This window comes from Anser cygnoides, chromosome 10, assembly GCF_040182565.1.
Source record: "Anser cygnoides isolate HZ-2024a breed goose chromosome 10, Taihu_goose_T2T_genome, whole genome shotgun sequence".
Classification (NCBI taxonomy): domain Eukaryota; kingdom Metazoa; phylum Chordata; class Aves; order Anseriformes; family Anatidae; genus Anser; species Anser cygnoides.
Genome location: NC_089882.1, coordinates 20,926,935 through 22,080,367, shown reverse-complemented (window position 1 = coordinate 22,080,367; position 1,153,433 = coordinate 20,926,935). Strand labels below are relative to the sequence as shown.

At 39.7% G+C, this 1,153,433-nt stretch overlaps 16 protein-coding genes and 3 long non-coding RNA genes across 75 annotated transcripts; 9 read left to right on the top strand and 10 right to left on the bottom strand.

The window, feature by feature from the left end:
• The first annotated feature begins 34,145 nt into the window (after positions 1–34,145).
• Positions 34,146–56,797, top strand: LOC125179795 (uncharacterized). Its single transcript, XR_007157610.2, has 3 exons — positions 34,146–34,270; positions 47,919–48,054; positions 56,240–56,797. It is a non-coding gene; the product is annotated as an uncharacterized lncRNA (long non-coding RNA).
• A 2,275-nt stretch (positions 56,798–59,072) lies between these two features.
• FBLN2 (fibulin 2) lies at positions 59,073–176,476 on the bottom strand. Of its 6 annotated transcripts, none has more exons than XM_067002854.1 (18): positions 176,454–176,476; positions 140,416–141,883; positions 100,791–100,902; positions 96,109–96,238; positions 92,140–92,326; positions 90,427–90,633; positions 87,889–88,005; positions 87,335–87,436; positions 85,815–85,955; positions 79,858–79,992; positions 77,899–78,036; positions 77,439–77,582; positions 73,742–73,870; positions 73,098–73,223; positions 71,574–71,690; positions 70,603–70,731; positions 66,583–66,706; positions 59,073–65,440 (listed from the first exon to the last, which is right to left on the bottom strand). In XM_067002854.1, the coding sequence occupies exons 2-18, from the start codon at positions 141,794–141,796 to the stop codon at positions 65,083–65,085; spliced, it is 3,777 nt and encodes a 1,258-aa protein (XP_066858955.1). In that variant the 5' UTR covers positions 141,797–141,883; positions 176,454–176,476; the 3' UTR covers positions 59,073–65,082. The 6 variants fall into 6 exon arrangements, with proteins under 6 accessions (XP_066858955.1, XP_047902129.1, XP_047902130.1 ...); XM_048046172.2 differs by lacking the exon at positions 176,454–176,476 and adding an exon at positions 169,279–169,432; XM_048046173.2 differs by lacking the exon at positions 176,454–176,476 and adding an exon at positions 168,304–168,453.
• Positions 176,477–235,523: 59,047 nt separating this feature from the next.
• HDAC11 (histone deacetylase 11) lies at positions 235,524–280,182 on the bottom strand. 4 transcript variants are annotated; one of them, XM_048046185.2, is made up of 10 exons: positions 280,164–280,182; positions 262,557–262,705; positions 259,441–259,541; positions 253,746–253,862; positions 248,641–248,683; positions 246,983–247,059; positions 245,206–245,268; positions 243,007–243,103; positions 239,969–240,147; positions 235,524–237,486 (listed from the first exon to the last, which is right to left on the bottom strand). In XM_048046185.2, the coding sequence occupies exons 2-10, from the start codon at positions 262,621–262,623 to the stop codon at positions 237,247–237,249; spliced, it is 984 nt and encodes a 327-aa protein (XP_047902142.1). In that variant the 5' UTR covers positions 262,624–262,705; positions 280,164–280,182; the 3' UTR covers positions 235,524–237,246. The 4 variants fall into 4 exon arrangements, with proteins under 4 accessions (XP_047902142.1, XP_066858974.1, XP_066858975.1 ...); XM_067002873.1 differs by lacking the exon at positions 280,164–280,182 and adding an exon at positions 263,807–264,538; XM_067002874.1 differs by lacking the exon at positions 280,164–280,182 and adding an exon at positions 263,546–263,712.
• On the top strand, positions 279,968–346,208 carry NUP210 (nucleoporin 210). Its single transcript, XM_048046159.2, has 40 exons — positions 279,968–280,204; positions 288,757–288,893; positions 289,675–289,806; positions 294,327–294,423; positions 296,392–296,542; positions 298,960–299,092; positions 299,953–300,111; positions 300,582–300,650; positions 300,959–301,065; positions 302,108–302,248; positions 303,485–303,622; positions 307,165–307,320; positions 310,377–310,575; positions 311,855–312,000; positions 314,609–314,830; positions 316,529–316,702; positions 317,944–318,136; positions 318,424–318,530; positions 320,760–320,864; positions 320,987–321,088; positions 322,812–322,940; positions 323,650–323,777; positions 324,664–324,799; positions 325,116–325,178; positions 325,807–325,986; positions 327,407–327,487; positions 328,445–328,576; positions 328,782–328,940; positions 329,827–329,918; positions 331,227–331,401; positions 335,112–335,287; positions 336,654–336,871; positions 337,371–337,507; positions 338,351–338,474; positions 339,334–339,480; positions 341,529–341,779; positions 342,352–342,571; positions 343,156–343,251; positions 343,382–343,465; positions 344,514–346,208. Exons 1-40 carry the CDS (start codon positions 280,032–280,034, stop codon positions 344,612–344,614), a joined length of 5,670 nt encoding a protein of 1,889 aa, XP_047902116.2. The 5' UTR covers positions 279,968–280,031; the 3' UTR covers positions 344,615–346,208.
• A 57,681-nt stretch (positions 346,209–403,889) lies between these two features.
• On the top strand, positions 403,890–750,078 carry IQSEC1 (IQ motif and Sec7 domain ArfGEF 1). 21 transcript variants are annotated; one of them, XM_013187648.3, is made up of 17 exons: positions 403,890–404,564; positions 474,735–474,764; positions 565,305–565,391; positions 590,080–590,124; positions 697,019–697,301; positions 700,911–702,175; positions 717,094–717,255; positions 720,615–720,737; positions 721,529–721,695; positions 724,430–724,569; positions 726,215–726,244; positions 728,521–728,646; positions 730,690–730,789; positions 735,288–735,461; positions 736,668–736,844; positions 743,960–744,009; positions 747,473–750,078. In XM_013187648.3, the coding sequence occupies exons 1-17, from the start codon at positions 404,299–404,301 to the stop codon at positions 747,509–747,511; spliced, it is 3,264 nt and encodes a 1,087-aa protein (XP_013043102.1). In that variant the 5' UTR covers positions 403,890–404,298; the 3' UTR covers positions 747,512–750,078. The 21 variants fall into 21 exon arrangements, with proteins under 21 accessions (XP_013043102.1, XP_013043103.1, XP_013043104.1 ...); XM_013187632.3 differs by having other exon boundaries at positions 403,909–404,564; positions 745,315–750,078; XM_013187633.3 differs by having other exon boundaries at positions 403,913–404,564; positions 735,288–735,449; positions 745,315–750,078.
• On the bottom strand, positions 602,882–610,327 carry LOC106040045 (uncharacterized). Its single transcript, XR_001209665.3, has 3 exons — positions 610,022–610,327; positions 605,404–605,638; positions 602,882–604,052 (listed from the first exon to the last, which is right to left on the bottom strand). It is a non-coding gene; the product is annotated as an uncharacterized lncRNA (long non-coding RNA).
• Positions 750,079–758,035: 7,957 nt separating the features above from the next.
• ACAD9 (acyl-CoA dehydrogenase family member 9) lies at positions 758,036–779,771 on the top strand. Its single transcript, XM_067002866.1, has 18 exons — positions 758,036–758,194; positions 759,723–759,816; positions 762,309–762,410; positions 765,256–765,362; positions 766,583–766,683; positions 767,809–767,887; positions 768,699–768,873; positions 769,455–769,528; positions 771,020–771,095; positions 771,778–771,848; positions 772,237–772,356; positions 773,011–773,139; positions 774,424–774,503; positions 775,077–775,203; positions 776,930–777,007; positions 777,808–777,936; positions 779,027–779,099; positions 779,473–779,771. Exons 1-18 carry the CDS (start codon positions 758,069–758,071, stop codon positions 779,571–779,573), a joined length of 1,842 nt encoding a protein of 613 aa, XP_066858967.1. The 5' UTR covers positions 758,036–758,068; the 3' UTR covers positions 779,574–779,771.
• On the bottom strand, positions 763,523–860,695 carry CFAP92 (cilia and flagella associated protein 92 (putative)). Of its 11 annotated transcripts, none has more exons than XR_001209670.3 (21): positions 819,507–819,647; positions 814,599–814,908; positions 814,143–814,339; positions 812,543–812,605; positions 810,603–810,810; positions 809,065–809,196; positions 806,959–807,040; positions 802,510–802,670; positions 800,268–800,366; positions 797,506–797,690; positions 794,991–795,877; positions 792,999–793,193; positions 789,484–789,781; positions 787,483–787,647; positions 786,460–786,672; positions 784,537–784,666; positions 783,218–783,399; positions 781,690–781,889; positions 780,527–780,657; positions 778,766–778,862; positions 763,523–764,314 (listed from the first exon to the last, which is right to left on the bottom strand). XR_001209670.3 is itself a non-coding variant. In XM_067002851.1 (20 exons), the coding sequence occupies exons 2-20, from the start codon at positions 814,831–814,833 to the stop codon at positions 778,822–778,824; spliced, it is 3,804 nt and encodes a 1,267-aa protein (XP_066858952.1). In that variant the 5' UTR covers positions 814,834–814,908; positions 860,601–860,695; the 3' UTR covers positions 777,218–778,821. The 11 variants fall into 11 exon arrangements, 5 of the variants coding, with proteins under 5 accessions (XP_066858952.1, XP_066858951.1, XP_013043122.3 ...); XR_001209668.3 differs by lacking the exon at positions 763,523–764,314 and adding an exon at positions 769,511–770,980; XR_001209672.3 differs by lacking the exon at positions 763,523–764,314 and adding an exon at positions 769,511–770,207.
• EFCC1 (EF-hand and coiled-coil domain containing 1) lies at positions 819,321–874,366 on the top strand. 3 transcript variants are annotated; one of them, XM_067002864.1, is made up of 8 exons: positions 819,321–820,043; positions 821,433–821,839; positions 858,632–858,777; positions 860,775–860,907; positions 861,211–861,376; positions 867,303–867,461; positions 870,306–870,375; positions 871,962–874,366. In XM_067002864.1, the coding sequence occupies exons 1-8, from the start codon at positions 819,363–819,365 to the stop codon at positions 872,093–872,095; spliced, it is 1,896 nt and encodes a 631-aa protein (XP_066858965.1). In that variant the 5' UTR covers positions 819,321–819,362; the 3' UTR covers positions 872,096–874,366. The 3 variants fall into 3 exon arrangements, with proteins under 3 accessions (XP_066858965.1, XP_047902135.2, XP_066858966.1); XM_048046178.2 differs by having other exon boundaries at positions 860,772–860,907; XM_067002865.1 differs by lacking the exons at positions 867,303–867,461; positions 870,306–870,375 and having other exon boundaries at positions 860,772–860,907.
• Positions 871,017–939,299, bottom strand: LOC106040055 (uncharacterized). Its single transcript, XR_010833843.1, has 5 exons — positions 937,855–939,299; positions 923,462–923,582; positions 877,199–877,302; positions 875,495–875,650; positions 871,017–871,654 (listed from the first exon to the last, which is right to left on the bottom strand). It is a non-coding gene; the product is annotated as an uncharacterized lncRNA (long non-coding RNA).
• On the top strand, positions 894,023–896,987 carry GP9 (glycoprotein IX platelet). 2 transcript variants are annotated; one of them, XM_013187676.3, is made up of 2 exons: positions 894,023–894,097; positions 895,913–896,987. In XM_013187676.3, the coding sequence occupies exon 2, from the start codon at positions 895,920–895,922 to the stop codon at positions 896,544–896,546; it is 627 nt and encodes a 208-aa protein (XP_013043130.1). In that variant the 5' UTR covers positions 894,023–894,097; positions 895,913–895,919; the 3' UTR covers positions 896,547–896,987. The 2 variants fall into 2 exon arrangements, with proteins under 2 accessions (XP_013043130.1, XP_013043131.1); XM_013187677.3 differs by lacking the exon at positions 894,023–894,097 and adding an exon at positions 895,734–895,814.
• On the top strand, positions 914,864–928,955 carry RAB43 (RAB43, member RAS oncogene family). Of its 2 annotated transcripts, none has more exons than XM_048046188.2 (3): positions 914,864–915,570; positions 925,890–926,067; positions 927,000–928,955. In XM_048046188.2, exons 1-3 carry the CDS (start codon positions 915,346–915,348, stop codon positions 927,251–927,253), a joined length of 657 nt encoding a protein of 218 aa, XP_047902145.2. In that variant the 5' UTR covers positions 914,864–915,345; the 3' UTR covers positions 927,254–928,955. The 2 variants fall into 2 exon arrangements, with proteins under 2 accessions (XP_047902145.2, XP_047902144.2); XM_048046187.2 differs by having other exon boundaries at positions 915,221–915,570; positions 925,884–926,067.
• Positions 939,300–940,153: 854 nt separating the features above from the next.
• LOC106040090 (haloacid dehalogenase-like hydrolase domain-containing 5) lies at positions 940,154–952,478 on the bottom strand. Its single transcript, XM_067002868.1, has 8 exons — positions 952,287–952,478; positions 950,988–951,197; positions 949,796–949,908; positions 947,755–947,848; positions 946,477–946,510; positions 945,440–945,614; positions 943,298–943,486; positions 940,154–942,503 (listed from the first exon to the last, which is right to left on the bottom strand). Exons 1-8 carry the CDS (start codon positions 952,428–952,430, stop codon positions 942,104–942,106), a joined length of 1,359 nt encoding a protein of 452 aa, XP_066858969.1. The 5' UTR covers positions 952,431–952,478; the 3' UTR covers positions 940,154–942,103.
• Positions 952,479–954,867: 2,389 nt separating this feature from the next.
• Positions 954,868–968,234, bottom strand: ISY1 (ISY1 splicing factor homolog). The gene is made up of 11 exons (XM_067002872.1): positions 967,983–968,234; positions 967,778–967,800; positions 965,975–966,026; positions 964,575–964,640; positions 963,129–963,171; positions 962,889–963,001; positions 962,081–962,198; positions 961,087–961,209; positions 957,622–957,731; positions 956,146–956,232; positions 954,868–955,669 (listed from the first exon to the last, which is right to left on the bottom strand). Exons 1-11 carry the CDS (start codon positions 968,217–968,219, stop codon positions 955,562–955,564), a joined length of 1,080 nt encoding a protein of 359 aa, XP_066858973.1. The 5' UTR covers positions 968,220–968,234; the 3' UTR covers positions 954,868–955,561.
• Positions 968,235–969,840: 1,606 nt separating this feature from the next.
• On the bottom strand, positions 969,841–978,745 carry CNBP (CCHC-type zinc finger nucleic acid binding protein). Of its 4 annotated transcripts, none has more exons than XM_048046193.2 (5): positions 978,553–978,745; positions 972,053–972,172; positions 971,683–971,778; positions 971,296–971,494; positions 969,841–970,818 (listed from the first exon to the last, which is right to left on the bottom strand). In XM_048046193.2, exons 2-5 carry the CDS (start codon positions 972,153–972,155, stop codon positions 970,701–970,703), a joined length of 516 nt encoding a protein of 171 aa, XP_047902150.1. In that variant the 5' UTR covers positions 972,156–972,172; positions 978,553–978,745; the 3' UTR covers positions 969,841–970,700. The 4 variants fall into 4 exon arrangements, with proteins under 4 accessions (XP_047902150.1, XP_066858978.1, XP_047902151.1 ...); XM_067002877.1 differs by having other exon boundaries at positions 971,296–971,498; positions 971,684–971,778; XM_048046194.2 differs by having other exon boundaries at positions 971,683–971,775.
• A 32,535-nt stretch (positions 978,746–1,011,280) lies between these two features.
• Positions 1,011,281–1,089,449, top strand: RAF1 (Raf-1 proto-oncogene, serine/threonine kinase). Of its 8 annotated transcripts, XM_067002857.1 has the most exons (20): positions 1,011,336–1,011,475; positions 1,027,289–1,027,421; positions 1,052,612–1,052,667; positions 1,062,075–1,062,290; positions 1,063,187–1,063,299; positions 1,064,359–1,064,461; positions 1,065,228–1,065,385; positions 1,066,333–1,066,431; positions 1,067,887–1,068,040; positions 1,069,591–1,069,650; positions 1,071,479–1,071,506; positions 1,071,597–1,071,724; positions 1,072,289–1,072,406; positions 1,077,774–1,077,858; positions 1,078,891–1,079,067; positions 1,080,778–1,080,824; positions 1,082,254–1,082,372; positions 1,085,452–1,085,583; positions 1,087,181–1,087,315; positions 1,088,292–1,089,449. In XM_067002857.1, exons 4-20 carry the CDS (start codon positions 1,062,084–1,062,086, stop codon positions 1,088,430–1,088,432), a joined length of 2,004 nt encoding a protein of 667 aa, XP_066858958.1. In that variant the 5' UTR covers positions 1,011,336–1,011,475; positions 1,027,289–1,027,421; positions 1,052,612–1,052,667; positions 1,062,075–1,062,083; the 3' UTR covers positions 1,088,433–1,089,449. The 8 variants fall into 8 exon arrangements, with proteins under 8 accessions (XP_066858960.1, XP_066858958.1, XP_066858963.1 ...); XM_067002859.1 differs by lacking the exon at positions 1,027,289–1,027,421 and having other exon boundaries at positions 1,011,281–1,011,475; XM_067002862.1 differs by lacking the exons at positions 1,011,336–1,011,475; positions 1,027,289–1,027,421 and adding an exon at positions 1,043,090–1,043,249.
• MKRN2 (makorin ring finger protein 2) lies at positions 1,081,041–1,103,067 on the bottom strand. Of its 4 annotated transcripts, XR_010833842.1 has the most exons (10): positions 1,102,936–1,103,067; positions 1,102,513–1,102,641; positions 1,100,633–1,100,811; positions 1,099,530–1,099,834; positions 1,097,997–1,098,211; positions 1,096,382–1,096,492; positions 1,094,049–1,094,193; positions 1,093,272–1,093,427; positions 1,090,464–1,090,609; positions 1,088,668–1,088,916 (listed from the first exon to the last, which is right to left on the bottom strand). XR_010833842.1 is itself a non-coding variant. In XM_067002871.1 (9 exons), the coding sequence occupies exons 1-8, from the start codon at positions 1,102,959–1,102,961 to the stop codon at positions 1,093,284–1,093,286; spliced, it is 1,254 nt and encodes a 417-aa protein (XP_066858972.1). In that variant the 5' UTR covers positions 1,102,962–1,103,067; the 3' UTR covers positions 1,081,041–1,084,918; positions 1,093,272–1,093,283. The 4 variants fall into 4 exon arrangements, 3 of the variants coding, with proteins under 3 accessions (XP_066858972.1, XP_066858970.1, XP_066858971.1); XM_067002871.1 differs by lacking the exons at positions 1,088,668–1,088,916; positions 1,090,464–1,090,609 and adding an exon at positions 1,081,041–1,084,918; XM_067002869.1 differs by having other exon boundaries at positions 1,088,668–1,090,609.
• Positions 1,103,068–1,103,101: 34 nt separating this feature from the next.
• MKRN2OS (MKRN2 opposite strand) lies at positions 1,103,102–1,107,721 on the top strand. The gene is made up of 4 exons (XM_048046140.2): positions 1,103,102–1,103,319; positions 1,103,493–1,103,542; positions 1,104,452–1,104,614; positions 1,106,981–1,107,721. Exons 1-4 carry the CDS (start codon positions 1,103,102–1,103,104, stop codon positions 1,107,204–1,107,206), a joined length of 657 nt encoding a protein of 218 aa, XP_047902097.1. The 3' UTR covers positions 1,107,207–1,107,721.
• A 3,254-nt stretch (positions 1,107,722–1,110,975) lies between these two features.
• TSEN2 (tRNA splicing endonuclease subunit 2) lies at positions 1,110,976–1,121,109 on the bottom strand. 2 transcript variants are annotated; one of them, XM_048046138.2, is made up of 12 exons: positions 1,120,805–1,121,109; positions 1,120,394–1,120,589; positions 1,119,315–1,119,396; positions 1,118,537–1,118,573; positions 1,116,251–1,116,782; positions 1,116,058–1,116,135; positions 1,115,427–1,115,477; positions 1,114,620–1,114,758; positions 1,113,193–1,113,229; positions 1,112,433–1,112,544; positions 1,111,744–1,111,833; positions 1,110,976–1,111,273 (listed from the first exon to the last, which is right to left on the bottom strand). In XM_048046138.2, exons 2-12 carry the CDS (start codon positions 1,120,565–1,120,567, stop codon positions 1,111,214–1,111,216), a joined length of 1,392 nt encoding a protein of 463 aa, XP_047902095.2. In that variant the 5' UTR covers positions 1,120,568–1,120,589; positions 1,120,805–1,121,109; the 3' UTR covers positions 1,110,976–1,111,213. The 2 variants fall into 2 exon arrangements, with proteins under 2 accessions (XP_047902095.2, XP_066858968.1); XM_067002867.1 differs by lacking the exon at positions 1,120,805–1,121,109 and having other exon boundaries at positions 1,120,394–1,120,757.
• Between the last annotated feature and the right edge of the window lie 32,324 nt (positions 1,121,110–1,153,433).

Sequence of the window (1,153,433 nt, the reverse complement as noted above, 5' to 3'; positions counted from 1 at the left end):
ACTATCAAAAAGGAGCGTTACTTCTGCAACCATTGTCTCCTGGCAATACATGTACATTCTTTTTTTTGGAAACCTCTTAGAAGACTTTGGATCAGATTTAAAGGTATTAAATTCCATTTTGGCTTTTCCTCTTCCAAACCATGTGATCTGATGAATATGTACACCATGCAGGAATAAAACATCAATGTCAAAAAACATCAGAGAACATATCTGCTGCAATGTGCGAAATGAGTTTCACCACCACAGACTGATGTATCACTGAGGCATAACATTTGCTTAGTTGTCTATCATAGCAGCAAAACTAAGTTATACTTCAGCAATCCTGGATGTACTAGAGCTAAGAAAATCATTCATCCAAGAATAATCAACTTCTGGAAATCATTCACTGCTGCTATAACTAAGCACAATGCACCAGCACTTACTTTTGCATCGTTGCTTTCAAATTTCACAGTGCTGATGGCAGTGGGGGGTGGCGACCATTTGTTAAACTGGGTTTTATATGAAATAAGAGATCACCTGGAGGAGGAATATTACTGGAATTTATGTTTCAGGTCATATCTGGGAATTTACATTTCAGTTGTAGAATGTCTCCACTTGGCTTTCACAACTAATGATGTCATAGATCAAAGATACTGGGTATCTTAGAAAGCCCTGCAGGAGACATACAATGAATAATTCAACATTTGCAGACCAGTTCCTATTCTCATTTGTACATGGATTAATAAAACGTGATTTTATTGAATTCAAAAGGAGATTTTATTCTGGTGCGAGGGCTATCAATAAGAGAGAGAGACGGCACCCATGGTTTTACTGGGTGGGTGTCAGGCCCATATTCAGCCCACCTGACTTAAATGAAATACCTAAAAGCCATCTTCTATGGTCCATGAAGGGAGAGGCAATTTGAGAAGGAAGAGGATGGCGATTTACACAGAAGACTAAGTAAAGCAGCTAAGCTCCTAGCTCAAGAATCACAGTGAAATATTTAATGATAGATCAGATGAATTCATTGGGTACACAGGAAAAGCAATGAAAACATAGATCTGAACAGTAATGAAGTGCCTGTATTTGGATGAAGTACAGATGAGAGCACTATTATTTTTTTTTCCTTTTTCATGAACATTTTGCAATCGCAAGAGGAAACAAGCCTGATAGTATTTTGTAATAGGCTGCTATATACTTCTTGAAAACAAACAAACTAAAATAAATAAATAAATCTGTGAAGAAGTAGATATTAAAGGCTCAGCTGCAGTGTCATAAAATCTGCAGTTGGATTGTACCAATTGTGGCCATTTGGCACTCTCCAAAGAGTGTACACAAACTGCATGCCTGGGTGCACTTGTCAGTCTTTACTGCCAAATCCATGAACCACTGCATTCCACTACATTTGGCTTCAGTCCCGTAGGGAAGTTTCCAGTGATGCCCTTTGCATGCTTTCCCAGTCAGATTTGCCTTATGAATTTACTGAAAAGAAACAAAACAGCCAGCAGAACCATTCGATGAAAACCCTCTCTAGCAGGGCATCTTGTTTACTGATAGGTCTAAGTGGAAGGTTATCTTCAAATATCAGAAGTCTAGTCACACATTTTGTATAAATCTAAAACAACTTTTGATTGCATTGGAAAAAAAAAGAGAGAGAGAGAGACTCATATGTGACTCCTCTTGTTGGCATGGACATAATCATGTGCAAACACTATATAATTTCATCAGTCCAGCCATGGTTTGTGTACATTTTGCACTGAAAATTTTGCACCACTGAAACCTGTATAAACAACCAAAAGACAATGCTACATTTTGGACAACAGAAGAAAGCAAACTGTGGCATGATAGGCCCAAATACCTTAACTACTTATTTTCTATTGTAAAATTGGAAGGTTCTTGTAATTAGGTTTACAGAAGTTATATAAAGGCAGACTTTACAGGTTTTTAACACAACCCGAATGCAATGTATTTACAATTTCTATAATTATTATTTTTTACTAAATAAAAATGTGGAAGCAAATGAGTAAAAATGTCACATAGCAATATTAGGTATTCAAACTTTGGTGTACATCTTCAATATTTGGATTTCTGGCTCCAGTGAAATCAATAAAATCAAATGAAACATAAACTTAAAATAACTGAGCTGTTCATAAAAATAAACAAACATGATATAAAACCACCTTCTACTCAGCAGGCTGAGAAAAAGTACATGGTTACTCTCCCAACCTCAGAAGATTTGTGGCTCAAGGTTTTACAAGCCCAGATTCAAATTCAGGTCAACTGCTTGAGAAGCAGCTTTGCTCACAGCTCATTCTGTCTCCTGAGCTGACTCATCTTGTCCTGACTCACCTTACCCTGGAAGGCTGATCTACAAAAGGCACTTGTCAGGCCTATTTCTGGAAAAGAATATGTTTTCTCTCCAGTTTCTTACAGTTCTCATATTGCATCAATGAAATAGTGGATTCAAGGGAATTGCCAGCTTTAACTTAGAATTTCAGGACATCTTTGGCCAGTTCTTGCACAAGATGTTGTGAAAGAAGTTAAAAATCATTCCTGTTTCTATGACCATATGACTCTTCCCTGTGAATGCTCTCCCAGATTTCTTTTGGTCTTTGTATGAAATGCATTTTTCAAATCTTTGATGGTATAACTCATCAGTTCCTCTGCCAATTTACATCTGCCCAAATACTAACCCCTCCACCACCGCATTCAGGGCTCTCCTCTCTGCCTTCCTTTCTGCTCATCTTCCCTCTAATCTAACATTTCCTCTAATGTTATCTTCTCCCTGTAGCTTTCCTTTTCCTGTCTCCTCCTCCTTGTCTTCACTTTTTCTATCCTTCTACTTATCCTAGAGACAACCTCCCCAGTTTCAAACCATTCACATCCTTCCTTCAAACACCTTTCTTCCCTGATTATCTGAGACCACTTTACTGCAACTCCTGCAACCTCATCCAAGTGATTCTGGCACTCTGTCTGCTGTTCTGTATGTTGCTTTACAAGTGGCCTGTCCCTTTCCCATAGGAAATTCCTCAGCAGTCTCGGTATCCCTTTATATTGCTGTGCAGGAGCTATTCCATTGACACTGCACAAGTGAATAATACATCTGGTAAGTTAATAGAAAAACCTCGAATTACTGCAGACCATTCAGTAAAAGCAATAAATAAAGAACTATAAATACTATTATCATTTACAGTTAGAATATATATGCTATCCTTGAGTCCAACAGTTCAAAAGAGAGCTAAAAACTACATCAGTAGGTTGTTTTGATTTGAATAATTAGTTTTATACAAGAACATTGATCAAAGGCATTGGTAGCAAGTTTAGTGAAGTGTTTATCATGTACAAAGACCTTGGAAAATTGCTCAGACCTGAACTCAGCTCAGCCAGAATCAGGTAAACCACAAATAATCAGGGTTAAAGATGAACTGTCAGATCTGAACAAAGGAATTCCACAGACAGGAAAGCATGACTACAGTCTCAGCAGCACTGGAGATTTTTTTTTTTTTTTTTAGCTAGGACCCTTGCAGGACTTCAGAACTTCAGCATGCAAAACAGTGGCATAGATGTGTATCGTATGGGTTCTGAACAACCACTTACCTCTTGGGCTGACGCTTCTAAAAGATGTGCTGCAGAAAACGAAGTGGGTAGGGCTCCTCACTTCATATAGCAATACAAGTTTTTTTTTTAGGGAGGGAGAGCAGGTCACTCGTGTGAAAGCTGTCCAATGCCACAAGGAACCTACAATGACAGAAAAGCAGATTTTCTTAATATCACCAAGTTGTTTTTTATTTTTTTATTTTTTAAAAGATAATGAAATATCATAGTCGTGGGGAAAAGCTCATAATATTTTGTTGTGAACAGAGAATTCAGGCTTTCTGCTCTTGCTGCTGAAGCATGCGACAAGGTCGCATCTAGTGCTTAGGGCTGCTCAACCACCTTACTGCAGATACTGAAGTTTAGTAAATAATTGTCTTCTGTATTTTTTTATATTTACACTGGATAATAAAAGGTTAACCTAAAGTAAGTGAATACATTAGTATTTCTCCTACGAAATCTCCTATATTTGTGAAAAATCTATCACAATATGCCTCTCTGTTCTGAATTACTAGCAAAAGATTCATTGATATGGCTTCTGATACTGGTTCATGCTATGCAAATGCGTTTGGTAAGGAAGTAGATGGAAAGCACTAATTCATTTAGGTGAGCAAGGGTCAGAGGTCAGTCATTTCTGACCCTCACTGATCAGACTGAGTGTAAAGAGACTGCAACCCCCTGCCAAACTTTTAAGTCACTCTGCATCATACTGCACAGTTTTAACCCTGTAGAATAGTTTACTTAAATGTAACAGCTTATAGTCCATATTTCTTGTACTCCTAATTAAATCATGATAACTATGTTTTCAAGTCCGTAAGACACAATTTTCCAATCTAAACTAAATCAAAATTTCAAGTAATTCAACATACACCTGCTGAACTCATCATAAATATATTAATTCCTCAATTCTTTTTCTGGGGATCAGGGAGGGAGACACACATGATAACATTAAAAATGTTCTGTACAAAATGTTTGTTCTAGTGATTAGCATCAAGAAAAGCAAATTAAAGGAAGACAAACTAGATGCTACTTGAATTAGTTGCTAGTCCCTAGGAACAGTTAAAAGTAACTGCTACCATCTTTCCCTTTCCAGGAATGGAGCAAATACCAGCATTAGTCCTCTTGCTCTTTTCATGCCACCATCAACATATTAGCTAGCATTTGTCACTATGAAAAAGTTACGCATTTTTTCATTCCTTGTTGAAGTTCAAATTCAAGACAAAACTCAAAGGAACTGAATTTGACCTTGAACCGATTCCAAAAATTTGGCTTGTGCACTCCCAGTTGAAAGAAAAATCAGGGATCCTGGCTCAGGGGTGAAATGGAAGCCTTGTTTGAACTATAAAATTAGTGCAGTTTGAGAAAAATGATTGTGTAGTATGGGAACATAAATTAAACATGAAAACAATGAAGATTTTTTTTTTTTTTTTAATAAAATCACTTTCCGTTAAAAGTCAATTATTTTGCTAGAAGGTCAAATATATTTTCAGTAATAACACTGTTCACCAGTAGACCATGAAGACCTGTACATGTCTAAAATATGTAGATCTTTTAATACGTGCAACAGAAGCTGAATGTTGGAACTGTGTCAAACAGTCTCTGCAAAATTACAATGCAAGTCGGACCACATGAAGTAATCAAAGTCTCAGTTTATTAAAATGTGTTATTTATGACTTACAGAAAATACTTCTTGTCTGTGAAAGAGAAATGAGTTAAGAATTAACCCTTTTTAATATTAAAAATGTTTCTTTTTTTCATTAAACTTACAAATACTGAATTTTATTCATGAAGCAGACAAAACAAAGATGCCAAGTCTCCCTCATTATCATCAGCTGGATTCATTCTCTAGCTAATAAATCTTCTGGTTCACATAATCTTTTTACAGAATCATAATGTCTTACCCTGCTGGATAGGGTTGCTGACATCCCCTCTGTAAAGATTACCTTGGCTGCTGGCACTGTGTGACACTGTACTATAACTACAACTAAGCAAACAGTGATTTGAAGGGTTGCTTTAAAATGGTTAATGGTTGTCCTAGACCAATACTTGTCAAGATCTGTTGTCAAAAAGCAAGATAAAATATGTGGGGTCCTCCTGGATCAATATAGTCTGCATGAACATCTCTTTCCTCATTAAAAAAAATAAATCTTGGATAACTTTATTTTTAATCATTATTTTTACGGTCTGTTCTTTCTGTTCACAATTATATCTTAGCCAAAAAAAATAAGGACCCGTATAACACCCCTCAGCCTTGATGTCCCTTATATCTGTACAGATACAAAAACATAGTAATTTTTAAATCGTATCTGACATGAAAAACTCATGTCCAAAGTTTGTCCTCACAAACACATGGCAGTAAGCTGCTATGTCAAGTTATTCTTCCAGCCTGAAGGCAGAACTGGGCTTTCTAGATATACACCTTAGACATCTATGGCTGTGTGATTAATACAGACAGGAGAAATTGAGCAAAAAGTCAGTCATTGCTTGATATGCCTCCGGTGTTATGGACTCCAATCCTACAGGGAGCCTCAGGATACATCATTACTGCATGGCATTGATGCCTGACTCAGGGAAGTCCTGCTCTGCTCATACCCGAACACACTCTTACCATCATTATTTCAGTTCTGCTGTATAACAATTTTCAAGAATGACTTAGATGTTGATGTAAAATGTTGATACTTTATATGCATGTAGAACTTTTTGTGCTTTTTGGGCAATTTTATGCTTTGTCTCTTGTCAACCTCAGCTTTTCAACAAAAGTTGTAAGAAATATATTTTTACATAAAAAGAAACTTAGAAGAGTCATATTTTGACTTGAACATAATTTACAGTGCAAGTCATTACAGTCAATGATTTCCTTGCAGTTTCCTAGTAAGGACTGCTTTGTTCAATATCTCATGATGAGGTCAGGTGACAACCAGGTGACAATTGCATTAATATGACAAGCAAGTCCCAAGTCTGTCCAGAAAAAAATGCAAAAGAAATGAGATATCCACTCAAGTATCTAATATGCTGCATCCACGGGAATAATCCTGAATATGTAACAAGTGTAGAAGTACTAACTTGGTATGTTCCAATAAAGTGACGGTTTTAAACATTTCTTCTGTTCTTGCCCATGTTAACTATTAAGTATTAGAAAAGGGAAAGGCTAGTTTCAAGCAAGGGGAAAAAAAGACACACTGATAACCTTTACTAGTCCTAGCACAGCAGTGTTGATCTGTCAGCGCCAATGGTATGAATGAACAAGAGTCTTAGCCCCTGGCCACAGTTGTATATAATTTTAAAAAGTGTCTCAGGTCAGATGTCTTATTCACTAGTGTGGTTATGTTAAAGGGTGACATAAAATATACAGTTAGTCGAAGAAATAGCCTTGTTATATGTTGTGATGTATTTATTTATTTTTGTTAGAATACAGGAAGATACTTTTAACAGTTATTTGTATTGAATATATATTCTTTTGAGTTTTAGGTGTATTTTTTTTTTCCTTCGCAAAGTCACAATATTGAAATGATAGTGTGTTTAACACTTTCCAAATGCTTTTAAGTCTAAATATTTCAGACCTGAAGTAAGTCTTCCCTTAGGGATTTAATGTATTTAATTATCTCTGAAGTTTTATCCGTCATAATAGTTAAGTGAAATCATTGCTCTTGTATAGAACAAAGAGAAGCCAAACATATAAATCAATATTTGATTTTTTTAAAGTTATTTACTGGAGCAACACATGACAGCCACTGAAACAGTAAAAGAGTTCCTAATAATTATTGTTACAAAAAATGAACAAAAGAATATTTTAAAACAATAACATTCAAGGCTAATTCCTCCAGAGAGACAGAAATATACTCAGCAGTGTGGTGGGAGAGAGAAAGGTGAACAATGGTGATTTTTAATGACTCTTGCATTAACTCCAACCACGGGGTCAGGTAGGACTTGAAAGACTGTAGTTATACACAAGTGATCTCGATGTTGCCCAAGCCACAAAAGACTTTCATAAGAACTCAGAGCAGCTGGAGCATTCTGTGATTATCGTTCCACTAGAAATTTCATTCCCATCATTTTCTCAGCACTCACATTCTGACACAATCTCTGAAGTTTTGAAAAGTCATGGGCAGATCAATCATTTTCCATTTCTACTCCTTCTTCAACCAGTCACTGCCTTCTGTCACCAAAATGAACAAAACTATAGATCCTGATGTAATCAGTCTGAAACTACATTTAGAATCAATTGCCATCTTTTAGCAAAGGTGTGATTTTCTTATGATTTTCCCCTACAAATATGGGGTAAACAGCTGTAGGGAAAGAACAAATTTTCAGTCGTTTTCCAGAACTTAAATGGGGCATAGAATCAGGCCCTTGTGAGCCCCAGTCTTATGCTCTCTGACTCTTGCTCCAATACTCTGATCTCTCCCAAAGTCAAGATCCCAGCCCAAGTTCTTTTTTCTTTACTTTTTTTTTTTTTACAAGTCATACTTGTCACCATCCTGCAAAATGTACATATATCCACAGTCTCATCCTGCATAGACTCAACTGCTTGAATATCAGGAGTCTTGCAGCCTTTACCTGAGATCTGTGTAGATAATTGCCTCTACTTCAAAAGGCAAATACCCCAGCTGCACCCTGCTTCCCCTCTCCCCTGATAAATGACCTATGTATCCCAATCTTTCTCTCCACCTTATGAGACTTCTTGTGACCCCCTGACCTCTATATGGCCTGATGTAGCCTGTCACCTCCTGACACATCAGATAAGATCAAATGAGAGAGGGCTGGGGAGTGCTAAGCTGGAATTTCCTATCTGTAATTTGGCCACCTCTGCCTCACATACATTAAGTGTATAAGGATAGCTTGATTCAGCCAATTGGATTCCAATTTAACAAAAACATCGTATCACAATCTTGTTAAGCAGTAAACTACTACAATCACATTTCTATAACATTTGAATCTGAATTGTGAGCTGGGGTATTTAGGGTATTACATTGAGGTTGTAGAACATGTCAATTTACCTATTACTTATACTCCTAAACTTTGTTTTACATCACATATATTTCCTATCATATTACTAAATATGCCATCTACTAGGAATATAATTTGAATCATTTCCCAAGCAGGCATAAGAAACTGGGTTAATTCTCAAGTACATTAATCAATGCTTTGCCTCTTGGCTTTAATTCCTCGTTCCCCCCCACTGAGTGGTGGTGCTTGGAGCGAGCTGTCACTGGCTGCCAGCTGTATTGCCATTGAAGCTGAGAGCTGGAGGAGCAGCTGGAAAAGGAACTATTATATCAGCATTACAGTGCTGACACGCCATTATTGGGGTCAATCGCGGCATAAAAGTGGAGTAACAAATTAGAGATTGAGGATCTGAATTCTGCCTAAATTTCATATCCCTCCTGCAGTACCTGTAACTGATGCATTTTCCCTCCAGGATCTGAGATGCTCAAAGATTAAGAGGGCCACACCCTGCTCAGAGAGAGAAAGGCAATGCCACTCCTCTGATAAGCAAATTCAAAGCACTTCCTTGGATTTATCAACACTCAAAGTTTCCTGGCACATGCAGTTTTTGCCCATGTAGGGTATGACCTGGACCTCATCTCCTGTTCCACTGCAAAAGATACAAGGGCAAATCTGTTACCCCACAAATACAGTATGGAGAAATTTAATAGATATTAGCAGTCATTATTTCATTCTGCTGGATATTATTATTGCCAACAACCATGGAACAGAAGCTTTTTAAAAGGATATCCATAAGGAATTTCAATTTACAAAAAAAGAAATAAATAAAAAAATGAGAGAGGCATATAGAGAAGAAAGACTTGACAAAGACTTCCCACAGGGAACTAGGACTCCTTGGGGAATAGGATCCAGGAGTCCGTGTCACAAGCCACTGTTAGATGTCATGTATTTTGTGAATAACATGTTCAATAACAAAGGGTAAACAACTTGCTTTGGGTATGCGATGGGAAACATCCTGATAACCCTTCTTGTTATTTACTATGAAGAAGATACAGTGAAGGACCATGAAACCATGCCACACATTGCAGGATCAATTCCAGATAAAAGCTGGAAGAAGTAGAAACATAAGCACAAACTGACCAAGAAAGAGGATGTGACGTACATTTACCACCAACACCCGGAGATACATACAACTCAGGTAAAATAAATTATCCTAACCAGATTGTTAGAAAGCGAGTTAGTGGGCTGTTTCATTTTTTTGTTTAAAGGTAACCCTACAGCAATTAGATACCAATCACATCACCACCACGAATTTATAAACAGGAAAGGAGCTACAGTCCAACATATGCACCCAGGTTTCTTTAATCCTTTTTCCTTTCAGGCAAATTCCAGACTATTCCCACCTGCCTGCTGTACCCTTGCTGATCAATTATCTTGTTGAACTGAAAGTGAACCTGCTGCAAAGGGTTAAGGTGGCTGCACTGTCACAGAGTCAGCTGCATGGAAAACAAGCTGGATGAGATCTACCAGAAAAGATAAAGCAGTAATAATAATACAAATGCCCAGTTTAGAAGAGTTCTAACATGGACTGCTTCTTTCTTATTAACGAAAAGGATCATAATATATTGAAGTGTAAAAACTACCATAATTTTAAATAGGATCGAGGCCTTACTTTTGTGAGACTACTACTTTAACAAGTCCCAAATGTATCCAGAAGGGTGCCATGAGCACAACATCCTTCTGATGTGCCAGCTTATTTATATAGCACGTAGGGGAAGACAGTGGCCAACTTGCAAAAAACACGCCTATTCGTTGGACAGCGTAGTAAGAGGCCTGAAGTCTGAAACTCCTTCAGCTTATACACTCAGAAGGGATACTGAAGGCAACAGGAGAAGAGAAGTTTCCCAAGGTCCATTTTGGCTGTCCCCAAGCACTGTGTGGCACAGGCCAGCGGTCACGCCTTGGAAAGCATTCTCTACTTGGCTGCATTGTTCACAGTGTCACTGAAGGGGCCATTTATAGGTAATAGCAAGGGCTAGGACATCTGCAATCTGCAAACAGTATCTGGAACGGCCTGCCTTACAGAAGTCACTAAACATCCTTTAAAATGTAATTTTTTCTGTTATTACCAACCTGGACTAATTTTGTACAGAGTGGCTATTTTTATATATGACTCATTCTTCTGTAAAAGCCTGGAATAAACAGGTTAGGACAGTGCATAATTGATATTGTTCAAAGTTTCGCATGCTGTATTCAGACTCTCTCCTCTGATTTAAATTTAGCAGTCTGTTTACAGTCTGCCCCCCCCCCCCCCCTTTTTTTTTTGGGTAAGGCTTTCCAGAAAAAGGGTTAGATTATATTTTTGCCGCAGCACTTGGTTTTCAAGAATTTTGTCACTGGAATTTGTGAGGATTATCTTGATCTGGAAAAGATTCCCCCTTCCTTCATTCATACCTTGGGCACGTACTAACAAGCTACGGTATTTAATGAATGTCAGAGAACAAATCTCAGCAGCATGCTGATAGAGTACTGACATACAGTGGTGACACGTGTTATCTTCTGGGACAGACTGATGTGCCATATGATTATGCATGCCATCCCGTACCAGCTCAACTTAAACTGAAGACAATGGCAACAGAAAATGTTAACACTCATGATCTCATGAGAAAATGAACCTGCCATTTCACAACAAAGCAAAGCACTAACAAGTATTTGCACTGTTCTAGCTATAAACCTAAAAACTCTTTTCAACAGATATGATTAATTTGCTGCTTTTGCAGTATTGCCAACCCCTCACTCTTTCAAAAGTCATGAGTCAAGCCCCAAAAGCTCAGAGAGGCTAGGATGGGGTCTCTCTCTCTCTCTCTCTCTCTCTCTCTCTCTCTGTATGTAAGTACGTCTATCTATACAAACAGATTACTGTTTGCCTTCGGGATATCAAATCAAGGATTCATTTTAAAATTTTCAAACTTTTTGCTTGAAACTAAGGGAATATAGGTATCTATTTTTAAAAAGCAGATGAAATTATGATATGAAAGATTACGTTCAAGTAATGGACCAACGGAGATCATTGTGAATTATGTAAAACATGTAAGTTTCTTTAATTTTCTTCACTGATGTCAAAGGTTAGGATAACCGGTTTGCTCTGATGAACAGTTTGCTTACTGGGGAGTCTAAATACTGTTCTAATAACAGGGCACCCAATTATCTTTATTATTAAATTAGTAAGTAAATTAAAAGACTGCGGAAGCTCAGAAAATGAGTTTGGATTTTTCTTCATAACTTGCTCAAGAACACCTTCCCCTCAACGAAGCAGTAATTAGACTGGAAACTTTCCAAAGAAAGACCCTCCAGAGATGAAGAATACTTCCTCATTTTAGCTAAGACAAAATACAGTACTGGAATTGTTTTCTAAAGAAACACTTTCAATTTTAAAAGTGCTCTGGAAACCAACATATCAATGAGCAAAACAGCTCATGTAATCCTAAATCCTAACCCAAATACTCCTGAATTTGAGGTAAGGTTCTGATTTCTTATCAAGTCCCAGGTGATCTTGGGTAGACAGTATTTGGGATGGCCACGCACCAGTTTCTGAAGTGTTTGCACAAATAGGCCTATCATTGTGCTCCTGAATTGGCTTTTTTTTTTTTCCCCCCAAAAAAGTACATTACCATTATTCAGTGGGCTATTGCATCATCAATTAGAGATACTTAAAATATTTGCAGGTAATAGTGGCTACAATCTCCAGTCTAACTGTGTCAAGCATTCAAACTACTGTTCTGTCTGTGCTGAAAGGGAGACAGAGAAGTCAAGTGATTGTCCAGGAGACTTGAGTCATCCTCTAAGCTCTACAAAAGGCAAAGGTAGAACTAGAAGTTGGCATCTCCATTTTACAAGGCTTTAGTGCTCTTCCCAGTGAAACCGAGCTCCTAGAGAAAACACAGGGATGTTGTATTACTTAACTATTAGTATTGAATATACTTATTACACTTGCTCAGGTGCAACAAATGCCTTATCAATTCTCTGTTTCAGGAGTAAATGGTGTTAATTCTGTATAGGTGCTAATTCTGCTCATGGAGTTTACACTTTGAGCATGGCTTAACTCTGTTTCCCATTTTGAGCTAGCCAACAGATAACTGCAGCTTTAAGGTTCTGAGTGCTCTTATGTTTCCCTAATTTGATACAGCCTTCCTTTTCAATGGGAGCTGAGGGTACACAACAGCTTCCTAATTCATTTGGTGTCTCACAAAATCAAGAAAATACCATGCAGATCCATGAAGTTCTGCACAGCAGCAAACAGCCATGACTGTTCCTTAATAGGCGCTGTTCAGCTATACATATTGATGCTGACACTCTTTGAAAAGTAATTCAGATACTGTTTTGCCTTCTCTTTTTCTTCCATGTGTGTCTTTAATGTGTTTCATTTTTCTTACGGCCAAAGAACTTTCATTTACAGTTCCATATTTGCACAGGAGACACAGGGATTTCCTACACCCATTGTACATAATAGAGATTCCAGCATTAGGGCATGCAACTCCCACACTACTACTATATTTGTCTAAAACAAGCACAGGCAGATCAGAGAGAAAACAAACTGTGATAATAGAACATTATGAATGTGCAATACAGCTTCCAAGTATTTGGAAACGCTCTCCTACAGCAATTCAACTACCAAGCCAGGATGTTGCTTTTTGGACTTGTGGGACTGTTTGTCCACGTCAAACTCTGCATTGTCATATACATCCAAATAAAGGTAAACAAAGAAAATCAAACAGGTGACCCAGTTAGAAAAATTCCAAACAGGAACACTGTGTGTCCCTATGTTGCACAGACAAATCAGAGAAGATCTTTCCATAAAAAGACAAGAAATAGGGGAAACAAATGCTCATAGATTTACTAGATAATATTTTGGTATAAGAAGTATTCCCCTAGTACACTAATTCTACATACAAATTTCCCTTTTTCATTAAACCATCACAAGGTTGCCATCAGTCTATGATAACCCTCATTCACTACAGTATAGGATACAGGATGCACTATTGATAGAGAAGATAGCCTATAAATAATGGACTCTGTGCCCTGTAGAGAGTCAGTTATTCTCTTAATTTTGCCTTGATGGCAATGGACTGATGAATTTGCTTACATTATTGTGTTTGCTTATAAAAATCACTATATTTATACATGAAGGAGACACACAGATTTCCCCTGAAAGTAGAAAATAGATTCATAACTCAACAGTGCAAGCTAGCTTTCCAAATACTGATCCATATATGAAGAAGGAAAAGTCAAACTGAAATTGTCATTCTATGAAATTCATTCCATTGCCTGGGTGCAGCCAAGATGTGATTTATGATATTTTGATATGATTTATCAGAATAGGTGAAATACGGAAGTAAATCCATGAGCAGCAGACCTAATGCAGTTTGAATAGCCCCTGATTTCTACTTTACAGTTGGACTTTCCCTGATCTCAAAATACAAAATTATTTTCCTGTACCTAGGGCATTCACAACATTTTTCACCTGTTTCTCCAAAAAGTGTTCAGCTTCTGCTGCTGCCTTTTCCTGTACTGGTAAAGTCTCTCTTACATTTAGCCATCTGATTTCACGGAACCTGAAGGAACTTGGAAAATATTGCCAATTGCCAAATGTAGCTGGAAATAAGTTTAGTATTGGAGACTGGAGGGAGAATCCCACTAGATCCTCAGAAAATGAGCAAAAAAGATAAACATTGAGGAAATTACAAAAATGACAAGAAGTCTTTTTTCAGCTATTTAACCTAACAGTCTATATAGAATTTATTAGCTTACTCTGTTTTCAAAACTGAGCATATGCTGTTGTAATCATCAAGTAAAAACAGGGCTTAGGTATGCAAGATAAGTTTGTGGATAATGTGAAAGAAAAAAACATTCAGGCATACTATACCTTGAGTATTTACATTCCTGTTTTTATAATTATCTTAATTAAAGAGTAATTATTTCACTTACAGATAGGCTTATCTCTAACATGAAACTACCTGTCTACCATCAAAAAAATTTGAAAAGCATCAAAATTGCATTTTTTTTACTGTCTTTAATGGCTGTTCTGTACTTTAAATGCTGTCTTCACCGCAAGGAAAATATATTGTTATACTCAATGGGTATTCATAGGTCATAAAAAGCAGTCAGTTTTCTAATAATGGAAGCAGGATATCCAGAAGCATAGAATTAGGTAGCTAACAAAAATATGCTTTCAATTATATATGCAAATATATGTTTTATATAAAAATATATTTTTATGTGAAATATTAGACAAAAATATTAACTGCTAACAGAGGGCTAGCCATGAAAATTTTGGCCTAGCTAACAGTAAAATGAGGAATCACAGTCTAAAATACATGACCTTTCTTCTTCTGAATGTTTTTCTCCATTGCTGCACTCTGCCTGGGGAGAGCACTGAGCTAGTCCAGGCCTGAGGCCTCCACCTGGTAGACATAGGAACATGGAGCCAGGTGCAAGCAGGATTGCTGCTTCTGCAGCTGATTTGGGTTATCAAGCAAGCATATTATCAACTTATCTTTTTGGCTGGCATCTGTGCTCTAAATTCACTTTACAGCATGGAATCAGATCACTTAAGACCCTTTAGAAAAGCTGTTCTGCTACAAAGGAGTGCTTCTATTTGTATGGAAACAAAACCAGGCAACTAAAATATAGGATATGTGTAGGATATGTATTTTCACTGGGAATGACCTGTCTTCCAGCCACTTGACACCTGAACTGCACTAAGCTCTTGATCAAAGTAGGAGTGGGAAAGCAAAATAGTGAAACAACTTCATGGAAGCTTCTGGGTTACTATTCAGGATGGAGAATTGGCTGAACACCGGGTGGGATTTTAAAATAGGTCAGTTCACAAAACTTAACTCACATATTTTAAATACCATTTAGTACATAAATTAGGCAAGGTCTTAAAAAACTGTGAGAAGAAACAGTGAGACTTAAACACTACTTACTGGGACCAATAGAAGTACTCACCAACAGGAACATCTTTGTCTCTAGTATATGCGCTGTTTAAATATATTAGTTAACTCATTAGCTGTCACCTTCTAAATCCACTTATTTTCCCAGTCTAGACAAGTCTTTTCCACCCCCCCCCCCTTTTTTTTTTTTTAAGTAGGTAAATATTGCACTCATTTTTATCCAAATGCTTTACTTCCTAGCTGAGCCTGAGCTTGTTTCTATTTCAATCAAAATTATATGGGAGCAAGAACAGGAGCTGACTTTTGAGTAAAACAGCACTGTGCTCTCTGGCACCAGCTGTTTTATTGCTGCTGAGAGGGTAAGGAGGCACTGTGTATTAATATCAACAGATTTCTGCTCACTGTTTTATGACGTATGTCCACTGGCATCTACTGTTTTATGCGTCGTTATGGGAGGCACTACATTTGCGGCATTAAAACCAAACAAGAAAAAGCAGCTATCAGCTATCAGCATCACAAGGAAAGTGGAAGTCCCTGTGATGGGTGCAAAGCAACATGCAGGGGACTGGCCATTCCTGCCTGAGGGATGACACAAGCAGAACCCATACTGAATTAGTGGCCTTACACCAGTCTAAATCATGTTCTCTGAATGCTATCCCACTCCACCTCTGCTGCTCCTGCCTGTTCCGCCACAAGAACTTTTATGTTTAGTACATATACTTCAAATGTTATTGCTTCTATTAGTCATGGGTGGCGGTGGGGGAATCAATAGCATACATTAGGCATATTCATTTATACTAGCAACTACCTCATTGCAGTGATACAAACATTCACTAATTTGTGTCAAGTTATGTTCCTAGACTACTGCGAGAGTGATAGTGGGGTTTTGCTAATGTTAATCATGTCACTGCTACTGAGCAGAATATAGCTCCCTTAAAAAAAATGGAACCAAACAAAAACCAAACAAGCCACAAAGACTACTTCACCACAGTACCTAAGTCTTGATACATTTAAACAGCTGGAGCAATGAGAGAGAAAAGCTACCAAATACACTGAGACAATAGAGTTCCTAAAGCTGCACTGCAACAATGGTATTAAAGATACAGAAAGGTCACTATATACAAAAACATTTTATTTATGCAAGTAAAGAAATTCATGGAATTTGTTCAGTATGTGTTTTCCCAAAATAAATTGAATTTCAAAAAAGAGATGCCTGTTTTTGACAACCAAAATTTGTGCCTGATGATACCATTCTGCTGAAGTCTATGCATATACCACTGTCAAGATTGTTTCTTCTGCAGCATGTTTTTGCAATATAACCTGAGAGCTCAAGGAGTTTTATTCTATTAGACTAATCAAAATAATTTATTAAATATTGGCAAAATTTTGAACTGTCAAAACAACTGGAGTTTTCCCCTAATTATTTGTGCCAAGATTTCACTGTATACAGCCTTAATCACAATGACTAGAAACAGAGTTGCAGAATATTGAAAATAATTTATATGCATGCATAAATCTCTGCAACACACAGAAAGTCCTGTTTTGAAAACAGGTTTCCTTTGTCTCTATTCTGCCCTCCAGTGGTTTAAAATTGGGACAGGCCAAGACAGATCAAAACAAGCACCAACCAAAACATACCAGCCTATTTCTGTCTGGCTAACGTAATTACAGATGCAAGAAACAGGAGTGGTCAAACACTGAAGGTGTAATATTTTTAAAAGGAAAAAAAAAATCAAGTCCTCTGTGATATAAGGCAATAAAGTTAATAGAACAAAATTCCTAAAATAATTCCTTTAAGAGAATGGGAAAAGTGTTTTTGTTTTGTTTTGTTTTTGTTTTTGTTTTTTAACTCTCAACGCTGCTTATGTTCATTCAGAAGCAAAATCAGTTTTCAAATATAATTTTCAAAGTCTCATGGAGAAGACAGATTTTAATCAAATCTTTCTGAATTATGTCAGAGATGTACATACCTACCAATATACTAAGTTAACTACTGATGCCAAAGGCATCACAGTCTTTGCTCTTAGTTTATTCCTGTGAAACACAACCTCTCTTCTTGGAAGAAACTTCTGTTCTGATCTAAACCCTTTCAAAGTGATTGTAATAGTGCATTTTCCCAAAGTGGCTTTATCTTGTACTCTGTATTTGGGAATGGGCTCAGTGTTATTTGCTATGGCATCACTATCCATAGAGAACAGAGTTATGATGATGGTAGTGTATTCTATGTATGCATGAGGTGGGTTTCATTCAGGATTTCTTTGTCCCTCCCAGATACTGTTTTTCAAGCTGTAGTTTGACCTTCTGAAGTACTTTTCCCCTGTGGCAATGTACTTTCTAAGTTCACCTTGTTATAACCTTCCTTGTTCTCTCTGTCACTCTGCCCTTCCTCTCCCTTCCTAAACATGTGGAAGGCTAGATCTCATACTAGGCATCTCCTCTTACTGTTGGTTAGTGGATGAAGAATTGTTTCTATGTGAAAGTGTTGGGAACATAGCACCAATAGGATCCTTCATAGACTGGTGTACTGAACTGGATTTGCAGTCACAGCTAAAACTTGAGGAAAATCGTAAACAGTGCAGCAGCTTCTGAGGCATTATAATATCACAAGTCAACAGCAAATTACAGAGTGGTAGAAAACCCTTTTCACAAGCCCGGGGTGAGGAAGAGAGCTGCAGTCCCTTGCTCCCCTCGTTCAAGCAATAGTTAATGATCAGAGAGATTTTAAAATAACAATTCTTGGACTCTTGGTCCCCTTGAGTCCAGAAACCTACCAGGATATGGAGACTCTGCTCCTCCCCACAGGACCACCTTAAAAATTAATGAGCCTAACCTATTTTTCCTGTCCCCAGTATTAACCTGGCTCATAATTATATGAACTGGCTCCCAAATAATAAGGAAAGGTGAGTTGAAATACTTTTTTTTTTTATTTCCCCAACTTCTAAGTCACGCTTTCAAGCCTTTATAATACTATGAGAGCTTGAATTCTTAAATACACAGTTACTTAGGATTTTTTAAAAATGCACATGCAAAGACTGCAGTCCATGTTTGTTCCTTGTCATTACGGCTACTTCACCTGCTGAGAAGGAGCTTAATAAAGAAAAAACACGTCTTTCCCTCAGCCCCAGCAAGCAGATGAATGGTAATCATTTCTACACCAGTGGACCTTTGTTCCACTTTGACAAGTCCTCAGAGAATACTAATTTGGTTCTGCAGAATAATGGGTGTGGAAGAGTCTCTTTCACTTGAAGCTTATGGACGAAGTTCTGTACTGCTCATACCACCTAGCACAGTGAACAATAAAATGCTACAGTAGTGTTCAGCCCACATAACTACTTATGCAGGATGGGGACAAAAAATGTTATTCTGCTGATCAGGGGGTGTTAGTCACTCCCAATATCCATACATTTTTACTTAATGCACAAAACAAACTGTCTTTGTGTGCAGACTCCATGCCCTGTTTTTGGAAGCTGGCCTTCCAACTTCAGCCACTCAATTGCCATTCATAGACCTTTCATTCAAAGATCTTTGTGGATTTCCAGTTTCTAAGACTAAAAAAGTGAATCATTCCCTTCCCTGCATATCAGCTGCCTCAATTCCATAGCTACTGTAGTTTTTTTTTATGTTAAAAAACAAACAAACAAAACCCTAGATGTTCATATTTCTGCTTCAGCATATAACCAGAATCAGACCTGCATTGAGACCTGGACTTAAACAGGTTCTAAAGCTCAGCCCATATCCTGCAAGAGACCTGTGATAGTAGGTATTATTAAGGAATGCATAACACAGAAATGAGGCCGAACTTACAAAATAAGTACCAATTTCTGTTAAGTTCTGATAAGCAGTAGCGGATATTATTTTTATATTAACCTGAACTTGAGAAGTGGGAGATATAAGTTCAATCATCGCCCAGAGGGGTACAAGGTGCTATCCCTCACCTTCCCACAGAACTGGCTGTTTGGCTATTGTCCTGTCTGTGGAAAATACACTAAGCAGTACATAATTCATGATTCAGTAGAAGACAAACTCTTTTTAGCATGTTCTCTTTGGAGATGTTAGGGCCACTGACGAAGTGTGGTTAACCTAAGTTCTGTTCCCAGCTCCCAGGTTTGTTATATGTTTCAAATTTTAAAACTGAGTTGATAAAGACTGAAATGATTACAAAAACCAAGGCTGAGACAGAGGCTTGACGCTCAGATGCTACTAGAGGAGACTGGGGATGAAATTACGAGTAAGACTCTGAGAAAACACATAAAAATTTTGTGCTCAGAGCTTGTTCTAATGTAACAGGCAATCACTTCTTCTTGCTGTATGGAAGACAATTGTATCTAAACTATTCTTTCAACAGACAATCCAGATCATCTCAAATATATGTCTAGTTCGTAACAGAGCTATTCTATTCAAAATGGAATGGCCAAGCCTTAGACACCCCTGCTTACCCTCAGGATGCCATGACTTTACGATACATGTTCATAGCTGCACAGGTGAAAGGAGGATTTTTGCACAGAGAACAGGCAGATACCTGGGGCGAGACTGACTTCACCACAATAACAACTATAATTGATCTGATATGAAAAAGGAAGCACAAAGCAAGCACGAAGCCTGATAGAGGCCTGGTGACATGTATTTTAAAAGAAGTTAGATTCCTATATACCTATACAGTCCGGAGCATAACTTTCGATATTACGTGGAGGGCTTGCCAATGTTACTGTGATGTACAGTACTAAAAATCTTATGAGGTCAAAATCTATTCTTGTTTCACTTTCTGCTCTATCAGAATACTTCACTTTCAATCAACTGCATTACATTATTCAACATTTCCCCCACGAGAGCACACCAAACCAGTCCAGCTGAAATCTTGGTCAGGCCCCCAGCACAAAGATGTGAAATCCATGAGCTAAGTTTTCCTCTTCGTGTCACCAAAGTAACTGAAATAGTAAAGGGAGTTTCTCTGATCTCACACAACTAACTATGAAGGGAGGGTAGCATTTGGCTCTAGCTGAAAATGTTAAAACATTTTGATTGATCCTTGTGAGCAGTTAGGAAATGCCATCAGTACCTGTGTACCGACACAATTGTTGTTTTGGGTAAACTTCTGTTGTGTCCGGAACCAAGATTATACAAAATACAATAAGAAACGGAGAACAGGGAACCAGTTCCCATTCCTGTCCCACCACATGACACATATTTTTCCAAAGGGAATGTTTAAACATTCTCTATTTAATGCTTAATCACAGATGTGCAGAAAAGGGGAAGGAAAAAAGAGAATTTATGATTACATTACTAAAATTAGTTATAACCTCCTGCAAAATTTTTCCCTTCATTCATCATACCGAAAGTAGACACAGAGAAAAAGAAGGGAATATTTTTTTACTAGTTTTACATAATTTTTAAATAATAAAGTTTATAATAATTATTACAACAAACTCCCAAAAAGCAGTCAGTGCTGATGTCAATATTGGTTCCTCCAGAAAATCAGCACTGATTTTTTAAATATAATGGTAAAATCCTATAGTCTGTGAAATTTGCAATATTGGTTCCTCCAGAAAATCAACACTGATTTTTTAAATATAAGGGTAAATTTTTTAATATAATGGTAAAATCCTGTAGTCTGTGAAATTTTCACAAACCATAAGTATTCTGCAAATGCCAGCTACTCTACTGATTATTCTAGTTCGTTGGGGAATCTTCTCAACCATTCAATCAGAATGTCTCTGGTTCATTTCCCATCACTTGGTATTACGAAAAACAGCCTGGCATTTAGTCAAACTAGGACAGTTTTACTGATAAAGCCAGCTGGGGAAGCAAATAATTTGTCAAATCTTGCTACTCCTAAACATAAAGAGCACTGCAAATCAATACACGGAAGTGTTCTCAGTTTGCTTCTGACTGCAGAGAGGAAAGGGCAGCACCGTGTTCACCGTCTCCACACTAATTGAGTGAGAGTGCTTTCTCCATCATATCTACTTCTTACCAGAAAGGAAATGTGCAAGATACTGTGTAAAACTCAAGGGGCAGAAAGGAGAATTGGGAAAAATTTGCTTGAACTGCACCTTCCTTAGGTGAACACCCCCAACCCTTCTCTGTGCAGACACAGCTGACTACATGCCATCTGATGGATTAAGAATACAGGAGTTTCTCATCAACAACCCTTGGTGAACTTAAACTTCAAAAAGTATTTATAAATATGCTACTAAAAACAAATCCATTGTGATATCCTTAGATGCACTTGCCTGTTTTCCATGTTATCATCAGACACAGCTACTATTTTATAACACTTTGTAAGAAACAAAAACTCAAAGCGTACATGCAGTCCATTTCTTGAAATAACATTCAAATCTCCAAATTTTTGCTGATGTCATTCACCAAAAAGTTTATTTCATGTTTGTAAATTAATATTTTTATCTATAACTACAGTGTCTAGCATATCTGAACATTTTACCAACTCCTGTACTAACACTACAACGTGGGATGTTTACCAACCTCTCCATTTAGAGGTAATCTATTAAAACATGCCCAAAGACCATGCTGAGAGCCCTCCCATTTCTGAAAGGACAGTGAAGGAAGTAAATTTTATGTCAGTCAATCAGAAGTGGATTGTCATAACTTGTTTAGGTTTGTTGGCAAGTTTGTTGTTATCCTAAAGAGGTCAATTTTGTGTCTCCCATGAATACTAACTCCGAGAACACGATTGCAGTGTTGACAGTTATATCTATATCAACTAAAACTATGCAGTGAAGGAATCTGACTTTCCTGCACTTTTGTTTCCTCTTGATGTCTCAAGGCTGTTACTTACTATCAAAAAGGAACGCAAGTACATTAATTCTCTTTCTTGTAATGATGGCCCACTGAAAAAAAAGCTAAACCAATTTCCATCTGTTATGCTGGTTTCACACTTTTCAGGCATGCACAAATCATAGAATCACAGAATCATTAAGGTTGGAAAAGACCTCCAAGATCATCTGGTCCAATCATCGCCCTACCACCAATGTCACCCACTAAACCGTGTCCCTAAGCACCACGTCCAACCTCTCCTTAAACACCCCCAGGGACGGTGACTCCACCACCTCCCTGGGCAACCCATCCCAATGCCTGACTGCTCTTTCTGACAAGAAATGTCTCCTCATTTCCAACCTAAGCCTTCCCTGGCGCAACTTGAGGCCATTCCCTCCGGTCCTATCACTAGTTAGTTACCTGTGAGAAGAGGCCAACCCCCAGCTCCCCACCACTTCCTTTCAGGTTGTTGCAGAGAGCAGTAAGGTCTCCCCTCAGCCTCCTCTTCTCCAGACTAAACAACCCCAGTTCCCTCAGCCGCTCCTCACAGGACTTGTGTCCCAGGCCCTTCACCAGCTTTGTAGCCCTTCTGTGGACATGCTCCAGGGCCTCGATGTCCTTCTTGTAGTGAGGGGCCCAAAGCTGAACACAGCACTCGAGGTGCGGCCTCACCAGAGCAGAATACGAGGGGACAATCACCTCTCTGGTCCTGCTGGGACCATCCACACACAGGGCCTCTACCTGGATAAAGATTTAATGTGCTCATGCCTCCTCTCTGTGATCAGTTAACCTTTCTACTAAAGGCTTATTTCTCAACTGCTCTGGATAGTTTGCCTCCCTCCCCTTAGGCTACTCGGTGCTACCCTAGTGCTTCTTTTCATCTTGGGCGGGCTCCTACACCATAGGAAAGCAACCAGCAGACTCTTTCTGCTGGCCTGCCTTAGCTGAGGGCAGCATGCTCCATCGCCAGGATGCCCCCAGTAGAGTACAGGGGCTTCTATCACCAGATACACTTTGGAAGATAGAAGCAGGATCAGGCGGACTCGTATTCCTTTTGCATTAGTTCACCACCGACAGCTGGTTCTGTGGACGTGGTTATGTAAGCAGAGACGGGCAGCCTGCCTGAACAAGACAGTGCTTATCCAGAAAGCGCAGGATCTACACAATCTTTCAACAGTGAGAAGAAGCCAAATTAACATAAGCCCTTTAACTTGTATGCATGTGGATTCTTCTGTTACCCTAAAGCTTCAGCAGGAACAGCCTTACATTTGTATTTTTTTGTACATGTTGAAAACATTCAAACAAGCCAAAAACCAGCATGCATGTGTAAAAAACATTTCACTAGATCAAATGTTAAAACTACCACACAAACCACCATTCTTTCACCCAAAATCCTTTGTTGTAGCAGTGTGCAATATATCAGAGCTTATCGCCTTTGACACGACAAAGAATCTCCTAGTGCCAGCATTCTCAGTTCACAACCAGCCAATTAATCCTCATTCCTCCACCAGGGCAAGCACTCCAGAGTTAATAACACACTAAGTAACACCTTCTTAAGGAAATTTTCCCTTTCTGTGATGTTTACATTTGTACTCTGACAGGGAAAAAAACCCTGAACACCTTCTTCTTTAAGAGAGAGGGCATGGAATAATTATGAAAAGATTCAGAGACATATGGTTTTGTTCTAAAAGTGACTGTTAGGAATGCAAATTACAGAGATTCTTCAAGGACTCTGATGCTCTGCGCTGACTGAATGTGCTTCAGCCTAGGAGATGTGTAAGTATTCTAACACGGCATGGTGACTGAGCTGGTTAAGTCCTTTATCTCCACAGCTTTACACCCAAGATAGCTGACCTTCAGTCTGTCTGAAAAACAGCTGGAAGCAGCTGTCTGCAGGGTCCTAGGTATACCACAAAAATTAAATGCCTACTCAGGTTTTCCGTTGTTTATTACTAGCCATAACTGAGAACAAGAGATTACAGCTGAGTCTCTCTGAGGCTAGGAACAACTTAACTGGGTGTAGAACAGTACCCATGCTTTATTTCATGGTAAACACACAGCCCAACAGCAGCACTGGATCCAACTAGATGCAAAAAGGACACACCTGTCTACAAAGTTAGATCTGTTTAGGCTGTGGATGTAGTTTACCTTGACCTCAGTAAGGCTTTTGACACCGTTCCCCACAACATTCTCCTCAAGAAACTGGCTGCTCGGGGCTTGGACTGGCGTACGCTTCGCTGGGTTAGAAACTGGCTGGATGGCCGGGCCCAGAGAGTTGTGGTGAATGGAGTCAAATCTGGTTGGAGGCCGGTCACTAGTGGTGTGCCCCAGGGCTCAGTACTGGGGCCGGTCCTCTTTAATATCTTTATCGATGATCTGGATGAGGGCGTCCAGTGCACCCTCAGTAAGTTTGCAGATGACACCAAGCTAAGTGCGTGTGTCGATCTGCTCGAGGGCAGGAAGGCTCTGCAGGAGGATCTGGATAGGCTGGAGCGATGGGCTGAGGTCAACTGTATGAAGTTCAACAAGGCCAAGTGCTGGGTCCTGCACCTGGGGCGCAACAACCCCAAGCAGAGCTACAGGCTGGGAGATGAGTGGCTGGAAAGCTGCCTGGCCGAGAGGGACCTGGGAGTATTGGTTGATAGTCAGCTGAATATGAGCCAGCAGTGTGCTCAGGTGGCCAAGAAGGCCAACAGCATCCTGGCCTGTATAAGAAGCAGTATGGCCAGCAGGTCTAGGGAAGTGATTGTGCCCCTGTACTCGGCTCTGGTGAGACCGCACCTCGAGTACTGTGTTCAGTTTTGGGCCCCTCGCTACAGGAAGGACATGGACGTGCTCGAGCGAGTCCAGAGAAGGGCGACCAAGCTGGTGAGGGGTCTGGAGAACAAGTCTTACGAGGAGCGGCTGAGGGAGCTGGGATTGTTCAGCCTGGAGAAGAGGAGGCTCAGGGGCGACCTTATCGCTCTACAGTTACCTTAAAGGAGGCTGTAGAGAGGTGGGGGTTGGTCTGTTCTCCCACGTGCCTGGTGACAGGACGAGGGGGAATGGGCGAAAGTTGCGACAGGGGAGTTTTAGGTTGGATGTTAGGAAGTAATTCTTTACCGAACGGGTTATTAAGCATTGGAACAGGCTGCCCAGGGAGGTGGTGGAGTCACTATTCCTGGAGGTCTTTAAAAGACGTTTAGATGTAGAGCTTAGCGATATGGTTTAGTGGAGTACTTAGTGTTAGGTCGGAGGTTGGACTTGATGATCTTGAGGTCTCTTCCAACCTAGAAATCTGTGATACTGTGATACTGTGATCTACAGAATGAAATCGAAAATTCTGGGCTGGGTACATAGATTCTGTATGTGGTGCAAGAGCTTAAAAATTCAGTGCCCAAACTTAGCTAGCAATTGAACAGGAAGCTACCCAAAGTTGTGCTTGATTTATAGTTCCCAGTTCTCCCACGATGTGTAAATCAGTTTTGCACCAAAGTGACGATGTCTACTTAGGATGCTTCATTGAAAGTGGAGGTAGAAATGCAGGTAGTTAGACCATTCACCCCAGCAGCAGTTATGTTGCTCCTGTTCTCCCTCACAGCATCATGCCGTAAGCACCACATGGCAGCTTATTTCGAGTGGTCACATTCACCTCCCTTCTGCTGGAGCCATGGCATAATTCAGAAAAGGTTTTACTGAGACAGCAAGGGAAGATGAGTCCACAGTGCTGAGATTAGAGCACTTAACCTGCAAGGGAAAAGTCCTGTGATCTGAACTGCTTCTAAGACTGATGCTTTATTTGATACATAACTTAGTGATGTGAGAGGTACAGAGCTAGTCCTGGGAGCAGGAAATTGAAATCTCTCCTCCTAAATGACTTCCCTAAGAGTCATGCTCACTCCTTCCTCTCTATCTGACCTAATAAAAATTATTTTCTACAGAGTTCAGCAGAAGCTGGGGGGTCCTGCCTGTGCCTAGGCTAGTCTTGCAGTTTAAGCTTTCTCTTTCAAGGTGGGAACTGAGGATGTTAATGCAACCAGAGACAGGAATTCTGTATCTCTTACTTCCTAATTAATCCCTTAGAGCATTGAATATCAGATTGCAGAGCAACATTTTTTTTTCTAAAGTATCTGTGACTCTTGCCTTTCTGCTGGAAGCCTGATCCTTTCTGTGCCACGTAAGACAAATTGTCCATTTGAGATGATATTTTCTTGATCATCATAATCACATCACTTAGTATAAATGCTGTTTCCTAGGACAGAAATGGATCACAAAAATCATTGAAATCATATCTGAAGATGCTTTTTTAGAACACAAAATCACTCAGTTTCAGCTACACAAGATTAACGTTCAAGACTGAATGTGACTTGCCTTCAACCCCTGAGCCAAAATAACTTTTTTGTTGCAGCATAGTATGCTGGTGAAAGGAGGAAAATTTGTCTGACTGATTGAACTAAGAAATCTAATGTCTGTTTGGAGTTGCATGAAGACATTGAACATTGAAACTTACATTATAAGCTCAGAGAAAGAAAGGTGATTTAGCATGCACAGTGTAGATGAAGCTGCTGAAGAGCCATACTTGAAAGCCCTTCATTAAATGTTTTTCTATCATCCTCTGTTCTATATTACTCATATACAAACATTTTTACCATACAGGTAAATCTTTCCCCCTAAGTTCAAGTCCTCTCAAGACATGAATACAGTAAGGTTTACAGTGAAATAGGAATGAGTGATATGGATCTAGATGGCAGCAGATGTATGTACACAGAAATCTTTTTTTAAAACAAAATAGATGAACTGATAAAAAAAAAAAGTACTGCATTGCAGTATTGATTTGACCAATGTATAACAGCATAGTGCAATATGACCCCAAGACATACCTTAGAAAAATGTGTCCTTTCTAAAGCCATATATAATACAGCACTCCAAACAGACTCTGTAAAGAAAAATGATGCCCATTTACCTTGTGCCAGTAAAATTATTCCCATGTTATATTTAGTTAACAGACAAAAAGTTATAGGGCGTGAACAGTCTTTCACAGGAACATCCTTTGGCAGCTGATTCACTGAGAGACATTGACTGTGGCCTTGGGAGGAGAAGGCGGTGAGATTAGCTTTTTCCTTCTGGCAGGAGGAAGGCCTATTGCCTTGCTGATTGCAACAGAGGCAGAATAAATGACATTAAAAGAGGTTAGTAGAGGGGCATTAATATATGCCAGGAGGCATCATATTCATACACACTAGAAGAGGATTGGGTAAGAGTAATGGGTGGCTCATCATATCTCTTCAGAACTATAAATCAACTCCTTCCTGCATTTTCAGCCTCTTCTCCTGTACTTTGTATTTGGGAAGTACTAGCACACTTGATACATCCACATGCAGCGTGTGAAGGGTATGCAGAAAACAGCTCCTACAGCTTTGCTCTGGCAGCGCAAGCTAGGACACAGTCCTTGTTGTGATTGTTAACATTACCTGCACTACACATATCCACCTGGGGTGGAATATATTGAGCAGAAAAAGGGAGTGTAGGAGAGATGATATGTGAGATGTAAACAAATGTCAATGGATTCAACTCTCCTAATTATCTAATTGAAAGATACAATATTTTCCTATGCAGTTACAATTAAAGGGAAACTATTCCTGGGGGAGAAAATATAGTTCAGTTTTTTTCGTTGGTGGTGGTTTGTTTTGTTTGTTTAAATAGGGAATTTAAAGGTCTCTCTCTGTCATGCTTTCAGATATTAGATCATTTCTGGCTGAGTTTATACTCACATCCAATTGCATTCCTGATAAAGTGAGATAATGTATCCACAACTCTAGTCAATATTTCTTTTCCTGGAGCATTGTAATGCAGCCCTTTGTCTTAATCGATATATTGCAAAGAGAAATCGCAGTTCCAAAGATACTGAAGAGTAACAGGTGATGTTTTTCATCTCCAGTTTATGTATTCAAGAGAGGACTACATGACGCACACAACAGGCCAGATGACTAGCTGCTGTTGCATATCATGTGCACAGACTGATGATAAAATTCTGACTCATGAGCTCCTGCAGCACAGCCTTAAAGAATACCTGCTAAGGTGGCAAAGCAGGCAAATATTTAAATGAAAAGTAATCACTCATTTGAGCAGCATTTCACATATGCACGTTTGTGACTGGACATATACAGAAACCCTGAATTAGAGAAATGTAATTGTTGCTAAAAATAAAGAAAATTATCCTTGCTTCTGCAAAGCTGTGTTACAGCAGTAAAGTTCCACATGTGCAAGAAAACTCCCTTCCTGTCCTTTTGCAATCGACTGACAGGGTTGGTTTGTTGCTCTTTCAGCTAGGGACAGCCATGCACAGGAGCACACAGAGGTCTTAGTCCTGTTCAAAAGCAAAGTTTTTGTTGTTGTTGTTGTTGTTTGGTCTGTTTGTTTTTATTATTTTTTTTTTAAACAACAAAAAGTGTGTACATTAGTCTTTAGCAAAAAGGGCAAAAGTGCTCTCACCTGAGATCTTGGATCTCATGACACATGTGGGTGCTATCTTTGCTCTCAGGTTTAATGCTGTAACGCAGAGCACTGCTAGGGAACCAGTTATTCATGCCCACGTGTAGGTCTCTGAAGCCCTAAAAATGGCTGAGAGTTAAGTAAAAGAATTGGGCAACATCCCAGTAACAATATACCCAGCTTCCCTAGGAGCATTTGGTTCCCATTGTTTCCTACTGATATTTTCCATTTGCTTTCTAAGTGTTTACATCTTTTTTTGTACCCAGTAGACTCTTCAGGATACCCTAGAATACAGAATACAGGAAGTCTCAGAGCATGGAGAATTAAAGACTACAATGGCTTTGAGATGCAACTAGGCTAAAATATGCAGCTATCAAAGCTTATAATTTGTCTGCAGTTAAGATACTAAGCATGTCCACTTTGGAGGGCTTAAGTCATAACTGCCCAAGAAGCATCAACAAGACAGGAAACCTTAAAAACAGCTTCTGGACAAAACTGCTGCAGGGGAACATGCACAGCACAGATGATCAGCTGGAAAAGGTCTCCTTTATCTCACATTCAGTTATCCTGGATTAACATAGACATAGATGCTTTCTCACCTGGTAGAAATTTATACCTCAAGATAGAGCTGAACCCAGTGGTTTAATTTTTTCCCTCCTTACAGTGCAACCAGGACATTTCTCAGAACACTAACTTTTCTCAGAAAAGTCTATAGCTTTAATAGGTAGATAATTTATAGCATTTCTCACATAAATGCACTTGATGTATGCCTTCCTGCCCACACTTACCTGGAGTGGTAACATTTGGGAAACTCTCTGAGGTCTGAGTTCATGGTCAAGAAAAGGCAGGATGAAGACTACTACTAAGACATTTTAAGAAGAGATTCTGAAAAGCATAAATGGCACCACTTGGTCCAGCCCTCCGTCTGCCTTTTGTACTTCTGCAAGTACAAAAGTAATTTTGTACTTTTCAGGCTGCCCCTGAAAAACTGATGAGAATTCACAGCAGGAGTGTTTGACAGCAGCTTCCACTGCCAAGTGAACATGCGTCCAAGGGTGACGACCAACCTGAGCAGAGGAAGGAAGGAAGCACTCACAACATAGCAGGTCTCCAAGGGTTTAGCAAACCAAAGAATCGCAGAATGGTTTTGGTTGGGAATGGACCCTAATGGACCCATTTAGTTCCAACCCCCTGCCATGGGCAGGGACACTTTCCACTAGAACAGGTTGCTAAAAGTCCCATCCAATGTGGCCTTAAACACCTCAAGCAATGGGGCATCCACAGTATCTCTGGGCAACTTGTTCCAGTGCCTCACCGCCCTCTGAGTAAAGAATTTCCTCCTCATATCTAATCTAAATCTCCCTTCTTTTAGTTTGAAGCCATTACCCCTTGTTTTATCACCATATTCTCTGATGAAGCATCCCTCTCCAGCTTTCCTCTAGGTCCCCTTAGGTACTGGAGGGCCGCTATAAGGTCTCCCCAGCACCTTCTCTGAAGTGAACAACCCAACTCTCTAAGACTCTCTTCAAAGGAGAGGTGCTCCAGCCCTCTGATGGTTCTTGTGGCCCTCCTCTTGGCTCACTCCAACAGCTTCACATCCTTCGTATGTTGGGGGCCCCAGAGCTGGATGCAGTGCACTGTGTGGGGTCTGATGAGGACAGGGTAGATGGGGAGAATCACCTCACTCGTCCTACTGGCCACGCTTCTTTTGATGCAGCCCAGGATACAGTTGGCTTTCTGGGCTGCAAACACACATTGCCAGCTCACATTGAGTTTTTCCATTAATCAGCACCCCCAGGTCCTTCTCCTCAGGGCTGCTCTCAATCCATTCTCCACCCAGACTGTATTTGTGCTTGGGATTGCCCCAGACTAGGTGCAGGACCTTGCACTTGTCCTTGTTTATCTCCATGGTCAGCAAAAGACAGGTAGCCAGGGAAATCAAATGTGACCTGCCTTTTGCTGTCCCTTGTAGTGCCCCAAATTTGGAATTTACCTCAGCAGGGGTATAAATATGGAAACGCATGCTGATTTGATTACACTACCTAACTGCCTATCAGCTTATGTTAAAAACATCATGTGCTGAATGAGCTGTAGAACAGAAAATCTTCATGAAAGAACACCTGAAAATAGCACAGACTAGAGTGAACGAAACATTATTTTTCCACTGGGACAACGTTACAATGGGCAAGCCCCACCTGTAAAGCAGGCTTTGGCAATAAACAGATAATAGTGTTTACAAGACGATGGTCTGCAGACTGTTATTTCTATTGAGAGAAAACAGAAGGGGATCTTAGGAGGTGGTAGAGTAAAAACAATATATTACGAAGAGAGAGTAAAGAAATATAATGGAAATGCATGGCAATTAGAAATTAAATTACACTGTAATAAAGGAAATTGAATTAATTGTTTACAACTAGTTATAATTTATTTTTAATGGTCCAAAAGACAATGATCTTGAATGAAACATACATTCCCATACATATCAACATCCAAGTCCTTTTCACACCCTTTCCTATATTTATAATTAAGGAGGAAGTCTTCTGACGACGTGCCTCAGGAAGAATGAGAAATTACTTAGGTAAGTTAAATAGCAGTTACAAGTCCTCCTGCAAAATGGATTATGATCAGAGGTCACATTCATCAGTAGATCTGAACAGCATGAGAGAAATTCTTTGGACATATGATCTATTTGTAAATTAGCCATGTTTACATTTACCCAGTATACCCAACATATGGCACAAATAGTAAATGACTTCATATGGTGGGCTTCCTATTAACTGTTTTCTATGTGGGTACTGAGAATTTGCTTTCAAAGATGAGTGTTCTTTTGGTTTCCTAATGAGCAGAGATCCTACAATACGAGTGCAGCAGTACAGAATGGTGGCTTTGAGTATGTTAATAAAATAGGAGAGTCTTTAGGCGCTGAATAGCATTTTCAAGTATAAATAAAAATTAGTATTGGCCTGCGTGAGGTCAGCAGAATAACTGGCTGAATGCTGTATGCATGCAAAGCTCCACCTGCTCTAAACACAACAGCACTTACCTAGGAGCATCCTCCGACAGCTCCTCATTAACAGGATCTGAATGTAAAGCATGCATATAATCACCATGGCTGTGTACACACTTTAATACTGCCATAGTTGCACCTAACCTTCACTGTTATTTCTGCTGTGAATGACCAAGTCATTAAAAGCAATTATAGCTGTTTCCACATCTAAACATCATAGAAATGCATTGCAATGCAAGCTCTTATAACCCATTATCATTTTACTTCTTGTATGCTGGTTCTTTTACCTGTATGAAGAGTTTTCTTTGCTCCTCTTAATGTGTGCTGAATTTTGTAAACTTGTTTGTAAGTTCTGTAAACTTTGAGAACTTCTCTTTCCTGAAGGAGAGCACAGTCTCTGTGGAAAGGTATTTTCTACCCATAATAAGTAGCTTTAATTCTCTAAATTAGTCTCCTCTTGGAAAACCTGACAAAAACCGATTGATCTTGATAGTGTATATTCCTCACCTTTCATTTATCATACATGACTGAACATCGTTCACTTTGTTTTCTAGCCTCCAAGAGCTGCCTTCTTACTGCAACCACAATTATGGTACTATATACTATGTTACATGGTACCTATACTATAAAGTATTCTAGTATCCTTGGTTTTACATATCATATAAATATTCAGTTCTATATTTGTCTAGAATTTTGTTCCTCTTTTACTTAGCTTGCATATATCCATATGAGATAACCATTTGCCTTTAAGTCCTACAACTTTTGCTCTGGTAAAAGACAATAATAACTGGTAAAGTCAATAATGCTTTTTGACAAACCCAGATGATGCAACAGAGAGCAAACATGAACCAGAACTTCCCCCTTTTTTTATTTTTTATTTTTTTTTTGACTGCATTGTAATGTACTGATCTTGATTAGTCCAACCTGAAATGGGGTGGGACCGACCCACCTGAGTTACTGGTTTTCATCTTGTGGCTTCTTGCCACAGTTGCTGAACCCTCTGACTACTTAAAAAAAAAAAAAAAAAAAAAAGAGAGAGAGAGAGAGAGGGAGAGAAAGCAAGGAATGGGTGTTCTTTGGGCGGACTCCAGGATGCTGGAAGCAGCGCTTTATCTTGGCTTGCACAACTGAATTTGTTGCCCTGCTGGGCAAACTGAGAATAGAAAGGTCCAGAGAAAAAAAAATAAAAATAATAAGAACCCAGGGAGTCTTTGAGCGGTCATCATTCACCCACTCCAGCCCAGCCCAGGCTCAACGATAGCATTTTGTAAGATAAGCACTAAGAGGATAGGTTCATGCAGTAGGATAGTGACATTTGGGAGCAAAGAGAGCCCAGCACCTCTCCCAGGTCAATATGCTACAGGGAAGACTCAGGTAGAGGGCATTAACAAACAGAACAGTACCAAGGGGATTCTATTTGAGATATTATTCCTGAAATGGACACTCCAGATATGAAACCTGGAATAGCTTTGAACATGTGTCATTTTGAACACAAATATCTGAATAAGCAAAGATTGCATAAACACTGAGGGAATCAGGTCTGTGCAACCAGCTGGGTGTCACTGAGTCTGTGCAGCATGTCTGGGTTTGCCCGTCTCAGAGCAATTCCTGAAACTTCTGATGTGACTAGATATAATCTGGCTTGTTCTGGTGACGCATGCTCACAGGTCACATCTTGTGCGTAACACAAGGTGACAGATGTAAGGAAGCAGGACACATCAGTTATCTTGAATCAGAGGATTTCATCTTTTAAAGTTTATAGTGAACGTTTCCTTCAGAAATACCTCCATTTCCCCCTCACTATTTTCATTTATTAAGGAAAAAAAAATGATGTGCTTAGGGTCAGCAATGTACTTGACACATGTCCTTCCAAGGAAAAGGATGACGCAATTATACGTACAGCCTCACAGCACGGAAAGCAGCAGACCACAGCCTTCCTCTGAAGATAGCAGCCAGCTCTGACTAGACCTGTGCAGCCCTATTCTTCCAAGTTTGAGGAGGCCAGAGTCCTTTACACTAAATTTACACCACCTTCACTCCTCACAACAGTGTTAAAAGCACGGCTAAGGTTTGAAGTACTCCAGAAGCCCCAGACTCGTCAGGGCACGGCAGCTGCTGCTCAAGCCACAGGGAGGAGCTCCCTCAGGTTTTGGCGGGATTTTGCGACACCTGGTGGTGGGGCAGAGTGTGGCTCCCACCGCAGGGATACCCACTTCTGTTGGGGCAGGACAGTGCACACTGGCATAGTTTCTCTCAAATCTTTTAGTCTAAGATCCCTTTTTAACCTTTCAGAAGACAGATTTATAGCACCTTTTCCCTAAGCACTCGATCAGGCTTCCCAGCCAAGCCCTCCCATTGCAGAGACCTGGGCCCCACTTTCCTCTCTCCAGCCCACCAATGTTTGGCCAATTACCCCCTGCGCACCCGGACGAAGCCTCTCACATCACGTCCCGACTTCTTGTGATGCTCTCCGCTGGCTCCATGCTGGCTCCTGCCCTGGGGACAGCTCACTCCTTGCCCTAGCCCCATACTGGACAAGGATTCTGTGGTGAGTAGCCTGGGGAAGGCCTGTCCTGCACTGAGGGGGACAAATATGGCCGGCTCCCCTCACACTTGTGCCATTTCTCAGTTCAGGATCTATAGCTTCTCAGCTCCAGTCCTGACCACTTTGGCATTACTTTCTCACAAAAAAAAAGGTTCAAAATACCCAGAAAGTGTCAAAAAACAACAACAAATACATACACGCAAAAACCACAAAAAAAGAAAAACCCACACAAAATAATCGCTGCCCAAAAACCTAAAAAAATAAATAAATAATTGAAAAAACAGACACCAAACCCTTATTACAGGAACACATATTTTGAGGTTTTAAAATCACTGACTTAGAATAAATGTGATGCTTTCTGTTCCTTCCTCTTAAAAAGAACAGAGATAGAAAATTGCTGGGAAAGCCCTGGAAGAACCTAATGACTATTGCAGAAGATACAGGAAAAAAAAAAAAAAATATATATATATATATAGTAATGCCAGGCACTGCAAAGAGCATAAAAACCACTAGATGTCATTGTTGATGCACAAAAAGTAAAAAAAGTAGTTAAAATTTGGACTGAAAATGCCTTATGATTTTAAGGAAAATTACTGACTATTCATAACAATATTGTTAGAGACAAGTAGCTTACCAAAGACATTTCTGTATCCTAGTGTCCTAGCATCTGTGGGATGATGAAATGCAACCTTCACTGCAACCCTGCCCAGATCGGGGAGTGAGGACAAAATAGTTTTAAGGATTTCTGGATTGGTTCAGCTGAATGTGCTCTGGCAAGACTACAGTTGTCACTCAGACTTCAGATGACCATTGGGTAAAAAAGAAACCTGCCTTCTCGGGAGCTGGAATCCCAAGCCTTTTCAGGCTGTCCATGAAAGCAGCTGCTGTAGCAGGGCCCTCTGCCCCTTTTGACGTGCTTCTCTGCAACACTACCTGACCCATGCTCACCATCCCCACCATACTATTTTCATTTGTTTAAAGTGGGGTTAAGCCCAGCACCCCTCAGGTAGTGTGCATCCCTGGGGAAGATGAAGAAATTATTACTTTTTTTTTGTTTCTTTTTGTTTTCCTGGAGTACAGCTGAAGCAGGGGACACCTGCAGAAACAGGTTTTCAAAGAGAGGCTAAAACTAAATGGTCTATGTAGGTGAAGAGTTATGTATGCCTTAAGGAGCAGAGAGGAAAAAAGAAAGCAACCAAAAAAAAAAAAGTGTCTGGGGATGAAATGCAGAAATGAATACTGCTGAGCAGAAGATGCAGGTAGAGGAGTGAAAGCAGACAGAGTATTATGTGCTGGCAGCTCCACTGACGTCTTGACATTGGAAACAAGGATAAGGCGGCACTTGATGTACCTCATGAACGTGAAATGACCTAAGTAGTAAAGGCTAAGATTGGCATTAAAAGGCTCAGTAAGGTAAGAATCTACCATATGGGAGAGACATGGATCTGGAGACTTAAATGTCTATTTTAAAACATATTTATATATACACACACACTATTTTTAATATACTAAAGTTAGTGCTAGAAAGGGAACCAAGATCTTTTGTCTATTCATTTACACCAGTAATTCACATCACTGGAGTTAGACTGATATAAAACTTTTAAAGAAAGAACTGGCCTTGCCTTTTTTTTTTTTTTTAAAAAAAAAAAGTTATTTTTTTTATAACTTAGCTAATTGTTCTGCTTCCTATTCCTATTCTTCCCTGAAGAATCTGGACTGGCTGCACATTAATTTGCTGAAAGCCGGAAATCTAGTAAAAATGTAAATTTTCCCCTGCTAACAGCTGGAGAACCAACGTTAGTTTCAGCAGCTTGCTGAGTAATGGAATTAGAGGGGCTCACAATTGACAGATATCTCACATAGCTGAGTTGAAGGGCAGCACCATCACTTTTACTTAACCCACGATGCAAACACCCTTCAGACACATCACAGAAGGCAACACTAGATATATCTTCTTAATCTTAAAGGATCTTCTTCTGAAAGTAGGGGAGGCCAGTATTTAAACCTGCAATTTCCATGTTGAAAAAAAAAATGCAAGGTGAGGTTCTTATAACATGGGGCCTAGAAAGTCAAATATATTTGGATTCATTATTATATTGCTTATTTGGTGCATCCCCTTCCACCCAAAGGATCCTAAAGCCTTCACAAGTAAGAACTGAACAAAAACCTCAGATGAAGATGTGAAGATACATAACGAGCCTGGTGAGACCTCCAGGAGAGAGCATTGTGAAGGGAATATAGAAGCACCTCCAACTCACAGAGGAATAAACCTTCTTTGTACTTCTCTATTATGATCTATTATTTGTAAAGGCAGGAGAACACAAATGATTTGACCCTGACGAAGTCCAGAAACCACATGCTCTTCTCTCTGATGTGTGGGTTTCTCACCAGCCTAGGTGCTGCCACTGGCTCACAGGTATCTAGGATCCATTTGAAGCATCAGCCATGAGCACATTAGAAGTAGGAGCAGCAAGACATGTCAGTCTGAGGAACTAATGAAGTCTGGCCTTGGTAGGACCCTGAAGCTGGTAGGACAGCTTCATGTTTTTCAGAAGCTTGAAGCAGGTTTATATTTTTGAGAAACCATAGGTTCTGGATGCTTCAGGCCTTTGTACCTGAGGCATCCTGACTAGGCCTTACTTAGAAGGGTGCAGTGCTCAACGTTATGAGAAATTCTCTGCCTTTAAAAGCATCACAAGTACAACTCACTGGAAAAATCATGCTGAAAATAATTGGTGACTTGAACTTTTATGCTTTGAAAATTAACTGAGCTTTAAGAAGCACTGACATATTTAATATCATAAAGAGACTACACAAAACAGCTGTTGTAAGGCTCCAGCCTAAGATACAAGCATTTACCCTTTCCCTTCATGATACCCTTCTCCATAATAAGAAATGAAAGGACATCCAAAGATCATTGTTTCTTCAACAAAAAAAAGCCTTTAGAGGCCGCTGTTGGCACAGTTGTGCCTCCTTCATGCTTCTCTTCCAAACACCAGAGCAACTCAGTTCAACACTGATCACAAAACACGCTTTGCTACTCTGCTGCTGGTAACATCAGGATTGCCTGTGTAGGGTTGTTTGTTTTTTGGTGTGTTTTTGTTTTTTCCTTCCCTAGAACACAATTTACCACATACTTGGTAATATTGTGTTTATTTATTTATTTATTTTTAAACAGATGCACTGTGTTGTACTTTTAAAACTGACCAAGTAAAATGTCGTATTCTGGTTGGCAGCCTCTTGAGAAATAAGTAGGAGGGAACTGATGTTTGTAAAAAAATGGAGTGATTTAAATGCAGAATTTACTTTTATTATTCTCCTGGTTGTATAGAAGGAAAAGTTCACGGACTGGCTTAGAAATTAAAAAATGAAAAGTGACTGATGAGTATATTTTTAAGCAATTTTTTTAACTTTGCGCTAGACTGCTTTATATTGCAGGCAATTTAGTTACCATCAACACACAAGAACTTCCTTTTGCATTACCAATTAGTGAGGTTGATTAAATGTGTACTGGGGAGACATGTTCCTAGCAGGATAAGTATGTTTATGGATTGGAAGAAACACGCCACTTTGCCAATGGACATCTTCTGAACTGATGGGCAAAGTGTGGCAGCAGTAGCAATTTTATTTCCAGACATTCGATTCATATGGGCATTGAACTTCTCATTAAAATCCATAATGTTTATTTGCAATATGCCACTGGCAGAGATCCCCTGAGATCCCATTCTGCCAGCAGGTATAGCTTTCTGCTAAGTGAGAACTGCCTGTTACCAGCAGACTAAAACCAGTCATTTTTCCATGCAACTGGAAGGCAGGTAAGCAGTGCCTTTATAAGAAAACAAACAAATAAACAAAATGCTAGAAGTTGATTACCTTTCTCCTACCTCTTTCCCTCACTATTGAGCTAAAAGGGGTTGGCTAGAAACAAACCCCTGACTTAGTATGCAGACTTCAATATAATGCAAACTGGGAAGTTTTCAGAGCATGGCATCTGCTGCGTAAGTATCCAAAAGGCATTTCAAACAGATCATTTCCTTGTTACTTGCTGACCACCCCAGTTCTCTTTTGCTTTTACTCCTCATACAAATATGGGAAACAAAGGCAAAGGCAAAACCCAGAGAGATGGGAATCACCTTACTGACATGTCTGTGCTTGAATTTCATCCAGGTCCCAACTTAACTATGTTACCTTCTCCCCAACACCTTCCCTAATTATTGCATGAAGTACAGGTTTTCCTCATCTGCACAAGAAATAGATTCCTAAATCCTCTGTGCTCATTTCTGATACTAGTGCACACCAGAGCAGCACAAGCTGAATGCTGCTCAAGAGTACTGTGCTCCTCAGGGACTCATTTTCCCCATAAAAAATAACTTTAGAATCAAAATACCTGAGGTCCTGTAGCCAAACAGGCACTGAGAGACTACTCTAGGGTACTAACCATCTCCATGGTGAATGCCACAATGCAGTGACAGGCAGAAAGCAAATAAGCTGATTTCTCTGTATAAAACAGCATGACGTTCTACTCTGTAGCTTCCAGAATCCTTCCAGAACATCACAAATGCAGACACACGTGATTGACCTGCATGGAACTCTATGCTGCTGTGGCTGTGCAAGCTGCCCAGTTCAAGGCTGGCTCAGGATTAGGTGCACATGAGGCAGTTACACTTCTGAGTGCCATTTAAACCTAATTGAACAGTCCATGCAGTGGCTGTGATGTAAGAGGCCCGGTGTTTGAATTTAAAATAGAATAAAAAATAAGTAAAAATAAATAAGATTTTTAAAAATACACATAAAAAACTACCAACAAGAATTTGGTTTCATGGAAAGAAGAAAGAGGATGAACAGTTATAAATTTATTCCTAAAGCTGCTCCATATTTCAGCCTCATTGCTTTATTCAGCCCAGTTCCTGCCTGGCTCCTTACTCCATTTACACTCCTTCCCATACTTGTGGAAGGAAGACACTGCGTCAGCCTCTTGTGGAAAGGCCTCTCGCTCTTCCTGGAGCCTGTCCTACTGTGGAGAATAGATTCAGGACTAATCAAAAATCTACCTGGCCAGTGCACCTGGACTGACTCTCAAGTGGGGATAAAGAGTATTTCAAATGGAAAAATCAGGTGTTAACCTAAGGTAGAAGAGTGTAGAAAAGCACTTTCAACCTCTGCTAAAAACACAGAACTTGGTACAAAGCAAAATCCTACTTGAAAAACTCTGTCTTCAAAAAGAGCATGGCCATGCTACTTTGAAGCTGTTACAAAGCACCCAGAGGAGTATCAGAGAAAGCTTGCCATGACAATAGCAGTGACTGTCTCAGCCTCTGGGGTAATTAAAAATGACAACAACAACCAACCCGCACCAAAGCCCAAACCAGACAAATATTGTAGCAGACAGTAGGACTAATTACACTTGTGAGCCACTTAAGGGGAAAACAAGAACAGAATAGACATGCCAGCAATGAAGTCACAAGGACCATGTAAGCGTTAGTGACTTTTAAAGGGGCTAATGATGCACTCAGATACTGCCTTCACAGACACACCACCATGCTATTTACTTTTATGAAATTTTCATCTTTTTGTAGGCAAGAACACCCTGCAAAATTTGGGACATCTTCCTGGTTTACTCCAACCCACCTCAGTATTTATATTTCAAAGGTGTTTTGCACATATATTTACTTTTTAACATTTAAAAAAAATGATAATCATGTAGACAGAAGCTTGACATGTAGGCTGTCAGCCCAGAAGCTCTTCAAAAATGCTTAAAAACAAGAATCCCTTGTCTCTGTAAGTTGCAAGAATGTACACTGATCTGCCAAAGCAGAAAGACAGTTTTGCATGTTGCACTGCTCTCCCTTTCCATTCCCAAGCCTACAGATATATTCCCAGCTAAGCATGCTAGGATTTAGCAGGATGACAGCTACTCCCTGGAACAATTTTAAGAGCTGGAGTAGGAGGCCTCTGAGGAGGTATAAGCAGAGGAGCAGTGAACCTGGAGCTCTTCATGCACATCTCAAGGCCTATGAAGGGGCAAGGCAAGGAGGCAAAGCTGCTCTGCAGTTACTGAATGGAACAACTGGCCTTTCTCAGGCAAATAAAGTATTTATAAAGCTGTCCTTCCTTAAGGCCCAAATGAGTCTACAACCTGCCCAACCATGCAGATTCTCTTGGAGGATATCTTTACAGCAAAGTGGCTTGTAGGGAGATACTGAGTAGCTTCTGGCATATAGCAAATTCTTGTAGTTTTGAATTATAATGGAGGTGGACCTGCAGACCTTGTAAACTATGGATTTATGGGGCATGTATGTTATAAATGGGCACTGTTTTAGTAAACATGGGCATTATATTCATTGTGATTTAAGCATATTTTAACATGCATACTTGAAAAGTTTCCAAGAGGAAGTTGGATTTACTTCACTCTCTTTATGGTCTTCTGTGCATCACTCATTCTAGCAGCCAATGCTTGCCAAACTTTAATCTGCCTGGGATTTTTAGAAAAATGTTACATAAATAAGTAACTCAATAATCAGAGCGGTTGGCTAGCATCCCAAGGCATGATTAACCTGCCTAAACCATGAAGTAGAGCTGAGAGTGCTGAGCTGCATTCTGCACAGGCCTCATCTCTTCCTAAACCAAAGGAAATCAAACTCCCCTCAGTAAAATATTTCAGCAATGAGATTATTTAGGTGGCTCTTGTTTAAGGAGTTACTATAAATCTCTTGTCATCTAAGCATGAAAGTAAATATAACTTGCACCTCTTTGTATCTCAGGGGAGCATATATCTCCGCTCACCTTGCTCTTTAAAATACACCTTCAGTATAACGTTTCATTGGAAACAAATGACCAGGACTGCACTTCTGCAGTTACACTTCACCCAGTTCATGCACCTGTTAAGTAATTTACCTTGAAACATATTAAGATTGATAGATTTCAGACTCATAAACCAGGCTTCCATATCTTGTTTTGCTACTCATTTACTATGACCCTGTTCAAATTACTTCTTATCTGTGGCAGTTTCCCCATCAGACTCATCTAAATAGATCTGTGTTTAGGATCCAGACAGTCTTCAAACATCTTTTACAGTACCTTGCCTAATTATTAACAGATTTTTATTGGGAATGAATTTGTATTCCTAATAAAAAGAAATGCATTAGAAGAAAATAACCTTCCACTTGCTTTTAAGGAGAAAAAAAAAAAAATCTTTCCAAACAACTGTTCTAAGTATCTTAATATTTTCACTGTAGTCTGATTTCAGAAGCCTTTCATATTGATTTGTCACAGCATTGCAGCAGTTGAAGTCAATTCTGTTTTAGCAATGCTCTACAATATATCATAGCTCCCCTCGCATCCCTTTCTCATTTTTCAACACTAATGATACTTGTAGGATTACTACACAGATACTCCTTGCTAACCAGCCTCTGGTGTTAATGCATCACTTGAAGGCAAAAGCTGACCTCCGTGCCTGATTCTACTTACTGGAAGCTGTGGAAAGGACTACAAACATCTGAGCTGGAGATACAAGCGGATCCTCATGTTTATTGCTAAATGCAGCCACCCTGGCATTGACCCCTTGTCTCTATGCAAAATGCTCAGTGTTTTCTTGCACAATGCTCGGGGATAGCCCTATATAGGTCAAATGTTTGTCCAAGTCTCCTCTGGACTACTCATAGTGATCTTGTGGTCATTGGACATCTGCTCTCATGCAGTGTGCACATGGGGAACGGTTCCTGCAGTGCGGGCACCTAGCCTGCACAGAGGCCATATCTCAGAGAGATAAGTGGTTCACAACACGAGCGGCACTTAGGAATGAAGACATGCATGAATGGACAAGGACCTCAGAGCAATCCAGAGGATGAAGTTATTGCCTGTACTGACATTCTCCTGTTTCCACATTGACAGGCACAGAAGCACAGCACAAACATGCAAGGTGGTGCACTATTCACTCCTGGTATTCATAATCTCTGCTGCCGTAACATTCACTGGTTTTCTGTCATCTATTTGAACAAATGAAGGATGCCAAAAAAACTCCATACACATTTGTGGGCAAAAATAGTTGTGATGGACGTATTATTTACAGCACATTTTTACGGAGATAGATATGGATCTACTGATACCTCATGAAAACCCCAATACATACTTGCCCTTGCTATTCTTAGATCTCCTAACAGAGCTGCCGTAAGCAGGACTACTGCTGCATGAAAGACTAAGTTTTTTTTTTCCTTTACAATTCATTATTATCCAACATAGAAAATCAAAGCAATTCTGCTGTATGCACTGAGAATTTTGAGAAGCTCCACAGCAAACAGAGAGTGCCGGAGCCACGCTGTGCAAGCCCCGCACCACCCTGAGCAGCCGAGGCCACCAGGCAGTGGGCGTGAGCCGCTGCAGGATGGTGGGTCTGTGTGCTGCCTGCTGAGCAGAGATGAACCACAGCACAGGGGGGAAAAATTGCTGAGCAGGTAAAGTAATGACATTTAGCTGGTATGCACAGAGATATTTATTTCAGAATACATTTTACGGATGGTGAATCTATCTTCCCCGTGGGCCAGTGCAGGTACACACTTATGGGCACCCACCTGCCTCTTGGCAGCGATGGGTGCTGTCCTCAGGCTTCTGTCAGAGCATCACTCTGGCACTGATAGTGTGGGATGAGGGGAAGATGCCAGGGCTTTCTTTACCATTTCAGGGCTATAATCTACTAAACGTGATGAAAGAAATGCTGGTACAGAGTCTGCATCTGAAAAAGGACTATGCAAGGTCAAAACTCTCAATTTTCTACAGCAACCATATATAAATTGCATGTCAATGTTTTCCTAGCAGCCCTGTATTAATGGGGAATAGACTCAGGTATTCATTGTATCCCTCAGCCTTTCATTCAGAGTAGCAAACAATGCTTTTTTTGCTGGGTAGAAAAAATACTTTACATCATTAGCTTCCCCCCCACTTTATCCCTCCCCCCCTACTCTGGAACTATGTTCTTTTAAGACCACCATATAAAACTTCAATTCTTCAAAGAAAAATAAGTCTAGACTATACTTGGCAGCAAGCCCTTAAAAAAAATGAATTCTACCATCTTCCTATTTCTAGAAAATGTGTTTTAAAAAGATACTTTCCTTAACTCCCTCTGGGCAATCAGTCCAAACAGAAAAAATGAAGGTACAGGTGGGAGAAATGCAGTGAGACTGCCTTTTTTTTTTTTTCCAATTAAATTTATGCTTCGATCCGTTTGGTTTGATTTAAATTTCAGTTTTCACATTAGAGACAATGATAAACTGAAGGTCAAGAGCAGATATGCATTGTTGACAGGCAAACCATAGCCTGTCTGTTACACACCATCAGGGTTAGAACAGCAAGGTGATGGAGCAGCTGCTCCATCCCTCCCTGCATCACCCTGCTTTGGTAACCGCAGTAACAGGCTGAAATTACACCAGAAAGGGAGTTTCTACCACTATCCTGAATCACCCACACCAGTGTATTTCAGCCTATTCTTCTGTGTTTTTTACCCCCTTCACGTAGTTGGTGCATTGCCTTTCAACCTTATTGATTGCACCCCCCTCTCAGAGGTATTCACTTTCTAGCCATCTGCCTGCTGAAACCAGCTGAGAAGAGAGCAGACATCTGGATGCCTCAAAGCCCAGCAAGTATTTTCAGCAAAACAGTCTTTCACACACTCCTAGCCTATCTTCTGATGAAAGAAATTCTGAAGCGGAGCCCGTTTAACAGCAGGAGTAGTAATGGGAGTAATAGGGTAATGCAGAGCTAACTGTGGCGCTTAGCGACTGTGACTCTGTCTGACATTGATTGATTAAGAGGCTGAAACTCTGACTGTGGCACTAGGCTGTTAAGAATAAAACGAACTTTCACTTCTCATTCGCACGCATCCATCACCAGCAGACAAGTGTTAGCTTTCATAGTAACGACTGCAGTTTCTTTTGAGAGATACATAAGTGATGCTAATGCTTTCTCTTTTGTGATTTCAAAAGCATCTTGATTCATCAACATTTTTTGAAAGGATCTTTAAAGAAGAAATACAAAACTTGTTGGTAACACAGCTGTTGGTTTCAGCATGTTCAGCATCTTGGCTGAGAACCTGGCTAAAGATGTGGAAGTGAGTGGCTGTCTGTTGTTCCCTCCAGGACACAGCAGTCAGTCCCCACTGCAGAACAGCCATCAGCACCCACCGATGCACAGGGGCTTGTCTATGTCTTCAAAGTTAGGGAGGCTTCTGAAGCTCTGCCTTGAACAGACAACATATATGGATGCCATAAAGGGCACACGTAGGTCTGTGCATTACAGGATGCTGTCGTGTTGTGCCACTGCCTAGTACATACACTTCCACTTATTTTAGCTTCAGGATTCACAGTGATTGCAACTGTATGATTTAGGGCTTGGCTAGTAAATGTATTAGCAAGGAAGGCCTATGTTTAGACACTACAAGTTTATAAAAATGAAAAAGACAGGAAGTTCCCACTTACTTTGGCCTCTGCCTTTGGCCCTATGGAACCTAATGGACGTAGTTCACCCAGTGACATTACTGTAACCACAGGCTGTTGTTGAAAGAGGGCTTAAAAATTCATCAAGATAGCAAGCCACAAAACTGAATCAATTGGATCAAGCCAAGCTTCTACAGGGGAAGGATTATCTTTAGGAATAACTGTAAAGTCATGAGTTTCTAAAGAGGTAATGGTCCTCAGCAGAGACTCAAGAAGTCAACATTAAAAGGCATTTAATGCTGCAATTTGAAAGTGTAGATGCTGGGAATGTGAAAACAAGACCACCAACTTAGCCAAGTACTTCAACAAGCAAATAGTTCTCAGTTGAACCATATGCTAGCCTAGACTGGCTCATGTGAGAGTGATTTGCTGAACCAGAGCTCTCAGGACATTGGAATTGCTATCCAAGTACTATATCATTATTCCCAGCACTGATCAGATGAGAACATAACTTGTTCCGGTTGTAAAAATCATTTTTTTTTTTGAGAAATAGTTTGACATTTCCCTCAGCTGTGTTTTGATCCAGTCTACTTTGGTCTTTTCACCCTTCTCCATGTATCCTAACCTTGTCCTGTCTTTGAAAAAAGATGAATTCACATTATGATCAAATTAAAGCACATTCAAAACCTTGCCATTTTGAGTTACGGCTTATTTGCCTTTCTGTAAATAGCAAAGAACTTCTACAAAAATCTCAGGAAAACTTAATAAACCTTGGACATTTCCATTGCTTGAAACATGACTCTCTTCCAAAGTCCCTGTCACCCTTCTCACAGTGCTACTGCAGCATCACTGAAAGGTGATGGCTACTGGAAAAGCTACTTGAGGCTAAGGACAACAGCAGCATCACTTGCCTAGTTCACTGCTTCAGCATCCCCAGTTCCTCATGCAATCTGTCTCAAATGCTTATTTTATCTTGTCTTAACCTGTGCTCTAGCTGCTTCACAAATGGACGGCCTTTCTGTCACGTAATTGCACATCTTCCAATGTTATGGTGCTCCAAAATGCTGCAGCTGTACCTAAGAGCATATTCTCCACTGCAAATGAGAAATGGAAGCTCCCAAAGGTTAAATACTGTTTGTTCATGCCTTTATTAACTTCAAATCAAATACTATATAGATGTAGACATCAGCTAACAGCATTAAAATAAACAAATTATTTGCCAAGTTCAACTACTGTACTAACGAGCAAATAGGTAACAGCAGCCTCAGTTGTTGCCAGGACTTGCACGTTGCTGCATTTGCCTAACAAGATAAGCATAACTTGTAATATTCTTGATTAAAACAGACATCAAGAGTAAAACTAAGAGTCATCATTTGCTGGTGTCCATGTTTCCAAGTTAAAATTAGCTTGCAGCAAGAATACCCATTGTGCAAGGAAAAAAAAAAAAAAGGGAAGAAAAAGAAAAAGTCTATATATTCATGCAAGGGAAAAATACAAAGAGGAAGCGAGCACAGCTAAAGCTAATCCATTCACAAAGTTGAACAGCTATCTGCAGAATGCTTTTTTGGAGTACTCAATCAGTTCAGACAGCTAGGATGCTTTCCTCTTCAAAGAATGCCAGCCTTTCATGTAGGCTGGCTTTGTGCATAAGTAAAGTATTTTTAGCAATGCATTGACTGATTTGACATTGAGAGAACTGAGGGACTTTGTCAAACTGGGAAAACTCAGATTGCTGGTACTTGTCCTGTATTGAAGACTTTTTAGGCCTGGAGACCCGCTTTCTCCTCTGACAGCAGTCTGAAAGCATTCAGACACTGTAATTATTTCTGGATCATACATTTGAAACAAACAAACAAAAAACCACAAAGGACAGGCTTTCATATCCTTGGCCAGTTCTCCCAGAGAATGCTAAAACATTCCTGTGCAGACATCCTTCCTCCTATTTCAAATTCAGGACTTAGGTACAAACAAGGTCAAAGATGTTGGAATGGGAAAGTTGCCTGGTGCTTTTGCAGGTATAAATACAAATAGAACAAAATCTGTCAGCAGATATAACCCAGTTCTCCAGGGAACTAGCACAGTACCTTCATCCTAGTAGCTAGCTCTTGCTACAGGAAGAATTGCTTCCACAGGAAATTCTCTATTCCTCGGTTATCCCTATTGCAGGATATAGACCTTTGGAGCCATTAGCATCCAGGCAACTTCATCTAGTCTAGACAATAAATTGCCTCATCCCAGCATTGTTTCCCTGTACCAGAGATGCTTTAGAGTGCCTTGAACCAGATACTGCAAGGATTCTTCTGTGTACTGGTATTATTACACTCCAGAAGAAATTCCAGGGTTGATATCTGTATTGATATCTGTTTTTAGCTATAACGTTAGTATTCTGCTATTGCAAATCCTGAATTCTGTACTTAGCTAATTAGGAGTTGCATATTACACCATATAAAACAGATCTGTGCCACTATTTTCTATTAAAGACTGTAGGTTTTCGTCATGCAAAGTACTATTCAAAGCACAACATTCTTAATGTCTAACTGAGAAATAAGAGAGAGCTAATCAATATAACAGCTTTTCATGAACCAGAAGTCTTAAATTATGACTGGTATTAATTGTATATAATTGGAATGATAAACTCTCTAAGATAAATGACATCTCACTTGTAAATCTTACAAATATTTTTTCCTAGCATTTATAAATAATTTCTCATTCATAAGCATCTAGATTAATGCAGAGCTATGGCTGTAACTTCTTTGCAAATGAAACTGTGTCAATGTCATTGTTATTTATACATCTCTAGACTGCACTTTTTAAAATCAATGATAGCAGGTTATGAATCAAGGCACTTTTTATTGTTTGTTGTATAGGCTATAAGAATCAGAAGCAGGCTCTGTAATCTCTAATTTCCCCAAAGATTATGTAACAAAAGACTTAGCTTTCAAAAACATTGCTGCAGTATTTATTTTATTTTATTTTCCTACAGAAGAAACTAATTTGAATTTAGATTAAGACACTGTTATAACTTTCTTACAAACTGTTGGATTAAGTTTCCTGATTCCTCTATATGCACATTTGCCTGAGTGAAACAAACTGTGGAAATTAAAAATGTAGGAAGAGAAGACTTTATGCGTTCCATTGACCTTTACATTAGTTAAGCATTTGAATTTTAATATATGTATGATGCATACTTTAATTAAAGTGTAAATCAGAACTCTGAATTTTTTCAGATTTATGAGCCATGTATCACTGAAGCTTCATTCCAAAACCTTTCAGTCATCGGGCTCCTTTATAATAGAAGCTGGTAGAAGCACAACTGCCATATTACACTGTCTACATGCTGAAAGAAGATAGCATAAGTTAAAGGTGAGAACTTGTGTCCAATTTTTCTATTAAATATATATATATATAAATAATTAATTAATTAAAAGGCAGGCAAGCAGAAGAAAATATTAAAGATAAAAAATTCTAGCTGGCTACGTAAATCGATACTTATAGAGGAGAATTCTTCTTCTTTCTGCCTATACCTAATAGCTTCATAGTACAGTTTCTCTGCAGCCTTCCCCCCAGTTATATGGTAATATATGCATGCTCATTATCTTGATGCAGAGTTTACACAGTTCTTTGTACGAGATTGAAATATATTGAGATGAGGGGTTTTGCCAGTTTCCTTGCTGCCACGAAAGGGAAAGGCTATATTTCTCCTACTTTTAACATCATTTCATAGGAAGCTATTCAGTAAAAATAAAAAAATAAATAAAAATAAATAGTCCCTCAGCACAAACTACTGTGGAGTACGTGAAGCTCGGAAACCTGCCTAAGTACTGTTTTTTGTATAAAAGGGAACACAATGAGCACAACTTTAACAAATAACCACTCTGGAGAATGTTAAAAAATAATAGATTCCTCAGATTGGCTCTTTATTACCTTCCCTCACAGATCTTTTAAAGTTGCATATTTATGGTGACTGAAATACATTCATCACAATAACCATTACTCGCTGGTGTCTCCAGCATATTCCTTCCCCCCTTTACCTTTTGTTCTACTGCAAAGCTGCACAATTCTAAAAGATGCTAAAAATGAACTGTGTGCAGAGATCTTACTGTGTATTTCCATTGACTTTAATTACTCACATGAATAAATGAATTACTGAACAGTGCAGATGGAAGAATTCCAGCAAATTGGTTCTTGTCCGGGTTGTGCCTCTGGAGAGGCTGACCTGGCTTATGCAAAATAGACCACCTTTGTAACCAAGCTGGTCCTAAGGAGAGGGATGCACGGCTTACATTGCCCTCAAGATTTGAGGTAACCCAATTTGAAAACCCTGCAAGTAACTGTATTTGGTCAGGAAAGTGTGATCATGACAGAAATCAGTCTCTGGTTGGAAATTTTCTGGAAGTTTGTTTAGTTCTGAAAGAAGACCTTGAGATATGGTGTTTGATATTGCTTAGACTTAAGTACTATGGTGGTACCGATCATCTTTCTATTTCTGCTGATGAATGTAATGTGCTGCTGTTAATTTTATCTAGCCTTACATCAGCTGATGGTCCTCTTATTAAAGAGGCCTTTATCCTCTGAAGCCAAGAAAAAGTTATTGCAATGATTTATCATGAATGACAGAAGCCTGTAAAAATACTATTCTTGTTCTGGCCTATTGATAACACTCAGATTTTGTTTTCACTCAGAACATTATCTGAGAAGAGCAGGATCATTTGGCTTTAGGGTGCGACCACAAATATAGAAGCTGAGCCTCACAGCCTGTCTGCTCTCTGCAGGCAGCCTGGTCTTGCCTCTAAAGCCGTTGAGGTCAGTGTAGGGAAGCGGCAAAGCTCCAGAAGACAGAACTTTGGGAACAAAGATGAATAGGAACAATGGGCTACCTGCAACATTAGAGTTAAATGTAAACTAGAAAGTTGTGTTGCCATCACCTTTGAAAACTGTTTCCTGTTACACATATGGTGATTTTTGTACGCTCAGTTCAGAAAGTAGTATTGGCTCAGCACAGACCCTGACTCGCACTTTGCTCCACCTCAGCAGTTTCATGCCTTCTTCTGCTGCCAGACTACATTAGTTACATAAATTTATGCCATAACCAAAGGCAGTGGCCACTAGCCATACTTTTATTGTGACTTGTAAAACCAAAAAACATTTGCACAGCTAGAGGGAATGCTGAAACTAGAAGGGGAGTGACAGCTGTAATGTTGCCTTCTCCTTACTGCGCGGTACACGAGCACGTTGTGAGACCATCGCTAACTGCCCATTGACAACAAACAACTTCCACCTCAGATTTTAGTGCAGTACCAATCAAATTGCTCAACCTGATGCAGTACCTATTTACTTAATGCAGCCAGATAATTGAGCAAGGTCATTCTGGGGATACCTAAATATGGTGGATTACATCAGGAATACCTTGGGACCAGTGGAAGTCGTGTTGGCACACTCTGAGCCTGGATCAGTGACTGGGGCTGCAGCCAAACGAGGTGAAGAGGTGCAGGTGTGGGATGGAGCTGCTGTGAAAGTGCTGCAGCAAGAGAACTGATAATTAATTCAAACACCAAAATACTTGCTTAGGTAGAAGACTGTTTCTGTAATCCATGCAGATTTAAACAGCCAAATTGCAGCATTGACATTGCACTGCTTGCATTATTTTGCTGAAAGCTTCCAAGATTTTAATCTTAGCAACAGAATGAGATAACTGCAAATCATCTCTCAGCTCAGCCATATGTGGCGGTACCCCCGTGAAGCCCACACAGCAGAGTTCCCACTCCTGTCCTCATAGCTTGCATATCTTTAGAAACTGTCCTGCCACCCCTTTTCCTCCCTCTCATTCATGACAGCCCCTCCAGATTCCCAATATCAAGGAAGTGGAGGGCAAAAACCAAGAATTTCCCTTCACGTACCTGTGGGGTAAAGAACATACTGTTGACCCAATTCAATGGTAGGTCCCCAAAAAAGTAAAATAATTTGAGGAGCATTACCATACATTAGACATGCTGTCTTGGAGACGTTGTATATATCTTAGAACAGATCTTAGCTGTCTCTGACATCTCAAGGGCAGGACCCTCTCTTCTCTGAAGTCTCCTTTCCTCAGGCAGGTCAGCCTGCTCTCCTGTCCCCCTCTCACCCAGTCTGCTTTCCCTCCTCTGCTGGCAAAGTGACGCCATTTCCCTCCCACCTACAGCTGCCTTTTCTTTCTTTCCAGTTACCATAATCCAGTTTTGTCCTGGAAAACACTAACTGGACATAGCTGCAACCATCAACACCTTTAAGACCTTAAACAAGTCCAAAAAAATGGATTTCTTCCCAAGTCAGCTCTTCTTCCCCATGTTACTGAAGGAATACAGGCAATGCTTGAAAAGGGTTTGGCTGTAGGCTAGTTGTAATTCCTTCCATTAAAAAAAAAAAAAAATAAAAAGGAAACCCCTGTGCAGTGTCAGCCCTTTGGGGCATCTGAGCTCTGCAGCCTGGAGCTGTGTCAGGAGTTCCATAATGAAGCTCACTGCTGGTACTACTGGTGCTTGAGGGGACCAGCAGGTCCTGAGAGTTACTACAGAATAAATTTAGAGTGCTGCAATTCAGAAGTAGAAGACTTGTACTGATTTTCCACTTTACTACCCTACCTATTAGTGCTTCACACAAAGACATGTTAATGCAAAACATCTAGTAAACAGCACATTTTTTCCTATGATGTTCTGAAGCATTTCTGACTTAGAGAATGCTCAAGACTGTCACTTCAATTAGCCCAGCTCTACGTTGTTATTCCTTATTAGTATTAATTATGCTTCTGTTCTACAGAAGTTGGATAATGTAAGATTGACTATTACGATTATACAATTCTCTAGCTTAACATACAGCCTGCATGTATTTCCACAGCACTTGTATGAGACAGAAGAACATTATTACATTGCACTGTATATCTGAAAAAGCAAGGCTGATGGACCTCACTGGCAATGAACACTCTTCAGACTGAATGTTTTAGCTAATTTAGGAAAAAGAATCTTTTGAAAACATTCTACAACATAGACTAGTTGCCTAAGGTTACACTGGATGTTTCCACAAGTGCATTAAGCTCAGGTCTTATGAATCTTGTGAGCATCTTGTAACCCATCTAGCTTGACAGTCTTCTACAAGCAGAATGAATCAACACTTATTGTATTAACAGCGTGCCTCACACATATGTTTAAGGGACAACATTTAAAGGAAAAAAATATATAAAAAATGTGTTCTTTCTGTACGTATTCCTTAAAAGAAAAACACAGCATCTCTCTCGCTGTCTTTTTGCCCATCTGTTTTGAAATACCTCGTGAAAGCTGCTGATGGTCCTTGATAGCACAAGTTTATTTTTGGTTTCAGCTTATGCTCCTCCATAGCTTATGGGGTGAGATCAGTGACTGCTCTAGCTTTGTTAGTGTGGATAGTGCACCCAGCTGGGGGCAGCCAACTTCACAGCACCCCTCCCTCTAAGTGTATCAGCACAGTAGTGTTTACAGGTGATTATGGATTGTACTTAAGTTCTTACTTTAGAGCAAGTTCTTTTTAGAGATACAGTATGTTTGTCACAGGACAGACAAGCAAGACAATCTCCAAGAAAATATGCACACTTTGTGTTCCTTGGTGCCAGCACCTGGAGAGCTCATGTGGATAAAGCCCAGGAGTCAGGAGAGACTGAAGGGAGGCAAGGGGTAAGAAACAGTCCTAGAGCCCCAGAAAACTTTGCAGGAACCATTCCTCTACTAATCAGATGAGTATCTTCCATCAGGAAACTGATGAACATAATATATGCTAAGAACAATAATGCCTAGGTTTTGTGTTACGTTGCTCTATGATTCAGATGCGATAATGCCAGTTTCTCCCTTTGCATCACAGTACTACCCAGTGCAACCCCTACACCTGTTCTGCCACCAGCTGTGGTAGGACATGAAGACAAAACCAAAACGCTAGGGGGAAGCTTGAACAGTGAACTCCTGTGAGTCTCACGGTTGCTTCAGCAAGCCTAATAGTACTCTTAAGGCTTTTTTTTAGTTACATTAAAATAAAAGACACTTAGTACTCAAACATAATGTCCATTTTTTCCTCAAACATTTAATATCCCAACATACAGCAAACATTAAAGACATCTATTTTACTTAGGGCTTGAATGTTTTTCAATTCATCTTCAAATAAATCATTAGATCAGCCTCCATCACTTACTATTGTAACTCTGCCTGTCCTAATAAGTAATACATTGCATTTATCACCACCTTCTGCTGTCATTTGTCACAGTACAGACCATTATCATCCTTAGACAAACCTCTCAGTACTGAGGAGATACAGAACTTTGCCCACATGAACTTATACACATTATTTCAGAAGCCTTTCCAATGTTAGTAACCCAAACGTTTTTGGTTTTTAAAATGATTTGGCTTTATTGACTTGTGTTAAAGACTCAGATAATTAAGTAGATTTATACTTATATTGACTTATTTATTTACTCATGTCCGTTACTTAAAACCTAATAACAAACAATGAAATTATTACTTGGTACTTAGGCTATCCCTAATCTAAATTAAGATCTGGTACAAATGACTGTTTATTCCAACTTGATGGATAAATAAATATTCAGCAACAAAAACAAGGAGGACAGCAAAATAAACTCTGCTCTTATCCTCTGCTTATCCTCCCCAAGGCATCCAGGAAATACAATGTGCCTTAAAGGCGGGTAAATGTAGACAAGCACATCAAGCATGGGAAAGCAAAATAAAAAGTCATAACATACTAGTATAATTTTGGTCATGAAGGTCTTGGGATACAAGCAAGACAAGGTTTGAGGGGAGAGATATTATCTTTATTGCACATAAGGATACAATGTTAAAAAGCAGTAAGCATTCAGGCTCAAAAATGCTTTTTCGGCTTCTGTGCTCTAAAGGTTGTTTTTTTCCCCAGGTATATCAGTGAATCTCAAAAATGATGTTCTCTCTCCCTGCAGACTTTATAGTGCTTAAAATGTCAGCTCTTCTTAAAGATGTCTGCTTTGCACCTTCTGGCTGTTTGCAGAGATGAAGCTGCTGCCTATCACTGCTTCTCATCCCCTCTCACAGCACTTTCGTAGATAATAGTTTCCAAGTAATTTATTACTTCTAGAACAACATGAACCTCATTTCCATACACAAAACTAGTGACAGAGAACACAGAGCATGGGTTTTGCACACTTGCTATACGAAAAGCTATTTATAGGACCCAGCTCTCCAAGCAGGCACAAGAAAAAGTTATCAGTTTTGTGCAATATGTGCAAAGCAAAATCAGTCAGAAAACCTGCAGAAAAAAAACTTTTACTAGAAAAAGAGTTAAGAGGTAATATTTAATGGGTGTAGTGAAATTAGTTTCAGTTCTTGCCAAATGAAACAAAAATTAAAGCAAACAGGAAAAACCCCAAAGTCATATTTCAGATGCTTAGGTAGCATTTATTTCCTTTGGATCTGAAAATCAGTCTTTCATGTGTTCATGCAGTGTGGGTTAAGGAATTGTATGTTTCCAATTTTAGAGGGAAGCAAGGTAAATGGAGCTTTGCTGATTTGCCTAGTCACATCAAGTACATAGCATCACAGGGAATTAAAGTTTGGTCTCTTCCCAAGGAGGTTCCCATACCACATCTGGTCACTGTCCTTTGGGCAGAGCATTCCCACAAGGGTAAAAAGCCAAAATAGCTCTCTTGGGTAAAGTCCCACCACGATTTTACAAAGGGCAGGAGAGAAAAAACCTTTGTCTAGCAAAGCCTCATTTACACTCAAACCAGTTTGCATCATTTTGCCAGGGTAAAGCGGTCTTACAGTGAATACAGACACAATTTGTATCCACTGAAAGTCATTTACACACTGCTGAGATGCTGCACGGTGGCCTCAGCATCAAAGAAAATGAAGCCCAAGAATTCAATTGCCATGTTCTGGGCTAGTCTCCATCTCAGCAGCATACAGGTAGTGCCACCATCCAAGTACAAGGGGACAAGGTCACAGGTAAGTTAAACTACTCCTGCATCCCCAGGAAAGATCAAAATCTTTCTCCTAGGCACAGATGGAAAATAAGCGGTCTCTTGGCCACAGCCGCTACCTGGGGCAGCCCAGTCTTTAGCAGCCCACTCGCACTGTGCACTCATATTACAAATACCAACCACGCTTGCGTAGTTCAGAGCGCCAGCAAGAAATCCACCCACTCTTCTGGCTCCTTTCTCCAACATTATGTCAGTCTGCTATAAACCAGCAAAGCCAGCTAGCTCCTCGCTCAAAGCCCTGCACTCTTAATCTAAAATATTCCTCCCTTCTGTTCCTGCCAGCTTTCAGCAAGGGGGACTTTTGCTTTGCTCCGTTTTTTCAAGCCAGCCACATGCCACACTGCGATGACTTCATGGAAGTCTACATGCTAATCTTGCCAAGAACCCAGAACTGAACTGCATCCACCGAACCATGGCAAACCACAGCACTTAGAGTTTGATGGATGCAGTTCCCTGCAGTGATGTCCCAAAACGGTGCTTTCCAATTCTACATAGTGGAAAGTCTCCAAAAATGTGTCTGTCCCAGCTATCAGTCTCTGATGTTCACATGACAGCATGTCGAGCCAGGGGCTCACCATGCAGTGGACAGATCAGCCATAGCTTTGTTATTGCACATTCCTCCTCTCCATAAGATGGCCACAGCAGAACAAATGGAACAGCCAGGAGGTGGGCTACTTCCCCAACTGGCTCTAATTAAAAGTAGGTTATGAACCATACAGTTTATTGTTTTGGGGTCCTTAAAATTTTACACTGTTAAGGCTAGTTTTAAACGTTTATTGTGCCTGTTATCTGATCATTAGCTAACAGCATGAGTGGTATAACTGCAACTAGCTCAGTCAATGCTTTTACCAATTGTGCTTTAAAGAAAGACTTAATTTTGTGGAATTGTTTTATTTATTTATTTTTGTGGACAACCCTGTATTTGTTTTCTTTGTATGTGGCTTTTCAGTTTACTCCTTTACTATGGTTCTCTCTGGCAAGCTGATAAAGTTCAGATCAACTGTTTCAGAGAGTGGTATTTCCTCCTCTGCCATTCTTCCATGAACCGAGGAAAGCCAAGATCAAGGGCACTCTAAGACCCAACCTACTCCCAGATCTCTCTGCTTTTCCTCTTTTAAAGGTAGAAATACTGCATTGATTTCACTTCTGTCACCAGTTTATTGATTTCAGCACCATCGTATCAGAAACGAGTTTGCCCCTGTGCTTTCCCAGAATATCCACAGATGAATATTCTTGTTCGTATATGCAAACTAAGCTCTCATACACATATGCACTATCAGTCCCCAAATCCCTGCCACTGCTCACAGGGGAAGGTGTAACTGCTGTTCAGAGCACAGCAAAACTGTACTACAACACCCTGAAGAACACAGGAGCCAACCTGAAACGTAGGACAGGGCAGGTATGAATTTATAATAATCCCAGCTGAAGCTGAGTCACATCACTTAAACTACCTTCCTCTAAACTCAAACAAAACCAGTATCATCTTTAATCAGTAATATACTATTTCTATGCCACCTTCTCTTCCAGTGAATATATGCTACTCCTCTCGGATGTTCTACACTTTTTGTTCCACGTTGAGTAGTTGTTCATTGTTTATAGGATGGCCCTTCAGAACAAGAAGGGAGGACAGTAGTAATTTCCCCAGGGAACTCAAAAATCCTCTTTTAGTCTGTCTATTTAGGAACACAATTCCAAGAAACAATGAAGAAATCGGTGCATCTCCAACATTTCCGGGAGTCTTTATATGTATTACAGATCTTGAGATGCCATTCAAGTAAACAGAGAGGTTTCTACCAAAAAAGTAAGCCTTGTTTGAGGTAGAAAATTATCTTTCATCACAACATCAAATTAAAATGTGAGGATTATCAAAGTTGCCAGCATTTCTGTGAAAACTGCTGTTTATGAACTGACAAGAAAGAAAATAATCCAAACTACATATAAACTATCCAACACCTTCAGTCAGAGGCTATACTTCTGAACTAATCATCCCAGCCCAAATTTTCTCTGGGAACTTCAAACCTCCAAGTGATTGCGGTGAGCTCCTGGACCTTTGCCACTCAACGCGGGATATTCTTGGCAAGAGCGATAAGTGCACTTGTTCCAAATAAGGAGAAATCTAGAAACTGGTTTGTCTCTGCACTCTTGGAGCCAAGCAAACCCGCCAAAACTCACGAAGGCAGACACAGGAGGGGAGGAAAGAAAAAAACAACAAAAACCACAAAGGCCCAAATGAAGCAACAGAGTGAACTTATGACTGTCTGTCTAGCCAGTACCAGCAAATCTCATTATAGAGCAACAATGATGAAATACATGAAGAGCAAGTGTAACAGATCTGATGAAAGATCTTGAAATGTTTATGCACGAAGTTTCAGTTTCATGTTCCATACAAGATTTTCAAACAAAAACAGTGCCAGAAAACAAGGAAGAATGATCTTAAGCTTTAATCTTAAAGAAAAAGAATAAATAAATAAATAAACCCAAACCCTGCTCCCGAGTATTTCATTACAATCTGAGTAGTTTGCAGGACAGGTTAACTTTTTGATTTTACTACTCATTATTTATAATACAGTTGGGAGAAGTGGTTCAGCTTGTTTGTAAGACAAACCTGAGTTAGAGCTACATGCTTTGTCAGATTGCAGAGAGGTCAAAACTTTGATTTAGATCTTAGAGAAACAACACGGTCCATGGAGGACCTGGTAGATGGCAGCACAGCTGCACAAGCTGATGTGTCAGAGCCTTGTTTTACACCATGGAGGAATACCCTACTACCTTCACAGTTACTACACAGACATTTACCAACATGACAACCATATACAGAGAATGAATAATCTAGCATTTTGAAAACAAACAACAACAAAAAAAACTCTAGTGCAGTGTCTATTCCAGACATCTATTATTTAGTCTGACTGCCCCCAACCTAGTTCCTCCACTTTGATCAACTAATGGTCCAAGAAAAGCAATTACCAGCAGAATAAAAATATATTCCTGCTATTTTTAAACTGCTGTGGCAAGTCCAAATGCATTATTTTCTATGAGAACATAGAAAATATTTCTTCAGTGGCTAAGATGAGAAATGAGGGGGGAAAAGGTAGGAGGAGGTAGAGGGAAAAACTATTATTTTATTAAATAATTAGATCAGTGCTAGAAGAAAATTAGCCTGCCTGCAAATCTTTACATTATTGATTTTGAAGAGAAAGCTGTAGTACAATGGAGATAATGAAGCACCTTGATTTGCATTTGAAAATGGCTAGCTCTACCTGGACAAGGAAATATAGCAATTCACAAGATAATCTAGTTAGTGCAATGTGAAAAATCATTGCCAACTGAAAGGTTTGGGAAAATTGTGACTTCAGGTAACAGCTGGTCTTGGACTTCATTTTTCAAAGTCTTCTTTTACCATTATCATACAGGGTAAAAAACTGATGGAAGGAAGGTGGAGGTCTTGCATTGTCCGACTAGCAGTAGCTATCAGTTTCTTAGCAGCCTTCTGAACTCAAGGCCTGGCTTTCCCCTCTTCTGACCACTCAATTTACAAAGCAAAAGATATTACTTAAAGAATAGTAGAGGCACCTTTATGGAATAACCATGTTCTTAAACAGACTTCATCACTGTATATGTCAGAATCATCCAGATGTGGTTCACGCAAAATGACTAGTGTGTCATATGAGTGTCTGTCTTCCTCTCCCCAGAGAGAAAATTAAGTCATCATTAAAGCTGTGTCTTCACTTAACATAGCCCTTTTACTTCAGTGGAGCTCTGCATCAACAGCTGTTGAGAACCTAATTCACTGTAAATTTTTTTAAAAGAATTTTTCTTAGGAAATCATTACTTTCAAGGTTATTGAGTTTGGTGGTTTTGAATTGTTGTTTTTGTTTATTCATGAGTGGTGAGTTAGCAGAAGATGCCTAGTGGTACATGGCACAGGCCACAGCAACTCTTTTCTTGCACTACCCAACAGCCCACTTGGTTTCACCCCCTCCACCTACCAGCACCGTCTCTGGCATCTAGTATGCAAGACCATTGTGTGACTAGGAACAAGCATTCATCAGGATTTATTCCAGTCTCTAACCTTGTAACAACAGATATATGACCACAAAGCACCCAGCTGATACTACTCTTACAGTATGAAAGAGAGAGGGTTTACTTTGTAACTCTTACATTAAATGCAAAGACTTGAAGAGGTTGTAATGACATACGATTGATTTGCACCCAGTTACCCATCTGGACAGAGCCCATAACAGACTCTAGAATTTCCAAGTCCCAGCTGAGTACTCAGTAGTCATTAACTCCCAGTTAGTGGGATTACTTGCATCAGTAACTTCTACTTTTGTACAAATAAGAATGCAGACTCTTGCTCATGCAAGTTGTAGTTCATAACAGCATTGTTTAATATATGGGAAAATACAGGAGAGTGTCTGCTGTGGAAAAGTTTACAAATATCTGCAAGTCCAGTTATAGACTCCCCTGAACTGCAAATGCAATTCAAGTGTTATGCTGCCTGGCTCGTGACTAAGCTCCATGCTTGTGCCCTCCCAACTGCAGCGATACCAAGCACTGGTCATTACAAGACTACATTTCACTCTCAACCACACCACCAAAGAACCTTCATATTCACTTGCATTAAGTTAGGCATTAAAATGTATTGGTAAAATATAGCATATTTCGCCTAAATATGAATTATAAAAATATCTACAATGTATAGTTTATATGACATGTAGCCGATGATCACACAAATGGCTAGGCACAGTCCTCTCCCTGCTCCTAGTAGGTATTCTAGACTATACTATATGGTTACTCCACAATTATACACTTATGTCAGTCAGACTTAAGCACTGTCTGAAATATTCCTGGTCAATGTGAAAGTTATTTCTCCAAGGTGCAACTGAAAGATAATAGAATTAATCATAATATGCCTCTGCAACAGCTTAAATTAACTGGGATTACTCTTCTATAACCCTACTGTGAATAATGTCCGTAAGAGAAGAAAAAGATAATGTTACACTTCAACGTCTGCAGCAGTACAACGCTCCATCTTAACTACAGGACACAAAGTTTCCCGTACATCCAAGGGAAGGCATATTCTGCTCTACCCTGAAATGAGTTTGAGAGTAGAGCTTGACCGTCCCAACACCACGAGGTCAGCGAGCACCTCCTTCACTTTCAAGGGGTAGCAAGCTGCATCCATTTGCTATTCCAGCCATAGTCAGACGTGGCCTGTCCAGTCTCCCAGTCACAAGAAGGACCTTTCAGTACTATGATCTTTATCCTTTGATTAGATCGTTTGCTTTGTTAGTGCTAACAAAAGCGAACTTCTTGTCATGGTACATTGCCTTTAAAAGATGTGTTTGTCAACCCTGTATCGCTGTTTACATCAATCATTCAAACTCCAAAAGCAGCAATGCTCCTCTTCAAACGTACCTCATTCTAAGATTGTCTTTGTTCCATACTGAAAGTATTCCACGTTCTTCTCCCCTCTGACCCCAGCCATTGATGCTGGGGAGAATCTACCTTCCTCTGTAGTGCATCTGGCGCAACTATTCCATAACCACAATGAGCCAAAAACCCTCTCTGGAGTGTAGCCTGGTAAAGCTTATGATAAGTCACCTTCATCAAGGCATAGAAAGGCATCTCCACACTCCCATTCTTCAAAGGTGTTTACATCTCTATTTTGGATGTATTTTCCTTAATTTAGGTGGAGTCAGTTATTGTTACTAACACGTTCCATAATTCTTTCTAGAAATGGTGGCACATAGAAGAGTTCGTCACTCTGCATGCTTTGCCATTAATCCAAAGTAAATTTTTTTTTTTTTTTTAAACTCTTCCAGCCCTCCATTATCATCACCCCACCCCAAGCTCCAAGCAGTTAAAACATCCTGCTGGGAATTTATGCAGTTGACAGTTCCTGGCTACCACTCAGAAGACTTGTTATACAAAGGATCTCCTCCTATCCCTCCCTTCCCAGGATGCAGGGCACCACACTGGCATCTTATCCCTCTCCAATCCCAGCTAAAAAAGGAAAATCCACAACACATGTTAACAGATATTTTTTTAAAACTTTACTACAGCAGGAGCCTTGGCTTATGGGAAGCCAATGTCACCATCTTTCCAAGAAAGCCCCCTGGGCCAATTAAGACCCTGCTCTGTGACGCAGCTGGAAGAAGCCGTTCTTCCCGTACTGCAAACGGCAATGAGAAGAGCCCACAGAGCAGCTCCGGGACAAGGACTGACACCAGGCTGGCCCGCTGCTGCCAACCAGCATCTCAGGCAGCACATGCCAGGGTACATCGATCAGGACCCCTCGAAGGGTGAAGGCTATCTAAAGAGCTCCTAAGTTCTGGAACGATCCTACCCATAAACTACAATTCAGAGAGCAAATGCAAAAAAAAAAAAAAAAAAAGGTGTTTTAGAAGACAAAAAGCTCAAGTTTGTGACTTCAGTTTCACATCACTGGCACAGGATATAATTAAATCCTAATTTTCAATAGCCACTTCAAAATGAATGTCTCCATCATGCAGAGAACACTGAAATTGGGAAGATATTTTTTATTTAACCTCAAAATCTATTTTTACCCCAGAATCCTAATTCTCCCCAGCTGGAGCTTTCTCTTCCTCATAGCCTGGGTGGGAACAATGTAAAGATGAAAAAAATGAAAATAAAATTAGCTATAGAGAATGAGGGAGACAAAGAATCTGCAACACATTCCACGGATCCTCCAAACTAGATGAAATCAAATTCTCACCCTGCAAAGGTCTGAAGGAAAATAAAAAACTTACCAACACATAAAGGACATCAGTTTTAATCACATACACAAACCTTTACCTAGGACCACACAGAAAACCAAATTTATTACCCTTTTTATCGCTGTACCAGAGAGCTGTAAAAGCATACTTTTTTTTTTTTTTTAAACCTTGCTCCTTTTTGTTTTCCATCTTGTGCATGCAGTTTTCAGCTTTCTCTTGGTTAAGGCTGAATTGTGAAAAACATTTTTCAGAACACTACAGCCCATGATACCATACACCAGAGCAAGAGTGCAAGCACAACCAGTGCCCCAGCAGGCACAGAATGGAAATGGCCCTCACCTGTGGCCATCTCCACCCAAAAGCCGATTGCTGGCAGGTGCTCAGTATCAGGAAAACTCTAACGGCTGTGACACAGGAGACAATTTGCTAGCTTCATAACGACACCCAGGCTCCCAGAGCTGAGACAAGCACGCAGAGGCAGCCTATAGAAGGACAGTGGCACCATGTGCCCTTTTGCACAGGAGATTCTCATGCTCTGATGTTAAAACTTACTGCAATTTATTCCCTTTTACAGCTTTAGCCTCAAAGAATGATCCAAACCATAAAATCCATAAGTTTGAAATATGTTTCTGTCCTAAATCATTATTAAGGAATAACAGATATAAAGGAGGAGAGAAATAAAAGTGAATAAAGTTCTGTTTGTGGGATCTTAGAGCTAATTGTAGAGGCTTGGACCATCGAAGTCTACAGCTTGCTCTCCGTGATGGACAGCCATACTCCTGTCTTCCACTGCGAGGACAACAAGTAGGGCACAAGCTGAGCACTTTGATGCCTCTTCTCTATAACAGGCTCACAGAAGAAAGCTAGCACCAACTAGTCAGCACCTATAGTAATCCACATATATGAATTTTTTGCACACAGAGATAGGAAAATACTTCCTCCCTGGTGCAAAAAAGAAATCATTCCAAATACTAGCTACAAACATCTTTCTCACCCATCTACTGCTATTTATAGCATTTCAACCACTTGTTAAGTATATTCCAGTCAAAAGAAAACCTCATGTGTCTATCTGTAATTGACCCACTCAAGCCTCCAGGACACACACAGGTTTTCATTTCTTCTTCCTTCCAATGGTACATTTGACCTTCCTCAGTCTCTGGAATCACTGGATCTCCCAGGAAATACTAATGACAAGTACAAAGAGGTCAGATTTCAAAGAGGTAGGGAGTAAGTAACCTGAAAAATTAAACAGAACATGCATTGTTCAGAAAGGTCACATAAAGCCCATTTCCAATTTGGGGAACACATGCAATTACCTACCACAAGCCTTTCCTTTGCTTTGACCAGTTGCACTAAGCATTTATACCCATATTGAATGCCTGCTGCACACAGTGCTGATGAAGACTTTTTTTTTTTTAAACAACATAGCATTTCTCTTATAATCATATGCAAAGCCTTTCCTAAAACTTTCTTCATCAACTACCTGTCTAGAAAATGAAAAGTCTGTGCTACAAACTGCCAGATCTTTAATATGATTGACTATGGTTGTTTTTAGTCAGCAGAAGGTCTCCAAGTAACAAATGGCTTGTCCATTTGTTCTCTGACAAGAAAGACTGTCAAGGCTTGAATATCATTTACACTCAATCAAATACTAATGCTGATGGAAAACTCTGGGTTTCAGTGACTCTTGATGTTCCCCACTGGGGCATGGAGAAATGTTTCACCACTTAACATGTATACTGTGTAATGAATCTGGAAGTCTCTCCTACTCGTTCTTGCAGTTGCCTCTTCATCTTGCCAGGCCTGTAGCTGTAAGATATGTATTAATTGAGATGACAAATTGCATAAATATGTTTCTCTGTTGGCACTTCCTTGCTAAAAGCTTATGAAACTGTTAAGGATGGAAAATAAAAGATAGATGGAAGAACACTTTTACAAAATTATTTTTATAGGAAAAAAAGAAAAAGAGAGCTAAGCTTGATGTATGCAAACTTGCAGATATCCCATATTTTACAACTGGTGAATAGGAATGATTTTTCTCTAGTAATGGGTTTTTGTGATGTTAGATACAGAGAGATTTCTGCTTTATTATTGATAAGGGAGGCCAAATTAAAGAAGTAACTTACTGGAAGTGGTAGAAGTTGGCCTTGGAATATAATGCATACAGTACATCTTTCCTCTCAGCCTATAGGTAGTGTTCACAAGATTTTAAGCTGCACTTCAAACAAATATTTTACAATATAATCAAAGTGTTGATCATGGCATAAAAAGCCAGAAGAACAGATTTCTCTTTTTTTTTTTTTAAATGTGCATGCTGCTCAAAACAAGATTGACTGTAGGAAAGAATAGATTATTAAACTGCAGTGTAGTAAACATCAATATATTGTAGCTATGTTTTTCCGTTAAAACATTTTACAGAGTAATTATAGCTGGAACAAAGGAAGCTCAGTAAATTTCAACACTGGAGCTTTTTTTCTTCTTTGGAAAAAAAGAGAAGTTCTGATGTTCATTTCTAAATTCTAACAAATAGTTTGATTATACTAAGCTTTACCACATCTGGCCTTGACAGCTTTGGACTTCATCCAGTTTCCTGTGGAACTAGAGGAAATCCAGCTCAAAACTTAAGTTGTGCTATTTCTAAACGGCATAATACAAACTGCCAATTTAACTACCATTTTCCTCTGTGTCATTTGGTAACACAACTGAAGTCATTTTCCTGAAGAACAGAAGCAACTCCCCTTTTGTTTATTTAAAACTGCAAATAATTCCTCAGTGGTACACCCAAGATTTAAAATAAGGGACAGTAGTTGATTATTTTATTATTTCCTTGTTTTCTCTTGGAAAACATTCCTTTAAGAATTACAATACATCTAATCTACACCTATAGTAACCTAAATAGAATGGGTTTGTGTGGAGAGGAATTCAAGAACCTATAATGACAACTACTAGAAATGGCAATGCAAGCTTTTACCCTAAAGCATGATACACTCTGAAGGCTATGGTCTTGCAAAAACTTAGCACATGAACAGTCCTACTAAAGCAAGGCTCAATCATAGGCTTGTTCACTCGTGGAGTTTTCTTTTATTTATATATATTTTTAGGCAACATATTATAAAAGATGGAAAGAGGAAACAAACCTGTAATACGAGGTGAGCTAACCATCAATGTCTGCACATAGCTCTTGACGCAGCATCTCAACACAGAGAAACCTCAGTGGCCAAACTAAGTTTGTGTAGTAAAGAGAAATTGCTCAAGGTTTTTCAACTTAATGGCAAGCAGCAATGCTCCCAAGTGAACAACTTTCCTCTCTAGTGCAATACCTTGCAGATGTGACTAAACCTAAAAATAATTTCTAAGAAAAGGTTCCAGCATTTAACATAATGTATGTACTGCCTTTCTAATCCTTCTTTCACTCATTGTCAAATGATGATGTGAAGAATTACATAACAAACAAAAAAAAAGGAAAAAATTAACTTAATTTACACAACCAGTAAAAAAAAAAAAAGTTTAAAGCAATGATAGAAAAATAATATAAAGGCTAGATACATTAAATGCCAGTTCAACAGTATTAAGCTTTGGTAGAACAAGTAAAGAGCATAGCACCAATAAATTCCAATGTCAATACATGCTTCAGTATGCATGAGCTGTGATGAAAATGTAAATTTTGGCAAGAAAAGTAGTGTATGTTCCCTGACGCCACAGTTTCATTTCAACATCTAACAAAAAGTCTTTGGGCTCTTTCACTTGTCGTTGAAGATAGACAATGCCTGTGTATGAGTTCAGCCTTCGAGTGCTGAAGTAGTTTTCTTCATTTCCTTTGTTGATAGTGAGGATTATGTTGTCTCCAGCATAGGCAGGCGATGGTCCAATACGGAAAATATGAGCTGGGACCATGATATTGGTTTGGAAGTTCAGCTGGTAGTAGGTAATGCGCACTGGGGTATTTTGGCAGTCCAGATAATTAAAGCAACTGATCCGTTCACACCTCCTAAGAGAAGCAAAATGAAAAAAAATAAAATCAGTGTCCTTGTAATAGCAGGTAAAAATATATGTATTTCAGAGAAGTGCAAAGTCAACAAAGTCTTCATCCTGTGCTAAACAAAGAGGAGCACCAAACTTCAGCTGTGTAATTACCATTTGCTTGTTCTGCTTTTACAGTGCCCATAAAGCATTGGTAAATGATACAATTGTCAGAGTACAACAGTGGAAGACAATGATCATGGACAGGGATAGATGTGTTGGGAAGCTCCACAGCAAGAAAAGAGCCAGAGTCATGCTGCAAGCAGCACAGAGCTTGTCTGTGATTCATCATTGACAGCACAAGCTTGGGACAGTGCTCCAGGAAAACCAAAACAAGGGTATGGAAAGCAAGCTCCTCAAGAAAAGCTTCTAATTCTATAAGGCAGGAAAAATATGTTTTAAGTCATAAAGCAACTGTGATTTCCTACGGTGAATACAGCTTTGCACTTTTGAAGAAAGGAGATTCTCTCCATGCTCCTCCATATTTCTGTCTCTCTTGCAATTCAGTATTATTTCCCCCTTCCGAAACTCAAGATTACTTTTCAACTTTCCTCCGGTTTTCCAAAGTGCTGGCAGCCATTGAGACAGGGAGATTTTGGGGCCCCGAGACCTCTCAATGGTTTAGGAACTGGGTGCTACTAGGTACAATGTTTCTGGAACCTGTCAAGCTTCTTATCCTGCTCCCCTTCAATATTTCAACCATCCCTGAGGAAATGCAATTTGGATATTCAACAGGGAACCCTAAAACCACTACAAGAGTGGTGCACTGCGCAGCCTAGCAGTTACTGCAATAATATAAGTGACAGGGATTATTTTTTTTAAACTTAAATGTAAACAGAGTCCTTTTAGAGCTGTGGCAAACTTGGGAAAGCATGACTGAAGCTCCGGTGACTGCTGTTACAGCAGCTGGAGAGCAAAGAGAGGTCCTAGGGTTTGGAAGAAGAGGGAAAAATGGACAGAAACTCTGTATTTGGAAAGTCTTGTTGCTCCAGGTACCAAAGCAACTTGCTGCAGCTCTAAGCACGTACAACCACCCCCAAGGTAAAGCACTACATAACAGACCACAGCCAGGGGACACGGCTGCTCACTTTGCTGCACCCCGGTACTTACATGTCAGACACTTTTCTGTAGTTGGAAGGGCACTCGAAGGACAGGCAGCGGAAGCTGCCCTGGATGTTATAGCAAGACTCTGCAGCTGAACAGTTATGAGTTCCTATTGCACATTCATCGATATCTAACAAGAAGAAATCCAAGGGAAAAGATAGGGTAAGTAATCACAACTTGTGGGCTGCAATATATCTTCTGTGGAAAAAAATTTCCTTCCTTGACATTATCAGTTAATAGAAGCTGACAGTACCATTCAGTGTTGTATGCAATAAACAAGGGAGTCCACTCTTCTTTGTGAGCAGCGTGTGATCCTTTCCATGCTTTGGGACAGAGCTTCCCTTGCGTGGCAGAGGCTGTGGCCAGCTGCAGCCACCCATGGCATGGCCAGGGCTGGCCTTCTGCCACAGGGGAGGTTTGTTTCTTTACATGTGCTTTGCAAATGTTTCCACACTCCTTACAACCTAGCTATTCTCATTCCAGACACTTCTGATGCAACACAGGGTTTAACTTTCAGTGGAGAATAAGCATCAGAAGGATAAAAGTTCTTAAAACCCAAGATCATCCTGTCTTGCAGCTTCCCTCTGCAATAAAACAAAACATTGAAGGTTCAAAACAAACATGAACATCTAAGACAGAACTGTCGAACTGTCTGTGTTGTTATTTTCTCTCTTGCTCCTGATGTGTCAGAGATCTGTCATTAGGAATATTATAAGCTAGGCTGAAAGGGAACAGAATAATAACCAGATAGAGGCAGTCTGAGACAGAGGAAACCTAAACTCCTCAGACCACCCCGCAGCTGCTGTCCACCCCGCAGCTGCTGTGTAAGATTTCCTCAGCAATTCCGACGGAAGATAGTTTTTAAACAGTTTCCTGAAAGTGATTGGCCAATTTTTCCAGCTTCACAGGTCAGTGGTAGTCCCTGAACCACAGTTCCTTGCCTAGGGCTATGTCTTGCAAGGTGTTTCTAAACAACGCTCGTATGTTGTTCAGTGTGCGAGCACAGCGCACGTGCGGTAAGTCAGTAGCTGGGAAAGCAGCTAAGTGGTCTCACATGGCAGAGCTCTGCATGGACCTGTGCACACTGCAGGCACTGTGTGTGAGCACCGAGGACAGTCCTTGATGAAAGGGCACTGCTATAAACCCCTCACGCACTGCCTAGTGTATGTGTGACTGCAATGGATCCTCCTTCATGGAGGAGGTTGTACAATGCCCGCACACCCTGCTCAAACAAACATTCCCCAGATTACCCAGCCTGCAGGAGGGGACACCCCTCCCCAAAGGGATCCCATATAACGGACCGGGGAGGGACACCCTATGTCTGCCTACACGTTTGCCATTCACAGCCTATTGTTATGCTAAGTTATAAGTGATAAGTTATCCCTCAGGAATAAACAAATGCCATCAGAACATAACTGACTGGTGTTAAAAGCAAACTGGAGTTTCTCACTGACTTTGAGAGTTGATAAAGCTGGGCTATGTCAGCAGAAGGATTTATCCACGCATGGAGGTTGCTCTGGATTGAAGCAGGGGGCAAATACAAACCAAAGTAACTACTGCTGTACAGCTACATAATCCAGGAGACCTAAGCTCCACCAGCCTGACTATTACGAAATATAGGAACTTAAGAACAACATGTTAGAACAAGTCACATTAAAAATATATATATATATAGAAGTATGTCCCCATTATAAGTCAAGTTGCAGAAGGCAACAAAGAATATTTAAAGCTCAAAGACACTTAATGGCCTGGAGCATAAGTGTGGTTACCTAAATAACACATATGCACAAGCCCAAGCCATGGACCTTAAAATGCTGAAAACCAGATGCAATAACAAGAATCCAGCTTGAGCAGAAAATATTGGCAAAGACCTCACAGTCACATTGTGTACTCCCAAATGTCTAGACTATGCACGGAGGCTTTAAAATGAAATAAATGCTAACAGACAAACTACGTGAACTGTGTAGGACTCCGCAGTTCTGCCAGTTGTCACAGAAGAGACAGACTCTTTGGAGGAAAACTATAACTTCCCTCTGCCTCCATTCCCCTGGGATGAGAACTGATCTCATACACTGCACTGACTGGTTTAAAAGTTTTGCAAAGAAAAGTATACAATAGGAAGTAAGAGAGAATCAAAGTAAATTAAATCCCTTGCTGGTTCTCAGAAGTGCCCCTAGGTGAAAAGAAAATTTCTTCCATATTGCAGTCATTGTCATGAAAACACTCACTTCACCAGTTTGGCTCTGCTGCAAAATACTATACACAGTTTCTCCAAAAAGATCCATATGTTGAGACTGTTATGAGATTCAGCTCATTCATCTGAAAAAGGGGTCCAAAGAACATACCACCCATAACTCCTCAGAACCAGTCAGATGATGAGCAAGTGAGGCCAAATCTTCACCTGGTGGAAACCAGTATAATCTTCTTGAGTTTAGTCCAGCTGACATCAGCTCAGGCTGTTTCTCTGAGCATGTGTTCAGAAGACCTCTTTTTCAGAAGACCTTCTTCTTTTTCAGAAGAAAAAAAAAGAGGGGGGGCCACATACCCAAGGGGTTACTTCCAAGGCCTGTTGAAATGCCAGCTTACCCAGCCATCCACAGAGCTGCTACACATCTGCTAAGTTCTGCAAGTAAGCCGACTTCACCCTCTAAGGAGGGTGCATGTATCAGATGGTATAGGATCTTTGAAAAGTTTTTGCAAGCATTACCATATAACTCTCTTAGCAGGGCTAGTCTATACAATAGAAGCCATTTGCACAAAGGGTGAGCATGCAGTGAAGATTTCACATGACAGACAATGCAAGTGCAATCCCTAGGTCCATGTGGCAAACATTTTTCTTTCACCTCTAGCACTTGGAGCACCCTGGGTACCTCCAGCTCAGGAGAGCTGTGCTGGCAGATTAATGCAGTGACTCACACTGTTAACTCTGGAAGACATCCTCATCTCAAATCTCAGTGCTGGCAGAGATGGCAACTAACCTGCCAGCACTCAAAATTAACAGTAAAAAAAATACAGGAAAGTTATAGCTGCAGGTTTTCTAAAGGTGACTTTTACATAAGGATTTAAATGCACGTGGGTACATCTGGAGTTGGATTCTGAAGTCATACTCAAAAACATATTAAAAAAAAAAAGCCTGGAAAGATTCTCATTGTCATTTAGTTTAATTCTCTGCTCCAAAGGCAGGATCAAGTATGCTTATGCCATTCATGATTCACACAGTGCAAATTCACTGCAGTTACCACTAAGAAGAGAATTTAAGCATAGGAGAATAGGAGATACCTAACCAAAAGTTACATGAAGGGTTCCTGAAAAACTAAGAGCAGGAAATGCCTGGTAGTTAGTGTAACCGACTGCAGGAATGCATGTAGAGTACATAAAGGTAATCAGATCTTCAATCATCATTACACAGTGCATCCTCTGGAAATGGGGATTTTTACTTCAAAACCAGACAGCTGCATACCAGATGAAAAACACGAGGCACCCAGAATACGTTTCTATAATCCTGGAGAAAAGGGGTGTGTGGGAGGAGGATACATGTCATTTACACTAACATCTATGAATACCAACATATTTAAGCCTATGTGGCAGACTTCTGAATGTTCCAATCCCCATTACAGCTCCTGCATTCTCTTTCCTAGTTTTCTGGGGCAGGAAACTGCAACTTTTAATGAAGCCACAGATTTGAACATCTGGCACCTCTAAATAAACAGATCTGATGAGCCAAGGTGCACATACAGCCTGTGCAAGCAATCAGATGCCCCTGTTTGGATGATGAAGGGAGCTCCCTTAGGAACGCACTTAAACAATCAGCTCACATCTATAGCCACCTCACTACTTTTTTCTAACATGGGGAAAAAAAAAAGACATTGTAGATACCAATATCTGTCAATTTTGTCAAATACTGGCTTTTTAACAATGACTAATATCCAAAATGGAGACTTGATTGAGTAATTGTAATGTCTTAGATCATTCCAAGGATTAAACCTTCATGACATAATGCTTTCAGTTCATCAAGCTCCTCATTACCTCGACAGGTTCTTCCATTTGCTGCCATGGTATATCCCTGCTCAGGACAAGCACACTGATAACTACCAGGAACATTCACACAGCGGAAAGTACAAAGAATGCCTGCACTCTGCGTGCACTCATCGATATCTGGAAAACAAACAAACAACAACAACAAAAAACACCACAATTACAAACATATGGAGGAAAAAAAAAAAAAGAAAACCAGTCATCTCAAAAGTGAGGCTGTAGAACACCAGGAAGTTCTTATATGGCAAATGTATAAAATAAACTTAAACATTTATAAAATATTCTTAAAGAATGCAACCATGAAGGTTTGATATTGGTCTAGGACAGCTGATCGTGCTTTCTGAAATGTTGAACATGAGTGCTTCATGGACTCACGGAACAGCACAGTAAGTCTCGGCACATCTGGGTTTGAAAATCTCATTGTGGTACCTCTGAAATTCTTCCTCTAGGATTGCTTGGGGAGCTGCCTTGTGCTTGGAAGAACATGGGTTTCTTCACCATTTCTTGAACAGAGACTCTCCAAAGTATGTGTCAGTATTGGTAACTTTAAGAGGAAAAGGTAAAACCCTTCCTGCCTCCATTCTGATCACTCTGCAACCCACCATCAGCAGAAGTCAGAGCAAGCCCTCACCCAACCTCAACTGAATTTAAGTTTTAGCCATTGCAGTATAAATAAATATCTCTTCCCTCCTAACTTTTTCAGTCATTAGCTGTAGCCCCATGAATCAGTAGTGTCACTGGTTGTATGGTCACACAGACTTCTTCCAGACCCAAGCAGGCATGAAAATGAACTGAATTTTCCAATAGCTAGAGTTCTCTTTTGCTTTCTCTGCAGCGGGGTGTAACTCACAATCATCCTCAGGCATCACCTGTGCAGCACAGATGCTGTGGAAATTTGGACGGCACTTACTGTTAAAGAGTGTGCACATACTTAACTTGGCCTGACAAAGCAGCAGCCTTACCTTTACAAGAATGACCATCTTCTGCTAGCTGGAAACCTTGCCTGCAGTAACACTGGTAGGAACCATAAACATTGGCACACTCCTGGCTGCAGGGACTTGCATCGCATTCATTCACATCTGTATCCAAAAACAAAGGTACAGAAATTGCTGCAACAGTTCAGAACAGAATCTTCCACTATTTCTTGCCCCTAAGATCAGCTATTAGATCCTTCTGGACGTTGTGGATAAGGATGGGTTAATTTGTCCCCCAAAGATGTCTCTACTCCCTAGGCAGGATGCCAAGAAGCATGAGGATGTGTATTCCACCTAAATTTCATTTCTATATATGCCAATGTAAACATATATATGCATACAAACATTTGTTTCAGACTTTATATGTTACAGTTAATTAAAAATCTGTAACCATTGCCTAAAAAATCATGGAAAACTTCAGAAAATTCCATTCAATTCAAAATCTAGTTTTTCTTTCAAGTTTTGTCACTAATAAGATTCATTTTTATTAAAATTTGAATGAAAAGTCTCCTATTTCAACTTTATTATATTTTCTTCTTCTCTCATATGGAAGGAAAGGAAAAAGTATATGAGTGAAAGGAAGAAAGAGGAGAAGCAAAGATGAAATAATGGAAGCTTTGTTCTAGCTGAAATATTTTAAATGAGATCCAAAAGCTCCTAGAGCATTTTTGGTTGTTTAAATCACAACAAAAGTGACTGCAGAACAAAATATGTGCCACTATAATATTTTGATTGCTGCACACTCTATATGTTTTAAAAACAATAATTTACATCAGCTTCAAAATTTTGATAAAAGAAGATAAAAAAGAAGACTAAGAGAGATTTTCATTGCAGTGAGAGCTGATTAAGTTGTAAACATTGTAAACGTCCAAACCACATATATTGGAAGGCTTCTCATAAGAGATGCTCTTTAACTCCAGGAGAGTATCTCAGCACACATTAAAACCACAATGCCCTCTGCTCTTTATACTTCAGTACTTTCCAAAGTCCAATTACCTAAACAAACCATCTGACATAACTTCTAAATGGTGACTGTGCTGGGGAAGGCACAGCTGCTCAAAAGCAGAGGTTGAACATTAACAGCCAATCACTTAGCTGTTTTATTGAGAAAACATGGAAGCTAAAGAGACTACTGCTATAAATAAGTCGACAGTAAAAAGAAGACAGGGAGAAGGAAAAGGTGCCCAGAATGCATCTTTGTGTCTTAACCTAGTAATAATGCACTGACACTTAATCAGCTGTGTGGACCCGGCAGCTTTGCCCACCACTGGGGGAACACACACTGCTTGCGTGGGAGTGATGGGGAAGCCTTTCAGGTGCATTGCTGACTGGGTGAGTACAAGGCACTAGGATTTGACAACTCTTATCTGACAGTCTGAATGTTTAATTCAGCACCTACAAATTTCAGCATGCATACATCATGGGCTTACTGTACTTGTATTTCACCTCAACTTCTCTAGAGTTCCTTAATTTAGAGTGCAAATACTTCTTCATGGAAAACATGTCTCGTACCTTCACAGTGCTTCCCATCATAAGACAGGCGGAAACCAGAAGAACAAGTGCAATGGTAGGACCCAGGGGTGTTCTCACATGTGTGCTGACACAGGCGTCCAGGGTAATTCCAGCACTCATTTATATCTGCCAGGATAACAAGTGAATCACCTCATAAACAAAAGCATCAAAGGAGATGCAGGACGGTATTTTTAAGAAGTGTCAGAGATTGACTTGCAGAGCATGAAATGCTGCAACCTCAGGTTTTATGCTGTCTGCCTTTGAGCTCTAATTGGTGTATAGTAGTGATAAAATACAAAATCCTGTATCATGGTCTCTTATGAAGAAAGTTGTGAAGACTTCAGAAAGATAAATTTCCACAGCAGGAGAAGCGTAACCTATAGGAAAATATTTTGCAGTTGACTTTAATCGATAACCTGCAGCCAAACTAAACCCAAGGACACTTGGTCCATACTCATAGCACAGAGTGGCAGAGCTCTAAGTGGCTGGTTGACTGAACGACGGCTTTTTGGAGGTGATTCCATTATCTTCTGAGACACCGCATTGCAGAACTAATAACTGCACACTACAATAGTGCTAAATACTGCCTTGAGGTCCAAGGCTCAATCAATCAGTCGTTTCATCTGATCTTGTGCCTTACATACCAATGCAGGTTCTGCTGAATGCATCATACTGATAGCCCATCTTGCAGTCACAGCGATAAGCCCCAGGAAGATTATGACAAATCTGTCCTTCACCGCAACGGTGTACACCAGTTTGACATTCATCCACATCTATAGAACCAGAGGGAGCAATTAGTTTAAATACTGTTTTAAAAAAATAATTAAATAAATAAACACCTCAGTAACAGGAACAGAAACTGTTAGGGTTATCCATTGGACAGAGCAGATAGAATATCAGTTTTTCTCACTCTGCTATTCTGAGTCAGCTTTACATACCTCTGAGTTAAACTTCTGAAAAGCAATAAATTATTTTAAAGTGAAAATGACAACTTGAAATGCAATGGAGCTTTCCAACATATTCTGCATTTCAATATAAACACATTTTGATTCTGATCAAACCATGACATTTAAACACCCTATTCTGATGTTCTTCCATTGTGTGAGTCACTGCAAGCCTTTTAAAGCAAAACAAGAACTAGCCAGAAATTCTGCTCATCCCTTGAACTAAAGCAATTGCTATTTTCATCTCCAGCTGCCCTTTCAATGCTGCTTCTGCTGTCTACCTTTTGCTCTTTCCCACTGTTGATCTTTTTTCTTTTCTCAATCAACTCACATTTTTATATTCCTCATGGTCTCTCATCTGAAATCCAATACCAACAAATTCGTTGCTCCTCCACTCACATGCACCACCTCCATCCTCATTTTACAAATCCTCAGATGAAGATGAGAGCTTTCAATACAGGCTGATTTACGGGACTTGCAACATGACTAAATAGCTCATCAGTATTTAACAAATCCCTGTTACCATCTATGACAAGCATCAAAAAATCTGATTAACCCGCAGAAACTTGTATTTCTTTGAGCACTAAGTGCTGCCATTTCCTAAGCCACCAGATGCTGCTTTCTTCCTGTTATCGACATCTTCAACTACCTTGACAATCCAAGCCCCTGTTCATGTCCAATTAATTAGGATGGCAGTCTAAAGCTGGGGGGTTCTCCTTTCAGCAGTGCTTTCAGTCGCTGCCCTATTTGAAGCCATAAATTCAAACTCTATTTCATTTCAAAGGGTTCCTGGGTGGCTCCACATCAAGCAACAGCCTTGGAGAATGCTCAGGAAAGCGGTCACTTGCTGAGTAAAAGGCAGAGAAATGGAAGCAAGTTACTTATCACAGACACTTGGATTTGGAGAATTGAGGACTAACAACCCCGGTGAGAGGTGCAGACAAATATTTTCTTCCATACTTCGGCAGAGATTCCTCCCAATGCAGTCCCTGCTGGCACTGGGGTTAGTGATCGCAGGGATGCCACTCGCCCAGCAAGGGATTCCTGACAGGCTCACAGATGTCTGCTGACACACTGTCCTCCCATTTTCTTCTAAGAGCAAAGGTAGCATCGAACCAATGAAGTTTTAAAATGCAGATACACATCTGTAAATTGTTTTATTTGCAATCAATTCATATGTGCAACCATTTCATGAGTTTGTCCAAAATTATATATTCCATTGCTTTCAGCCTTTGATTAGTTCTCACATATTATCTCATCAGGATCACACTAAATTTCATGAAAGTTACAGTATTTTTCAGTTAAATGTAAGAGGTAGGTTTTTAGTAACCATACAAGTTTAGCTGTGCTGAAGAAGCACGTCACAGAATCACAGAATTAGAGGATTCATCTCTCTTCAAAATGTTCGTTCTTTCTGATTCAGTAAATGAGTTACTAAAAAACTACCTCAAACTGACTCAAGAATCTAACCACTGTAATGCCCTGAAGAAAAGAGTTTTTAGCATAGAGAGGGGAAGGTAGGACTGCATCTTTTTCTTTTTCTTCTCCATGCTCTCCACCTACTCAAAGAAAGTCACAGCAAGAAATGCCAAAAGACGCAGACTTCACACAAAGCACACACAGCAGAGATCACCAATCAACATTAAACATTAGCTTCCCAAACTCAAACAGTGTCATTATACTGGCTCCTTAAAAGCATTGTCCATCATATAAATTCAAGACAGTAATTGCATTGCATTGAGTTACCTCATCATGCCTTAAACATATCAATGCTGTATGAATAATGGCAGTCTCCTCCTCTGTCACATATATACACACAGTCACTCTCATCGTGAGACCAACTGATAAAGAAAGCTGGTTCATTCTATAAATAACCAGTTCAAAATTTAGGAAGATAATTTGCTCCAGTCATTAACAGGGCTTAAAAGCAAAGGCTGTTGGCACTGCAGCCAGGACTTCTGAGCTGCTCAGTGATGGCTCCTGACTTGTGAGGGGTTAAAAAAAAAAAAAAAAAGGCAGCATTTATGGAGATGCTGGAATGGTGGTAACCAAAAAAACACTTCAGGCTCACCAGGCTTGGTGGCACAAATTTACCTCGTCCTTTTGATTTTGCTGAAACAGGCCTGATCAAAGTCAGCTGAAGAAATGTCTCTATACAACAGCTGAGATGGACAGGTCTTTTGGACCTTCCTTTTGTAACAGCCAGAATATTTCAGGCTGCTATATAAGACAGCAAATGAGACTGCACTACTTTGTCCTAAGTTTAGGAAACAACCCTCTGGAACTATATTAGGAAGGTTTCTCAATTTCTTCAGCTACATGCAAACTGTCCCTGTCTTCTGCTGCTTCCAAATCTTCCCCACTTTCTCACTGGCAAAGGATAGCCTGGAGAGCCCTGGGAGAAAAATCACGATGGACAGCAGAGACCAAAAAGTAGAAAGTGGAAGCTTTTTTGACTGGAGTCTTCTGTCTACACCACTAGTTTTGCCTGCAGGTCAATAGTTGTGATCAAATTAAGACAGCCTCAAACATGGCTTCCTCCACCATCACAAAAACATATTTATTTTCTACCCTTCCTTTTATTCAATGGGAACTTAAGTAGAAATCTTTAGGATATCATCACTAGCAGAAGTGCTGATTTGCCATGTCTTTATTTTTCCAGCTCTCACTTTATGATTTCCTACCCCATGTAACACAGGACAAAGGGAATTCAAAAATACATAGCCAGCCTTACCAAGGATCAAGCTTTCAGTTCCCATGTGCCTAGTGGGCTCGTTCATGGAACAAATGTTAATAAGACATGAAATCTGCTATTCTGAGTCAGTAACTCCATATATACATTGGAACAAATACAAACCAGTATTGAGATGCATACCAGCCTATGTGACTATTTCAAGATTCTTTTCACAAAGAAAATGAGAATTTATCCTAAATGTGCACAACTGGATGTGAAAGGGAAACACCATTTATAGTGCTACAAAGAACATCTATTTATTGCTACCCCTGCGAGTCCACAAATTCAATGTTTCCAATTTGCTGCCTCCCACAGATTCAGATCATATTGCTTACAGTGAGATACTGTACAAAACAGCAAAGGATCATGATTTTGACTGACAGCATGAGATTAAAAAGTAACTAAATTACATTCACTCCAGAAGGGAAGTCAGTAAATCCCATATGCAGTCAAAAGCAATGTCACCCAGTGTACCCAGAGGAACTCCTTGCAACAGTGAACCATCCTGGAGTGCAAACAAATCATTGAACTGCTTGGACAGCAAATTCCCATACCTCAACTAAATTTATGAAGCTGGAGGTAACTCAGAACAGTTATTTTAGAACTGAAATGTACTTTTTCCTCTAGGAAGGCACCCTAGTAGAGACTGAAGCCTGAGCTTACCGACGCATCGTGTTCCCTCCTCATTGGAATGGTAGCCTCTGCTGCACGTCAGTGTGTTCCTTTGGCAGGTGTAAGATCCAACGGTATTGATGCAGTTGAATCCTGGTTTACATGGCTCAGGGAGAGATGTGCATTCATTAATATCTAGTGAAAAGAAATGAATTAGAATAGTGAGAGAAGCTATTTAACCCTTCTGGTCTGTTTTGAGCTCTCACTTCTTTTTCTTCATTTTAATTTATCATTTTCCAAAGATAAAAGCTGATAAAGGTCTGCTATGGTACCAGTTTCAAATTCGTTACACACATCTTTAAAAGAGCAGCAACGTTTAAATTAAGTTCACAGCAGGACTTAAGGAAAATTACATGTGGTCAATGCAATTTTAGCCTTGGACAGTCTAAAAGAAACAGGTGTTGGCCAGTACTGCTGCACATATTACAAACATATTGCCGGTCACACTTACCAACACAGTTTCCCTCAGGGTCTTGTAAAAATCCATCCATGCAACGTTGCTTTGACTCACAGTAAAATGATCCTTCTGTATTCTGACAAACGAAGTTCACTTTACAACTGTGAGTTCCTCTCTCGCATTCATCAATATCTGTTAATCACATCAAAACACCAACTTGTGACTAGTTAAACTGTCATTGCCAATAGTCATACTGACTAGTTTAGAGCTTCTTCTCTCAGAAACAAAGCGTCACTTAAATGAGAACCCAAAATTGCCTTTAGGAAATCTGAGGTTTGGGTGTGTTTGCTCTTGAATGCCCACTTCAGCACAGGCTTCAGAACGTGGCAGGTTGTCCTGCCACAAGTCTGAGCCCTACTGCTGTGCTCACAGCACCTCCTGCAACCACAGATCCTGAAACATCTGCAGTTTTAAAATCCTAAAGGCACAAATTGAAACAAGAAATAAGGGTGTACAAAATGTATACTAGACTATTTCAAAAGCAAAATAGTCTCTTGTACCTTATGTACCACAAGAATTCTAGGTATAAACTGGCCTACTCTGAAGTTGATAATAAAAGGGAACCTCACTTGAGCGGGGCTGGGATTTCACTTTGTGCACAGGCATACATGTATACCTATATGCACTTAAGTACACAGAACAAACACCATCCAACTCTGAAAAGTATTTTGGAAAAACAAAAAAAGAATGCAAGGTAGCAGTATTAATAACAAATTTCACTTTTCTTCCTTGCACTGCAGCCAGAGCTCAAGACAGCTTTCTCATTTTTGTTATGTATATGAACTTCTATAATTATGGTCACCAACGTAATGGCTACTTTCTAGGTACGCTGAAAACACTTCCTTTTTTAAGGAAAAGGCTTCAAACTCATAAAGCTTCGAAGTTATAAATTTAGTTTCAGACTTATAAATCTACACCCAACTGATCTGTGCCGAGTAGCTGCACAGATCAGCTGCTATTGAGGCATTGCTTCAATTTCCCAATTGAAGAAGCCCCACCTAAGATCAGACGTCAGCTATGAACATGTCCGACGGTATCATGAACATTTAGTCTTGTATGTCATTAATTATAAGGCTACTTGAAAAAAAAATGGTAAATTTTAAAATCTAACTTAACTCTAAGATTAGAAAGCCATTTAGATTGTTAATAAATGGTAGAAATGCCAGAAGACAACTTTCACAGACAGCCTCTTTAAGTAATCCAAGGTTTACTCATGACAGCTGTATGGAAAGCAAGATTTCAGGTTATTTCTATTTTATAACCTTATGCTACATGTCAAGAGCTCTTCCTTGGGCATCTCTTACTCCAGCTGTCAGGAAGCTCTTTTTAGTATAAGATTTAGCAGCAAATACCTCTGGCTTTTGCCCTGAAAGGCAGGGCATGCATCTCTTGCGTGCACACACGCTGCAGAGCAGCTTCTGCTAAGCTGTCACTGCTGGGGCTCACTTCTCTATCAGAGCCCTACACAGACCAAGAAGGGGGAGGTGACAAATAGCTTCTTAACCCCGTGACCATTCCAAATGTAAATAAATGCGGACAGACATCCTAAACACAGGAAAGACCAGACTGAGGCAGCCCCCTGATCCATGCAGGCTGTGTTTCAGTCTCCAGCAGCACACAGGATCAGCCCCTTCAGAGGGAAGCAGAGCTGCCCAGGCCAGCATAACAGGAATTCCTCCATCAGCGAGATCTTACCCTACCCCCTTAAAAACAGGGCAAATCCTAATTCACAAGGTTTCATATATTTTCTAAATTATTTATAGTTATTTTTGGAAATTATTTCAAATAAATGAATGTACTGAAGGGGCTTATGGAGCCAAATGTTTCCACAATGTTCAGCCTCTTTTAGTTCAATCCTCATATCACAGACCAGCAAAAATAAAATGTTTTGTAATCCCTTTCCTTTCCTTCCTGATAACAGCAATTGCATCAGCTGAAAAACACTTGTCTTACCAACACATTCTCCATCCTTAAGTTCATAACCTGGCTGACAGCTCAATTCCTGGAGACATTTAAATGATCCCATCGTGTTGACGCAGTGTTCCCTCCGCTGGCAGGTGTGTGTATCTGTTACGCATTCATTAATGTCTACAAGAAACAGTTAAACAATTCAGTGCCTCATATTTATGAAGAAGTCTGCCTCTTCTTGCTCTCTTTTGGAAGGAATCAAAAGCTCAAGTGAAACCGTTTCTTCCAAAAGATATTTGATACAGACTTCGCTACAGTGTTCAGATGAAAGATGTTTTATTTCAGCACCTTTTGTTAATGCCGAGTGACTCGAGAGACACAAATCACAGAGAGATTTCCTCCCACCCCGACCCCTCCCCAAATGTGCAGTGCATGGTGCAGGACAAGGGACGGACAGAACTGATGAAATGCAGCAGTGGGCAGAGGGATGATAATCAGCTTCCCATTTACCGGATAGAAACCTCCTGGATAACTGAGTGAGAAAATGATTCATGCTCATTGCTCGTTACCAGGTTTTCCTAGCTTGGGCTACGTATCAGTCCTGCTGCTTCTTGCCAGATAGACAGGAGCCGCTGGTGTGGAACTGCTGAAGAGATAGGTACTGAAACTGCCTGCCCCACTGCAGGTGGAGCCACGGACTATACTTATTTCCTAAGGAATAACAGCATTACAACCGGGTACGCAAGAAAATAGGGAGAGAGAAACCCTGAATGCTCAGTTAAGTTTGTAAATTTGTATTTACATCTTTTAAGAGATCTAATTTCAGCAGGTAGAGCACTGAAAAAGTTATTTAAAAAATCACTTAAATACCAGATCGTGGAATGTAGGACATATTTTTGGAAAAAAAAAAAAGCCACACATAGGCTCAGATAAAATCATTTCAAATTCAGATTTTGCTTAATAATGAAAGCAAGGGATGGCATGATGAGCAAATACAAACAACAAAAATAAGCGGAGCTTTGGAAGAGAAACTTTCTTTCCATTCCACACAAAATCCGACACTTCCACAGATCTGGATAAAGCTAAGATGTATTTCTCGAACAAACAAAAGCCACATGTGACCATAACCACTACCAATATCTGGCTTCTCTGCACATGAAGCTGTTTTCACATCACACAATAAAGCAAGTGTTGTTTAAATAAGATTCTTGTTTTGGCTGTAGAACATAATTCCCAGATAAGCACATCAGAGATATTACTTCCCCCTGCAGAGTATGAAAACAGGAAAAGCCCCTTTAAAAGCTTTTCGTCTTCAAAAATGTGTCAGCTTTTTCTCTGCCAAACAGATGAAGAGGAGCACCAAGACATTTCTGTTCCTGCTGAAGTCAGCTAACTGGTGACATGCACTGAGTTTTGTAAGGCCAGCATGTCAACTTGGTGCCCATTCACTTTTCATTTGTAGGGTTGATTTTTGGTTTTGTGTCAATTTGGTTTTTGGTTTCGTTAGCTACTGCTATTCTTCACATGCTGTGCACTTGGTTTCCAAAGTCACCTAATCAATCCACGGCAGGGTCACTGCTGTCAGCTGGATAACTTTCTGCCTGTCCCGCAGGGTATTTGTGCACTTCCACGGAGAGGCAAGTATTTGCCCATTCTAAAGCTTTTGCAGGGTTATGTCTTCCTAATGCTCATCCAGCCTCCCAGTTTCTACACATTAGCATGAAGCATAGACACCAGTATTCTCCTAACTGGCCTTGGGGAAAAAACAAAATCAAAAAACCTCACGTGTTGGGAGAAGAACATGAGCTGCTGGGAATCTCTCTCACCTAACTAGATCTAGTTCTTAAATAAATTTGAGATACTTAAAAAAAAAAAGACAAAAATGGCTGTGAATAGCCACTTAACAACATACAAATTAGTGCAAGCCTTTCCAATGATTTAAGAGGCTATACAACAGATCTGCAATTATTATCTTTTCTTGCAAACCACAAAGGGCCTTCTCATATAAACAAATTGTCAGCACTACACTGCATCGTATGAACTTAAGCCACTTTAGTATATCAAAAGAGCCACTAGGAGGAAAGCATATTTGTCTGCAATACAACTTAAGTACTGTAGGAAGTATTCCACCTGAATAGAAGGTGCAAAGAGGTAAAAAGAGGATTAAGACTTCACAGGAAAAAATATATATATAATTTAATGGTTTTGGTTATATTTTTTATTCTATTTCCAAAATTCTAAGTACTTGAAAAAAATAAGTGCAGCTGGCCAGAAAGCATTTTAGGAAATTAAAATTATAGAAACTAAAAGATTGCATGCCAGATCTTTGCTTTCAATGAAAGGTTTGTGCACAAGTGATACACTGACAATCGCTAACGCCTAACGTTTGTAACACTGGCTGAGATGCAAGGCTCGGCCCTGCCCAATGTTAGGGCATGAACCTCCATTTCTGATATTGGACTGATCAGCAGACCACCACTGCTTCCTTTTCCTTGTTATTAAACACACATGCCAATTTTTGGTCCACCCCCCTTTTTTCTTTTTTCTTCTTTTTTCTTTTTTCTTTTTGAGTAGCTTCCCAAATGGTTATGCCACAAAAGGGGATCTCAGAAGAACTGCAGCACCTTTCCCACACGTTCCTGTCAGCCCATGCTGCTGCTGTCACTATCAATGCCTATCACAAAACTGCGCACTCAGCATCAGGGTAGGAAAAGGCATCTCTGGCAATTACAGCCACAATTGGTGCTGGGGCAGGTACACGAGCGCCTGAAGTGGCTCCGTTCAGCCAGGATGCTCCTAGTATCATTTTGCTCTACCATCACGGCACAAGGTAGAGGGGAGCAAGGACGGAACACATTTTGTTAAGGCCTTTTGTCCTCCCTACTGATTACCCATAAAATCAAGAGTGTCCATAACCTGTCTGCCTTCAGTACTGGAAACCAACTCAACAAGTCAATCAGATGATTGACAGAACACTATGGAAAACAAAAATATTTCCAGTTTAAAGCAAAGTTAATGGTCAACATTGGACCAACTGCTGTCTTCACCCAACACAGTTAAAACTGAGATAGGGTGAGATTTTATTTATAAAAACAGGAAAGGAGGAAAAATAATTTAGTAATATATTAAAAACAAGTCCAAAAGTTAATTTTGGAGAAATACTAGGGCTACATGTGTGGCAACAACATTCCACACTTTGTGTCAGTAAAAACCAGAATGAAATTTAATCACGTAACACTTCTTTTTTCCTGGAATTGTTGTTGCAAACATATGCGTGAACCCTGAGCATATCTGTTGTATGTAAGAAACTGACATTTTTGCAAAGGAATATCAACATTTACCTACTGCCATTTCTTCAACACATGCTTCTACATACAAGTAATAGTTTTGCACTTTTTTTTTTTTTTTTTTTTTACACAAATGTGAAACGCAGACCTTTTTGGTTCTGCATCTGTAGTTGCTCATGAATTCTTTCTCTTCAAATCACTTCATGTCAATTTATTTTATGGAATACAGCTGTTTTATTTAGACCTGTTATTTTGCCACCATCTATCCTGTTTCTTAGTGGCTTTGCTGATGCACAGTCCCTGTGGTTCAGCAATAAAATGACCACTTACTGGTCACTCTGGCAGGAGGAAAAGTTTAGATGAGAACAGCAAAGAAAATAAAACAGTAGTCTCCCATCAGCATGCATGTGGGTGGTGGTAATGACTTTGCCTGAAAGTCACCAGGAAAAACAATCCAAGTTAAAAAAGACCCAACCTGGCTCTTATCTCTGGAGAACATGGAGCTTTCAGCCCTAAAGACATTTTAATATCTGTTCACAGTTACACAAAGCTAGTGTGTGCGAGCTATTTAAACAGCTGGTGACTCTTCATTGTGCATGGTTGGCTTTCAGGAATTCTGGATATCTGCTCTTGGATGCACCTGGAATTATAATCTTCCACAGTTTGACTAAAGGAAATTCAACAGATAAAAGGTTATCAGCTGTTTTGTTGTTGTGCAAGGGTTGTTCCTCCCGTCCCTAAAATATGCAAATAGCAACATAATTAAAACAACAATAATTTGCAAACAAATTACCAAAGCTTTCCTTATGGTGTTTGAGATAGAACACAAAAGCAGTTAAGCTGGAAAAGGATAACTTAGGCAAATATGGCTGCAAATGAGGCAGTTGCACAAATCAGAAACCACAGTATGCTTGTGGCTTTCCCCTTCAACAAGAAACATAGCAAAAATGTCAAATACAGCAAATGTTCTCCAGGCACCACGCACAGAGCAGGGCTGTATACGAGTAGGGAGAACAGAGGATGTATCCAACCAACAGAAGAGAAACATCAAAGTATTCTAGACTGTTTAACAAGGATACCTGTTAAAAAAAAATGCATCAGATAAATCTAGAGCTTTGTTTTTTAGTGAGGAAGAAGAGGATTTTTTAGCTTTACAAATGAGAGTTGTATCTTCCATTTTATTAGCAATGCCTTAGGCGTATCTTTCATCAATCACAATAAAACTATAAAAATAATGTCATGGGGTAGAGGACAGGAGAGGAAGAAAGTGAATAAAAGGAAGCACTTGGAATCTTCTACTGCATCTTCTGCCAAAGTTGCTTACAAACATGCATTAACTTAGTTTCAAAACACTATTGAGAGATGCAGAAAAGGACAGATATATCCCCACTGCATAGTGCAGAAAAAACAGCAAGGGATTAATGGCAAGATTTTCCAGAAGAAGAAAGCAAGGTGAGGCAGCTCCTTCAGCTGCTCACTTGCCAGACCTTATGTTCAGAAGTGCGGTACATGCTGGGGGCTCTGTGAAAGCCATGAAAGGCACCACGAAAACTGTGGCCAAGTGTAAATACTACAGTCCATCTCACAGTCTGGTATTTTAGCTGTAGAGGCTTCCTTCCTTCCAATGTTGTTCTCTCAGCCATTTCATTTAAACTAAATAACTTCATTATTTTGCATGCTCATCAGTATCTCTGATTAAAAAATAATAATCCAATTTTGACAATTTAAGGAAAACCCAGAAGACGGTAAACCAAACTTCTGCTCTAAACTATGACATTATACAAATTTCACCATGCTCCAATGCCATATGTTCTCATTACTACAATGAGATCATAGAGCTTTCAAAGATAGGAATAAAACTAAAGCTCTGATACTGCGAGATTGTGACAGTGAGAAAAATAATGTTAAAAACACTAGGAGAAGTTCAGGAATGGAAGAAGGTAAATGTATTCACCCATGACATTATAGCCCCAGCACCACTGCTTTCATTAGCGGCTGGAGGTCTCCAGGTGCTTGGTTTTTCCAGGCATTATCACATAACACTACTGCAGCTCAAGTGCCTTCCAGACTGGCCTGTAGAAAAGTACTCCAAATAGAAACTTTTTCATAAGCTCAGGCACTGGCTGCTTAAAGCAAATGAAATCCTCACAAATATGCTCGTAAAAATAGATTAGTTTCGTACAAGAAGTTAAACAGCAGGGATGATATAGCAAAATTATGATGCATCCTTGACTTTTATACAAAGAAATTTGTGCCAGAATCATCAAAGGACTGATCTGAATTTTAAAATTTCATCATTTTTTTAACAGATCTTTTCCACTGCCTCGACCTAGGCAGATTTCTTATGAACTTTTGCTGTTTTGTGATGTCTGGGGATTTGGCAGTATTGACACTGTCCAGAGAGATCAACTGCTATAATAGTCAGTTCAGTTTAACAGTCATGAGAACTGCTGTGGTCATCATACCTATGAACTTTTATGACTTTCAAGCAGTTATTTGTATCCTGAGAATGTATTGCTAGGGAAAAAGCCAAATAGCATACAACTCATGATGTTAAGTGGCTGAGCAAATGGTGAACATGTGTTTTTACTAACTCATATTGAAATGTCATATGCAAAGATGGCTAGAGAACCTTTTAGTACAAATGGTTTAAATGCATTGCAGAGCATGAAGAATTACGATGCTGTGGTGAATGGCTTATACCTATCATCTTACCAACACATTTTCTATGCCTGTTGAGTATAAAGCCCTCTGCACAGATCACTCTGTGGTTGACACAGTAGAATGATCCCAATGTGTTCACACATAATTGTCCTCTGGAACAAGCGTGAGCACCTGTGAGGCACTCATCCAAATCTATATCAACATGTTGCAACCAAAAGGGAAAAATAGAATGCTATTAGAACGATTTCTGAAATGAAACATTTCTTTCACGCTGGAGATCTCTAAACGAAGTGTCTTGGAGCTACCACATAAGCATGTGCTATAATAAATACAGTGTTACACTGAAAATACAGCTGGGATAAACCCTCAGAGATCATCTAGTCCTTGCTCACACCCCTGCACCTTTGTCATTCCAGAAGAAGCTATTCTTAAAAATAGGCAGTGACACAGGTGCAACACGCACTCTTCCCAGGAAACCTGTCCCAGTGCATAACCTTCCTTACCATCAAATACTTATTTTAACATAGATTATAAATGTCTCTTGCTGCAATTTAAACTCATTACTTCCAGTGACATTTCTGAATTTCTTCACCTCCTGCAGGAAAGTGAATGCCTTGAAATGCTCCTTTTGATTCTGACATTAATCAAATTAGCTTCCATCACACTTGAGTAAGCATTGCACAGAGAATATTTATCTGGTGATATTAAATTCCCATTTTCTTCACAGGCTATCTGGAATTCCATCAAAATGATTTGTTATTCAGTAAGATCTGAGATTAAGAGGGATGTGGATCACTTGTGAGCAATTCTGAGCATCAGAAACTTCTACTCGCATTTCACTGCTGGCTGTTGCTCCCATACTTACAAATTTCTAATAAAGGTATGTCACAAGGCATTGCTTCTTACCCCCAAAATCTTTACATTTAAAATGTATAGAATGTGAAGGATCATAATGCAGCTTCGAAATTCACTGTTCGTCATGGTGCAGGCCTGAACTTCAGTGTCAAGTGAAACGCATGGAGCTGTACCAACCCACAGTGGCACATTCTTCGTACCAGTGAAACCTCACATTTTCAAGGCAGCAGAAATGAATAAAATAATAACCCACCACCAACAAAAAACAGGTCACTGGGCAGATCTGTAGCTCTGAGATGGTTCCCCAAGGCAGCAGACATGCCCAGGTCCTGCCAGCTGCTTCCATTCTCAGAAAGAGAGGCTGCGAGTCCATAGCTGAACAGTCAGACTCTGGGAGAAGCAGCAGTGGGAACAGACACTTAGAGGGCTGAAAAAAAGTCTGGGACATCAGAGGAAATGAGCACAAAACCGGGCTTGCCCTCACCCAGGTAATAGGCAGACTGGATAGATGTGTTTCAGGAGTTACCTATAAAAGAGACCTGCTATTCCTTCTGCCAAAAGGTCTCAGAGGCAGCAGTTTTGTCTCTGTACTGCCACTTGCAATGCACAATACTGAAAATAAAGAACCATTAAGAAAACACCTTGGGGTCTGCGATCAATGAGGCCTATATAATAATGTTTTAGTCATGTCTCTGTGGTGAACCATAACCACTTACCTTCACAAGAAATCCCATCACCCATGATAGTATATCCAGACAAACATGAGCATACAACATTTTCTTCCACAACATTGCAGATATGCTTGCAGGGACCATTATCTATACCAAGCAAAATTGCAAAATACGTTAGCATTCATAGCACAGATCAGCTGAAGTTACAAAGCTCTAGGTCATCCAAATACACTCCCATCATAGACAATGGGGAGTGCAGTTTGGAAACAATCTGTCCAGGCAGCCCTAATCACTGCTTACAACCCTCCAATCACACAGAAACACACCTGTGCCAATCCCACCTCTATTGGGCACGTTACACTGCACAGCTGTGCTGGTTACCTTAAACTAAATAGCAGGTGTGTAATAACCCTGAAATCAGAGTACAGCCTCAAATTACCCCCTCGGGTTTCCCCTGACAACTTCTCAGGCTTGTGCCAGCAGTAACAAGTTAAGGATGTACACTGCAATCATATTGGTGAAGGGATGTGTGGAATTTTATTCTGACTCTTTAAACATTCCTCACCCATTTGCGTCTGCAGTTTTCCCCTCTGACATACCTTTGCACTTATCCTGCTCTTCCTGTAAGGACACGATGAGAAGAGGCTGAGCAGGAGAGGCTGCCGGAGGGGCAGTGGGTTCTGCTTCCAGGCTTGTCACCTGTCCTCCATCAGGGTCTGTAAGGCAAGGTGGGCAGAGATGGATTAAGGGCAGCATCACACCCACCAGGCACCCCATGGTAAGAGCCCTGGTCCTAATCATCCCACTCCATCAGGGTCTGTAGTAAGGAACATGTTGGTGATGTGGACAGCTGTCTGTGCATGGAGCTGAACAGTTGGTTTTGCAAGATGCCAAGTGTTTGATGAGAACAACTGTGACAGTATGCACGCGTGTACACAGAGTGCTGCTAGTTAGTGGAGATGCTCACACGCGTCATGGATAGAGTAGGGAGCTGGGTTGTAAATAACTTCCATAGAGTAAAATATGCCAACATCTTATGAGTCAAACCAAGTACTAATTTAAATTTTTATAATGCTGTTCTATTGTAAAGACAGTGGGTGTCTTTCTTTTGGTGCATGGGAGGGAAAAAAAGCAGAACTCAAAACAAGTTCAACAAACTCATTCTGTATATCCTATTTCAACACAGATGAAAAGCAGACACTCACCTTTACAAGCGCAGGATACTCTGGAATGACTTTTACAAAGCCAAGTGGTAAACATGACAGCTGCTGTTATTAAGATTTCCAACAAAATGAATAGTGTTTTGTTTGTTTTTAAAGAGAAGCTCAATTATATCAATAAGAATAATCCAGTTTCTAAATATCACCAGAATGGAAATCTAAATCCATAAGGCTAAATTCTTTCATTCATTGGAGTTCAAGCATCACCTGGAGCAAAGCATGAGCCACAAAACAATGGCAATAGTAAATGACTAACTGCAATTGCTATATAGGCTTGGAGTATGGGGAAGGGTGATTTCATTTTAAATAAAACAAACCACAGACATACAGTGGACCATAACACAGGAAGGTCAATGCAAGACACTTTATTGTGGCATATCTAAAATGATTTCCCCAAAGAGCAGAGAAGTGAGAAGCTGATGTTTCAGCAACATACACATTCTCCTTGCCTCACGGAGCAGCTGCAAGAACATCACTTCTAAGCCTCGTGGACAAGTATGACACCTTTTAGAATGCAAAAGTTAAATACAAAAACATTCAGGGTTCTGCACAGAGCAGGAAATGCTCTAGAACAGGTAGAAACATAAAGTATTATATCTAATCACAGGAGTAAGAATTACCAGCAGTGTGAGATTTAAAATGGTCTGGTGTGGGCCTCCATGCACAGAACACAGGACAGAGACGTGCATGTACACAGAGGAAGAACGAGGAACAACAGGCCAGAATGCCACACTGCTAGGCAGAGCACGTATTTATTAGCCATGAATAGTGAGGGAAGTGCCCTGCTCGGCCATCTCCCTTGTCCAGCACATAACGTGACCCAGGACTCCACAATGACAGTAGCAGCCCTGCTTTGCCTCGCTCTTCCTATGTGTCTCAGATGTCTCATTCCAGTCCTCTACCCTTGCCTCAACCGAGCTCTGTAACCCCCCAACACCTCTTGGCACAGCAGCCTTGCAGAACTGCCAAGAATACCGACTACTCAGATACAAGATGTATTAACCCAAATCTGCACTTCAACAGGGTTAGTAATGGGAGAAGCAAAGCAAAGGAAAACAAAAAACACTGCTATGCTCCAGGTGAGTGATCAAGCCAAACTTTGCAGAGCTAAAATAAGAACCATTTTCTTTAACACTTTTGGATTAGGCTCTTTCCCCAGAATTTTAATATAAACAGAGCATCAGCTGCTGCAGAAACAGTCAAACACATTATTGATGTAAGTACTGTAATATCATGTTGAGAAAAGTGACATAATGAATACTCATTATTTGGCTTGGGCAGGAGGTATTTGAAGTCTAAGGAATTTTGTCATGGGATGGCAACACTTCATGTGCTTGTTAAATAATTGAAAGCACTTGTAACTAATCTAAGGTTTCAACTTTTCAGATTATCTGATCTGAAATCTTGCCATTGGAGAACTCCAGACATCGATATGATTATTACACAATAGACATTCTTTTCAAGACTTCCACTACACTATATATTTGGATTTTACATCACTGAAAGATGTTAATGATTTTACATAAAAATTGAAGTTCAGGAAGCACTGCTGTGTGTCTGAACTGAATAAAGTTTATCTAAAGGAAAGCTAACTGCAAAATAGAAAATGATTCTAAAAAGGAAAGGTATTCCATTAACAATCTTTACAAATCCTCTTCTGAAAAGTTAAAATGATCTTGATCTGAATAAATTTAATACCCACCCTGATATACAAAAATTAAGCGTAATCTAAGTTTCCTGAGGGGTTGTTTTTCTTTTCATTATTAACCTGTCCAATTTCCAGGGAAAACATCCATGCATCATTACCCACCAAAAAACTTCATAGAAACTACAGAGAAATTGAAGAAATGCTTGGTAGGTCAGTAAAGGTGGCAGAAAGACACCATCATTCATGGATTTTCTCCTCATTTTCCTCACCTGGAGAGCAGCTGGTCCCATCTTCTTGCAAAGTGAATTCCGGGAAACAGGAGCACTTGTAGGACCCCACAGTGTTTATACACAAATGCTGACAGAGTTCCCCACCGTAGAGAAGACATTCATCCAGGTCATCTCCAGGCAGGTTATTTGACAGCTCAGCTTCATTGCTGATGGACAAAGCTTCATTGTGATCTTCCATCTCTGAAACTAACAGAGAACAAAACATGCTGTTTCTCTAACAGGTGCTTTGGCATTAGGTCTGTAAGGATAGAGCGTTTGCTCACACAAACTCCAGATACAATAAAATCTACCCAAAACGGTTACTTCAAGGACAAGAGAAAATCCATCCATCCTGAAGATAAGACCACTGTGCTGGACACATCAACTATCTCTTTCTGTAAGGCTGGACGGACAGACATTTCACAGGAGCCACGGAGGAAAAGACCTTGAGAGGTCACAAGCTCAACTTTCATGCTCACTAACACCATTGATGTTATTTGTACTAAGGTATCACATTGAAGCTTCATCTGAAACTGTCCCCACTGCAAAACCACATTCAATTTTTTAATTTCAGGAGAAAAAGTTAACCAGTTAGTTTGGAGACTCTTCAACTAACCACTATTAACTGGTTAGCTACTTCTGTAGCTAACAATATAGCAAATATTAATAGCATGACAAATATTCCAGGCCCCACTTCATACTGACATGGCTATCCCATTTACTGTTTTTGAACACTGGCAAAAGCACTATCCTTCTTTTCAGTTCTTGACCAAATTTGGCAAGACTTTCTGTGATATTAAATGAATTGTTCAGTGAGTTTCTCAGTCAGCTTTTCTTAAACACATACATGTAAATTTCCTCAGTCAGCGTAGTCTCAGCTAGGTTGAAATAAATCCTTACTCTTTTTGGCAAGAGAAAATACACATTTCATTCATGAGAGGAGAATGGACAAAGTTTGAACCCTAGCATATCCAGGAGGTTACCGAGCAATTCATGTGTGACAGGTGGCTACAGAGTGATGCTGGAAGGAGTGTGGCCTTGGGCTGAGGGAAGCATAGCTGTCCAAGCTCCAGATTTGTCATGCTCCCTTTGTCATGCCTCTTTTACGGCAGGGATTTGACCTAGCTCTTCTGCATCACCATGCTCATACGTTGGAAGAATGAAACCAAACTTGCAGTGCTCTGGGGCTTCTCCAGTGTATGCTGTGGGAAAGCTCCTGTGATGTTCAGCAGTACAATAGGAAATCTAATTCCTGGAGGTTTCATTGCTAACATAATGCATGGGGCTACTTTGTCTGGAAAAAACTCAGTTTGTTTCACACAAAATCTTTCAGGACTGCTAAAAGAAAATCAACAGCTTCAGCTTTGCTTCTTACAAAGGGCTAGTGGCTTCCTGCCCACCAGTGGTCTAAAAAGGTCTAAGTTTTTTTGTTTGTTTGTTCAAAACAAAAAACAACAACAAAAAAAAAGACGACGACGAAGAAGAAGAAGAAACTGCCAGGCAGGTCTCATCTCTCATCTCGCTGGTCTTCATGGCATACTCTGCATATCACCCAGAAGCAGCAGCACTTCTGTTTGTTATCTGGCAGGTCCCTGCACTATGCAATCGGGGCGGGGGACATGCAAACACTACAGCAAAAGTATGTTCTGAGGATCAGTGTGAGACAGAGACTCAACGTCTGCAAACGTCTTCAAATTAAAAATGGACACTAACCCTTCTCAGGTGTCACTGTTGGCAAAGGTTCGGGATGCCTTTTTATTTCTGGCTGGATAAAGTGATCTCCCCCTTCACAGCAGGACAGCATCACATGACTGCAGGGGTAGCCCAGATTTATGTTGGACTCGCAGGTTTTCCCTTCACTCCTTAATCGCAGGCCCAGATTACAGCAATCACAGCATTGCTGCAAAAGAAAGAGACCATTAGTAACAAGGATTTCATAAAGTCTGGTTCAAGGATGAGCCCACACACACACCTGGAACTGATCTGCACTTTCCTTAGCAGTGGAGCATCTGGAAAAGTGCTTAGGGTTTAGACAGTTGCAAACATCAAAGCTTTACTTGTGCTAGTTTTTGCCATTCCTGCACAAATGGGTTGATCACAATGAGGATAAGCAAAAAGTCTCACTGTGACACCAACTTCAGAGGCTTCACATGGAAGGATGTAGTAGTGCTGCAGATCACCTCCCTCCAGCTCTTGCACCCAGCCATTACTTTGTTTTTTGTATAAGCAAAAACAACACAGATCTGTATGTTGCTGTGTTAGATCTTGAAAAACGGCTAGTTGCCTGAAGCAATGTGAAAGGAATTGCAAATACCTTGCATATATACAAGGATCAGCAGCAGCCCCCGAGCTGTCAGTATGTCAGTAAAGGCTATTTCCTCTACGCACCACTGCCCTGCAAACCTACTGTGACCTTTAATTACCTGACTGTCCTGGACACCTGCCTAGACAGTGCCTAGAGAAAGGCCAGCTTGTATTTTGTGAGCTATTTGCCTTCCTTTTCTTTCCTGAGTGAATCTAAAGCATCAGCTTCACTGTTAGGTTGATGCAATGGGGCAACCCTTAAAGGCAGTCTCTCCTGCAGTTTCCTCTGCTGCAGGCTGCAGACAAAAACAGTCTTGTTCTTTACTCAGTCACATAAAATCTATTGCACATTTAGGCCACAAAGGTATTAGATAAGTTATATCAAACTCCAAACACACTTCAGAAAGCCCATACTGCGTATGGACAGTGGATATCTAATCAAGCAAGGCAGCTGAGGAGTTCTGTCTGCTTCAGAGACACACAGAGGTCATATGTGAATTGACAATGCCTGTCTGGATTTAAATACAAGTGTCCTGGCACCCCTAATACATACATTTAAGATGCCTTCCCTCTGATTGAAGAGTTATAAAATGCAGTCCCTTCCCCTCTGCAACTCCTGTGCTAATCAAGACATCCAGCTCAGCAGCACCCACTTACAGTTTGCAGCTAAACTCACAGAGCCTCTCTGAACCCAGAGAAGCGATTTCAGTCTATTCAGATCTTCAGCCTGTGAACGGGCAGGCGTCAGACACATAAAATGCAGGTCATAATTCAACCTGGCACTAGTTAGCTCTGTCAACAGAAAGTCCAAGGACCGAACAGAAGAAAATTGAACAAAGCTCTCACTTCCCGAGAGAACTCTGACTTGAGGAGAGCAAACGAGAGCAGCGGTGTTGTAAGGGTTGGACGCAGTATGGAACTGGGAAAGAATCATGTTTCGTAAGTAGCAACCCTAGATTGGTGTTCACATTAAAACAAAGCCTGTCTCCACTAGGGAGATATGAAAACTTGTTTGCTAGCAGCCCAGACTGCAGAAACTCTTCTGCTGAGTCACTTCCAGAGGCAAACACTGTAGCTTTAGGGTTTCTTGGGCTTTTCACGTGTGTCCTTTGATAATAGCTCTTGTTTTCTGTCCGTAATTTCTAATCTGAAAGGTCCCCAAACATCACAGATAGAAGTTATGCATTGTTCACATTTGCAAATACACACGCGCAAAGATTTGGCTTTTTCCCCCCGCAAACAGCCTGACATCAGCACCCAAATATGTTTGTGAGCAGTACAGAATACAGCTCCTGAAGATGCTGAATTATTTTTGATATTAAAGGGACAAAGCCATATGTTCAAACTAATTATTAAAAAAAAAATCTAATTATATTAAACTATGGTCATGCTAGAAATGAGAAAAATCCTATTTTCATCCTCCCAAGTCCAGAATTCCCTAATTCAAGATTTCATCAACTGAAAATTCCACTTTCTGTAAATATTTTTTAGTTCTGGTACATTTTTTTCAGTTTCAATAGTCAAAAAAAGTTAACTATAATATATGTTTTTACCAAAGCGCTGTAAAATGTTGGAATTTTTGCCACCAGAAATATGGCTTTTTTCAGTCATAGTTTTGGTTCAGAGTTTATCCTTTGTGCAGGCATCACAGAGGGTATTAAATCAGTCACACACTCTTGGGTTCACATATTTTCCAGGTTAATATAAGTGTCTCATTTTCTAGTAAAAAAAACAAAAACAAAACAAAACAAAACAAAACAAAAACAACAAAAAGTTCCTTCTAAAATGCAAAAACTTGAGTGGTTCTGATCTTCTGCTAGCCACCTTTTGAATTTCACCAGAATTATACAAATCATTTAACAACTAATATGATGATTTTTACATCAACACTGAGAATCATACCTTGAGAACCACTGAACCACTGTTTCATTCACAATGTTCTATGCTCCTCTCGAAAAAAATCATTCCTAGAACCCTGTACAACTGGACAGCATTTCGGTGCCTCCATGCACAAGTAAAAAGTTCCTAAGCATGTGCTTTTTGTCTTAAATAGCAGGTACAATCAGCCTAAGATTAATTTGCATTGATCACAAGCTGAGTACCCGGATTTTAAGAACTGGCACTGCTACATTTACCTTGAAGCAAAAGTAAGGACCCCACCTCTGAAATGCCTGCAGAGGACATATGCACATTCGTTACCAGCAAGTAAATCCTCTGGAAAGGAAACGTTATACTGGGACCAGCACAAGGAACTATTCCATGAGAATATTTTGCAACTTATTTCAGCTAAGACAAGAAGGATAAAGTTTTCACTCCACTTACTCCTGAGGAATGGCATGTATGATAAGATTTATTCTATGTCTCATGCTCTGCATGGCATGCCAAAGACCCTTGGTGAAAATTTAAGAACAATAATTGTGTCATACTTCAGAAATATTTTGCGTTTCCAAATGCAGATTCTCTTTGTATGCTAGTGGTAGACTCCAGACCCAAGTAGATAGCAGTTCTGAAAATGACAAATTGGCATAGCTAATTAAACTTTAAACTCCAGAGTAGACATCCATGCATTTTGCTTTCCCAGTGAACAGTTATCCACAAGAATCACCAATGTATAAGAACAGACAGAACTAATGAGTTTCCTGCTGAGACAACAGAAGCTGCACTTAAGCTTAGATATAGCTATGTAAATTATTATCAGAGTGAAATGAATTCTGAAATGCACTCTTCTGGTAAAAACAATACAACAAGCAAGATGCTGAATCTTCAAACTAGTTTAAATTGGTTTGGCTCCACTGATTCTCATAAAGCAAATCTCATTTACACAAGCTGAGGCTGTGCCTTGTGATTTGTACCGCTGGTTAATGGTCTGCCGTTACTTATGAACAAAAGCTTCCATCATCATCTAAAACACTTGTTCCTCTAGTCCATCGTTTTGTTTAACTGAGAAATGAGGCTGCAATTCAATACTGTACCCAAGCAAACTGTTTGGTAGTAGATTTTCCCATTATATCTTTGATTGAGTTTTGCCCTAGCATTTTCTAAAGTCTTCTACAACACAGATACAAAAACTAAAATGGTCTTTTCAGCTACTTCCAAAGTGAGAAGGCAAAAGTAATACAGCAAGTTAAATCTTAAAAATGGAGATGGAAATTATTCAAATCATCATTACTGTGAAGTTCTAAAAGCGGCTGCATCTCCAGGCAATTTACACCTAAACACTAATAGCAAAAATCCGTAACTGCGTAATTTCTTGGCCTCACTCCTGCAACTTTATAATTTACCGAGCTCCATAATAATGCACAAAGAAATTACTGCTAAATGCATGAAATGAAGACAACTCACATTCAGAACAAAGCCTACAGAAGCATCACAATTTACCTTATATGATGATCCTCCACAGGTATCGCTTTCCTCTGGTCCACACACATCTCCATCCTTTGCAGCAATCATGCCAGCCAGGCAGCTGTTCTCCTTGATGGTGGAGATGCAACACTGCTTCTGAGCGATTCTGAAAAGGATCAAGGAGGTCAAGTGTTCATTGACATTCAGAGGACATCAGGATGCGATATAAAAAAACCTAGGGCTGCCAGATTCACAGTACATCCCATACATTTGAGCTCTCTTTAACATGTCTCAATACTAATATAATACAGTTTGTACCAATGACATTTGCAGGATAATTTTTTTCTCACTTTTTAATAAAAAGATGCACTGATCAGGAAAGTGAGGCTCAGGAAATCAAGTGTTGAGGTCACTGCCTCTCAAAGTCTGGTCAGCAATACCCCTTACAGCTCATCTATACCTGTGTTAAAGTCCTTCATCCCTACACTTTGCTTCTCAGAAGCCATCAGAAGGTTTCAGAAACAGACAAACCTTTTCCCTAAAAAGTGAGGAAATGAAAATGCTCCCATACACAACTTACTTCTTCCCCAGCCAAAGGCCTGATGCTCTGGACAGTACTTAAGGACAGTGACACATTGCAAAACACCTTTAAACTCTTTATAGCCCCTGCAGATTGTAACCTGGAATTTAAGCCTTCATCTGACTTCGGAGAAAGGTTGACCTGATCACTATATGAAGTACTTTTGGAACATCCATTTCCTATAAATGGCTCTTCAATCAAACATTTTAATGAGATTCACTGAAGGTTGAAATGAAACAGATTCAAATCATAAACAGCAAGTTCCCAAATGATATGTAATAGATGTTCATTGCCTACTGACTATTTTAAATTGTACAGTGGATTTTCCAACCCCCTTCAAAGAGATATCTGCTTCTTTCATTCATATACAAAAGGGCAGGCAAAACGATCACTCAGTCCCTTTGGCTTTGCTCCATGAACCTGTGCACAGATTCATGCAGCACAGAGACTAGCAACACCTTGGGGTGGGGGGACATACATCTGGTCCCACGATAGCAAAGGACTTATGGTGGGGAAGGGTGAGGACTGAGGGTTGCAGGCCACAGGGAGCCTCCTGGATGGATTATATTGAGTAGGTGAACTATAGGTTGGGCATACGTGACACTGAGGAACTTGTCAAACCTCAGCTGAAATACTGTATTATGGTACAAGTAAAGACAAACTTCTGTTTGGGGAAGATTTGGTGGTGTGAAGGAATTGGGCAAAGTTGTTCTTTTCCCTAGAATACCTTGATGTCTAACTATCTTTTGCTGATGCACTGCCACAAGAAGGCATGCTGCCTTATGGGGTGCCCTCATAGTGATGAATGAAAGGTTGATGCATTTTAACAGCCAGTGCCTCATAGCAAAGCAACTCCCCTGCAAGAGAAATATTAGCAAGCAAACAATTTTTGTCTATCAGATACTATTATTAATCCTACCAAACACAGTTGTCCTGGGAAACAAAAGCTTTTCTTTTCTGAGAATGAAGTATTTCTGAGTTTTCATTCTAATGTCTCAATTAAAATCAAAAAAAAATAAAGAAAAAAAAAGAAAAAGCAATGTCTTTTATTCCAGTAAGAACCAGCTAGTGATAGGCACTTGGCCACTTTCACAATGCAAGTGGCCTGTTTCATCAGCTTTAAATTAATATTTTTATTCTGGACAGCATGAGAGAAGCCTAACCAGTAAGTGGTAGTTTGAATTTGATTACAGGAAGGGGATTACCACCATCATGTCCTTTGTTTCAAGAAAGTTACCTTTCTAATCCAGTATGAATTGCCAGCTAGAGAAATATATATTTTTTTGAGCTATGAATGGTTGTTACCCGAATATATTCAAGAACCAGTAACTTAACTATTGTTGATTACATAAGACATGGAAACTTTCGTAAAAAAAATAAAAAAATTAAAACTGAAAGTGATTATCATTTCTAGAAATGGGAAAATGCTGCTAGGAAGTGTTTTTATATGTGCAAAGTTATTAAAAAACTGAAATCTCTATACATTCACATTGTTCTGAAATGTGACACTTATCCATGAGAAATTCCATTCCAGTATGAAATGCATAACAGAAACAGTATTATTTGGAGTATCACTGGCCATTTTTTTATTTTAGTATTTTTTTGAATTGTATCAGCACAACTCAGGTTTTAGCTACTGTATTACTGTAAATGAATTGAAAACAGCATTTCTTCTTCACAAACCTACTGACCGCAGGCCATACAAACAAGTTGTTCAGAGAAGATGCAGAATATTTCTACATTAGGAAAGTGTTCACGAGTTAAGAGCAGAGCAGTGATGTCAATTTACTAAACTGGTATGAGTCTCTAACTGGGATGAAGAGGCTCAGCAAAAAGCAGGATTCATACTTGTACAGCTGATGTAAGTGCCACACAGATAAACATTGCTCTGATAAAACACATTTCAAGAGATAAAAACAACTAAACTGAATCCGATGACATTTCACCCAGCCTAACATCCTGTCTTTGAAACAGCCAGTGATGCACGCTCTGGGAATATTTTTACATCTGGCTATCAATTGACTATCTAAGGATTTCCTGTAACTTGCTTTATTTTAAGTTCATTCATCTAGTTGCTACAGATGAGCTCTTTCTGGTAGTCCCAGTTACAGCAATCTTCTCTGGTGTAGAAGTCATTCCGAGGTAATTTCTTCCAGCTGTTCAACAGTACCGATGTGTCTGTACCGTCCATGGAAACAGACAAATCACATCTAAAAAGAGGACTTCAGATAAGAAACATTTGTTTTACTGCATGGCATTTTAAGAGTTCTAGGGAAATGGGAAAGATCAGAAAATTCATACCACTGTGTGATGGGGTTTTGCATAAAACCCTTCTGCGGATCAAAAGACCATCATTTCTTGTATGTCCATGGCTGAGCAAGAAATTACATTCCTCTGCTCAGAGTGGGACATCACATTTTACACATCGGTCACCACTGCCTGCCTGCTTCCAAGCTCTATGCTAACCCCAGCCTGTATAACTCTATAGGCTCACCCAGACCTTGATCTTTCCAATTAATACATTTCCCATCTTGCAGTTAGTGTTTTACCGAGATAGGCCAATTCAGCACATAAATAGAAAATGGCCAGAGACATCAAACTACCTCAAAAATTAGCTTTAACATTTAAGTTTTTGCCACTTGAAGACTCAAAAATGGCACCAGGCAACAACAGATCCCTTAATCTGCAGCCTCTATAAAAAACCTACAGCCCCTACAAACAGTGGGAGCTTCAATCCTTTGCCTCAGCAGAAAAATTGATCCTTCAGGGCACTGAGGTCACCTATAAAGCCCAGGTATTGACAGTCAGCTATCCTGGCAGAACAGTGACTAATTCATGCAATTAGTATCTATCTTCTGCTTTTTAAAATCTTCAGATCCTGAGTCAAATTAGCAGCAGATTCTCAGGAGCTTGCAGTACTTGTGAGCATTCTGGCTCACGAAATGGCACAGTCAGCACACAGGTATGTGCATGGTGACCAGCTCTGCACACTGGCACATCTCCTAATGAGAGCAGTAAGTTTTTCTTCATCCTTCCAAGTTTTTTCAAATACTTCTCAACAATAAATGTAGCTTTATGCAGAATATTTACAGGTGTTTCTTAAATCTTTAAATCGGGGACACAACTGAAATTTTGAAAGTAAAACAAGTGAACTCCAAATCTCATATTCTGTTAAATCCCAAGGAGATTCACAGGGACTGGAACATTTAGGATCTGAATTTTTCATCTAAACCCAGCCTCAGATGTGCAGGTGCAACTCATTAATGTATTGGATTTGCACCTACTTAAGGTACGGCTGGAATTTTTTAATCTGTCTTTATTTCATGGACAGTTGGTATGGGTCAGTAATGTCAAGCCAGTTCTCGGTGGGGGGATCTTAACCACCCAGTAACTTCGCAAAGGTGCAACGATACAAACTTGGACAAAGCTGATATATGCCAAGCTTCTTTAATGCTGAAAGCTTTGGGATCACTCTGCTTCTGTTGCATCTTTGGAGTCTTGGATAACTTTGCCAACAGCCCTCCCTAAGGCCTGTATCAGACTCGGCGGGAGGACAGAGAGATGGGATGAATTGCAGCTAGAGCGATACATTTTCCATGTCACTTTGCACCCATCCTCCTTTTCTTGATGAGTTCAAACCTGGCATCCTCACTCAGACCAGATGCTACTGATACTAGCAGCATTATCAAGGCGTATGGTACCCTCCAGCTGAACACAGACATCAGAACCAGCAGCCATTCACATAGGACAATAAACACATCATTTAATGATACAGATAATCACTGCATTTAGCACTTGCCAAATGGAATGCAAACACATTTAGCTACTCTGCCCTTCTATTTATCTGCAACTCCACAGATGCGCATAAAACTGGGAAACAAAAATTCATGTTCTGCTCACGTGAGAGAGGAAGAAGAAACCTTAAAAGGCTTTTGCTTAGATTGGATTTTGAGGCAAGGGAGGGGGAAATCTTTCTTCCTATTTTGTCATGGCATATTGCCAGTGTACCAATAATGTACACAGAAAAATGAAAGAGTTCCCAGTCTCCTGGACATTCCACAAATAGAACAATAATCTGATACATTCTAAAGGACTGCCCTCTACATTAATGCTAGATGCTTGGTTTTGATTTACGTACCTGCAAATATCACCATCCACTCCACTTACAGGAATTTCTGTGCACTCCCCGTTATCGATAGCCCACTGCTGTCCAGCTCCACAGCAGCTCTCAATCAATTCCCTTGTAGAACCTGTATAAAACATACACAGCAAATATTTTGTGTGGAATCTCTCATGTGTGACTTTGTTTTCTTAATTGAAAAGATATTTAAAATAATGATAGTTCCGGATTTTTATATATTTTATTTCGTTACATGCAAAATAATTTAACTTTCCAACATCAAAGAATGATACGATATTGCTGGGGGAAGGAAAAGGAGAGGGTTCTCAGCAAGTGGCCCTTGGTTCACTGATTCCGTTAGAATCAATAGAATTTCACCTTAATCAATCTTCAAGTATCCAAGCTCATATCAGACTGTACTCAGCTATGTCCTTAGAAGGTCAAAATCCAGGTTATTTAAAACAGAAAAAATTGAATACAATTTACATGGAAGTGCATCTTAAACACTATTTACATTTAAATTCACAGGGCAGGATTTTAATCTCTCAGTTTTACAATGGTGTAAATTTTCTAACTGCAGAAGAACAATTTAGCACAGAAAAATAATTTAGCAAAGCGTCAGTACAATGACATAATTCTTAACATGCCAGAATAACTTCTATACTACTACAAGCGATATTTTAGTAGTATGCTTTGTACTTACTTATGTATCATACTTTGTAAGCTCATTCTACTAGTGACAGACATGTAGAACCACCAGTTCTCAGCTCCAGGTTACAGAAATAAAACAAATGACAGACAGAGGCAGCATTGATACCTGCAGTACCTTGACTTACATGACCACCTGGTAATGTCTTTTAGTGAGGCATTGCAGAAATAAGTTAGAGTTTTAAATAGAAAAAAAGGTATAACTGGTTTGAAAACAACCTTGTCTTTGACACCTCTGAAAAAAAAAAATAAACTGAAAAATCATGTTTGGCTAGTCAATGCAGGTTAATTTAGTAAGTCACTAGACTGTTGTGGCAAGACCTTCATTATCATTAGCTCATAGTTCACAATAAATGAAATACAGCACACGGAGCATGCACAAGTAGGTATATAGCATACACAAGCCTCAGCAGCTCTCTTATACTTAGTTACAATTATGGAGATCCACATACAAGTGACAACAAATGGAAATGCATTCCTTGTCACAGTCCCTTAAAGTTCTTAGTACTTAGCAAGTGTATTTTTAGTAGGTTTGGTACATGTAGTGTTAAGAAATTGTTTCCATAAATTAGATTAAGAAATTTCACTCCTAGGACTTACCTAGAGAACATACACCTAGAGTGTCCTAGGGCTGAATTTGAGGCTTCATCTGGTTTAAACCATCAGAGAAAGGGCTTGAGGGACATAGGCCTGATTCTGCTAACACACTCACATACACATGTAGGCACTAAGATGGAGTAAAAGAGATGGGCATGTAAAGTGCTACACTGTTTTGTACGTTTTTCCCTGTGGCTATCCATTTCAGATGTAAATGTTCAGGTTGCAGTGAAAGAGGACAAACTAGTGGGTTTGCAGTACACCGGGTACCTACTGTATAGAACTGAGCCAAGCCACATCAGACTGGTCAGAAACAGTATCTTTTGGAGTCTTTACAGAAGTTTAACTTGCGATGGGACATCTGCCACGCTACTGGGGTGCAAACACCAACCAAACACTAACATAAGCCAACTGAACTGATGCTGAAGTGCAAGGAGCCTTCCCTACGGCAGCAGCTGGCAAGGACGGCACCGTGTCGCCAGCAAGATTTCTCCACCTACCGCGCATGCAGCCGCTGGGCTTCGTTGCACAAAGCAGGCTGCCTCCCCCTCACCAGCTAACAGGGTACAAATACGATGAAGTGATGCTTTTTAGAGGGACAGAAGGCAGGTTATAAATGCTTCGGGGCTGTGATTTTGCAGTAGTGCTATACATGTCAGTACACATAATAAAGACGTTTCAGACTCAAAGGCAGTGGCACAGCAGTGAGGAGTTGGAGCAGTGCCTGCTCTCTTCCATTTGAAGTGCTCCACTTCCTTTTAAATTCATTTATATGGAGATAAGGAACATTTTGTGCATTTTATTAATCCTTCCAGGCCTGTCTCTGGCATGGTTTGTTGTTACCATTATGAGAAAACCAGATAAAAGCACCCCAAAGCTTAACCTAAGGCTGAGATGTAGATGTGTAGGTGCAATGGACCTTGAGTAGCTCCACATCTGAGCACTCCCTGACCAACATCCAGCAACCCACTCTGACTATTTTCAAGGTCATCCTTCCATGTACTTGCAAGGTCTTCCCTCAGCCAGTTTTTAGGTAAATCCCTCCCAAATCAGTCCTGCCTACAGTGGGAGGGGAAGACCTCTTCTCTACAAGAGTTTTAGGAAAAATGCCACTGCCGCAGGATGGCACTGCTGAAGATGCACTGCCCTCCAATTAACTCAGCAACAAAACTAAAGATGTGGAAAAACAGTCTCTACCAGACCATAGGAACACCTCTGCAGCCATTCACTTTAAATGAGGGCCCTCTCCTCCAGCACGTTGACAACAGTGTTAAATGGCAGCCCCTCCAATACGCCAGATTTCTTGAAAAAGCAGAATTCTTTCGTCTGCATTTGGTATATGCTGTAAATTCATCGAATTTTTCTGTTGTTTTGTTTTCAAAACTCTAACACTTATGGTTAAGTGAGACATTTGCCGAAATGACTACAATTCAAAACATCTGGGTATCCATGGTGCACAATTCACAAGGAACAGAAACAGCCTACATTACCAGAACATTTCTACTGTCACATACTTACAGCAGTTATTCTGTTTCAAACAATAGCAGAACTTTATATATAATCTCGTAGAGCTAAGTAGTCATTAGATAGCAAGATTAAGAAGTTTAAATGAAATGTAGTACTATCTCCAATGTTAAAAAAAATAATTGGCACTTCTGCAAATAATACAAACCTCCTCAATGGAAGACTCTTCCTTTGTACTTGCTGCAGTTAATTTAGGAGATAATACTATGTTTTGGAAACTGTATATTCTCCTCACCAGCATGACTTGCTTTAGAAAAGCAAATAAGAAAACTAAATGCACATTCAAAATACAGTGCTCGCTATCATGACATGTCTGCTCATGAGAAAACCACACCTTAAGAAACAATATTTAACAGGAGGAAAAAAGAGCGGGAGAAAGAAAGAATACACATTGCATTACTGAGATCTCATGGGAGGAAAACGACCAAATTTCCTTTCCTTCGGTGTGCTTTGACCCCCCGTAGGGCTCATTTCACACACGGTATGGCTGTGCCTTAACAGACCTGAGCGTGACGGGGCCGAGCAGCATCAAGCACTCCGGCTGCCTGAAGAAACGCAGCTCGGGGATGGTCTCGCCACACGACTAAGCCATGGTATCAAGGATGGGGAGGACAGCCCCACTTCAAGCTCGGGGCTGAGCCTGAGCTGCTTGTGGAGGCGAGGGCCTCGTGCCCTGTTGTCGGCAGAAATGCAGAGCTTTGCTTCCAACACTTCTGAGAGGTGTTATGGTGAGCGAACGCCTCAGAAAGATCCCATGCACAGTACAGCCTGCTGACTGGGTCCCGCTACAGACAGCTTCATTTCAGCCCTCAGCCCTGAGGGGAAAAAGAGGCTGCACTTCACATTTCTGTAAAGTTGCCTTTGTTTTTCTGAAGGCTTAGGGGAGAAACAACCCAACATAGTCCCGATGCCATCCTCATGGCACCCTCACCCAGTGGAGCACCGCTGGGGAGGGGTTTTGATGCCTGGAGCCATTTCTAACCTCCCACATCGCCACACTCAGGCCCCACGCAGGAGCACACAGCACCTTAACAAACTGCAAACGGACTTCAGTCTGTGCAATGGTTTCCTTTTATGCACCATATTAACATGCTGGAAATATACTTCAGTCTTTAAGGCTGTATTATGTGTAAGAGTTGCTTTATGACATGAGAGGAATGATATCTGCAGTTAAACTAGGCAGAAAATACAGCTGGTACCAGATAATTGCAAAATATTGCTATAAAAGAGTTTTTCAACAGAGTTTTAATTCAGTCCCTGGTGGAAACTCCATTCATTTTACCTAGTGCTGAAACACATCCATAGCTCTGGTATTACTAGTTTTAAAACACAAGAATACGGCAGAATTTACAAATCTATATTGCAGTAATCTACATGATTTATAGTTCAAATAAAAATGAGCTTCTCGTTCCTCACTAAAGATTCAATATCAGATTGCTTTACTGAAGTGCCATACTATTAAGCAGTCATATTTACAAAATACACTGTCTTTTGTTATGATCTTATGAATAATTAAATCTAGAATGCAGTTATAATAAAATGAACAAACTATTACATTTTATCTCAATCAGGAATTAGAAAAACTGAATAATTCATAACAGGTCTTGCAGTCATTAGCATGGATTTATGAGATTTTGATTAGACATTAGCAAGAACAAATATATACAACTAGATACATGCCCAAGACTGAAGAACACATAGCTTCCACGCTGGTTGGAAACTATAAGCTACATGTATAACAGACTTTGAAATACTTAAGCATTCAAACAGAGCTTTGTTCATTTGAGGCTTTCACACTATTAGCAGATTTAGAAGTAGATTTGCATCTCTCATGGAAAGCAAAATCATTTCATTTGAGAAGACCATAATCCTGAATATTTGCTATACTGTGTGCATCTTTAATACTTCATAGAGCCATTTAAAAAGACACCTATTAACAGATAAATTACTGTTTATGAATTTCCTCTCTGGAAGAAAAAAGTAATTTATTTCAGACTGTACTATAACATGGCATCATGTCTCCTCACTTGTTTTCAATTTACTAACTTATCTTCTACAATTATCATTCTACATCACTCTGAAGATATGAACTAAAGCACATTTTGGCCTAATCTCAAAACTTTGTGTATTGTTTTTTAGTGACATTTCAAATTTAATGCAAATATTTAGAGAAACATTTCTCCCTCCAGAGAATTTTAACTCATCCTTCACCATGCCTGAAAATGTCATGCTGTCCCAGGGCATGGTCCAAGCCTGATTAGCAGTGGGAAGGCCTCCTATTGACTTGGGGTCACACATCCATATACACACAGAATTTATGTGCTGCAACCCAGGACGTTCATCTTTCCCCTAGAAAAATCCGGCAAGCATGTGGTTTTTAGGAAGTTTCACTGAACCTCAAACATTACACTGAGGAAAACAAAGTTAAAGGTTCCTAGATTATTTTTATCCCACACAACGAACAATAAGCTTGTAAGAACAGTAAAGTAGACAAAACAGATTTTCGATGGACCCTGCCTGCCATCTTTTCATTCCCCAGTGCGTTTCAAGAATGGTAAAACATCAGCCAGCTGTATGACTGGTCAAGGAGGGACAGAATATTTCAGGTCTTTTTTTTTTTTTGTCCAGATTTTTTTGACATAAAATTAAAGTTTCACTGATTTAAGTTGCACCTAAATTGCCACTCAGAACATTAATGCCGTTTAACATCTCTGATTTCATTACTTACTTCCGTTCTCACTTTAATTTTGCAGAACACTTGCACCAATGGACTAAATCCTGTCGTGCAAATATCCATTCTTTGAGGTAATGCAAATACTAACTGGTTAAGCTATTAGAACATTCTTATCCACCATTTTCCTCTTCAAAATGTGTGTTTTTTTTTGTTTTTTTGTTTGTTTGTTTTGTTTTTTTTTTTTGTCTACCCAGAACATAGTCAGATGAACCTCAGGACTTCAGCATTTCATCCCATGATGTGAGCAGTGACCAGTCACACTAACTAATTCATCCAACCTTTCCACTCAAGAGCAGCAAGTGATGGGTTAAATCTTGGCTATTAACTTGGATAATATCAAGATTTCATTTAGTTGAAATAAACAATGATTTCCCTTCCTACTAAAAATAACTATGTGAGCCATAACGCATTAAAGAGTCTTAGATAGGCATTTTCATCTACAGAGAGGCACAGGCAGACATACTGCAAAGGGCTTCAGTATATCCATTTGATCCAAGACACAGATAAATTTCAATACTAACATCACTCACAAATAAAATTACCTATTAGCCAGGGAAAACCACTGTACCATGTTCCAGATGAAGCACAAATCAGTGGGATGAGCAGCATTTCAGAGGCAGAGTAATGTGCTGAGCCCTGACCTGAGGCAGCACTGTTTCTCCACTGCTGGCTTTAATTTACGCTGTTAATTGCTGGATTGTCACTCAGGCACTCAACATGTGAAAGAGGAAATGTTCATACCTCCCATAACTGAGCTGAGCTTGTGTTCTTATGATGAAGCACATTATTCAGTTGCTATACCAGAGGAAAATTATGTTCCCTACAATTATAGTACTTACTCTTTTGAGGGGAAAGAAAACAAAAACAACAAAAAAACTACCATAAACAACAACAGAAACAAAACAACACAGGATCTTGTAAGGAAAACAGTTTGTTCACTAAGATTAATTCTGATGCAGAGCCTTCTAGAAATAAGGCACTCCATTAAAATGTGTCTCCATTTTGAAGGATCTCATTGCTCATCCACACAATAAGCTGAGAGACGTGACTCTCAAGCTGTAATGTTATTTTGAAAAAGCATCTTCAGAAACTGCCCAAGTTCTGGGAGGATATAAATCAGCCACCCCCCAAGCCTGGTGGAGCAGTGTCATGGCTCAGCATCACCTGTACACCAGCCTGCAACACACCAGGCTAATGAACCAGCCTCTGAGAGCAGTTAATGAGTCTTCCCACTGACACTCGTGGCAGATAATGAGTTCCCAAGTAGCAAAGCATGAAGACTGACTCCTGAGTTGCTGGAGTAAGCTAGCATTTTTTCACATCCTAAAAGAAAGCTATTATTTGGTATAATAACTCATCTGGTTGGACAGATTGGCCTACCTTGATGCAATCATCTTCACCCACCAGAAAAGAGTGGAGAAAGAACAGAAACGCTACCAGAGCAGAACAGGAACAGTTTCCATCACCCTTCCATGAGCACACACGGTCAAGGAAGGGATCAAAGCAGAGCGCTGCTTTTCCTGTCTAGCCAATGCTCATGACTTGTTTCCTGCTCCCTTATTTAAAAAAAAAAAAAAAAAAAAAGGCAAGATTTTTAGAATTTTATAGTTATATATATATCTACCTTCTCTTTTAAAGGAAATGATATCTATAGACCCTCTGTAGACCTAGCACATACATTTCACAAGAATTATTTGCTTGCACTGTAGAAATAAGGTATTGCATTTCCTTATCAAATAGCTGTCTGAGAACACAAAACCATACATTATGGCAAAGAACCAAGAAGAACTTCAGATAACGATTAACTTGAAGTAGTTCTTCAAATAGTGAAAAATACCTTTTTCCAGTGGTATTTTATCTGCCCAATCTCTTCCTCATTCAAAGCTTTAATAAATAATAATAATAAAAATGTACTGTAGCTTTACCCCTTAATAGGTTGTCATTTCTTATCAATAGTTTGAGAGTCTTTATTAAAGTCCCTCATTGAATTTCACTATTTGGTTGTGCAGTGTAACCTGTTCTTGATTTATCTGAGACAGCTAGGAAGACGTTTTAATGACTAAAGGTAAAGTGGACAAGAACATTTATCTTGGCAAAATCAGGGGAGGGAGGTAAGGGAGAGTGACAACACAGCCCCGAAACCAGCTGCTTTCACTTGAAACTGAACTATCACTTACGTCATGAGGACTGGTTAAGCTTTCCTCAGGACCTGTTCCCAGATAAATTAGTGCACGGTTTATTCTATGCAGGTTACTGCAGGCTCCTCAAAGTGGCTCAGTGTTCAAGAGCATATTTGACCCTAAATCTTACTGAAATGAAAGTTGTGCTTGAGTGTTTCCATGATCAAATCCTCAGTTAGCTCATTGCTGGGGAAGAGGTTTAACCCACCTGCGCTCATTAGACTTTTAGGTTCCTTTATTGGAAGTAACGAATAAAGCAGATTGCAGGAGAAATATAGGCTGAGCCCAGAGTTCAACACACATCTCATGGCTTCAGTCCAGTACCTAATCTTTCTATGCTCTTTTCCATTATACTCTTCCATTGATACTGGAGTCAATTTGCCGTGCCATCACCACAGTAACGTAAGTGAAGTCCATCACACTTGCAGCAACCTGCCTTCATTTTAAACTTCATACAGCAAATTGTTTTTCTGCTCTCTTCTATTTCCTCTGAAGTCACCTGTGTCTCTTTAGAAATCCATCCCACTATCCACCCATGTTCCTGTTATATTGCCTTCACTCCTTGGGAGGCATCTGCTTTCCATTTCAACCTGAAAACGCTCTGTTTCCTACATTATTCTTTTTTTCATAAATTCCTTATGCTGGCTCGCTTGGCAAAATATAAAGTGTTGTGTCTGCCCAAAGGCACAATGAAAAACTGGATAAAACAAACTGAATGTTCTCATTTTACTATGCACTGTACAATAGAGACATACATCAACATAACCTCAGCCAGGATTGTTTGGCAGAATTTGTTCTAAGTGTGAATGAATAGCAACCTTATATTCCCTCTGGCGTTAGTTCTGGATAATCCTTGTAAGTCAAAACTTGTATTACCTGTGCCAGAGGTCAGATAATTTAGACTATGTTTGGTCTTTAATGTTTCCATGACAGCACCCTTTATTAGCTCCAGGTTGAAAAAGGGGAGGGGGACCAAAAAAACAACTAAATACATTCTTTAACCTTTTTCACCAGCTAAGAACCCAAACAATTTTTCTTTCTGCCTTTTAAACATTTGGCTCATTTGGATCAACCCTTCTGTCACTGAGTTTAAGCTGAAACAGTTCATACACAATCGTCTTTCTATTAGCTGCTATAATAACTCAGCGTAGGCATAATGTTTCTTGCCCTTCAGCATAGTCTTGGCTGTATTTATCTCCTCAACTTTCCTTGCCCAGATATTGCACAGAGTATATTTATGCTGTCTATTAACTTTCAAAAGAGCTGGGGCTTTGGAAAGCCTGGTTCCGATTACCCTCGCAGTTCCTGTCTAAAGAATTTTATCTTGGGGTAGAGCATGCTCTTTGCATGCTGCTTTTTGTGGCTAGGTAGGCTCCTTTCTTCAAAACCCACATTTCCACCAGCCCTGTTTATACTTAAAATTAAGAGGTGTAGCATTGATCAGGGAATGTAGTCAGGGACTGACTGTCAAAGCACTTGAGAAGTTTAGGTAGGGTCACTGAATCTGCTGCAACTCAAGCACGTAGTAACAAAAGCACTTTCAAATGTGTTCTCAGTTACAAACTGAGCTGAGGTTGTAATGGTAAATAAGTTACAGAAAAAAATGTTCCTTTAAAAAAAAAGGCAAATAAAAATAAAGCAGCAAATGGATGTTTGTCTTAGGCTTTAATTTCAGTTTATGTACTCCCCCTACTTGTGTGTTTATCTACACCAAAAAAAAAAAAATACAGACACAAAAAAGTCATTTGTTTCACCACATAACTATTCAATGTTAGCTGAATAGTTACATTGAACTATTGCAATGTCTGCAATACTAGGGACAGCCATCCATCAAGACATGTTGCTGCTTGAAATTTTAAGACTGAAGCAGTGAAAAAAGTCTTTGTTTTGGACTGGGAGTTGACAAGTCAAACCACTGTGCCATTTTGGAGTTCAGCTACTTAACAATGCCAGGCACACCTTAATAATGAAACCCATAAAAAGACATAATTTGATCTAATACCAATCGTTGCAGAAATTGTACTTTTGTTGAAAGTCACAGGGGAGATTTTACATTTGTATCCGAATTGCATCTTCACTGGGGCATGGTTACAGGCCCAGATGCTGCACGCACGCTGCCAGAGCTAACACATCACAAACTGGTTAGGAATATCCACATGAAGCCAACAACACATTCACTCTTCTTTTGGGTTGCAGGTGTAAGCTGTTAGGTATTTGAGTTTTGAAACTCTTAGAGTTGGAAAAAAAAAAAAACAACAACAACCAAAAAAAACACAACCAGATAGCTTCGATCTGCTTTGATCAGTACAACTGCACGCAGCACCGACTAGGAATACGCACCAAGCTGCGCTGCAGGAGAGCCCATGAAGAAATTGCTCACAAAAAAAACCCTCTTGGATCATTTTGGGGAAAAGATGGCCAAGGCCAAGATTTTCTTTCTCTTCATGACCAATTCATACATAGAAGAAAAAAAGTGAAATTCATCAGAGAAGTCATTCACTGTGAAGTGAATGCTCATCTCTATTAAGGACATTACTGAAACAAACTGGGAAGACTGACTCACTGACTCATCCCCCAGCTGCTGGTGTCAGCTCATTTTCTCTGCTACATTTTTCAATACAGATTTCAAAATAACTTAATAAAGTATGTTAACAACAGAAGTGGCAGGCCCAGCCAAGCAGTCTTGCACACCTTGAAAAGGTAAGAAAAGGTGAGGTTGCATGCTCCATGAGCCTGCCAGGCTCCTGTTCAAATACACGCCCTCCGGCTCTGCTTGGACAAGGCTGAGGGCTGCTGACCAAAACATTCTGAACATAAAAGGAAGGAAACCACTGAGTTTCTAATTAGCATGTAGGGATGCTTAAACTGAGCAGGAGAGCTGTTGTAGGGCTCCAGCCTTCCTTCATTAGGCATTCTACCGTACTCCTTGCTAGTCTGTCAGGTCTGTAATTATAAATTGCATTGTTTATTTATTTTATGGTGTTCTGAAGAGCTCTCTCATTTCCTCTGGCTTTTCTTTATGAAGTTCTGCAATCAGTGTTTGTGCAAGAATTTCATCAATAATGACTGCTGCCCAGGGCATTTCCTGGATTAATGATAGGCTGGAAGAGTTGATGGCCCATGGTTCTGCCTTGATCCATTAACCCCAAGGAGGTTTCAATTCTCCAGGAAGCGCCCAGTGCCAGAGCGGTTATTGCGATGGAAATTCAGTGGGATACTTCAGTCAACAAGAACAAAACAATCTTCCTTTTATCCCTCACTAATGTAGGAGGCAATATTAACTTGGATGGGAGGATAATGACGTTTGGAGTGTTTCAGGGAAATTCAGCAGCTGCTAGCAGGAAGTGCAGCTGGAAATTTCTCTTTTGCCATGCAGTGTGCATCAGAACCAGATCCGGTTAGAAACAAGATTTTAAAATTCCCTAAGTAGTAAATGATTTGGGATGAAAATGAAGAAAACTGTGTTTTCAACTACTAAATGAAGCACCTTGCTTGATACTGTTACTATGGTTTCACACAGGACATACTGAGCGACTCATTTTGCTCATCTTGACTTCAGACTTTATCTCCAGATCAAGCTACCTGCTCTCCCATGGTGTAGCTCAGTGCACCTCCTCTGAAGCCTTTGGCCATCATATACCAAGAGAAATACAATGACATGAAGGGTTTAATTCCTTAATTTCTCCCTATCAAAAATCAGCACCACTCAGATCGCACGCACAACTTGTATGTTTTGTTTCACCTCCATGTTCCTAATTAAAATGAGGAAGTTGCACTTCCATGTGTTCATGAAGACAAAAGATACTATTGAATACTTGCAAGCACTGTTACTGAAGTCACCTTCAAAACTGGTCACTGTTATTGCAAACTATGTCAGAAGTGCATGTTTTCTTTTAACTCTATGGGTTTTGAACCTGTACCCATGGTAGCCTACATGTCCAATCTGCTCCTTTACTAAAAGGAGAGCACAAAGCCCTTGGATGTGTAGAATAACCACAAGCATGCTTGTATTAGAGCAAGTTCATAGTTCAGTGGCATTGATGAAACTTACCCACATGCTGAAGCCCTTCGCTGACTCAAGTCCTGCATGAAGCACAGTGGGAACAAGTATGTCAGTGCTTCCTACAAGAAACATTCAACAAATAACATCTGTCTCCTACAAAGTATGAAATAATCATAAGAATGTCGTGACTTGATTAGCATTTCATTAGCTGACAGCTTGTATCTGTCTCTCCAGAAACTATTTCTTCAGCAGTCTCAGCATTTTCTAAGCTGGAGAGATGGTCGCAATACTTTTCCTTCTCAAGATCCTATATGTACACTGCTTGAAATAAGCACAAACACAACTGGAAAGGCAGAGCTTGGGCATCCACTCAATATAGCACTAAGGAAATTTCTCTTTCTGATGCCAAGAAGCCGGAGGAGGACTATGTGCCACAGCGGCACTGGGGAGGGCTCCAGCACCCCGCACGCAGCACCTGAGACAGTCGCAAGTTAAATCTCAGCTGGAATTCGATCTGCTGCAACGGGCTCTGGCTACACTTCCTACTTGGAAACTACAGACTGCAGCCAATTTTAAAGGAATTTACATTCCTGAACACATTTTACTTTGGAACCAGAGATGAAGAGAGAGAAAAGAGACTGACTTGTGAAAAGCTCTGACTGTGATTTAAATGTGTTTTGGAGCATTTGGGATAAGATGGCAAATTCTAATGAAGGGTGGAGGAGTCTTCATCTCTCCCACAAAGGCTCTTTACAGTTACTGTGAGAGACGTCCGAAGCAGATAAAAGAATTCTAAAACAGTCAGAACTTTATATATTGCTTCAGCAATACTTTTCCAAAATACAGGTTTTATTACTTGTACACAAATAAGTAAAGCTAGATAAGGGAGGAGATGATGGAGAACAGAAGTAACTGAAACCAGGGCAGGGAAGTGGGTTTTGTGCTCTGTTTAAAGATCAAATTATTGTTGAATGATCAAAGCATCAGGATGGTTCAATTTTGAAATTTCTTATCCGTGTTTCTAGCTCAATTCAGCCTGCGAGTAGCTAGCAATAGGCATACAGACTTAGGTCTGTCCCAGAGGCTGTTAATTTAATGATCTGTACAAAGCACTTCATGGTGATAGAAACCTCTTGGGGGAGCACATAGGAAAGGAACTAAGTGTCTGTACGCTGAAAGCCAGAAAAATCTGGCTATAGCTGCAAACGGAAAATAACTTGCTGAGTCATAACCCAAGATGTTGGGATCCAAGTGGTTGAAACACCAGGCTTTTGGTGACTGAGAGGTTTTGGAGCACCACCAAATTGTACAGGCCCACAAAGACAAACACAATGCTGAGGAAGGCCAGGGTCTTTTACAATGTTCTCTGGATTTTAGTTGTTAGCTTAACAACTGTGCTCCATTAGCTGAGTTGGTCAAAGCTTCAAATGAGACATTTTTTATAGTCTTGGGCTGCAGGATGTTGATGCAGAGTCAAGCTTTTCAATGTTTGCATGTGTTTAAAATAAAAGTCTTTCTCTCACCTCTATAGAGTTCTCAGTGGCCAATTAATTTCCAAGGAAAATGAGCACAATCCTTACGTCTTCACTTAGAAGGGATCTGCCTATTTTTTTCTGAAGGAAGGAAAAATTACACTCACAGCCCAGTAAAGCATAAATTATATCTTCGTGTAGTCCCAGTAATTACTTCATACAGAGATCATTGTATGCTGAGGAGCTACAAACACAAGCACAATCCTGGTAACTACTGACATCATTAAAAGCATGGTTACATAGTCTGCATTCAGCCTGAATTCAGTCTGAAGTGTGTGGTTACCACCTTGACTGTGTTTCAATAACCCAGCTGCACTACCAGCCCTGAAATCAGAGGGATGTATTTATATCCTGCACGGAGACCAAAATCACTAGGCAAGTATTTTCTTCAGTGCTTTTTTCTTCCTGCATCAATGCACCTCATGAAAAACAGATTCCTTAAATAAGGTCAGAGCATTGAGAAGACCAGTGAAAGATAAGCTCACCCCCTCCTAGTTTTTTAATAGATTCAGGTCAAGAAGAGAAACATCTTAGTGCTGAGTTGTCATATGCTGTCTAGGCATATTGGCTGCACTATTTATACACACTGACATCGTTCTGTATAAGGGCCTATAATGTAGATTTTTAATTCTGTAGCTGACAACCTAATTTATTTTGTTAGTTATGTACATGAAGGTAATCAGCACAAAATAGCTCTTTTATAAACTACCCCACAGAAGCAGGACTCTACGCATAATAGCTGGCTTCTCCGGCACTTTTAAAATGATGGCTTCTCTCTAAGGACTAATCTGCTTTGACTTGCATTTGCCAATTACACCTTTCTATGCCGTATCGGCAATCTAAAATGGATGTGAAATCAATCTTAAAAGCAGAATACAGCACTAGAGAATATCTAAAGGAAATCCACAGAGCTCAGTACGGTGCCAGCAGCATCCTCTTGTGTTCTTCCCCTCATCTTCCTCAACAGATGCAGCTTCCCATTAACTTCCAAAGAAGCTTCTCTTCCTCAGAAAGGCCTCTGACAAACCAAGTAGCACACCCTGCACATCCCAAAAGGGATCTTGGAGGCAGGAAAGGAAGCAAGTTCCTGTGGCAAGGACACCCCTCACCTCCAGCAGGCCCAGGCCACATTTAACCCTCGTAAATCAGTAACACCAATAACTGACTGACTTACATAAGCAGAAATCATCTCTAACACAGAGCTAAATCTCAAGTGTTTTAAGACTTCAGAGATGACATCTGAGGACACGAACTCCAGAATAAGCTGCTTTCTGCCTGACAACAGCTATGAGATGAGAACTCCTCATCTTGCACTAGCCACATTTCCACAAGGCCCAGAAGCTGCTGCTCCACTTCGTGCCCCGCATTGCACCCACCACCGGTAAGCTGGTGTAGGCCTCAGTGGGAAGGAGGAAGGGAGCAACGTGCGGCACGGCACAGGACGGTACAGCACGTTCTTGGCAGTGCCTGGGCACCAGCCAGATCCCTCCCCCACTAAGGAATGCATCTTTCTTCATCAAGGGAGAGGTTCAACTTTGAACTTGCTGCTTCTCCCAGCCGACAAGCGCTCTTTGTTAGCTGCCAGCTGTTTCCTAATCACTGTGAGACATCAGCTTTCACACAGTACAAGGGCCAAGCAGGGGTGAGAGGTGGTGAATTGCTCCTCTCTTCCATACAGTTGGAAATACGGGGTCAAAATCTGACTTCTGGTGGAGCTTCACCAATGTGTGTAAGCCTGCCGTGAAAAGGAAGAGGTGTGGAGGGAAGATGGAGCATATATGACTGTGGCTGAATATTAGCACACATCTCCACAGTGTCTGCAAACTCGAATGAAAGCCAGAAATCATTATTGCCTCAGACAGGTGAGTCCTGGAAAAACTGAAGACAAATGTACCTGTTTCCAAAAGAGTGCACTGGGAGGTCACCTAGCCAACTAGCCCAAGCTGCAGATACCTGCTCTGAGGGATTTATTGGTCCTTGCTACAGATGAGACAGAAACCTTTTGAGGCATAACACCATACCTAGTACTCTGATGCTCAGTATGCGGGCACAGGAGAAGGATTTTCTGCAAGGGCAGCCCAGCCAGAGGTTAAAGCTGCCATGCTAGGAGGAGCTCTGAAGCTGCTGGGAGAAGCACCCGCCCCGAGCCGCACGCCCTTCAGCAAGGGTTAGGACCACCAACAGAGTTTATTGGCAAGGCTACTTTTAGGGAGGCGTTGTTTGTTTTTAAATTCAAGTTAAATGCACTGCAACCACATTATAATGAAAGATTGGCTATCTGGCAAAAGGCAATAAGAAACCTCTTGGGATCACAAGCTTTCTAGGCAATTTGTTACAAAAGCTCTCATATAAAATGTGAATATTCAGCTTTTGAAACAGAAAAGCACCATCCACATGTTTCAGGTTTAGGACCATTCTCTCCAACCTTTTTGTATGACCCAAATTACACTGGGCAAAGGCAGTACTGTGCATGCAGCTGTGACCATGACTCACGTCTGCTGTTCACGTGGCTCTGTACCACACTGAGGAAAGCATCAGTAGCCCAGCTGACAGGGGCAGACAGAAGTAACTACAGCAGCAACAGCTCCCTGCACCACTAAGCAATGCCATCTGAGCCCAGCTGGTTTCCTGTAGCTCTTACCCTGGCAGGTTTCTACATTTCACTTCTAGTTCTCATCTCTGAATTCCTTAGCCTTCTCCCTTTGCTACCTGTACACATTCCTCCCATTTTACTTCATACTTTTTCCTTATCTCCCTGAAAATGCTTTCATTTTTCCCATGTCTTTTTGGAAACTCTCCAAATGGAAAAAAAAAATCCCTTCCCCTCTACGTCAGGACAGAAACCAAACAAGCATCCAGCTAGCCCACAATTACTGACATCGCAGTTACTGGGCACCGCACTGCTTACCTGGTCCACATCCTCCCTCAGCCCTTTATCAGCCTTAAACTCACAGCTTTTTGCGTATTTGCTCCCTAACTGAGCAAAGCTGCTGATTTCCGTCAGGGCTCTTAGTGCTCAGACTATTCAAAGTGCTCCTAAAAGTGCTATTAGCCCTGCCCTCGTGTTCAGCAGGTATTAATGGTCTGGAAGAGGAGATCCATCACACTGTTGGCAGCACCAGCACACACTTTGTCTGCCCTGAACCTCCTCCCCCCCGCTGCACAATTCCCATTTGCAACTGCCTCAAGCCAATGGATGAAACCAAAATAATGCGATACTTGCATTGAATTCATGCAATTGGAAAAGATTTTATTCAGGTGCAGTGGTTCATTGATCTTCATATGACTTTTAATCTCTACTGTCTGCACACGAAGGGACTAGCACTACAACTGAATGAATAATATTTCAAGAAGTTGAAAGAACATGGAAAACTAAGCTAACAGTTTCATGTATTCATAGTAATATTATGACTTACCTTTGCAACACATGAAGTACAAAGCAAAACTGCAGTAATAATTAGTGCAACTCTATTCACTTGATTTGTGGATTACAGTGATCTATTGAGGAAATAATATTAAATACCAACAGAAGTGAGGAGAAGACTTCCAAATACAATTTTGCTTTCCATCCTCTCCTCCTCTCTAAAAAAAATCCCATGTTATAGTTGCTTAATTGCCTAGAGTCAGGAAACTGTTTTGTCTTGCAGCTTTTCAACGTTTTGTGTCAATTTACACAAAAAAGTTTAATAACATCAATTGTCACTGAGAATCAATGATAAAAAAGTTTTTACAAACATCTCTAAACTGGGGTTAATACATAAAAAACAACTTCAAGCAAGGAAAATGCACTGGCATTTAAACACAGAAGATTACATTAATTCCCAGGAGCTGACATCTTACTTCAAACAACCTCAGCCCAAGATGAGCAAGAGCCCAAACTGCCCCGTTTTCTGCCAGCAACAGACAGATCCAACTTGAACGGAAAGAGCACTGATAGGTAAGATTTTCTAAATGCTACTTCCACGGAATAGTTCCAAAATGCTTCATATTTTTAAGAAATCCATTACATTTGATATTGGTTTCACATCCAGTGATACTTGCTAAAAAGAAAGACTTAACATTTTTAACCCTTGAGGTAATATTTTCACAATCCAGACCAGTATAAGAGTTATGAGTTGAACTTACACACCATATACACAGCACCATCCATTTAACTGTTGCAGCAATGTAAGTGATCTGAAATTTGACAAAGATATGCCTACAATCAGCAATTTAAAAAAATTATTATTGATTATAACCACAGTCAGAGCCCAGCAACTGCTTAACCTCTCGTGCGTCCATTTTCTGCTTTTGTTTCTTTAAATTCTAAGGACAGACTGACTGACACTAATTAGAATGACTTCAAGCAGAGGAGACTTTCCCTTCAAAATAGCCATAAATTTGAATCCCAGCAGTCTAACTCATGATAATCTCTCTTCATGCAAATCTTGAAAATCTTCCCATTGCCTTAAGAACTGTTTCGGCTGCTAGAATAAGGTACTGCTCCCATTCATGAAGTTATATGCAGCATGGTTGATATCATCTCCATTTCATACAGATCTTTTGGTCCTATGACTCTTTCCTTTGTCACCTCAGTGAAACAAGTGGGTCTATCACACATCACCTTTATGGATTGCTTTTTTAAAAGTAGGATCCAAGCTAACATGCAACTTTTTCTGTTGTTCTGTTTTTAACATATTGGCAAAGTATTTTTCCCTTAATAGTGGCGCTCTTCACTTACCAGAGCTGGGGCAATACAAATCTCCTCCAAATTCCTCCTTCCCTCATAAAACAGATTATGTAATTGTTCATGTTTTATGAAAAAACATTCATTTTCTTTTTGTAACCAGCAGGATTTGAGGAAACTAAGTTATATGGATAATGACAGAAGATAACAATGTGGGGCTAATGTCCCCCCATTCTGACAGCAGCTTGGGAAAGACTTCCTCTAGACAACGAGGCAAAGCATTTACACTGAATTCCCACTCCCCATCTCAAGTGAGGGCTGCTGACCCTCATGCCAAAGCTTGCACATATGCCCAAGGGAGGGGAGGCTGCAGAATGGCTCCTGCATGGGAGGTGTCAGCAGACTCCTCGAGCTGCAGGGGCAGAGCAGCGCCCCTGGGTCCCGGGATGTCCCCCTGACACCAAGCGGGAGCCCCACATGCTGTCCCTGTGGGCCAGGGCCCCAGGCTGCGGGGGGCTCCAAGGGAGGCTTCAGGGCCACCGGCTCGCTCTGCTCTAGAGCAGCCCACACCTCTCCTTCCACCGGGGAAGGAGCCAACAGATGAGCCGCTCGAGGCAAAAGTTATCATTTGAGTGATCCCACCCCTGCTAACCCTGAGGGATTCATGCAAACTTAGTGCATTGTTCTCTTGATTTACTACAACTGTGCAAGGCATTCCCACCTTCCCCTAGAAGACTTGGCTCGACTAGCTCCAGCTCACAGGTATGAGCATTGTGTTAGCCATGATTTACTTCCACACAAAAGAAACATCTTGCATACTTACAAGTTTATTTCAGCAGGAAAAAAAAAAAAAAGCCATATGTCTCATTAGATCTAGATTACTGCACTTTCCACAGCTTAATCTGACATCAAGAAAAATGAAAAGGGCATAGATCTGCCTTGTCTTATAGTGCATGTCTTTTGAATGACATTGCCAAGGATTATAACTGTAAATAAGCCATAATTGGAGCAAACTGAAGGACACAGGATTAAAAAAAAAAAAAAAGTGATGTCCTGGAAACCCTGGAAAGAAGTCAATGTAAGAACTACATGTACTAAGTTACTTTCTGAATTCCTTAAAAATGGATAAAAACTTCACCAAAAATCTTCCACATTTTCCTTGCTGTTTCTTTTTATGTTTCTTCATAAATATCTGAGAATTTTCAGTGCTAAATAAACCAATGTCTGCAAAATGGAGATGATGGAGCAATTACTTACCTAGTTACCTTGACAAAATACACTTTTGTATTCTTCTGCCTTTTTTTTTTTTTTTTTCATAGGATTTCACAAACTGCAAACGACATAAGTGGGATCTTTACCTGTAGGGACTGATGCTGCTTATCATCATACAGTATGCAAGGTAAGTCACTTTTCTGTCCATTGATTATTAATAGGAAGACCAGCCTTAAACCTGTGATGAATAAGTACCATGACAGCCAAAGCAGGGATTACGAATACCTCTCCAGTCACCCCAATCTCTACTCTGCAAGCCTCATAGCAGCTTTAAGCCCTGTGCTTTTGCTTTGTCAGACTGTTTGCTGTAAGCTGTTTGCTTTGCCAGACAGTAAGAAGACAGAGGTAACTTTCTCCCTTTTCCTCCTGCCTGAAGAGCCTGGATGGATGACCTTACCTCTGGCTGTACTAACGTGCAAGCAATCCAGATAGTCCTGTGCTGGCCTCCTTGTGACACTCACCACTGAGTTAATCTTAAATTCCTGATTAAAAAACAAACAACACTAAATGCTGTTAGGGCCCCCCCACTGGAACAGCATGCAGATTCTCCTCTGTTCTTTTGGCTTTTTCCCACTTCCATGCCTCATGCCAAAAAGAAATGCCCCCCAGACTTCTCATTACATGGCTTCCTCACAGTTTCCAACCTTAGGCATTTTTTAAGTTGTTGGGCAGATTTCTGGAGGAAGTTGGCAGAAAGATAGAGATAGGTGAAGCTCCAAGCTCCTGGCAACGCTCAGAGGGCAGAGGCAGCTGACCGCAGTGCCTCTGGGAGGACCAGAGGATGCCAGGCATGGCCATGCTACAGACACACACAAACCCTTCCCTGGAATACACATATGTATATTTTTGAAATATCTACCCTCCCATAACTCTGCCTGCACAGCCAGTATTTAGGACTAACACCCTTATTTAAGTGCAAAGTAGGTTTTGGTATTTTTAAAACCAGTAGATCCACATCTTCTCACACACAAAGTTTTTTCAGTTCAGAGACTGGGAGAGGAAAAGCAGATTTGCTAGGCTTTGAGATACCCCCCTCTCCCTCCTTTGAGACCCCTTCTGAGCCCTGAAGGAAGGAGTGCTCGCCCTGAACTGGTTCGTCTGAGATGGAGACGCCGCTCTTCCCAGCCCTGCAGCACAACCTGCACATGCCCGGCACCAATTCGCTGCTGGGGGAGCTCAGGTGCTGAGCACCCACACACTGTCTCTTCCCCGTGCAGCTCATTTCAGTTCCCATCTTTCCTTTCAGAAAACTTCAGCTGCAAATATCAACTGTTTCCATAGCTGCAAATACGAACTGTTTCCACAACGAACTGTGTAAGTTCATTAGTTAACTAAAGTTATGTTCATTTTCCACACAGACACACAACATCGCTCACTGTTTCAATCACAGGAAATACCTGACCACATAGGAAATAACTCTGTCTGCCTCGGCCCTCCCAAAATCAGGCTTTACAATGCCAGGAGCCATCTTCTCACCCCCTCCCAGTGGGAGGATTTTGTATCAAACTTCCTTCAGCCTGGAAGCAGCCCTGGGCAGAGGGCTTCTCACCCTGCAGGTCCGCAGAGCCGAGCCCGTGCAAGCCCTTCTTTACCTGGGCACGGATGTGGTGCGGGCACAAAGCTCTCACATCACGGGGTTTGCTTAATGAAGCAGCATTATGTTTAAATACTTCGTATTTCTCTCGACACACCTTCAGGTGTTCTTTTTGATCACAGCACGGTGACATTTCACCGGTGATGCTAGAGGACCGAGTGGATTTGCGCTGCACTGCACTGTGCAGCAGGCTTTCTGTGGCCACAGCCCCTGCTGCTCAAGTCACACAGATAGGTCCAGTGATGAACAAGTTCAAAACAGTTATCATAACATAACTCCTTCAAAAATAAAGATATTCTTAAATCTGCTTACATGTCTGCTTCTGCAAACGGCCAAAACAATGACAAAAATAACGTACGGGTATTCATACAGCTGGGAATCATTTAACAGTTCCTTCTAGCTATTCCAGTTCCACCAAGTATCAAACATACAGTAAAAGTTTCTTACTCTTCTGTTACGTAACAAGTGTATTCAAGGTCAAACTCCTTTAAAACCTGTGAAACTACCACAGCTACCTATCCAAGAGATAACAAATCCATTACATTTGTAAAAACACAGACACGAGGTGACAAACTGAAGTTTTAAAGTGATAGAGAAACCTGCTTATCTGCTATTAAAAGGCAATTCAGAAATAAATTTCTCATCTTGTTGAACTGAATTTCTAGCAAACTTAGTTTTTAAATGCCACTAAATAAATCTCACAAACCTCAGACTCTTAATTTCTTGATTGGATGTGTAATAAATACCAGGGGCTTGAGGTAATACAATAAGCAATAGGGCTGAATCATTTTTTGGCCATACAAAGAGGAGATAATTTAAAAACTTTACGTAATTTTACCAGACTGACAGCTGAGGTAACTACCTCAAATGACAGATATATCTAAAGCCATGTATGAAGCATGGCACTATCCCAAAACTCCTCTCTCTATCATCGTTCATTGAGGGAAAGCTGTTATCAGTGTGCAACTTGTAATACTTGAACCTTTTGTCAGTATGGAAAGAAAACCTCTACCCAAATATGATCTAAGAAGCTTAAATAACTGCCAGTAATATAAGGAATAGGAAAGTCAATTAAAACCAAAGATCTTGTATCGCATACCACAGAAATATATACCCCAGGAGTCATCTTGGAGTGTAACTCCAGGGAGTACAACCGGAGCACTGATTCGGAGTGCATAACAGAGGTAGCAAAGTGAGAGGTTGTGCTGCACACCCAGCACGGACAAACACGTCGCGTTAGCAATGCCCACGTCAGTGAGACCTGTCTGCAGCCGTGCCTCCGCCCCAAGGGCTCTGGATGCAGCCGCACTGGTGCATCCTGCATAAAGGCACGTAACAAACCTGGGTAGTGCAGCCTTCAAACCCACGTAGTCAACAAGGACCTCTCTGAAACCTGTGGTTTTGTTACTCAGTGCTTCGCCCACCAGTCAGCTTTCTCAAAACTTTCTGTTTACCTATAAATGTCAGTAACAATCTCAGACCTTGTTACAGAGGTGATAGCTGACACATGCAGGCTCCATACAGACCCACTCCCATCACTTTTAACCCTTCAGAGTACAGTTGAATTGAAGTAGGATGCACAGATCACTCTGGGAATTTATTACACTGGCCAACTGCTCACAGAAAATCTGGAAGGAAGAAAGTTTTGTTCCTATTACAGATGGAGATAAGGACTCAAAGAGTTTACAGTTTTGCAATCTGAGCTTCTGAGCTGCAGACTCAAGATCTGAGACAACCTGAAAACATGAATTGTGAATTTTTAACTTACACCAACATGAAATATGAATTTTTAACCTACAACTTTCTTAAAACTTGATTTAAATTTAAAAGTGTAGCTAGCACTGCCAGTCATTTTTACACTGGAGGGAGAATGAAGTCCTCAGCAAGGCATACATTTTCACAGCACAATAGCATCAAGAGAAGATGCTGATGATAAAGAAGCTGAGTCAGATCAGAAATAGACAGCTTGAGAGCATCTGCAAAGCAGAATGGACAAGATCTCTGCTGTGATGAGTCACCAGAGATATGCAGGAAATGAGGATCACTCAAAACAGGAACAATTATCACAGCAACATAATGTTGTTTAATGGGAAATTAATGTTTTATTCAAGTGATGTTTGCTAGATGTAATTCCTTGTATCCAAGCAAGTCTAGAACTCCAGCTCCACCTTTAAGACTTGGATCTGATTTTCAGCTCAGTTATGATCTCCCAGAGTTGCACAAGCCTCACAAACAACACACTGTGCTTCTTCGCAGGCTGGGAAGCTGAACACTATAAATTGGATTTATCATATACAGTGTGATATAGACATGGAAGAGAGGGGTTTTTTTTTGTAGATAGATAGATAAAAGCTCTTTAGAAGCAAACATTCATCCCAATATATGGTATAAAAGATAAACAAGCACTATAAAGTCTTCCATAGAGTTTGAGAAAGACCAAACCACAAAGAACATTCAGCTCCAGTCTTATCCAGAAATGTAAACAGTTTAAGGGGGTTGGTTGTTGTCCGCAGCCTGCAAGTAATTAAGCACTAATTCTCTACCACCTACTGAGCAAGAAATTGGAGAGGAAACATGACACAATGCTAAGTATGCACTTTTCAGGCCAGGCTCAACTGATGTATTCTGTCCATCTCCATCGTCTTCGTCAGACCAGTACTGATTTGCCCTCCCCTGTAAAAATGAACAGATGAAAACAGGAATCTCCAAAGGCAGAACCACAGATTTTTATCTCAAAGTAAAAAGATTCCCAGTGTCAACTGAAATTGTCCTGATACATCCAATGCCACCCACAAAGCAGAAGGATAGGGTGAAGCATTTCCAATTCCCTTAACTGGGACTCATTTGCAATAGCCAAATCCTTGAAAAGACCTTCATCTCCTCTCACCGAAACATTTTCATGTTTCCACTTTATTTGCAGATTCTTTTTCACTGAAAGAAGATGAAAGGTTTAGCGGCCTTATCTATAATTAGACACACATTTGCAACACATTCCTGGGACAAATAAACTGAATTTACCTTAATAGAATGCTTTTATCCAGCTGAACTACTTCAAATTTGCTCCTGTTTTGTTGCACAGTAACATCTACAAAATAAAAATCAAGCTCAGTCCCAGGAAAGCAGCACTCCGTGGCATTTTTTCGAGCTTTACGGACCCCCTGGGACATAAAAGAGGAAAACTTATGAAGCTTGAAGGATTTTTTCCCTTCCCAGAGTCTCCAGGCCTGCGTGAAGCCCTGCCGGAGCCGCCCAGTGACGACAAGCACACCCGCATCCTCTGCCTCTGCGGCGCGGCTGAATCACCGACCGCGGCAGCGCGAGCTTCGGCATGACTCCTCAAACCCACTCAGGTTTCATCACTCAGGTCCAAGTTTTGCTTTGGCGGACAGACTGAAAGCTTGGTCCAGACCTCTATTTTCAATTTAGACAAGTATCCATGGCAACACTGGTACTATTTTAAACCATTCCTATTTAGCCGCCTCCAGGTTGAAAGTGAAATAGAAAAAATACCAAGCCCACCCTATCACCCACTCCTCTAACAGCTCACAGCGTGTGACAAAGTGGGGCATACCTGTCAGCTGATTTACCTTCCCGTACTAAAAATTTCAACAATGGTCTGTTTTCTCTCTTCAGTGATTTCCGTGGGTCTGAGCAAGAGAAATGCCTTAATTTGTGTTTCACACTCCAAATTTGCCTTACTCCTCTTCAGGTGCTCTTTGCAGCAGTGACATTTTTGGGCAGCTATATGACTCCAGGGGATGAAACCTTTACAAATCACCTCCAATATCAGATTAGCTGAAATAAATTTTAAGATCCAACATGCCTCCCTTCATTTTGTAGGTGACATCCAAGGCATACATGCCTATGCTGGAGTACAAGATGGTTTTAATTCGTCTCCTTTACAAGCATGTGTGGCACAATGCTTGACGAGCAACTTTGCCACACGCTGGATTTTCACTGTGTCCTTGTACTGAACAATACTTGCTGCAAAAGGCAGAAATTTGTCAAATTAAACAGTTTGCGTGACTGGTAGTTACGGAAGAAAAATGCAGGCAAGTCTGAGCTGTGAGAAATGTCACAGCCAAACGCGAAGCCAGGTGAAGCCTGTTTACATATTCACTCTCATTATCAAGCTGCAATTAGAAATGCAGAACCCCATGTGTTGTTGGTTTTGCAAACCAGGAGCTACTTTACATTACTTTGAAGATTTTCTCAGTCTTTGGGCTCAACTCAGTTACCAAATCAAAGGCTTCCTGTGTCCCCAGGGATACCTTATGGTACGGCGGACCTCCAACTGCCAAACCTATGGGGATCTCTGCAACACTACACTTTCAAAGAACATGATTAAATTTTCCATCTTTTTATATCTTAAGTCTTTACACTGAGCTAGCAAGTCTAAACATTCCTGTGCACACTCCTGTGGCACCATGCAAACCTGTGGAGTAATTTTGCCAGTTAAAGACTCCTGCTTATAAATCTCCTTTTTGCAGTTACGTAGATGGTGGCAGTGGCCATCACTGGTGCAGAGCCAAATGCCCCATTCTTGACAGACTGACTCAGAGAACACATTAGGAAGTATTTTAGTGCCTGACAGAGGGTTTTTGTTTGTTTGTTTGTGTTTTGTTATGTATATACAAGTAGCTGAAAGATGCTCAGCAGTTTCAAAGTCAGAAACCAAGTCTTTCTACCAAAGAATAAGAAACCAGGAGGAAACCAAGACAAAGGCATTTTCCAGTCTGATCACAGCTCCCCAGCACACAGCTTGAAGTTACTTTGCACTTTTTAAAGGCATTTGACACCCAACAGAGGCACGCACAATCCATATACCAGTGTTAGCTGTATTTACACATTCATTCTGCATGCTCTCCGTAATTCTGTAATGAACACCAACTTCAAATTTCAGACTCTAGCTCAGCCCATACACCTATGCATGCAGGTACAGCTGTCTCCTTACTGCTCACCAGCTGCACACACAGAGCAGCCCTAAAACTGGTCTGCAGGAGCCTGCATATAGTCTTCGAACTAGATCAAGATAGGGCATAGATAAAGCCTGAACTTCACCCTTTCGGTCCCATGTGAAGCACTGTTGAACAATCCTGCTCTGTACCACTAGCTCTAGCAGAGCAGCAGAGAAGGAGAGGCATGTTATGAAACCAGATAACCCGCTTTCCATTCTTGGGAGAATGGCAACACAGCCCCATGGTACTGAGCGTGCTATGGCTACGATGACAGAGATATCGGTCCTCTTAACAGCATTGCTAAATTGTATTTTCTTTGCACTGCAGCAACACTCACTGCGTATTTGTCATCAGCTCTGGTAGTTTCCAGGTTCTGAAGTCTGGAGCAGATTCAAGCAGCAAAAGAAAATCTCAGCAAGGTGGCAGCAAACAGTCAGCCAAAACAAACAAGATAGGTTTAGAAAACCTCTCTAGTTCATCGCTGAGAATAGAATCAAGCACCACTTCAGCAGTGTGACCCTCTCGCCTTCCAGGATATGGACTAATTCCTTCATCTTGCAGCATATACATATTTTAGTATCTCAGCATTAAAGAATATAAAACATGAAAGTGTTGTAAAGATTTCTTCATTCATATGAAGACCTACCTGCGTTGCAATTGCACTAACGTAAGGCGAGATTTGCTCCTTGAACAACAGTATTCTGACCTAGGATGACGGCAATACACAAGGACTAACGTATTTATGAGATAACGCAATTACACTAGGCTTGCAGAGTGGTGGAATAATTGGTGGGTATCGCTCTACTATTTGAAAAAGTAGAGCTACAGTCATCTGAAAAACTGACCTCAATCCATACGCTTGTGGTCAGGCGCATGATCAACTCTGGGGGAGTTTGGACTTTTCTACATGAGATTCAAAACACAGAAGTGTGAACATCAGTTCTGTTGTACTGGCAGGAATGGGAGAAGCATATTCATCAATCAATACCAGTTCTTTTTTTTACTAAAGGAACACAGCTTGGCTTGTAATGCTGGACTGGAAGGCACTGAGCCCTTCATGCCTGTCACAGGAAGAGGGGCTCATTCATGACCGTCAGTGCCACGTTGCGCCATGTGCTCAGTCGGCACTATCAACTGCATCCCCATAAACATCCATTACCCAGACATTCAAGTGGTGGAATTTACAAACAAGAAGACAAATGGCTATAATAATATATTTGTATAGTGATCATATGTTTTACGAGGTATTTGCTTACTGTAAATTAACTGTAAAATCTGGTAGAGGAATTTGAGTCTGACAGGAAAATAGACAGAAACAAGCTTTTTTTTTTTTCTGCAAGGAAAACCTTGTGAAGTGAGACCAACTCACTTCATCAACATACACTGTAGAACATAAGGAGTTCTTCTTTAAAGATAGCTTTTCATTTCTAGGATTTCTAATGGTTAACGGTCACCCTTTACTATTTTACAGTAATATAGGAGGAAGTAATATGCCTAAAACGAGTGTATAGCTTACTGGAACTAATGGGGCTAATATCACAATTGACAGGACAGGATTCGACCTTCAAAGTCTTATTTCAACAAATGTTACTGACTCCATTTAGAAGCTGAATAATAGTGAGTAAACTCTCTGAAATATCTGGGTCAGGTTTCAAGACCTAATAAAGGTCAGATCCCACAGTCTGTAGGAGTGCAAACAGTGCTGGTGAAGCATCCCACCTTTGAGATCACTGCCATTACCTCACAGATGAGCTGCTTGCTCTGCCAGGCTGTTTGGGCACGCTGCAAGGTCAGCACTCACCAAAGAGAGAACAGGGATTCAGGACTGAAGGTTAAAGGAAGATTCGTTTCAGCACTGAAGTGTATAACTCATTTAACCTTAGTATACAAGTGAGAGAATAAATAGTAAACCTAAACTGGCTTCCCTTGCCATGTACCAGAATTTTTCAGGATACCAATTTATTCACACTGAGAGGTGAATGTAAGTACTGGTTGACTCCAAAAGTTTCTGTTCACTCAAACTGCTTGGTTAAATCCATCAAGAACAATAAGGAAACCAACAGTGTAACTCTTTTTCACCCAGAGTGGTTAGCTTTCACCTAAAACCAAGGTAGTGAGAGTCTCTGCCTGTCCTGCGATGGATTTTTGGGCATGCCACAGTACAAACCGGCTCCTGTCATCCCTGGGGATGACCACAAAGGGGAAGGAACACGTGCAACACTGAGATCATTGCTGCCCGGGGCCAAATGCTGGGAAAGGCAAAAGTCTATGTTTCATGAACATATTTAAAGCACATTCATTAGTTTAATGCAACAATGCAAACTTACAAGACCTGTGTTTTGAAAAGTCTATGCATTTATAGCCAATCTCACTAAAAGATACACACAGAAATGGAACTTGCTTGTGACTGCATTCAATCCAAGCTGATTGAAATTAAACATTTATGTAACCTTCTAATGTAAAACTCAGACATCACTGATGTTTACTATACTTCTCTTTTGATTTCAATGCCATGAGTTAAGACAATGCTTATCAGCTTTGATTCAGAACCAGTAAAAGTACAAGTTTTTATCATTAACACACGAGACATTACTTAAGTGTATGTTATCTTCAATAAAAACAGTTACTCAGAGTAAATATCTTACAAAATCGTTTGGCTAGAATGCTGTAGTTTTGAATTTGGAAATGAAAATTACTAGTTTCATGCAAGGCAATTCCAACACAAGGAAAATTAATGCAAATTGCAGAGGAAAAATTCTTGGAAAAGAGGGAAAAATATACTAATCTTCAACAGCTTATAGGCCATAAACAAGAAGTTTTATAGAGGTATCTGTAGACTTGCAATTCCTGCTCGAGCACTGGAGAGAAATAGCCATCAACTTGGTAGTTACTCAAGCATTTGGCAGAGCTGCTCAGCGGGTGTAAGGCTTTCCATGCCACCAAACACAAAATGCATCGACTAAATGCTCTTATCTGAAAGTCCTCTTTCTAGTAATTTCTCAGAATCGTTACTAAAAAAAAAAAAAAAAAAAAAAATGACTAAACTTCATTAAACAAACACAACGTTTCTCATTCTCATTCTGCTTTTCAATACAAAACAGCACCTAAACCTTATGGAAAAACTTGTAAGAATTGTAAGAATTATCGTAATCACCATTTGATTAAAAAGACACATTTGCAGTGATGAACTTCATTTTTTTAATGACAAACAAGACAAGCCTGAACAGGAGTCTTCTAGAAAATCTGTCCTCCCCAACCAACATCTGTATCAGGCTCCATAGGCCACCCATTTTTGCCACCAAGCTTGCTGGAGAAGATGTCATGCTCTTCTTTTCAGTTTTTGCTTTTCAGGAAATTCTATTCCCAACTGAAGTGACGTTTGTGTGTCTGGAATCTCTTTTGCATGTGTCATGTGCTATCATCTCACAGTAGTTGGTATTAAGTACAACAAATTCTGTTACAAACTACTGGCAGCAAAATAAAATTGTTTCCTAAGACCCTTTTGGGGTGCCTCAATCAGAAACTGATATTTCACTTCATACAAGATGTATAACCCTATAATGTTAATCAATTTAACTTGTGCTCAGAAAATGATTCCAGTAAGTAACAATATATTTTAAAAGTCAAACAGAAGGTAACATACAAATAGTGAGAGGTAAGAAGAAAAGGAAACTGAAGTACACCCAGATGTTCTTTTTGCAAGAACTCATTCATTTTCTTCTCAATTCTGTTCCCTGTGTATGAACCAGTTCCAGTCAGACTCCAGCTCCTCTGCTCCAAACACAGCTGAAGTTGTTGCTCACAGTGAATATATGGAGAAGGTGAATGCTATTACAGCTCAATGTCAGACCGTAGACCTCAGACTGTTACTGAGCTTCTTACTCAAAAAAAAAAAAACAAAAAAAAAAAACACTAAAAGCATCTTTGTGATGTACTAAGACTGGGATATATTGGGTAAACTGCTTTAAATTTCTTGGACTATGCAGCAGTCAGGGGTGCCTCTCCTCCTCCAACCTGCAGCTGTCAGCATGCCCCAGAGTGCTGAACCAAGGTGAAAGGACACATTTCCTTAAACTGCAAAGCCACCACAAACGTTGGCTCCTCCAAGACTACGGGAAGGGAAGGAGGTGACAGGCAGCACAGGTGGAGGGGGTAAATCCCTTACAGTGTTCTGTGTCAGCCAAGACGAGCAGGGAAGGTAACACAAGGGAGAAGATGCAAATTCTTCTTTTTGAAATGAAATTTTTACATAGCAACCTCATACAGAATAAAGCTCATCCTAAACACATACCTTATGTACCCTTGAGACATATTCACCAACTACCTTAGTGGAAAGGCGTTTAACACTGTATACAAACCTATTTCTTGCACAGCACAGGTCACCGGAGGTGTAAGCAATAACTTGCACATGACTGGTAACAGTAAAGGCTACAAGGTTTCATGTGATTATTTTCTTTATTTTTAAGATTATATTATACACGCACAGAGCAACAGTTCGCAAGAGCATCAACTTTCATAACATCTTTTAAAAGTTACTGAAGCAAGTCCTCCCCTTTCTTGCAACTGTTTATACTGTTAATAGGTTTTAAACCCAGAGTTGTTGGAGCCATAAACATTTATTTTAGTACTCGGTAATTCAAAACTATAATCAAATACCTCTGAGCACTTGTGAATACAATCGGCATCCCTATGGCTCACAAAACAGCAAGCACTCAATAGCAAGGAGGGAGAAGGAATTATTGGTTCACGTTTTTTCTAAATCGCTCCTTTTTTGGTGTATAAAGGGGTTGAATAAGTCTCAGTCAGAACTGTGCCCAGCATGACCAGGCTGCCAAGGGGCAGGCAAGACAGCTCGGCACGCCACCCGCACACCCCCGTGAGCCTGAGAGCCCTTGGTCCCCGAGCTGCCTGCATCAGGCAGCTGCCTCCCTGTAATGCCCCAGAGCACCCGTGTTAGCAACTGTCTACCACTTAATTAGGCACTCCATCATCATCAGCGGGTCCCAGTGATGGAGTAAAACCCAGTCATTCCACCAGGCAGTGAACAATTGCAGACCCAAAGGCTCTCTAATGTCACTGCTTGCAAATGCGTTCGCTGCAATGTGCTTGTCGGAGTCACAGGCACATAACGGCACAGCAAACACAAGTGGCCCAAGTGGGAGCTCCCTGGCCCCCCAGGCAAAGGCAGCAAAGGGGGCAAGTGCAGTGGAGGTTTGCTGAGCCTAACCATGGCCCAATTACTCCCTGCCCCGTCCCTCACTCAGACTTTGGCTTGGTGTCAACAACACCAGTTCTTTGGGCTGGTCTTTTAGGATTTTTGGTGACTTTGGAAGAGAATTGGTCATCTCAGGCATAGCACGGATAGACTGGGAATAGTCAATAAAACATAAAACCTGCTCACACATAAGGAGATCTTTATAAAATTCCAATTACTGCTGGCTTGTTACCTAAGAATCCCTGAGAGGTAAGAGATATTGCTTGCTGTGAGGCCCAGGGTAATGAAATTACAAATCCTTTCATGAGTAAGCATATGCTAGAAAGCTACATTTATTTGGCTTACATATTTGAAACTGTTCAAAAGGTTATTGTCTCAAAAAATCTGGATCAGAAATTACTAACTACTTCTATTTGCTTCTCTAACAGGGAGCTATACTCAGTGTCATTTTTAATTCCTCAGTGATCGATTATAACACTCCAAACACTACTGCAAAGAAGTCTCATTTAAATTCTGTTTTCTTAAGAAGTATGAAACATGCATACAGAAAATACTCTCAGGTACATACGATAAATAAACAACAAACATCACTCCTCTGAGAAACCTGGTGAGCCCAACAACCTTGTCTTTTCAAGTGCTTAATTAATTTATATAAGAAGACCCCCATCTTACTTCCATAGTTTGTCTCCACCATGTTTTAATTTCAGAATTGAGATCAAATGTTCTTCAAAACACGTATGAAACTAACATCACAAAAGATGGATGATGTTTAGCCCTATAAAATAGGTACACAGCATGGGTTTTCAAAAATATTTTGATGCCTAGGGATTTTTAGGTTAGGTTACTACATGTCAGCATAGGATAGATGCCCAACCCCAGTTGGATTCGTTATTTCAACATATGGGAATTAAACTGTCTTTGTACCTAAATCCCATGAAGTTTTCATGTCTGAAAACCCCTGACTGTGTCCACTATCGTTGTGGAAGACCTGTCGCACGTAAACACTGCCTTTTGTGCTTGTGCCAGTAGTGCGGACGTACACTCCCCAGCTGGGTGCGAAAGCTTCATCCTGTTTCACTTTTTCTTGAAACACTCTGACACTCCCCTTGGTGCCAACACTTACCACAATGCATTTCCTTATAAAATGAATTCTCCAGCCAACTGAATGAATAACAGCACTTGTGCTGCAGGGAAAACAACTTGGTGTAGAAGATGCGCTATCAGTGGATGAAAAATCTGAGTACACCACATCATTGCACCAGATGCTGAGAAATAGATCCTGCTCTTCAGGGTGTATCTAATGAAGGCAAGACTAGCAAGATCTGAAGGAACATGCATGTTTGTCCCACCTTGTACTGCACATCACACCTGCCAGCCATCATCCATAGTAATTCACATCCTTATTCATAAGATCACACCAAAGTGAGAAGCTGCTATCTTCATTTTATGAATAACACAAGAAGACAGAAAACCACCTTCGCAAACATCTCTAGTTTCTAGATTGGCAGGTACTGGGGTTTAAAAAGAAAAAACTTGTGCCCTGAGCATTTCTGTAAGTTGCTTAGGTTCTTAAAAATTTGCGTACATCTGACTACAACAAAGTATTTAGCAAAGCATGGAGCAGAACTTTTGTATTCTGCATACAATGGTCATGCTTTCACCACTTCACAGGTCTTCACATCTTTAAGAAAAAAATTCTCTAAACTATTTTCTCTAAAGATCATGAGCTCCTGCACTATAAAAGACCATAAAAGCCTGCCGCACACAAGTGCTGTTTTCCAGGAGCTCACGTCCTTTGGTTAGTACTCCACTTCAACAAGGAGACTCGGGGACATTACACGATGAATGAACAAGGTGATGAGGGCTTGGGCTCGAGCTCACTAGGGGAATTCTTGCAAAAACAAGACAACAACAACAAAGAGTAATGCACCAGACTTTGAGAAGCACACTGAAGCCTGGCCAGCTGGAAAGCTAGCAGTGGCTTGGCCTGTAGCAGTTCCCAAAACACAAACAAGCAGGCAGCAGTCATGCAGAAACTTGTCTAGAGAGATCATCTAGGCACAAGCGCACACACACACAAAAAATTAACACTGACCCAAAAAGTATGTCCCTGAGCAGGGCAAGTCTGGATACTCAAAACTGAGCTGCTGCCTACAAGCCTGGGCTGGCAGGCTAGATCAGCCCTCCAGATCCATGTTCAAATTTCTTAACAGGGACTACTCAAAGCACTTCATATGGGCCTAATGTTGCATCCACTGAAAGCGGGAGCTTTGGAAAAACCCAGGCCACATCTGGCAGTCCAGAGCCTGGAGATTTGATACCTTTGACTACTGCTTATTTCAGAGTCTGCAAACAATTAGGCTGAATGCACTCCTTTATGTCGCTGGGGCAGAGCTTGGTTTACCCTTGCACCCTGCGTTCACAGGCTCATGCCACAAGCAGTGTTTAGCGCACACACACTTGAAATTACTGGTCTCATTAAAATGCAAAGTGCCAAAGGGGCCTCAACCCAGCACAAGTAGTTCCCTTCATCCTGCTCTCACAGGCAGGGCTATCCAGGCCTCCTTGTGCTGTTAGATACAGGAAGGAAGACAAATAAAAGGAAAGGACAGGGAAAGACAACTGTGGTAAATACTGCACCTTGGACGGGTTTCCTTAAAACCTCGCAGGCAGTGAGGCAGCCCCAGCCATGTTTCATGACCCCGTGCCCTGCCTGAGCACAATGTGGGGGTGCGAGGCCTCCACAAACCTGCCGGCTGGGCTGCGCGCGGTCCCCACACAGCTCACGGCTCTGCTGCCACCAGGCCCACGGGGCTGGGCAAGGGGCAGGTGGCAGCGCTCAGCCACAGGCACTGGGGTCACACCAACAACATAAGTGAGGGAAGGGGCAAAGTGGCACTAGAAGCCCCCACATACATGATATTTTTTTATTAGGGAAAGAAATTCCTGATTTTCTCTTTTTCCCCACTAAACTGCGTCCAGATACTTAATAAGGTAAGAATGCTATCTTTGGCAGAACAGCTAGATCTATTTTGTGGTTTTCTCTTAAAATGCCCCTCTATTTTACAGTATTTCAGCCCTCTTTCTGTAAGTATCTCATTCTGCCTTATACCCCATTCATGCTATCTTACTCTATAATCTTACCATCTCAAAACTATGACTACCAAAGAGACAACTGAACACTGCCACCCAGGGCTGTAGTTCATGCTGATTCATACTTGCTGGCCCAGAGACTTTTTCTCCCCTCACCCCGCTCTCCCGAGGTTTATTTTTATTCTTCAGTTATCCTAGTTTCAGGGCTCAAAGCTTATTTCTTCCTATTGCAGAAAGAACTGGGACTGAGCATACAATACACGATTAAGCTTGAGGTAGTTCAAGTAAACATGAAAGAACACTTTACCTAATGCCAAAAAACCAGAAATTAGACTTCATGTTTCCAAAGCTCCATCCACAGCATTCTCCCACCTCTGGTGCATTTTACAGCAGTGGTAGGAAGGACAAAGTGTTGGTATGCTCAGGGGAAGTCTCAGAAACTCTCACTGCAGGCCTGCTTCATGGATCTCTTTTTCCTCATCTGTCCTTAGTTAGGAAAGTAAAAGACATCTTTCTTCATCAGCCTCAGCACCTCAGCAAGCATGTAGTAGATGAGATGGCTGAAATCACAGCTACATCCTGAGGAGTTACACAAGAGCCTCCCAGTACCTCCTACCTGATCAGGATTCCCATGCAATGAATGCTATTTTCCAATCCACTGATCTCGTCTCACAAATATTTACTTGGTGCAATTTACTTCAGTTGGAGAGCAATTATCCTTATCTCTAAAAATGACCATGATAAACTCATCCAGAACTGGTGATTTTTTTAAGTGGAAAAATACCTCTATTCTGAAACACAATGGTTCTAGCTAGACACAAATTGCTATTTGGCCTGCCAAAACCAGAATGCAAATCATAAAACATTCACAATGAGGCTGTTTGCTACCTGAGTTACATTTATCCAAGAAACAGCACTCTACTGGCAGTGCATAGGGAAATGGAAACGAGTAGGAAAATAATAATAAACTTTGACAGTAAGATCTTTAAAGATGTTTTATTCAACCCCCCCTTGTTCAGGGCATTTTTAGGATGAGGAAATAGAGAAATTAAAACTCCCTCTGTTTGTTGCTCTTGCAGTAAATGACAGGATAAGATCAATGTTTGGAAAGAGACTGTATGAAGACAATAGTCTCCATAAATCTCATCCCTTCCCTTGGTAACAGTACTTAATTTACACTTTCTCAGCTGAGTAATCACCTCTACTTTACACTTACTGTTCCTTTAGGAATGGATTAATTAGCATTTGCCACAGAAACTTCCATAGGCCTGTATGTTGCTGAAGAATGTTGCTCTTTAGTCTATGAGCAGGATCTATGACAAGTGCACAGACAGAAGAACAGAGGAAGGTTTCCTCAGCAGAGAGCAGTGCAGGCTGGCACAGAGCTGAGGGTGGCGGAACCCCCTGTGCAGCAGCAGCAGCCAACGTCACCCCTGTCACAGGCCGGAAAACGCCTGCTGGGCTCACACAGCCTTGCAGCGCCACCTCCACGCTTCCTGCCCGGCAGATGGAGAAGCCAGCTCCCCAAAGTCACTAGTTTACTTGTGGGCTTGCTGTGGGGCCTGTCACTGTGACTGTGGCAGTGCCCACATCCTCCCTTGGGGCCATGAGCACTGCTGCTGCCCCAGAGAACCATGGCACAGGCCCGGCCTCACACAGCACCCAGACAATCAGGCAGACTGCTGGCTCAATGGTACACCTCATTGTATACACCTGCATCTGACAACAACGGCAGCCTTTGGACACAGTTATTCCCATCCCTGGCCGGGCACAGCCCAGCACAGGCCTCCTGGCAGCCCTGCCAGGGTCTGCGCCTCTCCCGGGGCCCAGCCTGTGCCTCAGCAAGGAAGGAAGGCACGTGCCAGCCTCACAGTCTCGCGCTGAAACACAGACAGAAGTGAGGCACAAAAGGAGAAGGAGCATCTGAATGCAAAATTAGCCCTTCCTGAGCACCAAAGGACTCCACATCGTTTCTACCACTAGATTACATATGAGGCAGCAGAGACTTGGGAGATGAAAGCTCAACTACATATAAAACCAAAGTGAGATACATAAAATATATGTAAAGAAGCCAAGATTTAAACCAAAGGCATCAGGAATCCAACCACAGCTGAGTTCTGGTGCCAGGACACAGCTAATAGGAAGAACAAATGCAATAGCCATCTACCTCAGGATGAATTTTTAGTGGCAACAAATGTTTCTGTGGAACCTCTTATACTTTTCTAAACTCCAGAGAAAAAGAAATACTAAAATAAATAATAAAATATGTAGAATATCCCTAGAGCCACAAAAATGTATCTCTCAGGGACCTGGGAACCCAAATAAATTTGTGTTTCGGGGGGGGGGGGGGGGGGGTAGGGAGGCAATTAAGATGAAATTTTAATAACTGTATTGATGATTTGAAGGAATGAAAACCTAAAATAAAGTTCATCCCCCCAAATGCAGACTGATGAGAAAAGCAGGAAAATACAGTTAAGTGCAAAAAGAACCCAAACAATCCCCTAAGCCAGCCCTCCTCTCCAAGGCAGCCGCTGCTGGACAGGCGCAGCCACTTCCAGCCCCCCAGGCTGCCTGCATCGCCCCTGCACACTGCGGACCCTCTGCAATCACGCTGTGTTCACAGCACCCTAAACACCCTCCCAGAGCTGGAAGCAATGGGGGCCGGCTCACACTGCACCCCAGATAGCTGGGCAGGACCCAAACCCAACTTGGGGCTGCCTGCATGCAGCCTCCGACGACAAGGACACACCCAAGGGCCCCCAGAGGTGTGGCACAGCTTCATTGCGAGGCTGACAGCCCTCATAGAAAACAGCAATACAGCTGCATGGTTTTTAAAGATGAGAAAAGAATGTATTTAGCAATTCTGGCAGATTATGCCGCTATATAGTTAGAATACATACACAAAATTTATGCTTTCATTCTACACCTGCAGGCAAAATTAATTTTTCTTTCAAGTCTGACTAATGTCTTCATTCAGCCTCTATCACCAGCCCAGGAGTCACCAAAGAGACAGAAGATGTATGTGTTTTATTACGTGAAACATATGGATCTACTCACATGAGTCACGGCCACATCAATTAAAACAACAACAACAAAACAAGTGAAAATACAGCAGTCCCTAGGCAGGAGTGTTGGAGCTAGCCATGTCAAGGGAGACTCCCGGTTTTAGGAAAGGTCCTGCAGTTCCCTTACAATGCCTGGGCAGACCTGCTCCCACCAGCTATTCCCTCGAGAAGGTTGGAGCTACCTGGCTGGGGTGGTCCAGAGCACCAGCACCCTTAGAGCTGCGCCGCCTACAGCTAAACAGCATGCTGTGCCACTAAGAGCTATTTATTTTCTTTTTTAAATATTTAAAGAATATTGTAAAATATTCTTTAAGTATGTGTGTGTATATATATATATATATATATCAGCTAAGGCAAAAATGACATCTGGTGGTTTCCAAACCTGCTTCTCTAGGCTAGATGATTCGCACCTGACAAGACATCCATCATATTTTATCACTGACCAACAGGAATCACGACCTAATCTAGACCACAGCCAGTCTTCTATCAGCCAAGAAGTTCCTGTGGATGACAGACTGAAAACATCCTGAGGAGACTCCAAAATGTATCAGCTAGCTCTGCAGCCAAGCACTTTCACCCCAAAAAAGCTTTCTTAAACCCCCCTTATTGAAAATTTAAGGACGTTCCACCAATCCCTCATTTTTGAGAGTAAAAAAAAGGGGGGGGGGGGGGGCAATTTAATTTTAAATAGATTGGGTTTAAATTTCATTAGTCCTAACTCAGACCTAAGTATAATGCAAAGTCTTGATGCACAGCTCAGATCAGATATTGTGTTAGGCTGCAACAAATATAAGGAAAGAGCTTTAAGCACAATCTGCTGGGTAATACTGACTGCAGCTGAACTCAGTGCACAATTTCAGCAGGTGCTTTTTGCCATTTGCATTAGCACAGACACAGGTGTTATAAACAGATCATTTTATTCAGGTTACACCAACTTGAAGGTTGGAATCAGCTCCCTTCCCCCCTTGCATCATCAGCTAGCCACTCCTGTTAGGTTCATCATTCACAAAGTGAAAATACCTAAATGTGAAATAAAATGGGTATCCATGAAGAGAAGGTAGCCCAGAGGTAAGGCTTGGAGCACATTAACTATTCATCAAATCACTTTCAACAGTTTATATCTGCTAACAACATCCCTCTAGATGGTATGTGTGCTCACCTAATGTTTTCTCATTTCAAGTCATTGGGTTCAAACCCTGCTTTCTTTGAGGCTGCCTGGCACACTGCTGTAATGCAGTGAGGTTCTTCAGGTAGGACTGATTTCTAGAGCAGTGTTCTGGTGAAGTCACGTCATCAAGGTCTGAGTTAGATGCAGCTGCTATCAATGATTGTGAAGTCAACGTTTACAATAAAAACATAACTGGAAGTAGAAGACAAAGAGGCTACCATCTTTCATGGATCCTGCATATCTTTTATTTAGTAAACACAGCATGCTGTTTGTGTGGGGACCTAGAACCTCAGCTCCTTCTCCAAATCTGCCCACCTCCTATCTCCCTTAAATTTCTCAAGCAGATGGACTAGGCAGCTCAAGATGTATAAGGGCTACCTAGATAACACAGCAAGAAATATCCCTGTCTAGAGAGCAATCAGTATTCTTTATGGTTTCAGTTCTTTATTCACAGTCTGAGTTCTCATGAGAACATTTTGTGCTACATCTCGAAAAAGGAGATATTACTCTTGATTTGATGAAAAATGAATTGGAAATACGAGCTGTGTATGTGCTAATTTATAGCGATGAAGTTTGCATTCATTACAGTAATGAGCATTGCATAAAGCGTATAATCAACATTCACTGCAGATGTCAAGAAGAATCCAGAGGCAGAGAGGAAATACATACACTTGCCACAGTTGATCATAAACATCATAAACTTCCAGCCCCCAAAAAAGACAAAGCAAGAGGCAGTCCTTTTTCTCCCTACTGGTCCCCAGTTGTGTTTGAATGTATCTATCAAATTCTTGCACTAACGAGCTTAGACAGTCTTTCAGCCATAGGATAAATATTGCAACGAATGCTGTAAATATTTTTGTAGCATGCACATTGTCTCCCAGAAGCACAACTGTTTCACTCCTTCCCCCAGTAAAAGACAAAAGCTACAAGTATGATTACATTCAGCTGGTAACTGGAGGATCCAAGCAGATAACTAATTAAATCCAATTCCTTTTCTATACAGTAAAATGTTTTTCTAACATCACATTGGAAATGAAGAAGAGCAAGCAATGAAAGGAAAAGGTCAGATTTTAACAAATCATCACCTGAAATAAAGTTAAAACACCAGAAAATACCCTCCACAGTCTGTGAAATCAAAACAAGGCAGGCAATAGCGAAACAGTAGCTACTATGTCAAATGAAACACAAACCATCTTTGGAAAGAGAAAAAAGGTAACGAGATTTGCTTGATTTCTTGTCCATGTGGAGCAGAAAGAAGAAAAGAATAATGAATATGCACCAACATTATTATGCGTAAATGTTATGTAGACATCTACACTAGAAGTAGTTCTTACCTTCTGGTAACCTAGGGTTGGCGTGAATAGAGTTGGGGTCCCCATCTTCCTCAGGATGGTAACGATAAAGCGTCTGTGACTGCTTTTGGGATGACTGACTACGATCTTCCTTTAGAGCAACGGGGGGAGAGGTTGTGGCACTGAACTTTACCTTGGGGAAAGCATTTCCCTCTTGTGTTTCATGGGAAGATTTTGCTGGACTTGGCTCTGTTAAATTCACTTCTTTCAAGCCTAGATGAATACTGTTCCCTGGGTCTTCTTTTCTGGCATGCTTTTTCATTTTAGAGTGTGGGGCTCTTTCTTGCTCATTCCTCTCTTTGTCCCCTTGCTTCCCCTTGGGTCTCCTCTCTGGCTCCCCCAGGTGCTTAGGGGTCTCAGTGGTGGCTGTGGTGTGCTCTGGAGGAGTACTGGTGGTTGCTGGTGCTTCCTTATGCATCACTTGCTGGGGGGATGCTGCAGTGGTTCGGGGCACCCGCTTTCGCTCAATTCTTTCTGTGGCACTGCGAAATTCAGAGGGCAGCTTAGGTGCTGGTGTAGTGAGTGGTACAGTCGTTTCCTCGGCGTATGTATCAGCCAGAGCTGAAACTGAAGGAGCAATGCTGGCTGGTAAGTAGTCATAATCCTCACTTTGCTCTTGGCTGATGCTCTCTTGCTCAAGATGGGAAGAGTAGCTCCTGTATTTTTTTGGAGATTCCACCTGGGTGTTGTCTCCTTCTGGAGCCTCCTGGTCGTAGCTGTACGGATCATCGTAGTGCCTCTCTGGTTCATTGTCTTCAGTGTCCATGGGACTCACAGTATTTAAGGCGAACGTGTTACAGTCTGGAAGCTGGTAGCACATCAGCTCACCGCCAGCATTTGGGCAATGGCAAACCTTGCACGGGGGCATGTGGAAGGTGTGCCCTGCTACGTACTTCTGGCCCTCGTGGAGGCAACCTATTCTTCCACACTGAGGGCATCCGTCCGCTGGCACCACCGCGTCAATGCAGTTTGGAGGCAGCTCCGGGCACAGCATGAACTGGCAGCTGATCTTGCCTCCTCCCTTGGGGCACGAACACTCAGTGCTTCCAAAGTCCACGAAGTAAGACTGCCCTTCAGGTACTTTGCCGTTGATAAAGCCCACATTGACACAGTCGTAGTACTGGTAGCCTTCGCACGTGCAGCCATGCTGCAGGCACGTGGCGCAGCACTCGCCGGGCTCCAGCACATCCTCGATGCAGTTGTCCAGGGGCTGGCACTCGGCGCCCGTGCAGTCCCTCTGTCCATGGGAAATGCTGCTGCACAGCAGCACGAGAAGGACGGCGTTCAAACAGCTCAGCTGCCAGCCCTGGTACCTACCCATAGTCTTCCTAAACAAATACAGCTGCAGTCCAAACTTGCACATTTAAGAGCTGTTGGTTTTCTTCCTAGAAGGCTGTAGACTCAGCTCCGAATCTGCAGTGTTTTCCCGAGTTACCTTTTCTCATAGATCCTAGAGTTATGAAAGAAAACTCTGTTAAAGACTATATTCAGCACATATCCTGTTAAACATTAGAGGTCTTTAAAAGTTGGGACGAAATCCAACATCTGGAAACCTAAGTATGAAATTAATCATAAAGCCTTCCAAGCATTGTAGGCACAAAGCTTGGAGTTGCATGCTCCCCCCCCCCCCCCCCCCCCCCTTTTTAAAAAGAAAAGAAAAAAAAAAGGCTGTTATTGTTCTATTTTTAATCTGCTCACAATACATATATATGTTAAAATAAAAAGAAGGCCTTTATACTTCAATGTCTTTTCATTAAATCATTCTTTCTAGTTTAAAAAAAAAAGTGGAGAGATTTTTTGGCAGATAATAAACAAATGCTTACTTCCTCCTCTGTAGATGCAAATTTAAGATATTTAATCTTCATGTTTTAGTTACAAAGACCCAAATCTTAAAGATCTTTCATGCCAAAACTTAGCCTTGAGACTTGAGAATTTGTCTCTACACATGTTAACTCAAAATAAGAGTTTTCTTCTGCCTCCTTCCTTCATTTAGCAATCGTTTGCACTTCAGCCTTCAGCATTAACAGTTATTTTTCTTGCCCCAGCAGTGCTAAAATAGAACTTCTTTGTATATTGCGGTTACTGTGTGGTTAAACGTCGTATTAGCTATCCTGTAATACATATTAGAGGCCGGATCCTCAGCTCACAGAAGTTGGCTCAGCTCCACGGCAGGCCTGTAGTGCACCGGGGGATCGGGTGAGCACACTGCAGTTACAGTAAATACACAACAGACATTTACACCAACTGAGGATACGCCACCAGTGGCAACCGCTTCTTTTACTTCTCACAGCACAAGTACTACTTTGCTTTACGGAGAATTGCTACACTGTGAACAGAATATCTCTATATAAAAATGAAATGAATTGGCATAATAAAAATTCATTAAAATGTGCTGAGAAAAAGAAAGCTGTTTGCTTTTTAATTACTAAATCCTTTGACCATAGAAAAGTTTAACAGTTAAAGGAAATCAGCTGTTGTACTTTACATCAAAAGCATGGTCAAAAACATATACAAATAACAAGGAAAAGTAGATAAAACAGAAAAAAAGTTTGTGTATAGAATTTTATAGAATTTGTGACCTGATTATTTTTCCAGAACCCCTCCCATCATTAAAAAAAATTCAAATAAAGACCCTACATCTTTTATCTAGGGGGTTAAATGTAGACATATCACCAAGAACAATAAACCACACACGCAACAGGAACCTTGCCAGAAAATCCATTCAGAAAGATTACTTCTCCCATTCAAACTGGGCTTCCAGCAAGTCTGCTTAGGCACTGCTGGAAGGTGGCCAGGCCGTGGGAAAAGCGTGCCTGTTCTGATAAGATACGAACAAACTGTGCTAAGAATTTCCACAGTTCTGTCCTGGAATTTGAATTACTTCAGTACATTGTACAAAGATACAAGTCTTATAAACTTATGGTGTTGGGGGTTTTTTACTACTAATTTGAGTATATTGGTTCAGTATGCTGAAGAATACTGGCTGAATGAAAAATAAAAGTAACAGAAAGTATGCGAATGGCTTGGAAGAATCTCACTTTTTCAGAACTGCTCCCCAAACTAGGATATTCTGTACAAAGGAGAATTTTTCAATATGTGGTGCTGAAATTAATTCTTCAGAGTCCAGCCTGGGAATTAATAATTTATCCTACTTTCAGCAGCTTTTCCAGGTAATCCAAGTTTGTAATTATTACATCTTGGTAGCTGGGGAATAATGAGCAGAAGGACAATTAGAGATAAGCTCCTTCAGCAAGGATCCCAGAGCAGCGTGCTGTCACCATCCCCTCCCAGTGGTACCTTATGGATGCAGTGCTTCGGCACATTCAGTCCTTCGGTCAAACTCTGCTTGCCAGAGCGCTGCTGGGGGCAGCTGGGCACAGCTCTTCTCCCCTGGGATGCTCCCTGGGCTCCCCCAGCCCCAGGACACTGATGGAGGCAGTTTGGGCATCGTAGCCCCACGCTTGGCCAGCCTCTGTGTGCACAAAGGTAGGGCACGGCACTGCCTCATGTAAGGGACAAGCACCTCATTCACTTCACATCCTAACAGCACCTGCTCACAGCCAACTATGCTGTCCTGGCGCAGAGCAGTCCCTCAGGTAAATGGAGCAGGATGCTCCTGTGGATGGTGCTTGCCTGCCCTGCTTGTATATTCAGGCTTCCCAAAACAAACACCTTCTTCTCAGCAGAAACTTGAACTCCAAACAAGAAGCCCCCAAACTACCTCCTGTCCTGAGCCATTGACAGTTATATCCAGCTGCAGGTTTACCACAGGGCTCTTCCCCTTCTGCATTCTTCCTAGCACCTCACAAACACAGACCTGTTTTCCTCGAGGGTGCTACTTGACCGCCCTCCCTGGTATAGTTACTGCCACCTCCTTTCTGCCCAAGGGTTTGCGTGCTTGTCCCAGTCGCCTCCAGTTTTCCTCCCTTCTTCTCCTTGCTCCCTTTCCCCTCACCCACAGGGAGGCCCGGAGATTTCGGGGCCCTGTCCTGCAGCGAGCCCTGTCCCTGCTCCTCCCGTCACGCTTGCTACTCGATGCCTTGGTCAGCCCCCCGTATCCTTTCTTGTTTGATTGTTTCCACATCCCTGAACATCCAGCTTTCATGCTACCAACCTCAAGCTGATAAGGCCCAAATCCTTATAAACCCTTTTTCCATTGATAACACCGCAGTTTTCCCTATTCTCAGGCTTGCTTTCTTCCATCAGAGGCTCCTTGTTTCTGGTGTAATGATCCCAACAAAAGTATCTCTTTTTATTCCTTTAAAGCACCACATTTTCCCTCTGCTTTCTCCATCTGCTCCCCACACCCATGGCTCCCCCCCGCCACCAACCCATAAACTTGCATATCAAAGAAAGATTCCCTACTCCAGGCACAGAGAAAGGCAGCTTTGAGCAGAGCTCACAGACATTGAGCCCCACTGAGAACAAGCTCCGAACGGAGCGTGCGTGCCCTGCCCAGCCCACGCAGCGATGTGGGACTGCCTCTGGATCTGCGCCCGTCCCGCTGCCGCGAGCAGGCTCTGGGGAGAGCAGCTAATTACTTGGTAATGGCAGCAAGAGCCGGAGCTGCGAAATGAAGGTGTCTGTTCCAAGAGGGAAAAAATGCACCATCTCTAGAGGATAGAGGAGTTTTAATACCAGGATATTAATGCAATGTTTAATACCAGGATATTAATGCAGAAATTTCTTTCCGTTAACTATTTTAATGCTTTTTTCAATGTCCCTTTACGTAACTGGAACAATAAGAAAGGGCTTCATCTGAACAACAAGCTGGTCTTTTTATTCCCAGCTCTGTCCTCCACCCACTCTTAGTAATTTCACTGGCTTTTGCTGCTGTGTTGGTGGGATGTCACAACAAATGAAACCCCGCACACCTAACACAAAGGTTTTCCCGAAGTCTATGTTGGCGGTTTTACAGAGCACTACAGCAAGATAACCCAGGCGTCACCCTAGTCCTCATGCATTGCTTTGTGACCCAGCATGCTTCGATTTGTGTCCTTCGTGGAATTTCCTAACCTGCTGGGCTGCACATCCTGCTCTGCTTTGGTTCAAGTGCTACCCCTGTTGGCTTTAGTGTTGGCTTTAGCTACTCCTGGGCCCCTGTTAAAGCAGCTGTTACCAGCCCCCTGCACACAGAGCATCCCAAGAAAGCATGTGTGCCCACATAACAGAGGGCCAATGCTCTGGATGGCACTAAGATCCTCAAAGCCAACAGAGGTAAAACTGTGAGCTTAAAGAGGATGGTCAGACCACAGCAGCATTCCTTCCTCGTCAGTCCCTTCTTTAAAATTGATTCCTAGGAGAGACAAAACAAATACACTTCATAGCAAACCAGCTTAAAAAGAAGTAAGACATGACGCATGGACACATGTCTTCATGGAAAAGGAAATGAGAATGCTTCACATTGCAGATGAAACCAGTATCTGTGTGACAGGGCATCAAAGGCTAACAACAGCAACCATCAATTCCATTCTCCTGAGGGGGGGAAGTGGGTAGAACAAAATAAGATTTCAAAATGCTTACTTTGATTCAATTTGGGGACAGAAAGTTATAAATTCAGAGATTTTTGCAAAACAATATACTCAGAAAGTGATTTACTTGAATCAAAGTCTTAACATAAAGTCAAAATGAAGAATGTTGACTTGATTAAAACAGTTCAGTATTACTTGAAAATGCTGATGAAACCAGTGTGTTCCCACACAACATCCAGACATTTTAAATGCGCAACATCTTTAAATTATGAGGAGTATTTTACTGGGAGATTTTTTTTCCAGATGGTTTCATTTCAATGCTAAACCAGAAAGCTTATTCTAGGTAAGGAGAGGTGACAAGAGGCGCTTTTCTTCAAAGACTTCACATGAACATCACCTTTCCTTGGGAAGGCTGTCCTGGAGATGGCAGAACTGCAGAAGGCGTGCATGTGTGAAAGAGATACTGCAGGATCAAGCGCATTCAATGAAATGTTCAGTGAAGAAAGAGAGGCAGACATTTCTAAGCAAAAACCAATAAACAGAATAAATTCAGCCCACTGCAGAGAACATCCCACTGCATGAGATCCCACTGATGTCCAGCTTTGAAGAAGTATCTGTGATTTAACCAGTTGTAGATCCTTGCAAACAGGCTTTGGTGGAACTATTCTTCTCAATTCCCCAGTAAATTGCCCTTTGCTACAACAGTAGAAACAGAAAGGCTGTTTTGATATCCATCTCCTTTTGAACAGTGCGCAGGGCCAGATGCAAGCCTGATGTGAAAGCAGAAGGTGGCAGACAGCTGCACCGTCCCTCCTGAGCCTCATGCAGGGTGGAGCTGGGGGGTTTGGCCACTTCGTTTATCCACTCACCTACACCCAGGTTTCATGCACGTAGAGAAAGAAGCCTGCCCGTGCACTAGCACAGCTGGCAGCAAACGAGGAATGCAGTAGTGGCACTCGCCACTGGTGCACAAAGCACCAGCACACATAGCTGCCATTCCTCCCGGTCTCCCAGTGCTACCCAGTCCAAACTGGCTCCCAGGGCCCGGGTGCAACCTGAGGGACCAACCACAGCCCTAGTCTGTGATGTTGAATCTCTTCTCTATCACATCAGTAAAAGCATTCCAAAAAGCACAGTGGGAAGCTGAAGCGCATGTGCACAGGCACACTGTACAACAGGGCTAACGCGTTTCGCCTGTCTGTGTATTTTAGCACCTCTCCCCAGCCAGACCTCTCTGGTCTGCTGCAGCTGCCAGCAGCTCTTAAATGGCTGCGGTCATAGCTGAGACTAAGGGAGGAAGAAGGGAGGGGACGGAAGGAAATATCAATTTTAAAACAATCCCTTTTAAATGCAAGAGAAAAATGGAAATTTGTGAGAGACTGTTCTTGTATGAAAAACAGAAAAAAAAAAAGAAAAAAAAACTAAGCTCAGTAATTCCTGGCTCGGCTGTGCCAGCCAGTGGATTAGCTCTTCCTTTCACACCCTCTCAATCCGGAAACTTGTGATCTCACCAAGCACTGGAAGGGATTGCTGCTGGCTGCTCCTGGCCCATCTCGCTAGCAGAGGTAACTAAAGTGCTATTCACCAGACGGATGAATGAAAAGCGGAGAGATTTCCTTTGCTGCTCTTATGCAATATGCAGTGCGCAGAGCCAGACCTTTCTGCCTGCTAATTAATGAAACTTGAGATGAGCTGAAGCCAGCCTTCTTGCTCGGGGCACCTGGGTTGGGGGGAAGGAGAAGAGGGGAAGGATAAACCCCAGTGCAAATCCAAATCCAATAAACTGCCTTTTCTTATCGAAAGTAAAGCACAAGATGCTTAGTCACTTCAGTGTTGTCAACGCTCCAGTTCTTGGCAAAATCAGCCAATTTTCAGAAGTCATAGCTTTTGCAGGCGGTTTCCCTCAGCTTTATTTTCAATAAGAAATCAGTTACTGTAAACCCCCTTTTCATGGAAAAGCTTAAAAATGGACATTTGGGAGCCTGGAGGATCATTACTTAATTCAACAGAGAACTCAAGAGTGGGACAAACCAGGAGCAAGCAGCGGAGATCAAAACTCATGCGGCTTCCCAAGAGCAGCTCCGACAAGACCTCCCTTCCCCGCACACGCACCCCAGGCAGAGATGCTCCCGATGCTCTCCAGGACGTTCCTCACATCAAATCCGAACAGGAACCCGGCACGCTGCAGTAATGGCCCATCACCCAAGGCATTTCGGCTGCAGTAGCCAAGCATTAGCAACAGTGACCAGGCAGCTCTGGGACACGTTCCTCCAGAAAGCGCAGCTTTCTAATCCATCTTTGAAGAACTGGAGAGTAAAGGCAGCCTTGTTCCAAGCGCATGGCAGGGCAAAGAAAGCTGTGGAGGGGAGAGTTGTATCTTGCGTGTAGTGTCAGTGCTCCCCCTCGCCCCAGCCCAGCCCAAAATACCAGGGCAGGTATTTGGCTCACTGAGCAGCGAAATTCTGTGTCATTGGGAGGCGCCACTGCAGCGGATCCAAAGTGACTCAGTGGGAGGATGGCAGCTGCAGGGAGTGAGAGAGAAACGACTCACATGGGGGAAAGGAGGGGAACAGGAACACCATCCCGCCCCATGCACGGGGAGGAGCTGGTCCCCGTCCCAGCTCAGACATGCTGATGGCTCAGCAAAGGGGCTGTGCGTGGACGGGGACTGGAGCAGCTGGAACAAGCACAAGAGACCTGAGAGTGTCAGACCAAGGAAGATGTGGCTTCCCTCAGGATGATGCAAATGCAGCATCCATGCACAGGAGGCTCAGCACGCACTTGCAGCCAGGCCAGGGTCATGCAGCTCTGCAGCAACAGAAACCTAAGTATTTCGTTTTTGTGAAAATTTTTATATATATATATATATATATATATACACACACATTTTTAACATCACCAAGTTTCAGGTGACTGTATATGCACCTCCAAAACACAATTAACTAATCCAGCTATTTCCACGACAGCCAAAAAAATCTGGGAAAAGATTAAAGCAAAGTCAGCGACAGCCATTCAAAAACATTTCCCAAGGCACAGCCAACAAAAACTTGTCAAAGCTCATAAGTTATGAACCAATTTGCAAAGAGAGAGCTCTTTTGGCAGCGTGCAGGCAAAGCGTGTCCCTGGGTCCCACAGCACCTCAAGCAGCCATACACACGCGGAGACAGCCCCAGGGGAGGCGGCGGCACAGCTCCAGCACGGCCGTGCCCCGGGGGATGACACCGGCACGGTTCAGTGCTCCAGGCTCAGGTGAATGTTGCAAATACTCTGCGCTGATGAGCAAAGGAAATAAATTGTTCTCATTTGCCTTAAGAGTCGCACTCCTCCCTTCCCACTCAGGAGAAACAAATCCCCGCTTCCCATAGTACTCCCCATTATTTAGTACTTTTTGGTGAACACCGTAAGCAACCAAAGCTGAACCTGCTCCTGTGTTTGGTCTCATAATCTTGCTCCTCAAAAAGTATCCTTTCAGGTCCTGGATTACACTTCTCTCTCCCCCGTCTTTCCCTAACTTCCTCCGGGATAATCCAGCCTCTGTCCCTTCCCACTGCCTCCCAGAGCTCACATATCTGCAGGGCTGCTGCTCCCTCTCACCAAGGCACAAAATAGCTGCAGTCTCAAGGACAGCGGCATGCAAGATCTGAGCATCTTGTTTCTAGTCACTCCCCGATCCCCTTTCACCATTTCTTCTCTCTTCAGCGAAGTGCCTATGATGCTGCTTACAACTTTCTTTAAGTAACAGATTCAAGCTTTGCATTTATTTGTTTTCTCAATCCAGTTGTTTTCTTAATCTTCTACTACACACGAGTCCAGCCAGCACTCTGCACCTCACAACCCATTGTTTCCCTAACCCTAAGATACAAAAAAAGTTTCCCCCATCCTAAAATAGAAATTAGGCAAAAGAAAGTCCACTTTTTAACTGACAGCTTAGCAAGTGGCAGTTCCTGCCCTGCCTACTGCCATGTGCCACGTTGGAAATAACTAACAACTGTTTTCATTGAGGGAAGACTGAAGGAACTGCAACACTGTTTTCCGCAGTATATCTGTAAGGCAGAACTGCTCACCAGCCGGGCTGGCAGCTCTTCTACTGCCTGAACTTCAGCCTCAGAACCGAGGACCTTGACTTGAAACTCTCTGGAGTAACTCAGCGGGGTTGCTTCAGTCCACCAATTAATTTCAAATGACGGTCACAACAAAATGTCAATGCAGTAATTTTGTAGTAAATATTTTTTCAGTGAACATGTCTTGGCCTTGACATTGTCATTATTAATAGTGGATCTCTATCTGCCGTGCTGAAAATAACCCTTATTGTGCAGTGAACATTTTATAATCTCTTACTATTTTTGGTTCACAGTTCCTCCACAACATTTATACAGCACTCTGTCAATGTAGCTCTTTAGGTCCATAACACACATAGCTGCTGTCTAAAATCAGGATTTTCCTAGGAGTAGGCTGTGACTTGTGACATTTTCCCCTCGAAATGCACAATGATTTTTCACATTGTAGTGAAATCCCCCAAGAAGGGTCTGAGATCAAACTCCTTTCCTTTATGACTCAACAGGATCCAAATCTGTCCCTCAAGAGAGCAAATATGCTCTCAGTAACCAACTGTAGCAACAAACCAACTCTTTTCATGAGCTATGCTCTGCTCCACAGCTGAGAAAATACATCTTCTGCTCCCCCAGCTGCAGAGCGTACCTAGCTGAGACTTGCATGCCAGTAGGTGAACTTCAGCACACCCTGTCCTGCCTGTGCTCCAGCTTTCAACTAACACTTAGAGGCAGCACACGAGGTCATCGCTACCTTTGTTCCATACACAGAGGGCATTATCCTGCCGTATTCCTCTGGATAAAGGCTGGGGAGGGGAGGGGGAACAGGGAACATATGAAATGCTAGCTCAAATTTACCCATCGCAAGCACGCTGTAGCTTGTGATCTTTTTCAGGTTTTGGAAGCATTACTCCCGTGAGTATCCTGTGAGTTTGCTGTGCTCTAATGTGAGCAGAGAGTCTTTCTGTCAGAAAGAAGGGACAAGAATCAGCATCACAAGAAGAAACACCTGCCCTGACCATCACTTCTATCTTGAAGGCTTGTCAGGAGTTAGCCTGCTATGAACCAAGATCTTCAATGCAGGACAGGGTGCACAGGGCCTCTGCTCCCAGACACCAGTCTGTGCCCGGACCAGCACACAAGGACCATGGATACAGGATGAAATGGAGACGTAAAAGACAAAAGGGTGGACACATCTCCCAACAGAAACTGATACCAGTATTGCTAAACAGTCATCTTTTTCCTGCCTCTGCTCAGCCCCATTTTGTGATTTTCCAGTCCTGTGGGTTTCTACAAGCCATGAAGGAGGACACAGAGTTTAGCAATCAACCCCAAAGACAGGCTGGGTTAAGGATTTAGCCTTATAACTTTCCACTGAAAACTGTTCAGCTACTGAACCTGGTAGAGCATGTGCCCAGACATCTTTTGGTAGGAAGATGAACTTGGGTTTATTTTGGCACTCACACACATGCCCTCTCTCCACCCATGCCACGAGACACTGGACAGCAGACAGAGCACATCTGTACCGAGTGGACTGGATGCACCACGAGGCACACTGCCAACCAGAAAGTAATAAAGTCCAGAAAAAGAAATGATGATCAATCCTACAGGAAGAGATTCCTCTCATGTGGTGACAAAAGAAATCCCAAATAAGAGTCATTATATATACCAATTAAATTCTTTAGCTAGAGCAAAAAAATTATTTTAATGGAGAAAAAACTAGGACATTTGGTTAAAATGTTCTCACAGAAATGTTAATTACCACAGGCATTAAGCAAACGGAAACCAAAGCCTACCATTTGTTGAGCACTTTGAAAAGTTTTAATGCAAAAAATGTGCTTGAAAGAAACCTTCAATTTTTCCTCATGAATGAAGGCAAATCCCTGTAAATGAAGCCTACATCTATCATGCTGCTAATCAGTCAGCAGCCACAGATGTAATCCATCAATCAAAACCGTTCCTGTGCAAACTTTCCATAAAAGATAATGGAATTAATTTGGTTTGCTGGATACTGAAACGTGAAAAGATGCCTGCTCTGTTATTTCATCTTGGAGCCCCCTGTTCAGAGACAACAATAATGCCAGATGTAACTAATAGAACTTACCCTCACAATACCTCCCATCTTCCACCATGTTTATTCTTCTCTGATCCTCCAAGACTGAAGAGTTGTGTAAAAGAAGCTGGGAGTTGCTGCACGACTCCTGCTTTTGGGCAGCAACCTGTCCTGTAATCCCCTGCCTCAGCACGAGGGCAGGGAAAGCTTTGCTCCTCCGGGGCCGGGGAGCCCTTGAGGCAACGTGACAAGCAACCCATGTCACAGGCACCCAGAACACATGCACAGCTGCCTGAGAGCTGTCATCATACCTGCTGTAGCACTCAGCTATAGGAACGGAACTTGATGCTGACCAGGAACATATCTTACAGACAGACCTGCCAGAGAGCATCTGGATGGACGCTGCCTTGAGCCCTACTTACCCTCCAAGAGATGCTGAGGCCAGTAATAAATACTACCTCATTTACTGAAGACTAAAACCTAGAGAAGCATTCTGGGTGAGGTAGCCTCATTAGAACTCATTTATAACCAACCCAAAACAGATTAAAAGCTATTTAGGGTTCATGATAAAATGAAAGCACTGACTGGTACTCTGAAACTCATGAAAGCAAAGTATCTAGTATTATTTCACGCTCAACATACACACATACATATAAACATATAAAGGCATGTATTTCTTGTACTCCTGTGGCACACGAGGATAATTTCCTGAAGCTAAGAGCACTGTTTTGGGGTCTATTTTTGGTAGTCTGTACAGAATCTCACACTGGCACATTCAGTGATGACAAACAGTTTGCTCTGCATCTAAATACATTTACTCAACTTCTGCTCTCAGATGCACGTATGCAGTTCTTCTTGTGGTCATAATGATTTGTGGTTCTGTACAATATTTACCCTACAAACCAGAATGATATTAGAAGAGCAAGTCTTGTTTACTTTGTAAGTTATACATTACATTTTCTATTACCAGAGGAAGCTAGTATGGTTTGCTGTGTAAGTATGCAACCCATACTCCAGAATATTTCAAGTTATTGATGATCAACAAATACAAGTAAGCCCACGATAACTTGCAAATAAAGGCAGAACATAAAAACTAAAAATTTCAGCAATCCAGAAATGCTGATACTACAAAGTTTGGGTTTGTTCTAGTAGGAAACATGCTATGTTTTTTTAAGATATTTAGCAAAAATGAAATTTTATTTTAACTGTTGCCCAGAAGAAAACAAGTCTCATCACTTTGATGGAACAAACATCCTTTGAAGGAACAAACCAGACTTTCTCCAGCATTTATGAGAAAAAGTCAGATCCTTTCAAGTATACGAAAATGTAACCTATCTCCATCTTCTTGTATAGGATTCTGGGGAAATGATGTAAACATTGATGTAAACTTTGCTTTTCATGCCAGGCTACATCCAGGTATTTCTCCTATGCTGGAGACAGAATCCAGAGCAATCTACTGCTTAGCGCTCTACTTTTGCATTAAATTATGTGCGTACAGCTACTCCCACTAATATAAAATTCAGTCTGAATAATTTTCTGTATGTTACCTTGTAGAGGTGCATATCATTTAAGTAACAAGAATACTTCTTTCCCTTTGACAACATATTTTTTTGGTGTTGTTGTTGCTGTTCTTGGTGCATTAAAATTTATATATGTAGTCTGGTCAGTGTTTCTCCTGTAAGGGAAGGAAGCTATTTTATTTTCCAGCTAAAGAAAATCTACAGCTCTAAGATGATTTATGCACGGGGAAATAAACCATTAACACAAAGGATGAAGAATGAGCTGATAATCACTCCCTTCTCCACAGTCCAGCACAAGACTGGCAAGAAAAATTAAGATGACAAAGTCACTAATATGCAAAAGATAAAATAAAGTCTTCTAAAAATCACAAGACATTTGGCTAAAAAGAAAAAAAAAAAAAACAGTAAACACAAGTGATTAGGACTATAACATATTCTTCGCAGTGAGAGCAGAGGTATTCCAGCTGTCCAGCCTTCCCTCAGACTCCTCTGCTAGTGCTGCCACAAACACAGCCTCCGACCCTGCAGTAACAAGCAGCCATCCAGCAGAAAAAGGCACCTGCAGAGAGCCTTCCTGTGGCACGACCTCACCTCTCCCCAGGATGATTTTAAACACTCTGGCAGCCCGGTCAGACGTTCACAACCATCTGACTGATTTGGGAGGTTGGGAGAGGGAGGATTTTCATCCGATACCCAATCATTATAAGGGTACTACAACTTTTGCAGAATCATTTCTAAATGGAAGCTGCTGATACAGTGATCTTAGCTACTCAAAGTGCAAAGAGCAAGAACAGAGGGGTCCATGAATCTAAATTGTCTAAAGAACAAGGCTTTAGTTTAAATTCAGTTTTCTAGAAGTTACCTCAACTGATGAAGCTTCTTCTACAGTCAGTAAAGAGGTGGGTAAAACTTTGGAGGGCAATTAGTATTACTAATAGCCCATTTTAAGATGTAAGGATTGCCCCCTAGAAGTGTGCTTGTCTTTATGCACCTTATGAGGACCTTAGACAATTAATTACCTTATTTTCAGGTAGATTAAGCTGAAGAGCCTGTGATTTTTCAATCTGCAAAGGAAAACTTTACAAGGAACACGACCAAAGTTTATAGAATTGAGAGAGAGACATAAAGGGAAGGTGAAATTCATTCACCAGACCTGGCCCACCGAAGTGCATAGGCCAGTGAGAAAAAAGCAATCATTCCCCAAAATGCTAGCCGCCAGAATCTCACTAGAGCTCTGAAAAATGATGGAGGTTCATCATCCTAACAGATCCTGTCATTTAGAAGAACGGAGAATGAAATTGGTGCAACTTCTGGCAATTCTCGCAATCCACTGTTTGACCTGTATGACTCTTTTAGGGGAGGTGCAAGATGTGGATCATGATGGAGATGTTCTACTCAGTTCTGTAAGTTTAGCTATATTACACACTGATATGATAACGACTGTCAGGATTCAAGTGTTCATCACTTCCACACTATTCTCAGAGGGCCAAAGCTCTATAAATCAGGTAAGGCAGAACTGCATTGCATGGAGACAAGATGAAGACATTGCCAATCTGATTATAAATGTAACATGTTCTTTTTATGAAGAGACTGCTGTCAGTATATATTGACCATATTATATACTCACCACTGCCTTCCAAATCCTCAGAAATATGATTTTCCCTTTGGGATATTTAAGTAAAGTAAAAGTTCACCTTTAAAACAATGTTAAGCAATAGCTTTCCATGTTACCTTCCAACGCATACTACCACTTCAGCCTACAGACGCTGTTTTTCCTTCAGCAGAGGATTTCAAGTTGTTTGACTATACCTTGCTTATTTTACACAAATGCTCTTCCTTTCTTACAGATGGATACGATCCGTTGAAGACCTGGAACATTTTATCCCATAGCAAAACTCATTCACAGTACCATCTGTTCTTCCTGCAGGGGCACAGTAACGCCAGAAACTGTTTAACATTCCATAAATTAAGACCATATAATGGATAGCTCATTGTTAAATGGAAGCAAGGAATAATTTGGAACCTGATGACAGATATTTTGCTGGGAATTTGCCTTATAAATAGTATCCAATGTATTATTTTTGGTTTGCTTCCTTAAAAACGTCACATACAACATTAAGCAGCAAAGGCATGTCACAACCAGGACCATCCTAATGCTTGACTTTATCCCCACTTCCATCAGGGTCAGCCGGATCCTTTCTAATGACTTCAGAGGGGTTGCATTGGTCCAATGGGTTAGAACAGATTCACTGAAAAAACAGATTCTGTTCTCATTTACCCTGGTTTGCGTTTGTTGCATCTGTATGATAAATTATCTAAGAGAACAGAATTCAATCTTTAGGTTTAAGAGCCATTAAAATATCAATGTAACATCTATAAAATATGACATATGTTGCACTTACACACACACACACACACACCGTTTCACTTATTGGTAAGAAACCCTAGCCAGAAATGAACTGTTACTTGTTATTCCTTTCTACTTCAAAATACTAAGACATGCAGAAGTTTAATCAATAAAAGGGTTGGACATAAAATCCTACTATGACTATGTATCATTTAACATGAAAACAGCCTTATTTTGCCATCCATACAGAGAAACCGCAATTAAATAGAAGCCTATAACAAAAAAATAGAGCCCGCAAAAGAAATCAATACTTCTTAATTGGAAAAAAATGGCACTGCAAAATCCTCCGCCCAAGAGAGGGGCTGAGTGGCACCGTGCCCAGTGCTCCGGGCTGCCTGGGGACAAGCAGTCCTCCCTAACATGCAACCCTCGTCACACGCGCCGGGAGCTGCGTGTGAGCTGTGCTTCCCCGTCCCAGTGCACAAGCTGCACTTCTTAAATCAGAAAAGTGCTATATGGCAGCGTGCCTCAGGACTTGTTGGGGAAACAGAGAAACCAACGACCTTACACGCTCAAAGCATTAAGAATTAGCGTCTAAAGCTCGAGCTATGTCTGTGGAGTCGTTACTTAAGACTACGTAAGTAAGCTTATACAATTACTACCATCTCTTTGTGAAGCTCTCACATTGCTACAATAAAATTCGCAGAAGCAGCGCACTTCCAGCCCAAGCATTACAGTTCCCAGAGACAATGCAGATACGTTTCCATCCCATCAGGTCCTTGGCGGTGGGGGAAGGGCAGGAGTGGTGGGGAGGGGGAAATGCAACCTGAGAAGTGGTAAGTGTGTCAAAATCCAAATTACTTGGAGATATTTTGCAGCACAATCATCCTTTATGCTTGTGCAGCTCGGCTCATATGGCTCACATTCAGCCTGTCACACCGAATCATTGCTACTTCTTGACTTGCATTAACAAAAACAAACCTAACTTTTGCTTCAGTATGTGAGGTAAAATGCTCTCCGAATCCACAATCAAAAGGCCAGAAGCAGCACTAAAAATAATTGCTTTTGTAAGAAGCTCACTTCTGACGAGAAGTGAAAAAAAACTCCGTGAAGTTCTGCCTAACAGCACTAGCACACATGTGTTGCTTATGGAGCATTTCGCAGAAAATCGTACTGCAAAAAGCTTTGTCCATACGCAGAGCAGACACGGCTTTAGCAGTCTTACCTAACAAAGCAAACCCGCCTCTATCTACTTAAGTCTTTAAATTGAATTAAACCAAAGATATTTAGCAAAAGTTTCAGAGTATCACGAAGAGTTAGAAAGTAAATCTGGAAAACAGAGTACAAAATCAAAGAGTAAACACAGCCAGATAAAATCTTTGCAACTAGCAGAAAATAAGGCACAAAGCAAAGCCAGCACTCGAACAAAGTTATTTTACGCTTCTCCCAACAAATTGCAACAAACGTCCAGTTAGGAAAGATTTCTGCTGACCTGTGGATGTGCAGCACTGTAGATGCAGTGAGTTTTCCTATCACCTTTTGTTCCCAGCCATGTCAGCTGTGCTCTGCTCCAAGTGCTGCTCACACTCCCAAATCCCCTTTTCCAGCTCTATCTTAGGAACTGCCCAGATTTTGTAGTGTAATCTGAGCAGGGAAGTACCATGTGCCTATGATATGGTTAATTCACTTTTTACCCCCCGCGATGCCTAAGGAAGCTGCCTCGCATTTCAAAGCTCTGCCTGCGACCGCCTGACCCAGGTATGGCCGGGGCAGCACCGGGGCTGCCTCCTCTGTGCGGACGGGGCCGTTAAAGAGCTCGTTCCCAAATTGCAGATCCCGGGACAGGGGCTGCACCCAGCCACTGACGACCATGGTTCCCCTTCCTGGGGTGCTTGGTGCACAGCGGGGCACAGTGCCCCACATTGAAGGGAGCCAGTCCCATTGCCCAGGGCCACCACCACTGAGCTGGGGGCACCGCTGTCCCCAGGACAAATACGAGGCCCTTCACAGAGACAGCTCTGGCAAGGCCCAGTGAGCCCCACTGAAGCTCAGGCATCTGGTCCGGGACCTCTGGCAATGAAGACGTTAAATGGGGCATGCTGCAAGACTCCCAACCACTCCTCTCCAGTGCTGCCATCAGCTAAGTGAGAAACCCTCTCAGCTTCTTCTGTTAACAAAAGAAAGCTCTCCACACACAATAACAAAACTTCTTTCTGTTAATTATTCTGTTAAGATTCTTCTATTTTCATCGGTCTACTTTTGTTTTGTATTTGCAGTCGCCATCACAGAATCACAGTGGCTGAGGTTGGAAGGGACCTCTGGGGACCACCCAGTCCAATACACACCGATAAGATCCCTGTCCAGCCTTCTCTTCTCCAGGCTAACCAGGCCCAGCTCTCTCAGCCTCTCCTCATAAGAGATGCTCCTGTCCCCTCATCATCTTCATAGCCTTCCGCTGGACTCGCTCCAGGAGCTCCATGTCTATCTTGTAGAGAGGAGCCCAGAACGGGGCACAGGACTCCATGCTTAATGATGAGAAGTCTGCACTGCAGAGGGGAAGGAAATGCCTCTTCTTCCCAAATTCTGCACTGGGAAGAGTTAAACCAGCTGCGAAGCTGCCAAACACACATAGAGCAGCGTGGTGCAGAGAAGACAGAGCAGTCTTTGAGCCCTGTCACTCCCGCTCATCCAGTCCCAGCCACACCATCAGGTCCTAAGTACAGCACACCAAAACCCGGGTGATTTACAACCAGTACTGACCTGGCGTAACTTTCTCCTCAATTTTTAGGCCTTGGAAAGGGCAAAGCCCAACCAGCCAATGGTTGTGTTATTTCCCAACTTTCTTGAACGCAACCTCCGTGTAATCCCAATGTCAATACTGTCAGTGTTTCAAACGCTCCTAAATCAAATTACACAGGAAGGCTGAAGGGGCATCCAGCCCCACTTGGCAAGGACTCACCAAAGAAATGGGTGATTTCTATTCACGGTCTTGGCCAAGCCTGGGCAGAGGGAGGAAACAGCTAGAGCTGCTTTCAAACGGCTGAGAAGGAGCCCTTAGGAGAGATTAAAGTGGAGCAACAGTCAGGGATCTTGGAAAAGGAAGGATCTAAGACACAAAGATGGCTGATAACAGGAAAGTTCTGGGGGAGCTTTAACTCTTGTCCAGAAGAATGCAAAGCAATTTCATGTAAGGAACCTGCTTTTTATAGGCTTGGCTTTGTAACACTTGCAAATACCTTGTGTGGGATTTTAATGATCCCGTGATGCTTCTGAAGTTTTCCTTTCTTCAAACTCTAGGCCATTGGATAAGCAAGTTTATTCTAAACCAAAGGTGCCAGTTCCATCTTCCCTGTTGAATAATTAACTAAAATCAGTTATGTTTGAAATCGGAATGCGTGTAAGGTAAAACAAGAAATAACATACCGTATAGGACTACTTCAGATAAAACTATAGTCTTCGATGATGCATTCAAGATCTCAATCAGCTTGGAAATTTGATCTCGATCAGTTACAATGGATATTGCTTACAAAAAAAAAGTAAGAAAAAGGAAGTGATCTCAAAGGTTAGGAATGACGGCCAACAGACATCTCTTTTGCTGGCTGGCTGCGCGTGCACTCACAGCGCGTCCCTCTGCCGAGCACTGGCACCATCTCCGTTGTGTCACAGGCAGTGCTCCATGGTCCTCACCCCATTAACACGTGGATCCACGCCCCCCAAGTGGTGACCCCTCCGATTCCCACGGACCTCAAGCCCTCTGGGTCAGTGACAGGCAGCGAGGGCTGCACAGCTGGGGCAGGTCACAGCTCGCTGCAGGAAGCCAGCCCTTCACTGCTTAATTTCAGTAGCCTGCAGAACAGGCTATAATTTGCTGAAATGATGATTAATCAGATCTTATTTTTGTCTAAGTCAGTTAATGAACAGCCAATTAAGTATCTCAGTAATTCTGAAATAACAAAAGGATACTGCCTGAGCGATAACTAATAGCTACTTAACAGCACAGGCTAGCGTCATGGTAAAATCAAGTCTGGCTGAAAGGGCAGAAGGTGCGATTAGGAGGCCCCTTCACCCACATGTCACCAAGCCACCATTTTTCTCCTGCCTCAGAGAGCTCCTTAGAGCTACAAAACCCTGTTCTGAGCACTGTGAAGGCCCCGAGCATGCCAGGCATGGGGGCAGCCCCCGCAGCCCTGCCACTGTTGGCACCCAGGGCTTTGCTCTTTTTCGCTGCGCTCCAGGCTGCAGACACCCCCACCCCAGCTGCAGCTCTGCAGAGGGCTCCAGCCGCTGCCTCCAGCCCGTCCCTGTGCCCATTGCTGCTCCTCAGGCCTGCAAGTGGCAAGGAGGAGCTGGGAGCGCTTGCAGTGCTGCATGGCCGGGGGACAGCGTGTCCCCAGGCAGCCACCGCCTGCAGGCTCCGTGGGATGGTGACTGTCTTGCGCTTCAGTTCGTATCTTCTCCAGACTCCAAACAAATCCATAAAAGCTTAATTCTGATCATATAAATCAGGATAAGATTAAGCTATATAAACACAACTTAATGCCATACCAAAGAAGCAAGGAATGACGGTTTTTAAAGAATCCATCTTTTATTTCTTTTTTTTTTTCTTTACTTTTTAAAGCATTTCTTCAGTGGGAATTGTGCTGGAGCAAAGAATGCAAAACCATAGAAGCTTCCAAGAGGGAGGTCATGTGAAATTACTGTATTTCAAGATTTTTCCAAATCACTAACATTTTGATTCTGAATGCATTTGTAAGAATCTGCCAACGAACAATCTTTCATTGTCAAATCAGGCAATTTTTTTGCATCTTTTCTAACTGTCCTTCCTTGTTTCAGGTATTTAAAAAAAAAGAAAAAAGAAAAAAAGATGTGGAGAACTGATGCCATTTCTGTAGAAACTTCAGCAATCCACAATGACACTGCAGATTTTTTCAAACAAAAAAACAACCCCCGAAAAAGAACAAAGGACATCCTTTGTTTCAGACAAAGAATTTCAGGAGAAACCACAAAATGTTCAAGCAAAACATTAAACATTTGATTTTCCACCCATTTTGCCAGCAGTCCAAGTTTTCCCATAGTTCTAATATCAGTGTCAATAAGGAGGGGAGGGGAAGCAGGTCAGATGGACTGCAGTCAGGCTGCAACTCCAAATCTGTGCTAGTGGAAGGATAAAAACAGGATGTGATTTGCAGAGAGCATTTCTCTCCTTTAACTTAGTTTTTCTTTTCGTGAGGAAACAAGACCTACTTAACTTGCCCATCAGGAAAAATGCCATTGAAAAACAGCTCGAAGAAGTTACTGGCCTTGTTGCACAGTTATGGGCTCTGCTGCTGCCCAAACGCTTGCCTGCGAACACCTAACCCTGCGCCCCGTCCCAGTGACTGATACAAATGCCGTGGGCTTTGTGCTCGCAGAGCTAGAGCCCAAACATAAGGATGTCACTGATGGCAGATGTTATTGAGTCTCTTTAAATGAGTTTTAGAAAAGCAGGCTTAAAAAGAAATGGAAACATTTCATTTTAAACCCAGCGGAGACTGCTTTATTTAAAACACACACATGCTTGCCTGACACACACTTCGCTGCCTATTAAAATCCTTTTTCCAGTGCAGAGACGTACCTCACTCACGGCAGCACCTGGAGCCTAGCTGCACATCGGGTATCTCAGTGCCCAGCCCTGCATGGTCACATAACAAAAAGGCATTTCTGGCCTCAGAGACAGACAGCCAAGGACTACAGCAACGTAACCAAGAATTATAATTAAATGTGACACTGTCTAGTTTAGAGGCACGCTTCAGCTTCAGGATAATCATCATGAAGTGCTCATTTATTTTTTCCACTGTTAACAGGATAGATGTTAGTAAAGGAAAGTATATACCAGTGAGTGTCCTTTTTGCTTACTAGCATCTTAGTTCATTTTGTTTAAATTTAAGAACAAAAGTGAAGCACTCAAGTTAACCTGTTTGCCCAGACTGAAGAGATGTTACTGCACGATCATGGTCTTTTACACATCCTAAATATTCAGACACTTGCAACACCCCGGGGTAGAGTGTACTATGTCAACACTTTGAAAAGAATGCAAAAGTTTTAATAAAAAAAAAAAAAAAGAGAGAGAGAGATTGCTTATTCACACTCTTGCTGTTAACGTCTGCATTTTACCAAGGCCCACGAATGATTTCAAACACTTTCCACAGGGCATACCCTTCTGGCCCAAAGCAAGCAGCCATGCCAGAAACCAAACAGCACGTCAGGGAGCAGGCTGCAGCTTTGGTTTGCTCTGAAGGCAAGCTGTGATGTTTCAGGGCACGCAGCAGTTCCTCTTAGCGAGTGGATCCATTTACGCTATTTACCAATTCAGGGCTGAGAGGTAATCCCCCAAATCAATCTGCTCTCTGCAGTATCAGGTTATATCTTTTCCAAGTGGCCGTCCAAGGTTTATACACTAATGATACCCAGTCTTTCAAGATAATTGGATGTTATATTATATTAATTATTTGATGGAGCTCCACACTTGAGGCAGATTAGTTTAGAATTGGAAAAACATGACCAAACGTAAATGTTCTGGCAATAAAAATTGAGTAAGGGGGTTAAAAAAAAACAAAAAAAAACACTCAATGGGCCTGGAAGAACCCCTGGCAAGCCTCAGCAGCTCAGCAAGAAAGATCTCCTCCTCTGATGAATGGTTTCAGCAAGCCACTAGGAAACCCGCGGTGCCTCTCCTGCCTCCCAGCTGTGCTGCAGAGCAGACCCCCGCCAGCAGCCTTGCGCCCTGCAGCAGTCCCTCCTGTCCTCCCTAACTCACCTCAGGAAGGAAGAAGACAAGCCCCAAAGCCAGCAGGATTGTCTTCAATAGTCTAATCAGTGGCTTGAGATAATCCACTTGATTTTGCCCAAAGCAATTTAGGAAGTGCTCAGAGTATGCAGCCAGCAGATAGGAGGGCTGCGACCTCCTGCCGGGAAGCAGTGACAGCCACGGGAGGCCACAACCACTGCCAGGGGCGATCTGGCGGCAGTCAGAGGGGACAGGTAACTGCCCATGCCTGACCTCAGCCTCGGGGCTTTCGAAAGGTGCAAACAAGGCCCCAGAGCTCAGCCCGTCCAGAGCTGCTAGCATCGTCCCTGTCAACTCCATTAAAAGCCAGCAGTATGTTCTCCAAATCAGTATCAAAAGTAAAATAAAATTGGTCTTTGGTATCAAAATTAAAATCTGGCAGCCTGTTCTCATGCAAAATCCATCATGGGTGATACATTTGTGGAGGACAGCTGGAACAAATCCATGACATTTAATGACATGGTAAAAGCAAACCTTGAGCAAACAACTTTAAATCATTTGAAATACTACTGCGAACGGACGGAACGTTACAGTGCTCACATGTTACAATAATTAATCATTTCTAAACAGTTGTTTTTAATTCCTTAAGAAAACACATCGTTTGCAGAAGTTGTGTGTGGGTTGTTTTTTTTTTTTTTCAGACGTATATTTAAAGTAGCTTTCTCCCATGAAAAGGTTTCAGGCTATGCAACACTGCAGAGTTTTAAAGGTATTCTGTCTCCTTAATATATAGAGTATTTATGACACCAACAAAACAATACTTTTCCAGCTCCCATCTCTTTTTTTTTTTTTGGTAAGTAATCTAGCCTCCAACGTCCAGTGCATAGTAAGGAAAAGCAAAAGTTCTACAAGTTGTTTCTATAAAACACTTAGGATGGGATTGTCACAGAAACATGGACAACAAATTGCATTTTAATTTTAAAGGGAATTCAAATCTCATAGGCATCGTCAAAATCTCTTTCTATGCATGCATATCCAGTATCATCTTAAACGGTTCACAAACCCTCAGGTAACTAAGCAGGCCTGTCCTTCCATGGGTAAAATAGCAAGTTAAACTCTAAGCTATTCAATCTGCACCACAGTGACACCCTTAAGGAGTCCAGCTGGTCCCAGTCCTGGTGGCTGCTGCAGGGCACCGGTGACCTGTGAAATTTCCCAGAAGGAACTGGTAACGGGACCCGAACCAGGAGCAGGGGGGATAGGTGTCAAGCTGAAATGATTAAGGACAGCACAAACGCGAGGGTATGGGGCACATCTTAAACCGATCCTGTCTGACAAACGTGTTTAAATTGATGCTGGACAAAGGGCTCGGCTCTCGCTTAGGAAGCGCCCAGGGGATGCCCAGACAGCCTCTCCTGGAGAGGCTGCAGCAGGAGCTGGCCGAGGACCAGCAGCTGGCTGGTAGTCCCCCGCCGCACGTCTGGCAGGAGGGACAGAGCGAACATTCACTGCCGTACTGCAGACTCAGCTAATTTAAGTCAAAACAAAGGTGGTTTGAGCTAACCTGGCTGGCTTTGCAGTGAGGTAGATTAAGAACACCCACAAGACCCCTTCTGCAGCTCTGTTGGGGATATAGCCTTTTCTGGCTACAGTTTCTATTTCCAAAAAGTCATGTATCCGGGCCCCAGGAATTGCTTTCTCTCCCTCCCTCCATCAGCAGTCTAAACAAAACCAGGTTAGGACCCTTCTTTGACTAGACATGTACAGGTGTAAGGGGTTAGCAGTCACTAAAACGTTTTGCTGATACAGGAAGAAACGAGCTCCTCATCTCCAAGGTTTGTTCACCGAACAGTGTCAAGTAAAAAACAGAACTGAACCAAAGTTTAATTCTGAGGAACAAAGAAATTCCCACCAAAACTGGCAGGACAGAAGCCTCTGGAACAAGGAGCAACAACTTTTAAAGCTTCACTTTGCTGAGGATCGTGGCTTACCCTCCTTCGTGACTTGCCCTCGGCAGCATCCCTCGAGTGCAGGCCGCCTGCAGCCCGGCCACCCGGCACCAGTTTGGCCAGCCCGGCTGTCCCTGCCTGCCTTCATTCACAAAAAGGAGACCGTGCTGATGAAAGCCCCAGGATCTAGCGCACCCAGCAATAAATGTCGGCAGCATCTCCCAGACAAGCATGTGTTTCCACAGCCGCCCTTGGGCTGGGGGTCACATCTGGACAACGAAGTCCGGGTGAGCTGCGTGCTCGGATCAGCGACGGTGCTTTAACTTCTCTCCGAGTTTGGATTCGGTCCACAGAGTTCATTAGCAAGCAAGTCAGACAGGAATGTATGACTCTCTTAAAGCAGACCGGGAGATGTAATTAGCACAATTTAATTTTCATGAGGTCTGTATTAGGTTTGTAACATGCCAGAATGAAAAGGTAACACAAAGGGTCTGATCTTGCTCTAATCATGTTCAGAAGAAGGAGTGGATCCAGGCCATAAATAAGCTGCAATTTCTTCATATCTAAGTGGGATATAGGTTTGTTTCAACGGTTTGATTTCTTAAGAGAAGACCACAGTAATGTAACCAGGAGAAAACAAACCAGTCTTTGGAAAGCCCCTTTCAGAAGACTCTTTCTTTTAGCTCCCGAACTACATGAACATAGAATCGAAAAGGACCTCCTGGGATATTAAACCCAAGCCCCTGTTATTAAAGGCAACATGTCACATCCAGCAAAAAGAAAGGTTAATATTATGCCAATGAGCTGGCAGGAAATCCAAATTTCTAATGCAAGTGAATAAGGGGAAAAGCTACACAAAAGTGAATGCATGGGACCATATCACTATATCAGAGCCTTATCCTAAACACAGGGGCTGTCGGTGCCTCTAAGGAGATAAGAGGCAGAGTCATTAAGGGTCAAGGTTCTTTGTGCCACTTGGGATCTGGATACAGAACAGTAACACATCAATGGAGCCCAGCCCCGGGGCAGAGGAGGAAGGGGAGCCCCAGCAGGCACGGCACTGCCATCTCCCGGGGCAGCTTACGGGCCCCTGCAACAAGGGCTGCCTCCAGAACAAACACAGCGCTGCCCGGGGCTGATGGCTGCTGACTCAGGAAGGAGGCAAGCAGCCCCAAGGCACTGATGGGGCAGCTAGCGGCACTCTGGTTTCTTCAGGGTTCGATGCTGGAAAGCGTGAAGGCAGCTGTAGGAAAGCACATACCTGTTCAAGTCTTTCACCAACCACACAAATCTCTGGATATTTTAAGGGACACTTCTGGTTTTGCCAGGAGCAGATAAACGCCAGTTCTTACCCACAGAACAGGTGAAGAAACTCCAAGGCATGAGAAAATTCCCAAAGAGCAGTTTTAAAGAGACCAACATGGTAAATATTTGTCACCTCCCAGAATAAAGGAAAGAAGGCAGCTGTGAAAAGAAAGCTTGGTTTGGTTCACAAGGGATGTAAAACAAGGGCTTGGGCAGTTCTGGCCACATGGCAATGCCCCAGTGGGGCCCTTCTCTGGTTGGGGAACTGTCCAGCAAAACTAAATTTGCTCTTCCATGCTGCACATCTGAGCGGGACAGAGGATCCATCCCACTGCCCACCATCACCCTTGGAAGGTTACCTAACCACTCGGTGCACAAATCCAAGTAAAGGGAGCTTCTTCCAGCTGCATGTAGATCAGGTGTATTTAGAAGTCTATAATGCCACACAATGACCTGATGCAACTGAAAACTTTTTAAAGTGGACAGAGAGGTCGATGGACAGAAGTAAGGAAAAGAGTGAAGGATCTTTACAATCATGGAAGCTGATTTGAATTAAAAGAACAAAGAAAAAAAAATCCTACTATTCAAATAAACTGCAAAGCAAGCATTTACCTACTCCTTGTCCCAGCATAGCCTGCAAAGCAGCTTACTGCAGCGGGCCCACAGACAAGGAATCACAGAGGTGGTACCAGGACTGAAAGCCTCAGCTGCTTTGCCACTGGTTTCTTGCCTTCGCTGGAGAAGGTAAAAGGTTAGAACTAGACGGTCTTTAAGGTCCCCCAACCCAAGCCATTCTGTGATTCCAGCCACTGCACTGAATTCAACAAATCCTGCTCTGAGCCTTTGTCATGAGACAAAACACGTGAAACGGTTACAATAATATGGCTGTTGAAAGATAAAGCAGCACTGGAAAAGGTTTGCCAACACACTAATGCCAATTAAGGGTGTGATTTTTGGATGACATTTTTATGCCAACACCAGCCCTATTAATGCTGGTTTAGCTGTGTCTTCAAAGCGATTTCACAGGTCCAGCTGATATGCCTTGGGAAACTAAGCAGTTAAAAAAACCCTTTTTTGGCCTCTATAGGCCCCATTCTGCCACTCGGGGAAAAATCTTTCATTTTAAAAAGTTTCATCCACTCCACTAATAAAGGTATTTTCTAACTACAGAGCTGCATCTTTCTCAGATAACTTTGTACCTATTAACCATATACCACAGTTGTTGTTGTCGTTAAAACACAGCCTAACCAAGCCACCAGTAAAGCTGTCTCTAACCGGTACATGGGCTGTGCCCACAGCCTGCACTGCCAGCAGAAGGGCCAGGATGCCCAAAACAAAGACTTCCATGCGGAAGAGCAGTGAAGGGGAGGATGTGGCTGCAGGTGGTGCATTAGACAGCCAGAGGGCCAGACACGCTCCCAAGCACCACCTCTCCGCTCACCACCTCTGGGCGCAAAAGAACGGCGAGGCTTGGCACTGCTACAGCTCAGCAACCACAGCTCCTTTTCCTTTGGTACCACGGGCCCCGAGAGAAATCCAGCGCTGCCGTGGCACCCGTAAGCCCCCGGGGCCTTGTGGCAGGTGGCACAGACCGTGTGCCCAACCCGGCCACCTCCGGGCTCGCTCCCCACGGGTGCCTGGGCTCCGGCGACCGACGGGCTTGGAGCGCCGAGGGAAAGCGATGCGGCGAGGGGAGGTTCGGGGGCACAGAACAGGCTGGGGCTCACCCAAGCCCTGACCATGCCAATTCTGCTGCCAGGGGCTGCATTGCTGCGCCCACCTCCCAGCCTGAACATCCCCACCACAGACCCTGCCCCGCTCTCCCGAGGGGGCAGCCAGTGCGGGTTCATGCCCAGCAACGCTCGCTCCAGGAACCCAAGCACACCGGCAAAAGCAGGCAGCAAGCACTTTCCTTAGCTTTCCCATCCATCTTCTCCCCTTCCTTTCAAACTTCCCGTTGGTTTTCGTTAAGCTCACATGAGGCGAGCGAGCCTGCACGACTTGGAGAAGGCTCTTACGGAACAGTTCTGCCAGATTTCCCCCACCTCCAAGTGACATTTGATTTGCAAACACTCCCACCGAACCGCAGGCTGCTCTCGCCTCCACCCAGGGAGTTGTTTTCCATAAAGCAACAGCTCCGAAACATCTACAGCAACTTTTTTCTTCTTTTTCCTTGACAATTTGCCACTTTCAGAACAACAACAACAACAAAGAGAGGCAGAGAGAAGAGAAACAGGGGAAGGAAATATTTGCCTATTTCTCCCGGTAGCCAGGAAACGGCTTCGGGGCGCGCCCCCTGCTCCGAGGGGCTGGGGGGCTCCCCTCCGCGCGGCACCGCCGGGCGCCCCGCGAGCTGTCGCCGCGCTGCTCTGTCGCGACAGGGACTCCGCGCCCGGGGCTCCGCACTTACCGCACGGCTCCGCTCCGCTCGGGAAGGGGCGAGGGGACCCCGGGAGGCAGAGGGAGGGGCCGGAAAGCTGCGGCGGGGCTGCCCGGGGGGGCCGCCGAGCACCGGCACCGGGCCGGGGCCAGGCGCAGCCCGGGCGGGAGGCGGGCAGCCCCGCGGGGCTGTGTGCGGCGCTCACCTGCAGGGGCAGGCTCTGCGCCCAGCTTACTGGTTTGCCACTGACACGGTGAGGAAAAAGTGGGCGAATAGCCCCCGCTGGTAACCGAGCCCCCCCGGTTTGCCCCGGTTCAGCCCGCTCGGTCCATCCAAAGGGGCTTCGACGCCGGGCCGAGCGGGGTTTGTGATTTCCTCGTTGTCCCGCTGCTGCTTGCCGGGATCGAAGCTGCCCCACGCTTACCTGGCGGCAGCCTGCCCCGGGAGCATCGGGGGCTGCAATCCTACCCTTTACATGGGGAGGGCCCAGCTGTCATATCTGTGTGACCGTACGGACTGCTTATAGACACCCATCCCGGTGTAAATCAGACACAAGTTCCCCACAGCACTGTGTCATCAGGAAAGCATCCCTCAGAGGGCTGTAAGAATAACCCCAGCTGCCTTCCCCCTCGTCAGGCTCACGGGCACAGCAGGCTGTCTCCCACACCCGGGCACCCATCCCACCCTGACGGGGACACTGGGCCCAGCTGCCCCCGGGGTGGCACAAGCCATGCCCAGGCACAGGCAGCGGGGACAGCCACCCAGCGCAGAGGGCTGAGCATCCACCGCCTGGCTGCTGGCTTTGCCTTTCCCAGGAACCAGGAGACAGAGCAGCAGCTACTGCGTGGTCAGAGCTGGTGGCTCCCAGCAGCGCCTGGTCACCTCCGCCCATCGCTGCCAGGGCAGGGGAGAGGTCCCTCTGCACCCTCCTCCTGCCCTCTCCTCTCCTCCTCCCAGCAGACGCCGCCCAGCCCGCAGTCCGTGAGAGGAAAAGCGCAGCATTACCTAGCACTCGGAGAAACGCTGCGCTGCCTCTGGCCCTCAGCAGCTCCCATTCAAGGCAAGTTTGAAATCTGCACAGGCAAAATGTGTGCACAATTACGGAAAAGTAGCAGTGTAAGAATTTCCATTTCTGAATAATGTGGTATCCTGCCTCTGACACGGCCAAAGCTTGGGAAAGTGGGACTGTCTTATTGTGCAATGTGGCAACGCGCGTGGGGACGGGGGCGCTGCCAGCCGCTGCTGGACACCCTCAAGCAATTGCAACTATACAAAATTATTGTGTAACTTTAGCCAAAGAGGAAAAAATGCTATTTACTTTGTGAGGAAACAATCAACCCTCCAAAAATGATCTTACACAGTCCTGAATTTCATCTGAAGGAGAAAGGAAAGCACAGAAAGAATAGGGGAATAACAGGCCGGGGGACTTGGATCTCTCTCCACCTCAGCAAAGATGCAATGTGAGCACTGCTGCTCTGACGGTGGCATTTACAGCCCCCTTAAATCGTCTGGTGACAGCCCATGAGTGCCACTTGCTGCCACCCAGCTGCGCCACGAGCAGATGGTAAGCAGCAGAGCCAGCGGTAACGTTTCATCGGGGCTTTGCACATTCGGTTTGTGGCCGAGCTGGGCGCGAGCGCCCATCTGCTGGCTCTGCGCCCCAGGCCCTGCATCACACTGCTTTGAGAAAGACCAGGAGAGTCCACTGGAGTCCACCCTACAGCTGGGATAATCTGAAACAGGAGCTACAGGGGACTCCCGAAATCACACCAGCAGTTTTTGCTGTTACAGCTGTGATAGCTTCAGCAGGTCTGTAGGGCGAATATCTTCCATCAGAGTGATTCACGCCCATGGAAGACACTCAACAAGCAGCCAGGAGCAGAGATCCTCCGTCACGTCTAAGAGGGGCACCCCTGGCTCTGTCAGACCTTCCAGGTTTCCCCTCCCCAAAATACCCAAGGACCATTACCTCCACTTGTGCTCCGCCAACACAGGCAGCGGCACCAGGAGGCACCAATGGCCAGACCCATTTAGATGGAAGCTAAACATCTGCCTCACCACCTGTAAAGCAGTGTTCCCAGTGCCCAGTTCCCAGTGCTGCAGGGGCTGCACGGACACAGCGTTCACTGGTGCACCTTCAGGCAGGGAAGGGTGCAGGGAAGCTGTGCGCAAGGTCTCAGGCTTGTAGCCAGAAGTTTACACCCGAGGACAGAGCTAAAGCGGAGCCACAGCACTGTCAGGGCAGATAACCATGACAAAGGGACCAGACTCTGCCCTGCTCCGCCTGTGATTTCCTGACATACTGCTGGGTCAAGTCAATTCATCCCTGCACACATGGGTGTAAACCAGCAATAACAGATGCCACGTAGCCCCAGAGGGAGGGCAGAATCTCCTCAGCAGAGCAGAGCAAAATGGTCACTATGAACCCATCAGCTCAGCTCTGCTATGCCTTGCCACAACACCACTCACCTGGATAAATTCGGGAAGTCTTAAACCCAAACTGAAAGATGGAGTCCTATGTTGGTGGCCTGTCCTCAGCCTTCACTCAGTCTTCCCAAGTCGTGGCTCAGGAACAGAGTAATTTTTTTCTGATGTCATAAGATCACTTAAAATGTTTTGCTTTGACTCCAAGTGACAGTGAAGAAATAATACATCCAGGAGTTTATAAAGTGAAGCTAAAAGGAAATATCCATCATTTCTGAATGAAACAAAGCTGACAAAAAGCATTGTTAGGGGACTGAAAGGGTAAGGCAGGCCGTGTGAATCCGCACAGGATACAGAGCGGCCCTCATTGGGGGGATTTGCACATACCCACCCAGGGACTAGCTTTGGAAAGCTGAACTCACTCTTTGGAAGTCTGACTCAGGGTGGAAAAATGTCCTTTTGGATTTTCATTCACCCATTTTTCACATCTTCAGCAGTCCTCAAACTCTGAGCCCTGCACAGGACACCGCAGGGCAGAGAGCTGGTGTTGTAGTCTCTCCTCCACGAGACGGGCAGGAAACCCAGACCCATAGGGAGCCTCTCTATATGCTATCGCTGAGCCTACAGAGCTCGACCCGCTAACAAGCAGCTGGAGCTTTCCCAAATGAAAGCCCCAAAGAAGAGGAATCAAATCAGGGGAAAGAAGGCATGGCATTATTGAATCCCAGGCAAAAAAAGGCCTAAGCAATGATTTCCTAATTGCAGACCGGTGGGAACCACATCACCAGCATCCTCTGCCCCTTTCTTCCTGCCACTGCAGATCGCAGGAACTGTTTTTGCCACATCTGTTCCGTGACTATCTCTTCCACGTGGCTGTAGCATTCCCACTTTAATGCAGTGCTACTTTGGCTGAATAACCACAGAACAGAGCTGAACAATTGTCAAGTGTGGGCAGACCCAGACTGAAATATTTTCTCACATGTTCTCATCCAACCATGGTTTTTCAGAATTTGGAAGATGTCACAAAGCAACAGAAAACAATGCCTTCTTGACCAAAGTCAGGCCATCCAGCAGCGTGCCTGTTATTGCAGCATACAGCTGGGAAGCACACGAAACGTATATGTCACATAGGAATAGCTTTTAGTGGACGTGGCTGCTTTGAAATACCAGAGTGTCAATATTCTAACACATTTCAAACGAGAGGAAAATTGCACAATTTAAAACCAGCCCAATCCAAACAAATCAGTTACAATGTGTGTCTGCTCTACCATCCCAGAGGAGAAAAGCTCATGCTGTTCTGGGGATTTCTGATCGCCAGGGCTCACAAAAATTTGCCATGACTTGTATGGTTGAACTCCTAGCAGGGGAACGCTGAAGGAACAGTTTACTAGAAGATGTGATGTGAGAATTAGATACCCAAAGAGTTTAGGAAGAAAACAGCATCCCCCTTTCTTTATCATCAGCCAGTTTTTCTGCAGGTATTTGGCCAAATTCACTACTCTGCTATACCCATTCAGTGCCCTTGGAGGAAATAAAGTTGCACATGTGAAATCGTAGAGCATAATTCTTCAAGTGAAGAGCAAGTGTACCCTGTGGTGACTTGCTGTTAATTTAATGTACTGACAGACCAAGAGCACTTATAAGCAGCATTCAATGAGGCATTCTTTCAGATTAATGCAAGTATCTGAGAGTTGTACCCAAACCAAATTAGAAAGGGCTCTTCAAGACAAATGGTGTGAAAAAAAATTTTTTTCTTGGAACCTGTCTTGAAACTACTCCTTGTTCTCAGACTTCACCATCAATAAATAAATAAAAGAAAGCATGGATCTCATGTCAGACATGACTGCTCGTCCTGTTAGCACCCTTTCAGAAGAAAGCATGCCTGCAGTTACTGCTCCGCAGGGTGCAGAGCCCCTGTCCAAAGTCAGCACTCTGACACCAGAAAATGTCACCTAATTAATTAGCTTTTGGACTACGGATGCTACTGGGACAAATCCTCTGCCAAGGTCAGCCTCTTCCTTCATCCCATAGGCAGGTACGGCATGGCCCCTTCCAGGGGTTGTTACCTTCATTGTCATCACGTGTGATAAAGTTCCTGAGAAACCCCAGCTCAGCATGCCTGACACAGGTCAGTTTGGACTGGTTTCTGATTACACAGTACTGGCTCAAATCTGACACTCATACAAGCGTGCAGAGAGCAGGCAGAGTTGCATTTTCCCCACTCACTCTTGCTGGCCTCTCCCATTTCCTCCTGGCAACCCCAGTTCCTCTCATAGGGTTTTCTGTACCTGAACATTTTGACAGTGAGGAAGTCGAGGATGCAATTGAAACAATGAACTCTTCTTTGTTGTTTTCTTTTTTGAAAGTGTGTCAGTAACAACCTTGAAAGTTTGTGGAAAACAGATGAAGCTTTACCTCTTTTGGTGGTGGATGAACTGACTAATGCAGACTGTTAAAATCCACTTCGGATTTGCTGCAGCAAATTACATGCAGGTTGTAAACTAAACAAAACTCATGATAAGAATGACCGCCAACATGTTGTGATGTTACCCTCCGAGTGGTGCTTCGTATCTGGATTCTGGAACATGCTCTTAATTTAGAAGGAATAACAGCACTGAAATGTCAGCAGAACGTTACAGATATTGAAGGTTGCCAACTAGGACCTAGAGCCTGCGGGCTCTTTCTGTGTGGGCTCTTTTTATGTGGGTTTCTGCACCCACATCCAACTCTGCTAACGTCAGCGGGTCTCTCCGTGGGTGCAGAGATCTGTCAGCACTGCATCCAGCCTTGCTGGATATAGCACTAGGTAGGATGCAGGAGGGCAGCCAGTGTGAAAGCCCGGGTGGCTACAGGTTGGAAGAAGAAAGTAACTGTGGAGAAGTCCAGCAGCTGAATAGTGATCAGGGCCAAAATATCCTCTGAGGCTGTACATGCTCTGAATTGCTTTTCTTGTAGAGCCACTTAATTTTTCAAAGTCTGGAGTCCCCTTATGGTTTTGTCCCGTGTTGGTGTGTGGAACAAATTAATATTGCAAGACAGTCATTTGCCTGGGAGCACTTACTAACAGGGCAAATAGGTGGCACAGTTGAGAGCAATTCAGAGCACAGGAGGAATTAAACATCAGGTAACTTCCAAAGAGCATCAACTGAGCAACTGGCAGGCAGTAAACCCAGCTGAGGGACTGAGGGCAAAGGAAACACAGGCAGCAAAGTGCCCATTTGGCTGCCTGGGACCATTGCCTCTCGTGGTCCAGCCAAGACCTGAGCTCAGGGCAGAGCTCTCCTGAGGGAGGAGACTGCCCCAGCTCCGTGCCCTCAGCAGCCACCATGCAGCCAGGAGGAAGGGCAACAGCCTGGGCTGGGGGCGTGCACCCCCACCTTCCAGCGGAGGAGAAGGGATGAAATCGGAGAGGCTGCAGGGGGACGCAGTCAGCCCCAGGCAGACAGCGCAGCTAGCTTTTAGCTCTCCCTCAACGCTGTGTGAGCTTTTTTCCAATCCCCTGCCCTTTAGTGCAAGTGAGGACTTGCCAGGCTTTTAGTAAATTGCATCTTCTGTCATTCCTTTACTTACATATTTAGTTTACTTACTTCCCAATTGCTGAATTTTACCTGTTCATCTTCTACTACCAGGAGCTTTTCCCTTCACACTAATATTTCTGCTCCCAGCAGCTTGCTGACTGACATTTGCACAACCACCTTCAAATTAACAGTTCTTCCATTTGCCAAGGTGGGCACATATCTATCTCCTGCCGCTATCAGAAGGAGCTGCTGCTGCTGGAGTCAAGTGTCTTTTCCCACATGTACAGTGCCCACAAGATAAAACTCTCCAAAACCAGCATATGCTATGGCACACACAGCCCTGCAGGCATGTTCTCATACATTCATATTTCTGCTCTTGTAAAATTTGGGATTCACTCCCATCTCCACAACATTAGTTATCTGTTTGCTTTTTATATGCACTAGCCTATGCAGGATCCCCTTCTTTCCTTTCCTAATTATAAATGAATTTTGTCGATGCGTAATTGTGTGCCTGAACATTTCCAGCTAGGTCCCAATCACTCTCTCCATTAACAACCATGGGAAGATTGTGTCCTCATCCCTGAGACAAGGCACTACTTCCATCTGATATTTCTGTGTTTCACTGCACGTGAAGTACCATTTTATTGTTTCACAACTTTCTGCTCTGCTATTTGGAGTTGCCCCCAACTTTTCCCTCTCCCTGAGTTATCAGAAAACTGCCAGAAACACACAGGCCTTCAAAACCAGGCAGAATCACAGACAGAACTACCTCTGTCTCATCTTTAGTGCTCACAAATAAAGAGGGAAATGCTGTTTAAGCCTCCATTAGGATCTCAAATCCCAGCAGCACTTTGTGTCACTTCACCTTGTTAACTGGAGCTGTTGCTTTGTCTCAGCTGCTCCACACAGCAAGCTTTGCTCAGTCCTCCCGTATGAGTTGCACACAGGAGCCTGTCCTAACCAGCACCTGAGTTTTCGTGAGGATTTTGGCCTAACCCCAGTCACAGAGGCCCACCGGGCCAAGGCAGAGACCCCACTCCCCCCGGGACCACAGCTCAGCCCACACAGGCCTAGGTCTACTGCCTGTGTGAGCAGGAGGTGCCTCTGAATTTGCGAGGGACTCCATGGTCCTCTCTGATAAAGAAGCATGTGAACCCTTATAAGTTACTTCACAAAGATCATGGTTTTCCTCTGGGGGATAAATCCAATACAAACATTTGTATGCTGACCAAGAAACCAGGCTCTACACCTTAATACCATCCTGGATTCCTAAGGATTTGTATACCTGCTATACGAATAAACTGCCCAGATGGCTGTTCCCTCAGTATTACCCCGTGCACAACTTGCTGTTTGATGCTGCTATCCTGAAGGAGCATGATAGAGAATTCCTTGCTATAACACCTTTCAGTAGCTATTGCGAGCCATTACCATTAAAGCAGCTGAGAAACCGCACTAGTCCAGGTGTGGATGTAGCCATGACGCCAGCTGAGCTGTGCCACAGCGCCTGGCTCTGCCCCCCAGCAGCACGACTGCAGCAACAGATGTGGCACAGCCTGCTGGTTTTACTGCTGCCTTGTGATCCCGCCAGGCAGCAGCGGGCATCACCAGAGTACTCGTCCGTTTCTTTTCCCCAAAGCTATTCTCTAGAAAAACCATCAGCCTCTGGTTTTCAACACCTTCTCCTCAGAAAATTAGTGTTATATTAAAATAAACTATTTGGGTTAGGAACTAACCTGCTGTTATTTAAGCATGCAATTGTCACTTCTGCTTTTCTCCCTTGCTTTAATATGCAAATGATCCAAAGCAACAAGTAAAATCATATTGTGACTTCTGTGTGGACACAGGCAACTGCCACCAAGCACTGGCAGACCATGCTCCTCCTCCAGCCAGGGACAAGGCCTCGTATTAGAGGCTTCCCAAATTGGATAAGGTGTGGAGCTAATAAAAACTTGAATCAGCCTGGAGACCCGATGATTAAATCTTGGAAAGCTGAGGGCCATGTGAGCCGGTTAGTACTGACTTCTACCATGATGGATCTCTAACAACATGTGAAAGTTATCATCTACTGAGGCAAAACATCCCTGTTGTTGGGCAGCACAGACGCACAGCTAGCCAAGTTCTTAGCAAAACGATCTCATGAGACCCATGGGGACTATTTGGAGATGTCATCCTGCACAAATACACCTAGTTCAAACAAAATCATCTCAGTTAAAAGTTAAAAAGTAGTCCCAATGTTACCTGCTCTGGAAAATCCAGCTGAGCTCTTTCCTTTTTTTTTCCACCTTAGCTGAAACTGCAGCTTTGGAGCTGGGTCCATACAACATGCATTCCTTTTACAGAACATACTTCTTTCCTGAATTTATGAACGCTGTTGGGTAGGGAAGTAACAAGGCTCTAATACTATGTGGCCCCGGTTAATTTGTACCCAAAGACCAACTCATGATTGCCTTGGACATGGTTCTTCTGTTACTACCGAAGGGAATAGATGACCCCATAAAACAGACAGCAGCAACGCCCCCTTCACAGCTGTCTCCAGTTTTTCTCCTGAAATTTGGCTGGGTGCTTTCTTCAGGATTCAGAACACAGATGTAAACTATTTAGGGATATCCCTGTTTCTCCTTAACAATGCCAGAGAGAATGAAATGTGGCCCGTTAGTTTTACAGCCATTGGGAAAAAAAAAACCACAAAACTCTACAGTGATGTTCTGACCTGCAGCAGACGGGTCTGTCTCCTCAGCATACTATGGTTTCTGGGAAGTGCTGCTCTGAAGAAGTTTTCAGGCAGCAGCGGGCAGATCCCCAGCTGTCTGCAGAACCTGCTCCGGTGGTCTCCAGAGTAAGCCATGCACCTTCACAGGAATGGGAAAAGATAGGAACACAGAGGGAATATATGTATATATATACACTCATATGTGTGTATATGTACGTTTAAGATGAGATCTGTCAATTGGTGAGGAGAGAGAAAAACCTGGAGTCCCCCTCAGAGCCCAGCCTGTGTCAGCTTCTGCCACCAGAGCAAGGAGAAGGATCTGGTTCTCCCCCAATTTCAACACTGGATGAGGAGACGTGACCCTGGGTGGCTGTCCCAGGCAAAGACGGGAACCTGAGATTTGCTCAGGTTTCTGTGGGGTGATGGGAGCGAGGTGCCCACTGCAAAGTACCTCAGGTTGGAGTAGGAGAACACGGAACTAATTAGTGAAAAGAAAATGAATGAAGGGAAGGCATCATAGGGCTGCCTGAGGAGAGGAGCATCTGCCAGAAGCTGCCAGCCTCCAGCTTGGGGGGGGAAGTTTCAGACTGGGAAGACAACTGTGAAGATGTCTCCCAAGAGAAATGAGCTGCACTTACAGCTCCAGCTCTGTAAAATAACCGGAGCAGGGGGAGCACGGCCTGCTGCGAGGCAGCCATGACCCTCCAGCCACAGGCGCCTGCAGCTTGCCTCTCAGCACACTGCTGTTGAATTTCACCCCAAGGCGACGATCCCTTCTGCTTCTCACAGGGAGCTGTGATGTTTCACCAGGGCCTGGGAACCACTTGGAGACCCTTCAGCGCCAGGCCCTGTGGTGCAGGAGGTCACGCTTCTGTCCCCGCACCGAGGTGCTGCCTCGCAATTAGAAGTTTTCCAGCAGAACTTCAACTGTCTCCACACGCAGCTTGGCAGGGCTAAATTTAAGCTTGCAAGCTGTTATTTACTTTTTTTTTTTTTTAATGCAAGAGATCTGTGCGCAAAGCACTCTGTGCAAAGTGTGTGTGGGTTTGGGAAGTGGGAGAAAACTGTGAATAGATTCAAGTTCTTCACTGGTTACCGAAAGTCTGCCTGAGATGTAAATTCATGCTTAGACCTTAATACAGATATCTTAAAAATGCATGGAGACCTGAGTTTATGTTGTCTTTTTTTATTTAAGTAGACCTCTACCTTCAAGAAATAAACCAGTGCTTTGTCTTTGTGAGGCACTGCTGTAAAAAGAACGTCTTATCTCCTGCGTTTGTCGTTATGTGGCATCAACAAAGCGTTACTGAAAAGCATCTTGCTATAATAGTAGTTTAAAGTTTGTTTTCTAAACAGAGCTGTTGTTTGCCCATAATAATGTAAATTTGCAATTCTCCTTTACACTTCACATATGATGAGAGAAAGAGATTTTTTAGATCTCCCCACAGGAAAGACTTAATTGTAAAGCAAAGCACTAAGTATGACATTTATCTGAGATCGTAAAGGCTACAGTAATTAAAAAAGACTAAAACATATGGTGCACCTCATGAGGATGGCTAGTGTGATCTCCCAAACTGAACCTTTTTGGTTACTGCAAAGAAACAGGAAGATACAGATATTCTCCTCGATGTTGAATCATAAAATAAGCCTTTGCTTTAGTCATGGTGAATCAGGAATGGCATTCACATTTTAACTCCATCAATCTGGAGGAGAATGACTTCCTTTCATCTGGTGAGCAGATATGAGCTACAGTTTGGATCTATTGATGCATTTACAGTCAGGTATGAGGGAAATTGTCATTAGTGGCTTGTAACAGTCTGGCAGCTGATGTCAGCACATGACAGTGCCATGCTTCAGCTAGAGGAGGAGTGTCACGTAATCAGCCCTTACGTTATACTCAGGGCACTCTCCCCAGTCACAAATGTTAGGTTATGTTTCAGTGATATTATAGGTATAATATGGACCACAACCAAACCTTTGTCAGCAGGCTCTGACAGGCTTCCAGTTGAAGATGTTGCCATGCAGTCTTATCCTGTAACAAACGTTAACAAACAAACAAACAAAAATAACCCAAACCAGCTATATAACAACAACCACTTGTGTAAGCAGATAATACATAGAAGGTGAAAGCCAAATCCTTAGCTGGCATTAACTAGTCTAGCTCTAGTACATCACCACTCACTAGCTCTTTTCTGGGCTCAGTTCTCGTTATTTCATAGTTCAAAGGTCTACGTTCATACTTCAAGGTACAGAAAAAAAGACTGAAAATTTTGAGCTACAAGTTTAAAACTGTGTTTTGTGAAAATCTATCCTTGGTTAGAACCCTCAAGCGTCATCTTTTGCTTCTGTGCATCAACTGGGGACACATTGCTTGGGCTGGTATAGTGTACGTTTCTGATGGGAAGGCACCTGCTGGTTATTTAAGCCTTCCACCTCAGGGGACAATATTAATTAAAGTAAAACTGATGAACGTACACAGCTTTTTGGCTTTCAGGAAGACAGTTTAAAAGGAAGTCAAGCTAATGAGAATTACTGTGACAGTGATAAGGAAAGTGAAGTTCTGGCAACCGCACATTTTCCAAGGCAATTCTTGGGCATTTTTAAGTGCCTTACATGAAACTGCATGGGCAGTCTCAACATACTGACTCAATGCTGCAGCTCAATGCTTTGCTGCAGCTGGGTAAAGAATATTTGCACTAACCCAGACATGCAAAGCAGAGCATTATCCTGATTAGTTATTGAAATCCATCCTATCCAAGGAGAGGAAAATCAGAGAAGGCAGGTAAACACAAAAAGTGTGTATTTTTTCTTTCTCTTCCCTAAAAGGGAGGTCAGAATAATAAGAGTATCAGAAAAAGGCAAGAAATATATATGAAAAGAAAAGCAGATAAGAAAGTACGTCTGACGGTCATTCAGCCAAGAATTATTTAGTGTCACATACTTGTGTGTATGACCCACGCATGCGATACATGCCTGGTGCATTACATGTCCATCATGGTATCTGCAGGGTATCACAAGAAAACTATCTGACACTAGATTAATGCTAATTCCCAGACCAATCAGCAGTATCACTAGGGAAGATGACATCCATTACACAAGTCTGTGACTATCTCATTCACCAAGAACCCTTTCCCTCAGCCCACGCAGCCACCACCACACAGAGCTTCTTCCCCTGTCTCCTTTTGGAATGGACCCAAATTCATCATTCGGTCACTTTGCTCCAAATAGTAACCACTGTCACCCAGGAGCACATGCTATAATAACCAAACTCGGCCTAACCACAAGCTCTGTCCTCACATCTCAGCCAGAACAGCCTGTTGTGGTCAGGTGAGGAGTCTGATATGGGGTAAGAGGCAGGAAGGTTGGTCCATCCCTCACAAATCAAGTTGGTATCTTCATTGATTCAAAGTGGCACCTTCAAAAGGGAGGACAGGAATTTGGGCACCATTTTTCCTGGAGAGAAGCCTGAAACTCATAGCCCTCAGCCAGCGGTATTTATAAGATGCAATGTGCCCAATTAAATGACATCACTGATGGAGAAAGATGTGCTAATCTGTCAGACCTGCAAAGCAATAACTGCTGGTGACAGCAGCAGCTAGACCAGCAACAGTGCAGCAATAAGCAGTCCAAACCTTTAGCAAAGGAACCACAATTTTTCCTGGAGATACAGCTTTTCAGTAGAAGTAACATCAAGCTCATAAAAACTGGGGTTTTGCTTCTCTTTTCTTTTCTTTTTTCTTCTTCTGTGTAAGTGCCTGGAAACAAAAGAAAAGGAAGAGGATAATTTCTCTGGTGTTAAAATGCTTTCTGACTAAAACTATTTCTGGATTCCTCAAACCCTTCATTTGCAGTTTCATACCAGGAAAAAAAAAAAAAAAGTGTGTGGTTTGCATTTTTAAGGAAAAGATTCTCAGATGAATTTGTGTAGATTTGGATATAAATTACTTTCAGGCTCAGCTTCCAACAAGATGGCAAATCTCATTTGTGACTCCCAACTGTCTGCAGTCTTCAGTAACTGTAGCAGCCTGTAGGTATTCTCTCAAGTTGAGCTTGCTGCATTCATTCAAGTATGAGCTCAAAGGCAAAAATATGTTTTCTTCTATCAGATGCCTTATTTAGGTGTGATTTACATAAAGGAAAGAAGTGTGTGAGAAATATCAATATTTGCATTTTAAACATGATTTTAGGATGTCTGTTGTGGTTCATTCATCTGCTTCTTGGCTCTTCAGTACATTTAGCTCATTTTTATTTGACTATAAAAGCATATGGATCTCATTAGCTTAATGGTGAGCTTATTTATTCTTCATCCACTTGCTGGCACTTTTTTAACTTTTAACTGCAGCAGGGGGCTAGGTGAACTATGTTTATATTCAAAATTTTCCATGTCATAGCTAACCTGATTACTAACTCCCTGATCCTAGCTAAATACCCAAGGAAAGTCTAGGTGACATTCACCTTGATTTTTCCCTTTTCAGGTAAGATGTGGTGGTATCTTTCTGCTAAGCAGAGGCTTTGGAGAGGGAAGGCCAACAGGGACAGCTGGAAATATTTCATGAGACTGACTGAGGAACTCGTAGTCTCCAGGCATCTGTGGTTCATGTGGGCTGTCTTGGGTTCATATAGACCCACACCGAGTTACAAGCATATGAAGTATTCTTTCTGCAACCGGACAGTGAGAGCATGTGCCCTGCTTGAGTGACCAGGCAAAATGCCAGAGAGGAGAAGCACCCACCATAGGTGCTGGGGGTCCTTAGCTTGACAGTTGGGGCAGTTGTTATGTAGGACCGATGGCCACCTCTAGCTTGCATTTCAGATCCCTCACAATTTTCCCCAGAAATCTGTGCAAGTCTCTTAATCCCCCAGCTGAGTTCATTGGGAGCTTCCCTCTAACCCTGTATAGTATCAAAATATGACAACTTTTACCTTTTCTCATCTCTGAAGGAAAAATATATACATATATGTGATTTATATATATATATATTTAAAATTATTAAAGAACTGAGGCCCAGCTCCTAGGACACTGAAAAGAAATATGTGCTCGGAGATGTTCAACAGCCTCTGAGCCCCTCAGAGAGAAGGTGGGAAATGAAGGAGTGCTGCGTGAAAAAGCTACCTAGAAAAAGGAAGTAGCTGCCTTTGCTAAGGAAATAGTACAGCAGCTAGTTAACGCTCCTAGCTGAGATCACACGTCTAGGAAATTTACCACTTACCATGTATTAGTGCAATATCAAGCCTAGCAGTTCACAACCTCAGACCTGCTAGATTCTTGCAAAAACACCCTGAGCATATCTTATTTTTCACTCCCATCTAATTGATAAAAATAACGAAGCAGTTTTTTTACTTCCCTTGTAAAACACTTACATTAGTGCTTCCTGTGCTATTCGTGTTTCTCTTCCCTGCGTTCTCCCAGCAGGGGTGACGACTGACTGACTGGTGCGGGACCATGGGCTGGTGTGGGACCACGGGATCCCTGCCAGCCAGGGTCCTGCACCGCGTGGTGCTGCAGTCCCTCACACCTGCGGGCTGCTGGCAGTGCCCGGCGCCGTGCTGAGGTTTTTCTTCATCCCGGCTCCCAGCGGTGGTAGCAATGTGGAAGTATTAACACCCACCTGGCATGCCAGAGGTGAGAAAATTGTTGAAAAATACAGCAATTGAATTTCCAGCTTATCAAGCGTTATGGAACAGCGTTCCCCTCTTCAAATTTCATTTAAAAGTCCCTTGCTTTATCTTTCCATTTTTCCATCAACGTTGACAAGCCTTAAAGGCCGAGTAGGTTGTGGGGACAGAGGGCTTGTTCTGAAGCTCCCGTAAGGCCCCTGCCGTTAGGGCTTGCTGAACATCAGCCACCCTCTTCACCTGCCCTTATCGTGCTTCCCAACACATCCCCAGAGCACGCCTTACCAAATTCCATCTCATGGCCACTCAAAAAATATATTCTTATTTAAAATCTACCTTTTGCATTGTACACAAGAGCCTAATTTCTGTGTGGAACTACTTTGCATGCTGCAGAAAGAGAAATAATATGAGAAGGATTAAGTAGGAAAATGTTTTTGTTTCAAGAAGTCAGTTTCGTGACAAAGAATAATCAGCTTCCAAAAGCAAATATGTCTCATTTCTAATTTCTGTGTATGGCCAGCACGAATAGCTATAATAATTCCACTAAAAAAGAAAAAAAAAAGAAATCTAATAAAAGAACAAAAAACAACCTTTCCAAGATAAACCCCTCTGTATGCAAAAGAAAGTGAAGCTGATAAACTCTAAAAGGGAAATTCACTCTGCAGCAGAATGAATGTCCCCAGGGCCCAGGGGTTTATCCATCCTGCTCCGCGCTCCCTCCTGCTTCTGCATCTTCCAAAGCAGAGGCCCCATCAGAGCTCAGGGAGTTTGGGTAGAAGTCTGTGTCCGACCCCTGCTGAGCAGTCCCATGGAAATTAGGGGGATGCTGAGAGAGCAATTTCTATTTAGCTCTGAAAGATAAAGCAGAAGTCTGAGTATTTCTTTAGAGGGCTTTGGGGTTTGCATAAATCAATGGCCACATCCTAAGGGGCAGAAGCAACCCACCCTTTGCAGCAGGACACGCACTGCAGGTCTCCTCCATCCTGGGCATTGAGTTGTTCGTCATCATCCGTATCCTCTAACTGGATATGGCCCTTGCCATCCTTGTAGCCTTCTGCGTACATCTTGAGCTGTAGCTTCAAATGGGGTCTCTCTACCCACAAACCATCCATAAGGGTCATTCCTGGAGGAAGCCACGAACATTACACTGCTCATACACAGAAATGCCAGGGTAGCTACCTGCAGTAAGTCAGTTTATGTCGCAAGTGTCACCCCGACAGCCAAGTCACCCCGTGGAGCTCAGGAGTAGCAGGACAGAGGTTTGGAAAGCACTAGAAGGGCAGCTGCAGCCTCCAGTTGGCTATTCCCACAGCTTGGACTGAGCTGAAGCACCAAGTGATGGAGCTGCTGGGCACGGGGTGCCGCCGCCTCTGCCACACATGCAGACCTCCAGGGACTGCTCAGGAGCCTCGCCGAGCTCAGAGCAGCCGCTGCCTGCGCCCATCATCCTTCCTGCCACTTCCATACTCCATCCGAGCAGGCGACCTTAAAGCATGAGGGGTAGCATCAGGCAGTCGGTACAGCAATTGTATGCCAGCGGAGAGCAGAGGGGAAACAAGGCTCGCTCAAAATGTTGTTTGTGCTCCTGGCACGGCGGTAATGAATGCAGAGAAAATGCCAGGGCAGCTTTAAGCCTGGAAAAGAGGAGGATCTGCTGGAATGGCAGAAACTAAAAAATGGAGCTAATGAATGCAGCTGCAATCCCAATACCGTGAGCACTGAGGCTGCATTCTCTTCAAACTCAGACTCGCAGGCAAAGTTAGCAGTGGTTTTAGTTATTCAAGGAATGCCGAACAGAGCTGAAATGGGTCTGCTGTGACAACAGAAAAGCCTACATAAAAGTTAAGCAATACGAGCATTAACAATGAGATCTTGCAGTCCTGGGCTAATAAAACATGTACACGCCACGGTGCATACCAGAAAACCCAAAGCTCTCCCTGAGTTCAAGTCCAACAAGTCTTTTCTACCCCAGCTTTGGTTTCCTACCTGCCCTCCCGTGGGCGCACATTGCATCGTGATTTAGCCCAAGCTGCTTGGTGTCTCTTTAACGGACTAGGGCCCAATACTAAGAAATGTTCCCTTAATATTTCGAGAATTAATGATGCATGAGTAATGCAGTAGGCCGATCCAAGAAATGTTCCAGTATACTTTCATATTATCGAGTTTTTCCAAGCACCTAATTTCCCTAACTACCCACAGAGTGCTGGAAGCGACTGGTAGCCCTCGGAGGCAGCTGCCCGCCTGGAAGCGGTGGCTGCCCCCGGCCCTCCCGGCCTCTCCAGAGGTGCAGGGGAGGCAACGTGGAGGACGCATCCATAGCAGGCACCTTGCTAGAGGCTGTGCGGTTTCTGAAACGCACTTGAACAAGCCCTTTGCATTAATTCTGAATTTGCAGGGGAGCTTTTCCCCACACAGCCCAACGGGAAGCTGCGTGCCAGCCTGCTCGCACCATTTCTGCAGCGGTGCCTCCAGGCTCTGTGCAGCGCAGCTCTCCCTGCGCTGCCTGACAGCTTGCAGCCCTGTTTTCTTGTCTTGTCAGCCACAGGATTTCTTTTAACTAAAAGCCTCCTCCTAATCCGCACTTTTTTTGGAGTTGGAGAGGTTTTGGAACTCAGACGATCGTATGGTGTTACTTAATGAATTGCATGTTTTGTCTTGCTTCTGCTGGTTGATTTTTTTAAGCAAATTTTCATTAGGCTGCCTCACTCAATACCATTTGTCAGCTGTGTAGTGCCTCTCACCAAAACATTAATGTGGTTGTGGTTACAACACATGCAAATTCTGTAAAACCTGAAGTCTCTTACCAGGACAACAGCAGAAGATGCTTCAGAAGCCTGACATGCTTCCTTTGTTGTAGAAACCAGAAAAAAAAGAGAATTATTACTTAACACAAGTTACTGCAGAGACAGCCAATAACTGCTCATCCTCCAGTTCAGCTGCAAGTCTCTTTCCCCTCACAGCCATCACTGACAGTTGCTAAATTTTGTGGTGAGGACAGCAGCAGTGTCTGCATGAACTTGCATGCCTATTTTCAAGAACAGACAGATTTGGGCCTTTTGAAAGGTATTAGCAATTTTCTATGTTTTTTTTTTTCTTGCAGTTCTTTAGGCTGGTCTATCTGACACTGCTCTGTGGCAGAACTGGTGGTGATGGCCACACAATCTGGCTGAGGAGCACCAGGCTCGGGCAGGACCAGCCACCAGCCCTTGGTGCTGCTCTGCTCTGCAGCGCGGCGCTCGCCTGACCTCGTTTTCCAGTGTAATTCCGCTCTGCAGCTTGATGTTGGGAGGCTGGCCTGGTGGGGTTTCATAATGATCTGGAAATCCATGGGAAATGATAATGTGTGCACAGTTCACAGGGTGATTTTTCTTTTTTTTTTTTTTCCTTTTTTTTTTTTTTTAATTTATTGCTAAGACTACAAAACCAAATCTGGGATCTGAAAGGCAAGCTGGACTCCTTCCTTGTCAAACCCTAGCAGTAAAGATTGCAGAAAAAACTCACTTAACCCTTCTTCCTAATGAAAACCATGCAGAGCTCTGCCTCCTGAAGCTCTTTGTGCTCAGCAGCTTGGAGGGAGGAGAGGAGAGGGCAGGGCAAGCAACACTGACTGAAGTTGGGCCTTCACTCAATTTCCACCTTCGAAAATTAGGCAGCATTTTAAGTAATCCTAAATATTTTTTTAATATGGGTTTTTCAGCAAGGAAGAAAGAACTGTTTCTAGGTACAGTTCAGATGATTTCAGTAGATTTGCCGAGTCACTGTTAGATTCTCCACAGTTATTTGAACTGGGTAAAAGGCAAAAGTTTTAACAGAGCAAAACCAGAGGCTTCATTCAGTTCCCTCGTGTCCCTGCTTTGGGCCCAGCCTTACAGCCTTTGCACCACTCCCCTGGGATTTCATCTGTTGCATGCTGACCTGCATTTTGATTTTTCCTTTCTCTATCACTAACCAAGTTAACTGCAGCAAGTCTCTTGGCCATTTACTGCCCTGATCTTCAACCCTCTCTTCTCGACCCTCTGCTCTGCCTCCACCTGACTGCAAGACATTTCGTATGTACGATTCTGTGCCAAACCCTTACCCTTTACAAAGGTAAATGCTGCAGCTCTGCTAGCACCTACTCTGTTCCAACTGTCAGGCTGTCAGAGCAGTAAATAGGCAAATATTTTGCTTGGCAGTACTGGTTGAAGTTTTGTAAACTGAATTTAAAGTCCAGAGCAATAAGTTCCTTTCTGTAACACAATAGAAAATATACAGGAAAGTAAGTTCAGTTTTTTTGTACCTTGTACAGAATGAAAATTACTATAAAAACACAAAAATATTAATTCAGTATATCAGCTGATGATATTGCTCCCATAAGATGATGACCACTTGATATGATGGTGGTTTTGAGTATATATGTATGAAAATCACACCTCAGTGTATTCATAAATAGGGAGATAAGATTACTTGCATAGATTCCTGAGGTGGGGAACAAAATTACCCCTCCCTTGTGCTAAGACAAAAATGACAAATCAGTAAACAGTTGTATTTTAAGGTGGTGTGTCCAAAAAATGCTGAAACTGCTGTTGTAATCTTGACAGACAGACATAACCACATCAACATTTCACACAAAACCTTATGTGATGTGAAAAATATGTTGTTTATTCTGCTCCTAGAGAGCTAAATGAAAAATTGCTCCATCTCTATCCCAGTGCATCTCACCATACTGCTGTGCAATAGAAAGAAATTTCAGTCAACTATAAACCTAGAATTGGATTTCTTTTTTTTTTTTCTTTAGCCTTCATGGTTAATGCCAACCTTATTAAAAAAAAAAAAAAGTCTTTGCTGGTACCCAAAACCCTGATGACTTGACAGTTTAAAGACCTTTGCATAGGAAAGATGTGGTACTTGTTGCATCATCCAAACACACAGTCCTCCCATGTACCTCTCGCTTGGACACCAGGAGATTTGTTAAGCAGGAACTTAGTATGGAGACACAGATGGCTGTGCTAAAGAGCTGCTCTCCATAGGCAAAAATTGTAGCCATGGGTGCCCCACTTTGCCGGGGCAGTTAAGCCCATGCAGCCATTCACATCTGCTTCTGGTGTCAGCGTGGAAATCTCCTGCTCCTGCCAGGCTGCGCAGCTCCTGCTGGGGTGAGATTCAAAGGCACAACCCCCCTCTCACCCACACTACTGTAAGAATATTTTCTACATTACTGTAAATACCAATGTTATTTTCCCAAGAGGCAGCAGTGGCTCTCTTGTCTATCCTTTTGTCCAGCCAGTCACAAAGAGTCAAAAGACCAATTTATCATTGAAGTTGGTTTAGCAAATAACTCAGAAAAAAAATAGTGACATTTGCCATTCCTCCTTATTAAAGGTATTTATTAGCAGTTGCATTTGACCAGAATACTCACAACTTCATAGAAGACCAGGGCCAGCAGATCTAGTTCCCATTTCGAAGCAACCAGCTCTCTGCAGCACAGCCGGTCCCTTTGAACTCCTTTGCTTGCCTTCAGGCTTCCACCCCGCGTGGGGTGCTCGGACCTCATTAGACCTGCAGCCTCTCGAGCTGCGCTTTGCACTTCACTTTCCTCACCGCTCTCTCGGGACCAGACCTTCCCCAGCACGCCATGGGGACAGTGCTCCAGCTGCCAGCAGTGCTCCTGGCTTCCTGGGCGGCCCCTGACAGCAATACTGCGAGCAAGCCCCTCTCAGACGTGCTTTGGGCACACGTGGTGCTTGGCCCTACACTTCCTGGCAAATCTCAGGCACCTTCTTGTGTTTTTCTTGTCGCAGGTTTATTGCTTGAGGGCTGTCCTTGCAAGCCAGCCTCCATCCTCGGCAGTGCTGGGAGGACACACTCACCACTGTCACTGCTGGTGGTGAGGCCATCAGCCCAGCCATATAAATTACAGGTGTCCCCTTGGGGTTCAGGCAGCCAGAGGAAATGTTTTGTGGCTGCAAAAGGTTTAGCACAACTTGACTGAGGTCTTTGGGCTTGTTTCTGCTTATTTTTTCATGTGGTATATTGGAAAGGAGATCTAGGAGGAGGGTGACGTCTGGGGGAACGAGGTGGCTACAGAAAAAGATTTACCATATAGCTGGTTCTGGAGCCACATCGGCTTCTGGAGGCAGGAGACAGCTGAGGCTTTGCATTCAGCATGCTCTGAAATTCTTCCTCACATTCCCATTCCCCACTAACAACAGAGGCATTTCTGACACAGCAGTGGCCAACTGGCAGGAGCATGCAGAGATCAAAGGCTTTCCTGCGGCTCCGTGGCTCTCAAGTGGATGGTGCTCTGCAGGTCAGGCCGATGCTGTGCGCTGTGAATTGCGTGACCCTCGTGAACCTGCTGAATCAGGACCAAAAAAATGTTTGTCCCATCCCCGCATCTGTGAAGTCCACAAAGAGCAAAGCTATTTTTCATTAATTGCCAACTATTCCTCTTGGCAAGCCAGTTTTCCTCCCACTTTTATTCACTCTGAAAAAATTATCAAGAGTCCATTTAATCCAACACTACAATGGGGCTGAGGGTATATCTCTAGCTTCTCTTCCAAGTTCCCATACTAGCAGCTATCAAATGTTGGCACGTAACAACTAATCCAGCATGTCATCTACTTGAAATCTGAGATAGCTATATTTTTAAAGATACTGTTTCAACAAAGCTTAGCAGTCAGTCAATACCAGCACCAAGCCTCAAAGAGAGCCGCACACCCAGGTGTGACAAAGTCTGGTGAGGAAAAGCCAAACCCGTCTTCCTCCTGCAGGAAAACAGCACTTGATGCTCAGCCACGTGGGCAATTCAAATAGCCAAGTCAGCTTCCTGAAGTCCCCCTCAGAGCAGGGCTCAGTGAAAGGCGTACGCTTCTGCCTTTGGAGGTTTGCTGCAGTATCTTGGTGTGAGTCCACAGATGTCTCCTCAGTCAGCACACTCCCTGTGCTGCTGAACTGAACTCTCAGCCTCCCCTGTTGTCTTCAGCAGGACCACGGGCAAGGACCCGACAGAGATCTCCAACAAATTCTTTATCTTGTTTTCCTTTTTTAGTCCAAAAGTGACTTCTCTGTCAAAACTAATCCACTTTGTAAAAAACGTACCTGTCTGGATAAACTGCAGCCAAAACTCCATTCTGCCACCAGTTCACCTATGAAGCTGGGTGGGAGGGACCTCAGGCTTTTCTCGCTCCCCAAGACAGTTTTGGTACACAGACACATTTGCACCTGTGACTTCCCAGCTCCCTGGGCTCTGGGGCAGCCATGTGTTATGGACTGATCCTGAGCTGTGGCTGCTGCAGCCTCCTGCACCGCCAGCTTCAGTCCCCCATCACTTCTGAGCCCTAATTCCCCCAGACAGGTCAGGGCAAGCAGGAACCCTCGACTGAGAAACATCAGGACTGTATTTCAATGACAGCTCAATCCTGGTCCCAACAAGTACTGTCTTCCTTCACAGTTTTCAAAACGGAATGTTTTGGGTGTCTCTGGTATTTTCCTGCCTATGCAGAAATAGAAAAAAAAAACCAACTGTTAATTGCGCTAAAAAAGAATTTTGAGCTGTGCAGACTCCCCTGCAGTGGAAGTGCTGACTTTTGATCAGTTTTAGTCACAGCCCAATATGTCAGTCTGTGAATATGTTTCTGATACGAAATGTAAATTTCCTCTTTCTTTAATTTTATGCTAATTTGCCTTTTTACTTTACATAATTATTTTCTTCTCGGTGGTATTTACGAATTTAAAATATTTGTTCCGTTTTAGTCATCCATTAAATATCTGGTTTGTCTTCAGTGACTGGAAATCAGCACAACCATTTCCTTGTTGCCTGGGAAACTTGTCTAAGAGTTTTCATCAAATTAACATGTCAGCAAGGTCCTTTTTTAGGCATTACCCAAAAAAGAAGACTGCAGCAGACCGACAGCACTTGTCTGAAATTCAGCCTCCCAGCTTCTCAGGAGCACAGGTCATGCCGAGTCCACAAGACAAGGGATGTGTTCACTTGCTGCAGAGGAGGGAAGCAGGAGTGGTGGCGAAGGTCTGGTCACACTATTGTTATTAAAGCAGTTCTCAGGACAGCGTAACCCACAATATCTTGCAGAATTCTTCCCCCCCCATCTTCTCCAGAAGACACAAATCAAAGCATGCAAAACAGTTCGGATGCCGCAGAAGCGATGCCTACTAAACCTCCCTGCCCCTCAAAAAGTGAGGGCAATGCAGTTTCACTGCATTCCATACAACTGAAGGGCTTTGTTTTTAATCGCTTTCTTTTTCAGCAGATATTTTTTTCTTAACATCTTCCAGTCCTCAAAGAAATTTCATGCCAGCCAACTAAATATTCATGGTTGGGTGGTTGCTTTCTCTCCCACATTCACAAGTTGTCCCTGGATTACAGCGCTCTTCGCACAGTGAACACCTTCAGAGATGACAGAATGGGGTTTCCTTCCTTTCTCCCAGCAATCAGAGCTGAAGTTTTGATTCTGATTTGTTAAACTTGGGAGAAACACTCCCCTTTTCACTTATAAAAAAAAACTGAGTGAAAAAAAAAATCACATATCCTAAGCCCCTCATTAAGCACCTGATAAATGTGTCCTCTCTAAGGTAGGCAGGTAAAGAGAACTATCAGCTCTTTCGGCGTGGTTGATTGCTCTTTCCACTGACGCATCAATTCAAATAAAGGTCACAAAACAGCAGTGATAAACACAAGATAAACACATAAATAAAACTACTGTCTATTTATGAAATGTTATTTGATATTCCTGAGACACAGATGCAAAATAGACTTTTTTTTTTAATAAAAAATAGTCCCATTGATTTTGTTACGGATTGGTAACAGTGACATAACGATGGGATTCACGTCTCTCATATGTAATGTTATGTTAGGATCCACTAGAAAGCGGTCTCCCTAAATTCTTAAGACCATTATAAATAGAATTTCCTCAGTATGTTCATTGAATGATTACAGCAATCCAAACGGGAAATAACAAAATACTTCATAGAATGTAATTGTGTAGAAAGTACATTAAAAATTTAACGCGCAGCTAGTGATACTTCATGTTCCAATACCATAGCAGGACAGTTTGTAAGAGCCTATTGTATACATGTGTACCAGCCTAACCTCCAAATCTCTGGGGACAAAAAGGCACCCGCCAGAGCACAGGACCGTGGTCATCACTAACCACCACCTTTGGGCAATACTCCACGTTTCTGTCTAGTTTTATATTAAATATATTGTACCTAGGGGATGAGAAACATGTAAGCGAAAAACCTTGATGATTAAAAAAAGTTATGTACTTCCTTTTGAGTTAGTAGCTCATGAAATGCCTTCAAGGCCTGTACTTCAATTTTGTGCTACAAAGCTGGAAGTCCATGCAGCCAACATCCCATATAGCTCTGAGTGGTGTTAGAGATCCCAAGACAGCTTTTCATAGACAAGAGTGGTTTGGGCCTTTCTTTACTTTTAATTTCTTTTACCTCCTCCAGCCACACAACCCTGCACCCTCCAGAGACCTGACTGCTGGGCGCTGCTCCTCAGCTGCAACAGCAAGAGCAGCAGCACTCCCTACTTTTGCAAGGGAGCACAAGGGAATGTGTTTAGAGCCTGAACAACCACCCATCTTAAAAAAATTAATCCACAACCAGATTGTTTCTAACTGTCAATTAGACTTATGAAGACAGACTGGAAGGCAAGGTTCATTCCCAGCAGCTCCCATTGAAACAGGGGGCATCAGCAGGAACTTACTTTGCCAGTGCCCAGGGAGCTGTAGCAGCGTTTTAACGAATATTAGAAGCGCAAGACAGGGTTCCCTGTTTTGGCTGCAGGGACACTCAGAGCTGCCAGGGAACTGCTGCAGCAACCAGTCAGTGCACACGGAAACACAACTCAGGGACGAAGCTCAACTCAGCCCCACCCCTGCTAACTAAGGGGCCATCCTAGGTATAATATACGAGGTTTTGTTCTTTAGTTAGGCTATTACTTCTTTTCAATCACCTCCAACTAAGTTACCTAACTGAACGGAATGTACATTGCAGTAAACCAAAAGCATTTGCCTTCACAAATGGTATCTGGCCCTTTTCTTACCTGACCTCACCATCACATCCTGCCTACACTGCTGGTGAGTCCTGGTGCTCTCCCGTGGTGTATTGCAGCAGCTCAGGGCAGTAAGTCCTGCTCACCCCTTGCATACCTTTGAAGTGGTCATGGCGCTGTCTGGAACGGAGACATTCCCATCTCTTGAAACATTGCACCAAGGAATTTTGTCTACCAGATGGACTGCAAAGTGAAGAATCAACAGATGTGACACAATTCATAGTTTCCATTAATTCCTCCCACCAACCACACTAACTGCCATTTATTAACAAGAAATGGATGAACAATTAGTCACAGGAATAAAAATGAAGGAGCAGATTCTTGAAATGAAAAGAGAATTATTACTGTTTAAAAAAATGATATCGACTTCTTTTTAAGAGGTTAGGTGCAAAATTTAGAGGAGACTGTGAAACATTCAAATGTGAACCTGCTTAACTGTGGGGGGAAAAGAATTACAATGCGTCTCAGTCCTTGGCAGATACTGTCAACCTACTGCTAGTACAAGTCATTCTTCCAAGATTTTAAGCAATGAGGCGGAATTGCTTTCAACCCTTATTGTTAAATAATCACTAATTTGTACAGTTACTATCAGGAATTTTAAATGTAAGAGGAAGATGAAATCTAGCCCCAGGATGGACAAGGACACAGCACCAGCCCTCTCATATTTCTGAATAGCCCAAGTTCCCACGATCTTCACACAGAAAAGGATGCATTCAAGTTCTGCTGCACTTGAAGGCACTTTAAAATGTCCCCATAGAGCAAAGCATTTATTTTAGACCACTAAGCCAATGCAAAGCCCTGGCTGGTGTCAACATCCCTCACCTCCCTCTCACTGGGGACGAGACCCAGCACGCTGCAGTGCTGGGCTCCAGACGCACACACTTGTTCATCCCCAGAGCCCTGTTGGTTTCCACAAACAGCACTCAGAGTGCAGGGCTTCCAGGTTGAAAGACCACATCTATTAAAAAAAATAAAAAAACCTTTGATATAGAGAAGTATTCCCTGTGGATTAAAAAAATAAAAACAAAAAATAGAGTCTTTCCCTGAACTATGGTTCACATCTTTTTCTTAATAGAATGCAGCTGGCTTAATGAATAGCAATACTTAAGAACAATTAATTCCGTGACTGATGGAGGGAAGGATCCCAAATAATTTATTTTCTACAAAACTGATTTATTAATGAAAGCATTTATTCATAAGAAACATATTAAATGATGATGATGAAAATTAATCAAACACCCTATTAGCAATTACTATTCTACCAATTCTAATTGAGAGATAAAACGTCCTTTGGTTATAGTTTCTATATAAATTGCAGTGAAACAATTTTTCAGGTACCTGCACCAGGAATTGTTCAGCAGATTTCAGGGGCAATGGATGCATCAAACAATATCAATTAAACCCATTCTGGCTTAAAATAATGCAACGTTCTCCTTAGGGTTTCTGCTACTTTCTAGTTATTTTGCATTATTAATTTGGAGTAATGCTTACACAGAATACCAAGAGGAATTTGACAGGAAATTAACATAGAGAGTTCCCCCAGAGATCTGAAATGTTTATAAGCCCATTTTTCCTTACCCATAGTTAATGAATAATCATCTCCTTGGCAATGGTTCCCAGAGTAAAGGCTTGTACTTTGGTTCCTGTTAAATATAGAAAAATAAAAAGTGTCAGATAACGTAGGCATCAGGGGGATTTATCTAAAGAAACTTAGTGAGTAAATACTCTCCAATGCAGTGAGTCATTTACTTGCTTCAAACCGTTGGGGATATTAATATATCTAATTTCAGTATAAAGAAAGTTTTTCGTAGAAGTAACATTTATTCCCGGATAAAGATACCTTGGTATCTCCTCCACTTCCATGCACATCCTCCACATCCATCCGCGCATGTCTCCTCCCTCAGCCCTACAACCAGTTAATAAATTCAGGGATTTGTTTCAGCATTTCTTTCTCGACGTGCAGGACCACATCTTTTATAGGTGCTTTTCTTGGATTTCATCACTTAATTTATCATAACCATAGAAGGTGAACACTGGAAGTCATTTTCCTGTTGCCCTTGTGCTAACAGGAAGCTGACCTTGGGGTCAGCCTCAGAGGGAGAGAGATTTCCTTGAAAAAACCTGAAACCCTGAGCTAAAGTTTAATGTCCTTCAGAAAACTAATTAAATTACGCCCTCGCTGATGGCTGCAGAGGGGGGCTGCTGTGGCTTTGGGAGCATGCTCAGCTCTTCCCTCCTGGAGCTGCAACATTCCCTGTATTGCATTTCCCTGCTGCTACTCCAACAAGTCCCCCTGCCTTTGGCTAAGCCCTAGAGGAGACCTGGAAAAGGCAGAGGAGGATGCTCAGGACCTTGTGTGGCAGGAGACCAAGACAACTCTATCAACATGGAGCATAAGAAGTGCTACCTATGTAACATGAACAAAGCCAGTTCCCTGGGAACAGGGGTCTGTGCCTGCAGCAAAGGGGCTGCGCCAGCATGGCTTGGCTCCGCATGTCCCACGCAGATGTATTTACCACAAACAAACGATTTTCAATGTGGTTTCCAGGAGCAGTACAATACAAAAATGTCTGCTACCTAGATCAAATTTTATATAAGCCTTTTGCATAACGAACGTGTGGCCTAGGATCATTTCCAGTTTTCATACGTATTAAAGGATGTGATATGCTAAAACCCTTGAAATCCTTGTATTTTTAATGCACACCACAGACAGCTTTTTTTTTTTTAAATAAACTTTTAGAATGATTGCCCTGTCATACAGAAAATTCTATTTACAAGTCCCATCTCTATACCCATCATGTGTCCTACTCAAAATTATCAGTTTGAGCAAAGTCTGCAGCAGCAGGTCTCAGAAAACACCACAGAAAGCAAAATTCAAGCCAGGAATACAAAAGTAAAATATGTACACAGCTTAACACATAGGTGCTGAGCTGAAAAAGAGTCTTGCACATACAGAATTGTACCTAGGTCATTGTCACCACAAGGAGATAGTTTACATGCATTGATTCCTACCCACAAGCACATGCAGACAAGGGGCATGCACGAGCCCCAGGCTCGTGCATGAAGGCACAAAGCCCTGTCCCAGCAGCTGCATGGCAGCGGGTGCATGGCTCTGCTAGAAGCCACATGTGGGAGTTCGGAGCTTTTCAGCTGCAAGACCAGATGGAAACATCAGAAGACATCTCCCAGCATTTCTCTTGCATGGATTGTAACCGAATGCTTCCACCCTGAGGGTTTGTTGGTGGGTTGTTGTTTTGTTTTTCTTATCAAACCCCCAACCCCCTTTCTTTTTTTTTTTAGTTGCATTTGATTCATTTTTGTAACTAATAAAGGTACTAGTAAAGCCCTTTTTATCCGGTCTATGACTCCATTTCCATTTTAAGTAATCCTTTCAAGAACCACTTATATTAGAACTGCTCCTTGAACCACTTAGAGGTAAAATTATTAAAAGGGGGGGGGGGGTGTGTGCAAAAAAAGTAGAAGTCTCCATTCCACAAAGCCTCCAGATAAGCTTTCTCTTCTTTCTGCCCTGTGCAGGTCTCTGTCACCTGAGACTGCGAGAGGAGCCTGGCAGGATTATCCCACAGGGGCGAGCAACGCAGTGCAGGTGGTGGGGGACATGGCGATGTGGGGACATGCCGCCTGTGGCAGCCCCAGCAGCAGGGTTCCTCCATGACCCCATGTGAGGAGGCTGAGAGCTCTGTCTTCTTCTTTAGTGTCCAGCCCTAGCCTGCCCTCACCTCCCCACCTCGGCCTACTCACGCGAGGCCCAGCTAGGGCCAGGCCAGGCCGGGTGTGAGGCAAAGAAATAACGAAGAGAAACAGGGCCCAGTGACTGCTCTTGCCCAAACACACACACCACCCTTTGTAGGACGCAAGCAACAAACATGTTTTTGAAGTTCAGCCATTCCTCAAAGACAAGCGTATCTATAAATTCAGTCCCTTAATCATGAATAACAACAGCAAAAGAAATCAATCCATGGGGGACAAATAATCAGCTGTGGGCATTACCCCGCATTTGATAAGCTCTTACTGACGTCATTAAGCCCAGGTTTCTGTTTGAATAGTTCAGTCTTCTCCTCGGATAAAAGCCAAAACCAAACAGAAAAGGTAAATGTACACAAGGATCTAGCTTATCCCGAGGCCTCAGGTGGGCACTGAAGAGCTGTGAATAATTCAGAGGGCAGCTCTCCTCTGCTGCCTGTGCTCGGCCTTCTTCTTCCTGGGCACAGGCTAGGGATTCATCATCTTCACAACAGCTAAGATAATACCCTGAATGTAGGCAATGTTTCTGTCATATCTCAGATTCTCTCAATTATTAGCAAGTTCAGAGCCAAAACAGCAATTTTTGCAAGGACTGCAAGAGGTTGGCAGAGATCGCTGAGATGAGGAAGATAAGATCCAAATTAAAATGAATCCTTTGAGGTAGCTCCAGCAGACTCGTACTTGGAGGTGATATTTAACCAAAGCCTATCCATCCTCCCTACAAGAGACATTTATCATCCAAAAAAGTAAGTTTGTTTCACAACCGAATTGGGAAGAGCGTGGCCATTGAACCACTCAGCCAGAGTCAGGCTCTCCAGGCGACACCCTGATCTAGTGGGTGGCATCCCTGCCCATGGCAGGGGGCTCGGAACTAGGTGATCTTTAAGATCCCTTCCAACTCAAGCTATTCTGTGATGACACCTCAGCAGCCCATGCCCCCCCGCACATGAAGCTGGCAAGCACCCACCCCAGCTCACCACCAGTGGAAGAGGTGTGAACCTGAACCCACGAAGCCAGTTCATTCTGCAGCAGCAGAACATCAGGATTTTGGCTGGAGGATGTCAGCAAGCTCTGTTGAGACGGTCTGGGATTTGACCACACCTGGACACTTGCTCTGCCCGTGCCTGGCTGGTGATGCTGGCTGCACAGGCTGGTGACAGAGCCATCCCCAGAGGCTCATGGCACAGGGCACGGACTGAAGAACCGGTGCCAGAACATCAGAGACAGCCTGGGCCATGGGTCTAGCACTGGGAGAGCAGAAAAGCCCCAGAGCATGCAGGGCCCTGCAGCAGTGAGGAGGTTGTGGGAGCTGTGCGAGCTAATCGCCGCGATTGCCATCAGCAATCGCTTCAGAATTCACTGAGACACCGCGATTGCTGGGAGCTTAATAAGAGAGAGGCTCACGTGCTGTAATACACCGATCGCTTCATTTGGGCCTTTCTTTCTGTTATCACCATCTCTTTGCAAAAGCAGTCTGGGGAATTAGAACACACTGAAAGCACAGAAAGTGCTTTCAAGTAGGCGCGTCTGTCTGAATGTTGATCATTCCTCTCTGATTCAGGTAAAAACAAAGCTGTTTTAAATATTATTTGCATCCCGTAAAGGCTCCCTCCCTCCATACTTACGCACACCAGGGCAGCAAATGGGACTGAAAATAGCAGTAATTGCATAAAAGTGGTGTTAGGAATGGGGGAGGTAGAAAAGAACAGGAGAAAGCAGAGTGTATGTGATGTAAAATTATTGTATTTTTTAGTTGATATACTACAGGATATTGTTCAAATGGTATGGGGAAAAGAAATAATGATCAGTTAACTTATTATTAATGTTCATTTTCTTTTCCAGAATTGCCAGCAGGTCAAGTCAATTATTAAGCATGACAGTAGGGCTTTAATATATCAGCTATAGATTCCAGTCACAGCAGTCTAGTTCAATAATTGGGTTTCTTTCTGCTTCATTTTGACTAATGGCATACTTACAGCAATTATTAAAATTCATCTTAGCACAAAAGCACGCCATTTGAAACCTCATGAAAAAAATGACAGCACAGCAGACCTCTCATTATTTAGCACTGAATTCAAAACAGCTACTGAGAAAGCATCAAGCAGATTCTCCAAAAACTTTTCAACAGTCACAACCTGAACGTGGACATTCAGTCAATGCCAAGAGTGCCTCCAGTGAGCTGAGGCCCCATCAAACAAACAGGCTGCTGTTGCCAATAAAGCACATTCAGACTTTACAGGAAACTAAGCCTCAGTCTGAAAATATAAATTCATATGTGGTTTCTTTACCTACAGACAGCTCAGCTGAGCCATGGAAATCACCAGCCTTTGTGGAAAAGCTGACGTTTTAACACTCTGTCAGCAGCCTGTTCATCGAAACTTGATATTCACCCCTCAGATGGCTGTAGATGCCAAACAGATGCAGCTTCTGCCACGGGGAGCTTGAAATCCTTGCTGCTGATCTTGCTGACTCAAGAAAAAATTTACCTTCCAGCACAAGCATGGCTCTGCACAAGCCCCCCAAATTTAAGACCTACAGGTATCAAGCACCAGCAGAAATCCTCCACATTCCCACCATGCCAGAGACAGGGCTGGGGCTTACAGCAGGGCCGACAATCAGGCACGACCAGGAAATGTTTTTTGAGAGGTGAAGGAAGGTAACCTTTTCATATTGGTGTAAGTAATTCTAAAAATACAGACTGAAAATATAAAACTGTAGAAAAGGCTGGTGTCTAAAGCCACTGGAGAAATGATCAAGGAGGGCAAGTTGTGTACTCGCCGTCCCCTTTCCACCCACCATGTAGGGAACCATCAGAAGCTCTTTCTGTGCATCACCAGGCCTCCACATGGGTGCCAGCCCTTGGAAGCCTTGGAAGCAGCCTTGCCACCGCTCCTGCTGCCTGGGCAGGCTGGCAGCAGGCACCACGTCCTCACCACACCGGCTGCCTCGTGGGAAGGGACTCACAGGTCCAGCCGTTACACCACAGACAAATAGAAAGAGCAGGGAGAAAAATTCTGTTTGCACCTTGAGGCCAAGAAGGGGTCATTTTTGAGTCCAAATAGCATTTTTCCCCCCTAAGCTTTCCAAGAGTAAAAGCACAAGACTTCGTAATTAAGTGACCCTCACATTAATAGTTAGGAAAAGCTAAAGAATCAAATGATAGCGAAGACTTGCTTCACAAGATTGTTCAGTGACATGCTACTTGAGAACTGAAGCCAGAGCAAACCACACAACAACCTTTTAACACCATCCTCTGGACACTATTTAAGAGCCAGTAGGAAAAGATTATGGAAGTGACAAGCACCAATTTGTTAGAAATTTTGGTCTGAATCAAAATGCTTCTGGCAAAGTTCCCTTTGGATAGAGTAGGCCAAGCGCTCGCTGATGGTGCTTTATCATTCCATGACACTGTTAAAAGTTTTGTTTTGTGTGTTCAGCTGTTGCACAAACCAGCATTTGGCTAAGCAGGCCAAGGTTTAGAACACTAGAGAATATTACTAAAGCACTGGAAACGATGCTATAATTGTTGGTTTGCATAGCTATCTGGTTAAATGATCATCTGGGAAAAGAAATACTACATATGTATAATTAATCTATTTCATTTTTTTTATATATTAATCATATTGGATTATAAAATATTCCCTATTCACAAGTTAAAAAACAAAATTATTCCTCATTATTTTAATTCTAGTCTTACAAGACATTACATAGCTGGACTTTGGAATCTACCTCTCCTGTTATTACCTATCACGCTGCCAAAGAAATACTAAGGAAAAGAATTGGAAATTCCCTTCTGCAAAGAGTTGATGTTTGAGGGCCTCTGACACGTGTGCACCAGCAATACAAAGAGAGCCACATGGGTGCCTAAAACCCTGGTAAGTCACTCCCAGGTAAGAGGTGAGCAGCTGCACAGAGGAACCACAGCCATAGGTCTGCGTGCTATGAGATAAGTGTGGCCCGTCTAGAGCTAATTTGTTATTCAAAGATACTGCATTATACTGGAAATACATGAACTGCTAGCAGAACTGCAGAGATGGGAGCCATAAGAGAAATGGAGTTACATGAATAACTTTGTAATACCGCAGTACATGTGCACAGTATTTTGCTTTTCCCATATGATGAGACTTAAGTAAACAAGTCTTAAGATCTGCAGCAAAAGATGCAAAGATTACTTCAAATACAATTGTTCTTAAGTACAGCGTTTTGTGCCAACATACGTGGGAAAACATGGTCCAGACAACGTTGTGGCAAGAGTTTGAGTTCTTCTATAACCAGGAGCTTTCTAGAGGTTTACTAAAAAACACAAGATTGTAGGTAAAGAAAGCATACACATCACTTGATTTCTTCCCAGTCTGGGGCAGTTGCTTTCACCTATGTGCTGTCCCTGGCTCACCGGCTCACTTTACTTGGGAAGTGCCCCACGGCACGGCAGTGCCAGCCCTCTGCACCACAGCCAGCCTCCGGTCGGCTTCTGCACTGTACCATCTACCAGCACAGCACACAGGAGCACGAATGCTAACAGAGGAAAGCAGTATGAGCGTACAAGATTAATCATCCTTGACTGAACTTCTTAAGACAGCATCAACATCCCTGCTCAAAGCTCAGTCCCACACTTAAGGAATGAAAACAGGTGTATGTTCTTCAAAACCCCATCAAAGCTCTTGCTGGCACTAGCACCTTTCTCTAATTAGCAGTTTGCATTCACTTTGCAAATTTCAGCTTAAAAAAAGTTGAATTTTAAAAAGTAATAAATTATTCATGAGTCTACTCAGGCAATTTTATACCCTGCCATTCTAATTAACAGTAGCAATTAGAAAATAATAAATTGGATTTGTACAGTACTCCAGTTTCAGCTAATGTGTGACTTCTAAACAAAGTTTACAGGTGTTCCTTGTCTTTAATATTAAAATATTAAAGAATTTAAATGGCTATACCCAAGAACAAAACACTGTGCATTGTTGCCATCCGTTCCCTACCCAGCCACATTACAAATTGCATGCCTGGTTTCAAGGGCCATGCACTGGCCTACAGGAATGCCAGAGAAGCCACAGAGGATGGTATTTAAGACCCACTTAGGCTTTTAAAAATAGTTTTCTTCATGTTTCAAAACTAGGCTCCATTTCCTCTTCTCACCCTATAGACTACACATCTACCCAGATTTGTGCAAAGCATTCGACACTGTCCTTGATGACATCCTTGTCTCTAAATGAAAGCTGGAGAGGGACTCTTTATCAGGGAGTGAAGAGATTGGACAAGGGGTAATGGCTTTAAACTAAAAGGGAGATTTAGATTAGATATAAGAAATTAGATATAAGAAATTCCTTACTTGGAGGGTGGTGAAACCCTGGCCCAGGCTGCCCAGAGGAGCTGTGGCTGCCCCATCCCTGGCAGTGCCCAAGGCCAGGCTGGATGGGGCTGGGGGCAGCCTGGGCTGGTGGGAGGGGGCCCTGCCCATGGCAGGGGGTGGGACTGGGTGGGCTTCAGGGTCCCTTCCAACCCAAACCATTCTATGATTTGAACTCATTACAGTGACCTTACTCTCTGCCTTGGGACATCCAATTTCTTGAGAGTATCCACACATATACCTTTAAATTTCTTTGGTCACTTTTTTTTTTTTAATAAATTAGGAGCTTGTTGCAGATGCATCACTCCACTGGATACACAATATGTTTGAGTGTGTACTTGTGGAGTGAATGATCTGTGCAGAGCAGAGATACACTGCAAAAGTAAGTGCAGACGTACTTGAAACTGCCCTTTTGCTCATATTGGTATTTGGTTCAGGATTTCCAAATCAATTATTTCAGAACTTCAAGTAAGTGAAAAAATATTGCAAAGCAGCCAGCCTTCCTACAAGATGGTGATAAGTGCAATAGGAACAACAAAATGTTTTTAAAGAGGCATTTTTATGCTTTTCTAGGACTATTTCAGAATTAAGTGCTGTAACTCAAAGACATTTTTTCCAGCTTTGAATAGCACCTCATCCTTACATCTTCTGCTATGCAAATTGGTTGCTGAATGCCATCTATCAATTAGTGACCAAGTAGCCCAAAAGCCCCTTTCTTGTCATCAACCCATCTTTAGCTATGACTGCACGTTCAGAAATAACACAATAATGAAAGATTTTCTCCTCTCAATAGCAATAATGCGAGATCACAGCAGACCAAGTTTTACATTTTAATTAAAATGTGGTCTCTGGAGAAGCTCCGGTGGTTGCCAGCTGCTGAGGTGAGTCCCAGGTTCCCTCAAACACACCTGAACCAGCACTGGAACATTTTGTGGCCTCTGGCAGCAGGAACACCACTATTGCTGGGCTCTGAAGACAGAGGTCCATGAGATAAACAGAGCAGACTCTCTCTTCTCTTCCTTTGATAAAGTCTATCTTTGATGGGAGGCTGAGGAGTAAGAACTAACTACTGACCTTATCTGAAGCTGATAAACAGCAGCACCCATGAAACTCTTGTCATCTCCACTTCAGCCCCTCCATCCCCGCAGCCACCTGGCCCCTTGCTGGCAGGGTCCCAGTTGGGCACCGCTGGCCCTGGGGATGTCACCTCGTGCAGACACACCTCGTAAAAGCACTGCAAACTGCTTGCACGATAGCGCTGTATTTGCGTTACTGCGAAGTTATGTCACTGCTTCCACAATAAAGTTATTTCAGGAGGTTGGAAGTCAGGTGTAAAAACTCTCTCTGGGCTGAAACTTGGCACACACACATGCAAACACACAGCCTGACTTCTGGGAAGGGAAGAAGCGGGCAGAAATTTTGCATTATTTCTGAATCACATGCAGGAGCACACGGTTTCCTGTGTGGTATTTCCGCAGGGAGAAGCTGCTGAATGCCCGTACGGCTGGGTTTGCTGAAGGGGGCGGAGACCAAAACCGAGGTGCATTGCTATAGTGCCATTGCCAGTGCCCTCCTTCCTACCTCCCAGCTCTGGAAATGGAAGGCAAAAGGCAGCTCAGCTGCTGGCTGCAGACAGTAAGGGCCCTCAGTTGAGGCATACATAACTTCCAAGCTCAGACTAAAAATATAGGGAAGGTATAGGGACACTCAAGAGTCCCTAGCATACGCTTACTGTCACCCAAAGGAGGGTGTTTTGTAAGTCTAAAGAGGCTTGAGATGGATTGAACCAATTCTTCAAACAAGCTCGGTTTCAGCTGAGTTTGGCCACACCTGAATGTAACTGCAAAGCACCGTGGAGAAGTGCCATCATGGAGCCAGGACTGGCTTCACACACAACTGACTGAACGGTGCAAAACCAACCCTCAGGAGAGCTGGTTCCTGCAGGCTCCTGCAATCCCAGTGCTGGGACTGAAAGGAGAGCTCGTGCATCGAGGCTGTGTCTGACAGTGCCCTCATGGGACATTTTCAGTCTCAGTGGGGAGAGGTAGGAGTTTTTCAGAAGCATAAAGAAAAAACGAGCCTCTTACGATCTCTTAAATCTTCCCTCAACTCTGCGTTTCAGAGCCAGAGCCCTTCCAGCGGAAGAGAGCAGGGCACAGAGATCAACTTTAAGTACAGCAACCTCTAGATCACTTGCAGTTTAAGGTGTTTAGTATACTTGACCTTTTGTAATGAGACAATAAGCACATTTTCTTCACACTTACTTCACAGCCTACAAGTCTGTTAAAAAATAGACCAAACCCAAAGCAGTCATTTGCTGTGACATTTTGTTCCTCGAGCAACACAACGCTCCACCTTTATGTCAGTTTTCCTGTGGTTTGCTGGGTTGAAAATCCACGTCTAGCCCATGGGAGGTGAGTCATTTCCCTGTGCACTTCCACTCCTGCTGCAGCTGCAGCCATCGTAGACTCTAGACGATGAACGTATATAAAGAAGAAACATGCAGAGAGAACTATAATAATCTGGTAATAAAAAACGGAGCGTGGTTGACAATAAGGGTATTCTTATTTAATCCCTTGCAACCATATTTAGTGATGTTAGTGGTTTAAGCATTACTATCCATCATCCCAACTAGAAATTATCTGACTTTCTCGTTACACACGTTGTTGGAGCTCAGGAACACATCACAGCTACTTCTTCCCATGCCATGTGCAGCACAAGGACCTCAGTGACTATTCTGCGGAGCGGACGCCGAGCACAGCACTTTGCTCGGGCTCCAAACACAGCGGGATCCGAAATGAAAAACTTCTGAAGGATAAATTATTAGGAGTGTCATTACAGCAGGAACTCTGATGGTTATCATGAGATAATCATCACACATCTGTATTTATAAGACATAGGGCACAGTCTGGTGCTTCCTAGTCCCGAGTGACATGATCTCATAACCACACGCCCCTGGAGCTGTACCGTGGCTGCTGTTAACTGAGCCCTTTACGGTGGGGGAAGTATGCATCTCTGTGCTGGAAGAACATGCAGTTGGCAGCTCGTAGCTGTAGTTTATGCAAAGCTGTTTGTTTCTTGTAAACAGATTTATTTTCCTTCAGTGGTAGGGACCCAGGAGAACGCAGCATACAGCAGCAAAACAGAGAGCATCCTCTTGCAGAGCAGTAGCGGGGGAAGGATGGACCTTCCGCTGTGGGCAGAGTGCTCCCACGAAGGTTTTTACATGAAGAGGTGTAGTGAATATGTAAGGCTACATAAGGTCAGAACATCTTTTGCTGCCTCTGTGAACTCCCTGCTATTTGGGTTGCAGTGTTTCCAGACACCCTGCTCTGAGGCTGGGCTAACAATGCCTCACAAACAGAGGCGATGCCGCGTTATTGATTCCCTGTGTCTTTTTATAACTAATCGGTCACGGCTCACAAGCTACAGCTCTCACCCCATCCTCTGACCAGTAGCAAGAAAGATTAAAGCAGTCCTTACCCTCCCCATTCAGGCAGATTTGTCAATACAGACCCACGCTTCACAGGTAGCTACAGAAAATATCCGTTCCCAAAACATACACCTGACATGACCTAAGTTAACACACTCCCCTTGCACCAGGCCAGCAGGGAGGAGAACTGGGGAGTGAGGTCTGACAGCTAACTCCCGCAGGACTTCTCAGATGGTCACAGGATGCACTTTCACCCAGCCTGGCCCTCTGTTTCTCATCAGGAAGGAAGGATGGTGCCCACTCACCGCCCACGCCGTGGCCGAGGAGCAGCTCCAGCTCATGCAGGCAATACCTCAGCTCCCCCTGGCCTAACCAGGTCAGGGCCTGGGAAAAGCATAACCATGGCCACAAGCGTGGTGATCAGAAGGGGCTGCAAAACCTGCTGGAAACGTACAGCAATATTTAGGTAGCTTTCTACACTAACTTCCATTTTTCTCTGCTGATGCTGTCCCTGGTACCTGTGCTGGGTGAGCCCAAGTCGTGGCTGCCCTTTGGTAGAGCAGGGTCACACCCCTGGGGCCAGCTGCATAAGGGCAAGGGGTCACTCATTCCTGTTTTCCCTCCCCTTCTTTCTCCAGCAGCTGAGGAAGTGCTGTGCAACCCTTCTGCTTTCTCCCATGCCGAATTCCTCCATGCTCCCGAAAGAGCACAGCTCTCTGACCCAGGCTCCTGACCCAGGCTCCAGCAAGCCTGATCCTCCCAGCTTCGCATGAAAAGAGCCCACAGTAGGACTTCTCCTCAAAGCAATGCTGCAGCTCCACACAGCATCTCATGCCTTCATCCTGGCCCAGCCGAAAGGCTGCCACTCTCAGCATCCCTGGGAAAGGCAATGGCTTTGGGAGCCACCCCACACCGTGCCCACATCAGGAACTGCCACTCACCTGCTGCCTCTCGCTCACTGCCTGTTCTGCTTTTATTGCCACCCTGCACGTACGCCACCACCGGGAGGTGCCAGCCAGCCTGGGTCAGCCAGTGCCTGTGGCCGCATCCAGAATTTCCCCTGCCAAGGCAGGGCTGGGGCTGGGCTGGGGCTGCAGGGAGGGAAACCTGTCTGAGCCGAGGGTAGGATTTTGTGGTGAGGGGCGAGCCTGGGAGCCCGCACAGCTTGTGGGCAGGGGGTGGGCACGGGTCCCTGCACCCACTGCACCCAGGCTCGCTGCCCCTCCGCAGCCAGCAGCGCCCCATCAAGATGCACTCATGAGTGATGCAAGCTTATTTAGCAGAACACAGCCCCAAGAAAGGAAAAACCAGTGCCAGAGATAGACAGGGAGACCCAGATCAAAAAAGCAGAAAACACACGTGTGTGCTGGAGCCAAATACGATGCGAAGTTGGTTAACGGCACTAATCTTTTCACAGCTTAAATCTTTAAATGCCACTTATGCACATTTACAAAAGCAGGGTTATGTTATCACTGGTTTGTTTGATTTGATTCAGGGGAGCTAGCAAGTCTGTTTTACACATTTTTAGAAGATCGCCTAGGCTGCCCAGCACACTGGGTGGCCGCACTTCCTGCAGTCAGTAAAAATCAGAAAACAAACAAAATATGCCCAGCAACTCGACACGATGCATCTTGCTAAAAGAATGCCAATTCCAGATTCAAGTGGCACAGACGCCAGTGCCGATTTTCATTGGGGAAAGCTGCTGTGAATTCATAATGCAACATTTCCAGCTGAAATAATACGCAGACCTGTGTGAACCAAATGTTCACAGTGGGCACATTTTTTCCTCCTACTGTTTCCAAACAAAAATCAAACATAAATAGTAAGAAATCAGCCCATCTCTAGTAATGAATGGCAGCATGAGAACATCAGTAATGTTTCCAGTGAAAACCTTTCTGGTGCACTGAATTAGGCTTTTCCTGGAGAGGGGCAAGAACCTTTGCGATTGAAAAATTCATTTTCTGGTAAATCCATGGGCTACGGAGAGAAGGAACTTTATTTTTTTAATCCTGACTCAGCTTTTCATTCAGCCTATCGTACCTTTTAAATACCAAATACTATCATACCATTTAAATACCAGCAAGAACCTGGCTCAGCACTGCCAGGAATCATTCTGCTAGCAGGGAGAGACGAGGTTTAGGTGCTGATTTACCTTATGGCTCCCCCATTAGGACCACAGCTGGCTCCTCCCCACCCTCCTCATCCTCACCCGTGCCCAGCCCTGCCCTCTTCTGCCCACCAGCACCCCAGCGAGCAGCAGCAGCAGGACGGGGCTGCAGGATGCAGGTATCCAGGCTGGCAGCACCTGCCTGAGGAGGTCTCTCTCCCACTCCTGCTCTGGGCAACGAGGTGAAAAGGACACAGGGACAGGATGGGGATGTGCCCCTGGGTGATGGCTGGGAGCCGCGGGGGGGGGGGGGGGGGGGATGTCAAACCCTGGCACACCACCGCTGCTGAGCACCGGTAAAAGAAAGCAAACAGCACTGGAGCAGGGTGTTTTCTTTCCATTAAAAGGCCATCAGGACAGCAAGCTGTTGTTTGTGTACAGAAACGGTGGTACAGAGGCAGAGGGGTAAGCTAACGGTAACAAGAAGGCCTTTCTGAGTAACGGCACCACAGCCAGCAAGAGCAGGGCAGCAGTGCAGGGCTGGAGGAGGAAGAGGAAGAGGAGAAGCTCCCACAGGGCTTCCTCAGCAGCCTCCTCACAACGCCCGGCATTGTCCGCAAGAGAAGAGGCGAGCGAGGCCGTGTGAGAAGTCGTCCACCCCTCAGCAAGCTCTGGTAACTCCAGCAGGGGAAAACATAACAGGAAAACACCCTTAGAAACCTTCAGTGTCCATCCAAGGGGCCGAGCAGCACAGACACTCACCCAGGGTGTGTGCGGCCTCCTGGCAGGCAGCGGCTGCAGCCTGGGAAGGCAAAACTCACGCCCCGGTCCGCAGCGAGGCCGAGAGCGGCCACTTCAGCGAGGAGCTGGCAAGCCTGGCCTGCAGAAACCTGGGCTCCACATCCCACAGACAATGCCCTCGGTCACACAGGCACTCGGGAGAAGCACTTACTGGAGCTGACGCCTTCGGTTTTACTGTGTTTTGTCATATTCCCCCTCTCTGCCACAGAGCTGCCAGGATCCGAGCCCTCCAGCAGCAGGGATCTGCACGCAGCCGTGTTTCTGCATCGCCGGGTGCCTGGACCTCGCTGCCTGCAGATTGTCTATCACATTATCCATCCTTTCCATGGCACGATGCCTGCCGAGAGCTACACGTGCACTGAAACAGCAGGAGGAGGCAAAATCCCAATTTTTACCTTCAAAATAAATCTTTGCTCAATACACCAGTTCTTAATGTTCCGGTAATGCTGCAGTGATGAAAGGTGTGAGCTACAGAACACTGAGTGAACAGTGAGAGGTGTTAAAAGGCTCTGATAAAATTCATTTCCAGACCCTTGGGGAAAAGGAAGAAGCCCATTTCCCCCCCCCCCCCCCCCCGAGTTGAAATCCGCCTTGCAGAAACCGAGAGGCTGCCTCCCGCTCCCTGAGAAACCCCTGGACTAGAAATCGCCTTGACTACACAACAGTGGTGATAAATGAGGATAAATGTGTATTAAGAGATGGAAGAGCAGATAAAAACAGATATTGGCCACGCAATCAATCCATATAGTGAGAATAACCGCCCGTAAATAAGTTCCCCTACTTTACTATCTCTTTTTCCACAAGAATCAGTTGTGTTTTCTCTTTTTTCCCCCATCAGCAATAAATGATATTTAGGGCTCTCCCTTAAACACAGAGGTATGCATAAGAAAAAAGAACATATTGTGCAGCATTACCTGGGAACTTCAGCCAGAAATCAGGACCCCCTGGGGTACGATCTGCACGGAGCGAAGCCCAGGCACAGCACCAGCAGCAGTTTTAGTTTACAGGCTGCGGTCAGGTTCAGAAAAGCATGAGAGCAACACAGCAAAGGCCACGGAGAACAGAAGGGGGACCCTGTGGTGCCTCTCCATGAGCTACAGCAGCGAGGGGACTCCTCTCCCAGCGAAGCTGTGGGCGGTCAGCAGCTGCTCCTATCCGCTGTGCCAGAAACAGAAGACTTCTCCTACCAAGGGAAAAAAGAAACTAGGTGAGAGGGACCTCGGCACGCATGGCGCGGGAGGGCAGAGCAGCCTCCTATTTCTCTCAGCACATCTGTGCTTGGCCGAGGTACCTGGCGTTGACAGGTTGCTTTCTCCCGTCAACACCACACAGAAAGGTTAACAGATGCTTCATGGTCAGGCGACGGAGACCTGTTGTTCAGGAGAACAGACAGAAGCCCATATCCTCTTCTCCACGCTGCTCTCCCACAGGATTTACAGGTATCTTTGCCCCTCGGCCCTGCGGCCTGCAGCAGGCCCGTCCCGAGGCACGCTGCCTGGCGCCTCGGGTGCCAGGAGCCGCACGAAGCGTCCTTCCCTCAAGCAGCACAGGCCCCCAGGCCCGGCTGCTCCCAGCTTTGAGCCAGGGAGCCTGCATTTCTCCACAGCACAGCCTGTGTGCTCCTGAGGACCCCCATGCTCTGCGTGAACAAAATAAAGTGAACAAATTAGAACAAAGCCAAAAGTCTGTCCTCGCCTGCAGCCCAGCTCCACGCACATTTGCAGTACCACAACCACATTCCCTTAGGAACAGCAGATAAATACATTTATTTCCTTCTTGTGCCACCCAACCCCTTTCCAGGAGTGCAGGAGGACATGCAGACAGACAGACAGACAGGAGCCCGGCCTATCCATATGTCAGAGAAGCAAATAGTGAGCTTCAGCTGTTAGCTGGAAAGGAAATATTCATGTCATTTTTCATTAGCATCTATATGTGCATGGAAGTCCATCTTTGATGCAACATTTTTTCTCTTCCAAAACAATAGAAGAAATCTTTTTTTTGTTTCTATAGTCTTACACCTGTTTTGTCAGAGGTAAATGAAAAACAACCAACGTAACGAGAACACGAGCAAGCACTGGCTTGTGTTTGTCCAGCCGCGGGCAGTTCCCAGCAATTTACATTCCTGGAGCCACACACGGACGCTGGAATTCCCTCCCCGTCCCACATCTGCATGTCCTGGCTAGAACCAGAGCCCTCGCACCATCCACAGCTGGTGGCAGGACACCAGCCCTGTCACAGCTCAGCATCTTCTAATCAAATCTCTGTTTTGTTGGTTTTTTTTTGTGAAACCACTGACAGCAATGCTTTCAAAGATCATTTACATCTTAAGAAAGATGTTCCCAGGGTGTTGTCTGGTTGTTTTGTTTGCTTTTGTTTGTTTTGAAAAGCAGAAGCTAAAGATTAAAAGTCTTTAAAATGATGTGTTTATCTCCTGCCTTTGTTTTTCAAAGAAATGAAAAAAATATTTTTCAGGATTAAAACAAACGGTTGTCCCACTTTTCCTCACCAAGTCAATGTTTAGTTGTCAATTTATTTTCAATTCTGGAAGAACAAAATTATTCTAAGATTTTCTGTAGAAAAATAATTGCATCTAATTCTTAATCTTTACTCAAGGATGCACAAAGATATTGTAGTGAGAATTAACCCACTGGAGAGTTTCTCTTCTGGTGGAGATTTGTACCTGCTCATAAACCAAGCAAGTCACAATCTTGATGATTCTACTCCTTTTCAAGGTCATTTTTGAGGATTTTTCTTCATTTGTGTGTTTACAAAACCACTTCATGTATAGTGCGTTTCTGACAAGGTAACTTGCTAGTATCTAGAGATGGGCTTTAAGCACGGCAGGATCCAGCCAGGATCCCCAGCTCCTGCCAAGCGAGGGCCTCGATCATCGACCATCCCATGGTGATCCCTGGCCCCGACGGCCACGAGCACAGCCCAGCTTCAGCACCTGCGGGGGCATCAGCCCCCGTGCCCCACTCTCTTCTGGTAACCGCCACCAGGAGAGGCTTGGGTCACAGACACAGGCTGGGTTTGCCTCTGTACAAACTCATTCTCTCTCTCTGAAAACACAGGGATTTCTTTCACGTCTCTACCTCTCCGCTTTATTTGCGGGTTGTCGCTGCTGGGCGGCCTCAGCTCTGCCTCCTGCTTCCCTCCCAGAGGCTGGCTGAGGAGACGGCGCAGCGCGCAAGCGCTTCCCAGCTTGCTTTCCCATGGAACTTGCTTTGGTGCTGCAAAAGGCATTACTTCTGCAAAAACAGCTCAGCGGGATTTGAGAAGTTTTATATCCTTGTTTACTTTAGCTTGTTGGATTCTCCGAATAAGAGTTTAGCTTTTGCTGAATGATGTATTTCACCTGGCAGAAGAACTGATGCTCCATTTCTTACAGAGGCTGAACTCCCATCCACTTTAAAAGCTGTCTGGCCAGCATAAGACCTGGAAAACCATTTAATGGAGCCATTTAGTACTGAAAATGGCCCAATAGATGCATGAAAAGAAGCTTGTTTAAATGTTGGAGACAATTAGGGCATCCCTTAAATTAGACAGTGGCAAGTCTTTCTCCCTCACTCCCCTCCATGACTCGCAAGCAGCAGTTTTGACATAATTCTTTTCCCCAGAAACTAAACTACGTTCTTACCCTGGAAAAACAAGCAAATGTGTTGTATGTTCTCATCATCATGAGAATGCGTTACTTAATAAAAATACGTTAACAACTCAGACTGTAGAACGATTTCTTTGGATTGCAACACTAAAGGATCGTATCTAAAGGCTTTCTGTAAACTGTTATAAAACACACACTGTCATCCCTTGAACGTGGAGAAGCACTATAATCCTTAAAAGCAGCTAGATACAACACCACAGCCTGCAGACATAACTCTGGAGTCCATCACAGCAGTATGAAAACTTTCATTTTTAAGATTTTTGATTAGGTCTAACCCAATGCCACTGTCTGTCCCACATTCAGAGTAAACTGCATCAAAACATTTTACAAGTAGACGAGCAAAATAGCTAAGGAAAAGCACAGCCCGAAGGTGGGCTTTCTGCAGGTAACCCATCAATTTCAGGAACAGCTGTATCTTCTTGCATTAGAACTGTTCTTGGCCAGGGACCAGAAGGGATGTCTGGCAAACCAAGCGAGGCGGCAGAGCTCCCCGCAGTGCCCTCACAGGCTGGGCAAGGAGGTGCCTCAGCACCGAGAGCTGCGGGGTGCTGCAGCTGGCCGGGCTCGAGCCAGTTCAGAGCTACAGCTCTCTTCTGGGTCTGCAGCAGTCAAAACAATTAAATATGACAAAAAGTACTCCGCTATCAAGAACAGGTCAAACCCAGTTACCTTGCAGCCTTGCTGCTCTGGTCCCTGTCCTGCTGAATGCCAGCTGCCCCCTGCTGTGTCACAAACATAGAATGAAGCGCTCTTATTTTCTCCATCCTACGTGTTAGGGTCACGACACCGAAACTCTAAGGAAGGGGATCAGAGCGAGCAGACGGCAGTGGCCCAGCTCCGAGGAGAAGAACACAAAGCCCCTTGCCTGAAAGATAACCTCAGGATATTTTGAGAGTACTGACTTGCAGCCCCCAGGGGGGCAAAGGCCAGGGACACACTGTCTCTCATCTTATCAGAGTACGTTGGATGGGGAGGAGGAAGCCACATTCTTTACAGCTAAAGCTCCTCTGCCCTGGGAGGACAGCAGCTCCCTCTATTTTTCAGACATGTATACTGGGAAAGGCAAGAGGAATTAAGTTTTCCAGGCGTGTTCAGTAACCGAGCTATGAGTGCTGTATGTGTAATTAAGAGCAGTTTTCAAAGGACTCACCTCAGCTGTTTCCCTGTCTCACAGAAGAGCAGCAGCCCACAGCACATCCCCGGCTGCAGCCTCAGCCCAGCTTCCCGCTGTTATATCCAGAATGAGACAGAACAAACATCACGGATGCAAACGTGCCATTTCTGCTCCTGGGTCAAGAATGCAGAGTAAGGCACAGGCTCTCCATATGACTGAAAATGAAGATGTCTAGGGCAAATACAAGAGACACCTACAGTGCTATTCACATTTTTGCAGCATGTAGGGTGTCCTGTTGCTTACAGAGTACCCTCTATAATTTTATAGAGAGCAAAAACACCATGGGTCATCTTTCTTGTTCCTTTGATTTATTTTTCTCTTCCAAAAACATGGCAATAGGCATTGGAAGCCCCAGGATCGCATTTGCAGCACTTACCAGGGGTACAGAAAAATCTGTTATTAACTTCTCCGCTACACACGCGCTGATTCACATGCACAGTTCCAGGCTATCTTATCTGATCAAAAGAGGATGTGTGCTTTTGGACACCATGTTAGTGCCCATAAAAACAGCCTAGGCTTTTTTTCTTTTTGTTTAAATAAGCATTTAACGTTGCTAAAAGGGAAATTCATACTTTAAAAGTTCACATCTTCTCCCAGAGAAAAGAACAACTCCCCTACATATAGAAAAACGAAAATAAAGAAAGAATTGTAAATCTCAGGAAACAAACAAAACACTCAGTAGTATTTTCTGTAGAAAATCTTTCCCCTTCTTTTAGTATACAAAGCTTATTGATTTTCCTAGAACAAACAAGGGCACCAACAGAAGCCCCAGCCTTCTCGTGCAGAAGCGGGGCCTGCCCAGCTCCCACACCCCTCCTTTACCCACAAGCAGCCCCACCGCCTGCCCCACAGCCCCAACCCATCCGACATCTGAGTCAAGGTATTTTTTTCCTCAAGGTGTGAGTTGAGGTATTTTTGCACCCTTACACGACCGCAGCCACCATACCCTTCGCCTCTCCTTCACAGCATCCGTCCTGCTGGAAAGCAGCCCAAGCCCTACATCCAGCTCCAGTGTTTCAGAGAAAGTTCTCCTAAAGCGCTGTGGCACAAAAGGGCAAAGAGAGGTCAACTTCTTGGTGCTACGTACCTCTGCTTTAAAATTTTTGACGTATTACTTCTGTTAAAATCCCCTCAAAGCTTAGATTATTTTTTTTTCTTTACACCCAAGTGGAAAAAATAAGAAAAAAAAAAGCATATGATGTCTTTAATTGGGAAGGAAAAAATCCTCAACACATCCATGCTGTCCATATAAAGAACAAACAAAATGCTTGTGCTGATGAACTCGGTACACGCAGTACTGCAAAGTTCAGATTTCCTGCCAGAGTTTCATGTCGTCCACCCAGGCTAAGTCAAAGTATTTCTTTAATAAAAAACAAGCCCGGAAACTCTGATAAAAACCTGGTTTTAGTTGCAACCAAGGTAAAATGCAGACATGGAACAGAAAACAATGTTGTAGTTGGACTCGACTGCACGACCAAATCACCTGAAAGCAAATCCCTTGCAGTTATTGTGGGCATTTTAAAATGCGTTTGTTAACTTTGAAATGGATAATGAAAAATGTCTCTTTTCTTAAAAAGACAGCTATATTGTTGTGTAATGAAGAGCAGATGTCAAAAAGTATTTCAAAGCCTTGAAAAAAATGAGAAGAACTGCATAAAGGCTGCAGTCCAGAACACTGCCCATTGCTGCCGTGGCACCCACGCAGCGGTTACGCCACGCGGTCCCCGGGGGCTCGGCCACCCCATCGCAGTGCAGCAGGAGGTTTGTCTCAGTGCAACTGGCAGCACAGAGGGAAAATCACAGGACAGATGCAAAGGGAAGCTGCCCTCAAGGGTACAACACGAGGCACAGCCAAGCTATGGAGATATAAAACAGCGATGCGGACGCACCTGGGGAGCTGCTCTTCTGGCTCCGTGATGGCCCCATGCACAGGGGAGGATTTGGGCAGCGCTCCTTCGCTCCCCTGCAAGCCCAGCGGGGCCAGGGCAGGAGCCAGGGTGCTCCCACCAGGAGCAGAAGGCTGGATCCTGCTCTGATCCGTCGCAGCAGAGCTGCTTTGGCTGCAGGAGGCTTTGCCAGCTTACACTGCCGAGGAGCCAGCTCGTTTTTTAAGCACGTGTTGAAAGAGCAAAACTGAGTTCAAGTTTCATGTACAATTTTATTAGAGGCCAGAATCGAGGCCAACTGTTTATCTGGTGTCTGGCCTAAGTGCTGATAAAGACTTGGCTGAAATTTATATAATCTGCCATTAATAGATGCAATTTACGATGGTCTCAAGCAAAGACATGACCACTGCTGGCTCCACGAATGGTATGCTAGGCAGCAGCCAGGCTTTTAGTCAGTACAGAGACGAGACTTAATTAATTTCTTGTCCCTAAATGCTAGTTCCTTAGGTCAGACCTGAGACAAAGGCGTGCGTTAATCTACAGGCTCCACGTCAGAACTGCTAGGCTTTACTAACATAACTAAGTGGATTTAATGCAACCAAATGCTCCAGTTCATCATTCCAGTGGCCCACCTAAAGCAAGCGCTGGCTCCAAGAACCACCCTCCCATTACACTGATAAGCCCTGAACCTGAAGTGATAGATGTATGAGCTTAATTTTACACACTAGAAGTAGTTACAGTGGAGAGCAGTGGGACAAATCTCAGCTCGTAAACACCTTTCCCGAATTGGAGGCATCGAGATCACAGACAGAGAAAACTTATTACTCGCTTCGCTCCACCCACTCCGTTCAGCAACACACACACACACCAGCGTTTTTTGTTTTTTTTTTTTTTCCCCTGCACTGTGGTAGTTTGTAAACAGGCACAGAGGCGGGCTGTGTGCTTTACACTGCACAAGCCTTAGCCCCAACACCAGGACCCCAGCTCCAGACTGGGTCTGCTCAATGCTCCCTGCAGGTCAGCGGCTGAACGCCCCAGTGCAAAGCACTGCGAGGAAAAGCAGCAGAGGCAAGCTGACAAAAGCCTGAATGTACAGCAATATCTTCGGTTTCTATTCATGATGTCTAACCAGAACAGAATTCAAGGAAATATATTTATTTGGCAAATGTCGCCCTACTCATATGCAGCGTAATATATAGGTGCATATTCAATTGCCTATAATGCATTAAAATTTACACTTAAGAATAATGGAATGTATACAAATCTGAGCCTTACATAAGCTCTGCATATTTAAGGAATGTATATTCAAATGTACATACATATTTATAGTTTAAATTCGTCATTTGAAGAGTTCCATGTCCCTATCTGAAAGCCAAGACATTTCTTTTCAAGATCTGTGATGAATGAGATCCAGATACAGGGTTGTTTCACATAAAGCATCGTCAGTGCCAAAAGCTTCATCCAAAGAAAAATTCCAAGAACAATTATGCGGATCTAAATATCAAAGACCTACTTCTGCTGTATTCCGAGCAGAAAAAGACATCTATAAATGCACGGATAAATCACTTAAGAAGTACATGTCAAAGGATATTAAAGGCAGGCACCTAAAATAATTTCTAAAATATTGTTAAATGAGTAATTTTTGGATTGTCCTTACAGGGCTTACTGTAACGGTGCTGTGATTTAGTTCTAAAGGATTCTAACGTGTTTATTTATTTTAATGTGGAATTTAACCATCAGAGTTTAATTCCTCTAGATAATACAGCTCTACAGCAGGACGAAAGTCAAAGGAGATAAAGCAAACAACAGCAAACACTGCAAAAATTTCACTGAAAAGCATTTTTAAATTCACCTAGGTTCTTTCCTCCCTTAATCTCCACATACTTTGAATTACTTCAATACTCCAAAACCAATGCCAAAATTCTTGGCATCGAAAGCTTCACCACTGCTAAAGTTTGGCTCCAGGCACGAAGCTGTCAGGAGCGAAGTGTTAGCGTTTTCTCCGGCAGCTCTCACCAGCAGACCCAGGTCACGAGTCCTCCTCCTGCCCTGTCCACCCTGCTCCCCAGCTGCCGGCCCTGAGCACCTGAGGACGGCGACAGCCCACCTCTGTGGGTCGCAGCTCAAGTCCAAACACTTCCTATCAGTGCCGAAAGCAGAAAAGCCTGACTCACGGATTTGGCCGCTTCGCATCTACCCACTCCTTCAAGTTCAAGGAGTCCTTCATGAAAGAGAGAGCTTTATTTTATCTCAAGAGCAAAACAAAAGGGGAGCCACCAGGGCGTCCAGCTGCAGAGGCGGCACAGTGCTGCTGAGGGCAGGCACCACGCGCAGGGTGAGGCTCGGCAGAGCGGGTTAGCAGCTTTAGCTGGGCAGTGCTTTCAAAGCCCTCACTGGCACCAAAACATCCACACAGAGCAGCACCTGATACTGTTTTGGATCAGGCCCTTGCCAGCAAACTTCTATTGATTTAGCAAAGAAAGAGTGAAGCTTAAGGAGACCCCAATCATGAAGAGTAAACCCAAACCCGAGTCTCCAGTGTGCCTTTTGGCGAGTTTGTGCACCCACATTGCTGGCCTGGTGCCTGTGGAGAACTGAGGGCCACAGACACAGCACACGCAGGAGCTGGGCCACGGGGGCCTGTAGCTCATTTACGGACTGGAGCGAGTGCCAAAGTGAGAGGCAGTGAAGGGGTAGAGAGAAGAACCACAAGGAAGCTGCAGCGCTGATCGCCAGGAGGAAGGGACCTGGCAGCAGGCAGGGAGACAAGCGCCATCAGACAGCATCCGAAAACACACAGCAGAGGATGCGCCGAGTGCCTGCAGCACCAGCGGTGTTGGGGAGCTTGGGCTGCCTCCTGCAACTGCTTGTGTCTGCCAGCCACAGCACTCTGAATGAACCAGACTGAGCTGAGCCCAGCTTACAGCCACGAATGGAGAGAAGAATTTGGCCTTGGCTGAATCAAAGACAGACTGGCAATGCTAGGGGGGTGAAACCTCGCGGTGGGTATTTGTGCTTTCCAAGTAACGGCACTGCTGCCGTGGGGTTTTTTTGGCCGAACACCTCAACTCCAACCCTCGGCAGCCGGGACAGAGATGCAGATGACAGCTCCAGAGGAAGGACTGGTCACACCAGAGCTCTATGCGTGGCCTGGCTGTCGCTCCAGAGTCCCTCTGGAGGGTCTGGCTGTGACTGACATGGCTCCCTGGCATCCCGGCAGGGCAGCACAACGGGCATTCCCATGCCAGGGATAAAACCAACCCAAACATGGCATAACTGTAACCATTTTTGTTAATAATCATGAGAATTGATCTCAATTAAAAGCAAGCAAGCATTACTGTGCTTATGCTATTAACCAGTGATGGCGTCCATTTAAAGAACATCTTATTTATATAAGGCTTGGATGACTTATAAAGACATATATAAAATAATTAAAACAGCCTATAATAGTGCCACAGTTGACAGAAACATTCCATGACTTCAATAGTGAATACAAAAATGCTGCTTGTAAACAGCAAGGCTATTAAATTTGCTTTACAAGCTCTTTGTCATATGTGGCATACCTGGCATTTGGCCACACACTGCATGGACCTGGTTCGCTTGCCTGCAGCAGGCAGGCATCCTTGGGCAAGATGCACAAGGTAGTGGCACTCCTGGTTTTATCAGAGCATTACGGATGTCCTTGGCTCGAAGGGGACCAAGAGCACACCAGATTATACAGAAAACAGATTGCCATAAGCAACAGAACTGCTTTGACAGCATGGAGGAAGAGATCCCCCAACAGACCCAGCCCTGGCTTTCTTGGAGGTTTTGCGCTGCTGGAGCCCACAGTAACGGGGTGCTCCCCAGGGCTGGGGCCCACATGTGGGGCTGGGGCCGGGGCTCACCCCCAGCAGCCCAGCCGACACACCGCGGGGCAGCCGACATCACCTCCTAGCTGCTTGCTCCACTCCAGGGGTGGCACGTTGGCGTTTTGCAGCTCATCCATTAAGTTGCGCTGAGCTGGGCTATGTGCCGACTTTTTTTTTTTTTTTTTTTTTTTTTAATTTTGTGAACATACGCAGAACCTAACAAACATACCCATTTAAGGCTGCTTTCATCACAGACTTCACTGGAGTTTGCTGCACTCAAGTTCTCTCCTCTTACATTAACTCCACTTAAACGGGAGCAGACCCAGCCCTACTTCTTCAGACTGCACAGAGACGGCGCTAGCAGCTGGGGAGCTGTGCTAACCCACCCTGTGGGCAACACCCTCAGGGAAGAGCCAGCTCCAGCTCAAAAACCCAAGTAACTGTTTGCGTGTGGGGACGGGCCTGGGAGGTATAACTGGAGGTAAGACTGCAGTGAATACTGGCCTCAGCAAAAATCACAGATTTTTTGATGTGACAGAGGAGAATTTGATGCAGTCCTACAGTAAGTTTCAAAGACAAACCCAAGTGCTCTCCTAATAAAGTGAACACAAACAATTTACATTTTTCATTGCTTATGTAGCTGATCTGGGCCTCTGGCTGTATACAACTGACCAAGCTTTATGTATCTCCATACATGGACAATTGTTAGCTACCCCTTCTTGATATTATCTATCAAACTTGGTAATTTTCTTAAATGAATTTCAAAGCTTATCACGTGCAAGTGCTTCTGGACACCCTGACAATTCCTTTGTTCAGGTAAAAGAGCAGTTGAAGAAAAAGAAGTTTTTGTTGCAGAAAAGCAGTACAGTTTCCTTCCCAAAACACCCAGAACAATTTTCACTTCGCTTTCAAAGCCAGCCACTACTTTAGCACTCTTCCCCCAGCACCGTTGTCTCTGTTGATCAGACAGTCTAATAAGCCAGTATTAAAAACATATATATTCCTTTCACACTGTTCTTTGGCAAGACCCCCGTGTTTTTTCTTACATTATTCACTTTTTCCAAGCAGCGTTGTCTTTTGAGCTCCCCCCACTTTTACCAGAAGGTTTAGAGCTATGAATCTCAGGCATCTGTCAGTCAGAAATACGTTTCCCATCTCAATGTCTTTCAGTCAAATTCAAGCCTCAAGAGACACCTTTGCACTAAAGTGATTCTCAAAACATAAAAGCTCTTTGGTGCACATGAAAAGAACCCACAATTATAACAGCGGAAATTAATAACGCTATCAGGCAGTTCTAACGGACCTAGTGCTTGCTGGCAGTGTTAAGCAAGGAAATCTACATAGCTGCTTTCTGACTAAAGCGCAGATATGCTTCCCAGGAAATGAAAAATGTGCCAGTTTACCTTCAAGATGCAGAACCTACCAGCGGCACTTGATGGGAATCATACATCTGGACTGTAACAGTCATCTACCATAAGACAATCCTATTATTTTTTCTTTCTCTTAGGCTCTATGAGGTTCTTTGCATCGCCATTATTAATACAGCAATCCTAGATTTTCCACATAAAGGGGTATTTCAGATAGCTCATATTTATGGGGAGCAGACTATTACGATTATTCATCACAGAGGGAGATGCTGAAAATCAATGAGATGCGTTGCAGATAAACGTAAGCAGTTTTTATACAATGCACATGGGTATGCCAGTATTGACACAGCAGCGGAATTGACTGATTAATACTTCCAGATGATCATATTTCCTCACGGTTATAACACCACTTTATCAAGCTGAATTCATTCTTAGACACCTCAGTGATTCACGACGACTTAACAGAGGCAGCTCTGTAACTTAACCCAGCACATTACCTCTTTCCAATCCGCAGGGTAAGTGATGCACGGTATACAAGAAAATGAGCAGGTCTCGGAGGAGATGCATTTATCTGATTGATGAGGAAAGACTTTCAAATTCAGTAAGTTCATGATACAATGGAAATGAGTTGTGGGACTTAACACAAGAATATCTGCTCCTTTATGCAGGTATTCCTCGTGGTTGTTGCAGCTCTGTGAACGTAATCGTATTTAAAACCTAGATACAGCCCTGCTACCACCATGGGACCATTTTATAATTACTATGGTCAATGAAAGCAGCAAAAAATTCTAGCAGTTTTCCCTGAAATGTGTCTGCATTCTCCCATTTGGATCCTGGATCCAAATAAAGGGGGAAAATTGCTTGTTACCAGACTAGTTTTGAAGCTAAGTCTTCTGAGGTGAAGGCAGTGGCAGGAAAAAAAAAATAATTGCACCTTCTTCCTTCCCAAAGGAAGCAAAGCTGTGCTCCGACACCCTTCTGTGCCAGAGGTGCACACAAGTCTGGAGCACCCTTTGCATGGTGGCCTCGTGCCCCTGCCAAAGCACAAGAGCGTCACGGGCTGGTAAAGCCTGAGGTCACAACACTGAATGCCCTCACCAGGCATCTCTCTGGGGAAAGTCCCCATCAGCAGAAGGGCACAAGTCTTGCACTTCCCCTCTCACTCTCCCAGCAGAGGATGCCGTGAAGCTGCCCACCAGGTGCCTGCACAAAGTCACTCACCTACAGCGACCTGCTCAGACAGTCCTCCTGGGTGTCCTTCGGAGCAAAGGCCAAAGCTTAGGGAGCCTGAAAGAGATCTTAACAATAAGCAGGAACCTGGCTGACTGCTCACAGATGAGCACGCATCCCTTAATATTGCAGCATCTTTTAGTAATTCTTTGCTTTCTTAGAGAGACACTAAACAGTAAGGTCGGGTATTTGCTTTCAGCTGAGGAAGAGCAGCATAGCTGTCTTTCTCTGGGCATCTATTCAGCTCTTAAAGTAGAGCCTGAGCATATGGCAGCAGTGTGTACAGTTACGGAACAAAATAAATAAAAAATCTTACCTGAGATTAAGTTAAGCCAACAGAAGGAAGATCCCTGTGACTTGGCCATTTTAAGCCTGCAATGATTAATCTCCCTAATAACAATGAGGCAGTGTCCTCTAGTGGTTAAACTACTGGACGTGGAGTTACGAACCCAGCAGGCCAGTCTTCACCTTGCGGAGCACTTACTGTACAACCTTCAGCATCTCTCTTCACATGAGTTCCACGCCACCATTAAGGTGCCTAACATGCATTTGATTTAACAGGAATTATGAAATAAATAGGCCCAGGGTGCCCAAATATTTTCAGAAACTTGGGGCCCCAACCAACTTTTACTGATGCCCTACTTGCAATGCTTAGAACCTTAACAATTTTCCTTATAGGACTCGTGAAGACAGAGACATCTCCCAGTCTGCTTCTTTGAGAACAGAACAGGCAGGATATTGAAAAAGGCACTGACAACCCTTTGGTGCATGAGACCACATGGGGACGATGCTGGGAGGCCCACAGTGTGGAATATGCCAGCTCCACTTCCCAAGTTTCTCCCTAAAAAACAGGACAAACCACTCACTGTGAAGACTCATGAACATGGATCCTGGATTAAGGGGTCTGAGACCCAGCATATCATAGGGTCAAAAATACTAAATATGCTCAGATTCCACAGAACATTACTGTCCCATTCTACCATAAATTATTATCAACATCTTTAACAAAAGCAAAAATTTTTTAACTGTTCTCTAACATAAAAAGAGTTTCCTGATTCTGTATGCAAATCACACCATTCCTTCAGTTGAAAACGATTCCTGAAATAACAACTTGCTAGACCGCTTTTAACAGCTTGCTTGAAAACACCATACCAAAGCCAGGAAATGTCTGTTGTGAGATTTCAGCTATGCTGCCAGCCAGTTTTAGAGCAGAGAACAGGTGCACCGCAAAGCTCAACTTTGATTAAATAAAGCATTCTGTATTTTTACCTGGAAAAAAAAAATCACATTCCATAAAAAGATCAGCTAGAAGTGTCTCTTGTAAAGATTTAAAGATTAGATACACCGAAGCAAGCTATTATCATTATAACAAGGTGTCTAGATTAGGGCTTTTTGAGATCTCCTGCATATAATGTTTTGAACTACACCAACTGCACTCCTCAAAATACAGCTAATGTCTGATTTAGCCCAGATTTAAATGGCCAGATCCTGAACACATAATACCAGCTTAAGTTGATTAAAATTATCGTACTTAATATAATTGCATCAGATAAATACTTGCAACTAAATTAGCCTCATCCAAAGCATGTAACATACAGTAAAACTACAGCATGTAACACAAATTCAGTCTGAAACCAGAAAGGATGGAAATAATTCTAATCAGATACCTCTGCTAAGAGAATGGCATCCAGCACTTAAAATAAATATTCTCAGCTCATTGCAAAGTTGGTGGATTTCCAAGCAATAATGATTGTGATACATTGAGACACGTTACTAGGGAACTCGATGAAATGCTATAGTTGAGAGAAAATTTTTTGACCTAGTGGGAGTCCTGGAATTTTTCAGAGCATTGCATATTTCTCTCTATTTCAGCCAAAACCAGCAGGCCAGCCTTCAACATTAAATGTTTCTCCAGAGCACTTACAGCTTCTACAATGGAGACAGAAAGCCTAATCACATTTTAATTGAGCCAAATCAGACTTCCAAATTCAACACACATTCAAGAGAGATTTCCTCCAGTTAAAATATAAAACCACCAGGCCCTTCTGCAACAAGCAAGTAACTTAGCAAAGACAGAATGGAGGGCTCAAATATGGCCGTGTGCACAGATGAAAACACATTTTTTAATAGCATTACCATCTAGAGGGTAATTGGTGTATGTTCTCTTCAAGGCACTGGATTTACCTCTCCAAGATTATGCAACCTACCAAAACAGCTGGGTTCCCTATTAGCTTATTGTAAACGCTGGTCACCTCTCTCATTACCATGCTACTTCAGACTCCTCCCGTGGAGAGATGATAAGAGAGGGTGGTAAGACTGCCACGGGGCCAGAGAGGCAACATACTGGAAGCAAGCCGGGCCGCACAATTGTGGCACATAATGAGATATGGACCAAGAAGCAGCTCATGAAAAGATTTACACAGTAGCTCAAATCTTGTTAAGCTGCGTACTCTTTTTTGTTTTGCTTTATTGTAGAACACCTAGTTTCTTATAAATGCAATAAAGGCTTAAATAACAATTTCATTACTACACCTCCTATGTTTTTCTACCTGTTTAATATACCTGCAACATATCAGCTATGGAATACTAATTCCAGACACACCTCTGACAGGCTCCATCCTATAAACTCCTGACTACTGCCACAGCACATACAAGGATGGACATTGTTGACTCCAAATCAATGATCGAACCACTGGGCTGAACAATAATGAATGCTTTTGCAAAAGCAGGTTTTTACTGGGTCACTGGTAAAAGGACACTTGCTTCAACATCATGTAATTAAGTCACTCAAACTGGGCTGAACCTCCCCTTGTACAACACCATGAGGGAAACCTGCTACAGGCAGTCACGTTAATTCCTGGCAATCGCAATAACCACGGAGCTTGTTTGAGCTCTCAAATAACCAATTGTTTCAATCTCTGGGGATACCAGTGCTGTAGATGGCACTCTTAAGCACTGGGCTAATGCTCTGAAATATCCAACATCAAGCAGCTTAGCAGTCCACAATTTCAGTTCACTTCAACCCCCAATTTTTAACATCCCATGGAGCCTCAGAAGACTTTTTTTAGTACTTAAGCCTGAGAATGAAAATGACAAGAGAGATATAAAGGCAGCAGTGATCATTATTGACGTTTAGTTGCACATATTCTAAGTCCTTCTTGCACCTCGTTATAATTCTGCACTATTCCCCAAGACATATCAAAAGCCCTTCCCAGTTATGTCCATTTTCAATCCTACACAAAACTCAAAGAAGCATTTTATGGCAGTAGAAGTACCAAGATGCAGCATAGACTTTTTCCTTCCACGTTAATATGCAATATGCAGTTGGAAAGGTGAATGCTGAAGAACACACATTTTAAAAAAATGTGTCAAAAAGCTCATACACAGAAACACTGATGGGACAGCACTGCCACCCAATTATCTTTATTACTTGAAGAAACAAACATGTTTTTGTCCAAGAGCAAGTAATGTTCACACTCCGACTGACAGTGCAATGACCACAGAATCCCAATCCAAATTCTGATAAACAGTTATTTATTTTCTAGGGCAGTTTCTTTTAAAAATATAAAAAATATGATCCTCTGTTTAACGGCTAATATTCCAAGTCCTTGTATACAGCAGGTTACTTTTAAGACACTTAAACTTTTCCCTCAACTGCTTTGAAAAAAACGAGAGGGTTTTTATTTCTCTCATCATCATATGACTAAAGGAAATTTATCATTTGGTTCAAGCAAAGTATTGCTATTTCCTCTATGGAAATGGAAACACTAAATCATACATTTTTCTCACATACCATATTTTGAAAGGTCTGCATTCTTTCACGTTTCAGACTGAAATGTTCCCACAACTAAAGCTTATTATAAAAGCATTCAACTCTTAATGCTCTCCCACCTCCAATAACCAATCAAACCAAAACACACACCAGTTTTACATGTAGCCTCGTTCATCCAAAATAAATAACTTAGTCTGTTCACTGGAGATTTATTATCTTAATGTGCTCGTTTCACTGTTGGCCTTGGCAGAGACATCCAGGTTTAGAAAGACAGTCAAAATTGACAAACCTTAAATCCCACTGTTACAAAATTCTGTTAGGTAACAGACGGAAAAGATAATTAGCCACAACTCAACCATCACATGCTTAATTTGGAGCCCTTCTCCTATCATACATCCTCTCAGAGATTTCATGTTCATGACAATAATGGCTATTGTTTTCAGCCACAGGTCCTGGAACTAGCAAGAAACAAGGAGAACTCTTAAAATATGGAGAATATTCTATATTCTTTTTTAAATTCAGTGGTTTGGTTACACATTAGTAATTTATGGCCATAAGCTGAAGGTGAAGCTAGCGTGAAGGAAGTTAACCTGCTGACAAAAAGGCAAGCTTAAAATTTTCCTACCCAGCCTCTTTTTGTGAGGAAGAAGGACTTGTGCAATCCTTGGTTGCAGCAGAAACTGGCTGAACAGCCATCGCGCACTGCCAAATAATTATATGTATGCATGCATATACCAACAACTATGATAGGTTTCTCTTTAATTCCCACGCAATCAAAACTGAATCAGTGTTTTGTTACCTCTGCTCAAGTTTGTGAAGGAGTACAGAAAATGTCTTGAGAGTCTTGGTAATCCACCACGCAGGTCTACACTTAATGATTTTTCAAAATAAGCAAAAATAGATGAAATATCATTTAACATCCAAATGGCTTGCTGAAATTTGTACAAATTTCATTAGGCACAAAAAGAGTTTTATTTAGATAGGCCAAAACAAAGTCCCCCGTAAGGATCTCTAGCAAAAGAATTACTTTCTAGGATTTGTGGCCTCACTCTGGCTTTCCACGTTAGTTACTCGCAGGAGAAAGTCTTTCCAGTTGTCAGATTTGAACTCCTCAGCCACTGTGCATCCATATCTTTTCTACTGTTTTTGTTGCACTTGTTATAACTAGTTATAGTTTCATCAATTTCTAAACAGCAAAATAATTTAAAGATTAAACACTGCATGTTTTGAAAGAAATGTGTACTGATTTCTTCACGGGATATACAGACTAGGCGCAGGTAAAGCAGAGCAGAATGCCACATACTTGGTAACACGCAGGTACTTTCAAAGAGAAACTTTCACACACAGCATTCTTCCATTTCCACATTAACTGGCACTAAAAATGACCTGACTTCTGGTTGATGACACAGAGACAGCAACCTCCCCTCTTCCACTAAAGAGCAGCTTGAAAACCACCCATAATAGAGTGCAAAAGAGAAGCAAACTATTTTCACAGAATCAGGGGAAGTATCATTACGAAAGCAGTATATTTCTCAGATCTACAATTTTATTCTTAATGGAACTCTTCCAAATTGTCAAAGAACTGAGCCAGCCCTTTGATTTGCAAAGCCTTTTCCACTCGTGTTTAAGTAGATGAACTGCAAAGCAGCTACGGCAGAGGAAGAAAAAGATGAAATACAACCAGAGCTATAAGTACTAGATACACCACGAGTCCAGGTTGGTAAACCTGAGCTGCTACCAACAAGGGAAGGAAAAGATTAAAACCAAAAACAAACAAATAAAAGAACATTTCTAAGCATTAGAACAATCAAATTCAAGTCTAACCTTCACTTGCTGCCATTCTCTGATGGCCTTGGGGTCTTCCCCCTGCCTGTGCAGAGCAATGTTAGCTTTCTGACTTCAGACAGCGCTGATTAACAGTTGCCGGTCAAGGGCGACAGACAATATTATTCTTCTCCCCAGTCTGAACTACTATCAAAATATAGCTGCTTGGATATTAGTCCCCCATCAAACCTAGAACTGTTCTTGATGACTAAAATAAGCCCATGATTCCCTGTACACTCTCTAAAACAGTGCTGAGAATTATAAAAAAAAAAAAAAGGTATACTTTCACATTTCCAAATGTCCGCAACCAACTATAGTGTGGGGCACCAAAAGGATGCCCTCACCTCCAAAACACCATAGGCCAGGCTTCTAAGATGTTGTGAGCACACAAGAACTAAAGGAGCACATGCATTTTGTAGGGACAGTAACATTGTCCAGTGTGGAAGCAAATATTTGTCAACCCACTGCACCTCAAAAATGATATTTTACTGAGACACACTGAAAGACTAAATTTTCCATGCTCTAAAATTTCAAGGTCTTTGAGCATGCCTCAAAAAAAAAAAAAAAAAAAGAAGAGTTGTACCTCTGTTGTGTGACCACTGTTGATTTCAACACATGCACTGTACGGTAATTTGTTGTTTTTTCCTCCTAGCAGTCCTTCGGTGGTGAAAACTAAATCATATCCAACCCTCCAAACACTGTCCTTGTTGTAGAAATGCACAATAAATCAGGCCCAACTTTGTTAGCTCTGACCTTGCCAATGCTTTATAGGCTTATGTTGTCCACATCTAAGCTGAAACATTCCTTGTCCTTAACTGGAAAAATATTGTATGTGAATTAAAGCTTACAAACTTTTTTTTTTAAAGCAATAACTACCATCCCTTGCCATTCCCTCCCCCCTTCTTTAATAAAATTGTCCTTAATAACAAATCACTCAAATAAAAGTACATCATATTTAGTTTAGACTGCATGATGTGAGGCCTAAGTAAGATTGCTCATCTCTAGGGAAAAAATAAAAGGTTAGTCTTTGGTTTTGCCTGTACCCTGAAAATGTTTAATTTCAGCAAATATTTTGAGGAAGCTTAACAGTATGAAAGGGAGAGAACGTGTACAACTCCGTAGTTGCAAACAACTTGAAAATGACCACAACACAGGAATGCCCAATTTTTCTTGTACCATTTGGGAAAAATCAGCCTTCCAGTTTTAATAAGGAAGAATATAAAAAAACAGATGGCAACTGTTTTGAATGCAGTTTATTGCATTCTTCATTCGGTGACTCAGCTTTATTTCTCAGGCTGTATAGACCCATTACATCAAGAACCTCAGGTATTTAAAACTAAGATCAAATTACAGCAACTACACAGTGAAGAATGTATCTATTATAGCTTGTTAACTTTCAAACATACACATTTAGTTTTCTGAGGTCAAAATAAGGTAAACTTCCTGAGCCTTTTGTATTGTTCTCAAGCATATGAAGCCAGCTTTAAAAACATGTCTGCAGTTCATCAGCACTACTGCTGCCACACTTCATGAAACCCTTTAATTTAATCAGTACACTGGCATGGAAGGCTACACATTTCTACTGTGACTCTTGCCATTCACATTCCTGCTTTGTGTATGCTGTCTGTCTGTGCAAATAACATTTTCATGAACAGACAGAACGAACAGCAATTTGCACCTAGTAAACAACAAGCAGCGAAATGAAAAGGCTAACAATGATCGTTTGTACTACCTCTTCCTTTATTAACCAGGAATTTCCATAAAATGAGGCTACCTAGCTTTTCTTTTTGCAGATCCAATAAAGCACCTTAATTGCCAATTCGGACAGTTCACTATTTCTTATAGTACTGTTACTATCTGAGCAGTGATTAATAACCATAATTATTTTAATAATGCAATGTATTCAGATTTCAATTTAGAGTAACGTGACATTACAACCTTAAGTATGTTTACTACACATACTATTATTCAATGAGCATTCAGAGTGATAGCTAAACTGCTGGCTATCCTGCAAGAAAACGTCTGTCTGGAAATACAATATAAAAATCACACAAATGCACAAAAAACTATTGTCTATAGTGAGGTATTCTAACATAGCAGTACACTAGGAGACTCACCTTTACAGCTGCCGTTCCATTCCGACCATTATTTAAGATATCTCAGAACTGAAGTTTCACTTCAAATTTGCATACAAAATGAAGAGTGGATTTTACACTTCTTGCCATATAAAATATAGCAGAAGTTCTCTTTCCGTAACACTTTAGGAAACATACTGTAACTTCATTAAAATCAAGTCCTTCTTGCATAGCCTTGTACGTACCCTGAACACTTACATATAGCGTGCTGTAATTGCTACAGACACCTAACTGCTGTGAGAAAGCAAGAGTTCTGGAAAGTTTTTAAATAGCATTAAATCAAGCTTTGATCTTCATCCTTGTCTTATGGTTTAAGTAACTATGCATTCAGAAAAATGTCACTTTCTAACATTTCTCCCACAGCACATCTTTCATTGAACATGGAGTGTCATGTCCCTCCCACACCACTTAACCAGTAAGGAAGTACAGCTCAGATTTTAATCAACCAAATGAAACTAGACTAGATTATAAAGCATGTAGCTACTCTTTGGACTTTTAAGACAATAAATGGAAAACTGTCTCCAGCAGCAGATACATCTCCATTAGGAGTTATATAAGTTATGTAGTCACAGTTCAGTAGAAGACTTAGCGGTTTTCAAATTAATTTATCAGCGTATCATCTTGTATCTAATCACAGCGAACGGTGTGAAATCTTGATGAACCATGGAATCTCTACAGCTCCTCTGCAGCTCTACCACTCATCAGTTTTGTTGCAATATAGTACTCCCTAAAGAGCAATGCAGGCTAGAGAAAATACAAGAGACTTCTCTTGCTTTTTAACATAGTCACTGCACATTGTACTTGTTTTTACATCATGATACAGCTTTTGCTGTATTCTCTGTAAAACTTGTACCTTCTGCTAAGGCTTGGGTGAAGCATGCATGGCTCTTTCACAGATCTGTGGAATACAAGTCTGAAACTTTGGGTGTTTCCAACTTGCTAATAGCATTAAAAAAGCTCCTTACTGGGAACTCCTAGAGCTTTCTAACACTCTCAACAAGAAATGGAAGGAATCACATGGAAAGTTTGCTTGAGATGTACTGGTTTACCTTTGTTGTTTATTTGAGTTACCGTGCAGAGTTACTTTACTGTCTTACAACTGGATGGATTTATGAGTCAGTAATCATAAGGAGTGAGGAGAAGATGGAATTGGAAGCAAATTGGTTGGAATGTACGTTCTATCCCTCCAGAAATCAAAGCACAGCGGAGTTTTACTATGGCTTCCACTCCACAACTGCATCTTACTGACACAATGTTTACATCTAGAAACAGTAACAGATGAGGAAAAAAAAAAGACAAACGATTAGCATCATTTACAGAGCAGATGATACTGCATACCAGAAAGAAAAAAGGCCTGAAGTGGGCTTTCCTCCTTTTAAAAAATATTAATAATAAAAATCTGTTGAATGGTATGAGGTAAAACACTACTTTGGCTTTACAATCTCATCACACAATATCTTTTTGAAATGTGAGTACATCTAATTTGTGTCTGTAGAATTTTGTTCTCTGATCGTAACATGGTAGGAATAACATTAAGCACATCAATTGCAAACATAAGCACAAATCCTTAAAGCATTTTCTCCAAGTTCCACATTTAGAACTGCCAACAAGGTGTCCAGAAGCTTAGTTTTTTCTTTAATTAAAAAAGGTGACTTTGAGAAACAGTAGGCAAGAAAATTCACCTCAGAATTAATTTCAGAGCTAGCATACCACGAAGCTTAAGCAGTTCATCCAAGAAAAGTTAGTTCCATCAATATTTCTGTTTGCAACTTCCAATAGTTTAAGGACTTCCTCCAATAGTACTTCAGGAAATTGTTACAAACTCACATTAAAACATACTCAGTGTAATAGGCAGTGCATTGTGAGGTCTCATAGGGCTACCCAAAAACTGATGCATGATATTGCTGAGACCAGAGCAGGTTCAGAGTTGGTATCACCACGCCTGACTTATGAACAGGGGCCGGAGCTGCTGAGCTGTGCAGAGAACCTCCGTGGGGGGCCCAAGGGGCCCAAGCGCTCCGCTAGGCTACAACTGAGCTGCGGCCATCGCTCGTGGTGCCAGCTTGAGAACTCTTACGAGCACTACAACAAAGTTTGTAAGAATTTATGTGTTTTTAAGAAATATCACGTGAATCTTGCAGTGTTCAAATAATTAAATTTTAAGTGTTCCAGAAAAAAGAAAACAAACAGGAATTAGAATATTGAGACCAGCTTATTTGCTTCAGAACTTCACCATCTTTTTATGCCTACAAAGCAACAAGCAGGGCTGCATCTTATTATACCATTACTTCCTCTGCTAAGCCAGAACAGTGTTACCATATGAAACTGGGAATGATCATAGCAGTTGCATCATGTCACCTGCAGCTATGCCTTTCCCTCTGCTTTCGATTAATCTGCACTTCTCTGATTATCACAGGATGTAGTCTTGGCAAAGACTAACTCATCTAATTTACAATAGCACTCCAAAACAAGCATAAGACCTCGAATTTGAGAACCATCAGACACACTAGTTTTTGGAAGTCCCGCAGAAAAAATACATCTCCACTTACTTCTGGTATTTGTCAACTTGTTTTGATTTTTAAAGGAACCAAATTAAAATCAAACACTGTTTCCCTTCCTGAACAAGCTATTATGAATTACTCCTATTCAGGCAGCAAACATCTTTCTAAACTGGGACCCCACTGAGCTGCTTATCCTAAAACACAATTATCAATAGAAGTTGCTGTGTACCCATGCCACTTACTCAGGCACTCAGGTGCACACACAGAGCCTGCCTTAATGCACCCATTTCGGAAGATCTCGTACGCTAAACGAGCGGTAGCAGCTGTAACTGAGGACCAGTATGAACAAGCCCAAACTCCACTAAGCTCCTCTGTGGGGAATTTGTAAATAGCTGGATGCATCTGTGAAGTGTAAATCAGCCAACAAGAAGCAGTACCAGAGACATCCAGCCACTGGAGAATGGCACCCACACAAAGTCCTGGGCACCATCATAAAAAAGCGGAAGGTTCTCAGTGACACTCTTGATGGGTGGTAGTCATAGGAAAGATTAATAAAGAATGAAAAGAAAAGCTGTGGAAGATGTAAATAACAATGCAGATACCAACAAGAAAGATACTACTTGGTTCATACAGAAAGCTAAGAGTCTCCTGTTGGCTGCAGCTGTCAAATGTCATGCCATATGTAAGGAAAGTAGAGAGCAGGCTACGGCTTTTTCCTTTGGAAATTTTCAATTTCCTTGTTTCTTCTCTGCTTCCATCTTATGTCCATTTTGCTCTCCTCTGTACTTGCAGCAAATACAAGGGTAAAACCACAGGCCAAATGACAAGCTACCTTTTGGATTAACTTGTCTTTCTTAAGATGTCAAAACTGCAAGAAAGGTGACATCTTTTTGCTCTTACAAAGCATTGCATGTTATAACTCTACTAAAGACTAACTTGAAGACACCGTAAAGACATGAAATATCCTTTTAGGCTGGTCTTGAATGCATCCCCTTCCTCACCCCCATTTTTATACCAAACATGAATTTCCAAAATAAAGATAATCAGTTCCAGTAAAGCTCCAAGGATGTTACGTTCAACTGCAAAATAAAACAAGAGTTTGGATCTGATTAACAGAAACATGTAACTAGCTTTATATCTGACAACATAGTTGAACTAATTAGGTGTAATGTTAGTTTTGAAGGGGAAAAAAAGAAAAGGAAATGAATGCCACAGACCATCACACTGGCCAAATAAAAATACTGCAGGAGTGTAACACAAGATGTGCCTCATCACTAGTGGTCTTTCCAAAGTTGTGCTTACTCCACCTCCAAACAGAAGTTTGATCTCAGATGAGATGTTGGGAGAGGTCAGAACTGCAGCAGGCTAGTAAGTGAGAGTCGCAGCCCCACCACAGTCATCTCCTATTCAACTTTTATATTAAAACAATCTTTTCAATTAAGTTTTGTCATACTGCCATGTTCTGATTGCAGTTTCAGAAAGTTACTACTATATGCAGGATACAGCATTTTTGCACATTCAGGATGTGGTAGACAAGTAAGGCAGGGATTATTTACTTTTTTCTAAGCATCATCTAAAGGTGGGTACCATCTAAAGGTGAGTACCATGCTTGCAGTGATTTGGAAGCTGAGTAAAACCAACCTCCTATTCTCACTGCTGTGGTAAGCATAGATCCAAGCAGTAAGAATTAGTCCTTCATACAGCTTACCAAGATGTCACATCTCTTTTTAATTAATTCTATTAATCTTCAGGGAAAAAAAAAGTTACTTTGGCAAAATTGTACAGAAGGAAAGGAAAAGTAGATGAGCACTGGATGGGAAATCCAAGAGATTACCAAATATATCATGATCAATGGAAAACAAAAACATGGAAGTCACACCTATTTAAAGTTTAAGATAAAGCTGAGTACAGACCAAAAAACTTTGGGCCTGCCTCTAGCTGTGGAAGACACAAGCAGTGCTAAATTCAAGGCAAGATCGGCGCAGAACATCACTTGGGATTAGGCCCTTCATTACTGTTTCTGATATGCTTTGCTCTTCATAATCAACCAGGGAGCGTAAGAAAGATCATTTCCCATTGGGTAAAGATAGCACGTGAACTTTCTTCTTCTGCAAGGAAAAGCAGTTTTCCAGAAGGGAAAGTATTTCCAATTATTCAACAATTGGCACAGCACACAGTACCGAGACCCTAGACCCAGCAGCTTTCTGAACTCAGCATGCTCCTGCAGCTCCTGGCAAAACAGCATGTCCAAAATTACTAACTTACTACATCTGGATTTGTCAGTGTGCTCCCCACGCTATGTTGCATGTAGGACAAAGTTATATAGCACAATATGTAAGGTACAAGACATTTGTGCCGCTTCACAGACCACAAGAAAGCATGCAGCCAGCACTGAAAAGAACTGCGTACCTTGTATGCACATGAGAGGACAGTAACACTGGTGAACAACTTCCTCGGACAGCAGGACAAGGTCAGGGGCAGTTTCAGAACCATTAGGCTTCTCGAGCTGTGAAGACCAGCAAGGAGTAGGGAACCAGGGTGCCCAGACAGGTATTATTTACCAAACATACATATTCCCCGCCCTGCGCACAATAAGCTGACTACCAACTCATGTTCTTAAACTCCACATTCTATCACAATTACAGCTGACAACAGCATTTATCAAAAATTTTCTTATAAGTCTGGGACTTCAGAATCCAGGATGTTCAAAAATCAAAGTAAAAAAAAATAAAAATCTACTGACCTTCAGGTTAAAAGAAGGTGATACTACCATGTAATAATGTAATGCTAAGGCTAAAATGTAATCGGTATGAGACTGCTAACACAATGCCTAGTGCCTCAAACGCCAACTTCTGCACTGTACCTGGGTTGTAAAAGAAGAGAGTCAAAAGCTTGGAAGTCAACATACCAACTGTCAAATCAGATGTATGACAGCATCAACTCTTCAGGTTTTATTAAATACATTTCAACGGTAGACAACTAAGCAGAAACTCATTTGTACATTAACTGTAAGCTATTAGACAAGCCTAATTTTTCTTCAATAATTTGAGTCAGAACCATTGTCTTATTATGAAAGAGGACCTACCAGCCTTACTTCAAGACATGTTTTTTGTTATAAGTTCGGGTATTAGTTCTGAAACACTCCTCCCTTTTATGGGAAGATTTTATAGTTACAACTGCAATTAAAAAAAAATGACCCCAACACAAAAACAAAACCAAAAAAACCTCCCATTTTCTCAACAAAATCTGACTATACAGCATTATCCTAAGTGCCTCATAGCTCTTTGTGTTCCACAAAAATTTTTACTGAAGTAAAAAATTCTGATGGTTGTCAATACCTGCAAATATTTCCATGAAAAAATATTCAGCGCATCTTTGCCTAATAATAACACTACATTATTTATGAATCATACAATATCTGAAGTTTAAATTCAACTTAGAAACAGTTTCATCAATTCTTTTCGAGGAGCTGTTGACATTTGTCTTGGCATAGCTTTTTAACATGTGGGAATTCAACTTCTGCTTCTGACAAAAATCTAGTATTACGCTAAATTAAAAAATTAAAAAGTATGAATGAGTTGTGTTTGCCAAACACAAAATGCAGCCACGACAGTTATTTAATGATCATTAAGTTTTACACGAGTCTTTGAAAGCTAATAGGTTCTTCTGCAAATATTTAGTTTATAAACCAGTAATTTCAGAAAAAAGGCCTAAAAACTGTTTCAGTCTTAACAGAATCTTAGTTTACAGTTCAATACCTGTAATAAAATAATTAAAATAGGAGTTATAATATAGGCAATAGAATATAAAGTTGCCTTCTAATTCCAGATCAACACCTTTTGATGACTTGTTAAAATGTGTTTGGATACAAAACTCCCAAGTTCACTTTATGAGGTGAACACATTAACTCCGAAGTCCTCCACTGTTGAGGAACGCTGAACTATCCAGCCCTAAGACTCGCTGCAGTTTTAGCTACATTTTAATTATGAAAAAATGTATCTTCCTGTCTTTCTAATAGTGTTCCATTCAAAATTTTTGACAGCAAAAATATGTGCAGAGTGAAGAAAGTCAATTAGCAATATTCAACATGATTTTAATCTCCACTGAGGAAAAATAAACATATAAACACAAACACAATGTATTTTGGAAAAGACCATATGGTACTATTACAGGGGTTTAGTTCATAGAAACATAGTTTATAATTTTATAAAAATTATATGAAAGAATAGCAACATCCTTCAGTAACACAGACAGTATAGAAAAAATAAATCTCAACATTAGTTGTACGTTGACCACCCATATAGTAAGAAATTTAAAAGTGCCTTTTAATAACAGTGTTGCAACTCAAGATTAGTGCAATATGCCAATTCTGTTTTAAAGCAGATATTTATAGCAAGTGTGCAAGTTGCTACAATTAACAAACCCCATAAATCTAAAAATAACAATTGAGGTAAGTATTCTGATTAGAATTAAACATTCCTTAAATAACTTACGTACCAATTCTACTACAAGGAAAATATTGGTGTCCCTTCACAGAAATACAACATTAAACTTGTACTACAAATCAGTGAATACTCGGAAGTTAAAAAAAGCTCTTGCAAAATATACACTTTAGTACATTTATGACCCAATGCTACAAACAGTACTTACTGCAAAGTATACCAACTTAAATAAAACAATCTTTAGAGATAATGTACCAAATTTGCTTCTGAATACATTATTTTGCTCTCAAATTACAGTACCTCCTAGAAGCTCTCATATATGGTTATTAAATTAGCTTAATGTAGAAATTTCACAGTATTTTTACTTCTAAATGTGAACAACTTGGTTACTGCAACTGCAGCTATGCAGCTATGACTACCACTAATCTTCAAGCAACTAAAAAGCACTAATTGGGAAAAAAAATCAAAAATTTACTCTTAATTTTTTATACAGGACAAGCATGTGTGATCACATACATGATGTGATAACAAAAGGTATTCTATTTCTACATGTTTTCTGCTAGAATTCTCAGAACTCTAATATTAGTTTAAATTTTATAGTAGGTTTTTTTTAATCTGATTTACGATGCATAGTAACTATTGCTTTTTATATGCAGGCCTCATTTTAAGAGAGGCAAAAATCAGACTTAATGTTGAGCCCTTACCACTCATTTGCATAAGAAGCCAAAGATATTTCATATTCTACTTCCAGATCTGTTTAAAAGACTATCAAGTCACTATCATCAATAAGAATAAAATACAAATTAATGAACTTCCATTCTAATAGGCTGTGGCTTAAAAGCCAAGCAACTGAACCATTTTCCATAGTATTGCACACTAGTGTTAAATCGACAGTTGAAGACTGTGCAGAACACACACACAAAAGCAATAAATGCAGTATTTAAGAAAAATGCCAATAGGTTTAGTCCAGATTACTCCCACCACTGTCAGAACCGTATCATGTGAAATAGGTCTGGGACAGTCTTTGGATAACAACTGCATAGTTCTTTCAATATAATAGACTACCTATAACAATAAGAAGCAATTAAAGCTTTCTACAGTAATATTATAAACTGAAATAAGGTCCCCTTGAGTACATCTAAATTAGCTCAAAAGGATTTGTTTGCCTTTGCTCAAGATAGTTTCAGAGGTTAAACACAGTTAATCTGCAACCGTGTGTTATCTGCAATACATTACTTTAAAGGCAAGCCGAGTCCTTTCTGAATTTCTTATATTAACCTTGATAATGATGCGAAGACTTCCTGCTCCTAAAACAGTATTTTTCTTTCCTAAAATTTAGTAACTTACTATTACAATGACAAGTTGGTTAAGTCTGTAACGGAGTCCCTAATCATCTTTTCTACCTTGGAATTTTCAGCTTCACTGGCCACTAATTCCTTGTCAATAAGCCCCAGGTTGTGCAAATTGAGGATAGAATCAGCAATAATCCGTGCTGTCCTCTTCTGGTAGCCTCCAGATGTCACCATCAGGATCGGGATTCTGCGGCTTCTGGCAGCCTTGAATACGACTTCATCTCTCTTCACAATTCCCTGCATGTTTACAATAGTTACCAAAAAAAAAAGTGATACAAATATGACGTTTTAGTTCTAATAGACAGTCTATTGTTTATGGATTTGCAGTATGGAATGCTTAATCAGCAATTAAGCCCTACATTTTATATTAGGAACAAAAAAATAATAATTTACAAGCCCTGTTAGAAACTTCATGTGCAAAATCCTTTGAAAAACAACAAATACAAAATCTTTGTCTTGGTTTTAGAGGATACAATAGATAGAAGTTGCCTAGTATAAATTCCTGTAAGAATTCCTGCCCAGGAAATAAAAGTTTCTAAAAAATTGACCACGAACAGATGGAAAAGAGTAATATTCAAACGCAGCTGAAAAATATTTTGTAAAACCATGCACCAGTAATAGTTTCTGTATAGTTTGACACAACTCTGCAAAAGAACAGAGTAGGAGTAAGGACTAATAACAGAAAATCAAGACAAAGGAAACTGAAGAATTATATTAGGAACAGATCCTTAAAGGAAATAACAGAATTATAGAACAAGCTGTACATCCCCTGGGAACCATCACTGGAATCAGCAAATGCTATCCCACACAAGAACTAGAAGCAGTCACTATTCATGGGAACCTAAGTGCCTCATTTCTCCTCCAAGATCTCTAGTGGCCGATCCTGGAAAAACTGAGGGAAAAAGACATAGGCTTACTCCCAGCATCTGCTTGTTACCAGAAAAGAAAATAAATCAACTGAAAATGACAGCCTGCCACGCTTGTAATTTACAAAATTAAGAGGGACTTACCTGCTACATATCACATTTTCTGGCAATAGCTTGAAGGCATACTTTGCATATAATTAGCACTATAGCAAGACTTTAAAAACACAAACAATATCTACAACTGAGGACATGGACTCATGAGCCTTGAAGAGATGAACTTTCAAGGGTCAATGCCTACATTTTTGGCATTTCTAATAGACTGGGATTTCAAATGTGGTGAAACAAGTCATCCACTCCCTAAGCCAACAAGATCAGAGAGAAAAGAAGGCACCTGAACCAGCGGTTGCAGAGAGAAATGGTACACGCTGCCTTTCATCTCTGCCTGTGACCAGAAGGATCATTTACCCTTCTTTTCCCTCCTCCCTACATCTTATATCTTTCTTCTTCTGTATGGCATACAACAGGTTACAGCAACTCATGGTTCTTGATGATTAACACTGTTCCACCCTGGAAGAAATCTGAAAGGGCACGTCTAAGTATTTGTTATGTATCACCAGCTTCCATTTCTCTTGATGGCCACTGCTTCCCAAAAAGCTCCGTTCCACCACACGAGATCCTACACCTCAGGCAGTATCCTCTCCAATCTGAAAAACAAGTCCAAGCCTCTCAGCTCTTCTTTTCTCATCCAGAGAGGCTTTTATACAGCCACAGAAACAATACCTGGCGATTCCAAACAGTTCCCAAGTTCCTCCACCCCAACCCATCAGGGACTTTGCAATGAGTCAGAAAGCAACGACAGGCTGCTCAGTGACAGACAAGAAGAATGAGGAATTGTATCAGAAAGGCAACATAAACCAGTATGGAACTAGAGCTCTGTAGAAGAGCGTTTGAGAACTAAAGCACTGCAAAACAGAACAGATCAAATGATGGCTCGGTTAGAAAGGATTCTGAGAGTTCACAAATCAATAAAGCATTTTTTCCTGTATTGAACTAGTAGACAGTAAAAAAAAAAATTCAAATATCAGAACAAGGGCAGATTTGATAAGCTGTCTGAGGAGGATGAGCTGTCTTTTTTTTTTTTTTTTGACAAAAGCGCCTATCTGTCACTATCTCAGGAAGGTGAAGACCTCTATGCAGCTACACAGAACGAATAAAAATTAAATCTGAAACTAGATTGGGGAGTACAGGTAAACTGAACTGAAAAACGGAGTGATAGCTGGAGAGAAATGAGTGGTGAAAGAGGAAAAAACGTTAATTTCTTAAGAGCACAGACAGGCTGCACAAACTGCTAGACCTGGAAGACACCAGAAGAACAGTTCAAAACAAACAGGAGTGCCACAGAGGAAGTTACATGTAAGATACATACTGGGGGCAGGTGACAAAAATGTCAAATGTGCTATATGAGGGGAAAAGAGACAAAGAAAGAACCAGATGCAAGAGCAGAACCATAAGAAAAAGAAGAGCTAGGTGCACTGTGAAAACACACACCTCTCTGAACACTATCTGCCTGTTCAAAATTTGTATACTTTAGAGAGAAAATTTTTGAGAGAAAAATATATCATACTTAAACAGGCACATGACAACAGAAATATTTAGAGCTAGAAAAAGACAACTAAAAACATATGGTAAAAGAGCAACGGAGATGCACCTGTAACAGAAAAACATTTTGGTTTTACTTTGAGTTATGGGTCTTGCTTTCACTTAACAAATTGCCACAAGTAATGCGCTCTCAGGAGCGCCTTCAGTATTTAGTGAAGAGTGAGAGTCTGAATGTATTTTAGTATTATACAAACCTGAGGTGAAATAGCAAGTCCCCCCAGTGGATCGCCATCCAGGATGTCAGTCCCAGCATTATAAACAATGATGTCAGGTTTTAGTTCATTTAACGCTCCTTCCACGTGAGTATGTACCTTCTGAAGATATTCTGTGTCCTCTGTACCCCACTCTAATTCCACCTTGCGTTTTATGGCACCTAAAAAAGTTTCAGTGTTACTGAACAAACAAAGGATCGCTTTGGAAAAAAAAAAGCAAGACTTAGGTAAGTGATGAAAAAAGACATTTCCAGAAATTTTGTAAATACACTACATTTTCACAGAATCTTTTATTAAAGAACATTATTCAACTATTTGTTTTTGCAGCAAATGCAAGTTCGGTGACCTTGAAAAAATTCCATTGAAGACAGAATTCAATGCAGGAAAAAAAAAATCTCTAAAACACAAGCAGAATATGTTACTGAGAAGTGACCAATATACAAATCCATTTACCAATCAGCAAAGAAAGCATTTAAAAAATCATTTAATTAATCTGAATAGAGCATAAGAGAACACTGAATTGTTTTTGCAGAGAAACAGCTGGAAAGAAAAACACAAGATAAATATCACTGAGACAAATTAAGATGTTTTATTTTTATCTCAACCCTGAAAACTTAACAGCAAGGGATCATGAATGTACGTGAACTGCTTTCTGCATAACAAGATTTAGCTTTGCCCTAAGCATTTCCAATTTAATGTTCTTACCTTATAATCCTAATAGAAGGAGCAAATATCTATTCTTAATTTAAATCAAATTATTTGCAATGCTTCTAGGAAAGCATTAGAAGTAGAAAAGAAGAGTTGAGAAGGCAGAAGAGGAAAGAAGTCCAAGGTTATAAAGCCTAGCTTTCCATGCCTTTAGGCAGTCGTGAGTAACGCGAAATGTGAATTAATCAAATTATGTCAAAGGTATTTCAAGATACAACCTCCACCTCAGCATATCCTATGCCTTGACTTAAATGATTTGGAGCTCTAAATCTTAAGTGTGGATTCAGAACCCACCAAGTGTGCATGGAGGAATTCAACACACAATGACACTTTTTTGTCCCAGTGATTGCTGGGTAGTATCTCCCTGCTTTCTTTGTTCAACATTAGCAAAGCGTTATTTTTCTTTCCATTATTTTTACTGCAAACATTAGTTTCCATAATTTATTTCTCCTGAATTCTTCTCTTATTGTTATATAAGTATTTATAAAAGTCTGCAAAGTTGTGCTGTTCTGACCAGCACCTAGAGCCTCTTCAAGGCAAAGATTCTGCTAGCTGGAGAGAACTTTAAGAGGGAGGTAAATGCATTAGAATAGGGAACGAACAAGTGTCATTCCAGTAAAACCATAAGTTTGAGACAAACAGGAATAAGATTCCATACTGCTGCAGTTATCTTGACTTCATCTCCAACACAAAAAAAAAAAAACAGAATTACACTGATTAGTTGTTACCCAGATCAGAGTGACTACTGATGTACAGTGATGGACCTAGAGGTTAGAACCAACACCTCTTTGCATTTCATACCCTTTCATCCATTTCTTGCTAATTTGTGAATAAAATTCTGCAGTTCTGAGCACAGGTAAAATGACACCCAAACCACCAGCAATGCTTTTTGAAGGCCTGAATTTTGAGTTTCAGCTGTCAATCCTCTATGCCCACTGTTCATAGAAATAGTCTTTTTTCACATTTATCTTCCTCCTAAGTTTCTGTGTAATTCTAAAACATTTCTTTTCAGGGAAACAGCATGATGATCCTTAGGGCTAAGCCTTAGGCAGTGTCAGTCTTTTTTTTTTTTTTTCCCTAATGAAGTGGAGAAAAATGTACAGAATAGTCTTCTCTAATAAAGGGGGGAGAACACAAGTAAGAGATCCAGAGAGACAGAGCAGTTAAGGATTTCCATTAAGGATTCAAACTCTCAGGTCATACCTCTATCTCCCTTCAAAAGGCTCCCTCTCTGATTTTGTTTTCAACCAGCCACCTAGCATGATAATTTTTAAAGAATTTAGTGAATTCTTATTTAGGCACCCTTACTCTAACTACATGTGCCTTTGGCCACAGCTTTCGGCACCTCATGCTTCATCTGCAGTAAGGGAGTGGTAGTACTGCCAACTTCACAGGAGAGGGCTGAGAATTGAATCAAACTAGGATCCATTCTAACAGTACTGCTGCCAGGGTAGGCCTGCACCTGGAACAGCTGGCACCTGAGAAGTCCCAGGTCATCAGGAGAAACACAGAAGAAACCTCTGTGCAGCTCAAAAACAGGCACAACAGAAAGACTCTTCAAGCAGTAACTTCTATGACTGTCACAGATGTGGCTCATAACACTTTTTCCCCCCCAGGAAAAAAAAAAAGCTCCAACAGAATCTGTAGCAATCCCATCATTTCAGCAGCTTTGAAAGCACAATCTGCCTCAATGATAAGAAGGCCTAACCCCAAAAGCCCTCTGAGTTTATGTAGAAAATGATTTCAAGCATATGTAAGTAAGAAACAGTAACTGAATTGCTATATAGGACCATACAATGTGTATCTACACTAGAGCGAATTTAATTTGCTACCAATTTTAACGGACACTATGTATAAAAGCAAAGAACTCAGAAAAACATATTGAAGGAATAACTGAGAAACAAAGGGCAAACACCAGATTCACCTCCCGGTCCCCTAAAATTTGATATTTCAAATTTCCTAACAAAGGCTTTCTTTGATTTGGTCTTAACTCATCCATTAGAAATGTTACCATTTGATACGTGAATAAAGGGATGCTTATGCCTTTTTTTTTTGTCCACCCAATGCCCACACTTTGTGTTCCAGAAATTCATCCCAGAAATGAAGGAAGACACTTCATTCTAGAATAAGTGAGGGAAAGCTACAGAATTAACACTATTGTGATATATCAGAAAATCATTTAAAGTGGTATGTTCAACGTGAACTTAAAAAAAAAACTAGTTAACATACTTGCAAGGAGACTTATTAGTAAATGAGTTCACTATTACAGTAATTCTTTCACATTCTGGAATATGAATTTTAATTATACTTACGTTTAGCAAATCCATCCCCCGGATAAATATATCTATTGTACACATCCATAATATATACTTTCTGATCATCCATGAAATCCCTCTCATGGCCATTTCCCTGAAGGAAATTCAGAGTTAGTTCTTTCTACCACACTCACGCAGAACTACATAATCTGCAAATTCTAAGGTAATTAAGACTACAAAGGCCAAACATTTAAAACTCCTGTGGCATTTCCTTTTTTATTGTCTTCAAGGTTATTTTGAGGTATAGAGCCTTGTGGGCTTTGACAGTATCAGTCTGAAGACTGTAGGTATTATCAAAATCGGCATCCTAGTATCTCTGTGAAGGTAATTACAGATCTCATTGCACATACAAGAAAAATAAGTGAAAATTAAAAGCCAATTGTTTTCATCAGCATCTCAAAAGCAACTGTGGCCAGGACTGCAGAACAGATACCTTTCCAATTGTATAAAATGTCACTTTCAGCATTCAGGATGGATTCTGATGCAAGGATACTTACATCCTAGTACAAGGATAAAAGATCAGACTGCAGTTCTCTCAAAACTCTCATGTTGGTGAGATAAGTAGTCATTGGAAAAATTAGAAACACTAAATACCCAATTTAATTGTTTAACATTTTATTGTTCATCACCGTAAATTCCCTACAAAAATATTGTATTGGGTGGAAAGCTGGGTGCTCAAGAGCAAATTCAGATTTTGAGTACTTCCCTCCAACTCCATCTCTGAATTTAAATAGTATTCTTTTGGCTGTCATTTAGATTTTTTCAAAAATCTCTCTTCACAGCAATCCCCAAGATAATTTTGTCAAAATCTATGTATCATATAGGACCCAACCACTACATTATTAGAGTGATTTCATTTAAACTATAGAAACAGAATCCAGATACATCTTCAGTACTTTGGGCACATCACTTACGTAATTTTTGTAAACCTTCCAGCAAACAGTTAAGCTATACTTCTGCTATGACTTCCTCCCCTGGAAACAACAACCACAAAATACAGAAACAAAGGGCTAAAGCTAGTCAATGCACATGAAAAGGGGAACTGGAAGCACTAGAATAATCCTTCCCATTTCTTTAGGCTAAAAAACTGCAACTCATACATATTTCTTCAGCACCTTTGGTACACACAGAAACATTTAGCAATACTAGAGCCTCCTGGTCAACCATTTTCTTAAGAAAGGTGAAACGCTCAAATGCACCAAGAACTGGGACACTCAAAATTTGAGGATGTCTGCATACTTCAAAAGGATCTGCTGAGCTACTACTTCACACACTTCTTAATCCCCAAAGAAAGAAAACAATTACAGTAAGGGGTGATTTAAGAGTGCCAATCGAGGTCACTAGCATGACGCCTGAAAGCCAGCAAGTATACTAGAAATCTTTTAAAGAACACAAGAAACAAAAACATCTACAACCTGACAGAGGTGCTCAGAGAATCAGAAATGCAAAACATCTTTTTGCTGCATGAGTTATGCCTTTGTTTCCTGGCAATTTTAGATGCTTTAACTTGCAGGTAAGAGAAATGGCAGAAGATGGAACACTTCTGCAGCCCGTAGGCTTCTTCACTGCAATGGAACCACTTCATAAGCTATTTATTTACACATACTAAAATATCTTCAGTGCTTTAGACTGGACAATTTTAGCACATTAACTGCTTTTCTAAAAATGCTACTTCCTTCCTTTTAGGATTTTTTTTTTGAAAATCCTACTAAAGAGGAGGTTTGTTCTCAATACCCACAGCAAATCACTTTATCGGTTGAAGAGATTTATTTTTTACTTCATTAGCCTGAAGTCAATCTTTCTATTAAAACACTGAAGGTAGAATTCATCTCCTACAAAGATTGCTGCAATGATCAAGCAGCTGAACTACCTGTAATTCCATTTCAAGAAATTTCAGTTTCTTCTGGGATACTGAACTACTCTTCAGACTATATGCTACTGATCAGCATGCAACTCAAAAATATATTTACATCTAGCCACACGATGGAGCTACAACTCAGTTTAATTTTATTGAACTGGCTCATCAGCCCATTGGAACATAAGATAATTAAACAACTCAACTGTTAACAGCTTCCACTGTCCATGAATAACTTTGTGTTCTGTGAATTGACATTTTATGCTACTATAAGAAAAGTGATCTTTATCGCACACTTCTAGCAAAACATACGCAGTACTGAATACAGGTACGTTACTCACCTGGTGAGCATCCAGATCGATAATCGTGGCTTTGGACACCCCTGGTACTCTCTCAAATAAGAACTGGATATGTGAGCAAAGAAAAGATGAAGAGATAAGTTACAAACGTAGGTGACAGATTAACGGAAGACTTGAAGTTTGCACAGTGTGTTATTGTTTTGGCTTCAATGGTATGCATTCCAAAGGACTCCAAAAAAATTTATTACAAAATTTCTAATTATTTCACATAATTTTTTGTGATTATATATTAAAAACTATCCATTTCCATCGTATCAAATGCATGTACAGCCATCTGTGCAGGTATTTACCTACCTGGAGAAAATGTTGGTGGAGAAAGGGCAGAAAAAGCTTTCTATTTATATCCTCTTTCTCACAAAAGGTATCAGACTCAACGTAGGACCAAGGACATATCCTTCTACAGCATTACGCAGTATCTTACGAAGCAGGCTCTGCATTAGGCTTAAGCCCAATGGCACCGAAAAACATATCAAAGTCCAGGAAACTAAGTAAATGCTGCTACAGCAGTGCTGGCTCTATGCAAGCATAGGTAGTATGCCTCTTCACACCAGCCAAACAAAAAGGACAGGTCCAACTAGGGATTAAAAAAGCTATTTGTGTCATTGGTGCTGTCAGAGGCAGGAATGGAACCAGCAACAGCATGGAGAAAGGCACAGCAGTAACTTTGGGTTGGGACAGGGTGAAGCAATAGCTGCGTAGGCCCCCAAATGGTGAGGAGCCCTTTTCCTGAGACACAAATGATGGCACACATGAGGCTTATCAGCTGAAAGGGAGACGCTCCATTGTGATGGCATCTGACTGCGTAAAATCCACCATTTTTAAAAAGCCACAGCAGGGACTGTATACATTAAAGTCACTTTTTAAGCTAGTAAAACTCATTTGTTATTCCATGTCTGTGAAGAAAAAAATAATTCTTCACATCTTAACTTTGCCAAATTCCTATCTTTTAATACCGACATGGTAAAAAAATAAAATAAAATTTTGTACAAACTGTCATCCACTATAATTTCTCAATCTGTATTTTAAGGCTAGAGAAAACAGAACACTGGATTACTTTCTGCAAATTACAGTGTACAGAAATTAGGGTGTTATGTCATTTAGTGTGCTGCAGTCATTAGGGCTTTTTTATGTTTTGATTATTACTGATATTTTATAAATATTCTAGTATACAAATATACCATAGTACACTTGATAAAAATAAGCTCTAATTGCAGAAAGCTCTTGCTTCAGCCTTTCAACAGCTAAATAGCACATGAATTCGTTCACATTCAGTGATTATTTTGGAGACATCCACGTTTTTATTCATGAATTTGAACTACTCTGAGGGCTGTACAGCGCAGCTTGATTCAGAGAGGATTTGTCTCTGCAAAGTCTTCATTGTAGTCACTGAAACTCGTTGAGTTTGCAGGTTCAACTGCAAGGCTAGAATAATTAACACTGAGGATATTAAATCTGGTTTGAGTGCGTTTTTTTGTTGCTAGTGGTAGGTTTTGTTTTTTTCAAGATTATTAATGCAATTGTAGTGGTTCATATTTACATTCAAGATCTTGCAACCCCTGCAATTCTTCCTTCCGCTTAACAATAGCTGCATATGCACTGTGTTCTGAAACTTTAAGTATCACACCGTTTTCCTATTCCTATCCGTCTCTAGTTTACATTTTCTCTGATTAAGATGTTAGAGAGTTCTCATTAATTTATGTGGAGATTTTTTTCCATTTGCATTAACAGTAGTAAATACAATTTTAAGAATATTTCTTACCTTAATAGCCAGTGTGATATCAGCATATGCACAAAACCCTCCACCTTTGTCACTTGAACAGTGATGAAAGCCACCTCCTAAACATAAAAATGTGGAAGAGGTGAAAAGCTGGATACTAGGGAACATGCATGGTCTTTACAAAGAGACAGACCACATCAGGTATTTTTTCTCCTTTCGGAAAAATCTCGCCTAGAGCTGTCAATCCCCAGCCTAGCACCGCAAGACACTGCATAGGGTTTCTGTACACATCTTGTGGCACCTTTCAGGCCACCACACAAAGGACCAGCAGATGCCCAGTTTGAAGGCCATTGTCCCTTTTACCTAGCAGGGACTGAGAAATGCACACACATAAGGTAGTGCCCACACAACAAGACGTACTGCTTTGAAGTCAGTGAAGACATACTGCTAATGAAGCCAATTAACATTATGGGCAAATGCAAAGGACACATGGAAAGTTCTTTCCCCATGCTGAATGCTGGGTCAAAAAATACCTAAGAACTATGGCCTTATCAGCATTTGCACACGTCATCATCTTTCTGTTTATTTACACAAACAGTCAAACCTGAAGGAAACTTTAAGAACTGATCTTTAAAACAAAGATGTATGCTACGTATAACGAAAAGTACTTAGTCTTCCTCCTCCCAAAACACATACTTTTATATATTAACCCAGAACATTTTAAACCAAGAAACCCACTACAAATATCTAGGCAAAAAAAAAAATAAAAAAATTAACAACCCCCTCTTATATGTCAGGAAATGACAGAATTTTAGTTTTTTTTTAAATGTATTTAATTTTTAATATTGGATATTTACTTTGTAGAAGATTACATTTTAAAGTATTATTTGTTACTAAAAGACGAATAAAAAGGTAGTTTTATATTAGACATGTTACACAGCAAATCTCCAATTTCAAGGCAGAAATTTGCTTTAAAAAAACAACAGGAAAGCTGCACAGATGCAGGATTTATTGCCTTCAGAAATATCAAGTGTGTGTAAGGAATAATGGAAAATCCCGTAACTGATGAGCTGTGTGAAAATGACAAGCTAAGTCTTACATGACAAAATATTATTTCAATAGCTTACTACTGGTTTTACATTGCTATTTTAATATGAGCAAGAGAGCAGACATATTCACTCATTCTTCATAATTTCCTCATTTAAGTCTTTTTCAGGAAGAACTGCACAGCCTAAAATAGGGCTGTACCAGTTAGAGTCAACTCTCGTGCACATCAGCCAATCCCTTGATTTGGTGTTTATATATATAAATTGGCTGATAATGTCTAGGAGAACTGTTGTATAATTTAATGGAAGGTTTTGTTGAAATATTTACGTCTAATCTGAACACCTTTATCCTTTTCTTTTCCTCACCACTACAACCCAAACACTTTTCTCTACATAGGTATGTACCATATCTTTACCCAGTCACCTTATTGCTTTCTAAAATAATTTTCATTTAGTTATAAAATTGCAACATGGATGATAGTGAATAAAAAAATCCACTAGGACTTTTACCATTTTTTCCTTTAAAGTTGATTTAAAATAAACACAATCCAGTCACTTTCTGTTATTATAAACAGAATACACATCACACTGAATCAAAATAATGATTTTAAATGCAGTTTTAGGTATCACTTAATGCATTACATTTGTACTTACCCACATTGATTGCCCAGCCTCTATCAACAGCAAGTTTTCCTGCCTTAAGAAAATTACAGCAAGAACTTGATGAACGAATGAAGCAAACATTTAGCGCTGTCTGCTCCCACCCCAAACGCAGCTCTTGACATTCTAACACGCCCATTGAGTTTTCAGATGTTTTTACTACTGCAGGTCATTCTGAATCAGAGTTCTGAATACGAACCATACAAAACTGTTCTCAGCATAATTAGTTGAAAAAATATTTGATATCACATCTGTATTTCATTCTCTGGCAGTCAAACAGATTTAAAACTAACTGTGCTTTGAGGAGACGAACACTGACCCCTAGCAGACAAACTAAAAAGTGAAAGCACAAGTATTGGTAGGAATAAGAGAGAGCAAGAACCTCCTAATATCCTTCCTGCTCATGTAAGAAACAGGAGGAACCTTTGCTCCAAATCTTGAAAATACAGATCAACATAGCTTCAGCTGTGGGTGGGGACAGAAAAATGCCACAGTATGAAGTGTCCTGTGGCTATTTCTGTTTTTTAAATAATGTAACAAGCACAGTATAGAACATTACTGATCTTTTGACTTTCAATAAAAAAAAAAAACTGTGCCTGTTACACTCCTATAAAGTCAAAGGACATTGAAGGAAGGGAAAGTATTAACAGAGAAAAGATAATCAAGGCTTAAATTACATTTTACAAAAAAAAAAAAAGACTTATTCTGGCTAGGAAGACTCAAGCAAGCATTTATCTACAGGTTAAAAATAAGTTAAAAAGAATATATTACTAGCTACTAGCTATAATAAAAAAGGAACATCATAGTATTCTTTTCCATAATTATGGAACAAATGTATTGCATATCATACAAGCAAGGAAGTTTGGACAGTTGAGAATTATCCATCCCTAGTATTTGAACAATTCTAGTTTATTATTAAGGAAACTACCTGGATGGTAAACATTATCCTACTAAGAACATGCCATCTTAAATTAGATCTTGAGAAAAAGACTATAGTTTCTGAACCATAATACCAATTAAGTTACAGGAAAAGCACATTATCTGTTATTTAGCATACTTCCTAGGGATTGCTCATGAACAACCAATCTTCCTATGTTGTTTAAAATCATTAAAAAGAACAAAAACAACAGAATTTTCATGATAAACAGGACCATTGAGCACAGCATAAGATTATCTGTACTTCTGACTTGGACCGTACAAACTTTATTGTCTTGTGAATCAAAACTGCTTTTCAAGTACATGGGGGTGCTGGTCGACACCTGCCTGAACATGGCCCAGGTGGCCAAGAAGGCCAACGGCATCCTGGCTTGTATCAGAAATAGTGCAGCCAGCAGGACCAGGCAGGTGTGCTCTGCTCTGGTGAGGCCACACCTCGAGTGCTGTGTTCAGTTTTGGGCCACTCACTACAAGAAGGACATTGAGGCCCTGGAGCATGTCCACAGAAGGGCTACGAAGCTGGTGAAGGGCCTGGGACACAAGTCCTGTGAGAAACGGCTGAGGGAACTGGGTTGTTTAGTCTGGAGAAGAGGAGGCTGAGGGGAGACCTTATTGCTCCCTCCAACTACCTGAAAGGAAGGTGTGGGGAGCTGGGGGTCGGCCTCTTCCCACAGGTAACTAGTGACAGGACCAGAGGGAATGTCAAGACCCTTGAGAAATATCAAAGGTAGTGTATTAGCAAACTCTGCACTCTTCCGTATCACTTTTCACTACCACCATTTCTGTGATCCCTTGTAACCACTGTCCCCAAAAACAGACAGCATGACTGTAGTAAAGGAGGACACTGCACATTCCTCCTCAGACAGGGTTTTGCAAAGCAGACTCATCTCGATAACCATTATTGACTGTGGTCAGCAACACAATGCAGAAGAGAACTGTGCAGGAATCTGAAGTGATACTGAAGGACTAAATGGAGACGGAAGGAAGCTACTTTTTCCTCTGAGTGAGGACCAAAAACTTTTAAACACCTTGGACTGTATTAATCACATGAATCCAGAAAGCTATCTTTTTTTGCCCCTCTCTACTACTAGCCAATCCATAACACAAGGCTTAAAAGATAAATAAAACTGCCCCAGAACTCGCCACACACTCCATTGAAAGAAAGCTGACTACACAGATATCAGCAAAAACGGTTTGGTGCTATCTACCAGCTCCTGGTAAATTACCAGGAAAACAATATTCCAGTGGCTTTATGCTGGCTTGCAGTAGGGGATGCGCTGTGTTCAACTTCTTACATCTCCCTTTCACCAGTTAACACCTGTTAAAGGAAGCTGTACTTTGCTACCTCACCTCCCATAGTGCAATAAATCCAAAAGTTTACCCACAACACTTTCAGTAGTTTTTCTGTTTTTCTCCTGCTTATGCAGGCTTTCAAGGCTCCAAAAAAACATATCTGATGCTGCTACGCTGTACAAACACTTTTATATTATTTCTTTACCTCATTTTGACATTAAGTAACATGCACATCTAAGAAGACTGAGCAACAGAAGACAAAGTAGAATTAGGAAAAGGATTTTAAGAGCCAAGAACAAAAACAGCTGGACAGTGGCCAAAAATGGGCAAGACATATACAACTTATTTTAAAAGAAATCTGCTTCCCACTCACAAATCTAAATTAAAACCGAACTCTGCAACCTTCTCCTCCTTCCAGAGGTACTTCTTACTTTTCAGAAAGTTATGTACCCTCTTATGCATTCAGAACAACAGACCAAAATTTCCATTGGCTTTGTCTGAAGCCCACCAACTTTAAATAAATAATAAAAAAAGCATATGCTTTCAAGAACAATTAGATAAACCCTTAGTTACGTATGCCATCATGTTTCCAAAGCTCAGGTCAATAAAAAATGTTACAGAAAAATAAGTGGAGTCCTTATATTATGCACCTTGGCATCAGAAACATAGCTTGCTTGAGAATACATTCATAAATACCCCAAACCCCACTTGATACTGTCTACATCAGGTTCATTCCCTAATGACAATATTTCTACATAAATGCAAACACCCAGGATATTTTACTACAAGAAATTCAGGGTACTGCTGATACAGCACTTCTTGAGGACACTGTCATGGCTCCACTGACTTCTTCTGGGATTAAAAAACTTCTAAAGGTAGCAACAAGATACTGAAGAAATACAAATAGATGCTCAACATTTTTCTAGTTAGTATTTTCAGTCTTTAGCACTAAGCAAAACATAATATTCTTTCAATTTAAGTAACTCTTGCTCCTCCACAATAAATACACATAATTGTATATTGTTGTCAACTGCGCTGCAAGTTTTTTACTTGCCTAATTCACAGCATGCCCATTAAGCTTTGAAATCTGAGAAGGTATGGAGAATAAAAGCCTCCAGTCACTTTTAGATATACACTTGCAAATCAAGCAGTTAGGCTGCAGATTTAACAGAATACTTAGATATCTATATAAACTGCTATTTTTTTCCTGATCATCATACCTTAAGTTGTTCTACCATTAAGACATACAAATACAACAGAAAAGCAATATATTTCATATTACCTTAAAAATCTGATTATAGTTGGCTCTCTATCATTTCACCCAGGAGGACTCAAACTAAATAGTGCCCAGATCCACTTACACGCAAATGAGAGCAGTGACTGTTAATCTCACAAGCCTCACCAAATACTTGGGAAAATTGCTTCATCAGACTTTTATATTCCCTTGCATTGTTCTCTCACACTGAACTCTCAAATCCAGTATTTTAACTGTTTCTGAATACCATGCTGCATTGTCTTCTATGCAGTAATCACAGAAAAGCTTATCATATTATTGATGTCTTGAATGAATCCTTGATACATTCAAGAAGGTAAACATTTAAAAATATGAAGCCTCAATTCCAGTGCACAGTTGGATTACTAAATACCTATGTTACGGTTGACAGAAACAGGAAGCTACTCAATAGCCTATTTCTGAAAGTAATGCTGTTAACTTTATCATTCTATTATAGCTTCCCAGTCTTGCTCACCTTTAATATCTAGTGGTTGCAATAAATTGTATTCTCCTATCTGGCATAAACATATTCTGAAAGGTTTGCTAACCCACAGAATAATGTTCTTCAGTAACTGGCTTCAAAGAGATACAGGAAAAAGCAGTATCTGCTTCTATCCTTTCCACGTGCACCCACTAACAGCTGCCTTCAGAAAGGGTAGCTAAAAGGCAGCAAAAATCCATTTGTATCATAATATTATGGATTTCAGATGGGATTATTTGTTCTCCATTTATGTAACTGTTACAGCTCAGTGCCTGTGAAGAGACACTGGGACTGTTAACATCTCCTGGCACCATGCTGTACCGTTTCTGAACTCTAGATCTACTCTGACAAGTAATGAATAAAGGGCAGAAAGGATTCCATTAGTTAGAGGTTTAAACTTATTAAGGCATCTTTTCCTCAATACGCGGTTTAAGTAACTCATTCCTGGTTCCAACTATTGTTTTCATTCTTCGTACTTCTTCAACATCTCTAATAGAAGTTCTCTGGCAAAATTAAGTGTCTGGTGACACACAGCTCTTCTCCCCAGAGCACTCATTTAACTAATCAGAAAACAGATCAGTTAAGGTGAAAACAGGCTACATCTCACCCCAGTTCAGCTGAGCTGCTTATACAGTATCTACAACAAAAGAAAGAGTAACTTGCTTCATTAAAAATAGACACTATTTAAAACCAAGCATAATGCGATTTTTCAACGTCAACGTTTACCTAGTACCTACAGTAACCAAACCACAGCCATTAGGTAAGCATGTGCTTTAAAACACCTTCTACCTGATTATTTTTGAAGCCTCCCATTCCTAGAATTTGAACACAGTTCAAAGCTATTCAGTTTCTATATTTGCTCTAAGTCCTGCCATCTCTATCATGGCTTGCACAGGCTCCCCCTTACTACTGCCTCTGAACATTACAGACCATAAAATCAGGTTTTCCCTTCACCTTGGTATTTGCTAACAGGTGCCAAACTTTGCTCACTTTAGGACTGTACACTAACTTGCTTCCCTCTGCAGGACTTCAGGGTTCAAGGCTTTGCGTTATACAAAGTTTTATAACTCATTGGTTTACATAAATATGATAAAAAGTGAATCAAGAACACCTTACCATTATTGTTCCTCCTGTCTGGGTTCGCAGAGGTTTCAAAACTTTTCTCTGAACAAGGAAGTTGGGAAGGAAGAGAACTGGTGGAATTTCTGTGATTGTAGCCACAACAAATGACCACTACAAGGTGGAAAAAAAGTTCCAATTAACGTAGCCTGTCTTCATGATGACATTTAGATATCTCAGCAATTGCTATCTATTAAGTTCTCTATCTACAAATGATAGGATGCAGAATCGTTCAATTTTAACAGAAGACAATCATATGACTATCTCAGAGTTTTCTGGTATTCAGAAAAGCTCCTTTGACTTCACAATTATCAATGCTTTAACTACAGAACATTACTTTTTGGAGGTAAGTGGGTGGTATTTCTCAACAGTTCATTTGTAAATTTATTTATAATAACATTTATCATTTATATTATTCAGGTATCAATATCATCTCTTTGTCAATAACAAAATGCTTTAGTTGCTTTCTAATGACTTGGTAAAATACTTTTGCAAGATATTTCAGCTTTAAAACAAGCACAATGTAACAAACCAGATTCAATCCTGGCATTCTAAAATGGAATTGCAAGAGGCTACATTTGGATAAAATATACACATTTTTTATCACAAATCTGAAAGGTCATCATAAAAGTTCAGCATTTAAACACTTGAATTTAAAAAAAATAATAATCTCAGTGGGAAGAAGCAGAAGCAAGGAAGACTCAAATCAACAACTATCCTCCTGCAGGTTAAGTGATTGCAAGAAAACCATAAATGGTGTTGGTAAGGAATAAACAAAGCTTTCTATTCACAGTTGAGGATTTTTACAGAGCAGCTCCAAGTCCAAAAACATTCACTGCTTTGGACTTCACTGTGTTTATGCAATTCCTGACATATGGGGGAAAAAGAAACATCTGACTATAAAGAAAGTCTGATTCAAGAATACAGCTGTAGACTTCAATGAAAATGCTTCTCAAGGAACACCACTGTAGCATTTAAGAAATGTATTGCCTCAAACTGTGGGTAGTTTTGCTTTTTTCTTCCGTGTGCTAATTTTGTTTTCCAACATTTTCTGCAACACATTTGCAGAACAGCTACGTATATGCCCGAAAAAGAACTCAAAAGGAATTGGTCTGGTATAATTGCATACTTTTTTCAAGTTGTAAAAATAAGAAATTATTTTGAATAGATGAGGACTATATTAACTATGTTTTCCAGGCTGTCAGTTAGCTGCCATAGCATAAATCTTCACAGAAATGAAGATTAGCTTCCTTTGATACAGAATAACCCACCAAACATGAATTTTAAAAATCACTATTTTCTGCATTCAAATGGTATATATTATAGAGAAATATCAGCTACTATTTCTTTTGTTAGATACTTGCTCTCACTCAGTCATCGCCAATTTACTGATTCCCTAACAACATTCTAGTAGATACGTAAGTCTGTAACTTAACAGATTCCTACTGCTGATCAGACGATTTACAAGAATATATATTTACTTTCCCGTGTTTCAGATAAAACTATGTATACATGTAAGTCTCAATTAAAAATCACACCCTGTTTTCTTAAAAGGAGTAAAGAAGTTGGGTTAACCCTTAATTGGTATATTTTCCTTCATTATCCCCTCCTCCCAAATTAACTACTAGGCAGTATCATTAAGTTTAGCTAAGTGCAACATCCCCCACAAGTGTATTACATCCCCCAAAACCCTGAAACTAAAGAAAACCTCAAGAGTTCTCAATTGTCCTTGTTTAAGCCCAGACTCTGTAACATACGCATTTAATGAGCATAGTCTCGCAGGACTTTATAATAAAATCATAATAACTATCAACTGTTATTCCTTGACTATAAAAACCTCCATTCTTAATAAGGATAAACAATTTTTCAAAGTATTTGAATATGTGGTAGTAAGGATGCAAGGACTAAAAATTAAACTGCAAAACTAATATTAGGAAGATAAAGCTAAAGTAGTTGCTTTTATGCTGACCATCCTGCACTAATACAAAGAGCACACGAATGACCAAAACCAAACTCTGAAGTATTGCCTTTCATGTTATGCATTCATCGCATTCCAGCATTTTAAAATAGCCAACAACATGTCAAATTAAAAAAAAAAATCTGTAATATCTAAATTTAAACTGTGTTTAAATCTTTGATAAGTTTCTGGAGCAGGTCCCAGCTTTAAGGGAAAATTCACAGACTCAAAAATCCAACACCAAGCTTCTAACACAATTTTTTTATTTAGAAGGTCAGTTGGGACAAAGCTATGCTCATCTTCAATAGATAATGAAATTACATTTTTAACTTGAATTAACATAAAAACAATCAGGAGACTAAGAAGCTTGCAATTATCACAGAAGCTTCCAGGTCAAGGTATGAATGCAACATTATTAATAATGCATTCATAAATTACTGAACTGATAAAATCTAATGGTAGCCAGGCGCTACTCCCAAGAAAACCAACCAACCAAGAACTGCAATTTTTGTGTATCAGCCTTCCAACTGAAGAGTTAGGAATGCTAACAAGAAACAAATCACTGTTCACCAAATCCTACCTCATCCTTTTGTTTAAGAGGCTTAAACAGACACTTTAGCTGCAAAGAATGCTCTGCTGCACTCGCACATTAGTGTAAACACTGAAGCCTGTCAGGTATTTCTCCCTGTAACCGAGTCCTCCCGTTCAGTGTTCTATTCAAATACCATAATCTTTAAAATAACATTTTTATATTCCTTCACCTGACACATTAACACTTGCACAAAAATTTAGGTGAAAATAAATACATTTATTTCATCTCATGATTTTCTAATGAATATTTTACAGAAAACAACTACTAGCCTTCACAAAACTTTCACCAATGAAGTTTGAAAAAAAATAACCAAGGAAAAAGCATGACATAGGAAGCAGAGAATGGGTGACAGCATGAAACTGCATGAACTGAGGACAGGAGCAGGGGAATGGTAAGGACCTGCAGTGGTGCTCGTTTTATCCAAACCGAAACCATATGTTTTCAGCAACCAAGTCATCTATGGTCAACTACAGCAATGCACACAGCCCAAATCCATTTTGTGCTGTTTTCTTGAACACCTCAAACAGCCAGAGATATCACAGGCTGAACTGATTGTATGAGGCTGCTTCTACTGCTTTTATGCCCAAGAGCCCTACTGTCTTTCCTCTGTGTCTCACAGCAGATGCACTCAGATGACAGGGCAAGAGCCAAAACACACTAGAAAACACTCTCTGTAATCACAAGAACAGAGCCCTCTAGGCCCATGTAAAATTCGTTCTGAAGAATCTATATGCTCCTTTTTGAAGGAGTATATAAATCGCTGATGTGATATACTGATCTCATACATAACAAGATGTCCACATAGCTTGATTTCTCTTGATTTCTTTTATGAAACACATGCACTTTTCACTAGACATAAAAATTTAAGTTTCCAAGTGATTACTTTTTCTTAACATCGACATCATTTGCAAATATATAAAAACACACTAAAATTTGTAAGCTCAACTGATTATCACCTGATTCAGGTCAGTTCCAGAAAAAGCACATCTCACATTTGACTGACACACAAGCATTACCCATGTTATTTACATTTCAGTATTCACTCACTTATGTTATCATAAGACTTCTGGGTCAGATTAAAACGTTTCAAGTGTAAGACTTACGAAGTGCGAAACTAGGTTAAACCTCATTGCCTAACGTCTTCCAGAATTTCAGAATGCCGATATACATGAAATTCATTATTTTCCATAACACTAGAACAAGATGGCGAGAAGAGACAGAGACAGCAAGCAAATTATCCAAAGTCTAGTCATTACTTTACAGACCTAAATTCTTCAAAGGAATATCTCAGAGAGGAGAGTCACCTCAATTTAAAACACCAAATTTTGTTCTAAGGACTGTTCATATCACCTTAAGCAGGCAAACAGGTACACCCCTTCTCCCAAAACAGAACTGATTTACAGTACACTGCTTGATCTACTTTGTGCACAGCATTTTTTTTTCCACTACAATCAACCCCAGCCCAAAATAGCTACTTTTGAATTATGAAATGCAGAATCATCCTAGGCAGTTTCTTCAGCTTCTGTTAAGGTATCAAACACCATTTCTTCTTGCACGTGCATGGAAATATACCACCAAATTCATGTTCAAATTTTATATGACATAATGCAAAACTATGCCATTTTTTGGTAGATCTGTATCTGTCTGAATTAAAAACTAGAATGCAGTAACACAGAAGACTTCACATAAGGAAGCAGAGAGGATACCTTGTGCCTTACCATGTCTAGCTATGCTATTTTTCATTTGCAACTAACCACTTTTGTCTTTGCTGCTTGTCAGGAATTCACAGTCATGACCTATATGACATCTTCCAATTCCTACAAGCGTAGGAAATACGCTCTCAAGTAAAAGGGCAACATAAGAGATACAATTAATGACATCTGGAAGCACAAGACAGTACTGGTTTTGAACGCCAGGACACAGGTTATCAGACAATTCTCTGTGAAGCCACCCTACAGGTACTAAAAATATTATTGTATTTCAAACAGAGCTATGCACATTACATCCTGCTTCAAAGAAGTGACTCAGTAAAAAGAGGTGGGTGGTTCCATGGAATTAAAAGCTCGGTATCAAGAACAGCTGCAATAAGATCAAATCTAATGATGTATGAAATTGCAAGTAACTTCCTAGCAATGAATGAAGATGCCTAAAAGAACACAGAAAAGGATTAAAAGTGAGAAAGTCACACAAATAATAGATTTCTTACACAGAATAAAACATTCCAGAAATAGCAATACAAGGACTCTTTCATTGTGGAAGGACAAAGATGACTCAAAGTAACTTCTTTTGAATTATGAAATGCAAGATTATTTTTAATATAAATATCTCCCCTTCCCTCCTAGTAAAGAGTTACCAACAAAAAGCAGTGTCACATGCCACTATCCAATTCCTTCTACAGATGACAATACATTTTCAGAAACAAAGATCTCACATGTTTATGCTTTAAACAAGTTTAACAAATGGATGTTTCATTTATAAATACCCAATTCATGCTCTTTTTTCTTCATGAATATTTAACCTTGTATGGGCCACTATTGGAAACTTCCACACACAGATAACACACGAGATTATGCCCCATGTTGATCTTTCGGCTCTTGTATTCCACTGACACAGTCAGTCTCTAAGTATGAAACCACTGTTTCCCCCCTCAACAGACTAATGACAGAATTCCTACTCAGACGCTCTTCTGAGATTATATAAAACTCAAATCCATAAAGCAAACCTCACATTAAATAATATGAAATAACATATTCAGTTTCAGGGCTCTTCAATAAAATTTCAACCTCAAAACCAGATTTTACTAGAGTAAAACAAAACAACACTTTAAGACCAAATCCCTGGTAGTAAGGAGAATATTATTTGAATCTCAAACATCATGATTTTTCTTATGTTCATTTAACTTTGCTGAAATATGCCTATGTAAGATGGTAGACCCTCTTCCCATCCATGTTCTGTAATTTGGCTTGCCTAGTCTTTCTATGATTTTCTGTCACTATTCTCAAAGTGAATGTTGAATTCAAAATATGAAAAACTGATCTATAATCTGTAAAAAATGATCCTATAATGAATCAAGTAGGATATATGTTACCCTTCACATTATTTCTAGACACTTAGCTTGACAGACACATTAGTAAGTACAGCACCTTTAGTTTATTAAGGTAGCGCCTCGTGTGAACAACCAAGAGATCTTCATCCGTAGCTTCCCGTGCCTGTACAATCAAGTCATCTCCAATTAGTTTTTCTTCTGAAACAACAGGAGAGAAATTGTAGTTGTCATTGTATACAATCACTTAACTTCCCACACTCCACATTGCCTAAGAAGCTACTTTGACCTTGACTTAATTCCTACATCTGTAACATAAATCAGTGCAACCCTTTGTGTTTACTCAGTGTTTATATATTTCCAAATACATAAATCTCTATACATGTAAACTATTAATGTTTATTTATATTTTTTTTTTTTACAGAAACTTTTCACAGTGTAATCATGGTAATGTCTTGTTAAAACTGAAAGAAAAGACTGGTACTAACAGAGGATGGACAGAAACAATCACAAGACTCCTTACAGTCTAGGACTTGATACATGTGAGAAATCTTAGTGCTCATACATCAAATGTTCCTTTAATATGCTTTAAGAAATTCCACAGTTGATACTAGTATTCAGTTCCCTAAATCAAAGCAGCACCAAAATAATAATAATAATAATAATTACTTGAATATTCATGGCAGTGAACATTTACACGTAACTGTGATATCTGTCACACTCCTACCTTCATTTAATTTCATGAAATACCAATGAGCAGCTATTAATTCTTTCCCTTAGAGACCAAAAGATAGTTTATTTAAAACCTGGTTTTAAAAGAGCAAGTTACAAAACATCACTCCAAGATTTCCGTATGTGAACAAGGATGATACAATTGAATGCATACTTGCCAGAAAGTTGAAGTTTAGGTTGACTTAAAAAAAAACCCAAGCCCTTCAGAAAAACATCGTTGCTTTGCATGATTGCTACAAACAACAAATATAAGGCATCATGCTGATCTTCCCAGACTAAATTTAGTATTTGTTACAGGGCTGCAGTTTAAAACTATGCTTTTCCTTCAATTCTAACACTTGGAGTAGAGGAAAATCAATTCAAAAATATGAAAGATTTTGTTCTTAGTGTTATGCAAGAGCAGCACCTGCAACAATATTTACTTTGGCAAGCTTATGTTTTTCTGGACTGTGGCTTGAGAAACATTTCATTCATTCATGTCAGACGTAAAGCCAAAATGCTAACAGTTTCATTCTTGAGGAAGGAGAAAGTGAGTGTAGAAAGATTTTCACTGGTGATTTTCTAGAAGATAATAGGAACTGTGCAGATCAGCTGTTAACAGAAGTTACTACAGAGCCAGAGAACACCAGGAGTGTTAGAGATGAAGAGGGAAGAGTGGATATTTCACGTAGAAAAGAGCTAGAGGAAAAGAATTCACACAGAGAAGGAGCAGAAAGGCAAAGATTTTGATTCAGAAGTTACTCATAGAATCCAAGACATGGATAGTTAACTGCTAGAAGGCAGATTCAGCTACTAAATGGAATGTTAGAATTCATTCAACCTCAGTTAAATGAATAAAAGGTAGCCTAAAGTAGGAAGGGCAATACTTCACTGCAAAAGATCATCAGCTGAAGGAGTCATTAGGCCCACATAAACTGAACAGGCCTGGCTCTTGGATAACCTTTGTCTTGGCAAGAAAAAGGTGTGGGTTTTTTTGTTTTTTTAAACTCGACAAACAAACTTAAATTTTAGATAAAAATGTCAAGTTTTTATAGGATCTCACTAACTCGTGTTCTTACATTTCTATTTCCTTCAAGTATTTCTGTATCTTCTAATTTATTTAAACAGCAATAACGAGCACCATCACAAAAAGTTCTGCCTGCCACTAGAGGTCTCAAAGCTCCTCCCAGACATTATCAGAATAATATCATGACGCTGATAAAAGAATGGATTTATACAAGTTGCACTGGTCTTTCACACCGAGAAGTGCTATTTGCCAGTAGACTGTCTGCAGTCTCATGAGTAACTACATTACAGCCCGCAGCAAGCTGGTCATTAACGCTTGCAGTTTCACAAGCCAGATGGAATGTCTCCTTTCTTGCTACACCAGGTACAAAAGCAATGGAAGCACACTGGCTACAGAAAGCTGTACACAATACTCCCAAACTGCAACGCAGGTCTTGCAAGCCGAACTGTAAGCTTGCAGCTACCATGGGAAGGATTTTCCAATCACTGCTACAAAATTGAAGTCTGCATTCAGTTTTGGATCCAGGCTTAGTCTTCAAAAGAAAGAACTCAAAATACAAATAGCACCTATCTTCAAGGGGAAACTTAAAGGAAATACTGTTCTCATACACTAGTCTTGCACTGAAAGAAAATGTAAGAATCATTACAAATCTGTTGAGTATCAAAACACGGCACTGAGCCAGGCACATAAGGCACCTGACTCAGGCTATGCTTGAAGTCAGTATTCTGGCGCTCACTTCAGAGGCGGAAATAGTTCTCATATATCCCACATGAATCTTTCTCATAATGGCCAAGAAATGAAATTCTGCACAGTTCATGTTTCCTTTTGAATCACAAAGACCTGGAATATTTCAAGATTGTCTAACACATTGCCATACTTATGTTTCTTCCTACTCCTTTTTACTCAGCCTTCTAAAGCTCTGGGCCAGAATGAATTCAACCAAGCTGGTTACTCTGACTAGTATTATTCACACCTCTGGGGAGAGCAAATCTTTTAATGAGCTTGTATTTTCAATCACATTTCACAAGTTTCACTATGTACAGACACCATGACGGAGCCAAAAACAAAACCACGGGCTTTATTTAGTAAAGCAGACAAGAACTTTTTTTTCAAAGAACCATGAAATAAATCTTTGTATTCAAAAGCCCTGGTGTAGGATGTTTGCTCTAACAAGACACAATTTCATCTTTTCAGTATTTCATGTGGAAGACCTTCAAGAATGTGTAACACATGACATTCAACCTACCTCACAAATCCTACAACCAATTTAACTTGTTAGGATTTAAATCTGCAAATACATCAGAATATTAAAGCTCTGCAATAGCGACTAAAGTGCATGGCTTAAATCTATACAAGGAGAAGTGAAGATGTACAGTCACTAGTATATCGGCAATTACTAACAGAAGCCTGCACTAATTACACCTCTTTTAATCAACTTGTACAAATGTTGGTCTAAGTGGTATATTCTCATACTTTACCTTTCAAGAAGTTGATTACTTTTCCCCACTTCCCTGCATCAAAGGGATGCAGTTTCTCCAGTCCCATGAAAGTGATGTTGTAGTCTGGAGAATATACGATAGGCCAGCATACTGATGGAACGTCTTCATACAACTCACTTCTGTGTGGCCTTTAAAAGCAAACACCAAACTAGTCATTGCTTCTAGGAACTACATATGCAACTCAATATTTTTAATTGAATTCCCAAAATATAAATTCAAGTTCTTATTATTATCAGCTTTTCACTGGGAATGGTTCCTGCAGACGCTATTTCCCATAGTTACCGAAAGGAACACCTGCTTGTTGTTTCACTGTTCTTCAGCAGTGAGGTCAGGCTGAGTAACATAACTCACTTCCCACCAGCACAGTTAAAACTTTTTAAATAACCAGTAGGGAAGAGAAGTTAGTGAAGAACATACGTTAGTGAATTATGCATATGAGGTTAACTGCAGAAATGAAGTAATGGAAGCATTTGCTTCTCTCCCCTAGCCCCCTTAAGTTCACTGAGCAGTACCTGTCTTAGCAGGTGCACCCAGCTTTATGAGCTGACATAACCTCAAATAAACGCGTTACCAGGCTCCTTTAGAAACACACTTTCTGATCTTTGCCTGAAGCACGCGTGCGCACGCTGGCCAGGTCAGGCTGCACCTAAGAGGCTCCTGCTCATACGCAGCCCGCTCCACCTGCTCGTGTCCCTCCTAGGCCTCAAGCCCAACACCCCGACGCCTCTCTCGCTCCACAGGCTTTACTTGAAGTTTACAAGAGGCTTCACAACTTACTAAGCAGACAGAAGGGTTCTTTGACAGATGAACAATACAAACAAAACCCCCTTATTTCCAGCCTAAACATGCTCAAAACCGCCCTTCTAGAGCACACCCCCACAGGCACCAAAGCACAACGGAGGCTTTGAGGCAGCGTCTGCGGCCCCGCTCCCCGCAGGGCGCCCACCAGCAGGGGCCCCTCGCCTCACCCTCCAGGACAGTCCAGGACAGGCGGCTCGCCCAGAGCAGGACGCGCCGGCCCGAGCCGGGAACACGCCGCCTGCCCCTGCGAGAGGGCCCTCGGGGCTGCGGGAGCCGAGAGCGCAGATGACCGCTCCCTCCCGGCTCCCCCGGCCTTCTAGGCCGGCTGCTGTCAGCGGCTAGAACCGGCCCTACCGCCCAGGCCGCCCCCCAAGAGCTGCCCGCCCCGGCAGGGCCCCGCATGGGCCGGCCCAGGCCCCGATACTCACATCCCCGCCGGGCAGGCTGCGGGCCGCCCGGCCGCCCGGCCCCGCCAGCCCCGCCGGCCCGCCCCGCCGCGGGGCGGAGGCACGCAGGGCACGGCCCCGGGGCCGGGCCGTGAGGGAAATGGCGGTACGCTGAGGTGTTACACGGGGGGTGTTACAGCAGGTCCGCATCGAGAGCCTCTGCGGGCAGGAAAATATGATTCTTGTGGTAAAATGAAATGCATGAGGCGTTAGGAAGTGAGGAGAGACAACAGTGGGAGCAGGATGAGAAAAGCTGAGGTGAAATCGTGATATTATCGCGATGAGCGGCCGAACTCCCCCAGGAATACCACTGCTAAATTTGGAGCCGCCATACACAAGTAAAAAGAGCCAAGAGCCAATTTCAATTCAAGAGCCAATTTCTAAGTGTACTTTACTAATCCTCTTTGAACATACAGAAAACGCATTTGAATCAATACTACCATCATGAGAAATGGCCCTCAATAGCAGCAATGCCTGTCAAGCAGCCCATAAAAATGCAGAAGTACTCTTTCCTCAGGAGGAATAGCACCTCTGTACAAGAGCTCCAGACAAATATCTTTCCTTGTGCTTGGGCTTGGCATGCAGTTTTGATGGATGCCTGGACTTCACCTTGGTGTTTATTCAGCAGCAGGAGACCAGTATCCTGAGAAAACATTCTGTCCCTCTGACATTATCATTTAATTAACATTTCTTTTTGTTCTGGCCCTTCATGCACATGCCTCAGCATTAGTTCAGCATATCTACCTTTTAGTCTGGTACTAACTGCTTAATGCTTGGTGTTTAATTAGAGCTTGAGTGTTGCTTGGTTAATTAGTTACAAATACAATGATATTTCATTTTCATTTAAATTAACTTCTAACCATAAATTAAAAACATTTGCAGACTAGTTTCCTTATTTGTTGGATATGGTAAATTGTTTTTCATATGCGCTCTGCCATTTATTATTCATATCTGAGCTGTGACACCCACACTCCTCAAAATGGAAAGCTGACTTCACCATTAATTTTTTCACCCCAACAAAATCAAATTAAAGCATCTTCTCTGTGCTGGCTAGATGTGACGTTGGTTGCTTTCGTTTTCGTCCTGTGCCACCGTAACTCAAACTCTCCTTACCCACAGACTGATCCCCAACAGGCCTCTCAGTAACACCTTTTTCTTTCTGCTTCAGTGGCAGAGATGCGCTTGCTGTCTCGGAGGCATCCTAAGAAAGTGCTCTGCACATTTAGACTAATAACTGTTCACTCTTGCTGAGTTTAAAATATTAGAAATTAGAAAATATTGTTTATAAATCCTCTGCATTACTGGATGCATTTGGGCATTCTGTGATTGCAAGTCACAGCGCTCGCCCCAGAGGACGAACAACCCAAGTGTGGAAACATTTACGCTTAGTTTCATTACTGCAATGAGTTTCATTGCTGTCAGTTACACTACTAACAGTTTTTAAACAAATCACATGAGGCATAATATTGTTGTTTGGTCTTATCTTTTTATATAGGAAGGCAAAAACTTCCTCATGAAGTAGGCCTAAAACATGCACAACAATGACCCGTACTGGCCATTCTCAGAGCTTTAGTGTTCTGCCAGCAGAATTTTTGAGGCAGGTGGATTAGGAAACCTTACAGCATGGTTGAAAAAAACAGAGCAAAACAACTAACAACATTTTTGGTTCACTCTCAAAAAGTTTAAGAAGATTTGGGTTTCAAGTGATACCACAATATTTAAAAGAAAATGGATTAAAAATAAAAGTCTAACCTGAAATTATTTTAAATATGTGTAAGTGAAATATTTTGATCTAAAAAAAAAAATAAATAAGACAAACCAACAAACTTTGAAATTAATATATATTGACAAAATGTACTGGAATACCCAAATCCATTTTTTTTGCTGAAAGATATTTCCTTTAAAAGTTCTGCTGAGTTCTAATCTTTGCTTTACAATTAAAAAAGCAAGGCAACATACGTAAGTCAACAGAAACTATGAGAATATGACCAAAGTCACTCAGAATAAAGACACATACCTATAACAAGTAAAAAATAGTTACAGACAGTACAGAACACAGCCTTTTTTTTTCTCTGAATCGTTCAAAAATTAGGCCTCAAATGCCTTGTAAAAGTGAGAAAATAGATTAATTACAGCCCAGCTTGTACAGTGTACTGATGTTATTTTCAGACTGATAGCTCTATTTTCCCGAGACAAAGGAAATGTTTTATCCTCATACAGTTCTCCTTGTGTTGAGACAAAGTGCGACTTGAATGGTTTTGACAACATTATGGATAACACTGGTGTCCTGTGGTAAGGGAGTTTATTAATTGCTGCATATTGGAAAGCACAGGCATATCGTTGTTATAATAAATAACCAGCAGCCTATTAACTCTCAAGGTTGGCCTGTTTAATTTGCTCTTTGTCATCCAGGAGATCATTCATTTCATGCTGAAAATCATAAAAAACACCTTTGGGAGGAGAGACTTCCTTTCAAAGGGAAATACTTTTTTATAATGTGGCTCCAGGTTGAAATTCACTCAGGTAACGACCCTGGCCTTCCACGGAACTCTTTGCAAGGTGTTCATATGATTGGCCTCTTTGAAGTTCAGGGATCCACTTGTGTGGATCCATTTCAAGATGGGTCCTGAGCCCAGCATACTAGCAAAAAACTTATTTCAGCAAACAGAAGAATGTGTCTGACTAGTGTCCCATATGAAAAAGACGGGATGGTTAGGTCTGCCAGTAATTGAATCTGTTTATTACATCTGTTCTTGCAATTTGTTGCACATTCATTCCTTAGTAGAACGACAGAATTTGACAAACTACCTTGTTTTTTGAAGGGACAGTAAAAGCCCATCATCAGCTTCTCAACCTACCATAGAATAGAAAATGTCTTTAGCTCTGATGTTTCATTGTGTTGGAATGACTAAAACTTGATGAATGTTGAAACATAAGTTTTGTGGGTTTTTTTTTCATATTAAGAAACTGGAATTAGAGAGAAAAGTCAGTGATAGCAAATCCATAATAATAAGAAAATTGGGTCTATGGATGCATGCAATGAATCTGCATGTAATGAATCCTTTGGGTCACTGAAGTATGTCTTCAAACTAAGAGTCATTACACCATAAAGTGTTATTTTAACCTCCTACAAAGTGTCCAGGTCCTGCCTCTAACATTCAGAGTTGGAACAATGCAAGAGCTGGGATAATCTCAGTAGGTTTGATCAGGGCCCGACTCACACAGGTATGCTCCTCCTCTGTATGGAGGCAACTCGGCCACCTCCAAACTCTCGCCTCCATCTTGTCATGGCAGCACGTAGAAAAAAAGCAGTGTGCAAGTCACCTCCTTGTGTTGCGGTTGTGAGATGCAAAATGTCCTTACTTTAAAGGGGCAAGACACCCTCAGGACAGAAGTAAGAGCCATATCACAGATAATTTGCTGTCAAACTATTTTGAGTTTAGGCTTTTGAAACAGGTGGCATAAAGAAATATGCTACAGATAAAATCAGGATGAAACACTTGTAAAGGAATATAAGGAAATGGGACTGTTTTTACATTGGGATGTAATTACTTTTTCTGTATTTTTTATTTTTAAATAAGAACTCATTAGTTAAAATTTCTTTATAAATTCATCTGTTTTCCAATTGGAAAACAGTATTCTGAGAACCTGTGCTTTAATCTCTTTGATCCCAAGGGCTTTGATCTGCCATGCGATGACATGACTGAGATCAAGCATTTACTTCCACGGTGTGTAGAAAATGTGAAATTATTGATTCCTATAATCCAGCAGAGCAGGAAAAGGTCTGTGCTTTTTATAGCTCAGAAACTGATAGTTTTCTTTCCTTACCGTTGCTCAGAACAGCTGGAAATGCAAGGCCTGAATGCTCCTTAAAGACATCGTTATTCTTCTCACATTCTTATCTTCACTGGTACTAGCCTAAGTCTTTCTCCCTTGCTGAATGACATCTAACTGAAATCCTCAGCTTTTAAAACAATAGAGCATGATACCACTAGCCACCACTTCGTACCTTCAGGGTCATGTAATTTTCAAAATGAGAGATACAGGCTATCACAACAGAATTCAGATGATACAAATCCCAGCAAGGGCTTATTCCAAAAAGACTTTAGATTGCCTTCTCAAATTCACTGCAGTGACTCAACCTAAAGCTTTAAACCAACTGCTGAAGGAAGCCAGGGGGCTTCATTTACTCTCATGCACTGTAAACATCTGCAAGTCAATACAAAAATGGAGAAAACTGTGTTTAATACAATAAGGTGCTTTCCAGAGCAACAAAAGTTTTCAAAGTTGTAATACATTTGCAGGTCCCTTCAGAGGTGGAACTAGCTACTTAACAGGGTGAACACGAGCACCAGAGAGAAACACAATGAATTTGTGAAGAATCATTATACATATGTGTATTACTTACATATAAATAGAGATGATAGGAGTATTATGGGAACAAAGATAGACTAAATACACCCTGCTACAGTGCCAGTTTAAGAAACACTTGTTGGAAAGTATCTAAGTCAGGGATCTTTGATAATATCCACACAGAGGAAGAGAAATTCAGAAAAAGATAGGCCTCTTCTGTTTTCCTCACCACCTTCCATCTCACTGATGGTCAGAATTAAAGCAAACCCAAACCATGTTTTCTAACTGCCTCAGTAAACAACAAACAAACAAAACTACAACAGCAACAACAAAACCCTTTCTTAGCGTTTAAGGAGGAGCTCATTTCTGACTTTAATTCCACAGGAAGTTACTTTGACAAAGACATGCTGATCACACAACGTGATAGTAATAAACCTCGCTCGTTTCTAACACTAATAGGCTGCTCATCAGTTGAAGTATGTCAATGACCAACAATTAGCACCCTTCTCATTTAGCTACTGTGATTACACCCATCCTTGTATTAGCACTGCATTAATTGCAGTTTATACCATCTTGATTTGTGGCATGTGGTGATTAAGTGTAGCAGTAGGGCGTAGTGACTTCTTTGACTTCCTCACCACCAGAAAAGCTGGGAAAAACCAGAGCAAAGCAGTGGCCAGGGTGATTCAGCTCCCTGGCTGCTGACTTGCCTTGTGCTGTAGGCCTCCCATTCTGCTTCCCCACAGCCCTTCTCTCTCATCAGTGAAACTCTTGAAGAGTATTTGGTGCTCTCTCTCTCAAGTTTAACTATTAATTTGTTCTTACACAATAAGGAATTAATCACAAGGTGAGTTCTGTATGGTCATCTGTGTCTGTTCTAGCGCCTCAGCTGAAGGTCTTGATCTTTGTGAAATCCATATGTCCTTGAGCTACCAAGAGGGAGAGAAATCCCCTGTCTGAATGTGGTGGAGCCCTCAGGGATTTACAGTTTCACATCTATGTAAAAAAAGCTGTTACAGCCAAGCACGGTAAATCAAGACATGCAGACAAGTTTGCTGTCTTCCTGGCTGTCCCCGTGTGAAAGTAGAATCAGCCTTGCCTCTGAAACAGAGTCCTTCAGAAGTTGAACCAAAGCCTTTCACAGATGCTCACTATTAATGTGCTGTTTGGGGGTGCCTGAGGTTGGCATTCAGTTATAGGATTGGTTATGCATTCAATTAATGAGAGAAAAATCTAAACATATTAATGTCAGAAATCCCTGAATGTGCCCCTATAACAAGCATTCCAAATGACTGAGACTTGTGAATTGTGCATCAGTGTCTCAATTGTCCATCAGTGTACACGCCTTATTAACACTGCTACTCCTGTAATTACTCCTACTGCAAGTTCTCTGGCTTGCAGGAATGTTGGGGAGATCAGTTCACTAGTGGTGGCTCCTGGGTAGTTGGATGTGATGGAAAAGGAAATTAATTATCTTTCTCCAGACCACATTTTGAATCATGGGCAGTAGATAAGGCTCCAGGGCACGTACTTCAATAATGAGGAGAAAACAAAAGAGCAAAGTATCATCTGTTCTGTGCTCCTGAGTAGGGCAGGGGTTCTTCAGAAGGGCTTATGTCCATATACCAGCACTGCTTGAACAGGTAAGTAAAGGCTAAAAAAAGTCATACATGGGAAAAAAATATGCATATTAATTCTGCCCAAATAGCCTGATTTGGGTAATTGGTACCTTTTCTGTATTTTTTTTCCTAAATTTTAAGCATATTTGTATTTGAACTTGTCTGTATGTTTTATAACAGCCTGTCCTCGGGCAAGCTGTTATTGGTTTATTTGAATGTTTGCATGACTAAACAGGGGTGTTTGGGAGGGCGGGAGCAGAACTAAGTTCTGTGTGTTTTTTTTTTTTTTCCCCAAACCAATTAACCTCCTCACAAAACACAATATTCCCCTCTCCAGTGCAGAAATTACCCAGACTCGAAGCCGTCCTCCATGTAAGCCCAGCCTAGCTGCTGCGGTGTATCTGAGTCCTTTAAACTGTCAAGACGGCTAAGCCTTTGCAGAGGCCCCTTCTTTGTACTTTCAAATGCGTGTAACCCGATGGCCAAAGGCACAGTATCGGTCATCCCTAATGACTTTTATTCCACTGTGGGTGCTCCAGTTGCGTGGCGCAATGTCCATGTCCTGCAAGGACCACAAAGCCTCGTGGCGCGTTTTGGACAGGAGGTGAGCTTGCAGACGTTTCAAGCTACAGCTAATTAGAAGCAGCGTCCCTAGTGAATAGTGAAGTTCAGAAGGAGAGGATTGTGAGCTATTCTAGCAGGGTGAGAAATAAGCAATACGTAATATTTCCTCAGACTGATGCCCTCTCCTGGCAGTGCAATGTGCTTTAGGTTGTCCCCGTTTAACCTCAGCACCTTGCACACTGATTTGACCTCTCTAGAAACTGTTCCTGCTCCCTAGTGTCTGCTTTGGAAGACCGAACAGTTTACCCATGTTCTTAGACAATTGCATTTGCCTGCTGTTTGTATTCACAATGACAGAAGGGAGAGCTGGGAGGAGGGAAAGGAGGAAAGGGGGTGAAGAACAGTTCAATGTGGAGACAAAACTTTGGACACCTGTTTTTCAATATCAGATATATAAGCTGTTGGTTCGTTAATCAAAAACCAAATACTCACACATTACAAAAAAGTTAGTTTCAGCAGTTTGCCAAGTAAATCTGCCTATTTAACTGCATTATTAAACTCAGTATCTAATATACATTTATAATGGTGTAACTAATATGCAATTAATGTAATTTATTATTGATGTAAGCTAGCACACTGGAGATTTGCTCTGTTATTAGGAAAAAGGGCAACACTAAGAGATGAAGAGTAAATGACAAATTGTAACAAAATACAAACACATAATGTATGTAAATGCATAATCAGCTATAATCAATAGCCAGGTATGTATTTGGGTCACCAGCCTGAACTAGAAGGCTTACCTGATCATTACCTCCTCATGCCCCACATGTGGAAAGCTAAGCAAGGCCCCTGCCTGGCCTTAGATACTTACTGGGCCCACCTGGCCCTGCCCAATGGCCCACAGCTGGGCTAATTTAAAGGTGTAATTGCTAATTAAGTAGTGGTGGCTTGTGCAGCTGGGTTGCCCCCAGGCTGTCTGTGGGGTGTGCTGCCTGCACAATGACAGGCCTGATGGGTTTCAGGAGGGGGTGGCTGCATGCTGGCTCCTTTGGGATGGGCTTGAAGCATTTGGACAAGCACTCAGACATAGGGTCTGATTTTTGGGTGGCCCTGTGTGGAGCTAGGAGTTGGACTTGATGATCCTTGTGGGTCCTTTCCAGCTCGGGATGTTCTATGATTCTATGAGTAATAAGTAATGTTTGGGGAGTGATGTGCTGTCTCTGATATGTGTTAAAAGACAGACTTTCAATTTTATTTTTTCATTCAAATATGGAAAATGTTAAAAACATCTTGCTTGTCAACTCATTACAGTCCCCTCTGAAAGAAAAGTAGATTTATCTGGTTGAAAAGATAACTTTTGCTCCTTAGAAAGCTAAGCAAGTTTTTTCAAACCTTAGTCTGAACGGCACCAACCCAGTACCAGTGGAACAGAATGCAGTCTGTAGCAGGACTCAGGACAGTATTGCAGAATGCCAAAGTAGCAAAAACTACTGTGAATGCAGTCAAATGTGAATTCCAGGTCATACATCTACTTCTCAGATATGCTTATTTCACATATCTGGATCAATTTTTACCAACAGATGCAATTTAAATATAACAATTCACTGGACTTGCAGTGTACAAAGATAAGTACATGCATAAATCTGCTGGGGGGCAGAGTGCCTGTAGTCATAATGATGCAATTTCTTGAAGAATTTGGGAAGTCGATAAAATAGTTCCTTTACAGATGGTTATTGCACTGAAGGAGTATCTTGAGATCTGTTGAATTGCTTTTAATTAAATTACATCATTTACAAGAAGATCTAGGATTAAGGAAAGGGCACCGTTAAGAGACTGAGATATTGCTTAATATTTGAATTATGAAGCAAATGTTGTTATTTTTTGCAAATACAGTACTTGCACATGCACGTAGTCCTGCAATATAACTAATCTATTTAGTTCACTGTGAGACAAAACTCAGGCATAAATTGGAAGGAAAAAATGGTTATGGAGCCTTCAGTGTAATTTTTTTTCAGTAGATTAGCATTACAGTCATTAAAGCTAAGCAGATGCGGAATCAGATATGAAGAAAACTCCATGAAGGTCAAACAAGATGTGTTCTGAACTCAGTAAAACTAAGCCCAGCATTTTACAAAGCTACGTAAATGTATTTTTTTGATTTTTAAATTTAAAAAATGAGGGCTATTCATTATTTATACAGAAAATCTCATTTGTCTCCTGCTTTTCACCAAGTGCTTTTCAATTTGAAAGGATCATTTCATTGTAATTTAGTGAAATGTGAGTGAATAATTTACTACTTTTCTCTGCCCTCCTGTCCTACTAATTAGTTAGAGCCCAAAAGTTCAAACTTTCAAATAATAACAAATCTTTATTCAAATAATTGGCAATAATCAAAGACTCAAAGCCGTTACAACAGTCAGTTATGAACAAAGAAGATTCTCTGTGAAATGAAAACTAATAAATGAAAAATATTTTTTTCTTCTATTTATGTATTTCTAAAAACCTTGGGCTTCCTATAACATACCGCTGGGAATCTATATGTGATTTCATTTGACAAACATGGAGCTAAAATTGGCATCCCTGTAACTAATTTACAATGCTATTACATAAAAACACGGAGAGAAAAATTCACAAAGAGAAACTGCAAGCTGCGGAGTTGCTTTAAAACTTTTTTCCTCTATGAATTACGCCAGATACCTAGTTTTATAAGACAGCATGGCGCTTCTGGGGCTCTTATCTGAGACACTTAAAGGATTTTACAAATTTTAGGTAGAATAGTAAAATAAGTAATATAATAGTAAAATAAGTTAATATTCATGTGTTTCATGTGTTTCATGTTTTAATATTTCATGTGTTTCACTTAAGGTGTTCCACGCCTTCTACATGAGGAATAAGAACAATGTTGTTCCACAGTTACTAAAATGAGCCACAATTTAAAAATTGCATGGAAACCTGTTGCTAAACACTTCTCTGGGGTCTGGGCTGCAATCACTGCTGCAAAGGACTGTCTCGCATTTCCACCGCAGAAAAATTTAAAAACTGCAGTATCACCCTGGAGCAGATTTCATCTTATAAAAACACCTAGTCTTGTAGGATTACTGTTGCTTATACTGTAGCTAACCTTGGCTCTAACCTTAGCATGTGTAATGCTAATAAATAAGTTAATCTTCCTGTCTCATTATCACCTGATTAGTATGCTTGTTATGCAGACAGCTGATCTGAGACAGCAAGAACTTGTTCAAAAGGAACCAAAACCAATAAGAAAAGCAAATGGGGGGAAAACGGAGAATACAAATGTGTCACTGGGACCCCAAGAGGAAACGTTTATAAAGAACATAAATGGTGTCACCAAGGTGCCAGCTATTTAGGAGAAATAAAATGGAAGAGTGCTGATGTGCTCAGGGTGTTCATAAAGGAATAAAAGCTGACTGGTGATATTTGGTAAAAAGCAGATCACTTCTTGAAAAGGCAATAGAAGTCTGTTCAAGAGAGTAACACCAAATGGCACCGATCTTGATAATTCAAAACAAAGGAAGGCAAACTCTCTGCCAATGTTACCCAGCTTGTTATACCAATGGGCTTCCAGATTCTTGCATCAGAAACAAAATAGACTTGAAGATGGATTCAGGAATTATTGAGACATGGCCCTATCTTACCTAGTCTCAGGCGAGATTGAATGACCCTACCTTATTGTGAAGTTTAAAGTAAAACTGGAACTGATAATTTTCTACTGTGTTGTGGGGTTTTATGCTGTTTTTATTTATTTATTTTATTTTTATTTATTTATTTTTTTTGTATTAAAACAACTTACTTAGATTTTGACTGCTGCTGAGCATTGAGAAGAATTTTTAAATTGTGCTGGCTGCTCTTTTTCCCTTTGGAGTTAGTGATAAGTTAGAAGAGGGCCATGCACACAAGCAGTTCAGATTTTTCATTCTAATGTGCACTAGCATACATTTGTCAATGTCTGATTGTCATCAACCATTATGCCACCAATTTGTCTAGTTCTGTTTCCATGAAGCTCATCACAGCTTCCTCTTATAAAGACTTATGCTAAATAATTTTGTCATCTGCAAATCCTGCTGACCTCATTTTTTTGTACTACCCCTCATTTCTGCTTTTCCAGATAATTAATGAATATATTAAGTACTAACTACAGCACAGATCCTTGGGACATACTAATATTAACCTCCTGCTGAATTGAAAACTGACAGCCTAATGAATTAAATTCTCCACATAAGAGCAGTGTTGACAGTAGAAATCAGGATGACTTGTGCTTCGTTCCTAATCTGGAAAAAAAGTCATAAAAAAAAACCTAACTTCTACAAGTACGAGCACCTGCAATTTCTACTGCCTTTTATGGGACTTTTTGAAAAAACAGGCTACTGAGCACACAGAGTTTTAGGGAATTCAAACTAACTGCTATTGCCTAGGCTTAAAGAAGCTGAAAATATCTTAAGTAAAAACCAAAAACTTATACAGAGATCAGACTTTTTTTTTTTTTTAATATCCCAGCTTCACGTGCTGTTTAAAGAATCATGAAGCTATCAAACGCTACTTTAAGCTTTTGTCACCTGTGAAATAGTTAAAAGAGCATTGGCATGACTATCCTTGCGACTCCAAAGCGTGCTTGGGTATTTCATGGAATGATGCAATCATAGTTCCAGAGATGACGACCTATAGAATTTAGAGGTAGTTTGAACCAGATGGTGCAGTCAGACTTTGTACTCGGATCTGCATAGCAGATTTTAATGTGTACATAATGTATTATATTCTGTTGTATATTCCAACAGCTCGTGCTTTTTCTTCTATCATTCCATGGCAATAACTTAAATCTCCTTTGGAAGGGCTCACCATCCAATAACAGAAATTATTAGGTTTCTTCAAGGTCAGCAAGATGTCCTCATTTTTTTACTTACGTGATATTAGAATGGAAAATAAAATTCGTAATTTTACATTTGAAATGCATTTTATGTACTGCTTGTAGATATGGGGAAATACAGAAGTATCCTGCTGCATGGGTATAGGGGACCTGCCGGGGTGCGGCCTCACCCCAAACCTGTGTGCGGCTGCGGGCTCTACCATATGGAAAGGCCATGAAGGAACCTGAAAGTGACTGGAGCAAGAGCTGGAAGAAGGAAGGGCTGAGGTGTGTGCTGCGAGGGAAGGCTGGGGCAGAGGAGGCCAAGAGGCAGCCGGGCTGTTCTCTGCAGCTCCCTGAGGAGGGGAAGGGAGTGGGAGGCGCTAGGCAGGATCTGGCCAGGCGTGGAGAAATATTTCTTCACTGCCAGGGTGGGCAGGCACCAGGACAGGTCTCTGGGAGGGCGCGGGTGCCCAAGGGGCACAGGACAGAGCCCTCATTTCCAGCACGGAGTAAAGGCAAAACTGTTTCGCAGGAGGAGAACGGGGAAATTGGAAAGATGCTGCAGTACAGCAACCGGTCTCGTGCTGATGTTTAAAGCACAGAAAATAGCAAACCAATTCAGAGCAGTGTTAACATTTAAAAAGACTCAGAATTACTGTACCTGAATGCCTATTTAAAATTTCTGAGGTGTACATACCGGATTTGAAAGCAAGTAACCTTGAAAAGTTCATAATTCATTCTCCTTAGTACTATTACCTAAGTCATTAAACATATTCACTTGCCTATTTATATATTATATTAATTATTTTCAAGATTTAAGACCTCTGTGCTTTCCTAAATTTCCCTGATGTATTTAAGGGGAAACAAAGGTTGGCATTTTTGTTTGTTTGTCTCGTCTCTTTCTTGTGAATTCTCATCACTCACACATTCATTCAGTTGTTCAGTGAATACCTCATTAATATGATTTCTATCTCTGTATAAAGGCACACGGCAAAAACACTATTATGTAACACTTTGAAAAGAGCTATAAATAGCTTACTTTAATAACCATAAATTTACATTAGAAAGGTAGAGAAACTCTGAAGTGAAAAACATTTATTTTTATCTGATGTTACTGTTTCATAATCTCAGTGTTATCAGACACATCCTGAATAATTTAGTAAGGTCTTGGGGTTTTATACCATCCGGGAAACTCTTGCATATCAAATGGATTTGTACAACAGGAAAAGAGGTTTTGAAAGAACTACATTTTTCTTTTGGGACTCGATCACGCTTACCTGGTACACATTGAAAAACTACCAGTGACATCCATGGCAGATTAGAGAATGCAAAGAATGGCAGGTTTGGCTCTTAGTTTACATTTTTGTCGTTGTTTTTCTAAACACAAGTGGTTCTTTCTGAATAATTTGAAATAAATCAACTTCACTGGAACTTAAAATTTTCTTTCCTTACTACCATTATCTGTCTGCCTTAATTATAGAAATTTACTGAATTTATGCCTTCCTTTGGCCAAACATCTTCTTGTGATGCATCTTGGAAGGAAAATACTGGCAGGCATAACCAAAGTGTTCGGTTTTATAGTTGCTATAAATCCATCATTGACTCTGTAGAGAATAGTTGTAAGGCTGAGAGGATGTTCTCATAAAATCTTCAATAGGCGTATGAAGACACAGAAAGTCTAATACAGTAAATTGAACATGATAACTCCACTAGCAAAGAAAGTGATAAAGAAATAATTAAAAAATGAATGTTGTTTTATATACTGTGTCTATGATACCTATTCTGAAGTAATGAAATGTAATGCCCCCTCTTGCACTTCAGTCTCTGCAGGCGGAGAGGAGCAGCTGAACAGAGACGTAATGCAGAGGCAGCTACCTCCTGTCAGCAGGACCGATGCCAAATCAATGCGAGTTTTGCCAGTCAAGCTTTGCAGCTGTGTGCATTTGTCCGTAGGTAAGATCATCCATATAATTTTTAAATAATGGATGGTTATAACCAAATGCTCAAATACAAGGAACAGCTAATTCCCACCACCCTTTCCATATTAATGAGGGATACCAGTTGTAATATCTTATTCCTCTGTTGACTGTTTAAGTACCTTCTTGCACGTAGGACTACTTTCCATACTTCCTCAACTGATGTTTTTTTGATGGAGATAGTTTACAGGGCTCTGCAGCTGTGAGGAGGGAAGCAGACAGCAAACTAAGCAGGAAGAAAGCACAGCAATGAAAGCCATGGAGCTCGGGAAGGAGCTCCATAGCCAGGAAATACATGTAAATACCACTGGCCAGGAAATACACATAAAGCACTGTACTTTGAGAACACAGATGAGTAAAACAGACACAGTGGGGGCAGCTCAAGTATCATCAGATGAGGCCTGATAAGGAGGAAAGAAACTGACCATCTTTCCCAGCTATTTCGCAGGACAGAATTTTATTCTTCAACTTAAACACTGAGAGCATCAGGAAAAAAGTCCCATCTCCATCATTCTTGCCTGAATTTACTATTAGTTGTCTTTCTCCAAGTCTGTTATCATAGAATCATACAATATCCCGAGTTGGAAGGGACCCATAAGGATCATCAAGTCCAACTCCTGGCACTGCACAGGTCTGCCCAAAAGTTCAGACCATGTGACTCAGTGCACAGTCCAATCGCTTCTTACATTCAGACAGGCTCGGTGCAGTGACTGCTTCACTGGGGAGCCTGTTCCAGTGTGCGACCACCCTCTCGGTGAAGAGCCTCTTCCTGATGTCCAGCCTAAACTTCCCCTGCCTCAGCTTAACACCGTTCCCACGGGTCCTATCGCTAGTGATAATGGAGAATAGGCCACCTGCCTCTCCACTCCCCCTCGCGAGGAAGTTGTAGACTGCGATGAGGTCCCCCCTCAGCCTCCTCCTCTCCAGGCTGAACAGGCCCAGTACCCTCAGCTGCTCCTCATACGTCTTCCCCTCTAGGCCCTTCACCATCTTCGTCACCCTCCTCTGGACACTCTCTAACAGTTTAATGTTCTTTTTGTACTGTGGTGCCCAGAACTGCACACAGTACTCGAGGTGAGGCCGCACCAGCACAGAGTAGAGCGGGACAATCACTTCCCTCGACCGACTAGCGATGCTGTGCTTGATGCACCCCAGGATACGGTTGGCCCTCCTGGCTGCCAGGGCACACTGCTGGCTCATATTCGACTTGCTGTCAACCACAACCCCCAGATCCCTCTCTGCGGGGCTGCTCTCCGGCGTCTTGTCGCCCAGTCTGTACGTATAGCCAGGGTTGCCCCGTCCCAGGTGCAGGACCCAGCACTTGCTTTTGTTAAACTTCAGGTGGTTGGTGATCGCCCAGCTCTCCAATCTGTCCAGATCTCTCCGCAAGGCCTTTCCACCCTCATCCAAGTCCACAACTCCTCCAAGTTTGGTGTCGTCGGCAAATTTGCTCAAAATACCTTCTAGTCCTACGTCCAAATCATTTATAAAAACATTGAAGAGGAATGGCCCTAAAATGGAGCCTTGAGGGACCCCACTAGTAACCATCCGCCAGCCAGATGTGGCCCCATTTACCACAACCCTTTGAGCCCTGCCCGTCAGCCAATTGCTCACCCATCGTATGATGGTTTTGTTTAGCTGTATGCTGGACATTTGTCCAGTAGGATCCTATGGGAAACCATGTCAAAAGCTTTGCTGAAGTCCAAAAAGATCACACCAGCTGGTTTCCCTTGATCGACTAGATGGGTGATCTTATCATAAAAGGAAATCAGATTTGTTAGGCAGGACCTACCCTTCATGAACCCATGTTGGCTGGGACCAATGACTGCATTGTCCCCCAGGTGCGCTGCAATAACTTCAAGGATCATCCTCTCCATAATTTTACCAGGCACTGACGTGAGACTGACAGGCCTGTAATTGCTAGGGTCTTCTTTCTTGCCCTTCTTGAAAATTGGCACAACATTGCCAGCTTCCAGTCTACTGGGACCGTTAGCTGCCCTTTTCGTTTCCTACTCAGTTTGCTGTAAGCTTCTTGGATTCTCTGCCAGAACTTCATCCTTAATGGAACAGTCCTTTCATTAGGCGTGCTACTATTACTTCTCTCTCTTCAGACTCTAAATCACGCAATTATTTATTTGGAAGGTCCATGAGGGCGGCAGCACAGAACATTTTGGTTGCTGCACTGAGTGAGCTCTGACTCCCCCCGTGTAACCGGAGTGCCTGCACGGTTTGATGGCGTGTGGCGTATTCACCTGCGGCACAGGGAGCCCAAGGGGCGCTGCTGGACCGGGTCTAGTAGATATAGAAAGTATAACTTACATACTAACTTACGTAACTACTACCTATGTATCTACAATATGCAGTAGTTATAGTGCATATATGCGTGGTGCACTTTAGAATAACCTTCTCATTGCCTTGTTATTTTGCTGGAGTTTATCCTCTTGATGTGCACTTGTTTGGTGTTGGTTTTGTTTGTTTGTTTTGGTGAAGGAGCATTTCTGAAGACTTCACATTATCCAGACATTTAAAAACAGGGAAAGCCTGAAAATAAAGTCAGGTGCTCGTCGGCCAGTTTCGCTTTCCGAGGGCAGCCTGGAAGCCGAGGCTTTCGGCGTGGCCAAAGTTTGACACAGCCTCGTGCACGGCGCCCTCACCGCGCGGCTCCCGCCGGGCAGGGCAGGCCCAGACCTTCCCCGCGGGGCCCGACCCGACCCCTTGGGGCCCGGCCCCTCCGCCCCCGGCCCTGCCCCGCCGCTGACGTCCCTCCGCCCGCGGCTCCCGGCCGCCCTTTCCCGCTCCCCGCCGGCGGCGGCGGCTCCCCGCGGCGGAGCATGGCCCCCCCCGCGCCCCGGGCGCTGCCGCTCCCGCTGCTCCTGCTGCTCCTGCTCGTCCTCCAGCGCCTCGCCGCCTCCCCCAAGCTCAACATCCCCAAGGTGCTGCTGCCCTTCACGCGCGGCACTCACGTCAACTTCACGCTGGAGGCCAGCGAGGGCTGCTACCGCTGGTGAGTGCGGGGAGCCGCCGCGGCCCGGCCGCACCTGCGGGGAGCGAGGGAGGGACGGAGGGAGGCGGGGAGGGAGGCCCCGGGCCTCCCGCGGAGCCCCCCAGGGAGAGGCCGGGCGGCCGCCTGGCGGACTGCTGCCCCTTTCGGTGCGCCCTTTGCAGCCGCTGCAGGGGGGCTGCGTGCAAAGGATGGGGCCGAAGGGACCCTCAAGCACCACTAGTCCCAAACGTGCCCCCCCCCGCCGGTCCTGCTGCCCCTCAGTGCTCTGGCACCCTGGTGGCAGTGCCCCGCTGCACCCAGAAAGGGGGTCCGGGGTTAGGGTGCAGCAGGCACCCACCTGCAGCGCAAAGCTGAGGTGGGGTGGAGAGCCTCCTGCTGAGGCGGTAAGGGGAGGCCGTGTGTCACCTGGGGAAAGCCAGGCCAGGTTTTCCGGGATGAACGTTCCCCTGGTTCCTGGGGGCCTTCAGCACGGCCCTCGTGCTCAGCACCCAGAGTCCTGGCGGGGAGGCCCACGTGGGAGCCGAATCTGGGTTGGGTCAAGCACCAGGGGCTGAAGGCAAACGCCTCTGTGTGCACAGGTTTAGAAACTGTCGCGGCCTTCATGTTAAGTAAACGTTATCAGCTCCTCATCCTTCCTTTAATATGCTAGAATTGTAATTTGGATCAGTAATACGCAGGAGGTACCCGCATGAAAAAGCTCTAGCAGTCAGGAGATGTTTGGGATGATCCTTTTGTATGTGCCAGATGCTAGTAGCACTTTTTAGTTGTTATTTGTGGCTGACAGTTACTAAAATACGTTTTCTAGGGCTATTTTTTTTCTCTGTGGGAATTTTTCTGGTGGGCCTATGCTTCTCATCCCTGAGCTAGTTACAGGCCTTTGATCTGTGCAACTTACGCACATGAGGACGTTCACATATAGGAGAGCGGTAAGAAGAGCTGTGCCAAAGTTGACTGGGAGCAAGTTACTTGATAGAGCTGCATATTGTCACATAATTTAATTTTATGCACCATTTTAACAACAAACTCACAAGTACAAGGCTTTTCTGTTTTCTTACTGTAATCTGTAAAAACTGAGTCCTTTAAAGAATTTTCTGTATGTAGTAAGGTACATTCTAGAAGGGTAGAAAACTCGTCAAAGCACTAGTAAAATCTGCAAGGTATAGATTTTTTTCCCTGTTTTGTTAGTGCCCTGCTGGGGGATGGCTACAGCCATTCATGCATGTGCCAGATGCTGTCTGTCAGAAGCCTGTAGGTGTTTGTAAGTCTCCGGGACCTACAGATGAAAAGAGGTAGGAATGTACTCCAGGGAAATAGCTGATTTGGTCCGCACGCATCTCAGCTGAGCGTGTTTGTAGGCACTTCAGAGCATGGTACGCTGGTGCTGTTTACCAGCTACGGGGTCATAGCCCTCGTGCAGATGCTCTTCAGTCCGCTTTTCTATCCTCTATTCTGTTTGCCTTCGGAGATTCATTTCAGTTGAGAACTAAGGAAACTACACTGACTTCATACAGTGTGCCATCGTTTTCTCTACTGAGGTTGTAAATGTGTATTTCTTCACTTCTGCTTTGCAGGGGCTGGCAGGATGTGGGTGGTAAAACTCAACATGTGCTTACAAAATGATCAGAGGAAGCAGTAGCTAGGAGGGGTTGAGCAGAAGCAGAAATACTCGCTGTGGTGCTCTGAGCATGTTTGTTAGACTGCATCTGTGGCTCTTTCCCGCTATATCCTTGCCCTTGAAGTCCTCGAACTGTGGGGTATTGGGAAGAACTGTACTTTGGAGGGGCAGGTTGCTCTGTATTGACTGGCTGACAAGTTTCCTGTACTTTTCTGAAAAAGTCGTTGGCAGTAGCTATTACTGGAAGAAGGCCGTTAAACTGAACAAGTTCAGAAGTACCAAGCGTAATGACTTCAGAAGTAGTGACTGCATCTGTAAGATGGGGGGGGCTTGCATGTGTGAAATCAGGAATTCAGAGCGGAAATGATCAGATTGGAGCTGTGTCTGAAGAAGGGACTGAGGTGCTGCTGTAGTGTAACAGCTTTCATATGCTGCCTCCTACCCCCCAGACACCCATGTTACACAGCCTATCTGCAAATGATGTCCTTTGAGTTTGTGAAGAACTGCATCAGTCATCCTGTTGTGGTTTAACCCGGCTGGCAGCTAAACACCACACAGCCGTTCGCTCACCCTCCCCCCTCCCTCTCTGGGATGGGGGAGAGAAACGGGAAAGAGAAGCCGGTGAGTTGAGATAAAGACAGTTTATTAAGACAGGAATATAATAATAACAATAATAATAATAATAGTGATAATGATAATAGTATTAATAATAATAATGTGTAAGAAAACAAGTGATGCACAATGCAATTGCTCACCAGCCGCTGACCGATGCCCAGCCTATCCCCGAGCAGCCGGCCCCCCCACCCCGGCCAGCCACCCCTATATATTGTTTAGCATGACGTCAGATGGTATGGAATACCCCTTTGGCCAGTTTGGGTCAGCTGTCCTGGGTCTGTCCCCTCCCAGCTCCTGCTGCACCCCCAGCCTGCTCGCTGGCAGGACAGAGCAAGAAGCCGAAAAGTCCTTGGCCTGGTGTAAACACTGCTCTGCAACAATTAAAACATCAGCATGTTATCAGCGCTCTTCTCATCCTAATCCAAAACATAGCACCCTACCAGCTACTATGAGGAAAAATTAACTCTGTCCTAACTGGAACCAGGACACATCCCAAACATTCCAAATTCATACCTAATTTCTTGAAAAATCAGCCTATAACATGTTGTGACTTAATTGCTTTCCAGTTTTCCAGTTTCTGTGGTACTTTGAGAGAAACCAAAACCTACATGCAATGGTGCTGTTGCAGTAGTTGGCTGGCAAAGGGCATTTTCTAGCTCCTTATCTCGTGTTTCTGATACTGGTTTGTAGATAGGTCTTATCAGTCCATGGGATATATGTGATGGCTTACAGTACTCTAAAAAAATACGTTAGAGTTGCTGACCAAGGTCTGTAACTTTGTTTTAAGTCTGGCAATCTAATCTCTGATACTCAGCTTTTTTGTTGTTGTTTTTGATGTCTGTTTTACCAGAGGCCTAAAAAAAAGTCTTTGATTCTGACTGAAGAATGGCTAGTGTGAGGTACTGATTGTCATTTACCATGTTACAAAGTGACTTGTTTTCCAGTGATTGTCATCTCCTGCTATCCTTGCTCCGTTCTTTGGTTCCCAGCTGTGCTGCATTTCCTCCTTTCAGGGCCGTGGCAGCAGGTAGCAAAACGCTCTCTTGTCTTGAGGAGGTGCCTGCTTTCCCAGTGTGTCTTCAGGCTCCTGCAGACACCAGCAGGAGCTCAGAATCAGGCTGAGATATCTGTGTTGGCTAAGTGACACGGGTCCTGCTGCTGTCCGCATCACCTGCGGCTGGCTCCTGAGGATGTTGGCTTGAAACCGGAACGGGTGGCGTGAGTGTCTGGCATAGATCTTCTGCCAGAGCTGAAGAGGCACAAGAAATAGCTGTGGTTTTTCTCTTAACAAATGTGTCACCCTGCAGTGTAGGTTTACTGTTGGGGAAACAACTTCTGAATCTGATCATATCCTGCCCGGGAAGGAGGGCAGGCAGAGCAGGGACTCTTGTTTCTTAGTTTGGCAGCTTTTGCTGCTGAACACTTAATGAAATGCTCTTTAGACTTTTGCTCTCTTCAGTCATGGGTCTCATCTTAGTAATCTAAGTTTTAAGGGTGTCTGCATACGCTAAGGTTTAAACAGACCGGATTATTTGAAATAATGCAAAAATGTGACATCTGTGTTTTGGCATTAAACTGCCATTTTTCAGTTTATTTTCTATTTTCTAATTTAAAATCAGGCTAAGCTAATGTCAGAACAACTTGTGCAGACCAACCTTTGTTTATCGCGTTCTCTTAGTTGTGTGTGTGTGTTTAAAACACGACGCTGAGTAGCAGCGGGGCAGTGCAGCCTGCTGCTCTCCTTCACGCAGCTAGACAAGGGACAGAGATAAGCACTTACAGCGAAACGCTTTTGGCCACCTGTTGGCTTGACAAAGCATGCAAGTTGCAGCTGGGCGGCTGGGCTGGACTGCAAAAACTATCACCGCTGGCTTAGTCTGCTTCCCCTGAAGTTAGCAGGCATGTCAGTTGATCACCATTACAAAATCTCATGAGTGCTTCATCCTTGGTTTGTTTTGTGGTGTGTGATGTTTCCATTTGCCTTTAAAGAAGAACTAGATAGAGGATTTTTTGCCGCTTTTTGTTTTCCTATTACAACGTGAAACATCCTAGGAGAGGACTGAGTGAACAACAGAGATAATCTCCCGCTGGGTAGTTGAAAATCCTTAAGATTTGAGGGAACTCTGCCAGGCTCCCTCTGTGCTGCTTTTGGAATGGATTCAGTTCCCATCCTTGGTTCTCTGGGAATCTACTTTTTATCATACAACTACAGTTGCCTGTATGCTGCTCTGCCTCTTGTTTGTTCATTTTTGTATGCCGACAGTGTTAGCCCTGAGAGTGAGTAGCAGTAAGGCACATGCTGTATTCGTCAACCCAGTCCTACCAAACTCTTGAAAACCTTTACTATGCAGTTCCTCTCTGGTTACACATCTGCCTATGTAATCCTAAAATACTTGATCAACTGACCGTTATGGTGCATCTCTCTCTGCAGAGGTGGATTTTTGCTCATACAGTCAGTTGCTTTTAGTCTGAAGATCTGAAGAAGCAATGCAGTATGCTGAAGCAATAAAAATTAGCAGAGTATTGCTAAATTTAAGGAAAAATATTTGCTGAATCTTTAACCAGCTGATAAACAGATTAAATATGATCCTCAAAGTATTCATAGGTGATATCGCAGAACAGTCCATGAAAAGTACAGGAATGGGGCCGGGTATATCTGTAAATCATGACCTTGGCATGCAGTTCTGTGTCCAAGGGGGAAAAACTCATGAATGAAATTGAAATCAGCAAGAGGGCTGGCTGTCTTTATTGCAAGTTTCGTCAATTCCTCTGCAAGTAGGATTTTATCCAGAAGGAAACAGATATTGGGGTTTCTCTTAGCTCCCCCCTCCACCACCTCGCTCTTCTTTCTCGCGCCTCTTCCCCTGCCCTGCTCTTTCTTCTAGACGCTGGTATGGGATTGAGAGCTAGTGCCAGAAATGCTTCCCGTTGCTTGCTTCTCAGGATCTAATTTTGACCTCTGACAAGCTTAGCTTTCACTATCACACACTGACGTGTTGCTGAAGACCTGCTGTAAGTGGGAGATGATACAAACTGCAGTCTTTGGTGCCATTTTAAAGCAAAAGTTTCTTGTCCATCTAGAACACGGTAGCGATCCCTTCGTGTATTACAGCAGAGTAATGCCACTGCAATACGCAGCCTTTTTGGTTAGTGCCTTAACCTTTGCGTACTTGGCCCTGAATTAGACATTGGTTGAAAACAGAATGTGTGTTTTTTAGTGTTGCTGAATGGTATCGAGGGGTCATCAAATATTTCAGAGGTTAGTGTTTAAAAAAAAAAAAAAAAAGAAGGGAAAGAAAGAAAGACCATCACACAGACCATTTCATGAAATAAATCACAACAGGCCCCGCTTCACCTAACAGGTTCAGGCAGTTGCCTAAGATAAAGAGACATCCTATTGGGAATAAAATTAAAAACGTATTTGTATTAGGGAAAAAAAAGCTATAAAATCAGCTGATATTCTACCTTTACCAGGTAGTCCAAATAGTATCTAATCACTCCAGTGTCAACTAAGAGTTAACCTATAGCTGGCTGTAAAAGCTTAGAATTGTCTTTGTAATTGGAGTATGTGTAAGTTTACAGCTAAAATTTAGTACAAACTTCTAGTTTTCCTTTGTTCCTGCCTTTTTCTAATCTGAAAAATATCCTATAATTAGGTTTAGTTTCACAATAGTGCTGTTGGTGCTTACTGTAGTGGCTGTGTGCTGTGGTCCTGGATGGTATATTAAAAGAACAAACACAAAACACGGTGAAACCCCTGTTGCGTAGTAAACACAATCAGTTTCAGAGTACAGAAAAGCAAAATATCAAATTAATCAAGAAATCTCATAGCAGAGATTATTCAACAACGTGAAGAACTAAATAAAAGCCAATTCCATACATATATGCTTGTTTAAAAAAATGCCTGCCTGCTTATTAAGGGAGATCTGCACCCTCAGCTTAAAAAGTCTACAAGCCAAGTACAAAAAAAAGCTTGCATGCTTGCGAATACCAATGTTGTTTAAAGAAACTTGCTGAATGTTGGGAAGCTGCTTCATGCTTGCCTAGGTAGCTATAGAATAACAGGAAAATAACTAATTGGTCATTCTTTAATTAATCACTGTGTAGGAAATTCAAATTCTAATAATACAGAAAGTCATTATTTTAGGAACAGTGTAACCCTGGTATAAAAATGCTCATATTTGTGTGCATTGCTTTTAGGTATCTAGAATATAACAAACAATTTTGAGGTTTAAGCTTTTAATTGGGGTTTAAATTGTCCATTGCTTCCTGCTGCGGGTTGTCATTTCCTTGATCAGATGAAATATTTTGAAATTTCTGGGTGAGCAATTGCTGCTGTTGTTTCAAAACCCTTTAAAACTCATCTTTCTGTGAGCAAAACGTTGGAAGCACACCAATGGGATGAATTAATAATTCATTGGATTAATGGATCTTGCCCAAGATAAAAATATGATAATGCTCCGCAGTGCCTAATGAACCCGTATGCCTCCATTAGCATGCACAATTAAAAATGTTCTGACTACTCAGTGCCCTTGGATCACCAGCTTGGGGGCCTTGCTGTATGGACGGGTGCAGTGCGATACGATCCAGACCCACGCGCAGGGAACCAGAGAGGTGGCCCAAGCTTATTTGCTTCCTGAAGCCCCTGTAAGAAATGCTCGCTTCCTGTCTTAGTGACTGCCTCGAACAAAGTGGGTGGTGGCGTTTTGCTTGACTGGACTCGTGGACCAAGTCGTGCTTTTTGTTACTTAAATCTGCAGACCCTGGTTTTACCTTTCTGCAGTGATTGCAAGCCAAGTTCCTAGACTGCGATTGTTATCTCCAAGAAAACCGAGCATGTTGTGATACCTTATTTTTTTTGAAATGGGTACATTTTCAGTCAACAAGACACTTGTCTTCCCTGTTTTGTTCCGGTTGGCTATGCCAGTAACAGCAGTGGGTACAGCTGGTGCCTGCAGAGAAGGGTCTGCACGCTGCTGCTGCTGGCTCGAAGCCCCCCGCCATCCCCCTGCCAACTTAAAAGCTGTTTCCCGTAGCTCCCAGGTAGGTGGTTTTGAACCTCCTCCAAAGAAAAGCCTGAATCAGCGCAGCTCTACCACCTTTACCGGGTGGGATCCTGGTAAATGGTTTAGATTGCATTCGTCAGATAACTAGATGGCTTCATCAGAACTGCTGCCATCAGCTGGGAGAACAGCTCCTGACTGGCTTTGTCCTCAGGGCGTGCTTCCATTGTTTTAGTCCTTCAAAGGACCCTCTGAAAGAGCTTGGAGTTATGAACCCTGACCAGCAGCGATGGCTGCCAGGCACCAAGATGCTCCTGATGGGTGGCATTTCTGTGTCCTGTGTCCTTGTGGCAGCTCCCGCAGGGGCAGCACCAACAGATGGGATCTGCCCTGCTCCTGGGGCACAGGGGTGACCTCCTGGTGACAGCTGCTTTGAACACTGGCCTCAGCTGTACATTGGTACACTCAAATTTAATTTCAAGAAGCTTAGTTTTCTAATATTTATTTGAATTCCTCCCCCCACCCCGAAGTAAGAGCTGGGCTTCGTGTGAGCTTTCCTTGAGTTAATTTCTGGAGCAGTTATCTTCAGAAAAGCCATACAAGTCAGAGCAGGAAGCAATAGGTGCATCAATTTTAAGTCAAAATTCCTTCCATATATGCTTAAATTTCACCAAAGATACGACTTTGCATGTTTTACAGCATCACATACTTTGACTAAACAGAGTAAATCAATACTTCTTAATTTCTTAATTAAAAGAGTGTTCTCACTTGTTCAGTCACAGCAAACGTGTGTAATTGTGGTGTTCTGCCATCAGGAGCCCCCCGCCCCCCTTTTTTTCCAGAAGGCTGTCTCAAACACCTGGATGCCAGTGACAAGTAGCGAATGGAACTTTTCTTAGAGCTGTTAGCTAGAACTGTTTTACCTTCTACTTCAGTCTTGTGTGTGTGTGGTTTTGCTCGTTGTTCCACACCTCTAAGCTAATAAATAGCCAGGCCAGAGGTTTTGTAGCTCTGGAAATAGCTGGAGATAGCTCTTAGGCTGAATTGCATTTCGCGGTGAAGATGCCACAGCAGAGGGAAATGCGCTTTTGTCTGTCTGGGCTCTGGTGGGCCTCTGGTTTGTGCTTCCTCCCTTTTCCAACCCAGGCTCACTTTTGCTGAAGTCCCTGATAAGCTGTTGTACTCCATCTCCTGTGAAAGTCAAATTCTTACTATGTAGCACATCTAATGTAAATTATTTAGATGGTTTTTAAACCAGCCCTTTGACTTCTCTCTAGCAGCAGTTTAACTCCTGCTAATGTAACTACATAATCTTGTAGGTCCTCCACCAGGCCAGAGGTTGCAAGCATAGAGCCGGCAGACCAGGGTGAGCGCCAGTGTTCGCGGAAGGCTGTTGTCCAGGCACGGTCCTCGCAGCCCATGCGTCTGACAAGTATCATCTTTGCTGAAGATATAAGTAAGTTCTAACTTCTGTAAGCACATCATGCTTGTTTTGGACATCCTGGCATCATCTAGAAACAAAGTAGAGATTTAAAAGTGCGTGAAACAACAAGTGTCCATTCAGATGCATAATCATTTTGCACTTTCCATAGGCTGTTTTTTAAAGTTCTGTTTCTTAAAGGCCTGGAATTACTATTGATGAAGCATCCAGAGGAGCAGGTAATTTAAAAAAAAAAATAAAGGCAGTGATTGTGGAGGCTGAAAATACTTTGGCCTTTAGAAAGCTGGAAATTGCCTTTGTGTCTATCATACAATGTCGCTGGTTAGTTCTTACAGTGACAGGTATGCAAAAGCAGATGGCTGAGTAAATAATCTTGCAGTCACTAAATCAAGCAGGATATAGGGTTTTATGGTCTCTGGGTAGCAGTCATTAAGTTCTCTAGGACACAAGCTGTGTCTGACAGTTGTGCTGTACAAACTCTTAATATGCACTTAAAGTGTCTGTCACTGTTAGCGTAGTTGGAAATCACAATTTTTTTTAAAAGATTTATTCTGAAGCTCAATGAGGAAGGGAACTGTGAGGAAGGGAACTACTTTTCTTGCTTGTTTAGCCACAGTTACCACTTGACCGAGAGTTTCTTAGTCAAGGTCATGACCTAATTTCACTTCCTTCAATGTCAGTGTCTTGTGTCATCAGCTTAAATTTGGGGTGAATTTTGTCTTGCTAGTGCTATTGTTTGGATGATGAGCACTTCCAGTGCTGCTGATTCATGTGCTCTTTTTAACGTCTCTTCAAGCGACTGGACAAGTTCTTCGTTGTGATGCTATAGTTGATATAATTCATGGCATCCAAATTGTGTCCACAACAAGAGAACTTTATCTCGAAGATTCACCACTAAAGCTAAAAATTCAAGCTTTGGATTCTGAAGGTAAGCAATTTACTCGTACTGAAACTCTTCATTGTTTGGTATGTGCACTGGTTTTATTTGCGACACAATTTGAATGTTAAGCCAAGCAGAGCAATTTAAAGGGAGTTCTCTGGATAATGCATTCAGTGACCCATTGTTTTCCTTTAGGTATAAAACCTACATACCCAACTACCTGAATAGGAAAATCAAATGCTGCTTGATTTCTAACGTCTTTTTCTTGCCTTTTTTCCTTACTTGCCCAGGACAACTTAACTCTGGTGCTAAGAGTATTTTAAAAATCAGGTTTTAAAATTATTACGATGAAGATATCAGCTACTAGCAATCCTACCTTCAGGTCAGGAGTAAGAATGTAGTGGAAGAAGACACAACACTTGTTCTGTTGAAATGTCATGTCAGGATTTAACTAGACTGAGGAATATGAAGTAGTCTTTTTTTTTTTTTTTTCCTTTTGAACTGAGATGTTTTAATGAATTTTGTGAAGGGACGTTTTGCGTCCAGTCAAGCATACAACAGGACATTCAAAGATGATATTAAGGACCAACCACCTCTTGGTTGGATCAGTATTTTTGATTATTATAGAAGCACTTCTTCTTGGGAGGTATAGTTTAGATTTAATCCATATCCAGCGCATATGGATCAAATCCATAATTATTTAGTAGGAGCATAAAGCTTCTGCTTTTGATACTGTTTCTTGCTTCAGAAGGAGCTATGATTCTGGTAAGAATTTCATGCTTTGTTTCAACAATCAATTTTTATGCACACATGAACACTCACATGGACTAAACGATTTTTAGGACAGCTAATGGAAAGGAAATGATATGTAAAACAGCTATAAAAGCTTGAATCGTTCATTTTGAATAGTTAATGAGCCCATCGTATGTTTGTTTAATTGTAAAACCACAAGTGTCAGGTTATGTATGACAATAATGTTAATAATGAAAAGTAATTTTGTTTTCTTATGCTACATGTAAGACCAGATTCTTGGTTTGGTGTTTTGACAACCTTTCAAGCATACTCAATGGACAAATTTGCCTTGGAAGCCATCCAACTTTGAAGTTTGAACATGAGCAGTGGTTTAAAACCCAGGGTGAACTTTTAATCTAAATGATTGAAACAAAATGTTTGTTAAAAGCCTTAGGACTAAACATCCCAACATAAACTTAGGGGATTGGAATACATTTGAAAGCTTTGAAAATCAGTTCCTTTTGATCCAATTAACTTGGGTGTCTGTGCTTCTGAATTCAAGTGGTTTTTCTCTTAATATTAAGAAAGAGGAAAAAGTCAAAATAAAATGTTTATTCAGTTCTATGAAAATCTGGAAAAATCTACTTAGTTTTGCTGAAAACTTGCACACCACACAGAGACTGAGTACATTGTATTAGTCTGTGTACTATGCAACCTAGGTTAAAAAGTTACGTACCAACTGTGATCTGTTTGGGACAAATGGTGATTATTGCATCTTATATTGCCAGATTATTGCATCTGGTATGCGTTAGATCATTCATTAATATTGATGCTTCCACTCCTGTGAGTACTGATATACCTTCAGGAATAGTTTTGTTCCTTACTCTACCATACATATTTTCCAGTTTTTCTTTTTTTCTTTTTTTGTAAATATTTTCTACTTATAAAAAGGCATACAAAAAAGTCATTTTTTTTTTACCTGTTGAGCTTTGCTGAAGTTATTTTATTATGAATTAACTAGAGAAGAGTTAAATAAGAGAGAGACTGGTGATTTCATTTTAAGATTTAAATAAGTTTGAAGAATTGTCAGAATAAATTTGAGCTCTTCTGTTCAGTTTCTTCAGTGGTACTGTCACATCTCCACATCTAGAAAGACTTGCATAAGCAGGAGTAGTTTAATTCATGTGAATAAACCATTTTAATTATGGGAACCTAAAAAACCCCAAACCTTCCAGTAATCCTTTTAGGTATTTAGAAAGGGTAGAAATCCCTTAACTTGAACAGAGTTTGTCATGCCATAATAACACTCATATGACAGACCTTCAGCTTGTTGAAACAGAGGCCTAACAAAATGATGATTGTCCTGAAATTTACAGCCGTGTTTGAAGAACTGCAGCTGTGTATTGCCTGGTCATTGTAGCAGTGCGTGGAGCTAATACTTTAGGGAGATTTGAATGTTTCCTACTTTTCTGACTTTCTGCAGATTACATTTTGATCGTGTCATAGTAAACTTGTAAAAATGATATTTTTTTTGGTTTTGCATTTAAAATCTTTGAATTTCTGTGTGGTACTTGCCCCAATTCTGTATGGTGAACTAGCTGTAAAAAATCAGGTCAAAAGGATTTTCTGGAGTAGGAAAAAAAAATGTTGCTTTTAGTTGACTATAACACTGTTTTAATGTGAAAAAACATTTTCTCTATCAATTTAGCATTTTTTTTGAAGTATTTCAAGACATCTTCCAAAAGCATAAGATGGTCTGCTAAAATTACTGTGGATATTTTTTCAGTCTGGGAATGACAAGCAAATTTTTCATAGGACAGTGGTATACAGGGAACTGAAATTGAATTAAAATGTGAAGTTACTGCTACATAACTAGAATGCTTTGCAAACTTAATCTTTGTAAAACTGATTAAAGTAGTCTGGCATAGTCTTTGTGAAAGAATTGCTGGGGGCAGTTGGGGATCTGAAGTATATTCAGTCTTCTGGAGAGATGATACAAAGTAATTGTAGTTGTTTGATATTCAACTTGTTCTAAGAGCCCTGTGATACCACCACTAAAGGTCAGTAGGGCTTTTGTCTATGGATATCTGAAAGTCTCCATGGTTTATCCTTTTTACTCTTACAGGGGTTTGAGGATGTTGGGAGTACAATTTAGTTCACTAAAAATGCTTGTTTTCCACATCTAATCCCATCTATGAGGCATCTGGTAATCTACAGTGTTGTGATTTTTTTTTTTCCCCTCATCCCAACTCTTTCTTAGCTGCTTCCAGAGTACCTTACCTAACTGCAGCTTTGACAGTAGTGACCGCCTTTTTCTTTTTTTCCTTTTTTTCTCTGTTCCTCTTCTTTTTCCCCTGTACTAATAGTTGAACATCAGGTAGCAATTCCCTCCGTAACTCTTTAGGAAAAATAAAAACCCTCCACATGTACAGTCCCCAGTTAGAGAGATCTACCCATAACGCTTGAGAGCAAATGGATTTTGGGTGGGTCATCAGTGATTCTCCCCTCATCCAAGGTGTACTTGGTCTTCTGTGACTTTAACCCAAGGAAACACAGCAGGTCCTGCCTCTCCGACAAGTCTCGAATCTGCACTTGCTGTCTCTGTAACCTGATGATATAGGAAAGCTTTTTTACATCAGTAGTTGTATAAAGACTGAATTATTTTCAGAGCACAGGTCTCAGCCAGCAGCGACCTTTGAAGAGCCTGTGAGGGTGATGCTCTGGCTAGCCAAGGCGGCCTGTTTGACACCCTTGTGATCCTGCAGAGGGGCAGGGACGCGTTCGGCGCTCATGGCAAGTGCTGTGTTACCTGTCTCCCTCCCTGGTGCTGCCTCTGGTAGGGTTAACCTGTGGCTTGTTGCTGCCATCCATGCTGTGGAGATCACTGGTCCTGCCTTGAAGGAGTAAGACCCTGCATCACCTGGGGAATGCCCACCACCTCAGGTTGTCTTTGACAACCTAAGTTTGTCTTTGTAGTGGGGGACCCCAACAGGAGCCACGGCATCCAGGCCAGATGAATGGCAGTTCCAAGTCTGTAAGGAAGCATTTGTGCTTGTGATACCAGTTTGCTGCAGCATTGGCTGTGTCCAGGCATCACTTCTCCATAGTGCCATAACTTGCTTTTTTCTCCGCTGGCCCACTTTATTTTCAATTGGAGCAAGAAAAAAAAGCGTCGTACAGCTTTGCAAAGCTAATGCATGTATCATTAAAGAAAGCTAGACTTGATTGTGTGTTAAATAACACAGTACCAATCAATTTTAGTTATATTGCTATGTTCATTTTGAGTTTTTTGTTTGTAGTCCTATTTATTTGGGACTCAGAGATGTCCGCAATAAGTTGTATACAAATTGGAAAGAGAACATAGGCTGTAAGTTGCATTGTCCTGTCTTAAAATCTTCTTGCACCTTAAAGGTGTAATAAACATTAAAGCATAAGAATTTGAGAATATATTTGCTTTGATTCTTAGTTTAATGTAAATCTGAATGTCAAGGGAAGGAACACGATTGAAAATGTAGTTTAAAACGTAGTAAATACTGGGATTTATTTGTCCCAGCTGACGCTGCAAGACCCATCTTGAAGATGAGATGTGCGTATTTTATTTTATTTTTGGAAGATGAAGTGTTATATGGCATTGCAAGCTAGACAGACAAGTGGTTGACAGAATTATATTGAATTTGCACAGGTCAGTAAAGCAAAATAGATTGTGATTTTTGTAATTAAATACTGGTAGTTCTCTTAGGGATAAGATAAAATTCCTAGGGAAAAAAGCTTGTGTTCCAGGAAGACTTTATGGGTTGTTACTTGTTTTTGTTTTAATTTACTTGCTTGTTTCACAGGAAACACTTTCAGCACATTGGCAGGATTAGTCTTTGACTGGACAATAGTAAAAGACACGGAGGCTGATGGCTTCTCAGATTCCCACAATGCATTGCGGTAAGTTCATTTACATTGTTCTCCAAAAAAAAGCAAATCTCCTGTCCTTTGGGTTTGCAAATATTTCCCCACATCTAGGCAGTTAACTAAGCTGACACCTAAAATAATACTTGTGTTGATTGTTTTGTGCCTATGTGTACGTCTTTTTATTTCCTTTTTTTTTTTTTGTACCTACTCAACTTCCTGGACACTCTCATCCCTGTTTAATTTAAAAACTGATAGCGTTAATGAGCAGCCCAGGTAGCTCTAATCCAATAATCCAATGAGTAGAGAACATTTTGTGCGAAGATTTAAAAACAAAACAAAAAACACAACAGAAGGCAACAGAAAGGGGCTTCCATTCCAGAAAGGAGCTCTACTGGCTCATAGAGCTTCAGGTTTCAGTCAACACCGAGTTCTGGCACTGAAATAGCTTTCAGAGTAGCTAACATTTAAATCCGAATTGGCCAAGTGACTGCTTGCAAGCTAGGTACAGCTCACAAGGCTAGATGGAATAATTCAATGAAAGATATTCAATATAGTTCCTTTCAGACAAGCAATGAACGGAAAGCAGTTGCTTGATAAATAAGCCATGATGGTTGGTTCATTACCAGGTCTGACTCAAAGAATAAATTTACTGCAGTTTAGAAGAGCTGTGTTTTATGGAAACTGCTATCTGAAGACCTTAAAAGTGCTTTTCAACTCATTAATGAGTTCAGTGTTTTCCAGTGCCCTTGTATAACAGGGGAAATACAGTTTCCCTCTGTTTAATGGAGGTGGAGTTCTTGCTCAGAAGTCAAGGAGCTCAACTGTGGTAGGGGTAGAAAAAGAATCCAAACTGTACGATTTTCTTTGCTCCTACAGGTATGTCACCAGACCATCTCTTGCCTTTGTTTTCTTTGTCTTTTTATTCACTATCTGCTCTATATCCTTTTATGGTGTTGATTTTGTTGTTCTGGTCTTCAGCTTAAAGTAATTGAACTTCAGTGGCTTCAAACAGAAATTTCAGTTTGCATCCTTATTAAACTACTGAAGGCTACTTACCATTATCTTGATGGAATGTTTTTCAAGTCGTACTCTGAGAACTCTATCTTTACACTGACACCAACATACTAAAAGTAAAATGGTCAACAACACTGGGATCCTTTTCTCTAGCAGTGTTGTGCTAGTATTCATTGTATTAAATGCGATGGTGAATTTTGACATTGCTCAATGGGAATGTTAGCAAAAATACATCCCTGACACCCTTGAATCTGACCAGACTGCAAACACGTGAAACGTGGATTTTTCTCACAAAAAAGGTTACAGATGCTTCTCAAGTACAACATTAATCAAAACTTCCTTAACATACAGTGATCTTGTGAGATTAAATATTCAAACTCATATAGCAGAGGCTTCAGTTACTTCAAAAACAGGTTCCAACAAAACGTAGATAGATTGTAGGGACATAGTAACATAGGAAACTGTCTTCTTTCAAAGAACCTGGCTTTATTCATATGATGCTTGACTATAATGTGGGGAAATCAGCTCTCTAAGAGAATAAATGACTATGGAAAAAAACAACACAATACCTACTAAATGCATCCAAGCTTCTTCATATCGGTCAAAGCTGTGTTATGGTTCATTAAGCTGTTACTTTTATAAACATAAGCTGTTGGTCTTTCACATCTGCTGTTCCACAATAATCTAGAGAGCTTTTGCAGTCTACATGTAGTGTAAAAACTGGAGGGACCATTGTGGACAACATGTGCAGTTTTCTGATATCTTTTTAAGGCTGACAAACAAGCTTCAAACAAACTTTTATCAGTCACGCAAATTAACTGCAGATATGTACAGGAATAAGTAAAATTTGGATATCTGGTCCCAGGCAGACATCTTAAATTTGCTTAAGACATGGAAATGGCTATGAATAGATGGTAGTGGTGTTTCTGTGTGGTTTTACAAAGATTGGTTTAAATTTTTCTGCTCACTTCTCTTTTCACCTTTCAGTATACTCAAGTTTTCAGAATCCACTTATATTCCACCCTCTTATATACTGGAGATGGAAAAAGTTGCCAAGCAAGGAGATACCATTTTGGTGTCTGGAATGAAAACAGGGAGCTCTAAATTAAAAGCAACGATACAGGAAAACGTCTATAAGGTAAGAAACTTGAATGTGACGTTCTATTTTTTTAATTTAGTTTTATAATCCAGTGTTATAGGAGTACTGTAAATTTGCCCTGCTGTATTGTTCCTTATGATGTCAGTTGCTACTGGGGATATCAGCGCTGCCTTAGTCTTACTGGATTGACTCTAGAGTCCATATCACAGAAGGTGACAGTACTAATTTTGATCTCCATGAGAGGGTTGGAGTTTGCACTTGCCCTGATGCAGCTGCCTTACCCAGGACAGTGCATGTCCCAGACATTCTTTCTAAACCTGACTCTCTGACAAAGACCCTGAAGCAGAAGAGTATGCTTCAAGTGCTTCTGTAAGATTTTATTACTCCTGATTGTCATTCATATTACATATATAATTAGAATCATGCTGGGTAGTGCATTGGCCCTTTAGGTTTGTTTGTTTTTAACTAGAACTCTTTAGTTCTTAGAATGAACAAGTAGCCAAAACAAGGATTGTTATCTTGGATATACCTTTGTTTCCTGTTGTGCTTGAAATGAGTGTCATACAAATACTTGGTTAGTTTCTAATTCTACCTTATTAGGTCCTGGTTTCCCAGGAAGGTCTTTGGAATAAAAATGTCAATGCTATAGGAGTGTTAAACTGCAGTATTGGCAGTCTTCCCGGTTGTTATATAGAACCGTTCTTACTTTGTAACTTGAAGTGACTGAGTTTTTCAGTTATCTCTGGTAACAGTATGGCTTTTTCTGTAATAGCAATAACACACACAACCATCTAAGTTGTTTGTAAATTCTGACTCCAATACTTGGCATTTTGCTAGTATCAGTTCAGTTTCATACCTAAAAATCTCTTGTAAAAAACGTGGTTTTTTTCTGAGGTTCGTCTCATATCTGCAGTCTGGTTTTGCAGTTTTGTTTTATTACATGTGGTACTTAATGTTTTTATTTAAACCAGACTTATCTTGGACTACTGAACCTGCACCTGTAAAAAGTGTTCTATGGAAATATTCTAAATCAATGTAATACTAGTAATGTGGCAGAAATGGTAGGATATGTTGAGAAATGTGTTTTTGTTACAGGTTTAGCCTTGATAAATAATTCTGATGAATATAGTTACTCTAAAATTATACAGTATTAGTCTGACTCAATACTTTTTCTTGAGTGCTTGTAGCTTGGTTGGTTTTCTGTTTTAACGTTTTTCTGAATTAGTTTTGAATGAATACTGTCAGTGCAATTGAAAAGATATTACTGCGTTTGCAATTTCTTTTTTGCTTGTGGTTAATAGTTCATTTAAATCTTTCATTCTGCCAGACGACACGTTTTCAGTGAACATCCCTTGAGCAACCACGATATACAGTTTGAATTATAAAACCGTATGTTTTCTATTGTATTCCTAATGTAATAGACCAGTGAGTTTGATACAGATTCCTTAATGAAGTTATAAAGGATCTCTTTTATGGAGCTGTCTTGTTTTACAGTAGGCAAAAAGAATTTCTGGATGTCTAAACAGTCGCCGTGCATCAGTGTCAAGTATTCCTGTGTTCTTCAGAAGACTAAACTAAAACGATGCCCAATACAGACTAGTTTTTCTTCAGCCTTGCACGATATTACTGAACCATGCGTAGATTGGAATTGCTTCTCCATTTTGGTTGCTGGGGAGACTGGCAGTAAAGAGAGAATAAAATCAAAGAAAGTTGTTTCTGGAATGTGTCCAGAAAACTTTCATTTCACTTTTCCTTTTGAACCATGTCCAGATTATTCCTCCTTTGTCTCCATTTCTCACTTTGGAAATGGTGAGGATAGCGAGTATTTGAAGTACAAGGCACGCTTCATTAATGTTTATGCTTCTGAGATCCATAGCTTCTAAATGGTATAGTGATCTAAATTATCATCAGGCTCCCTGATGCTAAAACAGGAGTTAGGAAAAAGAGTGACTAAAGGAAGTTGTGCTTGAAATTGTGACAGTGGATGAACACAGCTAAGCTACTGCTGCTAAAGCAGCTGCATACTGCCATGCAGGATAGGCTTGCACAGCGGTATTAATGCAGGTGCTGGGAAGATACAGGAGCAGGTTCAATAGCAGCACTGCTGGCTTCCGCCAGGCATGTGGTGGGTATCGCTCTGCGTGTACCCTTCTGGGGGGAAGGAAGATCCCCGGTCCCTTTGAGTGATGGGAAAGCTCTGACACCCTCCTGGCACACAGAGCTTAATTTGAACAAGTTTTGTTGTCTCTTTTGGATTAACTTTTTTTGGGGGTTGATGCACAGAGCAGATCTACATACAATTCATTGTCTTCTGCATTTCCCTGTCTTTGCAAAACTTGATAATAAAGAGCTACTTACAGAAAGTATTATCTTTCATTATAGATTCTAAGCTATTGCTGCTTGTTATGTTTCAAACAAACAAGTGAATTGCTTTTTCTTTTTTTCTCAATCAATAGCATGTACATCCTGCAGAAGTCAGATTGCTTATTTTGGAAAACATCCTTTTAAATCCGGCATATGATGTTTATCTTCTGGTAGGAACATCAATTCAGTACAGAGTTCAGAAAATAAGACAAGGGAAGATTACAGGTTTGTCCTGTTATGTTTGTTTTTAACAAGTGTGTGAATTTTTCACTGCAGGGAAGTATTTAATTGGGTTTAGATAGGTTTGTTACTATATAACAAACAACAGAACAATGAAGGTTGTTTTTCAAAATCACAATGATACAGCCATTTAGGATTTCTCTCATAAAAATTATGACTATAAAGGATATAATCTCACAAATTTGTTGAGGACGTGAAGGTAAAGGTAACTTAGAATAGGAACTAGTGCTATCATTTTAGATGCAGTAATATATTTCACATTGACTAAGAAACAGTGTCTGACTTACTAATCTAAATTTAGTTTAAGAATTTTTTATAACAGGGAATGTTCTGTTGACAAATGGATTTGTTCCATTTCTACAAGTGTTGGTTAGCTGATTCTACCTCCACTTAAAGGTGTGGAAGTTTGTAATTACATCCCTTGTTTACAAGGAGCCTGTGCTGTTGATAACTTTCTTTAAACAGAACGCAAACGGCTAGATACGAAATATTTGACTAGGTCCATCAGCAGCTTATAGAGAAGAATAAAGCAGCAGAAGTCATCAGTAACTTGCAGAAAGTAACTTCACCACTTTGGAAGCTGGGAATGAATTGGATGTTAGGTCTGAACAGTGGGATGATACCAGTTGAAAACTGAAGCTTCAAAGAAATGAAAGTTAGGCAAAGTAGCTCATTTTGTGTGCATGTGTGCTGAACACACAAATGCTGTTTCTGCAAGACATTAAAAATACTGATTTAATGCATGCACTAGGCATCAATAAAAATTAATCAGCAATAATTAGCAGCATCCAAACACTGACACACTTGCTTTTATTGTTTCATATGTTGTCTTGTTTTATGTGCAGAATTAATGATGCCGTCTGATCAGTATGAGCTGCAGCTCCAGAACAACGTGCTTGGCCCTGAGGGAGATCTGTCTTGGCCGGTTGCCCAGTTGGACCAGGCAACATCAGTTGTAACTGCAGTGCAGCAGGGACAAACTAATCTCGTACTTGAGCACAAGAGTATCCTTCCTAGGTGATGCTTTTCCATCCAGATCCTTGTGGCAGGAGACAAACCTCCAACCCTTGGCAGCGCAAAACGATAAAATTACCCACATTTGTACTGATACCCTTGAAAATCAGGAGCACCTGATGGAGTATAGAGAGCAGCACTGCTGTGAATTCAGTCTTAAAAGAGTTGCCTGATGCCTTGAAATATTCTAAGAAACTAGGTTGGAAAAGATCAGTTAAATCATGTGTGCTTTCCGCAGTCAATGTGGGAATGTGAAGGGGCTTTATTTAATTTTTGTATTCAGAGCAGTATTCTCTGTTGGGATGTCTCCAAAATGCTCTGTGTCTTTCCGGATAATGGGGATAACATTTATCATTAATGTACGATTAGCTCTAAATATCTCAAGGGGCACAAGGACCCCTAGGAACATGCTGATCTTGACTTCTGTCAAAACTTATCTGTTCCTTTACTGAAACTTCAGGTATTCGCATGCAAGGGGTTTCCAGGTTACCAAACAGCACTATATATGTTGTAAATCCTGGTTATTTAGGTTGGTACTGGCTTAATTTTCCTGATTGCTTTATAACGTTTCTTGTAGTTGTTCTTTTGTTGGTGTATTTCTGTGTGTATATATATCCTTTTATTTCTTGTATGACTTATCTTAGAAAAATCATTCATAAAGTTAACTCAATGTGAAATGGGTTTAGTAGTGAACAGTTATTTTCTTTCATCTCTTTAATCAGCAACTTAAAGCAATTAAGGGACATCTTAAGAGCGTGGCCAACAGAATTCTAATGTTTTTATTCATTACAAAAAGAGGATGTTGGTCTGTGCCGTTCAATATTTTCTGTTTTGTAGGTTTTACGGTTCATCCAGGTGACAGATGGGTCCTAGAAACAGGCAGACTTTATGAAATTACAATAGAAGTATACGATAAATCAAGCAATAAGGTGTATTTATCTGAGGTAAGTGAAATGTTGATATGCTTCTGAGTGTCTGTGTCCTAAATCCTGTCTGTCTTTTAAATTAGTTGAACAGTTTGTTTACATAGAGCTATGACTTTCAAAGCTGCTTGTTTTCCTTCCCCTGTGCTTTTTTTTTTTTTTGTGTAGTAGTTTGTGTGAAAGTGCCCATTAGAGTGTAAATGCTGTAGAAAAACTGGAAGAAGTGCGCTTCAAATATGTAGCATAGGCCCTGCACTGGAAATTGCAGTTGTGGAGAGGCAGTACTAGCGTTGTACTTCATCCACCCCTCCACCTACCTCCCCCAGTATAATTTTGTTACCTGTAGAGGCAGTCTTTCCTATTGTTAAAGAACAAAGCATAAGATAGGCTTATAATACTCCTGAGAAGCTAGCTGTTTCCTTTCAGTTGATTATGGGAAAAGCCTAGATGATTAGCTAGCATTAAAACACTTAATTGTTTGGGTAGTCAAATAAGATGAATTTTAGGTATTAGGTACCAAATATATTGTACTCCTTAAAAAAAAAAAAAAAAAAAGAGCTTTAAATAGTTCATTTGCAAGCAGAATAATTTTATTAAATGATTGCTGTTCAGAATATTGAGTTTCTGTGACTATTAACTTATTTGTACCTGCTTCTTGAGATACAGATTTGAGTTTCAGCCAAATCTCAGAAGAAATGTGTTATTGTGGCAGTATAATCACGTTCTTTCCCTTTTGTGTTTAAGAATTAAAAAAAAAAGAAATTATTGTAAAATCCAAATTTTTAGTGCTATATATATTGCTACTTCTGTGCTAAGTTACATATTGTGGTTATCATAAAAAGTATATATTTTCTGTGGAGTTAATGATGTGTCTGAAAAGTACAGTCTTGTTGAAGGATGGAAACTTTCATAGGGTAACAGTTCTTATTCAGTTTCAGATGAGCTTCTTTGAACTTTGTTACTGTAGGATTTTCTCATTGATTTGTTGCTAATGTTTATGGCTGTCTATACAGCATTAATGCTAATTATCTGTGGTGATGTTTATGTAATGTTTTGATTTTAGAATATCAGAATTAATACAAAGCTCTCTGAAGAGTATTTTGAGATCCTGAAGTCGTCTCTGAATGGATCATATCATTATGTGAGAGCAATAAAGAAGGGTCAGACCATTATTGATGCTGCACTGACATCAGTAGTAGATCAGGTATGTCTTTACAGAAAACTGTTCTGCTTTTACCATTAGGCTTAAAAATCACTTACTTGCACAGTAGTGACTCTAGTAGATGGCAGACCTTGTAAAAGGAAAGCTAAGAATTGCATGGATCTAAGCCATCGTTGTTTAAACAGATTAAGTTCCAAATTCGAAAGGCCTTACTTCAGGAAAACTGTCAATTAAGTCAACGGAGGATTTGCTTAAATAAAGTCTGTGGGATTTTGCTACTGAGCGTGTGGCAAATACCTATTAAACTAGTGGTGCACAGCACTTATGTTTTTTTTCATGGCAGATACCTTATGTGGGCACATACCATATCCTTGTGCAGGTGCAAAGGTCTTCTTACATTCTGAGTGAATTTTACAATTTATTGTGGTAGGATCATCAGTGTCATACCCTGGCCTTGTTCCGCATTCAGTTACATTTGGAAAGTTTTCTGTCATTTGGTAAGTGTTGTTAAATGCTGGAATGAAAATCTGCCAAACGTATCAGCCTAAATATTTCCTCAAATTAATATTCATTAACTTTCTGCTAGTTGCGCAGGCTGCTGAACGTATGGCTAACTAGGACATGTGGTGTGAAAGTGATTTGCTTTTGCTTGAAACTTGGAAAGATTCAACACTTGAACCCATTTGCTCCGAAATCTTTTTAGTTATTCCTTGAATAGGATTTGATAGGTCCTTGTGTATGATAAGCCATGCTCATTCTTTGTGTCAGAGAGGTACTCTTGAATGAAGTGAGGTTTGGTGAGAGCTGTTGAAGTTTTCTGTAGTAACACCAGCAAGAAACAGTATATTGTGCAGGAGGGTTATGGCGTTAAAATTACAGCAAAGTAAAAAAGGCCAGTGTTTCAGGATGGACTGAGAAATGGGTCTTTTAGGCAGAGACTCAGTTATACCTCCTGCAGAGGAGAATGAGCAAGGAGTAAATGCATTTGTGGAGTTATCAGATTAGTTCTCCAGATGAGAGTGTATTTTCTATTGCAGTTTGCCTTTAAATAAGCATGGACACTTGTATCTCCATAGTAATATTACTCACGAAATTGAATAGCACACATCACTGCCATGAGCTTACTATTTGCTCACAAATAATGCTGTTCATAAGGGACGCTTAATTGCTTTCTTTTCTATATGAGATATTTTCAACAGCTTGTCTATATATGACTAAGCATTATTCCCAGGAAGTACTATGATGTCGTTTATAACACTGTACTGTTACTTTTTGTAGGATGGAGGTGTACACACATTCCCAGTTCCAGTGCGAAACCAGCAAGAAGTTGAAATTTATGTTCCAATAGTTCTTTCACCCAGCATTTTGACATTTCCTTGGCAGCCAAAAGCAGGAGTCTACCAGTACACCATACAGGTATGCCAAAGATGTATCTAAATGCGGAAAGGATTGCTCAAGCAGATGCAGTGAGGCCTGTAACTACTTCAGCTACTTACATAGAATTGACATTGAATAATTCAGGCACAGTGATATCCAAAATTTTATTTGGAGGTATTTTGTTGGATTATATTTGCAGGAATTAATGTGTAGATAAATAAATAAGCAGCCTTTTACCTCTTACCTTTCACCTGCTTCCAATTTCCCTCATGAAGCACCTGCATGTGCACACAAAGAGTAGTTTGAAATTAGAGAAAACATCATACGTATGAAATTCCATACTAATAATTAGAGACTGCTACTTTCTGTAAAGGGATGGAAGTATGAATTGGAGTATCAAGAAACTGCAAAAAGGGCGTGTCAGGGTGAATGAGCATCACCCTGCCAACCTTTTTAGTCAGTATCCTTCACTCTTGGCATATCTCATGCTTCTAATAAAAAGTTACAGGAAAGGAAAGATAGTTTCACTGACAGCATTCCCTTTTAAAGGTACTTTGTTACATTTCTTATGCTCTGTCATTGCTCCAGTGTTGTCAATCCTTCCCATAGGCTTTGTAAAGCAAATGACTTGTCTTCTAGTATCTTGTGTATGTTCTACTGGAGAGAAGAACTTCGTGCTTTTTGAACTGAGACTCTCACCTCAATGCAGTATCCCCAAGATCCTGTGCTCCATGCACAGTTCCTGCCTCTCCTTTTTAACATGAAGAAGTGCCGAGTTTCGAGTTTGTCATCTACTAGAGAGTATACAAAAACAGACAGCAGGACACATGGTGTTTAAAGTAAATATATCAATCTTGTAAATATAAATTTGCATTCTCTAGTGTAAACGTGAAGTTATTTCCATTGAATTTGAAATTGTCATCTGCATTTTTACCTTTTGTGGGATTAGTTAGAATTCATTCATGCCATACCCAACCACACCAGCAGAGTGTGGTAAAAATTCTTAGTACAAATACGCATTTTTAGTACTTCATCATAATTTCTGCTAGAACTCAGTGAGGGAAAGTAAATGTCTTTTTATTCTGTTTTCCACCTCCTTTGCAATTCTATTCTTGTCTCACCTTATCTTCTATATATAATCAAATTTCTCATTAGAGAACACTTGTTCATGTTACTCAAATAATCTGTATCAATTAACTTCCTTTACTGCGATTTTTTTAAAATAAAAAAGATCTTTTTTTGACTCCCAATATTTAAATTAGCTTGTATTTACTGAAACTGGGATCATTCTCTCAATGCCCAGTCAAGAATACTCATGGTTGTTTACAGTGACACACAGCTTGATTATTGTTCCTTCTTGTACATTAGTTTTTGCCTTCTACTTGGTAGATTTTGAGTCAGGCTATACTAAATCAGTGAAGAGACCTGAAAATAAGATGAAAGAGTTTTTTGGATCTAGCCAAATTCTGCTTATAGTTAAAGTAACTCCCTCCAGATGGTATCAGAATGACTTCTAGGTTTTACTTTCTCAGCTGTCTTTGTTGGTTCCTGTATTCATGTTTGTGCTAATAAGATGGCTTCTGTTGCAAACATTTAGTTAAAAATAAATAAATAGGATGAAGATATTTCCTTACATGCACTAGAGAAGTGAAATGGCATCTTATGAAGTTAACTACGTGGATTTCAAGCTAGAGGTTATTTTTTCTAGTGAGGGCATCACCCTCAGTGGTAACAGTTTGTGAAGTTCAGCTTTGGGTAACAACTAGTCTGAAACAGAAGTTGGCTTATTCTCTCTTAGAGAAAACTGACTGCTTGAAAACAAAACTATGGTAATGCATTTTGTCTGTATCGCAAGGAGATGTGACTCTATAGTATTATCAAGAATTGGGTATTATTATGTGTTCTGCTCATTTCCCTGTTTTAATTGAAAATACAATTACAGAATGTTCTGAACATTTACATTCCTTAGCAAAACATTTCTTGCTATATCTTATGCATCATCTTCTTAACTATTCATCCACTCATCTTTGTTTGGTGCTCTTTGTGTAATCAGATTGTGAATGTGTTCGTAGAAAGGAAAAAGGGAAATTACTATCCTTTTGATTTTTCTGGTAGAAGCTATTAGGTAAGCTGCTGCATAATTTAGATTTATTTTCTACACTGTACTTCTAGTCAAGATTTATCTTGTCCATTTTTACATCAGTTTAATTATGAAACGGGCTAGAGCAAATGCTGAGGAAACTAAAGAAATTTTTTTAAAAATCATGTAAACATTGTTACAGTGTTTGCCTTAGTTTTCACTCTGAGGCAGTTTTGATATTTATTTTGGAGTGCGACAGTCACTTTTTTAAAATTTGCTTTAAAAATGCATTCTCAGTATACATCGCTGCAGTTTTATTCTCAACAGGCATTTCATCTAGCTCACAATGTTATCTAAAAGCTATATATTTTATAGCATTGTAATGATTTTCTATAGTTACTAGTGTTTAACATCAAGGAAGACAATTCTCTGCTTATGCTGGCTAAATGTTTTTTGGCCCTTGACTTTATAGAGTATGAACCTGCAGCAGATATTACCCTGTGCTGTCTGCCAAGAGCTGTTTTTCAGTGTGTGTAATCATTTGTCTCTGTTGGCATTGATCATAACCCCAAGTAACTAGTTCTTATCCTTCTGTGGAATAATTCCATTTACTTAAGTTGTTCCAAGCTTGAAACAAGCATTCAAGAGCTGGGAGCTTAAGGAAAAAGGGTGTGGTTTTTTTGTGGTTTTTTTTTTTTCCATGTGTGTGTTTTTGTGTGTGTGGTGGCATTGTTTATTTTTTTTATGGGAATCTGCATGATAAACCTGAGCTTATAAGTTTGTCAGTAACTGACTCTTCCCTTGACGCTTTTGTGGGAGTGTAGCCTGTACATCTCGCAGACCCTCACAGTGCTCACTGCAAGCATGGGCAGTTTCGATACATCTTAGCTGATTGATTGCTGGATCAGCATGTTTGTTGAATGGCTGCAGGTAGATGTGCTTATTTTCAGCGTAAAATCAAAGAAGTAATACCAAGAATATTTGTTTGTTTGTTTTTTCCCCCGTTGTCCCATTCCCTCCCTGCTTGCCCTGCTCCTTTTCTCTTCCCTTCACATAACTTAACAATTCTCATTGGCAGAAGCTAGTCAGTACAGAGTATCAGGTTAGCAGCTATGAGATCCAACATCATTGGATCTACACTTTGGCTATCAGTAACTGAAAAATAGCGGGAGTTTTCAGATGTATAATAATCCTGTGTGCCAACTTGTGAAATCATGTGCTGAGTCCAAACACTATCAATTTCTGGGAGTGTCAGATTTCTGCAGCTGGGAGATATATTTGGGTTAGTAGCACCGGTAAGTATGTAGGATATGGGCTTGAAGAAATCAGAAATTAAAATGAATGAAGAACGGTAATCTTCTCATTTTGTACTTGACCTTGCTTATTTGATAGTTCTGAGGTGTTATTTTACTTATATCCTCAATAATAGCATTGTTCATCAGTGTGTTCCTGGCTTCTCATGCAAAATCTTCAAAGCCTAAATTTTTTCTCTGTATTCTAGGCACATGGTGGAAGTGGAAATTTCAGCTGGTCCTATTCTAACCAGGCAGTTGCTACGGTGACAGTCAAAGGAGTAATGACAACTGGAAGTGATATTGGCATCAGTATTATTCAGGCAATTGACGTTCAGAATCCATTGCATTATGGAGAAATGAAGGTAAAACTTGATTTTCCCTGGCTGCTCTTAAATACAGCTTTTGGAAAATAGCAGAAGTTGAGAATCCCATAGGCCTTCCCCTTTCCAAGATTTTCCGAAGAGGTTTTCCTGCCTGCCCTGGGGCAGGTTAAGTGATTGGTTTCAGAGTTTATGCTTCTTCAAAACCAATCTGTCTCTTCTGTATTAATTGTAGTACTTTTATGCCTCCCTCCTGATTTCCTTGGTAAGTCTCTTTTTTGTTGAAAGTCCTGAGCGCAATAAGTGAACAGTTGTTCTCCTCTGGTCTAGCTATCTAAGCACACAAGCCAAATTAAATATATTTTGCAGGGTAAGAGGTGAACATTTTCCCTTGATACAAAATGACAGGTATCATCAAGATGTGCAAGGAAATTCCTGCCTGAAGAAGTGACTGGGATGTTATACAGTGCCACTTAACAATCTAGATACTAAATCTGGACAAGGAAAAAATAATCTTTTAGAAGGCTAAGAATGGAAAAACATACCTCCTGAGAGGGTGTGTGCCATCTCTGTGTATATCATACCCTATTCCTAGCATTTTGTCAGGGTGGTAAGTGCGTGATGAAGAATAAAGAAAATACAGGAACAGTATATGTAATTACGCACAGAACAGTGTGTGCAAGGATAAGTGAAGAAGCTGCTCTGTTTACTACTTCCTGTAAAACTACAATCTTAAATACTTTAGCATGTTATTGATTGGGAAATATTTTGTTGCATGCTTTGGATGCAAATCATTTTCATTAATGAAACTGTGTCAATGCGTGTTGCCTGTCAAGCTGTTGCCAGACACTTAATGTAGAATAAAAACAAAGTATTACTGTGTTTTGTAATTACTGCTGTGAAGCAGTACTAAGCTACTTTCACAAATTCAGATGTTTTAATCTATGCTTTAAATCTATGCCTCTTGCAAAGACCTAAGCATTGGACTGGAAATGTGACTGAAAAGAGGAATTTTGCTGCTGACCTCTTTAAAATTGAGAGTATACTGAGCATGTGTGACTGACCTGAGATCCAGAAACAATTTGTCTAACTGCATGGTCATAAATGAAATAGGCTTGTTTGTGCCATGCAGATACTGTTGAGGCTGGCAAACAACCTCCATCTGGCCAAGGCTTTAAAAAGGTGATAGTTCTTGTTTCTGAGGGAGCACAACAATTGATTTAGGAATCATGTCTTGCAAGCCCTGGGGCAGCGCACCTTCCTTCCAGTATACATGCATGTAATTTAGCAACTGGTGGGGAACAAGCTGATTGCCTTCAAAATACGTAAATTAGCTATGCAAAATACCTCATCATTTTAAAGTATTGCCATGTGCAGCACTGCTGTAATTGTTAAATTGCACTTATGTTTTACCAGAGTCCCACCTGACAAAAGTGTTAAAAATATATATATATATATGTACAGTTCTTGATTAAGACTCTCAAGTCTGTCCCAGAATGAAGAGAGAGCTATGTAGGCACACATCTCTTTATTTGGATGTGTGTATTGGGAAAGATATTTCTAACAAAGCTTTACGTGGAACTACTGCATCTACCAATGCTGCTGCTGTTGTGTGTATCTTCTTGTTGTTTTTTTGTTTGTTTCTTTTAGGGGAAATTAGCTTGTGTTTTTTTTTTTTGCGTGTGTGTGTGCTGGAATTGACTATATCAATTCTACAAGACGGATATGAGATAGGTACTACACTTCATGCTTGGTCTTTAAATGTCTTTAGTCTTCATGACTGGTCATTAAAACTGTAGAATTTAGTTTATAAACTTGCTCTGAAGTAGCTCCCTGCATAACTAGGTTTCAGCAGTGAGAAACAGTGACAGTTACCAGCAAGAGATGGAAGAACGAGGGCTTTCAGTTAAAACTTCTTATCCCCAAGCATAAGTCAAAGCCTGAAGACAGAAAAAAGTACTTCTCTCTATGTGAGCTTTCAGAGCAGTGTATTGCATAATCCAAATTGGTTATTTTTGAATGCCTTTGTTCTTGTGCTAGGAGTTGCATAGAGTATCTTTGAAGGATTCTAGTTACTGACCTCAGCGAGCAATAGGAATAGTCAGCTGTGTTCCACAAGGGTTACAATATTAACTCTACCATATGCTTCAATATTCTGTCTTTCAAGCTGTTTGCAGCTGGTTAAGAAACTAAGGTATTGCAAATGAAAAGCTTTGATCATAGTGATTGTTAGGAAATATGCAGTAAATCTGTGGCAGTTTCTTTAACAGTAATGGGAAGAAGTAGCAAATTACAATAATAAATAATATAGCTAAGGCTTGTTCATCAACATATTATATACAAGAGCATGCAAGTTCAGTTTCTGCCAGTCTTATTTTAGGAAGTAACCCTTTTAATTTCAAGGTATCTCTCAGATAAGCATTACTTGTGGAAGCAGAAGGTTTTAAGATTAGGCATTAGAAATCTGGTTACTTATTTTAGATTTCTGACATTACTGGGGATACCTTGGATGCCTTTGGAAATGTTTTGCCAACAGAAACGCACAAAAAAAAAAAAGGCGATCAAATAAGCTCATGTGAGAAAGGGCCATTAGTTCCCTCAGCTTCTGCAGACCTGCTGTGAGAGATCCAGGCTGGAGGCTGGGGACACTTGCTGACTATGTCAGGTCTAGCTCAAATATTTACCTTGTAGAAGTCAAGCTTGGATACTCAAGCTGGCCTGGTTGGTGATGGTATCTCCTGGAGATAACACGCACCTTAATCCTCACTTTATGATTCATGCAGCAGAAGGGAGAGTTGTGCAAGTTGCAGTAGAAGGATCCCCAAGCTAATGAGAACTTGAACTCTTAAAGGACAGGAACACTAACATAGTAGCAAGCTTTCCATGGCCTTTTTTGATACATTTCTGCGGTAGGTAAACGCAAAAGCAAGTTTGAATATGAGAGAGAATACTTTCAGCCATCAAAGGGAATCAGCAACTGGGACATGACTACAAGAGGGCTAATTAAAATAAGGAGAGCACAGTGAAGTCTTCCATTTCACCTGGTACCTTTTTGCAGATTTGATTCACCTCTGTCTTATGTTTCTTTCCTCTTTCAGGTGTATGTAACTGAACCTAGCGGGATGGAGTTCACACCATGTCAAGTTGAAGCACGTGTTGGCCAAGTATTGGAGCTGCCTCTGAGAATTAATGGCCTAACCAATGTTGAAACAGGCGAGACAGTCCCACTGAGTGACTGCTCACACTTCGATCTAGTTGTGGAAGTAGAAAACCGTGGCGTGTTTGTGCCATTGCAAGGTGATTTAACCTCATCCCTCCCTGTTTTGGAAGTTAAATTAAAATGTTACTAAATCACATACCTCCTTTAAATCAGTGTGTCATCTGCTATCTAGAGTATTGCTAGAGATACGCTTTTAACTTAGAAGATGGGGATCAGGGAGTAGGTATGCAGTTTTATTTTGAGAATGTATTTACTTTTTCATGCAGAACTTCTTTGATATTTTTGATGTTTTGTGGGACTCTGAAAGCATTTTGGCGACTAATTTGTTGGAAAAAGTGCAGTCTGTCATGTCTCTACTGATGCAGTATTTTTAATATGCTTCTGTAACAAAGCTGAATGTTTTCGAGGTAGCACTGGAGGATTTGCAACAACACTAAGACTAAGAACTGCTTTGCCGTTTGTGTCCAGCAGTGCTTTCTGTTCTATAAGACAGTGTTTGCTTGCAAGAAACTAAGATGATCAGCTGATAAAATTTTGCCAAAGCTCTGTCGTTCTAAAATTGTTGCTTTAAGAAATGTAGCAAGAACATGGAATCTACATGTTATTTTCAAAGATTGCCATTAGTATTGCTTGGCTAAATGGATATTGAGCAACGTGGTTGTTCCTGAGTCTGCTGAATTTAGTATGTTATTCAGATGTACTATTAATTTTTTCCCAGTTCCTCTTGTATGGAAGCTCTTTCCTGTGCTACCAAGCCAGTAAAACCAGTCTGCATTGTGCCATCTGTTTCCCTGAGAGGCAGCTATTTTAAATGTCAGTGCATAATTTGCTCTTGTACTGTTTTACTTCCTTGTTTTTTTTTTATTCTGCAAAAAGAGGGGTGAGGGTACACCCCCAAACTCCAAAATGTTCTGAGTAAGCAGAAAAGTTGCACAAAAATACCTTAACTTCAGCTAGAGATAACTGAAACTGTAGGCAATACAGCATGTTTGTGCAGGAAGGCTCATCTGAACCATGCGACTTATTTGTGCTTAAATACGATCCAGTTTCATCTTAAAACAGCGAGATCAAATTATTCTCATAAGAGAAAGAAAATCATATTAGTTTGTACCAGAGAAAAGACTCATGACCTGCTTTGGACAGGCTGAAAATAAAGTTTGAGAGACACGAATTGTTCAGTAATTGTTGGGTTTGAGATGAAAGACAGTAGTGAGTGTTTTACTTAGGTGGAGAGCGTTTCTCTAGTTACTTCTGGTAGAAATGCTTCTGCTGAGAAAAGGTATGTAGAGCAAGCATTAAAGTGTCTAGGCATTTCTCTCCAAATATATATTTATATGTTTTTAATTTATTTGATAGGAAGGCTTAAGCCAACTGCTGATTTTTGTAGTGGAGTCAAAGTGAAAGCTGAAACTCAAGGATACACAACACTTGTTGTTAGTTATACCCACAGTCATGTCCACCTCAGCGCTAGCATCACCATTGCTGCCTATCTACCATTAAAAGTAAGTGTTTTATTTGTTTGTAAAGCAATCCATACCTTAAAATGCCTTTAAGTGACAAATTACAGCTTGATATTATGTAAGTAGTAGGGTTTAAAAAAAAAAGTTGGATGGTTGATTCGCAAGAGAAGTCTTATGCTTTGGTTTGGGTCATTGTGTTTTAATCGTCTGTCTATGGAGCATATATGTGTATATATAAATGTTATATTTTTTATTATATATATATATATATAAATATGTAGTGGAGTTTGTCTACATAGATACTGTGTCTGCAACCCAGAAGGCTACTGAGTGGTGAACTAACAGATTGTTTCAACTTCTGAAGTGGAAAGTGAATTTAAAATCCTTGCCCATTTTTCAGATTTTTGGCAGAAGTCACAATTGCTGTCATCTGAAGAAATATGCAGGACAGTTAATAGGAATAACCCTCATCTGAGTGAGCTGCGGAGGAGTGGATATTTTGAGGGTGGAGGATAGCAAGCTTTATAGCAGAGTTCCTCTTTCTGGTTAGTTTGCAGTTACCTGACTTCTACAAGTTATTTTTTCTTTTCTTTTCAATTTTTTTTCTCAATTTATTTTCCTTTCATGTTCATCTTCTCATTGGAAGAGTAATAAGAAATTCAGGGGTAGGGAGCAAAACTGCCAGGTAAATTAAAAGCAGAAATTAAGTTGTTAAATAACCAAATTTGAGTATGTAAAATGCTGAAAAACAACTTTGTAGTAGAACATCCAGACAATTCATTCATGAAACTGAATCCTTCAGAAATTGTGTATCTCTTTTTTTAACAGCCTACTTCAATTAGTAAAATAACTGTTCAGCATACTCTAAATGGATTGAAAATGATGTGAGACAAATCTTTTTTTTGACTGTTCATTTTAAATAATTAACAATTGGATTAAGAAGGTAATAAGGGTGCAGTTACGATTCTGTGTACATAATAGTAAATAAAAGTAAACCTAGTTTATGATTTCTGCTGTCATAGTATATAAACTTTTTTTTTTTGCAAGAATGGAAAGCTGACATTCATATATGACAGTGAAAAGGAATGTTTTTTCCCTACAAATAAGAGAAACGTTGGATGGTTTATTAAAGAAAACAGGAAAAAAACCTGAGGACAGGGTCAGTATTTGGAAATATAACACAGTATACTTGCGTCTTCAGATGTCAAGCACTGAATCTGCAAAACTGAAGTTTAATAGATTTGACCATGGCTTTTTTCCAAAATCTGGAACAAAAGTTTGTGCAAATCATTCAGACTTGACTGTAATGATGATTTTACTTTTTAAAGATTCTTTTCTGACAAAAATGTTAAATTGCAGAGTATAATTCATTGAAGATGCTGAAACATCCTGAGCAGTGTGTGTAAGCTTTTCTGTTGTTAGCAGTACATGTGAGAGAGACACAGTCTCTTTAATGAGGATTTTTTCATATGTATGCCATCATTCCCGTTTACTAGCAAGCCCCTTAGGGCATTATAACACCATTTTTCATCTATAAAGTAAAATGATTCCAGTGTACATAACAGAGCCAAAATATACTGACAGGGAGAGTAGATTAAGTACACTTTTAAAAAATCTTTGCTTAGGTATTCTGTGCTTAAAGAATAGAGATAATTTTTAAATCTGTGCTAAGATAAGCTTCACAGAGTGAAGAATTTTTCTTTGAAGTGTACGATGGTGATTTCCATATTCGTTTCCCTCCTTTCTGTAGATTGAAATATTTATGATGCCCCAAAATGGAGGATGCGTGCATTTTTCTGTCAGATGTCTATCATAAAACAATTTATAGTATAAAAAGTGAGGAAAAATAAACAGGAGTCAAAGGGCAGGCAGACACTCAAAACTAAATCTCTTGTTTTTCCCGTTGGGCTTTTACCTTTTATATTACAAATATAACCAAGGAGTAACTGGGAGGAAAGAGGAACATTTATGCCAACTCTTCCCATGCTTCTCTCTTCCTACCTAAAGGCACCTGTGGGAAGAATTGAACCATCTCTTGTTAGCTGTTATTTCTTTCTTACTAAACTCAAATGGGGTTGTGGAACACACACTACAAATGGTTATTGTGTTTTAATATGTCAGGTTAATTTCTGTGATGATAAACAGCACAGTCTATCCCAGTGATGCACATCAATCTGAAATTTCTTGTAGAGGTTTGAAGTAAAGCTTGGGTACAAAAACAATTATGAGCACAGAACTGTGCTGGAGAGAGAAAGTGAAAGGATTTTTGAAGAGTAAAACTGGATTTTATTTCATTCATTAAAGTGATGTAAATTTGAAAAAATGTGTTAGATTTCTGTGCTCAGGAGAGTATATTCAGTCATTCTCTTGTGGTAGCTCTTCATGAAAGAGATGCGAGTAGAACATAGTTAACTTTTCTCTGCATCCTTGGGCTCTACTGAATAGAATCTGACTGGGTCGAATTGCTGTAGGTGATGCTAATCATTTTGGTACAACTCGGTTCTGAAATAATCAGATTTACAAACCACTGTAAGTAAAAAACATAGACTAATCAAAACAACGAATCGGACTTCTAGGAAGTTTCTTTTGCAAAGTACAGTCAAAGTATTTGTGAATAGAATCATTAATCCCTAGCTGTCATTCATTCCAGACTGTTGATCCTCCATCTGTTGCTTTAGTGACTCTGGGTTCCTCTAAAGATATGTTATTTGAGGGAGGACCTAGACCATGGGTACAAGAGCCTTCCAAGTTCTTCAGGAACATCACTGCTGAGGATGAAGAAAGTATTGGCCTGTCTTTATATGGACTTCCTACATCTCGGAATAACATCCAGCATTGGGTTAGAGTATCTTGCAAAAGTCTGGGAGAGCAAGTAAGTGCCAGAAGGTGTTTGTGTTGTCCTTCATCAAATGCTGAGCTAAGGCAATTGAGAACAGGCTTCAGACAGATTTATGATACCATATACCTTTTAAATAATGAGTAGTTTTTATAATAAGCCAGTAAAGAACTCACATTAAGTACATTGTTTATGCATTTTCTTCATTGTGATGCTGGTACAGGTTTTAGAGAGTTATTTCATAATGTTACGTTATAAAGTGGTTTATGATGGGTTTATTGCAGTATAAAGCCAAGTCACAGTAACCTTATGTTGTAGAATGCATTAGAACAGATAGATCCGAATAACTGCAGCTTGCTTCAGTTTACATAAATAGGAGTGTAGCAGAAGGTTACTGCGCTAGACGGACTCTTCAGTCTGACCTGCTCCTCTGAACCAAGTTATCTGACAGTGTAATTGTGTTTATTCAAACAAATAACAGTCATGTGAATGGCTGTAGTCATGTTCCACCTGGTCTTGTTTTCTCCAACGTGCAGAAGTGATTTGTCCTGCTTTATGAAGCATTTAGCTTTGATTTCATTTTTTTCTTTCTCCTGTAATTTTGTGACGCTTAAGCGTTTCAGTGTGGCTGCCAAATTGGTTAACTGGTTTCCTCAGCAGACACTGTACAAAGTATAGCTATTTTATGCCCAAAGAAGGGCAACAAAGCCAGTGAAGGGTCCAGAAAAGAATTTTTAAGAAGAGTTGCTGAGGGAACTGGGGTTGTTTAGCCTGGAGAAAAGGAGGCTCAGGGGAGACCTTACCTCACTCTGCAATTAGCGTAAAGGAGGCTGTAGTGAAATGGGGGTCAGGCTCTTCTCCCATGCACAAAGTGATAAGGGGAAATGGCCTCAAGTTGCACCAGGGGAATTTTAGATTGGGTATCAAGAGAAATTTTTTACTGAAGGAGTTGTGCAGCATAGGAATAGGCTGCCCTGGGAAGTGGTTCAGTCAGTATCCCTGGAGGTTTTCAAGAAAAGTATAGGTTTAGAACTTAGTAGTGTGGTTTAGTGGTGGACTTTAGTCCTAGGTTACAGGTTGGACTGGATGATCTTTAGCGGTCTTTTCCAACCTGAATGTTCCTATAATTCTGTTTCTGTAACTGGAGATTGAGAAAGGACCAAATATATTTTTGTTGCCTGTGACTGTGGATGCATTGGCTGACTCTCCTCGGTGTTGTCCAGAAGAGATAGCATCTGTGTGTCTTTGGCTACATAAGGCAGATAACCAGATCTGCCTCAGCCTGCTGGGATAACCTTCTCTGTGTTTATGTCCAACTTGTTTTGTTGAGGGTTAAAGAGGGCACGTAAAATAAAGCTCAAGATGTTTTGAACATCTTCAGCTGGCTATAAATACTGTCTTTGAGCTGTTCTATTCTCACTCTGACAAGAAAAAAAAACAGCCTGTTAGCTTTTTAAGTTACGAAAGGTTTGTTTGTGTCAAGCTAGATAGTAGTAAACATGAATACCTAGAAGAAGTTTCCAGGAATAGTACTTTGATAATGGCATAGAACTTCTCTTGAAATGTGTGTCCTTTTTAAATCATGTGTCTTCAATGGTGCTATAAATCCACAAGAAACATATTTTGCTTGTGTCTTTTGACAGCAGAGTATAACTGAGATATGTGAAATAGAATGTGCCTGAACTGAATAGTCTTTTTCTCTCTCCTCACTTTCCTGTTTTCATAATTTTTTAGGTTATTGCCTTAACAGTTGGAAACAATCCCACGGTGACCAACCCTTTTCCAGCAGTTGAGCCTGCTGTGGTGAAGCTTATCTGTGCTGTCCCTTCACGACTCACTTTGACTCCTGTTTATGGAAGTCCTCAGCTTGATCTCTCCTGCCCTTTGCTGCAACAAAACAAGCAAGTGGTAAGGCTGAGAAAAGAAACAAAAAAGTGTTATTGTAACATATAAATCAGTATTTGGACCTCTACATAAGAAACAAAACAGTTGATCTGAAGATTGCGAGGGTTGCAGTAGCTACAGGATTGTGGGCAGCACTTGTATCATTAACTGCTTTTGCAGAGAATAATCTAAATGTGAGTTTCCTGCAGTGGTCATCTGAATACATTTATAAAGAGATGTTATCAGAAAACAGGAGTATATGCAAAAGCACACATATTGTGTCTTCTCACAAAAGAATCACTGTAAGGGTTCAGTGAACCTGACCTGTCTCAAAACTGGGGCTAAGCAGAAGGGGAGAAGCGAATGAAAGCAAGTTGAACTTTTACAACAACAACAAAAAAAAGGGGGGGGGGTATATATGTTTCCAGTGGCTGTTTTTAAGGATAATCTTTTTCCCTGTACCATTTCACTCTAATCGAAATACTCCATTGAGTATATATAGAGATATTTTACCATGCATTATTATTAGATTATTATTACAAGTGTCCATTTGCATGTGCAGTGTGTATTGTTCAGTGACATCAGGTTTATTCAGTTTTGCAAATATGGGTGGTAGTGCATGGACAAATATGTATGTGTAGATTACCAAGCATTAAAACTTTCTTCTGTATCCAAATGAGTGCTGTCATACCTTGTCTGCCGAGTAAACTCTTGTTGTGTTCATATTGCTTAAGGGTATTTGCAAGTCATCCTAGTTTCATAAAACTGCAATACATATGGAGTTGAGGAATCTTTTAATGTTATTTCTTTTACATAACAACAAGATAAGTTTTTGCATATTATAAGTCATTTTAGACTTCACCTATTTTTCTAGCTCTATATGTGTCAAGAGTTAGACTATATCAGTGCACTGTTTTTGCTAGCACATTACACGAGATGAACATTAAAATCTTGTGCTAGATCTTCTGACTAATAGCAACATTTTTTATTTCTTTCAATTCAAAATACGATATACCTGAGCAGCGTAGTTTGGTGTTGGTTTAGAGTAATTTACTGGTTTAAAACTAAGCAAAACCAACAGCAAAAACCCCTTGCAGTTGAAGTACAACTTAATGACTTTGCATTGATGGCTTATTTTAATGAATATGACTCACGTAATGAATGATACAGTAAGTGTTACAGAACTCAAAATAACTTTTTTTTTTCTTTTCGTGATTAAAAATCCCCTTGAATCTTTTCAGTTCAAAATATTCATTCTTTTTCAGGTTCCTGTTTCAAATTATCGCAATCCGGTATTGGATTTGTCTGCTTATGACCAACAGGGAAGTAAATTTGATAACTTCAGTTCCCTGAGTGTTATCTGGGAATCAACAAAAATGTCTTTAGCTAATATTGAGCCTAATATGCCAATGGAACTGATTCTGAAAGAAGATGGAAGCAGTCAAAAGAAAATGCATGGTAAAAATTAGTTTAAATGAGCATTTCATTATTTGAAGAGTCCAGGATTAAATCTATATGGTAGTGTCTGATCTTGATTAAGAAATTAATGTAATCTGCAGTCGTATTTCAGCTTGTCCTAAACTTGCATTTTAAGCCTGCGTTATTAAACAAAAATAAACAAAAAGCGTATTTTTAGTGAGGAAAGTCATTGTTGTCTTAGAATGACAATGGAAGAGGTGAACAGTTTATACTTTGTCTTTTCCTGCCTCGTAATCAGATTTATTTTGCTTTTTGTTTGGTTCCAGGCTTACAAACTGTTCTAGTTCATCACAAGTCTGGAACAACTGCTATTTCTGCAACTGCAACAGGATACCAACAGTCTCATCTCAAGGCAGCTAAAGTAAAAATACCGGTACTAAGAACTCATTTTTTGTTGTTTTTTATTTTGGGGGGAGAGGCAAGGGGTTGGGTGGGCAGGGCAGGACGTGGAATTATTTCCCTGTGATGCCTAATGTGTAGTATTTGTATACATTTATTCCCCCAGTGCATAATAATCTAAAAATAAGGCAACTCCATAACAAATTCTGAAGACAGATTCATACCACTAGATTTTTTTAATGTTTATGGCTTTCTTTTTTTTTTCTTCATCATTATTTTCTGCTATCCATATCAAATATGTCCTATTCTTTTCCCTTTACATCTTTCATTTAGTTTTCTTTCAATCCAGACTTGTTTAATGAACTGGTGAAGCTCTCCTACTTATCCTTCACCAAAGAAACCATGTGCTTAATGCAGTTTTTACACAGGAAGGCAAATGTATTATTTCCACTTGCAAAACAGGGTAAGGATGTTATAGGTGAGCAAAGCAAAAGCTGGCTGATACTGTCATATGAACTGTATGTAAAATCTGTACTCTGACTAATGCCCGTTCTTTGATCTCCATTGGTCATAAAGAAGGGAGAGGATACTCACTTATATGGTGCCAGCCATATAAATGAGTTGTAATGACAGAAGTCAATAGCCATTCCTTACAATACTTAAATCTGTAGACATTTAACACATGGAAGAACAGCAGCGAAAAGTAGAGATGATGAGCAAAGAAGGCAGATGTAAATGGTAGTTGCTTTTCTGTTGGTGGTGGTGGTGATGTTTTATTTTAACTAAATAAAAGGGCAAATTTCATCCTGTGGAACACCCTGACATGCATAGTAAGTAACTTAAAATATTGTGCTTCTCTAAATGGAAATTCTGTTTCAATTTTGTTAAGCAAGATTTAAATAGGTCCTTGACTATGTACAGTTCTGAATCATGTACCATGAACATAGAGTTGAGACAGAGTAAAATATGGGGCTAGTGGTTGCAGTATTTTTAATCCAAAGTGGGTCACAAATAGACATTCATAATGTGAAGTATACTATGTCCCAGTTGTCTGTAAGTCAAATTCTGCCAAATCTTGGACTGACTATTACTTCAAGTTACTAGATTAGAGAGATGGTACTGTGCCACCTGAGATACTTGGTTCTGTATCTTTTTCTCTTGAGAAAATTGAGTTGTAATCAGGGTACCTGGTGTTCTTCAGTCATTCTGTAATTTTATGTGCTCTGCTTTATTGCATCAATATTCAATATTCTTTCTCACATCTAGACATAAAAAGAAGAGTGAATTCTCTAAACTTCCTCTCACGTTGATAGAAGTTTGTATTATTTCAGTGTGGGATATATACATGCAGAATGGTACTGAAGTTCTCATGTTGTAGTCTTTGTGTTTGGGAGAAAGCTTTTCTGGTCAAAGTGTAGTTGTAGGCATCACTTCTGCTACTGTTACATGGATTTATGTGTTGCTTGTGTAAATTAGATGATTTGCTTTTTTTTTCAAATGCATTAGAAGAAGCCTGCTATATTCTCCTTTCAAAACTGTCCATACTGATTTTTTTTCTAACAGTCAAATAAAAATCTAATAGATGGTATATTAAGATGTCTTGATCACTGTTCCCTGTTTAAGTGGAACAGTCATTATGTTGTTAGGGAAAGATGACATCCTTTCTACATCAAGGAAATCACTCTACTAATTAGGTGAAATGGGTACATAATACTAACTTCCTCTAAAAACCATTTTCCCTTTTTAAGCTAATGTTGTTATGAATGAATGATTAGACTTGCATCTGGTCCAGTGTTTATGTACTTAAATTTCAGGAAGAATTTCTTTTGGTGGCCTGCTAGGAAGAATCCTAAAAAGATCTTGAAATAGAAGAAAATATTCTCTCTCCACTTGCTTGTTCTGTATGAACTTAAAGCAGGTCTCTGAGTTAATATCCTATCAGTGTATGTCAGACGTGGTTAATTGATCCTGTGAAGTCTTGAGTGCATAGGCCTTTGTTCTTTAGCTTGGACAAAGATGCAGAATATGATAGCATGTCCTGTATCTGACCTTACATGAAGAAGAACACTAGCAGCTGAGAAGAACGCTAGCAGCTGAAACAATTGCTTGACCTTGTGGATGTTCTATTAATGGAAACTTCTCCAGATCTGGCTCTTTGTTCATCTGCTTTAAGAATCCTTTCCTGCACATAAAAGAGACTTGTACCGTTTTCTAACACTTAGTGTTTGCTGTTACACCTGGTAAATGGAATTGTTTCTTTCAGTATGAACCTCTTCTACCTGTGTCTGCTGCTATTGAGCTGATTCTAGTGGAAGATGTAAAAGTCAGCCCTACCGATGTCTCCATTTACAATCACCCTGACATACAGGTAATGCATTATTCTGCTGATTATTCTAGAATATCAAGAATTATGATGTGGGTAAGGATGCCAGTTTTAGCAAAGTACGAGCAAGATGCAATTTAATTTGTGGTGCTTTTTTGTTTTTGCAGGCAGAACTGTTCATCAAAGAAGGTTCTGGATACTTTTTCATTAATACCAGTGTTGCAAACATTGTCACTGTGAGTCATGAGGAAACTCAAGGTGTTGCTTTGGTGAGTGAAGTAACATAATTTTATGTCTGTCTGGCAATCTGAATGTGTGATTTTTTTTTTTTTGTGTGTGTGTTCCAAGTATTGGAAGGGGATTGGTATTGGATGGGATGACTTTGTTCTAAATTCAGTCTCGTACTTTGAGTGTGCAACCTCTAACCCATAACAAAAAGGTTACAGGCATTGTGAACAGGATTACACATCTTCTAGAAAGCTAACAAAGCCTATCTGACACTTGCAGTAATATATTGGTTTCGTTCTTTCATATTTACACTATTTTATTTTTATTATTCTTTTAGTGGAGATGTAAGAAATCCCTTTCACACTTAAGGAGAGAAGGCATTATGTGTTTGTTTTTTTATGTCTCCAATTTTTCTTAAGGGGAAAATATAATTAACTCCAGTAAAATACTGCAGTGGTGCAGTTGTGTACTCTAGAGCAGAAGGAAGGCTTGGGTAAGAAATGAACTAAAATATGCCCTCACACAATTAGCTTTTATCATGGCAATAAAGCTAGCTATATGATAGCCTTGCTGTGTTTCAGTGCGCTGGCAACCTACATGATCTTTCAAAGCTATCGGTCCAGATCAGCTGTCCTTGCTGCTCTATAAGCATATAAAATAAAGTTTGTGTGTCACACCTGCTTCTCCACTTTGCTTGGATGCATGTTAATATATGCCCCCAGCGTATGCATCAGCAACCTGCCTTGGGAATGGCTGCCGTTCTGACAGCTGATATTTATTAAGACTTTATATTTCTTTTAATTTTGAGGCAAAAATAAGAGGGGTGCCCTCAAAGAACAAAATGACAGCTGTTCCAACTCCTCTTACTGGTTACTCCTGTAGTGCTGCCAAGTAATGCTATGAATTTTATTAAATTCCTTTGAATTGGGAGGCTTGGTTGTCGGTCACTCTTTGTTTCAGAGAATTCTTTTCCATAAGTATGGAAGAGTAGGACACCAGACATCTGTGCTGTCTCTGGCCAAAGTGAAGGTTCCTGTGGTGGAGAGAATAGTCAGGATTGTCCCTGGGGTGTGTGTAGCAAGGTCAGGCAAAACTGCAAGAGAACTGCAGAGGTAATGCGGGCAAAGGATGGAAGTGCGACCTTGAGGACGTGAATGGGGAGAGGACTTTAGGATGGGTGCCTAGCTGTGAGAGCTTTTGCTTGTGAGCAAAGCTCTGTTTCTTTATCGCTTGATTCTTGCTGTATGCTGGTGAGTGTAACGTAAAAATAAAGAAAAAATGTATTCAAGAAATACCTGACTAGTCAGTTGTTCTCCTACTTGGAAAGATCTTCCACCAGCAGTAATTGTAAAGAATCTCCTAGGAAGCAGTACTAATGCTTTACAGGCATAATCTCTATCCTCATTTTTTTCTAAAAATTTTGTTTTTCTGTCCTCTAAGAAAAGTTACATTGATTCGTTTCTGTTGTCTGTTGTTATTCTGATGGCAAAAGGAGAATAACAAAATGACACACTTGCTTCTAGATTAAGATTTTTTAATTCAGTTGCTGCCCAGGGCCGTTTGCACTAGTTCAATAGTATGATACTGTTTAAATGCATTTTACGGCTTTAATTTTGCCTCAGTGGAAGAATTATCTGTGTCTAAGGCTTGGAGACTTCGGCATCCAACTACTTCTGCCCTAAAAGGGAAACAAATTTTATCCTGTGAATGACAGACAAATGAAAATAAGAAATGCTATAGTAGAATTTTCTTTTGGCGTTGTAGGTGCATCCTCTGCTTCCAGGATCAGTGACTGTAATGATTCATGACTTGTGTTTGGCTTTCCCTGCACCAGCTAAAGCTGAAATTCATGTATCTGATATACAGGAACTGTACGTCCGAGTTGTTGACAAGGTTAGTAGCTTTGAACCAGTGTTAATAGCTGATCCAGATTGTCCTGATACCTTGTGCTGATCATAAGCATAAACCTAAAACATGTACAGGCTGGTACTACGTAGTGGTTAGGGCCCTCTGCTACAGCTGTATCACCTTAGAGAAATAGTTTTATCTCCCTGTACCTGTTTCTCCCTCCCAAATTTATGTTAGGTTCTTAATCGTTCAGAGTATCAAGTGTCTCCTACTTGATATTCAATGCAGCAGCAATCTCAACTTTTGTATTTACACATCAATGTTAATTGATAATTTATATGAACACACTAATTTACATTTCCTGTTGTTTGAAGAGCTTGAGAGCAATTCTTTTAGGAGTATATTTTGCCTCAGGGTCATTTTCTGTATGTTATGCTTTAAAAATGAACACAAAAAATGTCCACCTCACTTTACTTGCCAGCTTCAGTAAGTCTTACACAAAATAAGTGTTGATATTCCTGGATGTTTTAATTATGCCCTTGCCAGCTGAAAGACTTGAATTCATTTATTTAATTTGATACTAACTATAGCTGGCAGGGATTATTCTTTAAAAGCAGTGCTAATCTATGCTTTGGGCCATATCTCTCATACTCTACAAAAAGTGTAATATAAAATAAAACATGTATGTCAATAAATAAGAATTATTTTTAAAATAGTTGAAAATGAAAAATGACTGGATTTGACTGTATTTCAGGTGGAGATTGGAAAAACAGTTAAGGCTTATGTCAGAGTTCTGGACGACTCTAAGAAACCTTTTCTGGCTAAATACTTTACTGTCATGGATCTAAAACTAAAGGCAGCATCTCAAATTGTTTCACTTGTGTAAGTTCATGGATTCATTTTTTTTATTAATCTGCAAATGTTTATAGACAGAACAAGCAAAAATGAATAAAGATACTCTCTTGGAGGCACAGTGGTATACAATGAATGGTCTTTTGATAATGCATTTACTTCAAAAGTTGTGTTTCTAAAGTAGAGCTTCAAAGTCTTGATTACCTGTTAAATGTCCTCAAAAAATTGTTTAACTTAACCCTCTAAGTCTCGTTGGCTGATTAATGGAACTTTTCATATGCTATAACATTTCACGTGGCCATCAGCATCTTGGAAGCCATGACTTTGAAAATAATATGAGGTGAACAAATGTATTTGTGGAGACATGTTATCAAGCTCATTCTGTCTGCTTTTTATAAGCAGGTAGGTTAAATCATCGTATTGTCTAAAATCTTCTTATTTTCCAAGATCTAAACACAATGATTAAAATCAGAGGTAAAAAACTGTTTTTGGACTGATTTTTAGTGTTGAAACAATGAATAATAAAAACATTCAGCTTTGTATGGAGAAGTATTTGTTCGTTTGTGCATACATCATGCAGTACTGTCTGGCTGTATCTATCCCACTCCATTAATTCGTGTTAAGGTGTGTACTTGAGGCCTGTCCCACTGTTGCCTATACCTGTGAAATTTTTACTGGATTCCATGGCAGAGTTGTGGCCTGCACCAGCTAGCATTCTTGTTTCTATTTCATTTTAAAATGAAATACAGGCTGCGAAGAGCCGTTTCATTGTGTTTCATGTTGAGTTGTGATATTTACATAGTCACTTAATAGTTCTTATGATGAAACCGATATGTACTAAATAAGTCCGTTGCAGTTGTTATTCATGTACTTTATTCAATGAACTGATGTATTTTAATGTATTTCCTCACTACAGCCCACTTGCTGAAGCTCTTGATGACCATACTGCTGCATTTTTAGTGCATGGGGTGGCCTTAGGTCAGACTAGTCTTATGGCAACTGTTACGGACAGAAGAGGACAAAGAATCAATTCTGCTCCACAACAGATTGAAGTAAATAATTTCAGATTAAATATGTGTGTAAACAAAATCCGTTATGATAGCACAGGAATAGTATATTTTTGTTAATTTATAATATAATAATCTGCCAGAATAATCTGTTTACTTTTTCTGTTCAGAATTTACGCAAATGCTAGTCTGTTTCAGATTTGTGTTTTTCAACTGCAAATGATAAGTTTAGTTTCTGCATGCTCAATTCACTGTAATTAAGCAAATAAAGACCCAGTTTTACACTTGTGTGTAATATATCTTGACATAATTTGTCTGATTAAAATAGCATGAACACAAGTATTCGTATTTCCATTTTTAGGTCTTTCCCCCATTTAGACTACTGCCAAGGAAAGTGACCCTGATTATAGGGGCCATGATCCAGGTAAGGCATTTTCTAACATATTTTCTTTCTTTTGTAATTTCTCTTTTAAAATAAATGTGTACAATTTATTTTTTAGGAGTAAATTTTCCACGTTAGCTGTGTTCTCACTGAATGTTCTTCCCATCAAGAGAGCAGTTTCATTCTTGAGCCACCTTGCATTTGACTGTATTGCTGGATCAAAGGTTTTGTGTTTGTTGGCGTTAAAGGGAGCATAAGCTTTTCCAGTGTCAAATACCAGGGTAGCATTAATAAATCTGCCATCTGCATGAAGTTAAGTATAGTGAACTAGTTATACAAACAAGAACACAGAGCTATACCATGTGTGGTAAAGAGAAAGTGAGGTAATTATTTTTTTCTTAAACTATCTGGCCTAGACATAGCATCAAATGTCATACTGTACAAAGCACACAGTACGTTTCTGTGCTAGTTTAACGTACTTCTCAGTCCAACATCATGGATGGACCGGCATGCAGGCAAAATAAGTTCTGAGATGGTCTGGAAAGGCTCAGACAGCTTTTTCTTACTGATTACATTGAGGTGCTGAGCAGGGAAAGGTGTACACTGTGACATTAACCAGAACAAATATCTGATGAATAAATTTAGTTGTTCTGTGTGTTATTAATTGTAGATCACTTCAGAAGGAGGCCCTCAACCTCAATCCAACATCATTTTCTCCATCAGCGAGGAAAAGATTGCGTCAGTCAACAGCGCTGGACTCATCAGAGGAGTGGCAGTTGGGAATGGGACAGTAACAGGAGTGGTGCAAGCTGTTGATGCAGAGACAGGGAAGATTGTTGTGGTGTCCCAGGTGATGTATTATGCTGCTGTTTGGGGCTGACAGTCTCTAACAACTCATGGATTTAGATCAAAGAGTCTTTTTGCGTAATATTGCCATCTTGTGTACTTTACTGATTTTTTTTATCTCCTTAAAGAAAGCAGGGGTTTTTACTCCCTGGCATGTGAGCTCATGCGTTTGCTGACAAAGAAGATACCTTCAGCAGATAGTTAAGTGCTGAATCTTGCTGTATCTTAACACTAAGCTATACTGATAACCCAAGGAGACTTTATGAACAGTCTGTTTGATATCTTTCAACTTGATTTTTAAATCTAGAAAAGCCTGTTTAAAGAAGCCTTTCTAAAACAGCAGAAGGTTAAGGCAACACAAGGAAGAACAATATAGTTTAGCAGCATCTTATGTCAGTAGATGTCAGAAGGTAACTTGCCTAAGCAATCTGTTGTCTCTTAAGCTATAGGCGGGCCACGGAGAACAACATCGTCTTGTGTTGTGGTTTAAACCAGTCTAAGGAGTTAAAGCAATGAATCCCTGAATTCCACTGAAGTCTGTGTCCCTATAACTTGCTACTAGCAGAGTGTGTGGGAGCTGTTGAGCAGGCCTATAGGGAGCTCAAGTTCCTGGGACTTGCATGATGCTCAGAGCAACATGCGCTGGGCCAGAGCTTATGGCTCTTCATTTGAGGTCAAGGGAGGAAGGCTGCTGCATACCACAGAGTTCTGCTGCTTGAAAGATGTCACTACAGTTCAAGAAGAAACTAAGTAACTTAAAGAAAAAAAAAAGTGTCTCTATATATACCTATATACGGGTGTACACTGTAATGAGGGAGCAGCAGCATGCCCTGATGTTTGTCAGGAAGCAGAATGAACTTAAAGGTAAAACTACTGCCCAGTGAGGGCCAGATCTGACATTTCCTCCATGATATACAATAGAAATAAAAATCTGTCAGGAATATAAGGATATTGTGAAGAGAAGACATCAGAGTATCACATATATCATCCTTTTATTCTTGATTATCACCTTTGGTGTTTACTGTTTTCATTTCCTTCTAAATTCTTTCAACATGTTTGTTGTTGTTTGTTAACTTTTGGGATTATTCATCTGTCTCCCAGTGACTCCTACGATCTAGTTCCTTGCTGTCTGTCACCTCTCAGCTCCATCATTCATCATGTCAGTAACCTTGAGCAGAGTGTATGTGTGTGTGTTTTAATTTAGATGGCATCTTTAAATGCCTGTCAATTTACCAAAAAGGTAGTTCTTCTGTAATCTTTTAGTCGAATACTGACTTATATCCATCTGTATTTTTCTGTAGTAAGTCACATGCAAATCACGTCATTATCTAATCTCTATTGTCAAAACAGTGAATGGATCCCAAAAGTGAAATACAGTTCACACTTAACAAATGTTTACAATGCCGGACCTTCTTTGTTTTTAGGACAAAGTGGAAGTTGAAGTTGTACAGCTGACAGCTGTTAGAATTCATGCACCAATTACACGAATGAAAACCGGTACACAGGTCAGTTGATTTATGATTAACTTTTATTGCCTTAAATTTTTGACCTGCAAGTTGTGATCATTCTTACTAGAAAATCTGATAATACCACCCCAGCCCTGAGTGGCCTCCTGTTCTGAGGGTTACCACTGCTGATGCAGGAATTCATGTGCTTTCAATGGCAAAGCTCCAGAGCTGAATGTGTTAAAGAAAACAAAATGGGACAAGTTTACCTTGTACACATGACTGATTTTCAGAAATCCAGGCCCTGCTGAAGAAGCATTATTTAATCAGTTAATCTGAAGAAGTGTTCTTTCATCTTCATTCTAGTTGTAGTGGAGGCTTTCTTCCTTTGTATATTAAAAATCTGCAGTATATCCGCTGATATATTGTACAGATACTGTACAAATTGTTTTTAATAAGTTGTACTCAGACTCTGTATTTCTCCTAGAAGTTACTTAATCAAAATAGCCAGAGATTTTAGGTTGTTTTGGTGATTTAAAAAAAAATATTAAATCCCTGTTTTGCGTTTATATGCTATGTTGTCTTAATTTGGGGATATGGAAGAAGGTTGTTGTCCTGAGCAAACAGTTAATCAGAGAGAGCATCTAGGCAAAGATGTAGAAAGCATGAGCATATGACTTAACTAAGATGAAGTGATTTGATGCTACAAATGGAACAAATTAATTAATTAATTAATCTTTTCTGTTGGAAAACTGGTACTTGTTATTTTTTGTAGAGCATGTAGCATATGAGAGAGGATCAAAATGTACTTTCTTACAAGATGGTGTGGTTTGTTGGTTGTAATTTTTTTTTTTTGGAGTCTACTGCATGGTGCACCCTTGCAACGTATACAGCAGCCAAACTGTTTCCTTCGTAAGAATTAGCATCTCTTGATCAATGAATTTTAAGTTTGTTTGCTGTGTGCAGGTTTAGTTATCATCCTTGAATTACCTAAGACAGTGGTTTCTCTATTTCTAGATGCCAGTTTATGTAGTGGGCATCACCAGTAGTCAGACACCTTTTTCGTTTGGCAATGCAGTGCCGGGGTTAACATTCCACTGGTCTGTCACAAAGAGGGATACTCTGGACATAAAGACAAGACACAACGAGGTAATACGTGTGTGTGTGTGTGCATGCTTGTATGTATGTGTATCTTGGGAAAAGGAAACTGCCATGTAATAGGCATTAAGAAAATATTGTTGCTTCCACTTGCTCAAAATCAAAGAGCCATTGTCAGTGTTGGGTGTGGCCCTTCCTCTATATCAATATCAACTCTTTCCATGAGTAAAACTTTGATTGCTTTCTTCTGTCCAAGGCTTCTTTTCAGCTTCCTGCGAAATACAACTTTGCAATGGATGTTTACGGCAGAGTAAAGGGAAGAACAGGCCTGAAAGTTGTTGTGAAGGTCCTTGATCCTGCAGCTAACCAGTTTTACAACATGGCAAGAGAACTGTCTGATGAAATCCAAATTCAGGTATGATGATGTCGTGTAATTTTCTAATATTTCAGAGCTGAATTTAAGCCCGTATTTGAAGTCGGGAATTTTAAATGCAAAAATGTTGTTCTGACCTTGGCTCATCTTTGAGCCCTTACTGTTGTTGTATAATGTTCCTGTATTTGGAAACCTGCAAGTTCCAGCTGTTGGCAAGTTTTTGCACTGAATAGCTACACACTGGTGTAATGCCTGAGTGAAATTCAGGAGTTTAGATTCTGGTGTAGACCACCTGAAATTGAGGTGACTTTTACTTTTTGCAGGTAAGCAATGTTGTATGAAAACCTTGGTTCTGTAGTACCTCCTTGCATGCTAATACTTCTTGCATGTAGTGGTTATCTTGTATGTCTATGCAAGTGTGTCAGCTTGGATCAGGAATTAACTTTTGAAATGAATCTCCCATTGTTTCCACTTACCATGCTTTGAAGAGCAGTTTCAAAGTATGTGAACTGGATTCCTTTATGTGGAACAAAAACTGGAAGATGTGTTTGAGGAATGCACCTCTGTGGACGTTCCCTCCATGGGATCACACTAGGGGTTGTCTAAAATAATCTGGGACAACGTGGGGTCTCCAACACTGCTTCACTTGACAGATCTGCTTCTTTGTTCAAACTGCTTGGTAGTGTCAATATAGCCATAGAAATGAATGCTCTTCAGAATAATTTTTAAAAGATGGTCTGTATCGCCTTCTCAAATATTCATGTTTAATTTTCTGATTTTCTGGCTTTTAACTTATATATAACATTTTATCTTACATAAGATTATGGTTTTTTTTTTTTTTTTTTGGTTTTTTTTGTTATTTTGAAGATGAAGTAAATGGCTTGCTGTGCACAGCAGTAGGCTAAAGTGCCTTTTATTTATTTTCCAGGTATATGAAAAACTTCATCTAGTCACTCCAGAAGTGGAAACAGAACAGATCTTAATGTCACCAAATTCCTTTATTAAACTTCAGACAAACAGGTTAGAGACCATTTTTAAATACTATGATTTGTGTCAACAGTTTATCAAAACTGTAAAGCAATTTTGTGTAAGGTAATTTTTGCTGTTTCAATCTTTTAAAAAGGGTATTACAGTACATCCATATAATACACAACTTATCTGGTGATGACTAGTATCTTATCTCTACTCTTGGTTTCTTTCAAATCTTGTGTTGGTTAGATAGTAGCTTGATAATTTATTTGATATTTGGAACTTTTAGATGCAGAGCCAGTTAAAGCAGTTGCATGCTTCCACCAGAGTTTTCATAGGTAATGAAAGCTTTATAGAAAATAGTTCTCTGCATTTCTCACACAGAGGCTATGGCTAGATTTTGAGATTAAAATGTCCTTCCCAAATGAGGTAACATTTTTAGTCTGCAGGCTTGTTTCGGGCTTGATATTTGGTTGCTCTTCTAAGCAATTTATTCTGATTAATTAGTGATTAATTTGCTATATAGCCGTTTGTAAACTTTTTTCCCAGCATCTTCACTATCTACTATTGCAGCCTGAACTCTACCGCCAAAAAAATTGCACTGTTGCCAGGAAAAGGGCAGCTAAAATACAGCTTGAATACTAGGCTTCTTAGGATAAAGTAGGCTATTTCTATCTGGATGGAAAAGCTTAGGAGGAAAAGAAAAACAATTATTATAGTATTTCGGAAGTTGTGATAAGTGATACTTAAAAGCAGCTAATGTCTCAGAATGCCAACTAGTGAGTTTATGTATTTGCTCACTTTATTAATATGCAAATACAATGGTGAGAGTTACTCCAAAAATTAACCTTGTCTACAAAACCATTTCCTGGAAACTGATGAGATCCACTTAATCATGTCCCTGACTTTGTCTCTAATACCAGCATTGACCCTGGCAGAGTATCTGCCTCTAAATATCATTTACAGAAAATGACTACAGAAGCTGCATGTAGTAGTAGCCTTTGCCATTATTGTTTGGAACCAAGTTTGCATCAAGAAATGATAACACTGATCGGCAATGGGCAACAACTAGGTTTCAGTAAATGCATAAACCCAGATGAGACTTTGTCTAAGTAAGCTTGAAACAGAACTGGATCTTTTCCTTTTTAGATTAGAGCATATTCTTCTCGGTTTATATTGCAAAGATATAGAAAAATGTATACCAGATTAGGACTCTTCTATGATTCTGTGTCTTAGATTTGCATAATATATTGGTATAAATACGGTTTTACTTATTTACATGAGTTCCCTGTTTTTTCTTTGTGTTTGTTTTTTCGTGTGTATGTGTGTCTTTTTTTGTTTGTTTGTTTTTTCCTTAAGGGACCGAGTGGCTTCCCTGAGTTACCGTGTCCTGGATGGACCAGATAAAGTTCCTGTTGTAAAAATTGATGAAAGAGGTGTCCTTAATTCTGGGTCTTTGATAGGGTTATCAACAATTGAAGTAATTTCACAAGAATCATTTGGGATTAACCAGACAATTGTAGCTGCTGTTAAGGTAATATTTTTCTCTTTCTCTTTACCGGGAGTTGTAACTTGATGTAGTTTTCTGTTAGTAGGATATTTTTATTACTGCATCAGAGTCGGTTAAATGCACATTATAAATTTCCTTTCTGAAAAATGTATAGGAATTAATAGCTTTGGGCTTTGAAAAAAAAGTTTAGTATACAAGCTAGATAGAGATTAAATCCCACCAAATTCTTAAATATGGTACATCTTACAAAAAGTCTTTGGGTGAATGTACCTTTAAAAAAAAATCCTAAAAATTCTACAGAAGTTCAAATAAATAATAAAAAAGATATTACTGTTATAACCATGCATTTGACAATAACTGAAAAAAGTAAACATCATCTGCAGTAATGAACATAAATACCTTACTAGAGATGCTGTGTGTGATACCTAGATTTTCTAGATACCAGTAGTAACTGTAGAGCCCCCAGATTTAATTTTCTACACTGTTTCCCAGCTGTTTAGCTTTTACATAATGAGAGCCTCTGCATGAGAAGACACAGCAGAAGCAATAAGTTCCCTGTGTTTGGTGAGCTGGCAAGGAGCATGTCCAAGGCTGCTGTGTGCCTAAACTACACTGAAATATGGATTCTTTAAGGAAATACAAATCTGTAGCAAAACTTGACAGTTTGGTTTCAGGCCAACAAAACGTCTTTCTTTCCCCAACCATCATCTGTTAAACTAAATGCTGTTACATGAAGTATAATACATCTTACTTACTGGATGCTTAAGGCACTTCATTTCTGTTCAGAAGTCCTTGTCCCAAGAACTTTCTTCATCTGGCAACATGAGCTTTGAGATACCCGCTGCTCCACCTCCTCTAATCCCTTTTTACTCTGTCAGCATGTTTCCGGTATGTCCCAGCTAAAAGAGAAATATATTTAATTCAAGTGCTGACTTTAAATTATTTGTAGGTTTAATTATTGTAATCACTGTGAAATGGCTTGATTGTTTTTGTTTTTTTTTTTTTTTTAACCATAACATTCATTTTTGTCTCCTGGGATGAGAATGAAAAAAGAGATTGTGGCTTAGTTTCACTAATGTCACTCCTGCTGCGAGGTGGTAGCAAGTAAATTCGTACAGCTCTGTTATAGATGACCTTGTTTCCTCCCTTCACTGCTGGATCTAGCTAGTGAAAGACGTCTAATGACTTTGGAGTTGGCTCAAATGACATTTAGTCAGCATATAGTGGTAGTGAAGTTAAATTCTCCCTTAGTGCATTCTTTCCTTACACAGTTTACAGTATTGCAGAATTGTGGAGTCAGTGCACTGGTTTTAAGTCTGTGAAAGCTTTGTAGGAGGAACTGTCTCTGTTCAGAATCTCATACAACAGATTTATTTTCCTGTACTTAATAAAACTATACTACTTTTATGGAAATAACATTTTTAACTTCACAATAACCCCATGAGTTCAGAGCATAATTTTGGCTTCTGTTCATGGATGAAGAACAGAGAGGACTTGAGTGGTTTTGCTGAAGGTCACATGCAAAAACTTGCAATGGAACAGCAGATGAGCTTTAATCTTGTTGTGTCATTGTAAGGCAGAATATTCTCCTTCACGCCATCCTTCCTTTCATAAGTTCTTGTTTAGTCTATTTACAACCGTGCACAATTAAGAACCAAGCTGCAGCAGCATCCCTTAATGCTTAGACCTTCAACTTTGCTCAGAAAAAGACTATCTTATGTAAGTCAAGGAGGACAGTGGAAATAAGGAGTGATAGCAGTATGCCAAAGCTTAGCATGGAAGCAAAGTAGGCATAGCCTTACTGGATGTACTTAAATATATATATTTTTAAAATAACAAATACTTTAAAAACTGAGATGCTTTAACAGTAAGTACTATTTTTCTCAATATTAAATTTAGCAGCTGCCCATGTGGGCCAGTTTTAGATGAAATTTTGAAGTAAAGCAAGACTGAAGATCTTTAAAGGAAATGTAATTTTTGCTAATTTGTTGCCTCAGCTAGTTGGGCAAAATGACCGTGCAGTCTATCAGCTTGTGGAGTAGCCAGTTACATGTACTGTTTTTTAACCACTCTTTTTTTTTCCAGATGCGCCAAAGATGCGATTTGCTTGAGGCCAAATTTATTCTTTCCTTTTTATGTTTTGACATGTACATTTTCAGATTGCAGAGTTTTACATTTCAGCTGGGCCTCTTAGGTCAGAAAAAAGGGAATTTCCTACAAGATAAGCTTGAGGGCCTCTTTTAAAATAGTTTGCTATATATGTTTGAAGGTTTTTTGCTTTCTCTACCCTTCCATTATTTATTTTTCAAAAGCTGTAACAGAAAGAGCAGATTTCTCTTTTATTGGGTAATTTTGCTAGTTAACTTAGGTAAGTTAAGCAAGAACAGTAATTTTTATTTTATTTTTTAAAGTTGTGAAATCTTTACCTTGAGTCAAACTTCCTTCAGAGAAGTGATAATAGAAAACTTTGGGGGTGTGGACATGTGGACAGTCTGGCAGATTTCTCTAAAGAATTTGGAGCAGAATTCCATAACTTCCATCTTAGTTGAGGAGGAGCATTAAGGCAGCGAAATGTAGCCTGCTGACTGCTAAGAGTTGTCAGGTGCCAGACCTGAGTGCTTTTGTCTCTTGCACTTACCTTCTATCAGCCCAAGCCTCGGAGGATGGCCTAGCTGTAGCATCATACAACCAGCAGGGTCTAGGCAAATGTGCCCAGGTCAGAAAAACCATAGCAGCACAGAACTCCAGGAGGGAAGATGGTGAGTGGGTGGTGTTCTTTGCCACCTTGGAAGCCCTGTTGTTAGACCAATGCAGGCCTGTTTGAGGGGCAGCAGTTTGTAGTCTCTACAACGTTATTTTGCTGGGATTACCAGGGAACACCTTTGCAGCTACTGTTCACGTTTCCTCTATTGAGCAAATCTTCTCCCAGAGCCGAGGCTGTTAGAACCTGCCTGTATCATCTAACCTTTCTCACTTAGTGAGAACTGGGGAAACAGCAATCATTTCATCCCCTTGCGCTCACAGTCACTGCAAGTTACTCCTGTTCTGGTAAAGTGGGGAACAAATTGCGTATTTCACTTCGGGAATTACTGGGAGGGAAGTCTAGGAAAAACTTGTTCTCTTGCATATCCAGGAAGGCTTACGAGTTTTACCTTATATGACAAGAATGTAGTTTCTGAGGTGTGTGATGTGGGTTTCTACATTGCTTCAATTCCCAGTCCTTTTAGAGAAAAATATGAAGAAATAACCTGGTGGGAGGGTGGAAAGAAGACAGAGCTAGATTCTTCTCGGTGGTGGGCAGTGTCAGGGCAAGAGGGAATGCACACCAATTGAAACATGAAATTGTGTGAATGTAGCGAAGTACTGTGAGGGTTGCTGAGCAATGGCACAGGCTGCCCAGAGAGATTGTTGAGTCTGTCTTGGAGATGCTCAAAACCTGGCTGCACGTGGTTCTGGGCGTCTGGTTGTAGGTAGCCCAGCCTGAGCAGGGTGGCTGACCTGGGCAACATCCAGAGGCCCCTTTCAGCCACAGCTGTTCTGTGATTCTGTAAAATACGGATTATTTTACGGATAATAAAAGCTCCATGTCTCTGTACTGTTATATGGCTAAACATACAGTAAGTGATTTGTCAAGGAAACTTTGTATATTTGCATATTAAGACCCGTTTTAGATGACTGTTATAGAGGCAACAAAAAAAGGCTATTCTGAATTTTTCACTCCTGATGTTTTACAGGTGTATCCCATCTCCTACCTCAGGATCTCCATGAGTCCTATTCTGCACATGCAAAACAAAGAGGCATTACTGGCTCTACCTCTGGGTGTGACACTGACGTTTACAGTACATTTTCATGATAACTCTGGAGATGCTTTCCATTCACATAATTCTGTGCTTAGCTTTGCAACAAATAGGTAGGTATCTATCACAGGTGTTAATTGTGGAGACCAAAAAGGCCAAGTACACATAGGCCAGTTACAGCAAGGAACAAATACTGCCCCAAAGATATCAGTTGAAGATATGGCTTGGACTGGGATTAAAAAAGAGAGGATTTTATCTCTGAGACTTTCAGAGGCGCTGTGGCAGAAAGAAGAGTTCCAGCTAGTAATCAATATTCTCTAGCAAATGGAAGGTTGCTCAGATAAGCATGATCCCTAGTGGGGCCTGCTGGGGTACGTTTCTGCTTTACGTGACTCTGAATCATCTGATTGCGTACATCAGTGGTCTATATAAACAATTGATCTTATTAGCATTTGCCTTGTCTTGCCTCTCCTTTTCTCCTAGTGCTTTCTTACACTGACTCACGTCTTATGTAAGATGGTGAACTTTCAGGATCAGAGGCTGTCTCTTCAGATATGCATGTATAGCCTTTGTACAGCAGAGCCAAACCTCAAAAGGACTTTTGCTCTCTGCTTCAAAGAATATTACAAAACAACCCTCTTTGGTCGTTAGTAAACAATCATTAATTCCATTACTATAACATAGTGTGTTTTCTGCAGAGCACTTTACAGTTACAACTTACTCGTAATGATTACAATGGGGTGGGGGGGCGGAAGGTTGAATGCAAGATTTTCTATCTTTCTCCTACCTAAACGATCTACAGAAATTGCTGTAGCATACAGAGGTCCCTGAGATAACACTACCCTAGCTTCCAAGCTAGACATGGCATAGCTGAATCAGCACAGGGGTGATAATTAGCCCCAGACACAGAAGCACTGCTCATTAACCTCAGGTGCAGCACTCTACTGGCAGCTCTATCTACCCAGCTCTACTACTGTCAAGACTTTGCTGTCTTTGTGGGGTTGTGGCAGGATGGCAGTCTCTGTGCTGGGTACACTTAAGTGCTCTGTGCATTACTGCACTTGGGAATACTAAATTTTGGTAAATACCAGAACTTGTAATCAAATGTGATTTAGCTTTGTAAAGTTAGGGCTGGAACGCTGCATGTTGTTTTAATTTCTTCTTAGCTCCCAGAGAAGAAGAAAAAGAAACAAATTAGATAATTTTTAAAATTCTACATTTCTTAAAATTAGGAAATAATTCTCATACATAATTATGACCTCAGTATTTTTTCAGCATAACCATGTAAAAACTAAAATTTGGCTCAGTAACACCTAAATCATTTTCGTTTTCCTGTTTTGTCATCTTCATTAGAAAATAGCTATCACAGAAGACAAGAAGCCAAACATCTAAAGCCAGAGTTTGTACCTACTATTTGTTGTAGAGAGGGAGACGTTAGCAAACTTGGCATACTACAAAAGCCTGTCTTTTTATCTGTAGAGATGACTTTGTACAAATTGGGAAAGGACCCACCAACAACACATTTGTTATCCGGACTGTGAATGTAGGCTTGACCTTGCTTAAAGTTTGGGATGCTGAACACGGTGGAATTGCAGACTACGTCCCCCTTCCCGTGCAACATGCCATTTTTCCTGAACTTATAGATGTGGTGGTAGGTGATGTCCTCTGCCTGAGTACTTCACTGATAAACCAAGAAGGTAAGCGGCACTTCAGTGACTGTTTATGCAGCCATATAATTTGACATCAGCCTGCCTTTCTCATTCTCAGGAAAACTAAATGCATAATTTATGATGTTTGTTCAGAATCAAATGTCACTGTTCTTGTTAATGATAAAAATAGGTTTGATCAACTCCTCTAATTTTAATTGTACCATGCAATATGTTGCTTGTATGGTATTCACAAGTGTCAGACCTCAGACATTCCCATTCTCTTCGCTTGAAAGGGCTGGTTTTTGTTTTGTTGTTGTTGTTTTTGTGGGAATGGTGCAAAGAAATGGCCAGGATGGTCTGACTTCACTCTCTATTTTTAACTCTTAGTATTAATGTGTTTTTGTCAGAGTAACTGCAAGTCAGTTGGTGTGTGTGCATGACAGAAGTAAAATCCTGCTGCAAATAAAAAAAAGACATCAGTGTGCAGCACAAACTGCCTCAGCTACAGAAATTTGCTGTACAATGTACAAATGATGTATCTTTACAGGCCTGCCAGGCATATGGAGCTCCTCGTTAAGTAGTGTCCTTCAAGTTGACTCCAAGACTGGTGTAGCTGTGGCAAGGGATTCTGGTGTTGCCACTGTCTATTACGAAATTCCTGGATTACTTAAAACATACAGAGAGGTGAGGCACTGCTAAATCCTGCCGGAACTGCTGAAGTTTGTTTGCCTCAGCAAAAGTATATTCTATTCTATACTCTATTTAGACCCAAGTGTACATATATTTAAATAGTTTACTTATTTACGTTAAGTATAAATAAATATACAAATGTAAGTATAAGCACAGAAAGATAAATATAGGCACTCCTTTTTAAAGGAGAAGGTATTTAAATGTATAAATAAGCATGTTCTTGCCTGATGGTTGGAAAGTGTACGATATGCGTCCAAACATGTCATGTTTGTTTTTTTTAATTATTTGTGTTGAAGAGTATAATTGAGACTAATGGTTTGTGCCTTTAGCCCATATGATTCCTACATTGTACATTTGGTTGCTTGGCTAAGGTGTTTCCAGGTGCTAAATAATTTTTGAGTAAGGCTGCTTTTATGAATGAAGTTTCACTGCAGGATGAAATGCCGAGAAGTTTAAGTGTAGTACCATATTACTGTGCATCAGTGATCAGAACTACTCTTTTTTTTTTTTTTTCTACATTGCAATTGTACTGTTGATGTAATTCACTGTTCAGCCTGACGTAAGAACCAGACTTTTTTTTTTTAAATTAAATTTAGTCTTAGAGCTCTATGCGGAGTGGGTAGAAAGAAAATGTCTTACTAGCTTAAATTGCCTAGGAAGGCAGATAATAAAAATAAAGAAACAGGATTTCTTATGAAGAGTAACACAAACTCTTGGGGGTCTTATCTGTTATACATATAAAGATATATACATGGCAGTCAATCCAATTTGGTTTGGCCTCAGTTTTTGTAATTTTTATACAGATTTTGGTAACTGTGTACTTCATCCTTTATTCAGATAATCATTAATATACCTCAGAGGACTACAGCAATGCATGTAAGTGGAGTGAAAACCAGCTTAGAAGGAGTTGCAGCCTCAAAAGTAATAGTTTTGATTGGAGAAGGAAATAAAAATTTGAAAGGTATGATGAAAAATTTGTTTATGCTATATATTTATTGCTTAATATGTTTGTATATTCACAATAGGTGCTTCTTTGAATGGTCTTTGTAGCCAGTGTAGCAAGGTCTCCATGATCCCCTAGTGCCTATTCAGAGTCTTAGAAGCTCTACGGAGATTCTTAGGGCCATTTTCAAAGACTATTACAGTTTCACAACTAATAAAATAACTAGATAATTGAAGTGTTGGTTTTGGTCATATCAAAAAACAGCTAATAGGCAATCAGCTGAAAGCTTGTTTCTGTACTTAATTGCACTTGCCTTCTCAGTAAGTTAAGCATGCTCAGTAAGAAAAAATATTCAAGTGGTTGCCATCCTTAATTTTTTTACAGAAACTTTCATCAATTAGAAAGATGTAATACAGAGATAAAACATCATCTTGTGTCTGTTAATTAATAAGCTGTATTTTGCTTGATCATGGTCCCTTTTTGTTATTACCTCAATACTTAACATTTATTGAAATAATATTTTATTGTGCCTTATATAAATTATTAGCCGACTAAAAAATTTCCTGCCAGAAACTAAAATATAGATCTAGACTCCCAGGATTATATAAGGTATTCAGCAGACATATCTGAGCTGACAATTCTTTCTAGTTCATTCTTTTCTGTAAATAAATTATTCCTGTCAAAAAAAAAATATTTATTGTCTCTGGCATTAGATTTGAGATAGGCCTGCTATCTGTTATTCCCAGCTATTTCAAGATTATCATAACCTTGTGAAACTATTTTGGAAGATAGTAGAATAACTTGATATCTCAAGCCATGGTTTTGTTTCACAGGGGAGCCCTGTAATTCTTTTTTTTTTTTTTCTCCTTCCCCTCAGGAGAGTGCTTGCCTGCTCAGATTGAAGCCATTGCTGAATTACAACCACAGTCCATTATCAGTTGCCATCTGAATTTTAATGGTGATACATTTGACTTCCCAGCACATGATATTTTCATCGCAGAACCTGGATTTGATGCAGTTTCAGGTAAGATGAGAGAAGATGCTGTGATGCAGGCAGACACTTTGAATTCTGCTGTGGTTTAGTCCGAACACCCAAACAGATTTTCCGCTGAAGCCTCTGAGCTTTGCTGTGTAGGTTCTCAGGCTTCAGTGAGTTGCTAATGTGTACTCCACTTGTTTAAGTCAATGGTTTTCTGCAGTGATGTTTACTTGTTTACGGAGAAATCCAGAAATCGGTGGCAGCCCATTCCATATCTTTCTTCCTGTCTTACTCCTGTAACTCTGAAAAACTCTGCCCTATACAACACTGAAGTAGCTTTTTTTTTTTCCACTGGGGCGGAGCAAACTTCAATATGCTTTTTAATTATAGTGACCACAAATTAGGTCGTAATTTTGCAAACTACTCCACATGTATTTGTAGTTACATAGGCATTCCAATGATATCTTGAGACAGAAGTGAAGGTATTGCAGAACATAGATATAATATACGGGGTTGACACAATTTACAAAGTTAGCAGCTGTCCAGTTTTTACTCCAACTCAGAGGTTAAAACAAAACAAAAATTAAAAAACTACCTTGTGTATGATACGACATACAAATACAGGGCCTGACATTCGTTTCTTAAACTATGGAACCAAAACAGTTCCTTCTTCACCTGCTACAAATGAACACTTGGGTGACAAATATTCCAGAACTGGAAACATTTGCAAGAATAAACAGCCAGTAGCTAAACATATTTAGATTTTTTTTGCTAGATATCAGTGCCTTTGTCATACACTTAAATGCAGTAGAAGTTAAGACTAGGGATAAAAGGAAATAATTATGAATTTTAACATCTGGATACTAAGCATCATTAAATTTCACTTAATTATCTGCTGCAGAGTCAAATATTCTTTGTGCTGGATGTTGGCTTTTTAAAAGCCCTGGCACCATAGTTACTGCAGTAAAACTAACCTTTACGATTAAAATGAGGGAAGTAGCTTAAATGTGAAAATCCGTAATATATTTTGAATTCTTTGGGTTCTACGATTTAAACATTTCTGGAATTTATCAAACTTTCAAATTTCTCTTTGCAACCTGAGTGCTGTATTTTTATTTTTATTTTTTAGTGAAAGCTAGAATTCCTACATACTCCCAAAACAACACAAGCTGAGACTTGAAAGGAGGGAAAATTATCAGATACTGTGGAAATTGAAATAAAATTGTGACAGTTGTCTGCAATGTGTATTAGTGTTTCATAACCATAATATGACTTTAAAAAGAATTAAAATACCATGGATTATATGGAAATAACATGAATCATCTGCTGGGTTAGTCCCTGTACCTACTGTGTAAAACTGTTACACCTTGCGTAATAGTGGCTGCCTCTGGTACTTTGTTAGGAAAAGAAAGTAAGGGGAAAACATGTATGTAGTCAAATTCTGCTTATTACTTATGCTTTGTATCATCCATACTGTAGGAGGGGTTTTTTCCCATTATATTTATTGCTAATTATAGACTAAGAGGTTCCATACAAGATTAGAAACATAGTGAATATCTAACTTTTAATGAAGCTCTTATAAATAATTAACCATGCTTTCACAGAACTGATGATGGTGATGGTGATGCTGATGATTGACCATTGGTCATTTTAACATTAGATGAAAGCATGATATATCATACTAAGTAACAGTAAAAAGTAAAGTCTTTTTATCAATGTTAGCATAAATGAACATTCAAAGTGGAATTGAATCTCACTGCAGTTAGAATGAAATCTCACAGGGACTGAAAATTGTCTCCTTAGACTTTGTGTTGGATGGGTTTCTTTTTTTTTGGTTGGTTGGTTTTGGTTTTTGTTGTTAAATCATGACGCTTAGTTTGGGGCAAGAATTCTTTTGCTTTAGTAATGGGATTGTGATGCTTGAACGACCTGATGCACTGTGTCCAATTTGTCATTTGCCCACCCACCCCTGAACTTGCTTTTCTGGATTTTAGCTTTTTTTAAGATCTTCTCTAAAGATGTCACAGTGATCTCATTCTGCATGGAGGGAAAAACAACAACAATTAACAGTCAAAATCCTTTTGTTTTTGTAGGACATTACACCTGTTCCATCACAATGCACAGGCTCACTGACAAGCAGCTGAAGCATCTCAGCATGAGTAAAACTGTGCTCAGGGTTACAGCTTCAATCCAAGGCAGCCACATCTCTGCGGAGCAAATTGGCACTGAGGTGCCATTCAATCCCGGGTTTTATGCTGACCAAACAGAAATGCTTTTAAGTAACCATTACACGAGCTCTGATGTGAAAATTTTTGGCGCCACTGAAATACTTGATACACTGGAGGTAAGTGTATTGCTGGAAAAGCATTAAAGCACAGTTAAAAAGCATTTTGAGCTGTTACATGCAAATTCCTAACCGAATGGACTCTGTGCTGCCTTTCCCATCACAAGATTGAGATGGTTTGGAAATGTTCATCTTCAATGTATTACTCCCCAGTTTTTACTCTTGCTTCAAGGTAGAAGAACTGTGTCAGGCTCACCTGTGTGCTAGCTGGGACATGTAAACCAGCACACGTGTGGGAGCAGAAAAATCTGCTTGATCCCTAGTGGTAGGAGTAGGTGTTTGCCCACAGTTCACGTAGCCCAGTAGGGAAAGCTTTCATTTTATTCCCCTGTATGGGCTTGGCCCAGACCCACAGAAGTAGTGGTTAATAGGGCAACCTCAATAAACAGGGATGAAGTGCTGAAGGTGTCAGGGTAAAGCTACAACCAAGTTCAGCTCTTGCTGAGGGATGAGTTGGTCTAGGTTTGTGTGGAATACTATTTCTGAAGCATGGCCTGGGAGATGGATGTGTGTCTTGCTTTTCAAACAATCTATTTCAGGATGTTGTTTTTCTTTTTTTTTTTCTTTGGCAGGTGAAATGTGGGTCACCAATGGTGAAGGCATTAGAGAAGGAGAAATCCTATGGGCTGCCTAGTTATGTAGTCTACACCGTCAGTCTGTCTGATCCAAGGGTTTCGAGCCAGGGAACCTTATCAACTACTCTAACTGTCTCTAGTCCTATGACTGACCAGTCTATCACTATCCCAGTAACAGTGATTTACTTGACTGACAGAACCAGTGCACCACTGAGGCGTAAGTCGATCTCTAGACTCTATATATGCCAGAATAAACCCATTATTTACATTAATTTTTAAAGTTATAAAATTTGATGCATTAAAATCTGAGCTGGAAGTTCACATTATCACTGACATTTAAGCTACTCACTATGACCAGAAGACTTAAATACTCATAATTGGTCATAATTGCTCATTATGACTGAAGCTGAACACACTTTCCTTTTGGGCAGCCCAAAATACTCTGCTGAAGTATCTAAATATCTCTGTGCTAAAGTGTCCAACAGTCTTTTTTTATCTTTGCTTTTATTTACTCTCAAGTCTTGTTTTTTATGAAAATTGGTAAGCAGATTGGGGCTGAGGAAAATAAAGAACACTGCATATTAATGTCTTAAGTTGCTCTTAAGATGCTCTTGGCAAATTTTGAAGATTGCATTGGAAATAGTCATTAGAATTGAAATCACACTAAGTTGATTAAATTTATTTAGTATAAATACTCAAATAGAAATAGCCAAAAGAAGGTAAAGAAAAACTCCTACAACAAATTGGAGGGATAAGGTGCTCTTTTAACTTAATGTTGTCTCCTTTTAATCGGTTCTACAGATGGAGCAAGTCTATTCCAACACTTCCTTGATTCCTATCAAGTAATGTTCTTCACGCTTTTTGCACTATTAGCAGGGACAGCTGTTATGATCATAGGTAAGAGAATGAAAGACTGCAGTAATATTTTTTCAATAACTTTATACATACTATATATTAGTTGTGAGATATAAAGGAATGATTTCCAGGCTAAATGTTTTTTTTGTTTTGTTTTTACAATGTCTTGCAGCCTATCATGCAGTGTTCTCACCAAAAGAACAGCACACTCATCCAGCATTTACCCCAAGGACAACGCCTCAGTGCAGCCCTAACAGTAAGCAGCTGTTGCCCAGTTATGAATGAATGAATTGATTAGTCTAGATACTGCATTTGAATTCAATTTAGGGATGCACCTCCATTAGCCTATATACTGACTTAAATGATGACGAGCACTGTGCCAGTTTCTAGAAAATTTGTTGTGTGTCTCTCCTCCCTATCCCCCAACTTTATATTTCTACATCACTAGTTCTTTGGAAACTCTTGGCCATCTTCAGCAACGCTGGAAATAGGGAGCATGTTAAAAGTGTGAGAACTCACGTAAATCAGGAGGTACATAGAGGGGAGGGAGAGATTCACAACTTTGCTCCTACCAAGGGCAACTAAAGCAGAACTGTTGCTGATACAATGTGCTTTGCAGCAGCTGGCTGGTTGTTCAATTCACATGACATAAGATTAGCTGCAGCATGTGCTGCATTTCTTGTGCAGTTGGCATGCTGTGAGGTACTGGGATCTGGGTCTGTCGTAAGACAGGGAAGGGCAAATGTTAGGGGGGCAAAGGGCACAAATCTGTTGCTTGACTGCTTTGATCCTGCAGTCATGGTTTGCCTGTATTGTTTGGTATGATATTTACTTCCTATTTTACTTTATTTGCAGTGTTGCAGAATCAAACTCTTTTTAAAAGTATGCAAAAAACACCTATTAATTTAAGGGTCTGTAATAAACTGTGGCAATTAATATTCGCATTACTACAGATGTAGTTAAGATACTGGTGGGCTTCTCTTCTGTTTGTAAATACATGCCTGATACTTCAGATAAAATAAACTCAACCTGAAAGTTACTTGCTAAAGTGAAATGTATTGTGCCCCCCTCAGAGGATTTAATTCTTTAATTCAAGTCCTTAATGAGAAGACCTATAAAACTTTTATACTTATAGGATGTCTCTTCAACAGGCAATAAGCTAAAGGAAGGTAATTTCACTCTGAATGGATTATTAGACTTGCTTACCAGGTGTTCCAACAAACGATCAGTGGCGGTTATTTTTTTCCTTTTATCTCCACCATTCCTGAGTATGATTGTTTTTCTGATTTTTCCCTGTGCTTTAGGTTTCCCTACATCACCTGTGCTTTCCTTCAGTCCTCAGTCCTCAGGCAGGAGAACAAGCCCATCATCCCCACTCTGGAGCACCAGTTATGGTTCACGTTAGAGAAAACAGGACTCATCATCATGCACTAGGACTAAGGAAAAAAAAAGCAGTGCCTTTAACGATAAATTTCAGAACTGTTGCAGTTTTGATGCAATTCAAGTCATCTCTTGAATATAATTTCGTATTTTTTCATAATGATTTTAATACTTAGAGCTCTTTGCATTTTTTTATGTCATTGCTTCAGTTATCTAGAACTTATTTTATCTGCTGTTTTATGCTCAGTTGACAAGGTTGAATGGACAAAAAGCAGTGTTCATGCTAAGCTAGCTTTCTTGCACTTCAAGCAGGTAGAAGTCTGAGTGATAGTGATCAAAGTTTTTATTTACTTTTTGTAAAAATTAACTTTCTTTTTAATGAACTTTTTTTAAAAGGGAAATAGAGGAACAGGTCAAATATGAGCCAAAAATATGAAGGATTGTATATTTCAAATTAGTTTTTTATTTTGAGTTAGACTCAGGAATGTACTGCACTGATAAGTATTCTTATGTTTAGCCTTACAATGTGATCAATGTGATTCATCAACATAATTTGCTGTTTAGACATTGGGAATGCTGGAACAACTGTGAATAGATTTAAAGGGGTTTTTGTTTGTTTTTGTTTTTTTAACTGAAAAAATAAAACTATCTTTAAAGTGTGGCTTCCTTTGGGTACAACTGCAGTATTCCCTTCTTGTTATTGTGTAAGCACTTTTTTTGGACTGTGAATGTGAAAGCATGTACCTTCTAAGAGGATCTTTCTTCTGATGGTAAATGTTTTTAACTGAAGGCAGTTATCTTACCTGTGTTCTGATCATAAATATAATACGTTTTACGTATAGAAATACCTCAGTAGGAACTGAGCCTCCTTTTATTACCACTGGTCACCTGATACACTGGAAAGTAAGTGGCTTATTTCATAGTTACTGTGAGTGACTTTTTCAGTTGGTTCAGTGTTGCTAATCTCTGTTATGTGTGTACATACTATGTGTACATACTAATACAGCCACACCCAGAATTTTGATCTAACCTATACAGTAAGATATTACTGGTATGACCAGACTTTGGAATACTTGTACTGCTAACTAAGTGCTTGTTTGTTGATCTGTTAAATACAATGTAGCATTTCACTGCATATGTATTACTGATTTTTTTTTGCTTGATTTGTGACAGGTTTTTTTTCCCCTGAATAGCTATGATACAGACATAAAATGTACAATTCAGAGTATGTTAGAAAGTATTCTGCTAAATCAGGCAGTTGATCACTATGTATGCTCAGATGTATTTTGCTTTCTAAAAAAGATGGTGGTGAGGTACGCTGACTCGAACTTCTTTCTAAATAAATTTAATTTTAAACAGTTGGGGGTGAGGACACTGGTTACAATAGTTGGTAATACTTCCCTGAGGATGGAAAATGCCAATGGCATATGGTTTTGATTTCATGCAGTAGTGCAAAAAAGCAACATTGATGCATATTATTTTAAGTTTTGTATAATTTATTTGCCTGTGTTGGAAAAATGTGTGCCTTATATGCTACTACTAAAAGTTGACAATTCAGGTGTAAATAAATAATCATTTCTACCTGTATTATTTAATAAAGCTTTGTAAGATTCCTTTAGTATACTGTTAATGCACTTTCTTGGGTTTTGGCTATTCAGAATTTGGCTTTAGATTGTATTATTTGCACTTCACCTCCTACATTTCATGTCCAACTTTTGTGAGTATACCTCACTTTCCACACCACCCCTGCCACAATAAGCTATTTTGTTGTGAAAGCATTCTTGATTCTGATTCTAGCTGGCTGAGTCTTAAAATACATTCTTCCTCTCACTCCAGTAGTGGAAAAGCCTTTTAGCTGTGAACTCCAACTGCAAACAGTTGAAAGGGAAATGATGGGGGCAAAATCAGGTGAGATAGGATAAGGTCTTCTTTATGCATTAGCTTGGAATCACTAAAAGTGTGTTTTTTACGTTGTGTTAATACACTAATTGTGCTAATTAACACAGTAGTATTGTTAATATGCATTATTGTGACTGTCATACAAACAGTAAAGGTAAAATGGTTTGTATAGAACATAGCTGGAGAATGAATGAAGCAAAGCTTTTGAACACACTTCCTTATGGAAAAGAAAGGTGAGTGGAAGCTAGTTCTTTTTTTTTTTTTATATGGTATGATGTTATAGATAGTGTACTAGACATTTAATATATGTGTGTGTGTATATATCTAAAATACTCTTAGGAAGTGGCTGAGAACGTTGTCTGAAGTAGGTATCCATGGTATATCAGATACATTATATCCTTACACATGCCCTCAGTATTTGCAATCATGATTTTACATTTATTAATAACACAATGATTTTAAAATATTTTGACAATTTTTCATCTACTGTTTATTGTCAGGAGCTTTTCCCAGTCTTCACTAAGTGTCACCAGCTCCTACTGAAGTCAGTGGTGGCTGAAGAGGCAGATCTTTAGTTTCCAGGTTTGTCCAAACTTCCAACTTTATTTATTTATTTATTTATTAGGGGAAAAACATCATCATTCTCCACTTCCTTTCAGAGAGAGATGAAAGGGCTATGAACATCTCAATGCTACTGTGATAAATGTTACAGAAACGCTTATCTTCCACAGGAAAGTTTTACTTCTCTCTTCTATTAAGCCTACCAATCTGTCACTGAATGTCCTGTAATAAGAACTGCTCCAAGTGGTGGGAATACTTTGGCAAATGTTCACTGTTTATTTCACCTCTTTAGGCAGGTAGTTGTAGTCTCCTGGCATGCGTCTTGATGAATTCTGATTTGCCACAAACTCTAGTGTTAGAGGGGAGTTCTGAAAAGTAGGAAAAAAAAAGTGTGAAATGGAGAGCTGGAATAGTTCAGGGGCCAACCTGCTGCAAGAAGTATTTTTTTTTTTTTGCCTTGAGACCATTCAAGTCAGTCTGTTGGGCAAATCCTGTGGATGGGATTTGGGGATATAAAATTGTCTGACTAAAATGAGATTTAGGTGTGTGGGGTCTTTTTGTGTATTTGTTTGGAGGGGGGGTATTTTTCATCTAATACTGAGTTTCTCCTCTATTCACTTACTGCCTATTTCCAAGTGTTTACTTGCCTGACTGGGAGAAGGGCTGCTGGAAATGTGTATACTGTAAGCTAAATGTCTTAGATGAGTTGACTTGTTGTCTTGAGCTCATCAGTTAACAAAAAATCATGCTGCACTCAAATAAAAATCATGGTCCCTTCCCATCGAGCAGGAGTTCTGTCTACACTTTTGGTAGGAGTGGGATTTAGTGCATGCCAGCAATTCCATGCACATGTTCATCCCATGATGTTGGTTCTCAGGCCAAGTATTTCTTAAAATGGGTTGAATAGAGTTTAATTAATGATGAAAAAAGCAGGTCCAACCTGTGAACAGTGAAATTGCAAAGCAAATGACTCAGACTGCCCTTGAAGCCTTCCTGTCTTTGCATACCCAGCCCAGAGGGCTCTGTGGCAGACGTGTCTACTGAAGCTGCGTTAGATTGATACCACAGGGAACAGGTTTTGACTTCACAATTGCAAATATGTATGTAGAAAGTCCCATTCCAAGACATTTACCTCAGAAAATGGAAGCAAACAGTGGTAATGATGGTGTAGTCTGCAGTGTTGACGTGGCGCAGCGGCTCCTGCTGCAGAGGGCAGGGGCTCAGAGGCCTCGGGCCTGCTGTGAAAGTGGTACTTTTATTCCACGTGGGGCTGGATTGCTTTACTTTAGTTTATTATTTGCTAATAATTTATAACAAAATTTAGACTTGATCTATGCAAAGGTATTTCTGATAATGCTATAGATTATACTTGGCTTGCACCGGGCCTCTTCTTCAGGGGACTGGGGCACAGTGACTCAGCGCCCTCTGTAGCAGGGCCCGAGCCCCTGAGGCCTGCATGCTGAGGCCTTGTCCTGCCCTGCCCGTGCAGATCGACTTCCAGAGCTGCTGGGAGCCGTTTTGCAGACAGGTGTGTGCCTGTGGTAGGCAAAGTAGCATTCATTGTATAGAAACTGCCTCTCACCCCCATTTCAACTCCTTTTTTTAAAAAAGCTCTAATGAGGGGAGGAGAGGAGGGCTTTCCACATACTTTATTTTTTAAATCCAAACTTGGCATGTGGCAAACTTGAATGAGAAAAGTCATCTAAAAGGTGACACGGTTGTGTCTGGTGATTAACATCCATAAGGATTAGGAAAGGGAGGAGCAATTTTTGAATGAAAGCAATTATCATGAAATCCCAGTCAAGTTGTGGTATCTGCATTGAGGGAATTCATTCCTGAAGGGGAAGAAAATGTCATGCTAACAAAACAGGCGCTGTTCACTGAAATACGTTTGGCAGATGTTCAAGTACTCAGGAGGGAAGTGTTAGGAAAACATTCTAAATAATATGAGGATCATACTGAAATACAACAAAAAAATAAGAGTACTCAGAATTAGAGTACAATTACTGTTTCTGAAATACCTTTCTCTACTAATCAAAGTTAGCCCCAGGTCTCCTGTGCCTCTCTGAGGCAGAAATGCAGAGTGGGGGCCTACCACTCTAATGCTTTTTTGTAAAGTGGCTTAGATTACTCTCCTAGATACTGTAACCAGATCACAATTATTGGAAGATGTTTGCTTGTGACAGCAGATATAAAGTCCTTACGAAAAAGTGATTGGTAATAAAGGATGGAATTCCCTCATATGGTTCCACCCCATACGTGGGAGGGGGGCCGCATGACACAGTGCAATGGTATTGTCTATAAGTGTTTTGTTGAATCAGTCTCCGGAATCAGCAGGCATATGTCTGCATGCATTCCTGTACAGCAGCTGAGTACTGCCACAAAACAAGTCAGTGAGGTACCTCAAATGGGTGAGGTATAAAGAGCCTATTTTCAGTTCAAAGTTCATCCAGAAAATTCCTGCCCATCGAACAGCCATGCTGCAAAGAATTGTTCAACTATCACTTTAATCATTATCTTCCCATTTCCCCCCCTTAACTAGCACAGCCAGATAATAAAATGTTGAACCAACCTTTTCTGCTGAAATTCTTCCTGGTAAGGAGTCAGGATTATTCTGTGGAACTTTAGGAGAAGATTTTTCTAGCAGCATGTTTGCTGACTTTTGTTCTTTATATGAAGTTTACAAGAAGCGAGATGCCTCTTCCTTCCAGTTCCCCCAGTTAGAGATACAGCTGGAGTAGGGCACGGACCAGCTGGGGCATGTTGTTCTAGCTGTCGTCTCTGACAGAGGGTCTCCTAAGGAGCAAGCAGTCAGGTAATATCCCTTGAAACCCCCTTTAGTGCTCTAGACAGAATCAGTGTGTACCAATCCCTTTTGGCATTTTCCTTAGCCAGCTTTTTTAATGTATATGCGTGTTTGTCAGGAAACTGGCCTAACATTGTCTTGTAGCAAGCTGAGCGTAGATGGGGTTCTTGAATGAATGCAAGGGGAAGTCTTTAGGGGGAAAAAACAAACAAACAAACAAAATCTTGAAGGCGAAATGTTGTTTTTTGTGTGGTTCTGAGGAAGCAGTAACAGTACAGGAGCACAGGGGCCCTTCTACTCCACAAATGCAACAGCCAGGTATTTGTAGCTACTCATAGGTACTTACAACATCTATGAACTTAATTGTTAGTTGTAACAGTAAGTGCACATGTTGAACAAATGTATGTTGGTATTAGGTCTTCTAGTGAAGAAGATACTGCTCGTGTACTTACTTAAAAGCCACTGGCCCGTGGGTCTAGGCTTAGATCTGCATGAATGTGGTACATAAATAGTGCCTGCAGCTTGCACTGCTAGGGGGTACCAGGCAGTTAACTTCCATGTAAGTAGAAAGAGACATGTACCAGAACACGTTCCCCTAGTTTTACTAAACACCCTGGCCTTTCCTTACAGGACATGTCCAGTGATCCTCTGCCAGCAATACACTTTCTGTATAGCTACCTACTCAAGAGACTTTGAAACTCTGACGTTCACCGTCATCTTTCCTGGCCTTTTCTGTGACATGCCGCTTGCACCCCCGTTATGCTGCATCTCATCATTTCACTGTAATTGTACTGAAACAACATGATGTAGCAACTGCAGGTGAAGAAAAAGTTCTAGAGATAGCATTTGGTTGACAGACAAGGTATGTGAATTCAAATTATTTCCATTTTTTTTTTTTAAGTGTTTTTCCTGGTAAGGCAACTAGATGTTCTATTCATGTTTTTATATAGTTATGTTAGTCTTTATAGCTGTGTTAGTCGGTTTATTACCCCCACTTCAAAAACTTCTGCCTCATTTTTAGTTTGAGCTAATCTGGGTTCACTTTTCAGCTGTTAACTGCAATGGGAAAACTGCTTGGTGTAACTGGGCACAAGAATTGGAGATACAGTTTCTAAGGTTCTCCTCATGAAGCTTGAAAAATTAAAACAAGAATGGGAAACTAATTTTTCTCCTTGATTCATATTTATCATCACTGTATTTGAGCTGTGAGTTTACCAACAGTAAGCTTAGTACCATTTTCTGTATTTTTCCTCATACCACTTGTCCTTTCTGTCTTCAGATCTATTTTTATCACAGGTACTGTGTTTACCACTGCAGGTGGCCAGCTCCAGAGCTTTTTATATTAATAAACCATTTCCTGCAATGTATAATGTCTTCACAATTCAGCACAGCATCTTGTTTCTTTGTTTAGTGTGCTAAACTCTCTCTATTTCAAAGCTTCAGGGTCTGTTTTACCATAATTACTAAATGGATTGCAAGATGCAGTTGTTATTTTCCATTTACAGCCATTGTGTACATGTTTATAATTCACCCAATCATCTGCTTTTGAGTTCCCTTCTTAGTTACTATGTCATATTTAAAGTGCTCTTTCCATTTTGCCTAGTCCGAAGGACTATCTTGTGCCTCTCACTTTTGCATTTATCCTCCATAAGTTTATTTTCAAGCTGTTGTGTTTATAGATGTCACTGTTGTGACATTTTATTTTTCTTCATTTGTCATAAGGGAGTGGTTTCTTACTGAGTAAATACGAGGTAAGGCGAATGAAAACTAAGATTTGAAGTTGTAGCCACAAACATGCATCCTTTGTGTTAGAACTCTTGTTACTTCTAGGAGTTATTCTCATTGCTGTTCAGGTAAGAGAACAATTTTCCATTTAAGCAATGAAAAAATGTTAAGCATCTTAATGTTACACAGCTTTATTTCTAAATATAGACTGCACCGATCCAGATGGTGTAGTAGATAGGGTAGTTGCACAGTACTCATATGTATCTGCATTTAGAGCTATTTAATGGCAGACTTGCACACAGAGTTAAAAAGATACTGATTTGCTTTTGGTTGTCTTCTCCTGGCAAAGCTTCCTGGTAAGTGGCTGCTTCACATGTACCAGATAACTTGATATCATCCTAAACAAAGGTCTAGGATTTGTACTGGGATTACTGTACTATTTCTCACAAAGGAAAAGAGACCTCAACAGAGATAATGTAGGATTTTTTGGTTTGTGATACTGAGTTCACATAACCCATGTGGTTCAGCAGGTGTTCAGCTTCTGCTACAGTGTCATCAGACTGAGTCAGTTTTGAAACCTGACCTGTAATATCCAAATGTGAAGTGGGGTTGGGGACAGCACTATGAATGTTAATGTCACTGTTAATGAGCAGTGCTTTGGATTTTTTAGAGAAAATGGCAGAAGGAATGAAGGAAAAATCAAATAGTTCTAAAGTAGCATAAACAGAATATAGAAAACAAATCTCTAAATAAAAATTAGTACACCTGCTTGAATTCTGACAGTTATTTCTGTTTCCATTGAGGCGGAATTTTGACCTAGGAAGGGGGAAAAAAAATTAAAAAAAATTATAGCATGTTAAAGGAAAATGTAATGAAAAATCAAATGATGGAATTGACTCTATTCTCTATCAGAGGCTGTAAGTTTGATGAATTTAAAGAGAAAAGGCTTTAAACCAAGGGTTATGATGGAAGAAGCAGAAAGAACAGCTCTATGAATGTTGCTTTTGGCACAGAATCCATGTGAGAAAAGACAGCATGTGGCCTAGACACAGAATTCAGTTATGAAGTCTAAACTGCAGCAATTTCAAAAAGAACATTCCAGTGTGGGATATTTTTGAGCCAAAGAGCGGGTTTATTTCCTTCCTAAAGCCCCCCGATAGATGTCTAGACGGCAATATTGGGTCAACTGATAATGCCTAAAAAAAATGTGGCAATGTGTCCTACTCTGGGGTTTATTTTATCCAAGAAAGGTCAGGATAACTGCATCTGCATTTATGAAGACCACAGAATAAAAATGATGCTGACTTGCAGCTTTTCTTCTCTCAGAAGATGTGTCTGTTCATTTGTGAGACATGCACAGAGTCAGAATCTTATAAGAACAGAAAATATTAACCTGAGTTGCAAACAGTGTTCTTTAGTATTAGGGAATCCATATGTAGGCATCTTCTGGATCTTGTCATCATGGATGTTGTTACATGTAAGGACAAGGATGCATAAGAAAGAGCTTCCAGAGAGTTTTCTTGTGCAACTGTTATCACTCTTAACAGCAAATAACTAGTGAGGATGTCATCCAGTGGGATCCACTAAGGGAACAAGGGGTGGCACGGGCAGGGCTAAAGGGGGGATGGAGGAAGGAGGAATATCATTTAATAAAAGAATGGTTTGGTGGTGATCTGAATACCAAACTTAAATGGGCACTAGGCAGACAATACTGGGCCTCATTTGGGATAGTAATTGGAGAAATCATCAGAGTGCAACAGCTTCCTCACATGAAAGTCAGTTTGACTTTCAGGACTTATAGCATCAGTAAGCATATCTGCAATAACAGAATAGTGTGACGTTACTGCAGTTTGCATGGTAGTACAGGAATTATTTAGATCCTTAGTTCTTTAGATAGTTCTTTAGATCAATGTTGTTGATTTTATCGTGGAAAAAAATGAAGTCCAGAGGTGGAAGGAAAAAAAAACGATCTGAAGGACTGTCTAAGCTATCAGGAAACAAAAAGCTTCACGGTGTTTTCTGACCCAGGAAATATTCCATTCCCTATTGTGCAAGCTAATTCCCACACGAGAACATCCTTTTTACATTTGGTATTGAAAGCATGATGTAACATAACCACAAAGGCAGACCAGTAATCACTGCAAACGGGATTTGAGAGTTTGGCTGTAACGATGGTATCCATAGTAAGTAATTTTAAGCCAATGCGTGTTAATAGCTTGCTGTGACCACCTTTAAAGAAAGAAGCAGAATTGTCTAGATAAAATCCAATGACTGAAAAACAGCTTGCTGATAAACAACCTCTGAAGTTCTGGAAACAGTTTTAAATAATTTCTTTTTTTTTTTTTTTTTCTCAAAGATGAATACGTCTTTGAAAGAGACAAGAGGTGGGAGATACTTCTGTCTTTTGTGGCATATGTTTTACTTAGAAAATAGTTCTGAGAACCTGTTAAGTAAGAAACTGCCCTTAGTAACAAAATAGTGAAAATTGTCATATTTTACCCAAAAGGAAGGGAAAAAAACTCATTTTCTAAAGTAATAGCTTGTAATTTGACAGCATGAGTCATTTGTTATTATGAGTGAGTCATAAATAGAAGAGGCACTAAAAGAGTTATTTTTCAAAATGTATCAAGGTAACAAAGAAACTACCTAAAAAATGTTGCAAGTAAGATAACGATCAATTGGGTAGTCTAAGTCAAAGCTTATTTGAAATGTTTAAGGAAATTTACTCATTACAAATGCTATTCTTATGAACTTCTTTTATTATTTTCAAAATGAGTGGTAAAAGCTGATTTAACTTATTTGTTTTCCTGTAAGAGCCAATTAAATGGCCTTTAATGGAAGTTGGATCATATTTATAATAAAAATAGTAAGAAGCCTTGACTTTCAGTATTATGATCGATCTTCTACCAATGGAGATCAAGACTTGAACTCTTCTGCCGCATAGTCTTTTAATTCAAGTCACCATGAGCATTACCAGATGTATTAACAATAATTCGGCTTCATTTTCATGATAGTTTCTATGTACATTTGAGCTTTACCCAGATGTAGGGATAAATTGGATCGGGGGAGGACGGAACCGGGAACTTCAGAATAATAGTAGGGATATTTTTAGCCTGGATCCCTAAAGAAAGGAGGCGTTTTCAGCCACACTGTCCCTGTGTCTATTTGCTGTAATTAAAACTTACTGTTTTAATTTTTAACCTGATTCCAACCAAATTAGATAATAGAATGGGCATCTAAATGATAATTAAGTCCTCATGAATTTTGCAGAACTTAATCGCTATGTAAAGGAAATTTTATAACTCTATTTTTAGTGCTGTGAGCCCATTCTTTGCTAGCTTCTAGACAACCCACAAAGACGCAGACCTTTACAATTTTAGTGAGAGTTCGCAATCCTCCATGAGGATCAAATCTGTAAGAAACCAGGCATCAACAGAATTTCTTTTCATCCCGAACAGAGAATATAGGATTTGATTATACGGAAGAAGTGCTATATAATAGAATTTTCTTAATGTTTGTGAACAGAAAATACACAGTGGAATTTATTCCACTGCAGCAATATCCAGTGCAACAGCTAATTATGCAACATATAAATAGAATCAGTTGTGGAAAGCTGAAGATTTAATGTGAAAAAGAAAGCTTCATGAATGGTACAAGTTAAACCAACAAAGAATCAAGTCAGTAATTTACATCTTACAATTGCTCTGCATCACTGAATGGAATTCATTGTTACTTTGAGTGTTTACTCATTGTTAATAATAAAATCTGCAACAATGGCAGGCACAAAACCAATATCAGGTGGGAAAGAATGAACTTGAATAAAAAAGGAGAAGAAAAGGAAAAAGTAAGCTGAAAGCAAGTTTGAGCTAGAGGGGAAAAAAAAGCAATTCTTTCTGGAAGTAAACATGTTATTACACAGAAAAAATCATTTGAATTAGTCTTGCTGCTTAGTAGTGAATAATGCAAGATAGCACCTATCGTGCATTTCTGAACTTGGGAGTTCTTAGCTGTGTAGATTTTTCTGTGTCTTTTCTCAAGCATGCACATTTTTTTCAATGGAATTCCCTTGGTTTTTGGACAACTAAAACCAGTAAATCAGCACACTCCCCTTGACTGCACTCAGAGAAGTCATTTGCAAACTTCTCTTTCCTAAGGATCTGGCACAGTAGAAGCAGCACGGCTGTAATTGATGAACTCGTTAAGGTACCCAAAGATTTGAGTACTATTTCAACCATTATTACAGATTTCCAGGCTGAATTATGCATCATCGTGCAATTGTTTGCCCTCCTTTATTTAGCCTACGATTTGCCTGATGTGATTCCCATTTCTGCATTTGTACACTACCTAGCAATGTGGAAGGCAGGAGGAGGATTGGGCTGGCATTTCCCACGGTACCAGTAGCCTTAGCGTTTCCTTGGTTGCTTCTGAGTGTTCAAAATTCATGTGCGGACTAATCTAAAGTCCATGTAATTGTGGAGTTGTTGTTGTTGTTTTCTCTTCCAAAAGTTTTTTGAAATAATTAAATTGGGATATATTTTAGTTTTTTATCCATTCTGTCTTTGTATCGCGTGTATGTAGAAAATTAATCAAAGATAGCAGAGGAGTTATACAATTCTCTGAGTTTTTGTTTGGTATTATACACTGTGCAGAGACATCAGATTGGCCTTAATGTATGAAATAATTACCTACCAGCTACATGACTACAGATATGTTCTGATGACCTTTATATCCAGCTATCTTGGCAGAATCTGGGGAACTATCACAAGTAGACCATGTGTGGTTTTTCTATTCTTTGCATTCTGGATGATAGAAGAAAAATTGGAAACTGCTGTCAGCTCCCTTAAACAAAGGAATTAAAATGTTAATCTGATCACAGTGAGTTAAAACTCAACAGCTTAAGCTGTGACTATCTAGATAAACTCCATAACAATTACTAGCTATTGTAATTGTAGTTATATATTTATATAAATATATAAAACAAAAATCCTTACCTTTCAGCCTGCAAAAAAGACTGCAGTCTACCTGTAGTACTAGAATTCACAACGTAATTTGAGTGACTGAATGCACTTTATTCTCTATATAATTTTCTCTTTGTTCTCTACATAAATTCTCTCATACATTTCTCTCATACATTTTCTCTTTATACCTCTCTGCCTTTCATCATCGCTCAATAGTCATCTTCAGATTTGAAGTTCATGACCAGGTCCTGGTATAATTTGGGGTTTCATTCATTTGCTAGATTAATTTTTCATTTTATGCTAGTTTAATATATACCAGTGGAAATAAATGGCCTTGATTCTAGCATAGTAAGTATCTTTTAGGGAGAAAAAAAAAAATAATTGTTGTCCTGAGCATCTGACCTCAGCTGGTTCTTTCTCACTGCCAACTGTTTCTTTGATGAGAAGAAAACGAATAAAGCTACCAAACAAAAAAAATATTTTCAGCAAGTATCCAAACATTTAAGGCTACACATCCTGCTTGGAATGCCATGATTTAATTCCCAATCAGAAATTGAACTGAAGGATTATTTTGGAAAGATTGTAGAAGTACTGATTTAATAGGAGTGTTTAAAGGTTAACTGGAGTGTTTTTTATGGTTGTTGAATAATTTTTTTGCCACTGACTATTTAGTTCTGCATGATGCTCTCTAACATGCTGGAGCTCATATTGTGTATGTTACATAAATTATTAGCATTGTTATAGTTTCTATATTATACTTCTCCTTTACTGCAAAATTTGGATGCGGGCGGTTTTCTTGGCCTCACTGATATGAGATTCTTCTGCAGGAAGAGATAGATAAATGAGATATAGAATCCTAGAATGGCTTGGGTTGGAAGGGACCTTAAAGATCATGTAACTCCAACCCCCCTACCATGGGCAGGGACGCCATCCACTAGATCAGGCTGGCCACGGCCCCATCCAGCCTGGTCTTGAACACCTCCAGGGATGGGGCATCCACAACTTTCTCTTGGCAACCTGTTCCAGTGCCTCTCTCTATCCTTGCAGTGAAGAATTTCCTCCCAATGTCTAGTCTAAATCTATTCTATTTTAGTTTAAAACCATTCCCCCTTGTCCTATCACTATTTACCTGAGTAAAGAGTCCCTCTCCAGCCTTTTTATAAGACCCCATTAAGTATCGAAAGGTTGCATTGAGGTCTCCCCCAGAGCCTTCTCTTCTCCAGGCTGAATATTTTGTCTTTCCTCCTCACAGTTAGCATCTCTGAAAGAGCTATTCTCTCTCATTTTAACAGTGATGGGCAGTGAGCTTTGCTGCTGGGTGTTTATTTTTGCTGTCAAATAATTGATATTGCATGTCATTAATAATACAGGTATGATCCTTTCCTGCAGACACTTCCTTCAGTTTGTTTGAAAGCTGTGTATGGTAAAACAAAAATCTCAGGCTCTTCAAAGATGGAAATTTTGTGGGAGGTTTGTATATAGAATCATAGAATGGTTTGGGTTGGAAGTAGAATCTCAGTTCCATCAGTGAGTCACAGTAGTAGTATGTATAGAAAGCACTGGACAGAGAAATTTTTCCCCTAAATATGAGGGTTATGAAGGAAGACAGTGTGTTTTGTTATTTAGAAAATTGCACTAAGCCATGAGCTTAACTGTGACTTTAGAACATCAGAGATTTGGAATCTGTGGACTTCAGATACATAACTGTAGATAAAAATTGTGCTATTTTGGGAAGAGAAGTATTTTCCTTCAAAACTCAAATGCTGTTTTTCTGTATCTGTTATACCTATGTCTGGCCTCCTCCCTGAAGACAACATCTTTGTATATGCAAATGTGCATCCTTTGTTTACTGCTCTTAATATGTCTGTTAGTAGCACTTTTCCCTCTGACTTAACTTGTGAATTGATCTAATGATATACAAGTACCAGATTCCCAACCCTGTAAATTCAGGGTTTCCTGGCAAATAACATTTAATTTGGGTAATAATACTCTTACAGACCAAGAGTGATGGCTTCACATTCTTTAGACCTATTCAAATACTCAGCAACCTTGTTCAACAACCACATCTTGTCATTTAGACACCAATGAATGAACATAACATTTTGTCAAAAGATGTTTTCTGTATGATTTGGCTGTTGTCTTTCTGCTGATTCACCCAGTATGTTTAAGTGTCGTTATTTTGATATAGTTGGACTGTGTACTGTGAGTACACGTATTTTCAGAAAATCTGTCAAATGTCATTTTCAAGTCATTAAATTTGCTCTGCAACAAAGGAGGCAGAATTACAGAGTGGTATTGCTTTCCAGAAGACTATTGTAAATGTGTCAGAATTCATTCTGGCTTTTGCATGTAGGCTTATCTTTGAACAGCATCCTGCTGTTAGATTAGTGATTGCTATCGTGAATAAAATCTCTTTGCTTTCAGCAATAAAATAAACCAGTTTATATATAGAAGCTACTGTTGAATAGGACCTTAAATATTTATTTCCTGCTCTTCTTGTGAAATGATCTTCAAGGTGAAGCCTTTCATCTAATGAAACAATTCCAGCAGTAAAGCCCAAGTCTTCAGACAGTTATGGTTTTACAAATGAAAGTTGGTAGCAGAAAGCAAGCTATTAATGTTGCTTGTCTAATTAAAAACATTGCTGCAATTCTATGAGCTTAAAATTGTAAAACTGTGTCTTCCTATGATGAGCTTTGTGGTGATCCCAAAGACAACCAGCATCAACTGCATTTCAGGCTACTTGGAGAAACCTTGTGGTAAATAGCTTGACCTCATGTGTTACAAATGTACCACCTCCTGTGCTTGTGCTTGTCTTGGGATTTTAAAAAGAGTTGTCTTGAGTTTGAAGTTTTGGTATTGGTGGACCAATAGTTTCTTCATAGGATTTGAGAAACCATTATATAAAACATGAAGGTCTCTAGTTGTACAGTTTAGTTTTACAAGTGGAAGTCAGCATCGTTGTACCTCTGAAAGTAAAATACATGAACAGCTTCTCAGAAGTAGCCTCAAAAGAGGCACAAAAAAGCACCAAAAAAAGGCAAAAAAAAAAAAAAAAACACAAAAGAAGAGGTGTTGAACAAGGTATTGAAAGCAAAGACAGAGAGGTAGGAGATGATGGCTTTTACTTTCTAGGTAGGTTTATACAACAGCATGAGACTAGTGAAGGAAATAAGATTACCAGTCTTCATCTCATTTTTATGAGAGCCTGGATATGTGGAATAAAACTCAGGAGAAGAGAGCAAGGAGGGAGGGAAGACTTCCTCTAAGTAGTTAAACTTAGAAACAGTGAGTTTTCTTAAATTCTGGGTCATTGTCCTTTCAGGTTAACGTGGTATAACTTTGTGTGAGCAAAGCACATGTGCTTTGCTGCTGGATTTTGGACATAAAGTTTTTTTTGACACCAAGTCTCATGTACTGCACTATTCAATTGTGATTTAGGACTTGCGTTAAGTTATTATTATAAATTTCTCTTACGCTATATGCATAAGTAGATGAGACTATAGTAAGTCTGCTATTATTGTTTAGGTTGTTTCATTCCAGGTAGCTAAAATATTTGAAATGAGTATTTTTCCACTACCTGCAGCTACTCAGAAACACACACAGTGTATTTAGCTGAATTCAAGCAATAAGAACTGCTAACATAAAATATTTCAGGGCCACTGAGCTTTAGAAATTTTGTTCTCTGAGGTCAGATAATTTCTAAGTCGCTGTTTGTTGCATACTAAATGTTCTGTAATTTTGTACCCAGAGGTTCAGGCAATACTTTTAATGTAAAACACAGACGGTTTATTTTAAGAAACAAAACAAACAAAAAATTACTGTATTTTCAGATAACTTTGGAATTTCTCAACAATGACTCCTCAGATCTGCTCTTAGAATGAAACTAGAAGAGTCCTAGATTGCTGGAGCATTCAGAATATATTCAGAATTCAGAATATATTCAGAATATATATTCTGAATATATTCAGAATATATATTCTGTATAGTTTACTCTGTGATTATATTAAATCTGAAAATAAATGATAGAATCATAAAATATCTCAAGTTGAGATCCACAAAAATTGAAGTCCTGGCTCTGCACAGGACTACCCCAAAATCAGACCCTATGTCTGAGAGCACTGTCCAAATGTTTCTTGAACTTCAGCAGTTTGGTGCAGTGACCACTGCCCTGGGGAGCCTGTCCCAGTGCCCGACCACCCTCTTGGTAAAGAACCTTTCCCTAACACCCATCCTGACCCCTGTCCCAGCTCCATGCCGTTCCCTCGGGTCCTGTCGCTGTCCCCAGAGAGCAGAGCTCAGCGCCTGCCCCTCCGCTCCCCTCGTGGGGAGCTGCAGGCCGCCATGAGGCCTCCCCTCAGCCTGCTCTGCTCTGGGATGGACAAACCCCGGGACCTCAGCCACTCCTCACACGTCTTCCCCTCCAGAACCTTTCACCATCGTTGTGTAGCCCTCCTTTGAAAGCTCTATAAAAGTTTTATATCCATCTTGTATTGTGGTGCCCAAAAGAGCAAATAGTACTTGAGGTGAAGGCACACCAGTGCAGAGTAGATTGGGGCAATTGTTTCCCTCAACCAGCTAGCAATGCTGTGCTGTGTGCACCCCAGAAAGATATTCTAGCTGTCTACCAAGATAGTTGATTACTTTGCTTAAATCTCTTACGCTTTGTATTAATACCAACTTCTGTCCTAGAGTAATGAAAGAAGTTCACAGTTTTCTCATGCAAGGAAACATTCAAGGTGGATTAATGCATTTCTTTAAAAAGTGCGGGGGGAGGAGGGTTGTTTGTTACAGGCAGATAATGGTGTGAATTATACAGTCTACTCACCTAACCTTTTCTGAGATAAACTCCTTCCAATGTAGTTATGCTGCTCTGCAATTTCACTTTACATTGTTAGAAGAGAGCAAGAGCTCAAAACTTGTGTCTTTCCGGTTTTGTTTTGTTGGTGAAGAATAATCTGATTTAGGCAGGAACCAATAAGTACAGGCATTCCTCGAACAGCAGAAGTAGTTTCATCTTGACTGTTTTCCTGTATGTGAATCTGACTCACTGAGTTTCTTTTTCCTCAGCATCTCTGTTTAGTTTCTTAGCAGTAGCATTTGAATTTATCCTCACTGAGAGGATCCACAACAGCTGGAAGTTACACAATTTTACCTGACTGTTCTGGAGCTGATGGAAAATGACAAGTTATCAGCCACCTTAGTGGGCTTAGAAAGTCCATAAAATGAATTTCAAAGGGGAAGAAATGAAGAGGAGAGCTCCCTTCCATAATGTGTAATTTTGGGTATGCCTGGAACATTTCTGGGACACTGGGAACTGTTCGTGAGAACAGTTCTTTTCTGGGAACTGTTCTTGAGAATATTTAATTACGAAAAATTCACAGTGTTTCAAGGTAACCTATTCCTAAGCTCATTTCTAGTTTTCCTGCCTTCCAACATGGTATCTAACCCCAAATCTATCATGCAGCAAACGAAGATTTTTATTTTTATTTTTTTACTGTCCAACCCTTGGAGCAGAATCTCTATGCTTTATCGCTCTTTGACATGCTGAAAGCTCACTTCTCTCACTCTTATTTTCCCCTCCTTGTCTCTTTCCAAGATCAAACAGCCCATGATTTCTTTTTTTCATGACTTTGCTTTTTCTAATATATACTGTTTTGAATAATTATTAATTGAATCTTATCTTCTGGATACGATTTTCTTAGGTCTGTTTGTCTGCCACAGAATATCACTGTAAGGAAGATTATTGTTCCTCTAGTAAAAGATTGGGAATTAAGTCATGTGCATGAGCTCCTGCAAATTCAAAGAGCAAATTGGTAGTAGATCAAGAAAGAGAGCTGAAATCTCCTGAGTCTCAGTACAACGCTATAACTGGATTACATATGTTACTGCATTCTAAACAGTTTCCTCAGAATAATATGAAATTCTCAAGTAGATTTCTTTGAGCTTTCTATTCAAAAATCCAATTCATTTCCTGAGATGCTGAGCCCAAGACAAATTGAAGTGTACGATTCCAAAACTCTCCTACTTCAAACAAAACTCCAGTCTCTTTTGAGAACTCTCCTAAATTAGAACCAAATGTCACTGCAGGTTAGTTGACTGTTTTTCTCTCACCCACTCTTTCCTAAAGTGGCAGTATGAATTGTGAAGTACTTTTTGCATGTGACTCAACAAGCACCTATTTACGTGAATTAATTTGTCTGTCTGCTTGATTCATCCACTGCTCAGGTTTCTAATTCAGAATATCTTTCAGTTGCCTTAATATCTGTAAATTTGGATAAGCTTTTAGCATGGTAATGTTGCACCTATATTGCTCAGTCACTACTTGCTGTTCAAAACTTTTAGCAGCAATTTCCCAGTGGTTTTTGCGCTGAGTTGGAGCTCCACTGTTACAGTCCAAAACTATTGCTCAAAGCACACCTAGATATCTGTACTTTCTTTGTGTGTGATGGAATTATGGGAACTTCCATATCGAAAGTAGCTAGTAAACTTGTGGCTCCAACACAAGTGGAGAGGCCCATCCCACAGACACTACATCCTGTAATTTTCTGTCTCTACAAACGCTCATATACAAATACTTGTGAATAACCATTTTAGTCATTTTTATCAGCATGTCTTAATTAGTATGACTATGCAAATCTGTGGATACCCTTTTGGTGAATACGTTTCATTATATGGATTTGCATGTGCAAAAAGACAATCTTGTTCCTGGCATAGTGGTGCCTTGATTGCCTGCAGCTGCTGAATTTGCATGCGCCTTGGCTTGTGGTCATTTGTAAAAATGCAGAAGTGTTTTTTCGAAGTTCATAAATAGCTTTCAGTTATCCATTTAATGGAAAATGATTAGAACATGAAACTATGAGAATTCATGTGACAAGAGTCTCTAAAGTGAGCTAAGATCTACGTCTTGGGCATTAAAGTACGTTTCCTTTTTCTACGTTACAACATGGCTCTTGATATCCCTTCACTTGGCTCACCAAGCTTATAAGGCCGTATATAATGCAGTATTCCCTTTGATTAAGTTTGCAGTAAGGTGTCCCCAAGGAGGAGATGAACTAGGTTTACCTCATGATCCATCAGGGAACTGTTTTTTTCTCCTTCCCTTACCACTATGTTGCATGTTACACTTTACAGGCCACCATTTCATTAATATTTTCTACTATTATTCGCCCCCTGCTTAATGTAAATTTTAACATTTTTATATCCTTTATGAAACACACCTATAAGACTCTTCAACTGAGGACTGTATTTTTGGGTTTTTGTGTGGAGAAGGATAATAGAAAGAAGGGAAAGAACTGTTGTTTCCAGAGCCCAAGGCACCATTTTAGTGCTTGATATAGAACTGTAAGGTATTCGATTGCTGAGAATCCAAGTGTGATGTAAATCAGAATTGTTAACCTCATCTCATCATTGGGAAAGCTGAAGTAAACAGAGCTGACTTGCCCAAGGACCCTCTGAGGCCAGTGGCAAAGCCTGTGTTTGTGCTGAGTTCTTTGCTCAGTCTATGACCCTGTCACTCTGAAGAGAAAGTGTGAATGGAAAATGCTAACATACAAACAGCAATGTAGTCCGAGTGACACACAGCTCGTCAGTTCCCAGGTATACATTGCTAGAAATAAGATGCGTTAGCTTTCTGTAGAAAATGGCTTGCCTAAATGCTGAAAGACTAAAGTTTGCTACAAGTCAGTGGTCAATAAACCAGTGCTTGTTCTAAATATTAAAATAATGACAACTACTTTTTAGCACATCTGAACTTTTGAGTACATTTCAAAGAATCAGCCAATAGTCACTTAACTAATGATTATGTGAGAAGTGCAATGTAAGGCTCAGAAAAGAGGAGAAACATGCTGTTTTTTTTGACAATCTGCTTTGAAAAGCATGTGAACATATCTCTGCTAAGGATCTTGCAGATCAAGAATTGTTTAATGCAGCTAAGCCAGGCATACTTAGTAGGGCAATACCATAAGTCCAATGCTGAAGTTACCGAAGGCAACTTTTTGGAGTTAGCAGTGGGAAACTGATGTTTTGAAAGAGATATTTTTATTTGCATATAATTTAGAAGTATTTTCCCGTTAATACAATTAAGTTCATTACTCACATAAAGGGGGATCTTATTCCATTGCACACATCACATCAGCATTACATACTTAGATGAAAATGTTTCTTTCATAAACTGGTATGTGACAATCTTGCCCAATGATGTTTAAGTACTGAGCTATTTAAGTACCATAATTTGTTATCTGGGGTGAGTCTGGGATAAATTTCTGGTACATGCATTTTCTTTCTGCTTTTTTCTTCCCCATTTCTTTAGATTTTTCTAGTGAAAAAAAATAAAGTTGTGCCTGATTCATCAAAGTGCTTAAATATGTAGCTAAAATCATGCCTAGTTAATTAGTTCCATTTAAGACTGTTCTACTCAAATTCATAAACTTTCTAGCATACTAGTGTTATATACTAGATCAGGGCTTTGAGCAGAGAAAGAGATACATATGGAATTTATTTTAATTGCATAAAATTTCAGGTTGTAATTCAAAAGTCTCTTGCTGTATTCAAAGACAAACAACCAAACTCTTTACAATAATTAGATGGTATTTACATACTCCTGAAGAACTTTAAGATGTTTAATCCAGCAGGAAAATTGCTGTTTAGTGGACAATGGTGAAAAAGCATGACAAATTTGTACTGTTATTATTTTTAAGAATGTTGGCAATTAGAACTAGACAAGAATAAAGCAACATAGTTAACTAATGGCAGAAACAGATCTGTTTTCTGACTTTCACTAGTGTGTAGCTGGTACAGATGTCATTACCTAAAACACAGTATTTTTCCTGTTAGATTTAGGCAGTAAAAGAATTATTTAAATAGTAATCTTATCACCTAATTTTTAATGTATTCTTACTGTAAATCGTCGGTGAGGTGGAATCACTTGATTATGAGGCAGTGAGCAAGTTTGTCAGGTTGGCAGGGATCTGTAAAGTGGGGCTGTAGCAGTTTCCTGGACTTGATCAGTACGTGCAGGAGTTCGCTGCTAGTGCTGTTTCTCTGCCTGGGAAGATGCCATCTAGAAGGTTCTAGCACAGACTCTGGGAGGGAATACTCCTAACTAACAAGTACATATTCTTGTTTGTACCATAATGCTTTCAGGCTGTGTCTGTGTGTATACGTGTGCATCAGGAGAGTGAGGAAGCCTTCCAGATGGAGATTACTTCAGGCCACTGTATGGCCCAGAAAATCAAAACAAGCGCTGCAGTTATGTAACAGTTCTTTGACCTAACGTTATTTTATTGTTGCAGTGATCTAGAAAGGATGAGGTGCATGGACTTTTGTTTTGTTTGTGGATTTTTGCCCCTGTTTGGATGAAAGGACAACAAAAGAGTATTAATAATTAATGCGTGTGTGTGTGTGTGTATATATGTATATACACACACATATATATATAAATCTAGGATCATTGCATCTAGGAATGCAACATAAAGATTTCAGGAGCACAGTCAGCAGAATGAAGTATCTGCCTAGAGTAGAGAAAAAGATTTAAAATGAATCCAAAGTGTCATGTGGGCTAGGTTTAATTCCACTATTACATTTAATAAGGATGTAATTGGAGAGTTCCCCCAGTTTGATTGCTTAAAAGAGGAGATGCAGGTAAAGTATTTACAGCTATTTAAAATGCAATAGTCAGGATAACTACAGGTTGTCTCACGTGTGAAGTGCAACCTGATGCTGGAAGTGCCCAGCTTTCCCTTCACAATGAAGGTGACAGTGGGAAAGAGTAAGAGAAAGGGTTATAGAAATTTCCCTCTGAATATACTCTGAGAAAGACTTTGTTTACTACTGTATAGCGATTCCATGTTAGCTGTCTTTCAGTAAAATTCTTGTGGAGGTTAATCTGGTTATAGAGCTTAAATGGAAATGCAATATTCTTCCCAGAATAGGGCAAACACCTGTAGCCCTGTTCCCAATTTTTCAAGATTGGTTATTCACATTCTACCTGAACTACTTGCCAAAAGATAAATAAGAGCTGCTTGGTTTGATGTCCCTCCATGAGTGGGACATCTACCTATGTGTCTGTGGGACACTTGGTTCTGATCCATAAAATTGTATCTTTGAAGCTCCTGTTGTTCTCACTGACAAATCCTGAACAGAAATCTGTCTGTCTGATTGCTCAGCACACATGTATCAAGTGTGATGCAAGGTGACACACTGGACTTCTCATTATCCTCCCCTCACTTATAAATGTGTCTCATAAAAAGCAATCTGCAGGCAGCAGAAGACATTGTGGAAACGTGAGCAAAAACATGAGTTCTAAAGAGGGATTTTCCCCTACAGATACTGTGAACAGTTCTTACCTGGAATTGTTATATTTCTGTTAACCTTGAAAATAATTCCAGCAGTGGGAGAACTGTTCAAAAAGACCCTGACAGAAGTGATTTGCTTCCAACATGGAAGTTGTAGATACACACGCACAGATAATGTAACCTTAAATGAAGGGTAAAATTCTAGTTTGTGGTAAATCAGTAATAAAAATTACAAGTTGAAATCTCACAAAATAAGCCTTTGAGCATTGTGTAAAAATGATGCTATGAAGACAAAATAAAATACAATTTCTGGGGTTGTTAATGGGAAGTATTGCAAAATAAATTTCACAACCTCGAGATAAGAAATGTTAAATATCTGATGTCCAAAAATTGTTTTTAGAATTAAATCTTACAGTGTAGGAATATAGGCCACGTCCTATGTTCTAGGAGGTGTAACATTATTGTATGTTGGATTTGGCAAATGGGTGAGGTGTAAGACTGCGTGAGAGCAATTAAAGAATTTAATCGATGTACACATCAATGTAAATACTGCAGGCTTAGGCCGTAATGCGAAGGTATCTTATGAATCTATCCTGTTTCCCCGTACTGTGATAGGGTAGCTGAGGTCCTCATTGCAAATTATGGCTAGAGATATCTTTTCTTCAGGCAGCATGACCTTTTTGCAATCCACAGGAAGATTTTTTTCCCCTATTCAATTCTGTTAGCAGGACAACAAATTAATAGTTTGTAAATAAATAATATTACCTGTGGAGTTGCTGAACTGCAATTAAACTTTGCCTTTTTTTTTATTTTTTCCCTTTGCTTGCAAATTTATGAGCCCTCTGGGTATAACTTGCCTTAGCTTTTTGGTAAGTTTTTTGTGACAAGGACATTTCCTGCAATGCCATTCAAAGACACAATGCGTAAGGAAGCATTCATTATTGCTATGGTATGGCCCATGGCAATAAAATCCGGCGCTTGGGTTAATCAGCTTTGCATATTACGCAGAAAGTATCCCCTGCCTCTTCCTGATTAGAGTTCAGATCAGCCATATAAACATGCAAGGAACAAATCATCCTAATTACAAGGTATTTAGAAAGCTAGGGAGATGGATTGGTATTTGTTTTTCTTTGACTTTAAAATTACTCTGATAATCAGTATATTGTGCCTTTTTTTAGTTTTATTTTTTAAGGTTAGAGAAAGTTCAGACTCCACAAATGCGTCTGGAGAGCAAATATCTAGCCCACAGAGTGCCAACAACCTTAGCGAGACTTGAGGTGACTCTACTAAATTCTTTGAAACCTGGTGAAGAGCACTATAAAAGAGCCAGGAGTTGTTTATTGCATGAGGATTCTATTTATATATCTTTTCATTACATTTGAGGAAGGGCTTGTGTCCTCTTCAGAATGTTAAAGCCAAAGTATGTCAGCACATAGTGCGAGGACACGCTTTGTCCCCACAGTGCTGCTACATCACGGTCTCATTTTGAATGGCCTTTCCTCTACTTGTCTAGAATTAGTATAACATAACCTTCATTATTTTTCCTGCTTGTGTTTATCTTCCTTTTCATGAATGATGAATTTCTGCAAGGGGTTCCAAAATCATAATTATAGATAAACTAGATGAAGTTATGTATAAAACTAGGACTAGTTTGAAGGGTGGCTCCCTGCTTGCTCCCATATGTAGCACACTGTGTAATGCATGCTCTGTGCCCATACAGGCAGCTGCACATACAATGCTGCAGGTTTCCCTAAATCCTTGATGTGTCCCTAGCTCTGCATACGTCATGGTTAGACAGGTGGGGGAAGAGTGGTGTTCTCTGGTTTTGGAGGTTTTGTTGCCGTTTAACTTGTATTTTCTCTTCTACAATTTCAAGCTGACTTACTGTATTCTCCCCAGCTACAATGTGGGACAATCAATATTGTCTTTTCTATAATGCTTGGAAAACTTTCTTTCTTGTTCTCTTTTTCACAAGCAATTATATTTCCTTTAGTTAAGATTCTATGTGGTGATTTTTTCTACCACATTTATCTCTAATCTTTCAAAGCATTCAGTCCAGAACTAGATGTAGTACTCCAAATGACATCTGTCCTCTACAAAGTAAACATGGAACAATTCCTTCCTATTTCTTGTTGAATGATGCCATTCTTCAATGCCAGATATTATAGATTCTGTGAAAGAGTTTGGCCATTGGGCGCCAAGCACTCCTGCTGCATGGTTTTCTGTTTCATGCAGGATAAAGATGGTGAGCCAGGCTGCTTTCATCTTCTGTAAAATTCTGAAGTAGGTTGTGCATCCTCAGTGTCATCCTCTCACACGGTCTTCCTCATCAGCCTGTCATTTCCTTTAACTTGTAAGAGTCTACATGTTCTTAATATTACCATTTTTTATTCTACCAATCTCATTTCACTTAAATGTTCAGAAGCTTGTTCATTTGCACTAAATTTGCACTAAATTATTGTTCACCTTTTGATTTTTATATGTTTTTTCTTTCTCCTGAATTAGGAGAATCCATGGCACCAACTCACCTGGCTGGAATAAAGTCAGTGTTTTAGCAACTTCTGGGTGATAATTTGGGTTTTTAGGCCCAGATGGATATGTTCTGTTTGTCTTCTTTGCCTTGGTGTCTGTCAGGCTGCATGAGTGGAAACATAACCCTACCATTCCCTTTAACACTGGAAGACGTGGTTTCTTCTGCTTTTTTCAATTATTTTTTTTTTTAACTGAAGCAGTCATCAGAGAAAGTTAATGTGATCATTTCATATTTTTCAGTTATGATTCTAAGCCAGCCTCTCACAGATTAATGCAAAATAACTTAATGAGATTAACACACAATATCTTCAGAAGTGTTGTTTCTGGCTGGAGCAAACTCAAGCTAGTTTGCTGGTTTATATCCTTTTAGGAGGTTAACTTTGTAGCCATAAAATATGGAGGATCTTTTTGTGTTTGTTTTAAATATAAGCTTAGATTTCAGGCTACTTTTAATCAGCAGCTTTAAAGGGAAGGCCGCTTATGCAGCTATATAATCACATTACACTAGACACTGATCTTAAGATAATGTATATTTAAAACAAAATTGGCAATTATTACTTTAACACTATAATTCATCTTAAATACTGCTGCTACAGAAGCTGATTTTCATGTTCTAAAGGCTTGTCCTTGCAAAACTGTTCTGAATTAAATCATCCCCCCCCAAGTGTCTTGGCTACCATTTTTATCTATATTTTTTAATTTTATATATTATGTTAAAAAGCACGGTGTTATCATTTGGGAAGTCCACATAAGCTAAATAAGTTAACATAATGTGAGACTTTGGGCTGCTAAGAGTTAGGTTAACAGTTGAGTTCCAAGGAACTGACACTGTGAGGTTTCTGTTTCAGACTTGCTCTCAAAACAGAAGTGGGCCAGTTCAGAAACGTGCCTTGTCTTTCCAGCATTATATTGCACTGGACTATTTACAAGCCAACCTGGGGTCACTTCATGCAGCTTCTGAAGATGATGTTGGCCAACACTGACTCTCATTACTGTAATGCTACCTTTTTAGTATGATTTATATTATTTTGTCTAACTTATCAGAATTTTCCTATATTTGGTTCATGCCTGGGCTGCTTCTCTTTGCCCAAATCACAGCTTATGCCTAAGGGTATGCCTGTAGTTACGTTGTTATTAAAAACAATCCTACAAATACTTATCCTTTAAAAATGCAGTTTCTCTAATAATATAAGTCAAGAAGTCATAGCAAGTCTAGAAACAAAAGTGTCATTTCTATGGGATCTTTCTGAAATAGAAAAACTCTAGAAGATTATACAGGTATACAGATGCTGTCTGTTTCTTTTTATTTCACAAATAATAAGCTAAGTGACTTTGCTTGTGTGCTAAAGTTATCAGCAGTCTGTTGGATGATTTTTTGTTTCTACAGGTTTCAAGAACAGCCTATATTACAGTACATAATCCCTAGGGCACTATGCCAGCTGATTTTTCTTCTCTCTTAAAGGAGAAAAATGAAATTTATGGAGAATCTAGAAGATGTGTTTATATAATAAATGTGGAGTGAACTGAGAGTTAAATTCCAGTTCTGCTTCTTTTTTCCATGAACTTCCACACTGATATGTGGAAAGCTACAAAATGGTTAAGATGTTTGCCGGTATTTAGAATAGGAATTAAGATTTCCAGTTGCACTTTTTCTCTTTTCTTTGTTTTTGAAATTTGTTAAGAGTAAATGGTGTCTTCGTAACAGTGAGAAAACCAACAAGAACTGAGTCCTGAATTGCTTTACTTAATACTCAGTTATTGATGTTATTGCCTTTTCTGAATTTCTATTGGTTTGATTTCTTTTTTTTTTTCTCCTCACTGTCTTACTGTGCATCCCAACTGTTTTCAGTTGCTAATGAATCTTTTTGTTCATGGTTCCAGACTGCATCCTTCAGAAACCCTCTTCACATTATAATTCTGTTATAATTTTGTAATTAATAACAGCACATTGCTGACATTTCCTTAACAGCAATGTCTTGACTTGTCACATAAAAAATACAATACTGTGTGAAAATCCTGGATGCCATGTTCTTTCAGGTACAATAAACATAAACACTGGTCATGCACTGAGACATTTAATTTAAATTATTAAAATGTCATCTCTCTTACCTTTCTGTTTTGAGAGCATAATGTTTGTGAGCTTTGGAACCAAGATCCTAGAAATACTATTTTTTTTTTTACAGTTTAGACTCTGAAAATGAGAGCCCCACTTTTTTGCTCAGCGTTCCCCCTTGGAGCGTGTTGCTGGCTGCAGACTGAATCAAGCCATGGCTTTTCCAAAAGTGGAAAAAGAGACCATCACAGCCAAGAGTACTGAGAGGGAGTGACCTGGTTCACAAACTGCAAACTTCTGCTCTCTGAATTGTCCTCAACATCTCTTATATCCCTACCTCTGGCCACATGCCCACTTCTGTTTACTGACTCAAATTGCAATTCCGTGCAATGACTTGAATTTTCTGCTCCCACAAGTTTGATGGCTGCTGTTCTAGATTAGTAGACCAATTCTAAGAAATCTACTGTCAAGGTCCTCACTGAGCCTTTACTGAGGACTTGGAATACACCACATTTCTAGAGATGTATCCTGGCAATAAAATCAGTCCCATCAACCAGGTAATTAAGCCCCTTCTTAATTTAAAACCTATGAAGTAATTCCAGTGAAATGAGACCTCATTCAATTCTTTCAAGTCTTTTCTAGTACTTGGAACATAGTAGAAGAAAAGTTTTTCTGAGCTGGAAGTGGGTTTCATGTTCTCATATGCACTCTGATATTGAATATATAAACCTCTATATTAATAATATACATGCAGTACGTAATTCTGTATGCTTCAGCACTGGGCATTAACCAATTGGCCTGACTTACCTGTACTCCTGCTCAAGGTTGCTGGAGTTCTCATGCAATTCTCACTGAAATAAATGAAAAAGTATTCACTGATTCAGATTTAGTTATTCTGAATGCAAGTATAATTCTTTCCATTTGCAGATATTTATGCAGACATTTCCTTGATACATTTTTCTGGAGAGTCTTATAATACCTGTTTTGTTTTGGGGTGTAGATGTTATGTTTTGATAATTTTTTGTGTGTCAGAAGTGGAAATTTCTTACTAATCTCATCTTCCTAATGATAAACACAGGAAGGAGACCAAAACAACACCATATCTTTTGAATTGTATTACTTGTCTTGATAGCTGCGTATCAGAGAATGTAAAGAATATAAAAAATTGCCACAACACTGTTCTTTTGCAAGTCGAACTAGTTACTGGGAAATAAATAACCAAAAGGAATTTAAATAAAATTCTTCAATGTGGCAGTTAAGACAGAAAATATTGAGAGGAAGGGAAATCCATTCTGACTGGTAGAATCCTCCTTAATGAAAATTGCTGATTCACTTTCAGTGAGCAGACATCTGTGAAGATTTAAGACATTAAATCTCACCAGCTGTTAATCACTCTTCAGCTGGCACTCATTGCCTGTGGAGTAGAGTTGGCACAATGCGGTATATGCCTAGGCTTCAGAGACTCACAGGCCAACTTTTTAAATCAAATCCACTGTTGTCAGTGGTTTGAATGAATATTCAGTACTCAAATAAGTATAACTTTCAATCTTTTGGGAGCGATCAGCACTAGGAAAAGAGCAAGGCAGATATGCAGGGCTCAGTAGTCTCTTAAAGTGTGTGGCAGGATTAGTTAAACCTTGTTTCTCCAGTGGCTTTTTTTTTTTATTATTATTATTATATTTTTTTTTTAAGAAAGTGACTACTTCTGAACTGGGGAACCTGAAGCTGCATCCCAAGACTGGCAGTGTTCCTCTGCCAGATCCCCACTGTAGTGTTGGCAATACTACCTGAGTACACATTATTTTTCACTTCTATTCTTGCACTCCTGCTGTAAATAGGGAAGAACACAATTCTGGATGCCAAAATGGAACTTTTTTGTTCTCTAGCTGTTTGATTTGTTTTGGGCTTAAAATTCAACACAAACACTGCATAGAGACTTTTACTTATTGCCTTTTTATTTGTTCCCCTGATTCTTAGTTTTCTTTAGAAGCAAAAGTAGGGGTAAAAGGGTCACTTTGAATTTTGAATCTCCAGCGAGAATCAGTTATACACTTATAAGAAACAACAGTAAAATGATCAAGTAGTGTTTCAAAAGCAAGGACCAAAATATGCAGCTGTCGCAAACTTTTGTACTTCTTTCAGTCTTTTTCAATGAAGCTATGCCTCTTGCTAGCTGATAATCTGTTTCCTTTCACAGCATAGTGACTTCACTTATAGGGTGAGCTTAATGTTCATGCTAATTAGCAAACTGTACTAGGAAATGGCCATAATATTTGTTTTGCATCCTTCCGAAATTCAGTGAGATGTGATATAGCCCTATAGTGTAGAAAAGAAGATAGGCTTTTCAAAAGCACCAAACAGGACTGTGAGCCAAAGGTCAGTTTTTTAAATACGACTTATATTAGCAATAACCAAATCTAAAGAGCAAGCATCAGTGAGTGTAGGGTCATGAGACTGAAAACGTGGTGGCAAGCAGCATTCCTTCAGACTACTGTGAGCAGAAATAGAATAACTAAGAAAGGTGCTAAGTCGTTCTGTCTTCAAATGAGAGTTTGGTGGAAGTTTTAATAGAACAAGTTTACCATGAGACATTCAAGTTCTTCTTTAGGAACTGAATCTTCAAGAACAAATTTAAGAAAAGATTCCCGTTACAAAAGAGAATATACAGAGGAAGCTGTATTAGAGAGAAGTTGAGGATATAGCCTTTCTGACCTGCTCTGTTGTCCTGCTAACATCAGAAGGTCTGAGGATACTTGAAAATGATGGTATATGCTATAAATACACTACCTGATTCACTGAGTGTCCTTCTAAAATCGTAGTTCCTGTCTTGGGCTGCTCATTTGCTAGTTGCTGCAGAAAATTGGAGGCAGTAGCAACCACCAATCATTTGCCAAAAAGCATCTTGAATGGAGTAGGGACAACTTGTAAAAATGAGGACAAAATAGGGACCTATGTTTTGATAAACATTGTCTCTGTTTGTGTGTGTGTTTATGACTATGAAACCTGGTTTGTAGTTTGGGAACTTCGCTGTGATGGAAAAAGTCTGCCCATAATGAGGAAGAGAGGAAGAGTTCAAAGTTTTTCATTTTTTTTTTTCTGAGAGGACTGGCATCTGGCCACACTGCTTTCTTACTGTAAAGAACCAAGACAGAAAGCTGAAACTGTGCCAGTTCTGTTTTTCCTTTGTATGCGGTGTTTTTTTTTTTCCCTTTGCAAGTTCTGTGCTAAGCTTACTGTGAGCTATCTTAGGTACTGCATTAAAAATATGCTGGAGTTACGGAGATTATCCTGAACAACTGCTTCTGAACACCAGCTTTGAATATAGTTATGTTTAATGTAAAAAGATCCAAAACATTTTACAAAGTGGGAACCTTTCCCCAACCCCTCAATCACAGGAGCACTGGCTGTGGAACTTGTCCTCTCTGTTCTCTGAGACTTGCTTTGTGTTGCAGCTGGGGCAAGTCTTACTTGAAAGGAATCACTTCAGATAAGCCCAACAAAAACTATCTACAGTGCAGCAAAAAGCCTGGCTGTACTGCAGGCTAGCTCATGATGCTGTGAATATGACAGAGGAAGGAGATTAAGGTGGGCTGCAGTTTATGTTTGTATTCAGTGAGAACAAACATATGTTCAAGTCAGATGCACTTGCACCCTAGAAGAAAAAGAAAAAAAATATTTAAAATGTGCCATCTTCATGCTCCTTGGCTTGCTTCAAAGTGAGACTTTGAGCTAGGGAGTGATTCAGTAATTTGTTATTATTGTAGGCCAAGTAGAAAACCCTGTTACAGAGGATTTGGCCCTGTCTTGTTTGTGCTCCTACTATGAAAATAGCACTAGTCTGTTTTCAAACAGCTGCACATGCAGGTACTGCTCAGATTTGAGGTAAATATTGAAGTACTGTAGATTTAAATACATTTTGTGTACATAAGTTATGTATTGGTCCTTTAAGGAAGTTGTGGCAAGGTAAACAGAGACTTAATATTCTGGGGATCAAACTGCAGGAGTTTTTCTGAGCTTCATTGAGAATTGCTTCTACAACCATTACTGTCTTAAATTATTTTTAGAAATGTTCATACTTTTGAGGTAGTACTCTATCAAAGGGTTACAGAAGTGGAAGATATGGATTAGGGACTTTGAATGATGTTATTTCATCTTTCAAATCTAGATTCTTGCAGAGGTTACAATGCCTATAACCAGTCTCCATTGCTCTGATGTGATTGTGAGGTTTGATAGAGTGGTGTTAGGGGAAAATTATTTTTAAAAAGACTGTAAATGACAACAGGAGCTACAAATGGATCCCGGCATTGTGGTACTCAATGTAGCACTGTCAAATTCGTAGTTATTTGGCTCCACAAACCAAAATGTTGGCTTTCTGTTTCAGGTACGGGGAGAGCTGTGTCTCACAGTAGATAGAATGGTGAGAGGGAAATGTCTTAGCTAAACATCAGGATGTGGCAATGATGTTAAATCCTGCCTGTCACTAGGATTTAGTGTCAGATTTTTCTGTGTCCATCCAGGTTTCACAGACTTTCCCCTCTCAGAAAGAAAGAGGCCTGCTTATAACACAATAGGCTGTAGGAAGATAAGAATTAGACAGATAGGAAAGCTAGGATGGAAAGAGCCTCAGCAGGTCTCCTAGTCCAAGACAGAGAAAACAAACTTTCTGGATAATTTCATCCCAATCCTTGAATGTCTTCATTTCTTTTTCCTTTGAGAGTCTTTCTGAGACTCTCATTTTAGCTTATGCCCAGTGCTTGTCTTCCCATGGTGTACAGCTGCAAAGGGCCTCGCTCCATTCTCTCAGTAACCTCCTTGTACGTATCAGAAAGCTGCTCCTAAGCTCCCCCAAGCCATCTCTTCTTCAGGCTGGCCAAGTCCTGTTCCATCAGCCTCTCCTCACAAGGGGAAATGCTTCAGCTCTCTCACTCACATTTTGAATATCTTTCCTGAATTGTGGAACCTCAAATGCATTCTTCTAAGTGTGGTCTAACAAGTGGTGAGTAGAGGGAAATAATCACCTCCTTCAATCTACTGGCTTTGATCCTGCCAGTACAGCCCACAGTGCTGCCAGCCTCTTTTGCTGCCTGGGCACGCTGCTGGCACCAGCTCAGCTTGCTGTCTGCACAGAGCCCCAGGGCCTCTTCGGTACAGCTGCTCCCCAGCCTGTATATTTCAGTGGCTTTTTCTTTTCCCGATGCAGAACTTCACATCTTTGCTTATTGAATTTCACAAGTTTCCTGAAGCCCATTCATTCAGCCTGCCTAAGTCCTTCTGACTGGTAATTCTGCTCTTGAGCATATCAGCAGGTTTCCCCAATTTGGTGTCACCTGAAAACCTGATGAGAGCACAACTCATCACCTCTCCCATGTCTTGAAAAAGATCTTAAACAAGACAGGTCCTAACACAGAACACTAAGAAACACGACTTGTAATATGCCTCCAGGTAAAATCTGACCTGGTGACCACTATCCTATTAATAAACTTTTTAAGTATCTATATTAGTAAACTATTTAAATATCCTATTTAAGTAATAGGATATATATTATATAGTATATATTTAGTATCCTATTTAAGTAAACAAGCTTCTAAGGATTTTGCAGAATTGCAACTTTACTGTTTATAATTACAAAGATTTTAATGAAACTCTGACAGCTCCTGACAGGCAGTTTTTGGCTACGCTTGTCAGTGGGCACTGAATAAGGAAAGGAATAAAATGATCAAAAAAGAATAAAATAAAATAGAGACAGTCATTTCATAGACGATCATTTAGTATATTATGAATGACAGCACAAATAATACTGGCACAAAGCTCACACTTAATCTGAGAGATGCTAAGAGGCAGGAAGGTCCAAACCTGTGCATGGCTCCTATGTTAGAGGCTATTTTGAGATAAACTTTTAGCTCTATCATCTCTTCATAGAAATGCCACTCTTCCGTAAAGGAATTCAAGTTCAATGAGATGAAAAAGAGGGCAATATTGAATCACTGGTGTAGGGCTCAGGCCAGTAGCTTGTTTTCTGGTCCTTTGTTTAGGGACCGACTAAACAGCCATTGAATAGAATGGGATGCTCAGTTTTTGTTTGCTGTGCCACAGATGTTTGAGTTGTACAGTACTGTCATATTGGGATATTTCTGGGTCTGCAGTGGAAGCAGAATTTTAGCCAATGAAGGAATGTTACTGTCAAAAAGCAAAAGAATAGTTGCCTGGGTAAGACAAAATATGAGGGTCATATTCCTGGAATTATGCATTTAAATTGAACTTAAGTTCTTTTTTCAGCCTAGAGCGAAGGCTTTGAGCCAAAGTTAATTCCAGAAACCATCATCCCCTTGGATTTTACCCAGAAATGGGAACAAGCAGAACTTTGACAAGAAATTACGGTGAGGAACCTGGATCTACAAAAGCAGTATAATCGTGTATTGTTTTGTGGACCCTACGGAAAGTTCAGCCATATAAAGAGAATATAGAGAGAAACTGTTGTCTTGTGTTTTGACTCAGTATGGGGAAGGAAAGACAGAAAGATGGAAATGAGAAACCAAAGAGCTTTGCCTGACACTCACATTGGATTTGCACACAGCTGTCAGAACGTTGACCTTAAGCACACCTTTGGGTACTGTTATCTATTTTGTTTTTCCACACTGAGTTTTGATGGCATAGCAACTCTGCTTGCTTTGTCTACCAAAATATAATACAAATGGAAAGCAAGCTACCTTGTCATGTAGCCTTATGGTTACTTTTTAATGTTAACAATTATTGAATTTCTTTTGCCTCCTAATTTTAACAGAATCTTCACGCTAATGTGTAAAGCCCTCTGCCTATCCTTTTGTCTGGTAGCTACTCCACAGTTCTTAAATAATTAACTATGCAACAGAGAACACAAGTAAACTCTCAGAAACTTGTCAATTCATCCACAACGGCAAGCTATAGTAATTCTATAGCAAAACATGTTCAGGATCTTTATTTTAAGAGTATAGGAGTCAGTCAGCATTCAGGATGTATAAGTACAAATAAATTCATTCAGTATCAGTGATTATATGGGAAGTGGAAGATAGCTTAACTATTTTAAAATTCAGGATGTTGTTAAATAGAGGAAATGGAAAGTTCCCTCCTCTCTTTGGAATTTTTATTTTCTAAGGTGGGAGGACAACAGGTTTGATTTACACAGTATTTCTACTCAAGTGCTTTATTTTAAACTGAGTTGCATTTAGTAGCTTCAGGTATGTACAGAAATTTAAAATTTAAATGATACATTAATTTAATAGGCTTTTACTGTCTAGGGCCATAAAAAGTGCAGAGGTTAATGGTATGAGAAACAAAGGTCTTCATATCCTGATTAAACCAAATCCTCTGTCTGTTTCCTGTTCTCCATGGAGCATCATCACTTTTACTGTGATCTGCCAAGGTTACATACTTTGTTTCTTATTGTGCATTGGGATAAAAATAATCTATTCTTGTATATGCAAACCTTCTGTTAAATGTTTTGCAATTGGTACACAAGGAGTGGAGAATTAAGGTTGCAGTCCTAGAAGTCACAGATAGTGACACCTTGCTAGCATTTTTACCAGAGGAAATTGGCTGATATGTTACTATTAACTTTACGATGGATCATGCATGCTATTGTCATAATTCATTATAAAAACCTTTAGAAATAGAGGTGTGCTGACTCATTTTGCCAAAATGAATCTCAAAATATGACGAATCTGTGTGCCTTTCCTGATTCCAGTTAGTGGGACATTTTTTTTTTTTTTGCTGTGTCCAGTTGGACTTCAAATTGTAAACTTTGAATAACAGAGGCAGTTTCTACACCATCCCTCCTCACACCAGTACAATCTGAATAGAACTGATAATACGATGTACTTGTATATCTTCCACTATGGCTTATGTTCAAGTCCTAATTTAGTTGTTCACTGCATCCTTTTAAAATCCAAAATATCTGAGGCAGAATGTGTAGTGGTCTCATACCACAAACATAATACATTGCTAACAGCAGGCTAGGCACACAGGAAATTTCAATTTATTTTTTTTTTAATTTATATGATGAACTAATTTTACTGTCTTTGAGGAGACTCTTCTTGACCACAGAAGCAGGGAAATTAGCCTACATGGTAAGAGAAAGACTTACTTAAGGATACACATTAATTTCTTTATTGGCATTCTTATGTGAATGAAGAGTGGATAACATAAGTAAGTGGTGGTAAAAATATATTCTGAGCCAGCTTCTTCTTTTCTGCTACAATTCATTAAATAAATGTAAAAATCCAAAGGCATCTCTTTTGTATTTTAAGAATGAATATCTACCAAACTCAATTCAGAAAGTGGTGGAAACTAAGGGTACTTTTATGAAGTAATAGATAGCATTTGTAGAGCACTTTCCATCAAAGAATTTGCAATTCCACGAGGAATTGAGTCAGAATTCTCAAGCATTAAATGAGAAATTCAAAGCATCTATTAGCACATAATAGATAAGCGTACAACTAAAGATGATTGTTAATACACTGATAAGTCATTAAAATGATCTTTTAACTATTACAGTTGATTATTCAAACATATTTTATTAATCCTTTATAAACCTGGTATGAAATGCATCCTTCTTTAGTATTTCTTCAAGGAAAGAATCCCAGTTCTTTAAAGTATCCTTGGATTTCTGAAGTGCTTATCACTGTTATTGGTAATTCTTCCACCTACCTCAGAGAAGGTCTGAATGCTGGTAAGGGTTCATGCGCTGGAGAGCCACGGGCATTGGGAGATAGTTCAGAATAGAGGGGTGCATGTTTGTCCTTAAGAAAGCCATTCTAAATTAGTTTCCAATGCAGTGATGAATGAACTGAGGCAAGAACGCACTCTTAGTGCTTTTCTACATAGAAAATCAGTTGTCAGTTTTTCATGATTTTATGTATGAAGTGTAGAGACAGATACAAAACACAGCATATTGTTTCCACAAGATTACAGGCAGACAAAGAGAGTTACTTATTGGATCAAAGCATCCTCAGTGTCTGAAGTTACTTGACCCAAAAGAAAGGATTTGAGGAAACTTTGCTACCCCTCCTCCCCCTTAGGTTTGCATATCTCTTTAACTGTGTCATTTTGGATGTTGCAATTCTATTTTCTACCAGATTTCTTTCTAGAAGTCATCACTCTGTCTCTGTAGTTTTATTTAAGCTCACTACAGTTCTACATGGCAGACAGTTTTCATTTTGTACTATTTGTACAGCACAATGCACAATGGCATCTGGTCTGCAAGCTGGATTCATAGGCACTTGGTAATAGAAATAAGGAAAAATAACTGATAGTAATGCTGTCTGTATTGAATAAAGATAGCTGACACTGCCCAGCTACTGGTCTCTTTGCCAGTAGCCTGGGATACGACCTAAGGAATGCTACATTATTATTATTGTTGTTGTTGTTATTGTTATTTTACCACCTAACAGTAGTGAAAACAATGGCTTTTGACCGATTCTACATGTCAAAACTCTTGGAAGGAGGAATAGTTCCCTACCGAGGGATTCATTGAATGGATAGCCCGTTTAGCACAAGGTATATGTTTCTTATAGAATATGCTCCTCTCAACTGTGTAAGAGAGCTTACAAAATGGAAAAATAAACAAAAAGTACATGCCAGGTGTGGTGATACAAAAGGCACTCAAACCTTCCATAAACTCCTGAATGAATTTATCATGTTAGTTGCAGGGTAAGGCTGTGTAAGAAGAGGGCAAATTTGCTTCTGCACTTCAGGGTCCTGGAAAAGTTACGCAACGGGTGGTGTAGTCATGACTAGTCATCCCTGTCCTGCTCAGGGATCAACAGGTGATACGAGGCAGCAGGTCACAAAGCATGAAGTCAGCAGCACATACAACTAGGCAGATGTCTATGAAGCGCTGCTCATAACTGCAAAAGACCTTTGTAAGGTTACCTCAAGGCTTTTCAGAATGGGAAGAAAATATACTGGGATGACAGGTGTCACAGATGCTTGTTGCAAGTATAAGCTGGGGCAGCACTGAACAAGTGTAAAGAAAGCTGCGTGAGGATAAATCACTTCTTCATGGAATGTATTACTGTTTCTAAGTTGGAACAAATCAGGAGAGAGGGTACTTTTGCTCAAGAAACGAAAAGACAGATTTGTTCCACAGGCTTTTTCACCTGGAAAAAGTTTGCATTTTTCTTTGATAACAAATAATACACAGTGTAACAGTGTATGTCTCTGCCAACTGGGGCAGAGACTAGGAGTTATTACTAACATGGGCAGTTTGTTGGTGGCAAATTATGATGAGAATTAAAGAGAAGTACCATGGTCTACTGCATAAGAACTCAAAGGTTGATAGACATCTAAAAACTACCTAATTCGTAAAGATTGAAAGCTATGGATTAAAAAGAGCAACACAACTGATTAATTCCAGTCCTTATTCGAATGCACGGCACAAGCAAATGAACCAGAATGGAGCAGGTGCTAATGAACCAGGTGTATCACTTTTGTATTTTGTATAAATATTTCACGGTGTTTGTCAATATGTCATTAGAGCTATGCCTTATTTGCATATAATGAAGAATAGAAGTGGACACCAAGTAAAGTGTTTGTGGGAAGGAAGCTAATGAAATGAGAAGAGCAAGAATTAGCACAAAGAAGTCCATTGCTAAGGAGCATATTTAGCTCAGGGGATGGGAAAGGCTAAATGTGGGGAAATAGCTCAGTTGACAGAGCTTAGACCAAAACCTTTATTTCACAAAACACTTGCTTGTGAAAGTGAAGCACAGCTTCTGGTGTCTGTAAGAGTGCTAGGGAACCAGAGGAATCCTTACATATTAGACAGCCAGCACATGAGTCACCAGGATTAAGGTCTGGTGAATTGGCCAGGTATTGCCCCATAGCAGCAATGATAAAAATGTAAATGTATACAGATTTTGAATAAGAGCTATGTTTCATGGAGAAAATGCATAGAATGCTATTTGTTGTTGTCATGTGCAAATTATTTTTTAGTTGTAGCTGTTTCATAAGAGTTACAACTGGAACAGATCGGAAAATATAGGCCATGACCATAAGAGACATCTCATCAAACATAAAAGTGAGGACCCAAGGTTAGGAGGAGGGGGAGTAAAATAGTAAAGGTGCCACAATAAAGGAGTTTTACAAGAACGTGATAGGAATGTTGATTCCTATTTCTGTTTGTCCTTGTTGCTCCTAGGGAGCTACAGGTGGTAGGAGCCTAATTTGCCTTTGTCTATTGCCATCTATACAAGCAGCTTGAAGACTGTAATTGTTGTTTCGGCATACACATATTTGCACAGATTGTGCACAGTAATTGTTGCTGGTACTGAATATGATTATACTGCATTTTAATAAAATTTCAGTAAGGCGGTGCCTCTAATGACTTGCTGTGGGAGAAGGAACCTCTGATGGAGAGGAAGAGAAATAACGTGTATACTGGGATGAAAAGCTTCAGCAGCATTGCTTTTTGTAAGTTAGTAAGATAGTAAGTCTAGATAGTAAGGCTATCTAAGGTTCTAGGAAGAAGTTTCTTAAACCTAAAGTCCAGCACTGACAAAGGTACCACTGTGAATTTCTTGAAGCTGCCTTGCAGTCAGTAGAGGAGGTTTATTTAATTATTGGTTTTAAAACCTAGCAGTGATATCAGAATGTGAATGCTGCACCAGACTCATTTATAGTGAGTCACTAGGCAGTTCTTTATGTTGGAAACAATTCAAAATTAATACTTACCTTGGCATTATCTGGAAGCGTAATGTACTTTGCTCTTTTCCATTACCTGGCCAGGTGGTCAGTAATTACACTAATAATGTTATCTCGGTTATTAAAGAGTGTTTCATCCAACTAATATTATTAATTTAGGTGCATCTGGTCTAATTTGTGCTTTCAAGATTTTTCATGATTATATGTATGATTTTGTCTTTCCTTTCATTTTTCTTGACTCCATAGGCATAAAGTCTTCTTGGTGGGCAAAATGTGATTTTTATCTCCAAGTTTAAATTGTTTCAGTGGTTTTTATCAACAATGGCCTGTTATGATTCTGACCAACAATGCAAGTCTGTCCAGTCTTGAATCTCCCACTGCTCTCTGCTAGCAAGAGTGAGGCTGTTCTAGTTGTAAAGCATCATTACACAGTGCTCCCAATAGTTCACTTCAGGCATGTAAGCCAGAAGCGGATTTCATACAAGCTTTTCTGACCTTTGTTAGAATCTTCATATTTTTGATTTTTTAATAAAAGAACAATTATGGTAGCTTGTTATTAAACTGTTATTAAGGATCAAATCATCAATCTTGTGGCATATACCCATGTTACTCTGAGGATAGTGTGCTATACGTGTTACACTATTTTCTTATTAATTTTCCATGCTAGGAGCATGATTTTGAAGATCTTTCTATTATTTGGGTGTTCTACATGATAAAGGAGCAAATCTAATTTTTATTGAAAATAAATGATAGCAAGGAAGTGAAGATCTCACTGGTAGGAAGTTAGGGATTTGTTTGTTCCAAAGCTAAACATGTCAAATGAAATTTGCTGGATTGTGCAGAACCAATTACAGCTTTAAATTCAATATCTCACAAACTCCTGGTAGTAGGAAAGAATACTACCTATGATGCTGATATTAAACTGACAAGAGCAATGTTACATGGTGTGTATTTACACTCACAGCTAAAGAGAAATCTGATTTTAAAATAGCGTTATGGTGATTATTCCTTTTTCCATCCCATCCTTTAAATCTGAAATCTCTCCCTGCCTACTCTCTCTTGGAGCTACAGCTGGAACCCAGTGCTACAGCTGGAACCCATGGCAGGGGGGTTGGAACTAGATGATCTTTAAGGTCCCTTCCAACCCAAACCGTTCTATGGTTCTAAATACCACGACATTACTTGAGAATGCCCCCATTCCCTCCCACTGCATTCACCACAAAAATATTAGAAGTCCCAGTTTCTCCTGCTGTGAAAAAGAAAAGGATTTAAGATAGCAGACCTGTAGTGGATTTGAATCCCAGGTAGGAGGGACATTTGTTATCAGCTCTATACAGAATTCAGATAGCAGTCACCTCAGTAAAAACTTTAAGTGACCTTTGGGGAAAGCTGAGGCCAGTAATCAGTGAATAGGGCAGCAGGAATTACTGTAAGGCTGTGTCCCATAGTACACGAGCCAGAGATCTGGTATGTCTTCAGGATTTCTTCTCGTGTCTTTGCATAATTGCTCTTTCTGTGTGGTGCTCCCCAGAGACAGCTATCAGGCACATCATTCTTGTGCACTAGGGAGCATGACCGAGTCTGGCGTTATTGCAGCCGTGGAGACAACATGAGGACTTGGCCCTACCAGATGATCACTATTTAGCTATAGCTTCCACGTTTCCGAGTGCCCCACTGCAGAAAGGAAAAAACAATTTTATTCATTTACTCATCATTCAGGAAGCAGTGGAGACTTGAAACCAGGCACCCTGAGTCTCAAAACATCCTTCCTCTCCACATAATGGAGTTCAAATGTGGTGCCAAAGACAGCAAAGAAAGCAAAATTCCACCTTCTTGAGAAAACAGCAACAGTAAGCTTCCCTACGTCATACTTTATGCTGCGTGTTTCTTGTCTAACTGGAGAGTGAATTAGCTTTTCTCTGTTGGTTTTACTTTGTCTCTTCATATTAAGGCTGGAAATCCTGGAAAGGCAGACCTAAATCTTATAGGGAAAGAACAGATAAGCAGTTGGGTTTACTTTTAACACATATGAGTAGTTTCATTATTTCATGGGAAACTGATAGCCTATCAGCGGAAAATGTATGCTTTGGCAGCCTGGATTTGATTTATCTTAATATGGAGCCTGGCGTGAATTTCCAAAACACTTCCAGTATATGATAACACCTTTTTTTATTATTATTATTTTACTTCATTCCATTGTTATATAGAAAGGACACCTGATGAGTGGCTACAAAACACTTCATTAAAAGTTCTCAGAAATAACTTTTAGTTATGCATAGGTGAAAGAAAAATTATGAGTTGCCTCCTTTTGCAGATGTTCATATTCATCAAATAAATTGCAGCATATCCACAAACTATGCAGAGTTCACTACAGGAATGAAGTGTACGTGTTTTAGTGGTGCTTAGGAAGCAAAAATCATTAAGTGTTCTTTTACTTCCTTGTTTAGACAGTTGAAGAGTTTTAAACAAGAGAATAATAAAAGGTGAGGAATTAACTAATTAATTCAGTTTTACCTAATTCAAAGAACATTACTACATTAAAAAGCAACAACAACCACAACACAACAAAACAAGTATGTGAATTCTCAGCATTTCAGTTGCCATAGGGAGGTTTACGATGACATAGAAGCTTTAAACCTCTGAGGACAGAGCAGTAGGGTATTCTTAAGAAATGCTTCCCATTTGCTATGTTGTTTCAGAAGTGCAGAGAAAAGTGCTCAGAAACCAACAAAAATAAGCATACATTGATAGGTACAAACAGCTTTCTTGTGAAAAAAAATATGTAATGCCTCATGCTGAGTTCCTGGGTGTAAAGTAAAACTTCCCACATTTGCCACACTCAAAACTTCTTTTATTTATCTCACATTTTTTCAACCAACCATGAAAATTGGGATGACACAAGAAAATACAGTGTATGAGCAACCTGGAATCTGCACGTTCTCTAAGCTAACAGTTGGGATGTTTTGACTGAAATGGACTGCAGATATCAGGACATGTCACTATCTCAGCAAAGGAAGTTGGTTTTGGCAGCAGCCCTTTAACTGTGTGGAGGCTGATGATGATATTCTGCTCTTGAATAGGATAAGAAACAAACAGAATCAGTAGGTCAAATGGCCATATTTCTGTTAACATGAAGGTTATAGAAATATCCCTGTTGTAGCATTTCCACAGGACACATTTGTAATAAGGGAAAACAAAAGAAAACAAACAAAAAAACCCTTTATAGTTAATACATAAAAAGAGCTCAGAAAACAGCAACAGCTCTAGCATCTGACTCTGATAAACTATAAGAAATATGAAATCAAATCATTGAGTCCTATCTCAAGTGAAGTTCTTTTTGAATCCATGGATGTTGGTATATGGTAATAATGGATAATTGTAGTGCCAGGTTAAATAGCACTTGTTATATTATCTACTGCATTAAATACATGACAAATATTTAATGGGTTTAAATCTGTCTTCTCTAGATTTATATAGCAGCGTGAGGGTATAAACTTTACTAAAGCTCCATGTGATAGATATTTGAATCCTGATTTAAAAAAAAAAAATTAAAACACCACATCAGTTTTACATTCTGTATTTTTTTCCTATCTGATCATCACTTTCCAAAATATGATCCCATTTGTTTAATATTTTTACTCTGTTCCCTTAGCTTCAGCAACTTCCAGGATACTCCTTTCAACAACTCTACACTCACACTCAAATCCCATGCTTTCCACAGATTTTACAGAAATTGTTCCATGTATAGCAAGGAGCTGTGCATCCTCAGCAAGTCGACAGTGCAAAAGGGAGAATTCTCTTTCTTACAGGCTTACATTCATACGCACAGCCTTCTGTCTGTATATAGGTTAATGTATGGGTAAGTGTACACACAGATTTTCCCATAGAAATCAAAAATGGGAAGGAAAACCTATCTCCACCTATTTTCTTCTTTAGTCAGCAAAACACAGTGTTCATTTATGAAAAGACAGAGGTTTTCCTTCTCTTAATTTTGTTCTACAAAAAGCAGTGTGCAGCCATTACATGCGTCTACTATGATTCTTGTCTAATTGCAGCCAGGCAAGGAATCTGCTCTCCCTTAGGCCGCTTTGTAGCTAAATGTACTTTGCAGGGTACAATATGATTGCATGGCCATTTGCAAACAGATGTTAACCTCTCTGCCCATGCTTCAAGCCAAAAAGAAATGAATTAGCTCAGTTTCAGAAGATGGATGTACATATTCAACCAATGCCTTAGAATTTGGGGGCCAAATTCACAGTCGAACACTTTGAACAAACACACATGGTAAAATCAGTGTAGAATTAATTGATTTTTTGACTCAAAACCTAAGTGCTGACCTGGATAAGCCACAGTTTTGCATTTTTATTTTTATATTTTTTTGCTACCAGCTGTGGCACTAAATGGAAATGGTTTGGCATACAATAATATACGTTATTTATAATCAGGTCAGATGCTGTATTGTGCACTCCTCCTCTGTAAACTGCTAACATTTGTACTGTTTTCACTTCTGAAATAAAAGACAGGTTATGCTTCTTTCTTCAGCACAGCCCTCTCTCAGCTCCTTTTAAGTATCTTATTGTCATACTTAGCTATAGATAAATTCTTGCTGGTACTTTTTTGGTGGATGGAATGTACACCTTCCCTGTAGATAGCATAAGCATAGTGGATACTTCAGAGATAAAACAGAAATACCAGTCATATAGGAAAGTACTATATAACTACTATACAATCATTGTAACTACACATATCAGCAGATAAAAAGATATAATATTGCTAACTTTGTCCCTGTTTCACAGCATCTTTTTTTCTTAATTTAAATTCAGAGCATAAGCTTCAAACACAGTGGGCTTCACAACATTTATAATGCTGTCAAACAACCCTCTAAACTATGTTATGAACCATGAGAACATTTTAATCTCTTGGCATTTTCTTAACAAAGACAATACTACTGCTGCCTGAAACAGAGGTGTTACATTAGCCACGTAACTGTGCGTTATATAAATTGGCATCTGTATTTGTGGTTTGCATTATGCATTGATGAATGAACTGGTGATGATTTAGTTTAAATAGATTATCAGAATTTTTGAAAATGAATACCTTTCTAGAAAATTTCCTTTATGTTAAAATATATTTCAAAAAGCATATTACATGAGAAATAGTATATATCGACTCATAACATTAGCATTTCCCGTCACAATAAAGCCATTGAAAAAAATCAAATGAAAAAACATAAACTGCTTAAGATTTTCTGCTTTGCTGAATTTTTTAAAAAGGCTGTTTAGATGAGAAAATTTTTACCTTACGTATGAAACTGCTTAATGCAACATATTCTTTTGCTGTGACTGCACATGCCAGTGCAGCAGGTGGAGGAATTGTTCTGCAGAAAGTCAAAGTTTCATGCTTTTGAAAAGCTGCAAGATCTCTTATATAAATGTTTAAAAATAAGAATTAAGAGCTAATTTAAAATACATTGCAAATGCTATGGACATAGCAATTCATCCACACAGCACATATTGGGGGAAGAGGGAGGATGGGGTCAGCTTTTAAGGTATTTATAGCAGTACTGAGAAGTTATATGTTGACCTGTTACTCAAAAGGTACTTTATAAAGGCAGCTGCAGCTTGCAGAGCAACAATGGCAGCCTGAAGTGAAAAGACTGATGGCAAATTATTTTAATACTGATACAAATATATATACATATATATCTTGAAGGAACTACTGTATGACAAGATCACTGACTCCCTGGGACTCAACAGCTTCAGGGCTGAAGTTACGAGAACACAAAGTCATATTAAAAATAAGCTCAGTTTCATTCCAGCAAGGATCAGTGCTGTTTTGTGAGGGCTTGAAGATATTCAGATACTGAAGATTAACAGAGGCAGCAGAAGGGAAAGTAGCTTGGATCCTTAAACTCTAATCAGTCTTAAATGTGCTCAGGAGGTGTCTAAACAGATGTGGTTGTTAAACTCTCTGTATCAACAGTTCCGCTCAGTAGTTAAAATACTCCCAGGGAACTACTTCAGAATTAATTGATGTGGTGTCCCTCCTAATGGCAGGCAAGAGCTGGAAAACAATAGCAAATGTGAATCCTCATTCAGGTGCTGGAAGGAGACGCTTCCTTAGTTCCCTGCTCGCAGGATCAGGACCAGGTTTAGGCTGCCCGTGTCCTGGTGCCCGGGCTCCATGGCACATGTAACCTTAGGCTCTCGGCATGCTTACCAAAGCCCTTTCCTCGTGTTTCAGTGATTACTACTAAAGAAACAAAGGGGCAATGATTTACCTATAAGAAGCTCCAGAGCATGGTGTGTAGACACAAGAATCCCACTTGTGTGCTTGTGTCTGAATGGGAGATGAGCACGGATGGAGGAGCCAGTGAACTCTTTCCAGACAGGTTTGAGTCTCGGTGGTCTGCTAGGATGTCAGATCTGAAGCTCCTTACTCTTCCCTGAGGAATTGTCAAGTTTCTGCAGAAAATCTTGAAGGGACTATGCTGAAATTTCCTTCTGATGTCCTAGGACTTGTATTTTATTCTTCTCTGTGGTGTGGGGATTTCACCCCCTACTGCTCTCTGTCCCTCAGTACTATTGCTCTTTATTGTTCATCAGCATCCTCATTAGCACAGTGCAAATACCGTATTTCCTGTTCGTACTGCAGCTTTTTGACTTTCTTAGCTGTAATGCTTAGAAAATCAGTACAACAGTGTAAATGAACTATTGCTTTACCTCATTGCTGCTAAACTGGGAAAACAATTTGTTGGAGAAAGGGAGAGCTAGATTAATGAATTGTTCTCTCCAGTTGTTGTTGGTTTTTCTCTCTCTTTTTTTCTCTTATCTTCTCCTTTATTTAATTTTGGAATCTATATTTGGGTTCATTTTGTTAAGTATTTTGCAAAATGGTACTGGCTGTGGTTTTATTTTATTGGTATCCTGCTTGGAGAACACGCTTGTTACTTTGGCTGCCAGGGAGATATTTTGCAGCTACACAATTAGGAGCTGGCTGTCAGCTTTCTGTTCCATGCCACTGTTTGCCTCTCACAGCCCAACCAACTTTTCTAGTCAGACCCATACCATTGAAATAGACTGTAATGAGAGGCTTTGTGGATGTTCCTTCATCCTACCAATGTGTAACACTGCTTTTCCACTTTTTAAATGCTTCCCTTTCAAACCCTTGCCACTCCTCTCTGTCATTCAGTGGCTGTGCAGAGCCTGCTGCCCTGTGCCGCCGATGGCTCCTGGGTCACTGTGCCAGAACCACGGTGACGCAGCCAATTTTTGCCATGCCCAAACCTGCTTCCCTGCCATTCTCCTCAGCCCCAGCCCCATGAGTGACCACACATGGCACAGCTACATAGCTATAGAAATGGTGGCACTAAGATCTGAGTTGTTGAACCTGTAGCCAGGCACCAGGACAGTTAAAGCGTTGTAGGTGCAGCAGTTGGGGCGTGATGGACTACACAGTTCTGCCTGCCACTTTTCCCCTCCCTGCCTGACTCAGACAACATTTTCTGCGGTTACATGGTGGCCTTTGAGTGGATGGTTTTCCCCATTTGACTACGTCAGTGGTACCAAGTGGCAATGAGTTGGGCTGCGCAGACCACTGGATGTTTTGTGTTCTTGTATTCCACAAGAAGACCCTCAAAACCAGCACTGCCATGTGGCTGACTCATGTCCTTTTTGCTTGACAGTACCTGTTGACACTTACGTATATGAATGATTCAACCGAATGTGTTCTCCTCCCTCTCATTTATCACTACATTCAAATTGGACATTCTGCATATGAAAATTACAGGTTACTGTGAGCTGCATTTGAAAGGGTGATTCACAGAAGAATGTAACAGGCAATTGTTGCTGGCATCTAGCGATGACTTCATCCCTTGGTGTTGTTTCAGCAACAGAAAGAAGCTTTATCTAGGATGGGTTTCTGACCCTTCACATGGATTTTTTATCCTTTATTTTATACTTGTCCACGAGCAATCCTTTTCTAGTTGTTGTGGATCCTTAAAGTATGAGAGTAAGAAACAGATTTGTACCCTACCTTTGCACTGAATGCTACAGGTCACTTTTCTGGTACTCTGATATCCGCCGGCTAGCGATCAGCGTTCTGAGCCACTTCTGCAGGCACCTTTGTATCACTGTGTGTAAAGTCAGGAGATAATACCACCTAGGAATGAGGACAACCACACCGCTGAAAGAAAGGTACACAAGCTATACATTGTCTTAAGTAGTCAGCAACCAGAGAGAGGCAAACAATGTTGTCAAATCCCATCCCTGAGGGATGATTCTCTATTCTGGCACATTAGCAGAAGTTGTTACGCTTGTTTACTCAGCACTAGAAATACACGTGGTTTAAGAGCAGTAACCACTTGGCTTTTGCCCATATTCCATGCAAAGACCGAAATGTTTCCAGCTGGAATGGGGCTTTTTCAGTTCAAAATCAGATTAACTTCCTGGTGGGGGATAATTAGTGACCTGAAGTTAGATACTTTGCAGAGATTATTTGTACAGGTATTTATGTATCAGCTGATATTTTCATAGGCATTCAGGAAGCTACTTTTGAGAACTTTAACCCAACACCAAACTCTGATTCTTAGTCAGCAACTGTGCCTCAAGAACTGACATCTAGAGGCAAGGATAGAAAGCAAATCCACCTTATTATTCAGTTCTCTCTTCTCAGAAGGATTTTGTAACAGATGCAACACTGCCACACAGCATATGTCTTCTCGAGACTGAACATTTCCTTGCATACTAAGAAAAGAACATGGAGCTTGTGTTTAAGATCCATATGGGTGATACTGGCCAAAATATTCATCACTGTAGAGAACTGTATTTCCAGATATTCATATACTTATCACAGGGCAAAATATCCCAAGAAAACCTTCCCTAAAAAGAACTCCCTAAATTTACCTGGAAAGTATGAATCTCAAATAGTTCTCCCAAAGGATTTTTACCTTTTCATAAATGTCATAGTAAGAATAGTTGAGGCATGAATTCTGTTAGAGACTTGGCTACCAAAGCTAAAGGTTTGGGGTAACTGTATTAAATCTTGTTTTCCAAAATAGATTGTTAACAGAGGTGAACATCACTTGGCAATGTGGAACTGTATGTTTTCCTTTTAGTGAGGTGTTTCGCCCTAAACGAAGGTATTGGGAGTCTATTGGTGAAAGACTGAATGGGGGCAGATAGTAACTCAGGTACATAACAGGAAGTGAAACAAGCTTTGGTTTGGTTTGCATTTTATTTTATTTTTTTGGTGAAATCAGGAATTATTGCATTCTAATATATGTACAAAAATGACTCTTATCTTACTATGGCGATCAGTCATGGACCACATTACATTTTAACTACAAATTGTGGGAATTTTTAAAACCTAGAGCGAAGCATATCCATGTTTTATAATGCAGGCTCAGTAGCACATATCTTCTAATGCAAATTACATAGTTAAATCCGTCTGTATTCTGCTGGGATTTTACCCCTTAATAATTCCAATGTTTTGTGCAGATTTAATTTAGTTCTGCCACCAGATGGCACTGGCAGTGGGTTTACATTGAGAAAATAAATGCATTATCAACAGCGTTCTAAGGCAGAGCATTAAAATCAATTTAAGGCAGAACACTGCTTGCAAACAAGGATTTTGCATAACAAGGGACTGGTTTCTTTGCCGGTTGGATTTTGTAAGAACTGATATGCAGAGTTTCATCCAGCAGCATGTTTACTTCCTTCTTTTTGGAAGGAATGATATGTTTGTCCAGACCTTGTCAAGAATTCTTCATTATTTTGTAAAAAAAATAAGTGTAAGATGAAAAGCAGAGTGTCTGAATTATAGTTCTGTTGACCTTGAGTTCACAATGTGGTGTTATAAATACTCTGAAATGGAATCTGGTTGATAAATACTGTCATCAGCACCTTTCTGAAGAAAACAAGGGAGAAAGGAGGAAAGAAGGGGGAAACGGAGGATAAAGAGGGAAAAAATGGGAGAGAATGGAAGGAGAAAAAAAAGAAAAAAAAAAGAAGAAAATGAAAAAAAAGGAAGAAAAAAAATCCCTTGTCAGATTACAGCTGTGGCTGCAGCAAGCAGAACAAGGGCTTTGTCTACTGCAGTTTTTGAGGTGGAATATTATAGAGATAAATCCATTTTTGTCAGGCATTCCCTGAAATGATAACAAATAACAAAGCAAAGGCCTGTGTGATTTCACAAGCTAGGCTTTTGCTTTGGGTGGGACCTAGCTTCAAGGAGAATGTTTACATTAGGTAAATGCTCCGTGCTTGCCCTACTAGCACGTATGGCAGATGTAGTGGCAGAATTTCTGGGAGCTTAAGGGAGAAAAAAAACCCTGACAGACAACAACAGAAAAATGTTCTGTTACAATGATACTGCTGTAAAGTAGTAGCACTATCGAACCCACCTGGCATGGCATTCAGCTCTGAGGAAATGCCGTGCACTTTTTTCTTGATGAAGAACAATATACATCTGTTTCTATTAATATCAATTTAATCATTTTATGGGAAATAGAGTATTGAGAACAAAGCCTTACAAGATAAAAGATAGCAAAGAGATGGTAAAAATAAAAATATAAAGTCAGAGGGCCAACACATCCTTATCAGTACATTCACTTCTTTTACCTTTAAAGTGGGATGAAGAACATGACTTTTGATTGTTCCTTAAAAGTTAAAGACACACAGAAGAAAAACACATTTTAGCAGGAAAGGGAAGGGAAGGGAAGGGAAGGGAAGGGAAGGGAAGGGAAGGGAAGGGAAGGGAAGGGAAGGGAAGGGAAGGGAAGGGAAGGGAAGGGAAGGGAAGGGAAGGGACTCAGAGAAACTAAAAGGAATAGGTTGAAACCTGCTCACAGTTATAGCTGCACCATTGTGACAATATTAGATAGGTTTTCCCAAAGGCTGATCATTCTACATTAGAAATTACTGAAGACACATTTTAAACATCATTTTATAGTAAGCATCAAACAAAGAAATGATCAACGATGACTTTTTGACAATCATTTTTTGAAAAACCTTATCTGGAAAACAAATTGTTTGCAAAGTAAAAGAGAAAGGCAGAGCCTTCCCGGGCCATATCATTAACATAGGTACACAGACTATGTTTGTCAACAGATCTGAGGGATATGAATACAACTATGTGACTTTTTTCTTTATATTGCTTTTTGGAAAATATCCTTTTAAGGTGAAAAGCAGACTCAAACATTAATAATGCATCTTTTCCTGTAGTAACTCAACAATGAAATGCAGTAAGAGACTTTTAAACGCCAGGATCACTGATAGGCGAAACAAAAGCTCAGAGCTTACAGTCCTCTCATGGTATTCCTCAAAGACAAGGTTTAGATCACTCACCCCAGAGTATTTGATTACTGCCACTTTTGTGCTCCAGTGAAGAGCTACTCACATGAATTAATCCAAGATACAGAGGACAGTTCTTGGTTACATGGGGCTATGAAATATAGTGCTCAGTACATGTAAAAGCCTTACACAGAGATCTTTGCTTTTCCGTGTGGGGAAATGGGCCAGACTTATCACATACTTTGGGCTGTATCTTCTCTACAAAAAAGGTAGCAACATTTCCAAAGGTAGGAATTCACTTGTGACTGCAGAGAAAGTAGATTCTCCCAAACACACTGAGGATCAAAACACTTGAAGAAAATTGAATTCATTGCCATGCCCATTCCAGAAGAGCAGGGGAGAGGTTTAAAAAGCTTGCACACTTCTCCAGTCCAAGTTCTTCCTTTGTGATTGAAATATTAAGAGTGCACAAACACCAAGGCCCCTGCAGATGAAGGGAAGAATCTACCACCTCTCAGATCATACAGATTTTGCTGGGGTTTGAACCCAATTTCATACACAGACAAGATATCATTTTCTTCTTTCCAGTTATTTGGGTCTCTATAAGCCTTTGTAACCACATTAGCTGTTTTAGATTTTGTAAATAAACATTTTCATATGTTCATAGCTTTTGCCTGACATGAAATACGGACAATTTCAAAGTGACTCACTGACGCCAAGGCAGAGCAAGTCTAAGCATTCTTCTCATTGTGTATGGCATATTAGTAAATCTCTCCAAGCCTGCTGAAGAGCAAAAAGAAGGCACCTGCACTGTCCACATGCCTTGGAACCAGGTGGCTGAGGAGCCTGAGCACAGCAAGTTAACTTTGGCTGGTTGCTATTCTTTAGGAAATCTTGCAAAACGAGTTACTTCAGAGGGTGTCTGAGTTCAGAAGAACCCAAAGGAGTTTGTCACAAGCTCCTGATTAGTCCATTCCATATTTTGAAGCTTAAGATCTCAATCCCTGTTGAGGGACTGGAAATACACTAAATTTGTCATTTGTGCTAAAAACTTCTTTCTATATGGTGTTTCTCCTTGCGTTCTAAGAGCCTGGCCAATGGGAAACCTCTAAACGTCTGATTAACGCTTTGCTGGAGATCTCAGAGATGATTCAGATGATAACTCTCCTCCTGATAAATTACCCAGTATAATTTTGACAAAGTAATATGCAAAAAGCAGACATGAAGAAAACAGCTTTTTTTTTTTTGTATTGCATTTCTTGAATTTACATCTCCATAACAAATTCTTTGTAGAAGCAGCACATTCCTCTTCTTGCTTTTCCTTTTGAGTAGAATTTCAGTTCATCTTCAGAGTGAATCAAGTTACTTTTGCCTTCAAACTGTCATTGGCAGGGTCAGCTCTGGAAGTTCCTTTGCCTTAGAAAGCCATTCTCTCTGCCAGTCTGTAATCCCCCACATAAGCGCTCACTGAACATTTTGCTGCCACAATATTTTGTCATTCCAAATGACAGATTTTCAGTCTTTGACAGTCTCCTCTTGAGAGATGGTTCAGATAGGAAAAAGACTCCCTTCCAAAAGAAAGTACATTTCTCTCTCTTGCTCGCTTTAAGTTTAAGCTGGAAGGAACCTAGCTGGAAAAGCTTCCAGAAAATACTGCAGTTTTCTCAGATCTCTAAAAAGAGAGCGGGATCAATGCTTTTCAGGTGTACTGATCCAAATGAAGCCTTTACTCTGATAGTTCACACCCACTAGCATATAAAGAGCCCTGCTTGTGTGACCAGTGACTAAGAGACACGGATGTACCAAGTTTATGTGAAGCATTTTAATTGGGAGTTGTTAATAGTAACAGGAAATGTACAGTAAAACCCATGTCCTCTGTAAAGGACAACATACCCTTGAGACTAGAGTCCCAAGAATTCAAGATGATTTGTAGCCCTTGCTTATGCAAGACTAGGTTCCAATTGCAAGAACAGAATAAAAGGAAATAATAGGAAAAGCTTCTTTGCCACTATTAGGCAATTATGAAACAGCAAATATATTTTTTCATGTTAGCTCTGACAGAAATAATTCCCTTATCTTTAAACCTCCATAGAGTTCAATAGAGCTTAACTACATTGCTCTAGGGCTTCTCAATGCAGTTGCAGTACAAATGCTCATAAAACGGAGAGAGGCCGACGAGTTACAAACACTGGTTTGAAGATCAAGTGATAAAATACTTTCCGAGGCTTCTAGGCTGAAATTGTAAATAATAGACTGTTACTAATGATACAGGCCAGCATCAACACATTTCACCCCACTCCTATATGCTCTGCAACAGTATGAAAGAGGAGGGATAAGAAAAGATTGATCCTGTCTGACCTTAGCATTTTGTTGTTCAGCTTTTCATTTCCTGATTTTGAATCTTTACCTAAGACATCTTGAGGTTTAGCACTGTATATTTGGGTAAAAAGCAATTGAAAATTACTTGTCCATGTTGTGATGTATTTTTATTTATTTTTGGGGGAAAGAAGAATTTCCAGTCTGAATTTGCAAATTATTTTTAAGTACTGCTGCAAATAAAATGAAAGAACTTCAATTTCTCAGCTGTTGTCAGCTGGGATGTGATTTTTACTCCTTGTTTATAAAATGAAAAGTTATTTCTCCTTCTCTTCACATACATATACTGTCTTTTTACGTGTTTCTTCACCAATCTCTAGGTCGCCTTTCCATTTGGGGTAGGGAGGAAGGTAAGGTACACTGTGAATAAACACTGTAGTCATAGTAAGTAAAATACCTCCACACTTCTGTAAAATTGACACTTCTCTTGCCTCCATTAATATTTAATGATAAAAAGCTACCCTATATTTGCTATACTTTAGATTTTAAATAGACCCTTTTTTCCCTAGTGTTTACACAGCTAATTTTTGTCATTGAAGCCCATGTTATGTCTCACTGTACAGGACCATGCAGAGATCTGTGAAGCAGCTGGGACTTAGATTGATCCCAAGTTGTAAGCTGTCAGCACGGTGCTGTACCTGAGCTAGTCAGCAGCACAGACTGCAGGGCTCTACCTTGAGCAGAGGGCTCCACTGGTGCTGATACCTCATTTCTAGGACTGGAGCCAGTTCTCCACAGAGCATTTTGCTGTGAAAACATAAAGGTATTCTTTGCGATCTTTGCCTTGCACCATTCAGTTAGGGGAAAAACACCTGTAGCCCCAAGATACTCCTCAGAGCATCTTGCACACATCATGCAACCTCAATTTTGCAGAAAGAAAGATGGAAACTTCTTGCTGTTATATGAGAATTTTGAGATTGACTTGAGATTAGTGGTATTAACATTGCCCATTTCTATCTGCTAATATACACTAAATAGTAAAACATTATACTTTTTATGTATGTTAGTCTTGACAGCAAATAGCGTAGCCACCCTAAGAATGCAGTACAATTAGAAAAAACAGCTGAAGTGGTAAACAGCACTATTAAAACTGGTCAGAAGTACATAACATGAAAAGGTGGTCTGGACTGTATGAAAAGATCATAAACCTAGGCCTTCGTGATTTATATGTTGTTACAATTCACATGAAACAGGTTGTTTAGTTTTTTTCTTCCAAGCCTCTGTCATAAACTTCCTTTTCAATCACATACCTGCTTCCTGACTGATCTGTAGATCTTTCTTCAAATACTAGTTGTTTTAAACTATTTATAGCAATAAAAAATTTCAAATGAGTGCGAACATGTAGAGGATAGGAGAACTGGAGATATATGCTACCTAAAAGAACAGACAAGGGTGAATTTTCTAGCATTCAGAATTTATTAAATGCCAAAATAAGAATTATCCGTTAGTTTTGTTCTTATATACACACATTATGGTATACAGTGTGTTCAAATTACTTGCAACTTTATCCACTGGATTCACAGAGAATGGACAGAATACATATTGAAAATACCATTTGATACTGATTTGTCAGGACATTGACCCATTATTATTATTTTTTAATTTATTTTACTATTTCAACTTCTCCTTGACGGCAGAATTATCTTCCTAATGTAAAAAAAGTTACTGTTATCTAAGTGAGTTTCTGTCCGTAGCACCCTAGTGAGCAGCCTACTGTTGTGCCAAACACAGACATGAAATGAAAAAACGAATTAATACAACTCATTAGGGTTTTCATCAATTTGAGGTGTCTAATTTGAAATGCCTGTGACAAAGAAATACAAATTTCTGAGTACTTCATATTTTTTCACAGTTGTTTCTTTAAACTTTTCCTTAATTGCTTCCATGGATGGCTAAAAACTGAATATTAGCTAAATTCCATGTTTTCTCATAATCTTCTTCTGAAAAGTAGTATTTGCAGAAATTCTTCAAGATAATTAAGTCTGAGAAATAGTAAGCACAGAAAAATTTAATCCAATAAATTAAAGAACAGAAAAATATTACAATGGAAATCAAAATGGAATCCAGCATCTCAAAATGGAAAGTTTTGTGCCAATTTAACTCTGGCAGTGTATGTAATTATTTCTTTATGTAGAGTTTTTTGTTTTTAAAAGGACTTCTGTATGAGAAAGTGGTGTTTATTAAGTTTTTTATCCAGAGCAGACTTCAAGAAAAAGACTACTACTGTATTGAAATGTTTATATTCAATATCATATATAGTATTTTATGGTTTTATATTCTTGGAAGAGAATCATGTTGCAATGAAGTCGTATAATCACAATTTAATATTTGTTATTTCTTCCAGCTTTCAATGAATCCAGGATGTTGTAATTTTTGGAGAGTTTTATTTACTTTCCTCTTTTAGCATTCAGCTTCCTAATCTGATGTTTAAGGTTTCTTGTCCCTGCCAAAAAGCCTGTGCTTTTCATCTTTAATGTGAAGTATTTTCTTCTGGCACTTATCTGCTCTTGGCACTAGATATTTGATATTGTAGTATATATTTCTCTGCTTCCATCACAGTTTATCCTTCAACTTAAAATATTATGTTTTAATGAGAGGTGTCCTGATTCCAACCCTAACTTGGCTCAAATCTCAGCTTAAATACCTAGAAAATAATTTTCTGCACCATTTATAAAATAACTTGTTTAATTATTAGAGGAACTGTTACATCTGCACTCTAAATTTCATTATATTTACTGCTAAATTTGAGTTATGTGTTCCATTTCATCCCCTTTTTAAAATTACTTTCTACTTTCACAGCAAAATCCTTTCAGGATTGAAATTGTCTTGTTTTCACTCTGAAAGATTAATTCACCCAGAAAGACTCACAAAACTACTCCAAAGCTGTTTTTAAGTAACAATCTCAATTTGAACCATCATAAATTCAATTTTAAACAATCTTCTTTTGATCTTGTTCATCCTTGTAACAGGTCATGAACATCACTGTGATCTCCATAACCAGGAAGCTTAAGAAGCTCAAAGTAAATTTATAGCCCATATACCATCAGGAAATCTAGCACAATTAGAAATCATGTTTGTCTGACCACATATCTGAACTAAATCTTTATTTGTAACTTCCTATCTCTCCCTGGCTTAACTGATAAGCATTCATCTATTGTCATAGTGGACACTGCAGTATTAGCTAATGACATTTCCATAGACATCTGGCAGAAGTATACCCACTTTTTTCTTGCAGTGATTCTCTGCTATACTATTTTCCAAGGTCCTTAGGCTGCTGCTCCCCAAGACTTTATGAAGTAGTTTGCAGCTCCTCTACGGATAACGCCAGGTGCTGCAATTGCAAGCACTCCTCATGATTTTATTTCCCTTACCCCTACCTTGCTAGAATACAGTATCTGTCCCACAACCTAGAGTATTAGCGCACTTGTTCCCCAGCACACCATAAGCCTTGCATTTGGTGTCACTGCCACATCATACTCTACAAAAAAAATCCAGTCATCTCTTTAAATAGCATACTCTTTCCTTTATAAGACCCCCTGCTTTTTTCTCTTTCCACAAAGCAGCAAAATTTTCCTTGCCAATTCATTCTGCATGTTTATAATAGAGTTGTTTGATAGCTTACATTAACAGTTCTTTTATTTGACAGGACAGAAAGAAAGACAGGCTACAAAAAACGTTGATTCTTCTCACATCACTTCTCACATCCCCACCATCAGCACACAGAACGTGAAAAAGTACTTCCGGGTGTATGGTGAGTACACAGTTATGTAATAAGGAACATCCATGTCATGTGTCATTAGATGACATGAAAGAGGGCACATGGTGGGAAAGAGGTGTGTACCAACATATAAACTAAGAGCGCCATAAATTCTGGTAGTGGGATAACCTTAATCTCTAAACACAATGCAGCAAAACCAAGGAGACACGGAGGGAAGCAAAGGGACAGAGTAAAAGTGTGAACAAGAAATAAGTGGTTTCCAATACAATTTTTTTTTTGAGATAAAACGTAGAATTAAGATTGAGTGTATATAACTGCATGATTTCTGGGTCTACGTTTTTTATATTACACTGACCTAATTAATTTTACATGGAAAATAGATGCTTTTCCCTGGAAATATCTTTGAAAAAATTACTTCAGCTGTTTGTGTGTTTACTGATTACATTTTAGCCACACCAAACCACTTTTGAAAGAGTAACAATATAGCTCAGTTTTAACAGAGTACAATAAACTTGAAGCTGACAAAACATCCAAGTCAGGCATGTAGCAAGTACCAACAAGAGCCAGGTTTTTGAGAAGTGGACAGGCAAACATTCCTGTTCCCTGTGGACACCTAACAACACATGTAGGCCAGGTTCCCTTTGAACCATGATTTGGATCAGACCTTGGAACTCCTGCATTCACAAATGGTACTCTGCAAGGTATTGATTCACCAGAAAATAACTAGATCTGAGACAGTCTAAAATTAAGGCTATCTTAAGGATTCTCAAAAGTGAGTGGGATATTTTTTTTATTGCTAGTAATAAATTAGCCAGAGGACTGTACTTACTGGATGAATAACATTTCCTTTCATATTTAAATCTTCCTTGGCACCTTCTTTGGCAAGAATTAACCATGTACTGCTTAACTTACAAAAATGGATGGTCTAAGGTAAGATGTTAGCAAGTAATAAGAATGCTATTTTGGTAATTTTTGTATTAAAAAAGGTTAGGCTTGATGTCACTTAATTTTCTAACTGAGCAAATCCAAACAACCTGGATCTGCTTTTACAATCTGTCTCACACAGATAGAGATTGAATATATTATTAGTTTCACGAATATGCTTATTTTCTAAGTTTACCTCTTCTTGTTAATTTATGGAGGGTGATGAAGCATACAGGTGTCTTGAAGCTCACAGAAACAATCCCCTCAGACACAAAGCGCTCCTTTCTGTTTCTCCAACAACATACAAAACCACACCAGTAACACGACTGAGGAAAAACCAGGTCCCAACCCAAGGACACCTGCAGTGGGACTGTATTTTTCAATCTAACCTATGATTTCCTGGTAAGAACATTTCCAGTAGGTTTGATTTTTTTTCCATGTTACCTATGAGAAAGCACAAGTAGCTCAGGTACTTGCAACTGGCAGGTGAAATTCATTAACTTGTTAATGAACTCCTGAGAAGAGAAAAACCTAATGCTATCCTCTCAAAAGAGCTCTCCAAAATCAACCAAGATATTCCAAAATGAACCAGAAAAAAAGACCCAAAAGGAAAAGCCAGCCCTTCACAAGCTATTATTCCTCAGTTAGCTTGTCTAACAAGACTAACAAGCCATTGAACAAGCCATAACTTTGCCATTTGGGAACTGAGGCATTCACTTTTGTTCTGTAAAAGAAAGGAGGAGAGTCATAATTTAAAACGCCTCATGCCTCTTCGGCAATGTTGCATGGGTCCTATGAACTAGGTCTTAACTACCTAAGAAGAGGTCTTTCAAAGAGGTACCAGTTGTAGTAACTACTGCTGCTGCTCCACTTCAACTGTCCGTTCTGTGAAATGATTAATAAGGTTTTTACTGTACATTAATGAATTTTGAGTGTCTTCACATTTTATTTTGTATATAATAAGCAAGTTCTCTTGGTCTCTTTATTGATTTAACACCTGACGAGCATTCTGGCTTTCTCAAATAATGTTGTGCGGGTTGCCTCAGTACCATATTGCGATAACCATTTCATGCCATAAAGAGCAAAGTGTTCTTCAGCAGTTATATTTTGAACTCAGAGTATTTATAATACATATATATTCAACAATTCTAATGAAAAATTCTGATCAGGTTGATGGAAAAGAAGCTTGTCTTCTCGAAAGAGCAGATAAAGACTTCTCTGTGAATTTGTGATCCCCAGGAGGACTGGGAATTAGTCCTTCATGCTTCAGTTACTTTGATAGTGACAACAGCCCTTTGTTGCACATATGTCCAAAGCAAAAGCAACAGTTTGAGGATAACTAATTTCTACCTTAAAATCAGAATGAATATGAAACTTGCCAGGTGAATCTCTTCCCCTCTAGGCTTATCCTCCCCTCATGCCTCTTTTCTCCATATTCATAAGTAAGCCATAGGTGGGAACCTGTGATGTACATCCTCTGTTTTGGAAATCCATTCCAAAAATTTCAGCCCCTCACTCCAAGGACAGCTAGGGGGAGCTCAGAGTCTCCAACCTCCCTGGTAGGGCTGCTGTTAGTCCCCCACTTCTTCAGCCTGCTGCATCAGCCATACTCCAAAGCAATACATCCTGGCAAATGGTAACAAGAGCTGACTCCACAAGAAAGGACTAGTACATTTGTGACAGCAGCAGCAACTGCTGTAAGAAAATGTTACTAATTGAAACTTGCAAAGTTTAAAGGTGGAGAGAAAAAAGAAAAAATATTAAGGAGATAAGGAGAGGAGGAAGGGAGGAGAAAAATATTTCTCCACCTTCCTATCTTCTTCCTGCAGTATCTCCATTTCCCCTTCCTATTCCCTGTTTCCATGAGCATTCCCAACATGTATTCACACTGGGATCATAGAGGAGCCACATCTCGGCAACTTTTCTTGGCCCGATGCGGCCTTAGCGGGAAGCAGAGTCTCACCAGCGGAGGTTTTAAACGTCAGGGCTGCTGACGGAAAGGCAGAGGTCTCTGCTACACAGCAGTTAGCACGAGTCTGACTCCGGGCATGCTGCTGGAGAGCTCCCATCTCCGGGCAGCCAACACCCTGATGCTATTTCAACAATAAACAATCGCTCCCCAGACGTGCCAGGGAAAAATCCTTGCTCTTACATCAGGTCTCGCAGCCCGGCTTCCCCACCCTCCCCGCACCCCGCGCGTCTCCGGGCCCGCTCCAGCGAGCCCGGGGGGGCCCGGGGCCGCCCCCGCAGAGCCGGGCAGAAGGACGGGGGGGTGCCGAGGCCTGCCCCGGCCCGGGGGCTGCCCCCCGCATCTCTCCGGGGGCGCTCCCCGGCGAGCGCCGCGCCCCGGCAGCGGGGTGCCGGGGGGATGCGCCGCTCCGCGGAGCCCCCTCCTCACCGGCCCCCCGGAGGAGGCAGCAGCCCCGGCTACTTAAAGCGCGGCCCCGGCTGCCGAGGCAGGAGAGCGGCGTGCTGCGGGCTCCCATGCCCGGCTGCGAGCTCGGCGGGGGCGCGGGCGCTGCCTGGCGAGGGGCTGAGCCGGCTGCGGCTCCGGCAGGGCGGGACAGCGCCCGTGCGCCAGCACCGGCGGGGCTCCGAGCGGCACCGGCGGCTCCCCCCGGCTCGGCACCCGCAGTCCCCGCCGGCCCTGCCCTCGCTCGGCTGCGGGAAGCCGAGCATCAGCAATGGCGGCTGGGGCCGGCAGCCGCCGCGCACCGCTCCTCCGCTCGCCCGGGCAGCGGCTGCTCTAGGAGGGGAAGAGGAGAGCCAGCAGGGGGGCCGGTTTCCGGCGGGTTATTTATTTCTTCCCCTCTCGCTTAAGTTCCCAGCGGAGCGGGCTGGCTGGCACCTGCGCCCCCCACCTGCTTCCCGGAGGGTGAGAGGTGCGGGGAGGCCATGGAGAGCCCGGCGGAGAACCCCAGCAAGGCGGCGGAGTACCTGAAGGAGCTGAACAAGATTATTGAAACGCAGCAGGAGCTGCTGGAGAAGCAGAAGCGGAGGATAGACGAGCTGGAGCAGCAAGTGGCCAAGTTGTACCACGAAAACGCCTGTCTCCAGGATGAGCATCACCGGCACCTGGCCACATGCAGGCTCCAGCAGGGCGTCCCCCCCGCGTACCCGGGGGTGCTGAGCGCCATCCAGGAAAACGCAAAGCACGAAAAGTAAGCGCTGCCCGCGTTTCTTTGCCCTTTTCGAGGAGGGTCTCTCAGTAGCGGGGCTTTCCTCCTCTTTCGCCTCCTGCCTTCGGGTTCCTAAAGCCGCCCCGCGTACAAGCAAGCAGCGCAACTCCCCGCAGCGGGCGGCTCGCCGGGAAGGAGGGGGTCTTCGCCGAGCGGCGGAGGGGGCGGCTTCAGCCTCTAACGCCCCCAGCCCCTCGGGATGCCGGTGCTTCACTGGGGCTCTAGCGGGGATGCTCGGGGGCTGAGCGCTGGCAGCGCAGGGGGCACCCCGGGCAGGCTTCTCCCCGCCGCCGGGTCCCCGCAGCCCCGGGGCACGCCGCCCCCCGGGCAGAGCAGCAGCGGGACGAGCCCTGTCCTTCTAGGGCTCGTTTCCCCCCGGTCGTGCACCTCGGGAGGCCGTCCTGCCCGGGGGGAGCCCCCAGAGCTGCGACCCGGCGGGGTCAGCTCGGCACGGCGCAGCCCGCCCGGAGCTCGCCCCTTTCGGGGCACGGCTGCTGCCGGCCTCTGGCAGCCGGAATTAAGCGGGCGCCGCTTTGCAGCGCGCAGAAAGCCGCTTAAGCAATTGCGCGCCGCGCTTAAGTACCAGCCACGGGAGAACAGCGATGGAAGCGAACCCGCGGCGCTTCCCCGGCCTCCGGCTACTCGCGGCGAAGTATTTGGGACTTAGTTTTACTTGGGCGGAGTGGGAAAAGCATGCATCTTATTACGAGCCCACTCCGCCGCCCTGGTACGACACAAGGGGCTGCTTGTCAGCCGCTCCCCCCGTTGAGAGCCGCGCGCCCGGCACGGATCGGGCTCTCCTCCTGCCGCCGGCCCCCCCGGGCCGCCCCCGCTCCCCGGCACCGGCTGCGCCCCCTGCTGGGGCCAGGCGGGGCGCTGGGGGCGACCTGCGGGGCCCCTCACCCGGCCTCGGGGCGCTGGGGGGCAGAGCCGCCCGGCTCTGGGTCTGCTGCGCCCCGGGGACCGCTGTGCCGGGGCTCGGCCACGGGTGGCTTCGCGGGGCCCCGCGGGGACGCTGCAGCCGAGGGAGGCCGGGGAACGGCCTCCCGGCCTCGGCCGTGTTGCTGCCTCCGTGCCCCCGCTCCGGGTGGCGGGGGAGGAAGCGTCGCTGCCTGCGGAGCCCCGAGATAACGGGTTTGCCTAGGGTACGGATGTGCGAGGTGAAGGAGGGGGGGTATGGTCGTGGGTCATTCCCTGCCCCTTTGGCGTGCTCCTGTTCCCAAACGCATTCCTGCTGCCCGGTGTGGCGGAGTGAGAGGGGAAGTAGTTCTGCCTCCCCTCTGGCTGTCAGCGTTAACATTTAGGGGGTTTTAGCGATGCTGGAGTTAGACATTTAGGTTTGTTTGTTTTTTTTTTTTTAAATAGATGTCTCCAGGAGAGCAAGGCAAATAGCTCCCTAAACACACTGGAGAGCATATGCTGTCGTTTAACAACTACTCCTCTTGTAATAATCAGAAAGTGCTATTTCCAGAAAGCATGGAACAGAAATTTACAGGAATACAGAAAGTATTTACACAAATCCTACCCCATGCACTCATGTCCAGTACCCGAGGATTTCTTGTGCCTGTTCTCCTAGTACAAGATGCCAACTCAGCTATCTTGTCCCATTTGTCTCTTGCAAACAACATTACTAAAAATTGTACAAATGGCTTGCCTTGTTTGATAACATTTCTCTTCTCCACCAGCCCAAGACTCATTTGCAGAGCCCTTTTTGGGCAGACAGCTCTGAGGACTTGGAGGCTTTTAAGTCACTTAAGTGGATTTGATGCTAGGATCAGAATTAATCTGGGATATTTATGGCAGAGTTGTATCGCTTTGAGGCATAGCCTGCAGGGCTTAGTGTGGAAGCTGGGAGACAGCCCTCTGTGAGTCTGGTCCTGGCTGGGCTTTCAGCCTCTATGACTGTCTGTAGAGAGCCAGATTTCCGGGGCCACCTCCATGGGATGAATACTGCCCTCCACCCGAATTGTCATTTCCCCTCTTTATTTTGTGTGGAGCATGCCTGGTCCCGTCTCCAGGACAGCCTGCATCACCATGTAGGTGAAGCACACTTGGGGTTCCCCAGCTGCATGGGGTGGGGGCCGTGGCAGCAGCTGCTGGGGCTCCAGCTGCCGGGAGCAGGTGCAGCAAGCCAGCCACAGGACTGGTTTAATCTCTGCCTGGATGCAGGAGATGGAGGAAGTCTTCAACTTGGAAAATAGAAAACACCCTTGTTTTAAAGCCTTCTCCCAGTCCTGCTGTTATCTTTGCTTTCTTAGAATGTAACCTGCAGGTTCTGGCTGGCTGTAGTAGGCTGGCTGGCTTCCTAATTAGTGAGGAAAAATCTCAGTTCCTCCAGAATTAAATGTCACATGCAGCTGTCATATATTTGGTGCTTTGCTAAACTTCCATAACAGTGCAATAACAAACGTGAATAATATGTGCTCTGAATATCCGTGATGTTAGGAGAGAGGTGGCATTCAAGGTGGCATGTCTTTGCTTCCTTCTGCCCATCGTGCGCAGACCCCTCTGCCTTCCTCCTTCCCGAGGCAGCAGCACCGCTTTGTGCCCAGGTACCAGCAGTGTTCAGTGCTCGCTCTTATCCTTTGGTATTTCAAAACTAGAATGATGGGGATCCTTTTTAAAGGAAACGGGGATTGTCTTAGCCAAATACTTCACAAAATCAGTACTTCTAGGAAGTCATCTATGGAATTTGTGCCTTGAGATTTGAGCAGATTTTCTGAACAGCTTAGATTCAAGTTGCCAGAGGAGTTCAACCTGCGTAAAGCAGGTGTGGATCACTGACACCGTAGTGTCAAGAGAGCTGTTTGATATTACCAAGTGGTGGCTAAAAAAGGAAGCATAGAAATGTTAGACAAGTTCTGAAACTTTTCAGTTCTCTCAATGGGAAGAATATAAAGCTGAAGACTGTTTAACTTGGAAAAGCTGCATATTTTTTGAAACTCTTTAGCTTGATCTGATGGAGTGAGGAGTGAGGGAACTGTTGATGAGCACCACATTAGAGTTCTATAAGAAAATATACAAAAAAAAGGTAAAAATACTTTTGTGTTCCTCCAGAAAAGGACCAGAGTAGAAAGGATGTTTCTTTCGTGTAGGTTGCTATTTGAGGGAGGCGAGTGCACAGTGATGGGTGAACAGGTGCAGATGTGCTCCTTCTCTTGCAAGGAGGACAGAATAACAAAACGAAACAAAAAAAAAGTCTGAGGGCTCTTTCACTTAATTTTGTACCAATTTGCTGTGTGTGAATCAACCTTAAAATCCACAAATGTAATTGAGGATAATTAGTTGATTGCAAGGCTTTCTTAAATGTAGTGAATCAGCATGTTAAGAAGTTAAGGATAACAATAGGTATTTAGCTAATTAAGTTGCATAAGCCTAACTTTTGGTTAACCCATTTCATTTAACATTTGATAAAACACCAAAAACTTCCAAAACTCAGATCCTCAGTGTAAGGAAGACATGTTCAATACATACACTTTGGTAATGCACCTTTTAGTGTAAATGTGTGGAAACAAACTTATTGCATCTTTTCAAATATACAGAAGTTGTTTTTTTTCCAGCTCTGAAAACTCAACACTGGCATGTTTCCAGCTTACGGAGTGGTATTTGTAACCAACTTAAATTCTTTACTTTTATTTATTTATTTATTTATTTGATTGATTCACACAGCTCCTGGTGAGAGTTTGGGTGGGAGGTACAGAAAGAATTGCCTGTTAAGGTGGAACAATCTTGTAGAGCTCTTATTTGCAACTCGGTCTAAGTTCTGTGCCTGGCCTGACTGTTTTATTTTTAAATGGATCTAGGGCTGGCTTTGTTCTCTGGGGACAAATAGTCACAATTCAGAGCTATAAGAAATCCTCATTGTTTAGAAGATGCTCTGTCTGAGCTGAGGTGTACTTAGTGCAATCTAGTAAGTCGGAATTTTCTTTGTGGTGCTAATGTGAAGGCTGCTTTATGGCTTACACAAAATGAGCTTGGGACTCTGCATGCTGCTGCTGGCACTGAGTGATGCCCCTGCACACAGGCTCAGCGGGAAGCCAGAGACTGCAGCAGGGCAGAGACCAGCCTGACTTTTTTGCCTACAGAGATGTTCTCTACTGAGACAGACTGTTCATGTGATGTAAATCACTTTTCGTTGCTTGTGCTGCTCTTGGACAGAAGCTTATTTTGGCTTGCTTTGATTAAAGTAGAGGTATCTAACATCTATTAAAGCATGCTCACGCTTGGGCAAGATTTCACTTCCTCTGCCTTTTTGTCAGAAAGGATGTAGATGAGGTGCTTTCATTAGGCCCTCTTTCTCAATCAGCTGAGAAGGAAAGTGTGATTTGTGACTGATAGTCTTGCTGGAAGAAGCCTACAGTAGAAGCACAATTACTAAAAATTGCACCTCTACTTATCTAGCTTATTTTGCTCACGAAGAATATCTTTAAGTGGAAATCACAGTTTGTATCCAAAGCAAACACTTTACTGTGACTACATACTACATATTCTTTCAGTCCTATCACAGATGAGGATGATGTAAATCTGGGATTGGGCAGAATGTAAATTTACATCTCCAAATAACTAAAACCAATTCTGTTCATTTTATTTTCAGTAAGTAACTGGAACGGTGTGACTACTGAGCTATGAGAATAAGGGTTTGACACTGAGGGGAGTGAGGGAGTGCTTTTGCTCTCGAAGCATGTGTTTCAACATTAGTGTGATTTGTACATCAGCAGATGAGTGAGCATCTCTTAAAACAGGCATTTGTTGTTCTGGCAGACAGTAGGAAATCAATACTGTGAAGACGTGTAATAAGACATGAACTTGCTAACTAAACTCAACTAAATTATTTTGGGTGTCTGTTGAAATATTGGCATATCCTCTTACTTAGCATCTGCTAAATGTTAAGCAAAATGATAATGCAGAAAGACAAATTAATTTCGCGACTTATGTGTACCATATGACTAATGAAACAAGTTTCAAATAAAAGGGGGAGGAGGACAAAGCACAGTGATAACAAAATGGTATGCCAGTATCAAGAAAATTCCTGGAAATCAGAGGAGGGAGAGGAAATATGGTCTGTGAAGAAAACAGCAAAAATGCATACTGATTTGACAAAGGGAAACAAATGGAGCAGAAGGTAACCTGCTCTATAGGAAAATGAGTTAAAATTTGGTTTGAAAACTTGGAATCAAGTATACTGTCCCACTTAAAGCGGACCAGACCTAAAGAGTTAGAAGTACTCAGTGAATGTGAAATCTTTCTCTAATGTAACTGTCTTTTCTGCTGACTCAGAACACAACTTTTAACCTTCCTAACTTCAGCATTCTTGTGTTCGGAACTTTAAGAACAAAGCACTGTTCCATGCCAGTTAGTGCTTTGACGATCTTCCTTAGGAATTCAATATCAAGGAAACTGAAATGCATTTTCAAAGATCTGCTTGTGGAAACCAATTGGCAATGTTCATGGATCCTATGTCTTCAGTGAGCAAATGAGAGCTGCTGTCACTACTGTGAGATAAACGCATGGAAGAAGATCCACTTCTACCTCCTCAAACGAAAACAATGCCAAGCCTATATGTGATGCTCTTTGTGCACATAGTTCACCAGCAGCATACTGATTACTCTCCGTTTCTCATGTGAGGTATGAGATAGAAGACCCCAGTCATAGTCTTCTTGTTATTACTAAAAATACCTGTGAGTTCAATGTGATGACCTATGTGAAATAGAAGCACTTCAACTCAAGCAACTAGGTCCTTAAATTCTCCTCAAAAGTTAGTAAGTTTGGAACAGCTTGCAATTGTCCTAAAAAGGCAGGCAATTGCTTTTGTGTCAATCCTAAAAATCAGCGTGATCTCCAGTGAAGTAATTCCCACTTGGCAGCAAAGTGCATTTTACCATTATTAAACTATATTAGGGATGGCACTGAACAACTACATGGGAACATGAGAGATGGGCGAGCAGGTTCAGAACTGCTCTTCACAAATGTGCGAAGCACAGTGTTTTTGAAGAACTTAGCTTCCTGCTGAGTGAGGGATGCTAAACTTTGTCCTTTTCCACTCAAAATAATATACTTTTGGGAGAATATGAAGCATAGATGTACACTTTTCTGGATCTGATTTGCAGCCTTGTTGGCCTGGTTATTTGCACAGGAAGACAATTCTCCATAAATCCTTAGGGAAGCTGTATTCTGGAGGGAAAAAAAATAAAAGTAAATTGCAGCTTTTTTGAAAACCTGAAGCAAAATACATCACACACAAAGCAGAATCTCTAGGAAGAGCTTTTTTAAATGGCAGACTGTGGAAACTGTGAGGAAAGAACAAGGTATTTCAAGGTGTTTTCTCACAGTGTACTGATAGGGGAAGTAAATTATTAAAGTTAAACTAGTGAATTATTAAATGCTTCTTGCAAATAGCATCTCAAAAACTTAGTTTTACTGGGTCTAAAAATGAAATTGGGTGCCTTTTATGTGCTGGCCGATGACACTAAGCTGGAACTGCTGTGCAGGATTCAATGCTGTGTGTCAAGCTACGGCCTCTAAACACCCAGTCTGTGCACAGAGTGGTTACAAAAGTACTTGCATTCCCCCATGGCATTGTTAAAGGATATCAGACCAGTTGCTTCATCTTCACTTCCAATTCTGACACTATTTAATTTTGTGGGCACCTGAGCAGTACAACCGTGCAGAGCTTCAAAACATTGCGATGCAGTGAACTTCTCTTGAGTTTGTGGCTCATTTGGGATTCCAATCCCTAGCAGGGGAAGAGTTGCTTATGCACTAGGCAGCCTGTACTCAGATAAGTGTTTTTTAGAGACCGCTTCTGTCTCAGGGCTCCTGCCTTCCCCATGCATGTGGTAAGGAGGTCATCTGCTGCTGTGCACTAAGGGGGTGCGTGGGAAGCTTCTTAGGTAAGTGGATTTTGCAGGCCAGAAGTACTTCCTGATGTGCAGCCCACACTTGCATTATTCTAATTTGATCCTGTCATTCCTCCCCATACCTTCCCTACTATGTTAATTCTAACATTTTGTGTGTCTGTGTGTTGTGCAGTCTGCAGATACTTTTAGGCTATTTTTGCCAATGTTCCTGTCTTTCATCTTAGCTCGGTGAGACTGTGAATGAGGTTGTCATAATTTGATTCTGCCTGTATCCTTGCCTGATTGTCCGAATATCTAATTCAATAATTCTGCAAAGAAAAATAGTATAGTCTGAGCAGGCTTTGATAAAATAGAGCAGCATGATTTGAAGGAATAATATATGATGTGCATTCTGGCTGGATTTTAGGTGATGTGGGCTGCTCACTACCCTCCCACACCCTTACTCCCCAGCTTCCAGTATTTCTTTGAAATGCTGAACTTCTCAGCTGTTGTGGCTTACTGTATTACAGATAGTGGAAGCAATGTTAGTTTGCACTAGCTAGAAATCTGGATAAGAATTTGTTACCTTTTTATGGTCATTACCAAGGTATTGTGATTAACAACAGAATTAAGAATAAGAGCTGTTTCTTTGTTCCCATCTGGGAAACTGTTGTTTGCCCTTAGCAAAGCTAAGCATGGATAATGATTGCTATTTTACAAATGTACATGTCAATGTTAGTTTACAATTATCTCTTAATTGGTTACTCAGATTCAGGTTAAAAAAAAAAATTGCATAAAATATCAGAATAAACGCACTTCTTTAATCTTGAGTTCCTTAATGGCTACGTAGAAACTTGTTTGTCTTTAATTGTTATTTGTATGGCTACTATAAGGAAAAAATATTGCTGCAAAGTGGCCATAGTATTTCAGCAAGTTTAGTGCTATAAAATAGAACAACTCTCACAACAGAATCTTAAAACCCGATTCTTAGGTTCTTCAAACAGCAAGTTCTATAAATGTATTTCTTTGTTTACCAAACTACATAATTCTGGATGGGCTAGCACCCCTCCTGATCCTAAAATACGCAGCATTTCAGTGTCTTAGTGACTTGTGCTCCCTCTGCTGGGTTCTTCATAATAGTTCAGTGCTTACTGGTTTTACAGTGTGTGTGTGTACATACATATATGTGTGTGTGTCTGTAGATATAATGTAGAATTTGCTTTTGAATGTCAGTGTCTGTATTCCTTTTTCATCACTTCATAGCATTAGAAAGACTATTACAAATGTGACTGAAGATTTCTCATAAGTTGTTTTTCTTCTGCCGTCTTAAAGCGCAGAGGCAAACTTTTCAAAAATTGTATTATTATTATATATACAGAAAATAGTCATCTCCATGTATATTAAGTCTCACTGCTGTGCTAGATAAGAAAAACACTACTACTCAGTAGTTCTCTATAGCAATTAATTGAAGCCTAATATACATTATTTGTATGCCAATAAGATTTCTAGCCAGGCTTCCCTGACAAACATAAATAGAGACAAAGGCATACGCAGAGCCATGCAATACATCTTTAACTGCACTACAGTAATTCAGATTTCCTAAGTGTAAAGAGCACTTTATTCTGATAATTGGACTAAAGCACCAGAGAAAGGAAGGTAGGGAAACCATACTCCTGTCCTTTTCCAAAAATTTAAGATATACCTTGGAGTTAAGGTTTGTCTGGGTTTCTCCATCTTTGCTGGATTTCTGTTAGCTGAAAAGAACTGCAAGTTGTGTGGACCAGTCATAGAATCCTAGAATATCCTGAGTTGGAAGGGACCCATAAGGATCATCAAGTCCAACTCCTGGCACCGCACAGGTCTGCCCAAAAGTTTAGACCATGTGACTCAGTGCACAGTCCGATCTCTTCTTACATTCAGACAGGCTTGGTGCAGTGACTACGTCCCTGGGGAGCCTGTTCCAGTGTGTGACCACCCTCTCGGTGAAGAACTTCTTCCTGATGTCCAGCCTAAACTCCCCCTGCCTCAGCTTAACACCGTTCCTGTGGGTCCTATCGCTGGTGTTTACAGTGAATAGGCCACCTGCCTCTCCACTCCCCCTCGCGAGGAAGTTGTAGACTGCGATGAGGTTCCCCCTCAGCCTCCTCTTCTCCAGGCTGAACAGGCCCAGTACCCTCAGCTGCTCCTCATACGTCTTCCCCTCTAGGCCCTTCACCATCTTCGTCGCCCTCCTCTGGACACTCTCTAACAGTTTAATGTCCTTTTTATACTGTGGTGCCCAGAACTGCACACAGTACTCGAGGTGAGGCCGCACCAGCGCAGAGTAGAGTGGGACAATCACTTCCCTCGACCGACTAGCGATGCTGTGCTTGATGCACCCCAGGATACGGTTGGCCCTCCTGGCTGCCAGGGCACCCTGCTGGCTCATATTCAACTTGCTGTCAACCACAACCCCCAGATCCCTCTCTGCAGGGCTGCTCTCCAGCGTCTCGTCGCCCAGTCTGTACGTATAGCCAGGGTTGCCCCGTCCGAGGTGCAGGACCCGGCACTTGCCTTTGTCATGGTTAGGAGCTTTTCATTTCTCTTTTTGGGCATTGAAACATGCAGCGATGTGGTGAACAGACTGCAAATTTTATTAACAAGCCGAACTTACAAAGAGTAAGCACTTCTCCCAGGCTGTGGGAACTCATCATGCCCATCTCTGCAAACTGATTTCTGCCACAAGATTTTAACTGACAAGTAAGTTGTACTGCCAAATGTACTTGATAATCACGTTAGAAGGGACAGGCTCCGAGTTGTGGAGGGTACTGGCCTGGAAGACCTATTTACGAACTTCAAGCTAGTGAAGATCCTCCCCTTTCTTGCAGGATGTGAACTACCACCTTGTGTACATAGTTGCATTAGCATGTTCTCAAGGAAGAGAAGAACTTGCTCACTTAATGTTTTTTCTCTAGCCACTTTTACCAGTTTTATGTTCACTTGAATAACACTTTACTGATCATTTGGATCTGCGACAATTTATATGACTTTGTCTCTTCTTGCATTCTTTTTATTGGTCATATGTAAAATGTAGGTGTAAATTTGAGTAGCTTAAGGTCTATGGATGTTGAAATGAGTACTGATAAAGGTGAGACTGACCTACTTCCTGAACTCTGTATTTATGTACATGCAATAGCATTTGAAACAATTTCATGATCCTGTTTGGAGTCTCTGAAATTTCATGTTTTGATCTTGTCAGCCCTGTTTAGAGGCTGTGTGCTAACTGATGTTAGCAAAGCCTCTGCTGTACTATTTTTGTTGGGTGGATGGAGCTTTACAGCACTTCTACCAAGCATTAACTACTTCTAAAGTAATGCTGCCATCGTAAATGAATCCCAATCCCACTTCCCTGGCTGCTAGTGTTGAACCACTATGCACCAAGCTGTGTATTCAAAGAAGTTTGAATCTTGGCAAACTAAGCTGTTTTTAATATCTTTTCTGTTTACTGAGAGTGATGCTAAACCACTATTTGCATCACCCTCTTAATTTATCCCACCTCTAATTTTCAAGCTGTTTGACTCCTGTAAAACAGACCTTTAGTTTTATTGTGTTTAGACCTCTGTTATCTTATGATCAAATCCCATCTCCTGGGGGGAATTTAGTTTTCTTCTGTGTTTTTCCATTGTTGAGTTGTCAACAGATAGATCTAAAGAGTGATGGAGCACTTTTTCCTGTACAATTCCAGTGTTCCTCCAAAGGAGGAGCCTAGTGGGTACAATCACAAGTGCTCTGTGTACAGTTGTGTGTGTTATGGAGTGCCATAGGGGACGTTGTAGGTTCCAGTATTTGTGAAAGTTGTTTCATGAAGTTAATTATAGATGACACTTAATTTTGCAGTGGTCAATTAGCTAAAAGTTGAATTTGAGAGCTGAGCAGTGTGTACTGTTCAATCAGCTGATGATCTGATGGGCTCAGCATGCTGCCTTTCCTCAGGGGCTTCAATGGCTGGGAAAGCAGGAGGAGTAATCCAGGTTGGGTCTCCTGCATAGTACACAAGATTTCTTCATCTTCTTGACTCAGTCAACTTACTATTGAAATAGTTATGAAAACTCTGAGCAAAGAGAATTTCACCAAATTTCAGTGAATACTGTAAGTATCCCTTTATAAAACACTAAGTTCAAGAACTTGGTTTCTGCTACAGTGAAGATGCTGAGGTTACTCAGCGATTATGATTGGTCATGTCTAGGAAGTGTTAATGAAACTGAAGAAGAAACTTTCTGAAGTTCTGACCCTGTTTAAATTAGGAGAGTGGTGACTCAATTATTATTGAAATGATATGTCAAGGCATACTAGAACAGTAACTTCTTTATGAAGGTGTAAAAGGAAAGTATCCACCTGAATATCTACAATTTTTTTTGTCAAAATGGTCTCCAGCAGTCACAAAAGCTGAAGGGGAATCCTTGCCTGCTGCCAGCTGTGACCTGCTTAAGAGCAATACAGGTGTGTGGAAGGTTGCAGCTGTAGATTACATGGTCTTCGATTGCTAGACTTCAATATATAGTTGGGGTTGTATACAGATAAGAAATAGGATACCGTAGTGAGATGAGGTGCATATGACTTCTGTTTGCTTTATTAATCTGTTCCCTCTCTTTTAAAGGGCCACTGCAGCACTGTTTTGTTTTCATTATATTCCTGTAGGCGCAATGATTCTCTGCTCATGTTTTGGGAATATAAAATGTTCTGGTTTTGTCCTCTGTGTGCTATGAATGATACTGGAAATACAGCACAATGTTAGGGATGCGTGTGAGATCCTAGATGATTGTCTTCCAGTTTAGGTTCAAGCAAGTCATATCACTGCCATTTTGATCTCTTAGCTTGTCTCTCTCTGATTTTAGATACTTGACAAGAATGAGGGTTTTCTGACCAAAACCAAGTAAAATCATCTCTTATGAATTGTAATGTATGGCAGTATTCTTTTAATAGTTTGGTAGAATAGACGTGCATAGCTTCGGAATCTTAAGGGCTCCTGGGAATTTCATATGCACTCAAGCCTGTTGCAGAGGTGACTATTACATCTCTTCTGGGAATGCAGTCTGACAGGAGTGGTGAGAGCTGAACTGGGTACGTTCCATTTGTGCCGTATGCATGTACTTGGAAGTACAAGACCTACATCCTAGGTGTTAAAGTGCTCCAGATCATGTACATTTTCCATGCAAAGTGTGTCCAGGGAAGGCTGCAAACAGGCATTAATATCCCACCCTGCAATGCAGCTGGGATGTTGTAATTGTGCTGAATTCAGAGGCACTTCTTAGCGATTCTGGTCATGATGGCTGCGGTGGAGGGACTGCAGAGAGCTGAGCTATCATTCTTCATCGCTCTTGCTGCTTACCTTGCTACATTCAGTTCATCTTTCTTTTACCAATGGTTTTGAAATAGAAACTGGTTCAGATGGCATCTTGCTTGATAGTCTTTTGTTCCTTCAACAATTTCCTTAGTGAAGCAGCTATGTGTTTCCTTGGAAAATAAATGTAAGCATTGTTGATTACATCCAAAATAACTCAATGTATCAGCATTTAAAATTTGTGGCATGAGTGCCAGGATCCACAAACACAATGGACCCCCAGGTGTGTGGTATGCACTGCATTTAAGATGGGCTTTCTTTGTCTTTAAGTTATGTGGTGGTACTTTGTGAGTTGATAGGGCTGGTTATGTTAAAAGTCCTCATGGTGTCAGTTAAGTGAAAATTCACAGAAGTAGGAATATCTCCTTGAGTATTTACTCCCTACTAAGAGCTATGATTAATGACGACTTCTTGTGGACAGTAGATGTAGTGTGGCTTTTTCAAGTATTCAGTCTTTTACATATATACCCACAGCAGAAACATTTGATGAATTTTATTTTCAAGCTGGGGGAAGTGTATACTCTTCAAAGAACATCTACTCTAATCTGTTCTTTCTGCTTTGCTTTTTGCTAGACTTAGGCAAGATTCTGGGTTATGATTCCTAAAGAGTAATTGCAACTTGATTGTAGTTAGTAAAATTTACTGCTGAAATCAAACATTTTTATTACCATTGATGTTTAAAAAGATGAAAATAGCCAATCTCATCTTAAATGGTGCACATAACTTCTATGGCACTATGAAGTTATCCAAGTTACCAGGTTCTCTTTACATAAAAGTCAAATGACCCTTATCTTTGGAGTGTTTACCTTCATGAAATAAATAGCTGAGAAGAGTTTCTCTCTTCTATAGTGTAGTCTTTTCTTGTGTTTATTTCCCCTATAAATAGCGATATATATATGCAGAGGGTAGAACTGTGATCTAAAGCAAAAGAACGAGATATGTTTGAATAAGGAAAATCTATATTCAGCTTTCAGGCTTGATTCTATTTCAAGCTTTTAATTAAGTCCACCAGTTCCCGACTACTTGTGGTTGTCGTGTGTTAAGAGCATGACTTTATCTTGCAGAAACTATTTTTTTTTCTAGTTTGACTAAGGTTGTAACAGTAGTGCCAGTACCAAGTTAACACTGACACATCATAACACTGCCTTGTGGGCATGTATTTGGGATTAGTGGCTATGCTAATCAAGTATTTGGAGATGTAAGCACCAATGGGAGAAATGAGGGGAGTTAGTACTACGGAACGACAATCAGAGCAGAAGAACTTATCTGTGAATGTCTTCGCAAAGAGCTTGGGAAGAAGAAAACTTCCAAGGCAATGATCTGAGCCTCTTCTGAGACTGCAGCAGTAATTCAATAGCTACTTCTGGTTTGTATTTCAAAGAAAACTCTAAAAGGATAGTAAAAGCTATTCATATTGGGTATGCAAGATTTTTAAATATAGGTCATAATTTATGACCTTTGGTTTAATCCTAGTGACACAAAACTTGGTGGACAGTGCTAGGCTCCTGTGAAAATCCTCTCCATTGTACCATTAGATGGAGCACACCTCAGTGTGCTTCTTCACTGTTTAAACAGGATTATATGCAGGCAACTGTAGAGACTCAGATACCTGAAGAATGGTAAGCGGGGGAGAATAAGTTTTGCTCCTGTGTTCCCCTGATTGCTGATGTAGTACCCTCTAGGTTTTGTGGTCTTTGCTTAATAAAATGAACAGTTGGAGTTAAATCTGGATTCTCTATTAAGCACTACAGGCAGCTTTTGACATCTAAAACGTGACTTTGCTGAAATTTCTTCATAAAAATATACTTAAAGGCGGGGAAGAGGGGTTTGGTTGTGCACAAGTGTTCAAGCAGTTCAGTCATCTGTCTAGTATTATCATGAAATATACGTGAATGCTCATGATAGCATGGAACAATTCATAATTATAAGTTGTACTCTGCAATGAGGTTCCACAATACTCTGCATTTTTCTCCTTCAACCTATACATGCATCTATGGCGGAAATATTGTTTTGTGAGAGTTGAGGCATAGATTGTATACATGAAGTCAGAGAGAAATCCAAAATATATATATATATTTCTTAAGCTGACTGTTGTGTTGAAGTCTGATCTGGGCAGTAGACTCTGTAAGAGGCTAAATGACAGGTAAGTACCTTCAGTGCTTGAGTTAGACCTCAAAACTTAAAGGAAACCAATAATCCTTAAAACTTGAAAGGAGAATAAATTTCATGTCTTTTCCACTTTTTTTTTTTTTTAAGAATTTTTCTCAATGTAGTGGCAATTTCTTTAAGACCATATAAACTTGCCTGCCTCAGTACTTATTGCTGATCAAATGCTACTGATATTGGTGTTTAAAAATAGATAGGTTTTTATCTCAGAATGTTTGGTGTGCTGGTTAGTGCCGTTCCCACCTGCGTTTCCTCAACCATGCTAAGGCTTACCACAGCAATTTTACATTTATCCAAATGTATCTGGCAAGAGTAGCTCTGAACCAGGAGTCTGAGAGACGTCTGTTTTCTTGTGTGTGTGTATGTATATATATATACATATATACCTTAACATGTTGGGGAGTTAGGTTACTTTTTTTTTTTTAAGGAAACTGCTTTCTAGCATAGAGCTTTACTTGTTATGTAATGTGATATCACCAGAATTTGCTGACAAAAACCTTGATATTCACATCTAGTTGCTCATGAAAAACACACTGATGGCTGTGTGTATGCAGGCATGTGCAGTGTTAGGAACTTGTTTGAGTATTTTACTTAGAGTAAGGAAAATTTTGCTTGTAAATCAGGTACCAATCTGTTTTGTTTGCTGACTGACAAGTACATAATCTGTGAGTCATATTTTTTACTTCTGAAACTGTCATTGTTTTAAGCATCTTTTGTGCTATGCAAACATCTTTTAAAAGCAGGCTGTCGCTAGATTTTTTGAGGAATCCTCAGAAATGCTGCTTTTTTTTTTTTTTAAATGTGGCGTGGCATGACTCTTAGCTGTTTGGTGAGTCATCTTGCTGTGAGTGAAGGAAATTAAACCTCTTAGACTAGATGAAGATTCTCTCTTAGATAATGTGATTTAACTGAGAATATACTTTCCTTGTGATAAGCTATGCAATGAACCTTGACATTTAAATGTCCTCACCAACACATTTAATTAACTTTATGAAGGTAACTGATATTCACAAAGGTCACTGGACTTCTGTTTAATTTCATAGCTTATCCAGATTTGTAATTTTGTCCATCTTCATGATTTGTGTTAGCATATGCTTTTTGTATTCTGGCTAAATAAGTACGTTGTGTAGAATAGGCTGTTTAACAGCTTCCTGTTTTAATAGTGAATCTCAGGTAAAACTGGTCTGATATGCATTGTAATTTGGGGGGTGAATCTAGGATCCACAGAAGACTGGACAATAACTACATCTAATGGGGTGGTTCTTTCCTCCTCTGTTTCCTCTGAGGGAGGGTTATAAACTTTAACTAGCTTAATACTAAATAATTTTTGAATGAAGCAAGCCCCAGAAGTATACTTCCAGGCTGTTGGATTTACCATTTAATTTAGAATCCAGGAAGCTTTATGAAATAATTCACTCCTGTTTTGATAGATTTGGTTGCCAGGCTGAGTGTAAAATGTGAAAGCTAGTGGCTTTCCTTTTAAAACTCTTTTATGAAAGGAACTGAAAAGACCATTTAGAGACAAATAGCCAATTTGTAAGTCATCATGCTCTTTGGTAGCTGAAATGCCAGTGCAATGTCTCAAATCTATGTCACCTGCTCAACTGAGCACAGGATTTTTACTTTACTCCTTGTGCTAAGCCGAATAGATGCTTCTATTGGTGGAGGGTTAACTGGGTAAAATTCTCACTCAGGTAGAAATGATTGCTAGGAGCGATCTCTTTACTATTATAGATCTGCTCCCATTCTGAATTAATGGGATTCTTTCAAGAAGTCTATCTTAATTATTGGTGTCCTTATATTTTATTATCTTCAGTTTAAATGCTTTCTTTTTATTTTAAGAACGGGAAGGTAACAGAAGGGATTCAAATATGCTGCCTCTGACTTCCTACCAACTTATCAGATTTTAGTTGAATTTGAATTGGTTGTCAGCAATGAATTTTGTTGAATTGAGCATGCTGCTTCTGTTTCCCAAGAGTAATGACAGTGAGTGTGGGATGGCTTGATCTCCACATACTAGGTAGCTCTGACAGGTAGGTTCCTGGGAGATGGAAAAACTTTGATCTCTGGCTAGAAGTCTGACTTCTCTGAAATAGTTTTAATATGTAGTAATGCCTGGGACGTGGTGATAATAGCCAAAATAAACTGTAATGCCTTGAACATTGTGAAGCTTGTGATGCTGTCAAAACAGATAACTTGTTCTCTTCTCTCTTGGCTAATTTCATATTTGCTTGCTTGCTTTGCTTTGCATCATGTACAGATGTACTATTGCTCTCTCCCCAGTACACTTGAGAAGATGTAGTGAAAGAAGAATTGGCTGAGCACATTAGCTGCAGCTTTGTGGTTTGAGACCTCTTATGTGATGATTGTTCTTTGAGTTGAAAATCTTTCAAAGTTGGTGAACTTTGTTGTTAATATCCAAGCACAGATGAGTGAATTGACCTTAAGTGTTTTTGCAAGGACATGTTTAATATCAGAGGTACAACCTCCTAGAACAGACCAAGCGTATCTGAAAAATAGTTTACTTTTCTCAAACTGGGGAACACGGTAGCAGGATGACCTTTTATCAGTGTGGGCTAACAGAGTTTCTGGTTAGCTGGTTTTCTGTACAGCAGGTGGGTAGGGAGACTTCATGAGGCAGACCTGAGACTGGCAAAACAGAAGGGGATACAGGAGTACTGAAATTAAAAGAATCACTCAGATGTGCTTTTGCTACGAATTCTGACCCCACTACAAGAGTATCAAAGTAGATGCAGCATTGAAGAGTTTCACCGGGTTTACTAAAATTAATAGCTTTTGTTGACTTACTTAAGCATGCAAACTAAGGAGGAATAACTCCAGCATCACTTCAAATGCATGTGTTTTGTTCTTGTGCTACTTTGTGCTTCCAAAGGGAAGCTAAATAGTCAGAGCTTCTACTAGAGAGGTTTTATCACCTTATCTAGCTCTGTCTCTGCCTGGCATTCCAGGTATCCGTGAGAAGCATGCAAATACCCTTGCACACAAAGTAAGATACCTTATGCTTGAGGAATTGGTCCTAATTTATTGTCTAGGTGACTGTAAGAAATAAGAAAAATCTTCCCATTCCAGGTTAGCATGTGCCCAGTTTTGGTGTTAGCTGCTTGGTCTTTCCTAGGCTTCCTACTGAGGCTATTCTTCAGCATGTTAGTGAGGAGAGTATTGTGTGTTTGATCCAGTTCTCATAAACGTTTGAGTGCTAATCAAGTCCTACAATTATCCTTGTTAGGAGTAGAATGGAGTAGGCAAGCAAGCTGGCTTTTGTGATGCTGATCCAATGCCACGTGTGTATGTGTAGTTTGACAAGAGGAAGGGTTAGGCATTTGCTTGTACAAAAATTGAACATTCTTGGTGTGTGTATATACAGTGAAAGTATCTTCTGATATTCCTCAGCATCTTAAAAAAACAACCAGAAAAAAACCAACAACGACAAAAAAAAACACTTCAAAATACTAGTTCCACAGCGTGCAGGTGGGAGACTCAATTATTTATCAGCTTACTTTATGATCCATCCTAAGACTGTTATATTTAGACAGGGGTTGATTTCATTCTCATTTTGCATTTTATCATTCTATTAGCCAAACCTAATCTAATTTGGAAGTTGATGGCTATTTCTTTTAAATCCTAGTGCTTTTCTGAAGCATATTTCCTCATTCAAGAGAAAAGCTTATTTTTTCATGCTGTGTTGTCGTTGGAAAGCAGTGCATCTAGGAAGCTTGCTATTGTGCGTAATCTGTTTAGCTCTTCTAAAAGCTCTACAGCTGTCCCCTCTCAAATTTAACTTTCTGCATTTCCTTAGCTTTCCTAAACTCCTAGGAGTTTATATTTGGGGTCCATCTGTTGTCTTGGCCTCACATGATACTTTTAGATGGACTTGTTTCTTACTTCCTTCACATGGATACCAGTTGTTTGGATTTATTTTTAAACTTAACACAAGTATCTAGTTCTTTGATGTTGTATTACCCAGAGAGTTGCAGATATTTTTATTTGGATGTGACCAGTAATCCACTGTTAGGCATCAAAGTCAGTGTTGAAGACTTCCTGGTGGTAAAACAGGATTAAGAACATCAAAAGGTAACTACGCAGCACAGAATTATTAACAATTAATTATGTTATTTCTATGTACAGTGGTTGCTTTTGGATTTGATCCTTTAGTAGCTCTGGGAAAAGAGCTTTCACTAAAGCAGTTGAGTTATCTTCCGCAATTCTGACAATGTGATTCTTCATAATGGAGACTTTGAACTGAATTAATACATCATTGAAGTAAGAAAAACATAGCCCTGTTCCCTAACTTGCTTTGATGGCAAGAAAAATTGTGTTTCCCCTCTATTAAATTACTGTGGACAGTTCCCTCCATAAAAATACTGTGGACAATAAACTGTACTTTAGAAAATTAACATTCTATTTACTTGCTTGTTTTTCTTTTCTTTTTTTTTTTTTTATTCTCCCTGGTTCTAGTGGACTTTACAGTATGTGCTTAATTTTGCTTTGCCAAAAAAGACCATGGCAAAACAGCCAACGATTTCCTTTTATCCTTCCCCACCCAACAAAATATTCTGTGGCTGTTGCACAGCTAACGTACTAAAAATAGCGCAGACAGTACTGAAGAAAAATATAAGACGTCACTCTCATAGCACCCCTGCCTCCTCCCTGTTTTCGGAGAGCATTATTTTTTCCCATCGTATCACTCTGTGCATGTATCATTAATATAATCTATCTGCTTGCTTGGGAAGAAGCTCATTCAGTGAAACTGTTGGGTAGCTAAGGATATGTGGAGAAATGAGTCTTACTCTTTTTTATTGCATCATTATTCTAATTCTTGATGTTTTCCACTATACAAAAAAAAAAGAGATGTCATTTCCATTCTGCCTTCATGTACTATGAAATGCAGCCTGACTTGATCAGCAGTGATCACGTAGCTGTTGCTAAGTATAGCAGCTATAGGGCGTGGAGAGAGACTGACTTCCCTGACTGCTACTTGAAATAGCAGTAATTTTCTCCCCTTCAAAAAATATTTTTAGAGCTTTACAAATAAGAGTGACATGGCACAGCTTAAAACTGGAGGCAGTGAAGATTAGGCATTGTGAGATTTTATGCTGAGATTTTTTTAGTAAAAAGAAAAATCCTTTAATATAATGTCTGCAGTATGTTAGAGTAAGCAGTCTCATTGTACTCTGTTTTTTCTGTGGTTATCTCACTAATTTAGAGATGAAAGATCCAAATGCATTTCACCTTAGAAAGCCCTTGAAATATCCCATTCTATATTGGCCAGATGCTCTTCATAAATTGGGTTTTCTGGTTTTGGACTGTTTATAATACACAAACACACACACCGGAGTTGAAGGCAGCTTTTTCACTGCTTTCTTGAACACATTTCTACAATTATCTTTAATGCTGATTTCAGATACACTAGTATTCTACTGTGTGTTCTTGTAATCAGGTTTTCTTGATTCTAATCTGGTAGAAACATAAGTGGGCTGACTTTGAGTTGCAGCTCCATGCTGTTGTGGATAACCAGGAAACTATGTCCTAGTTCAGAAATGTTCTGCTACTACAGAACGCTTTAAGCGCGTGATAAACTTAATTAAAGTTCACAACTGCATTGTGCTAAAGAAGAAATTGTAGAACTAGTAGAAAAGGGCAGAAAAAAAAATATGGCATTGCAGTAGAAAAGGGCGTAGTAAGAAGTTAGCTCTTACTTGGACTTAATAATTAAAACAACAGCTTCAAAAGACACTACAAAACCGAGGTCCTACTCCCAAAGCAAAATGAATTCATGTCTGATAGTTGTAATTAAGTAAATGGATCAAACAGGAGTTGCAAGACCAGAAGTGCTATTATGTGTAGCAGTTTTACTTTAATTTTCTCAGTAGCCCGTATTACTGGCAAAATAAAAGTATATTTATGAAAATTAAGTCTAGATTGTGTTTTCATTCATCTGCCAATAGAGGGGGATTACTGAGTGGCTAGCAATGGCATCCAACAAGACGTTCATTTTATTTCCTGCTTGCTATGCTGTATACTCTTTACAACCATTTTCAAGTGTGTGTGTGTGTGTTGGAGATCCAAGCCTCAACTGATAATGGCTTTAACTATGAATGCATGTAAATATAGCTAGTAGACTCTTGACACAGCTTTAGAAGGAGTTGTGCCATTCATGTGCTCACAAAATTCAAGTTTCGTAGAAGCAGGCACAGAAAGCCTAGTTATAACGCTAGTGCTTTTTCCTGAAACCATCTGGTGTTGGATCTTTGACATTAATGAAGCATTTTTTCTTTATGTAAGAAAGGAAGGAAAATCCTTCCAGAAGAGTCAGCCTAGAAAATGCAAGGCTTCCCCCTCTTTCTTCTCCTCCCTCATCCTGGAAAAGGAGTTAGAGACCTTACCACAAATATTATATGAAATGCAATTAACAGGTGTCTGTGACTGGTTTAAAAATATCAGTGAATGTTTTCTAAGCAAGTTGAGACTGAGTCAGAAACTGCTACTGTGTTTCTGTTTACAGTAATGAAAAGTAGGTTTCAAGAAGAGGATCTAAAGATCAGATGGTCTGCCTACATTTATTTAAGGAGTAGGCTTCTGACCTATAGATTATGAGGGCTGCGGATCTTTTTTTTTTGCATCCACCTCAGTAAAAGCTGAAGGTGTTGTAAAAACTTGATGAATTTCAGGGGGGATGGAGTTGGCTTGTCTGAAAATTCTTTTTCTTTCCTGGCAAGCTGGTACAGCAAGCATTCCAGTGAATGCTACTCTTCTACCCTTAGTAGGAATCTTAGGCCAATCTAATGTTTAACTGAAGAGTCTAGAGGTGAATACTTAGAATTAAAAAGCAGTTTAGTAGTAACTATGAATTGAAAGTGTAGGCTTAATAAGTAAGTGAATTTAAGACTTCATTCCCAAGTGAATCAAAAGATTGCATAGTTGAGTGAGTACTAAGCAGGGGAGAGAAGGGGATGGAGTTCAGGCCAGAGATTGTGATAGAATAACAGGAGACAGTAAGCCTTAAAGAGCAAGGAGAAGTCTGCAGAGATTTTGTATCTTCATTGTTATGGACTCATTCAGCAATGGAAAACAGGCACAGCAGAACTGAGCATAAACACAGTGACTCAAAATTTCCAAGTATGTGCAGTTCTTCTCACTTAACTGCTGTTCCTTTGCCTGGGCTGTTATTTCAGAGTCAATATGGCCGCTCTCCTGTACAGTACCTGGAACTCCGGTTTTCCAAACAAGTTAGTGATACAATTTAAGCCTGCCCTACATGGTGTAGCTTCTCATCATAGGTATTCTTTACAGTAGCCAGAATACATGTGTTCATGTAGTATGGCCTTTGTCTTGGTGGAAGTATAAAGTGAAATTCCAGCTGAAAGATAAAATAAATGAATAATTTGCAATTCAGTCAGCTTTAATGGCTTTTCAAATGTGATTGTGTTATTCTGATAATTAAATACTGAGTCTGAAGTTAGTAGTTATCAGAAGGTTTTCAAAATTCTGAACTATTTTTTTCCTTTTTTTTTTCCTCTGTTTTATCTGCTCATGTAACGAGGGTTAGTATACTGATAATAGTTGAAAACAAGTAATATGAATACTAGAACAGTTGTCTGGTATGTTATTCCATACTTTACAACTTCCAGAGCTCTATTTATTTCCTGAGGATAAGTTATGTATAACTCTCTGCCTCCCAAGCACATGGCTTGGTGTTTATATCACAGGTTTATTGCAATTTTTCTTCTATGGGGGAAGTACTTCTCCCAGCTTCCAGTTTCACAGAATCACAGAATCATCAAGGTTGAAAGAGACCTCCAAGATCACCGAGTCCAACCTCTGGCCTAACACTAACAAGTCCTCCACTAAACCATATCACTAAGCTGTAAATCTAAACGTCTTTTAAATACCTGCAGGGATGGTGACTGAACTACTCTAAACAGTATCTCTGCTTGTTTGTTACTTTTACTGAATGCAGTCAAATTAATATTACATTTGCTTGCACACAAACAAAGGAAAATCGGTACATACACTGTAGAGAAGAGTTAAGTATTTATTAGCAGTGGCAAGCTCACAAGACTGAATTTTAAACTTTGCCTTTGTGAACCAGGGTATTGCCCTTGTTAATGGTCTGGTTGTTGTTTTTTTTTTACTCACCCTTTTAATTATCCATTATGTGGGTGAATTTTGTAGATGTATTGATGCATATATTAGCATAACTTTGGACTTGTAAAATTACCAATAAAAATGGTACATCTGAAACACCCTTACCAGTAACTGTAGAACAAATGCTTATAGCCGTTTGTTTGTAGAGATGTTGACTTAGTTTTATTTGGAATGGGTTCTTGTTCGTTTACCTAATAAACATGAAATACAGTTTTGATATTGTACTGATGATTCTTTCGCCATCTTCTGGGTGTTCCAGTAGGTTATCAACTCATGCTTGTACGTGTCTCTTTAAAGATAAGCTTCCTGTTCCCAGATCATGTGTTTCAGGGCCATGCAGTGTAACCTGTCTTGGTAATTCAGCTTAACTGTAGTCTAGCTTGTACAACATGGAATGATAATAGATTACAAATTTAATAATGCTAAATGACATAAAGTCCTGGCAAGCTTCTTACCATCACCCCTTGCAAATGGCTTTATTAGATTTCTAATTGATGTTAGAGATAATTAGTGCATAGTATGGGGTAGTGCATTATTTGAATTTTCTGCATACATCAACAGACTATTATTAGCACAAAAATAGTTATTTGAGGATTCAAAAGCACAATAAGGATATCTTGGAGCTCTACAGTAACGTGTTCATAATATAAATCAGCAGTGCATGTTTTTTCTTGGAGGGGAATTTCAGGAGCAGTGTCATGATTTACATGTTTGTCACTTAGAGAAAGAAATGCAGATGGGGAAGTTGGAGAGTTGTTTGTTAATAACATAGCAGGCATTTATTTTTTATATGGAAGTGTATGTGGTAGAATCTTAGAATAGATGTTTAAGAATAATCCAGTATTAACACTTGCACATGAAACATGTTTAGGAATCTACTTAATTTTTGAAATTGGGATGGTGTTAGAATAATTAAAATACAATCTGAAATTGATATGTGAGGGTTGTTCTACTACGCCGGGGTTGGTTTCATGTGGAGCAAAATGCTCCAAATGTGGGTATGACCTTACAGCTCATCTGCATTTATTCAAAAACAGAATAAAATCTGGATAAAACTGCTTTTGGCTTCAAAGGAGCTGAGACTTATGAAAACAGGCCATAAGTTCAAGTGCAGGTTGTTAAGAATTAATTCCTTGGTGCGGTTACTTTAACAGTTTGATTCTTAATAGTGCTCAGTATCTCCATTACAAAATTCAGTTGAAGAAGCTTAGCATCAAGCAGGACTAAGCTTTGCTAATCCTTCAAAAATGTGTTACCTTCCAACACAGTAGTAGTTAACAAAGTCAGTGGGACTACTGGTTGCAATACAAGTATGGATGCTGCTGATTTGGGCCTTAGGGATGACCAAGCAGTGCTCGTGTTGACACTGGCCCTGTGTGTGCCTGAAGGTTTGTATGAAGACTGTCTGCAGCATTATTTTCCTTCCTAAGTAGAGCACTCAGCACCACTCTAAAGCATGCCAGCACCACTCAAAAGCCTGCACTCCAGGATTAGGAGAATTTAATAAATAAACAAAATTGTAAAGAGCTTCAAATATCTCTGTTCTGTTCCAAATGAATTTCTTTCCAGCCTCCGGCTGAAACTTTGTAACAGTGGAGAGAAGCCAGTCTTTGGCCAGGAGGGAAGCCAAAGCCAGCTGTCAGGAGGAGAAGCTGGCAGCTGGGTGAAGTGTTTTAAAATAATTGTTTAGGGAGCATTCCCTAAAAGCTCTCTGAGATTTTCCTAGACATACTTGTCATGTCAGTACATCATTGATTTAAAGAAAAGAAACAAATAAAACTGGAAGCCAGGGAATTCAGTCACCTTTCAAAATGGAAGTTAAGGACTGAGGTGAGTAAAAGAGTACTGAGGTGTAAAAGAGTGTCAGGAACTACTTTTATTTAAGGGAGACAATCTCTGCCAAATCTCCCAACATTTAGTATCTGAACTCCTACCTGCTATGGTTCTATTTTCGAATTCTGATTTTTATCTAAAGGTGATATTTTTAAACTCTCTTTTGGAGAGATTTTTGCTATGGCACATACACATTTCTAACGGTCAATGGAGGAAATGTTTGGCTTCCAGTGAAGTGCCAGAAGTGACAGAATGGCCTGCATTTTTCCTTACAAAGGAGAATGTTTTACTGAAGTCTTTGCCAAAAATCTGACATCATAAGGGCAGGAGTGTAAGGAAAAGGGTTCAGTATAATCAATCTGTAGAGAACCTGCTGATTTCCTCACTGCAAACTTCAGGTTTAGGTAGATAATGCTTTCTTAATTTAGGCATAATATATTCTGCAGAAGCTTTGTGGTTAGTGCAGTTTTTAAGATCAGTAAATCTTTAACAGCAGCACAAGCAACAATGGTATTTACAACTGAAGTATAAACAAAGCCTTAATGTGACAGAAGTGAATTTTCAGTTTTTGTTTGCTGTGGTAGAATTGTGTTAAATCAGCTACTGTTCCTCATTGGTTTGGTTTGGTTTGTAGCCTCTCTTCCTCAAACCACCCCAACGCCACTCCAGATAAAAAGCAAACATTAAAACTTGGTAGGCTTTGGACACACCTGGAGTGCCCCGGAGTGTTCAAGGATCTCCAAGCAGTCCCGGAGGCCATAACTGGGTTACATCAACCAGTGCTCCTCAGCGCTTCAGCTGCAGTGGTGATGGGCTGCTTCTGTCACGTCACCGCTGTGACCCATTTGTAATGCTCCCCGGTTAGCTTACCTGCAAGACTTAGGGCACCGATATAAAGCTGGTTAAAATGATTTTATTTAAACTTGTGCAAATGTGAGTAAATGCTTCTCACCAGATGAGAATAATTAAATTAATGTAAATTTAAAGTAAAATGAGGGAAATTTAAATTTATACTATTGTGGTTAATAGTGAACTTAATGTGATCCTTTGGGCATTAGTATTCTAGTTACACTTGGTACCTCTTTGTGCACATGTATACATATTACTTTGTCATGGAGCTGTGTCCAAATTAAGTGTGACTGATCTTGTTGCTGACTGCCTTTCGTTCACCAAACAGCTTACCTGTATTAGCACACTTGTATGTGCACAAACTGTGGGTTAAACCAGTAAAACACATTATACATGCTTAAGTTTTTGGTAGATGAAACATTGAGCCTTGAAAGCATGGGACAATTAGGAGGGCTCTCAGTAGCTGATCTACTGGATATAGTAATTACCATCCTAAAATTGACACTCACACCACTCTACTCAAGGGAATTCACTTGGTCTCATCATGACCTCAGTGGCAAGTTGAAGACAACCAAAATGAATAAATTTTTTGTTCTGAGAACTTAACAACAGGGCTTTCGTTTGTTTGTTTTTCTTGGAGTGGGAAAATAGAGAAACTGAGAAGAGGGAAGACAAAAAGCAGTAGCATAAAACTTTCAGAAACAATTGGCTTCCTGCTTTAAAATTGCTTTCCATTTAGAATAGAATCACAGAATGGTTGTATTGGAAGGGACCTTAGAGTCCATCCATTCCCAACCCCTTCCATGGGCAGGGACACCTCCCACCAGCCCAGGCTGCCCCCAGCCCCATCCAGCCTGGCCTTGGGCACTGCCAGGGATGGGGCAGCCACAGCTTCGAAGCTTGCAGACGAGCTGTGCTTCGGCTTTTTAGCTGTTCTCATGGAAATGGTGTGTTAATAATCTTAGACTGTCTGAAGTCTAGGAGATAGTAGGAATGAATTATCTAAGTTAACGATGACGTGTCCTAATACTAATAGGATGAACTCTGGCCCTGAGGCTTTTTCTGTACTGTGGGCATCCTTGGCCTGGCCTCTGAAGTAGAACCATCTTTTTCAGTTGTGTACCCATACATAATTTCTTTGTAAACAATCTTTGCTGATACCAATTTAACAGTGCTTAGGTTGATGGGGGAAGGCAAATTTTGTGTTTTAAATGTTTTTATGTTTTTACATGTTTTTATATTACATGTATAATTTTAGCCTAATGTTGTATGACCTGGAACTTGATTTTAAACTTAAAATTGGATGCATTTGGAAGCAATACAAATTTTCTTAATATACTCCAGTTTAATTGATACAAGTATAGTTTAAAAGGCTATTGAGGAGACACAAACGTCACTTGAAATAACAGTAGGTGCTGTAACTCCTGTACACCTTTATGGTGAGAAAAAAAAAAAAAACACCTTCACAAAGACATTATATATATATGAACAAATGGAAAATCTCTGGGTCCAGAATATGCTTATATCACTTTCAGTTTAGATCCTGTGTTATTCTCTTAGGCAGTGGTTTTCCTTGTCAAGGTAGGACCCCATCACCATAGGAACAGAGTGCTTTTGAAATATTTTTCTGAAAGGAAGAGACATTTTACAGCAATTTCTTTTCTGCCTTTAGCATGTGGGAGAAATAGCTTGACTTGTTTTTTCATTGTACATGAATAAATGTCTGTGTGGCGGGAGGTGTGGAAAACTAATTCAGAAAACAGCTAAAGATGAGAGTTCAGTGTTAATTTCTGAAAGCCACTGGTTCTGTGAGTCATTTTTATTCTTCCCGGGTGAATTTTGTGTCTCAGTTCAGTAGGTTTGAAAACCATCTGTGTTCACTGGGCGCAGTTCTTTGGATGACAGCTAAATTGCTGTGATGCAGCTATTGTGTGTGAGCACCTTTTCTGCAGAATAGGGTGGAGTTTAAAGTGGCTATCATGATCTAGGTCCAACTTTGCTTTACTGCAGAGAACTAAGATTAAACAACGCAGGACTCTAGAACCTGTCAGAGGAATGAACACACCAATATCAGTCAACATCTGGTTTGGGTGAAATTAAGTTTTGTTCACTTCTATCAATAAAAGCATCTGTGCCTTCCTCTCCCATTTGCTGGTACTGGAAACCCAAGTCTGCAATGTGTATTTAGTGCTTGCAGAGTGCTCTTAAGAATACAAGCTGTTTGCAACGCTCCTGAGTACTTCTTCATTCAGCTGCTGCTTTGAACTGAGCTGTGGGAAGAGGTGGGCAGCACTGCTGAATCTTCAGTGTATGGATCAAAAATGGCAGCTTCATATCAATTTTTGACTGATTTGTTCGATTTATAAGCAAGGGGTTTGATTATGGATGACCTTTACATGCCTGAGAAAATTTTTAGTTTGTTGTTCTTTGTAGGTAATAACAACTGCCTCTAATGATAGTCTGTGTCTTGAATTATCTGCAAAATTAGATTAATTCTCCTTCAGCAGTACTTCCAAAAGTTCTGTTTCATTCTGAAGTAGGAAGTGAAACGCATGCAGTATTATGATTATGGAATTTACTGTAAATTGTAGGTGTATACTTGTTAGGTGCAACAGGAATATATTAGCATCCTGTTTTAAGTTTAGACGTTTATTCACTGTTCACCTTTCCTCTCCCTCGTGCTTTTCCTCTTGCCCTCATGGGATTAACAGAGTCTAATATGCCAATGAAGTAGCTGCCTCAGAATAGGTGTTTACCTAAAAATCCCATTCCTGTGTTTTTGCACAGTACTTGGGGCCACTTGGTGAAACAAGTACTTATTTTCATTCTCTTTAAAATCAAGAATATTGTTTCATCCATGCTTTGAGGAATCTTCGTTTGTCAGCTGCTGCCAGCTCCCTGCTATACCAAGTCATTTTGCAGATTCTCTGTAGATGAGCTGTGAAACAATCCATTGCCTATACCATGTTCTTTTTTGAAAGGCTTACCTATATCTTTAGCAGTACTGCTATATTTATGCCATTGCTAGCAGTGACCATTAGCTATCTCCTTATATCATTTGTCCAAATAGTTTTCTTTGTGTAAATATTGGTGTCAAGCAGATGCATATGTGGCTCTAAAACACTGCACTTTATTGAAAGTGAAACTTAATACAAGTTTTTGTCATTTTTCTTGTTTACATAAGTTGGCCATCTTGAATCGAAATCTGTTCCCTGGAGAGAGTAGTACAGTCCTCGTGAGCAGGTACTTGTCGATGTTAATACCCGCATTGGAACGTAAGCAATAAAGCAGTCCCATGCATTAAAAATGGTAGTTTGATTTTCTTAATAGCTAGATAGAATTCTTGCTAGGATGGACTGGCTGGAACGCTGGTGCTGAGGCTGGGGATGGATCACTGTTAGCAGCTCAGAGCTGGATTAACTTCAAACCTCTAAAAATAGCTTGCAAGCCATCAAAACTAAATATGCTTTTACCTCTAGTAAATCACATATTCTGAAGGGAGGGCATGTGAAAACCTGTACTGTCTTCTTTGTGGAGTCTTGCAGAGAACTGGCTAAACAAGAGTGCAATGCTACTATACACTTTGAATAACTGAAAATTTTGCAGCAGTGTTACACCATAATGCATGACAAACGAGGTTTTAAATCTGGTTGTATTAAAATGAAATTTTACAATAAGTTCTTCTGTTTCTAAATGTTCTTTTCCAGGCTCCTGAGGTTGCAATTGAGAGACAGCTATGTTCTAATATTTGATCATTTGGATGATTGTGAATAGCTTGAATTGATCTTTTTTTCCGCAATCCTTCTATTACACTTCAGCACTTGTAATAACACCTTTTGTATAGCTGGTCATTAGTGATCTCTGGTATTGATTTGGTAATGGTCAGTAGCTGCTGGAGCTGTATAGGATGTTCCAGGTCTGGTCTCACTGACATGTAGCAGAAAGGGCTATTAATTTTCTCAAATGAAGATTGTTTACTCTTTCTCCTCTTACTTCCAAATGGATAGAGCAAGACTAACATGGCAGTTCCAATATTATCATAAACTTTCAGCAGTGCTTCTATTGATGATTATCTGTGGATATGCAAACTTGACTTCCTTTTAAGCAGTGTTACACTTGTTGCTTTTGCCAGAAGAGTAGTAATGGAATATAAGTAGTCACTTTCTCCTATCCAAATGGTGTTTACAGTTTCTTATTAGGCTATGCTATAACATGTGAATGGGATTAACTAGCAATTAATATTTTAGAGTTTTGGCTTTTACTTGAGAGGGGAAAAAAAAAGGGGAAAAAGAAACTATATAGAAAAAAAAATCAAGGGAAACAAATTGAGAGTTAACTGTGCATCAGAAGTACAAATGTGCAACTACAGTCCGAATACCACTGTTTTGCCAGCTTGAGGACTGATTCTTACTTGTGAGACCAAATGAAGTGGAATTGTTATCTAAGAAAGCTTTTGGTAACATGATTTACAGCAGAATTGTTCAAGAGCATGTAAAGAACATATAATACTTACGGAAAGTATAGTTGATCTTATGGGAAGAATTAAACCAGATAGTCCCATCTATATGCAATTTATAATGTCATAATCCATAGAAATTAAGTTTTAAATGTTCAGCCCCTATACTTCTCAGCAACAACGTGGAAGTGGACTCTGCATTTAAAAAAGAAAAATGTTACTATTAGCAGGTTAGAAAGTCCTTGTTCTGTCTGTGCTGGTTAAAAACCTAATTACTCTGCTAGCAGCTGTAAAAGGAACTGCTGTAGTGAGCAACATGAATACTATAATGAAGAGGTAACTACTCCTAAACATATATTTTTCAGCTAATGGGGCTTGGAACTGCTACTGACCTGTTGAGACAAGTGCTATGAAAACACCCTGCTGTCTGCTGGAAGAAATAGTTGCCATAAGTCACTGCAAACTTCAGCTGTTATTTCAATTATATGGTGGATGGAGTGACTATGGAAAAAAAATGAGAGGCTTCTATTATAGAAAGTGTCTGTTCTGAAAAATCTGTTTTAGACGTGGACAGACAGTGTTTTGCCATGCTTTTTCTTTGATACTTTATATCTGAGGAAACAAAAATGCTAACACTAAAATACAAGTTTTAAAGATTGTTACTGCAAAACTTCTTCCAGCATTTGTCGGGACTGCTACGTCTGATATGACCAAAGAGTGTGCCAACAAGCAGCAGCTAGTTTCTGTGGAGGGAACTTATTTTCTTATAACTATCCTCATCCCGTGTACCCACTGATTCTTCTGGTTCCCTTACCCTTTAGCTGACTTAGTCCATCTTCAAGAAATGTGTCAACTGAAGTAACACTGGTAACTTACACCAGTGATGCTGTCATGTGAGAAGTAAGATAATATTGATACATTGTTAATATTGAATTAACCGTTAGCTCCGTGCCTATTTATTGATTGCCCAGTGTCATTGCTGTATAGAAGTTATAAGGAGAGTTTGTAATCTTTGAAGTGGTTTAATCAATTACACATTTCTTACAGTTATGCTACTATATCTTAATTAGAGAGCAGAGTGGTTTTTTTTTTGTTTTGTTTTGTTTTTTCAGTGGAGACTGAGCCGTCAGTTTTGCAAATATGAGCTTGGGCCAGTTAGAACATATTGAACTAGCGAAAAGTAAGCGAGTTCTACAGCTCACATAAGTCTACCAGAAGAGTAGTTCCTGGTTCTTAGTCGACACTTTTCTTTGTAAACTATGGGAGTTCCTTATAGGAGACATCTTTAAGGTACCTGTGTGGTTCATCAATCAGTTAAAATAGAGCAATTGCAGACACTTCAAGGTTTGGCACTACATTTGTAGCTATTCTGTCTGGAGTCTGTTTCTGATGGTGTGTGTTCTTAATGTGTACGTATTCAGTTACTGATACAGCATCATCTGATCTTCAATTTTTATTGATAAAGCAACAGTAACTTTGGAGGGAGTGGAATAAAAACAAGCGTAACTGCAGAGCTATTAATGGCACTGTTAAAGAGTACATAAAAACTTCCAGAGGTAGGAGAAAAATAGATTTGTGTTTTAACTATAATCACTAACTTGTGAGACTTAAATTAACCATTGGTGAAACTGAAATAGCAAGTCTTAGTTACTTTCTGAATCACCCATCTGTAGGCAGCAACCTGATGTCACTAATATATGGAGATAAATACTGCTTTAGATAACTGGTACTAATTTATACTATAGTGGTAAATGATATTATATGATTTATATAATAATTTGTATAATTAGCAACAATTTGTGTAATTAATATAAATGTTAACATGAAATTCAGAGGGTAAAAATTAGATGCTTAATAACAGTGATGATAAACACTGTAAATATTCCAGAGAATTATCCTTCAGGAGTTGGTAGAAAATGTCTGAAGTCTGACTATGCAAATATGCTGCAGACTTGTGAGACCTTGGGTGTTCTGGCTCTTTTTGAATAGTCCGGTTCTTTTAGCATCACATGCTTATCTACGTGGACCTCAAAAGTTTGAGGTATTTACATTTGAAGTCTCTTGCATTATTATTAGTAGTAGTATTTAATTGTGAGGAATAAAGATATGGCAAATTAAAAACAAAACCATACACTTCAAAGGGCTATTAAATTAATGCATGCAGGTTGACTGTACTTTCCCTGCTCCACTACTAAGCAATTAAAAGTACTTTATAGATATGTGCTAAATTACTAAGATATCTTAAACTCAGCGTGTTTTAAACATTTATGATTTCAGCACCAAACTGTTAATATGGTATGTGCCATTCAATCTGCTGTGTAAGTTTGACTCTTAAATAATAGTCTGACTACAGAATTCTTGAAAAGTGACACCAAGAATCACTACTGAAAAAGGTTTGTAAAAGTTGAGCATTGAATAAAATACTGTCTTCATGTTGTAACTCCAGTTCAGATACACAGGTAGGCAGAGAGTAAAAAATACTAAATCCATCATTTAATGGAAATTTGAGTTACTGTTGGACAGATTGTGAAAGAAAAAAATGAAAAACAGTTTTCCCAAGGTATTTGAAGAAGAAGGTTAAAAATAAAACTTACTTGAATGCTACGTATGACTGTTTAGTTGGAACAATAAAGATTAAGTTAATAGAAGAATCTAAGATATCCTATTTGTACTTTTTCAAGATACTTCAATCAAAGTGGCTGAAGTAAGGAAGGCCATGATATTTTATGAATCCTGAATAAACTGAGAGGGGAAGGGCCAAGCCACATCTAGAATATGCTTTAGAGACCCAAACTCTAGGTTTTTGTAATACCAAAATTTGACTGTTGATGTTTTCTGTAGCTAGCTTGTGGTCCTTAAAGCAATTTACTTAATGCTGTTTGTTGCTAAGATGTAAAGGATGTGGTTTGGGGGTTGTAGAGCTCTGTAGTGCTCTGACTATCTGGGATATGTGTTGGCCTTCATTGATGCCCTATGGCCAGCCAAATCTGCTTTTAACTGATCTGCAAGGAGTTTTCCCATAGGAGAATGACTGTTGACTGATTATTTGGCTGTGGTCAGAACTAGTTGTTGAAAATGCTAGATAAAAAGATGCACTGAATATTACAGAACTTCTAATACTTTCATTTATGAATATATTTTAAGTGTTGCAGTAGAGATGAAAAGAATGGCAGAGAAAATAGTGGTGTGAGGACACTGAAAAGATTTTAAGAACTTTTTTGTCTTATTTGGTATCCGTGGCTTTGGCCCATCTGTTACGCCTAGGTAAATAGTCATCTGTGTCTTCCAGTTCAGTGTTTATGCTGTGTATGGATGGTCTGAGGAATCTGTGTTGATAGCCTTCTATATCCTTTTCAACTTAGCTCAGTCAACCTGTTAATAAAAACTAGTGTCACTTGAAAACATGAAGATATTCCTATTTGGGAGAAATAGGGTTGTTGGCCCTGCAGCTGAAATCTGTCATGTTCAATACTGGATGAAGGAGTTGTCTTAAATTATTCTATAACTCTTTAAGAATAGAGGCTTTTAATCTGTGCCATATTCTCTGAAAATAATTTCATAACTGGAACAGATGTCTTTGTTAAATCACTCCTGAAATGAATTTCTCTTCCTCCTTTGCTAGGAGGAGATGGCATATTTGTAACAGACAGATGTTAATTCAATATTCCTGTTCTTATATCTTAAATACGAGTATGTTGTATGACTGTCTTGGATGGAACAACTTGTAAGAGTACACACTTTTGGGTGGTTAACTAAATCATGAAAAGACCATTCAGTGGTACTTCTGATTTGATGGGAACACTTTCAGTTCTTGTTCTTGATGCGAAGTTAGGTTATCACTTCCACAAATTACCATTGTTCACACGGCCGTACCCTTGGTAAAGGACCAGGGAATAAGGTGATCATTCTTCACCACAAGGTCAGAGACTACATTGTCTAGAGATACTGGCCTAGCTCTCGTGCCTGATCTATTTTCTTACAGGGCATGCTTTCCCATATTTCAAAAAGCAGTTGTTGTTGTTTTGTTTTGTTTTGTTTTTGTAATTTAATACATAGTATTCATCTATTAGAAAAGTCAATTCACCTTTTATTTAAAAAACAAAACAAAACAAAAAACTTAGGTTAACTCGTCGTGTTGATGGAGAAATAAGGGAATGTATTTTTCTGCCTTTCTTGAGCAGAGAGGCAATTTTGTTGTACAATTTTCCAAGCAAAGCAGCTTCCTGATGAAATAACAGAACTCTTTGCAACTCTGCTTTGGACTATAGAGGATTATTTTTCTTGCTTTTTCTATTCTGTTTTAAAGTAGACAATGGAGACTTGGAGTAAATAAAATATATTTTAAGAAGTTTGGAAAGAAAATATCTGGGAATTCAACATGATCCATAAACAAATGTTGATTATATGAAACTTTTTTCATAAGCAGCTGCTTATGATTATTTTAAGAAGCAGAATACTTTAAGTATGATTTGTAAATATTAAACTAGAGAATACACTGATGAAACATGACAAAACTTGAAGAGAAAGCTGAAGTTTTCTGCTGGATGAAGCACATCTGAAATTATCCCAAGAAAGTTCCACCAAAACATAGCTGTGAGAACAAAATTGAAATATTGGCAATGCTTTATAAACTAGGTACCAGAAAGAGCTACTGTGTGCAGTACTAATTCTGAAAAATGAGTGTTAGGAGCATGTTTAACAAGTGTAGCAGCAATGTACTAGAACGTTTTCTGCTTCAGGGATCAAATAATCTAAGTGATTTGTTTATAAAATAGGATAACTAAGCTCCTTAACCAACTTACATGTTGCTTTAACCATGGTTCTCTTGATCTTTTCCTGTCTTGTTGCTTCTGCTTCTGAATCGTACCCCAAGAAATGTGGTAATACAGATTTGTCCCTTGACTTGTCAATAACAAGAACCGCAGTGTTCCTTGTCTTTTTTTATGTAGTAATTAAAACCTTTATGGGTTTCATTAAAATGTTACTAATCTTGCTTAAACTTCTGAGACTGCTAAACTGAAGGACCGGGAGCTGGACTGGGCCCTGCTCTGCACATTTCTAAAAGCTTCAGTTCAGCCTCCATCTTTGCCATATCGGTTGTTGCCTTCCCACTGATAAATCATTGCTGTGGTGACTAAGGTGTGGGAAGATGCTTACTATTTATAGCTACTTTTGTTAAATCCAGTGTTTTCACAGCACACAGGGTAGTGATTCCAGGTTTTCTGCTTATGTTGTGATCAATATTCCTCCTCATTAACTCTGCCATCTCATTCTCTGCTTTTTGAGAGTACCTGCCAGCTGTGGATATCCATCTGGATTAGGCACCTGTTCATATTTTTCCTTGTAGTGCTTCTACATAAAGGCTTAGCAACTTAGAGGCTCTGCAATACTTAACAGAAATACTTAACTTCAAGTACAGGGGAGGGGGGTAAGGAAAAAAAAAAAACTTATTCATATTGACAATTTTAAGAAGAAAATTGGCACCTTTTTGCTTACGCTTTTGGGATTGTTTTTTTCTGTTTCTGAAGGATACTGGATCAGAACTCCTGGAGTTGTAACTCAATACAGTGTAATAAACCATATGGACTCTTTTAAAATTTATGAATGGAATCTCTTCAGTGAGGGACTGAAATAAGCTCTGGTGGAGTGCTGTTTTTGCATATCATTGTATACCAGTATACCAGACAGTGACCTGGCTGACGAGTAAAAATCTGATTCCCAGTTGCTTCCTTGGATGAAATGAATTTAAGCCCTGGTAGGCAGAAGAGCTGTGACAGAAGCCTCAGTTCTGAGCCAGACAAAGCAAGGTGACCCCTTTTGAATAGGCAGTGCTCCCACAGAGCCAGAATCATTGGCCTTCTGGGGTTGGTTAGGCTTTGATGCTCTTGTATAGATGCAGTTCAGGCCTGTGTTTAGCTACCAAGTAAGTAGAAGGCTGGAGGGGGAGACTACATAATTATTCATCCTGGAAGCTTATTATTCAGTGAGCTTGCTATTCTAAATGCTGAGTGGTTATCTACTTGCTCTTTGTGTGAGCTACTGCTAATATGAAGGTATGCTGCAGCCGATGCATCTCTTTTAGAAAGGTGAAGTATCTTTCCTTTTTCCCCTAGGGGTATATCAGATCTTCTGCCCTGGAAGTATAGTAGAGAGACACTAACAAAGTAGAGTATGAGAATTCAGGCCTTTTACTGTTGCAGTACAAAGATGATATAACTTTTAGTTTTTAATAGAAAGTATTCTGTAGAAGCAATGTTCAGTGATAACCTAGTCAGACTGCATAACTGGGATGCAAATACTGATCATATAGATGAGCAATATGAGCCCTCTTTATTGCCCATATTGTGTTAAATCTGCATGATATGAAATTAATCTCTTTAATGGATCAGAACAATTAATACTTGATCATAGGACATCTGCTGCTTTTGTAATCTCAAGAGTTTCAAAAACAGAATAAGAAGTCCTGTCCTAACCCTCTTCCTTATAGTTAGAGATCACTTTCTGCTATAGCAAATAATGAACTGTGTAAGTTAGAGAGAATATCTTCCATATTGACATTATGTATGAGCTGAATTTTTAATTGAGTTAGATGTGTTGATTATGGTAATACTGTCGGGCAAATGAGACTTTAATTTTATGCATTCAGCTTCTACTTACAACTATATAGGTATTTTGGGTGGATTGTGATTTACCTGGACACTTTAAAATGCCCATCTGAATAATCAAAAAGGATGTGTTTGTGTACATGGATTGTACCTACCAGCTCCCCCTTTCACTACAGGCACACAAATACTGTCTTTTCATCTGTTTGCAAGAATGTGGGGAGGGGAAAACTCCAGAAAAGTAGACAGAGACTGGGAATACTACACAGAAGTATCTTGGCAAAAGGTATTGAAATGTGCTCAGTCTGATTTAATAATTTGGTCCTCTGCAGATCTCTGTCAGGTGGGTGCAGTGCATGGCATGTTTTGGCTATAATTTTTCTCCTCTTTTGCTCACCATCTAAAGATTCCCCTTTCTCTGGTACGTTCTACTGAGAACTTTTTATATTTCTCTGCTGGAGAAACATGAAGGAATAATAAAACTGAATTTCCTCTCTCTCTCTCTCAAAACAACTTTAGTATTTTAAACAGATTGTTTTAAACTTTGAGCATAAATCTAAATTGTTTTGTTTGAAATGTTTTATGTTGTGATAATTTCTGAACTGCTTCTTTATTGCTGGGCTTAGTTATGATATAGATGTTGCAGAACAGTAGAAAATTGGTCTCCTAGAGAAGTTGAGATAACTGCTCAGTTGTGGCAAATATCTCCTCAGTACTTACCTGAAATAGCTGCTAAGCTCAGATTTTTCTAAATCTAGATCACTGGAAATGCTGAGTGAATTATATAGACAGGACACACAGACTACAGGTGAAAAACGATATGCGAAGATGCTAATGTCTTGGAAATAGTTGACTTAGTATGCAGTCTAATTTGATAGGAAATGTATCATCCTGAACGTGCTGTGTTTTATTTCTTAATCGCATCCCCATGGCAGAGGATTAAAAGACATAACAGCCAGTGAAAGATTTTTACTTCAACAGATTTGGTTCACTTACTGTGCTACATAGTGACTTCATTCTAAGACTTTTTTCTTTTCTCTTCCAGTTGTTATAAGTAGCTGATTAAATTAGAACTGTGTGGAGTGAAATGCTTTTCTGTCTGTGTACGTAAGGCCTGTTACTGGGTCAGAGAGACACTAGGAACCCCTAAGATCTTTGGAGTGTTAATCACTTCTAAAGGAAAGATCATGGAGGAGTAAAATAGTATTTTTGAGGCTTGTACAGAAAGCTACTTGTAGCTCCTGTTTGGTGGGGGGAGCAATGCTTCCGTTTTGAAACTTTGCATGAAACCAGGAATGCTTCTTGTTTGCGTTTAGCATCTTGACTGAACTCCAGTACCAATTTAGAAAAGAAAACAAAACCAAACAAAACTGTTCTGTGTTCACACTTGGAAAATACAGAAATTTCATAGCAGCAGACTTGCATGGTTGCTTGGGAAGAGTTGATTTCTAACCATGTTAGTTTTGTTCCTGTGGCCTAATCAGGTTTTCTCCTATGTCTTCCCAGTCACACTGAGACTTTACTTTAATGGAAACTGACATGTATTGTCAGTGTGAAGGAAGCTATTGGAGTTTAACACTTTTAAGTTACTTTTGGCTGGTGGACCAGCGGGGGCATGGTGGAAGGTTTCTGCCACTTCATCTTCTAGGTCTGTAAAATGTAATGGGCCTGGAGTATTTTAAGGGGAAAGTCTTGACTTTCATGCTACCCAGGCTATGTTGTTCATAGTTCTTGTTTTCCACTGTTTTGGAGAGAAGAACTTTATTCGTATGTATAGGCCCCACTAGAAAGAATGTTTTGCAATTGTTTTAAAGCTTGAGACTAAAGTGAACATCTGGCTTGGTTTGACTTGCAAAACATCAAGATTAACTGTGTGTTGTGTTGATTTGTCTTTTTTGTCTATGTAAGCATGCATCCTTGATATATTTGATATTAAAACACGTTTCTCACTTTAAAATAAATAAGTAAAAACCTTCTCTGTGACCAGGATAAAAATAAGAAAATCATAAATCTTTATCAAGCTTGATATAATTTTTCTGTTGCTCTGATTGGCATATTGGCTGAAGGTGTGCAATGAAGAAAGATGCGGTTCTTTTCTTGGTACAGCTGTATGGTCAGCACAGCCCTGGGCAAGTTCCTGCACCTTTGTTCCCCAAGAAACTCAGCTGTAGAACGGACAGCAACGCTACTTGCCAGGGGTGTGGGGGAGAGTGTTTTGATTTATTGATGATGAACTCTTGATCACAAAATAACTAATGATCTTGATATGGATGTACAGATCTAAGAAGGAACATTATTTCTGACTGACAGGCAGAACTTGGAAGGCTGTGATACTGGAGGAGCTGGGCACCGTGCAATGTGCAGCCATCACACATCAAAACTGTTCAAAACTTGTTCATCATATCCTTTTGAGAGCTAAAGTTTGTAGGTAGAACTGAGCAGTTCTGTGGGCAGTTCACCGTGTTACCAACACTGTTTTGGTTAACTTATTAGAATGATCTACTGCCTTTCTCATTTAAACTGGGATTTCAACTTAAGCTGCATACAAAAGCTTGATGGTACTGTCTTTGTTTGAAAGGCTAGAGTTGAGCCTGCAAATTTCAGAAGCATGCTTTAACTACCCAACTGATGGCTGAAAATATCAAAATATTGTACTTTACCAAGACGTATGTAAAGTCTTGTCCTACTTCAGCAGTAGATTGTTTGTTAGAAACATCAACTTGGACTCTTTGGCCGATCAGTTGTGCCTCTCAGTTTCATCTAGGCTGTTCTCTGTCGGTTGCTGAAGAGAACATCTTATGAAGCTATGTCAAACACTTTAGTAAAGTCCAAGATGCTTATGTCACCTTGGCTTTACGTGTAGGTCTTCTGAGCTAGAGAATTCTGTGTTATTAGAAGAATTATGATTCTTCATGTACGATTATTTTGTTAACAGAACAAAGGGAAATCACTTCATGCTGTTCAGAGACGCAAGCTTCTGTGACACTGGTGGAAACTTTCAAAAAAAAATCACTTTTTTCCCATTTTATGTAAAGCTTCTTCTAATACTACATAACATGTTACTATAATTCTTTATTCTTTTTGATATTTGCTTGATGTCTCTTTAGTGTTCAATTTAGTCCCATCCGTCACAGCCACAGGATTTTCAGCTGTTACATGAAGGAACTTGAAAAATTAATTTTCTGAAGTCACTACATTATACCTTTGTATAAAAAGGAGTGGTAGATATAACCAAACTGGATTAAATTGCCACTTTTACTGTTAATTTTCTGAGGAAACTAATCTGAAATGTTTTCCAATAGCAGTAAGTTAAGGTAAATTAGTTGCATTTGCTTTAGTTTTCTTCATTCTTTTTCTAAAATGGAACAGCAAGGAGTAACAGGTAACTATGAAAAATTGGCTATCTGAAGGCCAGTGATAATTCAAGAGAGAAGCAGAAGGGGGACAGTTTCTGATGTTCAGAATCCCTTTTTTCAGGGGAAACAACTTTTTAACCAAGTAAAACCCCCAAGAAATTTCTTCTTCTCTCTTCACCTCTCTTCTTTCCCTATCACAAGTAGTAAAATTGCATAGCTAGTGAGTTGAACTGTACTAACCTTTGGTAAGAATCCTTATAGTAACTTGAAATGAAGCATGACAAGCATTTATACAAGTAGCAGAAAAGAATCTGTGGTCTTAGGTGGAATTGGTTACAGTTAAAATCCTTTTATTCAGTAGCAGCACTAGCCTCTCTCATGGTTCTGACATGCAATATGGTCTGTAGCTGTGGTAACTAGCAGTACTCTTCAAAATATACAGAGATAATTGCTTCTTACTTTCCTTTGTTCGTGGCTGTAACAACAATTGGTCACCTGAACCATGAATTTTGAACTCAGCCACCAAATTAATACCAAGTCGTACATTGTCTGCATAGAAACTGACTTGCTGTTAGTAACCTGCTAAAGAAATGCTGGACCTCGTGGTCATCGTTGCTCTTCTAGAAGTGTTTTTAGTTAATAATAGTTGTCTTTCTCCATCAACACTCTATTTAGACATCGGTCATATGGGTACTATATGACTGTAGTTAAGGAAGCACAATTGAGCATATGTTTAAATTCAAAAGACAGTTGAGCACACGCAGTGTGCTTGTCTCTGTGGCTTTCGATGAACTCAATGCTATAGATGAGGCAGCAAGGTAAGGACATACTACTGGTGAAAGTGATACCTTGGCTAAGCAACTGGCTTTGCAACATATATTTTGGCAGCTTTGCATTATTGATAAGTGAAGACTTACCACAGAAAATACAGGCACCCCTGGTAGCAACTATCATAAATTGATCCATTCCCCACGGAGACAAAATCACTTCTGGCAGCCTGAATGGAAAGGAATTTGAGGAGGAAAGCTGTCAAGGGCTGATGTTTGCACTTTGGGGGGAAACATAATGACAGGAGCACGAAGAAGGAAAGATAAAACTGCATGGTGGTAAATTTCTATAGTATTCTTAATTTCTCTTTCAGCAGGGGAATTTTTAGTAAGCTACTTTTTGGCAATGACTGTGGCTCACTGCTTTAGGAAGCCTGTTCATCTGGAACGTTCTTGTCAGGCTTGCATTTTAGTGGGCTCAATTGACTTCCTTTTATTAAATTTCTTAATGTGGAAAAACAAAACACACTGTACTACTAAAACAGTTTTTCCATTTATTTTGACTGAAGGTCAAAGCACACAAAGATATTCTTAAATGTCACTTAATAATTTGGGCTGCATATATATATACATATGTATATATACACACACATGCGCATACATATAATCCTACCTCTTACTTCAGTCCTAAAGTAAATTGTCTAAGTCATAGAATATCCTAAATACAAATTCAAAATTTTACTTCTGCATGCAACTTTTTCAAATTAGTTTGCCTATAATAGTTCCATAGTATTCAAATTGGCAACTAAATCAATATGAATTGTATATGATACAATTGTATATTAATTGATACATTAATTTTTGTAATCTTTAAAGGCTTCGTCCTTATAAAGCTTCAATTCAATGTTCTCACTAACTGGCACCAAAGAAGAGTTTTTCTAGGTAGCATGTGTGCAGAAGCACTAAGTATCAGTATTTGTTTTTAATCATGTGTAATCAAACTGAGTTAATTGATGGCAATGCACCAAATGTGTTATGTAAGACGGTTTCTTTCCAGCGAACTAAAGTCTCTGGTACTTTTCAGCTTCTATAGATGCAGTCTTCAACCTTTGCTATGAAGTGTAAATAGGCAGTGAGAGGTCCCTGTGAAACACATACCTATTAAAATCAGAGCAAGACTTCTCTAAACTTCTCTAATATACCTTTTTCTGTACTGGATATATGGAAGTCTCTTTAAGGCTACTTTCCTCCTCGGTTGTATTGCCATCTACTTCCGTTACATCTCTTTCTTTAACCAGATACAGTACTCCCTGCCCTGGTCAGTATATATTTCAGGTATTAATTTTTGCAGCAACAGTGCTATAAACAACATGTCTCAATTGTTCTGCTGTTAGAACTACTCATTATTTGGCTCGAATAGATAATAGAAGATGAAGCCTTACATATGAATCTGATATTAATACTCATGACAAAAATTATAAACTCTGTGCTTTTTGCACCCCAATGGCCACAGCAATTATTTCTGTAGTTGTAGCATGGACTCATTCCAAATTGTAGAGGCTGTAGAATATCTCATTGCTAGGAACATTTGCTGTAAGTGATGCATGAAACTCTGCTAGACTGAAGTATACAAAAGCTCTCTTGTCGCTGACAACAGTTAAAATTATGTATCCCAGTGTGGTTGTTAAAAGATATAGGTTTTGATAGATATTAAAAATTTACAACATGATGGTATTATTTTTTTTCCACTATATCAGAAATTTTTGAGGGAAAGTTGCACTACAAGTTCATCTTGCGGTCCATATTGCCTGCAGACTTGCAGAAAATTTTATTCTAGATGGGGGAATTCCTTTTACATGCCTAACTTTCCACAAGTTAAACATCTTAAAGCAAAGTACCTTCTGAATAAAGAATGTTTTGATTCATACCTGCTTTGTGCAAATCCAGGTTATGAAGAACCATCTATGCATCAAACCTGACTTAAAAATTTATTAAGTGCTGTGTGGAAATGATCCAATAAACATATATATATATATGTATATATATATATACACAGTATTTTGGAACAGTTGGCATGTCCCAAGAGCTGATTTTCCTTGTGGAAATGCAGGGACTAATAAAATCTATTGAATATTGACACACACACAAAAAGAATTTTTTATTCAAATATCTCTCAGGTAACAGCTCTCATAAGTTCACAAATAAAAATATTTTAAGGAGTTACTGAGGGCAAGAAATGGAACAGTTTCTCAACTCCTGTTTAATTCAGGAGGTAGACAATAAGAAAAAAAACCACACCACTAATTGCTTTACAAAGTAATAAATTCAAGAACGACTTGTTACTGATCACAAAACTCACTTTTAGGTCCTTTTGGATTCATAGAATCATAGAATATACTGTGTTGGAAGGTTACCCACAAGGATCATTGGTTCAACTCCTGGCTCTGCGCAGGACCACCCAAAAATCAGACCATGTGTCTGAGAGCGTTGTCAAATGCTCCTTGAACTCTGGCAGGCTTGGGGCTGTTACCGCTGCCCTGGGGAGCCTGTGCCAGTTCCCGACCACCCTCTTGGTAAAGAACTTTTCCCTGACACCCATCCCGACCCTCCCCTGTCCCAGCTCCATGCGGTTCCCTCGGGTCCTGTCGCTGTCCCCAGAGAGCAGAGCTCAGCGCCTGCCCCTCCGCTCCCCTCGTGAGGGAGCTGCAGGCCGCCATGAGGCCTCCCCTCAGCCTGCTCTGCTCTGGGCTGAACAGACCAAGGGAATTCAGCTGCTCCTCATGCCCTGTAGGTTCTTCACCCTTTGTAGCCCTCCTTTGGATGCTCTCAATAGTTTTATGTCCTGATGTTTTGGCATCCAAAACTGCACACAGCAATCAATGTGATGCCGCACCAATGCAGAGTAGAGCACAGAGAGATTGCCTGAAATCCTTCTAGCAACTTTCATTAAATTCTGTTCTTGACAGTATTGTACTTTCCTGGGCGCAAAGCAAAGCTGTGGTGTAGGATACAAACCCAGTAGACTGGCAATCTAAGCAGCCAGTCTGTTCAGTCAAGACTCAGGTTGGAGATCAACAAAACTTGTTTCAAGTATGGCAGTAATGGGAGTGCAAAACTAATCACAGGAAAACCGTTTCATGAAACCCGTAAGTACTAAGGTGCTTCAGCCAGTTGTATTTTGAACTTACTGTGATGTTCAGTGGCACATGGTTAGGAGCTCTTCAATGGCAGTCTTTTCTATTAACTGGTACGTTGTTCACCCAGAGGCTTCTCTAAGCACTCACTTCTACATACTGGTGCATCTGTCTTTGGTCTGTACTCTTCGTATCAGTAGTGCTAGCCCCTGCCTGTGCAAGCATAATATTTCTCAGTTTAATTTCAATCGAGATAACTTACAGCTCACAGTAGAATCATAGAATCATAGAATCATAGAATATCCTGAGTTGGAAGGGACCCTTAAGGATCATCAAGTCCAACTCCTGGCACCGCACAGGTCTGCCCAAAAGTTCAGACCATGTGACTCAGTGCACAGTCCAATCTCTTCTTAAATTCAGACAGGCTCGGTGCAGTGACTACGTCCCTGGGGAGCCTGTTCCAGTGTGCAACCACCCTCTCTGTGAAGAACCCCCTCCTGATGTCGAGCCTAAATTTCCCCTGCCTCAGCTTAACCCCGTTCCCGCGGGTCCTGTCACTGGTGTTAATGGAGAAAAGGTCTCCTGCCTCTCGACACCCCCTTACGAGGAAGTTGTAGACTGTGATGAGGTCTCCCCTCAGCCTCCTCTTCTCCAGGCTGAACAGGCCCAGTGACCTCAGCCGTTCCTCGTACGTCTTCCCCTCCAGGCCTTTCACCATCTTCGTAGCCCTCCTCTGTACACTCTCCAACAGTTTCATGTCCTTTTTATACTGTGGTGCCCAGAACTGCACACAGTACTCGAGGTGAGGCCGCACCAGCGCAGAGTAGAGCGGGACAATCACCTCCCTTGACCTACTAGCGATGCCGTGCTTGATGCACCCCAGGACACGGTTGGCCCTCCTGGCCGCCAGGGCACACTGCTGGCTCATATTCAACTTGCTGTCAACCACAACCCCCAGATCCCTCTCTTCTAGGCTGCTCTCCAGCGTCTCATCGCCCAGTCTGTACGTGCAGCCAGGGTTTCCCCGTCCCAGGTGCAGGACCCGGCACTTGCTCTTATTGAACTTCATGCGGTTGGTGATCGCCCAGCTCTCCAACCTATCCAGATCCCTCTGCAAGGCCTTTCCACCCTCATTCGAGTCCACAACTCCTCCAAGTTTGGTGTCATCAGCAAACTTGCTCAAAATACCTTCTATTCCTACATCCAGATCGTTTATAAAAATATTGAAAAGTACCGGCCCTAAAATGGAGCCTTGAGGGACCCCACTGGTGACCGCCCGCCAGCCTGACGCAGCCCCATTTACCATAACCCTTTGGGCCCTGCCCGTTAGCCAATTGCTCACCCATCGTATGATGTTTTTATTTAGCCGTATGGTGGACATTTTGTCCAGTAGGATCCTATGGGAAACCGTGTCAAAAGCCTTGCTGAAGTCCAAAAAAATCACATCAGCTGGTTTCCCTTGGTCCATCATACGGGTGATCTTATCATAAAAGGAAATCAGGTTAGTTAGGCAGGACCTGCCCTTCACAGACCCATGCTGGCTGGGACCAATGACTGCTTTGTCCCCCAGGTGAGCCTCAATAAGTTCGAGAACCATCTTCTCCATGATTTTACCAGGCACTGACGTGAGACTGACAGTAGTAGTTAAGGAGTTTGGCTCTCTGGATTGGCTTTTTTCATTAGGACAATTCCTTAACTGTAAACTGTTTTTTCTGCTAATTAGGCACACGAGCCTGGAATTTCTCCCTATGTTGTTTATCATGATTAGCTCTAGTTTTACATTCTTTAGGCAAATTGTTTAAAATCAACAGCCTAAATATTGAAGTCAATAGCAGGTACAAAAGAGGTCAGTTCACAACAAAATGGTGTCAAGCTCAGGCCTGGCAGCTGGTACAAATGTCTTTACCTGAGCTGCATAGGAACTAGGGCTGACCATGGCTGAACATCCCAAACATACAAAAGTCAGCTTCTGTGTGAAGACTAGACATGTCTATAGGGTTTCAATAACACTCTCAAAGCAAGTACTGTTTAAATCCAAACATTTGGGGAAGTGAACTAGTCACCAAACTATTCTGAATAGCTTTTGTAAAGATTATTTTATAAAGAAGTTTAAGGACATGGAATCTGAAAATCCAGTAATCTGAAAATGCTCTCTATATTTAAGAAGCTGTTCTGCACATAGTGCTACTGTATGAATTGCTTTTAAGGACAGATTAATGCTTGTTAAAATGTTAAGAATGTAAAGAAGCTAATAAATTAAGGCTCAGGCTTGCTCTCTGTGTTCGTAATTCACTGTTTTAGCAATGATAATTTTATTAGCAATTTCTGTTTGTCTCTTTCTAATGTGTATGTTGTACAGGTATAAATGTAACCTTAAATATATATGTAGGTAAATTAATGTTAATGTTTTGGCTTTGCTTGCTAGTATCACCGTTGTGTAGGTATTGTGGTTTATGAAATTGTTTTAACTTCTAAATTTCAATTGCATTTAGCCAACTTTGCTCAGGTAGCCTGTGGATTCTGTGGGCTAGGTGTTAAGAAAAATGTCAGACTTCAGGGAAATGATAGATGAGTATCTTCCTTATCGTCAGTGTAATGCTGTGGGTCTTTATTGCGTTTACTGTGTATTCAGTCCTGTTATCAAGATCATTTTTGTCCTTTTTAATTCATACTGCCACTCCCTTCAGCTTAAAGTTAAGCACTTTAAAATAAGTATGCGTAAATATTAAGATCTGGTAGACTTAATAAGGATTCAGATCACCTTTTTTATGTCTCGTTCTGTAGCTCTTGATACTTGCTTAGGAGATATTCTCCAGAACAGAGAATACTTCTCAAGAAAATACAAGACTATCAGGCTGAAATGTAAAAGCTTTATGTAAACTTCCCGTGATATATGTCAGTGAATTGAAATAGAAAAACAGAGTATTCATCAAACAACGACTCCTGTGTGACTCAGGAAAGGTTGATAATTTCTAATTCATGGGTTTGAAGTTAACCCAGCTATGAAGTTGATGGTTGGAAGCGATCATTCAATAGCTACTGTTATCACCCAGTACCAGGTACTCCTTGTATCCCACATCAAATGCTGAAATGATGCATGGTGAGATGTAAACATTCTACAAACTTGTGAGCACATGGCAAACTAGTAGGAAAGCATGCTAAGGAAGTGCAATATAGAAGGTGAAGACCTTTGAATTCTGAATAGTTCTTACACACTGTAGCAGCTGTTAATTCTGATCTTACTTGTCTGTGCCTCTATATTGTTGTCAACATTGCAGAAGATTTTTATTCTTTCGTATCTGGTGCTGCATATAGCAGCATAACCAAGGGCGGCAGCACACACACAAAGCAAGTGAGAAGCATTTTGTATACTTGGTACAGTTTTGAGTCAACTTTGTCAGAGGTAGTGAGCCCCAGGCAGCTGCTGACCCCTTTTTAATTTAGGTTGTTTTGCATATGTGAAATCACGCTCAGTTACACTTCTGAAAATGCAGACATTCAAGAGTATTTCTGAAGATATTATCCTAAATCTTTCTTTGGCACCACTGCAGAAGATTTGAGGATGCTATTTCAGTGGAAGCAACTTAAGTGGAAGTGACTTAAATGGCATTTTTATAAGTGTTATTCTAAATCCTTTTATCTAAGATTTGAACTAGAGGTGGACTTGGAACAATCACAGGCTCTTGTCTTCTCTGAGCTTGAAAATTTTAGATTGAATGCTTGTGTTTTCAGGTGTGGTTTTGGCTCATATACAAGAATGATGGTTGAATGCAAATAGTGTTTTCTTTTGGTGTAGTTATCCTAAAGAATATTGAAATACTATGAAACTTGTCTGAAGCTATCAAAAAAAAAAAAAAGTTGATGAGCTGAGATATTCTCCATAAAACAAGCTTCCCTGAGGAAACTAGTGGTAATATATATATATGAATATACTGACTTTTTTTTTTTAAGGTGGTGACTTTAGCCATAAGTGAGCCCAGAGGAATAGGTTTACTTTTCCTCCTGAACCAAAAGGCTTTCAATAACTCTGTGCTGACAGAAGTGATAGTCGTTTTACTCAGAAATTCCTTATATTTTGTTTTATTTCAGCTGGATATATTTTGCTTTGTAGAATAATACTTGATCAAAACATATAAAATTATTTTACTGCCTTGCTATTTTACTGAGATAGCTCACTTGAGTAAATAACTCTTCCCATCAAAAAAGAACAATGTCAATCTGATCAAGATGGCATTTCTGGCTGAGATGAGCAGTACGTAGTCTCTCACATAAGATGTCTCTGAAGCATACACAGATCATGATGGTGTGCAACATACTTTAGTGCATTGTACATAAAAAAGATAAGGTTCTCTTTCCTGTGAACTGTTTTGAGAACATAGTTATTGACAGAACACACAGAAAACTTGCATAAGAGTTTATGGATGAGACACTTTTCATGTTACGGTTTTGACAACTGACTTGAGGCATAAGTTGAGCAGAAAAGCGTTTGCAGTTTCTCAAACCTTTGTATCAGATTCCTAGTGAACAGTTTGTAAAATTTTGCCTTGGTTTGCTGCCCTAGTCTGCTGCCATTCTAACAGGTACTGGAGCCAAAATATCTATGATGACATTATGCCATGATGTTTTGTCAACGGTGAGATTAGTCCCAAACTAGCATTTAAAGAATATGAGATTAAACTGGCCAGCTTCCAAATGTGTTTTAAAATTGCACAGTAGATCACATATCTGTGATTCCTGTGAGTGGAGGAAAAAGTAAACCCAATGAGAAAGGAGAGGAAATTAATCTGCAGGATACTATTTGCTGCAGTGCTTTGAGGATGCTATTTTTGTAGTGTGGGATAATGAGAATGAGCACATTTTTTGCTGTCCTTGGACCTACATTACTCTTACACATGTAGTTCATCTGCCTTATAAGTTATAAGGTATTGCATGAGGATAAACTTTTGCATTGGTGAATGGAAAAAGTGAGAGGTAGTGCTTCAGTATAATTTATGAAATTTATTTACTGCTATAGCATGATACATTAAAAAGCAGATTTATTATGGTCTGCAAATAAATAACCTATATACAAAAATGAAAAAAAGCACAGTAAATACTGTGGAGTCAAGCAACATGAAAGCGATTGGTTAGTTTGTGGGTAGGTGAATGGTTTGCATGATTGAATGAACTGAAGTAGTTGATTGCAGTGAAAAATAGTTAAAGTAAGGTTTCTGCATGAGAGACATTCGCATTTTAAAATCAAGCAACAGCTTTAGAAACTATTCTGATATGGCTTTACTGTGCATGTGTGTAGGTTGAAAATGCTTTTATGCTTAGTATACATTGTGGTCCTGGTTAATAACACTTTACAGTTGAAAAGGCTAGTGCCTAAATTCTTAGTTACATCTACCTCTCCATAGAGAAGTCGTGGCAATAGAAGTGACGTAAAAATAAGTAACAGAACACCTGCATCATGGAACTGTTCTCAAAACTCTTTTTTTTTTTTTTTTTGTGGGGAAAAAGACATTGTCCCCCATCACTTCCGAATTTGTTTAGACTTTTATCATAGCAATCATAAACAGATGTGGACTGTGGAAATAAGGACTGATGCATGAATAAATAAATGTGAGCCAGAAGAACTGAGGAATATTGCAGTTTCCTTGTGTTTTCTTTTTGAAGAAGAAAGCTGGGTGTACAAACTTCCTTTTCCACATTTTCCAGGCACTGGTGCTACCTTTGCATCAATCAGCGCTACATTCAGGCAAAATATAATTCTGGTAGCAAGTGAATATATTTCTGAGCAGATGTGTGCTAGGGGTTGTTGCTGTTATCTAGAACACTTCTGTAACGAGGTAATATGAAAGTGATGGCAGTACTTGTGGACATAAAGGCTCAGCTTATTTTCAATGAATCTGTAGCAACTATTAATTGGGATCTATCTAATATTAAAACTCATCCATGGATTAACATGTCACAATGTTAAAACCAAATTACATTTGACAATTTGTCAAATTAGGAACTTCTTGCTTTTTGTACACCTCTTTGGGGGGCACAGGACGGGCAAAATTTTATCCCAGACTACTGACAACTTGACTTGTTTGGGTACAAAATTCTTCAGACTGAATGTGTGGTGTTTTTTGTTGTTGTTGGTTGGTTGGTTGTTTTTTTTTTCTTTTTTCCGGAGCTATAAATGATGACTTCCATGTTTAACTTAATGATTTTGTGGTAAATGTAGAGGTAGCATTCTTTAGAGCCACGATATCATTGCACAGAGAAACTATTTTAGGATGCAGATTTTTATGAGTCCTCCTGAGCTTATGCATTTACATTTATGATAATGGTCTTATAAAACCAGTTGAAGTAAATGTTTGAAAACTTCTAACACTAGTCAGAGAATCCTTCTGGAACTTCTTGAGACATCCAGAACACACAAAGCTTAGAGTAAATACTTGCAGGGCAAACCAGAAGATGCATGAGATAGAAGGAATAGTTTTGCCATTTTTCTGTAGAAATGCTCTGTTGACTTTGTTCTTTGAGATGTTTCTGGAGATAACTCAGTCATGGTTTTGATATCTCTTAGGAGCACTTTAGCTGCTATTGGCTATATAACATCTATAGCCAATATAAGTTGGAGTTGTCGTTGCGAACTGACAACCAGAGCTAGGCAGTGCTCGTACTGGATCTGTCTAGACATTCTCCTGACATTGAGCTCCACAGAGAAAGTACATTTAAGCTCACTCAAATGTTTTGGAATAGAAATGGAATTTGTGACTTTTTATTTAGAAGTTGGATATCAGAAAGGCAAAAATGTCTTAATCTTTCCCATACATGCTACTTGCAGTCCTAGGTTAGTTTTAGACTTGTAGTTGCAGTGAAATCTGCAGTTTTCTGTCTCTTCTTTTTGTGGCTTCTGAGGCTTTCTTTTACAATGTGTCTTTTGTCTTTTTTTTTTTTTTTTTTTAATATGACAGCTGAACAGTAAATGGAAGATTAATACAAGAAAGTGTGATAAGAGGCTTGGAATCCACTAGCTAGGTATTCATTTGTTTATATTACTGCTGTCATGAAGACAAAAATGAATCCTTAAATACTGTGAATTTGCGATCAATACTTAATAAAATATCTTGTCTCTTTTTAAAAATTAATTCTATAGTATTATGACTACATGACAAATTATGATGAATGAAATCCTCTTACTGCGTTCTCTTTAGGGTGAAAGCAATTAACAACTATTATAAATGTTAGAGCTTCAAGACATCGGTATATGTTGAGATTCATTTATGCGCACCTAATTGAAAGAAGAAATGATCAGCAAACATCAATCTAATGACCTGTACTAACCTTGACATGGCTGACTAATGAAATTATGCCTTGTCACTAGTGGTATGTGCTAATTTCATTGAATTATATGCCTATGAATAATCTTATTCACAAGATCTGAAAGCAGTTCCATGCAGTCATCTTTTCATATATTCTTAGCCGTTGCACAGAACTCCATGAATTAACTTATTAAAGACTAGGTACTTTTTTGTTTGTTTCTAATAAGAAGGACATTTAAATGTCAGAAATGAAATCATCAAACTTAATGATACTGTAGGTGTATGTTATCACAAGACTATCTTTTATGAAGAGTATAGAAAATACACAGACTCAAACTATTATCTTCACATTCTGTGGAGGTGCCAAAAAGCACAACTTGTGTTTTTTCATCTGCTTACAAGATTTGCTACATCCTTTCCTTTCTATATGCTGTAAATACTTGTAACAAGTATGGAAGCAGGTGAAAAAAGTCATGTGGTAACCTCTTTGCCAAGGTTCTATCAGTCCATTTTAAAATCTCAATTCTAATAAATGCTCACTTGTTTCTGCTGCCACTGCTACCAGTGGCTGAATTCAGTACCTGCATATGCTAGGCTGGTAAAGTTCACATGGAGAATGGTGCAGAACTTATTATATATTTTTTTTTCCATCTACGACATTGAAACTTAGTATTCAAAGGAATACTAATTCAAAGGTTCAAAGAAAAATAGCAATAAGCAAACAAACAAGCAAAAAAAGTCTTCCTTGGAAGATTTATCTCAGATGTGTGAATGACCAATTATATAAATACTGTGCACTTTTTTTTGTTTCTAATTGTTGTTATTGGTACTATTTGTTTTCAGTGCCCCAGCTGCTGCTTCTGTAGCCTTCCACAGGTGATGAACAAGAGACAGCATGTTCCTTGTTTGCTTGTTTTATTTCTCTTGGCTTTTCAAATCACTGTCATCTTCTGAGAAGGATTAAAGTATTCTAGTGCTTTGGTATTTGCGTAATCTTCTCAAACAGTTAACAGTAGAGTTTGTGTAACTTCTCAAATTTTTTGTAGTAATTTGTGTAACTTTCTCAATTTATAGTTACATTCAGTAAGATGTAGTTTGTTTCAGAATGTTTGATTGCGACCACACCTACACTCTCTGATGTTTTCTCTGTTATATCATTTGTCAAAGCCTTTTACAACAGAGCTGGGCAGTGCTTTTGGATCTCATGCTTACCAAATGTTTGGTGATCTTCTGAGTAATGGAACTGTGAGCTGTGTTATGGAGGTATTTTTGTTTTCATTAGCCATCTCCCGTGAGAGAGAAGTAATGCGTTAAGAAGCAAAGATTGGCTGTGGAGGTACCATTTTAATAAACTCTGGTGTTAACCCGTTTTACCTGAATTGTTGGATTTTTTTAATGGTAATATTCTTTCTTGCTCTTTGTGCTTCAAATATATCTATCTTATTGAAATGAGTGAAAAAGATTGCATGAAAATCACTCTAACATAGACATGACCTGAATTTGCAATGCTCTCTGGAAAGGGATGTAATCTCCAATTAGAACTGGTCTGTGAATAGGAAAAAACAGTTATCAATTGTTTTCATTATCAATTGTGTCAATTAACAATTATTGATTTTAGCTTACATATATTATTATTGTAAGCTTTGTCTGATGGTGGGAAAAATAATCGTGGTCAAAATTAGTATTTTTCATCTGATTAAAATTTGTCAAACCTTTTCTAAGTTTCTTTATGTTTTCTAAATAAATTCATCATGTTCAAAGTCTGTATGCCTGAAGTTTATAATGTAAACCCACCTCAGCTCTTTACTGGGCTTTCTGTACAAAGTGAAATATTAAGTAAAGACAGTAACCTTATTTGCTGTCCAAACCTTTTGAGCCTGCTGACGTAAATTAGAATGCTAATGTAAGTAGGCAGACTTGCATCTTACTGGAAAAAGGACCACATTTGCTGTGGCCTGTCAAAATAAAAGAAGTCTGAAATGCATGTTGTGCTGCAGTTAAGAGAGATGGAAAGTGAATTTCTTGGGACTGATAGGTAACATACATTCTGGTGTACCGAAATAAGGTTTTCTACAGCTATTAACTTTCAGAGTTAACTTTGGTATTACTGCTTCACTGTTCAAAGATATAACTTTCTTGCTTAAAATTTTAGGGTTGATTAGACTTCTCCCAGGTGTGTCTTCAAATAATGTGGGTTAACCAAGACAGACAGTATGCTAGGACCTGTGCTGTACTGCTGTTGCATTCTGGAAACTTCTGTAGTATTGTCAACAAGTAGAGAAATTAGTTTTATAAAATAGGTTTAGCTTAGCCACTACACTACAGCAAGAAATACAAACATGTGGTTTGATTCACATAATCTAACAGTATCTTCTGTAGTACTAAGATTTTAATAAGGAATTTTACTTGAGAGGGGGATTCCTAATCCTAAACCTTAATGTTTTATCTAATGTTAATGCTTAATATTCAGAACAATAGGATTCAGAGGAAGGTTCTATTCTTTCATTTATAACTGCTCATTCCGTGGGTTTTCTTGGTGAATTCAAGGAATAAGTAGTTTTGGTGACAACAGTGTGGAACAGGAGGACTTATAGTAATGTTGCATTAATGTTGTCTTTGGACAAGCTTAACACTGAATTTTCAAGTGCATTATTATATTATCTATGCAGTCCACCCTGGATGTTGGAAACAAAATTGTAATCCTTGTAATAGTACCACAGGGCTCTTGGGGGCGGGGGAAATCAACTTAATAGTCATATGAATGCAATGCAGGACATACAGCCCTGTGAAGCTTGGTGCAAATAGCTGAAACAAATAGCCCAATGACAAATCATATGGATTGCTTGCTTTTTCTCAGGCAGGATCACTTGACTGCTGGCTCACAGCTGCAGCCCAGCTCCTTATACAGAGGAATTGCTCCACGGCAGAATAAACGTTGCAATGAAGATAACTCTATCCCTTTTGCCTTCCCAGGGAGCGTGTCATGACAAATGCTAAGGGGATGTTTGCAGGAAGGCAAAACTATCTCAGCAGTTCAAGGCACGTTGATTAAAAAAATGCTGGTGTGTAGACTTGATAGAGCATACAGAGTTAAGTCTGTATCAAATTCAACAAACAGCTGCTTTTGAACTAGGGGGTTAAGAATAAATTTTCCCTGTCTTCTCACTTCTCACCAGAAGTAAGCAGTATTAACAAGATGAAAGGTTGTTCTAATAAGGGTGTAAATCTGTGTGCTATACACCTTTCTGTACAGAAGAAGGACCAGATGTCCTCTCAATATTATGAGATTTATGTTAAGTTTAATTGTATTTGGATATTTGTAATTCTTTTGGATATTCGTAATTTTTCAGGTAAAATAGTTGATTAGGACTGTACCTTAATGCCCTTCCACCCCTAATAGGCATACCTTTCCTAACATTCTTTTGATAGCTCAAATAATTCCAACAATGAAGATGCAGCAGGAAAGGCTTCAATTGCCCAAGGAAGGACCAGGCATTTTTAGTGAAACTGGTACATTTTGTGCTGATGGTTGCTATGGGAATCACCATGTCTTTGCTATAATCTCTTATGCTAGTTAAATTAAAGTTAATGTTGCTGTAGTTATGTAGGAATTATACCATGAGTGACCTAACTTCTGTATTTATATAATGAGCATGGCAGGCTTGCAATACATCAAAATGTTCTGACTCCTGCCATCTCCCTGCTTCTCTCCTTCTGGAGACAAAACAAACTTGCTGCCATACAAATGCATAGATGCCTAATCTTTGCTAAAACCTGAAAAGCTGGTGACAATCTGAACAAGGAATTCTATTGAAAATATTTTAATTGCATGATACTTGAGTTGTTCTGGAATTATAATGGTCTCTCTAAACAACAATTTGTGGAGCGGGAACATTTGTACAGCTTGAATATATACAGATGTCTTGTCAAGCAAAATGTACTTACCCCATAATGTCTCTGCTATCCTTGGCCTCTGTTCAGCAGTGATTGAAAACCAGGTCTGCAATAATCATAAATGGAGACTGGGCTGGGAACTTGGCATCATTATCCAGAGGAGCTGCATTCTACAAGGCGTGATTAGTTTGGGAACTCATTGTGCCAGGTAGCAGTGATCCATCAAAATCATTTCATAAACTAAAGTGACTGTTCAAATGGGGACAGTTGATTTGTTGCATAAGAAAGGGAATCTTAAATTTCAATATGTATGTAAAGAAGTCTCTGGAGTATCATCAACGTTTGATCTTTGAGCTTAGCTATTTTCATGAGTAGAATGTTATTTCTTTTTTAATGTCAGTATACTACAAGAATGGACGGTTGATGGATGATCATCTGGAAGGATGTTCCTTCCCTGGTCCTACACTTATTGGCACATAAACTTGTGTTGGTTTACAAATTTGAAGATATTCAACTTCTTACACGTTTTCAGTGTAACCCTCTAGAGAGCAAAGCCTGGTTAAGCAATTCATATATTGAGTGCTAGACAAATATTATCATAATTTTATTACCTTGTGCCAGTGCCTCTCACTGGGCATTATTTAAATTTTGATAGCAGCTCAAGTACTGGTAAAAATAAATTCATCTGTTAATAAGCTTCTTTGACAACAGCCAAGTAAAACCGCATTATCATATGTTGAACAGAAGGCACAAAACCAAAAAAAGCACTGCCTTTGAACTTGGCTAAAACATGCTACTACACTGTGAGGTTGGTTGTACACCTACTGTTGTTTTCCACTCCAGGCCCATTTTGTTTCCTTTATAATCTTTTTGGTACTGATGTTCTCTTAGCTAAATGTAACATGTTAGTTTGCTGAGTAAACAGCTCCCTTTGGCATAAATGGTGCACGTTACTTGGGGGGGGGGGGGGGGGGGGGGGGGGGGGGGGGGGGGGTGGGGAAGAGACTAAAAAGTATTGCGAAGGGAATGTTAAGGCAATATTTAGGGCAGGAAATACAGGGCAGAAGCCTTGTGTGTGTGTCCACATCCTCCAGTCAAGAGAAATGAGGATGAGTATGTGAGAATGCTGATACATCCTGGATCTGTTGCAGTAAATTTCTAGAATTTCTAGAAGTTAAATAATGGTCCAGAGGTCACCTGGACTTTCTGGCAGTAGGAGAGCAGTAAGAACCTTGATGTCACTTCAGTGAATCAAGCAAGGGCAAAAGGACATGGAAAAAGTTAGTGAGGAGGGCAAATGACATTTGCTGTGATATCTTCAGTTGTACAGTACTATGGTTTTACCATCCTGTAGATGCAGCGGTCCAGAATGAATGCTGCTTTAAAGTGGAAATGCTGAGAAAAAGTGAATTGGCAGTAAAAATACTCTTGCTGTAAAAACTGGGCTTCCATACCACTCTATATGTAAGGAATAGATAGAAAAGACGGAAAGTTATTGCACAAGCTAACAGATGACTGTGCATTAACCTCTCAGTCCTGCCATCTGCTTACCGTGCCAAAGGAACAAACAAGCATGCAAGTAGCAGTGCTGGCGGGAGCTGCGGGTTAGGTTCTCTGATCTGAATTCTCATAGATGCAATGAAGTAGATGGACGAATATCCATGTGCATCAGCTTGAGAACACAACGCCTAATTAAGTCCTGATGGTCCTCTGTTCTTTAAAGGGCTTTTTTTTTTTTTTTTGGGGGGGGGGGGGTGGAAGGTTACAAAAAGTGTGGATTTTAACAGTAAGAATTTAACCACAAAAATATAGAACTGTGAATGTTCTCTTCCTACAAGCAAAAGGTTACATATATGATCAGCTTTCACTTAAGGTAGCGTGCTACCAAAAATCAAGACTGAAAATATTTTTCTGTGAACATGACATGATTTCCTTTTTTTAATGCTGCAAAAGTGTGTGTGTTGGGGAGGGGGAACCAAAACTCTGAAGACTCATAGTTTGTGTGTAGGTCAGTATGTGTAGCTGGAGAGTGCCTAGGTATAAAGAAAAAATAGTGTACCAATGGCAAGAGAATGGAAAATACCTAACAGCAAACCGAGGGGAAAAGAACAGGTAAAGCTGAGAGTACGAGGATTCCAGGAGGAACTGTTTGAGTAACACTTACATAAAATAAGATATTTGAAGTAATGCTTGTAAAAGCTGAATGGATAAGTCATTAAAACTCCCTTGAAGTGAAGCTTGCATTTTGGGGGACTGATTTAAAAATGATAAAGGAAAAGTTGTAAGGTATTTTTCAGAAAATAAAAACTAGGCCACGTTGCTCCATTCTATGCCAAAATCATTTGAATGTCTAACCTCAGGACTGTCTAAGGAAGGGCATTTGTTTTGGGCATGGCTCATTCAATAACCACTCCTGGTTTTAGGACAGATGGAATCTGACTAATAACAAGAAAACCATTAGCTCTAAGTACAGCCATTATAATTGAAAGTGAAGCCTCCAGGCATCTAAAAAGAAGCCAAGAATCCTGACTATGGGATGTGCTCTTATTGTAGGGCGCTTGTGATGTGCAGTTATATGTTAAAAATAATACTGTGCAGAACCTGACATTCTTCAACAATTAAAAAAAATAATCTAAATGAGTTTTGATTGTGATGTTACTGTTTCCTGCACTGTGGTAGGAATAGGACAAATCTACCATTCAGAGGTGAAATAGTGAGTGGTTTGAAAAGTTGTCAGCTGTAGGGGAAAAGATGCAATTAGTTCATTTGTAAAGTGATTGATGTGAGAACAATGGGATTTTTTTAAACAATTGAAGAAGATGCACCATTTCAATTTTTGTAGCATCAATTGTTTTCTTATGAGCAATTACAAATTTCTGAATGGTGGGGGAGGAGGAGAAAGAAAACAGGTGAAATTGGCAGATCATAAAACCCAGATATTTTAAGCAATAATCTCTTATTTTTTTATTTTTTTTTTATTTTTGTCTGATACTGACTTTAAGAGTAATCACATCAAAGCAAAATATTTACTTCCCTTCCATGTGGGTATTTGATATAGCCTAGATATATTCTTACCTAGAACACAAATTTCCTTCACTGTAGATTGCTAATCTTAATCTCAGAAGATGGTTATTGGTGTTAGACTTTGGGTAAAGCAAGTGGAAACTGTAGAGCCTTTTAGCACAGTGAAGTGTAGTTCTAGCAGCATTCATTTCAGAAAACCCTTACTGCTACTTGCTGCGGGGAAGGATAACAGAAAACTTTTGTAAACAAAGCTTTTTTTTTTTTCCCCCTGTGTTGCACTTGGCTATATTTTCTATTCCACGGATCATTTTTTCTGTCCCACTCTGTAGTATACCTAAAGGGATTGCATTCCAAATGAGGCTGTCTGAGAGAACCGTAACCGTCTGGAAATGGTGGAGTTCTTGTGACATATGCCAAGCTCCTCAGGGGGTGTGTGAGAGAGCTTGCTTTTTATAATTTATCCTCCTGCTTAATAACTTCTCCTTCCTGGGATGGACAGCAAATGCCTTGGTTCGGAAGTGTAAAAATATTTCTCAGTTGCTTTGTGTTTAGACCACTGCTACTTTAGTCTGGCCACAACTGTATAGATGGGTACCCTGAAAAGAAGAAATTGAATCTTCTCTCCCTTCCCCTGAGTAACACGGACAATTGTGTGCAGAGGATAACAATAACTTCCAGTTAGCTAGCAATGCCCTGAGGTACTTGCAACCGTATGCATTTGTATGGTTGTATTATGTGTATTTAACTATTTTTGTTAAATATACAGGTATTGAAGGCTATTCCAGGCTATCCAGGTGGTGGTATGATGTAGCATCTGCCCAGTGTGGCTCTTTATTTGCATGCTGGAGCAAGCATGTGTCTCTTGCCTCTCACTGAGCTGACAGATGGTATCAATAACCTTGATATACAGCACAGACTGTGGAAGGGTTTCGTTTTTTGTGAAAGTATGCGGGGCTTTGTATTCTGACCATTTCTTCAAACTGTTTTCAGACACTAGGAGAAAAAGAGAATCTAAGCTACTATAAAATGTATGCTAGATGAACAAGGTGAGTGCAGGGAGGATAAGTTCAGCCCAAACGTTAGCTAGCCTTAAGCTCAGTGGCATATGCAATGGTGATGGCTGAGCAATGAAATCAAGCTGATCTTTTTACCTGTCTCTCATTAGGTCTGTGTGAGAGAATCAGGAACAGACACTTCTTGGGCAGTAGTGGCTTTAGACAGTCCAGGAGTAGATAGAATGAGCTCTTTGTGGAAACCGTATGCCAGTAGCTACACTTCTATGGTATGTATCACAGAATATAAGTTACCTATGGCAGATAATTTTTTGCTGATTCTCATAGACTGATAGATGTGACTCCTTGGATTCAACACTTTAATTTTAGAAGACAGAAATTACATCTACTACCTAAGGAAGTGACTGTTTTCAGTGTTCATGTCCAGGCTTGCTGGTAGATTTTATTTTTTTTTGATTTGTCATTAGAAGTGTCTGTGTGTATAATCCCTTTATAATGTCTAAAGAGGTTTTGACAGTCACTGCTATATGCGGGATGCATGCCAAGAACTAGAAAGGAAGGCCTCTAGGATAGAGGTTTTCTATACAAATATGAGTGCATGCAGGCAGATGCTTGAAGACTTCACACAGATCTATAAAATAAATGGACAATATTGTAATCCAATTCATTTAAGATACCTAAAAAATAGATCACTTTCTTTAATAGAAATTGAAGAAAATGCAGGATGAAAGGAATGTGGTTAGCTATATGTGTTGTTTGTGAAACAGTGCGTATTTTCGGTGAACGTCCATTGGCAGTTGTGGGTCTAAAATTCAGTCAATTCAGTAAATTTATCAAATATGACCACTTAAAAATGTCCTATGTTGTGTTTTTAATATAGAACTCTCTCTTTATATCTCCTTCCTCCCTAGCACAGTGGAATTTGTCGTATTTCACCGTGTTTGGGGAGAATTGCTGTAACCCAGTAACTCTGTTACAAGTACGTGCACTGGTCATAGAGAACCAGTTCCAGCAGCGGAACTGGCAATTACCGACTTCATTGCTGTGGTATACAGTGGGAATTGGACACCTGCTGTCACTTTTTTTTTTGCTTTGAAAATGGTGCCTGAAAATGTGTCTTATATAACTAACACTGGATCTTGCAGCTAGTGATTCATGTGTTTACCCTTGTGTTAACTTACCTTCACAATGCTGTTTCGTGTGGGTCACTGTATACTTTCATGCACGAACTGCAATAAGATTCATTAGTCTGAGTACCAGCCCAATTTAATTTGCGTAGTTCTGACTCGTGTTTTAAGGTTTATACTGTTTAGGACTTCCATTGAAACTATTTTTTCATTTTGGTAATGGGAAATCACTTCTAAACTCTCCCTGCTTTTCTGCAATCACAATGTGTTTGTAGGAGAAGTGGTTTTGTGGTTTATATAGGCAGCTCTTGCACGTGCCAAATGACAGTGTTTTGCTTGCTCCTTCATAGGCAAAAGAATATTAAATGAACAGTACTTTAAAATGTTTTCCATATTGCTAGGGTATATGGGGGACTTTTCAGAGTGTACTTAACGTGTCCGAGGTGCTTTTTCGTTTTTTTGAAGGTATACACAGCATGTATGATCAGTGGCATAGGGCACAGTGAGCTGAAGTGTATGAAGCATTATTAATAATGAAACAGAAAATATTCAATGTGCACATAACACCAAACCAGTATTTAAGAACATGGAGTACAAAGAAAAACTTTATCCAGTGTCTTAAGTGACCAAGAATCATGAGGCCTTAGCATGAAACTGGTACCGTTATAACTCATGGGGAATTTCTTAAAGCCTATGCTTCTTGTGATGGGTTTGGCTTAGTGATGGTGTGTCTGCTGTGACAAGTTAGGAGCGCTGTAATAACCTAGGGTAAGCTGATGCACAGTATTTGAAAAGAACTGCTTGCTTGCTAGATCCAAAGCAAACAAAGCTGTACAATATAGTAAAAATGTCATTAGTAAAATATAGACAGTACTGAAGGTGCATATTTAAATGCTTCTGTAAAATTCTGAGATACAGTTCTCTCAAGTAACGTGGGGATGTCACATTTTACTGCTATCTCATTTTTCTCTAGAGGAACCAGCCAACTAGCTCTAAGTACTCTGGTAAAACTGATCTTTAGTAATTAGAGGTACAGTTCTGTGTTAACCACCTACCACTGCTAGCACAGAAGAGATTAAGATTTGTATCTGAGGTAAGAAAGGGAAATGATCCTTACTAGAAATTGTTACTTACTGTAATGATGATGCATTATGCATCATGATGCAATACAAAGTATGGATTTCTAATACTGAAAATATTAAAGAGCATTTTAGAAAATTATTTCTACCATATATTGAGTTCTGGTCAAGAGCAAGAATAGAAAAATAACTACTCTGATATTTATAGTGCTTATATAGAGTTGCAGAATGTGTGAAAAGGACATCATTTTTATTTTTGATTATATCATTATATATCATCATTTTTTATTTTTGATTATATACAATGAAACTTTTATATGTCCTTCTGGGTTAAGCATGCCTCTAGAAAACAGTTATCTTTTACATAAGAGCATCCTCTGGCTTTTGGACAAAGGTTTTCTTAAGACTTTTACAGAACCTAGCTATGATATGTCCTTCTGGTTTGGTTTGGTTTGGTTTTGTTTTGTTTTATGATGCTCTTGTTTAACTTACTGCATTTGAAATCCACAAGCACACACAATTTTTAACTTAAGTGGAAGAACTTGATGTGGACCTAAGTGACTGCTAGTCCTAGTGCAGCGTACCATGGAGTGTTTCCTGTTTTGTAAGCTATGGGGTCTTGCTATCAAAAAGTGGAGGGAGACAGATTTCAAACCTACCTACTATGTGAATGACTTGCATTTTACTACAGTAATGACTACCTACTATGTGAATGACTTGCATTTTACTACAGTGCAGTTTTACTCCATCGTCTGTTTTTTTTTTCACTTAAAAGGATTTATCGGACATGCTTGTTAATGGGTAGCAGTATTAGTCTGAAGGATTTCAGACAGTAATTGTAGAGACTATCTAAAATGCTTGAGGTGAGGTGTTAGAGCTTTCAACCCTCCAATAACTGAAAAAAGCTAAGAATCTCAAATTCTGATCCTGTGTTATCTTTCAAATTGACCTGGCAGTCTGAGATGTGGGAGTCTCTTAATTACAGACCCCCATCCATTCTGATGCAGGTGATAGTTTGCTAGTCAGTGGTGACCCAGGCTGCTTAGTACACAACCTCCCTAGAACTTCCAGAGAGCATGAGGTGTCTGGGAGCTGAGAGCCCCGTGTGAACAGGATGTGCACCTAAAATACCTCCCTTTCTCACAGGGTACCAGACAGATAGATAAATGCTGATTCTAGTTGTTAGAGGCTTGTGTCAGCTTTGAACTGGTGACTTGGGCTGCTGCTTTGGCATAACTAGTTTGGTTTTGTGGGCTTGGGGAAGTCGGACTGTAGAAGAATTGCTGGATCATTACGTAGCTTCCTATCTGAACTCCCCAATGGACATGATTCTCTTTGCAAGAGGACAAGTTTCCACCTCCCCTACCTTTAAGCTCTCTACATGCTTCAAGGAGTTATTGTAATAGCCAGTGACAGCAATGTGCTGACTTTCTGATCGCATGAGACCAGTCTGAGAAAGTGGTGTGAAGACTTCAGCAGAAGCCACTGGAGTCCTGCTAATGTGTTCAGTGGTTTCGTACCATTGCTACTCATGATGGTATTGCAGTTCCATTTTTAGTGCCAGCTTTTGGATGTTGCTAATTGCTGCTATCCATCTCTTCTGTTCAATTCCTATAGGCTTTAGGGCAGAAGAGATGAATGCAGAGATGCTGTAAGAACTACTGTCTTTTTGTGTTAAGAGATTCCTCTGGCAATATGTTTAGTCATTATTTGGAAAGTGAAGTAATGACAGAAGGCAAAAACGTGGTGCCAGGTCTGAATGCTGTTTGTTTTATGCTGGTCCTCAAGTTTGCTGAGGATCCCTGGATCGAATGTTTCATGTTGGCTAAAATCAAACTTCACATCTTTCTATTCTATTAGATAAGTACTTGTTCTGGTGCTGATATTGGAACACTTTTTACCATTTAAATACAAAAACATCACAGCAGTGATACGGGACTTCGTTATCTCTCGTATTTTCAAGGAAAAGCTTTTGTATGCTTTTCCTGTTTTCAGTACGCCAACGACTTGATTTAATAAGCATACTTCTGAATAGTGAAGGAAAAAAGACCTTATGATTGGCATTAAGTTTTCAAAGCTCAAAGTTTATACTGTCTTGTTTGTTTGTTTGTTTTTGACATCTTTGAGTTTACCTTTATTCTGACTTCAGAGATCTTCCCAAAGATTACTTGTTACCAGCAGCATTTCATCTGTTCCTAATCATAATGTGCAGAGGGAATGCTTGTGACTCCACAATTTAAGGGGAGTATCTCAAGGTGATGCGTCTAGCTCAAAGTGTTAGAAGCAGTCTGATAACAAAGATAACATTATTGCTGTTTAATATGTTTATCAATGACATAGGCAGTGGGATTGAGTGCACCCACAGTAAGTTTGCAGATGACACCAAGCCAAGTGGTGCAGTCAGTACAGCAGAAGGAAGGGATGCCATCTAGAGAGACCTGGACAAGTTTGGGAAGTGGGCCCTTGTGAACCTAATGAGGTTCAACAAGTCCAAGTGCAAGGTGCTGTATCTGGGTCAGGGCAATCCTGGACATGAGGCCAGGCTGGGAGATGAACTCACTGAGAGCAGCCCTGCAGAGAAGGACCTGGGGGTTCTTATGGGTGAAAGCCTCGACATGAGCTGTGTGGACCTGCAGCCCAGAAGGGCAACTGCACCCTGGGCTGCATCACCAGAGGAGCGGGCAGCAGGTGGAGGGAGGTGAGGTCCCCCTCTGCTCTGCCCTTGTGAGGCCCCACCTGGAATCCTGGATCCAGGGCTGGGGCTTCCAGCACAAGAAGGATGTTCATCTCTTAGAGCGGGTCCAGAGGAGGGCCACAAAGACAATCACAGGACTAGGGCACCTCTTCTACAAAGAAAGAGATGGAGATCTTCAGCCTGGAGAAGAGAAGGCTCTGGGAGACCTCATTGCAGCCTTTCAGTACCTAAAAGGTACCTGTAAAAAGATGAAGAGCAAATGTTTACACGGGCAGATAGTTACAGGACAAGGAGGAACAGTTTTAAACTAAAAGAGGGTAGATTTAAATTAGCTGTTAGGAGGAAATCCTTCACTCAGAGGGTGGTGAGGCACTGGAACAGGTTGCCCAGAGAAGCTGAGGATGCCGCATCCCTGCAAGTACTCAAGGCCAGGCTGGATGGGGCCTTGGGCAGCCTGATCTAGTGGGTGGCATCCCTGCCCATGGCAGGGGGTTGGAACTAGATCCCTTCCAACCCAACCCATTTTATGATTCTGTGATAATTCTGCAGTATATACTTTGGCCTGTGTGCATCATATGTGACTGGTTAGATTTAGCCTTCTGAAATAACTTTTCTGTTGCATAGAAAATTTTTAGAGATCCTGTGCAGTAGAATGCTGAACTGAATGAAAGCACTGCATTCGAGGTGGCCATTAGACTCTCTCATATTGTTTAGAAAAGAACAAAATAACTATTAGGACATTACTGTTACCAAATAATCCATGAAAGTAGTTTTCCTACTGTGTGAGGTAGTTCTTTATCTCAGGATTAAAATGCAATGCAGTAATCATACTCCTCTAACTGATTTTCTATTACTTTTGTGATAGGCAGGCCCAAAAGCACGTCTTTGCAGTGACTGCTTATTCCTTCATTCAGTTATACAAGTAACAGAATCCTGATGAAAGGGTTCTGGTTAGTGGTGAAATTAATACTTTTCTCATCCTCAAACTTAACTTGTTAGAATACCACTCGCTGGATGGGTCTCACTATACTTAAAATTTTACCAGTTGTTTTAAGAATCTTCAGTACAGTAGATTTTTTTCTAACACTGTCCTGCAAGCTAGCTCTTTTTTCTTTCTTTTTAAATCTCCCTTCCACATGTTTGTGTTATTGGACATACTGTTTTGCACACTGCTGGCAATGCACTGATGCTGACCTAGACCTACTTAGCAAAGGGAAAAACAGCAAACATGCTTGTTTGGGGGACTCAGGGAGGTTTTAGGTATCTGATGACTATGTGCAGCAAGCAAGGTCACTCTGTTTTAAGACTTGATTCTCCCTGTTTTGAATTGTTGCTTAGAACATATGTTGATGGAAACTATACTGAAGCCTTCTCATGGTATAAATAGTATTGTTTATATAGCCATTAATGAAGTCTCCCTGAAGTCTTCTTGTGAGTAATCTTATCCATGTTACAAATGCTGCAAGACGTAAGATACTACAAAAGGCGATCTGTAATGGGTGTAGTTTTCTTCCCTGAGAAAAATTCTATGCTCAAAGCAAGGCTTAATCAAATACATTGACCTAGTATTGCTCTGTAAAGGTTTGGTTCAATGTTTTCCTGTTGTAACAAATGAAATTAAAATGCCCTTCAATATGTGATTACTGTTTATTCCTATTTGTAGTTGATCTCCTGAAATTCGTAAGAAATAAAATTGGTTCTTGAGGCTTGCAAGATGAATTTCAGATAGTGTATGATTATTTAACCTAGGAGTTTTAGAGGCTGTTACAAATCTTAAGCTTTACCCTGTTTTTTGTATTCTGATGGGAATGGCATCTTTAAACGGGTCAGTAGATAGGACTGAGCTTGTTATCGCATTGGTGGTTGTAGGGCTGTGGAACCATGTAGAAGTCCTGTCTGTCATCTTCCTGCTTGGTGTGTTTATAGGAAGATGGTGAGTGTCTCTTGGGCATGCAAAACAAAGGAGAAATCATTTTTGTAACATGAAGTGAGATGTCTTTTGAAATTTTCAGTTTTCAAGGATGTGGACTGACAGAGGTTGATGGCACACAATTTAAACTTACACAAAAATTATTCAGGATTTCATAATCACTGTTGTTTGCTATCTCTTGTAAATCTTGAGTGCTGTTTTCTTGTTTGCATTTTCTTTGTCTTTGGTTTATGGTTTTCTATGATAGTATCTGTTCCTTCTGGCCTCTACTTGAAATGGAATTACAGTAAATACTGTTATTAGCAGAGTCATTTCTGCTTCTGTTGACAGTAACAATCTTAAAGAGGATGTGTTTTCCTGTATTTTGTACTGGGAACATTGTTCCCTGGGTCAGGAAGGAGACAAACTTGTACTTCTATATAGTGTGCATGCAGGTTAATATTTAGTTCTGGTCCAAAAGGTGATGAAATATTGGAAACCAGCCAGGGATGAGCAAAGAATTATTTTGGGAGAAAGTGGCATGACATTTATTACATCATTGGTATAACTCATATGTAAATGGGTGATGTTCTCTTTAAAATAATGTACTGTAGCTTAGAAGACAGATATCTTTTCTTCCTGTAAGGTCTGCCTTAAAAGAAATAATTCAATAGACTGCCAGAAATATTATCACTTTCTCATGGCTTCAGCAGTGACAATATCCTTGTTTTTCTCTGGGTCCAAAGGAGAAAATAACCCAGAGTGTAGCACATGCTTAGTGTAAGCAGAAACATTAAATACTGAACCAACCCCCTGGATTTCATAACATGCTTAAGGAAAATCTAATGCTTTATTTCAAACTACAAGTAGTTTCTCAGCAGTATGTTCATTCAGCCCTGCAAAACAATTGCAAATTCCATTGAGTAAAATTGGTGATCTGAGTGACTCCTTGGAATTTATTTGAGTAAATCTTAACCTCAAATGTGCAAACTTAGCAATTATGAAATTTAGCAGCTTTTTCACCTGTTGGTAAACTTAACAACAAAGAAGGTATGATAGTCCGTCTATCCCAATGTTTAGCTGTACTGAGCTGGAGAGATTCTCTTGTGAGAGCAATTGATTCTAGCCTTTGTGCAGCTGGACAAAACTGAGCAAACACAAAAACCTTGTAGCTGCCCAGCCTTTACCTTGCAACTTCTCTTTGACTAAAATACCTTCATCAAAATTCTTCTTGAGTTTTAGTGCGAGGAATAGTGAGATGATGAAAAGGTCGTCTTGGATGGTTGGCTGCTGCTACTAGTGACTCTGGAATCCTGTGAGCACTCTGAAGTACTTTCTCTGTTTAGATGGCTTAGAAGATTGTTATTCTACTCAAGAGGAGAAACAGAAAATTAAGGCGTTAAATCCTGTTGTCTCAGCTGTATTTGAAAATTTGATAGTACAAGCAATTACATACAGAGTCTTTTATAATCGTAAGATGCATGTTCTGCAAGATGTAATTTGCTGAAAACTGAGTGTGGGAAGGTGTCAGTTAAACATTTTATTCATTAATTTTCTCATTACTCATGGGGATGCATAGGTGAGTTCATTTCTCCTCTTCTTGTGTTCATGTAACTTTCAAGGATATAGAAAAAAGCTACTTTGAAGTTACCTTTGGTCTACCAGCATTCATATGCATCTCTAAATCTAACAGCTCAACCAGAGAGGTTCTAGCCTGTATTAAAATAAATCTTGCAATAACAGGTAATGCTATGTGGTAATTAATACCGGTAACACCCAAATTCTCAGAGCTCTCGAAAAGGTCAAGTGTTCCTTGTATGGGTAGATACTGCATTGGGTATACAAAATGCTGCAGTGTATTTTTGTGATGGCAAGAGATAAGTGTTAAATGAAAACTCATTTTTATCCTTAAGTGAAAGGCAGTGATAATGGCCTAAGTGATAATGTGAAAGGCCACAAGTAAAAAGGCAATGGTAACAATTTCAGAAAAGTTTATTTGGAAAACAACTAAGCTCAAGAACAAATCTTGAGTTCTTACATCTCCTGGATATTAACGATAGAGCGTGTCAGGCAGCTACTTGCTGTGGCTTTCTGTTCAGGGAGCAGGTGGTTCATTCTGCTCTGAGCAGCAGTTTTCAACGATACTGAATGCTCTTCTGTTCTAAGGTCTTTCATGATGGCTGTCAGTATCACGGACTGATATTCGTACTTGTAGGCATAGCTGGTCACATACACTCAGTCCACTGAACTACAGCCCTACTACCACCCCCAGAGTATCTTCTGGGGCAAGAGACAGTTTTTGTTTCCATTTCCCCCTTTCATCTCAGATTGTGCTTTTAAAATTATCCAGATTCCTTTAGTCTTGAAGAAAATTAAGATAACGTTATAACAAGTAATGAAGGGGGAGGGGGAGGCATCTATTTTTGGCACTTCTACAATAGATCTTGAAAATTAGTTTTTAGTACTGCTTATTTCCTGGAATTAGTCTTATGAAACTTTTACTTGCCATAACTTTTTCCTACCAGCACTAGCATAATACACTAGTCATTGCAGATGAAGTAATTCTAATAAGAAAACAGTTTATTTTGTTCTTATTTTCAGACTATGGAAGATGGGAAGTATTTAGCACTGTGTATGTTGCTGAAGAAATACTCATCTTTGATTTTCAGGGAGGCAGCGTTGGTCCTAGCTTGTTACTGAAGTGCTACAGTTTGCAAACAGTTTACTTGATGTAATTTTCTTCAGTGTAACTACAAGGTTTTTAATTAACTAAAACCCAGATGTTTTTATCATGTGAGACCATAACAACCATCCTAAAAATAGGAAAGGATTATTTTTTTTTTTAACTTCCGTTTTTAAAACAGATCGAAAGGTAGTTCATATGAGGCAAAAAGCAAGTATGGAACCCCCCAGCCTGAATAGCTGGAGGAATTGTATGCTGCGTTGGGTACCCGGCTTGGCTCCGACTGAGGTGTTGGCTTGCCTGGCTGTTAGGGCTGCAGCAGAGATGCTGGCTGATGCCCAGCATAGCTGTGCTCCTGCTGCTGCCTTATGCTGGTGCCTCTCTGCTCCGTCTGATGCTGGAGATGTTTCCTGGCATGCAGCAGTGTGCAGTGCCATAAATACACTGGGGCAACTTGAAGGAACACAAAGTGGCAGACTTGCCTTTATTTTTGCAGTGCCAGATCAACCGATAATCTCAATGATTTGAGGGTAGCCTTTAATATGGATTTAACGAGCTCCCCAGCACACATAAGTGATCACTAATTAACTTAATATTGGTCTTTGATCAGGAGCTGGATGAGGATGCTGAGACAAATATATTTTCAATAATAAGAATTGCTTCATTTTATTATTTCTCTCACTGATTATTGAAGAACTTTCATGTCTTATACCATGCTGTACTAATGCACACAAAGTTGAGATATGATAGCTGATTTTTTGCAGGCACTGTTCCAGCTGCATTTTTGGCAAACCTGGATCGAAAGAAATGTTTAATGAATTTTGCAAATTAATATTGATCCTCATTTTATTTGGGTCCCTCTGAAGATTTTGAAATCCTCATTTTATTTGGGTCCCTCTGAAGATTTTGAAATGGAAAGGGTATTTTAAGGCTTTATTTTGTTCTGGAATCCCATGCTTTAATTTGTTTGATTCCTGATTCTCAGCCTTACCTTACTAAGCCTATTGATGCAGTTAGGGTTTCTGTAGCAATGTGGCTGAATTGTTTTGGAGCAAGGAAGGAACAGATATGGACAAATGGTTATACGTTTTAATTTGGATTTTGTGTGTTCATTAAATGCTGGGAGTCATTACATTTCGATTCATCTTTAGAGGAAGAAAATTTGCTAGTATGAATAACTTTAAATTCAATATCCTTATTAAAAAAATGCTTGGGGGTGAGGAGCAGGGAGGAGGGGCTGAAAAGGTTTTGCTTCAGTTGGACTGATAAAATTACCTCACCTTGAGAAAAATATGGCCTTTAAGAGCTTCTGTAACCTCAAGGTTTTTAACCCTTATTTTTAAACAGCTATAAGAAACAGACAAGTGTGGTGGTTTTAAAATATTGTACATTACTTGTACTCACAAACCATAGCACTTTCTGGGTAGTGCTTGATAAGTCTGGGGATTAGATTCCTTAACTTATTGGCCAACTGAAAATAGAGTGATGAAAGGCTTTAAAAAAAAAAAAAAAGGTGCTAATTAGCTTCTAGAATATCAGAGGTTGGTGGTTTTCACTGTTCCAAATCTGATACATAAATCTGTATTACTCTGTGTTTGCAGAAGGTCTTTATTGAGGTCTCAGAGGGTGATAGCATATATTTTCATATTCCCGTTATTGGCTTCAGCTGTTCTTTCTTAACTTCTAATAGATTTATTCTAAATCTACATAGAACTGCTTTCTTTTTTAAAATGTCTAATTATCAGGGAAAGTACAACTAGCCTTGGAAAAACTAGAGGAAATATGAAGGAAAAGAATGCTTAGGAAGGTCTATCATTTTCTAGACTAGCTGGCTTATAAATGCTAACAGCAATCATGCCCTAACTATTTGTGTGTTACTTTACAGGTCTGAAGGTGAAAGTTCAAGAAGCATCAGGTATGTGTGAATTGCATTTCAGTCATGTTGCCTTCGTTTGTCCAAGAAAATAGTTTATTTCAAAGCAAAACATTAGAAACATAAAATGGAAACATTTCAAAATTTTATTATTGGTTCTACTTAGAAGTTCCTTTATTCAACATACAGATGGCATGCTATATTGGATAAGTACAGTAATGGATAACATGGCATTCCTGAATTGTCTTATTTACAGTATGGCTTAATTAAGACATATAATATTTTGAAAACTGGAAAATATGGTTTATAGTTGTCAATCAGAAGTGCATACTAAATACACTTTTGTATTAGCAAAGGAGCAAGCCAGATGTCATTTTTGGGGCGTGACATCTGTATTGGTGAAAAGGCCATGTGCTTGTTCTGGCTTTCTTAGTCTTTGCTTCTTTATCTGACAGAGAACCATTGACTAATTGTTACAATACTCATTGTGCACTTGGAAGATTCAGATAATTTAGAGAATTTAGTGTAATTATCAGATACTTTAAAATGTATTCATTTAATATTTTCACATTTATTTCAAGGGTATCTTTTTATACTACCTCTGTAAATGTGGCTGTTCTGAGTCCAACTTGTAGAACTGGAAGCAGTGCTGTAAAATTTTACTGAAATTATGAAATTTCAGTACTTGTATCTGAAAGAGTCCCATGTGCAATAGACCATTTCAGTTAAGTAGATGCCTTGATGCACAAGAAGTGTGGCTGTTGACTAATGATGATAAAGTCCAAAATGTTGGCAGTGCATATTACTCTATGGATTGGTTTGGGGATTGTCAGGACTTTTTGTCTAATGACATTTTACTGCATTTTATTTCTTAAAATAAATAAATAAAAACAGCAAACAAACTAAACAGAACCTTCACCTGCAGATTTAAAAATGCATTTCTGGCCCACAGGTATGCAGACTATCCCCAGAAACAGATGAATTGCAGAATAGTTGGTCTCTTATCAGAAAAACAGAACTTTGTAGCAAGTGATCAAAAATGCTCTGAAATGCTTTTTTTCTTACAGCAGATGTAAAAATCAGTATGGTATTGACCTGAGTAAAAGGCTGTGCAGGAGAAGTTGGTAGCATGTTCTTAATATACAGCAACTGAACTGGACAAAATTGTGATCTGCTAGAGTTAAGACTATAGTAAGATGCCTGTGTCTTATTCCTTGCTTATGACTCCTAGTAGTGTGGCCGATACACTTTTAAGCTATGGAAGGAGTGATTCTGACCAGGTATTGCAAACTGAAAATAAGTCCACTGGCATGTGATTTAACAGAACTGTAATTTGGATCACATTTCAACCTGCTTGGATTGGATGCATCTATAGAAAATGTCAGTGCTGTATACAGCATATTTCTCCTTTATACAGGCTTCAGGGTTATGATGATGAAAATCAACATCACATGTTCCTTATAGAAACCTGTCAGCAGTATTGCAGCATGAGTCTTAGGGCAGCGGTATAATCATCTCTTTTGGGACTGCTCAGAGAAGTAATTCTGTTATTCATTATGCACTTGAGTTATTCCAAGGCAAAGTTCCAAACTTCTGTGATGGTCTAAAATTAGGCTAATTAGGGGGATAGTGTTTAAATTCTGAAGGAAAGAAATCATCATTTCTACTCAAAAAAAAAAAAAAAGGCAAATAAAATAGAATCAGTGTCTTTTGCCAGGTTGTTCATCTGAATTCTTGAAATAAACTATCCAGGGGGCTGCAAGCAGGTGGGAATCCAGGGATAAAAGGTACTATCTCAGCATTAGTTAGACAGATAACATAAGCTCTTAAATAAATTCGTGTGGTATGGTTGCAGTTAATAAGCACGAGTATTGTTTAGAATAGTAGTGCTCTCGCTATTTAGAGTCTAGCAGTAGTCTGCTAGAGTAGACTCTCACTAGCATTAGCACTTAAGATTAAAGGATCAATGTAGATAAAATCTGAGATACTTTTTTTTTTAAAAACCCTCTTTCTGCATGAGGATTGTTTTGAGATCAGATGAAATAAATCAGATCAAATAAAATTTGACATTTATTTCTCTGTCACTAGAAATCTCTGTCCTATGACCATTCATGGAAATGGTTTCTCACGTAGAAACAAGATCTTTATCTCCAGTATGCCATCGGTACAGGAGCAGCTGATTTAGAAATTAACTTTTATGTTTGCATTTCTAGCAGATGTGTACAGAAACAGATCAGTCTGTTGAATTCAGTATGAGTCAGAGCTAATAAATTGGACTGACATGGATATTAACTTGTAGAGTAGGTCTACCCTGTGCTATGTTCATCTTTCTCCCTTACTTCCTGTAAAACATGCACCATTGTCAATCTTACTGAAATTTTTAATTCTTCTAGGCGGATCTTTTTGCCAGTTGTCTTGCCTCTGAGCCATAAAGAGAAGAATTAAGATTGTGAAGGGAAGCAAATAAGTATATCTCGTGGGGGTTTTGTTTGTTTGTTTCCTCCACCCCCATCCCTCCCCAGCCTGTGTTAAACAGCTGAGTTTGGCAGGCCACAGAAGTCTGAAGCCACATATCTTATACATAGGACTCGGAAACTTTGGGTTCAGCTCAGCTGGCTCTAGGAGTTGAGTGAGTACAATGCAACTCTTGGCCTTTGAGACTTTTTTGGGAATAACTGGCTGTTTTCATACTGGAATGGAATACACATTATCAGTGATGCCCTAGAATTTTACACTGTCGCTCATCTGCAAAAGTTATTGCCTTGGTGGATATGATTTCACTAGCTATATAACTTGTCATACAAATGTAAAAAGATACCTTGAAAGACATCTTGAAATCTAAAGATATCTTGAAATGCCCTGAAATTCAGTAAACAATGGATCTGACTGCGCAATGACAAGTGTGATACAGAAAAGCAATATGATTCTAGATGATATACTGAAATGATTACAAAGAATAGTTAGGTAGGTAATTATCTTGACTTTTTTTTTTTTTTTTCCTTGGCTTTCTCATTAGGATAATTTATTGGTTTTAGTCACATTGTGCAAGATCTTACAATATGTTCTGCTTTATAATATTGTTGTACTATATTAAACTTGCATTGGTTTCCTTTAGTTGAATGCCATGTAACTATCAAGCCTAGGTATTTATGTTAAATCTATTACATTGATAAATTGCTTTGAAAATTCTACATTCTGAGATGTAATGAACCCATACACAGTGAGCTTTGAAATTGTCAGTATGATAGTCCTTTTTAATTAGCTGTCTTTTGTCCGTATGTTTTCAGTAGAAAATGCAATTTGTTTTACATGCAGTTTTAGTATTTAGTAGTGTGACTAAACAGTTACAGATAATAATGTATAAGTGTGGTATAATCTATCATATCAATGTTTGTAGCACTAGGATGTCTTAAGGCTTAATAAGATGTTTGTTTCTAGATGATGTTTCTCTTATCTTTATTATGGGCCCTGAACACTTAATGAACACAAAGCAACAGAATACAGGATTCAAGTAGGGATAGCAAAGAGACTCTGCAGATACCTTTTAGATCAGTAAGAAGACCCTTCAAGTAGCAAAATCCCCAAATCTGCACAGAAACAATACCTGTATTCTAGCTTTCATTGTTTCCCCATATTTCTTCTTAGAAGAGTGTAATGATTGCATGACCTATCGTTGGCTTAAAGACATAAGATTTAATTAACTGTTTCTGTATGTATCCCTTTGCTGCCTTTCTGGCAGTAAAATAGATGAGTGAAATTTGAGTTGACTGTAGCTACTCACCACAACTCCTCCATGATATTCTCAGTACAATTCAATTGTTGCTTGTCCCATCAGCCATCCTGCACAACGTATATTTTCAGTCCAACCACTGAATTTGACCTCTTTAGGTACTTCTTTTCCTTCTAAGTTGTGTGCTTTTTAAAGGAAAAATGAAATACAAAATGTAGTAATCTATAAGTAACAATACAGCATAAAAGCAGGTAGTACATGATGGCACCTGGAGTGAGGTATAAGGCTATTGCCAGAAAAGGTATGGTGTTCTATGAGTACCTGAGTAATTCAAGAAATAAGCAAAGGGGAGATGGCAGGGGAGGAGGGGAGTGTGGTTTTACAAGAGAGGGAAAATAAAAAAAATAAATAAATAAATAAAAAAAAAACAGTTGAAATATTAGTAAGGAGAAAACATCAACTAATTATTTAGCTGAACCAAAATAAAAGTCAGAGATATTCTTTTCAATATGTAAATGGATGGAGGATGTTGAAAGTTTTGTATGTTGAGGATCATGCAAAAAGGCTAATTTTCTGTGAAGATGCACATTAGATTAAGTGCAGAAGTAATAGCTTAGTTTATTTTAGAGCAGGAAAAAACTGTAGAATATCAGCCTGATTATATGCCAGGTGGAGAGTGGGAGAAATGGCTGTTAAACACCTCGATAAGCTTCAGTAATTGAGACAGAGAAAGTCTAGCAGGAAATAGACTTTTTTCTCCCTATTTTCAATGAGATCTACTTCAACTCTGTGACTCAGCCTCCTCTCTGATAACCTGCAAAGTACAGGTTTGGGGGAATTAAACACAGACAGGCTTGTGAAACTAATTTTCAAGATCAAATGTATTGCTCAACAATTTAAAAGATTTGGTGACTGCACATTAAGAGAGCCTTTTCTGGAAGCTTTTCATCATTGCATAAAGATTTTTCTACAGTTCTTAAGCAGTCCATAAAATGCTTAAAATCACCATTTGATACTAAATTAAAACAAATAAATAAAATCTCTTCAACCCCCCAACAGATTTCTATGTAAATATCAGGCTGACCCTCTACAATAGAGTATAATATGATTAGTCTGTTATTGTTTTAAAGAAAAGATGTTTGGACAGATACACAAAATTTCTGGTTTACTTCAGAGATTAAAGTCCAAGTCCCAGGAACACAGTACAAGCAGAAGTGCTTCATGCTGAAATGATACCTGACAGAGGAGGGAGAACAGGTGAGGTGAAATACCTGACCACTGTGATGAGTTGTTCTGATTTCCATCCCAATGTCCTGCCCACTAGATTTAAGCTACTGCTTGCAGTATGCACCTTAACCATACATTGGGCACTTGATGATATTTAAACGCAACAGTGTTACATGCTAGCTTTAGATAAAATTATAAAAGTACTAGAAGTTGATAACCATTCTGAAAAAGTATTATGTTCTGTGTAGATCTCCTTACTAATACACATCTGTTCTTACTAAGATCTTAGAGTTAAATTAAGCTGCTGTTAATAAACAACTGTAACTGCTTTTTCCAGCTATTCTTAAGGCTGATTTGTTATCCATTCCTGAAATCTTGTTCCAGCATTCCTGTTCGTATGCAGCCAGAATGTCTGTTCTGCCCTTCTGACTGCTAAGTCAATTTTATCTATAAGAGTACTGGAATGGATTGATTTTTCCTCTGCACTTTGTAGTAGAGTTACACCTTAGAAATAGTTTTGTGCAGTGACATTCAAAGGATTAGCAAAGCTTATTAAAATCAATAATTAATCAGTAGAATCCAAAGTGATCAGTAGTTTTTTTATAATCATGGATAATGTTATCTTGACTTTTCTGCTAAGCTCTAGCATTGCTTAGCACTTGTCTCTAAAAGGCTTTTTAAGTTTATTAATAGTTTAACTCTTCGTGCAGCTTATAATATGGCAGTTAATTTCAAGACTTTCCTCAGACGTAGCAGCCCTAGTGTTTGCTTGTACTGCTACCTGTTTGAGCACTCAGAATTTACTTTGTAACTGGGAGGGGAACTGAAAATAAAAACAAGTAAATTAAAAAAAAAAAAAAGTAAAAACAGTATTCCACTGAGAAACATTGTGGTAAATGTTTAAATGATACTAAAAATGGGAAAACTGTATTATGAATTATACATATGAAATACCATTCACGATTTCACCACTAGTGGAACTTATATTGAAATGAATTGATAATAAAATGAAATATGTATTATGTAATGCTACATGACTTGGATAGGATATGAATGCCTTTACAATACAAAGTGAATGTAGACTAGATTAAAGGTTATAGGGCTATAGTTCATGATTAAATAGGATTTTTTGTTCTCTTCCTTATTGCATCAGTAAGCATGGTTGCCTTCCTTCTTAACATGTCTTCCAGAGGCAGCTAGCGTGTCAAGCAGCATAACCGTCTTATTGGGTGTGTAAAGAGCAACTTAACTTAGTCATGTGTGCTGCTGGTTGGCATCAGTCCTCCATCAGCCTTCTGAGGAAAGTGACAAGCTTCTTTGGACAAGGAAATGGACAAATGGAAGTTTGGATGATGTTTGCAAGACACTTGCTAAGTTGGCAGAGACAAGGTGTACTACTTCATGCAGCCAGGTTAGCTGGAATTTCACTGGTTTTAGTGCACTAGTTTCTGAAACCACCATGTGGGTCACATCCTTTACCCTCCTTTTTTCGATATACCATGAGCTGATTTCATTGGATATTTTGAACAGTTACAGAGAGCAGAATGTGGCCATATATGTCTCTAGTTGATGGGGGAGTCATTGTTTGAGCTCTGTAATACAGTGCTCACAATTTTTTTTACTTATGTTCATTTTACTCTAAGTGGAATACACTCTCAGTTGTGATGCTCTTTCCTTGAGCAATTGTATTCAATGTAACAAAACTTTGCATTGTCACTAGTGGCATTTTAGGCACTTGAGTTTTGGGAAAAGCATTATGAAAATTGATTGTAAACTGCAACTAGACCTTTGAGATTTCCTTGTGATACTGAGTGCCTTAATTTTTTTTGAATACCCATTTTGAGGTGTTTTAAAACTTCTTGATCTTCAAAAGAAGGTTGAGTTTGTACCTCAGCAATTGGTATAAGTGTTTCAAATTGCATACTGACTTACCAGTCAGAATATATTTCAGAAAAACAGCCCTTGCCAGTCGAGTATTGATACTTAGAGTGATATTTTACCATTGAGTGGCTAAAACAGTAGGTACTTTAAGTAGTCAAGTTTCAGAAAGTTAACATCGTTAATATGATTGAGAAGCATACCTGTTATTTCGTAGACCTTCTATTGTTTTTACATATCCTCAGTTGGAAGAAGAAAAAGAATACTGTTCTTTTTGAGACAGTTCAGTCACGAAACAAGCTAACAGTTCTATTTCTCAGGTGATAAAGCCCAAATCCCATTATTCCCTCAAAGTATAATGTGTAACTGCTTGATGATACTAGCTAGTAGGAGGAAGGTGGTTGAGAGGAACTCGTTTTAACCTGACAATTTTCAAAAGAAGTCCATTACTCTGTTCTTCAGATGGTAAGCGCTTTTTTTTTTTTTAATCCTGTATTGTTTTTCAGTGTATGAAGAATCTTAAGGGATATCATAATGTTTCATGACTCAAATAAAAGCTTCAGGCACTGTAAATGATTCTAAACCATCACGGCCATGGCACAAATTGTATACTTGGGACATATATACCTGGGACAAAACTTGAACTAAGCTTACTGTGTGTTGCCATTCCTGCCCACCCCCACTCACCCCTTAAATAGGGTTTCCTTAAACTCAACTGTCAAAGAAATACAACAGCGTGGAGCTGGAAGGTGAATTAATTTGGAAAAGGGCTGACTTTTTTTTTTTGTAATAATGTGTAACTGGTTTGGTGTATCTTTGCAGTTTAATGATTTTTTTTTGCTTCAGTTAATGTGTTATAATAATATTTTGACTCACAAATTACTGAGATTCCCATTTTCTACCAAAAAGTAGAATCAAGTCTTGCTAAAATGAGATGCCATCCAGGTGGATAAACTAGCATATGCAAGCATCTTGCCTGAAATTATTTCCACTGGAAATAGACAGCTGTAATTTATGTAAGTTTCTAAGTGCTGATTGTGCTCAACAGAATTCTCTTGACAGTCTGGCAGTTGTTGAATTTGCAATCTTGAAGAAAAGACAAAGCTTTGTAAGTGGTTTCACATTAATTCAATGCAGCTAATTTTTATACTCAATTCTTGAAGGAGTTGTTCTTGTTCACAAGTAGTCCCATTGGTTACAATGTAAGATAAGGCTGGCTTAATGAGCAACATGTGTTCACAACTTCATTCAGTAAGTTGAGTGCTTGTAATGCCACAGGATTTATCTTTTGTGCAGATAAAGTAGTTTAAATTTCCTTCATGATTTTGCCATTCCATGCTTTTGTTCTTTTCTATTAGAATTCACATAAAATTCTGGCTAAATCTGGGGACTATAATATGAGAATAAAGAAAGAAAATAATGTAGAATATCTTTTTCTTCCTGTGTGCTTCATAATGGTCTTCAAGGGCTTTGGCTAAAGTTGATTCTGCAGCACCTGCTGAACTGCTCGTAATTACTCTGAATTCATTTCTACTCTACTACATGTCACTCTTGTCAAGACAACAAGGAGTAGCATGTATTTTTAGTAGAACTTAGCACACCTATTAGCTGTTTGGTGGGACAGTGAGAGCCACCTATAAGTGGGCTAGTGGTTTTAGCAAGTTGAAGAGCTCCTGCTTGCAGCTTCCATAAAATGATGCTTAGCTTTTTATCTGCCTTTCAGAAGATCACAGTGTGCTGTACTCTTCCAGTACAAACTTTCATTGCTCCTTGTTGTAGGCTGAGAGAGATGTGCAGTTCTGCAGTTGCACATAAAGCTGGCTGAGGAATTTCTGTTACAGAAAAGAGCTGTGACACGGTCCAAACAGAGCCTCGCTTTTGCGGGAACTTCAGAGGAGAATGGAGTATGATCTGAAGTTGGCTTAACTTATGAATGTAAAGTAGTTATTCTCTTTTCTTATTTATTTATAATGGAGACATTATTCCAGACAGTGCTGTGAGGACAGGAATGCAATATAAACAGAATTAACAAGCATAATTTTCTGTCCCCAACACTGAAAAGAGTCTAGAATAACTATTGGAAATCCATGTGTATGAGCAAACTGATAGGATCATGAGTTGGAGACACTGAGGTTTTTTAATGATTTGGCTCTATGCACTGGCAATAAAATCTGTGATTCACTGAACATAGTCTGTTTCTTCCAAAAGCATCCATGTATTCAACGTTTACATATAGGAGTCTAAGCTAATGGTACCTTAAAATCAAATAGAAGAGAGAACTTTCACAGTTTTTCTTGCTGATCTCATTGCTTTGCTCAAGTAGTTAAGGCTAAACTAATGCTATTCAACAGGATAGTACGCAGCAAAAATTTATTTTTTTTTCTCCCCTTGCCTTTCTAATCTGTATTCTAGGCAGTTTTATGCCTCAGTGTAATTCAAGAATGATCCTTGGATTAGGACATAAGCATGACTTAAATACCTGATTCATCTGAGCTGTTTTAGTGATGCTTTTAGAAGAGTTCCAATAAGTGTATTTGTAAGTAAATGGAAGATGAAGTAAACAAGCAATGCTTTGCAAAAGGTGAGAACAGAATAATAAATAACATTGCAAGGATTGAAAATAACATTTTAGGTTATCACCATTAAAAAAAAAAAAGTCCTTACATATGCATTATAAATTACTTGCTATCAGCTAAGTATCCTGTTTCAATCTTAGAATTTAAGACAAATGCTTCATTTGCAATGTAACTGGTTCCTGAGAACTACTACAAGAAATTTGGAGTTGGCAAATGTTAGTGTTTTTTGGTTAGGTTGTGATTGTTGGTTGTTTTTCCTGGAGTTCTTGCTCTACTTTCTGATTATAAAAATAAAGACACTTTTTAATCTTTTGCAGGGTTCTCAGTAGCTTTCTCCCTTTTCAGAGAGTTCTCAGAGGCTCCTAACTTGTGTTGCCAGTACACTCCCAATGAGAGGCATGGAAAATATAGCACTAACAGACTTATCTTTCCTAGTAAAAGATTAATATGGAAGTTCTTGTGCTAGTAGTGCTCGTGAAACCTGAATAGGACACTAGACTATGAAATATTTGTGTTACGTGGAAGGAGAAAAGGAAGAACAGGTGCCAGTGGAAATTGCAGAGTCCTGCTGGTGTAGTTACCTTGCTTGCTCCAATGCTGAAGTCCTTAAACTCCTCAAGGAGAGGTTAAGCAAAAATACTTATTTTTGAAACCATTTCTTAAAACTTCAGTTTCTCACAAACATCAGAACTGTGGGACAGCAGGCTTGGAGTCTAAGTACGTAGTATCTCTGGAATAGCTAGAGTTCAGACTCCTTGAATGACTTCTCACTAACACCATCAGTAATCTAATTTGTGTTACTGAAGATGTAATCAGCTTTAACATTATGAAGTTGATTTTTTCCCTGTTGTAGGGAAAAAAATGTTTCCCAATCATAGGATTTTTCTCTGTTGTACTCCCTGCCAGTAGTTCTAACTTGTATGTATTGAAAGCTACAATGTCAGCCTGCTGGTTACCTTTGGGAAGTACTTTCAGGTTGATGTATGGGATGCACAAGATGAATCTGAAGAGATTTTTGTCCATGGCCTGATATAGACAACAATAAAAAAGGATTAGGTTTGTTGTGTGCCAACATAGTATTAATAAAAGTGTGTGTATGAATTTTAGAGTGCTACCTTTGTGGGGAAGTAAATGTTGTTATGGGACACAAATTATAGAAAAGAGAATTTCCAGTGTGTCCCATAGAGGAAACTTAAAGCTTTTTTTTTTTTTTTGGGGGGGGGTGGGGTGGGGAGAGGGGGAGAGTACTGTTTAGTTACTAAATATATGATTTTTTTTGACAAAAACTGCTTAGAATTTTTAAATATTATTTTGTTTTAAAGTTGAACGGAAACTTTTAATCAAGATCAGAACTGATTTTTTATTTACTAAAGCTTTTATCTTTACAAATGCAACAATATGGCTACCTGCATAACACTGTCATAAGAGACCAAGGAAGGTCAAGCATTTATGCTTGGGGTATAAGGCAACTTGGAATCTAGTATAGTCAAATTCTGTCTGTCTTAATTACTAATTACTGTTCTTGTATCTTAAGAACATAACACTAACTAATTATTTGCATTTATCCTTCAAGCAGCAGTAAAATGTTTAGGGTTTTTAATTTGGGCTGTGAACAAATTTGTGGGGGTAGGGGGAAAGAAATTCTGTAGGTTATTTATACTGAAGGACAGAAAGGACTAAGTAATAAAAACAGTAGGCACAGACCTTTACGTTGGTGCATAGCAAAGACAATTGAATATATATATATATAAATTTGGAATACAGTGAACTTATCTATCAGTGGATAATTCATTTCCTATCACAGCTACAGACTGCAAATGAAATTATATCCTAGGTGTAATTTCCTCCAAATGCTGAGTTTCCTGTGGTAAAGAGAATAGCAGAAAAGGACAAAGGGCCTTAGCAGTGATGTGCCCACTCTGTCACTTTTAATCTATTGCACATGTGGTGTGCACTTGAAGGCAGCCTTGTAAACTGATTAACCAAAGCTTATTTACAGAGGCATAACTACACTGAGCTTGGGTGAACGGTCACATATAAGTATAGATATCCTTGTATTCTGCAATATGGATGTAGAGGCCAAGGACTTCTGTGAGTTTTGTTATTACTTGTTCCTTTAGCATGCAGTCCTAATGGCTATCTTCAGCTATGTTGCTGTGTCTACCAAAATCACAGAAAGGCAGGAACACAAGATATCATCATGTTTGATATTTCAGCAACCAAATGTTGTATCAAGTGATTTCAATTTATATTTACGTTGTTCTATTTTGTTTTGTAAATGAAGCTGTAGGTCTTGCTTTAACTTACTGAATGAATAGAAAGCAGTCTTTCGAGCACACTGCTTTGTAATGCAATGTAGTGAAAATTCTTAAGGATTCTGTGACTCCTACAGCAAAAATAATTAACTGAAAGTTCTAACCTTTTGTGCCTCTTTGCTTTACTCTGTCATTAGCTGTCTTCTGTTCAGATTAAGAGGAGAAAGTAAAGTACTTTAACGTGTCTCCATAATGGATACCGTCACTTGAGGAAACCCCATATTGATTCCACGGTCTTATCTTCTTCTGAATATATCTGTAAATAAGTGTCAGCTATTCTTGACTAATTTCTGCCATCAATTTTGTCTCATTAGCTTCTTGTTGATTAAATCAAGTACATTACTTGGGATGCTCCTATAATTTATTTGTAATAGTGAACTTTATCAGTGGAATAAAATTCTTCCTCTGAATTTTAATGAAAGAAACGATCTCTGTATGCAGATAAAGAGAGTGGAGCCCAAGTTAATAGAGCTGCACTAAATACTAGATACACTTACTGTATGACAAGTAGAAAAATAGTCTCTTGAAGATAAATATTTACTCACTTGTTCCTGAGTATAGTCCATCTCTATTCTAACCTCTGTGGTGTCTGGTGCAAAAGCGGTGAGTCGTATACTCAAGAACTACATTTTGAAGTGTTACAACAGTACACTTGGAGAATGTTCATTAGATATCTTCAGTCTTTCAGTTTCTTTAAGTGCTTTTGTTTATCATACAGTCAAGGGTAACTTGATCTGCAAAGCTTGAGGAATGGTAAAGACTGGAGCGTATCACATTAAAATAAATCTTGAACTCAAATTATTGCTTTCTTTCTAGATACTGCAGACCAATAATATGCATGATTAAGATGACAATTAACATTACTCAATTTGGAGGGGAAAAAGAGTCCCTTTGTGCTCATGCAAACATCAAAAATCCAGCAAGAATTTATTTAAATCACCAGTTTTTTAATAAGCCCCTCAGCTCTGAGGCATAAATTGAAGAAAGTTTCCACTCTGTAATGAAGATGAGGCTTTCAGATCACATGTTGTCATTTAATATATGCTCAAAATGTACTAAAATAAGCTTGAATTGCCTGAGATACCACAGCTCTTTGTTTGTTTGTAATCTTTTTCTTCTGCCTATGGTTTTGAAACAAACTGCACCGAAAAACACTGCTGTAAGTAACCTCCTGACTGGTGCATGTCTTTGCCAAAATGACAATAGGCTTTTCAGATACACGGCTATTGAGGACTGAATTCAACCAAGATAACATTAGCAAGATACCTGAGCATTAGTTTGATAGTGCACATTATCTATTGTAAACGAGTATTTGACTTTTGAGAACTGGATCTAATGTGACTATGAACTACCAAGTTATTTGTAATCCTGTGGCACTAAAATGCGCTGCAATTCCTGAAGTAATTGTGAATTAATTGGCATTGCTGCTTTGCATTAGAGCAGAAGCAATCTGTTTCCTTAGCGAATGATTTCCACAAAATCTTTTAGGTATCCTTTATATGTCCAAATCTTTTCACAACCATTTTTTTTTTTAACAGACTTTGGAGAAATGCATGAGGCTATATGGAAAAGTGTGTTGTTATTTAATAATGTGCATGCTGTAGGGGAAAGAAGTACAGCTTGTATTGTTTTAGGATGCTGAAGAGAAACTAGTCAAACACAACTCACTTAAAAATGATAGCATAAATAGGACAACTTTTAAATCCTAAACCAGTCTCCTCCTGCATTTTGGAGATTGATCTTGCTCAAACTCAACACAAATGTCCAATTTTCCATGCCTGAATTCTTAAGATATAGTTAGTTTTTTGCAAGTTTTCCTCTTGTGATGTTTTTTTCTGGACCCGCTTATGAAGTAGTACTACCTTCCTCTAAGGCTCAGCATAGCTGGTAGCTTACGTTAGAAAGAATTTATTCAAACCAAGAGCTACTAAGTGAACCAACAGTTGATAGCTACTTGGCTTTTTTATAGCTACCTAATTACCTAAGTAACTTGCTTAGTAATCAGTGTTCCTTGGAGCTGGTAGAATTTCTCTTGGATGTGCTCATGAACTGATTAAAGTGGAGAAGGACTGAGGGGTTATGACGATGCCATAATTTCAGTGTACAGAATTTCGACTGGGTTACAGTTCAAAAGAAAAAGAGTTGAAACATGGGGAAAACCAAAGGTAGTACCTTGCTTCCTGATTTGCCATTGCATTTCTACTAAAACCTCTGGTGTCTGTCACTTTGCCCAAATTCCAACTAGAAGATTTTATCAGAGTAAGATTGATACTGTGAAGTGGCTCTGTCCTTGGAAGTGCTTGCTGTTTGTGTGCCATGTGCAGATGACAAAATGAATTATGGATGCATGGTGGTGGCGATGAGAATGAGATGCTCTTTGCTCTGTTTGTTATTTAAACAGCTGATTCTGTCTCAGATGTTGCACCAGCCCTAATGTGATCAAAATCAATTTGGTGTCCTCTTGCACTTGCTATTTAAGACCCTTATTTTATTGCAATTTAGCTTCTCTAAGGACTGAGCAGGTGGGAGACAACTTTTTCAGGTCTTTGCTTCAAACGATGAATCATTTGTCTATGTTTCGGGGTAGCTATGGGCAGGGACACCTCCCACCAGTCCAGGCTGCCCAAAGCCCCATCCAGCCTGGCCTTGAACACTTCCAGGGAAGGGGCACCCACAGCTTCTCTGGGCAACCTGTTCCATCACCCCCATTTTGACAGCACAAAGCAGAAAGGCTCGGGATTTATGTTCTGTCTCTGTAGTGTTGTTCCATTATTTTATGGGGTTTGCATAATCATGACATGTATCCTTGTTCCTTCCAAGGATATATTGGATAATAACTACAAATTTTCCCAAACAATCTTTGAGTCAATCATGATGTTAAACTTTATTCTATGGAATATATGGCTTATACTATTTGAAGACCAAACCCTTCTTTGGTCTTGTGGAAGTATGCTCCAGTAACATAGACAATCTGAGATGACATAACAGACTATGTTGGGCTGAGTGTTAAATATTCAAGATTTAACATGAACTGATTTTTTTTTTTTAATTTATGTATTTATATATATGAGTACAGATTCAAAATAGCCTGCAAGAAGTGGTCCTATTCTATAACAATATTAGATTTCCACAATAACTTACATATTTAGAGGAACTCTGAGATTGCTGATGTGCTGCATAGGAACAACTGAGCCTGAGTAATTTTTTTCTATTGTGTCAATAAAAAATACCAAAGTAGGTATATAGAAATGTATGTAAGGCACTTAAGGTTTGTGGAGTAGTATGTATTTAATCACACTGAAAATTTTAATTTAATTTCCTGTTTTAGCTTTGTAGTAGGTGCTAACATGTATATGTGTTGATGTTGCTGGAGCTGTGTAGGCAAAAAGGTGTGGGGGCTTAACATATTTTCCTTTCATTTTTATTTGAATTAATGTTGTAGTAAAAGTAGTTTGAATGCTTGCTAAGCAGGATAAGCTTAAGAAGGTAGAAGTAAACTTCAAGGATAACTCTTCATTTCAACCCAGTGTATCTCCATTTTAAGGAGCTCAAGAAGGTTATTAAACAGAATGATTTACAGACTTAATGTAAAAGATGCAGTATGCTCCAAACCTTCCTCCTCTTGCTTATATCAGTTCTTGAATGCTATATGTGTGCATTTACATTTAAATGTTAATGAGTCTTGAACACTGTTCTCAGACCATGTTCAATGGGTAGCTGTTTATCTTCATCTTGCTAAAAGTAACCCCACTTCTAAATTATACTAGATCATTGAAACTATAGTATCAGCAACTCCCCACACCTCTCCAAACGCACTCACAGCTGCGTTGTCTAACACTGGCTGGTATAAACTTCCTAATTTATTTAAATATATATAAAATATAATATATAATGAATAATATAATACATAAAAATATATATTTATATACCGTAGAAATATGAATAGCAGTTGAACTTTCATTTCTCTAAGATTGTACAGCTTTCACCATTCACGTCTAACTTAAGTCATTACCAGTCTAAGGCTTTTATGGAGATCTTTTAATGTGATTCAGTAATGATCATTTTAATTATCACTTCCAGGACAAAGATTGTTTGGCTGTTTCTTAGCTAAAATAGGGCAATACTAAAAGTTTAGTACTGGAATAATGCACGCTGATTTTTTTTGTGTGTGTGTGTTTAGCTAGCAACAGAATTGATACCTACTTCTTGAAAAGATGAAAGGAAATGTTAGGCAATGGAAAATTAACAATAGAAGAGGGGTGGGAAGGTACTGTAAGACTTTTATGTAAACAAGTTAATTACTGCTTCTTTATTCAGAAAGGCAGATGTGATTCTTAAAGTTACAAGTGAATTCTCAGTTCCTGTTATGAGTGAAAAGTATTAGCTAATAAAATCATGGAATTATTTAGGTTGGAAAAGACCTCCAAGATCATCAAGTCCAACTGTTAACATAGCACTGCCAAGTCTACCACTAAACCATGTCCCTGAGTACCACATCTATATGTCTTTCGAATACATCCAGGAATGGTGACTCAACCACTTCGCTGGGCAACCTATTTGAATGCATCACAACCAGTGATGCAGTGAGGAAATTTTTTCTAATATCCAACCTAAACCAGTCTTGGTGCAACTTGAGGCCATTTCCACTTGTTCCATCACTTCTTGCTTGGGAGAAGAGACCAATCTGCCACCCCACTACAGACTCCGTTGGGGGTAGTTGTAGAGTGCGATAAGGTCTCCCCTGAGCCTCCTTTCCTTCAGTCTAAACAACCCCAGATCCTTTAATTGCTCCTCATAATACTTATTCTCTAGACCCTTCTCCAGCTACAGAGGGAAGTACAGAGGGAAGTATAGAGGGAAGATCACTTTTCCATACTCCCTATGGTTTGGTAGGTAATATAATGTGGTGTTGCAAATCTAGGACAAAAAGAGTTGGTGAAGCATTTTTAAAGACAGGGACACAAGCTGTTCAACACCTTCACTACAACAGGAACAGGGGCAAGAACTCTCTTTTTCCAAATTCTTTCTTCGTTGTCCCAGAACTCGTAGGAGAATCCAAACAGGGAAACATAAACTTCTTGAAGGAGTTGCTCTGCCATCAAATACTAGGATTTTACTCCTAGAAGGTTCTGTGTCCCTCTGTGATATGTCTGTGATTAGGCTGATGTTGAAGTAATTTAATCAGCAGCAATGTGATCAGCCAAACCTTAGTAAGCAGAAAAGGATTGTGCAAAACAGGAAATAGTGTCAATTACAAAAAGAAAGTGAACACTGATTGCGTGTGCATGTACACACCAAAGGAATATAAATAGAAAACTGCATATCCTGATTAGTTATTCTACTGTGCTACCATTTGGAGAGAAGATAAGCTAAACATACAACATTAGCAGTCTATTATTTTGACATCTATAGTAATGAAAGCTACCCATACTTAAAATAAGGAATAATTAGAACATGAAATAGTACAACTCAGGAAAGTGCTAAGAGAAAAATGAAGCTACAGAAAATGATAAATTTGGCATTGAGATGTCAGCATGTATCTTCCAAATAAAGTTGATCACATAGTGTCACAGAATAAAGTTTGGTAAACTAGTTTCAGCTAAGCTTAACAAGTTTTAACAAGGAAATATTTACTAGGATTCCTGAAACATTTCCCCGTGCTTGTGATGTTGCCAGTCCAAATGCACCGTAAGCATAAATTGGGAAGAAGTAAACTTTCTGTAAACTTTCTGGCTTATTTAAATAAGGTGAGCAGGATGTTGTTCTTGAAGCAGCATACCTCAGAACAGAGTCTGTATTTGCTTGTGCACGTTGCAGTACACTGGACTTGTGTGCACAGACTGACCCGCAGCACTGCAGCCTGTCAGGTTTGCCACATCTTTCACTCTTCAGTTTCTCACTGCTTCTCTTCCAGCCATCTGTAAAGATGGCTTTTGGCACCTCCTAGAAGCCGAGGCTCTGGATAGAGACTGGAACAAGAGCAAAGTGCTGTGACCCAGTTCTAGGAATGTAAATGGTCCTAACACTGCACTAGGGAGTAGGTGCAGGAGGCTAACAGAGTTCAAGGAGGGGGAGAGAGCAAGTACTACGAAACCTATTAGTCCTTCTGGAGACACACATGACCTACTGAAGCAGTATTTCAACTACAGTTTCTTTTTTTGACTCTCCCACAGAGAACTTGACTGTACCAGAAAGAACCACTATCCTACCTGCCCCCCAAATGACAAAGCATTGTCGTATGTGGCAGTCACTCAGATATTAAAGGCTATTTAAACTTGGAGACCATGATCTCTTGCCTTCACAGAAATTCCTAAGCTTATGTAATTATTAGTACTGAGCTTTATATTTAGTACAAAATCTTTTTGCACTATGCAGTGGCAATGTTACTTGAAGTAAACTTTCTGATGAAACTGAACGTGCAACTCGTAGTTTGAGCTGAAAAGATTGTAAATCTTGTAAGCTTTTGGAGACTGTTGTGGGAAGAAAGAGTTTAATAATGACTACTTGATGAGGATTTTCCATTTCTGTGCCTTTTGTTGTCATTCCTACATTAAATGAATGTAACATGTTTGTGCCCTTTAAATAAGGTAAAGGGTTTGAGTAGCAAAAAGAGTAGAGGATATGTCTTCCTGAAAGATTGAGCTAATTTTGCTAAGACGGATTTCAAGATGTACAAATAAGTTGAATGTAATGGCTATGCTTTAGTTTTTAGAAGAAAATTGTGAAGCCCTTATTAAGTCTGAAATTAAAGGTGGTTGCATTATTTAATTCCTGTGATGTCTGCTATAGTCTCATGATTTAAGATCTTTAGGCTAGAGGAGACAACTGTGGGGTTTTTGTGTGGCTTGTTTGTTTGTTTTACCAATAGTTCAAGATGAGATGGTGTCTGAATCATAATCAAAGACTGAAGGAAATAAAAGCTTCACAAAAATTAATACTGAAATAGTAATTTTACCCAAGGCTAGGTAAAATGTAGCTCAGCTGTTCTTTCAGGTGCAGTCTTGCACAAGTGGAGGGCACATGCTTGTTTGGTGCTTCCATTCATCTGGTAGCAGGAATCTTGTCCAGGTCTGTTCCGTTCACCTTAACTGCTTGTTGGTCTTCAAATGTCTGGTTTAGTGTTACAGATAAAGGAAAACAACGTGATCCAGGCATATGTGGAGAGCTTTCATTTGAGACAGGGAATCAATAAAATATGGCTGCACAGAGAATAGATATGGCTGTGGTAGAGGTAATTACAGAAAAAGAAAACACTTGCTGTGAACTTCCTTGTCTGCTCAAAAGTTTACTGAATGAGTGCATAGTGGAAGTGAGGGAGTGTATTGTGGAGAAGAAAAGTAATTAATGAGAAAAGTCAAGATAGGAGATAAAGGATTAGGTTAGAAGAAAGGATGGTTAGTGCTAGTCCAGCCTTAATCTTAGGTGAGGGTGATGCTAAACTCTCCAAAGAAAGTGGAGGAAAGAGGAACCTGCAATAAGATGCTTGTAATGTAACTTGGTGAGCTTAGAGGAGATGGGACCTGAGACCTTTGAAACTGCGTAAAATCTAATTTTTAGTTAAAAAGTAACTGGATTTTTCAAGTGGCACTGAGCTGCTGTATAGAGAGAAGGAACGGAATTTAACCAGTTGTCATTGAAATTGTACAAACTTAAAGGTAAATAGTTAACGCTGAGTCCCAATGGTGTCAGCTTTGTGGCACTCAGTCAGCTGTTCTTCCCGAAGTGGAAGAATTCCAACAGTGTAGTCTGGCTCTTACTTTTATCCTTAAATGTCTTTAAGATAAACTTAAACATCAGAAAATGGACCACTCTGCTACTAGTTTAAACCTGGAATACCTTCAGATAGATAAATGGAGCTGCCCTTCAATAGGGGGAAATGGAACTAGGGACCAGAGCCCAGTGGAGTTACAAGAGGAAATGAAGTGGCTCAGCCACAAGAGCAAATCCGTACTGAAATGCTAATGTGCAAATATTTGTCTGTATAATTTAACCCAAGAGGTTCACTGAAGTTTTTGTTCTTCATTCTTCTGGCAAGCAGACTTTTCCCCAGGAAAGTCAGTCCACATGCCGTTGTACAGTCTCTCTATAAACATAGAGGAAGGCCAAAAATCCAGTGTTTATCCTGAGAAGGAAGGTTGAATTGAAGCCTCTGAGCTCCAAAACAATGTGCTATAGGCAAGATGCTGACCAGGAATGAAATAAACGTTTCAAGAACTGCTGCAGAGCAAAGGATTTAAACTGAGGATCATCTGTCAGGGAGCCGCACCTGATATGCTGACCATATAAAGATTAAAATTCATACATGGAAGCATCTCAGGTGTGTGCAGTGTTATAGCTGTGCTCAGCAGTAGCTGTGACCAAAGAGAACAGTGTGCAAAGATGGCTTTGAGCTTCTTTTAGCATTCAGTTTGGAGACTAGTGGATCTGGGGTCAAGGCCTCAAATAGAATTGGAGGTTTTAGTTATGAGGTGTTTAAATTTGTACAGCCAGGGGGTGTTTGGTATCCTTGGGCGCTGCCAAGAGAACTGCTAAAGGGAAATGTGAGTAGCTAGATCAGTTGGTTTTGTGACAGCTTTCTGCTACTCGAACATCGTGAGGTTGCCGCAGTACATTCATGACTAGGCTGGTGTGTTTAAAGGAGACAATGAATTGCAAACAGTAATTAAAAAGAAGTGACAGTTACTTCAAGTAACTGCCTAAGTGCCAATTTCTGTACAAAATAATGACAAATCTCTTGAGATAAGAGAAGGTTATTGCATTTTAAAATCTTTATAATGAATAAATCATCTCCATTGTAAGGTTAATGAAAGCAGATATGATATGAAAGATGAAAATGTGGTTGCTGTTTAGGAATTCCTTTTTGAAGTGTGTCCCTCTGCAGTCTTGGCCAAAGACAGTCTGCTCAGAGAATTTAGTAGTTTGATTTTATGATGTTTAATGCATCCAGTAATCTTACTACCTAATAAAACCAGTCTGTCTACAAATATTTACTAAACTCTGTCTTAAGTCACTCTCACATATCTAGCCTTTCTTCTAATTACATTACTGTTGGTCTGCAGTTTCATAAATACTGAAAAATAGCATATAATTAAGAATCTCTTCTATTAGTCAGACTTGTCATTGAAATAAGGGCAAGTATTCCAAACATAGTGCAAAATTCTGCTTTTGTAGACACTTTTGTCTGTTATGCTGACACTAAGTGGGTATTTTGATACGTCAAGTGACAAGATAAACACAGCACAGTTTGCCACTGCTGCTTTTTATAGTTTCGTAATGGATGTTCTTTACTTTTTAAAAGGCACTAAGCAGCAAAAAATCATTCTTCATTTAGTTTAAAGTGGCATATAAACAACTTCAAGAATTGTCTAACCCATTTAGAGGTTAAGCAAACAAGGCAAAAGTTTTCTTTGAAGTAAATTCTTTCTATCCTTCCTTTTCCTGATGACTTATGTTAATAGCTAACAAAGCGAAAATTAAACATCTTCAAAGTGTCTGTGCCTCTTCAGTCCCTGGCTTAGATGACCTTTGCCATACCTGCAAACAGCAGCCTACCCTGGTGTCCCCATATGTCTTAGAAGCAAAAAGAACATGGTAGTAGCCTGCAGAAAGGAGGGAATGCCTGTGATTTTCCTAGGGTCAACAATCCTTTTTGTTTTTGTTGCTCATATAAATACTTAGGTGTAAAGTTTTAGCTGGAAAATTGGTTAAATAAACTTAACACGTATATGTTGTTGTTTTATTTAATTGTAGTAGCTTTTTGTAGCATTTTTCTTGCAGCCCCTCTTGCTGTATGTTGGTTATAAGGTTATTGTACTGCTTCATTTTGGCCATACTGCTGTTTCTGTGATTAGTTGCACAACATCATCTGGGTGTACAGGCTGAAAATCTTGCTTGACTGGCCCCTCTGCCTGCTTTTGAATGGTCTGTAATTTTTCTGATGGTTTATTTTAAATCAAAAAATATCCAATATGCAAGTTGTGTCATTAATCCAGCTTGTTCTTGGGAGCTAGCTCTGTTAATTTGATTTTGTTCTTTTTGCTCTTTAAGTCTTAATTTTAAAAATACTTTCAGCTGATTACTGTACATTCTTGAATGTACATGACTGCAGATACTTTGGACTGTTTGTTATGAAACAGCAAAGATTTTGAGGTGTAGCAGAATAATTGATCAGAAATACACGTATATATTTAATTTGAGAAATAAGCTGGAGTGCAATCTAAGCACACTGGTTTCAGTAACTTGGCTTACTCAGTTGGTGTGTAAATGTTGCTTGGAAGGCTTAAGGAACCTTTCCCAAAGCTCTGATCCAAGTCCAGTGCTACAGATAGACCAAACAACTCTTCTGTCCGCTGTCTGATCTACTTCTGTCCTCAACAGTGGAAATTTCGCTTTTCTCTCTTTCCCAGGCCTTTACTGCTGCTGTTGTTTGGGGAGCAATTTATCATATTGTATACCTTCAGTTCTGATCATTAATAGGCTTTTCAAAGCACTGTCTTAATGCATGTAATGGCAACTCAGGTTGAATTTCCTTCTTACGTTAAAATACCTGCAAAAACTGCTGCAGTCTCTTTCAGCATGCCAATTCACGCTTACAAAACACTACTAGAAAAGATGCTTTTCTTAGGCTATGAAGTGGCTGTATTAAACAACTGAGAGACTCTTGGATTTAGGAGCATATTCTGACTAATGTATTACATTGATTATCTCCTTTTTCTGTGAATGGTTCTTCAAGTGCAGGTTAAACTATGGCAAGGGAGAATTTCAGCAAGGTTTGTGATGGACGTAGTGGGGGATTGGAGAGGGGAATGTTGTTTTATTTTTTCTGGAGGGATTGTTGTTTGAATGAAGATTTTTTACCCTATTTAAGGTTATGGGGTTTCTGTGACTTAGATGAATGAAATATGATTGCTCTAAGCTTTTTATTATTCGTTGGCATATTTGACACTGGCTGATTGCTTGTGTTGCAGCTTGCCATGCAATCGGTCTATGCAAAGGAAAATAGATTCGAGTTCCCAATAAATAGAACTGAAAATATTTTTAGAAAACCTACTGCACCCAGACCCTGATCAAATAACACACAACATGTTCTGTCAACACCTTCTGATGAATAATGAAACAATGCTGCCTCTCCATATTACAGAAATAAGGTTTTTATCCAGACACTTGAATCTGCACCTGTTTCTGCATCAGTACTTTATTTTATGTAATAGGTACTAATGAATAATAACAAATTATGAAGCTGGCACTCGTAAGATATTTGAGATTTAGAACAAATTTTAACCACTTAATGTTCAGATCTCATAAAATACTTGCTGATTAATTATTTCCTGAAGCACAGAGCTGCATGTAAGAAGTTTGTAAATCATTTTTACCAGAAAGAGCTCAGCTGTTCTAACTTCTCACTAGAAGAAGAGAAATCCTTGATGTGGCAGGGCTTTTAGAGACCTTGGTGTGGTCACTTTTGGAAAACCTGCATCAATAGTGCCAGGAAATGGAGCTGGAGAGCACTTTGATCCTAGAAGCAACATGTTCCAGGGGATCCAGGATTGAGGAATCCAGAATAAATTTCCTTGTGTATTGTTCATGGTGCTTATTAGATCACAGTTCTCTAGTGCAAGTACACAGTAATGCTTTTAGTAAACAAGGACTTTCTGCAAATAATTTCTCTTAATTTCAAAATCCTAAAGAACTCCTTCCTATTTTAGCAAGACAGGTGGTGTCCTGTTACATTACTGGCTTTGAGAGTGGGAAATGTATTTACATCTTTCTTGATAACATACTAGTTAGGCGTAGCATATGTGCAAGCTACTGCTTGTAAAAACGCAAGAAAACCCAAACAAAACACACACACACATCCTGCTGCTTTGAAAAATGCATTCCTAAAGAGTCAAAACAGAATGCTTCCGACTTTGAAATGCTGAATACATTTATTTTCAGTAGTGGAAGTCACCAATATCAAAGTTGAAATGTTAAGTGGATTTTTAGTGGTGTTTTTTACCAGTGCTGTACTAGGTGTTACTTTGTTCTGCTTTCTGAAAAGCTAAGTGAATTGCTCTTGTAGCCATGCAAGGGGAGCTAGAGCCTGAGGCACACAGTAACGAGGTGTCAGTGGAGCTGATGCACAGGCGGCAATATTTCAGAATGATCTTAGTGTTTGGTCCTGCAGGATTTGGGGGATTGAGTGGTTTCAGTATTTTAGGTAGTTTGACCATACTGAGTTATTACTAGAATTATAATGTATGAGGTGAGGCTCTTATTTCCCATGAAAACTCACATAAGTTACCTAATCTTTATCTCAAATTCTCTTTTCTTCAAGATTCAACAGATGGGAATATTAGTGTGTTTGTTTTTTTGTTTGTTTGTTTGTTTTTGGAGTAACATTAATTGCATTTTTCTTTCCCAGAAATCATGTTCATGACACTGAAGATGAGTAATTTGCATGAAATGCACAAAGTTGTTGTACTTAATGTAGAAAATAGAAAACTAATTGTCATGCAGGACAGCTGGTGAACAGTAGAATGCAAGTTTAACATCTTAATGTTATCAGTTTCATTAATTAATACTGTTAATGAGGTTTTAAATTACATCTGGAGATCCTGTTTTTGAAGTGAAGGATTAGCTATAGTTCCATAAGAAAATATTCAATCTGAAATGGACTCACTGTATCTTAATTAAATTAAATAAATAAAATGCAAGTACATCAGAAATCATGCAAAAAAAACTCTAATATGTAACAGTCAAATATCTTCAATGACCTTTCCATTTTTCATGTCACTTTTGTTGAAATCATATTTCTAAGCAATAGAGACTGATCTCCAGTGTAAACACTTCTGACACAATTTGCATGAATCTTACAGACTGTATAGCAGTATAAAGTGTGGCCCACACCTGAATCTTCAGTGTATAAATCTGTTCTTAATCTTACATTGGTCTGATGATTCTTGGGATTTCAAGTTCATCCTTTCTGAAGGATTGGCAGAAATTGTTTTGTTCTTGTATTGGTTCAGTTGCAACAGTCATTCCGTCATAAATCCTGAGAGTTTGTCCTTTTTTTCTTTCCTTTTTTTTTCTTTTTTTTTCTTTTTTTTTTCTTTTTCTTAAGGTGGGGAGGAGGGCCGGGGGGTTGCTCAAACAAACCCTTACACATAATCACCCTGAGTCCTGGTGAGCCAGCTATAGGGTTTCATCTTTTCATGGCTTGCTGTAGGAAGAGTTGGTTTCTGTGAGAAAGCCCATAAGGAGTTCGGTTGTAGATCACCCTGAGCTGGGATTCTGATGGGAAGAAGGGGTGAGGAAATGCTTGTATGTACTGATCTGCCAAGCATGGTTTGAATAGCCATGTAAAAAACTAGTAAAGATCCGGTATGGTCTTTATAAACCTATAGACTTTACATCATCAATCCTGTGCAGAACAACAGTAATAATATGGTGCATGCAGCTTCTTAAAATGAGTAAGGGGTCCTGCAAAATGTCTGCAACTTTGACATTAAACCCCTGAATGTGCACTGCAGTCTATTCCACTGAACCCAAAATGCACATCGCTAGCAGCCAGTGCCGGCAGGGCAGTGACAGGATTTATTGTAGGTCTTAGCTGGGTGCATGGGAAGCTTGTCCAAGTCTTTTCCTAATTGCCTCACTGGCCACTTCAAAATTGATTTCTCTTGTATGAGGAGGCCTGGGGAAAGTGGAAGACCCAGAAGCTACAGTGCTGGCTGTGCTTAGGCCACAAGCAGGTGGTAGGGAGAAAAAGGTGCCTTGTCCAATTAACTAACTTGGTGCAGACCAAAACCAAAAACACACACACAGACAAACACTAGTGGACCTTGTTGCTATCTTCAAATAACAGAGGAGCAAGGCAGGAAATGAAAATCTTAATTAATCCTGGCTGAGGGCAGGTTTTAAAGTTGGTCATTCCTAGTGTTAAATAATGCAGCAGAAAGAGATGTGAATACATGAAAATGCAGATAAATTAAGAGGCCAACATATCTGATCCCAGTGAACAGCCTCTTTGCTAAAGCATAGACTTTTTTAAGGAGTATGAATTTCTGGCCCAGGCAGTAATCTCCAGCTTTCTACAGAACTGTTTAGAAGTTGTGGGGTGAACTTGTTATGAAATTACAGCTTGATATTAAATCCTTTGCATTTACTTTTCATGTAGACATGCACACACAAATAGGGCTGCAGATTATTGCCTAAAATCCTCCTGGTGAGTTGAAAGGAGAGCATTTGTACTGGTTTCTTTTCAATATGGAGAAGCTGCTATGGTTTAGAGGAGCTGACCTCAGCTGTTTGAAGTGTTAGGCATCTAACAGTCCCAGGTGTGATACAGTAGCTCCTAAAATAAGGAAGATGTAATCTGCAAATTTGAGGAATCTTTCTGAGAATGCAGAGATCGAAGGCTGATGCATCCTTCAATTTTTAACATAGTGTGAAAGAGCCTCATAATACGGATGTACTCGAGATGTACTTAACTTCAAAACACTGCATCACTGTGGAAGTGAGCTAGAGGTTATCTCCATGCCTTATGTTGGATTTCTGAGCCTAAAATACTTCATTCAAAGGCTGGAAGATGGTAGGAAAGACTTCTTGCTGCTTTGGAAACAAGTATGTAGCTAATTGGTAGCATAGCGTAAGTCAAGGCCTGTAAATGCTATGAAGCAGAAGGGGTTTAGTCTTCCACTTTAATCTGTTAATGTAAAATAACCTAATGTGAAATATTGCATGCATTTTTGATGGTATTTTTAAAAGCAGTGCTGAGAACTTGTACAAAATGAGATGTGGGATAGCATGATACAAAAAGTGGAATTAGGCCAAGCATCTCCTCCTCCTTGTTTCATGAGCTCTCTGCTGAAGAAGGGCAGAGCTGAAGTGTTAGTGGAGGATGGGATTTCCTTAGACTTCTGAGACATCCAAATCCAAGAGTGGGTAGAAATACTTGAGGGATCTTGGGGCTGATTTGCTCAAACTAGTGTGGATTCACACTGAGATTACCCCAGATGGAACTGAGATGGTCCTTTATAAAAGTCCCTCTATGACAGCTGCTCTTAAAAGCAACTATCTGAAGAGTTTCTGCAAGTGACACGGGGCTGGTGAGCCCCCTCAACAATTCTTAAGGACAAGTCACCTAAGTTTTTCCATTTTTAAGTGCTAGTGAATATCTCTAAAAATATCTTATCAAAGCTGTCAACTCTACAGGAAGTCTTGTCTATAAAATTGTCTGAATGTTGGCAAATGTTAGAGTTCAAGCTGCAGAGCAGAAAGTCAAGGGGCAGTGCTGTGTATCTAGTCAGTGTAATAGAGTGATGGAGTCTCTCTTGGCAGCAAATATCCACTGCAAAGTTCTCTTGCACAAGCTTAAAGCAAAAGGGAGAGAGCAAACTTAGTTAAGAGATGACTAAACTTTTTTAAAATACTTAAATATTTTCAAAGCATCATTTTTGTTTGTAATGGCAGGAGAGAGCCCTGAGGCTTAATAAACAAATAAGTTAGGAATTTGTGATAAAGGTTTGTGGAGCAGAAAGTGGGAAAAACTCTTAGTCCTACTTTAACTATAAGATGCTGGGTTTTGGAAAATTCCCAATTTATCCTATGTCTCATGCACTGTGTTATTTTTAACTGGTAGCCACAAAACCTGCAACTTTCAGATATAAAAGCTTCATATTGATTTACTCAAGATCAGAATGCATTTGTTAATGTGAAACGTCATGCTCAGCAGACAGTACCTGGACTGAAGTTTGTTCAAGTGTCAAACTGGAGCTCCTCTGAGTGAGCAAGCTCCTGACTGTGACAAAACCCTGTGCAAGACACCTCGTTTGAAGTGTCATAAAGACATCTTGTGCCTTGCCCCCAGCTTTCTAATATTTTTAGTTGTTCAGGCTCTTAGCATCTCTCTAAAGGCATCATGGCTTTGATTGCACAGTAAGGCAGGCACTTTAAAAGCGTACCAAGAAATGTCTCTGCTCCCTTCCTCCTCCCACAAGTTAATATTGTAACTGTGGGGAGAAAAAAAAAAAAAAGGCTACTGACTTTGGTTTTCCTTTTACTGGTCTTTTTTTTTTTTTAATTAAAAGAAATCACAAAACAAAAATCATAGTCTATATCTGTATTTAGTGTAATGCTGGGCATAATCCCTGTATTGTCGGTATTACCCAGCCCTACCGAATCTTCCTGCTCCCTTTCCAGAAGCCATGCTATGTCGTAATACTTGGGTTTACTTGTGTTTTCCTACTGTTGCTTTAAATTCATATATTATTTTATTTGACGGAAGAGCAAGGATGGAGGAGAAACAAGTAGCTCAGCTTGCTTTGCAAAGCTCATCTTGTGGTTCCGTCCCTATGGCACAATTCAGTTGACATTAAAGTTAGTCAGAGATCTTTTCATTGACCTGGTGGAAACCAGCTGAGGCTTTTCAATTATGCATAAGCAGGCTGCTGACTGCCTTGGTATGAGTGATTTTTCACCTAGTGAAGATAGAATGTTTTTAAGACAATTATTGCAGCTTGTAGCTATTGCTTTTGTTAGTCTGCGTGCTTTCTTCAGTACATTAAAGTTTGATATGCATAAAGTGCAGCACTGATCTGAGATTTACACGAGACTAACGGTTGGACAGTCAGTTACCATGGCTGTGGTACAAGTGCTTTCTGACAGGATGCTAATAAAGGCATCAACAGAAGTGGAAATTATACTTTGTGCAGTTCTTTATTCATGTTCTTTAATGACTGGAAGTTGTAGAGGCAGCAGTGCTCCTGCTGTAAAACATGAATGTAAATAAGGAAAATGAGTAAGCTTAAGGGAAGCTTGTTGGTGTTGCATTAAAAAATGTGGCATTCAAGTATGGTCTGCATCCGAGGTAAGCACATCTCCAAGGATGTGAGCAACCATGCAGTGCTGGGAGCAGAGAGCTACTGCAACTGAGTCAAGCAGAAGGTCAGGACCTCTCCTCGTGTGTTCCCTCATCTCTGGTACTAAACCTGAACTAGTGGATATCCTCCCTTCTCTTTGGGATGTCTTGCCTGTTTCTGAGGATGCCAAATCCCTCATACTAGGTCTTATGAAGCATTGTTAACTTCCCCACTTAACTTCCCCTCTTCACTACTGACTGTAGTGGTAATGGCAAAGGAAACGTTCCCTGGATGACAGCCATGGGGGTGATGACTGCTGATCTGCAGATCCACAGCTTTTGGTAGCATTTTCTTGCAGTAGGGTACATCTCTGAGAAGACTGGGGCACAGGCGGGAGTTCTTTGACACTGTGCTGAGATCTTGGAGTAACAGTATCCATTAAATCTGTTTGTCTCAAGCATGGCCCCTGCTAGCCCCAGCTAGCTAGAAGGAGATAGAGGCACTGGGAGCTGAATACCAATGTGTTACATACTTGGCTAGAGATCCAGCAGTAGAGGTAGTCATAAAATATGTATTTTTTCAATAAGGAGGATGACTTAAAAATTTGTCAGCTATATGAAGCTACAGAATCTCTGTGAAGAAACAAGTTGATTGCAGCAACTGTTGGGTTTGTATCCCTGCTGCTCGTAGCACTGTTCCCTTCTCTGCTCAAATCATTATTATGAAGTACAGCTCTTGAAATTACAGCATTTTGTTCTGCTAGTCATCATTTTGTGCCCTGAATACCATTCAAATATTTGCTTTCTTCAGCTGATACTTTCATCTGAGAAATTCAGTTGTCTAGAAAACATCCTATCTACACACTTAAGGAAAACAGTCTGCACGTATGTATTAACATTTAAGCTGCTGCAGCACTACTTCTTGTACTTAAATACTTAGGAGAGAAATAGTTCTTTGTATTTTAAGGAGGAAGACAAAAAATCCACTAGAAATTACCACAGTGATATTGAACAGTGGTAACAGTGGAATTTTTTCTTAAACGAAGCACTGTATAATGGGAGCTTTCCATGTGTAATTTGTGTGGTAGATGCTTGAAAAGCTGTTTCAGATGCACTGTTAGAGGGCTTCAGGCTTGTCTTGTCGCAGTGCAACAAGGTGGGGGAGTGCGTTACGTGACCTGCTGTATACAGGACAACGTGGACCACGCCACACTTATGCCATTGTTATGCAGTTTAACCTTATTATAATACAGACTTTAATAGTGTAACATGGAAACTGCTCCAAGTTCCAAGCTTTTCTTCAGTGCACGTGTTCTCCAGCAAGTACTCCACTTCCTGACATGCAGCTTTAATGGCCCTAAGCTCCAGGGAGAGAGAGACTTTGCACCCAAATTCCTCTCCTGTGTCTGGATTTGGAGAGTGCAGAATCCAGTTGTGCTCAACAGTGCGCTGAGAAGCCTCGTGTTGTGCTTCAAGTTGGTTTGAGACACAGAACAACTCTGATAGCTGTTATTATACAGCTAAGACTATAAAAGACGTTATTAAAATAAAAGCTGTTTGTAAAAGCAGTTATGCAGAAGAATAACACCCCAACTTGCTTTTGCAGTAATCAAGTGCTATTTATCTCCAGGCAGAACAAAACCACATTCAGGGTTTAGGTGGGACATGACTTTTATTGGTTCTCCTGTACAAAAGTGTATTTTATTTCTGGGTAGCTGAATGTTGATGCATAAAAAATTGTGTTCCTATAATTGCATGAAATGGGTAACACTTGGGACTGAATGCAGAAATTCTGGGTGGGGGGGAAAAACACATTTGGTCTTCTATATTAAATATAGCTTTCCTTGGTCTTCTAGATTAAATATAGCTCTCCTTGTCTTCAGAAATGCCATGTTGTGCTTCACAGAAGATGAGATGCAAAATTCACTATTCTTGGTCTTTTGCAATGATGCCTTCATCTGCCTAGATACTTCTTAATTGTACAATTAAATACAGAAAGTGTCTTTAATTCTCCTAAATTGTTCTGTGCTGCTACTGTCAGGTATTAAGTACCTCCTGGATTTCTTATTATGGTGAATAAATGGCTTTGATATTAAGGAGCTGAGCATTACAAATCCCACTGTCATAAATCTTCCAACTGAAAAGAACGAGAGCTGCAGCCCTCAACACCATTAAGAGTTGTGCTCAGTGATTATATAGTACTTGGAGTGGCTCTGGCACTGTGAGTGCATCAGTTGAAGATTACAGGAGGTTGGAGCTATGTAATCCTTTCATATTACTAGCTTTCTTTAGTCCTCTGTGCATTTTTGTACTAACTTAATACATTGAAATATTAATTTTGAAACTGAAAAGCAGAACAGACAACTTGCAATCTAAACTGATTTTTCTTGTATCACATTATACACACAAAAACACAGCAACTTGGTATTGGGTGAGGTGGTTTTTGAATGAAGAAAAACATCTAGATATCAAACTTCTGCAAGATAGGAGAAGCATTTTTTGACTCAGTTGTTGTCTGGATGCAAATATATTGGAGATGCTTCGTTACTATACAGACCTTTTGGTAACTGAGGACATGTCTCACTCGTGCCCAGCACAGTGCAGGCACACCTAGCTTGTTCTTACAGGGGCTTAGCTTGTAATAAACTGAGATGGTGCTGGGAGAGTTCCTTCTTCCCCCAGCCCCTCCTTAAAGGCTAGACAAAGAAAAAACAAACAAACAAAAAAAAAACCAATCTTTTAAGGTTTCTTCTTGTTGTGACCCATGAATTTATACACACACAGATATATACATGTATGTACGTGAGAGTTTCCCAGGCGTGTTTTTGTTACATTTTTGCATGTACTTGAAATACAAGAAAAGGGAGTTTAGTTTTGCTCATGGGAAATGTAGGTGTTGGGGGAAAACAGCACATTTCTCATGTCTCTGTCTTATCTCCCGATTTTGTTTCCTCACAGTCACCTGATGACTGTGAACTTGTTTTTGAAGATAGTCTATCACTAGGCTAAAAAACACCTTCCTCCCTCTCCATTCAGCATTCTGTAGTGTTGCAGTTTAAGCCTTCCAATAAAGAAATAGTCCTGTAACAAGCTGGATTTGTGTGTGTGCATGAGAGAGAGATAAAATGGGTCGTTTTGTTCAATTACTGTGCCCTGGAGTGACTACGTTAAATTGGATGACAATGATCTGTAGTTTTGTCACTGTTAGATATGGATGGGTTCTGTGAACTTGCATGCAAAGTGCCTGTACAGCTCGGTAAGAGTGTTGGGCCTGAACGGCATTGCTGTATGAGGTGCTTCTGCTTTCATTGAAACAACTTCTGAGCCGCTGGGAACAGGCTGCGGCCACCTTGCACTGCAGCACATCTACATTCATTTCTCCAAGTCCGATTTTGAGTTTATTTGCTGTGGGATTTGTTCAGGTGTTTCTGATACTGTTGGAAGCCGGCGGGTTCACTTAGATATATTTTGGGCCGGTCTAAGCGGTATTAATGGCTTGTGTGAGTCATGGGCCAGGTACAGCTCAGACTCACCAAGTCTCACAACTTAGCTGTATGTGAAGCAGCAGCAGAGCCGTGACTCTGGGTAAACTGTGAATCTCCAGTTTGTTCCAAGAAGAAAATGCACGTGGTGTTGTGATATCAGTGGCGGGCCTTGACTCCTTGTATCAACTTGACTTCAAGTGACTTTGTAAAAGCCGATAAGAACTTCTGTTGAAGGACGAGTGAGCCCAGCTCATGAGAGAGGAAATAGTCTAAACTGTTTATGAAAGGCTACTGTGACAAATCTTAATGAAGTTTCTGGAACACAAAATATTCAGCTCTGGTATGTAAAATGAAACACTTGGAGGAAACAGAATGAATTACAGAAATCTTGGTTCAAATTAATGCTTCCTCTCTGCTAGCGTGCCTCTTCCAAAACAAGGCTATGTGCAGGAGAGAGAGCCCCACGTGTGGCTCTGAAACGGGAGAGGTGCTGTGGGAATTCACACGGAAAGAGGTGGTGTTGCTGCAGGAGGAAATGGAATTCAGCCAGGTCTGTTCTCTTGAACTGAATATCCCTTGCCAGGGGTAGTGTAGAAACACCACAGGACTGGCAGGCTGCTGTGTAGCTGATGCTTTTTGGGTTTTTGGAGCCATTTTATTTCCCATGTCAAGATCAAATGAGGCTAGATATGGACACTTGGGTGAGGGTAGCTGCACCTGGATGAGTGAAGCACGCAAACTGCTGCCCTCCCAGTTCAAAGAGACCTCACGCTTTCCCCTGTCCACTTTTCTCTAAGTGGAGGATGCACCTTTTTCACATTTTTGTCTGGATTTAAGACAAGACACTACTCCGTTTCATAAATGCTTTTTACTTTCTTTTTTCTTTTTTTTCAGTCAAGTGTCTCATTAGCACTTTCTGCTTGCAAATAAATGATTGGCTACTGGAAATGCATTGAAGTTTTAATTGCCTCTGCTGTATTGGCAGAAAATTACCTGAACATCTTTAAAGACAGTATTTTTCCACTTCCTGTTAAAAAGCCTTTTTCTGAAAACTCTCTAGCATAGATGCTTTCTAATAAAAGCTGAAAACCTTTAAATACGTTGTCTTCTGTGCAGCTTTCTTCTGCTTTCAGTCTTCTCTCAAATCTGAATGACTGACTTGTACTGGTGGAGGAAGGACACCTGTTTTCTTCTGAAAACCAGTTAGGAATATTTCATCTTCCCTAGTTTAAGAAGCTTGGTCCAGTTTGGCTGAGCCAGCTGTTAGAAACAACTGGAGAGCAGCACTGCTCATGTTTGGCCTGCTGCGGGCAGTCTTTTCTGTCTCCCTCTGTATGTTAGAGCCTTCTGTATTTTTTCCCAAGCCCTACTCTCAAACCAGCTAGACTGGGAATTTAGGGAATTGCTATGGCAAGAGGTTCTCTACTTCAGAACATTTGGAATTTGCCTTAAAAGCCAATTCGGTGTTCAGGAAAAACATGGAACAAAATTCAACATTCATGAACGAAATTCAACATTTTTAAAGATGATTAAAAAGTAATTCATGTGTACAGCTGGATTTCATCCTAATATTAAACACCATATGTAAATATTGAGATTTTTTCTCAGTCTAGTCTTCTATGGTAATATCTTCTAATATTCAATGAACTTAGGTCTTCACTAAGGAGTTTCAGAATTAGATTTTTCATGTTTAAGACAACATTTCTTGGTTAAAAATCAGTGTTTTTCTGTAAATCTTTTTTTCAGAGCATTTTAGGAAAACATAAAGAACCATCTGAATGGCTGAAATTTGAATTTGAATTAGTTCCAATCCTTGGAGGGTTCTTTTTTTATCACTCTTTCCACTACAAAGATATGAAGAGCAAGAAGGGAAGGGATAAAGAGACCTCGTCTTGTGATACAGTTTGATTTCAGCTGGTACATTGCTAAATAATTCTTGCTCTGAAAGATCCAGGACAGGGTTCTTCTATTACCCTGGTGCTGGATACAGTGGTTTTCTGACAAAGTACTGTGTTACAGAAGACTTTTTTTCCTGTTTTTCTATTAGACGTTTCTTGTATTTTATCTGTTCTTTGGTCAAAAGCTAAGCGTGTGTGTGTGTGGCGCTATTTCTGTAGCACTTCTGTTACTCAGCTAAGGCTTGGTTAGAACCTTAATGTGGATGATAAATATGTAGACGTTACTTCTCAGGAATTACATTGGGGGTTAGGAGGAGAAATACTAAATGTAGGTTGACATTTGTAAATTTATCAAATGGTGGTACAATTTAAAGAAAAGAAAAAAAACCAAAACCTTAGATAACCAAATCCACAGAACTTGTTAAAATATTTTATCTATATTTTCCCAAGTTGAACTACTGAAACTGGATTATGACATAGTTAGAAATTTTACCACACTTTTTCATTGTGGCTCTAAAATCCTGGGAGGACTTGCATTAAAACATGTTTTTCATGGTGTGAAAAGTTTCAAGAGTTAAAAGGTGGCCAGCTCCTGGCCTTGCTTTAGGTACAGGGGCAGCAGCTTATATTAAACCTCTCGAGTCTTCCCGTGGCTGTGAGCCGTGACTGTCACTGAGAACAGGAGCCTGTGGGCTGGCTCTCTGCCCCCTGGGGGTCTTTGTCTTTCTCACTGAAGGATACACGCAAACAGAGTTTGAAATAACGCTCACTGGATGGACAAGTGGAACAAGAGAGTTATGGTGCAGTGCTAACAACTATTATTAATTCTTGGGATGTGCCGGTAGAAGCCAGTGTGCTTTCTGCCAGCTTGAAAGTGGGTTGGGGAGATGGAACATAACAGCCCCTTTAACCTGTATTTGCTGTTTTTAAAAGGAGAAAATCATGGTGTCCTGTGAAAAAAAGTCAGGCCAGTCTGCCTTGGTGCCTGGAATTCCCAGCCTGGCCAGGCTCGTAGTCCTTGCTGGCGGGATGGGCGCTGGTGTGAGGCTCCCACTGCATGAAGCTGTAGCTTGCTAATGAAGGGTGCATGCAAACTGCAAAACTTGATGCGGTCTTCAAGAGTACCAAACCTTTTTTACACTTATGTTACTCCTGAACCTTTAAAACAGCACTTGAAAGTTTAGCTTGCAGGCTAAACGGGCAGTGACCTGAGCTGAGCCACCATCACGCGTTTCTCCTATCAATGAGGAGCCCCCAGACCAGCATTGCTGCTTCCTCCACTGAAACCAAATCTCTTAGATCCTCTTTGCTTTTAGTACCAAAAGCAATTACATTGTTTTAAAGGCTGAAGATGAGATCAAGGATCAAGCTTTATAATCAGCTTGTCCTTGTTAGGTGGAAAAAGGAGATATTCCCTTTCTCCTGTGAATTTAGCTGAAACAAAAGCAATATGGCTTTCTGCTTTACAGCTATTTCTAGTGCTGCTCCTCAAAAATGAGTGGGTTCAGTTGCTAGTGTGACTGCTGTATATTGATTTTTTTTTCTTCTCTTGTTTGGATTAAGGAAAAAATTAAACAGTTGAAGAAAATTAAATGGTGGTACTAACTCCTCATGGAATTGTTCATTACGGAAACATTTGTGCTGTACTTTATGTGAAGGGTCTATTAAATCACCCAGGCTTAAAGCTTCCAGGTTGCAGTAGTTGCCAAAATGATGGGCAGGAATTTCAGAAGAATATTATTCCATGGTATTTGCAGTAGGAGACCCTGCAGTTTCAGTTTCTCTGGTTATAGACTGCCTGTCCCTTGAAGTTTTGTCATCTTTTTGAAGTGTTGCTGTTTTTTGTTTGTTTGTTTTTAGTTTTTAATGACTGAAGATAAAACAGCTTGCTGAATTTGTAAATGGAGAGGGTGGAAAAAGTAGCGCCCCACCAAGTCATGGCAGTGCTGCAGGGGGTGATGGCAGAACACAGACCAAAGCCCTGCAGGTGCAGGGGAGGTGGAGGAGCTGTGTAAGCTGGGGGAGACACCGTGCAGCAAAACCTGCCCAGTAATGTTAGTTTGCTTCTTGTTAGGCTTCTGCATGGGGAGGCTTCTAACCATTTTTCTCCATAGTTTCTACCCAAGTAACTTTGGGGTATTTAATTAATAGAGTTTATATAGTCAGTAAGTGTTGTTCAGATGGTTTGCATTAACCCTTGTTATGCTGCAAATTTTATACGAGCTGTCCTTGAATTAAGGCTTCATGCTGTAAGCGTAGCCTCTAGCCAGAACACACTGATGGTCTGTATTCAAGCAATTAAAATGAAGGACAGCTTTGCGGCAAGCAGCATTTACTGTTATACTTCTGGGGCCTTGAGACACTATGGGCCAAGCTTCACTCACTGCTCAGTTCTTGGGCCTTTTGATATTCAAAGACCTGGGAAGTGTATTTGAGTTAACTTTTTGAAAAATACATATTCAACCATCTGCTTTAGTTATTGTCACGGTGCATCACAAAAATAAATAAAAAATAATTTCGATTTTTTTTTTATTATTCAAAAAATAATTTTGAATTTTTCTTATAAATCTTACATATGCTAATTATCTCTGTACTGAACCTTTGAAGGACAGTGTGTCAGCCTAAATGTGTCCAGGTTAGAAAAAGAGAAAACACCCATTCAGTACATTGCCTTTGCTTGCTGCTGACTCTGCAGAGTGAAAAATAAGTGAAGCATCACAATAATCCAGAGATCCAGTTAAACTGTAGTCTCAGGAAAGGTTACACTTCTGACTTGTGGTATCAGGTCAGGAATAGAGCATGCTGAGAAATAAACCTACGGAGTGGGGTTTTGTGTTTTCACCAAGGTGAATTGCGTAAGGTGCTTGTGTGCAGGTGTCACGCCCTATGTATACTACTTGCCGTCACTGTAAAAAACCAGAAAGACTAGATAAGCATATTATTGCAGTATTGTTTAGTCTTAAGAGAGAATTTCAGCAAGTGTATTCAGAAAAGCAGATGACATGATCAGCATTACTGATGAAAGGTCTTGTAATGCCTGCCTGAACTGCAGTACTTTTTCACCAGGGAGTTGTGCCTGTTCTTTGGTGTAAGAATGTTTCTAGTGGCTTTGATTCTGTAATAGCAAACTGTAAAGGGAAACATTTCAGGTGCCTTTTGTGAGTTGCAGCCTCATCCACTTTTTGCTTCATTTGAGAATTTACGAGCACTGCTAATCTGGTAAACCTGACATGAGCTTGTGCTTGTCCACGTAGGGCATTCAAACAAGGATTTTTTCTAGACAGTACTTTCTTTTTCTCCTTTCTGAATAAATGAGGACTCTTTAAATAACAGAAGAAGAGAAGAGGGAGAAGGTGTTTCACACACACTCTTGCACTTCAGTAGAAGTTGGATTATTTTTTATAAATATAGTTACTTGCCACCTTTTTTTCCTGTGTTGGCACATACTTCAGCTTCTCATTGACCTGGTACTTTTCTTGATGAAAGCAAAAAATGATACCGCATTTAGTATGAGCAAACCCCAGTAGTATATGTTTTAATGGTGTCTTAAACACCTGAAAAAACCGCCATGTGCAATGTTACAGCTTCCCTATATTAAAGTTATTATGTCAGACTGAGCCAAAATCTAGAATCTAGGTCTAAGATTTTTGTGAACTTGCTTAATTTATAGCTTGTGTCTACCACTTTTTATCAGTGTTTCCTCTGTCTAAAAAAAAAAAAAAAAAAAAACCTTCCCACCTTCTGCAAATGTGCCCATGAAGCACAGGATGTGAGGCTGATTCACAAATGTTTTAATCTGCTTCCCAATCTGTAAAATTGGATAATGCTTAACTGCTAGATACTTGTCTACCTCACACCACAAATTAACTCAGTAATGTTTAAAGTGCTTTGATGAAAAGTAATATGAAGTGGTAGGTGCTGTTTTAGCTAACTGAAACACTGACAAATGTCTTCTTTATGTAGGGAGGAATGATTAAGATCATCTTGGTGTCCCCTATGGCCTGCCAAACATAACCTTATGCTAATGCGCAGCCTTCCATACAGCTGTGCTATGAAAAATCCAGAAAGCCCTCTAAATTCTTTGTTTTATGAAACCTTTTAAAAATATTAAAATTGAAATCCATGAAATTCATCTTAAAAAAAAAAAAAAAAAAAAAAACTTATTTTTGCTTTGCCAAGACCTAGATGCTAAAGTACAGAGAGGGAAAGCAGAGTGAATTCACCTCCAGACTAGGTGTCAAGAGATGAGCCTTTTTTCAGCTGTTAATGAGTGCTTCGTGAACCTGAAACTACCACTGCTCACCACACTGGCTGTTTTTCTCATTCGCAGGGGGCATTCCTCTTACACTTGTATTTCCTTTCTTCCTACCTGCCAGAAAAGGACAGCCACAGATGTAAGGCACTGAAGTGTGTTATAGAAGTTTCCTATTTTTCAGTTTTCTGAATAAGCTGCTGGTGGTTTTTGTGCCTGGCATGTGCTCCGTAACGAGAAGTGTGCTATAATGGTGGCAGAGGTTTCTCTTCGTTAATTTCCAGCTTTAGTCATGAAAGAGGCAAGATCAAGAAAAGTCATTAGACTCTAAGCATGTATTCACAGGATACTTAGTGGATTAAGTGTGCACAGGAAGAAGAGCTTCGCAAACTGAATGCAGAGAGCCCTGTCTGGTGTTGGGGCCCCAGCAGCATGTCGCTTGTCCTTGCAGTACAGCTCCTGCCCTGTGCTCGAGGGTTCCTAGCCTCGATGGGTGAGCAGCCTCTTGCTGGTGGTCCTGCGCTGCTGGTGTGCTGAGTCCTGCTCTAATCTCGGCATTAAACTGCAGGAGACATTTTACTGATTCTTGCTCAAATTATTCACTGTTAGTAATTCTTCACTGGGCATCGCATACATCATTTATTCCTTTGCTGATCTGATAAGATTCCAGCTCAGTGTGGATGGCCCGAACTCTTTCTCTCTCTGTTTCACTGGTGGTCTCTCCATCATCCCATCTGTACCTGCTGCTAGGCAGGTATTACATGAGTATGGTTTCTGTCAATTCACTTTACAAAAAGGAAAGTAAAATAAAAAAACTAGGAGCTGAAGTTGAGGTTTTTATATTGGGAGTTGTTTCATTTCAGCTCTTGTGCATGTACTGTTCATTACTGGAAGCATATTTAACTCTGTACTTTTTTTTTTTCATATCTAAGTATTCTCCCATTTGCAGTTTTTGGCAGTATTTCTTACACAATAATTACTAATGGTCTCTAAAGATCCTGGGAGGATTCTCATTTGCTGTTTGCTTGTGATAGATATTGTAAAAGCCACATATTGTATTTTTTTCTGCATTCCTAAAAACATGTTCTTACTCTTGCAATACTGTGTAGCTAAAGAACCACTCTTTGGGGTGATTTAGGAAATCCATATAGGGCAGAAAAGACTACAGAAAAAGTGAGGAGAGAAGGTGTAGTTGTGTCTGTGTATTCATGGTGAAGGTTATTTTCAGCCTGCAGGGTCAGAGCTACAGCCGATACAAACCAATGGATTTTTTCTCCTGATTTTTCTTTTTTTTCCCAAAGTTAAACTGAATTCCTTTGAGGATCAGTGCGTAGTGCTTTTTCGCATTTCAACTTAAACTCCCTGGCCTAGAAATTTCATAGTGGTGCAAGTCAACGACCTTGATGTGATTTAGCACAAATGATTATTTTGAATTCTTGGGTTTTCTGTTTTGATGTATCTCAGTGCTCTACCAAAGCATAGGGTTATTTTAGTTTATACAGCTGTGCCACAGTGGGCACTTTTTGTTGTTTTAAAACACACACGGAAAAACAAAAGTAGGGAGTCAACTTCTTAGGGTGACTTACGTGCTTTTATCTGACAAACTGCTTGCTCTTGTCAGGGCTGAGTTTGGCAGTGGTGACCGTGGTCTCTCCTGAGACTTCTGTGCTGCTGCTCTGGCATTCAGTAACATGTGGTCGAGTGCTGTGAGGTAAATCACGTTGAGGAATATTCTGTCTTCCTAACATATGCAGTAACTCTGACATTGTACTAATCGACCATGCTCCTCTGCCATCAGTGGGATCTTTCAGCCTGCTCTTGCTGCTGTCTTCTGGATGTTTTTAATAGGGTCACTCGTTTTTACTGTGGGAAATGTCTGCACACAGTTTTGCCTCTTTGCCAAGTGGTTTTAGCTTTAAAGTCTGAAAATGGGTCAGCTCACAGTTGAAATAGGAAGGATCTAAAAGCAGTAGTATTGCTTGCAGAATGGCCACAAATATTTACTCTTCAATAATGCTGGCAAAAATATTAATACATTCTTCAAAATTAGAGGCCTGCAGATAGCCTGCTTGGGGGAGAAAATAAGCGTCTAAGGCATTTTCTGCATGTGTTTAAATAGCTGGAGATCTGGGATCCTCACCCCAACTTCCTTTTGCCCGCTGTGCATTCCTGCTGCTGTGGCAATGTGCTGCTTCTGGGGAACTCCGTGGTCCAACACACTGTAGCTGTTTTCAAGACGAGGATGGATTTAGTGCAGTAAAGTAAGACGTTTTTTGTCCACGTGCTTTGCTTTATAAACCAGGTTCAAGTCAGACTCCAATTCACTGTGGACTGAATTTGCTGGAGCATTTCCATCCAGAGAACAGTGAATATTTAAAAATAATAATAATAAAAGCAGATAATACAGGTATACCTGCCATGATCACTCTGCTGACAAGTTTGATAATAGCCCTGAGACTTCTTTATATGTGTGGTATGTGGCATTAAAAACAATACCTGTATCAACTGAGCAAATTTTCCCCATGTTAATACAGACGAGAAATCTCTCAAGGACAGTCTTCAGAATATTTGTATGGCATATAGCACAGCAGAGATCGGTATCTGTTCAGGATGCTTGAGTTTTAACTTCAGAAAAATATGTGCTTGGGATTTTTTCTTTTGTAAACTCTCCATGACAGACTTGACTAGTTTTCTTTTCTAAAGCCATAGTTAATACAAAAATAAACTCATCTTCTTTTGTGAGAACTGTGCCACATCTGCAGAAAGTGTCCTCCTCCAGGTAACAATTAGGAGTGCACTTATGCCACATACCACAGTTTTATCTGAAAATCAGCATGAGTTGAAACGCTCACCTCAATTCAGATTTTGGAAATTGTGGCCCAGCACCTCATCCTCCCCCTTCTGATTTGCAAAAGTAAGAATAGAAAGAAAGAAAAATTGAGCATTGCTGGGTAGATTTCTCTGAAATGAACTACTTCAAGTAAGTTGTTGGTGCCTGTTGTTGGTGTTCAGAAGAATCAGATCTCCTATGACAGAGACGGAAATATGCCCCTGATTTATTTTATTCCATCATCCATGTCTTTGTTAACCTGGGCCACCTCCACCTGTTTCATAGCAAGAAATCCTGTTAGTTCTCAGAAGAGACTTATGAGGGCTTGAATTCTTTTCAATTTACAAAAAGCAGCCACAAGCAAGTTCAAAGAAAATGCTGTGCCTGGCGTTCCCTGAGGAGGGGCCTTCACGCGACAAGGGGCTGAGTTACAGAGAGGGCGTTGCAGTGGAGCCTGTCTGGAGATAAAAGTTCAATCTCCACGGTAAGAAGGCCTGCCTGTGCAACCTTCCTGGAGTGGAAAGCTGGTAACATCTCTGCATGCAGTGATTTATATGTGCATTAAAGCCTTTATTAATTTATAGATGTTTCAGTTCTGATTATACTCTTCTAAAAAAAAAAGAGGAAGAAAATCGTGGACATTGTTTTTATCTTTACACATGCAAATTCACACACGTGGTCTATTGTATCAGCCTTAAGGAAAACACTTTCTACAGCATTTTAAACAAAATTCTAAGTTGAATTTAATGAGCTTACATGTCTCAGTCTTACAAATTGTACATTAAAGCATAAATAGTTGGGGCAAACACATTTATGGTAGTTTTCAGCTGGCTGAGAAACAGTTATGGAGCTAGCAACTTAATGTGGAAACTAAAAGCAAGCAACACAAATCTGAGCTTCAAAGTGGAAGTGACACAGTAAAAAATATATGTATTGAATCTCCATTTTAAAAATACTTTTGTAGGCTATAAAAGGTAGAAGAGTCTTAAAGTAATATTTCTGTAGCAATCCTAGTGTTTGAGTATCAGTGCTGGAAGTTAAATACGCTAAGCTGTTGACGTTGGTATGTTCAGTAAGCAGCTTTGGTCTTAGAGGGTGTTTTCTTAATTAGTGTTACGATGAGGTAAGTTTTACAGTTTTACATATCAATTCGCTTTTAAAAATGTGTAATAGCTTTGGAAGGGCAGGCTACCATGCTTTGCACTTACATATAGACTTTGGGGGAATGTTACGTTATATTTAAACATTTCAGCAGGTTTTCTGTGACCTTTTTTTTTTTTAAAGGTAAAATAAATAAGCATCTGAAAATTATGTGGGTATACCGACTAGTTTTGAAGTCTTCTCTATACACCATAGTGATCTTGTATTAACAAATACTATCTTAAATATTGTATTAAATCTTAGACTTGTATAAAAAGATAAATATCTTACTGTCTTTACAACAGGTTTTCTTTAAAAGCTAAAAGAAATGGTTTTCTATCAGAAAACTATGATTTTATGCACCTGAAAACACTTCAAACAGTTTCAGCTGAAAGTGCAGCAAAACAAACTTACGGCCATGTTGCAGCATGGTGGCTCGGCCTTGGAAATTTCTGTAATGTGGCAGAACTGCAGCATTTTAAGACCTCAGCAGGGCTCAGGAAATTGTGTAGTTTAATGTCAACACAAAATGATGCTTCTTTGGAGTTCAATTTGCTGCCACTTTTCATTTACAAAAATATTACTGATGTGAATTTTCAAATCCTAATTGGAACACAAATAATGGTCTAAACACTAGGATTTCGAGCGGAAATGACATCGTTATTAATAATTTATTTCTGAGTCTTCTCAAAGTTAAAATCCTCTATTCTGGATAGAGATTAAAATGGGACACTTTAGGAATATTCACCCTAAATCCTGTTTGTATGAAAAAGTTCTGAAGCTGTTGCTTGAAATTATATAATTATTGTATCTACTTTTTTGTAATAGTGCTTGGAAGATCAAAGACAAAAAGAAAATAAAACTCCCCTTCCTTCCCCCCTCAAAAGAAAAAAAAAAGTTATCTAGGTTAGTAATAGAGCTATTGATGAAAAGGTAAATGGGAACAGAGCTGATTAAAAATAGATCATTAATATTCCAGTACACTGGATAGAATGGGAAAAATGTTGCTCTGTTTCAATATAGCAGCGTGAATGTGTTGATTATATTACTAAAGTTAGTTGAAAACATAGCCTGCCTCAGAACCTGCTTTGTTCTCATATCTAATTTTTCTTTGGATATTTGGATAAGTAACTTAGCTATGAAAGATTTTCATTCTTTCATTTTTTTCTGTAACTATTCTAGTCTGCAGGGGAATCAACCTCTAGATGTAATGTTAAATGAAAACTTATTTACTTAGAAGTAGCTAATATTTTATCCGTAATATCTGAGACTATAAGAAAGGTCTCTAAGACGTTCTCGTTTCAGTTTCCATCTTCCTGCGGGACCATTTCTCCTTTGAATCAATCCATAAGGCAACAGACAAAGATGTACTGAGAATTTATTTTTCATAGCTGTTTCTTTGGCAGGCTTGGAAGACGGAGCCTTCCTGTCAGGGCATTCCTCCCTCAACTGGACCTGGTGTCTGGCTCTGGGTCAGTTCCTGCTGTTTTCATATCTGCTTGAGAACTACCTGCCCACACTGTATCTCACTGGCTCTAGATGAATACTTGTTCTGTAACCAGAATGACCCTGATAACTCGGTGTATGTAGATTGAAACGCAAGTCATAGGGAGCGACAGTGAATATCCTCATCTCTGCATTTCAGTTATATTTGAAAATAGATTTCAATGAGTGGCGATCACTGAATGGCCAAACACGGTGAAAATGGGCTACTGCAAGAAAAGCTGGTAGCAGCCCCTAGGTTAAATTACCTAATGTTTTGCTCTAGAAAAAAACTTTGCAATTCTTCTTATTGAAGGTGTGGTCTACTTCTGTTTGTGATGTCCCCATGAACCCAAATCTAACAGCATAGGGATGGATAAGTATCTTTTTTTGGTTAAATGAATTTGTTCCATTTCCACTGGCGAAGAGGACTGTGTCTTCAAGTTCTCCGGGAAAATACTAGCAATCACGCAAAAGTTGTAACCAAATGCATGAATGTGTAAACGCTGACTACCCAATTCCAGAAGTCCATGTCGTCTTCTCAGGACAGCAGGAGGTGACAAATTGGACTAGAATATTTCTATGCCAAATACCTTGTTGCAATTCTTGTAGCAGTAACCAGCAGCATTTTTTAGTCTTACTGGTATTTAGTCATTTATATTTTAGTCATTTTTATTTTATATTTTAGTCATTTATATTTAGACTGGTATTTAGTCATACTGGTATTTGGGGACAAGGAGTGACAAAATGGAGAGACTTGCACATTCATCATGATGGACAGTCAGGGGTAAGCTGGGAGTTTTAGAAATTGCTCTGGAATCTGTGTCTATGTTTTTTTTTATGGTCTTGGATATTTGGGGTTTTCATTCATCATTAAAGCTAGAAGAGACTGGATATTATTCAATGAATAGGTAACCTTTTCTCTAAATACTGAAAAAGTATTCTCTTTGAGTGTTTCTCAGACAAATACTAAATTCTGAGTGTTTGTCACTGGTTTGGAATATGATACCAAGGAGAGAATCTCAGTAGGATTAATCAAAATTCTGTTTACAGCATAGGGACTGTTAGATTGGAAATGTTTCTAAGTGGGATGAGTATCGTGCACTAAGACTGTCTTAAGTGTTCGATGCATTGGTACTTTCACTGTGTTCTGTGTTGTTTATCAGGCTTCTTTTTTTGCTTCTAAGATGCCAAATACCATCCTTCTCCTCTACTTGAGAGATCAGATTGAACCAGAGGAATAGATTCATGGGATTCTCATGCTAGCCCTGAAAGGCAAGAACAGTGAGCTGTGCAGCCATTAGATCTGTTAAGTGTAGCAAGTACTCTTCATTGTAAATGGGCTGTTCTCCCTGCTCCCCCATTCAGTTAGACCCCAGGTATTTATTATCTAGTATTTAAAGTAAATGGAGTCTCCTCTGCTTGGCTGTAAGGTGCCTGAGGATATGGGGCTTAGCACAGTGCTGAAACCATGTCAAGTTGGTCTGACAGCAGCTGTAACACTTAATTTCCTCACTAATAAAGGCTAGTAAAAGCACTGCCTACCATGAAAGCAGCAGATAATAGCTGTCATCACAGAAGGATTCAGTGAAAGACAGTTTAAAATAAGTAGACTTATGTTACTTGAATTAATTTATTTATTTTTTGATAGCTCCTGGAATTACATACAGGCTCACTTAGTTTATAAAATATCCGAGTAATTGTTGGGCAACAGCCTTGGGACTGATAAAAGTATCTTTTTATAATTACTTATATTTAAAATGCTCTGAAGATGGAAAGAAGGGTGTTTTTTTTTATTTAGAATTAATTTTTTGTCTTTGTATAAAAGCTACATAAGGGGAATGTAAGGGACTTTCAGAGAATGTTGTTGTTTTGATGTAGAATTGCCATTTCTAGTAGCAGATCCACTGGAAGAACTTCAGCATGTTTTAATGACAGATCATGTTCTTTCTGCAAAAAAGTTATTTCCATACTGAATGGCATTGCTGTGCTCTATTGTCTGCAGTCCTGAGAATGGCATTGCTGTTAAAATTACCATCCCATAGGCTTTATTTGACCTGAAAGCAAATACGTATGTATTGTAATATGCCAAACATACAGAGATTACTGCCAAATGGGGTAGGTACAGAAATGGTTTTGAAGTGCCAAACTCTGTAATGCTGGAACACATCCCAGTTCTGGATTACAAAGCATCATGGATTTATTGGTAGTCAAAAGGAAGAGGAACTAAAATTAGAATTAACATGGATGCTGTTCAGTACTAAGCTTTGGCATCAGAGCACAGGAAGCAATGCTAGCAGAGAAGTGCTACTAATGTTAACTGGACATAAAACTCTTCAGATTCTAAAATGCTCAAAGTCCAGTCCTACATTGATTGCCAGGGGAAGAATGTGAGCAGTTCTATTGATTTACAGAACTAACTTCATAGAAGTGAGGAAGGCAATAAGTAAGAAAATAAGATGCTGAAAATAAATGAATATAAAAAAACTGCTCTAGTGAAGCTGATAGAGCTTCCCTGAAAAAATAACCCATCCCAAGGAGCCTGAACTTGGGCTTTCAAATCCAGGCCATTTCAGCCCACGTTCTTTCCTAGGAACACATCTCTAACAAAAACAATCTGTTTTCTTGCCCTTATACCCATTTCCACTTTCTGGTTAGTCTGTGTTTTAGCCTATTCACAGCATTGACAGAATAATGGGTTTCTAATATCTGAAATGTAGCACCGAGTTTTAGAGCTGTCCTCCCCAAGACAAATCTGGTTTGGGAACCCACTCACTGTCTGTTTCCTTCCAGTAGGGAGATGAACTTGTTGGGGAGTGGGAGGCATGAATGTGTTGTATCTCATATTTCTAATGTAAAAGCCGTTCTCAAAAATAAGTATCAAACTGATCTCTGCGTGTGTGTATATTTATATATATAAACATATATATAGTCATCTGTGCTGTAAGATCCTCGTTATGAAGAACATTGTCCTGCATTGACATGGTCACAGCGTGCGCAATCTGAGTGGTAGTGCCATCAGAACGTCTCAAAAAATATACCCATATTTAATACGTATACCCCATACGTATGCTGAAGTATGCATATTAGTAACAGAGAAATTATTTTTATCATAGACTTTATAGCCTGATGATCCAATGCTTTCAGACTTTCCTCCTGATGGGAGGAGAAGTTCCAGTCTGCACAAATAACAGAAACTGTAATAACCTAACATTCCCGTTTGTGCTGCCAAGAATCATAATGCAGTGAACAGAGAGTATCTGAAACTATAATATGAAATGCTGTACAGCAAATTTCAGTTTAGATCTTCTGTGCTTTTCTTGTTACTCACACAGGTTGACAGTCCCTGCTGTAGTTCCTTGTTATTGCTTTAGTCTTTAAAGACATACTCGTAAGTAGCACTTGTAAGTGAGAAGGTAGGCTGTTTCGGTTCCTGCATCCCAAGACAAGTAAATCAAATATAAAGACTGTGCAGATATAGCACTGAGAGTTTCTATGACTTTTTAGTTTGCAAAATCAGAAACTTAAATCCAAATCTGACATTCTGCATCTAATGACTTCTGAATTTCAGACAAGGCTTGGCCATTTTTACTGTTATGGTTTGATGATTTACTCTCACTTTCATGTTTGAAGAGTGCATCATTGGACTAAATTCTGATTTTTTGTTGTTTTCTTATTTTATTTTGCAATGAACCATCACTGCTTCCCCTTTCTAACATCTCAGTTTGAGAACTGTTTCACCTCCGAATATCATCCTTATCTTTTTTGTCTCCTGTACCAACTTTGCCCACCTCTGAGACTTATGCCAGTACCGCTGCGTAGCATCCAGTGATGGTTTCCATATAAGATCTTTGCCCTGGAAAACCCAGGGACCTAAGCCTTTTTTTTTTCTTCAGTTTTTTAGTATCTAACAAAGAATCACCTTAGTATACTGTCCGATTTTCAGATGGTTATAATGCTGGTGAAAGTGAGTTTAAAAGGTCAGATATTGCAAGGAGAAAAAGGTACACACTATTAAGGAACCAAAAAAAAGAGCTTTTATGGGGATTTAGAGAGACCTTGAAGGTTGTAGCACAGCTGAGGTTGTGACCATTTGGAGCTGTAAAGATTGTAAAATCTCCTTCAGTTTACTAGTAAAGCAAAAAAATCAACAATAGTCTGCATGGGTGTGGCATGGCTTGCATGTTAACTGCCTGTCTTCGGGTGCTACAGCATACGTGCATTCTGACATGGTGACCAAATGACAAAGCAGTGGGCCTGGCATCATCTTAGGTGTTGAGCTAGATCACCTTAATGCAATATTGGGAACATGGTTCAAAAAGAGTGGTGATGCATCTGGGGAGGAATTTTCACACACAAGCTGGAATTATTCTGCTTGAGGACTCTTGGAGTAATTCTGAAAAGGTGTCCAAAGGGTTTGCAATTGCATGGGAATGACATGCATCTTCTTGTGCGGGGTGGATGCTGTGCTGTCGCGTCCCCATGGGAAGGAAGGATGAGCTGTCACTGCCATCTCTCGGTAGACGATGCAGAAGTGAGCCACCGATCCCACTGAAGCTCAGCAATGAGGATAAGAATGCCAATGCATCATTGATACTTGATCAGAATAATGCCGCTGATGGCATCCCAAGTACAATCGCTTCCTATTGTAGTAGCTTTGGGTTTTATCAGGCTGGTTTTCTTGTCAGCATAACTCACTGTTGAAGCAGTGGCTTCCATGGGAGAGGGACGCCTTGCTGGGACAGTTTCAGTCTTTCACTGGGTTACTGACGTTTGTTTATTCTGATACTGATGTGTTCCTAGAAAAGCCTCATTTGCAAGTAATCTGCTACAATGACATGCAACACATAAATGAACATTTTGTTTGGACATAAAATTACTTCCCCTTCATTCATAGGAGCTTATTTGCAAGAGAATATTTTTATTGATCTTTTTTCTCTTCCTCTTCTTCAGGATGCTGTAGTCAGTGATTTTATTCTAAAGCATGGATTACTTCTCAGAGTAGCTCAATAACATAGTGGGTGATTCATCATATTAGAATATATAAAGGCTACAAGCCTCTACTACCGTTTATAATATGACAAATACAAGTTTTGGGAACTAAAATTACTTGCTAAACTATGAATTTTGCTGTAGTATTACCAATTTAATGTTTTAAACATGCAGTATTTTAAAAGTTTTTGCACTCATAGTCATATTATGGTGAAAGTCAGCGGGCTCTTTAAAGTTATGACTGCCTTTCCTCTCTGACCTGCCTTATCTGCCATGATCCTGGCAAAACAGATGGTTCCAAATCAGCTAAATAATCCCTTCCTAGCACCAATGAGTGTATCGGTTGCATCTGTGCGGTCAGAAGCGTGGCAGAACAGCGTTGGCAGCTGATGCTTGTCCCATGTGCCAGCTATCCCAAGCACATCTCTGGTTTCCCTGTTCCACCTCCAGGACCTCATCAGAGCAACCATTGAGTTGTGCTGGTTTTTGGAGGAGACAGATCTCGACTACTTCATCCTCCTGAAGATCCAACGGCCCTACCTAAAAAGTAAACTGCCAGCTTTGGTTACTCTGTTTAAGGTATGGATGGGGAAGAAAAAGCTTTTTTCCTCTAGTTCAAGTTAATTTATAAGAACTGGGGTGTTTTTGCCTCTCAGATGTTTGACCAAATATATTTGAACATAAGACCAAACCTAATTTTCCTGGCATACTCTAAAATTATATTCTACATATATGAAAACAAAACTTTGGAAAGATCATGGTCTTTATAAGAAAAAAACAAAAAGTGGAAAAAAAAAATCAATCTGGTTTGACCTGTACCATGACTTTAAAATTCCCTTGCATATTTTCAAGTTTCTGGAAGTCTGTATTAGTCTCTGCAGCCTTTCGGTCAGCCAAACTCCTGCTTTCTCCTAAACAAGCCTTACCCTTTTCCTTGTTATCTCTTTGACATAGATGCTGTGCTTTTAATTTCATCTGTTATTGGAGCAAACACTTTTCTTACCCTCCTTTGTATGGTTCTGCTTTTTTCTAGAATACACATACATACATGCATGTAGTATTTTCTTTGTGCGAGGATGTTCTGACCATGGCTTTTACCTATGTGGGGCCTTCCTTTTTTTTCTTTTATCTCTATGCTACATTCTTACCTATTCTTAGAAAAGGTATAAGCATAAAGTATAGCTGGTCACTTTACTCTTTTCCTGAACTTTTCAGTTCTGACTTGCATCTTACTGTTTCACTGACTTTGCATAAAACTTTAGGCAGAGAAGACTTCAGTTAAATTTGTCTTGCATCTGGAGATCTGTGTGACCTTATGGTGTGTACGTTTGAGTGCAAATCAGCAAAAAGTAACGTCAGACCACTGTTATCTGTATTTTTCACTTTCCTCAAGAATGCAGCTTTTTGAAGTGTTTGGTTAACACTTTAGATGACGAGTAAAGCTCAGGTTGATAGTTTATGCAAACCGTGCGTCTATTCAATAAATGAAACGGCAATCGGAAGTATCAAAATCTTGTCAATGATTATAAGATCGCTGTGCTATTTTCTGAAAAATACTCATGGGATCTAAACTGGAATTGGATAGCTTCTGGTGGGAGATGGGTGCTTGGATGTTTTTATCCTTAACTGTTCAAAGACTATTGAGCAGTGGGACGTGTATTGGTCAAAGTGGGACCTTGGTCTTGTTCACATGGCTTCATTTGTAAGCATAAACAAGGCATAGCTGAACAACAAATGTTTGAACTTCTACTTGTTTTCTGTTGATTATCTCCTATTTCAAGTCTTCTCACTGCATGCTCTTTAGTTATTTTTCAGTATAATGCTGAGGTAAACATTAACATAACTGTTTCATCGGTGCATATGAAAATGGGAGGAATTGCTGTACTCTTTCCAAGATGTTCAAAGTCTTTTGGAAGATCAATTTATAGGTGGAAAAAATGACTGGAGGAAGCTATAGATCCCCTTAATGGAGAGCTGATTATATTGATTAAATGCCAGCAGCTTGTCTATTAGAGAGGTAGGAAAGAGATATAGGCTCTTTTCACAGGGACAACTGGGGCAGTGAGATTTATGTTCAGAAAATGTACTTAGCACAATTCAGGAGCAGTTTGTTAAAGTTAAATTATTCAACTACACAAAGTTGCTTGAATAAACTGCTTTTTAAAATGCAGATAATGTCTTTGTTGTATATGAAGTACAAAATTGCTAGCATTACTACAGTGAATCTTTTAGTCTGAATGAGACTAGTTTCAAGTACCAATGACTGACATTTTCAAAATGAAAAAAGAACCAACCCTCCAGCAGCCTTTGAGAAGGAAAAAGAACATTTATCTCTGCAAACAGAGGAACCTAATTTAGGGCCAGTGCTCTGCAGTTGGAAACAGTTCCAGCCTGCCTTCTGTTTTGGGGTGTTTGTAATGGTGGCAAAGTAGTACTGTTGCTTAAATGTATATATTAACTAATGGAAATTGTTCTTGACACTGAACTGTTCAGTAACTGAATGTTATGAGAATAAGACTTTATTGTAAGTTATTGGAATGGGAACATTTAGAGCGAACACATGATAAAAGAGAATTCTTGATCAATATCCAAGAAAAGAAGTCACAAACAATGAGTGTTTTTGTTTGGATTACAGCAGATATTTGGAAATAAAAATGTTATTAGAAGTTGAGTTACTCTTGCTTGATTTTAAGTTCTTTTGTACTTATAACAGGAATTTTAATCTGTATGCTACAACTTTGTCTGTTATTAGTCACTTTCAATGCTATTTAGCCAAAAAGTTTTCTGAACAGAAGTGTGCAGTGCTTAGGGTACTGACTCATTACTGTCAGTTTTAATGTGTCATTCTTGCCATGGTGTGAAAAATTGTAAAGAAGTTTAATTATTTCAAGCTCTTCACCAAGGAATTGTTCCTGTCCCATCACAGTAGAACTCGTCATACTGGTTTCCAATTGCTGGCAGTAAAGCAATCAGACCAAGTCACCCGTTCCAGGAGTGAGCATTCATTAGTGCAAGGGCATTTAGGACATGGTAGTAGCTTTACATATCATTTAAAAGTGACTGGTAAAAGGAATGCCCTTTACAGGCTCATTCCAAGGCAATGGTCTCAAATGCTGACAATGTGAGAGCACAAGTATTTTCTTCAAGCTTGGTGTCTGCTAAGTTTGCATAGCTAATGTGTGGTCAGCTTTATGATTAATTTCCTGCAGAGCTACCCCTTCCACCTCCTGCTCTGTATTTCCCACGGATGCTTCCCTTTGCTATATATCAAAGTGGAATTAAGAGCTAAAGAAACATGCTAATTACTTAATGGGATCACTGTTTGCTAATGAGATGGGGTACAACAGTCAAACACTTGTCTGCCACAATTTTACCTTCAGACAATTTGCTCAGAGCTGATTTTTGTCTCAGTGAACTAGATATATGTCTCACTTGAACCAGCCAAGTTATGAATAACATTAACAGGAAGGGGCTTCTGGTACTACAGACAAAAACCTTTAGGCACGTGCTCCTATTTCACTGAAACGTGGCAATGAACTGCACTAGTGTCTTGCACATGTCTTTCAAGGGTGTTTGTTTTGCTTGGATAAGCAAGCAGAAAGTTTGTAATGTGAATGTAATCGTGATCCTGCAAGTATTTTGTTCATAGCCTGTCTCACTGACTTAAGGTAGAGTGTGTGTCAGTAAATTATGCTTCCAGACCTCGATTGTGCCAATATTGACCAAAGAATGAATCTGGAAGGATGTTTGTCTCACGATTTTGAAACACAGCTTGTAGCTTTGAAACACAAGTATTGCCTTTGCAATGGTATGACAAAAGACAGATGGGAGAGCACATCCTCCGTGCTTCCAGAAGATTGCGAGATTCCCAGTACAGTTGGGTTACAGAAAGTGGGCTAAAAAAAAAAAAAAAAAAAGTAGGAGGCCTACGTGCTGTCAAAGTATATGAGTAGTTATCTGACTAGCTCACTGACATCCCATTCCAGACACAAGTCAGAAAATATCTGACTTCTCAGACTATCAGCAGTATTTCAGTAGCAAAGTGTAGTTAGTAACACTGCATGAGATGATTACAGTCATTGAAAATCCCAACAACGCAGAAAAACTTGGAAGAAGCATTTAAGTAGCCTAATGCTTTCAAGCTGGCAGGAGAATAGTGCCCCCTGCTTGTGTAGAGTCGTGTGGAAGGACTGGCTGCATGAGTGCGTGCAGGCACTGGGTCGTGCACCACCGAACCGTGCTGTATTAGCAGTCTGCAGACATGTACATTTCTGTCCCGTGAATAAATACATAGGTAATAGAAGAATACAACAGTAAACTCATGGCTCTTTTATCAATCTGAAATTAAAATTTCAATGTTTTCCAGGGAAGTGTAGAGTTGGAGGACAGGGGTATCACCTAGCAAGTTTATAGTCTAGGTGGCCAATAATGGCTTTGGTTCTCCTGCTTTGGGGGTGCAAAGATTTATCACGACAGGGGAAAGTGGAAGTCTGATAATGGAACAGATTTGAGGTCAGTCAATATATAGGTAATTGCATAGTAATTTTGGTATAAAAAAGGATTGCAGCAACAGTTACTTTTCCAAATTCCATCCTTTTCAGGATTGATAACACTTTTGTTGAAAATCAGTTATAGGTAGAAGTGTTAAAGAAACACATAGAATATCTGCTTTGCTTTTAATTATTTTTTTTCACAGCTTTAGAATAGCTGTAGGGCTCTAATTTTGCATGAGTGCTTGTTTTCAGCTACCAAATGATTTATTTTTGTGTGAAAGATCAACATTCTTTTCAAAGGAGTGGATAACATTGGTTAAGAAAACATTAGTGTGTTTTCTAGTGGGTTGTTGTCCCACGTGAATCACTTTGTCCTTGCCTTATGTTGATAAGTCAGAAAAGAAGCTATTCCAGACAAAATAGTGGCTCCTCCTTTACCAAATAAAGACAAGCAAATGTAGGTGTCCAGGGAACTACCTGCCCTGAGAGAGAGAAAAAAAAAACTAAAAAAAACTTGTGAAGCTATAACAGCAATAACAGCAGTTGGGAGCAAAATGAGTGGAGAATATGATTTAGCAAACACGTGGTGTAGGCTTTGAAACAAAATATGGAGGCTGGTCAGCAAGGATTACAGAACAACCACAGAATTAATGAAGAATGAAGGGTAGTTGCTGCCGAAGAATACAATTCCTGCAGCGCTCAGGAGAGAAGTACTCAGTGAATAAGTCCGAAGGGTGTTGTTTGATTAGAGGTATTTTGAAGGAGGGAGAACCATGCAAACAGAGAATGGCAGTTTGCATCAAGGTTAAATATATATAAATAATTATAAGATATAGACTATATATTTGGTGGAATTGGCCTTTTAATCGCTCCCTCTGTGCCCCAGTACAGAAGAGTACCAAGGCTCAATATTCTAGCGTGTGATGCTACACTAGAGGATGTAGAAAGCCAGCAGCAAAATTACTAATGGCTATCTTGCTGCATGAGTTTACAAGTTACATTAATGCTTCAAAATTGAATGTGTAAACCACTGTGGAATATCTGTAGATGACAGAGGCTTCTCCCCTACCAACCCTTCATATTTCTTGCTGGGTTATAAGTGGCTAAGAGTACCAAGGGCTGCAAGCTGCCCCTGTGCAGCGCTGTCAGTGGCTGTCACCATCCACCCCACCACTGGCGTAACAGTACCTGGGAAGCTGAAGCAACGCTGGTGAGAGTACCTGTCTGAAAGAAGAAATTTAAAAAACAATAAACCAGAAAACAACTCCCAGAAACTGAGACATAGAAGCAAAATATTGCTTTAGGAGAAAATTTGGAGTATCCTAGAGAGAGAAGTATTTTTGAATAACATTTTGCAGTTTTAGGATTCCTTCTGGGTTAGTCCTTTAGGACAAATCTTTTTTTCATCTGCAGTTTTCCTGATTCCTTGAGATACCTGTTTGACATCACAACTTTTTTCACACAGAAATGACACTTGAATCAAATGCTCAATATGTTCAAATGCTGTCATTGTAATGCCACGCTGCTTGAAAATGTCTTTTGGGATCAGTGCTGTAATGTATAAAGGGATGCTTCCTTTTGTCACCTGAGCATTGGCATCCATCTGTTCTGATCATACATGTCTTGTGTATGGAAACTTTGTGCTGTTGTATTGAGTTCTCAGCATATTTTTGACTCAAGTGTACCAAAGTATCCCTCAGGAAGAGGATCAAGAGGTAACTGGTCTCAAGACAAAGTGAATCAAGCCTACTAAAGCTACCTATTAGCCTAGTCTAAGATTTAGGAATTGGTTATATTTAGCCGTGGCTGAGTTTTGTAAGGTTGACATAAAACTTCATTCATGGTGGAAACTTATAGCACAATCATTCATTCAGCATAGTCTGACTTTTCTTGTTTTGTTTTTTTTTTTTTTAATTTTTTTTGTGGCTTTTTTCTTTATGCTTCCACTGGGAGCATGGTTTTCTTTGTATGTATCTGTGTGTGTTTATCTATATTTGTAAACAGATGTTTACACTTACATGAGAATGATGGTGTATTGTTTAATATAGAGCTGCACATGCTGGTCTGACCAAGAGGGAGCTCTGGAAGCTGGTTTGGGCCCTCCATGTGCTCCGGTGGTGGTTGTGGTGTCCCGGTGACTATTGCGCCTGTGCAGGAAGTGGGAGCTGCATACTTTGATGTACAGTTTGGGTATCATTTGGAGTTTCATGTTAAGCCTGAAAATCCTTTCTTTGGTTTGTGTTTACAAGTTGGTCCAAGTGTGCATGTAAAACATCCAGTAGATGCTAGCTGGCGTATGGACTGCGTGTAGCTGACACTGCTCCCAACAGCCATTGCCTCCTGTAAAGCTTCTAGAAGCTCTGTATCAAAGCGGCGCTGTTCCGCAACCTCTTCTCCTCTGTGTCTCCTAAAATGTACACCTTTATCAAAATAGGAGGTCTACATTTCTTGCAGGAGACTATTTAAGCTTCTTGTACACGCTGGAATTTAAAAGGTAGTATGTTAATTGTGGACAAGAAAATGGGTCAAACCAAATTACGTAAAAGTTTCCTGGAACTTTAAAAATCAATGTTTCTAGGTATAGATTAGTTATGGATACATATCACAATCATAGAACTTGTCAGGAAACTTCTGCAAGCATGTCTGTGTGTCGTGCAAACTTTTCTTGGAGATGACCTATTTTTCTTTGAAGTTTGTGAAACTGAGGTTAGAAACCTCTGAGTGTTTGATAAATAGGAATATGGAACCTCCACTTACAGAAACAAAGGCAGTCTGGCTGTGCTTTGAGGCTTAGGCCCTGGTTCTCAGCGTCGGGACACCTTTTTTGACACTGGCACATTCAGCATTCAATGTTTTGGTCTACCAGTAACAATTTTCTAGTTATTATTCTGTATTCAAGGACATAATAAGCAGGCAGAATGCGAGGAGAAACGTAAAACACTTGTATTTATCTTTCTAAAAATAATCCTGGTGGATTTATGGGAATACTTGTGTGACTAAGATTAAGTCTGTTCATAAGAATTTAGTTCCTGCCTTGCTAGAATTGAAGAATGGTTGCAGGGTGATAGAAAAATAAGGAGAAAATAAGAAAGGGAATTCAGTTCAAAAGCAATTCAGTTTGCCTTTTTTGTCTTTTTTTTTTTTTCTCCCCCCCTCATCTGGGCCTGTTGGTAGGTTTGATTATTTCCAAATGCAAGGTGTCGGTCTCATCAAGCTTTTTTCCTGGAATAACGATGGTTGCCTGGGGAAAAGTCACTTTCTTTCTGTTTCCACATCTGTTTTTTAGAGGTTGGTTTACTTTCAGGATGCGTGAAAACAGCAGCATTGTTTGGCTGCTTGTGCTGCACTGCATATGTAATACAGAGGCTGCACGTTCCTCTCAGTGCCCTAGGTTTTTTATGCTTTGTGGGGGCTTGCATATACTACACTGGACAGATGACCAGGATGGGCACGCACACCATATCAGGGATCTATAAATTGCAGCTGTGATCCCTGCCTTGGGTTGAAAAGCTTGCAGACTTCCCATGCACTGCCATTTGTGTCTCTGCTTCCACCATTATACAGAGAATTAACAAAAAGTGTTGTCTTTTGAAAGTCAAAAATATTGCACTAGCAGTATCAGACAGTACAATTTTACACAGACATGAAAATTCAGAGATTTGTTTTTGTAATATTCTTAAGGGCAGAAAAAAAGCCTAATGTTCTCTTCCCTCTCTATGATTCCTTCCATTTTCTCCACCTCCCTTCCCAATTTTGTTTTTGGTCTTTTTATTCCAGTTTTGTTTATTCATCTGCTTTTAAGTCATAAAGCTAAATAGATTTTCCTTGTTTCTTGAAGCTCTCTTTTATGGTTCTTAAACATTGTGCCATGGCAAGCATGACAGTTGATTGCACATTTTCCACATCTGTAATTTTTATGCCAATTGCCTATATAAAGAAAGATGTCAGCTAGGCTTCATAAAGATAAAAGTTAAATTGAAAAGATGTTTGGATCTTAAAGTTTGATTGCTATAACAAATGTAGAAGCCAATGCAAACACTTGTGAAGCTAGCAAAAATTAGTTTACATGGAAAAAATGTAAATAATTATAACATAAAATAAAATGTGCCTGGTGTTTTATTTTGTGCCTAATGGGGGTGAGCTTGTCACAGCCTCTAAGATTTTAAATCCATGTGGTTGCCTACCAAATTTTAGTGTAACCATTATATCTAATATGATAGCATATGTATGTAGTGGATGCAGAGTTCATTATTCTAGGAACAAGTGAAATAAATTTAAAGTACAAGAGATAAGGAATTAAAAGCTCACATGTATGCTTTCCTTGCTTGTGGAAATCTACGTAGAGGTAGTGTTAGTATTTCAAGTCCATTACCAGCCCCTGATTTTTAGTGAAATTCCAAACGTATCATTGGATTGCTGGACTTTGCTGTTGATATTTATTATGTAACAAGAAATGTTATTCCATGAGAAATGATTATCATACGGTAGTAAAGTAGTTCTCCTTGACTAATAAAATCTGAATTATTATTGGAAAAATGCTCTCTTTAAATATAATGTACTAAAAAAAATTAAACTATTTGAGGTTCAATACATAATAGAGGTTAGATTTGTAGATATTCAGGCAGACTAATGGTACTTCTGCATGGCCGCATGCAGAATATTATGACCTAGCAAGGGGATCAGTGGAGAGTCTGTATCTTCTGTTTGTACCTTGGGATTTGGAAGCTGAGAAACTTAAAATCTGGTTTTGAATCTTTGTTTTTTTCTTCGTGTAAGAATGTCAGAATCCCATAGCATCTGCTCCCTCATCTTAAAAGGGAGATGTCGGTACTTACCTTCCTCACAGGAGTGCTCTATGAATTAAACATGTTCCTCTATAAACTGCAGATCTTCAGGTGGAGAGTTGGCAAATAATGATCTGCAAAAAATAACAGTCTATTTGCTTCCTAAAAAAAACAAAATCAGGTGTTTTCTGTTTCTTCCATAAAAGATGATAATCTGACTGGTGTTTTCATGATAATTATCAGAGTAATTGACTAAAATAATGAACACAGTGGTGACTGACTAGTCTTCTATTCTTACAGGAAAATGAAAACAGGTTGTTATCAGGAGCCAATGAACCTGCCAAAAAATAGAAAATTGTTTTCTATTTTTCTAAAGATTTCATTGCACAACATATTTATGAATAATTAAATGATAATTAGGGAAGATCATGTCCTACATTGAGTAGCATTTCTATTATGGAGTGATATGGCTAATACTCCTGTCGGATGTCTCCCTGCATTCTGACAAGGTGTTTAAAATTTCGTACAGCTCCTGATTGGTCACTATGATCTTTATGCAAGGAATGATTTCTTCTCTCTGGGGACTTGATGGCAATGAAGTGTCAAGCCTTTAAACTTGCAGGTCACAAGTTCAAAACAAATTTTAAGTGACAGCAGTTGAATTCAGAACATTCATCATCCTGCATGACGTGAGTCAAGCATCCTTTATACCTCCATAGGAACACCTACAGCAATAATCCAGGAGAAAGAAAAAGAAAAAATTCACACCCCAAACTCCCTAAATGTATACTGTGCTTTCCAATATCCTTGTTAATCTTACAGATGAGAACCAACCCAGATGTGCAGAAGATCCTCATCTCCTGCACAGCAGTAGGGCTCCAGGAGGGAAGTTCAGGGAGATGCTGGTGCTGAGGTTCTTGATTTCCAACAGCAGAAGAGACTCCTGCTTATAAACAAGACACGTACAAAACAGTGCAATTATGTTTATCCCTGTATAGCTGATACTTCCTTTTTAATCTGTTTTTTACCACATCTTTTGAATCCCGTAATGGTTACTGGTACAGCTTTCTGTGAGAAACAGATGCTGCCAGTCTCTGACAAATACGGAGACAGGACCTCAGTGGGCTTCCCTGCTTTGGGTGGCATAAAGGAGGCGCCTTCAGCTGCTGTTGCCACAAGTGACTGTGGTACACACACAAGTAGAACAACCCGGGTGCTCCCAAGCACCGCAGTGCATGGGCCGCAGCTGTTGTGGTGGTGCCTGCGTGCGGGCAGGACCCAGATGCAGTGTCCAAGGCTATCAGGCTGCTGTCTTGCTTTGCCTCTTGAAACACCTGCACAGGCACACTTACATCTATAAATGCCAAATCCCATTGTGATGTTACTGCTCTGCTGCTTCTTCTTCTTCTTCTTTTTTTTTTTTTCTTTTTCTCTCCAGGACTGTTGATTACAGCACGGGATATGAATACATTTTTTATTTTTTATTTTTATTTTTTAGTTAAATGAATTTATGCAAAAGGAAAGCCATTTCCAGAGTGCTGTTGCTGTAGTTCTGGTCCAGCACTGGATCTGTCTGTTAGCTAATACTTCTCAGGCAGTGAAACTGATAGCCATTTGTATACTGGGCAGGAGAAAGCGAGTGCAAACTGCTGTCCATCTGCTGCGTGTAGTACCTTTATCTCCCAGTTCTGTAGTTTGAATCTTTATCAGAGTGGTTGTACATGCTTCACTGAAGCCAGCATTTGAGATATGATCAGATTTCCCCTAGACTCAATCGCTGCAGTCAGCAGAGCAATTACAAGGGGATATTTATGGAAGAGGAGCTATGGCTTCCTAACAGTATTAGCAGGCGGCATGCAGGTCAGTAGGGGCTTTCAACTGCATGGAAAACAGTACTTTGTTTTCCTTTACATAAGCAGAAACACTGATCTGTACAGGCACAATAAAATGGTTAAGAACCTAATAAAGTAACAGTATACTTCTGAAAGCTGGATTTTGATACAGGTATTAACACAGCAGAAATCTGGGTGGTCCTGCTACCTAAACTTCAGGGAGCATTGGCTGCAAAATTCCCTGGTGGCATGTTGGAGGCTGCTGCTTGTCACAGCTGCAGCACATCTGTGGGAAATTCTGACCTTGGTAATAGGTTAACAGTGATTTTCCAAAGAAAAGAAACAAGGTATTGCTCACTCAGATTTTCATGTCTGTTAAGTCACCCTAAGGATCCAGGTGTTGTGTGAACTCTCTCATAAGCCTGGCCAAGCCTCTCCCTAGGCACCTTGCTTACGGCACAGCTATCTGAGAACTTAAAACCTTCTCACTTCCATTTGATCCTTATTTACCTTTGCCAATTCACATCTCTTTGCTCTAATGCTGAGAAAGCTTTTCAACTTTAATAGCTCTTGTCTGTCTCAGAAAAGATTTATTTATTTTTTAATAACAGTGAAATATTTAACTCAATACTATTACAAATAAATGAGTGATGATAAAGATGGATAATTCATACCTCTAGTTTACACGTTTGAAACATCAAGTTTTGCTGCTTTTTAGGGCTTCGTAGCTTTATTCAACAAGTTATTACCTCAAGGAATTGAAGTTCATCACTCTTTACAACAGCACTTTTTCAGCCTTTGAAAAGCACCAAAGGCACCACTGTGGTGATTTATCGTGCTGTGAAAAGTGATCGATCTCTATAATGCAGTTACAGCAATCTTGATGTCTCAAGGCAGCTCTCAGCACTCTTTATTGCAGTCACACATTTGAGAATTTTGGGAGTTTTCTGATGCTTTTGGGGAAAAAAAATTGCGGGGGGGGTGTGGAATGCACCCCACCCCAACCCTGGCTGACAAACTCAGGTGCTCTCAGTGCCTGGACTGCTCTGGCCACAAGGAAAAGGCAGTGTAAAGGCTGATCTGCAAAGCTTAATCATGAAGTGACCAATACTGCAGCCAGTATCATCTGTCAATTGTTCCAGGTCAAAACTCGGTCTGTTGCATTGCTTTCTTTTAATAAGATAGTTTCCGGTGAATCTCACAAAGGTTTTGATTTTAAAAATGGGGCCTATTCATTGCTTTTTTTTCTTTGCTGCATTTTTTTTCTTAATTTTAATCTGCAGCTTAGATTTAATGATGGAAATTTGCAGTTGTATGATTCTTGAAAATATTTTTTTCTTGAAATTTCCAAAAAATGCATTTTAGAAATGTCTTCACAAAGCACTTAAGCAATTTCCTCACCTTTTTCTCATAATGTTTTCTAGCGGTAGCTTCCAAAATGGTCTAGAACTTTCTCAACCATAGTAAAAAAGTATTATTTAGATTTTACTGTTTCTAAACCAAGCACTTTAATTTAGTCATTTCTGCTACATTTTGAATGTTTCTGGTTGTCTGAGCAGGTCTGAACTGATCCTTAAAAAGGGTAAGAGATGAATGAATGTGCTTTAAATCAAATGAAATTTTTGTGTTGACTTTCTGGACCCAGACCATCTGACCATAAGGAGCGTTAGGACTTCTTGCTCTGGTTTAAAATTATTTGAGTTTTACAGCAGCTACTGTTGGTCAATCCCTTTTAGTCTCCAATGCAAAGGAAGAACAGTTTCCTTGTGTTTCTCTCTGTGCATTAGCAAAAGCCTCAAACTAACAGAGAGGCACACTAACATACTGGAATAATGCTGGTCCTGTTCTGGGATGATAGCACGTGCAGAATGTTTTGCATCGAGTTAGCTAATATTTGGGTTTGGAACCACTTGGTAGATAGTCGTCTGGTCATCTGAGCAGAGGAAACAGTGAATTGCTTCCTCAGTGGGTGAATGTTGTCAGTTTATCTCTTATAGTACAAAGTTAAAGTGTGGTTATTCTGAGTGGCTCCAATACTGGCTGGAAATGAGCAGAATTAAACTGAATCATGCTCTTTTAGCTTCCTTTCAGAATATTTGCTTGTGATTTTACTAATAGTATTACTATTTATTCTTGCTTGCATACTGTTTCTTTTTCTGTGTACATAAGAAAAGGGAATTGGCAATGCAATCTTTTCCAAAGCAAGACATTGCCCTCTTCTGGATACTGCATGAATAATCTGTTGTCAAAACCCCCAGCCCCCACCTTGGAGCAAAGCAGTGATCCCACTGACACATTAAGGATGTCAGCCTCCTTGCTAACTCTAAATCTGCTACCTGGGAAGATTTAGTCCTAAGTTCTAAGTTCTAAGCAGTGATGGAATGTAGAGACTTAATGGAATGCGTGTAGTAAGAGAATAGCAATTTGAGTGATCAAATTATTTCATTGAAATGTTGTGTTATCAAAACTCCTACTAACGAGGGACTCATCTGCTGACTCATCAAAAGGGTTATTTATAATAAGGTGGTGCTTCAAGTAGCATTGCTTTTAACATTAAAAAATCTGTTCATCTGCCTCCTTTCAGCAGATGCTTCCTATAAGAGAATAGTCAAGTTTTATATATATATATGAAAAGGTTAATCTGATACTTCTGATTCTGAAATGTGCGTGCACTATCAACAACCTTCAGTTAAACAGACTGATTTCTAAATCTTCATCCTTGGATAAATTGCTGAATGTCTCGTTTGCTTTAAGAATGACATTTAAGTTGTGGACTAAAGTATTTGACAACGACCATAAGAAAATATATTTCTGTAGACTTGAAGAGAAGTTGCATTACTTAAGAATAGTGTGAAAGAAAGACGACGGTAATATTTCTCTGAAGCATTTTTGAAACCTGCCAAGTTGTTTAACTTGTGAAGAACATGGACTTCATCAAATAGTCTTCAACATTCAGCTGAAAGAAATAAATGCCTTAACAGCATGTTTTTTATGGGGTAGGGAGTAAAAACCACTGTAGAAGTTCCCTACATATAATAGGTGCACAGCTGCGCCTTTTTTTTTTTTTTCCCAATATTTCCTGTGCCACTTCTGGAAGTTTCTTCTGATAGAATTTCACTGGTTTGCTTCATTTTGGTTGAAGCAAGTATCTGGCATTTTCATACTTCCTTTTTAGTCGTGAAATTCTGATTTTGTCCATGCACCTTTCCTGCCTCCAAGAACATGGAAATTAACCCAAAAGCAGGTATGGTGCTAATAGATTGTATCCCCAAAATAAAATTTCAGTGTGATAGTTACGTGCCTGCAGGGTTGGAGAGTAATGAAAAATAATAAAGCTTCTTAAGTTCTACCTAACATCACATGCAGGCTTCTAAATACATATCAAGAGATGTGACATTAAGGAAAGAAAATGACATACATACATAAGAAGTGCTGAATGTTTAATATCATAAGAGTGGATTCAGGCATGAATGGTGAAATCCTCATAGTGTCTCTGGCAGTACACTTGAGCTAGAACTGTATGAGCTGACTTAACTAATGTTTCATTTCAAAAAGGTGGCTTTCATTAGTCAGTGACTCACGCTTCTATAAATATGCCTTAAATAAGGCAGACTAGTGCCGTATTGTATCAGTGTCTGAATAACAAGAGCAAGTGAGAGCTGAGTCATTTCAGTGACTCATCTCATGTTAGAGACCTAGTGTTACGCTCTGTAGTATTAAATCGACTTAAAATTGTGTTTCTGAACACAACTTGTATGAGATGTGTTGCACTGAGCAGAGAAGCAAAAAATACTTGGCTTGCATATAGCAGAGCTCATGTCTGAGCGTATTATTTCCTTTAGTGGTGAGTAGCCTGTGTTTCATAGCCAGCTGGCCACCCCTGGGGCAACTAGCTTACTCCTTTCACCTGCTAATGGAAAAATTAACGTGGAAGTGATCTTCATAAGAGCTGCAACCTTTTGCTTCATTTGGCCACTGCAGCGCCTTTAATGCCATAATGTGTTGTCTGGCATGCTAGGTGACAAAAGCCAATTTACGCAAAGGAGCCACCAGCAGTTGTTTTTCCACCTAGGCAATTCATGTTGTTATAGCAACAAGGTAATTCATGTATTGATTGTGTAAGAAGCTAAGCTATTTCACTTTGAATCATTGTGAAATTTTGTGCAGACCTGCTCGCTCAACATATATTAAATGCACCTTAATACATATTGCCCTGTAACATGTCAGTTATTGGAACAACTATTGCCTGGATAAGAAAAGCAATCTTTTTTTTTGTTTTGTTTTGTTTTGTTTTTTCACTTTATTGGCATGGAATAACAATAGCGCTTCAGGGAGTTTTAAGAATTATTATTATTTTATTTTTTACATATGTTAAGCTTGAATTTAAATTCAAGTGTGAACCACCTACAGTAATAACTTGCCATCCTTTTTCCATTTTTAAAAGCCTCTCTTGTATCCATGCCTCTAGCTAATTATACCTTCCAGAGAAGCTACATGGATTAGCAATCAGGTATTCACCAGATACTGAGAAAGCAGAGAGTGGCTCAGAGCTGCTGGCAGGTCTGTGTATGTTTTATTCTGCTTACCGGGGGTGACTCACTCTTGGCATTTAAGTTTCTTCTTTTGCCAAAAGTATTCTTGTCTGAGCTCAGGTATCTAGAATATTCACTACCTGTGTCAGGTTTGTTAGCCTTGTTCATTATTGTTCCCTTTCTGTTTTTTCCCCAAAATAAAGCAGGTTGTGAGCAGGATGGCTGTAGGTGCTTGGTTGTGGGCCGAAAGCTGGGGAGCTCTGGGAGCCCAGAATGAATGCAGAGGTTCCAGCTCCACAACTGGGAAGTGAGAAGAGTTGGGACATAGGGAGCTCAGCTCACGGGGTTTCTCAGGCTCCCTGCTGTGGAGTCAGCAAATACACTGCACTTAGTAGAGTTTCTGAGGCTTCCACCTTCCTGCATTTCTTGTTTTGGAATTGGCACCCTGAAGTTGATGGCTGTTGGTCCATGCACCTTGGCTATACTGGAGTCCTGGACCCTGGTGAACCTGTAGGACTGGCTCCATCGTATTTTGCTCTTGAGGCTGCCCTGAACTTCTGAGTGGTGGGCCCTGGTCTCCTGCGAAGCACATTGGCAGGCAGTGGGAGTTGAGGTTAAAATATAGTGACGTGGAGGTTTCCAGGAACCAGTTCTGACAAACTCATTTTCTAAAATAAAATCCTGACTCTCTGTAGAACTTATTTTCTCAGCTTATCTGCTGACCAGTGCTTTTGTCCTCTTCCTATTAGCTTTAATTTGTCTGAAATGAGTGACCGGCTGACCAGTGCAACCTGTAAGTTCTCTAGGCTTTCTTTTAAAGATACCAGTGTGTTTTTCAGAGAAAACCTAGGAGGGCTTTATTTGGAATGATGAACACTGCAGTTGTGCTACAGCCTAAACTGGCACTGCAACCTAAACTAAGAACGTTAATGACACTTGAACATTTTTTTAAATGTGAACCTTGAACAGGGGCATTCCTGTATCTTTGTTTCAGTCTCAACTTTGGCTTAACTAGTGGTGGGATTTTAAGTTTTTTTTTGTTTGTTTGTTTGTTTTCTCTTAATGAGAAATACCCAACTTCTCAGCAAGTTCTAACTACTGTATTAATTATCCTTGGTTCCATGTAATGGTATCAGTACGTTGGGAATGAAAATTGCCCCATCCACCTGCTCCAAACAAAAATAAAACCAAGACAGGAACAGACAACACCCGTGTGCTGCACATTCTGTATTTGCAAAAGATGAAGGTACTTTCTATTTTCTTGCCAGCCCCTTTGAGAGGTGACTGTTGTGTCATGTCAGACAGCAGGAACCACTGAGTTGGTGCTGCCAGGTAATGCTGATGTTTTCGTGTCATTAAAAATAGGGAAACTGCAGTGACAAAATAAATCTTAAATAGCATTGTGCACAATCAGTATGCTTTCCAGTGAATTTCTTCACTGGAAATAAAAGTAGAAATTTACAAAAGAAAAAACAGCCTGTTATAAAATCGACCTAATTCTTCACAGGTGTCTTCAAAAATTAAGTATATTCTGTTCACTAATTCTTTCACTGTCTTCCAAAAATAAAGAAATGTAGGAGTTTGTTTTGCTAAGAGGGGAAAAAATCAATATTAAACTAGTGCCAAAAAGAAAAATCCTTGCTTTCCTAATTCAGTTCCATGCAACTTAGTCCACTGATATTCAGAACAAATTACTTCTGGCTTAACAAATGTAAGCGTGCTGTTATTGGGCCTCTCTGTAAGAGCTGTAAGTGGTAAGCTCTGCTGTTAAGGAAGTTGTTCTTTCCTGAAAACATGCCGTATACTGGCATACCGAACCATGGCTGAAGTGTCTAGCTGGAAGGTACCATAGCTGATATGCTCTGTTAAGGCATTGAAATGTTTTGTAACCCAAAGCATTGTCACACTTTTGGCTACTTCTTGAGGAGGGAGAAACCACCTTTCTGCCCAGGCATCTTGCACTACTTCATCAAGTAGGTCATTCTGTCTACTACTTCATCATTCTGTCATTCTGTCTACTACTTCATCAAGTAGTACCATTCTGTCACTATGAAATCTTCCAAAAAAATTAATCTGGCCTTTGGGATAGCTTCTCCATCCTCACACTAGAAAGTCGTTCTCTTATGTCCTTTGTGTGAAATGGGTAGGCTTGAGAATGAAGTGCTTTTGAGGCCCATTTCCGCTGAATGCCATTACCTACACAAACCAAGTGGCAGCAGGAGGCAGAACCTGGCACAGGACTGGACCCAGTGTCCCTTGCAGGGGATCAGCAGTCAGTGACTGTTGCTGCTTCCATGCTGCTGATCATTTGAAACAAATAAGTACTCTTCTTCACAAAACATTCAACTCTCTTTTGGACCCCACAGAGGAAAACTTGGTGTGATTTAGGGAAGAGAAATGGATGGATTTGGGGGATGGGTGGACATAAATCTAGTTCCAACTCCAGAGAGACTTTTTCCATGAAATATGGTACTAAAGTAGTATGGCTAGAGCATTAATAGAACCTTTACAGCAACACAGGATTAAAGAATTGATGGTGACCACATTAAACATTCAAAAAGGCTTTTCTTGGCTACTGCCAAAAATATACACAAAAGACTACTGGCTTATTTTTTAGCATATAGGTATTCAGCTGTTTAATGTATATTAATAATACAGAGATAGATCTATATATAAAATAAACAACTTTGTTATCCATGTCTGTTAAGCTGCAAACTGTGCTGAGAAGTTTTTAAGATTTAAAGGCACTTGACATGCCTAAACTGACCACACTGGCCTGGTACGATGAAACTTTCATTCCGCGTTTCCTTTTAACTATGCGTTGCAGCTCATGCAGACAGCTAAAGGGAAGAGCATGCAGCACTGACTTAGAGGAGAGAAAGGACAGAAAACACCTCTCATTCTTTGCTATTTCCTCTCAAGGCATGACCTTCACTCTGCTTGCACTCTGCTGTAGCATACTAAATAAGGCTTTTTGTATGATTCCTCAAGCTTGCTGAGCTACATCTGGAGCTGATTTTGTTCTTTCTGTGGACTTCTTTCACTAGTCTTAGCAAGTGTTGATTTTGTCCTATATAAGCAATCCCCATATATCTTAGAATATTTCTCAAGATTGAAAGACTTGAGATAGTTTTGGAGACATGAAAGTTCTTTTTAGATGAACATTCACATCCTGAACTGTACCAGTTCTTAGTTTCTGCCTGTACAAAGCAGAAGAATATGTTTCTAGGAGAAAGAATGCAATATAATTGCATCTCCATGTTATTATCTTTTATATAACTCCAAATATGAGGAATTCCTGGTATAAAGGAAAAATATTGCTTAGGGATAGCTCTTCAGTGGGGCTGAGTGGTCACATATCTAGCAAAAAGCTACGTCATTCATCTTAACATTAATGTTGTCAGAAAACAACACCCACAAAACATTTTTTTCTGATATATTTGCAAAGTTCTATACTTGAACGTTTCATTTCATTTTAAGTTAGCTTAAAACTAATATTTTTCTGGAGCAAATGTTACTTAGTACACTGGGCATTCCTTGTAAAATGGATGCCAGTTAACTTTGTTTCCAGCAAGGAAAATACTCTGATTTATTCATACCTGAAAGATTTTTTTTTTTTTTTTTAATTTTTTTGGGGTATAGAACAAAAATATACTATTGAGGTTTGCAAAACTGAATTAATAGGCATGCTTTTTTTTTTTTTGAAATTCATCGCACAAATGAAACAGCCTTCACAATTATAAAAACAGAACAGATTTACCTACTATAACTTTGATCACTGCCTCCAGCACCATCTGTCTTCTCTTTGACTAGCTCAGGTGGCATATTGCCCCAGTCCTCATCACTGTTCTGTGTGGTCATAGAAGCAAAGAGAAGCCCCACAGATGGTCATGTCTGGAAGCTGCAACCTAATCAGCTTAGGAAAGTTCCTTCCACCACTTTTTAATAATGGGCCATCAATGATTCTTTTCCTGTAAGGAAGTAAAAGGCTGAACCTGCCATGAATTTTTTATTTATTTATTTATTTATTGTCATAAGGGTAGCCGTATTGGACAAGACACATGCTCTGAAATATTCTTTACTTCACTTCTTATGAAATAGTAATCTTGATCTACAGTTGTTGCACTGCAGTGGTAAAAGGCAAGGAGAAGGAAATCAGAAATGATCCAATGAACAGCTTCTGTACAAATAATGATTAACTGCACTGGCCTTCAGCCTGAAGAGGAGTGGCTGGTGGGATGGAGGAGAGGAATGAGAAAGGTTAATAGGACTGCGAGTTTTATGGAGTGAGTAAGAGTAATCATTCAGCCTCTCCTGTAATCATAGCTACTGAGCAGAAAATGAAGGCTGATTAAGAAAATAGAAGTATTTTTTTTTCCCTGTAAAGTATAATAAAATTTTCCAATGCTCTGGCACAGAGCATAGTTGATGCTGAGTTCATACAGATTCAAAAGACACAGTCGTGGAAGAAAAATTCACCCGGGGTTATTAACCTCTGAGACACTCCTGTGGTTAGGGAGTCGCTGAACTGTAAGTTCTTGGAAACTGGACAAGTACCGGAGTATGATTGAATCACAGAATTGTTCAAGTTTAAGCGACCCTGGAGGTCATCTGCTCCATCCTACTGCTCAAAGCAGGATCAACACTAAAATCAGACCAGTTTGCTGAGAGCTTGTCTGCTCAGGTCTTAAACCACTGAAGCTGAAGATTTCATAACTGTTTTGGGGCTGTTTGGGTGTTTGAGTACTTAGTTATTCTAACAGGCTAATGTTTTGCCTTGTTCAGTCAGGGCTTGCCCTGTTCCAGCGTGACTGCCGTCTTCTTGCCAGCTATGCTCCCCAGTTGAGTGCTCGGCTCCGTCAGTCTCAGTAACCTCCTCTAAGGTTCTGGAAAGCTGGTGTTAGCTCCCCCAGGTCTTCTCGTCTCCAGGCTTAAATAATAATAATAATAATAATAATAAATCCTTTATTTTTGTACCCTTCTCTATGCATCTGTTATTGGTCTGTGATAGGAGGTGGTCTACAAGACAAAATAGACCTTTAGTCTGGCTAGTTACTGTTGTGGTGAAGCACATCTGGGATCTCTTTAGCAAACGTTATTTCATCAAGACATACATTCTTTTATAACCCATGTCAGAAAAAAAAAATCAAGAAAGTTGTATAAATTATTCTTGTTTGGTTTTGTTTTAACAATATTGGATGGTTCTGATATTTTATGGCTGGGCTTTCAAAACATCAAACTGAAACGTATGTTGGTGGTGTGGTTACTTTAGAGGGTGTTCATTAACAATTTGCAATGGTTGCGTGAATCTACAGCAAATTTGTGTTGCATACCACTGCTTTCTTTTCAGGCATTTGCATAGAAAAGAGACTAATGAGTTTAGACAACCTTATGTTCGAAAGACTTATGGTTAGAATTCATTATAATATTTCTGTGGGTTATGCTCCTATAGGATTGTGTATTGTATATAGAAAATTCATTTGAAAGCATTCATATTTTGTATTTCTGGAAGAGCTGAATAACCATCTTATTAGTAATATATTACAATAACAACTGTTTTATTAATGATGTCATAATAATGTGAAAGTGGTAAGGAAAATATACAGGTATGATGTGTATACTACACTCAAAATATGTTAAGTACTTCTATTTCTTTTCAGACATTACTTAATGTAACATTATAAAGAAAAACTTATAAAATTGCTTTGTTGTGGGATAAAGACTGATATCCTTTCTCTGGCTATACTTCTGGTTCCGTGCATAGCCCTGAAAGCATTAGCATGAACTTAGGTTGCTTAAAAATGGATACAATTCATCTGGTAGATGTGTATGTTAGGGCAGATTTTGGATATTGGCAGGTACCACTTCAGAGTGCTAACGTCTTACTCCTTTTTTACTTCAGAGGACACACAGTCTGTGTGTATCATCACAACTCCCAATGTCTTTAAAAACAGAAGACAGTTTTGGGGTGTTTGCTGTTGCTTGGTTGTTTGCTTTATTTTGTTGTTTGTTTTAGTTTTTCCACCTACTGCACTGAATACATTTAATATTACAGATAAACCTGTTCTCTGTGCTATGAGGCCTGTATCGCAGTGGTGATTCCCCTTCTGTCAGGCTGCTTTGAGCCACATTTAAGTGTGAATTTATCTCGTTGCAGCACACCTTAATTCCCAGGCTAAATATCAGCATAAATGCTTTCAGTTAACATGCCTACCAGAGCTGGCTGGAACTTGATCCTCAACAAACAAAGCTCATTGTAGAGACTGGAACCACATAATCTGTCTTGAGTCTAAGTAAAATTTTACTCTTGAAATACTAATCTACTGCTGTAAAGAAACCTTTTTAGACATCTACATAAATACAGAGGGGAAAATACGACTTCATTGATGTAACTTAGTGTTGCTAATCTGTTACCTATAATGAAAAAGAAAATAAAGGTGGGGAGAAAGGAGTAATTCTTTTGAAGATTTTCTCTCTATTTGGTCTAGCTAATTAGTAACTGCAAGGAGGGGAGGGCAGTATGTTCTTGTTTCTAATACAGTTATACTATTCAGAAGTTGGTAGGTGTCATGTGGAGGAGAATTGAAATGGAATAAACATTTTTTTATATATTAATCATTCTGAATGCTGTTATCAGGATTTCTAAAGTTGTTTCAAACAATTTCTGTGTATAAATCAATAATAATAACTTGTTCCATGAATTAACTCTGTTCCTTCAAACTTTCAAACAAGTTGCCCCTAGGCTGAAATGCTCAATAGGTCAAATTTCAACCTGAAATGTAAATGTCTGCTAAAACTGTCCTGCAAAAATGACCCATTTCTGTGGATTTAACAGCAGATGTTTGCTAGGAGCTGTGTTATTTGTTTGCATAGGTCTGAAAAGTAATTTAAATTGCTGAAGTATTTGCTGTTAATGTTTATCACTGAAGAGTCCTAAGCAGATTGAAGTATAAGAAAGGGATGCAGTAGGTTACACGTTGGAAAAAAATTGCATAGAGTTTTTTAGGATTCTTCTAGCACAGCTCAACTTGTACTTTATGACGTGTACTGCCAAGGTCATTAGCATCCAGTATAGCTGCTCTCAAGCAGGCCTGCTTAGACGGTGGCTGGCTTCCAAAAGCCTCTCGGAGGAGAAGCTGGCCAGCTACTCCTGCTCCGGCTGCCTGCGAGAGCAGCTGTTTCACCAGCCTGATGCCTCTGCTGCATTGAGGAATGCTGGCCAAGTCCACTGTGTCTGTTGCCAGAAAAAAAAATAACTGGCAAATGGTACTCAAGAGGAATTTTTTGTGTCTACAAGTGCGTATTCTGTAGTCCTTGTTAGCCAATGACTTTTCTGTGTGCAAACTTGAATGCAGTTATCTTTCATACTCTGCACTCTATGTGTAGAGGTATTTTACTTGTTAAGGCTTTTGCAGAAGGGCCTTGGGAGGATGGATACTTGATTTTTTTCATTTACCCTTAATTCACCAAGGAAAATACTGCAGCTAATACCTGTCTGTAGACATATTAGAAGCACCAGAGAACCAGCACATACATGTAATAATAATAATAACTGTACAATTCCAGGCTTTCTGAGAGTTTTGGACAGTACTGCGTGCTTCTGAGAGCTGTTCCTTATAAAACTGAGCTTACTATAAACCAGCCTTTCATGTCCTATATTCAGTCATTGAATTAACAAGTACTCCGGTTTGAAACCTTTAACTCCATAATCAGCTCTCTAATCTGACATTTAACAGGCCTCAGAACAGAGCAGAAATTGAAGCATGATCTTTGGATTCTTGTGTTAATCTGGACTCAAATCTCATATGCCTTTAGGCTTCAGGAGAATGCAAGGAAGAATAAGAATAACATAATTTGAATATTGATGCTTTTGAATATTTAGGGCAATACATGAATCCATAAAGTGGATTTTTAAAATTTCCATTGTGTTATAACTATCACAGAGTACATATCCTAAATATGCATTAATTCATTAAAAAGTTTTACACATTTGGAATACCTGACCCCCTGACATTTTCTGCAGATAAATGATCATCTTGAAGATTATAGATGTTTTTTCAGGTGAAGTTTCTCTGAAAGTTTCATGGCCTGCTGCAGTGGTTCTATATGCACACAATATTGACTGATAGGTTTTTTTTCTCCCGTTAAATTCTCTTTGCCTTGCTCTCCTCCTATAAATTATAACTTCAAGTATAGGCTTGGTGTGAACTATCTTTCCACATTTTTCTTCAGCATCAGTCATTTCACTGAAATGTTCTTTGAGGCCTGTACTTATTTGAAACCACTGAGTTGATGGTCCCTACATCATCAAACAGCATTAAACTGGTGTGTTCACTTGCACATGCTCAGAAACACTGGATGTCTTCAAAAATCCCTTTGACCTTCCTCCAAGTTGAAAATCTGCTTTGAAAACTAATAAAGAAGATGCATGATTTATAGATGTCAAGGATGATATGTCACTTCTGATGCAGGAACCCAGGGACTGCAGTTCAGCACAGACTGATTTATATCATCAGATGGTGACCCTGCCCTTGACCCCACGCCAGGGCAGGGTTCCTTTGCAGTTCCCATGTTTTTTGCCGTGGGCTGTTATCTCCTAATGCAGTCTGTCAAGAACAGTGCCACGAGCTGCTGCAGCTGAGTGTCATGTAAATACAAATGACTGTGAAAGAAGGCTGGCAATTTTTCATGTGCTTTAATAGGCTGACACAGCAAGTAACTTGTGGTGGATGTACAGGTAGTTCAACTCAGCCAACTCAGCCTGTTCTTGACACTGTGGGTGCCACTCAGCCCTACCATGTGTGGTCATGGTAGGTTGAACTATGCAGTAGTAGTGGTGTTAAAGTTGATCTAAACAACAACAACAAAAATCCTCATAATAATAGCTCTGTATATTTTTTCTTTGTAAATTCCACTACTGTTATGTCCCAAATGTAGCCAAATTGCAATAGTTTAGCAGTCAGGTGCTCCCTAGAATTTCTAGGGCATGGGATTTCAACAGCCATAAACGCCCACGATTCAGGAACTCAGCTGTGATTTCTTTATTATCTCCTCAGGTTCTTCTAGAAACCAGTGGAGAATGTAAATTATAAGCTCATTGTTGTAACGGTGATAACTTATTGCTTCTGTCAGCAATGCACCCATGAAATCTCCAGCTAGATTTCTGTTTATATTTACCCTGGGGGGAGAGGTGGCATTGGTGTATTTATTAATGTATTGACATATTTATTGACATCAATTGTCTTCAGTCTTGTATGTTTAATTAGTATAATTGATCAACCGAACCAGTAGATTCCTGCTCTTTGTCCCAGCTAATAATTCTGGGGCAAACACCTGAATTAGTCTAGTTGGTAAAATTGAGTCTAGTTATTAAAACTGAGTCCAAGCTCCTTATTGTGAAATGTGTCATAGGCTGGTTGCCAAAATAATTAAATGACCATTAACTTGTAATTTTTCCTCCATCTAAAATATTTATTAAGCTGGATTTTTATTAAAACTATGAAGGACAAAATATTTAAAATGCCTTCACAGTAAATGAATGCTAAGAAAAAATAATGAAGTGCCAACTTATTTTTATGTAGCAAAAATGAAACAACGGAAATGTCTGTGTTATGTAAGATCTATTGACGAGCAGCTGAAGTCAACAGAGTTCAGAGACAGAAATAAAGCACACAATTAACATGAATAAAGGATGTAGGAAATACTTCTGAACTTTGATTCTTTTAAAATTTTTATATATTTATTTACTTTACAGCCCAATTGAATGCTTTTGTGAGAAGATACCCTGGATTAGCTAGCTGTTGGGTGAATGACTTCATAACTCTGGGTTAGGTCAGAAATATGTATCAAAGAAAAAAAAAACACCACATCTGCATCATTTAGTAAATTGTGGTATCCTGAGCTATAGAGACACACTGTTTCCTTATCTCTTAAATAATGTATTACATTGCCCATTAGTTTGCTAATGTTAGTAAAATATTTTACAGTGACAGATATGCTTTACTTAGACCAGAAGATCTGTAGGAATTAATTACATCCTGCTCATTAGAGTTCATTCTTCTGATACTTACTTGCTATTTTATACTATCCCAAGTACTAAAAAGTGCATGCAGCAGATTTTATTTTGTATTTTTTTGGTTTGGTTTTGGTGGTTTGTTTGTTTGTTTGTTTTCATTTTCAGCTTCATTGTCCAAAGGGTGATGGAATGAATCTGAACAAATATTTTGTACTTATATTCCTTCCCTTATTAACTACAATGCTATATGTCAAATTAATAGCAGCAATTAAACTATCCCAACTCTGAAGAAACTTATTTGCTTTCCAAATACCTATTACAGTGTGATTCATTAACAGTGTATTTTTTTTATTAAAGAGGACAGCAGCTGTGACCTGATATCAGGAAGCCCAGAAGAGTGACACAGGCCAAAACATTGTACTTAGTCCTTGTCCGCCACTGATTCTAGGCCGTGTTCCAGGTATTCCTGCTGCTGCTTAGATTTGGTGCATCTGAAATAGTTCTGTCTTGGATTCTTCCTGTGTGTTGTGATCTGTTATTCAGTTATGCTCAAGCCTGTAAGTTTATAGACTTTCTTCTCTATTAGGTCTATATTCAAGGTGTAGTTGATGCCTTCAAGTTTATGGCAGTTGGAGTATTGTCCAGTGAAGAGTGAGTGGTAAATATTAAAGTTACAGAGAACTATTCCAAAGGTTTTTCAGGCTTTGTTGTTCTCTTAATAATAGAGAGGGAAAACAAATCAGAAATTTAGTCTCAAGTAAATTTGCAGTTGTACAAAAATTGCTTGAGAATGCTTTGTTTCATTTGTAAAGCAATAAGTTTGGGTGTGAATTCAGAGCTGTGACATCTAGGGATGTCTAGTACATCTTTAAGTCGCTGCTTGTCCTGAGAATTCACATTTAGGGTGATAATTCTGTCAGATTATGGACAAAACCAGTATTTGAATAGGAAAAGAATTTACTGTGAGAGTTAAAATTCAGATTTTCCCACAACTCCGTCCTTCTGCCAGTAATGGTGATGGCTTTTTATTGACAAGAGACAGTGGATGAGTTCAGCAGCTACTGAACTGGTGCTTAGCTGAGGCTCCACTGGGGTGAGGAGCAGGGGCCGTCCAGAACAGCTGATCCCAGAAGATAGCCTGCTGGGAATTAGGGCCTGTCCATCTCTGGGAGAAGGAGAGGGGTTTGGGGGCAAAAGAGAGTAGTTTTAGTGAAGCGATGGAAACAGGTTTGACTTCCATTATAAATGGACAACTTGGAGAAATTCAGTAAATGGTTATGGGACTGAACAGCAAAATGTTTAATGTGGAAAAGGCATACACTCCAGTGCATTGTGGAAAAGGGAGGTTGTTTATTTTGTTTTTAATGTGGAAAAGATTTAGGCTGTGTGGCTTAATATGTCTATTACTTGTCTCTGAATCAGAGGCAAATGCTAGCAGGAAAAGTATTAGATTAAATAAATGCTTCTAACCATGTTAAGGGTAAATGGAGAATATATGAGATAAAATAGATGAATTCATCAGCAACTGCCTATCAAAGCTCAGGACATACAGGGATAAAATTAGTATTGTGGAGGACATTCAACACAAGCAGATGTGCATTGACTGATCACTAACACATGAGCAGACTCCACAGGCTGCAGGGACCCTCTTCCTTGGCAGCCGTGGTTGCTGCTCCACCTTGGTGCTTGTGCTGATGTTTCTCACGTTTTCCCTCACCCCTCGCTGCCATGCTGTGTTTTTGCCCTTTCACAAATGTGCTGCCCCAGGGTGCCAGCAGCCACAGGCTCAGCTTTGCCCTGCCTGAGTGCTCACAGAGGCACCACAACCATCTGGAACCAGCAGTGTGGGGTAACCCCGGCCTCCCCTCACGGAAGCCACCTGCAGCCTGCAGACATTTTGGAGGAGACCTGAGGGGCCTAGGAGGTCCAAGGTAGGCTGACCCCAGCCAGCAGCCAAACAACCAGCCTTGCCTTTCGCTTGCCCCCCTCCTTCTCCCTCATTAGCCAGCGGGATGGGCCCCTCGACCTTCGTGTCCAGTGGTTTGGTGACTGTGAGGATGGCTGTGGTTGGGTCCCTGGTTCAGACATGGCGGCCTCAGGCGCGGTTTGGGCCCTTGTCTCAACCGTGCTCCTCTGGGGCTGAACGGAGGCTTGATAGGCACAGGCCAAGCCCCAAATTCTCAGAAGTAGTTCACAGTCTTGGGTGGTAGAATGATTAAGGTGATATGTGGGAATTTTTATCCAGTACTGGATGTATTTTTCCACAGAAGTAATCACTAAGATATCCCAGTTACTAGCAGCCTCTGTGAACAGCCTGGTGGTTGTCAGCTTTGTCTCTCCCTTCTACCCCAATGTGCTGAGGTAATTCTGTCATCAAACCCCTTAATACTTGAGTTTTTAACGTAAGGCATAGAAAATACCACTTTTCATGCTTTAACACAGTTAAAAGAAGCACATTTGCATCCCATGTTCCAGGATCTGGTAGGTGCGACTTCTATTTCAATAGCAGCCAAACAGGAGCAGGACAGGAGGGGCTGAGGAAGGGCCACAGGAGCAATCAGGTGTAGGCAGTGCTGTACCTAAGTCCCAAGGGCCCAGCACGCTGTAATGCTGGCTCTGGCAATTAGCAGCATGAGAGCAAAGCGGTCAGTTACGTAGCTGTGCTGACCCTCAGTGAATCACAAGGAGCAGTGCTGCTTGGCAAGCAAACTGCGTCTCCTGAGCCTTCCTGCTGTGGGGGAGTTCTGTGGGCCCCCACTACAGCATTCAAAAGGATACTGACACTTAAGAAATAGGCTTTAACAAAACAAGGGCACTGAACTTTGTCCAGATCAGACTCTGCGCAGTCTGTAAGTATTTTTTTGAAGCTGTGGAAGTATTTCTTGACAGTGACATTTAGAGAATGACCCTGATGTCCAGAAATACTGATTAGTGTTAAAATTATAAACTAACTTTTGGGGCCACGATCAGGAGGACAAGTAGAAAAATGTCTGTGTTTAATCTGTTGAGATTTTTTTTTAGAAAAGAAAAAAAGGGAAATCTTTGAAACAAAGGGCCAGAATCTGATAGAAATAACATTGTAAAGAAAACAAGTTAGAACATGATAATAGAAAACACAGCTGCTCCTAATCACACTAGTGAGATCAAAATTAGGTTTTAATGGCTTTGTTCCAATAATTACGCTTTTCAGATTTGGAGTACACTTGTCTGGTTGTATATTCAAGCAGATAGGTTGAGACTTCATGGAGAGCAGGGTAAGGGGTAGGTGCTTTATGCCATGTGACTTCTCTTGTAACTTCAGCCACAAGCCTGGCTTGATCTGATTTTCAAGAATGAATAAATGGCTAGGTATCTTAATCATGCAGAGACCAACATGTAAATAATAAGCATGAGAAAACAATAAATGATAACAAATAGCTGTGTGTGGTAGTATATCCAAAATCATTCAAGATGATTTTCGGCCTTCATTTAAAACAAACAAGCCAGCAATTAGTAGAGGGTCATTTTGATTTGTAAATGTCATCTGGTGTATGAATTACAGCTCATGCAGTGCATAAGTTGTGGTGACCCCACAGAGGCTATCATGTATACCGCTGTTTGACTTTGTTCAGGTGATTTGTTTATTCCTTGCTGTAATGAAAGGAACAGAAATCTGAGCAGAGAGAACTGATTTTTTGGAAATGCTTCACTGGCTGCATACACAGATTAATAATGTTGGTAGGAATTAGTAGAACTGAATGCTTACTGTGACATGCAGCCCCTGATGAAACCCATGGGAGTTCTTCCCAATTTCAGTATCTTTTCAGAGTCTTTTTTTTGTATTTAATACTTTGAATGCAAACTTGTTATGATAATGGTTTGGGCATCTTATATCTAGGACTTTCCACGGAGTGGTGTTGAATAACATACTGTACCAAGTATCTTGCTGAGTGGACTTCATAGCATCAGGAAAAACTGTAACCTTCATGTTCCAAATCTGTCCTACTTACTATATTTTTCATATATTAAAAAAAAAAAAAAAAGACTTTTTGAAGTTAAAAGCATAGGCTAGATAGTTGGTACAGTTACTAACTTCATTTCATTGTATTCAATCAATTGTTAAAACATTTTAATTTCTTCTGCTAAAATACAAACATGGCAGGCTTTATCATATGTTTATACATCAGGACAACTTCGTATGACCAGGGGAGAACTGACGAAGGCAATGGACTAAAGATATATGGCCTCAAACAGCAACCTGAGCACACTCTTAACATATACTATGCAAGTTGTTCTGTTACCTTGAATAACATGGTAGGGGCTTAGATGGGTTTAGAACCAGATGGTGTTTTTTCAGTTACCTTTTTCTGAACACTTCAAACAGAAAACTTGAACCAAACACAGGACAAAATGTTATGCATAACAAAAAATTTATTACTATTGTCCTGTCTAAAATTAAAATTTCAATGCTATTCATTACAGAATAGGAAGGAATAGCTCTTATATTATGAATGCATCTTTCATACTTGAAGAAAACATTCTGAAAGCTCAGTTGCTGCTTTTGGGGAAGCTTGTTACTAAAACTGTTGTAGGAAACCTAAGTGAAGAAGCAGTAGAAATCACGTCTAAAGATGTGTGGGTACAGAATTCAACATGCATGCAGCAGCTGAGAGCCCTTCTGTAGCATTAGCATGTGTGGAATCCAGATAATGCATCTTGTACAATTTACTTTTGCTTATTGATTTGGCTTTTCAGTCTTGTTTTTCTTACTCCTCAAAACTGGACTTTTGAAAAAATAGATTAAGTGATTAACTGTTACACAGAATCTGGTTTAGTTATGGGACCGAAGTGTTTCCTCCTGAAATGATTATCATCCATTTAACATCTTTCTGAATACCTGAATAATTTCTTCTTCATTTTTCATTCAGTCTGTGCACTGTGCTGCTGGACATCTGCAGAAACTAGATTTGAAAAGAGAAGACTCAGACCAAGCTGACGAGACTGTTTGTACATCCTCTACCTTATAGAGAAGTGGTGATTAAGCTGCTTGAATTTAGAGTAGGTTGGAAAGCCATTTTATGGGACTCTTTATGGAAAGGCTTTATTTTCTTATCAGGCATTTATCTTTGTGATGTATTGATTGCTGTTAGAAGGTTTTGGCTGTGATGTGCAATTTCACAGTACATGTGCACCTTTTAGAATTTCTTCAGTGCTTTGTATTTAGTATCTGTTAAAAATGAGGTAGCATTTAAATCATGGAAAGGCTTCTCTGGAAAATGGAAAGATACCTTTCGGCTGTCTTCAGTGCAATAGAAAAAAACACTTGATTCTGTGAATTTGTGGAAAAAGTGTTTAGCTTGCAAAATTAGAAGATACCAAGCAGTCATGTTACAGTTTTGCAGTGTTGTAAATGTTATATTTGAGGTATGGATGCTTTAAATCAGGCTTACAACATGGGACGGGGACATTTTGCTAGGGAGCCTGGTCCAAGCCATGAGCCTGCATTAGAGTTTCAGGATCAGCCTCACAGTGAAGGTTTTGTGAACTTTATAAATAAATCTGTTTAGGAATTGCCACATTAGACAAAACTCCGTATAGTACGCTTTCTGCTGTGTGGGGCAGCGTCACGTCAAGTGTATGTTTAGACAGATGTAGCTTTCTGAAAATTAATACCGAGTAAGTACCTGTTGATGCAGTATCCAAGTATTATGGGCTGATTACGGGGGGAAATGGAGAACTTTGGGACTCCTCTCTCAGTTAGTTAGTTGTGGTTTCCTATTGCACTGATGTAGCTCTACCACATGGGGATGACTCTGGGGCTGTGGCTTCCCTGAAAATTCTATAAATGGTCATAAAATTTATTCTGTAGTGATGGAAGGGGTAAGATGATTAGGTAAAACTAAATGCATGTCTGTTAAATAAGATTTTTATGTTGGTTTCCAGAGTAGCAGGAATTTGTGTGGCAGATAAGTGGGGGTGGGGGAGAGGTTAGAAGCTAATTGCTCAGCTTTAGGCAGATGACTGACCAAAGGGGAGCAACTTGGGGTGTTTTTAACAAAAGACAATCCTTTGCAAATCAGTTTTAAATAAAGATCATCAGAAAACCTCATGCCTTACCTTTTTCTTGTTGTTGTTTTTTCCCAAAGTTACATAATTTAGCAGCATCTCTGACAGTTCATGCTTCTCTTTAGCCTGGGGAACTTCATAGGTAACGCTGTGATAAGTAGCATTTGGCTGACCACCTGCTCTCTCTTACTCTGGCAGTATTACAACTGGCTATGGAACGGCTATGAACTGATCACTTGACCATGGCAAATGAGCTGCCCTCATCAGTGTGTTCTGGTATATATTTAACTTAATAATATGAGCAGATGGTCATTATATTGATTCATGAAGCAAGGGAGGAAGCTTGGCTATGTTGATAATGTAAGGCCTTTGCACTGAGCTTTGGAGTGGGGCAGTAAGCAAGGGGAGGAGAAAGGAACTTTTTAAATTTTATTTTTGAACAAAGAACTACCATGGACAGGAATTAAATAAAACCAAGGTTGTGACTCATCAAGCCTGGTCATTCACCCAGAGGTAGAGACTGTTAGTGGTTAGTGCACAGGAATGATGCTGCTGAAGTCCTTACATCATTGATGGTGCTTAAAAAAGAGGGGAAGGCTATGGGAGGGCAGTATCTTGCAGCTATGAAACTTCTCACTGTGTCATTGCTATTAATGCTGAGTCTTTTAAGGAAATATTGAAGGAAAAGGTCATATTTAAGTAATAGTTTGGTGATTTTTGCAAACAACTACTTTTCTAATTGTCGTCCTATTAAATATGGTAAAACTGGATTTAAACATGAAGCTAATTTTATAAAATATTCAGCAACTTGTTAGCTGAACTAGTAAGTTTACAAATTCCCAGCTTGGATCAGCTCAAAGGATCAGCTTGATTTAGTTATTCATTTTGTAATTTGCACGTGAGAAACGCTGTGCACAGAAGAACATTCTCTTGAGCATGAGCTTAATCTCGTGTTTTGGTTCCTGTTTCTCCTTGTTGCTGATTAGCTTTGCTGTCTTATCGGTTTATGTCATAGTATGTGACTATAAATTGACTTTGCAGTGAAGAGGGAATACGGTTTGTCTTCACAGATGCTGCTGTTACCATGGAGATAAAAGGACCAATGGCCTTTTCTTGGTTTGGACTGTACTACAGTGTTCATATAGAGACGGTGCATTCGAAAATGCACCATTTGGTGCTTTTAAATTTCAGTCTAAATATCAAATGAGAAAGCATATTATTTTTTCTTGGTGATGAAGTTTAATAATAAATATAGATTTGGGACTTTTTCTGGAAGCAGAAAGCAAGCCCACAAGGATTGTGAAAACAATGTGGCTGGTTTATGCTTCCTAAACCTCCTCTCTGGGAAAAACCTTTTGGCTTTGCAAAATATAACCCTGTAAAGCCTTTGGGTTTATCTGATGCAGTGTTTGATGCTGGTTACATCACCAGCTTGCTTATCTGTGATGTTCCTCTGTGGCTGATCTTGAATGAGCATGTAAAAGCTGTGAATGTGATTCTTTTTTTTCTTAAGAAAGCTTTTCTACCTCAGGCTGCTTGAAAGAAAATATAAGTACCAAATCCACAACACATTCAAGGATGGCTTGCAGAAGGTGTTATTTGTGAGTACCTTTTCCTTCTTCATCTGTCATCACGTCTCTGATATCTGTGTTGAGGATTCCAGAAGTGGGAGTAGTGATCAGTTTATTGTTTGGTAGGTTTCTTTCCATGAACCATTTTTAGGGTGTTACCTTTTTGGCAGATTAATGATTTCTATATTAGAAATGCACAGATGATGGTTGTGTTTATGCATGTGAGTATTTAAAGATTTAACCTAATGAAAGTGGATAAGCCAATATTAAGCAGAAGAAAAGAAAATAATGAAAAAAAACAGTTTGCATAAAAGCAATGTAGGATGCTAGGTAGTCTGTCTATGATGAGTCAAGAATCTCTTCCATTTTGTTTGAATGCTTTGTCATATTAAAGTATAATCTGTCTTTTAAATGCATAAATATTTACAGAAAGAAATGGACTACAGTCTTAAAGCAATATAACATCAATAAAGCAAAATATCGTTGTGTTTTTATTGTGGTATATATGCTTGCTCATATCCTAAAGATGCATTAATTGTTTATTATTTACTTGAACAGTTTCTCAAACATTACAGTCATCACAGCAGGAGTTTAGTATTTTGTTCACTGAATGCAGCACAGCAGCTCTTCACATGAGTTGTCACGTTTGGCAGAATGGTTAAGTGCTTATCCACTTGTAGCGAGAGGAAGGGCAATGCTAAAGTTTGCATACCATTTGTGGCATCAGCATACGGCTACGTACAGCAAGCACACTGGGCAGTTTTATTCGGCTGAATTCTGGTGGTTCCACATGGCCCTTACTCTAAGCTTTCTCTTAAAGTGTAGTGCAGTGTTGTTCCACTTGAGATAAAAATCAGAACCAAATACACACAAGTGTGCAGTTACGTTGTCCTCTACCACCCACCCTCACTTCCATCAGTGGTTCACTTCTAATCCACTGTTTTGGAATGGCTGTACCTGGTATTTGCATTTCTGAATTCTGGTTAAAAATCCTCTGCCTTTCGGGTTAAATTTAGTTTTGCTCAAGGATCTTACATTAAGGAGATGCAGTTGTGGTCTGTAGGTGTTGTCAATTATTTTAATAGTGACCATGAGGGTCCTAATTGAGTAAATCTAGCTCATGTTCAGTAGCACTGTCCACATGCAGACATAGTAAGTTTAACCATTCAAGAGTAAACTGCTTGTAATGAGAATTGAGAGTATTGAAATCTGTTCTTAAGTTTTCTTGAGCCTTTTGTTTTACAGAGACTGTATGAATGGTTAAGTTGAAATGCTTGAAAATGAGAGAAAACTTGGAACTGTACATAGGAAGTTCAAACAAGGAAAGTATGTTTGGAAAACAGGTTGTAGTCTTCAAGGTATATATGGATCAGCTTTGAAATAATGCCTTATGTTTATACAAGGGAGAAATCATTTGTGTTAGACTCTATTTTTCTTTGAGTGCTGTGATTCCGGGATTTTGTAACTCTCAGTAGGGGACAGAATTTCTTACCGTGCTTATCATGCAGTGTTAAAGAATATCTCATCTCTGTAGGTTACTTTCTTTAACAGTGATGATGCAGTCTTATTTGTAGAACCATTTTGTGCCGTATTTTCCTATATTACTGCTTACGTTTTTGATATCTTTTACCTGCCTCAGCACAATGCTGTAGAAAACAAGATGTGAACTATGACTTCTGTTATTCTGAATTTTGACTCATCTTTAAGAATGATAAAAAGGGAAATGCTGGTAGTTGAGAAGAAGAAAAATGTAAGCCTAGGGCTCTTTTAGAACCAACTCTGTAGAATATGTATGGGGAAGGGAGGGGTTATATACACACAAATCCTTCATATTCTTTAAAACTGATCTGTTCCAAACTGTAATAACATCTGTTAAGTAGTTGGAGACACAAGCTCGTTAATGCATGAGTTAGTTTGGAGATGAAAATTTAAATACTTTAAGTCTGTTAACATTCTAGTAATATACACACTAAGGACATTTACATTTTAAAACACATCTTTTTTACATTTTACATTTGAAATATAAAATGGAAAGAAAAAAAAAAAAGCCTGGATTGCTGTTTAGCTTTTTTTAGAACAGCAGCGATGTCAAACTACTAGGATCAGCAAAGCGTTGCTTTTTCAGATGCTGCACTGAGTAGAGCATATGTCATTGTACCATTGTTTCAAGTAACAGGATTTCCATTGCCGTAAATTTCTTATGGTGTATCTGTTTAATTTCATTCTTCGCATATTACTACTCTTCCTTTTCCATGAGCATCTAATCCAATATGTATAGGAGCCACTATTTAGATGTGGTTTTACTATGATTAACACTCTGTGAAGTCATAAATGTGGCTGTATTCTCTAATGTGACTTGCAGTTTCTTGAGAAATTCTGGGACCTATTTTAATGAAGTAAGAAATGTAGAAAAGATGCAGTTAACCTATCAATTTTCTGATTTAATTTAAAATGTTTATTTCCTTCTATCCTATGCAGCTTTGTCTCCGCTCTGTTTCATTTCAGGTTTTGAACTGTATATTTTTTCTACAAATTTAAAAACTGAATAGTAAGCAAAAATGATACAAGTACACTGTATTTGTACTGTAAATTTCTGTACATCACCCTTCAGAATAGATATTTTGCATTACGACTTAATCAAGAGGGAAATAATGATCCTAATTATGTGTCTACATATTAACAATCTTAATTAAATTCACCCTAGTTACAGTTAACCCACTATTGGAGACTGCCTACAAACTCTGTGTTGGCCACGATGTAAAAGAATCATCTTTTGGCTATTTATATAGGCTAATATTTCATTTTCACAAAACCAAAAAGTTTATAATAATTATTTTTTATGTAACGTTAATAGGCATTGTGCTATAGGATGGGGCAAAAATAACAGATGCGTGTCTTGTTTAGTATGTTGTGATGGTACTGGTCTTGTTCTCCCAAGAGGAGATGATTATTTTAAAGCCCTTTTGATGGAGGAGAGGTCAGTGAAAGCCTACCTTATTTTATTTTGTTATTAAAATCCATCTATGGACACTTAAATTGGAAATACATAAAGGGTAGTATTTTTCCAAACACGAACCTATCAGTTAGCATTTGTATTGCAACATGTACAAATGCTGATTTGTTCATCATCATCATTGTGATGATGACTGAATTTTATTTATTATTGAGCAAAATTCAGTGCTCTGTACTCTAGCCTGTATGTGCTTAATTAGGTTACATGACCACTGCGTGGTGAGGGGGGAGATGGAGGGAAGGAGGGAGATGCCAACGTTGCAGGTCTAGAATATGTGGTTGTGCTACTTTGTGATGTCTGGGTGCTTTTCCTGTTTGTCCTCCGAGTCAGGCTGTTCTGACAGGTAATTTGATTGATGTTTACTGGACATGATGTGTCTTGTTACCTTCCTGTGTTGCAGTACCCAAGCTGTGTGCAGAAAGCTATCGTGTTGGAAGGAAATGATAGGAATAACATTCTGGAAAATATATTAGTTGTAATCTTTTATAGTGTGTGAAGATCTTTGCCATATAAGCTCAAAGGCCTTTTTTACATATGCAACTGTAAAAGCAATAATAGCATTTAATTTCTTGTAGTTGCTTTTCAATAAATTCTGTATAAGACTGCAATTAATAAGAACACTGTAAAAAAGCATAGTATTTTCCATGGGCCACCACTGCCTCTCCTTGACATACTTGACCACAAATTGCTGGACATAAAATAGGACAAATTAAATAAAAAAATTGTTGGTGCTACTTCAAAAGCCAAAATCATAATGTCCTGTGTATTTGGGCTGAAAATCTGAGGAGTAAGAGGAATACCTCTGATGTCAGTACAGTAGGAATTTGTCCTTGTGAATGTAAATGGGTCGTCTGCTAGGTCACACCTTAGTGGATGTGTCTGCAGACAGCTACAGTCAAACTTAGGTTGAGGAGTTTGTGTGAGTTGCCATATAAAGCTATCTGCCATTTTATCTGCTGTGATGAATTTCTGAATTGTCTCGTGGGTGCAGTTAATGCATTGAAAGACTTTCTTGTGTGATTAACCACATTCATTATCAAAATTTTATCTGGAGTCAATATAAGCCTGTATTACTGTGATTTTTATTGTTGGCCACCTTTATGGAAGTCAGTTTGTTTTTATTTCAAATTTTATTAGTCTCTAAATAAATGATTAGATTTATTAAATAAGAACAGGACAGACTTTTCTTGTTTTTACCTCTGGTCTTTTCTAATCTCAGCTGTAGTCATAGCTCTGGATTGAGACGAGAAAGAAAACTATCAACTTGTACTATAGTGTTATTCTTCATCAGGTTAAAATACGATTAAAATGCAAGTATTCATTTTATTAGCTTGCAGGCATGAATCCAACCAAATAAATCACTCTAAGCTACCTCAGATGCCAATGAAGTGAATGGGTTTATATAGCAGATGAACTCGTCTACCACTTGTGCTATTTACAAGTCAGTTTGACAATGGATCTTTGTCCCCTAGCACCAGGTATACAGAGTGACTTGGGCAGTTTCAGGAGGCTGTTCTGGTGCACATTTTTGGTAGCACTTGTACTTACTCACTAGAACACAGTACCTGATGGAACATGTACCAGAAGAAAAGGGAAAATACTGGCAGATGGAGGCGACAGATTGTTGCTTCGTACGAAGAAGAGGAACAGTGTATGTAGTAAGAGGGCTACGGAAAAATGTGGTAGTTAAGGTGAACTGACGTACCTGCTGGTCCCGTCAGCAGCGTTACAAAGACATCATTTCTTCTGATGCAGGCCTGTGCTAATACAGCTTTCCTAAGTACCCATGAGACAACAGTCTCTTCTGTCTGAAAGCTGGTAATCTTGTTAGGAAGAAGCTCTAAGAAAGTAATGGTTTAATAATTCCATCAAACTACTGACAGATTTATATACGGCTAAAATTAAACACTGGCAGCATAAAAAGGGTTGGATATCACATCCTGCGCTAAGCACCACATGCCGTTCAGTTTGGAGGACAAGCCTTGCGCAGGCTCTCGGCGTTTCGCTGGGTGGATGCAGTGCTCGCCACGACGGGTCGCGCAGCGGCACTGCCCTGTTCCCAGGAGCGGGACAGCTAGCAGCCTGCTAAGGGCACGTTTGGGAAACAGATAGGGAATAGCCCGTTAAAGCAGAAGTAATTAGAAGTTAATAGCTGGGTTCCCAGGTTGTTTTAAAACCAGTATTGAGAAATATGTCTACTGAGTTTAGGAGGCTTGTTGGTGATTGTAGGAGAAAATGAGCGAATGTTGGCTTGTGGTTATAGCTTTAAGTGATAATCTAGTTCTTCTTATTTGTACTTCTAAGCAAGACTCTAGTCCCAAAATAATAAAAACAAAGGGCTTTTTTGTTCTGCTGATGAATACAAAAGTAATGTTAAAATGAGTGGTTTCTAATGGCAAATATGGGAATTTATATAGAAGGTAAAGGAACAGTGAAGCCTACTTTGGGTCTGCGTACTAATGTTGCAGCTTAGACTTGCTTAATGCTGGCCTCCCAAGGGAGATGTGATTTCGAGGTTTTATCATAGAATTTATTTTGGGTTTAGTTCTGTTTTTACTGTATTAGTAGTCTGTTCTCAAAAGAATTTAAAAATATAAATAAATAAAAATTTATCAAGTGATTACCTGTCCATGAGTACCTGTGGGAAGCTGGAAAAAACTTTGCCTGGAGGTGGGGAATTACCACAACATCCCGTGGAAGCTTTACCATGCTTTAGAAGCTGAATTTCCCAGAAGCAGCATTCATCAATTTAGTCATTTGTCTTGTGTCAGTTCTGAAGTATCTGAGTATCTGTTTTAATGTGAAGTACCATCGTCTCAAGATGCAAAACCTAAACAGGGCCAAGTATGACACTGCAAACAGAGGAGGTGATCGCTGCTCCTAATTTAAATATATTTCTTACGATGTCTTTAGGTGTTATGACTTAAATCCTTAAATCAATTCTATTTTGAGTGCAAACTTGTGTTGAAGGCTGATTGAAATATCTATCTTACAAGTTGATTTTTTTTTAAGTAACTTTAATCGTGAACTTTTCCTGATATAATTCAGATGAGAAAATAAATGGAAGTATTGCTTTAGTGTGCAACTAATGTACAAAATGCCACGTACTGATCTTAAATTGTGCCAGTAAAGGTGGATTTGCTTTGGGTAAAATCAGTTTGCTGACGGGGCTGTAAGCCTGAGCATCATCTGTTATCAGGCTGATTGGGCATCAGTCAGTGGGACCTGGAGGAACCAAAACACTTGGTCAAGATATCCCTGGATTTTGAAGTTTGGAGCAGAGTCCAAACCTCATGTCTGCTGCTGTAACTAGTTGGATAAAGAGCCCGGTGTCACTGAGCAGCAAGGGGCTGAAATGTAGCTTTACACATTGAGCATATGTCTTTAACATCTGGAATGTTCTTGCTGAACCCAGCAATATGTGGTAACGTAATTACAAGTCTGCAGTTGAACAGTTCGTCATCTGTTTTGTCTGTTCCATACCTGCGCCTGTAAGACAGTCGAGTGCCAGTGTAGTTGCTACCTGACAAACCTTTAGTGCTTCTTATTTGCTATCAAGGTGACTGGACTTTTGCATTTCTTCTGCACCTTCGAAAAGAAACTCAAAGCAGTTGGGCTCCTAACCAGTCTTGTGCAATAGGTGAGTATTAACCGTAACTGCAGAGGAGGAGGCTGAAACTGCAGAGAGGACTTTTGTTGTTTTGGTATTTTTGGAACATGGGAAGGTCAGAGGAGGACACACTTCTGGAACCTCATGGGCAGAAGCTTTTGGGGATAGCCAGGAGCAAACTCTGTTCAAAATATTTTGTTGTGCACAAGTAAATCCATGGAGATTCATTGATATGTTTACTGGTTTATTCTCTGAAGAAGAAAATGCTATTAATGAGAATAGAAATACTTGTATAGGAGAAAAAGGGTGGGAGTAAGGGAGGCCTGGGACACCCTCATGCTGATCTCCTTTTGCTTCTACTGGAAAACTTAAGTATTCACAAAGCAGGACGCAGCGATTTCATCAGTGTGATCCCTTTCCCTACCCAATGTGAGACTTTGTCATGCAATGTACACTTATGACGTACTACCCTGGTTCTGTCAATTGTGTGGAGCAGCTTGTGTGAATATCATGTTTCTCTTGTCAGAAAATACTGCTTTTACATGTTCTAATGGCTTTTATCATGGTCTGTCATGTTTTTGGTAACATTATCCATCTTCCTATAGAATCATTCTGGTCTTCTTTCTAAGGGGCCCAAAGGTGTCACCACTCAGTTTGCTCTGGGCGGCATTAGCAGGGTATGGCCCATGATGGCAATCTGCCTGATGACTGAATTGGGTTGTGATTGGCTTTCCAAAAGCTCAGGTACTTTGTAGGTGTTACCATCAGTTGACATCTTTAAACAGAAAATCCGACTCATCTTGGCTGTGCAGTTGCTGACACACTGTTGGCAACAGAAATCAGAACAGGTTGACCTTGTGGGGTTCCTTTTTTTTTTTTTTTTTTTTTGAGGATTAGTAACCAACGCATTTCTCAAAAGGGCCGACATTTTTTGCATAACCACTCTGTTTGGTCATATGAGAGAGTGACCTCATAGGATTTCTTTAAGCCTCAGGGATCCGGAAGAATCAAAATCAATCTCTTGAATCATTTGTCAAGATGCCAAGCAAAAATGTGCGTGTGTACATACATACACAGTCTATTAAATAGTCAGCTTGGATTCTTTTCAGTTAAATGAGTATTTTCAGTTTAATGGCTATTTCTTCCATGTGTACACACTGCAAGATTAGGAAATATTGGTCTAAATTTTATTATTTCTTAGAGGAATGATATGTTTTAGGAAATTTGGTTAGGTGGTTTTTATCATGGGTGCTTTATTGTGCTAAATCTTCTTCAATGTTTCTGGGCAAAAACATCAAATCTGCTAAGTGTACTCTGTGTTGCTTAAAGATCGTCTAAGCTTTACTTCAGATGCAGTACCTCACTGTTTTGCAACTCTTGTGTGTTTTTAACAATACAAACGTTATCTGGACTGCAGGATATCTTTTTGTGTTGTAAAACTTTTTTTTTCCTCATGTTTTGAACAAATGACATCAATTAAATTCATATTGCACATTTCAGAATATTGTTTAAAATTTGGGTGAAGCTTAGATTCTTTCAAATTTGTAAGTGGCATATTGCAGCCTGTGTATAATTACTGGGCCTGAAGAAAGCTTATGTCCTTACTCATCCCATTGTGCCTCCTCATGTTTAAGCACTGTGTTTGAAATGCCATTAACAAAGAAACAGCATGACTGGTGCAGAGTAACATCCAAGTCTGAAGTTCCATTTCCATAGGAATTTTAACCCTCAGTGTTTATCTTTTGCCTCTGTTCCACACAGCAAGGCAAAAACAAAGTCTTAAATTGGCATTTTATTTTTATGTTGCGACAAAACTTTGATTCTTCATTGCAAGAGTTCATCACTGTCATTTTTGATGTGTATATTAAACTAGGGGACTATTTCCCTCCTCATTTCCTGGGATTCAGAATTGACAGCTGCATTTCAAATTTCATTCAAACTTATCAAGAGTTTCAAATATACCTACCAGCGCCTGCCTTTCCGTAAAAAGCCCCTTTCTAAACACTTGGTGTTTTGACTTTGTGTTTTTCCTTGTGTCGTAGGTCTTTAAATACTCTGCACCAGTTTTGCTGTCCAGCTCCATTGTACCATACCCAGCTAGCTGTCCCTGCCACACACTCAGAGTACAGGTAAGAGTAGATATGGTCCACACACTTTATATTTTTGAAGAGACATCTAATGTTATGATTTGACAAAAGAAAAGGAATAGCAGTTTAAGGTAAATTAAAAAAAAAAAAAAGAGGAAGAAAAAAGAATTGAGTGTTAGGAAAACATATCAAACTAATTTTTAACATCTCATAGGATAGTTATATTTGCTTCTCTCAGGCACTATTGAATGATACAGTAAAATGGCTTTCGTGTGCTTTAAGAGGCACATCTCCCTAGACGCTTCGAAAGGTAGGAAGAAGCTAATTGTAGGTTTAGTTCTCACATAACTAACATATCAAGGCATAGAAATTTTCACATAGTTTATGCAGAATATTGTTCTTATGAGCAACAATTTTTTCTTCTCCTGCCCCCCAAGTATTTCATGACAGAATAGCCATGTATGTAGTGTTCTCAGGGTCAAAGGCATACACCTGGAAAAGGCTCAGCATTGCTTTTTGATTTGAATGAAGTAAAGGGTTTTTAAATATAAATGCTGAGCAGAGGCTGCCCTACATATATCAGAAATATACGGTTTCCAGCCAGTAATGCTTTATTTAACATAGATCTCTTTACTGACTATGTGTTTTCCAAGTTCTCTTTGATTACATGTGGACAGCAGTAATTACACATCTTAATACAAATCATTGTCAGTGCCAGAGTGTTTTAGTCATCTTACAGAAGCATCAAAGGACAGGTAACCGAAGTTACTAGAAATGTGAGAAGTGTTAAATTGTGCATACATGTCATGAAAAAAAATGCCTTTAACTTTTACTTTTTGCTATTAGTGATTAACTTAGTGATAATTGCCAGCTCATGAATACTATTAGTATCAAAAAATTTAAGTCTGGTGCCGAAAAATCAGCTCACTTTGCACTGGTAATAAGGAAACACAAAACCGAACACTGAATCCTAAATCTGTAAATGCATAAGCATACTTTGATTTTAATCTTTCATGTCTTAGTTATATCTAACCATGCATGCTTGGATCCATCCCTTTGTTTTACACTGGAACATCACTTTGTATGATTTTTTTCCTCTCATCAGAGCTCTTAGTTTTTTTTGGTGGTAGCGAATCTGTAGTTCAGTTGTAAGACAACTTCAACTTGAAGTATTCCTTCAGTGAGGAGCAAGACCTCAACATTATTAGATTCCCGTTTCCTTTTTAATAAGGCTTTTATTTTTAATTTCTCCTTAGATTATAATGCCTTAATTTTAAGGGTTTTGTTAGAGACATTCCTATAGAGAGTTGATGGGAAAAACAGTTGTTTCTTGAATGTTTTGATATCTTGCTCCATGTAGGTTATTATTCATATCTGTAATATATCTTCTGGAATGAAAAACTTAGACCAGTTTTAATTTAAACTTAACCATTTTATTATGAGTGATGAAATAGGGGAGGGCAGGGATTGGATATGGCCTTGTTCTTCTCTTAGCCCTTTTCCCCCACCCCAACACACAAGCTGCCTGGGTGTAAGATGATTTTTTGCCGGGGTGATATAGTTGGGTGTGTGACAGGGGCAACCAGCTGCAGTACATGGCTGTATTAGCAAGAGCACAGCCAGCAGGCACGAGGCATTTCTTCTCCTCCGTCAGCACTTGTGAAACATCATCCCTGGTATGTCTAATAAGGCATCAGGATACTGGTGCAAGTCCAGCAGAGGGCCACCAAAGTTGCTGGGGGCTGGAGCATGTGACAAGGGAGGAGAGGCTGGGAGATCGGGGGCTGCTCCGTGTGGAGAAGAGGAGGTTCAGGGCTGTTGCTGTCATTATCTCCTTAATGGGAGAGCACGGAGAAGGTGCAGCCAGCTCTTCTGGGAGGTGCACAAGGGCAGCGCGAGAGGCAGTGGATGCAGACTGCAGGAAGACAGATTCCAGTTAGACACAAGGGGAAGCAAGGGATGAATTTCACTGTGAGGGTGGTCAAACTTTGGTACGGGGTCAGACAAGGAGATGGCGTCTCTGTCACCACTGATACTCGGTCAGCTGGACGCAGCCGTGAGCAACATTGTGTAGCTGGCCCTGCTTTGAGCAGGGGACTGCACCAGACACTTCACAAGTCCTTTCGAAGATGAATTATCCTGTGATCCTAAAGCACTCCTCCGTTTGGAAAGGAAAAAAAGAGCTGGAAGTTTGTTCTTTGCTGTACTGTTGAATTTAGTTTCACGTTCTCAGTGATGTGAATGCTGTCCCAGGTAGCATCCTACACACACGTGGTGGTGTGTTAGAGTCAGGCTGTTATAGTCTTCCTATCAACAGCTCGATTTTTGAAGCTGTTGTATCCAAACTGGTAGTTGCAACCTGACATCACTGTATCTGTAATACCTGCCGAGTACAAATTATGCACGTTTTTGTAAAAGCCCTGAATACAGTAATCCTCTTGCTGTGCATGAAAATCAGCTACTATAATGCTAGCACAATTAGACTCTTAATTTCCACATACATTTAATAGTATTAAATTTAGCTTTTGGTCTTCCCATTTATCAATTTATAAATAGAAATAATTGAAAACAATGCAGACAGAAATGGGTGCTTCATTCTAACTTCAGATTTGAGGCTTTATTTAGAAAATACACAGAGGGATTAATTTTGTAGCCCTGAATTAAAAATTAAATTTGCTCTGAAAGAAGCAATTAATGAATGCACAACAGTGAAATCTGGAGCATCTCTGATTTGCTGTTAGCTAATTGCTGGATGTTTTATTCACTCCAGCAGTTTTATTTCTAGTCTAGATGATCTTTGGCATCTGTTTTGAATTGTTAATAGGGAAATAATGCATTTTTAATAACTGCAGCTATTGCAGTAATCCCTTGCTTGATCATTTCACAATGTTCAAAATAGATAGAAATAAAATGAGTTATCTTACGTTCTCCTATTGTAAGAAAAATCACGGGAAGCCTAAGCACATAACATACTTTAAGCTAGTTATTTATGTTTGTGTTCCAGTTAGCCCATATGCCTCCTGTGTTTGCTCCTTTTGATTTATTCTTGTTTAGAAGTTGGAAAAAAAAAATAACAGTAATGTCTGTTGCTTGGCTTCCTTAACTCCCTTTCTCTTCCTGCCTCCCAGTGCCTTAAAAATAACGTACCCTCGTTCAAAGCTGCAGACTCCATGAGGTGCTCTGTCTTCGTTAGTGATGCTCTGAATCCAGGTGTTACGTCTGGTGTGAAGGGCAAAGTAAAGGAGATGGTGTCTGGAACCAGGGAGGCTTCAAAAAGGTCCTGGATCTCTGCAGTCTTAGTTGTACTGCGGCTGCTGAGCCTCCTGCCTGGTATGGCCCAGCTTATCTCGGTGGCCCTGCAGCTAGAGTATGTGCAGAGCAAAGCCCAGAGTTACAATGGTATTCAGAGAAAGCAAATTTAATTGTATCTGTTTCTCATTCAAAGAAAAATCTGGTCCCACGTTTTCCAAGCACATTTTCTGTGTAACAAAGTTTAGTTAGAAGTTCAGCCTATCTGTGCAGGTGCCAGGTATCTTACACGCGCTCACTTTTGTGCACCTCCTAGATGTCAGCTTGGAGTCTAGCCCTTGAACTTTCTGGTTACTCGGCTGTTTACATCACTCCTCAACACGTAGGTCGTATTTACAGGGTGAAGGCAGACCAGTAGCCAACCCTTTTCAGAAGGCTTCCTGCTCTGCTGAAATTGGGGTGAGGGAGCGGGCAGGTTGGTTTCGTTGGTGTTAGTGCCTTACAGCCCCAAATATCACTGTAGCTGTCAGCTCCTCAGGCTTTTGTGATGAGTGTTGCTGTAGCAATAGCTCCAGACAGATACAATGAGTAGTGCTCGTGCTTGGGAGTGTCAAGTTTTACTTGTATCTGTATTCTTTGAATAGATCTGCGATAGGTGGGAATATGCAACTACAACTGCAAACAGATTTGCTTACCACTATGGATCTTTTGATCTTATGTGTTTATTCATAATTCTGTGATTTCCTTGTTCTGCTTTGCATGAAATGTTGGCTGTCACTCATTCCTTTCTCCATCCATTCTACCTTCCATCTTTCTAATATTTAATTAGATGCCCTTATCATGTCCAAAGGCCATTTGCAAATCTTGAAGCTAGAGATTTTTCTTTTCTTTTTTTTTTCCCCAGTGATACCTGTGAAAGCAAAAAGATAATGCAAAGGATGTTATAGTACCAAAGAAATCCCATCATTTTCTTGCAGTCTCTACCTGCTTAATGTTTAATCAGCACCTCTGGGAGGTAAAACCATTATTCTGAAAATTCTGTGCTTATGTGAAATTTTAATGTGGAATCTTTGTTTCACCAGGTAATGTTAGCGTACGTGCAACAAACCACTGTATCAAAGATGATAGGAGGAATAATTGTGCTATTTCTTTTTTCCTGAGCCAGTGGTAGGCATCGTAGCTGTTTTGTTACCCAAACTGGCTAACATAGAAGCTTAACATACAATGATGTCTAGCTGGCAGATGCTTCTCTGTTGAATAGAGTGGTTTAGTTTTTCTGCTTTTTCAAGAGCACTGTGGGTATTCTTGCACACTAGGCACAGTCAGGGAAAACTGGGAACTCTTTGCTTGGATTCCTGAAATTGAAAAATACCAGTTTTTCAGATAAATGTGGTTCTTTTCAGCTCTGTTTACTTTTTCCATGGGTGAGCACTGTACTGTTTGCCAGGCTTAGACAAATAGCAAATATTTCTCACATAGCATCTATAAATATATCCCACACTACAGAGCAGAAACCTCAGTCCTGGGGTAGTTACCCAGTCAATGATTAGTCACAGGTAAAACTGTAGCTGCAGGAGCTATGCTTCATAATCCTTTCTACTGTTGATATGACTGTTTATTGAAGTTTTGTACAAAAAAAAAGAAAAAAAATAGAGATCTTATTTCTAACTGAATAACAATTGCCTAGCTATATAACTTAGCATATAAGCACTTTCTTCTTTACAATATGCAGGGATTTAAAAGCTTGACTATATATATATATATATTTTTTTTAATTTATTATTATTTTTTCACATTAAGCAAGGGAGTGAAAGTAAGATATCTCAGATCAGCCGGCATCTTGCTTTAGGTTATCCTGGTTTTCAAGATGAACAAAGAAAAACAGATCCAAACACTGTCCACATCTCATACTCTGTGCTAAGTCAGTATGAGAGGTTCAGATGATTAGATAAGGCATCTGTGTTCAAACCCTATGGCAAAAGAAAGCTGGCAAAATTATAGTAATACTTGTAATTTTCCACTTGATGCCTGTGTGATCTAGTGATGTAAAAAGAGTGAATTGTGTTCATACATGGCAAACTGTCTGAAAACAACCAGGAGTTGGCAGAATATCATGAAATTTAGTATTTGGTTTTGGATTTTCTTGCTTTTTCTTCCTTCGTTGTGTTTCTTTCCATCCTCCTCCTTTAGCTTGTTATTTAGTTTAAAGGAAATGATCGCTCGTGGTTGTGTTACTGGTAAAGAAGTGACCTCGTATAAGCTTCCTGCTAAGCCGGCATCCCCTCCTCCACCTGCCATAAAGCACGTTATAGCATTACAGATGTAGGTATTCCAAACTGCTGCTTTAATAGCCTTTGTGCCTTCTGGTTTGTAGCACCATTCATGATGCTGGCAACTCTGCATGGAAACAGAGTTCTTTCGACTTGAAAAGAAGGGGGGTGAAGGGTCAAGTGCAGCTCTATCAATCATCAGTACTTCTGTGTGTAAATCACCAGCAGAGTGGGAATGCATCTATTCTGCATTTTCAGTGAACTATGGGCAGTGAAAATCCTGGAATGTTTCTCTTTAATATGTTAAAAACAAAGACCCCATGGCCACAGTAGGCTGGGTATGTATATGACTACTTAATGTCATTTTTCGTATGGGAAAAAAATTTGCCCTTTTGAAACAGCTTTTGCCTGAGAGCTTAGCTGTCAAGTATTAGCCTGTGCTCATTTGGTTGTTAGTTGTTGCGTTGAAAGTTTGGTCTCTGACACTAAAGGGGTTACCAGTTGGTACTTACAAAAAAGTTGCACTGTTTGTGAATTTAAAAACAAACAAAAAACAATTTGATCTTCATTTTCCTAATGCTGTTCCCTATGATTCTGTTCCTCTGTCTTTTTTCTTTCTTGCCCCCCCTCTTCCTTGGCAGGGAAGATAATGTTCTGCACCAGTTCTGCTGTCCACCTTCGGGGTCTAGTAGTCCATCTTCAAGATAACAGAGAAGCTCGGGGTCGCTAAGTGTGCAGTCAGTGCTACATCTGTATAGTCCATCTCTCCTCTCTAACTGGTGTGTATGGGACTGACATTTGCATGGATGCCATAGGATTCTTGTTCATATCAAGTCTGAGTTACTCAGAATGGCACAGCCATAAATTTTTATCATCGGTGCTTAGTAATCTTTTCTCCATGCTTTTCTACAGCTCTCTTCCTTGTGTCCAGTATTTGAAACACTTGCAAACTGTAAACAATACATAAAATGCACTATTTATTTTGAAGTAAAATAAACAGTACCATAAGTCTATAAGTGTACTGTGCGTTTTGTTACTGTATGTGGTCATGTGGCATGAAGGGCACAAACTAATACGATTTCTTCTCCCCCAGGTGTTCAGAAGATAGGAGGGGGGCAAGCTGTTTCTTGTAATGTCATCTGTATTAGGATGGTTTTTCTGCTTACAGTCCTAAAAGTTTGCTTCAAGTCTGGGAAAACATCAACATGACATTTTGTGAACGTTACTATACAGAGATTATCCAGAACTATTGTTTCCTTGCTTTTTGATTATTCTGAAGAACCAGCACGTTTATGTCGTTACAGCAGGTACTCTGCCTGTGAATGATTACATTTCTCAGCTTCTTTGGGATCTGTCTTCTAATTTTGTTTGCCTGTGTTTGTCAAAGTCTTATGTTAAGCATTAGAAAAAGTACAAGATCATTATTTATGTGCTTCTGGTATCTAATTGATGAAAATATTTTTTCTCTAAGCTGTGCACCAAATTGTCATCAAAGAAATGAACTTGTAATTGAATGGCCCCGTAACTCCAGCTAGGTAAATGTGAACATGCCTGTGTGTGTCTAAGAAGAGTCCAAGTTACCATTACCCAAAAGGCACTTTGTTGATTACACCTTTCCAGACACATCTTGTGGCTCTAGAATAACTGGAGGATTTATATTGGTTGGATCTTCCAAACTTAAACACGCCAAGCAGGTATACCAGGAAACAGATTTTCTGTAAAGTGGCGTTCACATGCCTGAAGCTAGCAAGGAAGAAAAACTTGGGTGGGTGGAAGGCTGTTAGGCTCCTAAGCCTGTTGTTGCTATCATAAGTTAAAATTTTACTCCAAACTACCTGGAGCAGACGTGGTTGGGTGAAGGGTGAGGTGGGTTGTTTTTTGGATAGTTATATGTAGCTCTGAGGATTGGATAAAAGGAGAATCATCAGAATCAAGAAGGGAAGAACTGCAAAGGTAGCATAAGGATCATTCTCATCCTGTATAATGTGCTTTTTTAATGACTCTGAAGGTATCCATAGTAAAAAAACAAAAACAACAAAAACAAACAAGAAAAAAAAACTATTTGCTTTTCCATTAGATTTGATCCTAGTGTTTCTTAGCACTGCTCCAATATTATGCTTCTTGTTAAATGTTTTCTTGTAGCTGCCTAAGGTGTGATCCTGAAGTGTCTGAAGCCTAAGGAAGAGTTTGCTTGCAGAAGGCTAATCTGCCGTCATGATTTTACAACAGTTTGCCTACGTCCCCTGTTCTGACAGTGCAGAGTGAACAATATCTGGCTTTTTCCAGCATTTGATGTTGAATGCACCCTAGTTTCACGTGTGTCTCTTGGTATTAGATGATAAACATGAAGTACTTTCATTCCCACTGTAAAATGTGCAAATTATGTATGCAGAAATAATGTCATAGATTACTGCAGTTTAATATGTCATTGGAAGTGTTCTGATGTTTACTGGGCAGGGTAAAACACTCAGATGTCTGAATGTTGCTGGATTTTTTTTAGCGTTTTACTGCTATAATTAAGATTTTCTCAGAGTTGCTACCCAGAGATAGCAACAGTAGGAATTTCTGATATTTTGACTTGCTTATCTCCCTCCCAAATGTAAACAGTGATTAACTCTCTCTACTTGGTGTACTGAACAGAAGCACTGTAATTATTCTCTTCTATAGGGTAGGATTTGTCCCATCGTTTAATAAGTATCTTTTCTATATTTGCGTAAAGGAAAACAAAGAAGAAAGACTACTGTTAAATATGAAAATTAAAGCCACCAGCTCTTGGTGCCAGCCCTTTTGCCTTGAATATGGTTATAGTTAATGATGGCTCTCCAGCGAAAATGAAGTAAAAGACTGATCAGTATTATTAGCTGTAACAGGATGCTATCATTGGCTCTTTTCTATCTGGTAGTTTTCTAGTTAAGGGAAGATAATATCAGTATAATTTGCTAGCATTTGAAACAATTTTTGGTACCCATAGTGTCTTCAAATCATGGCATTTACTCTACGTGCAGCAAATCGAGAAGCTGACCTTCTCTCATGCACTGAAAGTCAGAAATGCACAAGTAAACATTTTCCTATTTAAATAAATTATGGCTGGCTAAATAAATCATGCTGTGAATTTTAGGATTTAGCACTGGAACCTGGAAGGAATTCTTCTTTAGTTTGCCTGAGTTTAGAGTAGGTGACCTACATGCTGCACGTCATTATGAAACAGAGAAAGGCAGCAGTGGAAAAATTTCCATTTCCTCCGGATTCCTAGATGATTTTGCAGCTGCTTTTGTGAATAGTGAATACTGTCTTGTTGTGCATTCTAGTATGGGAGGTGGAGGAGAAATCACATTTTTCATGTTTTTATAGACCAAATTGTTTCATGCACCACCTTGAAGGTCATGAATGCTGCTGCTTTGGAGGAGTTCAGTTAGGAAATTTCTCCTTCAGCACTTTTAGGCACTTGCACCTATTAGGATGAGGATTTTTTGGTTTTCTTCTGCAGTGTGGATTTCTCCTTCACAAGCATACTCAATTCTTATATTCTTAGGGTGGTTTCACCTAAAATAGGTGGGTAAGACCAGTTATTGCAGAGCAGCTACTGGCTTGCTGTTATTTTCTGCACATGCATCACTTCCTCTCTTTAACTGTGGCTGTGGGAAAGCGATCCAGCAGCTCAGAGCAGTTTGTGCAGACACTTTGTGCTTGAATGGCGTGGATTTTTATGCACCACTAGATGGAGCAGAGAACAGCTCAGCTGTGATAAATTGAAGACTCATCTCCCAAAGTAGGATTAAAAATAACTCTAACTAGCTGAAGCAAAATATTTTAAAACATGAGGAGAAGAAATAATCCCCTGGAAAATGTTGTAGAGTGTAGATCTTAACCATGACTCAAATCAAGCTTTTAAAAATTTCCTTTAGCCATTGCACCAGCTCCAATTTCAAGTAACTCAGGATTCACAATGAATTAGTATCATGGATAGTTTATGGCTATGGAAGCTCCTTAGCCATAAACCTCCCTAAGCCCAGGAAAGAAGTATAACCTGCTGTTCAGAATGAAGCAGCATTAAAATAGCATTTAAGGTGACTCACTGCGGTCTTTGTCAAGGGGCAGTGACTTGGCTTAGTCCTTTCTGTAACCTCCTCATTCGTAATTGTGAAAGGGTGACATTCCCTTTACATAAATTTGCCAAACTGACCATTTTGATCTGCAGCACTGAATCCTTTTCCAGCATGAACACTGAACCCAGCAGAGAATTTTCAGTAAAAAAAAAAATAAAAAAATAAATAAAATAAAGGCATAACCAAAAATATCTACATAAACATCTGAAGGTATTTTTATGTTGGTGGCAGAATTGTGAATATTACGAAAATTTCTGGTTTTTACAAAAATTGAACAGTTCCTGAAATGGTGGCTAGAGGGAGCTCCAATGCAATCTGTTTTAGAAGCTTTCTCAGCAAGTAAATCACTATAGACATGGCCTATTTTATTACTTGAACCTGTAGATAAAAACAATGGTGGAAGCCATCAATATTGATTTATATTTACTTTTAAATGCTATTAACACTGGGGATGGAGGAGTATTTGATCACATGGAATTACAAATAGGATATATATGTCAGCATGCCTTACAGTCAATTTTGTTTACATATTTTATGGTTATTACCGTATATATGTGGAGTCTGCTTGTGTAACGCGGTCCACCTTTCCCTTTCTCAAGCTGTAGTGTGGGTTAGTTCCAGGGAAGGTGCATGTGTGTAACTGTAAATGTATGGGGTAGGATGAAAGATCCGGCTGTCCTACTGTCAGACGTCTGTCACATAGCAAGGAGTATATGACCAGGGCAAGTGTACAGTGATACTTCTCCTAGGCTTCAGTACATTTTGGCAAGAAACTAATCAAGCTGTCAAATAGGTTTTCAAATGAAAAAGAATTGATAATTACTATTTTTTAAAAATGGCATGAAAATTTCAAAACTACTAGAGGGAGATTTCTATTGTCAAGGCAACAGATATTCTAGCTTAATTGTTCTACCTCTACCCAATTAATTATAACAATTCAGTTCAGGGTACCACACTTATAATTACAAGACGTTTGGTTTTTTCTCTTCTACATGCAGGTATATTTCACATTTTTTTTAACTTCACAAAATGTGCACAGCAATTGCTCAGAGCTGGGTGGAGGAATTTGTAAGCCAGCGCAGCTGCACAGAAGGTCTGAGTCATCTGCAACAGTAATGGCTTTGTGACTCAGCTGAAAGTGTGTTGATTTGTGATTTTGTGACCCCCACCCCAGCTTGCTGAAGGACAATTTTTTGGCCTTCCTGTTTGAATGGGGTCGTGGCACTGGGCAGGAGTATCTGAACATGCCTGGCAGCGAGCGTGGTGGTTGCAGGGGCTGGTTCCTGGCTGTGGTTGGGGTATTACATGCTCTGGTGAGCTGGGAAAAATGGATAGATAAAGATGAGACACAGTTTAATTGAATCAATCCACAAGGAGAATCAACATCTAAGGAATTCAGTAAGTTTTTGTGTGGCCAGATTTTTTTGGACCAAATTCAGGCTCCTGTTCTCAGCTACTAGGTGACACAGTTCTGCTGCCATCCAGTTTCCACCCTGTAATGTACAGAACTGTCTTCATTTACTGGTCCTTAAAAGAGACTTTGGAGATCATCTGGGGGGTTGAGAAGGATGTCCCCAGGGAAAGGATTTTGTTAGGTTTCGGTGTGTTTTTGTTTGTTTTTGGGGGTGATGGTTTTGCTTTTTCACAAAAGGATGACATTATAGGGCTAGAAGGAAAGAGTGTACAGCTAATAAGTTTTGGTTTGCCTACTGAGCAAAGATTTGGGTACTCATTAAAGACTGATCAGGTCAAATATAGATGCTAAGAAGGGTAGGAGGTTTCAGAGATCCTGAGTAGCATGGCTTCCTCTGTTTTGCTCAGCTAAAATCTTTAGCTGCAATTACTGTGTTGCCTTGGTTGTTGCTGTAAAATATGGGTGTTGCTGTTTCCTTTTAGAGATTTTCTGTATTTGCTGAACGAGCTGGGTAGCTGAAGTTGCAGATACCAAAAGACTGTTTCTTCCAAGTGTTATGTTTATTTTCCATATTCAAGTGAAAAATTGTACATGGGATATGGGGTTTCATGAAAAACCTATTTTCTAGTGTTTCAAGCAAGTGCTTTTGTTTCCACACCCATTAGAGGTTTTTTGGGGTTTTTTTTTATGTTAATTGTATGCTTTTAGGTCTTTAGTGATTTTGGCTTATTCATTCGTAGAGCAAATGCATAAAATCCACCCAATTTGTGACCTGTTATTGTAAGTATTTTTCCTAAAGAAAATGTTACACTTCATTCACCTTTGAATTTTTTCTAGCCCATCACTGGAAGCATGGCACACCTGAAAATTGAATAGCATTGAAATCTATCTTGCTCTCTTCCTCAATTAAATTCATCTTTATGGAGAATTCAATTAGTTGTAATTGATATTTCATGACAAGACTTTGCCAGAGGCTGGTGTAGTACAGCTAATTAATCTTTGTCAGGTGATGTTACTTAAATAATTTTATTTTGTAATCCTACAAGCTGTATTATTAATCAGGTGACAAGTATTCTGACACTGGAGAGAATGGGTGACTAGCCCCCTGCTCAATCTCCTTAGATGTAGCAGATGTTTCTGACAAACAAGTTTGTTTGCTTGTTGGCCACGAGGTGTCTGGTGAAAGCAATTTCACTCGGCTTTGTCCTTTGTTAGTGGGTGAGCCCTCAGCTGTGCCTGCTGCTCTCAGCCGGCCTTGGGAGCCGCATCTCTAGGATTCAGCATTAAATTGAGGCACTCTCCACATGCGTTCAGCTCTCATGAAGCCCAGAGACATGCCTTCTGCTTTATAATCAATTTTCATTATTGTCAGTTCTATTTTCTTTTCAATTTTGTGGAGTTCGATGAAAATATACTTAATTCGGTGCTGCCAGTATGTACTGGGTTCCAGGTAAGATGTGAGCGGTAGTAGTTCTCTCCACAAACTGTTTGCTTAGATTACTTCAGTGCTTGAAGGCAAGAAAATAGGCAGTGCTTTTTGAAATAAAACTGAAAATAATTGAGTTAATATACACTGTCAACTCACTTCACATTTTTCATGAAAGATTTGAGGATGATCAAAGAGCCATTGATTGATGCAAAGGCTTAGGTGTGTAAGCGGAGCAGCAGGAAGCCTGGCACTTTACTACAGATGAGGCTTTGTGAATCCTAAGCTTTGCTTTCATGTTTCATTAGGCGTTTGTCTCAGCCACAAAACTTGGTCCATCTCTAGAATGTCCATGGGCAGCTTAGCTGTGAACAGGAAAGCTTGGGAGGTAATTTCCATTAGTCCCCATGTAGCACGCCTCCTCTGTCACCCCTTTGGTTACAAATGGAGCTGCAGAGGCTGGCAGTGAAGTGGTGGTCGCTCTAGCCAGGCGTGCAAGCGTAAAAGCCAGATGCACGTTTCCACCAGTCATTTGTTTCATCTAATTCCCTAGTGCTGAAAAGGCAAGTGCTGTAATAGTCTTTGGGTAATACATATGAAAATGAAGAGCAGGGAAGATTCATTTAAAGCTTTCTCTTTTCAGGTACCGTGCCATTTTTCCCCGTGTTCTTTGTGTGTTGAGAGCTTTTTCAAAGCAATTTCACAGCGCTGTGTGTGTCTGTATCCATAAAGCAGTTGTAACTGCATGTAGGTAGCAGTTTCCCAAGTATGGTTGTCCTCCAAATATGCACAGCTGCATCCAGTTGGCAGCCAGAATTTTTGGCCCTCTCAGATGCATCTGGCATTGCACAGTCTGATTTCTTGGTTTACATTGAAACTGTTCTAGTTCCCACGGGTGGTACAAAGGCACCCCGAGCAGATCCACTGTAAATACCGTATGGAACTTAGGCTGAATATGGCAATCTCCTTTGAACTCTGAAGTTGTGTAAAGCATGTAGTCATCGTGCTGTGGTTTCATCTGGCTCCTTTTATTATGAAAAGCTAGGGTAGTGAAAATTATTATTACAATAAATTCAATTTATTTACCAGATTTTATAATATGAAATATAGAATCTGGTGCTTTTACACTCTGGCACTTGTGTAACTTCCTAAAGCTAGGCATCCACACTGCTAACCCTTCTTTTTGTTTTGCCACCGACATGCTGACGTAGCTCCAGTTGTACTTGTTTTCAGACTGTGTGGCAGTCTGCTGGTTGCATGTTATTTAGCTTACCTTTGTAAGCCTTTTCTTCTGGAAAACAATGATTCTTTTTTAAAAAAATACGTAACTCCCTTTTCAATTCAGTAGGTTTCTAGCCATCAGCAGCAGAATTACTAAAATGTTTACTGTGTATTTGTAATGATAAAAAGGTTGTTTTCCATATATAAAAGAATCATTATAACCTCTGACAGATGGATAAAGTAGTGCACTGCAATTTAAATTACTGAGTCTGCCGATATGGATTTCTCTGTCAATTTTCCTTTTCAGAAATTATCAAAAGGATAAAATAGATGCAGCTTTACTGAGTAGTAAGGAAACAGCACATTGATTGTAGGTCCTTGAATCCACTTAACAGCTTGTGTGATTCTGTTACATTTCCTGGGAAACAAAAGGGTCACGCACACTGATCCATAGTATCCTTTTTGTAATCTGCTGCTGCTTGTCAGATGCTTAGGTAATCAAGGGAAAAAATCACTGACATGCAGAAAAATGATCATTGATTGCAAGAGAATGTATTGAAGTAGGTTGAAAGTCGTATGAATTCTTAAACTGTAATATCGATGTTTGTGGACAGCTATAGGAACAAATAGCTTTGTCATGACACACGATAAATTAGCTCCTGGCAGTGCAGACCGTGGCTCATGCTGCCTGCAGGTCTGTGCAAGGGAAGGAGGCTCCTCTGCAAGCCTTTTGTTTTCCTGCACACGTGTGAGGGGTGCAGTGTGCGAACTACAGGGAGGTGCCTGCAGCACACGGCAGTACACAGGAAATACTTAAGCTGCAAGCTTCTCTTAGAGCACTCATTCGGAACCAGGGAATTAAAAGCTGCTGATGTGAGGTTGAAAAACAAATTCTTATTCTATGAACCAATATGAAAAGGGGAGTAAAGGCTGTCACCGCACCACTCCTGCGGTGTAGCAATGTACTGCTCCATGCCAACAGATCTTACGCTTTGAACTGCCTGCAAACTAAAGTTCCTAAGTACACGTAAAGGAGATATAACCCAACAGAAGTGGTCTCTGTATTTTGGAAGATGAAGTCATAACTTGTCTCTCAGGCTATAATGTAATGGGGCCAATTTGATGTATTTATTTTCATACTTGAGTATTTTTTTAACTGCAGTGCATCACTTGTGCAGAGGTGTTACTAGCTGTTTAGGAGGACAGTAGTAACACTATAGCTTGCAACAGGAAACGTGATAATCAAACGCTTGTTTTAAATTACACATCCATTTTATGTTTCCTGTTATTTTCACTCATGCAATCTCAAATGCCTTGCAAGGACACTTGTAGAACTTAGACCTTTGTGGTACCTGCGTGTGTACCAGTGTGAGGATGTGTCCAGAAAGTATCTGAAGCTTCTGTGTTTTTTTCCCTGTGATAACATTTTATTTATGCTGTGAGTAAGCAGTCATACAGAATGAATAGCAGTGAGCCTAACTAGGTTACTTTAGAAACATAATTAACAGTAATTAAGAAGCCTTGCACATAATGTTAAAGCATTTTCAGTTTTATGACGCTAATAAGCATTGCTTTCTTTGCAGATAACGCAGAAACAAAAAGAGAAAGTTAGGTGCTTCTGACCACAGTAGACACAAATGAGAGCCTTTAATGTAGTATAAGTTTGTTCCACCATATTGCTGAACAAGATGTTTTCAAACATTTCAGTCTCAGATTACATTAGCATCCTGGACCTTTGCCTCACAGGGGATTAAACATAGATCTAGAAACTTTAATGTCTTCAAATTGAACGATGCACAACTGGCTGCTGCTATCAGCAATGCACTATCTCTTCCTTCTTTGGAAGGCCTCTATTCCCATGTTGCATGTATCAGTTGGTTTTGTTTTTATGGTTCTAAATTTAAGCTGCAAATGGTAGTGAAGCTTGTTAATAAACATCTGATCTTCATGCAACTCTGGGAATAAGTGTGATTCAACTGAGTTTGTTTCTAACAAACCCAAACCCACATCATTGTGATATGTTAATATGAAAGCAATTCCTCTGGCAAGATATCATCTTGAATAACAAGGCTGATTAGAAGCACAATGGATATTATGCTCTTAACCATTTATTGTCAAGAGGGTGGCTCCATGATAAAGATTTTGTTGTTATTTTCTCAGAATACAGGGCTAGGGGACTTGCAGCTCCTTTGGAAAACCTGCCTGAAGTCGTCCCAAGTGGGGTCCCAAATACCAGGCATACGCAGTTGGTGAACTCAAACCCAGAAAGGCATAGGGGTGAAGAGACTTAACTGGCAGGGCCATTAACCTTCAGATGCTATTGCAGGAGCAAAGCTAGCTGGGGGGGAGTCTTTCAAAATTACTTCTTCAAATACCATCTTTTGCTGTGCAATGTGTTACTACAAAATTCCAATTAGAGCCTTTCTTGAAAAGGAAGCTTCCCCAAGTCACCCCATTCTTAGCCTTGCAGATTGCTCTGGGACTGCAGGCCCCAGTCTTGTCTGTAAACACAAACTGGTTTATTCTATTTTTTTTTGCCTCTATAGAAATTGACTTTTAACTTTGCACAGTCATCTCAAATTAATAGAGCTAGCTGAGCTTCTTAATCTATTTGCTCATGGCTTTTATGTTGACGTTGAGAAGGCTTTCTTTCCTAGATATTACTTTTCTTACAGATTTAAAATCTGTTTGAGATACCATGATTATACTTTGGTTTGGAAAACACATCATAATAGTGAGTGTTTGGGTATGCTTCTGTGCTGAAGGTTCTCTAAATTATGATAGAAACCTGTGATGCAAATGGGTGCATCCTGAAGGAGGAAAAATGGAAGGAAGTACATGTGTAGCTTTCACACAGGCCAGTTTAAATTCAGTTAAGTCTCTAGTATGTCAAGTAGAAAAGCTTGTTCAGAGTTTTCCTAAAGCCTTTTTTTTTTTTTTTTTTTTTTTTCCTTTTTTCCTCTTCTGATTTGTTTCTTTCTTTGGGACAAACCTTTTGGTCTCTTAGCCATGTGCTGTCTGGAAGTGATCCAACAAAAAACTTTTATCAGTCAGTTGGTTTTCTAAACAATCATTGTCTGCTTAGACTTGTAATCCAGCCTTAACTGTCAGAGACCTGGGAAAGCGAGCTGCCCTCTGAGCACAGGGAACGCGAGCTTCCCAGCCAGGAGCTGTGCCAAACCCCTGGACCCAGCAGAGCTCCACTCAGGAATGTGCTACACCATTCAAGCCCCAAGTGAGGAAAGCTTTCTATTTCTACGAGCAGCATTAAACATGTATTTAAGTACTTTCTTTTCTAAATGGTTCATTAAAATATCCAAAGCTCAATGTATGAGAACAGTACATTAGATGTGAGAATGTCAATGGTTTTATTTAACATTCTTAGTCCTTCTTCTGAATGCTACGTTTTCATAGGTAAATGGTACCAGTTATGTCAGTAAAACTATTAAATTGCATATACAAAAGAAAGATTTAATTGAACCATATTTTCTACTTGTGTAGGATTTTGTTCCAGTGACTAATATCAGTGGAGTGACTGTTAGCTCTGTCCTACTTAGCAGGCAATTATGCCAAAGCCTCTGGAGTTGGGTTGTTCTACTTTCGATCTGCGGTTCAGACATGCTACCATGAGACAGGTTTCTGAATGAAATCCAAATGGAAATGTAGTTACCAGAAGCACTGCAGGTGTCCTGCTGGCTTCTGCCATTGGTACGTTCCCATTTGCAGACAGCAGAATCTGCCCCAGGACTGAGTGATTCAGCAGTCACAGAATGGTTTGGGTTGGAAGGGACCCCAAAGCCCACCCAGTCCCATGCCCTGCCATGGGCAGGGCCCCCTCCCACCAGCCCAGGCTGCCCCCAGCCCCATCCAGCCTGGCCTTGGGCACTGCCAGGGATGGGGCACCCGCAGCTCCCCTGGGCAGCCTGTGACAGGACCTCGCTGCCCTCAGAGTGAAGAATTTCTTCCTAACGCCTGATCTCAATCTCCTCTCTCCTGGTGTAAAGCCATTCCCCCTTGCCCTCTCAGAGCAGCAGGAGGAGGCAGTGGGTTGGAGCAGCTGGGCCTGGGCCCCCTCTCTGGCAGCGGTCCGAAGCGGGCGTGCGGTCAGGGCAGGCATTCGGTCAGACCAGTCCGCCTTCGGTTCTTGGAGGCCGCTCCAGTCCCGTGTATTGCACTAATTAATGCAGGACACAGCTGTGTGTCTGATAAATGATGCACCATCCCGAAAAGACATTATGGCAGAGTTTCGAGCTATACATCCACCAGATTCCTTCTAATTTCTGGGAGGAAACTACTATCCTCATTAGTTTCTGATCCATGATATTCAAAGCAGAGCTTCCTGCAGCTTGTTCCTTCAGGGCCGTTTGTTTGGCTGCGTAACAAAAGCGAATGCTGAACTGCAAGCCACTGCTCCCTTTAGCTCAGGGCACGTTTGAGGGAATGCTTTCTCCCTGATGGTTTGGCAGATCTCTGGGCAAAGGCAGGCTCTGCTAATGAAAGGGAAGCTGAGATGGTGTGCTGAGCAGAAGCAAGAGGTGGGAAGGTTAAACTACTGTAAATGTTATTTCATTACTTTTTTTGGTTAAGCTCTGTGTTAAGTAACTTTGCAGGGTTGTAGGTCACTGAGCTACTCGGGAGGAGGCTGAAGGTGAAAGAGCTGAGTGTACGGTGTTGAACTGCAGCATTGCAGAGAGATGCATGACCTGGTGCAGCGCGTGGTACTTCACACATTTAATAAGGTGACTGTGGCTCACATTGCAGCTAAAGCATGTTGGTGGCAAGCTAGGTATCTGGGAGTCCTGTCAGTGCTCACCAAAGTGACTTTTATACAGTGTTCGTGAGATGCTGTCAGTTTTAATGAGGAAAAGTGAGCACAACATGATCGCATTGAAACTGGCATACAATTATCAAGTTGGCTACTGTGTGTGAGGTGCTTAATTATCTCATGGTAATTTTCCATACAAAAGTCCCCAACCCTGTGCCTTGTATTACCCTCCCTGCTACATGTGTTCCTACAGATACCTGTGGGGCTAAGGTGGAAAACAACTTACCTGGACTGAACTGATAGAAAATAAAAACCCAGGGTATGAAGGGATGATTTTGTCAGTAGGCTGGTTGGTGACTAACGCAGTGGCTGGACTGTGGTTTCCGGTTTTGCTTCTGCAGGAGGGCGTTGTGCCGTGATCCTTTTGCTGTCTTCCTTCTGCCTGTTACGGTCAGCCACGTTGGCCTTCCGTGCCAAAGGGAGCAGTGAGACTGGGACACCAAGTGTTCAGCAGTGCTAGGTTTCGGACTGTCCTCAAGCAGGGTAACTATCCCTATTTAATGAAGCTGTGTTTTGGAATACAAATGGTTTGGTCCTCCTTTGTAACAGCATGTGAAGTATCACATCATCAGGCTGCAATCAGGTTTCCCCTTCTGCTGCAGCCTGCCAGTTTGTACAGAGAAACTGTGACAAGCAGCAATTAATCATTGAGCAATATATAGCAGTGTCTTAAATGTTTAATATGTTAATATTCTGTGTTCCTTTCCTCAGTGTTAGAAGGATGCAATACCATGCTGCTTCTAGCACCAAAGGTTTGGTAGAGCTCAGAACTGTCTTTTTCCCCCATACACACCATCTGAGCTGACGTTTGCAGACAGCATATCTTTGTACTGGGATGCTCCAGATGAATTTCACTCCTCGGCCAAAAGATGACATGTTTAAGCAATCTTTATTTGGGACCAAGCTGTGGGTTTTTCAACTACAACTATTTAATCTGCCACCATTGTGCGTTTTCATGCCAGAACATCTTGACTTCTCTCACACTGGAAATTTTTTTTTGCACAGTGCCTGATCAAGATATGTAGTTATTTGTAGTCTTTGCCAGTATGAAGATAGGTGGTACTGTGGTCTCATTAATCCTCTGGTTAACTGAGAACGAAGCAGTTGCAACCATCTGCAGTGATGGAGAAGGACTGCTCCTGCCTGAACGTAGCGTTACTCAGCAGAATTGAGCCTGTAGGGCTGGAAACTGCCCACAGAACCTCAGGAAGTGGATGCAGCCATATCGAGCTGCCGCAGCATGGGGACTGTCACAAAATTATCCGCTCAGCGTGGTAAGAACCTCCATATAACTTTGCACTCAGTCAAGATCATTTAACAAATGCTCTGCAGAAGACGTGTAGCACAGACACAGGGCAGGACTGTTGCAGTGACTATATTCTGCTTAGCCGGTCTCAGCAAGAGCACATTTACTAAGTGCTTCTGTCACATTGGCACCTGCTGCAGGCACATTGACATCTTTCTTAGAAATACCGTAATGATTTCCATTGTCACTGTTCCACACTGAGACACAGAATAGCTTAAATTAAGGCCTGTCTTTCTAATGCTGTCTCCCCAATCAATAGCGCTCCTTGTTTATTATCAGAGCTGAAGAAAGCTAGGTTTTAGATTATTGATTCTTCAAGGTATTCATTTTCCAACTTCTCTATGTCCATATGGCATCAGGAAATCCATCCGATGAAGTTTCAGAGGTAGCCTTCACTCAGAGTCATTTCATACCTATGAAAAATCAACAGTCTTTTTTATCATTAAAAGGAAGACAATGAGAAAAAACAAAACACAGAACTTACTGCTCAAGGTACCAAGAAACTATTCTTGTGCCTCACTTAAACCTGCTAAAGCATTTTGCAATATGATCTAAATACCCAGTTGCTAGGATTTGTTTGCTCACTACATGACTTTCATAAGCAACTCGTATATACAGTGCTCATAACAGATGTTACAGCCTGCGGCCTGGTTTGTTGCTCCAGGGCAGAATTCACAGCTAGAATTTATTTAATCTTTTTGTCTTTGGAAACCTAAAGCCTACTACATAAGGAAACACTTGTCTAAGTTTTAGGCTAATGATTCTTTGGGAATATTTTTTGTTCTGCATAATATTCTGCAGAAGTGAGGTATTTTGTGATTTATTTATTTATTTATTTATTTATATTGCTAGGTGACTGACATAGATACAAGCTCTAAGCAAGGTTATAATTGAAAAGTTGTACATATCTGTATTTCATGGAACTTTTGTCCTTTAAAGATACTGTTACTACCAAGAATTACACCCATCTTCAAATTTCATGCTGACCATGTTAGCTCCAAATAATCCAGCCAAATTACAGCCTTCTGTTCTAGGTTTAGTTACAGTTCATGCAAGGATTCCTCTGCCTTTTCTCGAAAATGTCAAGAACTTGCATGAAGAAGACATGTCATTCAACCGACTCACCTGTGACATTGTTGCAGATTTCCTCAGCTCCCTACCTAGAAGGTCCTTGCAAACTCCGTGGAAACAAACTGAAGATGCAGAGCAGCCTGCAGGGTTGCTTGGAGCACTTCCCTGCTGATGCAGAGCTGTTCTGCAGCACATTCTCTTCTGTTTGGTGGCGGTCTTTCAGCACAATTTTCAGCCAGTTCCTTGGGCATAGTTTTACAGTTAATAGTAGTTATTTTTGTTTCATTTCTTGCATATGAACAAAGTGGAAATTGTGCATATATATATGTCAAGTCTAGTGTATTTTAACAGCTTTATCTTTAGCATCTGGATTTTTTTTCTGCAGTACAAATGTCCTGAATTTTGAATTAATCCCATTACGGAACAAACAAATAGAATTTTTAGACCTTCATGTATTTTTCTTTACAGCTGTGCAATGTTTTGTTCATATCCAATTAATTTGAAGAAGAAGAAAAAAAAAAAGACCAAAAACCAACCCACCTTGTTTTGAAGTAACCTAAAATAGATTATTTTTTTTTATGGGCTTTCCTGAGGCAGGCAATCCTGAAATTGCTTCATGTAGATATTATATTGTTTGCTGTAGCATAGTGCTGCTATGTTCAGGTTTGGGGTTATTTTTGTTTTAAATTAACTTTCTATCTTGGCACAATGTTTGGAAGAAAACAAAAGACTTAAACAGATTTTTTTTAGAAGAAAAGAAAGAAGGGGGAGTGGTTATGTAACTACACTAAGATTATTCTGTAAATTTGATGAGAATTAACTAACTTTCTGTACCCTGAAATCCAGAGGTCTTAATAGATTTTAAACCTAATTTCTCCTGTCTCTACTGGGTGTTTTCTTGGTCATTAAACTTTGCTTCAGTCTTTGTCAGTCTGCTCCTGGGACTTCCCACCAAGGCAAGTTGAGTGTGTCAGTGTGGGTGACCAGGTTAAAAGGTTTGGCTACAGCTGCTTCCGGGCACCCAACCAGCCTTGGCACGGTCCTTGGTCTCCTTCGTGCTCGGCAGTAGGGACTTCTTTGTGGTTCTCTCCCAGGGTCTTCCCTCCAGCTTGCGTAGCCCCGTGCTTGGTGCTGTTCGCGGATCTCGTCCGCACATGCGATGACCAGTAATAAGCCTTTCTGCAGAGGGCTGCTTTCAGTCTGTATTTGACTGAAGAAAGGGGTTGCATGAGGATGGGAATTCCCTAACGTGGGGACGTTACCATCACAGGCTGTCTTCTGCGTCCATGCCCCTGCAGGAGCCTCCCCAGCTCCCTGGTGGCAGAGCAGTGACTCGGAGGCTCCACGTGCCCGCAGGCTGCCCACCACCTACGCAGGAGCTTTTGCAGCCCTTCCACCACCGCGGGGCTCTCTGGGCACTGGGCTTACTGGGAGCTGTTGTGGCTCCATGTTGCCAGCTGCCAAACTGATTAGATCTGTGCCTTCTTGTGGTCGGGGCTTTTTAGCTGCAGTTACCAAGTGTGTAAACACTGTTACTAACAGCACAGCGAACCGCTATTAGCAGCGGCAGGGAAAGCTCTGAAAAATTATCTTGGCAAAAGTGGGACCTTTCAGTCATGTTTCAGGGCAGCCCCAAGATGGGTGTTGTGGCTGTGGAAACTGTGCTTTCTTCCTGTGTGTTTAGAAACATCTGCATTGCCAAGCTTTCAGTCATTGGGGATCCCTACCTTAGGGGTCTTTCTTTGCAAAGAAAACAAGGTGTCCTTAATGAAGCTGTAATCCTGCTGCTTGTGATTGTGTAAGGAGTCCCCGAGGTCACAGCGTGCTCAATGTCACCCGGCACAATCAAGGCTGTGCTGGGGCAGAGGCTAATCAGCGGTGCCTTGTGTCTCATTACCATCTCCTCGTTATGCACAGGGTATTGTCTGCACCCAGACAGTCTTTCTTAGATATTTATTTATAGTGACAAGGGCCAAAACTGATAAGGGAAGATTTTTAAATGTGTTAAAGGCAAGGAAAAAATGTCATGCTTGGTGAGCAGGTTGGCACTTCCACAGAAGACTGTATTAAGCAATAAACTTAATTATAAGTAAATTAAGTTCACCCTTTTCAATTGTTAAGCTAACAATGAGACACAAAGCCAACATATGTAAACCACCCCCTCAAAATTCATCACTATTCACAAATCTTGAACTCAGAGCAAACAAATTACAGGGTAGAAAAAGTTCCTCAAAATGTATTTGAAAGCTACGCGTGTGCTTTAGTTAAGGGTTATTTGGACAATATGGCTTGTTTCAATCCTCGTACAGCTAATTCGTGCAGATGCTGTGCTTGTGGCCTCCTCCCCTCACACAGCCCTCCCTATTTTTGCAGTCATACTAGTAATCTTGGCATTAAAATAAAGGGTTTGCAATTGATTTACAAATACTCAATGTAAATATACTTTGTGCGATTCTAATGCTAATTTTATGAGCGTCCATAACCATGCACATTGATGACTATATGAGCAGAAGTTAATTTATGGCAGTTTGTGTAAGGGATGTAAATGGATAAGTACAAACAACCTTTTAAATTTATTCCTAACATGATGATGCTGTATTCATTATGAGGCTTTGGCTAATATTTTATTACAGGCTGTGGAAAAACAGTTTTCATTTCACCCTGAAAATGTAACTCTATCATATATGTGTTTATAATAAAGCTGTAGTCATGCACAATGAGAGCAATTTTCGTTAGTAATACCGCACTTCGTGTTAAATTGTGCTATTTAAACTGTAGTGTAGTTGTAGTCACCTCTGTACTCCCAGTGTCTTAACTAAACTCTGCTGCAATAATTCCTCTGGAAGACTCTGGAGTTGCCTTTTTGGGTAGAGAACGAGAAGCCAAAGAATTTGAAGGATGGCTGTTCTGTTAGTAAATACATTTAGGAAATCTGATGCCCAGTGTGAGAAAAGCCTCCAAGAGGGCAAAATATAAGAACAGAACTTAACATGGCTCTCACAGGAGGGTTTTGCCCTCCTCCTCCTGCTGTATGCAGCTGTGTTGTTTTTGCTTAGCAGCTGTACCGAGGAGGAAATCAAGGTGGCCATGAGCATGCCCTTGTAAGCTGCACTGTGCTATTCCTCCGTGATCACGATGTGGTTATGTACGGTGGTTACTCTTTGCTAGAAGGCCTTCTGCTGAGGGTGCTTTTTGGATCTTGAAATTTCATACACACCTGAATTAAGGATCAACTTCATGGTTTGCTAAAGGTAGGCATATGTTCAGGGACAAATCCCAGCAAATGTAATGCAGGTGTGCGTGCTGGGGAACAAGCTCACAGCTCCAAGGATGTTAGCACTGCCTGAAGTCTTCACAGGTTTTTGACACTTCCTGAGGAAGGCTGTAGTACTTGCATATGTTGGTATATTCCAAGGTTCTGCACTGGTACAGGTGGATTGAGCTGACATTTTATTGCTAGTGCACACAGTGCAGGACTGAAAATAGAAGGTGGGTTCTGGAAATATTTAATATAGTGGTGCACACAGTAGAACTTGGTAAGTCATTCATATGCCAAAGTATTGTCGTTCACGTTTGATCACATTTTGCTTAGTTGAGCAAAGATGTTTCTGTAATTCCCTTTTCATAATATATAGGAAATAGCTGCTCTTATTTTTTTTTGTATGTGGTTGGGTTTTTTGCATCCATATTTATATATATTTATATATGTTTAATGTCATGCTATGTACTTTAAAACCAATAAAAAGGAAGCCAATATAAAGCTGTTAAGCATTTGACATTTATGGACATGGTGTTTTTAATAGTTTTAATACTTTGTAATTTTATTCTTTTACTGTTATCAGGAACTCATTGGAAACAGGAAGCAGCATCTCTACTGATCCGCTCAGGTACTGTAGTAATATAGATGTTAATTTTAGGTTTGAAATAATAAAAACAACCTCCAGTCTGCATCAACTATACATCACATAATTTTATTTTACGATGTATAACTAGTAAAGGCATTGAGTAAGTGTTTGTGGTGTTTTGTTTTTTTTCCTGTTTTTAAGAGGGGATAGCTCTCTTTCTTCCAGGATTTCCAACTTGAAATTCAGTTCTAGCTTTAAACACTGTATTTCTTCTCAGAAGAGCATGAAGGAGTTGGAGGGTTTGTGCATGCACGTGGGCAAGCCATCTCTCTCAGATTTTTGTAAACTTGTGCTGAAAAGAGATGACCTTCCCTGGTAGTTTTATACTGCTTTGAGTGAGCAGTACTGATTGAGTCTAAATATTACTCTTTTTTCATTGCTTAGCATTATCATAAAATCACATGTACAGACTTCAGAGACTGCTGTCATACAAGTCATCGCAGTGGCTGAGATTTTACTTTGATCACTCAGTTTAGAAAAAAATGCTTAGTACTGTTAACATTGCACATCAAGTGGGGACCTTGCTTGTTTTATTGTCATAGCTGCAAATTAAAGAGTGCGTCAAAGTCACATACTTCCTTTGATTAAGTTGAGGCAGAATCCTTTTCTCTCAAACTGGCAGTTATTTGGTGAAAGTCCTCCTTTCTGAGGTGTTTGGTATTGAGGATGTGAATCTTTCCACACTGTGTAGTTTTACTTTGCTTGGAGAAAACATTAGTGTGAACTGCTTTGTTTACCCTTATTTAAATTACAGGCTTTCTCTCTGTTGTTAATTTTCCATTATTTTCCAGTGTATGATCTTCTGAAAGTGCAATACTATCATTTTCTAAAACACACGCACACAAAAAAAAACCCACTATGGAATAATATCATCTTTGTTTTCAGCTCAACATAGTTCCACTGGACAGCATTCAGCATGACTGAGGTTTTGTTCCATCTCCCAGTTCGACTGGTGCTGTTTCTTTGTGTGGTAGGACAATGGAGGAAACAATGTCAGCTTCCCTCTTCCCTCTGCTCTTCTGAAATCTTCTTGTACTAAGAACATTGTGTAGCTGATTTGTGGTTTACTGTTCTCTGGGCTAAGATTCCCAGAACCAGGTATTGCTGCCGTCTTGATTCCAGGCTAGACAAACTTTGTGAGAACAGCAGATTTTATTACAATGCTTTTCCTTCTAGTGATTTTTTTTCCATGGGAGGATGTCGGTGAGAAAGATGAGGAAGGATTGGATAGATGTAAGAAGTGGCTGAATATTCACATTTGGTGGGAAAAGGAATAGCTTTAGCTTGACTGAACAGGCATTTACTGGAAAATGTAGTGGTTGAATCATTTTAAGTTGCTGTGTGCTATAAAAACATGAATATTTTCTTGGTTTTAGTTATTTTCCATAAAATGAGACTATGATATTTAATATCCACCAATATGGCTCCTGCTGTTGTCCCATGGCCTCATGAACCATTAAGTTTCAAACACACAGCATATGTGTTAATTTCTGTGGCACGGGCTCTCATTAGTATGCGTTTGGTGATCAATGCTCTTTTCTGAAGCCTGCAGCAGAGAGGGGCAGGCTGGTATGGAATCCTTGATTGCGCTTCTTTATACTTCAAACAATAGTTCTATGCTAGATGATATTCTAGGCTTCTTTTACACACACTAAAAAAAATAAAGCTGTAAGTTAGAGATGTTGCGACTTTGCTCTTTATCCAATGCACTTTTACGAAACTTCTGTGTTCACATATTTCTTATGCTAATGCAAACATAATCTTCAGAATACATGTGTGGGTTTTTTTATAGAATTGTCTTTATAAAAACTTATTTGGCAGTAAATGTATGTGCATGTAAATGTAAAGGGTCCTCTTAAATTTAGAGATCTGGGAAGAAATAATATTTTGGAGTTACCAAATGAGGGGGTAGAAACGCAGCTCTTTAACTATGAATGAAACAATTTTATGATGTTTAAAAACTCTCAAATAAAACAATCATAGAGGAGACATTAGAAAATCTTCCAGATGATATTAGGTGAAACTGTGACTTTTCCTAGGGTTAAATATTTGTTGAAAAAACAGCATGTAAAATCTAATTGAATTCAGTAGGTCAAATGAGCCTGTTTTGGACCTGTAATCAGACAATGTTCAAGGCTATTATTTTTTAGCAAAATGAAAGACGGAAGACTTCTTGTCACTGAATGTCTTCTCATAACACTGTTGAGCGGATTTGTCTTTGAGTGACCCATAAAATGGAAATGATTAACATGCATCCATCCAGTGTCCTATCAAGCAATTAGTATTTTCTAGGCAGGCTGCTTTTCTTGCGTTATGCTCACCAACTGCCTGTCCCCATCAGCCAGTTAAGTTTGCCCTGTAATAACCACTCTTCTAGTTCTCAGCTTCTCTGGAACATTGTAATCCGGACCTCTTATTTTGTTAAATTTCAGTTGTGCATAGATTCCCCGCCAGACAGATCGTTTGTTTCCCCTGGATTTGTTTAGACTGCACTTGCATTCTGTAGGTCAATTTGAAAGTTATGCAGTTGTGAGATTAGGAGTCAGTGCCATAAAGAATAAAGGCTAATGTGAAAAATGTGCTTATGTCCATTAGGAAGAGAAAAATCTGTACAAACTGACATGCTATATATATGTGTGTGTGTATTACGCTTTGCACAGTCTCTTTTCATACCGTGGATGGTATTTTTTGTGAATATTTTGTGTTGGCCTCTATCAGCTTTCAACTGGTAGCTGAGAAAATTTTGTTTTCTGAATCAGTGCGAGTCTCCTGGAAAGCTGTATTACCAGACCTGCTTCAGATGTTCCAGGCATTTAAATATTTAAGCTTTTCAGATACTTGTGGCCTATTTGTCATTTGTAACAAATTCATCAGCTAGTGGTGATCTGTTTACAGAACAGACATTCAGAAATAGATATTCAGTATTAAGAGAACAGCAAATAACTTATTACCCTATTTCATGAAATTTTTTAAGGCTTAACAACAAAGAATGAAGGATAATATCAAGTGGGGGAGTTGAATAAACCTGAGAGCTGTTCAAAGCAAAGTAACTATATCAGAGCATCTCCAAGCAGCAGAGTCTCTTTCTGAGTAAAGGGCAGGGGGAGTTTATTTCCCCTATTCTCTCCACACCTCTACAAAGCACGTCACAATCATGTGCAGGTGTCTCAGTGGTGCAGCAGAGCCCAAGAGCTCTGCTCATGTTCCACCTTCCGTTTTCCCCAGTTGGGAAGGGATGCTTGCTGATGAGGTACCCAGAAACGCATAAAAGGGCCAGAAAGAGAGATCTGGTTTGCCAAAGCCTTTAACATTAAAAACTTCCATATTTTTGTTGTAGCAACCTAGGAAATTTCCCGACAAAGTTGCACGTGGAAACTATTGGATTTCCATTGTCAAAACAGGGATGCAGCGTACAGGAGCTGTACTGTGAGCTGTGAGGCCTTTAAGCGTATCAGGAACTATTCAGGACCTGTTCAGTTGCACAGAATCTTGTGGTTTGTATACATCGTACAAGTCTCACTTTTCAGTGGGTGTGCACAGTGTGCATCATGGAATTGGTATGGGAGCTCCAGGATCATCATCTTGTGACACACTCGAGCTCCGCAACTTATGAATCATTAGCGGGAAGTTCTTGTGCATGGCTACTGAAGTACTTCATCCTGACTTCATGAAGGGCTCATGGAAAACAGTCCTCTTACTGCAGGCGTAGCAGTTCTGTACTCCATGTAAGCAGACAAACAATATTCTTCTGAGCAAGTTAAATATTCTCAGAGCTTTCTTGTCATATCATGGTAAGGGTGTACGTAAGTAAGTAAAGACTCATAGCAGTTGAATTTACGTATTTAATGAAGAGTTAAAGGTTATATAGCTAGACAAGTTGATTTTCCTGATTTCTTTTTTTTTTTTTTTTGAGGTGCAATTCATATACAAGTAACTGTAGCAGGCACTGACTTTATGCTAAGTTTATTTTATGTAATACTCTTCGTCATCAGTGGACAGCTTTATTTCAGCCTCGTGGCTTGTCAAGGCAGCCATCCGTACAAAGGGGAGTTGCACCTGTATGTTTTTGTCTTGCCTCTGTTTTTTTTTTTTTTTAATGTCTGGTTTTGAAAGAGTTGTCAGAGCCTTCAGAATGTTGATGCCAGAGCTGCCTCTCCTTAGCAAAACTCCAAATGACTACAGATGTTTTCAGCGTGCCACTCACTTCTGGTACCAGCGCTGAAGCTGCAGTACGTCCAGAAATTACTGCCCTACTAGGCCTGGGAATTCGAACTCAAGGGTAGCAGTAAATGCCTTTCTGAAAGAGCTAGTTTTACACCAGTGTGAGCGTGAGATGAAGCTTAATTCTCTTTGTTGTTTTCCTATAGAAGACAAGTAAAAATGAAGAACATGTTGAAAACATGGTGCTTTTCATTTGCAAAAGTCCTAATTAGCATTTTGCCTGCATGCGGTGCAGTATAATCAGCACTGGTTGCTGTCAGAAAATTCATGAGTATATAGCTTTTGCTCACTAAAAGTCCAGTAGGTAGAAGCAAGCAATTAAGGTGACAAATAGCAATTTTTTTTCTACAAAGAGTATGATGGAGAGAAAGAAATTGCCTGGCAATGTGAATAGTCAAAGGATAAGTTGTCAGAAAAGTCTCATTTCAGGGCCAAATCTTTGGATGGTGTCACAGGTGCTTAATTGTCTCTGTATGTTTTTTCCCCTTCTCCTTTCTTGGTCCTGAGAATAGCTGTTTTTGGTTATGGAGCAAGTCCCTCCTTGCTGCTTTTGGCTGGCTTTCTTGTTTTGTTTTTGTTTTGAAGGAATCTCAAGAAATTCAGGCAGAAGAATTCTCCACTAAGGAAAACTCAAAGGTAAACTTCTCTGGCCATCCCCTTGTTCTTGGAAATAAAGGGAAAAACATTTTCCTGTTATCCCCTTGATCTGCTCCAAAGGGTACATACAGTGCGTTGCCATCTCATCAAAGTCAGGGGACAGCACCAGGGAGACTGGGGAAGGCTGGGACTCACCAACAGGCACTGAATCCCAAAGGGCTTCATTCAGTTCCTCTGTAGATAAGACTATCCCTCTAAAACAGGGGCTGATATTAGGGATGAAAAGCAGGGATGGAAGATTTTGATAGGAAAATGTAACATTTGACATGATGGTTATCACTTCCTGGAGAACTGCCAAGTTGATGAAGCCCCAGAGAATGTGAGATCAGGAAGAAAAATAGACTTGAAATTTCATACTGTCTCATATTGTTAGGGGACTTGATTCTGACAAGTAAGCAATTGTGTTTTCTTGGGAATCGCTTCATGAGTACCGGTGCTGTTGCTGGTCTGAAAGAAATCCCAGGGAGTAAATGCAGGCACCAGACAGAGGCAATTGATTATTTTGAAGAGAATCTTTAAAATTTTTTTTTTTTAAAAGGCCCAAATCAAATGCACATCATGCTTTTGCTTTTTCATGCAAACAGTTTTGTTCATGGTCTGTTCATTTCCACCTCTCATCCTATAGTGTACAATATGTTCTGAGGGAAATACCAGGCGGTGCAACGTGAAAATTTTTGCATGTTGTTGTCTAGCCATAATATACCTATTGCTTTACTCCTCTAAAGAAACTGCTAATTCTTACTCAAACATATTCATAACTTCATTTCAAGTAAACTTGCACAAATCTGTTTTCTAAAATGCTGCGAGGCGTTTCTGTAACTGAACAGTGACAATGAGTAAAACCAGAAACCAAAAGGATCCCTAAATATAGCTTATTATCCAGGCACTTGGGGAGTCAGATATGCCTACACGGAGGACAGTCTCAAGTTAAGCACTAGGAGTTTGGGTTGCTTTATATTTTTAAGCAGTGTTAAAATGTTAAAACAAGAAAATGGTTCAAATGCTAGAATCTTTGCTTTTAAATATTTCTTTGGATTCTGGCCTTGTTCTTGTTATTTCTGTGGATTTTTAAATCTCCTGTATTCTTTTGATACTTCTGCAGGCTATATCCTGAATATTTCCTATTGGTGATTTTCAAAAACGAGAATGAGAAATACCCAAACTGTAATTTCTGGAAAAGTAAATTGGTCAGCAAAGTGGACGTAAGAACCAGCCAGTCTCCAGTAGGGCACTTGTGGTTTGTTTTGTTTTTAAAAATAATCAAAATGTTTTCTCCAGTGCCAGTAACGTTTCCTGCTAAAGGGCAGTTCTGTGGCACCACCTCGGGTTAACTCTTGCTTTGAGTATCCTGGGAGACCGGGGGAACTCCTGAAAAGTAAATTGCACTTCGGTATAAGAGGAGAAAGAAGAAAAAATTGAAATTAAAAAAAAAAAAAAAAAGTGGGTGAGTTGGATCGCTGTCTTTTATGAAAGATAGAAACTAAATGTAGACTCCTGCGTTTCCTGAGTAAAGGCGGCCTGTTTTCAGCACGCCGAGCCCAGGCTTCCCCCAGAAGATGCTGCTCATCTTGCCGCGTCCCTCGGAGCCGCTGAGGGCTCGGCGTTCCCGGCGGGGTGCGGGGGCTTAGGGCCCGCCCCGCAGCCAGGCCCCCCGGCTGCCGTTCCGCATGGCTGCGGGGGGTGCGGGGTGCCAGGGCCCCCCGGGCTGCGGGCACCCCCTGCGCCCGCCTCGCCGCCCCCCCCGCGCACAGCTCCCTCCGCTGCTGGCTCGGCGGCGCCCGGCCCCCGCTGGCGGAGCGTGTCGGGAAGGAGATGAGATGAAATGAGATGAGATGAGATGAGCGTAATTTGGTTGGCGAGCGGGGAGGGTCTGCGCTGCTGCTGCTCCGGCGGTTGGGTGGTTGGGTTTTGTCTGTCTTTTTTTTTTTTTCCCCTGTCATAAGGAGCCCACGGTTTCCATAGGTGCTGGCAGACAATGGAGCTGGTGTGATTTGCACAGGAGGAGCTGATTAACAGAGTTGTGTGCTGCTTTATTTAACAACAACAACAACAAAAAAAAGAGGGGGGGGGTGCGGGGAAGGACTGCCGTTCCTGTGTGATGGGATCATAGCACTACTGGGGTTATAGGCAGTTGTTGCTAGATCTGATTGAGATAATTGCTTGTGTTTTCCCAAGTTCTGCAAGCTCTCAGGATGCTTTCCAAAGGTCCTTCAGAAACCTTAACCGGAATATACACACGTTGTTTGCCCAGAGGGCTATTAGAATGGCCTAAAATAGCCAAAAGGAGAAGTGGGATTTCTGTGTAATAATAGCTATCCCAGTAGCATTGGAGACTTTGGGAAAGACAAACTGCCATCAGGATCAAAAGCCTATGTGAATTTGTAGCCTTTGTGCGACTGCCTCTTTGTATTAAAGTAGGATACTGCAACTGTGCAGGTGCCGTGCCATGTGCACGACTAGCTGCATGCATTGGTAGCAATTAGAAACACTTATGCTGCAGCAATAAGGAGAGGAGTGTTGGATTGGATTTGAGTCACTCAAATCATAACAAAAAGAAGTCTTGTGTTGTTAAAATCTAGCTGCAGACTACAGTTGCTGCAGTAGAAGTATATGAAAATGCTGAAGCTAAAGGCCTTCTGCTTGGATTACTGGCAGTTTTTGTGTCTCCAGCCTCTTCACGGTTTCTATAAAAGGTAAGAGAACATTAACTCTGAAATTCTTTTCAGAACTGGGTGGCTGCACACGATGCCACCAGTGCTTTTACTTGCTGTTCTACTCTATTGCTGAAAGGCAAATATGCATGGGAAAAGGGAGTGGTAGAGAATTAATGAGAACTTGTGACAAAGATTGTAAAGCTGCTTTTTTATTGCATCAATTATCAGCCACTTTTGTCTCTGCGTACAGATGTGAAAGGTGGTGATGCTGTTTGGTTTTAACGTTTGCTTTAAGTCAAATCATCCCAGCTAAGACTCAATTAGTACTTTATTCTCTGGTATTTTATCCTTAGGCACAGACGCCTGTGCTGTGTAGTTTACAGACTGTAAATAGCAGTAAGAGATTAATTGAAATGTCATGGAAATTTATGTAATGCATAGATCCTTTATTTATTTTTTTTTTCTCAGAGGTATTTAGTAGTATAATAGTTTATCTTTGGTTTCCCTCGTGGCGCACAGCGCACATCGCAGTCATTCAGAGCAATGGGCACTTCGCTTAGGCAGGTCTGACATACGGCTTAAATGATTGATGGTGAATAGTGATCATAAAGAATAGGACTGGGTGTCAGATGCATTGAGCTTGCCTATTTAATGGAACAGCAAAATAAGCAATTCCATTTAACGTGTCCCTGAACTTATCGTAACGCTTCTTATTCTAAACTTCTGTTTTCTTGCTCTTAATTTATGCTACCAACCAATGGGACTTATATGTATCTGAATTTTCTGGGGAAAAGTGGAGATCATTTCATTGTTAACAAAAACCATGCAATTTAAAACAGGATTCTGTTCTTGTTATGTACACTTTCTGGTCTGACTATCTATTGTCAGCCTACAGAAAGTGCTTTGTACTAAATGCTAATTGCAGTTGAATTTTTCGTGCAGTGACTGAAGGCTGGCAAAGGAACTGTTCCAATCTTTTTCAGGGTTTAAGGGGTGCCCCGCACTTTCTGGCATTGAGTAATATAGGACCCTCATCTGTGGCCATTGGCTAGTGAAGTTTCAAAAGATAGCTTTATTCTCTTGCAGCTTTTCACAGGTTTCCTTTCGAAGTCAAAAAAGTTACAGCCTATTCCTAGCCCATTGCAGTACCTTCCTTGCTGAGAATCCATATAAAATAACAGAAATACAGCCAGACTGTTTTGATGTGAGCAAATACAACTGAACTAAAGGTTTATGTCCTGGATTCCTGGCAGCCTCCCAGCTTTGTTGCAAATGAATTACCCTGGAGTTGTTCTGCATCTCCTAACGGAAACCTCGGCAATACCTAAGGACTTTCCATATACTTCCTTCCAGACAGTTAATTTGTTTGTCATTGAAACCTAGATGCGTTTGAGCCCTCCTCCTGGAGTGTTTGTATGAACAGAAGTAAAAGGAGGCTAAGCACTTAAATATCAGGTAGAAGTACTTTACTCTCAGCATTCTGAGAAAAGGAAAATTGAAGGGAAGTTGCAATTTTCTCACATTTTAAGCAAAATAATTTGATTGGAGCAGAGTGGCAAATGAACGTGAAAAGCAAATGGTCCAGAATGAATAGCAAAGCTAAATGCAAGGAAGATAATACATAAAAGAAAAAGTATCTTTCTTGAGACTTACTTTTAGTTACTTTTTATTAGTATTTGCAGGTTGTTTAAAATACTCTTGGAAAAGAGCCAAGGTGCTGTGGGGAGAAATGTTGTGTGCGTCTGTATGTGCTTTTATTTTTATGTATTAAGTAAGATAACCAAAATTGGACTTGAGTAACATTTCCATCATACGAGTCATTATGAAACTTGAGTATTTGCGGTAGGGTTATTGTCTGCCCTCAGTTATACCCTGGTCGTACCAGCGAATGGAGGCAGGAGCCAAGTTCCGACGTCCCGGTACGCAACTCCCTCGTGCTGCTGCTATTGCTGGCAGCCAGCTGTGGCTCTGGGCGAAGAGGTGCAGCTGCAGGTCGTGAGGAAATAGTGCCAACCTCCTGAGCCATCCCCATGTGCACGTGGCACTGTGACAGCGCGGGACTTCTTCGGGTAGGCCCAGGAGGCTGCGGAGGAGCTGCTGTTGGGGCTGTGTGGTCCTGATGCTGTGGGGTGGCTCAGGCCTGCTCAGGCCAGCGCCCTCACACACTCACCCTTAGCGAGCCGTACATGACAAGAAATGTGACTGCTCTTCTATTCCCACCTGTGGGCTGCCTGAGCCTGGTGTGACTTTTGGTTTCAGTTGGAGTTGATGCTGAAAACTATGGTAAATGTTTCTGGTCAGCTCAGAAGTTCCATGGCTTGCTGCTGTATTCAGAAGTCAAGTTGTGTTTTTCAGACATTGTTACTCAGGGAAGTCTTATGGGGTCATGTCTGTGGCCTGACCTGGACAACTGTGACTTATGCTATAATTTCTGTGATTTTAAGTTATAATTTTTGTCTTGTGCTGGGAGCTGCTTGCACAGACCTTTACATCTCTGTTGACATTCATGGAGTCGAAGGGAGGTCCACGCAGGGCCCGTTTGGTCCTGCACTGCGCTGAGTGGTGTGGCAGGATGGGGCTGGCTCCCCGTGCTGCTTTCTGGCACATGTTTCTTCCTCAAACCCTTGGGAACGAGACTGCCGAGGGGCTGAGGCTGGCAGTGGTGGAGCTCCATCCCTGCTGCCCCAAGCTGTGGGGCTGGGAACAGGAGAGGGGCACAGGGCAGGTCACCGTCCCTGCTTGTATTGTAGTGCCGGGCAGGGTATCACAACAAAACAGTGGTTCTGGATGATGGGAAGGATTGAAAACAGGACAATTTTTGCATTCTGAGGTGCCAGTTTTTGAACATAGTCAGGTTTACAAAGCAGAAGTTCAGTTGCAGAACTCTCTACCAAGCTGTGCATGTGACATTCCCAAAGAGAAACCCGGCTAAGGGCTGACACCCAGCCTAGGGCTGCTGTACAGTTTCCAGTCCTTTGTGAGAACTGATTCAGTGATGTATATTTTCTCAGCACAGCAAGGGAAACGGAGAAATAGGACAAAATAAACCAACTGTGCTTTTAGTCTATTTCGTAAATTCGGCTGCAACCTCAGTGGCCAGGCCTTTGTCCATCACGTGCATGTTCATAAAACAAAGTTACTGCCAGGTAATGATGCCTCCAGTAACATACATGAACTAACAGTCTGCTTTTATCTAAGTTGGGGCAGATTATATGGAGAAAACTGTGGGTGTTGGGGTAGAAACCTGGTCCAAAAAGTGATTGATCATTCATCTGTGGAAATCAAATTTCAGCTCCTTGTTGCCTTTAGCGCTGGGTGCATTTTGGTCCGTGCTATAACCCCACAGTTAAGTGCTGGTTTTCAGTGTCCTTTGAATACAAATACTAAAAGTGTAGAAATGAATTTGTATAATAGATTAAAGTGTAAGATAAGCAAATCACTGTAGGGTTTCTGTGGGATTTTGAGGATGAATGTCTCATGCTTGCTCAGTGGATTATTATAAGACCATGTGACTTCAGGTTTAACATGCGAAAGTGAAGATTTTCTTTAGCCAGTGGGTGCATCGTGCTGTGCTTCTGCCAGCTGGTGTGTGATAGCCCAAGCGAGAAATTGTTACCATTAGCATTGCATTAAAGATAAAGCATAAAGTGAGAAAATTTGTTACTGGTGGTGAAGAAGATTATAATCTGTACTTTGGGAGGGGGACTTTTCCTCCCAGAATTTTTTCTTTTTGCTAAGACAAGAGTGTTTAGAAAGAAAAGGTGCTAAATTTGTAAAGGTTACTTTACTGGAAACTGGTTGCTTGACAAACAGAGCAGTTTTTAAATGAAAACTTCTCACTTTTCTACTTCTCATTTTTTGTTTTGCTTTTATAAATTTGGTCTCGCCAAAAGAGGCATGAGTCCCTTAGAGAACAATCGGGCATTTCTAGCAGGCCTCTTATTCCGGCCACCCCAACGGAACGAGATAAGTGAGCGATGACAGGTTTTGTGAGGCGGGGATTAGCTGACATTGTTTCTGCCAGCCTCCAGTTGGGACTGGCAATTCCAGCGTTGTGATTAAGGATGGATTGAATCATGTGCTTAAGTCTATCTCCAAGCAAGAACAGGTCTATATTTTGGTACATGATTCAGTCCTACTAGGATGTTTCAGTGGTGATTATAAATGAAAACGCTTTCATAAATCTCCTTGATAGGAGCAGCCTATCGCTGCTGTGCTAGAACGTCACCAAGTCCCTGACTCACAGAGGCTACTTAAAGCCCCTCTAAATTGTGCTCTGCGGGGCACCGGCAGCTCTCTGCTCGTCCTCTTTCCCACTCTGTTATCCAAGACAAATTTGTAGCATTTGAAACCATCACATGAATTGCCAGTCCTAATTTAGATGCAGTTTCAAAGACGGCACATGTGCTTTGAATGATCTATGTCAGGATTGTCTTCAAGGTTAACTGTTTAAAAAAAAAGAGTGCTTTGATAGTCTTTGTGCCTCGTCTCTGGTGTTGACAGCATGGACTCTGCTTCTGTGATTACGTGGGGTGGCTGCGGATGTGCCAGACAAGGTGCTTGCTAACAGGCAAGGAGCAGCACTGCTTCCTTTAAGCAAAACACAGCATAAATAAGAGATGCAAAGGTCTCAGTTTTTACATGTTACTACATAGTTAAAGGGGATTCTATTTTTAAATCCATTACTTAAAAATGGATTAATAAAGGGGGAAGGGGGGGGCATTATATAGCATATTGTAATCCTCCAACCCTGGAAAAAAATAGCTGTATGGTAGTTACAAATCTCAGTGAATCAGGGGAAAAAAAATCTTTGGGTTGTAGTCCATGAGAGCAGGGAACTTCTTTTGCTCACATGGTGATGTCAGTTGGTTTGCTTTCCTTCTGGCACTCACTTAAATTGTGAGCTCCTTTGCAATCTGAACTGAACAAAACAATAGCAAAGTGGGTGGGAGAAATAACGACAGCTTTGTCTTGAACTTGCATTTGGAGTTCACCATATATGTTGTTAGAAACAAATAGTTTGCTTCCACTTGACAGTGACTTCATCCAGAGCAGGGCTGAGTCATAATGCCTATAGTACAGCTCTCCCAGGAGGTTCACGCTGGCAAAGTTTATGCAATTGCGGAGCAGCTGAGAGCATAAAACTCTCTCCTTCTCCTTCCCCCCCCCCCCCCCCCCCCCCCCGATCCACCATCCTCTTAAAATACAGCCAGCAAACAGTGCAGACTGCAATATTCCCATATTCAGTATAAAAATGATTGAGGAAACCCTCAAAGAAATACATAAGGTAAGAAAATGCCTTAAAAGCAATCAGAGGATTTGTCTGCACTCAGGGAACTAGTGATTTCAATTTGATAACTTAAAACACCCAAAATAGTTGTTAGTCTGATTAGAGCCTTCATTGTAATGTAATTCACACTACTGTGTATCTGAGTGTTCTTAAAAGCATTGAAAATGTTCTGTTTTTATGCCTTCAGTTCATACTCCTAGTTTTTCTTAACTTTCTGGGATGCTCTTCCTTCCTACCTGGTGGATCTTTTGGGATCCCTAAATTTGCCATGCCCCGATTTCACCGAGGCTTGCTGTGGGACTTTGGTATTGCTGAGCAAAAATCCTGTGCTCTATATACTATAGAGGGCTGTATGGTGTCTCCTCAGACCGCTGCTGTAACTGATGATCTGGGTTTCAGGCTGGAGGCAGTTCTCTGTATATGTGCCTCTCTTTTTCTGTCTCTCTGCGGTCATCAGTAAGCAGCATGTCAAGCCTTTCTGAAATGTTTTGCACCCAGGGATCATCTCCGAGTATTCAGGTTCTCCATTGTTCACACTTGTGCAGCTTTCAGCCTTCCGCAAGCACAGCTTCAAAGACACATACCAGGTTTTGAGGAACTTCAGTATCTGTGCTGGGGCCCTCGCAGATGCGTAGGTGGTGCTGCCTGCCCTTTAGCCGTACCCCCAGACAGCACGTTGTGTGCCAGGCTTTTCTTTCAGTGTCTGGTCTCTACCGTATTTAGATGCAACTGATGGGCAGGCCCTAGGGCAGTCACATTTAAATTGTGCGTTTGGCTATGAGCCTACATGGATTGGAAGCTTTCTGAGTTTCCTTTGATAGTCGTCCAAGATTAAGTCACAGAAAAGGGCGTCTGGGAGCACGGTGGCGGCTGGAGACGCACGAGGAGCCTGTTGGTGACTGCAGCTGGAAGGATGCTGCAGGGGCCTCTTAGAAGCACCACAAACCTGCCAGCTTGTGGGGATGAGAGGGGATGCCCTTTATCAAAATGCCAAAATCACGCTGGCTTTATTCCGCAGAAGGACTGGTATGCGGATGTCACTGCTGTCAGCTCCCTGAAAACGTTGTTTTGCATGCTCTTAGGAATGTCTGAAAAATCAGAATAGGAAGTTTAAAAGGGAAGGAAAGAAAATATGGTGGAGGCTGAGGAAAAAATGTAGTGAACATATTTTATTTAAACCTCTTCCCCAATTTAATGAACATGTTGACCTGTTACAAGATAAGGGTTTAAAGATACCCTAAATTGCCTAAAAAGCCAGACTGCTTTTCATTTTAAAAAGTTAAAACCGTCTGTTTGCAAGGCTTCTTTCAATCCTTAATTGGTAATAGCTGCTGTCTAAAGGCAATGCTACCTAAGTTAAAAATAGGTCTGGAACTCTCCTGACAACCAAAAACATGTATGATGGTTGCTAGCTCCAGCACTCACAGCTTCTTTTGTTAAATGCCCTATAAATATCTAATAATAGGAACGCTGTTAAATTCTGTTTTCTGGTCATTTGTCCTGGTAGAAACTTGAGGAAAATAAGCAAATTGCCACCTTCACTCGTGAAGCCTGCAGTATGCCTGTTTCCCTCTTCATGGGAATGTTACACTAACCGAATTTAGGATGAGCCCGTGTACAGCTGAAGTAGTAAGGTTGTCTTGGCTGCAGACATGTCATGTGGAAAGTGACACGTGCATCCAGAGAGCGCAGCTGTATCAGAGAGCAGACCAGATAAGGAGTCCTGGGTGCTCTGTTCCTCTGAGCCACTTCACAGCAACTTCTGTCCCAGGGGCTCGGCGTGCTCAGCTCCCCCCTGAGCACTGCCAACGTGCAGGCCTCAGTGCAAAATGTGAATGAATCTCGGGAGGGGGGAGAACAATAGAGCGGGAGCCTCCAAATTCAGCATTGCCTGGCTATTAACATCATTTGAAAGTAACATACCACTTACAGCTTCTACAGAAACCTTAGCTCTAGCATTTTTTAATACTTGAAGTGATTTATGTACCTGGTAATATCTTTGCCTGGAGAGGCTGTTTTTTTTTCCAGGGTTTAAAAAAAAAAAAAAAAAGATTGAAATCCTCCAGTTCTCCTCCATTTCTGTCCATTCCCACCCTACTCTTCCCCCCATAATATATATATATATATTTTTTTTTTCAGGAATTTAAGTGCTCTGCTTCACCGTATAGGGGACTGATAGTGGCTCTAGGTTCTTCTTAGCAATAAAAAACATTGAAAGAACTATCTTTCTGATACTAAACCATGTGCTGTGTGCTTGAAGTGGCCAAGTTGAGGGCTCTGACAGTCAACTTCTGTTGAATTCATTTCCAGTGTTTTTTTTAGATACTGTTTCTTCCAATTGTTTTGACTCCCCTGCTCCAGCCCAGCACTTCTGTGCACACTTGGAAAGCCAAAAAATGCCTGTCTCAGCTGTTCCAGGTTGTCTTGGTGCAAACTCACCTGCACCAGCAGTCGCAGCCAGTGCTACAGCCGGCAGGTGGGAGCAGTGGAGAAGCAGGCAGTCTTCGTGCTGACTGCAGCAGGCAGCCTCAGCCTGGCGACGAGGCAGGGAGAGACCCAAGCAGTTGCATTTTCAGCTGCCTCAACCGTTTGCTCAGTTCTCATAAGGGAATGCTGGTACCACGTCATCACCTTTCTCTGAGTTAGCAGTTGTGTCTGAATTAAAGATTTCTTCCTGGAAAGAAACACAACATTTTTTACAAAGGTGATTGGTTTGCCTGTTATACACACAGTGTAATGCAGCTCCGGGACAGCTGGCATGTCCACTCAGTGCAGAAACATGGACACAAACCTGGGGCAAAGCCTAGGCAAACATGACATTCTGATGCAGGGGACAGCACTTCATTAATACACCTACTACTACCTCCAATGAAAATAAAACACTCATAATGATGAGTGGGTTTGGAAACGCCGATGTACTGAAGTGGGAAGAAATGTTGGAAGGAGGCAGAGCTCCTTGCAGATTCCCATTGCAGCTTGGCAGCATGGAGGCAGCTTACAGTGCACGCACTATTAGCAGGACACCACTGTGGGTCCGGCCCCAGCGGTGCTGACGTGGCTGATGAAAATGAGGGTTGTGCTGTAGATGACTTGCAAGCAAGGAAAATTTAGTAAAGGTTTCCAAGGAGTATAATGGAAGAAAAAGAATCCAATTAAGTACATCTGTTTGGGGAGCTCCGCTTCATACAGAGCGTGGTCCCATGCACAGCACGACTGGGTGGATGCAGTGATGTCCTCTGAATGGAATCTGTTGTTTCATTTCAAGGGGAAGAGATAACCAAAGTTTTTATTGCCACACCCAAAGAGGAATAATAAACCAGCCAGGCAGCAACTGTCTCCAAACATCCCTTGTTACCACCCCATAGTCTCTGTGTTGGCTGGGATTACTTGGCTGAGCATGTGAGTGTGGGAGAAGACTGTCACTGGAGTCATTACGATAGATTATGATTGATGTACAAAATGGAAAATCCGTGTCAAAGGCAGATGTGATGCCAAAAGGCCCCTGCGGTGCTGGGGCTCATCTTGACTTGTTATACGGTGAAAGCAAACAAGGCTTCAAAAAAGTGAAATCATTTGATATGCTAATCTGTGTCTTGTTTCAGGCATAGTAATGTCACTGTGAACAAAGGAAAAGAAAGCAAATAGCTAAGACAAAGGGGACATTGTCTTCCTGCTGCTGGAAAAGTTCTATTCCAAACAAGATTTTTCTTAATAGTAAGAAATAGCTGATGGGACAATTTTGTCTTCAATATCCCTTGTTACCTCCTTAGCAATCACACTGCGAGGGTGATGTCTTTGAAAAGGCAGCCTATCTTGAGACAGAATTAGCCATGGGCTTTGATTAATCACCAGTTTGCCTCATCCATGTGTGTACAGAAATCATCAGCTACAGCTGAGAACACCGGCACCTGCAGTTGGTCAAATCAAGCCCACACGAAGCTTCACAGGATGCTGTTAGGCTTAGGCATACCTCAAATATCATTTCAATGAGAATTTCAGTCTTTTTTTTTTTCTTCATACCTACATCAGAGTAAATCGCATTTATGTACATCTGAGATCTAATCATAGACCCAAAATACTGATTTATGTCAACTCATAGCACAGTTTGCACAGTATTCAACATTTTCTGTATGTGTATTATTTTGTATTTGCAGGCTGCCTATCGGCTCTAAATTATTCCAAATTTGGGCCTGCTGTTCCCTGCAGAACGAATGCTTGCTTTGTGGAGAGCTAACTTGATTTGCCTTGGTCGCGTTGGGAATTAGTGAACAAACTCAGCTCGTCAGGAGAGGAACTAAACACTCCGTTTGCTCTTTCATAAAACTGTAGTCTTCCTCCCATGGTAAATGCTGCAGCAATGATTTAAGAGAAAAGGGGGGAAAAAAAGGAAAAGAAAAGGGAAAAATAAAAAGGCAGCATCTCAGTTTTGTCCTATGATGCTATCGCATGTTATTTTAATCCATTTGATCACTGGCTATGCATAAATGCTAGAAACATGGATGAAGCAAGTGATTAATACTCTTGTATTTAAAAAGTCTCTTGTAGATCTCAGTATGACATCCACCTTAATCTATCTTTAGAGACATAAAATACTGTTGCTGCAGATGCTGGTAATGTCTAAATATTGCACTTGAATGTGAATCAAGGAATGCATAATGTAAGTACACCAATTACATCGATGCCTCAAATACATGCTCAAGTAGATGTAGGTGACACCAATAAGCATGCTGTTTGGTAGCTTTATACTACACCGAAAATAAACTGCCGGTCATTTAATACTTCATATATAATGGACTTATTTATGCTAAATCAAGTATTCCAAGTGTACACCATACACAAGCAAGAAATACGGTATCATGGGCGCCCCATCTCTCAAATTCACATGTTAAGGTGATCAGGAGCATTCAGCTGATCGGCCTGAACTTGCATAGCTTTTTCCGTCATTTAAATGTATTCCAATGGTTATGTTAAGAACAGGTCTATAAGTTTTCTAATGCAATTTTTCTCCATTATGTCTACTGATTTAAAATGTATAATGTGCTGTGGAACTTGTTCTAACTTTTTTATGAGCCGTCAGTCGCTTATTCCTGGAATTACTGTCAGAAAATCACTGAAACAGAATCTATTTCAGACTAGTAGTACCAGTCATGAGATCCTAGATAAAATGGTCTTATACAAAATGGAGTTGTGCAACAGAAAACAGACATTTAATCATAAAAGCATACTGTTCTCCCAAGAAGTAGCATGAACTTAGTTTCTTGCTTAATTAAGTTTTATAACATAAACATTCATTTAATGTCTTTGATCCAGAAGAACCCCTGATAACTGTGCCATTGACCTCTTTGCAGAGAAGAGAGTGTGGTCTAGTGGGCTGAGCTTTAAAGGCTCGGGAAGTTTTAATGTCATAGCAACAACACTGACTTTCTGGGTGGTCTCAGAAACCAGGGTAGAATTTCAAGGACTTGTCTTTCAGTTAAAAATAATAATAACAACAACAAAAATAATAAAACTTCTCTATATAGGGTGATTCTGTGTGTTTGTTGAGGCTTAAATCCTATTCAAAGTTTTGGTGATAAATGCAGTGCACTTAAGCTAAATCCTTGAAAAATTAAGGGCTAAATTCTCCAGCGTAGTATAAAAAGCAGCAGTGTAAATATTTAATACTCTTCATAAATCCCCATCATCATTGAGAAATTGTGTGTTATGTCATGCATGGGGTTTGGGTTCTTTTTGAGGGGTAAATATTGTCATGAAGATAAAATCCAACTATCACTTACCTATCTGTGAGGTTTCAGGACAATAAGAGAATTCTGTGTGCAAAGTGAGTAAGTTTTGTGGTGTTTTTAAGTCAGATTTTACTGCTTTCTTTTTGATGTAATTTATAAGCTAAGTGTCATAGCTGACATTCACTATTGAAAGCCATAGCTTTGTGTTCAAACACAGCCTTAGAAAATGACTCATTACTTCTTTTAGCACTACGAAGTTTATTACAGTACACGAGAAATTTTGCAAACAGCTGGGAGTTTATTCAGCCTCAGCCGTATCATTTAGCGTGTTTGGTAAGCCTTCACAGATCCAGTAAGTGATTTGCTAAGGCCCTCTTACTGGGCTGGGTTTGTTGTTGTTGTTGTTTTTTTAAGTGGAATAAATTAAACCAATTTCTGTAGGTGCTGCATAGGTAGGTTTGTCTTTCTTGACAACTTGGAGCAATATTATATGTGGCTTTCTGAACAGCCTCTAATAATCTTCTCTGGCTTGCAAATAATGTAAACAACAAGTCTTGTAAATCACAAAGAAAGAAGTAACCCGAGACTTCAGATGAGAAAGCTGGCTTCTCTCTGAGTTCATTTGAGTGGAGGTCGGAGGAATCACTTGGAAATCGTGAATCAGTGCTTGGCGGCTGCATGAACCTTGGACTAACTTTTTCGTATGCTGCTAAATTTTCTTGTTCCTTGAGTTACTTGGAATCGTTCTAACTTTGCAAACACTTCAGAGGAGGTCATGAAGGGAGATGGCAGTGCAATGTGGAATCTGATGTGGAAATACTGCATTTCTGTCAGGACGATCAGGTACAGTAAGACTATTAAAAACTTTACTTTGTGGTAAGTGTCTGAAAGCTGCGTGCGTTGTCTCTTCCCCTGCATGTATTCTTTTGCCCTGCATAGTTAACTCTAAGTAGTCTGAGATGCTTGTTTGGGTAGCTTCTTTCTTGTCCTTATACTAAAGCTTTGAAAGGAAAAATACAGGGTTACTGTAAACAGTCTTCAAAGAAAGAGGAGTTTTCATGATTTCGGTTTTGGAAATACCTCTGCCTCATTTGCAAGCAGGCGGAATTTGGAATATGAAAGAAACCTGACTTTCATGAATATTTGCCTATCATCGTCTTTTATTCATTGTATCTCCCAAATCCGGAGATTAAGCATGTGTTTAGCATGCCGCAAGCATCATTTGCTTCAGACAGAGGAGAAGGGGGAGAAAAGAAGGCGGAGGCTTTTATGGGAAAATACAACTCTTAAGTTTCAAACGTCTCTAAGCGAGTGTAGCGCTCGTATCTTACCTGTGTGCATTGTGTGAAAACGCAGCCGACTGCAGTGAGATGACAGGCTGTGGCTGCCGTGCATCGCCGGTCGCATTCTTTGAGTGGTTCGCGTTTGACATGCTGCGTGCTCCCTGCCAAGCACATTGCTGGAGATTCCAGTAGAGTTTATTCCAGGAATGGAGCTATTAAGTGAGACACTTGGTGATTGTGCGTTCTCACAGCAATTTCATGTATTTAAAAATAGCTAGCCATTCTCATGCTATAGTTTCTTCATGTTTCGGGGTTATATGATCTGAATGGTACATTTTGTCATGCAAGCTTCCCTTGAGAAATCATGTAATCTAAATAATGATGGCACTTCACACTGCATAATTATTCTGTGCTGAGGAAAGATTTTAGAGAGCCTGGATTCCTACATGAACATTCATTACAACCAGAATGATGCTGTGGAGAGCTTTTATCATCAGGATGCTGAAATAAAGCTGAAAAGCCACTTAGTTCCCAGCAGAGAGCAAGTCAATACAGCAGAAACTGGAAATAATCCCTGAGAGAGGATTCAGTTAAAATAAGAAATTTTATTTATGATCTAGTTTTGGAACCAGAAATAAAGGGAAAGCCTGAAATTAACCAAATTCATGCTTAAATACAGAGAAACAGTCGTTACAGCACAGATATTGATCCTGACCTTAGTACTGCCGGAAATTTCTGAGAAAAGTCCAGCGCACAACTCAGGCTATAAAAGCACGCGTTCCCCACAAGACTGAGTTTCAAAGGTTCCTCGGACTATTTGGGTGTGGCTATTTTTCTAAAGCTTAATGGGCAAATTGTGCTCACCTATAAACAGCCACATCTATCTTTTATCACTGAACTTACTACTGGTCAGAGTGTGTAGGTTGAACATTAGCTTCATAGTTTACAGTAGTTGCTTATTTATAGAGCAGCTCGCTGGCTCCCACAGCTAGCATAATGCAAAATAAAGTTCGTTGTTAAAGTGCTGCGAGTATTTTCAGTTTCAGTTGTTGGTTGTTCTAACAGATCGTATCTTCATTGTAAGCAACATCAATGAATCTGAGAGCATAAAGAAAATATTTCCTTTGTGGAAAAAGATCTCTACCACCTTAATTTGCTTTTCTGTTATCTTTCAGGAATCCTGAGCCTCTCCCTGCATTCTAGGAGGCTGTCACTAACCGTTCTGGCTCATGTCTGTATTCACCAAGTATGAGGCTATACCAGTCTTTCTCCCTCTCTGCCTCCTCCCATTTCTAGAGAACTGAAACCCATGCAGCCCCTGCTGGAGATTTCAGTCAGCTTAGGCACATCTTATTTAGGGTTACATTGAGCTTGTTTTTTCCCTCTGTGTGCAAGCCGCCCTGGTAAAAGTATTCCTACACACCCTTGGTGCCACCGCACCAAACAGCAGAGCATTGCCTTGACTACACTGGGCCAGTTGTACTTGGGCTTCTAACGAATGTGCAGAGCCTGAATGAGGGGTTTTATGCCTGAGAGAGAAAACAGTCCCACTCAAAAGGAAAATTGTTAGTGCTGGGCTTCAGGGTTGGTCTTGTTTTCATTGGAATCCAACTGCTTTAAAAATTGACTGAGACTTTGTTGTCTGTTTTAATTAGACCGTGTGCCTTGCGGGGAGAGAGCATCTACATCCATGTGTATGCGTTTAAGTTTACGGTGACTAGATCTTAAAATCGTAGGGTCATGCCTGTTAGCAAGGTGAAACACATGTTGCACTAGAAGAATTAAGGCACAAAATGCAGCGGTTTGTTTTTTACATGGTGAAGCTTTAAGTCATGTTGTAGTAAGTGTAGGAGAGGGCGACAGTGTGATACGGAAAAACACTGTGCTGTCTAAATGTCTTTTTTTTTCCTTTTGCGGGGTGTTTGCCTACTCCTATAATGAAATTAGAAGAATTGTAAAGATGAAGGGATTTCTTCACTAGCATACCACAGCTGAGCTTGTGACACTTAACACGAGACTTCTGTCCTGTCCAAGCGCTCGGCTCCCTGAGCCCCTGGGGAGCCTCTGATGCTACCAGGTTATCCCATGGGGCTGGAGGAGAGGCAGTGTGGCTGGGCTCGCAGCATGTCATAGGTAGCAGGGCAAGCCCTGAGTCCCGGGACAGTGCCCTGCTAGAGCTGGTCCCCAGCTCTCCAGAGGGAGCATTTTCGTTCCTGGCCAGTTTGCCTGTTGCCACCCTCCGGGACCTGGGCTCCTGATCCTCTTCCCTAGGCCAGGTCCGACCTCCCCAGGCCAGCAGTGACTCACGCCACACCATGCTGTGGCATTTTTGACTCTCCTTGGCTACAGCGGTCACTACCCACACAAGAGGCGTTACGCGTTCCTGCCCAGAAGCACCGCAGGTTGTCGCTGATATTCCTGACGAAGGGAAGAGTGCTGTCTGTCAGGGGCACTGCTCCTGAGCGAGGGGCAGAGCAGTACCGCTGGCTGTGCTGTCACAGTTACTGCCCCTTCTTCCTGAGCCCGTGCCTGGTGCAGTAATGCACAGAGGGCAAACTGCCCTTCCCACTGCTCTGAGGTTTGCTTTGGTGCAGTATTTCTCTGAAAAACAGCACTTTCCTCTTCTGGTGAAGGCCTACTTGTTCTGGTATTTGCAGGTGGAAAGCACTCCCAAAATCACAGTTGGCAAAGCATGAAAGCAGCACTGGAGTGAAAGAATCAGTCATTTACTTCGTGTTAAGGTTGCATTTCAGTCACACACCGTAGGTGGGGGATAGGCAAATATTTAGTTATAAAATAGTTTGTCAACATATTCAGATTAGCTATTGCATTTATAGGGTCACATCAGTGTGCACAGAGGGGAACGCGTTATACCAAGCCCGGGGGCAGACCGGCTGCATGCTGAATTACCCGTGCTCTCGGTAACACGCCACACGCCAGTCAGCCCCGAAGGATGGGGTTAGTGGTTAGGGGAGCAGACTGGAGCCGTCTGAATCAGCAGATCCACAACCCGCAGAGAATAAATTAAAGGGTTTATAATAATGTAACGCATAGTTTTCAGCTTGCATCTTAAAGTTCCGTTTGCAAGTAGTGGAGGAAAATCGTCAATAGTTACTTCTCAGTGCTCTACACATCTGGAAAAAAGTAAGAATTAGTCTTCAGTATGAGTTGTCATGGAGTTTCTTCACTTATTTTCCTTCTGCTACAAACATTTTCCATCTTGGTTCAGTCATACTTTATTTTTAGTCATCTGCTTTGTTTTTTCTAAGGACTGACAGAACAGTGCTGCGTTTTCATCAAGAAAAACCAGCACCCTGACAAGTGAAAGGGTCGCACTTGAGCCTTAGTTGTGTTTTGAGCAGCATGAGCGACTGTGCAGGGGAGAGGCTGCTGGGGAAGCTTGGCGCACGTAAGGGAGGTTTGGGGCGTCTCAGTGAGGGCTTATTCATTTCTGAGCATCCACACTGCATTAGGAAAGCTCAAAGTGCTCTGAACAGTAATGCATTAAACAGGGGTCAGTATAAAGGAACAATATAACAAATCTAATAACCCACAGTTCGGGTTCAGTGGTGGTATTGCCCCCACACTGCAGCGCCTTGCTCCTGCCCCCAGGCTGCCCGTGCATGGTGCCAGCACAGGCGTTGTACATCCATGCAGGAGAGTCAGCTGGAAAAAAAAGTCGTTTGACCCAGGTGGCTGCAGCGACAGGGTTCACTACAAGGCCACCCAAAAATCTTGTGCTAGCATTGGGTAAGGGAGTAGCAAGCAGCGGTGGGAGGGCAGGGGACACGGAGCTCACAGCTGCAGTGACACTTCACCCCTGGGAGCTGCAGTGGGCTGCACAGACAGGGCTGAGAGCTGAGGCTAGAAGTAGTTCGTGCTGTAGGTGGTAGGAAACTGTCCTCTGCTGATACTTGCCACTTGTTACGGCTGTTTAACTGTCACACACAGCCAACGACAATGGGGTATATATTCAGATCTTTAATTTATGCACTTTGTTTTCCATCTGAAATGGAAACTAGAACACTGATCTCAGATATTCCTCCTGGCAACTACTGGGATAATGCCTATACAGCTTCTCAGAAAAGGAGACTGCTACCTTTTGTTACAGGAGTAAGGAATGGAGTTGGCACCTTTTGTTGAGATCAGACATTATCAAAGTGATTTTCTTCTAGTTGTTTTATGGCTTACGTGCTAACAAGATTTACTGGGGGTTGAGGGGATCACCTGTAAGATTAAAACAACAAAACAAAAACTCTCAAGTCTTCCATATTGACTCCTGAACTTCAGAACATGTTGATTTTTGTATTCAGTTTCTGTGTGGGTTTGTTTGTCATCTTGAAATCTGCATTGTCATCTTGAAATACTGCATCTGGGAAGCTACGAGACAAAGCTGAATGCAAGCTGTCATTAGCAGTCTGGATGCTTTAATCATCCAGTGGATGGCTCTATATAACCATTACTCTTGTATTTTAATACAGTACAACTGTAATTATCCTAGCGCAAACCTTCCTTTGGGTTAAAAGATCTCTGCAGAATGACAGTGCCAATAGCACATTGCAGTTAATGAATTTTTAATAAGCTCCTGATTCCAGTGTAACAAATCATTGCGAGGTTAGGATGAAGTTGGTGCCTTCAGAATCCTGAGTTAGGAGGTGTGAACGTGTCCTCGTGCACTTTGCATAATAAAATACTAAAATATGTTCTTTGGTTACATATGCCATGTTTGTCTTTGGTCTATGCATAGGAATCTGAAAAGGAGATCATTCTGGTATTAATTCACCTGAACTCAGTTGTTCTTCCTAAAGCAGACTTGCTCAAGGGGTGAATTACCCATTGCTTTGGGTTTGTTTAGGATTCATATATTTTTTAACTCTCTTTAAATGCTGCTCATTTTCAGCTAGGGTGTATTCATGTTTACACAGCTAGATTATTTCAATCTGATTGTTAATTTAAATTAGTGGTTTGTGACAAGTTCAGGAAGGGCATGCTGAGCTTTAACAGGTTGCAGATCTGTTGGTGCAAGACCAGCCCCTCATCAGTTCTGTTTGCTTCTTTGCTACGAGCGCTTGTTAAAATGCTGCTCCTTAGTATTTCCACATGCTCTCTCCATCTTTGTGCACCATCTGCAATGTTATTGCTAAAAGCTAAAAATTTATAGGCAGGGACTGTTAGAGACAGTAAATGATTTAAATGTAATCCCTGTTGGACTTGTAGTGTAACAAAACTGCCACAGAAGTTGCAATATTTGCACATAATTAAGCCTTTCTTCACATGGAAGTCTGTCAGGGTGAGGGTGTATAAACTGTCAGCCTAGCAGTAGTGCTTCTTGGTTGTGTGCTTTCCTGTACAAATAGCCAAGGAACTTAAGAACTTGAAGACCGTGGGGTGTTGTTTTTTTAAGATGGGTCACATAATTGCCAAAATGAGTGGTGGACCAGTGTGAGGTCTGAAGGCTGCTTTTAGTCGCTGCCTGTCCCAGTTTTATTCTAAGAGTGTTGTTCTTTATTTTAAAGCTGGGTCTACGGAGTTGTTCCTGTATAAAAGGACCTGATGCCAGTTTAGCTAATCTGACTTTAAAAAATAGAGTTAACTGGAGTCAACTTCTAGCGCTCTTCTGGGTTTTCATCTTTTTGCTTTAAAATAGTTGCATCAGGCTTTAGCTCAAACCTTTAGTTTGGGCTTAGAGCAGCCCTGGGTTGAAGCTGTGCCACAGCTCTGTCCTTTCATGACACGGAGCATAATGAGCATTGAAATCCCAGAAGCCAGAAACGTAATCCCAGGCATTCTAGAGAAGTTAACAGACTGTTTTATTATTTATTTACATAATCAATCTCAGAGGGTCTACTTGATGCAGAACCATGGGTTACTATGGTAAAAGTGTTTGTCTGCTTGGCACCTAGAATGCTTCCACTGCTGGTCTTACTGCTTCTCAGACCCACCTAGCAATTGTCTTTTAGGATTTGTTTTGAAAGGGTACTGCTTTTGATGTTCTTAGATTGCCCAATTGATTGGTTTGTGGGTTTTTACCATATTTTGAGAACTCTGAAGCTGCCTTTCAGCTTGTGTCTTCTGGCACTGAATGTAGAAACAAACAAACAAACACTATATGGAAGTGTTACCTGCTTGTGAATTTGAAGAGACTGCTAAATTGTAAAGCAAATTAGGTAGCGAGAAAATAGAGCTCTGCGTTAATCTGGAGTTAACAAGATTTTGCATGTTCTGGAAGGAGTCAGATGACTTTTTAGTAATTGGTGAGTACTGATCAATGTAATGCTTATGAATTGTGTGATTAACATCCATGCATGCTCTAAATTGATCATGAAAATCGTGGTATGTGAAGTGATTTTAATGAAAAAACTTCCTAAAAATCTAGGAAAGGCTTTATTCCTTTTCCAATAGGAATTCATTTTACTATACAAGTGATATCTCATTCTTGATATGCGTTTTGAACACTGTGCAAAGCATCTTTTTTGTTTCTGTGCAGTATCTGCCTTTTCATCTTTTTTTTTTTTTGACAATAATTATAAAAACAGCAAGAATTTATGCGGTAAGCAGTGTCCCATATTCAGTCATCTTTTAGCACGAGACAGTTCATTAGTATAATTAACTGCCAGCCAGTTAATAAGTGACTTAAGTATTTGAAATGTTATTAGATTGGTTTTTGGTTTTTCCGTGCACTCACCTCTGGTGAGGGGACAGGAGCGCTGCTTCGTTACAAGAGTTCAGGATCTCATGACAGCTGCAGTAACAGACCAAAAAATCAAAGCTGATTACCTCCCTATGTATTTCAGACCATCAAATCTAACTGGCTAATGAACCTTAAGCAAAACTTGAGGTAGGCAAGGCACGGTTGCCTGACCTGCTACGCTCGTGGAGCGCTTCCATGAGGAGAGCGTCCTCAGGCTTAAACCTGCATGCTGCAAACTGATTGATTAAAAATTAAATCCGTTTTTGAGTTGGTCACACCTGTGTTGATCTGCTGGAAAGGGCTCAGCAGCATACAAAGCATTTTGCATTTAATGAATTCTCAGTCATTTGTGGTAGCAGAGTAATGAAGAGTATTCTTTCATAGCATCAGGGGGCCACTTTGACGGTGTAGTGGGGCCCAGTTTGTGCAGGGAGCAGCACCATGGCTGGAAGTTACACAGGAGGAGTTGTCACCCTGACAGGAAGCATTCTGGTTCAGCAATCCCAAAAGTTCTTTATTTTCATACATTTATTTTAATATTGATGTCTTCCTAGACACTATCACATACCACATTGTCCTGTGCAGTAGGCTATGTTTACAGCCACAGTTCGGTTACCATTTTCTGTCCTGAATATCACTTGGCAGTGTTTGGGCATCAAGCAATGCGACCGTTCAGGGGACATCCTTGATAAAGGTATCTGAACACTTACACTGCTGCATTATAGCAGAATGAGTTCCTGTGACCACATAAACCCGTGATGGCCATTTCGTGCCGCCCGTCAGCTGGCTGAGCACCGTACGTAAAGCAGAGCTGGTGTGCAGCTGAATTGCTGGAGAAGCTGTACCTCAGTCTGGGCTCCGTTGTGCAGTTAGCATTAGCTGTGTGCGCTGTCACTGCCTGGACAAGAAGTTATTCGCTGTGACCTTTAGCAGAGGTCTGATAATACAATTTCACCTGCAGCCTGCATGTTTTTTGTGTTAAAGCAAGAGATATTTCCCCAAACCTGAGCAGGTTATAATAGCTCTGTCAAAAAGGCAGAATGCAAAGCCAGTCCATGCTGATGCAGGGGGAAATATGACCTTTTTGATGCTTGGGAGCCTTCAGAATATGTTATGAGTCTTATGAATAACGTACTTTTCTATTAAAAGGACGGTTGGGTTGCAATCTCAGCCATGAATTACTGCCCTTACGTATGCTGTAAAGCTTCTGTTGCCCACAGGCTTTGGAAAAAGATCTCTTTGGCTGATATTTTCTGAAAGTTTTCTCCACCTCTTGACTTTTAAATGACTTTTTGGCTATTTCTCCTCTCTTAGTAGCTGGCAGGGGGAAAGTGCATGACTGTGGTCAGGCCTTCCTCAGCAAGAAGGTGTTTATTGACCGCCTCTCGGCAGTCCTGCTCGGAGGAGCGCCTGGTCCCACGGCTGCTGCAGTCCTGAAGCTATAGGTAAAGCAGCTGGGCAATTTCAGAGAAAGCTGGGGGAAGGAGATGCTGAGCTTCTGACGCCTCCTGGAAGATAAAAGGCAAGTTTCTACTATTGCCTTGGATCCTCTCATCCAGGAGTGAGTCTTGTTTTCTTTTGGAAGAAATAAAAGCTAGATAGAAATAAAAGCTATTATTGACAGATATAGCTATGAAAAAGAAGCCATAAAAGCAGCTTCAAAGCTGTTATTGTTTTTTATAATGTCCTAAGGAAATAGAAGTTGATATAACAAAAGTTTGAGAACCAAATTAGTAGTTACTCTTAGTTAAAATGCATATTTTTAATCTTAGGCATTCAGCTTAGTTTCAAAGCCCACTTGCAATTTACTTAGAATTGTTGAATGTCCACAAGATACCTGCAGACCTGTATGCTGCTAAATATGAATTCTGCATAGGTAGACATATTAGCAGATGTTTGTATGGTCTAATTCCCTTTCATGCTTAAATCAGGAAAAATGAACTATTTCACCACATCAGTGAAGTAGGGACAGATTGGTCTTCTGAATAGCTTATTATCTATCTGAAATTATCTTTTGATGCTTGAAAATAAATGTGAAGTAGGCATTATGAAAGGCATACTTTTTAATCTGTTTGGGAAAGCTGTTTGAATTGCTGTAGGCACACAGCTCTTAGTTTAAGCACTTTACCACAAACAGCAATACTCAAGATTTCTGTCCTGCAGTGTACTCTACTGTGATTTTTCTGGACACGTATGCAGAGACCTGATGATAGAATTTCACTCAGTCTGTATATTTTCAAGTTAATGTAACAAACACTTGTGGAGGAAAGGGGCCAGTGAGATGGATAAATACCTGACTTCTTTCCAAACGGCCAGTATTAATTCTTTAAAAACAAACACATGGAAAAGAACCTGTACCTTAAAGTCAACTTCTTGAAAACTTGTCCCATGTTGTTTATTCTCTTTCAGGATCTGAAGCCACTGCATTTTCCTGGTTATTCTACCTGCTTATTCTAAGTACTTGAGCAGATTTGTTATTCAGGTTATTGAGACTTGCCCAGCAGTTCATACCAGCATCTTGTGAGACTACTCCCTCTAATGCCAGCCTTGAAGGGACAGGCCTTGGAGTGTCTTGGAGTAAGAATGGGGTGGAGATTGAAAACTTATGCTAAAAGGAGTGTAAATTATATTTCTTAGGTATTTTTTGTGCCAATGGTGTTCTAGCCTGCTTCCTCTCATCTGATTGTTCTGGCACTTGGGTTTTGGGGGTACAACAATTCACTGTACTACATGGTGATAGGTAAGCAAAGGAATCCAGGATAAAAATAGACTGCCAAAAATGGGTCAGGGCTAATGGGCAAGCACGATCAGGGCTTCTTACGCCATTGTCACTTGTGGAGGAAATGTTTAGCAAAGAAAAGTGTAACCACGCTGACAGGGCCATTTCCTCTAAAATAATGAAACAATGAAGTTTTTAAAGAAATTGGGAGTGGGCTCCCTTAAAACGTATCTGCCATATGTGCCATTTCGAAGCAAAGATGGAGAGGCTGTTATGCAAAGATATCCAAAATGAAAATCATACACTTGCTGAAAGATGCATAGCAGCAGCATAGCAAGTTACTTCAGCTTGTTTTTCTTCAAAAGGAAAAAGACCTGTGCAAGTTACTTCTGTATCTGACCCTCTATTTCATAGCATGTACTCAACTGTAAAGTAAGCTTATTGGCTTAGTAGTGTTTTATATCAATATTTGATCATTTCCTCAGACTTAAAAGAAAATGCAGTATACTTGAGGCACTGAAGAACCTTACGGGAAAGCTAGGAGTGCACTGGGGGAGCTTTGTGAGTAGTCAATATCATAAAGCTTTTTTGAGGAGGGGGAAGATGCTTGCTTTGCATTTGTAAATATGTCAAAGGGTTAGTGGTTAGGTTTGGTCTGTTTGGTTAATTGAGTAGTTCATATAGTCATGTTAGGACACCCTGGAGATTAGAGATGAGAACTAAGAACGCTCTCAGAACAGAGAGTCTTGAAACCTTAACACAACTCATTATTTCGTAGAAAATTGAATCTGTTTATTGGTGACTGTAAATGATCTGAATTCAGGGTCTGAATGACTGCCAGTATGTAGTATCCTGGACTACCTAATTTCCTGCAGTAGTAATTTTTGGTTAGCATGAAGATGAATTTTCTGATAATGAAAATAAGTTCAGGGGAGAATAAATCCTTGCATGGCTTTCTTATACTTATAAACAATGAAAAAGGACCACTAACACTCCCCACCACACACACATACATCTAACCTTTTACGAGACGCTTTTCTGCGAGGTGATGACCTGCTGTCTATTGGTGCCTGCTCAGAAGCCCATTAGCTCGCTGGGGTTATTCTGTCTTTCATTTCCTAAGTAGTGAGGTCAGGTACATGGTCCCTGACTCATCCATACCAGTGGCTAGTGATGCTGTTAATAAGAGAAACTGTGTACCTACCTAACTCTCCATCAAAGAAATAGAAAAAAGTATATCATTGCCCTGAGGGTACTCATATCCATACATGTCTGAAACAGATGAGGCAGTGGTTAGAAAATGAGACCTGCGATGGTAGTCTCAGCCTTTTCCATATCTGTCTGTAATTTTTCATGTCTACCAAAGCACAAAAGATGGATTTCACTGATTCTGTCTGAATCTGCTGATGAGATAAGGAAGGGAGAAACATTTTGTCCAAAAAGTCTGTGTTCATTAACAGGGAGATGAACTTTGCAACAATACTTTTAAAAAATTACTTTAAAATCTGGCCCTTATGTGTGCTATTCATACTTCATAACTTTCCTTTCAAAAAGCTTTTAAAACTCCTAAGTACAAGGCTAGGATGCACTTTAAATTGTGAAATAATCTTTGCAGACCTCAGAATTTTTTCCGATGGTAATTTCAGAGCTCATATGTCAACAAATCAGTGCATGGTATTATCATTTCCCTCTGGACTTTTAAAATCTATACCTCCAGGGGAAATCTAGGAGCCATATGATGTCAGGTCTGAATATATTAGTAAAAATGAAATGTAACATTTGCTAAAAATAAAATATTTTCATCAGAGAAATCATATTTTTCTGATTAAGTGGTGTGTCAATTTTACATTGACATTTACATTGACTAGAAGTTTCTGGATATCGGCTAGACTGGCAAGCTTTAACCAGCTTAGAAATACCTGGAATCTTCCTCTTGGCATTAAAATACTTAAACATTTGCTAAAGTAATTATTTCTGTTGAACGAATCAGCAGTGTGTCTTGGGAATTTGCTAGTGATGAAGATTTTTTTCAGTTTTTTTCAGTCTACACGTCACAAAGTAATTCCTCACACAGGCTGCAAAAGTCTTAATATAATCAATCCACAAAAAAATAAATATAACTACGTTAGTTCTTGAATGGAAGGAAGGCGCTGGAAAAAGCTCAAGGCATATTGTGCTTTGGCAAATATTTTTCAAGTGTTTCCTCCTCTTCAAGATAGAGATCCTTCTAATTAAACAAGTATGGCAACAAATGCTGTCCAGCTGAGGGTCAGGTATAGAGTTCAAATCCCAGATGGTCAATATCTATTCGTGACTTATCTACCAGATGGGCTCCCATAAATGTTCCACTGGATTTTTTTTATTCTTTTTTTCTCAACTTTCCAGTATTAAGGCAATTTTTTATATTATTATTAAATATTTATATTGTTTTGTATTGACTTTTGCTAAGAATTATCTAGGTTGGAGGAAAAATTTCCCCAGAGCATATGTTCTACTGCTTGAGACGTACTTTGTTCTGCACTCCTTTCCCATCAATTTCTAAAGTCAAAGGAGTTTCCAAAGGTGCCCTGAGAAAGGACAGGAATAAAAAGACACGTGATCACGGGGGTGAGGAGGGTAACATCGGTGGTATTTACTTTTACCGTTTCTGTGGATGGTGAAAGCCTATTTGCTTTTACAGGATTATCAATTACAAATTTAAAATAACTTTAATGATTACCACTGATGAAGCACAGGCTGGCTGTAAAGCGTACTTTCATTTGCAACTATACCCAAATATAGCAATATAGTGGATTCCTTTGAGTTTATTTTTTGATTATGTGTTACTGTTAAACAGCCTAGGTAATGCAAATGGCAATATGTTGATTTGCGTATTTTGTAAATAGATTTTAAATATTGTAGAGTGAGCTTTCTCATGGAGATGAGGACTTAGATTTGTAACTCCTGGTGCTCCTAGCCTCTTTGTTTTTTGGAAGACCACACAGTACGAGATTACAGTTTCTTCTGGTACAAATTCCAACAACAGAATGGTTTGGGAGTTTACTTATAAGCAATAAGCAAGACAGAAACAGTTTCTGAACTCTAGAGAGTATAGCAAGATGGCCTGGAGAGAACAGAAGTCAAGTACAGCATTTATTACTCTTCTGTAAGCTATTCCACAATGGATCAGTTACAAAGGTTGAACTGGTGGTTTTCCCAAACTGTGGTTAGTATTCAAAATGCCATCAAAATTTGACATTCAAAATCTAAGTTTTATTAAAAACTGAAGACAATATTTTAGAGAAATGCTGTTTTAGATCTTTTGTGGTTTTCTGTTTGTAAATACACAATATTCTTGCACTGGTCACTAGAATACTATTTAAAAAAAATAAAAATTGAACTCTTGTTGCAATAGAAATAAACTATTTCTTATGCGCACTAGTCTGGGAACCAGTCTGTTCTGACTGTACATGACTGGAAAGGTGCCATTAGAAATAAACTTTCTTCCCAAGCTGAAGGAATTGATTTGTTAACGGGGTGTGTAGATGAGCCTCTCTCTTCTCTATAGTAAACAATTTCTACTCATTTGGCCAGTTTTGTGTCTTTTTCCTGCTGATTTTACCATGTCTTTTTTAGCTTTCGAAATATGTATATATTCAATTAAATTTATACAACAGCATGACACTAACCTAGCAAAACATTCCTTTTAGTCGTCTTTACAAAGGGAAGACCTTTTCATCTGCACTTCCGTGCCCTCTTATTGTGCCTTTATTCTAAGGGATAAAAATACAGTTATTACAGGAGACACGTTCTCATATAAAGCTACTTAAGAAGCTGTTTGGGGTGTGCTTAACTCCACAGCAAACCTCAAAACTAAACACTTCAGTGATGAGACAAACCTCATTTTGTGCAATATTCCATAGTTCCTTTAAGTGGCTTTAGGAACTTGAAACAGACCATGGTACGCATGGCAGCAAAGATCTCACTCACTGAAATCATCCTGCTCTACAGCTCGCTACAAACCATCATCTGGGCTTATAGTGCAAAGATGTTTCTTAGTAAAAGCATTAGCACATTGTAAAAGGAATGTGCTTGAAGACACAGTAAGTCCAAAGCTGAGGTTACAAAATATATGAGTCAGGCCAGAAAAATAGCTAGCTCAGATGTCTGTTCTAATGCAACTGGAGTCGTGGCCTAACAACTCGCTAAAGCCACAAGCACAGGTGGCTGCTAACCTGTTTTAATTATAGTTAACATGTTTAATTTTAAAAGTGATGTGAAAGCTGACAGGAAGTTTCAAAGAATTTTTCTTGCTTGTTTCTAAGCCCTTCTGTAATCATAGGGCCCTCAGCTCACAAGCTCCTAAATTATTTACCCAAAATCAGCTTTGAAGGAAAAGTTTGGAAATACAAATAAAATAAAAACTAGGCATGGTGTATTAAGACATGGTAAAGGAATAAAACACAGATAAGGGTCCTCATAGAAGCACTTTGACTTCCAGTGATCTCCAGGGAACTTCTAACGAGTGAGCTTTAGAAGTCTTGCAGGCTTTTTGGTTGTTTTTCCCCCATTTCTGCTGCCATTGTCCCCTCTACCCCATTCATTTTCCCTTCTTAAAAATTAAGCAACTCCCTCTATTTTGCATGTTCCTGTGGCTCAATTAGTTACTTTTCCACTGATCGGCCCTGTTAGCAGGTGAAGAGGTCTGTGTGCTCGGTTAATGTCATTTCCAAATGGTTCTCATGCAGAATTTGATCAGCTGGCTGTCCTGCAGATGACACCCCCTGTTTTGTTGTTGTTGTTTTAACTTGGCTGTAGAAACAAAAGGCCAGCCATGGATGTGTTTAACTTTCTGATTGCTTGTGGTACCAGAGGGGACTGACAAGCTGCCCAGGCAGCTGGTAGGCCCACTTCATCATTTTAATAGAAGCTAAACCCTGCTCCCAGTCAGTGGTCCTCATACACCAATCTGTCTTCACAGACTAAATTAAAAGCAGTTTCAGCATATGATTAGCTGTATAATAAGACAGTGCAAGGGATATGGAGAACAAAGAGTGTAGAAAGGCAAAAGGACACATCCTATCATTTTGTGTCCTGTGATTCAGAAAGGGACAATCATTTTCTAAAAATTACATTCATACAGTAACGTGTTCTAAACCAAGATCATTGCTGAGCAACAAAAGATGCTTAACATTAGCCTTTAAGCCTGCAGTGTTGCACGGGATTTAACCTTACGTGGTGGCTGCTTCATCCAGTGCTGTGCATGGCTACATCGGCTGTGCAAAGGACTGCAAGGTCAGAGTGCCGTGGGATAACACTACAGAAGTTTTTTTCTTACTTTTCATTTTTCTACTATTTAATATGACAAGTTTTTAGCTTAGACAGAGTCTAAATATACTTTCACACTGAAAAAAAGACTTCTGGTAAATACGCAGAACTTAGACATTGAGATGATCAATTTTCCAGCACTTGCCATGAACTTATGTAGCTTTCGTATCTGTTTTCCTCTTCAGAGTGTCACTTCTTCCTCCTTCAGTATTTCCAAGCACATATTGAACGTCAAAATAATTGTTTGGAAATGCTATCAAGGCAATATTTAAATGTCAGATACTGTAACACTGTGGCACACAAGTTAGTTCCCACAGCTACAGACATTATAAGAATATGGTGTGTTGAAAATTACCATGTTTAATGCTCACAGATTTCATCCAGAAGCTGTGTAGAATCTATAAAATCATGTTTACGGTTTAACAATAATGCAATAATTGGATGCTTTCAGTGTTTTCTGTGACTTAAGTGATTCATATTTTGTCGAGCTAGCTTTCAAAATCTTCACGTAATGTAGTTGTGGATGATTTGTTGGAAACCTCTTATACTTTCTCATCAACTACTGGCCTTTGCTGGCTTTGTTTGTGTGTGTGTGTGTTTTTGTTTGTTTGTTTTTAACAATTTTGTGCTGGAATGAATTTGAGGTGAGCAATATGCTACAGATGTTGCACGGTGTGTTGCAGGCCTGAGTGCTCCCAATGCACTGGGGAAGGAAAGCTGTACTGCAGAGCAGGTTGGTGGGAAATTTAGATATTTGCTTTTGTACTAAGTCTTCAAGAACAGATAAAGGTGTTATCTGTCCTCTTAGGAATACGTAAGCTCAGAGTTGCTGTCTGTTGTGCCGAGCTTCATTTGAGAGGCGCAGGGGAGTTTGGCATGGCAGCGAAGGGCCTAGTCCCGCCACCCCAGTCATACCCCTGATGGGAGCTCGGCCTTGGGTCCATCTTGTACCTGAGAGGAGTGCAGAGAGCTATGGCTGTTTTTCACTCTGTCTCTCTAAACAAATTATCTATAAGAATAACATTTTCAGGTAAAGCTAAAACAAATAAAGGAACTAACCATCATTTTGGGGGGTCAGATTGTGGTTCCACCCGTGTGATTCAGGCATTTATTCCTCCAGTATGACTTAATACTGAATGGAAAGGGTGAAAAAGGAAACAAACAAACAAAAAGACATCTGGGAGAGGTAATGCAAGTTCAGAACAAGGCCCGGGAAGAAAGGTGGAAAATGGTGAGCTCAAACCAGAATGGAAGAGGTAGCTGGGGAGATCTCCAATCTTTTGAGGAACTGAAGTGAACCACACCGAGTGCTCAGTCTCTGTTACTGAAGTGCCCTCTTGCCTTATACTGCTTTGCAAAATGTAATCTTTCCACCGTCCTTCACTTCAGTGAAACATAATATTGGTATTTTTTTGGTTTGAGGTTAAATAGTATGTTTTGAGATGGCAGATAGTTGCATCCGTGCAACAGGAACCACAAGCTTTAATACTATTTGACAAAGGTAAAAATCACTGATTATATGCATTTAGTCAATTATATACCGCCCGGTGGAATTTATCCTAGAAATACAAAAATTATGACACTCTGAAATATCATCCTGCAGTTGAATGCTGCCTACAGCCTCTACTGTCACAGTTGAACTGCTCCAAGTAAGGGAGAAGAGTCTGCGCCTGTCTGTATGCTTATTTAAATATAAAACATTATTTAAAAGGCTCCAAAAGAAATCCTTACTGTTCAAGGTGAGTTCAAATTCTTCCAGTTCAATACTTTTATCACCTTTACAGCAAATGAAGTGCAAGTCAGTACATCATGCCAGCTCTCACACAGCTGAATATTTGATGTTTACCCTCAAATAGGGCTTAGGTCTAAACTCTTAAGGCAAAAGAATATCTTTTAAGGGTTTTCTAGATTAACTCAAGGCTTGAAACTGAGTCCTGTATGTGAACTTTGAGAGGTTTGGGGAGGGCTGGGTTTGTTTCGGGCCTGCTTCTAGTTAAAAATGTAATGAGTGGGTCAGCTGTGAAATTAGGGAGGATGCTGACAAGACTAAAGAGAAAATTCTTTATTTAGCAGGATTAGTAAGTATGAAATACCACAGCTCTACAGATAATTTAAAGAAACAGCACTCTTACTGTTGAAGTACAATGTCCTAAAGGTCCCTGACTGTTGAAATTACACTGTGTGAAATCCTCTGTTCCTTGCCTATTTCCACTTAGGACACCGTGACAACTTGAAGATTTACACTGACAGAATCGTTTTAATTCTTCAAGTGCATTGTATTTCAGTGAGGATATGTAGGTAAAATTTGGATATGTAGGTAAAATTTGGATATGTAGGTAAAATTCAATTGTACTGCTCTATCATGCATTCATCAAGAGGTCACATGCAAGAAAAATATACTATTTCTGAACATACATTAAAAAAAATGAAGATAATTTCTAACAGTAAAATGTCTTTATATGAACAGTGCATATGTTCCTAGTCTGCTAGCATACCAGTGAATTTGGATTCCAACAGAAATATGTTTAAATAAATTTTGCTTGCAAAAGGGAACAGCCATTGCTTTCAGTGGAAGTCCCTTCACAAAGGCACACGGGTGCTGCAGATCGGTGCCTGCAGAAGGACTGGAGGTGGTGCCATTTCCCCAGCAACCCGCTGCAAGTGCCGAGCTCTCGCTGCAGCAAGTATTGCCCATCATTTCCTCAGTTCTTAACGAGTAAATGAAGTTTGTGATGGATGTGTGGCATCTAACTTAATAATAAACTTTGTTGTCTTTATTTTGTAGATTAGCTTAAAATTTAAAAGAAGACGCTTGATTCTTTGTTTGATCTCAATGTGTTTTGACTTGTCAGGGGTAAGGAACATTTCATTTCCTCTGACAAAAATGAATAAAAGCTGTGCTTATGTCTAAAAATCAGTCCTATGGTCTTGATTCATCTGAATAGTAATGAGTTCAGATGCTTATAGTCACATAGCTTGTAAGCTATGTTTTTAGTTTAGGAACATAAACTAGGGGTTGTGCATCATAATTATTTATTTATGAACAGCAATTACAATATTCTGATCAAGTAAAAGTCCGTGCTGTTCATGGGGCTTTTTTGTTTACTGAGGAGCTTGCTGCCTTTGGTGTCGCAAGTACCTTTAAAATTCTAAGTACAAAAAAATAAGGAAGAGAAAGTGATTATAATGAAAATATAATACAAGAAGAAACTGTTCTGACTTATGAGTGAATGTCAATTTATGGTCATCACAGTTAGAGGCAACATTTTGCATATTAAAACTAAAAGATTCCTAATGGTATTAATTAGAGTTAGTAAATTTGCCAGTAAGGGCAGAAAGAGTTAATACAACTTATTTGTTGTGGTTTTGGAACCAAATTAGTAAAGGTCTTCATATTTTCTGAAGTAATATTTTCTAGTCTGTATTTCAAGAAGATAAAGAGCACCTGTTAAAGCAGCACATCTGGATAAATTGTGTCCAAATGTTTTCAGAAGAGCTGGCCAGTGAATTCTCTCCAACATATAATATTAAATTATTTTGTGGGAATGGGAAAAACAGAATCCATACCAATGCAAGTTAATGCAATATCCATGTTTGAGGAGGAGGAACTAATTGTTGAGACTAGTGATAACTTTATGTGAGCAATCCTGCTACAGGTTTATGACAGAATCATGACAAGTACAGTGATCGTTATTCTTTGTCATGAATTGATATGGCATTTATTGACTTAATTTTGTAAAATACTTCTAACATTATTAGTTTATGCAGTCCTATATTGCTTATTATAGATTTGCAAGGTGTGTGAGTTGTCCAAGCCAGTGGTCTCCAAACTCCTTTGATCAAGCACCTCTATCAGTAAGAAAAAAAAATATTGGAGCACACATTCTCAATATTTATTCATTTATAAATTATATATTTGTACTACTGAATTTCTTCAGGAACCCCAATAGATAATCTAGTGCACCTCGCTTTGAAGACCACTGATCTAAGCAACTAGAATCAGCAAAGCCCTCATGGTAGATGTAATTCTGAGTTCTCAAAACCTAGCTGCAAATTAGAATTATTGCAGAGCTGGTGAGTTAAAGTAGAGTCATAGGGACATCACACTAGATAAATTTCAATTTTCTGTTAAGAAAAATCTTGTATCTGTATGTGACACAGATACAGAACCAAAGAGCACAACTGTCTGGAGAGTTTTGTCAGTAGAGCACAAGTAAGTGATGTGTGTATTTTAATACACTCAAATGTAGATCTGAATGTCTGCCTTTGCTATCTATTCTACCAGAAATGCATATGGAATGACTTTGGCATTCCAGCATTAATGCCGGCTTTTCATCTGGAGTTCATTTGTTCAAGGCACTTTATTGTGCTAGTTTCAGCGTCCCAATGTAGAGACTGATAAACCCAATTCTTACTAAATTAAGGAACTGCAGATTGAAAATTCTTGATAGGTCCCAATTCTTGATTTCTCACTGAACTGCAAACTAAGGATGTGTTAGTACCTCATGGCAAAGGCTTCATACTGTGGTTTGTGTGGGATCTTCGCTTTGCCTCCCATAAGTAGTGGGGTTCCAGTAAGTTGAGTCCTATGCTTTGAAAGACTGAAATAGTTTCTCAAACTTATGGATGTAGCAATTCAATTCTCCTTTTGTTTTATCCAGCTAGTGGTGCACACAACAAATGCTTGGCATTGAATCTAGATGTTCAAGTATTTCTGTGCTGTGCTTGCCTTTCCTTGAGGGAGCCTAAGAGTAGCCAGGATAAGTTTGAGTCATGGTGAGAAAGTATGCGTGGTGCAGCCTTACAGTAGTCTAAGAACTGTTTAATGCCTTGTCAGTTTTAATTGGCAGGATGGAAAAAAACTGGTTAAAAACAGGATGGTTAAAAACTGGCTGGATAGCCAGGCCCAAAGAGTTGTAGTGAATGGAGTCAAATCCAGTTGGAGGCCAGTCACTAGTGGAGTCCCCCAGGGCTCAGTACTGGGGCCGGTCCTCTTCAATATCTTTATCGATGATCTGGATGAGGGGATCGAGTGCACCCTCAGTAAGTTTGCAGACAACACCAAGGTAGGTGCGTGTGTCGATCTGCTTGAGGGTAGGAAGGCTCTGCAGGAGGATCTGGATAGGCTGGACCGATGGGCTGAGGCCAACTCTATGAGGTTCAACAAGGCCAAGTGCCGGGTCCTGCACCTGGGGCGCAACAACCCCAAGCAGAGCTACAGGCTGGGAGGTGAGTGGTTGGAAAGCTGCCTGGCAGAGAAGGACCTGGGAGTATTGGTTGATAGTCGGCTGAATATGAGCCAGCAGTGTGCTCAGGTGGCCAAGAAGGCCAACGGCATCCTGGCCTGTATAAGAAGCAGTGTGGCCAGCAGGTCGAGGGAAGTGATTGTTGTCCCCCTGTACTCGGCTCTGGTGAGGCCGCACCTCAAGTACTGTGTTCAGTTTTGGGCCCCTTGCTACAGGAAGGACATGGAGGTGCTCGAGAGAGTCCAGAGAAGGGCGATGAGGCTGGTGAGGGGTCTGGAGAACAAGGCTTAGGAGGAGCAGCTGAGGGAGCTGGGGTTGTTCAGCCTGGAGAAGAGGAGGCTCAGGGATGACCTTATCGTACTCTACAGGTACCTCAAAGGAGGCTGTAGCGAGGTGGGGGTTGGTCTGTTCTCCCACGTGCCTGGTGACAGGACGAGGGGGAATGGGCTAAAGTGCGCCAGGGGAGGTTTAGGTTGGATATTAGGAAGAACTTCTTTACTGAAAGGGTTGTTAGGCATTGGAATGGGCTGCCCAGGGAAGTGGTTGAGTCACCATCCCTGGAGGTCTTTAAAAGATGTTTAGATGTTGAGCTTAGTGATATGGTTTAGTGGAGGACTTGTTAGTGTTAGGTCAGAGGTTGGACTAGGTGATCTTGGAGGTCTCTTCCAACCTAGACGATTCTGTGATTATGTGAAATCAATTTTTAATCCTCTTATGCCCCTCTTTAAGATATGTAAGAGTCAGACAAATGGGTGAAATGACCAGCCATGTTCATTAGTGGAAAAAGATATTTTTACCTTAGATTACAATTTCGTTATTTCATCTCGTAACTGAAACATGATTTTAAAAGTCACTATAATGTTGAGTTATTTTTAATTCTTCCTGGGTTTTAATTTATAAACAGGTGCACTTTCCTCCATCTGCCAGTTCTCTTCTCAGTCTTCTGCATATCCTGCTTGCCTGATTCACATGAGTGCCAAATTCCCACAGTTTACAGTCAGAAGTACATGCAAGTCAGAGGTAGTGCAGGATTACTGCAGCATATGAACTGCCAGCTATGGGGCAGTAGAACAAGCAACTGATCCATCGCTAATTGTGGAGGACAATGTCCAGGGAACGGGTAGCCTAGGCTGCCAGCTCAAGAGCTGCTGTAGTTAGCCCAGTTTAAGTTATCCCCACCTATGAATCGAAGCTGCTTTTGCATGTTTAAACATAGTTACATGGAGTAAAATATCCTTCAGTAAAATATCATTTTGCTTTTTTCTTCCACAAGTGAACTTTGGTAGAGACAATGTGAATTGTTTTCAGCATTCAGGAAGGCTGAAATAATTTTGGTAGCTTCTACCTTTGGAAACTGCAAGGCCTGGGTTAAGTTTTCAGGTATCAGGAGAAACTGCTGAGAAGACTGTTGTCTCCAGACAGTTTCTTTAGTAACACACTACCCATATGTTGATTTTTTTTTTTTTTCAAGGTAAGTACAGATATGACATAATGTACATATGGTTTTAGAGGACCGTGTCGTCAATTGCTACTTAAAACAAATGTCATCATGGTCTTGTGGTCCTCTTAGAACTGAAATCTTAAACTACACAGTGAGCCCTGGGTAAATGTTTGAGGACATTTTTTCTTTTTTTTCTAATTATTTCCTGTATGGCAAATGACAGTAACCCTTATAACTGCTTAAGACCAGGTTTTACTAGTTGCTAAGCTAAAAGAAATCTAGCTAATTAGAGTAAGTAAAGCATTTCTATCTGTAATGAAGATGTGCAAATGCCTCAGGAATTCAAACTTAACTATTTGTGAAGATCCCCAAAGCTCACCAGGACCGTGATCACTTGTGCAATTAATGTTTTCATATTCAAGCAGGAATATGTTGCTCTAGTCCATCTGAGATCTGAGTTACATTTTTCCTTTGGAAGGATGACGTACTGGGCCAGACCCTGCAAGGATTTGATCTCGGTATGTTCTAGATATTTGTGCAAATTAATGTTATGCTCCATAAAGTGCTGGATTTGACTGTTGCTATATACATACACACAGAAAAGGTTTGGTGCAAGCAGGCAGTATGAGCAAATTGCTCATTTCCTCTTTGTTAATTATTAAAACTTGATGCTTTTAAACAATTCCTATTAGGAACTTGATATGAAAACTACCAGTTGTACTCTGGATACTTGTTTCTGATGACTCACTGTCTCCACTGCAGTTTTTGTGGTATCTTTGTAGCTGTGATTCGTGCAGAATTCACACCTGCTTTGCAGAAGTATGAAACTAATCCCATTTCCTGGTAAGGTAGGATAAGTCTGTGGGCACAATGCTGGGTTACAGCCTCACATTTCATTGCTGTGTTCCACTTTGGGTTTGTTTTCTCTCTCATTATCTGAGCTCTCAGTGCTTTACATGTCCATCGCTATAATGAGGGGTAGTATCTTTTTCATAGAATCATGATCAATTCTGAACACCCTAACCCATTCATTTTACTTTAACACCAAGCTTGTGTACTGCTAACTTTTATTATTATATTGTTATGTTGTTATAATGGCATCAGTATGTCATTATAAAAAGAAAAAAAAAATCCATTTTAGAGGTTCTAAGAAGTTTGATACCTCCATAAAGATGCTCATGCTGAAAGTACTACACACCATTTTGTTGGTCATGGCAGCAGAACTTGATGTTACACATCTACCTGTCCTGTGCCCTTTGGGTAACTTCAGTTTTCTTCTGACATCAGTATATACAACAGAATGTTTTTTTTTATTGTGAAAACATTGGCAAGTTGTTGGCTTTGCTGATTCATACACCACTGAAAAGGTTTTTGAAGAGCACGAATGGAAGATTAATGCTGTCTATTTGTTAAAGGCAGGGAGAAGCTGCAGATCTTGCAAACTCATCACAGAACCATTTTCAATTTTTTTATTATTTTTTTTTTATATAGAACAACCTTTCCACTTCTTTTTTATGCAACTTGTAATTATACTGTCTGTTTTCTGTTGACATGCTTGATACGTTCTGTCTAAAGGCTCATGAAATGAAGTTGCAGGTCATGCAAAGTTAATTGGGATTTGAGTTGTTGCCATAGGTTATGTAAAGATCACCATTTGAAAACAAAAATAGAAAAGGTGCGGTCATGTTCATTTCAGTCAGAGATTTTTTGAATAGTTTTGACTTCTGTCCTTTGTAGGCTATGTGAGGCTGAAGGATGGCTATTTCAAGTGATCCCTTATGTGATTTTGAAAATATACCAGTGGCAATGTATAATGAGATGACTTAATGGGATGACACCAGACCAATCTTACTTTTATCTTGATAACATAAATACTTATGATTTCTATGATTCTGTAACGCTTTCAGACATATGGTTTGTTTTTTGAATGGTCCTATATGGAGCAAGAAGTTGGATTCAATGATGCTTGTGGGTCCCTTCTCCCTCAGGTTATTCTGTAGTTCTGTACCTTTTTTTAAATAAGTGTGTTTCTAGTAACTCTGTATTAGCATCATCCTTCCTGTATTTCCAGCCTTCAACTACTTGGTACATTAAAAGGAAAGCTTTTTTAAAGCAGATCTGATTCCAACACAAAGAATCAATTCCCATTTGTAGTATATCTCAAGCATTTGTCGTGATCTAGCGCTTTGCTGAATCAAGGAAAAGAATTAAGCATGTGCACAGAACCAGATGTTCATAAATGACTAGTAGAGACAAAGGAAAGTTAGGTGCTTTCTTTAGCAGCTTATTGAATTCGTATATAGCACCAAGTTTCTTAAAAGCAATTTTAGGAAGAAAGGACTGGTAAAGCAACAAAACATTTTCTCTAACAGGGTAAAAATCGATCTCGTGAATTAGAATAACTGGGAAGGAGGTTTATGTATGTTGTTTATGGATTATAAAACATGCTCATCAAGAGGGAAATGGAAAAGATGTTCTTTCTGTCTCATTTGTGTTGCTGGTGTGTATTACTTGTTGGTATTTATTTCTAAAGAGCATTTACTCATTTGAAGAGTGCAACAGTTTGGTAGTCATCAATGTCTGCATTTTCTTTTCAAAATATATTGAATTTTTAACAACCTCTCCATCCTCTAAGTTCATGCTGTCTTTCCTGGTGTACAAATGCACTTCACAAAGTCCCTTGATGTAGGCAAAGCATGACACTATGATATAGTATTTGTTATTTAATTAAAATCATAATGAGGCACTACCCGAAGTTGCTCAAAGTCCAGATGTGGTGATACTATTTTTTTGTTGTTTTGAATTTTGGATAATGGCAGGTTTCTATACATGACTTTTACAAGACTGAAATGTATTCTTATCATTTATAAACTAAAGATTTATTTGGTTTGAATTGCTAGGCATGATTGGAAAATAGGAGCATGCATTTGCTAGAGCTGTGTAACAGAAAAGAGGGACAAAAATCTTGGTATGGCATTGTAATAACAATCTTGTACTTCTTATTTGTATTAGTGTACTTCAGGGATGCCAGCTGGCACGGCTGAAGGTGTAGTGGTAATGTCCTGTAAGCTGGGCATGTTCTATCTCACGTCAGCCCTACAAGGACACCGGGAGGATCTAGTCCCAGCTGCATTGCCACAGCTGCACTGTCACTGCTCTGGAGGTTGCTGACATCTGCCTGACTTAAAGCAGGGCAGAGCTCTCATCATCTGAAGAATACTCTTTATACACATTCGAACTGGCCTGCAGATGTTTTAGATATTGAGCTTATGCAGGTGAGGGACTGTTTTTATTGTCACTCTCTAAGTGACAGCAAAAACTGCATTTTCTTTTGCACTAACTGGTGATTTTGCAGAGCAGTCCATCCCCAACAGATATGGAGGCTTAAGTGGAGGTTGACCAGAAATCTTTTGACTGTAATCTCAGCTGTCCGATTTTTACTTGTCCTCAAAAATATTTACTCTTTGGCAGAAGCTCAGTTAAAACTCTCTTTGTTGAAGTCCCAAGTCACATTGAGAATCTAACCCTCTGCCCTTTTAATGTTTGCGTTTCTAAAATTGGAATGATCATTGCTACACAGTTCATAGGCAACATTTTAAAGGTGAGAGTACAATTTCCAAATGGAAGAGCTAAGTGCTGCTGTGATTCTGTAGCTGAAGTTGAGAGACTGTAAAGCATCAATCACAAAGAAGTGTCTTGATGAAGGAGAATAACTACATTTATGGAAAAATGTGTGTATGGGGAGGTAGGGCAGGAAAGGGGAGCCATATGCATACATGCTAAACCCCTAGAATTAGACAAAGGCCTGGGAGATTTAGTAGTTTGAGTGTCCAGCCCTTCCATCCAATGCTAGGAGCGATAGACATGATGCTTGGTGAGATCAAACCTACACCTGACACCTGCAAGAACTGAACTATAGCCAAAGATATCGGGGGGTGATTAGTACACAGTGGAGGCAGCAGCAGTTAATAGGAAGGTACGACTGAAATGGGAGTTTCTGAGCTATCAATTCTAGTTCCTATTATTTTAAGCAAGAATGTTGTATGTTTTCTTCTCATAATCCTGTCACACTCCACAGTTTTGCTGCTCAGAGCTAGAAATCTTTTTATTACTATCTTAATTCTGTTCCAACTTGTGCACACATCTTCTTGTGCCAACACCGTTTTTTCATTTTTAGCCCATATGCTCACCCCACCAGTATATACTGAAAAAGCAATTCATCTGTTCTTTTTCATTTTTTTTTGTCTGTTGGTTTGTTTTTTTTTTTTCTTTTTTTTTCTTTTGTCAGAACTTAACAAGCCAATCTTTTGCAGTCCATCGTTGTCAGAGAAGCTTCCTATTTCTTTAGTCATCCAAAGCAGCCTTCTCTGCACCCAGTACAAGTTTGATTTACTTTTCCTTGGATTTGGAAGACCAATGCAGTTATTCTAGCTGAGGTCTCATCTTTGTGTTTAAGAAGGGCGTCACTGAAGGACAGACACGGTGATTAAGTTTAAATAAGCAGCAAGAACAGCCAGCATTCCCAGGGGGAGCAACTTGGTGCAAGCATCTTGCTTGAGAACTGGAGGCAGCTGACAAAGAAGATGACTGCCTACACTGTTTGCTGTGGCTTCCAGTAGAGTGGTTTCTTGCCAGCCTGCCTTTTGGCAGTCTGGCATAAATATATTTCGTATTTTTTTAATGCCTAACTTGTAGGCTTTTCCTTATGTCCCTGCACCATGGATTGATAGTTAAACTGAAAAAAAGAAACAAACCCTTCTCCATGGCACATGATTTTTACAACTACTAGCTTGATGCTTCCAGTCAAGGTACCAAATAACACACCTTAAAATCCCCACAGTACCATTATCCTGCCTCACCTGTTTCTCTCAGATTTTTAGTGCTGTAGGATACCTGCCGGGGAAGCAAAACCAACGCATATAATAAACTGTAGGAACTGCAGGAACTGTATATATGTATGTGTATATCTCTGTATATATACGCTTGCATATACTTATTTAGAAATGCAATCGTTCTGTCTTTTCACTTTAAATTTTAAGAAGTATAGTCTTGAGGAATTTTGGAAGTAAATTTAATCTTTTGCTCCAAAACATCTCCTTTTATCTAAGATGGTGCATAGCATTAGCACAGAGCATACAGAACTGTGTTGCTGTAGTCTCGTCTCGTCTTGAAAGAGTTTCTGCAGACTTACTTGACCCTTGTGAGATTTCTCTAACAGGGAGGAACACTTTAAAGAGATGCCAACACTATCATTAGCAAGCAAGTGAAGGGAAAACTACGACCAGAAAATCTGCTGGTTAGCTCTTCCATAGCATAGGCAGAAGACTGAGTAATTCTACGACTGTTTTTGATGACTTTGAATACCAAAAAGTCAAACACCTTTGTGTTTGTGTTTGAATGACCAACCATTCCTGCCTGTTAAGTTAGCTATGCCTCCAAATTTAGATCAAGTATATAGAGACATGACAGACTGGACTGCAAGACTGTCTTTTTGTGAGGGTGCTAAAGGAAACAAGGCTGGTTCACTAAGCATGCTGGTAAATTATAGGAATGACAAAAACGCATTTTGAATAGCTTAGTGAGAACATGAAGTACCTTTTATAAGAGATAAGTTGAGCCCGTGTTTAACTTGCATTATTTCATTTCACTTGGAAAATGTTGCATGCAATCCAGTTACTGAAAAATTAATCACATGCCTAAGTCTTTGTGAGGGAGGGGGGAGAGGAGGCTACGGTTAACAGCCCATCAGCCAGAAAAGGGTCCTAGTGATGCAGGGAACACTTTAACTCCCAGGTGCATCTGTCCTTTAGGTAATTTTGGTCTTGATGGAAGTAAAAGTTTTTAATTGTAAAGCCCTGAAAATTACAGGTTTCCCAAAGTAACTTACACGTTGTAACTTGTACATTTTATCAAGCCTGTGAAGGTCTGTTCCTGAAAGAAGGCGAAATGCTGCTTAGTGAGTGGCCTGAATGCAGATTTGGGAGATAGGAAGTAGAATTTTAAATACTACTCAAGTATTGATACTTGTTATGGATTTCTATAGCTCTTTTCCCAGATCTTCCTTTTTGTGAAGATGGAAAGAGACCATTTCTTCTTTACCGAATAGGAGGAGAGAAGGGGTTATTTAAAGCGAATAAAAATTAATTATTATACCAAGGATTGAAAGTCAAGAGACGAGTTCTATTTCTAGCCCTGTGGCTGGCTTATAATTGCTCTTTGGCAAGAGATGTCATAGTGTGACGCACATTTAAATAGGCTCTGCCTCCCAAAACAGGCAGTTTCTGGTCCTTGTGCTGTGCTGCACAAGTTGTAGTGCTAGTGTATGAGGCAGAGCCATGAACCAGATGAGGGAACTGATCCAGCTGAAAGCAAAAACAGAAAGAAAAAAGGTGGTAGGGGAAGAGAGGAGTTTTTCTTCAGCCGGATCACCTGCCTGATCCATATCATTGTGCAACAGTTCACGTGTGCCAGCAGGTGACATGTCAAGATCTCAAGCTTGCTGCGTCGCATACCTTATCTAGAAAAAGAAAATATTTTCAAATATTTACTACAAAATATTTATCTTTTAGTTAATGTGGCTTTCTTGAACTGCACAAGACCCTGGTCAAGTTAGACAATCCAAATAATTTCCCAGCAAAGCAAAAGCTCTCTCCAATGTTTTCACACTGAGTAGCCGTAAGGGTTGCACTTCTCTATCAGTCACTTGGTGGAATAAAAATGTTACCTTAAAACTGCCTCCTGCTTTCAAAAAAAAACACATAAATAATATGCAAGGTACAGGCATTATCACACAACATTTAATTCATCCTCGGCAACTAGGCTATTGTTTTCCAAACCATAATGATATATAATTAATTTCATTGCAATCTATCAGACGTTTCCTGGCTGCTGGACACCCTGTTGAAATCAGCCAAGCTCAGGATACATGAGTGCTCCAGTGGTTTACAGAGATAATGCTGTTTGTAAGAAAACACAAGAATTTCTGTTTAATTCTAGGACAATATTTTTTCTTGATTTTTGTTCAAGGCAGCTTTTTCTAAACAAACAACAACAGAAAAAAGACTGAAAATATTTGGGAAATACCCAAAAAATAGCAAATGTGAATAATTCATGTTGAAAAACTTCTTTCGAGTCAAAGTGATGTTCCCAGTGTGAAAGAAATGAGCTGCTTTTTGTGAACTGGGCCTTGAATAATGAATTTTATGATCAACCTCATTCTTTAGCTTACCTCATTTATTCACTGTTGACTATTACCATTTTATATCAACCATGACTGTATATTTGTGGGATACAGGTTCTACAGATGATTTTCTGTAACTAGGTTTTTAGACCAGTTCTTAGGAGATAAAAGTGAACAACCTCTGCTGGGAAACCTTAACAAGCTGTCGTTTTCTATGTAGATGTCTTGAAAATTAAATCTCAGTTTTTCTCTTTTGTTGCTGTAGATGTAGATGAAAAAGGGTTAAATAAGTGGAGACAGGTGAAAAGGATCAAATTAATATCGTTGTCATCAGTGAATAGTCGTATTGATATATTGCTGTAAGAAAGACGTAAGGTGGACAGTCAAACAACATTATGTTTTGGAAGCAGCTCGTAATGTAGCCAAAATGGAGCCCCTACCTCAGTTAGTAAATATCATATAACAACAATAAATCTGTTCCAGACACAGTTATGAAGATGGTTAGTTAAAGTGAAAGGAGAAATCAAGGGAAGCCAGCAGTAGCAGCAGTGACTGGAATTCTTGGGAGGTGCTCGAGGTGCAGTACCTGTTGGAAATGGTGGTGAGACTGTCCAGAACACCCTGGGGAGAAGAGCCGAGAAGCTGGGAAGAAATGAAACACGACAGGGAGGTGCCCTGTGAGCAGGCAGAAGTAGCAAGAATGGAAAAGGTGACAGTGAGAAGCAACAGAGAAAATTCCCCTGGGGTTTTAGTGTAAATGAGCTCTGTAGCATGATAAAGTGAAAGATGGGGAGCTCGGATCTCCAACAGCTAAGCTCAGGACTGCAGAACATAGGGTGGTCCCAGAGGTGGAGGGTTCGTGGGACCCCCCTTCCTCGGGGCAATACTGGAGCAGGGGTAGGTGGGGCAGGAGACATGGTGTACTGGTAATGAGAAAGAACGAAGGAGAAAATTAACTGGACACAACGTGGGGGAAGATTGTGCAAACCTTGATTAGGAGGAGGACACACAAGAAGCCAGAGACTGATTTGTTTGCAGGTGTCTGTTAACCAGGACCGTGCTAGCCCTGACTCGGCACAGCACAGAGGGGCAGAGCAGTTTTGCTGTGACCAAGCAGGCCCTGGGTGTGTGCCTGCAGCACGTTCACCTGCTTGGCAGGGCTTGGGCGAGAATGCTCCGTGTGTTACAGAATCGGGCTGGTTAACGGTGCTTTCTCAGGGAGCCATTTAGACAGGATTGGTCCTCAGCTAAACACCAGGGACGCTTTGTGTCAGTAGAGTCTTTTAAACTGCAGAACAATCTCACTTTGCAGTGGTAAAGTGAATAACTTAAAATTAGAAGAAACACACTAAGGGAGTAGTCCTGAAGAGATGGGACCTGGATAGGCTGAGTTACTTCATTACGTTTTGCCATCTTTAACCTCTGAAAACTGTGTATTTGATGTCAAAACTTGTGTTATAGTTAACACAAGAAGGTAAATCCTTGCATGCAAGCAGCTGACTTAATTATGAAGATGTAACCAAGCAGTTGTATTGGTGGCTAATCTAACGAGTGGTGAACTAACAAGTACCTTAATATCTTCCCATGTCTGTGTGTGTGGATTTCTGTTACTCATTCAAAGCTGTGCTGGCACAGTTAGTCGCTTAAGAGGCTACAGAATGTCTCTCAAATGAGGGATTTTTGTTGTTGCTTATGGAATGCTCAGCTACGTAGGAGTTATTGTTGTCTGCATTTCCCTGTATTTGTTGCTATTTATTTATTCCTGTCCCTATTTTTTGGATGGGAAATTAAAATAAGTGAATAAGCTTCATGTTAGCTGACCATACAGCTGTTATAGTCATTTTCCTGGGTGCCTAATAGGTGTTACCAAAATGTTTTGGCATTTAGGTCTGAAGCTCTTTAAGGGAGTGAAGAAAATGGACAAATTATTCAAAATCCACTAAATAATAAAGAGGTTAAATCCTGTTGTTCTAGCAAAAGTCTTGGGTATTTAAAAACGTGGTCTACTTGCAATAAGTCAGACGGAAGCACCTAACCGTTAGATCCCAACATAAATTATGCTCCACTGAAAATCTGATCAGGTAACTACTCAATGCATTTATTTAAATGTCTACACCTAAGTCTGTTTCATCTTTCAAATTATATTTTGTCTACAGTTGTGACCATTTTTCTATTAATTTCAGGCAGTTTTGTTTTGTTTATGATCATTCTGATCACAGAGCACACTGACTGCAGTCAGGCTTGTCTTCATTGTCTCGTATCCTCCCCTAAATGTATGCCCTGCCAGCAATTAAGCTTCCAACTGGGAAATAAGGAGAATGTGGTTGAGGCTGCAACATTAAAGAAATGAACATATATCAAATAAACTACAGCAAAATGACAAAAAGACTCTCTCTAAAGCCAGCAATGATAATGTTACAAGTGACCGTGAAAGCCTCCAACTAAAAGAAGCAAATGACTTTATCCATAAATGTACAAATTGATTTCTTTCTCTGGAAGGTGAATATTGCTCCAAACAATGGGGGGTAATGATCATTTTCATACATGAGAAATGCCCAGCATCATCCCTACCATACACTGCAGGTAACAAAGTGTCTTTCAAAACGTAGTTACTAATGTTTGGAAGGAAATCAGGGTACAAACTCCAGTGGACATCAGGATTACTCTGCTGTCAAACTGGTAAGGATGTTCAGCACTTGAAGGCATGCTACTTGTCTGTGCTTTGTTTTCCACATAGGAAAAGGGCACGCAGCAATTCTCCATTTTTAGCCGAGTTCTTGCCACTTGCCTTTTGCTTCAGTTCCACCACCATTGCTGCTTTCGTTTGGCTGCTGTAATGAATCAGCAGCTTGGTCTTCTGTGAACAAAGGTGCCAAGATCTCTTGCAGTTGTATCCGTGAGCTACAGAAAAATTCGTGTCACCAGCTAGGACCAGGAGGCTCTGTACTTCACCCCAGAACTACTAAATCCATCCCACCCATGGTAAATTTCAGGCTAGGCACTCTGGTGCTAAGACTTGTACCAATAAATTACATCTACTGAGCTGGCACCTTGTGGCTCTGGAATGAAGTTGTACCAGAGAACCATGACGTGTTTGGCTATGACCCAATGCTCAAGACTTGTCCCAAGAAAACCAGTGTGCTTACTGGGTGTTAAATTGGCTGGTCTCCTTTTGCCACAGTGGTGCATCGCAGCAAAGGGCACAGCACAGCATGGGTGTGTGCTCACGCGATGGCAAGGCTGCACATAGAGAAAGCACGGCTTTTGTAAGATGTTCTCCTTGGGGAAGAATCTGGAAGTGTTGCTTTGGTGTGTATTAAAATATAACACACAGCATGGTTTGTATATGCATGTGCATGCCTGAGGCAGTGTCAGGAGAGGCCTTGTATATGTTATTTGTGCGGTGGCTGAGCAGAACCAGCAGTGTCCGTTTGGCACCTTCATAAGCTGGGGGTGGCAGGCACACAGAATGGAGACTGTACACCTGAACTGTGCACGTCCAAGTGGAAAAAGGAAGCGTAATGCTTTCAAGATGAATGGATATTTTAGCTGTAAAGTGCAATCTGCATCCATTCAAGGCAAAACGTCCTGTCACTTTATCATGTCTAGGGTCTGGTTTAGGACTGGGATCATTCTGATGAATGCAAATGGATATTTTCCTGACCTTACAGAGGTAGGTAAAAGTAGGACCAGAATTATGTTCTTGAGCTTTTTCTGCTTTGACTTTCAGGGAGACTTACCCAAGGAGGTGCTAGACTTTTAGCTCATATAAGGGTAGCAAACAGTGCTATGTAAAAGCAAGGCAGCCACTTAAATGCCATTCATCAGCTTTTATCAGTGTTCCTGCTTTTCTCGGGATCACTGAGTCTGGTTTGGCTACTTCATGCCCTGACTGCTTTTCTCATGCATCTGTGCCTCATCCCACATGCTTGAGTTCCACGGAATGGTGTTTTCTGTCTCTGAAGGTCAAAATCCTCGTCATGACATCACAGCTCATTTGGTTTAAGCCAGGCTGAGGCCACTTGTGCTATTAGGAGGTTTCAAGTAGAAAAAGAGCAGGAGAATTAAATCAACGTTTACAAAATGATGGCTCCTCCATCTTGCAAAATAAGTTCAGCAGCACGGGAAAAATAACACAAAGACACTGAGCTATTCCCAAAAATGTAAAATTTATCAGACTAGCATTTCTTGAGGTCTAATATAGTAAAAGGATGAACGCCGTCCCCCAGCCAGATAATCAGACAGCCTCATATGAGGAGATTTCTTCCCAGCTCCAGCTGGTCTTGAAGCATGCAGGCTGGCAGTCTTCATGATTTTATCAGTGAGAGGGCAATATAAACTGTTCATAGCAGTATGAACTTTGATGGTATTCTGTACTTATTCAGCATCTTTGCCTTGACAATTTCAGAAGCGTGTAACAGAAGGGAGAGGAAATTATCTCCCATTTTTCCACAGGGAAAACTGAAGCAAGCTGTTACGGACTTCTCATGTGTATTTTGGAGAGGCAGCACACTCAGACTTTGAATTTAGACATTGCTTTTTCTGTCATTTTTTCACCTCTTTGCTGGAAAGAAATTCCAGAGGCAACGATACGAGGCCTGTGTGCAGGAGGTCGCCCTAGGCTGCAAGGCCTTTTGTTCACGGTGAAGCTCCGTGTGAGATTTGGGTTTATCTGTATTTTGACCTTGAACTCTGGGAGAGAGCTCTCTTATTTGATGGCACGTTATATGGCAGAGTTGATGAAGGAACCATAGAGCAGGTGAACCGTCACAGGTGATTTCTGTGCTGAGAGGTGTCCCTCTGGCCACGCTGCCCTCTGAGGCAGCGGGGAGCTCCTGGCTGCTCTGGAGATGCTGGCCTGGTGCTGAAGGAGCGAGTGGGAGCGCTGAAGAAAGCGAGATGGGAGACGAACACACAGCCATGCTCGTGTACCCTTGTAGTCCTTTTGAATTTCCTGTGCTGGGTGAATTATCTTTTTAATGGTTTTGTGTGGCCACGTTTACATTTTGGAAACGTGCTGGCTGCTCACAGCCTTCGCTCTACAGCGAGCTCACTTGGCTGCATAAGGAATTCGCCCAAAATTGCGCGTCAGCACTCCTGCCCTTTGAATGCTCTATTTCTGTCTCATAAAAAGCATCTGCCTCGTGTGTCTCTGCAGAGGTGAACCAAAAGGTTGGAAAGGTGGAAGGGAGCGTGCGGGGAGCAGCGGGTCCCTGTGCAGCAGCCTGGGAAGTTGTCCCCCCAGTGAGGAAGGAACGGGGGGAGCGGGTGCACGAGGGAGGCCAGGGTGCACTGATTGATAGAGGGGGTGAGGTGTGGCGGCCTGGTGTCCAGATACCGCACAGTAGCTCACAAGGTATAGATTGTCAGAAGGGAAAAGCCCTGACTGCCCTCAGTTACATGTCACTTTTGTCATGCTTCTCCTCTATTGAAAGAGCTTCCCATCCTGCTCAGCTGACAGACTCCTTTTGGGAGCAACCATTACTAATGCTATCCGAGACAACTAACAGACCTGACTGAAATCTAGTAATTTCATGATCAGACGAGTCTGGTAAACAGGAAGGGAATTGAAGCAGTACATGATAATTTTTCCAATCCTTTTCCTAAATCCAAGGAAAAACCCTTGGGCCCCAAGTTCTGGCTGGCTGAGCTCACTGCAATCCCATCCCAAACAGGGATAAGGATGCTTCCTTATCTGAAATTCCTAATCCACCACTCACTACGGATGTATGCAAAACTCCAGAAATGTAGTTAGGAAATATTTTTTTCAAAATTTACCTTTTCAAGGTATATCCAAGCCCCTGTGTAAAAATAGTGGAAAAGATTTGGCATTTAGTTGAACAGATCTTGTTCTATGTTTTTTTGTTAGTTGTCTTGTGATTTGCTGTTGTATAAACCGTGGCAGCTAGTGAGCTAAGTGAAAGCTTAGCTCTAGTTTCATGAGTTAGGTATATCATGTAAACACTGTTGCTTTTTAATGGAATTTATGATGTTAAGCCCTAAACTGGTTTGAGCTGCCATGCACAAAGAAATATCAGCAATCTAGCCAGCGCTTTGGGTTTTATTTCAAGATGCATTAAAACGCCACAGTAACAGCAAGCACTGAATGTGCATTTCAGTGTTAAAAGGAGATACTTTTTCTGCAAAGAGATGTGAAACCTTGTTTCCTTGGAAGTCTGGAGAAGCCTGTGCACTGGGTTTTTCAGTGCAAGGTGCTGAGCCCTGCATTCTGTTGACAGAGGTAGGCAGAGCTGCGGGCATTCAGCACGTCCAGTGATACACCAAAGTCTGGCAGAGGCAATGGGCAGAGTTCAAGAAGTACTGAGGGAGTCAGTAGTATACCCTGTTTGGGGCTGAGTGGCTGAGGAATTTAATATTACCTGAGAATTAGTACCAAATTTAGAAGGTAATTTAGTCCTGGGGGAGAGCACGTAGCATCATCACATCTCTACAGTTTAGCATCTGCTGCTTAAGCTGTCTGATAGATCTTGAAAGGCTGAAAAGGGCACTGACCTTGCTGGGAGGTTGCTTTACTGGCCAGCATTGCCGTGGCGATGTGGCATATCTCGGGGTCCGCTGGGCTATGAACGCTGCTGAGCAGAAGCTGGGAGGTCCGGCCCATCGCGGCGCCGCGAGGTAAATGTGCTGAGCAGTACAGCGGATCCGGCAGCAAGAGCCCTGCACTTCCCGGCTCCAGAACGAGGCACTGACCCAGCTTTATCCTCCTGTAGGACCAGCTTGCGCTTTTTGTATTATTCCAGCACATCCACTGCAAAGGGAGACTGTGACAGCTCCACCTGGATGTTTGATTTTATTTATTCATGGCCTGTGGAACAATGAAGTCAGAGGTAGGTGAATGATGCAGTGCAGGAAGTTGCTGCAGCAGTAGCTTTGCTACAGAGACGATGATTTAATGTATCAGGCTAACGGCAGAGGAAAATATTAATAAATTCTCTTTGTGCATGTATCGGGCAGGGGGTAAGGCTTTCTAAGTGCAGCAGATGACGTTTTCTAATTGCATAGCTTTCTCTTATGCCTGAAGTAGTGATGTACAAAGGTTTTGTTTCCCTTAACGTTATAGAAATGCAGTCTTTTAAAGGCTAGGCTATCCATTTATCTTGCTAGAATTAGTAGAATGTCGTGTTTCATTCTTTTAAATGCATATCAAGTTCTCAGCAAAAAATAAGCATGTTAATCACTGTAGCTGATGTACTGTGTTATGCAGATTGCGAGCGTTGATTCCAGACTGTAGGTTCAGCTTTCTTATTTGCATTTAGTCAATCAAGTCTGCGCCCACCCCGGATCCCTTCTGGTGAATTTCTGTGGATTTTGTTGCTCAATGTATTTAATTCTCCTCTGAGCATCTGCTTTAAAATAAATCATCAGAACAATAAGCGGTCCTACAGCAGAGGCAGCAGAATATCTTGGGGAGTGAAATCTTTCTGTAGAATCGCATGCAGTCTGTGCGGCTGTTAAAGGAGGGGTTTTAATGTAAACCCTGAGGATGTTTTGAGTTTTTAAAAAGCCAGTCCCATGTCTGTCTTGTACACAGGAAAGCATGGACCCATAGGGCAGAAATGCAGATAGATTCTTGAGATAGGTCTCATACCACGTCTCTGAGGCTGGCCTGTGTGTATAGTTGTTCTGGGGTTGTATAATGGAGAGCTGGAGCATGGGGATGAAATAGTTGGGAGTTGGGGGGCGGGGAGGTCATTTATTTTTTATACCTCTTAGCATATGACACATTTCATGTGCTTAACATTTTTGTAAAACATATTTGTTAATTCCTGTCAGTGTCGTTGGATTTAAAAGATACTAATCTAGTGTCTGTTTAGTTTAATGGGATATTAATCGTTCCTATTTTTTCCAAGTAACCGATAACGTTAAATTGCTTTGAATTTGATTTGACTGTGTTCTGCCAAAGTTGATGAATGGTCAGAAGCAGCGAAGCAGAAATCTGACCTGCCACCACAGCCAGCACCCCGGACAGGAAGCTGCGAGATTCCCATTTGAAAACAAAACCTCTCGTACGTGCTGCTTGTCAAGATGTCAGTGCTTGTAGCCCTTACGCAGTAGTGGGATCTGGAGGTGGTCTTCTAATGGATCTTGTAATGCCTACATACAGTTAGAAGTAAAAGAATGAAAAAATCCCTCAAATCATAAGCCTAGCGTGGCTAGTTGAAGTTAAAATTCATAGCCAGATGGCTGTTTTATGACATTCTACATAAATACAGTGAAAAATGCCTTGACTTATCATACTCTCATTGCTACAAACGTATCTGCTAGGGATGGCACGGCACCTGTGAGTTTGGGTGCAAGTTCTGTAGGCTGTGAAAGCCCGCTGGCTGTCAGATGGGGGGGTTGAACGAGGCTGACTTCTAAATATGGAACGTGGTTAAGCAGACGGAGAGGTGTCAGTGGCGTTGCATCAGCGGATTAAAGGGTATTTGGGGGTGAGAGCGTTTGCCGCTTTGAGAAGGTCACAGGCAGAGTGATTCGGCTTGGTCTCTGTAAACACCAACTGTCCTGTTCCTCCCGGTGCTTTCCATGTGTGTGGTTCTGCGCAGCCCAGCAGGCCACGTGTGGCACTTCTCTTTTCACTGCTCAGGTCAGGGCTTTGGAAAGTGTCCGCCCGTGTACATGCTGGGCGCCTGAACAAGGCACCGCTGGTCCCAGGGGAAGTCAGCGTGCAGCACCTGTGGGCAGGCTTCGGGTGAGAAACTCCTGAATCCAGCTCTTTTAGAAGTGCTTGATGAAGACAAAAGTACCTTTAAATATTACTAAGAATGACTTTTTCTTTCACCAAGTTATCCTTTAGTTTTAAAGATGGTACCACTTAGAAGCATTTCTCTATTTTTTCCTAAGTCTTCTGACGTAAACTTTTTTTTCTAAATTAAATGAGAATAAAGGGTATTATTTTGCATCTTAAGATAAAAAGTATAGGCCTTGAATCTATAAATGCATAGCTTCATTAGAGTTAAAGATTTTGTGCTTTTAGTTATATATGTGATTACATGTTTGAAGACCTGGAGCCTTTCGCATGTGTGGTTTTGGCTTTACTGTAGTCTGGACAGGAAGGATTGTTCGCATCGGATGTAAAAGTTTCTTACACGGTACAGAAATTGAGGCGGGAGCCTGGGGGACATACATCCTGCTTAACGAAGTCGTTGGGTTTGGAGTGGGTAGAGCCAAGGCCTGTCTCGTATTATTGCTAGTCAAGTCATGCTCTTTATGCCAGAGGAACTCTAGTAAAAAGCGAATGGCCCCCATGCTGAACAGCAGTGCAGCAATAAACCCTCAATTTACATACACACCGGTGCCAGTTTGAAACAGTGAAGGGCAAACACCGCATCAGCAACTGCAGGAAGCTGGAGCATTTTTTCATTACGCTGCCAACAAACTTAGGTTTTTCAGATGTAAATAATACTGGGTTTGCTTTAATGCACAGGCGGGACGTCGCTAGTCTGCGCGAGTGCCGAGCGGTGTGTCGGGCTCTTCGGAACTGCTCCTGCTCTGCTCTCGTGCTGCTCAGGAACAAAGGCCAGGCTCACGCTGGGGCAGTGCCGCGAGCCAGGCGGCTGCGATGAAGCAAGGGCAAGGCTGTTTCTGCCGTGTACCGCTGGGGGTTGCGTGGGCAGCTGTAATGTCTTAAGTCTCTTACCTGTAAATAGCAACACTGCCACAACGAGAAATGCACCCTTAGTGGAGGTGGAGAAGGGGGATCAATTGTGCTTGGAGGGAGCTGCAAATTTAAACAGGCAAATTACACAACTGTGCTGCTGCTCTCCCCGTAGTTTGACCTAATGCTTCCCCAGTGCTTAGTCTTCAGAGTAGCCAACAGCCTCCAAAGGAAATTACATTTTTCAGGATTTTTGTTTTAAGGAAACAAATAATTGCAGGCAAGCTCGGTCCTGTTTTGGGACTTCCCCCAGGCAGAAGCCACTGCATTTTTTAGAGGGGTCTCCTTCAGAAGGAGAAAATTCAGATTTGCCCAAGTGCAGAGGGCTATCTGGCTGCTGTGCTGCATCTATGGGAAAATTATTTCTTGAAGGATAAGAAGGAAGACGGAAGGGGAAAAAATAGTGTTTTGGTTTGTTTTTTTTTAACAGATAGTTGCTTTTCATCAGAACAATGCATCTATGCCCCTTGTGAGAAACACCATAATTGGCTACTTCCTCAACAGCCAGATTGGCCAAAGCGAAAAATCCTGCTGAATTCAGTTTAGTCTACACTCCTCGTTCTTTTTGGTCTCTAAAAAATAAAAATAAAAAATATCCCAGGCCTAACTTATGCAAAGAACAAGCAGTTTGGGAAAGGTTTTAGCCTCTGTTAGAATAGAAGGCTCAGTGAAGTTTTCCCTGTGAACAGTGGGTCCTGCACCAGGCCGATGCTGTCCGAAGGTCTGGAGGTGCCTAGCGTGTGGCAGCACTGTGTAGAAGAGGTGCTGATGTGGGTGCTGACAGCTGTAGTGGCACCCTGAGGCTTCCAACTGAGACGTGGTTTTGAGAAACAGGGAGGAGAGCTGAGCCCGCTGCCTTCTGGTGTCATATTCCTCCTCTGCTAGGTGTTCATCTGAAGTTGCGGTGAGAGCCCCTTTGTGTTTTATAGCAGGCAGGAGGTGCCTGCGCTGTAACCCGAAGGAAACCCAGTTTCATGAACTCTGGGTCAGATCTTTAAGAAGTTGAGTTAGGGGTTCTGCTGTTTTGTGTTGATCCACAGAAAAACACAAATAAATGCCTTAAATCAGAAATGCATAACTTTACATTTTCAAATCATTTCTATAAACATTTACTGATTTATATGCATAGCACAGGCACCCACAGGACAGATGCAAATGTCTTCATTTTTCCAGATGGAAAGACTGAGGGAGAGGGCGGGAGAGCAGGGTTTGTTCAGCTGCGGAGGCAAGTTGACATTAGAGGCAGCGCCAGAGTCTGAAACCCGTGGTTCCCAGTGCTGTGCTCACACAGCTGCCTAGCAGCATTAGCCAGTGCGTTTCACATACTTGAACAATGAGAGAGAAATACTTAAAAAAAAAAAAAAAAAAAAAAAAAAGTGTGATTTTGTGCATGTGTACATGTTGTGTACGTGGCATCTGCGGAATACGGTCTTTGGCAGACGTTTTGAGACCTTTCAAGTGAAATCAGATGTCCATCTCACCGTGTCTTGCAGGCAGTGCTGAATAGACAGTTCTGTTTAAATAGGTGTAATCATATGTTATGGATCACAATAGAGCTCGCTGCACCCCATGTCTTTCTTCTGTGTGTTATTAAAATGCTGAGGAAAAAAAAGCTGGACTGTCTTTGAGCTTTCAGTAATGATCACAGCAATCAAGGTAGTGGAAACGACTCATATTTACAGACAAACAGAAAAAGGAAACTCATGATAATATATTTCCTAGTCTTTCCAATATTCCCAAGCAGTTGTGCAGTGCTGAAGTCCACTTTGCAGGCACAGAAAGCCTCGGTTACACAACAGCTAAGCAGCACCGATATATATAATTAATGCAATTATACTGGAGGAGAAAGGGGAGAAAAACCAACTTCTTGGGAGGCAAGGGGTTGATGATGATGACCTATTCGGGCTTGAGGCAGATAGCTTCACACTGATGTTGTGCACTCCAACAGAATCTTCCTAAGATTTAAGCAGAGAGCAGAACGCGTTGAGACGACCTGCAAGGCAGCAACCAGCAGAGAACAAACACAGGGCCTGAGGAACGTAGCTCAAGAAACGGCCTCATGTGCCGCCGTGCGTTTGATATGTTACACGGAGTGGGCAGTGAAGGGTGTTGGTTCAGCTGTGTGCCCCTTCCACAGAGCTCTGTCCAGAGATATGCTTGGCTTTGGTTCCAAATGGGAGGAAAAGAAAAAAAAAAAAAAAGGAAGGAAAAAAAAAAAAAGCATTGCCTTTTAAACACTGCTCTCTTTTTCCTTCTTTGATAACTGCTGCCAGAGCAGGCTGGCCTCAGATGTGTTTCTTTCCAGTGAAGGGCAACAGGAAAATATTTCCTGCTAATAAGAGTTTACTGGTTGGATACTGTCTGTAGGACATGTTAGTATAACTGTGATGTTTTGTGTCTCTTGATTAACATGATGAATAGACTAATGGAAAAATGAAACTTCAGTGTGTTATCACCAGCAAAACTGATGTGATAGGAAACGGGGAGGGCAGAGCGACACCCTGCTTGCTCTAAGTGTCTGAGCAGAAGGTATTTGTATTCCACAGAACAGCTTATCTATGCCTTTATGCTGTTGAATCAGTGGCACACATGAATTTCAAAAGCTTTGCTTGGGGACTGGAGTGAGAGAAACATTAGCCTGCTAATAGAAGCATAAAAGGCTGGGTGGAAAAGAAATAAGCCAAAGAAAATAATTGCCCGGTTACATTTCACTTGGCTATTCTTTCCTCCTTCCTTCCCTCCCTGTTTGTGTGTCACTTTCAGTCCTGTTGTCATGCAGCTCCTCTGCAATGCCATTTGTTTTGTCACTTCATCCCACCCTGTGCTTGCCCTGAACTTTATAGCTTACCAGCATTACTTGCTTGGCTGCTCTGTTAATCTCTTCACGCTACACCACGCTTCAGAAATTCTTATTCTCTTCACTCAGCAAAACAGAGAACCGCAGCTCAGTCTGCAAGTTCACTCCATCCGAGCAGCATGACTGCTTATCTTGATCCCGTTCCCAGCACAACCTTTGCACCACTGGCAGCCTGGCTGGCAAGCTCAGCAAAGGGACCGAGACAGAAACGCCTCCTGAGGAACAACTTTCCTTTCGAGGGAGGGTACGGCAGGCTTTGTGCAGCAGCAAGCGGACCCCAGAGCAGGTGTGTACTGCAGGCCCTGAGGCTGGAGCCAGCTTCTCAAGCAGGATCAGCTGCTGCTGAGTGTGAGGCTGCGGAGCACGGAGCTCATAAGGGTAACGTTTCATGCCACTGACCGTGCCCTGTGTAACTGTCAGTCCAGCAACCTTCATTAGCACCAAACTCACATTCCAAACATTTCTGAAGTAGAAGGCAGGCCAGAAAAGGAACAGAAATGCAGAGGACTTCTTTTCTTCACACATGCTTGCTTATGTATTCAGCAGTCCTAAGTCCGGACTGGAGTTGATGTGTTCTCTCGGCTTCCAGAGCAGACAGGTGCATTCAAGCCAGACATTTACACCAGACTTCTCACTACAAGGGGACCCAGACCAAACACCTACTGCCTTAGCCTTTGCAGAAGCGAGGTAGGTCTAGAGCTTTTATTTCATTTTTGTCCTTGTTCCTGCAAGGGACTGAACCAAAATCCCAATTCTAGCTTTCCAGTTCAGCCTTTGCTCCCTTCCTGTTTTTGAAAAGATGAGGAAACCTGCAGAAGAGATCTGTGTGCATCCTCTGCTTCACTCGTGCTCAGAAATCAACAGAAGTGAAGTAGCTGTCAGCTGTAAAAGAACACGGTATTAGTATGCAAAAGGAGCTAATACTGAGCAATTCACATTGCTACTGAGGTTTCTGCATCTAGTACAAGCTGCTTGCTACAGCAGTGTCAGATCTATGAAGTCTGAAATAAAGCGAGATGCCTGGTGTGCATGTTTGCATATCAACACCAGAAGTGTTTTCGAGCTTGCATCTGATGCATAGCATAACTGGGGCTTGAGGTCAGGAATAATATCGGAGTTTGAAGCACTTGTGCATGCAGTTAGTCCTCATGTTTGCTTTGCAAGCTTTCTTCTCTTCACTCAGCTATACCCCCAGTTGTTTATCTGAATGCTATATCTTCTGGGTACTGTTACATCATCCTTTTGCATGTTCTTCCACTCAGAATATCTGATCTGAATAACTTCTGCCCACTGCAACAAATGTCAGTGTCTGCCTAGCAAAAATTTCCCAGATGCTTCTCCCAAGACAAACAGCATCCTGGAAGCCAAACGGTAGTTCTTATAAAAATCCAGTTTGCAAACCAAATCAGTGAGTGAGTAGAGTTTTCTGTTTATGTAGCCTTTGCTTTTATTCAGATTGCCAACAAACAAGTTTGTCTCTTTATCCAGGCTCTCTAGTGAACTTGTATCCACGTTTTCAAGACTCTCACTATTAACTGTTTTCAAAGCTTGGGCAAAAAGCCTGTGTTATCGCTCCTGAGTATAAACTGGAGGGTACAGTGAAATATAGCAGTGGAGATAGATTCAGAAAGTTGGCTTTTATTTGTTTTTTTCTAAGACAGCTCAGAAATGACTGTTTGAGAAGTGTTTATCTATAAAGGGAGAAGCAGCATTCAAAACCAAGATGAACACAGTATTGATATATGTGTTTCTGAAGGATATCCTTTAGTGAGTATCATAAGATCCTTTGGGACTGAGCCTTGGTATTAGAGTAGGACAAACTATGTTGAAGAGTTGCACTCACTGAATGAAAGCTGGAGAACTGTGTACCTTGGTTTATCATTACATTGCTGTTCTGTCTCCCTTATCTGTTGCTCAGACTTTAGTAGATACAGTTGTGTTTACTCCCTGGACTAATATGTTGGTTCAACCACAGAAAATTGGCTGATCAAAACAGGATTAAATCACACTTGCAGCTGAGAGTTGTTTTGGAGAACACAAAGAAGGCACTGGATGCTACTCGTGCCGTGGTAAGGAAATGGTCATCAGAAAAGAGAATCAAAGACTGATAAAAAGAAATGGCATCTGCTGATAGCCAAGTGTGATCTGACCAAGTAGGATCTTGAACAGAGGCTGTATTCTATGGCTTGCATGTGATCACAGTAGAATTGTGCCATTGAGTGCCATTTCAGTTGTTTTCTTATGGAACAAAAGTGTGGGTATTTGAACAATCTAGGAAAAGTGAGCCACCCTCTTAGGATATGTTTACCCAATCTTTTAAAATATTCACTTCCTCTGACATTTTTATTTATTTTGGCTCATAAATACTGAGCCAAGCTGTTTCCGCTTTCCTGAGCTCAGTGTTTTTAAAGGAAGCTAATGCTCTGTCTTGCTAGAGAATTTCAGATAACTTGATAGACGGACTGCAGATAAAAAGAACGATCCCATCCTGCAAGAATGTCCTCCCAGATTTTCTGGTTCTCATAACAAACTAAAAAGATCTCAGCTCAGAAAGACCATCCTGCAAGTCTTACCAAATTCTGGATAATGTGATTACAGAAATACTTCAACAAGTTAGCCTGTGTTGTAAATATATGATCTTATTATATGAATTTTCTTATCTTAAACCTGTCTAGAATGGATGAAACAACATTTCGAAGTGCTTCACAAGACCTGTCATCTCAGTGGAGGCTTCTTAGCAGCTTTTAAAGCATTGGAATTACTGTAAAATGATATTCTGTCATCTCTTAGTAAGGCCCACACTCTAAACACTTTCCTACACAATAGAAATTAAAATAGAATTGAGGAAACTCTGTCATTCAAATTCAAAGGCTGTCTAGTGACTGTTTTATATTAAATATAGGCTCATATCTAGAGCATGGTTACTTGGAACAACAAATTGGAAAATGTAAAATAGTACATAGGTCAGATGTAGGAAATCAAATATTAACTCTTTCCTTTGTTTTTTTTTTTTTAAGTGTATGCATCAAATGGTATAGGCACAATCTTGTTCTTTTTCCATGCTTTAGGACATCAAAAGGGTAAACCTTTTTTCTGTAATTACATAGCTTATTGGATGAAAAAAAAATTAGCATGCAAAATAAACAAATAATTCTAAAGCCCTCCAGAAACCTACAGATGTAGTAGATGTGATGATTTTGGAGTCATCTGCACGTGTGCTGTTTTCGTGGCCTCTCTGGAGGTCCTTTGTTGGTCTTGGTTCTCTAGCAGAATGTCAGCTTCCTGGGGAGCTTTGTGGCTTGCTCTCTCCATACAGCACCTGAATAAAATTTATTGTGATCACAACTGCAAATGCAAGCAAAAACTATTGTGTGTAGTTACCTTTTTTTAGGCGGCAATGATGCAGTTATTGAGGCACATCAGAGAAAAACTCTACCCTAGCACGTAGCTTGCTCGTAGGAGCAGCTTTCTATGTAGCTGCCTATGTGGAGACCCCAGGGAGGAGGTCTGAAGCTTAAGTCTATCGGTTCCTGGGCCAAACGATGTTTCCTCCCCCCCGGGCTTGAGCTGTTACTTCAGACCATTTTGTGGCTTCTCTCACTGCAGACTTGTAGAATTGGGTCCAATGTGCCTGATTTTTCCCCTGAAGATGCAGCCTGCCTTCTTTCGGTGTCAAGGATAGGCTCAAGTAGCAACACATGGCAATGCAGGGGAAAAGCAAAAAGTTGAGAACAGTGACAAGTAGTGTTTCACTAGCGCTGGTTTGGGCTTTATTCCTCCTGCTATGTTAAGATAGTTGCAGCAAGGTAGCTGAATGTGTGTCCTTCCATGTCTGGGCGTAAGCATCACTGGCTCCTGGGTACATAAAAAGTTAGCTACAGGACTCACTAGGTAGGTAAATTTTCTGCTGATCTGTCTGTTGCTTGGATTAGAATGATAGCCAAGCATCCATTTGTTTCTCATGTAACCAGCATTGAATTTAGGGTGCAGGAGATGAAAAATGAGGTTGCTGCATGAACTTCACACAACAAACCAGTACAGAAAACAAGGATATTTGTCAAAGGGGACAAGTGATCGTATTTTTGTGGCCTATGGATATGTAGTATGAGTTTCTTTCATAATTGTTGTTCGCCAGCCAGCCTGCAACCTTGGTTCTTCATTTCATACAAACTGCTGATCAGAGTACAATCTGCAGACTACCAGTGTCATCACTTACTGAATCTTGCTGCAAAAAGTACTGTATGCTCTGGGTGGCATCAGCCAGCGTGCAAGATAACTGTGGAGTCTGAAAAATAATTCTTTCTGCTTCCTGGGTAAAGAAAATATCTACTTTTGGGGCATACTTATGGCATAAACACTGGCAAAAGCTTGTGGGTAGGAAGAGGAGGATAAATTGTGTTTGATCTGTAACAGTAAGTAAAGTTGAAAACAGAAATGCACAGAGGTTACTTGGTCAAATAATGAGCTGATCTAATGTTGTAAAGTCATCGGCTATAATCTAACAAGAAATGCAAAAGTGGCTATTTCTGCAGGAAGGAGAATTTAGAAATGCTGTGTAATATGTTGTGGTATGTATCTTTGTGACTGCATCTTGTGAGCAGTCTACTTATCACTGACCGTACTGAGGTAAGGCTGCAGACACCCCCTTCCACACTTACCTAGATCCTGAGTGTGCCTACATGATATTTTGCAGCTAAAATCTGGTGTGTTTTAACTTCTCCAGTTCCTAGAGGAAAAACTGCCTGCCTGTTTTTCATGCACCTGGAACACCTAATGAGAGGGGTCGCCTTGCCTGCTGGTACATGTCAGAGTCCTGTTTTACTAAGGGCAGAGAAACTACCTTGTGCCTCTGTCCTGACAGCACAGAGCAGACACTCCCTCTTATTGGTGACTTAAAAGAAATAAAGGTTTGTGGGCATGCACTGAAATGAAAATAGTCCAGAGATTTAATACCAAAGTACTCAGCACTTCCTGAGCATTGTGGCACCTTTGGTTTGGTTCTGATGGGTACTCTAATCCTCAAGAATACTTCCAGATAGAACTGGAAATTAATATTTTAATTGATTTATTCAGTTGTGCAGAAATAACTTGATGGTCTTTGTTCCCTAAATAAGAATAGAAAAATTTGTGACCCAAGCTGGTCACACAGCAGTCCTGTTCAAAATGATTGTATCGCTGTAAAGAAAGAGCTTGCTTTCTTTAAATAGCCACCCTATTAGCTGAGCAATGGTGGAACAGCTCTGGAAGGCACTTCTGTGACATTAAATTATGTCTGTGCAGTATCTTAGTCCCTCCTCTGGATGTGACCTTCATCTGCCAAATTCCGACAAACCCAACTTGAGAAACACTTGCCGTACCCCGAGTGAGATGAAGCCTGGCTAGCTGAGAGATTTTATCCAATGACTTCAGGAACCAGGCCTTTCCGATCCTGAAACAGAGAGCAGGTTTGCCCTCCTCAGATGGCTGGGGGGGCTGTAGAGAGCACATCGGGAAGCAGTACGCCCGCAGCAGCGCAGCTTTTACATCTGGGTGCGTTTTTATGGCTGTGGGGCCAGAGAACTGTGTGAAGTCCTCATGGACCAGAAAGCACAAAGGGTGTTTTCTGTTGAATAGATGCTTTAGTTGCACAAATATGTTTGTCTTTCAAATTGAAATACTTTAGTGATGTTCTCGTGAAGCACTGCCACTATCTTGCTAAACCATATGGGCTCTGAGACAATCTCAGAGAGCGTGGTCAGCGAGAAGCAAAGACCTCCCCAAGGGAGGTGGAACTGCTAACAGTTGACAGAGACCTGATGTGATGTTTTACACGAGGGCAAATCATCTGACTTTGTTTACTGAGCTGACTCCTACATTAAACAATTAATTTTAAAGCAGAGTTTACCCTCCACCCCCCCCCAAATGGCATAGTTGCAGTGTCAGCGTGGAGGAGCCATCAGGCAGTTTCTCTTAAGTGTAATATAAATTTTAGCTCCTGATGTATGCTTTGCTACAGATGCTTGCCAAGACTCTTTCTATAAGAATTAAGAAGGGTTTCTTTAAGCAAAAATATCCATGTTGTTTGGCTGCCAGAGCACTGCACATTTCTGGACCTTCTAAATTAAGAGGAAGGGATTTGTGTTAGAATGACATATACGTGTACTGTAATATGGAGTTCTTCTGAAGCAAGACTTTACAAAAGCAGGCTAGATCCCTTTCAATAAGATTCCAGAAACTGTTTCCAAATATTGTAATATACTTAGAGGACCTGCAGTGTGTTTTCTTAATTACTGAAAGTCTTTTTATTTTAATTTTTATCAGAAAAAGAGGAACATTTAACCAGAGTATGAGGAAGTAATTTTTCAATCTGCTTAAAATGTTCCAAACAAGTGCTTATTTTTGTTTCCAAAAGCTGGGTGGAGTGGTGAGTTTTGTGGCTGACGTCGCCATCACCGAGAGATATGACCTGTTAGCTGTATATTCTAGTGGTGATGTAATCCCAATTTAATGTTCATTTTTTAGTTCAATGAATTTAGAACAGAATTCTCAGCATATTTTTTTCTTGCAGTCTCAGCCCACATTCCTTATTAGCTTGTGCAAAATGTCTGCAGTTAAAATTCCCTCACGGGTAAGAGCAGCGCTGGCCTGGCCTGGCTGCATCTCTGAGCTTCTGACCCTCTCCCAGCCATTGTGGTGATGAATATAAAATATTTCATGCTTTTATTTTTCAGCATAGTGAAGTGCAAAAGCAAGACAGGGACTTTAAATTGGAACAATCAGATCTTTTGTAGGCCTTCAATACATAGTGTGCATATATGGACAGGCATTCAAGACAACACCCTCCTTATCCACTGAGAGCTTAACCATAGCTTTACTTCAGAGAAAACTGCTACTAACATTTGTGGCAGAGCCCTTTTTATTGCTAGCACTGTAAAAATTCTCCTCTGTACAGTTTACTTCAGCTGTGGCCAGCTGCTGACCCTAAACTGTCATTTGCAATAGTGCTAAAATGCCACCTTACATGTTTTTCGTGGAGCACGCTGGCATTTCCTGACAAGTGAATGTGAGGTTGCCTGATGTAATTGCTACGAGGAGTAATAGAGAATAGACGTTCTGAGTGTCTAAGGAAATGCTGTACTCTGAAGGCTTACATATTTGGTTGACTTCTGGCAGCAGGATTGTTGCTGTCAGCAGATCTGAGGAATGCCTCCGCCGCACGCTGTTGCTTGGCGAGGGTTACGCGCGGCGTCCAGCTGACCCTGACTCATCCGCGGGCCTGCGCTGAGCGAGCGGCTTGTAGGCCTCGTGCGTAAGGAGCTCAGGGGGGCAGCGTGCCTGCCTGCCTGCCTGCCTTGGAGGACTCCTGTAAAACACCTTTCAAAGCTGCTCTAACAGCCCGGCGTCACAGGCGGCAGCCTCTTTAGTCAGGTTAAATGAAGTGATTTGTAAGCACTCACGTGCTAGAGTTCAAGGGGGCCACCATGGATTTAGTATGTATTTGTGTTTGCTTTGGACACCCAGCCACCAGAGCTCCGTGTCTTCCATATGAATCTAATTGTTCAGGTTATTTCTTCAAGGCACAAGACTGTCAGGTTTTCGTTCCCAGTTTTGCTCCTAAAGTTACTGCAGAATCTGTTGGGTGGAGATAAACTTCCGCAGCTGCTTTCCCCATGAAGGAGCCCGATTTTTTCCAGCTCTGCAAACGTGGAGCAGCTCTCCCATGCTGCCAAGGTACTGTCACTGCTGTTGAGAAGGAACTTTCATCTCCACAGTGTGGGAATGAAATGGCCACGTTTTTAACAACTTGCTACCTTGGCTCATGGCAGATGACTGAACTATTCCTCTTCTCCCCTCCTTGGTGTGTCACAATACAGAGCAGCTATAGGTAAAGAGGAGGCCAAAGAGGCTCTCCAAGCAGATATGCAATCCTTCTTCCCTTCATCATCAGTCGGTTCCCTCAGAGGTTTTTTGTTTGTTTTTTTGTTTGTTTGTTTCATGGAGGAGGGATGGAGGAATGGGACAAAGAACAGAAAAAAAATGTGGTTTTATCCACATTGGCTCTTTTCTGAACAGGCTGATAGGTGGCAATGCATGCATCCAAAACCATCTGATGCTTACTGAGCTGGTCTGTAATAACAGGGCTACCTCCTAGACAGACTATCACAAAGAAAAGTTAGTGTCACCCTGGGGACTGGGCAGTGCTGTTGTTTCTTCCAGAAAGCCAGGGAGGACAGAATTTGCCCAGTTCTTATTTCAGCCCATGTATCCACACCATGTATATACACCAGAGGTGAAGGCTTTCAGATGTATTTTTACAGCTTGTTTTGGAGGTAATGCAAGCAGGTTGCCGTTATAAAACTGCTGTAGGAAGTGGAATGTAACTATTACTGTAAGAAACTTGCCCTGAAGATAAACATGACAGGAGTTACGACAGCCTTGTAGGCTATGGAAGAAGAGCAGCTGATACAGGTGAAGAAAACCTGTTGAGAGCTAGGAGCTACTTGTGTATATATGCATAGGTTAAAATAGCACATGTTAGCATAAGTACATTTCTAAACGTAGTCAGTTCCCTGTAGTGTGTAGCCTGGAGCAGGAAGACACACGACACACACCTTGGCATCTTGGTTATCTTATAAGTTATTTATATCCCTCTGGTGTCATTCATTGGACATAACTGTGTACAGTGGGCATATTGTGTATAGTGGCATTTTGGGCACCTGCTTAAGTGAAACTTCAGACGCAAATGTTTTTCCCTTGAAATTTGTTAAAGAAGACTTTTCAGCTGTTGTAAGGATATTATTTAACATGCTGCTTTCACATCACTGGTAACATAATTAAAAAAATACATTGTGTGCCGCCCTGCACTGCTGTCTTGTTTGCCTCACCCTTGGGGTCTGAGAGAAAGTACAGTCTGTGTAGCTAAAAGCAAATAAACAGTGTGCATGTCTGCAAAATAGGATGTACACAAAGAAAATCAGGGGACTAAGATACTGTTCTTAAAAGGATCTTAATCAGTAAAGTGTTATTTATTCTTTAAACAGAATTCCATGGGCAGTTCAGGACCAGGAAGACTCCACATAGCTCCGACAGTTTCTAGACCCCAGAATAAACACTGCGGCATTTTGTGTTGTGGTGCAACAGCTGGAGTACTGGGCCACGAGCTGTGCACCAACTCAAAAAGGCTTAAAATTCTACAATAAAATAATACGAATAAATTCTGCAATGTTAAAATCCCCATCTCAATTCTTCCGTTTATGAAATAAAGTCTAACCTACCTGTTGGAGATGACAGAACTGCAAGGCCTGAGGTTGTTTTGCAATTATGATGGCACAGCAGCATGTAATGAGAAGCAGGAGGCATAAGCTTTCACCCCCTGTAACTCTTGGCCAGCAACAAAGATGCATATTAAAACCAAACTCTTCTGAGCTGCAACTGCTCAGTGTAGTGCTTGGAATTCCTGTTAGCTTCAGATCCCAGTTTGGGTAAGCAGTTAAGGCTTTTGGAAGCTAGCGTGGACCTGGCTGTGGAGGGTTTTTTTTCCACAGTGAAAGGCAATTAGCTGTAAATCATTCTTAGGAGCTTAATAGCACAATGTGCAGTTCATCTTGCATTTGCCTGCGTGTTTATACCTGAGAATTAGGTTGTTATGTTGTTTACTGTTTTGGAAAATATCTTAAGAGAATTTGTTGATGAAGGTGCTATGATGCTATGATTATCTGTCAAATCCACAGGTATTTACCGCTGATGATGCAGGAGTCTGCCAAAGTTGAGAACGTTTGGTTCTTTATACGGAAGAATTTTCTTTAGTCCTGTCTCATATTAAATTCTTTGCTTTTTATGATGCCTGCCTCACAGTCTGCATAGACCCTTTCTTCTATACTGCATTCTTCTTTCCATGCTGTTATTTCTTATTTTAAGTGACAGATGCAACGAAAAAAAAACCACCTTGTTCTAGTTAGAATGAAGACATAAATAGTCCTTTTAAGGTGATTACAGAGTACTTCAGATATCCCTCCAATGCTAGAAGTGTTCCTCATAAGGAGTTACAGTTTTAGTACTTTTATATGTCATACCTTTACACTTAGCCATTTAAAATGTTAACTTTGAGTGACCACTAACCTGCTGATCTGCCTTATCTATATCTTTGTGAACAGAGGGATGGGTATTTCTCCCCATGTCCGTCATTGCTCTGCTGATGCTGTTCTGCATTAGTCCATAGCAGGATATTGCAGGACTGTGTTTTGTATGATGTGTGCACATGGAAATTCTGTTCATAAATGACAGATTCCTTATTCCTATTAAGTTCATGTCTTTGCCTGGATCTCAGAAGTGAAATGAAACTAGTAATTTATTACTGTGAGTTAATTTTCTTAGTTTATTCTGTGTGAGACAGTCCTTCTGGGGTTCATGTTACTTAAGCTGCAGTGAGCATGGAGGCAAAACTATTACAGCTCCTCCTGAATGGCTACTGCAGCGGTTGTCTGCAAGAGGAGGAGCACTCCGGGTAAGTTTTTGAGCTACTTAGAAAGCTGATCCTCAGGAGTTTTCTCATTTTCCATTCCATCTTTTCCCAGATGTTTTGGTGATCCTAGAAGTGAGAAATGAAATTATTCAGGCTATTTCCTCATCACCACCTCAGAAGAGAGTTGTGGTCTTGGCCTTTATTGGCCTTGATGAAATAAGAGAGCTCAAGGTTCTAGTTCAGGGATGAAAAAAAAAAAACAAACAGTGCCACTGCAATGCTTTAGTTTCACCTGCTAGTCCAGCCAGGGAGTCTCTAGAGTAGGAAGGTTATAAATATATGATAATGTTTTGGTTTATCTGTGAGAAATGTTCAACTACTGCAGCTATTAAAAACAAAACAAACAAAAAAAAAACCATCTAGACTTAGGTGCTGTAGCTGAGACTTTCAAAAGCAAAGCTGTATATGTCAGCATTAGGTAAGTGATTTCAAGAGCACAAACAGGAGTTGGGCTTTCAGTGCCCTTTGGTGAACTGTGAGAAGCAGACAGTGCCAAGCTGCCTTTGAAATCTCCCCCTGAGTCCTGGAACTAGATTTTAGTCCTTTTCCAGAAGCTCTGAACCCTGAATTAGTTTCTAAGGTGACTGCCCAACTATTTAAACAAAAAAAAAAAAGGGCAGCCTAATTTGGGATTTAAAATAAATTTCTGAAGATCTTGGTCTATTGCCCATGGACAAAGCAATGAATACCATGACCTCTCATCCAGATCGCTTAGTGAAGGAGGTCCTTGATAAACTTTGTCTTTCATTGTTTGTTCGTGAAACGTGCTTTATGAAGTCCAACTCTAAGTATTAGCAGTGATATTAACAAACAGTGCCAGGATTGAATTAATACAACTAATGCTATCATTTGGGTTTCCACCTTCTAGATTCCTACCAGTCACTATCAATACCAAACAGATATTTCAGACCTAAAAGTCATATATTGAATTGAGACTAGGTAGAACAGCAGAAAAGCTTTTGAGTCATCTCAAATCAATACTCATTTGTCCTCTTAACGCTTTGTACATATTTATTCTTTTAATATAATTTGACTTCCATGAATATGAAACTGTTATTCCCATTCCCTCAGAATTAAATATTTATAACTGCTAATGGTGTATTTTGCATTTTTAAATTTTATCTTGTTAATATTTATAAATTCTTGTACAAAATGCACTTGCATTTCAGGCATTAATGTAGATGTTATTTTCTTACAGAGTATCTTAATATAACAAATATAAAATCTGGGTTAGAACATGCAGTAAAAAACAATATATTAGCTTTTACTGTATACAGAATAAATAAAGTAACGTGATGTTTTTACTAAGCTACTTAAATTCATTCATTTCTTTCTGTGGTTTAGAACCTGTGAACGAAATGAAACAATTCATCTGTATCCCATGTACTCAAACCTCTCATCAGCTGAGATGCTCAGCTGTACCAGGTGTTTGATAACAGAACCACTTCAGCGTCAGTGGAACTGCAAGGTTTTATGCCAGTGTTGGACATGGTTGAAAACATTTACTGTATTTTTTTCATTCACTGCTCTTTCTCTCCTCATTTTGTATGCTCTTTTGCTTCAGTAAGATGCATGCTGGTTTTGTTATTCATCTGTAAATCAAGAGCAACTCTGAAACAAACTACATTGGAAAAACGCTGATGAATAATACTGCTAATAATGATCTCTCTGATATTTCATGCTCTAAAAATTCCCTGTTTAGATTATCCATATGTATATTTGTACATCAATACTTTCTTCACCTGAGAAGGGAAGTACCTAAAGGCGTTTAAAGCTTTTGTTCAAGAAAGGCATTACACAAAGCTGCCGTGCTGTTTCTCCACACTACAGCAGGGTGATTTCAATGCAAATTTTTCTGTGAAAGAGAGGGTACCGTATTTCATCATTCTGACAGCAACCGTAAATTGCTCTCTTGCCAGGCAGGAGTAAGTTCTGGCAAGATGTATATGAGAGATTGGAGGAAAGACATTTTCCAAAGTCTTAATTGATTGACTTTTACTTTTCTACAACAGCACAGCTTAAGCAAAATGTATGGTTTGTCACCTGATCTTAAATTCTTCCGTATGTGCAAATGACATTGTAATCAGAGAGTAGCAGGAGGAACCATTCAAAGGTGAACGGTGCCAAACAGCTGACACCAGGAAAGCTCTGTGTACACTGACCTAAATGCTGTTTAGCATTGTCAGGTAAGATAGTACCCAGGCTATTTGGCTGAAGAATTTTAGTCTAAAATGCCAGATTTATATGAAGAGAAAGAAGCAGAGACGTATAAATTTCTCTGCATTTGTTTCTGTTTTCAGCAAGCGAAACTAGTCAAGTTTTACCTCTTAAAGTGTTTCTGTAAGAGCTGGCTATAAATACTGAACTGAGCAATTTCAGTAGAGACTTTGTTCTAACTCTTGTCTCTAAGGTTATTCTGCTTCTTGTCAACTACATGGTATTAGCATCCTACTTGAGGAATGGTGGCTTTGTGCTGCTTGGTTCAATCTGAAAGGCTGCTTGGATTCCTTATACACCAGCCTTTCTATACCATAAAACAAAAATGTAAATCCATTTTGAGTCATCTGTCAGAAATCATAAGCTTTATATATTTTAATATAATTTACTGGAAAATCCGTATTATTTCTAGCATTTAAATAGAATGAGAAGACTAAGTGAAGAGGGCGTATTACCCAGCAAACTTTCACGTTAGTTTTTGAGATTGATTGCTACATATTGCTTTAGATTTAGGGCCCTTTTAGGAAAGGTCACCAACAGCAGTATATGGATTTCAGGTTTGTACCTGGTGTGTTATGCTTTACCTGTAAACATAGCAATACCTGCAAACAGGGGCATCTTCCCTCATTTGGGCCTGAGCTAGGCAGTGTGAAGCTGTAGTGATTGCCGATCAGCTCCGATGAAGCTGATGCTTTTGCAGTTGGTGAGGAGGTTGCATCTGGTTATGAATGTAAACAGCATTGGTTGAGCCCATGGAATATTAATATTATTTCAGGACTGTCTGTAGTAGCAAGATCAACTAACAGCCTCCTATTTTTTGAACACAACAAAATCCAAACATGTTTGAATAACTGCTGCACTGACAGCATGGCTGGGGGAGTTTGGATGAGTTAAATCTAACAATCCCATGGAGGCCCAAAAAGAGAAAATGGTGCAGAAAAAGCTGACAAAGCATGGCTATGTGCACAACTAACAGTGTATAATAAAATAAAATTCAAAAATTCTCTTATTAAAGCAGCAAGAAAAAACTAATTTCGGCATCAAGCTTGTTTTTGTCTGGCCTCTTGATTAGACTGCCTGACCACACTTTCTAGAAATGAACCAAGATGATATGCTTTTTTTGTGCCTTTGCCTTTCCCCTGGAGGGGAACATTCTAATGGCTCTGGCAAATTGATTAAATTAGGTTTTGAATGATACAGACTTTGAACATTCACTGTATTTCCGGATGCTTCCGGTAGCAGAAGCTAACTTGCTTTGGGCATTTGTCCCCCGCCTGGGAGTTTGCCAAACTCTTCACTGCTAGCAGATCTATTCAAAGCACTAACTCTGGGTACCAGGCATCCAGAAGGCCTTGCTAGCTAGAGTTTTTATCTGAATTCTGCAGTTTTTGCTTTCCCATGAAGTCAGGTCTTCTGTACTTCCTCCAGAAATACAGAGGGAATTGGTGCCTATAGAAGAGGAGCTGTTCTGTGGGCCACAACTGTCAGCATGCTCGGAAAAGTGTAAATGCAGAAATATATTCTCGAAAACAAAACTATCTATAGAGTCTTCTTTTCTTATTAGCATGTATGTTCTGTGGCTGTAAACAGAAGTGAAACTTGTAGCATCATTACCATTTGGAAGAGAAATTTTATTTCTGATCATCCAGACAGAGCAGCGATGGCATTAAATACAGGGTTCTGCATGGAATACTGTTGTGGTGAGTGCTTGTAATGCGCCTTTTATCTTAAGTATTTGGGGGTTCATTGCTTTACGTATACTTGTTTGTATTAAAGGGAGGGTAAATCTAGATCTGTGAAATGGGCAGTATTTTGTCTGAGCTCTTAAGGTAATATCTTAGGCAAGTTCCATCTGGTTGGCAGTGCAGCCTGAAGGGATCTTAAGTAGCACTGAACGTCACAGTGTGGAAGGCTACTCCTTTCTTTGATGCCAGTGGTACTTGGTCCTTTCAGCTGTTGCAAGCTGCAACTTCTGTTCTACAATCCTAGCGCTATGAAGCACAGTGAGTAAGATGCACAAATAGCAGTGCATATCACCATTTGAATGCTCTCGTCAGACTTAAATACATTTTATATATAAAACATCTCAGTGCTGTATCAATGAAAGATGATGGCAGCTTTGAGAAACGGCTACCCAAGAACCATTTGTTTCCCTTCAACTTAAATCTCTGATGAGGTTGGGGAGTCTTGGTGGTTTCATCCCCTGGCTCAACACAATGTTAGCCAGGAGCTTGTGTCGAAATGAGCAATGTCATCTTCTCAGGTTTCTCTGTGTTGGGAAAGACTTCGCAGATGCCATTGGACACTTAAACAAAATCCATTTCAGGGTAAAATCTGAGAGTTTTAGGTTGTCACTCATACTCTTTCTACATCCTTCAGAATGCTTTTTTTTTTTTTTTTTCCTCCTGTGGACTTCAGGAAGAATCCACTTGAAATAGCTCCAGCTTGGATTGTTTGATTAGTTCATTCCTTCTGGCTCACAGGAGAGGTCTTAAGACAACAGAAAAAATGGATGCTTTTGAATACTTCGCTGTTACTGAAAGCTAATTTGATCAACAACAAAAAAACAGCAAACACCTTTGTGCTAAAGTATATGTGAAAGTTGCTGAAAGTAACTTTCATTCTTAATGGCCAGAATATGTTTGAAAGTAGACATTTAATATGAAGGAAGTGTAAGGAAACACCACTGACTAAATACCAGGATAGGCTCCGCTGACTTCATAGGCAAGTTCAACACAAAATGAATGACCTCATTTATATCTGGCCCAGGGAAATACATTGTTCTTTCCAATATGAAGAAAGAGAATCATATAAATAAGGTGCATCTTTTCTGACGGTTTAAAGTTAAAGATTTGTCATACATCTAAAAATTGTTATTTCTTGAAACTCATTGTGGTGGTTAACAAAAGACTGCTAGGTTATTTGGAAGAGAAAATATTGAAATGATTGTACAAGGAAGGGACTGATACAGTTTAGAAGCATTAAAATATCTTTGCAATTATTTTTGAAAAGTTTTTCGTAACTATTGACATAAAAACATGGATTTTGTTGTCAGTGCAGAAAGTTATTAAAATAATACAAAGTAGCAAGATAAATTCTGATTTTTTTTCTTTTCCTGTAGGAAGAAAAATGTCATTACTTTAACTCAAGTATGACTGAATTTCTAAAGATGATTTTAAACTGGTTGAGCAATGCTTCACGTTTCAATTAGTTTGCAGTTCATAATTTAAACGAGAGATGGCATAATATCCAAGCTGGTGATGCAATCAAATAAATGCAAAAGGCTTCTAACCTGTCTTTTTGAGCTACAGTAATCTTCATTTTTCTTCTATCTCTAGGAAGACAGAAGTCTGTTCCTACGCTTAAGTACCATTTTTTTTTAGTTGATAACTAAATAAATAAGTGCTTGTCCTCCAATTCTTTCATTCTTTTTGGTAGGGTGACAAACAGGAATAACCGCAGCATTACGGATATATAGAAATAACATGAGGTTACCAGACTATCCACAGGTAAAAGTGGCCACTTTCATCGTATTACACTTATGTACTCCATCAGTTATTTAAAGAGCATGTCAGAAGTCAGACTGCTAGCTCAGTAGGCTGCTTTTATCTTGGACTTGAGGCCCAAAGCGGTAGTCTGCTCTTAGTGAACATAATGGGGTGTTTTGACAGTACTGAGTGTTATAAATGTCCCTTTAGGATCATAGAGGTGGATTTCAGAGGCATGGTCACTGTACGTTGCTGCTAGGTGATGTTCTCAAACACTGCTGGAGAACCAGGAGTGGCTACGTGGTTTTGCACAATGGCCACAGCCGGTGACGTATCACTTGGGCTCAGGTTTCCACCAAGAGTAAACATTATCCTCGTGTTTGTTCAAGAAGAACCCATCTGCCGAACCTGAAAACAGGTTTTCTAGAAAAGTGTTAGATTTTGTCAGCTCTTTGGTTTCACCTTTTTTGGTTCCCCTGACAATGTGCTGCCGTCTCCTGTGATGAGTATGCATTGTGGCTTTTGCATCTTAAGCTCAGCTTTACATTTGAGTTAGGGTGGGAGTTCAACTCTACAGTCGGTAAAATATTGTTCATATTAGAAATATCTGTGGTCTCTAAATGATTTCCAGCATACGAAATAGTCTATTTCATCCTCATCCGTACTTTGGGCACCCATCAGGCCCATGAGATGGCGAAGCCACAGGCAGGTTTCCACAGAATACCGCTGGCCAGAAGTGGATATCCTTACCCTGCTGCCATTTCCTTGGAGCAGGTCGTGCTCTGCCCTCAGTTACCACTGGGCAATCCCACCCACAAATTAAAATGTTTCTTGTGATTTAGTTTTCAGGATTCTCAACCAACAGATCTTTAAGCATGCTGAGAAAAATTCTACCAGGAGGAAATCTCTCTGGTCAGCTAACTTGAGAGGATACAAAGTGAAAAAATTGCCCATGCTCTTGCAGTCACATATGTGTGTGGGGCTGAGGAGGAGGAATTGCAGAGTCCCTTTGAGTCCAGGGCATTCTTCATTCTTATTAATAAAGGTAACTAACATTGGTATAAACTAGTTCACTGAATAATCTTATGGCAAATGCCAAAGATCATCCGTTTACAACAGCTTCCTCATTCTGTCTTTCATTACTTCAGGGTTGTGTTTATTTGCCAAGTTACTGCAATTTGTAGCATGGGCACATGGAGTAGAGGAAAAAAGGGAGATTTTCCCTCCTTACAGTGGCAAATAAAATGAATTTACATTGAAATGACTTCCTGTTTCTAACCTCTGGATTGTTTAGCAGCTTTTCCTGAGACACCTGGGGGTGGTTTTTTATCATAAATCAACTGGCTGCATTTGATATTCTTTGTATGTACCAACTGTTGACTCTACTATGTAATTAATTAGCATAATCGATAACTGCACCATGTAATTAATTAGCAAATGGCTTTTCATTTTCTTTTCGTCTTATTTAGATGAGACTTATTTTATTAAATATTTTCTGTGACAGAGCAAGAAGTCAATCAAAAGTTACAAGTGCCTTCAGTAATGGATTGTACTGTGGAGTACTCCCTTTGTCATGGGCGACAAAAACCCGATTCCCTTTGCTGTGTTGCCTTTTGAAAGCAGTGGTTTAAAATACGCTTTTGCTTACAGTATAGGTCTCTTAATACACACATGAAAAGTTGTGGGGCAAGTGGCAGCTGGAGTTCTGTGGGAATGTTTCTTGAGACAGGAGGAGAGCTGCTAGCAGGGGAGGCTTCTGGTCAGCCAGCCCTGGCTGGCGTGTGCCATTCACTGAGCTGTGCTACTGGTTTATCTTGGGTAGTCGTTCTTTTCGGACTTTCTTTTTTCTTTATTTATTTTTTAAATTCAAAACAAGGATTGCAGTAAGCAGTAATTTGAGAAGATGAGCACTTAGCATCCTGATATCTCACTGTTGCCTCTGCAGTCAGTGTGCAGCTGTGCCAAAACACAACCCTGTGCAAGGCAAGCTTCAGGAGCTACGCGTGGCCAAAAGGAAACAAAACAGATCCTGCTCATTGGTCAATAAATGTGTACGTGCATTGTCATATGCAAATTGTTTCTTCTGCTGGTATTTTGCTAATCTCGCCTTGCAGAAGGTTCAGGCAAATCTGGTAGGAGCTTTTTAAACAGAGGCCAGTGTCCAGGGGCTGCTTCCTGCACATTCCTGCTGGTCTGACGGCAGGGACACGTGGGGCTGCTCTCACTGTGGCATCACGCGGGGGCTGGCTGCAGGTTAGCTGAGGGAGGAATGGCCTGGTACCTTCAAGAGGAGGAGTGGCTTGCACTGAAGGGTTTCAAAGAGGAATTTTCCTGGTCCCTGTGTTTTCTTAGCACACCAGTATAGGTCAGTGTTAGAAAGAAGGTAGTTTGGAAGTATGTTTTCAGAAACGTGTTTGGAGCTGCGTGTCTGTGATCTATACGGGCATGCTCAGCATGGCAAGCTAAAGGACAGTATTTAAGGAGAAATCTGTGAGAGAACAAGATGGAACAAATATTTTACTCTCTTTATGATTGAATTTATCACTCTGTAGTAATACATAACCCGCCTCTAAATCCCTGATGCACTGCATGTAAAATCGAGCAGCATAATTTCAGTTTGGTATTTTCCAATCATTTCTTTCATCGTCTTTAATAATGCCTAGTAAGGCAATGTAACACTGTCCTGCTCTGACACAGTGTGTCTTCATTTTCAGGTCGGAAAGGTGCAGAGCAGGTGTATTTTTTGGTAGAGCTCAGGGCTGGAAGCTGCCCAGGGCAGCTGTTGGGGCTGCAAGCAAAAGCAGACGTCTCAACTCCGTCGTACCGCTCTGCTCTGCTCAGAGCTTGGGCAGAACAGGCACACTTGTGCTCAGGGCACTGGTGCCATGCCCATCTTCCTGTAGAAGTGACCAGTGTCACCCAGTCTTTTTTTTTCTGAGTTCACCCAAATCCCATAGGGAGGACAGCATAATGTCCTGTGCTACCCTCTGGCTCAGGTGCAGGAAACTGCAGAAGTACTCCTGTTGTAACATCATTTATTAGGCTATTTATTCTGCATTAGTATGGAATGTTTCACTTCTGACGTGTGTGTTTATTGGCTTCTCCTCTATTTTTGCTTATTTACGTCTGGCTCAAAATACTATTTGAAGTATAGCTATAAAGGTTACCATGGGAAGAGTCAATATTTGTTTGCACAATTTACGCTCGGCCTGAATGCTGCTTCCTCCACTCCCTTTCTTGCAGCTGTCCCACATAACAGTTTTTATGGCTACTCAGTCGAGTTCAGGGACTTGAGTCAATTAGTGGAGGCTCGTACTTTGTTACCACACACAGTGGTATTGTCACTGCAACAGCTGTTTCCTAGGTTATGTGTGTGTGTATATACATTTCTATGTATATATTTATATATATATAGGTAGGGTGACCTTAGTACAGTAACTCATTTTGCTGTGCAAGAATTGTTAGTGAAGGTGGTTTTGGTTTGGTTTTTCTTTTTTTCTTTTTTCTTTTTTTTTTCCGTGGTGATCACCCTTTGCCGCATCCTAAATAAAATTGTAAACGTCAGACCTTCAGTGAGCTTTGTGTGAAGGGGCTCTATAGGGCCTGCACAGAGCAGTTTGCAGTATCGGGCTGTGAGCTTAAGAATGTGCAACTGCTGAGAAGTGGCACGTCTGTAAATATTTCTGCATTTTAATTTAGCCTTCCGAGTGATACGGTGCATCTCCGTGGTGACACATTTAAAAGTAGATACATACACTTCCTGAGTTAAAAAATTTTGTATTGCTCAGCGGTGCACTAATGCTGAAGCCTGGAAAATATTTTACTAAAATACTTTTAAATATAACATCAGGCCAGTAATAAGACCTTCCTCTTTAACCTTCTTCTTAATCATTTGCTTAAATAAGCAGTCAGTAAAAAAAATGCTTTCTTTACATTAAAATTGGATTTTTGTTCAACTGTTATATATACAAAATATATTTATATATATATAACATAACTAATATATATTTATATCATATACAATCTTATGTTTATATTACATGCTTATATTTATATTAATATATAAAATGTTTATATATGTGTTCTATATGTATAAATAATGCATATATATGTGGGACATTTCAGTGATGCTTGTCATTGTAAATACTGTTTGAAGTTAGTGGTTGCTATCAAAATAATCAACTGTAACACAATCTGAACTTCAAGTAGAAAAAACTCCGTATTTAGAATGTTACTTACAGAAAGACAAGTCGTGGAAAATACGTGCTTCTACATGGTGTGTGCTGTACACATGATTTCTCAATATAGCACATTATACTGAGTCAGATGTCATTAATGCTGGTATAGAAAGACACTCATACGGAACATAAATTAGCAACATCCAGATATTTACTTTAACACTGACTAGTACTTACTTTTGTATACCTTCAGACAGTATTTTTGAGGTTTTTAACTCTTCCACTTTTTTTTTTTAAAGCAACACAATTCTGTGTTTCCCAGAATTAGAAAAAAATCATAAAGCCATATTAAAAGTGGTCCTGTATTTTTCTACTTCACTTCAGTGTAGGTACAAAATGCAATGGGCACACACAAGCTCACTCGTCTTACTGAAATTGCAAATCGTTCAAACAAACAAACAAAATAGAACCCATTCAATTCTAAGCAAACAAAACTATGCTTTTCTTGGGGATTGAGAGCTTTTGAGATGATGTTGATGACGTGAAGCATAACTAAGCGTTGTTAATCTCGGCTGTCCATTAAGCCCAAATAAATGCTTTTCGCAGAGAGCACATTACTCCTGCCATAAAATGAAAGTGGAAAGAACAGGAAGCTGCGGGGAACCTTCTTGTATTGTATATTTATAAAGGATAGCTTGGTATCCACAAGGTGCTTTAAGAGCATTAATATGCTGTGTATTAGCTACCTGGATTGTAGGAATCATCTCGATGTTCTGGTTTTGTCCAGCCTCGTTTAAAGACATTTCAATCAGTGACAAGTTTGCTAACTACTGCCTAGGCTGTGTATGGGGCTTGGTGTCACCCTGTGCCTGTGGGTTCTCCTATGGCTTTTTTTGCAATGGTACTTAGTAATACTAAAATGTCCCAGGTCATAATGTTTCCACTATAGTCTCATTTGGTGATAATACCTGAATATAAGGAAAAATAGTGAAAGTTTACACCTTAAGTGGGTCTTATTGATACTAATAGCTACTCGATGTGCAACTGCCCTATACAAGTTGAAACATCCAAAATTCACCTGCAGTAACCAGATTTGTTTTAAATGTGTTCATGTCTTGTAGTACACCCACACATGAAAATGTGGCTGCAAGGGGGTGAGGAAGGTGCAGAGGTGAGAACCAGAGCCCGAGGGGAGGCAAACCACTTTCAGTGGTACTGCTGGCTTAATCTGACCGTAAATCTGCACTGTTTCTCCAGTAAAGGAGAATTACTGTAGTCATTTACTATGACTAAATAACAGTCAGGAAAAGGAGCACTTCAGCTGCCTCTCTGTGAGGTCTGTGGTGGTGGAGCACCAGTACATATTCCTTACATCCTGAGTTCCCCATCCCCAAACCGCACAAACCCACTGCCTGCCAGCCTCACTCAGCAGTGGCACCACACACGGAGCCAGCACAATCCTGGGTCTGTGACTTCATGTTGCTGGAGCTCACCTTCCCATCTCTGCTCAGCTGTGGGAGCTCTGGATTCACCGGAGGACTTGGCACTCCGAGCGAGAGAAACGAAGGAGCCTATCGCACGTGCGGAGACAAAGGACTATTAGACGTGTAAGGGTGTTGACAGACTTGTAAATTGCAGTCACCTTCTACTCGCAGTACAGAGTCCTGCCTTTATTGCCCCTAAGAATGCAGACCAAAGGTTTTCTTCTCCCTTTTACTGTGTTTTGATATACAATTCCTGGCAATAATAGAGTGACCTTCTTAGCTTACAGATGAATTTCGTTCCAGAGGGGCTTTCTGGCTCCTTGTCAGTCTGTACTTTCTTTGGGGGATTTCCAGGCATCTGCTATCCTTCTCTCCATGGATTTGTATGAAGAAAGTGTTTTCTCTTGAAGACCGCCGCTCACTGTTGGTTCACTAGAGTGCAGCTTCTCCTTCTCAGGTACAGCTCCACTGCTGGGTGAGTCATGGTAGCATCGAGGACTGCTGCAGGTCTCTGGGTTAATTATTTTTTTGAAAGGGAGGTTGCATGGAATTCCCACACAAAAAATTATCATTCCACATGCCTACAGATCTGTCAAAATAAATGTTTAAAAGCTTGACAGCATTATAATGAAATATAATTATCTAATAACTGATGAATTTTTTGGAACACCAGAAGCACGTCTTGCTGTGAGTAGCACTAAGGGTAGCATAGGCAGAATGAGTGACATTAAAAGATCTTCTCAGAAGCAGCATGATCGGTTTTCCATAGTTCTTTGAAATTTCTAAACACTGTACTTAGATAAAAATTCTGCCTAATATTATTTCTTCCGATGTTGTGCGTGTGGATGTAATCAGTCACTGTTGTAGTGCACCTAATAATATCATTTACAATAGCTTTCCACACAAGGGAGGGTTTGTAGGATCAGCTTCTGTCACAGAGGGACAAAATCAGGTCAGACTATTGACAGCAGAGAATTTTGAGTCAGGAATCCTGGCTTTGGACTAATGGTGTGACTGTGATGTAATCCTCTTTATGCTTTGCTTTTCTCATCTCTGAGATTTTGTATGTTTTACAACTTGCTGTAGCTTACTGGGTTTTCTGGTTTGCCTGCTTCTCCACTGGATGAATTAGTGTATCTTAGTGTTTTGTAACAATTTTAGCACTGTGTAAATTGCTTTTTTCTTCCAAAATTATGACTCTTATTCAAATCTAACCAGAGCTAAAGACCCTGCAGACCCCAGACTTTCACCAGTAGGATTTCTTTTGAGGGGTGAAAAACAGATCATTGTTTTCCCCCTCTCCAAAGCTAAGTATCGTGTTTTATGGAACAGGATAAAGAAGCTGAATATGTAGATCCATTTCATTTTTAGTTCTCCCAGAACTAAAAGGTGACAGTTATTCTAATTCTCTTCTGTTGTGCTTTATGCTTTTTGTGCTTCAGTATTCCCATCATTCACCTAGGGATAATACTATTTTATATTTTCTAAAGGTGTGGTGTGGTTTTTTTGAGACGTGTAGTAGAAAAGTACAGTTTCCAGTCTACAGCCTCTTGAAGTCAGTGAAGATTTCCATCGCCTTAAATAGGCTTTGGGTCTGTCCTTAGAAGAGCAAAGCGACTACAAAGACTCATTGTTTTGCCTGCTCCATGGCAACCGACACCATAAAGCCTTTTCCCAGATGTGTTTATTTAAAGGCCTTTTAAGTTCAGTTAAAAATGAAGTTGCAGTTATTGTTTTAATGCTAATTTGTGTATATCAGCACTAAAAAAATAGTAAGTGAACTAGGACACAGCCATAGGAAATGAGGGGGCTTACATGAGAAAAGATGAAATCAATTTGGAGGATACAAAACTAGGATAAATACAGTAAAGTGTTAGCTCTTAGAGAATTACTTGGCATATTTGAGAATTTCTATGCAATTCCAGGTCATGAGGGAAAATTATCACAGTATGCTATGTTTATACAGTATAAGAATCAATTATGTTTATTGATAATTTTCATCATGCACTGTAAGTGAATATTGTGAAAAAACATTGTACTGTACATTCTCAGAACCAATATATCCCCATATTTTTTAAAGAACAGTTTGTTTTCCTTAAGTGTACAGGTAACTGTGGAGGGATGGAGGGTAAGAAAAGCCAAGAATACATCGGAGGTTCGGGGGGGGGGGGGGGTCTTTATGTGTTAGCATATTTTTTTTCAAGTGATGAATCGGATTAGGATCCCCCAAAAGCCCACTGAGCGAGGAGTGAGGTAATTTGGCCTGTGTATGCATTTTATTGTCTGAGGCTCCATGGTTGTATTTATACTCTGTAGTATACAGACAACCCTAGTTTCTTCCTCTTTTTTTTTTTTTTCTTCCTGGTAGCACTTTGCTTTTACTCAAACAAAATGCAAGATAAATACCCATTTCAGCCTTTTAGATCTTGGAAATAATGGTGTATTAAATGTGATTAAGATGGGAATTACCCTTAAGCAGGGTCATAATTACTGTAGATTTAGATGACATGTTATACAAATTGCTGTGTGCTCATAATTACAAATTGAGTTTGTTGCACTCTGGGGGTTTATAAACTTTATCTTAGCTATTAACACATTAAATAACTGTGATTTATGTAAATTACTGGATATACCAAAATTTCAGTGTTGTGCTTAATTTAAGGTTTAATTATGTTTCTGTATTAGAAATAAAATACAGTTAGCTTTAGCAAGGAAAATTGAATAGTCTAACATTCACTACTGAGGTGTTAAATGCCTTAATAATGGTAGCAAAACTGGAGCTGCCTCCGTGAGTTTGTCATTAGTATTTACTGGTCACACTGGCCAAAAAACAGGGTGAATGAACCAGTTGTCAATAGTAAGCCCTTCCTGAGGCCAGCCAGCCTGCTTGCTTCATAGCTATTTACCTCTAAATTCTGGCCTGATCTAGCAAGTATGAGTTCATAGTGTGAATCTTGATTTACTTCCTCTTACACAGATTTTCTAGTTCCTTAATTTCTTCTTAAGTCAGACAAATCTTTTTTTTTTTATTTTTTTTTTAATGAAGCAAAGATAAGTTTGTGTTGTACTGCTAGTTGTGCTCCAACAATATGCCAGGAATAAGAATGCTAAGGTATGAAAACTTACTTTCCTGTCTCCTTACTCTGCTCTGCGTAGTTGTACAGTGCCTTGGTGGCAGCTCTAACGCCAGCTAGATGGCAGCTGGTGAACAACAGAGTATACAGCCTCTATCAGTCACATTGGTTCTGCTAAAGCTTCCTACAAAGTGCAGATAAGTGGTATAGACGTTAGCATGAGCTCTGCATTGTTAGATTCTCTCCTGGCCCCCCTCTTCTGAAACATCACCTCTGTATGTTTGGCACAGAGCAGAAGCACCCCACCTATATAGTCAGGATAGCAAAAATATGTAGCCGTGTACCACCAGAAAATTGTCCTAAAAGTCAAGCCTACCTGTCTATGAAAAATCACAACCTGCCTGTTACCTGCTGGATTACACGCTGTGGATTGTGGTTCAGCAAAGATGGATTTCGGATGCTTAAACATAAACAAAAAATCCCTTGCAAAATAGTTGCATCGGGCTGCCTTACCTCTGAAACCACAACGCCATCTGCATAGTGCATCAATAATTTGTTTTTCTGTGTTTAATTTCCCTTGTTGGAATACATGTGAGATCTTGAATATGTAGATGATTTTGGTATTTAATCTCTGCTTCAGGTTGTAAGGACTCTTACTGAAAACAAGAAGTAATTTAATGCAAATGTTGCAGGAAATTTGGGGTTATTGAAATTGAGGGTGGGGGAAGCTATAACAATTATCCATGTAATATTTGAAATGGGGTATGTTAGTGTTGATTGGCTGCTTGCTTATCTAGCACCTTTGTATCAGTAGAAGGAAGATTCTATTTGGAAGAGCTTGAGCAGAATCCTCAGAAAATTCTGTGACTGCTTTTGAGGCCAGAGTGTCTCAGCTTCCCTTTCCAGTATATATCCTCCTTCACAGCCTACGCTCAGACTGGCTGCATTGGGTTACTTCTCTGGAAACCAGTTTCCATTTAGCAGTTGGCTTGGGGACTGCTTATGTCTGTTTTGGATTTGTCTCTGTTTACAAGTAGAGACGAAGCTTGATGCAGGAGGGCGTTGAGTCAGGATGAGAAAAAAGCGGAATTGTTGCAGTGTCTGTCTACCCCAGAACGTCAAAGACTTCTCTAGTGAAGAGACTAAGAGACCGCCTGGATAAGTATTAGATGTTGAAAGCCTGCGCTGCAGTGTAAATAGTCTCTGGTTATAGACTTGCAGGAACATTACTATCAAAACAGTTAGTATAGGTGTGCCCTTCCTTAAAATATTTGAGTTTCACTGAAAGCTGGTTAAAGCCAGGTTTATTGGAATCCATGCCTAATGCTCTCTTTAGGAAACTATGCAAAATGCACATTCAATCCAAAGGTTTAACTACGTTTAGGTACAGTTGTTTTGATTCTTTTATCATCCAGACAGATGTGATCAGTTCTCATGGTATGTGTTGTAAATAAGGGGTTATGTTGTATACACAGTACAAGGTACAGCTTAGCCTTTTAATCTGCTCTTTCTTGTGCCTGATTTGTTGAGCTACATTTTTAGTTTCTGACTAAACTGAGTTTTCCCAAACTACAGAGATCAGGCAGTATTTGTGCTGGAATATTTTCATTCCTAAAAAGTATAGTGCAAATTGCTCTCTCCCTCCAAAAACTTCAGTAAATACTGTGCAAACGATTATGAATGAAGCTTTTAGAAGTAAACTCACTGACATCCCCTGCCCCCGTGCCCTCCCTCCTACCCCCCCCCCCCCCCAAAAAAAACCCAAAACTCCAAAACCAAAGAGCACCAACCCTGCAAGAATGGTTCTTGTTTTCCTAATGAGCTTCCGGTTCTCCAGTACTCTGGCATCTAAAGAAGACAAGGAGTGGTTGTGGTTAGCTTGCCCAGCTTACATAGACATGATGCTTATTTTGATGATGGGAAACTTAATTTGGAAAGCAACTTGTTTTGACGGTTCTATGAAATGTTTTCACAGGAAACCCAAAACTTAAAACTTGTCTTTCTTTCTTGTGTTATTACAGGATATTAATCACATGGGCCTTACTATTTTTTGAAACACTCGTTTCTTTGTACCTGTGGGTAGCAGTATTTATCTACTGGCTTTATGGTGCATTTTCAGCTGTTTCTTTTGACCTGAAAAACTAAAAATGCTCTGGGAGTAGTCTTTGTAAGTTTTGAAGAGCAAGTACTCTTCAAAATTATTTGTGGTGGAGATCAGCAGAGGAGCTCAGCATTTTGAATGGGAGCAGGCAGCTGGTAGGTGATGTTCCCTGGGAGCAACGAGCCCTGGAACTGACTCCTTAGCGCCCAGAGCCTGAGTTAACCTTCCAGGTACACTGCAAACCCTCTCTTTTCCAGGCCTTGAGGGAGGAAGGCTTGGAAAACATCGTAAAGCATAAGCATTTTTGATAAAAACATGTAAAATATTATTATGTGAGAGAAATTTATGTAATTTGTGTCCTCATTTTTGCAGAACTGTGGTTTCTACAGAAGAGGTGTGTATAAATTAAAATGCATTTTACAGTATTGTAGGAGATAAGATGGTTTTCATTTATGAATTACTGAGTTTAATTAACTCTGCTTAGACTTTATTTCTTGCAATACTTTAATTACTGCAGGGTGAATCTGCTTCAGAAAAAAATAGAAGGGATCTGTCAAATACAGTGATTATGAAATACATATATATATTGTGTGTGTGTGTGTGCGTGATTGTAGCGAGGAGTTAGTGCCTGCCAGAACTTGCTTTACCACTGAGCTACGAGTTTTTGGAGGTAGTGGAAGTTTCCTTCCATTCCCACTTAGAAATGCTGAGGACATGATACAGCAAAATCGAGAAGCTTTCTGGGTCAGGATTCAGTGAAACGGCCAAGGATAATAAGACCTGAAAATCTTTTTTGAATTATTCATTTTTATCGAAAAACCTGGTTATGATAGATCTATTTTTTCTTGTAATAAATCAACCTCTCCTCACAGAATGGTTGTTTTCCTGTCACCCGGCCTCCACAGCACTTGGTGTACTGTTATCTTTGGTACGTGCTTCACAGGATGGATTCGCTTTTTGCCTTGTAATTGAGAACCTCAACCCATCCCATCGCAGCGCGACGCAGAACAGAAAGTTTTATTGAAAGGAAGCAGGATTTGGACTGTTACGAAGTGGAGACGGTGTCTGAATGCTTGTGATGTCGACAGCACCGCCCCGTTTCCTTGCCCAGGCAAGGGGACACGCGGCGGGACGTTTGCCACCGTGAGGCGAGTGACTGAGGCGGGAAGCGCGCGCCCGTTGGCGCCCCGCGTTCCCCGGGAAACCGCCCCGTGAGCGCGTGCGCGCGGGCCGCCGTGCACGCGCATCCCCCCCACGCCGCGCGCGGCCGCTGAGGGGAGCGGGCGGGGGCGGGGCGGGGCGGGCGGCGGGGCGGCTATGGTGGCGGTGCCCGGCTCCCCGCCCGGCACTCCGGCCCGGCCATGTGGTGCCTGCACTGCAGCTCCGAGAGGACCCAGTCGCTGCTGGAGCTGGAGCTTGACAGCTGGTGAGCCGCCGGGCGTGGGGCCGGGGGGTGTGGGGGGCGTCCTGTCACACAAAGGGCTGCTCCCGCCCGCCGCCGGGCCGGGCCCCGCCGGGGCCGCCTCAGGGGCTCGGTGCCCGGTGCCGGGGCTGCCGCGGCTCGGCTCGGCGGGGGGGAACGGGTCCAAAGGCCGCCAAAGCCGGCGTCCCGAAGAACTGGCGCAAGAAGAGCAGGCGGCTGGTCTCTCATGTCCGTGTGCACGTACCCCGTGTTGTTGTGCCATTAACTGTTTAATTAACGCGTCCAAAGCACAGGGCTGCAGGACGCTGCTGCGAGCCGCCTGAAAACCAAACACACAAATTCTTTTCGTGCGCAGGTTGTGGGAGACTGGAATAGTTACCCTGGCAAGTGCGCTCGCAAAATAAATAAATTTATCCCTGCGGAAACCAGGAAAGTTTATTCAAAAAAAAAAAAAAGGCATGATATTCTGAGGTGACTGCCTGTTAGAGAAGTATGCAATTTAAATAAAGATGGGCACTCGAAAACTGCGTGAGTGCCTATGTGGAAAACTATAAAAGGAGGAAGTGTCTACGTTCGGTATAACTGCATGTGACTGCAGAAGTGTCTTTCCTGTAAAAGAAAGGAAAATGGTTTTTGATAAGAAAAATGCTTTATGGTACAGTTTACAGTCATATGTTTGAGCTCATTTTATCCCTAAGGAACATAACAAAGTCGAGTTGGTAAGTTTCCTGTGTTGAGTCGGTACTATTTGCATAAAGGAGGTTACATTTGCATGGCTTGCTACATACCGTAATTCATAAATGTTACTGTAGTTACACACTGCCTGTATTCACACAGTTACGTTTTGCCATTCAATGATGCTTCAGTCTTTTCTTCTCCATTTGCGCATTGCTCTGCACTTCCTTTCAGTTAAACTTGATTATTCTGCCTGATCTGTTAACAGAGGAATCGCTGAGTACTGAGTTTGGATGGCTGCATTTAACCATGTCTATCCTTGCAAGAGATACATTGAATTCTACGTTTATATGAAGGGTATCTATACAGTGCTTTTGGGGAACTTTAGTCCTGCCAGATAAAATGACCTATTTCTCATTTTACTTCTGCTTTTGTACCAGATTCGTTTTGTTGTTGTGATCTCCTGTTCTAGCTGCTGAAATTGCAGCCATTGAGGGTACTGGTATGTGGTAGTCAGCTGTTTTTTTCTATCAGTTGAACAGGCAGCCCAGTCAGTGTCACGGCTACATGTGTAAATTCAGCTATCATCCTTTTTTTTCCTATTTCTACTAATCTGAAACAATCAAAGATACTAATTGTAATACCAGAGTTGGAGTTAACCAGTGAAAGTTACAGCACTCAGTTGTGTCAACAGCTCATAGCTGTCTCTTTGCCCCTTTAGCAGCTTTCTGGAAGCTCTGTTAATAAACAATTTGCAATTCCAATCCTTTGAATAATTTGCACTTTTCAGGTAAGGATGCACAAGGAGTTCCGTTTTTCACCTGAAAAGTGCAAATGCCAAGTGGACCAGTAACCGGTTTGTTGCTCTCCTTGCAAATCTGCGTGGGGAGGTGCAGGGCACTGAGGCAGAGCTGCAGCTGGGCCCTGCTCTGCTGGACAAGGCAGGCGCTGGCAGCTGGATTGCACCTTGTGGGCGCTGGGAAGAGACATCTTGGGCCAGGTGGCCCCATGACCTTGCGCGTTTTTTTTCTCACCCTGTGACCATTTCATACTTGCAACATGCAAATTCTCTGAAGAGAATTACGTTTCTGTTTGTGTGGCTACAAAAGGTATTCCCCCAGGTATTTAGTCTTCACGAGAATAATCTTCCATCACCTCTGGGCTGGGATTGTTTCACACGCTTGAGGATGTTTGGGTTGGCTGCTAGGACTTTGGGAGGAACAACAGCCTCGAAACGTAGTTTTTCTTTATATTGATCATTCTTTCTCCCAGACAGAAAGATGGCAATTCAGGGACCAAACTTTCTGAAGAGGAAGATCTCATAATTGTGTAGCGGCTTAGCACACTTGCTTAGTTACTCTATTTATGCTTACAAACTGCGTGTGCCTTGAACACCAGTAAGAAGTAGCTGAGGTACAGAGGCTGCCTAATAGTAGCCCGTCCCCTGTTGGCGGATGCAAGGTGCCATCCTGGACCAAAACCAGCATTGGCTCCAGTTGTGGAGGCGTGCTACCTGTATACCTGTAGGTATTTAACATTTCCTCACTTACTTCACTTGTGCTTCTTGACGTTGAACACCACTCATACTCAGGAGTCAGGCAGCTCGAGCAGACCACTGGGACACAGGGTGCTAGAAGTGGGGGGGTGCTGCTTTGCTAGTGAAGCACATTCCCTTACATGCTGTGCGGTGTTCCACCTGAAATTCAAGACACTGTAGTCTTAACTTCAGAGCCTCATCTGTGTGACTTCCAATGAGTAAAACTGGATTTAGCCTGATATCAGCGCAGCTTTGTTTTGGAAATATTAATGTCGTAAAGCTGTCCTGGAAATTATCCACTACATCTTCCTAGTCTCAAGACCCAGACAAATGCACTTTGCTGTAAGCCCACACAGCTCCTGGTTTCTACCTGTTTCTGACAGGAGCAAAGGAGTGGTTCAAGCTAACCTGTGGTTCTTTCTACCCTGACCGTTCTCCTTGTATTCAGAAAAACTGTGAAGGACCACAACTGAAGGAGGAAAAAATCCAGTTGGAAGCCAGTCACTAGTGGAGTCCCCCAGGGCTCAGTACTGGGGCCAGTTCTCTTTAATATCTTTATCGATGATCTGGATGAGGGGATTGAGTGCACCCTCAGTAAGTTTGCAGACGACACCAAGGTAGGTGCGTGTGTCGATCTGCTCGAGGGCAGGAAGGCTCTGCAGGAGGATCTGGATAGGCTGGACCGATGGGCTGAGGTCAACTATATGAAGTTCAACGAGGCCAAGTGCCGGGTCCTGCACCTGGGGAGTAACAACCCCAAGCAGCTCTACAGGCTGGGAGATGAGTGGTTGGAAAGCTGCCTGGCAGAGAAGGACCTGGGAGTACTGGTTGATAGTCGGCTGAATATGAGCCAGCATCCTGGCTTGTATAAGAAGCAGCGCGGCCAGCAGGTCTAGGGAAGTGATTGTCCCCCTGTACTTGGCTCTGGTGAGGCCGCACCTCGAGTACTGTGTTCAGTTTTGGGCCCCTCGCTACAAGAAGGACATGGAGGTGCTCGAGAGAGTCCAGAGAAGCGCAACGAAGCTGGTGAGGGGTCTGGAGAACAAGTCTTACGAGGAGCGGCTGAGGGAGCTGGAATCGTTCAGCCTGGAGAAGAGGAGGCTCAGGGATGACCTTGTTGCTCTCTACAGGTACCTTAAAGGAGGCTGTAGCGAGGTGGTGGTTGGTCTGTTCTCCCACGTGCCTGGTGACAACAGGACGAGGGGGAATGGGCGAAAGTTGCGCCAGGGGAGGTTTAGGTTGGATGTTAGGAAGAAGTTCTTTACTGAAAGGGTTGTTAGGCATTGGAATGGGCTGCCCAGGGAAGTGGTTGAGTCACCATCCCTGGAGGTCTTTAAAAGATGTTTAGATGTTGAGCTTAGTGATATGGTTTAGTGGAGGGCTTATTAGTGTTAGGTCAAAGGTTGGACTAGGTGATCTTGGAGGTCTCTTCCAACCTAGACGATTCTGTGATTATGGCGCATGGACATAGGTTGGCTGGGTTGTTGTGCCTCTTGTGCCTCTTTGTTGCAAGGATTTACCATCACTTATGAAGGGTGCTGTAAGAGGGTGATTTTCTTCCTATTTCAGCATTTGTGTAATTGGTTTTCCAAAAGAGTCAATGGGAATATTGTTATTAATTTCAGAGCCAGGCATATTTTAATCACAGTAGCTGTCAATCAGTTATTGCTTTTTATGTTTATTTAATAACAGAACTGCAGGAGATCTCAGAAGCTATATTCAGGATGGAGCCCTGATTACGCTACTTCTTACATGAAATAGATGGGCCCTTAACCCAGCTATTGCCTGCTCAACAGAACAGCTGAAATTCTGGACAGATGAATCTTGGGTTTGGGGTGAAAGTGTGTGCTGGTGTCGTTGTTAAGTGCTTTGGTTAGATTTCATTTATGTTTAAGTCGAGCACGGGCCACAAGCTGAATTCATATTCCCAATTCTGCCTCTCTTTTTCTGCTATCTAACGGGACAGTGTAGTTATAGGAGCAGAATCAGGCCCTGGATTTTAAAGTTCAGTTTTTCAGCATCCTGGATATTACCATTTTATGCCAAAACTTATGTAAATACACGTTTGTTTAATTCACACTTTTTTCCCCCATAAAATAATTACCAACTGCGGGCTTTTAGCACCACTTATTAACCAAAATCATTTTAGTTATATAACTATAAGCTTTCTTGCATCTTGCAGGATTTCCTTTAAATTTTATTTGGGGTAAGGACAATTGTAATTAGGGTACAGACAGAGTTGGCAAGTTTACTGCGCTGCTGTGATTTGACTCCAGGTTTCCAGAGAAGAACAGATGCTGCTTTAATCCACTGCAGCACAAAGCCCTAGTATTACGTTAAAGAGCACTGTAAATTTAGCTAAATAAATCTTCTTTTGCTTCCTTATAATAGACAAAAGGCTACAAACATTTTCTTAAAATTATCATGAATAATTGTAGAATATAATACTGTAAATTGTTATTAATAAAAATAAAGTAAAAAGGCCAGGCTTTGGTATGATAAAAAAATCATACCCTTTTATCTCAGTGGGAGAAGCAGAAAATTGGAATGGCTGGCTTTGGTAGCCTTTAGTACAGGAAATTGATGTAGTATATCTGGTAATCAGATTCCTTCAGTAGCTCAGTGTCATCTGAGTTTAACTTCTGTATAAAGACCAAGGGCCCCATTGCCTTGTACAAACACAAACAAAATGCAGCAGTTACATTTGGTTTCCTTTTACTCAAGTGGCTACTTGTAGTGAATAGAAAAGGAATCCCAAAATTATTAATCTTGTTTGGGGGGGGCGGGACGGGAATTGCATTGTTTAGTCCCAAACATTTCAGTTGTCCTTAAGATCTGCCAGATTAACAAGGGTGGACATGTCATGATTTTCAATGTTTTGGTAAGAACAGAGAGAAAGAAAACTAACTTCCTTCTGTTTGTTGCTATATGCGTGACCTCCCTGTCATCTTTTTGTAGTGTAAAAGAAAGGAAGACACAAACTCGATGCGTTTTCTGTTACAGGGTGTATGTACAGCCAGTCATAAAATCCTAAAAAGGGAAAGTTTGACTTTCATTTAATTTTCATTCCAAGCCTTCATGGTAGACCTGACCAAACTAAACCTCAGATCACATGAGGAGTTTAAATACAGCAGCGGCTGTGGGCACTGTAGCGTAGCCATCCCTGTGTTGGTCTGTATGTAACTTGAGTTCGGTGTATTCTTTTCACTGTAGCCTACAGCCATACTGATTTCTAGTTGTAATCCTGTCAGTTTTCATGAGTCGAGGCAGGGGCAGGCTGTGTTGGTACTCCCACAGAACTCAGGATAAATCTTTAGGAAGGAACGGATGATTTAGTTGGAAGCACCCCTGCCTTTGGAGATACTCCCCAAGACAGCATTTCCCCTCATCGCTTGGGGAGGTTGTGCTGAGGAAGTCATCATTCAAGTGAGATGGACGGCGGTGTTCCTGATCAGCTGCAGCTCCGCGAGGTCTGACAGTATTTTAACAGAACAGCCTGTGTAAGACCTGGGCTCTCTGGTCATGTTTCAGCTTAATTATAGCTTTTCTCTTAACCTAAATTCTCTCTGCGCTCTCAATTGGGAATAAAAATTATCTTTATTTTTCTTTCTTACGTGGTTCTGCTTTATTGCAATGTGTGGTTAAACAGCTGCTTTATTTCCATTCTAGAGGTGTCTGGGGTGATTCTCATGCTTTGAAGCTAACGACATTTCACAGGGCGTTAAATTTTAGGTAATGTTTTCAGCTGTTCTTAGGTTCTCAAAAGACAGTTCATTACTGCTGTTTATATATTCTTTTGCTTTGTGAAACTTGTTTCGGAGATAATCAGAGCTGTGAAGTATTGACTGGAAGCTGTTTTGAAGAAGGAGCTGATTCTAATGCCTCAGCTTTGGGGAGAATGAGGAGTCACAGCCTAGCAGTTTCCTGTTTGTAACACTGTTAATCCTTAGTGAAACAGGAGAGGATTGTCCAGCATTTATTGGAAATTGTCCCAAATGGTAACAACTTGTTGTCTTGGAATCTTTTGTTATTAAAAACATGATCAAGATGGTTTTGAGTAGGTTCACCTAGAAGAAAAGTAGTAGTTCAGGTTTTCCTGGGCCGCCACAGTGCAGCATGTTGCACAAGATCATTTCTGACCATCTGTGGTAGACACTTTCAAAATCTGTGTTTGCAAAGAGCCCGTTGTATGATATTCCATTCTTCATGCACCAAAAGAAGCATGACCAGGTCGAGGGAGGCGATTCTCCCCCTCTGCTCTGATCTTGTGAGACCCCACCTGGAGCCCTGCGTTCAGCTCTGGGGCCCCAGCACCAGAAGGACGTGGACCTGTTGCAGTGAGCCCAGAGGAGGCAACGAGGATGCTCAGAGGGCTGGAGCACCCCTCGTATGGAGAGTGCCTTGAGGGAGCTGGGGTTGTTCAGCCTGGAAAAGAGAAGGCTCCAGGGAGACCTTATAGCAGCCTTCCAGTGCCTAAAGGGGGGGGCTACAGGAAAGCTGGGGAGGGACTCTCTGTCAGGGGGTGCAGTGATAGGATTAAGGGGTAATGGCTTTAAACTAGAAGAAGGTAGGTTTAGGTCAGACACAGGAAGGAAATTCTTCACTCTGAGACTGGCGGGGCCCTGGCCCGGGCAGCCCAGAGGAGCTGTGGCTGCCCCATCCCTGGCAGTGCCCAAGGCCAGGCTGGATGGGGCTGGGGGCAGCCTGGGCTGGTGGGAGGTGTCCCTGCCCATGGCAGGGGGTGGGGCTGGGTGGGCTTTAGGTCCCTTCCAACCCAAACCTTTCTGTGATTCTGTGATTTTTGGTTCACAAAGTGGTGACCCTTGTTTTCAGGAACCAGGCTTTTACCCTTGTCCTAAAAGACCATTTTCTCTTATGGAATGATCTGTGGATCACATCATGGTAAAAGAGCATGCAAATTCTAAGAATGATCCGAGTTCTGTGTTTCAGACCCCGTGTTCTTTTGTGGTTGCTCAGCCTCCCGTGGCAGCCACGGCCGGTTGCACCGGCAGGAGTCCGCGCAGGGCGCCGGCAGTCTGAGCCACAGAGCTGTGCTGGGCACGCGTGGGCTGCACCCAAATGGAGCTGCTGCGCTTCGTTCAACCTGGCGACTACCCCCATTCTGTAAATGTGCAGGAGGTCTTCTATTTGTCAGTAGCAAATAAAGTTAGTTAGAGCAGATTTTAAAATGTGATAATGGATAGGCTTTGTAGGGAAAATGTTCTTGGCTTATAGTAAGCTTTGAAATAGCACCTATGGGATCCCAAGACAGGAATTGCTACAGTGTTGTGTTTTTTTTTTTGTGGTCAGTGACATGGGTCAGAAGCCCTGCTGAAAGCCTCCATTTATTTAATTCCTCACTGACAGTGAAAGAACTATCAAATGTATGGAGTCAGCATAATGGAGAGGAAATGTAAAAGGAAGGAAGTTTGTGAATGAGAAGAAGCATGTCAGCTCTTTAGCTGATTTAGAGGCTGTAGGTATCTGATGTCTCATTTGTCCTGAGAGTAAAGATTTGAACGTGGTAAGATTCAGCATATCTTTCAGGGCATGTCGGCGAGTACCTTCTGTGTTTGGACACGTTGTCTTGAATCTAAGTAACAGCTAAAAAGTTTTCTTTTCCATCAAACTCCGTCCTTCAAACAGAAGTGCTCTTACCATTTTGTTTCCCTAAATGTTAAGTTCTGTACGCTTTGATATAAATGTAGGGTGTGTTGCAAGGGAAAAGAATCTCACTTCTGTGAGGATGCCTGTGATTAAAGCCTGGTTAGCAGTGATTCTGTTCGAGTGAGTTGCAGTTCAGGCTTCTTCCACTGTGTGCAGAAAGCTCAAGGGCAGTTCCTGTTCTCACTGGTCTGTAGCAAAACTCTGAACTTCGCTGGAAATGGGCAAAAGGCTTCTATGTTCTCCTTTATCCATTTTGTTTCCTACCTGCTGAGAGTTTCTCATGCCTGTATGCATTTATGCATGTTGAAATTACTTTGTTTTCCATTAGAGAAAGCTAGTACATTTTTTGTCTTTTTTTGTTTGTTTTTGCTCAGACTTGGCACAAGGTATTTGGCACTCCAAGTACAGGCTTTGTGCAGCGTTTAAAACTGGACGATACAATTAGGTTGTTAAATCGGTAAGAGTTCTTTGTCTGGTCTGACTGTTAACAGTCTGCCCTCCTTTTGGATTTGGATTGGCTTCTGTAAGTACTTTGCTTTCGTAACCTCATGAGGTTTATCTGTAACTCCAGGGAGAAGTCAGCCACTGGGAGTTGTGTGTACTGTACCTTATTTTTAATCATCTCAACTAGCAAAGGGGTAAAACCTTAAAATAAGTCAAATAATAGGCTTTATCAAGTGTATTTGATCTAAGATGAGAATATAGTTTTGTTCTAGGTATGAAACTTCAATGCCTGAAAGTTTTCATTACTCAGTAAATAGGATTTCATTAAGGATCTTTAATTCACATGTATATGATAAACATATTCTTTCCCATCTTGTAGACTATTAACCACCAAGGCCTGAATGGGCAGAGAAAACTAGTATTTAGTTTCGTACGGAACTGAATTGCTAGCGAGATGATTTCTCAGCGGTGTCATTCAGCATCACCTCTTCCTCTGGCTGGCTTGACACAACAGCTGAAGCCACAACAGAGGTGAAAGACGAGGATGGCTGGTGTATGTCGCCAAGGATTTTTGTATTGTATCAAATGCTGCTTCAGCTGTGCATGCAAATCAGGTTTTTCTCAGCTGCAGAAACTAAATCTTTCCCTTTAAAATTAGCATTGTATGAAGGTCATGTCATGATATTATAAATGGTAAATGTGCTCTAATATCTTACTCTCCTAAAGGCATGTCATATGTAGCATGTGTGGTGAATGAGAGGATTCAAGGTGCTGAATGATATATCTGAACAAATAGTAAGTAGCTGAGGTCAAATTCGAGCAGTTACATTGAGAAACTCCACAGATTTATAAAGCTTCTCCTATTTGTAGGAGTTTGCGTAGGAGAAACAAGACAAAGCCTGTAGTAGTAGGTTGACCTTTGCAGATTTAGATCTCTTTGAAGCATATGTGATATTGTATAATGTTTTATGTTGACACTCAAAGAAGAGCAGCTGACAATAAAGACAAACCTCTAAAAAAATTTAAAAATTGTGGTGATAAATTTAAGAACTCTTCCTGCCACAAGCCTCAAAATATTACTGTAGTCTTTTTTTAATGTTACTTTGTCCATTTTTTTTTTTTAGTTTAAAGTATGGAGTATGGTCACTGCTAAATAAATGTGTTGTGCGATGATTAACACGGCTTAGCAGAGAACGGCATTCTCTATCTTTCCCTGAGATAGAAGGTAACTTTTGTAGCCTGTATTCAAGTTCCGTTGATGCTGTCAGGCTCCTTTGCTACTTTCCAGCTGCTAATTAATGAAAAAATACATCTTTGCCTTTAGCAGATCCGCTTCGTAAGGCATTAAGTGGGTACTGGGAGAGGGGCTTGCTTTGCGTTGGTTTGGTTTTCACCCTTCTGTAGTAGATACTTATGTGTGCTAGCCAACATGCTGCCACCGTTTGACTTAGACAAAGGTGATATGCGAGGTATTTAACCTTCCTTCTCCTCCCTGGAAGCTGAAGATAATCTCAAGTAAGCTCTTTTCAAACGTGTATTCTTAGTTCTTAAATCTGTTATGAAGAAGTAGGGTAAATTTTTGTTTGGCTCTCTTTTCATCTTGCTTGTGTGCGTCTCTGCTACAGAAGAAAGCGTGCATTAATTCCTACATTCTGTTCAGAAAGGAGAAAATCATACCTCGTCGTTCTTCCCCTGCTCTCTGCTACTGCTAGTAGCATATAAGATTGTGGGTCAAAGTGTCTTCTAAAAAAATAAGAAATAAACACCTTTTATGGGCTTATCTAATGAGTGTCGGTAGCGTCCAAGTGAGCAGATGTTAGGAATTTTCTGTAACTTTAAATGCAGGACTTGGACCAGAAAGCAACTGAAGATTTGCAGGGAACGTAGTGGTATTTGTCTGTGGATCTGGCCGCCCTGTCAGTGGTCCTCAGACTGTGCTTTCACTGAAGCTGGGTGCTGCTGGCAGCCTGTTCCACAGAGCGTGACAGCATCGGGCGGTTGGGTTATTAGTGTTCGCTTCTGAGAACATGCAAATTTTGTCTGGATTTTTCATACAATGATATATAACTTCAGTAAGATGAATTACCTGGGACATTACTTTGATGTATATTCAAAGTTTTCATTTGTTTCTAACAGAAACAGCTGAATTGTTGAGAGTGTGTTCTAAGTAAAACAAGTCGGTCAATATTTCTTTCCTGGATCAAAGCTTTTGTCAATGCCTGTGAATACTGCTGTCCGTCGTAATGGCTTTGAACTTTTGACAGTGTATATTTGAAGGTAGATTGGTTTGTTAATGTTATTGCATTTATTGAATTTGGGGATTTGTGTAAGTTCTTAATATAATTGACTTTTGTTTACTAGAGCAGTACAGAACAGAAATGGAAGTAAGGACCAGATTGTAATCTGTTCCAAACTGTGCTAATAACATACTTCTGCTCAAATATTCTCACCCCATTGGGGAATATTGGAAGGAAGGGGGGAGGTATTAAAAAAAATAGCTTGTATGAACTACATATGGCTAGTTTTGCATTTTAAGAAGTTACATTAAGAACTTTTCGTAGAGAATATTTTGAATTAATACAATGCATACGTCAGAGCTTTAATTAAATACACCTCCTAGTTTATAGTAGAAGGCACCACAGGTACTGAAATGTAAGCCAGCTTTGAAGCAGTGGGGTGCACCCTTCTGTCAAATGAATGCTTATGTTCAGATTAACTTGCATACGGGGAGTCATAGTTTTAGTTAGTGTGTTGTTTGTAATTGTGGTTTAAAATTTCACATTCAAATTAGGACTTTGTTGCACTTGTAAAGAAAAATTTATAAGCAAGAAATTAACTTTTGTGGAGATTTGTTCCTATGTGGAATGCCTTGGTTTGACCTAAACGTTTTTTTAGGATGTGTTTTTCAGGCTTCATGTTGGAAATGTCTGGCCATACCAGCTGCTCTAGCAGCTGCTATGGAGCTTCTGTCTGTTACTCACTTAGTTCCACGGCGACTTCTGGTCTGCGTTCTTTGAGCTAGGTAGAGAATTTGGATACATGTCAAGGGGGGATCTATAATTAGGAGTTATGGTTGGAGTTTGACTTCTCTGACCTCCAAATTTTAAAAAGATATAGTTGGTGTAAAACAGATGCATAACACTTCTTGCTTCGTGGGCATTCGGGCCTACTTATATGGGATATGTAATTTTGAATGGGGTAGAAGTTTTACTGGGAATCATATTTATGAAATGAGGTTTTCATATAAATAGTTTCACTCTTTTTGTTTTGCTTTTAAATGTATCTCATAAATTACATGTTTGAGTCCCTAGGTGTCTAGATTAACTTGTTAATGTTTCTGGGGACAAAAAAAAAAAAAAAAAAAAAAAGAAAATCAGCTTGCTGAACTGTTCCCTCAATAGATACGTTTTAAAGGGAACCAGGTTTATCCCCATTTTTCCTGAAGATGGAAATAAGTGACATCAATTCAGGAAAGAATAGGAAAGTTAGAGAAGGGATAAATTTGAAGAATTTAATGAACTACTACTCAGGCAAATGCTTCACGACTGCAACAAATAAATGTATAAATACTTCATTAAGTTCAGTCTGAATTCAGGTTATGCAGGCTGCCTGGAGTTTTGACTGCCATTTCTGGCTCCAGACTGTAGAGCAGTTGTGCTTTAAAAACCTTCTGTTTCCTTGAGAACAGAGCATGTGCGGTGCCATGGCAAGGCTGAGTGGTAGTTTTATCAGCTAGAATGTAAGTTGGCAGTGAATTTCCTACTTGTGTTCATACTTGTACATACCTTCCACCATTCAGATGAATTTCACGTGTACCTTTGAATTTGTGTTAATTCCTTTAAGGATATAAAATACTGTGGGTAAAGCTTTAAGATGTAACAGCACAAACATATTATACTGTCACACTTCTCTTTATTTCCAAAACAATGTTTTTACAGAATGAATGTAGTGCGGATTGGTTCTCATGAATGTACCATCCAGTTGTTAGGGCCTGTTTTCAATTTCATGTCTTTATATTGCACTGTTGAAAGTCCATTCTGAATGAGTGATGAAAATTACTAGCGATTTCAGAGAGCATTTATTGGTAAAAGCATTTCTCAAATATTTACTCAGAGGGTTTTTTGGTTCTATTTTAACATACTGCCTGCAGTTTGGGTTTGGCGTTTATATTATTTAGAAGCATGCTGAATTGTGTTTGGTTCCAAACAAAATCTACAGTCTACAGCGTACTGGCTTCAGCATTTGGAAGATTTCTGTAGGCATATGTTCTCATTGTCTTTGTATTCTAGTGCAGCAAATGTGCTGGGATGCTTCACTGTGCAAACTGTGAGGTTTCTGGTGTGAATGGGAATACCCAGCGATCCCTTGCCTCTGATGTTACTGAGCTTCCTCTTTACATGCATGCAGTTTTGAAGATAAAGTAGCGGGCCTCAGTAAGCAGTCAATTTCTGCTTTTCTGGTTATTATCTCTGCTTCTTTCATAGTATAGTCCCTCTGACAGGTAAATGCTTGTGTCTATGGATGCAAACTTGTGGCTTCTCTGATCATTCGGCTGTTATTCTCAGTGGGACTAGGAAATTTATGCTCATAGAAAAGCTTGGGGTTTGGTCTTTACTGAAATTTAGGTCTTCATCATTCTTTCCAGTTTCATTTTAAAGTTCAAATGTTGAAACTCTTCTTAAAAATTTTGTCCTTGTTGTGCTGATATTTGCTTTTACTCAGGTAATACTTGGTAAGGCTTGAAGGAAAAGGAAGGTATGGATATAAAAATGAAAAACAGATCACAAATCATGTAGTATATATTCAAATGTCCTGAAAACTATGTTGTTTTAAAATATGACGGTGTTTTTAGTGTACTGGTCAATTAATTACAGCCTTTGTGATCAGAAGTAACAACTTCTGATCTGAACGTATAAAATGAGACACAGGGACAAAAAGACCTGCCAGGTTCATGCAGCTGAAATGCCCAGAGAGGAGTGGTTTGGTTTGGTCCTGGCTAACCACGTGACTGTGTTGGGCAGTAGACAGAGGGAAGAAGGAAGACAGAGCTTTTTCTTATTAGGTAATTCTTGAGGCAAACTCATCACCTGAATAGTGGGAAGTAACTGTAAAACAACCGCCAGCAAAACAGACCTCAGCTTAGTTAGCAACAGCCTCTACTTTACATTTTGTCATTTGGATCTATTGTTTGCTACTTTAGTCCAAAGATATAGCTACATTCTGTGTTGCTCAGCTTTTACGTCTAGGCACATCACTTTGAAAAGCAGCTTTTTGGCAGCCACTGCCTGCGCATTGGTATTGCTCCGATTCAGAGAGAGCAGCGAGCTGTGAGCATGGTGCTGTTCGAGCTCAGCGCACATCACGGGTGAACGCGGACCTTGCTGCGCTGTGGGGGACTCCGAGCTCACTGCCCTGCTGATGAAGAGAACAGATCTTACGTGCTTGCACATATCTCACCTCAGTTGATGCATTTTAATTTAAAATTGTTTGCAGTGTGTCGCCCAGCTCTTGCAGGAAGTCTAAAGCCACACAGATGTAAAAGAGAAGAGAATGCCTCAATCCATCTATCTTTGGTACTTAATACTGGTTTATATTAGTTAGAAAAAGTAAAGTTAATCTGTTTTTTGCCAGTAGTTGTACATATCCATTGGGATATGTCAAAAATCCTGTACTCGATCTCTTTCCATTTTTCTCTAAGCTTTTCATATTCCCAATTGTTCCTTGATTCGGTGTGTTTTTTAATAGTAATACAAATTGAGGTCTATGCAGGCAGAAACTGCCTGTGACAATTTCTGATTAAAAGAACCTGCTTCAGACAGTACTGGTCACGCTTTCAGAAAAATGATTTAGATGTTCAAGGAAGCAAAGTTTTTCTATGACTGTTTTAAAGTTTTGTTCATGCAAAGTCAAGTTATTAGTACTAATTATTTTTAAATATTTAATTTCTATTTTCACCATTTAGATGCTTCATTCTCTGTTTCTCTGTAAAATACTGGCAAACAACCTTTCTCTTTTTCTAACTTGTCGCATAATGAATCTTTGTTTTCTGCTGAGGCAGGAGGGTGACATTGCAATTGAAGTTTTAAAAATAACAGGTTGATGACAACTGCTCTGCCTTCTCCTGAATTGAATACTTGCTGCATCGCTGTTCTCCCTAGTAGTACGCAGTTGTAAATTGCAGGGGAGATGAACCAAATTTGTCTGTAAGTTTCTCTGAGTACTGAAATTATCAGTAATTCTACTGGACATGTATGGATACTGGCAGATGCCTCAAATCAGAGACCTTTATTAAGAAGTTCTTATTAATTCTACTAGAGACTGGGTCGGTGTTATGTCGTTGTCCGTTTTTGCAGTGCACGTAAGGTACTAAATTTCTCATCCATATGGGGAAGTGTAAGGAAGTAGTGCTGGAGAAGTGTCTAACTATCCCCTAGCCATAGGGGGACTTACTCTTACCAATGTTGCAAGCTAGGAACAGTGTCCCTGATAGTTTTGTCTGTTGGCCTTTCTAGTGCAAGGGTAGACAAAAGAAGCTTCTAACCCTGCAGTGACTGGCTCTGTTTTGAAGCCAAGGTACCTTTTTGAGCATACAGTCTTTCAAACAGACATGGGCAGGGTCATTGTGAATGGCGAACTCCTGCTGCACGATGCTCTGCGTGCACTTCCTCCACAGCAGAGCAATCATCTTTTGTCGGCACCAGAACTTCACGCAAGTAATATTTCTTGAAATATTTTTCCTTTCCAAACATATGTAGTCATAATAAGAAGAAAGCAAGCTGGTTTTCTTTGTCACTGGAGCTGCATTTTTATGAAATCACTCGTGTGAAGCTTCAGCTCTTCTTAAATTAACGGACAAGGAAGACGGCATGGGAAAGAGCCCTCAATACACAGTACCAGTTGTGCATTCTCGTTTGCTTTAAAGGGCTGCCCTACTGCTGTGCAGGAGGCTGCATGTTGTAAAAGATAATTACTTCCCTGCTTCAAAGGTCAGACATGTGATGGCAGGGAATAGGCCTGTGAGCAAAACAAGATCAAGCAGTACAACTCATTTATGGTTCTTATTTCTGCCTGGAAAAAGTATGAAAGAAAACTAAAAACAGAGAAGAAACCCCTAGCTTTAATCAGAACCTTGGGTAGACCCACTTCCATTTTTTTTTCCTGATCAGGGCAGTATTATTTCTCTTGAGAAAAGGCTAAGTGATCCGTTGAGGGTATCATTATTAAGATGTCATTGTGAGATTGTAATCAACGTGGCAGGGTTATTATTAAATAGGTCACATTTTAGGGGAGGGGAAGGCAAAAAAGTCACAGATCCTAAGAAGGGGGACATGGTGATAATTCCTGACTTCCTATTTATTTAGACTGGATTATAAAACAAATTCACCGTGTGCGTATGAAAAGTTCTTACAAATAGGATTTTAATCAGGAACCTGGGATGTACAAAATAGTGTGGCCTCTTAGTTCAGCAGCAGAACAGAGGAATATGTTTTAGTATTTAAAGAGAGAGTGAAGCATTTTTAGAATAGTATAAATTTAAGAAATGGCTACTTTAGAGAGAAAAAGTTGTTTGTTTTTAATGAGTGGCTACACAGTTTCAATGTCACTAGCAAAACTCTGGATAATTTATCATTTTTAAGTTGAAAGCCAGCTGTGTCATTGAGCAAAAGGGATTTTGTTTCCTGTCAGCTTCCTTTTTGGAAAAAGTGATGTGTGTAGACTGAAAATATTTCCAGCTCGGGTAAAGTATGTTTGAAAATACCTTTTGGATAGAGTCATATTTTGATGGGCAAAGAAAGAAAAGCTTCAGTTCTACATGTTTATAGAAATGTTTTGAGAAATCGAAGGGTCTTTTTTCTCCTGCACTTTGAAAAGTACACAGCGTGCAGGCGAGGAGAGTTCTGACAGTGTTAACCTTGATCTCTCCTGGCACTGCAGTCTGGTGCAGAGTGCTCTTTCAGAAGTCGCTCCGTACTTTGAACTGCTGAAGGGACTGCTGTGGTGTGTGTGTGTAGCGAGGATCACAGCATTTCATTTCCGAGACACAACAGAAGGGCTTTATTTTTTATGTTTGTATGTATGTGAATGAAAGCAGTATGTGAAACAGAAGGTACTGTGGGAGCATGTGGAATTGTGTATGCCTTTAGAGTTTTGACGTAGAAACAGGTAGAGGGTGAACAAAAGGTAGGGGAAGTACTGCAAGCACTGCTGTTTGTGCGTGTGTGGAGGAGTGTTGCAAAGTCTTTGAGTGATTAAAAAAAAATCAAAATTATTTTTTTATCAATGCTCTCTGTACACAGGATGAGGCACATAGTAAGAACTTATGCAAAATGTGAAAAAAAGATACTGTGGAAGGGAGCAGGTACACTATTGCAATGTGAGAATGTCCTGCTGCAAATATCAAAGAAAAACAAATTACCATTAAAAAGTCATCAGTGCTTCAAGATAAAGCTTGGCTAGGATTCAGTTTTAAAATGTTTCCTATTGTGTGCAGCCCTTTAATATGAAGGTTTGATTTTTTTTTCTTTATTTTATTCCATAGCAGTAGCAGCATTAATGTGAAAAGAAAGTATTTCATTTGCCAGATAGCTCCTATTGTGTATTCCCTACCTGGAACTATTTTACTTTCATTAGCCAGAAACACTGTCCCTTGGGATACTTTACTATAAAGCATGCCAAAAGTATCCCAAGGGATCAATCTCTCACTAGCAGATAAATAAATGAGATTTCTGTTGTAGTTATTTTTTCCAAACTTTAGGTTTGAGAAACATAGTAGCTCTTCTTCTTCATAGTAGTTCTTCTAAGAAATGGAGTGTTTTCATTTACTTTACACAGCAGTTGCTAAGTGAGTTACTTAGCATGTATAAAGCTAAATAATGCTTGAAATCTCCATTCGCCTGCTTGACTAACCTTCTAAAGGTGACCTTTGCAAAAAAAAAATAGAGACTTGCTTAAATTTCAGTGAAAACTGTGGTATTTTACATCATTATCTACATTACCCTGTAATAACTAGTTCATATGAATTTGAATAACGTGCTGGATGGCAGCATAAAAAGCAAAACTGTGCTATTTGTTTACAGAGGATTTTGGTATACAGTACTCACCTGAGGATTTTCCTGTCTTTTTATTGTCTGTCTAGTGTTGAGGGTGAAGCTCCAAGCAGTGAAACTGGCACGTCTTTGGATAGCCCATCAGCTTACCACCAAGGACCGATAACACACAGCTCAGCTATAAGCCCAGACCATTACGATCATTCTGCTTACGGGCTGTATTCCGTCTCCCCGGGACAACAGAGATCTCGGAGGCCGAAACTTCAGCACTCGACATCCATACTACGAAAACAAGCAGAGGAAGAAGCTATTAAAAGGTCAAGATCACTTTCTGAGAGCTATGAACTCTCTTCAGACCTACAGGATAAGCAGGTATTTGAGCTTTTTTTTTTTTTTTAACCTCATTTATGACAATGGCAACATGTTTGTCAGCTGGGAAAAAGGTTTTTTCAGCATCATTTCAGTTAGAATACTGAAAATACTGTTTTTTCCCTGCAACCAGCTTAGTTCAAAGTGAGCATTTCTGAACTTTTAAAGTCTTTCCATGTCCTACCCTCTGAAAGAACACCAACTATTACGTTAATAGCGTTAAAAGTAAAAACTATCAGGAACTGTGATTCATGCTTGAGACTAGTACTGTTTAGAAGAATGTAATAATGCAAAATGGTTTTCTAAGAAAATCAGTCATTTTGAAATCTGGATATCTTTGTTGCTCCTGAAGGAAGGGAAGAGCCTACTACTGCTGATATTCCCTCACGTCTGTGGGATGAATTCAGGGTCTTAATTAGTTTCTACCCAACCACATACTCCCATATGCCTTACAAAGAACTACATGCAGGCTATGTAAATATTCAAAGCCTTTGTCCCTAACAAGGCGTTTCTGCAATATGTTAATGTCAGTCAGCCTCAGCCATTCCTTTTAAGCTTTATTCTGAATGTAGTCCTATTTGAAAGATGTTTATTGCCGTGTATTTTCCATATTCAACATTTGATTTCCACATCTAACAATTGAAATCAATGCTGTAATACCTTACTACCGTAAGGATGCACTGGATTTTACTGATAGATGAACAACAGCCAAGGCACCAATGCATGTGTTTGTTTTTTTGTTAGATTTCTCTTGTCACACAATATTTTATGTGCTGTGAATCATCGTGGTGTAGTGCATAGTCCCTCCAACTTGTATGTTAAGATGGACGATGTGAAAGGAGGCAGAATTCTGCAGATTCTGCAGGAAGCAAACTACTCCCGATTTTCGACCACTCATTCATAGTTAGTGAAATTTATAGGGGCTAATTTTCATTTGCAATCTGTTTGTTGTTCTAAAATTTCAGGTTGGAGAGGCATATAATGTTATCCAGAGAGGCCTGGAAGATCAAAGCTCAAGCTCTGACTTAAACTTGAAGCCAGTATTTGGGATAGCAAATAGGACTTTAGGTTAGCCTTTATGCTCACCTAATTCTGTATCAAACTGGGCACATACCAAGTTCCTAATTCTTGATCTAGCTTATGCCAGCTCTGGTATTAAATTTGATCTCCTTGTGAGATCTAAAATGTTACTTTCTTTTCTACCCTTGGCAGTTTTATGCTAGAGGTTGCCTGAGAGATTAATACGGAGTGCTAGGCTTACTAAAGAGGTGTCCTGCACTGCAGATATTCCGCAGAGGCTAATTCCATGTGTCCTTTTATGCCAGTATGACAGAGAATGAGGACTGCAGATGCTGTTTTGTATTTGTCCAGGGACTCCCACAGAATGAAAAAGTGACAATGATACATAAAGGAAGCTTGCTACCTAAGAATTGCTTACTGCTCTTGAAAATGCTCTCAGTGAAATCTCAGAAGATACTTAAGCTATTTAGGAAAATGTCCAAGGCTTTACCTAAAAGCAACGTGCACTAAATGTGCATTAGAATTTATTAGAAATATCAATCACTGGTCTGGTAAATCATGTAGGCAAGTTCCAAAATAATTGCAATTAAAATTCCCACCAACCCTACCCTAATTCATGATAGTCAACGATGATGTCATTTTCTGTGCAAACCTGAATGACAACAACCTACTTACAAGAATAATGTCCAGATAATTAATTTTTTTAAAATTTTTATTAGTTTTCATCATTTGTTTTGTGATTAGTCCAGCAAAATAATTTTTTACATTTATTTAAACACACTTGACCTAGTGTATTCTATGGATAGAACTAGTAGCAAATGTGTGTTGGGAGTGGCAGGGTTGTGATAGAAGTTCTTAGTCATTTTTTTTCACCTTCAGAATTCCTTCCAAATAACCTCATAGCCTCTTAGACATGTGCAACAGGTAATATAATTTCCATTTGGGGTGAAAGGCTAAATATATTTTAAAGACACATTAGAGATAAATTTTCAGAGATGTTCAGAATCCTAGCTCAGAGATCAGTCCCAGCTCTTTGAGTTCAGTTAAAAGAAGGTAGTTTGCAGTCAGAAGAGCAGTTCCTCAGCAGTAATCCTGATGTGTGCCCATTGGGGCAGTTGCCCTCCTCAGTTATGCCAATAATCGTGCGTTATAATTTTTGCACCTAGAACAACAACAAAATATAAGTGATTTGCATTTAAAAACAACCTAGCCAAAAAGAAGATAATCTTTAACGTGGCAGGCGAGTGGGAACTGCTGAACCTGTCAATAGCACTGAAAGAAATACTTTTCCAACAATTCCTGAATGCTAGACAATGGACTAGAAAATATTTTTAGTAGCATTTAGTTCCTCCCACAGAAGGAGGATGATGCCGCTCTGCACATCAATATCTGAACTTAACAATTAGTTGGAGAGATCTCTGAAGCATGTGGCAGGGAGGGGTTTGTGTGCACAAGCATGTAGATGAGTAATTAAAGAATTATGTCTAATGATAGAAGGGTACCTGGATTTTTGAGAGAGGAAAAAGGACTTTTGATTCATTGGATGAATATGTGAAAATTGCCTGGACCTGCACAAAAGCACTGTTAGAAAACTGGTGTTTGTATGGGTGGTACTAAACATATTGTTTTGTCATGGACGTTTTGTGTTTGTGAATAATATGGATCCAGCAAAGACTAATCAGGGGAACAGTAATTAAGTATTGGGAAAAAATGTAATTAAAGCTAGTTATTAATCTAATTCAGTGTTTTTTTTAAATGAGTGATGCTTTTCATAGTGTGGAAGGAAAGGTCTGAAAATTTCTAACGAGTATTCCAAAAGCAATGACATGTCATTTTCAGGTTAAATTGATAGCATTTATAATGTATTTATTTTGCATATTTATTCTGTTAATTGGAAACACTGGCAACTCTTGAGTGTAATTATGAGAATGAAAATAGATTTGAACTTGTCTTTAGAAAGTCTGAAAAATATGTTCTTGGTTTGAGGAAGACTGCAGATGTGGATGTTTTCTCAGAAGCAGATGTCTTCTCTGGATGTGTCCGGCCTCAGAGGCTCAGTCTTGCTTTGATATCAGGCCTGAGTGAAACTCTGCTACCTGTTTTTTTATTCATGTAGAACATGATACATGCCTGGAACAGTGACAGCCACTTTTAGAATTTGCTCCCAAAATATGACAATTTGCAGTGTCCCCATATTTCACTTCCAGAACAGCTCTCCCTACAAAGAGCAAATAACTGCATTACACTGCATCAGTGTGCTATCTTGTCTGCTTTGACATGGGCATGCCGATGCTAATATGTGAAAACTAACGCTTAAACACACAGACAAGTTGCTAGCACCTTAGTTTTATATGACAGAGTTCACAGAGCTATGTTTTTGTCTGTATTTTTATGGTGGACTCTGCAAATGTCTGGTTCATTATTTGTGCAGTGGTTTGTCTGGAGCTTTGAGCTTTTACTTTCAAAACCAGTATGCACTATGAAAAATTCCTGAAAATTAAAGTTCAATATATATATTTATTATACTTTGAAGGCATTTACCTTGTTGTAACATGCATCGAGTTAAAAGTAAGTGTGTTCACCCTTTCACAGGTGGAAATGCTAGAACGGAAATATGGAGGCCGTCTCATAACTAGACATGCTGCTCGTACCATACAAACAGCTTTTCGCCAGTATCAGATGAACAAGAATTTTGAGCGTCTTAGAAGTTCTATGTCTGAAAATCGTATGTCAAGACGCATTGTACTGTCCAATATGAGAATGCAGTTTTCCTTTGAAGGACCTGAGAAAGTCCACAGCTCTTATTTTGAAGGAAAACAGGTTTCTGTTACAAATGATGGGTCAAAGCTGGGATCTCTGGTACAATCTGAATGTGGTGACCTTGGAGAGTCAGCTACCATGAAGTCTCCAGCAACATCTACTGATTTCGCTGATGCAATAACGGAACTGGAGGATGCTTTTTCCAGGCAAGTGAAATCCCTCGCAGAGTCCATTGACGATGCACTGAACTGCCGTAGTCTACATTCTGATGAAGTCCAGACTCCAGATCAAGTCAGAAGTCGTGAACTGGAAAGGGATAGCTGTGTTCAGACTAAACCAGCAATCCACAATGTGGATCACAGGAAGCTTGATGAGATGACAGCTTCATATAGTGATGTTACATTGTATATCGACGAGGAGGAGCTATCTCCACCCCTGCCCCTTTCCCAGACAGTTGACAGACCATCTAGCACAGAATCTGATTTGAGGCTCCGCTCCGTGAACTCTTCTCAAGAGTACTGGTCCATGACCCACAAGGACGATAAGATAGACACTGATACGAGCTGCAGGAGCACCCCTTCCCTGGAATGTCAGGAGCAGAGGATGAGAATGGATCACCTACCATTACTAACTATAGAGCCACCCAGTGACAGCTCAGTGGACTTGAGCGATCGCTCAGAGAGGGGTTCATTAAAGAGACAAAACGCGTATGACCGAGGAATCACTAGTCAGCAAGGAAGCCCAAAACATATCCCTCACAATATTCCTGCCAAGATTATATCTCGAGAGGAACAGGAGGCAAGACACCGGCCTAGGCCTATCGATAGTCATTTAGCTATTAATGGCACAGCAAACAGGCAAAGCAAATCAGAGTCTGATTATTCTGATGGAGACAATGACAGCATCAACAGCACTTCCAACTCCAATGATACAATAAATTGCAGCTCAGAATCTTCTTCTAGAGACAGTCTAAGGGAGCAAACCTTGAGCAAACAAACGTACCACAAAGAAACTCGTAACAGCTGGGATTCCCCTGCCTTCAGTAATGATATTATCAGGAAACGCCATTATAGGATTGGACTAAACCTTTTTAACAAGTAAGTACAGCATTTCCTCCTCTTCTCTTTGTGTTTGATAGAAACATGGCCACTGAACAAGGAATATTTTACTTGCATCACGTAAGTAAGACGGTAGTCTGGTACTGGCTTTTCAGTGGAAAAAATAACACCAGTGTTTTCATAGAGGTTTTTAAAGAAGTAATACACTTTATATACATATATATATATATATATATCTGAAAATCAGAGACGTGTTAATAGGCCACCTAGATCGAATAACTGATTTGTCTGCTCTTCGTGGCTGTTCATGTTAGAGTATTTACAAATTGACATTTTCATAGTTACACAGCTTTAGGGGGAAATAAATAAATATATAAATATGGTAGTAAATTGTTAAAGAAGACAAATCAGTTTCCTTTCTTGGGGAAAAATACGATTGTTTACTTCTGATCCATTTTTTGTGTTTGTGGGTATAACAAATACAAAATTTTCTCCTGCCCTAATCATGTAGGTATTGTAAAACATATCACACGGGAATTAAAAATGACAAGCAGTGGAAGATGAACTTCCTGTTTACCCCAGGCAAGGCCTGAAACCTGTTCAATGGATTTAATCAAAACTTTGGTACTAAAAGACATTTTGCTGAATATTTTTACCCTAAGTAGATATTTGAAGTACCGCATTGTCACAAAATATTTATTTCCACCTTTGACTGCTAATTTTCCCATGCATGGAGTTGTTTAAAGCTCCTATAGAATAGCTTATAAATTTATGTTTTATTTAAATACTTTCTTCCTTGGATACTGCCAGGTGTCAGTAGAAAAATGAATATTATGGTAGAGGGTAACAGAAAATATACTACTTAATCTCTGCATTCACATGACCGGAGTTACGCAGATCTTATTAGAACTATCATAATGTGAAAATAAGCACAGCTAAGTGGTTGGCATGAGAAATCTTTAGATTTTCTTCACCGCTTGGTTGATACCTAGTGTGCCAACTTCCTTGCCCTAAATGGGTACAATAAACTTTAAACCTATTCTGGTAGTAGTGCTTATAAAGGTCCTTAGAGCTCTTAGATTAAAGATGCTAAGTGCCAGAAGTTGTTCTTATTTTTCTTTAAAATATTGTTGGTAGCTCACATTACTCTTTGTAGAAGTTTGGTTTTTTAAAAATTCTCTGCAGAGTACTTCGGGATCTCTCTGAAAATATTGTAGCTTCTGAAGAGCTAGGAGGTATTTGGTGTGCTGCCGTAGACCTTGCTTCACGGTTTCCTACAGCTTGAATGAGTTCAGCCCTCGCTTTTGGCTAGCAGTGCTGTGACTTGTGGTGTTTGGATTAATAGATCAGTGGTTCATCATATAATAATGTGTTGTAACATTGAGATATTTAAAGTTTTTTGATGCCATCACCTGAGGCTGTGCATTACAATACTAAGTATGGATCAGTCAGGTTTGGCTGTGAAAGCTTTCAGGCTTGTTTTAACTATTTGTAAAAAGTTAATAGGCCTCCACAAGAGCTTTTAACCAACTGGAAGAAGTCAGAGGAACTTTGCAGTTTTTAAAGCTTTTGAAGTAGACCAGGCAGGCTCCTTTAGAAGGTTTGAAAACATTAACATCCTTGGCAGCAGGTGGGATGGGGAGGAAGGTGCTGGAACCATCTGGCTGACATTTAAAAGACTTGGTGTTTGCTCATTTTTTACATAGTAATTAAACCTTCAGCAATCAATGATCAGTGAACTTCGAGCTCGATAATACAGTCCTTTGAGTCAATTGCAAGAGGGTGTAAGAAAAAAGGGTGAATGGAAAAAGTGCTCAAGCACCATGTGGAAATGAATGAGAGCATTGGAAATTGTCAGATGTCACATGTCACATCAGTAGGAGGCTGAAAGTGAAAAATAAACATCAAGAATAGAAAAGAATAGAGACTGTTCTTTGAAACACATCTAAGTGATCTTGCGGCATGGACCTGAAAGAGAGTAGATAAAAATTTTTGTATATATTGGCTGGTTGTGAGGTGATGTGCAGTTTTTAGAAGTGAGTTCTAAAACAGAGCACCGTGCAGAATTCCGGGCAGCACCTCACTGCTTGATCTTTGGCTGCATGCTTGTTTCACTCCTCCACCATGTTTTTATCTCCAGGATTGATACAGAAGTGAAGAGTCTAATGACCTTCTGGTGAGTCACTCTGATTCTATTGATAGCTCAGACAATCCCCAAATATCCTGTGTACCTTGTTTTTGATTATGGCTCTTCTTCAAGTCCACAGAGATTGTGACATTTCAGTAATAGCCTCAGTTCCTCTCTGCGCAATGTCAGGTATTAAACCATCATAGGACGTGATGGAGCATGAATCTGCAAGCTCTTCTCAAAAGGTAGCTGGGAAGCTTCCAGAGCTTTATTCTTGAAAAAGTTCAGGAGACTCGTAAGAGTGTATCAGTAAGACTGCAGATTGCATTTTCTGAGGTAACTGAAGGGACAGAGACTGGGTTCAGGCACTTGTCAGGGTTTAAAGGTTACGATTTATTCAACACGAAGCGTACCTTTTCCTTTTAGGTATGTGCTATGCAGTTGCCATAGTTTCAACTAATTTCTGAGCATTAGGCGTGTAACATTAGCCCATTGGTCTTAGCATATGAGCTATGTCACAGCATTCGGATGTCCAAACATTTTTTGAAAAGAAAGTCACGTCCTAGATTTGGTTTCTTGGCAGAGTCTGCTGTTTCACAAACAGAATAACGTGGAAGATGATTGCCCGACCTGCCAAGAGATGGGCCAGGAAGCAGGTCTGCACGTCAGATGGGCTGGTCTGCAAACCCTTCCCACTTTCTCTCCCATGACAGGACAGAAGAAGAGGGGTGCCTACGCACAGTCCTGTGTTGCAAACTGCTTGTGCTCCTCCCATGTGACCCGGTGCACGCCCGCCCCGTGTTGGGATGCTTTTTTAGTATGCTCTTTAGAGCTGGAGTCAATGCCGCAGACCCGTTTTAGATGTCGTTTGATCGTGTCCTCATTCATGACACATTTACGATCATAAAGCCAGGGAGGAGTGCAGGTCTTGGCAGTGAGCTCCCGGGAGGACGTGCACTCCACCCAGGCGGAAGGACAGCGCGCAGAATTGAAAGTGGCTGTGAAGCTGCCTTTTATGAGGGTTTTTTTCCAAATCCACCAGAGGAAGTTTTAGGAGTGTCTTTTACAACAAGTTTGTGTTAATTTCATTGCATCTTTGAAATCTTTCTTGCAAATTAAGATCCCAAACATTAATTGACAAATAATTGTGTCATTTCTTTTCGGTACATGGTCGGCTGAAATGCAGAGAATTTAAAAACTTAAAGTGCCTGAATTGTAGTAGAGTAAATACTTCTGCTTTGTTCAGGAGGAGTGTTGAAAGAATAGAGTTTTCAAAAACATGGAAAGTCACTATCCTCACAGTTGAAATTTCAACAGATGCTTTATAATTTTTCTGTGTCTCCTATTACAGTAATAATTTTCAGAAGCCAGAGAGTAGTTTTCTTACCAGAGGCCTTTTATTAGAATAGCCAATTACGGGTGGAGTAAAAGTCGAGCACAACTGGTAGTCTAGTTCACTTTAATCAGCATTTTATGCAAAACTTGAGTAGCACAGAGGTCCTTGGAGAAAGGAGAACACGGCAGCAGAGAAGAAACCTGAGGTAATTGAAAGCCACTTTTCTAGGAGTTTTATCACTTGATCATGGAATTTGCTCCAAACTAAAACTTGGCACTCAAGTTGCAGCCTTAGTGTTGATTAAAGAAATACACATTTTTAAGGATGTTTTGTGGTATCCAGTATACTAGAATATATAGTATCCCTAAAACAGAATGATTTCTGCCAAATAGCTTGCAGCTAAGTAACAGTTTCTTTATGTGCTGGTATTTTTGAATGGCAGTAGTGAGTTGGCTCTGTCAATAGGGTGTCCGGTTGTGTGTTACCATTCATTGACTTCCTCAGGGAAGGATTGCAGGTGCGTGCCCAGAGTTCAAGGGCTCCCAGGGAAGCTTGGTGAGGCCAGCTGTGTTGAATTAGGCATTTTCTGCAGTGCAGTCTGAAAGGGATGTAGTCTGGGAGAAATGATGCTGGAAACCATCCCTCACTTATAGGCAGAAGGAAAACACTACCTAGAAAGGTTTATTTTGCAGGCTCCAAACCCTGCCTATGCAAATCCAGACTTTGAGACTAGTTTGCTTGTAAATAAGGCTTCAAGAGGGCTTTTGACTGCTGCTTAAAAAAAAAGTAAAAAGGACTGTGATTTTATTCTCGTGTTTGTTTTGACTGCAGTCTGGAAATACCAGGCTTACCAGTTATTGCAGCCCAATCTGGTAGGATATTCAGGTTCCATTCTGCTACCAGTGCACTGATGGTTCTAACAGATTAAATAGGGCAGGATGGTTTAACCTCAGCAGTCTGAAGAAACACCTCCTACCCTTGGGTCAGCTTTGCTGTCAGTAGTAGCAGATTGCAATCCTGTGCAGAGCTGTGCATGTGTAGGAAGAATATTGCCAGACTCCCTGCTCTTGTGCCACCATTTTGGTGGCAGTGACTCTGGCTCCTTGCCAGTTATCTGGCTGTACAGATAGGGGACTGTTCTCCCTGTGTCCCCCGTCCGTTACAGCTTACTGTTTTGAAGATTTTTCTGCAACTTCCTTCGTAACAGGCTATTATCAAGGTTCCCACTCTTCCAGAATTCTCTCAAAGGTGCTAGTGATGGAACTAAAAAGTCATGAGTTACTGCTTGTATTATGCAGTGATCTTTTGACCTCTAAACCTTGAAAGACATACTGGCATTATTTATCATGGTGGTGATGATTTTATTTAAAATTTAAAAATCATTAGGGATATGATTTGGATATTAATTCCAGAAGCAGTCTCTTTTAAGCATGTCTAGATTCCTTGGAAAGTTAACTCAAGCATTTCTTTATTTTACTAAGCAGATACGAGAGGAATTCGCTAAGTGCTAGAGGGATTATACCAAATACAAAATTGCAAATTAGAATTTGTAGAGAAATTCTGGTTGGAAACCTGAGAGGATACAAATGTACTATTTGTGAGAAGGCAGGCTTCTCAATGAGCTTTTCCATGGACTTCTAACTGTTCAACAAAGGTGTATCTATTATTTATATGTGGATAGAGATTGATTCCTAAGTACTGTTACATTCAGAAAGTATTGCAAACATTTTCTTTATTTGAAATCCATAAAAATTGTCCAGTTTTATTAAAAATAAAAAAAAAAGTTTTACAATTAGCCATTAGTTTAAATATTTGTCTATTAATTTTTTGTTTCTGCATTTACATGGATCACATGCCTAATGAATTTCACTTAAGATGCTGAACACACTTTGTATTTTTTAGGTCTTGTGGCATCCTTTCAGCATTCTAATGTCTGGTTTGAAAACATGTATTTTTAGACTGTACCCCTTAGAATGTTAAGTTGAAAGCTTACTGGAAGCTTTTCTAATGATCTTAGGCTTTGTAAGTGCAGATTGAGTAGGAGGAAGAAGGTGCAAATCAAACTGAGTTGGGTTTCTTTACCTTTGAACTGATTCTTTTCTTTTGTCAACTGTGATGTAATATCTTTGCAAATTTATTTTTCTGTGATTGTTTTGAGAGATTCGGTAGGAGTAGGAAAGGGGAAGCAGGAGGCTTTTTAAGGATTTTGCAGCGGAGCCATTTGCCATCCTCGTGTGTATGCTGAACGGGACTTTACTGTTGTTGCAACATCTGGACTGCAGATTATTCATCCACAGACAGTTCCAACAAAAATTAAAATCAAAGCACTCCATGTAGCTTGTCCTCTAACATGCTGAGGAGTTAGTAAGAAGAGAAGAATGTTCTTAGTATGACTTTCATTATTTCTAAAAACATTTAGCCCTAAGTGAGAACACCCGAAGAAAAAAAAAAGCCATGCGTGTTTTGTTTTTTTCTGTGCGTGTTTTGTCTTTTCTCCCCGAGGACCCATTTTTTCCCCTCCTTTTTTCCACGATGGGTTCTTTGATTAGCATACATTGTCCTGCCCATAAAGAACAGCTGAAACGTATAACTGGAAGAATTCAACCAATAGTGGCCTGAGCACTGGTTTCAAATATGGGCATAAGGATTCCCTTTATTGCCATTAAAAGGGAGGATAAACTTTACCAAATGTTGAAAACAAATCTAGCTTTTGAAAGGCTGCACTATGAGCAGCGGTAACTGTGTGCGAATGTCCCTGGAACAGCGAAAGAGCCATTACCTCATCCTCTGCCACCAGCTCCGCCTGCCCTTAAATATTCTGGGCACACATCTCGCTGCTGCTGCTGCGTGCCAGGAATCGGTAACCAGTTTGCTCCAACAATGCCTGGGTGGGTGCTCAGGATGTGGTCGTGCATTAGAAAAATGACCCTGTGCGTGGGGGAGTTTGACTGAGTAGCAGCTCCCAGCCCTGCTCTGATGTGACTCTGGATGCCAGAATTTTAATTCATTCTTGCCTGCCCAAATCACAAGTGACCAGATTTTGAGAATGAAAAATGTGGCCAGCTGCTTTCGCAGGCATACAGTTGGAATAGTGAGCTGGGGAGGCCACATATAAGAACCTTCAGAAAAAGAGTTAAGGAAAAGAGAAGGGGGCACCAGCTCTTAGCTCCCTTTTGACAATTCACAACTGTCTACTGATTTGGTGTTTGGTGGATCTGTAAATGAAGAATCTGAAAATCTTTGAACTGTATTTCTGCATTGCCAATTTAAAAGGTACCCCTTTTAAAGTAAGTGTGACTTAATGTTTCACATCTACAATCAGCAGAATTGCAAAAATCGAAGCTGAAGTAGTTCTGTTATGTGTAAACGGAGTGAGGGTGTGGAAAGAGAACTTAGGGCAGGGACACTAGAAAATGTTAAGACCGGGACTGCTCCTCAGTTTTAAGGAGGTAGTCATCTTCATGTCTCATATCTTAATGCCTCATTTCACAGTTGCATAAACACAAAAGCAATACTTAATCCTGGTAGATAGTTCTGAGAGAACCAGCAGGTTTTTCATGTGTCTTGTCTGAAAGTGGAGTGTGTTTTGTTCTGCTGGCTGCTGCAAGCTCTTTTCCCTGCTCTTTGAGAAATGCAGAGATGCAGTGGGGTCAGAGAAGGTGAAAAAAATTCTTTAACGTTCTCTTTCTTGTGGGGAGAGAGAAGAAAGGGAAAAAAAAGAAAAACACCATGCAGGCTGCCCACTGCCAAGAGAGGCAACAATGAGGTGCTGCAGAATCTGCTATAACATGATGACTCAGGGCTGTTTTTACCAGCCAGGACATGTCTAGCTACTGCACTGGAAGTGCTTATGGTTCTTAAGCTTATGGCTCTCTTAACTCTGCTAACTGCTTTGCTCCCCAAGGCTGATGCTTCTCGTACAGAAAAACCCTACTTCTGTAATAGTTTTATACTTTACCCTTTCCTCTTTATTAGAATGACTCAGCCTTACTCTGCTCAGATCCTTTAGCTGACTCTCAGACACCCTGTACTTGATGCAGTTTTCTAATCAACTTTGATTCAGGTGTTACTTTTAAGGCAAGCCTAAACATTCAGTAAGAGTGATAATGTGTAATGTATAGTTTCCTAGCACTTTGCTAGGCAATGGGCATGTAAAGAAACTGATCAGATGGAAGGTAACGGTAGTATTGTTTAGATAAGTTATTCATTATGTGAAAACAGATGTCTACAGAATTTCCTGTCTTTCTTTTGCTCCCACATGAAATAAAACCGGTCATTGAGATCACTTCCTAGAAAATTCTTTTGTTAGTGTCAGGAGTATAAATTAACTTTCACTGAAAGGACATTACTCCAGGTAATTAGGTGTAATTGAAAGTAAGCCTTCACATTTCTGGTGGAAGTGTTTTGGATTTGGTCTTCAATGAAACAGGCAAAGTGACTGAGAAGATTAATTTCATAATTCAGTGGGGAGAAGCCTCCGCTGGAGGAGAACCTGTAGGGCTCCTGTCCAATTAGTGTGAATAACTGCCTCTCTGGTTCCATGGAATAAAGAGAAGCTGTGAGGAATGTGAAGTTTCTTTATTTACTGTCCTGACCCAGAGATTCTTTCTTGTAGTTACCAGAAGACTCAATTTACAGCTTATCCTTCTTTCTCTTCATTGGACAGCTGTGTAACATAAGGAAGATACAGTCAGTTTCTCTGATTTTCTTCTTTTCAGTCCCTTTCTTTCCTTGCTGCATAGTTGAGTGAACTCTGACAAGTTGTTTTGGCACTAATTTTGGTTGTATTTTAAGTATATTGTTTTCTTTCCCAGAAGGTTTAAAATAGGCATAGTGATTCTCCTAGCTCACTGTGGCAGCAGTAGGATATTGAACAAACACGAAGAAAGAAGTACAGCCATAGGAAGAAAATGTAGCTGCCTGCCAAACTAAGGAGAACGTTCAATCAGCTTGTTGTTACCACTAGAGCTATTTAAAAAGGAATCGACTTCTTCAGTGTAACCAAGAAAAGTCTTAGGCTCTTGCTATTAAGAGAGTCATCCCTGGAATTTAGTGTTAAGCTAATGCTTAGTTTTGTGAGAACTGTAAATATTTCCAAAATGGGATCTTCGGTATCAAAGGCAAGGAAGATTTTGTTTATTTATTTATTTATTTAAACCAAGGGCTGGCATCAGAGCTGCATTAAATCCTCCACCCCCAGCATGAAAAGATTTCTTTGGCAGCAGCATGTTTGTGATCTGTTTCTGTTAGCAGCGATGACAGCCTCTAAGAAACATTTGTAGTGCTTGTTTGCGAGATTCTCTCAGCTTATACTTCTTTCCGGATAGTGTGTGCGCATAAGTGCCGAGGAGAAACTACAATGAATCGATGTGCCTTTGGGCTTTTTTAATACAAATGATTGTGCAGCGAGGTGGGGAGCTTGTCTGGATTAAAAAAAAAAACAAAAAAAAACACGCACACACAAGAAGAAAACTTTGTCTCCTAGTTCAGTTTGTCAAGAAGTCTTAAGCTAGCAAGGGGAATGAGAGAAGAGATGAAGCAAACGCTGGCACTGCCACTGAAGGGCTCACCAAAGCACAGCCCTCAAGTTCGCGCTGTTGGTTTTGCAGTAAGTATGGCTGTACCAGTACATCTGGTAGATAACAGTAAATGCTAAATGCGTGCTGATCTCTTCCTTACCATCTAATGTCTGGCTCAAAGTTTTCCTCTGTCAAATTCCCTTTTCAAATTCATCGCCGTGTTTTTGCAGAAATAGTGTTTCCTACCATTTGAAAGATAACATTTGGAGTGTCTGGATAATACAAAGCCCCACTTGCCAAGTACCACTAACTTTTTGAAATCTGGTGTTGCTTTATGTCCAACAAGCAGCAGCAGCATGCACTGGTGTATTTCTGACTCTTTCTTTTGTGGCTTAAACAGCAATTTGCGTGGCTGTCCCTGCTCCTGCGCTACCCGCTGGGTTGTGTGAGCACCACTGTCTGACTCGGAAAGTCAGTCATCCAACGTTGGTACCCTTCCCACCCCAACAAGAGGAGCTGGTTCTGACTGTGGCTTTCCTGGTTTCCTTACGTCTTTTCATGACCTGCTGTACACTAGCATTCCTCAAACTCTGGCATGTCTTGAGTGTCTCTGAAAACAGACTTCAAGCAGAGGAAATGTCAAACCAGTGACTGGGATGACATGATTTTGACAGTCCATATTTAGTAATTTGTGGAGCTGTAGGGCTGGGTTTTATCATTGGCAATCCAAATGTTCTGCAACAGCTGTTTGGTGATTTTCTTTGCAGATTAGTCATATTTGGGGCAAATTCTCACATGGTATAAATCATTATAACAACACATATCCTAACATGGTCTGTCAGTGGTTCCTCAGGCCACATAAAAGTGACTTGAGACAAGTAATGACACATGCAGAATTACAGGTGTCTTGCTCACTTCTCTCCTTACAAATTTGCTCATGTCACTAAAAATATTAGGAGTGCAGTGTTTTTATAAAAATACTGTGCTACTTATATATGTGTGGTTTTTACTCTAATGAAAAGAAACTTACTTTTCCCCTCTTGTACAATTATAACTTGGATAAGTGACATTTCTCTCTTCAGTGTACCCACCGGTACTATAACCCTGTCTGATCTTTTCTCCTCTTCTACCCTGTATGACAAGAGTCCATTTTTTAAAAAGAGCTTTGTGCGTCAGTTACATCAGCAAAGCTCCTAAACATACCGAACTTTTTTGGATTTTTCTAGGTTCAATTTGCATACCTGTTAAAGGGGAGAAAAAATGCAACAACTGCTCAGCTTCAGAAACTGTAAATGCTCTGCCAGCAAACTGCTGATCTAATGAGATTTATACAAATGTCAGCAAGCTGTATGAACTTCCCCTGAATTTATGCTTTCAGTACTGCATGTCGAACTTGCTGAGTAAACAAGCCATCTCCTTCTAGTAACTATAATGCGTTTTAAATTTTCTAAATACACCTGTTCGAATGAATTTAGGGGGCAAAAGAAACAGCAGTGATTTGCAGGGATTTTCTGTTGTCTTGGTTTGGTGGGGGACTTTTTTTTTTGTTGTTTGTTTGTTTCTTGTTTTTGTCTTTTTTTTCTCTTACCTTAGTGTTGTCTTTGTGTTAAACTTTGCTGCAGTCTTCATTCCTGAAATGTTCTTCCTTTTAAGAAATGTCAATTTACAGTAAAGGATGGAGGAATCTAATGTGTCTTCAGAAACACACAAAGATAACATTTTTATTGGATATGATCAGTACTCTCTAAAAGCATACTTGTTAAAATGTACAGTTTTGGTTAGTTATTTTGAAGCTTGCATTACTTTCTCCATTTACATTTGTTCCCTAAATGTTGCTTTAAATCATCCAAAAAGTCTTGCTGTTAATCAGTTTCTGCTACATTCCTTAGACCTTTATGCAGCATCTGAAAATTGAATTTAAATATATATTTCTACATCTTTCTCAGTTATTTTTTTCTTCCTTTCAGTAAATTCCTGTTGATACATATTTTTTGAGATAGATTTTTAGCTTTATTTTGGACATGGCTGCATTGTATCAATCCTATAAAGATGAAAAGTTCTGTAAATACATATATCTTCAATGATGTAAGATGCTAGTTTTAGAGGGTATATTTTGCTATTAGTTAATTTATTCAAATCTGAAAATAAATACACAGCTTATGCAGTTTCCACTTTTGCTATTTATAGACTCTTATCTTCCCTGCTCTTGGTAGATGTAATTAACAAGCCATCACTGGGAATTTTCCTAATCACAGAAGGCTCTTAGCTGTAACTGTAGAAGGATCTACTCTCAGGTCTGAGTAGATTTGACATGAGATGGGACAACTGGCATAAGTTATCCTTGCTTCTGCCAGTTGTCCCACCTCATCTCAAATCCATGACCCTGTCACGTCCCACTCACTTCCACATCCAGTCATGAACTTTAGGAAAATTAGGGTTTAGTGAAACAGTTTGGCCAATTAAAAATATCTGGTTTTGCCAGCAATACAGTCCTCATTTGCTTGTGTTGTCTTCTCCTGCCCCCTTAGAAATCCCATTGGCTACCTGGCACACTTAGTCCTTCATTGAGAAGGAACAAACATTTCTGGTAGTTTGGGTATAGCCAACAACCCAACCTGCATGCCCTCCTGCTGTGTTTATTAGGCAATTCCTTCATACTTAGTAATATTTGAAATTTATAATGTCAGGGATGACTTAAATTTCCATGGAGCCATTTAGTTCTTCAATTTCTCTGAATCTGCAAAGAGGAAAATTTTTACCCATGTTAAAAGACAGAAAGGGAAAGCATCCTGTACATACTTCTCTCTTAACCTGTTGGTAACTTCACTTTTAAGTAAAATTTGATTGGAAGTTCAATATTTCCGAATGCTGTCACAGAGTCCCAGTCTTGTATTACATACTTCTCCTCTCACATGCAACGATGTCAGTCCTGGCCGGGGGCAGGAGGCAGCCTGCAGCAGCAATAAATCCCCCTGAATCTCCCTAGCTTGCAAGGTGACTAAAAACAGGAGGTTGTTTTTCCAATAAGCTGTTTGTTAACATTTGATTCCTGTTAAATTTAATTGCTTGGTCAACAGTCTTAAATGAGTTCAGGGTTTCAGATAATCAAAAACAAAAGTATGAAGAAAATTTTGTCAGCAAAATAGACTACCAAAGCAGGAGACAAAATCAGTGTTTCTGAGCTGAACAGGAGCTGGGGAGGTACCCAATGGAGAAGACTTTTTTTCTTCCTCTGAAATTCAATACCACAGTTAGCCAGAGAAACTTCATTTACTTGGAGCTTTATTTGTGCAAATTCAAATTATAACCCTTAACCTTCAGAATTCTTCTGTGAGCCAAATAGTACTCATTTTCGTAATGGGAAAACTGGAAAACTTGTAGACTGACTTGCTCAGTGGTTGGGACACTGACAACTCCAGACCACCACCAGCTTCCCCTGGCTACTTTTCTTTCGTGCCATCCTTTAGAATATACTATATTGTAGGCTGACATTACTTGGGGTGAAGTACCAAAAGACCATCTGAAGGCCCAGGCTCTGCCTGTAAGAACAATTATCGCGCTAGTGCTTGCTCTAAGAAATCCTTTACCCCTGTTGTAGTGATAAATATCGAACCTTCAAAAACAGATCAAAGTAACATTACAGAAAATTACAGTTCTCATCTCAAAATGTAGTAGAAATTATCCACGTAAACCCTTTAATTGTTGGGTTCTTTATTTTTAGCAGTTTTTCTCTGCTAGATTAATCTACGTGCTTGGCTGTTGGCTGGATTCAACTTGCAACAAGTTCTTCATTTGCTGTCAGTCAGATTCTCTAGGTTTGCGGTTGTTTTTTTGTAGAACAGAACAAGTAAATGCTTTCTAGTGGACAGATTTCAAAATAATATGATGCCGTTTTATTGAGCTCTAGCTGGAAAATTCAGTGGATAAGGCCATGAATCAGAAAGAAAGAAAGTTAACTTGTTTACTTTCTCCACTGTGTAAATAACTCTTACAAGTTTGTTAACCTGCAGTTCCTGCCACTGCTACACAGTTTGGTTTATCACATAGGGAAAGGGTAGTCTGCGTTCCTACAGTTTTCATTTTCATGTTATTACCGTTCAGAGTTAACAGGTATTGCCGCTATGTTACAACATTTAAAACAAATTAGATCACTTCCAAATGATCCTAGACTGCAAAACTTCTTGATGCTTCACTTCGGCGTGCAGGAAGAATCAATGGGCAAAGAGCTTTTGGCTTCCAGTAGCTAAAAGGATTTAAAGTCTGCTTTGGTGACTTCGAATCATAGAATCACAGAATATCCGAGCTGGAAGGGACCCACAAGGAGCATCGAGTCCAACTCCTGGCTCCCCAGAGGACCACCCTCGTGAGGAAGTTGTAGACTGTTATGAGGTCTCCCCTCAGTCTCCTCTTCTTGTCTAGCCTGGTTGGAAGTGCATTTAAACAAAGCGATTTCATATTGCCGAGCCAGAAGCAGAGCTTCGTGTGTGAAATAGCAGACCCCAACTTGTGTAAAATGATACAGCTGCATAGAAACTGATGCCAACTAAGTCATGTGTAACTTCTGTGATGATTTTAAATGTTCAGGCTTATCAGAGGGAAGGGGTAAGAATTTAAGTTGTGGTTTAGTGTCAGAAGTAATGATACAGCATTTTCTACATCTAAAGTAAAGGTTATCTTTGGATCAAGCTGTGCTTTGTGGTCGTGTTCTTTGTTTTCTGACTTGACAGTTGCTGGAGAGGAAGTCTCCTGGGCTTGTATCATTCTGACTTGCAGGCAAATATAGTTTGCTTTCAAGGGGGATGGAGAAAATTAGTCCTGGTTTTGTTCGATGCTGTGAATTTAAATTCAGAAAGATTAAGAATTCTGAAAACAATTCAGAATTATATGAATGTAGCATTAACACTACTTACAAGAAAAAGAGCACTTTCTGAGTGCGAAGGAGATAATTTAGAATCACAGAATCATTAGGGTTGGAAAAGACCTCCAAGATCATCCGGTCCAACCATCACCCTATCAATGTCACCCACTAAACCGTGTCCCTAAGCACCACGTCCAACCTCTCCTTAAACACCCCCAGGGACGGTGACTCCACCACCTCCCTGGGCAACCCATCCCAGTGCCTGACTGCTCTTTCTGAGAAGAAATGTCTCCGAATTTCCAACCTGAGCCTCCCCTGGCGCAACTTGAGGCCATTCCCTCTGGTCCTATCACTAGTTACCTGTGGGAAGAGGCCAACCCCCAGCTCCCCACATCTTCCTTTTAGGCAGTTGTAGAGAGCAGTAAGGTCTCCCTGAGCCTCCTCTTCTCCAGACTAAACAACCTCAGTGCCCTCAGCCGCTTCTCACAGGACTTGTGTCCCAGGCCCTTCACCAGCTCTGCAGCCCTTCTCTGGACATGCTCCAGGGCCTCCATGTCCTTCTTGTAGTGAGGGGCCCAAAACTGAACACAGCACTCGAGGTGCGGCCTCACCAGAGCAGAGCACAGGGGATGATCATCTGCCTGGTCCTGCTGGCTGATATTCTGATTTTGGTATTCTTAGCTTGCAAGTTATACCTCTTCAGATGCTTGTGTTTGATTAGCTAAACTTTTGAGAGCAGAGGGTTGAGGGTGCCAGGGTTCTTTTTTTTTTTTTTTCATTTAGTTTGGTTTTCTTTTTTCTGTTGGGCTTATCTTTTGCATTGACGAATTTTGACTTTCATGCCTGAAGCTGTTAACATATAAAGCTTCTCTTTGGAAAAAGAGTATGAAGCAGGGAAATGCGTAACAGTGCATGCAAAGATCTGTTCCAAAGCTAGTAAGCTATTAACAGTGAACAATATGTTCTATGGCATAGTTACATTTATCCTGAAACTGTATTAGACCATACTCATAATATGCTAGTCAAAAGTGATGGCAAAATTGTTGTAAAGTTTGTCAGATGCTCCAGTGGAGAATTAAAAAAATAATAATGTTTTGCATTCTCATTTCTCTTCAGAAAACCTGAGAAAGGAGTCCAGTACCTAATTGAGCGAGGTTTTGTGCCCGACACTCCAGTCGGTGTTGCCCACTTTCTCCTGCAAAGAAAAGGTCTCAGCAGACAGATGATTGGAGAATTTTTGGGCAATCGACAAAAACAGTTCAACCGAGACGTATTAGAGTAAGTATTTTTTGTGGGGAGGAGATAAGCATTTTTCAGTCTTCAAGATGTTTCATCATGCTAGAGGTAGTTTTGCACTGAATGTTTGGCCCATCTCTTTGGATGTTGTTCTGAAGGAGGGTGAAATTAGACTCTAAGGATTGAAAACAAAAGCATGAATATAAGTGAATATTTATTTCTCTGCTTTCCAGCTGAGCTATTGTTTCTTTTATTGATCCAGAAAGATTTATATTCTCTGTAGTCATGTACATTTACTCCAAATTTATGCTTTAATTTCACTGGTGTTAGAGTACGTTATTTCAAAGTCTTTTCCTTAGTCAGGCTCTCTAATAATTTACTGAATGAAACAAAATTGTTTTATATGCAACATAAGGCTTCATTAGTAAGAGAATATGAAAATAATTTTTACAACTAAATGGCTCAGATGTTAGCTAAACAGGGATTTCACCATGTATAGACAAGATCTATGCAAACTGGTCTTTTTCAAAAGTTTAGATAAAAACGATTTAAAAAAATAGAAGCAGAAAACTAGACATTTAGCAGATTGGTCATAAATTTCTAGCCCTTATATTACAAAGTAGACCAAAATAGAAATCGCCTCATTTGAAGAGGCTGTTCATTTAAAACATCTGTTCTTTGGGGGATTTTTAATGTATGATACACTGACCTGTAAACATGAATACATCACAGTCCAGTTTTGTTCAAGGTATTGTATAAGAAATTTAGTTAGGTGTTTAACAGGACTGCTGAGAATGAAAGAAAAAAAAAGAGAAAAACCAACCCCACAACATTGTGCACATTAAGGAAGACCAGGAGAAATTCTGAGCACAATTTTTACCAGAGTATAATAAAAGCTGTGCTGCAATTTGCATTAATCTATGGACACGGCCCTTCCTGAGGACGGAATGTTTCTTGATACTATTGATACCTCTCAGAGTTGTTAAGGTTATGGTATCATGGTACAAAGTGTGCAAACACCTTATATTTTCTTTGCATTTTTGTTACAGACTGCTTTCAGTGGCTTCATACTGTAAACATGTTGGTTGCATTCCATACAGTCATCCTGATCTTATTACTACACTGTCAGAACTTATCTATTTCAAATGCAGGCTTGATCACTGTATTAATATGCTTAATGGCATGTATCCATATGCCATAGATGCTTTTTAGAGATCTTCTGGTTTGTTCCTCTCTCTTATTCAAGGCTGCCTTCTTCTATAGTACCACGCCGAGCAGAAAGCAGTGGAAGAGGCAGGGGGCTGGCACAGTGACTTCATGTTGCCCTGGCCAATAAGTGGAGCGTATCAGACATGCTTCTGGAGCCACTGCTGTTCTGCAGTGAGCCTCAGCTTTCCCTGCCTGACCGAGGAGTACCTGATGCAGTAGACATGTAGCTGAGGATCTGGCCTTTTACTGTGTCTTGACTATGCATTAGAAAACAAAATATAGTCGCTTACTCAAAGGAAGAGTAAAATAAAATCTTCAAGGAAAAATAAAATAAAATCTTCATAAAGAATGCTGCTAAGAGCAAAGGGAAAATGTGATATTCTGCTGCTCTGCTCACTTCGTTATTCCAGTTCATTCCACTGCACAGTTATATGTAAGAGTGCAGGGAAACAGTACAGTAGAGATTCAAGGCACTTGTAGGTGTCTTGCCCCACCAAATGGTATGTTCCCCCCTTGCCTAAATTTTGTAAAGAGGTAGGAAGCAGGAGATAGATCCCAGGAAGAAGGTTCAATTATTTGCCGGGCTGCTTCTTGCTTTCGCATGTCTGCAAGATGGAGCTCTAAGAGTAAAGATGTGTCTTCAGCACAGGCTTATTCACCCACAGTACATATGTAGCCCAGATCTCCTGCAGTGTCTAGAGTCTATAATCATGTTCTCTTTATCATTATTATTATATTATTATGATATCATTTATCAAGGGTTATCATTTTGTTAACCATTGTTAACAAAATATTAACACGTGTTCCTGATATTAGTACTTTCGTGATTTCATTTGCTGTAGACCTAACCAAAATAATTTTCTTTTTTTTTTTTTTTTGTCATTACATAGCCACTAGAGAGGTTTTGTTTACTATTTTAAAATACTTGCAGAACAGTACTGGTTCCAGCTAAGTACACTGACCATGGTGGTGTATCTACTGTCTCTGTAGTTCGTATAAAGAAGATCGCCCCCCTCCTTGTTATGCTGTTGGCCAGCATGTTTCTGGAGGTCCTTAATTGCTTTAATTACTACAGTTTGACTCCAGCTTGTCTGCACATGTGCTATACATCTTTAAAGGAAAAAAGACCTTTTGAAAGTGTTACAGAACTTATAATAGGTGGGAAGACAGTGAACATTATTGCAGAATTGATAATAGGTTTTTAGGTGTGGGTTGTAAAGGGCGTGAGAAATACCAAGGCTGTTTGTTTCCTTTCACTTCTGCATAAAAAGAAAAATATACAAGGTGAAGTGAATAAATTGCTTTAGTATTAATCTATGGTAGCTACAACATTACTAGCAAAAATATGAGCTACTCTAATTTATCATTGTAAGCTATACATATAAGAAAAGACTTTTAAAACTGGATTGTGCTTTCTTTCTGTGGTTTCTGTATTACAGTGTTGTTACTTTCAGTGATTCATGTCTGGTTATTCATAAACTAAAAGCAAAGTTTAAACAAATGAAACTTATAAGCTTCTGATTTTAAAGTAGTCTTTAAACAGTGTTCGAATGACATTGTTCGCATTGTTAATTATATTAAACTTGTTCCTTTTTATTTTTTGTCAGCACTGTATTTTCAGAACAAGAAAGTAATTATTCCTATATAAATATTAACTGAAAGACATGGTAAATGATGGGGAGATGAGAATTGCAGTAACAGTAAAAGCATATCAAGACAACATTAATTTTTTTTCTCAGTATTTAAGAACATTCCTGGACATAACTGTTTGGTACATATTATTGTGCTTGCTGCAGGCTGCTTGAAATTTGGTATTTCAAGTGGTATAAATTCCTTTTTTATTAGTATTGTAGGCATTGACTAGTATTAGTTGATTAGCCTGAAAACATAGGCCCAATAATTATTCCTGGCAATGGCATGTGACTTAAATTGGCCAGACATTTGTCATTGCAGTAGCTCTGCTGTTAAAAAAATAAATAATTTATTTTTATTTTCTGCTTACATGTACACATTCTCACTGATCTGTTCTTGTTCACCTACAATTATTGCAGTTGCTGCTGCAGGTTTCAAAAATCTCCATGAATCTCTACAATTGGTGGAAAATTGAAAGGTTTTTTTGGTCTCAAAATTTTACTTTTGGTAATGCGCTGTTAGAAATGGAAAGACCCAATGGCAATGTGTTTTTATCCTAGCTGTGTTGTGGATGAGATGGACTTCTCAACAATGGAACTGGATGAAGCGCTCAGGAAATTTCAGGCTCATATCCGTGTTCAAGGAGAAGCCCAGAAAGTAGAACGGCTCATTGAAGCTTTTAGGTATGATGCTGAAATAAATGATTCAGTCACCAGAAACCTGCTATTGTTTAGCTGTCAAATTGGAGAACTGGGGAAGCTGAGTATATCTAGGTTATTTTCTTTCTTATTTGCACTGTCCTTGTGAGCTACATACAGTCTCAAATACAGCGTGGCGTTTGTGGTGTTTTCATTAAACATGGAATGTAGGGTTTTTTTGCTGGTGCTATTCATGGATGTTATTTGCATTGATGTGGAAGGCTTCTCAAGTGAAAGGTCTTTCTTGTATCAGCTGAAAAGAAATTTCAGAAATTTTTTGAATGTGTAGCAATGTATTTGCATATGATAGTTTATATGAGTGAAATTATGACCATTTACCTTTCCGAGTATACATGCTTTTAACCTTTCATTAATCATTTCAGCAATAGTGGAATAAAAAGCATTAGTTTATTAATACCGACCAAGCATACATTATCCAGGGCAGGAGATGTAAATCAGCATGTGACAGTAAGCTAAAATCAATGCCATGTTCTTATCTGGTGTCAATGGGTGTTACTGAAAGAAAAAAAAGAATATTGAAATTATTATCACTCAGGGTCTGCACTAAAAAGTGAAGCTACAAAGGTAGTAGAAAACAAAAGCCTTCCATATTCTAGAATTTCCTTATGAAAATGTGTGGATGGAAAACTAAATATAACTATGGATAATCAAATAATAGCTTGCTCAGTCTCTGGAACGTAGTACTTGGTTTGTTTGGTGAAATTAGAATAGTAATGAATAGCTCTGACAGCTTTCCCCTCTTTGCTTTTTTACAGCCAACGGTACTGCATCTGCAACCCAGGTGTTGTGAGACAGTTTAGAAATCCTGATACCATCTTCATTCTAGCTTTTGCCATTATACTGTTGAACACAGATATGTACAGTCCAAATGTGAAACCAGAACGCAAAATGAAGCTAGAAGACTTTGTCAAGAATTTAAGGGGTAAGCAAACTAACCACAGTCATCATTAAAGTTTCTTCCTGTAACTGTCATTGGAAGAACAACATATTTCCTTGGGGAGAAAAAAATAAAAAAAAAGGCAAAATGCAGGAGACTTGATTCTGATTTCACCTGGCTTTTAAAACCACCGTCACTTTTACTGTATTTTTGGAATACTGAAAACAAAACTAAACATATAGTATTTTGTCATTTTTATCTTGTCTTTCTTGAGTAGATGTCTTGTCAGGCCCTTCTATTCCCAGTTCTTTCAATGTAGCTGAAAAGTGACCGTTACCATCTGCCTCAAATTTTTAGATACAGTTGAAATTTGCCACACTTAGACCCTTCACAAAGTCAAAGGACAACTCATAAAGACTGCAACTTCTGGGCACGAGAATGAAAGTGAATGAATTCTTTTGCAAGAAAGACAGTCTGCAAAGAATGTGTGTGTACATTATTTACATATATATAAATCTTCATATGGTGTCACTATGTTGCAGACTTTACCTGAGAGGAGGAATGTGATTTCTAGCTAGTGAACTACACCACTACACTGCAGCATAAGTTTACTAGTGATTTCTCATAGAGATACTGTCTCCACAGTTTGTAGTTTGCTATTTCTCCATAGCAGCCAATGTCCTAATAAGGGATATCAGATCTCTGTTCTGAATCACAACTCCAAAACCATCCTGAAAGGTACGCCGTAGATAGTATATACATTTATTCAGTGTCTTCACTGGTGTGTTTTATGATAAAGAAACTATTTGACAGCCTATTGCACATCTAAGCCTATAATTAGATTGCTGAACATTTTTAATTCCATGTTTGTATCTCAGATCTTTCTGCCCTGGTTCTTTCTGGTGAAAAAGAACAGATTTTTATGCAGTATCAGCTCAGACAGTGCTCAGCTTTGTCTAAGGGGAAGTTGTCCCTGTACAGCTGAGGAAGATTATACGTGAGGATATGATACCTCCTGCTGTTCCTGGGCATTCAAGGAAGAATGGATCAGACAGCATTTTCTTTATCACAGAAAAGCACTCAGATGTTGGAGAAATAAAACAAAGCTGAAGTCCCCCATACCTTTTTTCTTTTAAGATAGTTTGTGTCCATAGGGAAAAAGAAGCTTTTATTATAGTTCCATTACTAAGTGTTTGTGCAAAGGCCAGGAAAATTGCCTGCTCAGTCATTGCAATCCTCTCCCCCTGCTTTTAAGCACAGGACAAGCACAGCTTAGTGCACAGTCTCTCTGCTCTTGTCAACAATGGATGTAGCAGCATGGTATCAAAACAGGCTTACCATTGCAGGCACCAGCAAGCACTGATGTATTGCTTAACAGACATTTTCTCAGTCATGCCTGAAAGTGGGCTGAATGACAGAAAGACAGAAACAAGTTGCTTCGTATCAAAAAATATACTGGTGCATCTCAGGTGCATGGCAGTTGGTGTTCATGAGTGCAGTTACACACTTAGTGTCATTTTAATGCTACTGAAATCAAAGTACCTGTGGAGTTCTGGAATTTCAGATCTTGAAAATGAAAGGCTGGTGTTGATTTTATTCCCTTAGATTTATATAAGGCAACTAATGACCTATTCTTAGCAGGTATATCAGCTTAGCAAAATTTAAGTTAGCATTGAGATTTTAACATAAACTCCGCTAAGATTTAAAAATGGCCTGATGTTCATCTCTTAGGGTAATACTGCAGTCATATTTGTTGCATTAAGTATGGAACATTCTCTCTGAACTCCAGTCTGAATGCCAGCAATTCCTTCATGTAGGCATTTTTGTAACACACTGCCTTGCCTTTAACTTTAAATGCCTGGATCTCAAAGAGCGGTCTGTGGAACATTTGCAAGTGTGGAACAGAACAGAAGCTGTTTTGCTTGCTTCTAGTTGCAAAGAAACCATATTTTATCACAGTAATTTTTTTATTTGAGCAGTCATTCCACTGGATGACAAAATATTGTATTTTGGCTTCTGAATGGGAGATAAGAGGCTGTTGCTTTAAAATGCATCTGAAACATAAATATGCATCTCCCTGTCCCAGAAAATCTAGTTTTAAGACACTGAAATTGGGCTCCTTCTACTGCTGTTAAAAATTCATGATCAAGCTTTCGACTCTGGGGCATTTGTTAGAATGCTTGTGTGCTGATGATACTCATACAGTGCTAAACAGTAACATTGTAAATAGGCTATTTTGTTGATCTGTTTTTCCAGAGTAAATTAATTGGTTTTGAAATCATACAGGAAATGCTTGTTAATTTCATTTTGCTGGATATTCATAAAGGTTGTCTTGTAGAAATGTTTCTATGAGCAGAGTGTTGAGTAATATGGGAGCAGAGGAAAAATAGGACAGTTGTGCAGTTTTCTCCCAGTGCTCTTCTGTTCTGGGGTAGAGGGAGATTTTAATGTCTAAAGGATTATTCAACTCATTTGAGCTTTGACACCAAAATGGAGGAAACTTAAAAGAAAGAATTTATATTTGAAATCAGTCTTTTTATGTATTAGCTTTAGATTAGGGTTTTAAAACAAAAAGAAAAAAATGGTGTAATTTCCATCAATATCTTGTTGTATGGGCATAGCAAGCATTTGGGCAAAAGTCAGTGCTTCAGTACTGAGTAATATAACTTCTGCTACTTGGTAAGGTGGGCCCAAGAACATCATGGGAGATGTCAGCTGACAAACTAGTGACAGCTATGAAACAAAACAGTCTGACAATAAAAACTCTTGGGTTCTGCAGGTGTGGATGATGGTGAAGATATCCCACGAGAAATGCTGATTGGGATTTATGAGCGAATCCGCAAGCGGGAACTGAAGACAAATGAGGATCACGTATCCCAAGTCCAGAAGGTTGAAAAACTCATAGTAGGAAAGAAACCGGTAAGTTTTCATTGCTCTGAATGTCAATTACTACATAAAAAGGAGATGTAGGACAATACATAATTGTGTGGCTTAGATTTATAGATTGGTTGTTAAATGGCAAAAGATTAAAATCATCAAGATAATAATTTGTTATAAGGTTGTTTTTAATCTTGGGGCATTCACAGTGCAGATGAATCTGTTGCAGTCTGGTATTCATGAGTGATGATGTTCTGAGCCTTAAACTCATTTTATGATAATTTTTCCCATCGTTTTCTCTCTGTGAAGCTTTATAATTTTGAAATTACACTTGGAGATGCCTGCATTTTAGTCAGTTCTTATGTTTATATGTCAAGAGAATTAAAGTGTGTTGTAAAGTAATGTTGTAGAGAATCGTATTTCAACATCTATGCCATCAATTATGACTCCAGAATTTAGAAGTAGTAGTAGAGAACTTCTGTTAATACCTGTGTCTTTCTGAGCTTTGCAGCTAGCTCAGTGAACTGGTATTTGTAAGAGGACATTGTGACATTTTGTTTGAGAACTGGAAAACAGGTCCTAGGAATTGTAATGCTGGTTTTGAGTATCCATAGATACCTCTTGCTTTGTTGTGGGAAAAATCCAGAAATATTTTGCTATATAAATTAATCTTCAAAGCATCTGTTAGAGGAGAAGAGAGAAAAAGAAGATCATGGTGTTTTTCACTCTGTTTTAGGAGCTAAGCGAACACAGAGATTTTAAGACAATATTTTATGATGATATCTAATGTTGAAAGGGAAAATGGATACTCAGCCTTCACGAATTCAAGTCCTAGAGTCATCTGAAAATCTTCATGGTAGAAGCCACAAAGACAGCCCAGAACAAAACCAAAGAAACAGAGGACTTGTCTGTTCTTAGTCCTACATGATATTTTTTAGTAATACTGGGGAATTCTACTGAAGTAGGGACTAGGTTTTTTGTTTGTTTTTATTTGTTTAATTTTGTTTTTAAAGAAAAAGAACATGGATCTCAAGATTCTCTCTATTACTTTTAAAGAGCTTTGAATTGTAATCTCTTCTCAGAAAAGCCCTAAATAAAAGGGGAAGAAAGAGGAACCAACAAAATAAAATCTGATTTGCCTCTGTTCCCTAGTCAGGAAATACTGAGGAGGTCTCCTGGAAGAAGCAGAAGAGAGAGAAAGCAAAATTTCCTCAATTAATAAAAACTTTTACGTGTTTTTGAGGAGAAGGGAAATAACTATTCTGAAGTCCAGTTTTCACAGTCACTTATGCTTTCATATGTGAAACTTACTTTCCACAACTGATTGGGGATTTAGCTTATATATAGGCTTCTGTCGAGAATTTTTTTTGTGTATGTGTGGTTCGTCTTTATTAAAGCGTGTGGCAACCCAAATCCTAAAATTAATCCTGAACCTTGTAAATCAAGTGGGATTAAGAAAAACAATGCCCTGATGGAGTCCTAGGATCAAGGATTTTTCTGTTGAGATACTTTTTCACTGTGTGAAGGAAAATATAGGAAATAGCCAACAGTCTTTATTGATAGAAATATTTGTTTTTACTTTATAGGCATTTAGTCATAGTAAGACCGTGACGTATTTACTTGCTATGATACAATACTGTGTTTCTCTGAAGTTTAATGAACTTGTATATATGTCTTTCTACTGTAGATTGGATCTCTGCATCATGGACTTGGTTGTGTAGGTATTTTTCTCATACTCATTCAAAGTTTATAGACATTTTATCTGGCAATAATGCATAACATTACATTTAAGTATTTTTAAGAATGGGGCTTCTTTCAAGCAAAATTTTCCTGTTCTTATGCTAATAACTATCCACAGTGTAAAAGATTTCCTTAAAAACATATTTACAAGAGACACTCTTTAATTTACTGCCTGGAATTTTCTAGTCCATTTTAGTATACATTTTATGCATTTCAAATGCTGTTATCACTGTAGAAATTAGCCAGTAAAGACTAAATAAATAAGCAAGCAAAATTACATTTGTATATCACCTGGGTCCCAGTTTGTTTATTATTTATTGTCCATTTCAGTATTGAATGATGCTCTAGAAATATATTGCCAGTTATTTTAACAATTCTCTCATGAAAGGTGCATGGGCATAGAAAATATTGATTCCAGATAGACATGTTTAATAATATTTCTAAAACTATTCTTCTAATGCAGTATTCTACTTGCTTTCATTTCATGATAACATTCTTGCTAGTAGTTTTAAATAAATAATAAAAATACCCCCCCAAAAAAACACCCTTAGTGAAGAGAAGTGAATGTTGTACCCCAAAATCTGATAACCTTATACAAAGTTGATCCTAATGATTTCTATTTTATAGATTATAATTTCATCAATATAATGCGCTGTCCTCATTCAGGACAATCCGGGGAAGTTACTTTAAAATTCCATTTGTCTTGTCTTCTAGTTCTTGCTTTTTCTGTGTAAGTAACTGCAAACATTCAAAGATAGCTTTGTATTCCTAAGTGGAGTACCTGTCATTGTTTCATGGAAGCATGTCCAGCAGTATCACTGGACTGTAAAAACAAACTGGAAGATGTAACCTTTGTGAAATACGGTGCAAGGGAATCTTACATGATCATCCATTGCTATGAAGGAAAGCATTTTTAAAGTTAAATTTCTATACCAGAGCTCACTAGAATTGTTTGCAAGTTCATAGACTCAGTGACTACCCTTGGGTTTTGTTATCTTGCTATAGTAGATCTAAGACTGCCCTGTACTGGGGAAAATAAGTCTGGAGGCAGGGGAGAATGAGGACATGCAACTTTTATTTCTGGTACTTTTCACTGGGAACCCACGTAAGCTATACAATTATCAGAATAGTCAGCTTGAAATATAGAAACCATCAAGTTCTTCACCATTTGTCAAGACATTGGCTCCTTTAGAAAACGTCATGTTTTTTTTTTTTTAAAATACCTTCTCCTTGCAAGTCCAGGGACAGTGAGTAATTAAGCTAATGCCATAAATAAATTAAATGCTATTAGCATTTTATCTGTTATTAGCAGAGTTACTGTTTGATTTTTGAGAAAAACTGCAGTGTCACCAAATGATTTGACAACCAGTCAGGAACAAGCTCTTTTTCCATTGCTTTTTTTTTCCTGCTTATGTAGAGGAAGAAGTAGCATTAGCAGTCTTTGGCTTTTCCTTTGGCTAGTAAATCTCATAATTCCTATGCAGAATCAGGAATTATAAACAAATATAAGATATAAATGAAATATGTCCAGTTACCAAAGAATATTCTGTACTTCAAATTGTTAAAATTTAAAGGATTTCTTTTAATATTATTGACAAGACATCGTCATTTGCATTTGAAAGAAGTGAAGTCTCTCTAAACTGAAAAAAACAGTTTTGCAGGTATATTCAGCCAGCATTTCTAATAATCAAATGGAAAATTATTCTTGGTTTTGTTGCTGGCCTGAGAAAATAAACCAGCCTGAAAATGCATTTACTATTTTCTAATGTCACCTTTTCCTGGGTATTGGGGAATGAAAAAATTGAATTAACTCAGTGGCTGACAAAAAGTAATCTACAACATCAGCAAATTCATCATCTCACAAAAGCCAAATTTGTTTTGCATCCTTTCTTCAAATATTGATATATAAAAATGCTCAGGAAAGCAAACATCATTTGCAGTGAGTTCCCAGTTGCTTATTCTTAAGTTCTTTCAAGTTTTTCTTGTTGCACAAAGTAAAACTCTATCCCTAATAAAATTGTCATCCACATGCAGGGTGCAAGCTATAAGAGTTTATATAACAGCATTGTTGAAGTTTGAATGTCATGCAATTTGAGGCATAAAAATCTTGTTGTTGATGATGCTTTAATGAAAAAGTCGAATGAGCTTAGAGGTGAAGATACTTAAAGTATTCAGAAAGGACTCTAGGTATGAAAGGCACTCTTTCTTGACTAAATATTGCTTTAGTAACCATTAACCTCTGTATGATAATAGGTTCTCTCACTACCCCACCGGAGGCTCGTTTGCTACTGTAGGCTGTTTGAAGTCCCTGATCCAAACAAACCTCAGAAGCTTGGGTTGCACCAGCGAGAAATATTTTTATTTAATGACCTTCTTGTGGTATGTATTTTTCAGTTTCAGGTTGGTTGGGGTTTCTTGTTTGTGCATTTTTTGTAGCATTACCTTTGCTAATGCAAAGATTCAGAGAGGGCAAATGTTTTCCTGGTCATTTAACCTTTTTACTGAGCATTAAAACCTGATTATATTACAAGATCTATTCAACTATTCATATGATTGAATTGAAACAAGGGAATCTTTGCCTGTTAATCTTATCATCATGCTTTTGTGTAAGTAAAGACTATGATGCGGGGGGGGCCTTTACTGAACTATCACCAGGTTGTTCGTGGCATTTTATCTATCACTTACAAATTTGGTTCTCTATTATTTTTTTTCTGGAGATCTATGGGTGGCAAATGTCTTTTTTTCTTTCTTTTTAATGTATTATTTAGCTGTCTACAGAGTTGAATAGGTTTCTAGTGAGGTACTCAGAAATGCCTGTCTCCATGAAATCAGTGGCAATAAGCGCAAGAGCATTTCTAGAAATAGGTGTCTATTACCTGTTATTCTGTACTCCCAACAGTCTCAGGATGATTAATATTTAAATTTTCTTAATTTTCTTCACTATATATAAATTATTTTTAAACTGAAGCCTTTTATTGATTACTATACTTGTTTATAACAAAGTACTTTAATACAGTATCTTTTACTATACAGAACAAAATAACCTCTGGCTTACTCATTTGTCTAAAGAACGTTTCCGTTCAATAAATAACGAATTCCAGTTTCTCGTGGAAAAATAAAATTACATATTATTTTGTTTTCCACAGATGTTCTATGAACCAGGCATGTTTATTCACTGAAATAGGAACAGGATATGTTGAAATATATTTTACAGTTGACTTTACTTTCTAGTGTGCATTTAACTTGACTCAGTCTTCTGAAAAACAAACATTCGAAACTAGCGACAGCTTGGAATTATTTGGCTGATTTACTCTGAAAAATAGGAAAATTTGTTGCACTTTATTTGGAATGCATTTGGCTGTTAGCTGGAGAGCTAAGAAGTTAAATATTTCAAATTTTCTGTTATGAAGAAGGCATTCTTCAGATGTACAGTTTCATTGCGTGTAATTTTTTCATACGTTCAGACCTTAAAACCAGGAACTAAGACAACAGCAACAAAACAAAAACAACAAAATGTTAGTCCCTTTGATTGTGAGTATAAACTCTCAATTGTAAACGTGAGTTTGGGTGTAAATTGGTGGAACAGTATCATCTTCAGTCTGCCAGTTTCCTGTTGTTTTTTATTACTTACTCGAACATCTGTAGTTTTAGATGTTATCAAACTGTTTTGGAAGTAATGTAGAAGAAATTTGTTATTTTTAGTAAAATGCCATAGCCAAAAGTTAAAATTAGAAAGAAAGAGTAAAAAGAAGCGATAATAAAGAGAAAGAGTGGTTCCATTCACTGTTCAGGAGAACACCAAAATTGATGGTAAGTAGTAGTATGTTACTTGTGTTGTAGTGAAAAGTAAAAGTTTCCACAGAACTCGGAGCTTTTATTCAGATAGGTGCTGTACAGAACATAGGGAAAGCACAGTCTCAATGGATGAGATAGTGTAAGGCAGTATTTGGAGGTGCACAAAAGTGAAACAGTCTTGGAGGATGACGCAGCAGGTGAGAGGAAGGGCTAAGAATTAAACTTACATTGGGAAGTCCATAACAATTTGCTGTCTGTAGTCAGACTCTAAGAAAAAAACATGAAGCTGTGGTAGCAGATATATTTTTAAAAAGATAATTTAAACAAATTTACATTTTTGCTAGCATATACAATGCACAATATGTATGCAGGTTTTTTTCCTTCTTGGATGTTAAAAAGTAGAATCCTGGAGAACAGGAAGCAAAAAGGCTTTGCCTCTGGATAAAATATTAAACCTTCTGGCTAAGAGTTACTGATACTTCAAAGCTAGTTTTCTGCTTCTTCAGTTGATTAAATATGCAAGCAGAATTACAAAAAAAAAAGAAAAAAAAAGGAAAATAATATTTTCTGGCAGGTTATAAATACATAATAAAGGATATTTTACTTTGTTGATTTGGTAACTTTCAGGTGACCAAGATATTTCAAAAGAAGAAGAACTCTGTTACATACAGCTTTCGACAGTCATTTTCTCTCTATGGAATGCAAGTTCTTCTTTTTGAAAATCAGTGTAAGTCTTTACTTTCTTTTTAGATTTTCATTTCATTTATAAAAACGGTAAAGTAAAAAAATTGTGTGAACAACAGAGATGGACAGGACTTGATTCTAAATTTGGCAATAAAATTTCTGTGAATTGAATTCAGCCCTAAAAGCTAAAACTTGGTGTCAGCATACAAAGACTGCTCTTAGATGAGGAGTCGTCCTAGCCAAATCTAGCCAAAAATGTTTTGGGAACACCTATAAAATTGATGGAATATTTGTAAAGAAACAAGTATGTTGTATCTGTTGCTGCGTGAATGATGTAATGAGTTGGAACTCCATGTATGATAATAAATGATTATTATAATGATATGGTAAAGCATTTGACACTGTCCCACATGATATCCTTGTCTCTACATTGGAGAGACATGGATTTGATGGATGGACCACTCGGTGGGTAAGGAACTGCCTGGATGGTCCAACTCAGCAAGTTGTGGTCAACAGCTCAATGTCGAAGTGGAGATCAGTAACAAGTGGTGTTCCTCAGGGGTCAGTATAGGAACTGGTGCTGTATAAAATCTTTGTCAGTGACATGGACAGTAGGATCGAGTGCACCCTCAGCAAGTTTGCTGATGACACCAAGCTGTGTGGTGCAGTCAGCACGCTGTAGGGAAGGGCTGCCATCCAGAGGGACTTGGACAGGCTTGAGAGGTGGGCCCATGCAAACCTCAAGGAGTTCAACAAGGCCAAGTGCAAGGTCCTGCGCCTGGGCCAGGGCAATCCCAAACACAAATACAGACTGGGCGGAGAGGATGGATTGAGAGCAGCCCTGAGGAGAAGGCCTTGGGAGTGTTGATGAAAAACTCACTATGAGCCAGCCCAGAAAGCCACCTGTACCCTGGGCTGCATGTAAAGAAGCGAGGCCAGCAGGCCAAGGGAGGTGATTCTTCGCCTCTGCTCTGGTCTTGTGAGATCCCACCGGGAGTGCTGCATTCAGCTCTGGGCAATCCCAAGCATCAGAAGGGCCTGGACCTGTTGCAGCAAGTCCAGAGGAGGGCCACGAGGATGCTCAGAGGGCTGGAGCACCCCTCCTATGGAGAGTGCCTTGAGGGAGTTGGGGTTGTTCAGCCTGGAGGAGAGAAGGCTCCAGGGAGACCTTATAGCGGCCCTCCAGTGCCTACAGGGAAGCAGGAGAGGCATTATTTGCCAGGGGGTGTGGTGATAGGACAAAGAGTTAACAGTTTTAAACTAAAAGAGGGTAGGTTTAGATTAGTTACAAGGAGGAAATTCTTTCCCCAGAGGGCACTGAGACCCTGGCCCAGTCTGCCCAGAGAAGCTGTGAGTGCCCCATCCCTGGCAGTGCCCAAGGCCAGGCTGGATGGGGCTGGGGGCAGCCTGGGCTGGTGGGAGGTGTCCCTGCCCGTGGCACGGGGTTGGGACTGGTTGGGCTTTAGGTCCCTTCCAGTCCAACCAGTATTTGATTCCATGATTCTATGATGTGTGCAATTTAAGCCATGGTTTCATTTATCTTCCTGGTTTATATCTGACATTTGTGCCTAAGTAATGTCTACTTGTTCAAATATAAATCCAAACAGAATTAGGCAGCGATTCTGGACTGATGTTTGTATTTTCTGCCACCTTTTGTTTATGTCAGTTGTAAACTGCATCAATCCAGTATTCTGTTCTGTTTTTCCATCTCATTCTTAGCAGTCAGCAACCCAACAAAAAGCTAGTATTTTGCTAATGCTTCTGCAGATTCTAAGCCCGGAGGCAGTATCATTAATAGCATAGCAGAGTATAGCTCTTTGCATGGTACACAGGGAGACGGTCTGTTTGACCTGACTTGATGGTTTGCAGCCCAAATCTTGACATGATAATGCCCAAACCTTGACATGATAATTTAGATACAGTTCAGTGTGGCATTCAATAGTTCCTGTGCTTTTCTGTTGTGGAAGGCTCATAGTTTTCATTTGTTCTTGAGAATGTGTTCCAATGCTCATCTCACTCAAAAGAAGTTGCTGGTTGTTTTGAGTCAAAGCACCTGGAGATTTCAAACAGTAAAAGTTTGTAGAGCTTATAGCAGTGATCTAGTGTGCAGATTAGTTATATCTATACGTGTTCATTCTTTCTTTCTCTCTCTTGTGCACATATTATATAATATAAAACTCACTTTTAGAGAGGAGCGCCAAATACTTCTATCCTGGATTCTACTGTAAATATAAGAATACTTATTTCCTCTGATGTCAATGAAAAAAATAAATAAATCACGTAAGCATGCCAAGTAGAAACACTTTTATTCTTTTATACTAAAATATCTACAGTGTAGGAGACTTGTGAGACTAGGTTTAATTCCTCCCATTGAACTCCCATTTAACTGAGACATTCAGTAGACATGCTTGTGTTCCTTAGGTAAGCCATTCCAGAAGGTGAATCAGTGAGCCGAGTGTACATCTGGTATTGGTGGCTGCTAGGTGGAAGTGGAATGTAGTGTTTTTCAGTTGGGAAAGAGAAGTATTCTTCCCCTCTGGTTTGTAAAATTCATATTCTCTGTTTTCGCAGTTCCCAGCAAGCTTTGAGGTATCATGGCAAGAACCATAATGCCATTCAGTAAATCTGTGTTTAGCAGCTGTCAGAATAAGCTGATTTCAAGTGAATAAAATTTAGTGTCATTAAAGCAGAAGCAGGAAAAGTACTGTTTTGGCTACTGGTGTGGTGTAGCGAAATGGTTGATGGTGATAATAGAAGTCGGTTATTTTGAGGAGTAGGTGGGCTGTAAAAGGAAAAACAGTGACATTTATCTCTAGTAAATAAAGATGAAAGTGTATTTTACATTTTTGGTCAAAATCACTGAAAATGCACAGGGCAAGCAGATCATTTTAAAAAGAATATATCTAAAACTTATAAATACTTATGTAATACTTCCTGATGCTTAATCAATATGGTGTAGAGAAGTATCATCTGCTAATAAAATATTTTGCTTGTGTAATATGTGAATTTTTCTTATTGCTTTTGTTTGTTCTTTTGTGAAGGTAGTCCATGGGACTTTGAGGTTACTACATTTCTTTACTTGTTGAGTTTCATAAGCATCTTTATCTCCAGTGGTGCACTTTTAAAAGCACCACAAACTTTCTGGAGTTTGCTACATATCCATTTTCAATGTTCAACAGATGCTATCCACTTCTGTTTCTTTACTTAGCAGACCCCACAGTATTTTTGATCATTTCTCTGTATTCTGAGCAACAGCAGCTGCAGACATGTCAAGGCAACTGTCTTATTTGATTGAAGGTAGATGCTATTTTCATGTGTTGAGGAGAAGCAGATCAGCAAGAATTTGCTGTTGTGCAGGATGCTGATATCAGACTCTGGCAGAAGCCCCCCCAAATTCTCTCATTCCTCTCTTTGTCCCTTGAGGCTTGTGGTAGTTGGCAGCTTTCTTCGCCTGAAAAAATGGTAAATTGACTTGTTTCACTTTTTGTTGTGACTCTTTGATTTAGAAATCAAGGTATCTTTAAAAAAAAAAAAAAAAAGAGTAGGATTTGCACTTGCAAGTTAATATTTTAAGTCTGTATATTGAAACATAATGGCTTTGAGGGAAGAGACTACCTTATATCATCTGCTGGTTCTTGAGTAAGTGAATTTTTAGTACATGGGAGAAGTTGAACTTCAGGTTGAAAAATTAATTAAATATTTGAGAGTCAGGCAGTGAATAAAAGAAAAGATTGTGAATTGGGATGAATGTTTTGAGTTGTTTTGACATCCTGTTTCTACAGGTCTGTGATTGAAGCAAAGGCTGAATCTGGTTTTTGTAGCAGAACATATCTTCTCTATATGCTGTCTTTCTGTGAATGAACCTTTTATCTCGACTACGAAATATTTTTGAACAGCTGTTAAAATTGGTATTCTTGAATGTACAGTTAAAGAGACAGGGAGTTTACTGAAAATTCTGCTTTTTATGTGATGATGCCTGTAACATGGGCCAAAAAGGGCAGGGAGGGGATCACCCTCTTACTTCTGTGTTATGTAATTTCACAGATAATTTTAAATTAAAAAACAAAAAAGCAAAGTAGGATGTCCAGGAACAAGACCTAATAAGAAATAGTAAAAGCCGTACAAGCTAGTGCGTGTGTCTGTCTACCTGCAAATGTTCGGTTAAAAATACAAGACAGTTTCTAGTACTTAAGTACCTGAGATGTATTTAAGTAGTCTTTACTCAGCGAAACTTTGGTCACAGTTTATTAAGGCAGGTAATGTGATCCATTCCATGAAACAAAAATCGATCTTTTTTTTTTTTCCTTATTCCTAGGATTTTTCTTTTATGTTGTGCATTGTACCTTAGGGGTAACAGTTGAATAAGGACTCTCTCTCAATATTTATTCTGTATCTTGACAGTTAAGCAGTTCCAAAATATGTTACAGGTTTTCATTCTTCTGTGCCATTTGACTTTTACTCCTCTGATTTTGTCCCCTGTATGAGTTAGAGAAATGATCAGAGCTTCAGTATTCATGTTTTTTCTTCACTATTTCTTCTAGATTATCCCAATGGTATACGGCTCACATCAGCTGTTCCAGGAGCAGATATCAAAGTGCTAATAAATTTCAATGCACCAAATCCTCAGGACAGGAAGAAGTTTACAGATGATTTGAGGGAGTCAATTGCAGAGGTTCAAGAAATGGAAAAGCACAGAATAGAGTGTAAGTACAAAGGTACATATAATAGAGCATTTTCATACTAATCAAAATAAGAAAAGTTTTAATGTATGTATAACCAATTAGAACTTTTCAAGTGTTCAAAATAATGTGGATTTTTTTTCCATGGCTTTGCTTCTAGAAAGAGGAAAAAAAACAATTATCTCTTAAGCTCAATTTCAGTTAATTTACAGTTATTTAGCACAGTAGATGCAGTGGAAAGTTGGCATGAACAAACAGCAAATAGCTGGGCAGAGGAGAGGTGGATTTGTCATTTGTTGTATAATTATAGTAAGAATATTAGGGATAATTTAAATGGCTCTGAAATTTTTAATGATGGCCCTTCAAATAAATTCCACTGAATTCGTTGATGTGATGGAGGGAAGGGCTGCCATCCAGAGGGACTTGGACAGGCTTGAGAGGTGGGCCCATGCAAACCTCAAGGAGTTCAACAAGGCCAAGTGCAAGGTCCTGCGCCTGGGCCAGGGCAATCCCAAACACAAATACAGACTGGGCGGAGAGGATGGATTGAGAGCAGCCCTGAGGAGAAGGCCTTGGGAGTGTTGATGAAAAACTCACTATGAGCCAGCCCAGAAAGCCACCTGTACCCTGGGCTGCATGTAAAGAAGCGTGGCCAGCAGGCCAAGGGAGGTGATTCTTCGCCTCTGCTCTGGTCTTGTGAGATCCCACCGGGAGTGCTGCATTCAGCTCTGGGCAATCCCAAGCATCAGAAGGGCCTGGACCTGCTGCAGCAAGTCCAGAGGAGGGCCACGAGGATGCTCAGAGGGCTGGAGCACCCCTTCTGCCCATGGCAGGGGTTGGGACTGGTTGGACTTTAGCTCCCTTCCAACCCAAACCATTCTATGACTTTATGATTCTGTGAATTGTTCTTCATTTCTATGTTTATATTCCCGTATTCTTTTAATTAGGTGACTGTCATACAAATCCATATATTTTGCTGGATGTTACGTGACAGTCTAACCATGGAATTTTATCTGATTTTATCTTCTGATTTTCCAACAGAGGAATAGCCTTTGATCCTTCAGGTTGTGCTATTAAGTTTTTAGTACAGAGCTGAAGTTCCTGTCTGGCATTTAACTGCCAAAATGAACTCGTATCTATTGTTCATAGTAATACACAATCACATACATAAATTGTGACATTACTGTGTGCTTCACTGTAGCCAATAACTATGAATTGCAAAATCATTCTCTTTTGTTTCAGCTGAGCTAGAAAAACAGAAGGGGGTGGTGCGTCCAAGCATGTCTCAATGCTCCAGTCTGAAAAAAGATTCTGGCAATGGGACACTGAACAGAGCTTGCCTGGATGACAGCTATGCTACTGGGGAAGGACTGAAAAGAAGTGCACTGAGCAGCTCCCTTAGAGACTTGTCTGAAGCAGGTAAGCACTGTCTTTGTTTCCTTGCACTGACTACTGCATGCAAAGATGTGTGGATGATGCATATAAGGCCCAGCTCGCAGTGGGCTTTGAGAACTAGTAACACTGAAACTTCAAACGTTCTTAATAGCTCCTCTCTCATAGTTTGTGTGTAATTTGTTTTGTTTTTTTTTTACTCTTGTTCTATTGAGCAACAACTACTTGAAAACATTTAAACGATTAGATTGCTATATATACTTAAAAAGGAGACTGAAGACAGAGGAAAAATTGTAAGTGTTTTATAGAAAAAAATGGTTGACTTGTGCTAGGAGTAACCCACTTAGTGTACTTTTCTCTTTTTCTTCCCCTTTGCTTCTTCCTCTTGATAAAGTAGAATTAGGAAAAAAAAAAAAGTCTCTCTACTATAATAATTGCTTTCTGTGTATTTTGTGCTGAAGTGTACCTGTGTTACCACATTGATGAATGAAATTGAGTGAAGCCCTACTAAATTGTCCAGAGCTATGTAATTCAGTTACAGTGTCCCTGATTCTATTTTATCATTTTGCAACTCAAGATAAAGTTCATAATTATTACAAAAGAGGTTGTTGTGAAATACTATTGCCAATAAAATAAAAGAAGCCCTCCTGAACAAGAATACTGATATCCTACAAACCACTGACGTGTCTAAGATTTATTAACTGAATAATTTAACTAAGGACTGAAAAGGAGTGGTGGTGGGATTTCTTAGCTAAGGAAAAGCTGGGGAAGTTTGTTATGTTTTATTTTGTGATTTGCCTCTGTAATACACAACTGGCATGCCCGTGGTAGTACAGACTACCACAGGTAGTAACCTTGTGTTTCAGTGTTAAGCATGATTCCTGTCATTATGCAAATCATATCTGAACACCATGCCCAGTATTCTGAAAGTACTTCTAGTGACAGTAACAACTATATTTTTTCATTTATTTTTATTTTTGAGTTCATAGTCTATGTTGCATACTCCGATTTGTTCTTTTAAATGCAGTGATGGTTTACAATATAGTCATACTTTCAATGCTATGTATATCTTTGGTAGTAGACACTATATGTCGTCTTTTTTTTTTTGACTGAAGAAGAGATTCTAGTTATACTGCAATAAATACAATTTTTGTTAACTGAAATTATAGCCTGTGTTTTGTGGGTATATGTATGTGCATACAAGTATGTAGAGAGTGAGTTCTTTCAACTGTTTTATTCTCAATTTAGACTTTCATACTCATATGCCCATTTTCTTCGTTTAAAAGACTTAGGACCTTGATCCAAAATGAAGTTGAATATTTTTGCTTGATTGGCTTCAATGGATTTTAGATCAAGTCACTAGTCTTCATCACTGTTATGTCTCAGATTTGAGGATACTTTCATCATCCCTTTTTGTTGTTTTGTTTTTATTTCACCAGAATGAGAACTGCCATATTGTTAAATATGTGAGTTCAGTGGGTGTGTTTACACATAAATGTGATTCCTGATTAAATTTTTTCATCCCAAAGGAATTTTTCATCCCAATCATTCAAACATTGCCATGTATTTAAATTCATTTTATGGGTTTTATGCAATAAACAAGTATTCATAATTGTGAAAACATCACGTTTTAACAGGGCATGCATACAGTTAGCATGCTTATTACTGAAAATAACTTTTTTCCATTATAAAAAATAGATATCACTCACAGACTGGAGGGTTTATCAATGAGTTTGTTAAACCCAACTAAACTTAATTTTAACTTTAAAGAGTTGAGAATTATGGAGAGTTTCTGTTTGGTCTTGTGCAGTGCAACAGACTTGAAAAATGACATAACTCTTACTTGCTTTATTTGGTATAGTAATTTTAATGTGACTATACATGCTTTTTCCACTTTTTCTCAGTGAACATCTTGAGTGTGAGGCTAATTTTATTTTAATAGGGAGAAGATGATCTACAGAGAAACAAAGAAATCATTTTCAGTTAGCAAGATACTGTTTCCCAGCAATTATACCATAAAGTTACTTCTGTAGTGAGTTCCTGAGTTAGGCTGCCTCAGTTATTCTTTTTGTGCTATGAAACACTGCACAAAAAGGAGGAGGAACAAGAGTAGTGGGACTGTTTGTGGTTGTGTCTCTCTGTAGGAAAAGATGATGAAAGTGAGTTTTTAAAGGGTGCTTTCTACATTAAAAAAAAATAAATAAGTCTAATTAACATGAGAAAACTGCCTTGCAGCATATTTATGGAGTAAGGCACATAATTACCAACTGAACATTGTAAAAAATAATTGAAACATTTTAAGGATTGATTCAAGGAAGGAGAAATCTGATTGAGCAACATTTTGGTTGGATGGGTATTTGACAAAACTGTTTAAAAAAACCAACCCATTACTCTCTGCCAGATGTCACAGTAATAAATGGTGGCGGTAGAAACGGAAAACTGTGTGGATTGATGTTTAGCTCTAATGGATGTCATCAGTACCCTGAATGATTCTCATCCCTAAGTTGTAAACCATAAGGAAAGACAAGATTTTTCTGTCAGGAAACAAATGTCAGGAATTGTTTCCTGAGGTTATTTTTCCAGGCATTTGCCATGATAGCTTAGATCATAATTGTGAAAAAGATGTGAATGAGGGCCTGTTGATTTTACAGATAGCATTGTTCTTTGTGGGTTGACAGTTACTTCCATGGAATAAAAAGCAGAATGGCAATGGGCTATTCAAAGATGTCAATGTGACAAAAGCACTTAGTGCTTTATTTTTTCTCAAAAGAAAAATATACTATTTTTTATTACACATTCTTGAGCTATAGTTGGGGAAGAGTTTTTGTTCCAAGATTTGGAATTCTTAGTTTACTTAAAAATATCAGAAGAAAGATAAATTTCAGTGCAGTTATGCCTGAGTTTTGTGAAATCCATTTGAATTTTGACCTTTTCACCACTTACTCAATATCCAATTACTTGATAAGGTTTACAGGAAGGTGTGGAAGCGTTAAGTCCCATTGTAGCCATTAGTATGTGAGAAGAATGATTTCGTCACTAAAGCAGAGCCTGGAGGATTAGGCTGTTTGAGTTTCTGATTCTGTGTGTCTCTCAGGTTACTTGAGTGACTTTAGGCTAGTCAATCTGAATGCTGGTGATTTTGAGTTCCCGGAGGACCTACTAATACTTTCACATTGGGCTTGCAGTGGTGAGCACGTGTGGAAGTCAAACTGTATGCCCCCCATCCCCAGTCTGTAAGGTGGTGATAATATTCATTGCATTGGCTGAAAAATTAAATCATTGGAATCTGCACAGTAGTGCAGGGTGATATAACGACTGCTATGAATATAAATTGTGCTTGTCTCATAATCTGAGCTGTCTCAAAACATTCACAGACCAATAGAGACCACTTTTAAAAACAGAAACAGAAAAGTAGTCTAAACATTAAAATAATTCAAATATACGTAATATGTATATTGCATATGATCTCATTCATTGAGCTTTAACTTTTAAAAACATTTCTGTTTTAACATTTAAAACATCCACCTTAAGGGGGAAAGTAAAAGCCTCTCTCTCTCTCAAATACTATTTTGTTTGTTTGTTCGTTTATTTTAAATAATAGTATATCCCAAATTGTAGTGGAAAAGATTGTGCAACTTCTGTGCACCATAATCCCCTTAAAAAGACTCTGTCTTCATGCAGTGACAGAGTCCCTTAATCCGTTAAGTCAATTTGTGATGGGCTGGTGCAGTCCCTTGGCTCCTTCCTCATTTGATGCAGGCAAGGTTACTAGGTTATTTTCTGCTTCCTCTCTCATGGATTTTGCTGCATTGTATAGGTTAGAGTATACTAGCGTTCTCTTCCTCCCTTATCAGAAGAGCTTTCCAACCAGGAAGAGATTGTCCCTGTGTCTTTCCTTGTCACTGTTGTTATATTGCCCTTTCTTCAGTGGAGTAGCAACAGTAATGAACGGGTCATACAATTTAATGATTTTAATAAAATAGATTTGTATGAATCTAATTTTTTGTGATTTGCCTATGTCAATGCCAAATCATTCTCCAAATATGTTGTATAAAGACACCCCACACTGTGTGCAACCACCATTATATCAACAACTTTTCTGTCTTATGTAAAAGACACTTCGCTTTTCCAGTGAAGAAGGAGTTCAGCGAGGTGACTTGTAATTATTCTGTCTCCTCATCTTCTGGGACTTAATCAGTATGTTAAGAATAATCTGTTTAAGATGCCAAGAAACTATTTTCACAACTGATTTGTGATCTCAAGACTATACCTGTCTCACCCAGAAAACATGATCAAAACATTAATGTTACAAAGAGGCTTTTCTCCCTGAGAAGTGATCTCTCTGGGTTATGATTAGAGTATGTTGTTCAGACAATTTTGAGCCACTTATGTTGGGTAGTACCCATTATGTCTGTAGCTAGATTGTGGCAGATTCTGCTGCTGCTCTGAATACCAATTTCACAACCTGTGAAGGGTAGAATAATGATTCATTGCTAGAAGAGCTGCTAAGTTAGTTTGCTTTACCAAAAACTCAATTTAAAACTTTTTTTTTTCCAAAATCTTTTCCCCAAGACCTACAAGGCCAAATTATAATATTTTTTGTAAGATATCAATGTACTATGTAAGCTAGAGATATTTCTGACACAGAATATTTGTATCTAACATCAATGACTTATTTGAATGAATCAGAAATGCTTAAAGTAACTCAAATGTTATAAAAATAAATTAAAAACCCACACTAAGTAACGTCCTTAATTTCACATATGACAGAAGTGGTCTTCAGATTCAGTAAATACCACTTTGCTTTATATCACAATAGTTAACTAGTAAGCTAGTACGGAGTTATGCTTACGTACAATTCTAGCAGAGTCACCTCACCATTTTCTTGAAATGCAATTTGAACGCTGCAGCTCTGGAGAGACATATTTTAGATGGGATGCCATCTCAAAGGCCAGAGAACAGCCTCGTATAACCATACACTGATAGGGCAGTGCTCTGGAGGATTTAGTTAATAGCTTTCATATCATGCTGTAGGCCAGTACAGAATTGGGTTCAATTTGTTTTCAAGAAAATAAATGAAGCCTTCTCTCTATAGGGATAATGCCTATCTGAGTGAAATTACAGGCATTTAAAGTAGGACTTTCTATTTGTTCTTGCCTCATACTTCTTTGTCTTGAAGTTATTCTAAGCAAAAATCCATCTGTCTCTTTCTGTCCTTATATACTGTGTTCATGGTTATTTTATTAAAGTACTTTGACTCCTGCAACATGCAAATGACATTAGATATTCCTGTTTTCCTTTTTTTTTTTTGTTGGTGGCCACATCTAATGATTTATGGCAACTGTCAGTCTTACTTGCAATATTGACTGCTAAGTTAAGAGGTGGCTATCTTTCTGTGGTTTTGTATCAGCAAAGTGAGAGTTAGTTGAGTGTTAATCAGTAGTAATCCTACAAGCAGAGCGAAAAAGATTGAAGCCTGACTAGAAGTAAAAATAAAGGATTATTGAAACCAGTTTTTCTTGGGGGGTTCATAAGATAGCACAGTTACGGTTTTGGTGAGGCTAAAACTTGCAGCAAGGGGTGTATGGCCTGGCAGATTTGCTCAAAATTCCAGCAAAATTAAGAGCCTACTAAAACGACCACAAACACCTTTCCGTCCATTTAATGTTGATGCGGGGGGGTGTACTGGAGGATAACCCTCAGTGGTAATGAGAGGGGGGTGAATGTTGCAGTAGCCCACAGAGGTCAGTAGCTCTTGAGAAACTTGTGTAGCAGGGCTGCCTCCCATGACCAGCAGTGTCAAAGTTGTGCTCATAGATCCCATTGGCGATAATCTTAGATCATACTGATCTATAAGGCATATGGGTAGTCTGAACTGGTCTTTGAGAGGGCTTATCGAGAAAAAAGGTGAATCTCCCAGGAAGCACTTAGAAACCAGTCCAAAAGTTCTTCTCTTTAAGCAGATACTAAGGGGCCTCAGGACTTCCAGAAATGAAGGTGTGTGGCTTATAGGGTCATGATGCTGAAACCCTCACATTGCTCTCCAACACCGCCTATTAGAGTAGAAGATTCTGAAGGCAGCCATGAGCCAGTGCAGGGTGGAGATTCTTTGCTATTTGGCCTTTCAGGAAAACAGCTGCATTGAGAGAACTTATGTTTCTAAAAAGATAGAGCTTTTAGGGAATTTTTGAGAACCCCACTACTCTTCAAAGATTAGCACTGTTTAAACACCTTTCCAGTATTTTGAAACTTCCAAAAGCAACGCTCAAGAAGTTGTCTTTTCAAAAATATCTAATTCCACTGCAGCCATGTGCTATTCTCTCTCCTTTGAAATGAGAGTGAAAATCTGGGATCCTGTGTCCTTTATATAGGCACTGAGGTATTCTGGCTCTTTAGGCAAACAGCCCGGAGTTTCATGTATAGTTTTAGGCAAAGGACTTTGGCAATTTGAGAATGTTCGAGCAAACAACAAATGCATCAAACTTAAATATAAAGCACTGCACAGCTAAACAAACAAAATCTAGCCATAATGTCAAGACAGATTCCAATTTTATTAATTAAAAATTAAGTTTAGTTTCTTTTAAACATCATGAAAAAAGATTATATGAAATCCACTGAGGTTCAATCTTGAAAAGCAAATGATGAAACCAATGCCCCTTAGCATTCCCCCACACTGAAGTTCAGAATATGCCAATATTAAATTATGCATTTAAACTAGTACCACCCCACAAGTATCTTATCAGTGCTACCAATCTTTAAAGAAAGCTTCACAACAATTAGATACCAGGAAATTGAACAATTTAAAATTGTTGCTGGTCAATATCATGACCATACCTCTAAATATGGATGTTAAATTACGTGTGTTTTAAGAGTTGTACAAATTAAAAAATCACACCCCGGTAATGATAGTTGATTCACAACCTCTTAAGTTGCCCTCAGGTACAGAAACTTAATATAACTAATAGCCTTTAAAAATCTAAGTTTCTGCCTTAATAGCTACTGTATAAGTCCAGTGCAATGTTAACCCCCTGCAGCCCCTCTAGTTGCATTTAGAAACTCCTCTAGCAATTCAGGGAAAGCGGCTGTTTTTCACCTGGGTCTTGTCTGAGTCTCTAATCTATGGTGTTGCATGTCCTGGGCAGGCAAGCGTGGGCGACGCAGCAGTGCAGGATCGCTAGACAGCAATATGGAAGTAAGTAGGAAGTTACTGATGTCTAGCTGGATGTGATGATGTGCATTTCAAACCTTTCTTTTATATACATATTTTTTTGCTCTTTTTTCTTCTAACATATAACCTGCCTGCCTCAAATAAAATGCATGCCTAGGCTACTCACTTTGTATTCTTCCAGCTTAAAAAGCACTGACAGCTTGTTTTAGACCAATGCCATTTTTGGTTTGAGCTAACCTTGTTCCCTTTGTTCCTGCAAGCATGGTTAAATGAATATGACGTGTCCTTTTGCCACCATTTCAGTCTGGTCCCAGCTTAAAAGCCCACTTGCTCTTTGTTACAAAGTACACTGTTCTTGCTGTTTGATATTTAGCTAAAATTATTGACGTTCATGCTCAACCATTCCCATTGCTTATTTTCTAGTTAAATTGCTAAGTGTATGCAGTCATGACACCATGGAATTGCACAGATAGGGCATGGGAGGAAAAAAATAATAAGACAGGTGAATTCAATGTGGATTTCATGAGATTTCATTCATCTTCAAACCATTTATATATACTGTTCATGTCTCTGAATTCAGCTTGCAGATTTTTTTTCCTTTTTTTTTTTTTGTTTGTTTGCTTCAGGTAGATTGCAGTTTAAATCTAGCACACTTTGCATAATAACTGTTGTGTCCCATAGCTCTTTACAAAATACAAACCCCAAACTTCCAGAAACTAAATAGACTATTCCAGGCTAAGCAATAAAAAACATTGGACCACAGGTCAGAAAAACACAATCACATAGAAATGTTAGTGGCAAAAGTGGTTTGGTTCTATTTAACACATACTTTAGAGGCAGGCTTGAGAAGCAGCACTGTGGTATACAGTAGTAACAAACTACTATAAAAAAATGAAATACTGTTTTGAAATCTGAATTGTAACTGTAATACTTGCTGCTGTTTATTTAACTATTTAGGTTGAATTTAGCATAGTTTTTTTTGTTTGTTTTACAAAAAACAAGTATGTTTTCTTTTTTTAAAGTATTTTAAAATGTAATTTTCATTTAAAAACACACTCCTAAGTATTATGTCATGTTGCTTTTCCGTGACATTTTTGTTATTTAAAGCAATAGGTTTCAATATTAAAGTATTAATGCCTATAAACATTCCAAGAAGGGCATGAATACCTTATTGGCAACTTAGAGAAGGTGGAAGTAAAATTTCCCTAGAACTCTTTACATAGTCCACCCATGTGAGCACTGAAGGAGGAGTTTGTGGGTCAGTGTGAACTTTTTCTTTTAAACATTTTAAGATTTTTTTAATTTTTATTTCTATTAATTTCTTTTTAGGGGTCCATCATTAGCAGTCCTCACATGCGCCGAAGAGCTACATCAACCCGAGAGTGTCCATCTCGCCCTCACCAGACTATGCCTAACTCCTCCTCACTCCTAGGTTCCTTATTTGGTAGTAAAAGGGGAAAGCCTCCTTCCCAAGGTCATCCACCATCTGGCTCATCACAGCAACCTCCGCACCCTCCAGTAATCCCACATCAGCAGCACTCACAGCATCCTTCTACCATGCATCATGTAGGGCCAGCTGAGGGACAGACACAGGCACAAGTGCACTCTCACCATTCGCAGTACTGTCATATGCAGCAGAACCCACCACCTTATCACCACCACCACCACTATCACCCTCCCCAGCATATCCAGCACCCACACCAGTATCACCAACATGTGCCACATTCCCAGCATGCGGCACACTCCCAGCATACTCCTTACATGCAGCACCCCCATGCACAGCATACCCACTCTCCTCATCCTCCGCTGCCCCCTCCGCACCCAGGGCACTCTTCTCATCCCCAACACACTCAGCATCACCATGGACCTCCACCACCTCCGTCCACTTCAGCCAGCACTAAGCCCAAACACAGTGGCATCAGCACAATAGTCTAGAACATATTGACCCTCCTAATAACTATAGTTTTAAACACAGTTACAAAGGCACTTACAGGAAGCAACAAATAATATTGTCATTTTTTACCTAGACAAACGATTTAATTATGTGAGCTTAAAGGCTTGCTGATACTAAGTAAAGTAATTCAAGTTAGTGCAATCAGTACTGGTTTTACTTATCTACTCAATAGACGCTTACCATCCAGTTAGTTCTTATTTTCAAACTGCCTTGAAAACATGCTGCTTGCTGAATATGAGTAAAGCTAAAGCTACCTTTTACACGAAATCCCTTGACAATTTTACATGCATAATAAAATCTTAGTCTATGAAAAAAGGAAAAAAGTGATACAGAACCAAGTGTTGCATTCTTGCTCTTTTATTGTCAATGGGCAAAAAATAAGTAGACCTGATATGGTTGATGAAAGTACGTAAGTAAACTTTATATAATATAAATATATACATACAAATATATATATACTGTATAGTTAACATTTGTGCTTGGAAAGAAATTTTTTCAGTCCACAAAACTAGCAATATAGACTTTACAAGGAATTCCACTTACTTGATAGGACAGTATAATAGATGAATAGCGTATGAAAGAGTAGACCAAAAACACTAAATGTTAGAAACAAATTTCAGACATTTCAGTATTTTCATTAGAAGTCCTCAGGACTTGCTAAGATTTCTAAGCAATCATTACTAAATGTGCCAAGTAACATAGCATTTAAATGTTGTAGTCAAATACTGCTTTGTATAAATCCTTATTTTATTAACATGATAATATCATACGTAATCAGTATTATAACTGCTCTGCTATTTCAGGTAAGCAAACTCGATAAGATGCAGTAATTATACCATAGCAATGTAGGATGACCATGTACCAGTGGTCATCTTCAAGCATTGGTCACACAAATTCTTAGACACTTTAAAGGCTGTGATAACTGTGAATTTACATGATCCACATTTCTTTTGTATGCATATGATTTAATGAACACACATGAAGAGTTACAACAGGTGCATGTATACACTGCAAAAACATTCATCTCAAACATGAAAATTGCAAACTTCCATCCTTCTCAGCTACCTTGCTTCCTGTCTACCATAATTCGTTATTTTTAATCCCCCAATTAAGCTGAATTCTAGTGTGAGAGTGTTTCCAGGTGGAAGCACTCTGAACTTTGAAGGTTTGTTTTAGAATTTAGTATAGGGTTTTTATATATATACATATATATATACATACACATGTATATATATATATGTGTATATATATATATATAAAAAAAAAAATCTGTAATTCCATGTAGCCATGCACTAGCAGCAAAGTGGCTTCACCATTTTTACTCATCACATTTGTTAGTTTGAAAGTACCCAGCACTCAGCAGGCTGAGTTTATGCTCAAACCCTCACTTTCATAGTCCAGTTAGTTGCAAGACATCACATAAAAACAGGCTGTGCTGTTGTTGCTTACGTGTTGTAATCAAACCATTTGCAAATTTATAAAACTTTTATCCCTAAATCCTGTACAAAGTTATACATGGCACCTACTTTGTAGTTTCAGCATTTTGAGCCACTGCAAGGACTTTACACCTAAACAGTAGAGACAAAGGAATTGCAACTGCAAAACTGTACCAGCCTAAAACCAAACCTTGAAGAGGATGAGCAAAAAGTTCCAGTATGAGATGGGTAAAAGTAATAAAAATAATCAGTCAATTTTATGTTTAATAATATTTTTCAGGAATAATGAGGAAATCACATTGAAATGGAAAGAAATTGAAATGCGAGAGAGTAACTTTTCATTTGGGCTTGCTCATGGAATCTCTAATATTTGGGGTGTTTGTAATTTTTTTCCCCTTTCATACCATTGATGTCACAATACCAGCAAAACCGCAAACTGAGCTCTTTGTTAACCTCCACAAGAGAGCAAATACAGCAATCTAGAGTTTAGTCTTCTGTTTAAAGCTGTCCACATTTGTTTCCCACGTGCAATATGTTTTCCTGTTCTGTCCTTCTTTAAATTACCTTCATGAAAAAAAAACAAGTGATTACATTATTATTTTTAAGTATCACTCACACTATTCTAAATTCTGCGGCTTACCTTAAGAGGGCTCATACAGGTCCCCTGAGGCTCTGTTCCTTGCAGTTTAAAAAAATATATACTGTTCTTAGAAGGGAAAGTAGAACTGTCTGCATGTCATCTAATGTTATTAGTGTGAGGCTACACTCTACATATTGTATATTTGCAAAATATATCAGTGTTACTGTTGATATTAGTTGAAGTAAAGTGATAACATATTTCAATATGTAGACTTTTCTTCATACATCTGTACCAATAGTAGAGTCTAATTGTAATTTATAGGTTGTTCCAGAAAAGATAAAAGAGTCATTCAGGTACAAGCATCTTTCAGAAACTGCATCCTTTAATTGAAATGAAGGTAAGAATGGTCCTCTTCACTGAGTGACAGTCTGTACTTGTTTCAGATGCAGAGTTATAATGTAAGTAAAATTGCCTGTGTACTGTATAAATGCAGAATACGCAGTAGCAGTTGAGAGGAAAATCTGACTCTAGCTGGGTTACTTAGTTAACAGTGAAGACCTTAAATGTCCCAGATCTGCATTAGCTTTGTTTCAAAACCCCTTTCATTCATTTAAATTAGTTGCATATAAATATTCTATACTTATACTCTAAGCCACATTTTAATGCTTGGCCACTGATTTTCCACATGCATTTAATTAAATGTTCAGAAGTTGTCACAAATGTGCATGCAAAAAAACATTTGCACATGATTTCATGTAGACCTGGGGAAAGAGTGTGCCTACCTTATAGGTGCTTTAAGTTACATGTGTTAAGATCACAGACCATTTTGAGAATAGTTTAAAAAACAAAATTGGTCATATAAGAGCACAGTAACTGTAAACATTATTTCAATACAATGATGAGAAACAGTAGACTTTTTTTTTTTAATTGTGTTTTTATGTACTTAAAACAAACAAATGTGTCTTGGTGTTAGAATAAGTCTTATGAACTTTGCTTCTTATTTAGGGTTGTAGTATAACCTCTCTGATTCCATCCTTGGTTAACAATTGCTTAGAACAGCGTGGATCATGCCTAGAATAGGAAAATGATAATACTTTAACACTGTGTGGTTAAGAAAAATTATTTATTTTTTTAGCCTGCAGGCAGGAGTAGAGTTGAGAGGGTTTTTTCTCAAGTGCCATTGCCAATTAATACTGGTACAGAACTGCTTGGAGTGACGATGGTTCTCTTTTCCCATAAAAAATGTGGCAAAATAGTAATGCTGATTTGAAAAAATGAAAGGGAAGCCTAAAGAATGAAGGTGTGGCAACAAAAATCTTTTCTGGGACAACAATGAAATATATATTTGGGGTTTTTATTTTTTTAAGTTAAGAATGAAATGTACAACAATGTAAAAACAAAACAAAAAAAACAGTTCATCCTAATATAATGTACGTCTTGTATCGCTAAAAAAAAAGTCTATCATACAGTGTAGAATGATTTTCCCATCATGTACTGCATGCAGCAGAAGCCTCTTGTTTCTTGATAAAATGAGCTGAAAGACAGTCAGCAGATATTTAAACAATGAATCTCTAGATGTTGACTTGCTGTTCCATATGAAGCTGTGTGTTTTCTGCAGTTGAGCATGCATTTTGCTGTTCCGTTGTAAAATATCATCGCACTTCTTGCCTGCGAAATGGATTATTGTGTATATATTTAAAAGTGAAACCAATAACAAGATTAAATTTGGAAAACAGAAAAGGGGGTGGTGAAAATGGGACCAAGTAGGGGGAGTAGATAATTCTCTAAATTGTACATAGTGTGTAAATTAGTATTACTTTAAGTCTGCAGTCACTTGGAGGTTGCCTACAGTACCTATCTCCTGCTAGGAACTTACATCAGCTTTGAGTTGTATTAAACTGTTAGAATTAGGTCTTGAATGCAGACTGTTACAGACTTCACAAAACATTACACTTACAAGAAGCTTCTGTTCTGGGGAGGCTTGAGACCCCTTTTGTAACTATGGGGAAGAAAGGAGTGCTTTCATTTTAATATGCATTCTGTTTGTAAGTAGTAACAGACCCTATTGATGTAAAACTATAACTGTGATCATGTGGAGAAATCAAATAAATCATTTAAAACTATTTGTTTCTCATTTTGTGTAATCCAAGAACTTCAGCTCTTCAGACTTGAAGGAAATTCCTTCCGGAGTCAATTGGGATTTCTGCTACTCACTTCAAAAGGGACAATGTTTCAGTCTTCATCTCAAATTAAAGATAAGTTGATGGAAATAATGGCTAGTACTGTGGAGAATGTGACCACTTCTCAATAGGTTTTTATTTCTTTTGGTGATACTGTAAATATATTTAGATCCAAAGAACAATAAAGGGCAATAAATACAACACCTAGATCTGCAAACAATGAGAGAGAACACAGAAGTGGTTCTTGGGAATTTGGTAATATTTGGTAATATTTACCAAAACGCTTTAACATTGAAAAACATTAACCAGATTTTGAATCTCTTTAAATATGAGCTGTCCAGCATGTTAAACTGATCCTGTTATTCTTTTGGCTATCACATTTCCGTAGGAGTTCATGTTAAGATGTTTGTCTTCCCCTGACTCTTAAGTGTTTCGAGTTTGTCCTTCCCAGGGGTACAGTCCTTTGTTTCGTAAGTGTAACCTACATTCTTTGGATCAAACTTTGAGAGTATTCATCGCGCCCATTGGCAGTGAACATAATACTTAAGTAAGTGATGTAACTGGTTAAGTGTTAGCCAGTTGTACCTGTACTTGTATTTGTTTGCTGTGTCTTAATTTACACCACTACGGAGGCATATTTGCCTCACATGGCCTTCACAGTATGTGATGTTACATTTATGCAATTACTTTAGGTAATAACCCGTGGCATTTTCAATTGTTTTTATACTACTTTTGTTGATTTCCTAGATTTCAAGTGGATTACATTGTGTCTAAAGCCTCAGTTAAAACTAATGCTTAGCTGCCAATTTAAACTAAGTATTATGTTTGCTTGTTTTTTCTCTGAATTTTAGGAGATTCTTGAATTGTTTTGAGGGAATAGTCAACTATGACCTATATCTGAATGGCTGTTATTTCAGAATGTACATCTTGATCAATGATTTTTTTTTTTGATAGGTAAGTACTCATTTATCACTAGATACTACCAACATGTCATCTCCTTTAGCTGTGTGACACACTGGAGGATAGCTGATGCTATCATACAAGCATTCTGTTACTGGAAATAGAAAAATTTGCAGTGCTGTTCTTTAATGGTCCTTCTATTCCTGTTTTAGAAACTGATTTTAAGAATTTTAAGGCATCTGTCTTTGGAGAAGCCAAATACTCTGTCTTTAATCTAAATCTAAAAGCCTCTAAATATTGCTATTATAAATAATCTGTCTTTATTTCCTGATCTGTCTTAAAAGTAGGACCTAAATAACGTCTCTAAATGCTTGCTACCTAAACTAAGACAAGAATGAAAGCATTTACAGTCTGGCACTATTGAAGAAAACTTAAAACAGCTAAAGAAACCTCAGCATAAATTGTCATTTGTGGGATAGATTCGCACCAGTTGGAGTAATACTAAGTAACTTAATGAAGAAAAGAATTAATGTAGGTTAAGCATGTGATAGTCTAGTGCTCAGTGACTGTTTTATTAATTTTAATATCTTTCTGATGCTCATCTTAAATCTTGATGGAATTGCATTCCTAGAATCTCTGATAAAACTTGTATGTACATACTTAGTGAAAAGTGCCTATGTTGCCTTCTTACTGAAGATGGCCAATGTAACCCTAAGTTAAGGAAAAGACCCAGGTTTTCTGTCATGACTTGTAATTGGGAAACACATATTTTGCAAGTCAGAAGTCTAATGTTCGAAAACTTTTCCTAAAAATTGTTCCATATTTGTCCATTGTGTTTGTGTGCATATGTCAATAATACATTAATTACATAAATGAATTTTCATGCAATAGGAAGCTACTTCAAGCTCTTCTATATAGCCTCTTTTTAACAGGGGGTAACTTTCAGATATTTTATGTTATTTTAGATCAAAGAAAGAAATCCAGTATTGAAATGACAAGAAAATGAACTACAGATCTTTATATGTTTTAACACTAAGATCTATGCTTTATCTATGTCTCTTCAGGTTTTTGTTGACTTTACAATCTGATGAATCATGAATTCTAACTTTTTTTTTCCAGTTGGCCTCGATGGTTGATTTTTTATTCATAAAGTTCATAAAAACAGGTGTAGTAGCATTTTAGCATATATTTATTTGGAATATGTTAAACAGTTGCTTAATGTTGAATTCATCAGCTATGACTTGTGCACATGTGAGATTTGGGAGCCGCAGTTTATGTTTATGTTATTTAAATAAATTTAATGTAAGTAAGTCCTGAATATCTTCCTTAATTGGCATTGTAATAATAATTACAATATTATTATAATTATTATATTATATTATATATTATATATTATATTATATTATATATTTATATTATATATTATTTATATTTATATATGTTTATATTTATATTATATATTATATTATTATAATAATAATTACAATATTACAAATATTACATAATTGGGAATTCCTTTTAATTGGCACTGTTGCTTATCCTTCAACATTTTAGGCTGAGCTTGAAACACTTTAAGCCAACTTAAAGTCTTTTCTGCAGTTATTCAAATGACTGTCAGAATTATGATGCTGTAATAATTGTGTGATAAATTATGCTTAAGCATGAATATGTACTGACAAACGTATTTGTATTAGACGAACACTGTTCTTACAGTAACATGCAACAATATATCTGTACTGGTGTTATAGCTGTATTATATACACCTTTTTCAAAAGGAAGCATATTGGATTTTTAGATTGTTTACTAGCTTCTTAGTGATTTTTGCCGCCATACTTTGTTGATATAAAATTCCAAGAGGAGAATGTAGCATAGCCAATTTGATAGAAACGTCTAAAATCCTAAATGATGAAAAAATGATTTATTTTATATATATTTTAGTTGACTTAATCTTTGTTTCCTTCAAGAATTACAGCCAAATCCTGAATTACTTTGTAAAACTAAGTCAACTGCAGGATAAGACTGATCGTGAATGTTAGGAAATGCTTAAATTAAGATCTTTGCTTGAAGTAGCATGCTAAATCTAACTTAAATGAAAGTTGTGTGGGTGAAGCTGGCTTGAAATCATCACTCTTCCAAATGCATAGATATATTATTTTTGCCATATGTATAAATGCATACTTTTAGGATAAAATGTTATGAAAAAACATCCCCTTTATTTAGCATTTTGCAATAACGGAGATGTGAAATTAGCATCATGGTTCACAAGACACAGCCAGCTCAAATAAATCACACAAGCATACAATTTATCAGGTGCGTTGTAAAATGGCAAACACAACTTCAGTGTTCATTTATTTTTCACATTTAAACTTAGCAATTTAAACAGATATGTATAATGAGCAGAGAAAAAATTAATCCACCTTTAATAAGATGAATAAATTCATTCTAACTAATGAAATGTTATGCATGCATAGTGAAAAATGCTTTGTCTCTACAACTTCTCATTTTTGCTACATAATAATACATTAACGTGCTTGACAAAGAAATGTGATTTCTTTTTTCATTTTTCTTTTTTTTTCTTGTCTAGGGGAATAAAAAGTGCAAGGACTATGCAAGTGTTCTGGGTTATTCAGCAACGGTATTACAATAAGCCAAAGCTTGAAATTAATTAATTTCCTAACTACCACAATGAAATTGTTTTTAATGAGGAAGCAATCTGACTTTCAGACATTCGGATCCAGCTGTAATGAAAATGCAGCCTTTCCTATGTGCGTGATCACTGAGCAGGAGCCACATCATTTCCCAAAGCTGTCCAAACCAGTGGTCCCTCTCCCTCATGAGGTCCCCACGTGCCGCATGCTGAGCTCTAGGTCAGGCAAGGGAACAGGAGAGAGAGCATGGTGGCATTTGTGACTGTACGGAAGCAAATACTATGCTGGGGTGAGTGAGGAAAGAAGCAAAGGAGCATGACTAATGCTGAATATGTGACCTTGACAGGACTGTGCTTACGCAGGGGGGTGCAATTCCTATGAGCATCTTCCTCCTCCATAAGCTCACCGTATGCTCTTGATTGATCATTAACTTCATGTTACTGGCTGATATTCCTATGTATCCCTCTTCTCTGACAACAGAGAAGAAAAGTTGCAAAACACTTTAATTCAACAATTCATCCTATATGTTGGTTTTTCATCTTTCTGGTAACCCTGTCTCTGCTTCTAGCTCAGACCTTACCCTATTGTGCCGAAAAATGGCATAATAGCCATAGTTTGAGATGCTTTTGTGCTTCAAACATCATTCGATAAATCTTAAAGAGCGGTGACAAGAAACCCACTTGGTGGAAAGTTTGTACTTTGGAAAGTTTGCCCAGTGGAAAGTTTGTACTGAGTATTCAAAGTTGGACAGCAAAGACAATTTTGTAACTCTTCGTTATTTGAAGTAAAATACTTTAGAAAATAAAATTCTTAGATGAGATAATTTAATGCCTCATTTTAACCTAAAATGACAGAGCTAATTGGCGATTTGCTTGTAAGTGCCACTGTAACTTGTGAGGAATCCCTTTCATTAATATGTATCTATTTCTTTTTTCAGGTACTTCTTATGATAGCTACAGTACAATAATTCTGGATGCATGCTAACCTGGACAAATATATTATGCAGTGACAGTGTTAACATCTGTATTTCATTACTTATGTTACTTCCACAGCATGTGACTGGGAATGAAAGTGGAAATACCGGTTTCTGCTCTCACCTTTCCCAAGATTTAATTTGTAAGCCAACTTTCTTTAAAATATTCAGAGACAGGAGAGATGATGCAATGAGTACATCATCACATGCCCACCCCAAAAGGAAGACAATTATGAATTTCAAGTACAAAAACTTTCCTACTGTCCTACTGTCTGACTGAAAAGGAGAAAACGACAATTTTATAAAGAGAGGAGAGGCTACTAAGAGAATTGTATCTATTTTCCTGGAAGGACTGCAAAGATTGACAAATATTTTTGTAAGGCAATTTAGACCTACGGTGGCACTTTTGCAGTAAGTAAATTATCCACCTCTCAAGTACCTAAACACTATATTATCAAATACCAGTTTTTAAGTAGTTACTGAAAAATAAGGTAGAGTAAAAAGGAAAATAAAATTGTAGGGCAATTTCATGATACTCGTTTACTGATCTGTATGTCTGTTGTGTTAATTCCTTCTCAAGAAAGCAATTCTGTGTGGAATAGACTGAAATGGACACCACTGTGGCAATCATGGTTGTTCACAAAACATGAGTTCTGGAGAGCTGAGTGGCTGTCTGTTCCAGGAAGGTAGTGATAGTGAAGAGTGGTCTAGCAGTTTCAAAGGAAGGTGAAATTATATGAACATGTGGATGAATGGCTGAGTGGCAGAGACAGCAGAGGTGAGTTTTAAACAAAAGCAGGAAAAAAATGTTGGGCACGTTGCTAAATCAGGAGGGGGGGAAAGAGGGTTTTAGCAGCATATTGTGCAGTTCTATGCAATGCATTTTGAAGATGTTTATAAGTCAGAATAGTGGAATTTAGTCTTAATGGAGAGTTGCAGAGAACTGCAGCTGCCAGAAGGGCACTTTCAATTGTGTGTATGCAGAGTGTTAGGAAGGGTTGCAGGAATGGGACAAAATAAATGGTGTGATACAATACTGATGTGGACTTGAGATTTCTCGGTACAGAAACAAAAAGGATTCTCTGTCTGCAAGTGATTGTGCTTCTAGTTTCATGCTGTGGGACTGCTGTCATCCACTGTGATTTGTTCAGCAATTGGAAGAAAAAAATTCTTTACAGGTATTTCTTCTAGGATATGATCACAGTCCCATTCTCATACTTAGCAAATGAATGCAAAGGGTGGAGCATTCTGATCTTTCAGTTCTTTTGAACTTCCCAATGAGGCTTCTTTTTTTCTGCTGTTTCCCAGCTGCCTAGATATGTTTTCAATGTTTTGGATCATATTCTTCAAGCGGTCTGTTAGTGCGCTCTTTGTTTATCCTTTCTTTAATGTTGCTGGATCACCTTCACTGGTACTGGCCAGAACCAGTCTGACTTGTCTCAGTAGAGGGTGGCCTCATCTTTGTTATTAGTTTTCGCACTTGCATCCTCACCATATTTAGTGTGGGGAGGATGTCACTGTACCCAAACTTCCTCTCCTGACCTCCTGAAGGATGTCTTAGCTACCACCACCTTTATCTAGAACTGGGTTGTGGCACTAATGTGGCAGCATTCTCTCTTCAACACTTCATTTCACCCTGGTGCCAGCTTGCCTGGTACAGGTTCCCTCTCAGTGATGTAAGGTAAGAACGTGCCTGCTCCCTTAACCCCATGTGCCCGGAGGCTAAGCAGCAGCACAGCCGTTTCTCTCTTACTATCCATGCCAGAAAATAACTACAGATATAGGCACCCTATAGAGACAGTAACGTTACCACCCCACCCCGATTGCATAGTGCTGGAGCCATCTCAGTGTTCCCCACCCTTTTTTATTTATTTTTTATTTTTTTTGACAGGGCTAGACATTGCCTCTTGCTTTTCCATCTTTCAGTGCTGAAAGAAGTTTGACAATTTTACTTAACCAGAACCTAACATGTGGAGACTAGAAGCTCAGGATTTTGGTAGTTGGCACTCCTGTATTCATAGCCATGAAAACATGAAGGTTTTGTAATCTTACAGAGAAGCAGGGTCTCTTTCTATCTACAGAAAATACAGAAATAGCTACTTCTGTAGCCTTTCCTATCTATTGCTGTGAAGCCCTTTATCAGAGGGGTAGTGAAGGGGGCTAGCTCATCTCATAAATAAGGTATCCATGTTTCATACAAAGACAACTAGTTGGTACAGATCATATCACACTTTGAGAGGCTGTAACAAAATGAGCACTAGCTAGTTGCATCTTCTCTCCAATTAATATTTACAATTAATGGAAGTAAGGAGTCTGGAGAGGAGAACCCTTCTTGGTAAAGCTTTGTTTGTATCCTCAGAGTTCTGTATGTTTGGACTTGACAGTGTGTGGCTGACTCACCTCTTCCCAGAGGTACGGCATTACGTGCTTGTGTGATACCTCCAGCTCTAGTCAGGCTGGTAGCGCCCGGGGCTCTGACAGATTTCTCATCTGCTTATGAATGCTTAGGATTTGAGGATTCTCACAATGTGCTTACATACAGATTAAATAAAATAAAATTAAAAAAAAAAAAGTAAATATATATATAGAGAGAGAGAGAAGAGAGCTGGTGGAGCTGGAGATTAGATACATTTCCTTACCCTTTCCCTTCCCCTCGTCCTCAGTCCCTTCAGAGCTATTCCTGAGTTGCAATACAGCACCTGGGAGGCAACTGAAATGGCAATTTATTTGAATTACAGGATTCAGGGATTTACATTTTTCAAGTCATAAGTAAAGTAAGCAAATTCTATTAGTCTTGTGTTTGCCTTTAAGTACTTGTTCTTTTGTTCAATTTTTAAATGTCAGTTTCTCAAATTCTGAGTATTTGAAAGTCTCTTCACAAAACGAGGGCGGAGAGGATACACTAATGAAAATGAGGTGCAAATACAACCTTTAAAGGACTCGAAAGAAGCGTTTCAAACAGATTAAATCTACCCTTGTGTAAATTAACTGTAGTATTCGTGAAGTATCCGTGTGTCAGTGAGAACTTTCCGCCTGCGGAGGAGAGCGGTGGGTACGGGAAGGTGACCAGCACCCCGGGCTGGTGGCCCCTCACACCGCTGCCCCGCCAGGTGCCAGCGCCTAGGCAGGTAACTCGGGTCACAGCAGCAGTGCCTTGGGCCGGGCACTGCTCTCTGGACACGGCTGCAGGAAGGGCGGGGCGGGGCCGGGCCGTCAGCTGCCGAGGAGCAGGGGGCTCACACCCACCACCTCCGACCCGCGGCCGCAGCGCCCGGGGCGGGGCGGGCTCCGGGCCCCTCACGCCTCACGGGCGGCGCGCGAACGCCCCGCCCCTTCGCGCCCGGCCCCGCGGAGGCTGCCGGGTAGCGGTGGTCACGTGTGGCGGTGCGGCGGGCGGCCGCGGGTACCGGCCATGAGCGGGCTCCTGCTGCGCGCCCTGCGCTCCGCGCTGCGCGTGCCCGCCGCCGCGCGCCCCCTGCGCACCGCCGCGCCGCGCGCCGCCTTCGCCAAGGAGCTCTTCCGGGGCGCGCTGAGCAAGGTGAGGGGTGAGGGGCGCGGGGCGCGCGCGCGACGGCCGCCCGACGGCCGCCATCCCCCCGCGGCGCGGCCCGCTCTGCCCGGGGCCGGCCGCGGGCAACCCCGCCCCCCCGAGGGGTTCCCGCGCCGGCCCGGGGCTGACGGGGGCCGCCTGTGCCCGGTAGCTCGGCGTCCCTGCGCCTGGGGTGCGCGGTTAGCCCGGTTGTGTGGGTTTGAACAAGCAGAAGGCGTGAACCCAGACCCGCAGGAAGGGGCTCGGCGCCGCAGCCTCCCGAAGCTGGCCCTGCCCGGTGCGGAGCTGACAAACGGCAGTCAGGCCCCACCACGTCTAACGCCTTCACGTACGCCTTCTTTCCCCTCGAGTTTCGATAGAACGGTTTTCTGAAAAAAATGTAGCATTTACTCGGTGCTGATACTGGGAACTGGCATAATTCCTGGAAATAACGCGGCTGGTTCTGTTTGGGCTGAGGTGCGCTCTCCTCTTTAAAACAGGAAAGGTAATAAAAGTTAGAAGCGTGCTTCTCACGCGGTCTTTCTGCTTTTTGTGTTAGTCACTCGGGTTGTTGTGTTTATCCAAACCTGTCAGGCCACACTGCATCCAGTTTACGCCCCGAACGGTTGCATGGAGTGCTCACCACACAGGGCCATGTCAAGCAGCACGGACCCACAGCCCTCCAACCTGTGCACTCAGGACATTAAGCAGGCAGAACACGCTGTACACTGCCAAGGAACAGTGCTTATGGCCTGGACTTTGAAAATGTCGTAATTTTAAATTGATTCTGATGTGAATGAAAGTTACCTATTTTTTAATTCCAGAATGGGATTATATTGACAAAATTTGTGGTTAATGAAGGATTTTTCACAGAATCACAGAATCGTCTAGGTTGGAAGAGACCTCCAAGATCACCTAGTCCAACCTCTGACCTAACACTAACAAGTCCTACACTAAACCATATCACTAAGTTCAACATCTAAATGTCTTTTAAAGCCCTCCAGGGATGGTGACTCAACCACCTCCCTGGGCAGCCCATTCCAATGCCTAACAACCCTTTTGGTAAAGAAGTTCTTCCTAACATCCAACCTAAACCTCCCCTGGCGCAACTTTCGCCCATTCCCCCTCGTCCTGTCACCAGGCACGTGGGAGAACAGACCAACCCCCACCTCGCTACAGCCTCCTTTAAGGTGCCTGTAGAGAGCGATAAGGTCTCCCCTGAGCCCCCTCTTCTCCAGGCTGAACAACCCCAGCTCCCTCAGCCGCTCCTCGTAAGACTTGTTCTCCAGACCCCTTACCAGCTTCGTTGCCCTTTTGCATCCATATCTCTTAAAATTTATTTTCTCCCTAATGCTTCTGATTTGTTTGGGTGTGTATTACAGTTGACTCCTGTAGATTTCATCAGATAACATTTCTGAACCTTTCCCACAAATCTGAATTTTCACAGTTTTTAGAACCTAGTATTTGAAAGGTATATGTTCTTGAATTTTAATTTCAGTTGCATGATTCGTGCTTTTTTTAATGTCTGTTATTTTAGGAAGAAGTTTTCCCTTATCCAGAAATTAGCAATGAAGAACTAGAGGAGATCAACCAGTTTGTAGGACCTGTAGAAAAATTCTTCAATGAGGAAGGTACAGTTATTAGTTTCTTATTTGTGCAAGTGATTCAGCGACTGCAAAATTATTCAACCATAGCAGTTGAATATGATTGTTATAATTTAAGTCATTTTATGCATTTGTTGCCAGTCATATAGTGCTCGATGATGCTATAGGCATGTTGATTCATGGGATTTTCATGTAGACTACTTGGATGCTGATGAGAATAAATAAATCTTGAAAACAAAAGAAAATGAACAAAAATACAGAACAAGAAGGGAGGTGAAAGAATTCTGAGAGAGAGGTAGGATTTGAAATTGTTTAGCTTGGTTGTATTATTGCCATTTGCTATTTACTGTATTGTAATTCTTTTTCTTTTTTCTTTTCTAATTCTTTTGTGAAACTTTTTACTTGTACTGTACTAAACCTGTTCTCAGCAAAGCTTTGCAGAGATAAATGGAGGGTCTTTGAGTAGCTACGGAAAATCAGAAGTATTTATAGTTTTTCAGCTACAGAGTAATGATTCTGTCTGGGAAAAGTCATATTAGCTGTATGCATTCCAGAGAGGGTTGCAGGGTGTTTCTTCTATTAGTGCTGCAATAGATGAGCCAATTCAAGAACAGTTGTAGAAAATTGCTTTCTACAAACAGCAATTTCTGAGATAGTTAAACAGTATTGTCTCAGATCTCCTGCTGACAAAGCTACTAGGTTGAGATTGCCAAACGCTGCAGGAGTATGAAGAAGCCGGTGATTGTCACAGGTGACAATTTATGAGATGCAATTATTAACAATAATAACGTAGCATTGCTCACTGACGGTAAATTAAGAATTTATGCAGATTACATTTTGGGGGAACAGCATTCATTGAGTAAAAAAGCCGGTATTTAAGGGAGGATTGCTCATCTTTGTTTGATTTCATAGCTATTTTTGTTTAGTTATTCAGGGTAATTTATGTGTACAGGATAAAAATAGGTTAGGAGAGCACCCCTAAGCAGTTAGAAACTTGATATGATTGGCATTGCATAAGGGAATTCATCTCAGCAGTTATTCTAAAGCTTAACAATCTGCAGACACTACAGACAGAGGTCTGTATGGGCATAATAGAGGAAGAAATAATAATATAAAAAAAAAAAAGCCTTTCTTCCCCAAAACAGTTGGTGGCATACCACAGATATGTATCTTACACAGTATAGCTAAAAACTTAGTGTGGAAAAACATCTTTTCTGTAGATGTTTTTCCTGTTTGAGTAACTTCACTCAGAAGTGCAGCAGAATGCTTAGTTGCGTCCCTCAGTTGCATTTCATACAGACATGACAGCATCATTTAACTGTGGTGAACGTAAGTTTCTTTAGCAACGTGCTATTACTTCTGAAGAGTTACTTCTTTTTGAGAACTTTTTGGAAGGATGGCTTACAGTCCTTTTGCTGCAGCTTGCATCCTTCCCTGGCTGCCTAATATGATTCTTGTATATTTTCACTGTCACCACACAGAACTGCTCTGGTAATCCCTCAAGAATTTAAGTAACTCATAAGAACACGATTTTTGTAATTAACCCATTTATGTTCTTTTGTTCTTTTTTTAATCCTAACCCTGGCATAGCTCCAGAAGAAAATCCTAGAAATACCTAGCTTGCTCCAGTCGTGGGTTCTGCTAGCATGCATATGCACAAGCTGTGCACATAGAAACATTTGAGATAATGAAGTACAGATCAAATCTTTCCCATTTCCAAGTCCTTTTCCCATATCTGTCATCACCATATCATTATAATCTTTATACCTGGGACCTTCCAGTTGTTTATGACTTTCAGGGTGTCACGAGGTGGGATACTTAAGTGGAGTGTTGGTTCCATGGCAGATTAGGTTTTTCTTAATGTCTTCAGCTCATTTCATGAATAGACTAAAAAACAGCCATTGTGAAAAGTGATGGGCTCAGGTTAATTTGAAGGATAACGCATTCTGGAAATGCTTTTTTTCTGGAAGCAGAGTTGGGGTTTCTGGGTGGAGTGTTCAGGGCTTACCTGAGCGGTCGTGTTCAGAGTCCAGGAAGTCAGTTATTCACCTTGCTGGGAGGCAGACTGGTTGGGGCCCCAACCAACCTGATGTACTTGTCATCCTACAGAAGCTGGTTTAGGGTTTGAGACTCTTCCAATTGCAAGGGGATGACGGCAAACACGACAGTTGGTAGGATCAGGCTAAACCTAGAAAGAGCAGCTCTTGTGAAGTTGGGGATGAGATGTACATCCGTATCTGGTGCAACAGGTGCCGTGTCTTTTTACTAAAGATGCTTTAGTAAGACTACAGGGTAATTACAGCAGGGAAGGGTGCGATGCTCCAGCAGCCCCTTTTTCCATAGGTTATTTCAGTTCTTCAGCTCTGGGCTCTCAAACTGGTATTTAGGTTAGAGGTCACAGTGCTGCTCACTCAGAGACACGGTGACCTGGGCTCTGATTTGAGAACACTGCAGTCTCAGAGATTTTTTCTGCATTAAGAAACAATGTTTTTAAATTGTAAAATTATGTGTATCTGTAGTGGACTCTAAGAAGATTGATCAAGATGCAAAAATCCCGCCTGAAACTTTAAAAGGACTGAGGGACCTGGGTCTCTTTGGCATGCAGATTCCAGAGGAATATGGTGAGTAAGTGATCAAAAAGAATAACTATCTGTAACTTTTGTGTCTTGCAAAAAGTGTCCGTACTATCCTGCGTGCAGTCATTTGGCCTGGACGTCCACATCAGGAGCGCAGGCTTCCACTCTGGGGAACAAAGAGATGCAGACACTGAGAGGGTCAGTTGGCTCTTCAGGGAGCTATGGATATTCTTAGCTCAGGCACTTAAGTTAGACAACTAAATTTAGATGGTGTACATTCCCCTCGGCATAGCATTTTCCTTTTTGTTTGTTTTCTGGATGCAGTAGAGTAGCGTGATGTTTTATGGGACTTGCAGTACTAGCTGATGATTTCTAAAATTACACCAGGTTCAAACATGGAACTTATCTGTCAAAGCTGTCACCTGTCATTCACAGATAGGAATGTTTGATCATACAAAGGTATAAAAGTATAATGATGACTTATTCAAAGTATAGCTTTTGTATAAAAACTTCTTGTGCAGTACTGAACAAAAAGTTTCTGTCCTGATGGACATTATAGTATAAATTGGGGTCAGAGACATGAGTTACTCAGTGGATTACCCCTTAAACTTGCAAAGGCATTTTTAAGAAAATTATAATCTTATTCTGATGCATTTTAGAAATGGGATTGAAACTAATACCTAATATGAAATAAGTAAGGTAAGAGATCCTCGCATTGTCGTATTGTCTTTTGAAGAAGACAACTTTGTCTTCTGAGTTGTTCTCTTCAGAACTGTGTTTGCCCATCTGCAGACACTAGTTTCAGTGGGGAAGACATCTAATTTTTGAAGAGAATAGTATGAAACAATGTATTTGTGTTGGTAATTACACTAATAACTGCATAAAGCTGGAGACACACCTCAGTATTTATTTTCTGTAAAGCAATACCCTATTTTACATAACATTTTTTCATTTGTTGTTTTATTGTCTTAGGCAACATAACTAGTGTTGCTGTGCTGCACTGATTTCAGTTATTTAAATAAAGCTACTTTTTTACTTTTTAACTAATACACTGCTAACAAGGTTATTTCCCATTTTCTGTTGTTTAAACCTGCTGTACTTCTGTTGGTGGTGCCTGTCATATTTTAAAATTCTTCAGTCATACATAGTCAGTGCTTCATTCATGGTATGGTATTCTTCCTAATGGGTTGTAGTAGTGGCGTATTTGTTAGAAGCATTAAAATGCAGAACTTCAGTGGGAAAAATGGAGCTCTTGTAAATCATGTAATAGTGGCTCTCTTAAAGAAGTAACGGTGGGACTTGTAATTAATGTAAGGGTGCTGTGAAGGAAGAGGGTGTAAGAAGCACTGATTTGAATGAATGGCAGCGAGGAGGCTTTGCTCTTGTGTTTATTTAACACACAGAAAATAGTAGCACCATTGAGACATCTGCTGAAATAAGGTGTGCACAGAATCACAGAGCGGCCAAGGTTGGAAGGGACCTCTGGGGACCACCCAGTCCAACCCCCACCCAAGCAGGGTCACCCACAGCATGCTGTGCAGGGTCACGTCACGGCAGGGTTTGAAGACCTCCAGAGACAGAGGCTCCACCGCCTCTCCGGGCAGCCCGTGCCAGTGCTGTCACCCTCACAGTAGAGAAGTTTTTCTTCATCCTCAGATGGAACCTCCTGTGTTTCAGTTTGCGTCCATTGCTTCTCATCCTGTCACTGGGCACCACTGAGAAGAGTCCGGCCCCATCGTCTTGACACTTCAGATATTTATACACACTGATAAGGTCTCCGCCCAGCCTTCTCCAGGCTAACCAGGCCCAGCTCGCTCAGCCTCTCCTCGTAAGAGATGCTCCAGTCCCCTCATCATCTTCGTAGCCCTCCACTGGACTCGCTCCAGAGCTCTGTCTCCCTCTTGTTCATTATCCTGACTTCTGCCACTGTCGAGTAAAGAGTTATTAACCTGGGCAAAGGATTATCTTGATTAGATAGAATTGTTTATTCAGCAGTAATATATACAATAGTCTTAAGTTATGGGGAGCAGGACTCCTAATGCTGAAAACAGAAAGTCCTTGAACATTAGACTCATACAGATGTGACTTTGATTTATCCTTCTTCTCTTTTCAAGCTCCTTACAAATAGTCTCTGTATTTGCAGCAGCAGATCACAGAAAGGTGGTGCTGGTGTTGAGTTTGTTTCTTGATATACTCACATTTTTTGATTAAAAACGTCTTTTGAAGTGTTGTATTTTATTCTCCTTTAGTACCAGTTTGGAAGTCCACATGGGGAACTGTTCCATGTCAGTTCCAGGCCGTTTTCTGCCCTGTTTCCACTGCAGCTGGGCGCAGCCTGGCTGCTCGCGCTTGTCTTTGTATCACTGCCAGAGCCTGCCTCGACTGAGACATGCCCAGCACTGCTCCCTCTGCAGCCGGGCAGCTGGGAAGCTGCACACGGGTTAATTGTCTGGGTTCGTAGGATCACATGGAGATGTCACAAAACATTAGTTTATGCTGGAAGCACAGAAATTCAGAATAGAGCAATTTTTATACCAAGTCTTTTACCGTTTTTCACGTGCAGTGTGTTTAAATAAGCTTGTTTTCTACCATTTGCTGGATTATGCTGTGTTTGCTACATTTGCATGCACGTGTGCTTGAATACAAACAGACCTGCTTTTTGATTAGTACTAAATTCAGCACAACTCAAGAATTGAAAAACTCTCAGTTTCTAAAATGTGTTTTCCTGTCACAACTGCAGCAGTATGGTTCTTATTTGTGGACGTAGTCCATGCTAAGATATCCCCCCGTTATATTTTTGATGTTTCTTTACTTGAAAGGGATTTTTGGGGTGGGAAGGGGGAAGTTAAATCCTAAAGTATCTGCTTAGAACAAAACACATTTGTTCCAGGTGGTCTTGGCCTATCAAATACCATGTATGCACGCCTGGGAGAAATCACTTCTCTAGATGGATCCATTGCAGTTACGCTGGCAGCTCACCAAGCTATTGGGCTGAAGGTAGAGTTCTTTTATGTCAAGTAGTTCTTTGCAACTGGCATAGAAAAGGTGAGGTGAAGTTTGTTTAGGTACAGAGTGAGAGTGTTGTGACTAATAATAAATAAGAATTAAATGATCCCAAGTTCTGTAAATTGAGCCAGCTTGATCAAAATAGCTGGAAGAAATATGGAAAACAGTAAAATATCAGTAGTAGGGCTAAAATTACAGGAAGGTGGTGCAGTCATGCAGAGGATTCAGAAGGGTGCAACTTTTTCCAGCTGAATGAGGCTGCATATTATATTATGGGAGGTAAGAGATGAAAATGTATCCAAGATCAATGTGTTGTAGCCAACGCATGAATTTTAAACTATTTTTCTGTATAATGTAGACTGAGGAATCTAACTCGTAACACCTTTTATGGTGGCTGGGTAGTAGTATTCTGAAGCTTGAAATAGCACAAAGGTCTTTATAATAACAAAAAATGTTATTCTTGGAATTGAGTGGATAATGCTAATTAAAAACAAGTGTTTATTCCTCATTTTGCTTCCCCATCTGTAGAAGGGGGATAATGAGCTGACCTGATCTGTAAAGCGGTCTAATGAGGACTGTAGTGTAAGCTGCGACGACTGTTCCTCTTGCTGTGGCCAGTTTGGGTCAGTTGTGGTTAATCCTTCCTAAATATGCTGAGTACCTGTATCTTAGCTATTTAATCATAAGAAGTCCCCTGTATAGAAAGTAAATACAGCTCTGTACAATCAGAGATAATTAAAATAAGTACACTCACCAAAAAAATGTTGAATGCCTTTATAATGAAATAATTGAGAAAATAGGTAAATCACGTGTTCTGTTCTCTGATTAAGAGCTTTTAAAATTGATGCTTTTGATTCACATAAAGTCATAATGAAAGTAATGAAGGTATGACAAATTATGGAGTGCTGTCTCAGTGCTCGTACCTTTCCGAGCAACAATTAAATCTTCATTTACAGCATAAGTATAGTGAAACCTTCCCTAGAAGGCAGTCTTAACAATAAGCCATTTCCTATGGGCATTTGAATAACTCTGCTGATAACGTCGACATATTTTAAAGTCAGTTAAATAATAATGTCCTTTGTTTCTTAAACTCTTTTAATATTACCTTGTAATACCATATAATTTACAAATTAAGCTTCCCGAACTTGTCAAAGTTTGTCAGCTTCTTTTCACACAGTTCAATGCTGAAAAGTTTTCTATTAATTGTTTAGGGGATTCTCATTGCTGGCACTGATGAACAGAAAGCAAAGTACCTGCCTAAACTGGCATCTGGGGAGCACATTGCAGCTTTTTGTCTCACTGAACCTGGAAGGTACTGGTTTTGTAATTATGGCAAATTTGTAAAAATAAATAAATAAATAAAATAAAAATAAATAAAAAGGGTGTTTCAGAAAGCCAACACTAAAATGGTATTTTTTATTGTCTTTGTTACATTGGTTGTTTGGTTACTGCGTTAAATATTTACTGTTTTGCACCTGTGTCCTCAGTGTATATGTCAATAGCTATTTTTAAAATCACGCATTCTGCTTATGGCAGTGTTCATGAAATCACTAACTGGTGTTTGATTTTAGCTGCATTAATTTTCACAGTTGTTCCCATCTCAACTATTTATCCACTTAATTCCTGGCATTGCTGAATATAAATTAAAAGGATACTTTATGCCATATCTCCCTAGGTACTAGTTGCAGCACACAGAAACAATTGTTTTTAGAGCTGAATTTTAGAACTCTGACCCTATTAAAGAATCAGATGAGATCTTGGTGTTTCAAGAACTCAGCAACTGTCTTCAGCTGAAAGCCCAAAGTGAGCCATTGTGGCATTTTAATTTGTGCAAGAGGAAGCTTGCTTCAAGGGGGAGATTATTATGCACTTAGTTATGTAATAAGGTGGTGATTGAAGAGAGTGCTTGAACTTTCAATCACAGAACATAAACTTTAATTGCTTTGTTGTAATTGAACTGCTAATTCTGCTCCCATGGAAAGTATGTGATGTGCCCAAATGCTCATTGATAAATACTGTCACAGGTTCGTTTATTTTTAATTTCTGTTGAACCTTTTTTCCGTTAAGATACACAACTAGGGTAGAGTTTTAAACTTGTGATTTAGGATAACATTCGGTGTATGGTCAAGTAGCTCAAAGTGTAGCTCAACAGAGTTGCTTGTATGGCATTCTGAAGACTCGGGTCAGGTCATAAGATTGATAACATACATGTTAATCAGCAGAAATGGCCCTGCAGGGTAATTTAAGTAGATTTCATCAGAACTATTGAATCTAATAAGTTTCCTTATTACTAAAGAACTAAAATTTTTATAGTACTATTTAATGCAACTGTAAACATTCTTTTTTAAAGGATGGGAAGAGGGAAAAAAATATAGGTCTGTTTTTTAGAGTGTATTTATTTCTTTAAACACTAACCAAACACTTGTTTGGCTTTTAGTGGAAGTGATGCGGCATCCATCCAGACAAGAGCAACGCTCAGCGAAGATGGGAAGCACTTCTTACTGAATGGCTCCAAGGTATCCACTCACAGAGTGGAAGTACTACAGTTCTTCTGTTACAAGCTTATAGAAAGCACTTTTGTCTTTTGCAGGATTATAATTCATTGGTTTTACTAGGTAAGACTCTAGCTTGGTAACTGCGTCAGGCTTTTGGGATTTCCAAACTAGTGAAGGATGACCATGTCAAAAAGACAGCATGTTGGTTTAGGACCAATCAGAAAAGAAAAGTACACTGCTCAGGGAATGACTTTTGCTCACCAGGCATTCCGTCAGATAAGAAAACATCCTCTTAAGTTCCTTCTCTGTTATCCCCAGGTCAGAGTGCGCAGGTTTTTAGGGAGGATTAGTTAGTTAGTTCTCTGTGACAGCACAGGTGAAGAGAAACCTGAAACAATGTTTTCCCCTCTTTTCATTCTTCATCATGCTAGATTTCTTAGGTATTTTTGAAAGGAAAGTTGACAGGGCTGCTTGGAACATTCTTGCTAAAAGCAACTGGCAGAATACGCTCTTGAAGATACACGTACATGTACTGACTTCAACAGTGTTTGATACTCTTGAGGACTTGATCTGTTGTTATTGATATACTTGTCTATGATGTGAAGAGATGCAACCTGTGGCCTGCTTTGTAGTATTTTTCATCAAAGGTGAAATTATATTGGGCAGTGGATGTAAAGGCCCTTGTACCCCTCGCATGCCATAAGTAACAGGATGCACAAGCTTTTGTGAAAATGCACCAGAGATCTTAATTTAATTGAACCTCTTTTGTAACCACTTGAGAACAGTAGTTACAAAATCAGAACAAATATTTTTCTTTCTTCTCTCAAAACAGGTTTGGATATCAAACGGTGGCCTTGCGAGTGTTTTCACGGTATTTGCTAGGACAGAGGTTGTTGATAAAGATGGACAACTAAAAGACAAAATTACCGCTTTCATCGTAGAGCGAGACTTTGGCGGAGTCACACATGGGAAACCTGAGGATAAGCTAGGCATTCGAGGATCCAATAGTAAGAATCATTTAAAATTGTTAACAGAAATGTTTTAATGTTTTAATTTCTTTAGATTATCCGATTTCAAACGCAAATTAGTCTTTTCCATATAAATTTCATGTTTCTTTACCTAGCTTTTCTTCGGAGTCCTTCCTAATGCCAGCTCTGAACTAATAAATCCGTATTTATGGACACCTGAAGCTGCACTTTTGTGCAGTAAAAGAAATAACTCAGAAGATGAAGCAACCACATAGCTTTAATTTAGAATTGTTTTCTTCGTAAGCTTACAGATGATTGCAGTTTTTCCCAATCTATCATTTGAACTTGATTGCTGTATCAGTTCCATAAAAGTCAAAACTGTAGTTCTCTGTTTATGCAATGTACATTAATTGTATTTTGAATATTTCACATCAGTAATTGATGTAAACCACAGTCTTTTCCCAAATTTCAACTCCTTTGGAAGTTTCCATAATTCTGTCATTCACAGTGCATTAGGAAAACTTTTTCTTTTTTTTTTGTTACAAAAGTCAGTTATGTTCCTGAATGGCTTTTAAATATTTCTACATTATAAGTGAACAGCAATTTACTCTGTGTTTCAGCCTGTGAAGTACATTTTGAAAATACAAAAGTGCCTATAGAGAATGTAATTGGAGAAGTAGGCGGAGGATTTAAGGTAAGCAGGAAATAATTTTTAAAAGTCTGAAGGAAATCTAGTCTTTCTTAACTGTACAGAAGTTTCCTTATGGGTAGTATCAACACTGCCAAGCTGAAGAACACTGGGGGAAAGACTTCTCAGTTTACCTTATGTGCTTTGTATTAGCTAGTTTCACCAGAGCCTTGTGCATGAGCATGCCATAAGTTCAGGTTCATATTTATTTCTTAATAAAATTGTAAGACAGATTCTAATATTTGCTTGGCCTTTAAAAGATGCTTTTCATGGTATAGGAAACACACTGTTCTCTTCTGAAAAGGGAGGATTTTTTTCAACAGAACTTCTGAACTGAACTTTACTGTTTATACTGTTTTCTACTGTTTCTACAACCAGAATTGTGGACTGTGTAGAAAAGGAGAGAAAAGACTGTAGCAGGAAATGGTTTGAGCAAAGTCCAGACCTGTCAGGTGGTTTCCCAGGATCAGATTATAGCACAGGAAAAACTGGGAGTTCACTGGAAGGCTGTCTCAGGCACTGGTTCCTCTGCATTGCACCACAGAAATGTGAAGTCCTGTAAGGTCCTTAACACTGTTCACTTTGCTGTTGTAACCTTTCTCCAAGTATGAGTTGCAAAGCTGTTCTTAATGGTCCTTCTGAGTTTTCCTGCGCCTTCAATAGCAGGCAGCTCCAGACTGAAATGCTAAATAGAATAATTTCCTTTAATGTAATAAACATATGAAAAGGTACTCTTAACAGTTTGTTCTCCAGGGAATTACCACAAGTTGAGAGGTAGGAGCAGTGACTTTTTGCTAGAGTCCTTAAGAGTCTCTTTGAACTGGGTCACCCATGTTTTCTTTGTTAAAAAACAATAACATTAAACTTAAAAATCTATTTGTTTGCACTGTGGAGCTGTATTTGTACACCTTCCATTCTCATTCCCTTTTCATGTATGTTGCTGGAAGAGTCAGCAGAATTTTGACAGTGAATGGCTGTTTAAAACAGACATACAGACATATATCCAAAAATGTATTTTGAATGCACCCGAGCATCTTATCGCACCAAAATTCTGCTTTCTGTAGGTAGGAGGTCCTTTGTTTTGCTCCAAGATTACTATTTGAAAAGAATGAGTTAGTTTTACCAGCTTTTTGGATGGATGTTACAGTCTGCCCACGTATGTCTGGCATAGATAAGAGTAAGACTAAGGTGGGTCTGTTGGGTATAGAGATAGAACTGAGTAAGGATTCAGTGGATCATCAGTACCAGAAAACTACTTCATGTATGACGTGGATGTAGTAGATTGTCTTAAATGCTTAGTTCTAAAGCGTTTCTGTTGGGATGTTGAATGCTGCACTGACCAGAATCAGGGCTGGTTTCACAATATAGGAAGTGTAATCCAGTGATGAGTGACATCCAGGAAAAGCACTAAAAACATGAAGCTAGACAGCAGTAAAAGTTTTGTGGCAACAACATGGCCTAAAAAAAAAAAAAAAAAACATTCATTTTTTTTCACAGGTTGCCATGAATATCCTAAACAGTGGAAGATTTAGCATGGGCAGTGCCTCTGCTGGAATGATTAAAAAATTGATAGGTAGGTGAATTGGGTGTTTTGGATTGCTGGCTGCTACGCAAAAAAAAAAAAAAAAAAACCACAACCGATTTTCATAAGGTATTTAACAATGTTAATTCAAAATAGTAACACTAGTCTTGATTGTAACATCACTGCTGTTACTCATAACACGCTTTGATATCTTTATAATACTAGATTTCCTTGTTAAACATTTTGATTAAAAACCTGTAAAACACTGAAGATTTCAGTTCATACATGGTAAAGCTCTTGCCTCTGTTAAATTCATTCTGCAGTAAAATATTCTCAATAAGTGAACAGCATATGTAGTGTTGCTTTTAGATCCTATAGAGTCCTTAAAATTTCAAATTGGCTCAAAGCTTGCATAGAGTAACAAGTAATAAAATTGGCTTACACCAACAGTTACCCGAAATAGTAACAGGCATCTCTCTCAAAAAAGCAAATTATTAGCACTAAAACATGCTTCCTGCAAGAGTACAGGTTTACGCCTTAGACTCGTGTTGTAAAGCCTTTGGCACAGTATTCCCAGACTTGAGCAGCGCTGTCATTCTGAGGGTGCTTTTCACATTGCTGAAGCAGTAGGGGTTGGTCAGGCAATAGAAGAACACTATGTACAGCAGGCATGAGATGTCACAGTAACAGTTGTGCTGTTTTGAGATGGATTTTTTTTATTTTCTTTTTAAAGAAATGACAGCGGAGTATGCTTGTACCAGGAAACAATTCAATAAGAGACTGAGTGAATTTGGATTAATTCAGGTAATTAAAAAAAAATGGAAAACCTAAATGTCTGTGCTTTGTTTTGACTAAGTGCTAGGATGTAGGTTATGTTGAGGGTCTTTTGGCTGTACTGGGCTGTACTGGTTTAAAAAATTGCTGGAGGTATTGAATTGATATATGTTTAGTGCAGACTTCTGTACGCTGATCTTTTAAGTGATTTTTAAGTGAACGATAAACATGCAAAGTAATTTTTTAAAGCATTTTCATGATTGCTTTGCAGTAGCACTTTTTAATTAAATATTATTTGGTAATATGTTAAACATATAAAAACTGCAGTTACACTGTTCAGTTTCAAAGTTATTGCAGACTTGGCTATGCTCTTCTGCATCTGAATCAATGTATGTTTCCTCTCACCACTATTTTACAGGAGAAGTTTTGTTTTATGGCCGTGAAAGCATACGTAATGGAGAGTATGGCTTACCTCACTGCAGGAATGATGGATAGGCCAGGGTTTCCAGATTGCTCTGTGGAGGCAGCCATGGTCAAGGTAATGTTATTGAAAGACTTGCCTACGGCTTTAAGCTAATACAGACTAACACCTTTCCTGTTTTTCAGTCTGCATTACAAATTGCTTAGAGGCTCGGGTATTTCTTACATACATAAATACAGAAACTTCAGCTAGATTTAAGAACTAAAAAAAAGACATTACTTTTTATTTCCCCCACATTATAGATTACCTTAGATTCAAAGCTTGTGTCACCATACAGAAAATAAAAGCTGACTACAACAGGTTTGGTATATTGCAGTCCTCTTGAGTTCTGTTTTTATGCAGCATCACGCAGTGGAAATAGTGCTAACAGTTTTGTTTCCAGCTGCAGACCTGGCTAAGGAGTTTCTGTCCTGGCTTGAACCCAGAATCAGTTGCAAAATACAGAGTGAGAGAGGCAGGCCCACTCAGGTGGAGCACCACTGTTTAAGGGATTTCTGCAGTGTCAGCCAGGGGACAGATGCTGCAGGCTGGCAAAGCAGCCTTGAGGAGAGCTCACAGATGTTCATCCCCCAGTTATAGTCCCTTACGGTGTGGGGACATTGCAGTAATGTCACAGTCCTTTCAAAGGTCTAACTTGAGGCATAGTAAAAAAGCTACATTGTTTGTGTGTACTGTGTGAAGCATGGTGATTAAAATACTGTTCAACAACAGGTGTTCAGTTCTGAGGGTGCTTGGGCCTGCGTAAGTGAAGCACTGCAAATTCTTGGAGGCCTTGGCTATATGAAAGATTACCCCTACGAACGCTATCTCAGAGACACCAGGATATTGCTGATTTTTGAGGCAAGTATGAATATACTGTTTTACCATAAATTGAAATTAACTTGCTCACCTTCTGTAAACCTGAGGTGAAACAAATCCAGCGCAGTACTCACTTAAATAGGCCTTGCATTCAGTTAGTTGTGAAGTTTGCTATAGTTTGAATAACACTGAAGAACTAATTTGTTTTCTTTGGAGATAATATTGTCCTATAGTAAACTAAGATATGATGGATTTTATAGATTAACCACAAAGTGTGAGCTTCACTAGGAACCGACACTAGCAAGTATTTGTGTATTTATCTCACATAGCTAGGAAGAGTCAATTTCATTCTTGATTAAAGAGCAAAACCAGCCAACCTAGAGCATCATCATCGTATATCGTGGGGAGGGGTTAATACAGTTTTGACGGACATTCTGAATAGTAAAACCAGATATAAGCAGCACCTTTTAGACCTGTTGAAGTAGAGAAGACCTTTCACACTGGACAAGCTATAGGAAGACTTGGTTAAAAACAAAACCAAAAGCACTGGAATTCCTGTAATTCATCTCATTTTCATACTAATCCCAATAGTTCTGTAAAGTTATTTTTCAGCCATATGTAATAATAGATTCCCGAACATCAAATTTGTACAGTACTCATCTCTAGTTTCTGGTTTGCTTTTGCTTTCCAAGCAGGCATGTTGAGCAGTTTTACAGTTACGGAACATACAAATGTTCCTTTACCGAAACAATCCAGAACCTATTTTTTCATCAAAACACATTTAGTCTGGTTTCTTTTTTGTTTTTACATATGTGTGTGTAATAATGAGAGGCTCAACGTCTTCACAACTAAATGAAGGCAGAATTTTATAACCAAGCTAAAGCAGAAAGGACAGTAAACATTTATGGATGGTGGAAGAGTACTTTTCGGTATTAACTAAAACAATGGAACATTAGAAAGGGAAGACAGGCCAGCAGACCTGCTTGGAAAATGTTCAGAAAATGTTCATTAATATTGTAAGCCTTATGTAAGTAAGTGGTTAACAAAAGAACCCCTCCTTAAGACTGTACATAGATCTAAAAAAAAAAAAAAAAAAAAAAAAAGGTGTTTAGTTTTTGTTGCCTGCTTCCAGTATCTGTGATCCTCTGCAGCCATACCTCCTCTAACCTCAAGGAAAAGCAGAGCATGTAAGTTATTTACTGAAAGCAGTTTTGAAATAAAAATATATATAAAAATATTAGCACAGCATATCTAGATTTTTGAAATACTAAAAAATATTTTGTACTTGCTACTGATTTCAGTTTGTATTATGTTTTTTTTTTACAGGGCACAAATGAAATTCTGCGACTGTATATTGCTTTGACGGGTATGCAATATGCAGGCAAAATCTTGACTGAAAAAATTAAGTATGTTCTCATTTATTGCTAGTTTTTATTGAATTAGACTGATAATTACTAAGCCATAGATAAGGCGGAAACTGTAGGAAAAAAACCTGCTGTATTTCTAAATATATTGTCTAAAGGCAGTTCAATGCATAGGGGTCTTTTTTTTTTCTCTTTAATTGACAATGTTTTATATGTTTAGGAACCTTGGCCAATTGTGTCTTACCTTCTAAGTCCAGCTTGTATAAAATACTTTCTTACAAGACCAGTAATTAAAATTGCATGACTTAAGATTTTATAAGGAAGTGTTATTGTTAAGACAGACAGCTGTATCATATCTATTGAGTGTATATACTGGTCTCTCTAATTTACTGTACTGTTGAAAGGAACTGGGTGTGAACCATATTGTATACTTTTAAGGCTGTATAGTTGTTCTCCAGACTTCACGGTAAAATGGACTAAAAGATGTCATGCTAGATAAACTGTAGATGTTTCGGTAATGTCTTTAAAATTTCAACTGGTTATCTGAACCGCCTGAAATTTCCCTTGCAAACCAGCAAATGTATTTTAACAGCTGTTGTTTACCCACCATTTTAGAGAAATCAAGAAAGGAAATGTAGGAGTGGCGCTGGAGGAGTTTCTAAACAAACTACGGGACTCGATGGGCAGAAAAGTGGACTTTGGGCTAGCTGGTGACCGTGGACTGGTGCATCCCAGCCTCCAGGTAAAGGGGTGGGAGAGGCGGGAACACAGCGCTCCTTGATAAGAGCCAGGCACTGGTCTTTCATATTTGATTCCCTTCGCTGCTTGTCACAACTTTGTAACCTGTTTATGCAAGACAAAGTATATGCTTACGTGAGATTTACAAACTTAAGCAGATTTTTATATTATTTCAGGGGTAAGGACTTATAATGAATGTTATAACTCTGTATTTATACCAAATCCAGGTTTAGATCTATTTTAAGTAATTTATATAAGTTGACCCTTCACAGTATTAAAGTCTTCCCTTGTAATGGTCAGTTGCTGCTGTACATAATAAGCTCAGTTACAAGACACAATGCTTCTTTTTTTTTTTTTTTCTGTTTAATAGTAATATAGTTTTGGTGAACTACTTGCGTAATCAATTCTTAGGACAGAGAAGAAAAAAGGTACTTCTGGTTTTTTTTTGATAGAAAAAAAGTATAAGGTGTGTTGTTCCTATGATGTTTTTAGTGTTCTGAAGAACTGTAACAAAATGGTATTTTTCAGTATACATGTCCTCTAGGTCAGCTATTTCAGGCACACAGGTAAGAGGATTTGCTAGGATTTGCTAATACTATTCTGTGCACGTAAGGAAGCTCAACAGCATACTTCTTCGGGTAAATACACCGTGTTCTGCAGTGCCTCCAGTGTACACGTGTCAGTTGGTTTAACTGTAGTGATGCTGACCTACCTGATACGCTAGATTGGAACTTCTTCTGAATACCTCAAACCCACATACTTACATTCAGATTACAAGAATCATCATAATGAATTAATTGCATTTAAGTATTAACAAAAGCCAAATATGACACTGGAAATTTTTCTACCTCCTTACCACCAGAATTTGAAAATATTGATGAATTCACCCAATAGTACCACATAACCTTCATTTTCAGGGCTTTCGTGACCTGCAGCATGTAAAGTGAGAATTAGGTTTGTTGTGCAGACCACATAGAAGAGATTTGTCAGATTATTATTTGCATAAGCATAAAGAAGACTGTATTGAAAAGTTACCGAAGTAAAAGCCAGAACATTTTAAATGCCTGTTTTATAGCAAAAGAAAGGTGCTTTAACTGGCTTTCAGTGGGGTGAATATTAAGAACACAGTACTTGCCAAGAGAAAATTCTGGTCGTTTTTGGCTTTCAAGATAACAGGAATGCAGCTAAACAGTGATTTTCCCCTCAGAAAAGATTCAATATTTTTTAATCCCATTCCTTTTATGTACATAGGCAAACTTCCTCTCCTTTATAGGTGGGAAGATACAAAATGATTTAAGATCGACTTAAATGGAAATCCTAGTCACTGACCAGAAGTTGGCAGTATCATTACCTTTAGCAGAAAATTGAACTTCCATGTTTGAGGGGAAAGGTGGTCTTTCTTGTGTTGGGACACACACATCTAGGGGTTTCTACAACATTGCCTGTTGGTTGCTCAATTTAGTATACTTTATTCCTTTGTTTTGACCACTGTGCAGGCAGTGTAACTACTTTCTCATGCAGCAGGTAGTCTCATCCAGGTCAAGATTTTGGTTTATTGGCTGGGCAGCATAGGAGAAGCTTATACTTTCCAGTATATGCTTTGCCATGTATGCTTGTTGGGAAATGTCCCTTTTTACAGTTGGATTTGGTTTTTTGTTTGTTTGTCTTTTAACCTGATCAAATTGTTTAAATGTACTGAATATTTAAAATATGTATATCCTGTTTTATAGGAAAGTGGCAAGAAACTCGAGGAAAACGTTTATTATTTTGGAAATACAGTGCGAGGCCTGCTAAGTAGGTTTGGCAAGGTAACCGTTTTTTTTCTGTTATCTTCAAGTTGTATCTTTGAGTTTTTCCTCAACCACATTGGCCTCACTAGAATCTAGACTGGACTGTGTTCGTATGACACGGGCTAGGATTTTCTTTACACACCTGGTTTCCATTGACTATAAAAAAAATACTGAAATTCTGTACACAGTTGATGTAATGGACAACTTACCTTGTTTTTGTTTTGTTAAAAAAAAAAAAAAAGTCTCTGAATTAGCTGTTTTCTTCTATCTCTGTTACCATAAATCCTGCCTGCTGCAGTGACTATCTGAGTACTTTAAGTACTTCGTTGTAAGCAAGCCATTTCCTCTTTCCCAAATGAAGAGCTATACCAGCACAATTTGAATTATGCTTATTCATTTATATTCTAGAGCAAGTGAATCTATAATTATGCCATTCAAAGTGGTTTAGTTAAATAGGAGAAACCAAACTTAGGATACCCTGGATTTTTGAGAGCCATCTGATGTGTTTTGTGAATGCTTATCAGACTACACCGTGGAGCATGAACAGATTTTTCTTGAGTAGGCTTAATATTTTGGTACTTGAATTTCAGTGATTTTGGTGTTTACCAAAGTGGTTTCAAGACACAGCAATTTTACTGCTTGCTGCAAAGGCTGTAAAAGGTAGAACATAGTTAACCTGTAAATTACTGACTTCGTAGGGGTAGAAAATCAGTGTAACAACTAACCTGTATATACTAAATTAAGTATGAACATAAATACAAACTATGGAAAAAATGATTTGATTGAAGTCTGCAAGCTAATCATTTTTATTCTTCTAGACAATAGTGGATGAGCAGTTGGTTCTGAAGAGAGTGGCAGATGTAGTTATTAATCTGTATGCAATGACAGCAACTATATCCAGAGCCAGCCGGTCTATCAGTATTGGCCTGAGAAATCACGACCATGAAGTAAGTGTACATTAATATCAGTCATACCCATTTATCAGCTACGCTCCATGGATCATGTACCTTAAAAAAACAGAATTTATTGCCATTCTGCCTCGTTACATGTTTTGTAGTAAGAGGCACTGCATATCTTCAGACCTTGCCCTGAAACGTTACAGCCTGCGTACATTTTACAAGTCTCTAATCAGCTGCTTTTGTCTTGACTAGCCAACTTTCCCCTCAACTCTGAAAGATGTTTGTTGCATTCTTTGCTGCAGAAGCACGATGCTGTTCTAAAAGTGTGTTAAACTATCAGACAGCGCATGCTAATGGCTCAGACTTTGCAAAATCTCAGTGACAAATAGCCTTCGTTACACTAAAACTACACACTGTATGTTAGGAATTTGTATCTATTGCAGCAAACTCTCCTGTGAGCCTGATAGTGTACCAATTTGTTTCTAAACTGATTGGTGCAAGAATGCAGTAACGACACCAATTACCTGTCATGTGAGCTGTAATGTTGTCAAAGTATTTAAAATATTTTAACACACATTTATGAATGAATTATGAATTTGCATGTTCTCTTAAACCTGCTAATACCATGCTGTTCTTCCAAAATGCTTTCCAAAAAGTAATAATGCTTTATCATTAGTAATAATATATAACAACAACAGTATTTTGTCACTAAATGTCTTGAAAGTAAAGTGAGAGAGTTTGACAGCAGGTGATTAGGGTAGATCATTTAAAATTTCATGGTAACAATTATGCTACATGACAAGTAAATTCACTACAATCAAGTGTGAGAAAAATTCAGACTGATTAAACTTTAGTCTTTAGTGGTCTGGAGACTTACTTCAGATTTTGTGTGCATAAGCCCCTTCTGGATTTACTACCACAAATGTCTTTTTGTCAGTTTTCAGTGAGGTCATCCCAACTCTGAGACTCAGTAGCTGTGGGAAATAAATAACAACTAAGCATAAATTATTATCCTACAGGGCTCCATATCAGAGGTACAAAACTAGAGGTTCAGAAGCTTAAAGTATTTTTACTGCATAAATTTTGTTCATGAAATTCATTTAGTAGTTTTTAATTGAGTTTTACTACTCTTTCTCAGGTGCTGCTTACAAATATCTTCTGCACAGAAGCGTATTTCAAGAATAATTACACCATGGCTCAATTACAAAAATGTAAGCTCTATAAAATATATGAAGTATTTTTTATGCTCTTACGGCTTTGTCTCTAAACAAAAGTAGGTATTTTTTATATGACCAACAGAATTTTCCGCAGTGGGGAGGAAAACAAGATCTATCAGTAACAAATTCTCCTGTAAAGAATACATTAGCTAACAATCAGGAATTTGATCTATTCATCTCTAAGTACTAACCATTTAGATACTTGTTTTGTGAAAGATTCAGTCTGCAATAATCAGAATCTTTTTAGAAGACGCTGAAATTTTTTGCCACTAAAGTTTAGATACTTGTATTCTAAAATCCTTTTTAAAAGAAAATTAGAAAAGCTGTATACTGTACTTAAGTTACCTTTCCTTTTGCTTCTCCATAGATGCAGATGAAAATCTGGATGACTGTATTAAAAAAGCTGCAAAGCATGTGCTGGAAAAAAGAGCTTATACCTGTTCACATCCACTGGACAGGACATTCTAATTACTTCACTGACAGCAAATACTGATGAATGTAAAATGAACAGCAACTAATTTTCTGTAACTCAAGTATTTGACACCTTAAAAGTAACTATTTCATGAGTTTACCAAATGTAACCAGCTGTATTGTATCTGTGTAAAATAAAACTAAAACAAACTTCATATAAAGAGGATAAATAAATTTTATTTAATTCTCAAATTATCTCATTAGATTTATGTCTGTCTGTTTCTTTTGATGCTAAATAAAAGCAGTTGAGATTCAGATTGAAATATGTTTTTTCTGGAAGGTGATTTTTTTCTTTTTTCTTTTTTTTTTTCCTTTTTTTTTTTTTTTTGTCTTTAAGCTTAAATCAACTACTTACTGGAAGACCATTTACTTACAACAACTTTTGCTTGGAGGGGACCTTGGGAAGTCAACTTGCCCAATGCACTGTGAAGGGCAGGGCTAAGTGCAATCAGCATTGCCTTGTCCAGGCAAGCTTTGAGTCTCTCAAAGGATGGGTGTTGTGCTATCTGTCTCAACTCTCGTTTAGAAATTTTTCCCTGTATTTGTCAGAACTTTCTGTTCTGTTCCCTCTTGGCCTCAGCCTTACACATACAACCATTGTTTTTGTTCGTTTGTTTTTAATAAAAACAAACTTTATTTGAAGATAAATTGTCATCTAAACAAATGTCATAAGATGATACATTTTTCATAAACATTATTCAAACTCGATGCCTATTTACACTTTTTTTTAAGCTAGCCTCTTGGTAATCTCCAAATACAGTGTAGTTACCTCCTACTTCAGCAAGTCAGTTTTAGCCTGTGACACATTCAACACTTAAGAAACTGTCCTACTTGCCTTAGGGAGGTATTTGCTGGCCAGATTTCATTAAGAAGGCAATTATTTTAGGTCACAGGTACATATTTACCAATTCTCTGGTATTCACTGAGTGCTTTCTGTTTAACCAAGTTACCTGTGTCCAGAGTAACAGCTGGCTCTGGCATTTCATTCTGGAGAGGATCTTCCTGTTCTGCACTGGTAGCAGAGCGTCCTCTTGCTGATTGGTCACGCTTGTAAATAAGTGAATGTTTATTGCAAAATAAACTGGAATGGCAAAAAAAAAAAAGTCGCTCAGATTAGGCTGCATCTCTTTAATCTACAGGTCTCTAAATGAATAATTGGAACACTTCAGCAAACAAACACGTTTACCAAACACCACTAGATCTGTTAAATTTGTGGTACTACCCAACAAGCTTGCCACACATATCAATTACTATGTTACTTCATTCCTGTTGCTTGACTCCTAGGAGACATTGCTCAACTCAATCTGCTGTTGAACCTACTAGAATATCAGGTTCAGCCTCACAGCTAATGAGAAATTTGTTTCGCAAGTTGACACCTAAAAGGCTGACGTCTGACCTCGTTAAGCATGACTTACAGCAAGTATGGGATTCTGGGAGAGTACAGCAAAAACTGAATACATGCATGAAGTATCTTAGAAGATGGGATTACATGAGAGCAAAATAACAACTAATCTCCCGCACTAAGGACTAATACATGCATTAAACCACTTTACATTCCTCCATATGTAACGGAGTTAGTAACTAAAAGTTTCCTGTTAAGGCTAGATATGTTTGATGGCCCAGTCTAGAAAGGTCAAACAACATGAAATGTCTTCAAATGTCTAGCAGCGTAATTAAACTGTAAAGGTAAGAATTGCTCTGCAAGAACAAAGCTTTGTATTTCTTAGATTAGAAAGGCCGCAGACCACAGTCTCCAGTGTAAACTCACTTCAGTGTAAACTGACATGCCAGTGTCGCTGACAGTACTGTGGAAAGAGTCTGCAACTATGTCGGTACTGCACAATGACACCCAGGGCAAGTGATGACCAGTGGCAAACTCTCTTCCTTGATTATGGGGTTGGGCTTCAAAGGTCAGCCTCCCAAAAACACCAAGCTGTCTCCTACAGAACTGGTTCCATTTGGATACACCCTAAAATTGATCAACCTAGTAATGTATACTACAATATCTTTATACTATAACACCTGATGTAGTCTATAAAATGGTTTGGAAGCCTTTAACATAGCAGGCCCCTTTTTCCACATTCAGTGCTTTCTAGCAATTAGGTTGGCTTACTTGAAATCTGCTCCTTTGAGTTTTTCAAACACCTGACGCTCTCTGTTGTGGCAGGGGATAATATTCTTGCTCCACTTCAGGCTGTGCTGACCTTCAGGACCTGGTACAAAGCCATAACAGATGCTCTTCCTCCTGCCTGGTAGGACATCCGCACTGTTTTGAGAGGGTTGGTTGTCCAACACCGACAGGGCTGGGATAGGCTAGGATAAGAAAACAGGCTTGGTTCTGGAGGGCTCCCCTCGCCTTCCCTTTTTTCCCCCCCCTCTCCCTCCTCGCTTGTTTCTTAGCTAGTAGACCACTGGTAGTTCTTGCCTTTGTAAAGGGATGTTTTCACAAATTATTCAACGATTTTATAACAGGACAGAAATGTCATCCTATGGGCTACACCAAGAAGCCTTGGAAATGTGTTTAAGAAACACTGGCTATGACAGACTTGTATGTCTGATAGCCTTAAGTAGAATGTCATGAAGTGCAAACTGTAAGTTATATAATAAAATAATGGTATTATTTATACGCAGACTAGCATAAAAAAGGCTGTGTATTGAAATTACAGGAAACAGGCAGAGTCCAAGATGGACACATTTCATATTTTGAACAGCCAAATCAAAGCAGAAGGCAGAGCACAAAGCATTATTCAGTTCAAAGCCTGACACTAACCTGAGGAGGCCAGGCAGCTTGCTGCTGTGTCCATTCAATACAAGAACTGGCATTCAGAATATTATTAAAAAAACGGGAGGGGAGGCATCAGCCTCAGAGGTTTAACTCTGCTTGTGTTATGGACATTCTCATAGTTCCTCTGTGTTTTTTTTTTGTTTGTTTTTTCTAGAGCATTTGTAGCCAACAGTTTCACTCTCTTTGATCAAAACTGGCTTTAAAAGCATGCTCAGTGTTTGGGTCAGTCATTTATATGCAAGCACTGACTATGATTCAGCCAACAAAAGAACAGTTAGGTGCAGGCCACCCATACAGCTTTTCATATTTATGAGCACAAATCCTTTCATCTTCCAAAACTGAGGTGTCTGTGTGTGTGATTTTTGCACCAACAGGCTGATATGCAATGCTCAGGAAGTCTATACAAAGCTATGGTAATCAAGAGAACACATGGTGAGGCATTTGGCATGCAGCCAACAGAAGTCCCTTAACCCCTAGATTTCGTTAGGGGACAGTATAATTTCTTTCAAAGCTGCTAAGCCAGCTGGCAAAAAAATGTTCTTCCTTTCTCGCCTTCCGCACGCAGACAGGCAAGTTAGTTAACTGAACAGAACTCCTCCCCCATGATCCACTATCTCTGACTAACACAGCAAAGAATTAAAAAATAAAAATAAAATTAATTTTCTGCGCTGTCTGATGTTTTTCTAAGACTTTTGTAAGGTTGAGTCAACCAGTCCTATCAGCATCAATTTAACAAATATTTTTACTTCAAAAACTACTGTGCTAAACTGTCATCTGCCTGCCACGAAGTACGGGAGTGCTGTTGCTACACAAAGGTAGGTGCCAAGATCAGTACCCACAGACAGTTACCCTTTACCTTCAAGATTAGTCCTGGCTTCCTGAGTGAGAATTTCAGAGGTTCATCTTTCAGAAGTCCTTGGAGCTTCTGGAGCTGACAACTGGCTCTTGGCCCGCGTGTGGATAATTCAGCTGCAGCAGAGCACCGGTGAACTTTCAGCTTGGTATCATCAAACGCAGTTTGCACAACCCGAGTAGCATCTTCACAAGGTCAACAACAGATTGTAAAAGAAAAAGCAGACAATAGAAAGCAGTTAGATGGAAAAGATAAGAACTTTTGAATGTTTGTACAAGGATGCTAAAAGCTTGCTATTACCAGGAATAACCTTTCTCACAAGGATTCAGCTAGAACAGATGATAATGGTATTAGAATAATGGCTAGTGCCTCACAGCAAAGACAATTCACAGTCCTGTAAACTCCATGAAACACATGGAAGTGAAATTAATCCTGTCTAATTTCTAAAGCATTTCTCTGTCAGAAGCACTTGAGAAGAATTGCACTAACCGAGTGTTTTGCAAGTTACAGGGTAATGTACCATCAGAAAACTTGTCAAAGAGCAATGATTCCAGTAACAACAATAAAGCTATTATTTTCTACACTCCAGTGAATCTCAGGGGGTTCTGGACAAAAAGAAACACATGGTCAACTTTTCAAAATACTTTCGAAATACTAGAGTACTATTCTAGTGTTCTAGAATTAGTACTAGATGCTAGTTCTAGTATTCTAGAATAGTATCCTACTCTATTTCTAGAAATAGAGTATTATTGCATTCATAATTAAATGCAACTTTTTCTTTCACTGTTTACAGGTGAACACAGGGTTACATACACCGACCACTTCACCAAGGCACACACTCCAGGCTGCTGTGCTGATAGCAAGCAAATTTAACTGGCTCATCTCAGGCCCCCTTTGGACTCATTTTCTGGTATTACTTGTCGTCTGTGAGGTAGCTTTTGTCTGAGCTTGATAGCAACAAAAGCTGACTGTTATCAATCCCTACGTACAAAGGAAGATCGGGCAGCCTACAGAGCTAGCTTTACAGAAGAATAAGCCAAAGAGGCTCTGCACCCTTCTGTCATACTATACTGTAGACAAAGGAACTCAGGCTAAGAAGTTAAGCGACTGGAGGGGTAAAATCGGAGGATGGTGAAGGCCTTACATCCTACAATGTTTCATTTGCTTGAGAGTGAGTATTTTTGCAGTCCATGGACCTCCCTGATAAACCTCTTGGCGTTCACACTCCTTTCCCTCGATGGCAGAACTGAACGGGCTTCAGGTCCATATGTCAGAGCTTCGAGTTAAAAGCTTTGGGATGAGCAATTTAACAGATGCATTACCTGTCAGTGGGGCTGTTGTCACAGGCGGCTTTGTGTAGAGATCAAAATCAACGTGCCGTTTGTCCCAGCTCCATCTGTCTCGTGACAGCACTGGCTCCATGTTAGCATGCAGAGCATTCGCCTGCCATTTCTAAATTAAATTTGAACCCCGATAAGTAGCCAGGCTAAAATCACAAGGGAGGAGTCACAAAAAATAAGTTAGCTAGATTTCTGGGCGATGAGCTAACAATTGCCAGACTTTGCTACACAGGACCACTTCTCTCTGCAAGTAGCTTTTCAGCTTGTTCTGCATACACTAGAAACATGGCAGGAATATTCATCCTCACAATGGTGAAATACAGTTCAACTTTTTGTGGCCCTCTGACTACTCGCTGATGAAATAGAGGTTAGATTAATCAGACTGAACTATCTTTCCTAAACTACAAAGTAATACCCGCTCTGTTGTTTGCCCCGTATTTTCAATGTTTTACCTAAAACTGTGCAGCTAAAGGATAGCTGAGTGAGTGCTGAAACTGCATGGCAATATTGTAGGAAACTAGACAAACTCCAAGAACTTGTTTGCCTCCCACAGGATGATGTGACAAATGAGGGGCACATTCTGTGTTTCAGAAGAAAAACAGAAACGTCTGTAGAAGCAATGTGTGAAAATCAGACTGCTTCTGAATGGGATCCTAGTTTTCTGCTTTTGTTTGTTCCACCTGTCTGGTAACACGTGAATTCAGAATCAATCTCCATTACAAAAACAATGCTGGTCATGTCTGTGAAGTCCCCATTTGAGCAGAGGGAGCCTCCTTCCTACTTTCTTTCAATGCCACAGCTGGCATTGATGCTACCCAGCTACCGGCACTGCCAGGTTACACTTAGTGTCATTCAGGGTAAGACATCAGATCTCTTCCCCTCTCTCATCCCATCCATAGTTGCCAATGGTCAATACAACATACCAGGCAACCCTTAATCCCACACCAAATGTCACAGTCTCCCATTTACTTCAGTTCAGTAACTCTGGAGTCAATCAACAGCTGCTGCACTGTAAGCCTGCTACTCCTTTTGCTACCCTTTTTCAGCTTGTCAAGTTTTCCATCCTGTACTGCCCAACTCCCCTACTCTCTCTGTTTCACCTCTTCAACAAAAGGCATCAAAAATTATACCTTCGCTTGCTCTTGATCAGTGAAACTTCTCTCCCCCATCAAGAGAAGGTACATTCCCCAACATCATGGGACAGAAGAAAGCACTCTGTTTTCATTAACTCTTTCACTTCAGCTACACTCTAACCTTTCTGAGAAACTATTGCCATTTGTAGGAAAAAAACGTATGGTAAATAAAGTCTAAAAAATTAAATGAACACATTCTTGCAAGATATGGTCATCGAAAGGTAACAAGCCTCCAAGCATTCAGCTTGTTCCACTCTGTGCTGTCTGTGTTCAATTAACTTGGCAAAATTGACTGATCCTGATAATAATAATAACAACAACAAATGTTCTATCCCTTTATTTTCTTATCTTGCCAATTCTGATAACATACAAATCTCCTGCCTAACAGCAGATCACATGTGCTTAAGCATGCACAATGCTGAATGTTGAAGACTGTTCAAAACAGGGAAGAGTTAAAATTTTTTTTGCTGGACCCCACTTGTACATGTAAATCAAAACATCATACACTCCATTAATACCTATTAAAACCCATTTAATACTGGCAAATAGGTTTTCTATATGTGTTCAGAGCAGAATTTGCGTATCCAAACAATCACCTGGGTGAGCTAGGTTCTGATGTACCCAAACTGCAAATACAGGTGTCACCCTCAAAAGAGCTTGCCTGGGCTGTATCCCTCAAGAGCAACTTCCAAATGCTAAAGCAGTCAACCTCTTTCAAGTATACTAAAACGCTTCAGTTCACTTTGGACAATTCATTTAAGTTTAATGTTACCTGGCTTAACTCCTCCAGACGTGCCTCGTCAGGCATCTGAGGGTGCAGGTTGCTTTCAATACTGCTCTTAAATCCAGGAAATACAAATCCATCCGGTGACAGCCACATGCTCCTGGATTTTGCAAAGGATTCCTTACAGACAGCAACCACATCAACTGGGTCAAATGTAGCTGACAGGTACTCAGAACAATAAGTGAATCTGTTCTTTGGTTCCTACAAAAAAAAAAAAAAAAGTTTGTTTTTGTTAATGTGAACTTCCCTTTGCTGGGAGAGGAGAACATTTCCCTGAAAAGTACAATCTAAGACAGAACCAGCACCATTTCATTACCTAAGGCTTCTACTAATCACAGATCAAAATTATACAGGGAGAAGAACCATCATTAAATACTGAGAAAAATATTTTTTGTATTTTGTTCTATTATGATCCAAGAATCAATTTACTATCAGGTGTTATAATGGGATCTCTGAAAAATAATCACGGAATGACATACTTTTAATATTATTTTCATTTACTTATGGTTGCAAAAATAATTTTAGTGCGTACTGTGTTGTTCATGGGTGTAACATGAACACTTTCCACAGAGCTATAATAGTTTCCACTAGCAGACAGGAAAATAACATTTGTTATTAAGATTCAAGCCAGCTGTTCAGACAAAAGCAGATAAATGTGATTCTTCAAATGTGTTCTTAAATATATTCTCCAAATCACTTTATATTGCATACTTCAACATTGCAATTACTCAAATTCTTCCACTTATAAACGTGTGGGACTCCGAACTGGAAAGATTACCGAAGTCCACGCTCAGAATTAGAGTCCAAGTCATGGGGAATAGACAACCTGACTATAACGCACAACATTAAGAGCAGAATTTCACACAGCAAAAAAGAACACCTCTTCTGGGGTACCAACTTCCCACCCTATGTACTAATACAGAAGTTACCAATGTATACCTATTTAATTCATCTCTCTTTTAACACTGCACATGTCAAGCTAAGATCTTCCATTTACATGTCTCAGTTCACCTTTGCCATTTCCTGGCGAATATATTTCTTTGCAAGTTCTGCAGAATTCAGGCTCTGAGAGCTGTAGTTATAAACAGATTTGCCATCAACAGGATAAATCCTGAAAGCTTCAAACTTTGGCTTTTTCATCTTTCCTTTAAGTTGACATATAGCATCAATGTTAGCCTGCAAATAGAGATTACATGTGAGTTCTGCCTGAATTAGGAATGCAGAGTGTTACAAAAAAATTACAAACAAGCAACCAATACTGTAAACATTAAAAAAACTTTAAAAAGACATTAATATTTTAAAACCCTACATTTATATATTTAGCGCTCAACAGTTCTTTGTTAATAAAGTACTCGATAAAAAGACTTTATTAAAAAAAATAGCACCATTTTTTCTACAGATTAGTCCCTCATTTCATCCTTGCACATGACGTGCTGTGAAACTATTGCACTGCGCTGGAGACAAGCACTCACCAGAGAATGACTTCTACTGCAGATCTAAAGAGCTGCTCTGGAGCAGATACTGGTCTTCATCAGATGAAATAGATTAGTTCTTTCATTTCTATGATTTTATTAACACCCCAGCAATTATAGTTACGTGTGTAACAATATTCATTACGACTTTTCAAATTTCTCTGCTGACACGGTGTAATTAAACCCTCATACCTTTTCATTCACTTAAGAACATTATTCAACTGTGTTTACTGCAGTTATGGCTTTGAATTCAGACTTTGACACAATAGATAATTACAGCAAAAGGGGTAAACTGTATTTTGGATATCAGTTCCCTGTGACAACATTGAAAAGCTCCCTAATCTATTCAGTGCTTTAACTCCAAAATATTTTTTTTTTACATCAAAAAGTCTGAAAAGGTTACATTATCAGCTATTAAAAGAGTATTTCATATTTTCTCATCTACAGAGGACTTCCCAGTCCTCTTTCTCTCTTGATTCAAAAGCATGTATAAAATGAAAACTGGTTAAAATACGTATACTGGGAAGACTGCAAACTTCAGACAAAAAACAGAATTACCTTACGTATAACCTACATAGAATACTTGGGCCAAAGAGTGCTGCTGTTTGCGTCCTCCTGTGACGTTATAAATACAAGTACCAGGAACAGTTAACTTAAGATAGTTTTCTTTTCTAGCCTCATCTGATACTCCTTTATCAACAGACTAGATGTGAAAAAGGAAATACTCAGAAGTTAAATGTCTCTCAGTAACTCCAGGACAGTACCCTCATGTAGAAGCATAGCTTTTGATGTCAGGGAAAACCTCTTTGTATTAAAAACATTCACGACTATTCCTCACAAACCATGGGATGGCTAGAGTCCTCATCTAAGCAATGTACTCCAAAACACTTCAGACTCCCTGGAAACATACATGATCTCTCTTCTTGGATGTCTATATGCACAGGAAAGGTTTTAGTTTCAATGTGTTTTCCCTGAGGCAACAGGAGGGGCATATGGCTGCTGGTAACAAGCCAGAAGATGTAATAAAAGTCTTCAAAATTTATTTAAAATTCAACTCTGCCTGCAACTGCTGGTTTTATTTAGTTAATTGTTCTGGTTGTCCAAACATGAGTAGGTCTTTTTCAGGCAAGAGAAGGAAACAGAATTTTTATATGAGCTTAGCTGGCCTGGCCCCACACAGCAGCTGAAGCCTGTGTAACGCACTAAAGCACACTGGGGGAGCTATGGAGAAGAAAAGGACAAAGAAAAATAGAAACCAATCTCAAAACAAAAATGACAAATCCTTTAAACAATTAGTTTCCTTACCACTCACACACCATCTCCTCTCTTTACTTGTAAGCACTAGAATTGCTTTCCCCCTTGAGAAACGGTCACTTATACACAAAAATTTACTGTGCACTTTTTAATAATGTTGTTACAATACCTACAAAGACCTCAGGAAAGTTTTTTTAAGTCTAATGAGCCACTGTTTCAAGAGAAGGAGGAGGTGATTAAGGATATGAAGTTTTGATAGGCTTGCTTCTCATGCCTCACTACTCACCCTAATGTGGTTTCTCTCAAAAGACATTTTTTCTGCCATTTCTTTCTTCCACTGCACATACTTTTCATTGTAGTTGTCTAATGAAGAATATACTGTCTTTTTCTCTCTGCTAAATTTTCCTGATAGTATACAAGCATCAGAGGAAAACAAGGGCACAGGAGGTTTCCGAGTGAAGAGATCCTCATCAGTTAATGGTACGCCATACTCTTGACTCAAGACTGTGATCATTTCTGCTGAGGGCAGCAGGTCCCCATGAATCACATCCCTCAACCTCTTACACTGACAGAGGTAACTGAGCCTACAAACAGACATCAACACATTATTAGTTTACAAAATCTTTACTGCAATCAAATCATTACAGTTAAAATTACTGGGAGAAAAACTACACAACCTTCTTGAAATATCTGTTAAGAAGTTCAGGTCACCTCAGTCATGCTAGTATTTGGCAGCAACAAAGAAGGTTAGCAGTTAAATAAAACTATGAGGAAGAGTCTAGGAATGTTGCTGACACTAGAATTAGCTGCAAGATAAATGATTAATTGCTGAATTTCTCTACTCTCCGACTGGAAAGGCAATAAAGCAAACTCTTCATGCATACTGGTTCTAGTGCATGATCCTTATTTATGCTGAACACCCACTATATCTACCCTGCCTTGCCTCTTTTACATCTCATTCTGATCAACTTCCATCCTATATGCTATTCATAATATTTACCTCACACGAAAGTCATGTTTAATTTCTTTTCAGTAAATTTGGCCTGCAAAGCCTAGCATTAATGCAAAGGTGGTTCTAAATACATGACAGCTACCGAACACCATGTGCACACACTTTGCACAGACTCACTTAAATTCCCACCCTCTCTGGCTCAGGCCATAGCAAAGGCCATGGAATAGCAATTTAGCTGATAACCCAATACAGTATTAGGATTCCTTCCTAAAACTGGAAGTTTATTCACTCTTTTCTTACATAACCATTTATTTGGGGAGAGTAACTACAGAGTACTGTAAGGCAGTTCCATTGTAAAATTACCTCAACAACACTACTTCCTTATCATTATTTCAGAGCAATACATACAACTAATAAAATAAGTTAATTTCAAAGTTGCATCAGCATTAATAACTGAAATTGAGTTTATATTAGTACGTAAAAAATGAAATTGACCACTCTGTATATTAAACATGTTTGTTAGTGTTTCTACAGTTAAAATTACAGTTTTAGCTAATGCTAGCAGAAGGAAACGTATCAAGAAGCAACAGTTTCTGCTCTGCACACATTAAACCACGGACTGACCTCAACAACCCAAAAAAAAAAAAGCCATAAAAAAGCAGTCCTGCAAGTTAGAGACTCTCTTGAACACAGTTCACCATCTGCATATGCCAGTGAAGAATTTGTTTTTATTTCTTTGCATAATTACTGACACACTAGAACGAGGCTATGGCAAAAAGGACTAACGTGCTAGAAGCCTGGCAGCTGTCTCTTCCACTCAGTGTAGCAGACACAATTCACTCATCTGTGATGGGGGGTTGCTGAGAAGAGCTTGTGTCTAGAAGAACACTGTTCTTAGCTACTCAAGTGGCTTAACTGCAGCTCTCTGATTTTATAGCAACGACTGCTATGAAGTAGAGTGATCGCTCTTGCAGCCTGACTTCTTTCTATAGGAAGAATAAACACTTGCATTTAAAATTACCCCAGCCATCCCAAAACCTTTACTTTCACAGCAGGAACCTCACCTGCAGCTATCTAGCAAGTTGTGCACAGCAGCCAACGTGCTGATTTTTTTTTTCCCTGAAAGGAGATACTGCAAAAAAATTCCAAAAGAAAATTAACCACCAAGTATCTAAAATATGCAGCATTACATTATGTTCTACCTCAAATATTTATTTAGCCAGTACATAGCTAAAGAAAGAAAGGTATCTGCCAGTCATTGCTGAAGGAAAAAAAAATTAGAAAGGACTTTTACGGACATCACAGTGATGGCCACCAGTCACCTTCTTATTGCATTCTTTTCCTCACCATCTCCTAGAATAAACTTGAAACAAATTACAGATATGTGGAGAGGTTCACCTGTTATGTGCAGATCATTAAAATGAGTGAACTTCAGAACTTTAAGTGTAAAGTTAGAGGTTTTGCTCTTTGTTATCTTAATGAAGTTAAATTTCATTAGTCATCAGCAAATAAACATCTTGAACATATGTGGGTCAGCCAACGGGTAGAAACAGACAGGTAAATTAAATGAGCCTGCCAAATTAGAGGTGTACCATGTTTGTTTTCCAGCAACTGCCCAGGCAGTGTGACATATGCAAAATAAAACTTGCAGTAGGTGGGTAATCTAGACATAACACACATTACTGAATTTGTTTTAATAAAATGCAAGGATGTGGGAGGGCAAATGGGAAGGATGCTATGAGTTTGCACATATATTAACACATTAACTATCACATAACATCACATTAAAAATATTTTTTTATGAAATCAGATTGATGTCTAGGAGACATTTGCTCTTTCTTGTCTCAGGACTGAATATCCCCATTCATTTCCTATAACCTTTGCTGAATTTCAGTTCAGAAGCTAATTTAAACAAGCCAGTCATTTAATAGCAAGAAAGAAGGCAATCACAGTATACCTCTGCTTTCTAAATTCACGTTGCTTATAACAAAGATGGATGGGACCTTTTTCCACCTCTCAAGAGATGTGTCTTAATTTACAAATAAACAAAAAGACACGCACATAAAACTTTTCATAGATTTATACATTTATAAATCTATAAATGAAGTCATGCCTGACTTCATCCACTCCTTTTTAATCCATCTCACAAGATGTAATGTCAAGATATTTTAAGGCTCATAGCTGCAAACAGTTGCATACTGACAAAGCGAGCAACATGGCAGAGATCCAGCAATAAATCATGCAACAAAACTCCAAAAGAGAAAGCCAGGAAGAGGAAACAGGTTCTCTCCAACTCACACTAAATTCTTCCTTTCTCCAATTACCTTACCAAAACTATTGGTACCGTTGATCCCCCACTAAGCAGGGAATTAAGAATTCCCCACTTAGTTCACGTGACTTTCTGGATCTATCAAGTCCTCCTCCTTCACTCAGTCCTATACCACCTTCTCTGAGAGAACAAAGCAGAGAATAAAATCCTTACCAGCTGATGCTTCTGACACCAGAATTTTCTTTCTTCTATTTCAGTTACAGTCAGGTATGTTCTGATGCACTATCCTACTGATAAACCCCTCTTCTTTTCTTTTATATACATATATATATAAACATTATATATATATATATATATATAAACACTCACCACTACCAACTTAGCACTTCATCAGTATTTAGTAAACCATGCTCTTCTGACTTACCATATCTCATCCAGAATCTGAACTACCCATCATGCCCACAGATTGCTTTCATCAGGGAAAAAATGAAAGAATATTACTTTTTATGTGAAATATTCACTCTTCTTTCATAATATTTCACTTCCTAATTTCTTGACTACAAATCTAGAAGACTCATACCTGGACAAGGCTTGGAAACATGCCCAAGGAATCATACCTCTGACATAAAGCAGAGGCTGTTTTACTATAGTGAAGAGCGGCATACAGAGGCAGAAATGATAAAAGATAGCTTCCAGGTCGGTATACAGGCGTTGACTGAAGGACAGTTGTGAATTATATAGTATTTCCAGTTGTCCATCTTCATGTCTGTAAGTCCTGTAACAGAGTACCCCAATGGCAAGGTTAAATCCATCAGCCCGTATCTCAGGTTTCCTCAGTTCTACAGTACAATTACTCTCTCTCATGAAACTGCCTTCCTTTTGTCCTTTACATGGAATGTCTTATTCTACGGCCTTCCCTTCACATGAACTGTTCTGAAAAAAATATTATGGACAAAATCACAATGACAATAACAAAATCTTTATACCATGAATGATTTGAACAGGTTTTCTTTTTAAACCACATCTGAAAGGAAGCTCATCTCAGTTTCATCAGTGTTATGCTCCTTAACAGCCTTATTATAGCTATACAAATGCATTATATAAATATTTCTACTAAAAATACCAAGATTCATACTGCAGCAGTAAAACAAAACTTCAGTTTAGGTTACAGGCGAGCACTCACAAGATGTGACTTTTCATGCAATAAATAATTTCAGTAATTGCAGTGAAGTGACTTGCAACAAAAAAAAAAAAATACCAGAAAGCTTCAACATGTTACAGTGCTAGATAAAAATGATTATTTTTTAAACATGAGATGTGACGGAAACCTTCTTTTTGAATTTTTCATATTTTCCCTAAACATAAAGGTAGAAAAAGCTTGAACTCCAGCTTCCCCATAGTGACTTTGCTTTGGATTCCATGAAGTATTAGCAAACAATGATAGATATGACAGACAATGACAGATTTTCCACCACGCTCTCCCCTGGCCAAATTCAACCAGAAGTGTGTTTGTGTGCCCAGGATAGAGGTATGTGACGAACGCGGAAAGCACGGGGCTCCACATGGGTTTAAGCGATGTGAATTACGCTAAAACAACACGTGCTATGTTAGTTGGGCATGTACTTCGCATATTGTTTGTTTCTTTAAACTGTACTGCCTTTACTGTTCAGATGCATCCTCAAGATGTGAAGTGCATTAATCTCATTTTTAAAATAGAGTTTAAAGGTTTTTTTTTTTGTTGTTTGTTTGTTTTAATCATTCTCCTTGCCCTCTCTTCCAATTACGTGTGAAAAATTGCAGAGTTCATTTTGAGAAGCAACATCTTTCAGCTGCCTATTTGGGTTTATAAGTACATTCTGTACCTTGTATCCATGCACCACTATATAGTTGTGATAATAAATTGCCTAAAGAAGATAGCTGTTGTCAAAGATTCTTTATATAATTTTTCACATTTACTTTGTCCTCTACCACTACTCTCAAAGAAACTTGAAATTAGAACATTTCATAATTAACCTTATCTTCTTCCTTATGCATGCGTACTGACTTGTTACTGTAGCTAAGAGAAAGTACTATTAATAATTCACTACACAGTTTTACATAAATTATCAACAATTAAATGGAAACATACTATCATCTTTATCTTCCGTTCTTGTATGTACAGGAAATATATCTCTCAATTACAAGCCTCAAGTCTAAGAGCATTCAAACTCAACTTTTGAGGGTCATACCAGCTCTGAGCAAAATAATGGCCAGGATAAAAAAAGGAAAAAAAAAAAAAGAAAGAAAACAAAACAAAACATAAAGAAAGGAAGATTAGGACATTTTTGTTTTTGTTTAGAATCGTCAGACTATGGTGTTGTTCCCACAAACTATGTAGTACCTTAACAAAAAAAGTATGCTATGCCTCAACAGTTTTGTACTAGTCACTGAGAGTGATACCAACTAAAAACACACATTAAACATCAGCTATGTACTTGACCATATATCTTGTAAAGAAAGGGATGGGAGAGGTATAAATTAGATAAAAATCCCTGAATCTAAGGAAATACCTGATGAAAAACTTCACTCTTACCTTTCAAAGTGCTTATCCCAGAGCCTCTTGATTGCCTTGTCTTTTAATCCCTCCAAGACAAAGAGATGAGTTGCTCCATCCAGTAAGTGAAAACCAGTAACAACATCCAACTCAGAAACCTTCTCAAGTGTGGTTTTCAGTATTAATGCAGCAAGAGCCATTCCAATTATGTGTACAGGATAACTGTGCAGCTGGAGGGCATTAGCATTGATTTCTGTAATCTCTTCCACCAAATCATGTAATAAAGATGAATTACTGTAGCCAAAAATGTAGATTATATAACCGTATGGGTAATTTGTGACTTGGGCATCAGCAATTTCTGCATGCATTCCCAATGGCACTGCTATTTCCACTCGTACTTTCAAAAGTGAGTCTGATTGTAGATAATGTCCCATAGGTAATAGAGAAGTATCAACAGATTCTGTTATTTTCTCATTTTTATCCTCCTTGTTGAAAGCACCTGTATTTGGAACTGAACAGCTATGAATGGGTGCACTGATAGCCAAGAACTTTTTACCCAACAACAGATCTGTTAGACTGACTTTAGCTACCCCATGTGGATGCCACACTTTGCTCTCTGTAAAAGAATTATAGATCGTGGATTTGCAAGCAGGGAGGCTCACCTCACCTACTTTTTTATCTGCTTGATCCTCGCCAAACAAACATGGCATTTTTGTGTTGTCTTCCATGCTTCTATCCCGATCATGAACTTCAATCTCCAAAGGTGGACCTCTGAGATACCTCTTTAATTCCCCAGGTTTCATTGTTCCTGTTAGAAGTACATTCACATCCTTAAAATAGACATGAGTTCCATGGATTTGCCCATGAGTTTGATGAGGTGGAAAGTTGTGAAATTTGTATTTGCAGTAGGTGGGAACGCACAATCTCTAAAGAACAAAGAATAGGGAGAAACAGGTTATTTGCAGATTTATGTTTTCCTCTTTTTAACCTCACAGAATCATCAGCTTTTCTTCTAGAGAAGGTAGGGGGGATGCACTTCATGGCACAAACTGTGTGTTTCAAGGTAGCAAATAGGTCATTCTACATGCCTGGATCCTAGGTTTCAGGAATTAACTATGCCCTTCATTTGCTTGTCCCTTTTTGCTTTATCCAAAACCAACCAAACAAAAAAACAACAACAAAAACAGCAACAACAACAACAAACTCCTTGTTTCTAGATCATTAAAGAAGCATGCTGGAGGGGACTGCAATGGTTCCTAGATCTCCCCACCCCCCACCACCCCGCATTCATTTGTAGAGTTTGAGGCCTAAAATAAATGCTTATAGCTGGAGTTAAGAAAATTCAACAGTTATCCAAAGATACTATAAGGAATGGACAGTATGATCTCTGTTACTAGGCATTTGGTTACTCATCTAGGGGGTAAATAACAGGATCCATTCCACAACACTCATGTTTTTTCCATGTAAGCGCTCATCAGCATTCCAGCAGCCTGCATGGAGCGAAGGCTCCTTGTCAAGGACCACCCTGACAACTCCTGGCTTTCAACAATTCTTGATTTCACCACATTTGGCAAGGGAAACAGTCAACTTCTGTGATCACTCTGCAGACTACAGAAACTATGAAAGATTAGAAATTATGCAGTGAAATATTTTCCCTGTCACTTTTCATAAATGCTAGGCCAATTTGCCTAGTCTGTCATAAAAACCCAGCAATATGAAATTCTGTCACAGAATTACATGCAGTCTTATAAAGTTCCTGACATAACATTATTACACTATTTTCACAAAAACAACAGAACACCCTGTTAACATTAAAGACCAGGCTGATGCAACTTGGACTGGATCTTTCATATACTGTTGCCTTATAATTCCACCTCAACTGGGGAGCCAATGAAATAGCTCCCGAAATTAATGATCTTTTAATTTTAATCTCACTTTCACATCCACTATACACAATATTCAGACAAGAGCCTTTTTTTAACAGCATTTCTTTAAGCCTAAAAGCCCATACATTTGACAAGAAAACATATTTTCTATCTCATCACTTAAAATGTACAAATATAAGACCAAAACCCTTGAACTATATTCTTACCAATATAGACCTTTTTTTATGCACAGCATTTTTCAAGATGTGAAACGTTTTCGTTTTGTTTTGTTGTTGTTGTTTTTAATCCAGTAATATTTTTAACACAGCTGTTGTTCTAGACGAGCCAATCAACTTGTCAGCAAGTTGTTTTAGACAATACAACACAGTGACTGAACTACCTCTCTGGCTTACTCAAGATCCAATGCTCAGAAATCAAAATATGATTATTACATATAAATTATTGCCCTTGGAAAACACAAGGACTATTTTTTTTGTTGCCAGTGCCTGTGATATACAAGCACTAATCTGGCCACATCTCTTTCAGGAAATCTTAGTCATATTACCCAATTTTGTTACTAGTAAGGAAAGCTCTCTTTCAAACTATGTCCATATTTGAAGCAAAGATACCTGAGGGTAACAAAGGATAACAAAGGATTTCCTCCAGACAGAAATAGTGGTGTATGTTACCTGCAGCACTTCTATTGGTACAGGGGTGTTTGGGAGACAGGTAGCCGAATAAATCTTTATAATCAGTGGGTTCAATTCATGTCTTTGTCTTTCAGACAGGAGAGGTGTTTCTACAGTGAAAGTCGCATAAGCATCTAAAACTATCGGATTGTTTTCTTCCAGTCGACTGATCACTGATTTTTCTCCTTGAAACGTACAAGACGAAATACCATTAGACAAGCAGTCCCATCATGGCATCAATATGTATTAGTAAAAAAACCCTCCACTGCATTTGTATTAAAATAAAAATATTATTTTAACTGCTTCAAGTATTATCTTTTACAGTGAGGAAGTAAATAGCTTAAATAGGGCTACTAACGGTTTTGGAGACTATCTGTTGAAAGCACACAAGTTTCTTTTTGAAGATGCAAATATACAGTTCACATAAACATAAATATTAAAGCAGTTCCAAGACTCTTCATCAATTAAACTCTTTGTTAAAGAAGCTCCTTTAAGATTTTTGCTTCTGATGGTCATTGTCACTCACTATTTCTAGACACATTAATTTTTCTCTTCTCTTCCCTTGCTGCAGAAGTAACACTATCTTACCTGTTAATACTCTGCTAGCCAAAGACAAGTTCGAATTCTAAAATGTGCTGATGCATGTAGCAACCCCTGAAGATGTATGCCTTTGTCCTGTATTCCTATACCTAAATCAGATGTACATTATGCCACACATTTTTAATGAAGTGGTTCTGGGCCACTGGATCTAGGTGGCCCTGCTGGAGCAGGAGGGTTGGACAAGACAACCCATAGAGGTTCCTTCAGACTGCAACTAATCTGTGATTTTATGACCTACTGTTTCTTTGGAGGATGGAATACAAATGTATTGCTTCTCTGAAGGATCAAAGAGTGCAAACACTGTGGACAAGCCGAGATAATTACTGTGGAGTATTTTAAGAACTGCCAAAACACAAGCTTACATGTTTGGCAGGAATTTTATTACATTACACAAAGGTGTAACGCAATAATCTTATTTAGAAAGTAGCATAGCAGTCACCCAGAACACTTCTCTGCAGAAGCTTCTTCCCAAACCTCTACTCAGAAGTACATTTACTTAATATCTTATTCAAATAAAATACAAAAGAGATTTGAATTTTGACTATCTTTGAGTTCAATGTACGTAAAAGCACATTCCAACAGTGCAGTCATGAAAAAACACAAGATTTTTTTGCCAGCCCTCCAAGTGTTGAAATACCTGACTGTTGCACAGTAAACAGTGAACTGAAACACTAGCACAGACTGACTGCATCTGGATCCACTTGGGCATCTACCAGCAGTTGTGAGCTACCCTGTACTTCGACTCTGAGGTAGCAGTGACATGCTACACAGTGGCAATCCCTGTCCCCCTGTCCCCTCTATCACAAAACATTATTGTCTGTAGATCCAAAGGTTCGATTGTAACTACGACCAAAAAAAACATCTCAAATGTGGATTATGTTAAACACTTCAAGTAAATAAAGCTGCACATCTGCCTAATATATTAGCATGTTTCTGTTACAACAATGTCTGCATAAATCAGAGTATTCATATACTTCAGCAAATGGGTAATAATAGAGAGAAATGAGAGAAATGAGTGAGAAACTTTAAATCTACCCTTGTATCAGCAGGACAGAACTACAGGCATATGCTATAAAAAGTTACTAGGCACTGTTTCTAACACTTTTGATGCTATGAAACTTAAATAGTGACTCAATCTACTCTTAAGTTTTTTGAGATGTCTGCCCCAAACCAGGTATTTAAAAAAAAAAAAAAAAAAAAAAAAAAAAAAAAGGAAAATAGTAGCCAGCACCTGATTTGTTTGCAGGGAACAATCACAGAGACAGCCAACAACCTCCATTTCTAATGGCAGTTAGATTACCTTGGCTATTTTCTCTCAAATTCTATTCCATGATTAGTCACCCTGGTGTTACAAGAGGCATGGACCACAATGCAGTAATGCCACAAGCTGCTCTTTCAATCTTATGAAGAAGAGCTGTTCTTAGAAACTAGTGCAACAACACTTCTTCATACCAAAACATATTTCTTCCTGGCTGAGCGCTGGTAGGCTTAAAATAAACAGAAATTGATCTGATCACTCACTTAGACGCCAACACAGAAGGATAAGCAGAAAGGGTATTAGGCATGATGAACAAATGGAGAAGTCACCAGATTTTAAAAAATAATAATACAAAATTGTAGCTCTATGTGACTTCAGTTCCTGTAGATGCACTTGAGTTAGCCATTATGAGAGCTGTGTTATTGCCACAGAAACGGCTTCACCGCAAGTGGCTTTGCTACCTTCATATGTACATGCAGCAGCTCGTTCCGTGCTCTGCAACACTTAGTATTTCTGTCTATATGCACAGAAAAAAGGGAAGACTTAATTCACTGCACACAAAAATAGCACAACACATTAATACTGAACGTTAACCTTGTTACAATCGGAAAGTCTCAGAAATAACCCACTTTCCTCTAACCAACATCCCAATTCTAACACATTCTGAATAGAACAGGATACAAGAACTTAACATGGGCACACTGATGTCAGCCTCCACCAGATCAAAACCAAATCCCAAATCTTTCTTAACCTGCCGGCTTTGAGACAAACCATGAAATTCTCTAAGGATCCTTCCAAACAGTTTCCAGCAGCCAGACCCACCAGCATAGGTGCTTCCGAGGCAGAGGCATGCAGTACACCTAGCATGCTGCTCCCTGCCTGCCTCTTCATTGCAGAGTAATACCTGAGAGGAGAGGCATGAGGTCCAACTGCAGCGAAGCAACATCGTATTTCTTTTCTGTAGTAGCATGAACGTCTTCTTTAGCAGTAGAACCTCTTTTACCTGTTAATGGAGGGCAGGGTTAGACTAAATAGGAAGAAGGAAACATCTTGTTGCCATTAATCAAAGAAAGAATTTAAAATTTACTGTAGTAGTAGGGTGACACTGAGCTATGCCACCTTAAACACTTTAAAACTGACGTAGGCAATTAATTCAGTATGCTTAAAACTCCACTCTACAATCCACTGTATTATATATATAATCTCTACTTTACAAGAAATTTAGATTTGCAACAGCAGGCATTACAATTTCATGGTATTGCCAAAATTTACCTTTGCCACCTTACAACTCTTCCCTTTCATATATACATTGTTTCCAGAAACCTGTATTTTTGACTCCACATCTACAAAACAGAAATAGTGCCACTCCTTTACCTCACAAGTGTATCATAACGGTAAACTTATCAATATTCATAATTTACATAGATGCTAAGCAATTATTCCCTAAAATCCTTTTGCCCACATTCAATCTTTACCCAACCAGTAAAAGCACAACCAATCCCAGCCACCACCTATTTAAATCCTATCTTCAGATGCCTTGCTCAATAACTTAACTAAGTAAGCACAGAATTTCAGCAGAAGTAGCTTACGCATAGAAACAAAAAAACAACAAAAAAAAACACATGCAGCAAGTGAACACAGCAATTTAAAATGAAAACTATAGAAATATTACTGCTATTGGTTTTGGTTTATTGTAACTCCTATAATAAAGGAATGGAAGAATGTTTTAATTCCTTCACTTTTTTTTTTTTAAACACCTAAATGGAAAGAGAGGAATGCAATGAGTTTCTGAAGTTTTTTTCCCTTTTAATAACAATAGTTACGTGACAAGAAGTACTAGCACTACCAAAATTACATTGGTGAAAGAAAAACAGTGCACTGAACATAAGCAAAATGATATACAATACATAATATATACAAATATACAAAATGAGATATACACACAGAGAACTCCCTATGATATGTGTAACTGTTCATCAAAAGCTTGTAAATGGAAAGTTCCAACTGCCTTAATCACGAAAGGCATAGCAAGTGGAAGTTTGAGAGAGAATTGTATAGAACAGATTGTTTAAGGCATGGGTCTCTGGTGTCATGGGAAAGAAAGACCTAACCAGAGCCACAAAGTAAACAGGGCAGATGTAGTTCAGAGTTCAGCTCTTCAAATAAATTCCTGGGCTGCAACATGAGCTGCCTACCTCCATCCATTTATGCGCAAACAGGAAGCCTCCAAAATGCCTGCGTATTTATCTGCATGCCCTGTTTTGCATTAGTGTTTTCTTTCCTACTCTCCAAAAGGTCTTCATAAAAGCAGGAGCACCAAACTCTGCCAGTCATTGGCAAGAGAAAGCAGTCATCAAGCGGAGATTTGGTTGACACTACTGGTGCATTCACTTATTTTGACAAAACTACAACTGAGTGTTATCATTCATTCCCAGTGACACTTACTGATAAGCTAATGTTTTTTTTATAATGTGTACCAGGGCAACATGGGCAGCAACCCTGTGATGCCATGCTAGTTCTTGTCTAGCATGCTAGACAAGCATGCTATTTAACACAGGTGATTCAATACATGCTTCAGTACCCATTGCTGCTGTGGTTATCATCTCCTCCTCTCTCTCACAGGGCCTTAATCAACTGTAAGCTACAAATGAGAGAGCAAAACATCACTCAGCAGGACTGTGCTTTTTCATTTAACAGCATGAACAAGCACTGGAAATAAATACGGGCTGTAAACCACAGATGACTTCTTGTGGCAACAGCAACACAAGTGATACGAAACAACAGCTTGTTAAGTTCTCAATTGTAATAGCTGTTTTAGCTCCAACATTAATTTTTAAATGCTTTACAAGTTTCATCATTGCACACCTGAGTCCCTTGCAAATATCCATCACTTCACCCCTGGAATAATGAAGTGGTGGGAAAAGTCCATCATCATCCCTGCTTCATAATACTAGCTAAGGAAACTGAAAGTTTGATTAGCCATGGGAGAAACACAGAAAGCTAATGACAGGACTGAGACTAAAACACAGGTCCTGTAACATTTACTTCTTTGTTTTAACCTTGAATTCCATTTTAAAAAATAATACATAAACAGAATCCCATATCTACCTTTTAAAATCTAGTCCATAATTCCATCCAGAACTTACCATTAATGATAGCTATTTTGTTGGTTTGATACATCAGACTTCCCACATTATTGGTTGTTTTTTCAGCTTCTGAAATTATATTTCCTGGAAGTCCAGCAACTGCTTTCTGCTTCAGAAGTTGGACCTTATCCACAGATCTGTCTTTTGCAAATACCACACCTCTGAAAACATGAAAAAGATATGGTTATTTAAGAAATAAAAAAATAAGAAAATATAAATAAAGCCCTGACATGCTGATGATTCCACCATTAAAAAAAAAAAAAAAGGCAAGTCTAAAAGAGTTCAACTGCCAGAATATAAATGTAAAGGTGATCAAAAAAAAAAAGGACAGCAACAAGATACATGGTCCTTCTCTTTTCAGTAAGAGACGAAGTAAAGACCTGAAGAGATGCATTAAGTAAAACACACTGTAGTACATACTGCAATGCTTTACTTACAGATTTTTCTCTACATCTGATTTCTCTTTGAGGAAAGAGAAATGTGTCTATTCCTGTTCACATTTGGTGTACACTGATACAGTTACAGACAGACCAGAAATCTGGAATGAATACAGTTTTGCTCTAGTATAAGAACAATTGTCTTCTTAGGGGAAAATGCAGATAGCAATGCTTTTGCTTAACTGTAGCATTAAGCAGCTTCCCAAATTTTCATATCATCAGACAGCGCTGTAAATGGATCTTCAGGAGACATTACACATTTTATTCCCTACCAATCTGATGTGTTACTGCTGCTGAAAAAGAGGATTAATCAGAAACAATAAAAAAGCTGTTTAAAACATAAGATTCTCATTGCATTTTATATTTCCTGAATAAACAATTTTGTTGTCCCTGTCTCCAGTTCTCTGTTATATATTGCAAAACAATATATATATATATATATATAGTTATATATTGTATATATATATATATATAGAGAGAGAGATGTAGGGCAGCATCACAAGACATCATGGTAAAATTGTTTTACATGTGAAGGGCACATTCAGCCCTAAAGATTCCTCACAACATGGCAATAGTTGTTACACAAATGACATTCGTTTCTTTTTTTAAAGATTTTAGTTAACCTAACATGCATTTTATTACTAATAACATAGACTACCATGTCATCTAGTCATGTCCAAGTAAAACCAGTATTACATACTTGGGACACAAAGTATAAGTCTCCCTGACTACTGCCTCCATAGCTTCTCACAATGATTACTCTAAAGATTTCTGGTGCTAAAGACTGTCTTCAGTTTATCATATTTAATCTATGAACCTGTCTGTATAGCATTTGCTCTAAGATTTATTAATATGTGCAACATCTTCCATTTATCATTGGCATTAAATCATTAATATGTCTTTTCTTCCTCCTCCTCTGAGGGACTTTAATCTCGGAGGCCTAAGTTCTTCAGTTGCTTCACAAACTTTATTTCAGTTCAGACAGACATGTTCAGTAACCAACGAATCAAGACTGTGGCTGTAAAGCTGGAAACACTGCATTTTTATAGCACTAAAAATAAAAATTCATTACAGAGATTAAGTCAAGAATTTCCCAGATAACTCTACCTATCTTTAGAGATGTTTCCTAAAGGATCATAGTAATAGCTGGGGGTGGGGAGAGAGAAAGCTTTTTGTGCATTTTTGCACCTCTAAAAGTGATCAACATTAAACATAGTTTTTCTAAGGTCTTTACATACCTTTAAAAAATACTGTCAAAAGCGTTTATGTATGGTTACCTAAGTACTGAATGACAGACCATCAAAATAATTGCTTGGGGAACAAAAAATCTAAATAAAAAAAGTTTACATGTGGTTTTAAAAGTAAATGATCACACTAAGAGAAAAACAGACCTGCTAAAATTAAAATCAATAAGCTGTTTCTTTTGTATCAATAAAAGATAATCACTGCAAAGGGCCTGAGGCCCTAGAGACCATCACAATATATAAGAACTGCCAGGTGTTGGGACTAAGTGAAGGAGACTGTACTGTGCAGTTCATGGAGGTAACTCGGAATTTATTGCATTTGTTGGAAATCTCCCCACTGCACATTGAAAAGGCATACAGGATATCAGACCATATGTGGGCATTTACAACAGTACTGAGAATTTTTCTGGAACCAATTTGACTAATTTGACCAATTATTGTGACTATCATACTTCCTTGCTGTAGAGTTTTGACATAAAATGAGGGACGAGGGAAAATAATTCTTTAGAAAAGGAGATTCTTTTCCAGGTATGCAAAAAATCAGCAAAACTTTGCCAAGATAAAATTGGTAAAATATAACCTTCTGGATCTCAGATTTGCTTTCAGAGTAAGTGTAGGCTGCTTGTCAGATAACTCACTAGTCGTTCAAAAGGAATGTTCATTGCTGTAATAATAGTTCTTTGAACATGAAGCTGGAAAAAAAATTCTTAATACAGATGGAATAAAACTGTTCAGGTATATGACAGAGCAATAGTGATGTACATTAAGATAAAATGTCCATTCATTTTATCCTGTTTGAGCTTCACTTTCAACAGATACTCTTTTCCAGAAGAACTAATATCCTGATAAATATTCATATGTAGCTCTTGTGTCATTAGATTGTAACACCTCTAAGTATGTTTCCAGTAACCATTTTTTTTTGTTTTTAGAAATTTTAGAAATAATATTCTATCTAAAAAGGATTTATATTCCAATTAATCTGTCCTGAAAATTAAGTTTGCATGAAAGCTAAACACATGCTCCTAATTTTGCAAGACACTGATCTCATTTGTTCCTGTTTTACCAGAATGTTGTTACTGGCATGACAGACGGTATAAATACAGGCAGGCGAACAGCAGCAGCACAAGGAACTACTACACTTTAGGAATTAAATTGGACAAATATCTTTATATCTTACCAATAAAGATGCCTAAGAAATGTGCAGCAAGTCCAAAGGTAAGGTAATGCCCTGGATTTCTACATTAAATCTTACGTAATACGGTCACTCATTTTTGAGCAGGAATGATGCCCTCATGGGACACAAAGCAGCAAAAATTCACACTCAGAAATACATAGCTAGATTTCACCAACACTATTTTTGGAATAAAAAACTTAGTTTCAACAGTATCTTTTTAAGGATAGTTTTAGACTTAAAGGAAAACTATCTGAAATATACTGAAGATTTTGCTTCCATGTTCAATTTAACATTCTTGCAGAATTTTTTCATCTCTACAAATGCATGTTTCTTTTCTGCCACACAAAACCCATACCATTTGAACTACAGGATTCACTTACAGATGAACTGAGTTCATAAAGCTGTGCTGAAAGCATTAAGAGTCCTTTCATTGACTTCATTATCTTTTGATCAGGGTAACCTGACTAAATCTTGTTCAGGAGAGATTCTTAAACTTCCATAAGAGTATAAAATGAGAAAGCACATCACAGAATACAGGATTGTATTAGTTATTTTGTGCTATCAACACCAACGCATTTTTTAGAAGCAGATTGTGACCCTTGAGAAAGTAATTAAAGAGGGTTGGTTTTTGTTTATTTTTTTCAGATGACATTCTGGATTATGTAATTTGAGATACACCCTATTCATGATTCATTTCTATTTCAAGTGTAAAGTTTTCCTCTATGAATAATACCCAAGAAAAGCATGGATTTATTTTTTTTTAAGTTAAGCTTCTCGAGGCTTGAACCCTTTAACCTTTCTATAATTTTAGAAGGTTGCATGCTGATTGTTAGAAATTTACCACTGGAAACAGTTATTGTTTGTTAGATCAGAAGAATGACTAACTGTTCCTAAAAAACAGAACAGAAGAAATAAGGAATTATGCTACTACAGCACTATAAACTCAGGACTCTCTCACTTCTTTTGGAAAAATAATCTCATGTTTATATCAACTTAATTTAGAGAGGACTTTGATCCAATATAGATTCATAGCTATAGGACTGATTCACTGAGTTCACAAGCCAACAAAGCTTGCTTTGCTAGCAAACTTCTACTGTTGAGCTTACTTTACTTTCAAAAAGAATGAAGTACCCTGAACAAACCCCTCACTGCTACCCCTGCCACCCACTTCTCAACACCTTCAGTTGAGCAACTAGTGGTAGACTAGCTCCCAGTTTCTCCTCCATCTAGTCTCAGTGAGCCTATCTTACCCCACAGATCAGAAGTCACAAGACACAAGTAAACAGAAGAAAAACATGCACAAACAGGTAAACTGTGCAAAGTCTGCTTTTATGTATTTTTTTTTTCCATAAGCAGCTACTTTACCCCAAATATATTGTAACAAGCTTGATGTATATCAAAGGGGGCATTAACACTTTTGCTCCTCTCCTACAGTCACAGCAGGCATGACTGCAAAAAGTACTGGTGCAACAGTTAACCACTTCTGAAACCACGGTATAATTATAACAAGGTTAAAAAAAAAATACCGAAAAACATTTACATACAGTCAACTATAGTTTTAACACATTTTCCTAAGCAAGTGCAACATTCTTACCTTACTGCAGGGACATTATCTGTCCTTGAAGGATGTGGTAAACCATAACTAGATGCTCCTGCTTCATCCCAATCTGTTTCTTCTGTGGAATTAAAACAGGTTTCACATTTGTTAATAAGTACCTCTATGTTTTGTTAACTCACATAAGACTAAGAAAAGCATCTGTAAGCTCTACTAAATAACAGCAAGAAGCCCTATGCAAGCTGTATTTGTAACTCAAAACCATGATCCATTTATTTTTTGAGTTCATGTCAAGGACATGCTTTTCCAACAGCTATCCTAGTGAATTATAAAAAAAAAATAATAATAGTGATAATATTCCATTGCCCAGATCTCTTACACAGAGCACATATAGAAGTGCCCTGATATTAGTTCAATGTTTATATATGCCGAAGTTTGGTATACTATAGCTCACTTCAGATGTCATTTATTGAAAAGCAGTCACAGATCTAAGTGTTAATTACTCAACATTTAGTATCACTATGTATCAGCCTTAATTAGAGTGAGATGTATGTCTTAATTACAGTAAGATTAGAGCAAATCAACACTGTATGAGTGGCAAGAAGAATCTGCGCTTAAAGAGCTGAATAAATTCCACACAATAAAGAACTAAATTTGCCACTATCTGCAAGTAAGCAAAAATGGAGCAATGGAATATTAGGTTTTTACCTATTATATAAACAGGACATTGAAAAATTATAATTACTTACCTATTTTACACAGCACAAGTAGTTGTACACCAAATAGTGCACACAGTTTTTCAAGGTCAATGAAAAGAAACATAAAGAGACCTTCAGAACAGTCCTTTCTTCCTTAAAGTAGGATGGGTTTGCATTGAACCAAAAAAATTGGATTTTTCCATTCATCTGAACTGTAAGCTAGATTCCTGTCTTTATCTCCCTGAACACTTCCTACCTTTGCAGACTTCACTATTTGGTCCACCAGTCCTCCCTGGACCCATCACTAGATGGCACTACTACCAAAATGCAGATACATTCTGCCAGCCTAATTACACCAGGAATTCACCTGCTCCTACTTTGATGAAGCATGTCATGAATCGCTAGAAAAACTAAAAACAATTTTAAAAGACAATCAGATGAAGCCGGTGACACAGTGCTCCCCGAATGGATACAAGGAGCCTTTCATCAGATACTAATGTAGGAGGAGATCATGTTATCAACTGAATCTCCAGAACCTTACTGCAGTTCCCCCTGGAGAATTCTATCTAAATACCTGGCAAGTCCCAAGATTTTCTGTATGTAGATCAAACAAAATAACAGACATAACACAGAGAGAGAATTTAGGTCTTAGTTTTATTTTCACCATTAAAATACAAAATTAGGGAAAAAAGTGTTTTGATACCATATGCTTTCTGAGTTCACAGCAGAGTACTTTGCACAGTTCAACAGTGCCCAGGCGCAAAGAGATCACAGGGGCCAGCTGTCTAATCAAGGGACTTAATAGGGCCCCAAAAGAAACAAAGGAACTACCAGCAGCATTTAAGATTTGGCTACAAACAACACTGCCACTAGATGGAGAGTTTTTCCCCTTCTTTGCTTAAATGATGCTGCCACTGCTGAACACTACACCAGATACTTTGATTTGCAGCAGCATTGCAGCAGTTTCTCAACTGGCATAAGGAAAGATCAGATCACTAAACTGCATAAAATCGGGATACCCACTTATGTCAAAAATATATTTTCATACTTCACCACCCACTAGCAATTCAAAGGAAACAACATTCTGCTGCTGGACTTCAAGTAATTACCAGCAACAGAGAAACAATAAGAATCTAGAAATGTATGGTCTACACAAGCTTCTAGATGTTAATGCAATCACTTACAAATGTGAAGCAGAAGAAAAACCTTCATGCTTTTTTCTAGTGTCCGTTGAAAACCTTCCATGAGCCAGCTAAATCTCTTCTGCGTCCCAATTCTCTTCCAAAGCTATTAAAACCTTGCTCCAACTATAATGTCCTCAGACTTACTGCAACACTTTGCTCCCTCTGTAGATCTCTGAGTCCTGTTCCTGCTCACCCATTCCTCAAGGTGCCAGTTACATTCCCACTCCAGTTCAGCCCACAAAACAGTTCCAGTTCTCATATACCTTTGACAGGAAGGGCTGAAGACTCTTTCTGTGCTTTGGATTTCTTTGCTTCTTTTATTTTTGTACAGCTGGGTGGTGGCTGACTCTCTTCAAAGAATTTTCTTTGCAATAGCACTGTGTGTTTTACCCCACCTATCAGGACAAGGAAAAAAATTCATTGATTGGGACTTCATTGCTTATTCTGCTTGAGACACTCAAATTTTGAGCAATCATTTTCCCCTGGTACATGTTCCCCTTTTCCTGCTCTGTAAGAAACCACTCCAAGATTTCAATTCTGTTAGTCTGGAAATCAAAATCAGCAGGGTTATCTCAAAGCCCGCAGAAGAATCTAGCATAAAACGTTCCCCCTGTGTACTATAAAACAGTGCATATTTGGAGGAAAATGTTGGGGCTGGTGAGGTTTGCAGCAACTCCCAGAATACTGGGCTTGCACACAGGGCAAACAGCCCCGGCAGTGTGATGAGTGGGACCTCTCCATACAGACTCCTCTGCAACAGTGCAGTTTCAGGAAGAAAAGCTTTTAATCCTTTGTCTTGCCTTGCCCCCATTGCTAAACTGTACAGCAGCTGTTCAGAAAAGAACAGCTACAGATGAGTTTCCACTGCTCAACAACAGCTACTGAGGTGCTCAATCTCTCTTACAGACACAAACCAAATGCTGTCAGAAGTTTCCATCAATTGCAAACTCCATTTGCTCACAAAGCCCACCACATCTGAGCAAATATTCGTTAGTATCAGTTCAGTTACAAAGAAACCCAAGCCTGTATTAACTGGCATTTGAAATCTTGTAACACCACCAACTCTCAATCCATTTATACCTATGGAAAAGAGAGTATTACAGTATTTAACTAATAAATTAAGCATATTTTAACAGTAAAATTAATTTCAACAGTAGTTCAGACTCTTCAGAACAAAGGATACCCCACTTCCTACATATTTTATCTTATGGTTAGTTAATATAATAAAGACTGAGATCTCATTTCATACATGTTCATAAGGAGCTCTAACAAGGTCTCTCTCCTCTAATTAAATTAACTCAACTAATAAATCACCTAATAAAAATTAGCTCAATTACAGAATAGATGTATTTAACACCACTGACCTACAACCCAAATTGGCCAAAATTTAGCCATAGATTTAAGTTACAGGGTTGTGAGAGGTAACAACAGAGAGAGGTGAAACAGAAAGATGTGCAGCACAAAAACACAGCTGTACAAGTTTCACTTCTCAGGGCAACTACAAAAAAAAAAAAAAAAACACTGAAAAAAGCACTCACTGCTACCACGACTATCCAACAGTCTCAAATAACTCTTCAGTTTACAAAGGTTTAGACTATAGCCCCAATTGTATTTTTCTGCTATCAAAATTTTCAGAAACTGATGCATTCATTAAAGTGCATCAAAGTACAAACAAGCCAGAATTATTTTAGTGAGAATGACATATGAAAAATAATCAAATAATCTCATTGACAACTTATTAATAGGTGCAGTCACTGTTTCGACACACATTTTATAACGTGTCTGTTTGCACTAGACTTACCAACAGCCTCTGCATCTTTTTCTAGTGAAGAAACAATGCTTGGTTTACTAAGCCTTGCTTTTGAGGAAACTTTGTCCTTGGCATCCCAGAGTTTTAAAGTTATTTTGTGATCCCTTAGTTTTATTAGATATTCGTTGGTGACGTTGATATCAGTACTATGGTTCCATGATATCCACATCTGGTCATTTTCAAACCATGGCATAATAGTCTATGAAAACAAAGATGAAAGTCTTTACAGAAGCTGACCAGTACAGAAGAAATTATATTCACATGCTGACCACTGTCACCACTGCTCTCGAAGTGTACATTGCTTATTTCTCCAGCTCATGCTGGATCTTACGTGTATCCCCTTTCTCTGTGTCAGAGCAGCATATTTTGCTAGATTCATACAAAGCAGTCCTATCAAGCCAAGGTCTGATATGAGACATGAGGTAAGAAAAAACAGCCATTAAACTGTCGTTCAGCATGACGTGGTGGACTGAATGCTTAAAGGAATACTACGAAAGCTCATATATACTCTTTAAAATACAGAATCAAAGCACAAGCATTAAACTTCAGATATAATGTGAATGCTGGTAATCTCTAAGAACAAAACGCTCATCAGAGTTGCCAATATAACACATTTCAATCAGAAATTTCACAGGAGAATTTTATTTAAGAATCTCAAACTGATACTCAGAAATAATCAAAGTGGGCCGTTAGACTGACTGTCATGCAAAGACAAAACCCGAGAGCATACAGTACTAGATGATCTCATCAAATCTACTCTGTGAACAGGAGAATATATGATATGGTGAAAATCCAGTAAGTATTCATGTAAGAGAGAAAAGCAGAATTTTGTTCTTAATGTCATTTTAAATGTCATCTTTCACGTACATAGACACATATACAATGTGGATAGCTAGATTCACTCGCAATTCTGTATTACAATGAAACTGGGGCTAATGTGCCAAGACAGCCTCAACTTCTGAGGTCAGCGTGGTATTCTGTTAAGTCACAACTGTACGGTCTCGACCTAGCAATTCTTATTTACATTTATCCATTGTGATATGTTTGGTATTTTTCTTGACTGTTCCTTTCTCTTCCCTCACTTGTGTTTTATTATACTACCAAAATAAGCCTCAGAATGTCACCTAACATGGAGAATACTTCCTAGAAAATTCTACTTTTTGTTTCAGAGGATGATTCTTTGCCATCCAGCTACTTCTACCTCTATTACTTTTTCTCCTTCAGAACACTGCATTTCTTACGCTTCTTTTATACGTTATTCATGCTTCAACAGCACTAGTTACGTAGTTAACATGACTGTACTAGGATGGTAAACATATATGTTTACCATATAAATATATATATGCTTAATAAACAAAAAAGATATGTATGTTATACAGATGTTTTAAGTCTGTACTATAGGCTAAATATTGACAAGCTTGTTATATGACATTTTACCTCTACCCATCCCCATTTCAGAGCAGTTTTCAGTTTCTGCTAATATTTTCAGAGGTCAGATTGCAGCGTATGGGATTTATATGTAAACAATTTACTGTGTGTCCCTCATCTTTCCACCCTTTGAAAATTCTACTTCAAGTAAGCTATCCTTCAAAGCTGGAACTGACAGTCGGCAAGGATATACACATATTTTTTACTGTTACAGAAGACTTTAATTAAAATGAAAATGAACAAAAAAATGTCAGAATTCAAAAATGAAAGATTCACAGTCACTTAAGGTTTAGAACATAAATGAGTACAGTGAGGATGATGCCATGAACATCTGACTTTTCAAAGGTCAAACAAGTATTTCTGTATGCACTTATGTTATAATTAAAAGAGAAAACTATGATGGAGACAAGATTTGTATGTTATGTAAGCTATTAAATAAATATATACAAGGAAAATACACAATGCATAACTTATTATTAAAATTCTCCTATACGTTTACTCACTGAGGAAGTTAGCCCAGCTGTCAGTTTCTTTTCGTGACGTTTGGATTGAGCCCCTGGAGCTGTCTGTTTACAATGAAAAGAGAATAAAATTCCATGAATAGGAAAAAAAGGAAAACAAATGAAGTTGCATAATAACAAAAAGAATAATATATAAATGTAATCTCAAATGTAAGAAATATGACAGGAGATTACAATAGTGGATAAACGGAAATAGCTTGTTATATCAAAATAGACAACAATTAATATCACTGTTTAAAAGACATTTGATCGGTTATATTTCTGACAGAATGCTGATATTTACACGGTGTTTCTACATACTTAAAAGTTAGGCACAGTTGGCAAGAAAAAGATCTGACCATGTTACCTATTATACCTCAAGTTCTAGGAATGGTGTGTAACTCTTAGGTTGTATTCATTGCTGATCAATGACAGGGAAGTGAGAAGAGTGGACAGTCAATTTAAAGGTGTAAGACATTTTGACTAGCTAATTATTTTATCTATTAATTCTTTTTTAACTGATTCACTCTCTTCCTACAGGGAATTAACACGCTCATTTCAGAAGGCAGTTCTTCCAAAATTGTGCTTTTGCAATAGAAGCTCTGTGACCCGTACAAAAACTCTGGGCTTACTTTATGTTCAAACTTCCCTTCTTATGTACCTTGAGGCATAATAATAGTTCTAAAATTAATTAATAGACTAATACTACAACAAACCATGTACAATAGTGACTTAACTAACTGAATCATCAATTCTGAAAACACAAGTAGTTTTTACTTGCAGAATTTTCACCAAAAAAATAGAACCATGTTCATTAATAGTAAGTAACAATTTTGTAGCTGGCTTTTAGAAGACAGATGCAACAAACCTTCAAATCGATAATTGGTCGTTAAGATTTAGGCAAATAGAATACAGTCTCAAGTCTTCTAAGCCATCTTTAATGTGTTTATTCAGATAAGTTCAGATAGTAGGATACAATGTTTGAAAAGCAAGTCTTTTTTTCAGATGATTTTAGCACTGGCTTTTTAGAAATAATTTCTAAAAAAACTAAGGTGTATTCAGCACAATATATCTAATTTTTATGTTCACGGATTTGAATGCACAGGACTCAGATGTGTCTGAACACAAAAAAAAAAAATGCAAAATTCTTCAAGTACCTTAAGATCTTTTTCTCCTCAACAAAGATCAGAGGCATAAATTTCAGTTTTTCTTCATTTTAATGGAATGATATTAAATATTTATGATATTCATCATAATTGTTGGAATATAAGTAGATGCCTTTGAATTATTATATTATTATCTTGGTACTTAAAAGATATAATCCCAACTGAACTGATAATCTACAGGAAAATAAAAGTATTTTTCAGCAGATAAAAATGCTTTGAAATGCATCGGCCTCTTACTATAAATTTAAGAATTTTCTGCTGGTCCGGATTAGGAGCATCAAGTTCTAACCTCAGTATCTGTTTCTGTATCTGTGAGCGCAGACAAGGTCAAAGCAGTTGTTAAACCAATATGCAACTACAACAGTCCACTGTTGAAAACATTCACCTATCTCCTATATACAAAATTTGGGATCACTCAGTCTTACGGTATCTTTTACCTTGGAATCAGGTTCTGCAAACAGCTTTGCAACCGTCCCAAACACTACCAAATCCAGTTTCCTAGGAACGAGATCATCCGGTAAAAGGAAGTACTCCACGTGATAGCAACGTTGCATTCTTACGATAGCTCCCAATTCATCGGCTGGAATTCTCTTTCCTCGCCTATCAGGCGGATTAGGTATCTTCTGCTTTTGCTCTAGAGAGAATATTGGAATTATCTGGAAGTGCCAAATGATATCAAAGATGATATTCATGGCAAAATTAATGCTGTCTGCAATGATCAAATGGTAACGGGAGTTCACAAGTGCGTTTCTAAGTTCCTGAGAGATCTACTCAGGAAAATTCAAATCAACTAACATCTTATCTACCACTATCTCCTTAAACCACTGAAGACTGCCACACGAGTTAGAGAGTAACGAAAAGGGTTCCTAGGAAAGCCTGCATCAGGTACTTACTTGTAGCCAAGACAGGGACAGCTAGTGAGACCGTGAACGTGCAGGTGACAGTATGCGAGCCATCAGGTTCCACTGAGCTTTCCTCTGAAGGGACGAGCCTGCCACTTTCACCCTCTGTGGCCAGACCACCACCAGCCTCAGGCACCCCTGGGCTTTCAGGCTCAAACTTTTCAGATGTGCTTTTAGAGTGGGCTGTGTTCAGGTCTGCCATCTCTTCTTTATTTTCTTCCTCCATCTCCTCTTCATCCACTGCCTTCTAATTCTCACACTTTTGCTTTGCCGTTGTATAGTCAGACAAACGGCTCAACAACTACGAAACAAGAACAGTCTTATTTCAGTGCTGCTGTGCAGAACGAATAAAAATCCCTACAAGAACCTCAGCAGCAGCAAGGCAGGATAGTATTAGTAGGAACCCAAACGTTCCCATTTCTAAAACTTTTTCGAGGTAGGGGACACCCCCACACGCGATGGATCCACCACCACAGCCCGCCCCGCGCACCAAGGCCCGCAGCGGGCGGCAGGGCCGCCCTCACACGTGCCCCAACGGCCGCGGCGCTGAGGGGCCGGCGCTCGGCCCCGACCGTTACCCCCGGGCTCGGGCGCTCTCCCGGCGGCAGCCACCGCTCCCGGCTGGGCCGGGCCTGGTCCCCGCGGCCGCGGCGGTGCCCTCCCCTCAGCGCCCCGGCAGGGAGCCGCCGCGGGCGGCCGCCTGAGGGAAGGTGGCGGCGGGCCGTGCCCCGGCAGGAGCGGGTGTGGGCGCGTTCGTGTCTCGCTCGACTCCGGAGCATTTAGGTACCTGCTCCTAACAGGAGTTGTGGAGCCCTCGTGGCAGGGCCCGGATTGTGTCTCTGCTACCTGCAGCCTACATCAGAACTGCTGACAAACTCACCAGCTGCAAACTCCACGGGGACTGCAAGCCATGTTCTGGTCTCACTTTACTATTGCAAACTTGCCCTTTTCCCCCTTCATTTACTCTGAAATTTGTTCATAAAATACAAACATTTACCCCATGAGCACCACTAAATAAAAGTTGAAAGCAGTGGATTTCTTTTTCTCTCAGTGAAGTAGAAGAGCCTTAAAACTGTTCCAGATGCTGAATGGCTAAGAAATGTCAACTAAAACATCTGGTTATTCTGCGAGCTGCAGCTGTTTCCTCTGTAGTCTACGTAATGTGTTGTTTCTTCCCTTCAAATGGTTTAGACCAAGAGAAAGACCACAATGGAGTTAGCAATAGCACTCTCCCAGGATAAAATCCAAATTGCAGTTGGGTTCTTTTGCTGGCCTCAGTGGTCTCCCATTAGGTCCATAGCAGAAGAGTCTCCAGACACCAGTTCATGTCCATTTTTAATATATACGTGCTTCTTACATTCAGAAGCTTACTAAGATTCCCTAAAGTAGTTTCTGAAACTCTTTGGTGTATCCATCCCATATGCTCTCCATGCAGCTAAACATATAGAACATCTTTGTAGCTTTTTACACAGCTTATCAGAATTACCTACATGCTCACCAGATGTGTATATCTAAAATCTTGTATTAAATGAAAAATATCTGCAAGCAGGAGCAGAACTACATGACAGATAGGGACGATCAATTACATTTTCGTTCTTTGTCTTACTGCATACACAGAGCTGTTCCAAATATGCTGGACCCAACAAACAAAAAGCCAACGCCTAACATTTCTGGAGTTGCAAGAAACTTAAAGAACATGCCAAGAACAACATCACACCACTATTATTTTAACTCATCTCTGAAGTTCCTTGTGAAAGCAAGTGTTTCATAAACACCAAACAATTAAAAAAAGTATCTATAACATCACGGCATGACTTTGTTGGAAAGGATTTGAAAAACAAATTTTAGGTACTAAGCACTACATTTTCACTTTTCTCCTTGGGAGAAGAAAGTCTGGGCAGGGTAAAATAATTTTTACAGTAATGAAGTGATCTTTGCTGTGAGATGAGCATTCTCCAAAGCCAAACAGTTCTGGCTAGCTCTGTGCTGCACTACTGAATGAAAGCCCACCACACAAATGAGGCTAGACTACTGATATCCTGCAATGTGAGACACAAAAGGTCCTTGGCCCTGCCACATGTATGAACTGTGAAATAAAATAGGAACGTAGTTAAATTAAGTGTGAAACATTTTTCTCTATAAACATAGTTTATATGCCTTTCCTAATCCCACCGCCATCTAATATAATTTAAAACAGTATTCCATCAATGATGCTGGCAAACTTAAGTCTAATTGTGGCAGCTGTTGACCTCTTAAAATAAAAATCTCTAATTAATTAATTCCAATCACAGTATTTTAGTATACTTCTAATTTCCAACTATTATCACAAGACTGTAGAAACAGTCATTCCCTTCAAATAATGCTTTGCCATCAGCTCTTATCTACAGTTAGGACTCTTCCAAGATCATTTCATGACGGAGTGTACTATCAGAACTGGTAACAACTTCGTAAAAAAGTTTTTGAATACTTAATAAAAGGTTGCCATGCCTCTGAGCAGATTTAGAGCATAAGTCAAGGAACAGGCAAGCCTTGTCTGGGCCATGTAAGATCTTAGTCTTGCTATAGACAGGAGTAAACACAGCAGTCAGTGCCATTACACTGCTACAGGCTTTTCCGTACCGCTGCTAGCAGTAGTGCTGAAATGGAGAAAAAGGTTAAATATGTAGGAATTCACGTTTTAGAGTTTTGTTCTGTTTTTAAAGGCAGGTTGCAAAAAGAAAGTTTACTTCTACCAATCCAAACCCCATGTTACAGAGAGGCTAAAGGGACATTGGAGCTCTCTCTTAGTCTATTGCTTTTTCAGTTGTCCAGTGTTTATAATTACTGGGTTTGGTGGTTGTTTTTTTTAGAAAGTGTGATGCAAACAACACCATCCAGCATCAGAACTTCTTTGAAAAAACAAATAAAATATATAGACCAAAGATTTGTTGGTTTGTTTGTTTGTTTTGCTATTATCTAATGTCTACTTTCTTTCAGAGATGAAACTTTGGTGAATTGACATCATTCTGACATACTCGTATCCCTGTTGTTATGGTAACACAGAAAGTCAAATATTCATCATGCGTTTGGGTCCTTCATTCTTGTGAAGCAGAAGAGGAGCAGACAGGCAACGAGCAATTCAACAGAGACACAAATGCTCCCCAGCGCCATTAACAACACCTCTCTTCTAGCCAGAGTTACCACCAAGAAACCCAACCGCAAACGGTAGTGCTGACATAAAATTTGTGCTGGCATCTTTATAGCCTGGTAAAGATTCTGTCAGTCTTAAAAGCAATTACTTTCACCTGATAAGTATTTTTACAATTTAAACTAGCTAGACCAAAACAAGTTTAAATTGTTGCATTGTCTAGCTTTAGGTTATTGGGGATCAGTGCATTTGTTGTGTATGGATAACAGATGTGGATTTACATAACATCTGCTAAAAACATTCAACATGTATGTTTGTCTTTCCTGTCTTTCTCTCTGATACTGCACTTTCAGTAGACCCTAACTCAATTTCTTTCAATGTCAACGTTATCAGTCTGAGAAGACTTGAAGTTTATAGGTATACATTTCTATGATAGTGTAAATGAATATATATACATTAAGCATGAAAAAACCCTATCAGTTCATCCAGTCACTCTGCAAGTCAATCAGAACTGTAAGTTACTAATGTGTCAATTCAAATGAGGAAAATGAGAGAAACACTCTTTAAATGTACAAAGAAAATCAAAAATAAATAAATAAATCCATGAAAGGGACAGGAGATTCTTAATGACTGCAAAATTACGAACACACTACTATTTTGTATAATAAATACACAGAAGATCATTGGTGGTTAAAACTCAGCATTCGAGGATAAGGAGCCTGATGCTGTGGAACACTGAGTACCTTGAGGGAACATGGGGTCTTGTAACCTAAAAACCAGAAGAGGATATTCAGCAAAACAGCTTTTCATATTGCCAGTCTACCAAGCAAAGGGATCAAAAATCTGGTTTTCAGGAAAGAGGAGATTTTCTTGTAAATCATGCTTTTTCTAGATGATGCACAGTACGTGAAATTCAACCAGCATTCCCATTCAACTGTGGGAAGCAAAAGCAGCAGCAGGGCCCCAGAACACTAGCAGACCTCACCCACCCTGAAACTCCTCAGGTGGGACCCCTGCCCTCGCTCCATCCGTGCCCAGGCCAGGCCCCTGCATGATGCTGTGGGTGTGCCTGTCTCTGGTCCGTGCCCAGAGCCCTGGCGGCACCTCGGAGCCGCACCGCAGTCCTGGCCCCATCTGCTGCTGCTCTTGACAGGACTTCTTGGGTGGCCCCGGGACCCGGTTCGGCACCTCGCCCTGTCCGGGCTGCTTGTGGAGCCTGTGGCCGCCACCCCGGCTCTGCCACCCCACGGCCACAGCCAGGGCACCTCCAGCCTGTGTCAGTCCCAGCGGAGCTGTCGGTGCTGCCCGTGCTGCCCCGGCCGCGCTCACCACCCGCCTCAGCTGCTGCTCACGCGGGGCAGGCAGGCAGCGAGAGCAGAGACGGCTTTCGAGCACTGGAACAGAACTGCTTGAGACCGGGTACCCCCCTTCGCTCACACCTAGTTTCTGAAGACCCCGAAGGGGACAGACAACCTGCCTTGGAAAGCTCCCTCCTCTGCAGCCGGTTAACTTTTGATTAACTTGGCGGGGGCGGGCCGGGGCGGGCCCGGGGCGGGGGCAGCGGCAGGGAGCGGGGCCGGGGCCGGGGCCGGGGCCGGTGCTCGGCGGGCTGCGGGCGGGCGGGCGCGATGGAGCCGCCCGAGGGCTGGGACCCGTACGGGCGGCCGGCCCGGCGGACGCAGTGGCTGGTGAGCGCCCTGGCCTACCACTACGGGCTGGACCGCGGCGTGGAGAACGAGATCGTGGTGCTGGCCACCGGCCTGGACCAGTACCTGCAGGAGATCTTCCACCACCTGGACTGCGCCGGGGAGGGCCGCATCCCCGGCGAGGATTTCCGCACGCTGTGCCAGGTGCTGGGGCTGGGCGAGGAGGCGGCGGCCGACCCCGAGGAGCGCCTGGCGCTGCGGGAGGGCCTGGCGGCCGAGCTCACCTTCCGCCAGTTCCACGCCCGGCTCTGCGGCTACTTCAGCACCCGGGCGGGCAGCGCCCCGCGCCGCGCCGTGCCGCGCCTGCCGCTGGGCCGGGAGAGCGAGCACATCGAGACCCAGATCCGGCTGCGCAGCCCCCGCCGCCGCCGCCGGGACGCGGCCGGGCACGGCTCGGCGGGGCGGCGGGGAGGCGGCGGGGGGGAGGCGGAGCGGCGGCCGGCGGCGCCCTGCTCGCGGGAGTGCTACGAGGAGATCGTGGCGCTGGAGCAGGCCGAGGACCGCATCGCCAAGCTGGAGGAGGAGAACGGCAGCCTGCGGGAGCTGGTGGAGGACATGCGGGCAGCCCTGCAGAGCAGCGACGCCCGCTGCCTGGCCCTGCAGGTGAGTGCCCGGGGCGGCCCCCGGAGCCCCCCAAACCCCTCTGGGCTCCGGCCGCGGCGCCCCGCGCCCAGAGGGAGCGGTGCGAGGAGCCCGGGGCAGACCTGCGCTGCTCCTCCTCTTTGGCCGTTAACTGGTGAGCCAAGCTGGTTTGTGGTGGTTTTTGACGTTTCTCCGGGACTCTTCAAGCAGAAGTGCAGTACTTTCTCTGCTGTGACGGGATGCTTTTGGTACAGGTATTCAGGGCATTGATTCAATGCCTTGATTTAATTGATCAGATTGCATTTAATTAATATTATTCATTCAGTGCATGTGGTGAAGCACTGAAAACCATCCTGCTCAAACCGCAAAAGCCTTACAAGCCTTCAGTGTAACACCGCTAAGTGTATCACACTGCTTTTTTCTGCTGCACATCAGTCAGGCAGTTACTTAGCAATTACACACTGCTGGGGTTTTTCTCCAAAGAAAGAACAAACTTGAGGATGCTTACCCACACAAGCACAGGTGGTTACTCACTCATAAGCTCTTCGGAGCTTTACCTCAGAAACACTGGCGGTGTGTTTTCTTCTGAGTGCAGCTGTTAGAGCCCAGGGCAGGAGCCAGGTCTGTCACGGGCTGACGGACCGTCCCTGCTCCTCGGCAGGGCCCCTTTAGTTCTGTGGCCTCTTTCTGCTGTATTGGCTCGGGCAAAACAAGAACATACTTAAGTGCAGTTAAACCACTCTGGCATGAAATAGCATGGAACAGGCAAAGCACCGAAGGCTGTTTCCCTGTTGTTCTGGAGCCTCTAGTCAGGTTGGATTTAACATAACACAGCACCCATGGAAATTTGCTCCACGTGTGCCATTGCCATTTGGTGTTAGCTGTCTGTCTTTACAACGCCAGCGTGGCAAGTAAACGATACTTTTACCAATTTCAGTTGGGAAGTCAGAGGCAAATGTGAAGTCACCAGCCAGAGGCCCCAGAAAGAATGAGAAGGGGACAAAGGTCAGGGCTCCAGAACACCACCAGCTGCTCTGTCCTCTTCTGCTGAACACAACTTTAAAAAATGTAATCAGATTTTTTTTTTTCAGAATACTATTTGCCTTTTGAGAACAGACTAAGATAATGACATTAAAGCTATACAGAAACTTGTGCAAGTAACAAATTTTCCTTTTGAACAATTTAGAAAAGTAAATTTATAGATACATGTTTAAAAACTGTTTTCAAGAGGTTGTTTCTTTGTCTCTGTATTTTGCAAAGGTAAGCAGTCCATTAATTGCTGTTCAACTATATGTAATTAATAACCATAACAACAACAACAAAACCATCCGGCCATTCAATCTTGATTAAAATGTCATTTGTTTTAAAATACATTAATTTTTCCCTGCTTTATGCTCCCGTTCAATATAGGTAGGACTGCGGAAAAGCCACGCTAACCATAAAGAAGAGGGGACCTGTTTTATAGGGAGTAAGAGACAGTTAAAACAGGACAACTCCCAGACCAAGTGCCTTCAAAGTGTCCTGAAGGAAGTGGAACTCATCCGGAGCTCCAGGGATGGGCAAATTGAAGAAGCAATTAGGTTCAACCAAGAACTGGAACGAGAGCTGAAGAGCTCTCAGGAAGCATTAGTCAATCTGGAAGACTGCAACCGTAACCTGAAGAGGGAACAAGCAGAAATGAGGAAGAAGGTTGAAGAGGCCAGACACGCGGTCCTTAACAGTCTGGGCAAAGTGAAGGAGCTAGAAGTGAAGGCTAACGAAGTGCCACACTTGCAAATATACATTCAGCAGCTAGAATCGGAACTGCAGCACTATAGGTAAGTTTGAGTCCGCCAAATAACGGCTATCAAATCACAGTATGTCACCACATTTTAGCTTGAAAATCACTGGTTGTAGCTTAATTAATGTTCCCAAATACATCTTCTAAAGTACAGGCAGAGGAAAATTAGGAGCTATTGTGTTGATAGGGATCCCAATTGGAACCTGCACGTTCAGTAGAAGGTAGGCTAAAATAAGGGAGAACAGAGCTGAAGTCACTCCTCGAACACAGGTAACAGGACTCAACATAGTAATACTTCAAGAAAATCTCAACAGAAATTGCTAATGATCCTTCAGAATCTGTTTCCAAAACACTTTTTCACTTTAACTAACCATGATAAATTCAGTCTTTTCCCATTAGTTAAGTCACACATACGGAAACAGCTGCTACCAGGTGGCTGATGCTCCATTTCTTATTGAAGCTGTTCAGCTTGTCATATGAATTGGAGAAAAATGCACAAGGCCAGCTTCTGCTCAGCTGGTTTAAACTCTGCTGTGACTTTATCACTTGTTTACTCATTAGAATATGGAATATTCCAGAAGAAAAATTAAAACACTTTCATTAAACCATGCAATAATATAGTGGAAGTCTCTAGCAAAAACTATATCATCTAACTAGAAACCACTTTTGTGCAAGCATAAATAAATGTTTCCAAGACTAAGAAAGTTGGCCACAAATTTAATGATACACTGGTTTTGTTGCTATTTATCTCAGACAAAACTTGGACTCATTGATGCTTATTAAGTGCTAGGTAGGCAATTCTGCCCAAGTTTCAAATTGACCTATGGAATGAAATGTTGTTTATATTTTTACTGACCCAAAGTAAAGCTAATATTTATATTTTTTCAACTGTACTAAAAGTACTGTTTTAATACATTGTCTATTCTGAACTCCTTGTCTCTTCCTAAACTGATACTTCCTCTGTTTGCTTATAAGAAGAATTCGTAGTGAGTTATTTGTAGCATCATGGCTATTGTACTGTTTTATGAAGTGAGGAAATTCTAAAAATAATCATTTTATCCGGTGTCTTTCTATAAGCATTGTGTATGTTAATATCTGTGTGGTTGCAGAAGATAAAAGCATTTATTTAAAAGTCTATAGGATTTTAAAAACACCATCAAGGCACGTAGTGTCCCGGATGACTAACTGTCATTTACAGGGATATCTGGACGAATGATACTACTACCCATGCTTCTGAGATAGATTGCACTATTTGTCTAGTCTATCAAGTTCTCCTTGGCATGAGCAGAAAAGGCTTAAGATGAGCTCTTGTCCTGCAGAATTGCTTTTCCAAAGTATGATGAAGCATTAAAAATCACCTTTGAACTGGTAAAAATAAACTAATTGAAGACAACAAGAAATGCTAACTGGGCCTTGCAGAGCAGGAACTTTTACAAATTACACCAAAACAAATAGAGGGAGTTTAAAAAAATGGAAATTATATGGGTTTGGCTTTTTTTTTTCTTCCACACACAAGATCCTTTAATGGTTCTTGATTCCATGTTAGCCATAAAGCATTCCTGTCTCCCTGCCCATATAATATGGCTCTTGCCTTAAACAGCTTAACGACAGAGCCACCCAATGATGATTGTGACTTGCATGCCTGTGATCATATTCCACAGTACGTGGAATTCTCTAATTCCACAGAGCAGTGCAGAGACACCCATACAAGCAGAGAACCGGGTAAATGAAGCAATGCAAAGCTCTGAGTTACTGCGATGGAAGAGCTTACCACTAGCTTGGCTCTCTCTACCCTGTGCAGCCATTAGCATCAAAGCTTGTCCCACTCACTGTACTTGCTCACAGGTGCGCTACAAATGGCAGAATACTTCTGCTCATAGAGAATCACATTCTCCTGTTGTGCAGAAGTCCAAAACCCATAAGCATGAGTTCAGGTGAGGTGCAAGGAAGCACATGTTGAGGGAAAGACAATGAGTTGGCCAAAACATAGAAATGGAGGAACAGCTGCTACATCCTGCAGGTTTCTCAGACTGTCAATGGACAAATGGATTTCTTGTAATTTTATTCAAGTTACTACTCCAGTGAGCAGTTTCTCCATTTCCATGTGCCACAAAAAGTTTGTGAGCATAAGAGCAGGATACCTAGGTTTGGCAAGAATTAATGCTGCAAGGTAGCAGCAGAGAGAAATGCATGGGGATTTGAGTACTGCAAAAAGCATGTAAGGTTGCAGATTTGTCTCCTGAGAATTCACCTTAACTGGTTTGGTGTGGCCACTATTTTACTCCAGGCAAAGCCTAATTTCTTTCAGAGGGGATCATGTGCAGGAATGAGACTTGTCTATGAGTTTTATGTGCTACTCCTCTTTATATTTCATATTTCTAAAGTAAAGAATAAAATAATTCCTCCTTCAGGTTCAGATTTTCAAAGATCAATAAGCATCTAAATCCCACTTCCAGAGTGGGATCTTACACCAGTTCAGTATCAGTGAGGCCTGGAGCCTCATCAACCCTAAATTATAATGCCTAATTCAGGAAACAGCTTCAATATTGAAAAGTTTGCATCTATTCAAGAAAGTGTTTAAGTACCACCAAGTGTTTAAATGTTTTTCTGAATTGTTATAAACAATTGCCTTTTCTGCCTACAGATTCATATTCCTGTAAATTTAATGCAAAAACTTACTATGAATCTGGTAAAAATTTGCTAACTGAAGTCTGTGTGACAAATTTTTTATTTGTACAGTTGTCTGTATCAGTGTTTAAAATGTTCCTATTGTGTTACAAGGTTCCTAAGCCAACATAGTAGACCGAAGACTTTTCTTGCCTTAAGTTGCACAATGTGTTCTTACAACACTCCATGCATGCCTCAGGTTTTAGTCCACTATTTCCTCCACCACTAGAAATTTTTACTAGTTTTTATTTTTGAATGCCTACCAATTCAATGAGTCAGTTGAGACAATTTAAAGGTAAATTTTGAGAAAATTCCTTACTGAAAAGCATCAGTTAAATTCATTTCAGAGGAAAAGAAAGGCATAAGAAATTGTATTCTTTATCATTTGGTATTATGTCAAAAATGTGTAATTCAGAAGGCCAGTACACAGAAAAGTTTACAAAGTTAGGTGGGCCCCATTTCTTATGCAGTGCTGTTCAGAGTTACTCTCATTTTGTACTGGTACACTTGATTCCATCTTCCTAGGTGTAGGACTTTTCATTTGTTATTACTGAGGCTCAGCTCTTTCAATTTTGCACTGCTTTCCCAGTTTCTCAAGATGACACTGAGACTAGGCTCCAAAACACTGTCATTCCCTCTCAGTCTGATGTCAGTTGCACACCTGCAAGTTGAATGCATAAATGAAGATACTGACTAGGGCCCAGGACAGACTCTAGTTACCTCCACTTGATATATCCTCTTAATCAGAGAGCAAATCATTAACAGGTATTCCCTAATTTTTTTCCCAGTAAATTTTGTTCCTCCTCAAGGTGACACCAGCTGTGTATTCGAATACAAGTTTTATGATTTATAAATGTTATTTATAGGAATGTCACATATAAAAATGTTACTACAGTAAAAATGTCACATCTACTACTCCTAGTTATCCATTCAGACATTTTCCCTGTCAGAGAAGGAAATGAGATTGGTTTGACATGAATTGTTCTTGCCAAATATAAGTTGTCTCTGTTTTCTATACTACATTGTAAGGTGGCTTAAAAATTGATCACTTAATAAAGTTTACAGATTTTTTTCCCCCTTAATAGCATCAGAGGTAATAATGGAATTTAACAACCTTTTTCTTTAATCCCAATGTAGCAAATAAAAGGAAAGGTCATTTAGAATTGAAACAGACTTCATAATGGAGATGTTCACATAATTGCTCTGCTAGACAGCAGGACAGTAATTACATAGGTCAGAGAAAGGGGTCATAAAATACCAAAAATGCTTCGCATATGTACGGTCTGTCTCCCAAATTACTTAATTATCCATCAGCATTTATATGTGTTAATGAGCAGGAATCCTTTTTACTTGGAATGCAGAGTTGCTTGTTTTATTCCCTCATTCTCTTAGAATTATGGAAATGAAGGCCTCTAGCATAATCTCCCCCATCTATTTCTCTGACAGTCAGCAATGGTAGTTTTTCTGAATAGTTATGGTATATGTTATCCTACAACAGCAGTAGTTCAAATTTTCTTCTCTTTTAGGAGACAGTGTCCTGCTCTTTTCAATAACTTCTCTGATTATCATTACTCTCTAAAGTGTAGCAAGATGGACCAAACAGATCCAAATCAATAATCCAAGAAAAGGGGAGGAATATGGAAATATTCCTAACTGATACAGAATCGGCTCGTTAAGTGAAGAAAGAAAAGCTCTAGGAAGGAAACAGTATCCACAAAAGAAGGTACATATAGAAGTATATATAGTAGGTTATTTCCAATCTGAATGATAATGCACGTTTTATATTTAGGCATTCTAGAACTGTTCTTTTATTTAAAAATTAGACATTAAATAAAGAAAAACTGGACAACTTTCTGCTTGAGTAGTGTCATCAATGTCAACTACTTGCTAATTGTAAAGTGAATTGCACTTTGGAAATTTATCAGATGGCACAATATTTGAATGGAGCCTGTGTGTGTATATATGCTGGACTACACAAAAGACTGCATAGATCCACAAACAATAAGTACATCCTTGGACAAGAGCAATGACGGCCAGGGAACAATGACCGATGACAGTCAATAAGAACAGTGACAGGAAACGGAACTCAAGAAGTTCAGAGACATTAAATAAACTTTTTTTTTTTTATAGCCCTCATCTGTAAGAGCACTCGAGCAGATAGCTTTAGATGAACTTGTCATCTCATTTTATTTTCTGATTTTGCTTATGTCTTATATTCTACTCAAGACTGTTAGAAGTTACAGATTACATAGAAGTCTAACAACAAACAGAATTTCAGGAGTTTTTCAAGAAGTTAAATGTATCAGGTTATTATGTGCTCATCATATGAGCCTTAGACTACTTGCATATCCCTAGTCATAGAAAAATCATAAGCCGAACAATCAAATCAGGTTACTACTCATTTGAAATACCTTAAAGGAAAATCTTGATTTTATAAAAAGGGTTAATAGAAGGTATTGCTATATATGGTAGAAAGAACTGTACAGAGCAATTTAAATATTTTAACTTTACACTGAAGAAAATGTGTAGCACCTGTTTCTATGGAAGTATTAGTTTTATTTCAAACTCAGTAAGTGTTTTGTTTTTGTTTTTTTTTTTTTTACAATAATATTTGCTTCCCATTGTAATAACAAAACCTTTACTTCAAATCCATTCAAATTGATGCAAGTTCACTTATCCACACAGAACCTTGTCTGTTAATGCTGACATTTGAACTGTAGCCAGTTTTCTGGCATTTTTCAGTGCTGGGATCATAGTTACAGCACATTTGTCCTCAGAAAACTTTCCCTGGTTTCTCACTAGATCCTCCCTTTTATCTGGCTCGCCTTATTTGCTGTGTTTGGAGTAATTCATTGTGAGCACAATAGCAGTGGCACATCTGTGGCCACTGTGCATTCACTTGGGTGGACATGCTTTTGCCATGTCCGAGGCTTCTCCATAGCTCTGAGGAGGAACCATTTGTTGAACTCGCTGGAGCTGTCACTTGGCAACCCCCATTGTACGTCCCTTCCTAGCGACTGAGATGGTAAAGTGTACCACAAGCCTTGCTGTAGTCAACAGTAACAACAAGGTAGTCCCAGCCAAAGGAATTTGGCCAGAAAACCAATGCCTTCTACTGCCCAAACATCCTAGGTGATGTTACGTATTAGCCATCTTGGGTTATGCTAGCAAAAATCAATGATTAATTTCATACACTAAGATAACTCCTTAAATAAAAACAACTACTTTTATATACGTACACCTTTCAAATCATTTTGTGAAAACGCACTCCCTCCCAGAGGCAGCGTGCACCTCTCTGAACGCACTGTTACTGCGCTCCCTCTTACTGCAGCAACCAAAAAGAAACGCACCTAGATCATGAATGGCTCAGCTGCACCCCTCTGGATTGCTGGGGTAAGCTCCTGTCCTGCACCTTTCTATGCCAAATATTGGCAATATGTCACTTTCTGCCACGAAGGCTTCTGCCTGGTGGCTGTCTGGCCGGTGACAGGATGTCACTGCCATGTGCTGCTGTTGTGCTTACAGACCTTAGAGTTGACCTTGATACAATCTGGCTTGCAGACACTGACACTTCAGATCCCACTGCGTACAGATACAGACACAGAAAACTTGGTGCATCAGGGTTATTCTGGGACTGGAGTTCTCAGCTTGACAAGACTGGGATTTATGCATCTTTCTTGACCTAAAAGCCAGCTCGCGTCAGTGTATGAGAGCTGCGTAATAAGAACAATTATATATTACCAATAAAAATGCATGTTGTAGCCTCCTATCACAAAGTGCTGCAGCTCACAAACCTCACTGGGGAGCTAGGAGGACTGTGGAACCTGCACAGTCACTCACCTTGCCTCTCGCGTGCTTCCTAAGCAAACCTGACAAGTTTTTAAGCTGCTTTTACGCAAAAGAGCATCTGCAGGGAAGGAAGCTGGCCCAAGCATTTCAGTTGTTCCCCATCTCACTAAGAAGTTCTCCGTGTGAGTGGGTCGCACTGTGCTGCGCCCTGCTCATACACTCGTGTGGTCAGACCTGCTGAACTCAGCAGGGGCATTCCTTTGCTTATAGGACTAATGAGATCATAAGGAGGCAACAGAGTTTTTACTGATTGAAATTCTACCAAACCTTCCTAAACGATGCTCTAAGGAGCCAGCAGTGTTTAAAAACTTAGATTTTTTTTTTCAGGTTCTTCATCCTCAGTTTTGTAAGATATCGTAATGCTATGTATTAAAGTAATAATTAACGTTAAACCCAGCTCTACTAAGTTCATCTCCCTGGACATCAAAATATTGAAACAAAAATACCAGGGTCTAGATCCTGAGAGGACCAGAGCACTGGCAAGTACTTCAGGCAGGCCCTTAAACACGCATGTAGTATTCAACGTAAAAGTATTCAACAGCTCCACTGAGCCCTTTCAGAGATTAAACTGAAACAAACAAGCGAACCATATCTCAAGTGGTTTTCGTGCATGTCAGTTCTGCCATCAATTCACATAAATTACTCTGAAAATAAAACAATGCTGTTATCTATACTCAGGAACAAGCAGGGAAATCTGCATTCCTTTAAGCCTTTTACTCCACTGGAGGTATATAAGGGAAGGAATTTTTATTTTATTTCCTCACAAAACCTGAAAATTACTTTGTGAAAACGAGGAGAGGAGGAATTCTACTAAACTAATAAGAAGCAATTATTTACTCTTAGTTCCTCATCTCTCTGTCAGGATACAGAGTAGGGTAGTTTGTAAATAGATGCTGAGCACTCAAGTTTCCAAACAAATTAAAATAATTTGTTCAGCTAAAATAGTCTGCTCTCAAAATACAGAGGGATCTGCAGGGGAGGAGGCATTAATAGAATAGATCCCCAAAATGACAATAGTATGACAAGATATGAAGTAATCCCAGAACAGTTCAGGGGAGATTTGCACATTGTAGTTAAAAGTCCTTTTTAATTTATGTGCCAGGAAAAATCACAGAATCATGAATCTGGAAATGCCAGAGGGAAATACCCACTCGAACCTCGCCTTTGATTTGTAAGGAGTATGTTCTGTTTCAGCAGCTTCTGTCAACGTCTGCTAGTTAGCCACCTAGGGAATGAAATTAACCTAGCCTCTTAATAGATTCACGTGCAACCATTCTACTTCAACCATTTACTTAAGTTCTCAAAAATCACCTGTACGTAATGTAAATATTAAGTTATCTAGACACCCATGGAAGTATCTAGAAAGCAAAACTAGCTGACTCCATGTCTTCACTGAGAACACGCCATAACAAAAACCCACAGGCAAACTAAGTTCTTAAACCCCATCCTTGGGATAGTAAAGGCAAGATCAAAAGATCTGGAATACCATCGCGTTGCTTAGCACGCTTCCAGCGGTACTCACACAGAGGTAGACAGTCGTTCTGTATTTAAGTCTGCCCAGACTCTAAGTACACTGGGGGGTGAGCTAACACGTCACTGATGTTAGAAAATACAATATAGGCAATTTCTGTATTTTCAATGACAGAAGACAGTTATTTAGCACCACTGCAAATATTTACTGGAGTGCCATGTTCTGTTTGCCTGTCTTCTCATCGTAGTCAGAACTTGTGTTGAATCACTGGCCATACTTAGCTTATACTGTTCTCTTCCCTTCATTCTCCTGTATGTTTTTTCAACTTTATCAGCATCTTGTCTGCATACCATACAGAGTGATTAAAATCTAGACTGATATTTGCCTTTCTAGTGTCTGGCTGAGGGTCTGCTCTGCGATATTTGCCAGATTTACCAGGTATTCTGCATCTTAGCTGTTCAGAACTGTAGCCACTGAAACAACCTAAGAAAAGTGCTGCCTTCAAATTAGAAAAAAAAAAGTAAGAAAAGAATGTTCTATGCTGTAATTAAAACTTTGATTAAGCAGTCTCTGTATCTAATCTTAAAGCTTTACATTCTGAAATAATTCCTAACTGAAAATTCAGGACAAAAAAAAAAAAAGGAAATTTCTAATTTGCATTTGAAGGGGAAGAGGGAAAGATGTGGAGGAGGGTGATCAGCTGGTCAAAGTATTTGATTCAGTCCATTATAGACAGAAAATATTTCCACAGTTCCAGATGTTTCCAGATGTGTAATTAGCTGCGTGCTCAACTCAGGCAACCTGGAAGGTGTGAGATAGATTAAGAACATAGCTTTCAATTTTATTTACAAAGATAATTCTGTATCTATGGAAAAAGGCACTTTAATACGTTTTTATAGCCTTCCATATTGCCTCTCTGAAAATCTGAAAAAATTGATAAAAATGAATAGATATGTGTGTCCTTATAGGATCACAAAGTTTTGGATCAACTTCAAAGACATGAAAACTTAAAGCAAGGAACAAAACTTGTTCATTATTGCAGGTATCTGTATGGCAGGATACTGACTGTATTCTGTCCACAAATGCCATTTCATTCAGTACCTTCACAGGAACATACTTTATAAAAAATAGATTGGAAAATAAATGTCAAATGGAAGCTCTGAGCATGACACATCTTTAGAAATACACTTCTGTAAAACAAGTAACTTCAACCTTCATAGCATAGTCCTTAAACCTTCTTGAAAAAAACACAGCGTAAGGGCTGTGATTGACTGTTGCAGTCCCTCCTTGTTTGTGGAAAAAAAGCTTTCTGAAGGGTGCCTGGGTTTCTAGTGCTAATTGCCATCACATTACACACCATCCATTTCAAGAAAAGAGGTTCCAAGTGTTGGGAATCAGCTTACATCAGAAAGACCCCCAACCTGTCAATAAATCCACAGAATAAAATCGGGCCCTGTGCTCTGTTTTGTGAAAAGTCTCTTCACAGCATAGTGTTTCAGTGCAGGTTCATGATGTCACATTAATCATAACCCTGAAAAAGCTGGTATGCACAGCACATCTGCTCCACTTTTATTCTCCGTACTTGACCCCATCACATGTCCTTGGCATTAGTTCACATAACATCAAAGTATCTGGTACTGCATATGGCAAGGTCAGCCAAGTTGAAAGCACAACTTTGTCAGGTTTAAGCTGAGCTGGGAACGCAGCGTTTCCACGCTGCTGAAGCTCTAGGTCTAAGCAGCACTCTGCTTCGCAGAAAGTTACACAAGGCTGAAATGCGAGCAATCAAGACAAAGCCAATGCTTATGAAAACTACAGAACAGTAGGTTACATTATCCCTTTGTGTGTCAGCAAATATCCGAAGGTGGGGTTTCCAGTGGGACATACAGCTGGGGGTACATCCATACTTTGTGGCGCAGCAATGTGTTGACTCCCAGCAAGTCTGCTCTGGAGCAGAGGACAAAGTAGCATCAGCACAATGTCCTGAGTGCCCCAGTGCTGCATAGCCCAAACACCAGCTCTCTGGAATTAATTCAAGTGATTTTTACACTGCACAACATAGCAACACCCTTAAAGCACAAGCCTGATAGATGGTCTCTACTGCAGAACTGAGAGGAAACAAGGGGGCTGTTTGCAGTGGTTTAATTTAGTGACAGATCTGGCGTGAGTGAGGTAAACAGATGGACTGCTCTGACAGCAAGTGCTCCGAGTTAATTCAGACCCTAGTTGTGATGAGATTGGCTTTGCAGAAGGGGAAATCTGGCCGTGAAATATTGCCACCACTAGAGGAATATTCATGGGTGAATGCACTGGCTTTGAACAAAAGACCTTTCAGGGTAGCCAGAGTGTTGATATCTTTCAGAAAAGATATGATTAATCTCCATACAACAGAGTTATTCTGGGACCATCAGTCTTGTACTTGCTACTTTTTGTCCCTTGTCAAAACAGTTTCTGCAGCGTGGTGTCCTTCATATTGGTTGTGCGTTATTTTCTCTTGTTCTCTCTCCTTTTGTTACCTCCCTGCTTTGCTCTGATTTTTTTCAGTTTCCAAGTGATGTTTTCAAATGCATAAAGTAGGAAACTTTAAAAAGTACATAAATTTAAAGCTTTTTAGATGAATAGCATGCAGTACGTGAATTATTCAATGGACAACTATATGATGCTTTGGTTAGAAAGGTCACTAAGTTTGATGTTCTGTAACAGAAATCGTGGCTTCCAGCTATCCACCATAGAATCTGTGGGGCACTTTGTTAGTCAGTCATGTAACATTAACAACAACAGAGAGCCCTCCTTGCCCATCAGGATCTCCCAGCTCACAGCCTGGGAGCGATCTCCCAGCTCACAGCCTGGGAGCGATCTCCCCACACACGTATCATTTGGTAGTTCTCTGCCTACCCCCTTGATCTCACCCCTCAAGGTTAAAGAAATAAAGCTCTCAGCCTTCTCTAGTAATAAGTAAGCTGGGGAACATGAGAGAGCTCCTGACTTCCCAGGTCCAGGTGCAAACACCAGTTACATTCCTGATCCATACACAGGCATGACTACAGAGGGTAAAATATTTCTTCCCTCTCTGTGCTTGTGTCAGAAACCTGGCAGGTAGCGTGAAAACAGTCTGTGGCACGCTGGGGCTGATGCTCAGCAAGATGATTGAGAAAGCACAGGCACTTGTATGTGTCGTGCTGATGCGTACCTGCTGTTTGCTCTAAATGCAGCTTCCAGAAGGGAGAGAGAACCATGGGGGCAAAGTCTCGCATTGCTTTTCAAGTTTTCTTCACTAGTTTTCTGAACAGGCAAGGAGTCCTGCTGCTCTGTCAATACTTGGGCATCTACACCAAATCTCAGCATAGAGAATCTCTCCATCTCCCCTTTCTTCCTCAGCCCTAAAATCTGACACTGGCCAAGAACATCCTGTGCTACAACACCATGCAAATGATAATATTATAATAATAATAGAAAATCACAACCTTGATCTCAACCTGAATGTCAGTAAAAGGGATGTAAAGCTGTCATTTCAGTGCCTAAATATGGAGTATGGTGGTTCCCTAGCGTCTCTGGCAGACCCAAAAGCCAATCTGTGGAAAAAACAACAGTATATTTAAGAATACTTTGCTGTGGTCATGGCTAAAAGTTGTTTCCCTGTTCTCAGATGTCCCGGCGGTCTTAATGAGAACAGGAATAGTAGTGTATTTTGTTTTCTATTTGATTCTCATTAGATTTAAAACAGGTAGATCAAGGTAATGAGAATAATTACTTTTGTTTATGTTTAAGGTGTAAAATGCTGAATTATTAATTTAGTATATATAATAAGCACCAAGGTCTAGAAGCCATATAAAATTTGTATATCCATCAATATATGCCAAAGAAAAAAGCAATATATTTCATAAATAAATTAAAAGAAATGCTAACTCAAAAAATACTTGCTGCACACCCATTAAGGCTTGAAGTGCAACAGCGTAGTCCTAGTCTTAACTACATTATGTAGAATCCTTCTGCAGTTGCCTTCACAGATCAACAAAAACCCCGAAGCAAGTTGGCTAGCTCTGGACTGGGACAGAGCTGCTCCAGTTCAAACAACACAGGATCAGAATTATAGCTTGCCAGTGGATTTTGGTTTTCGTGGTCTAGGATCTGAATTCACATCAAATAATCATGATTTAAGATCTGAAATCCTGAAAGCTTGGACACATTTAGACGTATACCATATATAAATCAGAGAAATGGTCAATCCCTAAGGCTTGGCACCTGTTGTGAAGTAATAAAAGTCATTTATATTTAAAATGGATTGTTGCAGTTCTCCAACCTTATCAGTTAAGGCTGTGATTTTGAAAACAGCATAGTCTTGCATCAAACAAGCATTTTCTTCTAGCTAAGATACAGGTTACTTATAATCTACATTATTATTAGTCATAATAAATTAATAATAATGACCTCTTTATCAAATGAAGTTCTTTTTAGGACAGAAGATTGTTAATGCTGGAAAGGTAAATGATTATTTTTTCTGCTTCCAAGCAAAGTGCATCTGTGGCAGCCTCCCTTGGGCTAGCTAAATCAACAGTGCTGTTTTAGGAGCAAGCATGATGCACAATACAGCAGTCACTGGGAAGCAATTGATACTTTGCTGCTCCATGTACTCAAGTTGTAAATTCAATTCTATTAATCTGCGTTTACCTGTCAGTACATACAGGAAACACAGAAAATAACCCTGAACACAGCAATGACTCCACAGCAGAGCCCACAAAAGGCACCCAGAACCCTCCAGTTTATCTAGTCAGTCCCTGAAGGCAGAGCTGAACTGACAATTTCTTTCCTTCGTGTGGCTCTGTAAAGAAAAGGCCATGGTGAGCAGGAGCGGAGAGAAGAAAGAGCAGTTTTGCTCATTACCGTGAAAAAGGAGCTGTCAAAGTGTCACCTTCTTTCATCCTTCCTCCCTCGCCAGCCTCTTTTTGACCCAGGGAATGGAAGCCTAAATCAAACAGTCAGAATGAGTGATGAAACTGCATGGTCTGTACCAAACAAAAAGGGAGGCTGTTGAGAGTGGTAAAAAGGGGGCCCATCTGAAGGCAGCAGACAACACTCAGCTGTTTGTTTCCTCCATTTCATTATGGCAGAGGCTGGTGCTGAAACAGCCATGGTGGGAAGACAGACCCCCTTCATTCTCTATCTATAAACAGTGTCTGTAAGGTTCCCGCATGCATAAAATGAACTGTAATGCATGGATATTTATTTTGTGGTCAAAGGGAACAGGATTAGTAGGAGGATCAGTGTAACAAAGACCTAATCTATCAGTCAGGCTTCAGAAAGGGTCAGAGTGCTGGTTTGAAATAAAATTTTAATACCGGCAATACAAATGGCTAATTTTACTGAGGTTCTGCATTGCAGAGAGAATAGTGTAACAGCTCACAGTAGGCAAGATGATCGTGAACTGGGAGAACTGCTGAAACATAGAAAGAACACTAGGTACTGTATTGTTTTTAAAATCAAGTCTTTGAATTATCCATCAATTCAACATACAGATGACCTAATTCACTTTCACATCTTTATTATGTTTGGTGAAGTTAAGCAAACCAATGCTTCAGAATGTTTGTTTAGTGTTTTAACCGACCTTAAAATAAGCATGCCTTTTCAAAGACAAGAATCTTCACAGGACTCAGAGCACATGCTTTTTTGTCATGCTACATAAATGATAGACATTTTCCATCACTTCATAAACAAAACTGTAAAAACAGGATCTGGCCCAGAATACAGTTACGTGGTGTAGCCTGCATATCCTTAAAGAACTTTCTTCCCCACATCTCAATTAAACAAATGCATACTGCATACACCACTAATATATGTAGTGAATGATATGCATTATACATTTTTTATTTTAAAAATAGTAAAATGTATTAAAAGAAAGGGTACCCTGTAATACGTTAACAAACATGATATATCAAGATATTTGTCTCTTATTAAAAATGCTGCAGAAGATACCATAGTTCAGAGGCGAGTCTGAATTCATCTCTGGAGTTGAAAGCAGTGAGGTTCCACCTCAGTAACTTGATTCATCTCTTCACTGAAAAGCACACTTGAATCACAAAGCTTGGATTCAGATCAGAATATCCGCTGTCTGAGGGGGAGCTGGATACATAACTTCTGTTTCTTCCTGATTCTAATCATGATCGGTAGTCTGCCTTGGTTTAGTACTTGAAAACGTTTTTTGCTTAGTCTGTATTTTAGTTGGAAAGACATGCTGCTTTATATCACATGGTAAGGAAAGCTACAATAATGTGGTTATCATTTGATTTTTATAGAAAATAGTAATGAAAATTAAATAAATGACTGAATTATTCAAGATGTTATAAACAAGGACCAACTGAAGACAAGCTAAATGATCTTAGGATATTGAGCGACTGGATGATAAAATGGCAGGTGACACTTACCATGTTTATAAAAACTGAGGCACTTTAGAAAAAAACAGTTCCAGCTTCACAGATACAGTGACAGACTCTGAGTTCATTATCACCGCTCAGGAATGATATCTTTCACTCTAGGAGCTTATCAGTTCAGTTGCTGAGTTGCAATGAGGACAGCAAATACAATATTAAAATTTATTAGGAAAGGAATAGGGAACAAAAGCATTACGCACGCTCATAAAGACACCAGCAGGTAGAGAATTATGATCCTTGCATCTAAACAGGATGCACAGAAAGGCAACAAGCACAAAAAAGGGCATGGAAACTATTTTGTCCAATTGCAAATCTCAGCCTGAAAAAGAGACAGCTGAGAAATGTGATGAAGGTCTGTAAAATTTTCATCAAGAAGCTGAATAGGGGACAATTGTTCAGTCTCTCCCAGTGCAAGAACTATGGGTCATCACATGAAAGCAGGAGGTAGATACAAAGCAAACTACAAAAAAGTGGTTCTTACATGGCAGGTGAAGCAGGTGTGGAATTCCTTCATGCTTAATTTGATGAAAGGTTGCATGGATTAAAAAAGTAACTAAAATATTGATTTTTAAAACTCTTCTCAAGTATTAAATAGAAAGATGACATCTCTACGTGAGTCACCAAGCAAGTCCACACACATACCACAGTGTAATAACGCAACAGAGTATGTGATTTTTAGGGGAAAACTACGTGGAAATATTCTCTTTGAACTTTTAATACACATAAAATGACAAAACATTGTTTGATTTTAAGGGTGTCTTGAACATCGCCTTGTCTTCGTCTGGAGAAATTCCAGGTTATTGCTCTACAAATCATGCATACCTCACACATCTGCAATTTAAGAGGGCCTAATCTCTAAACTTAGCCTCGACTCACCCTTCAGACTGTAGTTTTGGAAGAATCATTGAAATTCTTTCCTTCACATCAGTTTCTCCAAAAAAAAAAATATAATGGCCACAGATATAGGCAGCTATTACCCACATTATTTAATGGTTCTAAAGTTTTCTTTATGTTGAAAAAGATGAACTGCAAATTTACAGATGCTGTTCAGTTATTTGTGCAACTGAATGCGAGGTGGTTCCAAGTATATTTTTGCAGTAGTGTTGCTACCAAATATCACTGATACCTGGAGATTACCAGGATTAAAATGAACTACTGCTCTGATAAGAACTTCTGAGCTACAGTAATAAATATTAGCTAGAATTTTGGAAAAATCTCTGTCCCCTTTATTTCAGTACGTTATACAGACTGACTTTTAGCTTTAGTTGAAGTTTTTAACAATCTATCTTGGGCTGTCTTGCACAGTCCTCATAAGTATCTGTCTGTGGGACATAATGAATAGGATATAGGATTAGATAGCTGAAGAGTCCCACCAAAATCTATTATGACAAAGCCCAGCAGAAGTCCCTGCCTCCAGGTCATGCTTTCACACTCTAGACTCAGCTTGACGGATGCCTATTGTCCAGTCTCGAATCACTTAATTCATTTCCATTCAAATCGTAGAAGTTCCCCGCTGAGCTGGAAACCAGCATACACTATTCAATGTAGTTGTCAGGTTTTGTGTAGAAGACAACCATACCAATATTGCAAAGATCCTCTTTATCCGTTCATGCATGCAGCAAAATTTAATCCAAAAATCTAGGCTTAGAGTTTCTGACATGCTGGCACAACAAATATTTTCCTGCATGTAGCCAAATAATTGGAAAGGATCATATGTAGGAGTGTTGGCCCAGTGATCATCATCATAGTCTAAGAGTTGGGGGCAAGCAGAGCATTTTCAAAATACAGTATCTTTATCAGAAATAAAATACGTACTTGGAAAATATGGAAATATATTTATTTGGCTTTTGTGCTGCTTGCAGCTGTCCTATTAACGTGTTGGTATTGCTATGCTCACATTTTCTCACTTACTCCTGGTTGCTTATTATGCACATAGGTATGTGTTGCTAGTGATTCTCTTCAATAATTTAAAGGCCTTTGCAGTACCTGACATTCACTGTGCATATGCAAGTGTATTACCTGTATCTGCCCATCAATGCATGTCTAACTTGGTTTCTCGCATGCTGCCACAGACAGTCAAGGAGACAAAATGGTGATCTATAGCCCTGAAAGAGGGATTATTTCTCATTTCTAGTCCAGATAGTCCTGAGATGGAAGAAATATAACATTATAACTAACTGAAAAAGGAATGAAGAGGTTCTAAAATGCATTAATGGAGAATCCTCTCCCCCTTAAGAGCCCCTACAAGGATATAAGAACAGCCTGACTACACAAATGGAAGAGAATCAAATAGCTGTCCCATAAAATGCAAAGCTGAAGGAGATTACATGATACAAATTATTAAATACATGGCATACATTCAGACTACCTGATAATTCACTTATGTCTTTAATATTCTTTAGTGAAGAACTAATTCCAAACTGAGACTAATATCGCTGCTTAGAAACACAATGAATTTAATTTTAAGTAGTACTGCTCCAATACCATTAGGCTTCTGCTAAACATATACTGAGACCACTCAAACTGTACCATTAAACTTATTTCAGCCATTGAAATAATTCACATCACCAGAATAGTAACTATTACATTGTACATAGATAAAAAAGTAACTTTACATAACAGATCTTATTACTTTGTTCTATACAAAGGTGGCCAAGGATATTTGTGTATTTTGAAATCAGATTATAATGTTTGTTATTTCAGAGATCTATTATTATAAAGGATACTGTGTATTTTTTAGAATAGAAGATATGAACACACAGGCCCATACACAGTAAAGGATGCAGCTCTATTTGGAGCACGACAAAGCGATAATTAAAATAATATAAGAAATACCTCATCTGAGATCTGTTCTTGTCAGTGTATGCCTTGGGGAAGACTGCGTGCCATGAATTCTGGAGAACTCCCAGCATGAATGTCAAAATACAGACGTTTTTTAAAGTGAGTAATACTTTAGAAGAGTTCCAAGGAGAATTCATCAGTTTTGCAAATACTGAATTGTAGTTTTCCCCTTTTGGTAATTTAATTCTTAAAAATTAAAAATATCATATTATAGAGGTGCAAGTCTATCATCCACAATTTTTTAAGGGTTCTTGTATGCCTAGAGAACTTTTTCCCATTGTTATAGTTGCTGTGCTGACAAACAAGTATAAATACATAACAGCATACACTGCTTTTCTAAAATATTTTTAATAGGTTTTGTATCTAATGCTAATATTGAGCTCTAGAGCACTTCTCAGATGGCCACAGACCTATAGGTAAAGAAAAAGCATTCAGCTAAACTAACCTAAACTTGGATTCCAGTGTTGTTGCTCAGGAAATGAACCAATGCACTAGATGAGACTGGACTGATGGCAGTTTGAGATCTGTATCGGCATTACACAAAGTTTCTGTTGTTTTTATACACCTTGTAGAAGAAATTAGTCAAATATATCGCCTCAAAATGATGTTACTTTGATTTCAGCATTTCTCATATAGGATTAGAGAATCTCTTAAAGAATATTAGGCATCATTTGGAGAGGTGCTAATCATACTCAGTGCCTGCTGGTACTTGCAGTCCAGTGACTACCGAAAGAACGGGTACCTCTCAGCTGTCTGTGGCAAACACATTAGCCACACGAGGTGAGGCAATCCAAACATATCCACAGAAAATGCAGCTGCTGGAGACAGGATGATCTTCATGCTTATTATTTACAGATTAAGAAAACAAAAACAAAATCTTTAGGAGGTTTTTAAGGCATAGAAAGCGAGTATCTTTCAAGCTGGCATCTCATGAATGCGTTAAGATTTCTGAGCTTATGTTTTTTCTGTGATAGTGTCACAAGGTGACAAAGCGGTAACAGGAAGAGCACCAAACAGGGCAGCACCATAGCTACAGTTCGAAATCCAATTTTCCTAATAGAAACTGACAAAACCTATCAACTAATCCCACCCTTGGGGGAAAAAAAAGAAACACTGTTCTGCAAGCAAGATATCACGTGCTCAGATGCAGTCTTTAAAATTCAATTGGAGCTTGGAAACAGTAAATGTGATTTCTTCCTTAAGTCCTCTGTGAGACCTTTGGAGCCTTCCCATCCACTGTACATAAGCGCAGTCGGGTTTTATTGTACTGCAAGCAGTGGAAGCGGTCTGTCTGCTCAGCATGAATTGCTGTCATCTGTCTGTCCGCTGCTGTAAAGTGCCGTGAAGTAACAGGCTGTAACCCACACCCAGCTCACTGCTAGCGGGCAGAGCACGCCAGCACTCAGTGAAAATGGGCACTCCGCAAAGTTTAACCACACCGATAGCATTCCTGAAGGGAAGGACTGACACTGTCAAAATTAATGATACGGTTCTGTGAAATTGTGACGCTGTTTAACTATTCAGATAAGCTTTTACATGTCTGTAAGGATAAGTTTCTATATGTCAATTAAAAGACCACAGAAGTCCACATGTACACTCTGTGTGGAAATTTCAAAATGCTCATTTCGGGAAGCTGGAAAAAGGCTGCTCTAAATTTGCTCTGGGCCTTTTTTTGATTTTGATTTTTTTTTTTTTTAAACTTCCACTATAAATCCCTGTCAGAGACAGAAGATTGGACAAGTGCAAACTCCAAACCTAGCATGGTAGTTCTTAAGTTCTTATATATATTCTTATATCCATTTAAGAACAATAAATTCTTGTTAGGCTTACATTTTATCTAGCTTTTTGTAACTTGTTATTTTATTAAATGGTGATGTAACATCATGACTAATACTTAAATCGGGCTCCAGGAGGCTTAAATGGAGCTACTAATATCGTTTTCATGATATGAAATTTGGAGTCAATGTTATGAAGCTCCCAATTGGTGGGCTTATCTCTGTTTAAGAAGGTATGAAAATTAGATTATCATTTTTATTCAGTAGCAGCTGAAAATCTCAATGCTAGCTGGGTCCTTAAATCAATTTTACAAACAACCCCTGCTTCAGGACACTTCTATAATTCCATTCAGTCCCTCACACAACTGTTTTTGCTTCATAAACATGCCATAGGAAACGGACCAAGAGGAATATCACATCATTCTCTGCTTCTCTGTAAACATCACACTATTTTTTTCTACACAAGCTTGTGTCTGCTTCACGTGTATGATGGTGGGCAGAGCAACAAGGACACTGGGTGCACAAATACTCTGAATGCACAAGTTTAGGGAGCAGTTATATCACGTTACAGCGGTGTCTCTGGTTTTAGAATTGTACAGGGGAACCTCAGTCCTTCCACAACTCAGGCTACCATTTTTTGTATATAGATCATATGAAATACAGAAAAATTATGTTTCTTTCAAGTGGCAGCACTAGCAGAGAGGAGATAAAGCCTTACTTGATCTCTCAGGTTTTGAGCCAAAAGAATACGACAGCAAAATTCAATTACAATTTTCTACGCACTGAGACATCACTGATGCTAGCACAAGTCAGTCATGTAAATCCTGTCCGCACCAGTAGCATGCATCCCTCAGTCTGTGACTTGCTGGCACAGCCTCATTATGCCAGGAGCAACAGCATCAATGCAGACTCTGTGCCAGTACTGACAATAAATACAGTTAGCTCCAGCAGTAAGAGAGAGTAAGAGAGCTCCAGAGAGTAAGAGAGAGTAAGAGAGTAAGTAAAGCTCCAGAGTAAGAGAGTAAGAGACCCCAGATTTTCAGATCTGATACAATGGCTCTGCTGAGTTGCCATGTAAGTACTGGAAGGGTAAGATGCAGTGAACAATATTCCAGTTGTCTCCATCTAATAAGCAGCACAATATGCGCAAAGCAGACACGTTAAACAAGCAGCTCTTGTTTTACCAGCAGCTATCAGAGCCCTACATTTAAGTGTCGTTAGCAACAGAAAAGTTATAACACAAAATCAAGTGGAGTATTAATGTCAAATTGCACATGACCAGCAAACAAAACCAACTATTTCCTAGACTCTTACACAGTGTAGTTTGGAAAATACACGAATGGAAACATTTCCATAGATTCAAAGTGCCTGAACTTCATTAAAAGGCTGCATGCAAGAAACTCTTTGGAAACAAAGGCAGGCATTGAAGTTCTGCCGTAAGTGAAGATGTTGCTAAAACCTTTGCTAACCAGTAATGATACACTCTGAAGTAACCTTTGATCCAGCATGGCCTTTCTAAGAACTGAAGTAAACAATGGTCTTAAGGGATACTGGGAATTTGTATACATGCCTTCATGTCTTTCCTACACTGCTCTGAACCCAGAAAGCCCAGTTCTCATTATTCTGAGGAGTGTATTTAAATAACAATTTTAAAGCAGCTACCAGGAATCTCACCCCAGGATATTCCGTCATCACCGGTACAGGCACCCAAAGGCTGCTTCAGGCAGGCATGCATGATGTGATTTTGAAGTCACCTGAACTAGATCTGCATGTGATATAGCCGTTCTGTTATTAGTGATGTATTTGGGTTTTAACTAGAGAACCAAGAATGAAGGGCTTTGCTTCTCACTTTTAAACAAATGCTTCTGCTAGAAAGTGAAATTTATGTACAAGTTTTTTGGGGGATGTTTTTCCCACCTCCCCCCTCCAGCCTAGACCTTTCATCAAATCTGGAGCCCATCACTTCTCAAACAAGCATTAATGGTGGCCCTTACATCTGAAACTAAGGTCATTTCTATTCCCAGTAGGATGGGGGCCTGCAAACAAGCTGTATTTATCCTAAATATCCTAGTTCTGGCCAGGATTAATGCAAATCAATGAACCCTTGCTAATGCAAACCAGACTTCTGCATGCTCACGAGCTGCTGTCATTAATCCTTCAAGGACATAAATGTACAGCTGGCTTAGTTTACTGCTAGCATCTTTTTCTTTAATGACCCTCCAGATATATGACATTTATGTACTCATGCCCTATTTCAAATGATTTATAACCAAAAGTCCAGGCAGAGCATGTTAAATTCTACCATTAGCTGTTATTGCCAGCCTAATCACTACAGAGTATAAAAATTTGCTGGTAGAGGATTATTAGCATCTCTCTGTTACTGAACAACATGGTACACTACACAGCATCAAATCACCATATAATGGAAGACTGTTGCAAGTTCCTTCAAGTAATAAGTACAATCAAGATAATTTTAATAACTATAACTGAAGGTTTGGAGGGGGAGGAAGTGTCTTCTTAAGTTTCAGGCTTAATGATACAAGTATTGTACTTTGCACTGTATTGATTTTCCCCTATTTAGTTGTTTAAAGCATCTATAGAGAACAAAAGCAAGAAAAATCTGCATTCGCTGCAGAGATCTACTACTGTTTTTTTGTAGTGTATCTGAACACAAACGGTATCTGTAGGTTCTGCGTGAGGTGTATAGACAAACTCCAGTCTGTTCAATAGCTTTAACTCCAGCACATAAATAAAAACAGCAGGCTTTGTTGTGGCACTGAGCTGAAAGAAACATGAAAACACTGCAGCATATCAAGCCTGTTTCTGCTCTGATCTCAATGGGACTGTTTCAGATCTACAAAGCCTCTTTCACTCAGTCAAATGGAAACTTTAAGGAGTGTAATGCCATGCCTGAAATGCTTCACAAAGTTCTGGTATGCAGGTAGGACAGCTTTAATATTTAAAATAGCAGCATTGCCAGCTAAATGGCATGGATAAAAGGCTGGGGTTTGTGTCTGTTTTTTGTTTTGTTTTGGGGAGGTGTTAAATTCTTTTGGATTGTGAAAATTTTGAACTTTATGTCATATAGATCTTGAAACATAATGCTTTTAGTTACTAAAAATCTGGCAATAAAACTCAGGAACATATTCTGCTTTCATTTTTAGCCATTTGTGTTGTTATTATGTATTAAATTAGTGCTGAATATTTTATCCCTAATGTTCTCATATACAAACAACACACTGTGAAGGCCAAACATAACTTTTACAGTGGAGAGCTACAGAAAATCTTTCCTATCCCTTTTCAGTGCTTGCAGCAAATGTTAGAACAACTTCTCCAAGATATTTGAACTCTATGGGAGTTTGAGGATGGATCAGAAAGGAGCTTTGATGTGAAATCTGTAGATGATTTTCTTTATCAAATATTTCTACACGTCAAAATTCATCCTAACCTGTCTTCCTTCTCATAGTACAGCCACGAATCCCAGGATATGAAATTATATTGTAGAATGTGAAAAAGCTGAGGGGAAAAAATTAGGTCTCATATTGGATGCAACAGGGATGGATCAGCATTAGGAGTGTGGGATCCCTTCCAAGGCTAAGGCATATGAGAAATTTTCCAAAAGAGTTGCCTAAGGCAATAAAGTAGAAAATATGGTATAAAAATCTGGCCCCAGAAGTTTAAATATTAGTCATCTACTATGGACTAAAGTGAAAGGCTAACCATATTTTTTGTAAATACCCAAGGATTTTTATTTTACTATAACCCTGTGATGTTAAATTTAATCATTGTTTTTACAGTAAGGTAATACAAGTGGTATCACCTGTAGTTTCAAACAACTGCATTTATTTTAAGTCTTCCTTCTAGTGCTGTTACAGTTTTCTGCTTCTGAGAACTGTTTCCTGTTTTTCGTACAGATTTCCCTCTTTTCCTGTGTAAATCTATTGAGGAAACGCTATGAAAACAAAAGGAAGTATCTGCTTCCAAATACCTGTAAGACTGTTCAAATTAATCGTCTTTGCCCACTACAGGGCTCCTGTTGCAAGTAGGGGCCACCTGTGATGCGAGTAGCACCGTGTCCCACAGAGGTAACTGGCAGCCCAGTCTGCATGAACAAACCACGTCTAGCTGATGCAGCGGGTGCACTGCAGGCAGGAGAATCCAATAAAAGGGAAAACCTTGCACTTAAGTATTGTTGTCTTTAAAAAAAAAAGAGAGAGAGAAGCAAGAAGCCAAAACCTTTTGTTAAAATAATCTGGAGTAACGTTGACTGGGAAAACATGAATCATGGTTACCCAACCTTCCTATGAAGAATTTTCCTAGCAACACATTCCATCTGCCCCCTCTCCCTCACCTCATTTATTAGCTCTCCTGCTTGAGAACTGCAGTGCTGCACTAAGGTCTGTGATGTCCACTTACAACCAGACATTTTTCAATAGCACGACCCAGTGCTACTGTGTCTTACATGATTAGAGATCCTACCTAAATTGTACCTTTTAAATACCCTAATGTTAGCAAGTTCTGTAATACCTTAAGTATGCAGCAGCTGAAATGGAATCACTGTCAGAATCGTTTTTGCATCACTTCAATTATCTTTAATGTAGCTCTAATTTGCTTTAGACATCTATGTTTCCAGACTGTGGAGCTAGAATATCCAAAACAAAAGTAGAAAATGTATTTCAACCTAATTTAGTGTGTTTCTGGTTTCTGACAGTCTGCTAGGCTCCACAGAATCTGATGCTATTTACGACTTAAGCAGTGCAGTTCTGGTGGATGTATGCATATTTCAAAGAGAAGCAGAGCAGCAGGCACTGTTAAAGGATGGAAGGTTGTTTTGTTTCATTTTTTCATACCCTTTTAAAATAATCTATACACAACTTCCAGCTCAGCTCTTATTTCATCAATCAAGTTTTCTACTTGTTCATTTATAACGTAGTTGAAAAAATAGGGAGGAAAAAATCAGTTATTTTAAGTTTCTAATAAAATCTAACTGATCCTTTCTCCCAAAAAAAAGTCAGTCCTTTTATCATTTACATTATAAGTAATTCTTCTCAAGGGTTCCTGTCAGGATTTCATTGGACTGTTGTCCTAATAAAAAGGGAACACGTGTCACCTGGGTGGCTCTGAAGGGTCTACATACAATTTTAGAATATTATCACAACCATATGGTATCAGTGCTGGATAAGTTACAAGAACACTAGGTTTTGCTCTTGCTAATAAAAACATTATTGATCTAGTCTTGATCTCAGTAGTGCATACTGATTTCAAACAGATTGGGTCATGATTTCCTTACACTGACACAGTATAAACACAGGTAACATCATTTACATCATATGGCACCAGTCCTGTGGTCTGAAAACACAGCCACATTTTATAAACTCAAACATGTGAGGAGAGTATCAAAAGAACAGCCTTAACAGTGCAATAACATTTCAAGAAGTGAGAAACCTTCAAGATCCAGCCAATAACCTATACATTTCAAGCAACACTGTCTGCTTCTAGGGATTCAACCAATGCTAATATGACCATAATCACATTTTCAGTACCCATCTTTGCTGCCTTGTCGCATACCCAAGTTACACCTCTTAAGTGTCATTTAATGTATACTTATTCCGTAGCCTATTAGTTTAACCATTTTAGCTCACAGTACCTTGAAATTCCATATTTTGCCTACTGGAAGTCATCCATAAAGCCTAGAATTTTGATATACACTCATATTAACCTGTCTTACATATATGACTTTTTTTTTTTCTGAGACAGAAAAGAGTTAACCATACCTTTTTTCCTCCATTAAATATTTGTAGTAATTTATGTTGACTTTCTGATGAACTGATAGAAGAGAGCTTTTCCTGGAGGAGTACTAAGCATTGCCTAAGCCCCACATGAATCCCTATACTATGTTATTGAACAGCATGGAAATTAATGCGTTATAACCATATCACAGAAACTGCAAAACAGCTTGTAAAGCAAAAGCTTGAGGAATACTTGTATAACTATTAACCTCAACTTGGCCAGGTCAATTGTTTGAAAACGGTAATAATGAAATTTTAGCAAAACATTTATGAAAACATGACTATTTATATAAGGATTGCAACTGATACAGTGAAATTAAACTGTAATTTTAGTTTGTTTTGTGTCAATGAGACTACATATTTGGTTGAAATTACACACCTGCTCAAGTACTTTGCGGTTGTGGGAATAGGTATTATGTAAAGATAAATTTAGATGAGTTTTAAGTAAACTTGACAATAAATACAATACAACCCTACTTGGCCTGAGGTTCCTCAGATAAAGAAATACATCTATCAGTTGAGGTTATGCTGGGATAAGCAGAGATCCACCCATGGATAAAGCAGCCAAGCCAGAGTGCTAAACGTGCAAAGCCAGAAATCAGTTCTTACATGAAGGGAGCGGCTATGTTGCATTTCTGTCATCGGTATTTCTGTTTCCTAATCACATTTCTTATACAGCTATATAACCAATGAAAGACTACATAGAAGCTGATATATTTGTTGTCAGAATGTGTCTAATAATGCAGGAATAATAGGCAATCCTTTCAGATCTCTCTGAACTGGCAAATAACTTACAAACATTTAGGAAGGAAAGTAATTATTTGGAGATTACTGGAAAGGCAGTGTTATTTTTTGCAAGTCACCTACCCGAACATGAAAGCTCAAAGGAATCAATGGGCATGCTGCTTTCAGGAAACTTAAAACTGTTTCAAAAAAAGCATCAGAATAGCAGGCATAGATCTCAAATATGAAGGAGCTTGGATAATTAAACAGTATCTAGTAAAGAAATAGCCCTCTCTAAAGATCTAAGGATGTTTTGAAAACATTAGTGGGATAGAAAACACAACGTGGTGAGGTAATTGTTATTCTTGTTTCCTGATACAGGATCTGAGAAACATGGAAGCTGTGACTTCCCCACGGTCACAGCAGAAAGTTGCTGGCACCAAAACTTCATGCTCAGGTCTCAGAACAGCTGCTCCCTTTGCTCTCTGGGCTTCTGGGCTCAGCATTCACAGCAGGACAGCTCCCGTTTGTGGAGCACCTGGGCACCTGCAGGGACCAAATGACTACACAGGCCTGCGTGTAATTTCCCCGTGGGAGCTTAAGTATCTGACTTCGATACAACACTGATGGTTGCTGCCCCTCCTGTTAATGTACATTAACGTCATGTTTTCCTAAATGCTTATTAAGAATTAGTCAGAAATAACTTGCAGCCAGCTTAAAGCACAAAGTTGAGTGTACCATCTTCCTTTTCTGCCTCTCCAAACCCATGAGGCTCTAAATCTACGCAGCTCTGAGATAAGAACTGAAGGAACTTACATGCCAGTAAATACAGATGTTCACTATTTCAACCACATTAGGTGGTACAGTCTTGCATGCATCAAACAGAAGTGAAAAACAATGTTTTATCAAATGTTTTAAGCTCTAAAAGCTGAATTTAGTAGGATCTCCACCTTACTGATAAGGACTCCCTGACTCTCTTTAGGAAGAACACTTTTCTTTATCTAGCAGACTTTAAAAGGATCACAGGATATTTGATCTTTACTGACATACACTGTAGCACATGGGAGATAAGAGAAGGATTCTTTGGGATTAAATAGCACGTCTACGTGATGGAATATATGAGGTCTTTTTTTTGTTGTTGTTGTACAAGCAATGGCAGAAGGCAATTATCTACAGCACACAGCTCTGCTGCTCTTGTTTATCTGCCTTATATCAAGTATCTTTCTTATATCTGTCAGCGCGTTAGAAGTTCGTGGTATTTTAGTTACTATTTTTAGTTGTAGACTTTCAAGAACCTTTCTGTAAAATATGAGTCAGGACACCAATAGAGAGAAAAAGAATTCTGAAAATTAAGGTTTGCAGATGAGGAAGGAAGCATAGACTTAGCAGAATACACCCACAACTCATATACGTGCAGTTATGTAGCTGCCTTTTGTTTTTACATGCCTCTGCTGCTTTTTGTTATGGGCTGAAAGGAGATATCAAAAGTGTCTAGCAAGAGGTTTTACCAAGGGGACTATCAGCCTGACTAGAAGCAGAGAGGACTGTAAATCTTGTGTGAGAACTTGTTCTCAGATGGGCCTCAGCCTCATTTCAGACCAATACTTTCTGATAAGCCAAAGAAGTAAGTTTACTTGCACTGCTTCTCTGAAATGGACTTGTAATGTACCGCCAGGAAAGTGTCTTCAGCAAACTCTAGGCAGAAGAACCTATGTCCTATGAACCTAGCTGAGAGTATGGATGAAGGATGTTGACCTAAGGAAGGGCAACCCACAAGATGCAATATCTATTAAAGGATGAAGCCTGGCTCAGATTCAAGTGCTGGAGTGACAGCCAGCAGGATGGATCCACACCAGTGGGCAATACCATCCAGCCCTCTTTTCTGTGCGAGGACCAACTGCAGAAGTCTTAATGCACCTGCACATAGCCTGCTACTCCTAAGTCCTCATGTACCCTCTCTACTGAGTCTTGTGGGTTTGGGGAGTAATTCTAACACTGCCAGCATAACACAAACTTCAGTTATGCTAAATTAGTTGGTCCAGTACAAAAGGAAAGGAAACTCAGAACTGCATGCAAGATAAGAAAAATGGAGTAATGGGTCTATGGCCTCCATTTCCATGCCTAGTTGGAAAGCTGAATCCGGGTTTTTCACTCAAATTTCCAAGTTTTGGGGAGGCTTTAGCAAATAGCTTTTGTTCTAATAGTTCAATCAAGAACAAGTGATACTTAATTTTTTCCAGCTTTAATTAAACCTGCATTGTGTGCATCCAAGCTCTAGAAATTCAGGTATTTATACTGACTGTCTCACTAGCAGGGTGTGGCAATAGAGGTCTTTATTCCAGTGGAACAACATCTGGAAATCATTTCCTTTATTTCGTCACAATAGAATTCATTAAGGGGGCAGCAATATCTGAATGACATAATTCCAAAGTGATGAATGTTTCTCCTGGATAATTCAGTGACTATTAACCATAAAATACCTCACACAGAGCAAGAAAGCCATATTCATCTTATATATACTCAGAACTACCACCACACAATATAATTCCTTGCTAGGTACAGAATTTATAAGAGCACCGTAATTACCTCACCTGTTTAGCCTAATTATCAAATATATCTTCCATTCAGCAGCCCAAATGAATAATAGTTTATTAAGAATGTTAAGATTCAAAGTCAAACAAGGTTGAGGAAAACGTCAAACAGTGAGACCTGGATCTCGAGCTGCATTTCAGAGCTGAAAGGAATGTATTCTGCGAGTCACAAGAGGAAACCTGTCCATGCAGTTTTAATTCAGCTTCCTTATTAATTTATTTGTAACAAGTATAAGAGTATGTGAGTAGCCATGCATAAAAGCATCCATTTTGTACTTTGGTGGGTCATGCTCAATGCTTAATTCATCTTTACTATAAAAGTGGCCTTAAGTGCTACCCTGAAAACAAATGACTAGTTCCTCATCATAGTATAAGATAATAGACAAAGATTACCATAGAAGTCTTCAGGTAATTTTAGGTGCTCACTCTGACATAAATGTTCACAGTACCCAGTATTTTAGAGCAAAACACACAAATTATAGCTTCAGTGATTCCACGTTTCAGATACAGTTTACACACCCTGTAGTCTCAAATTTCACATACAAAAAATCAGGATCCAATTATTATCTGTGCACACTATCACAGCAATTATGTGTAAAAAGCCTGAAGTAATTTGCCTAGTATTATGCAGGGTATCCAGCAGAGACAGGAGTAGAATCATCTTCAAAGGAGCATTTAGTTGCTGTAACAATGGCACTAGCCATTCTGTTCCTGCCTGTCTCACCTGACTTGCTACTTACACCTTCTGCAATAGAAGAGAAAGGAACCTCCTGTCAGAAGTTTCCTTCTTTTCACAGTTGTTGTCCATCCACAGAAGTCATTTATCCCCTGCCTTGAATGAGGCAAGGGTCACGTAGGAAAAACAGACACTGATTTTATAAATAATCATAATGTAATGGATGTGCTCCTGGGGTTAAGGCAACCTTCTGACATCTTGTAAACTGAGAGCTTTCAAAGAGAAAAAAAAAAACACACAAGCAAAATAACAAATCTGCTTAAAACACAAGACTATGTGTCAGATAGCACCATCATGGGCTACCTGACATCTGTACCATACTTTTCCACCACCAGGGTCGGATTCTCCAAATTCTCTGCATAGATTTCTGCTCTGAGATAACCAAAGAGCTGACAGCACAGTAAATTATCATTCTCCAGGTGGACCTGCAGTCGCGGAGGAGAAGCTAATTTGTGGATGCTTCTCCAAAACATTTACTGATAGGAGAGTAGTGGTGAGACTTCAAGAACTTGAATACCATACCAAACTTTATCAGGGAGCATGCCTGACCCTTAAGCACCTTTTTCTGTGCCTTTCTGCCTCTACACCAGTCCTGTCTCCTTCATGGAGAAGTAGCTGTTGTAATTTCACTTTTATATTATTTTCACCTTAATCACTTTACCTGTTCAGGGAGTAATTCAACTGCATATATCTTTCAGCAGTAAAACCTGATTGAAAGGTCTCTCCCCAGCCTGCTCACTCCTGTCACAGCCCTGTGTTTTTGCATCTCCTGAAAGACGCAGCTCTTAGGATGTTGATCCAAATTTTAAACTTGTCTCCAAAAGTAAGAGGAAGGAGATACTTTAATACACTTTATTTCAGGAATCCAGCTCATAGCAGTACAAGCACCTGCACAACTCATGAAGCATTATGATAACGAATGAGAATATGGAGAATGGGAGCAAGGTGTTAAGGGTACAAGATTGGAAGAAAGGGAGATTTTTTTCTTCTGAATTTATCTTGGACTGCTCCATCAGGCCTATGCAGCTCCTGTGGTCTTCCCTTCATCAAAGCCACCACTCCCTGTGCCAGCATCTTTAGCAGAGAGAGCACCAGGAGTGCAAAAGGGACAATCTTCCTGATCTCATTCTTGGCTGGTAATGACATCTTGCTTAAGGTAAACTAAAGTAAACACAAATGTTGCCAAAGGTTATATATTTATTTGTGGCTATGGGCTGGAACATGTTCAATACTTCAGAGTTTTTAAAAACAGTCACTGCTCCAGACAAGGGAGACATGAGGCCTTTTAGGAATGTCTTTAATTCTGTTGTTCTTTCTTACCTGAAACCTGAAAGATCAGCATAAGAAATGTTTTGATTGGGAGAAATTCAACTCAAATGGCATAGGACAACAGTGTGCAACTGAAGAACTTGACATCTGGATCTTTGAGAACCCAAAGTGTCAGGAAACGCCCACGTACAGCCCATAAAATCCGGTTTTCTAATGTGATCTCAGATTGTAAGTAGTGGAATAACAAGAGAGCAACTGACAAATGAACAATAAAGACCTGTACTAAGAGCAGCTGATTTCTGAAAAACAACTTCCCTCAAACAGTCTGAGCTTACAGAAGCTGCTCTTTGGAATGGGACAGTACAGACAATAAAAGATATGTTTCTTTTCAATAATTTCATTATGTCTGCACAAAAGTTTGATTTGTCTCAAAAAATGCTTGAAATCATCACAGGAAGAGCTGCATGACAGCAAGGAATAATTCTGTTACCCTCTGCTAGTATGGCAGATTTGCCTGGTTATATGCACTGTGCAGAAAGATGGAAACATTCAGCGAGAACACACATTGCCATCAGTGAGATGATTTTTCCTAGAGGACAGTGATTTTGGCAAGAAAGTTAAAGTCATCAGCCGATAACAGAAAACCTCTCCAAACTGTAACCATCATTACAGAGGCTCTTAAGTTACAATTTTGTTCTTATTTCAGCACAAATCAGGGATATTTAGTCATCTTTATTATTTATAACAAATTCATACTTGTAAAATTTTAGATTTAATGCTTTACAGACCAAGCATTTTAAAATCTAAACTATTCATAGAAAGTTCATTCAATATGATTTCTGTTGGAGAGAGATCCACAGCTTAAAATGCCAACCAAAGACAGATGTATTCAGTAAACCTACAGACACTTAGATACACTGTGAAAAAAGAATTAACCCAAATGATGTATGAAAAGTCATAAATAAATCAAAATATGCACACCCCATGAGCTCTGCAATTCCCTGTTGATGATGAGCCAGAATTGAAACCGTTCCAGGTTCCCTAACTCTGACAGTTTGGGTAAAAATAGTACAAAGATAAAACCACACCTGATTTTAGATGAAAAGACCAGTCATACACTTTTAAAATGAAGTATAGCTTAGTTTGGCTAACTGTACTTTGGGCCATGTACATAGCTTGACACAGTTGCCTGATCTGCTCTAAGTAAGTCTGTAAAAAGAACTAGTTAAAGACCTATAAACACGAAGCTAAATAATTCCTCAGAGTTATTTTATGATTAGTCAGGAATTATGGAAGTTAAAGACTTGTTTAGCCCCAGAAGCAGGTGGTTTTTGCTGCAGTTAGAAGTTTCCATAACAATAACAGGAGTGCCAATTAAAAGCCAATTAGTCACGGACGTTACTTTAAGGTCCAGTACTTTCCAACTCTCCACTCTTGATTTTCCCTCTCCGGAGCTGCCTATTATTCTCAGCACAAAGGCTTGAAAATGCATGTGGGCTGCTTGCCTGTCACCACGGAAACCTCGCCACACCGCACCGCGCACAGATGCTTCCCAGGCATCTTCCGAACTACTTTCCCCTCTGATCTTTGCCCTAAGCAAACGTGCTGTTTATTCATTCCTCTCATTTATGAAGACCTGTTAGATGTTGTATGAATACTGATGAGAAAAGAATTAAACCTATGGTTAAGAACGAGTGGAGATTCCACTTCTAAGAACCTACCGTGACAGTGAAAGCATGACGGTTGGCCTGTTTCATTATGCTCTTCTTTAAATCCCGAAGTCTCTGCCAGTTCAAAATTAAGAGTCTGGATTTGGCACTAAGTTTTGCTGAACAATAAAAATCTCCCAGACAGGAAAAAATGACCTAGTGGTTACAGGACATGATGAGAAATCAGGAGATCAGGGTGTTTCATTGCTCCACCACCAAAAAGCATCACTGTGCCTCCATTCATGCCTCCACCACCTCACTTTGGGATGATGAAACACTGGGCACTCCAGCAATGAGAACTGAGGAGCATGAAACAACCTTCTGTTCTGGTTGGTTTCCATCTGCTTTTAAGTCAAAACCAAAATTGTTAGAATCCAGCCAGAAATTTGCTGCCTTCTTGAAACATTCTCCAAAGTCAATGCGGGATCCTATTTCCATTGGAAATTGTTTTATATATTTACATATATATATATAAAACCTTTATTTCAATAGACAGCAAAGATTCACTACTATTGTACATTTACTCAGCTTACTCTTCTGTGCCCAATCTCAGATGAGAAGCTTCTTTGATCCAGCTCATATTTAGTTTCTACTTATAAAGGAATGGCAAGCTTCCCCTTCATGCGAGCAGTAACAGCAACTCCCCCCCCAAGGCATACCAAAACTACAAATTTCCAGTGTATTTATTTCCAACAGATCTTTGACATTAAGTATTGTAGCTCAGCAAACATAAAACCTCTTTGGTGTTGTGTGTGTGTATTTGCTTGCTTTTAAAAACATCCATATTTACTCATCTTGCTGCTTGCATTTTTCCTTCATTTTTATCTGGCACAGAAGAGCTCTGGAATTCCAGCTTGTCTGGCCATATGTTCCTTCATGCATGTTTAAAATACATCCCATTTCCAGATACCTTGAAATAATTGTACTTGCTATGTTCGGTTCTAGAAATCAAGGCTTAACCTGTGCCCTTTTTTTAGGGCATAACAAATTATGATTTCACTGTATTCCTGTTGGAGAAACCAAGGCACAATGTGATTAGATGCAAATGGCAGAGCCTGTGCCAGAACTAAGATCTTAGTTCTGGAGCATCTGGGTCTGAAAACTCTTGCTCAAAATTCCTTTATTTTTTTCCCTCTCTAGTTTCCCAGATGAATATCTCTAGAGAGGAATGATATGGCTGTCTTTAATCATATATTGAGTGGGAAGACCTCACAAAACACACTATCTGAATGACTCCTTTAATTTCCCCACAATAAAAGAGGGCTGATGACATCCTCTCAGGAAAACTACTATAGAATGAATAATCACAGTGTCTGCTTTGGACTTGATCAACTAATTTTAAGTTCCCTTATAAGAACTGCGGAGAGGTAAAAGCACTATTTAGGCCTGTTCTGAATCTTGTCCAAGTAGATACAGTCTATTTTAAATCCTGCCAGGGTGCACTGAATTTTATGGGAAGGACATAAAATTTTATTTTTTTCTTAAACTGAACTTCTCAATGTTCTTTGGACTGCAAGCTAAATTTAAAACAGGTTGCCAGGTGTAAGACATTAATACCACCATCAACAGATCAAATTAAACATTACAGCACTTACCCACTGTTAATAGAGAAGATTTTCACAATACTTGAGTATTCTTCTCAGTCTTTTTATGGGTTAAAACCTTAACCAACTTTGAAACTACAGTTAATATTCAATGAAATCTCAATATTGCTATATTTTGCAACCTAACTCTAGAAATCTCTAAAATCCATGCAGATGTAAATTACGCCATTGCTCAAGTTTAAAAGAACAATCCACCAAATACTGGGTAGTCAAAAACTGTAAACAATTCCTATTGAGTATCAGGACCCAACTAGTTTTCTTTAAAAGTGAAGAAAATTACTGCATTTCAGAAAAATAAAATGTGATATCCTTGTTAAAGGAAATACTACATTCCACAGTACCGTCCAAAACTCTGAAACACAGCAAAACTGTGCAGAAATCTCAGGAGCTTCCATTTCGAATGCCCAAGCTTGCTATGTAAATAGCTTTGTAGGCTACCTTATGATTCTGCCAGAATTAATGCAAGCTAAATGACTAGCCAGCTTCATTCTGGAGCTGCTATTTCCTTTGACTGAACAGGAAATCCAATTGTTGCTAAGTAATAGCACAAACTGTAAACAAAATACATCATTAATTTTCATGCAGTCAGCTCTATCTGAGGGAGTAAAGAGCAGTGATGATTTCTAAGCAAGGTTTGCCTCACTTTCTGTCCCTACAGATTTTTGAAATACTGACATTTAAAAAAAAAAAATAATGATCATATTCACTTAGTGCACATATACTTTCAGAAACACCAAGGAAACTAATGTTGGTGTGGTTCTTCAGGGACTGACAGCAGCTCTGTTAGATTAAACAAAAGCTCTTAGTGATACTTATCTCTAGCTTGGCACCAGCTCTTCTATTACTACATCTGAAGTCCTCTTTCTAGCAGTAGTTGAATTTACTGGCAGGAAGCATTTAGAAGATTTGTACAAAATGCTATTGTGCAACTTGTTTGAGTAGAATCAATTTCCTAAGTGTTTTAACTCTCATTTTATGTTGATGAATATTTTCTGAGTTAAGTGCAACAAATATTCAATATTCATCAATCCAAAACTAATCTTAGGAAGAGTTCAGAGGGAGATTAATTTGCTACAAAGCCCCTGAATTTCGTTTGCTTTCTTCTGCACGTAGATTCTTTGTGAACTACATAATGGCTCCTACAGGGAAAACAATATAATCATGCTATTATATGGTCTAAGTGGGAAAATATCCTGATGTAACTATTGAAAGTAAGCAAGAAAGTAAAGGAAAAATACTCAATATGAAGTACATTACATTACACAGCATACACATACAAAATCTTGTAGTGGACTGGATCCTGCTCATTTAGCTCCATACCTGAGAGGTTGCTTATTCCTTGCTCTGAAAATAGTTGATATAAATTTTACATATGGGGACTGATATTCCAATTTTCCATTTATCCAATGTGAGGGTTTTTCTAAATTACAAGTGTCTGATTTTATAAAACCTTCATAGCTCTAATTTCCCTAACATTTTGTGGAATAAAGTTACATATATACAGTGAAAAAAAGAATGCTAAAAATTAATTCACTGTTATATTATTATATCTCAGTTTCATTAAGTATTTTTTTTTACTGTTTTAAACGTAAATAGGAGCATCTGGATTCATTTCCTTTGTCTCCTATATTGCAAACTGTATTTTGTCTAAAATAGCAATACTGTCTTTCAGTATATTTATAAGAAAGCACAGGTAGGAAAGCCAGCCTGAACCAAACTAAATGTTCTGCAATGAGAAGAGAAAAATTCATGTGTACTTCACATGATGGTCATCTCACATTCCATTTCCATTCTTTCCAAAACAGGATTTTTTTTTTTTTTTTTAAGAAAATAAAATGAATCTATGTGAGTAGACTTGTTAGACTTTTCTTCATGTACAGTAAAAGTTTCCATTTTACTACACAGAATGTTCCTTAACTCTCTTAGATGCCTGGGTCGTCTTCTTGATTGGATAAAAACATTTAAAACTCAACTACATGAAAATACACTCTGGATTATTCCTCCAATACACGTTACTTCAAATTTCCTCACAAGTACTGCCCCAATGCTCTCCATTTAGGTAACTATCAATTCCTCAGTCTGAACAATCATTGTCCTTCACATTGAATTAAATTACTTTCTTTAAAAATAGTTTTGATTGACAAGTTTAAGGACTTGCATTCATCAGATTTTTTTAAATCCATAAATAATGCTACTTATCCCTAACATAGCTGATATCAAAGTATTTCGCAATCTTCTTTCTTTTTTTAATCTGAGTACCACATCTTGAATACTGTTTCCTTTAAGAAACAGAATACTACATTCCCCTCAAGAAAAAAAAAATACACAATTTCAAATGAGATTGTTAGTAATTCAGAAGCACAATGCTCACTGGTTTGCAGGTGCAAGACTCCAATCACATATTCTTTTTGACTTTCCAGTAAAAACAGTACTCAGGAGACTTAGACCTAAACCACCTAAAAGACATCTCCCTGATGTCTTTTGTTATAAATAACTGAGCAGAGAATTAGAAGACAGAAGTACTGAATACTAATCTTTATTTTTGAATTAACTACGTAGTCTCGGTAAAAGGTCTTGATTTGGTCTTGAAAACAAAGTAATTCTGAAACCTTGGTCTCACTGAAATAAACAGAGCCAAGTTTCCTATATCTCTCTGTGAACATAGACCACAAGCTTTATATTTTTACATCTGTAAAATAAGAGGTGTACTTTAATGTCTCATAAGGGCAGTATGAAAACCAGTAAGTCAATATGTGTGTGGCGTTTGAAACTGTGAAACACAACACCGCTGGCTATTAGTGCGGTCCTCTTCTTATGTCCTAGAATGTGACTAACATTCCAGTCTGCTTAATATTGTAAAGGGGCCACAAAAAGTCTTTAATACTGTTCTTTAGGCTAAACAGAAGCTTGGTTCAATGTTGAACCAGGCAAGTAGCCTGACATTTGTAAATCTGAACACCGCTCTTATGTGACAAGATGCAAGACTTGCTACCCTAGCTATAAATGTGTCCGTGTTAAAAATGAAGCACGCACTCCACCACTGACAGTTGAAAACAGAGAGACTCTGAGAGACATGGCCAGACTAGACTGTTTCTATATATGTTGTCCAGATGTCTTTGAGATGAACTAAAAGCTATAAGTAACATTTAGTTCTTATTACCTAACTCTAAGAAGAAAATCCATCTTCCTTTGATTCTCAGCAAAAACAACCAAAGGCAGTCCTTGGCAGTTTGATTTCACAGGCACTGAAGGTAAACGACCCTGTTCTTTTGTAGCGAGCCTGAACAATTTCTATTATATGCTACACCATGCATGTTCATTTTTTTTTCTTTCCTTTCAAATTTGCTACAAGTCCACTTTATTTTACCTTTCTTTTCCAGATCAGAAATTGTGAAATTTCAGCTTCCCTCAGGAAGCAGCCCAGAGCAGAAAGATGCAGCAGCTTCACCAGATGGAAGATACTGCTTATCTGTTGTGCAGCAAGATCGAAGGTCTCCCACTGGCGGAGCTGGGATTTCTGAGAACGGTAAAGTCTAGTATCCAAATACTTTATTTCCTCACTGATTTGTAAGATCCTCAGCAGAAAAATAATATAGACATTAGTCCACCAAAGCTGCTAATAAGTCTTAATACATCTTGAAACCCTAGATATAAATGAAAGATAAAAATCTCAGTTTTTTACTTCTCCCTCCCCACATAATTTTGTTTCATACAAGACTGAACATGTCACTTAGAGCTAAGATTTAGAACAACTGTTTTTTGTTGTTTTGTTTTATATTCACCATACCAAAACCTTTTTCCTGTCTTAAGAATACGAAGTTTTTGTTGTTGTCATTTTTTAAATAAAAACCTCATAAGTTCAGCTAAAGTCATTTCCAAAGAAACTATTTGCAGTTGATGTTCTGTACAATGACAATCTTTGGAAACATTCTGGCTGCTCCACAGCTCTGAAGAGATCCAACCTGCTTTGCGCATGTAACCTTAACCACTGCCATAGCACCACTCACTTGTGATTTCTCATGGGACTGCATGAGGCATTCTTTGAAATTCTCCTAAAGTCCCAGAGTTTGCCTAGACTAGCTCTAATTTAAAATGACCTAGACTACAATTTACTGGTACTAGAGCTTTCAAAGAGATGACAACTTTTGGTGGATCATTTAGCTGCTTTAACAATAGAAGCATCTTAGAAGCCAAACACCTTCTCTCCCTTTGGTTTTCTTGACCAGTAGAGAGCAGCTGCAAAGTATGTTCAGTAAGACTGGTTTACCTTCAATGAATTTTTGAGAGATCTCATTCAAAGGAGACAAAAACAGTTATCTGAAATTAACTGTAAGAAACAATACATCTTTACTACAGACTAGAGAACTGTATGTACCGACATAAAGTTAAATTTTGTGTATTTATTGAATGGATCTGGCAAGCAGCTGCTCAGGAACGGAAAAAAAAATAATGATATTCAAATATAGTTTACTTTGCAGCATGTTCTCCATTTGGTTAGACTTACAAAATTGAGCTACTTTCACAAATATGTTATTCAATCAAGCACTTTTGCCAGCTCAAAGACAGATCCCATGTCTAATCTACATTACCCATATTTCAAGTTCAAACAGCTTTTTAGCAAAAGTTATTCAAACACATTAACCATGGGGAGTTTTTTCAATCTTAAAATGTGAAGAAGTGTTCCATCAAATGCAAATAAAAAAGGATTAGTTACACAGAAAAGAAAAGAAACTGCAAATGAAACTGCAAGATTGAACAACTGCAAAACTGTGTGCACGTTTGGGGTAAACCTAGATAAGCTATATATACAAGCCTAGGTACAAATTTATTTATAAAATCTTTAGGTAAAATTTAATAAATATTAATTCCTTAGAGCAGAAGAGTCCTTGCGTCAATGGAATAATGTAAATTATTCTGCATTAGCCAGATGACCTCTTACTTGGCACATACAGTTTACACTAGACAGGTAAAACTAAGCACTAGATATCTCTGAGTCTAATATTACGGTTCTGTGTTAAAACCAGCATCCCTTCAAAGCACAGTAAGTGAATGAATCAGAGAGTATTAAAATCATATTCCTGAACTCTGAATGTCCATTTGGCTGGTTCAATGACTATACAAAAACCCTAACACAGTACAGGAGTTTCTTATTCCCGTTGAAAAGTGTATATTCAATTGTATACATGAAGAACAGTTGTGCTAATAATACATTGTTCCTTCATACTTAACCTTGCATTTAACTAAGTTAAATGAAAGTAAAGAAAACAGCTCTACGTTACCCGCAAGAAGGTGCTGAGATGTTCAGGACTCTTAAAATAAAATATAATAAAAAAAAAAAAAAGTATTTACCTTTGCTGAGGCTACCCTGCCCTAGATTCAAAGCCCCTTTCCACAGGTGGTGTTTCACTGGGGAGTTTAAAACCTCACCTCGTGCTTTCTGGGTCTCACTGGTTTGAATCACCACAGCTGCAGCGCATCAGGGTGGCTGTTTGGGTGCTGAGTGGCTGTTGATTTCTCAAGCAGATGACCAGCTGTTCCGCTCTGTGGAGGGCCAGGCTGCCTCTGATGAAGAGGAGGAGAAGTGGGCAGGAGACCAGCAATCCCAGGTGGCCCAGGTGAAGAAAATACTGGCCAAGCTCCCTTGCTGTGGCAGCGGGTATGTTTCTGAGATGAATGCTACCTGAGCCCTTTGAGAATATTTCCTCATGACCTGAGGGCACCATGGCTTCTGTGTAATATAAGCCATAATTCTACCTGGCAACATCAGCAGGCCCAACCTTTACAGCAGGTGGGAAGCAATGGCTTAAATACCCCCACTTAATCCTAATCAGCATCAGCTGGGACACCAAATTATTATCTGTGCTCACAAAAGTTTGGTGGGAAAGCAGGTTTTGTTTTATTTTTTAATATAAACATTATGAGTGATAGGAATTTTTTTTTTCTTTGCATATATACATAGATGTGATGAAAAACTGCAGAAGAAGTTGATGTCATACTTGGAGATCACTGATGCTGATGGCTCTGAAACTGCCCCTGCAGAGCTGGAGGAGAGAATCACACAGCTAACCGAGCAGCTGGAGCTTAAGGGACATGAAGTGAAAAAACTGGAAACAAACATGGAAGAGGTAACAGGTGCCAAGCATAGTGTGAAGGAGTTATTTATGCAGCTTGAAGTGGCTACAGCTACATCCATATGCATTTATCTTTGTTCTGGCCTTCCCATTTTCTGTTGCTGGTGTTTCTCACTGTGCCATGAATTTGTTAGCAAAACCATGTAACGCTTTCCTGTAACACCTGCATTGCCAGCGTGGCTCCTGCCTGGACCCTCGTTTATTTGGAGGATGAGATGTGCACCAGCTGCAGTCAAACCCAGGCCCTTGAAACACCACCCTTTATTTCAATGGCTTAGGGCATTCACTGATGCCATGTTTGTGATTGGAACCATTGCAGACCAAAGAGCTGCCATGCATGTTAACTCTTGTTGTTACACGTAACTTTGGTTCCTCAGCTCTGGATGGCATGCTCCTCCTGTCCTAAGACCTCCAGCCCCTGCGAGAACACAACTCTTTGAGAAATCCCTCCAGTTGCTCACCATTTTGCAGTCCTTAAGAGGAAATCATCCAGTTTACTTTGGTTGGTTCTCAGGATTAAACCAAGGTATTTTTAATGAAAAAAGTAGTTCTCAGGTTTAGCAGCATGCTTATCTTTGCTTCAGCAGGGGTTAAAACTACAGTAGTTAAAAGTCTCAGTGCAGTATCCTAGTAGTCTTGTGTGATATTACTATTTAAATACTGCAAACGTCATCCATTGATGGCCCTAGATCTAAATGCTACCAGTCTTTCTACGAAACAAAATAAGACAGAGAGCCAACTCACTGCAACGTGAATTTAAAATCAGAAGCATGAATCCTTTTGAGCCTGGTAGAAATTTATTCTTATCCTCCCTTACTTCTATTTACCCAGTATTTATATTGCATGTGCAGCTTTTGGTATTTATTGTTGCTGCAAAACAGGCAGACAAGTAGCAAGTGATTCCTTTCAAAAAGGTGACTGTTCTCGTAATCAACACCAAACAAATTGAAAGATTGAGAAATTCACTCTCTTTCTCTAACTTGTAAATAAGTCTATTGGTTTAATAAACCACCAAGAATACTTTCTCTGATGACCTGACAAATGTACTTTATACGTTACCCTTTATACTTCTGTCTGGACTTGCACAGTGCTGAAAGATGAGACATAACAACAAAGCTAACAAGTAACAAACCCAGCAGGCAAGTGAAAAGCAACACTCTCAAATACTGATTTACTAATTGTTTTCATCTAAGACTGTAAAACCAGGGGTTAAAACAGCTGTGAAATTTTTCATGTCTTGAAAGTTCTGCTTTCCAACAACTGAACATTTAAAAATACTTTCTACTGAAGAGAGGAGGAGATGGATGTCAGGACTTGGGGATAATAGATGGAGAAAACATGAGCAAATTCTGAAAACAAAGCAAGATGCTGCCAAGTGTAGTGTTGCAAAGAAATGACAATCATTTTCTATAAAAGCTCACATACAAACTCTCAGCTTAATTAAAGGCAACTAGTTCATGACCTGTCATACAGGGTCAAATGAAAAGTTCATCCTAATATCACGTGCTTGATGAAAACAAGCAGCAGTTACTTAGAGAAAAGGAATGAGAAACAGTCCAGAGAACTTTCCTCTTGGTGTTACTCACCTGGTTTCCAATAAAAGATGGGTAGATACATCTTGAACTGGACATTGCATAGACAGTATCATCTTTAATGACCAGCACTGGAGCTATTTAACATGGGTTTAACATGAGTTTCCTATTTCTTTAGTTAGCAATGCTTTAGGTATCTCAGGGCCAGAACTCCCACAAACTGGTTACAAAGGAACAGGTTTTGAGGATTTGCTTTTGTTTGCTTTAAATCTGTTGCCTGATCATCCACTGCCACTTAGTTCTTTCGCTTGGGACAAAACTTTACAGGCTCTTACTCCAGAAATAGTGCCTCACTTATAGTCACTCTGCTTCAGCTCTCTTGGTATAGAAACGATTACTTCTGTTATTCTGTTTTATTCTTCAATGTACTTTTCAAGCTCTGTTACTCTTTTTGAATGAGAAGAGCTGAAAATGTACTTAGAATTCAAAGTAAGCTCATCATGATGTAATTATAATTTCTGTTTTGTCCCCAGTTCCTTTTCTAGTAGAGTCTAGCAAGTATCATTTTGATCTCTGCTGACCATGGAGCTATTTCCAGGAGATTACAGCTCTCCTAGATCTGATCTCCTTGCTGAGTTGCAGTCATAATCACTGCATACATATGACATTGTATCCCAATGTCATATGTCCCAATGTTCCAACATACCTTATTTTGCATTAGCAACACTGAATTTCATCTGTTCTATTATTGCCCAGTTATTCAGTATTGTGCAATCCAGCTGTAATTCTTCACAGGCAGGTCTAATTTTGATTACCCCCCAAAAATTGTATTGACAGCAAACTTAAACATTTTGACATTCACCCTTTCTAAAAATCATTTCTGAAAATGACTAGGTCTTAATCCAGGATTATCTCCCTTCCCTGTGAAAGCTCACCCTTCAGTCCTGTCTGTCTGTCTATCGATCACGCTGTGCTCTGCCCCCCTCTTTTAACCAGCTGTGGGTCCAGGATCTGCAGGATCTGCACTACTGTCCTGTGGCAGTTACACTTTTTGAGTCTTTGGCCATGCATCTTTGAAAAGCTTTATGCACATTCAAAATACATTCTGTCAGCTGAATTAACATTATCCATACATGTTCATAGATGCTCTCAAAGAAATTGAATAGTTTCTTCACTAAGTTCGTCCATGTATTCACCAAGTCTCTTCTCCATTACAATTTCTATCAATTTGCCTGACAACATTACTGGAACTCCTCAGGTGATTTGCTGTTCCTCAAATCATCTCTGCAGCATCTGTTACAAACTGGTGCTACATTTGCCACCCTCTGTTCCTCTGAGGGTGAATTGATTTAAAAGACAATTTGCGCGGCACAGTTCAGCACTTAATGCCGGAGTCCTGATACTGTTTTCTTCCTGTTCTGAAAAAGTTTCTCAGGTTCACTGCTTGTAAACAAGACTCTAAAATGAGCTCCTCCTTCACTTCTTTAGAAAACACAATAGAGTGTTTTTCCCTTACATCCTTAAGGGACTTTTATACTAATTATTTTGATACTAATTATTCATTGTTCTAGATGTTTTTGTGCACTTTACTCCAGAGCCCAGATTTTTCCCGTGGCATCCTCCTCTGTTATAAAAGAGCCGCCTATTAGCAACTGGCTTACTCTCAAAACTGGTATGTAGCAAGGCAGTATTTCCATTTCACAGACACATTTCACAGATCCCAGATCAGGCTATGCTGAGGGATTGGGCAGAGCTAAGAACATAATCCACTCCTCTGAGCCCTGTGGCCTAACTACTGACCATCCCTCCTCATTATCCATGTTTTAAAAATAGGTTGTGCTTAACTATCGTCATTATCTTATTTGCAAATGTTAAGGTACAAACAGGTGCTAGATGTAACCTATCTCAGGAAATCCATCCGGGAGAATGCTTTAATGCTACACTGAGACACTGCCTTAAAGCACAATCAGATGAGAAGAAAAAAAGAAAGAAAGAAAGAAAAATCTTCCATATTCATACATATAAATTTATGTAAATATAAAGGTATCCAGAAGCTAGCATCCTTCCATATGACAGTGACTATTATAGTACAGCTGCTATGGGAAGCTGTTTGCTACTAGCCATAGCCTAGGAAATACAAACAAAAAGGGATTTGTAGGAGTCAAATTTGTAGCAGTCAAAATGAAGAGGAAAAGAGGCAGCAGCAGCAACAAATGCTACAGCCAGATACCACCAGGGGTGCTCTCAGCTAAGCATATTGCCTGTGCTCTTCATAAAAACTGAGCAGCTGGTCATGACAGCAGACAACGATGGGGAACTCAAGTGGCACGCACACTGAAGAGAAAAGTTAGTACCTCTATTCACGCGTGTGTAGAAGACCCGCTGCTCAGCCTGCAGCCTTTCAGGAGCATCCAGCAGAGGACAGAGGAGGCTCTGTGCAGCTTTGCGATTCCGGTGGCTCTGCCAACATGACTGAAGCAGCAGCTAAAAGCAGCAGCTGTGTGACATTGTGGGCACAGGGGCCTGACAGGGTGCACAACCAGGATAGGTGGGCACCAGTTATGAATTTCCGTGAGCATCTCTCTAACTGCATGTTGGGAAAGTCCATTTTAGACATAAAAATAATGACCTTTTTTCCTCTGTGTTATTTGGTCTGACACTGCTTTAGCTGTACAGGGGAGCAGAAGTACTGCCTGTGTTTCGTACATCTCTCTGGCAGGTGGTATTTACGATGCAGAGGCATTCTGCAGTATAATAGAGGCGACCGCATGGTTAATTCTCTGCAGACCTCACGCAGCCTCTGGAGCATTTGTTTGCCTCAGCTGGACTGCTGCCACGGTGGTGGTAACAAAGGTGGCTCCACATAGAGGAAAATGTTACCTTATCCATCTAAAAGGAGTGTTCAGGCAGGGGTGCTGAAATCACTGGCAGATGGAGCAGATTTAGTGGTCCAAGCTTCTGTAGCTGTTGTACAGCTCAGAGGAGCCAGAAAGCCTCACAGAGCAAAGCTCAAGGAGAGTTAATGTAATGATAATTTCGATATGGTGGGGGAATTAATACATACTTTTAGCTCTGTCAGAAACTAAAACAACCTTCTAGAAGGCTTAATGTGGATCAAGGTTTATTTTCTTTTTCCACTCTGATGACTTTTTTGTTTTAAGGAACTGAAACTCCTTCCCATATATTAAAAATCCATTAGGATACAAATTTCCAAAAATAAAATCTATTAAATACCGCATATACTAAGGACTGCAGTTCTCTAGTTCAGCTCTCTCTGTAGTTATTCCTAAAATTGCAATAAAGATAAAAGAAAACAACAAAAAGGGCCTAACAGAGCCAGTGAAATTGTCATCTACCAGACATAATTTTGGTTTTCAGTGTAATACAAATAAATATATTTACATTCTATTTGCAACAAGAAATTGCAAAAAAGGTCAACATTTCAGAATGCTGGGCACAGAATGAGAAATGAAGTTTATTAATAAAATCAAATCTGTCGGTGCTCACGAAGATCCAAAATTTATTTTTATATATATATATATGTGATATATTTTCCAGAGGATGCTTTTCATGTTCTTTTTAGCTACGTAGTCATGCATCAGCAACAGACCTGGGTCTGTGACAAGCAAAGACACTTTTGCAAATGGTGTGGCTGCTTTCTAATACAGCATGTCACTTAAGCGTAGTATGGAAACAAAAGCAACATTTCACATCTTTAACATTCTTCCACTGGTAGGTCTAAGAAAACCAGTAGGTCAGTTCAGCCTCGGAAGTATGAGGAGATCACTCCTGCCTAGAATTTCTGTAGTCTTCAAGTCTTGTTGAATCTGGGCCTTTTTGTGCTTAGCTGCAAACCAGTGTTTCACCAAGCCAGCAGGCCAGTATTTGGCAGAACCAGAATCTTACAGATCATTCTGTAAAACTTGAAAACAAAACAAAAACAAAACAAACAAACAAACAAACACCTTAGAAGAAATTAGCTAATTACCTTCTTGTTTCAGTGAATACATGGATGATTGATATGTAGAGCTGCAAAATAAAAATATGATAACATTGCTGAGGACACACAAATCAGTTATGTTCCATAGAGGAATATAGGAATGCAATGGGTTAGTAAAGTAGATAGGGCTGCTAGTACTTAGCATTTCTGAACCATCTGCTCGTATCCAGTGTTGAATGAACTGCCATTATGTGCGAGCATGAAGCATGCACTTCCTGGCAACTATTGATTCTTTGCTTTATATAGTACATTAAAGAAATGTACTTTTCAAGATAATCTTCTGGAGGGAACTGACATTTACCAGATAGAGAGGAAAACTTAGCTTTGCAATTGTTCAGCAAGAAAGTGAAAAGCTCCAGTGCTCTTAATGCCCTGTGTCATTATCCAGATGAAAGGCCCATTGCTAACTGAACTGCAGCAAAAGGTGGAGGAGACCGAAATGCTGAAGATGGAGCTACAGATGTTGGAGACTGAGAGAGTTAGGCTGTCGCTGGTGGAAGAAAAGCTCATGGATGTTTTGCAGCTTCTTCAACAGCTTCGAGACTTGGTATGACAAAACAGTGACTTAGAACTGTTTTTGATTTTGTCCTTTCCAAACCCAAAATGATGTTTATACATTCATTCAGTGCAAAGTCCTTTACACCAAGAAACATTTTTACGTGTGTTTGCCCTTGGAACTGCCCAGCAATTGCAGAAAACTTTCAAATCCCTACGGATAACTTTTCAAAAGAAGCCTAGAGATCTCCTTGGATCTAGATCTTGAAGCTCTCATTATCTTCTAAATAAAAAGTTGGAGGAATCAAGGAAAATGAAAGTGCTAGTGATCAGAAAGATTTGAGAAGATTATTTTTCCTTCTTGAAGACACTTTTTGCTGTCAAATTGTACTCAAATTGTAAATTGATTTTATGTCAATTTACCAAATTTTAGATGTAGCCAGAGTTCTTCATGTGTTGTTTCACATCATAGTTTGTATGCTCACGTCATAATATAGAATTAGGCAGAAAACAGCTGCCCAGGCTGGAATTGGGCTAAAATTTAGAGTTAATGCTGCAGTCGCTTATTTCAGTAATATGATAAACACTCACACATTTTAAGGTAATAATTTTCAAGTTGGAGATGTAGAAAACTATGGAGCGCACCTCCCATCACAGGCAGTACCAGGAGGGCTGGCATGACCACGTTACCAGGACGTGGAGCTGAGTCTCAGGCCCTGCCTTTTGTACAGCGCCTGCACGTCAGCAGCAGCTGCCGGAGGCATCCTGCCGTTGCAAGGCACTGCCTCCCAGTACCTGCCGAGGTCAAAGCCTCAGGCTGAACCCACAGTCAGTGTTTTGCAGATGGATAAGAGTCCGGCTTGTCCATGTACAAACAGAAAGAGGGGTGCAACAAAATAATAATGATAAAAAAGCTGGGAACCTTTAACGGCATCCTGCAGTAGCATTGAGTCAGTATTAAAAGGAAAATACCCTTCCTATAGGGGAATATACCCTAAATAAGGTATTTTTCTGTGAGAAGCTTCTTACCCAATTAATAATCCAAACATGGATTTACAAGAGCTGATACAATAACATCCCAGAAGTACACAGCCAGTATAGCAGTCCTTTAGAAAACAAGGTTAAATCTCCTGCTTGGGGACTGATAATGGAACAGGGTGGCCAAAAGACAGGCTAATTGGGTAATCTGCAGGACGTGTTGGACGCTGGGAGCCAGGCTGTACTGCTGGGAGCTAATTTCTCTGGTAATGACTCAGGATTCTCCTCAATTTTCAGCTAAGCTTTGCCTAATCTGTGTGAGATGAGAATGCTTCCTCAGATGATCACTTTGCTCTGTTTGAAGTACGCTCATGTTCCGCTGATGACTCTAGGGAACAAGTGCAATATCTCATAATTTGGTAACTTGTTTTAGCACTTGATGCGGAAATTCTACTTTCATATTGGAAGTCTGACATATGCATCAATAATGATGCAGTGCAGGATTAAGCTAGTAAAGACTCTGACTGGCAGCAAGTGCAATAAACTTTTGTGTCAAGATTTCAACATGTCATTCACTGGTCAGTCATACTATCGCACGTCATCTCTGCTCAGGAGACAGTCCATCACCCAAAGTGCCGTATCTCCGTGATAATAGCACTTAATGCTAACCATTGCTGAAAACATGCCACGGAACGCTGCCAGCCTCCATAGCACAAATACAAGCGGCGATGCTGTCAGCGAACAAGGTAATTCCCAGCATTCCCAGAAGAGTTTAGCAAGGATCCCCTAAGTCCCTAATGGGATATACTTCAGGCAAGAGAAAGCTTATTCAACCGTAACTGTGGTTTTAAGTGTCATTTCGCCAGCATATTCACCTTCATGTTATAAATACCCCAAGTATGTAATTTGCAACAGAATCTACCGCAAAGCAATGGCTGTCCAAAGGCAAAAGCACTTTGGCAGGACTATGAAAGCCTCACAAGGCGTTGCAGAGGTCATGTGTAAACCCAGCCCGCCACAAACTGCTTTCCACTGTGCCCCCACAGGGGCGGGCGAGCAGAAGGTGGACGAGTGGCATCAGTGAGCAAGGCAGCGCTGCTGAGCTGCTGGCAGGTGCCTCGGCTGCTTCCAAACAGCTTCCACCCATTTTCCCTTCTGGAAGTTTTAACCAGAACAACCTCTCCCTACAGATAGAGAGCCTCTAAGTGCTAATTAAACTGATTGCAAGACCATCTCCCAGAAAGCATGCATTAGTGTCTAGACAGCAAATTAAGAGTGTTTGTTTTCCAGAGGCGTTATGTAACATCCCCACAGATTTCTAATATAAAACTACCACTGAAACAGACCGTCCAAATCCTAAGTAGTTTTACAGTCCTCTCTGGCTAGTATTTATTACATCGCAATATATAGCTAAGAGTGGGCCTGCCACATGATATATACAATCTCTTCTAATTTGTCTGCACCTAAAATGGAACCGAATGGACCCCAGATGGGTCTGAGAAGCCCCCTCCTGAGTTAACACCACAAAATGTGTCCATTTATCTTTCGGCACAGGCTTAGCAGAGGCCTGAACAAGCTTTCATCATGCTTGCCCTACTTACGCTTCTTGCCATCTAGATTTGTTTAGGCACAAGATTTGGAAAACTCTGTATTTTCCACTGAATAACTACAGGTTCTCTTGTTACAGACATATTGAGCAACTGGGACCCTCTACAAGCTGCTGTTATTTGAGCAGTATCTAAGTTAAATGATTGAAAATAAAGCCGTATCAGCCAATATCAGGTCTTGCGTTACCAGGATTCAGTTTTGTTTTCTTTCAGTTTTCAAATGCATCTACATTGTGCATAGATATTTTTTTGCATACATTTAAACCGGTGAAGAACATACCTGTGCCATAATATTGTTTTATTTTTTGAAGAACATATCTAAACGAGCCTTGGGGAAAATCCTGCTGAACACTTTGGAATCCTGCCGTGACCCCCAGCACGGTAAGAAAGTAAATCATATGTGAAGACCAAGAATCATGAAAAGCTAAAGGGAAAAAGACTAGATAGTGAACAAACAAGTAGGAAAAAATATTTCAAATACTGGGGGACAGGATGGGGAGAAAGAAGTACTATACAACAAAATTACCAATAGGAAGTGATGCTTTCTAGCCTGCGACACTTCAAAAATAAAAACATCCAGGGCTTCTTTAGCTATATTTTAATTAGAATTTGGCTTTAGGGGGACAATTCAGTATCCTGCTTTTTTCTGTAGGGCTTCATTGATACAAAAACACGCTACTGAGTATGCAAGCCACCTATTTATCAGGTTACTGTCCTGGTTATGTTGTATTCCTCTTCTGCAACACAAACAAGGTATACAAAAATATTTCTGTAAAGAAACGGGTTCAACCTTGCGCTCTTCTAATAATAACCTTTCACGTTCCCCTTATGAAAATTAAACTTGCAATCTCGTCTCCCTTGACAATGGTCCAGTGTGCCAGAGCTGCCTCTGTAGGAACCAAACAGGGATCACAGCCTGGAGGTTTAGATTTGATTACTTTGTTCCTATTAGCAGAGCATTTGTACTTACCTTCAAGAAATGAACATCCTGTACCAGGCCAAGAACATGGCTTGTAGGTGCTTTTAATAGCAGACCACATTCAAATACAAGATTATAGAAGAGTAGATGTGGCCTGAGGGTTTGAGTTTGGAGAATATTATTAACAGTGATTTAGAAAGAATAACATTCAAACCATTTTGTTTTTTCCTGTTCCAAAGCCTTGTTGTTGTTAGCGTGCAGAAATTGAGGGCACAAGCAGCCCAAAGCTACACTGTGCTGTTCCAGCATGGCTGCAAAGCAAGGGAAAAGAAGGCAAAGAAAGACCTTTATTGGCTCCAAGACACCAGCACAGAGAGAAACTATACCTGACCTACGGGTCAGATACTTTCTTGTCAAGCACAATAGAAAAGGAGCATGTTAGAATACACATGACACATTGCCAGACAGTGCTAGTACTTATACTGTGGGGAACAGTGACTCCAAGTGATGCTGCTGAAACAAATTACCTCCTGCTGTAACCGCAACACATCTCAGCTTCCTAAAACAACACCAAGGAGTTAAATAGTGAAGTAGCTTTGTAAACTGCCTGACCACTCTGCATCACCATTGCCATAAAGTGTTCATCTTCTCTGCTTTCAATTTGCTGGCTGTGCACTTGATGTGACGTAAGCAGCTTTCTTAAGTCTTTGTAATCAAACATTTTCTTCCTGTTTGACAAAACTAAGCAAGAGAATGGTTGAATTAGCAACTTTTTGTTGTGATATGAAGTAATCTTTGGTACACTTGTATGTGAGAACTCAATAGGTAGTGAATGAAGCAAAAGAAACAGTAAAGAAAACAGTACTTGTACCCAGTTCTATTCTAATTTTTACAGGAAAATAAACTCATTATTTGTTCTCAACATTTAGGTATTTTATGTTAATTACTTGCAATAGCACCTATGAAGAAGAGAGGTCATGTTATGATTGTTAAAGTGCAAATTTCTGTCTTTGTTCAAACTATAACGTTTGCGATTTTCTTTTGAAAGGAAAAGCCCACCTATTTGAAGTCCTAGATACTCTCTACCAGGAGCTGACAGCCTGTGAACTCTTACAAAGTCAGCCTCTGGAGAAGGCGCAGAGTTGCCAGTCCTTGTCCAACCCACTGGTCATCTCATGCTGAGCGGCGCTACCAGCCGTAACCTGCACAACCAGCTGAACGACAGCCCTCATCCATTCAGCCACGGGATGAATGAATAAGACTTGTCCAATTCGAAGGAGCTCAGTAATAGAAAAGAGTAATAGAATAATTAAGCCATGCTATCAAAGGTATGCTGCTTCCAGGAAGAGCGCCAGTTCCTCAGCTGACAGCAGTCCACCCTGACGTGCAGAAGCTTTCAGGTTATGTGAGCATTTCGTAGCAATGCCCGTTTCTGACAGCAGCCTAACCATCTTAGTACGGCCCTGGGACTTTACTGGTTAACCAAATAAAAAGAATCCCAAATACACCAACCTGACCCATTTAGATTTACAGCCCTGGTTACACACTGCCTGAGCACAATTTCTAGCTTTTGTGATAGCTCAGTTCAAAAGCAAAAGGCAGCCTATGAATTTACTGGCAAGTAAACTGCTTCTGTAACATACGAGTAACAAAGTGACTGCATTATAAACATACACACGACTCTATGACAGTAGTGAAAGCTTTAAGGACTCTTGTATAAAATGTATGTGTGTGCGTCTGTATATGTGATTCAATTATTCATCTTATTTAAAGATAGATTTTTTATTGCTCTGCTGAATTTTATATTTGCAATTACAGAGATGCCTTAGAAATCTGCAAGAGCCTTTGCCAATGATAGGCTTGGATTTTATATTAAAATTTACATTTCACTTCTTGGAAAAGGTACAATGCAATCTTGCTCCCAGGGAAGGACTGACAAATTCACTTTGCAACAGCTGCCATTGCTGCATTAGCAAACGCCATATGCAGTACCTGACTTTCTTCTCTCACTGGCTTTCCCTCAGTGCAACTGGATGCAAAGCTGGGCCCCACTTGCAAACATGTTAAAGTAAAACACTGGGCCTAATCATGGTGCCACGTAACATCTTAATCAGCAACAGAATAATTCCTGGGGGCAAAAACAAAAAAACATGGGCTGCTTCCAAAATGCTTTCACTGTTTCATTCAACTATCAAACACAGAAACTAAAAGAGCAGAGTTCTGAAATCATCCAGATGGATTTATGTTATTAAAAAGATGCACTGGGGAGCTTTTAAGAATGTGAAATGATTTGTCAGCAATGAAATAAGACCAGACAATTCAGAACTGTGCATGTATGATTTTGTTCCAAGAAAATGGATTTCTTACTAGAAAAAGATCCTTACCAAAATCTAATCTGGGGAGAAAGACGATTTCTGTTGCCTTTTATTCAGAAAATGTTATATAGGTTGTATACGCCTCCATCCAAAATTGCACTACATGACTTAGCATCTGGAAACCCAAAAGTCTATAATATATATTTTCATTTCATTTTAGAGGGGGGAAAAAGATGTTTTGCAAGCAATGGAACAAACTCTAGTCAACAGTGTTTTACCCAGGATTTTTTCTGGCTTAATAGAAGATTAAAAAATAGATATATATTTTTAATGTAGATTTTTCATATAGATAAGTTAGACATGACAGATTTAGTGCAATATTCACTCTGTAAGAAAGAAGACCATATACTAATACTAAATACAATACTAACATAATACTAAGCATAAGATAGTATTACCTATTTTATACCAGACTTATGCTACAAAAACTATACGCTAAATGTGCAACAGATAAAGGTTAAAATGAGAGCACAGTTCCCTGCTTGAGTTCATTTTCTCCCAAATCAAGAACAAGTTTCTGCCTTTGTGCAGCTCTCTTGGACATTTCCAGGAACGTATAAAGAGAGAAAATGTCAGCAAGTCATTAAATAAGCATGACCTATGTGTATATTTGGCAGAAGGGGCACCTCAGGAATAGGTTTGTAATGCAAGTACATGCCTGATTATGGCTACCTTCATGTACTGCAGGATTCTTTCAACACTCATATCAATATTATTTACTGTATCCACTCTAGATATACACATACTTGTCGGCTTGTATTATATACACTTATGTATGCCTTAATAGAGCTATGCTAACTGTATACTTTTAGTATCTTTTTCATCACTGAGTTTCTACTTCTAATATATTTCTGGAAATCTAAACTTAAGTAGAGTGCCGTGCTAATGACAAAGCAGGGGAGGAGCAATATAATCTGAGTGAGCAGTGCCCAGCTTACCCAAGCAGCAGTTGAGCTGCATTTGGAAACTGGAACATGTCACTGGCAACCTAAGCTGCTGTTAAGGGAGAAGCAAACAGCTGAGGTAAAAGGAAGCTTTTGTGAATAAATAAACATTTAACTGCTATAAGAAAAAAAAATCATATCTTGTTAAATTAGTTAAATTACTAACATTTTTATTTCTTTACAAAATGGCTATATCAGAATGATTTTTGATACAACAGCATATCCTGATTAATCTTTTGAATTGGATTGTTTTTTTTTGTGTTGGTTTTTTTTTGGCATAACTGAAGAGAATGTTTCAGTGTGGCAGCAATCCAGGTGCATCCAAAAAAAGATGTTTATTTTAACTTCAAAGAGCAATTAATGTGAAGGAAGTCAGACTTGCAGTATTTCTGTGAGAAGAATGGATCTTCAGGATGGATCAAGAGGCAGCCCTCAGTCAAATCCTCGCTGGAAATCGGAGGCAGAGCAAGCCATTGTACTTTGAAAGACCTCCTTTGTTTTATACTGTAGCCTCAATGTAGCTGTGGCTGATAAATATTTAATATGAAGCTTTATAAAGAAGTGACTTTAAACCAATGTAATTGAGAAATTTCTAGCTCTGCCTTAAAAGCAGGTAGGCTTCAACAGTTTGATCTATTACTTGGAACCCTTTCAAAAGAGACTGCATAGTAATCTTGGGAAGCAAACCCAAATCCCTCTGTTTTCTGTAGACCTAGTTCCTTCAGTCTAGTGACTACAGTTGATTTCAGCTACTTTTTATTAAAAAAATAAATAAACCTTGCCTTTTTGAGTATTGGAATTTTTCCCAAATAAACAGCTAACAGAAACACCCGACCAAGTCTCATTAATAGCTTCACCGTATTTCAAACAATAATGTAGAAGCAGTTATTACCCCCGGTGTTGACTGCATAAAAAACTCCTCCTTTGAATAGTCCTCACAGTAATATACCGTGCAATTGCTCACCTAGCACGAAGTTGATGTTAGATTTGCACAAACCAGTACTTCACATTACAGGGACCGCATTTTGTAAAACAAATTTCCCTATATGACAAGAACTGAAAAGATAACAATGCACACTGAGACTTCCATTCAAAGGGTATAACTACAAATCCAGCACCCCACATCTCTGCAAACACTTTTTTCGTTGTATGTTTACCAAATGGTAAGAAATGACCCTATGCTTTCATGTTGACGTATCAATAAAGTAAAAGATCACAGAGAGTGTGCATGTGCTATAAACACAGCAAGTGTGATTACCCACCTAAAACTGTGTAAGAAGTCAAAACCCATCAGAGCATGCCTTCCCAGCGCTTCTTCGGTCAGTTGGAAAAACACGTCGGAGGAGTACATGTGACATGTTACCAGATGAGACCAGAGCCCTGTTGTACAGTTCTGGTGGGGGTCGCTTAGGTCCTGTCTGTAGAAGAGAACCACACTGCTTTGATTTTCAGTTAAAAGGGCTAAAGCAACTTAATTATGCTGGCTTTGAGGCATTGTGGTTGAACTCTGGCCTTACACCCTGCTTGAGATCTTGTCCTCTCCCCAGCATGCTCATTCCAAATTCTAGTTTTTTTTTAGCTTTATTTTACTTTATTTCATTTTTAACAGCAGATATTAATTCCATTCTTACAGAAAGGACAGTTTGCTTCCTCCCAGTTATATTTGATGGGAATCCCTAATGTAAGTCACCCCAGAGGAAAAGTTACTCTTTGTCACATTTCCATATGGCCTTTCTTTCTTTTCCTTCTCCATCACTACCTGCAGAGCAGTAAACCCTCAGGCACCCAGATTTTGTACTTTAATACTGGTGTCCAGTCTCCCTCAGGGAGCTGCCAGGAGTGTTCTCAGCACTTCTAACCCTCGCTCCTGCAAGTCTCCGGGAAGGTGCTGCTCACACAGCAGCAGAACAGGCCCTCTCCCCTCCTCACACATCCTCCAGACCTGGTGGGTTAGTTCTCACCGACTCTGCTCATGTAGCATATTTGCACTTCGTTAGCCTTAGCAGATCTCCACAAACTGTGATCAGCCTCACTTTCTTAGCGGCTACCATCATATATCTGGTACAATTTATGCTGAAAATGAAACTTGGCCCTAAGAACGAAGCTGGGGTATTTCCTCCACCGATCTCCATGGTGTTCCCACAAAACAACCCTTCTGATTTGACTCCCTTCTCAAACTACTGTCTTCTCCCAGTGCCCTTCTCACTTACGGTTTGGCATGATTCTACCTGAGAGAACCTGAGGGTCTGCAATGCTCCAGGCACAAGCAGAGTTTCCTCCTCACATTATTATTTTTTTTTTTTACTTTATACAAGGTATTAACTATTAGTATAAGAAATTCCACCTGATATATAAAGGTTATTCAATAATTTTCCAATTTATTTTCTCTGAACCTCTATCTGGCAGCCATGTCACAGCTGTTACACTGATTTACAAAACTTCTGCACCAAGTCAGTGTGGCAGTCTCCAGTCTCTAGCCAGAGCTACTCCAAAAGTTTGCTGGTATTTGTACACACTTTTGGAAGAAAAAAAGTCCTTGGCACTGGCCTGTGTTTGCTGAATTTCTCGAAATTAAGTTTTCTATCCTTTATGATACAGGCCATTAATCTACTACATGGTATATTTCCAGTGCTGAAAGACTGTTTAGATTTTATTTTTTTTGATTTCATCGGACTGCTAAGAAGAAGGGAACACTTTCAAACAGTGCAGCATAAAATAGAATTGCTAGGTATGAGAATGATAATGATCATTCCCAGCTTGTGTGACACATCACATTACTAGCCAAAGGGTCTCTCTTAAATTTATAATGTCATGGATTTTAAAGATACTCAATCCTTTACTATTTACATTACCTTATTCGATTAATAATTTTATGTGTAATTCTGCATAATAAAAAAGCAATAGAGTGTGTTTCTGAGCATGAAATTCAATTGGAAATCATCCTTATTTCCTGAATTACACCTTACTTTCAAAGTGGCCAGTATTTTCAGAGTTCCTGTTAGGTTTCCGTTCTACTTTTTTGGCTCTTTTGTAAACAGGTTCCAGCCATACAAGTCCCACTCTGTGGTAACTGCAAGAATAGAGATATTTCTGAGAAAACAGCAGAGGGTAAGCAGAGCAAGGTATGCAACCAGGCTGAAAGCGCCACAGGGCTGCTGCTACCAAAAGACAGCCTGTACCAATTGATCTAAAGCTGGCTACCAAATTTCTCAGATCACACCTTACTCAGTGAGCTCAGCATATGTCAGGCTTATGAAACACTTAATTTAACACACCATATAGAAACATACTAATGAGATAAGGCCAATGAGCAGTGTCTCTACTGAGGGCATATCTTCCCTACAGACCTATTGCGGGGGATCAGCAGCTGCACCCCTGCATGCCAGGCAGATTTATCCAAGTGAGAGTGGATAGGCTTCAAAACCACATTCAAATATAATATTCTCTGTGGGGTTTTGTATGAATAGTACTTTTGAGAGCACAATACAAATTACACTATAAATGACTACTTTATGGTTCTGCCTCAAAGAACTATGAGCTAACTTATCTTTGTCAAGGAGTAAACAAGGGCTGTAGGATGACATTGAAAAATTATCAGTATTCAAGTGGTTTCACCCACATCCTCACTGCATAGCAAAAAAGTCATAAGAGCTCAGTGTATGTCCTATTATAGTTGGGGACAATTTCTGCACTTAAAGAAAGTTTTGTTGTTTCATAGTTCTGGTTTTGCTGACTATTAGTGATTTTTTCGCAACTACAAGCTGAAAAAAGTACTCTGATAAAGCTAATGTTCAGTAGATCATCAAACATTTTTTAGCTCTGAAAGTTAGCAAAAAAAGAGGAGAAAAAACATACAATTTAAACACCAAAAACATGATTTTTAAAATAAAGAATACACAATAACAAGGGGAGGGACTCTCTGTTTTTGTGTGTGCGTGTGTGCATGTGTATGTGTGTGTTTAACCTGGAGAACAAAGTTCACTATACATTCACAGTGCTAGTCCAGCACATGTAGTAGTATTTCTCTCTTTCTTGTCAAGCACTGCAGCTCTAACCAGCAGAGATCAGCTCTGGGGACAACAGGAGCAGTCAGGATGGCTGCTAATGACTTATGAACAAACATCTGTCATGCCCTGGGCTGTGACACACCACCAACTCATCTACCAAAGGATTGATAGTCACCCAAAAACGTCACCCAATTTTGAGAGTCATTTGAAAGACACTCCTGAATGTGCTCAGATTTTAAACCTAATAGCCCTCCGGGGCCTCCTCCGAGCCCTGCCATCGACAGCACGTAGCACATCCTACTGCCATGGAAACCATTTCTAGGTCACCTTTACATAACAGTGCAGAGAAAACATCTTATCACCAACTCCACCATTACAGCACACTCCTTTTCAACGAAGATTGCAGTAACCAGCTTAACTTTTGCTGTAATTACACCAATAAAAAGACATACTCTGTCCAGTATAAAGATGGGAACATACATACCATGCAGGAGGTCTTGGCTCAGAGTCTGCTGTTACACTTCTAGTCTTTTAGGGAAGGAAGCAGAATGACTGCCTGATCCTATGCATCCATTTTGTAACTCAAGCTGTATGACAGCTTGTGTTAAACTAATGCTTTAGAGGAAATCATTAATGCTGAGAGAACCTACCAAGAAGGAAAACACAGCTGGAGCTGCTTTGATGTATCTAGCTGGAACTACGTACAAATAAAACTGACAGAACCAATAATTTGAGTCACAAAATCAGATTTAAGGAGCCATTGAACTGAACAACAATCTACTGAGTAGAGACAGAAAGGAGACGGGAAGCATTTCAAATCCTGAAACAGAAATACTTCAGGACATGAGAAATAAGAAATAATTACATATCAGATGCTTTTCTGTTCAGGGAATGCCAAAGGCTTACTGATGCAGGAGGAAGAGACTGAATTTTTACAGTGACTGTCAGTGAACACTCTAACCTGATTATTTTAAGTATGGAATCAGAATGTTCGGATCTGTGAAGGAAGTGCCTTTAGCAAGACGGAATTTGGAAATGGAACCTATTAAGAAAGATAAACAAAGTTTTCATATTATATTGACAAATGTGAACATTTTATTTCTATGGTGAATAATTTTAACAATGGGTTGCTCTCAAGAACTTACACTGCAGGATTTCTAGCTTATGTGCAGGGCACAGTCCTCCACTCCAACAGCTGCCAATCCTCAGGAAATACATTAATATAATAGCTATTGATTGTTTTCTTTTTTTCCAACTTTTTTTTTTCCTAAGGATGAAGCAGAAATGTTTAACTAGAAACCACCATTTCATAAACTGAAGTTGTTGCAAGTCATGGTAGGCTGATCTGAACTTATCCTATTATTTAATTGAATGTACAAGTCATCCCCAAACTCTTGAGAGTTGAAGCATGACAGAAATAGCAAGCAATTAAAAATACAGGAAGAGAAGAAAAATAATATAGCTGAGACTCTGAAATAAAACATATTTGACAATGCTGAGACCACAGAAAAGAAAATTCTGCTGACAAGAATTGTACAAGAAAAAGCTCTCAAGAATATGTAGAAGAAAAGGGAGAAATCCCTTGTTTGTATTTTATGTCTTATACAGGCAAGGATGTCAGCAGATGTGGAACCATGTTGACAAGGTGGAACTGAGAAAAGCTGAAGGACAACTTTTCAAACAACTGCAAAGTCCCAGCATTGCATAGAAATGCAGAACTAATTGTTATCTCTAATATTTTAGAAGGCTAGAATATGAACTTCATGATAGGTTAGGATAAAAACATGCTTGCTTCTTTTCTGAGGAATGTTTCTGAATGCACGTTAGTAGAACTTGGATCAGTATTAGAAAAAGGCTATGAAAAATCATTAAGGAGAATATATTTCAGTATGATTAAATACAAATTTAAATATAGATTATTGAACACTAAATTGTATGTGAAATATAGGAAACAGCATTCTTGTTTGTGCTATAAAACCATCTAGGGTTAAGAAATCAAATATAAATAATTAAATATTCTAAAGTCCATTGAGAGACTGACTTTTCATCAGAGTGGAACAAGTAGAAATGCAAAAATACAGGGTTTTGCCCCAGCAAAAGTACTACACACAAACTGCAACACTGCGTCAAGATGACACCCACCTCCACGCAGTCAGTCTGAACAATCCAGCAGTCAGGGCAGTCTTCTGGGAAGGGTGGAACTGAAATTCAGGTCTGTGCTTTGAATCAAGAAGGACTTCAATCACAATCTCTTGCAACCTCTACGAAGGCCAAGAGCACCCTGGCAGGTGAGGGGATGTTATTGATGTGTTACTCCTACTGATACGGCACTAATTGACACAGGCCCTAATTGACGTACAGGAGATTCAATTTAAACATAAGACTTTTTGTTTGTTTTCCTGTGAGGGTGGTCAAGCACTGGCCCACACTGCCCAGAGAGTTTGTGGAGTCTCCAGCCTTGGAGTTGTCCAAAGCCCAGCTGGTGACAGGAGCAATCTGCTCCAGCTGACCCTGCTTTGAGCATAGCAGTTGCACCGGGCAATCTCCAGAGGATTCCCAGCCCCAGATTCAACTATTTTGTCATTCTGAGAGTCTCTAATATATAGAGATGAAGGTCTCTACAGTTTGTGGTTTTCATCAATAACATTTTGAATATGAAGAGTATTATAGAAAATATACAGTAAGAAAGCAAAATGGCGGCAGAATAGCCATTGACTGTGCCAACATGGGAAATCTGTATCCCTCACTTAACAGAAATCCCACCCTCGACAAAATACCAGTTCAAGTTCACTTAACTGCTGCACTTCAATTGAATCTCGTTTTGTGATGGCAAGAGCCAACGTTGTGAGGAAACCTAATCTGCTTTCGAATTTAGAGGCCTTTAAAACTTAAACTTTAGCAATACAGAAACCTGGGTTTACTTCATTGTTTCTTTCATGCAGGAAAACAGCAACTCCAAGTTTATTCTGTTTGTAACTTTTAAGGAAAAGGCAACTTAGAGCTAAAAAGTAATGACTTTTAAAAGTGCTTTCAAACCTTTTAAGACATTTGACATTGCCTTATAGGTAGAAACAGAATTAGTAACAAAAATCAGCATATAGGCCCATATGCTGCCACTACTAAAAATGGAAAGAACCTACTCCAGCAATTTGTATGTAATCTTTGGAAATTCCTCGTTACAGACTGCAGATTCAATTCACTCCTGCACAGAGGAATAAACTTTGTAAATAGTTTTAAAGCTGCATCTGAAGTTGAATGATAACATTATGAACACCTGGTCAGAAATTCTGCTGAAAATAAACTGTTGGAGATCTTAGAAGGATAGTGGAACTATAGTTTAGCCTTTGACTGGCTCATAAATTGTCAGACAAACAAACAGCAAATGCAAGTCACATTTTCCCTTTTTATTTTTTCACTATCTCTCCTTGCCCATCCAATACCACATAAAAATTTCAAAGCAAAGCACAGCAGCTGTGGACACAGGAATGCTGACATGTCATTTTATGACCCTACTACGACTATGCTACTGTGCAAGTGGGCTAAACAGACCCCCAGCAAGATCTTTGGAAACATTTTAAATGGTAAGAAAAAATGAACCATAATAGAAAAGCCATTTAGATTCAAGTTTAATTTTCATAGTATTAAGTTATAATAATGACTCAGACAACATCCCTAGCAATCAGTATGCTGTGTTTACGCACATCTCTGCCATAATTAAACACAAGGTAATTTTGCTATTCAAACAATTTGAGCATTTCATGCTCATATTTGCTCTGTTTAATCACCAATGACAATGTAATAATAAGTTCCTACTCAGTTACATCTACAGCACTTAGCCACTCGCTCCAATACATCCTTCCCCAGTTCCAGGTCCTCCAATATTCATCATTTCCTTTGACCTTAGATTTTGTCTTGGAAGAATAAATGGTTCTTTATCAAGCAGAAGGCAGACAAGGGATATTTCCCAATAAACAACTTCTATGTTGTGTGACCAAGGACAGCTACCTGTGTCAGTGCTTTTTATTCCCTGCTTGGTTCTTCTAATAACTCTCATTTATCTTAGTGCTCAAAAGTGCACATATTATATATTTTGGACCAAACCATTAAATTCCCACCAACTTCACAATAAGTTACACGGGAAATTGTCTCCTCATGAGTGAAATCCCCATGTTTCACTGTGTTTTACCAGTCGATACTCATTTCTCTGAATGAAGTAAATATTGGATATGCAAGAATAAGAGAATATCACTTTTCATACCACATGCCAAAACAATACTTGGTAAGCATAACAGTCAAAGATACTTGTGTTTGAAAAGTCAGGTCAAGATAAAGACATCAGGGACATGCCTTTCCTTTCCCAGCAAGAACAACAGACCAGGAACTTTCCAGTGAAATACTTTGGTCAGGAAAAGTGCATGACCTTAAACGAATTGTATTTTGTTGATATAAGTTGCGTCAAGGGCTCTGCAGCATAACCAGCAGTCAGGGGATACGGTGCTCACCCTGGAGGCAGAAGATGGAATGTAATTGAGTGGGGACTTAACTTTGGTCTCCCATATCAGCACTAATTCTCCAACCGTTGTGTTATTGACCTGCTGGGTTCTCTCAATCTCTCCTGTTGGAGCTGCCCCACTTTGCATAAATAATTGGATGTCATGCAGAGCAAGGAATTATACCCAGTTCTCCCACATCCTAGATGAAAGCTCTGAAAAATGGGGTGTCCAATTCAACTTTACGTGCACCCCTCAGGTTAATCCAGTTTAAACCTGATTTTTGAGTAAGGGATAAGAGTTGTTAGAGCTGAATTAGCTAAATCTTAAACAAATCTGAAATAACCAATTTACATCCAGTCTTCCCTTCCTGTCCCCAGAACAAGAAAAACTATTCACACAGCCTTTCACAGTCTGAAATAAGACCTTAGATAAGAACAATAGAAAGTGAGAGCACAGAAAAGACCTAATGTGAAGTGAGCTGTCCCCGTCACAAAACCCACGACCAGTCCCTGCAGTTTCCGTGAGCACTGGAACAGGAAGGCTGGGTATGGCATGGTACAGACAAGTGCATTACCCTTTCATCCGACAGCATGGGGGGTTGTTCAGGGCAGAGCTGAGAAAGCTGAAGGGGAGAAATGGAAAAGCCCCTTTTCTGGGCCTGTATTTCATCCACTTCATGCACGCAGCTCCTCCATTAGCATTACAGTTTCTTTTAGAAAATTCAGCCATGTTCAGTTCAGAAAAACTTGAGCAAAATTGACCCATAGAACACTATCAATGATATTAACTGGTGTTCCTGAATGTTGAAGGATATTTTATTGATAATAATCATATTAATAACATGCCATAAAGAAGTAATTCAAAATGTAAGGAAAAGCTACATATCTACCACAAACACATTGTTCAAGAGCGTGCATCACATTTTGCAGGATATAAAAAAGCTCTTTAAATCTCTAATAATTGTCAATGTCAAGCACGCATCCTGAAAAAAGGTTTGTTTTCTTTGTTTTCTTCCATACATTTTCCTTTTCTTTCCTTTTTTTTTTTTTTTTTTTCCCACAGTGATTCTTGTTTCATATATTTCAAAATACTTTTCCACTGTTTCAAATATTTTGAATACTTTTACCTATCACTTAATGCCAGTCTGGTTTTATGTTTCCTCTTACTTATGGCTTACCTGGTATGCTTCAGGGTTAAGCCACAGTAAACATTCCTAAAAGTAGCTAGCCACATACAAATGCAATTTAGATAGCAACTGGGTATTTTCCTTCTCATCAAGGACAAGCTACATATGGAAACACATTAAATACTACAATCTTCAAAAAAGCTATTGTTTTTGGTGTTTTCTTTTTACAAGTCATAATAACTTAAATGCAGTCTCCCTATAAGAACATTTACTGTCAACTATTTAATAAATGTAAAACTTCAGTACTTAAGATCCAAGAAAGTTATACATTTTCTGATGTGCTATGATAAATAAAATTAATAGCAAACAAGCTCTAATATAAAATCAACCTAAGGATTTTTTCACAGGTTTAGTAAAAAAACATCTTTTTCACCTCAAGCCTGCAAACAATATTGTCAAGAATGTAAAGAGTTGAAGTAAAGTTGCTTGTGAGTTGCAACATTGGCATCAGTGGATTAAAATTGTAAAAGGGATTGAGATCCTGTCACAAATTATTGGCTGAAGATATCGGTAATGTATTCATGTTGGTTTGTTGTCAGAGGCATTACCAAAGTCAGGGTGTGAGGGAAATTTTATTTAGTTTGCTTTGCAGACAGATCATCCTATTCCCACCCATATTCTATGCACTTATTTTAACATTCTGAGGCAACCTGGTGGGTGAAATGTCAAAAGCCAAAAGATTTAGATCTATTTCAAAAGCCTAGTGCAAAACATACTCCTACTCACAGAGCTGTGCTACCTAGCCTCAGTAGTTTATGCCAGGAACTTCACTTAATATTCTACCCCAATATGACTCTATTACCTGATTTTATTTTCCTATAATAGAGTGTGTCATAAGCTCTTAATTTCACCAGTTCTCCATGGCATTGCAGCTATTGGGTCATTCAAACTGCAGCACTGGCAAAGCCAAACAACCCATTCCCTGCGAGCAATGATACTGCACACAGGCTTTAAAACATTACAGAGAAGGTCCTTTTTTTCTGCCTTCTTTCTTTGAAGTAAATCCTAAGCTTTGGAATCTTTATTATCACTGTTACCATTATCAGCTAATCTGAAGGCTAGCACCCATATCTTCTACAGTTGCCTCACGGAGCAACTTTTCCTAAATAAAGTACCGATTCCAGCAGATCCAGTGCCTTGCTATCCATGTAGCTACCTTTTGGCCTCTATGTTCCCCCTGTTTTGCAAGGTAAACTGCCTCAGTTTAGGTAAGCTAAATTTGGCAAAAATCAGATGATTTCAACGATGGGAGTCAACCCTTGGCTTCTATTCAAAAAGTTCTCAAACACAAATATAGTTCACACTGCTGAAGTTACGTTAGTGAAAGCATGTTTCCTTTGCCCGCTTAACTCTAATGTGAAAATAACAGCAGATGTCTTTTTGGCTTACAGTCTGGCCAAGCAGAAGTTTTTAAGGAAAACTACCACATAAAAAGTACTAACTCTCAAGCTGTGATATATTAGGATTCGTGTACAGCAATATGTTGAGTGCATCTCTGTTGATTGTGCGTTAGATATGCTCTTAGAATACAATCCTAGCAACACAATTTTAGCAGGGCTCTAAACCTTGGCTGGTTTTTGGACAGCTATACAGACACACACACAGACACAGACGCACACACACAGACACACACACACACACACGCACACACACTGCTTAGAAGAATGAAACCACAAAAGACAAAAGACCTGTTCTAGAAAAAGGAGGACCGAACCAGGTTATGAATCAATACAAACTATGTCTCCTCTCCCCAGCAGGAAAGCAGCTGCAGGATAAATCTACATATTGCATATGTCTGCACTGAAAATAATGGAGTTGTAATGGATGGAACAGATGGGAGGATGAAAGAGGAAAAAGTGGTGAAGAACATACATCTATCTCTAGTAGCAGCAAAGTGCTGAAACAAAGACCTGGAGTAGCCAGAAAGAAATGCTTGTAGAAGAAGAAAAATAAACCACTTGAGAAATATATGCTATTCAACTCTCTTGTTCTCCCCGATTAAGTAAAGATAACTTGCTCTGATCTGTAAATTGTAACTATTCTTGTGTGTGGATATTATTTAGAAATAAGATGCCTTTTTCTTGTTCAGTTTTACTGGATGGTTTTGGATTAATAGAAAGGAAACAGACACTCACTGCAGCGTGTGTCCACACACAGAATCTGTCAGCTATTTCTCAGCAGGTTCAAGAGCAAACAAGACCTGCATGATATATGTCCATTCTGTTTTTTTAATGAGGAGAAAATTCTTTACTATCGAAATATTTGCAATACACTCAAGGCTTTAAGTGGAGTTTGAGTGATTCTTTGCCTCTTGGCATGTGTTGAACATCATGCTACAACAACATGGCTGTCTTCTGGAGAAGAACGAGGAGGTAGCTATTCGTCTGAGGGCCCTCCTTCACATTGCCAGAGATGACCACGTAAACCTTTGCCACAACCAGAGCATGCCTGCAGTTCTACACACTCATCTGATTTTCTGCAGTGGTCGTGCAATGACGTTGCTCTTATTTTTATACTGCGTGAAGTAGCACCCAGGCTTTTCATTGTATTTTAAGCATCCTGCCCTTGGGGCTTGTCCACGTAAACAAAAAAATGCTGTTAGCAGCTCTGTACTCATGAAAATTCACATCATGCTAGCACCCGCATGAGACCTTTAAAACCTCTCAAAGATGAATCTCCAGAACATTTGTTCAAAGTCACAAGTATTTTCATCCTCTTCAAGAGGCTACTTTACATGCTGACTCTGAGCAAAAAAGACAGGTACTGAATTTCAGTTTACAGACTACCCTAGAAATAGAAGCCCCAAAATTAGGTGACACCTGCACTGTTTATTAGTTATATCCAATATCCTGAAGGCTGAGAAAATCTCAGTCTTCACTGAGTTGAGAATTAGTGCCTGTGCTTCTTTCCTCAGGTCTTCAATATAAGACCGCTGGGAACTTTGCCCCAAGTCAAATTGCTGACTGCTCTGTGCGTTCTTTTATCCGCACCATTAATCACAGTCAAAGCAAGAAGCTTCCTGAACAAGTATTTTCAAGCATAGGGTTTTGATGGCCCTACTTGACAAGTCAGGAAAAAAAAAATGGAATTCTGGAACTCCGGAAATTAACAAATTCACATTTTTCTCAGAGATTTTTTTCACTGAAAATAATACACCTATTTACTGAACCACTTTCATATATAGAAATGGTAAAGTCCTGGCCACTCTAGCCTTAGGTTCTAGCCCTAGCAGTTAGTTTATTCTTCTCTTCCAGAAACCCCTCTTTCAGCCAGATGTTGGCACACACCATTAAGCTCAAGAAAATGCTTAGGTTACAGAGCTCTCACGGGCACTGCTTTCTACAACCAAGCCTTGGGGTGTGAATTCACTAGCTTGAGTACCAATGTCATTGTTTCCTTTTCCATCTATGTATCTAACGTTTTTTTATCAAGCACCTGGCTGTGAAGGGGTGGAGTTACTGCCTCCCACCTTTTCTTTCACACCAGATGTATGACTAATCTCAGGCAGTGCCCGCAAGCCCCACGGGTGAGGCTCTCTCCATTCTGTCTACCCAGTTAAGCCCTTCAGGCACAGTTTTATTCACAAAAGTGAAATACTCCTTTTCAACATACTGATGTTCAGAGCAAGATTAAGAAAGAGTTGATGGAATTTTTATACATTTTTCCCAACTGCTAGAACTGCAAACTGAGCAAAAGCTAAGATTTGTAATAGAGCTCTGTTGAACCATAGCAATCTAGCAACAGCAATTAAACTGGAGGTAGTATATAGACTTTTAACTTGCCATGCATTTTGGAAATGGGTTCTCGTTACTGTACATTGTGTCTCATTGATAGGGATTTATCAGAAATGCCACTGAGTTCAGAGAGGAAGAAAAGGAAAAATAATTGGATTCACTAGGAAAAAGAAATAAAAAAAAATGAAAGAAAATGATTTTTTGTAGTCATAAAACCTGAACAACGTTCTTAGCTTGTGTTCTAAAGCTGCTGTGGCCAGGTGTGCAGAAAGCAGCCAGGCAAGGTATGAGACAAATACTGATGTATTTCAGAGGCGTAATCAGGATGAGCTGTTGACTTAAGAGGAGAGAGCTTTTCTCTCATTCCAAGTTCTGTTTCTTCCTACTAGGGGCTGAGATACTGCTGGATGTTTTGTGCCTCTCAGCAGGGAGAGAATGACACCATGAGTGTCATTGCAGGACAACATCAAACCACCAAGATTCATCAAAACTGATGTGAAAATTAATTATAAATAACCTCCAACTAGCTTCATTAAATGTAGGAAGTTTCACTACTGTACAATCACTGATGCTGTGAGCTAGAGGGAGCAAATGAGGGCACAGAAAGAATTAGATTATGTGGGAAGAGAGAGCATCTTTAAATGAATTTACAATCCTCTTTAGAGGAACATTGCTTATTTTTCCCCCAGTATATGTGGCCGTATCATTAATTCTTCTGCCAGCTTGATAAAACAGACTTCCAAACTGTTAGTATATTAGAATTGAATGATAAGAAGTAATCGGATTAGCACAGCAGCATTTTCAGCTCTTGTGATTTTATCACAGGTCACGCTATAGAGAAGATTTCCTTCCAAAACTAACACTTGGCATAAGGTAATAATAGGTGAATCTCTGATTTTATTACTAATAACTTCACTGTCCATGAGCAGAACTTGGGAAGTGTGACATTTAATGGCTCAAAAACACCAAACCCATTAAAAAAAAAAAAAAGTAAATAAAGATTCAACATATAATATTGCTTTAAAATGTAAATATCATGCTTTGGGTATGCAATGCAAGAATTGGAATACTGGGATTGACAATAATGTCATCTTGCATACTGTTCCTGACAATCCACCTGCTTTGCAGTGGAAATTCAGCCCAAAGTCAGCAGAACCCAATGTGACTTGTGGCGACTTTCTGTGGCTCTTGGTGTGATCCAAAGTCTGGGCAGAACTTTCTGCAGTTCACCATGGCACAGAGAACATAACTGGGCAAATGTGCAAGTTTGAGCAACACAGTGTGTAAATACAAAATTAGTATGGAAGGAACAATGTGACTCTAGCTGCTCAGATCTGGAAAAATAATTAATCATTGAAAATGTATCCAGAATTGACTGATGTATTTCAAAAAAACCTATAAAATCGTAGCTTTATAAAGGGCAATGCAAAAACTAACCATCTAATCAATTAGGAACTGACTTAAACTCTACAGTGAACTACCAGGGGAAAGTCATCACTTGAACTTTTCCAATACAGTCTTTTGCATCAGACACTAATTAATTTCTAATTGATCTTTCCAAGAACAACTGTTCAGTGTGACCGTAAAGTTCTATGCCCTGCCTTCAACATTTCCAGCTCTTCAGGCAGAAAATAGCAGGACCTTAGATAATGGGGCTGAAGACTGATTTTGTTTATTACCAAGCTTCTTAAACAAGGACAGCACTGCAATGCTCAGCGTGCTGCTTGATCTCATACATTTTACAACCTTGCCACAGCTACTATCCAGTAACCTGGGAAAAACACTTGATATCTTTAGCAGGCTTGACTGCATTTTTACCAAGAAACTGCCTGGCATTCAAGCAAGGCTCAGTTATGGATAGGGCTTTGGCTGTCACGCTGGCCATGTTCATATCACCCAACCACGCATACCTGGCGAGGCGGTGTTATTTTGGACTGGTCCCCAGTACTGAACTTCCTGGAGCAAATCAGATGTGTTTCCAGAGTTCTTTTTGCAACTTGGTTTCCTCTAAAAAGCATGCCTGGAAAATGGGGAAGACTGTGAGATTTGCTCTGAAAGCTTAATCCTGATCCTAAATAAAACATTCCATAAATGCAGCCTTGTGTATTAACAGTTTGACTGAAGCACACTATTGCATTTTCAATAACTGTGCCTGTGGATAAAGAGCTAGAAAACTGATTATTTTTAATTGGAGCAAAATATTTAATTCAACAAAGGAAGCAAGGCAGAGAGGGACATAGCTGACTTCATTTTACCAAGCCCAGCACTTCCCATCAATGCAGCTACACTCAGTTAATGAAATACAGGAAAGAAACACTGAATGTACTGACTGCTGTGAGGATTACTGGGTTCCCTGGTGCATGTTCAGAGCTAATTAACTGAACTGGGAGTGCAGGGAACTGCCAAGGCACAATCCTGTTGCGGGAAATACTGCCTTGACGGTGTGTCTTTTAAAAATGATGCTCTTAGAGATTCTCTCTCTAAAAGCTTCCCCATGTACACTCTACCATTGTTGCAACTTAGCATAACTGATAGCAACATATTCTTGAGGACAGTTTGTACCCTCTATGAATATTTATTTTCTTTAACAGGCTCATGGCCCTAGGAGTTCCATAAAACACAAATATGTGATTAGCTACCTGATTTAGACACATTACATAATTCACACATTTTGTATGCCTGTATGTAAACCTGTATGTTATGGAAAAAAATAGTACTTTAAAAGAGTACTTCAGCATATCTGATAATTATTTTGAATTGGTAAACTATACACAAAGGCTGATTCAGACAGCATATGCTCCACATTTAACAAAGAAAATAACTTGAATGACACCTAGTGGAAAGATAAGCAATAGCTGAGGATTACACAGCAAGTTTGTACCATTTTGCACAGTGAAAACAGCGAGGAGAGAGGCTCTTAATGAGAATGGGCAGGCAGAGGAAAAAATATTTGATAAAATCGGTGGAGTACAATTTAGGAGAATTTCCTAAATGACAAGAGTTTATCTGCCCATGTAATAATCTTCTGAGGAAATGGGATATTTGGTTTGACGCAGACAAAATTAAATCAGGTAAAACCACTGTAAGTATGCCATTGGAAACAATACCAGAAGCAGAATATGTACAGGATGAAATTTAGAGTCCTCCTATGTATAAATACTATAATGACTTCAACAGTTTAGTCCTCTAGGGTGCAGTAGATGGCAGGAGTACTTTGGCCCAGGGGCTAAAATTACTCGAGATGTGAGAGAAGCCACAGAATTTCTTTAGTTTCTACAGGTGATATTCCTTGATGTGTGATTGAATTTCATGATTAATATCGTTTCTTTTGTTCTTTTTGCTTATTTGCATAATTCATGAATTTCCAGTGACTCATCAATTTATAAAGAAATATTTTGATTAGTGTTGTCAGCAACCTATTTGAAAGTACAAAAGAACAGATTTAATCATTGTGATAGAATTCAGATGAGAAGCACTTTTGCTCTCTGACAGTGATGGGCAAGTTTTGTCAGCATTGGAAATGGGAATAGGTCTTGAAAAGGATTTTTTTCTTTCTATGTCAAGAATAGGTCATTCACAACAATGACTATAACTCCTTAAAACATTTTGTAAAAGATAATAGCATATTCTGCCTGAATTTTCTCTTAGTAGACCAGACATTTGATCTGCACATTTAGCTTTAACTTGCAGCTTGTATCTGTAACTGCAAGCAAGCCAGGAATCCCCCCTCTCCAACTTTTTTTCTCCCTGTAGAAGCAGTCAGAAGCAGCAGTCACGTAACAGACGGGAAACGTCAAGGCCTCAAAAGAAAGCTACTCCAGAAAAATGTACTTTCAGGAAGCAAGGTAGTGAGGTTTGGTTTGGGAAACAAGAATGATCAGAAATACCTCACAGCTGAGGAGCCTGACAGCCTTTTTCATTCACAGAAAGTTCAAATACATTCACTCTGTGAAAAATACTTTTTCAGATTATAATATATTATAACAAGATTATAGCAGATTATAATTTTGTTTTCCTAATCAGCTCTTAATAAATCCTCTTAAAAGAAGAACTGTCATTTGGCCTACAAGAAGCTATAGCCCTAAAATGATAAATGTTAATGCCTTGTATTTTGAGCTTTGCTACTGCCAGTTACTCACTGCACACATTTTCATCCCTTTGAGTGGAAGAAAGGCTCTTAGTCCTCATCAAAAGTAAGAGACTCAACGTGACCAGCTACTTCTCCAACCATGTGTAATGCAGCACCCAGAGGAACACGGGACCACCTTCGTAAAAATCCCCCCCAGCACAGAACCTGAGTAGGGGTTCCAAAGGATTCCAATTATGTTGCATCTGTTTTGATGCTATCAGATGCAGCATTTGATTCCACTGTATAGCAGCAAGTTTTGTGTTCCGTGGCGGCATTCCTTAATACGTGTCATTGATAGTGTGATACAGGAAACAGGCATGGATAAAGACAGGCATTTATGAAATCTATGGTCTAGTGGCATGCTTTAGTTTTTTAAAGCGTGTTTGGTGTTAAAGAGAGAAGAAAAAATTCACAATCTCATCAATAGATCTTTCTGTGAAAGAGAACCATCCAAGCAATACATACATTCACACACACGGGTTACCTTTTAGTCAATAAGCAGTTACCTCACTTCAAACACTTGGTCTTTCTCTTTCCTCTAAAAGCAACTTGAAACCAAATACCTCAAGAGCAAACCCTTTATTTTCCTTTTTTAGAACATTTTAATCTGACCTCTTGTTAACTGAATGCATCACCGCTATAATCAGCATTTGTCACCTGAAATCTTTAATCGCTGCTGAACATGTTTCAAAGTCATAAGGATAGACAAATGATAAACTGGTTATTCCACATACATCCCACCAACGCTTGTAGGAAACAATCCCTAAGACAGAAGGATCTTCCCATTATTAGCAGTCCACTCACAGGTCCAACTGTTGAGCATCTGACAGGCAGATGGATTGCTCATTTAACAAGAGAAAAATTACTTTCCTCATCTTATAGGGAAAAAAAATGAAATTCAAAAGGGGTTTTAAGTATTTTTGCCTTCACAGCAGTGTTTAAAATAACTTTTAAAGTGCTAAAGAGCAAAGATACACAGCAAGTCATTTTCTTAAGGAAGCTCCTAACAAACTTCAGGATACTGGTAAATTATTTGGACTTAATGAAGAAAAATATTTTAAATATAAATAAGAATTAAACAATAGCAATTACTATCCAAATAATCTTAAATGTCAAACATTACTCTACCTTCAAGAACAGCATGTTATAAAGAAACAACAGTTCAGAAGCAGGGCTGTACAGTACGTCTACAACATACAAAACTCACCTGGGTTTCATTTCAAAATGCAGAGCACAGCTCAAAGCCTGTCTCCAAAACAACATATTAAACAAGAGCTGGCCTGAATTAAACATCAGATCCATGGCACGCTGGGTTTCCAAAAGTCAACTGCAATATTAATTCTAGTGTTCATGTTTGTAGCTAAAGCTAAGGAAAAATGTATTTCAATTCTCTACCAAATTTTCACATATGTAATAATAGAGGTAAAAACAAAATTATAGTTTTGTATCTTCCTGAATTACTGGCTTTCCACCCAAACATACACTGAGTGCCATATGTTCTGACATGTCACGTTGCTGATATTCTCCAGCAACATGAGAGCTAAGAAATTTGCAGGGTGATAGTCCTTTTTTGAGCTAGACACATCTCTCCTAACTGGGGAGACATGGTATATAGGGAGCTAAGGACCTCCCCGTCCTCTAGGCTGTGCTATGCTAACCATGATGGCAAGTCTTCCCAGTGCACCTTCCCTGACTATTTGGGAACTCATTTCTACACCCCAGACCAAGCTACAACATTGCAAAAATAATATTTTTGCAAAACAAAACACACACAAAAAAAAAACACCAAAGGAACCAAAATAGGAATTGACCCATTGATCCATGCACATGGATCCTTCATCAAACACAAGTAGCTGTGACTAAAACAAAACTACGAACTCTATTTTATGGGCTATTTTTAGCTCCCTGGTATCTTTGTTAGGCTTGCGTGTTCCCAGAGTTGAATTTGAAGCTAACTCTTAAATTTGTATGTAGATTACTACAGCTGAGGAAGAAATTTGTCAGATTTCAGGTGAGTTATTTTAGGCTTTTAAATTGTCAGGTTTAATAGGAAAAGTATACTAGCAATAAAAATAACTGAAAAGCGTTTCCTCTTGTCTGTAGAAAATATAAAAATGCCTCAAGCACTATATTCCCTGACACATGTCAACCACTTGACACATCTTCCACTGGGCATGGTTTCCTATTATGCATAGGAAAAAGATTGTTGTCTTTAACCCATTTCCTTACTGACTCTATAAAGTCAGCTCTGGTTGCACTATGTACTCCAGCGCTTCACCACGCAGAGGGAAAGGAAGCAAGAGGGGAAAAAGAAGGGTAAGTGGCAGTCAGGAGTCAGGCCTGACTCTCACCGGCAATTCCTTTCTGCATTTTTGCCACAACTGTTAATTTTATTTGATTTGGAATTTCTTCCTGCCTGTCTGTTAAATCAGAAGTGGTCTTTTCTTTATATAGATATTGCTAATTTTTCAGTCAGTCCTACAGTCTATCCTTTTAAAATGTCTATTTAAAAAGAACAGCTCTAATAGATCTCTTGGAAAATATTATACAAGTATGTAGGTTCAGACCAAAGATCTTCAGAACAACTACTTGCTAACAAAGACAGGGGAGTTTGTTAAGATTAATATTTCAGCTACTTTGTGATGAAGACTGTAATTTTATGTAGCATTAATCCCATTTAAAATATAGAAACTTAGTACTTAGAATAAGAATCTAAAGATGTCCAACTTTAGGAAGCTAATTACATAGTCCTTGTAATCAAATTGAAGTAAATTAATTTAAAACAAAATCAGTCCATTTTTCCCGACACAATTTTAGTCTTAATTAAATGAAACTTCCTTGAGAAAAAAGTCTCAGCTTATTTTTTTATAAGAAAATCTTTTTTTTTTTTTTTGAATTCTAAAATCTCTTTACACTTGAAAACAATCATTTGATTTTTTTTTTCAAAATTCCATTCTAAATAAGTAAAATTAAACTCTGGATTTACCTTATCTCCTTATATATGAAAAAAACTCTTATTTTGTTGTTGTTAATAGGCCTGTTATATCTGTCCACTATTTCTAAGGCTTTGTCCTGTCTATTTTTAAATCATATTCAATGTTCTTCTCATTTGTGCCCACGAAAAAAATATACAACTGCATTCACCTTCTTCAGATAAAACAAGGCTTCTTTATGGGTGTAGTGATATAAAAACTCAACACATTTTACAGTACCTGCTGAGTAGTACCCAGGGCAATATAGACAGATATTTTTGCCTTAATATACTTATTCAAATGAATTGTAATACTTTTTTTTTTCATTATGTTATGTATTAAAATCAAAGAAGGATGGTTCCAAAATCATGACTTACTCAATCTGAGCAAGACAGTTTGTGTTTAAAATTTCAATTTAGTCCCAAGGCCTGGTATGCATTTTTAGATGCAGAGAAGTAGTAGGAAATATAGGAGGGGAATAGTTTTAGAGATTTAAAACTGCAAAATGGAAGGCACTACAGTGAAAGTCTAGTGAGAGCTACTCTGTATAACTGGGAATGACATAGCAAAAGGGATAATTACCTTCAATCCCAAAGCATAGTTATTTAATCCCTAAAAGACAAGCAGTAACGGATATGCAAAATTTCCAGTTCTCTATGCATCCAGATCTAAATTGTGCTTTCTGAGAAGTGCATGAGGGTACAAGACAGGGGATGAAAAAACAAAGAAACAAAACCCACAACTTTTTACAACATAAAAATTCCTACTTCCTGTTTAGAATCTTCATCTGCCCAGAAAGAAGATTTTTAGAGGTTTACAATTATTCAGTCTTTTAAACTCAGTTTTGAAATCTTTGACACACAATTTTAACATTAGAGTCATGAAGATATAGAAACTGAATCAAAATCTTTGCCTAAAACTAACCTAGTTATCAACGTCATCTCCTGGTGACATTCTGTTCCAGAACTTTGAATAACAATAGATTTTGTACAATGATGAAGGAAAAGCAATGAACTAGAGGCAAAAACTGACCTCTGTGCCCTCTCCCAATTGCACTTACAGTACTGAAAAAGAAATAGTTGTGTTCTAGTTCTGCATTTAGACACTAGCTAATTAAGGAATCATACTAATCAGATTATTATTCTTATTCTCTTGGTAGCTGAAGCATGAACAAGGCAGAATTCATCACTGCTGCAGGATTTGCCATATCATTGCTGTTCCACATGACCCAAACTGAAGTGTGTCCTCCTTCCTGCAATTGTAAGTCATTGGGAGAAACGAAGGGTTTGCAGATAGACTGCAGTTCAAGGAAGCTGAAGGAAGTGCCTGCCTTGCCCGTTAACGCCAAGAGGCTTTATCTGCAGAATAACAGCCTGACCACGGTTCCTCCTGGGGCCTTGGACAGCTTGCTCAGTGTGGAGGAAGTAAAACTATTTGACAATCCTTGGAACTGTGACTGTCATATTCTGTATCTAAAATTCTGGTTAGAAGATGTCTCTGAACCCTCTCTTGCAAACATCAGATGTGCAACTCCTGCTCCTGTGAGGATGAAGCCCTTGAAGCAGCTGACTGGGAATGAGCTGGGGACCTGCAAGAAGACTCTCCCAATCAAATGTCTGGAGTTCTTTTGGAGAGACTTAATTTTAATTGCTGCAGCAATAGTTACATTTATTTTAGTAGCATGGGCTCTGAAATTCTCAAAAAAGGTGGTCTTCCAAATAAACCTACGTCGGTACACCACCAGGGGCCCTCTGTTGTGGAGGCACACCTCCAAAAACCACAAGCTACATTGAGCTCTTCACTACCATGAGCTTGAACAGAAACATCAAACCATTCTACCACGGAAAAAGTACAGGCACTAGCAACACTAGTTGTAATGGTAAGCATGCTACAAATAGATCCCAGGACACAAAATCTTGTTCCTCTAATAGGCAAATTTGATTTAATTTCCTTTCAAAAATAATTTTGGTGATTTTGTGGCCTTGGTAGGGTCACACCCGTGTGCAGACAAATTCGGCTCTCTCTTCCTGGAGCTTCCCACCCACAGAATCACTGTGCTTATATAGGCCAGCCACTGAATGTACCCCCCAGTGAATACGTCTACAGACAGACAGGTAATGAGAAAGCAACAAATAAAAATAATTTTAAATATTGTTGAATTTCCTAGAGTGAAAAATTAAAAAAGAAAAAAAGAATCTACATGAAATTGAAATAAAGGATGCTTTTTGAACATTCATACTCACCCCGTCTGATCTTTCTCACAGCTCTACAGATTTCTGACTAAAATGCTAAGAAATTTCCAGAGCTTGTCTTCCAGTTTTACTACTGACATTCAATACACTGGATTTTACGCAACAGCTTTGAAGAGGATATATTTCTCTTGTCTCTTCTTGTGCCCCCAACCTCATACAAAAATTGTTGCAGTGACTCAGGCATACCACTTTCTCCTTGACGTGATTTTTTTACAAGACTCCAAGAACAACACTTCATGCTGTACTCCCATCTGGTCTGCTCAAGCTGGGCTGGTGAGATGGGAGATCTCTGAAGGCCTTCTAATACTCACACTGCTGTTGGCAGTTCAATTATAGACACACCTTGCTCCACATCTGAACAAGGTATTAGAGGTTATCTGCTGAAGACACTAAAGGCTGCTTGGCTCTTTACCTAGCACCTTGTTCCATGAGCGGGGTTCCTTATTAAAGCACACAATAGCCCTAGCAAAGCCATGGTTTTGCAATTACGATGTGCTGTCACTTCTGTAGGGTGAAATTCACCCCTAGCCACAAACATGCAAATTAAAGACAGCAGAAGTGCACAGGGACATTTCCATGTCCCTCTTGCTCCTGCCAAAGCACTTTAGCAAGACGGCTTCACACTGTCAGTGCTGACTGGACGTGACGTTCCCAGACAGCTTTAGAAAAGGCACCTTACTGCCTGCAATATATCTTCACTGCTGGCCCTCTCTTCCTCCTGCACCAGCAGGGAGAGGTCAGTGTGAGACACCGCCACTTGTTAGCCTACGCTGACACCAGGTTAGGATGAGTCACTTGCCCCTCTGAGCGATACAAGGAACGGCCACCAAGAACTGCTGAGAGAACTTTTCACGAACCACAAATCGATTTGGGGAAAAGGCATGCGCCACACATAGAGGGTTACACAAGTTAGTAACAAATCGTAGCAGGGGGCTTTAGATTAAGAAAAGGAAAGTAACAGTCAGGTGCTGTGCTGTGAAATCATAAATGATCTGGGAGACAACATGTACATTGCAATGTTAACGTCTGCAAAGGATACACAGTGGGGAGCAAGAGAGAAGTCATAAATGCAAAGAGCAGTGGGTTACATGCAACATCAAATGCAACATCATGCATTGAGAAAAAAAGATGAGGTTGGGGACTTGGTTCAAGGTACCTAATAATTTTGGAATTGTGATCCCTCATGTACAGCATCACAGCAAAGTGCTAACATGATCGTTTGTTAAAACAGGGAATATCATTTAAGGACAAAGATTTATTTACTTCCATGTTTAGATGAGCTACAGTACTTCAGTATCAATATCTACAAATCAAGAAGGATCAGCTGCAGAAGAATCAGAAAAACAAAAACAAACAAACAAAACAGAAACAAAAACAATGCAAATAAAGGATAGGATAATATATCTTAAGAGGAGCTGAATCCATTTAATAACGAGGAATTTAAGGAATGACAAGATCACAGCTTGTACAAATCTACATAAAGAGAAATTTGTTAACAAAAGGCTGGAAGTAGAAATTAGAACATCAGGCTAGAAACAGGGCTCAAAGTTTAACAGTGAGTTCACTGTGACATTTGACCTGTTTCAGTGTTTAGTTTGAAAATAACTATATAACTAATATTTTCAAACCAACCACTGAAACAGCTCAAATGGCATGGTGAACCTGACAGCTTAAAACCACCATTGGACATTTTTTTTAAATAAGCAGACACTATCTGAAGTAGAAACTATTTTAATAGAATTATATGTCACATTTACCTAAAAGCTTACAGCTATTTTTATTCCCTTGGGCATCTGCAAAATTAACAGTGGGACAGCCCTTGACAAGAGAGGCCACGGTGACAGCGCATCACGGGGACGTCCGCAGAGCACCCTGGCAGCGCCTCGGAGGAGCTCAGCAGTGCTGACCAAGCCATCCTCCAGCAGCAGTAATATTCCACCCTACTTTCTCCAAATGCATATTCATCTTCCTAACCAGGAGTACTCCAGCTGCAGCACTGAATTTGCTTTTTACAAAGTGTTGCAACACTGCTTCAGGAAGTGAACAACATAACCTAGAAATGGCAAGGCTCTGGTCTCAGACCACAGTAAAATTGTGTCGTTAGATTTATGTATACATTTTAATCAGATGGGCACAAACCTTCAGAATTTCTCTGGCATTATTTAATGATGTTCCACATAAATAACTTCTGCAGAAGAGAATTTCAAAGAAGCATATGTGAACATAATGGTGCTTGCACTTATATAATTTTAGACTATCTTCTCTGCACTGAGCTTTTCAAAGTCTTTAAAAGGCACTTTAAAAGTACCACCATTTTGTCATAATGCAGAACATTACAGAAGAAATACTCTCTACAGTCTCTCATGGAGAGCTCCTAAATGATATTTCTTGTTTCCCTGAAATAAAATAAATCATTAACACTAAAAGCATGTAACTCTTTTGTGCCTACAAACCTAGATAAGTATTTTTATTCCTGTCATAAAAACAGGCCATTTGAATGGATGTAGCCCAGGACCTATACCAAAACAACATTTAATACACAGGTGAATGGACGAAGTTTAAGTATGCATTGGAATGCAGTCAACTTGAAAGTTTGCTAGTGTAGATAAAACAGTAACCTGCTTGATTGTATAGCTTTACTTGTACAAACATACAAAAATGAGCAATTAGCAAACATCTGTGCTTATACCAAACACCACATTAAGCAACAAGCACAGAATACAGAAAAAATAGTATTTGAGAGAACAGGTTTTCTGGCCTCACTAAAGGAAAGAAGAGAGAATCTCCCCCATGACAGTATTTCACATTCCACTACAACAGAGTTGTGTTTATCACTTGTGAACCATTTGCTTGTGTCTGAAAAAACGCTGAAGAGAGGAAAGCTGGAACTGTTAACTAAAGGCTCAAGAGCAACATTCATACGTTTATCTGGCAAGGCCACGATGTCGTGCTTAAGCCGTACAACTCCATCAAATTGCATAACAATATGCAAAGACAAGAAAATACAATGTCAGCTATCTAAAAAACAGCAAGAAGTATTCTCAAATGCGTTTGTAAGGATCCCAGAATGTATTACTATATCATGCTGGAAAAGGGTGCACCAGTAACATGTAGGTATTCACATTCTCCTAGAACTGCTTTAAAAAGCTGGATGCAATCTTTGGTAACTCAGGCACAACTGCTAGGGTTAACTACAACTAAAGAAGTTCGAAGTTTTTCAATATTTAGCAAGACAAGTAGTCACATGCTGAATTATTGAGCATGAATAAAAAATTTATTTTTAAACAGTTCACTGTAATATGCAGAGCAGATTTGTGTACACTGCAATTCAATTAACACAGCACATATTTGTGGGGTTTGTTTATTAAATAGAATGGTAGGTGGATCACAGTGTTCTTGAAATGCTTAATATGCAATGGAAATAACATGGACATTGGCTTCTCCTAACCTTGGAATATTGGATTGCAGAAAACATAGCCTTACCACATGGCATGTAACATTCAGTATTTGGTTCTACTAACAGGTATATTTAAAACCCTTCCCGGGGTAATATTACCCCTTAAGATGACTTTTAGTCAAGTGTGATGAAGCTAAACTTTTAAGTGCTGCCTAACAGATGAAATTTTTCATATCCCCTTTTTGCCCTTATTGTTTGCTTGCTACCACAAAGGCCATCATCAAAAGCGTGAGTCACAGATAGTCCCGGAAGAGCCGATTATTATCCTTCAGTGCCTGCCTCTACATCCACTCCAAAAAGAGGAAGCCTGTTTTCACTAGGTACATCATAAAGCTGTTTGCAGTTATTTTTGGCAAAGCTAGAAAGGAAAACCAGTCTGCATTGTAGCTGTATTTTAAAATTCCTACTGACTCAAAATCTGGCCCAAAAAAAGGGCATCTCAGTGGGGAGCTAATTAATTTTTAAATAAAATATGGTTACTATAGTGCATGGTTTTTGCCTTAATATCCTTAATTCAGATTCTGGAAATGGAACACAACATCTTTTTTAATTGCATCACTGCTAGGTGAGAGAATTATTTCATTTTAAACAAAAAATCAAAATGTATCCAGTCCTTCTTACCCCATTTTCAATTATTTTCTAATATCTTTGAGCACGGGCTTGAATTGCAGACTACCAGGCAATATCCATTGTGTCAATATCCATTGACACAATTCCTTTCTTGAATGCTGCACTTTTATTTTGTGTGATTCCTTTTCACAACACTAAGTCACTAAGGAGCAGATCCTGGCCTGCAATAGAACAGTTTACACAGACATGTTATGAAACCAACTGAATACCCTGTTATCCCTTGCTCAGGACTTGGATATAATTATGCTCACTGGTAATGAATATCTTTAAGAGTGAATAAATGAACAATAAATGGCTGTTGTTCCATGTCAAAAAAAAAGTGACTATTTTACTCTATCCCCTTGTAGATTAGTTCTCTCACAAAACTCAGAACCATACCCTTGCCTTATGGCACTAACAGGTCCTCAAGGAGCAAAGTCAAACCTTCCAGTCCACCACAGGACAAACATTTCACAGCTAGGCTGTGAAAAAGTATGTTACCCATCTTGTTATTGAGTAGGGAAATACAGTGTCCAAGGCTAGCATTTTAGGTCTTTTTAAACCTCCTTTGGTTTTAGTGTATTAGCAGTTGGAACTTTATAGTCACTTGAGGTGAATATATTGAGTGAAAATATTCCTCTGACTGCGGTGCTCCTGAAAGCCCAGTGGAATTACATTGGAGATAAATTCCCTCTGAAGTGCTTATAGGTTTCATCCGGATTGTTGCGCACAACCTTCATGCTAGGGTTACACACACATCACACAATACTATTCTCCATTGTGTGTAATTAACTTAAGGCCATTATTACTAATGTAAGGCCATTATTTTGAGGAATGTGCTAACGATCAGCTTTGGAGCTGTATAATGTAAAACACCAAAAAGCTCACTCTGTAAAAATTACCACATCTCAGCTCAAAGTAGGCTGAAAGGCTACACTATGTCAAATACAACTGCCTCTGTGCGTTAACAGAGTCAAATTGTAGTATCATTATGCAGTTATTCAGACTCGGCAGTTTTGTTTTGCATCACTAATGCCCTTCTTCTGAATGCAGCCACTCTGGATCTGTATTCTGAAGTTAGCTACAAATAATGTTTTCTTCACCAGAGGTAGATTGGTACTTGAGAATTAAAGCATTTTTGCTCATTTATAAGATTGCAAGCAACAAGGAAAACAAAACAAAACAAAACTCTGAAAGAATGTGAAAAAGAAAACAAAAGCACAATTTTTGCTTGGGCAGCAGTAGGCTACTCGGGTCACTGCAGCTCCTCAGAAGAAACCACAGCAAGAGCAGAGTAACCTGGGGAGTAACTGCACAAAGCAAAGAGCACCCTGGATTTGAAGGCTGGAACTAAGCAGGAAAGCAAGCAAGAAATCTGGTATTTTTGGAATGGACAGCTGACATGCCACCTTAAAAAAATAAATAAAAAATCCAACACCCTTCTGCTGCACTCATAGGACAGGTGGCTGGACAACTGCCAGCAACAAAGGTACAAGCCACACCAACAGGAAGGGCTCAGTATTTCTAGGCTCTGCACCATGCTGGTGCACATAGCTACATGGCCTGTGGAATGGAGCCCGCTTGTCTTCCTGCCTTGGCACAAGTGTCTGCTTGCAAAAGAGAAGAGCAAGTGCATGTCTGTGATGTAAGTAATTTTAGAGCTGAAGTTAAGTTTATTTATGGCAAAAGTACATGTTTACTGTAAAGAAAAAAAAAATCCACATGCTGTGGCTTTACTGAATTTGCTTGATGTTTTTACTCATATTTACTAAGGACACCAGTATTTTGAGACTATAAATTTGTGTTTCAAATGCCACATTTCTGCAGGTGAAAGAGTGATTGCATTTATCAAATACTGATGCCATAAGTGAGTCTGCAAAACTGCCCATATACAGCACTAATCTTCCCCCCCCCCTTTTTTTTTACTTCAATGGGAGAAATTGACTACGTTGAAAAATTAAGAAGTCCTGTCTAATGATTACTTTAAACTTATTGTAATATTTTCTCTCTTCAGAGCACTATGCAAAACAGTTCTCAAAAGCCCTTAGTCTGTTGCTCAAACCCATGTATATATTTTGTTATTGAACCCAATTAAATTTAGATTACACTCAATAATGCAAGCATGACAACAAATTGCTTTAGTTGCATAACGGCCACACGGCTGCTTTTTATACCGAACTCCTTCCCCGGGGCAATTTGCTCCCTGACATACCCTCTCCGAGTGCCTTCCCTGGTGGCACATTCTCAGCTTATCCAAACGACTGCCCATGGGCAGCAGCACTGAGGTCACTTCAGCAGGCTGATGGCTCCTTACTGACATGGCAATTCCTTTTAGGCAAAATAAATCTGAGGTACCTGACAGAAGTTCATTCAGATTTCATTTAGTTTTGGTTATGAATTTCTTGTTTGACCATCAAGCATCCAGTCCTTTGATAACCTACAGTTATTAAAGTTTAATTGCATTTTTTAACCCAGGTGTGTTCTGTGGGAAAAGTGGATGGAGGTCTCTTCCCTCTAAAGTGTAGTACTGCATGCTAAGGAAATGCAGAGCATTCATCTTAGTCCAGGAAATAATAAGATAAAAATCACATGAAGCCCATTCTTAAACGGCCTTGGTGTAAAGGGAAAGAAGTCTTTAGGGGCCAGAAGGTTTTGCTTCTGATGCTATTAGGTTATTTTTTCCTAGGATTCATATATTACCTCTTATAACCACAGAGAAGGCACATGAAATCTCCTACAGACACATCTCAATAAAATCTCCCATGCCACCCATCCATGTCAGTAGCAGCACTAAGCAGTGAAAGAATGTGGCCACTACCACATCATAAGGGGTTGCCTTCAAGATGCCAGAGCACTCAGAAGCTAGCATGTCTGACTTCCCTGAGTTTAGAAGACAACTGCAAAACCTGATAGCATAATTTTCAGGTACACCTAGGAAAAGCTGTGTTATTAGAAAGATTGGAATCAAAGCAGCAACAATTTCAGCCTGAAGGAAAAGAGCAACTGCAATTCATAAAAGATCACAAACTGTGGATAATAGAACCTTCAAAATCCTGAAGTGATTCCTTTAACTTCAGTAACAGCTTTGGCAGACAAGGACAGCTCTGAAACTGGACCAACGTTGTCACCTAGTGGCTGCTGAGAAGCAAGACGTTTTCCTTGAAGCTCATCACCCTTTCATGTCAAGATCTCAGTAATGGGATGTGATGGAGTGATTTTCCAAACAAGGAACCAATTGCAGTTAGCTCTTTCTAGTCTTAATGCAGGCTTTCTGCCAGGAGGTGCCAGATGTTACAGAACATGAACGGTTTTCTCTTGACAGACAGAAACCTGAAGATACCATACTTTTGGACATTGGGCAATACAACCTCCATTTATTTTCCTCACCGTGATTAACACTTTTTAGACCTGCCTGAAGTTTTCTGTTACTACAACTCTCAAAGACACAGCTCAATCTTCATATTAAAACCAAACACGTTTTCTTTCTTCTGATCTCCTAAAGTCTTGGAGAACTTTAATGTAAATGATGATTTGAGTGGCACTGTAACTTTGGCACTGTAACATCACTCTATCAAAGTACAACAAAATAAAGAAGAAAATGTAAATTAAGTAAATAAACCAAAGACATTGAAGCAAACAGCACTTTTTTTATCATCATTGCTTCCCTGTTCCTGAAAATCTGCAACAGATCTTCACAAGAGAGATTGTTTCTGAAAGAGGAATCAAAATTCAATAAAATCAATCCAAAAATAAAACGAATTTTAAAACCTCTGGCAATTGATGGGAGCAGCCATAAAGGTGATCTGCCTATACTGGGGAAAATACTGACAGAAAAGGTCTGCTAAAACACTGGCACAAGACAGCGCCTGCCAGCCTGGGATTAGACCTGTAAACCAGGAGCATCCCTGAGCAGCACCGCTGGCCTCTGAAGTGCGGCTGGATACCTGAGAACCTGGGAGATCCTGAAGATACCATCGGTAAGGGCAAAACATGGAACTGTGACAGCAGCTTATTGTCTGGCAAGGTGAACAATACTCTGGAAACGGGGAAATATGCCGAGAAAGTAGGAATCAACAACTGCTACTGGCTGATTTAGCTAAGATAATAGAAAAATAAGCCTGAGTAAAGTAAAATTTTGTCAGAGAGAAGAGGAAACATCATCATCTATTGGCAGTCCCAGGTGAAAAGTAGAAATTAGCAGCACCTATTGGTTAGTCTAAGCAGTGATGTCCTTAGCCCTTTTAGGTCTCTATAATATAAAAATTACTTGCTACCCAAAATGGAGCTTCTCTCTCTGAGAACTCCTTGTGCACCTTTTGGTGCAGGATTTCCTGGCAGGACACCTGGCTGGCTCCAAACTCCGGGACACAGAACATCTCTGAGGTGAGACTTCATCTGCAGTCACTTGCCCCACACCTGGAATGGGTATGATGAGAACCTGGTACCCCCAATATTTTTATAGTAATTACGTAAGTAATTAATCACAATTACATTTGCTACTTCACCAGTGAGAAGTTTGTAGTAACTTGTAATATTGAAATATATACACTTGCTGCTACTAGTGATTGCCACTGCCATTGAAAATATATGTATTCTTGCTTTTCTGGTAATAAGTTTGTAATAGCTGATACAGATATTTGCTTTATTAATCAGAAGTACACTTGCTAGTGGTTATTTCTAATATTCTAATATTTCTAATATTCTAATATTCTAATATTTCTAATACTCTAATAAAGTAAAGAAATTTAGGAAATAAAGACTCCATGTCCTTGCATGTTACCGAATTCTTTGAACCCACTGTCATGGTGCCCATACATCTGCAGGGCAGGTAACCTTTAGGCCATGACATTAATCTATTAACTATTCTCAATAAAGCAAGAGAAGGGTTTTTAGATTTCAAGTTAAGAAATTATGATCTGTTAATATGTTTTGCATAAAAATACAAAGCACAATTTTTCTTGAGCATGTGGGTTACACATCTTTCACATTCTTTACTTGAGCTAGCTTGAGGTCAATGTATTTTCAAGAACCTCTTCAGGGAAAACAACACCATCTGAATAGGGATGATGATAATGACACATTCATGTTACAGATGGTAGTTTCACATTTACAGCAAATTTCAGCAAAGGAACTCAACGTGTTTTGGAAGCACTGGCTGACTGCATGGTGCTGCAGAAGCCATGCCAAAAAGCACCAATTTTATGGCCCCCATCTTGCCTCTTGATCAACACAAACAAATCCTTATTGCCAAATAAATTCCCACCAGCCTAACAGGATGAGCTCGGTTTAACAGACAAAGAGCTATCAGAGAGAATCCAACCACAGAATCTCAGGCAAAACACAGAGAGCTGAGGAAAAGAAGTGAGAGCTGATTACTCTTCATTTCTCTGCTCATGTTCAAAACAGCTGGTTTATTTTACTTATTAGGCTCATGGGTGTAAAAAACACCACCTTTTTTGCGTAACCTGAATGAATTTTAGGTTAGTCTGGGAAAATTCTGTTTTCAACACTTGTATGGTCAAGAAATGATTTTTCTAAGGGGTTTAACTATAGCAACAGAGCAATAAAGGTACTGTGGTGCTGGAAGGGCCCCTTCCTTGAAGCTGTAGGAGTACTTCACCTCCCTTATCCCCTGTCAAGGGCACAGCCCTGGATTATTAGTTCAAAAAGGCTTGTAATTTATGAAGCAGAGATTGGTGTAAATGCCACTTTATTTTGTTTCCATTTTCTTTGAAGTTATTTTGTTTTGTTTGTTTTTTTGTTACTATTTATGAACAGACTGCAAACATGTCTTCACAAGATGGATATAAGTACTTTTTTTTTTTCCTGGTTATCAAATTAAAACAAAATGTTTTACTTTGGTGTGTTGTTTCAGTGTTTTGTTGTTGTTGTTTTGTTTGTTGTTGTGGTGGTTTTTTTTGTTTGGTTGTTTTTTTACCACATTTGGAATGACCAAGTGGGCCTCAAATTGTTGTTCATGTTTTCAAGTGTTTCATGGATATTTACAATAAAATATCACCAAAAAAATGCAAACATCTAGGAACCAATCTCTTTTTTGAGCATAGGCTACTCCTTTTCATATCATAATACAGGACAAAGCACTTTTCACATGCACTTTTTTTTCTTTGCACACTTGAGAACCTACTGCTGTAGAGCTAATCTGAAGCTCAAAGATAAATTACTATAAAATAGTAATAAAAAAAATCTATTCAGCAGAGGAGCAAGTTTTATGTTCTTTACATTCTTTACACAAGAGCTGTGAACTTTCCAGTCTCATTAAATTTAACTGAATTGTGTAATGTAGCTATGTGCATACATGTGTACACCTATCTTTGCCAGTCTGACACCACCACTTAGAAATCAGAACCGGCAAAGGCAGCAATAAAGCCACAAAGGCTGAAACGCAACCTCTATATTGAAAGGGATCTCAGCTACTAGTGACAGTAAGAAGTCAGTGTCGAAAGAATGAGAAGGTTGATAAAGGAACCAAGCTTCCGTATTAGCTGTACCTATCATGCAAATTAATGCAATTGAGGCAGACACTTATTAACCTTAATTAATATGTTTTTCTGTCCTCTTAATTTCAGTGAGGATTTATTTACAACACAGACTAAGTTTGGCAAATAAAGCACTAAAATGTCTATTTTTCAACACAAAGTTACAGCATGTAAACAGTTATAGAAAGTGTGATGCATCTCCCTGCATCATAGGCCATCAAACACAAATTAGGAGTTTGGTTTGCCAAAACTTTGCATGCAGAACTCAGCAAAATCTGTAAGACTCTCCTTAAATAACTGTGAAGTGTAATAGCAATGTAACAACACTGGTCAACTTCAGATTTAATAGTATATCCAATGGAAATACACAAAAAGATTCACTAGGTTCTGGAGCCCAATTAAACCATATCTCTGACTAAATCTTAGCTTCAAACATTGAAATTAATTCCATTGACTTTTCCCAGATCAAAATTTTTGAGAAGAGTAGAAACAATTATCAAATAATACAGAGACTGAGGAGAGCAAGATGAGCATGCTGTTTAAATCAGCAGAACATCACCACATCACCATTACAGCTGGAAAGGCAGGCATGCTCTAGTGCTGAGTTCTCATTAAGGAGTGAGAGGATAGCGTAAGATAAACTAATTGGAGTTATGAGGCCAGGTCTCTGGCCTGCGTTACCACAAACTGCATACTTCTTTTGATACACACAGCTGTCCTTGTGTTGTGCCCTTTTCCAAGTACATTCAGGTATGAAATGAATCCTCCTTCCAACTGTATGCAGCGTAAATACGACCATTTTCAGACCTTCATAGCATATACACAAAACAACCAAGAAGCCTTGCACTCATTTAAGGGAGATTAAATTGTGCCAGTCTGCTGGTGATGATAAATTTTAATAAGATACTGAAAAAAATGGTTAATTTTGGTAAGAATTTCCAAATGATTAAGTGAATATGAAGTGCAGAGTCTTGTATAATACCCTCCAAGCAAACTGACCATTTTGATCTTTCCCATTCTTGGGCTGATAAAAATATAAAGGAAAGACTCACTGGTCTGAGTGGGAAATTAGTTCCACTCCAAAGATGAATCCCATCTAGTATTACAACCTGACATTAGACTTCTTTGAATAACGTAGAAGAATTGCCAAATGATCAGCAGATTCATGATATATTCCAAAACTAGAAATATTTTTATACCAATCATGTGTGGACATGAAATGCTTTTGCACCTCTATTTCAAAATATTTATACACATCAGTGGTGTATCTATGACCATCAGTGGGGTCGCATATCTACCAACATCAAGTGGTAATGCGGGATTGTTCTTCATTCTCATACTTACAGTTTAGTGATTCAAAATGATGTTCAATTTGCAGACTAAGAAATCAAAACAAAATCACCATTCTATACTTGGGGGGAAAAAAATCTTACCAGATTTTCTCCTTTTACGTATGCAAGATTTGCTTGCTCCATATTTGTCTAAATCCTCTAGAGGCAGCATAACTAAGACAAAAGATCTTGAATATATTCCATACCGGCAAAGTTACTTTGCATGTTCTGATCCCCACTGTATCTGCAAAGACAACAGTTGGCACAAACATAACTGCAATTTGAATTTAGCCACAGCATCACTGTGCAACGGGGCTAAAGTCATAATGAATCCAGCTTGCTCTCAGAACAAAAAAAAATGAATTGATGAGGCTACAACTCAGGAGAGGTAAAATATATACATATATTTAATTTAGGCTGAAAAAAACAGTAGTGCTATATTTTCCTAACACCATTTTTACAGTCTATAGTTAGAATCAGCAATTAAATTATTAATCCAGCAATTAAATTTCTCTGCCATAGAAATATCACCCTTTCACTTGAGGAGGATAAAAGTTCCAGGGAAATTCAAATGAATTTACAAGGCAATAAACTGAAAATTCACAAGGCAATAAACTACGAGATTGTTTGGGGACTACTGACAGAATCATGACATTGTGAAAACTGCCAGGATTATTATCTCCCCCAGTATAACGCAATAATTATGTCAAAAAGGATCTACTTCCTGTAATTTTAAAAACATATGTTTGGAATTGTGAAGAACATTCTAAGTATTCCTGTTAAGACAGAATTTCATTAGCTACCAATTGGTCAATTAGCACATTCTAAAAACTGAAAAGTTGTATCCTTCAGTCCACTTTTGAATAAAGATGTAATAGAATGTGCAAAAATTAAACCACATCCACACAATCACAGTTGAATCACATACAGTATTTTTAATAATTTGCTTTTTTTTACTGTTATGTGATATATGATATTGATTACATATAATTGAAACTAAATGAGAAGGTACTAGAGTTAACAGAAAGACAATTTTATTCATATTTTCCAACATGTTATATTAAAACTCTCATCTACATTTGGGAAAACAGGCAAGTGCACTTGAACTGAAGCTTTGATGACTGTTTTTCAGAGATAGCAAAAAATTGATAATAGAATATATTCTAGATCTTCTCAAGAGTAAAGCCCAAAGCGCCAGTTCTCAGGAAATAAGCTATGATATATCAAGATTTAACTTGGAAATGACATTAACATGAGGACATTTCAGATTTCACATAGGAGTGGCACCAAATGTAGCATAAATACAGGCAGAAAATATGTTGAAAAAGAGAGAAAGTATCACAGCCACTCTTTACACAATTCAGAAGGTAATCAATTAGAGATCACTAAGTAGAGAAGAGGAGCATTGACATTCATTTAACAAGTGCAAAAAATAAATACAAGGAGGGCAGTTTTCATAAAACTGGTTTCTAAATGGAATGCATCAGCTCTGGAAAGACAACTCAGGAACTATGAAGATCTTTACCTAAGGGATGTTTAGCAGAATAATCTCAGCTCACTCAGCAACGTGTACCAGGGAAAGGAAAAGCTACCCACTACCAAGAAATCCGGCTCTTGTGATAAATCTCAGACAGACGTACAGATACTGCAAGAAAACTGCTTTTATGATGCTTACAGGTACTATATTAATCTCACTTAGAAGAATAAAAGTCAGCAAACTGTGCAGATTTCCAGGTGGTTCTTAACTGAGCCTTTAGCACTTCGAGCAACATTTCATGAGTGTGCAGCCACAGGCCAACTGGTAAAGCCATGCACATGTGCACGCTGCTGCTCCATAGGATTCTGGCTGCGGTCGGAACACAAAAGAGGAATACTAATTAGATCACACGCTGTTCAAAGGGATTTCACCTAATCCCCTTACCCTACATTCCTGAATATACATCTCCAGTCTACAATGGCAAGATGATACAGGTAAACAGATGACTCAAGGAACCACACAAAGATACCAGGAATCGGGGTACTGGTCTGTGATGATTTGCCAAATGAACCTGACTGAGAGGAACCAAAGTTTTTAGTTTCATCAGCAACTCTTTGGTGGTTGAAACTGTGATTAACAGCTGTGTTTTAAGAAATCTGTTCTATTAATTGGCATGGTTTCTGTAGTGTCATGTCTTCTTTTACACTCTTTGAATACTGACAAGGAAAACGGATGGGTGACTAAGATTGATAAAAGCCTTTAGAAACTAAGAGGAGGAGAATTTGCATTGCATTCATACAGACGATTAAGCTATGTATATGAATACAGTATTTCAAATGACAATGAATCCACTCTCTACAACTGAGTCACCCAAAAGGAACTGGAAATAGCTTATGGCTTCTAATACTCATAACAAGTAACTTCAAAAACCATGTGAAGGTAATTAAATTTTGTTATTACTAGCTCGTTCTGAAGCTTGGTTGATTGCAAATTCAACGCTCACTTTGGGTAACAAGCACATCACATATGACAAAGTTGTACACTTTGCCTAGCAGCTGCATAACAGAAGTTACTTCATCGCTAGGAATCACGCATGGAGACGCTGAGCACGTTCTCGGAGAAAGGTTAGGCTCTGCAGGCTTACAAGGAGAACATCAAAAAGCCTTGGCTGGAGGAGTTTCAGACCTCAAATTCTTTCCTGTTTGTTGGTTAGCAACTTCCTTACAACTTGGCAGTTTCACTGCCACTACAGTAAGAGAACACCAGGCAGAAGCAAAATTTCTTCTAGAATAGGCCACTACCAATATGAGGTCTAAGAGGCATCATTTTTCAAGACTCCAGGAGTCTTCCTGCTGCTGGAGCCACTGCAGTTTGGGGGGACAAACGGTAGTGTGGCAAAAGGACTCTTCAGGACAAATCCATTCTTAAACTGTGGGGCTTCCCAATTAATCATGATTATCACCATTACCTTAAAGAGAATGTCTATCTCTATGCTGTTCCCTAATTATTTCTCCTACAATACAGGCACAGATTTGGAAAAACAGAGGCTGTCACATACAGCAGGAATATCTGACTAGTGACAGTCCTCGAGATAACCATTTGTCTTGTCCCTCTGCAAACAAATCAAAAGGTCTCCATCCTATTACAGAGAGAACAAAATTTTTTCTCTCTTGCTAACATTAAAGTCTAAAACATTCTTAAATCTTTTTTTTTTTTGGAAAGGTTTTAGAACTAACAAAATAAACTAAAAAAAAGTAAATCTACTAACATTTTAACTGGCAAACATCAGAAACTGCTAAACTTTAAAAAAAAAAAACTTCTGGATACAAATATACTTAATTTAGCGTCTCCTTCATTTTAGACTGAATTACTAAACAGTATATTATCACAAAATTCTTCTGGCTAAGATGCAAAACAATCCATTTTTGTGTAAGAACACAGCCCGTAATACTGAAGGTTCCATTGCTCAGAAGACTCAGAAAACCCTACCTGTAAATCAAAATCTGAGACACCTCCAAGATAACTTGAGACACTGTCTAGAAGTGCATAGCCAGAGCCCACATGATTATAAACACTGATAAACTTTGAAAGATTAAAGTATTTCATCTCAAATAATATCAGTAACAAAATTATTACAAGATGGGAAGAGGAAGTTTGGCCTCATAAACAAAATATACCCAATAGTAACAAAATATGTATGATTTAATATGAACGATCAAAATTTATGCATCAAAAGTATGGGGCCATGTCAGGCAACGGTGAGTATGGGAACAGGAGTTTTTGACTTTAAAAAAGTAACAAGTAGTTCTTATTTTATAACTTATATTTATTATGTCTATTATTATAAAATTGAATATCTAACTATTTAGCAGATACTGCTTATACCAGAAAGTACAATATTTCATTGCTTTTCATGTCTTCAAGAAACCAATCCATCCATGCTCACCCAGCTATAAAATTGGCAGGCTATAAAGCTGCCAAGAAATAGAGATGTTCAAACATTCTTTTAACCAAAGCCTGACCAACCAAAGTTTGTACCTCTTAAGGAGTGTTAACACATAAACAATGTCCCTCCATTGAAAATGCAAGAAGGAAAGGTTGAACTCCATTGAAATATTTATCTTGGAACAAAGTATAAACAACATACCAACCAAAGCTATAATTCTAGTTATCTTGGTTTTCATGAACAATTTTGGCAATTGTTATATATCCCTACTGGAAGTTATTAAGAATGAATGCTTGCTACTTTCTAGAATTACAGTAGTCTATAAACTCAGTAAGTCATTGCATAGTTACATAATGCTCTTTGAACCCTTCCCTGCTGCTCCTTCAAACTGTGCTGCAGAAGACTGGATCATATTTTAGGACTCATCCCTGTCCCCCCACCCCTACCCAGTGTTTGATATAAGGTCACCATACAGATTCATTTAGAAGGTCAGAAAATAGCTTGTTTTGTAACTTCAAATCTCAAGCAGCTGCTTTGAAATATAACACAGTCTCACCAACCAAATTCCGCTATCAAATGTGGAAATTGCAAGTAATCTTACACCTACAGCAAAGGTTTTGCAGACCAACCTCTTTATTAGACCTGAAAAATCTAACTTCTTGTTGAACAGAATTAGCTGAGGGAAAAGGAGCTGTGATCAGTACAGGGGTCCTTCTGCCATGTTCTGATACTGTTTTCAGTCACTGCTCTTGTCTGATGAATGACTCGAGTACAGGCAGATAAACAGAAATGGACTCAAACCCATGTTGGTTTTCCTTAGCTTTCCATGAAACAGGTGTGAATCCCCAGTGGAGTCTGGGAATTAACCAAAGACAAGCATTTCAACATTCAAACCATCCTATGCAGTTTTCACAGCTTGAAGGAATGAAAGATCCCTCACACGTGTAGCAATAGAAAACATAAGTCAGCACATTACGTTTGGGGAATTCCTTGTTTTAATTGCTTTTAAAAGCTAGTGAAGATAAGAAGCAACAATGACAATTAATGCAAAGAAGATGTAATGATTTATAGCAAGGATAGTGGAATACCTGGTTGTGTAATTATCTTCATTGAAGATAATTCACCTTTAAGACCTAAGACCTTTACCTTTCCACTAAATTGAGATCATACAGTTAATTCTAAATATTAAGACTAACTTCTCTAGAACTGTTTTCTCCTAAATAATCTAAGTTCTCTGATGTGCTTTGCTCAGATACTGAAAACTTTAAAAGTGCTTATTAACATGACAGCATATGCACAGCGATGTCTTATTTCCTCTTTAACACTTTCTGTCCTGGTTCATCAGTATTCTAGAATTCAGCGGCCAGTATAATTCACAGTTTCAGACTACCGGAAACAGCCATTTTTCCAGCCCAAGTACTCATGTGTCTGCTCTTGCTGGAAGGTTACCATGGATCACCAAAAATATATATGGAGACCTGAAAAAGAAACATTACGAACCCACCCCAAAATCCATTGATTCATCATAATTCAAAAACAAGCTCGCCTGGTTGGCCTGTGCTAGCTCAGTCACAAAGCCAGTCCTCCTCCTGCACAGCTACTTATGGGAAAATTTAACTCTTGCTCTCAGAAATGCTATTATTCAGTTGTTCCATTTCACAATTTTGTCATTTCTTACTGAGGGTGGAAATTAGCAAATCACTTTTACAAAGAGCACACTAGCAAGACATGCTGTGTCAAAGTATTTATTAGTAAAGCCGATTTTTATTAGCATCTTGACTCACCACTTAATCTGAAAGAGTATCTATTAAACAGCAGCTCATTCTGTAGATTACGTAGGCAGCAATTAAAACACAATCCCAGATTGCTGATACATTTCTCCCGATACACAAAACCATGCTGCGATGCAATGTATTATCACACGTACACATTGGCATACGTAGGACACGTAGCACCATGTTGACAAAGCTGCGTCAGAGCAGCACAGCACCTCACAAGGGTGAAAAACCATAGCCCTGAGCCTTGGACTGCGACTCTGGAAACAAACCACACCCTAGCTCAGACCTAAAAATGAAAAAGCCAACGAGGCAAACGAGCTGCACTTCCTGGATGACTTCATGGTGCCCCTGCACCTGTTTATTTCGGTGTGTCAGTAGGGGTAACACATCTCAGCGAGCACGTATCGGGACAACGCCGCTCCGACGACGATATAAACAACAACTTGCACGCACGGGGCTCCGCACGGCTGCGGGGCCGGCAGCGGTGGCTCCGCAGTAGGGCCGAGGCCGGCGCCTCGCCCCGCGGGGCACTGCGCCGCCAGCACCAACGCCCGGCCCGCGGGGCTGCGAGGGGAGGCGGCGGGCGGGCAGGGCCCGCAGGGGCCGGGCGGAGGCGGCGGGAGGCGGAGGGCAGGCGGCGGGAGGCGGCGGGAGGCGGGCCCCGGCTCGGCCCGGCGGGGGGCGGCGGCGCTGCGCAGAGCCCGGCTGGGCGGGCGGCGGGCGGCAGGCCGGGGGCGGCGGCGCCATGCCCGGGCCGGCGGCGCCCGCGGGGCCCGGTGGCGGCGGCGGGGCCGACCCGGAGGAGGGCTACGACTTCCTCTTCAAGCTGGTGCTCATCGGGGACGCCAGCGTGGGCAAGACCTGCCTGGTGCAGCGCTTCAAAACCGGGGCCTTCGCCGAGCGCCAGGGCAGCACCATCGGCGTGGACTTCACCATGAAGAGCCTGGAGATCCAGGGCAAGCGGGTGAAGGTGAGCGGCGGCCCCAGCGCTCCCCCCGGCTCCCCCCGGCCGCGCAGCCCCGAGGGGCCGGCGAGCAGCCGAGCCCGGCCCGGCACGGCCCGGCACAGCACGGCCCGGCCCGCTCCCTCGTCCCGCTGCCTGCCGGCCGTGCCGTGCCCGGAGGAAGGGCTGCTCCGCTCCTCCCCAGCTGTTTCCCGGCACAGGATGAGCCGGGCCCGTAAAACTTCCCTGGGAGCGGTGGGGCCGGCTGCCGGGCCGCTTGGGTCCTGACTGGCACCACGGGAGCGCTGGTGAAAGCCCGGCTGCAAACCCGCACCCCGGGACAGGCTCGGCTGGGTTGTACTGAGCTGCGGGGCCACCCGCTTCAGCCAGGCTGCTGGGGGCTTAGTTACGGAGCAGAAAGAGCCCCGGCTGCACCGCGCTGTGTGCAGGAAGGGCGGTGGGACTGGCAGCCTCAGAGAAGCTGGGGAACGCTTTTTAGATGAGACATACTGAAAAGTTGCCTTAAGGCGCTTTATACAGGGCGTCTTAGAAAGTGCAACTTTTGCGGTTCTCAGATCAGAACAAATCAGCCCTAAATCTGACTTCTGCTTTTCTCATGCTGGAGAAAATCGTTAGGGTTAGAAAAAGGATATTTTGTGTATGTATATATAGTGATTTTTATCCCCAGACTCTGTGGCACAAAGGCCATGCAGTGGACTTGGCCTCTGAGCACAGAAGCATCATCAGGCAGCGGGAAAGCAAGGCTGGAGCACCCGGCAGTTTGTAGGGGGCTGCTGGTAGAAAGCCCTTCACCAGTCCCCTCCACGATGAAGTCATGCATCTATCTTTACTTACTGCCACTGGGACTAAAAAGGACTTAATTCAGTCACTGCCCAGGAAAGATCATAAAACTGAAAAGCTTTTGAGAGGAAAGATAATAAAGAAATACGATAATTGCAGCTAAATTTTGGACTGCATTTACCAAAGTAGGGGCCAAAGTCCTCCGTTGTCTTTTCCTTATAAATTAACTTAGGTGAGCAGAATATTAAGCAGAGAAAGTTGCAGAAAATGGAAGAAATGAAAGCTCACCTCTCAGGAGAGGAAGAGTGTTACAAGTTCCACACCTAGAAAGGTGTTCACTTTCTTTGTAGTATTTTACCTTTTCCTTTTGTATATGGGGTTAGCTGAGGTTAGCAGTTGGAAAAGAATCTCAGTTTGTGCTATTAGTTTCTCTTCTGTGCTTTCCAGCAAGAGAGCAGTTAGAAGTGGGATTTCTCCTTTAAGATTGAAACCTGGCTCAATTTAAATGCCAGGCACACACAAAGTGACAAATGTGTCTGATCCTGGTGCCAGGGGGCTCAGCTAGGCGCTTCAGGACAAGGACAGGACTAGCCCAGGGCCGGATCTCCCCAGGTGTGCTTTTTCATATCCTCAATACTGAGGCTTGAGTGTAACAAAACCTGTGGATTATTTCCCAGTATTTTACAAATGGCAAATAAGAAGATGCAAGCCTCTTGAGGCTTCCTTTTATTTTAGGTTATCCTGTACTTCCATTTAAAAAATTAGGGATACACAGATTGAAGAAGACTACTTTAAGCATTAGTTGAAACAAGTTAATCTAATACTGCTGCTGATGATATACCTTGTAGTTATTTTTGTTAGCTGCTGAGTCAGGACCACAGCTAGAATATAAAAACATTCGCTTGGAGGTGTTTTTTTTGTTTGGTCTCTTAAGGTGTGCATTGTATGTGAAGTTTATATTCCAGTCAGGCTTTTCCATTTGGACTGAGATTTCTAGCGGTACATTTAATCTCGCCAGGTTTGTTCAGCGTGTTATAGGAAATAGAAAATAAGTTACACTTTTGTGGGCTCCCTTACAAAGTAGGCAGATTTGTACGATTAGGTGTGTATAGCTGACACATTGTACAGGTTTGATTTTGGTGTAGCTTATACTGATTCTAGGAAAAGCACTATAGCTATCTGAACAGATCATACCCTAACCAGTTAGTAAACAAGCCTGTACATGTGCTCTGGAAGAGCTGTTTCTCATTGTGTCAGTCACATGAGGCATACTTGCTTAGAAGTGTTTAAGATAAATCATTAACTGGGCTTCCTCAAATCGTGATACATTCAGGATGTGTCTCAAATCAAGTTTGCTTTACTGTTAAGATCCTCACAAAAGCATGCCAGGCAATTTCCCAGCGCTTCTCCAGATTCATTATGGATTTATGCTACTCAAGACAAGATTCTTCATAAGGAATGAGAAGGCTTGCTTTGTGTTTAGCAAGTGGTGCAAGAATGAGAAAAATCCAGTTTTCGTAACTGGATCATCTTTAAAAGTTCTTTCAGACCAACAGATTGTACAAAAAAGTCCCAAGGAGCATTTGAACACTACTTGCTCCATGTCCCCAGTGGCCTACACTTCATTTTTAGACAGGGTAAGGATAGTGTTACAACATAACTGAGTAACTATGAATCAGAAGCTTATTTTGAGATTCGTACAAACATTCTAAGGTTGATTGTGTTAGTGTCTCTTTATGTAAAACTGTCAATGTTTTCATTACAGTTATGTTTCTGTAACATTTGGAGCACAAGGATTTTAAGTCTAACTTAATTTTGATGCATTTTTGTTGGAGAGGGGAAAAGAAGCATGTTGGGGGAGTAAAGGTGAAGATTCTGCAAATAACTTGTGGTTTTGTTTTTATTTTTAACTCAAGTAAATCTTTCCTTGCATCTTAAAGCTGTAGTCTTTCACAAGTCTCAAATGACATTTCGTACACAACTGCTCCAGCAGCTACTGAAAGCTGACTAAGCGTCATACGCAAAGGGAGGTTACTGCTGGAGAAAGGAGCTATTCATGGACAGTCCTCCTAACAGAAGCTTTCTCTAGAGTAATAAAACATAAAGCACTGGCAGTGTAAGCATCCCCAATATGTGCTAACCCAGATTTGCAGAGATTTACCACTAACAGAGGGGAAGAACAAGTAAACTCTGTGCCATCCAATCTGTTTCTCTTCTTGTTCTTTCTTTCAGATTTCCAACTGCAATTTGAAATACTGACCAGTAGGATTATACGAGCCAGTGGTCAGTGAGACAGGCTTCTGTGAGCCACGGGCTCTTGGAGCCAATGGGACTAAAAGGGAGGCCGTGTGGCACGGAGCCACGCAGGGATGTGGCAGATCTGGCAGGCTGGGTTTTAATGGAACTTGAATGTCAAAGCTACTGGTGATGACCACCTTGATTTTGTCACAAAGGCAGATTCTGACCAGCATGTATCCAGAATTTTTCCTCTTCAGCTTTATGAAATTTCTGCAGTTTATCATTAACAAGAAATGCTCTAGTATATGCTGTTTAACAGGTTGCAGTTGTGGTGTGTTACACTCTTATCTCCTACGTAGCAGACTTAGTCCTACAGGACAGAGACTGCAGTTCCCAAAAGTCATGGTTGTTGACTTAATGCATAGTGAGTAAAGTCCTATTGATAAAATAATTCCATGTTCTTTGAGCAATAGAAAGAATCTGGCAAAAAGAACAAAATGGTTTTGTAACTGTTCTATCACTGTAGGAAAAGATATTTATAAAACTGTGTAACTAAGATTTTACATAATGATAAGCAAGGACATTCCTGAGTCCAAGTCCGTGACTTGTGGCTAGTAATAATAACAAAATTCCTTTTCTTTTCACGAGCATCCTTGTAGACTGATACATTTATAGGGTATCTTTAATGTCTACTTTATGATGCTATTTTATATTGTTTTACATACAGTGACCTTTTTTTTGTTTATGCTATTGTTTTTCTCTCTCTTATCATATCTTTAAGAAAGTAGCAGGAGAGAACCTTTGAAAACACACACATTCCTTTTATAACAATTATTTCTTTATGTACCACAGCACTCTAATTTACAAGCTTTCTGAGCCCGTATGATATTAAGCTTCTGGGCTTTTATTCAGGCTTCATGGCTGTAAAATTTTCAGAATGTAATGTGTCATTCATTACCTGGCCAGATTGCAAATAATATAAAATCATGATTTGTTAGCTGTCATGACTCTGGACTGATTGGAGGGTCAACTCCAAACAAACCCCAAATTTATCATGAATGGTATCAGATAAGGTAAAAGGGAGAAAAATAAGAAATACATATATTTGGAGAAAAAGACAAAAAAAAAAAGACAGGAATAAAAGGAAAACAAAAGGAAGAAAAAGAAAACAAAGTTATGTTTATCAACATTGCTAAGCAAACACAAATAAAGCAATTGGTTATTACATGGAAGCAGTGATCTTTGATATCTAGAGGAAAGTGTAGGTCTCTTGTCAACTACTTTGACGCTCAGAACAAGAGAGCAAACAAAAATGCTGAATTCTCAGCTAACAGGGATTCCTTATTTTCAGAAAATTTTGTAGAGGAAACAATCAAATGGATCAGTTTATCCTAACTGTTCTGTCTATGAATGTTACTTTAAATACACTGCTTTCCAGAGCTTGGTTTTGTTGCTTTTGGCAAAGGTTGTATAGATTAAGTTGTAAGATCATTTCAGTAAGACTTTTTAGGAGTAAGTGTTGTGATTTGCCAGTGTGCAGAAATGTATATTATTGTTTCTCATTTGAGATGACAGGATGGTCAGTTGGTTTACAATTATTTAGCAGAGTCTTTGTGTCCACCATTTCAATTCAGGGGAATTCTATCAAAGCTGCTATAGTTTGAAGAATTCATAGTACAAGAGTGACATTTTTATATTTGTAATGGAAGTTATCAGCTACAGTATATACTTAGTGATTATTAATACTGCTTCACAAACAAAGATAGACCTGAACTTCCGTGCTTCTCTAGAAGAATCAGGAAAGTACTTAATAAATTATGTAGGAAGTGAGGGAGGGGGAGAAATTATTTAAAGTATCTCGAGGCCATTTGATAAGCATTAACCATTGATAAACTATGTTTATCAGTGCGAGATGAGTGAGTCTGCATGAAAACATTTGATAATACTCATTTTCTATGCTCTTTGGTCAGTCTGTCACTCATCATTTTCAACACTGTCAATTTCTGCGGTTGAAACTCTGCTTTCTTTGAGCCTGATCAGACAACCAAGAATAACCTGCCAGAGAACCATCTTACATCTCACCACCTCCTGATTTAAGGGCATGTATGATTTGCTGGAGTTTGTAGCTACATGTGGCTTCCCTATCCTTGCTCCTCACATACTGTGAATGTGTGTGCTTGTTAGTTAAGGCAACACACTTGTGAAGAGTTTTTAGTCATCAGACAACCAGGTTTGTAAAGTAATTGCACAGATCTCATAAAATGGCTGTCTGTATACAGTTCCACAGCACCATGCAGACTTGGTTCAGATATATGAGACCTGTGCACACTGATGGATCAAATAAACAGTTTAAATACTATAAAATCTGAAAACTATTGGCGTATGCACACAAAGTCCAAAGTGCCCACAAAATATTTGGCTTATTTTACCATTCATGGCCATCCAACAAGCATGGACATATACATAAATATATGGAATGCTTACATATATTTTTGCATAGTGTTTTCTCAGCAGCCGTACAGGGATCCTATGCATGTGCTCTCAGATCATGAGAGTTGACAGTGCCAACCCTCTTTGAAGCACACCTCTTTGAACTTGCTTTCTCAAACATGATAGCCTGCAATTACTTATTTTCATGCGGATATATACATATTTTTAAATCTGAAGTAATAGAATCACAGAGTATTTCAGGTTGAAAGGACTTCAGGTTTCCATCCAACCTCCTACTTGAACCAGTCAGCTGGGAGAACAGACCAGGTTGCTTAGGGCTTTATCCAGTCTGGCCTTGAAAACCTCCAGGAATGGAGACTGCAAAACTGCTGGACAACATGCTCCACTGTCCTCATAGTGAAAAATCTTTTCCTCACATCAAGTTGAAATATCTCCTGGTTCAATTTTTGTCTGCTGTCTCTCATCCTCCCACCATGTGCCACTGTGAAGAGTCTCGCTCAGGCTTCTTGATGGCCTTCCCATCGGTACTGGACAGCAGCTAATAGGTGATCTCAGTCCTGTTCCCATGCTGAATAAGCCTGGTTCCCTCAGCCTCTTCTCATAGAGTATGTAGTCCAGTTATCTGACTATCTTGACAGCCTTCCACTCAACTTGCTCTAGTTCTTTAATGTGTTTCCTGTGCTAGGGACCCAAAACTGGACACAGTATTTTAGTTGAGATCTAGTATGTGCTGAGTAAAGGGGAATAATCACCTTTCTTGATCAACTGGCTTCACTGCTGTCCATACAGCTCAGGATGCTGCCAGCCTCCTTTGCTGCCTGGGCATGCTGCTGGCGCCAGCTCAGCTTGCTGTCTGCAAAGACCCCCAGGGCCTTTTCAGCACAGCTGCTCCCCAGCCAGTCGGACCCCAGCCCACATCATTGCAAGGAATGAATGACATACATTCTGTGCATGCTCCTTTCCAACAAGAAAAGATGAAAAAACAAGTACAAAAAACGTTCAAGACTTTGTCTAATGTACTTATGGAAAGCTTTGATTCCACAGTGATTATACGGTCCTGAAAAATCATACAGGAGTTAATAGCAGGTTTAGCACTTTGCTATTCAGTACCAGCCAGTGCTAAGAGCTCTGGTGTCCAAAAATTTCAAAGCTAAATGCAGACCAAAATAACCAGCTTCTGTAGTAAAGTGGGCATTCAATAGTGAAACAACTAGCACAAGAAAGGTAGCTTCTTGTCTTAGTTCATTTAGGGTATTCTGTTCTGGCCTTTTGAAAAATGGGTGCTTATCTGTTCTTTATCCAGTCTTTGTTAGTTACTGGAGATGGTCTCTCTAAAAGCCTCCTACCAGTCTCTTATTTCATAGGTATGTTCTCTCAGTGTCCTCAGTTGAATTTAACACAATTTTCCAGCAATCCAACTTCTCGTTGTCTTTCTTACACCAGAGCTGCTGCCAAGGTGATTACAAAACCGGGAATTGCTTAAAAACAGTTAAAGTTGCTAAGTGACATATGGCTTTTCATCACACTATTTACAAAGCTCAAGCACTTAAATCGAGGAAATAAATACTGGAGAACCTCACATCACATATGCAGTATATGACACATTTATATCTATTTTTGCAACCTGTGGTTAGTACAGTTTATTTGGTATTGTTTTGGTATTTACATCTAACTTGTACTAAGGAACTTTTAAATGAGAAATATTGAGCCTAATTTTTTTTCAAAGAATTTGCAATTGCTGTATCTTGTCAAGAGTTACATGCATGTAAATAGTTTAGTGGAGAGACAAGGTTATTGGATTGGTTCACACCCAACCTTCAGCAACAAGTTAAACCGAACAGGCATATTTGGGATTGGTCCAAGATGGTTTAGCCATTGCTGTAAAGGGTAGTTGCCCCAGGAATGTGCAACTTGCATGCTTTCGGTACCACATGGCTGTGTAATTAGTGGTAACTCTTCAAACAAAAGAAAAATCCTTATTTTTCAGTTAAATCTGTGAATGAAGGTGTACAGTGAATCAGATTAACAGCTCCTAGTTTCAGTGCAGAGGGAGGACAAGGATATGCAGCTGGGATGGCAAGTCTTTGATGACAGTGTGGCCTTAGTTTTGCTTAAGCAAGTCATTAAACCATGTCCTTATTTGACTGACTTTGCTTGAAACAGTGATCACTCTTCTGGCTCCTGCCAGCAGAAGTGACGGGAGCAGTGACAAACAGGTGTGTCATTTGGTATCTATGTTTGCAAAGTATCTGCTTATGGGTTATGTCACACGACATAAGGTCTAACACATACTGTAGTCTCAGCATTGAAAGCAAAAACACAACAAACTGAAGATCTTGTAAAAAGCTAAATGATTCTGAGTCCTTACATAAAAGAGAAGTGACAGTTAGGGAGCATGGACTTTAAACTTCCAAGGGAAAGACCCTACCTGGAGGATGTTGCCTTGGAGGAAGACTGCTGCTTGAGCTCCTCAGAAGATGAAGCCTGTCTGTGGTCTGTGCTGTTCCCAGCAGGATGCTCAGGGCTTCAGCAACTTTGTACATTTAGTCCTGTGAACGCACAGACATAAAAACTTGAGTAAAAAATGTCTGGGAGTGCTGTAAGAACTTCCTGGTGTCACTGTGAGGTTGCTCTATCACTGTTGACAGCCTGTGGAGATTTGGGAGGACCAGAGAAATACAAATACCATACTTATCTTCAGAAAGAGCAAGAAATCCTAGGAACTACAAGCTGGTCAGATTCATTTTGGTCTCTGGGAAAATGACGGAGCAAGTCCTCCTGGAAAAATTAAGATTTTATCTCACTTTGAGCAGGCAGTTGGCTTTGTCACCTCCCAAAATCTGTCCCAACTTCAATGATTCTGTGATTCTATGGAAGGTACATTCATAGAGGTTTTCAAAATCCATCGTAGAGCGTTAAGTCCCAAGACTAGCTTGCTCAGTCACTCTACAGGTAAATCACTTTTTTTTTTTTTATTCCATGTGAAAAGTGTAAGCTAAAATATTTTTTAAATTTAAAAATTGTATAAATCTTCGATACGCACAGTATCTCAGACCTGTCCCAGGAGTTGGGTAATCACCATTAGCTTTGTTTTGCACTTGACCTAAACAAATGATGAGATTTAAAACTGCATAAAGGACACAAAGGTCTAGTGGGAGGCTTGAGTGCAGAGAACATCAAAAGCCTGCTATCAACTTCCTAGTCTCAGTAATTGTCTGTTGTCTGCTCTAGATCATTAACTGTTACATTAATAAGCATTGTTTTGTTGTTTCCCGTTTTCTGAGTCCATTGCAGTCCCTTCTCCTTCACTGAGAAAACTGGTAAGAAGTACTTTTTTCATTGGATTGATTCCTTTTAAGCTGTACATATACTATTTGGGATCTAGATGCTAGTTAGCACAGGAAAGCGATCTGATCAGTACAGCTTTTTTCAAAGTGAAAGTTTCTGCTCAAACGTGCAGCAGAGTCAGATCATGGAAACAAAATACTAATGTGCAGAAGAAATAAATGGAAATGGTTCTGTATTATTTGGTATAAAACATCACTGAAGTTAAGTTGTAGTCAGTTCTTTATAAGAAAGAGGTTCGGAGAGAGGGAAACAAATAAGTAGCACATCCACAATATGGAAGGATTAAAACACCCAAGAGTGTGTGCTTATGTCCTGTCTCATTTAAGAGGAGATGCAGAATATACTGAATTGTACACGCAAATGGTCTCTCATTTATCATTTGGGAAAAGAAGGGGAAAAAGGGAAGTGAAATAGAAGGACAGAAAATGTAAAATTATAAAGAAAAATCTTTGGTTTCATTATTACTATATATTGAAGTCAAGAGCTGTGAAGGATTCAGAACGGATTAGTGATTTGTATGGAGAATGAGAATGTCTACAGGTACTTTAGATTAGAAGCTCCTGCGACATAAACCATCGTGTTCCAGGACATCAGACAACTCACAAAACAACAGGATTTGAAAAGAAATTTTCCCTACTAACAGGATATTGTGTTTGTCCACTCTCAATTATTTGGCTTCTTCCTCTGGAACATCTGGTACTGGGAACTCAAAACCTGATACTAAACTCATAGTTGTTATGTGCCTAGATTTAGGCAAAAGTACATGAGCTGGGCATTTCTTCTTCCTTCCCAGATGCAGTCTGTTCTTGCACCTAAAAGCTGTCAGGAGGCTGAGTCTAGATGTTTGACTGACTATTGGAACCTAGAAATGTTGGCATTTCTTTTATACGTTCTTTTATGCCTTCTTTTATGGATTTTATGTATTCTATATATATTGTTTTATTTGTCTCTCATTTCCTTATCAAATAACCTTGGTGCTCTCAGGTGATACTACCACCGCCTACTTCAGTTGTTACTGCCTCTGTAGCAGATCTGGCAAGACTCTGTCAGTACCTCAGCCACTGTGCTAGTGAAAGCCCACCTGTAGTTTCAGTAACACACCAGAAGATGAACTGGAGTGTTTTGGCTCTGGTCTTCTTTTCATAACTCTGCTAGAGAAAGTGACAAAGGGGTAGGGCTGGGCACACCAAAGTGATAACTTCATAATCTGCCACAGAAGGATGCATCAGAGCTTGTCTGCAGCTCGCCAAAACATCTCAATGCAAATAGAAATTTAAGCAGCCAAAAGCAAAAAAAAAAAAAGTTCTCCAGTGTACATTGCTGTCCTTAAATCATGATCAAAAGACTAGAAAAATGTAATGCCACAATGTATTACCTATAAGGGAGATAAGGTTATTATAACAAGGCTATTCAATCAAGTCCTAGCTTTTGATTCAAGAAAACTTTATATATACTGAAACCTTTACTGGCCAGTATCTCATTGCATGCTTTGTTTTATTTAGTTGCAGATCTGGGACACAGCTGGCCAGGAGAGATTCCGAACTATCACGCAGAGTTATTACCGCAGCGCCAACGGAGCAATCCTAGCCTATGATATCAGCAAGAGAGGCTCTTTCTTGTCCATTCCTCGCTGGATCGAGGATGTGAGAAAGTATGCTGGTTCCAACATAGTACAGTTACTGATTGGTAAGTTCAAGTCTCAGAGTAAAAATATTAATACCAGCACTACAGGGTACTGTGCAATGTACTTAGTTGCAATACTCATTAAGATGGTTAAAAGTTTTGGCTTTGTTTGAAGTTAAGACGTATGTAATAGAGCTGATTGGAAATTTTCCAAGTTTTTTATTTTTTAATCAGGAAATGCTGATGCATGAGACAAATGTTTTTAAGATGCCTATCTGCTTGAATGAAGTTCTGTTAAGAATTAGGGAGCTTTGTATCAGAAGCCAGCTTGGAAGCCACACTTTGTGCTCGCTTAGTGGAGGACTGGGTACCCAAGATTTCCAGGTTTTGAGGCAGAGCTGCTATGGAGCTGTTCTGGTGATTAGAATCGTAAGGTTTCCAGGGCAGGAAGCTCCATGGTATCAAGCAGGCATGTTTTAGGGCACTGGGACACCCACATAGTTCATGGACTGGGGATTTTGGAAGGACTTCATGGCAGCCAGAATTCATCAGTTCTCTTGGAAATTCTGCCTCCCAGCCGCAATGTTTCTGAGTGAGACACCGTTCTCAGGGCTTGTAGACCTGCTAGTGTACCTTCAGTGTTCTAGATTTCCCTGGGAGCCAGAAGACTGCTGTTGTTTTCACATTGTCTTCCTTTTCTTTCCTCACAGAATGGTTTTAGCTTTGATATTTCCTCCTTTACAGTCTACAGCCGTTGCTCTCCAGTTCTCTCACCTTGGTTGTTGACTTTTTCTGTTCTACATATGAATCATACAGAAATACATGACCTAGTCCAACCTCCTACTCAAGGCAAGGCTAACGTCAGGTTGGTCAGGGCCTTTTCAGTTGGATTTTCTGAATCTCCAAGAATGGAAATCTCTGGAAAACCTGAGAACCTTATGCCCTGGCACAAATAGCCATTATAAATTTCTCTGTTTTTTTTATTTTTCTTCCAGGAAATAAGTCAGACCTAAGTGACCTTCGAGAGGTTCAGCTGGAAGAAGCTCAGAATCTGGCTGAACACTATGATAATATCATCTGTGCCATAGAGACCTCTGCAAAAGACTCCAGCAACGTGGAGGAGGCTTTTGTGAAGATGGCTACAGAGCTCATGATGAGGCATGGAGGCCCTATGTTCAGTGAGAAGAATACTGATAGCATCAAGCTTGACAGCAAGGACGTTGTAGAAGGATGGGGGTGTGCTTGCTGATACGAGCTAGGTGAAATCCCTAACTTTACTGGAATTTAGATGGTGCTTCACCCTAATGCTGAGTAGCACAGTAGCCATATTTTCCTCCTCCTGTGAAACCAGCAATTTTGTAGAAGTTAGTTAGACACAATCCTGTTTGCTTTGGTGTCTTTTTTTAAAAGGGGACTTTTGAGAGGTAGTCGTAAAAGTCAAGCCCTCTGAAAAACTTACTCGACATTTGTCCCTACCATTTTCTTTTCTGTGACCTTCATGCCAGTTACAAAAGTGGAGGAAAAATCTTTGAACCAGAGATGGTTCCCCAGTAGGGAAACAGATGGCTGGAAAAAAGACTGCCACATACCCAAATTCTGAAGCAATTATCATGGGATTGTTGGCAAAGAAGAATAGGCACGCTTGACAGCGTCTCTCAATGCTCAGCACTCCACCAATGACCAGAAGGCCTAGAAGCGACAGAGAGTGTCTGATAAAGGTGTTTCAATTGTCAAAATACCCATCATTTTGATTACAGGACCAAATAGTCATCTGTCCAAGGGCATATGGATTGCTAGCTAGTACTGGAACAGGCCCAGGTGGGACAGCCTTCTCTCAGGTTTTGTTTTCATTTTTTTAAGTTATCATTTTAATAGATTGCAAAATCACCCTGAGCGATATCACCACTTGCTGTCAAGCAGGGTTGGACCAGTTTAGTTATTTTAAATACAGTCTTGAGGAGAGGGTAGGTGTATTGCATTTGTTATTGTTTGCACAGGGATAGCTCCCTTTTTCAAGTGGGTATCATTGATTTTTTTCCCTCAAGTCTATCAGTTTCATTTGAAATTACAGACCTGTGCCACTGGAAACAGCAACTGGAGAAACCTTGAACTGTATGGTGGCTGTGATCTCTTGCCATGTGCCTAATGGCCATATACAGGGTTAATTCTGGTCGTACATTTGGTATTAGGTTACCCAAGTGTTCACTGATTAAGTGGCATAAGTAGGATTTGGTTGGTTGGATGGATTTTAACCGTCTTTTTAAATACAACATGGGTGTGTATTTGGAAAGAAGACTTCAGAATAGCAGAAAACTGCATGCCCTGCAACTTCTTGGTTGTAAGAGTCTAGCATCTTGAGTGATTACCTCCCACCTTTGTACTCATCTGCATCTCTCCCTGTCACAAGTTACTAATTGCTCTTTATTTCTTGAAAACTCAGCAGGGAATTTCTTTAACTGTTGATCAGAAGTCTACATTGTTAAGTAAAACAGATCTCATAACCCAACTACATATAGTTGCCTTTAAGATTCAGCTCTGTACTGCATGTTGTAGATACAGTCCAAGTACTGGTGGCAGCAGCCCTTCCTGGATTTACACTCTCAAGCACCTTACAAACTTGGATTTGCAAAGGGAGCAGAAGCAGGTTTATTTTTAAATCTGCTGTTAAAGTAAAGGTGTTCAGAGGTGCAAGTGATTTCTGCAATCCTCATTCTTTAAAGGAGCTCATTTACAGAAAGCACTCACTTGAACTGAAGTCACTTGTCCCTTTTGAAAATCTTGATCAAAAAGGACCAGGTGGATTGGTTTGCTACTAGGGCTACACTTGTCTTTAGCCATTCAACATATCCAGTATCATGAAAATCTGGAAGATTTAAGAAAGGGCTAATGGATCCTAATTTCAATACTATTCATTTTCATACAGAAAATATTAAATCATTCTTTGGACTTCCTGTTTGTGTTTTTTGTTTGTTTTGTTTTTAACTATGAAGTAGATTATTGAAGAGTTGCATATGTTTTGTGGCCTGTTTGCTCCTAATCTAAGGGAATAGTTTTCAAGTTTTATAGTTGTAAGAGTGAAAGGGCTTTACATTTTTCGATTAGCATAGTTTTCACATTTCTAATGTTTTATGTGGGAGGGCAGGTTAAGCTGCAGTATTCAGTAGTATTTTTGGATAGTTTTCCAGGACATTCCCAGCTCTCCTACATCCAAAGATTACAGGCAGTAAGTGCTCAGCAGTAGGTAAAAACTGAAAATGAGAATTGTCCAAACTCTAGATTTGCTATCACAAATCCTGTACTCCACTCCCAGGAGAACCTGTGAAGACAGTCCAAGCCAAAATACAGTCCTGGTTACTGTTTTTCTTCTTGCTTAGGTGGACCTTAAGCTACAGAATACTAGCAAGCATTTGACTCTTGACATGTTATAGTTTACATCTGCAGGTCACAGTCCTGCAGTTCTGCACGCATGAACGTGGACCCTCAGATAAGCTCAGCCTCCCAGTATTTGCAGGAGTAGTGCCAAATTATTTAAGCCATGCTGATAAAATTTGATGTGCATTTAAGAACAGTATGGCTACTGCTCAAGTTGAAATCAGTAGTTTACACAGTAACTCATCTTAAAGCTGGAGCAAGATGTAAAAGGAGCATAGATCTTACTTCCAGTGAGATCAGTGAATGATTGTGTTTTTACAGTAGATGGAGAAATGAGGAAGTACTGATCCATTCCCTTAATTTTGGGTTTCATTTAGTACATTAGCAGAATTAGACCAAGCACTAGACTTTTCCTTAGAATTTGCCCCTATTTCTCTCTTAAGCTAGTGTTGAAGGTTGAGATTCTGCCTGCAGGTTCATCTGTTTCAGTCACAACACATGAAATACAGAGTCAGTGATTTGTTCGCTGCGTTTTCAAATGATGGCACCCACCAGTTGAGGTTAGTTTTCATTTTGCTGCAAAAAGACTAAGACTACGGATGGCTTCAGGTCAGCTTTGTTTTCTAACTCTTGACTCTTCCACATTATAACAAGTGTAATACAAGTTGCTGTGTTGTACCTAACTGAACAAAAAAGAACAAAGAAATAGATGGAAGACTTGTTTTTTTTTTCAGGCTAGCAGCAGATGTGAGTGACACAACCTGACAGCTTGAGCTGTCAGTAGTAAGAGGCTATTTCGCTATTTCAATTACAGTTTCTTGTTCTGTTGGTAATAGCACAGTACTCACTAGATTGATAGCTTCTTAACCAGAAATACATTAGACAGTAAACAGAACTTCACTCCCCTTCTGAAGACTTTTGTTAGATCCATCACTTGCACACATAGCTATGTAATTCAAGTAGTAGGAAGCCCCTCGTGTTGGTTCAATTCCATTAGTCCTATTGGAAACAAAAGGCTACCTGGATGAAGAGAGTGAGTAGCAATAAACCTGAGGTTTACAGGTAAAAAAAAATATTTCACCTCTCCGGTTATAAATGTGCACTGATGTACATCAAGTGAATAACTCAGCAGCACATGACCAGAGTTCATAGCGTAAACATTTGCCAAGAATCCTGTTTACTGGCAGTTGAACATTAACAAGACTATGGTGCAGTAATAGCTTTTAAGCAGACCTCCTTGGCTGACCATGTATTTGCATTAATATGTATCATTTGGTTTTGGCAGTACCCAAAGTGTGCAAAATATTACATAAACACAGAAGGGAACATTGATCCCTGCCCTGTAACAATTAAGAGTGGAATGCAGAGGCAAATACTGAAATGAAATCATCAGCAGAATGTGGTTCCCGGAGTGTGGGCAGTTATCCTTTGTATTGATTTGTGATTTAAGCTAATTTTATCTCCGGTTACTCATCCAGTCTGTCATGGATGGAATTTTTACAAATATTTATTATGTAAATATTATATCATATAAATGTCAGCCCAGAAACCTGCTAATATTTGTTTTGCAAAACAAATTAAAAAAAAAAAAACAGAGGAAAAGTCCTAATGACTTTATCACTCTCCCTGTAGTGGAAAGCAGGTCACTTTGTGGTGGGAGTAACTACAAACGTGAATGAAGCCCAGCTAACACTGCATAGATTTCTTAGAGCTTCATGGAAAGTTGGACTCTTTCTCATTTTTTTTTTGACTTCAGAGAAGATTGGATTTATTTGAAAAATAGAGCTGATTGTCATGTGTTGCACATGTTACCGCAGTAAAGGCATTACATTCTGTAGATACTCAAGCAGTAGTACACTTAAATAACATTAAAGCCTTTCCTTGATGCTTCCTTGTCATATATTGTTCCACTGAGATTTACACCTGCATTATTTAGTCTCCTAGCCTGCCAACTTGTGTCCAGTTGATCATTTGAATGTTTTTGGCCATCTCACGCCAATACCGAGGGAACTGGGATGAGATAACGTATTAGTTTCCCTTCATGGAATTGTTTTTCTTAGTGCTATAATGTGAGTCTCTTTAAATTTTGGATGCATTTATATGTTATTTCATTAGTAGAAATCATTTAGCTTTATACATCGTACTTCCAAAACATTTCTATATTAACAGACCACTGAAGTTTACCCTATTGCCTCATTTTGTGTAAACACACTAGAAGAAAATGAAAATGAGAACGATAGGTGCTTTGTGAAACTGAAATAAGGTTGCTCTCCTTTTGATACCTTCCAACCTTGGAGAGCGCTCAGTTTAACCCATCAGTCATTTTCTGTGGAGACTTCACAGAAACAAACCAGGTTCTGGGTAGAACGAGCCATGAGTAAAGAGCTGGGGAAAATCCAAGGAAATGGGAGCAAGTATGTGTACTTTTGTGAAGAGGTAGTTTTCCCGTGACTCGCTTCACCACAGGAGTTTATGATCACCACGTAGCTTGTATTCCCACCCTTGTGGTTCACGTACTAAGGCAATTAGAAAAGAGAGCAACAGATCAATGACGTGGGTAGTTCATAGTGGAATTGAAAGGAGACAAATCCCAGGGTTTAGGCTAATCATCCTAAACACTTTGTATCATTTGAGAAAGGGTAACTGGTTTTTTTGATCAGCTGAAAGGCATTTTAGATTTACAAATTGGCAATAAAATATGCCATATTGTTAACCCCTACAGACTAATAGTTACATTTTACTACAGTTCCATGAATTATGGTGACTTCAAGAGTCACAGAACAGAGTCCTTGGTCTGTTTTGGTCTGTTCTCAGATTTGACATTTCTTTTCCTCCATAGAAGATGACATTCATAGATTTGGGAAATACTCAGTTTTAATTTTGTAGTATCTTTTGGTGCTGACCATCCTACTGGGATTTTGGTCTGAGAAAAGATTCCTGGGTGTGTTAGTTTTTGCTGGCCAGGTCATGTTAGATTTCTTTCAGCTCTACTAAATTAAGTTTTAGAGCTATTCAAAGCAGCAAAAATCTCAGATGTAAGCACTAAAATGCAGTCCCCACTGTGTACTTTAGGGAAAAACAAACAAACAAACTATCCCATAACTAGGTGTTCTGATTTCCAGCACAAGTTTAGCCCTCTGTATCCTTTTTATCATTTCATTTTAGTTTACTCAGAAAAGAGCAAGGTTACAAAATTAAAACAGACCAAGGCAAAGGGGTATTTGCCTTACATGGAATTGTTGCCAGAGCTTAGATGAAAAGAGACGGCACACATCCTATCCAATTTTAGATATCAGTCATATTAAAGAACCACTAAATGATAAAAATGCACTTCAAAAGAATTATTCAAACGAAAAAGGGTTGTGATTTTTTTTTAACTGTCTTTTAAACAAGGATTTCACCATGAATACTGATACAGGCAGTTACCCCTGTCACATTTGTAACTTTAGGTGTGACTGAAGGCAGACTGTCAACAACTGCCCTCAGTCAATGGCCAGTGGAAAGCAAGCAAACAGAGTAAGTTCACAAGAATGAGAAAAGTGAAGGCTTGAGTTAGTCAAAAAGGATTTTATGCTTTGCCTTGTTAAATCTGGTAGGTTTAGTCAATGCTTACTCAGTTCAGAGAACTAATTCCCTTCCCAAAGGTAAAATAATAACCTATACAAGTAGCTACCATTTTTCCTGCTTTTGCTTTTGTTTTTAGATAAATTTGGCAGCTGTCTATACAGTGGACTGATAAACTAGCTAAGCATATGGTAACAGACTCTGTCCTCCAGGGACATCCTCTGAGAATCTTTAGGAGATTGGATTCAATGTCACCGGGATCACAGATTGATAACAAAATTATTGAGGCTCTTTATCTTTAAAAGGTCATTTTCCATGTTTGTTTTGCAAGACATTTTTAGACTTCAGTTGAGTTACTTTCAGTTTGATTATTGAATTGAACTGAACTGCTGACACTGATTTCTACTTTCTTTCTGCCTCAAATTTACCAGAAAACTTGTCACAAATCTCTAAAGGGCCACCAGATATAACCACTATAACCAACAGGGGTTTTGTACACACATAACTACCAGTCTCCTGGCCCTGTGATAGTCACTTAAGATCTTTAACTTGTATATCTAATACTGTACTCTGAAAAACGTCAGTTGTCTAGCTCTGCTGTCATTCGCCTGATTAGGTAGTGCAAGTAGGTAGGTACAGCAGCTTCCCAAAGCTGCTTCTATCTAAGCCACTTCTATCTAAAGCTTACTTAACCCATTCAAAAATTGATATTACAGCTAAATTACTACAAGTGTACTATTTTCTTTAAATTTAGTCATAAAAATAACAAAATGTTTTCCTACATTTATATTTTTAAATTGTAAAGTCTAGACGAAGATACTAAAAACAGCAGTCCCCTATTTTAAGCTTGCATATTTAAACTACAATGTAGCTGACTACACTGTAGGAGTTTAAATCTTAAGTCCCCACAAACTCACTAACACATCTTAAAGTACACCCTATTTGAGTGTAATAGCTAGCTAAAAGGATCCAAGTTTCTGTAAATGTTAGCTTAGAAAAAGTACCTGACATATGACCAGGATTGGGGCAAGCTAGCAATCAATTAAAAAAAAAAAAAAAAGACACTTCTCCAGACAAAAGCAGGGGAAAACATTAAATGGAAGACAATTTCCTTAGAAATTGTCTTTTTAAAGCATCTGACCAACACCAGCTGTGTACTTCCAAAAGGCAGTCTCTTTCCAATAACCACTAACAGCCAATTACTCTGCAGTGTTCTCTAGAGCAGGTGATGAACAACACCCATTTCTTCTGCACTAAATTCTGTAAGCAATGTAGATGTAAGGAGGTGATTTTGGGTATCTAAACTATTGCATGTGAAAACAAGGGTATGAAAGATTGTCCTTTGAATATGGCATGCAAACTTATCTTGACAACTTGAAACTACTTTTAAGGAGTGAATTAAGAGCTGCAGATTCCACGAGATCTTCAGACAGATGCCTACCAGTGTCTTCAAAACTATCTAATTCCCACTGGGAGAAGGAAAAAAAAAAAAAAACAAGAAAAAAAAAAACCCACACCACAAAACTTGTGTGGAACTGGGTTTACATTAGGGGGAAATTAAGGGGCTATCAGAAAAAATACTTTCATGCAAAGGGCAGAGCCATCCTCATTATTCTGTATTTTTCATGTTCATTCCCTATTTCAATGCTGTGCATAGATAAACATTTTTCCCTTTGCAAGCAGTATTAAAATAGATCATTCTAGGTATGAAAAGTGGTTTGACACTTGGCAAAAGAAAATGCTATGTATGTTTTCTTAAGGAAGTGACATATTGATGAGAGTAAATTTGCTAATACAACTTGGTGGTGTAATGTAAGAAACTCACCACGTGGAGTTGTGTTTGAATGGTGCTACATAAACTTACTGCTTCAAAACCTGGGAAGCCAATGCATGAGATCAGACACTGTTCCATTTCCCAGACACGATATACTAAGCAGAAGGTGAATTTACTTATTTGTAACTGTTTAAAGATTTGTCTTATTTTGTCTGTGTGGAGAAATGCTAAGATTTTTGATAGTCAGATACACTCAGTGCTGTCAACAAACTTTTCCCTCTTTTGTGCCTCACTCACTGTTACCTAATAATTTATATAAAACCCAGTCTCCAGAGGATGCACGACTCTAGAGACTAGATAGCATTCAGGTGAGTCTGGCTCACACACCTGTTGGGGAGAAAATACAAATCTCTAATTCATATTGAATTCATTCAATGCATTCCAAAATGATTTGAGGGGTTGAGAGGATAACAGTGTTAAAATTATTCTGCATTTTCTAGGACAAATTTGTTGCTGTTTTTCAAGGTTTCTTCAAGAGATGCAGGCTATACATTTCTAATCATCAGTAACTACTTTGCTTACCACAATATTGACAAGATCGTTTGGAATATGAGGAGACAAGGGAGCAAGCTTGCATACTACAGTATTTTTTTTATACTTTACTTTCATCTATTTATGAATTCATTATGAAAAATATTTTTAAACAGATATGAAACCTGCTTTTTGTTGTGAATTGTAGTGTAGTGGATACATTGTACTGTGTATCATTAAAAAGGTTTAATTAAAGTAAACTTCTGGCAATCTTTTGTTATTTTATACATGTACCTTGCTTTAGTTTATCAGAGACAAAAATCAAGATTTTAAGAAATTCTCTATTCTATAGTGCTGTATGGTCTTCTAATTTAACACAAGGTAGTTCAACGTATTCCGTTAAACAAGCAGTACTTAATTCTTCCTCTAATATCTACAACTGCCCATCCCTTACATAAATGCATGCACTTAAAATTGATTCGAAGTCTTCCATGTGAAAATGGAAGACTAGAGGTGTAACTAGGGGTGCAAATAACTTTTTTTCAGTGCTTACAGTCAAGTGTAAACAATGTGGTTAAAACTGCCTTCCGTAGGGGACATTTAGATCCTGAATTTTATTTGATTTCTGTAAATCAAACAAAGCAACACCCCTTTCTTTTTACATGTCCCTTTAATTCTAGCATCAGTAGATGAACTAAAAAGACTATTAACACCAGCCAAAATCTCTCCATGTGCACCCTTCAAAATGTGAACAGGCAAACTTAGTCAGAAAATGTTATGCTGAGAAACAAACACATTAAGAAAAAACAAACCCCTGCTCTGATCTGTGCTGCCCTATCATTTGTAGTTGCATGCAACTTACAAATTAAAAGCATTAGCAGGTCTCCTTCAGTATGTTCAGTTTCTTGTGGAAAAAAGCCAGGACAATTGTTTAGTAGGTTTATTACAGATGCATATAACAAACATTTCAAAGGCACTTCCTACATTTCTAGAAACCTTTCTTTGAATTATCTAGGACTGTGGAATAGTTTGGATACAGGAGGATATTTATAGCACAACCATTTTTTTATTGTTGTTAGTAAGGCAAGCTGGCTTTTGTTATGTAGCTTTAACCTGCAAAAAAATACCCATAGTTTTTAGAGTGTAAATTCACTAAGTATTTTTTTCCCCCATCTACGGTCAGGATCTCAGCTGTTAAACTAGCAGAAACACTTCCATAGATACATTTCCATAAAAAAAGCAATGAGACTCAAGTCCTGTTGAAAATCCATTTCTTACTCTGAGAAATATTCTTACCTATTCAACAGGTACTGCTTCTGCTACAAGAGGTTAATAGGTAAATCTCTAGTAAACCTGGGTGGATGCTTAACTCTACATGGTTAGCATGATCAAGGATTCAGAGCCTGACATTCAAGATCAAAGAGGAGGGATAACTTTTAATTAAGATCAGTAAAAGATTCTGGCTCAGCTGATTTTTAGATGGGTTTACTGTGTGTGTACCATCTGTGACATTTTGAATACCTACTGATCTGTTCTATTCACAGAATTGACCACAAAAATACTCTTTTGAAACTTTCAACATGCAGGCTATTTCAATGTTGAAAGCAGGATGTATTTCATCACCCAAAAATCCGTCCTTGTGTATACAAAAGATCTGAACACAGACTGTTAGTCAACTATCAGAACCAAAGGTCTGGGCAAGTTCACATACCTTCAGCTGTCTGTGCAATTAGCATAATTTAAAACAATATTTATGTGCATTAATTTCAAATATATTTGCACATCAGGGTAAAAAACTATATTCAGATAGTATGAAGGTGCACTGTGATGTCTCCAGATCACTATGTGCTGATACTGTGCTTGGAGCTTGCTAAACTGCACTCTGAAACTAATTGCTTCTAACAATTAATTTACCCAGTTGAGATTCAGTTGTAGCTATAGGGAACAAATTTACTTACATTGGCAAAATCCAAGTTTAGCAACACGTTTCTGTGAATCTTTCTGTTAGTTTTCTATGCATCACCTCAAAATATTTTTTGAACAATAGCTAACCAAATGCTGACAAATTGAAGTTCTGAAAATACAGTGCAAAGAAAACAGGACTGTGGTATGATACCAGCTCCCTGCAAATCCATCCACTGACGAAACAAAAACCAAATGTTCCAAAGCCTTTCAACTGCATGACCTTCCCACATTTTACATGAAAAGACAACACTCTCACTTCCATGCCCCAGCTGTTTATTTTCTTGTTGAACAAAGTCCAAACAATTTTGAAAAACACACAAACCCTAAACATAAATCACAGCTCATGCCAAAACTGAACACTTCTGATTCATTTGAAATTATCTATAGCAAAATGTGTCTTTCTCAGCAGCTGGGAGAGGTTTAAGAGCACCAAACTCTGAGCTCATCTCTCAAATTCCTTGGGCAAAATTTCTCGGTTCCTGACAGGAAAAACTTACTAAGGAGGGATCGAATGCTTAGTACTTGTTTGGAATCAAAAGAGGAAGGGAACGAGAAGATGCTAGAATTTTAAGTGAACACTGTCTCCTGCTATTTTTAAGCATTTTGGCTTTTTCAAGGTCTTCCCAGCTTATACTAACCCTTACCGAGCTGGAGCTCTGTCCACGAGGATGGAGAACTGAAATATACCAGGCCTTGGAGAACTGCGTGGGGGCAATGGTTTCTCGTTTTACTACTTATAAAACATATATAAAAAAATAAATAAAAAAAATCCGCGTTGACAGAAGAGAAGAGGGTCGCAACACTCTGACTCAATCTGCTTCGCCTGCCCGGCGCGGAGCCTGGGCCGAGGTAAACCCAAGATGGCGGACAGCGCCTCCCGCCGGCCACCCTCAGAGCAAACCTGACCGGGGTTTCTTACACCTGGAGAATCTGACACCAAAACTGGTGCAGATTCTGCTTCTCAGGAGGTATCCCCTCGCTCCACAAATAAATTCACTTCTTACTGACCTGCCCCATACTTTGGGGTTCAATATTCTTCAGTTTGGTAAAAAACAAAAACCCGACTACAGTTACAAAGGCAGTTGTGTCTGCAAGGGGCAGGGATTTTTCCAAAGGCAAAACAAGCCCCTCAGCAGGAGCTGCTCGCAGCTAGATATGGGCTGCACTGGGTCCATTTGAGAAAAAATTCCTTTGAGAAATACTTGTGACCTGTATTCATGCAGCTTTTCATAGAATCAGAGAATATCCAAAGTTGGAAGGGACCCACAAGCATCATCATTCCAACTCCTGACTCCACAAAGGACTACCCAAAAATTCAGACCATATTACTAACGAGCATAGTACAAACACTTCTTAAATGCTGAGAGGCTTGGTGCTGTAACTACGTCCCAGGGGAGCCCGTTCCAGTGAGCAACCACCCTCTCAGTGAATAACCTTTTCCTGATATCCAAACTGAAATGCTGAAAAGCATGTACCACTTTGAAGAATAGTTTATGTGAAAAACAAAGGTAATTACCAATTAATATATGTTCATATTTATGGCAGATAACCCTGGACCATTACATTTTTTCAGCTTTTAGAAAGCATGCCACGTGCATCCTCTCACAGGACCAAGGCAGAAGTACTCCAGGAAAGCACCTCATCCACTTCTGCAGCTCACAGGTATTCAGTCTACAGGAGCATCCCAAATTCATACAATTTTTTTTCCCTGAAAGTCCTGTTTCTGTGTCTGCCCAGGACTCCCCTGTTAGTACAGTAAGCTGCTCTGTGACCACCTCATCCACATCAAGGCAATGTTAGCTATTACAATAGTAACTCTACTGAAATGTTTTGACACTTCCTTTTTACAGTTCTCATCTGTACTACTTCCTGAGTGAACAGGAGACAAAATTCAAATTAGAAGTGTCAGTGTAGTATCTTCGTTTGTAAGACATCAAACAGTATAATGAACAATAATGCCTGCTTTTTCAGCAGTCATATTAATAGAAAGGTAAAGATGACAAGTCTTTTGCTGGAATTCAGGAAAGTAGAGGGTATGGAAGCATTTTGGCACAAACATTTTCACTAGAATTTTAAATTAAAGTGCAAAGTAGACTGGGACTCATTGAGGGAGGAACACATGCTTTTCTACTCACCTTGCAAAGTGTGAGAACCTCTGGCAAAGAGATGCTATACCACTAACATCAGTGGTATTTCAAATACTGCAGTGAAAGTGTTCAGTATGCATTAACACTGCAACATGGCAATGAGGAAACAGTTTGCTTTCAGGCTCCATTGCTAGGTCTATGTCAATTGTCGTTGCTGTAATAATTAGAGAATACAATTTAATTCCAGGGCACTTAGTTCAGCAACACTATAATGAAGTCGTAGGAGCATCTAGCAAGTGGGTGCTGTGAGGTCTTTCACATTCAGCTAGAGCTCCAGATAAACATTCTCAAAGGTAACTCACTATATCCCTTCAAATCTTTAAAATTTGTTTTTCATATTTCACCAAAATATTTGCCCGACTCACTAGTATACCATGACCTGTGTCTACTAAGCTAACATTTCTCTCAAGTTTTGTAGTAGTCCCAACATATATGTCATCTTTGTTCACCATACATGGTAACAACTACCTGGTTTTTGTTTTGTGCTGATACAGCTCCAAATCTAGTAGCACCCTAGAACACCACTGGGACTCAGTCATACATTCATCTGAAGAATCACATTAAAGATAACTCAAGCAGACTCGTCATTGCAAATGATTTAAAAGGACTACAGACTGAAAACCATCCTCCTTTTAGTGTAGTGAAAAAACAGTAGCCCGATTAGTAGCCAAACATAAGCATTTTAAGTTACTGTTTTCGTGAGGAATTAAGTTTATAAGTATATACACAGTTCTTTCATGAACCTTTTGAAATGTCCATGCATGTTTTTGGGGAAAAAGAAGAAAATGGAACAACGTGTTCTTCATCAACTTCCACGTTTTTATTTCTTGCTTCACTGATGGTGTAAAACGGTTTCCAATAATAAAGAGCTCTGCAACATGCTTCAATATTGAAACAACACATCTTCAGTTATTCTGTCATCTTACAAAACCATAACTACACTCTTTACTTAGAAAGATTCAGCATACTTTGCAAATAGTTGGCGTATTACAGAAATGTGCTAAAGAAGTAGATATATATTCGCTTGCTGTAACAATAAGAAAGGCAAGAATATGCAGCTATAATATTTCCCCAGTGAAGAAAAAGGAGATACACTGTTTGGAAAAGTTTCCTTAAACTTAGAATCCTGGATCAAGCAAGGTATGTTGAAAGTTACTTATGAAATATTACCAGTGCATGAATCAACAACCTTGATAGTTGAGAGAGGGATTAGAGTGATTTGCACACGGAAAAAACAAAAGATAAGCCTGACTGCATTGTAGCAATTTTGATCTCTTCGTGACATGAAGAGTTTTCAGATTTTGAATTCACAATAATAAACAGTGAAGAAGTCGGCCAGGAAGTCATTTCTCTTCAAGCCACCACCTGTCTAAAATGGAAGACCCACAGATTTGTTTGTACAATTTCTAATTCGCAAAACAAAAAATAAACAAGCAAAACACAACAAAACAAAACCCATACCTGACTAGCTCCCTAAGGTGATTTCTGTGTAAGTTGACTTTGTTTTTAAATACACTTAATTGACTTATGTTTGCCAATCAATAAAGGACAGACATATCTTATCTCACAAGTACACTGTTACAACCAATAGAACTATTTTCAAAGATATCTTTTGGATTAAAATGTGTAAAAGTATTTTACAAAAATAAGGTGAAATAAATTACTTTTTTTTTAATGAACAGATATAAAATCCATGAACCGAACACATAACATTGACACAGAGAAAATATATTAATTTAAAGGCCAGTTAACTACCACAGTGGTATGAAGCTTCAAGTAAATTACTAGGCACTTTTTGCCCAAATAACAGTCACACATTCAGTGGAGAAGTCCAGCTGAGAGAAATGCCTGAAAATTTCTAAAGGTTTCTAAAATTCTAAATTCCCCATAGAAGTGCAAATAAAAAGGTAACAACAAAAAGGCCAGGTATTATGCCATGCAGAACAGCCATTTTTAGCTGCCTTTCTTCTAGTCAGCTTTGCAGGAGTTCTAAAAATGGTGTTAACAACTCAACCTTCATCAGCTTATATGGGCATTTCTTTTACAGATTTACATGTCAAAGTAGAGAGGCAATGCGGCTACAGACATACTGCAAAAACAGATAAGAAAGGCTGTGGGGTTATATGTGAGTACAAAGAAACAGAACATACTTGAATTTAGCACTTATTTGAAGCAACACATTTGAAAAAGTGCACAGTACTTGCAGAATATGAGAAGTCTGCATTACTTGCAGAATACTGTGCTCATTACCGACCAATTTCTAATCGTGTGAACAACCCCAGCATCACAAATACCCCCAAAAGTTAGAAGCTAAATCTTTCAGCGAACAAAAAAATGAACTGTCACGTGGCAATTTAAGTACCAGTAATACACACAAGCTATTATGATAAAATAGCTAAAATATGTAAAAAAATGAATAGGATGAAAATAAAGGGCAACTAAAGCAAGAAATTACATATTTTCAAATACTTTTAAAAGTATGATTTATACTTAGATAATTTTATATTAAGTATATTAAGCACAGATTTTTAATGTATATTATTTTATATTAAGTACATTTAGCACATTGATCTGTGCTCATACATACTTATATGTATATAAATGTATATAAGCTTATATAAATGAAAAAGTAAAAAAAAAAAACAACAACTTTAGAAAGTTTGTGGCATGATTTTAAAGCACGCTGTTGGATTTGGGGGGTGGGGAGGAGCGTAGCACTGAGTAGTCCTTAAGAAATCATGTAATCTCAATTAGGAGCAAAGTTCTCCAGATGAAAGATCAGGTCTACAGCAGCATCAACATCTGGTACAATATGATCTGGTTCTACTAAACCGGGATCAAACCTAAAATCTCTGTGGCCATGGAACACTGTTTCGGTTATGCTCTCCTTGGTATCCAAGGGTGCCTCTGTGTGAGGATTATAAACCCCAGTACAAACGAGAACAGACCTACAGTGAGTAGCAGCAGCAGATGCTAATTCATTCTCCCAACTGTTGTTTATTTCATCATCCTGAGAGAGAGCAGCAGACCCTCTGCCTCCAGCAACTTTGGCCTGAATCTGTGTTTTTGAACCTTTTCTGGAGTTCTTCTCTTCAAGATAGCGATTGTAAAGGTTAGCACCATAGACATCAGTCATGAGATTATCTCTGGAAATATAAGAAGTTTAGTCAGCAACACAATTTTAGTTCTCTGATTTCAATTTGTACAGCAAGACATTTTTAAGGGTTTGATTTAACAGTTTAATTTATGCTTTACATAACTTCATGTGGACGTACACAGCACAAAATCCAATCATATAGCTATTTTATTATGCCATTTCATCAGCTATGACATTTAATAGGAATAATTCTCCACACTGAAAATTGCAGACGTGGGTAAGGGGGAAAGGAAATCAAGAATACATTTCAGCAGTCCATGAATGAACTTATTATATTTTCAAACATCTTGGAGATTCTGGAACAGTCCCTAATACAACAGAGCTTTATCTCATTCTGTGAAAAGGATTCTATGATGTCACTACATGCACAGTAGTGTATGACCAAGCTTAATGACACCACAAATCAATTCTAGCTCTATATTCCTTAAAATCCCATTTTCTACTCAAAGCTTGTTAGGGTTATACCAGTAACTAACAAAACAGTCCTCCCACTGCCTTTTTGTTAAAGACTTACAGAGCATATTAGAGAAATTTTTAAAAAATGGACATATAAACCAATTTTTGTACTTCTACAGAAATTACACATAGAAAGAGCTAAGTATTAAGTTTCAAGATTAGAAACAATGAGGTTTGAAATCATAAAAAGTACAACACAGCGCCAAGAACGTTAGGTAGTCCCAATGGTAGCATAATGGTCCCAACTAACCAAGTAAGAGCTGTGTATTTTAGTTTGCTGGTATTTATCTCATAAGTAATTTCCTCATTAGATTTATAACATCTTACCCAACAGCATAAAGAGTTTGAATAGGTTGCTTCCATTGTCTTTCTGCTGCTTGAGTCCTGATAAGGTATTCTGCGTACTGATAGGTCAGTTCACTAGGCTTGCCCATTAAGGCCTCATATTTCAGATCTTTGCCAGTGATCTTCTTATAAATGTTTTCCAAACAAACCATGAATGTTCCATGCCCAAACCTAAAAAGATAGAAAGACCTTGTGACAAATCAAATTTTATAAAGTATACAGCAAAAAATGAGTTTTTTTAAATGAATAAATCATATCCTGTTACCATGAATTTTCCCTCAATTTGCAAGCAACATTTCCACCGCTGTTTCAGTAATAACTAGGTGCTGATTAGCTGAACAACGAAGACCTTAATAAAAAAAGTAATTGGGACAGCACAGACTTACCAGTTTTAAAAATGTAGCAATGATTTGCAATAGTGTTGCTTGTATTTAAGCAGGTGCTTCAGTTACAAAAGGGAATTTTTGAAATAATACCTAGCCTGTGATCTGCTCTTTGCAGTGACGGAACAGAATCAGCTGAATTAATAAAGAGGAGAAGAGGAAAAGGAAAGTTGGAAATGGACAGAAGGAAAATTAACCTCTTTAACCACAAGAGTATACCAAAATCCACTCTGTAATATAAAAACTTGACGGGTTTCTCTCAAGAATAGAAGCAAAGGAGAATCATGGAACAAACTATAATTTTACAACTGGCTTTTGAAAACTCAATTATTTTACTCAAGCAAGCTGGTAACAGTGACAAAGGCTCATCAATCAAGCCAAACCAAGTCAAGCCAATTAATTTAGAAGATGTAATTTCATGCTTTAAAAAAACAGTTTTACTTCACTACTGAAATCAGGATATGGGATTAGGGATGAATTAATATATATCACTCAAGAAACAAGGAAGCATCAAAACCACTGTAAGAAGAATAAAAAGTTGCTATACAGCAATCCTGTTTTCTAGAGTATACATAATACTTTAGAAGAACTGTTAGGTACCTTCTTATGCACACAGATGACTATAGCTGTTCAAACCAAGTATTTACAGCCTAAAAAAAAATGTAACACTGATCTAATGAGCACCAGAAGCCATCTGAGACATTGTGCTATTAAATTCAGTCTCTAGTGGCCTAGAAATTAAAATAATCTTTAAGAAAAAAGCTAAGAAGTTGGAAACAGCTGTAGCACTTAAGTATGCTAAAGAATTAGTTTTACCAAATCAACTATTCATTTCCTCTCTCTACCCTGTTTGTTAAGAAATATGAATAAATCAGCACACAATTATTTCCAGTACTTATTAGCAACAGCTTAAAACCACATTTTCCAGTAGGGAAGGTAACAGCACTGACATACAAATCCGTCATACTGTCAAGCTCAAATGAAAAAAAAAAGATTTCAGTAAAAAGATTTCAGTTTTAACATGGGATCTTTGCCAAAGAACACAACTGAAACTATGCATCTTATTTACTGTGGATATACTCGTTACCTTACTGTAGTTGAAACCATTACATTCATATAGTTTGCTAATGTGCTAATTAGAGATGGTCTTTGCAACCAAGTAAGAATACCTGACAAGATCTTCTACCCAAGACCAAGCCCATTATCAAGTCACAATACCAACAATATCTATTTTGGTGTATGTTCAATTTTTACTATTTCTTTTTTCTTATGTTCCTTAAACAGTTCACTATGTTGTCTTCAGCTCAAAACCACTGCTTTCAACTAGCAGAGCAATGTCTTCACTCTACCAGAAACTGCAGGGTAGAAAACAGGAATACCAAAAAAGGACCTAATGAAATGAAGAAAAAAAAAAGGTATTGTTTCCGATTTTTTTCCTTTGGACAAACTCTAAGGCTCTCAAGCAAAAATTTCTCTATTTTGCAAGTGGGGAAACAAAAAAGCTTTAGGTCTTACAAGCACTTGATCTCGAGTACCTAATTTCCTGGATGCAATAATGTAGGCAGTAATAAGGCAGCATTTGCTGAAAGTACACTACTTTTGAAATGTTGTATTCAAAGCTGAGACCTACTGTGAAGCTACATCAAACATTTGTATGAAAATATTGATCATGGATTCTACTGAAAAAGTGAGGAAAAACCTACGGTCCAAAATAGCATACACACATTGTAATTGCACTTACCTTGGAGACTGTGCTTCAGCTACCCACATCAGATCCATATTACAAGCAAGTACAGGTATATGAGGGTAATTTTCATGGTGATATGGATTTCCAGGATAGCCACTTGTCAGCAAAACATCTATGATCAATTGAAGGTTGGTTTCCCATCTGACTGGCTCCCCAAACAAAACAACAGCTGTAAGAACAAGAATTACAAAACAGAGTTAACCGGGCACCAAACCTCTGACACAACTTGGTCTAAAGAGGCTGAGCAATTAATTTGATTTAACCATGAACTGAAGAAATAGTCTCATTAACTTTATGTTTTAACATTACATATCCATTCATTCATAGAAAAATCTTGGAAGTAACAAGACCCCAGTGCAAAATCTATGTTTAAGAAATTATTTGATTTTTTTTGTATTGGCTAAGTTGTTCCACAGCACTAAGTCTTATGTACCTTTGTGAATTCTGTATGTTTATATACAGTACTAAAATAATCCATCAGTAATGTTATTTTGTTCATCTTAAAAACAAAATTGGGATACTGTTTCTAGACAACTTTCAGATCTCCAGTAATCACGATCTGGATTTTGTTTTTTAATCCTGAAGTCCAGTTTTTACCTTACCTTCCTGTTTTGCAGACAAAATGGGGATGTGAATATGGCCTACTAAAACAGGATGCTTCTCATACTACAACTCTGAAGTGACTCTCCTGACAACTGCAAGACCAAGACCCATTATTTCTGAACTCTTCAATTCATTCTTAATATTTAAAAGGAATGCAACAATAGCCTGTTAAAGGAAGATAGAAAAGGAAAGCAGACCTCACCTTCCTTCTGAAGCTTTAAAAATACATGGTTGAAAAATGCACATATAAAACAGTTTTCTCATGCTTTATACATCCCATATTAATGGCCAATGTCACTAATGAGGAAATTTTGGAACTGTCTCAACCAACTTTCTAATGAGGCCATCAATTCTAATTATAATGAGAAGTACAATAAAGGTATTCCATCTATTAATGGACAGTTGCAAGTTAAGTAAAGATAACTGACCCTCAATCTTGGGAAGCTCCACAGCAGAGGGGTACTGAAATAAGAAAAAAGTAAAAGTTTTCTACAAGATTAAACAGCTACTACTATTTTTAACAGAATAAATTCAAGTATAGTTCCCACACTTGCCTTCCACAACACTGACAGGAAACACACACTCTGTTTTGGTGCAGCTACTGCCCCAGTACCTAATGTCAGTTTACTTACAAATTTGCATTTCAAGTTCTAACTGAAATCTCGTGGTAAATGGACAGCAGACAAGTTACTGCATTCTACATATGGAAGCTTTCTACAATCTATTCAACCACCTCTGGGAACATACAAAGCTTCAGCTGCTTATTTCACTTCTGTATGTTAAGTAAAGTATGGATGTTTATTTTTCTGCAGGAGTAACAGAGGCCTCTGTCATTAACAACACATTTGAAAAATGTATTTTGAAACATATTTCTTTAACACTTCTAAGAGAAAATATTGTTAACACATCATACTACATTTATTTGCCAAACAGTAGTTTCATGATTTCATGATTTACTTGTCATAGCCACAAACACATGAACGTTTTCCTGAACTCTAAACATGCATGGTTGAGAAGCAAGGGAAACATTGATATAATTAAGTTAAGAATTGTATGAACCACAACAAAGAATTTCTTGACTATCCATTGAAAAAAAATCTTCATTTACTGACCCTGCATATATTCAATATATGCATGCATTTGTTGTGTATGCATACATTCACTTCATATTGAAATTCTGCAAAATTCAATTGAAACCACGCTGCTTATGTAAACTAACAGTATGTACTGTTAATATTTAAATATGCTAAAATAATGGTATAAACAAGACAAGCAGTCCTTTGGAGAAAATTTAGTTATCTGCAAATCATTCTTTACAATCAGATCAACCTCATAGCCTAAAACAGTACCAAGACCATCCCATACTGGAAGAAAAAGCTAATTTCATCTTCCATACATTCACAGAAACCAGTAAGCTTTCTAAAACTGATTTTTAATTAGGTATCTGTAATAAGTTATAAGTTGTCTCACAACCGTAAGTTACAAAATGTAAAGATTTGTTATAAAGTTAACATTAACAGAAAAAAGTCTATACAGTTGTTGTTAAAAATGTTGCAATAAAACAAATAGGGAAACAGGAAAAAAAAGCTAAGTCAAAATGCAGCATAAAACAACAGCATTAGATCTGTAGCTTAAATATTGACCTCTACTATAGGATGTCATGTAATGATCAAACAAAAAAAATTTAAAACAGAACACAGACTCACCGAAATATCAGGTGTTCTGTCATGGTCAACTACATCTAGCAAAGGGTATTTCTCCCGCAACGTTTCAATGGTGATGGGTTGACTGAAACCAAGACTGGGAAAACACCAGTTAAGGATACAGAATTGCTTACATTCAAAGACTTTTAAAAATCTATAATTCAATTTTAACATAAGCAGTTTATCATCTAGTAAAACAAATTATTTAGGAATAAAAGCAACATATTAAAGACTTTTCTTTCATGAGATAAAAAGATGATCATTCCATTCTTTATATACAGAAGACCTGTACGCCTGAAATCTTGAGAAATTACATAGAGAGCTTGCTCAAAATATGAGATTAAAAGGAAGAAGCCACCTAACACCTGCAATATTCAAAGATTATCTTTACATAAATACAAAAAAGTTCATCTGATGGCAACACAACAGGTTATGTAATCCTTATAGGAAAGAAATATGATCTTTCTGAGGAAAAAATACTGTCCCCACAAACCATGCTTTCCTTATGCCATTATAGCTGCAGATGTATTTTCAGATAAACATAGTAAAGCTCAGTCTACTGCAAAAAAATGAACTGACCAATAAAGGTTAATTATGCCCTACAGGTAGCGAAGATAAATTCAGAAATACACTAAAAAAAAAAAAAAGGAAAGGATAAAAAAAATGGAGAAAATTTCCAGATTTGCATAGTAGTTCTCTTAAATGCAGATATATCCCATTCATTTTAACTTACTTAGCAAGACAATAATCAAACTCAAACTGCTCATTTGTGCAAAAAGCAGTTGGGATGCTATTTGCAATACTACTAAGACTTCTGCAATGAATATGCAAATAAGAGCTATTTATATATATCAATTATACAAACTAAGCCACCTGATTTTGTATTAGAATTAACACTATAGGCCACTTGTAAAGTTGTTTGAAAATAAGATTATCCCCTATAAGAATGCTATCCAACATGTACACTTTTTATTTGCTGAATTCAGTCCTGTAACACACTTAACATGTCTAACAAATTTTGGCAGGTAACTGGAATGTTCCTTCAGTAATTTTTCTCATCTTTGAGTATGAAAGCAAACTTAGAAGTTGCATCTACATTTTTTATAGCTTATGGTTTAAAAGTACAGAAGGGAGTTACTGAAAGCATGAGACAACTTAAGGTCATTAAGTCAGAAGCTTCAACAGCACAATTATATCAATGTAATTAAAGTTCTTTTTGACAGTTAGTACAGAAGCTGCAAAAATATTTTCAAGTACAGGTTTACTCCAGATATTGGTTATGAAAACAATATTACCTGGACTCAGATGCTTACAAAAAGGAAAAAAAAAAAAAACAAAGCACAAAAGCAGAACCTACACCCTAGCTAGTAAAGCTAAGAACACACGTTTAGCAGGTTATCTGTTAATCCTGCGACACTCTCCTTTACAAAGCAGATCTCAAGCTGCTGAGTTAAAAGGAAGGTGTGATAAATAACGGATAAATAACACCCCACTCCACTAGCAGGGGATAACCTACTGGCACATGACCTGAGCAGGCTGGCCTGAGGAAGGTAACAGAAGATGAGAGAAACACAGAGCAACAAACTCAGGCTCTGAAATACCATTCCCAAGATAAGGCTAACTATATATATCATTTACTACATGATACTGTAGAGTGCCATGCTCTCATCTCAAGAGGATAAAGGTTGGACCAGATGATCTTAGAGGTCTTTTCCAACCTAAATGATTCTATGATTCTAAGAGGGTACAAACCCTTTGTGCCAAAGGATCATTTACAAATATATGCCAAAGAAACAATTCTTTCTTCCTTTCACTGTAAAAATGCATGTAACAGTAAGGTGAAAAAGTGCAGAATAAAGTAAAGCAACAATCAACAAAGCAACCGTTTTCAAAACATGCATTTGACGTTAGAGTAGGAACTACCATAGCTTAGTAATGAATTCTTAATACTGAATTTGTAGTGTTGAATTATTTGGTCTTCTGAACTTGATTAAGGAAAATACTTGAGCAGAAAGTTGCCCTTTTTTTTTTTTTTTAAAGATACTCTTGAGCAATATCCAGAAGCGGTCCTTGTCCAGATACAAGAACACATTTTTCATGATAACGTTTGAACATCCGCAGAGGACTGTGTGACATCATTACTTGGTCTTGTGAAATCTGTTTGAAATTTAAGAACAAAAGGAGTTTACTGGATTTCAGGTAAGTGATTTATATGTAGATTTAAATAACAAGTGTGACACATTCTATGAATTACAAAACAATCATATATATTTGTATAAAACCCTACCATATCTTTTTTTTTAAACTAAATTTCACAGTTGAAGTATTGATAACATCCCCCTCTCAAAAAAAACATCCATTGCTAATTGACATACACATCCCTTTCTGCTTCCGTAATTCTTCTATTCCACATCAACACAAGGTTTTCTCTCCTAGTTTTACAGAGTCATCAAATTAATTTAGAAAGCAAACAAGGAAGATGAACCAGCACTGCTCTAGTTCTAATTGCGGTAGATTTGCTAGACTGCAGCATTGATTTTGTTGTATTAGAAGACCTTCTTCTCCTAGTTTACATATCCATTCCTTTAATAGCTATGAAAACAGTAAAATGATTATCCTAGAAGAATTCCTACTACAAATTACTATCTACTACTACTACAGATCAAAAAAAAAAATCCAGAAATAATTCAGATATCACATTTTACCCACAACATGTGTGATTTTCTATTGATGTAGACCCTTACTGAAAGAAAAGGCACTGCAGAACTAACTTTATGGCTTTATCTTAGTAATGCTCAAACATTGTCCTCAACAATGCGCCTGCAGAGCCCAAAGACTGGAGGGGAATATTTTTTTTTACCACTTGTACCAACGACAGATAGGAGGCTCCAGTCTTCACATTATCACTGAAGACATTCAGCTTGCTAGAGCAGCATTTCATGTTACTGGCACACACTTATTTATTTTTATTCAGAAAGAGAAGGCAAGTTTTAGTCCCACAGTAATAATTTTGCAAAGAAATACCATTGCTATTGGAAATATCAGTACCTTTACCAACGGAAATACCATTGTCATTAGCTTCAGACAGTATTTTTTACTTTTATAATACTTCCAGCAAAGCATTTCAGAGGGCTTAAGGGAAAAGCAAAACTCCCTGAGCAGCATTTAATGGAATATAATACATTTGACAATCACTGAAAGCAAATAACTAAAGAAATAGGATTTAAGCTACTCACTGGAACTCCCAGTATATGAGACAACTGATCAGCTTTTTTCTGGCGAAGGCAATTCCCTGCATTGGTCACAAATACTACAGGCACCAAGAATTGTCCCTGAGAATTAACTAGCTTTTGAAAGGCTGTTTTTGCAGCAGGTATTGGAGTCTTTCCTCGTACCAGTACACCATCAATATCAAAAAGAAACCCAAAGGACGGCAGAATGTTGAGCTGCAAGAAGAAATTGAAAAGAAAGAGTATATTAGTTATGTCCATACGTATACATATTTGATAAAATATGCAATAGCTACACTGCAGTTAACACACACACTTCCACAGGGAAGGAAAGGATCATGTACATGATACAATACTACTTGAAGGGACATACTGACAGAAATCCAGCCCGCTGTGCACTGCGAAGGGCATTTTGCCCATAAAAGCATCACTTTGTCCCTCATCAATTATTCACTGGGTACATCTTTCCAGCAGCTGGGTACAGCAGAAATGGACACTGCCATCACCATAAGAGACAGGAGAGGTAGCTACACTCTCCTTGACAAGTTCTCACTGCTGTCTTCTCTAGAAGACACAAACTGCATTTTCAAAACCCATAAGTGAGAGCATATTCCCCTACAAAGCCCCATTTAATAAGGTCAATATTTTAAAGGTATCGCAGTGTCATCGATTTTATAGAGGCAGTTTTGTCGATCAGCCTTACATCCACAAACTCCCGCTGAAACCCTCTGCTTTCTCTCCTCTATAATCATCGACTGCTATTTAAAAACGAAACAAAAACCCTGCAACCACATTCTTGGTGTAGGCTGCCGTTCAGGCCCGTTCCAACCCAAACCATTCTGTGGTTCCACTTCAGGAGCGCTGCACCAGAAATAACGCGGCTGCAGCACAAGTGACACCACAGGCTTGCTGATAGCCATACAGCAGTCTTTTTAGTCTTTTTTAAATAGGGATGTGAAATTTCTGAAACCAGGCTGTAACACAGTCACAGTAAATGCTGTTCTTCTCACAAGTTTAGCTGTCTGAACATACCGTAGATGAAGAACGCGAACTTTACGGTAGCAGCAATTTGCCTGTTACAGCTCCATCAGGGGAAAGGAACTGAGAAGCGAGTTCCCAGGAAATAACGGAACAGAGCAGCTCACGCCTCGCTCAGACCGGGAGGGAGCCGCTTCCCTCGCGCACACCGGGAAGGCGCCGCCTCCTTCAGGCCGCCGGTTCCACAGGCCGCAGCCCCGCGGGAGCCCCCGGGCCCGGCTGCAGCCGCTTCCCGGTCCCGCCCGGTCCCGCCCCGGCCCCTCTCACCTGGCCGCCCCCGCTCCCCTCAGCCAGCGGCTCGGGACCGCCGGCGGGGGCGGCGCGGGGCCCGCTGGGCGCCGGGAGCCGGAGCGGCCGCCCCGCGGAGCCGCCCCCGAGGAGGCCGCGGAGCGCGGGCAGCCCCCGGCGCATGGCGGCAGCCCCCGGGCACGGCCGCCGCCCCGGCCCCGAGCCGCCGGCCCCCGCACCCCGCCGGCCCCCGATCCCCGCCCCATGCCGGCTTCTCCGCCCCGGGCGGGCGGTGCCGACGAAGCGGGGAGCCCCGCCCCGGTAAAGGCCCCGCCAGGAGGGCCCGGCTTCAGCCGGCGGGAGGCGAGGAGCGGAGCCCAACTCCCCCGCCGGGGGAGCCCCTCGGCCTGTCCGCTCCTCCCGGCGCCTTTCGAAACAGTAATAAGTGCGCCGTGTATGAACACGCTGCGGTCCGTGAAGTGAGGAACCAAACACAAAATACCATTAGTTACCAAACACAAAATACCATTAGTTAACGGATACCCCGCAAAGCTCTCTCTCCTTATCTTCCTCATCTGCTAATACGGATTAAGTAAATCCATTTATTTCCTCGTTCTCCCCCCTAAACACTCCAGGGAGAACCTGATTGTCCAGTGACTGCGCTGCACTTACCACGACAGAGTAGGGAAGGTGTCTTCTGTCGGCACCACTCACTCACGGGGTTGGCATTAAATGAAACAAAGCTGCATGCATTTCTAGATCAGAAAAGCGCACAGAAAATGATGCAGAGAACAGAACTGTTAAAACATTCAGGAAGTTATTCCCTCAAATCCCAAGCCAAGACCATGCACAGCGCAGAACTCTGAAGCGGAAAAGAACACAAGCATTGTAAAATGATTCTTGTCACCTAGACGTGTTCAAAGCTGAGGTATTATACCAATGGTGGAGTTACAAGCCTGGTAAAATCTACATCTCTACAGTTGCACACCCAAAGTAAGAGTTAATGCAGGCATACGACACTGTTGCATTCTCTAGGACAAACTACAAGTTCAGTTTCATGTCTTTGGCTACAGAACTGTCCCAGCCCTAACTTCACCAGCAATGTAACAGTCTGTAAAGCAAACAAAATATAGGTATTTTGCTGTAGGTCACTGCCAAGAAACAATTATTCTGCAATTTGTTGGCTCAGACATGGCTAAGGAGAACATTCCACTTAAAAACACTTAGCATTCAGAGCTGCACCGTGCTCGGCACAGAGGGTTCAACCAGCTGCCATTTTGCATTGCACAGTTCCAGATTGCATTTTTATACATATATTTACTTTGTCTTGGTCAGTGGAGATCAGCATTTGCCTTCAGTACTTCTCTATTTATTGTATTGGTCTTGCTCAGGACTGTTAGAAACTCTCTTGAACACAAATGCAATTACTGTCTTGTCCTGATTTTTTCATCATTCTTCCTGTTTATTCATTTTTATGCCTTTTCTCATTATCACATTGCCCTAATCTGTCCATTTTTGTCTTTCATGCTATAGATGTGTATGGTGACAGAAAGGACCAACCATAGCTATTACCAAACTGAATCAGGCCATAATAATTGTTTGTTTTTTCCTCCTCTAAATCTGGTTTGGTTATCTGCAGCGTATAGCTTAGCAAATCTGCAGCAAGACATGCATTTTTCTTACAAGCACTGCTCCACTAGAAAAAAAATACTAAACAAAGAAAAGAAAAAAAGGACAGTCTAATAGAAGCATGGTTGGCAAGGGGCTTTTTACAACCAAACTTTAAATGCCTTTTTGGCAAGGCCATTTGGCAGCTCTAGTTTGTTTATTTTTGTTTGCCTTTTCGTCATACTACGGTTTGGTGACTAACACTCCTGAAGCTTGATAAGGACTTAACAGCCAGCCTGCCAATTTATTAAGCTCCAGGAATGCCATGGCTTAGTGCCAGGCAACAAAGCCCTTAGCTTTCACATACTAATCTCTTCCATAGGTGAAGTACGCTACTCTGATCCAGTCCTTCCTGTCCATAAACCTGTTAGCACATCCAACATGAAAGGAGCCTAGTATTTCATTCTTGGTGGTCAGACATTTCAGGGAAGAAACTCTAGGAAAGTGTTATCTTTTACAGCAATACAAATAACCTGTGGATAAAGTACATTAGCTTTTCTAAAAGCAAGACTAGAAAACGCTCAAGAGGCAGCAGCACAAAGTAAAAACAGCTTCAGAAAGATACTTGCAACTCAGAGAACACAAAATTGAGTCAGAAATGGAGTAGTATGCTGCTACATTACAATATAGAGCTGAATATTAAAAGCATCTAGAAACTCTGTAGTCCCTGATGTGGTTAGTTGTTTACGGTGTATTCCTTAGATAGCACTTCTACTCCACTGCTACAGAAGTCCAATTTAAAGTTTCATTCAGACTTGTATAACAATGTTACTCACTCAGACCCTAAACAAGCCCTCTGCTGTGATCTGCCTCTTTTCACGTGATACACAAGCTGTGAGCAGGAGGGGACGCCCAACTTCAAATCCTGGTGTGGATGACTGTTTATGACCCTATTCTTTGACTATGATTAGGGTAAAGAGCACAATCCTTTGAACTAGAATGAAACAAGACATTAGTGTGTATAAAATTTAATAAAAATATTTGAACAAGGTATTGCAAAGATGAAAGTATTTACAATAGCTGCTAGAATATCCAGCATTTGAGCAGTTCATACACACGGCTCCAAACCATAAAAATGGTAACAGCTTTTGGACAATACTTCATGTGTTATATAAAGAAGCAAATCAACTTCAAAATCATTCAAGATCTGCCATCAAGCTCTCTCTAAGCAGGTTCTGAGCTATTCTGGTAAACTAACCAGGCACAACAGAATAAGTAACTTCTGGACTCAGGTCAGCTAAACTCAACATGAGAAATATGTTTACATACAGCACGGATACAGGAGACAGACCGGCAGTAACATCAGTTAGATTTCTCTAGCGATGTAAGTAGTCATATGGTTTGCTGGTTTATCTGTAAGATGCACTGCCACACAGAGTGTTTCACAAAGTGAAATGACTGAAGACTGTTACTGGAGATGTAGAAACCATGCTAATCTAGGCTTGATCTTTCACAGCACCGAAGTGCAAGTCATCTTAGCAGATTGACCAAAAGAGTGTTCTTCCTTTTGCAGAGTACACTAACTTGATCACAACTTACTCTTAACATTCACAGGGACTTTCAGAGCTAAAAGTGACTGCTGTCAGAATATATCAAACTGGTGCTTTAGGATGGATTATATAAAACCAGGACATACTCATGCAGCATTATAATCCTAAAAGTCTTTTTGCTTCTTCACTCTGTGCCATGAGAGTTTCACTAGCATACTTCTGAAGAAGCTCCATCTTCTTTCGCCGTACAAGAGCTTCCTCAATCTGGAAGTATAAAAGTAAAACATACAGCTTAGTTGAGATGCTGAAACTCAGAACAGCCAGCTAGCAAAACAGGAAGGAGCACAAGAAATGAACAGTGAAAGTTAAGAGGCTTATACTGGTATAAAATTAGTGGAACAGAGGGAAGGGATACCATCAAGGGCCCTTGACAGGCTTGAGAGGTGGGCCCATACAAACGTCATGAAGTTCAACAAGGCCAAGCACAAGGTCCTGCATCTGCGTTGGGGCAATCATAAGCACAAATACGGACTGAGCGGAGAATGGATTGAGTAGCCCTGTGGGGAAGGACTTGGGGGTACTGGTATGCAATGGGGTATAGCAATGGTGCTGTAATTGTGGACAGTTCCACAGCATTTGCAAGAGAATTAAACAGTCACAGAGTAAAATCACTGAAGGAACAAAGTACGTATCTTGCAATAGCAAGAGCACGTCTGCAATTCAATTTTCTGATGTCTTACCTCCTGCTGAGTTGGCACTGGAACATGTGCAATAAATTTCTGTTGGCCTTCTTCACCTTCTTTTTCCTTGCCACCTTCCTCATCAGACTAAAAAAAATTAAATGACATTAAGTTTACTTTCTGAAGGAGTCAAACACAAATCTGCCAGAAGGAACCAGTGAAAAAATAAATGAGGATACAAAAACACAGAAAGTAGGTGAAAAGGACCAAACAACAACAGAATATGACACGCATTACATTCAGATCCTAAGGTCCTAGACATTTTCAGAATTGTTGCTTTTCTTCTTCATATGGCTTTTCCTCTGTTGTGGAAATAATATGAACATAAGGCCACAATCTCTACTTTCCTATGTAACTCTGGCTACAATAGCAAAGCTATAAACAAAAGAGGAGCTAGCCAATCAAGAAGAAAGCAAGTGCCTTAAAAAATATAAAATATACGCACCGTTTCCCTGTATAGATCTATACTGCCTTTCTCATGCCTAAGAGATGGGCTTATGAACCACAAAATAATACAAACAAAACAAGATACAGAAGGAATAACCAGTTTTAACTTACGGACTACCTCCTTTTCATTCTAGTGATAAACCCTCTTGGGTATGGACTAAGAAATAAGAACTGGCTTTCAGTATCCCTTTTACAGATCTCAGAGCACACTGGGAATATCTTTCATTTCCCTTACTGCCTCTGGGTGCAGGAAGAAGAAAGAAGCAAGTAACAGTGATGACTGCAGCATCAGCAAAACCTTGTTGTATCAAAATTCAACTGTGAACAAATCCCTGAACATTAAATGGCTTTGCTATAAACTGATGGCCTGAAATTTACTACACAAAAAAACTATTTGTATTATTACAAATTGTGCCATGGGAGGTTTAGGTTGGATATTAGGAAAAATTTCTTCACTGACAAGAGTTCAGGCATTGGAACAGGCTGCCCAGAGCTGAGGCATTGGAACAGGCTGCCCAGGGAAGTGGCTGAGTCACCAGCCCTGGAGGTACTCAAAAGACGTGTAGATGTGGTGCTCAGAGACATGGTTTAGTGGTAGACTTGGCAGTGCTAGGTTAAGGGTTGGACTTATCTCAGAGGTCTTTTCCAACCTACATGATTCTATGATTCTATTACTCAGGTAAGATCATACTTAGAAGTGTGACTCAACAGTGCTGGTAACACACTACCGTACAAGTACCAGCAGTCCAGGCAATGACAGTTAATCACAAGGTCTCAGCTAACCGTTAGTTGTTTCCCTCTAGCAAAACATCTTTCCTATCTGCCAGCTTTCATCATTCTGTAAACTTAGACCAAACATACTTATCTACTAATATATTTTTTTAAACTAAACAGGGACAACTGAACAGGAATTTAGGCAGAGGGAAGGGCAGAATTCAGCAGCAGAGAGGTTCTCAGCAAAATCTCTCTTCCTTCATAAGGCTGCATAGAAGACACATGAAATGTAACATCACCTTAACCATCACATACCTCATCTTCATTGACAGCATAGATATTTACTTCCTCCTCCTCCTCCTCATCACCTCTCGCAAGTCGTGCCTCTCTCTCCATTTTCCATTTTTCCACTGCTTCTGCTATAACTGTTCGGCAAAGGAAAAGAGTAAGTGTATGTGAGAACAATTTAAAGCAGCATGGTCCGGCTGTAGCTCCAATTTCCTCAACAGCAGTCCTGCAACAACTGAAGCTAGAGTTCCTTTGATTTGTCTCCGATTTCCAAAGCTTTTTTTTTTTTTTCCAAAGACTTAAACTTCTCAGTTAAATCCTCTACATCTGTAATATGCACTTACTGTCGAACTTTGATGTCAATGCTGTCTGAGCAAAATCCAATGTTAGTAAGTAGCACACTGTCACAGTACTAACTGGGGTACATTTTAGATTCTGAGTGTCATGGATAAACATCAACTGACCCTGTTAACACAAAAACAGGGAGCCACGTGACCAGGGTAAGTGACTTCGGCTTTCTACCATGTCAGCAGCTACAGGAATCCTGGTCACCATGTAGGTAATTAAATATGATTACGCTCCATGGAATGACCACCCACACAAGTACTTTTCATCTCAGAGTGCATTTCTTGCTTATTTTGTAGCATGCTTCCAATTCTGTAGCTCACTGCTAGCTAGGACCGTTTAGGCTGTCCTGTCTTCATTATGCAACTGAGAGCTACTAAGAGCTCGAACACGAGTTTTAAGAAGCTTCATCAGTGACAACTTAAGTGCCTAAAAATTGTAGGAAAGTGCAAAACTAATGCAACTAAGCAGTAGAAATGCCTACAACTATACAATTCAACAGTCATTCCCCTTGGCTCCCGAAGTGAACATTAAAATGGTCTCCCTAAGAAAGCAAGATCTAACCAGTGGCACATGACTGTGTTTTGTGTGGTTTCTTAACAGAAAAGCTACACAAATTAAGAAGTTTTTTTTCAATACTTCATTTTACAACACTTTAACTCTTCTGATCACATGTAAAAGTCACAAGAACCTAGATAACAAGTGACCCAAAGGGAATCTTAGATATTATGTACTGATGATACTGGGTGAAAAAAAAAAAAAGACATTCCTTGCAATGCACACTGAAAGACAAATTCAGGGTTACGCTAGCCACATTAACTCGAACCAAGGCTCTTTTATACAGTTCCCCCCACCCATTTGCTTCATTTCCATGTATTGGTTCTGCTAGCATCTCTACCTCTACCCTTATTATTTCAAGTAGCACAATCACCAAAGATGATAATTTTCTTCAGTAACCATGCTACCTCTCCTGCCTGCGGTTAGCAGGACGTGTGAGACAAACACTGAGCGAGATACCTTTCTGGCAACGCACACAGCTTCCCTTCCTATGGCATCAACTGTCTGTCAGCCAGCTACTGCTCACCTGGGTTAAAGCTCCAAGCTACGCTGCAGGACACAGGTAAGTGGAGTATGTCATTTCTTTCCTCCTTCCTCCCTGTCCTATACCTAGCCAATAAGTCACGAGGCTCTAATACACCACAACAGTGTGAAGATCTCATCATTGAGGAGGGGTAAGTGTAACAAGTAGATGACCATATCAAGAGCCACTAAGTATTACAAACAGTTAAGCTCAACCTACTTAACAAGTCACATTCTGCAGTCTCCTTTAAACTTTTTTCCTAATTCTGAAGAGACAGTCATACACAAAAAGGAGCACTAGGAAATGGCAAAACTATTCAAGAAAAAAAATGATCTTCTCATCTGCTGTGTTTTGTGGAAAAACCTGCCAGGACCTTTTCATGTGGAGCAATGAGGATCTGCCTCCAGTTGAAGCATCAATAGAAGGTATTATAAAACAAACATACAAAGCAAATAGTAACAAATTGCCAGGATCAATGAGTGCTCACCTGAAATGCTAAAACAACTATTTACAAAACAGCTAAGCTCTTGAAGGTGTAGGGTCTCTTGCTTAAAACTACACAAATACCAGATGGCAGAAACAGTGCTGGATTTTAAAGAGGGTTCAAAGAACTCAGCTGATAATTCTGATGTCTTTACTGGGCAAGTCAGTAGGAACAAAGCTGGAGAATAAGGTGGCAGATATAAATAAGTATCATCTATTGCAAAAGTATTCGTTTCAAAGGGGAAATTTATTTATTAACAATATGAAACCACTAACAGTTGTAAAGATGAAAGACACCTCTTAAGTGCCCCTCACCCCATCCTCCAGAAATGCTTACACAATTGTGATTTAAGTACCTACGTGCCAGCTATGCACAAGTTATCCATGGGAAAAAATAATAACTTCAAAGTTCATCATCTCTCCTGCTTGATCTAACTTAATGTTCAAAAAGACCTTGAATCACCTACAAAACATAACTCAACACACAGCCAAATCTAGGAATGGAACAGTGACAATCACTGATAAAATGTAATTGTCACTGTAAAGAAAGAGTTTGCGGTGGACTTACATCTTAAATGCTATGTGTAGTTCTGATCACCTCCACTCCATATTTCAAGGAACAGCATAATTGGAAAAGGCTTAAGAGAAGAGTGACAAAGATGTTCAAAAATATGAAACCATTTCCATACAGAGAAAAGGACGTGTACGTTGGAGTAAACTTTTCATGCCTGCACAAGAAACTGGGGGATGAGATATTAAAATTAGTTTTAGTAGCCTGAAGAGGAACTCTATGTTTTCTCTTCAACAGAGTACCAAGGGAGCATCAGTTCACCTTAACTTGAGATTTAAACCAAATCAAAGGCAGCTACTACTCTTCAGAAGGCCATTCATCTGACAAGCTCCTAGCAGCCATTGTATCTAGGGGAAAGGATTACAGACAAATGCCACCAGGAAGAAAAAACACACCAGCAATTAAATACAAAATAACTACTCTGGTAGTAACTACTCTCTTCTCTTTCAAGGCAGAGAAGCTCATCCACTAACATTTACAGATGCTAGCAGATGTGCTGGATCTGGGCAAAAGCGGAGTATTTCAAAGAAAAGATGGGAATGTGTGCAAGCTGGAAGTGGGAGAACTGACTTCTTTGGTCCTTCTGTCTTCTCCAGTAAGACCAGGCAAGACTGTTGCTTTGTTACAGAACACTATAGTGGGTAAAAAAGTGCATGTCATTCAAAAGATGCATTTGGTTGGGACTTGACTGACAGTATGGGACATGAGAAGTGTCATTTTTTTTTTTTTAAATGAAAGTAAGAACTCTGAACTTTTTTTTTTTTAACTGCCTATTCTGGAACTGTGGGTCTCTGGCTGAATTAGGTCTCTCCAAGAAAGAGGGTGCTAGATACAGAATGAGATTTTCTAGAAAACGCAGCCATGAAGTAATACACACGTAAAAGTAAACATTTTTGTTATTACTTCAAAAGAGTGGCTTTTCTCTATGTTAAAGGTTACCAGGACATTCTAATGTCTACACATCTAAGAAAAAGTAGATGACTATTCACAGAGGTTTTTGAATCTTGCATACCTTTCTTTTCATGTTCTTGTTCCAGTGGCTCCAGAATACCGTCATCTTCATCTCTGTAGCCATAGTATTCGGCATCAATGGATTTCATAAGCTCGGCTCGAGTTTTTCGGGGTGGTGGAAGGGCTTGAAAAATACATGTCTGTCATTCATAAAGTCAACCCTAATAGCTTGCAGTGCATTCCTGACCCCCACCAACCTCACAGCAACTATAACTACCACAATAATCTAATTATCACCGGATGATCTGAACTGCTGGCAGTATCAGTACTGGTATTTTACTCTGGCCTGCACAACCCTGATGCTTCCTATCACACAGTTGCCACCATCTAGCAACTCTACACTCTGTCATGCATTTTTCTCCGTGTACTGGGGTCCCAGTAACGAGCAAGACTATTATATGAAAGAAACTAGAAAACTGGCCCAGGCTGCCGCAGATCATGTAGTACCTCCCATAACTCCTGAGACAGCAAACAAGACAGAGCTGATTCAGTAGACTTGCCTCATTTTCAAGTCAAAGTAATTCTCATTCTATGACAAGTCAACACACAGTTTTACCTACTTACAGCTAGATTTTCTTATTATGACACCTGATTCCTGCATCTAAAATTATGTTCAAATTTCTATCTTTTTTTTTTTTAAATTAGTTCCTATAGCTTACCATTAAAGTCAACCTGCTATGCTGGAAGGTTTCTATAGCATATTAGTACTTACTATTTTGAACTCACAGTAGAAAACAGTTTATTCTTTTTTTACGCTTCTTTTATTAAGCTGTAAGGAGTCAAAGGTGCTCTTTGTCCAAAGAAATAGCATTTAATTAATTTCTTGAGTTCAGTGCTTCATGTAGTTGATCTAAGACACAGGCCAGGAAATGTAGTTACTAGCATTCCCTACGTACTATAGTAAATAGTCTAGTAAAATTTACTGTCTAGTCTGAGTGGTATCTCAAAAAAATACTACTATACAGATTTGTATCTAGGAAGAGTTATTTACTTACGCTCCTTTTCAAAAAGCTCTCTAACTCCTGGTAAATCCTTTGCAGCTCCGAAGTATTTGTAACCTCTGTTTCCTGGAACTTCTTTCCCTTCATGATCTAACATTCTTGGTCCAATCCTCTGAAAAATAAACAGTTAGTTGCTTTATGTTTTATTCCTCAATAAAAATAGGCATCTTAATAGGTTAAAGGATTGAGAAAGGAGATAAGCTTTATCAGTTCAAACAACCGTACAAGTAAAATGCCCTCAAAGCTCATCTTTATACAGTCTCTACTTTTACTAGAAATCACCCAGTTAAAACAACAATGAAAACAATAAAGTACCCATACCTGATTCACTTTGACAGAATATCTAAAGCCTTCTTACTGTCTGTACTATTACGTTCAGGTATCCTGTAAATAAGCACTACTAAATCTAACAATAAACACACTTTTGATGTTTTAGCAAATGAGAGCTAGTCTCCTTTCATTTTCAGCAGTAACTAGGTGACCCAAGGAGAAACCTTTCTACAGACTGATAAGGCACGGAATCAAATAAAAGCTTACCAATGGATAAAACCAGAACACTGCTGTACACATTTAACAGGAAGGTAAGACCCCTCAAACCAGCACTCCAAATGAAAAGTCAAATTTGCTCATCGTGGAAACAAATGTTAAATCACATTAGAAGAAGTATTTAGGGATTAAATAAGGTTCCTCTCTAATAAGCACTGGCCAAATAATAGTTCGCTAAATGTTGCACAGATTTTTCTCATTATTCACTTTAGTTGTAAGCAGAACCACCATGTAGTGCAAAACAATCTGCACTTACAGCATAGTCAGGACCTCCTAGCTCCCTTATTCTGACTTCCCAGTGTCCTTTTTCCCTCAGAAGTTTGTTTATTTCATCGTTCAGGTCCCGAATTCTGAATTCGCCCAATCCAGCTGTTAAAGGGAAAAGAAACAAGAAATTAAGCAACTTACTAGAGGCGTACTGCTCACATGGAATACTATGATCTCCTGGTTAGGACCAGAGATTCAAACAGATAAAATTTAATTAGAAAAATCTTACCGTTTTGAATCTGTGCCACTTTCTTGGAAATTTCACCAATGATCTAGTTAAATAAGAACACAGAAGTGAATTTCTCCATTAAAAAAAAAAAACAAAAACACAAAAGAACACCACCTACTCACAACCAACTAGAAAACCCAGAAAGGTCCTTCTTGAAGTTGTCTTTTTGATCCAGAAAGTGGATCTGAGACTAACAATTTCAAATATCAACATAGATTTTATTTGGACTAACATAGTACCTCAAAGGCTTAAAATACATGCAATTATTTTACATCAGTTATCATAAACAATCAAATTCCTAATAAGTATATCCAATAGCTTTGCCCCTGACTTTTCAGGCAAAGAAGGGAAGAGAGGAATGTCCAACAGGCCAGCCCTATGATGAGCTGGCAGGCTGAGTGAACGCCGTTTACCTTTGCTTTAGCAAGCCTTTCAGTGCCATTTCAATACCAATACTGGCTGGACAAGCCAGAATCAAAAGCCTGTGACGCACAGGACAAAGTTCAGCTAGCAGATAACTACTAGTGACACCCCTCCAGGGTCAGCATCATTTAAAGTTTCTAACAGCCTGGATGCACTCTTGGAAAGGTCACAATGAGACGAGATAGGGGGAGCAAAAGCTACTGAGGGACTTGGATAGGTTAGAGAATGGGTCTACAGAGTTCCACAAAGTTCCTGAAAGAAAAGGCAAAGTCTGCATCTGGGAGAATAAGCCCATTTAACAGTCCAGGCCAACTGCTGAATGACCTGAAAGCAGCTTCTGAAGAATAAGCTGAACAAAAAGCTCAACAGGAGTCAATGATACAACACTGCAGGCTAACCTCAGGCTAACAGGCTAACCTCACACTGCTCTGGGTTAGCAAGAACGTGGCCAGCAAGTGGAATTGGTTCTTCCCCTCTATTTGCCGCTTGTGAGATCACACCTGGAGTACAACATACACACGATGAGGGCTGGAGCACACGACACGCAAGGAAAGGCTAAGAGAGAGATGGGTTTGGTCAACCCTAAAAAGAGAAGATGAAGGGGGAACACCCTATTGGTGTCTTCTGGAGGGTATAGAGAAAACAAAGACAGGCTGTTGGAGAGGTGCATGCCAATAGGACAAGCAGTGACAAATTCAAATTGGACCAGGGAAATTCTGAGTACTGTCATAGGAAAAAAAAATAATTAAAAGGGCTGTCAAACACTGGTACAGGGGCCAGAAGTTGGGGAATCCCAGTCCCATGAGATATTCAAAAGTCAACTGGACACAGCCCTGGGCATTGCAATGTGGCTGTACCTTCACTGAACACGTGTGGTGAACTGTATGATATTCCTGTCTAAATTAAACTGTCATTAACTGTCAATATACTGAAGAAGTCTGAAAAATTTAGCACGTCTGTTTTAGACAGCCTGCTTACAAAAGTTCAACCTGCTACAGAATTATAAAGATCTATTCACATTACCTGTCGCCTCCATTTCTCAGCTTTAGGCAATTCATTACACTCTGATGCAAGGAAAGGTCTTCGCTCCTGTTAGACAAAAAAACCACACAATCTATCATCAATATGGTCACAGCATTTCATGCAAACTGTTGCTTGATTAAACCTAAACTATGCTACCAGCATCCAGTACCTTCTGCTCCCACCAATTTTTAACGGGCGGATAAAAAATGACTACTTACAGACCTGCCAAATTAAACTACCACAGAATACTGTAAACTACATAATCCCACTTTATTCAAAACAAAACGTGTCACCTAATCCTTCATATCACTACACAGATGAATAATGTTTCATCTAGGACAGCTGCATTCATATAATTTTCAATATACTAGCATCTAAATAAAATCCACTATTTTCCAAGCAGCTGTTAAGCTCGGGCCTTTCTTTCTCAATTACAACTACCTAAATTCCATAACTTTTCTTCAGGATGTTTTAATTTTGTACTCTCCCAACTACTGTTAATTAAAACCACTTTTTTCCCCCAACCTTCACAATTTCATCTTACCTCTAGTACCGCGTGCAATTATTTTGTCCCTTTCCCTACAGTACTTCCACAGGTCAGCCCTTTATATATATAAAAAAAAAAAAAGCCTTCCTTCACATAGCATACCAGAAACTGTCCCATCTTACGTGTAAAACATCTCTCCTTACAGAGCGAAAACAAGACACTTGAATTTCCAGAATTTCTTTGCCAGTTACCAAAGTTAAAAATTATAAACCTGTCTAAAAAAAATTGAGAACACTCTGATCCCTACATAAATATTCTTGCAATTTGAGTTATGATTCAGTGAAAAACGTACAGAAACATCCAGAGAGAGTTGAAAATCGTTCACTAAGGTTCTACGTGGGTTTAGGGGTGCTATTTCTTGCATTACAATACGTATATATTTTTTAATGTCTAAAATGGGCTTACCAAATTTGTAAATCTGATGCCAATTCCAGCTCCCAACCCTCCCCCTCCCCAAAAGCGCCATAAGAGCCAAGACAATTATGATCAGATGCAGACATCATGTGTTGGTTTAATAACATGCCACTATTGTCACATGCAAGCCTCGAGTTCAGAAGGATCCTGAAGACCCTCTGTTCCATGGTTATTACTTCGTTAGAATACTACCATAAGCAATTGTTATTTACCAGTATTTTAAGCAGTTATTTAAGAAAATTCTGTTTACCATTTCTCTTTTGTGTCATTGTGAAACACAGTCCCTACTTTAACTGCTTTCCGGATGACTAATGTCAAGCTCCTATACGACTCTTGAATGCAGTGCATGGTCTTTCTGGAAACTGTTACACAGGTGTGCACATGGCTTGCATTCCACCCTTCATCAAAGCTAACAAAGCTTTAATTTTTTACATCATACCTTAACTTTTCCTTCCTCAAGCTGAGCTTGACGAAATCTTGCCAAGGCCGTCCTAAAAAAAAAAAAAAAAAAAAAATGGAAGGAAGCAAATTTACTTCTATACATCTACACCTCAACTGCAGTAAGTTCTTTTTTTTCTTTATATTACAGACTTAACAAACGTTAAGAAAACTTAACGTTTTCTCCATTCTGTAGAAAACGAAATGCATTCATTGACTAGCTCTTCTGACTACCAACTTCTACAACACTAGAAATCCTCAGTGATTAATTTCTTAGACAAACCCTGGCAAGCAACTAATTAATTTTTCTATTTAACATATTCCAATGTGTTAGATATTACCAGCAAAAGGATGACAACAAGTTACAAACACAAGCATAAAATGTACTTATCTTAGCATCAAAAAGCAAAAAAAAAAAAAAAAAACCTTCATTGAGGGCAGCACCTTGCAATCAAGCTTATTAAAATGTCTAAAATATTTCAAGTCTCTTACAACTAAGCTGAAACTATATAGACCCCATTTTTTTAATGCATGGTTTTATTTATTTACAAAACATTTAATAGTTATGTTAAAAAGCACAAATCAACTGAGAGAGCACTTAACACCTTCTCTTTAGCTTCATATCTGTACTCTGCGTGTAAGACAATTATCTAGGGCTCCATCTACTGTTAAGGATCAGAGAAGCATTTCCAGAATGAAATACTGCACCATTCAATTCAGTGTCTAAGGTGCACTGGGTTGTATCACTGTACGAGAGCACCTCACAAGGTACTACATAGCTGTAGTCCCTTCGGTCTCTCTTTGAATTACTATTACAAACTCAACAAATATTTCAGTAAAATAAATGCAAAACAAATACATTAATGAGCTTCTAATTTAGTAGTTTTAAATATGTGGTCTGAAAACCTTCTTGAAAAGGTACTTTGGAAAGACAATAGGAGAATTAAGATATTAAAGACTGATTTTGCTCAAGGCCCTCCCAGGCAAAGGTTATACCTAAACCCACACTGACAGATGCCTGTCTAGCCTGTCCCCTCTGTTCCAAAAATGGAAACTGCCTAAAACCATAGTGAAATGTTAGAACAACTTCCATGTTTATTATCCAGCCCTGCTGCAGTTTCTGTACTGGACTGGCTGGCACAGCCAGCAGCACTGCCCAGCACAGTGCTGCAAGCTCCTCAGCACCAGGTTCCTCCTTTACAGATGGCTCATGTCAGAGAACGGTTTGGGTTGGAAGGGACCCGAAAGCCCACCCAGTCCCAACCCCTGCCATGTGCAGGGACCGCCCCCACCAGCCCAGGCTGCCCCCAGCCCCATCCAGCCTGGCCTTGGGCACTGCCAGGGACAGGGCACCCACAGCTCCTCTGGGCAGCCTGCGACAGGGCCTCACCACCCTCTGGGTGAGGAATTTCTTCTTTGTATCTAGTTTAAATCTACCCTCTTTTGGTTCTAGAGTGTCACTCTTCGTCCTATCACTGCACCCCCTGACACCGAGTACCTCCCCAGCTCTCCTGCAGCCCCCCTTATGCCCCGGCAGGCCGCTGCGAGGTCTCCCCGGAGCCTTCTCTTCCCCGGGCCCAGCTCCCTCAGCCTGTCCCTGCAGGAAAGGTGCCCCGGCCCTGCCAGCCCCCCGCCTTTACAGCAGCCCCGGACCCGCCGCTCAGCGCAGAAAGCCGCGCTCAGAGCAGGGGGCTTGGAGCAGGCCGTGCAAACCGGGGGCAGCCGCCGAGCCGCGGGCAGGGGGGAGCTGCCTCCGGGGGGCGGCGGGGAGCTGAGGCCCGGCCGGCCCGCACGCCGCACTCACATGGCCTTCTCCGCGTTGCGAGCCTGAAAGAGAGAAAAGAGGCGCGTTAGGGCCGGCGGTGCCCCAGGAAGCGGGGAGGCCCCGGCCCCGGCCCCGGCCCCGGCCCCGGCCCCGGCCCCGGCCCCGGCCCCGGCCCCGGCCCCGGCCCCGGCCCCGGCCCCGGCCCCGGCCCCGGCCCCGGCCCCGGCCCCGGCCCCGCGCTCACCATGGCGCCACCACCAGCCGCCCGCCCGCTGCCTGCCGCCTGCTCCGCTCCGCTCCGGAAGCAGCCGCGGCGCCGGCCCGGAAGCGGAAGCACGCCCCGGCGGGCCGGGCGGGGCCGCACGGCCCGGGTCTCCGCCGCGCTGCGCCTGCGCGCCACGACCTGGTCCCCTCCCCCCCGGGTGTGAGGCGCTGGGGGAGCGCGGCGCTGCGGCGCCAGGAGCCCCGAGCCTCCGAACATCAAATTGCTCTCGTTTAAAAATGTGCACTTTCTGTATTACTTTTTTTTCCCCCGATGAAAATTGAGACTATATTAAGACTTAAATAAATTGAGACTTAAGCACCCGAGTACTAAAGAAGCCGTAGCTGCAAGACCTTCACAAGCACAAGCTTAAGTCACTAAATTCCACAGGAAAAGTGCCTTATGCAAGTCACAAGCACTGGAAGCCTTCATATACATATATGTATTTATATACATATGTATATAAAGCTACAGGTTAAGTTCCAAAGGCTTTCAGGCCTTTGTAATAATAAAATTCAAAAGTTTTGTGACTAACTATATACACACGTACATGTGGAACGTAGTTAGCCCGTGCTGACCATGCACGGACTATGCTGTGGTCAGCCCGTACTAGCTGGGCGACCCCAAGGCAACCTACGTGCTTCAACTATGGAATTTATAGGGGTTTTGGCAGTCTAAAGCTCAAAGTACATTCATGTTCTTTATAGCAGCAATTAGAAATAAAATGAAAACACTCAGGCCAGAACACCTTCCCCACGCCTTAGTTTCACAAGAGATGAAAGGCTTTGTTCAGCATACAGCTGGACAGAAGGCAGCCTGCCAACGTGTGCGCAGCCTGCAGTAGCACTCACCACATCGTTTGGGTTTTGCACTCTGCAGAACCGCCCTCTGCATTTGTCAGACAGAAGCAAGTACTCGGATTTTGTACTGCTCCATCTAAGCAGCAAGAGTATTCACTTTACATGCTTCCAAGTAGCTTTCACCAGCTTCCTTCCATCAATATTAGCAGTATTATCAGCGCACCCTTTCTAAAATCCTGCTCAGGTTGTCAGTCAAGTGATCTGGGCTCTGTTTACATAGTGCTTAGTACTTTTATTAAAAATGTTTTCTCCCTGATCTCCAGCTCAGGCTTTTTCTACAGGCTTTCAAATTTTCAGCCTGAGTTTTGATACTCAGGTGCCGGGTCCTGCAGTTTGGCCACAACCCCATGCAGCACTACAGGCTTGGGGCAGAGTGGCTTGAAATCTGTGCAGAGGAAAAGGAGCTGGGGTTGCTGATTGATGCTCACCTGAACATGAGCCAACAGCATCCTGGCTTGTGTCAGGAATAGTGCAGCCAGCAGGAACAGGGAGGTGATTGTCCCCCTATACTCTGCTCTAGTGAGGCCTGCTTATACATGGAGTGTTGTTTTCAGTTTTGGGCCCCTCACTTCAAGAAGGACATCAAGGCCCGCACTGGTGAAGGCTGAAATACTGCTAGCACATCAGTAAACTACTCCAGGTTGTGTTTGAAATGTGCTGTACCTCTAACAACTTGTGTGCCTTTGACAACTTCGAAGTGGAAGAAGTACTTTATCGGCATCAGCTGAGATAGGTAGCAAGCCCCCCATGAGAACACAAACCATTCACATAAACCATAGGCAGATAAGCAATAGTCTGGAAGAAGGACTACATACCCAATGTACATATAGTCTGATGCTAGAGGATGGAAATTTAACATAAGATAGAACAAAAGAGAAGTCCAAACTGAACTTTTTACACCTCCACATACCCCTTTTTAATATGTTATTTTGCACTGTGTACATGAAACCAAAAATAAACAAAAGGAACTTTAGCCAAACTCCCCTTCCTCCTCCAGCTTTATTGATAGTTTAAAATTACATTTTCTATGTTCTAGGACTTCAATTGCTTTTACCATCTTACTTTAAAAACTGATTACAAGCAAATGAAACTCAGTTGTCTAAGTGATATAGTATACAAAAATAACATCTTGATTTCTGTGAAAATGCATTTATTTGCAACTCCTGAATAGCTCCAAATTGTATATGCTATGAGCACTGATGTCTGGGTTTCAGATTTACTTTGAAGTATTTATTCAAAAGCTTCCCATTACGTTCTGTATCTCCAACATGAACATTCATTGACTGAATTACTGTTATTTTAAGTTTATTCCTGATTTCTCTCTCTCTCTCATGGCCATTAACAGGCATGTGCATCTTGTTTATTTACTCCCACTCAGCTATATGCTCTAGGTAGGGCCTGATACAGATATTACTTGGTGTTAACAGCTACTGAGGTCAGACAATCCAAGGCCATTGTAATAAAATTAAAGTTATGAGGAAGTTTAAGACACTTCCAGAATTTCTTTCCTCCTGCATAGAATCGCTTCCATGTAACCCAGAGAGGGTTTGCTGGTCTGACTCAACTCTTCCCACTCATCAATCCCTATTCACCAGTGGCACGGAAAGGGGGTTCTTTAACAAAGCATTATACATAACACCTCTACCAAACTAAACATAAACATTTTTGTAGTTAAATGCAGAAAGTTGATTTTTCCACCCCTTTCCTCCTTTTACACGGCAAGTAAAGCTCACTGGCCTGGGAGTAGCCTCTATCTGCCAACCTTTGGCCAGTGAAGAGGATTCAGAGAAAAATAATACAACCATCAATCAGAAAAAGGAGGGGCGACAAAGGAAAATAATTAGGCTGTAGCTTCAATTGTGCATTCCCGTGCAAGGTGCCCTGACTCGCCGCAGCGATAGCAGTTGACTTCACTGGTCTTGCTGCAGTTGATGGCTACATGGCCAGTTTCACCACACCTGCAGGAAAAAAAGAATTAAAATATTAAGATTTGATTCCAAACCACCCAGACAGGTTACTGTTCTGCCAACCATGCTGGCTACTTTGATTTCATGCAAGACTCGTTCTGTACTCAAGACTTCTGCTTCAGTGTTCTCATGTTCTTCCACGAGGCATGAACCAGGAACCACTCCTCAACTGATCAACTAACTTACACTGATCACTGTGTATGCCAAAACCACAGTGCACCAAACAGACTTTACTTATTTTTGTTAGGTTTTCCCTGTTCTGATGCTTCTCCTGTTTAGCTTTGTTTGAAGCGTAACTGGCTTTAACTCAGATACACCATATTTTCCCTTCCTCCACAGCAGGAAGTCTTGGTGGTGGTGAAAGATACTGCACTCATGAGCATGCTGTAGCTGGTACAGGCACAAGCAGCATTTTGAAGCCAGCTTTTCAGCTGCTTCTCAACTTTGAGTATTAGTAGATGCTCTTACCTATAGCATTTCACTTTGGTGCAGTCTTTTTGAATGTGTCCAAACTCTCCGCAAGAATAGCACTTCTGCTCATCTGCATGGTCACAGTCACGAGCGAGATGGCCAGGTTTGCCACAGTTGTAGCAGCACTGCTCTCTCTCCCTCTTCGGCTCCTTGCAGTCCTTCGCAATGTGGCCACCTCTACCGCAGTTATAGCAGGCTTCCACAATAAGAAAAACATACCAAACAAGACTATAAAACCTTGGTAGAGTGAAGTGTAGCATGCTTCTAATGAAGGACATTTACTCTGTTTCCAGTGAATTATGAGATCAGTGTACAACAGCCTTCTCTTCAACCACAGATCTCTGTCCATGGAATTGAAGAGATAGAATATTTAGTGATACTTACCATCCTCCTGAAGATCACAGTCCTTGGCAAGATGGCCAGACTCACCACAGCGGTAACAGATGTCCGGCAGAGATGAAGACATGAACTGGAAGCCTGCTTGAAATGGGTAACAGGAGAAAAAAGGCTTAAGAATATTCTTAACTTAATCCCTAAGAGTTAATCAAGGACACTGGCAGCTGAACTGACAAATCAGGTTTAGTCTCAGAAGTCCTTGCATAATTCTTATGCAGACTTAAGGACCAGGTAAGTTTATCACCAATTTACGTCTCAGTCTCTGATCAGTTAAGTCAGTGTTTTACACAGCACTGAGAACAGACAGCTAGAGACATCTTACTGTACATATAAACAGAAAACCATAGCAATCACTTACCTCTGCCACGGCTTCTCATCCCACGGCCACGGCCAATCCCAGTTGGGCACTCCCGAGCCCAGTGGCCAGTACGCCCACACTTGAAGCACTCGTTGCTGCTCATGGTTGCAGATCACCTGCCTGAGGGGAAAAAAAGATAAATTTTTAGAACACTTTCCCTCCCCAAGCTAAGGGCTCAAGTAAGAGACACACCCATCACCTTAACACCCTTACTGTCACGCTCTCCTTCAGTAATACCTTCTTCCTCAACACTCAGTTAAACTAGAAAGCCAGTTACTTATCTCCGTTTCTTCCTAGTAGTTTCTTTCTGTTGGGAGTACCTGGCTGGCATCTACTTTTCTTCACTAAGCTGCATTTCTTCACTAACCAAACTACATTCTAAAAGCTCCTTGTAAGAGTAGGCTATATTACAGCTAAGGCCTTGAAGAGTGAGTTAGCTTAGTATCTGAAGTCTTTAGCTCTTTTATGATGTAAAGAGCAGTTATCTGACCTAAAGAATAGTCATTTCTCAGAGTTCACTTCAATATATTAACTTACATTTCAGGATACATACTTCACTCCTCAGTTTACATGGAAGAAAATGCTCAAGACATTTGGCTTCCCTAAAAGACATCAGACACTTGCCAGATATCTAGAAGGCTAACTTGGAAAACATTCTTAGAATGCTAGGGAAACATCGGATAGGCATGCCTGTCCATGACAGCACAAACCACTTTTGCCCATATTGGGGAATGGAGGAAGGCGTTTCATTGATCAGGAAAGTCAGTCTGCCACAGACCACTGAAGCAGTGGTGAGGATGCGGTAGGTTAAAGAGACTGCAGTCACAGTACCTTAGCTTGCCTAAGGTATAAAGCAATTAGGCATGACTTCTGGAACTATACACAACAGAACAAGTTAAATATTTAAATTGGATATTGTTTAAAGTGTGCCTGCAGACAAGTTTAAAATGCACTGGTTTATAAATACACACATTAAGCTGAATACTTCATATGCTCTCTCCCAATTCATTACACTTAACTCAATGGAAGTAGAATCATTAGCTGTATGTTTTGTTAGTGTACCTGATCCCCAAGCTATTCTTCCTATAACCCTACAACTTAGTGGTACAGAATGCTTTTTTTAAAAAAAAATTTGAAGTTGCATACCAAAATAGTAAAGACTATTTTGTATGTTCCCATTGGGACACTTTCAAGTAAAAATATGAAACAATGCTAACAACCAGAACTGCTAGCCTATTCAAACAGAACATCTGTCAAACATCTCAAATTACCAAGAATATGAATGAGTAGCATCTTGAAGAAAGTCACAAAAGAAGCAGTAAGAACATCAAGACCTCAAGAAGAACCAGACTTAGCATCCTGACATTAAGAACTTCAATGGATATAGTATGTTTAAACATATCTATTTTTTAATTTACTCCATGCAGAACATTATTTTGGCTTTTTGATCACTTTTCCCTCAAAAAAATTCCTTTCTCCAGCTGCCTTCTGCACAGTGACCATCCATCCTTCCCACCACAATAAAAGCAGGAAAGTTTAAAATACATGAGATGTGAAGCTTAATACGCTACTTCTGTAACCCCACATCTACATTCCAACTGGATCAGATAATATTTGCTCTTAAAATGAAATTCTGCAATGAAAGGATGCAAACAGATCTTCAACAGATGTTAAGAATAAAACAGCTTTTTTTTATGAGCACTTGATTTTATATATAACTCAGCCTTTTCACATGCTAGCAGGTATTTACTGCTTCATCTGTGTTCAAAGTCTCTAACTTATTAGGACACCCAAGGGTGAAGAGCTGTCTACTACAGTGGCAGCAGCTGGCACCCGTGTGCTCTTGTTTAGGCCTGTTTTCATAGCAACCATGTTGACACAGCAGAAGAGGAAAAACACTGGCAAAGCTGACTGCAGAAGCTGGTCTTGACACAGTAATTGATGCTGATTTTAATTTCCATGAGACAAAATGGGGTCTCCGATTTATATAGAGACATAGTCCCCACTCAACCTGCAACTCTTACAAGTCAACACATTACGATGTTATTTACAAGGCCTTGCATTACTGTCCCAAAAGAGTGGAACAGTACACCAACAGTTCCAGCCGCACTGGAATACATCTCTACAGATATAAGTAACAACTACAGAGTGGCACTCAAACCACGCACTAGGTATTACAGCATGATGTGACAGGATTAACTATCACCGGCAGTTACTTGTGTGCCTAACGTAACCACTCAGGTTAACGTACAGTAAGAAACAAATGTTTTATAGGTGAACTAAACCTCCTTTAGATATGCACTGGAGAAGCTTTTATGCCGAGATGTACCACCCACCTACATCTGTTGCCAGTCGCTACCTGCACAAGGGACAAAGAGCACAACACTCACTGCCCCAGAGGAATTTGAAAACAAGTTTTACATCTGACCCAAAATTGTCTCCTATTTTAAAGCCACTCCTTCAAAAAAAAAAACTGTTTCTCTTCCTCTAGTATTTATCAAATTGGCCAAGTAGGATTATGCAAACCAAGTAAGAAATCCAGAGGACAATAAGCAACAGTTTCTGCACAACTTGAACAGAAGATTCACTTTGCAACCTTTATCTTCAGAGGCCCGCTTTTTCCCTGCGCACAGACCTCTGAAGGCTACAGCTGCCACAAACATACGATCACAAAGCACAGCACTCATCTTCAGATACTTCAGGCATATGAAAGTACCAAACAGTTTGCCTGGACTTCTATTCACCAGTATTTTTGTGTTTAATATCTGTGTTCTTTGTGTAGAAGATCTGAAACTGAATGCAAGTTCACCAGCTGGAGATGGATTCAGCTGATACTAGTTTTATTTATCCCACATTCTAAGAAACCTTATACAGGACAAAGTTCCTCAACAATGTAAACTGTTTAAAAAAAAGGTGGGAATTTAGTTTTCAGATTAAGCCAACACTTTTAATGAACAATATCCAGAAGAGGTTGGTTCCGTACAACAAGTCCTTAAATGGACACCCTCCAAGCAGTTTGGACACCATTTTTCAGTTACTTAGAAGAAATAAGAATGACTAGAGTTTAAAAACCACTCAAGTTCAAGTTCTCCTCTGTTAGTCACTACTTCTTCACACTGGCATCACAGACAAGTTCTCAACAGTTCCTTTTATCTATCAAGGCCACCTTAAACAGGCCTTCTGCGATAAGGCTGCTTGTAGAGGTTGTTTTCTCTCAGTCACATCTATCAATGATTTCCATAGCTCAAATGTATTACACAAACTCACTCCTCCCCTGCTTACATTCCAGAATTGTTCTGCAAGACAGACCAGAGGAGGCAGTGGCTCAACATAAGATTCCAAAACTCTGAGAGAAACACAAATCTAGCCGCCTCAAATCACACCTTTCTGCGAAGGCAGACATTCACCAGAACTCCTTGTACAGGCCTCCTTAACCGGAGTTTGAAGCTGAAATAAATCACTTTGCAACTATTTACTAAATCATGTCTTCACACACATTCAGAAATATCCCAGTCTGTTTTAGTAGCCGATCCAGACCAGGCAATGGAAAGAACTACCACTAATCTCCACTGTAATGCTATTTTATTGCTTTTGCTTTAGGTGCCATCTAAAAAAAGAAGTCTGCTATAACAGACAAAAGCAGAACTAACTTGGGCTCCTCACAGGAGGAACCTAAGCTATCCTCCAGAGTTTTAAAGAGAGGACAAACGAGTTCTTGGCAATTCACCAGTACACAACACTCACTCCAGTTATCTGAAAGAAATCTGACTGCAACCTACAAAAGTAGGTAACATGTTGAAGCTAGATTTACTCTGAACACCCTGATCAATGCAACAGGTAGCAGAAGTTTCATCACAGGCAGCAGTTAAGTATTTTTGCCAGAACCTGTGCTGGTCCCCGCTACGACAATGGAGCTTTCCTATATGAGAAACTGCTAGGTAGAAAAGATCAGAACCACAAAACTGATGTCTCCCACGCTAAACACATTCTCTTTTGTCTCATTTAGGGAACCATCATGAATTTTATTTTAGATACATTTACTAAAAAAACTGCCAGTTAATATCTTTACTTTACATGCACTTAAGGTCACATTTTACAACCAGGAAGTCATGGACACCTATGATCACAATTCTGAACAGGAGTTACTACCTCCTAGAGACAAGCGAATGAGTGGTCCTTTCTGCACAAGCAGTGGTTTATGTAAGGGACAGACTAAACCAGAAAGGAACATACAGGCAGCAGAACAACTTCCGGAGCAACAGAAAATAGTTGCAAGGACATTACTTAGACACCTCTAGATACAAGCAGTTCTTTAGAATTCAACAGCTTACTAACAGTTCAAGTCCAATGTAACAGTGGCAATTATATTTATTATACTTACCAAATGCTTCCTTTGATCTACAAGTATCACATCCATTTGATATTAATAGAACTTCACTCCTTCAAAGGAGGGACTAAAGAGAACCCACTGCTAAAACCAGCATGCTTATTTAAGAGCTCTTTAGCAAATCAGCTGTATCAAGGAGGCAAACACTGAGAAGTCAGCCATTTCTATCCAGGCTGTTGGTGACAATACCAAGCCCGAGTGTGACAAGTCAGCCCACAGCCAGGCTGAAGACAGCAAAAAACATTCGCAACAGCAGGCAGAGCTCTGCTTTTCCAAGAGATTAAGAAATGGAAAGGAGTACTGTCCGAAGTGTCAGCATTTTGTTTCAAAGGAGCAATCAAAATATTACTCATTTAAAAATAAATGCTACCCATAAAGGAGTTTATTTCCCAACAAGAATGTTTGAGGATTCCAGAACTCAAGACACGTGACTGTGACTGCGTACACAGAATTAGTGATGCTTCAGCCTCCAGCTTTTATTCTCAGAAGGAAAACATACATAGTTAAGTATTTTGACCACCAGGTAACAATACTTCAATTCCAGAAGGAAGCAGTTTGGAACTTCATGAAAACCTCCAGCAATTGAGAGCTGAGCCCTCAACTCCAGACCCCCTCAATACATTCCACAGGCAAACCTGTCTGCCTGATTCAAGAATTCTGAACATTAACTAAAATTCAAGAACTTGGACCCCTTTTGAGAGGTTGAGAGGTCAGAAGCCAGGTCAAAAAGACACTAAAATTGAGGTACCTGAATCAACTTGTAGTTCTTGGACAGCTTTGTTGACTACAAATTGAAGACAGAGCTACAGAAACACTTCTTTTGGTTAACTTTTGTTCTTTCTGCCTACCCATACTCGCTAGCATGCAGGCTGTGACAAACTACAGACTATTTACCAAATCGGCACATTCCGTTCTTCCCCTTTACATTCTTACTGCTGTCTGGGCAGTTTTAAAGTTTTAAACTTAAGTATGCAGTATCAGCAATGTGCAAACTTCATGTAAAAGCCAGTCCAGACATTAACTAAGTCAGTTAAGGAAAAAGAAAAGGCAGATTAGCCCTGTAAGTGGCAAGGTTCTCCTGCAACCCTAGGGAACTCGTTTAACTCTTTCCACTGTGGATGGGCAAAGGATTGCTTCTCTAGGCCAGTCTGCACTTAGGAAGAAAACATGGATCAGGCAACCCTAAGGGTTCAGCCACGGGCTCTAATTAACCGCTGAAACAGAAATAAGACGCACTATTAAATTTAATAATTCCTCGCGACGACTCTGCCTGCTGAATGAGCAACAGTGGTTACTCGAGAACTACGCCTGTCGAGCACTCAAATAAAACGCAGCTCCACTACTTCGCGACGTGTAGCTGCCGCGGACTCTTTTTCCTATCCATTTATAGGCCCCGTTCGGGCGCGGGGCCGGCACGGGCCGTGCCGGGTGGGAGGCCAGCAGCCGCCGCAGCTCCTCGCCCCGAGCCGCCGCCGGGGCCCAGCACGTGGGCGGCCACGTGGTGCGCCCGGGCCCAGGCCCCGCCGATACCGCGCCGCCAGGTGCCCGCTCCCCCGGCCGGGGTCAGCTCGGAAGTTTAAGGAAGAATAAAGAGAGAAGTTGGAAAAGAGAAAGGTTTTATTTCAGCCGCTTCCCAACCCCGCGCCCTTCCCCAGCTCTCCCAGCGCCGTGTCCCCCCCCACCCCCACCCCCCCCGCGGGGTGAGGTGGCCCCGCGGCCCGTTCCGTTCCTTCTCCTTCTCCTTCCTTCCCTCCCTGTTCCCCCACTCCCCTCCACTCTCCTCCTTCCCTCTCCCGCCCGCCCGCCCGCCCAGGGCCCCCCCGGCCCCCGGACGCCCTGCGGCCCGGCTGGGGCACGCCACTGCCGGGGGACCCCGACCCTGAGGTGCGGCCCAGGGCGCCCCGCGCCCAGCCCGGCGGCCCGGCCCCGCTCCCCGAGCGGCACAGACCCCTCCCGGCCCCTCCGCGCCCCCCGGCCCCGCCGCCCAGGCCCGGCCCGGCCCCGCTGGGCGCCGCTTTCCCGCGCTAGGCCCGAGTGCGCCAGCGCCGCCATCCCCTCGCCCTCCGCCGCCATCCCCCGCTCCCGGGGCCTCCCCCCCCGGCCCGGCCGTTACCCGCGGACTGCCAAGCGCGCTGCGGCGGCGGCGGCTGGCGGCGGACGGAGGGCGCCGAGGGAAGGCCGCGCTGCTCTGCCCGCCCGCTCCGCTCCCTTCTGCCTGCGCCACACGCGGCTTGCACACGGCCCCGCGCGCTCCCCCCGCCCCTCCCTACTACTCTGCGCACGGCCCAGCGGAGCCCACCTCTCCGCCAATGGGCGCGGCCCGCTTTTCCCGAGCGGCCAATCGGCGTCGCGAACGCGGGCGCCCAATCGGCGCAGGCGGAAGGGGGGAGGGGCCCGCCTACCGTGACGCTCTCGGGGGGGGGGGGAGGGGGGCAGGCGGCCCCTCGCGGGGCGCTGCGGCACAGCGGGGTCCGCCCCGCCTCGCCTCGGCCCCACACGGCCCCGCGCGCCTCTCCCCCTCAGCGCCCCCTCAGTGCTCCGCGGCCGCGGAGCTGCCCGTCTCCACCGTCTCCACCTCGGCCCCGCTCTTCTCGGCCCCTTGGGGCTTTTCCCTGCCCGTAAGGCCGGGGGTGCTCGCACCGGGCTTCCTCGCGCCCCCCGGCGGCCTCCCCTCCGCCCCCCGCACGGTTTCTGTCCCTGCCCGGGCAGCCCCAAGCGCCGGGCGCGAGGCGGGAGGCGCCGCCCGGCCCTGGCGGCCATCTTGGCGGGGCTGCGGGGCTGGCGGCAGCGCGAGGAAATGGAGGACGCGGCGCTCAGTCACGCCGGGCTCGGGGTGGCGGCTTGTACAGGGCGCCTGTAACCTTGTCAAGGCACCGGTTAACAGCCGCTGCGGTACTTTAACGCATTGCAACAAGAACAACAACAAAGTTTTTTTTGTTTTGTTTTGTTTTGGATGAAACATCGAAACACTAAACTATTTAAAATCTCTCACAAAAATCTCATAAGTGGTACTACTATTCAGTATTCACCTAGGGGGCTTTTTACACAAATCCTCTCCCTTTGCCCTAGGAACTAACTAAGAACTAAATATACTAGAACCACTTTTGAATGTTTTGGGGAGTATAACACTGACAGTATCATAATTACTCCATCTATTTGTTCATCATAATTTCGTTGAAAATTCCACAACTGTAAGCTGTTGAAATGTTCTCCCCACCTATGTGTCTGCTGCGAGAGTGAGAGATCTCCCACCGTGCATTAGAACTAAAAGTGCGGGTGTGAGGCTGAACGTGGAGACAAAACTTTGGACTGACCTTTCCTCAAGCTGTCTATCCTCATATCTATTACATCACCATGGTTAGGATTGTTTTATTAGAATGTGAGTAGCAACGTATGTCTTCCCTTCCATGCAGTTGTGTGTGGTTCACTTCAGATAGAGTTTTTTTTACATCACTAGCTTTTATTTGTGTTTCCTGTACTGTATTTTTACATCACAGCATCAGCATTCAGGTCTCATAAGGGGATGAGCCTTTCAGGCCTATTTTCTGTTTCAGAATTTCTGTACATTACACTACTGTTTTACTATAACTTTTGCCAACTCTCATTCTGGCATTTGTTTTACAACACTGTAAAAACTTCAGCACTATCAACAACCTTTGAAATCATAATAATGTTTCTTCCCGCTAATGATTTTTTAAAATCTTTACAGTCATATTTAAGCTTAATTTTCGTGGCCTTTGGTTTCCTCACAAATACATGTTTAGTTTTAATTCCTACAGGTGATAAATGGAAGAAAAAATATGTTTGTTATTAAGGAAGTGCTTACAGTTTCTAAAACAAGGGTGTGCCTACACGGCATTAAAAAAAAATACACGGCACAAAGAGAAGAAATACAGAAGGAAAATCATACATCCTTAAATGTTTATCAACTATTTTTTTTTTTTAATAGAACCTGGCTTCTGTATGAGTCTTTATTACTCGGGAATTTTAGACTGACAAAACAATTGTAGACACTTTTCTAACTTTTTCCTGTGTTTTGCTGGTTGTACTTCTGGTGCTGTCCGTGAGGCTAGGAAATCCCAAACTTAATCTTAGCAGTAATCCATAGGCTTAACTGCCATACAAAGTTTTGTGACTGATACAGTAAGTAAATTCCCCTGAAGAAATCAAAACTGTTTTATTTATTTCAAATCGTATAATGGACTCTCCCTAAGCTGAAATGGAAATAGGGTGCAACTATGAGTGAAAATGCATTACTCATGAAGAGTTATTGCTGGTGACAAATCACTTGATCATCCTCTGTAAGGCTACTGCCTCAAATACAGTTCCAATATTCTTATGATATAGGATATTTTAAGCTATTTTTTGTTATAGTGGATGAAATCTTCCCCCAGCAGACAATAAGTGTCTTTTAACAGCATTTGTTTTTTGTACTTACCTCAAGAATTAATTTTGCTAGTTGTATCTTAATGAAGCTTGCAATTCTTGTTTTGCAGGTTTCTCTGATATTTAGGCAAAGCATAGTCTTGCAGTTAAAGAACAAAAGTGAGAGGCTTGACAGCTGGTTCTGGCCCAGGCAGTATTCCCTATAGAAAACAAGGTATTCAGAAAGCAAGGTAGAAGTACAAAGTCTTTACTTATGTGCAAGAAAAGTTTATCTAAGTTCCAGACTTCTCCATTGTATCAGTCCAAAAAAATCCAATCCTGAACAACAACGTATGAATAACAATATTCAAAGGAGCTCAGGTACAGTAATTGTTGAAGGTAAATCCACCGTTTCAGCAACGTATTCCTAATGCAGACAGTTCTTAGAAGTGTCGGATGAAGAAACCAACCATTTTAAGACCAAATAAAACAACAAATCACACCTTGCAAGCAATGTTCGTGCATTGTTTGCTTCCAAGTAGTTGGGTGTGTTGGCAGAAAACTGTTTTCACTGCCAAGCAATTGTCATTGCTTCTCAACCATGTATTTTTATTTTTAAAGGAAATCTTGTTTCATTTTGCATGAGGGATTTTTCAAAACCAAAGATACCTAAAATAATCACTGGATTATAAGTATTCAAAAGAGAAACAGCTCCTGGAGTACAGTTTAGCTGAAAACAACTTGACCTCAGCAGGTTGAGAACAAGCAGTAGCTGCTGCCTGTTTCTTTCCTCCCATCCCAACCATTTTCCCTGACTGGAGGATAATATAGCAGAGCAGGAATAAACAGCTATCTTTACACAGTTCTACCTTTGGATACATATATATATATATTGTCCTAGCCTCTGCAGTAAATTTAATTCCAATGGTTCCAACAGTAAAAGAATAACAAAGGCAGAAAATATTTGTTTTTAAAGATTGGCAAGCAACATTCTCTCTCTAAGATCAATAGATTCCTTATAATGTTCTGTATTATAGTGTCACATAAGAGAAGCATATTTTACCTTGTATAAGCCCAGTGGGTCAGCAACATCCACAAAATACTTCTGTAAAAAGATAATCATCTGTTACTGAAAGAAACCAAGTTAGTCTTTAGTTCAGATCTATATATTTATTTCTTTAAAAAACAAACAAACAAACAAAAAAAACCACAGTTAATTGGCCATTGAAAGAGGTTTGATAAAACACCCAGTGAAATCAGTTGGTGCATAGGAAAAAGGAAGGCTTGACTCTGGTTAATACTTATCCATGTAAATGACGGTTCAGTAAGAATAAGTGGTCATCTTACGAGCCTTCTGAAATCTAGAACACATCATCTCCTGGGCGATGCAACAGATACCAGAAAAGATCTACCTGCTTCTTTTATAAAATATTCATATTTATATTCAGGCTACATGGCTAAATTATTTCATAGGCTCATATATCCATTTTCTTGAACAGTGTGTCTATTCTAAATTAGCTACATGCAGTCTGCTAGCGTAAAATTATTCTGGTTGAAGAGAGGTAATCATACTGAGTGATTCCTGAGGCTTACTTTGATTTGTTGTAGTTAGCTGATGAGATTTCAAACAAATACTTATTTAACGTATATAATAATATAAGAATGAGTAGTTAGCTCATGACTATTGCACAGATATCCACATTTAGAGTCAGGCAGAAAGAACTTCCTTTGTTAACTAAGGAGTCCAGCTACACAATCATCTTCCTATTTCTCTAAAGAAAATAAAACCCTTAAATACGTCTGGAAAACTACTGGAAACACTCTGTAAATATTTTTAGAGATATATAAACATATGTGCAGCAATGCACGTATTATTTGTCAGGGACCTGTGAGGGCCAGCTTGTGGTGTGGGGAGCCAGGAACCGAGCGTGATTACAAGGTGGTGAGGCAGGGCCCAGCCCCACTGCACACAAACAGGGCAGGCCCAGGGATGGCAGCTGGGGTCAGCCAGGAGTCCGGATGATGGACATGCTCATAACGAGGAGGCAGGTCTGAGATGATGCCAGGAAATCAATTTGCAGATCAGGGTCAGTGACAGCAGAGTGAGATGCATGCTGCTGATTGCCCCTGGCAAAGGCAGGGCTGGGATCAAGCCAAGAAGATAGTCAGGGCTCAGGTCAAGGAGGTCCATCCGTGGCCGGGCATGGGTACAGCTGTACCCCAGCTGAACATGGAGCTGAACCAGTATGCCCATAGCACAGCTCAGGCAGGGGTTGAAGGCCCAGGGCTGAGCTTAAGTGGGGCACCAGGGCCCATCAACAGAGGTGGGGGTGGAGGCACCACGAAAAGCTGGTCAAAGCAATTAAACTCTATTAGTACACTCATGGCCCTGACATTATTAAATGTACTCAGTGATTCTGTTGCATCTTTAGGATTTAAAATACTTTAAGCGAGTGACTAAATTGATTTTTCACTGACGATGCAGATGACTTCATTATCCAGACAGGTAATGTAAGCGTGCAACAAATTTTTAAAATTACATGAAATTGGTTATTCAGAATGATCTGTGGAATAAAAAAGTTAGCGTTTACAAGGTATGAAGGAGGTCAGAAGTCTTCAGGACTCAGTTAAGGCAAATGCCTGAAGCAGGAGATCAATGTCATATGAAAACAGGAAGATAAAACCTACATATAAAGACACTGTGAGGTTGTGTCCCACGTAGCGAACAGCCAGTGTATCAGTCTGAGATATGGTGGGAAGATGCCTCAGAATATTCTCTAAAGTGTGCTCTTTGACATGAGAAAACAAACAAATAAACCAAAACCAAACCAAACCAAACCAAAAACCCACAAACTTTTTTCTGTTCTTTTATTTTTAAATCATTCTGTAGAATAAACTATTGGCTCCAAACTGCTCAGAATATTTTAATGTTTTGTGCTATTTCCTTTTATCACCGAGGCAATTGTACCACTGAGACAATTGTTACATCTGTTGACCCTGGTGTGAAAGGTGTTAAAATGCACTAATTGGTGGTCTGTACAACACTTAACTGTTCAGTGCATGACGGAGCAATCCTCACTGAAGTATGTCTGTGAGACCACACATGTGAAAAAAGTTGAAGAATAACCTATATAACCTGGAATGTAAAGTAGCTTAGGCACTATAGTGTGATAATAATAGTAGACATTTACATGTATGCAGTTTTGATTGAGTTCTGGTATCCCTCTAAAACAGGATATTCAACTAAAAGGTCAGGATTTGTAGTGCTGCTGCTTCTATTTTTGTGCAGTGCTCTAAGGTTAAAACATTACATTGTAAAATCAAGGTCAAGAGGTACCCTTGATTGTACCAGTGAATGCACTGAAGCACAGTAAAGTATATTATCAGCTGTCCAGTCCTCAGGCATCTGCTGCAGTCAATCTGTAGCCCTGGGTACTTGCTTGCTTTCAAATGCTTCTCTTGCTTCTCTCAGTCATTAATGCAAGCGATTCCAAAACTTTAGGTTTGCTGATTAGGAACCAGTGACAGAAGATCTGTACACAGTGTTTTATTCAAAATACAATTTAAAATATTAATTATTAATGTAATGTGATTGGACTATATGAGCCCAAGTCTTCCATGACTTAGATATCAGTTGAATGCTTATGCAATTCCATTTATGCAGTAATTCCTGATCCATGACTCCAGAAGAGTATCAGATCCAGCAGCTAAAACTTTTGCTTTGCTGCACAATCATACTGAACTGTGTAGAATGGATTTTAAAGCCTACATTTGGGATTCTTAATCAACCCATGCTGTATTATTGTATGTTTTCAGTCGAGCAATTGCATGTACAAGAGGCTCTACCTTGTTTATAGGGCATCCCCATGTAGCTATTCCAGTTAACTCTGTGGAAGAAGATTCTTGGGAATCTTGTGACACTTAGGAATCTTAGGAATCTTGTGTCAAGAGTGCAGCTGCAGCCCAGATACACCCAGATTCTAGAGCAGCTTTTCTAAGTTACCAAGAGGCAACTGTAGGTAAATAAAGACTGCTCTAACTTGACTTGGATTACAAGATGGATAGAGCCTAGAAAAGTACAAAAGCAAAGCTTCTCTGTCCTTTCACACTCCCACCTCTCCGCACTGCCAGGTTCCTAACTTAGTTTGGATGTACTAATACTCAGCTTGGATCCAAAAATGAAATGAGCTCTTTTATCTGCACTTGACTAGATTCCAAATGACTTCAGTAAGAGAAGGCTGAGTAAGGACTTGGCTGTAGGTGGATCAGAGACTTTGCAGTGTTTATTTATTAAATACATCCCATTTGGTGTTCTGTTTGCAGCCTGTCAAAGCAAAAAGGATTAAAACTTCTTTTCCCCCTAGATCTCATTACTGAAATAATGAGTAATTTTTTTCCCCTCTACATTATTATTGGAACAATCTGTCAAGAAAGCAATTGAGTTGCTTTACCGTATCATAATCTTTGCCAAGAAAGGTTTAGCAGCAGGATAGGTTAATGGAAAATATTATAGCTACATTCATTTCAGACATAAATTCCATGTAGAAAGATAGACATCTAATGGGAAAAAAAGTTTTTGCTCATATTACAGAGATTTATCAGCTTTATTGTGCTGTTTTTCCAATGGGCTGTTTTACCTGAAATAGTGCTGAGCACGCAAGAGAGAGCTAAGTGAAGTTATCCGCCTCTTATTGAAGTGTGGATATAAAAATGACAGCATCCTTTCAGCTTTATTACACATTAAGTAGAAGTACAAACATAATTATTACAAATACTCTTTTGATAACCAAAAGATGATTAAAAAAGATGTCCACTTGTTGCTGTACAAAGCAAGGTCAGGGGGTATGGCTGTTGGGAAGGAGCAGCGTGAAGTCAAGGCAGAAATTATCTAAAAAATGTAAACCTTATCAACAACAAAAAGATAACTGAATTCCATGTTATTTTCAACTAACTAACAAATGAAAACTATCAGGCTCTACCAATAGAGATGACAAACAGTTTTGTAGTTCCTAGAATATTTTTATGTGCTAAAAATAGGCATGTCTCACTTCAATTGCATGAGAAACTACAAGCTGAGGATGAGTAAAAGGTCATAAAAAGGTGCATGGCTTGAAGGCGAAAAAAAGCATCAGAGCAGTATGAAAAGTTATGATTAGGATGTGTATGTTAAATATTCTGCAGACCTGAATTAAGAGCTGCTTTAATTATGTCATGAGAAGTCAGAGCAGTGTCAGAAAAAGCCCAGATAGGGTGGGGTTCCTCAGCAGTGCGAGTGTATTGTGTTTGGAATTGTTAAAAGTGAAGACTTCCATGTAAAAATGCTTATAATTAGTCCTGACTTCCACTCTTTTCATGGCAATTCCATATGAATTAGATAGAAATTAAACAATATTCTCCTTGTGACTGTATAATAATATAATTTAATCTTCCTTTTTTGGTAACAACAACACTAAATTTACTGATCTAATTGTTTGCTTCAACCAAAAAGAAAAACTTCAGCTTCAATACAAGCTAAAAACTTCAGCTTCAATACAAGCTATTCTTCTATTGGGATATTCTCAAGTTGTTTTAGTGGCTTCAGAGGCCTATTTCTTCTAGCATAAATGGCCCCGGAAATGCAAAAGGACATTGTGAAATATTCAGAGGTTCTAGGTTTGGCTGGCTGTTAGAGCACAAATAGCCCGAATCCCTGGACTCGGTGTGTTAAGGCTAACTTAAAGCCACCTTCATAAACTAGGCCCTTGGAAGCCACTCATAAAGGCTCAGCTTAGGACATGCTTTGCACTTCTGCACAGTGCTTAGTGCTGTTTTCACTTCTTCTGAGGTTATTTCACTGTTTCAAGCAAGACTTCTACTCAGGAAGGAAATACCTTGATTTCCTAGGCTTCTTCTGATTAATATGTAAAATTTAACTTGGTGGGTAGCTATCTAAGTCTTGGGTTTCAGGAAGAGGATTTACTTGTGAGTATGTATGGTCTGCTCTGTAAGTTCATAGTTCATAATTCACACTAGGTGTGGATGTACTGGTGTATAGTAAATAAAGCCTAGGAAAGAGTCATATATTGCACAATAAACGTTGTTTTTATATTGCTTTGGAAGAAGAAGGGGACCTGTGGGATAAAATGAAAGATGATGCTTCAGTTAACTTCAGTTCTGTTCCTGTGATACACGAAGGTTGAAAGTGAGTTAAGAACACACATTGCCGTCATCTGGACCTTTCCTAATCTTGGAGTGTTTTGACATCTCTTAAACGTGTATCTGCACGTGTGAATAGCTAGGAGAATCAACACAGTTCGGTGTTGTTAGCATGCCGTTTTCTAGACAGTAACTGCACATGTTCTTTTGAGAAGGACAGTGCTGGATTTTCTTATGTTAATCTCATCAACCTCTGTTATATGCACACCTAATGCTGGTATTCCTTAAATGTGCATTCACTGGAAACGGTGTTTTCAACATCTGACCCATAGAGAAGCTGATTATTTCTGGTTACTTCTATTTTGTAATTTTATATGTAGTGACATTTTGTTTCCCTTGAGTTTTTTCTTCCCATGTGGTTTCTCTGCAGTGGCAGGAAAACCCACATACGCATTCTGCATGACTTTGGCATTACACATACTGCACACGTAGTGCACATAGGTGGTGTGATATGTAACTAAATTCCTAGCACACTTTTGTCAATGCCACAACAGGACAATATATCATTAGTCCTTTACTAAAAAAAGTGGTTTACATGGCTCATAACAGAAAAAAAAAAAAAAAAAAAAACCACCAACCCCCCCACCAGATACTATTATGAAAATGACAGGATTAAGCGCTGTTATATCAAGAACAGCACAATTATAAAACATTAAAGAGAAAAATGTTCATTCTTCCATGTTCTGTAGCTTGACTAAGCTGAGTCGAAAGGAATAAAGTGAAGAGTCACTCTCTGCTCTGCTGTTTACTGCTCATTCGTAATGAGGGAAAGAAAACAGTGCCCAGTTAAAAAGGGACACCCATTTGGAAGAGGTCTGCCTAAAGTATATATTAAATACTTTCTGACTTCTTAAGGCAAAATAAGAAGTGATTTTTTTGCAGATTTTAGTCTTAAAGTTAAGAATGACGGAGGTGTCAGAATAAACCCAAGTCTTTCCAAATGCTTGGAAATGCCGCTTGAATTTCTTACCCACTACATGAACAATGAGACCTCACAGTTCTAAGGCATTTGTTTTCCAATGGTTCACGACTATTAGGCAAACTTTACAACATCTTGGGAATGGAAGAAGAGAAACAGGATCGTTGCTGAAATATAGTCTCTTGGGTAGAAAACAGGATCTGCTTAAAAGCGCCGTTGATTCAATTTGGCCAGCATTTTAGATTATAGTTCTTTCAGGAAGTGTTTACAAGAATAGCAAAAAGCAGGAATACAACAAAAAGTATACAACAAAGGAATACAACATAAAGTATTTTTTAAAAGAGCTGTCAGCAAAGTTTCTTTGTCAATGTAAGATACAGATGGGCAGAATAAAGTGTTTATTTATACTCCAAAAGGGGATTCCAAATGAACTACTTGAGTGATTTAATCGTCGCTGGTCTATTTGGCAAATTATATCAAATGGTGCATATGGATTTCAGAACTGCAGATACTTGGTTTTCAAGGCATCTCTAATTCCAGGTTGACAGTACAATACATAATATATGAAAACTGTTTCTTATATAAACTCTATAAAAGCAGATAGAGAAGAGTCACCTAAATATGAGATGCAGAAATGGTATTTCGTTACAGCATTCATTACTCGAATAAAATGGAGATAAAGCCCCTCTTTACTCAAAGGTATGGATTTTTTTTCGTCACTGACTTCCTCCTTCATAATATATTATTGTAATTAAATGTGTGAGAACTCATCTTAGCCTCAGATTATTTGTATTATCACCAGCTTTAACAGGAACACTTCATATTAAGGTCTTTAAAAATTATTCCTTTAAGATTCAGGCAACTGAAAGCCTAGGCATAACTGTATCATAAACAACCATCTGTAGGGTTGGTGATACTAATAAAATAAGTCATCTAGAATGATGTTTTATCCATATGAGTTTGAAAATGATAAAATACTGATTTATAGAAAAGGATAGGAAAAATGAGGTTGTATGTAAAATTACAAAAAAAAAAAAAAGAGAGGAAGAGGAAAATGGGATACCCCTGAAAACTGAAAAATAAGTAGAACTGATTTCTGCATTTAAAAAGGAAATACATTAATTTTCAAAAATTAGCACGTGTTTTTGTCTTTGGTGTATACCAGGATAAAACACATCATCTGCTAGGATCATGATTATTTTCCTGGAAGCAGCTCTCACTCAACTTCAAATTGGGAAGAGTGAGAAAAGTGACAGCAAGTGGAAAGTACACTAAGAATGTATTTTCATATTTTAAGTTTGGAATGACCTTGGGTGTTGCCTGATCCCACTATTGTTACAAATGTTCATACGGTGACTAACGTTGACACTGGAACACTCAGAAACAAATACATTAATTAGTCAACTTGATAAACAGGTTCGTGGTCATGGCACTCCTGCCAGCCTACATGAGTAATTAAAAGCTCCGTGCGTTCGATGTGAAATAGAGGCTTGAAGTCCTTGGCCTCCATTCTACTGCTGACTGTCACTTACTCTTTGTACAACTGCAAGTTGTGTTGTAAGCGGTCCTGATGACTAAAATCCACCTAGCAATACCATGATCAATAGCCAAACTCTTTCTGCATGGAGCTGAGAACCTTCATTCCCTAAAGGTGCTGATTGCAGCAAGCCTGGACAAGTTTCCAGTTTGAATGAAGAAGAGGGAGGCATGTTAACCAAACAGTGCCACTGTCCTCCTCTGGTGGACACAGAAGTCTCTTCCCCTTGTGCATGCATAAAAGGAAGGCCTGATGGGGCTCTCCGGTTAAATTTTCATTTAATGAAAGGAAACCTCCCTCTGCTAACACGGGGAAGTGCTTTTTGGCAAGTCCATTTACTGCAGAACAGTAACTGCAGAATGTTGATGATGCCTATGAATTTCTAGACAAAATTCATCCAGAGAACCATACCAGTTATTAGAAGACATACAATAGGTTGCAGGCCAAGCACTCAGAGATTGGGACATACCAGAGATAAGGTCTCTTATATTTTTTAATTTAGAAACCTTGTGGACAGAATTGCAGTAGCCTTTAAAGAAATAACTCAATGCCATTTTTTCCCTAGCCTTCTTGGAAGTGAATCAGGGCGGCATGCTAATGGCATGTGTACCGTGTTGCAAAAGCTGGGAGATGCACAATGAGACAGGAGACTGCAGGAAAGGGAAAGGACAACTTGATGGCTCAGAGTACTGATCGTTGTCCCCTTTAACTGAATTCTATCCATGTTTGTGTCACCTAAATCTGTGTGATAACAGACAGGTCACATAAACAAAACTTTTCACAGGTGGTGACTAAGTCTATGTGCTTCATTTTCAAAGGTTCTGTATTTGAGACACTTTCAGAGGTGAGGTATGACCACAGCTGTAGGCAAATTCATACCTTGAAGCATGGGGGCACCTGAGTTACTCAGAAGAGGTCCCAATAAAAAAATGCAGGAAAATTATCAAAATTTGTTACAGTCATGAGCAATCCATCAGTCTTCCAAAGGTAAACACTGGGAAATAACACGATACTGTAGCCTTCTCTGGACTACCTCCAGATAGATGGAGGAGCCAGTGGGAGAGATGACCAAGTGAGGAAGACACAGAAATTTCTGCATTTCCAGTTTTAAAAAGTTTAAAAAGTTTAAAAAGTTTTTTAAAAAGTTTTAAAAAGTGTCATTGTTACAGAGCAGCCTGAACAACAGGATTTTTAAAAGCATAACAAACTGCTCGTGCAAGTTCCTTCACACTGGTCATTCATTTAAAACTGAGGTTGCTCAAGTACACTTTCTACTCATACAGATACTAAAAACCAAGCCTCCTGCATCTATATGCAATGTTAAGCTTTGTACCTGCTTCACGTGCTTTCTCATACTATCTAAGTCTCCTGACTCTGAAATTCTAAAGTCTCCTTTCTGAAGCATACCCCACCCAGTGACTTAGAGAAGAGTTGAGCAAACCAATCAGCACATATTCAGCTCTAAGGTTATTACTTAAACCATCGCAGTCAGCCTTTCTGAGTCTTGGGTGTGATGCTGACCTCAGCAAGATCATGGTACTTTGTTAATGCCAGACATACTAGCTGACATTATTCTTACTCCTCCACCCCTCCACCTCTCCAAAAAATTCTTGGTCTTAGTACAGTCTTAGCTGGCATCAGCTGCTACTTTCAGTCGCATTAGTAAGGAGATGCAGATGAGGAACCTCAGCTGAGGCAGAGATCGGTGTCCTGTATAACTTTGTAATTTCGCACTGTTCTGCACAGGTCTCATTTGGAGCTCACAGGTTTTGATGACAGCTTGCAAGACTCCTAAGCTTTACATGGTTTCACTTTCTTTTTAGAGAATAACTGGATAGAAATATGTTTCCCAAGTAATTATTCTGGAGTACTTGGAGACTGATCAAATGCAATGTAAGTCAATGACTTTCAGTCTCTTTAACACAGTACAACTGGAAACATAGACTCTTTGGCATTAATAAAGTTGTCAAAATCAAATTTGAAACTCCTGTTTATCTGTGGGTTATTTTTATTTTATTATTTTATTTTATTTTATTTTATTTTATTTTATTTTATTTTATTTTATTTTATTTTATTTTTGATGCCTCTCTTTCCGTGTTTTAAGCTGTAATTCTGGAGTTCAGTACTTGTGGAAAACAGGGAAGTGAAGTCTGCTAGGAAAGGTTGAGCAGAGCCAGGGGAATCCCTCTGTACAGCCCAGCCTACTTTATGACTCTGAGAATAAAATCATTGTTCGTATGTCATACCCTTACTCTTGTGCTGTGTCTGAAAATAAGCAATTTAATTCTGGAAAATTGGAAAAGAAGATACTGAGAAAAAGGCTATCTCTAACTAGTCACTAGCTTCCCATCTAGACTGAGTTTAAACAAACCAGCCAAAACCACACCCAGTTAAAGAAGTCACTTTAAAATATTCTAATATACAACCCAGCTTACTTTTATTACTGTATCCTAGAAAGCCACTGGTTTAACCAGGTCAACGTTTTGCTCTTGCACTTGGGAGTGTGACTGGATCTGAGAAGTAATTCTATACTTGAATAATGACAAGGCAGGAGCCACACAGTACGGGACGTGACGTGACAGTGGTCCATGCAGGATGAAATTCAGAAACTGCAAGGAACATTTCACCCTATTCATACTACGTAGAACAGGATCTGTGAATTCCAACAGATCTAATTTCAAGTTAACTCCATATTTATACTTCTTGTGCTCATCAGTTGCACCAAGAAAAGATCATCAGAAAAATGTGATCCCTGTTAACAGTTAACAGATCCCTGTTAGAAAACTCATTCAGCTCACCGAGTAAAGCAAGCAAAATGATTACTGGCAGAAACAACAGATGTGTGCTTGACCTTTACCCATTCTTTCTTTTCTAGCTTCACATTCAGGACCAGGCTCAATGCATTCTTAGGAGGCATGTATTCGTAAGGAGAGGGCTATTTTAATTCACTGTGTGGTTTCTCAGCATAGCAGGTCTTTAGGAATATTTCCTTTCACGTCAATCCCTTTAAGCATTTTACAGAGCTTAGTCTGTTCTGGGAAGTCAGAACATTTCAATTCACATTTTAAAGTTTTCTCATGACTCAGAATATAATGTGTGGAAGGCATATAGCATAGTTAAAGAATAACACAAATGCAGCATATACAGTCCTGCTAAAGCTATTACCAGAATATTTTACATTTTCCATGCACCCAAATGAAACTCTTCATACAAGCAAAGTAATCCAAAACCATCTGGCACCAGAATTTGGGATTTCATAATGTTTTAATGCAAAACATGTGAGCAGGATGTCCAAAATGTCTGTGCCAGTGGGTTGAATAAATACATGTAAAAAAAGACTTAACTTTTCAACAGTTTTGTCCAGTTTTCATTATGCCCAGTCAGTGAATACCTTATAGCACTGCTGTTCAGCAAAGGTCACTTCTGCGCTGTTACCTTTCCTTGCCTGATGGACGTTACTTCATTGTGCGTGAACACAGAAGAGTAGCCAAGATCACAGAGAAGGAGCCCAAACTATGAGGCCAGATGTACAACTCCAGCATAAAGCTAAATAGCCGTATGATTTTTTTTGCCATCTTGTTACTGGATGACAGCGTTTGTTACTATGGGGTATCCAAGACATTTTTGGCCTTCGGTATGGAAGAGATGCTCATCCTTGGCCTAGCTGTTCTCTTGAAGTCCTTTCGTATGCCACATTTCTATTTAACATTCAATGGGAATAACTGTGACAAAAGGAGCTCATGATCACTTTGAATTCAGCGTCCCTCTCCGCCTCTCAGGGCTGGATGCTACAATGAGTCACCACTGGGTGACCAGGCAAATACTGGTTCTGCCTGGTGGAAGCCCAGTGTTTTCAGGAACCAGAGCAGATTGCAGGCAAAATGACTGTTTATATATTTAACAAACATATCCTTTCTGTCTCCTGACCATGCCTCTCCAAGATCTGCTATGAAAAGTTTTACCAACACACTCTTTATCTTTCCAGACTCCTTGGGGTCCCAGCCTGTTATCATCCCCAGGTGGATTCCTTTGTCTTCTCTATCCCTGTTTTTTGAGGGCATTGCCAGAAGTCACCTATGCTTGTCACATTGGGTCTTGGGGCCCTGGGAATGCTGACAGGCCGCAATGGCCTTGCCCAGCCTTGCCTGGGGCCTCCACCCACAGTCCCCTTTAGGCCCAGCCCTGGGCCTTCAGTCATGGCCCATGCTATGCTGCGGGGTACTGCTCAGCCACAGCTGTACCTGCCCATGGACCCACTGATCCTGACCTGTGGCCTGACCTCCCACCTTCACCTTGGAGCTGTCTCTTAGCAGGGGACCTGCCCAGCAATCACTGGACTATACTCTCAGGAGACCAGATCCTGGCCCTGACTTGTGGACTGACTTTTTGGCTTGACCTTGACCCTATCTTGTCACTGTGAACTTGTGGGGTGATCCGGACTCATGGTTGAACCTAGCTGCCATGTTGGGTCTGGCCTGCTCACCTTGGTGCTGGTCTCTGGTGGTGTTACTGCGCTTGGCTTCTGGCACCCTGTCCCTTAGGGAGCACTGGTGCTTGCTGCTGGCAGTGGGTGCAGCCTTGTTAGACTGGGGCTGTTTACAGCTCCCCCAAAATTCAGAAAATCCAAAATTTGGTGACAGTGTAACTGAAAATAGACTTGGAAGAAATCTTGACAAAAAAATGAATTCAGAACTCTGATTATCCCACCAACCCTGCTGCAAATCAGAAACACTTCATCCTGTGTTGATTATTTTGCATTAACCCATGCAATGTCCTGCTTGATCGGTGCAGTGAATTCTGTGGACTGCTTGAACAGCTAGAAGATGACTCTGATCTACTTTAACAGGATTTTCTTTGTTCTAGTCTATTAGTATTGTGTAGGCAGCATCGCCCCAGTATAAAATGATTTCTCCTGGGGGCAGAAAAGCTCTGAGAGCTTCCTGCTCTGCTGATGGTGTTGAAACATCCTTGGGATGCTCACACATTATGGCAGTACTCCACTACCTTTTCAGCCCATTTGGCTATTGGCAGTAACCTTTTGGCTGTACCAGCATGAAGAAAGGTGTTCCAACCTCAGTATTAGAAGCCCTAGGTTCACCTCATCCTCTCTTTGAGATATGTTTCCTGTGCCACCACCTTCTTCTTTTCCCTAAATATCTTTCTGTGGATGGCCTGAGGTGCAAAGTTAGGGGCACAGGAGGACTTCGTCCCTGCTGCACAAGTGTTATGCAATGCTTTTCTTCTTCTTTCACTACATCCTGAACCTCCTTGCCTCTAAGACAAACTTCTCACATTCCTCAGTCCTGGTGTTCTCATAGAAGAGGTGGACCCTAACAAAGCAGTATTGTTGCATCCCTAATGAAAGGAAATAGAGGCTCAGTGTGAAAAACTATGTGTAACAACACCTGCTACAATAGGCCTGAGTCTGGAGATGGAGCAGATACATGTTTTGCATCTGGCAACAGAAGTGTGGTAGGCATCTGGGACAGCACAGCACAAAAAGAGAGAGCTGGGCAGGGGAACCTGCTATGCACACAGTGGGGAGCATGGATGTGGAGAAACACAGTGTAAGGTGACAAAGAAGTGTGGATAATTTATGTGTTAACATGCAGCTTCCCAAAGACATTTGAAAGTTATGCCTTCAGCAAGGAAAGACTTCTCAATCCATTTTAGATTTTACAGATGATGTGTTTTATTGTCTTTGCAGGCTCATCTTTTCCTTCAGAAGTTTTGTTCACTTCACAGAACGGAAGCAGAAAATCTGTCTTCCTTCCTTCAACCCATCCGTTCTTGGTGATTTAGGTAGTGAGGTAGTGAGAGGACTTAAAGCCAGTCCTAAACAGGTTCGTGAAAGGGCAAGAAGGGCCTCTAGAAGCTCTGGTCCAGCCAGCATACAGATCAATCACAGTATGGACAGGACTAAAGGATTCTGCAGATCTGAAACTACTGCCAGCTTTCAGCTTATGTTAGGTTGGAATGTAAGACAGCTTTATCTTGGCAGGGTGGAGAAAGAGAATAGAGGATTCATCTGGCACCAAGCGTTTTTAAGCCAAATTCCAAATAAAAAATAAAAATTAAAAAATTATAATGGTGTTAGCAAAGTAAACACAACAATTAAATAAATCTGGAAGTCCAGGACTGAGATCCTCATGGCAACTTCAAGTTGCTCAGTTATGTTAGGTAGTCAATCAGGCAAGGGCCGGGAATCTATTTTATCTAATTTAGTTATAGTTCTCTTGAAGCCTTGGGCAGCTATTTCTTATTTGGGAGAAGCACAGCTTACCCCACCCACCAGTCACACTATTTTGTATTTCCACGTTCAGTATCTGAATGGGCAGAGCAGGCTGGGAATGCCAGCACGGCCAGACAGTGCAAACAAATGCCACGCTGCTGCAGTGAGGTAAAGGTGCAGGTGCTCGGTATCTCCTTTGCATCCAGTTTTTCAGACACTTTTCTACCACTAGTGGATACCAAGTGGGACAAAATTTGGAAATGTAGTTTCCAGAATGTCTCTCGAATTTGCCAACCTTATTTCTCTTGGCTGTCCTCTGGAGCTTTTCCCTTTGTTCCTAACTCAAACAAGCCACCCCCAATTCCCGATTACCTATCCTTGCCAACTTTCCCTTACTAGTGTTCTCTCAGTACAAGCTATTCTAGTATCAGTAATTTTAGCAGGACTGTTTACTGTTAATTTAGTAGTTACTTTATTCCAAAATAATTATAACTTCTATTTTCCAAATTAACAAATTCAAGTATTCTGTTATTCTCTTTTTATAAAGCTGTTTTTATATATATTTGAATACCAAAATAACTGCCAGGCCACCGTCTGTGTTGCCAGGTCATGGCTAAGGACAGCCTAATCCATTTTAGGGCTTGAATGCACATTCCCCAAAACTGTGAATCTTCATGTCAGCCACAAGAGGGAGGACGTGACATGCAGTACACTGAAGTTTCTAGTTTACCAAAGAAGTTTCCAGTTTACAGGAAAGTTACACTGGTTTATGTTAAGATTCTATTTTAAATCAGTTTAGTCAAAATCGGTGCAAGAAGTTGGCTGACATTTGTAGTCAAGTTTAAGAATAGCTTATTTTGGGTTGCCATAAACAGATTCCAAGTTGACATAAACTAAACTAAGAGTCTTTACAGAAGTGTTTATACCAATTTAACTGAATAGGTTAAAACCTCCATGGAAGATTACCCATTGGGACTTCTGTGTTTGCATAAACATTAAGCCTGGAATACACTAATTTAGCTTAGAAAAGAAATGAAAAAGTCTAGTTTAACATCAAAAGTAAACTGTGTACTATATTCATAATCAAATTCACAAAAAGTCCCCCTTGAAGAAGAGACTTGAAGAAATACCCATATGCATCTGCTTGTTTCTATTTCAATATTTCTCATTAATTTTTGTTGTTGATTCTGCATCATAAAATTTCATAACACTGGGGCAACGATGCAACTGAAGACATGAGAGAAAAGATGTTCTGGCACTTGGATATTTAAGAACTTTGCATTTAAGCACAATTTGTAGTAGACTTTTGGTAGCTCTGTAATTTCCGCACAGTAGAAATTGTTTTAATTATGGTGCTGAGGTGTTTCTGGTTGGTCTGACAGAATTCTTCTACGACAGGGGGGGAAATCAGTTTTCTGAGTGACTCAAAGGGAAAGATTTTGTTCAGCTTTGAGAGGTCTGGATCTGCAGAATAACTTCCAGATATTTTTTGTTTCTCTCAGTTAAGATTGCCTTGTTCCTCCCTTTCATACACTTCCTTCTAGGCTTTGTAATCTACATTGCTCCGAGGAAGTGCAGCTGTCACGATGGTTCACAGATCAAAATTCAGCCTTTAAAGTAGCTAAGGCTTGATCCATTAACTACTTTGAAGATTATGACCAAAGCTTTAAACTGGCATCTGAAATATGAAACTTCAGCATGAGTTAATGAGGCCCAGGAAAGCAGCACAGGAGGCAGCTATTGTATCCAATACGATGTGATTATAAAGAGAGACAAAAGCAATTAGCACTGCAGCAGAAGTAAGTAGCAGAGCAAAGTCTGAGACAGTCAGAAGCAAGACTAAATATGGTCAGTTTTAAAACTAAGAGGGGAATTTTTTTACTTCAACATTAAACAGACAAAGAAACTAGCGAATTCTGAAGACTAAAGTGACATGACCCTCCTCAGATTAACAAGAAGCAAGGCAGCAGTATTCACAACATTTAGGAATTTCCCTGAGCAACACCAAATAGAGAGAGAGGTTGCCCTGGTAGCCAGAGGATGGATAATGGTATTCCTAGAATGCACAGGAATAGCTTGACAGTGGCAGACTCCAGTGATGCACGTTTTGACATCCAATTTACACACTGTGGGTCAAGTCAGCTCAAAGTACATGGAGGAAAATAATCTAAACTGATCTAGCAGTGACAGCCACATGTTCATATCTGTACGTTTCTTTTGAGTAAAAACTTCCAATACTTGAAACTTCTGTTACAAAACAGTTGCACCTACATGTTTAACAGTCCAGTACTGGAGTGCTAAAGACAGACCTACAGTTTTACTGGGTGTGAGCTGAAGGAGAAAATGAGAAGGAGTCATTCACAGTATCAACTAAACAAGATACATTTCAATCCCAGCATAAAGAGAGATGCTAAGATTAAGAATAGACCACAAATAGCCCAATAAGTTTCCATTCAATCAACATTTTTCTGGTGGAAAACTGTCCTGGCTGGAAAGTTTCAGCAAGCTTAAATTGTTACATTGAAAGTACTAGTTTTCACTTCTCCATTCTATAAATAGCAAGTGCTCATGATTGCTGGCATTTATTACAATTCTAAATATGATCATGCTGTGACTCATTGGAACACACCAAGTGAGAGAAAATGTAAATTGACAAAACTTAGAGATTCAGGTATTAGTATTATTCCATTCAGCATATACTTCTTGGAGGCTTCTATTACAAAATAAATTAAACTTTTCAACTACTCACCACTGCTTGTGCAATTCACAGTAAAGTCACTACAACTTGGTTGTACTCTGCATGTTCACTGCCTTCTCTTCTACACATCACCAGCTGAATGAATGTATTCCCATCTGAATGCTGAAGAGGACGGCCTACAGAGAAAAAAAAATGTGTCAAAATTTATATTTTCAAATAATATAATATTCATGCACAAGCAAATCTTTTATCAGGTGACACAAAGAAAATGGTGATAGCCTTGTTCGCAGTCCTAGGGTATCCTCCAGGCTTCCCCACTGGGCCAGGTAGGATTCAAAAAGGAACAAATGGGAGATGGCAGGTCATCACTCAATAGATAACGGGCAATTTTTCTGTGATAGGAGGAGGCTGGACCTGTGGTTCAATGAATTTCTTCCTAGTTCTATGTCCTAATTTAGGCAACAATATAGATTAACTCAGTAACGTGGTCATTGTGAATGAAATAATCCCAGCAGTCAGTTCACAGCAGGTTGTTAGTGCCAGAATCATTACATCAGATACATGCATGTTGTAACTTTCTGTTGAGGGGACAGTTCAGAAATGACTTCTGAGAAGTCAAGCTCTAATTTAGAATCTGATATTCACTGCTTACTGTTTGTTACTTTTGTTTTGACCAGGTATTTATTTTGTCTAGTTACTTGACAGCCAGCTGCACTGATGGGCCTGTCAGGCTCGACTCCCTGCAGCTGAGAAGAAAAACATGAAATGCAGCTCAGTTTTTCATCGTGACTCTTCTAACTTCTTCAACACCAGCTGAGGTATAGCTATAAAGGTATAAACCTTCTTGCTTGTTTCCTAGGCCTTGTCTCACAGCTCCTTACAAACACTCGTACTTTGGGTCATGGACTCCATAAGCACCACTGTGACAATGTCTTTGAATAGCAGCTATGTCCTCCAAAACAGCTCAGCCCTTGTACCATGGCAACAGCTCATGCATGCTACAGTCATACAGGCTCCAAACACATCTTAAAATACAGAGTTCTCTATCTACATATGCAGCTGTGCTCACTAATGAATTACAGTGCCTCTCATCTGCAAAGCCCAGACACAGTTTGTGGTTTATGGATTGCAAGCACTTGGCTGCAGGAGCTTGCACATGTTCTTTATATCCTTGTATTCGGAATTTTTTAGTCTGCAGCCATAACGTGCCAGCTCCAGCACTCCCATACTACCAGCAAGCACAAGATCCACATTTTTCTGAGAACAGCCTAAGCATCACCGAACCGTTGTGATACAGGACTTGAATAAAGTCATCTGAAAGAGGGTTTTCAGATATTCAACCCCTTAATCAATCTCCTCCATCCAACACTGCCAAAACCATTATTAACTTAATGCATAACCATTGGAAGAAAGACGTGTTACTGCTTGTCTGCTTGCCGTACAAAGAAAGGTTTTCAGAATCCCCTCTGCTCCTATATCTCAGTAGTACTTGTTTCTAGCTACCTGCAGATATTTTGCTGGAGGAAAGCCTTGCTGCAGGACAGCAGGGAAATTATTTTTAACTCTTTCCAGGTCAGTCTGTACTCTGAAAGTGAGCTAGAAATCCTGGATTGATACAAGAATGGCGGTGTTTTATTTAGGAGCTCCTCACAACCAAAGTCACATTGATGGCACCAAACAAAGCTCTTGGGATTCTGAGTTTCAGTGTAAGAGTACATGGGTATCACTTGCTTTGAGCCATGGGGAGAGAAGGCAGGATTTACCCTCACTTGGTCCTCTTGCAGAGCTCAAGTCTGAATCATTGCCACTGGAAAAAATGTAAGTCCACGCAGAAAACATGCTTTAAGTCAGACAAAGAATACAATCTACAAAACAGCATATGCTCAGTCCCCATTCGTTTCATCATCAGCCGCTCCTGCATCCCAGATCTGATACCTGCTGGAGGCTGGGTTCACCAGATCGCACTGTTACTGTAGCAGGCTGCTTCAAGGGATCAAGTCCAGTCAACCTCCGGAGTCTGGATGTCCAATGCAATTTTCCCCACACAACTTGTGGACACTTTACATATTTTCAAATCGGTACTGATGTAAATACGAAAGGAAATATGACGACAATGAGAATATGATGCAAGATCCCAGACAGACTTGTTCATCCTTCAGCAGAAATTAAAGCTGCATTCAGACTTTCCAAGGGAGGGGAACTTCAGGAGTCTGCTTTTGTCAAGAAGGAGTGCAGGGATCCACATACGGAAAGAAGCTAGTTTATTTCTTCATAAAGCTATTTTTAAATGTCTAAAACTACTGAAATATCAAATTAGCATCTATTTAATTTCTTGCCCATTAGGTCATTGTAAATTGCAGGGCCCCCAGTCATTGATCACCATGTACCAGGTGAATTATTTTCCCTGAAATTATAAAAATAAATTAGTCTGAGTCTGTGATTATGTGTTATTGACAAGGAAGAAAAATATGTAATCTTCCTGAGATGCAGGGGCCTTTCTCTGTTCCTCAGAGCCCCACATCACGTATTCCAGCAGCTTTGCAATTCCACCACTTTTGCTATTCCAGACTTACAATTAGTAGAAGGCAATCTATTATTAGCTCTACCACCCCACTGAAGTCATCTGCGCTTATACAGATGTACGTTTCTCTGTGTCAGCAATGACTCTCTAAAAAAATCTCAAGTTTATCCATATTGGAACCTTGTGATTGGAAGGTCTTTTTCAGTTACTATTTGTGATTTCTAATATTATTCTAAGTATTAGAATCACCCGTTCACCCCTAAGCATTTTACCATAGTTAGATTTTAAACCTCTATGAACCAGTAAAGAACAACACAAAGCTGTTACCCCCAATTCTAGGTAAATGCAAGTAAGCCAGTGTCCCCTAATGCAAAATTTGTGTTAAAGGCATTTGGTTGTTTTACTATGGTCAACAGGCAAAATAAACAGAAAGCTGAAGAGAGTGCAAGTAGCTACCTGTTTTACTGTCGGTGAGCGTATGCCCCGCAACCTACTTAGAGAGGCTCCTTCCCTTTTCTTGGGATACCCCATTAGTCACAAATGGCTGTGCAGTATTCTCGTGCCCCAAAGGCTGTATTTGCAGGCTCCTGTCACTCAGGCTGTTTCATCAGGGAAAGTATGTTTAACAGAGCTGCCGTCATAGGCACAGAGTCACTCGGTGGTGGTTAGGAAATGGTTTGGATTGCGTCTCGCTATTGCCCAGCAGAAGGAGTTTTGCAAGGGGGTACCTGGAGGTCCGTGTGACAGCCTCAGCAAGTTTGTTTTTTTGGTGTTCTGCTCTTGCCACAAGCAATCTCCTGCATAATATTTCTAGCAACACTTTGAAAAAACAGTGTTTTCAATGTTTTCCATTTTACTGCTTTGTCACAGTGATGCACACATAGAATGACTCCTTGACTCCAAACTTCAGGAGCTGGATATTTGTGCCCTGAGTTTGGCCGTAGGTCAGTCTTCACTCTCAGAGAAGCAGAAGCTCTTTCAAGACCAGATATAAAGCTCTTAGACAGAAAAAAAATATTTCAGCTGAAATTCTAGGGCTAAACTGTCACAGCTTTACAAGTAACTTCAATTTTATTCTGTGCAGCACTGCCCTACACTTGGTGACTGCTTATGCCATTCTACGTAACAATTAGGAAAAAAGGGGGCAGCAGACTCTATCTGGAGAATAGACTATGCTAGGGAGTCTGCTGTTTGAGGGAGCTTGTAAGTGATTTTTCTGGCTCTCTGTATATTCGGAGAACATGGGTGAGGACATGAATCCTGTTAGACCTGCCAAACGATAAGAAATGGACAAATATGAGGACACCAGTTTCACATGGGACTGCAACACTGAGCAAAACAATACCTTTCTGAGCCTCATTCCCGCTGCACGTACAGAACACAGTGCTGCACTGCTCTGCATGCTCGCCAGCATGCAGAACCCAGAGGTAAATTAACTTGATTGGGGTCCTAGGATGAAGCAGGGGTTAAGCCGAACTGAATTTGTACATTCACATTACTGAATCATCAGTGGAGTTTATGTTTAATGAAGTTTAATGATGTAGAGATGATGATCCGCATATCTGTATCTTGAACAGTTCCCTTGAAGTTTTTCAGCATCTCTCCCCATCTAGGATCCCCTGTCTTCTGGGAAGGAGCTGAAAGGCAGCTAACACACCTTGCCTGCCTATGTCCCGGGACACTTCTTACCCAGATACAGAACCCCTGCTAACAAGGGGAGCAAAAGTGCTCAAAAGCAGCTAATAAATGAAAATGATTGGAATACCTAACTCTTGCTTTGGGGAAGGACTGTACAGAATAGTATTTAGTATTTAGTATTTAGCTCCAATAAATATAATATTTTATACTGTAAGTTGAAGCTCTGTAAACAACCTTAGCAAACTCACGAAGTAGCCTCTAAAATGCAGTGTTGGTAGTCAGTTTCAGCCCCTTGCTTCTATGGTTTCAAGTTTTAATAAATACATTCCTCTTGGGTCAAAGCTCTCCATACGTGGTTCCAGATCAGAAGCCAACTTTCATGTTTGAAAGACCGAGTGAAATGAGTTTTCAGCTGTGAATTATTCAAAAATGGGGTAGGAAGGACAGAGACTTTAATGTTGTGATAAAAAATGTTGCCCTCTGGTTACTCAAAATTTCTAATCAGCTTTAGCCATTAATCTGCTTGGACTCGGAGAATCAGTTCCCAGTGACTCTTGGTTCGGCCTGACTGGTTAAGTTGCTCTGGGAGACATTCTCTGCAGAGATTCTCATAGCTTTATTGGGGTCGGCGCAAGAACTGGGCATCAGATTTCCCTCGGCCAGCACTCCTGTACTAAACTTATCTGCACACGAGAGAATCTGCATATAGAAATCACAGTGCTCCTTCCTCAAGATGGTGCAAAAGCTCTCCCATCTGAGTAACTCTACATTTGTGCGAAGAAGAACGTGTGAGGGAAATGTGGATGCCCCCTAAAACAAAGCGCCTGAGCATGCAAAAGTTGGTGAATTTCTAAAGGTCACGTTGTTCTCACACTAACTGGGCTTTGGTTACATATTTCCCTTTGTGAGGTAAACCTCAACCGTTACTGCTATTTGCTCTTTGCGTATAACATAAAGCATACAGGATATGAAACATGGAAGATTCCGAGATGCAGGAATACTTCTAAATTACATTTTCCAATTTAATACTGAACTACAGTTAAATTTTCACTTCTGGTTTGGTAGTTCCCCTCAGTACTCTGCAGTGCCTCTTTCGCTAATGAATTACAATGTCTCTTCTGGATACTTGGCTGGCGACACAGGACTCCTACCAATTGTCAGGGATGCTGCACCTGAGTCAGCAGCGTGCCTTTGGCCTTGTCAGCCAGGCTGGCTGGAGAGCAGACCAGCATGCAAAGCAGATCAGCATGTTTTACCATACATGCAAGAGCCCAGTTACCTTTATATAAAAAGCCTTAGGGGTAGGTGTCATTTGGAATTCAGATCCAGTCTGAAATAGCCAAAACCATTTAGGCAATATAATGAAACCTAGATAAGGACTTTGAAAAAGACCTCACGTAACCACATATGAAGGACAGATGCAATCTTCAGTGCTTCAGGTACCTGTGCCTTTAAAGGAGCTGACATTCACTTAACCTCCCTGGTATGCAGTGTCAGATAACCAATGCTCTGCTGAACAATAGATAGAAAGCTGACAGACTTCCAGAGGAGCAAGCTAGGTTTACATTAGGCATTTTCCATACGGTCTTTTGACAAGGTACGCCCAGATCTGAGAAAGAGAGCAAGCAATAATAACTGCACTGAGCAATGTGTACAGTAAACAGGCTTGAGAGCAGGTGACAGGCTCAGCTAAAGTGCATTTCTGAGCCTAAAAGGGACTCTTAAAGTGACATTGTGGAGGGCTGTCTCAATCTGTCCGTCTTTTGTTCATTTTATAAAAAAGTTTTTCCTTGAACTGCCAAGTCTACCTGTTCCCCAGGGAGGCTAAAATCAAGTGGGGTTCCTCCTGACTCATGCTTCATAGACAGCAACTGAAGATGTGTAAGTGAAGCTCATTTAACCCTACCCTTGATGAAAACTATCAGCTCAGCATGGCTGAACACACGTGCAGCTGTGCTCTAGCCACAACTTGGCTATCCGAGCTGATTCAAGAATGGTTTGAAGTGACTGAACTGAAAGCATGCAGGGATTCAAAGTGTCACAATTAGACCAAGAGACATCTTACTGTCACTACTGGAATTGTCACGCTGTCACTAACATAAAATAATCTAAACATTTAAAATGATCACAGACTTTTAAAATCATGAGTTTTTCTGCTCTGCTCTTCTTGGAGCTTAGAGAAAGTTCACCCTGCTTAGTATTTCTTCCATTATTTTCTAGGATCTTCTACTTTTTGTATGGTAAATAGCAAGGGCTGATCAGGAAAAGTTTAGGCTGGTGCTCATTTGAACAAAAGAGCTGCAAAATGTTCTTTTTCTTGTCTGTACATTACTCTTGTGGTGGCTGTGTAGCCTACCCTTCCCACAACCTCATTAAAGGCATGTTAAAAAAATACAGGGTCTGTAGCTTTGTATCAAATTCTCTGGCTATTAATCAGGGCAAGAAGCACTGTGCTGTGGTGGTCCTGTTTGTCTTGGTCTGCAAGGTAAGGGTATGTCTGTGGTTGTATAGTTAGAATAGATGATTCTGAAAAATAAAGTTTTTATTGTGACTATGTAGTTAAATGATTGGATTTAAAATTTAACTTCTATTTTACTTTGGACTAGAGTTTCCATAATCTTACTTTCTGTCAAGGGAGGGAAACTAGATCAGTGAATTGAATTTGTATCTATTGAGTTTCACTTTTAATACCTTTGCCACAGCCTGTTTGGTTTGCAAAAAAAAATACAGACGGATACAGATACAAATAAAGCCAAAAAGCTGTTTTCATTGATTTGACTTTTATTGTTGCTTTTTGTTCTTCCTAAGATTAAGACACCGAATCCAAACTTCTTCATAAAGCACTTGAAAACCTGTCTTAGCCCTCTGTAAAAATGAGAGAGAGCCCCATCAGGAGTCAGTCTCCTCTAGGAAAGAAACTCAAGCACTTGCTTCCCAGCTGATAACAGAGGACATGGAGCCTGGGGACTCCTCCCACCCTACCACATAAAACAAGGCACTGAACATCAAGGATCCAGTTTCAACCACAAAGCAGTTGTTATCAACACCAAGGAGTGTCTTTATTCTCATCCTGGCTCTTGACCCGTATCATGAAGATAAATACGCTTTATGGTTGCTTTTCCTATGTATGTATATTGCATGGGATAAGGGAGAATGAAGAGTAATGAAAGTCTAAAGATCTTGTTCCAACAATTTCAGTTGAAATTTTGGCCTGATCTAAGTATGTGCACCACCCTTTTTGCAACTTGCCTTTAATGAAACTATTACTTACTTGAAAGGACCTATAATGGTAATATTTTACATCTACCACACATTCATAGCAAGTATACATTTTTCAGAATCCTTGTTACGTGTATTTACTGCTGCTCCATGCAGTTTAGATGGCAGTTTAGTTTTTAGATGCAGTTGATAGTAAAACATCTAATACTATATTACTCAATTATGTTATTAATGGCATCACAGAGAATTTGTCCATAGTCACACGAGGGTGGCAGGTCTGAGACTAAAACCCTTAATTCTGCCCCACAAGTCCTTATGGTAACTCAGCCATAACTGTTGACTTGGAGGACTCTAGGATCCTCCTTTTTTTTTTTTTTTTTTTTTTTTTTGCCTCTGCTGAGATGCCAAATTGTTACGAGGGCAGTTTATGAAGCCCAACAACTTAGTGCTCCCTAGTTGCATTCACGAATGTACTAACTACAACCTATCTCACCCTGAAGAATGATTCTGGCCATCAGTTTTCTGAGCTAAACAAAATGAAGCAGTTCTTTCCCTCCAAAATGATATAACTTCTGCATTATCTTAGACTATCATTTTTAGACTCAGCCCTGTCCCAGATGTACAAAAATTCTAGTGTGTTACTTAGTAATGTGGTGTGATTGATCTAAGAAAGAGAGAGACTGGTGGTACTTCCCAATGATGTAATAGTCATATGGGAGTTCACTCCCCTGCTCACATTTACTTGCTGGTTTTCTGTGTCTCCATCTACAAAGCACTATAAATTACACAGAGATTTCAAGGGTATTGAGAGCCTGTACACGAAGGGCAAACAAAATGTTAACTACTACATCATCTTAGATTATCAAAATGAGCAGGCATAGAAATTCCTATAAGAAATCCAGGACGTTGATGATATTATTTTTGTTTTAATTTTGATCAGTTTTAACCCCAAAAGTGAGGGCAGTAGTCTACCAGGGTATAAAAGTGATGCAAAAAGTAGAGTAGCCTACTTCTCTGATTCTGAAATAATACTAAGAATTAAACATATACATATAAGAAACTGTATCATCTAGAAATTAATTTATTTGGAATAACACATTTGCTTATTTAACTAGTGACGTATTTAATTGTAGCCAGGATTTGTGTTTGTTACAGACATCCAGGCAGCTGTTTGCCTGTCCTGCCCAAGTCTGTATATGTGCAATTGTGAAAGCACTTGTCTCCTTTGGGCTTGGGTTTCTGTTCTGAGTGAGCAACCACAAAACATAGTCAAAAAGAGTGAGAAAGAAATAAAGTAAAAATACTGTAACAACAGTCATGAAGCAAGTCCAAGTCAATAACAGAATGGTCTTGCTAGGAAACTGAGATCCTTGAAAATATTCTTTGCATACTTAATGTTTCACCAAGCCTGCTACAGCTAATTCAAATAATTTACCTGCACATGAACAATTAATTAAAAGAAGCACACAGTACAGGTTATAAATCAATGTTCAGTCTGTTGATAAATTCAGGTCATGATACATATGAAATCCCTACTTGAGGGAAATACTTATGACAGTAGATTTTGAATCTTTTCAGCTGGTGGCATAAATGAGAGGCAAATGTGGCAATGAGACGCATTTACTGAGCAAAATACCACTCTAGCTCAGAGATCTGAATCTGGTTAGCATTTGACAGGATTTTTTTCATTCCAAGTGAAACAAGAGAGAGATCAAATCAGTCTAAATCAGTTCTCAGTCTAAAGCAAAATCCTCACGTTGAAGGAATTAATGTAACAAGGTTTGGCTCTGCTAATCCTCGCACACTTTGTACTCAACAGAAAGAGACAGGATCTTCCAGAAACCAACTCAAAATAAAAAATGGGAGTCTACTTCTTTCTATAAAGACCCTAAAGTTTGATACTGCAAGTTAGACTGTGGAGATATTCCCATCCCCTCTCAAAAACATAAGTAAAGTTGCTCTCCCTACAGTTGCAGAACTGAATAAAAACCTTAGGATTTGAACTTAGATTTTCTATGCCTTCCACACCATATTTCTATGCCTTCCACACCATATCTCTGTATCATTAGTTTTAAAACCTGCTTTCTCCACAGTACAGATGCCTAACCTTTTTTCACAATGTCCAAAAAAGAAAAAATAAGTCAACAAAGGAAAGAGCAACATGCCTGCAAGAGGCATGACAGGGTAGGTAGGAATCTTTCTCTAGAGATTAGTTGAAAAGAAACTGTTTATTAGTGGCAGCTACACAGCACCAAGATTGAGGTCTGAATAAAATACACTTGCATTTGAGAATAAAACAGAAAAATGTATGTTTACCCTAATGCTCAGGACTCACCATCTGCTTTACAAATATTTACATGGTAAGAGCTTAAGGCTTCTTGTGTGTTCTGCTCTCATGGACTCACTCCTTTATATTGCTCGGTGATAGAAATGCAAAAAGTTGATGAATCATGACCAGTAGTGGTAACTCAGTCCCCACTGTTAAATATCTAAGCAGCACCCCATATTCTTTTTACAGCTGCCTTAGGCTACCGTGGAGGCTTCCTAGAGTATCTGGCTGAATTTTCTGCCCAGCACAAGCATTTCTGCACCATCCGTCATAGAAAAAGTACTGTTACGTACATTCAAAGTACATACGAAGAGATACCACATTTAAAACCACTTTTAGCCAAATAACTTATTAAATAGAATGGAACATGTACCCCCAAATCACAATTTGGTTCTCAATATCTTAGGGACTTGTAATTCTGCCATCCATGCTTCATCATGGAAAATTCTTCCCAAGGGGAGAAGAGCCCCCTGACAGAGCCCAGTGTGGTGTCACATGTTTTCTTTCCTGGTGGTCACCTACTTTTTAGTGCTCATTACATCTTGGGTTGTGCTGACCTCAAGAGGCTGCTTGGTGGTAGATAGTCCATAGATGCTTCCAATTTCCCAGAGACAAGGCTACTTAGGATTCACTGGACTTTCTGCCTTCTGAAGCTTCTCTGAGCCCTGTGGACCAAGCAGAAAGCTTTCTAAGACAGTGTTACTACTTCTGAGCTCTCTGACAACTGCTGTGTCAGCTTACACTGTTTTACATAATCTGTATATATCTTGAATGCTGGAAAACAAAAAAATAAATAGCAGATCAGAAACTCCCTTACCGAAATCAACAAAGTTTTAGCAATTCCTTAAAAAAAAAAAAAAAGTAACTCAGTGGACAAATTCACAATGAACAAATTCCAAAAATCTTTGACTCATCGTTAAGCCATGATCTGAAGCATTTTCAGGGAGGTGTATCAGGCTGCTAGCCAGTAGCAGGAAGACAAAGTTATGGTTTTGGGTCACTTACACAAAATTCTTGATGTTAAGAACAACTCTACAGAATAGTTGCTTCAATATGGGAGACCTGCAAGATTTCCACCTTAGTTACACTTCATGTGACGAAACACTGAAGCATCACAGTGACAATGGAGACTCCTGAACTGTGATATTCAGTGCCAGGTGATAAATAAACCACAGAATGATATTAGCTTTCTTATGTTTCGCTTTAAGAGCTTGCAAACTAGGACAATGAGAATGAAATGTTAGCCGAGAACCAGATGTACCAAGAAGAACCAGGAGGAACTGTGATCCAAAGAGTAACCGAAATATTACAAGGATTACGCTGGGCCCATTTGTCCAATCTCTTCCCGCAACAACAGCCCAGTGAAGGCAGAACACTTCCTGCGTGTGAGTAACGTGGCATCACTTACAGCTGGCAGAACTGCTTGGGGCTGGCTTTCCAAGTTTCTAATTAGTTGAGCAAATGTGAATACCAAATATTACCTATGCCAGGAGAAGAAAATATGCCAATGCTACAGAAGTTGCCAAATGGCTTAAAAAATATAGAACCTTCTGTATGCAATGAAGAAAACGGACATACAATGTCAGTTGCTCTGTTCAAGATCTTTGCTTTATGGGTTTTTTACTCTGCATTTTTTACTTATAAAGAGACAGAGAAGCTGTCTTGTCAAAAATCACTTTCAAGCAAAAAAAAAAAAAAAAGGCAAAAAAAAAAAAGCAATTTCAGTGCTACATACAACTATATTCCAAGTGCAGACCACTCTTGTTCTCTCAAAGTGGAGTTTTGCTGTTGCAAAACTTATCTGAGGATAAGACCAACACTTTTTCTGTTTCTCTTGATCTGTAGTCTTTCTTGGCAACAAACAATTAAGCCTGCCAAAACTTAGATAAATAACAAGGTGAAGCGTGAGGGCAGAAGTTGAGCATTTACCACCTAACTAAATGAACTTTATTCCCTTGAGGCTGCAGGAGGAACAGTGGTTTAGTGAGCTACGTATGGGATGGGCAGTCTGAGCACTGTACTCTAATCTGGGCTCTGCTGCTGACTCATCATGTCACCTTTGGCAAATAACTGCCTTGATACTCTTGTTTTTTCTTCCGTGAAGTGGTCACACTCTGTTGCAGACACAAGTTACCGAAGTTAGAGATCCTAGAATAGTTAGGATGAACAATTTCCCAATCACATTAACTGTCAATCCTTAATTTTGTTCTCTTTTACAGGAAGAAGGGGCAGCAAGTGACAGAAAATTAAAAGTTCAAGCAAGGTAATTCAGCTCCTTAGTCTCAGAGAGTGGATTTATTCCAGTTGCACACTGTGTAAAATTAAGGTAAAAACCTGAGACCTAATTATCAAAGGCTGGGTGAGAGACGGTGCTCCATATTGTTCCTAGACAGAAATGGTAGTTGGAGTTATGAGTGTATTGAATGAGCTATGAAACGAACTTGGAAAATCTGACCTGTGAGATTATTGTCAGCAGTGATCTGCTGCCAAGCAGCTTATTCTTATTTATTCCATTAAAGTCAACCTTGCTGACACAAGCCTTTTTTAAAGGCAATCTGCTTCGTGCGTGCCTGTCCTGTTACTAGGTTACTAGAGAATAAAATATCTGTTTTTTTGTAAACCCCTGTTCTTGCTTTTGGAAGTCCGGTCACACAAATCTGTTGTAGAACAGATCTATTTGCATCTTTGATTTCTGTTTACTTACCCCTAGCCTTTCCCAGCTATTCCTTTTTTACATTTTGATGAACTCCTCTTGCCTGCTTTCCCAAGCCCTGCCATAAGATAAATAGAGGATTCAGACTATTTGGTTTTGACCGGTGCCAAGGTTTTGCTCGGCAGCATGCTGATCATGGCTGCAATTCCTGGCTTGCAGGGATTTGGGATCCAGTTACATTTGCTGGCGTCAAGCAGACTCTACAGACCACTGTGAAATATTGAATCTAAAAATAAAAGAGTTAAAAAGTATGAAACCAAAGAGAGAGGGATAATAAAATTCCAGGAAAATCGTAGAAAAGTTTTGAAGAGACACATAAGCTGTCTCAGGGGAAAACACTAACATATTGGGGGCAGTTTAAATTAAGCCTATGGGTTTGCCTTTTTTAGCTCTGTCACCCATGTGACGCTCAAGAGTTCAGTGTGTGGGTCCAGGTATTTCTGCTAACACAAAGAACGCATTACAGCCTTTTGGAGAGGCAGATCGTTCTGTCTCAGCTTATTCCCCTTGCTCTGCTAAGAACTGTTAACCCCAGGTACACTTTGTTTCTGTTTACCAAAATCCTCCCAGATGGGATCCCTTCTCAGTCTTCGGATTTCTCCTTCGGATGAAAACCACTCCTGATGGTGCCAGCAGGCTAGCTGGGCGTGGGAAGCATTTTCAGGCTCTGGTGAGTCTCAGGGGGGATGAGTGGGGGAATATTATTTTCACAGTTTTTGCAGAGCTTTTAAATTCTTTTTTTGTACAGTGACATACAGAAGATTAGTTAATCTGTGAAAAGTCCAGGCTAAATGATCAAGATTAAATACCTGCAGGATTAAATACTGCTTCACAAGGTTACAATAATGAGTCTGAGCTCAGATAGGAATAAATGAGTGCTATTTCTAAGAGGCATTTTATGAATCTCTCACGAAAAACTTGGTGGGAGCTTCCTTGTGTTCTGAGGAAAGATGCAATTATCTATGAAATTGTCTTTTCCTGTTTAACATTAAACCAGCACAAGAATTAGATTTTATTAAGTAAAAAGTTGCATTTTAAGGACAACTTTTAAGGGCAACTGTCCTTTCCTCACTAGCACAGTTCCATTTTAGGATTTCCAAACTGCCTGTTTTTGAATTGTTTGCAAAAATTCTTTCTAGATATAATCAAGATCTTTTTGCAAGAGACTTTATTTTTGCCTCCTTTTTGATGCTTTGAAATTAAAACCACGATGACTGTGAAGCGGAGGTTTAAAAGTAGATGTGTGTTTACATAACAATGTATTATATATACACAATACTAGAGCTCCATGGCTACCCGTAATTGCAGTGATAATTTATCTGCAGTAGCTCCTTGGAAGTTTGCATATAGGTCAGAAGTTTCCAAATGATGATTGAGATTATATGTGTTATGGATTGCATTCTCAAAGTATGCCACGGTTTAGTCATGGGACTCATTAGCATTCACGAGAGCTGTGAAGTTTTGCTCCCTCATAGCAAACCGAAAGTCCAGCCCTGTGTACCTCTACCAGCCCTGTTCCAGGTTGCTGAGATGTTACAATGCCTCCTCTCAGCTCTTAACTCAATTTCTCAATGCATTGCTGCAATGGATTCTATTGCAGGGGATGGAGCAATAGGACCGAATACCTTCCTTGGCCTTGTAACATTATGCAATTTTGAGATGGCCTTGGTTCTTGATCCATCTTAAGTTTGGTAGCTCATACTGTGCTTTCTAAAGAAACCTAGAAGTGACCTCCTGCCAGAATTAAGCGAGCGTTTAACACTGCACAGGCATTTCTCTTGGGGGTCCTTCTAACATTTGGAGACAGAACCTCTGTTGTCCCAACTGTGTGACCCGAAAGTACCCAACGTGCAGCATTTAATGAGTTATCATTTTTAATAGTATAGTTAAAATGAAATGTTATAGTAACATATAATAATTTAAAAGGCACAATCCAAGTATTTTAAAAACTGTACTGCTAATTTATATTTCTTCATTTCTCTCATTAGCTTCATAGTATGAATTTGGAGCTATATGTTTTACTTTGCATCAGAGAAAAAGCTAATGGAACCAGCAGGCAGGCATTTGAAGCTCTTTCACATCGTCTCAGGCTGTGTGTGTTCTAAACAAAGACACCTAAAAAATAAGGATGCAAAATACCTGTTACTTACGTATATGAACGTGACGGATTCCTTTATAGTTTTGCAGCACATCAGGTTTGCAGCTTAACAGCTGATTAAATTCGCCGTACAGTGAGAGATTCTGAGACTACAAAGGAACTAAATACATTGCTCTGTTACGCTATGGAAGTCACCGGGTTAGTGAGCCTGATCATCAAATTGTTGTTTCAGCCACAGAACAAATCCTTTGAGCCCCTGTTTGATAAAAATGATTGCATAGGTTACATTTCTCATTAGAGCAAAAAGCTGTCAAACTCACCTCCCAAAGACTTTAATTTTTTTCCTAGATAGTCTGAGGTTTAATACATTTCAGCCATGTATTTGGAATTCATTTTAAGGATGTAACAGCCATTTGTATCTTATGATAGAAAAAAGTGTCAAGTGTTTTGATGACTGTCCAGAGAAGGAGAATTTCTGACAGCAGGTCAGAAGCCCCAAAGAAAGCAATAGCATCCCCTCTATTAAGCTTGTATCAGCCAGGTCATTAAGGTCTGGAGTTTCTGCCTGACTCCTAATTTCTTCAGCTGCCAGAGAAGTCTAGCATCTCTTAACTCCCTCAGTCTTGTGCTGTATGTTGAGGTTCTTGTGAAATCCTTCCTCTTGCAGCTTAGTAAAAATAAGCGATTACATGCCTAGTATGCAATCCTACCCTACCTTTTCTTGTAACTGAAACAGAGGTCAAGACAAAAGGTAAGGCACGTGAAATACCAATTATTTTCCAAAACAGAGAACTGAGGCAGAGACTAAGTTGTTCAAGGACACACAGTTGCCACTCTTGGTGCAGGAACCTAACCAGACTCACTGAAGCTCACAGGAAGCTACGACCACCATAGAGGAAGAGACGAGCAGACTTCTGTGCCAGACAGATCCAGTTTAACGGTAGGACAGAGCGCTGCCAAAGTAAGCTGACTTTTGGTAAAAGTAGAAAAGGTAGAAGTTCTGAAGGGAAGCCAAGATAAAGCAAACCAGAATCATGGAAACCTGAAAGCTGCTTAGAACAGTCCCAGATCTGTTCAAGTGCAGCGAGGAAACCAAGTGTTAGAAGGAAGGAGGGGACTTTCTTCTTATTGTCCCTCTGAGGTACTTTGTAAGTAAACATGTTAAAAGTCTCATCCAAAGTCTGAGCATTGTGTTCTCTCATTATCACATCCGAACAGTGCAACCAGTGATCATGGGGTAAGCCCTGGGCAACGTGCAAAAATTTCTTGAGGTTTCACACAGATGTTTTAAGTTTCAGGGCTTCAGTGTTTAAACCCCACTGTGAGGAAGGACACCAGGCACAATGTTGGCCCCTCGCAGCCATGTGGGAGCTGCTGCTGTTTATTATTTGTTTGCTGGGGATTGCAAATGACCAAGTGACTCAGCCTCTAAATAAATCTGGTGGATGACCAGCAAGGGGAACTTTATCAGTCTAAAAGATGTCAGTAGACACATCTTTAACCAAATCAATCAATTCATCGAATTTGAAGCACTTGCTTGAAAGACTGAGTACACTACAGCTTCAAAGAAATAGTTGAAAAATCCTTAATAGAGTAAAGGTTACTTTTTTTTCCTTCCTGAGAAATTGATCGACTGTTGCTCTTGTATCCACATGGACACCCACACCCACAAAATCACCCTAGGGCAGAGAACCAGCATGAAAATTTACAGCCCAAACAAACTGTTGGCAAACTAACAAGCAACAGAAATCAGAATTTTGTACTTGGAAACACCAAGCAGGCATGGTTATCTACACCACTCAGATGTGTAGTGTATATTATGTGTCATGTTCTCAGATAGCTTTAAAATCTAGCATACTATCCTTATATGCTTCAAGTAACTCCATCTATTATTCTATACCTTTTCTTTTGGTTGTATGCAGCCATAAGTATTTCACAGAAGTCAGCTAGGTTTTTGTTAACTGCGTTGCTTAATATACCCCAGGTGTCTTTGCATGCATTTTCACTATTGTCAGCAGCCGGTGCTAGCCAAACTGGCACTGAGATCAACTGAACTGTGTGGACAGACTGGAGTATGCTACCGAAATTCTTTGGCTATCGGCTGGCCATACAAGCATTAGCAATTCAAGATCTGCAATGCTGAGCAGGGTTTAGTGACGTCTACACTAATGCTGCCCCTTTTCCTGTAGCTATATTTAAGGCCCACGTAACCAGTGTAAAGGAATTAGGACTAGCTCTCCCAAGATCCAGCTCACAAAACATTTTCATGAGTTTCTGGAGCTGCTAACTAAGGTAGCGGCAGAGATCATTTTGTTTGGTGTCCATTATTTCCTGCCTTGTTTTAAAGAGTGATTGCTGGAGCAAGTAGGATGTGTTGCATCTGAATGTCAGCGAGGCAGGAATGCTGCCAGAACAACCAAGGAGCCAAACTTTTAGGCAGTTTTCCATATCTACAATAAAACTCAAGTCTCTAGCAAAGTTATCTAAGGAATCCGGGCTTAGAACAATAAATGAAAAAGGAATGACACAGATATGGCTGTGCCGTGAGGGGGAAAAAAAAAAAAAAAAAAAGCTAGGCATTTAATGACTTTGGACAAAGTTTCCTACACAGTTATATCACTGCACTGCTTTTATTCCTCATAAAAATCTGAGTCAACTTACTGCCAACTTCAGTAGATAGGTTCAGATTCTCATTCTGAATCTGGGTAATCTGGGCAAATGAAAATGATCCTGAAGAGAGATCAAAAGTTATTGCCCACCCTCACCCATTCAAGTGCTACATGAAATAAATTATGATCCTCTAGCCAATGACCAAAATGCTGTGTATACTTCCATCCAGTGTTTAAATTATTTGGTGCCCCAGCTACGTTATAATTTGTGACAGCAGATAAGGATATCTTACTATATTTCTTAGTCCTCTGTCACCCCCATAGGGCAAAAACCTCAGATGCTGTGGCTAAACAGTGCGTGGCTGGCCTGTTATATTAGAACAGTGTGATGTACAATGGCTGGTTGCTGCATTCTCTCTCTCTTTTTTTTTTTTTTTCCCCTTCAGCTAGGGAACGAATATGGTTCCTTTTTCTGTCTTTGGTTGCTGACTTCCAAGAAACTTGTAGAAATTTAATTATTTTTGAGACCTTGGCTCATGTGTTAAACACGTCTGTAATTTGGAGCGAGAGATATACTGAACCATTACATAAGCTTCCTTTCCTTAGGAAAGCAAGCTAATCAAGATTGTTCCATGAAAATCCCCACACCCAAATGACTGGAAGTGCATTTTTTCACAAACACAGACCAAAGCCAAACACTAAGCATCAGAAGCCCTTTGCCCAGTGTCCTTTTTCTTGGCAGTGATACACGCTTGTGTTTCAGAATGAAGCACATATTGTTTCTCATCTGCTTCAAGGAAGAAGCTTATATGTTTTTAATAGTAATGTCAAGTTATATTTCCAACAATTCAGTCGAATGGAAACCATCGAAAGATTACCATTAATCAGGCTGCAAGAAAAAGAATAGGTATAACCAAATGGAAAAAGTAGTAAGATTTTTTTTCCTGAATGCTAGGTTACTGTAATTCTTCCCTCTAAGCTCCTAAGCTATACTCTGTCTCATATCACTGGCAGACATCCCATACATCTTCAAAATCTGAAGCAAAAAGAATGGGACGGGTATTCTGGGCATTCATACCACGTCAGATTAATATTGTTGGCTATCTACTCTGCATACCACAATTAAGTCAGTGCTGCCTCAGCTGCAAACTAGTCTGGATCACGTTGTTGTAGCTGATGTGGTCACTACCTGCTTAATTTTTGAAGTTTGTATGCTATCTTTTTTCTGGTGTTCATATGTTCCTATAGCATGGATTGTGCTGTTCGCTGAAGCCCTCTGTGCTCCTTTCCAGTACCTCTCTGTAGGTGGGGGAGCAAGAGAATTTTGATTGTACTTTCCCCCCCAAAGCACAAAGATGCTTAAAGCACAATCACTCCCAGTGGGTGAGCCAAATGGGGGTAGTGGTGCCATCTGTATAAACAAGACCAGCAGCTCTGCTCTTGCTGTGTGCACAGCTGGAAGAACGGACCAGCATTTGCAAGAAAATGAACTATGTTCCCTTTGCTATTGAGCTGATCCCTTCACAAAATGCTACTACATCTAAATAGTTCTCCCACAAAAAAAAAAAAATGTGCTTGGTTTTATGTATTTTAATCATACTGCAACAGGAGTTTAATTGAATCCCTGTTCATTTTGATACTCAGAAGTATATTGAATTTGAAAACGAATTGAAGTATATTCAGTTTGATACTCAAATTTAATACTTGCTCATATGAACTCCAGAAGGTATGCAGAAGCCCCTGCTTAAAGAACCTCATGTCTGAGGATCCTTAGCTTGTTCCCTCCTCTGAATATTTTCAATCAGTGACCGCTCTTATCTTCAGCTCGAATTTTGGGAGAATCAGCTCATCAGGTGGCAGTGTCAGGGCGTTCAGACAGAAGAAACCTTCTTACTTTGGAGACACCAGAGAAAGAATCCAGAATTCTTACACAAAGTTTTATTCTACTGTGCCTTGTACCCTTATTAACTCACAGGACAAGAAGAAAGCATGTGTAGTTCCATAAAGAATGTGGACTTTAATTGAAATGGAAGACCACATCCCCCTGGTGCTCAAACACTCTGGTATGTGAAATGATTGGTTAGGGAAAAAAAAAAATCAAAGTTTTGGCAAGCCCTGGTTTTGCACGCCCCAAACACCAGGCAGACACCTGCACAAATGTTTGCATACAAATAAAACTCTGTGGACACAGAAGCCTGGAAAAAAAAAAAAAAAACACAACACATCTAAAAGCTCAACCACACTATAGAAGCCACAGTTCTTAACTGAACTAGCGATTAACTTAAAGTCATTGTACTAAAGGAAAAAATGCAGAGCAGAAATATTTTTGCTAAATGACGGCAGATTCACACCCTTTGACACAAGTACTTTACTCACATTTTTAACTAGTTGACTGAATTTTACACGGAGGTATTTTTAGCTGCACCTGCAGATTGGTTTTGCTTTTTTTAAAACGTCTACACACATACCTGTAATCTTGTAAACTTTCCCACTGTATCAACACGCTGATCAAAGCAGCACCACACACTTAACCATCTCGTGGAGGTTCTTGCCCACAGGCAGGGATTGCCTGAAACAGATGATCCTGCTTTATAACATGCACAAGACTTAGAACGTCCTTTTCTCTTTCTAAAACAGGGGAACCTGCAGGTGGACAATGCAAGACTTAAACTGTCCCTAAGCAGAGGCCACAAACATGTTCACCTTGAAAGCTCTTCCAAGCTCGCCACGCTATGTTAGACGCTGTTACAGAACCATAGGCTGCTTTCCCCTGTCCATGTGTTGTGCATCATTTATAGGCCAGGTGTGAACTAAAATGCAAAAACAAGTGCTTGAACTAAAACCATGCATTTATGGATAGCAAGACAACATTTTCTTAAGCTGAACTGAAATTAAGCTGAAATTAAGCCCAACCACCAGCTTATTTTTATTTCCTTTTACCCTAGTTATTTTCCTTCTTATTACATACATGGGAATAATTCTAGTATTTTTTTAGGCAACTAGAATTTAAGCTGTCTACTTATTCATTGGTGCCTAAAAAAGCTAGTTAAAACTGAGTATCTTCTGCAAACTTTCATATGGAGAATTATTCAACCTTTTTTGTTAGGAAACGTAATGGATATCAAACAAACCTGGTAGTTACAGGAACTACATGATATGAAACACTTTTGGATATAGAAGCTTGTAACTACAGGCAGAGACAGCAGTGCTCCTACCTAGAGTGAAGGGTATCCAAGATTTTCTATTATAAACCTTGAGCCGTTTGTTCCAAAAGCCAAACTTTGAATACTTGGGATTAATTACTTTTCTGCAACATTCATTCTGAACTGCCTAGGCTGTGTGCCTGATTTTTGAATCTACTTTCTTCACTACAGGCTTTTTGCATTTGGCTTATGTGCAGCATGCTATTTTTAATTTGATTCTGCGTGTATACACAACTACAGTGGTGAGTGGAGATTTGCTAATAGTACAAAAAGGACTTGTCCAGAAGCAGAACATTGCTACACCATTGCACACACAGAGCTTATCTAATGACTAACTACAAATAAAAGGAAATCATTTACTAGGGGAAGGCTGCGTAGTTCTAGTGCAACGTTATCTTGCCCAGTAGACCATATGGGAAGCCTTTTAGGGAAACGTTGCATCTCCTTGCAAGAAAATTGACTTTCTTTCTACCCAAAGCTCATATACATTGAGTAAAAAGCCTGGTTTGTCTTACAATTCTTACATTATTCTCAGAATTGTTGTCTGCTTTCCCATATATACAACAGAACAGAGACAACAATGAAAGAATGGATATGGTAACAACAACAAAAAAAGAAAAGAGAGAAAGAAACCTCATTTCTCCTACTCCATGCTCTTGCAGAAAGCAGAAGTCCATGAAATTGCTTAACAGCAGAAGATATTTCTTCAACAGAGGAAACAGCTGAAGAAAAGGCACTATACTGGTCACAGTAGTTCCACTCGTAGAGAAGATACATAATTACCCTCTAAAAAAGAGGGCAGGCTTCTGCCCACTGAGAGACAAGTAGGCCACCCATAGCCACTATCTTAATCTAGACCAAGGAGACAGCTGGGCAGTAAGGCTGTTATCTGCTACTAAGGGTGGCAGCAGGCAGAAGAGGCTACATGAACAGCTGAAGGAACAAAAGGCAGAAAAAAATCAGTGTTTCTCAAAACAAGGAGAAGGAAAGTAGAATCAGTATTCTAGTTCAAGGTAGTTCAAGGCTTTTTTTTTTTTTTCTCCTGCTGCTGCACTAACACAAGATAGTGATTTGCAATAAATTCTGCTGCTGCTTCCTCCCCACCTTTACATTTGCATTGACTCGTACAGCTAGACACGTTAATAGCAGAATCTTCTCAAACTGTGACAGTAAAAGATGCTTTATTGCAAAACATTTGCCTAAGTGCAAAGTGCCAAATGCAAAATAACAAGAATAACCCTGATTTTGCAAAATGGGGAGGAGAAAGTGGGTCAAGCTTAAGTGTACTCGTCGCAGATCTGCCGAATTGCTAACACCTGAAGCTAATGGGTAGCAGCAGTAACTGCAATTGCTCATTGAGGTTCTCCTTGCCTTATTAAATCAAGTCAATACATGTTCAATGATCAGAATCTCTCAGCTTCAATCTTGTGTTGGAGCTCAGGGGAGGAGACTTGTATACTGAGGGCTTCACTGTTCTCATAAGAATAAACAGTATAAAAATGGAAGCATGAGCGATCTGCCTTGCCTGGGGATATTATTGAAACCTGGTTACATGTAGATTTATACTTATTTGGTGATGGCAACTCCCCCTCTGAAGTCACCTGTAGCAGGTGAGGAATTCCTTGGGTGTATCTGATACTTCATTTAGCTTTGGGCAGATAACAAGAAAAATTACAGGTTAGCTAGCTAGTTCAAAAGAGAAAAAAATGCATTGCAATTAGAGAGTCTATTATAAGCAGGAGACTAATACCTGCCAAGCTGCATTCTGGGATGCTGGGATCTGTTCCCAGTGCCATCAGATGACATGCAGAAGAAGATGCAGTAAGTACAAGGCTTTGATTTTGAAATTATATACATAAATATATATACACATATCTTTTTTTTTTTTTTTAATCTGAGGGAAGATGGTAATCACTGTTTAATCAAGGATAATGTTTTCAAGGTGTAGAAGCAGCTCTGGTCTTCTTCAGATTATATATTAAAGTTGGCTATATACTTATAAATCTTGTGTTGTCATGAGAAAGAGTTTCAAATTGTCTGTGGGGATGGTTTTATTCTGAACAGTACGCCATACGTTGCCCACTAAGTACAAAAATATATGGTTGCTGTCTGGAGAGAGCTAAGTGCCTAGTATATAATGTTAGTTAAGAAAAGTTTTTAAACACCAGAACTAATTTTACATGTGGACTGGAGACAGCTCCAATTTTATGTTTCCACAAAGTACGTAACAGATCCTTGTGACAGCTTGGTGTCCCCTTCGTATGCGTTCAGCTCATACATTAGATAAGCGCTGCTTAGAAATGCTTTATATGCATACATGTCTTGAGGCCTATGTGGCAACACTGAATGAAGCAACCAGCATTCAGGAATTTACACAGTCACTGCAGTTATTTTACAAACTTATCAAGGTGCAGCCCAATTGGCTATATTATCATCCACTATTCAGATTAACCGTTTCCCATTAAAGCCTCCATCTCTATATTGTGAACGGTAGATGATGCTTTTGATGTGTATAGGCATGTACAGGAGGGGCTTCTTGTAGTGATTTTATTCCCCAGATAACCGTTCTTTTTTCCTGATGTGAATGTAGGAACCTTTACCTGAAAGACTAGTAGTGTAAGACCGCCCAAATACTGCGTTAATTCATGATACACTACTTAATGCAAAATGATTGGTTTTAGATTTACAGAAGATTCAATTCTTTAAGAGGCATTCAAATATGTCTAGAATACCAAAATTAATATAACTTCATGCTGTGAACTTTATCCTGTTTTGCTTATTAATGACATATCCATTGGCCAGAGTTAAACTGTAAGAACTAGCTTAGTGTAGTGCTGTGGAAAAAAAACAACCCCAAACCTGCTTCAATTCCACCCAACCTGCCTACCTCAGTCTCCCTGCCAGTTTAATTGCTCAGTCCAATCTTGCAAGTGAATGCCTCCTACAAAGTGTTTTTCAGCAACTTCCTGAATTTGGTTTCTTTCACAGGCTTGCCTTTGGATTCCTTTACATATCGCCAAAAGCTCCCAGTTCTTTCCTCAAAGTCTCAAAACCCCAAATATATGCTTTGCCTACCTTCCCAATTCTCTGTATAAACACAAAGCTGCAAGAATTCCATGATTGTCTGACTTCCATCAGGAATATCCAAGCAATTGAAATTGTTTAAAGAGCTGTGAATTTTTAACTTGCATGAACATATGCTACTCCTACTCAAAGTTTATTTGCTAAGGAGGACTTGTGGAAAAATTATTTCTCCAAAGAATTACACAAATTACTGAATAGGCTAATGATGAAGAAGAACTGTTACATAAAACCAGAGCAATGTCTTAGAAATTTTAGACTTAGTGTTGTCCAATAGAGCTTTATATAAGTACCCAGATTCAAATTTGGTTATTATACTACTATTCTTAAGCTAAATAGATGCTATGGTACATAATGAACAGTCACATTCTGATCAGGATCATGGTAAATGAAAGAGATTACTGACTGAAGTCTTTATTTATGGACAAAGGTACTAGAGATGAACCATGGAGTAACAGGATCATCGTTCTTTGGTATAGTTTAGTGAAATGAATACTTTGTGCTTGAAGTACCAGTGTAGCTTTCACACCAGTACTTTTTATCCAGTGTTTGTCGTGCTTCCTGTTTTCCCCACCCACTGCAACTTTAAATTATTAACTATCAATTTATATGGAAAATATTATTTATGCTATCATACTATCTCTTTGCTTACAACAAATGGAACCCTGCCTGTTTATGACAAACTGCACCAAGTCCCCCCTTTCTGTATCCTGCATCTCCAAATGCGAATTCATACGTACTCCATGGATACAGTTTGTCTTAAAAAGACAGTTTTTGTTCTCCTGGTTTCAATTACACATTAAATTCTGAGATTATAAAAAGATATGATCTCATTGCTTAACTGTCTCCAACTACCAGTGGATTTATTTATTTTTAATTCAACAAGCAAAATGCAGTATTTCATTGCTCTTTTGAACAGTGCAGAAATCTTAATGCAATGTTGCTAGCTTTTACATGCATGTTGTGCTGGTTCTTCTTTTTAGAAAGACCTGATGAGAAACAAAAACGTATTGGGCATGTTAACAGAGCTTTGGTGGTCCCTCTTCTACGGTGTAGTAATAAGACACAGAATGTTCAAGTCAGTCTTCCACTAGTGGAGAGGAAAAATCATTGAGGAAACTAGGTGTTTACCATGACGCTTGTCTTGTTTACTTTAATCTTTGTGCAAGCAGTGATTAGAGATTATCCAAGAAAAATGTATTTTTGAAATGGCAGTGCCAGTAAGTAGGCCCGAAGCTTGAAATATCCAGTGGCTCCTACATCATAGATGTCGAACCCTTTCAAATGTTGCACTTGAATTACCTACAAAGGGTATATCAACGCTCCTAGTGAAGCTTGTGTCGTGGGATTGGTAGGCATATCTTAGTTTTATTGAACTTCGGACATGTAACATCTTGAGCATAGATACTAATGAACCCCTACAGGATATGTGTATACATTCAGACTGCTTTCTATGGTGATACCCATGATAACAACTTCTCACTACTATTATTTGTTTCTTTACCTATACTAAAATAGGCAGGTATATAACCTGATCACGTCCCCTCTTGCAATGTAGCATATATTGTAAGTACTTGAACAAAACAAGATGTATTAGATATGTTTTGAAATGAGCACAAAGATAATTCAAAACATTCAGATTCTCTTAGGTTCACATAATTTAACTGCTTAGAGTCATGTGGTTTATCACTAGTTGGGCCTTAACATTCTGCTCCAGTGGAATTCGTTGGGTAATATCAAAAGCAACTGGAAAAAAAAGATAAAAATGAAATATAGCTTCAATCTAGCTGTATTGTTCAATACTGGCAAATGCAATACTTCTTTCACACAAGCAAAAAAGCAATTGTCCAAGCAAGTTGTAATTGCTTTCTAACAGGAAGGAAAAGATGCTTAATCTCTTTCAGAAGAAGTAGAAATTAGTCATATGCAGAACAAAATCTATTCATATGCAAAAATCACTCATCTATAAATTGCAGCTGTTTTCAGATGCAGTGTTAGATTACTTGCTATACCCTGAAAATAACTGCAAACCAGCAGAGAATGCTAATGTATATTTATTTCAAGTTAATTACTTACGCAAAATGCATCTGTTGGATGACACTGATAAAGCTCATGATTTTTCACACTCCTGATCTTGCACAGTTCAAAATGTAATGATTGTTCAAAATGTATCTCAGTTGAGAAAGAGAGCTCATCAAGAATCTTTCAACAAAATGTTTTTTGCTTGGAAAATGACACTCGAAGCCAAAAGCTTTGCATGGAAGTTGAGTTATTTTGGTGAAGCTTTTGTCAGGAAAGGTTTCAGTGTTCCAAGACAAAGCTTCTGGTTTAGATGACAGTCCTTCATTCCAAATTAGCAAATAATGCAGCAAACAGACCACTTGCTTAGAACAAAATAAGCTTCAGGATTTTGCTCCTATTAATATGTATTTCTATAAAGAAAAATATCTCCCTTGGGAGAGACTGGAAGACCTACTGAGAAGCAGTCACCAGAGTTGGGTTTGGGTATCCACCTCAGTTATGGCAGAACTTGAAGACCTAGCATGCAGATGAGAGAGAGAGAGAATTTATCCCTAACTTTTTATTTGATTTATTGACAAGTTTCAAAAATGGTCCTGTCTTTACCCTCTAAAACTTTTTTTTGGGAGGTGGGGGCTCTTCCCAGAACACTTCCAACACATCAAGTAATTTCTAAACCAGAGAGAACTGCTTTGCAGGTGGCAAATAAAGTTGCACTGTTATAGGACTCAAGCTAGGAAACAGGAGACTGCAGTCACTGTAGCATAAATCAACCTGAATTCCTCCCTTCAGATAAAAGAAGCACAAAAAAAAAAAGTCAAAACTGAAGGAGGCTCTATGTAGAACTTGCAGTTTATTCTGTAAGCAGGTTTACGTAGTTGAATTATTTAGGAGGTTAAAAAGCAGAGAACTAACTTTCTTTAAAGCAGAAGCATCCTACTCGAGCCTTTTGCGTACAGTACCACAGCAATTTTTCCCCTTCCCCCAAGAGTTTTTAACTATCTTTCTCTCCTAGCACCATCCCCTTTCGTACTTAGTAGAAGCTAAAATGCCAGACTCTTCCCTCTCCAATATGCTTCGTGACAGGAAAACAAATGGATGAATGGAAGTGGAAAATGTCTTTAACTATAAATTTAGTGGTGGTATTGCAGAAATAACTTCAAAAAGCCCAGGTTGGATGCCAAAATATCCCAAGGAAGAAAGTTTCCACAACAAAACCAAGAAAAGCATATGGAGGGAGTGTGTTTTATTTAGATTATCCTGAGCGCTCTGAACTTGGCTCTGTAATGTTGCCAGTTGTCCTAAATGTATAGAATGCAGTTTGCCTTTGGGGTACAGGAACTTTTGAAACTGCCTGATTATAAAGGCTTCCAGCAGTACCCCACGCTCTGTTCCACCATTCTATCTGGTTACATCAGTTAGTGAGGCACCTGATCACTAGTTACAGCAGCCTGCTTTCATTTAATCATGGTTTTGATGCCCTTACTTACATTTCTACTCCATGTGGGTTGCAGTGTGCACCTGCTCTTACCATGCGCTTAAAACAGCTTTTAGACTGGAGTTCTCTTCTCAGACCTGAACAGAGGAAACACCAACTGTTTCTCAGACCTCCTCTAAGCTGAGAGGGAGCCCAGCCGGCCTGCTGTTTGCAGGAACAGATGGGGAGAGGGGATGAGTGCTGGTCTGGACTTCTGGATGTTTTCTGTTTCCTTTCCTCCTATGAAGATGGCATTAATGACTGCCCTACCTATTTAACCTAAGCTGGAAAAAATCATATTGTCTCCTGAAAGAGAAGGACAGATCCATCTGCCTTGTGATGTAATGGCCTAGATGTTCTACCCCAGGAGATGGAAGTAGCAGAGAGTTGAAGGGAATTTCCCCAGACCGGGCTGAAAATGATACAAGAATTGAGCTGCTAGATTTCCGAAAGACTGGCTGGATCACAGGACAGAATCATCCTACTCATGGTAGAATCATGTGAATTAGAAACACTGCTGTCATAGTTCAAAGGAATTGCTCAGGGACTATAATCTTGGTTTGGCTTGAGGAACAGACTGTCTCCTGGACGAGCCATACCGCTACCAATATGTGGAAGAATTTCCCTTTGCAGGGTTAAATGTGGAGTTGTTGATATACAGCTGGCTTCAGGACACCAGAGCTTACTGCTAACAAAATGTTGTATGTTGGCAAAGAATTTAAGATAAGTTGTTGCCACACAACTTTTATTTTGAACTTCCCACTGAAAGTCTGCATACGCTTTCCAAAAAGATCCGTAATCCACACTCCTTGCTATTTTCCAGAACCCCTGATATGGCGTATCTCAGCAGTGTTTCATTGTCCTTCACATTAAAGGTTAGATGAATCTAAGTAAGGTAGAACCGTATGTCACATGACAGCTTGGAAACAAGGTGGTAATCAGCTTTGTTCTTTAGGGAACTTGCTGATTTGTGATGGTATTTGCATTTCATACCTCCTGACATTTACAAATTTAGATCAATATAGCTGCTATAAAATAATGCTAGAGGGACAACTGAGCATCTCTAACTACTGCAACGTGAGCTGAGCATTAATTTTCTTCGTTCTTTCACGGGCCATGGGAAGAACAGGGTTGCTAGCCATAAAACTGCAGTGTTCATATGTTATAATGTCATCTCAGTATGCTGATAAGTGAATAACTCCCCTAACTTTGATTCTGTTACGTTTTGGACAGCAAGAGCAGACTGTCCATGCTGCAGGTGTTCTAGCGAAACTCCTCCTAGATAGGCATTAGATTTTACAGGTGTGTAAAACAAATGTACAAGTACTACGAGTAGTAAGAACGCATAAAAGATCAAACTTAAATTACAATCAGTTTTTCCTAGTGGGAAAGGATATGCAGCATGTGTGGCTTTGGAGAGCACGCCCTTCCATGATAAGATTCTCTACTGATAACTGAGAGTTATTCTCCCTCCTCCCCCTCCCCCCCCTTTTTAGTTTAAAGCCATTAAATTATTCCACTTTCTGCTCTAGCGTGCACTTTAATCGTTCTTCCTGTTCAAAGTGTTAGTTTTTCTTTGGTTTCCAGTTGCTCATCCTTCATTAATACTTTTTTTTTCCATAGCTTTCCAGTTAGTAGGTATTTTGGGTATATATTTTTTTCAATATTCAAGTTACATCTTGTGCTAGCAGGAATTCGGCCTTATGAATGGGTATGTCCCTCACATAACCAATGCTGATGCCTCATACAATTGAAAGTATCAGGGGAAGCATGACAATTTTCTAACCTTGGGATGTAAACAGACCCTAACTGAACAAAGCATTTCACAAATATGTTCCAAAATATTGGAACCGAGTAGTCTTTACAGTAGTGCCCAGAAGTCTTGTGAAGTTTAGCTTACCTTTGCTTTATCCTTCCTCACTGAGGTATAAAGTTTAAAATTAGAACAGAACATGACTGAAAACTGCATATTAAAACTGTCTCTAATGTCTCTCAGAGATGACCTCTCAGATTGCATTTGTGACGTGACCTGTTCTCCGTGAAGGCTTGGAACCTGGTGGTACTGTCCTGGGTATAGCTGGAGCATACCGAGAAGTCTGGTGCCTTGTGAACGTGCAGAAGGGCAGTAGGTATGGGCGCTTACGGAAGTTGTGCTTACAGCTGCTCTGGAAATGGCCCTTTTAGAGCCTTCTAGACATATCCCATGTAACGCAGGCATGTGCAAAACTCACAGCAGTGCTGAGGTTTTTACCTCAGTCACTAGTTCAGTGTTGTCAAGTCCTGAGACTTCCCTGAATCATGTAAGTTTGGTGAAGACTGGTATCAGTCCTGTGAGGATATGAGAATTCATAGCCCTATTGTGGGTTGCAGCCTTCCACAAGGACGGGACTCTTCTGAAAAACTGCCTTCCTTGCTGTACTGCCAGGCTGCTGCTTCTAGCAGTGGTGATGCTAGGACTGGAAGCAGAACTAAGTCCCTGTCAGCAAGGAGACTGAAATGTGAGTGTGGGAAAGAGCTCTTGAATTTGGGGTCAAGTAAACTTGAGAGTGGTGGTAATAATATAATGTGTGCTAGCCTCTTATCTTTTGGGGGAAGCTGAGGGAGTTGAAACAACCAAACAACACCTCTCCCCACCCCTCCCCTCCATGGGACAGATGTAATCTTTAAACAGGATTTTTTTTTTCCTGGTATAATATCATGATTTTGAGTCAATGATTTATTTTTTTCCTTTAGAAACTGTAGGTGCCACTAACTACAGATATTCCCTGTTCCTGCCTTGCTACTTGACTCTTCTTGATGTGTACTTTTGCTAACAAAGTCACTTTGGGATTCTTGAAAATCTCTCTTATGTTTAACATAGTCTCAGAACCATTTAACATCTGTTTAAGCACATTTCAGTTACTCACCTAAGTGACTTGACTAGTTTCTGGCAGAGCTACAGCTTGAGCCTATCACTGCTTTAAATCCAAGGCCTTTGTAGTTGTCATTCATTATAATCTAAAACTTGCTATATTATGGTGTATATTTTTATTCTGCATTTTATCTTTCGGACACATCTGTGTCTATGAAGAGAACTAAATGGTACAAAGCATCACATTTCAGTATTTGAGTACTCTAGAATAAAAGTAAACTGGAATGAATCAATGGAGATGGCTCATAAGAGTGACTTTAAGAACCAGGAGCTATCACAGTCTCCAAAGCCAGATGAGTCTGTTGCTCAACTCCTTAATCCTGTTATGATGTGGTAGAAACAGAAGGTAACGCAAAATACATTTATGGGCTATTTTAAATTCAAGACCAGTTCTAAAAGATGGATTTATCAAGTCATGTGCAACTCAGCACTTTATTTTCTTTTCTTTTAAAGAAGATTCTAAAACTTTGTGTGTGTGGCCATATTCCAAGCTGGAAAGAGCACTGCTTCTCTCATGTGGTTTGAAATATCCAGCCGCTTGGCCAATGATCTCATGCACCAGGGCATGTGGAATTAAGCTCTTGCTTGCATTAGTATATTAACACATCGCATACAGTCATTATCATCTCCTTTTTAACCATTCACAGTTCAGCACTGTGGTCTAGCATTTTCCAATATATGCTAATAGAAATATTGGAAGTTGTTTTATTCTCTTTCTGGCTTGTTTAGGAATGTCTTTCTGGCTTGTTTAGGAATGAATTACATTTGTGAATGAGGCTTCTTCAAAATATTTCAGACTTTGGAAAACATTATCTTGAAGCCTATTACTATAGGAGTGGGAGAGCAGGCTGGCAAGGTTGAAATGCACTGCATCACATTGCTCTGCTGTATCTCAATTTTTCCTTTGTATGTTTATTTAAAAAAACACGTGGTAGAAAAGCAACAAATCAAAAATTCTCCGTATTTGAGAAGTCATGCACCTCCTTCATGAGGATAGAGATTCATAACTTCTTCTGCCCAAGTATAAAAGTAGATATATGAATGTAAAGCACTCCATTAAGTGGCTAGTAACTCTTCCCAAAATGAAGGTTTTTTCCATCACTTTTGTGCAGTGCTTTACACTCATATGCCAAGGTTTCAAATTTTTCTACTATGGGATATTGATGTAAGCATCAAATGCATACAGATAAATGCTGCCCTTGACCTGATTCAGTGCGCTGCAGCTAACTTTTTTTGTTGGCTTGTGTTTTTCCTAGAGTTTCACTGAATATAATTTTTTTCAGTTTAAAAAAAGCAAGGACTTATTCCATGTTCACATTACATCACTCCATGTGACTACTTCTGTAGCTATTTTTGTAGCCTGTGGTCATATCACTTAGTTCCTAGAATCAGGATGATAAAGTTTAACACTGAATGATAACTTATTTAGTAAACTTCTGTATTTTTTTGACTACAGAGTTCCTCATTTTACTTCTCATTTGACCTTGGCTTTTCTGTAAACTGTCTGTTTACTAATGTTGGGTGGAGTCTGCTATACTTTCCAGAATACCTACCTGGGAAAGTGTTCGTTCTTTCTTCTTCTCACCCCACCTTATTAGGTCTATAGGCTTTCTTTTGTGAAGTCAGTCCTGTGTGCTTTAGGTTTGCTTTTTTAAAAACATGCTGCACATTTAATGTGTTGCCTAAAAAAAAAAAAAGTGCCACGTATAGACAAACAATGATACCAATGTATTTCTATATGCTCTGTATCTTAATTCCAGAAGCTAGTATCTCAGATACTTCTTTAGGATACACCTGTCAAGGATTTTCAGGTTATTAACAAAATTTTTGTAAATACAAAATAGCTTTTTAATTGTTCAAATTAAACTAGCTGGTAATTCTACTTTACTGTAAAAACTTTCAAAGTATTTTTGTCATATTGGTATTTTTTATCCGTTTTCTGGATGTTGGAGAAAAAACTGTGTGTTCATACTGCGTTAATTCTACAGAGGTCAGTCAAGGCAAAACATGGAACCTCAAGAACTTTGTGAGGATTTTGTAAAGGAACAAGAGCATCCCTAAATCTGAGCCATAATTCTTCTAAAAAGCCTAGGCGTTCTTAGATCGGTAAATCAGGATTCTTACAATAACGGAGCATTCAGAGAACAGACCTGGGTTTAAATCTTGTCCTAAATCTTTCTCAAACTAGGAGATGCACATGCTTTAAACGATAAGTAATTTTTCTGTTGATATACATTACTTATGACTATTAACCAAATTGGGATTGGTCAGAACCCTATGCTTCAGGCACGTTTTGGAGGCAGAGAGAACTTGGCCATTCAGTATTTCAGTAAATGAACTAAAAGGAAAGTAATCCATTAGTCATTCAGGACAGAAATTAAACAAAATCAGATCAGCACTCCATCTAAAAATCTCAATCCAGAAACAGCAAAGGGACAAAAATAGCTTGAAATTATTTGACTGAGATGTTGTCACTTAAATAGTGAAGAACTGATAACAATCAATATCTTTGTTTTCTCCACTGAAATCTAGGTGAATTTTTCTTCATTTTTTAATGTACAGAAAAAAAATGTTTTTTGTAATATTGGCTGCATTTCGTAAAAGTAGAGATTAGTTTTAGAATAGTTATGTGTACCTTTCTGGTGGGAATCTGCTGTGTAATTTTATCGCATTCCATGTACTTGCTACATATAGCAGAACATTAAAATCTATGATTTTTTTTCAGAGGTGCATGTAAGTTGAAATTTGATAATTGAGTTCAGATGTCTCTGTTACAGTCATATTGTGATACCTCCCATTAAACAAATGGAAGGTATTTTCTTTGTAAATTACTTCTAGATTTGTTCAGTTGACCCCTGTCAATAGGGTACACATTCTACTTTAATTGTGGTCTGTAATGAGATGATATAAAACTAAAATCTTGATGTATAGGAATATTTCACTGTTGTTCAACTCCTAGCATATCTCGTGTAACTGTTTGTCAGTATGGTGAAATGGCAGGGTAACTGTTGCCAAGAAGTGACGATTGCTGTTCTTACATAATAAGACTTGCAGGGGGAAGTAATATGGTACAATGCCAATATCAGTCATGCATGAAGCGAACTCTTCTGCTGAGTTTGCCAGTAGATGAATGTGTTGTGATGATGAGGGTTCTCAAACCTGTCTTCTGAGCTTCATTTTTCTTGTACTGAGTTAGAGCTAGATCTCTGACCCTCGTACAGTATGCTGCGTAGCACTGAAAATCTGCAAAAGGCATGTCAGGCAGCTTGACTTCTGGAATGCTAACTTAGGTTCTCAGGTCAGAGCCATCTACTGTATCATGAGCTACACTGTCCCTCCATGCCTAGCTCATTATTCAGATGAATGTATCCAGGTGAATTGGTGGCCTCCTTGTACAGGACACCAAATGATAAGGTTGCTGGTTGAAGAATTAGGTGGATCCCCTTGGAAAAAGAGGTCAGTGGAAAGGTCTGCTTTTCCAGAACTCAACTCGAGTAATTAAAATAACACAATAAAATACTCTGGCAAACAGACTCCTTGCAAAGAAATATGGTTTGGATGTTGAAACAACAGACTTGCCAGCCTTTGCTCCTCAGTTTTGTTCAGGTTATTTCTCATTGACATGATATGTGCCCTTAGGCAAATCACTTTCATTCTGAAGTAACATCTAAAAGGGTAAAATGTTTGTAGGTGTTTTGGAGTTTGAAGATACTATTCCAGAGACACAATACAGTCTACTGATTTTAAAAAGGGGAGGGACAAAAAAAAAGGGGGGGGGGGAATAATCTGAAAGGATTTTTCCCTCCAAACAAAGAAATAAAGAAATAAAGTAAGTAAAATAAAGAAATAAAATAAGTTATTTCTAAATTTAAAAGCCCTTGGCTCCAGTATTTTATATATAAAAAGCTATAGTTAGGCAGATACAAACTTCAAAAGATAACTTACAGAAAGCATTAAAAATACAGAAGACTGTCAAATGCACAGAAAGAAAATCAGTCTCTAGTTGGGAAAATCTTACCTCAATTGTGTGGGAAATCATAGTAGGTGGAAAACACCTGTTTGCTTTGTTTATAGCAGTCTTCCTAATAATCTATCACTGGATTCGTTGTAGTTTATAAAGTGCTCTTAGGACCTAGGATAGGAAATACCTACAAATACACACCGGAGTAGCTACTTTTTGAGTTTTGCCTAACTTAGTCATCTTGTAGTGGCTAAAGATAGATTTGAATAAACGGGCATGTGAGAAGTACTTGTCTTATAAAAATAACTTTATTTTTCTCTTGGTCATCCTTTTATTTTCCCAGCTGAAAGGTCCTAATCTACTTAATCACTTATCTTATGGAACCTGTTTTTTATCTCTAATCCCCTTTGCCCTTTTCTTTTCTTCTCTTAACTTTATTAGACACACATTCTGGCACAGGAACAGATCTGCATGCTATAGTCAAAATGTGGGTACACTCTTGATTTATACAATGCAATAAGTACTTCTTTTTCTTGTTTGTTCTTAGCTTCTTAGCTCTCATCCTAAATTCCTAACATTTTCTTGTCGTAACCATTGCTGAGCACTGAGCTGGTACTTCTGGGGAGCTATTCACAGTAAATCCCACATCTCATTATCTGGTTGACAAGAACAGAACCAGAAAACCCTTGCTGTTAACAAACATATGATGTAGGTTTTCCTTTCCTATACTGTTGCTTTGCATTCATTTGCAAAAGATTTAATCTAATATTTCATAACCTAATACTGTTTTTTGAATGTGTTCATTTGTCTTAACTGTCTTAAATTGTGTATATCAGCAAGCTTTCTTACCTTCCTATTCATTCCAGTTGTTCTTTTTTATAACCTTTGAAAAAGTTGTTTCTTGTTCAAACATGACAGTATCTATACTGTAAGAGGTAAAATAAATTACAGCAAATGGAATATATGAAAAATATACAAATCTAATTCAGCAACTTCAGCTGTGACTGCATATAACATTACTACTTATATCAGTGTGATAAACAGAAGAGTGAGAAGGTATAGCCTTTGAGATATACCTTGCATATACAAAAAGATATTCTTTCTGGGATCACAGAGTTTCTAACTACTTAACTACTTAGGCTGTCGTTTCACAAACCAAATAATTGGATGTGTAGGCTGTTGCTAAGTGGGAAGATTCCAGTCTCTGCACACATCATCCAGTAGTTGGGCCTCTCTGCTCCTTCCCCTGCATTGATCAAGAAGTGCTGGGACTGTTAGATTAGTCATGAAAACACAAAAAATCTGACTCACCATTTAGTCTCATGATTGCTAGATCCAGTGTGAAAGAGGGGGTGGAAACGTGCAGAAGGGGCTGAAAGTGGGGAAAAAAAAGTTTAATTATAGACGGCTGCCAAAAGGACGGTCACTATGTAAAATGTATTGTGAAATTGCACTTAGGTCATAAAGCATAGCAGTGTTTCTGCTGCTTCAGAGGACAAACCAGAAGTGCAGAGAGACTAACAAAATTCAGAATCCCCCCCCCAGTGAGGAATGTAGCCCAAATGTTCTGATTCAATGTGAAGCTTTAACCCCAAAGAACAAGATGAACTGCTGTCCACTTTGTCAGACCTGTGATTTGCTTTGGGCACATCATTTGTGATTGTTATACAGGTTAGAATTCAGACTGCTTTTACTGAAAGTGAAAGCTTGTGTCAAGAAATTAGGCCAATAAATGAAGTTCTCTAATGAAATACAAAGGCGGATTCAGTTAAATCTGTCTAATTCTAGTGAGAATAATTTGCAGAACTTTATTTATTTAGACTGCTTCTATTAATTGAAAAGTCCACTGCAGCCTTCTATAAATAAAAATAGATAAATGCAGTTGGCATTCTTGCTGGGAAAGCATACTGGGTGGCATACATCTAATGCCATGCAAGTGATGCAACAACTTTGGAACCGATGGCAGTAGTGAAGGCGGGGGAAGGCAGAAAAGAATGAAGGCAGATAGCGATTAAGGCTCCCTGATAACAGTGGTCTTTTTCCTAGTTGTTTACTCTCATATTATCAGTGGGAAATCAGAATAACAAGTTGAGTTTAAAGTTAAAAAATAAAGCAGTTCAGACTGTTTGAAGATAGCTGCTTTCAGTTACATTAGCATATGCACAGCATACCAACAGCTGCTCCAGTATGACATACTGGCATTCATAAGGATATTCACTTATTCTAAAATGCTAATGAAGACCAAGGGTGTTATGCCTTGTAGTAAACAGTGGTGTGCAAGACCAGTACTTACGTGGCTTATTGCCTTGGAAGTTTTCCACTGCGTTAAGTTATAATGAAAGGATAATTCTATATTCTGTCTTTCTGTGATAAAAGGCTTCTTGAAACTACTATTCTTTCTTTTCTTTGAACTAGGAATGCAGTATTCTATGTGAAAAATATCTATTTTCATAAGAAAATAAGAGCTATTTTTAATAACCTACATAAGTATTTATAATATTCCTTAACTTTGGCTACCTAAGACTTTATTTCCTTGTCAAGTCTTTTTTGTAAAACAATATTTTCAGTATGGTTTTGGTATTGTAAAAGACTGATTAGATTTCTAGCCCAGCAGAACAATTGAATTTACTCAGGATAATCAAATTCTACAGCAATAGCTACTTCCAAGTAGCACTCTTACCAAGAAGTTGAACTGCAAAGTTAAGGTAATTAAAACATATTTGCTTGTTGTCAAGTTCAAAGAAAGGCTTTCTTGGCAAGCATCATCACCCTAAATGTTTCATATAAGTTGTTCTGTAGCAGTTTCACATTCCTCAAGGAATTCTATTCTACGGAACACGAATCTCAGCTATCCTTATTTCTTGTCTATTTTATTATTTACTGTTCCATATCACTACTCAGCAGTGGCATATTTTGTTGTAAATTCTTTCCATTACTCATAAAGCCACACAAACATCTTGGCGCTTTCCTCAGAGAATTCTTAACTTCCTACAAAAACAAGCAACAGAAAGCTACCAGGAAAAATAACCAGAAGTTTTTTAATCACTTCAGTCTATTTCCTATGCCTGAAAGAAAGTAGGATTTTCCACATTTACGTTTAAAACCTCACGTGAATTATATGGCCTATATTAATACATTGTAGCTTTGTTGAGTTTATTTAATATTATAATCTGCTCTCATATTTGACACAATATATATTTCTTACCCATACTCAAACATTTCCTGTGATTGCTACAGAAATTGAAATTCTTCTTTATAGGCCTGTTTTCCCTTTTGTTCATTTAGATGTGAGATTTCTCTGCTTCTCTAATGTATGAAGTAGCTGCCATCTCACACCTTTTGATAAGTGGAAGCTTCTTAAATCCTATGCTTTAAATATAAAATAGTGGCTAACACACCTGTACAACATCTGTAACTTAGTTTACTGTGATAACACTACCCTGCCATACTCCAGCTCTTAGAGGAACCGGGATACATTGTAATACCAGCTTTTGCCACTTTGAATATTGTATTTTTGGTAGCGCGTGATGCTAAAGCTTTTATATTGGTAATGTTTAAATACTCTAGACTGGTCTAAGGTGTGTTCAAATGAAAACATAATTGCACTAAGGCTTGGCAAGTATCATTACATATTAGTATATCTAAAGTATTAGCCTACCTTGGAGAGAATCCAGAAGCCAATCAGAAGGACAGGTACATCTGGAAGAGGTTATTTTTCTTTTAGTCAGTTTACTAAATGGAAACTTACTAAATTTACTAAATCTTAAATCTTATCAAATATTTCAAATATTCAGAAAACTTGTTTATAAAAATATGCACTGATTATTTTGAACAAAACTGTCTATAATCACTAACACATTGTTCAATTAACTTAATTGATTGACTTTGTTATCAAATACTAAAGTTTAGCAAAAAAAAAAATTTGCTTGTATTCTTGTCAGCTAAAAGCATGATCCTACTTAAACTCAATAAACCAAAATCCATTACTGAGGGAAATAACTTTGCTTTGTACTGAATATTTCACACAAATATTTCGTTAAATAGCTGATTGCAGAGTCTGATCCTGAAAGCTATAAGAAGTCAGAGCTTTTACCCAGAGTGTGCTGGGTCAAGCGAGCACAAGGGACTCTGGTGTAAAGCATCTGAAGGCTGCATGCATCAATGCAAGTTATCTTTGGTCACAGTGTTTCTTATTAACCTCACAGTTTTCACAAGGGCAGGGGGGAAATCCACCTTAGTTTATTTTCAGAAGATAGTCTTAAAAGATGCGTATCTGTCAGGAGTGTCCTGGGGAGATGTCTCAGCCATTGATTCTCCTCAGATAGCAATACTGCTTTTGAGATTCACACTACTTGCCTCGGGAAAGATTTAACTTTACTTCAATTGCTCTGTTGGAACCACCATAAAGTACCAAAGAGACTATAGTGCTGTAAGTAATATTCCAGTTAGGATTACAGTATTAGCATGGTGTATATAGAAGAATTAAAGTAGTGGTATGTTGAAATCATCAAACCCCAAGTTGGAATTATATGTAAAGACGTGTTATATACTGGCAACAAGAATCTGCTGTTCCTGTTCTTCCCTTCAACTTTATATATAGAGGGGGGAGAAATATTTTTTTGTTTCCTGTGTGAAAGCTGGTGTCTGCATACAGAATCAGAATACCCAAACTCACAGATATTAGCAACACTTGCTCCATGAGAAACAGAGCTTTAGTCACCTCCAAAAGACTTCGCCTTTTTTCTTATTCAGCTGTACTATCGAACAGAACTGATGTCTCAGCAGTAACGTTTTAGCAATTGCTTAAGCTCTTAAACCACTGTTCCATTCATGTAAGCTTTCTTTTGCATTTCACCTATTTTGTTGCTAATATAAAGCTTCTGTCTCCACCAGGAATATGCTTGAAATTAAGGAATGTCTGAATAAATTAATCTGAATACATCTGAGCAGGAGATATCCATCTTGAAAGTATTAAAAATACTCAGGTACAAGCAGACATGTTGATACTCATTTCTCAGCAATTGCTGAAAGATTTAACAAACCTACTAACACGGCATACTACAGTTTTGGAGTGAGGCATAGCAATAGACTTGTATGTTTGCATTCCTTTGACCTGATGTCTTTGTTAATTACTGTTCAAGTAATTTAGTTGTTTTGCTCATAGCATTGTTTTGTTTTTTTTAGTATCTTGCAAAAAGAAACAAAAAATCTTCTTACAAAAATAAGACCAAAATGAACATCAGCTTGTGTTAGCAGGTTTAAAAGTAATTTGACTCCTCCATTGGAGGAAAAGCATATCCAGATGAATATAGTCAGTCTGATTACCACTGACCAGTCTAAGAGAAATGAATTTGTAAGGACAGCAACAAAAAATTAACAAATGACATCAAACATATGATGAAAACATCCCCTCCATTTATAATCTAGACTAAATTAACCATGTATAGTTTTTGGACTAGCATATCTACACTGTATCATCCTACAGAGCTTCACATGGTGAAGACTACTGATGCATCCTGCTGCTACAGGAATAACAAGGTCTGTGCCTGTCATAGAGATCTGGCCCCTACTGAAATTTTCACCAATGCATCTTAGTCTATAGCTGAAATATTATGTAACAGCATGCGTTATACAGCCATGTTACACACTTGTACAGCTACAAAACTCAATCAGCTTAACAGTGAAGGGTTTTTACAACTTCAGAAATGGCATACTAATGAAAATATGTGCTTACATCAGAATTTTAATTGTCATGCCCTTCTTGTCATGCACAATTTGCTGTATACGACAGTGATATACAAAGTATCAAAGGCTAGCTAAAACAGGTATACTTGCCAAGGCAATGTATGCCTTTGATCACCTATCTTTGTTTATCTGAATGTTTAAGATGAACTTGAAACACTATGGATAAATAGGCTGATGCTGAAAGCCAAATACTTTTTTTTTTTTTAACTTTGCATCATGTTTTATAACAGAATTCAGTAAATGGGCGTTGTTTTTTAGTATGTGAATGTACACACATGGACTAAAATGGACTTTTGTCTTCCTGCTAGACAGAATTACATTAAACCCTTGAATGATGTCAGGTATTCATAACCTTATACCTATATTATAATTAGTCTGGCTTTATCTGGGAATAGCAGTGCTGGAGAGCGGCTTGGAAGCTGTTAGATATGCTGGCTAGACTGCTTTTGATTCCCTTGTCTCTTAGGATCTACCTTTGATAAACACTGTGTGATGTCAAAAAGAGCATAAGCCAGCCTTTCTGTATACAATATAACCATATGACTACAAGAATAGGTTTTTCTTCAAAAAAAAGTTTTTCTGAAGAATCACAACATATAGGACCTATGAAAAGGTAACTAAAAATTGTACGTTTTGCTTTTTGTTGCCTATCATCCCTCTGTATGTTCTGAACATGTGCATGTGTCCTCAGTAGTCAGATGTGTGTATGCACCTTCATCTTCCTTTTTTTATCCAGCTGCTCCTGATTCAATACCTGTGATTCTTCAAGCGAAGCTGAAATTGTTACTGTCATCCTAATGTACATCATTACAATGAATTCCTAGAGAAATTAAGTATTGAATGAGGTTCAGTTACTGCACACCAGAAACTGTTCATGCACAGGAAAAACAATGCTTGAGGTCATGCCAAATCAGGCGACCAGACTATTTATGTAGCTCTGTATCAGGTAAAAATAATAATAATAATGGAAACCTTCTGAAGCGGAGCAATTATATGCTCAGGCTTGGTTCTAAGAAGCTTGTCAGGAAGGAGCTATTTATGCTCGTTATTTTTAAACTGTGGTACCTAGCTCTGAGTACATTTTATTGTGGTTAGACTTCTTCAGAAAGTCAAAATAAACCCAATAAACCAGCTTGGTTAGGTTTCAGAAATAGAATACATGCATAAATCAAACTGCTGTATTTATTATCTATGAAGTAACAATGATTCTTCAAACAGCAACAAATGAAAGCCTTCTTTTTCTATTAGAGCTCACATTACTTATTCAAACTGAATATTTATTCACTGTGCAGAATATCCATCGCTTCAGCATCTCTGCTTTAAGAAAACATTATTCGAAAACTATTTTCTTGCTTTGATATTCTCCGTATACAGTGGTATACCAATTGACTTAGCAAGTTTGTATTAAGTTCTTCTTGGAAGCTTCCTAGGCTCCGTTTCTGACAAAAAGTACGTGGCTCAGGTTCTCAGTCCTCCTGCTGAGAATCTAACTGCTATCTCTCAAATCTATTTCTAACTCAAGATGGCCACAGCTATGGTTACCTAACAAAATACAGCTATGTCAGACACAATTTAACAGATCACTTTGAAACTATGTGGCTTTAATGATCTGTATTTTTTTTTCCTCATCGTTTGCAAACAAACGGGCAGCCAAGCTGTGTAACGCGGAATGTGCCAGTGGACATGAGCTGAGTCACGCAGCAGGGACAATGGTCTGTAACCAGGACCTGTGTTCATGTTCTCAGGTTTCAAACTTCTGAGCAGTATTCCTGTGTGGCACTACTTCATTTCATGTTAGAAGAAAAGTAAATCTTGGTAATAGGCACTGCAAATGAGTACCTAAAATTCAAGACAGCAACACCTCCTGTCTGGAGAGGAGTCTGAGAGAACTGGCTGGGGTAGTGCAGCACCTCTGAATTTTCCTAGAAGCAATTGCATTGCACTGAAATTGGAGAAGATGAAATTCTCTGCTGCACTACATGTAATAAGCCCTGAGACACTGGATATCTATAGTACCATCAATTACAGTGGGAGCATATGGAGGATGGCAAATTGGTAGACAGCTTGTTGAAAAGTTTAATATGCTCTATGTAAGTCTGTCAGTGAAGGAAGCCTCATACCATTTTTTTTCCAGTAAAAGATTGTTGCTTACTATTTATAGAGCTGCTCTCTCAGAATAATCAATTTATTTCTGTAATGCTTAATGAAAAACTGTTTCAGATTCACTCTGATGTGCTTCCACACAAACTTGCATTTGAAATCTATTGCCATTGACATTTCTGTCAAATATTTTCATTCTTAAATTTATATAAGGACCACCCAAGAATCATAGGCATAGGTGGGCCATAGTATTAGAGATGGAATTGATTCTGGAAGAAGGAATATACAAATTTGTAGAGGATTATAGCCCTTGACATGACAAAGAACTCTTTTTCCCTAGATAAATATGCTTCTTAAATGAACGTGTTTATAGTAGTAGGAAAGAAAAAAAGGAATAACCAAGAAAAAAAATGTATAAAGACAGAATGAAGTGGTCAGTAAACCTAGGAAAATGTTTGCAGTACTGTGGAGTTAAATATGGCACAATATATTTATCTCTGGCAGAGTGTCTCAAGGGGTATGTGTATGTAAAACATACTGAGCTTTCACGTAAAGCTTCTTTTGTTAACTGTCTTAAAGCACTTAAATTGGCTTGACCCTGAAAGTGAATTTAAACTAAAGTGAATTTAAAAATAGATACTGAAGTGAACTGTAAAGTAGTAACAGCATATACTCGGTTTGTATTGCACAGTCTATTCTACATCCTAAAGTAAATGATGACTTTGTACTCAAAAGATTTACTAAAGCAAATCTTTGGGGGTTAGAATCTGCAGATACAGAAGCCTACGTAACCCCATCTCACAGCCTGACTAACTTTCACTGAATTCTTTGAGTGCATGAATTGCTCAGATGGATCTACTTCCAGAATCCAGGCTTTCCAGGGAAGTAACGAAGTCACTACCCACTTAATCTATGATGATAAATACTGAAGCTTTTGTGGGGAGGCATCTCTTGTGCTGTCCATATGGGGAGTTAGATGTTATTTTCATAGGAAAAGAAAAACTCCCAATGCTTAGCTTCGGTATTTGGTTGAAAAGATGCTGGTAAGAGTGGAGAAAAGGTATGCAATGTTAACAGCCCAAGAGCATCCACTTTTAGTTGGGTATGGATAAAACCAAAAGTTAGAGTTTGCTCAGGATAAAACAACAAAAAATAATTAATGAGAACAGACTGTGCTACAGTTTCCATTCCAGCAAAACAAGTATGCTGCTTTGCTAGCTTCATATATAAGATGTCCTATTGTTGTAAACATGTATAAAACTTAAATTCTACAATGCAGGGAAGAAAAAAAAAACATACCACCCAACTCTAACTTACGTTGTTTAACTATCTGAAACTTGGCTTGCTTTCCTCCCTGTCTGTAGTCACTTGTTCCATAACTACTACTATTCCTTCCACTCTTTGTGAAAGTTTAAAATCGTATGAATGGTCTTCTGTCAAAACCACCCTTTTTAACGTGAGCATCTGTTCTTTTCTCCTTTCTTTTTAAACTTCTCATGCTGTGTTTTTATTCATATTTTACTGTATTTTAAGTTTTTTGCCAAAATCTGTACTGCTGTCTACAATATTATATGGACATGCTTAGTCTTAAGACACGTGAATATTCACTGTATGCACTGCTTTGAATGTATGCGTTTCTCTTGAGCCAACACTTTGATATATGGTTATGAATCCTGTTACAGTTTACGTGACTGTGCATCAGCTGACATTTTCAGTTTAAATGTGACACAAGAGAAAAGATGCTCACGAGAATTTGTAAAGTATGATTCACATTCATAAATTTTATCCTTTGTAGATGTGATCTTGGTCTGGGTTTTTGTTTGGCTGATTTTTTTTTTTTTGAGCAAGGTCTGAGTCCACAGCAATAGGGAGGAGTAAGAAGAGGCGTTTTTCAACACAAATGATTTGTTTACCCTTGTAGAAAAGTGCTACAAAAGATTAGTTAAATCTTTTCTGTGTCTTAGCAATATCCTCGAAATAAAAGGCAATATTACACTGGAATAAGTGGATAATTTCCAGAATATATAGAAATAAGGTATTGAATCATAGTATTCTAGGGACAGGGACATTTGTTTCAGCCATCTAGGGCTGCTTGTTGCCATCACCATTTCACTCTCCTATTACTTAGCAACCACACTTCTTCCTGGAGGGCACCAGTAGCTGAAGTTTTTTTTTTTTTCTTTGTTATTTAGTGTTCAGGAGAAGTAAGCCCTACAGTGCTGCTTTTTCCCTTCCCCTTGCTATGTCTCTATGAGGTTAGTGTGATTTTAACTGAGCTCAATCCTTGGTTTATATCCGAATATGGCTTCCTCTGCAGAGGAATCCCGAACAAGGCCGTGACAATTTTCCTGGAGGCTCTTTTTAATGCTTGCTTGATTAACAATTAATGTAACTTCTATAACTATAAACGCAAACATGCGTGAAAAAGTTACAGGGGAATCGTGTTACTCTGCCTTGGCTATCCTCGCAACTTTTGTTTTGGGATGGCGAACTGATTGCCGTATTTCGTGTGCTTTACCCTTCCAAAGCCTGCTCTGGAACAGGGCGCTTTAAGGTGCTCCCAGCGCCCCGTGGCCAGCAGCGTCCTTCAGTCCCTCAGCGCTGGGCGGCTGCGCTGAGGCGCGGGCAGGGGCTTGCTGCCTGACAGCTGCTCCCCGTCTCCTCCAGAAGAGGCTCCAAGGTAGCTTTTTTTTTCCTCCCCTCCCGCAGCTACCTTTCCCAGCAGCTCCCACCCCCCCCTCCCGGCACGTACCGCCCCTCAGGCCCTCCTGCCCGCTCCTTGCACGCCCGGGGCCGGCCGGCCGCGGGGTAAGACCGGCGGGGAGGGCACGAGCGGCCCCGAGGCCCGGTTCTGCGCCGAGGCGGCCGTTCTGTGACAGGGGGGCGGCTGCCAGCAGCCCGCGGAGGGCGGAGCGGGGTGACAGAGGCGAGGCGGCGGGGGCGCCCCCACGGCGGGCGGGCGGGGCCGGGCCGCGGCGCCTCGGCCGCTGCTGCCGCTCCCAAATGGCGGCGGGGGGCGGGGGCGCGGGGAGGAGCCGCAGCGATCGCTCGGCGCTCGGGCCGCGGGGAGGGCGGCGGGAGGCAGGCGGGAGGGCAGGAGCCGAGCGCCGGCGGGTCGATGGGCGGCGGATAAATGTCTGGCTGAGTGGGAGGCCGCCATTTTAGATGAGGAACGGGACGGACGGCGCCGAGTGACGGGGAGGTGGGCCTGCAGGCGGCGGCCGGCAGGGAGTGACACGGGTAGGGGCGGCGGCGGGCTGCGGGGCGGAGGGGACGGAGGGGCTGCGGGGCGGAGGGGCGGCCCCCTTCTCCCTTTTCTCCCCGGCTCCTGGAGCGGCGCCGGCTGAGCCCCGGGCGCGCCGCCTCGGCTGCGAGGGCAGCTCCCGGACGGCCGCTCGCCCCCTGACAGGGACCGGGGGGAGGATAAGGACGGCTCGGCTGCCGCCGGGGGCGGACAGGGTGCCGAAGAGCCCCGGGCCGTGGGGGTCCGCGGCGGCCGCCGCCCCTCAGCCCCCCGGAGCCCCCCGACCCGTCGCGGGCGGGCCCCGGGGCTGAGGCGGCCCCGAGCCGCGGGGGGCCCCCAGCGGCTGCCCCGCGGCCGCCCCGCTTCACGCCGCCCGCCGGGGCCTCCTCAGCGCGGCCGGAGCTTTGTCTGCGCCCGGCCTCCTGCGGGGCGCCCGGCCTCGCTGCTGCCCGGGCCCGCCGCTTGCGGGCTGGCAAAGGGAAAACGGCTTTAAGTTGGGTTGGCGTACCCGGGTGCGTTCTCTTCAGGCGCTTTTCTGTTTGAGCTGTTGGCTTGATTTTTATTTTCGACTTAGATTCGGTTAAAAAAACAGGGTAAGGTTGCTTAGTTTCCTGGTTTCCTCCAAGTTATCCCGGCTTCGCCGTGCAGACGTGGTGCAGCTCCAGGGCTGCGCTGTTCCCGGACTCTTTTTATCTACAGTCCAAACGTACACAAAAATAACCGGCCCCTACCGACAGCACCGCTTCTCTTTGCCATTGTATGGCTTGCCTACGTCGGGCAAAATAATTTGAGTAGATTTTTTTTTTCCTCCTTAGCCTTTAAGTGACATCCGTAAGTACAGGGGCCTTACCTTGGTCAATGAGACCTCAAAACCAGCTGCAGTGGAATTGCCCCGGCACGACAGGTATTCCAGGTGCAGCTGCACGTTGTAGGTGTGTAAAGCAAGAAGAGACTGTAATGGAGTAAACCTAAGATCCCACAAAAAAAAATCTGAAAATATTTTTGTACAAAAAACTTCCAGCACTTTTAAAGTTTTTTTTTTTTTTTTTTGGCTTCTGAAAAGCCCAGCTCCAAATATTGCCTAAGATTTCTTCATTGGGTAAACCAGGATAAAATTTCAGTGGATAGGCTTATCCTTTAGGACATGTCCACAGTGTAGGTGCAGAAGAAAGGATTGCATTGATGAATGTGAGAGTAAATTTCTAGCAGTTCAGTTAAATCTGTTCTGTGTGCACTTGTTAAGAATGGAAATGGCTTTAATTTAGTTTGTCTTAAAGAATATTTTCCGTAGGCAAACCCTAAGGCTACAATTAATCATAAAAATGAGTGTGGATCTGTATTTTATGCATATGAAATGGATGATTGATTAATATGGTGAGCAATTTAGTCTTAGATTATTAAATCAGAAGTGGACTAGCTTATTTGGGTTGGAGCAGTGCTGCTTTCAGAAATCTGGAATGTGTTTTTCATGTGGTTTGTTGCCATACTTAATATCTTCAGGACTGGACAACTTATTGTGCAACGCTGCTGACTAACCTGCTTTGAACGAAAATCTGGAAGTAGCAGACAAAATATCTGTTTTTTCCAAAGAAGATATAAAACTATGTTTTTCAGTTTAGTGCTTTTGCTATGTACATAGGAATTTTAATTTTTTATTTTTTAATGGCAACGAAGTCTATTCAAATTACACAAGAAGTGTACTGCTGTCTCAGGGCCTGAACTTACGACAACTTATTAAAATAACTCATATTTTATAAACCACAAACATGAGCCACGGAAGTTGTTGGTCAGCATTTCTTGGTGTGCTAAATCAGCACTAGTTTCTTCTGGGACATATACTGCCCTCCTCCCCTCCAGTTTAGTTATTTGTCTCATTCACAGTTGGGAAACCAGGAGTTGAGGGAAAAAACAAGTTTTCCCTGTTTTCTGTCCTTGAAAACAAATTAAGATGAGATGGTGAGAGCTGTTAGCTCTAAAGGTGTTGCGGGAGATGGAAATCAAAAGCTGCTTGTTGAAATTATGACGACTAAGTAAGTCCTTAAACAGTTAGTTTCAGATGTAGGACTTGTGCTGATAAATTCATTTTTGTGTTGTATATACAGAATGTTTAAATTATTTTTATATTACTAATAAAGTCACGTGAGCACATGAGCTAATAAATCTACTAAATACATATTTGTATTTGGGTGTGTGATCATCTCTGCTGCAAAGATGCTGTCTCTCCCCTCCTTGATACCTTTGCTAATTCCCTTTGCCACAGCTTTCTAGTACCTCCAGCATCTCCGGCCTCCCCATATTCAATATTGCCGTGCTTAAGCACTCTCCAGGCTTTTTCTGCCCTTCTCCGTCTATTCATATGTTGCTTGTCTACCTTCTTGGCCTGCCAGCTAGGCAGGAGGGAGGGTTTTTTCTTGGTTTGGTTTCATCACGTGGTGAGGTGCTGCTACAGCTGGCACACCAAAGGCTTGTGCTGCGGTGCCCGGCTGATGGAAAGGCTGCGAGAGCAAAGGAAGGATTCTTTTGTGCTCTGGCTTCCTACTTCCATAGCCTGTGGGAACTTTATATTCTTGATGCCTCTCCCTAACTGGTTAGTTGAAATAAGCTAGTGTGCCCAAGAGTTACTGGAGGAGAGGATGAAGGACAGCTGGATGGCACGGTTATTTAAGACTAGTTACTGAGGACACAAGGGTAAAAGTTCCTGCGTGCGGTTTCATTTCCAAAAGTTCCATGTAAATGCAGCTTGAAACAGATGAATAATTGGAAGGGGTGATTGTTTCTTAAGAAGTAAGTTCATGGAGTATATTCCGACTTAAAAATGCAGAAATCTAAAGACTGCAGCTGTGAGAAGAGGAATAGAAGTGAGCGTTTTGTTTCTCATAAAAATACCAAATTGCATATATCAAAATTATCTTTATTTCAGGAAGTAACAAAAATACAAAAAGCAAGATTGAAACTTATGATTTAACTAAAATTTCAAGTATGGTAATTTAAGCATGATTTCAGTAAGTTTAAGATAAGTTTGTAAATGAGCAGGCGTTTTCATCACCATTGTACCAATGTGATACATAACTGCTTACACAAAAGCCTTTGGTATTTCTGGTATGAAATCTAGTAGTTGAAAGAAATTCCTAAATTTGAAATCCGTTGTGTATTGAATAAGGTTGTGGAAGCATTTTGTCAGCTCTACAAGTTAATTAAAAGAAAGGATGATACAACATCAGGAAATGGGGTAAAAATGCTACCTTGATGACAAATTAAGAAGTTTTTTTTTTTAGCAAAGAACATGCGCTAGCTTATTTGTTTTGAGGCAGCATGAACTAAATGCACCTTATTTTGTATGGCTTTCTCCACTGGTGATCCAGATATGTATTTGGTGATGTTCCTAGGCTTTCTGAAAAGCAAGTCTGTTTTGGACAAAGTTCTGTGAATAATTCTCAGTGCTCTGTTGGCTCTTGCTGCGTACACTATTTTTCTGTAAACAACAATTTTGCTTTGAAAAGCAGCTGGCATACGCTTATTCCTTTAGTGACTTGAATATTGTGTTTGTACTATAAATGTCATCTATTTCACACAAAGTTGATTTTATTGCAGCAGTGTGTACTGACCTTTTACAGTTTAATAGAATATGGTCAGCTTGCGTACTGAAATGCTGCAAAGCTTACAGTAGATGAGGATAAACAAAAGTGTTCTTGAGTCATTTGTAAAGGGGTAAAGCATTTTCTTGGTAGATTTCAGAGATAGGAATTGTAACTGATAATAAGCAAGAATGTTTACATAAGCGAGTATTTTTTTAAGGGACGTAGTGTGATCGAATCACTTATTCTTCAGAGGTTTCTGCCCGCTTGTGGGGAGTGACAAGCTTTTTAGAGCTAAGCTTGAGAAAAAGCTCTGGATTCGTGTGGAACAATGTAGTGGCAAGTGCAGGTCAGCGCATTTGTTTGCAGTTGCAGGTGTGCCTGTGGTCTGCTTCTCCTGTGCATGCTCCACACATCTGCGTGCTGGCCCTAAACGCAGCAGGGCTCTAGCACAGATCACTTAAAGCCGACTGGGTTTAGCTCAGGCAAAAGACTTTTTGAATTGCCTTGCAAGTAACCTTTGTGCACGGTGAGTGTGTCTCTCTGCCTCGTTTTCTTTGCATTTATCTGCAAACTGCCGGTAGGGCCTTTATTTCCAGCTCAGTCGCATTGCTCTGTGGGATCATCTCGCTCGCTGCGTTGTGGCTCTTTGCAGATGTTGGACTGATTGCTGCAGTGGCCTCTTACTGCTGCATTAGATGGCTCCATTTCAAACTTCAGCTTGTGCTGCATGTGTGCTGCTGGTTTGACCCTAAAATACTCATTTCTGGCTAACAGCTGACAAAAAGGTGTGAATTAATATGCCTTCCACTTGAAATACATAGTATCGGTTAAGAGCAGTTGAGACATCTTGTATATTTTTTGTTCCCAAGCCAGGGAGGTTGCTTCACTAACTTGAAGCTGGGTGTGGCGTGGGGTTAACCATGTTAATTAAAGCTAGCTCAGAGGTTTAGACTTTAAAAAATGGCTCAGAGCCCCCATTATAGCGCTTTGTTACATAACTTTTTCCACTAGAGAACAAGGTAGGGTTCTGAGAAGGAGTGTTTTAGGAACACCTAGCTGGAGAGGCAGGCCCCAGAGAGATGCAAGGTAGTGCCCCACTAGAAAGAGGTCTTTAATGGTACCTTTGTAGGGCTAACTTTTAAGTATATATTGAGAAACGTTCATATGCAACTATTTTGCCTTTTTGTCTTTCTGTAGCTGTTTAGTTCGGCTGTCATTTGCTCTAGTGTATGTCTCTGTCACTTCCATCAGTAATTTGGGCTTCTTTTTGCATATTCCACTGTCTTGTTCCGTTCTCTGCCATTTAATCATGTTTGCCCAAAGTCTGGTTGTGCTTTTGGGATTTTCTAGAGTGGTCTTTTTGGTCTGTTAGAGTAGCACTAAAGGCACTGCCCCCTATTCCTACCTGTGGAGAAGAGGGAAGTGTCCTTCCCAAACCCCTGCCCAGCCACGACTGCTTGTTGGACAGATGGGTAAATTGTCATCCTTTTTGCTTCATTCCGTATCTGTTCAGAATAAATTGCATGTGATACTTTACATACGAGTTTCTTGGGGAACCTGAAGGAAGCCCAGTGAGTCAGGTGAAGGTGCAGGATTCCCTCTCAGGTGCGTGGAATTGGTGTGGAAGTTGTGTTTGCAGGGACAGGGGACGGCCGTCCTGCACGGGAGGGCGGGCAGGGAGACTGGGGCTTCAGGCACGGCAGTGCTGCTCGGAGGAAGAAATGCGGGTTAAGTTTTATAAGATTTTAAAAATTCCTAATTTATTGCTACCAAAAATGCTAGTTACATGATTCCCAAGTCGTCATCATAGAAAATAAAACATTTTTGTAAAGTTCTTGTTTAATGTGAAGATGAAAGAACCTGTAATAACTTCTGAAATAAGTTATTCCGGTTGAAAAGGTGTGTTTTGATGCACAGTAAAACTTGATTTTTTTTAAGGTTTGTTTTAGAAACTTTGTTTTTAAGTTGCACCGAAAGTTGATCACGCTTGTGCCATGGGATGTGACTCCAGCTTCAGATTGTACATAACCTTTTTTCAGGGTTTCAGAGGTCCAGAGTTTACCTGGCAACTGTTAATTGCAAGTTCTTGTCAGGTAAATAGTTTCATTATTTTACTAATCTCTGATAGAATCTGAATTTCTTTAGGTCTAATCTATTTCAGAAGTCCATTAAAATACCTGCTTGTTTTATCAGTTCTTTGTGCATTTACTTTATTTTATTGTAAAACCTGCATGGTTGTAAAATGCACGGCAAATGTCCCAACTCTTCCTGCTTTTGAACTCGCCTGAGACCTACGTGTGTTTCTTCATACAGGCACACGCTGCTGGGGCCGCTGTGTGCAAATAAGGAATGGTTTTTATCATGGCAGCAATTTCAAACTTACGGAGAGTTAAATATGTTGACATTCTTCCAGTCTTTTATAGAATGAAGTAAAAAATGTAACAGCAACTTTGTGCAAGCTAAGTCATGCACTGCTGTTTTGGATCTTTTTTTTTCCCCTCTCCCCGTCTCCCCTTCAGTAACTTCAGAAAGCCGTGTCCAGTCAGTACCAATAAGTTGGCCTGAGCAGGCAGCAGGCTGTGTGTGGTGTTGAAGATGGGAGGAGGCTGGTTTCCTTGTACCTGGTTAGAAAGCTGAGCAGTTTCGGCCATCTGTAAGTCAAGTGGTGGCTAACAAGAGCTTGAACTTGTAGCGAAGCAGCCCGTGTGCCTCTCTGAATGCTGCCCTAGCAGTTCTAGATGTCCGTGCTGTGATGTATGTTACCTTTATGTGGAAGCATGGAAAAGAACATCTTCCGGTGCTCTGAAGCCGTTGTTGCAAGCTGGCTGGGACTGGGGGGGGTGTTTGCAGAAATTGGCCCACATGGGTTGACGGGAGGATGGCACATGGCAGGCGTTAGAGGACGCAGTGAGGTAGGGGGCTCCCAGGCTGTGTTGCAACCAAAAGAAACGAGAGAGTGTGCAAGCCTCTAACTTTATGCTGACATTTAAGAAAAAATAAGCTGTATTTCTGAATTACATCATTTGTGTTAAATGCTTTTAGAAGCAACTGTAAAGCTTACCCAGGCACTAATAGCGTGCTGCAACAAAGCGTTCGTGTCAGTGATCCAGTGGATTGATTTCAGCTGAAAGGGGTTTCAGAGCTTACTCTTCTGTTTCTCAAACCCTTTAAGTTCTCTGGGTAACTTGTTCACTGGCAATCAAGAGGTTATAAAAAGAGAGCCAGCTGATGTTGCAATCTAAGCAGTGGCCATATAGTGGAAAGACTCTCCTTTGGCATGTTCACTAGTGCTATTTTTACCTATTCCAGTAAGATCTGCCCTTGTGATGTTAAATTACAGGACGGTACCTGGAATTATTTTGTTTTGCAGAAGCACAATATGCTCTGAAGAAAATATTCAATAAAATTATCAGGCAGATTGAGACTAAAATTGTCTCAAGCTTGAAAATATTTTTCCTTCTGTCACCACAAATAATATTACTGCCATGGCTGCAAGATATTTTTTTTCATTTTTGTTTGCATATTTTATGTCTGGAAGAGGCTTTTCTTTTTGTTTTTCTATTTTGGTTTCCTTTGTATATTGAGTGTTTTGTCTGTCTCAGTTTCTCATGTGGAGCCTTTAAATAGGCGGTGTAATTTGAAAGATGGGAGTTAATAGTGTAGCCGAGGAATAAGTCTAGTAGGAGTTTTTTTGTCATAACTTCCAAGAAGGCTAGCGAGTGTTAATTAATTTTAAGTTGCTGGTTCCTTCACACAACAGAAAATGAATTTAATATAGTTTCTCGGAATAGATTTTCAGTGACAAAGTGCCATATCCGCCCAACCGATTGTAGTGTTAACTGGAGGGAACGGCAAGAATGGCATCGCAGGGTGACACTGTGGTTTGCTTGAGAAGTATCACACCCAGACCGTCCCTGCTGCGAGTGGGCGACCGCCTGGGTCACAGACAGCGAAACGTCTGACTTTTGTACTTCTCCTCTTCAGTATTGTCCAGGTATCTTTTCTAACGCTGTCAGCATCTAATTCCAAAGTGACCTGACAACACTGAAACACAAAGCTACTGCTTTGCAGGTCTGTGTTTCTAACTCTTGTTCTGGCTATTTGTGAAATTCGGTGTGTGCTGGTAGCAGAATTACTGCTATTTCAGAAGCGATGTTTTGACACTGCGGTGCGATCTGAGATGAACGTGCTCTAGTTCAGTATTCCCTTTGCAGAACACCTGCTTCCCTTGCTCCGTCCCTTGTACTGTGGAGCGTCTCAGGTGGAAATCCTGCAGTAGGCACACTTCCTCCAGTACAGAGTAGTTTTCTTCTGCCTTGATTTTGCCATTGTCTTAGGTAAACAATTCTACTTCTCAGATTTAATGGAGCCTCCCATCTGCAATAACAGCTGGTATTTTTGTCAACTCACTGCATACACTCTCCTCCTTGCCAATTCTGTTAGCAGATATTCTCACTGAGTTTTGTCGTTGCTGCTCACCAGTCCTGCTAGCACTAAAGCACTCAGCGTGTTTGGCGGTGTGCAAAGGACCCAGTTCCCTGCCTTCTCCGCAGTCTCCCTGCTTATCCTTTTCCACGATGGAAACCATCGCAGCGTTCTGCATGGTGCGCGCCTGAAGGCTGGAGAGAGCTGTGCAAGCTGGGTAGATGTACGGTTCAGACTGTCAGTAGGTTTTAGCTTTAAAATAAGTAGCATAAGGTGAAGATCACAAAGCATTCTTCTGGTTTCTTGCCAGTCTTTGGGAGCTTGCTGTCTTGGGTAAAATCATCGCAGCTTCCCCTCACACACACATCTGCCCTGTCCAGGAGAGAGAATACTTACAACCAAAAATGAGCTAGCAATATAAGGGCTCTTCTAGGTTTTTTTTGTTTGTTTTTTTTTTTCCCCCTGTGTACTCTCTCTTATTTCATGTAAGGACGGACTTGGGTGAGCTGGGACTTCTCAGCCTGAGGAAGAGAACGCTTTCGGGGAATCGTATCAATGCGTAGAAATACCTGATGGGAGGACCCCAGGCTTTTCTCAGGGGGCCCAGTGATGGCAGGAGGCAATGGGCACAAATTCAGATACGTGAAACTCCATCTGAACACAGCAAAATCACTTTTTTTTCTCTTTTTTTTTTTTAAACTCTGCGCGTGGTCAAATTCTGGAACGGGCTGCTCAGGGAGGCTGTGGAGAGTTTGTGTTGGTGGAGATGCTCGAAACCCAACTGCTAGCCCTGGGCAACCTGCTGGAGCAGACCCTGCTAACTAATCGGAGCTTTGTATCTTTTAACCAAGGCTTCTGCAGATTCCCTGGGAATTCCTCTTCTTAAGGTTAATGCTTGTACACAAGATAGAAAGCCTCAGAGGTTTACCTTGTTCCCTTTTTCTTTCTTGTTTTTGGATCCAAGGTTTGTTGCAACGTTTGTGTCAGCAAGGTGGTTGCTGTGTAAGGAAGGGCCTGATGGCTGAGAAGAGAGCATTCAGGATGTACTTGCTGTTTACTTTAGTGAGTTTCAGCAATAAAAGATTTTTATGATGTTTCTTGAATAAGAATGAGATTCTTTAGCTGTTATTGGCATGTTTGTCTTGGTTGTTGTGCAGTCTGGCCTTACACAGTGCATCTCATTGCCCTGAAATGTGTAAAAATAATGGAGGTCCCCGAAAACTAGAATAGAGAGAAGACAAGTTAACCCTAATGTTGATGTAATTCATGAAATAATCTGTTGGTTATTAATTTGGTGTGTATAAGTTTGTCTATTAAAGTAGTAAATATCTCTTTTTTTGTCTTACTTTCCACAGATGATGTACTTCATCATTTTGTCATAGGACTTCGTTCACTTAAAGGAGAACTAAAGGTATAAATCACTTTGTCTTTCCCTTCCTCCTTGGTCTGCCTCATCCTTACTTCCAAGTCCCCTGGGTCACTGCTAGGGGGAAGGGAATCTTATCACAACCGAATTCTGTGCTTGTATTCCCTGGCTACTGCTGAAATTTGCTTTTTTGTGTTTTGAAAAATTCCACAAAATCGGTATGATGTCTACAGCAGTTTCAGCATTTGCTTTATCAGAAGTGCATGTTTAACTTAAGCTCTTGCTTTAGTCAGTCTCCATGGATGTTTCCTTTGTAGAGGAAAACCCCTCCTCGGTTTAGAACTTTATTGATACTTTTCTCTAAATAGCGTTTGCCTTTCCACACAACTACTGTTGTGATCTGTTGTGAATAATTTAGACCTGATACAAATCAAGTCTGTGGCATTATCTTTCAAGTGGTGGGTTTTTTGTTTTTGTTTCGGTTGTTTTGTTTTGTTTTTCTGAGATTGTACCTCTGAAACGTTCTGCTAAATAAATAAATAAAACCCCACCCAGGTAAGATCTGTAATTTCTTAAAAGTATTTAGTAAGATAATGTAAGATAGAGTTAAACTGGAATGTAATTTTTCTTTTCAGGCACTAAAGAGAGTACATGTTCGACATATATTAAGTAATTTTGCTTGTAATCACTCGGTAAATTCTGCTTAGATTCAATTTTTATTTGCCGTTTTATGCAAGTTTCGTATACCTATGCATTGGAAACAATAAAAGAACGTTGGTAAAACTGTCCAGGCACTTTGTAACTAAAATACTTGAGTATTACCACGTTAGGTTTGGTTCGTATTGCAGATGCATATGTTGAACCATTCCCAGGTGCACGTGCTGGCTATAAAATACAGAGGAAATCATTTATTCCCGTGTTGTAAGCTCCCAGAAAAGTATCTTCAAGGTTTCTTCCAATCCTTTCTTGGTGCTGTTGCCCCCTACTCCCCCCTTGCCCCCCAGGTGTGGATTTGTACGTTGTCCATACCCAGGCCCTTAAAACTGCAGCCATGACCTCCCTGGGGCTCTGCTGGTTCTGGCTCAGAGCTCACATTTAATAAACTAAACTTACCAGTTGAAAACTGGCCGGGGTGAGTGCAGAGAACAGCTAACTCTTGACTCAGCTGGATCACTGCATCCTGCTCTAACTGTACAGATCATCTAGCATTATCTGGTATTTTGTAACATTTTTAATAGCAGTTGTGTTATGTTTGAACCGTACACAACAATTCAAACATGCATAGCCTTCATAACCAGCACCTCCCAGTAGTTATTTAATTAACCTAATCTTGGGCTGCCTTCCTTTTCAGCAAAGCTGGGGTTCATTTAAAGAGCCATGGTGGTGTCCTCAGTGGTGCTTCATTTCCTACATGCAGCTGAGGAGGAGAGAGCCAGGGCCTCTTTGTGCTGAGGCTCTCAGCCGCTTTTGTTTAATTCTGGAGAACTTGTGTGGGAAGGGCATTTGGTGGATTGCTGACATTTGAGTAACTTTTTCATCCTTGCTGTAAAGTGGATGAGTTCCAGGGAACTCTAAACACAGTTTGGGGCTTTCATCCATACTTGAAACAATTCAAGCATGAGCAAGTTCAAAATGCAAATAAGCACGTCTGAGAATGGACAAGCATTTTTTTCCACAAGTCTTGCTATCAACTGTACATACAAAGTCTGCCTTGCCTGTGTAATGTAAATACGCGTGTAAACTCAGAGCCCCGCTCTGCACCTCTTTGAAGGGCTGCTTCTTTCCTGGGTCTTTCCTGGAGGACTGTGTAAGTTCATGGAGAAGTTAACGTGGTGAAAAACAAGAAGTCTGAGGGTGGCAAGAATGCCATGTGATGTGATTGTGATACAGTCAGGTATAAGAAGCGCTGTTATGTATGCTTTTTATTTCTAGCAGTGCATTTGAATTGACTAAATTAAAAAGTGAGGGTCTTAAATATCACTTCAGCTGCAATAGTCCAAGATTTAAGAGAACACCTTAAAAGCATGGAGTGAACACCTCTTGATATTTATCAATTTTGATTGTAAGATAAATATTCTAGGGCATTATACTTCAGGTAACAGTTACTATATCAGCTTAGGATCCCATGTAGTACTAGAGAATACGCATTAAAAGAAATGGAGGTTTTACATCATGCTGAGTTCTGATGCTTTGTTAGCAAACCTTGTACATAAGTGCAAGAAAATGTGTCCTTTCCCAGCTTCCCTTGTCCTTTCATGACTATTCTAATAGTAAATTTATTTCTATTTATTTATTGTGAATCTAAAGTCAGCAACAGTACTTAACTAAAATTGTAAAAAGGTACGATCGAATGCTTGGATATGCCCACAGCAGTTTTCTTTTTACCTGGGACTGTTCTTTGCTTTGAGAAAGGGAAGGGTTTGGATTTTGTATCGATTTCTGTTCTTTTAGATATCAGCAGAGTGTTCAGTGCTTCTGTTTCTTCTAATGAAGGAATTTGGCTTTCGTAGGGAAAGTTACAGAGCTCAGAGTTTGAACTTGATAGAAATTCCATGTGAAGAAATGGGTGACTGACAACCAGGTTATCCATGTGGAAAGGACAAGCCAAACAGATTTTAGCAACAGGTGTTTAGGAAGAGTAGCCTGGAGCCATTATAACCACCAGGAGGAGAGCAGGCACGAAGTAATCAAAGGCGCAGATAACTTTCGTGATAAATACCTCATAACCAGAGCCCAAAATCCAGCCTAGGAACAGAAACTTCTTAAGAAAGATGGTTTCCTATTCCTTTACTGCAAATTGGTGTAGAGGAAGCGGGTTCTTTCTGAAGAGCTCCATGATCTCAGAGCTAAAGTACAAGCACAGTGTGCTGCCTTTATTTGCTGTAGAGGAAATGCTTTTTATTTTCTTTTTAATTATGCTTTCAGAAATGCAAAATATTGTTAATTTTTTTTTTTTGTCTTACACTCGATGTTCTGCTTTTCTCAGAAAAAAAACAGTTTAGAACTTTGGGGCTGTAAAAGCAGAGTAGTATGATTTGGTTTATGCTTACTAGCCAAAGTTTTAATCTTAAATACAGGAAATTAACAGACTTGCAAAGGTTTAATCAGTCTGGAAGTGTATCAAACTGAGCAGTTGTATTCCGTACCATATTTTCCTTCCTTGAATACCTTCAAGTTATAGCAGCAACGGAATGATAAGAAATGAATGGCTCAGAGAAAGAGAGAAAAAGGTTAGAGAAGATGCTTTAAAGATCAGAATAACTGAGGTGGAAAGGTTGTATTTTATGGGTCAGGGTTTTTTGTGTGTTTGTCTTTTCTGGACAATTACATTTAGAAAAAAGTGTTTTATTTTTTTTTTATGTTGGTTCTACCAAGGGGGACCTTGCTTTATGGTGTTCATCTCTTTAAATGCAAAACATCAGAAGGAAAATCCCCAGCCTTCTAGATGCACCAGAGATCTGCTTGGGTTGTTAAACCAATCCTAACTCTTGCCCTGTGTTTATGTTTGCATGCATAACAGCTGTATGTATTGGGATAGGAATGGCTCTATATTTTATCTTCTACTGCTATGTAAAGTTATTTTTAAAAATGTAGTACCATATCAGAGTAGATACTTCTTTGGTGTGGTGTTTTTATTTATTTTTTTGCTGTTGTTTTGTGTTGCTTTTCCTAGACAATTGCTCACCCATGCAATAAGCTTAGATGAGAGCAAATATACTGCTCTCTAATGTCTGTTTTGATGAGGGGAAAAAAAAGATTTCTTAAGTGTATTAAACATTGGAGTGTTTATCATTGGGCAGAGATTTTTCCATCTAATTGGTTTTGGAAATGAAGCTTTGGGACCGTTCAGTGAACAATCTCTAGGTATTTGTTACAGTTAGGTGTGCGCATCGCATGGCCATTTTGTGCTTTCAGTTTTAATGCTTGTACAAATTACTAATTATCAAGATCTGCCATCTGTGCAAAAAATACTAGGTAAAGATGCAATCTTGGTCCCAGCATATAGTAGAGCTGTGGAAGGAGGAGGAATAGTATGAGATTTTTTTTTCCATTCAGCTTGAGTGTTTAATATGAAATGAATCACTATCAGTTTTCTACTGGTACTGATTCTAGAAGGGGATCAATATGCTCATACTTTAATACTTACAATAATATTTGAATGCTGTTGTTGCAGTTTCTCGGTTGTAGACAGGCTGTAGTAATTTCCATGAAAGTGAAGAGTAGCAGGAAGAAAAATCTTAAAAAGATGTGTGAAAGCATTCAGCTGGCAATGGGCTATTTGAACATAGCATAAAGATCTACTATCTGGTAATGATTATGTTTCAAAAACAGGCTTGTAACTCATTTAAAGGAAGAAAAACTAGTTTTTCTGGAATAGGCATAAACTAAGGATGATGTATTTATGAAGGCATCGTTGTAAAATCTTTCTTCCTTTGTTTTAAATTAAATTTCTCTTCAGAACATATCAGATAGCTTTTCACTGGAGAGAATTGGTGTGGATCTTGGGAGATTTCGAGTAAAAAATTTAGTTTCAGTGAAAGTGGCTTTCATAGGATGCTGTTTGGAGCAAAGACCCCAAATGGATAAAGGAATCAATGCTAGGGCACAAGGTACTGGACACTGAAAGGCAAGCTACGCTTCAGTGCACGTCTTACGTGTTAGGGTGGCCAGAAGTGGAATTAACCCGTGTCCTGTTGGCTTCTGCTGTTGCGCTTCCTTTGGTGTTCAGTGTGTATGTGTGTTCAGATGATGTGTGTATGTTGTGTGATTATATCTTTTTTCATCAGTTCAAGTAGTTGCTATTCTCTTACCTCACATCGGTGTGTGAAATGAGCTATTTGTGTTCAAAATTGGTATTTATTCATATAATTTTCTAAGCTAGTTTCCTTTGCACTAAAGGGCAGTGGAAAAGTAAGTAATTCTTCACTTATTTCTTAAGGAGCAGTTGTTTTGGCCCTGTTCTGCCCTGATAACGGACCGAGACCAGTGGCTGGTGAGGAGGGAAGGTGTCTGGCGGCTGCCCGTGCCCTGTCAGAGTCCAGGTGTTCTTGGCTAGGCTCTTGGTGGCCTGACAAATCCCTCCAGTGAGCCAAGGCATAGGACGTCGAGAACAGAGTTGCCATAGTTAACAAGTTCTCTGTCTCTCTTCAAACACTGTAAGCTTGTCCTCTGCAGCAATCTACACGTGCTGTATAGGCTCTCAAGAACATGACGCTAGGACTGAACACGAGAGTGCTCCTGCAGCAATTTGAGCCCTGACGGTCATCCCGCTCTTCCCTCTGCCTTGTGTTGCAAGGCTGCCACCAAGATGCAGAGGCACAGACCTCAGGGACTTGCTCAGAAAGGCAGGAATAGAGTCTTCTATTTTTATTTGCTTGTAATGCTGTTAGTGTAAGGCTCTTTCACAATCATTTTCCATTTTTTTCTTCCCTATTTGCTGCCTAAGCTCCTGGAATCCCTTCCAGGTTTGACGCTAAGTTACCCAGTAGGCTTAGTCATCAAGGACTAAGGTGGGTTAGCTCAAGTAAATCTCTCTACGGCAGATTAACATTACTATGACTTGCAGCAGTTTATTCCTGTTTTCTGCCAGAGTTTACTTTGCAGTAGTAGTTATAAGAACAGGAAATACATGACTGCTGCCTCCTCTAGCTTATCTAAGTTGCTGGTGAATAACTGCAGCTGCCTCCTCAGAGTGCTGGCTGTTCAGAGAGCCTCTGAACATACTGCATTTCCTTGAGCAGAACACTTACACGAGGCAAAGGTCCTAGGATAGAGAAGGACGTGGCTGCGCGATGAAGGATACTGCTGACATCTGTATTGTACAGCAGGCTGGTAGCAGTTGTTGATCTTGTTTTTGTAATTGTGTGTCCAGCAGGCTCAAAATTCACTTCTGTGGGTAGGCCCTTCTGTGGCCTCAGCAGCCTTTGGTACTGGGGCAGAGCGCTGCTGGAGTAGGGAAGGACCTTTTTGTGGTATGAAACCCGGCTTCTGTCAAGATGCAAGTTTGAATTTTTTTGTCATTTCCTGTTTTCACTTGAATTCTTCAGGAAACGTTGGCAGCATGACAAAATGTATTAATGTTACGTTGTTGTCAACTGATTTGAGCAGTAGCACCAGGGAGGTGTTGGTGTTGCCCAGCTGTTCTGCACCTCAGCGTGCCAGTGGAGAAATCCAGCCGGGCTCTTCTCTTCTTGGTTTGTCTCATACAGTACCCAGAAATTTGAAATAAAGAAGGATTCCCCATAGTGTGGGTAAGTGGAGAGGAGGACATAGAACAGACTGACTGAGTTTCATCGTAATATTCTTATATAACAATTTATCCCCATTCTTTTTATTGCTGCTATCTAATTAGTTACTCTTGTAGCTATCTGTATGCACAACGTGGTTGTTGGTATTGTACATACCTTTTTTTCTCCTTTCTGTTTCCTAAGTGTAGGAAAATACATACGAATGCTTAGATTATTGTACTTGTAGTTGTTTCTGCATGCTGAACTCTGTTATTTTCCTCACTTTTATCTCCACTTCTCCTTCCTTTTTTCAGAACTTCTTTGTTCCCATTCCTTGTTCCCATCAACTGCTGTCATTACTGTGTGATGGGTTTAAAAAAGAAATAATTTAAAATATCTAAATCCTATTAGGTCTTGATTGGGTATAGAGCTTTAGATATTACTGGCATTTTAAAGTACGTTATGAACCTTTGAAGAAGTGGGCCTGCAGAGCTGATGGCATTGGTGCAGGAGTGATGATGGCTGGCAGGAGGATGTGTATGTTCTTGTGTATGCGGTCATTGGGTACGTCCTCAGTGAAAGAAATGTTCACCAACTAACCGGTAAGACCCCCACTAGCATGGAGCATAAGAGGCCATAGTGTGGAACGGAGGGTGGAGGTGTGTGGTTTTTAATGGGTGTGGAGAAAGGTGAGGTGGTTTTGGTGCACAACAAATTTCGTGGGAGAGGGGACAAGCGAATATACCAGATGCCTTAGAAATAAGAGGGAGCACAAAAGGCCTTTCATTTATGCACCCTGTGTCTGTTTCCTTGAAAAGTACACACAAGAAAAACTTCTCTATAGTTTATAGCCTGACATCTTTCACATCTCCAAGCTTCTGACCTGGTGTACCAAGAAGAGACTGAGCACAGAAGCAGACAGGGCGATCTGCTTTGAGTTAAGGGCGGTTCACAAGTAACTTCAGATGCAGTTTGTGAGTGGGTTGACTGACTGAAGTTTGCTCTCGTGCAGTTTTGCCCCTCTTCAGCTGCAGTCTTTCCGCAGAACAAGTGCTCACCTGATCCCGTGGGTGAGCTAGTGTAGAGATTTGTAGGGAAGAAAACAGGTAACTTTTTCACTGAGTATGTTTCTTACAAACTTAGATTAATTCAATTTGTCTTACAAGTTCAGGAAATAGTACCAGTTACAGTACCAGTACTGTTACAGTAGCAGTCGTGTAGAATCAGTACTGCTCTTGCTCTCACCGGCATCTTTTTAGACTTCCCATATAGCTATCGCTATTGCCTAGTTTATGAAATCAGTCGTCTTGCTTGCTAATGTTTTGTGGCTGTGGACTGTTTCTAGAAAATATCAATAGGACGTGACAAAAATATGTACGTGGTAAGAACACACTACAGAAGTGTGCTTTTTAGAGATTATGGGAAAATCTTATATACACAGTCATTTGGGAAAGAAGATTACTTCTAGGCCAGAGAATGGCACCAGAATTATGCCGTTCCTTTCTGTATGATGTTGTTTCACTGAAATTTGAAACAGAAACCTGATATAATTCCTCCCATGAATATTTTTAGCAGTATTACATGCAGTGGATTTGTTACATAAATTAAAAGATATGTAGAGAATGAGGTAGGTAGTGGTTTACTAAAGAGAGAGAATGGATTTTTTTTCCTTCTCGCTTCTGCTGCAGTCTGCATGCAGTGGTAGGTGTTTCACATGAACCAGACCCTTTTCTTCAAGGGTGTTGGTTATGTTTCCTTTCTAGGTACTAGTCACGTCTGGGTGTAGGTCTGTAGCAATGTCGAGTGCTTACCAGGCTTTTTGTAGTTGTGCTTTGAGTGGAAACACTCTGAAATTCAAAGTTTATACTTCTGGGCATCTCAAAATGGACACTTAACACCAGTGGAGATGTTTTCCATGAATTCCATTACTTTAGCTCTTCAGCTGTAGCAAACAGCCTTTTTTCTCTGACCAACCTGTGTGTCTGTTCGGGGTGGGGGGAGCACATGGTCTCTAGCATGGGTGCTGCAGAAAAAGGCCTGAAATGAATTGGAGGATTCAAATAAGCACAAAATGAGACTTGAATAGCTGCTGATAGGTGTTCAGTAAAGGCGTGTTTGGTGTTCTGCACTGAGTTGTTGGTGGCTTTAGGAAACAACAGAGGTCTTTCAGAGTAGGCTTTACTGTGCCATAAGGGGATGGACTTAAGATTGCTTGGAAGACCTTTATTTTGGTATTTCCTGGCTGACTTGTTTTTTGATTTAGCAGCTTTAATATGACTTTCTTTCCGGTTCATAGAGGTCATCAGGAATATAGTGATTGTGCACAAGGCCTAAGATTAAAGCTGGCATTAATCTACTTACGTGGCAAAAGTACACTGGGTAGTTCTGAATATCAATTTCTCAGATGTTTACAGAGGGATGCATTTTTTGGGGGGTTAATAAGCTACCAAGCTTATTTTCATTATTCCATTATTGCTATTATTATTACTATTATTGAAAGCTTGGTAATGAGTCTGACTACTTTGAAATTTGGCAAGGATAACGTTTCAAATTTCAGAACTGTTTCTTACTTTGCTTAGTTTTGAATAAGATGCATTTGGAATATGATTTGGAGTTCAAACCATACTGGAATTGTAAGAGCTGGGAAAAAAAATACCTTTATTATTATCCCTGAGTTTGCAGAAGTAGTACTGGGTACACATTTAGCAGTGTGCAGGGGAGCGTTCATGTCTCTGCGCTTGGAGATGCTTACGCTGAAATGTCACTGAGTGTAGCGTGTGTTGCTACTCTTCTCAAAACAAACAAACAAACCGCAAAAACAGAAAGGAGGACCCAAGCCAGCCCCCCAAAGTCACTGATAAAAACAGATTTTCTTCATTTTTTTTAATGTTTATTATAATTTCTGTTGGGCCTCTTTTTCTTTCTTAAAATATATATAATGTGCTAATGCTTGCATACCGTATCTTGCACACAGGACTATTCTTTTGGCCTGCAGCTAGCATTTAACTACCTTCAGGCATCAAGTGTCTAAATTAAGATGATGATAAACTGCTGCTTTGACACCAGAGATGCAATGAGAATGGAATTACACATATATGCCCGATGACCTGTGCATGTACAGAAAAGCAAATGCTTTCAAGACTTGGGCTAACTTTGCAGATGTGGGTGAACTGTATCGTGTATATTTTAATTTTCCCTCACTCTCTTAATTTTGTTGTTTTTTAGACTGCATCAATGGAGCACATTCAGGGAGCTTGGAAGACTATCAGTAACGGTTTTGGACTCAAGGATTCTGTCTTTGATGGCCCAAACTGTATTTCGCCGACTATCGTCCAGCAGTTTGGTTATCAACGCCGAGCATCTGATGATGGCAAAATATCAGATACTTCTAAAACTAGTAATACCATTCGGGTTTTCTTGCCCAACAAGCAACGCACAGTGGTAAGTCTGTGTTACTTTTATGTAAGAAATGTAGTACTATTCCCATTGCTAATACTATGACATGTATTTGGCAGTAGAAATACCAAGCTTCACAAAAAGGTCTTTCTGTGTTTAAATACATTGTCATCAGTTTTCTAATTCTAGAGGACACGTTTTGAAAACAGTATGGTTGTATTTTGAGCACCAGTGTTTCTCTATCTCAGTGCTGTATTTTTCGAATGTATGTGAGCAAGACATGTTGCTTAAATATTAACAGTAAAAGAAAACAGTTGGCTGATGTAACAATGAAGCCTGTGTGAAGTAAATTGTAGTCATTTCCGTCACCATTTTCTTCTCGTAAATGTCCACAGTGAAGTATGGTAGATAAAGCTGAAGTAGAACTTTTTGGGGGAACACTGCTATGAGATTTTCTAGAGCTGAGTGTACCAGTAATAAATATAATCTTAAGCAAAGTTTCCTGAAGTTTGAATTAAGTCTTTTTCTATATTTAAGGTAATGCCATTTGTCTGCATTTCTATTGCTTTTATAGGCTACCTACATGTATAAGTGCTGTATAAAATTGTTTCACAGAAACTTAGTAAGAAATTCAGAAGTTATAAAATGGCTTCAAAACTTCCTTTGCTTAAGTATGCAGGAGCAGAAAACATGCCAGCCCTGCAGGCTGGCTTAACATGCAGGGAATTAAATTGGAGGGCACAGCAGTCAGTTGTTAAATAAATCAAGTATATTTGTTGTTTATTTATTTATTAACTTTAAAAGTGAACAGTTGTGCATTTTTACTGGAACTTCTAGGGAAAAGGAGAGAAGGGAAAAAAAAAAAAAACAAACTTTTATTTTCCAAAAAAAATTAAACTAATTGTGCCATCATTCACTACAGTTTTTTCCTTTGGTCACAGGTAAATGTGCGAAATGGGATGACCTTACATGATTGTCTTATGAAGGCACTTAAAGTAAGAGGTCTGCAGCCAGAATGCTGTGCAGTTTTTCGACTCGTTTCTGAACCAAAAGGGTAAGAGTCCATAATGTTATAAGTGAACCTGTCAGCTAGATTATTTTTAAATCTTATTTCTAGAATAGCAGCAATAATGCTTACTGTTTTACTAATTTATTTTAAAAGTGCAGTTTGATTGTGAACGCTTCCATGTTTATTTCTTTACCTTACTCTTTTGTCTCTAGGGCAAAACCTTAAGCTTTCTGGGTATTAAAAAGTTTGGCTTTGTTTTATAGCTAAGTATTAAATGTGTTCAAAATTGAGGGGTACGCTCAAGTTGCTGGTATCATTTTACAAAGATTTTTGCCATGCTCTAGTTGAAGTGATGTGATATGACTTCATATCTGAGGTGCAGTTCTCGTGTGCATTTGTAGTTTGTAAACTTCAGTGCTAGAAATTCTTGGCCAACTTAAATGAAGATCTCCTCTGTGTGCTCAATTTTAAGGCTCTGCATTCCTCTACAAATTTTCAGTATTTGGATTTAAATCTCACTTCAGGTATTCCTTATTTTTTGTAGGACCGGGGATGCTGCTATTAAATACCAAATGATTCTTTTACAAGCTGAGGGAGTGAAGGTATCTCATGGAGTTAATACATTTAACTTCACACCTCGAAAGGCGTGGGCTTAATGCTCTTTTAAGCCTCAGTCATGAGGCAGTCATTTGTGGGTTTATGTCTCTATGTAACTGAGTCCATTTTGAGGTCACAAGTAACTTCAGTGCTGAAGCACATAATACTGCTTTCATGTCACTAAGTCATAATTCATAATTTCTTTTGTTTTGTTTATAAGGGTATTTCTGTGACTCCATTATAGCTTTTAGGTGTCTTAGTTCAAATAATTTTTATATCTAAATGACTTACATGTTAGACATAAAAAGAGTTGAATCGCTATGGCTTCGAAGTTGCTTCTAATGTTTTTATGTTAAAGAAGTGAAATACAGCTTACTATAAGAAATTAGCTGCGCTTTTTTGTATTTGCTTTCAGTTTACTCAAGAAAGCTTGCAAAACATAGATCATTGATGAGACATAACTTCTTATCTCTTAAATAAATCTGTCCTCTCCGCTTTTTCTTTCAGTAAAAAAGTGCGTTTGGATTGGAATACTGATGCTGCCTCCTTGATTGGTGAGGAATTACAAGTGGACTTTCTTGATCACGTTCCGCTCACTACACACAACTTTGTAAGTATTTCCTTTTATGTATTTTGATATAAATTGTACCAGTTTAACTACACATTTAGTCAAAGAATGTTTTAGGCATTAGGTGCCTTTTAGCTCTCTAAGCAGGGGGAAATTTCAGAAGTGATTATTTGAATCCTCCCCCCACTCCCCATGAACTGAATTTGCTAAATATCAATTGATGATGGAGTGTCAGAATCTTACATTTAGTGATTCATAGGTATCAGTCTTATGGATCTGTTGGCAATTGCACTGAATTTACAGGGGTGCTGTTAATTCTGCAAGGTCATGGAGTTGCTCTGTGAGCTAATGCTGCCTAGTAATTTGACAGTCTCTCTTTTGGGAGATGTAAGATTTGTTCAATATAGAGCAAATGAATAGAGCTAATAAATGATCTGATCCTCTTTCAGGTTTGATGATAGTTTGTAGACAAAACAACAAAAACAACAACAAAAAACAATTCCCACCCCATCCAACTCTGTCACCTTACTAAGTACAAAATGGTGATTTTGAATGTTTGCACACTTCGTCATTTTTTTTTTTAATTATTGATTAAATAATGCCTTAAATGTTTGTAAGCTTTCCAGGTTTCCAACCAAACTGGAAATACATGCAAGAATGCTCAAGTGTGATTCAAAGTTCAGTAATATTTTGGGGGCACTGATAACGTTTTATCCTTGTTTTTATTTATGTCAAGCTCGAAAGATATTCATCTGCGTTAATTAAGAGAAGCTAGTATCTTGCATTAATCGTTCATTGTGTTTTCTAGGCTCGGAAGACATTTCTAAAGCTTGCTTTCTGTGACATCTGCCAGAAGTTCCTCCTAAATGGGTTTCGGTGTCAGACATGCGGTTATAAATTCCATGAGCACTGCAGCACTAAAGTTCCAACCATGTGTGTCGACTGGAGCAATATCAGGCAACTCTTGTAAGGACTGTTCCTTTTTAACAGCAACAGTAACTCTCTGTGACAGACAAGTGCTTTTTTCTTTTTTTTTTTTTTTAAATCTCTTACTGTAGAGATGAATTCGGATCTTTGGGAAGTGTAATCACTTTCATAGAGTTCCAGACCGTGTGTATTGATTTCATAAAACAGCCAGCAATGACTGTCTGTTCCCAGGTGAAGAAGGCCATTTATATGCGTTTTGTTAGTGCTGTAAATTTAAATGTTCTGGGACAAGCAAACAAAGTTCCTGAATGAACAGGCAGGTACTATAATGCCCTTTTGATTCAGCATGGGAAGGCATCCTAATTCCTCTAGCATAATACTTGTGTTGGAAAAAAAGAAATCGTGATTCAGTTGGTTTTTAGCTGTTGGAAACGTGAGTGTTTCAGGACTGCCAGTGCCTTTCGCACCCTATTGAAAATGAATGGAACAGTGAGAAAAGTGATGAAGGATAATGCTTTCGTAATACCAGTTAGAAAAAATTGAAGATCATTATGTTAGAAGTTCTTTTATCCAAAAGTGTTAAAATCTATAAATGGCTTTGTGTCTTGATTAGTGATTGCATTTTTTAAAACAACTGGTCAAACAGGTATGCATTTTCTTATACTGATTAGTAATCAGAATTTAGGATGATTGTGACTGCCTGGGTTTAATAAAAAATTTGGCTTCAAATACCCTGTCAGGAAAGTATGAAGTCTTGCAGATTTGTATCTGAAGTTTAGTAAGAACACATGAAAGTCTGATGGGAGTCTGATGACATAGTTTTTAGTCATATCATACAGAAGGAAAACTTGAGGTAAAGACAGGGATGTGTTCATGAAGTTAATTATGCTGAAAAGAAACAGCCCTTTAAATTCTTAGTTTTAAAGAGCATTGTACAGGAGGTAGTGTAGCAGTTGAATTTGTAATTGTTTTTGTTGATATTTCAGATTGTTCCCAAATTCAAATATCAGTGACAGTGGTGTCCCTGCACTACCTCCCTTGACAATGAGACGGATGCGGGAGTCTGTCTCCCGGATACCTGTTAGGTAAGCTAGTATTTCCTGTCATTTCTGTTTTGGGAAATACAGTTGTTTAAAAACAAAATAAAACAACAACAAAAAAGAAACACCCCCAACTACTTGAAAATAGAACACTCACATAGAAGGTTGGGATAAACGTGCAAGGCAACACCACTTTGTCATAGATGATACATAATGTCCTTCCTTGTTCTTAGATTCAAGCAAAGCATTGATTGGGAATCTATATTTTTAATTTTTAGTCCTAAGATTTTAAGTGAGGATATTAAAAGGCTTGTGGAGACATTTGTTTTCCTGCCTAAGAAAATTTGAGGATCCCTTTGGTTTTGTGTGAATTAAATCTATTTCATCTGATCAGGTAGTATACACGTAAGGGTTAACTCACTTACTATACGTGACTCAAATGTGTAAAATAAAATAAAGTTCTGACGTTATGACCATTAATAGGGGATTAAAGAGAGAACAGTGGAAGCAGAAAATACTGTTCTTTTAAAGAAAGTTCTGAGATCTAGCAAGAATGTTCCTGTAGTTCTAAATGCTGGAATAAAATTTGTTTTCTTCCGAAGGGGCCTGTCTTCTGATCCTAATTTGTGCCTGTATTCTTTTCCTCTAAATTCTAGAGCCTGAAGAAGGCAGGCCATCTTTTGTTTTTTCTACATCCCTTTGAAAAAATCTTGACCTATTCAGGAATGAGACACAGAGCACGTAGCTGACTTGCAAATGGTTCTGTTTGTTTATTTATTTATTTTAGCTGGAACTACATCAGTAATTGATTTTATGTTCTCTTTGCTGTCTTACTCTACTTCCAGTGTTACTGAACAATGACTTATTAACTATACTTTTTTTTTGGTGAAGGTTGGTTTTGGTTAAGCTACCTGTGTGATTTGTAATAAATAGGGTTTGATTGACATTAGCTGTGATTTATAACTCTTTGTTGAACTGGATTTTACTGTTGGCCTCTTTTTAACTGGTATTGGGTTTCATGACTTCCTTGCTGGCTGTTCTGTGTGAACAGTTGAACAGTCTTGCAAACTTAAAAACATAGGGCTTAGCAGTAAAAAGTACCTTTTAAGTTGTTCATTTAATAAGCTTGAAATGAGTGGTTTGTTTAAATTTAACAGGTCTGAATTAATCCGACAGAGTCAGTAATTTATCAGTATTTTAAATGTGAGTTGATGGGGATTGAGATGAACCGTGGCAAATTTTATACTGGCAGAAGTACACTTAGAGGTACAGTGTGGCAAGAGGATCAGTGTGGCAAGTTTTTTAAATGTATTTTCTCAGCTGAAGGGAAAATAATTCAGCTGACCAAATACTTTAGTTAGCACGTTAGTCCCAACTTTTCCTGTGTTTGAAATCCTGTGTATGTTGTTGCTTTTGGACAGGCTACACTGAATAGTATTTTATAATTGCTAGACGGGGCGAAAAATAACCATAACCACTTTCTCTCTCTTTTCTTCCCAGTTCCCAGCACAGGTATTCTACACCTCATGCCTTTACATTCAACCCATCAAATCCTTCCAATGAGGGCTCCCTCTCCCAAAGACAGCGATCTACATCCACCCCAAATGTCCATATGGTTAGCACTACAATGCCTGTAGACAGCCGGATAATTGAGGTAATATTGAGAGGGATGGAATATCACACAGTTAAACTACAATGTAAATTGTGACTGACTATCTAATAGTCCAGGTTGTCCTGTCCAGTCCAAAAACACTTTTTTTTTTTTTGCTTCTGTCATTTGTGTACAGTTTCCCTTGTAGGCTGTGATGAAGGACAAAGGTGATAATTGCCTAGAAAGTTGACAGCTTGTTCTTGCAGTCTTTACTAAAATTCTAGGTAGATTTTGGTGTCTGTAAAGACATGGGGGAGCTTAACAATCAAGTTTCACAGATCTGAAAAGAAAACAGGCTCTGTTTTTCTGAAGAAGTATGCATTAATGGGCATATTTTAAAATGTTCTTAGAGACTTATAAATCTGGATTTTTGGGGGTCTAATGTTTGTTTTAAGTCAGACTGGAGGTGTAAGTCTAGATATTATAGTTCTCAGAGTTTGAATCCTCTAGTCAAAGCTTACTGACAGTATGTTGTATGTTACACCCATGTGTAACTGATGGGGATTCCGGGCTCATCTGTTAAAACCACCTGTATCTTGAGAATACTTCTGCTGTTACTTCATTACAGGAATCCTTTTTTTTTTTTTTTCCTTCTCCTACCTTAGAGCCTTAGACTGGCAGCATTGAGAGAGAATTCTTTGAAGTGAGGCCTAAAGAGTTCTTTTTTTTTTAATTATTATTATTTTTAATTATTATTTGTTTGTGTAAGGGAGTGGTTTGCAGGAAAGGCTTGCAGAAGGAAAGTGATGAACTGCAGAACTTCAGAAAACACGCTGTATTATTTTTTTCCCCTCTGGAGTAGTTTAAAAACTCCTTAGGCCAAACCAAATCCTTTGACTGCTGAGTTTACTTGCATATTTCTTCAGCTGGTAGCTTGCAGGCTTCTTTGAAATATGAAGGCTTTCTTCAATGTGCCAGAGAAGTCCTCTGGATCTTTGGTGGAAGTGAAGCAAAGTGCACTGCAGCCCCATGAAGATTTTCTGGTTAGAAGCTTTGTGCCAGCTGGGTTTCATGGGGAAGATAGCATTTCCTACAGGCTTGCAGCTTGCTCAATTTTTATGTTTTTTTTTTTTTTTAAACTGCTTTATAAGCCTGACCTACTGTCTTTTATGGCACACAAAAAAAAATGAAGCAGTCCAGAAAGAGAATATAAATTATTAAACATGGTAGTGCAATGAGCCTTTGAGGAGACATTGCTTTTTTTGTCCTTTATGCATAGCAGTAAAGAAGGAAATGATTTCTATTCTGCCTCTTCTAAATAGGGTAGAGGACTGAATAAAAAAAGAAAGAAAGAAAAAAAAAAAAGATAGCAAATACCTTTAGGTATGCTATAGGAAAGGCCACCCTAATGAAGGATTTTACCAGAGGTTGAATAATATGATTTTTTTTTTTTGGTTTGAAGAGGAATAATTACTTAAAAGTTTCATTGCACTTAATTATCATATATCAAACAACTTAGGTTACATTTTCTTTCATTTATCCTAACATTTCATTAATTATTTTTTTTATACTTCCTCTGTTCTGTTCTTTTATCTCTTACTGTGTTGGCCTAGAATAACAGCCTGAATGCTTCTCCCAGTTCCTGGTGCAGACGATTTTGTTTGAGGGGAAGAGTAGGTATTTTCTTGGTGCCTTTTGTTTTCTTGTGATTAACAGGATTGCTATAACTTCTAAGCCATGGCAGTGTCCACACGAAGTGTTTAATCTGGAGTTGATTTAATGAAAGTCTTTGTAGCATGTTCATACTTAAATACAGAGGACAACAATTGAAAAAGGCAAATTGATAGAAGAGCTTCATTTTTAGTCAGATGGATGAAGCCATGCTACTGTGATACTTATTATAAACTTGAATAGGCTTGAATTAGAGTTACATTTGGTCACGCAGATTTTTAAGTCTAAAACCTTCTCAAATACATCTGTTGTGTGGCTGTTTTTCTCTGGAAACTATTTTGTTGAACTTAGCTGTACAAAAGCCTAGATTAGGAACATGATGTACTTCACATCAAAGCAAAGGTGACAGGCTACAGCACTGGTGCATGATGTTTTTTGTGCTGTAAGAAAAACTCTGGAGAACACTTCTGGTTCGTTTGCTGTAGAATTCATAAACAAAAAACATATTATTCAAATCAGGACTGAAGTTCAACAAAAATACTTCTCGGATAAGAACTACTCATACGTGACTACAAGAGCAATTGAAAATTATTTAGTGATTCTTTGCCAGCTTGAAAGAAGTTATGTTCTCAGGCTGATGTAGAAAAACACCCCTTGTAATTAATGCAGGTTCCTGAAAATAACTTTATGGTCCTCAAAATGGACAAAGGTAATAATTTGCAAAAATTATTCTCTGGTAGGTTATATAGATTTTAATTCACTCAGGCATGGAGTAGAGGAGTTCTGCAAGAATACGCTGTTTAGAATTCAAGCCTGGGAGAATACAGCTAACTAGCTAGAATGATGCATTTCATGAATGAATCTTTACTAGGGCTAATTTGAAAACTCTGTGGTGGAATATCAGCTTGTTCTGTCCTCCTGTGAAGTCTTACATTTGTTATTGTACTAATTAGTTAGAAAGTTTGAATTGACTTCTATTAACTTTTACAGTGTTTAACATTTCTGTAGTGCATGTTCTTGCTTTGTACTTATACAGTACCTGGATATTTTACCTTTCCTGTATGTTCTTTGGGATAATACATAGCAGGTGAGAAAAGTTGTGGAGTCATGTTTGTCAGAGCTTAGTTTATCTTGTGCATGGCTGTAGAGTTGTGTTGTAAAGTGCCTGTGGCATGAGGTGAGAGTTGTCATACTGTACCAACTAGTGAACTGTGTAAGAACATGCTTTTCAAATATCATCAGACTTTAATCTGTGAAAAAATGTTTTGAAAAGGAGCTGTTTTTGTATCAGAGCACAAGATGTAGCTTATTATGTGTTGAAATATCTCTACCATACTATTTCAAAATGTATATTGACCTGGAATGTTTTAGAGGCTTTTTGAGGTTTCCTACTTATAATCCAAAACCTTTTTGAAAAATTGTCCCCTGGAGATACAGAACCATGACAGGAGCTATGTTCAGATCTGAAATGCAAGCATGTGTAGCAACAGAGTGGTGGGAATGCAGAAAGTATTTCTGGTATTTATTCTTGTTCGATGTCTTCCCCCCCCCCCCCCCCCCCCCCCCCCTTTTTTTTTGTAGTAATACCTTTTAATATGCTGTGAATATTTTTAATGTGTTGTAAAAATTGACAACGTGCATGTTTCGTAGCAAATAGGGTTCTTATAACTAGAAAATAACTAAGCTGTCATCTTTTAAAGGGTCTTGGTTAATATTGTATGATACTTGATCAAAACTATTAAGAAGTATTTCAACACAACTACTCGTGCTTGTTTCTTTGTATGCTATTGTGTACTTACTAACTCTTTTGATCTGTCTTCTCTGTTTTAGGATGCAATTCGAAGCCATAGTGAATCAGGTATGGTTTCAATAATAATAATAAAAGTGTAGTATTATTTTGTGTTTATTTTATGGTTCATAACTATTTTATTCTATTTTTATATTTAAGCTTCACCCTCTGCTCTGTCTGGAAGTCCTAATAATATGAGCCCAACTGGCTGGTCTCAGCCCAAAACCCCAGTCCCAGCCCAAAGAGAGAGAGCCCCTGGATCTAATACACAAGAAAAAAACAAAATTGTAAGTAATTTTTACCATTTTTAACATTTTAAATATGTAAAAGAGTTCTTCAATTTGAGTGTTGTGATTTTTTTTTTAAGTAAGTTTCTTAAATATTTCAGATGTCTTCAAATACTTAATTATTTAAACCCACAATTATTTGTTCCTCTTGAGGTCTCGGATCAGGGTTTAAGTTTTTAGTGCAGAAATTAAAGATAGTTTCGTAAGCAGTTAAAGCCTTCCAAGAATAATACATTTTGTATTTCTTCTATGAAAAAAAAATTAGTTTGGGAAATAATTAAATGGTATTCTGGAAAATAATTAAATGAATAAATAAAGAACGTGTACTTAATGTTTTCTTTTGTTATCTATTTAAATTTTTATTTAATTTAGTGTTGTTAGGTACCCCCTCTGCCTATCAAAACTGAGAAAAACAGAAGTGCAAACTACAGGAACAAAATCCTCAAGGCTTTAGTGCATCCTAATTTTGTGTGAATGAAATTATTTAATTCTTGGTGCATATATTAGTGTATATAATCTACTTGATTAAATAATTAACTAAAGCTATGCCTATTTTTGTTCCAGAGGCCTCGTGGACAAAGAGATTCCAGTTATTACTGGGAAATAGAAGCAAGTGAAGTCATGCTTTCTACAAGAATAGGGTCAGGTTCTTTTGGAACTGTTTACAAAGGCAAATGGCATGGTAAGTTCTTGTCTTCTCAAAATGTTGATACTGTAGAAGGACAGTAATCCAGAAAACAGTGAAACTGTTTTAATGGTGCTGTGTGCATATCTACCACCAAAGGTCCTAGGTGAGAAATACTAATTTCCTAATTTTAACACTGGAAAAACTAAGACACAGATCAGACATCAAAACCTGAATCTAAAAACTGGTATTTCCATGTCTGTTATATTGGATCCAACATTATTTTATTTAATACCATGTTGTAAAATTTCACAGCAGGATGTTGAATTAAATTTACCTTTTTTCATTTGAATACCTCTGTGGTTTAATTTGCATAATTATATTCAAGGTGGCAGGGGAAGGAAATAACTATAAATTGCTTTCACTGTGGATTATTTCTAAGGAAAAAGATGGTTAATGTGAGAGTTCATAATAAAAGGTTGCTGGAATACTTCAAAAAGAAGCACACTGCAGAACTACGGAACTAGGTTCCAAATTCAGGGCATCTGATATAAAAAGAAACACAACACAAAGCGCTTGAAACACAGAAATCAAGAGGGGGGGGAAAAAAGTTAAGTAAGATGTCACTAAACAAAGTTATAAATGTGAATTTCTTGTGAATACTTTTTTTACCAAAACATTTGCAACTATTCTTCGTGTATCAAGAACTTCATGTGTTAAACAGGAGCTGCGTGGAGCTACAATTTACAAATGACTTTAAGTTGTGTGCACAAAATGGCTGTATAGCTATCACCTAATTCAGTATAAGTAAGATTCGGTATCTTGTTTGAGGTAACTGTATATAGTTCTCCTGTTTTCTGGGGAAAGACGATGTTAAATTACCAAAAAATGTCAGTCTGATTTTATGAATTAATGTCAGCAAAGCAAAGTAACTGAAACAATTCCTTCCTGTTTTTTTTTTTTAAATGTTGCTGACTTTCTGTTAAAGTGAAATTCTAGGACAGCATTTTTTTTTCCTTTTTTGTTTTTGTTTGTTGTTTTTGTAACCATCAGTTGCAGTGTGGTCTTGAAAGATTTAAAAGTGTATTTCTTGCAAGTCTTTTTCATTTAGAATTGTAGAAATGGGGAGTTCACAATTTAATGAAGTGCAGATTTTTTTAGTAACCTATTATAATAGTACAAATGCAGCAATAAAACTGTCTTGGTGAAGCTAAAGGAAATTAAGTGTTGCAGATTGCTGCAAACTTAGACAGAAATCCTCGGTTAAGGTAGAGGTGTCAGCTTTCCTAACGTGCTCAACCATGAAGGTCTGTTTGCACTGTACGTTTGGAGAGCACCTAAGGGCTGTTAAGAGGATGTGTACAACTGTATGTAAACTGTATTAGGTTTCCACTAAGATTCTCTGACTTAGTCTTCCAAAATAATAATTATATTTATCAATTTCATTGATATGATAGTGTCAAGGACAGTCTTGCTATGAGGAGTGCGTCTCTTGTTGAACAGGTATCTTGCACTTCCATATTTTTCCAGATTGTTCTGACCGTTAAGTACTAATTTTAATATTTGCACCACTTCTGTTACAGACCTCATTTGGATCCTGTAGTGTCCTGTAGCATGCTCCTAAATTTAAAAGGAGGAAAGAGAACCAAGGCAGTTTAAATGGGTTGGAAGACTACCTATCATAAACACTCATTTCCCCTTTGACCCTGGTAATCAGTTCTAGGTTTTTGGTGGTTGGGGGGTGGTGGAAGCTAATTGTCTTCAGATTGCTGCTAAACAAACAAGTGCTATTGTGTATTTCTTTCTGTAGAGGAAACTGATTGGGGAATACCATGCAGCCTAAAAAAGTGTGGCACCTGATTCAATAAAAACCGGTGTGAAACTAAAAACATCACTTAATTAGTGGATCAAGGATCATAATGGAGGATATGTTGAAAAATAACATGAAAATACTTGGTTTATAATCAGTGGATGCTGCATCCTTGTCTTGGCATATCCTAGCAATATACTTCAAGTATTGACAGACATCTGTTGGTCTTGCATTGTATATGAACGGTAGTTGCAGTAGGTACTGGGTACTTCAGGGGCTGGTTTTAGCAGTCATGTGAAACTGGTTGTCTTTCTGCCAGTTGTGTTTTACCGTTCTGGTGTATAAGCAGAGAGATCTCTTAAATTATAGAAAAAAATTTCATGCTGAAAATGTGAGATGGTTCTCTTTAGGAAGATGCTGAAGGATGAAATATGAAGTACATTGCATTTATGGAAGTTAAGGGAAGAAGATATAAATGTACAGCAATGTGTTAAATACTTGCACATCTTTCTGTAAATTGAAATTATACAGTAACTACAGTGGAAGGTAGTGCAGTTTCCATCAGGGTACTTTTCTCTGAAACTTTCAAGTACCAGTCTGCATATGCTTTTCATAAGTTGCAACAATTTTTTTTTAATTGAGCTGTTAGTATTCCTAATGTCTTCAGCTGATCGTTATGTTCTAGAGAATATAAAATTCTCTAAAATATTCTGTGTTTCATGTATATCTTGGAAGAGAGACCGTATTAAGAAAAGAATGAGTTGATTGTGGTAGCAGAGAAATCTGTCATTCTAGGGATTTTTTTTGTAGTGTAGGTGATGGTGCTGGAATGTGAAGTGGCAGCAGCCCCCAAATGGTGGGATAAGCCTATTTGAGAAGAGAGCTGCTCTCAAATTTCTCTTTGCTTGTATGTGGACTAAGAATAAGTTTCAGTTTTCCTAAGCCCCTTTTACCTTCTTGTGACGGTATCAAGGCAAGTTTATCCCCCTCTTGAATTTTAAAATGTTCTGTCCATCCGTAGTTAATATGATTTTGGTGTTTACAGATTTCACTGAGGAATCGGTGGGTCTTGCTGTTAGTGGCTTTACTTTTGTTAGAACAGTCAGCTTCATTATACTATTGTACCTTTTTTGATCAGTTCAGTTCTACTGTTTTCTAGATGTACACTGTAAAGCTTTTTACAACGTTATTCTGTGGCAATAGTCCTTAAACAGATAGGACTGAGTCATCATGTATTCATTCCTTTCTGGATTGCCCCTCAACAGACACTGAAATTTAAACCAACCATGTACACTGACATCAATTCAAATGAATCTTTTAGGAAAAAAATATAATATATCAGCTTAAAGAACAGTAAGATATTTCATTTAGTCCCCAAATTGTTACTGAAATCTTAAAATCAGTTATATTGTTCATAATTTTTCTGCTATTCCTGAACAGAACATTTATTCCTCCCATTCCTGAACCTTAGCAACATTTCAGTCTGGGAAATTTATGTACAAATCATAGAACAGTTTGGGTTGGAAGGGACCTTTCAAAGCCATCTAGTCCAGTGCTACTGCTCTGGGCAGGGACACCTGTCACTAGATCAGGTTGCTGAAAGCCTTGTCCAGCCGGACTCGGAGTGCTCCCAGTGGTGGGGCAACCACAAAAAATCTGGGCAACCTGTTCCAGTGTCTCAGCACCTTCAACATAATACCGGAAGATATTTTTTTCATTGTAAATGAACCTTCTTGCAGTTTAAAACTGCCACCCCTTCTCCTGTTACTACAGGATGTGGTTAAAAAAAAAAAAAAAAAAAAGTCTTCCTCCATCTTCCTGTTGAAAGGCTGCAGTAAGGTCTCCCTAGAGTCTTTCCTAGGCTAAATACCCCCAACTCTTTCAGCTTTTCTTCACAGGCAGGTGTTCCAACCCTCTGATCATTTTTATGCCCCTCCTCTGGATGTGCTCTCACAGGTTCACGTCTGTCTTGTACCGGGGAGCCCAGAGCTGGATGCAGTGCTCCAGGTGGGGCCTTAGGAGAGCAGAGTAGAGGGGCAGGGTCACCTCCCGTGACCTGCTGGCCACGATTCTTTTGGTGCAGCCCAGAATATGGTTGGCTTTCTGGGCTACAAACACTGCCAGCTCATATGTGATGTTTCATCCACCAGTACCCCCAAGGCTTTCTCTGCAGGGCTACTCTCAGTCAGTTCATCCCCCAGCCTATACTGGTACTGGGGATTGCCCCAGCCCCGGTGCAGCACCTTATTGGAGTTTGAGGTTCACTTGGACCTACTTCTCAAGTCTGTCAGTGTCCCTCTGGAGGACATCTCTTCCCACTAACACACATGTCAACTGTACCACCGCACTCGGGTGTCATCTACAAACCTGTTGAGGGTGCATTCAATCCTACTGCCTATGTCATTAATGAAGATGTTAAATAGTGTTGGTCCCAATATGGACCTTTGAGGGACACCACTTGTTACAGGTTTCCATTTGGCCATGGAAAGCCAATTAAGCCAATTCCTTGTCCGTCAAATAGTCTAGCAAGAATGTTGTGGGGAACCATATCAAAGGCACTACAGAAGTCCAGGTAGATGAGACCAGTTGCTCTTCCCTTGTACGGTGATGCAGTCACCTCATCATAGAAGGCCGTTGAGTGAGGCATGATTTATCTTGGCTGAAGCCATGTTGGCCGTCTCTAATCACCTCCCTGTCTTCCATATGGTAACTTCCAGGAGGATTGGTTCCATGATCATACCAGGCACTGAGGTGAGGCTGACTGGTTGGTAGTTTCTAGGGTCCTCCTTACTGCCCTTTAAAAATGGGCGTGATTCTCTTTTTCCTCTAGCCGCTGGGGACTTTGCCTGACTGCCATGACTTTTCAAATACGATGAAGGGTGGCTTAGCAACTACATCAGCCAATTCCCGAAGGACCCTGGGATGCATCTTGTCAGGTCCCATGGACACGTGTGTTCAGGTGTCTCAGGTGGCCCTGAACCTGACCTTTTTTTTACGATGGGAGCGACTTTGTTCCCCCAGGCCCTACCCTGAGATTCAGGGACTTGAGATGTTTATAAGTAAAAATAAATATCCAGCTTTAAGATAAACAGAGTTTGTATATATTTTAAAAAATATAAGTTTATACACACACACACACACACACACACGTATATGGTAAAGCTGGATATAAAAAGGATAGTGGTGAGTCTTTGCATACTGTTTGGAAGCCAAGAGACTCTGATGTGACTGTGCTTGAACTAATGTGCTGAGAATGCAGCTACACTAAAATACTGTCCTGTGAAACAGCTGTGACTGCACCCCTTTGAGATTTTAATAGCTTCAAATCCTGCAAAAAAGCATACATATAGTCCTAGCCAACTAAAGCTGTTAAAAAATAGAAGGGAAGCATGTTGAACAATTAATGGCTTTCATTGTTCTCAAATTCAGGTAAATGAATTGTGCGGTACTACAGAAGTTCAAGTGTCTGCAGGAAAATCCTGACCTATGTACAGATTACTAGAGGTGTGCTGTGCACAACCTAGGGATTTTACGTATATTTTAAAGTACCATTATTTATTATTTTTGAAAAACAAAAACATTTTTAGTAATTTTTACTGTAAATGTATTTTCAGGGGATGTAGCCGTGAAGATACTAAAGGTTGTAGATCCAACCCCAGAACAGTTCCAGGCTTTCAGAAATGAAGTGGCTGTATTAAGGTGAGTTCACAGTTTCTTTGCTACATTTTATTTGATGGCGCTGTATTTACCTACTACCCCTCCTTTAAGGCATCTTACCCAGTATTCTATGTTTGATAGGCAAAAAAAGCAGATCTCCAGAGAAAAACCACAGAAAAGAGAGCATATGGCGATACCTCTGAATACTATTGTAGAGCTGTGAGACACCAGTAGTAACTCAGTGGTTCTTCACTACTTCTGAAATTTGTTTTTTTGAGATAACTAATACTAACATCCATAGTCCTTCAGGTCACATTTGGCATGTAATAGCAGGTGAAGATTAACAAATTTTGCCATAATGCTCATCACCAGACAGAATACTCAATCTGTACCTTTTTTAAATTGCAGCATAATTCCCTTTTTATAGTTCTCTGATCCATGTAACTTTCCATGTATTCTGCTTTCAAATACTGGTATTGTAATGTCTAATTGAAATTAAAGTAACTAATTTTAATACTGAAATCAAGTAACTAATTTTAAAACTGAATCCTGTGACTGAACCTGTTAGAATATATAGGAACTATATTTTTCATCTGTTAACTCCTTTACAGGTTATAATAACCCTTTAGTTTCCTATTGGGATTCAGTCTTCTATTTTAAGTTGTCACTTTTTCATAGCTTTCAGGGAGATTTTTATTATTCCAGTCACTTATTCTAATAGCACTTGCAAGTGTGACTGTTGGTTACTAATTTCAAAAACCCTGAGTTTTCTTGACATCTTTCTCTTAAACATTGTTCTTAAATAACTTCCGTGGAATTAAAGGGAAGTATTTTATCTAAAAAGAAAATCAGCTAATTTTATTAAAAAAAAAAAAAAGGCAAACAGAAATTAGTGACTGTGGCATATTTTTATTATTTTTAAAAACAAACTTTACACATGCATCTACTTAAACTGTTTGGTTTTGGACTTGAAAGCTGAAATATATGTTCCTTCAGATGGGACTGCATTTTCAAAAGAATTTGAAAACGCTTTTTGTAAAGATACTAATTTCTTTTTCTGCTCCTTCTTATTAGGAAGACTCGGCATGTTAACATTTTGCTCTTTATGGGCTACATGACTAAAGACAACCTGGCCATTGTTACACAGTGGTGTGAAGGAAGCAGTCTGTATAAACACCTGCATGTTCAAGAGACCAAGTTCCAAATGTTCCAGCTCATTGATATTGCTCGGCAGACAGCACAGGGAATGGAGTGAGTAGGATCAATAATGGTGTCTGTTCTCATCTCTTGGAATTACGTTTCCTTTTCCTTCCCCAAACCTTAATATGTAACCTTAGAGCTATTGCTCCGAGATTTTGATATGTCAAGCTGGTGTGCTGAGTCAGCAGTTAGTGTCTGTGTACAGATGGTGTGAATGAAGGTTTGTGATGAATCTACGTAATATTTCAGAACTTCTTAAACACTATTTAAGTCTTCGCCACATAGTTCTGAAAGGTTACACTCTGATCCATGTCAAAGGACTGTTAAGACTGCAAAGTTAAGTACTCAAATGAAAAAGGTTTTGTGCAGCCTTAATCCAGCACTGTTGTATGCATTGTCATTTTCTTTCATCTAGGATTTTTCTGACAGAATCTAGTCTTAATTCATGTTAGACCAGTAGCCACTAAGAGTCAATGTTTCTGTATTTTATCTACATTGTACCTTAAGGTCTTACTGAAAAGCAATAGATGAGATCATATTCTAAATTTAGAATTATTAAGTTCCTTCTTTTTTTTCCCTGTTGTTGGAGAATATAGGGACTCTGAGTGTATAATAATGCAAGTACAATTTAAGACAGGTCAGATAGAAGCTTTATCAACTATGATCTTAGTGAAAGAACATTTGGACAGCATCTCCCCCTCTGCTCCCCTGTTCTTTGCCAAGTGATTGCAAAGATCTGATTGATATACTGTTAGAGGGAAAAAAGGCAATAAGGAAAAACAATCATGCTGTTAACAAGGCCAACTACTCGCTAGGGTTGGCCACCTTAAGTAGCTTGTTAACTGCCACGGTTCTAGCAAGGAGTCAATATATATATTGACTCTGATATATACTGATACTGATATATATATATCAGTGTGACAATGTGGAGAGATGGCTCTTGGTGGAGCCTGTGGGAATGGCAACCTCAGTATTATCTTACCTCAGAAGCAAGAGGCTGGAAATAATCACACTGATAGCTTTTAGTTGAAAGGAATGTTCTTTTAGGTAAAATAAACTTCTTAGACCTCTCATATCTTAAATAATAATTCTACCACCACACAGTGTTACCATAACATTGCAGTGCTTTGGTAAGCACTAATTAATATTGACAGTACTTCAGTGAGATGAAGGGATGGCTCTTTTCATTAGACAGTGGCAGATCTCACAGATAAATCTTGGAAAAGTTCTCTAGATGTCTGAGTAGAAACAGTAACCACCTCAGTTCTATTTCAGACCAATTAATATTAGTGTTCATAGCATAGAAGATGCTGACATTTGCTGAAGCTGTCAGTGCTCATCTGTTGTAAGTCAGGACCCAGGTTTCCAGTCTGACACCCAGCAAACCAGGAACATATTGTGACTGCAGACTAAAACAGTTCGTGAAAAGTGAGCCTTAGCATAGCATGCAAATTTCACAAATAAGAGGATGGCATCAGGTTCTCTAGGGCATTATTACGTTACATGACAATGATGCTACTATTTCTCTTCTTGAGATTTGTGTTGCTTTCACTTTCTGTAATGCTCTAGCTTTGTAGTTGACTAGCACTTGCTACATTTCTCTTTCCTGTAAATTTCTCTGTATCCTGTAAATTCACTAAAGCAAGAGATTATGAAAGTGGTTGAGTATGTAGTAAACTGACAGTGTCTACCAGTAAATGAAAAGGCCCAGTTTATACAAACAGCCTCCGTTATGTCACTTTTCTGTTTTTTCTTTCGTAGCTACTTACATGCGAAGAATATCATCCACAGAGACATGAAGTCCAATAGTATCCTTTCCTAACTTAATCTCACTTTAACGTGAGAGTGATTTGTTGTTCACATGGATCTTCTGGGGGCTTAAAATAGCTGTTTCAAATGTATATAACTAAAAATGAATAATTCCTCTGGATGAGTGAGAAGATACGTTTAGCAAGGACTTGCATAGAAGGTATGTGCATGCGTACTGAACTGTTGTTATAAAGATGAAAAAAGAGGTGCAGCAGTCATGATCCAGAAGTGTCTTATTTTAATTGAATGTTATTTATGCAATATATCTGTTAGCTGGAGGTCACTGTAGAGAAGTGCTACTTGATGGGGGGATGCGTGTGCATACTAATGCATATGTACACACGTTGGCCCCACGCTGTATCGTCTGTATCTTTAGAAAATTTAAAACATCTTCAGATGACTGGCAGAAATGAAGCCAAAAATCTTAATTTAAACTCAAGAAAAGGGGGCCTTTTACCAATATATTTCTTTCAAAAATGTAAATTTAGTAATGCATGCAGAGTACGTATGTTGTCAAATGATGTCTTTCACCTTTGAAAATGTCTGCTTTTGAAATTGCTGAGAAGAGAACTTACTGAGTTAGCACATGGGTGGTAACTTCCTTTCCTAATGTGAACAGAATGTTTTGCAAAGGTAATTATTAAAAGATAGGTCAAATCCAGTAGTTCCATAGTTTAAGGAATTTCCCTTTTCAGTTAGGCTAGAAAAACAATCACTTCAGTATATAGGAATTTAGTGTATAGGTTAGGACTTTGTGATTCCTCATGACGGTAACCTTGAACTATGAGTCTGTTGTCTGTCATAATGTTTCTGAATCATCTTTCCAAATTTAAGACATTCTTAAATGAAATTATAAAAATATTTCTTCTTAAAATAATCCAAAGTTCTAGCCTCTCAATCTTTACAGACAAACCTATTAAGCAGATAGATTACAACTAGTGCAGACCTGCATTTTTCCAGTTGAAGTAGTTAGATCATGGTTAAATTTCAGGAGATCTACCAGAGGGCTTTATGTAAATAAGTTTATTTTGATATTTGTTTTGCAATAGTTTTTTCTTAGTTTTCTTTTTTTAGTTGTGATGACTTCTGTGGTGTTTCTCTGTGTCTCTTGGCAGCATTTACTTAAGTACCTATATTTGATGTCAACAGTTAATTTCTATAGTACCTTGTAAAGAAGATAAATATACAAATAACACTAAAACATATAGTCTTGTCTGGTCCTAAGTGTTAATTCTGTAAATACAGATGCCATGAAATTTACTTTTTCTCTAAGATACAATGCATAGTAGGCAAAACAAAAAACCAGCACTGTTTTTGGATAGTTGACTTGTATTTTTGAGGACCCTAACCAGATGCTTTGTAATCATGACAGAAAATTCAGCATTATTTACTCAAGTTTTCTACAGAATTTCTTTAACAATTGTTCAGATATATTTCTTCATGAAGGCCTCACAGTGAAAATAGGAGACTTTGGTCTGGCAACTGTAAAGTCCAGGTGGAGTGGATCACAACAGGTGGAACAACCCACTGGTTCAATCTTGTGGATGGTGAGCAAAACACTGTACTGCTTCTTGAATAGTTTTCTTTCATTCTGTTAAAGTATGTTTTGTCTGTTGAGCACTAGATTTTGGACAAAGCTTTAAATCTAAGTGACAATGTATGCTGTTAGTACTGAGTAGACGTTTATTCCAGTTGTAGGACAAGTTAAAATTGAAGAACGAAGTGCTGAGGTGCTTGTTTGTCCAAAGTAGACACCATTCACAGTGTGAATCTAAAGGTTTTCCTCTTGAATTTTTGGAGTTCTAAACATAGAGGGTAAAGACAGAGCTGTCGGTGGAATTACAAGTTCCAAGAGCAGAGAAGAGTCTTTCTCCTGTAGTCATCCTATGTTTCCCCCAAAGGGCTCTTCTTACTGGAGAACAGCAGCCTTTAATCTGCTTAATAGTGGCTTTGGGGGAGATCAGTGAGATGCTGTCTTTATCTGTGTTCTTCATCACGGTCTCTTCTTCCCCTGCGCCCTGCTACGGACTCGGTGATATCCCACCTCGTGTACTCGCTGGTTACACATTCAGCAGCTTTGTCAGGTGGTTGGGCAAAGGACGGGAAGCCCTCCTTGAAGTGAGGGGAGGAGCACAAGTCACCTTTGGTGCTTGTATGATGCTTGATACATACCAAGATGGAGCTGTGAGGCCCACTGCTGGTCCTTCCCTTGCATGAGATTGCTGTAGGAAGTTTTGAGGCAGCTCAGAAGCGTTGTAGGTGAATGTGAGTGTGTGTGTGGAAGTTCTCAAATTCTGCTGGAAATTTGTGGGGTTTCTTTTGAAGCGTTATTGGAAAGTCCTTGTCTGAGAGGGCTTTCCCAGTGATTACCTTCATGTTTAATTTCTGCGAGAACTTAGAAGGCAGTTCCACAATTTTCCTTACAAAAATCATTTGGAAAAAATCAAGCAACTTTTCAGGTATATGACTTGAATAGAGTAAATGGAATAATTGAACAGTGCCAGTTACCAAGTTAAAAAGCATCGTTAAACATCGACAAAGATGTCCTGTTTAGCACCAATATTCCATAAATATGCTGTTGAAGTTTCACTTGACCCATTTTTGTTAATACTGTACAATTTATTTAGATTCAGAATGTGGCTTAATTAACAGTATTTTGTAGCTCCCAGGTAGCAACACTTGTGGTATATGCTTCATAGAAGTGTTACCAATTAGAAATGACTTGCTGAGTGCTACGTATTTGTACATATTAAATCTTCAGATCCTTAACGCTGAATGACTTGCAGGTGTTACTTGAAACAGGTTTTTCCTTTTTATTTTATTTTTTTTTAATTCCTAGCAGCCTTCATTGTTACTTGGGTATTTGTATTTTGAGAAAAGGCAGGAAGTGTTCATTAAGAATACCAGGATACTTGGCCAAGATTTGTTTGTGACAGAAAATGCGCAAAGAACCTGAAACCAAGTTACAAAATCAATGTGTTTTTTTTTTTTAAAAAGCTCCTTATAACTTCCATAAGATAATAAGATACTTAAAATTAACACACAACAGTATGCCTATATACATAAAACAGCTTGGAGGGAAAAAAAAAAATGCATTTTTTGCTTTTTGCAGTTTTTTCATTTTAATCAGTTACAGACCATCTTGCTGACTTGTCATCACATATAAAGGAGATCAATTCTGTTTCCTTGAAAGTTGATATGATCTGAGTTTTTGTTGTACTGTGGTACTTTTATGTAGTGCTTTGTTCAGTACTTCTGAGGGACTTCTTTAGGGGAAAAAGTCTTAGTTAACAGGAAAGATGCTTTGATGGTTTATGCATTGTTTCACTAAATCAGTCAAAAACATTTTTTTGTTTGTTAGCATCATAATTTTACTTTGCTTTGCAAAGATGAGTGCTCTTGCATTTCTTCCATGATCTTCAATATATGCTATTTTTTATGTAAATGTTTTAGTATCAATTTTTCAAGCAATTTAGTCTGTATGACAATTTTATATTTAGGCCTCTATTACTTGCCTGCTCAAGGTTTTTTAATGGATAAATAGATTGAACGTGGTTAAATGTTTAACAAAAGAATTTGGGAGCATTTAGGTTTTGTTGGAGAAAGGATGTGAGTTCTGTTAACAGAAGAATAAAACTGCATGTCCATTTGAAATGCCTACTGGTATCACGAATGCCCTGGGAACTAGTCCTTGGAGCAGGTGGGGAAAAGGTCACTTTTCTTGCAGATGCTCTAACCACTGGTATTCTTTTTGCTTCCATATTGCCTGAACTATTTTCTTCAGAAGTACTTTCTCGTAAGTTTAGGAGGAGCAGAAAAATGTTCTTGTGCCAAACTGCCTATTGCCATTGACACTTCCTGAAGTGTGAGATAGGGGCTTGAATGCTTCTGGGTGGAAGAGAGCATCGATCGGTTCTTCTAACTCGTGGCAGCGTGCCTGATGTAGAAGGCTCTCAGCATGGGAACTCCTCATCCTCATTCCCCAGCCCTGGCTGTCAGCAGAACCGGGGGGCTCTGTGCCTGTGCCTGGTCAGGTGTGGGCTGAGTGCCCTGGTTTCTCTGGAGCCGTAGGAGCAAGTCTGCTGGAAGGAACCTGAACAGTTTAGGCAGCACAGCTTTAGGCGTTTTTCTTTCTGTATTTTATTTTTTAAGTCCATTATTTGCACGTGTGTGGCTTGACTTGCAGGTAATATTTTGGAACTTCTTACACAACAAATAGCATTCTTGTCAGGCAGGTGTCTTTCCCTTTTAACATCTATACTTGTTTTAAAACTGACAGTGAGAAAATCATTTTCAGTTGTATGTAAGAGATAAAGGAAAAAAAAACTATATATTGCAAATATAATGGCAAAATGCTCATCGAATTCAATTGTTGGTTTTTTGTTTACACTCAATTGTGTGTGTGTGTGTATATATATATATATTTGTAAGATGCAGAATAACACTGACTGAACTTAGGATACCTCAAGATCTCTGAGTTTTACCTTTGTTCACTAACTATTTCTGAACTCCTCTGCTTTCCATTGTACCTTCCACTTGTCTGTTTCAAAGCTCCATTAATACTTTTAATTAATACTTTTAATACTCCATTAATGCTTTAAATTTGTTTCTTTTCTCCTTCTAAAGGCACCAGAAGTGATACGGATGCAGGACAGTAACCCGTTTAGTTTCCAGTCAGATGTCTACTCCTATGGAATAGTATTATATGAACTAATGACAGGAGAGTTGCCGTACTCCCACATAAACAACCGAGATCAGGTAAGAAGCAATCTTCAGAATACTGCACTTTATTTCTAGGCATGATTTTTGACTTTTCCTAAAGAAATGTAAGATAAGGACAAATGCAAAACACCAATTGGAATGTTGTTTACAACATAGTTTGTTTCAGCAGTAAATCTGTGTAGTTGAATATTTACTTAAATATTGATAATGATAGTTACTCCAGAAAAAAAATTGTTTATAAATATTTTAAGTGCCCTGTGATTTAGTCTTCACGAGGTTGTATTCTTACCCAGTCAGTTAACAGCTGAAGAGGCACATCGAGGATTGAAACCTCAACTGCATTCTCTTTAGATAAATGCTTTTTTTTTTTTTGCTTAGCAAGTGTAGAGATAATTCATTATTGAAAACTTTTTTTTTCTGAAGGGCATGAACTTAAAACTCCTAGATCTTTTTGATCACTGTTTTGCTGATCCTCAGTTTTTCTGTTGCTTTGTTTTTTGTTTGTTTGCTATGTTAAATGAAGATCTAATAGTGAGCTGGGGGGGAGACACAAACCACTGGTTTTGCCCCTATTGTGTTTATCATCTGTTCCAAGTAGGAGAAGCCAGTTCAGTTAAAGAAGTGTGTTGTTGTTTTAAAAGCTGTCTACAAACTGTGATATTGGAATGTGTTTTAATTCATCACATTGAAATTCTGTGCAAGCTTTAATGATCAGTACTATCACAAAACATGTGACACTTACTGCTCAAATAAGTTTTTTTGGGAAGGATGGAATACAGCCTGGGGAATTTGACCTTATTTTAGCAACTTTATATGGACTTTTTTTGGAGCTAACGTAACTTGAAGAAGAAATAATAGCACAATTAGTCCTGCTTAAAAACAAAAGAATAACCCCCCCTTCCCCTCACCCCCCCAAAAAAAGGAAAAAAAAAAAAAAAGGCAACTGCGAACAAACCAACCCAACTTTAACCAACAAAACCTACACCATTTTACTAGGTGATAGGCTTACCAGTACTTCACAGTTAGCTATTAAGGTTACTGGAAATCGGATAGAATCTCAGCGAAGACCCACTAACTTGGACTAAAACAGAAAATGTGTTTTCCAACACTATTTCTTAGTAAACACTAAACAACCCTCTTTTTGTTTATGCTGCAATCGTTATGATTAGTTGTCACGAGCTCTTTTCCACTTGATAGCTGTATGTCGGCTTTTGCAGATATATTTTACTGAGATACCTGAAAATACAGCTCTAGTGACCGATGAAGCTGTTGTGCCAAACTGTCTGCTTGTAACTGCTCAAGTTGAGTGAGGATCATTTGACACTTGTAGACTTCAACTCAAGGAAATTGCCGTGGCACGTACTATGTCCTGTTCTGTTCTAAATGCAGCAGTGCCTTCACTTCTTGGCATATTATAAACCACAGTGTCACTCTAATTACGTCCTACACTGTACAAGAGCAAGACCATTGTTTCAGTTAACTGACTGGGAAAAATCTACATGGTGTGCTTTTTTCTGTGCTGGTGTGTTTGCCTGTGGTGCTCGTGTTTGATCATTTTGGTACTCTAGAGCTTTCAATCAGTGAAACAACTTTTACTGCTTTGGTTTTCTGCTATTTACTTGTTCTTTTTTAGATTATTTTCATGGTTGGCCGAGGGTATGCTTCTCCAGACCTCAGTAAATTGTATAAGAACTGCCCCAAAGCAATGAAGAGGCTTGTAGCAGATTGTTTGAAGAAAGTTAGGGAAGAAAGACCCTTGTTTCCACAAGTAAGTGTTTTGTTTTTCTGCAGATAAGAGTTTCAAAGTATTTTATAAATAGCCATTAGCACACAAAACATTCTAGATGGATACAAGCCTTGGTTTAGAAACTGAAGGTAGATGCAGGAATAGTGTGGCATGCTTCCTCTTTTTGTGTTTGTTCACATGTACCTTTAGTAACCCAGCTCCCTTGTGCAGTTTATAATTCTGATTTAAAGGAATTATGTACAAAATCACTAAAAATAATATGCGTGCTGACTGAAGGCATGTTAGACTGACATTAGAACAATTTGCTTGCAATACCTGAACCATTTCAGAGAGAAGCAAAAAAAAAAAAAATTGTTTGTACATTAATTTCCCTCAACCCTGCACTGAAATAAGAGACCATTCCAATTTTCCTTCCCCACAACTTTGTACAAGCAAATAAAACTCACTAGGGGATTTAAATTCACGCGCCAGTTTTTGTTATTTTTACAAAGCATACTTGACCCTTGTTCTGTCACTGTGAGGATGATGAAGGTACATTTTTTTGTACTCATTAAATACCTGGAATTGAATAACAGCAGATTTTTTAAAAACATCTTGCTGTTACATTTAAGTGTAACTTTGGTTGTTGAAAACCTCTTTCTAAATTTGGTTGTCTAAACAGATGATTAGGCAGAGGACGCAGTTCTTTCCCTATGCAGAAGAAGAATTCTTTTCCCCGTGCAAATTTGCATATTGATTGTAATATCAATGAAATAATGAGACTTATCCTACCCTCTTCTTCTGAGACTCCCCGTAGCAATAAAAACATATGGCAGAGTTCAGTTGTTCACACTGGCACATTCCCAAAGTATTCTTTACAATGTCTCTACAAAATGTATTGTTGTTCTTAGGGAGATGCTTAAAGCGGAGAAGGTGCTTATCAAATGAAGGTGTAAGACTTAATTAGAAAGAGATGCAGCTCTAACGTCTCTTTTCATTTTATGTGCATTTCCCTCAGATACTGTCTTCCATTGAATTGTTGCAACATTCTTTACCCAAAATCAACCGGAGTGCTTCTGAACCATCTCTGCATCGTGCAGCGCATACAGAGGACATAAATTCGTGCACATTAACATCCACAAGACTACCTGTTTTTTAGGATCGTGCTCCCCTTCCCTTATTCTCTCCAGTGATGGGAAAGAAACAAGTAACAGAAGTTGTGCTTTTAATGCCTCGGTGTACAGGATCAGTGCCAGCAGGATTATCCACATCCCAGTTTTAAGAGCAAGCTGCTAAGGATGTCTGCAGTTCTTATCCTGCGGGGACACAGCTCCACATTGCCTTTTTCTACAGTTTCTTTTACTGGGATAGTTAACAGACTATAAATCAAGAGGTCTATTACTATTTTTTTAATAGATGCACTTGAGCCTTATTTTTCCCATACACAGAAGAGATGGATGTTTCTTCGGCAGTGTTTCTGGATTGATTTAAATCTGCTGATAAATTGGTGTTTTTTACAGCAAGGATGGCTCGACTTGGCATTTGAGGAAAGATAATGCGTTTTGGTGCTCTTTGATTGCCCCAGGCCATCTGCCACTTCAAGTCGGGGGAGTTTTGCTGGAAATGGATATCTGCAAACAAGACTGAGGGAAGAGGAAAAAAAAAAAAAAAAACTTTGTGGAAATCAGCTCCTGCCTAAGAGCTTTCATCAAGCCAATGAAATAAGTTAAAATGCTAATTCAACACAAAATAGTTTTGCAATAGTTTTGCACATAGAAGACAAACTCTTGCAAAGGAATGGAGTATATTCTAAACTGTACTGCTCAGAGAAGGAAGCTAGCCAGTCTTGCTATGGTCATCCTCAGTAACTTAAGCAGCTTATTTTGGTACTATTGACTTGTTTCTTGCAGCCCAATGAGGTGGTAAGTGCAGAAAGACAGGCTTTTGTGGCTGATAAAAGGCTAATTAACAGTATCAGTATACTTCTGCGAAATGAGCATAGTTTTCATCCCATCTGAAGCTGTCAGAGATGCACTATCAAGAGGAAACTGAGCATACACAGTTTTTCTTGCTGATTTGGGTTTTAATTTTGTTTTTATTGCTCCTGAGAAAATGCATTTATTGTAAGCCAAGGTTCCTCTGATTATCTTATTTTAATAAAATAAATTAAATTTTAGGTTTAAGATTCAATGTCATCATTTAATATAGTAAGCAATAGTTCTGACACATACGTGTAGATCTGAAAAGTTCAGAAAAATAACAATAATTTTTAAAAGTTCTTAGGACAGATACTACTGTACCAGTAAAAATGGTAAAAACAGGTAAAACATACATGATATGACAACCTATCAGTTTCTGATCACTTGCATTACAATATGGTTTTTATTCTACTGTAATAATCTTTCAACAGAGTCTACTTTTTAACATACCTATACTGATACACTATCAAGCTACTTAACTGCACCATTTTTGCTCTGTTTCATCTTCTGTAAGCCTGTTTTTTTGCTTAGGTAGTGCGTGTTTTCTCTTGGCTGATATGCAGGTGACAAGAAATCGGTGGTTTAATCTAAGAATTACTCATAAATAGCATTCTTTTCAAATATGTTCATTAATGGAAGCCAAATTTCCATTCTTGGGATTTTATGTGCTTTGTAAGTATGGGGTTAGTATCCACGTACAAGGTCTAGTGAGGAAATGGAACCACTGTTATCTCAGTCTAAACTGCTGCCTCTAAACTTTGTTAGACAAAATGGAGATGATTTGTTTTGTCATAAATTTTGACATCTTCCATATGCAACTCGTAACTGCCTGTAATGTCAAAATAGACATTTCAGCTTCTAATTTTCAGCAAGCAAAAACAAAAACAAAACACAAAGCAATTATGAAAGAAAGGAATTCGAAGTACGTAAGCCAGAAAGGTACTACCATAAAAATATTTAGACTTTGTCCTCAGAATATCAGCATAACATTATTTCCTAGGGAATAATATTTCCACCCTTATAACTGAGAATGATGACAAAATTCATGTTTAGGACTGATGAAAACAGTCCTGTATAGTTCTGCATGCTTTTTATTAATGTTCTTGGTATTTAAACGTAGCCCTCTCTAAATGTCCTTTGTCTCTCATTTTACCTTCATTTTAATTTGAAAAAGTTTAAGAAGGATAAAAGAAGTGGAAAGCTGCTCTTACCTTAGCACTGAATTCCAAAAGAGGAACCATTAACTCCTACTTTTTAAAAACAGGTTATGTGTCTCTGGAAAAACTAAAAAACATTCTTGATAAAAGCAAGAGGATTATTTTGAACCAGTATTAGGTGTAGCATTAGATTTTGAAAGCTGTAAAATGAAGAATTTAAAAAGGTGTGAGTTTGTCTTACTGCTCTTACATTAAAAGTTCCCTTTATGTAATCCCTAGGTAGTTTTGAAAAACAAGTTACCTTTTTAAATTTCAGATTTTTGTTTTCCCAGTTTGTTTTCATGTAGCAAAGTAAATCAGGAATGTCTTGTTTAACTTTAAGGTAAAGAATATCCTTTCCATTGTTGTTTTTTTTTTTGTGTATGTCACCACTGAAATATTTCTCTAAAAAAAAAAAAGCATGAATGGCTGAAAAAAAGCTTCAGCAGTGAGGCTAAAGGGTGCAAGTATTTTAGGGTAGAAGGTATGGCTGGGCTGGAGCTCTTGAATATTCATCTTACAGAACTGCATTGCTCTTAGAGGTACTTATTTTTCTTCATCTCTGTAAGTAATTAGTGATGAAGAATTATATTGTAATATGACATACTAGATTAAGACCATCACTTGTGCCTTCAAATGCCAGTTCTAAAAAGGAAGTTGAACGGTAAGTAGTTATACATGTTTACAAGCTAAGGACTAGCTTCGCAGTAAGCATTGTTAACAATTAGCGTGGAAATACGCAGAAGTTATGTTTCCTAGATCACAACAGAGACCAAGATTTGCCTGTTCAATTTGAGGGAACTGTTAGCCAGCAGAGATGGGATTTCTCCCTGTTCTGTTGGAACCCTTACAGAAAACTAGTACTTTTATCCCAGATGCTTCTCGGATTTAGTTTTGACCCAGAAATGCCAAACAGCAGATGAAGCAGATAATCCTGGAGTAAGTAATCTGGTACTATTTAAAAAATTTTGAATACCAGATCAAGGTTCCTGCTGTTTGCTTTATGACACTGACACAGATTCTAGTTTCAGCTCATCAAAGTAGTGCTCGAGGTGCCATGCTGAGACAAAAGGGTTTTTGCACAAATGCCTCTAAATATACTTTGTATCACAACAATTTTTGTTGTGTCAATAATCACGTTTCCTGAAATGTTTGTCTTTAAATATTTTCTACACTGATGAGCAGCCTTTCAAAGCCATGCAGTCTCCTCATAAACTTATCAGTAAAATTAGCCCTGTACGTCATTTTAAAATTGCATGCTGAACTTGCTTGGAAAAAAAAAACTAAAAAAAAAACTTTGCTTGTACTCAGTGTATTAATGCTCAGTAGCCATTTAAAAGCCAGTCACTAGCCATTTAAAAGATAGTCCAGAACAAAGTTTAACTGCAAAGTTAATACAAATGACTTAGCAGAAATAACCTCTTACAAATTGCACAACCATACTGTAAATTACTTCTGCTCAAAGTGTAATTAAAAAAACAGAACTTAAAGTGAATCATAAAGCTTTTGCAACTCAAACATGAATTAAATTTTTAAAGAAAAAAACAATTCAGTAACAATTCAATTGGCTCAGAAGAGATGTGCTTTAATATGTAACTTTCTGGCCCTCTATTATCAGTGTTGCCCTTAATCAGAAAAGGCAAATCAGCAGCTGGAGACAGTCCTCCTACAGAACTGCCACACTTAAAAGTAATAAATGTTGGAGCTTTTCCCTGTGCTTTTAGTAACAGCATCTGCTGGCTGCAACTGGGGATGGAAGGTACATGGAAATGGGGCTGAGACTGAGAAGGATGTGTCTCAGAATCCTAGAAATACATGGAGATGGAAAAGGCTAAATATCTACTCCCCACACAGTTAAGATAAGTAGTGGTTAAAACTAATTGTTTCTTTTGTGACTGAAATTATTTAATGTTGTATAGATATGAACTGTAAGATCACTGATATAAAATTATTTAGTTACCTCATTCAATTTTAGCTACTTCATTTAACCTGAATCAAGGTTTTCCCTTCAAGTTAAATACATTTGGAAAAAAAGTCATTACTGTTGCAATTAATACTGAAAGTTATCTACTTATTCTCATTATGCAGTGTGTAATATCCGGTTTGTGCTGTAAGATTAATTTAACTGTACGTTTTTAACTCCAGTATTAGTACTACTGCTCTCCGCCTGGATATAGTACAATTGTATTTGCTTTACAACAGGTGCTCCAGGAGGCATTTCCTGCCACTATACGCTTCATTATTTTAAAACAATGGTAGGAACTGAACTTGTATGGTCGAACTTGTATGGTCTTCGACAGACAGGCAATGTCCATGCCCCATTCCTGAAACACTCGCTGTAAGAATACAGAAAACTTTTTCTGAATTCTAAGTACTTTGAGGTATAATGTATTAGCTCTTAAATCCCTTCTGTAAGAAAGGAGAAGCTACACTCATAATTCCTAGTGGGTTTTTGTAGATATACGTTTTAGTTGATTTAGCGGGGAAAAAAAAAAGCACCCTAAACAGCTTTAGCAACAGTTTTTAACAGCTTATGCTTTAAACGGCAAGAGAAGAGTCATATTTAACATTACCACTCAATTTACAAGACAGCATATGTTAGGCCAAAGAGGAAGAGAATCCTCTTGGTATTAAGGGATTTTTTTCCATGCAATCAGTTTAACCTTTTAAATATATTTTAGTTTTTCTGTTGCCATACAAAAAACTATCTGAAAACTTTACCAGGACTGCACAAGTAAACCACAGGGCACATTCATTCTAACTGTGCTGTAATAAGTAAAACCATCGCTAAATAAATAGCTGGATTGCTACCAAAGAGTGCACCTTTAGTTGCCTTTATTGAGAAGTAGCAGAATCCTCATCAGCCCCAGAAAGGTGCATGAAAAGTTCTCCAAGTTCTGTTACTTGATCATCTGTGCTGGTCACAGTCCTACTTTCTCTGTCTTCAATAAAGTCCCACAGACGAACGGAATTGAAGAACTGCGATAGAAAAAAAAATCTTATTTAGCTTGACATATTTCAATTAAAATATCTGGCTTTATCAGTCCTCGTTCCTCATTAAAAACAAAAAAAGCTGAACTTGAGACTTAAAACAGCAATATTTGCTGTTAATTTAAGTGACAACTAGTCTGTTTAGTGTTACTGTGTAAATAATAGTTTATGTCAGACTGGGCAGCATTAATGAGCTTTATCTAATATCTAAATAGTATTAAAATAATTAGGCCTGTCTTGACCATTCAGGATGGCGGGGCCAAGGCACGATGAGTTTCTGAGAAGGCTTTAACCATCTTAGCTGGTCTCAATGATAGCTACTTGCAGGCAAGTGAGAGTAGTTTTTAATTGTACTATAAGTGAAAGCTGTAAGTGGTTTGTTTGTTTGTAGAGAGGTCTGCAATGAGAAGCACTGGTTAAAAAAGATAAATTTTTGCTATTAAATGAAAGGTGCCCTCTCTCCCTAACAACAAACCTCTGCCTCAAGGAAAACTGGGGGATGTTTTCTCTACTTCTCTTAAGGCCATGCATTACACAGAACACATTTAAGTGGTACACTTCACATTCAAAGAGTGTTTTCAATTTCAAATGACTGGAGTATTCCCTTACCCGCACAGTCCCCTCAGAGCTGAGCTGTTTCCTTGGTTTTTCAGGTTCAGCTCGTGTCCCATCTGGATAGGCATGAAGGTAAAGACACTTTCCTCCAAATGGACAGGTTCCTTTCCCTTGTTCAAAGTACTTGCAGGGTTTTTTTCTGATTGAATTAGAAGAGAGAGTTATTGCCTTCAGTGAGTTTGGAAGCAGATAGAGTTCATTTTCCATGGCTTACTTATCGTATTCCATAATGCAGAGTACTACTGTTAAATATGAGACCAAAACTCTTGGTATGTTAACTGGTAACAGTTCAATAGATGGGAAAGAAAACTAAACATGAACAAAGAAATACATAAAAGAGCAGCATCATAAGTTAAAGAATAATAATAATAATAAAAAAATCTTAAGACATTGGAAGTGAAGGATGTTCAAAGAATGCCATCCATCCTGCACAGATATGTTTTCATTCCCATGAACAAAATCTGTCGCTTTCTACTGCTTAGTTTTTATGAACCAGTTCCTCGCATCATCTCCTTTAGAAGTTCCGTGACAATACTTTATTAATTTAAGTTTCTATCAGCTTTGGTGTTCAACTAAGTTGGTGTAGTGACATAGCATTTTTTTTTTTTATAAAGGCATTACTAGGGATGGGGTGGAGTTCGGTGTGTTGTTCTACCATGAAAAATATCTGAAGGTGAAGCTACAGAGAATTTGCAACTGAACTTATATGCAAACTTAATATGCACATAGTGATGAAACTGAGCTCTAAGTCCTAAATACAGCCTCCTAAATAGCAACTGAAGGGAGAAGAAAGCTCAACAATAACAAGAAACAAACACCACCACAAAAAAAAAAAAAAATCAGGCCATGCATTAAAAACAGAATTAATTTGTCTTGGGTTAGAACACAAGTGATCTGTGACTTCCAGTTTTCTAAGTTTGGCTTGTTTCTTTCTGTGCTGGCATATGAATCAGAATGGGTTTGTGCTGGGACAACCCCCTGCTCTGAGCTCAGACTCCCCTTCAGTGAACATCTTATTAGCATTTTTTCATTCTGTGTAATACTACATCCTCAAACTTAAACTGACTGCCAAGAGATCTATTTGTAAGACCTCTTTGATACAGAGATGCTTAGGTACAACACATTAGTCTTAGCCAAACACTTAAAGTAAAAACCATTTTTGTATTCTCAAAATACAAAAGCAAAAGCTAAAACCTAGCTTGTAACACTACCTGATGGTGCTATTCCAATAAAACAAAAGCCTGCCTTACTTAGAATGTGTGGTCATTTAAAAACTGCCTAAGCCAGGATATTGAGCACAACTTACTATGCTCAGCACAAAGTCCTTCAGGATTAAAGTGAAAAACCACACCAGCGATAGGGTATTGAAAACTAACAGTATCAAGAACCTCAGTGTAAAGTGATTAATTTTATTCAAGTATTTTGCCTGACTGTAAGATAAAACAAGAAGCTGGATTAAAGATGAATTAAAGATTTAATGGATATAGTACAGCTTTCAGCAATTCTGCTGCTAAGTTATAACAATACTTCAAAGACAAATCTTCCCAAGTAGCTGAAAAGCTAGTAAACAGCTACAGCTTTAAGTTAAACCTATTTTTTTTGTACTCCAAAGGGCAAGTTTTAAAAGTTAGTGCATGTCACAAAATAAAGCTGCACAACCTTTAGCAAAATAGTCATGACTCATTTGGGTCAAGCATAAATCTACTTGCTTCCCTTTAAAAGAATGAGCAACGAGATAAGTTAATGGTTCCTTTTTGTTCCCTGAACTAAGTGACCTGTACGTATTCCAGGCAAGCACAGCTTTGCAAAGCTGCTGTAAAACAACACTTTAGCAGACGTCTCCCAGTGCTCCAATCACTAGGCAAATCTTTATTAGACAATAAAGGGAATGGAGTGATGTGTTTTCCATTTCCAGTAGCCATTACAAAAGACTTGTGAAATTTTAAGCCCATATTTCAAGATAGTATCACAAAAATCAAGCTTTCCTTCCTTATTTGTTTTCTCCATAACTGACAGCCTTCCAGGCAATTACGTCCAAAGGATCAGAAGCAACTGCACAAATCCAGTTTTGGCAAGTGAAACGACAAAGCCTCAACATTTCAGAGCACAATGAGTTTGAGCAACTTCTGATCTATAACTACAACAGACCCTTTCACAACAGCTGAAAAGTTAAGCTAAATAAAAACGGTGTGCCGTTAACAGAGATTAAGAGTTATTTACCGAATGGTTTGTAATAACCAAATAATCAAAATACAGGGATTTTAATTGAGTAAGTCTTAGTGTATCTTAAGGACAATGTAAATAATATCTGCGGTTAATGAACTTACCCCACTCCCTGCTTAAATGCTTCAATCAGCTCATTCTTCTTCTCCTGGTCTTCTACCCAATACGCACTAGGGATGACAAACTCTGATATCACACGGCACTCTGGACAAGACCTGAATGGATCAAGACAAAGAAGGAATGCTTTGTTACTTTCTGAAAGCGATACTCAATAAATTAGCCCAAAACTGCAGGCTCCTGAGTGAAAGGGCGACAGTTTGTCACACGGATGCATCAGACAGCTTCACGGGTTAGTACAGCACATACGCACATTTCTTATTTATTTCAACTGAAACAATCCAAATGGCACAGTCAGGCTTGTGCTGCCTTGCATTTGTTTCAAGACTTGAACAAAAGTGATAGATAGTTCCTGAAGAAACATGGCTAAAGGCCCAATACACAGAAATAAACTAACTGCTACGAACGTGCTGCGGCTCCCATACAGCAGAAAGCCAAACCAGATGAATAAAGGAAAAGGACTGTCCCTAAGCCTTTTGAAATACGATCTGAAATCTACAGCACTGATGAGTTGTTCATTTAGAGGTTTCACGAGATGGATTTATTCATTAGGAACTAAGATCAAGAATTTAATAAGCAACTTCTGATACCCCAAGAAGACTAGGAAAACCTTTATTACCTGATACCTCCCTGTAAGTCCCATAAAAACACTTCTTGTCTCTGCAGGCAGTGCTTTTGAAACTAATCCAAGTCCGTCATTTAGAGTAACTATACAAAAAAATGGTATGCTCACTATTATGAATAACGTAAAAAACATTTTTGGAGAATTTGTATTAGTACCTAATCACACCCAAACCTGATTCCAGAGCACTGTTTCTGCAAAAAACAGTTGTTCTCCCTGTTGTAACCAGAATGTCTCAGTACCTGTCTAATGAGCTAACTTTCACTTCAATGAAATTCATAATGAAAGTTGTCCAGGAAAGTCTATTTTGGCAGCAGACTTAAAATATTTCCCTCCTCTTGCTCAGCGTGCTTGTATCTTGAAAGAGTTTTCAAAGAGATTCTAAAAAAAGGAAATTGCCCTAATTGGATGTTTAAAATTCTTTCATCTAAGGAAGAATTTGTTTAGAATATGTTTTTTGCATAGTTAGAAGATGAAGGCGTTTACTCAGATACAGATGTGTGATTAACGGGAGGTTTAGCTTGAGTAAGCTGTATTTGAGAGAAGAATGCAGTAATTCAGCAGATACATAGGAAGGAGTTACTGTTTTGCAAACAGGTTCCCGTGAAGGAAGCAGGGGCAGAAGTCAACTCAGCTATTCTGCAGCTGAGTGTTTGCACTTTGCCACACTGTCAATGCAGTGAGAGAGGGTTCAGTTAAAAAGGGCCAACATGCTGAGCTGCAGCATGCAAGTAAACTTACCTGATGTCTTCTACCTGGACGTGGAGGTTGATCTTCTCATCTCACAGACATACTCCGATGTCTTGCACTTTCCCAGCACTTTGACCAGGATTTTCTGAGCTTAGATCTCATTAATGGCTAGGCTAATATTTACAGCTAAGGAATGACCACATCTATTTCCAAATCAAGTCAAAGCACACCGGACAGCCCATCTCACTGACACAGGCCACAGTACGACGGTCTAGTTAACACAAACTTACTTTATGATGGGATTCTCGAACTGCTTGGCACATCTCCACTGCCGGATGCAGGACAAACAGTACGTGTGATTGCAGTTGGAAAGGATCCCAAACCTCCTCTCAGAGGCTGATGGCTTTTCATATACCACTTCCATGCAGATACTGCACACTTTGTCCTGACTTGCCTGAAAGGCAAAGGCCTTCTCCATGTCATGCTCAAATGTTGCCATGCACATCTGTCACAGGAGAGATGTCACTGGTTATTGTAGTCCATAGAGCAGCCTGTTCCTTGTAAAACAAAAGTGTCTATGACAGGGATTTGACAGGAAAACCAAGGTACACTGATTAAGAGCATCATTGCTACCCTTCGTAATGATTGTTTATTTTTAACTACTTTAAGGGCGATCACATAACTCAGCCCTCCGATGTTCTCTGCAGCTTCAGAAGTATCAGAAGTAAGGCTGCCTGAACACTCGCAATTTACACCTGTCTTCATCTGTCATGGAACGGGTATCACACAAGGAAATGCTTCAAATACCCCTAAAAATCATCTAATTCTGGGTCCAGAATGGATACCACACTCAAGATGTTACCCTGTTTGTTACTGAAGCCACCCTCTTCATTCACCAGGTACTAAGCTCTACCCTAGATAAGGAATTAGTCTCGTATTATGGGCTTTCCTACAGCATCTCATCATGGTATCCCAGTACTGACCATCAACCGACTTACAGCACTACAGGGTGAGCTGGTGCTTGTGCCTGTATAGCTTTACCTCTTGCTTGCTCAGACATCAGCAGACTCCCAGGATGAGAGCTCCTACAACAGCACGTTTTGCAAGTATACGCTGGGAGCGCAAGAACTGAGACTCCGACCCCTCAGATTCTACTCCAGGCTCTGGAGAGACCATGACTCAGTGACCACTAAAGCTTGTGGTCTTTCTCCTCCTCAGCCTTGAAATGAAAACTCCTGTTCCTCACCTGCTCTGACCTAAATCTGGAGGCTGGGCACAGGGAAGAGCAGCCTCTTAAGACCCTCCTTACCCAGCCAATGCCTCATCCAGTCCCTCCAGCCTTCCTACTTAAAGTTCATCTTCAAAATCTTTGTACTCTGTTCAGTCTGTCCCTGTTTCACACTGCCCCGAAATCAGCCCTGAACAAGCTGGGATATTTGAAGAAGTGACTCAGCAGACCAGCAGGGTGGTTGCTCTAAGACAGCAGTCTACCATTGAGACCTCTTGTAAGCTACCAAAGACATTTTCCTGGTAGAGTTTTAGGGTGTTCTGGTCTCCCAGAACTGCAGGCAAGTTTCTCATAAGGAGGAAAAGGGGAAAAAAAGAAGTTGCTGTATAAAGCTATTTGAACTGCTGTTACAAATTAAGTCCTAGATACTTAAACAGACCTCTGTTAGAATCACTGTATAGCCAGAAAAACAGCACAACAAAAGCCCTTTGGAACAACAGGCTATTCTACATAAAACATCTTTGGATTTTAGATCAAACAAACCCAATCTTGCAGCAAGCAAACCAAATCCAATGCAATTTCACGTTACTATTACCATCTCGTGAGCCTTCCTCTGCTCTTGGTCAAAAGGGTGAAGTACTTGCAATCCACAAATCTCACACACATCTCCATGCAGGTAAAGGCAGCGATCTCCGAAGTGGCACGCTCCTGCTGCAGCGTAAGGACACCACTGCTCTCCATCAGCACAGGAACTTCCAGCTGCAGGATCTTCCAGTCCACTGCAGATAGCTTCCAGATACGAATGGGGCTTCATTTCCATGTTATCATTTTTGTCACTGCAACACACCACATCACTCGTGGCACTGGGCTTCTGCTTTTCTTCATTCAAGCCACTCAGGTCTTATGAAAAAGAAACATATTACGAACAATACAGGATACAGCACAAAACCTGCTCAAGAAGCTTCCTGTGCTTTCTTTTCAAGGAATAGCAGTTTTTTTTGTTGGTTTTTTTTTTTTTTTAATTCCTTCTCAATGACATCTCATCCTTAAGCCTCTTTTGCTCCCAAACCGCAAGAATTTTCACAAACAAATTTCAAGGTCTCTTGAGCTGTCTTCTGTTTACAAGCAGGATAAAAAAAGCAGGATAAAAAATCCTCCCATTTCACATAAGGGTAACTGGCCCGATTGGTGCAACTGTGATAAGGGGTAGGAACAGCGTGCTGGCAACAGGGGGCCTCAGCTCCTGTCCCTGGGTGCGAGGCATGGAGGGACATCTCTGGGGCTTGTGTTCCTCCGCACTGGCACAATCCTCCACAGAGTGGTGCCCTGGCACAAAGCAGCCAGGTTTCTCACCATTTCAAATGCCCTCTCATTGAGAACAAAATGCACAAAAAGATCTGACGAGCGGGGATATTTTAACAATATTCCTGACCTATCTACCAAAAAATCCACCCCAGACCAAAAACCCCTCTCAGGGAACACCAGGTTAAAAGCAGGTCAGTTAAACGCTGTCACTAAAAGGTACTGACAGGCACAAGTGTTTACAGGAAAGGGGACTCATGAGTTAGGAAGCCCTACAGCATCCCTCTCCAGCTGTCCATGAAATTCAAGTAACAAAAAAGGTGAAGAAATATCCAACTCCCATAAAGATCAGAGGATGACATCATTGAAGACGAGCACAGAACCACTCCTACTCACTTCTGTCCCGGAGCACTAGTGTTTTCTTTTCCCGTTTGCCAGTCTCACGCAGCTTGCTCTTGATTACCGGCGCGTTGTGCTCAGGAGGCTGGCGAGGGCTGTGCAGCGCTGCCGATGTAAGGGGAGGTGGCACAGGAGCTGCTGCACCCCCTGACGCAGGAAGTCTGGTGTGATCATACCTACAAAAGAAACAGACAGAGTAAGTGGTACAAAAGCTAAACCAGGGGCACAGCAGAGGAACAGCTTCCTTGATGAATTTCCCTGTCCATTTTGTAACAAAATAAAGCTGAATAGCTACTTTAGCTACCTTTTAAAAAAATAATAAAATTAAAGGGTTGTTTTAAGAAGCTGACTAAAATGTTGACCTTTTTCAAGGCCAGACTAGAAGTTTCTCAGTCTCAGAAAATGGATGCCTCTGAAAGCACACCTAGATTTTCTTCTCTAGAGACACCAAGCATAGCTGAAAGAACATTATTCATGTGCATATTAAATCAGATCTTCGTCATCTCCCCACACAAACAGGTTTGCTGACATTTCTCAGAGAAGCAAAATTAAAAGATGTGCAGTAAGGACTGACATTTTTTGATCTTGTTTTCCCCTTCCAAGCAGCAACACTTAGACTTCATGCTGCCACACTACAGGCAGGAGACGCAGTGTTTGTGTGCAGGACAGGGAAGGATTCAAGACACCTGGTAAAATGATGGAAACACGCTTAGCAGTAGAACAGGAGCAACCAGTGCAGTACAGAGGCTGGTCCAGCTAAGCCACAGGCACACCTGAATGCTACCGTGTTACTGATGAGAACAAAAATATTCTCCATATTCGTTTCTGGTCCTGTACTTAGCGCCCAGTTTTGCCATACACATCAGTAGGTTATGTGCATCACGTGCCCTCAACTGTCCCAAAACAGCTGGAGCAAAACAGCAGCATAGGCTGCAGCTGTCGTCGCGCTCCTCGCAGCGTGCCAGGTGCTCCCAGCGAGCAGCACAGCCAGCAGCCGCGTTACAAACTGCCAGCTCCATCTGAGCAGCTTATGGGAGTCAGGCAGCTCACTAATGTCTGGTTTTCTGTTCCAATTCTGATACCATTAACAATGCCAAAGAAAGGATTGCAAAAAAAGCTATTACAAACATAGTAACACCTTGAGACCTCCAGCTTTTGTCAGGTGAATGTGCAAAACACGCTTTTCTCATCTGTGGCCAGAATTTGTCTGTGAAGGAGCCCCAGGCTGGTGGGATGTAACAACATTCACCAACACACAGCATTTACTGGAGGATCTCTCAAGGAGCCTTGACCAGAAGGTTGCAGGAAAGGGTGCAAAGCTGTTCACTTTTCCCACAAAACCTAGGGGAACGTGAAAAAAATGCACTTTGCTCTAAGACAGAGCTGAAAGTCCTCAAAATTCTGCATTAGGATCTGCACGAGCACAGCTGCAAGCTCCACCATGCAAACCAGCAGAGCACTGCCAAAACACGGCCCCCTTCCAGGCACTGTGGTAACACGGGAAGCAAACCACGCTGCCAAATGCCATTTCTTGTGAAGCTGCACATCTGAAGTTCTGTTTTTAGTATTTAATACTTCTCACAGTAATAAGAACGGGGTGAAAACATATGGGAAACCTGGAGTTTAGTTTCTACAGGATAAGATCATCCCTGAAGCTAAGACATTGTCAAACTACGATACTGTATTCATGAGCTGGCTTTAGCAGTGGGAGACAAGGCTCATCATCGCTTAATATAGTATTTCATTCTTTTTGCTGTTCAGAAAGTCCCATCTTTTCCTGATCTTCGAGTCCCTGGGGTTTAAAGCCGAGGGGGCACGCGATTTCTAGCCCCGGTCCCTCAGAGCTCGCTGTTCCAAGGAGAAGGCCAGCTCTTTACCTGCACCGCGCTCCGTAGGCACACTGTCCCTTCTGGTAATACTTGCAGATAGTAGATGACTTGCTCGTGGCCAAATCGTGCGAGAACAGGCACTTGTTTCCCTCCCGACACACTCCTTGCAGGTAGTACCTGGGGGGGAAGCAGTTCAGCGCTCAGGAATCCATTTTGTGGGGACGAGCCCGGCAGCCGCTGCCTTCCCCCGGGGACGTTTCCCCCGGCCCCTTCCCGAGGCCCCCCTCCAGCAGCGGCCGGGCCGGCCGCGGATCCCCGAGCTCCGGGCGGCCTCGGGGAGGGGCCGGGAGGGGAGGGCAGGGGGCGCCCCGCGGCCCGGCCGGGGGGGGAGCGGCGGGGAGCGGCCGCCCCGACCTCGCCCCGGGCGGCCCGGCGGTGGGGTGGGGTCCGGCCCGGCCGCGCGGCGCTCACCTGCAGGTCACCTGCTTGGTGCTCATCGCCGCCCCGCCGCCGCCCCGCCGCCCGCCCCGGTTCCGCTGGGCCGCGGGGGAAGAGGCGGGGCCGGGGCCGCGCTCCCGGCCGGGCCGCGAGCGCCGCTCAGCGGGAGGGCGGCGGTAGCGGGACGGCGCAGGCGGCCATGGAGGCGGCCCCGGAGGCGGCCGGCGTGGTGCGGCTGCGGCACTGCGGCGCCGCCATCTTCTGCCGCCGGCCGCCGCCGCTCTGCCCCGCCTGCGGCCGCCCCCTGCGCGGCGCCGGCCTGGCCGCGGCCCCCGTGCGCCTCCCCTGCCCCTTCCGCCACGGGCACCGGCAGCGCCGAGCCCTCCTCCTGCGGCCCTCCGCCGGCACCTTCCTCGGGTACGGGGCGCGGGGCTCGGGCCGGGCCGGGCGGCGGCACCCGCACGGCTCGGAGGGTCCCGGGCCCCGCTTCTCGTCTGGGGCCGGGCGGCGGGAGCAGCAGGCCCTGCTCCGGGGGAGGGCACTTCTGCCTGCGCGGCCGTGCTCAGCCCCAAACGCTGTTTCTCTTTCAGAGGATACGACGGGAAATCTGATCTTCACGTTGGAATAACCAACACCACCGGTAAAATGTAGTTTGTAGCTGCCTTACAAACCGCTGCCCCGCTCCTCTATGCCCAGTGCAACTCTGCACCCCTCTGTCTAAGGTAATCGGAACGGCCTGAGGGTCATGTCGAAGCCACCTCGACCACCGTAACACCTCGTACCTGGTAGAAAGGCAGGCTGCAACACCCACACAGCTGATGCCTTGCTGTGGAAGGGTGCAAAGCTTCCTTGTGCACACCACAGGAATGGGAAGTGGGAGCTTAGCTGTGGACTGCAAGAGTATCACACAAAGATCAAGAAATCCAAATCCAAGAATTTATCCTGCCTTCCAGCAGTGAGCACAGAGCTTCAAACTGAAGCCACGTACCACTCCCAGGTCCACCTAAATGCTGAGGAGTTACAGAGGGATTGACAGGTGACCCGTATTCCTGACACGGAAATACAAAGCTAGGCAGCCTATTTAAAAAACAAAACAAAAACAAGTCACCCAAATGAAAACACTTTCAGGAAATCTCGACAAACATATTTTTGCTAATTCCAAAATCATCCCTAATAAAAAAAAAAGCCATATTAACAATCGTGACAGGTTCTCAGAGCAGCTCATTGTGCAATATCTCACTTGAGATGTTTATTTAATAGAAAAATAGTTTAATTACAAGGTTTCAAAAAAGAAACATGTCTGTCCTTAAGTTGTTTTCATTATCAAAAGCTCCAAAATCACATTGTGAAAAATAAGAACAGTTGTTTGATAAAAGTAAACACTGCATTTTCTACTCCGTAGCCACAGAAGGCCACTGTTGGGAAGCTATGATCTTAACTAGCAAGAAAGAATGGCATTAAGGAAAATTACTTTTCAAAATCACTGAAAAGTACATGAGAATCCATTTTCTCCAGTACTACCTGATTATCTGTTGCTCTTTGTTTTCAGGAGTGGTGTATAACTACGACGAAGAAGGCATTCACAGAGATGAAACTGGATGGGAACAGTGCATTAGTATCCCACTAGTACAGCCAGATATGTTTGAGCTTCTTCAGCAGTGGGATAAGCTCCTAGAGGAATTTTCTGTGGGAGAGGCCTGGCTTCCTCACAGGTAGGTTGTTTAAAAGGTGAATGTAATAAGAGTACTTAGTCTGGGATGATAAATTAAGCTATTCCATTTTGGAAGTATGATGTTTTTGTGGTTCATTCAGCTCCTTCACAACAAACATTGCTAACAATCTAGTCTAAACTCTTTCAGGTTGTCTTGAAACCCGGTGGCCTTGCTAAACTGCAAGTGCTTTTAAATAGCTGGACTATGAAAGTGCTAAAATAAGAGAACGTTTTAGGGGACTTTTCAGCAACAAAATAATCTTGCGTGAAAAGGAACACTTCACTGGAACATTACCTTTAAAGAGTATACTGCTGGGTACAGGAGTACAAAAATTCAGGTGCAATTCTATAATAATTTCTTCTAGGGTTCAACAGTTTTAGAGGTATTTAGATATGAAGGCTGAAATCATGACTACACTGTTGGGATTCTTGCCCAGATCTTACCTCCAGATGACTTCTTTGCTGACAGTGGTCAGAAATGGGAAAAATAATGAGGCTTTTTTCTAGCTCTTCCAGCAGGTTGGTAACATTGCTTTGGATAGTTACACACAGAAAGACTTCCACAAATTTTGAATTGAACCAGCATGTTCCATCCAGAATGTTCAGTTCTTTTTGCAACTTTCCTTCAAGTTAATGCCTGATGACGGTGTTGCAAGTTAGGCAGCCCAGCAAAAACATTCACTGCTGCATCACCAAGCCTGTTGGTGACAAAGCAGCTGCTGTCCCAGAAATCACCAGTCCTTGAGCTGTTCGTCGATAATGGTACATTTAACAAGCAGCCTGTCAGAGCAGAGTTCTGTGAAGTGTTTCAGTTAATGGAAGTAGATGTCATCTTGCGTAAAAACAACAAATCAAAAGCAGGTTATAGCAATTCTGTATGTGTTTGACTATAAGTTTTCAGAGATAATGTATTATCTCCCTAATAACAGGAGATGAAAGAATTTGACCTAGAATAGATTTTTTAAAATACCTACAGAACACAAATCCTATTGGCTTTATGATTATCTTTGACACTTCTACATTTCCCAGTGCTTTAATGTTATTACTAAAATTAACTTGAGGTCAAAAAAGCAATGGCAGAAGGTGGGTAGATGCATGCATCTCTTCCACAAGCTTTTATTCTGTTTTCCCCATGTGCCACCTCCTGGCAAAGCGACCTAATTCAACACTGAGCTGAAGTGAATCCAGCATTTTTGCTATGTAAATTTTCCATTGTTTTGCACTGCAGTGATGGTCCCTCTCGAAATTCCTCCTACTTTTTTTTTTTTGACAACTATTTTGGTAAACAGCACTGTAGCAAATTCTTGCTTACTACATGGGATCTCATATGTCACTTCAAATAAGTACCCTTAACAAACCAGAAGAGCTTTGGAGGAAACAGCAATCCTGAACTGGGCTCAGGGTTGATTTTGATAGCAATAGTCCTCAGAACTTGCAAAAAGATCTCGTAAATTCCCAGGGCTGACATGCAAGGCTTGCAGAAGATTCCCTGTGGCAACACAAACCATGGAGCCACTGACAGTATGAGACTAGGAATGAGTCACAGGGCTAGGAAGAACAACGGAGAAGTGACACGGGATGAGGCAGTTACAGAACAAGCTTGAGAATTAGGCAGATGGCAGACAGGAGACTGACCATCAAATACAGTTACACAGGGCCAACAGAAAAAGCAGCACTATGCAGGGAGGGAAAGGAGTAAGTTACTCAAATTGTTACTGGCCAACATGAAACATTTGGCAGAATCTGAAAAAACATTCTGACAGTGAAAAATAAAGGTGTCGTGCTCCTAGCTTTGGGTAGTGGAAAAAAGGAAAAAAAAAAGATCAGGACATTTTAAATGGCTACTCTATTCAGGTAGTATTTCTGTTCTTGCACACTTGGTACAAATGCTTGCAAATGGGAGTTTGACTGGCACTCTGTACAGCATGGCAACAGTATCAATAATATGTTAGTGATAGAGTCTGCTTGATTTTAAGTAAGCTTCCAAGTTAATGCCACACTGAAAGAAGCATGTATGATGGCACAGGATGTTACTGCTGCAGGAAGAACTTTTCATGGTAACAGAGTAACAACACAGGGAAAAGCAAAGATTAACAAAGTAAAAGTAAAGTTCATTATAAAAAATAAAAACTCCTTATTTTGAAGTCTGCAGCGTTTGTTTTTGATTTTATGCTCACAATTTCTAGTATCCCTGTCTGGAAAGCACAATTTGCAATTAATAGAATATATTTAAGCACCAGCAATGAAAGCAAACGGCAACAGATCTTGGAGAATACATGCTTCTTTATGTCACTCACTAAAATATGCCTTCATGCATGGTGATTAAACAATTAGTGCTAACTCTTATTAATGAGATATTTTTCCTAGGTATGAAGAACATGACCACAATTGCTACACATATGCACTAGCATTCATTAACAGTATACTGACTGCACAAGGAAAGCAGCAAATGAGTAAAAGTGAATTTACAGAGAAATTTGTGATCCCACAGACAAAGAATGCTTCTAAATATATTACCCTGCATCAGGAGCTAACTACTAAAGATTTCTACATTATACCCCTTCCTGATCGAGAAAACCAGTGTGGAAATTGACAAGTTGTGACATTAAAACACCTACAAAATACAACATTAAAAGGAAGCCTTAAGACTCCAAATCTCAGGGTTTAAGATATATGAACTGCTTGGTGTATTTAAAAACACAACTTTATGTATGTTAACCTGCATATTATGGAAGGATCATGAAACTAAATTTGTGTATTTTGAATGAAATAACATGCACATGATGTACATGCTACAGAAAATTTCTATGGAAACTGGATATGGAAAAAATGTTTTCCTTTTTACATTCACTATACACTGTGTTCTGCCAAGAGGCTTAATATCAGAAATCGTAACTGCTGGGTAATCAAGGGTTTTAACAAGTGAACTGTTTTAACTTAAGCTGTATCAAACCAAATCATCACTTTTCCTCAGCTGTCACATTTGTTTACAGATGTTTTGTTTACAAAAGGAATTTATACTTGCCTGCTGCTCAAGTCTAAAGTCCATGACAACGCAAAGTCATTTTCCTTTACTTCAATTACTAATAAATATAACAAGTAAATCCAGCCTCCTTGTCTGACATATTTCTTTTCCAATTCTTTGCATTTTGCACACTTATTCCTCACACCAAGACAGATGCGTAGAATTAGAAGATAATCATATAGTGTCATGTCTGTGCTGAGCAACAAACTCAGAATTTATCTCAGAGGTAAAACTTGAGAATTTACCAAAAAGAAACTTAGGTTTAAAAGAAATCTTCCAACAGCACTTCTATATATTGTAGATTATAGAGAAATGTATACTGAGGATGAAATTCTACTGTTCATAATTTGGCACACTTTATTTACACATATTCTAGTTTAAGACAAGTATTCTGTCTTTTTCCTTCTACTAGTTTCTGCAAAATAAGCTAGTTTGGGTCGAGATTTGTGTCCTATCTGCTCAAAGATGGAGAAGTAATCATAAAAGATTGTGATTTTGCCCATATCTAGTTTATAATTTTGTATGCACAAACTGCATTAACCCTGCCCCTCCACAACACTGTCTAGCTGCAAAGACCATGGTTTCCCACCCCCCATATTCTTTCACTTCTTGCTAAGTTCTAAATTTTAGTTCCTTTAAAAGCATATTCAAAACCACAACAAAATAGAGACAAACAGTTTGAAACACAAAATTGTGCTACTGTTAAGAGATTTACCCAGCAACCTCTAGAGCAAGTCAGAATTCTTCAGTTAAGATTTAGCTTACAAAAAGAAATTGCAAGAAGTTATTTCTGAGTAAGTCAGAATCCATACTTCATTTAAGAACTGTATTTTAACTGTTAAAATATAAATACATGGGAAGTATCAGTGCCCTGGTAGAACTATCTGAGTTATTTGGTACAGTAGTACTGAAACATGAAGCATAGTTATGTGCAGCTAGAACTAAAACACCATGCCACATACAGTGAACACATACATAGATGTTCAGCTTGAAAAAGCTATTACGCAATTAACATTTTCATTTTATGTCTTTCCATTAAATGAAAACATACACTAGATCTTCCACTAAGTTGCATATCATTCCCTGCATTCATGGCATGTCTTTACAATTTAAACTCCTCAGTAAACAAGATTGTGGTTTCGTGTTTGGTGGGAACAGACAGAGCTGACAGAATTCTTACCAGCCCTGGGAATTTCACTGGGAACAGGAATTAACCCCCTCTTTTATAGTGAACAAAAGCAGCACAAGGAAAATTCAAACCCACCATCATTGTCAGTAACTATAGTGTATCCTTACCATTGCAGCAAAATGTTTTCTCTCGCAGCATAGGAAAAAAGAATAAAAATGTTTCACAGTGCTGTGAAGCAGGGAAGCCTACTGTTCAGAGACTAAGATGGAGCTCAGATGCCTGCCTGAATCTATAGGAGCAATACTCAAACTCCAGTTTAAGTCGATACTTAAACCACAACTGCTGGCTGTACTTGAAGGAGCTGAATCCTTTTATTTCTTTTTCATGGTTGTGGGATTTTTTTTTTTTTTTAAATGTGTCTTCTCAGTAGCAGACGCCCTGTTTAGGAACCCGCAAGTTAGAAACTCATGGGCACCCAGTGTAGCATGGCAGAACTGCTCAGCAGTATCCTATGCCTCACTCCGTACAAAAAGCAGTCTCCCAGTCCATAGCTTATAAGGTAAGCCAGGATGAGCAAAGCAACTAGTACACTGTGACAAATTCTACAGATGCATTGTAGTTTCTGAATTAAAGAAAAAAGTAATGATGAAATTGGAACCTGTACTTGCCAAGCTAGAGACTGACTTCCTCTCTACAGCTCAGAGAATCTTCACTATTTTGGGCACAGTAACCCATCTTCAGCACAAGTAAAGGACACTGACGTGTGGTTTGGGCATCTTGCTTTCAAGGAACAAGTTTACTTTCTCAAGGCAAAGGAAACCAGAGCTGAATGGGCAACTTAAATGTGTTCTTGCACAGAGCAGAGCCAGGAGATATCACCTGCTATGTTTTAAATGGGTGATCCATGCTGATCTTTGATGTTACGAGATTTGGTTCTTACTTTCAGTAAGGAATCTTCTGCTACAAATCTCAATTACAGTAAGACATCTTACCCAAACAAGGAAAGGCATCCCTGCACTTCCTACTGCCTAACACCTAAAATTGCTGTTAGGTGCTTAGACTCCAGAATTAATTTAAATCCTTACACATTCTGGGAAGAATTCATCAATTCTGAGCATTGCTTGTGAAAATAAGCATTTTAGTTGGGACCACTGAATTCCAGGGTCTAGCCACCTAAGAGCCTGGATTGGTATTACATTCCAAAGACCTACAGCGCTCAAATACTGCAACAACCAAGTCTCTTCCCAAATCTAAGTTTGTACAACTTCATCAAGTCTATCATATCAGGTCAGTTTCCAGTGGAAGATGAATGGTACCATAGGTATCTCAAATCCTAAGCCTCCAACTGAATCATTAAGCCAAGCCTTCCTCCCAGCAATATTAACATGGATTTAGTTCAACTGGGGGAGAAAAAAAAAGGTATTTCAAGGTTGAGGGGCATAGGGTTTGGTTTTTGTCATTGTGCACGCCTACTGTTTATTGTTGTGTTCTGATGTTGAGAGTGGGAAGAGAGAGAGGTAAGCCAAGAAAACCTGACTGACTAAGGTGAACATGGCAACCACCAGAAAATATTCAGACAACCATCACTTGACATCATCTTTCCAATGGCAAAAGAATTTTAGAGAGAACTTGTGAATAAATGCCAATTTAGAAAAAAAGCACAGCAAAGGAAAAGAGCAACAGGCAAAAGCCCAATCAAAAGAAAAGCCAACAAGGGACACCATGTCTCCATAGCATTTATAAGACTTGCATCATTTTAGGCCGGAGATTTTCATGGTCATTTAAGTATAGAAGACAAAGTGCTGCCTAGTTTAAAGACAGAAAGGTTATCTGACTCACTGTAATTGCTGCTGTTTTCTTTTTTTAAACTTTCCCTTTCAAGCTTAAATCTTTTTTTCTGAAAAAAAAAAACTATGTCCCTGTGTGAACCACAGAACTAAGTGAGCCTTACAACTCCCCAGTTCAACTTTGAAGAATCTGTGAGGTATTATCAGAAAACCATTTGATTCCTCATTGCTTAGGCTTTCAGTCAGAGATTTGTGTTTTGGACTTCAGTGCCTCTGCAAGCCATACTGCCTATTCAGCACTAATGCCTGAATCTGTCAGAGTATTAAAAATACCATTACTAATCACTACAGTCTAGTCACTGTTCAAAATAATACATTTTATAAACAATTTACAATTTATAAATTACAAGGAAACAGCATAGTAGTTTGACTTGGGACACAGCTTTAATTCCTCCCCTTCATATGCATTAGTAGAGTTCAGTCACATTATTTTTCAATGCAACATTCTCTCCACTAAATAGGATATGCCTCAATTTTAGACAACATTTATACACACCAACTGAATGTTGGTGGGGACTGTTCTGAGGCAATGGTTCATTGTGAGATCAGGTTAAAAAATGGCAATGTATTAAAAAAGTAAGTTCTTCCTTTGCATTCAGTTAAAGGTCATCTTGCTCACTACGTTCACGGGAAGACACCCAACGAGTTACAATAAGTTCCTGAAATAAAAAACAACAATACCTATTATGGTAATGAAAAGGGAAAAAAAATGCTAAAAATCAGTGAGAGATTGTGATTAAGCCTTAGCAGATTGACATATATTATGCAACTGCTGAAAAACTTCAACAGATGACTATATTTGTTCCTGAAGTGAGTTCCTTTCATGTTTCTCTCCGTTTTTAAACATCCATAAACCTCAGTCTCCATAGTTATATTTTCTCATGCAAATGCTTCACAGTAGCAGTAACATACAGATTTAGACTGGAAGACCTAAAGTGTTTAAATGGCAAGTCATACACTTCTCTTGCCTTGGGGTACAAAGGGATCTAGCTATTTTATTGCAGTTATTCATGCAAAACCAAAGCATGCTAAAAAGCAAGCAGCAGTTCAAGGGGGCTCTTATGATAAGTCATTAGCTGTCCAGCTGCCCCAAGGCTAAACTACCCAGGCAAAGGAGAGAATTACTCACCTGAACCTTAATTCTTTTCAAACATTCTGGTGTGGACATCTCTTTTTCAGTCATATCAGACGGTCTAATCAAATAGCATAACATAAGTTCCTGTTGGTAAACAAAATGCAAGAATTTCATCTGATTTCTTTCTACACAAGTTTTAGATTAATTAGAAATGCAGATACCAAGTTTCCTACAAGACATCTTCTGCAAACCAAGAGCTGTACAATTTGGATACCTCATTTTCCTTACCAAAGCATAATACTGTTATGAAATAAACTAGAATTGTAACACAACACCTGAGCAGCATGACTATGAGAATAAAAGCATTATGCTTAAGGCTCTGTCACAGAAGAATCTTTGGGAAACTTGAAATTCTACAGCTGAAAAGGAAAACCTGATAGATGGACACGAGTTTAAAATTGGAACTGATAAGCAGGAAAGAAGTGTCCCTCACGTCTTTCTAACTGTTCTTCATGCAACATTTAAAATTCCTACAGGGGACAGAACTTTAATAAGCTTTTTCCAGAAGTTTGGATATTGACAAATGAAGCTTGTTTGCCTACTAGCAACTCAACATGTTCTTCTGCAGATTACAATCAAAAGGATTCACTTTCCGGCCTCACTCCTACCTCTCTATTCTCTGAAACTAAATTGTATACTCGTCATTTCAAAGCTATTTTAAAATGGGTAGCTCACACAATTACCTTAGAAGCATTAACAGTTGTTCTGTTCAAGCCAGACAAGGAATTCCAGCTGAATGGTCTGCGAAGAGAACCTTCAAAAGTGTCATCCACTAATTCGGCAATGACAGAGTAACTGGAGAACAAAGCAGATGGGACAATTCACAGAAAGAAAATCACTGTTTTAGGAAGATCGTGTATCTTAAGAATAGAGCCTAAAAATCTGTGTTAAGCAATATGCCAGCATGCAGTAAGCAAGCTCTGAAACTTAAGTCTGTTATAAGCTAGAGGAGAAAAGATGAAATTGTGAATACACTGACTGGCACTTTGCCTCCTCACCCTTCTGCCAGTACTTGGAGCTATTCTCTTATGAATGCCAATCTGACACTTAAAATCAATTTACTACTTAGGAGTTCAACCTGACTAGCTAAGGAATAAAGATATTAATCATCCCTTAAAAGTTTGGGGGGGGGGTTGAGGGTCAAATCTCCAACCAAATTACATGTTATTCATACTATATATTTTTAAAAGTCATTATTACTAAATCAAATTACATTCATCATATGAGTGTGAAATACGCTCACTGAAACTTTTGACTTTAAACATCTTACTAGTGTCACAAGAATTCAATAAAATTGTGTGATTTAGTACCTCTGCTAAATGAACACATCTGACAAAGTATTTTGGGTGAAGAGTATGTGCTTAATCAGTGAAGATACTAAAATAGTGAGAGAAATTTTCTAATTTAAAACTAAGAAGTTCATAAAAAACATCAGCTTCAAACCTTGCATGATAGAAGGGGGGTCCTTTTCGATATAGCACTGAAAAGGAGTAGAAACACCAGAGTTAGATAATCAAAGTTTCTTTCTGAGTTTTGTATCTGGGTCCATAAATATTTTCAGATGCTTCATAAAATTTAATTACACAAGACACAACTTCAACACTTTTGAATTCAGAGTTAAGTTGTCCCAGAAAGCGAAGAGGGAGGGAAGAGAGACAAAAAATATGGGAGCAGCACACAGGATAGTGGCAGGTAGGAAAAAAAACAACAACAAAAAAAAACAAAACAAAAAAACAGAGCCAAAAGACAGTTAGCAATTGCAATGGAGAAAAAGAATTTAGTACGGAATTTTTCTGCAACAGACTCATGCTTTTAACACCGTCTTTGCAATAGAAGTTAAGCCACTGGAATACAAGTGGAAGATCACTAAGTCAGTGAATTTCTGTTCAAAGTAGGCATTTTCCACAAGTTTTAGGAGAGGCAAAAGACAAGTTCTTAAACACTGCCACAGTTCCGTCTGTAGACCCACTAGAATTTCCTTCTCTATGTTCACATACAGACAAGACTCATTGAAGTTGGACTGTGGTTAACTGAGCTAAATGGTTACATTTCCTGTCTCCCCTTTGTCATGAGCTTGTAAGAGGTGACTATCTAGCACAGGCTTTCTTATATGGCTGGCTAGATTAGACCTCATCAGGAAAAGCATGAGCAGCACCTCATTCCAGTGGCAATCGTGATTTGCAAATTATCCATTATGCACAATCTTAGCAATACCAACTCGAAGAAGCTACTGCCAAAGAACAAGATGCTAGAGGAGCTCAAGAGTGGGCTGAACACTTGCCAGCGTTAAACTATCTACTTTATTTGACACAAATCCAAAAGCAGCGATATGCTGACCACCACATTCTGGCCAGAACACAAATGAATGATGACCACACTAATATAAATTTCACATATAGGTGATCAATACCAAAACCCTATCCATAGCCCTGGGTATTACGAACAAGGAAGCTGAATTCAGCCAAACCTACACACTAATCTAGAGGACTAGCTCAGCACAATCTTGACATACTTGTTCTTCAGTTACTCGGTAAGGGATTATGGACATTGCTAACTATTTTAATGATAAAATAAATGTTTCCTGCAATCCTATGTTAATTCTTGATTTCATTATGCAAAATAAAAGGCCTTTCAAGCTATCTCTTCAGCTACTGAATACGTGATGTTATGTTTCATTCACATCCTAACTGTATTGCTAATCTATAGCCTAGCCAAAGATGTCTTTTGCCAACTACAAGCAGCAAAGCCTTCTCCAGTCATGCAGCTCCTCATTGTTGAATTTATTTTTGGAACCAAAGTCTTGCACTGGCTGTCACATCTGAAAGGAAGTCAGTCGCAAAATATTCTATTTTTTAAAGGAAGCTACTCACAGAGATCAGTTCCATACTTCAGTCCAACTTTGGGGACCCAGCCCTTACTGCGGAAGTAATGATATGCCATGTAAGTAGTTTTAAAATTGGGCTTCACTTCACTGAAAAATTCCCATAGCTTCAAAATTGTTAAGGGCTCCTGTAAGTCAAGCGAACACATTAACACAACTATATTAATATTATAGCACATAGAGAATACCGTGTATAGTACAGCATAACAGCAAAATGTCAGATATCACAGTCGCACTGCAAAGAGAAAGAACTTCAGGCAATAAAATGTGAAATCCCTAAGTACAAGACAGAAACCTGTAGTTTCCATTTAGTTTTTTAATCATTTCATGATCACTCCCATAAGGCTCTTGTTTAAAAGGAAATCTGATAAATCTTAAACTAGAAGAATAGGTTGCAATTATTTTGTCCTTATGTTAGCAGTAGTTTGATATATTTATAAACTAATGCTTAAAACGCCACAGAATTTTCTTGTTTCAGGAAAGAAAGAATATTCACCATATTATTCCTCCCATGCTTCCTTTCCCTATATTTAATGCATAAATTACAACAAGAAAAACTTTCTCTCCAGAAAGACCCTGCTTAGATACATTTGTCTTGGTAGACGTAACATTTTCAGACCAATATTTTAAAAACAGAAATATAATTATTCGTAATAAAATTTTCCCAATTACTGTGCCTTCTCCTCTTTTGGAATTAACAGCATACAATTCTGCCATAATCAGTAAAAAACTTCAGTCCAAAACAGTTCAAAACTAATGGCATCCCCATTAATTCAAGGTTAGTCTCATCTCTTACCTCACCATAATAAATAGTTAAACATCCCAGAGCATACACCAAGAAAAAAGCCTGAAAAAATAAACAGAGTAAATTTTAACTGGTATCTAGACTCTTCCTGTAGTTTATATTTCACACAACAACAAAGGCTCATGTTCATTTTATACAAGAATCCTAATGTCGTCAGACAAACAAGTTGCCTGAAATTTTCATTTGAGCTTTCTCTTTACAACCTTTAAATTTCATCTAATACAAAACTACAAAAAAAATCTATGCACGCACTGTAGACTCCTGAAGGCACTGTATTAAAGTAACATGTGAATATATTTAGTAGTAGCACAACAGAAACAGGATTTATATAAATATTATACTCCTTGTATTTCTACACTTAACTCCTGTAACTGGTCTCTTTGATGTCAGCAGGAGAAGCAAATGGGATTGGACCCTGCTTTTTTTTTTTTTAAACAAACATTTCCTGTAATTACTGCAGGTTCTTCAAAAATTAGTTTAATGACCAAAACATTCCAAATATTTAGGAGACACAGGAGAACCCTGTACTTCAGGGACAGATATTAAATTACAATGTAATATATATCAATGCTTACTTTTGGTGGTTAAAACATACACTACAACTTATTTATCTGAAACATACCTCTTCCAAGCTGAGTTGTAAATATTCAAAAATCCTAAATGGATTTCTTCTACATACCAGTTTTTCCTTCTTGACAAGCTACAACAAAAATTTAGTATATTACTAAAACTTTAAACTGGAAAAAACACCATATTCTTAAATTAGCAGTGATTATATGATTTCTCTGAACAAACAGGACACTCTTTAGCCTTACATTTTCTTGCTCATGAGCAGAGTCACCTTCAGGACATAAGCCATATTCTTCTTCCTCTTGCACCAATACATATTCTGGAGCACATTCTTTTGACTTGACCATCTCACAAGATTTTTGTTCAGTGCTCTCCTTAGCCTTGCAGTTGCAATGCATGCAAAAAACATGCTTCTGGCAAGACACTTCAGCTGTCTCTTTCAAGTCAGCGGGCTTCTGTTCTTCAGGGCCAAATGCAGCCACAGGATCCAAAACTGGACCTCCTTCCAAACAGGCCTTCTGGTGGCCTTCATTATGGCACTCAGGACTTACAGCTACTACACTTCCAGTGTCTGCAGAAGAATGTCTGGAAAGCTCTGTATTTTCTGTATTTGGGCCCGTGCTGTTGCAACTGTCACCAGTTTGCTCAGCTCCCTCCTTTTCCAGAAGTGGAAGCTCAAGAGGCTTAGTGTAATTTTCAAGAATTTCAGTAATGGAGCAGTCAGCAAGTCCTTGTTCTTGCAAAATACTTTTAGCCCACTGAACACGACACTGGTACCTAGTAAACAAGTAAAATAAATGAAGAGTTCTAGAGCATTACAACCGCTAATTAATACCCTAAAAAAAAAGCATATTAAAAAAAAATGACAAAGGAAGGCTCAGCACGGTTCACAAAACAAATCTGAACATGCGTCCCAATAACCGCCCCATGAAACACGAGAGGGCACTCCACTCCTCAGAAAACTTCAGACAAGAAGGAACACCCAAGATTTTGCTACTTTCTTTGGCTTTGTTTTGACTTTTAAAATTTCTGTGGCAACGAACAGGGCTACAGAATGCTACACGAGAACTATGCATGGAGAACTATTCTGATACAGTTTCAAGAAGCAGAAACTTCAAGCAAAACCTCAGTTTCCCCCAAGCAAGCCTTAAGTACTAATTCCCTGAAAAAACATCTTGGTATCAGAGTTCACATTTTTAAAATCTGCAACAAAGAACTTAAATATAGAGCTCTTAAATACTTCATCTGTTACACAGCTAACCGCTGAGAACAGTTATCTTCAAACATGATTTTAACTACCTTTGAAAAATCTTTAACCAAATTCCTCTCATCTCTCAGTGATTTATTAGCTGAAAAGTGTATATATGAGTTACAGTTTCTAATAATTACCATAATCCCAGATGTTAGGTGTTAATTCTCAACTTGAAGATAGCATTACTATCCAGTTTAAGACATTAATCTCTCTGTGAAAGTTACAGGTAGCTGAGCACAGTTGTCCTTAACCAAACCCAGACAATTATGGTACAACATGCTTTACTTCTCAAAACAAAACTCTAACACAGCAATTACAGACCAGGTAATGCTGAACTGCAAAGGCAATTAAACACAAATTTCATGTGTCAACAAAAAGCACCAGTCCTCCCTGAAGTCTCATAATAAAGCCATATAATTCAGTGCCGTACTTTGTTACAAAAAAAAGACTCCTCTTTGTTCAATGACTTAATTACCATATAATTGGCACTTCCCAATCTACTGAGACAGACACTGTGCACCTTCTGCACCAATGCAATGATACTTTCACTAATGCTCAGCTCTATCTGCTAACACATTAAGCAGTTACAAAGTAGACTCATAAGCATGGCAAGTGTTTCTGCAAGTAGTAGTAATTGTAGTAGTAGTAATGTTGCCACTACGATTTTACCTAAAGTTGAAGACTGAAGAAGTTGAACTTTAAATTTAATAGTATTTTTCCCGTCATCATAGAATAAAAGCAAACACAGTAACTAGTATGCACGTTATGATTAGATCATATATTATTTAAGCAGAACAAAATAAAAGTGGTCCCACACTGTTTTGCTATATGTACAAAATGTCAATGCCTATGGGAAAAAGGTAAAGCATTTATGTAATATAAAAATTCAAGAGCTGCTTCAGCTCTATATTAATTCACTAAGGAACTGGAAAAGATTTTAAAGTCAGCCCCAGAAATTTCCTTCTCCTCCTCAGCTGAGGAACAAGTTTGCTATGCTTGCTACTATGAATTAATTACCACGTTACTATGCATGCACTCAGTCTTGGCTTCTATTTAGCATTTAATATATATAAGCTTACATGAAAAAACAAACTGAGTATCACCTAATCTATTTCATTTTTTTCAAATGTAATTTATAACTGAAATACAACGGAAAGAAATAGAAGTCATCAGCATTTATATAACCAACAACCTGAAAACCAATAAGATAAAACACTGAATAGAAACTCCTACCTTCTACATATGACTTTATTCTTGTAAAGAATATAAGTTGACTTACTTTTTTGATGTAATTATAGGCATGTTTACATTAGCACCTGTATTAAGAAAAATCATAGATAGCTTCATCAACATTAAAAAGTTTTCATGTGATTTTGATCATTGAGATAATCCACAGCCTAATAGTTTTCAATTATTAGTGCATTTTCAGTACTCTGTGTCATTTTGGTCCTACCTGTATTAAGGACACACAAGAACTTGAAAGGTGCAGAGGTAATGAAGATGAAACTGTCTGCACAAGATAACTAAATACACTATTTTTCTCCAGCCTTTAAAAAGACAATTCTGCGAGGATATTATAAAATCCAGTAAGGTCTGTGTAGACGTAGTTGTCATGGAACAGATGGATAAAGCATAACAGTCATTCTCTAAGGAACCAAGAGCACACCAGATATAATTAGCAACTAGTAGATATACAATTTTCACATATCCTTGCCTTATGATTTCATGGACGCTAAAAATTGCACATTAAAACCTAGAAAAACTGGACAGTTATGGGAAGACATGTACAAGGAATACACCTTTGCTTAACAGAGTTCCAAAACAAATCAGTGGAGGTTAGAAGAATGTGCCAGGGAGATATCAACATATGTAATTTTCCTCAGAATCTTGTACTGGCCATCATCAGAGACAAGATATGGGAATAGATGGAACTTTGATCTGGCACAACAGAGAGACTCTGTTTCTGCGTGCTGTTTTTACATGTATATCTTCAACAAGTGAAGATAAATCAAAAGTATTATTAGTTAGTGAATAAAGTACAAATGGGCACAATTTACCTTGCCATTTGGAAACCAGGAAAGGATTGGAAATGCTGTACACTGGTTGACTTCTCGAAAGAATACCTTTTCCGAAATAACCCTTCAAAGATAAGCAAAAAAACTTTATTTTATCAGACAAAAATGAACCTCTTTTCAAGTGACAGAATATTTACTGCCCTCATCTGCTGAAAAAAAGTAATTGAAATCTTAAGCATCTAATCTTAACCTAAAGCTCTTTGTTTAGCTTCTGATAACTAGCCTGATAGCACAGCCTCTTGTACCAGTTTGGTGAAGGGCTGCATTCACAGTTGGTCTGCACTGATCTGTTGTCTCTGTTTTAGTAAGCTTCATTGAACCAGGGACTACATTTTTTTTCCACCTTTGTACAGTGCCTAACACAGGCCAGTCTTAATTTGGGATTAGGCCTCTAGAAGTTGGATCAAAGTAGATTTAATGGGAAAGCGTAACGCATGCACAGTACTCTTGCACTCAAAATTTTAACCAGGGGAGTTTTGGGTCTTTTTCCTCAATTTCAAATATTTGTCAGATGACGTCTCTAAGCAGACTGTTGAAAGCAGATGCAGAAGAAAGCACCTAGTGCTGTGACAACGCATAACAGAAAACAAAGAGATGGATAAAACTACTGCTTAAGAATGGTGATGAAATGGTACTCAGACATAAAGGGCTCATAGCTCATATTACTCAAGAAGTAACTTCAATAAACTCTGAGCTTAAAAGAATTTTACAAGCATTTATAACACATCAATATTCCAACTTTCTGAGCTTTAAAAACAAGAAAATGCTTCTGCAAGGCTGCATAAGTGTTGAAAAGATAAATAAACGTAACAGACATGAACTTTTGTTTGTTTTTGCTCATGTCACTTCATTCCAGTATTTATTTGCTGGGTTAAGGATGAAATACTTTCTGTATTTGTTACAGAACACATGCTTTGTACATATTTCTGGAGAGGAGGGAGATATGGAGGGTTAACGGAGGCTAACAGGGCAGGGAAGCATGAGGCAGGCAGATTTTAAATAAACATTATGCTCTACCTGTGTTTACACACTAAAAGTACTGTGCAAAAGTTGTACACCACCTTGTTATAGAGCTGTTCTATGTCCTCGGGGTTCCTCACAATAACATTGTTGTTCATAATTTCAGCCTGGCATATTCTGAAATCCTTCCCACCTACATCCACGGGAAAGGGGGATTCATACGACTCAAACACTCTTCTTTTCCTTCTTGGGGGACGGAAAACTGCTTCTGCCATTTCCTAATATTAATGTTTCCTCCTAAAAAAGTGGAAACAAAACATATTTAAGAGCGAAAGTTCACCCATTTTTACGTTACCCGCCACGCCGCCCACGCCCTCCACAGACAGGGCCCGGCCCGGCCCCGCCCGGCGCGAGGTGCTGGGGGCCGGGGCGGGGAACGAGGTGTCCGCGTTGCCCCGGCCCGGCCCTCAGCGGCCCCGCCGCCCGCCCGTCGCCACGGCGGCCGCCCGCACCCTCCGCAGCACGGGGAGGCCGCGCACGCTGGCGGGCGCCGTCAGGCAGCGCCCCGAGCCCCCGCCCCGCAGGAGGCTGCGCCTGCGCGCGGGGCCCTGCGCGGCAGCTGGGGGGGAATGGCGTGAGGGGAGGGAAAATGGCCTCCGCGGGCTGAGGGGAGCAGGCCCCGAGAGCCCGCGCCGCAGCCGGTCGGTGGTGGCTGCTGCCGGCCTGGGTGCTGCCGTAGTGCCCGCAGGCTGCCCGACAGCCCGCGCTGGCGGTTCAATAAAGTGAAAAAGTCAGCGTTTTGCGTGGAACGCCCGTTCTGAAATGAGTGATGAGCTTCATAATGAGGGGCAGCTGAGATACATGGGTGGGTGGAACTTTATAACTGTGGGAGGTGAGGGAAAAAGATCGTTTTCAGCTTGAAGCGGTTGGTTTTGGCTCTGTTACAAACCCTTGACTTTGCTGTGACTCATGGTGGCTGCCTAGGATAATGCAATGCTACTTGCACAATTTAACAGAGGTGATTGTGCAGCTTATTACCAGAGTTGAATTGAGGAGGAAATGGTAGTGTAATTAAAAAAAAAAAAAAAAAAAAGGTACCTGAATAAAACGCAAAGCATTTTCGGTAGGTAGCAAGAAGCAAACATCCCTTTTCGTGTTTTTGATGAAATCGACACCAGTTTAGGCCTCATCAAATTCACAATCATATACGCAGTTACAGCGCAACTACAGTTTCTGGCTCAGAGGTTAGGTTGTGAGGTACTGCTGTCAAAGAAAGGACCAAGACATTTTGGTCTGTGTGGGACAGACTCTCAGAAGGGAAGTCCATCTGATTTTCAGTGGGGAGACCAGTGAATGTACTGATGAAAAGTTGTAAAACCACATCATTAGGGTGAGGTATTTCATCTTTTATTCCTGTTCTACAGACAGACTCACGAGGCACAGAGAGGGGAGTCACGGTTATAAGGCCACACAAGAAATGTAGAGCAAAACATGAGAATACCAAGCAAGTATTCTTAGTTATTTCCTATGCAGATCTACTTTACATACCACCTGATGAGCGCTCATTTATCTTGAACATTGATTCACATGCAAAGCGTTGAGGGTAAACATCAGAGGACCCTGTTATATTCTTGTCTCCAAAGTACATGGCAATGCTCTGATAATTTCAGGTTCATTCTTAGAACTCCACCTTTAAAATACCTGTGAGCTAAAGTATTCTAGGTAACAACATGAAAATAAGCAAATATCAAAGATATCACTTGGTTTCAAAATTCCTTGCAAATTTGTCAAATCAAATCAGTTTTAAATGTAAGTAGAGAGTATCTAGGATAGATGTCTATATTCTCTCATTGTGCAGACATATTACGAGACGTACATTACAGTGAGAAGTAGACAAAACATCAAAAAACTATAGGTCAGTTGCTTTCCTCCACATCTCATTATCTTCATATAGCCTTGAGAGGGAAACCACAGTATACGCCATTCGGTCAATTAACTAAATCACACTCATTTCTTCAACTGAATATGCAGAATACATATCTGTTCTCATTTCTTTTTCTGATTATAAGTTCAGATTGTTCTTCAACCAGAATATTTGCTATCTGAAGGACAAGCTCTCTTTAAGATGAGTCATGACTATTTTTTTTTTTTTTAGAATATCAGTGATTGTACAGATGCTTTCACAAATGTCTGGATTTCTCTTTTTATGATGAGACAGCAATGACAAGGCAGCAGCTAGATGACTAGGCAGTAGCTCTGAAAAGTGAACCCTGAGGATTATAGTCAATCACAAATTGGGAATGTGTCAGAAATGTCATATTGTTTTGAAAAAAGGTATTACACTGGCATTTATAAGCAGAAGTGTCACATCCAAGACAAGAAGTAACTCATGAATTCTTTTGCATGTGATGGAATCTCAGCTGAAGCGTGTCTAGTTAGAAGAACTGCTCATGTAGAGCAATTGGACAGAGTTGAGAAGAGAGTGATGAGAGTGATGTGAGGAAAGACTGAAATAACTCAGTCTAGAAAATGTAAATTTGACAAAATAGGCCGTTATAGAAGGCATGACCATTAGATTACATCACAAAATAATGTTATACCTAGGAGGGCAGGTCAACTGTCTTTACCTGGGAGGATAGGATTATTTCCATTGCTGGAAATTTTAATAGCAGGCTAGACAAACATATTTCAAGAACAGTTCAAGTAAAGTTGATCCTGCCTTGAAACAAGGGACTAAGAGGACTGAAGATCACTTTAATGGCAGTTTTCAGGATTTATCCTTTCAGGAGGTTTTCCAATCTCTTTGAAGTGCCACAGAAACTGCAGTACTCAATACTGCCCTACAGAGGCTGAAAGCCCATACCTTTTGTTAAATCATCTCAGATTTCCATTCCTGTTTTACAGTCTTTTGGCTCAGGAGTATCTTTGTGAGAATAGCCTATTTTGTGTTGTCTGTGGCTGATTCATTGCTTCTAATGCAGGGTACTCCATTACTTACTATTTCTTGATACTGAGCTTAATTATCCTTTATCAAATTAAGGTCCAAACCAACACCAGCTTTCTGAAAAGGCTGATATAACACTTTTCCAAATTGTAATGAGAACAATCTGGTTGTAACCCTTCACTTCTAGACATACATTGCTTCAAACGTTAACACTCTTGCCCTTACTGTGCAGTTTTCAGCTGTCCATTGCCTGGCTCTGAATGTCCTGTTGTTCACATTGCCATACCCATGATTTCCTGCCGAATCATCCTATCTGGGGACGCTAGTACCAGGTCATATGTGGCTGTCCCTCTGAACTAACAGTATTTCCTTCTAGGGGGAAGCTGCTAGCTTCTGTTGGTACAGAATTTCTTAGCCAGTGGTTGAGGAGTAGAACTGAAAAACAGTTACAATGGAAAGACAGGCACTCACTATCTGACTAATTAAACTCTCTGTGATGACAAATTTGGAAATATCCTTTAAAATCATAAGCATTTGCAATCATGTACTCTCAATGTTTTTGCAGGTTATTGTGTCCTTCCACAATAGCAGTCGTATTACAGTTTGCCTAGTATCATTAGATAAAACACATTCTATTCATACAAGAACTCATTTAATGTTATATTTACCAATATTTAACACCTAATATTAACTAATTTTCGTGCTGTGAAGATTCTACTGCCAGTAAAATTAAGTTGCCATATGCAGAAAATGCTGGAGAGTTTTGTTATCAAAGGTGGTTGTTTTCTGGATGTTTGGGGACTTTTACAAGGGGCTGGGAAGTTAATTCCCAGTGCCATCTCAGCAGAAACATACAGGCTAGGTACTCCTTAAAGACGTATTTTACATTCTTAGGCTTATTAAAGGAAACAGAAATGTCAGTCTGTAAAAATATTTGCCTATGTAGCATTTTCTTGCATCTTCTCAAGGAAGTTAGTCATAAAATTGTAAAAGAATGAGATGTCCTAGTAGTGTCTTTTGTTAATTTTGGACTCCATACAACTCAAAAACAACATTTTTTTATAGAGTCTTATGAAATTTAAGTCATGATTTGTCATTAGACTAATTTCTGTCTCTGGTTTCCACAGAATGTTCCTGTAAAGTTTTCGTATCCCATGCTAGCTGTAGTCCACAAGAAATGTTTTGACACTTGCTTTTAAATAAAGCCCATTTCTTTCTCACAAGGTGATTTGAACAGTAGTTGGAGGATGGGCTATAGTTATTTACATTAGCCAGTTCCAGTTTCCCCAGATCAACACAAATTCCCATGGAAATTCTAGTTACATTAACTTTGACAGAGATACGGGACTGTTTTTGGAAACTTTAAAAAAAAAAGAAAAAGAAAACCAACAAGGGAATACTTTTCATTTTTATTAATATGCAGTATCTTAATTTTGTTTATTAAAGAAATAAATTAAGGTTAGTTTCTGCTTAGTTTCAGACAGTTTTCACAGGAGACAAAAAAAAAAAAAGAGAAGTCGGACAAATATTGGCCAAGCATCAGCCCAGTAAGAAATCCCATAATAGCAGAAATCCCGAGGTGGACAACAATAAAGTGAATAGCATGAGAAAGGAGAACACTAAAAATGAATATGTAGCTATCATACTTAATGGAAAATGATTTTGTATTCTCGGAGTGTAAACACACGTTGATGAGGAATTCTTACGGCACTGTTGGATCCAGCTGACATCCCATCCCGTCAGTGTGACCCGGGGGCTCTCTGCAGTCACTGCAGTGCACTTACAATGCAATGTATTTTGCAATTTTGTCCTCAGCTAGCTCTCAATGTGTATTACAAACTGTATGCATTTAAAAATGACGTAAACATTAATTTTCTCTGCATCACAGCTTTCAATACCCCCAAAGTTATCGCTTTTCTTCTCCCCATAGAAATTCATGCAGAAGGCCTGAGACTGCAATTTCAGGGGGATTTAAGGGCACTTACAACCTCTGATTTTCACCCATCCTTACAGCTCCATTATCAGATTTATTTACCTTTTGTTTGAGAAACATTTGTTCCTTTATGGGTCGTTAGTTTTTCTGCTCCATCAATCACCTAGGTAAGTTAAATGACGCACAGCTTCTATTTTGCCAAGTTCTGACTGCGTCACCTTCACTGCATGCAGCTGTGCTGTAGCCAGGCAGCAAAGGGTAAGGACAAAACTCCAGGCTCCTGCAAGACAGTCAGGAACAAGCCATTTCATTTTTATTTTTTTTTTTTTGGGGGGGGGGGGGGGGGGGGGGGTATTTCCACTGGAAGGAAAACTGTAATAATTAGCTCTCTCCACTAGATGTCCATATTTCAGCAATTTTCAGTCACAACTTCAATGAATACAGTTGCTCTGTGCAAAATGCACAAAAAGTGCTATGCTCCACTGAAAATTGTAAAGACAAGACTGACTTTCATACTAGTGATGTTGTGTGCCTGGGTCTTTGTATAAAAAGGCACTGAATCTAATGCAAAACGCACACACACAAAACCCCTTTTACTTCATGCATCTAATAGTCATTAAACCACATTCAGAAAAAGGACCTAGAAGGCTGTCAGATCATTTAGATATTGAATATTATTTCTCTGGTGTTTACAACATTGCATTTCTTAATTACTTTTTTTTTCTTATTTTTTTTTTTTTTTTTTTCAAATTTTATGTGCTTTGAATTAACTGGTGGGAGTGAATATTTGGAAAACTGGAAAGATTTTTTTTCAGTTTGGCTTCAGGCTTTTCTGTACACAGTTCTTCTTGCATTCAGATGCATGCAGATGCCAAAAACAGTGGCTCAAATATTTAGGTATGCCTGAATAATTAAGTGTTCAATAATAGCTTTGCTCATGGCATTTCTCTTCAAATATCAGTAGCCGATATTTATCTACTTCTCCAATGAGTGTTGGGAAGCACAGCTATGCTCATGTGGACATACGTTTCGGTAACTGAGCACATGTTCTTTTTTATGCTCACAATTTTGAACAAACTGTCTGTAGACAGCCTTTCGGCCTTGGTATTCAATTACTAAAGATGCTTTTCGCTGCTTTGGCTGTGCAAGGGACCCTTACGGCAACTGTGAACAGCAGGGTTTGCACTCCATCTTAAGTGCGTGCTCATCTCCTGCCAAAATAGTGAGTGCAGTGCTCACGGAAAGCACCAGGCTGCAACTCCAAACATCTATTTGCATGCGCTGGCAGATGAGTATCTCTGTCATCACTCTGCTCATTTGCCTCAGCATATCTGGAGAGTCGTCTTGTTATGCCAAATTGGTAGCATTCTTACTCACTTCCCTGGTTACCTGTAACACTGCGAGCGGAGGTACCTGCTTATATCCTCCGTGATGTTTTTATGATTTGCATACCCATTCATATACTTTTTAATTATTTATAGTTCAAGTACTAGGCAATTCCAAGGAGCTGAAATGAAGACATTACTTAACATTAGTTTATCCTGAGCTGAATTCCATTCTAGGAATAACCCAGGAGACTTTTTTCACTGTTTTTCTTCTTCTGGTTTCCTATGCATTGTCAGTTATATTAAATGTAGGGATAGAATAGATTTTAGAGAATGCTGTATATCAGACCATCTAAAGACTGAACTTTCAGGACCACATGCAGACCAGCTACTAGCAATTTATAGTTCATGTAGATGTGTGTATAACATCTAAAACTGAATTTGTCTCCAACACTTTTAGCTCGTTTGCAATATTAAGAAATCAGAAATAGGTTAATTTTTATTACACAACAAAATGAAAATTTGGTGACGCTCCATTTAATCTCAACACTCTCTGATCCAGGAGCATGCTTTAACATAGCTATCTGCCATTAAGGACACAAATAATACTACTGGGATTCAGATGTTATCTGAAATGTGTCTCAAAGCTCATCTGAAATGCTGTCTAGGTTCATATGTCACAACTGAAAAAAGGACAAAACAACAAGCAAATCAGGATGAATCTCTAAATCATCACATTTTTAAGAATTGAAATAAGCCAAATAAATCAATTTGCTGCCAAAAGTATATATGTTTTTAAATACAAAACAACAGAACATCCTCTTATGGAATATCTCCCAATCCTGAATATTTACTTTCCGTTTGTTTAATAACAGGAAAAGGTTTGTAGCTCTTTTGTTGAGTTTCTCGTGTCAGCATCTTAATATACCTATGCTATTCTTAAAACTTTTACCAGGAAAAAAAGAACAACCCCCCCACAAAAACCAGTGCCATGGCCTATACTAGGAAACGTTCTGTTTATTTTAAATGCATTTATGAGCACACAAAGGCAAACAATTGCCTATCATAAACCAAGGGAGCAACTTATAATGGCTTAGTATCTCATTTGTACTTCTTTGTAGAGTTCCTTGGCTCATTTGTCCCTGCCCTTCCTGTGTTCTGTTCATTACCTCTCTCTGTACCTTTTGAACTCAAGTGTAGATTAAATCCTTTTTTTCATTTCCGCATTACCTGCTGGGCCCTGCTTCTTTTGGTGTCTTAGCCATAGTGAATATTGGGCTAAAGGTTTGTCGTACAGCTGTTACTGGATGCACAGGACGAGGCTTGCCCCTAGCCTGAAGAAGTGGAATATCAAGCTGAGGGGCTGCTTTTTAGGTACAGAACTCTTAGACTCTGACAGATGTGGCAAATAGCTTTCAAAGCTCTGTAGGCTTCGTACAGAAGTACTTTAACCTATTTTGGCCTTGCCTGTTCTATGGTGGCAACTGAAGTAACTACAGCAAATTTTGGCGTAATCATGTTACAAATGTAGGAGAGTTCTGCCTCTGTAGGACAGGCCAAGCTGTACCAAATAGGCCGGTTCCCTGCACAGAGCCATTACAAGATGTGGGCCTGTTTAAACAACGAGTAAGGTACAAACAACCAGCAACTGGATTCCCTTAGGATTATAACTGCGGGCACAGCAGAGTTTGAAATCCAGCTTTTAGATTAAAAAAAATAAATCATAAAAGCAAGTACAGAATAGGGAAACCTAGTTTCTATGTGTCAATACACATAAAGGACAGTCATACTGGCATATGCAGTGAGCTTCATGGAGGCTACCAGGACTTGGGCCCTGAGGACATCTTATATACTTCAAGGAACTGGAGGAGAATGTTTCATCTTCTCTCTTTTGCTGTGCATCTTCACTGACTTAGCTACACAACAGATCTCTGGCTTAGAAACCAAAGTTTCAGAGGTAAATATTAGGCTCAGAGACTTCATTGATGATATCTGCTTCCTGATTATTGTTACTAAAATAAGATTCAGCAGAAAACTATAAGGATCACTAGCACTGCTTTAAAAACGACTGGCCTCACTTTCACTGAATAAAAAAGCAATGCTGTTGATCTGAAATAGTTTACCAATAGTTTGTCTAAGAAACACCTTCTGTAATTGAGATGATGGTGGCCGATTATAACTAGAATGGGTAAGTCAATCACAAGCCCTTTAAAACTGCATGCTGATATGGGCATGCTACTTCAACTAAAGTAGACCTCTTTACAGCAAGTTACCAGGTCTGTTGAGTGGAATTTGAACAGTATTTAGTAGGAAGGGCTCTGTAAGCAACATATAATTTGGAAATCTCAGGGCAAAATGGAAGGAGCTGGTCCAGAAAGACTTTCTGCATTATTCTAAGATTTGAAAGCATGAGCATATTAACCCTGATCATGACCATGGTCACTGAAAGAGGTGATTGTGTTAATATGAACATGTTAATAAGATCATATTAACAGCAAACTAGAGGCAGAAATAGGACAGAACTAGTTGGTCAGGCTTTTTCTGAGCAGTACAACCAGTAGACAGTGCTTCGAATCTCAGAGGATGTATGGGTGGTTGAAAATGATCTCTGCTAACCTTTTGAAAGAGTGGCATTTTATGTTGCATTTGACTTGTGGATGGACAAACTAATACAGAAGCTACCATATTATGGAAGACTTTGTTTTCATTGCTTAAAATGCAGGATTTTTCACCTTGAAATAGGTGAAAAACTAGAACTATTAGAACTATTCTGACGTAAAAAGAGAAGACTAAGCACTTTATTTTTAGCATGATGTAACTGACCTATTATCCAAACACACATTTGGAACTGGCCTTGGTGTATTTAACTCAAGGCTAAACTGAGGTGCTTGGTCTTCACTGAGCTTTTACCTCAAAGATTACTTCTGCACATTACTTGCCACGAGGTAAAAATCATAGCTTTTTTAGTAGCCAAATCAATACCTTAGAATATGTTTCTGCAAGGTTATTTTCACACATGATAAAATGTACACCAACCTACAATTCTTTTGCTCAAACCCTTCTTATATAAATCCAGAACAGAGGCATGCAGCCAAGCAATATGGGTGGCTGCATCTGAATAACAACGAGCTTGTCATTGTAATGCAGCATGAAACCTACTGTGCGATTAATGACCCGATTGGATTTCATATCACAAGGACAGAAGCTGATGAACACGTGACTACTAGTTATTGGCATTCAGATTTGTAAAACAGTCAATACAGGCATGCAAATCATTAGCATATATTCAAAGTCCCAGCAAAATTATACAGATACATAGCATGCGTAAAGCTTGCCTCCCATCCCATTTCTCATAGCCTTTCCCTGACAATAGCAGATACAAATTACACGTGCAATTTACTGATCTAAAATGTATTGGCTTTCAACATTTATCACATTTAATATATGTGATTGCTATTCTGTTGTGTCCTGAAACATTAGAGAAAAATGAGGGACATTTGAATTGCTTAACGCCTTCGAACTGCCACAGATGGAACTCCATCTATGGGTGAATATGTTCCATTCATTGTATTGTACCCACAAAGTCCCGTAGGAGAATCACAATTCTGCAAACTGCCTTTAGGATACTGCTTTATGTATTTGGATCTTGGACTGGGAAAATCGCTTGTAACCAGAGGGTACCCTGATGAGTACACCTCTGAAAGGGTTCGTGTGTATGCTTTTTAAAGTGGTTAATATCTGGAACAACATACATATGCTAAATTTGTTCTAGATATAATTGCATGAATTTAATATATAGGATGCCTGGAACAATGGAATAAAAATTCCTATTCTGCCATACTATTGTCCACCCTGACGGACACAATCATTGCGAGCTGATATATAGAACTTAGTCATTTGGAGAATGATAATAAAAAAGTATTGTGAAGGAACTGTCCCCAGGACACATGTATTTCACACGTGCATTCTGCATATGTTTGTGTTACCTACAGGTTGCTGTCAGGGTGTAGCTGCAATTTTGAAGTCTAATTCTAGAGCCATATAAAGAGACATTCATTATGTTAAACAGACCACAGTCATGCAATGACATCTGAACTTTACTACCTACACTACTGACGGCTGCAGACACAATGCTTCTTAGTCTTCCTGGCAGTCACCTGGTTTAGCAGGCCAGTTTTCCTGACCACTGGTATGCCCATTGGTCACCCTACTTCCCTTTTGCCATTGATCAGACAGAAATTTCTGTGCATACTCCTGAAGAATGTTACAGTTTAAACCATGCATGCTTTTCTTATTCTTTTATCTTAGAGGCCTCTAATACCTTTTTTTTATTTTGTTATGAAAACTGCTTCTTTAGCTTTCTTTTCACCTTGAAGTATAAGTTTTCCATCTGGTATTACTTATTTGTATGATTATTTTAGGTTTGTCTAACTTTTATTTATTATTATTTTTTAAAGATCTTTTGTAACTTCTAAACTGTGGTATAAACACCTTTATTTTTCTGTCTCAATAATGTCCCCAGAACCTTAATGTCCTTCATTCACTTAGCATATAATAGCTAGTTGTGTCTTGCCTTGGCTAAGGTTTAACCTTTTCTAAGGCAGGGATTGTTTTCAAGTGCAACCATACAACAGCAAAGTAAAATCTTGTTCCTGCTTCAATCCCTAACACTGCTTTAATGCAAATATCATGGTGGTGTGTATACTTTTTTAAAGCTAAAGTTACTCAGTGGAAAGTCTCACAGGTCCCAAATTAGCAAAACTTTTGTAAAGTTCATATTACTAATCTATGGAATTTATAACAGAGGTGTTGAAATCACTTACGCTTTTGCTGACTCATTTCCCCATGGGATGGCTGATGACCCCAGAAATACCCTCACGGCAGTTCAGGGCACATAGTTGCCATCTGTACCATAAAGAACATACCGAACTCTCAGCTCTAGCTCATCTGAAAATTTTTGCTTAATATACCTTATTACACTGCAAAAACAAGTCTATTACAAATGTAATTTTCTTTTATAATCAGTTCTGACTCAGATGCTAAGTAAGTATGGTATTTACAAAATATCTGTATCACCATGAATTTATCTTGCCAAGAGAAGTTAAATGGTTACATATTAAAAAAGACTTTATAAGCATGATATGCCACAGTAAACATTAGTAAAAGCTGTTCTAGAACTATTTCTGTCTTTTGTTGGGAAACAAATTATTGAGGCTTGAAGGGGAAGACTGCTTAGTAAAAGGAAGGAGAATTAAACATACTGAGATTTTGAAGGAACTCATACTTGCTGATTAAGTGTTTTCTGCAGAAATGCAACTAATGTTTCCTTCTTTTTTAATTCTTAAATCAGGCCCAACTGCCAGTAAATGATTTTCTTTACTGTGGGAGGAGGTTTATTTTTAGGCACAAGAACAGCATAGATTAAGACAGCAGACTGAAAATCAAGACTCACATATGCTAAATAAACCACCACTCTTGGTGTCAGCTTATTCATCTTACTGTGTCTTAGCTTAACTTTCTTTTAGAAACAACTTTTCGGTAGCCATCTGCCAAGCCTATAAAGCTGCCTTTCATCTGAGTACCTTTTCTTGTCTTTTTGAAAGCATGTTTCAGTTTTTAGCTTCACGCTATATAACTTTAGCAGGGTTGAATTTCGTAGTATTTTGAGACTAGGAGTGGAGTTGGGATTTCATCTTCTTGTCTATAAACTTGCCTGTCAATCCAAAAGCAGGACTGCAACTGTTATTATTCCCTTTTGGAAGGCTGATGAGTGGTGAGCACTATAACCACAGTGCACTTTTAAAGCAAAAGTATCAATCTCAATGCGTAATAGATAAAATAGTTCAAAACTGATCTCTCTTACCAAATGTTTACCATCACCAGACAACAACCTGATAACCAGCTGGTAAAAAAATTAGATTTTTTAGATATCTGCTGGGCTGTTGGTGCAATTTTACTGAGTGGATTATCACTCAGTTTCCTTATTCTAAGTTGAGACATCCAAGAGATCTACCTTTTAAAAAATGGTTCTACTTTCCTCTTGAAAGTATTTGTGTCCACCAATGCTGTTTACAGAACTATAGTTTATGTTGAGCTTTTCCCTCCTGTTACCATCTTGTTGAGTGAATGCATCAATAGAGAAAATAATTTTGATATATTCTGCATAAAGTGTTCATTACATTGTTAAAGAACACAGTATCCTCTGTCATATAATCTAGCTTTCAGAAGCGTTGAAAGACTAAATTGGTTAATGTTGAGAAGTTCCCTGAGTCCCATACAGAATCGTTGGTAAATATGCCGTTTGGTTTAAATTAAGAGCAACTCTAAACTTAGTACTCTAAACTTCTTTTTCAGCAGAGTTGTACTTTGCTCATGTCAGCTGACCAATTAAAAAAATGTACTTTTCTATTCCTCCTCAACCAGGAGAGTTAACATAACTCTGAGTGAACTGCTGACTACAGTTCATCCCCTGAAACTTCAAACAGAATTGTTTACTGAGTTTCAATCAATTACACCTATACAAAGTCATTGTAAGTGATAGGTTGGTCACCAAGGGCAATGTTTGCTGATATGGGGCATCGTGTGGGTTAATTTGAAGACCTAATTTGACCTTTCAAACTCTACACTTTTGGATGCATGCAAGAATCCTGAAAGAATCTGATCTTGTGTTCCAAAAACTAAGCTAAATTTTTCAGGCTTTTAGATGGAAAAAATAAAATAAAATAAAATAAAATTCTCCAGTGTCCCCCATCCTATCTACAGTAGTCAGTGTAACTTCATATAGCCACAATTCTATGTGCCTGTTGTCACCAAACACATGACAAAGTCATATGCATGTATCAGTCCTTTCACAAATTCTGCTTGCTGTAGAAATCATGCAAAGTAAATACCCATTGATTCTTGCAAAAATCTTAGGATTTGAAAGTGGTCGATACTGTATATATTAATGGCATGGTTATCTGACGACAGCCTGGTGTCAGTAATGTGTATTAATGGAAAGTCTTGGGACTAGAAACTATTAACACAACTCACTGCAAGACTGTAGCATGATTGCACCAATTCTTGCAATGGGTGTATGGTTCCCTTGAGTCAACACTGTCTGATTAAAAAATGACTTGTGGTTGGATTTGAATACTTGGAATAAATAAAACAGCAACTGACTATTATGCAAGGTCTATATACTTTCCCCATGGACTTTCACAAAGATGCCACATTTCTGACACCTTTCCAGCAGGCTTAGAGGCACCATGGTCTAGGCAGACAGGATGCTAGACTACAAATATGAATCCTGGGTCCTATTCCTCATTCTGACATGCAGTCGGCAAACAACACTTTGGTTACTCAGTGTCCTTATTTGCAAAACAGAATGGAGCCACTTACATTCCACTTACTTTGATGTTAATAGAGGACTGTTATTTAAGACTTATGAGTTCTCATAATTCCTTTAAAAAGACCTTTAAATGTAATTCCTTAAAAAAAACTTTTAAAAATGATTACGTATTCATAGGAATAGTAACATCTATCTAAATGCAAATTTACTCCTTCATCCTATTAAGTATCTGTAATGCATATTTAAAATTTCCATAAGCCTCCTTACTCCATAAGGAGTATTCTGGTCTCATAGGAAAGTGGTAGGAATTTGAAAATGCTTTCTAAAGCTCACTTATGGTCTGTATGCAGGTTGCAGTAAATTGAAAAGACCCAGAAAATATGGATTAAAGTAAAACTGCTGGTGAGGAGAGAATTTAACTGTTCATTCACACCTACAACTCTGAACCAGCAGTAGTGGCAGAAGTTCAGATTCCGAACCATAGAAAAGGCCACCGAGACAGCTGATAAAATGGGGGCCTTACATTTATTTACATAACATTGATTATAGAGGGATTGAAGACCATCAATTGTTTATACCTGTGACAAATTATTCTATCAATTACTACAGGGCAAATATTGATACAAAATAAATTCTTTGCTTCTGCCTTCAATTGTTTCTGATTTTACATAGTCAAGTGACATTGAATCAGAACAGAGAGGTGAAATAAACCCATGCCTGTCTAATTAAAATCTTCCCATATATGTCCATACAGATTTTTATGGATGGCCAGTGTAAGTATAAATATCCTCTAACAGGCCAAAAAAACCACCACCACCAACAAAAACAGATAGGAATTGCTAAACAGTATTAAACCCTATCTCTTTCTAATCTAGTATTTTGTATTACAGTGAGATTTTTCTTCCTGCTTCAAAGGAAGATGTTAAAAAAGAACGTGAAATGTTGCATTTCTGCAAAAGCTACTGTCTTTACTGGAGTGATAACAGTGGTTCTAAAACAAATACGTCTGGCAGGCTGACTAAAGACCTAAACTTCATGGGTTTCATCTCGTCCTCAAGAGAAAATCTCTTTTTCAGGGCACAACTGAAATAGCCAGGTTACGTTAGGTTTCAGAGAAATGAAACCCTCTCTTTGATACCAGCTCTGAAGCTGTGGACGCAGCAGTACAATGGCTCCCATTCAGATTATGTCACACAGAGATGGTTTTTGAATCTCTGGTCCTAGACCACCAGTGTCAGCCCTGCTTCTCTGCTACTTACACATGTGCAATCTTTTCAGAGATGTGCAAAATAACCACATGCATGACAACTGTTGAAAGGCTAAACATTACTCAGGTTATTTCTACTTCTTTTTTTTTTTTTTTTTAAAATACCTGGTTTAGGGTTAGGAAGGATCTGGAGTTCATCATTGTAATTTAGACTTCAGCATAGAATATCGATGTAGATAATCTCACCAGTGTTTCTTCCACATATCAGAATTTCAAGGCAAACTCAAATGTTTAGTCTCTTCCACTTGTCTGCAAAATTAAATAACCTCAATGTACATAAATAATTTAAATATATGTACTTTACTACCTATGATGTAATAGCTTCTATTTGTACCACAGGGTACCTAAATTTAAGCTGCTAACTGCTGTTTGAAGAGAACAGATAGGAGGTGTGATCTATTTTACATTTCTGCAAGGCAGTATGTACTCAGAATTAGCAGATTCTAACTATCAGTGAAGAAAAAAGATAGTGGATATCATCTTATTTCATAAGAAAAACTGGAGTCTGCTCTATCTTATCATTGCATAGCCAAAACAAAAAGGAGATGCCAAAGTGCTAGCTTTCTTTAGAGATACTCCATTGCTATCTGTCTGGTGCCATTGAACGAAAGGATCCAATGTCATTTGGATCTGACTGTGGTATACGATATTTTGGTGACATTATCAGAACGTTTAACTGTGGAAGCCAGGGGAATTCATAATTTACTACCTATTTGCAACCACTTTTGGGAGAGGAATTTTCAGTAGCAGTTAATTCATATTGGAAATAAAACAAAGAAATTCTTCTAGGAAGAAGGGAAGCTTAACTTCATCAACCACAATGGAAAATAAAGGCAGACACATGAGAAAGAATATTTTAAAATTGGCTAGGAATTATGTTAATATCATTAATTCCAGGAAAACTGTCCATATTTTTTTCAAGAGGAGTGAACTTTCATTTTATGAAACCTGTGCTTCAATGTTCACAAGTAAGGGGGTGAATGTTACAATGTTACAAGTGTAAGGGGGTGAAATGGACTGTTAGCCCATGTAGAATTGTTTTCTACAGCAAAATTGCCAGAATTTTGTTGAATCTATCTTTAGGTCTGTGCTGATCATTAACATTAAGTATGTCCTCAGCCTAAACCTTCTGATGATCCTAAAGTAAATCGCTCCACTTCAGTTTTTTAATGTCTGTTAAAACTGAGTTCATGTAGAACTTTGAATTTTAAAGGAACCCCCATCCAAGTCATCTCCCAGTCTGCCTTTGCTCAATGTTTTTAAACTTCTTTCAAGGCTAGAAATTGCACAGCAGCAACTGCTTATTTCTTTGAATCTAATTGTTGAACTGTTCATGAAACAAGAACAATAACCTGTTAAATAATTCCTAGAAGGCCAACTCATCATAAAGGGACAATCAACAATTCAGTGTTTGTCAAGATTTTTACATTTTGTTCTCCTTCTTTCCTGTAATAATCTGACATGGCCAGCCAGCCCGAGCTATGCTGTGTATTGTCTAAGCTCTCAGCCTTTGGTCTCCTTTACCCTCACTGGCTCAGAGACGTTGATTCACTCTTCACATGGCTGCCAGAAAAGGAAGAATTTTCAGAGGAAAGAGAGACAAAAGTGAGAAAGTGGCTGCACTTTGTCACAGTACTTCAGGATATACTCTTTACTCCTCCTCTAGGGTCTTCCCTAGTTTTGAGAAACTCATAGGAGTGAGAAAGAGGCATCACAGAAAGATTAAGGTAACTTCAAGGTAAGCTTCAGGTTCAGGTAACCTAAAAAGTAGGTTAAATTTACTTTTAAGGTTCCAAGAAATTAAACTTAACATGGAAAAAAATGTTCTTCCATTATGGTATTTCAGTTTTCCTTCATTGTTTAACCAAAGTTTTCTTAATTGTATTCCATTTTTTCTAGTTGCATTTTGCAAACACTGCCTTGTATCCCTCCCCTTATGAATGTTCTCTTTCACTTAAATGAAGTATCAGGAACTGACATCTTAACATAAAATATTTGGTCATCATGCTTAATTCCTATCACTTTGAAGGCAAGTGGAGGCCACCTAGGGCAAATATACCACAAGAATGTCTTGCCATTTTGGAATTACACCAAACCTCGGCTATTCACGAACTTCATGTGGTTTTGTCTAGTACTGAGGTGAGGTGAAACTTTTGTTGTCTTTTTCAAACACAGGCCTATTGCAGCACTGCAAGGTCATGTTACATCAACATGAGGTTTCAAAATATAGTAGAACCAACTTGGCCCTAGATTATTTATTTATTTATTTTTATTTGGTACTAATGTCTAAGAGCGCAGCAGCATTACTGACAAAATACTGAGGATTCAAAATATCTGTCCTTAGCTTTCCAGTGACCCTAGGAAAGCAACCCATAATCCACATATTTTAATTGCCACAGGGGTTTGCGGGCTGTGGACGAATGGGAATGTGGGTAAGCATATTTCTGGAGCTATAATTAATCATGCTTGTTGCACGTGTGTGATTTATGTAACAGTCTCATCACTGTGGGAACAATGGAGTTGTTTTAAAGCGATGTGGAGGTACATTGGTGGGAGGAAAAGGAATAGCATTTTCGCTGTCTTTAATAAACCATGCATATAGGAAAGGTTCTCTTAAAATACAGAAGTACACTGCCAAGAATTATCCTTTAGTTTTCTACAGCCTCAAGATTATTCCAAGGGTGTCCCTAGAGCTTTTTAGCTACTGAGATCCAGATTCACCAGGAACTCAAATTAAAGGTTGCAGCAGAAGTCAGAGGTTGCTAAATGACACAAACTGGGGCCTCCAAATCTTCTGACAATAGATGTAGCAGAAGCACATGATCCCCATTCTCACCTCTGGTCTGACCCAGGACACCCTGCTGTCAGTATGTTGCCCATTCTCCCAGAAAGGAAGAAATGAATCATTCTGCAGCAACTTTTTTTTCACTTTGGCATAGACAGAAAAGGTATAGCCTGAGTATTATTTAATGCACAATCTCTTCTGAAACTTAATCATCTTTTAAAACAGCATTGGGTATTCTAAAATTTTCCTGTGTGAATTCCTCATGTTCCTCCAGAATGATCCTGCTTCAATACAGACTCCATCATATTTTGGAATAAGTTATGGCACTAAAAAAGGTCAGCATACCAGAAGCATTCTTTTATCATAAATGTTTACGCACATGCTGACCCACACACTTGGTGTGACCAAAAGCATTTTTTGCTGAAGTATATCATCTGACATCTACATCGCTTTTGTTCCCATCGCTTCCTCTTTTTTCATACTGATGCTATAAGATGTTGCCATGCTGAGTCATCCTTGTGGCAATAAGACGGCGTATTGTTAGTAAACAGGTTTGACTTACATAAGGGCTTGTAAAAGATTCGTTTGAATTTGTAGGTACGCTACCTGACATAGACCAGTTGCAAAAGATAACCGCCTTCTATGTCTAGTCAGAATACAGCAATTTCTTTGCCTGTATGGTTTAGCAGAATAAGACGACTTACATTCTCTTTAATTAAATTGCTGGGTAAAATGTGAAGGAAACAGATCTGTCATTTTGTTCCCTCAGTTAGCATCCTGCCATCCCCACACATTGCTTCATAGTTCAGGCTGTATTCAAGTTACTAATCTGGATGCAAAACTGCTCCTAGCACAATTGCACTAAATAGATATCTTTTGCTCAGATAAGAAATTATTCTATTTCTTCTCCTGTGAAAGCTTAAAAATTGCTATAGAAATTATCTGCCCAATATATAATTATCTATAATCATCATCAGCTACACTAGAGTATTATCTACAGCTTCTAGTATACAAAATTTCAGGGTCCAAATTCAGCAGTGGTGCAAATGTCTATGGTTCCCATGAGAGCCTGTAAGCTGGTAAATGCAATGTGAAATACACTAGCTGTGTTCATTTACAAAAAGATTTCAGAAATAGTACTCTGCTAAATTACAATAATTCCAGCAGAATTTAATCCTAATGTTGGAAAATATACTAATGCTAGCACTATTGAACCTTGCATCAAGAAGCAGGCATTATTTTTGCTTTATACACGTGTTATGTTACTTGAAAAATATTTTGTATCGAATACAAACCAAGTAAGCTTTAATATATATCAGCAAAGTTATTGAATAGTGTAAAGACAGTGAAGTATGGACAGAAGTAATATATGTGGCATAACACTTAACAGAAAACAAGTTGATATTAGTCCTGTTCATTTAGAAGAGGACGCTCAGTAAGGCCTTTTGTTCATTACCTCAACAGAGGTAAGGAATTAAAGGTTACAAATACTAAATTAACATGTGCTCTTAGAAGTGGCTTTCCAGGTGAGGTTCTATAGACATTAGTGACTTCATGAACAGGTACTTCAAATCCTGCTGCCAGAACTGTACTATCCTATGTATAAATAAAATTAATTCTCTGGTGATTTCATTGACATTTGTCTTGTCTCCTATGTATAAACAGAGGAGGAAATAAATGGATAAAACAAAACCCTAGTAGGATTCCAGAAACCCTGAAATTCTTTTCATTTATTACCTTGGAGGAATGTGACAGAAGAAACAGATGATACAAGCTGTTGGTTCTACTTATTACCTTTCACAGAGCTACTACCTGCAAAAAAAAATAAATTAAAAATTCTTTCTGTCTAATATCCTGAGCCACTGGTTGATTGTTAGGTTGAGTCAGGGCGTTAAGTCTGGTATATTAGATATCTAGAGTCTCTCTGTCAAAGATGTGGCTGCCAGATGCAAAAGGAAAAGAGAACTCTATATAAAAAAGAGAGCTCTATATAGATGTGGTTGTGCCTGTGTAGCCATTGCCAGGACTAGTCTGAAAACATACACCATGCCTCCCCTACCACATGATAGAAAAACTTGCTTTCCATAATGGCTCAGACTAAGGGAAAACAGGCAAATTGTTCAACATCAGGAAGGACCCTGTTCTCTACTACCTTTGAACAGCAATTGCAGGTAGGGTTGCTGGCTTAGAAGCACTAGGAATTACCCAAGAATTTTAAAATGAATCATAATTCTTTTAGGAAAAATTGCAAATACTTCATGAAATACATAACACTGTTCTCAACTTCATGGACAGAATGGTGACTTATAGCCATAAATTCAATGGGACTCACTTTTCAATAACTGGAGAGGCTTCTCCTGTTCAGAGGCAGACATAAAAAAAAGGGAGACTTAATGATCAGCCACCAAGAACTTGTGCCACCTGCCACCAAGATGAGGAGGCAGGAATAGAAGTCTAGCAAACAAAGCAGCTTAGCCAGTTTAAGATGTTCAGGAGACAGCCAGCTGCTCGCTGAAACAACTGCGAGTGAAAATGATCATTCAGAAGTCAGTACAGGGGTAGCTACAGAGGATTGGTCTGAAGTTTGAGTCCAAACACTTCATTCAGTGTTTTTAAAGCCAGTTTATCTGAATACTGCTGATATTTCAGAAGGATGATGATAGTTCTTCACACTCTGATTCTGCTTACAGATCTGCCTTAAACCTCTTCTGCACAAGTATTTCCAGCTCTGTCTCACTGATGGCTGGCATGTTGCCTCTCCTGTACGTGAGCTCAGGCTCTGCTATCCCTTCCACTGCTGTCAGGACATTGCCGGCAACCAAGCAAGGCCACTGCCCCATTAATCTTAGCTGACTAACGTGTGAGGACTGGAGGTGCGAAAATTACCTCTCTGCACACAGAAAGCACCAAGGGAATTCTCTCAAGTTGCTGCGTTTGAAAGCTTTCCCCCCACTCTGAGTGGCAGAGAAAATATGCAGCGTTGCCTTTCTTTCTGGGAGCATGACTCATAACAACTGCTAACATCTGAGGATGCAGAACAAATATCATGTGACCTGGGACCAATTACAGCTGGGAATTTGGATTAAAAATGAAAGAAGAATGAGACATTTGTCACAAAGCACTCTATCCTTCAAGGAGAAGAAATTTTTCTAACAGTGCATAAAAGCAGCACTTTTATTAAAAGTGCTTCTGTTTCGCTATTTTTTTCTTACCATAAGGACATTATGTTTAGATGCAAAGCAATTCTCCCTCACGAGTTTTGCTTAAGGAAGCAATCTGTGGAACAATACAATATGCTTTCACTCAGGCTGGGAGGAGAGAATGTCATGCCTGTGAAAAGCTGCACGCACCTTGCACTTGCGAACAAAGTAAAAAAATGCAGTAGGATTGAGATTCTTTACAGTAGATGTGCATGGGGTGATATTCTGCTGCCAAACAGGGCCAGAGCAAGGAGAAAAGCTTACACATTTGTAGTCTGGAACAAATGTTTGGGGAGTGTCCAAACAAGATTTTATAATGGGATTATCTACTTCGAGTTAATGGGCAGTCAGCTAACCAGAGATGAAATGCTCATGTGTGGATACAAGGTCCAAGCAGTATTTTGCTCTGAGGGTTCACCTTGTTTTCTGCAGAACTACTGATGAAGGAAGGGATGTTGCCACATTGGTGACAGGACTGTGGGCACAGTGGATGAGGGTTCACCTGTTGGAAACAACCATCAGATAATTTTGGAGGGCTGGGAGGGTAATGCCCCTTTCTGCATTGCTTGTTTCAGAATTGACACAGGACCGTGGCTGACCTTAGTTACATACAGAGTGGTACAGTGCAGTCAAAAACATAGAAATAGGCCATTCTATTCACTCTGTGCTCTCTGCTTTAGCACGGCATTTGCTCTTCAGTTAATCAGTCACTGACTCCTTCTAGATGTACTGCTTCTCTAGGTCAGTGTCAAGTGGTTTGGTTTGATTCTGCTGTAGACATTTACCCAATTCTGTATTCCCCAGCTGGAGTAATAATCAGGCACCAGTACAGTCTGTAAGTCACAAAGTTCTCTTGCTGATAATTTCGTCATTTCTTTATCATCTGGCAGTGAACCACTGCTATCAATCTGGCAGAACTGAAGCAGTGGTGCTCTGCTTACAGTTTGTCACTCCACTATTTTGTCTATATGCCCAATCCTACACAAGCAAGCCAAGGAATTTTGCTAACTCAGCTCCAGCACTTATGCTTTGCAAAGCTCTGTAAACACAAGTTCCCAGAGAAGAAATCCAAGAGCATGTTGTGGCAGGGAAAAATATGTTTTAAATACATTTAGTGAGAATTACTTAAACAGTTCATCAATCAAGTGACACACAAAAAGTAAGATCTTGTTTAAAATCCTTCTTTTGCTTTGGGTATAGTAAAAGGTTAGTACATGGCAGGAAATTAAAATCGTATTTTATTTTTCCACCTGCTTCTTTCTATTACACCTTGGCCAATCGTGTGTAGTCTTAGTAAATTCCGTAACAGACCCCAGGGCAATGTGGGAGCAATAATGAAACATCATTATGTTTTCTGGGAGCAACTGCAAAAGCTGATTGTAAGATTGGAGGCTCACTTCAGCTATAGGTTATTGCACACATATTTCAGCCAGGTGATAGCAGGAAAAATAACTAAGCTGAAAAATAGATAAACACTGATTTCATTGATATGCTTCAGGAACAGATTTCTGAGAGCATCTAATCAGCAGAATGTTTTTTTTTTTTTTCCTAATAATATTTTCTTTCTTCTCTTAAATACCAAATTATATCATCTAAATCAAAGAAAATCTACGGTGATTGGTAGGCTCAAACCCTCAGCCTCTGCTAAACAATTCCAGTGTGTGTTTTTGTCATATCTTCTGTCACTTTAAAACAGGCACAAAATGACATAGAAAGTTCAGTAAAATGAAGGATTTGAGGCGAGGCTGTATTTTACTTGGTGTCCACTTTTACTTCTGATAAAATTAATAATCAAGCTGTTGCTAGCTCTGAAGAACTGGTATTCAGAGAAGCAGTAAAGAGCACTTAGGGCCTCAAGGCTAGAAGTTGCAGTTTAAGGAAAGTTTGTTTGGAGGGGTTGGAGAAGGTCTTGAATATCACAGTTTGAAACAGACAAATAGAACAATAGTGCTAGAAGGGGCCAAGAGATCAGATAATCCATTCTGCTTTTCCAATGCAGGAACTGAGAGACTTGAACTATTCCTGGTAGCGTGGAGGAAAAAAATAGAGGTAGACAGCGAAAGTATCTGAAAGAGTGACTGCTGTAGAGGAGCATTTCGGTATAGTTTCCTTTTTTTCTGAATCAGGTTTATTTGGGGTCATATATATAAAGCTTTGTGTAACAGATGCTGTTGTACAATAGCAGGTGTAGGCTGTTCTTCTGCAAAATCTCTTGCTTTTTATGACCAAATTTGTAAATTGCACATTCACACAGGAAGTTAAACACACAGTTAAGTCTATTTGTTGTCTCAAAGGTGGGGTTTTGCAGGTTTTGTAGGCAGCTACAGATCTGAAAAATGCTGTTGCCAGTGAAATGGAAAAAACCCAACACATTTAAGCTAAATAAAGGAAACACACTGATGAAACACAATTAACTTGTTGCTCCTGTTATCATAGGGCATTGGTGAGGACATTTACTTAGTAAGCTGTTTCTTTCAGTGGATAAGCTTTTGCTAATGAGAATAGTATGGACATGCATAGAGAATAATCATTTCCGTCTTTGGAAGTTATTAATAAATAACTAGTTCATTTACAGGGATAAGCATAGTAGCACTAGTTACATCAGCAGTAGGAGAGGATCACATGACAACCTGTTGCTCAATTCAATCTGTTAAAAGTGTTTTGTACTTTCTGCTACATTTGAATGCTTGGGCCACATTTAAATGGAAACATTGCCTTGCAGACCCTTCTCCTTTTGTTCTTGGATGCACCCACTCAAAAATTTTCACCTCACCCATGCAACACGCAGCTTGCAAACATTGCTGATTCTTCCAGCCCTGATTGCGTATTATCCCCATGGCAAATACAATTGCCTAATAGAAACAAACATTAAGAAAGTATGTAACGTATTGCTTGTTCTCTAATAATAAAATGCAACAGCTGAAAACAAAGAGGAGAACTGTCACCCGGAACAGATAGTTCTAAGCACCCAACATTTTGGGAGGGGCTCCCGTAAAGTGCCCAGTGCATTCTGAAATAGGCTCCCAGGCAAGACAGGACCGTGGTTTTTGGAAAGGTAAATCTGAACCCCTCTTGAATCTTAAGAGAAACATTATCACACCTGTATTACAAATTCTTACAAACTGTTCCTCTTACAATGATTTCCAGATTACACAAAGATTAACACAAAGAGCTCTAAATTCCAATTTAGGATGATTGAGAACTTGATCCTGCAATTAAACTTTTTCTGAAAGACACTAAATGCCCTTTAACACCTTCATGTGCATATAGTGCAAATGAATGACATAGATCCCCTTCAAAGAAGCTCAGCACTGTTTAGGACTGAGCATATATTCTATAAAGTAAATCTCTCAGCTCATTCAGCAAAGCTGTGCCAAGGTCCTTAGAAGAAGCCAGTGATAACAGCCTTCAGTGAAATGAAATAATTGCAGCACTTGAGCACCCTGAAGTCTTGGAAACAATCTTGGTAACCACATCCTAGTAGGTGGTGAAGTATATACAATTACAGCAAGTGGAGGGGATTAGAGTAAAATTTCAGATTTTTCAGACAAACCCAACATTTTTTGGGTCTCAAGTTTCCTTTGCCTGACTCAAAATACTTATATCCTGGTTATTTTACAAGTCTCACGAATGTGAAAGTACAAAGGCACTTTCAGGTACAAAAGAAGGTAAAAAGAAGACCAGAGGAGGAAGAAAAATTGAAGAGGAAACTAATTACACCAGCTTTGCTAGGTTCCATGGATATTCAATATTATTTATAGTAGTGGACTCCTTTAGAAATTCATATAATACATGAGAAAAAAAAAACCTTCTTTATATGACTGGAACGATGACATAAGGTGTCACAATACTGTAGAGCGTATTATAGGCCATGATTTTGTCTCATTTATTATTTAGCCATCTCATTATTTAGCCATCTGAAAGTTGCCATGTCTACAGGAGCAGCATCTCCCGAGTGCAAGCCATATCACAGCTTGAGACAATGATCTTTGCAGAAGACTGTGCTAAGTTGAACTCCCAGCTTTGTAGAACAAGACTTGTTGGATGCCTGTCTTTTAGGCAGTCTTAAGTAATATGAAGTCCACCCATAATATACATGCATATTTTTGCTTTTGTAAAAGGCTAGAAGAGAGGACCTAGAGAGGACCTAGAAATCCACCAGGAACAGATGCTGACAAATAAAATAAAATAAAATAAAATAAAATAAAATAAAATAAAATAAAATAAAATAAAATAAAATAAAATAAAATAAAATCTGAAACCCTTTGGTCTAACTTACACATTCACTTACACATTCTTTTTCCATACATAAATGAAGCCCTGATAATTAGCTAAGCCATCTTTCTTTGTGCCTTAGTTGGTTTTTTTTTCTGAAGGTTTTAGATCATTACTGGCCATTAACTCCTGAAATATCAGAGAGAATGTTAAAAAATATCTATTACTTCTGTAAAAGGAAAAGAATGTTATGAAAACAAACTGCGGCTTTTTAGGACTTTTTGCAATTTCCTGAGGCTTTTTCTTGAACTGGGGAACATCAAGTCCTCTCTCTCCAGCAATTCGTGGGAACAGTAGACTGTGCGCGAGAGGTTGGTTAGTTTAAGCGTCTATTAGAGAGGGAGAGACAGATTAATACAATTGTCTGGTTTCAAAATATCTTTCGAAAGAGCGTTGCTGTCTCTAAAGTATATCCTGGATTTGAAGCATGCATTGTCAGCCAGTGTTGACATAGATAAGTTTGAAATGCCATCAAGAAAAGACTACAGTCACTATATTAGAGGCTTGTTTACCACTGTCTTTGGAGAATGGCTTTTCTCACCAAGAAACAAGGTCTCCCTCTAAAAAGAAATACATATCCTATATGAGGAATGAAATAAGTTTTTTTTTTTTCTTTTCTTTTTTTTTTTCCCCTACTCCCCCTTTCCTATTATCTCTGTTTCAGTCATTAGAGGACTGTACCATCAAACTCAGGGCAAGGGCATGATAATCATTGATAATGGTGGTAAGAATCAGTTGTCAGCCAAACAGATGTTTTGGCTACCAAGTAGTGCCTGCTTATTTTTAGCAACAGCAAAGTAATACTATTGTGTATTGGGATCGTGATTTGCTTTATCCAGATGCTCGTGCCATGTTGCACTGTTACATTGCCAATTATTCCACAATTTTTAATGGCATATTAAATTTTCTCTTGTACAGGTAAAACTTCACATTTGTGTTTGCTGAATCTCACTGTATTGATTCCAGACACTTATTCCAATAGCTGAAGATCAGGCTGAATTAAAATCTTGTATTCCAGAACACTAAAGTCCCCTTATTGTGATCTGATTTTAAAATGTTCTAAGTGCACTGTATTATCCTAATATCTGATTATCCTACTAATTAAGGAAAAGTTTAAAACAGATGCTACCCAGCAAAACTGCTGTGCAACTCAGCTGGTATGATTTCTCTTTTTCATGGAAAACTATTGAGAAATACATTTTCATCCATTTTTGCACTCATAATAGCTTCACTTTCCAGTGCTTCACTAGCTTGTTTATATGAATGTTACATTCAATTGTGCAAAGTCATGCTATAGCACATCTACTGCTTCCTCTTTATTCTTTAAAAAAGAAGAAATTAATGTGGCATGACTTTACTCTTGACAAAAACATGTGGACTCCTTATTTTGCTATTGGCTGGATGCTCTACAATTGATCCAACAGCAAAAATTCAAATAACAAATCTGTAACCAGTTGGGAATTTGAAGCTCGCCTAATCTATAATTCTTCTGCTCCTTTCTTTTTCCTTTAAGAAGGAAAGAAGAAGAAAAAAAAAAAAAAAAAAAAACAGAAAAAAAACCTGTCCTTCTTAAGTCCTTTGAGACTTGTTTTCCATGATCCATGAGTTCTTAATGATAATCATTTAATGGTTCAGATTGTTTCAGCTATTTCCTTCAATACTCCAGGGTAAATTTCCTTACAGCTTGCTAATTTGAATATATCTAGCCCAGCTGAACACATTTAACCTATTCTTTTCTTACTCTCAATACTCCAGTTTGTTGCTAGTTTTAATTGTTCTATGCATCTGTTAGGAATTAACCTTCTACTGTGAAGACTTAAGCAAAGAATACATTGAACAATTAATCTTTTTCATTGTCTTCTGTCATTTCCTCTTCTTGGTAATATTGTCCTATCGAAGTCAGCTCCAGTGATACACTCTAAACCATTACCTAGATGCACTACATTGGTTAGAGAATGTATCATTAGATAGTTTCACCTTGGTTTAATGTTTATTGAAAAACTACACTGACCTGAGGTAATCTAGAGTAGTGCTTCTTCACATGTTGTCTAGCCACTCTTGCTCTTCTATGAGACATGAGACAGCAGCACACAAAACCACTAGGAAAAAAAAAAGAGTGGCTCACTTGCAAGAAAACACACAATTGAGGAAATGAAGTTTTAACGTAACAGTCCTAGCTTAGTTTTCTTGTTTGTAATTTAAAATATTTCTGGTTGTGCTTTATAAGATGGCCAGTGGAGCTTTCCTCTGAAAAAGTTGGAGGAATACTTCTGAATGTACTGTAACAGGCAACTGACAATGAGGCTTAGTATGTAACTGGCTTTCTGCATGATCTCAGGCTAATCACTTACCTCCAAGCCCAATGCACCAGCTTCCCCCAATCAGTAAAATTAATCTTGCTGGTACTGATTGTTGTAAGGCATTTTAAGCTGTTTGTAGAAAGACCACTCCTGAACAAACCTTCTCTATTGGATTGGTCATGCATACTGTTGTAAAACCTGAGAGCCGAGAACGCTCTGAATATAGCAACATGTTTTCTTTGGTAAAGGTGCAATTTGGAGACTGAGATTTTATCTTTGAAACCACATTTGAAAGACATATTAAACGCCCAATAAAACATGTTGGATTCTTAATCCATTGTGCAATTACTCATTTCAAATTATAGAAGAAGCATTAAAACGCAGCTGGGGTAATTTCTAAGAAAATCAGAAGATATAATCATAAAACAACATTCTTGTGCCCTGCGGTCCTAACATATGCAAAATGCCTACTGTGCTTGAGGAGGTCTTCTGTGTGTGAGCATTGTAGAACTGGATTTTGAATAAGAAGTTCTTTACCATGCAGCTATCCAAGTGAAGTTTTCTTCCTCTGGACATCGAGCAGAATGTACCCACTGTCTGTGATTTAAGACTTACCAAGCATGCCAAGAATATATTAACTTACTCTTGGCAGTGGGAATTGCATTTGTGTAACAACAAGCTTTAAAACCCTGTTAAGAAACATTGTCTGATCTGTAACATGGGACCCATTCATTTTGTTGTTGTTGTCATTTTACTGAAAAGAAAAAATAGTTCACAAGACATTTTTCCAAAAATCTGTAGGGTACTTTGGAATGTCCTTTTTTTTTTTTTTTTAATTAAAAACAACAACAACAACAAAACAACAGATTGGGTAACAGCTCCATCTACTACTTATTTAAGGCTTGTTTATAATGTAAAGGAGAATGTTTGTTGTAAGTGTCTCCTAGACACGCTACTGTCCCTACACTATCTCACAATGTGAATTGCACAAGAATTTCAAAACCACTGCCTAAAGTTAGGCTCTTAAATCTATATATAAGTATTTAGAGTCAAGTTGCTTGTTGCTCAGCATTTCTGAATTCCAGACCTTGTATTCATTTGAGTAAATACAGAGCAGAGATGGAGAAAGATCAGGCAAGGGACAACAAAAGGCCAATGAGCTAAAGCACTCACCTGTAATGCAAGGAACAAATGTTTCAAATCCCTGCACTACTCTCCAGATGAGTGCTGTAACTTTCAATTCTTATTTATTTATGCAAAGTAGAAGAGATCCATCAGGGAAAACAAAAATAAAAATAGAGAACCTTACTGCAATGGCTAAGATCTCTGCCAGAGCTGAGGAAAGCTAGGTTCCAGTACAATGGCACAAGAAGTCTGAACCTGTGTTTTCACTCATGCCAGGCAACTGTCCACACAGGGAAATATTTCTAGATCAAGGGCTTTTCTTGATATAGTAATGGAATTTGTGAACAGTCTCATATTTGTTCCAGTGCAGACTAGAAGTTCATTTTGTAGCTTACATTTATATTTGCTTATGCAGAAATGAACTTCTTGCTTTCTGCCCCACTGTGATCATTTTTTTGACATCTTGATCACGTATTCATGCTCAGCAGGAAAACTGCCTGTAAGTTCTCAGTTTTCTCGCATTCAGAGCTGTTGGAGAGGTTTGCTGCCTTATGGAATTGGCAAGATGCTCCTTCCTGAGATGCCTTAAGGTTGCCATTGACCTCAGGATAGCTGCAGAAGGCAGGAACAGCTGGGTCTGCATAGCTCTCATCCCCTGGCACAATGGTTTCTGGGGAAGGAAATACTATTATAATTTGTATTCTCAGCCCCTTGGCTGCTAACCAAACTATCATAACTCTAAGCAAGACAGACACTCACACCCAGCAAGGGCACAGGACGGATGCAGGGAACAGGAACTGGGGACAATGGGAAGGATCTGGGGTGCAGCAGCAGCCACAACAGCCACAAGCTGTCCTCTAGCTAGCACTGAGAGTCAGCTCCTTGTGCAGCTACTTCGTTATGAAAAGATATGAAGTAGGAAAAGCAGTTGGACACACTCCTTTGTACAATAAAATCACCTCTCTCCCTCTTTTCTGAATAATGCCAACAACTGAATCTTCATATTCCTGCAAGTGGAGGTTAGGGGATTTTTACTGGTAGAGGGAAATGTCTCAGTCACTGAAAAACAGCCAGTTGGCCCAAGCTAGAGATGGCAGAGTGCTGGCAAGAGATTCACATTGTGCTTATTATGGACCATGGATGTATTGCTTCAAAACGGGTAGTAGCAACACTGTCTGTCCATTTTCACTGTTTTTAGTGTCTATTTTATTTTTTAAAAATCTTTGCGTTAACTCGTCTTTGTAAGTGTCTTTTCTGCATATTTGGGACAGATATTCCCAGTCTTTCATTTGGGATCAAATCCTGTTCACTTTGGGCTCACACAGTACTCAGACAGTACCCAAACTCCTCACACTTGACCGTATAGTGAGGAGTACCATTTGTGAGCAATTCGACTGTCTGCAATGGGTCGTGGTTCAGTTTGGGAGGCAGTGTACACAATACTAAAGAGCAACATGGATTCTAAAGAATGCTTCTGCTACAACTCTTGTGAAGGTTTGCTCTGTAGGCCTACTCTGTCCTGCTGGCACTGTAAGTATTGCTTTATGAATTACTGAAGAGTGAGTGGTAATGGTCAAGGACCTGAAACTCATTCATTATTATATTTCATTCTCTGGAGGCTGATTCTACAAGTAGTCCTGGTTGAAAGGTGATTTCACTAAGACTGTGTGCCGGCAGAAGCACTTTTGTAAACAGAAATGTAGTAGAACAGAGTAGAGACAGGAATATTCAAACAAGTTTTACACCTGGAGTTCTTTTGTATTGCCTCTTCTCCTTTGCTAGCAGACACTTTCCAGTGCTCAGGAGAGCTGATCTGGATGAAAATGCAAAATGGGATGTGAGATGAGGAAACATCCAAAGGAGACTGAAGATGTGATTATACTAGTGAACTGAATACGTCCAGTTCTTAAGCACTGAAGCCAACTGGCATAGAACAACCCATGTCCCTTCTACTAAGCTCCAATTCTTGTCTGATTGAGAGCTGCTAGAATCTAAACCATAAGCACTTAGCTCATATCATATATAACACAAATGTGATTTTTCTCCAAACAAGACCAACTACTACATTCTAGACTTGGTCACAGTTTTGGAGATTTTTCCTTGGATTCAGAAGGTTTTGGACCAAACTCTATATAAGTTGGTTAATTACATTCCAGGCTTCATATTGCTTAACGTATACAGCTTTACTACGTACAAACGGAAAATTCAGTGAAGAGTGAACATCTATGAAAGATTACCTATAAACATTGTAATTGGGTACTTTACAGCCCATTCTTTCCTTCCCCATCATATATGTATTAAGTTGTATAATCTTCTGTAATGACAATTTAGTGAGGTAGCACAAGGTAGAAATACATTGCACTTATATGGCACCTTGCAGGTATGTGCCTCACAATCTTCCCCAAAGAGCAAATTAAAGGTTGTGTTTATGGGCATCAAAAAATAGCTCACATCAGAAAACATTCACTTTATGAGTACAGGATTTTTATTGCTGGGTGCCAAAATTACCCTCTTAAGAACTTAGACTATCCAAATAACTCCTACATACCACCTTTGTACCTCTGTCTTGTTTTCAAAATCTGTATTTGAGTATGATTTCATCCACTGTGGTTTCATTTTGGTATAATGCCATTGCCTTTAACAATATTATACTAACTTTGAACTATACTTGCAAGCAGACACTGGACCTTTGCAATTGTAATTGCAGTTATCACCTCTTGTAGAGTTCAGGCAATAATGAAGGTAGAGAACTCCCAGTGACTGAATTTCCCATTATCCTTTTAAATTTACATTTATTTAAATAGCAGCTGCATGATCAAAAAGAGATTCATTTACTAAGCATTTAGTATGTTTTAATTTTAATATTTTTCTTAAAACTGTTTCTGATAGCCATTTGCACTATGTTTTACCACTGGACTGCAAGTAAGGCTTAAAAATAACACTCAGGGAATCTTATTCCATAAATTGCTTCTGCAACGGAAAAGCACTTTAAAAGTCTAACTTTCCTTGAAGCCAGCTTTAGTACCGTTGTTCCCATTTTATTATAAAGGTTCACAGACTACAAATACCTAATTTTTGTACCTCAATCTGCATAGGCAGAGAGTCTGAGAGTCTGGAATTAAAGAAATGGATGCAGAAGAGCCTGTATAATATGGCATCTTGCCTGTAAGAGCATAGCTATTATGTGTTTGGTTGCCTATCAGCCTAGAATTAATCATGGGGGCGGGGTGAACGATGACTCTTGTAAAATGTGGAAAAATGTGAAATCTAAAGAAAACAGAAATACAAAATATGTGCAGAAATATTAAGCTAAATAGCTACTAGATCTTTTCATTAAGGTTCAGCTAAGAAATAGCAAGAATAACCTGGATTCAGGCACACTATAACCACACTATTCTTTGCATAATTATTCTATTTCCAGGACAAACTGTAAGGAATTTTGTGAGACAATGTTCTCTCTAAAAGGACCTTGCTGTACAGATGGACAAAATTTGGAATTTTTAATTTCAATAGTTTTGAATTTCTGTGCATGTCTGCATGAATGTTTGGAACCCTCCATGTAGATTACATCCCATGGTTTTGGTTCTGGGTCATATACATAAAAAGGAAGAACCTTAGCAATCAAAGTTTCATAAGAATAGCCAATTTAGAGGGATTCATTGAGCAGTCTGTGCTACTCTTTTGTTATTAAATACAGGCCAAACCCCATTTTTGGGGGGTCTAGAACCCAAACCTTGCCCTTGTTGAGATCCACCTCCTTCACTCTGCAGTACTTTTTTATTTAATATAATGGGAAGAAGAGAGATCTCCTTTGCCAGCAAACAGATGTCCTCCAAAAGGATTTTACTAACTGATCAATTGCAAAATCCCTCACTGCAATCCCTTATAAAATAAGATGCCCTCTGTCCTTCCTCCCACCCCAAGGTTAGTTGCCAAAACTTACATGCAAAATTATTACTGTAATGTTTTATAGTCACTGGGAAAAAAAAATAATATCCATTCGGTCTTGCAGAATGATGTGAAATGAATCTCTGGCCTCAAAAGAAAAAAAAAGTCTATTAAAAGTAGCTCTTTTTCCTCCCTCCTCCCTCTCCCAGGCCCCTTTTGCTCCCCTCCCCCAACAATAAAGGATGTTTTGGAACAGCCTTTTCAGGAAACATTTCCACAGCAAAATGCAGCATCATTTATAATATTTAAAGCTACATTTTTGTTGAGATGGCTTGGCAGGCTTTGCTTGCAAATCTGGCAGGATATGGCCAGCTGAGAGTTAGCACTAACAAACTGAGGATATGCTGACACAACAGAATGCTTTAATCATCATTGCAGCAAGCAGGACAAGATCTTCTCCTGCGCTGCCAGCTCTTCCCAGTGTGAGAACCAATGGTGCTGCGTATTTCTCTTTCCCTCCCCTGCCTCTAGAGAGTACAGTTTTCCCTTGCTGTTTCTACAGAACTAAAAAAACCTTGTTGGGTAACAGCATATAATATAATGAGCAATGGATATTCCTCTTGGCCAATGCTGTTATGAAAATGCTGCCCATTTCCAGCACAATAAGGAAGCTTAATAATTAAAAAGACAGTTCTTAAACAATCTTGAGGAACTATGTTCCTTTGCAGCTAAGGCTTTTCTGCTTTACCATGCATGCCCTCTACTACAG

Bases quoted from the DNA above. Each gene is read 5' to 3' on its own strand.
- HDAC11 (XM_067002873.1), bottom strand. The intron at 243,104-245,205 runs GTGAGTAACGTA...AATTTCCTTCAG, and splicing joins TCGATCTGGATGCTCACCAG to GGAAATGGCCATGAGAGGGA. The intron at 237,487-239,968 runs GTTTGTATAATA...GTAAACATGCAG, and splicing joins GACTTGCTATTTCACCTCAG to GGAATTGTGAAGAGAGATGA.
- LOC106040090 (XM_067002868.1), bottom strand. From the start codon at position 952,430: ATGCGCCGGGGGCTGCCCGCGCTCCGCGGCCTCCTCGGGGGCGGCTCC. The intron at 951,198-952,286 runs GTGAGAGGGGCC...TTCTTCTTGCAG, and splicing joins AGGGGAGCGGGGGCGGCCAG to CTCAACATTCTGCCGTCCTT. The intron at 946,511-947,754 runs GTGAGTCTGTGT...TTCTTATTTCAG, and splicing joins ACAGAACACCTGATATTTCG to TACCCCTCTGCTGTGGAGCT.
- MKRN2OS (XM_048046140.2), top strand. From the start codon at position 1,103,102: ATGGAGGCGGCCCCGGAGGCGGCCGGCGTGGTGCGGCTGCGGCACTGC. The intron at 1,103,543-1,104,451 runs GTAAAATGTAGT...CTTTGTTTTCAG, and splicing joins TGGAATAACCAACACCACCG to GAGTGGTGTATAACTACGAC. The intron at 1,104,615-1,106,980 runs GTAGGTTGTTTA...TATTTTTCCTAG, and splicing joins GAGGCCTGGCTTCCTCACAG to GTATGAAGAACATGACCACA.
- EFCC1 (XM_048046178.2), top strand. From the start codon at position 819,363: ATGGAGCCGCCCGAGGGCTGGGACCCGTACGGGCGGCCGGCCCGGCGG. The intron at 858,778-860,771 runs GTAAAGTCTAGT...TGATTTCTCAAG, and splicing joins AGCTGGGATTTCTGAGAACG to CAGATGACCAGCTGTTCCGC. The intron at 861,377-867,302 runs GTAACAGGTGCC...GTCATTATCCAG, and splicing joins TGGAAACAAACATGGAAGAG to ATGAAAGGCCCATTGCTAAC.
- RAB43 (XM_048046187.2), top strand. From the start codon at position 915,346: ATGCCCGGGCCGGCGGCGCCCGCGGGGCCCGGTGGCGGCGGCGGGGCC. The intron at 915,571-925,883 runs GTGAGCGGCGGC...TGTTTTATTTAG, and splicing joins TCCAGGGCAAGCGGGTGAAG to TTGCAGATCTGGGACACAGC. The intron at 926,068-926,999 runs GTAAGTTCAAGT...TTTTTCTTCCAG, and splicing joins CATAGTACAGTTACTGATTG to GAAATAAGTCAGACCTAAGT.
- ACAD9 (XM_067002866.1), top strand. From the start codon at position 758,069: ATGAGCGGGCTCCTGCTGCGCGCCCTGCGCTCCGCGCTGCGCGTGCCC. The intron at 766,684-767,808 runs GTACTGGTTTTG...TTTGGCTTTTAG, and splicing joins TGTCTCACTGAACCTGGAAG to TGGAAGTGATGCGGCATCCA. The intron at 771,096-771,777 runs GTAGGTGAATTG...TTCTTTTTAAAG, and splicing joins AATGATTAAAAAATTGATAG to AAATGACAGCGGAGTATGCT.
- CNBP (XM_067002877.1), bottom strand. From the start codon at position 972,155: ATGAGCAGCAACGAGTGCTTCAAGTGTGGGCGTACTGGCCACTGGGCT. The intron at 971,779-972,052 runs GTAAGTGATTGC...ACCCATTTCAAG, and splicing joins GATGAGAAGCCGTGGCAGAG to CAGGCTTCCAGTTCATGTCT. The intron at 970,819-971,295 runs GTAAGAGCATCT...TTTTTCCTGCAG, and splicing joins ACCAAAGTGAAATGCTATAG to GTGTGGTGAAACTGGCCATG.
- RAF1 (XM_067002859.1), top strand. From the start codon at position 1,062,084: ATGGAGCACATTCAGGGAGCTTGGAAGACTATCAGTAACGGTTTTGGA. The intron at 1,064,462-1,065,227 runs GTAAGTATTTCC...TGTGTTTTCTAG, and splicing joins CGCTCACTACACACAACTTT to GCTCGGAAGACATTTCTAAA. The intron at 1,079,068-1,080,777 runs GTGAGTAGGATC...TTTCTTTCGTAG, and splicing joins CAGACAGCACAGGGAATGGA to CTACTTACATGCGAAGAATA.
- CFAP92 (XM_067002851.1), bottom strand. From the start codon at position 814,833: ATGGAGGAAGAAAATAAAGAAGAGATGGCAGACCTGAACACAGCCCAC. The intron at 807,041-809,064 runs GTATATGAGAAC...TTAATTCCACAG, and splicing joins TTCAGCCCTTCCTGTCAAAG to AAGAAACAGATTGGGATGAA. The intron at 786,673-787,482 runs GTGAACTGAGAC...TTTTTTTTGTAG, and splicing joins TTCGCCAGGAAATGGCAAAG to GAACCAAAGAACAGATTCAC.
- GP9 (XM_013187676.3), top strand. From the start codon at position 895,920: ATGAACAAGGCAGAATTCATCACTGCTGCAGGATTTGCCATATCATTG.
- MKRN2 (XM_067002871.1), bottom strand. From the start codon at position 1,102,961: ATGAGCACCAAGCAGGTGACCTGCAG. The intron at 1,100,812-1,102,512 runs GTAAAGAGCTGG...TTTCTTTTGTAG, and splicing joins GCCTACGGAGCGCGGTGCAG to GTATGATCACACCAGACTTC. The intron at 1,093,428-1,094,048 runs GTAAGGGAATAC...TTTCTATCGCAG, and splicing joins GCTCTGAGGGGACTGTGCGG to TTCTTCAATTCCGTTCGTCT.
- IQSEC1 (XM_013187632.3), top strand. From the start codon at position 404,299: ATGGAGAGCCCGGCGGAGAACCCCAGCAAGGCGGCGGAGTACCTGAAG. The intron at 590,125-697,018 runs GTACTGTAGTAA...TTGTCTGTCTAG, and splicing joins ATCTCTACTGATCCGCTCAG to TGTTGAGGGTGAAGCTCCAA. The intron at 744,010-745,314 runs GTAAGTAGGAAG...ATTTCTTTTTAG, and splicing joins CGCTAGACAGCAATATGGAA to GGGTCCATCATTAGCAGTCC.
- NUP210 (XM_048046159.2), top strand. From the start codon at position 280,032: ATGGCCCCCCCCGCGCCCCGGGCGCTGCCGCTCCCGCTGCTCCTGCTG. The intron at 312,001-314,608 runs GTAAGTGTTTTA...CATTCATTCCAG, and splicing joins CTGCCTATCTACCATTAAAA to ACTGTTGATCCTCCATCTGT. The intron at 325,987-327,406 runs GTGATGTATTAT...CTTTGTTTTTAG, and splicing joins AGATTGTTGTGGTGTCCCAG to GACAAAGTGGAAGTTGAAGT.
- FBLN2 (XM_067002854.1), bottom strand. From the start codon at position 141,796: ATGTGCAAGTTTGGACTGCAGCTGTATTTGTTTAGGAAGACTATGGGT. The intron at 100,903-140,415 runs GTAAGAACTACT...TGTTTTATACAG, and splicing joins CAACCCTAGGTTACCAGAAG to GTTCTACAAGGGAATTGATT. The intron at 73,871-77,438 runs GTAAGCTCAGGC...CTGGTTCTATAG, and splicing joins GGAGGGAACACGATGCGTCG to ATGTGGATGAATGTCAAACT.
- ISY1 (XM_067002872.1), bottom strand. From the start codon at position 968,219: ATGTTCGGAGGCTCGGGGCTCCTGGCGCCGCAGCGCCGCGCTCCCCCA. The intron at 967,801-967,982 runs GTGAGCGCGGGG...TCTCTCTTTCAG, and splicing joins CGGCTGGTGGTGGCGCCATG to GCTCGCAACGCGGAGAAGGC. The intron at 966,027-967,777 runs GTGAGTGCGGCG...TTTTTTTTTTAG, and splicing joins CGCAACGCGGAGAAGGCCAT to GACGGCCTTGGCAAGATTTC.
- TSEN2 (XM_048046138.2), bottom strand. From the start codon at position 1,120,567: ATGGCAGAAGCAGTTTTCCGTCCCCCAAGAAGGAAAAGAAGAGTGTTT. The intron at 1,116,136-1,116,250 runs GTAAGGCTAAAG...TTTTTGTTGTAG, and splicing joins CTGCTCATGAGCAAGAAAAT to CTTGTCAAGAAGGAAAAACT. The intron at 1,113,230-1,114,619 runs GTGAGTAGCTTC...ACTCCTTTTCAG, and splicing joins GAAGTATGGAACTGATCTCT to TGCTATATCGAAAAGGACCC.